Raw genomic sequence first — 1,123,773 nt, 5'->3', positions numbered from 1 at the left:
GACTGGTTTCAGCTGGGTAGTTCTTTTGTTGATCTTTCCTGGGGCCCCTCATATAGACACAGTGATCTGGAGGTTTGACTGGAATTGGATGATCCAAGCTGGCCTTACTCTCATATGGCAGTCAACTGGGACTGTCAGCAGAATACCTCAGTTCTCTATGTGGCTGCTTTTGCAGTGGAGACCAGGTTTCTTACATGACAATGACAATGATTTCAAGAAGGCAAATCCCAGTGTGCAAGTGTTTACCTATCCTCTCCTTGTGTCATATTGGCTGATATCTTGTTAGTCAAAGTAAGTCACATGGCTGAGCCCAGGGTAAATGAAAGAAGGAACAATGCTGAGGGTAGAGGCTTCATTTATATGGAATCATTAGTGTAATAATCCATTCACTGTGTTCGTCAAACATGACAATACATGGGAAATTATTTTTGAAGTGTTACATCAGTGTAAACGTTGTATGGTGTGTGTCTGCATGTCTATGGGTGGTGGCAGTTGGCGAATGGTGATGGGGAGGCATGTACCTGAAAACTTTAATAGACATTGAATTTACAGTCCTGGAAATAATTGTTTAGTTTTACCGCTGGCTTTCATAATTACATTAAACATATTTAACTCAGGTGCACTCAGGAGTGTAGCATGCTGGAACCTGGGTAATGGGATCAGTTGGGAGGGGAAGAGATGTGAAGCTTGGAGAAATGGACTCAGCTACAGAGAACTGGGAATCCAACGCTCAGCGTTTCAAAAATTTACCAAATTAATGGATAAATTGGTCATTCCTCAGAACATAGAGGTTCATTCTAGGTGAGTTAATTTGCAAGTCAGGAGGGTAGAGGTCATGAGAGCTTTTCACACATCCTGACCATGGAGGGAGATTATGGAGATGAGGATCCATCTGAGGCAGAGGAATGGGAACTAGCCCTAGAACCGAGGGGATTAAGGTGAGGACAAGAGGCTTAAGAAAGCAGAGACCAAGGCAAATGCCTATTTCTTTGGACTAGACAAAAATACAGGAAGAGGAGGACAAACAGCATATGAATTTGGGAGTACTGTGCTCAGGGCAGTGTTAGTCAGGTGTGTAGACTTTACCTGTCATGAGTGCCCTTAAAGTTGGTCTTCAAGGAATCTTGGAATGCAGGGTGGTGGGGGGGCGGTGGTGGTTGTGGAAGCTTTGCAACCATCCTGAGCCACTGGGTCTCAGGTTTGAAGGCAAGGCCGACAGTGAGGCTGCGGCTATTAAACACGCTAAGTCGGGACGAACCTGAGGACGAGGTGAAAGTGGCAGGCATTAGTGGGCACAGGTAGGGACTTTTAGAAGGCTGACACAAATGCCTGGTAGGATATTGGTTCTCAAACATCAATAAGCACAGGAACTTCTGGTTAAAAATGCCCATACCTGAGCTTACCTCAGAGATTCTGATTTTAGTATATCTTACATGGTACCCAAGAATCTGTGTTTTCAGTAAACAGCTTAGTATTGATGATCTAACCTGTGTTGTCCAATATGGTACACATGTAGTTATTTCAATATAAATTAGCTAAAGTTAAATAAACTTAAACAATTAGTTGTCTACTGGTCAAATTTCAAGAGCCTAATAGCCACATGTAGCTAGTAGCTACCGCATTAGACAATGCAGAATTAGAACATTGCCATCATTGCAGAAAGTTCTATTGGACAGTGCTGTTTAAGCCATCAACTCTGTGCCTCAGTTTCCTTTGATCACATCTGGTTCTGCTAGGTTTGGTGTCCCTATTCCAGGTCCATAGCCACATCTACTTCCTAGAGAAGCAATCCATAATGTGCATGCTCTTTCAGGACCATGGACAATAGCACACATGGCTATCCCTCCCCTCAAATAGTTTTGCTCACACTGTACTTAAGTCTAGGCAAGTGAGAAGCCAAGAATGGGTGGCTAAAGAAGGCAGCAAGCAAAGTAGACACAAGAGACTTTGACCTGTTCTGAAAACTTCACTCCATAATCCCATAGCCCAGTTGCATTGACTTTGGTCTCTACCCACATCAGCTCTTCTCCTCAAAGAGAAGTAGGGGGAAGGGAAGCTTGAGCTACTATTTAAAATATATCACTAAGAAACACCATACATGTGTAGGTCAGTGAGGTAGGAGATAAACATAGGTAAAGTCAAGCAGGATTAAATTCTGAGCTGCCATTTACTTGGGTGCAACCATGGAAATGTTACTTAATCTCCCCAAGTCACAGTTTTCCAATCTGTAAACAACTATAATAATATTATGATAATATGAAATGAGCCAGGCACAGAAAAGCAAGTATTGCGTGTTCTCACTCTTATGTGGGAGCTAAAAAAAATTGATCTCATGGAGGTAGAGTAGAATGATTATCAGAGGTTGGGAAGGGTAGGGGGAGGACATGATAAAGCGAGGTTAGTTAATGGGTACAAAAATATGGTTAGATAGAAGGAATAAATTCTAGTCTACAATAGTATAATAGTGTGACTATAGTTATCAATAACTTATTGTATATGTCAAGATCACTACTAATAGAGAAGATGTGGAAAGTTCTCAGCACAAAGAAATGGTAAATGTTTGAGGTGATGGGTGTACCATAACCATGATTTGCTTAACAAGAGATGCGTACAACATATGCATGCATTGAAGTATCCCAAGTACCTTATAACTATGTAAAATTATGTACCAATAAAATAAAAATAATATTATGATAATAATTTAATAATAATACAAGTGACAAAATATATGTAAAGCACTTAACATAAGACCAGAAACCTAGTAGGTAATCAACAAATATTAGTTCTATTTCCACTCTTGGTAAGTTGAACTCCATACTCCTAATGAGGCCAGCTCCAACTTATTGTACAGAGTCTGCTCTCTGGTGGCAGTGTCTATATTTAGTGACAGGGATGACTTAGTCATTTTTTTTTTTTGGTCTGGCCCCAAGTAGGGTCTAGTAGAGCAATGTAAATCAAGTACTCAGAAAAACGTGGAGGTGTTCCAAAGATCTGTGAACAGAATTCCAAATGGTTATCTGGAGTTAGACTATCATGGCAGATTATCATTCTCCTGCCTCTTTTCTTCTTCCTTCTTCTCCACTTCCTCTTCTTCCGTCATTCCTTTTCTTCTTCCTTTACCTCTTCCTCTTCTTCATTTTCCTTTTCTTCCTTCTTCCTTTTTTTCTTTCTGTATCCTTCCACTTCCTCCTCCTTATTTTTATTCTCTTCTTCTTTTTTTCCCTTTTTTTTCTTTCTGCTCCTACTGTGAGAACTGCAGTATGTCCAGAATCAGAATCTTGTTTATTACTGGAACACAGGGAGTTTTGTCAGTACAGTGTTTTTCAAAATCTCAAACAGTAATGTGCAAATCTATTTGAAAATGGAGGTGGTTATATTATTTTCCAAAGATGTCTCTTTTATGTAGGATTCTGAGTTTAAACTCATCAAGTAAAGATCAGTTTAAAATTGTGCTTTGAGTTTTAGTGGATATGTAATATCTTTATTGAATATTGTGTTTCTAGTTAACTGTCAGTAATAATATTTACAACTGACTGCTAGTCTAGAACATTCACCTCCATCAACCTTTGTGTTATTGTAAGGGTAGTAGCTATATGGATGAATCTATGTTCTAATCAAGTTTCAAATAGCAGAAAACACTCCTTGAGAGTCGAAACTTTTAAAATGATGGCCTTTTGGAAACATTACAAATTTTCTCATCTGTGGCAGGCATTGCTGTGTTAAAGTTGTTATAATAAAAAAAAACATATGTTTTATTTTTTGAGATGGAGTCTCGTTCTGTCACCCAGGCTGGAGTGCAGTGGCCTGATATCGGCTCACTGCAACCTCTGCCTCCCGGGTTCCAGCAATTCTCCTGCCTCAGCCTCCCAAGTAGCTGGGATTATAGGTGCCCACCACCATGCCTGGCTAAGTTTTTTGTACTTTTAGTAGAGACAGTGTTTCACCATGTTGGCCAGGCTGGTTTCGAACTCCTGACCTCAAGTGATCTGCCTGCCTCGGCCTCCGAAAGTGTTAGGATTACAGGCGTGAGCCACCGTGCCTGGCCCAAAAGCTATATTTTAACTGACATAAGTATAAATAAAGCTCTTGGATTATAACAACTTTAACACATTCCATAATAACATAGGAGTAATAGAAGATCTGGATTCAAATCCCCATCAGGCCATTTGCCAGCAATGCAGTGTTGAGCAAGTTGTTCAACTTCTCTAAGCCTCAATGTCCTCATGTACAAAGTGGGAATAGTTCACCCTTGCATGGATGTTCTAAGGATTAGAGATAATATACAAGGCTTAGCACAAAATGGTAGAATTGATTTTATATTACTTATGTTCCCTATTGTCTAGGAAAGATTTAGGAAATCTAGTATTATATTAATAATGATAACGAGTGTTACTAGGGAATCCTATTTAATACTACTAAAGGCAAACATAAACCCTCATCATATATCTTGATTTTGTTCTTTACTTTGAAAATAGTTATCTTAAGCATATGTAATAGAAAAATCACATGATTTGGGAATGTATTTTTTATAAAATTAAAAAGAAATGGAATATGTCAAGAATATGTCAAACTACCAAGTTTGTTTTTTTAAATTTATTTTTGAGATGGAGTCTTGCTCTGTCACCAGGCTGGAGTGCAGTGACACAATCTCGGCTCACTGCAACCTCCACCTCCTGGGTTCAAGCAATTCTCCTGCCTCAGCCTCCCGCATAGCTGGGACTACTGGCATGCACCACCACTCCCAGCTAATTTTTGTATTTTTAGTAGAGACGGGGTTTCACCATGTTGGCCAGGATTGTCTCAATCTCTTGACCTCATGATCCACCTGGCTCAGACTCCCAAAGTGCTGGGATTCCAGGTGTGAGCCACTGTGCCCGGCCAGACTACCAATTTTTTTGTTCTTTGTTTTTCTGTTTACATAGAAAAAACAGCATGATTAGATCTGAGTTCTAAAACATAACTTTGAGGAAACTGTTACCAAAAAAAAAAAAACACAGTTTGGGAGAAAGTTCCTTGAGATTCAAAGGCCATTTATTTAGAAGGTTGTCTCTTAGAGTTAACAGAGATTGTGAGCTTGGACATAAGACACATTTAAAAAAGAATATTTCAGAAGTATAATCAATAAGACTTAGTGAATCATTGCACATGGGGGTGAGGTAAAGAAAAGTTGATGCCACCAATCTAAAAGGAGGAATACAAAAGGAGGTTCACAAAGAAGGTGAGGTTTTCATTTGGGAATGTGTTGATTTTAGGACATTCAGGTGACTATCCAATGGACTGTAAGCCCTGGGCCAATAGGCTCTCAGTAAATATAAGACACAGTGTTCCTGTGGGGATAAATGAAAGCACCCAAGAATGTAGAGAGAAGAGAGGAGGGCACAGGACCAAATCCTGAGAAGATTCATCCTTTGTGACATGTAGAAGAGGAGTTCAGAAGGGAAACCAGAGGAAGAAGAGCAGAGAGGGAAACTGGAGAAGGTGAGGACAGATTTTACCCACTTCCAGCTTTGTAGAGACTGACACCAGTCTCATGTGGCTTCTAAGATTTATCTTTTTCCTTTTTTTTGCTTTCCCCATTACTTGTTTTTGTTTTTAATTTACAAATTTTATTTTTGTAAATTGGCAAAAACTAATTGTATGTATTCATGGGTGCATAGTGATGTTTTGATGTATATAATGTATAGTGGTCAGATCAGAGTGATTAGCACATCCATCATCTCAAACATTTATCATTTGTTTGTGTTGGGAACATTCAATATCCTCCTTGCCGTCATTTGAAGCTATATAATATATTCTTGTTAGCTATAGTCATCTTACAGTGCTAGAGAACCCTAGAACTTCTTCCTCCTATCTAGCTGCAGTTTTGTGTACTTTAACAAATCTCTCCCTATCCCTTCCTTCCCTTGCCCTTCCCAGTCTCTAGTATCCTCTCTTCTACTTTTTACTTCTATGAAATCCACTTTTTAAAGCTCCCACGTGATTGAGAACATGCTGTGTTTAACTTTCTGTTCCTGGCTTATTTCACTTAACACAATATCCTCCATCCATGTTGCTGCAAATGACAAGATTTCATTCTTTTTTTATGGCTGAATAGTATTTAATTGTGTGTGTGTATATATACCACATTTTCTTTTCTTTTTTTTTCACATAAACATACATCAATTTATTATTAATATATGTTAATATAGTATATTTTTTCATAAGTAGTGAACCAATATTGATGTAGTATTATTAACTAAAGCCATACTTTATTCAGATTTTCTTATTTTTTAGAAAACCAGTTTCTTTCTTTCTTTTCTTTTTCCTTCTTTTTTTGAGGCAGGGTCTTGCTCTTTTGTCCAGTCTGGAGTGCAGTGGCATAGTCCCGGCCCACTGCAACTTCTGCCTCCTGGGGTCAAGCAACTCTCTGCCTCAGCCTCCCAAGCAGCTGGGACCACAGGCGTGCACCACCACACTCGGCTAATTTTTTCCATTCTTAGTAGAGACCAGCCTTCACCATGTTGTCCAGACTGACCGTGAACTCCTGACCTCGTGATCCACATGCCCCAGCCTCCCAAAGCTCTGGGATTATAGGCATGAGCCACCGTGCCAGGCTAGAAATATACACCACATTTTCTTTAGGCATTCATCTATTGTTGGACACCTAGGTTGATTCTATATAATGGCTAGTGTAAATACTGCTGCAATAATCATGGGGATGTAGATATCTCTTCAATATAATGATTCCCTTTTCTTTGGATAAATCCCCAGTAGTGGGATTGCTGGATCATATAGTAGATCTATTTGTAGTTTTCTGAAGAACTTCCACACTGTTCTTCACAGTGGCTGTGCTAGTTTACCAACAGTGTCAAACTGCCAATTTTTAAAAGTTTCAAGAGTGGAGAAAAATACTTTCTTGTTAAATTGCTCTAGAAGCATAATTTTTCTTACCTGATGCATAACTTACTGTCTTATTTTAATCTGGTAGAAGTGTGACCTCCAGGGAATATATTTTAATTTGCTTTGTTTTGACTTAATAGTTACCTGTTGAACTAAGAGCTATTAGGGCCTTTATGTGAGGGAGAGAGAGTTGTAATGTTAAATTCTTCAGTTATTTTGACATTAACTTATTGTTAAAGGGGGAAAAACCCCTAAGAAGTCTTTCTGCTTTGCTTTTATGCCAACAAGCAGAAATAAAATATATTTCACTTGGATTTTTCTAGTTATCATATTTATTTCCTTTGTGGAGTGGAAAACTGATAATTTTAGAAATCTGTATTTGCTCTAGCATATCTATTAGCAAAATAGAATGCATTATTTAAATGCATTGTTTACTTCTCTAATGATTTTGTTTTTCTACACTGGGGCAGTGAAATTTCCCATCCTCTTTCATTACATCTATCTGCAATATCAAGCTATAAACATGTTTTTCCTGTTCTTTGTACATGACAAATATAGACAAATTTACTTACAGTGAAGACTATGGTTACTCTTTCCATATAGATATAATGAGTCTTTTGCTTCTAAAGTAACATATCTCACAGTGGCATTTGGTGATGGTTTAAAAAGTGAGATGCGAAGGAAAACTTGAGAATAATATATTTTACCAAAATAAATTAAAAAATAAAAAAAATGTTCTTTCTTGGAGATTTATTAGAAAAGCAATAACCTATCTTTTTGTGTAACAGATCTTCAAACACATATTAAAGCAGATTGCCCTGGTGTATTAATGGACCTTCGGTGGGAGCTGGCCAGTGTAGGAGCAGGGACATCAATCACCGTAGTGCATCCTGCCCAGTCATGCTGGATGGATGATGGGAAAGCAATCAACAGATAGCTGCAGTGTGGCTAAGTAGCTGTGGGTATTGAAACATGGTAGGAGAATAACTGAGATAGTTAGCTGTGTAAAGAATGAACTTTAGTCAGAAGAAAAACAGTGAAACAACTCCCACCTCGGTCAAGAGATAAAACGCTGTCGTATTCTGGATGCCCCTTGTGTGTTCCTGTCAGATCACATCCGTCTTCTTCCTGGCTGAATTCTGTGTTTGATCACCTTACTTCTTCATAGTTTTATCCTCTATGTTGCATTTAAACTACTATATTGTTCTTTTTTTCTCTGTTTTTATGCTTTATGCAAATGGAATCCTAGCTAGGGATTCATCTTTGGCTTACTCCAGTGTCTCAGTATTAGGTTTCCTTTTTTTTTTTTCTTTTTAGATTTTTTTTTCATGTTACTATTTATTTATTTTTTCTAGATTCAGGGGTACATGTTCAGGTTTGTTACATGGATATGTAACAGATAAATACCTATGATTCCATTTGTATAAAGCTTAAAAACATAAAAAATGAACAATATGTTAGTTAAAATACAACATTGAGGATAAAACTATGAAGAAGTAAGGTGATAAAACATAAAACACAAAATTCAGCCAATATACAGGAATATATTGCATGATGGTGAGGTTTGGGCTTCTAGTGTACCCATCACCTAATTAGTGAATATTGTACCCAATGGGTACTTTTTTTAGCCCTCTCCTCTCTCCTTCCTCTTTGGAGTCCCCAGTGTCTATTATTATTATTGGATTTTTAAGATTCATCCTTGTGTATGCATGCTGTTCCACGTGTTTCATTTTCACCTCTGCATATTCCAGTGTATGAACACACTACCACCTAGCTATCTATTCTACTATTGATTGACATTTGTGTTGTTTCCTGTTTCTTTGGTGTTATTAACAATGAAGTTACAAATACATGTACACATCTCGTTGTGTACATGTGCATGAGTGTCCCTAGGAAATTTATCTGGTATTGGAAATACTGGGTCACTCAAGATATGCTTTTGAATAAGTGTGTTCCAAATTGGTTGTAATGACTGCAACAACGTATGCTTTCCTCAGCTGTGTAGGAGAGTTCCTGTTGCTTCAAATTCTTGCCAATAGTTATTTCTCTACTACATTTGTAATGTGACTGTAGGCTTTACAGTCATAATGAACCTGGCTTCAAATTCAGGTCATAGTTTGTGATGCTGGGCTAATAATCTCTGCTTGCCAAGTTATTGTAATGATTATGTAATGCAATGTATTAAGAGATGCCTCTGTTAGTCTATTTGGGCTGCTATACCAAAATGCCATAGACTGGGTAGCTTATAAAAAACACAAATTTATTTTGCATAGTTCTGGATGCTGGGAAGTCAAAGATTAAGTCACCAGCAGATTTGGTGTCTGCTGAAGGCCTGTGTTCTGGCTCACAGATGACACCTTCTTGTTGTGTCCTCACATAGCAGAAGGGGCGAGGGGGTCTCTCAGGCTTCTTTTATAAGGCATCAACCCTATTCATGAAGGCCTTCATGACTCAGTCACCTCATGAAAGCTTCACTTCTTCTTCTTCTTCTTTTTTTTTTTTTTGAGATGGAGTCTTGCTCTGTCGCCCAGGCTGGAGTGCAGTGGCACAATCTCGGCTCACTGCAACCTCCTGCTCTTGGGTTCAAGCGATTCTCCTGCTTCAGCCTCCCAAGTAGCTGGGACCACAGGTACCTGCCACCATGCCTGGCTAATTTACTTACGATGAAGTAATTTTTGTATTTTTAGTAGAGATGGAGTTTTGCCATGTTGGCCAGGCTGGTCACCATCACCTTGGGGGTGAGAATTTCAACACGTGAATATGATGAATGCATATTCCATACGATGCATACACATATATACATATGGGCAAACTGAGGAACAGAACACTTCCATATGTGCCTGGGAATATTCTTTTTGTTGGGTTAAGAACAGAAATATTCACAGTGAAACCCCGTCTGTACTAAAAATATAAAAAAAAAATTAGCTGGGCGTGGTGGCGGGCGCCTGCAGCCCCAGCTACTCGGGAGGCTGAGGCAGGAGAATGGCATGAACCCAGGAGGCGGAGCTTGCAGTGAGCCAGGATCGCACCGCTGCACTCCAGCCTGAGCGACACAGCGAGACTCCATCTAGAAAAAAACAAAACAAAACAAAACAAAAAAACAGGAATATTAAGGTATGTAGAACTAGTTATCCTTTTTTTATTGAAAAAGAATTTAGTCCAGGAAAATTTCATTCTGGCTTTCCTTAAGTGCAGACGGGGATATCTTTCAGTTCCTGACAGTTTTTTTTAAGGGCATCTGTGGTGAATTAAAGATGACCTCAAGTTATTTAAAATTCCTGCCATTGAGAGATCCATTTCTTCTCCCTTTGAATCTGAGCTGGCCTGGATTACTTTGATCAATGGAGTACAACAGAAGTGACATGATGCCAGTAGTGAGCCTGAATTTTAAGAGGTCTGACAGCTTCCTCTGTTCTTGGCACCTGATCTTACATCAGCCATCAGATAAGAAGTCTAACTACCCTGCTGAAGTAAACGTGTGGAGAGACCCTGATATTACATAGTGAGGGAGAGGGGCTCAGCAGAACCCAGCCTTTTGCAATCTCTGCTGAGACATCAGGTGCATGAAAGAAGCATCATGGGCACTCCGGCCTAGCCCAGGCACCAGCTGAATAGCACGAGTGACCCCAGTTGATGACACATGGAGCAGAAGAATCACCTAGTTGAGCCCTTCTCAAATTTGTGACTTGTAAAATTATGAAACAAAGTGAATGCTGTTTTATGGCGCTAAGTTTTGTGATAGCTGTTACACAGTTACATAGCTAGAAGGGCAGGTTTTCAGGGGATGGTGGCTGGGATGGCACAATGCCCCATAATTCTGCTCCTGGCTAAAGTGTATTCTTACGTCTAACTCTAGAAATGGAAACTCTTTGTATATACAAGGACCAATAGCAATTCTAGCAGTGACTCGTGGGTTTTATTCACATCTTGAAAACTTAAGAACGGCAGTATTTGGCAACACAGATGATCTGTCCAACTCAGCCTTGGAAGTAGTGCCAATGGATACATAGTAAAAAGCTTAGATGACTTCCATGATGTCAGCCTCAAAATGTTTAGGATTTTCTTTTTTCTCAAACACCCTACCTTACTTTAATTATATTTTATTATTTGCTAGTTAAACCCTGCATGAGCATTTTCCTGTTTTTAGCTAAATGTTCTTATAAAGTAGTACCTCCTTTCACTGAGATAAAACTACGTCTTTTAAGCTTTGAGTTGTATCCTCTAGGTCTGGCATATTAGGATTTAGTGAAAAAGTCTATATTACCATATTTACATTTCTATGAATTTACAGCCTTCAAATCTCCAAAATTGCCATATTTTGGTCTCTTGTTGTCATAGATTTTCATTGGTTTTCTTTTTTTTAATTATCCTTCAAGTTTTAGGGTACATGTGCACAATGTGCAGGTCAGTTACATATGTATACATGTGCCATGTTGGTGTGCTGCACCCATTAACTCGTCATTTAACATTAGGTGTATCTCCTAATGCTATCCCTCCCCCCTCCCCCCACCCCACAACAGGCCCTGGTGTGTGATGTTCCCCTTCCTGTGTCCATGTGTTCTCATTGTTCAATTCCTACCTATGAGTGAGAACATGTGGTGTTTGGTTTTTTGTACTTGCGGTAGTTTGCTGAGAATGATGGTTTCCAGCTTCATCCATGTCCTTACAAAGGACATGAACTCATCATTTTTATGGCTGGTTTTCTAATACAATAATTAGTTATCCTTCTCTAATTTTTCTTTAATTTCTAATGTGTATTTTTTGAGGATTGGCAATTAATGTATGGGATGGAATAATTTTGTGTTCCGTGTTGTGTCTGATCCTAGCATTCTGTTGGGTTTATGATTCACAGCAGCCTGTTGGAATGATGTGGTGACCCTCTCCCTTCACACTGATTATGGATATTCCCAAAATATTTCTCATTTGCAGGGGTCCTACAAGTCTACGTAGCCCTTTAATTTCCCCAAGGGTTTGAATACTGTCTTTTAAAGCCTCAGTTTGTGCCTTGTGACTCAGTTCAAATAGCACAGAGCCAGATTAGTTCAGAAGCACAAACCTGTATCCATCAGACTTTGGGTGTCACCTCTGCCAGGGGATACCTGCTGAACTTGCCACCCAGTCAAATTAAATCCTCTGGAGAGACCCTCAGCGTAGAATCGATGAGCACCCCTGGTGATTCTGCTGTCTAACCCATTCCCTTGACCTAAAAAAACACTTTTAGAGAGCCTAGTTTCAACTTATTTTTATTTCCTTATGGACCATGTAGTTGAGTCCAGGGTGACTCCAGGCCAAGCTCATCTAAGTGAAGACAGATTTTTTTTTCCTAGAAAACTAAAAAACAAACAAAGTCAACCTATTATTTTGGAAATGTTCAAACATATACTGTCTTAGTCCATTTTCTGCTGCTTATAACAGAATATCTGAAAGTGAGTAATTTATATAAGAAAGGAATTTATTTCTTACAATTATGGAGACTGAGAAATCCAAGGTCAGGGGAGCCACATCTGGTGAGGGCCTTCTTGTTAACTGGGACTTTCTAGAGTCTGGAGGCTGCACAGGTTATCACATGGCAAGGAGGTTGAGCATGCTAACGTGCTAGCTCAGGTCTCTCTTCTTATAAAGTCACCAGTTCCTCTTCCATGATAACCCATTGATCCATTAACCCATTAGTCAATCAATTCCATTACCTTTCAATAGCCCTGCTTCTCAATACTGCCACATTGGGGATTGTTTCAACATGAGTTTTGGAGGGGATAAATATTCAAACCATAGCATACACAAAATAAAGAAAATAGAAAAGTAAACATCCTGTGCCCATCACTCAGCTTTGACAATTATCAGTACATATCTAATCTTATTGCATCCATGTTCCTAGCCACTCCCACCCCTAACTTCTCCCCACAACCCCACTGAATTATTTTAAAGCAAACCCCAGATATCCTATAACTTCATTTATAAATACTTCAGTATTTACCTCTAAAAGATAACAAATTCTTTTTTAACCAGAATACCATATCATGTCTACAACAGTTATTCATATTTTCAGGAAACGGTTTAACGTATTCCAATAAAATAACTTGAGCCCTTATGATAGTATTAATGTAGGCTTAAATGGCTTTTCCTAAAATGCATTACCTATCTTTATGCACTCAGTATGAAATCATCCAGCAATTCATCTTCATCCACTTGACATACACTATTGAAGGAAGTTTAAAGCTTATCTACAAACTCTGCTTTCTACACAGTCACCTTTCTTTATATTAGCATCAAATAAGATCAATTTGAGCACTAATCTCTAGGGGAAGAAATGTTGTTCTTGACACATCTCCACCCAGGGAAAGTTGTACTCAGTATTTACCCTGTCATCTCCCATCTTTATAAACCAATTCCCCATCCACATCAAAATATTCGCATCAGAATATTTCTTTCATCTGCTATTTAAAAAAATAGAAAAGGAAGTATTATTATCTAGAGGATTTTCAATCAGCTTTATTGAGGTATAATTTACATACAATAAAATCCACCTATTTGATGTGGACAATTCAATGAGTTTTGAAAATGTGTGCAACCATATAACAGCCTCTCCAATCAAGATATAGAATACTTATATCATTCCAAAAGTTCCCACACATGTCCACCAATACTCTACAGCGTGGCCTATGGTAATAACCAATCTGCTTTCTATCATTATAGTTTTGTTATTTCTAGGATTTCATAGAAATGAAATATTTTGTGTCTGGCTTCTTTCACTTAGCCTAATGCTTTTTAAGTTCATTCCTGTATCAGTAGTTTGTTCCTTTTTATTGCAGAGTAGTATTGCATTCTATGAATATACCACAATTTGTCTATCCATTCATCAGTTGATGAATACCTATGTTTGGGTTGTTTCCAGTTTTGGGCTATTATGACTATATATCCTATGAACAGTCATGCCTGTTTCAAAATATCTCATGTAGTCAGGCACGATGGCTCACGTCTGTAATCCCAGCACTTAGGGAGGCAGAGGCAGGAGGATGGCTTGAGCCCAGGAGTTCTAAACCTGCCTGGACAATATAGCAAAACCCTGTTCTCCACAAAAAGAAAAAAAAAAAGACCAAAAAACCCTCATATATTCTGTAAATATATATATCTACCATGTACCCACAAAAATTTAAAAAATAAAAAACAGAAAATCTTATTGATCTTGGGTTAGGCAAAGATTTTTTTAATACAACACAAAAATATATATATGTATATATATTTCTGCTGTGCAGAAGCCTTTTAACTTGATGTGATCCCATTTGCCCATTTTCGCTTTGGTTGCCTATGCTTATGGGATACTGCTCAGGAAATTTCTGCCAGACCAGTTTCTTAGAGATTTTTCCCAATGTTTCATTGTATTAGTTTCACAGTTTGAGGTCTTAGATGTAAGTCTTTAATCCATTTTGGTTTGATTTTTGTGTATGGTAAGAGATAGGGGCCTAGTTTCATTCTCCTGCATATGGACAGCCAGTTTTCCCAGCACTATTTATTGAAGAGATTGTCTTTTCCCCAGTGTATGTTCTTGGGATCTTTGTCAAAAATGAGTTCACTATAGGTAGGTGGATTTGTTTCTGGGCCCTGCGTTCTATTCCACTGGTCTATGTGTCTATTTTTGTGCTAGTACCATGCTGTTTTGGTTACTATAGCTCTGTAGTATAATTTGAAGTCAGGTAATGTGATTCCTCCAGTTTTGTTCTTTTTGCTTAGGATAGCTTTGGCAATTTTGGGTCTTTTGTTATTCCATATGAATTTTGGGTTTGTTTTTTCTATTTATGTGAAGAATGTCATTGGTATTTTTATAGGGATTGCATTTGAATCTGTAGATTGCTTTGGGTGGTAATTACATTTTAACAATATTGATTCTTCCAATCCGTGATCATGGAATCTTTTTCCATTTTTGGTGTCCTTTTCAATGTCTCTCATCAGTGTTTTATAGTTTTCATTATGAGATCTTTCACTTCTTTGGATTAAATTAATTCCTAGGTATTTAATTTTATGTGTGGCTATTGTAAATGGGATTACTTTTAAAATTTCTTTTTCACATTGTTCACTGTTGGTATATATAAACACTATTGATTTTTGTATGTTGATTTTGTATCCTGCAACTTTGCTGAATTTATTAGTTCTAATAGTTTTCTTGTGGAAAACTTAGGTTTTTCCAAACATAGTATCATATCATGTGCAAACAAGGATAATTTGACTTCTTCCTTTCCAATTCGGAAGGAAAGGAAGTGTGTCTTTATAGATTTCTCTTGTCTGACTGCTCTAGTGAAGAATTCCAGTACTATATTGAATAACAATGGTGAAAGTGGGCATCCTTGTCTTGTCCAGATTTTAGAGGAAAGTCTTTTAGTATTTTCCCATTCAGTATGATAGTAGCTGTGGGTCTGTCATATATCCCTTTTATTTTGGTGAGGTGTGTTCCTTCTATACACGGTTTTTGAGGGCTTAATCTTGAAGAGATACAGAATTTTGTTAAATGCTTTTTCAGCATCAATTGAAATGATCATGTGGTTTTGTCCTTCATTCTGTTGATATGATGTATCATATCGATTTACATATGTGGAACCATCCATGTATTCCTGAAATTAATCCCATTTGGTCATGATGAATGATCTTATTAATGAGTTGTTGAATTTGGTTTGCTAGTTTTTTGTTGAGAATTTTTGCATCAATATTCCTCAAAGATATTGGCCTGTAGTTTTCTTTCTTTGATTTGTCTTTGCCTGGTTTTGGTATTAGAGTAATACTCATAGAATGAGTTTGGAAACTTTCCTTCCTCCTCTGTTTTTTTGAAATAGTTTGAGTAGAGTTAATGTTAGTTCTTCTTTAAATGTTTGGTAGAATTCAGCAGTGAAGCCATTGGGTCCCAGGCTTTTCTTTGCTGGGAAACTTTTTATTACAGTTTCAATTTCATTACTTGTTATTGGTCTGTTCAGGTTTTTGATTTCTTCATGGTTCAATCTTGGTAGATTGTATGAGTCTAGGAATTTGTCCATTGCTTATTGGTTTTTCAATTTATTGACATATATAGCGGCTTTTAGTAGCCTATAATGATCCTTTGAATTTCTATGGTATTTGCTGTAATGTCTCCTTTTTCATCTCTGATGTTATTTATTTGAGTCTTCTCTGTTTTTCTTTGTTAGTCTGGCTAAAGGTTTATTGATTTTGTTTATCTTTTCAAAAAACCAAGTTTTTGCTTCATTGATCCTTCTGTTGATGAAATCTGTCAGCTTTTGTTTGTCTGGGAAAGACTTTATTTCTCCTTTTTTTTTTTTTTAATAGAGATGGGAGCTCTCCATGGTGCCCATGCTGGTCTTGGACTCCTGGGCTCAAGTGATCCACCCACCTCAGCTTCCCAAAGTGCTAGGATTACAGGTGTAAGCCAACAGGCTTGGCCTCTCCTTCACTTTTAAAGGATATTTTCACTGGATACACTCTTCTAGGAAACCTTCTCTTTAATGCCAAGAAGTCTTAGATTTGCCCTTTTGAGGTTATTTTTTAGATTTCTTAGGTATGTTTCATTCTTTTAAATCCTTTTTCTTTTGTCTCTTCTGACTGTATATTTTCAAATAACATGTCTTTAAACTTACTAATTCTTTCTTCTTCATCAATTCTGCTTTTAAGGGACTCTGATGCATTTTTCAGTATGTTAATTGCATTTTCAACTCCAGAATTTCGCTTGATTCTTTTTAAACATTTCTATCTCTTTCTCAAATTTTTCTGAGAGGATTCTGAATTCCTTCTTCATGTTATCTTAAATTTCATTGAGTTTCCTCAAAACAGCTATTTTGAATCCTCTGTCTGAAAGATCATGTATCTCTGTCCAGGATTGGTCCCTGGTGCCTTATTTAGTTTGTTTGGTGAGTTTATATTTCCCTGGATAGTCTTGGTGCTTGCGGATGTTTGTTGGTGTCTGTGCATTGAAGAGTTAGGTATTTATTGCAGTCTTCATAATCTGGGCTTGTTTGTAATCATCCTTCCAGATATTGAAGGGACTTGGGTATTGTCATCTAAATTTTTGGTCACTGCAGCCATATCTGCATTAGGGGGCACCCCAAGTCCAGTAATGCTGTGGCTCATGCAGACTTGTAGAAGTACCACATTGGTGGTATTGGATAAGATCCCAAAGAATTCCCTGGATTACCAGGGGGAGATTCTTGTTTTCATCGTTAACTTTCTCCCAAACAAATGTAGTCTTTCTGTGCTGAGCTGCCTGGAACTGGGGGAGGGGGTGACATAAATACCCCGTGGCCACACCACTAGGACTGCACTGGGTCAGACCTGAGGCCAGCACAGCAGTCGATATTACATAAGGCCCATGATAACCACTGCCTGGCTACTGCCTATGTTCTATCAAGGCCCTAGGGCTCTAAAATCAGCAGGTGGTGAAGCCAGTAAGGCTTGTGTTCTTCTTTTCAGGGTAGTGAGTTCTTCTTGGCCCTGGGGGAGTCCAGAGATGCTGTCCAGGAGCCAGAGCCTTGAGTCAGACATCTTAAGAATCTACCTGGTGCTCTATTCTACTGTGGCTGAGCTGGCACCAATGCAACAAGACAAAGTTCTTCCCACTCTTTCCTCCTCTTTCCACAAGTAGAGGAGTTTATCCCTGTGGCCGCCACCACCCCAGGCCCATGGCATGTACTGTTTGGCTCCCACTGATGTTCACTCAAGGCCCAGGGGCTCTTCAATCAGCATGTAGTGAATGCTACCAGGCTGAGGACTCTCCCTTCAGGGCAGTGGGCTCCCCTCTGGCCCAGGGCAGGTCCAGAAATGTCTTCTAAGGGCCAAGACCTGGAATTAGGGATCCCAAGAGTCTGCTTGGTGCTCTAACCCCACTGAATTCAGCCATTTTTGCATTGCTATAAAGAAATACCTGAGACTGGGTAATTTGTAAAGAAAAGAGGTTTACTTAGCCCACAGTTCTGCAGGCTTTACAGGAAGCATGGTACCCACATCTACTCAGTTTCCGAGGAGGCTTTAGGAGGCTTCCAATCATGGCAGAAGGCAAAGGGGAAGCAGGCATGTTACATTGCAAAAGCAGGAGCAAGCGAGACAGAAAGTGGGGAGGCGGATGCCACATACTTTAAACCATCCACATCTCATGTGAACTCAGAGTGAGAGCTCACTTACCACCAAGGGGATGGCTGAAGCCATTCATGAAGGATCCACAACCATGATTCAAACACCTCCCACCAGGCCCCACCTCCAGCATTTGGGATTACATTTCAACATGAGATTTGGGTGGGGACAAATATCCAAACTATATCAACCACTGTGGCTGAGCTGGTACCTAGGCTGCAAGGCAAAGTCCTCTTTACTTGTCCCTCTCCTTTTCTCAAGCAGAAGGAGTCTCTCCCTATAGTGACCACAGCTGGGAAGTTGGTATGTCTCTGAATCTTACCCAAGGCCCACGATGAGCACCACCTTGTGCTTATTCATCAGTGCTACCACTGATGATTATTCAGGGCCCAGGATCTCTTTAGTCAGCAGGTGATACATCTTGCGAGGACTAGGCCCTTCCCTTCAAGGGAGTGGGTTGCCTTCTGGCCAATGATGTGTCTAAAAATTTCATCCAGGAGCTAGGGCCTGGAATGGGGCCTCAAATCCCTGCCTGGTGCCCTATCCTACTGTGACTGAGCTGGTATCCATGTTGCAAGGAAAAGTCCTTTTTACGCTTCCTCCTCTGCCTCTCAAGTAGAAGGAAGGAGTCTCCTGAAGCTGTGAGCTGCACTGCCTGGGGTAGGAGAGGGGTTCCGTATACACTTCCTTGGCTGCCCTGGCTAATGTCTCACTAGGTCACATTCCCCACAAGTCCACTGTCTCTGAGCCCAGGACAGCACCAGGCCTTGCCCAGGAATTTCAGTCCTTATGGCATAGACTGCCTTTCAAGCTTATTTAGAACAACAGAGCATTTTACCTCATGGTGGCAGGACTTGCTGGAATTCAAGTTTTGACTGCTGGGATGGGCTATTACTCTCTGGCCAGGGCTGGTCTAAATCCTCCCTCTGTGGGTGCTAGGTGAATTCTGCTTGGTGTTCCTTTCTGCTGTGACAGGACAACACTGAGTTCCAAAGCCGCACAATTACTGTGTTCTTCCTCCCTCAAGCACACTTATTCTTTCTCTGTGCCACATGGCTGCAGCTTGAGGTGGAGAAGGGGTGGGGCTGGCAATTAAAGACTGTCTTTCCTAGCCTCTTTAGTGCCTCTTTCAGTGATATGAAGTAAAACCAAGTACTGTGACTACTCACCTGATTTTTTGTTCTTATGAAGGTGGATTTTTTTTTTTTTGCATGGATAGTTTTTCAGTTTGGTATTCTAGGGTGAACCATTGATAGAGGCTTCTATTGGGCCATCTTACTCCCAGATTTTCAGTTTTCTTCTAGATATTTTATAGTTTTAGCTTTTACATTTAGGTATATGATCCATTTTGAGTTACTTTTTGTAAAGGGTTGAAGTTCACTTTTATTTTTATTTTTTATTATGTTTTTTTATTATACTTTAAGTTCTAGGGTACGTGTGCACAACGTGCAGGTTTGTTACATAGGTATACATGCGCCATGTTGGTTTGCTGCACCCATTAACTCATCATTTATATTAGGTATTTCTCCTAATGCTATCCCTCCCCCTGCCCCCCACCCCACGACAGGCCCCCGTGTGTGATGTTCCCCATCATGTGTCCAAGTGTTCTCACTGTTCAATTCCCACCTATAAGTGAGAACATGCGGTGTTTGGTTTTCTGTCCTTGTGATAGTTTGCTCAGAATGATGGTTTCCAGCTTCATCCATGTCCTTGCAAAGGACATGAACTCATCCTTTTTTATGGCTGCATAGTATTCCATGGTGTATATGGGCCACATTTTCTTAATCCAGTCTATCATTGATGGACATTTGGGTTGGTTCCAAGTCTTTGCTATTGTGAATAGTGCCACAATAAACATACATGTGCATATGTCTTTATAGTAGCATGATTTATAATCCTTTGGGTGTATACCCAGTAATGGGATGGCTGGGTCAAATGGTATTTCTAGTTCTAGATCCCTGAGGAATCGCCACACTGTCTTCCACAATGGTTGAACTAGTTTACAGTCCCACCAACAGTGTAAAAGCGTTCCTAGTTCTCCACATCCTCTCCAGCATCTGTTGTTTCCTGACTTTTTAATGATTGCCATGCTAACTGGTGTGAGATGGTATCTCATTGTGGTTTTGATTTGCATTTCTCTGATGACCAGTGATGATGAGCAATTTTTCATGTGTCTGTTGGCTGCATAAATGTCTTCTTTTGAGAAATGTCTGTTCATATTCTTTGCCCACTTTTTGATGGGGTTGTTTGTTTTTTTCTTGGAAATTTGTTTAAGTTCTTTGTAGATTCTGAATATTAGCCCTTTGTCAGATGGGTAGATAGCAAAAATTTTCTCCCATTCTGTAGATTGTCTGTTCACTCTGATGGTAGTTTCTTTTGCTGTGCAGAAGCTCTTTAGTTTAATTAGACCTCATTCGTCTATTTTGGCTTTCGTTGCCATTGCTTTTGGTTTTTAGTCATGAAGTTCTTGCCCATGCCTATCTCCTTAATGGTATTGCCTAGGTTTTCTTCTAGGGTTTTTATGGTTTTAGGTCTAACATTTAAGTCTTTAATCCATCTTGAATTAATTTGTGTATAAGGTGTAAGGAAGGGATCCAGTTTCAGCTTTCTACATATGGCTAGCCAGTTTTCCCAGCACCATTTATTAAATAGGGAATCCTTCCCCATTTCTTGTTTTTGTCAGGCTTGTCAAAGAGCACGTGGTTGTAGATGTGTGGTGTTATTTCTGAGGTCTCTGTTCTGTTCCAGTTATCTATATATCTGTTTTGGTGCCAGTACCATGCTGTTTTGGTTACTGTAGCCTTGTAGTATAGTTTGGAGTCAGGTAGTGAGATGCCTCCAGTTTTGTTCTTTTTGCTTAGGATTGTCTTGGCAATGTGGGCTTTTTTTTGGTTCCATATGATCTTTAAAGTAGTTTTTTCCAATTATGTGAAGAAAGTCTTTTGTAGCTTGATGGGGATGGCATTGAATCTATAAATTTCCTTGGGCAGTATGGCCATTTTCATGATATTGATTCTTCCTACCCATGAGCGTGGAATATTCTTCCATTTGTTTGTGTCCTCTTTTATTTCATTGAGCAGTGATTTGTAGTTCTCCTTGAAGAGGTCCTTCATAACTCTTGTAAGTTGGATTCCTAGGTATTTTATTCTCTTTGTTGCAATTGTGAATGGGAGTTCACTCATGATTTGGCTCTCTGTTTGACTGTTAATGGTGTATAGGAATGCTTGTGATTTTTGCACATTGATTTTGTATCCTGAGACTTTGCTGAAGTTGCTTATTAGCTTAAGGAGATTTGTGGCTGAGACGATGGGGTTTTCTAAATATACAATCATGTCATCTGCAAACAGGGAAAATTTGCCTTTCTCATTTCCTAATTGAATACACTTTATTTCTTTCTCTTGCCTGATTGCCCTGGCCAGAACTTCTAACACTATGTTGAATAGGAGTGGTGAGAGAGGGCATCCCTGTCTTGTGCCAGTTTTCAAAGGGAATGCTTCCAGTTTTTGCCCATTCAGCATGATATTGGCTGTGGGTTTGTTATAAATAGCTCTGATTATTTTGAGATATGTTCCATCAATACCTAGTTTATTGAGAGTTTTTAGCATAAAGGGCTTTTGAATTTTGTCGAAGGCCTTTTCTGCATCTATTGAGATAATCGTGTGGTTTTTGTCATTGGTTCTGTTTATGTGATGGATTACGTTTATTGATTTGCATGTTGAAGCAGCCTTGCATCCCAGGGATGAAGCCAACTTGATCGTGGAGGATAAGCTTTTTGATGTGCTGCTGGATTCAGTTTTCCGGTATTTTATTGACGATTTTCGCATCGGTGTTCATCAGGGATATTGGTCTAAAATTCTCTTTTTTTGTTGTGTCTCTGCCAGGCTTTGGTATCAGCATGATGTTGGCCTCATAAAATGAGTTAAGGAGGATTCCCTCTTTTTCTGTTGATTGGAATAGTTTCAGAAAGAATGGTACCAGCTCCTCTTTGTACCTCTGGTAGAATTTGGTTGTGAATCCTGGATTTTTTTTGGTTGGTAGGCTATTAATTATTGCCTCAATTTCAGAGCCTGTTATTCGTCTATTCAGAGATTCAACTTCTTCCTGGTTTAGTCTTGGGAGGGTGTGTGTGTCCAGGAATTTATCCATTTCTTCTAGATTTTCTAGTTTATTTGCATAGAGGTGTTTATCGTGTTCGCTGATGGTAGTTTGTATTTCTGTGGGATCGGTGGTTATGTCCCGTTTATCATTTTTTATTGCATCTATTTGATTCTTCTCTCTTTTCTTCTTTATTAGTCTTGCTAGCAGTCTATCAATTTTGTTGACCCTTTCAAAAAAAACCAGCTCCTGGAGTTATTGATTTTTTGAAGGGGTTTTTGTGTCTCTTATCTCCTTCAGTTCTGCTCTGATCTTAGTTGTTTCTTGCCTTCTGTTAGCTTTTGAATTTGTTTGCTCTTACTTCTCTAGTTCTTTTAATTGTGATTTTTAGGGTGTCGATTTTAGATCTTTCCTGCTTTCTCTTGTGGGCATTTAGTGCTATAAATTTCCCTCTACACACTGCTTTAAAGTGTCCCAGAGATTCTCGTATGTTGTGTCTTCATTCTCATTGGTTTCAAAGAACGTCTTTATTTGTGCCTTCATTTCCTTTTTTACCTAGTAGTCATTCAGGGCAAGTTGTTCAGTTTCCATGTAGTTGTGCAGTTTTGATTGAGTTTCTTAATCCTGAGTTCTAATTTGATTGCACTGTGGTCTGAGAGACAGTTTGTTGTGATTTCTGTTCTTTTACATTTGCTGAGGAGTGCTTTACTTCCAATTATGTGGTCAGTTTTAGAATAAGTGTGATGTGGTGCTGAGAAGAATGTATATTCTGTTGATTTGGGATGGAGAGGTCTGTAGATATCTATTAGGTCTGCTTGGTGCAGAGCTGAGTTCAGGTCCTGGATACCCTTGTTAGCCTTCTGTCTCCCTGATCTGTCTAATATTGACAGTTGGGTGTTAAAGTCTCCCATTATTATTGTGTGGGAGTCTAAGTCTCTTTGTAGGTCTCTAAGGACTTGCTTTATGAATCTGGGTGCTCCTGTATTGGGTGCATATATATTTAGGATAGTTAGCTCTTCTTGTTGAACTGATCCCTTTACCATTATGTAATGACCTTCTTTGTCTCTTTTGGTCTTTGTTGGTTTAAAGTCTGTTTTATCAGAGACTAGGATTGCAACCCCTGCTTTTTTTTTGCTTTTCATTTGCTTGGTAGATCTTCCTCCATCTGTTTATTTTGAGCCTATTTGTGTCTTTGCACATGAGATGTGTCTCCTGAATACAGCATGCCAATGGGTCTTGACTCCATCAAATTTGCCAGTCTGTGTCTTTTAATTGGGGCATTTAGCCCATTTACATTTAAGGTTAATATTGTTATGTGTGAATTTGATCCCATCATTATGATGTTAACTGGTTATTTGGCCCGTTAATTGATGCAGTTTCTTCCTAGCATCGATCGTCTTTACAATTCGGCATGTGTTTGCAATGGCTCATTCCAATTGTTTCTTTCCATGTTTAGTGCTTCCTTCAGGAGCTCTTGGAAGGCAGGCCTGGTGGTGACAAAATCTCTCAGCATTTGCCTGTCTGTAAAGGATTTTATTTCTCCTTTACTTATGAAGCTTAGTTTGACTGGATATGAAATTCTGGGTTGAAAATTCTTTTCTTTAAGAATGTTGAATACTGGCCCTCACTCTCTTCTGGATTGTAGGGTTTCTGCTGAGAGATCTGCTGTTAATCTGATGGGCTTCCCTCTGTGGGTAACCCGACCTTTTTCTCTGGCTGCCCTTAACACTTTTTCCTTCTTTTCAACCTTGGTGAATCTGACAATTATGTGTGTTGGGGTTGCTCTTCTCGAGGAATATCTTTGTGGCGTTCTCTGTATTTCCTGAATTTGAATGTTGGCCTGCCTGCTAGGTTGGGGAAATTCTCCTGGATAATATCCTGAAAAGTGTCTTCCAACTTGGTTCCATTCTCCCTGTCACTTTCAGGTACACCAGTCAAATGTAGATTTGGTCTTTTCACATGGTCCCATATTTCTTGGAGGTTTTGTTTGTTTCTTTTTACTCTTTTTTCTCTAACCTTCTCTTCTCGCTTTATTTCGTTAATTTGATCTTCAATCACTGATACCCTTTCTTCCACTTGATCGAATCAGCTACTGAAGCTTGTGCACACGTCACGAAGTTCTCGTGTCATGGTTTTCAGCTCCATCAGATCATTTAAGGTCTTCTCTACACTGTTTATTCTAGTTAGCCATTCGTCTAATCTTTTTTCAAGGTTTTTAGCTTCCTTGCGATGGGTTCAAATATCCTCCTTTAGCTCGGAGAAGTTTGTTATTACTGACCTTCTGAAGCCTACTTCTGTCAGCTTATCAAAGTCATTCTCAGTCCAGCTTTGTTCTGTTGCTGGTGAGGAGCTGCGATCCTTTGGAGGAGAAGAGGCAGTCTGGTTTTTAGAATTTTCAGCTTTTCTGCTCTGGTTTCTCCCCATCTTTGTGGTTTTATCTACCTTTGGTCTTTGATGCTAGTGACCTAGAGATGGGGTTTTGATGTGGATGACCTTTTTGTTGATGTCAATGCTATTCCTTTCTGTTTGTTAGTTTTACTTCTAACAGTCAAGACCCTCAGCTGCAGGTCTGTTGGAATTTGCTAGAGGTCCACTCCAGACAGACCTTGTTTGCCTGGATATCACTAGCGGAGGCTGCAGAACAACAAATATTGCTGCCTGATCCTTCCTCTGGAAGCTTTGTCCCAGAAGGGCAGCCACCTGTATGAGGTGTCTGTCAGCCCCTACTGGGAGGTGTCTCCTAGTTAGGCTACACAGGGGTCAGGGACCCACTTGAGGAGGCAGTCTGTCCGTTCTCAGAGCTCAAATGCCATGCTGGGAGAACCATTGCTCTCTTCAGAGCTGTCAGACAGGGATGTTTAAGGATGTTTAAGTCTGCAGAAGGTGTCTGCTGCCTTTTGTTCAGCTATGCCCTGCCCACAGAGGCAGTAGGCCTTGTTGAGCTGTGGTGGGCTCCGCCCAGTTCGAGCTTCCTGGCTGCTTTGTTTACCTACTCAAGCCTCAGCAATGGCAGATACACCTTCCCCAGCCAGGCTGCCGCCTCACAGTTCGATCTCAGACTGCTGCGCTAGCAGTATGCAAGGCTCTGTGGGCGTGGGACCCGCCAAGCCAGGCACGGGAGAGAATCTCCTTGTTTGCCGGTTGCTAAGACCTTGGGAAAAGCACAGTATTTGAGCAGGAGTTTCCCATTTTTCTAGGTAGTCTGTCAAGGCTTCCCTTGGTTAGGAAAGGGAAATCCCCCGAACACTTGCATTTCCTGGGTGAGGTGATGCCCTGCCCTGCTTCGGCTCGCCCTCCATGGGCTGCACCCACTGTCCAACCAGTCCCAATGAAATGATCCAGGTACCTCAGTTGGAAATGCAGAAATCACCCGTCTTCTGTGTCAATCACGCTGGGAGCTGCAGACTGGAGCTGTTCCTATTCAGCCATCTTCCGTACCTCATTTTCTTTATCCAGCCCACCACTGATGGGCACCTAGGTTGATTTCATGTCTTTTATATTGTGACTAATGCTGTGTTTAACATGCAAGTGCATGTATCTTTTTGGTAAAGTGATTTATTTTCTTTTTTGTATATAGCCAGTAATAAAATTGCTGGGTTGAATGGTAGTTCTGGTTTAAGTTCTTTGAGAAATCTCCAAACTGCTTTTCACAGTGGTTGAACTAATTTACTTTCCCACCAACAGTGTGTAAGTGTTCTCTTTTCTCTGGAGCCTCACCAACATCTTTTATTTTTTGACTTTCTAATAGTACCCATTCTGACTGGTGTGAGATGGTATCTTCTTGTGGTTTTGATTTGCATATATCTGATTATTATGGATGTGGAGATTTTTTTCATATTTTTGTTGGCTGCTTGTGTATCTTCTTTTAAGAAGTGTCTATTCATATCTCTTGCCCATTTTAAATGGGATTATTTGTCTTTTGCTTTTTGAATTGTTTAAGTTCCTTATAGATTCTGGATGTTAGACCTTTGTTATATGCATAGTTTGTGAACATTTTCTCCAATTTTTTAGGTTTTGTTTTGCTCTGTTCATAGTTTCTTATGTGGAGAAGAATCTCTTTAGTTTAATTAAGTCTCACTTGTGAATTTGTTTTTGTTGCAATTGCTTTTGAGGACTTAGTCATAAATTCTTTCCTAAAACTGATGTCCAGAATGGTGTTTCCTAGGTTTTTTTCTAGGATTCTTATAGGTTGAAGTCTTATATTTAAATCTCTAATTTATCCTGAGGTAATTTTCATGTATGCTTATAGGTAGGAGTCCAGTTTCATTCTTCTGCATAATGGCTAGTGAGCTGTCCCAGCACCATTTGTTGAACAGGGAGTTGTTTCCCCATTGGTTATTTTTGTTGACTTCGTTGAAGATCAGATGGCTGTAGGATATGGCTTTATTTCTTTATTCTCCATTCTGTTCCACTGGTTTATTGTCTGCTTTTGTACCATCCTGTTTTGGTTACCGTAGCCTTCTAGTGTAGTTTGAAGATGGGTAATTTGATGCCTCCAGCTTTGTTGTTTTTGCTTAGAACAGCTTTGGCTATTTGGGCTCTTTTTTGGTTCCATATGAAGTTTAGAATAGTTTTTTCTAGTTCTTTGGAAAATGACACTGATAGTTTGATAGGAATAGCTTTGACTCTGTAGATGGCTTTGGGAAGTGTAGACATTTTAATGGTGTTGATTCTTCTAATCCATGAGCATGGCATGTTTTTCCATTCGTTTGTGTCATCTGTGATTTCTTTCAGCAGTGTGTTGTAGTTCTCCTTGTAGAGATCTTTCATCTCCTTATTTAGATATATTCCTAGGTATTTTATTATTTTGTGGCTATTGTAAACGGGTTTGCATTCTTGACTTGGCTCTCAGTTTGAACATTATTGGTTTATAGAAATGCTACTGATTTTTTACATGGATTTTGTTTCCTGGAACTTTACTGAAGTTGTGTATCAGTTCCAGGAACCTTTTGGTGGAGTGTTTAGGGTTTTCTAAATATAGAATGATATCATCCATGAAAAGAGATAGTTTTACTTCTTCTTTTCCTTTTTGGATCACTTTTATTTCTTTCTCTTATCTGATTGCTCTGGCTAGCACTTTCAGTACTATGTTGAACAAGAATGGTGAGAGTTGGTTTTTAAAATTTTGAGATATGTTCCTTTGATACCTACTTTGTTGAGGGCTTTTGTCATGAAGGGATATTGGATTTTATTGTAAGCCTTTTCTGTGTCTATTGAGATCACCATATAGCTTTTGTTTTAATTCGGTTCATGGGATGAATCACATTTTTTGATGACCTTGCACCCCAGGAAAGAAGCCTACTTGATTGTGGTGAATTAACTTTTTGAGGTCCTGTTGGATTTGGTTTGCTAGTATTTTGTGGAGGATTTTTGCATCTATTTTCATCAGGGATATTGGCATGTAGTTTTCATTTTTATTGTGTCTTTGCCAGGTTTTGGTATCAGGGTGATGTTGGCTTTGTAGAACAAGGTAGGGAGGAGTCCCTCCTCCTCGATTTTTTGGAACAATTTTGGTAATTGGTACGAGCTCCTCTTTGTATGTCTGGTAGAATTCAGCTGTGAATCCATGTGGTTCAGGGCTTTTTTTGGTTGGTAGGTTTTTTATTACTGATTCAATTATGGAACTCAATATTTGTCTATTCAGCATTTCAGTTTCTTCCTGATTCAGTCTTGGGAGATTGTATGTTTTCAGGAATTTACCCATTTCCCCTAGATTTTCTAGTTTGTGTTCATAGAGGTGTTCATAATAGCCTCTGAGGATCTTTTGTATTTCTGTGGGATTGGTTGTAATACCACCTTTGTCATTTCTGATTGTGTTTATTTGGACATTCGCTCTTTTTTCTTTGTTAATCTAGTTAGTGATCTATTGATCTTGTTTATCCTTTCACAGAACAAACTTTTGGTTTTGTTGATTCTTTGTATGGATCTTTGGGTCTCAACTTCATTCAGTTCTACTCTAATTTTAGTTATTTCTATTTTTCTTTTTCTTTCTTTCCTTTTTTTTTGAGACAGAATGCTTTGTTGCTCAGTCTGGAATGCAGTGGCACATATTTCCTTAAATATGTTTTCCAGGTTGTTTACTTTTTTTCCTTCTCTCTCAGGAATGCCAATAGTTGATAGGCTTGGGTGCTTTACATAATCCCATATTTCTCAAAGACTTTGTTCATTTTTTAAAATTCTTTTTTATTTTTGTCTGCCTGGGTTCATTCAAAGGACCAATCTTCAAGCTCTGAAATTTTTTCCCCTGCTTGATCCAGTGTATTGGTAAAGCTTTCAATTGTATTTTGAAATTTCTTAAGTGTGTATTTCATTTCCAGAAGCTCTGATTGATTTCTTTTTAAGATGTTTATCTCTTTCTTCATTGTTTGGATTCCTTTAGAAGTTTCTTTGGGTTGATTTTCAACTGTGTCTTGGATCTCATTAAGCTTCTTTGTAATCCATACTTTGATTTCTCTGTCATTTCTGAGTTTCCATTTTGATTAAAGACAGTTGCTGGAGAGCTAGTGTGACCCTTTGGTGGTGTCACTACAATCAGATTTTTCATGGTGCAAGAATTCTTGTGCTGGTTCCTTCTCATCTGGAGATACTGTCACATCTAATTTTTGTAATTATTTCCATGTGAGTAGGGTTTTTTTCTTTTATTTCTTCCCCTATAATAATATTATTATTTTTTCTTTCATTTCCCTTCCCTCCACCCCAGGAGTGTGACTGTAGAGAATGTTGGGTAGGGTCTTTTGGCTTTGCTTCTATAGCCCTATGCACTTCTTTCAGCAGGTTTTATATTGGGCAGTGCAGTTTGACCTACAGGCCAGTAGATGGCAGTTATAAGTAACAGCTGCTATGGCCAGTGTGGCTGGGTATATATTTGATCCTTGTTTACTAGCAGAAGCTCTCTGTTGCCCTCTGTTGCCCGGGATGAGCAGTGGTCTGAGCTGCTTGCTCAGCCCTGGAGAGGCAGGGTCCATGAAGGGTGGGGCTGGACTCAGCAGGTCCACCTATAGATCTCCTGATGACAGGCACAAGCACCAACACCATGGGGGAATCCAGTAGGCAGCCACCAAGCACCAAGAGGTGTGCCTAGGCATGGAGCAGGGAAACCTCTTCAGTCCCAAGTTCTCTGCGTGGGGATGGGGGGAGTTTAAATTCCTAATCCAGGAGAGTGAGTGTTCCAGATGCCTGAAGATCTGCCTGGATATGGAGTAGAAAGGGTCCCCCCTGCACCAAGGTTTCTGCACAGGAGGGCTGGGGTGACTCAGGCTGCTGAACCAGGCAAGCAGGTGCTCTGAATGCCTGGAGACCTGCTCGGGCATGGAGTGGACAGTCACTCACTCTACCACTATCTATGTCCCGGAAGGGTGTGTGTGTGGCTCAGGCTGCTGAACCAGATGAGCAGGTGCTCTGAATGCCATAGATCTGCCTTGGCATGAAGCAGAGACAGCAGAGAGGCCCCCCTGAACTAGGATCTCTGCACTGGAACAGTGGGGCAGGTCAGGCTGCTCATCCATATGAGCAGGATCCAAATGCCTAGAGATCTGTCTGGGTGTGGAGTGGAGAAAGCTCTGCTGCACCATGATCTATGCCTGAGAAGCATGAGGTGGCTCAGGCTGCTGAACCAGGTGAATGGGTGCTCTGAATGGTAGGAAATCTGCCTTGGGGTGGAGCAGAGACGGCCCCACTGCACCACAGTCTTAGGGGAGCAGTCTAGTATACCCAGCAAGGCACATGAAGATCAGTTCGAGGTCATCAAGCTGGCCCTGGCTGCAAGACTGGTTGCTGAGGAGAAACTGCAGATGTAGCTGCTCTCCTCTGGTTCCAGGCTTGCAATATGGGAGAGCACAATTGCAGCACCTATTGCTGAGGTGTTTTTCACAGTTCTGGCTGTGGAGGCCCCTACCTTTCTCCAGAGCAGGCATTCCAATCTCTGGCTTGAGACTAAAATGCCTGCACAGTTACGCTGCTGAATTGCCTAAGAATGGTTGCCTTTGTATGCGCCTGGATTAAAAATGGCATCCTACTCTTGGTCCTAGGTCTGAGAAAATGTCTGCAGCTTTGCCCACTGTCTTTCCCTCACAGAGTCTCCAAGTCTCTCCCCAAGTTAGCTCCAGGGCTTGGGAGAAACAAAGTTTCTCCTCGACTGGGTTGCTTGGATCCCCAGTGGAAAGGTGAGTCACAGAGAAGGACTCTCTGCCTCCTCACACACTGGGGCTTCACTCACTTTTATCAGCCAGATGCCATTATAGGGGCTGTCCCCACATTATCCTTCACAGATTCTGAGGTGTCCTTCACAATTATGGTGGATTCCCATTTTCCTTCTTAAATTAAAGCTCACAGAGTTGATCTTTATGTACTATCTTGCTATTTTCAAGTGGTGGAGGCACACTAAAAGCCTCTAATCCACCATCTTGGGAAAAAAACCATACTATCTCTTTTAAAACTCAAAGACAGAATATCTGGATGAATCTGTCCAAATTTCATGTCTGCACATGGTATATTTTCACCAAGTGCTAATGAGCCTTCAGCCATCCCTAATAAGACAGGGTGAGATGTCTTCCAAGAAGTTTATAAGGGAAGATGTCAAAATTTGCATGTGTATGACTATTGTTCAATCATTAATTCTATAAATATTTATTAAGGGCATACTGTGTACCAAGTATTGTTCAGGTGCTGTGGCTGCAGCTGTTAACAAAGCAGATGACAAAAATTCTGGCCCTAAGAGAGCCCATCTTCTTGCTTTGTGGAGAACTACCACTCTATAGGCTTGATTAAAAGTAGAACCTTAAAAATTATTCTTCTATCCCTGACCTTCTACAATCTCTTCTAAGAATTAACAACCAAAGAAAATAATGTCAGAAATTTATGTAAAATGTTAATTGCAGCATTTATAATGACATTCTCTAGAAAAAATATAAATATTAGGGCCGGGCACAGTGGCTCATGCCTGTAATCCCAGCATTTTGGGAGGCCGAGGCAGGTGGATCACCTGAGGTCAGGAGTTCGAGACCAGCCTGACCAACATAGAGAAACCCCATCTCTACTAAAAATACAAAATTAGCCAGGCATGGTGGCACATGCCTGTAATCCCAACTACTCAGCGGGGCTGAGGCAGGAGAATCACTTGAACCCGGGAGGCGGAGGTTGTGGTGAGCCAAGATTGTGCCATTGCACTCCAGCCTGGACAAAAAGAGTGAAACTCCATCTCAAAAAAAAATTTAATGGTAGGGGAATAATTAAATAACTAGTGATATACACATTTGATGAAATATTAGGTAATTATGTAAAAATTAAATAAAAATTGTAAGACCATAGGATAGATAATTTAAAATGCCAGATTGTTTTCTAGTAAGGTTGAACCAAGTTATTTGTCTAGCAGTGGTGTTTGAGAGTATCCATGTAACCTTAACATTGTTGCAGTGAGTACTTTAAAAAAACAGGACATGGTATAATCCTATGTGTGTGTGACATAATTAGATGGCAAAGCCAGTTTGGATGGCAGAAATGGTATTTCACTTTAATTTATAAATATTTGATTATTTGTCAACAGTTTTTTAAGGGAATTTGGATAAAATTAGGGTTTGATTTATTGAGAGCATACCTGGTTAGTGAGGTTTTGGTATTAAGAAGTTTACTAATTGTGCCACAATATGGTTTACAAAAGATACTTTAAATTTTTACTTTAAAATTCTTGAAAGTTTTAAAGTATTCTTTAGGTTTACTGGGAAAGTCACTAGCTTACTTTAAATACTTTCAATTTGAAGACGTTCACATCCAAACTAACTTGAACGGTAAGTATTCGTTATTCTCTACCCATATTTCTTTGTTGTTTAAAAAGTCTGTTATTAGCTAGGGCATTGGTTGTTGCATTGTTTATTTTGCTTATTATTTTAGATATTTAAAAATACATATTTCTTGCATATTTGAGTACTATATATTTAACTGCTCTATTCTTCCTGTTCTTGGGAGCATCTGCTTCTATAACTTTTGACATTAAATTTTGGATTGGATGAATAAAAACTAAAACTAATAAGCTAGGCCAAAAGAAAATTGTTAAGTGTATAGCTAAGAAATGAAAAGCATTCACCATCTGTTACTAAATTGTTTTTCTAAAATATAATGACAGGATGTAGAAACATACTACATTATTGAGTTCAAGCACTGAGTCTGGGCATAGCTTCTTGACTTCCCAACTCAGTCATTTGCCAGGAGCTTGAGTAGCAACATAATTTGAAAAAGCAGAGGGCGGGGGAAGGGGAATCTGTTCAGAGGGAGAAAAAGGCAGATAGCTCCAGCAAATGCAGAGTTGGGAGTTAGTATAACACATTTGGGAGGTAGAAGAGATGGATACCAGGAAGGGTGTTGGTACTGAAAAAAGATGAGGGAAATCTGGGTAGAAAAGGTGGAACCAGATGACAGGGGCCATAGACATGCTGAAGAGCTTGAAGTTCTTTCTGTAGGTGATTGGTAGCAATAGAAGCATAAGTTTAGATATAATGAATATAATATAATGAATATAATATAATGAATAAAATATAAACATGTTTTATTGGTGGTCTTGGTTTTATTTATAGCTAGACTGTGAAGGGTCCTTCCTTTAATATCTGGGTTACTCCCTTCCTCTCTAGACCACTTACATTTTTTCTAATTAGTCTAAGCAAAGCAAACAGAATGAGTCCAAGCACCATTCACTTAAGCAAAAGAAGATTTAATGCTTAAAAAAATCCTGTTATAACCCCAAACGTTAGAGAGTCAGAGGTCAGCAAAGAAGAGTTCTAGTTTGTGGTGTCTTTGGTGGATCATCACAGTGATGAAGGCATCAGTGTCTGAGCCTTCATCACACTAGTCTTGTATGATCCTCGATTAACTGGCATTCATCCTCAAGATGAAGATAATTCAAAAACTATTGAATTATACACTTTATTTATTTATTTTGAGGTGGAGTCTCACTGTGGCTCTGTCACCTAGGCTGGAGTGCAGTGGTGCGATCTCAGCTCGCTGCAACCTCTGCCTCCTGGGTTCAAGTGATTCTTCTGCCTCAGCCTCCCAAGTTGCTGGGACTACAGGCATGTACCACCTCACCCAACTAATTTTTGTATTTTTAGTAGGACAGGGTTTCACCATATTGGCCAGGCTGGTCTAGAACTGCTGACCTCAAGTGATCCACCTGCCTTGGCCTCCCAAAGTTCTGGGATTACAGGCATGAGCCACTGTGCTTGGCTGAATTATACACTTTAAATGGCTGAATTGTATCTCAATAAAGCTGGTGTGTGTGTGTGTGTGTGTGTGTGTCTGTGTGTGTATTAAATAAGACTCAGAGGGAAGGAAGAAATAAGGGAAGAAAGAGAAAAGATAGAAAATAAAGAAAGGAGGAAAAGAAAAAAAGAAGGAAAGAGAGAAGAAAAAGAATCCAGTGGGAAGGCCATTACAACAGGAACAAAGAGGAAAAGATGGCAGTGATAAAAAACATACAAAGAAACCAGTGGATTCAGTGCCCAGTAGTGTTCAATTCTCTGTTTCTAGGAGAATGATGTTAATTGATAGAATTAGGGAATGTTTCAAAAGAAAGCTTGTTTGAGTAGAAAAGCTAATGGTTTTAATTTTGAATAAGATAATAACAAGCAAGGGGAGTCATCCTGTTGGGAGCTGAAAATGTGTGAATAAGCATGGGTGAAAAGTTGGCCATGGAGATAGGAATATGTGCCTTATTAGCAAGGTGATGGTGGGTTAAATCATCGTAGTCAGACTGGCTGAATAGAGAACACAGAGTGGAAAGCTCAAAGGTCAAGGACATGCACCTTGAGGAATAAACACTGTCAGGCAGTGGGAGTACAAGCCAGCAGAGAAGGAAGGCAGAGAAATAGGTGAAGGCAAAGTGTCAAGAAATCCAAGAGAGAATTTCAAGGAAAGGGATGATTGACTTTATTAAATGCTGCAGAAAATTAGGGAGAAAGAATTGAGGAAAGTCCATCGCATTTTGTGAGCAGGAGTCGATTATGATATTTCAGAATGTGTTTTGTAGAGTGGCAAGTATGCCAACTAGTTGTTATCCTTTTTCTGTGAGCTGGATCCTTGCCGCTAGAATTTAAATGCATGCCAGTAGCTTCTGAATTGAAAAGTCACACATTGACCTCCATCTCTCCATAGCTACTTCTCTGCCTCTCCCTTCACTGCCAAATTTTTCTGAATTTACACTTGTCTCTACCTCTTCACCTAATATTCACTCCCCAGTCAGGTATTCTCTGATTTCTGTACTGACACTTCACTGAATCTGCTGGAGCCAGGGTCACCAATTGTCCTTGTCAGTTTGGGCTACTTATAATAAAGATGCCATAGATGGGTGGCTTAATCAACAGACATTTATTTCTCACTGTGCTAGAGACTGGGAGTCCAAGATCAGGGTGCCAGCACAGTTTGGTTCTTGGTGAAGGCCGATTTCTGGATTGTAGACAGTTATCTTGCTGAATCTTCATATGGCAGATAGAGGGGGAGGGAGAAGGAGGGAAAGAGGGAGGGAGGGAGAGAGAGAGAGGGAGAGAGAGAATCTCTCACATCTCTTCTTATAAGGACACTAATCTATTTATGAGAGCTGTGTCCTCATGACCTAGTTACCTCCCAAAGTCCCACCTTCGAATCATTATTTTGGGGATTAGAGCTGCAACATATGAATTTCTGGGGACACTTTCACTCTATAGCACCAATGATCATTTTGTTGCTAAATGCAATAAATAGTTGTATTAGTTCGTATACACACTGCTGATAAAGACATACACGAGACTGGGTAATTTATAAAGAAAAAGAGGTTTAATGGACTCACAGTTCCACATGGCTAGGGAGGCTTCACAATCATGGTGGAAGGTGAAAGACACGTCTTACATGGCAACCAACAAGAGAGAAGTGAGAACCAAGTGAAAGGGGTTTCCTCTTATAAAACCATCTGATCTCATGAGACTTATTCACCATCATGAGAAAAGTATGGGAGAACGGCTCCCATGATTCAATTATCTCCCACCGGATGCCTCCCACAACATATGGGAATTATGGGAACTACAATTCAAGATGAGATTTGAGTGAGGACCACAAGCCAAAGGGGAACAGCATGGCACGGTGTCACCATTGCCATGGGAAGAGAAGAATGGACTGGCAGACTGACAGAAGTGGCAGAGATACCTTCTGCTTCTGTCTTTCAGGGGTGCCTCTGTTTCTCTTTGCAAGTCAATGTTTTTCTTAGTTCTGACCTTGCATCACTTCTCTTCTTATTTACAAATATTTCCAAGGCGATCTCAACTAGTTCAGTTGCTTCATTGACCACCAATAAGCTGATGACTCCCAAATCTCTATAGTCAATCCAGATAGCTCTGTTAAGCTACAGATGCTGAAATGTTGATTAAGGGATTATATTGTTGGAAAGGTGCTAGGCAAGGGTCTTACTGGGATGAAATGTGCTATTTTGGCTAAAATATTTATCTATTTTAATGTGTGCATATATTTAAACTGGTGTTATCTAAAATCCATGATAATCACATGAGACAGTTCTAAAGGCCCTGGGAATATCTTTAATTTATACCAGTAACACATAAATACATTCTTGCTGCAAATCCTCCCCACTCCAATTCAACACAGTTTGCCAACAGTAAGCAACATGGGGAGTTGGATGTGTATTCTTCACAGATTTTTGTATACATGTCCATCTATTCCATATGTACATATTGAATTATATCATTTGGTTTGTATTTTTCCCCACAGTGTGCATTTTAAACAGTTATGACTAGCTAAGGAAGAGGACCAGAGGCATTGGCTGCAGGTGGGATCCTGATAGGTGTGGAGAGGAGAAGGAATTTTTTTTTCCTTTTCTTTTATACTGAAGGAGGGGGTCAGAGGAAAGTTGTCAAAGAAATGCCCTGTGGGGAAGACAGTAAGTGAAGGAGCTCATGCTGAGGGCTTCTTTTGGATACCAGATAACTGTTGAGACTGGGGACTTGATGGGAGGGGAAGAGAAGTGAGAATCATTGTGTGGAGTAAAGTACAGAAGGAGCGAACAATTGGTGCTTAGCAGGAGCCCTACCTTCCTCCTCTCTGTAGTTAGAAAATGTCAACCTGTGGAGGTAAAAGGTATTCTTGGTATTTTGTTTTTCTGGTATCTAAGAACAGGAACAGAAAAAGCAGACTGTGAGGCCAAACATGGTGGCTCACGCCTGTAATCCCAGCACTTTGGGAGGCCAAGGTGGGAGGATCGCTTGAGACCAGGAGTTCAAGGCCAGTCTGGGCAACACAAGGAGACCCCGTCTGTACAAAAAATAAATTTAGCCAGGCATGGTGGCATGCACCTGTAGTCCCAGCTACTTGGGAGGCTGAGATGGGAGGATCCCTTGAGCCCAGGAGACTGAGGCTGCAGTGAGCTGAGATTGCACCACTGCATTCCAGCCTGGATGACAGAGTGAGACCCTGTCTCAAAAATAAATAAATAAATAAATAAAAAATAAAATACACCATGAGAATGAGCCAGTTGGGAATTAGCATAGCAGGCATTGGCATTGTAATACTTACACCCAAGGAGCATAGACACTTAAGCTGGTGGAATGAAATACACTTGGACAGGGGCTTAAATATGGAGGGAAGTAGAAACTTGATGAAGGGGAAGAAAACCAGGTTCGCTGTGTACAACAGTGTGAGAAAGATGGCGACATCTGTGAGGGCAGGATTAGCTGTGTCTTGGTTATTGCTACACCCTCGTGCAGAGCACACAGTTGCAGTCCAAATTGCTGGTCAAACAGATGAATGCGAACAGGCGGGCAACTGCTATTTCACTGGGAGAATTCTGAGTTGTTAGATGTGTTTTAGGGCCGTGTGATGACGGAGTCCAGAATGTGGACCATCTGGGGATTGCAAGAGGTGGGAAACAATGAAATTCAGTGGAGTCAAAAAGATTAAGGGGATGAGATTAAGGAGTTATATGGTTCATTACCAGATAACCAGAATTGCAAAGGGTATTAACAGGAATATGAACGTGGGGCAAAGAATAATATCCAAATGCCAGCAGAAGTAAATGTCTTGAAGGGATAAATGTTGGTAGAGATTATTTGGAAGTGATGGTAAAAGTGATATCATGGCCTTCAAATGAGGAGGTGTAGAAAGGGCTGTGGGTAAATGCATCAGACTCAGCTCTGGGTCACTGAGGCTACAGAAGTGAGACCATTCTGAAAAGGAAGTTCCCATCCCACTTGTTAGTGGGTATGCAGCTACAAGTCAGACCTGCTAGGTTACTGGGAGCCCTAGATCTTTTCTCCACTTCCCTAAGATAGATCAGGCTTGGCCATTTGTGGGAGACACTGATCTTACTCCTATCCCAAATTATGCGGCTAAGCCTTCCCCTCTGGTCTGGGAAATTCCTTTTCAATGAGGGGTAGGGACCATGGAGAGGACCAGGGTGAAGACAGATTGGAAAGACACACTGGTGGACAATGGAATGGAGGCAGGGAAGAATACGTCAGCTTTTGATGAAGGAAAATATTTGAGACAGAGAGATAATCTTTGGCCTCTTGAATATGTAAACATAAATCATAAATTTGCTTTCAAAAGCCAAACTCAAAATAATTTATCATAGACTTTTCAAGTGAAATAAACTTTACCTGCTTTTCAAATCACTGTCAAATTTATATACCTACATCATATCATATATTTTTAAAATTACAGTGATTCAAGAAATCCTCCAAATTATTATGTGGGGGATGCTAATAAATACTTTATCAGACAGAAAGCAAAAAGGAAATGGAAACAATTCAAAATTGGGTTTGATACTCTGAGATAAAACCAACATTGACTAATGATGAAAACATTTTTGATGCAATTGGTTTCAAACCATAACGTTATTTAAACTCTCAATTACTATCCATAAAAACAAGGCAAAAAATGACAATCTACTCATTTTCAGCCAGTATGGAATCAGTCCTCACGAATTCCAGCAAAGGTTCCCCACCATGCTCAACCTGGGGTACAATTTACCAGTTTCTATTTCTGGTTGCTGACTCTCTCAGCTTGATATTTTTCTGCCTATAGTGTCTCAATTCCTGCCTCCTCCTATGTAGAAGTTATAGGATTTGACTGAGCTGTTTGCACTTGCGGGGTAAGTTTTTCTTGAAACATATTTATGAGCATGAATTCTGTAATCAGTAGAGCTCCTAACATTTGCCTTTGCACACCGTGCCAGCAGCTTCCAAACTTTGCTGCACATTCCACATTGGAATCTCCTGGTGCTCTTGGAAGTATACTCATGGTCAGCTCCGGCTCTCAGATACCTTGATTTAATAGGTAGGGGATATAGCCTGAACACTAGGATTTTAAAAATTCCCCAGATGATTCTCATGTGCAGCAAAATTTAGTCACTACTGTGCTATGTAATCATTTAAGGAATTTAAGCAGCCTGTGAAGGAAGAGAATTAACCCATGTGAGTCACTAGGACTGGGAGAATATAACTATCAAATTACACAGTAGCCTGTAAAAGCAAGTGGTAAGAGATGGGCCAATGACACCATTTAAACAATTTTTACTACAACTGTTTTCAGTTCTTAATGTATTAAATCCCATTATTCTTAGCTCTGGGCTAAACATTTTCTCTTTCTTCTTGGCATTCATATCTTTTACATATTTTTGTACCATTATCTCTTCATTCTGTCATCTCTTGGCAGGTTCTGCATATTTAATTTCTTTTTTTTAAATGAATGAATCCCTGAAGGCTCCTATTTATATGCTTTGCTAGACCTACTCTTTTCAGGTGTCTTGTGTCCCCAGTTTGAACATTGCATAGGACTAGATGGTCTCAGCAGGCAGTCTTTTGCCTCTATACCTAGTCCAAATCAGCGCTGACCTGTTTTTCACTTACGTCGTTGGAAACAAATCTCAAACTTGTTGTTCATTATCATTCAAAGATCTTACCCTGTTTCTCCATTGTTTTTCCTCCTTGCCATTTGTTGCTTTCCAGGCTTCTCTATTATTGAATAACTATGCAGAAAAGAATTTCCCCAGAGGTATTGGATTGCATTTTTTCCAGATTTAAAAATGTCCATGTTTATTAATGAACAATGTGGGCAGTCTGTGTCTGGGTTGGCCTGTTTTTGTAGCACTCCCTATTGCCTTGCCAGGATACTATTTGAAATATGACTTAATATTCCTTGAACTTCCTTTTGGAAACTGTTAATATATTAAATAATATCAGGCAGGGCATGGTGGCTCACACCTGTAATCTCAACACGCTGGGAGGCCAAGGTGAGCGGATTGCTTGAGTCCAGGAGTTTGAGATCAGCCTGGGCAACATAGCGAAATCCTGTCTCTACTAAAAATATAAAAAATTAGCCGGGCGTGGTGGCATGCACCTGTAATCCCAGCTATTTGGGAGGCTGAGGTGGGGCCATCACCTGAGCCCAGGAGGTCAAGGCTGCAGTGAGCTGTGATTGCACCACTGCACTCCAGCCTGGGCAACCAGAGTGAAACCCTCTATGTCTCAAAAAAATAAAAATAAATAAAAATAAAAAATAATGTCAGAACCAAAGCAACTATAGCCCATATCACAATTGCCTTAAATTGATAGAATTAAGGTTTCTTTATTTTTTCACACACAATTCTACCCAATGCCTGCATTTTCTTTTCTTACCTTTTCTGATTATAAAAATAGCATATTATAATTAAGACAAATTGGAAATTACAGAATTTTTTTCTATAAAAATCAAATTTATTTTTCAGCATGTTTTTAATTTAATTTAATTTTTTTTTTTGAGACAGAGTCTTGCTCTGTCACCCAGGCTAGAGTGCAGTGACACTATCTCAGCTCACTGCAGCCTCAAACTCCCTGGCTCAAGCAATCCTCCTGCTTTAGCCTCCCTCCCAAAGTGTTGGGATTACAGTTATAAGCTACTGGGTGAAACCTGTATTTTTGTTTTGATGAAGTCTTTGATGAAGTATGCACCAATGTGGATATATACATAAAGACTGTTCACCCACTTATTCAGCATATTTTCAGTGATTACAACAGTAGTTATTTGCTTTTTATTTTCTATTTTCTTAAATTATACTTCTGTATAAATATCACTTATACTTTTAAATTATTTTGAATTGAATATGATTTTTTGTGTTGATCTAATACATTTAAATTAGACTTTTCTGGAAAGTGCAATGTCTCTATAGAATTTACCAAGCTTACAGAAATTTATAGCAAAATTTCCTTTTAAACTGATGACATTGATTCTCTGTACTTAGTAGAAAAATATAAGCTGTCAACAATATAATTTCATCAAAGTACTCAGTATAAACAGGTTTAAGTGGTTGTAGTATGAACTTTTGAAAATGATTTTAATTTTATCATAAAAAGTTTAAATATATGTGTAGAAAAAACTATACCCAATATACCAAAATATTGACAGTAGCTACTTCAGCATAATTATAGGCAATTTCCCTCTTGATTTAAAAAAATGTGTTTTTTTTTGTTTTTTTTTTTTTTTGAGACAGAGTCTCGTTCTTTCACCCAGGCCGGAGTGCAGTGGCACGATCTTGGCTCACTGAAACCTCCGCCTCCCGGGTCCACACCATTCTCCCGCCTAAGCCTTCTGAGTAGCTGTGACTACAGGTGCCCACGACCAAGCCCAGCTAATTTTTTGTATTTTTAGTAGAGACGGGGTTTCACCGTGTTAGCCAGGATGGTCTCGATCTCCTGACCTCGTGATCCGCCCACCTCGGCCTCCCAAAGTGCTGGGATTACAGGCGTGAGCCACCACGCCTGGCCAAAAAATGTGTGTTTTTTTTTTTTTTAAAAGAACCAGGATACAATCAAGTATGGCCATTAGGTTGTTATGTTTCTTTAGTCTCTTTTCATGACATTGACATTTAAAAAGACCAGTCTTATATAATACCCTATATTCTGGTGGGTGACTATTTCCTCAAGGTGACATATACCTTGTTTTTCTGCTCCCTGAATTTCCTATCAATGAAGTTAGATAAAAGACCTTGTTTACATTTAGAATAATGTTTTTGGCAAGACCACTTCATAGATGATGCCTGAAGCAATCCTCCTGCATTGGCTTCCTAAAGTGTTGGGATTACAGGTGTGAGCTACCTCCCCTGACCTATACTTCTTTTTAATTAGTACACTAGAGTTAGCATTTTCTCATGCTTGGGAAATACTGACTCATACTGATTTGTAATTTTCTTATTTAATGACTACATACAGTTTTTCCAATAGTGTTGCATCAAAATTTTCTTTACTGTTCTTTTCTAGTAAATATTTAGAATGTTTTCAGTTGGTCAATGTCACAAATAATGTTCTAGAACATTTTGTGACTGAATCTTTAAGTGTTGAATTACTTTCACTGGATAGAATCTTTCTGTTTTCTTAAAATTCCAATTAAGCATATAACTACATAAAGTACCCTGGTTAGTGACTGGCTTATAGACATATAATAGGCTTTAATTAAATGCTAGCTTCTTTTTCTTTATATCTAATGCCCATCTAGTGCCATAGTTTGCCTCATGCTACCTTATATTTTACTTCACTTTTTAATGTATATGCTCTTTTTTTTCAGCAGCCTTAAAAGCTCTTTGAGTTCAGATACTGTGTTTTCCCTACAGCATTGATATGGTTTGACTCTGTGTCCCCACTCAAATCTTATCTTGAATTGTAATCCCCATGATTCTCATATGTCATGGGAGGAACCTGGTGGGAGGTGATTGGATTATGGAGGTGGTTCTCCTATGCTGTTCTTGTGGTAGAGTTCTCACGAGATCTAATAGTTTTATATGTGTTTGGCAAGTTCCTCCTTCCCTCGTCTCTTTTCTCTCCTGCCGCCAGGCAAAGAAGGTCCTTGCTTCCCCTTTGCCTTCTGCCATGATTGTTAGTTTCCTGAGGTCTCCCCAGCCATGTGGAACTGTGAGTTAATTAAACCTGTTTCACTTATTAATTACCTAGTCTTGGGTATTTCTTTATAGCAGTGTGATGGACTAATAAAAGCATGTATTATGTTTTACTCATCATAGACACTACAGAAATGTTTGTTGGTGATAGTGATTTAGTGATATTTAACTTTGTTGTGGCAAATTTAGTAGCTTTAAAATGAGTTTTAAAGTGATTAGGCCCAGGTGCAGTGGCTCACATCTGTAATCCTAGCACTTTGGGAGGCCAAGACAGGTGGATCACTTGAGCTCAGGAGTTCAAGACCAGCGTAGGCAACATGGCGAAACCCTGTCTCTATTTAAAAAAAAAAAATAAAGTGATTAGAACCACCTCTGATTTGGGGGGCTCATGTCTAATGGAAGGCTTGCTTAGGTCTGTTCCTCCTGTTAAAAGGCTTCATCATTTTGTATGTATACAGTGACAATGGGGAGGATGCTACTAATGTGTTTCTTAAATCAGTTCCATGTCCTGGATAAGATATTGTTAACTTTGGTGGTCATAATTCTTTTATTTTAATCACAATCTACCATATATTTTGTGGTATGCTGGTGAGAGGCCCTTGGTGTGGACCAATTAGTAAGTAATATGGCTGGATGTCACCCTCCATAACGTGGCAGTATCTTCTCTTGGGAAGATTTCATTGACAGATGAGTCTGCACAAAAGTGGTTAACATGCATATTGGGACAGCCAAATTAGGGGATGTAAAATCTTTATTAATCTAGAACAGTTATTATTTATTTGATATTGATAGACATTAATGATACCCTAAAACAAATACTTTAAAAACTTTTTTTTTATTTTTAATTTTTTGTAGAGATGGGATCTCTCTATGTTGCCCAGGCTGGTCTCAAACTCCTGGGCTCAAGCGAACTTCCTGCCTCAGCCTCCCAAAGTGCTGGGTTACAGGCATGAGCCACCATGCCCAGCTCCAAACAACTACTTTTTAATGCCTTATTTTTATGAAAGGAGGGTGGACCAGTGGTAAATCTTTCTCTTTGAAGGTCCTTTGGTATTACTTCAATTGAATTAAAGTTGATATTTAATACAATATTATTACTTATAATCTATTAAATAATTTTTCTTGGTTTTAGTTCACATCTTTACAGTCTACAATTTACAGTTTTTAAAATACTTCTTTTAGTTTGAAACATTTTATATTCAGAAATGTTTAGACCAAAAATTACAAATTGTCTTTGAAATTAAAACTGACAATCATTCTTCTCCGTGAGCAAACTATATTTTTGTTGCATAGACCATAGAATAAACTTTGAAATGGATGATTATATTTTATTTTTTAAATTATTTTAGAATGGAAGATAATTTTTTAAAAATATACTTAATCTATATTGATAACAGGAATCATGTTATTAATAAATAGAACTACAAATAAATGCTCAATAAATGTTTCTTGAGTAAATGAATGAAGTTTTTCTCTGCTGATATTGGTAAGGCCTAATGAAAGAACAAGCACACGGTCTATGAATAACATAAAATATTTTGCAGTCTTTAGAATAGAGGATTATAATACCTCCTTTTAACTTTAAAGAAGCATTTAATCTGCCTTTTGGGCCTACAGGATGAATATTGTCATTTTTCTTTTCAAGATGAGAAGTGTTCACAAAACTTCCCCCTCTCTGCCCCCATCGTGGAAAAACTCGTCAAAGCGAATTAACCCTCAGTATTTTCAGTGTTATAAGCATTAGCCCCACTCACCATCATAACATCTTTATAAAATAAGTATTATTATTTTTTGCACATAGGTAGATAAATTGAGGGACCATGTCTCAATATGAATGTATTGACTTATTTAGTGTCATAAGAGTTTTCTCATTCTTATATTCTTATATTAGGTACACAGAATCCATGCATAATTTGATGGAATGCTGTTTTTCATTATTATTAATTGTAGTTAGTACAAACCAGTTTCTCATTCTGCAAAATACCAAAAGATCTTAGAAAGTAAATCAAGTATCTTCCAATGGACAAATGCTTTAATTAACTGGGGGAAATAATACAATGAAATAGAAAGACTAAGCACTAAATTGCATCCCTTCCTGTATTTGTACTTACCTCCAACTACCTTGTCATTATCAAGTTCATTTCAAACTCCTGTATTAGTGGCCTAGGATTATTACTTTTGTACCATTCTCTCAGACCTTCCCACATACATGTTTCTATTTGATTTGACAAACTCCTAGAAGTTGCTCTGGGACCACATCTCTCACACATTTTATAAAGTTCATTCGTTCCTTCCCTTCTAGTACTCCACTTGATCTCCATAAGACGAAGTGACCCTATGTACATCTAAATACATACATGCAAAGTCATGCGTCAGTTTTTATTTCTATCTCAAAATCCATATGTATCCCCAGCCTGGCTTGAGGAGAGAATGTGGCAGTGATTTCTGGAGGGGAACTAGATAGGTTGGACAGATGGCAGTGCTAGGGTGCATTTAAATTTTGTTTTCTTCTGGTATGTTTTTACCGCCAGCACTCCACCTCATCCTAGAAACTCTTCAGTTTAGAAAATCTTCCCAGGCCTGGTTAAAAACTTCAAGCAAGCCACCTGAAAAAGATCACAAGCTGAAAAAAGATAAGGTGTATGTAAAGTAAGTGCAGAGTGTATACGTGGAAATGAGAATGTGTCAAGGACAAATTCTAAGCTCTATTCTGAAGGCAGATTTCATTTCCTGTGAATTATACTCTTTCTATTCCCTTTACTTCATGCTACCTGGGGCACTTGAGTTAGGACAGAAAACAATAAAATTAATTACTCTAAAATTTTACAGCATTACTAGTATATTATTTGTTTTTATAACCTCTGTGATGTTGTTAATGTGACTCCCATTTTACAGCTGAGAAAAGTGGAGTTCAAAGAAGTTAAGCGATTCATAGAATCAGTAAGTGGTGGAACTTGGACTTAACCCAGGGCTTTTTGACTCTATTTCTGTGCTTTCTTTAGTAAGTCATAATAGGAAGACAATAACACAGTATTTGGGAATTGCCAAAAATGAACATATGAAAAAAGACCTTATTTGGAATTTCAAAAGTTATTCTAACAACATTACGTACAGCATCATTATTTGGGTAGGAAATTGTAGAGAAATAGAATGCCAAACTTTCTTCTAGCTCACTAGATTGTTACAAGGCAACCCTGTAAAAGGCTATGCTTCATTGGTTTCAGAAATGACAACCACAACAATAAGAATGGAGACCCATAAAATTCACAGGAAGTACCTAAAATAAATCTAAATGAAAAACATATAAAAATGAAAACAATAGATCTATGTAAAAGAAAACATGTTAAAGAATCAAAGTGAGGAAAATAAAAAACTTCAATCTCAGCTGCAGCAATAAAAAGCAAACAGCTAAAATATGAACTCCCTTTTATTACAGTATAACTGCCAAGCAACCAAAGAGAGGAGCAGCCCATGCATGACAAGGGATTATAGGCAGTGACTCTGTGTATTATATGAAGAATTTCTCTATAGATTCCAAAACGTATTCTTTATTTGGAGTAGGAAATATTTCAATATTTTAACAAATTCAGTTATAATTAAAATAAGTCTATTTGGACTTCTTCTCTAGAATAATTTCTGCCTAATTCTCACCTAATATTATCAGCCCATTCATCACATATTAGAAGGCAAAAAAAAGGTAATGGAAAATAATGTGTTTGTTCAATTCAGTTTATTAAAAATGCTTTTTATGTCAGTTTAAAAAACCTGGGGTAGTGGCAAGATGGCCAAATAGGAACAGCTCCGGTCTGCATCTCCCAGCAAGATCAATGCAGAAGGCGGGTGATTTCTGCATTTCCAACTGGGGTACCCAGCTCATCTCATTGGGACTGTTTAGACAGTGGGTGCAGCCCACAGAGAGCAAGCAGAAGCAGGGTGGGGTGCTGCCTCACCCAGGAAGCGTAAGGGGTCAGGGAACTCCCTTCCCTAGCCAAGGAAACTTGTGTCCGGAATTGGTGGGTTCTTGGTCTCACTGACTTCAAGAATGAAGCTGCGGACCCTTGCGGTGAGTGTTACAGTTCTTAAAGGTGGCGTGTCCAGAGTTTGTTCCTTCTGATGCTCGGATGTGTTCAGAGTTTCTTCCTTCTGGTGGGTTTGTGATCTCACTGGCTTCAGGAGTGAAGCTGCAGACCTTCACAGTGAATGTTACAGCTCATAAGGCTGCGTGTCTGGAGTTGTTCATTCCTCTTGATGGGTTCGTGGTCTTGCTGGCCTCAGAAGTGAAGCTGCAGACCTTCGCAGTGAGTGTTACACCTTGTAAAGGCAGTGTGGACCCATAGAGTGAGCAGCAGCAAGATTTATTGCAAAGAGTGAAAGAACAAAGCTTCCACAGTGAGGAAGGGGACCCGAGCAGGTTGCCACTGCTGGCTCGGGCAGACTGCTTTTATTTGCTTATCTGGCCCCACCCACATCCTGCTGATTGGTCCATTTTACAGAGAGCTGATTGGTCTGTTTTACAGAGAGCTGATTGGTCCATTTTGACAGGGTGATAATTGGTGCATTTACAATCCCTGAGCTAGACACAAAAGTTCTCCAAGTCCCCACTAGATTAGCTAGACACAGAGCACTGATTGGTGCATTTACAAACCTTGAGCTAGACACAGGGTGCTGATTGGTGTGTTTACAAACCTTGAGCTAGACACAGAGTGCTGACTGGTGTATTTACAATCCCTTAGCTAGACATAAAGGTTCTCCAAGTCCCCACCAGATTAGCTAGATACAGAGTGCTGATGGGTGCATTTACAAACCTTGAGCTAGACACAGAGTGCTGACTGGTGTATCTACAATCCCTTAGGTAGACATAAAGGTTCTCCAAGTCCCCACTAGACTCAGGAGCCCAGCTGGCTTCACCTAGTGGATCCTGCACCAGGGCCGCAGGCGGAGCTGCCTGCCAGTCCCACGCCATGCGCCCGCACTCCTCAGCCCTTGGGCGGTCGATGGGACCACAGAGCAGGGGGCAGCACTCATTGGGGAGGCTTGGGCCACACAGGAGCCCACGGCAGCAGGGGGAGGCTCAGGCATGGTGGGCTGCAGGTCCCGAGCCCGGCCCCACGGGGAGGCAGCTGAGGCCCGGCAAGAATTTGAGCGCAGCACCGGTGGGCCGGCACTAATGGGGGGACCCGGCGCACCCTCTGCAGCTGCTGGCCCGGGTGCTAAGCCCCTCACTGCCCAGGGCCAGCAGTGCCAGCCAGCCGGCCGCTCCAAGTATGGGGCCTGCTGAGCCCACGCCCACCCGGAACTTGAGCTGGCCTGCAAGTGCCACGTGCAGCACCAGTTCCTGCCTGCGCCTCTCCCTCCACACCTCCCCGCAAGCTGAGGGAGTTGGCTCCGGCCTCAGCCAGCCCAGAAAGGGGCTCCCACAGTGCAGCGGCAGGCTGAAGGGCTCCTCAAGCGCAGCCCTATGTTGGGCACCCAGGCTGAGGAGGCACCAAGAGTGAGCGAGGGCTGCGAGGGCTGCCAGCATGCTGTCACCTCTCATAGCCATGAGGGACTGTGCCATGAGGAATGGTGCATTCCGGACCAGATACTACGCTTTTCCCACAGTCTTCACAACCACAGATGGGGAGATTCCCTCGGGGCCTGCACCACAAGGGCCCTGTGTTTCAAACACAAAACTGGGCGGCCATTGGGGAGATACCAAGCTAGCTGCAGGAGTTTTATTTTCATACCCCAGTGGTGCCTGGAATGCCAGCAAGACAGAACCATTCACTCCTCTGGAAAGGGGGCTGAAGCCAGGGAGCCAAGTGGTCTATCTCAGCGGAGAGCCCGGAAAGCTGAGATCCACTGGCTTGAAATTCTTGCTGCCAGCACAGCGTCTGAAGTTGACCTGGGATGCTCCAGCTTGGTGGGGGGAGAGGCGTCTGCCATTTTGGAGGCTTGAGTAGGCGGTTTTCCCCTCACAGTGTAAACAGAGCCTCCTGGAAGTTCGGACTGGGTGGGGCCCACCGCAGCACCACAAAGCCACTGTAGCCAGACGACCTCTCTAGATTCCTCCTCTCTGGGCAGGGCAATTCTGAAAGAAAGGCAGCAGCCCCAGTCAGGGGCTTACAGATAAAACTCCCATCTCCCTGGGACAGAGCACCTGGGAGAAGGGGCGGTTATGGGCACAGCTTGAGCAGACTTAAATGTCCCTGCCTGCTGGCTCTGAAGAGAGCAGCGGATCTCCCAGCACAGCACTCGAGCTCTGCTAAGGGACAGAGTGCCTCCTCAAGTGGGTCCCTGACCCCCATGCTTCCTGACTGGGAGATACCTCCCAGAAGGGGTCGACAGACACCTCATGCAGGAGAGCTCTGGCTGGCATCTGGTGGGTGCTTCTCTGGGACGAAGCTTCCAGAGGAAGGAACAGGCAGCAATTGTTCCTGTTCTGCAGGCTCTGGTGGTGATACCCAAGCAAACAGGGTCTGGAGTGGACCTCCAGAAAACTCCAGTAGATCTGCAGCAGAGGGGCCTGACTGTTAGAAGGAAAACTAACAAACAGAAAGGAAAAGCATCAACATCAACAAAAAGGACATCCATTCAGAGACCCCATCTGAAGGTCACCAACATCAAAGACCAAAGGTAGATAAATCCACGAAGATGAGGAAAAACCAGTGCAAAAAGCCTGAAAATTCCAAAAACCAGAATGTCTCTTCTCCTCCAAAGGATCACAATTCCTCACCAGCAAGGGAACAGAACTGGATGGAGAATGAGTTTGACGAATTGACAGAAGTAGGCTTCAGAAGGTGGGTAATAACAAACTCCTCTGAACTAAAGGAGCATGTTCTAACCCAATGCAAGGAATCTAAGAACCTCGAAAAAAGGTTAGAGGAATTGCTAACTAGAATAACCAGTTTAGAGAAGAACATAAATGACCCGATGGAGCTGAAAAACAGCACGAGAACTTCATGAAGCCTACACAAGTATTACTAGCTGAATCAATCAAGCAGAAGAAAGGATATTCCAGACTGAAGGTCAACTTAATGAAATAAAGTGTGAAGACAAGATTAGAAAAAAAAATAATGAAAAAGAACAAACAAAGCCTCCAAGAAATATGGGGCTATGTGAAAAGACCAAACCTATGTTTGACTGGTATACCTGAAAGTTATGGGGAGAATGGAACCAAGTTGGAAAACACACTTCAGGATATTATCCAGGAGAACTTCCCCAACCTAGCAAGACAGGCCAACATTCAAATTCAGGAAACACAGAGAACACCACAAAGATACTCCTTGAGAAGAGGAACCCCAAGACATATAATCATCAGATCACCAAGGTTGAAATGAAGGAAAAAATGTTAAGGGCAGCCAGAGAGAAAGGTCAGGTTACCCACAAAGGCAAGCCCATCAGATTAACAGTAGATCTCTCTGCAAAAACCCTACAAGCCAGAAGAGAGTGAGGGCCAATATTCAGCATTCTTAAAAAAAAGAACTTTTAACCCAGAATTTCATATCCAGCCAAACTAAGCTTCATAAGCAAAGGAGAAATAAAATCGTTTATAGACAAGCAAATGCTGAGAGATTTTGTCACTACCAGGTCTGCCTTACAAGAGCTCCTGAAGGAAGCACTAAATATGGAAATGAAAAACTGGTACCAGCCACTACAAAAACATACCAGATTGTAAAGGCCATCGACACTATAAAGAAACTGCATCAACTAACGGGCAAAATAACCAGCTAGCATCATAATGACAGGATCAAATTCACACATAACAATATTAACCTTAAATGTAAATGGGCTAAAAGCCCCAATTAAAAGACACAGACTAGCACATTGGATAAAGAATCAAGGCCCAGGTCGGGCATGGTGGCTCACGCCTGTAATCCCAGCACTTTGGGAGGTTGAGGTGGGCAGATCACGAGGTCAGGAGATTGAGACCAGCCTGGCTAACATGGTGAAACCCTGTATCTACCAAAAATACAAAAAATTACCCGGGTGTGATGACATGCATCTGTAGTCCCAGCTACTTGGTAGGCTGAGGCAGAGAATTGCTTGAACCTGGGAGGGAGAGGTTGCAGTGAGCCAAGATCGCACCACTGCTCCAGCCTAGGGGAAAGAGCAAGACTCAGTCTCAAAAAAAATAAAAATAAAAAAGAGTCGAGGCCTATTGGTGTGCTGTATTCAGGAGACCCATCTCACGTGCAAAAACACACATATGCTCAAAATAAAGGGATGGAGGATCATCTGCCAAGGAAATGGAAAGAAAAAAAAAGCAGTGGTTGCAATCCTAGTCCCTGATAAAACAGACTTTGAACCAATAAAGATCAAAAAAGACAAAGAAGGGCATTACATAACGGTAAAGGGATCAATACAACAAGAAGAGTTAACTATCCCAAATATATATACAGCCAATACAGAAGCACCCAGATTCATAAAGCAAGTTCTTAGAGACCTACACAGAGACTTAGGCTCCCATACAATAATAGTGGGAGACTTTAACACCCCAATATCAATATTAGATCAACGAGACAGAAAATTAACAAGGATATTCAGGGCTTGAACTCAGCTCTGGACCAAACGAACCTAAAACACATCTACAGAACTCTCCACCCCAAGTCAACAGAATATACATTCTTCTCAGCACCACATTGCACTTATTCTAAAATTGACCACATAATTGGAGGTAAAACACTCCTCAGCAAATGCAAAAGAACAGAAATCATAACAAACAGTCTCTCAGACCACAGTGCAATCAAATTAGAACTCAGAATTAAGAAACTCACTCAAAACTGCACAACTGCATGGAAACTGAACAACCTGCTCCTGAATGACTACTGGGTAAATAACAAAATGAAGGCAGGAATAAATAAGTTCTTTGAAACCAATGAGAACAAAGACACAACATACCAGAGTCTCTGGGACACAGCTAAAACAGTGTTTAAAGGGAAATTTATAGCACTAAATGCCCACAGGAGAAAGCGGGAAAGATCTAAATTCGACACCCTAACATCACAATTAAAAGAACTAGAGAAGCAAGAGCAAACACATTCAAAAACTAGCAGAAGGCAAGAAATAACTAAGATCAGAGCAGAACTGAAGGAGATAGAGACACAAAAAAACCTTCAAAAAATCAATGAATCCAGGAGCTGGTTTTTTGTAAAGATTAACAAAATAGATAGACCAGTAGCCAGACTAATAAAGAAGAAAAGAGAGAAGAATCAAATAGACACAATAAAAAATGATAAAGGGGATAGCACCACTGATCCCACAGTAGTACAAATTACCATCAGAGAATACTATAAACACCTCTATGCAGATAAACTAGAAAATCTAGAAGAAATGGATAAATTCCTGGACACATAAACCTTCCAACACTAAACAAGGAAGAAGTCAAATCCCTGGATGAATCAATAACAAGTTCTGATATTGAGGCAGTAGTTAATAGCCTACCAACCAAAAAAAGCCCAGGACCAGATGGATTCACAGCCAAATTCTCACAGATGTACAAAGAGGAGCTGGTACCATTCCTTCTGAAACTATTCCAAACAATAGAAAAAGAGGGAATCCTCCCTAACTCATTTTATGAGGCCAGCATCATCCTGATACCAAAACCTGGCAGAGACACAACAAAGAAAGAAAATTTCAGGCCATTATTCCTGATGAACATTGATGTGAAAATCCTCAGTAAAATACTGGCAAACCGAATCCAGCAGCACATCAAAAAGCTTATCCACCACAATCAAGTCAGCTTCATCCCTGGGATGCAAGGCTGGTTCAACACACACAAATCAATAAACGTAATCCATCACATAAACAGAACAAATGACAAAAACCACATGATTATCTCATAGATGAAGTAAGAACCTTTGATAACATTCAACAACCCTTCATGCTAAAAACTCTCAGTAAATTAGGTATTGATGGAACATATCTCAAAATAATAAGAGCTGTTTATGACAAACCCACAGCCAATATCATTCTGAATGGGCAAAAACTGGAAGTATTTCCTTTGACAAGACAAGGATGCCCTCTCTCACCGCTCATATTCAACATAGTATTGGAAGTTCTGGCAAGGGCAATCAGGCAAGAGAAAGAAATGAAGGGTATTCAAATAGGAAGAGCAGAAGTCAAATTGTCCCTGTTTGCAGATGACATGATTGTATATTTAGAAAACCCCATCGTCTCAGCCACAAATCTCCTTAAGCTGATGAGCAACTTCAGCAAAGTCTCAGGATACAAAATCAATGTGCAAAAATCACAAGCATTCCTATACACCAATAATGAACAAAGAGCCAAATCATGAGTGAACTCCCATTCACAATTGCTACAAAGAGAATAAAATACCTAGGAATACAATTTACAAGGGATGTGAAGGACATCTTCAAGGGGAACTACAAACCACTGCCCAAGGAAATAAGAGAGGACACAAACAAATGGAAAAACATTCCATGCTCATGGATAGGAAGAATCAATATCATGAAAATGGCCATACTGCCCAAAATAATTTATAGATTCAATGCTATCTCCATCAAGCTACCATTGACTTTCTTCACAGAGTTAGAAAAAACTACTTTAAATTTAATATGCAGCCAAAAAAGAGCCCGTATACCCAAGACAATCCTAAGCAAAAAGAACAAAGCTGGAGGCATCATGCTACCTGACTTCAAGCTATACTACACAGCTACAGTAACCAAAACAGCATGGTACTGGTACCAAAACAGATATATAGACCAACAGAACAGAACAGAGGCCTCAGAAATAATGCCACACATCTCCAACCATCTGATCATTGACAAACCCAACAAAAATAAGCAATGGGGAAAGGATTCCCTATTCAATAAATGGTGTTGGGAAACCTGGCTAGCCATATGCAAAAAACTGAAACTGGGCCCCTTCCTTACACCTTATACAAAAATTAACTCAAGATGGATTAAAGACTTAAATATAAGCGTAAAACCATAAAAACCCTAGAAAAAAACCTAGGCAATACCATTCAGGACATAGGCATGGGCAAAGACTTCATGAGTAAAACACCAAAAGCAATGGCAACAAAAGCCAAAATTGACAAATGGGACCTAATTAAACTAAAAAGCTTCTGCACAGCAAAAGAAGCTATCATCAGAATGAACAGGCAACCTACAGAATGGGAGAAAATTTTTGCAATCTATCCACCTGACAAAGGGCTAATATCCAGAATCTGCAAGGAACTTAAACAAATTTTCAAGAAAAAACCAAACAGCCCCATCAAGAAGTGGGCAAAGGATATGAACAGACATTTCTCAAAAGAAGACATTTATGTGGCCAAGAAGCATGTGAAACAAAGCTCATCACTGGTCATTAGAGAAACGCAAATCAAAACTGCAATGAGATACCATCTCAGGCCAGTTAGAATAGCGATCATTAAAAAGTCAGGAAACAACAGATGCTGGAGCGGATGTGGAGAAATAGGAATGGTTTTACACAGTTGGTGGGAATGCAAATTAGTTTAATCATTGTGGAAGATAGTGTGGCGATTCTTCAAGGATCTAGAACCAGAAATACCATTTGACCCAGCAATCCCATTACTGGGTATATATCAAAAGGATTATAAATCATTCTACTATAAAGACAAATGCACACATACATTTATTGTAGCACTATTCACAATAGCAAAGACTTGGAACCAACCCAAATGCCTATCAATGTTAGACTGGATAAAGAAAATGTGACACATATACACCATGGAATACTATGCAGCCATAAAAAAGAATGAGTTCATGTCCTTTGCAGGGACATGAATGAAGCTGGAAACCATCATTCTCAGCAAACTAGCACAGGAACAGAAAACCAAACACTGCATGTTCTCAGTCATAAGTGGGAGTTGAACAGTGAGAACACATGGACACAGGGAGGGGAACTTCACACACACACACACACACACACACATATATCATATATATATTATATATCATATATATCATACATAATATATATGATATATACATACATACATACATAATATATATATCATATATCATATATAATCATATATATCTATATCTCATATATCATACATATGTATCATATATATCATATATAATATATCATATATATCATACATATCATATATACGTGATAGCTTTATCTATTTGGGACCTTTTGTGGTTCTATATGTATTTTGGAGTTTTTGGAGTTTTTTTATTTCTGTGAAAAATGCCTTTGGAATTTTGATGGAGAAGGAATTAGCTTTGTAGATCACTTTGTGTGGCGTGGGCATTTTAATATTAATTCTTCCAATTCATGAACACGGGATACAATTTTACTTGTGTATTCTACATTTTCTGTCATTAATGTTTTACAGTTTTCAATGTGGAGATAGTTCACCTCCATGGTTAAACTTATTTGTAAAAATTTTGTTCTTCATTAAGAAGCAAACAACAGACACTGGGTTCTACTTGAGTGAGGAGGGTGAGAGGAGGGAAAGGAGTAGAAAATATAAATATTGGGTACTGGGCTTAGTATCTCTGTGATGAAATAATATGTTCAACAAAGCCCCAACATATGTGTTTACCTAATGTAACACACCTTCACATGTACCTTCAAATGTAAAATAAAAGCTAGAAAAAAAAACCTTTCTCTACTATTAAAAGTGTATCTGGCTATAGCTATTATGAATAATGGCTTTTTATTGAGTTTGATAGAACCTCATATTGCTTATTTAACCTTAACTTAATATTTTAAGAAAAAATATTTATATAAAATATTAAGATGAGAATAAAATTCACCCATAATTCCCCTGCTCAGAGATAACTATTGTTAATATCTTGGTGTATTCCTTAGATTTCAGAATACTTAATGGAACAGATAATGTTCCAGAAGGATATTTTTGTAGGAATATCAAAAATTTAAGAAAATTAAGTGCCAATGATTTATAATTACACAACTATTTTTGTGTATTGTTCTCCCTCAATGCTCACAGACTCTTGGTGTTCAAGGGCACCTAAAAGGCCAACATACAGGAATCACTTCCATAGATGGTATTGTGTCTTTGACAGAACATGATTTAACAATTGGTAAGGGTCATTCTGACACCTTTCCCTTTAAAATCATTTATTAAAGATTTCGGAGTTCGGTATTTCAAGACTTTAAAAAACATTTTAGTACCTACGGAGCAGCGTTTCTAACGCATATATGTGTCAGAATCACCTGGAAGACTTATTAAAGCACAGATTGCGGAGTTTCTCATTCAATATGCCCAGGAGAGGAGCTTGAACCTTTGTGTTTCTAAGTTTCCACCTGACTGATAACTGATGCTGCTGGCCTGGGAACTACATTTTGAGGACCACTGAGACGTGAATGCAGCTTAGAGGAGGCAATTTCTCCGGAAACCTAGTTTCATTTTTCATTTGCGATACTTCACACCACAGTCATAAACTGTAGGTTTTATTATGGATTTTTAAAATGAAATTTTATAATCCAGCTTTAATGAGAATGTCAAGAACAAGCTTGAATGTAGACTATAGGAGTTCAATTTAAAGTGGAGTTCAACTTAAAGCTCTAGAAGCATGAGAGAGGAAAAGCAATTCCTTCAAAAGAAACCCTCCTAAATCCCAGAATTTCCTATTTAGGTACCAGTTGTATAAAAGCATTTAGGGTATAAGTGAGCTTATGAATCTGCAGGTATGGTGAAAACTGTTCCTCATCTTCTAAACCCCACTACTTGAATATTACTCTTCAAACCTTAAACCTTATTGGCATGGCCTCTCCTGCTTCTGTTACTTTTGTTCAGCATCCAGACACTCTCACACATGTCCCTAGACCTCGGAAACTTCACACACTTTCCAACGTACTCATCCTTGGATACTCATTGAAATATTTGTAAAGATATTGTAGAGCATGAGGCGGTGGGTCTCACAGCTTTACCAGGCAACGTGTCCCAGCCCATTCACTTTATAAAACTTTGTATTTAAAAAAGTCCTTACAGTAGTTGAGGCAGGATATGGTTTGGGAGTTAGGTGACCTCCATTCTTGGTCTAGTTCTGCTGTGACTTAGTTGTTAACTTTATGCAAATTGCTTAACTCATTTCTATGTAGTGTTCCAGAGTTCAGGAATTTGGTGTCAAGCAAATCAGAGTTTGAATCCAAGTTTCTGGTGTTCACTGGCTCTGGGAATCTGTAAAAATGGGGATGACAGTAAATACAACAGAGTTGATGTAAATATCAGAATATATTATATGTCCCTTACAGTGTCTGTCACATTAAGCACTCAATACTGCTAGTTATTATTACTATACATAAAATGATAGGTTGGACTGAATAATGGATGCTTGGGCACTTTCCAGCTCTACAGTGCCATGATTTGAAGTGAAAATACTGTTGAAAAATAATGATAGCCTGTACTAGTTTGCTAGGGCTGCTGTGGTGAAGTACCCACAAACTGGGTAACTTAACAACCAAAATTTATTTCTCACAGTTATGGAGGCTAGAAGTCTGAAATCAGGATATCAGCAGGACTGGTTTCTTCTGGGGCCCCTCTTCTTGGCTTATAGATGGCTGTCTTCCTCCTGTGTCTTCACATGGTCTTTTCCCCGTGTGTGTCTGTGTCCAAATTTTCATTTCTTATAAGGACAGCATCTTTTGGGATTAGGGCCCACATTAATGACCTCATTTTACCTTAATTGCCTTTTTAAAGACTCTATCTCCAAATACAAGCACACTTTTAAGTACTGGGAGTTAAGATTTCAACATATGAATCTGGGGGACACAGTTCAACCCATAACAATGGCAAAGCATGCAATTTTGGCCTTTTTCCTCTTACTGGGATTGATGAAGGATTATGATGAATTTATCCTTAACTTTTGTTTTTCAGTTTCTGTTTTGGTGAGTCATTTCACGGTGAACTTTTGTCTATACAAGAGCAAAAAAACAAACCAAAGCACCACCACTACCACCATCAAAACCCAGAGGGAAGCATCTGGTTGTGACTTTGCTTTTGTCACTAATATATGTCTCAGAACAGATGTGCTTATTTTCTGCAAATGAATACTGATCATCCACTAATTAAATGCATTAGTGGCAAGAAGCAATGTTTGCATCCCACGTTTTCTGCTGTGTGGGCATTCATTAACCAACAAGGTAATGCCCTGGTGAGTAGTTCCCTGGCAAAGCTCTGAGATCTACTGGACCGCTTGTTCCTGCCTCCTGCTCTTAATTTATGAGGCATTAATGATTGCCTGACCAGTAACTGTGCTTGTTAAGACACATTTACACATAGTCCATTGGCAAACCAATTATTTTATCATTAGAATTGGGAAGAATTCATTGGCTTACCTTGGCTTGGAAGCTATTACAACAAGGAGGTTCTCCTAGGTATGAAAGAGATCGTGTTTAAACGAATGCCAGCCTTAAATTTCTTGAGATATACTTGGTGCTCAGCGAATGTCAACTTATTGAATTTATTATTCATTCTATCAAAAAGTCCCAATTTGTTGTGGGTATAAACATGAAATGGTTTTATTTTTTCAAGTGATGCTCTGTCTTTGGGTAATGGGCTCCTTTGAGGCATAATAGTGCACTTCCACAACTTTGAAGACACACATTTGTTAAAACAGTTTATTAAACATGTTTTAAGATTCAGTAGTATTTGTTTTTAAGTATTAAACTCATGCTAGGCCCAAATCTCTATCCACCCCCTCACATATACCAGTAAGACCTCTGGCTCTAGGCTGCTTGGTACTGATAGTGATGGTGGGGACAGTGGTGGTTGTGGTATGGTAGTAGCGGTAGTGTTGTGGTGGTGGTGGTGGTGATGCTGGTAGTAAAGGTGGCAATGATGTGGTGGTGGTGGTGATGGTGGTGATGATAGTAGTGGTGGTAGTGGTGGTGGTGATGGTAGTGATGGTGGCAATGGTGTAGTGGTGCTGGTGCTGGTGGTGATAGTGGTGGTAATAATGGTGGTAGCGATGGTAGTGATAGTGGCAATAGTGCAGTGATGGTGGTGGTGGTGATGGTAGTGGTAATGGTGGTGGTGGTGGCAGTTGTGGTGGTGGCAGAAGCTGGAGTGGTGGTTTGGGCATGGCTGGCAGGAGTGTGGAGAGAGCACACAAAGTGGATACTATGTGAGACACCTCTCTTCATCCCTCCTTTCTCACTGCTTCCCCTCTGGTGCTGGGGTGGGAAGTGAGTGGGAAAGGTAGAAGCAGAGGTCTTCTTACAGAATGACTTATGGTGAGGTAGTAGTTTCCACTCCATTTGTTGTGACTGAGTTACTGATTCTCTAACACTGACTGGTGCTTAACACATTTGCATTTTTGGTAGCAAGCGCATACGGATTCTCTGAGGTGCGTTTGTTGGTTCCTGTAAGGGTGCTAATAGGGACCTCGTCTTTGCATAGTCCCTGGCATTGGGGATCTGGCTTGGACTCCACAGCTATCATGTCTGCAGCCCCTGTCCCAGTTGGTTCCCGCCACTTGCCTCTTGCTGTTGGGGTCCCATTGGCTCTTTGGCCATTGTTCAGTGGAGTAGATCGCTAAGGATCAGGCTCCTTTAGCAGTGTCATCTTGGCCCACAGGCATCCAAGAATCCTTGTTGCTGCTGATAGTGGAAATGCAGGTTGCCCCTCACAGGCAAACCTCTAAGATCTATCATCAGTCTGTGAAGCAGCATCAGGCCCTTTGCTAATCAAGTTCTTGATCCACTCTTAGATAAGACGCTAGCTCTAGTCCCTAGCTTAGTTGAGGTTGGGGGAGTTTGGGAATCCTCAATCTCTCTGATGAACTTTCTTTGGCTTCCTAGAGGTAAAGGAAGAGAATAGCCTCATTTTAATACAAGTGTAGCCTCCCAAATTGTGACCTCTCCTCTCCCAGGTCTTTCCTCCTTAGTTCTTCAAGAATGGTGGAGCCCTGTGGGATAGTATCTTGGCCCTCAGCAGCTGCAGCTGTGACTCAAAATGTGGGGATTTTCTGGATCTTCTTTTTCAGCAGTGGCTCTGAGCTGCCAGTTCTGTCACTCAGAAGAAGGCCACGCGCTTGCTTTCATTTTGTTACCCTAAGTAGAAATAGAAAATGAAAGGGTTGGATCAGATGGTCTTGAACATCTCAACTAACTTTGAGATATGAAAATCACTTGCTAAAAAAAGAGGATGAAACCTCGAGAAATAGTTTTGCTAAAGAAAGTGTAATATTAGATTTTACAGGGCTGGGACTACCAATACGGTAGGTAATGCTCCAAATATAATCAGAATAGGTGGCTACTTGAATAACAGCTTTTCATTTGTTGGGTGCTCTAGGCTAAGATTTATGCAGTCCAGTCTCTCATCTTTACAACATACTGCAAGGGGGTACGGCGGGGGGCGGGGGTGGGTGGTTACTATCAATTCCATTCATTCCATGGATGGGGAAATTGAAGTTCAGAGAAGTTAAGTGGTTGTCCAAATTATGCAAACCTCTTGACTAACAGCATCAGGAGCATTATATTCTCATTCCAACATTTGTATTATGCCGTACAAAATACTCTTCCTAAATGTGTAAGGGTAGTCTAAGTTTATTTGGTAGCAAATAAACTCAAGTACACAAACTCAGCACAATAGAAGTTGATTTCTCTCTCACATGACAGCCCTGGGCAGTTGTTCAGGTTAGTGGGTGGCTCCCCTTGAAGACAACATGCCAGCTCCTTTAATCTTGTGACCCTGCTATCTTCTAGCAGGGCTGTTTTTTAAAAGTTAAATTTACAAAATTTAGGTATAATTTAGATATATTAAAATTCTGTCTTTTTAAGTGTACAGTTCAATGAATTCTGACAAATGTATACAGTTGTGTAACCACTATCACATTCAAGATATAGAATATTTCCATTGCTTCAAAAAGTACTCGTGTGCCTCTTTGTAGACAGTCCCCTTCCTTCCTCACCGATTTCTGTCCTGATAAGTTTGCCTTTTCCACAGTGTCATTTAGATGGGATCACATAGTAAATAACCTTTTTTTTTTCCTGTGTAGATTTTTTTCTCTTTAGCGTAATCCTATCAGGGTTTCTAAACTTTTTGTGTCATGGGCCATGTTGGGAGGTCTGGTCAAGCCTCAAGATTTCCTTCTTGGAATAATGTTTACAAATGCATAAAATTAAATGTTAAGATGACATAATGAAAACTATGTTGAAATATAGTTTTAAAAATATTAAAAGATCTAATTTGTCATGTATAGTATGTGCTTTTATTTCATGCTTAAATAATAATTAGCAGTGGATCTAATTATTACTCTAATATCATAGTAGTGATGAAAATACATTGTATTTTGAGATGTCTGCAGCAACTGTAATAAAATATGACAGCACTGGTGATTTTTATTGGTTAAAGAGTCAGTTACTGCTCATCACACTGTGCTTTGTTGCTTATATTAATAGTGAAAAGAAATGCTACATCCCAAATACAGATTAGTGAAATAAAAATTTAAAGATTTTTCTCATCTAAATCGTAGAGTCCCTGAATTCTATCTAGAGAATTTCTGGGGTTCCATGTGCCCCAGTTAAGAATTCCTCTTTCTAGGGCCCTGTTATCACCTACAACCAGTCTAAGAAGGGCACCGAGAAGCAGTTGTGGGAGATTTTTCTGGGCCTGGCTTTGAAGTAGCATATGTCATTTCTGGTCACATTCCATTGGAGAGAAATCAGTCATAGGACTCCACCTATCTGTAAGAAAGTCTGGGAAATCTAGTCTATTCTGTACCCAAAGATGAGATGAATAGATTTTGGTAGCTAGCTCATGGTCTCTGTGACACTAACCTTATTCCATTTAGCTGTTAGAGGATACCACCTAATATGAGACGATCATAAGATGGAAAATGCATGGTTTTGTACAGTTTAATGATAATATCATTTCTTTAATGATAAAGTAAGTCTGAAACTCAGGACACAAATCTGGATCTTCTCACTCCAGATCTTCTCACTCCAAATCCTATACTCTTTGCAGGATGTTTTGGTGTCTCTTATGATGACACATGATTGAAGAAATACCACAAAGATCTACTTGTATGAAAACATTGTTCCCTTTTCTGTGGAGTCCCTGCACCTGGGGTTTAATGCTCTGTGGCTGCTGTCTTAAAACTTCAATAATTTTATATTTGATTTTGTGTTTTGCAAGTGAAGTCTGATAGGACAACGGAGCATTTGCTGGAGACATGGGGCCTAGACTTACCCAAAGTGCTGCCTCCCTACCTCCCCTGGACAGGTTCTCTGGCTGCCTGCTCTCCAGCCCCTGGTGCCCTAGGCCTGCCCTGCTATCTCCTTCCTAGTCTTACCTATGACCAGTGCCGCCCTTTGCCTGGGCCAGGAACCAGGTCCCGGGTGCAGGTGCAAGGAGGGCCAGAATCTGGTGCATGCCCTGTGGTATCTCAGGGCAGGACAAGGTGGCAGCTGTCTCCATCACAAGCTTGACACCATTTCACATTGTGAAATGACACAATCCATTTCACAGGTGACTTGGTGGAATCCTCTTGAACACACCCGATCCAGGCACTGAGCATATATTGACATGAAAGTGACAGTCCTTTGGGGTTGCCTGTTGCCCCGGGGTTGGGATGCTGACCATGGGGCCCTGCATTTTCATTTTGCACTAGACCTTGCACATTATATAGCTGACCTTGCCTGAGATTCCCAACTAAAGCCACTATGCTGAATTATATAACAGGGCCATCCCCATTGTCTCCAGAAGTTCTTTCTTTTTGACACATAGATTTACCTAGAAGGTATGGAAGGATCCTGGGTAACTCCTTTATCTGTCTTCCACTACCACATTAGTATGGATCGATTCATGATTTTGCTAATTGTGATCAAAGAAGGCAACTTAGTCTGATCCTGAGGAAATCCAGGGCTGTCAGATTTCTGCAAGTAAACTCATGATAACAAATCCTGAGTGATAGAGGCAGTCTGGGCCAAATTGCAAGGCTGAGGCAGAATAGCTAGAGGACCTCAGAGGATCCTGGCTGGAAAAGGCAAATGAGACACAGTGAAGTGCCCCAGGCATGCTGTGCAAGGAGAGGAAACACAAGAGTGGAGGGAAAGGGGATAGGCAAAAAGGGAATTCTCCTTTGCCTGACGACTTTGCTTGGGCTGAGCTTTGCTTTGAAGATTCTTAACCTTGAGGAAAATGGCGGCTGGAAGGTGAGGTGTGTATCAGCAGTGTTTATAGGCACAAATCTAAAAGAATCTTTGAAGTTTGCCTGGTAATTTTGCATATTCTTCTATGACAAGTAGTTGTAGCTCTATTGGTATTATGTTACCCCTCACACAAAAACAAGCCACTCAGAGTAACTTATAGACACATAATTGTGCCAGACTTCTGGTGTTTTTCTACTTCAGTATCAAGAAGAAAAATAAGCAGGAGGACTAGAAATTGAAACTAGAAGTTGTGGTTGCTATACCACTATTCAAAACCACTATTTTACTTCCTTTTGTATAGCCATACTTTCACAGACAAGGCATTACTGTTTTTAGCAAAAAGGTGTTTTGAGTTGGATCATGTTTCCGCCCCCAAGAAATTTATATGTTGCGTTGTGAACCCACAGTAACTGAGAATGTAACATTATCTGGAGATAGGGTCATCACAGAGTAATTGCTTAAGATGAGGTTATACTGGAGTAGGGTGTGTCCCGAATTTAATATGACTGGTGTCCTTAAAAAACTGGGAAATTTGGACACAGAGATACATACACACAGGGGAAATACCATGGGAAGATTGGAGTTCTGCTCCCACAGCAAAGGAACTACCAGAAGCTAGGAGAGAGGTCTGGAACAGATCCTTCCTTAGTGCCTTCAGAGGGAGTATGGCCATGCTGAGGCCTTGGTTTTTTACTCCTAGTGTCCAAAACTATGAGACAATACATTTCTGTTGTTTAAGCCACTCAATCTGTTTGGTGTGTTGTATTGCAGCCCCAGAAAAGTAATATAGTAGGCAGAAGTATTGCTGAATCTGTAAGATAAGAAGTCTTGTTTCATAAAGATTCTCCATTTTATTAGGAAGTGACTGATTCAAACAAGAGAAAAGAAACAGGAACCATGTGTCACTAAGGTATACAGAATAAACCAGCAATTTCAATAATATAATCCGCCAGTAGATGACTCAAAGAACCCTAAATCTTTCTATTTTAGTTACAGTTCTTAAAGAATCACAGAACCCTCTGTCTGAAATGGACAAAGAAATCCAGTACTCCTGTCCTCTCTATTTCCAATAGACATAAATATATTGAATATTTCCCATGAAAAGATTCTATGATCCTTCTCAGAAATTTTTCTTGCTGGTCATTTGGACTTAGTTATTCCATATCTACAGTTTATACACATTTTCTCCCCAAAATGATTCAAGGCAGTTGATGACCCTATTTCTCTCTAGTCTGGAAAGTCATAGCCATGTTGGTGGCTGGATCAATAATACAATCTTCATTAAACCATTTACAGGGACCAATGTGACTCTTCTTGCTATAAAACCAGGTAATGATTATAGGAGATGTCTTGATATTGGATTTAATTCAACTTTATTGAATCATATATTAAAACAAACACAATGGGAAGATTCAGGGAGAGAAGGCAAGATGCATAAAGCCTCCGTATTTTCCAGTTCATGCAGCAGCAACTAGACTCCTCCCGTTCGAGTCTCTCCCTTTATTAATGAGATGTGCAGAGCCCCAGACCACAGCTGAGCAACTATGTTACTTGAAGATAATCAATATATAAAGTTAGGATATAAAGGAGCTAGATTCTTAACATCATTCCTTCACAGCAGCTGGAGATTATCGTTGCTTCCCACCCTGCTTAAAACATTTATAGCTAGCAATCATTAAAATAATACATTTGAATCTGCCCTTAAATCATGAGTTTTATTGTCTTCCCCCTCTGAAGCTTAGCCTTGAGGCTCACTGCAGTGGGAATGAGAGAATAGTTACTTGACTTCTTTAATCATGAAACTAGGCTTGGGCTACAGTTTATTACCTAAATTCCTTTAGCATATCAAGAACCAAGCCTACTCACCTGAGATCATCGCGCCTGCCATAGTGCAGAGAAAATGTCCTTTTCTTGTGTGACAGCCAGCCCGTGAAGCTTGCAGCACTGGCTTGGATAAAGATACAGTGTTACCAGTGATTTTTAACCCAGAGTCCCATTTTCATAACTAATGTTTTGTAATACCTCCTTTCTAATTCTGAAATGAAAGTCATAGGTAACAGAAATTATCTCTACATATAATTTTCAAAAGTCAACATAATAACCTAAGCCTAATACAAAAGAGACATAGAGGGAAAGCAATTTGTTATAAAATAATAAGTCTTTCAATGTGTAAATGCCTGGGCATGTCTAGACTAGAAGATATAATGAAGCAGTTAGATGCTTCTCTCTTATAATGAAAAAGTTTGAATTTAAGAGAAGTAAGAAACTCTTCTATATAAGAAATACAAGAAAATGAAAGAGCAGAAGTACAATGGAAATGAAAATGTAAACTAGAATTAGGATATGTAATAAAAGATCAGACTTATTTGTATGTGATAAGAGAAAGAGGGGAAATAACCATAATTGAATTGTGGATAACAGCCGAGAAAAATTACAGACAGTTGAAAAGGAGAAAATGAGGAAGTATGATATTTGTACAAATGAGTTTGGTCTTGTTTGTTAGTACAATGTAAAATGAGTCTCTTTATTATGACATTGGACAGATTGTATCACACACGCAGAAAACATATCTCCTGTCTTAAAATCCTACTGCATTCCATTTTTGGTATTTAAAAAGACCTTGGATACTGTATCCTTAGATAGGCAAAGAGGAAGAAGGCAGATTGAAAAAGAAAATAACATCAGAAGAGGCTTCCAAAAGGGTTGCTTGATAGGCTTCTGGGAACAGAGTCAAAGAAAGATTGAAAACCAACAGACCATTAAAAACTACTTAATTTTAGTAATTAAGTAACTTTCACAACATAGGTAACATTTTATACAACATTAAAATATCTAAGTTGGAAATCATATAAAATATTTGTAAACAACCCTTATTGTTAACATTCAATTATAGTTCTGGGTTTCTAAGTCTGTTAAAAGTAGTCTCAAATTCCATCTGTACATATTTGCATCTCACAGCAACAAATGCAGACTGATAAAGAAAAGCATGTTGCACCAGCAATTCAAATACCATGAGGGCACTGCCACTGGTGATGAGGTATTCTGAAATAATGAACAAATCTTGCTAAGCTTCCAAATAAAACAAGGTATAATTGGCACACAATTTAGATGGTGGTTGCATTCCTTGAATTCACTGCATATTAAAACCATGCAAAAATACTTCATGATTCCATGTAAACTGGAGTTAGATTCTAGGCTCAGAAAATGATAAGCAATGTTTTCACCTCTATGAAAGTCTAGTGAGATATTCAAAAGTCAGCCATGATATTTCTTTAGAGAAAGTATACAAATGGCCAATAAACACATGAAAAGATGCTCAACATAATTAGCCACCAGGGAAATGCAAATCAAATCACAATGAAAAAAAAAACACAACGAGATACTACTTCACACCAAGTAGGATGGCTATAATAGAAAAGACAGACAACAACAAGTATTGACAAAGATGTGGAGAAATTGGAACCCTCAATATGCTGCTGGCAAGATTGTAAAATGGTGCAGCTACTTTGAAAAACAGTCTGGTTTTTCCTCAAAAGGTTAAGCATAGAGTTACCATATGACCCAGGATTATGCACCTAGGAATATACCCAAGAAAAGTGAAAACATATGTCCACTCAAACACTTGTACCTGAATGTTCATAGCAGCATTGTTCACAGTAGCCAAAAGTGAAAACAACCCAAATTTACCAATGGATGAATGGATAAATAAAGTGTGGTATATTAATACAATATTGATGTATTTTATCAATATTTTTATGTATATCATCCAGCCATAAAAATGAATGAAACACAACATGGATGAACCTTGAAAACATGCTAAGTAAACGAAGTAAGACATGAAAGGTCACATATTGTGTGATTCCACTTATATGCAATATGCAACATAGATCATAAAGGCAGAAAGTAGATTTTTGGTTGCCTAGGGATAGAGAGTTCAGGGGAAATAGGGAGTGATTCCTAATAGGTATAGGATTCATCTGGGGGTCACGAATGTTCTAAGATTCTGGCGATGGTTGTGTAACTCTGTGAATACACTAAAAACCATTGAATAATACTTTAAATAGATGAATTTCCTGGTATGTGAAATGTATGTTGATAAAACTGTTGCTAAAAAAGCATAAGGCACAATGTTGCAAGGGATGGTCCTAAACACTGTGAGACATCTGGTATCCCTGAACCTGTTCAACTAAGTGTCAGTCACACTTCCCAATCATTGTGCCCACTAATAATACCTCCACAGAGTTCCAAAGCACTCCCTAGTGAGAATCATTGAATTATATAAGACATAAAAAAAATTCTACCAGTTTTGGTGGACTAGAAGGGAGGAGACAGAAATGAGGGTGGGAAGATTGTTGAACAAATTCTCATCTTTGTTCTGAGGCCTTGAAACTCTAAATGGAGAAGAGACATGCTGGCCTTCTCCTAACCTCACCAATTGTGGAAAAATATATTAGATAAATAAATTGAGGAAAGCATCACAATTGGATGAATTATCCTTCCACTCACTGTTCGAGATCCCGGGAGGAAACCGTAGTGCAGGGCAGTCCTGCACCCACTTGGGGGAGTGCATACCATAGTTAAAAGGGTTATGTGGTGTGTTCAGTAAGAGAGAGGTTTAGCTTGCATTCCTGATTCTCTCTCAGTTCCTGTGTGGCCTGGATGCTGAGTTTAGAGCTGGCAGGGCTGCTATGGACGGTCTGAGCCAGGAGCTGGATAGAGTATGTGGCAAACACACAGGTGCCAGCATGATCCCAGGAGAGGCTGAGCCTGGACCATGGGGCAGTAATGGGCTCTAAGCAGAGTGAAAAACAGGCCAGAAATTCATCTAACATAGATGTTAATAGTGAACACTAGCAAAAGATCCACATGACCCAGAAATTCCACTCCTAGGTATACACCCAAGAGAAATTAATATATACATCCACGTAAAAACTGACACACAATGTTCATGCCAACATTATTCGTAATAGCCAAAAAGTGGAAACAACCCAAATGTTTATCAATGGATGAAGAGATTAAAAAATGTGATATGTTAGTACCATACAGAATTATTTGGCATTCAAAAGAAATGAAGTACTGATGCATGCTACAACATGGGTGAACCTTGAAAGCATTAGGCTAAGTGAAAGAAGCCAGACAGAAAAGGCCACATATTCTATGATTCCATTTATATGAAATGTCCAGAATAGGTGAACTCATAGAGCTAGAAATCAGATTAATGTTTGCTAGAGACTGGAGGAAGAGGGTAATAGAAAGCAACTGCTAATGAGTACAGGATTTCCTTTTGGGGTAATTAAAAGGTTCTGAAATCAGATAGTGGGGATGGTTGCACAGCTCTATAAGAGTACTAAACCCCACTGAATTGTTCATTTTAAAAGGGCAACTTTTATTATATGCCAATGATATCTCAATCAAAAAGTGCACACACACATAACAACTCCACATTTTGTGTGCACATTTGAGTTTAGTGAGCAAATCTATATATTTGCTACATACTCTGATGTTTTTACTTTGCTGTTAAGATAAATCACCCCTGTACATGGCCTATAAGGGTCTTCTTGATCTCATCCCTTACCATGCCCACCGTGCAGCAGTCACACTAGCTCTCATTCTTTCATGAAGACTTTTGAACTTGCCAGACCCTCTGCCTAAAACATTCTTTCTACTACACTTTAATTGGGCAATTCCTTATTTCCTTAAGCAAGGCTTCCCTTACCTCCCTGGCAGGGTCAAATCTCTCTGTTATACCCTCTTCTAGCACCATATCTCTTACCACACCACGATCATAGTATGCATATTATATTTGGTGATTTTGGATTAATATCTGTCTCTTCAATTAGACTGTAAACTCCTTGAGGGCCAGTGTAATCATGTCTGGTTTTGTTTACCCATACATACCCTAGAACAGTATCTGACACATAGTGCCTAATCTATGTATAGAAATCAGTCAATATTTATTAAATGAGTGAATGAGTGAGTTATTTTTCTCCTTAGTCCCTGTTATGCCATTTCTGAGTTTACTTCCACTTCTGTCCATTTGTGCCTTCATTCAAAAATGTTCATTGAGGCTGGGCACAGTGGCTCACACCTGTAATCCCAGCACTTTGGGAGGCCAAGGCGGGAGGACTGCTTGTTCAGTCTGGGCAACATAATGAGACCTGTCCCTACAAAAGAAAAAATAAATTAGTGGGTGTGGTGGAGCATGCCTGTAGTCCCAGGTACTCAGGAGGCTGAGGTGGGAGGATTGCTTGAATATAGGAAGTCAAGGCTGCCATGATTGTGCCACTGCACTCTAGCCTCTGGGTGGCAGAGCAAGTCCCTGTCTCTAGAGTATATATATATATATATATATATATATATATATATATATATATATATATATACACATATATATACATATTTTTTTTCATTGAGTACCTAGCATGTGTTAGACTGTATGATTGCCTGTGACCGATTAAATTATAACTGGTCTAATCAACTACTGTTAGGTAGAAGGAATCATTTTACCTGCAAATGATTCTGGATAAGCCCTGGCAAGAATACAGGAATTCATCTCCTTAGAATGTAACTGTGTATATGGCAGAAACTTAAGGCTTCATGGACTATCCCTATGGACTCTTCAGTATATTATTATTGATAATGTTAGTCAACTAGATTATCTAATTTAACCTTGAAAGTTTTTTTTCCTAGCTCCTAACCTAATCCTACTTGCAGATTTCTTGCTCAACTGCAAATTTAGTTTTGTAGCAAATTAAACTATCAGTATATGTAAGAACTAGATAAAATAACCTCAAATGTTTCAAATCCTGACCTAGTCATGTATTACCTATATGAAGACTGCAAAAAGCCAGCTGATTAACTTTCATCAGTGACTTTTGATTATACAAGTAATTGTATTCTCTTAATGAAATCATATTTTAGGCAAATGATGTAGTCTATATAAATGAGTCATAGCAAAACAGATTCTTACATATTATGCATATTTGTACTAACTCCATGAGTATAAGCAGTAAGGTATTTTTGGTAGAAGTAGAGTTTCTCAAATTATGTAAATTGGACACGTCTGGGTGGATAATCATGAATTTTCTGCTGAGTGTTTAATAGAAGGAAAATGCTTTTTTCTTTTAAAAATTATTTTGAAAAACTGATTATTTTTAATCGGAAAGTAAATTACTGAAAACCTAAAAACAGTAGACTTCATATCATCTGTAGGAGACAGCAATTATACTAGACTATAAATGCCATGAAGATGGAGATCACGTTTTTTTGTTGTTGTTCACCATTATATCCCCCAAACTTTAGTACGATGATTGGCATATAGTAGGTGCTCAACCAATTGAATTGTACTTGATATTTATAGAGGATAAACTAGCAATGCTTGATCTCAGTGTTGGTGTTAATAGGTCAAGTTGCTGGCTTGTGTCTCAGTTAATGAAAGAAACCTCAGTACAAAGTATATTCTAACTTTGAATTAGGAAGATCAAAACAGTAAGTCTGACTTCTTATTGCATGGTTCATGTGAGAAAAGTTTATTCAGATTTGTTATATTTCTACATATATGAATTCAGAGGCATGAAGGTTTGGTTCAATTACCAGTCTTATCCCTTTCATTTTTGCAAACTGTCAGGGTCGGAATTAACTTTAAAGCCACCCTTTTTACTCCAAGTTCCCATCAAGTGTTTGAATCCCTTTCACCATACCTGTACTAATGTCCTGGCCAAAGTTTGAACATTTCCTAGTGGTGGGAAACTTAACACCTCCTGAGGCAATACATTCAATTATAGGACAGCTTGGTCAGAAAATTCTTTATTCTGTTGCACTGGAATTAGCATTCCTGTGCTTTTCACACCCCAGCAAGGATGACTATATGGAACACATTCCTTTTCCATACAACACTCTCATATGGAGTTGAAGACTTTGCTGGCCAGGCAAAATCTCCCCACTTCATGCGAACATTCCATGCAGGGCATGGTTTCAAGTCTCCCTCTCCAGGTCCTCTACCAGTGTGAATGTGTATCCATTTGTTTATATCTCTTTTAAAGTGTGGTGTTCGGACAGATCTCAGTATGTTAGGTGTGCTTTATTTGCAGCAACCATGATCCTTGCCAAAATACTGGGTTTGTAGATAGCCATGTGTGTCTCAGACATTTTCTTCTGGGTGCCTAGTGACAATTTCTATGAATCTGCAACAACCTCCTGTGTAAGTAAAGCTAAAGAAAGATTGGAGAAAGTGATTCTTTCCTAGGTCACATAAAAAACTACTGGGGAGACTATGTAACTCCTTTTATCTCCATGCTCAGGGAACATATGAAGGTTAACATAAAGCTGGTTAATGCTTTTGCTTTGTTTTGGATCATATTTCCCTAAGTAAGATAATGGATATAAAGTGTCTGGCCTCGTGTCTCAGACAGAATAGTGACTCAACAAATGTTAATTAGCATTTTCTTTCTCTTAATCTCATATGTATGTCTATATGTATGTACACATCATATATGTACATATAGGTACACATTATTTATGTACATATACACATATATATGCATATATAGGTACACATATATTAATATGTAAATATCACATATATGTACATATATATTTTTTGAGACCGTCTCACTCTATTGCCCAGGATGGAGTACAGTGGTGTGATTATAGCTTACTATAATCTTGAACACCTGGGCTCAGGTGAGTCTCCCACCTCAGCTTCCTGAGTAGCTAGGACTACAGGAAAGTGCCAGCATGCCTAGCTAATTTTTAAAATTTTTATGTAGAAATGAGGGTCTCCCTGTGTTGCCCAGGCTGGTTTCAAACTTCTGGCTTCAAGCTATCCTCCAGCCTTGGCCCCCGCAAAGTGTTGGGATTATAGGTGTGAGCCACTACACCCAGCTTGTCTTCGTATTTTTTCTTTGAATTTTTCTGTCTCTTTTAAACACAAAGATAATGTAGGGATGAACACGTGGACTATAAAATATCTTCTGTAGATGCTTTTAATTATTTGAAGACAAGACGTCTTTGTTTTCTTTAAGTGAAATCATAAGGAACAATTAAATTAAATACAAGCCTAGATATGTTTCAAACATATCCAAATAAAATATAGCACTTTCACAATATTTATTTTTATTTGTATAAATTTAAGGGATACAAGTGCACTTTCGTTATATGGATATATTGTGTAGTCTTGAAGTCTGGCTTTTAGTGAATAATCTTTAAGACATTAATTCTACTTACCTAGCTGACTTGAGCGTTATTTTCTATCTTCATTCATTTGGCTGGGTTGTGTGTTCAAGATGAGTTTCTTAAGACTAGAAAGACAAGAGTTTTAAAAAATGAGGGGTTTCAATGATATCTTTTCACACCTTCTTGAATTATAGTTGTCAATTTAATAAGTGATTAAGAAAAGAGAACTAACATTGATGGGGGAATTTTTAAATATCCTGCAATAGTTGTTCCTTAAAAAAAATCTTCTGAGAAATGTAAAGCTATTTTGTTCCCATAAATGAAACTGCTGTTAATGACAGCTAGGGTACATGGTCTCTTCTAGCAATGAGATCATTATAAACACATTGAACTTTGACCCACTTTTTTTCAAAGGCATTTAGTTTATAAATGAGAGTGACACTAGATTTAGGTATTCAGCCACAAAGAACCAAGAAGAAAATGTCATTCTATGCCATTGGAAACAGTGCTATTAACTCCAGCATCTAGGTGTTATGGGATAATTTAGTACTGCTTGGCATCACAGGTCTTGCCAAGAATGTGGATACTATGGATTCTGTGGGGCTTTCTCCTAACTAGATAAAAGCAAGTCTGCCTGAGTGGAGGAGGTAATTTCCTGTTGTTCTTTTTCAAAATGCTCAGCGATCTACCTTTTCTTTACTCTGTATATGAAGATCACAACACTGAAAATTGCTTTCTAGTCTGTTGACTGTCTGTAGCTGATGACTTGAAAGTAGAAGTAACACTCACGAAGCTCCCTGACTTTTTGTAAAGTACCTTCGTATGCTGTGACTCTAGAGATTTCTCAGATTCAAGATGTACAACTTTCATCTGAATAGAATATAAAGAGTTTGAGAAAAATGAATGTCAGTTGAAAAAAATAAAAAAAGATCAGTTTGTAAATCAGGGTACTACTTGAGAAATTATTTAAAATATTAGAGAGATCATATATGCATATACCAGATATCTAATTAACATTTTAATTTTGTTGTAGGTTATGGTCTGGTACACAGTAGTCTGTGTGTTCAACCAGAATTAAGACTTGAGATATGGGTATGAATTTTTAACTTTTCACTCAGTTCCTATATGACAAAAGTGAGTTTTTTTTTTCTGACACTTTGTCATTAGAGATGAAACATAATCTCATTTTTCCAGAGAAGATTTCGGATTTGCTGGTTGAGAACAGGATGTGATTGAAGTTAGAGTAGCAGGTTCATGCATATAAAAGAGCTGACTTCATTTTATTCCACAGTCTTGAACTGCAGCCTTTTTCTCAGTCTTGCAAGTAAGTCTCCTTGGCCATAAGGAGGAGCAGTTGAAAGAATCAATGAAAAACTCAAAATGCCTTTTGATGATATGATATCAAATACAAAGCTCTCCAATAATTACCTATTCAAATAGAATCACATAGCATTTACAACTTATGATTTAGGAAAAATTACCCTGCTTATATGTAACAATAGATAATCCATTAGTCAGGTGTCTTTAAGAAATAAGTCTTGGTAAAATGACACTATTTACTTGGAAACAAACCCACCTTATTATCATCAGTTATTATTATCTCTTCCCTAATTCAAGTGAGTTTAAAAACTGATGCTGCAAACACTCCTTCCCTGTGTCCAAAAGCTGCTGTTGTCTACTAAGATACCTTATAAATTCCATGGCTTCAATCATCTCTTGTGCCTGGCTTATGTGATTATCATGAAAAAATACACCCCTTACATGCCTCCACTGTTAGGCTGGGAGCACTTCAGTAATTAGACTAGAAACCCCAGGAGCATAGGAACTTCCTGTCTTATTTATGGATGTATTCCTAGGACCTAGCACGTAGGCACTAAGTAAATTTTTGTTGAATAAAGGGAAGAGACCTTGTCTTACTCATCAGTTTCGAATGATGTTTGGAATATAGCAGATACTCAGAAATATTGTTTGAATGGATTTACTGATAATTATCACAGGGTAATGATACGCTTTTTCTAACTTTATCTTACATACTAGTATACCAAAAGGTAGTTTCCAGTTACATAATTGATCATTAGTTTCTAATTATATTACAGATTCGATTCAATTCAGTTTACTCTTTTAGTTTTGCTTTGACCCTGATAATGTCTAAAACCTAAGTAAGATTATCAAGATCATTATTTAAAAGGAGTTTCTGTGATAAAGCCATTGTTTCCTCCTCACAAATTACTTGTTAATAACAAAAGGAAAAATAGTAACTATGCAGTGGAGACACTAAATAACTCCTTAAGCCAGTGATGAAGATTAATATCAAACAGACAGCGCATGCCTGTGGATGTGATACCTCTTTTAAATATGCTGTCAATATTTTTTCATTATCCCAATAGAAATGGAAAGTCATTCACTCAGGCCCATGCAATAACTTTCAATGATTGCCTGTTATGTGCCAGGTACTGTGCTAGATGGTGGCAAAACAAAGGGAAATATGTTTATTGAGGAAATTGAGACTAATGGGAGAGTCAGATATTTAATCAGAATGATGCAGTACAGGAGCAGGAGGATGGAGAAATTAGTTGTCTGTGGGAGCTAGTTTCACAGGAGTCACATCTGAGGTGGATCTTGAAGGGTGGAATAAGAGTTGTCCAGGTGGAGGGGAAAGATATCTCCAGGCAGGAAGAGTAGCATGTGTAAAGGAACAAAGCCTTGAAAATTCAATAATCATGTCTAATTTTATGCCAGTTATAGTTCAGAGGCATTAAAACTGAGTTCAGCTACTTAAAAATACTTTCACTATGAAATATTACACACATAATAAAAGTGCATAAAACAACTATCAGCTTACAGAATTATCATAAAGCAAATATGCATGTAACAATCATTGAGGTCAAAATCTACAAAATGTCTGGTAACCCCAAAATCAGTACCCCTCCACTCAATACCACTTCTCTTCCTCCAAAGGTAACTATTCTTCTATTATTTTAATAGTTGCTTTGGAGTTATAGAAGGTAGTCTACCTTCTAGTGATATACCACTTTGCATGTGGTATAAGACACTATTCTGATTTATTCATGTCTTTACATTTATTTATTTTGAGATGGAGCTTGCTCTGCCACCCGGTCTGGAGTGCAGTGGTGCAATTTCGGCTCACTGCAACCTCTGCTTCCTGGGTTGGAGCCATTCTCCTGCCTCAGCCTCTGGAGTAGCTGGGATTACAGGCACACACCACCACCTCCCTGGCTAATTTTTGTATTTTTAGTAGAGATGGGGTTTCACCATGTTGGCCAGGCTGGTTGTGAACTCCTGACCTCAAGTGATCCACCTGCCTCAGTTTCCCAAAGCGTTGGGATTACAGGTGTGAGCCACCATGCCCGGCCTAATTCATGTCTTTACTATTTAGAAATGCATTTCTGTGCAAATCAAAACCACCATGAGAAACCATCTCATGCCATTTAGAATGGTGATCATTAAAAAGTCAGGAAACAACAGATGCTGGAGGATGTGGAGAAATAGGAATGCTTTTACACTGTTGGCGGGAGTGTAAATTAGTATAACCATTGTAGAAGACAGTGTGGCGATTCCTCAAGGATTTAAAACTAGAAATACCATTTGACCCAGCAATCCCATATACCCAAAGGATTATAAATCATTCTACTATAAAGACAAATCCACACGTATGTTTATTGTGGCACTATTCACAATAGCAAAGACTTGGAACTAACCCAAATGCCTATCAATGTTAGACTGGATAAAGAAAATGTGGCACATATACACCATGGAATACTATGCAGCCATAATAAAGGATGAGTTCATGTCCTTTGCAGGGACATGGATGAAGCTGGAAACCATCATTCTCAGCAAACTAATACAGGAACAGAAAACCAAACACTGCATGTTCTCACTGATAAGTGGGAGTTGAACAATGAGAACCCATGGGCACAGGGAGGTCAACATCACATACTGGGGCCTGTCAGGGAGTGGAGGGCAAGGGGAATGAGAGCATTAGGAGAAATACCCAATGTAGATGACAGCTTGATGGGTGCAGCAAACCACCATGGCACATGTATACCTATGTAACAAATCTGCACGTTCTGCACATGTATCCCAGAAATCAAAGTGTAATTTAAAAAAAAGAAATGCATTTCCAAACACTATTTAGTTAAACATTTTAACAGGTATAAAACATACAGAGAATTATGCACAATCACATATGACAGCTCAATGATTTACCATAAAATGAACATGGCACCATCACACAGCTATTGGAGTAGAACATCACCAATTACTCAGAAGCATTTCTTGTGATCTTTTCCAATCAATTACTGCCACTTTCTTCTTCCTCACAGGAATAAAACCATTCATTAGTTTTGTGGAATCATATAGTCTATGTGTAGAATTATACATTATCTGCATATTTTGTGTTTAACTTCTTTTATTCCACATTGGTTTTTTTAAGATTTCATCCATTGTTTTGTGTAGCCATACTCTTGCATTTTCATTGATCATATTCCAGTGTATAAACTTAACATAATTTATCCATTCAGTTGAAGAACGTTTGAAATGTTACTAGTTTTTGGATGTCATCAATAAAGTTTCTGTGAAGGTTATTGTACCTGTTTTTTGGTGTTTATGTGCATACATTTCTGGTGTGATATATACCTTAGGAGTAAAATTACTGGGTCAAAAGATAGTGGCATCTTCACATTTAGTAGATAATGTCAAAACAGTTTTGTACACTCTCATCAGCAATTTATGAGTGTTTGCATTGTTCCACATCCTCTCAATGGGATTTCCAAATCAGCATTTGGAATTGTCTTTAATTTTAGCCATTCTGCTGGGTATATAGTGGTATCTCATTGTGATTTTAATTTGCATTTCTTTGTTAGTAAGTTTTAACATATTTTCATATTTTTTAACTTACAGAAAAATTTAAACATATGCAAAATAAACAGAATAGTATAATAAATCTTCCTGTACTTATCACACAGCTTCGACTGTTATCAACATTCTGCCATTCTTGTATCATCTATATAGCCACCCATATCCACTCCCACTCTATTACTTTTTACATTTTTTAAAGCTAAATTTGCTTACATTGAAAAATGTTAGTGGTCCAATTTTAACAAATGGATATACTTATGTAACCAACAGCTCTATTATCTTCCCCCAAAATTCTCCTGTGTCCCATACTCCCTCCCCACCCAGTTTATTTTTGCTTTGTTGAATTTCCGCATGGGGTAAGAAATCTAGTGTGTTTGGAACATAAAGTGTGTGAGGTTGTGGCAGGACCAGGTTTAATAGTATTTTTTTTGTGCGTACTCTATTTTAGGTCCTGCTGAGTGCTTTCTTCATTAACTGATTTCTCAAGAGAGGGTCTCACTAGAGTCATAAAACTTGTGAGTGATGGAGATAGGATGCTCCGATTTTTTCTGACTCCAAAATACAATCTTTGTACTAATGCTTTTTGATGATTTGACTTATTAGTCTGTGCAGTTGGCAGTCAAAAGGGATTTTGAAGTGCAGCGTAACGTCAGGTTTGTTTGGACTATAATTCTGTTGATAGTGTGGAATATTGGAGTGAGGCGGAGATCAGTGGTAGGGAGAGCACAGAGGTGTTTATGGCAATGGTTCAGAGGTGAGGTTTGGGACTAGAAGACTGATGGTGCATATGGAGAGAGGAAACTCTCCATATTTCTTAGGCCTTTTTGAAGTATAACCAATAGCTAATGGTTCCAGGTTAGATGTTGGGGATACGTGAGAAGAGAAACCTTGTACACAGGTAATTTTCATTACTTTGCATCTTTGCAGATGCTCCTCTCTATAACTCCAAGGCTTCTACCTTGGGTGCCCGAATCGATAGCAACACTGTTACCAAAATCTGGAAGAGGAAGAACAGGTTTGGTGAGAAGATAAATTCAGTTTTGGTCTGGCTACTTTTGACATGCCTGGGGAAATTTAGATGGTCTGTCTTATGGACAGTTACAAACAGAATTTAGAGGCTCTAGAAACAGGTCTGACCTGGAGATAAAACTTTAGGAATCATCAGAATATATATGTAACTGGAAGCACAGGCTCTGGTCTCAGACAGATTTAGGTTTAAAGATCTAGGTCTAGCTCAGACACTCATTGTCTGTTTCCTTATTGGTAAAATGGGATAATATCTAACCCAGGATCTTTGTAAGGATTTGATGGAAAAATAAACAGCACTTAGCATGCTGTCTGAGTTCAGTAAGTGACAAAATTATCATTAGCTATTATTAGATTGCAATACAGCTAATATTTTTATTATTATTGTAATAGCTAACTTACTATAACAAAAGCCCCTTTTTTCCCCCATGGAATTCGCTTAAATGCTACATGAAATGCATTTAAATGAAAGATCTGTAAGGTATGGTTTGATAGCCACAAGGCAGCATGCTGCATGCATCATTGTGTCATTTGGTAGGCAAGACCTCTGAGTGCCTTTAGCACAGGGAATGGAAGATACAAAGCCATGTCAGCAGTTCTCCAGTAGGCAGCTTACCTCCAGGGTAGCAACTCAGTTATATTCACTCCCTACCCTCCTTAAAACAAGCATTTTAGGGAAAGGATTATCTTCGTTTTTCATGTTATGTTGTTTGCAAAATACTTAGGTGTTATGTTCTACATAATTGATAATAGATCAACAATTTAATATTTGTCCTTCTAAATCAATTTTTCCCTGACACTTTCTACAATCTCAGACCCTATCTTGGCTCATAATTTGGTTTCTGCATCATTTTGGATTTAGTTATGTGTGGTAAAATGCCACATCATAATCAAAGCTGTCAAAATCTGGACCAGAGTACATAGGAACTTTAGGAACTATAATTGCTTCTACTTGATGTTAGGTTCTTATGCTGTGTTTTAGTGGGATCTGCTTAGAATAGATGGAAAACTAAGATTGAATCTTAAAACAACATTTGATGAGAAAAACAAGTTCAGTAAGAAAACTTAAGGAATCTGGAGGCATCACGCTACCTGACTTCAAACTATACTACAAGGCTTCAGTAACCAAAACAGCATGGTACTGGTACCAAAACAGAGATATAGACCACTGGAACAGAACAGAGCCCTCAGAATAATCCCGCATATCTACAACTATCTGATCTTTGACAAACCTGACAAAAACAAGAAATGGGGAAAGGATTCTCTATTTAATAAATGGTGCTGGGAAAACTGGTTAGCCATATGTAGAAAGCTGAAACTGGATCCCTTCCTTACACCTTATACACAAATTAATTCAAGATGGATTAAAGACTTAAATGTTAGACCTAAAACCATAAAAACCCTGGAAGAAAACCTAGGCAATACCATTCAGGACATAGGCATGGGCAAGGACTTCATGTCTAAAACACCAAAAGCAATGGCAACAAAAGCCAAAATTGACAAATGGGATCTAATTAAACTAAAGAGATTCTGCACAGCAAAAGAAACTACCATCAGAGTGAACAGGCAACCTACAGAATGGGAGAAAATTTTTGCAATCTACTCATCTGACAAAGGGCTAATATCCAGAATCTACAATGAACTCAAACAAATGTACAAGAAAAAAACAAACAACCCCATCAAAAAGTGGGCAAAGGATATGAACAGACACTTCTCAAAAGAAGACATTTATGCAGCCAAGACACATGAAAAAATGCTCACCATCACTGGCCGTCAGAGAAATGCAAATCAAAACCACAACGAGATACCATCTCACACCAGTTAGAATGGCGATCATTATAAAGTCAGGAAACAACAGGTGCTGGAGAGGATGTGAAGAAATAAGAACACTTTTACACAGTTGGTGGGACTGTAAACTAGTTCAACCATTGTGGAAGTCAGTGTGGCGATTCCTCAGGGATCTAGAACTAGAAATAGCATTTGATCCAGCCATCCCATTACTGGGTATATACCCAAAGGATTATAAATCATGCTGCTATAAAGACACATGCACAGGTATGTTTACTGCAGCACTATTCACAATAGCAAAGACTTGGCACCAACCCAAATGTCCAATAATGATAGACCGGATTAAGAAAATGTGGCACATATACACCATGGAATACTATGCAGCCATAAAAAAGGATGAGTTCATGTCCTTTGTAGGGACATGGATGAAGCTGGAAACCATCATTCTCAGCAAACTATCGCAAGGACAAAAAACCGAACACCGCATGTTCTCACTCATAGGTGGGAATTGAACAATGAGAACACATGGATACAGGAAGGGGAACATCACACACCGGGGCCTGTTGTGGGGTGGGGGGAGGGGGAAGGGATAGCATTAGAAGATATACCTAATGTTAAATGACGAGTTAATGGGTGTGGCACACCAACATGGCACATGTATACATATATAACAAACCTGCACGTTGTGCACACATGTACCCTAAAACTTAAAGTATAATTTAAAAAAAAAAGAAAACTTAAGGAATCACCAAAATTTATAGAAGGCCATCAAATGGACTCAGTCAGTTGAAAGAATAAGTCTGACTAGTGTTTCCTTGTTTTACTGTTCTTAAAGCATTAAAAAAAATCAGTGGCTTTAATTAGCTAGTATCATTTTCAAAATAAGTATATATTGTGATAGATTAAATGTGAAAATCATCACAATAATTCCTCCCATTCCTGAATGCATATCCTTTTGCAATGTGATTTTGCTGCTTCTCCCAGCAAGAGGCAAGTCTAAGTCTCTACTTCCTGAATTTATGCTGGCTCTTTGACTTGACTAACAAAATGTAGTGAAAGTGATGTCATATACATTCTGAACTGAGGGCCTCAAGAAATCTTGTAATTTCTACTCTCTACTGGCTTGGCATGCTGCCACTGCATGAGGAAACCCAGGCTAGTCTCCTTGAGGTTGAAAGGCTACAAGAAGAGAGGTCTAGCCAACAGCCAACACCAAATACCATGTGACAGTACCCAGTCAAGCCGCTAGTTGACTGTAGCATCTGCATGGGTGACTCTAGACAAGGCCAGCCCAAATTACTAATCTTCAGAATTGAGAGCACATAAAATGACTTTAAGCCACCAATTCTGGCTGGCTATGCAGCAATAATATACTGTATATGTGTATGTATGTATGAGAGATAGTGTCCTCTCACTGAGGATGAGAGAATTTTAAACTATAAAATGGATTTACATGAACCATTATGATGTACTTCTAGACTTTTAAGGATAAAAAAGTAATGTGTCACCTAGGTTGCTGCAGTGAACAACGAAAGGGAAGGCAGATAATTTTTTTGGGATAGTTTGTGTGCATTGTTTTTAGAGGTAGGGTGATAACTCAGATGATGTCTAAGGTTCCTTTAAGTTCTAGAGCCCTGTGAAATTTCAATTAAATTCTTGTAATTTGGCAACTCATTTCCAGTTCATGAACTTGCACATAGCATTTTAATATGCAATACCTTTCACAACTGGCAGGATCTACTGGCTCGTCTTTCACATACAATGTGAACCAAAACAGCTATGGCATAGTGAAGGTAGCATAGTGTAGACAGTACAGTGTGATGGCTAAGTTCATGAGTTCCAGAGCCAAACTGCTTGGGGTCAAATGATGGCTCAGCTACCTATCAGCTTGGTGTATTAGTCCATTCTCACATTGCTATAAGGAAATACCTGAGACTGGGTGGTTTATAAAGAAAAGAGGTTTAATTGACTCATAGTTCTGCGTGGCTGGGGAGGCCTCAAGAAACTTACAATCATGGCAGAAATCACCTCTTCACAGGGCAGCAGGAGAGAGAATGAGTGCCAGCAGGGGAAATGCCAGATGCTTATAAAACCATCAGATCTCATGAGAATTCACTATCAGGAGAACAGCATGAGGGAAACCACCCCCATGATTCAATTACCTCCCACTGGGTCCCTCCCACAACACGTGGGGATTACAGGGACAACAATTCAAGATGAGATGTGGGTGGGGACACAGCCAAACCATATCACTTGTTAAGTCATCTAAACTCTCTTTACCTCAGTTTTCCCACCTGCAGAATGGAAGGACAGCAAAACCTCATTAAATTGTTGATAGGATTAAATGAGCTAATATGGAGCTTAAAAAATATTAACTCCTCAATACATGTCAAATAGTAGTACTGTTAATTATAGTAGGGAGTAATCTAGGTCCTGACCCCAAGTTCCTACTGACTAGCACATTACTTAATCTCTCTGGGTCTCAATTTTTATGATTCTTTCTTTTCTTTTTTCTTTCTTTCTTTCTTTTTTTTTTGAGACAGAGTCTTACTCTGTTGCCAGGCTAGAGTGCAGTGGCGTGATCTCGGCTCACTGCAACCTCCGCCTCCCAGGTTCAATTGGATTATTTCGTTTTTATACAGATATGTTTAATATTTGTTTTACCGACATGCACATTTCATCTTGACTCTAATTCTAATTTTTCAAAGATTGTCTAAACTTACTCTGTTAGCAAGCAATTTTGAGGACCCTCTGGTACTGACCACTTTGCATTCGAATATAAATAACACTACATTTGCTCACAAAACATACTTTTGTGTGTTTTTTTTTTTTTTTTTTTTTTTTTTTTTTTACTCACACCTGGTCAGCAAACAACTGATATATCTGAAGCAAAGCTTTTTCAGGGTTAGAACAATTTAGACTTGCATATTCATTTTTAAGCCTATGATAAATATGTTTATTACATAAAAGTAGGAAAAGATCCTCTGAAAATGCAGAAAATATTTTACCTCACATTTTACCACGCAGAGGTCTCCAGTGTAGATATTTGCATGTTTCTTTCAGTCTTTTTTCACTGCATTTTTTGGAGTGACATTGAGCTTTATTAGTGTATACCATTTTCATATTATTACAGCCTTCTTACTGCGTTTCAAAATTTTTCTGCTTATTAAAGTTTTATATACTTAATTTACAAATTTTGCAAAGTATACAAAAGAATAAAATAAAAATCATTCATAATTGCACTGTTACAGCCCACTGTTAAAATATCACATTTCAAAATACTTCTTTTTTGTTGCTTAAGCATATTCCATACAACTAAATTTTATATAAAATGTGATTTTTATTGGCTGCATAACAAACACTATCACAGAAGTATCATAACTTATTTTACATTAATTTATAAACTGTGGCATTTCATATTTTAGTTTCACGTTGGGTGATGCCTCTTAACTATGGGACAGATATATATGATCATACCACTTATGTGACTAGTTAAAGATCACGTTTCTATCCCTTTCTTGTCATCCCCTAGAATCAAGCTGCTGCAATCCCCGGAGACCTAATGCAAACGCTTCACCTCCTGGACCCAAGCCATCCCGCCCCCCGCCCCCGCCTCTCCCGTAGCTGGGACCACAGGCACGCGCCATCCTGCCCGGCTAATTTTTTTTTATTTGGTTGAGAGGGCGTTTTGCCATGTTGCCAGGCTGGTCTCTAACTCCTGGGCTTAAGCGATCCTCCCGCTTTGACCTCCCGAAGTGCTGGGATTACAAACACCAGCCACTGCGCCTGGCCCAACATTTTTAAAGTAACAAATGTATCAATTTACAAACTTTCCTTTGGATTTTGAAAACTGAACTTTTTCTCTTCTAAACAAAGTCTATCTACTGAACTTCAGTTTTTTCAGGACCCCGCACAATGGCAGCTTAAGTTGGACCAACTGGAAAGGTTTTCAGTGGATCTTGGGGAGGATCGGAGACAAGGCGAATGGGCTTTATTCTCTTAAAATTTCCTGACGGGCGGTGGACACATATTTGCTTGATGTCACCAAGAGCAAGAATTACGTTCCAGGAGCTGGGAGGAAACAACGGAGGCGGCTCTCTCGCCCCCAAGAAGCGGCCCTTGGTTGGCAGAATTTGACAGATGACTGGGATCTTCGAGGATTTTCCAAGCAGGATCGGGGCGCAGAAGAGGAGGGAAAGTGCGTGAGCCCACGTGACCCAACTCCACTTTCAAGTTTGAGAAGCGGAGCTGCCAGGATAAATACCCATCTGCTACCAATAGATGCTTTCCCTCCCTTGGGCCTGATAAAAGAATCCCCAAGTTCCGGGAGGCATGCTTCGAAAATTGTTGGCAGGAAAAAAATGTTCAACTTTTGCCATTTAGCAATGCACTGACAGCCTTTTGGGGATCATCACTACTTATGGCTCATACATCTGCCCACCGCTTCCTAAGTCCTCTCCCAACCCTCCCCGAGTTTCAGTTCCACTGAACAGAGAACAGCGAGAGCAACAGTTTGGTGGCCGAGCAGCCCGTCTCCGTGGGCGCGCACGCCGCATCGCGGGCCTCACACCTCACTTTGGGCTTCGGCTCTCGGTCGGCCCGAGACTCCGGCCGCGGCCCTGGTGTCCCCCGCCCCGGTTCCCTCCCCTCGGACACGGCCCTCGCGCCGGCGGCCCCGGTCCCCTCCCCACCGGCCGCGGCGGGCACAGCGCGTCGCCTACCCACAGGCGGGGGCGCCGGCCGGGCGCATGCGCGCGGCGCTCCCGGGCGTGCCGGCCACACTCCCCCCACCCACTCGGTGAGCTTGTCACTTCCTGCCCTCGCCCCATCTCCGTCCGGGGTCAGTCAGTCGCTCCCTGTCGCTGCCGGAGAGTCTCTGCTTCCCCCTTCCTACGCGCTCCGCGGCGGTAGCTCGGGCTCTCCGGAGGAGGGGGCGACAGAGTAAAAGAGAGGCTGACTTAATAAAGTTTCCTGAAACAACAACTACCACCGAAAAGGCCCAAGGTTGGGGGAGACCCCCATTTTTCTCCGCCCCTCTCCTAAAGCCTGAGGGACCGTTGCAGGTGGAGCGGCGCTGGTGGGACCCGGGTTGCGGCGGCAGCCGTTGCCCCGGCGAGGGAAGCCTCAGGTCCTGCCCGCTCCGGTTCCGGCTCCTTCGGTGGTGGCGGCGGCAGCTGCTGCCGGGCGGTTCCTCCTGTCAACTGCCTCCGCCCGCGCGCCTCCCGCCTAGCCACACAGCGCGGAGGACGCCGTGAGCCGCCGCCGCAGTCGTCTCGGCCCGCGGAGGGACGTGGTGAGCTGTGGCGCTTCCGCGTCAGCGCCGGCGGGGACTCTTTGGGAGCGCGTCGGGCCCGAGTCCGGGTTCCCCCGCGTGGTCAGCGGAGGCTGCGCCAGGTGGGGCCCGCAGCCGCCTCCCACGCCAGGCTGTCCCCGCGGCCGCCCGGCCTGCCTTCCTTCCTTCCGCCCGCCCGCCGGCCCGCCCTAAGAGTTGAGTAAGTTGGGCGCACTTGGTTGTGGGGACGGGGTCTCCGCCAGGGAGACCCCAACGCACGTGCGTAGCGGGAGGGCGCGGCGTGGGCCAGCAGCCGGCGGGAGCGGCACCTCCGTAGTCCCGGAGCCCGGCGGTGCCCGCCGCGCTCTGCGCTCCGTTTCCGCGCGCCCGCCCGGGACGGCGAGGCCGCAGCCGCCCGCGCTGCCGGCCAGGCCTTCGCCCTGCGCTGCGCACCCGAGGCTGCGTTTCCGGGTAGGGCGATGAACCTGTGTGGGGAGTTTGGGCTGCAGGAGGGTTTGTGCGTCTTTCTGTTTTCTTTTCGAGAGGGAGGTGCGGGTCCGTGGAGGGAAAGCGGAGAGCTGATGATGGGAACGTATCTGGAAAATGCAGCCAGTGCCCCCCAGGAAGTTCAGGGCGAGTGACGGGTTTGTGCTTCTTTCAACAGCCACGCCGCAATGAAGAGCTTCTTACAGTGAAAGCAAAGTAGGTCGAGTCCACTGAAAATGCCTTTAAGGGACAAATACTGTCAGACTGACCACCATCATCACGGATGCTGTGAACCAGGTAGACCCCTCTTCGTCCGCAGTTGCTTTGCCCTCCATCAGAGCCACTCTGCCTTCTCTTTTTTTCTAGCTTTTTTTCCTCCTGCCCCAGTAGTCATTCTTAAGCAGGCTATGATATTCCCTAGCATAAGCCAGTTATGAAGCTAAAAGCTTGTACAAACAAGAGGTCTCCCCTGCTTGATCCCTTAAAAAAAAGTACTGCAAGTGTCACCTTAAATCATTTCCACAAGATCAGTCGCTCAGTCTTTTTTCTTTCTTTTTCAAGGCATCCTGCAGTTAATATACTCCTATGGTCTGTAAATGTTTAAAATTGAAGAGAAAGGAAAACATAGAATACTAGATTTGTTGTCGTGAAATTGTTTCACTGAAACTTTAAAAATTAAAAGTTTCTTAGGCATTTTAATCAGCAAGTAGTTCTGAAAGTCTAAAAGTGAGTTTAGTTTGGGTTTTAAAAGTTTGTTGAACTCATTGGGAGAATCAGGTTTTGCTAAGCGCAACCTTTAAAAAAATATCTTGGGCAGAACATATTATATTGCGAAATAAAAGAGAAATCTCTTTTTTTATTTAGGTAGAATACATAATTATTTCCAGGGTATTTTATGGAATGAAACTTGCTTTAGTTGAATTTATCATATGAAAAAGTTTTTCGGAGTCTCATGAAGAATACTAGCAAACTTTAATTTGATAAACTTGATATACTGTTGACAGTTCTACTTAGAACTTTGATATGCTTTGTGACAATCATTAAAAGGTATAACTTAAAAGGGAATCATTGAATGCATACCATCACTAAATCAAATAAAGGCTAGGCTATTCTAGTTTAAAGGCGGATGTTTATCATTATTTTTGACCTAAAAGTTATTAGATTTTTAATACATTTGCTTGCTTTTTGTTGGAGTATTTTAACTGCACTTATGTACTTGGATTTTATCACAGTAGAGTTCATTTTAGGTAATTTTCTGATTAATGGAAAAAAATGTTATCAGTAGAAGGGAAGAGCTTCCATTTTAAGAAAACTTTGCTACAGATGAGGATAAAATTCGTACTACAACCCTATCTCTACTGTACTTTGCTGAGATCAGTAATAACTTACCTGTACTAATAAAACAGGCAATCCTTGGATGGGATCCAGTTTCTATTGAACTGCTCTTGACCTGTTTAACTTTCAGGATCCTTTCACACTGCATATTTTGTGTATTTGAACTGCAGATATATCACTTATGTTTTACTGATGTTGAATGGAGTTTGCTAGTTTTGAACTATACAGATGTGAGTGCCATTTAAACTCATGTTCCACTGACCTTTTAGTCTAGTTTTTTTTTTCTGAGAACACTTTTAATCATTGAAGTTGAATTAGTTAATGAAACCATCTTATTTAGGAAGAAATTTATTGATCATTCATTTCTTTAACAAATTGTTATTGAACATCTATTGAGAGCACTGTTGAAGGCAATGGGGATATAAGTGGTGAACAAGACAGATAAAGTTCTTTCTTTATAAAATGTTTGAGTGGGAAGAGATAAACATAAAGAAGTAAACAAATAAGCTAATTTGTGATTATACCTTATTTAGTATGTTCTGGTAATGAGTTTTCTGAAGACTTTAATGTCTTTAAAGATGTTTTCTAGACTTGAGCTTTTTAACGTGTATTGAAATGTTTTTGCTTGTTTTTTTTTCTCCCCAACTAGCAGGAACTCAGACAAAATTGTATTAGTTTAAAATTTTCAACATCTTTTACTAGAAACTTTTTCCATGCAGGTTAATTTTCAGACTTATCACGTCAACAGTAGTTACTGTTTTCTTGCCTTGTTAGCTTGAATCAAACTTTCTTAGAATTTTGTTGAATGGATAAATAGAACTTTGTTAACTTATAGAGTAGTTCATTGTCATTATTTCAGAGGAAGGTATATGCTGAGTGGGTAGGATATTTCCAGGACTGAAAGAAATATGTTGTAGTGTGATAGCTTTTAAAAGATCATGTCCACAGATGGAGGGAAGATGACATAATGTTTGATAAAAATCTGTCCACATTTGGATTATGAATACTGGGTGAGTCTCCAGAGGAGATCAGTATATTCCTGATGAGGCCATTCTGCCTTGAAGAGATAGGTCAATTTATAGTGAAGGGTGGCACTATAACTCTGGCAGTGTATGTATTTTCTTAGTTATGTTTTAAGATTTTATTAATAGAAATTTCCAAACCTTCAAAACTAGATAATATGAGGAACTTGATGTAACCATCACACAACTCCATCAGTTGTTACATGGACAATCTCTTTTCCTCTATATTCTCTCCTCCCCTCCTCCCCCAATTCCCCTCTCTACCTTCCACTTACTCTCTCTCCCTAATATTTGTAAGCAAGTCCCATACGTCATAAATAGAGTGATCTTTTAAGGGCCTTGTTTTAAGGGAGGAGAGACTCTTACAAAAGTCAATGTTATATTCTGGGAAGTGTGTTTTTGGAAGGGTGTAAGGAAAGATGTTCTGAGGATTTGGGTTTTTTGGTTGGAGAAAGATTTTTTTTTTCTAAATGGTCATGTAACCTGGGTGGGTCTGATCTTGGGAGGATGATAGGCTATGTAAGAAGCAATTTTATAAAGTATTAATATAATAAAGTTTTCTAGAGTTGAGAGTATGTTTTCAAGTGAAGGAAGAATTGTTTCTTTAGAGTGGGAGCTACACAGATGTGTATACCAAGTGGTTGTGTCCAGGCACAGCTAAGCTAATCCTGGGCTTATTTTGAATGTTATCTCAGGATGTGTATGTGTTCTGGTGGTAGCAGTGTTCTGAGGGTGGTGGGTAAGAATATTTAGCCTTAGCTTTAAAATGAGGTGCTGTCATGTGGAAGTGGAAGTTGGTGTATTTTATACAGAAGGAGCACATTTATACAAATGGAACACATTTGTAAATGCAGGAGCTCTAAGGAGAAGAGTCTGTTTTTCCCAATATCCTTCCCTTATTTATTTCTGTTTTTTCATTCTCCAATTCTAGAATTCTTGTAACTGATAGAGGCAGACTTTGAAGCATTTAGTTTTTTACAGTAGTGTGGGTTTTCACCCTCTTTTATGTAGTTACCATTTTTTTTGTAAGTAGTTACCTGTTGCTATAATGTGCAAATAGGAGAAATCAGTTTATTCAAGTAGACGATACTGGTCTGTTTACAAACTTCTGTTTTCGTAAGAGGTTTAATTCTCTTTCTCTAAGATTTTGAAAAAAGATTTTTTGGTTTTTGGTGTCAGGAAAGCAATTGATGGGTACATGTTGATGATAGTGATGGTAGAATGTTTATTGAGCACTTACTATGTCCCAGGCTGTTTTAAGCAGTTGATTTGCATTAGCTTATTTAACCCCTATACAACCCTATAATTTAAGTACTGTGAAAATCTCCATTTTAGACCTGAGAAAAGAGAAATCAGAGAGTTTAATTTGCCCTAATTGTATCTAGTAAATGGCAGAAAAAGAATTTAAACACAGAGAGTCCAGGTCTGGATTCTTATGTTCTTAATCACTGCAGTTAGTGCCAATGTCAGATATTCTCAAAATGAGTGTGTGTGTGTGTGTGTGTGTGTGTGTGTGTGTTCTTAATTAATCTAAAATACACCTAAATTAATTAATTAATTAATTTGTTTATTTATTTTGAGTCAGTTTTGCTGTGTTGCCCAGGCTGGAGTGCAGTGGCGTGATCACAGCTCACTGCAACCTCTGCCTCCCGGGCTCAAACGATCCTCCCAGCTCAGCCTCCCACGTAACTAGGACTAGAGGCATGAGCCACCACGCCTGGCTAATTTTTGTATTTTTTGTAGAGATGGGGTCTTGCCATTTTGCCCAGGCTGGTCTTGAACTTCTAGGCTCAAGTAATCCTCCTGCCTTGGCCTCCCAAAGTGCTGGGATTACAGGCCTGAGCCACTGCACCAGGCCAAGTGTCTCTTAAAATTGGGGAAATTTTGCTTAATGAAATGAGTTGGTCCCAAAACATCATTCCTCTTGTTTGTGTACACTGAGCACTAGACTTGAAGCATAAAGGAGAATCTAAGCCTGTATCTATATACATAGCACAGTAGGCTAGTTTAGCCCCGCTATCAGAAAGCTAAGTACTGTCCAAGCCTAAACCCTGAAGCAAGAGTAGCACACATTGTTGAAATCACCCTTCATTTCTCCTCACACTAAGTGGGTGGTCCTGTGTTACGATGGTCATAGTTGAGTAGAACATTATGGCATATTTAAAAAAGAGATAATTAAAATGGTCAGTTTTTCTCCACCACAACCATCTCTATTTGATAACTGATGAAGAAACCCAGTTTTCCTTTTCTGTTGTCTTTATTCATATTACTGTAATTTATTATGTATCTATACTACTAGTCTGAGAATCTTGGGAATTAGGGATAATATAAACCTCTTTATGTAAAAATGAAATTTTTAATTTTTAAAATGGAAAGATTATTTTTACTTATTGTAAAAATGTGTCCTTTCTAAAAGCCAGACTCTGAAGCAGCATTAAAGTGTGAGGCAGAAAGCAAACATCCCTGAAAATCCACCCTAACAGCATTTATACATATATAAAATATATATTAAATTTATATATTTCTGCATCTACCAATGTATTAATGTAAATGGGATCATATTCTATAACCTATGTTTGTTGCTTAACAATTATTGCCATCCTTTGTTGTGAATACACATAGAACTAGTTCATGCTTTCTAACAGCCATGAAAAAGTCTGTCCTATGGACATTTCACAGTTTATTTAATCTGGTCACTATTAAGAGACTTTTAAGTTGTTTGAAATTTCTCTCAATTATATACAGTGCTGCAGAGCACTACAGTGAACATTCTTCTGCATCCATCATTGTGCACTTGTTCAGTTATTTCTTTAGGCAGTGATTTTTGACATTTTGCTCATAAATATCCAGAGTTATACCAGATTATCCAGAGGATTTTGGAATGGTTTATGAAGCGTGGCTAGGCCACCATTGCCTTAGAATTTTGATTAAATATAGTGGTTCCTCTTCAAGGGGAATAAAAAGGCAAACATGAAGAATGTATACTAAATAATACCAAAATAGTAAGGTCTTTGTATTGAAACCTAATATCTAGCCTTAAGTAGCCTTAAGTTAGCCTTTGAGAATAGTTTTAGTTTTTTTCTCCATTGTTTCATTTTGCCTTACAAAGATGATGGTTAATTATATATATATCTACATATTATATATGCGTGTGTGTGTGCGGGCACAAGTGTGATTATCCTTAATGTAATTGTAGAAAGCCATTGTTTTACTTTAATAGTAAATGATTTAAATAACCCTTTTTTTGTGGGGATTGGGGTGGGTGTTTGTCTTCCATGTAGTTTATATCCTGGAACCTGGAGATCCTCCTTTGTTACAGCAACCACTACAGACATCCAAATCTGGTATTCAACAAATAATTGAGTGCTTTCGATCAGGTATGAATGTTTTAGGATATATTTTTCAATCTTCACATAGTAGTTAAAAACTACCTAGAAGTCCTTAGAAATAATTTTTAAAAAACATTAAAATGTATATGTTGGCTTTCTTTATAGAATATTTAAAATTTTCATATTTTAAAAAAGTGGATGTATAAATACTGACTTGGTCTAGAGATTATTCTTCAGTACTATATATGGTATATTAATTTTAAAATAAATTTGTTTAGTATGATTTAAATAAATATATTATGTGGTGTATTTTCTGGTAAAGCACTTCTTAAAGATCCATTGATATCTTTTGGCATGTTTTGTGTAAACTCTCAAAAGGCAGTAAATTATTCTGGGTCTTCATGAGCTTTGGTACAGTAGATTACTCAGAATGTCTGAGATGTCATTTGTTCTAGGTTAATTACCTTATTTATGTTTGTGTGATCACCTCCTTCATCCTAACCCTTGAGTTTGTGGAGTTTTGGTATCTTTAATAGAGCGCAAGATAGAAGAAAGACAATATTCCAGCCCTGATATCTTCAGGTAGATTTGCTTAGATTTTATTTTCATTAGCTGATAATAAGAATTAGCTTTATAATAAATATAATTGTGTAATTGTAATCCAGTGTTTTAAAATAGGTATTACTTACAACATGTGAAATGATTGGGAACTGTTAGCGCCCCTATGTTATCAGTAAGATGTTAGGTTGCTGTGATTCCTATAATCCACTTGTCCACCCCTTGTGTATTTGGCTTCTCTGACATTACAGAGTATTCACTCAGATGTGAACAAGCAAATAAATATGACTGATGGACACTTAGAGGATTAGAATACCTTGTCATTATTTAAATCTTAACTAACTGAATGAAAAATTTCTGAGGTTCAAAGGAAAAATAATTCATATGTAACTACTTGTTTTGTATTGATGAGATTTTTTGAGTTGCTTGTTTCTAAATTGTTATAAACGGGGAAATCATATATTTGCTTTACTTTAGGATTCTAAGAAATAGAATCTGAATTAAAACATTTATTTTTTCTCTGACTCTCCAAAAGATCCATTTCTTAGACTTTTCATCTGTAGTACTCATGGCATTGCTTTTATCTGTATTTAATTTAGGAAGCATTGCTTGTATACCAAGTGCCTATCCTTATATTGGATGGTGGTATAAACTATTTTAGGGATTTTTTGTTGTTTGATTTTTACTTTTGATAATTGCCCTCGACTAACAGATAATTTATAGGTCAAATTTTCTTGTGATAAGTTCAATTAAAATAGAATTTTACTTATTAGGGACAGTATTTATATTTCTGGCATAACAGAAAAAATAGTGTCTGTTTGTTTTAGCTTCTTTTAGAATAGAGATTAAAGGGTTTTTTTGGTTCTTTCTCATACCATGGAAATGACAGCAATAGCTTTTCATATTTAGTAATATTACTTGTTATAGGTTTCTTTTTTAAAATTCTTAATTTGGAATTAATGAAGTTATACTATGTCAGTTTACTATAGCATTTTTTTATTGAGAAGTTAGAATTAGGCTGGGCGCGGTGGCTCACGTCTGTAATCCCAGCACTTTGGGAGGCCGAGGCGGGCAGATCACGAGGTCAGGAGATCGAGACCATCCTGGCTAACACGGTGAAACTCCGTCTCTACTAAAAATACAAAAAATTAGCTGGGGGGCGGCGGCGGGCGCCTGTAGTCTCAGCTACTCGAGAGGCTGAGGCAGGAGAATGGCGTGAACCCGGGAGGGGGAGCTTGCAGTGAGCCAAGATAGCGCCACTGCAGTCCGGCCTGGAGGAAAGAGTGAGACTCTGTCTAAAAAAAAAAAAAAAAAAAAAAAAAGAAGTTAGAATTAGTTAAGTCATAAGTGCTTTGACTTGTTAAAAAACAGCCTTATCAACAAGAACCTGTACCCAAAATCTGTGTGGGTACAGAATTAAAAAAGATTCCAAAAATCTTTTTTAATTTTAGAAGGCAAATATTTAAAGATTAAATTAATTATTTTCTTATTATGTTGTGATCATATCTGTTCTCTGTGTTTGTCGTATTTTTACTCTCTGAGCTAAAGAAGTGAGGCAGTGAAACGGGTAATTTGAAATGGTAAAATTCCAAAGCCATTTTATGTTGATGTTTTGAACTGCGATCTTTTTAAAATGATATCAGCAAATTTGCCTTTTGAGTTATTTTTTATTTAGGCAAATTCTGAAAATACTATTATTTTAATTTTCTGAGTACCCAACAGTTTAAGTTAGAGGTGATTTAGAAATATGCTGAGTGGTACAAAGAAACTAATCTTGGATTAAAAAAAGAATTATTTTACTTCATTACTGTATCCTGTAACTAAGAAATTTTAGTTTCTTCAAGATAGTAATCTCTTGCATTTCTGGTTAATCTAATGTCTACTGTGGTAGCCCTTCTTTAGCACTAAGGCATTTAAGTTGAGACTGACTAAAACCTTGGGAGAATGGTATGGAAGTCTGGACTGTATAACTTGGGGACAAAGATCCCTTCTAGCTCTGAGGCTCTGTTCTTCCTATTCCACTCTACTCCTAAGCACACCCTCAATGACTCATCTATTTCTAGGCTCTTTCCATTACAATTAGGTCACACACGTTGCATTTAAAGAACTATCCTGGTGGTGCTATATATCTTTGACAGATATTTGAAGATAGAACCCTGAAGTCCATGCTTTTGCTCTTGTTAACCTGTAGGGTATAAATCAGGTTGAATGGTAGTAATATGTTAGGTTATCTACCTTTATCTTCAAGCTCAGATAGTTATCTTCAACTGCTGTATCATCTCCTTTTGTGTCTCACCTTCTGCCTACACTGGGCTGTCTATGACCAGGTATTAATTCCTATGCAAGCTGGAAGTTCATAAAAAGTTCTGTCTTATGAAGGAGTTGACTCATTTTTAATGTCCACCACTTGATGTGTGCTATACTGACTGCTTGACCAGTTTTAACCCATCCTGTTTGCCTGACATTTCAGCTTTTCCTTTGAACTGTTTTCTTGGATTTAAATTACAAATTCTTATTGACTTCTGGTATATCTTTATTAGTCTGCTTAACTTGCAAATTAAGTTAAATGGGTTTTTCTTTTTATAATAAGTAATATGTGTCTGTGGTTTTAAATAGTAAAGTACAAAAGGGTATAGAGGAAAAAATAAGTTTCTATACTATTCTGTCCTTCAGTTCCCCTTTGCTCAGGCAACGCTGCTACATGGTTTATGTGTCTTCTTCCAGAGACCTTTTATACATATACAAACATATATCCCTCATTTTCTTCTTACACAAATGGTAGCTGACTCTACGTACTCTTGTGTACCTTTGCTTTATTAACTGTAGATTCAACTATTTATTGTTGACATCAGTCCATAGATAGATGCCTCATTTTTTAAGAAGCCTGCAGGTTTTGCAGCTGCAGGTTTTCCACTTGGAAATTCCTGATGATTGGCTGACTTGAGACCTGCTGTTTGCTCTGAACCCCTGGTTTCTTCTACTACCTTGACTGTGCCTTACCCTTTGTGTAGTTTGGCTTTGGCTGTGTCATTCTGATAGGATCATGTTTCTAATATGGTGTCTTCAAATTTCCCTCCTCTCTATAACACTTTCAGTTTATCTTCCTTCCTCTTTGACCTCTCTCCCCAAACCAAAACAAAATTTTAAATAGCAGATAAAAAGTGTACTACCTTTACATATTTATTAAATATCTTTTATGTGTTTATTAAATTGGTTTAGTTGAGTTCAATATTCTTTCAGAATTTCTTAGTTGTGTGCTAGAGGCAAAGGAACTATGGAATGCCCCTATGGTTAGAAAGAGAAAAATGAGGGGAAAAGAGAAGGATAATTTTGTCTGGTATTCAAGACTGGTCTTTAATATGAAGCTGACATCTTCTTTTTAAGTTCTTGAAATATATAATATTGTAAGAAGAGAAATATATAATTTGTAGAAAAAAGATTCTACATGTAGAATATGCTAGAGCAGTACATGCAGGGAACTCTTTTTTTGACTCTTAGGGAGGAATAAATTGTAACTTTAATTGTATGGTAATGAAAAATGAGAATTAGCTTCATGTGATGTTTGCTGTCATTATCTTTCTAAATTTGGGTTTGGTCATTTAACTTAGGCTTTTTTTTTTCTCCTTAAAACAACTTTAATTGCAATTAGTTTAAGCTCTGACTGAATGGTGATGCTTCAGTCCTGATTCTGAAGGCAAAGCGTAGGGTGGACGTGATTTTTCTGAGGTACATAGGAGAGTGCCATACCTATGATGGCTTTTTCTTTTTTTGTTGTTATATAGCAGTTATAGGAAATTTAAAATGGGACTTTTTTTTATAAGAAAAAAGTAGATTTGTTTTCCTTACATTCATATTCAAAGCATGTCATCTGGTGTTACGTTCCCAAGACAACAGCCATTTATATTGGTCTGAGTTTCTCAGTGGGGGAAAGACCGTATCTTTCATATTTCCAATGAGTAACAGTGTACCTGGTATTTAATGTGTGCTCAATAAGTGTTTGTTAGATTAAACTAAAAGATTCCCCAAGTAGGCACTGTCCTAAGATAATTGTATTCTACTTAAGTTTATTGTGGTATGTGGCAGTGCTCTATAATTAACATATATATATATTTAACCAGCCCTTACAGGTGATAGTTTTAGGATAGAACTTTCAATTTCTTAAGTTTTCTTTGTATCTTTGAATCCTTACGTTAAGGATGATCAGTAAGAAATTTCCTTCAGGAGTTGTGATGAGGAACGTACATTTATTTACTTGCAGTGTTTTGATGATATTGTAGTTAAGTGGTCATCCTAAAGAAGATTGAGTTTATATTTGAGCCAATAGTAAGCAAGCAGTATACCATTTAAGAAGCATTCTTGTCATCACTTAAAATGGGCATTGACCAAAATGTCAGTGCATTAAGTAAGAAAATGAAACCTTGTCTTTGTCTAGCATAGAAGAGTTAGAATTAATATTGTCATATTGTAATGTGACTGCCATCCAACCTAATGTAAAATTGAATACTGATTCCTTTTGAAAAAATATTTTAAACATTTTCACCAGTACATGCAATGCACTTGCCATTAAAGAATAACACAAGATAAACCCTTGATGAAGTTTAAGTAATTTTTATTGAGCACCTATTAGGGGTGAAAATCTGGAATATACAGTCATTAATCTTTAGCTATCAAAAGCCTTTCCTTTGGAGGGCTGGATGTTTGAAAGGTACTGATCTATGTAAGCAGTAAGTGGTGATTTCTAAGATAATTTAAAACCCTAAGGCAAGAAAGAGAGCAATATAGGAAAAGAAGAAGGAAGTCAGCATGGCTCTCTGTTTCTCAGCATCAAGAGCTGTGGAGGAACTTTATGTTGCTGTCTGGATGACCATGTCTGTTGTCTCAGGTGACAGGAAGTTTTAGCTATTGACAGAGGCACTTAGAGTTGGCTGTGTCCAATTGTAAGTGAGCAGAGCAATCAGAAAATGGTAGCTGACTTTGAAGAAAGCCATTCTGTCTCCATGGGAAAAAATAAAAAAATCTTAAGTGGTGTCTGAAACTAAGGGAAAAACTTTTATTATCTCTGTTTGTGGACTGAGACACACCTTATTTTTCTCATTTGTTAACTATGTAAGTGGAATTAAAAAAGTTTTAAAGTCTCATTTTTGACTCCTCAGTTAACTTCACATAGATTTAAAAAATCTAATTTTTAGAGAAGGTTTTTTTAATACATAGAGCTCTGTAGTATTTCATTTAGCAAATATCAGTCATGCATTATCCTGAGAGCTGGGGTAGCGGTGAGCATCAAGAATATCTTCTCTGTTCTAATCTTCCAGTTTAATGGCGATATGGAAAAGAAATTAATTACAAAACAGTGGATAAGCTAGTATAGATATCTAGGGTGCTATGAGAGTGTAGGTGAAGGATTTTTAACAAACAACAACAAAAAACAAGAGGTTGATTATTGAAGGCTTCTTGGAGGAAGTGACATCTATACTGGGATCTGAAGGATTATTAGAAGTGAGTCAGATCAGGAAAGTGGGAGAATGTTATAGTCAGAGAGGAAAAAACATAGGTGAAGGCCTGAAAAGTGAGGGAAAGAATACATTTGGTGTATCTGTGGACCTGAAAGAAATCTGGACTGCTTGGATCAACGATACACACACTTGCGCTCTCTCTCCCTCTCTCTCTCTCTCTCTCTCTGTGTGTGTGTGGGGGGGGTGGGGGGGTGGGGGGGTGGCAAGGGTAAGGGGAAGCATTTGTGATTGATAATTAAGATTGATTAGTTAAGGTTAGAGGCAAATACTTTTTTTTGGATGTTTATTGAGAATAAATATGCAGTCCCTACTGAATATAACTTAACTGTATAATTAGGACTAATTAAGAAATTGATAGTGTCTTTATTTTTCTGTGATTGAGAAGCTGGTAGGCAAAGTGATGTGTCTGATTTAGGGATGCAGTCTTATATTTTACACTTGACTATTTTTTATGTATAACCTCATGTTTACAGACTGATTATTTTATGCTTTAAATCTGCAGCCATGTACATGTATCCTATTTAAATCTTAAGTTGAATTCTTAAGTTAAACCGAGTTCACATTATTTTGGTGTTCCTCTTCAATCTTTTTTGACTATCCTTAAAGGCAGAATTGAATCTGTATTATGGGTCTAGCAGGTTTTGTAGTTTAGAATCAGTGTGCAAAAGTTTCCTGTTTTCTTCCCACTGCTACTATGCTCACCTACATTTCCTGAGAAATATATATAGGTCAATTAGGCTTAGCCAAAGCATTTTTTAAAATCAGTCTACCTCTCATAGTTTGTCACTCACTTATGAAGTTAACTGTGAACTAAATATATTAGCAGTCCGTTGCCAAGATATTTTGTAATGTGAAATGGACTTCAAAAATATATATATGAGAATTTACTTTTATGTAAAGAATAACACTCAGGCTATTCTCTGAATCTTTTTAAATTTATGTTTTCTGATTTTGTGGTAATAAGGACTAGTGGAGTAAACATAGATTTGGATTTGGGAAATGGTAGAAATTATTTTATTCTATACATTTTTTCCAGTAGAAACTCAAGTATATAATTTCCCTGGGATTTAGGTTCATATTTTCTTTAATAATTCTTCAACTTAGGTTTGGTTAGGTTTGTTCTATTTTACAACATGAGTAAACCAAAGTATAAAGATTATAAAGCTTTTTAAGGTCACACAAGTAGATAATATCAGATTTGGAATCTCTCAAGACTTAGTAAAGTTGTGATAACCTGGTAACTTTTTTGCAGTAGAGTTTTGAATGCTTGGATCAACAATAATTATCTCCCTCTCTCTCTCTCTCTGTGTGTGTGTGTATGTTGTGGGGGTGGGGGAAATGATTTTATCATCGTTTTCAAAATGATAAAATACACTTCAAAGATTAAATGTAAACAGATTGCAAAATATTGAATCTGAGCTATTTAACTTTTATAGACCCTACTATATTAATTATACTTCTAAGATAGTTTATACTCTTTAGTAGTCCCAGAGCCTAATAGGTGGTTAAATGCTTCTTAAATGACACAACACTTTGCACCTAGACAGTCTTAAGGATATTTTTCAGGGTACTTGGGTCTTTTCCTGTTCAAGTCAATATATTGTCATTTTAAAAAAGTTTTAATTTGAGGAAAGTAAAGGTACATTAATTAGTAAATTACTGCAGATCAGTTTTGCCACCTTACCTGTGGCAAAGAGCTGTAGGAAAGTAGTGACTAAAGACCTTCCGTTTGTATTTTATTTCTGGTGGCTGTTTTTATTTTTAAAGATCAGGTGCTTTTTACCATTTATTTTTTCTCTGCCTAAAGATATTCTTTCATAGTACTTAGGTTCCCTAGATTAGTAGCGTTTCTTCAACAAATTGTTTTTGAGCATTGTAAGAGCTGAATACGTTACACTTGTAAATAAGATAGGCTTATTCTTGGCTGCTTTGGAGTGTATAATCTAGTAGAGAAGATAGGCATTAAACTAGTAATTATATCAATACTTAATTGTAATTGGGGTGTTTTAAGGGAGAAAGGCTTTGAATAAATTTATAGTGCTGTCAAGAGGCGTAAGCATAGTTCAAAATTATGTCTCAGTATAGACAAAGATTCTCTACTTCGTAGAGAATCACGCTAAATAGCCATAATCCCATGTTGGCCCAGAACCTGAAGTAATTTGAGCTGAATTTAAAGAGAAAAATCACAGGCAATCCTGTAATACAGTTTTGACCTTCTTTAAGGAATAAGGGGAAAATGTATTGAAAAACTCCTTGCTTACTTCCTAATACAGAAAAGAGCTTCAAAGAACCAGCCAAAAAGTTTGCCAGGGAATAATGGGGGAACATTTAATTTTTCTGTCCTACTCCAAATCTATTAAATCTGAACCTCTAGGGGAGGGCTGTGTACATCTTTATTCCCAGCTCATTGTAATGATTAACCTCATGTCGGAACCACTGCCTTGGGATATATCAAGAATTGATTGGCTGCTGAAGTGGGAACACAGCATCAATTTTAGTTCTCCTGATTTCCAAATGATAGTAGGGTTTTGCTTAGAATTTAGTCTATAACTTAGTTCTAAATATACTGTGGTGGAAATTGGCAATGCCTATATTTTGTTTTCAAAGAGTAACTGCACTTTTGGTCTGTCAACAGTGGTTGTCCAGTTTAAAAGTGCATGTTAAAGTTACCTTTTGTGTTAAGTTTTTCTTTTCTTTTTTCTCTCAGGAACTAAACAACTTAAGCATATTTTATTAAAAGATGTGGACACTATTTTTGAATGTAAGTTATGCCGCAGTCTCTTCAGAGGATTACCAAATTTAATTACCCATAAAAAATTCTACTGCCCACCAAGTCTCCAGATGGATGACAGTAAGTTTTATTCATATACTCAGTTATGCATTTTACAGCTAAGTATTCTTATACTGCAAGTATACATTTGCATTAAAATTGTATCTAGTTACTGATAATTTGATAATGATGTCTAGTTACAGATAATTTTTAGATGGAGATGGAGAATAAAATTAAATACTTGACTCAATGTTACATTCAGTTTCTTAGGTACTTTCATATCAATGCTTTCCACTTGGGTTTTCCTAAAGATGACATATAAGAGGTTAGATTTAAGAGGATATTTATTTATATTAAAATATTGGATATTGTTTTAGAATGTTTATATGGGCCATAAATGGATTTTCTAGTTTATATTACTTTTTACTTCTTTATTCTTTAACAACTTGCAACCAGATGTGATTGATCACTTATTTAGATTCCCCTTAAGTAAATGAGAAGGTTGGGAATAAAGAGCAAAGAATGAGGTAAATTTGTTCATTTCTTGGGAATGGTGGAGAGCATTAAAAAGTCTTTATTAATCTTTCTAGTATTTTCTAGGTCTTGATTTGAAGATCAGTTTTGTTTTCAGAAAAATTTAGATAAGTCATTTTCTCAGAAATTACATTATGTTACAGGCTAACTTGAGATCCAGTATAACTTTATGTGATAAAGGCAGATAGCAGACTAATATAAAGTCTTTCTGGAACAGAATGTTTGTTTTGAATGCAGCATATTGTCTCTGTGTGATGAGGCTGGCAGTGTATCTAATGGTATTTTCTTTCTTTAAAGAATTAATGTAAATTTAAAAAAATTCAATATTGGGCTACCTTATTCTTTCTTGTTTATGGATTTAACTCTTTGTTGACTTACAAAATATAGAACTTACTTTGTCAGTCTGAAAGCGTAGATGCATTGTGGATTCTGTGCATTTTTCAACTTAACCTTTTTGGGATTGGTATGAAATGCAATCTCCAAATAAGTATGGCTTTAATTATAATGAAGCTGGCTTAAAGTTATATTATACAGCATTGATTAAATACAAATTTTATATTTACCTGGAAATATTTCCTACTACTATTTTGATCTTACTATTCTCTCATTGAGATATAAATTAAAAAGCAGTCTAGAGATTCATTTCAAATCTAAACTTTTAATTAAAATACTAGTAGAAAATTAGTTTGTCTTTTGGTAGTTATTTATTTTTTAGTTGTAGAGTTAACTTATAGAGTGAAATGGTAAATGGATTTGCTAGATTACTGTGTACTTGTCTTCGCAATACTCATTCTAGAAATACTTTTGTGAAAGTATTTTTCTTATAGACACTACTTTATTCATCTTAAAAGACAGATGACTAGACTAGAAGAGCTATAATGAATCACTTCCTGATTGGTATAGATACCAGATTTGGTACTAAATTTGTAGCTAGATTTTAGAGTAGTAATACATGGAAACCTAACCAGTGTTAGACAACTCTGTTACAATAGGATAGTTGATTGCCTGTAAAGGGTGTAATTATTGTACAAGGAAATAAAACTACCTATGGTTTTTAAATAAATCTGTATAGTTTTTAATTATTTGTTTTAGTAAAATTGTGTCATGTTAAGAAGACATGTAATAGGACTGAGTTTAGCAAATACTTCTACACATCATCCCATTTATGTTTACATATTTGCTTACAAATCTTTCATTTTCATAAGATGCTCAAATAGACTAGATTAGATTAGACTATTATGGATTAAGTTAATGGGAATGCTGTTATGTTTTCTAAAAAATGCCATTTTTATTTATGTAGTAACATTTTTCATGCTGTTTTATCAATTGAGTTACGAGAATTTGAGTTGCCTTTGCTAGTCTAAAACATTCAGACTAAAAATATGAAATATCATTTTTATTATTTAGGACACCTAAGTGCTTATATATTTTATATTAAGGGCATTTGAAGCAAAAGTAGCCCTTCAGATTATATATGTTCCTTAACATTTTTGTGTATCATGATGAGAATTTAAAGGAAATTTTAGTTTAATAGTAGTCTTTATCTTTGTAGAATACTGAAAAGTAGATAATGCTCTTATAAAAATAAACTGGTAATATGATATATTCTGAGATAGAGGTTCATAATATATCTTAAAATATTAGAGGGCTACAGCAGGCTAATTACTTCAGATTAAAATGTTGTTTTTTCCTTAACAGACCTTCCTGATGTAAATGATAAACAAAGCCAAGCCATAAATGATCTCCTAGAAGCCATATATCCAAGTGTGGACAAACGAGAATATATTATTAAGCTAGAACCCATAGAAACTAATCAAAATGCAGTATTTCAATATATTTCGAGGACTGATAATCCTATTGAAGTCACAGAGTCAAGCAGTACTCCTGAACAAACCGAAGTTCAGATACAGGAAACTAGCACTGAACAGTCAAAAACAGTACCGGTTACAGATACAGAGGTGGAAACTGTAGAGCCCCCTCCTGTTGAGATTGTTACAGATGAAGTTGCACCTACATCTGATGAACAACCTCAGGAGTCGCAGGCTGACTTGGAAACTTCTGACAATTCTGATTTTGGTCACCAGTTGATATGTTGTCTTTGTAGAAAAGAATTCAATTCTAGACGAGGTGTTCGCCGTCACATTCGAAAAGTACACAAGAAAAAGATGGAAGAACTAAAAAAGTACATTGAAACACGAAAGAATCCAAACCAATCCTCTAAAGGACGCAGTAAGAATGTTCTAGTTCCATTAAGTAGGAGTTGTCCAGTATGTTGTAAATCATTTGCTACAAAAGCGAATGTAAGGAGGCATTTTGATGAAGTTCATAGAGGACTAAGGAGGGATTCAATTACTCCTGATATAGCAACAAAGCCTGGGCAACCTTTGTTCCTGGATTCTATTTCTCCTAAAAAATCTTTTAAGACTCGAAAACAAAAGTCTTCTTCAAAGGCTGAATACAATTTAACTGCATGCAAATGCCTCCTTTGCAAGAGGAAATATAGTTCACAAATAATGCTTAAAAGACATATGCAAATTGTCCACAAGATAACTCTTTCTGGAACAAACTCTAAAAGAGAAAAAGGCCCTAATAATACTGCCAACAGTTCAGAAATAAAAGTTAAAGTTGAACCAGCAGATTCTGTAGAATCTTCACCCCCTTCCATTACCCATTCTCCACAGAATGAATTAAAGGGAACAAATCATTCAAATGAAAAAAAGAACACACCGGCAGCACAGAAAAATAAAGTTAAACAAGACTCTGAAAGCCCTAAATCAACTAGTCCGTCGGCTGCAGGTGGCCAGCAAAAAACCAGAAAACCAAAACTTTCAGCTGGCTTTGACTTTAAGCAACTTTACTGTAAACTTTGTAAACGTCAGTTTACTTCCAAACAGAACTTGACTAAACACATCGAGTTGCACACAGATGGAAATAACATTTATGTTAAATTCTACAAGTGTCCTCTTTGCACTTATGAAACTCGTCGGAAACGTGATGTGATACGACATATAACTGTGGTTCATAAAAAGTCATCTCGTTATCTTGGGAAAATAACAGCCAGTTTAGAGATCAGAGCTATAAAAAAGCCTATTGATTTTGTTCTAAATAAAGTGGCAAAAAGAGGCCCTTCGAGGGATGAAGCAAAACATAGTGATTCAAAACATGATGGCACTTCTAACTCTCCTAGTAAAAAGTATGAAGTAGCTGACGTCGGTATTGAAGTAAAAGTCACAAAAAACTTTTCTCTTCACAGATGCAATAAATGTGGAAAGGCATTTGCCAAAAAGACTTACCTTGAACATCATAAGAAAACTCATAAGGCAAATGCTTCCAATTCACCTGAAGGAAACAAAACCAAAGGCCGAAGTACAAGATCTAAGGCTCTTGTCTGGTGAGGAACAGTTAACAGAGTTTTGCTTTTTTCCCCCCATCGAACTAAAAAAAAAATCATTTGACCATAATTTATAGCTGGTTCCATTTTAACACGTTTGCTTCCATATATCTCATGGCAATGGGAACTGCAAGAGTAATGTGCATATTGCATTTACCTCTTCAGTGACCTTTATTCCAGTGGCTTGGGAACAAAAGTTAACTTCAGAACTTATCTTCCACAGGACAATGCAATGTAGTTGTAGGTAGATGGCACAGGGTCAGTGCTTTCCTTTTAATGTTGTAAAATATATACATTTATATTGGCTTATGTTTACAATAGAAGTCTTCTGTTTAACTAACTTTGCACAGGTTTAATTTGATTCAGTGACTTAGTCTACTAATTAATGAATTGTAGGAAAGTTAAATATATTAGAATGAACTTGTGAAGGCGATAACTATAGGAAAAAATCTTTTGAGGCACTGTAATTATTGTAAAAATTAATCTGTGACGGCTAAATAAAATGCTGCACTCAGAAAAAAAAATCCCCGAATTGAATTAAAAATGATTAGCATTTATCATTTACTTTTAACATAGTGCTTCCAGGCAAAGGGGGAAAGTTGGTGGTAAATAGAAGTTTGGATTTTTTTTCCTTCTCCTTGGGAGTGTGTGTTAGTTACTGTTTTTTAGTTTTGATCTATGGAAACAATGCTTATTTAGGTCCCAAATGCTTCCCCTCTCTTTTTAATAAACTTTTTGGTGATCATTTTAACATAGTTAATATTATTAACTAGGGATTTGTTTTTTGTGGTTGTGTGTCGTAAGAAAAGTAAAATTCATATTTGGAAGAAAGAAAAATACTACTTTTTTTTTTTTTTTTTTGAGACGGAGTTTCGCTCTTGTTGCCCAGGCTGGAGTGCAGTGGTGCAATCTCGGCTCACTACACCTTCCGCCTCCTGGGTTCAAGCAATTCTCCTGCCTCAGCCTCCCAAGTAGCTGGGATTACAGGCATAAGCCACCACACCCGGCTAATTTTGTATTTTTAGTAGAGATGGGGTTTCATCATGTTGGTCAGGCTGGTCTCAAAACTCCTGGACCTCAGGTGATCCGCCCACCTCGGCCTCCCAAAGTGCTGGGGTTACAGGCATGAGCCACCGTGCCTGGCCAAAAAATACTACTTGTTAAAGAAGGTTTTGGAACAAATGTAGATTTTTAAAAAATGCAACATAAAATGAGTAGACTCCCTATACTTTTCGCAAGTCTATATATATTTTAAAAGTTCACCTTCTATACCTGTGTCCCCTGTATTAAGGCATTTAATGTATTTAATGAGTATTAAATTAGTTTCAGATTCAGGTTCTAAAGCAAAATATTAGTTTGAGTGCTGTGAGGGTTAAATGTTGTGGTTTGATTATCACACGTTTTTTTATTTGTGTGGAAAACTTGAGATGAAACCATCTTTTAGAAGTAATTTACTGTTGCATAGTTTTAAAAACTAGGTTTTATTAGTAAACTCAAAAGTGTTCATTTATTCCCATTTCTCCTCAGATAACTTCAAGTGATGTACGAAAAGGTTTGGAGTTCATTTTTGTGGAAAGACTTTAAATTGGTGTTAGAACCACTAAACATCTTCAAATGGTACTATGAGGAAAAAAAGAAAAACATTTTTCTAAATATTCAACTATAACTGCTGTTTTCTGACTAAAATAACCATCTAACCACTTGTTTCTAAGGCACTGCCTATTCCAGCACTTTCAAGTAGCTGTGATATTACATGTTGTCATCACAGTCCATCAGCTATCCACCCTTGACCTTGTGCATTTGGTCGACAGTTTCTACAAAAATGTTACAAATTTTGTTTTCTAAACAATTTGTTGATTAAGTGATCAACAACCTGAAGAAAATATCAATTTTTAATTGACAAAGACTTTATATCTTAGTGATTTTAGTTTTGTTTCTCTTTATTTGGCAACATTTTCATCTGAATTGTATAGATATATGATTTTCTAGTGAGTGTATGTTAGGAACAAAAGACAAAATAGTATCAACACATTATAAATATTTAGCTTACTAAATATTTGTAATTATTTTTACATCCATTTATTTCTAGCTTGTTCTCCAGCACTTCAGTGTTTGAAAGTTTCATCCTAAAATATATACTACAGGAAAGCTGCAGTTCATTTTCATGCATGGATCATTACATTTTTCACTTGTAAATGTAGGTTTTTATGAAAATTAAACATTCCCCTATTTTTCTTTAAATTTTATACAAAGCACTTTAATGATAGATGCAACCTTATTTTTCAGTTCCTATTTTTTTAAAGACCACACATTTACTAATGTTAATATGAAGGTAATAAATAGCTTACTGATATTTTATGGATGCAGACAATCCATGCACAACCACTTCTTATGATACTAGTTTATTTCCTTAAATATTGCTACAAAAGGAAGATGCGGGTGTAAGCCCTGATTTTTTTTTCTCCCAAGAAAAATCTTAAAGGACCACTTTAGATAATATTTGATTCCTACTGTAAAATTTAGAAAATGATGAATTCTTGTCCATTTTTGTAATCAAGATTTTAGGAAAAACAGAAGTACATCTATCTTTATGAAATTTTGGGCAGGTTTTTGTGTATCAATATTTTGTACTTTTAGGGAATATTTTATTTTTTAGTTATTTGTGTCAAATTATAATTATAAAAGGTACAGCAGAAAATATACCATGTTTTTATATAGGTTCACACCTGTACTTAGGAGGGACCCTGTCCATCTATATACTTTTTGTATAAAATTTTAAAATGTTAAAGATCCACAAGGTCTTAATAAAATGATTCTATAGCTAGAAAAACATTTACCTTCCCAGTGCTTTGCACTAAAATATACTGTGAAAGGAAACTAGAAAGACTGTAACTATTGCTGGAAATGTTCTATATTGAATGTACATGCTCTTGTTGGAAAAATGTACTATATGTGATGGAAATAAACCAGAATCGAAGTTATTTCAGCTAAATGTGCTTCAGCAAAGGTGCATTGGTTGAAACTTAAATGTTTTATTATCAAATTTAAACTTATTCAGTGACTATGAGCAGCTACACTTGAATTATATTCTGATAGTTTTATTTCTAAGAAATAGAGTAATAATTTCTCTTTAATTTAAAAACAGATTTACTTTCCCACATATTGAAAATTTGTACTTATAGATCTAACTTTAATAACTAATAGTATAATATATTTAGGGAACTAAATGTGTAGGTGGTATTTCATTTATAAGCCATCTTCATTAGTTGCACATTATTAAACCTATATGTTTGACTTTTGCAAGGTGTTATCTTTTATGCATTCCTACACACAAGACATATTCCAAAGATATTTTCCAGATAAATGCTGATAACCCCTGAAAAGATATGAGGATTCCTAAAAAGCTAGGGGTTGCTCTTTGCAGCATCCTCTCATTTGTATGCCAGCCTTTCCCTCTCTGCTTGCTTGTTAAATACTATAGAGAAGAAAGAAAAATTGATATTGGAGGAGGGGAGCCCATTGCTGGAATTCTCTTACTCTACCCACCTATTTCTACAGGACCATTCACAGTGTGTCTCCTCCATAGTAATTCTGGGGCCACAGAATAGGAATCTAGAGGAGGAAATAAATGAGAGTTCCAGGGCTGTCAAAAGATTTCATCTGGGTCATGTAGGAAAAATAGCACTGTGTCAGTACTTGCCTACATTAGACAGACTGGAAACATTTTATCATAATAGCTGAATTAATGGATAATGGCATATATAAGAGAACCTGAACTAGGACCAGTTTAGAAAGGTAGAACAAACAAGTGACCACAAAGTATTGTTCTTCTTATTCCTTTCTGGTCTTCATCCTTCCTGATTTGACTTGAGCTCTGTCACTTCAGGGGCTCAGGCTTAAGGCTCTTGAGAAGAGGCCTAAGAAGTTTGTGCCAGAAGCTTTTCTGCATGTAGGCTACATAAACACATATTTAGGTGATTTTGTATTGTTATAGTGAGGATTACAGCACACAAAGAGCCATCAGAAACTGCTTATTTTATATAAGACCTATCTGGCTATAAATTATATCTACCTTTGCTGCTATTTGATCAATTAAGAGTTTTCCTATGGAATTCAACTTACCTTCCTTCCTAAAGATGCCTTCCATTCCTAAGTGTGGTGGGAGAGGAGAAACAACAGGCGTAGGTTGCTCTTCAACTTTATAAGTTTGAATAGTGCAAATGAGAGCTGAAGTATAGCTGACATTGGGCAGGTGTTCATTAGACATGCCTTGAATACACAACAACCATTTCTTTTTTTTTTTGGTTTATGTCTCCATTCCCTCCCCCTCCCCTTTACTCTTTAAGAAGAAAACCTTTGAAGAGTGTACACATTACCCATTCTTAGGTTTTAGTTTTTTGTCTAGTTTTGTATATATGAATTAAGTTTTTGGTTGACACAGGTTGCTTTAGTTGTTGAAATGTACCTTCAGATTTTTTAGGAATATATTTATTATATTACTTTATGGTCAATAAATAGTCTGTTCTGCTCAGTTTGCATTAAAGAGCCTATGGATGCAGTAGTGGGGAGTTAATGATTTTGCTATGGCATGAGGCTGTGGGTATAGAAAGAGGAGTTTCCCTGTAGGTGTTATGGTAAATACATGTGGAGATAGGTAGAAGTGATTATCATTCCCTGTTGTGAAGTTGCAAAAGATCTCTTCAAATAGCATGACTTCTGAAAATGAGGTAGAGATGCTTCAAAAATTTTGGAAATTATGTTTCCAGGTTTCCTGCAGTGACCCATTGAAGTATTCTAGATCCTTAGTTTGGAGTTGGAGAAGTTATTTTTCTAATGGAATCCATAGATTATCAGGATTATGATTTAGCCATGGCTTTCAGTTGATCTGAAGCCAAGCTCTAAGATATGTGCAGCAGGATATTGGCTGTGCTGTTAGACAAATCCTTCTGTACTCTGTGCTATCCTGTCGTCTCTCTTTAAGAGCTAAAGGGATCCTTGGTATTGAAAAGGAATAAGGATCAGCAATTTCAGGAATAGCTGTTCTGTGGTTTTTGAGGCATTAAACACATGGTAGAATGCAGATTAAAAACATGTCTCACTTAAAACCTACAATTATTTTGGCTTTTCTAACTTTCCAAATTCATTTCTCTTCTCCTAAATTGTTTCTATACCCTATTCCTCTGAGCTTCCAGCTTCTACCTTGCCTTTTCTTCTTCTAGTTTAATAGAAATCATTAGTACCAAGATAGCTAAAGTGTTTTTTGGAAGGGTAAGAGTATGGAAAATGCAGCTCATTTCCTCCTAAATCTTCATTGCTCCACACCAAATTTGGGAGGCTTATTATTTTCAAGCCTCTTCCTCTACATATTTTCACCACTACAACACCACAAACAAAAAGGGACCTAGCATACCATAGGTGCATCTGTTTGAGAAAATGCCCAAAGTTGGAGGTTTTGGTGTTTGCGTCCACTCAGCAGAATTAATTTGCTTGATTGTGTATTTTTGATGTCAGGGACTCTCTTGATAATTTTGTACGGTGCCTAGCACATTTTCATGTATACCAAGACACTTCAAATAAATATTTGATAATGGTATTAAGGCAAGTAAGCCTTTTCCATCTCTAAATTGTACACCATGTATTTTGAGACTTCAAGTCTTAACATTTTATCTTCTCAATATTGATGGATTTCACTTGTTTTTAGGAAATTTCACCAGTGTTGTGTTTATAAAAAAGAAAGATAATTCTTAGTAATAGCTAATAATAATGAACATTTATGGCATGCTTGTTATATGCCAAGCACTCTGCTAAATCTTTTCATGCATAATGTCCCTAATCCTACCAACAACTCTATGAAGTAAAACCTATTCTTTCATTATCCCTGTTTTATGGAACAGAAAATAGAAACTTAGAGAAGTTCAGTGATTTACTTAGGTTCACATAGCTGGTAAGAAACTTACACTAGTCATCTAATTGGCGTGTAAATGCATATGTACCCATAGATACAAATGTTATGTTATGCTCTTTTTTTGAGTTGCAAGCACAGAATTTTACTTGGTAGCTTCTAAGGAGAGTTTTATTAGAAGACTTTATTTGGGGAAATATGGGAGATATAAGTGATCAGGCCTTATAGGATTCCAAGAGTAATTGTACAACTCAGCTTCACCATTCAGATTTCAACTAGGTAGGTGTTACAAAATGAGAAAAAAAAATCAGTGCAACTCTAGTGTCTGGATGTTGCCCTCTGAGCAGCAGAAGTATTGCTTCTCTGCTGCTATTAGCCCTTTTCAGACTCTGCTTTATTTTGTTTTAAACAAATTACCTCACTCTGTATCTTCTCAATATGGTCTTAACTGCCTCGTTCCACCCTCTGCTCTGTGTCCTTCCGCTACTTTCCCCTTCTGTACAGCTTGAGTTCAATCTTCTGTAAGAGGAAATCTAATTAGTCCAGTTAGATTCATTGCCTGTTGGGCTAATCTCTCATGTCAGTCCCCTTCATAGGTTGCTGGCCAGTCTGTAGATTGGCTGCTCTTGGGACAGTTGCTCTCTCTTGGTCCTGTCATTTGTGATCATAGTGGCAGAGTCAGTGGCATAAAACATGGCCCTGGGCCCCATAGAAGGAATCTTTTGGTGGGAATCTCTTAAAAGACCATAGTCCTAAAATGTGATGAGCTTTCCAGTATACATGTTTTTCTTTCTTTTGAAAGGTGACAGAATGAAAGGCAAGTTGTGATCTTGACTGTTAGGTCAATGCAGCATCAGCAATCCTTTCCCTACTGAGAAAATGTGGAAAATAGTGTTTTGATCAGTATCTGCATTTCCTTTTCTAAACTGCCTGATGACATTTCCTTCTTTGGGTTTGTAGATTCATAGACAGCCTGAAGTTTTCCCTCAGAAAGAGCCATTACATTTTTTGTAGCAGCATATTAGGCCACCGCATCAGTTGCTGCTGTTTTCCAGACATCCACAATTATGCTGCATAGTTTGAGTTGGTGATTTAGTGAATCCTCAAAGTATTGTTTCTGCTTTTCTGTTTGTGCTTTCCACATTTGGGCTTACTGTGCAATGGCTGCTTTATATCCTGTCATTCATTCCTTCAATGACAGACACTATCGAGCATCCATCATGTGCCTAGCATCATTCCATTCTTTTGGGGAAACAGTCATACAGTGGTTAAAGCACGGATTTTTTAAGAGTCAAGAAGACCTGAATTCAAGTCCTGGCTTCTTTGCTTACTAGCTCTGTAGTGTGGGCAAGTTACCAAATCTTTCTAAGCTTCAATTTTCCTGTCTGTAAAATGATTATATTAGAAACTACCTTATAGGTAGGTTTATTGTGGGAATTTATAAAAGCTTAATGATGTGTATAGTGTACTTAGCACAATACCTGGCTCAGGGAAGAGCTCAGTAAATATTATTACTGTCGTAGTGATCACTGAACTTGTATCGGTTTCTTTCTGAAATACTTTCTAGCACTTAGCTTTTGGTTATCTTGCTTTGCCATTTGATGTTTGTTGCCTTCTTGTTGGCAATAATCCAACCGTTAAATGAAAAGTCAAATGTAACATCTGTGATAAAGCCAAGATACACAGAAGTTTATTAAGTTAGAGCACTTCGTTATTTTATGGGCCTTTATGCTGGAGTTTGGTGCCATTTTTGGTGGCACCTTTTGCTAATTGTTCACGAATTTGCTGACCTTTTATGATATTATTTTGTTTCTTCATGATTAATGTCTTATTGAACAATGTGTAGTTTTGAATAGCAAAACTCAGGACAGTTTTGTTTTGTTTTGTTTTGGTAAACATTAGGCTGTGGGTACAGGAATGTATTTTGAGATTACAAGCAAGAATTGTCTTTTCTTTGTATCACCAATGCCTCATAGTGTACCTAGCACACAACAGTTGCTAAGAGAATGATGAAGAAAGAAGGAAGGCAGGAACAACACTTCAGTTATCTTCAGGCTTATCTTATCATTAGTCAACAGTCTGTCTTGGGTTTTACTTCTTTTCCCATTACATGATCTAATCTGTATAGCTTCTCTACATGTGAGATTCCTCTTCATTTCTGGTTACTTATGGTTTCTGTTGCCTGCCTTCATTGTGTGAACCTTCTAGCTTCTGCCATTGCTACTAAGTAATAGTGACAGGTTCAGACTCATGGTAGTGCTACATTGACTGTATTAGTATTAGCCCATATATAATTGCATGCTATATGGGTGTGCATTTAGTGATTTTTCTTGATAATTCTTAATACTTACCTTTTTAAATTCATACTTAATCTAATTCCATGAAATGCAGCTTGCCTTCCACTTCATGTTCCACTTCCAGATCCAAACAAAGCATGCCCACAATTGTTGATTGATTGTGCTTTCTCTCATTTACATAATCTTAAGAAGTGGAGTTGATTGGTTATCATTTCATTTATCCTTGCTTGCTTCAAACTTTTCACACTGTTCTTAAGCCTTCAACCCCATCTTTGCTTCCTTTATAAAAGTCAGATCTTGCTTATATCATGACAAAAAGTAGAAGATGTTTGTTTATGCTCTTTTCACATCAGGACTATTTTTTATCTTCTGTCTCTTCTTTGGAGGAAGAGCTGTTTTTCTGTTCCAAGTCCAGCACTTCCACCCTTGCCTGTCTACTTCACTGGACTTTCTTCCAACAACTCCTCCTCTTTACCCCTCCCCAGCTTCTGTCTCCCTGTCCACTAGCTCCTCTTCCTCAACCTACAAACATGCTCAAATTCCTTTCAGTCAAAAAATAAACTTCTCTTCTATACTACCTTGAACCTAGTTACTGCCATCTAGTCTGTCAAACTTCCATGTGCTCTCATACTACCCTGTTTTAGTACTGATTCTGTCACATTGTAATTGTTTATTTCCTTGTTTTCCTTCTATATCAGACTGTAAGCTTCTGAGAAATCTGTCTCTTGATCCTGGTTGATTCACCGAAGCCCAAGCTAGTTCCTAGTGCATCGTACGCATTCAGTAAATATTTTTTGAATGAATGAACAATGTTAGAGCCATGCCTCTGCCATTCACTTTGTGAACTACCTGTAATTTTTTTCTACCCCTACATTTCGGTTGAAAGTTCACTTGAAGGTCACCACATAAATGTGAAATCTAGTGGCTTCTCTCTTTACATCATGCTTGACCTCTGCAACCATTAGTGCTTACAAATTTACCTTTTCCACACATTCATGGTCACGTATACCTGGGTCATTTTGGGCCAGTCTCAGTATTGCATTCAAAAGAAGCAGACAAGCCCCGAACCTTTGGAAAGTAATGAACTTCTGTAATATATTAGTGAAATCTTCTAATGAGATAGAAATATACAATTACATAAAGCTCAGCAAACTTCAAATAAGTTCTTTTTACCCACCTTCCCATATCCTTACACAGCTTGGCACCTTCAATCTCTCTTTTGTAACAGTTCACCCAAAACTTGTACACTTTTGGCCAAAAACCCCTTGTCCTTTGTCCCCTTTTTTCATCTTCTATGTTTATTTTCTTCCAAGAATAGATTATTCTTTCCAGTTTAAATCACTTTAGCCTCTTTTGGCTCCTTCCAACCAAGTTCTTTCCTAAACCAGTTATCTTACTCAGTATTTTAGAAGTCCAGGAGCATTGTCTTGATTTCATTTGGTTTGCCCTTACCAACTTTCTTTGCATCATTTTATTTAATCTTAATGCCTCACATCAGTGAGTATTCCCTGACCTCCTGGGTGTCTCCCTTCTGTGTCTCTGTGGTGCCCCGTTTATAACTCTCTGGAAATAATCTATTTCTATCTCTTCTCTAGGCTATACATTTCTTAAGGGTAGGAGTCCTGTCTTTTTTTTGTACCCCCATATCTAGCATAGTACCTGGAACATGGTGGGTGTTGATAAATGTTTATTGGACTGATGCTTCTGTGAAATTTAATACTTTCTCTTTTGCCACTGGCTTTTGTTTTGTTACTAGGTCTTCAAATATGGATTAAGGTTTCCTTAATGTCTTTTTTTCTTTTTATATACTCTTAGTGATTCCTCTATTCCCGAGGTATCACTTATCACTTCCATAAAGATGACTCCAGGTCCGTTTTCTAGTCTGGCTGTTCTCCTTATTATAAGACCATTTGTTTTCAAAGTTGAATGTCAGACATCTCCACATGAATGTGTCACCAGTATCTTAAATGCAACAAAAAACTCAGTAATCCAAACTTATCTTCCTTTTAAAATTTCTTCCTATGTGCTCCATGTCTCAGTTGTTCTAACCCCTACCCTTCCGGTTACCTATGCTAGTTGGAATCCTGGCAAATGCCTTAACTTCTTTCTTTTATACTCTCCCTAATCTGTGATCAATGCCTATCCATCCTGCCTCTGAATGTTTTTCACGTTTGCTTCCCCTTCCCATCTCCACTTTTAGTAGTTTTGTTATCACTTACCTTCACTATTGCAGTAGTCTCTTAACTGACCTCTTTTCTAATCTGTCTTCCGTGCTGTTGTTAGAAATATCTTCCTAAAACACAGATCTGTTGTTACTGTATGTTCATCGCTTGACTAATTTACTTATCTTTCAGGTCTCTGCCAAATGTCACTTCTAAATAAAGTATGTCTGTCTTCTTTGTTGTTTGTTTCATGTTCCTTTCCTACTGTCATCTAATACTGTTTGTAATTGTGTTTATATTTGTGCATTGATTTGTTTAATGTCTTTCTTCCCACTGGAGAGATTTATGTAAGGGACTGGGGAGAGTTATGTAGACCCTGGGCCTAGCACAATGCTCGGGACATAGTAACACTTAAAACATATCTGTTGAATGAGTGGATGGATAATAGCAAAGTACAGGCAGTGCAGGCAAACAGATACCAAGTAGCAAAGGCAGGGAAATTACAGGGTCCTAGACTCTTAGTACATTCTCACAGACCTTAATCTGTAGTTTAAAATAGTAATGGGCTTCTCTCTTTTGCTTTTTGCATTTATTTCCCTAAGGATGAGAGTGAACAACTTACTACCCCACACTGACACTTCAGTGAGGGCACTGTGGAACCTTTCTAATCAGAAGATGGGACCAGGCTTGACAATGATTCAATCAAAGCAGTTTTAGTGTCACACTTGTCTCATGGAGGCTATTTGTATTTCTGAAGAAATTCCAATCAAATAACAGCTTACTAGATTTTTTTCCTGGTCTAAATATTATTTTTGGGCATTTTCCACAAAAAGCTTTTTGGGAAAGGTGGTTCTTACACTGGGGCTTGGAATAATTGTATCTCTATGCTTGGCCTTGGAATAATTCTGTCTCTGTTGGAATTGTGCACACGTTGAGGCCTGAGGCCTTATCTTTTATAGGGCCTTCACTATGTAGCTTCTCATATATTCAGCATCTTAGGAGAGAATCATATTCAACATAGTTTTGCTTTAAGCTTTTTACTTGGTATCAGCAGTTTTGCCTTAAGTTCTAAAGCTTAATAATGAAACTCTGTTGAATGAGAACCTTTCCAAAAGATATACTTTTCTACATAAGCTGAGTTTATTCATCCAGAGTCATCAAGAATAGATTATATTTAGAACATATGGAATGAATAAATATTAGTGAATTCATCTTTATTGGACTTTTAAATTTCTTTACATATAATTCCATTCACTCATTTATTCAGCCATCTACACTTGAGCAACTACTTTATGCCAAGGACTGTAGTAAACATTTAGGATCTGAAGAAAAATATGACTTGATTACTCTTAAGAATTTTATAAGTCTAGGCTTTTTTTCATGTCTGAGGCCAGATTGATTTTTCTTTTCCTTTTTTTCACTCAGGATGAAGTACATAGTGGTATAATCCTAGTTGACTGCAGCCTCGAACTCCTGGGCTCAGGTGATTCTCCTTCCTCAGCTTCCTGAGTAGCTGGGATACAAGCCTGTACCACCACACCTTGCTAATTTTTATTATTTATTTTCTGTAGAGATGAGGTCTCTCTATGTTGCTCAGGCTGGTGTCGAATCCTGGCCTCAAGCAATCCTCCTGACTTGGCTTCACAAAGCGATGGGATTACAGGCATGCACCACCACACCTGGCCTTAGAGTGATTTTTCTTAAGTGCAAATTCGTGCTCTTTTTTCTAAGGCCTCAGCTTGGAATGTCCTCTTGTATTACCCACCTCTCTTCTTTCAGGACTCATCTCTTAGGAACCTTCCCTGTCCAAGGCAGCTGAGTACCCTTCAGTATACTCATCCTACCCTCTCCCTCTCCTGTTGTGGCAGTTAGTACCATGTTTTGTAACTACCTGTTTATTTGGGTCTCCCCAACTAGACTGAAAAAGGCGCTTGAAGGCAGGGCTGTTTCCGTCCTTGTGTCCTGAGTGCTGAGCACAATACTGAGTACAGTTTGTGACCTATAGAATTTGTGGAGGGAAGGCATTTTGGATGGAGGCTGTTGGTTAAGTGACCTGCAAAACTGCTCCAGTATCATGCCAGGATCAGTCTTCTTTGCTCATTATTGATGAGAAGCAACACTAACTTATGTCTTTATTCCTAACTTAATTATACTCCAAGTACACATTTGCATGCTTCATTACATGCCTGTAGTGATATCAGTGACACTGATAAAGTATTTTTTCATATTTTAGTTCTCATGTTTTTGACTCTTTATTTTAACTTTGTTGTTGATTGAATTGAGTATTTGAGTTGCTGTTAGTATAAATAAAGTTTCCATCTTGGATGACTTACCATGTTAACAAAAAAAAAATCACAAGCAGTATTATGTGCTAGTGATACCTTGTGATTTAAAATGTATTTTGTTCCAGCAAAGAACCAGTTTGGGTCTCTTTGGAGAATGGGCATACATCTGAGTTGACCTCAACTTTTCTGTAGGAGAGATTATTGAATCTCCTATAAAGGATTATATGTAAATATATAAATTAACATTTGTCTGTTTTACAAAATAGAGTGTCTGAAACAAGAATACATAAAATGTTATTTTCAATGTACTAGAGTAGAGGAGTTTGGTATTTAAAGGAGTTCTGTACTTTGGTAAAGCCAAAATTCCTTTGATTACACTAGTGGTTGGTTATTTAATCAGGATGTGAATTCAAATTGCCTACAAAATTTTGAAAAAATGCAGATGTTTGGCTGACTCCACATCTATCAGATTGCAATTTCTAGTGGTAGTGTCCAAGCTCCTATATATTTTGTACCAACTACCTGGGTAATTTGATGGGTTTTCAGAACTACTCAACTATATAAACCAAAGAACCTCAAACCTTAACATATATATGATCATGTGGGACCTTGTTAAAATGCAGATTCTGAGTCAGGAGCTCTGGGTGTGACCTGAGATTTTCCAGTTCCAGCGAGCTCCATGTGATGTCCGTGCTGATGGTGTGTGATCCACACTTTGAACAATAAGGCTATAAATAATAACCATCTACATTTTAAAAGATTTCCTTTTTTTTTTTCATTTAAGTGTGGTGTATCTGTTTCCTACTCTTGCTTATTCTATAAGAGAAGTGTAATGGGCTTTAGATCCAGTCTAAAATAGTTTTGGTTTGGATATTGTCTTCCATTAAAGTTTCAGTACGCAGAGGATGAAACTTTGTCCTTCGTTTTTTCCAATGACCATCAGATAAATGATAAACATGAATCTAAAAGTAATTTCTCATTTCCGATCCTCCTGTCAGCTATGGTCCTCTGAGGTCAAATAAAAGACAAGTAGAGGAAGTAAGTCATCTGTTCAGAGACTCTATTGCCTCTTAAAAATAACACTCAACTCTGAAGATTACACATGCTTAATTTTCATTATGATATTGTTAGGACTAGGTGTGTTTATTGTTTTTAAGGCATTGACTGACAATTTTGTTTTTGAATAAGTTCTATTTTAAAAATAACTTTAATTTCTTTACTTAAAAATATTTTGCTTTCAGGTCCTCTTTGCTAGAATTTTAATTTGGTATGTTGCATACAGAGGTGGAAATAGTGTTATAGCTTTTAAATAACTAAATTAACTTTGTTGGTAAGAATTAAAAATAACCTAAACCTTACTGGGTTGATCATAGGAAGCTGAAGGGATGCTGGGGCTATGATACATGACAGGAGATTTACTGACGTGACTGTAGTTGATTTGGGGGCTGTGGGGTGGTGACAGCTAGATTTGTTTACATGCTGCTGATGTGTAGATGGTGTCCTAGGTATGCAGGCAAACAGGTATTTGCTAGGTTGAATTAACCCAAATTCCTTTTAGTCTCTTGAGTAATGCAAGCCTTTGTATTACATGTTAATTAAAGAGTTTATTACTTGTAAGACTAGTTGTGTTTGAAATGAGGTGTTTGCCTTTTAAAGGTTGAAGATTTCAACTTAGCACACTTTATTGAATAGAAGATGAAAGAAATTATTTAAAAATACGATTGGGGACAGATTAGTAATAATAAGCAAATTAAACAATTTTTTTGGCAGAGCTTGTTCAGTATCAAAAGTTAAAGCATTCCATGAGTATTCTTCAGATTTCACTGTCTTACATTGACTTATTTCATTCAGTCAGTAAACAAGTAAGCTCCTGCTTCGTGCGAGGCACTGAGTCAGGTACAGAGACAAGCAATGCAGTTCCTCTTCAAGTATGATGGAAGAGGAATACATTATAAGGACACAGAAGTGGAATATTAAGGCACACTGAGGAGTTAGGAAAGACTTATAATTCCTAAATTTATTCTTGAGTTTTGAAAGAGATAGGCAGAAAAAGTTTCCATGTAGGTACAGAGACATGAAATCACATGTAGATTAAGGGAAGGAGTATGAGACAGGGAAATGGCCAAATCAAGAAGGCTTTTATGTACCAAGTAAATAGTTTGAACTATATTTCAAAATTAGGAGTACCGTTGAAAGATTATAAACAGGGACATATAATAGCACCAAGGGGACTGAATTGGAGTGGAGGTGGGGATGTGGGATTGTGTGAGGGAAATCAATTAAGAGACTATTTCAGAAGTCTAAGTAAGAGTGATAGGACGTAAATTCGGGTTTTGGCAATGAGACTACAGAAAAGGATACAGGTGAAATAATTATTTCAGAAATGAAATTTTCCAGGCAGTGGAGACGAAGAAAGAATCTAGTATGATTCAGTTTCAGGCATTCTAGTTGAGCAGGTGGGTGGCACCATTCTTCAAGGCAAAGAATACGGGAGGAAGAAGAACACTTTTCCAGGGGGAAATGCTGAATTAAGTTTTAGGTATGTTGAGTTTGAGGTGGTAGAGGGATATCTAATTGGAGATGCTTAATAGGAGTAGAATATACAGGTTAGAGGTCAGGAGAGAAATTGCCCAGGGGCTAGAGATTTAGAAGTCATTAGTATTCATGTAGTTGTTGAAGCCATAGACTTTGAAGGGATTACCAGGAAGAATAAATAGAATCAATGTATTATACTACTACATGGATTCTTTTCATTTATTATGTAATTTAGGATAATACCTACCTATTTCAGTTTTTCATTTGGGAGCAGGTATTTGGCTAGCTCTGATGCTGTCTCTCTCTCTCTCTCTGTTACCCCCACCCCCATATAAAATATGTAATATAACATGTATTTGATTTTACTCTGAGAAGTACTGAATAATTAAATTGTAATAGTATTAGGCAATATGAATTAATTTATGTGTTGTATTCAGAGAGGTTTTAAGATAAAATCTGTAAGACCTATTTTAAAAGATTATTTCTTGAAAAAGGAAAAATCTTATTTTAAAAAATAAAGCAATTGATTAGTGTTCTTGGACCAAATAAGATTTATTTGTTGAGTCCCATAGCTTTGATCTGTCCAGGAATTTTCATGATTTACTCCCCATGCCTCTGATCTAGGCAAGTACTATGTCTGTGTGCCTAATCTAGTCAAGGAAACTAGGAGAAAGCCATCTGGCTGATAAGATCCTGATAGAATTTGACATAATCCGTATGAGAAACTTAAGTAATTTAGTATCCATAGCCAGAGTCTAAGGGAATAAAGGTACTATTAAAGGTTGAACAGATGACTTAAATATATTAATTATACTTTGTAAAGCTGCACTTTTTGGACTGGTGAATATTTAATGAAATGTAGATCCTGCGTTGTCATCCTGTGGCCCTCATTGGTTTTTCCCTTTTCCACCTCCTTTCTGGAGGAAGAACCTAACGATAAAACTGTTTCTGATCTTGCCATCTAGAAAACACTAGTATGAAGTGGAAATTTGTGTCTCCTTAAAAGTGAAATGAAGCAGCCTATTTACCACCACGTACCTCCAGGCCAGTGGGTACTTATGAGGGTATGCAAGATGACTTTTCAGAAATCAGCCCTGCTTGGGATAGAAACCATTGATTTAATAAAGAAAGCATAGGTCTGTATACCACTCAAGATGCCATTGGTCTGTATCCAACTTTTTTGGCATTAACTTTTAAAATATGCCTTTAAAGGAAAGAATTCCCAGGAGACTTTGTCAAGTTTCAATATAGTAAATTTTATGGCTGAGTTATAACTCCTAAAAACTGAAGTCAATAGTAGAAATGACAGACCTGAATTAGAAGAGGATAGCTATAATAAAACAATTTTTTTATTCCCTTATGATCTAGAGTAAAAAAAACACACACACACACATTTTTAAGTTTTTTGTTTTAATGCTTTGAAAATGGTTTCTCTTTCTTGTTATTTATACTTTAATCAGTGATGGGTATTAGCATTAAAGCCTAATATCCACATCAAATAATACAAGGCACACTGCTGTAACACACAATTATATTAACCATAAACTTTTACCTGTTTCCAGTCTCTTTTTGTTTAAACATCATTTTTTTTTTCCTGGCAAGCCTCTATATTCTCATTCACACCCCAGTAAATCACTAAGAGATTATTGATGAAGATATGTGTATTTGGGTGTTTGAAGGATTGTAACAAAAATCAAAAGTAGAATAGAATTTTAGAATATATGCTTTCTGCATTGAGGACTTCATTTGCTTTATAGCCTTCTTTATATTTGTTGATATTCTTTCTTGCCCTGTGCCAACATTTTAGAAATACATTTTTAGAAATTTCTTACAAGATTTATCAGTATGCTACCAATAACAACACACACTCTCTCTCTCTCACACACACATACACACACACACACAGACACAACTTTTTATCCATGTAATAACAAATATCTTGAATTTATAATGTGTATTTTGCCAGAAGTTAAGTGGTTATACATCATTGCTTTAGCTTTACAAAATCACTAGATCACTGACAGATTGTTCTTTTGGTTTTTTTTGTTTTGACATTTTTTCATATAGTTAAAACCCACAGCACTCAATTTCATCACCCAGGCCCAATTCACAAACTTAATCAATGGCAAAGTAAAACTGGCACCTCTTGATTTCCTGGTTTATGTTTTTTGGGTGGAGCTGATTCCTGAGTATGAAAATTGTGTTAGGAAATAATATTAGGTACCTGCAAGAAAATACTGGAAGATGGTTACCAAACATCCTGTGTAAGTGTGATTTTCTCATACCTCAGGGCCCTGCCTATTAAAAAGTTGGATCTAGATGTGTGTTGATCTTGCCTAGTCAGCCAGTTTTGATATATTACTAGCATGTCATCATTCCTATGTAGTAATCTATAAAGAAAATTTGGCAACCCAACATTTGAAAAATAATTTTTAATATTTTTAGCCAAGTTACTATTTAGAATAAAACTATGTCTAAAACTAAATTCATCAGCCTGTTATCTACGATTACTGCTCCCATCCTACTAGAACTGACTCTCCTTGCTTGAATTCTTCATTTTATCCATGCTACCACCACCACTTTGCTTATTACGTAGACTTCAAAGTCTTATTTCTTCTATGAATCTGTTCTTGACAGTTCCAACTCATAGAGACCTCTTCTGATAAACTCACATTTACCTTACCATTTATTTTTCACTTCTATCCTTTGTGTTATTATTGCGTTATTAATTACATTGCCCCCCATGATTAGACTAAGCCCTTTGAGACCCAAGGCTAGCAGTTTTACCCTGCAGCATGTAGAATTATGAAAGAATGGATCACCAGGCCTGTCCCCATTCTTCCTGTCCTGTAAGCTATCAATAAGTTTTGATTTCTTTTTTGTAGTGTCTTCTTCATGTCCTATTTTTCCTGGTCTAAGCTTTCTATTGCTCTACTCTTGGCCTTCTCTGGTTCTTTTAGTATCTTCTGTTTATAAAGATTATGGATGATTTTTAGAAGATTCTTGGGATAATTTTTTGGAGATATATGGGTGATTTTCAGCTTTTTCCTATCTCAGTTTCAATTTTGAAACTCTACCACAAAATTCTACCTCTTTATACTTACATTTAATATTTACTCAATAACTGAAATGTTTTGAGAGTGTGTATCTCAGAAGCAATAGTTTGGATATGTCAAAAAGGTGGGTTAATCACACTTTTACTTTCAATACAGAATAAAAAGACAGAAGAGTAAGTCATTGCAAATTAAGGCTAATAGTTATTTTATTTCACCACCTGATATTTTGTATATACCTTCGATTGAGCCATAATTCTGTTGAGTTGTACATGGAGAATCTAGAGATTTAGTATTTTAAAATGGAGAAAATTGAGGTAAGTGATTGCACAAGGTCAAATGTGTAGCTGATGAAGAAGTCAGGAATAGAAGCCAGCTATCTCTTAAAGATTATTTTAATATGTAATAACATGTTTTTAAAAAGTACAAAAAGGTATACTGTGAAAGGTAAGTTTTTTCCCTACCCCATCTCTCAGTTCTTCCATTACCTTCCCCAGAGGCAAGAAGTTACCAATTTCTTGGACTTTCAAGAGCTATTTCATGTATGTGCAATCAAGGAGATGTATACATTGTCCTTCACACAGATGGTAGCATATTATGCATACCTTTCTGCACCTTGCTTTTTTTTACTTAACAATGTCTGAAAATTGTAGAGCCCGGGATTTTTTTGTTCCTTGGTCCATGAACTTTCCATTTTGCTATACTGCCTATTATTATTAAACAACTGTTTTTTGTTAATATGAATGGACAGAGTATTAAATTATTATTTATTTCTAGCATATTGAGTACCTCACGTGCAACATGATGTAGTATTTCACATTTCTTTCAGGAAGAGAGGGTCACTGATTTATGATAAATAATGTTGAAAGTTAAAAAATAATAAGGGAAATTTATAAATAGCTGTTATTGCTGGTTACCAAAAATAGCTAATTGTATATTTACTTTTCCATTTGAGAAAGAATTGGCAGATGAAGTTTTCAGGGAAATCATTTACCTTCAGACTTGTGTAAAAATTTGTACTGTGTGTACAAACAGTTTATCTCAAGGCCAGTGAGAAGCAATGATGTTAAAATGTCAAACCACAAATGTTTGTTTCATTTTCTAAATTTTAAAATCTCCAACCTCAAATGCATATCACAGAAATAGTCTTTCATTTGTTTCTCAAAACAGCTTGTAACTATATATTTTTATCTTGATATGATTCATGATCATCTATATAAAAATACACCATTAATTTTGATCATTCTGGGTTTTTTTTTTTGGCCAGCTTATCTATCAGTGCAATTATTGCTTTAACTTTCAGAGAAAAATAGAGCCTGTCAGAACCGTTTGATTTTAGATCTTATGGACCAAATTGTGTCACAAAAGACAAATCCATTTAAAAATGTGTCCCATGCCAAATGTCCATGATAATATTCATAGAGGTTGAGTACTTATATTTGAACTTCATGTTAGATAATTAGTCAGTAATTCTGCTTTCTTCCTAAAGATGGCAGGCCTTCTCAATGTATTATTTACTTGGTAATTCTGTCTGAAAATACTATTAGACTCCAACCATTGTTGATTGGAAAAAAAGTTAATCAGACTAAAAATATATTTTCATAACACCATCATCATAGTTAAAATTCAGTTGTTGAACAAGTAAGATCATATTCTTGATGTTCATAGCTTTAGCACAGCTTTTACGTGTGTTATCCTCAACCCTGAACACAGGGTCCTAAGGGTTCTTACTGCATTCTGACTTTGGAATTCTTGATGTAAGATAATGAACAAAAAGTCTTGTCAAGAACTGTGATTAAGTCATGTTAGGATCCTGCCATATTTATAAGTTTCTCTCCTATGGAGATGATGTCAGAAAACAAAAACTGGCCAACAAAACATCCCAAAAGGAAACAACACCCCTAAGTAATGATGTATTGCATATATTTGTGGACATCTGAAATATTTTTATATTTATTCTTTGGTAAAAGTTTATATGTCCAAGTTCTACTTGGACTTTTTCTTTTTGCTTAGGTGACTGATTCTTTTAATAAGCAAAATAAGTACTTATCGGTGCCATTGGGGGGAAAAAACCACTTTGGCCTTATCTGCTGTAAAAACTAAGCTCACAAGTTAGTGCTCTAGAGCATGGAAAAACACTATATTTTGTTCCTTTTCTCATCATTTCCATTTCTAATTAAAATGGTTATTGTGTGTGTGTGTGTGTGTGTAATCGTGGGATTTTGCTGTTTAAAGAAGGTGGACAGCAGGACAGAGGGCAGGCTGGCCTCCCTGCCAGGCCTCACAGGAACTTTGATGTGGCCACTGCTTTCTAAGGCTGACCCTGATTATTGGTTCATCCAGAGAGGTAACTAGGTATTAGAAGACTGTATCCCTTTAACCGGCTTCATAGTAGTGTATAAATTCCACAATTCAGTTCTTTAATTTGAGATGGGAAGTGTCAGGCACAATCATTTCTCATGTTTATGGTTCAGTGCATTTTCTCCCAATAGGCAAATCTACATGAAAAATAAATTATAATCAGAAGGTTGCTTGGTGAGCATTGAATCAGCTCTCAGCAACCAGTGTCAGTAAGCTCTGGTAGTGCAACACACTCATCTTCCCCATAGGAATGCAACTGCCACTCAGACCAGATATTGTTCAATATGCAGAGCATCCTTTCTACTAGACCAGGCTGCAGATGCATGGCCAGCTTTTGCTTTCTTCATTTCTTTTCTTACAGAGGTATTATAGACTTTCTCTTTTGATACTTTTTTTCTATTAGAATTTAATGCAGTTGAGTTGATTAATGTATGTAAAACACTTAGCCCAATTCCTGGTATACAGTAAGTACATGATAACTATTATTATGAATAAGCATAACTGGTTTTGAGTCCAAGTCATCTTGTTACTTGTAATATCAAAGACAGTCTTTTGGGCCATGTTTATAGATGAGTGTGATCCATCTTTTACATTTTGAGTTATTTTCATCCTTTAATTCTTTTCATTTAATTCTTCAATTTTATTTATCCTTAATGTTGAATCCATGAGCTAATTAGGACAATGCCTTTGACTGTATGTGATCTTGCTATTGTTTTAACTTTAAGATTTTTATTCTTTTAAATTTCAGTTTCTTGCTCTGAAATACCCCATTCTCCACATTTCCCCCACCTGTCATGTGAATCTGTTGGAAGAGATGATCTTGAAGTTGCTGCTCAGTTCCAGAATACATTTGATTTTACATCTTATTTGAGTATATGATGTCAGTTGTAGCCATTTCCATCTAACTGTGCTTGCCTTCATTTTAAGCTCTGCTTAAATTCTTTCTCATAGAGTGTGAAGTTATTTTGAAAATGGTAGCAACATCTGAATCCTTAGAAGGATGGCCATGGCACTGGGAGGTTGTGATTGAAAAGTCCATGGGTAAATGTAGGATTTCAGCAGTCAGCAGTGACACTACAGACCTGACAGATACACAACTGACAAATCAAAACATTTGTGTGAAAATGAGTACAGAAAGGAATGATTCAGATGAGTCAGTTGATCACCCCAGCAAAAATAATCATTGTCAGTCTTCTCTCCATCCATCTGGGAAGTGAGTTATTCTTTTAAGAGTTGCAAAGAAGATTCAGGAAAACAGGAAAAATTACCACAGCTCTTTCTGGTGCTTGTAAAAATACATAATATGGTGCATTTTTAAAGGTGGTGGTCTCAGAACCACATTTTGAGAACTGTCAAAGATAGGAACCATTGTCAGAGTTCAGAAGAGAGATCATTTCAGGCTGCAGTAGTCAGGGAAAGCTTAATGAAAGAGACTGGCTTTGGTCTAGGTCTTGAGAGATGGACAGGATTTGAATAGATGAGAGCAGGGAGAAAACATTTTTCGATGGGTGAAATGCCAAGAACAAAAGTACAGAGGTGGGAAACAATAGTGTAAGGGGAGTGCAGAATCAAATAGTTTGACTCAAAGGTTCTTAAATGTGGTCCATGAAAGAAAATTAAGGCCCTACTTCTGTCAAATGACATCACTCACTTCAGACTTGGAAGAAATGGGCAGCTCTGCATATTTCTCTTCAGCATGCAAATGAATGAAACTGTTGATGCCTCTCAGTGCATCCAGCTTCACATTTTCATGTGCTTGCTGATGTCATCAAAGGAGAACTCCATTTAAGAACACCTTTTGGAAACTGGAAAGACTGTCAACATCTTCAAAATATTCGTTCTCAATAAATATTCAAATGGAAGAAGAAAAATTGCACTCTGGGGGCAGCTGGTGCACCTGTGATGTCAGCAACACAGCATGGTTTTCCTGCTTGATGAGGAAAGGATTGCTGCACGTCATTGTGCCTCGGTGCTTTCCATATCAGCAGCTGTTACCACCTTTCCAAAAGGTGTTGCCAAGAAACAGGAGCAGGGTAAGATGTTTTTCTCTAACCAGACAGAAATCTGCTGACTTTCCAGAAGTCTAATTGAACTTGAAGGCAGAGGAAATAATGTGACTTGAATCTAACTTGAAAGTCTTGGAGGAATTTGGTGTTACAGTGTGCAGGCCACCTTAACCTGGCAAATTCCATTCTATGCAATTCTGCTTTCGTTCTATTAAATACGTACCTTTGTGAGTCAAGGATTTCAGCACTTGTTGCCATAGGGAAAAAGTTGTAATGGGTTATCAAAGATGAAGTATATGTTGCTATGTCAAAAGCCAAAGCACAGTTTCAACTCATTTAAACTAGATCTCATTGAGATGTACTACTGAACAGTCAGAATTTTCTAAATTTTTTTTCCAGGAAACAGTCATTTTTCTTTCAAAAGAGAACGGAGGCATAATCCTTTACAAATATTGCTTATGTTCAGTAAATCATCTTCCAGTGCAGTGAAACGAAGTAAATGGTGTATGCACTTCTGCGCATGTTTCTGGAGGAGGAAGTCCATATCTTTAGTCAGAATCTCTATCGATTTAGCTATTGTGGAGGCAGTAGGTTGCTCTGGATAAATCTGAGCAAAGGAATGAGAGGAAATCAGCTCATTTGAAGAATATGGGATGCGAAGCTTTGACACGACAATGGCGAGTAATTTAGGGATTCAGGTTATCCCCCGCATCTGAGTAATCTGAAGGTAATTTTCTAGCTAGAGCTTCTCAAAGGTAGGAACCTTGTGTTATCTTTTTTGTTCATACTGTCTGAGCACAGTGCAGGAGACATAATAGGGACTCCAAAAATGTTGAGTTAAATTGAAATCACTGTATGAATAGTGAAAGCTGGACTGTAGCACCAATAATAAATGCTCTTCTGTCTTATTTGTATTTAACATTGTTTGGTTACATCATTTGGGGAATATTAAGGTTTTTGAGAGAAAATGTTTTATTAAAAGCTCCTATAACCTTCATTTTATTCAGGAGCAGGTGGTTAACACAAACTTTTGGCCTTAAGAGGATTTATTCTCTTTGGACATTTTATTTATTTCTGATAATTTTTACCAAAAGTATGCTTCCAGACACAATAATTGTATCCAGTACCTTCAGGGTGAAGGAAACTTACAGGATGGTGTGATTACTTATGTCATCTGTTTAAGCAACAAAGCAACATTCCAATAAACATCTAATCTTGGATTTGCTCATCATTAGATAAAATCAGCCTGACAACTCTGAGCTCACTTCAGCTTAAAATATATCTGAAACTTACAGAGGATCTTCTATCAATCTAATAACAAAGTCCTGGAACCCCTCTCCTGTGTTATATTATTATAATTTTATTATCACTTTTATGCATGTTCCTGGAACAAGGCTTAGCAAAACAGACTCCCTAGGTATTAACTTAAAATTTTAAATTAATTTATGATTGGGAGACCAGGATGTTAAGCTTAGATTCTAGTTCATTGCCATATTTTAGTTTTGATCCCATTCAATTATTTCAAACTAAAGAGAGATTCATTGAATTACTCTAAAACATTGGTATGATCTAAAACATTTGTCCCACATTTTTCTGTTTTTAGCAAACTGTGTGTTCCCAAGTCTGGAAATTACAAATCAAATTACATTTCTCAAAAGCCCAGATTTTTTTTTTTCTAAAGTGGAAATTATTACTAGAGTTAAATAAGATATAATGTCACAAAAGACAGTAGCTTTGATTAACTGCAAAGTGTTTAAGCAATAAACTCTTCTGTAATACTGTAATTTACGCAGAACTTTTGAGGAAGATAAACTACTTTTGTGGACTCTTCATTTTTTAAAATCTTTTGATGTCCACCACTTTGCTACACAATAGAAAAGAAAGATTTTCATAAATTTGAATTGAGATAAATATAGAATGGGTACATAAGAATGGAGTAAAATTCCTTGTATTATATTTTTTACTGTAAAACAAACTTGTATGAAATTTGGGAAACATAAGTTAAAAAAGCGTTACCTGCAGCTTTATCACCTGGAGATAACTGCTTAACATTTTGATGTGTTTCTGTCCATTATTACATATGTGATGTGTCGTGTGTACACACATGTACACGTAAGTATACACTCACATGGTACAAATGGGGATGAAACTGATTTTTTTCATTGCATATAGTATCAATTCTTTTCCATATCATTACGTATTATTTCACAGCATTATTTCAATAGCAGTTTAGTATTCGCTGTAAGAAAAAGACTATAACCAATACCTTATTGTTGGGTGTAGGACATTCCCATTTTTTTTTTTTTTTTGCCATTTTTTTCTGGCATTTTTTTTTTCTATTATAGATACTGCACTGAACACCCTGTATGAAAAGTTTGTAGGTATTCATAATTATTCCTTAAGGGAAAATTCTCAAGCTAGACTTTCTGGGTCAAAGAGTATTCAGACATTTAAGGGTTTTGATACATTTTCCTAAATTGCCACCAAGTTGTTGCATGAGACCTGAATTGGATCTGTTTTCCTATGACCACCGCAGTTTTCTCTCTTGGCACCCTGTTGGGCGAAAGTGGCACCGCACTGCCCGTGGGTCTGCAGCTCTTGCGGGGCTGAGAGGCGTCGGCGCTCTTTCCTTGGTTTCTAACCCGCATATCTTTGTCTTTCCTCCCTGGGGACCGCTGCCACCCGTGCGGGCCGAAGCCTCGCGAAGCCGTCGTCCCGCAGCGCCGCCGCCCTGCGCCCGGCCGCCCCCGGGAGCCGCTGCCTGCCCGCGGGCGCCGTCACCACGCGTCAGGCCGCTGCCAGCTGCCGCGCCAAGCTCCGCGGCGGCGCCGCCCGAGAGCTCCAGCACGCTGCCCGGGGCCTGGGGAAGCCCGCGGCTCCGTGAGCGCCGCCGCCTGGCCGCCGGCGGGACCTCGCCCTCGCTCCGCACCGCCGTACCTCAGGCGCCTCGCCGCGGCCGTCTCCACGGGCCGACCAGCCGTCCGCAGACCCCTGAGTCCTCTGCCTCGCCTCAAACCCCTTTCACCCCTTGCCCTCGCCGTCCCTGGTTTGAGCCAGAACTCTCCCGCGAAGCCCTCTAGAGGACCACGTGCCTTAGGGACAGGCTGGGGGCGGCCTCCGTGCGAGTCGTGGTTGTTCGCAGAGCAGCACGTCCTCTGCCTGCCAAAATCCCGGCTTCTTTGAGAATCTTGTCACTGGACAATACCATCCTTTTCCTTTCAGCCTGTAATTTATAGATTTCCTATTCCTAGTGAGTTTTGTCATGATTAGTTCTTCAAAGACTAGCTCCTACTTGAACCTTCACCTCAAATCCTGGCATCGACAAACTAGTTTCCCCCCGCCCACCTCCCCACCCCCCCGCCACAACCCCAAATATTGCCATCTGCCAGAAGATTGTTTTAATAACTGTCCAAATCCTCAGTGACTGTGGGGTGCTTGACACAACTTGGAGTTGTGTTATGCACAACTGTGGTTGAACTTGAACTCCAACATCCAGTCCCCTCCTTCCTGTAACTTCATCTCCAGTAATTATTTCTCCCCTTCAGAATCAGTCCTTGCTACCACAGTTCTAGACCATGTCATCATTAGAATCCGCATCCTCTCTACAGTCTTGTCTGTGGTGACCATGGCCTCTCAGATCTCCTGCTCCACGGAGCGGAAGTGACTGACAGGTCCCCCTGCCTTCCCAAGGCATACACTGCTGGGTTTGCACTGAAGCCATGCTTCTCTGGCACTACTCCCAGTCAGTGAGCGGGCACAGCACGGGGTGTTGGTGGTGGCACGTTCATGGAAGATGTAGGACTCCTCTGATGAGCAAGTTTGGCTTGGAAACACCTGAGCCGGCTGGTTGAAACTTTCTGAGAACTATGCTGCATGCAGCCTGAGGCTCTTGGGCCCAGTTCCCCTCTCCTTTCACAGGTGTCAGACCTGTATTATGATATGAAGTCTCCCTTCCCCGCTCCTGCTTCCTTCTGTTTATCCTTCACAGGAGTTCCCTTAATAAAACTCTTGCACATTGAACCCTGTCTTGGTGTCTGCTTCTAAGAGGACCTGAACTAGCACATCATCAGACATTCCATGCTCTGATCACCATCTTCCTATCCTAGATTCCTTGCTCACTGACAGCTAATTCGTTGCTTCATTTTTTCCCCACTGTTTATCAGCCCCTGTCTTGCGTTCTCGTCCTTGCTTAGTCTAGATTCTGTGATCCATTATCATGATCATTCTCCTTGAAATGCATTGCTTTCAGCACTCTTGAACAGCAATTTCTTAATTTTCCTGGCAAAATCTCAACTCTGGAGAAATCTTACCATCTGCCTTCCATGGGCCTTACTGGGACAACTGAACATTTTCTTTGAGAAAAGTACACAGTTCAGCCAATTCATTTTTACTTCCAATCCATTAACTCAAACCTCAAGTTGGTGCTGTTGTTCCTACTGTAGTCTCAGTTCTCCACATCTGAGACTACTCTTCATACCTTTTCATCTCCTCAAAATGTTCTGATCTTTTCCTCCCTGTTTACTTCACATTTGCCTGAGAAAACAGAATTTACTACATACAGACTTTCTCATCTTGTCACCACAAGATCCTCCAACCCAGTTACCTTGGTAACCTTCCTTTTTGTGATAATAGAGGGAGCTTCACAGATTAGCTCCTCCTGTCATGCCCCGAATCCCAGCCCCCTTGCCTTTTCAAGGACTTCTTCCTTAGGTTTTCCCCTTTCTCTCTTTTGCATCATCAATCCTGCCTCCTCTCAATGGATTATTCCCTGCACACATGCTCCAGTGTCTTTCATCTTAACCACACCTTCCCTCGTGCACGTCTTCTCCATCTGTGAACCATCTCTCAGCTCTCCTTTAGAACTAAACTTTTTAATGGAGTTGTCTATTCTTTCCTACCGGGATATTGTGACACCAGTCCCACCTGGTCTCTCTGCTACCACTCTTAACCACTCCAATACGTTTTTGATAGAGTGGTAGCAACAACCTTTCTCACAAATTGAATTAAGCAAATTGTTGCTTTTAGGATAAAATCTAAACCCCTTTACCATGGCTCACATAGCCTTGCACAGTCTGACCCTTACTTATCCTTCCACCCCCGTCTATGCTCCTCTCTTTATTGCCCACTCGAATGCAGCCACACTGCTTTTTCCAATATGCCAAGATATTTTCTGCACCTCAGGGGCCTAGGAAATGCTGTTGTCTCTGTTTAAGCTGCTTTTCACAGCCACCCTCTCTCCCACCACAACCGTATCCTTTAGATAACTGATTAAATATAACATCTTGAGAAAGTTGTTATATTTCTGCACAGAGCACTCTATTGAAAGTAGACCCTCCCTTTCTGTCCTCCCATTTGCTGTATCAGTCCTTTGTTTCCTTCATCACTCTAATCCTGTATCTCAACTTGTAGTGTTATTTATTTTTTTATTTACCTTTGGGGGGGGGGTCTATTTCCCATACTAGAATGTATAAAGGAAGAGACCATGTTTGGATGTCTAGATTCTTCAACATTGTATTCTCCGCCTGTAGCACAATATTTGACACATATTAGGTGCACAAGAAATATCTGTTGAAGGAATGAATGAACATATTTGATATTTTTTCTGTTGAGGGTTCACTTTTCATTGATTTGTAAGAACTTTTTATATATTGAAACCACTAACCATTTGTTTGTTCTGCATGCTGCAGACATTTTGCTCTTTGTCAGATATCTATCAATTTAATCCATGATGTCTTTGATAAACAGAAATATTGCATTTTTTATTTAGATAAATCAGTCTTTCATGATTTCTGCTTTTGGTGTTATGTTTAAAGAGGTCTTCTCTTTCCCAGTGTTATATAAATATCTGTCTATTTTTTATTTCATTTTTTCAGATTTGAATTTTTACTCCAAATGGAATTTATTTTTGATATAGGTGTGATTAAGGGTCTAAATATTTATTTAGTTGTTGTATCATCATTTATTGAAAACTCACTTTTCTACTGTTTTAAAAATTCCACATTTATCAAATACTAAATTCCTACACACACTTGGAGCGGTTTCTGAATTTGTTGTTTGTTTAATTTTTTTATATCCTCTATTCCTTAACCATGCTGTTAATTATTGCCATTTTATCATTTGCTTTACTGTGTGTTAAGTTTCAATGGGGGTAAATGTTACTCTTCTTTTTTAAATATTTTTGGCTATATTTTTTCATGTATTCTCGCAGATAAGCTTCAGTTATGTTTTGGTCACATTCCAAAAGAAATTCTATTGCCATTTTGTTTGGAATTGCTTTAACAATATAGACTAATTTGGGGAGAATTACCAACTTTGTAATATTAAATTTCTTATTCAGGAACTTGTCATGTGTTAAGGTTACTGAAGACAATCTCCAAATGTTCTTTAGTAATTTTGTATGTTTTGCATATTTTTATTAATTGTATTGTTAGATATTTCATTTCTTTGTTGCATTTGAATGGGATCATTTTTCCATCATTTTTTATTAGTGGCTACTCCTTCTGGGGTCAAGCTATTTATTTTTGTGTTTGATAACTTTTTTGAACTCTTTCATTAATACTCCCTAGTTGATTCTCTTCTAAGTAGCCAATCATTCTTAAGTATAATTAATGGTGATTTTTCTCTCTTCCTTTATAATATTTATACCTCATGTGTTAAATAAATGATGGTAATAACTTTGCCCTTATTCCTGATTTGTTAGGTATGCCATTAAATTTTACCAGCTTTTAAATGTTAGCTCTTAGACTGAAATACAGGTCTTTATCATGTTAAAGATGTGGTTTGATGGTTCAAATATACTAAGCATTTTATTAGAAGTTGTTCAATTATATTAAGCATACTCTAGGCAACTAGAAATGATCATGTGATTTTACTTCTCTGGCCTATTATCACAATAAATTATGTTAGTAGTTTCTCAATACTGGATTATTTCTGCATGAGATGTATCCTGTTAAATAATGGTGGTTTTTCCCTTTTTTTCTTGTAACAATGTTGAACTCAATTTCTTACATTTTATTTGGATTATTGCATTTATATTTATGAATAAGATTGGGTTGTAGTTTTACATTTTTGAATTCTACCTTTATCAGCTTAAAAACCTAGATTGGTACATAGCATATGAATTGCCTATTCTTTGGGGTCTGGAGAAACTCACCCATAACATTGTTTAGGCCTCAATCTCTTTAAGGGAGGATGAGTAGAAGACAATTCTCTGAAAACTTAAAAAACCTTTTTCTATGGTTTTACTGTCACTTCTTGAGTATCAATTTAAAAAATCATATTTTTAAAGAAAAACATGCATTTTCAGAGAATTTTAAAATTTGTTGTCTATATATAATTATAATTAAAAATATTTTTCTCTGTATCTCTGGTTATTGCTTCTTTCTCATTTCTGGTCTTTTTAGTTACTTTTTTCCTTTCTTTTATTAGACTTGCCAGTCTTTTTAAGGAACCAGCACTTGAGTATTTCATCAGTTCTATTTTTTCTATTTGTTATAATATTAATATAACTTTTCATCTTTAATTCCTTCCTTATTTTTAATGTTTATTTTGTTGCTTTATGAATGTTTTGTACTAATTGATGGCTTAGTTCATTTATTTTCATTTTTTAATTTAATAATAGGACACGTAAGACTATAACTTTGCCTTTGGGCACAGCTTTGACTGCATCTCAAAAGTTTTGGTATGTAGTCTCTTAATTGTTGCTATTTAAAAATAATGGATTATATTACTGTTTTTATTTTATTTTTGATGTATTATTTAGGATAGTATTGTGAGGTTTTTGTTATTTGTTAATCCTACTTTCTTTTTAATAAAGAATAAACTTATTAATATTTATGTTGCTACTTTAATAAAGAGCTGATTTTGTTTGGAAAAAGTGAAATTATATGTGAAGTGGTCTCATCTGAAGTTGTATACAAGCACCATGGAGAGTTCCTTGTCACACGATTCTACCAATAGCATCAGCTAGTGGCAGCTATACTAATTATTGACAGCAGGGACTTGGTATATCACTAATGCCAATAATTTACAGGAATTCTGATTTTATAAAGTCCTATTTTTCCATATGAAAGTTAAGAAAGAACTTTAAAAATGTTTATTGGACCAGAAATCCTAAAGTATGATAAAACTTAAAAGGTCATCTGCTAACTAGAGCAACTCATCAAAGTTTATGAAATCAGGAAGGATTTGAATATTGTGAAAATGGACTGTGTCTCAAAATGTTGGCATTAGAACAATTTTTCTTTTAGACTTGGCAAAAGTATTTTGAAAAATATTTGTTTTTTATAATTACAGATGTAATTTATGTACAGAAATAAAATAAAAATACCCTGTAACTTCATTACCCAGAGAAAAGCACAGCTAACATTCTGTTGTATTTCCTACTAAGATTGTTCCTGTAAATCTTTCTCTTTTTCTTTCTGTTGAATTGGGCTCATATTCTTTTTCCTTATTTTTTTCACTTACTATTTGTGAGCATCTCCCTATGATGTTGGAAATGAAGACGATTGGGAACTCATTGATCTCAGTAACTGTAGCTCTAGGGCAGGGCTCTTCTTGCTGTGGTTTCTACTGTCCAAGCTGCTTGCTTTTCAGACTGGAGACTTGAAGGCTCCATAATATCCTTCCACTTAATTCCTTTTTTTTTAACTGGCCATAAGTAGTTTCTATCCTGTGTACTCAAGAACTCTGATACAGTGATTTTTTTTTGGATTGATAGCATTTTCAGAATTCTACTGCCAAGAGATATATTATGCATACATGTGCAGGCATGTGTATATACACACACACACAAACAGACATACACACATGCATGCACACACATACACACACATCATACAAGTCTGCGAAATATAACTTACTTTATTTGTCTATTTGGGGATTCACAGGCCACATTCTTATATTAAAGGCTCCTGGACAGGTGCAGTAGCTCACACCTGTAATCCCAGCACTTTGGGAGGCTGAGGCAGGCGGATCACTTGGGTCAGGAGTTTGAGACCAGCCTGGCCAACATGGTGAAACCTTGTCTCTACTAAAAATACAAAAAAAAAAAAAAAAGCCAGGCATGGTGGCACACACCTGTAGTCCCAGCTACTTGGGAGTCTGAGGCGGGAGAATCGCTTGAATCTGGGAGACGGAGGTTGAAGTGAGCCGAGATTGCGCCATTGCACTCCACACTCCAGCCTGGGCGACAGAGTGGGACGCTGTCAAAAAAAAAAAAAAAAAAAAAAAAAAAAAAAAAGCCTCCTAGAAGTTCTGCATTAAAGAAAAAATGTTTGCTTCAAATTATGTATTTCTTTCAAACATTTTGTTTTTGAATACTTTCTTCTAATAAGACCTGTTAATAATTTTTATACAACTTTGGAAACAGTGAGTTTGTTTATTGGCTTAGCAACATACTCATGGGCCTTTAGCTTTGTTTCCACATATCAATGTCAATTAAATTAGCATTAATATCAACTCTCAATTGATTTATCATATGGAGAAAATTTACTTTCTTTTTTTGTTGAGATGGAGTTTCGCTCTTGTCACCCAGGCTGAAGTGCAATGGCGCGGTCTCAGCTCACTGCAACTTCTGCCTCTCAGATTCAAGCGATTCTCCCACCTCAGCCTCCCGAGTAGCTGGGATTACAGTCACGCACCACCTAAATTTTGTATTTTTAGTAGAGACAGAGTTTCACCATGTTGGCCAGGCTGGTATCTAATTCCTGACCTCAGATGATCCACCCGCCTTGACCTCCCAAATTGCTGGGATTACAGGTGTGAGCCACTGTGCCCGGCCAGAGAAAGTTTACTTTCTGATGCCTCTTGTTGCTTACTGATTTGTTGGTTCCAGCAGTGCTGTAGGATGTGATCTCAGGATTGCAGTCAGACTCAGGCAAGACAGGCCTTGCTTTGGACTCATACTTTACAGGGCTCTGCCCTGGCCCTCCTTTGGGTACTCCTGCTTTGCCAGGGTAAAGCATCTATGCAGCCAAGGGAATATGTCCACCTGGAACCTAAGCCTTCTTCTTTAGGCTACATTTTGGGCTCCTGGGGCCCAGAACTCTCAATCCAAACAGCCCTACCTTCAGGTCCATCCAATTGTGCCACCAGTTGAGCACCCCAGGACCAAAGGGAGGCCAAAGAATAGCCATTTTCAGGGGTGTGGACACAGCCTGGTTCTGCAGGCTGAAGAACCACACACAGGCATGCGAGGCCCTTTGGCGAGATGCAGTGGGGGTGTGGGATAGGGATCTATACTTACCAGGCCACCATGTTCTAGCACGGGACTCCAAGGAATGTAAAAATTCTTAATTTGAATTTAGCCTTTTAGGAAATTATGTAGGTATATTTGTCAGCATACAGCAATAGAACACATTTTATTTAACAATTCATTGGCTTGGTTTGCAACTTTGAAAATATTTGGGGCTGGGTGCAGTGGCTCATGCCTGTAGTCCCAGCTACTGAAGTGGCTGAGACAGGAGGATCTCTTGTACCCAGGAGGTGGAAGCTGCAGTGAGCTGTGATGCAGACCCTGCCAGAAAGAAAAAGGGAAGGAAGGAAGGGAGGGAGGGGAAGAAAAGAAAAAGAAGAAAATATTTTGCCATATGGTATATAAGCTTCCATTTTACTCTGCAAATATTAGGGGTGAGATTGGTGCTTGGAGGCTACAAGCAAAAGTTGCAATCACAATGGCACTGGGAAGTCTTGGGGCCTCAAGGGAAAGTGGCTGCAGGGTGCAACTTGAGGGAGAACCCTGGGTGTCAGTCACAACACTCAGCCTGATGGAGCCCTAAAGCTTGGCATGAAGCACCAAAGCCTTCAGTCTTTGAATAGACCATACAATGAATAATCAGTACTTTAGCAGGGACCTCTGACCACAGTGGACTGAAGACTAGAAACTCTTACCGCAAGTCCTAGGCACTACAGAAGCCTCCAGAATTCTGTGCTCTTGAAGGCCTGCCAAAACATGACTGATTTTGATTTTTTTTTCCTACACTGGTGAGTGAGAAGCTCAGAAATCAGATTGAATTTTATTTAGAAAATTAAAGTAATAGCACATCTGTTAAACCCAAGTGTAATGGTATGAGAGTCACAGTAGCCAAATTGTAATAAGTACAGAATAGTACAAAACAAAGCACAGGATGCCTTGGAAGAGTGAAACAGAGGGACCTCTCTTGGTCTGGAAGTTGAGGGAAAAGTTCCTAGAAAGGGCGACATTTAGCTAAGAGGTGGAAAATGAGCAGAGTTTTCAGAGACAGTGTTAACAGTAAGAAAAGAAGAAGAGCATAGCAAATAGGAGAGAAGATCATATGGGGAGGTTGGAGGTTGGAGAGAGCAGGATGAATTAGAACTAAATGGAGGCCTGCAAGGTTTGAGAGTTGAAAGCGAGACTGAGAGTGGATGGATGAGACGCAGAGGAATGACACAATGATGCTCTATCACATCATGGTGCTCTATAAACCGCATCATGAACTTCTCCAGGAAAATAATCAGACCACAATTTTTACTTTCAATGAATGAGCTCATGGTTTAGTGGGAGACAAAATTCTAATGAGAAAATAATTCAAAGAGGTAAGTGCTGCACTAAAGATCTACTCACTGTTATCTGAGAGCATGGAAAAAGGAGCACTTAAATATTGCTGAGTGAATCAGAGAAGGATTTTCAAGAACTTGAGTGCTTAAATTGAGCCTGGAAGTTGAGTGGGAGTTTTCTAGGACACAAATGGGTGGTGAAGGAAAGAGAAAGGGAAAGGGAAGAGCAACAACAAAATCTTAGGGGATAGAAAAATGCATTATGGACGGAGGCTGGGGTGAATGTCTTGCTAAAGAGCTTGGATGTTTTTGTATGGGTGATGGCAAGTCTTTAAAGACTATGAGAAAGATCATTCCTAGAAAAATGTGGAGGATGAGTTTGAGGGATCTGAAACTGGTGCAGCGGGACATGGTAAAAATTGCCATTATATAGGTGAGAGGTGGAGTCCCTGAATGAGAGAACTGGTACGGGGGTGCCGTTGGGGAGAAGATGGTCTCAAGAGATGTTTCACCAGTGGAAGAAACCAACAGGCTTCCCCAGATCTTTGTGCCTCACTCAGCTTGGCTTCATACAACCGGTAAGTTAATAATGGGCCAATCAGTAAGAGAGAAATCTAATGATCCCATTCACACTAACCTATCAATGATAACAGCTCAATGTCATTTCTCAGAGGATGTTGAATTAAAAACAGTATTTCTGGAATGAGCAAAGAGTGTGTTGAATGTTGGAATTTCAGATGCTTTGGGGCTTGATAGGGAGGTAATTACTGGGTGCAGGAAGGGCAGGAAGAAGAGACACTGCTTCCCTTAAATCAGTGCTTCTTGACTAGGGGCAGTTTAGTCCGCCAGTGGACATTTGGCAGTCTGGAGGCACTTCTGGCTGTCATAAACTTGGAGTGGATTTTCTAGAGGTCATTGTCCTTGTAATGCATGGGACAGCTCCCTCACAGCAAAGAATTGTCTAGCCCAATATGGCAATAGTGCTGAGGTTGAAAAACCCTGCCCTAAATCATACTTTGAGTGGCTCTACATGAAGACTTGCCCTATATCTGAGTAATGTAATTATTAGGTTAAACAATCACAACTTGTGGGAAAAAACCAGAAAGTAACTTCCATTCCAGTCTTCAACTGTTCCTTTAAAATGATTCTGTGGGGTTTGTTCTTGACCTGTTATTGGCTGAAAACTTGGACAGGCCTCATGAATTTTCTGGTCACTATTACACAATGAAAAAAGTCTTGAAACTGCAGAGTACATTCTCAATTCAGTAATTAGCATGTCTAGCCTCCTATAATAATAATAAACTTGATTTAAAGTGGAGCCTCTCCCTTCCCCTGGCATGGGGAAGGCTGCGCTGGAGGAAGCGGGAGTGGCAGGCTTTTTCTCCCTTTCTATGCCCAATGCCCCAACTCCTCCCCAGCATGCCAAGCCTCTGGGGTTGGTGCATGGGGCGGGAGTAGGGGAAAGGGCGCCAGGAAAGTTCTTCATAGACTGATAGTGTAGTGAGTTGGCACGGAACTCTGTGCCTGGCAGGTATTTAAAGCTGATTCTATCCTCTTGGATATTTTGGGGAACTTTATTACCTAGAGTTCCCTTTTGTGAATAATACACTCTCTCCTAGCTTGGGACTTCTTGAAAAACCATCTGTGGTAAAGAACCAAGGGATTTTGTTTTTGTTTTGTTCTAATTTCCATTCTGCCATGGATTGATACTTTTGAAAACACATAGTAAAAATGAATTACTGCGAAGATAAAATGAAAAAAAGTCGTACAAAATAGAAGCCCACATTTTAAATCATCACATTGAATAGACATAAAGTTACTGTGAAGCTGCTATAAAATTTTCTAAAAGCTTACTTTCGAGGGATGGGCGCACTGGCTCATGCCTGTAAGTCCAGCACTTTGGGAGGCCAAGGCTGACAGATCACTTGAGCTCAGAAATTTGAGACTAGCCTGGCCAACATGGCAAAACACTGTCTTTACTAAAAATACAAAAATTAGCCAGCTGTGGTGGCCTGTGACTGTGGTCCCAGCTACTCAGGAGGCTGAGACAGGAGGATCACTTGATCCCCAGAGGTGGAGGTTGCAGTGGGCTGAGATCACACCACTGCACTACAGCCTGGACGACAGAGTGAGACCCTGTCTCAACAATAACAACAAAGCAAAGCTTACTTTCAATTTCTGTACTATTCCCACCATAGACCAAGTAACAGTCAGTGGACCAGCCCTGATCCTCGTGCCCTACATGAAGAGCACAGATCTAACTCATTGCTCCTTCCCTTGTTTCCTAATGCCTGGGAGATGGTGATATTTGGCTTTTCTCCTCTGAGGCTTGCCTGCTCTCACAGTGACGGAATCTCTCTCTCTCTCTCTCTCTCTCTCTCTCTCTCTCTCTCTCTCTCATTGTCCACTTCTGATCCATGGAAAACACTAAGGCATCTTTTGCCCTGATGTGGCCCTGGAGCACAGGTTGCCCAATGAGACATCCTCCCATGGCTCACTGCCCAGCTGCTAGCCAGTGGGTGCTCCTCAGGAGTGGTTGGACAGAACAATTGTTCCCTGCAAAGATGTCCATGTCTAATCCCCAGAACCAATGAACACCTGTTGCTTTACATCACAAAAAAGACTCTGCGATAGGGACGTGATTAAGGATCTTAAAACAGGGAGATGATCTCAGATTATCCAGGTGGTCCCAAATGTACTTATAAAGGTTCCTCTAAGTAAAAGGGGATCCAGGAGAATCAGAGAAGAAGATGTGGATAGCAGAAGCAGAGGCTGGAGGGAGAAACCAAGGAATGCCAGCAGCCTCGGAAGCTGGGCAAGAGAAGGGAGGTGATTCTCCTCTAGAGCTCCCAGAAGGAACACAGCCCTGCTGATGCCTTGATCTTATCTATGGATGAACGGAGACTTCTGATCTCCACAACTCTTTTTTTTGAGACTGTCTTGCTCTGTCGCCCAGGCCGGAGTGCAGTGGTGTGATGTTGGCTCACTGCAACCTCTGCCTCCCAGGTTCAAGCAATTCTCCTGCCTCAGCCTCCCAAGTAGTTGGGATTATAGGCGTGTGCCACCACACCTGGCTAATTTTTGTATTTTTAGTAGAGACAGGGTTTCATCATGTTTGTCCAGGCTGGTCTTGAACTCCTGACCTCAGGTGATCCACCTGCCTCGGCCTCCCAAAGTGCTTTGACCTCCAGAACTCTAAGGTGACAAAAATGTGACTCCAGCCTGGGTGACAGAGCAAGACCTGCTCTCAAAAAAATATAGATAATAAACCCACTAAAATTGTGGTAATTTGTTATAGCAGTAGTGGGAAACTAATAGAAGCAAGACTATGACCAAAGTTCACTATAGCCTCAAATTTGAAGGAACGCGTAATAACTAATCTGAGTGGTCCTTTAAAGTCCCTCTACTTTGACTTGTCATAGGTCAGATTTCAGTTTCATTTTTAAACTGCATGGTGCTTAGAACCTTGGCATAACTCTCTCTTAAGCAGCTTCATAGCTCTTTGTGGAAAAAGAAATAAAGCCTCAAGCTTAACTGCCAGTCCTTAATGAGCAGTTTACCAATGTTGAACTGAATGAAAAAGCTTTCCAAAATTACAAGACTTAAATCTGCAGTTTTACTTCTATGTCTTTTTTTAATGATACAGAATACCTGTGCATATTTTGGGGACACGTGATATTTGCATACATGCATAAAAGTGATGATCAAATCAGGGTAATTGGAATATCGATCACCTCAAGCATTTATCTTTTCTTTTTGTGGGGAGGATTTTAGTCCTTGTCTTCTAGCTAGTTTGAACTATGCAATATGTTATTATTAACTATGGTCACCTTACTGGATTATCAAATACTAGACATTACTCCTTCTAATTGTATTTTATACCCGTTAACCAACCTCACTTCATTCCCCCACCCCCTATTCCTTCCCCAGCCTCTGGTAACCACCAGTCAACTCTCTCTCTCCATGAGATCTACTTTTTTAGCTCCCACTTATGCGTGAGAACATGCAATATTAGTCTTTCTGTCCCTGGATTATTTAACTTAACATAATAACCTCCAGTTCCATCCATATTGCTGCAAATGACAGGATTTCATTCTTTTTATGGCCAAATAATATTCCATTGTGTGTATATAGCACGTTTTCTTTATCCATTCATCTGTTGTTGGACACTTAGGTTGATTATCTTGGCTATTGCGAATATCGCTGTGATAAACATGAGACTGCAGATATCTCTTCAATATTTTGACTTCCTTTCTTTTGGATATATACTCAGCAGTGAGACTGCTGGATGATATGGCGGTTCTATTTTTAGTATTTTGAGAAACTTCCATACTCTTTTCTATAGTGGCTGTACTAATTTACATTCCCACCAACAGTGTGTGAGCCTTCCTCTTTCTCTGCATCTTCACAAGCATCTGTTACTTTTTGTCTTTTTGATAAGCCCTTTTAACTTGAGTGAGATGATATTTCATTGTGGTTTTAATTTGCATTTCTCTGGTGATTAGTGGTGTGGAGCACTTTTTCATATATCTGTTGGCTATTTGTATGTCTTCTTTTAAGAAATGTTTATTCAGACCTTTTGCCCATTTAAATTAAATTAAGTAATTTTTTTGAGACAGAGTCTCATTCTGTCACCAGGCTGTAGTGCAGTGGCATGATCTTGGCTCACTGCAACCTCCACCTCCCGAGTTCAAGGAATTCTCGTGCCTCAGCCTCTTGAGTAGCTGGGATTACAGGCATGCACCACCACGCCTGGCTAACTTTTTCATATTTTTAGTAGAGATGGAGTTTTGCCATGTTGGCCAGGCTGGTCTGGAACTTCTGCCTTTTGCCCATTTTTAAATCAGATTATTTGTTTTTTAGTGACTTGTTATTGTTTGTTATATATTCTGGCTATTAGTCTCTTTTCTGATGAAATATTTTCTCTCTGTAGATTGTGTCTTCATTTTGCTGATTGTTTCCTCTGCTGTGTAGAAGTTTTTTAGATTGACACAATCCCATTTGTCTATTTTAGCTTTTGTTGCCTATGCCTTTAAGATATTATCCAAAAAGTCTTTGTCCTGATCAGTTTCCTGAAACATTTCCCTTATATTGCTTTCCAGTAGTTTCTTAGTTTCAGATTTTAGATTTAAGTCTTTAATCCATTTTGATTTGATTTTTTTTGTGTGCAGTGAGAGATAAGGGCCTAGCTTCATTCTTCTGCATATGGTTATTATGTTCTCCCAACACCATTTACTAAAGAGACTATCCTTTCTTCAGCACGTGTTCTTGCCACTTTTGTGGAAAATGAGTTGGCTGTAAATGTGTGGATTTATTTTTGGGTTGTCTTTCTGTTCCATTGGTCTATGTGTCTGTTTTTATGCCAGTATCATGCTTTTGTGTTTACTATGGCTTTATAGTATATTTTGAAGTCAGGTAGTGTGATACCTTCAGCTTTATTCTTGTTGCTCAGGATTGCTTTGGCTATTCAGGGTCTTTTGTGGTTTCATATGAATTTTAGGACTGTTTTTCTCTATTTCTGTGAAGGATGTCATTGGTATTTTGATAGGGATTGCATTGAATCTGTAGATCACTTTGGGTAGTATGGATATTTTAACAATGTTAATTCTTCTAATCTATGAGCATGGGATATTCTATGTCATTCTTTAACATCATTAATTGTTTCTAAGTAAAAGGGATATGCAGTTAGCAATTCCACTTCTTTGATGGTTTTAATTATTTTCTCTGACACTTTTAAAATCCAAATATTGTAAAGTGCTTTGTAGAAATTAGATTTCATTCAAATAATGTCATTTATCCCTCTTCGTAGGTTTTTGTTAGCAGAAATCTGAAAATAATATATGCAAACCCAAGTTTTTTTAGGATAAAGCAACACTTAAAGGAAAATAGAGTTTGCTATTGCTTTACTCAACTGACTCTCACTACTCCATAATATATGATGCTTTATCATTGTGCATAATACATCAAATACAATGGCCTAATGCTAATCTCCTGAAAGCACTTCAGCTATTATAGTGGAGATTCCATTTCTTTAAAGTCAGTAGAAGTTCTGTATTTCATAAGGGTAGGCTGAGGTTCAGAAAGAAAGAACAATGAGGGCAAGACTTAAAGTTCACAGATCTCAGAAATGTTCCTATTCATACTTCATAATGTAGTTATTTGCTGACTCATTAAAATGTAAAATAGCATATTAAATTCAATAGAATGTCAGAAGTTATTTCTCTAGGTTAATTGCCCAGGAAATATCTCCACATAATAGAACGATCATCCTCTTGCATATAACCGTTTCTAGTAGTTGCCCACATCAGCACCATGTCATATACAGAAAATCAAAGGAACCAAATGAGGAACTAGAGATATGTTACTTGAGAAAATCCATTTTGAAAGGACTGATTTTCTGGCTGAAGCAAATGCTTTAGGATAATCATATTTTTAAAAAAGTTACGCTTTATTTATTTATTTTTTCTTTTAGACCTCTGCATTCTCATGTAAGTTGAAAAAGATGACAAAGGAACAAAAAAGAAATGATTTGCTTTTGAGCTGTCATCGTTCTGGAGTCCCCATCCAAAGAACTCAGATCATTTTGATTGAATGAGTTAATAGAAATGAATACAGAGAATTGAAGTACAAATTGAAAGAGAGTGTGACTTGATGGGATAAGCAGGGCTTTGGAACGTGGATCTGACATCTAATCGTTTTTGGTCACAGACACTATTCTATCTTTTGATGCTGACTTCTAGGTTTTGAATAAAGTGGAATACATGGAACTCATTTAACTCAGTGCTCCTGGAAAACATAAGTTAATACAAGTGAAACACTCCTAAAACACACTGAGGTATAGAAAGTTTAACTATTTTATGTATATGGTCAAAGCCTGAAAGAAGGCTTTAGCCTTCACAGCTGGGAAAAGGAAAAGGAAACCTAGAATCTAGGAGTTAAGGTACTGTTTATACTTTGTTTTCAACACTAATCTTTTTTTAAAAAGCTTTTATTTTAAGTTCAAGGGTACATGTGCAGGTTTGTTACATAGGTAAACTTGTATCACGGGAGTTTATTGTACAGCTTATTTCATCACCCAGGTACTAAGCCTAGTACCCATTAGGTATTTTTCCTGATCCTCTCCTTCTTCCCACCCTCCACCCTCTGATAGGCCCCACTGTGTGATTTTCCCTTCTATGTGTCTGTGTTTTCATCATTTAGCTCCCACTTATAAGTGAGAACATGCAGTATTTGGTTTTCTGTTCCTCAGTTAGTTTGCTAAAAATAGTGGCCTCAAGTTCCATCCATTCCCTTGCAAAGGACATGATCTTGTTCTTTTTTAAGGCTGCATAGTATTCCATGGTGTATATATACCACATTTTCTTTATCCAGTCCATTATTGATGGGCATTTAGGTTGACTCCATGTCTTTGCTGTTGTAGTGCTGCAATGAACATACACATGCATGTGTCTTTATAATATAACAATTTATATTCCTTTGGGTATATACCCAGTAATTGGATTGCTGGTCGAATGGTATTTCTGTCTTTAGGTCCTTGAGGAATTGCCCCACTGTCTTCCACAATGGTTGAACTCATATGCACTCCCACCAACAATATGTAAGTGTTCCTTTTTCTCCTCAACCTTGCCAGCATCTGCTATTTTTTTGAATTTTTAATAATAGCCATTCTGACTAGTGTGAGATGGTATCTCATTGTGGTTTTGATTTGCATTTCTCTAATGATCAGTGATTTCAACACTAATTTTTAAATTTGTTTTAGGTAAGGCTTTTTCCCCCTTAATTACTTAGAAACTTGAAGTAATTTATGATGTATTTAAATGTCTACCCATAGATTTGAGTTTCACATTTTTGTATTGTGGAAATGCAAGTCATCAGTACTTTTCTGGCTACCACTGGAAACCACATTTTACGTAGTCCTTTAAGTTAAAAAAAGTCCTCTTTCTTGTTAGAAGAATAACCCTAATGATGGCCTGCTGTTTTTTTCTAGCAATGCACATTGGTATTCATCTTTAAGCTCTACCTGTATTAAATGTATTCTCATTTTAGTTGTATAACAGAAAGAGAAAATTTTAAAGATAATTTTCACTTATGTGTAAAAATGATTCCTGAAATGACAGCTGAATCCTTTCAGAGTACTCAGAGGAGATAAGCCCTGGTATTAATACTTCTGAAATCAGGGCTGTACCTTACCATAGTTTTCCATTTTTAGATGGGTCGTTTTTTATTTTTACATTTAAGATTCCTGACATTGGTGACAGTGGTGATTCTCTTGTCTCAGTGCTACTACAAGAGAGAATCCAGTCTCTAACAAGATACTTAAAGCTTAAAAAGGAGGTAGATTGTCCTAAATTCTGCCTTGTCTGGAAGAAAGTCAGGTTGTTCAGAAGGTAGCCAGTTTCCTCAGAGTTCAGGTACAGGCCTAAACTGGCCAATACAATCCCAAGTCTCCATGAAGATTTTTTTTTTGGAAAAGACAACAAATTCACTGACTGAGAAAAAAGTCTTCAGAAATGATACACTGTGATTCAGCATTGAAAAGTTACTATGTACAAGGAAAGGCACAGAGACAGAGCAATAGGACATACATTTGATACTGGTGAATCGGATATTCATTGTTGGAAGAACAACTTCAATTCCGTACTTCATTTCAAAACTAAGTGTTTTAAGGTACCTAAGAAAGGAAGTCTCTACAAGCAAAGGAAGGTGTGGTATGTTTCATTCCTGAGATATAGGCAAAAGGACAGCCTGTTGCAGCCCAACTAAAACCTCTGAAAACAGAAAAACTTGCCACATCTCTCAGAATAGGTAATAGAATTTTAAAGCAAAGAGAGAAGCAGGTGGGATCAGTCCATGCCTGGTATAACTCTATCGTTAAGGCATCAAACATGAATTTATTGCAGACTTCCTGCTTACCTTTGACTAGACACTCCTTAACTTCAAGTGACATGTGATTTCATTGAGGAAGAAAATTAAACCATGAGTTTAGTCAAGGTGGCAATGCTTGTAAAACCTAGGTGTTCTTTGATGTGTCTTGAAATTATAATGTCAATGCAAAGGTGCTAGACAGGGTCAAGATCAGGTTAGCACAGATTACTGTAAGCCTGTCTCTAAGTATAAAAGCAACTGTTTTAGTAAGTATAAAATAAAAATTCCAAAAGACAAGAAAGCAGTGATATTTACTTCTTAGTAGTACATAAATGAGTGGCACCTTAGATTCCATGACTTGTTCTGCAATCCTATATCTAGCACAGCACCATCATCCTGGGGGAGCTTAGTAAGAGGTTATTAACTTGCTGGCAGAATGAATGGCACAGTGCACCCTGCAATTGGATGCTTTTTACATGGCCACTCAGGAAGTGTGCAAAGAACACCTAGGTTTTATTAGCATTGCCACTTTGACTAAACTCATAGTTTAATTTTTTTCCCTCAACTCAGGTGGGTTATCGCTGGCTGTATGGATTCCTATCATGCTTGGAATGTGCTCCCATTATTCCACATACTAACCAAAGAGGACATGTGTGTCACATTGGAAGAGACTTTAGTTATGTAGAAGAAAGGAGAGGCAGTAGCTCTAGATGTGAATTATTTTCTGTCTTAGCACCAGCTTTAGAATGGGGTATAGCAGAGAGACTAAGACTATGGGCTTTGGAGGAGTCAGGCAGGGACAGGTGGTACCACTGACTTCACAAGTGGCTTTCCTGAAGTTATTATTTAAGTCTCAGTAGCTTCCTCTGTGAAAGGATAATAATAAAGTAGCTCCCATATAATGGAGGTGTGTGCTTAGCACAGTATCTGGCACATTATAAGTGTCCAATGAGTGTTGTAATGATTGTTAAATATAGAAGGAATCAGTTTTCCCTCTCTAAATTATGGGAGATGAAAATAGATGAAAAGTTATATGAATGAATTTTAGCCACCAGACTGGCTAAAATTATAAAAACTGGCAACACCAAATGTTGGCGAGCATATGGAGCAACTAGATTCTCCTATATTCATTGTTGCTGGGAGGGAAAAGTGGCAAAATTACTTTGGAAAAAATTCTGGAAGGTTCTTATAAAATTAAATATGCATCTATCTGATGACTCAGAAATTGTGGCCAGGCTCACAACTGTAATCCTAGCACTTTGGGAGGTCAGGAATTCAAGACCAGCCTGGCCAACATGGCAAAACCCCATCTCTACTAAAAATACAAAAATTAGCTGGGCATGGTGGTGCATGCCTGTAGTCCCAGCTATTTGGGAGGCTGAGGCAGGAGAATTGCTTGAATCCTGGAGGTGGAGGTTGCAGTGAGCCGAGATCATGCCACTGTACTCCCCCTGGGTGACAGAGCAAGACTCCGTCTCAAAAAAAAAAAAAAAAAAAGAAAAGAAAAAAATTGTATCACTAAGTATTTATTGGAGGGAAATAAATGCATATGTCCACTCAAAGACTTGTACAAGTATATTCATAACAGCTTTATTTCTAATAGCTGGCTGGATACTGGCAACATCTGAGGTGTTCTTCAAGAGGAGAATGGACCAACTGTGGTGTATCCATACAATGGAATACTACTCAGCAATAAAAAGAATGGACCTCTGGCATTCCTAAAAACATGGATCAATCTCAAAACACCATGCTGAGTAAAGGAAGCTTTACACAAAAAGTATATAATGTGTGATTTTATTTCAACAGTTTTAGAATGGGCAAAATTGATCTATGGTAAAAAAAAAAAATGAGAACAGTGGTTATATCTGGTGTGGGAGATAGGGATTGACTGGAGAGGGACCTGAGGGAACTTTCTAGAATTATTATAATGTTCTAAACTTTGATAGAAGTTTGGATTAGACAGGTGAGTGCATTTGTCAAAATATAATGAATGACTTAAAATGTGTGCATTTCACTGTATGTAAATTTAATCTCAAAAAGAGGAAAGAATTATAGACAAATATTGAATTCTAGCTGGTGATATGCATGCTGATGTGTTCAGGAGTGACAGGTACTAATGTCTGCAACCTACTTTGCAATGCATCAAAAATAAGTTGAATAGAAGGATGAATAGATGGATGGTAAATATGTTATAAAGAAATTATAGTAAAGTGTAAGGTGTAAATGTAGTAAAATGTAAAAGATCAAAAAAAGATGATTAGAGGGATAGATAGATGGATAAATATATTATAAAGCAAATGTAGTAAAATATTAACTGTCAGATTTAGGTGGGAGAATTCAGGTGTGCATAGTACAATTCTTCCCATTTTTCTGTATATTTGAAAACTTCTGTAGTAGAAAGATGGGGAAATATGGCATATTCGCACTTGTCTAGTGGTGTGTTCCTCTTCCTAAAGTTGAGAGGTCAGGGCATGCAACTCCCAGTTGGGCCTGCTCCTCCTCAGTTTTCCTTCTTCCCAGACAGTTCTATTCTATTTCCATTTGTTTTTGGGGTTTGATTTCTAGTTACTTCCTACACATTAGGCAGAATTCGAATGTTCTGTCTTGGCCTCTCTGCTTCTCAGCTGTTATTGATGACAGTTTCTTAGGCCACTCAAATTCCTGTCCTCACCTAATCTCACCTGTGTTTCCTCAAGTCTTCTGAATTCTCCCAGCCTGCCTGGGGTGGTCCTGCCTCCACAATCCATAGACACCACCTAAGATGGGCGCATGGAGGGAAGAACAAGGTACTCACCTGGTGGCTTGGTCTATCCAATGCCGCTTCTTCATGGATGTATATGTGTGTGCTTGATGGTGCTGGGTGCTTTTTTTTTTTAATTCTAGGAATTGGAATATTTATCCCACAAGAGATAAGGGCTGTCATATTAACCTTCTATAGTGTCAAGGACACTGACTCAGAAGCCAGGAGACTGTTTTCTTGCCCTGCTCTTCCACTAACTCTAGTCATACAACCCTGGGTGAATCATTTGCACTCTAGGCATTAGCCCCTAAATCTGGAAAATGAGAGATTGGAGTAGAGACTGTGTAAGGACTGTTTTAGTTTTAAAAATCTGAGGCCAGGTGTTTAGATCAGTTCTGGGTTAAAATCTTGTTTTATTGCTTTTTAATTATTGGTCTTAGCAAAGTTATTCATATTTTTTAAAAATCTAGTTTTTATCTGCAAAATAGGAATAATACTAACAATGTAGTATTTGTGCTTATTTACAAAGCATGTAAAAACCTCAGCACAGGCTCTGGTACACAGTGAGTGTGCTCCCAATGCTAGCTGCTACCACTGTTAATACTATTGCTGCTGCTTCTGCTACGGCTACTCCTACCATGAGAATAACCTGGAAAGGCTATTGTGAATATATTTAGCTGTAGAAGTCCTCCAAGGGCTTCATGTTTCTTTCTCTCTCTTGGAGAGACCTTTATTGTTATTCTTTTTCCATTTAAATAAAGTGAACTTAAATATTTTCTCTCTGATTTAGAATTGCTTAGATGTATTTTCAGTAACTTTAGGGAGTGTGCTTTTTAAAAAACTATATTTTCAGGAAGGATATCATATTAAAAATAAGGATCCATTTTAATTCCACATGCTTTTCATGATCTTTCACCTTCTAAAGGCAACAATCTTCATATTCTTTGTTCTGCAAATCATAAGGACTAAACTGAAAAATCAATTCTTCCTAAGAAAGAGAAAATAACTGTTATTAAGAAGTAAAGAATAGTCTGAGGATGGTGTGAGCAGAAGATCAATGGAACCATCAGAGATGTCGTTAGTTCCTTACTAAGAACTAAACCATCACCTCGGGCTGTTGATGGTGAACATCTAATCCCATTGGAATCAATCCATGGACATACAGGCAAATACCCATCAGCTTCAGCTCTCAGGATCTCTGCCTTTTTCTTTTCACTCTTAAAAACAAAAACAAAAACAAAAGTCACAACAACTCAGAACATTAACTCCATTAGATAAATGCAATATTTAAAAAATAATTTTAGCATAAGACATAGGATGCTTTTAGCAATCTAATATCCTCTACTAATTCAAAGCATTTAATTAGAACTTTTAGAAGCCAGAGAGTACAACTTTTAACCCCAAAGTTGAGTTATATTTATAACATAAACAATAATACATTATTTCAGAATGCTAGGAATCTAGAATCATGCTTACACACAAGACAAGAGTATTTGATCAGCAGTCCCTGATATATCTATATATAACATTTGTCTTGAAGCATCTTGCCATCCCTTTGAGGGTCTTGTGGGAAACATGGGCGCAGAGGACAGAACCTGCAAATGTACACTTGTTAGCACTGTGACTCCAAATCCTAATGTAAAACCTTACAGTAGAGGATTCCTTTGCTTCTACAAGAAGCATCTGTGAAGTGTGTACTAAGGCAGGCAGAAAGACCGCTCTTTCTTTTAAGCTCATTTTAAAATCTCAGGTCTCACCACTAATGGCAAGGAAAGGCCAGTTTAAAGCAAGCCAGCTCCTGGCCCCCTACCTAGGTCTTCTCAGGCTGGCACAGAAGTTCCTTGGCTGGGAGAGAGCTTGTGTTTCAACTTGGGAGATACTCAGACCCTGAGGCTCTCTGAGCACAGGAGATCCAGTTGGGTAGAAAGAAAGCATGGGGAGGAGGGGAAGGTGAAGATGGCACCCAAGAGCCTAGCAGCTGCCTCCAGGCTGCAAATCCTTAGTTCTATGCACCAGTGGATACAGAATGGTTGCAGCATCTTTTCTGAGGAGACTGAACGGGTGTAAGTTATATTCCTCAGTTGCTCCATCTGTGCAATGAGAATAGTAATTTTCGCATAGGGTTGCAAGAATTAAATGAGCTAATTTATATAGTTATTACTATCTCCTGACATAATTATATCTTCAATAAATGTTAACAATTATTATCATGCACAATCCCACAGAGCATGATGTCAGCGTTAGATTATATGAAAGAATAAAGGTGACATGAAAGGTGCCGAATTGTGTCAAAGCCACTGCTTGGGTAGAACAAGGAGTTAAACTCATTTTCAGAAAGAATCTAAAATTTGCAGTTGTTAAAATTAAATATAGTTGTTGATATTAAATGTTGCCTGTGAAAGAAAACGTTTCATCTTTTATTCCTTAAGTTAAACAGTACACACTATAAATTCCATACTTTATCCAGATCACCATTACCTTTGGAAAAGTATATTCAATGGAGAAGTTCATCCTTCCACCATTAAGGTCTCCAGGGTTCTGAGCCCCAGAACTGTTGTGATAAAGGTGCCCTCCCTTGCATGCCTGACTCTTCCTCACTGCCACATTGGGCATGTGGCTGGGAAAAGATTCTCTGTTGTCCACTATAGATCAGGAACGTAACTTGATTACTAATCCCTTTTATTCCAATTTCCTAAATAACCATGTTGTATCTAAAAATTTTTACCATTAGTTATTCTATGAGAACAAACAGGATAAAATAAATGGGAGAAGCCCACAGTTAAAACGCAAATGTCTGAAGTTTTACAAAGTTAACTGTTCCTCTTGGGGCTAACTGTGAAATTCGAATTCTGAGCCTGCAGCAGCAAGAGAGGTGAAAAGTGAAGAGAAGAAGATACCTGATAAATACCGAATGAGTGTTTTGTTTGTGGCAGGCATGATGTTCACATAGTCACAGAATTCAAGTAGTCAACCCAAAATAATTTTCTTTAATCTAGAACAAAGTAATTAGAAAAAAAATATATTCTTGCCAATTCAAAGTAGTGCAATCACTGTCAAACAGGGTCCTCCTTCCTCCTCTCCTCGCCTGCTCCCTGGCTGTGATCTAAGTCCCTGGGAGGTCTTACCCATCACCCCTAGGGACTTAGATCACAGCCAGGGAGCAGGGGAGGAGAAGAGGGAGGAGGACTCTGCTTGACAAGGATGGGGTCTTACCCACCACCCCTAGGGACTCAGATCACAGCCAGGGAGCAGGGGAGGAGAAGAGGAAGGAGGACTCTGTTTGATAGTGAGGGGGTCTTACCCATCACCCCCAGGGACTTAGATCTCTTAGGTCTGTGCCTAAGAGAACAGATACCACAGGGGAGCAAGACAGCCCAGATTCCCTCCCTGGACACCAGGGCTGTCTTGCTTCCTTGTGGCATCTGTTCTCTTAGGCACAGACCACACATGGCGAGTGTTCCTCAGAAGCTCAGCATTTTCCTCTCCAGATTTAGTCCTAACCATAGCTCTGGTTGGCACTTGCTGTTCTGGGGGTCAGCAACATCCTCCCAGGCTGTACTGGTCCATCCACAGCCTCAGCTATCAGTCTGCTCACCTGGAACCATTCACTCCTTAGTAGCTTTGCTGGCTTTCAATCATCAGCTGCCTTCAATGCCTCTCTGGATTTCTTGGAGGCCTCAAGAATCGAGGTGGGAGAGGGATGTTCATCTCTGACTTAGCTCTGCTTACAGGGCCAGCTGCCAGGGTCCATGCTACTGCAGCTGCATGCTGGTGAGGAGTGCACAGAGGCTGCCTCCTTCCCGAGATCTCTGATGGCAAGCAGGGCACAGTTCCCCTCTGGTCTCAAATCCCCAATCTACTAAAAATTTTCAACTCCCTCCCCTCTACAGCTGAGACGGAGCAGGCAAGGAACAGTGTGTGCCCCTAGGGCCTTCATGAAATTATTATCCACCACAGGACAGCGGCACACCTGAGGGAACCCTATTCACATCATAGACACCGTTGATGATTTGTACATTTATTCTGATGATTTTCTGGAAAATAGAAGTCACGTATCTTGAGGAAGGAGTGCTTTTTTTTTTTTTCTAATTCACACAAAGATACCTCATAGACAAATGGTAGCCCAGGTGCCCTAGCCAGTATGGAAACCCTTCTTCTCCTCTCCAGGCTCCTCTCCCCAGCCCAGAATCTGCTCTTCATGTGTTGGAAACTTGTCACTTACATCAGCACACACCATTTCCCACTCTCTGGATTGTTGTTGAATTGCTGTGCTTGTAGTTCTCTCGGCCTAGTTCTTGGTGTTCAAGCTAAGATCTGGAAATCCATCCTGTCTGACCACTTCCCTTAAGTATTTCCTTTTACAAATACCTGGCTCTTAAAATGAAAAGTCAGAGCTATCGAGGCTCTAATTGGGAACTCAAAGCTGGGAATTTGACTCCATTCATGCTGGGCATGATGTTTCAGCACAGACAAAAGAGATCTTGGTGATGAAAAGATGAGGAACCACAGCTCTTGGCTCAGGGGAGATAGATAAAGAAACCAGCATGATTCTCCACACTTGCTGAACTAGCAGAGCAGGGAGAGAGGCACTGAGAGAGACGCCATCTAGGGACAAAGGTAAAGTGCCATTGGCCGGTGGGATGGCAGGAGGGGCGTCCGTTGTGCTAAGTCTCACAAATATGTTCAGAGTGGACAGATTTGGACCAAGAGTGAAGAACCACCACAGTGGTCCTGTCTCAGCTGAAGTTCTGTATAAGCCTATCAAGCCTTGGGACGTGACCATTAGCTTCTGGGAAGCAGCCCTGTAGGAGAAACATGCCGTAGGATGCAGGCTTTTTCTGGACACAGGTATGAGCTGTGTGAGATTCATGGAGGAACAGCCATCAACAGAGACAGACGGGGCTTGTTACAGCCTCGGAGGCTCACTAAGGGACGCATTAAAAGTGCAAACAGGATAGGGCAGACAGCAGCCTACTTGCAACCTTTGATCTCCTTCTTACCTATTAGAAACCACATTGTCAGATGTTTCTTTTTCAAAGGGGAGGATGATGCGATATAATCACCTTTCTACAAAACCTCTGCAAAAGCACCCAAGCTCAGCACTGCTCAGCCTGCAGCCTGGGTTTGTGAAAAACCCAGCCCTGCTCTCTTCATGTTTGTTTTTTCTGCTTTATTCATCACCTCTTACCTTACCACCGACTCACACAGCTAAGCTACCTCCCCTGGCCATGTCAGCTCCACACCAGCCTGGGAGGAAAGTGAAGTTTCAGAGTTTCATTATTACCTATAATTCAGAGAACTACAAAAGCCCTGCTGTGCTGCATCTAAGGATTGCTGTACGTACATAACAGTTTTTTAAGAAGATAAAAATTTAAAAACAAGAAAGGAACAGAAGAAAGCCTGTAATATTTTAACTATTCTTTCTACAATTTTGATTTCTATTAATCTAGGGAAACAGAGCACTAATCATATGACTTTAAAGGTATGTTTTTTAAAAGACTAGCTAGGAGGTCAACATTAACCTTCTATTCTACTTAAAAAAAAAGAATGACAAATATATAATGAATCCTTGCAAGTCCAGCTTCCACATATTGCTAGCATCTGAGTTTATGTCAATGCAGTCCTTTATGTGAGAGTGAGAGATGCCATCATTTAGGCTTTATTTTTATTCTGGTAATGTAGCTACTTGCACGGTGGAGAGAGAAGAGAACTCTCATGTATCGAGTGCCTAATATGAGTTGAGCTCTGTGCTAGGTGCTTAGTATTTGTTATCTCATTTATTACCCCCAATAGTTTTGTAGAATATGTGTTAGTATCCCCATTTTTTAGGTGAGTAGAAGGAGACTCTGAGAAACTATGTAATTGGATTAAGTGAACATAGCTGGTAAGTAGGATCTGAATCTAGGACCTTCTGATCTAGGACCTTCTGACTCCACAGTCCATGATATTTTTATTATATCTATGACCTTGGATGGTCCAAATGGCCTAATCTGGTACTGGATTCCAGTGCATAGAAGTATTTTACCATTTCTTTGGGAAAAAACTAGTTCCCCCAGTTCTACTTGATTCACAAAATTCATGCTAGCCCCATTCTATTAAATGCTATTCCCTATCCATCCTCTTAGACCCTCCGACCAACCCTTAATTCTTTAAATGCTAATTTAAGCCTCTGTTTATGGCAAACACATGTTCCCATCAAACAGGTTTATGTAATTATCTATAAACCTCACCCAAAGAAAGCTAGTCACACTTCTTTTTAGTTTTTTTTTAATTGGGTCACTGATGTTTCGATATTAATGGCTAGATTTACTTCAGTAATACTCGTTACACAGTAGACACACATTTAATTTCTTTAGTCCAACATTTATAATGCTTCCCCCACTACTCACTTCTGAATCTTGTCAATTTTTATCATGAAGAATGGTCAGCTTTGAATCATTACGTCATAAAGGGCACCCACAGTTACATTGCTCAAGGGACAAATGCTACCTAGGTAATATAAACCGTGATATCTTGTATCTTAACATGAGTAATGCTGCTTGTAAATGAGAGTACCTTGAGATATTTGTTAAAATAAATGGGAAATTGTGAGCAATTTTGATGCATGATCTGTACATTTCAAGTTTATTTATTTGTCCATTCATTCTTTTATTCATTCAGTTAATTGGTTATTTTGTTTTCAAAAGACAATTGTGGTCTGGAATTTTGGGCAGAAGTATAGTAGAAACTTCAGTTAAACAAGCAGGCAAAATATCAGGACTTTTCTAATGAAGTGCATTGACTGTTAAATGGATGGTTCATTGAGTGGGAAGACAATGCTGCCACTAAGCTTTGGACTAAAGCTCTAAAGAAAGAGAATAAAAAAGAAACACTGTTGTGTACAACCTCCACACAGCGCCAGTCTCCAGGATCCTCACTCGGGAGCTGCTAGACGCATCTGCTCACTCTGGTTTCCATTTTTACATATTGGGATAGTGAGGGACCCACTGGGCCATCAAGAGGGACCTATGCTTGATCTGGTTCTCTCAGAAATCTGTGAGTTTTTCCTGTAGGAGCTGAGGCATGCTCTGTTTAGGCCAGTGAGTTTCCAGCTTTGATTCACATAAAAATCAACTAGGGTGCTTGTTGAAAATCTGGATTCCTAGACCACACCCGCAGAATTTAGATGTAGTAATGCTGTGGTGGGACCCAGGAATCAGCTTTATAACAAGCACTCCCTCTGCATGATTTTTTTTTTTTTTTGAGATGGAGTCTTGCTCTGTCGCCCAGGCTGGAGTGCAGTGGCACAATCTTGGCTCACTGCAACATCCTCCTCCTCCCAGGTTCAAGCGATTCTCCTGCCTCAGCCTCCCCAGTAGCTGGGATTATAGGCACGTGCCACCACGCCCAGCTAATTTTTTGTATTTCTAGTAGAGATGGGGTTTCACCATGTTAGCCACTATGGTCTGCATCTCCTGTCCTCGTGATCCGCCCACCTCAGCCTGCCAAAGTGCTGGGATTACAGGCACTTGATCTGCACGATCTTGAAGCGAATGCTTTGGACCAAACTTGAAAAACTCTGTTTTAAGCATTTAGCCTCCAAAGCTGGAGAAGTCCAGAGGTTGGTTTCCTGAGGTCTAGATCCTGCTTCTTCTACTTTCTGTATGACTTTGAGCAAGTTATACAACCATTCTGTGCCTCAGTTTCCCAAATAAAAAGGAGTGAATCTAATTCATGGAGTGAGAATTAAATGTGTTAATCCATTTAAAGCACTTAGAAGAATGCTTGGCACACAGTTGATGCTCAATAAAAGTTAGTTATTGTTAAGAACTGAAAGGAGAATTCATTGAGACTTCTTTGAAACTTCTTTGGACTTCTACTCTGGGACTTATTGGCCTAGAATGAACCAGAGATCAGGCCACATAATGAGATTCATACCTATACACAGCTGTGACTCTACAACCATTTGAGTGCTTCTAAAGTTTTGTTTTTCCTTAGTTCAGGTCCATCAGGGAGAGAAGTAAAAAGCGGTGAGGTTGTCCTGTGGTGAAATGCTCTTCACTGAGCTATCTGACAGAGACATTTCCCAAATGCATTATTTGGGCAAAGTGAAACATTAAACGAATACATACAGAACAAGGTACTGCAAAGAGAATCTTGAAACAGAGTGTCAGTTAAACATGATCTGAAGAAGCACATTTTGTCTCTTCACTTTTCAGAGTCTTCTTGTGTTTGTTTTATAAGTAAAGTCTCGGCATTTCATAGTACTCATTGGAGAAACGGGGAAAAGTATGTCTACTAGATATTCCCAGAAGCAGAAGTTTCCTAAAAACTATCTTTAACACAGAAAATTATTATGTTTAATGCACTGAATGACTACCATATACTAGGGAGTGAAAAGTACTGTTTTCTGACAAGAAGGCCAATAATCACACAGCTTTTCACAGAGCAGTAAAATATCCATAACAAGGCACTTCATTAAAAAAATGCTGAATGCTTACATGGTATGATGGTTAATACTATCAACTTCATTGGATTGAAGGATGCAAAGTATTGATCCTGGGGGTGTCTGTGAAGGTGTTGCCGAAAGAGATTAACGTTTGAGTCAGTGGGCTGGGAAAGGCAGACTCACCCTTAATCTGGGTGGGCACCATCTAGTTAGCTGCCAGCATGCACAGAATATAAAGCAGGCAGAAAAACATGAAAAGACTAGACTGGCTTAGCCTCCCAGACTACGTTTTTTTCCTGTGCTGGATACTTCCTGCCCTCAAGCACCAGACTCCAGGTTCTTTGGCTTTGGGACTTGGACTGGCTTCCTTGCTCCTCAGCTTGCAGACAGCCTTTTGAGGGACTATATGACGTGTGAGTTAATACCACTTAATAAACTCCCCTTTATATAAATATCTATCCTATTAGTTCTGTTTCTCTAGATACACCTGGTCTCTTGCTTTAGTTAAGTAATTGACATATGGCTATAGTCCATCTTGAAAACACTGATGGCATCTACTTTTAACATTATTATTTATCTTTTTTCTTGTAACAGGAGGAAAGAGCTTCTGCTCTTCAGTTCCCATAAATGTGAAGCCCTAGAGTAGGGTAAAGTCCCCACTTTGTCTGCATCCTCTCCACTCATACTCCATACTCTGACTCTATCAAAGAGTATCCTACTCCTACTCTATAAAAGCCCCATCACATGGAGGGTTGCCTTTTTAGCTTCCCCCACAAGAGGAAGCAAAAGCTTAAAAAGAATCCATTATTCTTGGTCTTCCTGTCCATCTACATGGCTATAGAATTATGGAATCAATAGGTCCTGGATTTGCAGTGTTCTGGAAAGAAACTTCTCCTTCTGTCCTCCTACTATTCTCTTCTCCTAAAAAAGTAAAAGTTAGGGGGTATCATTGAATTTTTCTAAAAGCCTCTCAGAATACAGGATAGAGTTGAGAGCTTATAAGGAACCTGTTATTATTTTTTCTAATGTGCTTTTCAAAATTGTGATAAGATATACAAAACAAAACATAATATTTATTTTAACCATTGGTAAGTATGCAATTCAATGACATGAAATACATTCACAGTGTAGTCATCACCACTTTCCATGCTTAAAACTTTCATCATTCCCAAAGAAAATTCTGTATCCATTAAACAATAACTCCCTTTCTCCCCTCCTCCTCCAGCCTCTGACAACCACCATTCTACTTTCTGTCTCTGAATTTGCCTATTCTAGGGACTTCATAAAAGTAGAACCACACAATATTTGCCCTTCTGTGTCTGGCTCACTTCACAATCTGTAATGTGTTCAAGGTCCATCTTTGTTGTAGCATGTGTCAGAATTTTATTTCTTTTTATTTCTGAATAATATTGCATCATACGTATGGACACATTTTGTTTTTCTATTTATCTGTTGATAGACTCTTGGGTTGTTTCCACATTTTAGCTCTTGTGAATCATGCTGCTATGAACATTGTGTGCAACCATTTCCTTGAGACTCTGCTTTCAGTTCTTTTGTGTATACACCCATAAGTGGAATTGCTGAATCATATGGCAATTCTGTATTTAACCTTTTGAGAAACTGCCATACTGTTTTCCACAACACTGCCCTGTTTTATAGTCCCACCAGCAATGCATAAGCATGAGCATTCCAATTTCTACACAATATTGTCAACACTTGTCATTTTCTTTTTATTATTATTGTAGCCATCCTAGTAGGTATAAGGTGATATCTCATTGTTATTTTTAAATTTTTAATTTATTTTAAAATTTTATTTTAGGTTCAGGGGTACATATACAAGTTTGTTATATAGAAAACTCATGTCACAAGGGTTTGTTGTGCAGATTATTTCATCACCCAGGTACTAATCCTAGTACTTATTAGTTATTTTTTCTGATCCTCTCCCTCTTCCCACTCTCAACCCTCAAGTAGGCCCCAGTGTCTGTGGTTCCCTTCCTAGTATCCATGTTTTCTCATTGTTTAGCCCCCACTTATAAGTGAGAACTTGAGATATTTGGTTTTCTGTTCCTGTGTTAGTTTGTTAAGGATGATGCCCTCCAGCTCCATTCATGTCCCTGCAAAGGATATGATCTTGTTCTTTTTCATGGCTGCATAGTATTCCATGGTGTATATGTGCCACATTTTCTTTATGCAGCCCACCATTGATGGGCATTTAGGTTGATCTCATATCTTTGCTATTGTGAATAGTGCTGCAATGAACATATGTGTGCATGTATCTTTATGGTAGAATGATTTATATTCCTTTGGGTTTATATCCAATAATGAGATTGCTGGGTTGAATGGAAGTTCTGTTTTTAACTCTTTGAGGAATCACCACACTGCCTTCCACAATGGGTGAACTAATTTACACTCCCACCAACAATATATAAGCATTCTCTTTTCTCCATAACCTCACCAGCATCTATCTTTTGACTTTTTAATAACAGCTATTCTGACTGGTATGAGATTGTATCTCACTGTGGTTTTGATTTACATTTCTCTAATGGTCAGTATTATGAGCTTTTATTCATATGCTTTTTGGCCACATGTATGTCTTCTTTAGAAAAGTGTCTGTTCATGTCCTTTGCCCACTTTTTAATTATTTTTTTGTAAATTTAAGTTCCTTATAGATTCTGGATATTAGACCTATGTCAGATGCATAGTTTGCAAATATTTTTCTCCCATTCTGTAGGCTGTCTGTTTACTCTGATAGCTTCCTTTGCTGTGCAGAAACTCTTTAGTTTAGTTAGATCTCATTTGTCAATTTTTGCTTTTGCTGCAATTGCTTTTACTGTCTTTGGCATAAAATCTTTGCCAGTTCCTATGTCCAGAATGGTATTATACCTAGGTTATCTTCCAGGGTTTTTACAGTTTAGGGTTTTACATGTAAAACTTTAATGCATCTTGAGTTGATTTTTGTATGTGGTATAAGGAAGGGGTCCAGTTTCAATCTTCTGCATAAGGCTAGCCAGTTATCCCAGTACCATTTATCGACTAGGGATTCCTCTCCTCATTGCTTGTTTTTGTCAGCTTTGTTGACCGTCACATGATCGTAGGTGTGCGGCCTTATTTCTGGGCTCTGTATTCTGTTCCATTGGTTTATGTGTATGTTTTTATAGCAGTACCATGCTTTTTTGGTTACTGTAGCCCTGTAGTATAATTTGAAGTTTGGTAGTGTGATGTCTCCAGCTTTGTTCTGTTTGCTTAAAATTGCCTTGGCTCTTCAAGGTCTTTTATTTATTTATTTTTTGGTTCTATATGAATTTTAAAATAGTTTTTTTCTAGTTCTGTGAAGAATATCATTGGTAGTTTGATAGAAACCTGTAAATTGCTTTGAGCAGTATGGCCATTTTAATATTGATTCTTCCTCTCCATGAGCATGAAATGTTTTTCTATTTGTTTGTGTCATCTTTGATTTCTTTGAGTAGTGTTTTGTAATTCTCATTGCAGAGATCTTTCTGCTCCCTGGTCAGTTGTCTTCCTAGGCATTTTATTCTTTTTTGTGGTACTTATGAATGGGTCCAAATTCCTGATTTGGCTCTCGGCTTGGCTGTTTTTGGTGGGTGGAGAGGTCTGTAGAGGTCTATCAGATCCACTTGGTTCACTGAGTTCAGGTCCTGGATATCTTCGTTAATTTTCTGCCTCAATGATCTAATATGTCAGTGGAGTGTTAAAGTCTCCCATTATTATTGTGTGGGAGAGTATGTCTTTTTCTAGGTCTCTAAGAACTTGCTTTAGGAATCTGGGTCAGCTCTTGTGTTGGGTGTGTATATATTTAGGATAGTTAGGTCTTCTTTTGGAATTGAAACCTTTACCATTATGTAATGAATGCCTTTCTTTGTCTTTTTTTGATTTTTGTCAGTTAAAAGTCTGTTTTGTCTGAAATCAGGATTGTAACCCCTTCTTTATTCTGATTTCCATTTGCTTGGTAGATTTTCTTCCATCCCTTCATTTTGAACCTATGGATGTCACTGCCTGTGAGATGGGTCTCTTGAAAAGTATACCATCGGGTCTTGTTTTTTATCCAGCTTGCCACTCTGTGCCTTTTACATGGGGCATTGGCATGGTTTGGCTGTGTCCCCATCCAAATCTCATCTTGAATTGTAGTTCCTATAATCCCCACATGTCATGGGAGGGACCAGGTGGAGATAATTGAATCATGGGTATGATTTCCTGCATTCTATTCTTGTGATAGAGACAGTGATATCCAGACTGTGGGAAACCAAGTCAAATGATATATGACCTCAAATAGATAAAATGTAAGAAAAAGAAAAAGATGGAAGGGAAAATCTGTAGATTAAAAGAGACTTAAAAGAACAAATAAAATATTCAAAATGGGCAAGACTAAACTATTGAGTCCAAAGATACATGCATGCATGGGCAATAAAACAAACAAAAAGAAACAAAAGACAGTGATTATTATAACATGGAGGTTACTTCTGGAGGGAGGGAGGAAGCTGTGATTGGGATTAGAACATGTGAAGGCTTCTGGAATGGTTGGCAAAGGGCAATTTCTTTTTAAAATATTTTACGTTTAATTTTTGTGGGTACATAGTAGGTGTATACATTTGTAGAGTACATGAGACATTTTGACACAGGTATGCAATGTGTAATAATCACATCATGGAAAACGAGGTATCCATTCCTTCTAGCACTTATCCTTTGTGTTACAAACCATCCAATTATACCCTTTTTATTATTTTAAAATGTACAATTTAATTATTATTAAATATAACCCCCCTGTTATGCTATCAAATACTGGGTCTCTTTCATTCTATTTTTTTTTTTTTGGTACCCATTAGCCATTCCCACATTTCTACCCCACTCCACTACTACCCTCCTCAGCCTCTGGTAACCATCCTTCCACTCTCTATCTCCATGAATTCAATTGTTTTGATTTTTAGATCCAACAAATAAGTGAGAACATGTGATGTTTGTCTTTCTGGGGCTGGCTTATTTCACTTACCTTAATGGCCTCTAGCTCCATCCATGTTGTTGCAAATGACAGGATCTCATTTTTTCTTATGGCTGAATTGTACTCCATTGTGTTTATGTACTACATTTTCTTTATCCATTCATCTGTTGATGGACACTTAGGTTGCATCCAAATCTTGGCTATTGTGAACAGTGCTGCAACAAACATGGGGGTGCAGATATCCCTTCAATATACTGATTGCCTTTCTTTTGATTATCTACCCAGCTATGGGATTGCTGGATCACATGGTAGCTCTATTTTTAGTTTTTTGAGGAACAAAAAGCTAAAAAAAGAACTGTTTTCCATAGTGGTTATGCTAATTTACATTCCTACCAACAGTGTATGAGGGTTCCCTTTCTCTACATCTTCTCTAGTATTTTTATTGTCTGTATTTTGGATAAAAGCCGTCTTAACTGGGGTGAGATGATATGTAGTTTTGATTTGCATTTCTCCGATGATTGATAATGTTGAGCACCTTTTCATATGCCTGTTTGCCATTTGTATGTCTTCTTTTGAGGAATATCTATTTAAATCTTTTGTGTATTTTTAAATTGGATTATCAGACTTTTTTCCCTGCAGAGTTGTTTGAGCTCCTTATATATTCTTGTTATTAATCCCTTGTCAGATGGGTAGTATGCAAATATTTTCTCCCATTCTGTGGGTTGTCTCTTCACTTTGTTGATTGTTTTCTTTGCAGTGCAGGAGATTTTTAACTTGATGTGATCCCATTTGTCCATTTTTGCTTTGGTTGTCTGTGCTTGTGGGGTATTGCTCAAGAAATCTTTGTCCATTCCAATGTCCTTGAGATTTTCTCCAATGTTTTATTGTAGTAGTTTCATAGGTTGAGAACTTAGATGTAAGTCTTTAATCCCTTTTGTTTGATTTTTGTATATGGTGAGAGATAGGGGTCTACTTTCATTCTTCTCAATATGGATATCCAGTTTTCCCAGCATGATTTATTGAAGAGATTGTCTTTTCCCCCAGTTATGTTCTTGGCTCCTTTGTTAAAAATGAGTTCATCATAGACATATGCATTTGTTTTTAGGTTATCTATTCTATTCCATTGGTCTATGTGTCTGTTTTTATGCCAGCACCATGCTTCCTATACCTGTTTTGCTTCCTATATCTCTGTAGTATAATTTGAATCCAATAGTGTGATTTCTCCAGTTTTTTTTTTTTTCCTCAGGATGGCTTTGGCTATTCTGGGTCTTTTTGGTTCCATGTAAATTTTACAATTGTTTTTTTCTATCTCTGTGAAGAATGTCCTTGGCATTTAAATAGGGATTTTATTGAATCTGTAGATTGCTTTGGGCAATAAGGACATTTTAACAATATTGATTCTTCCAACCTATGACCATGGAATAGCTTTCTTTTTTTGGTGTCCTCTTCAATTTCTTTCATCAGTATTTTATAGTTTTCATTATAGAGATCTTTCATTCCTTTGTTTAATTCCTAGGTATTGCATTTTTATTTGTGGCTATTGTTTTTGATTTCTTTTTCATGTTGTTCACTGTTGGCCTATAGAAATGCAACTGATTTTTGTATGTTGATTTTGTATCCTGCACATTTACTGATTTTATTGATCAGTTCTAACCATTTTTTTTGGTTGAGTCTTTAGGTTTTTTCAAATATAAGATCATATCATCTGCAAACAAGGATAATTTGACTTCTTCCTTTCGAATTTGGATGCCTGCTATTTCTTTTTCTTGTCTTATTGCTCTAGCTAGGACTTCCAGTACTATGTTGAATAACAGTGGTTACAGTGGGCATTCTTGTGTTCCAGATCTTGGAGGAAAGGCTTTCAGTTTTTTCCCCATTCAGTATGATACTAGCTGTGGGTCTGTCATACATGGCTTTTATTATTTTGAGATATGTTCCTTCTATACACAGTTTTTTTGCAGGTTTTTTTTATTCTTAAAGGGATGTTAGATTTTATTATATGCCTTTTCAGCATCAATTGAAATGATTATAAAGTTGTCATTCTTCATTCTGTTGATATGATGTACCATATTGATTGGTTTGTATATGTTGAACCATTACTGCATTCCTGGGGAGAAATCCCACTTGGTCATGATGAATGCTCTATTTAATGCAATGTTGAATTAAGTTTGCTAGTATTTTGTTGAGGATTTTTACATCAATATTCATCAGATATACTGGCCAGTGGTTTTCTTTCTTTGATGTTGTCTTTGCCTGGTTTTGTTATCAGGGTAATACTGGCCTCACAGAAGGAGTTTGGAAGTATTCCCTCCTCTATTTTTTGAAATAATTTGAGTAGGGTTGATATTACCTCTTTAAATTTTTGGCAGAATTCAGCAGTGAAGTTATTAGGTCCAGGGTTGGGTTGGGTTTTTTTTTCTTTTTTTAACCGGGAGACTTTTTATTATGGCTTTGATCTTGTTACTTGGCTATTGGTCTGTTCAGGTTTTGGATTTCTTCATGGTTCAATCTTGGTAGGTTGATATGTCTCTATGAATTTATCCATTTACTCTAGATTTTCCAATTTACTGTCATATAGTTGCTCATAGTAGCCACGAATAATCCTTTGATTTTTTGTGGTATCAATTATAATTTCTCCTTTTTTACCTCTTTTTATTTTTTTTATTTTTTTAATTATTATTTATTTATTTTTTATTATTATACTTTAAGTTTTAGGGTACATGTGCACATTGTGCAGGTTAGTTACATATGTATACATGTGCCATTCTGGTGTGCTGCACCCACTAACTCGTCATCTAGCATTAGGTATATCTCCCAATGCTATCCCTCCCCCCTCCCCCTACCCCACAACAGTCCCCAGAGTGTGATGTTCACCTTCCTGTGTCCATGTGATCTCATTGTTCAATTCCCACCTATGAGTGAGAATATGCGGTGTTTGGTTTTTTGTTCTTGCGATAGTTTACTGAGAATGATGGTTTCCAGTTTCATCCATGTCCCTACAAAGGACATGAATTCATCATTTTTTATGGCTGCATAGTATTCCATGGTGTATATGTGCCACATTTTCTTAATCCAGTCTATCATTGATGGACATTTGGGTTGGTTCCAAGTCTTTGCTATTGTGAATAATGCCGCAATAAACATACGTGTGCATGTGTCTTTATAGCAGCATGATTTATAGTCCTTTGGGTATATACCCAGTAATGGGATTGCTGGGTCAAATGGTATTTCTAGTTCTAGATCCCTGAGGAATCGCCACACTGACTTCCACAATGGTTGAACTAGTTTACAGTCCCAACAACAGTGTAAAAGTGTTCCCATTTCTCCACATCCTCTCCAGCACCTGTTGTTTCCTGACTTTTTAATGATTGCCATTCTAACTGGTGTGAGATGGTATCTCATTGTGGTTTTGATTTGCATTTCTCTGACGGCCAGTGATGGTGAGCATTTTTTCATGTGTTTTTTGGCTGCATAAATGTCTTCTTTTGAGAAGTGTCTGTTCATGTCCTTTGCCCACTTTTTGATGGGGTTGTTTTTTTTTTCTTGTGAATTTGTTTGAGTTCATTGTAGATTCTGGATATTAGCCCTTTGTCAGATGAGTAGGTTGCAAAAATTTTCTCCCATTTTGTAGGTTGCCTGTTCACTCTGATGGTAGTTTCTTTTGCTGTGCAGAAGCTCTTTAGTTTAATTAGATCCCATTTGTCAATTTTGGCTTTTGTTGCCATTGCTTTTGGTGTTTTAGACATGAAGTCCTTGCTCATGCCTATGTCCTGAATGGTAATGCCTAGGTTTTCTTCTAGGGTTTTTATGGTTTTAGGTCTAACGTTTAAGTCTTTAATCCATCTTGAATTGATTTTTGTATAAGGTGTAAGGAAGGGATCCATTTTTTTACCTCTTTTTAAAAGTTTATTTGAGTCTTCTTTTTTTTTTTGAGATGGAGTTTCACTCTGTCACCCAGGCTAGAGTGCAGTGGTGTGATCTCAGCCCACTGCAGGCTCTGCCTCCTGGGTTCACGCCATTCTCCTGCCTCAGCCTCCCAAGTAGCTGGGACTACAGGTGCCCGCCACCACGTCCGGCTAATTTTTGTATTTTTAGTAGAGACCGGTTTTCACCATGTTAGCCAATATTGTCTTGATCTCCTGACCTCGTGATCTGCCCGCCTCAGTGTTCCAAAGTGCTGGGATTATAGGCATGAGCCACCATGCCTGGCCGAGTCTTCTCTATTTTTCTTAGCATGCCTAAAGGTTTGTAATTTTCTTTTTTTTTTCAAAAAGCCAACTTTTCATTGGTTTCGGTCAATATCTTCTACATTGTTTTTTCATTTCATTTTCATGTATTTCTGCTCTGATCTTTATTATTTCTTTTCTTCTATTAACTGTGGGTTTGGTTTGCACTTGCTTTTCTAATTCCTTAAAGTGCATCATTAGGTTGTTTATTTGAAGTTTTTCTTCTTTTTTGATGTAGGCACTTATAGATGTAAATTTCTCTCTTAATATTGCTTTTGCTGTATCCCATAGGCTTTGGTATTTTGTGTCTCCATTGTCATTTGTTTCAAGGAAGTTTTAAATTTTCTTCTTAATTTCTTCATTGACCCACTGTTCATTCAGGAGTATATTGTTTAATTTCTGCGTGTTTGTATAATTTCCAAAATTCTTCTCGTGTGGCAAGTTATTGAGCTGTGTCATGGTTGGTTGTAAGAGTGTTTGCTTTATAATATTCACTAAGCTATATATTTGTTATGTGCTATTTTCTGTGTCTGTTTTATTTTATAATATAATGGTAAAGGAAATTCCATGTGGCTATGCCTTCTAAAGTCTAAGCCATCCTATCAAACTTCACCAGGAGCCTCTGATGAAGGACAGGCAAGCCCCAAATTTGAGGCTTAGCAAGTGAGGTTTCTTGGCTTTACCCAGGAAAGAATTTGAGGGTTAAGCAGTGGTGGTAAACAGCAACTTTTTTTGAAGTGGCAGTGTATAGCAGCAACAGAGGTACTGCTCCTTATGGAGCAGAGCTACCTCATAAGCAGTAGATGCCCAGAGTAGCAGCTCAGAGGCAGTTCTGCACTCATATTTATACCCCCTTTTAATTATATGCAAATTAAGAGACATTTTATGCAATTTCTAGGATGAGGGTGGTAACTTCCAGGTTGCTGGGCCCTTACCATGGAAAGGGGCAGTAACTTCTGGGTGTTGCCATGGCAATGGGAAACTGACATGGCATACTGATAGGTGTATCTTACGGGGAGGTGCTTCCACCCTGGGTCTGTTTTAGCTAATCCTCAGCTTGGTCCAGTGTCTGAGCCCCACCTCCAGAGTCTAGTCCTGTCTCTTACCTCATCTCAACCTCAAAGTGTTACTTTTTCCTCAGATTCCATTCTTTGTTTATTTTTCAAGATCTCAGCTCCGGCATAAGCCAGGCCTAATACAACCTGGTTTGCTAGGGGACAAGTCCTGATTTTCCTGGAGTGTTCCCTTTCTTTCTTAAAAGTGTCTCTGTTTGGGCAATGAAGTGTATAGTATAGCCACCCTCCTAATAAATAATGCTACCTCCTTTCTGTCCGGATTCAGACTTATTGAGAAATAGCCCAGGAACCCAAATGATAGAAAGCAAAATATTAGCTTCATAACTGATATAGCTGGTGGAGAATGAAGCTCTAGGTCTTGTTAACTTCTTGCCTCAAAATTAGGCAGATGTACCGCCTAGACACAAGCAGCACTGAGCACCATACCACCACTGCCCTCCACCCCGTCTGCAGTGGGGCCACCTCATGGAACAGCAGACGAATGAGTAATGGAGGGTAGGGGGAAAAAAGGCCAATAGTGTTGCTCTGCAGTGCTTCCTCTGCATGGAAACATGAATCTGCAGAGAAGAAGTTTCCTCTGCAACTGTCACACATTTAAAATGAGGGCAGTTTTATGTACCGTTTTCTACAGCTCTGTTCCATGGGTCGCTTGGGTGCATTGAGCAAGTGCAACAGGTTGGTTTAACTTGACTGGGATTTTGTTAGGTGACTGCTAAGGTCTAATATCAACCAACCATAACCTATAAATTTATTTGGGTCAAAACAATCAACAGTATAAAATATAAACCAAGGGGGGAAATTCAAACATTGACCTTTTTTCAAATTGATAGTGGTATTGTGGTTATGTTAAAAAGAGATACTATCTTTAGAGATGTATAAGGAAATAGTTATGAATGAAATGGTAGCATGTCTGGGATTGTCTTTGAAATAATCTAGTGGGTGGCCACACATGGTGGCTCATGTCTATAATATCAGCACATTGTGAGGCTGAGGTGGGGGGATCACTTGAACCCAGGAGTTTGAAACCAGCCTGGGCAACATCGTGAGACCCCCATCTCTACAAAAACAAAAATCTAGTGGGAATGGGACTAGGTAAAACAAGATGGTCCATGAGTTAATAACTGTTGACACACCTTTTATTTTTTTAAAAGCAGTCACCCATGTTGTCACATTGCGGAAGCATAATGACAGTGAAGACTAAGAAATACCCTTGGATTGAGTTGCTAGGAAGTCACTAGTGACCCTTAAGAGAGAAGTTTTGTAGATTTGTGAAGAATCAAGAGAATGGAAGTGTAAGCTATATTTCAAGTCTTGAAGGAGTGAGAAATTAGGAAGTTGAAGAGCAAAGGACATAGAACTGCTGACAATAGAAAAAAATAATGTGCACTGTCTTTCTTCTTTATTTCACAAATGTACACAAAACAAATTTAGAATTATTTTAATAGTAGGATCAAATTATACATTACTACAGAGTGAAATATACAATTAGTAAAACAAAGAAATATTTAAATACTAAAAGTACTTACTTCAGAGTTTACTAGGGTTTTAACAATCATTGCTCATTTTTTTAACTTTTCACTTAAAAATAATTTCACACTTACAAAAAGTTGTAAAAACAGTACAAAGGATATCTGCAAGCCCTTTGCCCAGATTCCCAAAAGCTTATACCTTACCTAATGATAGTAAAATTATTAGAATCAAGAAATTAACATTGATACAGTACTATTAATAATGCATATCAAACTTCAGCAACCGTTCCATGAATTTCCTTTCTGGTCCAAGACCTAACCCAGGATTTCGTGATGGATTTAGTTATCATGTATCCTTGGGTCTTTTAATCTGTGCTAGTTCCTTGGTCTTTTTTGTCTTCCATCAACTTTGACACTTTTTGAAAAGCATTGACTGACCAGTTATTTCGAAGGATGTCACTCAGTTTGAATTTTTCTGATGTTTCTTCATGATTCAAATTAGGTTATGCACCCTTTTGTCAAGAAGATCATAAAATTGATATTCAGTGCATTATATTGAGAAGCACACGGAATTAACTTATTCCATTACTGGTGATAACTTTTAATCACTTAAGAAGGTATCTACCAGGCTTTTCCAAAAAGTTATTCTTTTTCCATGGTGATTAATATACATCTTATGGAAAGATACTTTGTGACTCAGTAAACTATTCTGTATCTCATCAAACTTTCACTCAGAAATTTAAGAACTTATCAATTATTCTTGTCTGAAGAAAAATGATTACTGTGATATTTGCCAAATTGATTTTCCATTTTCATCATTCCTTTATCCAACATCTATAAGTTGGAAGCCTACTGTGAGAAGATTTTATTTGTTTATTTATATCATTGTGGGCCCTTTGTTTCTTATTTTAGTCTGTGGGTCGTAATCCATTACTATAATTTTTTCTTATTGTTACTTAAATTTCCTCAAATCTGACCATTGAGAGCCCCTCTAAGTTGGTTGCTGTGTCCTTTTGACATATTTTAAGTTGTTCCCATTTGAAATAAAGACACGCTAAAAATATTGGCTTAGATGCTGAGAAGATACAAATCCAGAGACTTTTCTGGAGGCTCATCCCTTCTGCTTTTTCACAAGCTTGGAAAGAAGCTGATTCTTCAGAAGAGTAGGCTATCCAGAGGCTGACCTCAGGACAGTTCCCCTTTCTAAGAAGGTCATCTCCTTTCCATGAAGTTCCCATTGTTTTACAGGTATCTAGAGCTTTCCTGGCCCCTTTCCATGCTTTGATAACTATGTAAAGTGGCACAGGTGTGCGGTCCTTCCTCCAATGTGCTTTCCATGGTATGCCTGGATATTCTTGACTTGAGATTGCCTCACTGCAGGATAGCAAGAGGATGGAGCTCATAACCTCTGATGTTTCTTTGACTGCTTTTTCCTAAAAATCTTATTTTATATTTGTATCGTGTGGTGTCCATGTCGTGTTTGCACAACAGATCACAGAATGCAACCCTATCATTTAGACTATACTCATGTAATAATTTTAAAGACTATTATAATTTTCCCCATGATGAAATTAATTATTGTGAGTACCACATAGACTAATACATACTTACTCTATGTAAGTTTTAACAAAATTATATGTGTCATTTTATACTGATTTACAGTATTTCTATATTTTAATGGTGTAAAAATAAACTACTTAAACATGATATTAGGAATGATTAGAAAATGGATGAAAGTGACAGTAAGTTAACAATTAATCTAACTATAATGTACAATGAAAAATTAGCAAGTCCAAATTAAGTTTTTGGGGCATTTTAAATTAGATTAGTTATGCATTGCTTAATGACAGAGATATCCTCTTCTGAGAAATGCATCACTAGAAGATTTTGTCATAGTGCAAACATCGTAGTGTGTACCTACACAAACCTAGGTGGTATAGCCTACTACACACCCAGGCTATATAGCTTATTGTTCCTAGGCTACAAACCTGTACAGCGTATTAGTGTATCGAATACTGTAGGACACTGGAACACAATGTAAGTATTTATGTATTCATCCATATCTAAACATAGAAAAGACATAGTAAAAATACAGTATAAAAGATAAAGAAATGGTACACCTGCCTAAGGCACTTGCCATGAACAGAACTTACAGAACTCAAAGTTACTCTGGGTGTCAGTGAGTGAGTGGTGGGTGAATGTGAAGGCCTAGGACATTGCTGTACACTGCTGTGGACTTTATAAACACTGTATGCTTAGGCTACACTACATTTATAAAAAGTATTTTTCTTTATTCAATAATAAGTTAACCTTAACTTGTTGTAATGTTTTTTACTTCATATATTTAAAATTTTTTCTAACTTTTTGACTTTTGTAATAACACTTAGGTTAAAACACAAACACATTATATAGCTGTACAGAAGTATTTTCTTTATAGCCTTATTCTGTAAACTTTTTTCTAGTTTTAAAAATTTTAGGGGTCCAGTGTGGCAGTTTGCATTGTAATCCCAGTACTTTGGGAGACCAAGGTGGGAGGATTGCTTGAGCCTGGGAGTTTGAGGCTCAGTGAGCTATGCTGGTACCATTGCACTCCAACCTGGACAAAAACATACTCTAGCCTAGGCCTACACAGGATCAGGATTGTCAGTATGACTGTCTTCCACCTCCACACCTTGCCCCACTAGAAGGTCTTCAGGGGCAATAATACACATGGAGCTACCATCTCCTATGATAGCAATGCCTTCTTCTGGAATACACCTGAAGGATCTGCCTGAGGTTGTTTTACAGTTAACTTTTTAAAAACATATGTAGACATATTACACTCTAAAATGATGATAAGTGTTGTCTAATAAATACATAACCCAGTAACATATTTATTATCGTTATCAAGTGTTATATACTATGCACAATTGCATGTGCTATACTTTTATAGACTGGCAGTGTGGCCCATTGCTGACTGAAACATCATCATGTGGTGCATGACTGTAATTTCAGATATGGGCTATAAAGAAGCAAATATCAGTACAAATGTACAAGTTTTTATGACAAAATATTTTGTTCAGCTTGTTTTTAATTTTTTAAGAATTAAGAATGATCATATTTTGTGAGGTTTTGCTTTAATTTTCCGAGTGACTTCTAGACCCTAATGGATATGCTGTGTTATTGCAGGGGCGTTCTGTAAGGGTGGAGCTTGAGACTCTTGGCATTTAAAAGGGGGCAGGGATTTAAGGTGAAAGGACGCAAAGAGATACGCTAAAAAAGAAAGAAGGAAAAAAGGAAAGACAATTCAAGGAGGAAAATTTAATATCTATTCAGAGTCAAAATCATATTTGGCTCTGATTTGGCGGCTGAAAATAGAGAAGCTCTATTTTTGATTAAATTATGTAGTATATGCAGTGGGAGGGGCTGGTGGAGTAAAGAGTTCATGCTCTGAAATCAGACCAACCTGGGTTTAGTTCCAGTGCCACCACTCATGAGCTGTGTGACATTAGACAAGCTCCTGAACCTTCCTGAGGCTTATATAAAATGACAATGTTTGTAGTAAAGAACTTAGCACAGTGAGTAGACCATAATAAACCCTCTGTTAAGTGTGAGCTATTACTATTATCTGAGACCAAACAATGGGGCAGTCATTTAATTATACATTTAATATCAGTCTGAGACTATTAGGATGAAAGTGATGCCAATGAAAATGATCAATAATTTCGTGGTTTTACAGAAACATGGAACAGCCTCCATTACGTACATAAATGAATCTGAGATTTTAAAAGCTCCCTGCCTGGGGCATTCTCAAGGATCCTGAATCTCATATATCATAATTAACTCCATTGTAACCACTGAGCTGAAGCTGTGGATTCATTAGCGCCTGAAAGCTGACATTTAAAAACCGTGGATGGAGCTAATCTGAGGGTGGAAGAACATTGTATTGAGGTAGCACATGACTATTGAGAAAAAGGTGTTACCTTTTCTCACACAAAGTTTGACCACTTGAAGTTCAAATGAATGTGGGTTGATTGAAAATGCCTGGTGGTGTCATTTAGCTGTTTCTTAAAAAGGTTTTTGAAGACTTTAAGCTGTAACATTTGAGCCTGTGGAACTAGACAGATGCTTTCAGGGACTCGGTGTGAGTAATGTTCTCCTATTATAGCCTGGGTCATAATTCATCAAATATTCCTGTAGTGGCCTGGAAGAGGCAATATATCTCTTGAGTATGCACAGGGGATGTATTCTAATGCTGGAAGATCTGGTTCAGTAACCAAAAACATATTTAGAGCTAAAAATGAAAATTCCAGTGGGAAACCCCATGATTTTAATAAATGTTTAGACTGGGCGCAGTGGCTCATGCCTGTAATCTTAGGCTTTGGGAAGCTGAGGTGAGAAGATTGCTTGAGGCCAGGAGTTCAAGACATGCCTGGGCAACACAGAAAGACCCTATATCTACAAAAAATAAGAAATTATCTGGGCATGTGGTGCATGCCTGTAGACCCAGCTACTTAGGAGGCTGAGGCGGGAGGATCACTTGAGCCCAGGAGGTTGAGGCTCCAGTGAGCTATGATTGCACAACTGCACTCCAGCCTGGGTGACAAAGCAAGACCCTGTCTCTAAAATAAATACATAAACAAATAAATTTCTAGAGGATCTGCTTCAAGTTAGCTAACCATCAGCTTCCAAGATGTTGATGCCATTTGTGCTCAGAACAGAACAAAGCTCTTGTGGGAACAGAATTATTACTAATTTTAATTTTTTAGTATAACCATTAGCATCTTTGCTCCAATCATAGAGCAGCTGAGTCCTGGTGATACGGGTTGATTTTGTGCTGTTGCAGATGACACTGTCACACTTGTTTTAGTGTATTTTTCACATTTTTCCATGAGTTGCCTGAAGTCATTCATTTAGTGGGTTATTGCCTTGGATAGTGTTTAACTGCTCTCAAGACTTCTGGAAATATTTGAAGCATGGGACAGGTGTGGCCAGCCTAGCCACCTTCTTATTCGTATCCCCACAAATGATCAGACTAGCAGTTCAATTAAGAGAAAATGCTTCCTAGCAAACCACCAGCTTGTTTGCTGAATGAGGTACTGTGGCATGGAAAACAAGGCCAGCCCTTGCAGTATTTTAGTTGAATTCACCTGCCTAGTATTAAATAAAATCTCCACTTCTCATCATTGGAAAGTAGAGAGAAGAGAGCAAAAGCAGAAAGATGTCAAAAACACACCAATGAGCAAGCCATATTCTCTAACTTCTGACCCAAGGACCATCACTTTGCTAACAAGAATTTTCAGTGGATTGCACCAATTCTTCCTTCTCATTCTGTTTTCTTGTTTTTTCTTTCAACTTTTATTTTAGGTTCAGTAGGTACGTGTGCAGGTTTCTTACAAGGGTAAATTGCATGTTCCTGGAGTTTGGTGTACAAATGATCCCATCAGCCAGGTAGGGAGCATAGTACTGGATAATTTTTCAACCTTTACCCCCTCTCACTCTCTCATCCTCCCCGCTCTAGTAGTCTCAGGTTTCCATTGTTCTCATGTTTATGTCCTAGTGTACTCAATATTAGCTCATACTTATGAGTGAGAACATGTGATATTTAATTTTCTGTTCCTGCCTTAGTTCGCTTATGATAATGGCCTCCACCTTCATCTATGCTATTGCAAAGGACACAATTTCATTCTTTTTTATGGCTGCATAGTATTCCATAGTGGGTATGTACCACATTTTCTTTAACCAGTCCACCATTGATGAGCATCTAGGTTGATTCTATGTCTTTGCTATTGCGAATAGTGCTGTAATGAACATTCGTGTGTGTGTGTCTTTTTGGTAGAATGATTTATTTTCCTCTGGATAAGATTGCAGGGTCAAATGCTAGTTCTAAGTTCTTTGAGAAATCTCCAAACTGCTTTCCACAGAGGCTGAACTAATTTACATAACAACCAATAGTGTATAAGTGTTCCCTTTTCTCTACAACCTCACCAGGGCGTGTTATTTTTAGACTTTTTAGTAATAGCCATTCTAACTGGCATAAGACAGTATTTCATTGTGATTTTGATTTGCATTTTTCTAATGATTGCTGATGTTGAGTGTTTTTTCATGTATTTGTTGGCCACATGAATGTCTTCTTTTGAGAAGTGTCTGTTCATGTCCTTTTTAAATGAGATTATTTGTTTTTTGATCTTTGAATTTTTAAGTTCCTTATAGATTTTGGATATTAGACCTTTGTCAGATGCATAGTTTGTGAATATTTTCTCCCATTCTGTACATTGTCTGTTTACTCTATTGATAATTTCTTTTGCTGTGCAGAAGCTCTTTAATTTAATTAGTTTTTACTTGTCAATTTTTGGTTTTGTTGCAAATGCTTTTGTGGACTTAGACATAAATTATTTCCCAAGGCCCATGTCTGGAATGGTATTTTCTAGTTTTTCTTCTAGGATTTTAATAGTTTTACATTTTAAATTTAAGTTTTTAATCTATCTTGAGTTAATTTTTGTATATGGTGAGAGGTAGGGGTCCAGATTCAATCTTCTGCATATGCCTACCAAGTTATCCCTGAACAATTTGTTGAATAAATAACATAAGTCAATTTACCATTGCTTTTTATTGTCAATTTTGTTGAAGATCAGGTGGTTATAGGTGTGGCTTTACATCTGGGTTTTCTATTCTGTTCCATTGGTCTATGTGTCTGTCTTTGTACAGTACCGTGCTGTTTTGGTTACCGTAGCCTTATAGTATAGTTTGAAATCATGTAGTAAGATGCTGCCAGCTTTGTTCTTTTTGCTTATAATTGCTTTGGCTATTTGGACTCTTTTATGGTTCCATATGAATTTTAGCATCATTTTTTTCTAATTCTGTGAAAAATGACATTGGGGTAAATAGGAATAACATTGAATTTGTAAGTAGCCTTGAGTTTATGGCCATTTTAACAATATCGATTCCTCCAATCCATGAGCATGTAATGTTTTTTCATTTGTTTGTGTTATCTCTGATTTATTTCAACAGCATTTTGTAATTCTCATTGTAGAGATATTTTACCTCCTTGGATAGCTGTATTCCTAAGTTTTTTTAAAAAATTGTTTTTCTGGTTATTATATATGGGATTACCTTCTAGATTTGGCTCTCAGCTTGAACGTTATTGGTGTATAGAAATGTTACTGAGTTTTGTACATTGATTTTGTAACCTGAACCTTTACTGAAGTCATTTATCAGTTCTAGGAGTCTTTTGGTAGATTTTGAGGTTTTCTAGGTATAGTATTATATTGTCAGCAAAGAGACATAATTTGATTTCTTCTTCTCCTATCTGGGTGCTTTTTATTTCTTTGTTTTGCCTAATTGCTCTGGCTAGAACTTTCAGTACTATCTTGAATAGGAGTAGTAAGAATAGGCATCCTTGTCTTGTTCCAGTTCTCAAGTGGAGTGCTTCCAGTTTTTGCCCATTCAGTATGATGTTGGCTGTGGGTTTGCCATAGATGGCTCTTATTATTTTGAAGTGTGTTTCTTTGATGCCTAGTTTGTTGAGGGTTTTTAACATGAAGGGGTGTTGAATTTTATTGAAAGTTTTTTCTGTGTGTATTGATATGAGCATATGATTTTTGTTTTTAATTTTCTTCACATGGTGAATCACATTGATTGATTTGTGTATGTTGATCTAACCTTACATCCTAGGGATAAAGTGTACTTGATCATGATGAATTAACTTGTTGATATGCTGCTGGATTCAGTTTGCTGGCATTTTGTTGGGCCAGGTTTTGGTATCAGAATGATGCTGGCCTTGTAGAATGAGTTAGGGAGAAGCCCCCCTTCCCTGATTTCTTGGAATAATTTTAATAGGATTTGTACTAGCTCTTTGTTGTATGTCTGGTAGAATTCAGCTGTGAATCTGTTTGGTCCAGGACTTTTTTAGCTCTTAGGTTTTTTAAATTACTGATTCCATTTTGGAACTTGTTATTGGTCTGTTCAGGGTTTCAGTTTCTTCCTGGTTTATTCTTGGGAGGTTGTGTGTTTCCAGGAATTTATCCATTTCTTCTAGGTTTTCTAGTTTATGTACACAGAGATGTTAGTAATGGTCTCTGAGGATTTTTTTTTTTGGTGGGGTCAGTTGTAATGTCATCTTTGTCATTTCTGATTGTGCTTATATGGATTTTATCTCATTCTTTCTTTGTTAACCTAGCTAGTGGTATATCATTCTTATTTATTCTTTGAGAAAACCAAACTTTTGGTTTCATTGATCTTTTTAATAGATTTTTGAGTCTCAATTTCATTCAATTCTACTCTGATTTTGGTTATTTCTTTTCTTCTGCTAGCTTTGGGTTTAGTTTGCTCTTGTTTTTCTGGTTCCTCTAGATATGATGTTAGGTTGTTAATTTGAGATCTTTCTAACTACTTGATGTAGGCATTTAGTACTATAAACTTTCCTTTTAACACTGCTTTAATGGTTTTCCAAAGACTTTGGTGTATTGTATCACTGTTTTCATTAATTTCAAAAAGTTTTTGATTTGTCTTAATTTTGTTTGTTACCCAAAAGCTATTCAGGATCAAATTGTTTAATTTCTGTGTAATTGTATTGTTTTGAGAGATGTTGACATTGATTTCTATTTTTTTTGCACTGTGGTTTAAGAGGGTGGTTAGTATAATTTCAGTTTTTTAAAATTTATTGAGACTTGCTTTACAGCCGAGCATGTGGTTGATCTTGAGTATGTGCCATGGGCAGATAAGAAAAATGTAATTCTGTTGTTGTTTGATGGAGTATTTGGTAGATGTCTATTAAGTCCAATTAGTCAAGTGTTGAGTTTAAGTCCAGAATATCTTTGTTAGTTTTCTGCCTTGATGATGTGTCTAATGCTGTCAGTGGGGCTGTTGAAGTCTCCCACTATTATCGTGTGGCTAAGTCTTTTTTTAAGTCTCTAAGAACTTGTCTTATGAATCTGGGTGCTCCAGTGTTGGGTGCATGTATATTTAGGATAGTTGAGTCTTTGTGTAGGACCCTTTATCATTATATAATGTCCTTCTTTGTCCTTTTTGATCATTGCTGGTTTAAGGTCTTTTTGATCTGATAGAAGAATAGCAACCCCTGCTCTTTTTTTGTTTTCTATTTGCATAATAGATCTTTCTCCATCCCTTTGCTTTGAGCCTATGGGTGTTATGTGTGAGATGGGTCTCTTGAAGACAGCAGACAGTTGGATCTTCCTTCCTTATCCAACTTGCTACTCTACATCTTTTAAATGGGGCATTTAGCCTGTTTACATTCAAGGTTACTACTGATATATGAGGATTTTATCCTATCATTATGTTGTTGGCTGATAGTTACATAAACTTGATTGTGTAGTTGCTTGCTAGTGTCAGTGGGCTATGTACTTAAGTGTGTTTTTCTTTTTCACTTAAAAGACAGTTTTTATTAACAAAAGTTTTTCAGAATCTACATTTCAACTTTAGTATTAAATAGTCCAAGGGTTTCATTTATGAACACTTATTCCAGTTTAGTCCTCTTAAATACATTTGCTGGCTGTGTATTTATGTTTAACAGGTAAAAGCTATCAATTACCAGCTATTTCAAAAAAGGTAACTAACTACACTGGAAAATGAAAATGTATAGAATTTTATCATTAGATCAGAGTTTAAACAAATCAAAGGATATGGATTTGTTTAAAAATCTCTTATCATTAGGGCCTTACACCTTTTTCAGAACAACTGTAATTTGCAGAAATTATACAAGGCAGATTTTCATCAAATATCAATTATTTAGTGATGTTTTATTTAGCTGAAATGTTATTTCACTTGTAAAAACTATCTCTGGTTACAAAAAAGAATCAGAAACCTTATTAAATTTAACCTGCTTTTACAAATGTCCTAAGAATTCTTAAGCTAAACAATTTTTATGTAGAAAAATGATAATTTAAAAATAGTTTGTTATACTATTTCTGTGGTGTACATACATATATTAACTGGTCTCTTTGATAGGAAACATGACTAGAAGTTTATCACATTAAGCACAGTAAAATAAAGGCAAGAGCTAATCATCTTCTAGCGAAAATACTCTCTATGCAACAATTGCAAATGTCAAAGCTATTATTTAGTGGTTGATAATTTCCTGCTACAAAATGTAAACAAAGTACGTTTACTGAATTGTTTTTCAATTTGAAGTTGCCCTCTGACATCTCAAATAAGGAATCCCCATAAATAAAGCTGCAGTGCAATCCACTTAGTAGTTAGTTTCAGGCCAAGCCTCCCCCCCACCATTATCCTCGTTCTTCCCCACTGCCCCCAAATCCTGCAGTGGCCCTGTATTATTAAAAACATTAAGTACCTGGGGTTTATGCTTCAGAGCAAGACATCAGCTGAGTAATTTCAAATGATATACAGCTCCTTCATGTAAAAAAGATGTTTTGTGATCACAATTACTTCAAAAAGTAATTATATTAAAATAATCTGACATATCATACCTTAGCAATTACAAAACCGTGATTTTGACACATGAAAATTTTTAAGTTAGGCAAATGTGAAATGCTAAAAGAAGTGAATAGCTGTTCTTCTGTTTAAGTTAGGGCGCTGCAAAACCCAGGTAATGACTTTATTTTTTTCAGTAAACATAACCAGCCCATGGTACAGCATACAAAATCACAAAGTACAAATCCAAGGAAGTTAATACCTTTACTAAGATACAAAACTTTGGCAAATCAATACAGTATTCTTTAATGAAACCATACTTTTGTTGGAGTCATGTTACTTTAGTGATAATTTTCACTCCAAAAATATTTAAGTACCAAATCAAAACACTGGTTTTGAATGGTGGTTTATAGCACAGCAAGTTATTTTACACAAAATATATTTTAAAACTACACAATTTCTCCTTTTAAGTGAGTTCCCTTGTGCAAGCTGTTGAAGTGTACAGCAGCAGGGCAATGGGCATCTATAGGAGGTGGCTCTGCTCTGTTCTGGGGTTGGTCCAAAGTCAGGTGGAGTTCCCATATATGAAAAGCTTGAAAATTCTACCTTAAGGAGATTCAACATTAATACCAATTTCCAAGGAGTTCTTGTTGAATTTTCACAGAAAGACTGGAACCCTCAACATCAGATAGTAATTTCAAACAACATTAAGTTCAGATGATCCCTTTTATTTAGAGGCCCTGCATCCACTTTGATCAAAAATCACATAGCCTTATGCCAGTTTATTTAAAAAACTACCTAAAATATAGTTGTATTTTTTAAATAACAAATAAATATGTAGTCAGCTTGGAGAGACCTGGGCTACCCAACGTTGTCTATCAACTTTTATGATCACTTGTCTGCAAAAGCTGCTGCTGCCATTGGAGTCCTTATGCTTCCTCTTGCTGAGGCTGTCAGTTCTTCAATCTCAGCATTTAATTTATGTATTACCCATTCTATTGCTTCTCAGCCTTTACTAGTGTTTGAGGATATCATACTTGCCATCAGTTCTTCAAAGTAACTGCTGAGGCTAACTCCTTTCATGGTGATTATGGCTTCTTGAGTCAAAATAGTTTTTTCTGGGTCCCGAGGACGTGGTTTGTATATAAGTCTCTCATCTGCTGAAACCATATCTGTAAATGAAATATTAGTAGATTTAAGTTTCATTGTTTTCTCTACAGGATCAACTACAGAATGTTCTTGCACATATGTTTTCATTCTTGCTGCACCAATAAGAGACTTCACAATGGAAGGTAGTCCCCACTCTGTGCTGAGAAGTCTGTGGCTGTGCAACTTTCCAGAGGGATCTACATGTCTGTCCAACACATCAACTCCAACCACAGTTGGTTCATAGGGTTTGGGTATTTCTGCATTGCAGCTGTTGTAACAGTTTCCCATGAGTGGTCAAAGACATGCTCTGAAGTCCAGATCTTCACGGTGCCGGCAGCCTGAGCGATGTCCGGGTGGTGCTAGGGAGAACGAGGCACAGAGACTACACCGGCCCCCGTCCCCGACATCTGCAAGTGTGTATGTGTGTGTGTGTGTGTGTTTTTTTGATGGCAGAAATCTTTCTTTTGTTGCTATATTTAGCACTTCCTTAAGGACCTTATGTAAGGCAGGCCTAGTGGTAAAACATTTCCTTACCATTTGCTTGTTTGAAAAGGATTTTATTTCTCCCTTGTTTATAAAGCTTAGTTTGGGGGGATATGAAATTCTTGGTTGGAAGTTCTTCTCTTTAAGGACACTGAAAATAGGCTCCCAGTCTCTTCTGGCTTGTAAGGTTTCTGCTGAAAGGTCCACTGTTAACCTGATGGAGTTTTCTTTTTAAGTGACTGGCTCCTTTCCTCTACCTTTAAGATTTTTTTCTTTCCTGTTGGTCTTGGACAATCTGATGACTGTGTCTTGGAAATGGTCATCTTGTATAGTATCTCGCAGGGGTTTTCTGAATTTTTTGAATTTGCATGTCAACCTCTCTAGCATGATTGGGAAAATTTTTGTAAATTATATACTGAAATATGTTTTCCAAGTTGTTTACTTTCCTTTTCTTTCAGGAATGTCAATGAGTCATAGGTTTGGTCTCCTTACATAATCCCATATTTCTTGGAGGTTTTGTTCATTTTTAAAATTCTTTTTTCCATATTTTTGTCTGCTTGCATTGATTTGAAGGAGCAATCTTCAAGCTCTGAGATTTTTTCCTCAGCTTGGACTATTCTGTTGTTAATACTTCCATTGTATTCCAAAATTGCTGTAGTGAATTCTTCAATTCTAGAAGTTCAGTTTAAATCTTTCTTAAAATGGTTATATCATCTTTCAACTCTTGGATCATTTAAGTTGAATATAGTTGATTGACTTCAACTATAAGTTGGAGTTATGGATGTTTTCAGATGGACAAGCCTTAGTATAGCACTCCTGAGCTGTGTCCTCTAGCCCTAGGGGGCTGGGACCATCCCCATGCCTTTGCCATCTGGCCCCTCTAGGCTGAGCACTGGCCATACTGAGGTTGGAGGGTTGAGGTGCTTCTAGGTCACTGGCAAAAGTGCTCTGTTGGTGGCTGCTGGCTAAAGTGTTGCATCAGGGATTACCAGCAAAAGCACTCCAGCAAGACAGTTGGGGGGCCATTGGTGAAAGTGCTCCAGTAGAGCAGTGGGGGCCACCAGTGAAAGTGCTATGGTGGGGTGGCGGGGGCCACCAGTAATAGCACTATGGTGTTGGTGATTGGCAAAAGTGCTCTGGCAGAGCAGGGGAGGCTTCACTGTGTGCCTGATTTCATGGAAGTGGCCAGGCAGGGACCCTGGGAGGGACCAGTGGATGGGTGTGTGTGTGTGTAGATCACACTTTACTTGGTCCCATGGAAAAGACAGCCCTGCTTGCCAGGTCAAGCAGTTAACAAAGGTCAGAGCCACCTAGAGAAGTATGGCAAGCCTTGTGGTATGTCCGTATTCCTTTGCACCCCTTTGTACACCAAATTCCCCAGGTTCTGTGCAGACTGGATCTCTGTCTCTACTGACTCTCCTGGTAGTTTTCCCTGCCAACTTAAATGCTCATGGGGGCCATGCGATCTCCTGCAGCTAGGATCCCAGCAGTCCATGGTAAGAGTTAGCCACTCTGCAATTCCCTCACTCACTCTTGCTTGGGAGCTTTCATGGGCAGGAATGAGACCCAGCACTTGGCAACCTTGTGCAGGGTTCCCAGCTTCCTCCCACTTCAGCCCCAGTATCTGCATCATTTCTCCATCCACTTTCAGTGCATTCTCTCATAAGATCTGTTTGGAATATGCCATGCTACTCTGGCCTCTCTTAGTGGGAGAAGCTCTTCCTGGCTGGATTCAGCCAGCCATCTTGTCCTTTTCCCTTTTTATCCCCATAATATCCTATTTTCTATCTCTCTTTCTTCTGAAGTTTTCTGATGGCCGTAAAAGGAATAAAAAGAAAAAAATAATTGGATGGAAACTTAATTTCCTCATACAAAAAAAAAAAAAAAAAACCGAGGGAAATGCTAACTTTGTAACTTATAGTCTTTCCCCCTGATCAGGGAGATCAGGGCTATTACCTTAGGGGAGAGACAAGTGAAGAAGACAAATTCTTGACTTTTAATTTCCAACAGTTTAATAGTTTCTTGATGTCTATAGCAGAGTCAAAGACTGAAATTGGATAAGTTCAGGTTTTTGAAAGAGAAAAGGTGTTTTGATTTCCCAAAGCCTAAGAGACTGAAGGATTCAGAGCACAATGTTTATACAATAGACATTAGAATGAGAAGACAGTGCGAAGTGACAGCTAATTCTTCCCCTCAACGGGCTTGGAGGGAGATGCTGATATGGCTCTGAGAGAAGTGCCCCATTCTTAGCCTCCACCATGGACCAGCAGCAATAATCATATCCAAACCATGTAGTACTTACTATGTGCCAACCAGTATTCCAAGTGTACATATTTTAATCCATTTACTCTTCTCAACAACCTTATGATGTAGATCCCATTTTGTAGATGAGAAAGCTGAGGCACAAAGGAGTCAAGAGACTGGCCCAAAGTCTCATAGCTAGTAAGTGGCAGAGCCAGTGTTTGCACTCTGCAAGTTTGACTCTAGAGTCCTTGTTTAGCAGTGACCAATTCCTGGGTGAGGTTGAGAGAAGGCTCAGATTGACTTGGAGGGTTCCAAGAGCAGAGAAGAATTGTGCTTGCTTTGTGGGTGAGGCCTGAAGGCACAGTGAACCTCATGGGCACATTGAAGCAGTAGCAAAGCAGAGAGGACAATGAGGCAAATCTAGGTGAGAAGGGCTCTGGCAATTCTGAGACTCCTGCAGCTTAGAGAAGAGCCCACAAGAATTTTCAATGTCCCTAGTGGGTTGTGGACATGGCTGAGAGAGGTTGTGACAAGGGTTTCCAGTCAGGAGCAGCATGGAAAAGCCAGAGGCCATGGTGGACCCAAGCACACCAACAGAGGATGCTATGGAGATAGAGACTATTGACCAAAGATCAGCAGGTGAAAGTGCTGTCATCAGATGCCAGTGGAGAAGCTGCCTCACTTCTCAGCACCATGATGCATGCAGTTCCCACAGAACTGCACTGACTTCCCAAAACAATGAAAGGAAAAGCATGAAACCCTGAATTTGTCTAATTTTATTCTCAAAGTGACTGAAGAACCACTAATTTGAATTAATTTAAATCGGGAAGATTAACTTTCCTGCTACAGAGAAGACTCAGAGCTTGAGATAGAAGTTTAGCTTCATTACAGAGAAAAGTAAAGGTTCTATTTTTGCACTCCTGTTTATTGGCTTGTGAAAACTGTATTCAGTACATAATTCTACTTAAACCATATAAATTCAGCATGAGAAGCCACCATATGAACTTTCTGTTAAGTTTTCAAATATAAAAGTGCTTGGTAGCTGGCCTGAGGAGATGAGATGGACTCTCAATCCTTTGTTTCATGTTCTAGTGCAGACACAACTCCTTGAAAAGCAATTTCCACTCAATTACATTCACGTTGCCTAGGTTGGAAGCAGTAAAGGCAAATGAAGGACATTTCAGTGCCAATGTTATATTGGTTACTGATACCAAATTATCTCTGGATTAGAAACATCGTGGTCCATATTGCGGCAGTAAAAGAACTTCATACCCTAGCTATGGATGAGGCTAATGTGTGGGTTTATAGACCTTGCATTCCCCAGAGTGCCTTATAAATCTGTGAGTTTTTCCCAAGTGTTCCATTTTACATTTGGATCCTTGAAAGAGCTGGAAAATCAGATGAATAAACACACACACATGCTAAGAGCTACCCGGTTAATTATGCATGGCAGGAACTATACTTGTTCCATTTCTTTTTTCTGTTTATTTCACAAAGTTTAAAAAACATTTTTTGTCAGCGAAACATTTTCTGTTGCAAAAGGGGCTTCTATTTTCTGAATAGAGGGGAACATAAAAATCCCTCAATAAGAATTTATTGGCCTTGAAAAGAAGTTTAAATGGGCAAAGTGGGTCTGCAATCAGCTCCTAAACAAAGAACAAGCAGATTCTTATTGTTGCTGCAGTCATTTAATATTTCTTGTGAATCATCAGTGCAAAGAGCCCTATTTCGGACTCACCACATAATTATTTCTTAGTTTTGTTGCTAATAGATAAGTATGTTTGAAGTCTTTTCCATCAGAATGTTCTTCATTGAGTCCAGGCATGGTGGCTCGTGCCTGTATTACCAGCACTTGGGGAGGCTGAGGCAGGAGGATCACTTAAGGCCAGGAGTTCAAGAGCAGCCCAACATAGAAAGACCCTATTTCTTAAAAAATTTTAGTTGGGCATGGTGGTGCACACCTGTAGTCTCAGCTACTTGGGAGGCTGAAGAGGGAGGACAGCTTGAGCCCAGGAGTTTGAGGTTATAATGAATTATGACTGCACCACTGCACTTCAGCCTGGCAACAGAGCAAGACCCTGTCTCAAAGAAAAATGATCTTCATTGAATTTACTTGCATGCTTGTTTGCTAAATCAGCCTGCTGGCTGGGAGCCAGGGGAGGCTCTAAGTTGTTCTATGACTCTATGCTTCCATTTCTTTCTTATTGCTAAAATGAAGATAATATCTGCCGCAGACATGTATCATAGAGATGCTATGGTAATTTGTGAGTTATTACCTGAAAAGCACTTTAAGTAACTTAGGAGAAAAGAATCATAAAGTATAAACCAGCATTACTTTCATATTGCCAAGGACAGATCTCACCCAATAACAGGTTGCCCCAAGAACATCCACTTAGGGCAGAAAGTAGTGATTCAGAAGTCTCTAAATGCACCTCACATTTTTCAGCATCTCCTCATCCCAACACATGGAGCTGCAGGACCTAAGAGGCACAGGCCCTCAGCCTGTGCCACAGTCTCAGCATTTTAATTCTCTTGTCTATCAACTCTGAAAATGCCATTCGCAGGATTGCCTTAGAGAGTAAGTCACCAGAGTAATTAGAAAGTGCTTTACAAATAAAAAGTGCTATATATAATGAAGAATAATATTCAAGCACATGCATTTTGAGTGCAGAGATATGGGTATTTGTCTGTTCAACTTTTTATTTGCAGGAAATGAGTATGTTGGCTGAACTAAAGCTGTCTACAGCTTTTAAGACGACAGCTGTGAGATACTTAAAAACATATGCTGCTCCATATTTTGTCTGCTTGACATTGCCAGATTGAAGATTTAAAATGAGTTTCAAAGAATTTCCATTGTATTGCATATTTTGAAAGCTTTTTCATAAAGAACTCAATTAATAACAGTCTTCCATACTAAGCCACCTCTCTGATGGGCCTGCTGTGGTAAATCCCACCAAGAGAATGGTGTGTCCAGTGGGTGACCAGAGTTTTCTTGGACATTTAAGAACTCTTTCAGCGTACAGCAGGGTCCACTGGAGTCCAAGATCGGCAACAGGCCCCGAACAGTAGCACAAATCTGAACATTGTTAGTTTGGCGGACCATGGCTCATTTTCAATCCCTTTATTGTGTTATAAACACAATAATATTTTCTCCTTTATGCTTCTTTTGAATTGGGGACACACATTGTCTGCATTCTGGATAGCTAGTCAATGCTCGAACATTATGGTTGCCTAGTAAATCCTGAATAGCAGGCCACCACTGATGAAGAGCAGACACAAACAAGTATTTTGTCTCTTTCATATTTTCCAAATTCCCCTGAAGTAGAGTTCAATGCCATTATGAAGATACTTTTTGTTCTCCAATTCTGAATTATGAGTATGTATGACACATACTCCTTAGAGTTCCAAGAGAGTTATTTTTTTTTTTGGTTATGTATTAGATGGAGGTTCCCTGACAGCAGATTCTGGGAAGCCAAAGGCCTCCTGGAAGATCCAGGCTATTCCTGCAGATTGCCCTTGTTTGAGAACTGCAGCCCTGAGCCTAGCAGGGTGGTTACTGATTGGACAGTCATGGCAACATCAAGCCAGCAGGGAAGGAAATGGTGAGTGAGGAGGCAGAGGGACAGATAACCCAGGGTGCTAAAGCTGACATCAGGGCATGACCATAGATGGGGAGAAGACTCTGGAGAGTGGGTGCCAAGATTAGGGGGAGGCTTGAGTACAGAATAAGGGTGGTCTGATAAAAGAAAAATATATCAAACACATGAGAAATGAAGCCAGTTTGGGGAGGGGGAGATGGAAAAGGAATAGGCAGTAGTACAAAATTCGAAAGTAAAATAAAAGAGAGACTTTCCTAGGACCAAGTAAAGCAATGTGCCATGAGTTATGGAAGTCAATTAGCTCAATCCTCTGCTCCTGCTGCTCAGCGAAGGAGGACAAAAACAAAAGCTAGATTCCAGCTCCTGCATCCTTTGTCCATGTAGCAAGGAGTGTTCCCCTGAAATAGTGACTCTCCTTTGTTCCATTAAAGATTTTAAACTTGCTGGGTGCAGTAGCCCCAGTACTTTGGGAGGCTGAGGCGGGAGGATTGCTCGAGGCCAGGAGTTCAAGATCGGCCTGGGGAACATTGGAAGACCTCATCACTACTAAAAATAAAAATAAAAAATCAGCCAGGCATGCTGGCACATGCCAGCTACTCGGGAGGCTGAGGCTGGAGGATCACTTGAGCCTGGCAGATTGAGGCTGCAGTGAGCTATGAAGGAGCCACTGTACTCCAGCCAGAAGCAAATAGACCCAAGTAGGATTGAGACTAAATGACTATTTAGATTAACAGTTGTATTATTTTAAAATTTTAGGCAATATCCTTTTTGAAGATGCCTTAGATTTAGGAGTAGAAGTGTAAACATTAATTAAAGTAGATAAAACCAGATAGAGCAACTCTGTTAAACGGATTTCAAATGGCAAATGAAGACCCATTAAATTACATCTTATATTAATGTAACTCGTGAGCATAGAAATCATGCTTGTGTTGGAACAAAAATGTAAGATTTTATTCTGCGATTTCATTTGAAGTTCTGAATCCTTTTCCCTAATTTTTAGTGTCTCCCACTTTCTTGGAGGACAATTTTATTCATCCTCTACCTTCTTTTCCTTTTACCTCTTCCTATTATTCTCCCTAGAATGCTTTGGGTCATAGACAGAGGTGAATGGGACTAGGGGGAATCAGAGTAAGATAAGAATTTTTTTTTGGTGCCTAATTTGGCTTTTAAAAGTTCCTTTCCATTTCAAACATTTTTTTTTTTAAAGAAACAGTGAAATCTACCTAGGTAGTAAATGGACAATATTATCTTCTCTTATTCATGTGATAGTCTCTCCATTTTCAGGTTTTATTCCATCAAAAGTTGACATTTTAACATAAAGTGAAATTTCCTCCCACTCCCTGCCATACAACTGGGAAAAGGCACCCTTTTGCAAGTAGTGCAATATGCAAGATTTTGTGAAAGGAGATTGTATCTAATACAGCCACAAATTTTAGGTATGTATCCATGTCTTTCTAGATCTGTGAGCAGCTAAAAGTAGCAACATTTATGTTTGAAAATCATAAGAAATCAAAATTTAAACACAGAAACAGTGATTCATAACCATTTCAGTCCTGGGAAGACGGAAATAGTTGCTTCAAGCTTGAGAAGACCACCAGAGCAACTCATTAGGTTCAGTGTAAGCCTGTCTCAGTGCTGTCTTTCTTTTGACAAAGATTTAAGGCATGATATGCAGCAAGTTCAGACTACCTGTTACACAGCCCTCTTGGGTGCAAGAGTTGCATGGGATGAGTCAGTTTTTGTGCCTAATTGTTATCATCTTTGTCTCACTGATAGGTGTAAACTTTATTAACTTGTTCCATGTTCGAATTTTTGATAAAGAGTCAAAAACCTAGTTGAACTTTTATATGAGAAGGAGTTTTGTCGAGTCCACAAGTGGTTCTCCATTGGGAGCTGAAGGCTTCCCACTCCATCTACAGGGGAGCTTTGTGATGTGGGTCAGGACAGTAAGACACATGGATGGATTAGTGAGAGGAGTAACGCAGGGAATGTAACCAAGGTGTCCCAGGCCACATTTGTCATTAGGTAGTAAGCCATGATAGCATGAACCCCCACCTGTCTGACTCTGGTGGCCTCTCAAGGTCACTTGCACTATTTCCGGGTGTTGTTTTTAGGGTGCTTTATGCACATCTATGCACCAGGCTGGCAGCAGTGATTCGTGCACCCTTGATTCAGATTCTATTCTAACTCTGATGTGGGAATGTCACTTGCTGATTTCTCACTGCTGCCGCGCCCAGCACAAGAATTCCTGCAACAAGTCTGGGCTGATTCCACATTTCCAGTGCTTCCAGAGTTCAGGTGTTCCCGCCTTCTTTAAGGGGCTGGGAGAATGGCCCTGCTGCCCTGCCCTTTGTTCCCCCAGCCAAGGGGTGGCTCTGCTACTCTGGAGCTGCACTAAATCTCTCAAATGCTTCAGTTTCGGAGTGAGGGACAGAGATGGAGTAGTTACCTTACCCTTTGCCCCTTCCTCTACATTTGTCTTCTTAATCCTCCTCCCCTTTCATTACACCCACCCCAGTCTCTCCCAGGTAGAAGACATAATGCTATGCATATGCCTGTGAGTGCAGGGATGCAGGTACTGGGGTGGGGACACAGCTTAAGAGAAGGGGGAAGGAAGGTTTGGCTGTCCTCAGTATTTGAGGCTCCACTCAGCCAGGTGAAAATATTGTGAAAATTAATTGGCACATAGTTGGGTAGCTGGAGAGAGTTGTGGGATTCCATCATTGCCCTCTTTCTCTCTCTGCTTCTCTTTATTTTGTCTCTAGTGACCTCTGTGCCAAGATGGGCTTGCAAGGTCCCCTTGCATAGGGTTCCTTAAATTTCTGAAGTGGAGGGAAAAGTCTGGCTGGCAGATTGAGCCATCTCCTCACTGAACATGAGAAAAGAAGGTCTTTATCTCTTCTGCTCAAGCCCAGGCCTTGAGTGAGAGAAAGGGTGCCTTGCGGCCCTCACGCAGTTTAGGGCAGCCCCACAGGCAGCTGCAGGGACTTGGGTTTTTGAGAAAACAGAGTGGACATTTGCCTTGTGGGTCTCAGCAGCACCTAACCCAGAGGCTGGTGGCTGCAAAAGTGCTCAGGGCACCTTGATGAGCACTGGCAGGCATAAATAATATTTCAGAGAGTATGTTGAGACTACTTAAATAAATAAACAAACTTCTCCAGCATCTAAGCAATGCTCTTTTACAGAAAGTCAACAGGCTAATTATCCTTAGCTATTTATAGAAAGAAGTCTCCCAAGGACAGAGAGTGACTTGACAACATTTTGTTGCATTATTACATTTACTTAATAATAAAGAAAACAAAATTTCTTTTAAAAATACCTTAGAATTTTAATTGCTCTTCTCTCAATAGGAGAAAAACTGAATGGCTGGAATTAACAGCTCTATCTTACTTCTGTAGAAATATATGGTTGGCAAAGCACTTTCCAATACACAACCTTGTTTAATCTTTACAACTGTACTGTTTGATGATGAGGAACAGGGCCACTAAGGGCTTTGCCCAGGGTCATACGGCCAGCGGGGAGCAGAGCAGGATCATCAGCTTTCGAATCTTATTTCATGGTTCTTTAGTGCATCTTAAACTTAGAGTGAACTTGAACAAGGTGAATGTAAAGTCCTTAGCACTTCCAAGGCCATTTTAGCCCCTTCAAAAGTCTTTCCCTTTCTTTGGGAAACCCCTCAACTTTCTTTCTCTCTCTCTCTCTCTGTTTTTTCGGTGAAAATGTTTGAGAGATTTTTATGATTTTCCTTTTGAGTTCTTTGGCTATGAATACTCATTTTATTTAAAGGTTGGCTGAGACGTCTTTCTTAGCAAGCACAGTGAATACTCAGGAATTCTTGCAAGTGAGAAAAATCTATTCTACAAGTTGTTTTCAGATGTAATAAAGACTTTACATATATCACATTCAATAACTAATAGAACCTATATAATGTTATGTATGGTAGACATTTTATTAAGCATTTGTTTTAATTTTGCAGCTTGCTTTTCATATCTTTTTAGGGATTATATCTGTTCACAGGTCTTCAAAAAGCACATTTTCAGTTTTCCCATCTATAAATTGGATATAATAATAGCACCTACTTCATAAGGTTGTTATGAAGATTAAATCTCTTTCAGTTAATAAACTTAAATCTCTCAGAATAGCAGCTAGCACATGGCACTCAAAAATCATTAGCTATTATTATTCCTGTTAGACAAAAGAGCTTTTATTATGCACCTCGCCACAGAACAAATTTGTAGGAAGCCAGCAATTCAACCATTGAATCCCAGTACAATCCATCTATTTATGCTAAATATCCAAATAATTTTGGAATATAGCTCTTAGGAAATGATATGGTTTAAGAGAACAGACTATATGGTGTAATCATAGTCAACTATAGCAAAGACATTAATGAGAATATTTTAGTGAAAAGCAAAAATCAGTTCTTTCCAGTAGAGTAGAATAGAATAGAGTAGCATAGTATACAGTGGTTAAAAGCATTGATGTCCTGGCCAGGCCCGGTGGCTCACGCCTGTAATCCCAGCACGTTGGGAGGCTGAGGCGGGCAGATCACGAGGTCAGGAGATGGAGACCATCCTGGCTAACGTGGTGAAACCCCGTCTCTACTAAAAATACAAAAAAAAAAATTAGCCGGGCCTGGTGACGAGTGCCTGTAGTCCCAGCTACTCAGGAGGCTGAGGCAGGAGAATGGCGTGAACCCGGGAGGCGGAGCTTGCAGTGAGGCGAGATGGCGCCACTGCACTCCAGCCTGGGCTACAGAGCGAGAGACTCCATCTCAAAAAAAAAAAAAAAAGGAAAAAAAAAAGAAAAGAAAAGTAAAGCATTGATGTCCTGTTTCAAATCTTGACTTTGACTTTACTATTTGTGTGATCTTGGTAAGTTACTTGAGCTCTCCAGACATCTGTTTCTTCATCCATAAAACAGAGGTATTAACAGTGTGTATATGAAGGTCAGGGAAGGATAAAATGAGGTAGTGCTTAGTCCGGTGCCTGGCGCTCAGAGTGATGGCCAAAAAATGCTGGCTGTTAGAATCATGATTATGAACTTGGGGCCAGAGTCCAAACAGAGAATAGTTCTTTCTTTAGTCCAAGCAGTACTATAGTCGCTTACCCTCTTTCTATCTCCCACATACCCATGTTTTGTAACGCTTCAGATTCTTTGCTTATAGTGGAATAAAAAAATTTTGCATCTTTCCCTTTTTTTGAGATTTCAGTACCTCCCCAGATGTAAACCTCCATTTGAGAATCACTATACATTCTGTATATTTCTTCCAGCCAAGAAAATGTTGCCAAGTATTGATTTGCTTTCTGTAGTTTTTATTATGAAAAATGCACACACACATATTTATATTTTTGTATGTATACAGTTTCTGTATTTGAAAACATAATATTGAATAAATGTTTCTAAAAAAACTTCTACAGCTACATTTTCTCATTCTTCTGTTCAATTTGTCTGTCTGAAATATAGCCTATTAGTGGTAGAAGATAAAGTTCCAAGGATGCTATTCAGTTCAGTTGGCCACAGGTTGGAGAAGAACCCAAGCTTGCCAAAGAAATTTACTGTTGTCTGTGCATACACACACACACACACACACACACACACACACACACACACACGCATTTATATTTAAATGTATAACTAATATTGTCATGAGTCACTTGTTTGAACTCATCAAAAGTAATCTATTTTTCTTTCAAGAGAAATATTGATCATGAATTTCTATTAAGTATTTTTCTTTTTTCCTTGTGTAACAGCTTTTTATTTCAACCCCAACTTCTTTTATTTAAATGTGAAATTTGTAAGTCAAATGTGGCAAATGGTTTACAATGCGAAATTACCTTTAATTCATTCCTTTACAGTTTTATTCATTTCCATGATAGGCTTCATAGTGGGAAAGTATTGGCTTTTAAGCCAATTAATTTAGAAACGATTCCTATTTCTAAGACACAGCACTGGTCATAACCTATTCTATGGTTCATCACTTTTAGCTATGGGTGAGCCTCAAAGAGATTTTGTAAGAGCTGAAAATTTGAAAATGGGGGTAAAAAGAAGTAAGTAGATATTTGTGTTGGGCAGAAATTTGTACATTACCCCTGGGATGTAAGATAAGACAAGTAAAATAAAATGTTCTAGAAAGGAGGAAAGGCAGAAGTCATGGCTTCATGCAGTTGAGTGGGTAGAAAACAAAGGAATGTTAGCATTAGAGGCCCAAACAACATAACTAGACATGGATCACATAGGACATGGAGATTTTTAACCTATGTATGTAAGTCGTTCCAAAAAACTATTAAAGGATAAAAATGCGTAGTTAATTTGTTACCAGAATCCCTCTGTGTTTAAAAATCACATTCACACTAATGTTAAATATAAAAATACCACATATCCTATGTTGATAGGATATGTTCCTGAGCCTTCTCCTAATATATCCCATGCCATAGAAAGGTTATCTCCTCATGAACTTATCTGTAGATTTTACATTTTGTTTTATATAACACATAGTATTCTAAAAAATGAGTGGCTATATATATATATATATATATATATATTTTTTTTTTTTTTTTTTGAGACAGTCTTGCTCTTGTTGCCCAGGCTGGAGTGCAGTGGCACGATCTCAGCTCACCATAACCTCTGCCTCCCGGGTTCAAGCGAGTCTCCTGCTTCAGTCTCCCAAGTAGCTGGGATTACAGGCATGCACCACCACGCCCCACTAATTTTTATATTTTTAGTAGAGATGGGGTTTCACCATGTTGGCCAGGCTGGTCTCGAACTCCTGACCTCAAGTGTTCTGCTGGCCTTGGCCTCCCAAAGTGCTGGGATTACAGACGTGAGCCACCACGCCTGGCCCAAAATAAATTTTTATAAACAAGATGACTTTTAAACATTAGAGGAGCTCTCATTTTATTTTACTTATTTATTTTAAATTAAAACATTTATATATCTGGGGATATAAGTGCATTTTTGTTACATGAATATATTGTGCATGGGTGAAGTCTGGCCTTCTAGTGTACCCCTCATCCAAATAGTGAACATTGTACTCACTAGGAAAGTTTTCAGCCCCCATCTCTCCTATCCTCCCATGTTTTGGAGTCTCCAGTGTCCATTATTCCACCTGTATGTTCATGTGTACCCATTGTTTAGCTCCCATTTATAAGAGAGGACATGTGGTGTTTGACTTGAGGCCATTATTCTCAGTGAAATAGCTCTCATTTTAAAGAACTTGAATAATTATTATTTGATTTGGTAATTCTCTAAGCTCAACTATATTAGGTGTTCAAAACAGACAAAACACAAAGCAAAGACAGAAGAGTTCTGGGAAGAAATAGATAACAAAGATTGTTTATAATCGTTATAAATTGGGAGGGGAGGGCAGATTATACATACATATGTATAGCTGTATAGGTATGTCTATACACATACACACATAGTGGTTGACAAAAGGAAAATATCTATGGACACACAAAAAATTCACAACATCAGTTGTATCTAGGAGGAGAACAGGATGGATGAAGGACAGGAAAATAGATGACTTTTCACTGTACATTATTTTGTACTACTTGACTTTTGAACCATGTGTATATGTTAACTCTTCTATCCCCTCAAAAGAAAGTGACAAAGGCTGCCTTTTGACTTTGTAGCTTTTTGGCTAGATACTGTTTGACTTTGTGAAAACACAGATCATTCCTTCATATATCTATAACTATTTATTGAGTGTCTATCATGTGCCAGCTACTGTTCCAGCCCCTTGATTGATCACAGAAAACCTTTCTGAGGAAGTAACACATGGGCTGGACCAGAGCGTTCTGGGTGGAGGGAACAAACGCAGAACCTTCAGGAGGGAGATGGGTGGAAGGACAAGCCATTTTTGAGTGAATGATCACTGTGTGGGCCAGGGCCATGTTAGTGTGTGTGTGGGGGGGCATGTATAGGAAATAATGCACAACACTCTCTCTGGTTCACTTCGACACTGATCTGCATCCCTGAAGGATGGCAGCATCAGCATTTCACCAGAATGCCAGGGAGCGTGAATCCCTAAAACCATTTCTGGGTTATATTATTCATACTCTTAGGCCTTGCCACTCCGTATTGCCCCCATAAACACCAATAATCCTGGGAAGGAGCATATTAGGTCTTCCCTCACAGAGATAAGCTCAAGATATTCTTCCCCAATAATCAACGAGAACATTCGAAAAAGAAGAGAAGAAATGAGAATGGCAATTTGGCCTCATGTTTAGAATCACCTGTGTGAATACTATCTTTGCAAGGAGGAGAGAGCATGGGCCCCATATCTTTGAGGATTTAGAGATTTAATGGGACCAGCTGGTCTATAGCAAAATAATGCTAGAGGTAGAGGCAGTAATTTACATGTCCCCCACCTCACAAGTTTTTTTCTTTAGAGTAGGTCATAAATATTTTTCCATTTATCGATAGCAACTTATCACGTATCAAATACTGTTCTAAGTGCTTTCATATATGAATTCATTTTATCCTCTTGACATCCTTATTGCTATTTCCATTTCACTGATAATGAAATGGAATTCCAGAGAGGTTAGATAACTTGACCTTATTTACAAAGTTAGTGGGCTCAGGCCTGGGCTTCAAACCTAGGCAGGCTACTTCCAGGGTCCATGCTCTCCTTGACTGTATCAGCAAAAGAATACCTCTAAACTGCTATATTTTCCATCTCAGAAGATTACCATTCGGTTTGAATATTGATGTAAACACCCTTAGACAAATAATAATTTAACAAAACTACTGAGTGCCAGCATTTAGATTACATGACAGTTAGAAGGGAGACAGAGAAGAAAGTTTATTGGCTTGCATGTTCTATCAGAAGATTTGAATTGGTTTAATTCAATTTTCTAGATGAATTTTAAAAAAGAAATTAATACAGGGTAATATTGCACTCCTCTCTTATTAGATAAATATGTTAATAGAGTGCCTTTTGGATATGAAAGTTTAATAGTTAAAGGATCTGTTAAGCTTATCATAGAGGCACTTGGAACAGCAAACAAAGGGTGGTAAGCTGAAGGTCCCTATTCAATAGCCTCACGTTTATCTGTTCCATGGGACAAATTCTACCTTATTGCACCATTACATTTTATTCAGGCAATATTAGCAAGTACAACGACCTGTAAAGAAAAATTAACTTTCAATAAAGATATCAGGAATGAAGCAAAATATGAGAAGTTAATGCCCTTGCTGCTAGAAACCCTAAAATGTACCACCAAGTTCTAGCAGTAAAATTTCTTTGAAATACGTGGTGCCTGGTGACAGGGCTTTTGTGGAAAAATACAATGTGAAAGAATACTGTTTTGTCCTTGCTAGCTGTTTCCCAACCAACTGAAGATGATGTGGTTCCTTCTAAATGCCTGCACAAGAGCTAACATTGTATCTATCATCTCTCATTTAACTATGCAGCATGAAGAAAATGCATAATTTACAAAATCTTTCATGCAGATGTCAAGTTGCCCGAGCTGTGTGTATCTAGAGCTGAAGTTTCATTTATTGCAGAGGCATACTGGCCCATGACTACAGGCCTAGGGACATTACTTTTTCTCAGACTCTGCTCCACACCCAGAAACACAGGTTTGCACCTAAAATATCAGAGTGGGAAGGGACTTGGCATGAGTCCAGTAGGATGGCAGCAGCATTCAGGTATTAGCTTGGGAGCGTGTGAGTGTGTGCCTGCACATACATGTACACACCAAGCCCTCCACATACATGTATGCACACCCTCACCACCACACCCATGCATTCACACACATACACACTTAGACACATTCACACAAACACACGCACACACTCCTCTCCAGAGATGTCATATTTAAAGGTGGTTTTGTGAACATGGAAGAGGCCCTTGGCAAATTTAGTCCTATTTTAAAGTCCTGTTGTAAAAAATAATCCCTGTAAACCCGAGCAGAATATTTGAAAAAGGACTACTCTACTAAAAAGTTTTTCGGACTTAAGGTAAGATCCCAGAATGTATAATTGAAGCACATCATCTCTAATGATAAGTAATTAGTCATAATGCTCATGTCATGCCTCTGTTCAAAATCCTGCATTGTGTCCCTAATCCTCATCACTGCTCAAGGGTCAAAACCAAAGTTGACCCTTGAACGATGGGAGGATTAAGGGCATGGATGCACCAGGCAGTGAAAAATTCATGTATAACCTTTGACTTCCCCCAAACCTAACTGCTAATAGCCTACTGTTGGGTGGAAGCTTCATTGACAGCATAAGCAATTAATGCATATTTTGTAGGCTACATGTATTATATACTATATTCCTATAATAAAGTAAGCTAGATGAAAGAAAATATTATTAAAAAATCCTAAGGAAGAGAACATGTATTTACTATTCAGTAAGTAGAAGTGAATCATCATAAAGACTTTTATCTTTCTTGTCTTCATATTGAGCAGACTGAGGAGGAGGAGGAAGACGGGGGTTGGTCTTGCTATCTGAGGGATGGCAGAGGTGGAAGTGAAGGAGGTGGAAGAGGGGTCAGCAGAGGCAGGCACAGTTGGTGTAACTTTAGGAAAATATGTGGTAATTTATCTGACTTTTTTGCTTTTTCATGTCTCTCAAAATGTTTCTATTTAGTACCAATTCTTCCACCATTTGCTTTAGTTTCAGTGCCCATATACAGAAAGCCCATGTCATAAAAGAAATAAAAAGCAATCTTGGATAATCTGAGCCCTTCTCCCAGATTGTCTAATGTCAATTTGTTTTCTGGCACTGCTTCTTCCACATCTTCTTCCTCATTGTCTAGCACTGGTTCAGAAGAACTCACCTCCATGAAGTCATCTTCTGTTAATTCCTCTGGCATGGTATCTATTAGCGCTTGAATATTTCCAAGATTCGTATCTTGAAACCCTTCACTCCCCAACTTTTTTGCCATATCCCCAATCTCTTTCATAATTTCCTTGATTGGCTCTTTTGTAAATTCTGGGAAGTTATGAACAACGTCTGGATACAGTTTTCTCTAGCAGGAATTTATTGTTTCAGGCTTGATGGCTTGCATGAGCTTTTCTGTAAAAACAGCAGCATCTTCAATGGTGTAAACCTTCCAGACTTTCATGATGTTCTCCCTACCGGGTTCTCTTCCATAGCATTGACACTCCTTTCCATAGAGTACCATGTGTAATGAGCCTTAAAGGTCCTTATGATCCCTTGATTTAGAAGTTGAATTAGAGACATTGTGTTTGGGGAGAAGTAGACCACTTTGACGTTTTTGGCGTTGACCTCATGGGGTTCTGGGTGGCCAGGGACATTGTCCAATATCAAAAGAAGCTTAAAAGGCATTTCTTATTTATTTATTTATTATTTATTTTTATTATACTTTAAGTTTTAGGGTACATGTGCACAACGTGCAGGTTACTTACATATGTATACATGTGCCATGTTGGTGTGCTGCACCCATTAACTCATCATTTAACATCAAGTATATCTCATAATGCTATCCCTCTCCCCTCCCCCCACCCCACAACAGGCCCCAGTGTGTGATGTTCCCCTTCCTGTGTCCATGTGTTCTCATTGTTCAATTCCCACCTATGAGTGAGAACATGCGGTGTTTGGTTTTTTGTCCTTGCGATAGTTTGCTGAGAATGATGGTTTCCAGCTTCATCCATGTCCCTACAAAGGACATGAATTCATCCTTGTTTATGGCTGCATAGTATTCCATGGTGTATATGTGCCACATTTTCTTAATCCAGTCTATCATTGTTGGACATTTGGGTTGGTTCCAAGTCTTTGCTATTGTGAATAGTGCTGCAGTAAACATACGTGTGCATGTGTCTTTATAGCAGCATGATTTCTAATCCTTTGGGTATATACCCAGTAATGGGATTGCTGGGTCAAATGGTATTTCTAGTTCTAGATCCCTGAGGAATCACCACACTGACTTCCACAATGGTTGAACTAGTTTACAGTTCCACCAACAGTGTAAAAGTGTTCCTATTTCTCCACATCCTCTCCAGCACCTGTTGTTTCCTGATTTTTTAATGATCGCCATTCTAACTGGTGTGAGATGGTATCTCATTGTGGTTTTGATTTGCATTTCTCTGATGGCCAGTGATGATGAGCATTTTTTCATGTGTTTTTTGGCTGCATAAATGTCTTCTTTTGAGAAGTGTCTGTTCATATCCTTCATCCACTTTTTGATGGGGTGGTTTGTTTTTTTCTTGTAAATTTGTTGGAGTTCATTGTAGATTCTGGATATTAGCCCTTTGTCAGATGAATAGATTGCAAAAATTTTCTCCCATTTTGTAGGTTGCCTGTTCACTCTGATGGTAGTTTCTTTTGCTGTGCAGAAGCTCTTTAGTTTAATTAGATCCCATTTGTCAATTTTGGCTTTTGTTGCCATTGCTTTTGGTGTTTTAGACATGAAGTCCTTGCCCATGCCTATGTCCTGAATGGTATTGTAAAGGGCATTTCTTCATTAGTAAGGTACTTCCTGATTTCAGGGACAAAGCATTGATGGAATCAATTCAGAAAAAAGGGGTTCTCCCTGTCCAGGCTTACTTGTACAACCAAAAGACTGGCTGTCGGTGTTTATCTTTTTCCTTCAAGGCTCAGGGGTTAGCAGCTTTATAGATATGGGCAGTCCTGAGCATAAACCCAAATGCATTTGCATAGTACAGTAGAATTAGACTATCCCTTTCTGTCTTAAATCCTGGTGCTTACATCTCTTCCTTACTAATAAATGTCTTTTGTGGCATTTCTCCTCACCAGAACATGGCACTTTCATCTGCATGAAAAACCTGTTCAGGCAGATATCCTTTCTCATCATGATTTTCTTAATGATATCTGTTACCTCTTGGTTGGCAGAAGCTGCTTCTCCTGTTATCTTGACATTTTTAAAGCCAAAAATCTCTTTCTAAAATTATCAAGTCATCTTTTGCTGGCATTAAATTCTCTAGCTTTGGATTCTTCACTTTCCTTTAGCTTTAAGTTCTCATATAATGACTTTGCTTTTTCTTGAATCATACTGGAGTCTATAGGTATGCCTTTATTATAGAAATCCTGCACCCACATAAAAGCTGCATTTTCAATATGAGATAAAAAGGTATTTTGCAAAATGTGCAAAGTTTCCGTGCGTGCTTGCATAGCTGCAGCAATGTGTTCACAGATTTTCTTTCTTTTTTCTTTTTTTTTTTTTTACCATGGTACTTATGCTGGATCATTTATCTTGAAATGTTGGGCACCTGCAGCTGCAGAACTCAGTGTAGGGTACATATCAAGCAGATGTAATGGCATGGCTTTTCTCTCATGGCTTTTCTTGGGAGCACTTCCAGCATCACTAGTGGCACTTTGTATGGGTCTCATGATGTTATTCAAGGTTTATGGTATTGCACTAAACACAATAAAAAATATACAAGAACTGCATGAGATAACTTTTTACTGAAATATGCAATTTTCTAGAGATATGAACTGCTTATGTGGAGATGATTAGTGTCACATTTTAAGCACGTACTTGAGCTCACCAATAGCAATAGAAGGTGGCTATGAAATTATTACAGTCTATACTACAGTTAATTTCATGCAGTTATGATTTAATACTGCATTTTTATGTTGGCTTACATTGATCTCAACTGTGAATGGTACCACATAGGGTCTTTGTGTTGTGTGCATACATTCTGATAAATTTTAACTTCCTATAATAAATTTGTGTAAATTTTATGATAGTAAATGATAACATAAGCTAGTATCTACGTATATTTTACACATTAATGACATATCTAACATTTTGTTAACTTTTTGTTTTTTTTGACAGCATCTCACTCTGTCACCTAAGCTGGAGTGTAGTGGTGTGATCATGGCTCACTGCAGCCTTGACCTCCCGGGCTCAAGTGATCCTCCTGCCTCAGCCTCCCAAGCAGCTGGGACTACAGGGGTGCACCACCACACCTGGCTAATTTTTACATTTTTTGTAGGGACAGAGTCTCACTATATGGTCCAGGCTGATTTTCAATTTTGTTTTTTGATATTTCTAGGCAGTGTGGTTTGTCTGCAAGTTTTTTCAATTTGTCTCAAATCTCCAAAATTTGTTTCAATGTTTATTGAAAAAATCCCACGTATAATTGGATCTGCACAGTTCAGACACATTTGTTCAAGGGTCAACTCTACTTCCCATTTCACCCAATGTAGAAGCTGAAGTCCTCACAGTGCCTTTCAAGGCTTCCTCTTCCCTCCCTCCACCTTGAGGCCTTCACTTCAGCTCTTCCCTTGCCTGGAACGCTTGTCCTCTGGCTCATTCTCTCCCCACTCAAGTTAACTTCAATCTCACTGTCTCAAAGAGGCCCACTTTGTTCTGCCTTCCCACCCTGCTATCCTGATCTCATTTACCCGGTTCCCCCCATTTTTCATTGTATTTAACACTTCTAACCTATGGTATAATTTACTTATTGATCTTATTTATTGTTTACCATTTAGCTCCTCTTTCTAAAATTTTAAGCTCCATGGGGACAGGAATCTTTGTTTCACTCTCTTATGGGTCCCAAGGGACCAGAAAAAAGTCCTAAGTGAACAGTGGCATTCAGTAAGTATTTGCTGAATGCATGATTGAATTAATTGAACAACCACATTACAGATATTATCTTTAACAATCCTGAGCACTATGATTCCCATTTACTAGGTGAGAAAACTGGAGCTCAGCTAGATTATCTTGTCCAAAGTGAAAGGGATTACCAAGAGCTAATGACAGGATTTATACCCAGGTCTGCCTTTCACCAAAGCCAGTGTGCTTTCTTCAGTGCTGGTCTCACATCCTCTCAAGTAGGATTATCATAGATAAAAACAGACTGAGTTATGTTTTGTCATAACATGACAGAGGCGACCCCATGCAAACCAAGGGAAGCCTGTGTTTTTTGTGATTCTGGGCTTGAACATGACCCTTCCTGTAGTTTTGAGGTTTTAGGGTAGGGGATTGAGGAGCAGAGAGAGGGTGCTATGGTCTGAAGGCTTACATCTCCTCGAAAATTCATTTGTTGAAATTCTAACATCCAAAGTATTAAAAGGTGGGTCTTTGGGAGATGATTAGATCATGAGGGTGCAGCCCTAAGGGATGGGATTGGTGTTCTTCCCTTAAAAGAGACCCATGGATGTGGTGGTTCACACCTGCACTCCCAGCACTTTGGGAGGCCAAGGCAGGTGGATCACTTGAGGTCAGGAGTTCAAGACCAGCCTGACCGACATGGTGAAACCTTGTCTCTACTAAAAATACAAAAATTAGCCAGGCTTGTTGGTGGGTGCCTGTAATGCCAGCTACCCGGGAGGCTGAGGCAGAGGGAATCACTTGGGCCCAGAAGGCAGAGGTTGCAGTGAGCCAAGATTGCACCACTGCACTCCAGCCTGGGCAACACAGTAAGACTCTTGTCTAAAAAAAAAAAAAAAAAAAATTACGGAATTTGTTCACTCTTTCACCACATGAAGACACAGCTAGAAGGAGCCATCCATGAACCAGAAAGCCCTCACTGGATACTGTAATGAATCTTCCAGCACCTTGATCTTGAACTTCCCAGCCTCCAGAACTGTGAGAAATAAATTTCTATTGTTTAGAAGCCACTCGGTTTAGGATATTTTGTTATAGCAACCTGAAGGGACTAAGAAGAAGGAGATGACTCCAGAAGGCTGAATTACACATTCTTGAATTTGCACGTAAAATACACTAATCTAGAGAAAAAGGGAGAGAGTAGACCTGGGTCCAAAAGGATCTGCAGTAAGCAATATCACACTCTCTTTGGTTTTGATTTTTAGGTCCCTATTCAGTAAACATCTCTTAAGATAGTGTCTCTCAAACTGGACTGTGTTTAGAAATTTCCTGGGCATAGCCAAGTACAGTGGCTCACGCCTGTAATCCCAGCACATTGGGAGGCCAAGGCGGGTGGATCATTTGAGGTCAGGAGTTTGAGACCAGCCTGGCAAACATAGTGAAACCGTGTCTGTACTAAAAATACAAAAATTAGCCGGGCATGGTTGCTTGCACCTGTAGTCCCAGCTACTGGGGATGCTGAGGCAGAAGAATTGCTTGAACCTGGGAGACAGAGGTTGTAGTGAGCCAAAATTGTGCCACTGCACTCCAGACTGGGCAACAGAGTAAGACTCTGTCTCAAAAAAAAAAAAAAAAAGAAAAGAAATTTCCTGGGTAGGATATTAAAAATATAGATTCCTAGGCTCCACTCCAGAAGTGCTGGTTTAGTACGCCTGTGGAGCAGAAGTCTGCATTCTCAAGAAGATCTTCAGCAGTTTCAAAGCAGGTGGCCCAGAGATCACACCAGAAATCTGGCCCTAAGATTCATAAGTGAAAACAAAGTAAGTGACTTGAGGGACTTGTCAAGTCCTTAAGATGTTCAATATTTCAGTTTTTATCTTTTTCCTTAATAATGGAGGATTGTGTCATATTAAGACATTGAAATTGGCTTAACTGCTCCCTCTAAGGAACCTTTGCCATTTGGCTGGTTAGTGATTGGAACCTACTGAAGGGGTGGCCATTGGAATGCACAGTCCCTGTGTGCAACATGTTTTCTGGAAATATTTGTTGACTTAAAATCCAAGTGGTTTGCAACTTCTCCTGAAGAGCTCAATAAATGGAATACAGCAATTATTCTCATGACTATAGTTAAGTTTAGTTGTTAACATCCTAAGTACTTATGTCCCTAAGCTGCTCTCCCAAGTTCCACAATTTATGAGGTAGCTGGAGAAGTGGAAGTATTGAATCAATGCCTTTCGTGGTATAGAAAATTCTTCCTTTTTCTTGACATCTCTTTGTTGTCACCATGTAGTTGGGAGAAGTGCCTCCACAAAGACATGTTTAAAGGGAAGCCTACACAATGAGTTTGCTAATAGCATTTTCCCTGTTTACAACTAACTTCTGATTAAAGCCCTACACATGTACTCTCATTGGAGGTAAGGGTATAGCTGGCTGCTTGTTTCAAGTAGAACCTTAGTGGTTACAGTTTTGGAAAGATATCTATCTCAAGGTTAGAGCTTCATTTTTTAAAGTCATGAAATTAAATTTGTCACTTCGTGAAGCTTAACTTTTCTTAGGGTTAATTAAATCAACACTCATTCATAGAATGCTTTCTTAAACAGGAATCCCAGTGTACCCAATTGCAATGGAAAGACCACCTCCCCCAGCTGGTTGAATAAGCAGTCCATTCTTGGATGGTTTGGCAGCTGTTGCTGAGAATGCTGCCTGGGGACCACCGAGTAAGAGTGAGGAAATACAGTGTTGCTAAAATAATATTTGGTTTAGCCTTATATATTGCCATGTTAGCTTTCTACAGCTTAGGACTATTTTTGTCTAAATAAGTTCTGGTTAACTATATTTAGGGCCCTCTTTTCTTTCTTCTGAACTGAAGTTACATGTATAGTCAGGAGCTGCCCAACATTTTGGTCAACAACAGACGACATAAGTGGTCCCGTAAGATTGTAATGGAGCTGCAAATTTCCTATTGCTTAGGAATGTTCTATACAGTGAAAGGCTTAGTGACACTATGGCTCAGTAACATCTTAATTTCATAGTGCAATGTATTACTCACCTGTTTGTGGTGATGCTGGTGTAAACAAGCCTACTGTGTTGACAGTTATATAAAAGTATGGCACATACAATTATGTATAGTATATAATATTAATACATTTATTATTATTATAGTAAATGACTGTGTTACTGGTTTATGTATTTACTATATTTTTAAGTGTTATCTTACAGGGTACTCCTTTTGCCCTTTTAAAAAAAGTGAACTGTAAAGCAGCCTCAGGCAGGTCTTCAGGAGGGATTCGAGAAGGCATTGTTATCCTAGGAGATGGCAGCAGCTCCATGGGTGTTATGGCCCCTGAATACCTTCCGGTGATGTTGATGATGCTGACCCTGTGTAGGCTTAGGCTACTGTCTGTGTTTTTGTGTTAGTTTAAAATGAAAAGTTTAAAAAATAGAAAACAATTAAAAACAGAAAAAATACAATAAAGATTAAAGAAAGAAAATTTTTGTATAGCTATATAATGTGTTTCAAGAAATGTATTATTACAAAGGAGTAAAAAAGTTTTTTTTTAAATTAAAAAGTTTATAAAATAAAAATGTTATGGTTGGAGAAAGAAAAAATTTAAAATAAATTTAGCGTAGCCTGAGTGTAGAGTGTTTATAAAGTCTACAGCTGCATAATGTCCTAGGCCTTCACATTTACGCACCACTTACTCAGTGATTCACCCAAAGTAACTTTTCTTGTTGCTCCATTCATGTAACCAGCTCTATTCATGGTAAGTGACCTAGACAGGTGTAGCAGTTTTAAATTTTTTATACTGTTTTTACTGTACCTTTTCTATGTTTAGATAAATAAATACTTAACATTGTGGTACAATTGACTACAATATTCAGTACAGTAACATTCGGTACAGGTTTGTAGCTTAGAAGCAATAGGCTATACCATATAGTCTAGGTGTGCAGTGGACTATACCCTCTAGGTTTGTGTAAGTACACACTTTGATGTTAACACAACAATGAAATCACCTAATGACACATTTCTCAGAATGTATCCCTATCATTAGGTGGCGTGTGACTGTATTTATTTTGGTAATCCTGTTACTTTTGACCCCTTTATCAATTACCTCAAAGTTTTATTATAACATTACTTAAACAACATTTAATAATTCATCTTATTGCTACATTTTATCAAGTTACTTTCCGATTCCTAATTTTATCTTCAAACTGCCTAAATTAAATATAGTAATAATGACAACATGTGCTCCATTAGGGACTTCATCTTGAGGATGATCCTGAGGATCAGAGTGACTTACCTAAGGTCATCTAGCCCACGAGTGGTAAAATCTTGACTAAAAATCCCAGTTCTTTGGCCTTCTAGCTATGGACACGGCCTCACATTCCTATGGCTAACAGGAGATATGGGAACTGTAGAATTGACAACTAACTAGCTTACCCGGGAGGACAATCTATTATCCTGGTCTCTTTAACACAGCATTCTAACCAAGAGAACCAGTCTGTGGGGGTTATCCCAGATGATCGGTCCCATTCATCATCATTACTAGAGGGATAATGAAGCAATGCTTGCTTTGTGTAGATCTCAATCTAATTACTCCAGCTAGTGAAATTTGTCTAAGAATTACCAAAAGTTTTCATTACCTCTATTTTATTGAAATGTTCAAATATTGGTGACAGGGTTTTGAAATCATTTCCTCTTTTAGAAAAGCATTAGCCCCTCTGAAGCCATACTTTTACTGTAGGTATGAAATTTCACAGTTTAAACAGAATATACATCCTTCTCATTGTTACATGGCACATACTCCAAAACTGACTACATAATCGGATAAAACAATACTCAGCAAATTCAAAGAACTGAAATCATATCAACCACACTCTTGGACCACAGCACAATACAAATAGAAATCAATACTAAGAAAATCACTCAAAACTGTATAATTACATTGAAATTAAACAACCTGCACCTGAATGACTTTTGGGTAAACAATGATATTAAGGCAGAAATCAGGAAATTATTTGAAGCTAATGAGAACAAAGATACAACACACCAGAATCTCTGGGATACGGCTAAGACAGTGTTAGGAAGGAAGTTTATAGCACTAAACGCCCACATTGAAAAGTGAGAAATATCACAAATTAACAACCTAACACCACAACTAAAAGAACTAGAGAAGCAAGAGCAAACCAACTCCAAAGCTAGCAGAAGACAAGAAATAAAATCAGAGCTGAACTGAAGAAAATTGAGACATGAAAATCCATACAAAAGAACATGAGTCCGGAATTTGGTTCTTTGAAAAAATTAATAAGATACCCCCCTAGCTAGATTAATAAAGAAAAAAGAGAGAGAACCAAATACACACAGTTAGAAATGACAAAGGGGATGTTACCACTGATAACACAGAGATTTTTTTAAAAAACAAATCGGAGACTACTATAAACACCTCTATGCACACAAATTAGAAACTCTAGAAGAAATGAGTGAATTCCTGGACACATATAACCTCCCAAAATTGAACCAGAAAGAAACTGAATCCTTGAATAGAGCAATAATGAGTTTCAAAATTGAATTAGTAATCAAAAGCATACAAACCACAAAAAGAAAAAAAAGCCTAGGACCAGATGGATTCACAGCCAAATTCTACCAGGATATATAAAGAAGAATTGGTACCATTCCTATTGAAACTATTCCAAAAATTTGAGGAGGAGGGACTCCTTCCTAATTCTATGAGGCTGCATCATCCTAATACCAAAACCTGGCAGAGACACAACTGAAAAATAAAACTTCAGGCCAATATCCTTGATGAACATAGATGGAAGAATCCTCAATAAAATACTAGCAAATTGAGTCCAGCAGCACGGAAAAAAGCTAATTCACCATAATCAAGTAGACTTTATTGCTGGGATGCAAGGTTGGTTCAACATAAGCAAATCGATAAATGCGATTCATCACAGAAACAGAACTAAAAACAAAAACCACATGATTATTTCAATAGATGCAGAAAAGGCTTTCAATGTAGTTCAGCATCACTTCATGTTAAGAAACCCTCAATAAACTAGATATTGAAGGAACATACCTCAAAATGATAAGAGCCATCTATGACAAACCCACAGCCAACATCAGAATCAATAGGTAAAAGCTGGAAGCTTTCTCTTTGAAAACCAGCACAAGACAAGGTTGCTGTCTCTCATCTCCGATTCAACATAGCATTGGAAGTTCTGGCCAGAGCAATCGGGCAACAGAAATAAATAAAAGGCATCCAAATATGAAGAGAGGAAGTCAAGCTATCACTGTTTGCAGTTGACATGATTCTATAACTAGAAAACCCTATAGACTTGGCCCAAAAGTTTCTTCAGCTGATAAACAACTTCAGCAAACTTTTAGGATGTAAAATAAACAATCAAAAATCACGAGGATTCCTATACGGCAACAACAAACAGGCTAAGAGTTAAATAAGGAATGCAATCCCATTCACAATGACAACAAAAAGAGTAAAATACCTAGGAATACAGCTAACTAGGGAGTAAAAGATCTCTACAACAGGAATTACAAAACACTCCTCAAAGAAATCAGAGATGACACAAACAGAAAATCATTCCAACTCATGGATAGAAATAATCAATATTAAAATGGCCATAGTGTCCTAAGCAATTTACAGGTTCAATGCTATTTCTATCAAACTACCAATGACATTCTTCATAGAAGTAGAAAAAAACTATTTTAAAATTCCTGTGGAACTGAAAAAAGCGTTTGGAAAGCCAAGGCAATCCTAAGCAAAAAGAACAAAGCTGGAGGCATCATATTAGCCAACTTTAAACTATACTACGGGGTTACCATAGCCAAAAAAGTATGATACTGCCACAAAAACAGACACATAGACCAATGGAACAGAATAGAGAGTCCAGAAGTAAGGCCACACACCTACAATGATTTGACCTTCAACAAAGCTGACAAAAACAAGCAATAGAGAAAGGACTCCCTAGTTCCAAGGTAACTGGATAGCCATCTGCAGAAGACTGAAACTGGACTGCTACCTCATACCACATATAAAAATCTACTCAAGATGGATTAAAGACTTTTAAATGTACAACCAAAATCTATACAAACTCTGGAAAAAAACCTGAGAAATATCATTCTGGATATAGGACTTGGCCAAGATTTCAGGATGAAGATGCCAAAAGCAACTGCAACAAAAATAAAAATTGACATATGGGATCTAATTCAACTAAAGAATTTCTGCCCAGCAAAAGAAACTATCAACAGATAGACAACCTACAGAATGGGAGAAGATATTTACAAACTATGCATCTGACAAAGGTCTAGTATCTAAAATCTTTAAGGAACTTAAGCAAGTTTACATGCAAACAAACAACCCCTTTAAAAAATGGGCAAAGGACATGAACAGACACTTCTCAAAAGAAGACATACATGCATCCAACAAATCTGTGAAAAAAATGCTCAACACCACTAATCACTACAGAAATGCAAATCAAAACCACAATGAAATACCATCTCATACCAGTCAGAATGACTATTATTAAAAGTAAAAAAATAACACATGCTGGCGAGGTTGCAGAGAAAAGAGAATACTTATACATTGCTGGTGGGAGCGTAAATTAGTTCAACCATTGCGAAAAGCAGTGTGGCTATTCCTCAAAGAACTTAAAGTAGAATCACCATTTGACCCAGCAATCCCATTACTAGGTATATACCCAAAGGAATCTAAATCATTCTACCATAAAGACACATGCATGTGTATGTTCATTGCAGCACTATTCACAATAGCAAGACATGAAATCTACCTAAATGCCCATCAACAGTAGACTGAACAAAGAAAATGTATATATATATATGAATATGTCATGGCGTGTGTGTATATATATATGTCATGGAATACTTTGTAGCCATAAAAAGAACAAATCAAATTCTTTGCAGCAAAATGGATAGAATTAGAGGCCATTATCCTAAGCAAACTAACACAGGAAGAGAAAACCAAATACCACATGTTCTCTCTGATATGTGGGAAGTAAATAGCGAAAACATATGGATACTAGGAGGGAAACAACAGACACTGGGCCTAGTTGGGGGTTGAGAATGGAGGAGGAAGAGGATCAGAAAAAATACCTATTTGGTACTATGCTTATTACCTGGGTGATGAAATTATCTGTACACCGAACCCCCATGACACAGTTTACCTATGTAGCAAATGTGAATATGTACCCTGAACCTAAAATAAAAGTTAAAAGAATAAATAAAAATTTTTCAAACTTTAGTTACTTTCAAACAGAAAGGAAATCACTATTTATTCTTTTCATTTGGTGAAAAACTGCAATGGCTTTTCATGTCCCAATTTTATCCAAAAGTACATTGAATTTTTCAAAAAGTACATTTTCCCCATATTTCCTAGTACAGAAATGTGTAATATGGGTACTGAATACATATTGTGAAAAGGATGCACAACTATTTGCTTTAGTCATCAAGACTTTCACAGAGAGAAGCCAAACTGCAAGGGACTAGCCAAATGTCTTCGTGTGTTTTGGGGTCAGAGAACCAGGTAGAACCGCAGTTGAAAGTTCTATTTGCTAAATAACCTAATGTTTCTCTAAGGATGTGTTGTGAAGACCCTTGATACATTTTGCAAAGAGAAAATCATGACTCTCATGCAAATATAGAATGAGCAATTGTCAAAGATTTTATTCAACTCACTAATTAATGAGGAAACTTGAAAGACATTTAAAAATGGTTCCAAGAGCATTTTGAGTTGCTAGGAATTTATAGGCAATGCTAAAATAAGATGGAGGGATTAGATACAAAAGTGGTTAATATTCAATAGAACCATAAACCATAACTTCTCTGGTTATCCATTGTAGCAAGCAAAAATCTACAGGTTAACCACTGTCTCTGCAGAGTTGTAAACTGGCCTTGGCAATAAAATGCCAACCAAGCTCAGCACTTGACTGAAAAGGTTCCCAGTAATCCCCTTTTGCCTATTTCCAAGTTTCAGATAATTTTCTGACACCGTGGTGTGCTAAAGTTTTCTTATCATCATGAATCTCTTACTTCCAGGTCTACTTCTTGCACTGATCCCTTTCTTCATCCTTTTATTACCTTTTTCTGTCTTTAATATGTATTTTCCCTTCTAGTTGAAACTACACGTAATTTTTGTCTTGGGTGAAAGTGAATTGTGGCATTTAATCTGTGACTTCCCTTTCAGTCAACTAATACTCTCCTCTTTTGTTTCATCCATCCGTCTGTCCTTCCATCATCCATCCATGCATCCATCTTTCCATCCATTCATTTTTCCATCAATTTTTATTCATTTGTTTTCACATTTATTCATCAAGTATCTACTGAACCCTGACTACAGGTAAAGCATGTGTTAGGTGGTGTGGAAAATAAATTCTTAACACATCATATTCATACCTTCTCTGAATTGAAGTTTATAAACTAGTTGGTATGAAAAACCATCCATGAAAATTATGAGTTTTTTTTTCACCAAGACTAAAATAATAAAATTTATCATTGTCACAATCCAATAGTTTTTTTGAATAACTACCTGGTCAACCAAGATTGGCCCTATCCAAAGTGAATTAGTATTAATAGAGTTATCCCTCCAAAAAGCAGAGTTTGATTGGGAAATTTTTAATTTTGCCCACAGAACCATATGCCAATTCAACAAAAATTGAGAGTCTGTTTTGCCCTGGGAACTGGATGGGCACTGTGAATACAACCTCACAGAACTTTGCTAAAAGGCAAGATCTTCCCTGGGAGATGTTATCTTTCTACAGTGCTGGTAGTCACTTAAATATTAATGTAGGATTTTTCAAGAGTAGCTTTTTCTTTGGGATAGAGACTGTGAAGGCATTTGAACACTCAAGGGGTAAGAAGAGGAACCCTCTTGAATGAAGGAATGAAGAAAAACGACGACGGAGTTTCAGTCATTTTAGGAATATATGAGAGAGTTGCGAGAGTTAGTTGTGAAGTTGTTTAGTTTCGTATTTTGTTTGTTTGTTTGTTTTGGACAGAAGAAGATTGGTTGGTTATTTGCTGGTTGGTTGATTTGTTGGTTAAGGAGAGACAGAAGAGAATTGAAGGGAGAGAAGGACATCACAGAAATACCACCTGGGCCCTGACTGGGGGAGTGAGAGTAAGGCAGGTGGAAAAAACAAGTTCTAGAAATGCAGAGGGCTTCATCATCTTAGTACATATAGGCACTAAACATGCCACCAGGGTTGCACGGTAAGACACTTAGAAGCCATTCTTGAGAAGCCAAGTAGCTTAACCCTAGTTGAATTCAAAATCTAGAAAATCATACTTCCTTGTCTGTCTAATTAATATGTATATGGCTGCTTTCAGCATTTAGTAATTTGGTTTGACACAGTTTAGTGATCTGAACAGTCCTCTTTAATACGCAGAAGAAATAGTCTGCGTATGTTAAGCATTAAGAGTTTCCATGATGCCACTGTGTTAAAATGTTCATAATTTCACTCCTGGGGGACAGGGTATGAGGGATTGGCAAGAGGAAGACTAAGGACTAAGGTCACATTAGCTGAGGAAGAGGAGCTTTAGCAATCTTTGTCAGTTTGTTGGCATTGCCTAGAATTAATCCTGTTCTCAGGGAGGAGTCAAAGTTGTTATAGGATCCATCCCTTTTATTCACATGTCTTGAAAATAAGATCGAAATAAAAGCTGTTGCTAGGATAATGCTGTGCTAAAGTGGAGGTAATGTTTAACATGTGCTTTTGGAAAATGTAAATAAATGGCCATATTTGCTTTCCTTATCTGTCTCCTCCATTTGAATGTACTTGCGGTGAAGACTTTTGGTCAGGTGAATTAAAAAACTCAGTGAACGTTAGAGCATGGTTTAGTAGAAAACATATTATTGCTTCTATTTAAAGTATACATTACATAGAATAATCAAAGAAATGTGTAATACTGTAAACATATATATTATGTATACATGCTTAACTATAGTTAAAATTTGCATTATATACATATATATATATATATTTTTTTTTTCTGTATATGCATAAGACTCAAACCATTGCCGTAACTCCCACAAAAGAGTCCAACTACAGTCATGGCTAATGCCAAGTCCAATAATCATGGGCTCTTTTAAGAGTCCTTGTGTGTGCAAAGGATGTGTCCAACATCAAGAAGTCAGTCTTCTATTCCCATCTTTTTCTATAACTCACCAGGGGACTTTGAGCAAATTGCTTCCTTGCTCTGGGCATCATCGGTTTTCTCATCATGACATGACGGGTTAGGACAGGATCACTCAATAGTTTTTTCTAGCTTATGGATTCTAGGTGTGACCAAAATTTAAGTTCTTTAGAAACAATTCTTCTGTTTTGGGGGTGACTTTCATTCTTTTCCTTCATTCCAAAGCAATCTTCTGGCCTCCTTTCCTGCCTTAGCTGCCCTACCCTTTCTTCTTCCCTTTCTGTTTTCTTCTCTTTCATCTTCTTTCAAGCCTAGTTGGAAGTTGTAGTCCTCATTGATAGAGGGAAGATTCAAACTTCCTCCTCTCACAGTTTTGAACCTTTATAAAAAGGAATCCCAGACCTTATGTGGTTAATTTTAGCTTCACAAATGTATGTGCTTGAATGCATTTATCTGAAAACAATTCTTCTGAGAGAACAATGCTGGCAAAATGGCTGGTCTTGTCAGATGGTTAGATGACAGCGTATGAACTCTGCTGATTGTGCACAGTGCAGTCTCTGAAGACACGATAGTATTGCCAATCTGTGTACTCAGGAGTTTACAAAATTTTCACCTGATTTAGCCTTGCACACAGTGTATTATCTAAACGTCTTTATGGTAGGACACTGGGTTTGCCTGAAATATTCACCAATGTGAGGGGATGTTTTGGCCTTGCCTGGCAGTGGGGAAGAGTGCAGCCCTGCCTTGTGGTGGCTGGAGCACCATCCAGGGACATGCAGGTGTCTCTGGGAGTTTTCCTAGTCAAGGCACTGCTGTGACATAGTCCGTAAGCTGTGACAGTGACAGGATCACACCTCAGAGTGTAGCATCTGGAGGCCCTCCACATGCTGCTAAAACAGTATCAGAATTGAGGTGAAATGTTTAATTTTAGGCTTTTAAGAGCTAGGCCTTTTTTCTCCACAAAGCCTGAGATCAAATTGTTGCTTATCATCTTTATTTTCCCTGCTGGCAATAAAGTTCTTGACCATCATTCATCAAGAATGGATGCGGCAACAGATTTGCAATATAGACTATTTAAACCAGTTTAACACTGAAAGCCTCTGTTTTTTACTGACTATCTATTGTAAGAAATCTTCAATCCACAGGTCATCTGCAGAGATTTTAAATTTAGTTCAGATTTGAAAGTTTCCAATTGGAAGCCTTGAACTTTTATTTTTGAAAATATCTTTTTCATCAAGGAAGGATTTGCTAAAAAGGTGCTCTTTTATCCTAACAGCCAAGCACATGATACAGACACTGAATCCGACAATTATAGTTTGAGCAGGGACATGAAAATTCTTTTCCATCAAGGGTCACAGGAGAGAAAAATCTATTGAGGGTCACACAAATGAAAAATAACTTAATGGAGTTAAAACATAAGGATTTATAACAAATAAACATCTGTCAAGGTTTTAAATTTAGAAAAGGGAACAGGAAATTCTATTCTGGAAGTAAAACATATAATATCTTTCTATCCTATAATTAGTTCACGTAAGGAGTGAGAACTGAAAGACATGGAAAAAGGAAGATGGAAGAAAGGAAAATGGAAAGGGAAAGGGTAGAGTTAGGAGACAAGGGGAGAAGAACCTGAAGAAGAAGGGAGAGAGAAGTAAGCAGGCACAGAATACAGAAATGGGGTCTTTCTGTAGGCCAGCCTAAAGACCCCTCCCAATTTTGATCATCCAGTACCATGTCTTTGGGGAAAGATTAGTTTCCACCTTTCATTCAAGTCTTCATATTTCATAACTCATAATCTGGACCCAGATCTGCCCTCCAGCTGCTGTTCTGGGCACAGCTCCCTTTCCTCCCTTATGGGTCCACTGCCCTGTGATCTCACTGCTCCCCATGCTGTTGGGCAGCTTTTCCTGCCTGCAGCCCCTAGCGTTCCCACCAGCCTGCACCTGCCTCAGCTCTACCACCACTTCCTCACTCCAAAAACTGTACCCAGAACTTGCTCCTGGCAATCCTCCTGGATTCTGCTTTTCTAGCTCAGAGAAGGGAGCTGGGGATTTCTCCCTCACTTCTAATTTAAGGCAACAAAGACACAGATGGCTAGAGTCTTCTCTGTAGCCTTCATTTTCTCTCCTCTTTCTCCTTTCCTTCCTCCTTATTTGATTTCTTTGCTTCTTCTCTTTCTTTCTCCTCTCAGCTTGAAATGGGTGGAAAATTAGCAAGTGCAATAACTCCTGCAAATTATCCTCTTTCACTCTTCTTCCCTTCAATGAAGTCACCGCTAAGTATGAATGTGGAAGAAGTGAGAAAGAAGTAGGAAGAGAAGAAAGGGAAAAATAAGATTGATGTCAGGTACTGCAGGAGAAATCCTTTAGAGTGCTTTGTGACCACCCAGAAATAAAAGAATAAAATTAAAGCTGTTAAAAACCAGTGGGATCCCTGCCCACTGTTACTTCTTCACCTCACACACTTATTTTTCCCTGTTTGAAAAAATGCAATAACGTATTAACTCTCCATTAACTAGAGTTCTTTATAAATGGTATATGCTGTTCCTTGCTCAAGAGATCTAACTGTAGGTGGTCATGTTAAAAGCTTTACAAGTCCCCTTGTAACAGAGTCTACAGTACCAACTGTAGACCCACCTGTGGTAGGCAGACTTCTAAGGCGGGCCCAATAAGCCCTGCTTCCTGGCATTCATGTCCTTGTGTAGTGTAATCACTTGCTTTCCATTGAGTGTGAGCTGGACCTAGACACCTATTTCTAATGAATAGGATATGGGCAAATGTGATGGGAATGTGGCAAATCTTCCAAGATTAGATTATAAAAGGTGGTGACTTTCATCTTGCTGATATTCTTTTGCTCTCTTTCTCACTTGCTCACTCTAATGAAGGCAGTTACCATGTTATGAGCTGCCTTAGAGAGAGGCCCATGTGGCAAGGAACTAGGATGACCTCCACCCAACAGCCAGCAAAGAACTAAATCCTGCCAACAACCACTGAGTGAGCTTGGAAGCAGATCAGATTCTACCCCAGCCCATTTTCAAGACTCATCTTGAAATGACTGAGGCCTCAGGTAACATCTTGATTGCAGCCTTATGAGAAAACCTGAGCTGAAAACCTAGGTAAGCCATGCCTGGATTCCTGACCAATAGAAACTACAAGATCATAAATATGTACAGTGTAAAACTGTTAGTTATGGGTGTACTTTGTTATGTAGCAGTAGATAATTAATATGTTGCCTTTTAGGTGAACTATTCCTTTAGCAGAGTCCTTTTTGGTATCTCAATACCCTTAGGTGGAATTCATGATTTGCTTACCTTAAGTCACATTTTGCATCTAGAAGATATTTTAGTAAGATTTTTTTGAACTACCTGGGAAGGGGGAAACTGTTTCTCATAAGCACCGGAACACACTCATTGTTTCTTCTCTACCAATTCTTCCTAGAACAGCTTGATCCTATCTTCTCAAAACTTTCCCAAACTCGTAGAGCACCCTGATCTGGCTTATATAATTTAGCTGTTGGTTGTATATTTTCCTATAGTTTCTCTATATGATTGTACATCTGTCAGGCTAAATTGGACCGTCTTATAATGTAGTGGCTATGACCTCATTTGGGTCCCTGAGCCAAACGGGTGCTCAAGAGCGAAAGAATCAAATAGCTTGGCTGGACTCATTATTGAGTTCATGCTCATTTATATCCTTTTGTTTGGCTATTACTACCTGGTCAGATGAAAGGCAGTAGCAAAACAAGCCAGAGAATTCTGTCACTAGAAGTCTCGTGAAATTATTGCTCATTTCTGACATTAAGATTATCACAAGAAGTTTTTGTTATGAACTTAAACTCATATGAAATGTAATATAGATTGTTTTCTGGACAATATCAGCTAGCAGCTAACGTTTACATTCTATTTGCCGAACATTGTCCTAATTGCTTTTCTTACTCAGGTTTCTGAGATTCAGATTAAAAATCTAATGAAATATAAAATAATGTAAGGTTTAAATAATTTTTAAACCTAAAGAGATGAGATAAATGTATGAATCAAAGTCACATTAAGGATTAAGTGACATCCAGCAATTTTTACCAAGTGATTTCCAAATATGATGTATAGTAAGCTTTCTTTAGTGTCACCTTTTGGCCTCAAAGGGAGCTACGCTGTGTTTGTGAGGGATGGTAGTGGTGATGGTGGTGGTGATGGTGACAATGGTAGCGATGATGGTGATTGTGGTGGTAGAAGGAATGGTGGTGATGGTGGTCATGGTTGTTGTGGTGATGGTGGTGGTGATGATGGTGGTAGTGGTGGTGATGGTGGTGGTGGTGGTGATGGTGGTAGTGATGGTGATGATTGTGGTGAAGGTGGTGGTGGTGGTGGTGATGGTGGTAGTGATGGTGATGATTGTGGTGAAGGTGGTGGTGGTGGTGATGGTGATAATGGTAGTGATGGTGGTGGGGGTAGTGGTGGTGGTGATGGTGGTGGTGATAATGGTAGTGATGGTGGTGGTGGCAGTGGTGGTGGTGATGGTGGTAGTGATTGTGGTGGTTGTGGTGAAGGTGGTTGTGGTGATGGCGATGGTAATGGTGGTAGTGGTGGTGATGGTTGTGGTAGTGGTAGTGATGGTAGTAGTGATTGTGGTGGTGATGGTGGCAATGGTGGTGGTTGTGGTGACAGTTGTGGTGAAAGTGGTGCTGGTGGTCACTATGATGGTCATGGTGATGGTGGTGGTGGTTTTTGTGATTGTAGTAGTTGTGAAGGTGATGGTGGTTGTATTAGCCCGTTCTCAAGCTGCTGTAAGGACATACCTGAGACTGGCTAATTTATAACGGAAAGAGGTTTAATTGACTCACAGTTCCTCATGGCTGGGGAGGCCTCAGGAAACTTACAATCACGGTGGAAGGGGAAGCAAACATGTCCTTCACATGGCGGAAGGAAGGAGAAATGCAGAGTGAAATGGGGGAAAAGCCTCTTATAAAACCATCAGATCTCATGAGAACTCACTCCCTATCACAAGAACAGCATGGAGGTAACTGTCCCCATGATTCAATTATCTCCCACTGGGTCCCTCCCACAATACATGGGGATTTTGGGAACTAGAATTCAAGATGAGATTTGGGTGGGAACACAGTCAAACCATATCATTGGTGGTGGTGATGGCAGAAGTTGTGGTGATAGCAGTGGTGGTGGGGTGGCCATTTGACTCTTTCCAGGTTAATCATCAGATAACTCATGATTAGCTACTATGTGCTCAGGGACCCAAATGAAGTCACAGCCAGTACACCATAAGACAGTCTAGTTCAGCTTGACAGATGTGCAGCAATATAGAGAAATGTAGGAAAATAAACAACCAACAGCTGAACTGTGTGGGTATGATTAGGATGCTCTAGAAGTTTGGGAAGGTTTCTGAGGAGAAGACAGGACTAAACTGATCTGAGAAGGATGGGTACGGAAGAAAGTAAGTGTGTTTCAGAGCTTGGGGAAACACAACTTCCTTTTCTCAGGTAGTTCAAAAGAATCTTTTTTTTTTTTTTTTTTTTTGATACTTGAGAGAGGTGATAAAAGAAGAGATGAAAAGCAATTCTCTGCCTTGGCCTGAAGATGTCCCTGGTCTCAGTGAGTGGCTATTCAGTGAAGAGGCAAACACTACAGTGAGGCAGAGGAGCCGCCTTATCTTAGGCTATGCCAGTGATAGGGAGGACTGGGCTCAGGAAGGAGACAAATGTGGCCCTGTTCCTCTGAGTCATAAATGTTATCAAGGAAGGGCACACGACCATGATTACAGCTTGACCTCAATTGGTTCTTCGAGAAGCAGGAACATCTTCCCCCTGTGTTTCCTACGTTAGCGGAGACGGATGTTACCATGTCCATGTTATTAATAACACTAGGTGCTATAACAATTGAATTCCCAAATTTCAGTGACTCGACACAGTGAAAGTTTCTCTTTCACCCAAAAATTCAATGTGGATGTTTCTAGTAGGGATGCAGCATTCCTCAGCTTGGAAATTCGAGGACCCTGGCCCTTGCATCTTGAGCTGCTAATCTCTATCTCCATTGGCAGAAGGAGAAAGAAAGGGTGAGGAGGTGTCTGCTTCTTGACTTCCTTGGCCCAGAAGCGACCTGCATCACTTCTGTTCATACTGTAAGTAAGAACTAGATACTTGACTCCATCTGGATGCAAGGGAGGGAAGGGATATGTAGTTCCTGAGTGTGTGTGGCAGAGGGGACAGCCTCTTTCCAGTAAAAACTCTACATTATTGAAAGGGGAACATGAACCTTGGCTGGACAGGTGTCTTTTTGCCAACCACATGTTATAGGTCAGGAATTGCAGTATAGAAATGTGAAAGGGTCAAGATAATATGACTTATTAATGGCAAAGTTAGGGGTGGAGCTCAGCCTCTTTTTCCCCCCAGAAAATACTCGATGGAACCTTCTCAGTGTTAAACCCCATCTAAAGGGAGAGTGGAGTAAAAGAGAGAAAAGAGAGCTTCTGTGGCCATGGACAGATATGAGCATATAGGCACCCCTTCCCTGGGCTCCTCATTTCTCAGGTCTGCCTCCTTAGGCATTGCAAGCAAGTATTCATATATTTAAATGTGCTGCCTGCTGGCTGCCTGTGAGGAGAATGATTTCCTGAATGTAGTACATTTTAAATTTTAGTGAACGTCATTTCCTGGAACGTTTGCAAAACAGGCAGCTTCCCAGGCCCCATCCCAGCAAGTCTGATTCAAACAGCTCTGGGATAGGGCCCAGAAATCTGTGCTTACAATCAGCACCCCTGTGATTTTGAGGCAGGTGGTCCTTGCAACACACATAGAGAGGCACTGCCTTGATTAGTACAAGTTTTATGAGGTTTGCCTAAACAGGTGTTGCAGAGGCTAACTGTGACCTGCCCTTATTGTCTTGTCCTTGACCCCTGATTACATATCACCTGCCTACTAACTGCCAGCCCCTGCATTTTTTTTCCAGAGGTCTTTACATGATCTCTGGAGGCTGCTTTGCCATCCATGTGATAGGCTAGAATTGCCAGAGAATAAACATCATCTGGTAGCAGTTCTTAACTAACATCTTATAAGTGTTGGTGTATAGATACCCCAGCTCCCTCATCCCTCAGTTGGACCCACTCTCTGCTGTGTGTTTTACACTGACTTCCAGAGTTCCCCACTGGGATTAGGTACCAGGTGCCTACAGTGATACCTAGCTTGATAATGCACCCTTTATTGGCTCACTTCCCCACCTGAGTACTGGGATTCCCTTCACCTCTTAAACTACCTGCTCTTGAATCCTTGTTTCAGGTTGTGCTTCTAGGGGAACCCAAATGAAGCCAGTAGAGATGCCCATATACCATATGTCAGAAATTCTTAAAGAATCTTTCCCATGACTCCTGTATGCAGGTATGAGTTGACTGTGGAAGTGCAGAACACACTCATTCATGACATTGGTGTCATGAATCTCATTGGCTCTATCTGACTGTCAGTCTAACATGTCTGATCTTGCTTCTAGCAGCCAGTGTCTAATAAACTGAGCAAAACCCACATGGTACACTCACTGCCATGTGCAGATGGTCTAGCAAGAAAAATATTGTCTTCGTTTCCAAAAGAAACAAATCCCATTCCCACTTTCCCCTGTCAGCTTTGCTCCATGTGGGAGCATCATGCTGTCGATATTTCTCTTGGGTGAGTAGCCTGCAAAGGTTCTCAGCCTTAATGATTACTCCAAAGCAGGAATTGTGGCATAAATCTCCATGTGTGGAATATGTATCACAGCTTGAGTTAAATGGACCCCAAACATATGGCATTGTTTTTTGCATTTTCTAACACATGGGCAGTTTCTCACATTTTAAATCAACTGAAAATGAGAAGATTATAGGCAAATCTTCCTGGAGGATTAACTACTAGGAAATATACTTGGTTTGAATAAACATTTGGGGTGGGATGGAGGATGAGGTCAGACACTTTCCAAAGACACAGTGTGTATTGCAGAGGGTGGGATCCCAAGGGGAGGCAAGGTGGATGACTCTAGAATAAGCTGCATGTCTGGACGGCCTGGTCTTCAGACACTCTCCCCTGACTCAGATTGCAGCAATGAGCAAGCAGCATCATGGTGTTTGGCCCTGACGAATAGAGGTTGTACAGCCAATAACTTTTTCCTGTGAATGTTACTGATAAGGACCAGTCCCTCCTGGAGACAATCTTTCTTCCTGTGTCCCAGTGTTGCTATCAGTCTGGGCGAATTATAACCTGTACATGGGCAAATTATAACCTGTACAGAAGGCTGTGTCACTTGCTCAGGGGCTACTAGATAAAGCCATTGGAAACACTGAAGAATATATAGAAGGGCTCTATTTCTTATTGACCAGATTCCATGTAGGATTTGAGTGATGGTTCTATTTTGAGTATCAAGAGTTAAAGATGATGCAAAACGAAGCATCGGACTTGCACTTTCCTTAGGAGAGATCAAGTCTAGTTTTCTCGCAGAAGGCTGCACCAAAAAGGGCAGCGATGTGCCTGTAAGACATCAGTTCTCTGCAGGTAATGATCAATAGGGAAAGGAGAAAGGCAGCTCATTAGGCATTTCTTCCCCAAGAGGCTCACTCGGCCTCCTTAGGCTTCCAAAGCCACAGCCAGCCTTATTGCCCTTATTATTAAAATGGGCCCACTAGAGCACCAGGCTGCTGCCCTCTTGGCTCATGCCAGGCAACGACCCAACTGGCCCTGCAGCTGGCCTCTAGCCTACCCTGAAGACGATGTGTGGTCAGCAGTTGTCGATGCCCAACGTATTTGCGGGCCTCCTCTGCCTTTCCCCTCCGTCGTGTCTCTTTTCCCCTCAAATTTATCAATGCACACGTAGTAAATGGTCTAAAACGGACTTATTCATACCTCTACGTTATCTGTGATATCATTGCTCAGACCGGGATCATGGGTCTGGAGTTTGGGGTGGAGTGGGCTTCCTGCTATAGAAATCAGGCCACTGCACTTACTTTACACTTCTGGGGGAGGAGGGATCTCTTCCAGTCCCTAAGAAAAGAAAATCTTTAAAGCGTCTTACACGCAGGCGTGCAACCAGGAAGTCCACCCAGCCCCATCTCCGCATAAATTAGGAGCTCTTCCCTCTTCCCACCTTCCTTGTCCCAAGTGGCACCGGACACTGATCACCCTCTTCAGAGCTGCACTAGACATTCACAGGGAATTGAGGTTCCCTATGCAGAAAGGTTTTCAGACAGAGGACCCAGCCCATTTTCTCTCTCCAAATCCTCCTCCCTCCCTCTTTTGTGGTTGCAGCTATAAAATAATGATTCAACAATCAAAGAGCCTCTCATGAGATGGGAGAAGGAAGGGAACGAAAGGGGAAGAGGTGCCCTGGGCTGAAAACCTGTAGATTTTTTCTAAGTGACAAAGGGCAAGGGTCCTTTTTTGAAATTAGGAGAGAGACAGCTGTTTCCTCAATCGAAACTTCGCACATTACAACCAGCCTTGGGAAAAGCCAACACCACCAGGGAGGAAGTGCTATGGGGTTTTGAAGCCAGACACTGATTTCTGGCTGTAATACTTTCCAGCCGTGTCTCTAAGCCTCGGCTTCTGCCTCCATCTGTAGAGTGGGCTTAATAATTTTGACCATCTCACAGAGTTGATGTGAAAATTAAAATAACCCGAACAGAACAGGCGATATATACAGGAATTAATGAAAGATTCCTGACATAATGCTTATAAGTTCATGATGCTTAGGAAGATAAAATTCATTGTAGAGATGCCGAACGGGGGTCTAGAGCTTGCCTTTTCGGGGTCTCTCCCGTCCTTCTCCATCCTCCTTATCTCCTGGGCTGCCCCCTCTCCCCCCGCGCCCCGCTCTCCCTGGCTCGCCCGGGCCTAGGGCGCCGCCTGCAGTTGCGCGCGGCCGCCTCTAGATGGAACTTTCTCACCAACGCAAGGCCCGGCCGGAGCAGCTACCCGGGAGCTGGGCGGCGAGGGGCTACTTTCTCTCATTCCGGCGGGTGCAGGATCGGGGGGCCTGGGCAGTAACTAGTGGGGAGGAGCGCTGGACTGTGCACGTCGAGCCCGGCAGGTTTCCGCATGCGGCATGCGAAGGGAATCCCGAGGTTTCCCTGCAGAACCCGAGCACGGCTCCCCCGGAGTTTCCTGCCCCGCGTCTGCGGCTCCTTGAATCATCTCAATAAAATGACCGTCCCGGTAGCCACCCATGCCCCTTCCTGCGCAGTGCCCGCAGCGGACCGCGCTGTGTGGTACCTCGAGCCCTGGGGACTCTGTTGCACGCGTCCCTCAGACCCTCGGGGGCGGGGAGTGGGGAGACAATCGCCAGAGCCGCGGGGCGGGACAAATGGCGGAACCGCCGCGCGGCGCCAGGCAAACTTTGCAAGGGAACCGCGCGGCTTGCCGGCTCTACTTTAAGCATTCCCGAAAAGAAAGCATGTGGCGGGACACTTGTCATCTACCATGTGTTATTCTCGGTGACGCTTTCTGGAGCTGTGTTCACCGGGGACCCGGGCTCGCGGGTGCTGCCCGCTGTGCTCGGGCGGGCGTCGCGCCTCCCCGCGCCGGTCCCGGGCTCGCCAGGCAGCCGGAGCCGCTGGGCTCCTCCACAACCATATTCCTTCTTCTACCGCTCCCGCTTCTTCCCACCCTCTCACTCTGTAGTTGGGTCCTCCCCTTTTTCTTGGGGGCGGGGAAGGGGGGATGATTTTTAAAAATCAGAACTATTGACATTTCTGGTCTCCTCGTCGCTTCAGGCTGAAGAGCGGAGGGGGATCCGCGGGCCGAGGGTCCCCCTCCCTGCCCGCGCCAGGGCCGCTGGGTGACACCGAAATCCAGAGGCTCCCGCCCCTCGGGGGTTCCTCCTCCCGCTTCCCGAGGTGACTGGTTGGCGCGAAGCGATTGGCGATCCCGGGCGCGATCCTGGCCGCGGCTCCCCGCGCCGCGCCGGGTGAATGGCCGCGGGCGGAGGATCGGGAGGCGCCGGGCGCAGACCAATCGCGGCCGCCGGTGGGAGTATTTGTTATTCACATGGAAGAGACTTGGCGCCTGCTAGGCCAGCTCAGCCCCCTCAGCCCAGAGATCAGCCACAAGTGCGGCCGCTGTGCTCGCCTCACGCGGCGGCGGCGGCGGCGGCGGCGGCGCTGACATGGAGCTGCGGGCCCCCGGCGGGCTTCCTCACCGCGCCCTCTGCGGGGAGCAGGGTAAGACTCGCCGCCCGGCAGCAGAAAGCGGCTCCGAGGAAAGCAAGTGCCGAACCACGGGACAAAAAGCCCCTGGCCCCCAAACTTCCCCAAAACGCCCTGCTTGTTGGAAAAGGAGAATCCCCCCGTTTTATTCCCCTTTCCGTTTTCTTCTCTAAAACCTTTCAGCGGACAGCCAGGTGCACCATTCCTTCTCATATCACTCTAGTGATTTGTTTTTCCTGAGCACAAGTAGATGGCCCTGCATGTCCGTAGTCTGTGAGAGAAATAGCGGGCGGAGGTGACGGGAATGGGGGGAGAAGGAGAGTGGGCACCAGGGGGCGAGGGGCTGGCCGGGCATTGGAGCTTGATTGGGTGTCTGTTGATTTTACGTTGCAAAGAACAAGGCAGCCACCCCTCTTGTCTGCCCATGATTACATTACAGTAAAGAGGTTCAGAAAAGAGGGAGACTTTACCCGGAACTCCCAAGGCTTGGAGATGTGATCCCCCAAAAGTTTAGTCGGCGAATGGGAGACTGAAGGGTGACGGGAAGGGGGCAGGCGCGCTCGGCGCTCTGACTGGGCGTGCGGCGGCAGGATTTTAAAGCGCTCTGCCTCGGATCGTCTGCCCTGGGTGACCTCCCGGACCTGCCCTGGTGGAATCCGGACTTGCCCCGCCGAGATGACGAGGTACCTTCGTTTCGCGAACCTAACAGGAGGGATTTCTGAAGTTAGCGGCTTCCGGGATGAGTCGGGGTAACCCCCGCCCTCTGAGCGTGGGCTGGATGGATGTCTAACCAGGATCTAGGGAGGATGGGGGTCGCGGGGGAAGCCGGGCGCTTCGGGGTCCTCGACACCCACATCCCCGCACGGCGCACGCTCTGCCTCGAGTTTGCGTTCTCCGAGTTAGCACGGCGAGCTTGGGATTTCCGTGCCCCTCTTTTGTGGCTTTCGAGAAACGCCGGAGTTCCGTGTCCTGCTGGGGGTTGGGGGGATGGAGAAAAGGTCTCGGGGATCTTGTTTAAAAAGCAAAGGCAAACGCACCCCAACAGCTCCTCGGTAGCTCCCGCGGCTGGCGCGGCCCCAGTTTCGGGCGGCCCCGCGCGGGGCGTGGGCGCGGGCGCTCGGGCGGCCAGGTGCGGCGGGGGCGGAGGCTGCATCCCCAGCGCGCCGGAATGCCCCGGGGCGCGGGAAAGGCAAAAGCAGCCTGGCGCTCTCCCCACGGCCCCAGTCTCTATCTACCCAGAACCCGGCTTCAACAGCCCAAGGAACTGAGAAGAAAAAGGAACCTGCGCTGGGAAACAGGGGCTCCTGGCGGGCTGAGTGGTCGCTGTTATGGTAGAGATAGAAACGGAGAGGTAGAGATGGACCGCTCAGCCATGCCAAGCGCGAAGCCCATCCGCCCAGCCAGAAAGCTCGGATATCCCTTGAGCTTCGTACAGTTGGTGAAAAAATAACAGAATCACCAAAAAAGAAAAAAAAATTCCCTTCGTCTGACACGCGCTCCCTTGGTGCAAATGAAATGCGGAGGGACACGCGAGTCACCCAGTTGCGCAAAACCGCACCCCCGCGGTTCCCTGGGGAATTACTTCCCCCGTGGCCCAAACTGTGAAGCCTGGTGTCAGAGAGTGTCTGCGCACCCAAGATAGCGGGGGTGAAAACAGACCCCCTCGCCGGTTGCAGAAACCCTTAAGTCCCCTAAGCAAGTCCCACCCCGGGAGGGAGTGCCTTATTTGCCATTTGGGGGATCCTTTCCCACAAACCTGAAGGTGCGGGAGTCTCTGGAACACCCAAGAATACACTAGAGTCTGGGCTACTACCGCGATTGAATACAAATCCTGCCAACTGACAGAACTGGAAAACAGGGTTGGTGGTGGAGATACAAGAAAAATCATGAACGGGAGAAAAGCATTCCTATGGTAGCTTGTATTTTGCTTGAAAGAAAAATAGAGAAAAAGAGCCACCAGCAGGTAGATCGTGGATAAACAGCTTATTGCACTTGCCTGTAATTTCCACTTTCCGTTATGAAATTGTTTGTCAATAATTGCAAATGGCTACAGAAACCACTTTAGTTTACCTTGGTCACTTGCTTGTGAATAATACCGTGAAAGATCTCTGTAGGAGGCAGAATCAGCTGTGTGCAATTCATTCTCTGGTTCTTGAAAACGTGTGGCTTGATAATTTTGAAAAGAAAAGCTTCCTCCGTCAGGGAAAATGAACCAAGGTTTTTTAAAATGCAATTTTTCCATTTTAGAGTCAACTACAGGTTGTACCATGTCTAAGATAGAGAATTCTTGCTTTTGAATAAGGGATGTGGGGAGAAATAGATGACGGGAGGCTTTGTAGGAGACAATTGACCCGGAATAAAGAAGAAGATACTGAGAACACAGCTGTATACTGTTCCTTAGGCTCAATTTGTTCTGTTTGGATTGTGCTAGCTAGTTCTGCCCTGTTATGCACCGTTCGAAAGTTATGGCTGCTTGAATAATTCTAAAAACATCTACATCCAAAAGGAATAGAGAAAAGGAAGAGCTGAGCTCCAGTGAGTGCAGGAGAAAGTTAGAGGTCTGGAGAGATGTGCTCTTTTCAAAGTTGGCTGAGCAGGTTGAAGCTGCTGCGGGGCTTGTTTAATTGGTATTTATGCAGCAAATAACCCGTCTGACATTCACATTGGCAATTGCGTGCCAATCTTTGTGTATGAATGTTCCATTGTCTTCAGGGCACGATGTACAGCACACTACACACATGTTTTTTTCCTTCCAAGTTTCCTTCCTACCACCTTTCTCAGGTAGTTAGAATGCCCATCATAAAGATGACCTTGCTTTAGTTGGGGGGAGTGGAGTTGCTCTGTCCCAGTGTCTTAAAAGAAGATGCTGCTTGAATTTCTCTCTTCCTGGACCCACAGCCAAGACCTGGCCACATCTCCATGTCTGTCAAGTTGGCTGGCTTGCGGAGGTTCAGGAAACTTGCTGTTTTCTTGATAGACTCTGACTGGGCATCCCCAGACTCACAAATGTGGTTCATTCAATAGGGACGGCCACTTCATGTTGTTCCCAGGAGAGGCTATGAGCTGAGAGTTGGCTGGCTTATTGTTTCCATTTCAAGAGAGGGTTTTCTTTCTGCTAGGAATTGGAATTTAGATTTGGGCTTTCTCTCTTTTTTCTTTGATTTTCATTTCTACTTGGTAATTTGACAAATTGCGACAAACTCACCCACTCACTGGGAGGGACGCTGAGCATAATATTGTCTCATCCCAGGACACCCTTTCTCAGTGGTGGGCAATGCTGTTGGAATGATTTGAGAGGTACTGTTGAGACGCTCCTGACTCCTAGCTCTCTGCTCTGGCTTGTTGCATTGCTAGCCTTAACCATTATTAATGGTGATATTTCTTTGGTAAATAAATTATGGCTCTCCTAGGAATCATTTTGAGAATGCAGATGTTCCATTTGGGGATGACAGTAATGCATCTTCAGGCTTTGATACCTGCTAATGAATCCACTCACTCCCTGGGGAGGGCCAAGGTAATGAAAGAACAAAGGCACTGAGGGAAGGAAGAGACCTAGTTCTGGGGAGGTCAGCGCAGGGCAGGGCAGGGCAGGAGGTGAACAGAAGTAGGAATATCTAGGAGAGCCCTCAGAGGAGTATAGATTGTTGGACACATGTGTTGCCAATTTCATACTTTTCCAGGCAGGGTTATGCCTAAAGCTAGAAAGCTGCTGGCTATTTATTGGCTGACTTTTCCAGTGGTCATGACCCAGCGGTAGAAGCATTATATTGTACCTACAACTTAGGAAGGTTTCCGGTTGTCTTGTTTTCACAACAGGAGATTATCTTGTCACCACTTTCTTCAGAATAGCGATTTAGATGCTCAGTGTCCATGACCTTTAGTTTTCCAGGTCAGGCATGGTAGTTCCATTGACTTCTTCTTGCGTCCTTTCCAGTTTTCCTTCAAGCTCTGTGCTCTCCATATAGGCTTGCCAGGGTTGACTTTTTTTGGACCTGTGACCGTTGTTAAGGTCTGACTAGACCCAAGCGTGATGAGAAAGTGGTTTTCTTAGATCTTCTAAGTACAATACACCAGTAACATATTTTAGTTCTAGGACAGATTGTTAGACTAATAGTATCCCTGTGCATTCTTATAGCACTTGGCAGTTTATAAAGTACTTTGACACACATTATATTGTTGGATTTCACAAACTGGGAGATGGGGGAAAATCATTCCCCATTTTAGAAACCAAGAAACTGAGATCTGGTTAAGTGACTTGCCCAGTGCTATACAGTGAGTACTGGGGGAAGTAAGACTAGAATCAGTGTCTCCTAGGACTCTAGAACATCTCACTCCCAGTCCTCATTATCAAATCAGGGTTAGTTTGAGATCCAGCATGGCCTCCTGCCCCCATGGGGCATGGAGTAAGGGAAGGAACATAATGGCAGTCCTGCATTTGAATTCTCGCCTGAGACTTTAGACACAGTCATATAATCTTTCTGTTTTCAGGTTCCTTAGATCCTGAATGGAGGCTGTGATACCATCCTCATAGTTGTATTTTAGAGGGAAATGAAATAATGTGTCTGCAGCTCCAGGCACACTGCAGGCAATCAGTAAGTGTTGATGTCACCCACTTTCTCTCTTCTTATCTGATACATATTATAAAAAGTAGCTTCTCATTACTTTAAATATGGTCTTTTTGTGCAATAGCTGTGTTATTGGAAAAATAAAGGCACAAATTGAATTCTCCTAAATCAGATTTTTTTTTAAATGCCTGGGATTTAGCTATTTAAAGGAAACCTGTGGTGAATTCTTCTGTAATGCAAATAATTACTTTCCAATTTATCTGTTTAGTAAGTCGAGCTTCTCCTGTATCAGATTTTTTAAAATATGAGGCTGGCTTGTGTAGAAGAGCTTTCACAATCCTCTCACTGATGAAAAAAAGTCACTCAACTTGCAAACAAAATCAGTTATTGTGTTCAGTTGGCAAAGCCTTGCTCTGATGTTTGAGCATAATCTCATATTCCCTTATTATTAAGTAATAGAATCTCAGAATAGGAAGCTGGAAGACACCTTAGAGATCACGTGGTCCATCTCACTCGTTTCACAGATGAGGAAATGGAAGCACATAGGGGTGAGGGGACATGTTCAGTGTTACCAGCCAGTGACTGTCAGACAAAGATCCGATTCCAAGCGTCTGTTGCCAAGGGAGAGCTCTGTCTGCCCCATCCTCACTCTGCCCCACCAAGAATCCATAGACATGCACACATATTGCAGCATGGGAGATGATACAGAAATACGATGCATTTTCAAAACAACCAAAAGAGCTGCAAGTGTGAGCAGTCATATGAATTGATGAGAATATTCAGCTTAACCTTTTTGTTAAAGAGCTGAATGGAATGCAGCATAGGAATGCTGCTTTGGCCTTTTTATGAGAAAAAAATTACAATTCTTGGATAATGGTATTCCTCAGTGAGGATTTTACCCTATCATATTTTAATCATACCTGCTAAATGCCCAAGGAAGATGTGATGGCAGACCCAGAGAGACCCTGCATGCGTTGGTGGGTGTGTTCCACCTGACATCACCTTGACATCAACCTGGCCAGGAGACCTCATTTGGAGCAGAAGTGTTTGGACAAACCGCATTGGATCTTCTCAGCCCTTTGAGAGATTCAGAAATCACCTCCCTGGAAATGCCCCCAGATTGTCCCTTCCTAATTAATATGTTAGTGTTCTTCCAGAGCTAAGCATTGAAGATGTGCACCTTTCTGAAAGATTGCAGTGGAGGGGCAGGGCCATTCCCTTTCCTTGTGCTGCCACAGTGAGTCCCTGCAGCACTGGGGTCTTTCTCCAAGGACAGGACCCACCTTCTGGGACAGATGACTTTGGTGGCACTGCCACTTATCAGCTCACGCTCTCAGGGGTTGGGGCCATATTCAATCCCTCTGAGCCTTCTTTTCTCATTTATACAAGAGCTAATGCCTGGTGTATGAAAATTTATGGAGATACTGTGTTAGATACTTGACACTGGTACAGAGAAGGTGTGTAGAAAATAAAGCAGAATTCTGGGCTCTGGCCAGTGAGGAGGTATCCTTCTGGCCTTTTAGGAAACAGAGCACATTTAGGGGGATACAGGCTCGGGGTCCAGCCAGGGTGCCTGCTTCCAGGAGTCTTAGGCCAGGGGACTGCCCATGGAGGGCCCAATGATGTATGATGTGCCCTGTAAGTAAGGGTGGGCTGGCGGGGGAGTGCACAGGAAGGGCTATGAGGGTTCATGGTTAAGCCTCCCCAAAGGGTTCCACGGCCTCTCCCTGTGGGCCCAGACATAGTGCTGAGAGGATTTGTCCCCCTCTGAGATTGGTTTCAGGAGTCCAGACCTCACGCCTCCTTGAAACAGTCCAGCACAGTCCCCGCTTCTGCCACATGTCAGAGGCAGGTCAGTTTGAGAGAGGAGCTGTTTATACTTTAAATCAAACACAAAACATACAATAGAGGTATTTGGATCTATAGCTCTGAAAGATTGTGATTTGTTTAAAACTCACAGACTCCACTAGGATGAGCTTGGATTAAAGCTCACAAGAATTGTACAAGAGCAAGATAAGTAATTTAAGATTATACAATGAAACCTAACTGATGTAGTTTCTCACAAACTTTCAAATATATTTTTCCTTAGGTTTTTTAAAAGGGGAAACTAAACCTTCTGGCAGTGGAGTCTGATTTTTATGACAATGTATCAGATTTTGAAATAAATGGAAGATTTAAATATTTTATAAGTAGCTCTGATTTTATTTTTTAAAGTGACAAACGAAATTCAGTAAAAGCTCACCAACTGGGCAAATACAGAAAGAGTTGCTCTGCTCCAGTAGAAAATGAATTACAGACTAAGTTAGCAACAATAACTCCTGTTTAATGAGCCAGATACTATGCTTTCCATGTGTGCTGTGTGGCAGGTTCTATCACCTTTACAGACAAGAAAAGCAAGCTTCAGAGAGGTTACATGCAATTAATTCTGTGTTCCAGAGACGGAAACTCCAGCAAAAATTCAAGTGAGCTGTCCAATAAATGAAACTGAAATGAAACCAAAACTGAACCTCTAGTTTTCCATTTCAGTGCATTCAGCCACTAAACAAAACTGATTCCTGCCTCACTGCTATTCATTCCCCAATCTTTTTTTAAAAATTAAAGCTCCAAACAAAGCTATGAGATGCCAAAGAGAGTAAACAATACTGCAATTACCAATAATTTTAAAAGCGACTCAATTTTATTACTTTCTGGACTGTACAGCAAGTGGAACTAGGTTAATGCCACATGGATAGGTAAGGATGCATTGTGATGAACAGATGGGCTGTTTGTATGTTCGTCTATAATTGAAAGCCATTTATTCTCTTAAGTGTTTTAAGTACTTGGGGGATGGCTTGGTGTAAAGAGGAAAGGTGGTCCCAAGACCCATCCACTCCCCCTAGACATTTCTCCTTCACCTTATTTATTCATTTAGTCTGTACTCTGTCAGAACAAGGGTCGGCTCAGCCACGTGGAATTGGTCTCAAATTCTCAACTAGTGATCAGAGTTAATGAGGTTTTACTATCATGTGACTGGTTTTCCTTGTGAAACTGTTAAACACAATCTTACTTCTCTTAATGGGTGGCCGGTGTAATTTATGGCCTATCACTTAAATGGTTTCATCCAGAAAATCAGGTTGACTTTCTGAGTGTTTCCTTTTGTGGAATGCCTGAGGTCAGGCTGTTATTGAATCACAGATTTTCTGAGGGAAAAGCAGCTGCTAGGAGAATCCAGTGTGAGGGACTAAACAGTGAAGTGGTGAGAAAAATCAGAAAGTATTTTGGGGGCAGCACAGAGGAAATCTAAGGCTTAATGTGTGCCCGGAGGCAGGGAATACTTGTCTTAGGCTGCACAGAACTATCTCAGCCGAGTGGGCCATTGGCTGGCTAGGCTGCCAGGTGTTTGCTCAGAAATATGGGGCAGTGGGCTGCTATGAGCCCTCTTTTCTAATCTGCAAGTGCAAAAAATGCAGCTTTCTTTGAAGGTGTTTGGGCATATTTTCAGTTATCCCCCAGGGAAGCACCATCTTTCCTTTCGGGGCAAGAAGGATAAAAAGAAAATTTTATGAACTGGAACTTGAACAAGTGAATGGAAAATACAAGCAGATGTTGGTTGGCTAGGGTACAGGAGAACTGTCCAAATTTCAGGTTTCAAACCCATATATAAATAGGTTAGAAATGAGCATTAGATTAACCATCCTGCCAAAGTAAATTGGTGCTGTTTATTCTCTTAATTAGCTGTGCATTACAAATCTCAGATTCCCTGTGTTAAGTCAGTTCTCATTTTCAGTCACATCTCTTCAAAAGTCGTTTGAAAAAAATCTTACGGAATTAAGGGTGAAGGCCGTAGGAAAAAGGCTTTGTCTGTAGATTTGCGTGTAGCCTTTTTCACTTCAAGTTATTTCTAGTCTTGATGAACTTTTCCCCACTGAGTCAGGCAAAATTAGGCAGCTCTTCAATTGATTGACAACTCTGATTTGCTCCTAGTGATTCTGGGATCAAGGCATGTTTCCCTCAGAACTGTTAATATACCCATTGCTCCCACACCGACAAATTAATTGGAAACCCTGACAATGGTAATAGGAATATCTTCACATGTCACCTTACCTGTGTGTTTCATTTTCAAGTCTTTGTTTTCTTACCAGAGAATAAGACAATTTATATGAAATAGCTGACTTTCTATGTTAATTTTTTTTCACAAGCTACAAAACTTACACATTTTTTAGCTCTTTGGGTGGATTTCTTTCTCTCTTTCACTTTGTAATTGAATAATCACTTTTTCCTACTGGGTAATTTGAGGCACTAAAAAAAAAGTCATTAACAGATGACTGGCTTGTTGAATACATCACAGAAAATAATATTTATTATGATTTTGTTGACAAAATTAGAATGCTAAATTCAGATAGCTGCAAAAAAAAAAAACAGATTTGAAAAGAAATGGTGCCATCAGTTGCAGGATTTTTACCTTCATGGAAATAAGGTTTATTGAAATAAGATGATAAATAAAAGTGCTTTCTGGTTTGGGAGAATCAACCTACTTCCTGATACTGTTCTGTTTCTCTTGCTCCAAAAATATGATCAATCTCCCTGTTTAGATGCAGTGCAGCCAGGTGTTCAGAATCACAGGGGGACAAAAAGAATTAGTTTCTTACTGAATAGGGGATTTTTTTTTTAAGAGGCTGGCGTAAACAGGGCTGCAAAATGTGAAACATGTAGACCCACTGAACTGAACCCCCTTTTTTCCCCTCTTCCCAGGAATAATTCTGCTACAAGGCTGATTTCAAGGACATGAATTGTTGACCTCATCCCAACATCAGAACCTCAGATGTTCTAATTTTTGCACCATTCCAGGCAAGTTGATCTTATAAGGAAATAAAATTGAACCTTAGGGGTCTGATGGAAATTCACTGTGACATTCAAATCAAGAAAACTTGCTAATGCCCACAGAGCCTTTTCCCCATGGGCCCTGATGGTAGCCTCCAGAAGGTGCAGCCTCAGGTGGTGCCCTTTCTTCTGTGGCAAGAATAAACTTTGGGTCTTGGATTGCAATACCACCTGTGGAGAAAATGGTATGCGAGGGAAAGCGATCAGCCTCTTGCCCTTGTTTCTTCCTCTTGACCGCCAAGTTCTACTGGATCCTCACAATGATGCAAAGAACTCACAGCCAGGAGTATGCCCATTCCATACGGGTGGATGGGGACATTATTTTGGGGGGTCTCTTCCCTGTCCACGCAAAGGGAGAGAGAGGGGTGCCTTGTGGGGAGCTGAAGAAGGAAAAGGGGATTCACAGACTGGAGGCCATGCTTTATGCAATTGACCAGATTAACAAGGACCCTGATCTCCTTTCCAACATCACTCTGGGTGTCCGCATCCTCGACACGTGCTCTAGGGACACCTATGCTTTGGAGCAGTCTCTAACATTCGTGCAGGCATTAATAGAGAAAGATGCTTCGGATGTGAAGTGTGCTAATGGAGATCCACCCATTTTCACCAAGCCCGACAAGATTTCTGGCGTCATAGGTGCTGCAGCAAGCTCCGTGTCCATCATGGTTGCTAACATTTTAAGACTTTTTAAGGTAGGTAAAGGCATTGTCTTTCTGACCATTGTGAAAGAACAATGAAATGCTATGACTCCTACTGCAGGTTTAAGAAGAAAGTGAAGATGGTGAAGGTGCTCATAGACCCTTTTGGTGTTACCAGGTTCCTCAAATGGGACATTCTATATGGGGCATTCTACATGTATTGGTTTAGTTCCATTACTTACAATTAACTGGATTAATTTTGACTCTTTTTTTTTTTTCCTGAACAAAGAGAAAGGTGAAAAGTTCTGTGATATATTGGGTCCTTGTCATCTTGGGATAACCTCTTTGTTAGGCTCATTTTAAATTAAACAAGCATTTTTGAAGAGAATAATGAACTCAGCGCATTTATCATGGAAAACATTTCTATGGTATTTGAGCTATTTAATTTACTGAGTGAAACTTCTTTAAGGTGGGATGCTCTGTTATGACAAAAGTTTGTTCATGAAGAAACAGTATTTATTACTAATGTGTAGATGGGAGTGACACTCTGGGAGATGAGATGGTCATAAAATTGTCAGGCTTATTATAACTACAATAGAGCAGAACCTTATTAATTCAGACTGCTCTGATACAGACTTGGAATAATTATATATAATTCTTATTGCATTAAAAGTTCAAATTTAGCAGGATAAATTAGACTTTTTGATTTAGGTTTGGTGATCTATTACCCATATGTTGCATTTACATATTGAATAAAATTGGAAATATGGAATAATATATGTAAAAATACTTTGAAAAGTATAAAGTGCAGTAAAAATAAAGTTATTGTTAACTCACCATTTTCATTAACTTTCTCATTTTATTTATTAATAACCAATATGTAGTCTTTTGTAATAGACATAATTTGTTTAATTGAAAATACTTTCACTCTGGTTTCTTACTCAGGGGGACATGAATTTTTCAACTTAATCTGAATTAATGAGCCTTTGTTTTATATTGTGAAAAATGGTTCCTGGCTGGGTGCAGTGGCTCACGCCTGTAATCCCAGCACTTTGGGAGGCCAAGGCGGGCGGATCATGAGGTCAGGAGATTGAGACCATCCTGGCTAACACGGTGAAACCCCGTCTCTACTAAAAAGATACAAAAAATTAGCCCGGCATAGTGGCACACGCTTGTAGTCCCAGCTACTTGGGAGGCTGAGGGAGGAGAATCGCTTGAACCTGGGAGGTGGAGGTTGCGATGAGCCGAGATCATGCCACTGCACTCCAGCCTGGGCAACAGAGCAAGACTCTGTCTCAAAAAAAAAAAAAAGAAAAAAAAAAGGTCCTATGCACATTAGATTTAGAAATATTAAAAGAATATGGAGAAGTTGGACAGATGACAGGTATTGTGACAAATGTGAACAAAGTGATGGGAAATGTCACACAAAAGATGAAAGGAATTGAATCAAAGGATTTCTGGCTTGGCAGATATCTCAGAGGCACATCTAGTCTGGCCCACTCATGGCACTGGAATCCTCTTTGTAACACCCCCTTGAGTGGCTGTGCAGCCTCTGTATGGATTTCCCTAGTTTAGAAGAGAAAATGGTATGAGGCAACTTAATGGCTATTTTCAGATAGATGAAATTTTCTCAAATAAGGAGGATGCTAAGCAGAAGCTCTCTGCGTCTAAGGAGTACTGAAGAGGCACAAACAGGCTTCAGGGTGTGCTGGAGACATTTGAGCAGGACATTAAGAAGCGCCTCTTGACAGTGAGAAGGACACAATTAAAACATGTAGCCAGAGTTGCTCTAGTTCTCCATTTCTGGAAACCTTCAAGGGAAACTAGGCAGTTGTTAACCATTTCTCTTAGTAAGAGGGACTCCTTGCTTAGAGGGAAGATGTGGAACCAGAATTCTCCAGGCTTCCTCCCACATCTTGGGATCTAGTATTCCTCCCAGCTACCCCGGTTCTGTGCCATATGGCATTTTCTGCTCTGGGTTGGTGTCCAGCTCAGACATTTCTGTAACTCTTCTCTCTGATTTGAACTCCCTCCTCACCTGCTCCAAGGCATCTCTTTTCTATTTTTAACTTAGCAACTGTGGTTCAAAAACATCACTTTTAGAGGAGAGGAAAAGTTTCCTAAGAATCTTCTCCTTTTGGTTTCCCTCTCCTTATAAACCAATTCGGGTTCCTGTCAATACCATTGTAATTCCTGTGAATCCTGGCTGTTTCCTGTAGCCTGGTGCCCAGCCAAAAGTGGGCAAAGATTTGAGGAGTGTGGTGGAGGAGATAAGGTATTCATATGAGGTTTTCCAAGCTTGTTTGCATTTTTTTTTTTTTTTTGCCATAGAATCAGCCAATCTGCAAAATGGGAATAATAAGATTGTGTTAGATTGTTGGGTATATTTAATGAGAAAATGCAGGAAGGCTTCCATCAGGACCTGGTCATGTCCTTTGGTTTTTTGGGCTATTGAAGGAAACTCCAGGCCACCTGAAGGCAAGAGGGTGTTTTGTTTTTATGCAGCGGGGATCTGGCTTCTCTCTTCTCTATTCTTCCCTCACTGACTGGTTAGTTCTCTTAATTTCTTGGGTAATTCTGGAGGGACCCCATCTGACTGGGTGAGAGGGTTACTACTGACTCTCTGGGCAGAGTCCAATGCCCCAGGCCATCTCTTGAGACACCCACCAACACATGAAAGGGCAGCTCTTGCTACCCTTAACTGAAGTGCAGGGAGTGGGTGGGTCACTTATCGCCAGGAGGGGGTGCTGTTATGGTAGATGTCATGACTAACATGATCGGTTCACTGGTCCAGAGTGCGCGTTTAACCTACAGAAGCAAATCTAGTTATTAACCAAGTTATTGGACTTGAAAATCGTCTGTAATTCAAAAGTCCGTCAGTGAGATGTCAGTGCCTAGTCCATCTTACAGGTGATTCTGGAACCATAAGAATGTGAATTAGATAATAGCAACTTATGCTACTTTAGTTTGATTTTTATGTGACTTTCAGGAAGCACTCCATTTGTAGTATTAATTATAAAGCAATTGGGATAGAAAATTGTCTACTCTATGTATGGATGACTTCTGTTTATACATATATGCTAGGATGGACATGAAATATTAGAATAGTTATCAGAGGAATGATTAGCAGTTAATGCATTGGAGATTGGCATATAGCTCCTTTTTGAAAAATAATACTTTTCTTAAATACTAATTTTCCAAAGGTTATGACTTGAGTAAAAGTAAGTTTTAGGACAGTTTTCTCAAGCTTAGGCCCTTTCAGGGTAGCAAAAGACCCACAGAATCTAAAAATATGCCCAGAAATTAATGTATTGCTAGTTATTCCCAGATAATGGAGTTAAAGAAGGTAGAGCATCTCCACTGAAGATATGCAATGAACCTTGATCATAAGGAATACAAACAGGGTCTTAATTCATGAACTTACTCACTGTCCTACTCAACAATAAACATAAATTGGGGTTTTAAGAATGTGATTGCGATGTGTTTAAAATTTTATGGAAAATATTTGGGCCAAATTTGGAAGTGATCCCTAAATGTCTCAGTTTCCTTTTTTTGGACAACTTTAGGAAGGCCATGTATTTTACCTGCAGTATCTTCCTGAACTAAAATGTGAAGGAGACAACATCTTCCATGCAGCCCCATTTACCACTTTCTTCAGTCTTGCTCCTCCTGTGTCAGCCTCTCCAGTCCTTGTATTCCTAAGTGTTCTCCTAATCAAAACCTGATGCAAGGGATCTAGGTGTTGTCAGCTATCTCTATGTTAGTATGTCTGTGTTTAAGTCAGAGGAGCATTTTATTTCCTTCAGGATCACTAATTGTGGAATTAAATGGGATTTGTCTTTGCAAAGGAGATGCTGGCATCAGTTGGGGAGGTTCATTTAGCCCCAACAGAGACTGCACTTAGTGGATAGCCACCTCCTCTGCTGGAATACAGGTGGCCCTGCTCATCTGACCTAGAGGGAAGTGGTGTCATCCTATCTTTGTTTCTTTTCTTATCCAAGCTCAGAAGCAAATGAAAAAAATGGGCCTCTTTAACTTTAGAAGAGGGTTGAATAAGGGCCTGGAGCTGGACACAACCTGGGAACAGAAGATGCCATGTGGCGTAGATCCATAGGATACTGAATGCTTTACTAGATTAGTGATACTCAACCTCGAGTGTACGGTGGGGTTCATACTGCTGTTGCCTCACCCACAAGGGGTGTGGGCTGCATTATTAAAACTACCTGGGAGGCTTTTCGAATGGCAGGATCCAGTGAATGATGTGTGCCTCCCAAGCCCCTCTCTGGGAACTATTTTTATTGAGATGAGTGTCTCATATCCCTCAGGTGTGTTGGGAGTGGAAACAAATTTGAGAGTTACAGAACAAGAATTTAATGATCTGAACTTTTTAGATGCACTAGTGTACCCTAACACACACACACACACACACACACACACACACATGCACACACACATCGTATATCAGCTAACATGGGGCAGAGCAGACCTAGGTGATTGCTTCACTCATATAACATGCTAATGGCTTTAGATAACAGAAGTATCAATTAGGATAATGTGACATGTAACGGTAGAATAGCAGACCCAGAACAGCTCCATCCTATACAGAGGTATAAACGACACCTCAGGGGCTTTTGTACTGCAGACAACCCAGTGAAAAGAGGGGTCCAGCTCCCCATAAGAGATTGTGTAGTTTTGAAAGAATTTAAAAAGGAGAGGGTCTTTGGAAATGTTTGAGAAGCCCATAAATTTGTGTTTTATAAAGAGCTCAAATTTTTTCTCCTTTCTAGAACATTTCCTCTGCTCTCCTTTAAATTAAAGCAAATTGATTACTCCAAACACTAATCATATGTCTTACTTTGAGCAAAGATTGAATATTCTAAGTTAAAAATAGCACATTGATGCTGGAGGTAACTCACATTAATGTCCACAAAGATGCACTGGGTTGTAAGAGGACACTGTCAAATATAATTCCTCTCTCTTTTGTTTTTCTAGTTAACTTTACCTGGATTGTTAATTTTCTACCCTTGAAGGATAGGGGTTAGATAGTCTGTAGTGTATCCTTCCCAAAGCAATCAAATGAGACTTTTAAATAGAAATCCATTTGTGGGTGGGCTAGATAATTTCACCCTATGTGGAAGTGTGCTGATTATAAATGGCTAAAATTGATCTTCATGTGAAGTCAATGAAATACTGAGAAGCAGCTTGTTTCCCTGGCAGTCTTCGCCTACCCTGCTATGTTTATGAAGATATATTTTCTTCCAAGAGACTCCACCAATTGTAGCAACCACTTCTATAAAGCCAAGCATTTTTTTGAGTTATTTATTGCATACAATGGGTTTTATTAGCTTCAAAACTTTGAAAAGGTAAATCTGCCATATCCGGGCTCATCTAGAGATGAACTCATAAATGAGTGCAGTCAGTAAACTCAGTAGGAGGTAAATTTCATGTTCAATCTCATTTGATGGCAATAGATAATGGAATATTGGGAGATGGACTTCTTCAGTCAACTCTTTGGTACTGTAGCAGGGTTTCATTTAACTTTGAAAAGAGCTCACTCTCCTTAGGTGAGAGAGGACTGGTAAGTAGCACTTAAACTCCCAGCTACAGAGATCTTTCAAAATGGAGACTTGGTAATCTCTTTCCCCTTCTTAAAACTCTTTAATGGCTAGGGTTTTACCCAGGATGAAGGTCCACTTCCACTTTGGGGATCCTTTTCTCACTTTCCTTGACTAGATTGTCTCTTTGTTACAAGTAACAAGCAGCTTGTGCTTCCTCTCCTTAATGTCTCTCTCACTGGGTTGTAGTTGTTTACCTACTTGTCTGCATCCCCCACTAGACTGTAAGCACCATGTGGGCAGGGGCATGTCTATCTAGTTTGTTGCTGTATTCCTAGCACCTAGCATGGGCCTGTCAGAGAAATAATGAATGAATGAATAAATCATATCTCTCTACTCTCTCCCTCATCCCAATCTCAATGTTGGAAATATGTGTTGAATAGATAGGAAAGAAGTATAATTTTGTTTATTTTTCTTGTATACTCCTTTAGAAAAAGGAGGGCAATATGTTTAGGCTTTGTGTCCCCACCCAAATCTCATCTTGAAATGTAATCCCTATAATCCCCAAAGGTCAAAGGAGAGACCAGGTGGAGGTAATTGAATCATGGGGGTGGTTTTCTCCATGCTGTTCTCGTGATAGTGAGTGAGTTCTCACGAGATCTGATGGTTTTATAAGGGGCTCTTCCCACTTTGTTTGGCACGCTCCTTCCTGCCACCTTGTGAAGAAGGTTTCTTGCTTCTCCTTTGCCTTCTGCCATAATTATGAGTTTCCTGAGGCCTCCCCAGCCATGCTGAACTGTGAGTCAATTAAACCTCTTTCGTTTATAAATTACCCAGTATCTGGCAGTTCCTTATAGCAGTGTGAAAGCAGACTAATAGGGAGAAGCGGAGAAAGAAGGAAACATGATTATATTTTGAGAGTTGCTATTTTCATGTGCTTTCTCTTTTTCCTACAAATTTCCATTTAAATGTATTTTTAACATTAAGAAATTGCGTGTATATTTCAAAATTGTTGAAAGAGTAGATCTTAAATGTTTTCACCATACACCAAAAAAAATGTGAGATGATGGATTTGTTAATTAGCCAATTTAATCACCCCATATTGTAAACATAAACCATCACATTATGCCCCATAAATACATATAAATTGTCAATCAAAAATAAAGTAAAATAAGCAAAATATATGAACACATTCTCATTTTGGAAGGTTTAAGCAATACATAGTATGAAAGGAAAGTCCACTTCCAAATGCATAAATCCGTTAATAACACATGCACACATGATTTTATTAACAGATATGTGATTTATGACTTTCTTTTTCACTTAATATGTTTGGGAAAATTTTCCATGTTGGTTAATACAGATGTACTGCAGTAATTCTTGATCCTGGCTGCATGTTAGCATTGCCAGCATAGCTTTTAAAAATTATGGATGCCCAAACCCTAGCCAGGACCAGTTAAATTGGTTGGTGTAGAGCCCTGCATTGGTATGTTTTAAAAGATCACCAGGTGATTCTGATGTTTGGTCAAGAATGAGAACTGCAGGACTTTATTTTTTTAATAATTGCTTGGTTTTTAATCATATGGATGGACCATACTTTATTTTACAAATCTCTGATAAACAAGTTACTTCCCTTTGCTCTTCAAATTTGTTTTTTGAAAAACAGTTGAAACAATGCTAGAGCCTCATCCGAATACTATTAGCTCTAGAATGAATTTTGGTGGTGTAGGGCCCTTTCTTGGACCAACAAAGGGGCCAGATGAGTGAATTGCTGAAAGCATCTTGCTGTAAGACAGGGTCACAGGACACAACATTCCAAGTCATGTCTCTTCGAAACATGCAATAACTTAGAATCAGCATGGTGGTCATATGCTCAGACAGTTCAGGGAGCACCATGACTCTTGGGCGGAGCACATTTTAAACTTGGTGAATTTAAATTTCTTTTCTTTCCCCTAGCCTTAAATGGCCTGAAATCCTGAAGTGAATACCGAAGACATCTTAAGAGCGTGCTTTTAGTGATAAATGCCTATGTTTGGGGTGTTTTAAATAATGAGGTTGTTTGAAAAGTAGTGAGAAGTCTTTCCATAAGAATGGTTTGTGACTGGATGTTATATATTTTGGTTTACAAAATTGTCTGAAAACCTTTCTAGAATAAGTCAGGGTCTATGTAAATAAATCTGCATAAGGAAAGTACTGTGCTCTTTCTACCCATTCACCCTAGAGACTGCAGGTTTTTAAATTTTATGGACTTCACTTCAGAGCAGTTTTAGGTTCACAGCACAATTGAAGACTGCAGCGGTTTTAACACAGGTGTCTTCCTGGGCTCTTCTCATAGCTGTTTGCAACCAAAGGTAATGCCTTCCTAGGAAGACTTAAAATCTGAAGGCTGTCCTGTGCTCAGTCCAATGGTTATCACACTGTAGCATGCGAGAAATCACCCAGAGTGCTTGTTGAAACACGCGTTCCTGAGCCCACCTGCAGAGTTTCTGATTCAGTGGGTCCGGGGAGGCCCGGGGTGGGGTCTGAGAACTGCCATTTCTAATGGTTCCCAGGTGATGCTGATGCTGCTCTTTTGCACATCACACTTTGGAAGCACTGCTCCATACAAATTGCTTGCTGGCTGACTTAGCAAGTCAAAGTGTGCAAAACAAAAATGAGATTTAACAGTGTTCTGTCTGGCAGCAGCTTTTTTCTTTTGACACACACCTGGTTGGATTTCTGTTCATATTGGTCATAATCACAGCAGCTGTTGTGTGGATTTATTTTTAATTGTGTTCATTTTTGAGTTGTGTTCCTTATTAAGTAATGCATAGCTCATGAATAATGATCAGTGCAATGGTCACTTAAACACAATTTCTTAAAGTAGGGTCAGGCAGATTACCATTTTACACATTTTTACTACCTGAGACAGTAGAGCAGACTGATTTAAGAAACTTAGATTGTAAGATATACATTAATTGGGAATTGAGAACAGTAAAAGATGAAAGAGGCTATGATTTGTCTCAGCTACCAGCAATTTGTCTTCAGAAACCATGACAGCTACCTCCTGATTTCCATTATGCAATGAGATTGCAAATAACATTCCACAGCAGTCTTAATCAATAGAGGGTCACAAGAGGCCCTTGCTTCCCCACAGTGGGAAAAGGGCTTATTTACCCATTTAATTGATATAACACACTTTCTGGCAAAAGAGACATCTCTTTTAGCTGTAATTGGGGGCTTTTCCTATCCCCAAACACTGTCCTCACAACCTGCGTCTACACATCTAATCTTTATGTATCTTGAATACATAAGGAACACCAGGCTGGCAAGGTGTAGGGGTCTAGGCATAGCATTGTGCACAGCCACTGTTATCTGTTTCTAGAATGAGGTCAGTCTCTGCTGTATTACTTCATTAGGCTCAGCAAGCTAATAGACATGTGTTCTCAATGTTGGCCATTAGTCTCCCTCTAAGACGCTTCAAGGCTCCCTCTGGGATTAGGGAGGCTGGTTTCCTTGGTGTAATACAGCCCTGGCTTAGTCCCAGCTTCAGGGACACCATGGATCTGTCTCTGTATCTCCTGCAGTGCCACTGAGGCTTCTTTGGGACATGTGGATGGTGACTTATTCTTGCTCTAGTGTCTTACTCTTGCTTCCTCTCACATGGATTGAGAGTGACCTCTAGCTTTGACTAGTGCTTGTACTATTTCTTTATGTTGTGGCAATTTTATTTGTTAGTTTTCAGAGTGATTTATCGTCTCATCTCAGAGTGTTTGAACTTATATTATTTCTAGAACAAATACCATGTCATACTGATGTAAATTTCTTAGATATTTGCGACTTATAGATATTATGTTTGTTATTAGGAGATGTCTGTTCAAATTATAGATTATTTTAACGTATTTATCTAGTGGTGCTGATACTCGTGAGTAAAATAGATTAATATGAATTATATGAAATAGGTTGGGCTCTGTAGTCAGACTGCCCGAGTTCAAACTTTGACCTAATGCTTGTTAACTGTGTTACCTTAAGCAAGATAATTTATCTCTCTAATTCTTAAGCTTTCTTATCTGTTAAACAACCCAGGCTGGGTGCGGTGGCTCACACCTGTAATCTCAGCACTTTGGGAGGCCGAGGCAGGTGGATCACAAGGTCAGGAGTTCAAGACAAGCCTGACAAACATGGTGAAACCCCGTCTCTAAATACAAAATTAGCTGGGCATGGTGGCATGTGCTTGTAATCCCAGCTACTCAGGAGGCTGAGGCAGGAGAATCACTTGAACCTGGGAGACAGAGGTTGCAGTGAGCCAAGATCGCGCCACTGCACTCCAGCCTGGGTAACAGCAAGACTCTGTCTCAAAAACAAAACAAAAACAAAAAACCCCAGTTAATAATAGTACCTTTTTCATAAGGTTTTTAATGAAGACAAGTAAGATATAGTTCAGAGTCCTAAGCAAAATCCCTGCTCCATAGGAGGCACCATAAATGTTTGTTATGATGATGATAATGAGGAGGAAGATATTTACATCTGCTATTAAGAGGATATTCATTTTGAGTGGTACCTCTCCTCCAGTTTCTCAGCCATTCAGACTGACTTGCCCTATTTTGTGAACAAAGGCAGATTAGCATTAAAGGTATAGTCATTGGTCAAGAAACAGAACTGATGGGCCAGGTGTGGTTGCACACACTTGTAATCTCAGCACTGTGGGAGGCCAAGGTGGATGGATTACTTGAGCCCAGGAGTTCAAGACCAGCTTGGGCATCTGAGACCAGCCTGAGCAACATGACAAGATCCTGTATCTATAAAAAATACAAGAATTAGCTGGGTGTGGTAGCATGCCCTTGTAGTTCCAGCTACTCTGGAGGCTGAGGTGGGAGGATTACTTGGGCCTGGGTGGTTGAGGCTACAGTGAGCCATGATCATGCCACTGCACTCCAGCCTGGGAAACAGAGTGAGACCCTGTCTGTCTGTCTGTCTCTCTCTCTCTCTCTCTCTCTCTCTCACACACACACACACACACACACACACACAAAGAAGAAACAGAACTGATGGCAGGTCTAGATTGGCTCTGGCATAGGGCAAGCCTATCTAGTTTTCTTGAAGGCCAAACTTGAGACTAGGACTTCATCAGCTCATGTTCCAGCCAAGTGAGCTAAGAAGGTGGTGTACTGCTATCCTTCCAAATCCATGTGTTGGGTGGTAAGAGTCAGTTTTATTCAAAAAATGGAAGACCCAGAGAAACATTAGTTTTCTATTTTTTTAAATAAAGTTGCAGTAAATTTTAATATCGTTTCAGCGCCAAAAGAAAAATACCCTTAGGATTCAATTGTTTAAAAAAAAAAGAAAAAGAAAAAAATCACCAATTCTGGCTTACAGAGGCCACAGGTTTGATGGTGGAGTTGTGGTTGAGCATGAACAGCTGAATAACCCCAGGGGTGGGTGGCAGCCCTCAAGCCTGTCCTTTGGGTTGGAATTCCCTTTCTTTTCCATGTGTGGTAAGGACAGAAACACAGGCCTGCACCAGATGAAGAATGTTACCTTTTGTTGAGGGAATAATTTTTTTTTCTGCCAGAGATGGCTGACATGACACTAATTCCTATCATCTCTGATACAAATGTCAGAAATGAAAGCACTAAAAGGCTTCAGAAGTACTTGTTCTAGAAGTCACATTCATTTTAGGACAATCAGAAAAACAGTGGAACTAAATGTATTCTGATTCACACTATGACCTATCTTGTGCCACCTGTTTAAAATGTGACTAATTCAGTCAAACATATCAATTATGCCCTAGTAAATTCTCATTTCAATCAAATATGGATAATTTGCTCAAATGTAAAAGGACTTCACAGGGAAAGAAATCAGTGCAGAGTTTAATGTGGTCTAGTCCTATCCTAGCATTGTGAGGCAGTGCTGAACAGTGCCTGGTATAGCTTCTAAACCCAGTAAGTGCTAAATCTTTTTTTTTTCCCCCATCAAGAGAAGTAGAATAGTGTAAGAGATGCTAGCATTTAACCCACCTATTCTCCTTCTGTAACTTAGTAATACAGGTAGGCAGGTGATATTCAATCAACCCACCAACAGGTCTATGCAGCATCCCATAGGTATATGCCGCATGTTCGACATTGTAGTGGATAATATGAAAGAAAAGAAGACTCTAAGCCATCAATGTTACTTGTACTGTAGTTGAGGGGAAATGACCAAAATCCTGTAAAATAACCACGAGCAATATAAAACCGTGTAAAAAGGGCTACAGTGTGGTCCTGGGGTTTAAAAGAGAGGCTGACTTCATCCAAGGAAGCTGCAGTTATCAGCCAAGGTTTCTCAATCAGCTCTGTTATAGGCTGCTGCAACAGAATACCTTAGACTGGGTGGCTTAAACAATAGCCTTTTTTTCCCCTCACATTTCTGGAAGCTGGAATTCTGAGATCAGGGTACCAGCTTGGTGGGTTCTTGGTGAAGGCCCTCTCCCTGGTTTATAGATGCTGTCTCCTTGTTGCATCCTCACATGGTGCTGAAAGAGATAAGAAAAGCTCTCTCCTGTCTCTCCTTGTAAGGGCGCTTACAAGGGCTCCACGCTTATGAGTTAATTACCTCTTAAAGATGCCATCTTTAAATACCATCACAATGAGGGTTAGGATTTCAACATGAATTCTGGTGGGGGATACACATTCATTCTATAGCACAAGGCTTCATGCAGTAATATGGGATTGGGCTGGGCTGGGCTTAAAGGAATGGATAGGAGTGTGCAAACTGAGAGGCCGGGAGAGGAGGAAGAGTCTTCCAAGACTGGGAATCCTGTGAACTTTTACCTGATGCCAGCTCATGTTCAGCTATGTGGGGGTGGAAGTATGTGGAAACCTCTTTCCCTCTCACAGCATCTCTCTGCTATGACAAAACTTCAAAGGATTATTTTAGGAGTCTCTAGGAGGATTAAAAATGGGGAAGGTTGGAGTGCTGTGTTCCCAACTTCCATTGGACACAAAACTGGGGGTCCCAGTAAAAACCCAAGCCAGTGAGCACAGAGCACCCAGAGGGCACAATGCTGTACCCTCTTAATCAGCATTGTAGAACAGCTAAACAGGGGTGAATTGCTGTTGAATTTAAGGAAAGTGTTATCAAACCTAGGAGAATCCCTCCCCCCAACCCTTTCCCCATCCGTTGCACTCTGGGAATCCATGTAACTCAGGATAAAACATTTTGCTTTATTTTTCATTTGCCACATGCATATCTTGACTGTTTACACGGTTATCATTCAATGTAGATACACAATTAATTGCTAAGAAAGAAATTAAATGCATTGTCAATGAATTTATTTTATTTACTTCATTCCAATAAGAAAAGCCACCATTCTTGAGGGGCTCACGGTTCTTTTCCATTTTCCTAACCCTTGAGTATACAGGGAGTAATCATACCTACACTGTCTCAGTTTCAAAAGGTGGTCGTAGATCTCAGCAAGGTAAAAATTTGAGATTTGACAATATTCCAAGTGTAAAGGGTTTTGATTTGGAAATAAATTCTGTATTGAAAATGGCATAAATGATTATTTTTCTTCTTTATGCTGCAGCACTTTAACTTGTAATTTCTACCCTGGTTAACCCCACCTATTTAAATGAGAGCTCAATGTGAGATCTTTTGTTGCCTTTGAAACCACTGGATAGAATTTTAAATCCTTGGATATTTTTCCTCTGCCTGAGAAAGGAAGATACAGGAAATTTCATTTTTTAGTTTGGATAGCTTTATTTCATTTATATTCATGTAGCCCAGGCATCTAGTGAGTTTTGCTGGTGTATAAATTAATATTTACAGGTAAAACCTTGCTGAAAATAAAATAGATTAAGTGGAGAATGTTTTTCCCACAGCTTTCGTCTCTAACAAAAATGAAAAAACCCAGCACCACTCCTTTACCGAATGCCCCATCTGTCAGCTCCTTGCTGCTCTGAGCCAACATCCTCTCGGGATTGTTTGGGGCCAAGGGTCTGCATGTGGAGCAGGGTGGGTTTAGCACATGCTGGGAGAATAGGGATTTTAATTAAGACTTATATTTACCCTTAAATATTTCTGTGAATTATGGAGAACTCAAATTAAAACCTGTATCTTTGGACTGAAGTTACAGTAAAATTTCAGCCTCTGCTGATCAGTGGTATGCATAGTATGTGATAAATTTTTTCAGATATTAAATCACTGATCTAAAATATTGTAGTGGTATAGGATTGATGAATAAATATTATTTTAACACCTTATTTTTAAAAAATGTTATGATGTTTAAATTAATAGCGTTAATATTTCATTCCAGTAAAGTGGTACAAGTTTAGATTTTGAAGTAAAATATCTGCATGATAAGAATTCCCTCAAAGAATCTATGCCCATCTAGAAAATGGTTCTTATGAAAGAAGACAGTTTTGCATTGTACTTTGTTTTAAACAACCTAGAATGAAGTTCTAGTAGTAGAGTTCCATGGTTTTCAAATAAAATGGATAATACCCTATGATTCATGGATATTGGACATTTTAAAGATGTTTTAGGAAGCTTGGCACTAAATAGTTTTTTTTTTAAGTGATTATTTTTCCTAATTCTCCAAATGCCTGGAATCATGAAACCTTAGAATTGGAAGAGACTTTTGAGGTTTTCTTCTATAGCCTCTCATCCAAACCAAAGTCTATTCAAGTAAGACCCTTGATAGGTGGTGATTCAATGCTGTCTTTGTTCTTCGATTTGAGTTAAACATCTCTCTGCTCAATTCTCCTGTCTTGTGCATCTCTTTTTCATGAGACAGTCCTTCAGGTGTTTGAAGACCCCGTTCTTCCTGAGCCTTCAGTTCTCCAGGCTAAACATCACCTGCTCCCTGTAACAGAAACAGTGCAAGAGGTAATGTTTATTGACAGCTTCCCATATGCCAGGCACTATGCTAAACATGTAACACGCCTGATCTTATTGGATCCTTACAACAATTCTGTCAGATAGGTATGGTTTTCAGATGAGGAACTGAGGCTTATCTAAGGTTACATGGAAAGTAAGTGGGCATGTGATATTCAAACCTATGTGTCTGATGGACTCAAAAGTCCATGCTTTCAACCATTGCTTTTTACTGCCTTTTAGATGGTATGTTTTCAAATTATTTCTGTATGGTTTCCTTTCTCTAAACACAGTCCTGCTGTTAGTTTAACCCCATTCTAAGTTAAAATAATTTTTCCTTGCTATTCTAAAAGACTGCCTTTGAGCAGGAAAATTAAGCCTTTTAATGCAGAAGACTTCAGCTCTGTAAGCCTCATACTCTCCGTATATCGCTGGCTAGAATGGCAGATGGGCTGGCCAGCACACCCATGGTGGGCAGTGGCCTCAGTACAAGGATGGAGTCTGACTGCCTGTGACCCCATGTATCTTCCCTGCTGCCGGAATGATCACATGGCTTCCAGAAACGTTGTGTTCCTTTAGCAGCATTGATGGGAGCTTCCTATTGTTCCAGATGTTTTCTGAGGAGGATACTGGATAAGAGTTTGTATTATTACAGATGGTCAGAGCAGTTTATGTATCAGGAAGTTTTCCATGGAAGGAAGAATATATCCAAAATTCTATTTTGAAGCTGATGGCAGGATGTGGTGAACTTATTTGGATGTTAGGGAAACACCGTAAACACCAAAATAAATACTTGTGGTTTGCGCTTACTCCTTTCCCAAACTAAAATAGGACCTGTGACAGCATTTCCTGAACACATGAGATCAAGCTCTAGATCAAATGATGAGTTGATAAAATGAACATATTTATATTAAGCTTTTCATTTGCTTCTCGTTTCCATGTCTAGAATCTAGAGTCTAGAATGGTTGGATGGATGTATTAGGACCAGGGTGTGTATGATATTATTTATGTCCGAAGAACAAACTACTCATTTTCACCTCTGTGGGGAGAGACTGGAGTTCTAACCATGTCTCCTGTACCTTGGCAGAGGAAGAGTATTGGGTTCTTTCAGCCACTTTTTTGGGGGTGGACTTGGTCGGCAGCCCGACTTATCCATCCTTGTCCCAGTTTCAGAGCCTCCCAGTGGCGCTGCTGAGTTTTCTCCCATCACTACAGAGTCCGCCTCCTTCCTCTGTTAACCCTTGCGATTCCTTTCCGAGGCTCCTTTAACCTAAACTTAATGTATTTGACTCTACCTTTACTTTGAAAACACTTTTGATCTTTTTTAGAGTTCCTCTAAGTTTTCCTATTAGATAAAAACAGCTTTTTATACCTTTTGTTTCCATGGTAATGAATTCCAGGACTGCTTTAGAAAACCACTAGCTTTGTGTGCCAGTGGAAAGTTGCAGCATTATGTACTAATACAATAAACATCAGCCCACCCGTAGGAGGCGTGCAAGCCGGTAGAAACACTGTAGCACCACAGTCATGAAATGATGTGAGCATATTATTTTTTACTGCAAAAAGCAGAATTTGGAACATGAGCCCTGCATTGCAGGCAAATGGTTTGGGAGCTCTAGCATGAATTCTAGTGTTCACTAATCAGCTCAAGACAGAAAGAGCCAAATTAACTTGAGGCGTTAATTTTCAAATTTAACGTTATATTGAAACCATGGAACCCCATTTCCAATTTTTTTGCAACCTTCCTGAGTTTTTACAAGTGCCAGTTCTGCTCTTAGGAAGTCCTAGGTGGGAGAGGCTTCCTTGGGCAATTTACTTTTTGGTGTAAGGAAGATTGTTTCCAAAAAATTCAGGGAAATCTTCCTGGTTTTGTCTGCAAATATACCTCTTAAGAATCTCAGGTACAGATCAGAACTCAACAGAAAAATCTATTAGAGTTGGCTAAAGACAGGGCAAACATAAAAAGTAGATTTCCTGGGAAAAAATCGAAATATTTTTATAAAAGGCTATAGGTTTTTGAATACGTGCAAGGAGAAGGAATAATTGGAATCTGTTTTTTGTCAACCCTGACTCTGCCCTCTACAGCCTTCTCTTTGTTATATCATGGGCTGGGGGAGTGAGAAGCAAGAGAAAAGGCAGAAAGAACATGAGAGGTTGGAAAGAAAGGTTAGAGGTGTGTGCTAAGTTGATTGTGCTAATTTGAAAAGAGACAATGAATCAAAGCTCCTTTTTTCCTATTGTAGATTTTAATATTTAAAGTTACCAGTGCCACTACTGATTATATTAAGATGCTTTTATGTTGATCTGATTAAAATTACATTTGAAATAATGAATGACATGTAATGTACAAATACCCTTATATTTGGAATAATGAATGACGTGTACAAATACCTTCCCAGATATATGTATTTTTTAAAGTGTAAACATTATCAACAAGTGTAATGAAAGTTTTTAGAAGCATTCTTCTAGGAGGTACAAAGTTAAGGGTCTAGAAACACAGCAGCACACGGTTTACTACAAGACTGTGGGGCTATCTTCTTGCCTGGAAGGATTCAGGACTCCTGTCCCTAATAAAATTAAAGGGAGGTTCTCTGGAACTTAGTATCTGTTTTGTCTTAGTATTTCTAAGTCAGAAAATGCCTATTATAAAATATCTATATAATATATAGTATATATATTATAAATATATAATCTATCTATTATAAAATAGATATTATATCTATCTATAGGTAGAGTTTACCAACGCTGACTGATTTGTACCCAGCTCATTTAAGCGTTTGGGGCACTGCTCCAAATTGTTGCGTTTCTTTCTTCCCCCTGACCTAGCTGCATCAGATCATTCTCAAAGACACCTTAGTTCCATTTTTTTTTTTTTTCCAGCAGATAGGTTGCACACAAAGCATAGCTTTTGGCTTTTTGTAAACAGAGTGCAAATGTACTGTTCTCCCCCAGGAGGGAAACTCCACCATGCTGAAGGTGAGCTGAGACCCTGAGCCTTGACAAGGAGCCACTTTGGGTGTGCTGGCAGGTCAGCCTGCGGGCTTTGAGAAGAGCCTTCCATAAGCACCAGGGCACACATTCACCAATGCAAGGCAAAGCTCTGTGGAAAAGCCTGGTGGGTTCATCCCTGTCCCACCCTAGATGTACCCCCAGAACAGCAGAAATGACTGTGCTCCCCACCTTGTGAAAAGGGTCTAGTTTTAAAGTGACCCTGGCAGAAGGAGGGGCAGATGCCTCCATTCCTCCTCTTCAGTTTCTCCTTGGACCTTTTCCTGCTGTTCTGTGGGTTCTTTGAGCATTTTATAGAATCCAATTTTGATTTATCTATATTGCTTTAGAGTGTATCTTTTGACATGGCTTTTTAAACATGTAGACATACATGATTTATCATTGCCTACTATTATTGTCATTTTATTAGGTCCAGCGAAGTATAGAAACCTAGACATGGGCCAGGCACAGGGGCTCACACCTGCAATCCCAGCACTTTAGGAGGCCAAGGCGGGCAGATTGCTTGAGTTCAGGAATTCAGACCAGCCTAGGCAACATGGCAAGACCTTGTTGCTACAAAAAAGTAAAAGAAAAAGAAAATTACCTCCCTTTACCCTTCCAATTATATGATTGTCTTATTTCTTTTGCATACCTTGAGAACTGCATTAGACAGTGTTATGATTTTTTAATCATCAACTGAATCTAGAAAACTCAAGAGGAGAAGCAAAGCAAACTCGATTGTATTTATATATATTTTTGCCATGTTTTTTTCTTCCTTCCTGATGTTCTGAGACATTCTTTCTTTTATCTTTTCCTTTTTGTTTAGAGAACTTCCTTTAGTCATTATTTTAGGGCAGGTCTCCTGGTGACAAATCCTCTTAGTTTTTCTTCATCTGAGAATGTCATCCCTGAAGAATATTTTCTCTGGATATAGAATTTTGGATTGATAGTTCTTTCTTTCAGCACTTAAAAAATGTTGCACTGCTTCCTACTGGCCTCCTTGGTTTATTTTGCGAAATCCTCTGTCATTCAAATTGTTCTTCCCCTATGGCTTCATGCATCATTTCTCTCTGGCTACTGTCAAGGCTTTTTCCTTTGTCTTTTTGTGGGACTGTGATGCATCTTGGTGTGGATTTCTTTGGGTTTATCCCATTTGGTGCTCAGATTCTTGATTCTGTCTTTTGCCAACTTTGGAAAGTTTTTAGCCATTATTTCTTCAAATGCTTTTCTAGCCCTACCCTCTTTTTCCTCTCCTTCTGGGAGTCAGATGACCTACCTTTAACATCTTTTTTTTGTAGTTCAACACGTCTCTGAGGCTTAGTTCATTTTTTTCCCCAGCCTAATTTATTTTGATTGTTTATGGGTAATTGTTTTATCTGTAAGTTCACAGATTTTTTTTGGCCTCTGTTCTCTTTATTCTGCTATTGAACCCATCCATTGAGTTTTTTTTTTTTTTTTTACATTTCATTTATAATATATTTCAGTCCCAAAGTTTCTACTTGGTTCTTCTATCTTCTGTTTCTTTGCTGATACTTCTCATTACTTTGCTAGTTCTTTGTAGTTTTTTGTTTCAAGAACATTTATAGTTGCTCTTTGAAACCCATATCCATCTGGCTGCCAGGAGGAGGAGTCCTGTTATGGTTCTCCATGTGACCTCCACTCCCACGGTTGGAATGGCTTCATTACTGCTGAGTGGTGGCGGGTAAGACCTGATTCTCCACCAGCCTCCTCTGACACCTTTGCAGCCACATTGCCACCTAGCAGAGATGAAAGGCCAGCCTCCACACTCAGCCTCTCAGAAACTATCCTGGTGGAGGTGTTGGGGCTCCTCACTACTGTCTAGGTTCCCCACTAGGTCTTTGCTTGTATGGGTGGGTCCACAGTTTTGTGTGTGTGTGTGTGTGTGTGTGTGTGTGTGTGTGTGTGTGTGCGTGTGTGTGTGTGGTGTGTTTCGAGTAGAGTGGTTATTATCTAAAAGTTTTCATTTTTTTCTTCAATCTAAAAGAAGCTAGGCTGCCCCTTTCCTGGTTCTTTGGACAAAGAGAGGAGCTTTTTTTGCTTATTTGTTTTTGGTCTATGTGTATTGGTGTTTCCAGGTTGCTGGCTTTTCAGGTATAGATGAGGAAATACATGAGGGAAAAAGAAAATTCAGGAACTCGTTGCCATGTCATTCCCTGGGTCCTGAGGTCCTTAACCCACTTGGCAGCTCCCCACCTTTCGGTGTCTTCTTATGCTTGTTTTAGATCTAATGCTCAGTTTTTAGCTAGACTTATGGGAGAAACAGGGAAGAGAACATTTACTCTGCCTTCCTGTCAAAGCCCCTCTTGATCCTTACATTTGTCTACACCAGATGCTCTTCTTCTTGTTCCTCTCTCAAGGTCAGAGAACAGGGTGTACTTTTGAGAACGTCCATTAATTCTTGTACGAAGCTTAGCTTGGAACAGGAACTGCTGCAGGGTAGAACCAGTCTCAAGCACTGGAGAACAGGAGGTAGAGGTGGTGAAGTGGCCCAGTCACTTGCTTTGTGGGTAGACAGACCTGGGTTCAAATCCTGTTTCTACCATGTATTTGTTGCTTAACCTTGATCAAGTTATTTAACTTCTCTGACCAGTATTGTCCCCACCTGTTGCAAGGATTAGAAGGGACATATTTCTGGTGCCTGGAACATATTGGGCACTATACATGAATAGCCATTATTGTTACAAAGCAGGTTATAAGTTCTCCGGATATTTTGTCAATAATCTGATCTCTGCTGTGAAAGAAACCAGTGCAAACTCATTTTCTAGGATGCTGTTTTATGTAAACAAGTCATAGTTAAATAATTACTCCAGAGTGACAAACCTTTTTAATTTTGTATCCAGATAAGAACATCAGTTAGAACATGTAGCAAGAACAGTGATTCCTCTGAGAAAGTAGGGTAGAGTATCTTCAAAAGCAATGGGTGGCTTGTTGGTGATTTATGTTTTGAGACAGGGTATTACCCTGTCACCCAGGCTGGAGTGCAGTAACGTGATCTCAGCTCCCCACAGTCTCCGCCTCCCGGTTCCAAGGGATTCTCATGCCTCAGCCTCCTGAATAGTTGGGGCCATAGGTATGTGCCACCACGCCCAGCTACTTTTTATATATTTTTTGCAAAGATGGGATTTTGCCACATTGGCCAGGCTGGCCTTGAACTCCTGGCCTCAAGTGATCCACCTGCCTTGGCCTCCCAAAGTGCTGGGATTACTGGCATGAGCCACTGCATGTTGGTGATGTTAATGCTGTAATGAAAACCCTCATTCTCTGTTTAAGAGATTTCACCATTTAAGAAGCAAATTAAGGGACACTGTGGGGGCATTTCTCTGCTCCCTAAGGAGCACCGAAGACTAAATATTTTAGGGAGTGTTATGCTGCTGATGACCTCAGCTTGATGATTCACTGACTTCAGAGTTTCTTTCAGATCCTAACTACAAGTCAGGTGAGAGCTTGAGAGGGCAGGAGGGAGGGACTTGGTGCTTCTCTCAGGAGGAAGAGTGGACTTCTAGGCTGGAAGGGACAAGGGATATTCCTGACTGAGGGACTGGATTGAATGTTGATGGGCTCTGGATAAAGATTGTCATGGAGGCCATTTGAGCACTGTGGGGCCTGGACCAGTATACTTGCTTGGAATGCTCAGAGAGAACCCCAGTGTCAGGTTAGATTCCCTAGAAGCAGAGCTGAATATAAGAGAATCTTAGCAAAATGAGTTATTAACGAGCATTCTCAGGAGAAAGGATGCACTTTCAGGTGAGGCCCATTCTGAGCCTGATCCTGTGGATGCTCTGAAGCATCAATCATAGCAGGGTGTGTTCTTCCTTGAGGCAGGAAAGTAGGAATTTTGTATCTTTGCATCAACCAGTCTTGAGCTACGGGCAACCTGGTCCTAAGTGATAATTCCCGGGCATACTTGGGCAAGGTGGCTATATCACCCAAGAGTGGTTCTCTCGAGAAGATTAGAGGTGTGAGGTTAGCAGTAGCACTGGTGACAGGTGGAAAAGGAATACTGGGCAGGGCTCAACGGGGTCTACAGCCCCAGGCTTCATCGGTGGTACCATGTGAAAACCACTGGCCTGGGTAACAGGAGGCTTGGCTTGTACTCCTTAATTTTCTTTATGACCTTGAGCAAGTCATTCAGCCTCTCTGCCTTACATGTAAATGACAAGATTGGCATAGGTAGACTTTTAAGGCCTGTTTGACTCAGGTGAGTTGATTGAGAACACTTGATTTAGTAAGAGCAGGGCTTCCTGGCCTATGGTTGGACAATAGGAACCTTCAAGAAGAGCAAAACAGGGAAGTATGAAGTTACTGCTGCATGGCTAGTGGCCCAGGCAGGTGACTTTGGGGACTTGGAAGTGAAGAGGCTTCCTTACCTTGGGGGCTAGGGACCAGAATTATACCTGCATGGGCCAAGGGTGGAAGGGCTGCATGGCTTGGTGACCAAGGGGACAAGAAGGAAGACCATGTGAAGGACTGAGCCTAGAAAGCAGATTCTGGGAGGAGCCAAGCTTGCCTCAGTGGTTACAATGGGATTTACTCTGGTAAGAAGTTTGACTAAATATGTTCAGCGGCTGGGGCACAGTGGCTGACACCTGTAATCCCAGCTACTTGGGAGGCCAAGATAGGGGGAGTACTTGAGCCCAGGAGTTTGAGACCAGCCTGGGCAACATACTGAGACATTGTTTCTACAATTTTTTTTTTTTAAAATTAGCTGGACATGGTGGCATGCACCTATAGTCCCAGCTACTTGGGAGACTGAGATGGGAGGATCATTTGGGCCTGGGAGGTAGAGGCTATAGTGAGCCATGATTGCACCACTGCACTCCAGCTTGGGCAACAGAGTAAGACCCTGTCTCAAAATAAATAAATAAAACATTAAAAGAATGTGTTCAGCATCTGAACTTCAGCTTTTTGTATTCTGTCAACATTTTTTCTTGATTTTCATTCCATTCTTCATTAGATGGAAGGCTTATTAAAGATCCTTTTTTTGTAATTTGGTAATGTTATTAGTAATATTTTAAGATAATTCCTTGACTTGATAGTTCTTTTACTGCAGCTTTTGCCCTGGTCAGTGGAGGAGGCATATGATATTGTATTTTCATATATGTCCATGTGCTGGAACTGGACAGCTCTGGGGGCTAGTGAGAAAAGATAAAGTTGGGAAGACCTTAGCGATGTCAGTCCTGGAGCTGTTCGAAGTTAGTGGAGCTCCTCCCTCTACTGCAGACAGTTTCCTTCTCTAGGATAGGGTTTCTGATGAGAATATTTCATTGTTCTCTAACACAAGTAGTCAATGTTTTGCTCAGTTTCTCTTGCTGAAATAATGGTATAGATTCAGTAGGTTGGGGCGGTAGGAAGATTCCAGTTTGGTGCAGCAAAAGGAAAGTCTTACCAAGGAGTGAGGTGCTTGTTTGCTGGCTCCTGCAAAGTTCAGGTATTGCTGAGTGGGTAGATCTTTTAAGAGGAGGAGTCTGTTTGCTCCCAGGTCAGCAGATCCGTGGTGGTCTGCTGGGGCTTGTGCCCCTCAGATGCCTTGTCTCCCCTGGGTGGAGCTTTTGGGGTGGGTATAGTGGTTCATGGGTACATCGCTGAATTTGCATAAGGCTAGCATGGCAATGGACTCTCAAAATATCTGTGGTCATAAATAGGAACTTACTTAAAATTTTAGGCCTGGGCAGGAACATCACTTGAGGCCAGGAGTTTGAGAACAGTCTGGGCAGCATTGTGAGACCCCCACCTCTACAAAAAAATAATTAGCTGGGTTTGGTGGTGCATTCCTGTAGTTCAGTTGATCAGGAGGTTGAGGTGGGAGGACCACTGGAACAGGATTTCGAATCTACAGTGAGCTAGGATCATGCCACTGTACTCCAGCCTGGATGACAGAGTGAGACCCTGTCTCAAAAATAAAAGAATAAAATATTATGCATTACTCTAAAACTAGTTTTATTTACAACGAAAAAGTAATTTTAAGTACCTCCTTAGAAGATTTAGTAAAAATATGACCTATGGAATAATTTCTGTCATGAAAGACAAAAGTTCTTTACTATATTTCTATCTTGAGGTAACTATTGCTGTATTTCAGTCTTGAGGTAACAGCTGACATTCTCAGGATGTGGCTTCCTTCCTTGGCTGAGATGTCACCTGGACAGATACAGATATCACCATTTGCTACTAATGATGATTGATGTTGTAAAAAAAAAAAGTTCTTCTATGTCAAGAGGGCACTTGGAAAGCAGGCCATAAAGAGCAGTTCTCACCATCGGAAAGCATTTGTTATCACTCATGCTTTTATGTGGCAAACACATTGCAGTTCTTGGCATAATGAGAGGCAGGTTTCAGGAGTTACTGCTGCAACCAACTCTTACCTGCCAAACTATAAAGACAAACTATTTTGAGGATTAAAGGATGGGATCCCTTTGTGCTTTGTGGAAGCAGAGCTGAAAGGTTCATAATGACAGACAGAACCATTAGGAGGCATGAAAGAAAAAGAAGCAGCAAGGCTGAAAGTGTTGTGTGCTAGAAAGGAGTTGATGCCCTTTGAACATTCAAGTTCAAATAATGTGCCATACTTTATCTCCAAAGACAACACTACTGACCCACTGTCAGTAGACCATGGGCTGTGGGTTGCTTTCCAGCAGAGAGGATGGATTTTCTTCAGTTCCGTCTACTCATGCTTGACAGAGATTTCCTTTGGGACAAGTACCACGCCCCAAGGAGCCCAAGCCTGGAGAAAGGGAGGCTGGATCATCATGGCTGACGCTCACTATGCACCAGGTTCCCTTCTCAGCATTTTACTCAGTTGTCCTTCACAACCAAGCACCCTATGAAGTAGCAATGCTTATTATCCTCACCTTACATTGAGGAAACTGAGGCTGAAGGAGGCAAAATAACTTGCCCAAGGCCACACAGCTAGTAAATGGTACAGCTGGGATTTGAACTCATCAAGTCCGATGCTAGAGCTGAATGAGGCTCTTAAGCATTGTACCCTGCTGTAGTGTAGTTAGCAGTTGGAAACATGGATGCTGGAGTCCAAAGAACATGGATTCAAATCCTCATTCCCCAGCTGGTTGCTATGTGAACCTGGGCAAGTGATTCAACACTGTTGGGGCAAGAAAGGAAGTCAGAAGCCTGGGACAAATCACGACACATAAGAAGCACTCAATGCATGCTGGCCACTGTTAGTGTTTTGGTTATTGTTTTGTTTTTATCCTGGAACAGAGCGAAGCTAAGAGGTAGTGGTTCTCTCCTTGAGGGTGAATAAGAAAGAATTAACTGGGCATTACCAATGTTGACAATGTGGATTTCTGGGCCCCACTCATGAGAGATGCTAATTCAGTGGCTCTGGGGGGTTGGATGGTAAATGGTTGGACCCAGTCACCTGCATTCTAAAGAAGGGCTTTCAGTGATATGGAGCGGTGGACTTCAGACTGGCCAGAGGCGGCATGTGCAAGGCTTTGGAATTTACCAAAATTCAGAGCTTAATTTTATAATTGATTTGTTTAGCTATAACTGAGTGACAGAGTGGAACACTGATATTCTGTAGACTATCTCTTAATCATTAAAAAACAAAAACCAGCACAAAAGAAATCACCAAAAGGAATCAATATGTTTTACAGTTCCAGTACTGGCCAATTCAGAATGTGTGCTGGAGCAAACACGGGAGTATCTAACAGACCTGCAGAGATGGAAGGGATATGAGAGACCTACGAGCCACATCCTGGTTTTATAGCTGCTGAAGGTGGGGGCCCCCAGGGGTAGAATGACTCTCTTAGAAACCATATGATTAGTTAATGGGAAAGTCTGAAACAGGACTTTGATATTTGGCCACCTGGACATCTCTGGACAAGAGGCCAAAACTGGAACCCTTTGGGAAGTTCTGATTCCCTGAATTCAGGGTGATAGCATGAAGTAAGGAGGAATCTCACAGCTGCTTGTTGCTGCATGTGCTTTTTCTGTCTGGATGCTTTTTTCCACCATGCCTGCCAGTAACTTCCAGCTTTTCTTTAGGGTCTTTGGTAAGCTGCCTTTTCAAGGACAGTTTCCCTGCCTGTGTCCTTCACTTGCTCCCAACAGAGTTCATTATGTCCCCTTTCATCACTCCTGAACCTAACGGCATTTTTTGCACTTAGTTGATGTTTTTTGTTACTGTCACCTTTCCTCTGATGCACTTAGGTAGTACAAGTAGAGCCACCCTCCTATTTTGCATGCTTGCAGACATCACTGACCATTTATCCATTTATGTATTCATCCATATGTATACCACAGAGCACCCATTACATATGCCAGGTACATTTAGAGAATATAGAGAAAAGTAAAGAATAAATGAGAAAATATACAAATAACTTGATAATTTAAGATACTGATATGGACTGTGAAGAAAATTTAAAAAGGGTGATGTGACAGATAAATGATATGGTGGGAGAGATCCTTTTTACAGGGTCTTTAGGGAAGGGCCCTCTCAAAGTGTGTCTCATTTAAGCTGAGACTCATGATGAGAAGTGGGACCCATGTAAAGAACTAAGAATATTCTAGGTGGGAGGAAGAATATGTGCAAAAGAGCTAAAGTGAGAATGAACTAGGCACCTTTGAAGAGCAGAAGGAAGCTAGTATGGATAGAATGGAGTGAACAAGAGGAAGACTGGGAGACAGGCAGGGCCACATCTGGGAGGACCTCCTTGTAGGCCACAGAGTTTGGATTACAACCTGGGAGTAATGGGAAGCTATTAGAGGTGCTTCAACAGGGAAATGGCATAGTGGGGTTTGTATTTTAACAGATGACTCACTAGTTTAGACTTGTCCTCAGCTTCTTCTTTTTTTTTTTTTGTTTTTTTTTTTTTTTTTGAGACGGAGTCTCGCTCTGTCGCCCAGGCTGGAGTGCAGTGGCGCGATCTTGGCTCACTGCAACCTCCGCCTGCTGGGTTCAAGAAATTCTCCTGCCTCAGCTTCCCAAGTAGCTGGGATTACAGGTGCATGCCACCATGCCCGGCTAATTTTTTGTATTTTTCGTAGAGACAGGGTTTCACTGTGCTGGCTGGAATGGTCTGAATCTCCTGACCTCGTGATCCTCCCGCCTCGGCCTCCCAAAGTGCTGAGATTACAGGCGTGAGCCACCATGCCTGGCCTCAGATTCTTAATACAATGCTCCAGGCAATCTCTACTTATTGATCAATTTGCACTTAAGGCAAGAAAATTTTTAGGCATTCTAGCTAAACTCTTTGAGGGCCAAGTTCCTGTTTTAATCACTTTTGTTTGCCTAGCACTTTGTACCTTGCAAAGAGCAGATTCTTGGTGAATATTTATTGTATGAATGAATGGTTTCTGCATTATTTGATCCTTTGGCATAACAAAGTGGCAAAGCTCTCTCTGCTAGGTGACTTTTTAGCAAGTCCACTGAATAGTAGGTGGTAGCATATTGTGAAAATGGATTGATTGACACCTCACCTCACCTCTGCTCATGTTAAACATTTTTTTTAGTTCTAGAAAATTCAGTTGTAATTAAGCTGGGAGGTAACAGAGTAGGACCTCTCCAAAGCCCTGAAATGACTGCCTCGCTAGCTTTTAAGCATCAGATAGAGAAGGCCTGTTGAACTTCTGCTTCTAGTATTATGAAGAATAGATATTTGGAGAAACTCTCCCAATTACAGACACTGAGAAATGCTGAATGTAATATAAAAAACAACCTTTTAAATATGTAGCTAAGCTCACAAAAATTGAATGTAAGTCTCTACAGAGGCAAAAATGGAGAGAGAGCTGACACCAGGGTGGTGAGTGAGGATCTAAGATATGGGCTGCCTTGGGAGTGTGTGCAGATAACAGAAACTGAAAGCTTCAGTTTTAATTGCCATACAACAGGGATGAGTAGGGAGGGGTGCATTGTGGAATGGGAGATGAGGACTTGGGCGCTGTTACAAGGTCAACGGAACTGATTAAGAGTCTGCAAAAGCCAGGAATCTTGAAGATCTACACCCTCAGTGAAAAGATGGACTAGAAAAATCCATTTGGCAAAGAAAAACTGCTATGAGAAATTGTTCTGGCCTTGGCTGGGGGTGGGGAAATGTCTCTGCTGAGAATTCTGAACTCATGAAGGTTTAGGGCTTAAACTCACATTATCCACATATGCCGTCCAGGAAACCTCAAGCAAAAGAATTGTTAAGATAATTCCAGTTTGAGAGAGACTCAGGATTCCAGCAGAATCGGAAGAGAATCAGCTTTGTAGGAATGTTCCCACAGCTGGGGCTCTTTAGAATTCTCACAGATTAAAATCAACCACATATGACTTCACAATGAAAAGTTTCCAGTTACACAGAGTAAACAAGCCATCAGTGGAAACAACAAACAGTAGAATTAGACTTCCCAAGAACTTGAATTTAAGAATTATCAGTCAGAATATAAATGAAATGTCCTAAAATGTTTCTAGAAATAAAAGATGGATTTGAAAACATGAGCAAAATGCTATTAAAAATGTCTAGGCAGAATTTGAAAAGGAAACAAAATGAAATTTTTGAAATAATTATATTCAAAACTGACAACTCAAAAAGGAAAAAAAAGGTTTTAACATCTGATATGGTTTGACTCTGTGTCCCTGCCCAAATCTCATCTCGAATTGTAATTCCCCACCTGTCAGGGGAGGGACCTGGTAGGAGGTAATTGGATCATGGGGGCAGATTTTCCCCATGCTGTTCTGTGATAGTGAGATCTCATGAGATCTGATGTTTAAAAGTGCGGCACTTCCTTCAACACGCTCCTTCTCCTGCCGCCATGTAAGACGTGACTTGCTTCTCTTTCGCCTTCTGCCATGATTGTAAGTTTCCTCAGGCCTCCCCAGCCACTTGGAACTGTGAGTCAATTAAACCTCTTTTCTTTATAAATTACCCTCTCTCAGGTCGTTCTTTATAGCAGTGTGAAAACAGACTAATACAACATCCAAATATTTTTCTGAAAATCACTGATTAGAGTTTGAGTTTGTTATACTGTTAAATTATATACAAAGTTTAAAAATCATAAGGATATACCATGATGAATTTCCATAAATTAATGTACTATGTAACCAGTATTCAGATCAAGGAACAGAACATTACCAGCATCTCATAAACCCCCTTTCTGTTCCCTTCATGTAATCTTTTACTCCAAGGTCAACTAGTATTACTCCAAGGTCAACCAGTATCCAAAAATAGGGGTGTGACTATTATGCAAGTATCCTGAATTCTTATACCATTTTAATTTTGCCTATTAAAAAGATTTTATTCATGGATTTATATACTATATAATCTTTTGTATATGACCTTTGTCTCTCAACATATGAAAAAGGATAAAAGAACTTCATATTTTTCCATATAGTTATACTTTTCTTATTTAATTTAGTATTCTATTGTGTGAATATGCCACATTCTACAGCTGTTGGGCATTTGGGTAATTTTCAGTTTTGGGCTATCGTTTTTTCCTGTTGGGTTTATTCCTAGGAGTAGAATTGCTGGTGACAGAGTATGCATGTATTCAGCATTAGTAGAAATTGCCTAATGGTTTCCAATATTTTTCTAAACCAGATGAAATCTTGTCTGGAAGTTCAGTAAACAAAACCATATTCAAAACATCAAAACAAAGTAAACATAAAACCTAATGTAATGGATGGATGGATTAACAACAGATTAGACCTAGTGAAGAAAGAATCAGTGATTTGGAAGATAAATATGAGATATTACCCAGAATGCAGCACAGGAAAAACAAAAGGATAGAAAAGGAGATTAAGAGATAAAGGATAAAATTAGAAGACCCAATTTATGTGTAATTGAAGAGAGCTCAGTAGAATGGAGTCAGGGAAAGAGAGCCTAAAATTAGCCAACTCAATATTATCCAATAATGTGAGCTACACACATAATTTAAAATTTTCTAGTGTATAATATGTATGTTTTTATTTAACCTGATATATGCAAAATATTTCAGCAGGCTGGTATGAAAATTATTGAGGTATTTTACATATGTCATACTAAGTCTTCAAAATCTAGTATATAATTTTGTACTTACAGCACATCTCAGTAGTTTAGGCTAGCCACATGTCAAGTGCTCAGAAGCCACATATGGCTAGTGGCTACCATAATAGTGCACATTTAAGGTGCACTATCTAAGGTGACATCTAAGGTGTATAAGGGAAGGTAAATTGAGTGAAGTTCCAGGCATTCGGAGAAGTGAGCCAGTTGAAGTAAGAGGACTGTGTCATGACAGTGGGAGGAATGTGGATAAGTGTATCACCGTAGAGACAGCACTGGGCTTTGGGTTTACACACATTCATATCCCTCGGTACAATTATTATACCCTTCAACATCCAGTGAGTTGCAGAATTACAGCTGTTGAGTAGTTCAGAACAATACCAAACAATAGCTTAGTACAAGAAGAGAAATCTATCTGTTGAATTTACAGAGGAGATTCAGGACCTCAGAATTTAATTGGCCTCATGCAAATTTGACCAGAAGCCTAAAGTGAACATGTGTGACATTTACGTCAAAGATCACTGTGTGTATTAATAGAAGCAGGCTGGTTGGAAGTGGTTTTCCTTTCTTTGGCTATAAGGATATGAAAACTTAACAATGAATACAAGTAGATTGTTACTTTGGTTTTTATGTCTCAGTTAAAAAATAACACCATGTCGGCCGGGCGCGGTGGCTCACGCCTGTAATCCCAGCACTTTGGGAGGCCGAGGCGGGCGGATCACGAGGTCAGGAGATCGAGACCATCCCGGCTAAAACGGTGAAACCCCGTCTCTACTAAAAATACAAAAAATTAGCCGGACGTAGTGGCGGGCGCCTGTAGTCCCAGCTACTTGGGAGGCTGAGGCAGGAGAATGGCGTGAACCCGGGAGGCGGAGCTTGCAGTGAGCCGAGATCCCGCCACTGCACTCCAGCCTGGGCGACAGAGCGAGACTCCGTCTCAAAAAAAAAAAAAAAAAAAAAAAAATAACACCATGTCCTAGTGTGCTCATATAGCACAAAAGCTGTATTATCAGGCTGTAGATCAAATACCGTATGAACTTGACCCAAATAACCTCAGACTTCCTGCGAAATTCTATGTCTGTCTTAGATACGTGACTGTAGTCAGTTGATTCATTTTCTTTGACAGCTCAAAAACAGCGAAGCAGGGCACTTGGAATCTCTGTCTAGCCTCAGCTGTTTGAAAAATAGTAATAGAATTGAAAATATATTTCTGTCCTTAAAAACACCTCTAAAGTGCTGTATTTGTGTAATGATAACACTTTTTATGCTGGCTCTGCCGGTCCAAAAATAGGGGTGTGACTATTATGTAAGGGAGATCATTATGTAAGGTTGTGACCTTTATAATGGAACAATTCTTATTCCCATACTCTAAGCATGAAACTCAGCCAAATAAATGCTGCCATTATGTTTGATTATGGGGTAATAGTGAAATTATTAGTTTAATCCAATTATCCCAAATACTGAAGTATAGGGTTGTGTTAGTCTGTTCCCGTTGCTATAACAAAACACCTTAGACCGAGTAATTTGTAAATGATAGAAAATTATTTCTCAGTTTTTGAGATTGGTAAGTCCAGGATCAAGGTGCCAACAGATTTGGTGTGTGGTAAAGACTTGCCCTCTGCTCCACAGATGGTGTCTGGTTGCTGCATCTTCACAGGGTGGAAGGAGCCAAAGCGGGGGTAAACTTGTTCCCTCAACCCATTTAAAAGGGCAGTAATCCCAGCCATGAAGGTGGGGCCTCCCAGAGTCCTCACCTCTTAATAACATCACCCTGGGGGTTAAGTTCTGTGATGGTTAATACTGAGTGTCAACTTGATTGAAGGATGTAAAGTATTGTTCCTTGGTGTATCTGTGAGGGTGTTGCCAAAGGAGATTAACATTTGAGTCAGTGGACTGGGAGAGGCAGACCCACCCTCCATCTGTGTGGGCATAATCTAATCAGCTGCCAGCACAGCTAGAATAAAGCAGGCAGAAGAATGCGGAATGACTAGACTGGCTGAGTGTTCCCGCCTTCATCTTTCTCCCATGCTGGATGCTTCCTGCCCTCAAACATCAGACTCCAACTTCTTCAGCTTTTGGACTCTTGGACTTACCCTAGTGGTTTGCCAGGGGCTCTCAGGCTTTTGACCACATACTGAAGGCTGCACTGTCAGCTTCCCTACTTTTGAGGTTTTGGGACTCAGACTCGCTTCCTTGCTCCTCAACTTGCAAATGGCCTGTTGTAGGACCTCGCCTTGTGGTTGAATGAGTCAATACTCCTTAATAAACCTCCCTTCATATATACATCTATCCTATTAGTCCTGTCCCTCCAGAGAACCCTAATACAAGTTCCAATATATGCATTCTGGAGGGACATGAAGATTCAGGCCATGACAAGTGTTCTAGAAGGTTCTACCATACTAACTCTGAGATGTTCTTTGTATTGGCTTTCAGAAGTTTACAAAACAGTCTGTCTAATGTACCTATGTGGTACCTATAGTAACTTGGTACCTATGTGGTACCTATAGTACCTTGGTACCTATATGGTACTAAATTGATCTTCTTATAAAATATGGGAAAGCATGTCGGTCAGATGTTGAATCTTTTATTTGTGCTTATTTTCTATGAAACCAAAGGGACAGTGCCAGTGTTCCCCTGGTGTCTTGGGGCTGAGTACTGGTGGTGGTGAAGACCATCCAGTGGAAAGAGTGTTAGGCTAGAAGCTGGAGGGTCTGGTTGTGTGACTAGGGAAAGTCACTGGTCACTTTCTGTTTGGGTGCTTTTTCCACAGAAAAAATTTATCATGTATGCTAGGATTGGAAGACATCTTAGAGATTATTTATTCTCACCTAACACCTAAATTATTAGAACTCTTTAAAGCATCTGCAACAAATAATTATCCAGTTTTGACTTGAATGGGCCAGAGGCTACTCCCTTACAACACCACTGCTCCATTGTTTGGTGTTTCACAGGCGTGGAACATTCTTCTTTGTACTGAGCCAAAACCTTTTTAGCCAATGCCCAGCTCATAAGGGGCTTGGGAAGTAAAACATTATTAAATGTTAATTTAAAAAAACACTATGCAAATCTGTATCACTGTTTACTGGTGTGGTGTGGACCTAATGAATGGATCTAGTCTGAATTGTAATGCCTAAATTCTTACTTTCTTTTCAGCAACAACCCAAACTGAAAAAACTAACATCTTTGTGATGTGGCCTCATAATCCAGGCATTGAGCTACTGTGGGTTTGTCTTGATAGGAGGGAAAAGAATTCTGCCTATCTAGGTTAACTAGGAATGCTCACATTTTTTAAAGCTGGTTTTCAGGCTTATCTTTAGAGTTTAACATTCCAACTCTTAACAGGGTTAGGAATTCTCCCACTTCTACTTAACAGCTTGCTCCCCAGGACACGAGAGCCTCCTAGGTTTCTCTAGTATGGGGTAGTGGGTGAATTATATGTTGTGGGGATGCTGCAGGTCCAGAAGCTCTCATTGAGCCATGGGGTCGGGGGTAGGGGTTGTCTGATTTGTTGCTTTGTTTTATAGGATATTCATTCATTTTTAATTCACTTGCTAGTATTTGCTGAGAGTTCATGTGTTTAGCACAGCTTTGTCTCAGGAAGCCCTAAATATCCTCTTCAACATGATGTGTTATCACCAGAGGAACTTCAGTGAAGATGGAGCTACATCAGGCTAGCTGGGGAGGGCCAGAGGACTGAACCTGGATCTCTGGGATTTCCCCTTGGGTGCATTACAATCCCCAAAGGACCCTGCCCCTTTTCCCCGCCAGTCTTAGTCCCTACATTTGAGGAGGATGCTGGGATCCCCCTGGTTCACTCCACTCCTGCCACCCTGGAAACTCTGACTCTAGCTCTGAAGGTGTGGAATTTAGACTGGAGCAGTGAGGGCGGTGGCAAGTCATGGAGCTGGAGACCAGGTAGGGGCTGCTGGATTCTCAGGGTTTCTGGAATGAATGTCCTTCTGTCACTTTCATGTTCCTCTTTCACTGAACAGTCAACAGCTGAGATCTTGGCTGGGTTTCATACTGGACAGTGTATTATTGACTTTACAAAAGGTGGTGGGGTGTTAATGAGGTTCCTTCCTGATTTCGTACTTGAGTAATTTCTTTCCAGCCACTGCTGTGTATCCCTGCTCCTTATCCAGTGCAGTTTCCAGATGGATTTACTTCCTAGCAATTTCGGAGTGCAAACTAAAGGTGTAGTGTCTTGTTCTAGGTGCTAAATCTTGTTGAGGTAGAGAGAAGGGAGAAACCTGAACTATATTTAAACAAACACAGTAAGTCCCTCAGCTCATGATTGGCTGGCCCTTGGTTCTTGCAGCCGTGCAGCAGCACCAAGCAGAACTTCATTTTACCTATTTATATCCCCGATGTTGAAACAAACACACACTATTAGACATTCCAGAGTAAAGCTCCTGTGGGAAATGGAACTGGGAACTATGTATCCCCAAGGAAAAGCCAGACATTCAAGGCAAAAGCTCAACAGGAAAACAAATTTGGGCTGCTTATAAACTGGAAAACTCAATGCTGCTCTGTAATGATATGACTGAAAACAAGTGACTGCTACAATTACAGGCAGCATGTGGTGGAGGAGAGACTGGTAATGCTAGATCACATCAAGTGTACCGAATCAAGTGGTTAGAGGACTGAAGAAAGTGGCAGATCTGCGAGAGTTGAGATGAACAAGCAAGGTGATCATTGTAAAAGCTTTCTAATGACATGTATGGTCTGCCTCCCAAGAGGATCCTGACTTCCTTGAGGGAAGAGGCATGGCAGAGACCGGCTCTAGAGTCCCAGGGTTTGGTATAAACTTTGGTTTCCTACTCATTAGCCAAGTTACTCAACACGTTGCTATGTCAGTTTCATCATGGAAAAATCACAAGATCTTTAAATCTGTGAAGGAGACTTTATTTCTTATAAAGGGTTATAGCCTGTGGTCTGGCCATTTTTGAAGGCTGGGAAGTGTAGCCTCTTGCAGAGGCTATTAACAGACACTTTGAGGGAGGAAGGGGTGGAACAGGGATTTATGCTGAGGTTGGCCAAGTATACATATTCAATAGGTTACAGGAGGAGCTATGAATAATCATGAAGTGGGAGAGGTACACGTGTGATAAGCAAACATGCGTATTACCTGCATCCCATGTTCACTTTGGGGTGGAGACTTAACATTTAAGTGTCTTACAATTAGGCCTTATATGGCAAAACGTAAGGCAGGGACACGAAGGCCCTCAAGTTTACAGCCTCTGTAAACCAGCCAGATCAGTCCATGGTCCATGGTCTCTTATTAGGAGAAAGTTACTGAACCACAGCTGTCTCTTTTCCAATCAAAAAATGTGGGTATGGCTTGTGGAATCGGCCGGGGGTCAGCATCTGGTGGTGAGAGTGCTGCAGTTGTTTCAATAGTGCTTATCTTGAGGCCGGTGCTGGTTTAACTGCTAGAGAAAAAGAAAAACTTGTGGCAGTTGGAACAGAATTTACTCTTTAAGTGTGGAGGGTGCATGACTTAACCCTTGCCTGGCATGGCCTTAGGCAATCTTTATAATTTGGTATCTTATTGCCACAGAGTCCATTTTGTTAGTCTTAGGATCTCTATGTTAACATTGATGCTGGTCAGTTGTTGCGTCTAAACCACAAAAAGGAGGGGATGTAATGAGACGGGTCTGGCTTCCCATCGCACCGTGGCCAGGAACTCAGTTTCTAAGGTTTCTCTGGGGTCCCCTTAACCAAGAGGGGATTTGTTCAGCCAGTTGGGGGTTTAGGATTTTAGTTTTAGTTCTCATCATCTATGGAATAGTCATTGTAATAACACCTTCCTAGCAGGATTATGATGGGGATTGTCAATGGCAGATGACGTGCTTATTGTGGTGGCTGGTACTCCTTATGTGTTCAGTATCATTGTTATCTATGTTTCTGTCGTTCACATTGGTACTTGGCTCATTGCCAACATTCAGTAAGCATTTGTCGAATAAGTAAATGAGCATTTATGATTAGTGTTTTAATAAAAATTTCATCTTCACTTAATTACTTCCCTCCCTTGCTGGTTAATATTATTTGATGAATTACCGAGACACATAGAAAACTTGGGAATAAGGGTCCTGAAAATAAGGGTTCTGATGGTTCAAATGCATAGATAGTAAATACAAATATTTTCTCTTAAGAACATAATCAGCAATTTAATAAAAATAAAAAATTGCTCTCCATGTGCTTCATCATTTTGCAAATATAAATTAGTGTGCAGTTAACCATATATCTCCCCAAGTCTGCTCTTCCTCCTGTGTTTAATAAAAAGTGGCTGCATCCTCTCAAATATCTAAGCCAGAAACCTGGGGAATCATTGCTGGGTCTTATTTTTCCTTCATTCCTCACACGCATTCATGTTTGTGGTCACACAAGCCATGTCCCATTTCATCTCCTGGTTAGCTTCTGAACCTGCCTTGTGTGTCTGTCTCTGCTATTACTGCCTTAGACCAGCTGCTGTCAACTCTTGTCTGCATTAATGACATAGTGCTCTGGCTGATAATTAAGGAAAAGTCTTCTAGGAATGTCCGAGGTAACCAGTGGTTGAATTTCCTGCTGACAATCTCTTTAGTGTTTTTGCACAGAGGATTTATGAAGGATTTAAGCAGCTTGGATTACTGTGAGTCTGCAGAACACTGGAGGTGCTTGCTTCTTCCCTGGGTGAATTACAGATGAGAAGATTGCTGTGGAAGCCTATTGGACATGCATTTGACATGCATGTGCCTGGGAGTTTTCTGAAGTTTTGTGTTACGGAGGCACACTAATTCTGAGGAAGTAAAACTTCTCATGAGAACAGGAGATGTAGCTGTGGAAAAGTCCAACACAGATGAGAAAACCATTTTCATATATATCAGAAAAATGTTACTTATTTTATCAAAGTTTATTTAGCAAAGCCCACACATATCTTGAGGCTAACCTACTCAGGGCAGTTGATAGCCAGGGAATGCCATACAGGAGTATGGAATCAATCCTTCAGAATTCAGAGGCTAAACATTTCCATATTGATTAGGAAAACCCAGGTTAAATGGATTAATATACTCCGGCTGTTCTGAGAGAGGTCTTCACCGCATTTGGGCAAGCTTATTGATAGGCTTACCAGAATGGTTAGGGAATCCAGCCTGGCAAGGAATCGCAAAGCACATTGCTGGACTGGTGTGACTGTACCTCACCCACAAGAGCTGATCATCCTCTCTGTAGGTAGAGGTTGAGGAAGAGCCTGGGATGCACAGCATTTGGGTGGAGAAATACATTCATTAGGAAATAAAATTGAATAGTTCAAAGACTGGTTCTGGTGCTGGTGTCCTTGATGCTGGTAGCTCAGTTCTCCCATCTATACCTGGCAGGGCTTCCTAACGGAGTCCAAGGTGGACTGTGGCTCTTTGAGCATCAGGTTAGTCATCCCTATGGGGATGTGGTTGTAAGAGATAATGGTCATATACATTTCTGCTTCTGGTGAAAAAAGAGGAACCTATTTTGTGGATAGGTGCCTGGAGAGAGATGAGGGAAAGAGATGAGAATACAAGGGAATACATGGAGCCTGGGTGAAGAGAAAGGTGAAGGTCAGAAGGGGAAAAAGTCGTGTTTGTGAAAGACCATGTGAAAGTTTGGGCACAAACAGAACCATAGGGCCGAGGTAACCAACTGTAATATTAGCAGGTGGGGGAGCCTCCAGCTTTCTCTCTCTACCCTGCCATAGACCCCAGGTGAGGTTTCTTACCCTGGACCCTTCCAGTGGCCTCTGCAGAGCGGTAGAGAGTGGCGAACAGTGGTGGAGATGCTGACTCTTATGTCAGTGACCTGGTGGTAGCCCTGTAGATGTGGCAGTGTGTCAGGTCTCTTACCTGCCCCACAAGGAGACAACTAGCAAGAAGGCCAAAGTGGAGGAAAATGAGTGGTTGGTTTTGTGCATATTACAGGACATCTGATAGTGCCCTCAAATTGGCTGGGGAAGGCTTCAAAGAAAGCCCGAGTCTTGGTAATTCAGGCATTAATGTAAATGTGACTACATTTGTTTTCGTATGTTGGTGGCTCCTCCCATCTCACCGCCTTGAATGAAAGTTCTATGAGGCCAGAGGTTGTTTTGTTCACTGTTATATGCTTGGCACTTAGTAGGGACTCCATTCATATAGATTGAATCAATGACTCCATTACTAATGCTGGAAAAAAATAACATACAGGGCCAGCTGTAGCAGTGGCGCGTCTGTTCTCACTGAAAAAGAAACTAAGGCAAGAGTACCACGTAAAATAGAATTGGCTGGATTTTCTTGTCTCATACAATCAGGATCAGCACAGTTTTGTCTTTCCGCAAACCAACAAATGGAAAAGGCGAAGGCTATTGAAACGAGTGGGTACTGCCTGTGTGACCGCTGTCAGCGTCATCCTCTAGCTCCTGTAACTGTGGTTCTTGAGGCTCCCACAGCGAAGGGGAATGGAAATGAAGCCATTTGTACATAAGCTACATTTGGTGAAGAGTAACGACTTACTGATTCAGGCTGTCCAGGAAGGCCATGTTTCTTCTCCATGCCTTTTCATTTCTTGTCTGGGTTGCATTGAAAACATAAATTGTACTCAAATGTATTAATAGCTTTCTAATGTGAGCTCTCAGTAACAAAGAAATGAAAAGAATTATTTGAAGCACTAAAAAAGGCCAGGGTTTCAAGCTGGTTTATTTTACTTGATATGTTATAAAAAAAAAAAAATTTGGACAGTAATGTCAAATCGGAGATGCCTCAGTATGGTTTTCTCAATAGAACTGAATAATATATTAGTGAGTGCATCTAACTAGCAAATGGGATCAGGAGCATCATGGAAATAAAGACAGAAAAGTGCCTTAACAGCTTTAAAATTCACAGATGGCAAATCAAGTAAAAGATCTGTTTATCACCCTCTGAACACTCTGTAAAGTGAACATTGGAGGGTTAGGAAGTTTCTAATGGCAACTGCTGTGCTTTGGGAAATCTTGGTGGAACCCTTGGCTCTCTGACATTTAGCTGCTGCAGAACGGGGAAGCTGCTTTCCTGACCACATTGCTTTGGTACAGTAAAGTTGAGAATCTGTTGTCCTTTGCTGGGAGTATCCGAAGGCAAAAGTTAGATATGTATAATAATGCACTGGAGATTGTTAAGCCGTGTGCTGTGTTTCATAAAGTCTTGTACAAACAGCTTGATAAAGAACATTACAGAATATTAAAAGCTGCTTTCTAGTGTTTAGCCTCTTTGTGTCTACAATTCAGTGAATGTTGTGTACATTAACTGCATGGCTTGAGTCCTGCTATTTTTATGCCATGAAAATGTAAATTAATAAACTCCACAGTTAGATTCTATAATACATTTTGACTACAACTCTTAAATTTAGCATATTTTATAAACATTTCAATTTGACCTGTCCTTATTTGCATGACATACGTTTATATAACTTTATGAAAATAACATTTAAGAAGTTCTACAATGCAGGCATTTATTTTCTAGTTATGGAGTTTTTTTTTCTCTTTCTTCTGTCTCTCCCACTCCCTTTTTCTTCCTTTGGTAAACCAATGCATGCAAAGTTAAACCTTTCAAAACTCACCCCCACCGCCTCACCCCCCTTTTTTTTGAGGTTTCAACAGTTGGTTCTTATTTTTTTCAATTTATTTTATTTTATTTTATTTTATTTTGAGATGGAGTCTTGCTGTGTCGCCCAGACTGGAGTACAGTGGCACAATCTTGGATCACTGCAACCTCCACTTCCCTGGTTCAAGCGATTCTCCTGGCTCAGCCTCCCAAGTAGCTGGGATTACAGGGTCGTACCACCATCCCTGGCTAATTTTTGTATTTTTAGTGTAGACAGGGTTTCACCATGTTGGCCAGGTGAGTCTCAAACTCTTCACCTCAGGTGATTCACCCGCCTTGGCCTCCCAAGGTGCTGGGATTACAGGCCTGAGCCACTACGCCTGGCCTCAACTTTTAGATTCAGGGGGTGTATGTGCAAGCTTGTTACAAGAGTATATTGTGTGATGCTGAGTTTTGAGTGTGATTGAATCTGTTATCCAGGTAGTGAGCATAGCAGCCAATAGGTAGTTTTTCAGCCCTATGCCTGCACCCCTTATAACCCCCAGTCTCTGTTTCCATTTTTACATCCATGTGTACCCCATCAAAACCCCAAATTTAATCACTTGGTTTCCTAACGATTTGCTATGTAATATGAAAATGTAAACATGTACTTGATAATATTTACCTATCCATAAATGGTTGTTTCATTTATAACATGATCTCTATTAGATATCCAGTATTAATATGGATTCAACCATGTTCTCATGAAACATAATTCATGGTGAAAACTTGGTATGTAGCATTTGGCCTCAAAGACAAGTCTTAGGTCTGTCTTCTAATTAAATGTGAGGAAATTGTCTACGTAGTTAGGCCCCAACATTCTGGCTTTATCAAGCTAAAAAGATGAATGTATTCGGAAGATGAGGATTCTTGATCCTACCTACTTGATCCTCTGTGAATCACCCTTAGGTCAGAGGGACTTCAAAAGATGAGAATGACTAATTTTTTTAGAGGATTAGGATGAAACCGGCATATTTAAAGAGGTCAACAATCTTATATAAGTGAATAAATGGATATTTTCCTTGTGTGGTGGCAGGCTTTGGAATTATGTGAACTTGAGTCCAAATTCTGGCTCACCCATCTAGTAGGTTTTGAATGACATTAAACTTCTCAGTCTCAGAGCCTTTACCAGTAAAATGAGGATCAGTAAAAAGTACCATGTAGGATTATTGTGACAACTAGGAATATGTACAGTAAGTGCTTAGCTGCCTGGCACCCAGTAGGTATTCAATAGATGGTAGCTATTAGCAATATTTATTTGTAAATACGTAGAATGCATTAAGAATCTGAAAAGAGTCTGGGTGAGGTGGCTCATGCCTGTAATCCCAGCATTTTGGGAGGCCGAGGCAGGCAGATCACTTGAGTCCAGGAGTTCGAGACCACCCTGGCCAACATGGCAAAACCCTGTTTCTACTAAAAATACAGAAATTAGCCAGGTGTGGTGGCACACGCAGGTAATCCCAGCTACTTGGGAGGTTGAGGCATGAGAATTGCTTGAGCCTGAGAGGCAGATCATAGTGAGCAGAGATGGCATCACTATACTGCAGCCTGGGTGACAGAGTGAGACCCTTTTTTTTTTTCTTTTTTGACACAATCTGAAAAGAAAGTTCTGTTATCATGGTATATTTATAATATAAGGTAGAACTGATGGTGTTAAGTATAATCACATACACAAGTATATACATGTACATTCTAAATCCAAGATTGTTTCTGAGACAGATTCAAGAAGGAATCTTTCAGCAGTGAATTTTGGCTTCTCTGAAGATACAACTCTTTAAAGGCAGCATCAAAATAGTTCATTTTCTCCAATGGTTCATAGGTGGGTAGAGTATCCTTAACAAGTATACTTTACTTGCTGCTTTGAAACATTACAGCATATTCAAGCCCACATTTGGAACAATGGTTTTTCCCACTTATTCTTTCTTAAGGTTATGATAACTTCTTTTCCTTCATTCTCATGATTTGGGCCATCCACAGAATGGTGGAGTCATTTTTTGACTTCACCCTATTGGTACTCACAGAGAAGAATAAATGAAAGTCCTAGAGGGTTACTCTAGTTGAGGCTATTCCAAAAGTGGGTAAATTTTTGACGATTCTTACCACCACAATTCTTCCTCTATTTTCAAAGTTAGGAAAATTTTGCATTTTATTGCAACATGAAGGATAACTACAAAAAGCATAGTCCCCTGTATGTGTCATGTTAAGTGGCCTAGATCTCTCCGGTTGATCCTTTAATGAGATCACTGAGTTTGTCATGACTTTCAACCACCAAACATATTTTAGCAAATTCTAACCATGAACAAAGTTAAAGACTTGTTAGGAAGAAGGCTTAATTGAGAAGGAAGAATGGAAACATGATGGACTTAGAACACAGGTGCATTTGAGCGGCAGCCCCAGATCTGTTACTTACTAGCTGTGTGTGACCTTGGGTAAGTTATTTAGTGCTATTTTATGCTATACTCTACTTCAGAATGGGAATAATACTACTTACAGTAACCTTTGAGTTTTTTATATAGATCAAATAAGACAACTCATGAAGCACTAGTAACAGTATCTAGCACAGAGTAGTTATTTGATAAAAGGTAAGCTTCCTTCCCTTCTCCCTCACTTTATCTGTAAAAAGAGACCAGTCACCCTGCCTACTTGTGTGAGAATGAGTATTTGTGCTTGTGAGTATCAAATGAAGCAATATGAAAAAACTTTGTAAATATAAAGCACAATATCAACATAAGCAAGAAAAATGACAGATTTTATGATCTTGGATATAATAAAGCTGTGCACTTGTTGAGAAGTTGGTGAAGATTTTAAATTAATTTGACTCCCTTAGAAATTCCTTGGTAAAGGAAAGGTGAGTAGTTTTGCACTCCATATGTACAGGGTTAAATAATGTTCCCCAAAATTTGTGTCCACCTGGAATCTGAGAATGTGACTTTATTTTGAAATAGGGTCTTTACATATTTAATTAAATAAGTTAAGGTGAGATCATACCACATTAAGATGGGCCCTAATCCAATGACTCATGTCTTTATAAGAAGAGAAAACACACACACAGGGGCGAAAGCCATGTGAAGATGGAAGCAGAGATTGGAGTGATACATCCAGGAGGCAAGGATTGCCAGTGACCACCAGACACTGGAGGAGGCAAGGAAGGGTCCTCTCTAGAGCCTGCAGAGAACATGGGCCTGCTGATGCCTTGATGGCAGACTTCCAGCCTCCAGGACTGTGAGATAACAAATTGCTGTTGCTTTAGGCCACCCAAGAAGGTCCTTCATTATGGAAGCCCATGGAAACAAATACACACCATACTTCTCCTGTTTTTATTGGTTAGAAGTTTGTATAATTTAAAGTGATGTAAAGATGTTGCTTTAACTTAGACAAAAAGTATATGAGGTCTTATAACTTTACTGAAATCCTGCCACAAGTGGAAATTAATTCTGACATTATCTACATGTAAGAGTTCCCAAAATATTGGTTTTTCTTTGTTCTTAAAAAAAATCTAAAGAAGCTGGGATGAACTCAGAGCTGGGGGAAAGCTTTGAGTGTCCAATTAGTCAATCCCATCCCTTTGCTAAACAGGTGAACTTACATAGACCAGAAAAGGTATGTGTGGGGATGAGCCTGAGGAAACTTGGTAGATTTTTATAATGGAATTCTCCCTTTTAAAATTAAAATCATGTTGGGTGTCTTGATTATTGCCACATAACTGATCTGAAAGTTTTGTTTTACCTCCCAAACAATTTTGGGTTAGTCCATACCAAAGCTTTATTTCTCTTCTCTAAGAAAAAATATATATGATAAATACTTCTACAAGTAACTTAAAGCACTGCTGGTTATTTGACATATATCCGCAAAAAAAGCAAAGCTGAAGAGTATTCTAAAAATCAATAGTATAATAAACTGAATAGTATTTTGTCTGAAGCCTTTTAGGTTTTTCCCTTTAGAGCATCTTTCTGCTTAAAATAGGCACTGCCATCATCGTGTTCCTCTAGCTAATGAAGGTCCTGTACAGTTCTTGGACTGGGGGAAAACGGGAGAATGGTTTGTGCTTTTCTGAAAGGAGGCACAATTTGCATCATTTTTAACAACAGTCAGTGTGGTTTCAGACAAGGCTGCTGAAAGGTGAAATGAAAAGAAATCTTGTCCTCATGTGCCCCTGTTCTCTCATGATATAGCACAAACAATGCAGGGAACTGGGGTGGTTGTAATCCTGAAGGGGCAATCAGCATCCAAGCCAGTGGAACCTGACTTTTATCATGTGCCATCTCTGCAAAGATTTGAAAAGGCCTTGCTTCTTTTGTCACACAGATGGGCACATCTGTAAAAGAAGGGACTAACTAGTCACAATAGCTGAAAGGTTCTTTGTCTTTTATTTGTAAACTTGCACTAGGACCAACTCTTCATCTGTGACATATGTTCTCATTATTTGAAAGCAAGTTTAATTTCTACTTAATAAGCATTCAATTGGCTGTGCATTAGCAATCGTCTTTAAACAGAGTTGAAAATCCATTCTAGGAAAGGTGCCAGTGGCCCATGCCTGTAACACCTGCACTTTGGGAGGCTGAGGCAGGAGGATCACTTGAGGTCAGCCTGGGGGCAACATAGTGAGACCCCTCTCTCTTAAAGAAAAAAAAAAGCCGGGTGCGGTGGCTCACGCCTGTAATCCCAGCACTTTGGGAGGCTGAGGCAGATGGATCACCTGAGGTCAGTAGTTCAAGACCAGCCTGACCAATATGGAGAAACCCCATCTCTACTAAAAATACAAAATTAGCCAGGCATGGTGGCATATGCATGTAATCCCAGCTACTCAGGAAGGCTGAGGCAGGAGAATTGCTTGAACTTGGGAGGCGAAGGTTGCAGTGAGCCGAGATTGCGCCATTGCACTCCAGCCTGGGCAACAAGGGCAAAACTCTGTCTCAAAAAAAAAAAAAAAAAAAATTAGGCACGGTGGTGCTTGCCTGTAATCTCAGCTACTTGGGAAGCTGAGGCAGGAGGGTCACTGAGCCCTGGAGTTTGAGGTTACAGTGAGCTATGATCATATCACTGCACTCCAGACTCTATCCTGGGTGACAGAGCAAAACCCTGTCTCTTTAAAAAAAAAAAAAATTCATTTCTATGAAAAATAGCACTGGACAATACAAGCCAGAGGTCATATTCTGACTTGGCTAATGGACAAACAAAACAACAAAAACCCACCACAAAACATCTCTCAATGAAAGGAACAATAGCAACAGTAGCTAGCATTTATTGAGGGCTTACTATGCACAGGGTGCTTTATAAGAATTAGCCCATTTGGCCTTCCCAGCAGCTGTACAAGGAGATGCACCACAATTACTGTCATTTTCATTTCATAGGAAACTCGCTCAGGTGAGTTCAGTAACTTGACTAAGGCCACAGAGCAGATTTGGGAATCAAATTCAGTACATATCTGTGTTCGTGGTGACAAAGACTTTTGTCCAGTTTATGTGCATCTTATTGTGATCTGTGCCTAGTATTCAATAGCACAGTAAGGAAATTAGTTTACAATAATGTAATTTAAAAATAGCTAAAAGAGAAAATTTATAATGTTCCCAACACAGATAAATGAGGTGATGGATATCCCAATTACCATGATTTGATCATTATACATTATATACATGTATCAAAATATCACATGTATTCCCCAAATTTGTACAATTATATCAAAAATACAAAAGTATGAATATTGGTTAAACAAATGAACTATTTGATAATCAAGAATCAAAGACAACCTCATTAGGCCTAGATAAACCAAAAGGTCCTTTTTTTTTTGATTCCACATCTAGAAAGCAAAAGACATAGAGTATGAACATGATTTGGGGTTTGCATTTCAAATACGTTTTGCTAAAGAAACGGCACTGGGTGTACATGTATTATCACCCAGAGGAGGTAAGTTTATAGAGTATGAGTGTTTCCTTTGCCCACTTTCTGTGCCCCACATCATTTAGTAGTAGATGCCTCTGAGATAAGAACAATGAAGAATAATGTTCTCCCTTTTACCTTATGCCTAATCTATACTTGGTTCTCCTTCAGTGTTTGTTACTTTGTTCTCACAAACAAATGGGCAATATCAAAGAAATCCCTGGTTTGTTTACCTTTATATTGTTCACTCCTTTCTCTGAGGGATGTTTTCCCTTTGCTGTTCCCCCTTTTTTTTTTTGACAGACATGTTTCCTTTCATTGAAAGAGATGAAAGAAACTAGGATTGTTTAGTCACAACAAAACAAAACAAAATATACATACGAATCAATGAATTTTGAGTTGTGAAGCACAGTAGGAAAAAAGTATTGTTTCTTTGGTCACAACCCTCTCCCTCTTGCTAGGATGTGCATAGAGATAGTAACTTAGCAACTCCTCTGAGATGAAAAGCTTCAAGTACAAACTAAAATGTTGGCCCCTTCCAACTTCTTTGACAATTGTCTATCTGTGTAGGTTGTCGAGATTTTGTGAAGTATCTTCTTAAAAAGTAGTTTACACATATAAAATTAAGTAATTTTTACATGAGCATTTAAAAAGTAGATTAGAAGCCCTTTTGGAAATTAGTTAGAAATCTTGAGAATTTGAAACAAAACCAACTACCCAAGAAACCATCCTCAAATCCATATGCTTAAATGTGCTAGTGTGATGCAAATAATATAGAAACAACCTAGACCAATATTAGTGAATTCAGAATTACAATAAAAATATATAGCTAATAGTTAGAGCGTTTGTACCATGTATCAAGAACTCTTCAAGATGGCCTCCCTGTAATCCCAGCTGCTTGAGAGGCTGAGATGGGATGATTGCTTGAGCCCGAAGTTTGAGACCAACAGGTTTGAGACCAGCCTGGGCAACATAGTGAGACCCAGTCTCAAAACAAAACCACCTCTTATCATCACTTTAAATGTATTAGCTCATTTAGTCTTCACCAAAACCATATGATAGCACTCTTATTATCATCTCTATGTTACAGGATGAGGAAACTGAGGCACAGAGAAGTTAAGTGACTTATCCAAGATCAAACACTTGCAAAGTGAGAGAGTCCAGATTTAAACTCAGGCAGCCTTGCTCAAGGCTCTGCTTTATTGCCTTTAAATTATGAATAAATTAACAGGTTATTTGGCAAGACTAGAGATAATTATGAGGGAAGTGTAACAATGTGGAAGCATGTGCAGAATAATATGTTATCTAAAGGATACTTGGCTGGTAGGGGCATGTGTGGTTTTTTGCTTGTTTTTTTTTTTGTTTGTTTGTTTGTTTTTGAGATGGAGTCTTGCTCTGTTGCCCAGGCTGGAGTGCAGTGGTGTGATCTTGGCTCACTGCAACCTCTGCCTCCTGGGTTCAAGTGATTCTCCCACCTTAGCCTCCAAGTAGCTGGGACTACAGGCATGCAAACCACACCTGGCTAATTTTTATATTTTTAGTAGAGATGAAGTTTCACCATGTTGGCCAGACTGGTCTTGAACTCCTGACCTCAAGTAATCTGCCCTGCCTCAACCTCCCCAAGTACTGGGATTATAGGCATGAGCCACTGTGCCCAGCTGGGCATGTGTTCTTGTTATATAATGACTATGTAGACAGAGACTGAAAACTATTATTTAATAATGGTAGATATTAGGGTATAGGAATCCCCCCAAACTTGAATGTCACATTATTTCTTCATAAATAAATTAATGAAAGCACATTAAAGTGCTCATTATCTATGTTTTTATTTTGCCATTAATACTTGTAGGTGATGTCATTTCATATATCCTTCACTAAGAGGTTATAATAATGTAGAGAGAGACTTAAGCTTTTTGTTTATTTTCCATCCATTCATTTATTTATTCAATATTTATTAAATGCTGGTAGTTTACACCAGGCTGTATTTGGGTGTCGGGGAAGACAAAGATGTATAAGGAAAAACAAATACCTACCTTTAAAGATAAAAACCAGGCATTTTGCGGAAGGGGGTGGATAGGCAAGTACACAAGTAGCCCCAAAACAGTGGCAGGAATGCTGTGAAGAGAGATGCTCAGGGTTTGGTGGGAGCAGAGGGAAGAGCACCTCATTTTTCTGGATAGGCTCATAAAGGAGGCCCAGAGGAATCACCTGAGTTAAGTCTGGAAGGAAGAGTAGGAAGTGTTCCTGGGAAAATGGTGGGGAAGGCCCTTCTAAGTTGACAGGAGAGGGAGGTGAAAGTGCATAGGTCCGGAGGGGATAGAACTGGCCACATTGAGTACTTTAAGTAATTCAACAGGTCTGAAATGGATAATTAGGGTTGCTGAATCTAAAAGGCCTGACTTGACAAGGTAGAATTCTGTAAGGTATGCGGCTTAACTAGTTTTGTTCATTCTGAGCTCTAATAATTATTAGCTAATTTTTAACTTAATGATTAGTTAAGATTTTCCCCCGTCCAGGTAGTCATAACAATATCTAGACTCTGGAATTTTTGAAGATGACAAAATTATTTGTTTTGAATGACTGATCCCATGTTCCATAAAGAAAACTACATATAAAATTAAATGGTGTAAGCATGTGTAGGTATGTTTTTCTCTCTATATCTACATTAAAATAGTAATAGAGGATAAACTAATTTTAAAGAATAGATAGTACATTTAAAATTTTTAAAAATTTATTTTTAACTGACAGAATTTGTACATATGTATCAGATACAATGAGTGGAATGAAAGTTGAAGCACCCATTGTGGGAAGGATGGCAAAGAGAAATGGGCAAGGACCAAGTTGCTGTGGGAGTGATCTATAATAAGATCACTATTTGATCCCTATAAATAGCCCGACAAAACTAGAGAAGTCAACATGAAACTTTATTTTCACGTTTTAATATTCTACTTGATATTTCACCTGGAATCTGGGGTGGGGGAAGGGGGATTTAGACACCTGTTTGTAAATCACCATGTGACCTGGAAGTCCCTGGAAAACATGACTTGACTGGTATTTATTAATCCTTTTGATATAAAGTCTCTTAAAATGATTTTCCTATGTAAGTGTGACTAAGGAGTAATTTAGGCTGATTTCTCTGATGTCTTGCCAAAATCAGTCTCATTACTTGGTATTCACATTTTCCATGTCCCCCATACAATCAGTCCATCAGGAAAGCTAGTTAAATGAGAGTTCAGATGACTTCTTACGGATTAAACATTAAGGGTTTTGTTGGAATGGGGCCATTTTCCAAGTATTATTTATTTTCTTAATTTTAAAAAGTATTTGGTGCTTGAACAGATATGCCCTAGGATCCGCAAGGTACCTTGTCCTTTCATTATTATGCAGAAGGAGCAAATTAATCTTTAGGGTTATTAAAGGTTGAATGGGGGCTTTATTCAAACTCTATTTTATAAGCCTTGGAAGTAGAATGGATATTTAGAAGATAACCTAATCTGACACCCTGATAATAACAGTACTCATAATGATAATAGCTAACATTTACTCTCACCTGTGTATTAGCTTATTTACGCCGCAGTCCTGCAAACATTGTTCTTATTTTACAGATGAAGAAACTAAAGCTAAGAGAGATTGATGAAGTTATCCAAGATCATAACCTTGGTTTGTTGGACTCCAACTCTAAAGCCCACATTTTTCTATCATCCTCTACTGTTTTGTTGTATACTCGAGGATGCTGAGGCAGAGAAAAGCTAGTTATTGAAAACATAGGACTAGTTTTGAAAGAGTGAGGGGAAGCTACATCTTTGGACTCAGTCATTGGAGGAGCTCAGAGCCTGTGGGTCAGCTGGTGGTAAATGAGGGTCTTGCTTCTCTCTGGGTGCCCTCTATCACCAGTAGGGGTGGCTCATCTTTGAGATAGGGCCTCATGTGTCTTGCTCATGCTTCAAGTATAATTCATGTAATGACAGTGATTGAATGCTGATGCTTTTGGGATCTTATGTTGTATTTTTATGTTTGTTTTTGTTTTCTGATGCTTGGATCAATGATGAAAATGTTTCCTGAAAACAGATACTGCAGAAAGAGCTCTTTGGATGGGCTGGAATCTAAGTTTTAGAGATGCCAAAGCTTATGAAAGCAGTTTCCTAAACTGTGAGAGTATTTTTTTCCATCTTTTTCTGTCACTTGCAAGACTCTGTAACATTTGAGAAGGTGATTATTAGGATATGTTCCATAGCTACCGTTCTTGACCCAAAGTATTACCAATTGCTCAAAAGAAGCTACTACCTCACTCTTTAAGCCTCAGAAAGACTCAAAGCCTCTTGAAATGCCATGGGAGTCTTGCTGCAAATTAGAGTTGATATGAGAATTAACCGACCTCACATTTGCTTAGAAGCTTTGTCCTGCGGAGTTGACCTACCTGCTAGGGGATTCATTCCAATAAAGAAAAGTAGGTTTTGACCTAATTGGGTCATCCAGCAAATAAATGATATGAAAATTTCAAGCTTCACCACAGCCTGAAACATATGCTTGGGTCAATGGTGTAAACTCTCTCTTCCATTGACCAGCACTTTGATTGGACATTGATGGAGGTTATGGCTTTTACATTCTCATTTATGTTTGAAGGTTGTATGTATGATGATGTTGTGTTCTTTTGTCGAGAAGAAAAATATTAAAAATACCAACATGTATTAAAAGCATAAAAACAAATTTGTGTTATGCATTTACTTTGAGTAAGGCTCAATGTTAGCCACTTAGGAGCATAACTGGACATTCAAATATGGTTTTATCCTTAGAAAATGTGTAATCTATTAGGGAAACAGTGAATACTTACATAAGTCTTATGGTAGCTATATGGACAGTAGAGAAATTAAAAGTATTGTTTCTCTCTGGAGATCGCACTGACTTTGGATTTGGAGTACTCTAAGAAATTGGACCTTAAAAGATGAGTAAAATATAGGTGTGGAGAGGCTTGAAGGTGGGAAACATGAGATACCTTTAGGGGAAGGGGATAAATAGGTCAGTCTGGCCAGAGCAGGGTCAGAGTGTGCATACAGAAAGTGGGAGTGGGTGAAAGCAGAAGGTGTGGACTTGCTGTGTTCCAGCTTGATATCTCTTCGCCAACAAGGCTTTGGGCAGCTTCAGGCATGATTAGACATTTTGTTTTAATAACATGAAGAATGTAAGGATGGCAGCCCAGTCCTTGTACTTGCGTAGAACATGACCTTCATGTTCAGTGGTACCAGGGGTTCCTTTGCTGTGTACAACGTAAAGTGCTCCCTGGCTTGGAGTCATATATTTTTTATGTGTCTCAGACTTCTTTCCTTTGTGAGCCCTGATGGGCTCCCTGAGACTCGTGATAAAGCACAAACCTATCGGGTGAGAGCAGATATGTCATAAATTAACACACAGGAGCTCAGAGAGCTTTCTTTGGAATAGTCTAGAATCTGAGACCACAAATTGCAGTATCTCCCAGAAACAAGATTTTAGAGTTCATCTCCCTAGAGAAGTAACTTCCTCCACTCACACCCCTGCCTGAGGAATTTTAAACAACAATGACAAACTGCAAATGGACTAAAATTTAAACGAAGCTTTAGTATCTGTAACAAACTTTGGTTAGCTATTCAAAATAATGATGCATAATTTGGTAGCATAAAACATATGTTCTTCTTTTATGCATTTGCTCTGTTTACTTCCTCCAAGTTTTTATTTGAAAAGGTATTTCACATATATTCTGTGCCCCAGGTAGAATTTCTTAATCAGAATATTGTGTAGATCTCTTCATGTTGAGTTTACTTATAAGGTGGCAATACATTAATAGGAGTAGCAGTTGTTAAACACCATTTTACAAAAAAGGGGAGAAACGTGTTTCATCAGTTTGCTACCACAAATTGAAACATACATGCAAAACCAAGAGTTGTAATAAATATGACATAAGTTAACAGAGCATGGAAGATAGAAAAATGGAAAATGGTGTCCCTAAATCAATTTAATGCGGTACCAGCCCCAAATAAACAACAGATTGGGCCTCTTCAGCAAAACACCCTAGAAAAACGAAGCTTGTCAGAAATTCTTCACAGTATATTCTTCATCATATTACAGCAGAGATTATCTGACAGAATTAAGCAGAAAGTCAGTTATGAGAAATTTGTCCTCTTGGTAGCTAATGTTGAAAATATTATTTATATTAACAGGCAAAATAGGCTGGTAGTACACAAGCAATTTTCTAAATTTTATGGATGTGGTTCTGCCCATAAATCTGTGTGATGATGGCATATCTCTTATGAGACTACATTACCTTTCAGGTTACTATAATTGCACTGAATGAAGAGAATGTCCACTTGAAGATTAAGGCATCAGAGTGATAGTCACTAGCAGATAGACAGGAAAAAGGTCCTGGTCTTCAGCAACAAAAGAAACTTTCCAATTAGCTATAAATGAATATAATTTGAACACTGACCCCTTTTATATTCATTATATTCTCTGGAACTATTTCATTGCTAGAAGGTTAAGGGATTGAAATTAAAACACTCTCCTTTTTTATATGATAAAAACAATGTAGGTAGTTAAACTGTCAAATGCATTGAACCCAGAAATAGAGACTCTGACTTTTGTAGAGATGAAATGTAATTTCATTTCAGCATTCTTTCAATGTGACGCTTCTTCTGATATTGCAGAGTTATTTAGTCTTGGCCCTGATGTAAAGGAGTTGGCATTTCTAAAATATAAGCTTACATAATTGAATCAGATGAGAAATACAAATCTAGGAATCAGAATCTAATACTTTTCATTTTGTCAAACCTGTTAAATGAGAGTATTAAATTTAAAATACTGAAATAATTTTTTAATCTATTCATAATCCTTGTTATATCAGATAGGATATTTTAATTCTCCTCTGTAAAAATTGGAAAAATGTACTGTTGTCATAGACTTACATAAACGTTCAAAGCTTTTAGTAGCTCATAAAAGTGTTTTACCAGACCATTTGACTAAAGAATACCCATAGAAGAAAGAAATCAATTCATTCACAGCATGATTTTTTTTACCTCAAGCTAATATTTAACTAATTATAATGACAATAAGAATGAGTTAAAAAAATAATGTCTGAGCTAGATATTTATTAGAAAAAATAAGCACTGTCTTTTAGTTTGGTTACTTCAGAATCTATAAATATGCATGGGTTCCATCTTTGCAATTCATAAATTCATAATACTCTGCTTTTTATTTTTATGTAAATATACCTGGGGTAGACTGCATCACTGGTCTTAATTCTCCATCTCTCCCTGTACCACTTCCTTTGCCATTTAACTTTACAGTTCATTTCCACTGAGGGCAGGACATTTTTTTTTTTTTTTAAGACCGAGTCTCGCTCTGTCGCCCAGGCTGGAGTGCAATGGCACGATCCCGGCTCACTGCAACCTCTGCCTCCAGGGTTCAAGCAATTCTCCTGTCTCAGCATCCTGAGTAGCTGGGACTACAGGTGTGTGCCACCACACCTGGCTAACTTTTGTATTTTTAGTAGAGATGGGGTTTCACCATGTTGGTCAGGCTGGTCTCGAACTCCAAAGGCAGGACATATTAACAATTCTCTGTTCCTGGGCTCTGCTGTGTGGCTTGCTTTGGCTACTAGAATGAGGTAGAGATGAGGGTATACCAGCTCTGAGCTTAGACCTCAAGAGCCCTTGTGTATTTCTAGTGGCAAGCTTCTCTTCCATCACCATGACAACATGTCTGCATAGCCTGCTCTAGAGGATGAGAGATACGTGGAACAGGGCAGAGGAATCCCTGTTTCCCCAGCCAAGGCCAGCTGATATCAGCTAACTGCCAGCTGACTGCAGACGTGAACAAGTCTGGCCAAGATTAGCAGAGCCATCTAGCCAGCCCTCAGCTGGCCCAGGCATAAACAATACATGCTTATTGCTGAATGCTACTGAGGTTTTTGTGGCTCTTTGTTATGCAGTACTATTATGGAAGTAGATATCTGATACATTAGTTTTGCGGCTCTACCATCAGAGGTCAAAATATGTTGACTTGTATTTTTCCAGCAGTGGGGATGAGTTGCTGTAAGCTGGTTGCTTTCTTTCAAAAGGTTCTCCTAACAGTATAAATTTGAGGGGACTGATTGGCTCCTGGGGGTCACAGAATAGTTTTAACCCTGTAAGGCTCAGTTGTTCATGAACCAGACAGAGATGCAGGCTTTGACCTTGACTTCTTTTCACCCACAGTTATCAGTTTTACCTCCTTTCCTTTGTTTCTATTTTTTCCTTTTTTTAATTGTTCAGCAAATATTAACTAAACATTTAGTGCTTCCTATGTCAGACAGTCATTAGGCCACAGACTAGACTGAGGGAGGATTTGCAAAATGCACTTAATTTGAGCCAATTAAGAAACAATTTAGGTAAAACATCAATTTGGGGATATGTGCTGAATATTTAGGCGTACAGTCCTTCTATCAGGAGAACGAAAAAGAAACTGGACCTGCTGTACAGGGCAATGAGAGAATTCTGCAGATCCTCTATCAAACTGAATATAATGATGCCCATCCCCCTCTGGCCAGTCCTAAATAAAGCCACTTCTCTGCACTGGAGATGACTCATTGTATTCACAATAAGGCACTTGAGAATTACTGTTTACAGAAAGCATCACCAGCAGCAGGGTTTAAGAATACCCCACAGTGAAAACACAAACACATTTGTAATGATGAGTGATGGAAAAATAGCTCAAACCTGCTTAGGTCTGCAGGTCTTCCTACCATACTGTGTATACTTGTATTAGGTGGTAGGGAGGAAATGCCACACTGGAAAGAGAACACTGAGGGTAGATGTTTGACTACAATCCAAATTCCTATAAAAGACACTTCTGAAGCTTCTAACTTTTATGGCAGTTTTGGATTTACGATACAATAGAAGAAGCTGGGAGATGGAAACCATGAGAAAATAAAAGTTCCTTTCACTGCTTTGGAGGCTCAGTGTTTATGTGATCGTTTAATACAAGATAAAAGTCACAGGGATAGGAGTGTGGAGAACTGATTGGAGGAGAATTGTTGTCAACTCAGCCCTGGTGGATTGATGGGGGAGGCTCTGCCAGGTCAAGGTTAGTGAATGTCATCAAACTTGTCTGGAGGGTTTGGATTTGACTCCCTGGACAAAGTGAATTGCTTGATTTATTAACAAGCTTTGCTTGCTATTTGATAAGCACTATACCAGGCTTGGCTGGAGGTGTTCTTGATAGATTGGTTGGGGAGATTAAGCATGGCATGAGAACAAGTTAAAAAAAATTATGTCAAATGTAGTATATGTACAAAGTAACAATCTTATGTACAAAATAATAAAGCACAGATGGCAGTCCATTCATTGAAGATGGTTTTTTTCAAGGTGAGTGTTTGTCTTTTGCACAATGCTTGAGATGGAAATGACTTGGCTGAGACTATGTGATGAGTGCTCCAGATGGGGCATGGCATCGGCATGGGGTAGGGGTGGAAAGCTTCTTGGAGCTCAAGTAGCCCTTCATCCTAGAAACTGCAGCAAAGCTAAGATCTTCCTGTTCAGTATTTTATTAATGTCTTTAAGAACTTTTCACTGTAATTATTTCAGAGGCATAATCATTTAGAACCAATGACATTTGGCTCAGTCACTTACTAGTTATATGACTTGGGCCATGTATTAACCTGTGTTTCAGTTTTCTCATCTATAAAGTGGAGTTATCAATAATGCTTCTGTCATAAGTTTATTGTGAGGATACAATGAGCCCTCCTGAAATACTCCATGTAGAAGTGCTCAGAAATGATAACTGCTATTGCATGTCAAAGAAAGGAATTTTTAATTTTATTTCTAGAACCTAGCACTTGTGTTCTTCCATTGCAGGCACTCAGTAAATTTTGTTAGATGAATGTGTGAAGAGTGGCTGACAGCAAGGGGCCAACCACAAAAAAGATTGTTACATGAGATCAAATGAGTTCGGTGGAGGAATAATGAGATCAGAGATAAAAGAGACCTTTGATTCTTTCAGCCCCATTGTAGTATCATTTTTACAGATGAGAAAACAGGTCTGAGTACATTCAGTCATTTGAACCTGGTGAACAGGAAGATGATATAAAGATATTGTATTGGAGAAAAATTATTCTTGGGTGGAAAGATGAAAGGAGTCAAGGAAGTGAGAACAGGAACCATGGGCTCCAAGGTCTATAATGGTAGACCTGACACAGCAGAGGCCGTGATGGAGGGACATGCCCAAAAATCATGCAGAGAAAGAGCCAGGAGTTAGTGATTAAGAGGAGAGCTGAGAACACCAAATGCGCGTATGTGACAAAGGAGTTAGTGCCAGTTATGGCCTCTTAGCTGGTAGCTTCGGAGATTATCTGGGTGAACTCCTGTTTGCTATTTGTATGAAAAACCCTGAATTTAATGTTCTGACTTCAGGGATTGGAGACTCACTTAAACTATGCAGACAGACATGCAGTTCTTATTTCAATTTAGATGTTAAAAAACCACTCCTGCTTGCTTTGACATGAGAATTCTTTAAAAAAGTAAATCCTCTCTCAAAATAGTTTTGTTTTGGCACTGGGGATAAAAAGCATATACATATACATATAATGTCTCAGGGTGTGTAGTGTTGGGGTTATCATAACCTAGATGTTTTGATATTAAACGATGTTCTTTTAAACAGCTTGTACTTGTCTTTGTCAGGGAATACCACTAGGAAGAAGGCAGTTCTGGGCTCATTAATAAACACTATGTTCTTATTGTGTATTCTCAACTAGAGTAGGAGATCTACAGATGTGTATCTTGCTCTCACTGTCTGAGGAGATGGATGCATTGAAGGTAAGAGGGGCCTCACTGAATTGTGCAGCACTTGCTGTCTCTTGGTTGTTCACAACTGTGGAAGCCAACCTCAGGTGACTGAGTTCATATAACTCCAACTGCCAGAACTTTAGGGATTCCTTTATTTCTCAGATCCCTCACCTCATGAAACACTTCCCACATGAGGTCCCTTTGACTAAGTTCTTTCATGTCCACCACAGTCCCACAATAATGATGTGCTATGTGTAAAGGGCAAGGAGAACAAAGAAGGCATAACCAACTTCTGGGGTTCAGAGTAGGCTCCACAGAGCAGGTGCATCCTATTTACACTATTTTTCCCATAAGATCTCTTGCATTACAACTGAAAAGCTCTCATCAGCAAATTAATACATTTCATATTCTCTTTGTACACGTTTTATGCTTTTATCAGTAAGAGTTTAGGTAGGTAACAGATGAAGAGAAATAAACTAAGGAACAGTTTCAAAGATGTGGGCAAGGTCAAGAAAAGCTAATGAGGGGTGGTGCAAGAGCAGAAGGCAGCTGGGAGAGGCTATCTGCTAGGAACTTGGGGAAGGAACCCAGCCATCATCCACCACAGCACAGAAGGGAGGGAGTTCAAAAGATAAATACTCTTGCTTCACTCTCTTCCTGCCTTCTGCTCTCCTGCCACTTGGCCTTCCTGGGACGCCAGAGTGAAGGGATCCCTTAATGTAGACCATAAAGGCCAGACTGCTGGGGCAGATTGGACACAAGGTAGAAAGTGTTATCTGAAGAGGCAATGGATAATATCTAGCAATACCTGCTACAAGTCTTGGTTTGAACATTCATATGTATCCATGTCTAATCAAAATATAAGGTCATTTTCCCCTCACCCCACCAAGACATTAATAGTTAAATATATTTGATTTACAACTGATCTAACTGGTTTTTCTTGCCTGGATATCTGCCCTAGTTATCTCTTTAGCCGTGGTTTATACAATGTCTGTGTCTCTGTTCTCCACATCACCTCCTTCATCTGTCTGTCCTAAAGCTCTTTTTGTTTTATACTGTTATTGCATATTTATCATGATTCTGTATTCTCCATAGTACAAATACATACATAAAGAATTTTGTTTAGCTCTTTCCCCTGTTAAGGCTCAAATCAGTGCACACTATTAAGTCACAAAATACCCTAGTGAAATAGATAGTAATGCATACTTAATGAGAAAGAGGATGAGAGATAGAAATTTATTCAGATGATTAAGTGGGTAAAATTTTTTGTGGCCAAGTGAAAGATTACTCACACCAAATTGTATACATAGATTCTTGCTGGGATCACCTATTTCTTGGATACTACATTGCCAGGGATCCTGGATCTCTTCCTTCTTAATCTCCCAAATGCAACAAGTTCTCTTAAACAATATTGACACCTGAGCTGATGAACTTGGCTGAGCCCAGTACATGGGTGGTCATTTGGGTAAGGAATGAACTTTTTCATAAAATCCAACTTACCAATTTTTTTTCGTAGATTATGCTTTGGTGTTGTATCTAAAAATTCGTTGTCAAACTCAAGGTGACCTAAATTTTCTCCTATGTTTTCTTCTAGAAATTTTATACTTTTGCATTTTATATTTTAGTTTATGGTCTGTTTGGAGTTAATTTTTGTTAAAGGTATAAGGCCTATGTCTAAGTTATTTTTCTTATTTTTGCATATAAACATCCAAATATTCCCATGGCATTTGTTGAAAATACTCTCTTTTTCCATTGAATTGCCATTGCTTCTGTGTCAAAGAGCAGTTGATTATATTTGTTTGGGTCTATTTCTGAGCTCAGTATTCTGTTCCATTTATCTAGTAATATATGTCTATTCTTTTGCTAATACGACATTGCCTTGATTATTGTGCCTTTATAGTAAGTTTTGAAATTGCCTATTATGTGTCGTTCAAGCTTACTTTACTGTATTCTGTTGATTATTCTAGGTTTAAAACTTAAATGGATAAACTTTAGAATCAGGTAATTTATAAAATAGCTTGCTGGGATTTTGATTTGGATTGCTTTGAATTTATAGACCAAGTTGGGAAGAACTGACATCTTAACAATATTGAGTCTTCCTATCCTTGAAAATGGAATATCCCTCCATTTATTTAGATTTTGTTTATCAGTTTTGTAGTTTTCCTCTTATAGATCTTATACATATTTTCTGAGACTTTATACCTAAGTATTTCATTTTTGGGGTGCCATTGCAAATGTATTTTCTCTCATTTCAAATACAAATTGGTCATTTTTGGTATATAGAAGAGCAATTGACTTTTGTATATTAACCTTCTATTCTTCTATAGTGACCTTGCTATACTCACTCATTAATTCCAGGAACTTTTCCCCTATCCTTTGGGATTTTGCACAGAGAAAATTGTGAATAAAGACAATTTAATTTTGTCCTCCCCAATCTGTATACCTTTTATTTCCTTTTCTTGTCTTATGTATTTAATTAGGACTTCCAGTATGATGTTAACTAGGACTGTTGAGAGGGGACATCCTTGCCTTGTTCATGATCTTAGAGAGTTACTGGTTTCTCACTATTAAGTAAGGAAGTGTTTTGTAGCTGTTCTTTATCAAGTTGAAGAACTTTCCCTGCATTCCTAGTTTGCTGATAATTTTTATTATACACGGATATAGGATTTTGTCAAATGCCTTTTCTGTACCAAGTAATGTAATATTGCTTTTTTTTCCCTTAGCCTGTTAATGTGGTGAATTACATTCATTGGTTTTTAAATATTAAAACAGCCTTGCCTAGCTAGAATAAATCTCACTTGGTCATGATGTATAATTATTTTTATATATTGTTGTATTTGATTTGCTAATATGTTGAGGATTTTTACATTTATCTTCATGATAGATATTGATCTATAGTTTTCCTTTCTTGTAATATTCTTATTTGCTCCTGGTGTTAGGGTAATTCTGGACTCATAGAATGAGTTAGGAATTATTTCTATTTCCTGTAAGAGATAGTGGAAATTGTATCATTTTTTCCTTAAATTTTTGGTAGAATTCACCAGTGAAGCCATTTGAGCCTGGTGCTTTTGTTTTGATGGTTGTTAATTATTGATTCAATTTCATTGGTAGATATGGTCCTCTTCAGATTATCTACTTTTCCTTTTGTGACTTTTGGTAGTTGTGTCTTTGAAGAATTGGTTCACTTTATCTAATTTGTGGGCAGAGAGTTGTTTGTACTATTTCTTTATTATCCTTTTAATGTCCATGTGATCAGTAGTGATGATCTTTCTTTCATTTCTGATATTAGTAATTTGTGTCTTCTCTTTTTCTTGGTTAGCCTAACTAGAGGTTTATAAATTTTATTGAGCTTTTCAAAGAGCTGCTTTTGATTTCATTGATTTTTGTCTATTGTTTGCTGTTTAAAATTTTATTGATTTATATTCTGACTTTTATTGTGTTTCTTTTTGTTACAGGCTTCCAAATTGTTCTTTTTCTCTAGTTTTTTTTTAGAGAAAGTTTAGACTATTGATTTTATGTCTTTCTTCTTTTCTAACATATGCATTTAGTGCCATAATTTTCCTTTAGATCTACTTTACTGAATACCACAAATTTTGGTGCTATGTTTTCATTTTTGTTCAGAATATTTTCAGTTTCTCTTGAGACTTCCGCTTTGATTCCATGTGTTATTTAGAAGTGTGTTGTTTAATCTTCATTTTTTTCTATTTTCCAGTTGTCTTTCTGATTTTGATCTATAGTTTAGTTCTGTTGTGATCTGAAAACATACTTAGTATGATTTCTATTCTTTTAAATTTGTTAATGTGTTTTTTGATCCATAATGTTCTATCTTGGTTAGTATTCCATGTGAGCTTTAGAAGATGTGCATACATGTTAAGGATTATTATGTCTTTGTGGATACTTGTCTACCTTCTGCAATGCCTTTATTTAAGTATTTTTCCTGAAGTTTAATTTGTCTAAAATTAATATAGTTATTCCAGCTTCCTTTTGGTCAGCATTAGAATGATATGTGCTCTATCCCTTTACTTTTAACATATTTGAGCTTTTATTTATTTATTTTAATTTTTCCATAAGTTATTGGAGTACAGGTGGTATTTGGTTACATGAGTAAGTTCTTTAGTGGTGATTTGTGAGATTTTGGTTCATCCATCACCCGAGCAGTATACACTGCACTATATTTGTAGACTTTTATCCCTAGTCCCCCTCCCACTCTTCCCCCCAAGTCCCCAAAGTCCATTGTATCATTCTTATGCCTTTTTGTCCTCATAGCTTAGCTCTGACATATTAGTTAGAACATATGGTGTTTGGTTTTCCATTCTTGAGTTACTTCATTTAGAATAATCGTCTCCAATCTCATCTAAGTGACTGCAAGTGCTGTTAATTTATCCATTTTTATGGCTGCATAGTATTCCATCATATATCTGTCTATACACACACACACACACACACACACACACACACACACACACACACACACACCACACTTTCTTTATCTACTCATTGATTTGTGGGTATTTGGGTTGGTTCCACAATTTCGCTATTGTGGATTGTGCCATTATAAACATGCATGTGCAAGTATCTTTTTCGAATAATGGCTTCCTTTCTTCTGGCTAGATACCCAGTAGTGGGATTGCTGGGTCAAATAGTAGTTCTACTTTAAATTCTTTAAGGAATCTCCACACTATTTTCCATGGCGGCTATACTAATTTATATTCCCACTAGCAGTGTAGAAGTGTTCCCTGTTCACTGCATCCATGCTGACATCTACTGTTTTTGATTTTTTGATTATGGCCATTCCTGCAGAAGTAAGATGATATCACATTGTGGTTTTGGTTTGCATTTTCCTGATCATTAGTGATGTTGAGCATTTTTTAATGTGTTTGTTGGCCATTTGTATATCTTTTTTTGAGAATTGTCTATTTATGTCCTTAGCCCACTTTTTGATGGGATTGTTTGTTTTTTTCTTATTGATTTGTTTGAGTTCATTGTAGATTTTGGATATTAGTCCTTTGTCAGATGTATAGATTGTGAAGATTTTCTCCCCCTTTGTGGGTTGTCTGTTTACTCTGCTGACAGTTTCTTTTGCCATGCAAAAGCTCTTTAGTTTAATTAGGTCCTAGCTATTTATCTTTGTTTTTATTGCATTTGCTTTTGGGTTCTTGGTCATGAAATCCTTGCCTAAGCCAATGTCTAGAAGGGTTTTTCCAATGTTATCATCTAGAATTTTTATAGTTTCAGGTTTTAGGTTTCAGTCCTTAATCCGTCTTGAGTTGATTTTTGTATAACGTGAGAGATGAGGATCCAGTTTCATTCTCCTCCATGTGGCTAGCCAATTATCCAGCATCATTTGTTGAAAAGGGTGTCCTTTCCCACTTGATGTTTTTGTTTACTTTGTTGAAGATCAGTTGGCTGTAAGTATTTGGGTTTCTTTCTGGGTTCTCTATCCTGTTTCACTGGTCTATGTGCCTATTTTTATACCAGTACCATGCTGTTTGGGTGACTATGGCCTTATAGTATAGTTTGAAATCAGGTAGTGTGATGCCTCCAGATGTATTCTTTTTGCTTAGTCTTGCTTTGGCTATTTGGGCTCTTTTTTTGGTTCCATATGAATTTTAGAATGTTTTTCTAATTCTGTGAAGAATGATGGTGGTATTTTGATGGGGAATGTGTTGAATGTATAGATTGCTTTTGGCAGTATGGTCATTTTCACATTATTGATTCTACCCATCCCATGAGCATGGATGTGTTTCCATTTGTTTGTGTCATCTATGATTTCTTTCAACAGTGTTTTGTAGTTTTCCTTGTAGAGGTCTTTTGACCCCTTGGTTAGGTGTATTCCTAAGTATTTTATTTCTTTTTTGCAGCTATTGTAAAAGGGGTTGGGTTCTTGATTTGATTCTCTGCTTGCTTGCTGTTGGTGTATAGAAGAGCTACTGATTTTCATACATTAATCTTGTATGTGGAAACTTTGCTGAATTCTTTTATCAGTTCTAGGAGATTTCTGAAGGAGTTCTTAGGGTTTTCAAGGTAAATGATCATATCATCAGCAAACAGTGACAGTTTGACTTTCTCTTTACTGATTTGGATGCCATTTATTTCTTTTTCTTGTCTAATTGCTCTGACTAGGACTTCCAGTACTATGTTGAAGAGGAGTGGTAAGAGTGGGCATCCTTGTCTTGTTCCAGTTCTTAGAGTGAATGCTTTCAACTTTTCCCCATTTAGTATTATGTTGGCTATGGTTTTGTCATAGATGGCTTTTATTACATTAAGGTATGTCCCTTGTATGCTAATTTTGCTGAGAGTTTTAATCATAAAGCAATGCTGGATTTTGTCGAATGCTTTTTCTGCATCTATTGAGATGAACATGTGATTTTTGTTTTTAATTCTGTTTATGTGGTGTGTTTATTGACTTGCATATGTTAAACCATCCCTGCATCCCTGGTATGAAACTCACTTGATCATGGTGGGTTATCTTTTTGGTATGTTGTTGGATTCGGTTAGCTAGTATTTTGTTAAGGATTTTAGCATCAATGTTCTTCAAGGATATCGGTCTGTAGTTTTCTTTTTTGGTTAGGTCCTTTTCTGATTTTGGTATTAGGGTGATGCTGGCTTCAGAAGATGAATTAAGGAGGAGTCCTTCTTTCTCTGTCTTGTGGAATAGTGTCAAAAGGATTGGTAACAATTCTTTTTTGGATGTCTGGTAGAATTCTGCTGTGAATCCGTCTGGTCCCGGACTTTTTGTGTTGGTAATTTAAAAATTACCATTTCAATCTCACTGCTTGTTATTGGTCTGTTCAGGGTATCTAATTCTTACTGATTTAAGCTAGAAGGGTTGTATCTTTACAATAATTTATCCATCTCTTCTAGGTTTTCTAGCTATGTGCGTAAATGCGTCATAGTAGCCTTGAATGATCTTTTGTATTTCAGTGGTGTCAGTTGTAATATCTCCTGTCTTGTTTCTTAGTGAGGTTATTTGGATTTTCTCTCTTCTTTTCTTGGTTAATCTTGCTGATGGTCTATCAATTTTATTTATCTTTTTAAATAACCAGCTTTTTGTTTCATTTATCTTTTTTGTTTGTTTGTTTCAATTTCATTTAGTTCTGCTCTGATCTTTCATGATAACTTCCTTTCTTCTGCTGGGTTTGGGTTTGGTTTGCGCTTGTTTCTCTTGCTCCTTGAGGTGTGACCTTAGAATATCAGTTTGTGCTCTTTCAATCTTTTTGATATAGGTGCTTAGGGTTATGAACTTTCCTCTTAGCACCGCCTTTGCTTTATCCCAGAGGTTTTGATAGGTTGTATCATTATTGTCATTCAGTTTGAATAATTTTTTAATTTCCATCTTGATTTTGTTTTTGACCCAATGCTCATTCAGGAACAGGTTATTTAATTTCCATGCATTTGCATGGTTCTGAAGGTTCCTTTTGGAGTTGATTTCCAGTTTTATTCCACTGTGTTCTGAGAGAGTGCTTGATATAATTTCAACTTTCTTAAACTTATTGAGGCTCATTTTATGGCCTGTCATATGGTCTATCTTGGAGAAAGTTCCATGTGCTATTAAATAGAACGTGTATTTTGCGGTTGTTGGATGAAACGTTCTCTATATATCTGTTAGGTCTATTTGTTCCAAGGTATAGTTTAAATCCATTGTTTCTTTGTTGTCTTTCTGTCTTGATAACCTGTCTAGTGCTGTCAGTGGAGTATTGAAGTCTCCACTATTATTGTGTTGCTATCTCATTTCTTAGGTCTATTAGTAATTGTTTTATATATTTGGGAGCTCCAGTGTTAGGTGCATATATGTTTAGGATTGTGATATTTTTCTGTGGGACAAGGCCTTTTACCATTATGTGATGTCCCTCTTTGTCTCTTTTAGCTGCTGTTGCTTTAAAGTTTGTTTTGTCTGATATAAGAGTAGCTATCCTGCTCGCTTTTGGTGTCCATTTGCATGAAATGCCTTTTTCTACCCTTTTAAGTTTATGTGAGTCTGTATGTGGTAGGTGAGTCTCCTGAAGGCAGCAGATGATTGGTGAGTTCTTATCCATTCCGTGGTTCTGTATCTTTTAAGTGGAACATTTAGGCCATTTACATTCAATGTAGTATTGATATGTGAGGTACTGTTGCATTCATCTTGCTCTTTATTGCCTGTATGCTTTGATTTTTTTGCTTTTTGTTTTGCTTCTTAACATGTATTTTTGTTTTATAGGTCCTGTGTGATTTATGCTTTAAAGAGTTTCTGTTTTGATGTGTTTCCAGGATTTGTTTCAAGATTTAGAGCTCCCTTTAGCAGTTCTTGTAGTGGTGGCTTGGTAATAGGTGAATTCTCTCAGCATTTGTTTGTCTGAAAACAACAGTATCTTTCCTTCGTATATGATGCTTAGTTTTGCTGGATACAAAATTCTTGGCTGATAATTGTTTTGTTTGAGGAGACTGAATCCCTTCTAGCTTGTAGGGTTTCTCCAGAGAAATCTGCTGTTAATCTGATAGGTTTTTCTTTACAGGTTACCTGGTGCTTCTGTCTCACAGCTCTTAAGTTTCTTTCCTTCCTCTTAACTTTGGATAACCTCATGACAATGTGCCTAGGCAAAGATCTTTTTGTGATGAATTTTCCAGGTGTTCTATGTACTTCTTGTGTGTGGATGTGTAGGTCTCTAGCAAGGCCAAGGAAATTTTCCTCGATTATTCCCCCAAATATGTTTTCCAAGGTTTTAGAATTCTATTCTTCCTCAGGAACACCAATTATTCTTAGGTTTGGTTGTTTAACATAATCCCAGACTTCTTGGAGGCTTTATTCATATTTTCTTATTCTTTTTCTTTGTCTTTTTTGGATTGGGTTAATTTGAAGACCTTGTCTTTGAGCTCTGAGTTTCTTTCTTCTACTTGCTCAATTATATTGCTGAGACTTTCCAGAGCATTCCACATTTCTAAAAGTGTGTCTAAAGTTTCCTGAATTTTTGATTGCTTTTTCTTTAAGCTATCTACTTCCTTGAATAATTTTCCCTTCAGTTCTTGCATTATTTTTTGGATTTCCTGGCATTGGGCTTCACCTTTCTCTGGTCCTTCCCTGATTAGATTAATAACTAAACTCCTGAGTTCTTTTTCAGGTAAATCAGGGATTTATTCTTGGTTTGGATCCATTGCTGGTGAACTAGTGTGATTTTTTTGTGGGTGTTGAAGAGCGTTGTATTGTCATATTACCAGGGTTGGTTTTCTGGTTCCTTCTCATTTGGGTGGCCTCTGTCAGAGGGAAGATCTAGGGCTGAATGCTGTTGTTCAGATTCTTTTGTCCCACAGGTGTTCCCTTGGTGTAGTACCCTCCCTATTTTCCTGTGGATGTGGCTTCCTGAGAGCCAAACTGCAGTGATTGTTGTCTCTCTTCTGAGTCTAGCCACCCCGTGAGACTGCCCAGCTCTGGACTGGTACTGGGGGTTGTCTGCACAGAGCCCTGTGATGTGAACCATCTATGGGTCTCTCAGCCATGGATACCAGTGCTTGTTCAGGTGGAGGTGGCAGGGGTGTTCAATGGATTCTGTGAGGGTTCTTAGCTTTGGTGGTTTAATGCTCTATTTTTGTGCTGGTTGGCCTCCTGCCAGGAGGTGACACTTTCCAGAAAGCATCAGCTGTAGTAGTATGGAGAGGGCCTGGCAGTGGGCAGTGCCCTAGAACTCCCAAGATTATATGCCCTTTGTCTTCTGTTTCCAGGGTGGATAGGGAAGGACCATCAAGTGCAGGCAGGGCTAGACATGTCTGAGCTCAGACTCACTTTGGGCAGGTCTTGCTGCAGCTGATGTGGAGGATGGGGTTGAGATTTCCAGGTCACTGGAGTTGTGTACCTAGGAGGATTATGGCTGCCTCTCCTGAGTCATGCAGGTTGTCAGGGAAATGGGGGAAAGCCAGCAGTCACAGACCTCATCCAGATCCCACATAAACTGAAGGTCTCACTCCCACTGTGCCCCCACCCCCAGTAGCCCCGAGTCTGTTTCCTGGCGGAGGGTGTGACAGGCTAGAAAACTTGCACTGGGCTACCCACCTCCCAGCTGCGAAAGAAAAGGGCTTGGTTTTTCCCCTGCCTGTGGAGTCTGCACACCAGATTTGCACCCTCCCGTGACTTCTGAGCAGGAGGCTTCCCACCCTTCAAATTGTTACAAAGTTCAGCTAGAGATTTTCTTCCTCCTGTGGAGTTTATCCCCTGCTCCTCTGGTCACCCTCCCAATGGATCCCTGTGGTGCCAGGCAGGAATGGGCTGCTAGGGTACACAGCAAGCTCCCAAGGCCTTTCTGCTGCTTCCTCTCCCCTGTATTTCACTTGGTTCTCTAAATTGACTCAGCTCCAGGTAAAGTTGGAAACTTCTCCCACAAACAGACCTTCAGCTTCTCCATTGAGGGTCTGGACTGGTACTGGGGGTTGTCTGCATGGAGCCCTGTGAGAGGAGAGTCTCCTTTTCCCATTTCTGCAGTTAGGGCACTCACAGTATTTGGGGTGTCTCCCAGGTCCTGCAGGAGCAGTCCACTTCCTTCAGAGGGTCTGTGGGTCCTCTTGGGATTTTTGGTTTGTAATTGCAGTCGTTCTGGAGCTAAAATTCACAGTGTGAGCTTCTGTACGTTGCTGTCTCTGGAGCTGTAATCTAGTCCTGCCTCCTGTCTGCCATGATGATCCCACTTGAGTTTTTAATATTTAGTTTCTGGTAGGCAACATATATTTGGACCTTGTTTTTTCAATCTACTCTGACAACCTTTTTGTTTACCTTGTGTTTTTAAACAATTAACATTTAAAGTGATTATTGGTATAGTTGTATAAATATCTACCATGTTCATATCTGTTTTATAATAATTGCATTTGTTTCTTTTTTTGTTCCAGTATTTTCCTGCCTTGTCTGTTTTTAATTGAGCACTTCATGTGATTTTATTTTATCTCCTTTCCTAGCAATTACATTTCTTAAAAATTTTTTTAATAGTGGTCTAGAGTTTGCAATATAAATTTTTAACTTGTCTATATCCAGCTTCTAATAACACTCTACCATTGCATCTGCACTTCAGGTTCTTACTCATAACAGTATCCCTCATTTCTCCCTCCTATCTGTTATGACATTGCTGTCATTCATTTCACTTATTCATATTCTATAATCAACCAATACATTGTTACTATTATTATTTTAAGTAAACAGTTATCAGATGATTGTATCTCCATTTATTCCTTCTGTATTGATTTTCCTTTACATAGATTTGAGTTTCTGACCTATATCATTTTCATTCCCCTTAAATAATGTTTTTTAAAAAATTTCTGCATTACAGGTCTTCTGGTAATGAATTCCCTCAGGGTAGTTATTATTATTTTTTGCATGAAGGAAGTCCTTCTCTTTTACTTTTGAAGAACAATTTTGCTAGATATAGAATTTCCAGGTTGGTGATTTTTGACTTTCAACACTTTAAATATTTCATTTCATTCTCTTCTTGCTTGCATGGTACTGATGAGAAGTCTGCTGTAATTCTTAAACTTGTTTTTCTATAGGTAAAGTGTTTGTTCCTTCTGGCTTCTTCTAAGGTTTTCTCTTTGTAGTTGGTTTTCTGCAGTTTGCATATGCTATGCCTACAAGTAGTTTAAGTGTTTATCCTGCTTTTCTCTGAACCTCATGGATCTGTGGTTTTGTGTTTGTCATTACTTTCAAGTATTTCTTCTGCTCCACTTTTTCTTCTTTTTCTGGTATTCAAATTATGTATGTTACACTTTTTGAAATTGTCCCACAGTTCTTTAATATATTCTTCTGTTTTTTCCACTATAGTTTTTTCTTTTTGCATTTTAGTTCTTGAAGTTTATATTGACATATCTTCAAGCTCACTGATTCTTTTTATAGCCATGTTCAGTCTACTGAGGAGTCCATAAAAGGCATATTCAGTTCTGTTAGTGTTTGATCTCTAGCATCTCCTTTAGATTCTAAGACTTTTCATAGTTTTGGTTACATTAGTCATCTGTTCTTGCATGCTGTCTAATTTTATCATTAGACATTTTTTTCATTAGGTGGGTAAGCTTCATGAGTGATGGAGTCAAGGAAAACTTTCTAGTGCATGTAAAATTATATCAAATAGGGAGTTGCCATCTCCTTATAAAACTAATCTGGGTAGAAGCTGTCATTTATGAAAGAGAGGCTGATCTATTACACTCAACACAAAAGCTCCCTGTTTGTCCATAAGCTGTTCCCATAAGTGACTACCTTAAGGGAAAGAAGCACCTGTAATATAAGCATTCACATGTAGGCTTCAGAAGTATGGAAGCCTACGTACTGGAAAATTACCAGCTTAGAACTGTGATTACTGGTAAGATACTTGATGTTTATGAACATCAGAGAAAACTTTGAAACAGCTTTTTATACATGGTTAGGAAATAGTCATTCTTGTATTTGCCCAATCCTAGCTTCAAATTCAACTTTTGGTGCTAAGTGTGGGTAAAAATTGGTACCCACCTTGATGCTTTTCATCTTGCTTCTGATAGTACTACCCTTGGAAGAGACTGAAAAATAATTGAGAAGTTAAAAGCCTTCTATTGTGACTAAGAAATATTAATACAATTTATTGAAAAAACGCATAGGTAGAATGAATGTAATAGTTTTTAAAAAAGAGAATTTGAGGACCAAGAGGACCAATTAGGCTACCAGGAGACATCCTTTGGTCAGCTCTCCTGAGGGTAAAGTTCATAGGCCAGGTCAGTACCTCAGGAAGCATCCTTTCCTTCTGTTCAGAGAATGGGTTGGCCTGAGGTAGAAGCTGGCTTTGGTTCAAACTTTAGGCAGACAAATCTTTCTCCAGGGGTCTTCTTGCCTCTACTTTTCCTACTTCCTAGCATGGCTGCCATGCACAACATCTGAGTTTGCCCTTCTTTTCACTATATCCTCCAATAATCCCTGTTCAGTTATGACAGTGAAAGAGGGAAACAAATGGACAGGACATTACGTACATCTTGTGTACGTTTGAGAACTATTAGCATTGTAGTCAATTGTGGATAGAAAATGTATGTATGATGAATATCTAAATATTGAGGTCTAGGGGTGCGTGTGTGTGTTGCTGTGAATGTTTCTGGTGTTCATTCCCACCTGTCAGTTATCTGCTTAATTGTCGGTTAAGGGCTAATTTAATTTATATCAAAAAGTCAGTTTTCATAGGTTAAGAATTCAAGAGCAATTTATAGTTTTACAGAAGAGTCTTGAAGATAGTAGGTGAAAAATAATCTCAAATGGTCAAAGTTTTAGCATCAGGTAGCACCTCTAGACCCTTACCTGAAGAATGCCTCTCCTAAATCTGAAAGGGTTGACCAGGTGTGCGCCTTTAGGACGATGCAAGGCAAGAAGGCAGGGAAGAATGGTACTCCTAGTCAGTCAGATCAGACGGATCAATCTTGGTGATGAATGGGGACAGATGTCTTAGGTGGGCCACCCCATATCGCTCCAGGAAGATTGGAGGGCTTTTAAGGTAGTCAACCCACTTATACTAAGGCCACTGTTTTAAACATCATGAGTTGTATCATGTCATTCCTCTGCTTAAAGCCCTGCAGTGGTTCCCTGTTTCACCCAGAGTAAAAGACAAAGTCGTTTTAAAGGTTTAAGAAAGCTCTGTACAATCTGATCCTCCTGACCTCTCTAATTTCATCTACTACTCCTTTCTTTCCCTTTCACTCTCTGCTTCGTGTCCTTCTTGCTTTTCCTGGAACGATCCAGGCATGCCCCTTCCCCATGACCTTTGCTCTGGTTGGTTTTCTCTGCCCAGAATACACTTTCCCTAGATGTCCACATGGCTAATTCTCAACTTATTCAAGTCTTTGATCAAAAGATACCTTCCCAATAACCAATAGCTACCCTATTAAAACTCCAATGTCCTGGCACTCGTTTATCATGCTGAATTCATTATTTTTTTCTATAGCTCTTACTGCATTCTAACATATTACATAATTTACTTGTTCATTATGTTTGTTATTTGTCTGTGTTTTTCTATTAAAAGGCAACCTTCCAGACGGCATGAAATAATATTCCTGGTGCCTAGACCAGTGCTTGGTATGGTGGTAGATGGTTAATAGTTATTTGTTGAATGAATAAAGGGGCGAATAAATGCATGTTAGTTACTTGTCTTCTATTCCTTTCTAGGAAGTGTTTTCTTCTAGTTTTCCTATAATCCACCATCTTAAGCCAGCTCACAATTTTGATGCAAGCTTGTATGAGACAAAAAGTAAGAAAGTCAAAGAATCTGAGAAAACTCCAGAAAGCATGTTGGTACAAAGCATGTTTGCACTCAGAGCACATAACGTTTTAATCCTCCTTCCTTTAGGTGACAAAATTATCTTAAAAATTATTTTATATGAATAATATATAATATGCATAATAATGGCCATAAAGGAAATACAAATTGTGGATTTTTTTTTTTTTTTGAGACGGAGTCTCGCACTGTCACCCAGCCTGGAGTGCTAATGGCATGATCTCGGCTCACTGCAACCTCCACCTCCTGGGCTCAGGTGATTCTCCTGCCTCAGCCTCCTGAGTAGCTGGGACTACAGCCATGTGCCACCACACCTGGCTAATTTTTTTTGTATTTTTAGTACAGATGGGGTTTCATCATGTTGGTCAGGCTGGTCTTGAACTCCTGACCTCAAATGATCCACCTGCCTCGGCCTCCCAAAGGCCTGGGATTACAAGTGTGAGCCACCACACCCAGCCAAATTGTGGAAATTTTTTACTGGACTTCATATATATAATTATGCTTTTAAAAAGTAAAGAAACATAAAAAATGTTATGTACATAAAAGGAAAAAAGTAATGGATTGGTAATTTTAATTACATTAGTATAAATTTTTGCACAAAGGGAAAGAACCAATTATTGGTTTATGACAGTAATAAATAATATTAAAGTTTATTAAATAATCACAAGAATAACAAAAGAAATATCAATTTTAAAGATATTATTAAAGTTTAGCAAAATCATGTATAAAGTTTACACTTACCAATAAAAATACTACATCTCACATTCTGTACTTCATTTCGTCACTTTACATTTTTAAAAACAAAAATTCCATTAATCATGTGGAATGATGAATTTACTTGTTTCTTTTTTTTTTGCAAGTAATATCCTATAATTATTTATTTTGAATCTTCTGTTTAAATGTCAGAATATGGAGTATCATAAGTTTTTTCGAAGTGAGCTGGAATGATTCCCAAACCTTCACAAACTTGCTTATGGAACACATATGTGTGTGTCCAAGACTGCATGTGTCTGGAGTCAGCTGTATAACTGGGATTTCTCTGAATTAGCTTACTTGTAGATTATAATATATACAGGCATACCTTGGGGATGTTGTGGGTTTGGTTCCAGATGATCACAATGCAGTGAATATTGCAATAAAGTGAATTACACAAAATTTTTTGTTTCCAGTTTATATAAAAGTTATGTTTACACTATATTATAGTCTATTAAATGTGCAATGGCATTATGTCTAAAAAGTAATGTACATACCTTAATTAAAAATTTATTGCTAAAAAATGCTAATGATCATCTAAGGCTTCAGTGAGTCTTGACTTGATGTTGATGGCTACTGACTAATCAGGGTCGTGGTTGCTTAAGGTTGGGATGGCTGTGGCAATTTCTTAAAATAAGGCAACAATGACGTTTGCCCCATCAATTAACTCTTTCATAAAATATTTCTCTGTAGCATGCTTTGCTGTTTGACAACATTTTATCCACGTTAGAACTTCCTTCAAAAATTAGAGTCCATCCTCTCAAACCCTGCTGCTGCTTTATAAATTAAGTTTATGTCATTTTCTAAATCCTTTGTTGTCATTTCAATAATGATCACAGTATTTTCACCAGGAATAGATTCTATCTCAAGAAACCACTTTCTTTGCTCATCCATAAGAAGCGACTTCTCATCTGTTCAAGTTTTATCATGAGATTGCAGCAATTCAGTCATACTTAAGGCTCTACCTCTAATTCTAGTTCTCTTGCTATTTGCATCACATCTGCAGTACTCCACCAAAGTTTTGAACCTCTCCAAGTTGTCCATGAAGGTTGGAATCAACTTCTTCCAAACTCCTGTTAATGTTGATATTTTGATCTCCTGAGTCACGAATGGTTTTTTTAATTCATTTTTTTTATTTCAATATGTTTTTGGGGGAATAGATGGTGTTTGGTTACATGAATAAGTTCTTTAGTGGTGATTTCTGAAATTTTGGTGCACCCATCACCCGAGCAGTGTACACTGTACCCAGTGGGTGGTTTTTATCCCTCACCCTTCTCCCACCCTTTCCCCTGAGTCCCCAAAGTCCGTTGTATCATTCTTATGCCTTTGCGTTCTCATAGCTTAGCTCCCACTTATAAGTGAGAACATACAATGTTTGGTTTTCCATTCCTGACTTAACTTCACTTAGACTACTGGTCTCCAGTCCCATTCAGGTTGGTCCAAATGCCATTATTTTCTTCATGTTTATGGCTGAGTGGTATTCCATGGTATGTGTGTGTGTATCACAATTTATGCACTCATTGATTGATGGGGATTTGGGCTGGTTCCATGTTTTTGCAACTGCAAATTGTGCTGCTGTATACATGCATGTGAAAGCATCTTTTTTATGTAATGACTTCTTTTCCTGTGGGTAGGTACTCAGTAGTGGGATTGCTGGATCAAATGGTAGCTCTACATTTAGTTCTTTAAGGAATTTCCACATTATTTTCCATAGTGGTTTTAGTAGTTTACATTTCCACCAGCAGTGTAAAAGTGTTCCCTTTTCACCACATCCATGCCAACATCTATTATTTTTTCATTTTTTGAGTATGGCGATTCTTGCAGGAGTAAGTTGGTGTCACATTATGGTTTTGATTTGCATTTCCCTGATCATTAGTGATGTGGGTGGGGCATTTTTTCATGTTTGTTGGCCGTTTGTATATCTTCTTTTGAGAACTGTCTGTTCCATGAATCACAAATGTTTTTAATGTCATCTAGAATGGTAAATCTTTTCCAGAAGGTTTTCTACATATTTTGCCCAGATTCATTAGAGAAGTCACTATCTATGGTAGGTATAGCCTTACAAAATATATTTCTTAACAATAAGACTTGAAAATTGAAATTATTCCTTGATCCATGGGCTACAGAATGGATATTGTGTTAGCAGGCATGAAAATCACAGTTATCTCCTTGTATATCTCCTTCAGAGCTCCTGGGTGACCAGTTACATTGTCTACGAACAATAATATTTTGAAAGGAATCTGTTTTCCTGAGCAGTAGGTCTCAACAGTGGGCTTAAAATTTTCAGTAAATCATGCTGTAAACAGATGTTCTGTTGTTCAGACTTTGTTATTGCATTTATAAAGCACAGGCAATGTAGATTTAACATCATTCTTAAGGGCCCTAGGATTTTCAAAACAGTCAATGAGCATTGGCTTCAACTTAAAGTTACCAGCCACATTAGCCCTTAATAAGAGAATCAGCTTGCCTTTTGAAACTTTGAAGCCAAGCATTGAGCTTTCCTCTCTAGTTAATCCTGGATGGAATCTTCTTCCAATAGAAGGCTGTTTCAGCTACACTGAAAATCTGTTTAGTGTAGCTGCCTTCATCAATGATCTTAGTTGGATCTTCTGGATAACTTGCTGCAGCTTCTACATCAGCCCTTGCTGCTTCCCCTTGCACTTTTATGTTTTGGAGATAGTTTCTTTCCTTAAACCTCATCAACCAGCCTCTGCTTCAAACTTTAGTTCTGCTGGCTCCTCACCTTTCTCAGCCATCATAGAATTGAAGAGAGTTAAGATCTTGCTGTAGATTAGGCTTTGGCTTAAGGGAATGTGTTGGCTGGTTTGATCTTCTGTCCAGTCCACTCTAACCTTCTCCATATCAGCAATAATGCTGTTTCACTTTCTTATCATTCATATATTCACTGGGTAGCACTTTTATTTCCTTAAGAATTTTTTCTTCATATTCACGACTTGGCTGTTTAGTGCAAGAGGCCTAGCTTTCGGCCAGTCTCAGCTTTTTATTTGCCTTCCTCATTAAGCTTCCTCATTTCTAGCTTTTTTTTTTCCTGGCTTATTTTTGATTTTTATTCCACATAGAAATAAATAAAACATTTTATTAAAAGTTAGAGGTTTTTTTTTTTTTTATAGTTTCTGCAGTACATGTGCAGAACGTGCAGGTTTGTTACATAGGTATACATGTGCCATGGTGGTTTGCTGCGCCCATCAACCCGTCATCTACATTAGGTATTTCTCCTAATGCTATCCCTCCCCTGGCCCCTCAGCCCCCACCCGACAGGCCCCCGTGTGTGATGTTCCCCTTCCTGTGTCCATGTGTTCTCATGGTTCAACTCCCACTTATGTGTGAGAACATGCAGTGTTTGGTTTTCTGTTGTGTTAGTTTGCTGAGAATGATGGTCTCCAGCTTCATCCATGTCCCTGCAAAAGACATGATCTCACACTTTTTTATGGCTCTATAGTATTCCATGGTGTATATGTGTCACATTTTCTTTATCCAGTCTATCATTGATGGGCATTTGGGTTGGTTCCAAGTCTTTGCTATTGTGAACAGTGCTGCAATAAACATATGTGTGCATGTGAATGTGTCTTTATAGTAGAAAGATTTATAATCCTTTGAGTATATACCCAGTAATGGGATTGCTGGGTCAAATGGTATTTCTACTTCTAGATCCTTAAGGAATGACCACACTGACTTCCACAATGTTGAACTAATTTACACTCCCACCAACAGTGTAAAAGCATTCGTATTTCTCCACATCCTCTCTAGGATGTGTTTCCTGACTTTTTAGTGATCACCATTCTACCTAGCGTGAGATGGTATCTCATTGTGGTTTTGATTTGCATTTCTCTAATGACCAGTGATGAAGAGCTTTTTAAAATATGTTTGTTTTCTGCATAAATGTCTTCTTTTGAGAAGTGTCTGTTCATATCCTTTGCCCACTTTTTGATGGGGCTGTTTTTTTCTTGTAAATTTATTTAAGTTCTTTGTAGATTCTGGATATTAGCCATTTGTCAGATGGATAGATTGCAAAAATTTTCTGCCATTCTGTAGGTTGCCTTTTCACTCTGATGATAGTTTCTTTTGCTGTGCAGAAGCTCTTTAGTTTCATTAGATCCCATTTGTCAATTTTGGCTTTTGTTGCCATTGCTTTTGTGTTTTAGTCATGAAGTCTTTGCCCATGCCTATGTCCTAAATGGTGTTGCCTAGGTTTTCTTCTAGGGTTTTCATGGTTTTAGGTCTTTCATGAAGTCTAGGTTTTGATTTATAGTGAGAGGCTTCCTTTCACTTGAACACTTAGAAGCCATTGTATGGTTACTAATTGGCCTAATTTTAATCTTGTGTCTGAGGGAATAGGAAGGAAAGGTCTGAGAAGAAGGAGGGAGATGGAGGAATGGCTGATCAGTGGAGCAGTGATGACACACACAAAACTTATTGATTAAATTTGCCATTTTATATGGGCACAGTTCGTGGTACCCCAAAACAATTATAATAATTCCATCAAAAGTCACTGATCACAGATCCCGATAAAGGATATAATAATAATGAAAAAGTTTGAAACATTGCAAGGATGATCAAAATGCGACACAGAGACACAAGTGAGTACATGCTGCTGGAAAAATGACAGCGATAGACTTGTTTGATGAAAGGTTGCCACAGACCTTAAATTTGTGAAAAATGGAATATCTGTAAAGTGCAATAAAACGTATGCCTGTATAAAAGGATGAGCAGTAAAAACGTGCTAATTTAAAGTTTGCATATATATTATTAAAACCCAACAGTAACCACAACAATTGTTAGAACTTATACAACAAAATTTTGGTGGGGAGGGAACAGCATTTTATCACTTATATTAGTTAGAATTGTTGGCATGTACATGATGATAAGGAGCAGACTGGTTTTTGGTCAGTTTCATTATTAAAACTTTATTACTTGTATAAAGTGTTTGTTATGTTTGTAAATTCTCTACAGACAGGGTGCCTCCTTTTTGCCTGCAGATTGCCCCCACTTTCCACCTTCAGCCACACTGGGAAGCCAGACTCTAAACCTTCTATGCCCAGATTTTAAAAGGATGTTTTAGAGTTAGTGATTTCCTACTCTTAGTGAAGAAACTTTCAATTTAATTCAACTCATGCTTGCAGATCATAATTTTTAATCCAAACACAAAAGGAGCAAAAAAAGAATCCTTTCCTTTGATCAGGGTAAAGTATTGTCTGGAAGATTAAAATAAGTTACACCAGAGGGCACTTGAAGGTGACCAATACTAGTTTAAACAAGTTATTTAAGAACAAATATTCAGATCCTTTAAAAAAATTTAAACTAGAACAATCCAGGATATTTTCATAAGAGGACTCCATAAGGATGTGAGAGTGCAAAAAGCTAGCATTTTCAGGTATCTTTTCTTCTCTGTAATATTTTAACTTGTGAGATGAGATTGAGTTTTTGTTATAAGAAAGCAACATTCTCTCTCATATTAATTTGTTTTAATATTTAAAACATTAATTGTTGCACATACTAAAGAGCTTTGTGTTCAGTCCCATCGCCGCCTTTCCTGGCTCCTGGAATGTTTTGTGCATGAGCCAATCTTTGGTTGATGGCTCCATCCCAGCACTCATGTGGACCCTGCAACAAGCTGAAAACCTGGCTGATTTTGTATGGCCTTCATTTATCACAACTTCAGAAACGAGGTTTATTAATCTGAGTTGCTGAGTTCCTGGCTGGCAAAGAAAGGCTCTAAATTTATGTGGCTTAAGTGAATTCCTTAATCTTAAGAATTTAATTTCTGAGCCTTTTATGTTTTCTAATCTTGAGTGATCTGGGGCCTTGTGCATAAAGAAGAAGGAAAAAAAATCACCAGAGAGAAGAAGCAGGAGGTAAAGAGGAATGTTAAGCCAAGATATTTATTTATATTTATTGCTTCACAGTGGGAAAAGTCCAGGATCTCAGGATTAAAGTATCCTGTATTATTTTATATAGCTAGAGGTGGGTGTGTGTTTTAAAATCATTCCATTAACCCAATTACAAAGGAGTCATTGGTGATGATTTTCATTAGTAGAAATTCTTTTCCCTTGCGAAAAAGCATCCTATTTATCTTCCTGATTCTCCTGATACTTTATAACACACATCCTTATTTTATTCACAGATTTTGAAATTGTCAGAAAACTGATGTCAGAGCTCTTGGATCATGTTGCTTCAACTCTCCCATGCCCAGATTTCTCTGATTCCCCCACTCCTACCAGTACCAAAAACACACCTCCCCAAAGTTAGCAGCTTCTTTTGGGATCTCCTTTCACTTTGGCTATATATGGCAGCAAAGAGAATAAAGAAGAGGGAGTAAAGAGGTGGAATAATTCAGTGACAGTGACTCTGATATAAAAGGAAAACAGCTGAACAGTGGCATGAAACCAGTTTAAAGGTGTAAGGCAGGCTGTGGGCAATTTCTTAGGAAACAAAGGTGAAGAAAGTAAAAGGCCACCTTTGTGAAAAGGCAGCAAGAGAAGACTCTGTCAACAGTGTGAAGAAGTTGCGGTGACAAAGCACCATGTTTGAAAAATTAGGTCAGTATTAGGAAGACAACATGAGGAAGATAACATTTAAAATGAAAGGAAAAGGCAGGTTTGGAATGCATGCTGAAGGTTTACGATGTGAACTTGTCCACCGATGAGTCTGCCAACCCAGGTTGGGATTCTGGATTATCATGGCTACTGAGTTGGAAAATATATCATTCCCAAATATTTGAAAGCTTTTGATATATATTTAAGAGGGCTTTTTAGGCAGTAAAATGAGCTTAAAAACTAATTTCAATATGTGTTTTATCATCAAAATGTCACCCTTTTAGAAAGGGCATCCCAGTCCACTGTACCAAAAATCATATTTTCCATCATTTTTACTCATTTTAGTTTTGCCATAGCATTTAGCACTAGTTGAAACCTGAATATATATATATATATATATATATATATATATATATATATATATATATATATCTGTTTACATGTTTATTATCTGCCTCTCCTGCTAGAAAGGAAGCTCCATGAGGGCAGGGGCTTTATGTTTTTCACCGTTACATCCTCAGGACTTAGAAAAAACCAGGTATATAGTGGAATATTTGCTGAATAAATGGTAATATAGTACCTAACGTTGACTGAATGCCTAGTATTAGCCAATCTCAGACTCATTCAATACTGATATAAATTCTAATAAATAAGTACTGTTATTAGTCCCATTTTGCAGATGATAAAACTGAGGTCTGAGAGGTTAAGTAACTTGCCCAAGGTCACCTAGGGATTGGTGGAGGTGAGATAATAATTTCTAAGAAGAGTTCCTTTTGGGCCAATATGGTTAAGACAGACTTTAAAGGAGAGGTGAAACAAGCTAAATTTTGAGATGAGTGTTTTGAAGTGGAGAGAGGGCCAGGTACTCTATGATAGTGTGAGGAAAAGCTGCCTACGATGGCTATGAAAGAGGTTTTTATAAAGATTTCCAACAAGGTGTGCTGAGAAATAAGATTGGAACTCTCCAAAGTCTGTGTGTGTGAAGGCCAGTCCAAACTGAATGAATACATTGTTCAAGTTTCAAAAGAATTTAAGAAATAGTTTATAATACAGATCTTTGCTGAGTCAGATTGAATTGTTTTCCTAATTACAGTGAATTATTGAGATTTTACTGTCTAGTCCCAGTTCAGAAAGGACCACAAACACATCACTTGCAGCCTTTACTTTTAGGGCTAACTCCAGGCAAAATTATGAAGTAGGCCATTGTTATTGTATTAGTCGTTCTTGCACTGCTATAAAGAGATACCTGACTCTGGGTAATTTATAAAGAAAAGAGGTTTAATTGGCTCATGGTTCTGCAGGCTGTACAAGAAGCATGATGCTGGCATCTGCTCAGCTTCTGGGGAGGCTTCAGGAAACTTACAAACATTGTGGAAGGCAAAGGGGGAGCAGGCACATCGCATGGCCAGAGCAGGAGCAAGAGAGTGAGGGGGGAGTTACTATACCCCTTTAAATGATCGGATCTCACAAGAACTCACTCACTATCCTGAGGACAGTGCCAAGGGGATGGTGCTAAACCGTTCATGAGAAATTCAGTTCCAGATCTAATCACCTCCTGCCAGGCCTCACTTCCAACATTGGGGATTACAATTCAACATGAGGTTTGGGTAGGGACAATTATCCAAACTATATCATTCATCTTGCTGATATTCTCTGCTCATTCCTCCTCTGCTCCTGTGTCAGTCCAGGTCCCTATGGGAAACAGCATCTCCCAAAGGGGTGCTTAAACATTTTTTTTATCATTAAAAAATTTCTTTATGATGGAAAAATTTTAAACATGTGCAAAAGTAGAGGGAAAATTATAAAGACCCTGAACGCTTTTACTTTGATGATTACCAAATCATGATCTCTTAGCTTTGACGGTTATCAAATCATGACCAAACACGCTTCATTTAAATATCACTTTGTCCCTAAATACTTCAGGATGTATCTCTAAAAGGTAAAGCCCACTTGAAAAAATAATCACAGTATCATTCTTATACATGGATAAATAATTCTGAAGAAAGTGGTTATGGAAGGATTTATTTATAAAAGGAATTAAGGGAATTCAACATGGGATGGTGAAGCACCCATGCCCTAGTTACAGGGGGAACCCCCTACCACCTAGGCTTGAAGAAGCTGCTGAAACCCATGGAGGTTGTATTTGTAGGAGAGTTCTGCCAGGCAGGAGCTGTGGCCTTCAGCAGAGAAACAGTCACTGCCAACCCAGCAGGGAAAGAGGGTGTTATACGTAACTCAATTTGTCTTTCCTACTTTCTCATCCCTGGCAAGTCCTTTGCACTGATTAAACTCAACAAGAAGCCAGAGAGAAGGGCAGGCTGTTATGGCCCCTGCCTGATAAGCTTCCTGAGGCCTCACCAGAAACAGATGCCAGGTCTATGCTCCCTGTACAGCCTGCAGAACTGAGAGCCAATTAAACCTCTTTTCTTTGTAAATTACCCAGTCTCAGATATCTCTTTATAGCAATACAAGAACAGCCTACTACAACCCCTATCCCTCTGTTACACACCTTCTTCTGAAGATATCTTTTCAGGCTTGCATTTACCACACTGTACCCCAGACCCCGGATCTATTTCTTTGGGCCCCACCCATCATCCACATAACTAAATACAATAATCTACTCTGTGAACAGTGATAAGGAGTAGAGTTAGATATTTTGGTTAAGAAAGCCCTTTCCCTTCTAAAGGCATTCTTATTTTCATCCAATCTTGATGGTACAAAACAAGAGCTATATTTTAATATGCTAGCCTCAGACATTGATAAATCATGGCATAGGGAAGCTACTCTGACTGCCTTTCAAACTTGTTTCGCTTTGCTGTGTTCCAATTAGGTTTAAAATAATAGATGAGAAAAAGTAGTTCTGGTTCATTTAAGACAAGCCTCCAGTAAAAGGCAGTTTGGAGTTCGCTGTTGGAAGCCAGCAAGGGTTATAAAATCCAGAGCCTAGTTAAATAAATCCTTTTACTATTAACTCCCTACTCAGACAGGAGGGAGAAACCAGAATGGTTAGTCTAGCAAAAAGAGAGAAGGGGAGATCCTTATAGTTAATACTTGGTTACCCAGGCAACCATTCCCTGACTGCAAGAAAGCCATCCTGAAGTCTTGATTAGATGGAAGAAAAAGGCCTGGGATCTTCCTTTCTGCTGCTTTCTCTTCTGGCCTGGGAAAAGAGGAACCAAGAAATAGGAATAAGTGGGAAAAAGCCCTGAACGGAGGTATGGGTGAGAGAGAGGCGGTGGCTGAGGGAGGAAAGCTGTCTTTTCACTGGTGCCTTCTTGTTAGAGCTGAGGAAGGGGCTGCCCCAAAGGCTTGGAGCCTCTTAGTCTTTCCAAACCACAGATCCCACCTGTAGCTCCTGTTCTTTGTGGCCTGGAAGGCCCCAGGGCTCCAAAATATCTTAGTTCTGGGAGAAAACCACAGACCTGGAAGCACAGAATTTTCAGAACATAAGAGGATCTTACAAATGCTATATAGTTCAACATTGTATAACCAGAAGAGTTAAAGGACCCATCAAGGATCACACATCTTGACAGGTGTGTGAGCAATGAGTAATATTCCATTGTGTTCACTCTAACATCCCTGTGATCAGCATGTGTCTTGCAGTTGATGTGATGAGGAAGTACTGAGTTATAATTTACCTGATAATTTTTTTTCTCTCATAGTAGCACATAAAATAAGGGTACATCGTATAATCAGTGATCCTTAAATCCACTGAAATAGGGTAAACAGTGACAGAATAGTGTGTGTTTCTGCTGATGCACCCTTTAAATCTTTTTTTATACATATATTTTTATTATACTTTAAGTTCTAGGGTACCCTTTGAATCTTGTTTGTCATTATAGTTGTCTTTATTCATGTCTTATAGAAATTAGTTATTTAATAGTTTTTTTGGTAGAAAAAGTGCATTCAAGTAAAGAAGGTATATTTTCTTTCAGATATCATCGTTCATGTTTGGAATAAGTCTTTTGCTTCAGCAGCTCTACTGTACACATGCATGCGCACACATAAGTGTATGCATGGACACACATGCACTAAAGTAATGCAATTCTCACATCAGCCCCCTGCAATTGCTTCCCTAGCTAGAGCTGACTGAGACTGAGTGTCAGGGTTTGGTGGTGATTGGATGATGGAAGAATCAATTTGTAGGAGTATAGGCTGGAAATGGGAGGGAAAATCTAGGACTGGAAGAAAGATTCTATCTCTCCAGCTGTTCCAGTAGAGCCTGGACCTCCCTATCTCACAGATCAGCTTCCTCTTTTGTGCATCTTGTTTTTTCTAAATCTTGATGTTTCCCTCCTCTTTTCCTTCTTTGCTCTTCTCTCAAAGATCAAAGGGCCACACAGGTGGGATTTATCTTGTGAAGACAGGAACATTATGTAGTTTGTTGTTTTCCTACCTCAGGTTCATGGTTCTTAAAAATTTGTATAGTCGCGTTTCTTCTTTCAATTAAAATTGTTTTTGTTGTAAGTAAAAATTTTAAGTGTATGATAAAGAATGTTTAAGCAACTCGGAACAGTACAGAGAAGAAAGTAAAAAGAATGACCTCTAATCCCATCATCCAGAAATAACCATCGTCCTTGACTGTCTTTCTCTTCTAATCTGAGAACTCTTGTTTCTACTAAGAAAAGACCACTCAGGCTCTGCTTTTTGGTGTTTGATCCACTTTTCTGTTTCCTGGGAATAGGCTGGGAGCCAGAGAGCTCAGTCGAGGTGGGTGCAGGAGTTAGTCTGGATTCTCACCTCTGAGAGAGGTAATGCTAAATGTTCACCTAAGGGCGGGGGGAGGGGGGTGACCTCTATCCCTGGAGGCGTCCCCACTTGCTTCTGATCCTCCCTCAATTCATCCTGTAGCCTAGAGGCTTCTCTTTTGCCAGAAAACTGCTTTTTTCTCCCTAGCATCCCTTCCACAGCTCCCCAGAAAAGGGAAAAAGGCCCACCCTACTAAGTTCGCCTCTTTCCAGATCCATTATTGATGTGAGGGTGCAGGATTTTGCAGCTCTGCTGTGTAACTTGTGAGGGGTGTGTGTGTGTGTGTGTGCGCGCGCGTGATGGAGCCTCCTTACACCCTTACACAGGCCGCCCTGCTCTGCTCTGGAATCTTCTTTGTTTTTCCTCACCCATTATTTTCTGAGGTAATGGCCTTGGCTTGTGGCTTTTTCTTTGTTTGCTATTTGTTGGTGAGTTTTTGTTTTAATTTTTATTTGCTAGTTTTTGTTTATCTTATTAAATTTGGATAGAGGGACATGACATGAGTGAGTTTCTTCTATCCTTCAACCCTGCAAGTCCCGTTGGCAGGTTTCCACTCCCAGTTAATGTGAATTTGGTAAACTCACTAATCAAACACCCTCCTTTTTTGCAAGGAGGGGTTATAAAGACCTCAGAGTGTATATTGGTGGCTGGGGTTTAATCTAAGTAGGTGTATATATGCTACCTCTCCTTTTATGTGGTATTAGATTAGTGTTTTCTTGAAAGAGATGTATGTTAATAGTCTTTAAAATACCATTTTCTAGTTTTCTTATGCTTAGGCAATGCTTTTATAAAACCTCTCTATTAAACATATTCTTTTACATTCCATTACAGTATTTATTCTTTAGTTTTGCTTTCCTACTTTAGAAGTGAAGTCAATTTTCAGAATCACCTTTTATTTGTGAAAATAAAGTAGGATGCTTCAGTTTTGCGAGCATGTTTTATTGCAATTTATGTCAGTTTTTCAGGGAGGAATTCAGCATTTGGATTATTTTGTTTAAATTTTAGGATGCTGTAATTTAATAAAAACCAAGTCTTTGTCTTTGGTTTATTTGCCATTTAAATAACCGTAACTCTTATGAAAAACAGTGTAAAGCTTCATGGTGCTGTATACATGTATAGCTAGGGAAGAAAAGCCTGTGGCAAAATGACTGTAAATATGATTTACTAAATGAGGATTATCTTAAGGAGATACACACAATTTAAAAATTACAATTTTTTTAAAGTTCAACTTTCAGTCCTGTCATTTTTTTTTTCTCCCAGAAATTTACATGGCTTTTTATTGCCATGTATTTATTCCAGCATGCTTGACAACTGTGTTGAAATCATGCTGCAAGCTTTTATACAGCTGTTTCAGCAGTGCCATACTTTTAAAGTTAGTAGTTGCCTTGTCTAAAAGCTTTGCCAGTGTTTCTTTTCTCCTGACATTCTATGTAACAATTAATTAGGTCATCTTTAAAAATAGATGCTGGTGGCTAAACTCAACATACGCTCAGTGTTTCCTTTCTATTAATTTTCTGTGCTCACAAGTACTTTACCTTGCATCTTATTATCAAACAGTGACTAAAATGCTTAATTTAAATGAGTAATTTTAGACAAGAAGAACTGTATGTAGATCAGATCTGTTATTATTAGTTCGCACACAACAAAAGTGATGTGGAGAATACCCGGGAGAGATGAAATCAAAGCCTTCGTTTTTGTTTTCCACAGCCTGGTCCACTGAGCAGCTGTAACCACTTGCACACAGCCTGCTCTTACCAAACCTGAATGCAAGGAGGAATGCATCAGCGTAATTTCCATACAGGCTTTCTCCTGGGGAGCATGCTTCATGGCATATTGGGGGACCAAGAGGACTTGCTTGGAGAGTTTTGTATGCTGTCACTCCAACTTAAGTTAGGGCCCTTCTAGAGGTGGTGAGGCAGATAGAGAAACAGAATGAAAACAACCAGTTGTTTATTGCTACCACCTACAGCTAGGGGGCAGTAAAAAGACCAGGAGAGCATATTCAGCCTTTTTTTTTTTTGGTATAGATGGTGTGATGGTCTGAATGTTTGTGTCCCCCTACGAATTCACATGTTAGAACCTAATACCTGATGAAATAGTATTAAGAGGCGGGGCCTTTGGGAAGTGATTAAGTCATGAGGGCTCCACTGTCATGGATAAGATTAGTGCCCTTATAAAAGAGGCTCCCTTGCTCCTTTTCCACCATGTGGTGACACATTAGCAAGGTGCCATCTTTGAAGCACAATCAAGCCCTCACGAGACACTGAATGTACTGGTGCCTTGATCTTGGACGTCCCTGCCTTTGAAACTGTGAGAAATAACTTTCTGTTGTTTATAAATTACCCAGACTAAGGTATTTTTATTATAGCGGCAGTAATGATTGAAGACAAATGGAATGTCATGTCTTCACCCAAATGTCTGGACAACCATTGGATTCCTGAGTTTTTTTCTGTCTCCACTGACAAGAGAGTGGACGGTGAGGATGTCCTTTGTCTGAACTGGAAAAGACAATTTGTGGCTGGCCTTTCAGATTAGGACAGTTCTGAGAGCTATTCCATGTCCTCTCTAGGCTGACAGGCTTTTATGCCTGACCTGGTCTCAATGGTGTACTCTCTTGAGGTGGGGTAAGGACATCTCTGAAAACAGCAATTTTAGGACTATTAGAGCTGACAAAGTCTGGGTTTACTTGTATAAAATCTTTAGTTGCTATCTTGTAATTTTTTTTCTATTCTCTCAAATGCCAATAATGTCTGACTTTCAGCCTCCACCCATCTTTGATGGGGTTGTTTGTTTTAATTAGATCTTAGGTACTGAGAGTTATGTTAATCATTATCCTTAGTTTAGAGCACATTGCCATCACTGATTGGTGCAAAGCCTTCTTCTTGTCTTATTTTCTTTCTCTTTCATCTTCTCTGATCACTGCTCCAATTCCCTTTTCTCCCTTAGCATTCACTTTGGTGTCTTTGATGTAATTGTTTTACATAATGTGTGTAACCTTGTTAAGTCTGTGGTATTGTTTTGCGTGTGAATGTGTTTTTAATTTTTATCAGTGGTATCGTACTATAAATCTTGCTTTGTTTTCTACTTTTATCCATGTAGCTATGTTTATCATTAATACTTGGTTAGGCTGCAGTTACAACCAACTTACATTTTTGTGTCAGCAACAATGTATATTTTTTTCATCCATGATAAAATGGGTTGGCTGTGGTTCTTCAAAATTACAGTATTAGACCATCCACTAAGTCTTGTTGTGTTCTCATTAATAAGGGAGAACACCTATTACTATATCATAAATTTGTTTTTTAAAAAATATTTTGGTAACTATTTTTCAACATAAATGGTTTTATTTATAATCTTATGTATTTTGTGTTATGCAATTAATAACAATTTTTAAAATTTTTTCATTTTAGAATGAGTCCATAGAATTCACCAGATTGCCAAAGTGATTCATGGCACCAAAACAAGTTAAGAACCTTCAGTGTAGTCTGTTAGTCCTTGATTCTTTTCTATACATTTGACTTCTTTTTTCCCTCTCTTCTCTCCTGTCCTCTTTTGTCCTCTTCTCTCCTCCTTTCTTCTCCCCATCCTCTTTTCTTTCTTTTTCTTTCTCCTCTTTCTTATTTGTTCTCATTTCCTTGTTCTTTCCCCTCCTTCCCTCCCTCTCTCCCTTCCTCTCTTCCTTCTTTTCCTTGTTAGACCTTTAATCTATAGTTTTTCCCCTTTCTTTAATTCATAGAAATTTTCAGGAGTTATTTCCTCAACTGCTTTATTATCCTCTCCTCTGAGACTGTTGTTAAAAAGATGTGGACACTTGTATATTCCACAGATCTTAACTATTACACTTTATATCTTTTTTCTTTTCCAATACCTTATGAGATAATTTCTGCATCTGCTCTCAATCATTGTTTGGTTGTATCCATTCTGCTATTTATTCCATCTAGGAAGTTGTTTCAACTTTATATTCTTCATATATTGTTTTTCTTTTCAGATTTTTATAACTTCTTGTTCCTGCTTCATGTTATCAATAATCTCTCTTCCCTCTTTGATGACATTTATTTTGCTTATTTTAACTTCTCGATTTCTCGTTTTCATTAGTTCTGATTTATTGGGTGTAAGTTGTTCAGTGTATTGCCTCTCATCATGACTGCTGCCTTGAACCCTATCCCACTTTGTCTGCTTCAGGTATCAGTCATATAGAGGAAGAGCCAGAGCCAGATCCTAGTCTTTGTCATTCCTGGTGAGTTTAAGAAGAGGAGGGTGATGGAGTGCCCCAGGACACAGAGTTCATATCACCAAAGCCTGTACTTGAGGTTAGCATTTGCTGCCTCTTTATAAGAAACTCTGCTCTTAGGTAAAACTGTCTATGCCTCTGCTCTGAGCCTGCTCTCTTTTTACAACTTAGTTTGCTACTTGGTTGTCAAGTCCTAAGCTTTGGGCTGTGGAGAGGGACAGTGAGGTGGAGGAACCGTTTAGGGGTAGGCTAATCTTCTCCCAATGCAGCCCAGATTCCAGCTCTGCCCCAAATATACCCCATAACTGCTACGAAGGTGGGCTGGTGCTGCTATTCTTCCACCCCAGTGGTAAGAGGGCAAGTGAAGTTGTACAGAGCAAAGAGAACACAACTCATATGCATAGCCCCAGCCTATCCACTCACATACTGCCCCTCCTTCCTCCACACTGGCTGCCACTTTTCTTCCACGCTTGCTTACGACCAATCTCTTTCTCCTCAGAGTTTCTTCATAGTCTTTATCTTAGGTTTCCAGATTTATACCCTTGTCTTTTATGAGTAACTACTGCTAGAATTAGCCACATCTTACAACAATGGGCTCTGGGGGTTATTAAACATTGGCAGCCTTCAAGAGGGCGTCAATTCCAGGTTTTCTACTACCCTCTCCTGTGCTGAGCCACAAGTTTAGCCTTCTGTTGTTTTCCATGTTAAGATGTTCCTTGATTTTCTTCCATGAGCACAGGTCCCTAGAGACATTAAATCAAAATTAGCATAAGGAGGACAGGACTGATTTCATTGTCTTTCTCTACTTCTTATATAATGCTAACATGTGTTTCCAGGCTGTTTGTGTGCTTATTTTATAAACATGTTTATTGAGTGGAATTTTAAGGTCTTCACATGGAAAAACTTGTGAATAAAACTTTTGTGAACCGAACTTGCTATTTAGTTCCAGATAAGTTCTTTCTGTGCTTTTCTTTTTGTTTCCTGCATGGTTCAATATGGTTCCAATTGCCACATATCCACCTCAGTCCACTTGGTAACTCAGCCTTTCCCTTCTCAAGGGTTGATGGTTTAGAAAGACATTCAGCATGCAGATGGGTGGGGTATGCAATATATCTCTTTGACCTCCCTCATGTATTTGTTCAATGAAGTAAATATTTTGGAAGATATTTTATTTTAAAAGATCGATGAGAGTTACGTTGGATGAATCAAAGAAAGAACTGCATCCTATTTCAAGAAAATAAATTTCTCCAAACAACATAGCTATGATTCTAGAGAGTATAAAAGCACCAGAAATGCTGTGCTGAGTTAGATCAGACCAACTGGATGTATCTTGCTCGGTGCTCCAGCTACAGTGGCAAAGATACAGGTGGCACTTCGTGAGTAAGTGTGGGGTGGGCATGCCCTGCTGACAAAGTAAATAGCTCTAATTTCCACCCAGTGACATGCTGGAACCATCATCCTAGATTATAGCTAAGTCCTCCTTGGAACGTACTTATACTTTCAAGTCTGTACCAATTCTTACAATAAAACGTTTCATGTTTGCCACCTGCTGTGTAAAGTGGCACTCCTTTTATTTATTCTACAGCCACCTTCTTCAGGCTTTCAGGGGTGCCTTTAATTCTAATATTTGTGAATTTGGAGAATGAACAGTCTTATTTCCATAACCCGCATGTCTTTTGTTATATTTTATACATCTTTAAATCAATATGAACCTTCTTGTTTCTAGACAGTTTGAGTTCAAAAACTGATAGAATAAAGAAATCAGTTTTCATTTAAATTATTTCTACTTTTTAGAAATTTTATTCAGACTCCAGTAGTGCATACATCGTATGTGTTCCTGAAATTAGTTAAAAAAAAAAAGTTATAGTCCATGGGTTGGAAAAAGGAAATCAAAAAGAATTGATATCTAAGAAATGCCATTTGTCTGCAAGGTAGATGAACAGTAAAACTCAATTCAACAGACATGCATTGAGAATCTATGATGTGCCAGTTGCTTTTCAAGTTATGGGGAACAAAGGTTAAATGTAGTTTCTTCCATGCCTAAAGCCACGTTCAGGGACACAGTAGGGGTGGGCTTCTTTACTCTGTGAAAGGGGCGGGACAGGCTTTGTAGAAGAAGAGACATCTGAGGAGGAGGAGTGGGAATTTATAATGGAAGGGGCTGGGGAGAGAAAGGACTCCAGTGAGAGAGAACATCACTTACAAAGCTTGGGACTTACAACATCACTTGGTGTTTTAAGCCAGGAAGTACTTTGGAATAGCTGGAGCATAAGGTGCAGGAATGGAAGTAGCAGGAAGCAGCTGGAGGGAACTACAGGTGGGGAACCGGGACTGGATCCTGAGCAAGAGAGCTAGGCGTGATTTATTATTTTTCTGCCTGAGTTCCAAGGAAAAGTGCCTTTTGCAAAGTTGGAAGCTGGAGTACAGAATGACAGGTTTCCTTTAAAGCTTTTCCCCAAACTCCAGGTTGACAAGCACAGTTTTCTTACAGAGGCAGTGATATATGGTGCTACACTGATTCTTTTGATCCTGTTTCTAGAATCCTGCTACTCTCAAAGGTGGTTTTCAGCAGAGGTGACTGGGCAGCCATCTCATACTCACCACCCGTGCTCCTCACGTCCCCTCACTTGTACCTCTCCTCAGCTGGCTTCCTGTGTACCAGTGACCTACCTTGAATGTAAAATCGAGGCCTCTGGTTTTTCTTTATGTATATGTTGGCCTTCACTATCAAATCAATTGTGTTTTGCAAACCTAAAAGAAGGCCAGTATTTATTTACCATTTACTGTTTGTGTTCAGACAATTCAGATATTTGCCATTTCTAATTGAGTCAAATATGAGCATCTACCTTGTGCCAGGAGCTGTGCTAGGTGCTGGTGACACAAAATGAATTAAATCATTCAGTAGTAGGGTAAATTGACAGAAATGGATTGAGAGATTTGATGCTTCTCAAAGTTCATAGTCACCAACTTCAAATTGCCTAATTATCCGCTATTTCCCAATTAACTTGCTCTACCATATCCCAAAGTGACTCTTTCAAGTCACCACTCTCCCCACTTCCGCTTTCTCAAAAAATGACTTTCTACTACTTCACAGAGGAAGTGGAAGATATCTGACCCATACCATCACAACTTCCTCCAGACCTTTCAGCCTATAGGCTAATTCATCATGTGTCCCTCCTATCAAGGTTTCGGCTGTGGTCTGGATTTGATCTTCTACATTCTCATACTCCTTGTGCTATCAATTTTTTTATAAAATTCCTTTCCCCTTTACAACATTTCTGACTGCCAGGGACACCAGGATTGGACTTGTACTAGCTTGGTATAGCACTTGGATTAGCTGTAACTTCTTGCCTGCAGAAGTGCTTCTGATGGCTGTGAAATATGCCTTTCCTGTGGACTATAAATAAAAATGAGCTTCACACTTCATTAATGAATCCTTCCTCTCAATGTCCCAAGTGGTCCAAATGCTAAAGATACAGTATTTCACAGCAGGTTGTGTAATCATTTATGTAATATGCCCTTTAAGTAATTGGGTTATGGTCTTGTGACTAATGTACCCTGATATTCACGTTGAGAAAATGGGGAGGGTGTTAAATACTTTAAGAAAATGAAGAGCTGTAAGAATTTTGTGATTCATGCAAATAAGATTGACTAATTTGTTCTACAAATGGAATGCCTATGATTTAATTTTGACTGACAAGTGGTTCCAAACTATTAAGAACATAAGTAATATATAACAGTTGAACTGTAGTCCTATGAAACATGTCTGAAAATTATTTTTATTCATGGTTTTACCTTTTGGTAAATTCCTTTGGTGATCTTTAGATGGTTTTCTCCAAGTGTCATCAGATGCATCTCCAATTTAAAGAAATAATCTCTGTATCATAATACCTACACTCTTGTATAAAGAGAGCTCAAAACAAATTGGCAAAGGAAGAGTCACCTAAGGACACTAGGCTGACCTTCCCCTGGGATCAATTATTGATTACTGTGGAGATAAACTGAAATGAGATTAGCTAGTCTGCTGATTCTCATGGAATTTGCAATCCAGGTTGAGTGTCTTTCAAAGCAGAATGAAGTTGTTAATCAGGTTGGTAGAATATTTCCTTTGCCATAGATACTCTCAATCATGCTTATATTTGGATTTTAGGGAAAACCATATCTAGTATTTCTTTCTCACTTTGCTACCTTCACCTTCTCTGCCCTGTCTTGCCACTTTTGCCTGTTAACCACCACCACCATCATCCTGTATGTCATAGTTTGGATTTCTGTATTGTGCCAAGTGCTTTACCTGCATTGCTATATACCCTTAGACCAGCTCCTGCAAGGTGATTGAAATGAGGAAAATGAGTTTCAAAGAGGTTAATGAACTTGCTCAAGTTTACTCACTAAGTGATAAAACTCACATGGGAACTAGGCCTGAATGACTTAAAACATATGCTCTGGCCCCTTCCCACTCTGTCTGTCTTGCTGTCTTCCCTGTCTCTGTAGTTTCTCTACTCTTTGTTCACTTTTCCCTAAGGTGGCAGGAAGTGAAGGACAGATAGCAGTTTCCCTATTTTCAACACTAAAAATAAACATGAAAATTCAACAATTGGCAAGTGAGAAATCGTAAGTAACTTTAAAGGGGACTAGGAACATCTAATATTAACTTCTTTTTTTAATCTACAGAATTAAAGGCTTTGGAATGCAAAAGAGAAACCTACAAAACCTCAGAATATAGACTATAATCTACATTCAGTAGTTCCAAGAGAAGAAAAGTGTAACATCTAGCTTTCTAACAAGCTCTCAAGGCACATAATATCTCTTCTTTAGATTTGTATTCTGTAAAGTACAAGTCCCTAGGCCTTTTATCATACGGAAGAGATTTTTCTCTGAGATTCTCTGTAAATACACAGGTTCAACTTTTGATACATCTCTGTGTATTTCTTAAAATCCCAGTAGAAAGCCGTAAACTCAGGGGCTCAAGAACTCTGTGAGGACGATAATGATAATGAAAGGCAGATGTTGCAGCGTGACTGAACAGCATCCCGATCGCCTCCTATGTGAACTGTAGAAAACGTTGTTGATGATCCCCTTAATTTGACATGGCTTTTCACAACCATCCATAATTGGGTTTTGGGGTGTTTTTTCTTTTATGACACAAACAGATCTTTGGAAGAAATAAGAGGTCCTTAGATAAGAAATGGTAGAAATCCGAGGAAGATCCATGGAAGAGATAAGTTGCTTTTTGCTAGTGGGAGATTTGCTGGAGGTGGTTGGTCTGTATGGTCAAGAACCACAAGAACCCTTAGGTGGTTGAGTTTATTGAAGTGTGTCATGTGATTTTCTCTATGGAGGTCAAGGCTGGAGAAGGATCTGGAATAGCATAACCTGTGAGGACTAAAAACATACCCTCTAGGCCAGGTGGAGAGACTTTTGGAGTATAGAGTCTCCAGTGCTGTCCTAAGGAGGCCTGACCTCCTACAGAGTCCTTGTGTACCAAGGAGCCAGGCAGCCACACACTTAGCGATGCCAGCATATGTTGTTCCCCAAGGAAGGAAAGTGCTTCATTTCTGCTAAAACCCAATGTGTATAGCTAAAACCTGTTGTTCTGCTAAAACCTGATGGGTACAAACTGCAAAAAACAAAAAAACAACAACCTTCTTAAGACAGCATTTCATAGACTCACCATGATAGCAATCTTGTTTTTGAGGCAGGGCTTACCTACTTCAGATACAGGTGTGTACTAACATCTGGAGGGTTTCTCTAATTCTGGGCTTTATGAAGCCAACCCAAGGGTCAGCTGAGAATGGTGGGCCCACACTGTGTAATAAGACCCATACAGACTCTACTCTCCTTGAACAGAAGGAGGCAGTAGAGCATAGAGGTTGAGGACAGAACTGGGAGTGGGATTCATTTTGAATCCCATGCCATCACTTTAAGTGGTGTGTTTGGGATGTGACTTTTACAGTCTTTCTGTTTTTTTCAGTTGTCCCGTCTGCAAAATGGGAATAATAACACTTATGGTCTATTATAGTCGTTGTCAATGAGGTAGGTAGAGTGCTTAGTGTAGCACTGGGCACCACCAACACTGAGTGCAAAAGAGAGCCAGTAGGGCTTTGATTTAAATTTCCAGTTTTTCCCCATTAAGACTTTGGACAGCCTGATGCCTTTGTCTTCTTTTCTGGTCAGGTTCTGGTGGCTCCTGGCTTCTACAGAGCCCTCCTGCATGTCCATGTGCTCCTGTTCCACTGTCTTGAGAACAGCCACTGGTTTCAGTGACCAGCCTCCTTTTGAAGTCCCTGCCATTGCAATGCCTCTGCTGTCAAATACCAATTCATTAGCAATTGTTTTCCAGGAGGCAGAATTTTTCTTTCATATGAGCCCTCCATTCTATGCCTGTCTTCTTTCCTGTTTCATTGAGGCAAGGGAAATAGAATTTTATTTATTTATAAAATAAATTGTATTGTATATATTCAAGGTATAAAACATGTTAAGGGATACATGTGGATAGTAAAAAGGTTACTATAGTGAAGCAAATTAATGTATCCATTATCTCACATAGTTACCCTTTGTTTTTGTGGTGAGAGCACTCATTTAGCATGAATCTCATATAGAGTACAATTTTATTACCTATGACCTTCATGTTGTACATTAGATCTCTAGACTTCTTCATTCTACATACCTGCTATTTTGTATCCTCTGACATACATTTCTTCATTCCCCCACCCTGACCCCATAACCACTGTTTTGTTCTCTATCTCTGATTTTTTAGATTCCACATGTGAGGTCATGTGATTTTTTTCCCCCGTGTCTGCCTTATTTCACTTAGCCCTCTAGTCCCATCCATGTCGTGGCAAGTAGAATCTTGTTCTTTTTAAGACTGAACAATATTCCATTGTATATTTGTACCACGGTTTCTTAAGCCATCTGTCCATTAGCTGACACTTAGGTTGTTTCCCTGTCTTGGCTGTTGGGAATAATGCTGCAATGAACATGGGAGTGCAGATGTCTTTACAAAGTGGTGATTTTATTTCCCTTGGGTATATGCCCAGAAGAGGGATTGTTAGGTCATATGGTAGCTCTATTTTTGATTTCTTTAGAAACCTCCATATTCTTTTCCATAATGGCTATACCAGTCTGCATTCCCATCAATAGTGTATGAGTTCCCTTTTTCCATACCTTTGCCCACATTGGTTGTCTTCTGACTTTTTGATAATAACCATTCTAATGGGTGTGAAGTGGTATATCATGGTGGTTTTGATTTTCATTTCTCTTATGACTAATGGTATTGAGTATCTTTTCATCTATCTATTGGCCATTTTTATGTCTTCTTTGGAGAATGTCTATTGAGGTCTTTTTAAAATTGAGTTATTTGTTTTCTACTATTAATATATGAATTCTTTATACATTTTAGATATTAACTCCTTATCAGATATATAGTTTGCAGTATTTTTTTTCCCAATCTATAGGCTGTCATTTCATTTTGTTGATTGTTTTCTTTGCTGTACAGAAGCTTTTTAGTTTGATGTAGTCTCATTTATTTTTGTTTTTGTGGCCTGACCTTTTCATGTGATATCCAAAAAGTCATCAAGGCCAATGTCCATGAGCTGTTGCTCCTTCTCTTCTAGAAGTTTTATAGTTTCTGGTCTTATGTTTAGGTCTTTTATTTAGAGTTGATTTTTGTGTGTGGTGTAAGATAAAGGTCTGATTTCATTCTTTTCCATGTGGAAATCCAGTTTTCCCTGCACCATTTGTTGAAGACTCACCTTTCTCCATTGTTTTCCCTTGGTGCCCTTGACAAAAATTACTATGCTGTGTTTGCATTGTCATTTGTCCTAAGTTATTTTTAAGTTTTCCTTTTGCTTTCTTCTTTGACCCATTGGTTGTTTAGGAGCATGTTATTTAATTTCCACATATTAGTGAATTTTCCAAGATTCTTCCTGTTACTGATTTCTAGTTTCATACCACTGTGGCCTGAAACAATACTGTATATGAGTACAGTATTCTTAAATTTGTTAAGATTGTTTCGTGGCCTAACATATGGTCTATCCTGGAGAATGTTCTATGTGTGTTGAAGAAAAATGTGCATGTATTATACTGCTGTTGGACAGAAATTTTTGTCTATGTCTCCTAGGCCCATTTGGTCAAAAGTGCTATTCAAGTCCAGTATTTCCTTATTATTTTTTTTTTTTGCTTCATCTATCTATTGTTGAAAGTGGGGTATTGAAGTCCCCTATGATCATTGTATTGCTATCTATTTCCCCGTGTCCATTATTTGCTTTATGTATTTAGGTGCTCTGGTGTGGGGTGCATATATATTTACAATAGCCATGTCCTCTTGATGAATTGATCCCTTAAACTTCTTTAGTGGAAAAGTTGCTTTCTAATTGGTGGATTGGATTGGGCAGAAGTAGAGATACCTGAATCGACTCTGTTGCACCCATTTAAGAGATATTCCTTGTAGAATATTTCATGCCTAGTATGGGGAAGGTCAAGGCTTCTCAAACTTTATCATGTCTACAAATCACTGGAGGCATCTTGTTAAAATACAGAATCTGATTCAGTGGGTCTAAGGTGGGACCTGAGACTCTGTATCTTCAACAAGTTTCCAGATGATGCTGGTTCAATGGCAAGGGGATGGGCCACATTAATGTGTTGAAGAGTTGAGTTCGAAGATGGGCAATAGTAGATAGGTTATCTTTTCAAACAACAAAGCTTACCGTGCTCTTCTATACTAATTTTTATTTATTTAACTCATTTTAAAGCTGCATTTGAGGCATCAATAATTTTACAAAGCTCTAATATTCTTTCTCTGGGTAAACAACATAAAAACATGGTAAAGTCTTGACATATAAGTGTAAAAGGATTCAGGCATTATAGATGAAAGGAGAAAACAGCAAAATTGGGTTGCATTAGTTACATTGGTTAATTCTGAAAAGCTTCTAAAAAGAGGTGTTTTGAACCCAGCTTGAAAGATATGGCAAATGTGGATTAGAGGATATTAGAAATATACTAAGTTAGTATACTTGTACAGGGCAGAAGGTGGAATTAAGCCTTAGGGACAGCTGAAGCAAGGTGAGTGGGGGGATAGGAGGGAATTTGCCCAAAGCAGAGACCAAGAGAAAACTGCAGCTTATTAGTAGTTAGCAGAGAAGTACCCAGCCAAGCTTGCAGAGAGCATTACGAAAGGGTTTAACAATATGTATTAGGAAACAAGGTCCTTTAAGGTAAACTTGAGCTTCCCACTCTCTATCAGTGGGGCCTGTCAGAGGACCCTCATCCACAGCAGTAGGAAGCATTTTTACTTTCTGTACTTTGGCCGGAACATGTTTACTTTCAGCTTTGCTTGGTTTGGTGGTGGGGTTCAGACTTCTTGGGAAACATTGATTAGCTCTCTGAGGCTTTCTGTGGCTGCCCAACTTTCATTCATTGGACCATTCTTTTGTAAATTCAATATTGTTGAATCTAGTGCCTCTATGTCTACTGAACCTCATGCTAAAGGTGTGATAATTGCATATTTGCAGTTAAATAGCAATAGCAATAATAGCACACACAAATATACCATCTAACTTACGGAGAGATGCTTTCCTAATGCCTACCAAAGAGCTTCCTACGCTGTGAGTAGACAGTGGTTTTAGGTGATTAGTTTCTGTTCCCCTTTTATTTCCCTAAGCAACCCCCTTTTTAAGTTGGAGATCCTTTCTTTGAGTTGAAGAGGTGACAGGGGTCATCTTTTAGGTCATGGAAGATCCTCTCAAGAGGTATGGGACTGCAGAGGTGAGGTGGTGTACAGAGTTACTGTAAGATGAATGACTACCAAATTTTAATGAGATTTTTGAGTAAGTGGAGGTAAACAGAGGGATGTTTGTGAAGGGGAGGGGATTAGTAGCCTTAGCTGTGTCCTACTAGAGCTGATACTCATCTTTTGTGAAATATCTGGATAACTGAACTAAAATATTCTGTTTTGATCTTGCAGATTAAAACAGGAATTTCAAGACCATATGTCCTGGTTCTCATATTCTTCAGAATTCTCAGTTGGGAAAAAACACTTACATGTCCAAAACTTGGAATTTGTTGTCTCTGAGTTTTCCTGGGTTTGTCCCTGGGTTTCCCTTGTTTCCCTGTTCCTCTATCTCCTGGAGCCATGAGACCCCCACACTGTTTTTTCTGAGGCTCACTTTTGCCGTGGAGAGCAGTTGTGAGTCTCTTCAAGCCATAGCTCTGGGAACCACAGTTTTCAGAAATTGCCATGCAAGGGACCATAGAATGCCACAAGTATCTCCTACACTCTCTTCAGCGACAGAGTGCCCCTGATGTAGGCTGTATTTCCTTAGGGTCTGCATGCCTTTTCTGAATGATTCTGAAGGGGAAAATATAACAGAGAGGCTGGCTACCCTATGAGACCTATCTATATTACACTTAAAAAACAAAGCAGAGTAGATTAAAAAATAGATCAGTAACTTTTTAAACTTCAAATCTGACTTACTAAATACACAGAGTATTTGTCTCCTGGACATGCTGTCTCAATACTGGCTGTGGCTCATCTTAGTATCCTCTCAGGGCCCCAGAGAGGCCCAGAGCATCCTCTACCACCAGATTGCTCCCATTTTGCCATAGCCCACTTTGCACCAGAGACCAAAAAAAGTGTTTCTCAAGGTGAATTTATCTTACAGATACTGCTTTTTTAAAAGTAGGGTTGCCAGATAAAATGATGCCAATTAAACTTGAATTTCAGATAAACAGTGAATAATCTTTTATTGTAAGTATGTTGCATGCAATATAGAAAACAAAAGACAAACTTATTTGCGTTTTTGTTCTGTTTTGCTAAATCCAGTAATCCTCAGAGCAGGGTTTGTTCCGTTTTCTTGTTAATTCACTGACTAAATATCCTGGGCATCATTTTCAGCATTATTATGCCACTCTGCTTCAAAGTGTTGAATGGCCCATATTTATTTTCAAAAATAAATGAATTATATCTAATTTTGCTTTGAGAAATTAATAATGCCATTTGACACAATTAGCTACCCCTAGTGTATTACAAAATCAGAGACAGGTATTACAGATGTTCAGTAATATGAAAAGTTGATGTTATGGAATTGGGTTGCTAAGCTTGACAAAATTGTTAATTTGGATTTAACAGCGAAGCATGAATCTTTAATTGTAGAAAGACATTAAATACTTTAGTATACTGTGCTTTTTCACAAGACATATAGAAGTTCCTTGAAACAATTATTATACAATTATGCTATCACTTGCTTCCTACATAATAAAGAGAATGTGGTTCATAACTCTGAGGAACTTGAAAAACTTATTTGCGAATGACATTATGACTATGTAAGTACATAAAAGGGAAATGTTTCTGATCGTGATTAGTTTGGGCTTACCATGTTTGCAAGAAGAGATATTTAACTAGAATCAGATTTAACAATTTTCATCAGGCTGTTTACAGTTGAGAAATTAATTAAAATGTCATCTGTTTAATTACTATTTGTTATCCTTAATTAAAATGTTAATTGAGTACATTTGTGTGTGCACAATACTTAATATGTTGACTTTTTGACAAAAGCCATGACAATGTCTTCTACCTTTTATGTTCAAATGTTTGTCGACTTAATGCAAATATTTTGGGGAAAAGATGCATATATTAAAGAAACATAAGAGCATAGTTTGAAAGATCATTTTTTTCTGCTAGAACTGTGTAGATAACCGATCTGTAGGAAATTAGCACTTTAACCGCAGAAAGGAAATCTACCAGAGAGTGCATTTTAGTCTTGTATTTGCATATGAGAAAGAAGGACAGAAATTAATCAGCTGTAAAATGTCCACCCAGAATGACATTTCTAAGTAAAGAAATTGATTATGGGGAGATGCACTTTAAACATGTTCTTGCCTCACTGACAGTGAGAACAGACTAAAAGATAATGAAAACCTTTATATTCTTTTATATTGATGTATACTTGACCTTTTCATTTGAGCAACATTTGAAATAGTTGTTTAAAACAACATATAGAACTATGCTGAAAAATTGGTTTGGATTTTCTTTTAACAATGGTCATGATTTTTCTTTTTCATGCAAACCTGTGGCATTGACCTCTTTTTAGTAAATAAACATATGCTGATTGTGTTTTGAAAAGCAATGATATCTCATAGATCAGTATAAAAGCAAAATGGTTCCTTTTCAAATAATTTATGAAGGGTAGTGCTTTCCCAAAACAGCACTGGTTAGCAATAGCATCCAGTGTGCCCTACCAGCAACACAAGTCGTGGGGGATTGAAAAGACAGATGATGGAATAGACATAGCTCTTTGCTCCTACTGAGCTTCAAGTTTAAAGAACTTATTCTTTTCTTTTTCTTCTTGATAAACTTTATGACTTTAATGTCTAGTGGAATGAGATGAGCCAGTGCTGCTTAAGAAGTAATAATAAGCATAACAAATATGTAGTTTTATTTAGTGCCCACACTGTTCCAAGTATATGCCTTTTAATCCTCAAAACAATCCTGTATCTGCTATCATTATTCCCATTTTGCAGATGAGGAAATGAGGCACAGACTTCTCAAGGCCACATAGCAAATAAGCAGTGAGGCTGGGAGTTGAGGCGAAATATTCTGGACAGAATCTGTCCTCTTATTCTCCTACTCTACTTATGGGTATTGAAAAGGTTTTGTGCAAGAGATATCAAAATATTTTTAGCACTCACACATTTATACCTATTGCAGCAAAGAGAAGAAAAAGTGCTTGTGTTAACTCTTCAGTTCTAAACTTAATGGTTTATAGTGTTTTAATGACCATTAAATATTAAAGAATGATTAAAAGCAAACAAGGGGAAGCATAGGCCTGTAAAATAAGTTTTCTGAGAATAATTTTTAATTTTTTTCCATATATAATAAGCCTTTGCCCTTAATGTGGATACCATCAGTAATTTTGTGGAGCTACATGGCCTTTGTTAAAATTTTAGCTCTGCCACTTAGCCAAATGATCATGGGCAAATTTTTTAACCTCTGTAAGCTTTAGTATCTTCTTTTACAAAATGCAGATAATGATTTCTCCCTCACAGGGTCGTCATGAAGATTAAAGGTAAAGCACATAGCCTGCAATGATGGGCTTATGCTTATACTAGACACCCCTAAATGTGAGCTACAGCTGCTACAAATTAAATAAGCAAGTTATTTTGAGAGGTATCACACTGGATATTAGTTAATACTTATTAGGATATCTCTGAAGAGATTTAGTAACAACAGAGGTAGATGTGTAGTTTAACTGGCTTAAGACAATAGGCTATCACAATTTCAATGGTTTGCCCATTATTGGAAGTGACTATTTATTAAGGATAAAATGAATCCTCTCCATCTGTTACACTACTAGGAAATATCCACCAAGAGCTCATTCGTTTGCTGTTTTCCTTCCCTTCCAACAGGCTTACCTATTAGAACTGTAGGAAAAAGGCAAAATTAAAGGGGAAGATGCAAAACAGAGCAAAGAGAGCTTGGCTTCAGGAAGCCATGCTTAATCTTAAAGACCAGCTTGAAAGGGAGAAGGGGAATGACTTGGACTGTCCCTTTCACTTCACCCCTCTAGGGTTTTCCACTGTGGAAGGATGATTATTGGTTGGTTCTCTCCTTGGAGTGGTGGAAAGATGCATGGGGCATCTCCTTACTCTCAACAGTGGCTTTCAAATGGTTATTTATTTTTTTTAAATCATGACTTACACTAATAAATATATTTTTCTCTGCTGTCTGTTCTACTAAACATCATAAATGCAGGGATTTTTATCTGTTGTCGCTAATGTATCCAAGTGTCTAGAGAAGTACTTGGCACATGGTAAATGCTCAATAAATAGTTGTTGAATCAATCTGTCTCGCTGTCCATCCGTCCATCTGTCCGTCCATCCATCCCATCCATCCATCCAATCCATCCATCCATCTATCCATGCATCTATCAAGCCTATTAATCATCTATCATATATCTATCAATTTATCTGGAAAAATATTTCATCAAACATTCTTATGCTTACTATTTGCTTACAGTGCATTCTCAAATATTCATAAAAAGAAAAAAATTTCTGAATTAATTTGAGTACATTTATTGAGGGAGAGAACCTTAATAGGTCATTCTTTGCAATACTCAGGGTTATGATCTGCAATTTGAAAAGCACTACTTGTCACTGGGAGAAATTGGCTTTGTGTGTAAACTGGCTTGTGTCGTTGGGACTTCTCTTTCTTGCTGTCACAGTGCCTCATTTAGCTTGTGTATTTCCCCAGTCCATGCACTAGCTTGTGCACTCATATTACCATAACCAACTGCATGCTAGTAAAATAAGTCAATTAGTATAAGCTGGGTATGGTGGCTTACGCTTGTAATCCCAGGACTTTGGGAGGCTGAGGTGAGAGGATCACTTGAAGCCAGGAGTTTGAGACCAGGCTGGATGACAAAGTGAGACCCCATCTCTACAAAATTTTTAAAAAAATATTAGGTGTGCATGGTGGTGCATACCTATAACTTGGGAGGCTGAGGCAGGAGGATTGCTTGAGCCTGGGAAGTCCAGGTTGTAGTGAGCTATGATCACACCACTGTACTCCAGGCTGAGTGACAGACCAAGACCCGGTCTCTTAAAAAAAAACAAAAACAAAAACAGACAAGTCAACTAGTATTAAGAGTTCTTGACCAGCTTCTGGGAAGCTCTGAAAGCATTTGCTGCACTCCAGTGGGTCCTATTTTTGTGAAGCCCCAGGCTAATGGTTAATTATTGGGTATTGCCATAGTCTAGTCTTGGTCTGTGCCTGAGCTGGTTTGGATGTAGATCTCCATAAAGGCAGAGGATTGCAAACAGTAACCTGTTATAAAGTTCTCTCCACAATGAGCATATTTCTTCTCCATACAGATGCTGAAATTAAATTATTAATGGATTTTAACACTTTTACATTCTTTTTATTTTTATTTTTGAGGTATCTGTACCTAAATTTTATGCTCACTGTAGCTATGAAGAAGGAAGGAGATGAGGTAGAGAAATTGATGCAATTAAGTGTTTTGATAGGTGTGACAACTGTGAAAGTCTTTCATTTCCTGAGAAAATATGTGAGAGTAAAAAGGATAATGTATTCAAATGTTAGGTTCATTGTGAAGTAGGACTGGGGATCCTGTTTCTGTACATTTTCTAATCCTCAACAATTTTTTGGATTATCTGACTAGATAAAGCAATATTCTGGCTTAAGTCTTGAGTAAAATTAAGGTAAACTATCTAGAAGAATTAATTGAACATGAATTCTAGCATCTACTCAGGTCTGAGTGCCATAGCTTCGCCAGGGTATCTAGAATGTCATGAGCCAAGATCTGGACCTGGAAACCCCTCAGTTGTGTGGGTGGGATGGGCACTAGGGAGGGGTTAGGTTTAAAGAAAGAGACCAGCAGGCTAAGGATGAGAGCCGCAGGGTTGGTGAGAAGGCAGCTGGTAGTGGCCTAATATGGCCATTGGCACCATATAGGTGCAGCAAGGTCTAATGAGCAAGGGTTGACAGATTGTGGAAGCTCAGTGATGGTCACCTCCAAAGAAGGTAATATTTGGAATTCCAAGGGCCAGACAAAATAACATTGAGTTAACATTGCTGTCAGCATGCAGACAGTCACAAATTCTGAGTTGGGACTGGTAAGAATAATTCAGGGTCCTAATCCTAGAGGATCATACAGCATGAGACCAATGATGAAAGTGTAGGGAAAAAAACACAACTTACATTATCAACATGGAGTGATAAATGGAGACTTTGTCTGCAGCTCAAGGCACATGCCTGGCTTTCAAAAGTGAGTCACAAGGATGGGTTTAATGACAAACAGCAGGAGTAACTTGACACTGACTACCAGAATATGAGGATCGTATTCCTCCTTGCCAAATCAAGATCAGTTCTTGAGAGACAAAATTGGAGGTGACCCTAAAGCTGGGTGGCGTTCAAGGGCCCCAGGTGTTCAGAAAAGGAAATGGAGAGATGGAAATCAGTCAGGGCCCTGGAAGTGGGCCCCTCATACTCCACCCAAGGGCATTTGAAGTACAGGTAACAGCACCAGAATGAGAAGGGCAGAGCACTTGAAGTTAGACAGAATAAGTCAGAATCACTGAGGCTGATAGTAACCTGGGGTGTGAAATATCTTTTAAATAGTTACATTGTAGTGTAGAAATATTATATTTGCCTTTCAAGACCATTGATAGGGGACAATTGAGAAAATAGAACAGTGTTTCTCAACTGGAAGAGATTTGCTGTCTCAGGGACATTTGGCAATGTCTGGAGACATTTTTTGGTTGTCACAAGTGTGGGATTGGGGACAGGGTTTGCTACTGTCTAATGAATAGAGACCAGGGATGCCACTAAACCTCTTAAAATGCACAGGATGGCCCTTCACATCAAAGAATTAACCAGTCTAAGATGTCAATAGTGCTGAGATTGAGAAAAGCTGAAATAGATTAAGATTACCACTCCATAGTCTTGATTGAATATTGAATTTATATGAGCAATGCAATATATTTCTGGGTGCACATAAATTAGTTTTGACTTTGTTGTTGGCAAAACATGACTTGACTAGAGAGTAAATAGCCTAGGCATATGCTGCCCTGGAGATGCAGAGCAACCCAGCCAGCAAGCATAGTGGGGCTGCCCTGGAAAACATTGATCCATGGGCCTGTGAGGGAACCTGTGCTTCTAGCATGAGTGGCACATTGTCGCCAGTTGTGACCTAGCTTCCATGGGATTCTGTGTAATGTTTACTATGTTTACTAGGGATCACATGGCCTTTCCAGCTACTCTTTTTCACTCTGTATAACTTCCGATAGAAAGAGCTTAAAGTTAAGGACTTGTGTATTTCTTTTTTTCCATGAATTTCTGCCTACTGCCCAGTCTTGGTCTACTCTAACACAGGCTTTCCATGAGCTACAGAGATTTAGTGCAGATAAAGGAAAACAATCGTAATGATGTACTTGCAGTGGAGGGTGCTGATGAGAGATTGATGATTATCTTGAGGAGGTTTGATGACTTTAAAAAAAGCAACTGATTCCAAAGCTGAAACTTAAAGTCTTTGCTCTGGGGTAAGTGAATATTGCTTGAAGAATATATGCCAGTTACTTTTTAAATAATAGATCTACTTAGACTTGATTATGAGGCAGTTTGCTCACTGCTCTTTTCTTTCTGAGATTTTTGCTTTCATGGCTCCATTTTTCAAGATGGTACCACACTAATGTGACTACTATGAGGTACTGTGACTGTCATAGTTTGCCTCAAGGTTGGATGTGCTCAGGTTACATTTTGTTATCTCTTTTCTGTGGTAAGAAGAACATGAGGCCCTCAATAGGTATGTGAGGTGTTCCAGATACTGTCACACTTAATGTACAAAGTGCAGTGTCTTGGTTCATGGGAGAAGTTTCTGGATAACTTACAGTCATGAAACTATGAGAACACATTGTTCTTTCCACTGTCCACCCAATCTAAGCTGATGGGCTGGAAGTCAGCACGACAAAGTAGTTAGAATTTGTGGGCTCAGAGGTCAGACACACTTAAGTTGGAGTTCCACCTCTGCCACTTATTATTATAGAAGACCTTGGGCATGTCGCATATATCTGTCTGCTTATGGTTTCTTATCTGTGAAATGAGGAATATTGTTGTGAGGATTAAATAATATATGTGGCTCATTTGACAGAGTGCCAGTGTTAGTAAGGACAGAAAAAATGTTTTTGTTATTATCACTGTTGTTGTTAATTGCATTGGACTCTGTTTTCTTTGTTCTGATTTTCGTCTTGTTTAAGATAGAGAGGGTGAGCTGAAAGTTGGATTTCAGGTAGGTTGTGCTTTTGGGTACTCTTCAGTGCTTTTCGTCACTAAAGAGAGTTGTTTTATCTCTTTTCTTTGGGTTTTTCCTTAAGTTGCCTTGGCATATGTGTGTATGTGTGTGTTACAATTTTTAAAATTTATAGTGATGCAGGTCAAATTCCAGGAGACAAATGCTTTATTAACCCAAATACTAGTTATAATGAAATGGAAATGTTGTGATCCCATTAAACCTCAAGTCATTCAGATCCTGGCCCTGGGATCACTCAGATGACAGGAACCCTCAGCTTGTTTACCCAAATGAGAAGCCATGAAGAAAATCTGCCTGCCTAGGCTGCATATTCTCCAAGTGAAGGGCTGGAGCAGTATTTCTTGTATGAGGATCATTTGGAGTGCTTATGAAAATACAGGTTTCTGGACCCTGTGTGGGGAATGGAAAGGTTCTGCAGATTCTAACTGATTTGATTATCTAAGAGATGATGTGTATAGGGAATATTCGAGCCTCTGGGTATACTGGCCCAATTATATGAAATTAACAAAAAAAAATTTTAAAAGAATGCAATGGGTGGGGAGGAGGATTCGATTACATGATTTTCTTGTTTGGAAGAGGTAGATTGAAGCAAGGGCTTTGCAGCTCTGCACTGAACCGTTAAGGGCTGTGGAACCTCTCTTGTGCTATCTGTTTTCAACATTCTTTGTGAAGAGGGAATTGCAGGTGCTGCTTGTATACTTTTGATTGGGATTGGAGAACCAGTTTAGAGAAGAGAGAGGGAGAAAGTAAATATCTGATTTGTGGCAAACAGGCTGCTGTAATCTTGACAAGTTGTTAAAAAATTAGAATCTCATTTTTAAAAGGAAAGGAGCTTAAGCAATTAGTACAAACTCTAAATTGAAACTTTCCTATGGGTTTAGAGTCAGGTAAAAAATATTTTAATTTCTTTACTTTTTCACAAAGGACAGTAAATGAAGAAGATTGCCTCTAGGCAAAACTGTTATTTAACTTTTTACCCAGAAATATTATTGCATTTTGAATCAAACAAGAAATTCACCTAGTATTCAGGATTCATAGTTCTGTTTTTATTTTTTTTTAATAGCAAAGCAAATTAAATTTTGGAAAGGGACCCAGACAAACCCAAAGATGGCAAAACAATGGAAGAATTTTAAATTTTAAGTAGAAAAACAACAGCTCATTATCATAGCCAAGTAACCTACGTAAGTTTAAAGAAGGAGAAAATTTAATAGGTTAAGAATGAACACTCTTCATTTTATGTTTGATTTACTTGATAAAATCTATTCACATACAGGAGGAGCCAACTGCAATTACCAAATATAAGTAGCAGTTTATTAGTTTCTATTATATGCTATGTGTTGTGTTAGATCTTGGGATTACAGAATTGGATATGACATAGTTCCTGTCTGTAATGGCCCATAATGTAGTGAGGTGGTGAGAACATGAGCAGATAGTGCCTATACAACTTAGAGGTATCCACATTACTAGGCATTTATTGCTCCAGTTTGCAAAGTGCCTACTCTCTGGCATTGTGCTAATGACCTGACTATATGGAATGTGTGTGTGTGTGTGTGTATGTGTATGTTTATGCATGTGTATGTGTATAAACTCCAACTCCTAGAACAGTCCTGCTTTTATCTTCATTTTATAGATGAGATAATCAAGGCTTACATAGATTAAGTCATCCAAGATCACATAGCTGGTTTTTAACAGAATTCAGATTTGAACTTGGAGGTCTGAATGACCGTAAAACCTATGCCCTTTGCAGGACAATGTGACTTTTATCCTGTGATTTAATTCTTATATACATTCTTTCAAGCTAATATGCAATTATTCTTTTTTTTCAGAAATATATGTAAATATCCTTAGATTGAAAGTCTTTTAGAAATTGCCTATATCTGATGGGGAATTTTCTCAGGAGTGGAATATTTAAAAAGAGAGCTTGAGCTCTTAGCAATCTGGAGCCCTTCTGCTTGGTACACATTCCTCTCAGAAAAAGAAGTGTAAGTGTCCAAAACATCCTCAAATGCTGACACATCCTCCTTGTTAAGTGAACAATAAATTTACTCTTTGTAGAGACGTCTATTGCCTGTGTACATACATGTTTATAGAAATAGTGAGTTGAGTCTCAAAGTACAGCACAGATGCTGACATGTTTTTCCAGTGCTGGGTAAGTTTGTAGCTGAGCTTCGGTACCAGGATTTGAAAGATCTGAATAAAAAAATATATCCCTTCAGTGGAAAGAGAGAAGTCTCTGATCTGTCACAACCTACTAAATTTATGTTTTAAATATCTTCACATTTTATGTTATAAAAGTTCTGCTGGCTTGTGCTTTATAACACACAGTTGAATGGTACTATTATGGATACTAGCTTCCTTCCAGGAGGTAGAATGAATACAACATAATCCATTCTGCCATAACGTGAGCTATTAGAAGTGATGCTTCTGGCTATTAGGGGTAAATCATATCTGTGGAATGAATTAAGAGTTAGACTATTCGCAGTGTATTGGATTTGCCTGTTTCACAACTGCATTCATTAAGTTCAAATTTGATGAGAGCTGTTCATATTAAATTTGATAACCCCAATTCTAGCAAGTTACACATATTATAAAGCTCCTTTGAAAATTCTGTGACATTCATGTTATTTTTGTCCTTTAATAACTAAGCCATTTTTAAATTAGGTGCCCATATGTAGCCATGTGTTAGTGAAAGTGCTTCATAATTGATGACTTTTATTGAATTAGTTCAGAATTCAGTGCTCTTGTCTGATTTTATCTTAATGCTTTGGTATTGAAGAATCTAAGATTACTGAATAATTTCAGTCTTTCAATTGAATTTGATGAACTTCTGTGGGACTCCTACAATATCCAGAGCATTGTGCAAGATGTAGTTGGTTTGAAGAGGAAAAATAATTCTCAATTTTTAGAAATTACTATCTAATGAAATAATAATAGTTAAGATCTATTTGCCAGAAATCAACAACCTCCTTGGAGCAAACCAAATGGAGAAAATGACCTATCTTATCATATTTAAATTTTTCTTAGGAATAAGAAAAACGATTGTAGGCGAATGTAAATATAATCTCTCTGCCCAATTGCATGTAACAGTTTCATGCCCGGTTTATGAAAAAAATTACTCATTAATTCTTTTTTTTTTTTTTTTTTTTTTTTTTTTTTTGAGACGGAGTCTCGCTCTGTCGCCCAGGCTGGAGTGCAGTGGCGCGATCTCATTAATTCTTAAGCTGTCAACTCTGACTTTCTAACTAGCCTCTTCTCACCTATTCCCATCCTTAACTACAGAACAATGTTAAATCTGGAGGGAAGGTGGGGAAAGATCAGTTGGAATTAGTAAAATGTCTTTATTATAAATATTTTAAATTGTAGTTCTATTATTTTCAAATATCTATAATAGCTCAAACACCACCTAAAATTTTGAACATTTTTGGTTAGATTTCTGTACACCTGCTTTAGTGAATAGTGAAAAAAAGATTTATAATTAGTTTTACACAAAGCTCAGATTTATTTATATGGAAATGGGCATTCTTAGATTTCACAAAATAGTTTCTTTTGAATGGGTTAAATATTTTTTTTCCTGAAAATGTTTTCATCATATGAATTTACTGAGTAAACTTCCTTTTTGAATGGATGATAGAAACATAAACCCTGACTCAGCCCAAATCTTCTCTAATTCCAAATTAGTAAAGTCTAAATCATTGATCTAAAAAAAAGACAGGTAGTCATATTTTTATGATTAGAATTATTTAACACATCATTTTTTAGCAATGATGTGTTAAACATAAAAATCTTTTTGCCTATTATATTTTCATCATGTTAAATTTCTGTTATTCATGTGTTTAATACATTTTTAAAAATTGTTTATGAAGTTTGCAGAAATGTTAGCTGTTTTAAAGGTCTTTGTGAAAGTTGCAGACTTATGTTCAGAGCTCAGGAGGAAGCTAGGTGAAATTTTGATAGACTTTTCACTTAGCTAAAATGTTTTTTATGTCCAGAAGATGTATGTCTTGCCTACATTTTATGTTAAGATCTTAACTTTTTTTGTATATAAGAAAATGCCTATCAGTTAACAGACCAGGAAATATGTGAGCACTGCTCTGATATTTATAATGTTTTAAAATATTATGGTAGCAAGATGAACAATGTTGCATTTTAATTTTAATTTTTTCTCTTTAAAATTTGTTTTGCCTTTCCTACAATTCAAATTCTATTAATATTTTGACCATCTTTACAATTGATATCAAAATGTTTTAGTTCATGCTTCAAATAATCCCATTTGGTTCTCACACTTTCTTTGTTGAATCATTGCAGATTTTAAGGTAAATCAGGCCCATTGGAATTCATGTAACAGTGATTTAACAAGTCAAGGTGATATTTCATGGAGGTGAGATCTGTAACAAGATGTGACTGTTTAAATTGATCTTTGAAGTGTTGAACAACTTTACTGCAGCATAGTAGATATTTTCTCACCTTTTCTTTAGTAATTTTTGCCATTTTTTCTTAACGAAGGAAACTTTCTGAGCACAAATGTACTTAGCAACAAGTTCTTGATTTGCCCGGAAGTTAAATCTTAATAGAGTGCCTGATAGAGTATATGATAATAACATGAAATTATAATCATAGCAGCTAATGCCTAGTCAGTACTTTTATGTACTAGGCTCTGTATCAAATGCTTTACATGTATTATTTAGTCTCATAGTTAGGCCTACTTTTTGGAAAGAGGAAGCTAAGGGATAAACCTATGAGGATGAATGGAGATAATACCGAACTCACAGAGATAAAATGCGGTGGAAGTAGTGTACACACCCAGAATTTGCCTGGATGCCAAAGTTCATGTGCTTAATGAGTGCATCTGTCTCAATAAATATACTTTTCTTGGCAGCTAGAACTGCCAAGAAATACACTTTTCCTTTAGTCAGCTAGAACTTTTAGGAAGATAACACTTTTTGACTACTTTGTCATTCAGTAGCATACACATTATAGAGAATTAAGAAAGAAAAAAACCCAAGAAGGGTGAAAAAATGCCAGTTTATCTTGTTTGTATTTATTAATTTTTTTTTTTTTTTTTTTTTTTGGAGAGGGAGTCTTGCTCTGTCGCCCAGGCTGGAGTGCAGTGGCGCGATCTCGGCTCACTGCAAGCTCCGCCTCCCGGGTTCGTGCCATTCTCCTGCCTCAGCCTCCCGAGTAGCTGAGATTACAGGCGCCTGCCACCATGCCTGACTAATTTTTTGTATGTTTAGTAGAGACGGGGTTTCACTGCGTTAGCCAGGATGGTCTCGATCTCCTCGTGATTCGCCTGCCTCGGCATCCCAAAGTGCTGGGATTTTGTTTGCTTTTTTAGAGACAGGGTTGTGGTTTTTTTTGAGACAGACTCTCACTGTGTTGCCCAGGCTGGTGTGCAATGGCGTGACCTCAGCTCACTGCAACCTCTGCCTCCCAGGTTCAAGCGATTCTCCTGCCTCAGCCTCCTGAGTAGCTGGGATTACAGGCACCCGCCACCATGCCCGGCTAATTTTTGTATTTTTAGTAGAGATGGGGTTTCACCATGTTGGTCAGACTGGTCTCAAACTCCTGACCTCATGATCTGCCCACCTTGGCCTTCCAAAGTGCTGGGATTACAGGCGTGAGCCACCGCGCTTGGCCCGAGACAGGGTCTTATGCTGCCCAGGCTGGTCTGCAGTGCCTCTGAACAGGCACAATTATAGTTTGCACTACTGGCTTTGAACTTTTGGATACAAGCAATCCTTCTGCTTCCTGAGTAGCTGGGACTATAGGCATGTGCCACTGTGCCCAGCTTGTTATCTGCTTTTTAAAACGTTGGTAGAGATTTATGGGACTAATTAAATTCTTGAAACATCCCAGCTATTACTCTACCAAGGGCTTTACTTGGGGAATGTGGGTCTGGGGACTGATCATGCTATGTGCCCTGCTTTTGCCAGTGAACATCTAGGACTCCTCTTGTCCGTTCATCCACTCTAGCCACAGAAGCATGTCCTAGAGTGCCCAGACCCTTTCATTTCTTGGCATAATTACATCAGCTCTTCCCCTGCTTGGAAACCTCTTCCTCAGGTACTTGCGAGGCCAGGAAGGCAAGGCTCCCTCCTGTCCTTCAAATCTCAGCTTAAATGCCATGTTCTCAGAAAGTGCCTATCTGACCCTTCAAATAAAGTGAGATTCCTCCTCACTTTCATCTCTCCCACACACTATTTCCAGTGTACCGCTTTCATTAGCTCCTGTCAATTTGTTGTCTGTATCACCTACTAGATCCTAAGCTTCTTGAACTATGTCTGTTTTATTGTGTCTCTAGCACTGAGCAGAATGGCATGTGACAGATACTCAGTAAATATTTGAGAAATGAATGAATGAAAGACCGGATGACTTGGAAAGCTTGGAAAAGGAGAAGAAATAATTAAAAGGAACAAAATGCAATAAAAGTAACTTTCTCATTATAGCCTAAGCAAAGGAATTGGGATGAGTAGCAGCAAGCGAGAGGGGAAAGCATTTTCTGTTAGCGTGTGAATCTCAAATTTGTCCGACAACTTTGAAAGTGAACAAGGGTGTCCCAACTTCATCTTCTGAGAAACAGCTGTGTCCCTGTTAACTTTATTTTTTCTAACAAAGCAAGACCCTGATTCCAAATCCAGGCCTCAGATTTGCTGTATCCCAGAGAAGGCTGATTGTAGCTTGCCATAGATAATGAAGACTGGTCTGTGGTGCATAATGGATTATAGTTTGTCCCTATTTATTATTTTTTTCCTTAAGACTGCCGAATTCAAAATAAATGACATGTTTTAAATGGCTACTCTTTATTTTGAAAAATGTTATTAGAGTTATAAATTAAGTTCATGCTGTTCAGATTACTCTTGCATTTAAGAGTTCAGAGCTGTATAGGTTTAGGGAAGAAAACATAATTAAGCATAAATAACAGATTCCAGGAAACAAAGGATAAAAGAGGAAATGTTAAATTATAAGAGTAATATAGCAAGAAATAATAGACATGCAGCAAGTCTCCCACCACAAAATTATGGTAGATGGGTTCAGTCAATTCTGTCTTTAAAGCCTGGTTGAAAAAAAACACAGAAATGAAAATTATGGAAAATTGATTTCCTAAAAATATGTAAGTCATATTATCATTTTAATAAAATAAGAAAATTAGGAACTTGGGACTGTGAGATACCTTAAACCAGTGTCCCCACAGGCAGAGAAGAATTGAGAAGGTGGTACAAGGAAGCCCTCGTTATCTGACAGTCCCTGGCCCTGGAATATGGCACTTACATGTGATTCTACTTAGAATGGGAATAAACTTTTCCAGATAAATAGTTTAAAAAATTGATTGAGGCTTTATATCAAAAATCAAAACAAAATTATGAAACCACTTTCCTCTGAAAACTTTGTTGTCTGTCCCTTGGTCTAATCATCCCAAAGGTCATATGTCCATGATTTTGCACATGATTCTGGCAAGTTTTCAATGCTGCTTCCAGTGACTTTCTATAACTCTGGATCTTTTATAAGATCTCCAATTTCATTTTGTAGTTGTTTTGCATTTTACTTTTGGCTATTGTAAGCAATCAACAAGAAGTTGATTAAAAAATTTTGCCTGGAACAAAAGTGAAGGTTGGGAGGGAGCCTGTTTCAGAGGTCAGTGGCTTAGTGAATATTTTCATTTATGACAACTTGCTTCTCCATGCAACTCCTGCACTAAGGTTTCTTGGGCAACACATGCTCAGACAATTAAGAACTCTTGTAATTCTGCTCCCAAACAAAAACCTTTTTGTATTAGTCTGTTATCACACTGCTACAAAATTATTACCTGAGACTGGGTAATCTATAAAGAAAGGTTTAATTGACTCACAGTTCTGCATGGCTGTAAAGGCCTCAGGAAACTTACAATCATGGCAGAAGGTGAAGGGAAAGCAAGGAGTGTCTTACATGGCAGCAGGAGAAAGCCATCAGATCTCATGAGAACTCTCTCACTATCATAAAAACAGCATGTGGGAAACTGCCCCCATGATCCCATCACCTTCCACCAGGTCCCTCCCTCACTCTTGGGGATTATAATGCCAGATGAAATTTGGGTGGGCACACAGAGCTAAACCATATAATTCCACCCCTGGCTCCTCCCAAATCTCATGCCTTTTTCACATTTCAAAACCAATCATCCCAGAAATTTCTTCTGCCAGATACACTAAATCATGTTTCTCAAGTTCAAAGTTCCACATATCTCTAGGGCGGGGGCAAAATGCCGCCAGTCTCTTTTCAAAAGCATAACATGAGTGACCTGTACTCCAGTTCTCAATAAGTTCCTTATTTCCATCTGAGACCACCTCAGCCTGGACTTCATTGTCCATATCACTATCAGCATTTTTGTCAAAACCATTAAACAAATCTATAGGAAGTTCTAAACATTCTTCTGTCTCCTGAGCCCTCCAAACTGTTCCAACCTCTGCCTGTTACCCAGATCCAAAGTCACTTCCACATTTTCAGGTTATTTTTATAGCAGTACCCCACTCCCTGTACCAATTATCCGTATTAGTCTGTTCTCATGCTGCTATAAAAATACTACCTGAGACTGGGTAATTTATAAAGAAAAGGTTTAATTGACTCACAGTTCCACATGGCTGAGACCTCAGGAAACTTACAGTCATGATGCTTCTATGATTGGGAGGGGAAGGAAGGCATGTCATACATGGCAGCAGGAGACAGAGCAGGGGAACCTGCCACTTTTAAACCATTAGATCTCATGAGAACTCTCTATCATGAGAACAGCATGTGGGAAACTGACCCCATGATTCAATCACCTCCCACCAGGTTCCTCCCTCACACATGGGAATTACAATCTCAGATGAGATTTGGGTGGGGACATAGAGCCAAACCATATCGTTCTTCCTGACCTGCCACAAATTCTATTACTGAGAAATGACTCAGAGATTGAATAGCTTCAAAATTATCTTGATTGGCTGCAACAGCGGTCCAAATTCAGAAAATTATTGTTTGACCCATGTATTAGTTTTCTAGGACAAACTAGAAAGAGTAAAGAATCTCTACTGTGACTTTGGCTGAAGGGAAAATAACTACATTCACGATTGGGCTGCCAAGGTCAGTCTTTTGGATTGATTTTTCTCATTGGTTTAGCTTTCCATGGTCTGGGAATTAAATCCCCTACTGTGTGTAATTTACACTTATTGAGAAGGGCGTATCATGGCAAGCTGTTCTGTGTCATGTCTAGATGAGGATGAAAAATGAAATTTTTAGCAGTTTTGCACAAGTGTTTGGGAATTTGATTTTGGCTATTTTGAATATTTAACTTACATGAGTACATGTATATTTTCAGTATATAATAAAGTGATGATTAAAATTATACTAACAAGAAGTTTGGTTTTATGTCCAACAGTTTAGTTTCTCAAAGATGCTGAGTACTTTTGCCTTGATTTGGGGAAAGCAGTTCAAAGGAAATAAATATCTTTTCATAAATTAAGGCTATTAGCTAATAGCTTCAGCAAGGAATGGTAAATAAAAGTGTTCAGTCTTGTTTATACCTCAACTGAAAGGCTAATAATTTTCTGGTTTATACCTTTGATTCTATAGATTTATTAAAAATGTTAGGATATGAATGTTGACTTTAGCCGGGTTCCTGCTATGAAATTCACGATGCATGAAATTTTGACATACTTATAGACATTCCTACATATCATTTATTCGTAGGAAGAAATAATTCCAATTTATCAGGTTGGATATGGTGAATAAGGAGTCATTATGAAGTCATATGATTAATATTGATAATGCAGTTGCCATAGGACCTTAATTCATGTGGTTTTGTTTTTTGTCCTGTCAGTTTTCTTCCCTGTTGTAATCAGATATTAGCTATTGTTCAGTTGTTTGCTGGGCCTTCTGCTGTGGCAGCTGCCATCCAAAAGCTGACTGGAGAAGAACAAATTCAGAAGGTAGATATAAAGGAAGCAGTGAATATGACAGGGAACATTTTTTTCCCTGCTTATTCCTAGGGAAACTATATAGTATCACAGAAAGAATGTGGTCTTTGGAATCTGACAGATTCTGGCTTAAACCTTACCGTTATTCATTAGCTGTTTGTAAGCAAAGGACCCTAACTTTCAAGTCTCAGTTTTCTTACCTATAAAGTAGAGATAATGATATCTGCTTTATAAGATAGTTGCAAAAGTTATAGTATACATAAAAGTGCTTGGAAAGTTTACAATAATTAGTATTACAATAATTACTACCATTGAAGGGATCTTTCAGATAAAGACAGATGACTTTGGTAAGAGTGAGTGGTAAACCTGGTACTTGGTGGGCAGGTTTCCTAGTGGATAGCTGCCAGGCTGTATGGAAACAGTGGTATAAATAAAATGACTCAGCTTGATGGTCTTGGCATGAGACTTAACCTTCCAGTAACTCCACTGACATCAGAGTAGTATGATCCTCAAAACTAGATGATTATCAGGATAGTTGGAGAAAGTGCTTGGTGTCATCCTCAAACTGAATTAGAATCTCCATATGAGGTTAATAAATCTGATTTTTAAAAAGCCACCCAGGTAATTCTGATACTCAGCTTTGGAAACCACTTCTTAAGATTCAAACCCAGATTTTTCAAACCAACTTTGAGCATCATTGGGTGAGTAGCTACACATTATTTTTAAGACCCTTTATCTTTTATATTTTTGAGAAATGCAAATAGAATGGAAAATAGATTGGAAGGCCATGAGAGTGCCTGCTGAGATGTCACAAGAGATGTGAGTAAGAGCTAATGGGGCATAGGCCTAAAGGTGCCAGTGGAGATAAGATATGTCAAGACGCCGAGATATTTTGAAGGTAAACAGAATATAGTGATTGCATGAACATGAGTGTTGAAGGATATGGAAGTAAGAAAACATTATACCAAGATTTCAAATAACTTAAGGAGGACTTGTTTTTGAAGGGTGTGTGCTGGGGTGGAAGGAGAGACCAGGCATTGATTATTTAAAAAAATCTTTATTAAATAATAACTTACATATAATAATATGCACCTAGTGTAAATGAGTATTTGATGAGTTTTGACAAATATATAAACCTGTATATCACAGTCACAATCAAGATATAGCATTTTTCCGTCACCTAAAAACTTTCCTTGTGCCATTTACAGTCCTCTTACCCTGCTCTGGCCCCAGGAAATCACTGATCTATTTTCTCACTGTAGGTTAGATTTGTGTTTTCTGGAATTTCAATAAATAGAATCACATTGTATGTAATCTTTTGGGATTGGCTTTTATTGCTCAGTATAATAGTTTTGAGATTCATTCATATTACTGTGTTCATCAGTAATTTATTTTGATTGCCAAGTTGTATTTTATTTTATTGCTACACCACAGTTTGTTTATTCAGTCACCTATTGATGGATATTTAGGTTGTTTTCAATTTTGGGCTACTGTGAATAAAATTGTAGTGAACATTTGAGTACAAGTCTTTGTATGAACATATGTTTTTATATCTCTTGGGTAAGTATACCTAGTAGTAGAATTGCTGGATTATGTGGTAGATGCATATATTTATATTTTATAAGTGTACATACATATGTACATATGTGAGTGTGTGTATACCCCCCACACACATAAGGGATATATATATCTGCCAAATTATTTCAAAAGTGGTTGTAGCAATTTGCATTCTCAACTGCAATGTAGGAGAGTTTAAGTTGCTTCACATCATTGCCCTACTTGGTATTGTCAGTTTCTACCTTTAGGAATTCTAGTAAGTATGTAGTTATATCTCATTGATTTTAATTTTAATTTCCCTGAAGAGTAATATGATTTAGCATCTTTTTATTTATCCATTTGTATATCTTCTCTTCTGAATTTCTGTTCAAGTTTTTTACCCATTTTAAAATTTGGACTGTTTGTATTGTTATGAGTTGTAAGAGTTCTTTAAAAATTCTTGGTAAAAGTCTTTAATCAGATATAGCCCCCAAGTATTTTCTCCTCAATCTGTGATTTGACTTATATTTTATTAATAATGATATGTGAAGAGGTTTCTTATTTTGGTGAATTCCAATTTGTTAATTTACTTTATGAACTGTGCTTTTTGTGTCTTTTCTAAACATCTTTACCTCAATTTTGTGAAAATTTTCACTTAAGTTTTTCTAATAGTTTTATTAGTAGTATTATTTAAATACATTTAAGGAGTACAAGTGCAATTTTGTTACATGGACATATTATATAGTGGTGAAGTCTTGGCTTTTAGTGTATCCATCACCTGAATAATGTTCATTGTACCCATTAACTAATTTTTCATCACCCACCCCATTTCTCTTCCCAACCCTTCTGAGGGTACTAGACCTACCATTCTATACTCTGTGTGTACACATTATTTAACTCCCACTTATAAGTGGGAGCGTCGGATACTTGACTTTCTGTTTCTGAGTAATTTCACTTAAGACAATGGCCTGCAGCTCCATTCATGTTGCTGCAAAAGACATGCTTCATTATTTTTACGGCTGAATGGTATTCTGTTGTCCATATATACCCCATTTCTTTTATCCAGTCATCCACTGATGGACACTTAAGTTGAATCCATATCTTTAGCAAAGATTATGAATAGTGCTATGATAAACATATGAGTACAGGTATCTTTTTGATATAGTTATTTCTTTTCCTTTGGGTAGATACCCGGTAGTGGGATTGTTGGATCAAATGATAGTTCTACTTTTAATTCTTTGAGAAATCTCTTTACTGTTTTCCATAGAGATTGTAAAAATTTACATTTCTACCAACAGTATAAAGCATTCCCTTTTCTCCGCATCCTCACCAACATCTGTTGTTTTTTGACTTTTTAATAGTAATGGTTCTGACTAGTGTAAGATGATATCTTATTGAGGTTTTAATGTGCATTTCTCTGATGATTAGTGATGTAAAGTATTTTTTCAAATGTCTGTTGGCCCTTTGTATATCTTCTTTTGAAAACCGTCTTTTGCTCACTTTTTAATAGTTATTTGTGTGTGTGTGTGTGTGTGTGTGTGTGTGTGTGTTTAGTTGTTTGAGTTCCTTATAAATTCTGGATATTGGTCCCCTGATGGATGCATAGTTTTCCAATATTTTCTCTAATTATGCAGGTTATCTGTTCACTCTGTTATTTCTTTTGCTGTGTTAAGGTTTTTTAGTTTAATTAAGTACTCATTTATCTAGTTTTGTTTTGGTTTCTTGTGCTTCTGAGGTCTTAGTCATGAATTCATTGTCTAGAAGAGTTTTGTCCTGAAGAGATTTCCCTAGATTTTCTTCTAGTATTTTTGTATCCTTGCGTGTACTGCTGTATAGTTTTATTATTTGTGTTTGGGTCAGTTGTCCACTTTGACTAATTTTTATGCATGGTATGAGAATCAAGTGTCTTTTTTCTTCATATGGTTATTCAGTTCTAGCACCATTTGTTGAGAAGTTATCCTTTCCCCTTTGAATTTTCTTGGCATCTTTATAGCCATTTCTAAACTCTTCACTTTTTTCCATTAATCTCTATATCTAGCTTTATGCCAATCTTTGCTTTGTTGATTACTGTAGTTTTATAGTTTGTTTAGAAAACATTTAATGAATTCTTCAAATTTGCTCTTATTCTTTAAAATTATTGTAGCTATTGTAAATTCTTTGCATTTCCATACAAATTTTAGAATCAGCTTGCTAATTTCCAGTGAAATGGACAGTCTTGTGTCTTGCAGACTCTTAGGGGAAAAGCATTGAGCCTTTCACCACTAGGTATGATTTTAGATGTATTTTTTCAACAGATGTCCATTATCACGTTGAGGGTATTTCTGTATAGTCTTAATAAGCTGAGACTTTACTTATTTGTTTATTTATCTATTTTGTGAATGGATGTTAAATTTTTTCAAATGCTTTTTCTACACCAATTATGGTTTTGTATTTATACCGTTAATATGGTGAATTGATTACATTCCTTGTCATTGTTTATTTAATTTTTTATATACTCCTAAGGTTGATTTCCCAATATTTTGTTAAAGGGTAGGGGCTACATCTGGTTCCAGTTATTTCGTTTTGGCCAGAAGCGCAAGTCTGTGCAATCAGTTCTGATCATGTTGAATTTAAGGTAAATTTAAAATTTCTAAATGGAGGTTCATTATCCAATTGGTAGTAGGTTTGCATTTTAGAGAAGTCTGAGTTGACTATTTCAGAGATAAATTTGGGCATTGTAGTTATACTGACAGTGATCAAAGTCATAAACTTGTTGGACATTGTCATCTTGTGAGAATGAAAGGGTGCAAAAATATTGGGGCTCAGGTCAGGCCTCAGGGAACCTCACTTTTAAATTGTAAGCAAATAAAGATGAACTAGAGGAGATGACAAAGAAGGAATATCTAGAGGGGTAGGAGAAAACCAAGAGAGCGTGTTGTAGAAGCCAAGGAAAATATTGTCCAGATTTTAAAGTTGCTGATTCAAGTGAAATGAGGACAGCAAATTGAGCATTGGATTTTGTGACATGAAAAGTTTTATGATCTTGCTTAGAGCAGTTTGAATACAGCCCTGGGACAAAAGCCGGTCTCAATGCTGAAAAGTGAGTGGGAGGTAAGACAATGGAGAGGGTACTTAGTTGAAATTTTAAAGTTTGGTTGTAAAAGGTAGACAAATATTAGCTTGAGAGCTGGAGTTGGATGAGGAGTTGAGTAATGGTTTATTTTCTTTTTTGAAAATGTTTTCTTTTTGAATTGGAGAGGCTTGAGTATACACAAATGCCAGTAGAAAGGACCCAGTTGAAAGTATGTGGTTAATGACTTGAAAGAGAGAGGCAATAATCTACAGTGTCAAGCTCAAAAAGGCTGCTGCATGTGCAATTCAGAGCAGAGTTGAGGCTTCACTTTAGATAGCAAAGGTGACATTTTTTCTTGTAACGAAAGGAAAGGGAAAGGGAAAGGAAGAAGGAAGGGAAGGTTTGTCATGTGATGATGTGAAATTAAGAGGTATCTTTAACTGATGGCTTCTATTTCTTATGGGGAAGAAAAAGATACATTCTACAAAATATTTGAAAAATATTTGACCCATATTGAAACAGATCTGAGGAATTTTTGAAGAAAATTTGGTAATGTTTTATTAGAAACCATGGGCAGAATAATAAAGTTGTCTTAGTTCATTTTGTATGGCTATAAAGGAATACCTGAGGCTAAGAATAATTTATGAAGAAAAAAGGTTTATTTGGCTCAGTTCTGATGGCTGGAAAGTTTAAGATTGGGCATCTGCATCTGATGAGGGCCTGAGGCTGCCTCCACTCATGGCTGAAGGCAGAAAGGGAGCTAGAGTGTGCAGAGGTCACACACAGAGAGGAAATGTGAGACAGAGGGAAGGTGCCAGGCTCTTTTAAATAACTAGCTATTGAGGGAACTAACAGAGTGAGAACTCACTCCCCCAACCTTGTAAGGGCATTAGCGTATTCAGGAAGGATTCCCCCCAGGACCCAAACACCGCCCATTATGCCCCACCTCCAACACTGGGGATGAAATTTCAACGTGAGGTTTGGAGGGGACAAACATTCAAACCGTAGCAGTTGTATAGGCACAGACATGTTTGATTGTGACATCTGGCTGATTACTAGTTTTGAAGGGACTCAGTAGCCCTGGCGACTATTATATGGATGAAATGAGACACCCTAAACCAAGGCTATGCCAGTCCAGAATGATGATTTACAGATGATTAATTCAATAGTAGCCACTTAGCAGGGATGGAAGGCTGGAGGGAAAACAGTGACTTCTTTGCTTATTCCATCTCCTGCTACAGGGGATTAAAAGTCTTTCTTTTCCTCTTTCCCATCTTCTTCTCCTGTTCCTGAAGTTCAACGTTGACTCAAGCCACACTGCCTTCTCCACTCATCCCCTTACCCTTAGTCCCTAGTCTTCTCTAATGCTGGTTTCTCAACCAGTATATTTAATCTACCCCCTACTCTTCTCAGTCCCTCTCCCAAAAAGTCTTTTGGTGACGTGTTGAATTTTTTTTATCTCAGTATTTCCATTTTCTTTTCAAGTGTTTTTCATCCTGCATTTTTTGAGCTACCTTGAATTCTACTTGTTGTCCTACTTTCTATTTATTTGTTTACAAAAGAAAATGTCTACATTTGCAGTACCTCAATCCTAATTTAAGTTAGATTATATTCTTAAATGTCAAACTACTTTAAATCTCCTCCATTTTTTTTCTTAGAATTAAAAAAAAATTAAAGGGCATCCAAAAAGCAATGTGTATGTCTCATCAAATTTGAGGTTGAAATGGTATTTTTTTAAAAGACAGACGTGCCTAAGAGGTTTTCCTGTTTTTTCTTTTTCCATTTTTTTTTTTAAATAGAAAGCCTAATGATATTTACATACAGTCTCTAGCAAAGCATTATGGAGACATTTACATATTTAGATTATTTAGAAATTTAGAATTGGAAAGACAATAAATGTCTTCATATATCTAAGTTACGGTCTATGCAAAAGGATTCAGCTACTCATAAAAAAAGAAAAGTATATTTTCATTTAAGCACCGAAAATGTGGGAAGCTTTTGAGAAGCAGTTTTACTAGGTAGACTGTTGATATTAAAAGCCAGGAATCCTGAGTTGTTTTACTGTCGCTAGTAAGCAGTTAATCAACAATGTCCATGTGTTATCTGCTATGTACAAAGTGCTTTCCTAGGATCTGCTGAAGAATAGCAGTGTATCCCAGTGCCTCAGCTCATAAGCCTACTCTCTAAGGTAAAGTAGGTGTATGAAATGAATTTGCTCTTCAAAACTGAAGTGAAATGAACTTTTTTTCTTTGATATCAAATAATTCTGACACTGAGCCACATTCACTAGGGTGTCAACAATTCAATCATATTCAGTTTGGAGACCTAGCCTTCAGTTGCCAAGGCTACTAATATGGTTTGGCTCTGTGTCCCCACCCAAATCCCATGTGGAATTGTAGTCCCCAGGTGTTGAAGGTGGGGACTGGTAGGAGGTGAGTGGATCATGGGGGTGGTTTCTAATGGTTTAGGACCATCCGCCTAGTGCTGTCTCGTGATAGAATTCTCACAAGATGTGGTGGTTTAAAAGTGTGTGGCACTTCCCCCTTTGCGTGCACTCTCTCTCCCTCACCCCTGCTGTGCTTGCTTTCCCTTTGCCTTCTGCTATGATTATAAGTTTCCTGAGGCCTCCCAGCCATCCTTCCTGTACAGCCTGCAGAACTGTGAATCAATTAAACGACTTTTTTTCATAAATTACTCAGTCTTAGATAGTTCTTTAGAGCAGTGTGAGAGTGGACTAATATAGGTACAGAGGAGATAACCACGGAGATGCTCACTGTAGCCCCTGTGGGCTGTTAAAAGGAGGGGGATTCCATTCCTTCTATGGCAAGCATGGGAAATGAGCTTCTTTGAGGGTTCCTGGGTTCTCAGGCACTACCAGAGAAGACTCATTCCCAAGTCTCTGGTGAAGTACTATTCTCTCCCTCTATTTCCATTTCAAATTCCTCCTCCTCAAACCTTGGGAGATGCCCCTGCTCTAGTAATTCAGCTCTATAACCTCTATAGGCCAAGTCTCCTGAAAATGAGCTAATTCGCCAAGACATGCAGGCTTGATTGCTCATGTAGAGGGCGCAAAGGAAAATAAATCTTTTCATCCGTCTCCTAAAGCAGTAACAATCAGACAGAAATGAATATCTTACTAAATTATCCTGCTGCATATAAATGCTATGGAAAATGTATCGATGACAAGGTACATTGCATCTTTTATTTGGCATTTCATCATGCAGGCTTTGCCAAATTTTTATTTTTCAAAAACTCATCTGTTATTTTCAAATAAGTAAGAAATATATTTAAAAAGCTTTTACTGACTCAACTCTTGATATGATATATTCACTGGTCTATAGATTTATCATGACACTAAAAATAAACTCCATGCTAGCATTTGATGCAAGAACTGAAACATAATACTCTTAAAAACAGAAATTTGGATGCAGAATATTTTTGAAAAGAAATTTCTAATGATCAGGAGATGTTCATCCTAGGATAAGTGAACATAATGTTCAAGGCATCAACTTCTTCATAAAGTGAATTAGAGGGAGCTTTTATATCTCCTCATGATGACAACATCCAGAGCTACAAAAATAATCTTTGCAATGAATGTGTTTAAATCCCTTTGAGCATGATATGGAAAAATTTCAAAAGGAAACAGGGCTCTTGAGTACACATTCAATGTTTCATACTATAGCAGAGCTTTTCCAATTTTATTGTGAACACGAATCACCTGGAGATCTTGTTAAAATTCAAAGTCTCATTCAGTAGGTCTGGGGTGGGGCCTGAAATTCTACATTTCTAAGAAGCTCCCAGGTGATGCTGATGCTGTGGGTTTGCTGATAGCACTGAGTAGCAAGATTGTAGAGAAAACTTAGTACCACAGTTACTGTAGTCAATACTGTTGAATTTATCTTTTGCAACATGAACATATCTTTTATACCAAAACATATAAGCATTTGTTTTCCTCTAGAGGAAATTTGGACCTTAAATTTAATTTTTAAAGAGTCTTCATTTCTGGTGGCCAACTGGCCACTGAGAGGTATAAAAAAGGGAGGGCTAAACAAGGCAGACCAAAGCCATGCATAGATGATAGCTGCATAGTTGGAAACTTCATAATTGGAAAGTGTGTGGCACTCACATAATTCTGGAACCCAGCCAATTGGCCAGCTATGACTTGAGGACCCCTGGTGCACCAGATGATCTTCAGTTTATGCTGGGATTGGTGTGCGTGACAAGTTTTGGGCATGTCATTTTGAGATACCTGTTGGACACTTAAGAGAGAGGTCAAATAAGTAAGACATGGGTCTGGAACTCACTGGAGAGATTTAGACTGCATTTATAGGTTTGGAGTGGGTATGAAGTGAACACAAAAGAGTCTAGGCCACATCCTAAGGAATGCTAACACTTAAAGGATGAAACAAGGGAAGAATAGCCAACAAAGGAGATAGAGATTTAAGAGGAAAATTGGAGAGTGAGTTCTCATTTAGGCCAAGTAAGAGAGTGTTGACATATCGTAAGTGCTTAACAAATACTTGTTGAAATGAAAAACGAGAACAAACAAACAGAAAGCAGACTGAACTGGGCTCATGAACACCTTTCACCAAGACTACTGAATTGTTAGCTTTTCCTAAGCAATCTATAGCCTTTCATAGGTTTGTTTCTGTCAGATGCTGTCCCCTATGCCTGGAACACCTTTCAGTCATCTTCTACCTTTTCTTTTCTTTTTTCTTTCTTTCTTGTGTATGTGTGTGTGTGTGCATGTGTGTGTGTGTGTGAGAGAGAGAGAGAGAGAGACAGGATCTCGCTCTGTCACCCAGGCTGGAGTGCAATGGCACAATCTTGGCTCACTGCAAACTCTGTCTCCCGGGTTCAAGTGATTCTCATACCTCAGCCTCTTGAGTAGCTAGGACTACAGTCACACACCACCATGCCTGGCTAATTTTTGTATTTTTAGTAGAGATGGGGTTTCACCATGTTGGCCAGGTTGGTCTTGAACTCCTGACCTCAAGCAATCCCAACTCGGCCTCCCAAAGTGCTGGGATTACAGGTGTGAGCCACCACGCCTGGCCCCATTTCTTGGTTCTTGCCTCTGCTCCCCATCGCCTGTTGTATTTAGATGTGCTCTCTCTGAACTTGGGAACTTGGCTAGCCCTTTTTGCACTTACCTTCCCCTGTTGACCTATGTGATTGCTGTCCAACCTGCCCCAAACTTGTCTCAGACCATTTTGTTGGTACCCAACTGGGCCAGGAGGCCCCCCTCCCCAGAAGGAACAGTAGCAATTGGGATTGATGAAAACCAATGGAGGCAGATAATATTTAGCTGATCTTAGATGCTAGTATCTCCTATTCACTGTGATACCATATATGGCAATGGCTGGTGATGTCCAAGCTCCAGCCAAGCCATGACTTACAACCATAAAGGAGTTGTAGATGTGAACAGAGGTGGAAACGGGGAGGAAGCTGAACACCTGTGGGAAAAAAAGCTACTGAAGAATTAATATCAGATTTAAAAATGGACCCAAAGTAGCGGAGAGTAGAGGAGTTTAAGAAATGAATCCGGGGTCAGACTACCTGGATTTGAATCTTATTCTGTCATTTACAAATTACTTGGTCTTGGGCAAGTTACTTCTCCAGATTATGGTTTAGTCATTCATGAAATGAAGCTAGAGCACTAAGCACAGTTCTTGGCCAATATAACATGTTAAATAAATGTTGGCAAAATGAACATGTACACATGTGTACGCACACACACATACGCACACATTATGGAATACGACACATAAAGAAGGCTTATAGAGAGCAGTAAGCTAGGCTTCCCAAAAATGTTCATAGGATGAAAGGGCTAATCAATTTGTTTAGGGGAAACTTAATGTATTGCCCTTTGGATACTGAGATGATGCCTTCTCAGAGGAACATATCCTTGCATTCTGTAGTATGTAGTGGAATAAAGGACTCTGAGTCATTTACATCCTTTTATCAACTTTTCCTGTTACCAATGATGTCCATTTATGAAATCAGCTTTTTGGTCTTTGCAAATGGAGTGGGTTTTCCCCCTGTGTAAATGGAGCTCGAATGAAGACGTTTAACCTCATGCGTACCTTCTTCTAATCTACTAAGTTTACTAACTTAGGTAACAGAAAGTAAATGAGAATTTCCAGTGCTATTAGGTGTTCAGAATCAGTACCTGAATGCTAGCTGGGAGATAAATAATGACTTGAAGACTAAGATTTTGTGAATGCGGATAATCACTAAAAATCCATGAAATTGCCAGCCAGGAAACTTACTTGCATAAACGTCCTTATCAACATTCTTCTTTATTTGCAGGAGTCAAATCATGTACTATTGGCTGGCAGAATGCCAGTCTAAATCGAATATTTGCCAGCTTAAAGTTTATTGACTTCAATTTGTTAGTTATAATTACTGACTTTTTATTTTATAATGTTCTAGTGCTGACATGCTTGGGGGAAAAATTGAACCACAGCAGTGATTGCACAGTAAGGAAATCAGCAGAAGAGGAAAATTAAATGCTAGGTGATAGTTTGAAGTCAGCAGTGATGGGAATGAGTGGGTGGGAGAGTTAAATTTTTAAGTAACTTAGCAAATGATGCTAATAAAGTGCCATGGCATCGTTTTGGTTTTTCTATTATAACACAATGTAATTTATTATTTTTTGTACTCATGTAAGAAAATCACTTTATAGAAAACTTTCACTGTCTTAAGCAGCTCATTTCAAAACTTCCCCTAATTTTTCTTTTGAAGAATAATCAGAGATTTCATCTTGAAATCCCAAACTGCTTGAAAACTTTTCCAAGAAGATATCAAAGAAACTGGCAGAAACAGAAAGAATGAAATCAGGGAATGCAGTTCTCCATGTCTCCCTGGGATGCTGCCTCATTGAGCAGAGTTTCCAGGGGTGGACAGATGCATGTATTTCTCTTTCCTCCTCTTGAGAGGTGCAGAAAATATATATTACCTTGTAAAGAAACAAACCAAAGCAAAGCAAAGCAAAGCCAGGTTCTTTTAGAATTAGTTCTAACCTGCTTCTCATATAGCTTGAAGTCCTATCCCAAAGCCTTCACTGCCTGAGTACAAAGAAGAGAGTTTCCTCCTACTTTTCAATCACTTATTTTTTACTTTCCTAAGGAAGGAAACAAATATTAGAGCTTATAAGTAATATAAGTATACATTTATTTTTTTTCTGGACTCTTGACTTAAAGTTGCTTCTTAGTGTCTTCAGTTTTCATTCATCTGTTTACCTTTCATCTATCCATTCATTTATTCATGCCTTACCCTTACAAGCCTCAGGACTCAGAGATCTGTGAGAATGTAATGCAAGTCCCTGCTGATAAATTACGTAGCATTTTCTTGATAGTCCTGGCATAAGAACCCCAGTTTTGCATATAGTATTTGAAAACATTATTTGTAATATGCATGGGAGACGGTGGTCTATGGTTTAATATTTTTCAGCCTGTGGCAAGTTTTCTAAAATTAAGTACCTGTCAGTAGACTGCCTGTCCTCTTCATTTCTGCAAATTGGGTAGTATACACATCTGAAGGAGATCTCAAGTGAGAGGCAATCTGTGGCTGGTGTTCAGTGTTCATTCCTTTTTCTTCTTCATTTTTCAATGTGTCAACTTAATGTCACTTCATCAGGGAAGCTTGCCCTGTCCCTTGCGGACCAGGTGAGTGGCCCTGTAACTCTTAGCGGCAGGTTCATAGCTTTCACAACAACCATTACAATTGCCGTTAAATGTTTATTTGGTTGATTATTTATTGAATGCCTGCTTTTTCCATTTGGTCATATGTTCCATGGGGCTGGGAGGACCATGTGTTGTTTACAGTCCTGTCTCCAGGGCCTGTCACCGTGTCTGGCATGTAGTGGGAGCTAATTTGTTGAATGAATTAATAAAAAAGTAACCATTAAAGAACATTTAACTATTAGAAGAAGTGTATGTATTGGTTTAGCCTTCTAAATTTCTGTGTAATTTTGCATATGCACTGATTATAATTTTTTAGAATCACAGAGTACTGAAATATATGGAAATTTAAATAAAACTGTTCAATTTTTTAAAAAGGCAAAATTGAAGATAAGGAGATGCTATAAACTAGAGAAACTATAAAATTAGTTGGAATATTAAAGTCCTCTTTTTAATTTTTTGAGTGGCAGTGTCTTTCTCTGTCACCCAGGCTGGAATACAGTGGTGCAATTATAGCTCATTGTCACCTAGAATTCCTGGGCTCAAGTGATCTTGCAGCCTCGGCCTGCCAAGTAGCTGGGGCTACAGGTGCACCACCATGCCTGGCAAATTTTTTAATGTTTTATAGAGATGGAGGTCTCACTGTGTTGCCCAGGATGGTCTCAAACTCCTGGCCTTAAGGGATCCTACAGCCTCAGCCTCTCAAAAGGCTGTGATTACAGATGAAAGCCACTGGGCCCAGCCTAAAGTCCCTTTCTTTGAAAGTGAAGGTTTTAAATCCAACTTGCTAGTAAAACTTTTAGGGTAGTTAGGCTTAAAAATCCCCACACTACTAGTGACTTGATGGATTAGAACAATTCTTTTCCTAAGGAGCTGTTGTGCTTTCTTATTGTAAAATGTAATTAGCAGATGTAAAAAAAAAAGGTTTATTAATCTTATGGGGTAAAATTATGGTTGCTTATATGTAAATTATTTCATGTTCATAGATTGCTTCTCTTTTATTTTAAGTAAACAGGTTAGAAGTCAAAATGCCATTACCAATTTGATTAAAATCATTACATTTCTTTCTAAAACATGATATTAGTTATTTTATTTTCCATAAGAAATCCAGACTTCATTAGTCTAATCTTAGGATTGGGATTTTCAGTAGCCAAATCAAAATGTCTTAGTGTAGATTTTCTGTCAAAAATATTTGAAAGCATCAAATTATGAAAGAGTAATATAATGTAGAAAACTGAAAATCTGCACAGCTCTCCATACATTTAGTTCACATGTCCAGTGAGCAATGATTAATGGTGCCTGGGCTAGATAGCTTCTGCTTGGCCTGCCACAACCACTTTCTTTTGCTGTCTGCTGGCTGCCGTGGAAGGTTCCTTTGTGCAGGCAAAGTCAAGTTCTCTTGCTCTCTGGCTTCCAATAGATTTGGTCAGAGGGAGACCCAGCAGGAGGTGTGTATGAGGGAGAGGTCAGAATGCAATTTCCTTTTGAGGTTGCCAGGGGCTGGCTGTGTCCTTTTAGAGAGATTACTGCACCCCTCAAGGTGGCTTCCGTTCATGACTCTGTAACTGCTCTCTCTCTTAGGGCTCATGGGTAACAACTGCCAACCTCGACCTCTGACTCCTTCTAGGTTGTGGCTTTCCACTGCCTTCTCTATATGCTGCTCCTGCCTTGAAAATAGTCCCTTTATTTAGTCTCCTTGAGTCATTTGTTTTCTTTCCCTCTATGACTCATACAATACCCATGAAAAGGAGGTGAGAAAATGTACCCTTTTACAATTCAATGGTCTATTCAAATGAATTATCTGAAATCAACATATGACTTTGTAAGTGTAATATATATTTATACTTTCAGGCAGATATAGATACAAAAACACTATGTTTTGAAGAAAGTGTGTCTCATGATTTGCTGCTAAAATTTTAGGTTCACCATTAGTAGCAAACCATCTTTGAATTATTCATCTAGCAGTGAGAATGGATTGATCTTGTCTCTCCTCTCTCTGGTTGACTTTGTTATGTGCTCTGTGTTTGTGAGAGGAAGATTCTGGTGAGGGGTGTGGTCTTCATCCTGGCCCATAATGGAATTCAACTCATGACCTTAAACCTACTAACTGTGTTACACTCAGCTGTGTTAACTAACCACAGGCCCCTTTTGTGCAGGTGTGTATGTAAAGCTTTGCTTGGTCTTACTGAGCTCATGTTGGGGAGATAGATAAAAATATGGTGCAATATAGTGTACTCCTGGCTCTCCTTGACCCCATGATTTCCCCATTTCAATAGGCTTCCTCTCCTTTGCTTTTGTTAAACTCCATTGTGCATCAAAACCCAAAGGCTCACATCCTGCTCTGAATCAACTATGGGAACTCAACTGAGAAGAAAAGGTCAGAGACTGAATTTCCTATTTGACACCAACTTGTACAAACAGGAATCTTAATAACTGTCGACTATGAGGACAGGATTATTCTGAGCCAGTCCTGATTTGGGGAAGGAATACTACTACTTCATGTTTTTGGATGCAAACTTGGGGTAGTCATCCATCTTCTTTTTTGTTTCACACTCTGGCTTTACATTTCCTTTCTTCTTTTCCCTCTCCTTAGCCTGTTTTCATGAAGGTGGGAGGAGCATGAAAGCTCAGGGCAGTGTCGGGAGAGTTGGGCCAGTGCTGGACATTGACTTCTAGCCCTAACTCCTCATTTATATCTAATTTCTGATTATATACTGATGTTTTGCCACAAGCAACTAGTAGTTTTAATACTAGAGAGCAGTCAAGTATATAAAAAGACAAAGTTAATGGCTATAATAATTATGCTTTTTTTTGACCTGAGTTTTGCAGCAAAAACAAATCTACCCCAAGGCCAGGTGGTAGGAAGCTATCATCCTGATGGCCGCTGTTGCTAACCACCATCACTGGAAAAGTGCTTGGTCAAGCACTACCCCCTAAGGGAAGAATGTGGCTTCAAGCTGATCTTTCACTGGAAAAAACCAATGATGTTATTGAGTAGCACAAAGAACCCACCCCGCCAACCTACTTCACCAATTAAGTTCCATGATCAATGGACAAGGTTGTTTGCAGAGAACAAAAACCTTTTTTGGCAGGGGGGAAAAAAACAAAAAAAAACCCTTTTTCATGGTGAAAATATACGTGATTCAGGTCTTAAATTGTCTTCTGTCTGCAAATCTGTACTCAGATGTATGCAAGTTTCTTGCAGAAAGATTGAAATTTCCTAGAATTTGGAGGAGCTTCCTCTAAGCTGTGCTTTAGGTGGCTTTTTGCTAGCCTTGTCAGGGGTGTCTTGGCTTCCTTGGGATATTTAGCAAACCAGTAACTGTGGTGAACAGATGAAAAACTTATGGCATTCTGAATAGACAAGGCAAGTTTCAAGCTTATTGCAATGTTTTGATGTGCAAGCAGTGGGAAACCTTGAGGCAGCTGAAGTTGTTCTTCCTTGGGCCACAAAAAGTATTTCTGGTATCTAAAAGTCTCTGATCCCCTTGGAGCCTCAGAGACCCTTTATTTCATCACTCAGTCATGTACAGGAAGGCTCAGTGAAGGCAACATGGAGAGACACAGTTGGTTTGGGGGAGATGTAAGCACTTTTTTCCCTGTCTGGAATATCTATCTTACAGATAAAGATAAGAAAGAAGGGGTAAATGATTAAATAATCTATGATGTTGACCTTTGATTAGAAATGTAATTTTTATTCTTTAATGACACATTGAAGTCCGTGGGCTGTCAAGGTGTTTGCCAAGGTAGTTATGAAGTTTTCATGGCCATTTTTGGCATTTCAAAAAGCAAAGTGGCAGTTGTAAGCTTCCCTACGAGAAGACTGCACAGGCTACAACTGAAGCGGCACTTCGGTGATTTGAACTGGAATTCCATCACTTCAGCTTGGTAAAAACAGATGCCTTGTGCTGATCAGAAGTTTTGCAGCTGAACAGATCTTTGATTAAAAGAGAATATTGGAAATGGGTGGTGTTTTAACTTAAATAGTTTTATAGAAAAATATTTCAAAGTTAGGATACATGGAAGAAAATAACAAAAGGGGTTCTTGATTAATGGATGGATGGGCTCATTTTACTTTCAATGAATATTTATTGAACACCTACTATCTCATGGGAGCTCATGTTACATCTGTGAACAATGCAGAAAATAACCCTGTGGAATCTACATGTTAGTAGGGGAAACAGAATACACAAATTAATGCAGGTGGTGAAAGAGGAAGGAAATAAGTAGAGTGATGAGGTCATAATGGAAGGTGAGGAGACAACACTAGATGGGGTGGTCAGGGAAGGTCTGTTGAGCTGAGGCTGAAGGATGAGAAAGGCCAGGAAGGACTTACTTGGGAAAATGTTTGTGGTGATATGTATGAGTGCTGCAGGTGAAACAAAAAGGAAGCCAGTGTAGTTGGATCAGGTGAGTGAGAGGGATAGGTGGTCAGTTGCCAGTTCAAAGGATCCTGTGACAGGAGGTCTGGGCTATATTCTAAGGGCAATGGGGAAATGATTGAAGGACTCTAAACAAGATTTTTCTAAGATCTATTTTGTGTTTTTTTTTTTTGAGACAGAGTTTTGCTCTTGGTGCCCAGGATTGCAATGGTGTGATTTCGGCTCCCTGCAACCTCTGCCTCTCGGGTTCAAGTGATTCTCTTGTCTCAGCCTCCTGAGTAGCTGGGATTACAGGTGCCCACCACTATGCCTGGCTAAGTTTTGGTATTTTTAGTAGTGATGGGGCTTCACCGTGTTGACCAGGCTGGTCTCGAACTCCTGACCTCAGGTGATCTGCCCACCTCAGCCTCCCAAACTGCTGGGATTACAGGCGTGAGACACCGCACCCAGCCTTTAAGATCTGTTTTTGTAAAATACCAGTTTTCTTGCTGGTGTGGCATAGATTTGAGAAGAGCATGAATGGAAGCATGAAGAAAAGTCAAGTGGCTTTAGGAATCCAGATATCACAGTGGCTTGGACTAGGGTGTGGCTTTTTGCTCCACCATTGCTAGGTCATAGCCTAAGATGGCTAATGGAGTTCCAGGCATTATGTCCAAATTCTAGCCAGCAAGAAAGAGGGAGGATCATGAAAAAGGCATGCCTTCTCCCTTTAAGGATCCTTTTCAGAAGCTTCACTTACCATTTCAAGGAAGGCCAGGAAATGTAGTCACGTTCTGGGTGGTTAGGTAAAAACTGGAGGTTTCATCTAGAAGGAGAACAGACACTAGAAGACAATAATCTCTGCTAACTCCTATTAATAATATATGTAAATGAATTTCTTTTGAAATATAATTTTAATCTTGAGCTCTAAGTTAAATTTTTGGAATTTCTCAGAGTTTGCAAGTCCAATATTCACAGAATAGCTAGTTAAATGTAGATTAAGTAATTAGCTTTATTAACATCTGGGCAAGCACCAAATAACTCCCCAGGCACATGACTATCTGCTAAGAACTGCGTTCGAGATAATTCAGCTTGAACCTGTGCCTCCTACTCTTGCACCATATCTCAACCTTGGGACCCACTTCTGCCTGCACGGAAGACTTAAAGTTCACTTGCAGTGAGTAGCATGGACTTCAAGTATTTCTCAAATGTCTGGTTGCCAGTGGAATATGGAGAGAAGAGGGTGGGCTTCCTTTCCAAGAATTGAGGCCCAGCATGGTCTCATGACATTATAGAGAAAAGAAGCCTGAGATGTATGTGGACAGGTCAGAGAATAAAGAGAGAGCCTGCTATCCCCTTTTGCCCAATAAACGTAGAACTCTGGCTTTGATTTCTTTCCCCCTCCATGTTGGGGAAAGTCAGTAAAGGAACGGAGAGTGAGAGAGGAAATGTTTGTTCTGGAGCTCCCAAAGAGAATGGAGTTGGGAGGTAGGAATCTCCTCTTCTGTGGGCTGAAGTGAGAATATAGTGAGAGAAGAAAAAGCGTTTTTCCTAACCAAAATAATTGTTAGAAAAGTGGAATCCAAAACAATTTTTTTTTAAAAAAAGAGGATGATGAGTGTCCTGAGTTGTATAATTAATTGACTCAAATACGCTTCATTTGAGTAATAGAAATATGGCCTTATTTAAGCACATATGATATTTTTATGAAGTCTCAGCACAAAGAAAATAAGAAATGAAGGAAAGCAAAATGACAGGTGTTTTCAAATATGCAGTAGGATGCCTTAGGGAAATGAAGAAGAAAGGAAATGAGAAAGTCACCTAGGGACAGTGGTAGAGAAGGCTGGAAGGGCAGGTGGCTAGAGAAGGGCTAAGAAGTTAGGGCAGGGCTGAGATTGGGGAGCCACAGCAGTGTTGTCTTCTACAGAGACTTGTCATAGGGGAGTGTTCATCAGGCTTCTGGCACACCCAGGGGTAATGAAAGGGCAGTTCACAAAAAGATTATTTGTAAGTGTGGGCACAGTTAGAAAAAACAAGGGATGATGAAGTGCTTCGGAGCCAACAGCAGTGGGGAGACCTTACAGGGGCAATGGTACAGAGTGGTCACTGGAATCTGGCAAAAGCTTTAGCTGTGGGTGAGGGGTTAGGTGGAGAAACAGAGCCAGTGGAAAAAGAAACTGTGGGATAAATACTCTAACTTCTTTCTGTCGCCCCTCGCCCTCCCATGTTCTGCTAGTGCCTCCGGGACAAACTCAACTAGAAGCCAGAGGCAAGGAAGCCCAGGCAGTATGGTCATAGAGAGCAGCCTCCTAGGGTCTTTGGCAGGATAGGGAAGGATCAGGAGGGTCGAATGGAGAATAGCCTGCACAATATTTTGGTGGAATGCAAGGGAGGAGGTGGTGGGGAAGAAGCTGTATTAAATTTCCTGCAGCAGTTTAATTAATTAATTGCCCTCAAACATTCATTGAGCACTTGGTCTGCCTGGTGTTGGGGATGCCAAATAAAGAAACAGAGACCCTGCTTGGTCTTGAGAGGATCATAAGCCAGCAGAGTCATGATTCTAATGTTAGATGGCGGAGGCTTTGGAAGACAGGAATAGCAAAAGACAGCTCTGCCTGATGGAGTTAGTGAACTGTCCCCAGATGGAGGTGACTTTTGAGCTGGATATTGAATTTGTATAGAGGATCATTAGATAGAGGAGAGCATTAAATCTCCCTGGTATGGAGAAGGGTGCAGATGCTGTGAGAATATGGAGAGAAGGTACAGGTCAGGGGAGGAAGATGAGACAGAATCTGATGATCTTTGTGAACCAGACCGAAGAGTTTGTATTTTATCCTTTACATTGGCCATGGGAGTTAACAGAGGCTTATAAAAGACACTACTTTTTTTTTTAAAGGATGGGGGAACTGATAATGGGTGCTTTTCCTAGCAACTTCTTTTCTTGGGATGCTTTTCTTCTTTTTCCTTTCATTTTTTTCCTCCGCTTCTCTTCACCATTCACCACCTTTTTTTCCATTGCTGTGTTTCTGGTAGATGAAACCTCCAAGGTTAAGTGGGTAGTTGCAGTGAATTTGATGTAGGGAAAATAAAAGGAACATTCCAGGTCTTTAAAAAATTTTTACTTCAGTTGCCAGTAGGGTTTAATTTGCGGGTGGTAGAAATACTGGGGATGCTGGGACAGAAATTAAAATGCTTAATGAACCAATGCTTAGGGGTCTACCACAATAAAATAAAAATGAGATGTGACTTCATGAAAACTTGAAAACTTGTCTTGAAATACTATTCATATACCCTGATGTGTATTATTGTAGAGTGAAAAAATAAAAATACAAATGCATACTCTTGCATTGCTTTCCCACACATTGATCTGCAAAGAGAAAACTCTTCAAGACTTTGGGGAGAAAGTCCATTACTGAATTAATCAAACAACCATCTTCTATCTGCACTTTTATTTTATATACCCTTTACACCTGTTTAATTAATCCTAAACATGAGGCTGACTGCTAATTAAACAGCCTGGAAGTGACTGACTGAAGGTAGTAATTTGAGATAATTAGTTTTGGTTTCAAACACTCAATTTTCACACTTTCTGCTCATTTTTAGAAAGGGTGGCTCATTATTATAGGCAGGGTGGGAGTTGTGTAAGTCATTTTACTGCTGGACTCTTAGTAGCTCAGGAAGTGGGAGTATCGGTATCCAAATAGGACAAAGAAATGGTGTAGGGCTATATATTTTGCTATAGAATGCTCCCCTATTCCCTTCCCCCCACACAACCCCTACTCGCACATACATATAATTTCTTCTAAAGTGAAAGTCAGATGGCTGACTTATTTTCGTTAGGATATAGGAATGCACATACTTTTGATATTTGGGAAATTTTTACCTAGTAAGAGGTAGATCTCACTAAGTTATCCATGGTTTCCTTCCCAGGTCCTCTGAAAACAAACAAGAAAAGGTGAGAAAGGGCAAGATTTGGTGTGTGGTTTGAGATTTGGAGGGGTGTCCTTGCGAGTAGTCATGTACTATGCAGTCACAAAATCTAACCAGGGGAAAAATTTGTCAAGGTAAGGTCAGTATATCTGGCAGAGAAGGCAAAGGGCAGGAGGAGGTGGGTCAGATGGTTTTCATGGTCCCACAGTGTTAACAAATAAGTTAACACAGTCCCCACTAGGAGAACAGAACCAGAAAGAATTTGGGGTTAAATGGGCCACGCTATTCTGGGTACTCTCTGTTACGGCCAATGCAGGTGGATCCAAGTTACATGGAAGCTGAATGAATAGTCAGCACCATGGACAGCTCCAAGCACATTGCTCTGCTGCTGCTCCCGGGATGACTTTTACGTTTTAGGAACTTCACTGTCATTTCACTGGCCACTAGTAGGGAACAGGACTCTCTAGACTTAGGAAGGTTATTTAGATGTTGAGAGCTTTACAAGTATGTCAAGGGTGGAGTTGAAATGTTTATATAGATTGGGAATCATCTGTCTACACTGTAGTGGGGACTATTGGATCCCAGAGTGTGCAGCCCTGTGGGGAAAGATGGAACTGCAACTCCGACATCCTCTTTGAGCACTGACATTAGCTGCAACATGTGATGTAGCATAAAGTTAATTTTTTCATGTACAAGTCAAACCTGCATCTTCAAGTTACCTGAATTAGGGCATCTTGGAGTCACTTTGATCTCTGAACTTTCACTCATACCACAGCATGGCAGCAGAGGAGTTACTATACACAATCACATAGCTCACTCTCCCACATTATTGAGAAATGACATAGGATTCCTCATTTCAAAGAATTTCTGGCAATTCACCCCATTAAAAGAAAAATAGTCTCTTCTAAAGAATTTATGGTCTGGATTCCCTTTTCTGTGATGTTTTGAAGGGGGTTAGAATGATGTTTCTATGAGAGGATATGTGGCTGCTGGCAATTCTCAAATCTTTTTGTGGCACTCTGATTATATCAATAAACAGTCAATAGACTTGCAAAACTATATATTTACAATAATTTACTAAAAATATAGTCTTAAGACTGAAATGGTATCAAGTATAAAAAAATCTTATATTAAATTCCCTGTTAGTCATTGTATAGCATTTATGTCCTATAAAGCCAAAGCCAGTTTCAGAGGTGACCTTTTCTGATGTATATGCCTTCATTTTTCTCTCCTTTCTGCACCAGAGCTTATCATGTACAGACTAAAAAAGCAACATCAACAAAAAGCAACATCAACAAAAAGCACAAATGTTTTGCTTTGGCTCCAGAAACAATGGAAACTAAAGCAAAATGAAATTCTTTCTCACTGTTTAGAAATATTGTGCATTGAGAGAAAGTAAGCCTATGGGCCATTCAAAAATACTTTCCAATTAAATTGGTAGTCATAAAACTGTATTTTGGCTTCAGGTTGATATGTCTAGGTTTCTGGTATAGCCTTGGCTGTTTAGCTCATATGACAATCCATCATTCTTCAAGATTCGTCATGGGTTGAAATGACCCATCATTTGTTTTGCAGATACCTCAAATCAGCTATGCATCCACAGCCCCAGAGCTAAGTGATAACACCAGGTATGACTTTTTCTCTCGAGTGGTTCCGCCTGACTCCTACCAAGCCCAAGCCATGGTGGACATCGTGACAGCACTGGGATGGAATTATGTTTCGACACTGGCTTCTGAGGGGAACTATGGTGAGAGCGGTGTGGAGGCCTTCACCCAGATCTCGAGGGAGATTGGTAAGCATATATTTATCAGATGATTGTATTTGGAGGTGACAGATTGCTGATGCCTGAGCATCTCCAAGTGCTCTCTTATCTGTAGGGAATAATTGGAACTCCTACAGATGCATGAACTAGGCTGTCCACTCTAGAGGGAAGCTGGGTTTATTATAAATGATTTTGTTGTTCATAGGTCTATCAAGGTGACACTTTGGTGCTAATTTAGGAAGTAGGACTCCTGACTCAAATGAACATTTTTTAAAGTTGTCTGTTTTGACAAGGGAGTTTGCTGGCACATTAGAGCCACTGTAAATTTGAATAAATGACATACTATTTGATTGTTCTAGATGGAAGTTTACATTAGCAAGTCATTAAATTTAAAAAAAGTCAGTGGAATTTAACATCCAACACTAGAGGGACTAAGTCTAGTAATCATCTTAAAACAATGCTGAAGTAGCCCTCAAGGCTATACTTAAGCAATATTCTTATTGTCATATTTGACTTTTTGCGTTTTTATTCTTAAAACTCTGAAGCTTAGGGTGTGATGAAGGACAAGATGTAAAAACTTGTTTACAACAAGGTGCTGCTGATGTCTGTCCTGGGCATTTTTTTCAAGGTGCTTATCCAAGTGTCTAGGCATTTTACCATCTTGTATGTGTACGATGAGGTTGTAAATCCATTCCACTACTTTGAAAACACAGAGCAAAACAAAGGAACAACTTAGAGCACAAATCTTAACTGCTGATTTGTCAACAACATATCTTTGTGAATTAAGTATGTTGTTGTTACTTAAGTACTATTATTCTTATTAAGAATGAATGAATTTTTCTATAAGAGTAATATTTTGTGGAAAAATTAAAGTGTCCATTGATTTTTTTCAGTAATTTTGAGCCTGAAGGAAGACATTATGTTGATAAATTTATTGTTTTTCTTAGAGGCCTCGACTCAGAGAAAGATCATGGGAATGATTTGGGCTTAACCATAATTACCAAGGACAAAAAGTCTGATGTTATTGAAGTAGGATGTTCACTTGAGAGACTTGCAGATGACTGCAAGCTTTTCTGTACATAGTAGGACATAGAAAAATTATAATACACAATATTTAGTATCTTTAACATTTGTTCTACATTTGTGCTATTGCAGAAAATGTATGAAAGGCCTGGTCTTGTTGGACAGATTGGGCTAATTGATTTAATTGGACAACTGTTCACACCTGCTGTAAGTGTGCATTATGCCATAATCTTTGCTCTCTGGGAATTTATATCATTACTGCTATAAAACTGATTCAAAACATTCAATTGGTCTTTAAATTATGACAAATTATATTATCTTCTTGGGTAAAAATCTAAAGTTTATCCTTAGAGGAAATGCCCACTCAAATGAAAACAATAGCTTCTGGAAACAGGGTTAATGTATTATTTAAGCAGCTGATGTCAGTTCTTACCAGAGTGATAATTTAGCAAGAGGAGAAAACTAATAGAGTATGTATTGAAATAAGTTTTCCACAGTGATCCTGGACATTCTGCAACTTGAGGACACATTTTGTGTGCATGAGATAGATTACTATAAAAAATTCAAAACAGGACATAATCTGCCATTTGTTGCAGAATCCAACAAAATGGATTGTTCTAAAAGTTAAGTGAAACCACAGTTTTATTCTTTTGACTAAAATAAGAAATACTTAGTTTTTATTTTTTAGGGAGCATTGCTGTGCTTTGGTAATACTGTCACATAAAAGGATTTAGATGGTGCCATTCATTACTCCTGTTTCTATCATAGTCATTAGCATGGGAGAAAATAATTTTGGTGCCTTGTATATGCTCTTGATTAGAGCAACACATTTCTTCTGTGTTGATCTTTTCAGTATTCTGTGACTTGATTGGTTGTCCATTCTATTTCAGTTCTCACTTATCTGGGGAATGGAGGAGGGATGGATTGTTAATTAATATGCAGAATACTGAAAAGGCCAAATTAGTACCACACTGGAGTATGCCATGGAATATATTAAATATCAAAATCATCCCTCATTTTAATGACAAAGATTTTATCTAGAACAAAAATAGCTGAAAATTAAACCTTTTACATGACAATGATGTTAATGGGAATGGCAAATGGTAGCAACTTAACCCATTCTGAAATTATCTGATGTCTCTAATGAAAATTCATTAGTTCTGTAACATTTGCAGCTCTTACTACAACATTGATGACATCTGTCACCATGTTAGTAGTGTGTTTTTAAAAAAAAACCTCAGTAGCTTGAGTGAGAAAGAGATGTATACATTCAATTTTTTTGGAGTGTCTGCCCATTAATAAAATTGTATATTTCCCCAACTCATAATGTTTTCTGTACTTTGTTCTGAATTTCTCTTTAGCAACATCGATTGCTAAGAAGTTTCAGTGTAAATTGAGGCTTCCTCTGTCTTACCTCTGATTAACTCAAGCAGATCATAATGGAATGATGGTGAAATGAAAATTGGGTTAGTGATAAATTGCTTGTACAGTTTGATTAGAATGTTTTTCATTTTAAAAAAATCAGACTTGGGAAAGTGTCCTTTGCGAATCTGGGAGAATGAAGTTTATGAGTGTATGGTGGTCATTGATCAGACCTCAGTGATGGCTCTTCCCTAGTTGAGATCTTTCTGAGTGGGAGAGGGCCAGGAGACACTTGGTAAAGACAAATAGCCCCTTGATATCCCAGCTGTTATAGTGTCATCCCAAGGCATCTCTTGACTATAGGATTATTGCTGGAGAAGGAAAAAAACATATTTGGTATCAGCAAATAGCACAGTTTTTCTGACTGGAGCATAGTTTGTTTAGTGAATTATGGGAGACAAAATTGGAAGGTTTGACATAGACACATGATTATTTCAAATCATAGGGTGTTTATTTTATCCTTAGTTTTCTAGACAATGGAGGTGTGTTAGACCATTCCTGCTTTGCTATAAAGAAATCCCTGAAAGTGAGTAATTTATGAGAAAAGAGGTTTATTTATTGGCTCATGGTTCTATGGGCTGTACAGGAAGCAAAGTGGCATCCACTACTGGGGAGGCCTCAGGAGGCCTACAATCATGGCAGAAGGTGAAGCAGGAGCAAGGGGAGGAGGTGCAACACACTTTTAAATGAACAGATTTTGTGAGAACTCACTATCTTGAAGACAGCACCAAGCAATGAGAGATCTGCCCCCATGACCCAAACACCTTCCACCAGGCCCTGCCTCCATCACTGGGGATGACATTTCGACATGAGATTTGGGTGGGGATAAATATCCAAACTATATCATTCCACCTTGGCTCCTCTCAAATCTCATGTCCTTTTCCATTGCAATAGTCTCCCCAAATGTTAACTCATTGTAGCATTAACTCAAAAGTCCAGACTTGGTGTGATGGCTCATGCCTGTAATCCCAGCACTTTGGGGGGCTGAGGTGGAGTTTGAGACCAGCCTGGCCAACATGGTGAAACCCAGTTTCTACTAAAAATGCAAAAATTAGCTGGGCATGGTGGCATGTGCCTGCTGTCCCAGCTACTTGGGAGGCTGAGGCAGGAGAATTGCTTGAACCTGGGAGGTGGAGGTTGCAGTGAGCCGAGATTCCACCAATGCACTTCAACCTGGGTTCAAGCTGCTGGTGGATCTACTATTCTGGAGTCTGGAGGATGGTGGCCTCTTTCTAACAGCTCCATTTGGCAGTGCCCCCACTGGGGACTCTGTGTGGGGGCTCCAACCCCACATTTCCCCCTGACACTGCCCTTGTAGAGGTTTTCTGTGATGGCTCTGCCCCATCAGCAGGCTTCTTCCTGGGTGCCCAGGCTTTTCCATACATCCTCTGAAATGTAGGGAGAGGGTGCCAAGCCTCATCACTCTTTCACTCTGTGCACTTGCAGGCTTAATGCCATATGGAGGCTGTCAAGGCTTATAGTAGCTCATACTCTCCAGAGCAGTGGCATGAGCAATATCTGGGGCCCTCTGAGCCAAGGCTAGAGCTAGAGTGGCTGGGATGTGGGTAACAGTGTCCTGAGGCTGCACAGGGCAGTGGGGCCCTGGACCTGGCCCATGAAAGGACTCTTCCCTCCTATGGCTGTGATAGGAGGGACAGCTATGGAGGTCTTTGAAATGCCATGGAGGACTTTCCCCCATTGTCTTAGATATTAGGACTTGGCTCTTTTTAGTTATGCAAATATCTCTAGCAAGTGGTTGCTCCACAGCCTGCTTAAATTCTTCTCCTGAAAAAGCTTTTTCTTTCTCTGCCCCATGGCTAGGATATAAATTTTCCAAACTTTTATACCCTGCTTCCCTTTTAAATATAAGTTGCAGCTTTAAGTCATTCCTTTGCTCCCACATCTGATATAGGTTATTAAAAGCAGCCAGGCCACATTTTGAATGCTTTGCTGCATAGAAATTTCTTCTGCTGTATACCCTAGGTCATTACTTTCAAGTTCAAACTTCCACAGAGTCCTAAGGCATGGACATAGTGCATCCAAGTTATTTGCTAAGGCATAACACAGGTAACCTTTGCTCCAGATTCCAGTAAGTCCCTCATTTCCATCTGAGACCTCAGCAGCCAGGATTTCACTGTCCATATCACTATTAACATTTTGGTGAAAAGCATTTAACTGGTCTCTAAGAAGGTACAAAGTTTCCCTCATCTTCCTGTCTTCTTCTGAGCCCTCCAAACTCTTCTAGCCTCTGCCTGTTACCCAGTTCCAAAGTCACTTCCACATTTTCAGGTATCTTTATAGCAATGCCCCACCCCTCAGCACCAATCTTCTGTGTTAGGCTGTTCTTGCATTTCTATAAAGAAATACCCAAGACTGGGTAATTTATGAGAAAAGAGGTTTAATTGGCTTATGGTTCTGCAGGCTGTACAGGAAGCATAGCAACATCTGCTCCTGGGGAGGCCTTTTGAGGCTTACAATCATCACAGAAGGTAAAGCAGGAGCAAGCACACCACATAGTGAAAGCAAGAGCAAGAGAGAGTTGGGAATGGGGGAGATGCAACACATATTTAAGCAACCAGATCTTGTGGGAACTCACCATCCTGAAGATAGCACCAAGCCATGAGGGCTTTGCCCCCATGACCCAATACCTCTCACCAGGCCCCACCTTCAGCATTGGGGATTACAATTGCACATGAGATTTTGGCAGGGACAAATACTCATATTATATCAGGAGGAAACTGCTGAGGAGAGGGGGATCTATCAGAATGTATATTTAAGGTTGTACTATAAGAAGTAGAAGACAAGGAGACCAGTTCAGCGTCCATTGCAATAACAATCTTGGCCTGATATAGGGCAGTGATAATATAAATGGAAGAGGAGATAGACTTGGGGGTCATTTGTGAGGTGAAGTCTATGGAATTTAGTAACGGGACACAGAGCTTGAGGGTATGAAAGAAATTAAAGTTGAACTTGAAATTGCATACCTGGGCAACTAGGAAAAGGCAGGTACCATAAACAGAAAAGAGACAGTAAAATGAACACAGTAAACTTTAGGTACCAGTACATAGCTTTGTGGAGAAGAATAGCAAGGAACATTGATCTAGAGCCAAGCAGGAACTGAGATATAGATCAAAGCTCATTCTCATACAATTGATGGTTGAGTATGGAAAGGTGGTTGCTAAGGTGAGAAGTATAGGGGAATGAGGATGGACTCATGGGGAGAAGCTTTCATATAAAGGTATGTGATATGGTTTTTCTGTGTCCCCACTCAAACCTCACCTTAAATTATAATAATCCCCGTGTGTCAAGTGTAGGGCAAGGTGGAGATCATTGAATCATGGGAGTGGTTTCCCTCATACTGTTCTCATGGTAATGAATAAGACTCATGAGGTCTGATGGTTTAATAAATGGGAGTTCCCCTGCACAAGCATTCTTGCCTGCCACCATGTAAGACGTGACTTTGTCCCTCATTTGCCTTCCACTATGATTTGAGGCCACCCCCAGCCATGTGGAACTGTGAATCAGTTAAACCTGTTTCCTTTACAAATTACTCAGTCTTGGGTATATCTTTGTTAGCATTGTGAGAACAGATGAATACAGTGTGGGAATAATGGCCTAGACATTGCAATGGGAGGTAACAGTATGGTAGAGTGTTCTCTTTTCATGGGTTTATGGTCATGGGAGGGCTCTCAGTCTCCTTTGAAGAAGACTTCAATTATGGGAGATGATAAAAGGAGATCCTCAGAAAAAAATTTAAGGATGATGAGCAGTGTTTCATAAGAAAACAGGAACTTTTGCCAGAATGCATAGCTGAACGTGCACAGTAGGGTTGGGGTTAGGGCTAGGGTTCCTACATGAAGAGAGGTCCTTGAAAGGAGGCATTTTATAGTAAAATATAGTATACTAGTGGCTTAAAATAATAGAAATTTATCATCTCACAGTTCTGGAGACTAGAAATAAAAAATTAAGGTGGTTGCTTCTGAAATTTGTAGGAGAGAATCCCTCCTTGCCTCTATTAGCTTCTGGTGTTTGCTGACAATCCCTGGTATTCCTTGGCTTGTAGATGCATCACTCCAGTCTCTGCCTCTACCATCACATGACCATCTTCTTGTGTTTATCTCTGTGTCTTCTCTTCTTATAAAAATGAAGATATATTGGAATAAAGGCCCACTCTACCCCAGTATGACCTCATCTTAACTAACTACATTTGCAATGACCCTCTTTCCAAATAAGGTCACATTCTGAGGTACTGGGTTTAGGATTTCAATGTATTTTTCTTGGGAGATAATTCAGTTCTTAACAGAGGGTGAAGAAGGGTATACTCAGAAGGTTAGCTTCCAGTGGTAGGGATGGGATTTGGGCTAGGAGGACAACAGGTTAGTAATAAGAATGAGAAGGGCTTAAGCAGACAGAATTTGGTTAATGGAGAAGCCTGTAATATAGCGAGTTCACAAATTCCTTTTGGAATGTTATGGAATTCTACTCTCCCAATCCTGATTCTTGGGTAAATGAGGTAACCTAATGGATAATTCAGGGTTCCAGACTGGGGTAAGTGATGGGATCCCAGTGTCTGTCTGGCTTTCCTAGGTAGAGCTCCCAGTAGGATCACAATAGACACTGCCAACATAGGTGTGTACCTGCTGTTCACCTGCCCCACTTTGTAATTCCAAGAAGCTTCTCTTTGATGACACCTGGAATATGACAGACATCCAGAGATTTTTTTCTGGCCTAATTTATTTTTATTTCCCCTTTTGGTCTTTTGGCCTGAGGGAAGGGAATAGCTTAGTTGCTGCTGGTTAAGACCTACGTGTTACACAACACTCAGCTATTAGATCCACAGTCCTCTATTTCTGTCTTGTTTTAATTCCTTGATATAATGTTTCATTGACATTATAATAAAGGAGTTAATAATATTCACTCATGCTTTTCCATCATAAGCTCTGGGCCTGGTGGCTCATGACTCAATAAATGACTTCCTTTAGTCTTTAGACAGGTTCCTTCCCTTCTTTGTCTTACATTATTATATTATTTTTAAAAGAAGACAGGATAATAAATGTTAATGCTACTGCTATCATTATAAGGGGCAAGGAAGCTAAAGCTTTATCTTTGAAGATAAAAGGAATATGAGAGAACATATCTTTTCATTGTAGATTTGCACAGTATGGCAGCACACCTTCTTTAATCAGTCATCATGTTTATGAATGGCTTATTGAAGATGACAGGCCTTCAAGTCATCATTGCATACATTACAGGGGGCAGAATAGACCTGATTCTGTCAAATATTCTATGTGTGTCTTTCTCCCCCTAAATTTGCAAATGCTGGAAGCTTCTGACTATTGTTTGACATGTTCCGAATATTAACATCTTAGAGTTGGAAGGGACCAGAGAGTTGTTGGGATGGCAGATTCTGTTTGAAATGTTAATGTAAGAAACCAATTTAATTAATTCATTTTTTGTGTATATAAAATGACAGTTGCCAAAAAGTTTGATAGTTTTTTTTTTGTGAGGGTCAAGCAATAAGGTAAGGAAAGTTTCATCCCTAGTGTACAATTGAAACGTGTTCACTGATCATATTTTTAATGTATCTTAGTACAGTTTTAAAATAAAGCATTTTCCCCTCTTGGGTTATAAACAAGAAGCAAGTTTCTGGTAACTGAAATGGATTCACTTTAAGATTAAAACGAAGTATTTTCAATGACAGAAAGGAAAGAATACATAAACAGCAGTGTTTCCCCTCAGATGTTCATTGCTTTGGGAAAATGACTTCCAGCAGGCAAAAGTCAATTTGAGAAAAGTATTAATGTTGTAAAATACTATGAATGAAAGGAAACAATTTAATTCAATTGAAAATTTTACTTTATATTTGTACAGCTGAGTTCCATTGATAACACCACATTTTGAGTTACAAATCATATTTAATTAATATTAACACCAGGTAATTGGCAAGAATAACTTCAAAGGAGGGCTGAGGAAATTGCAAATTGGAACTGCAGGTACAGTGATACTGTAGAAGCTTTATAGGGATCCAAAGGACATGCATATGATTTTAACAGTTATTGCAGAAGCTGATCAAATATAGTGTCATTTCAAAGCTGTTCTTCACCCCAGCCATTCCTAATATTTAGGGCTTAGTAACTGCCAAGTAGCAACAGCTGCTGTTAATATGAAACAGCAAACAGCATTCAAATAAGTGCTTTAAAACCTATGATTCTAATGCTGTAGTTAAGTTTTTAGTAAACAATGGCAGTTTGATGCAGTAGAACCAACCTTGGAGTCAAAAGCACTTCTTTAAATCCCTCTTTTTCAATTATGAGATTTTGTTAACAAGCTTCTCTGAGAATTAATTTCCTTGTCTGTAAAATGGATGCCCTGTCTGCTCAGTAATAATTCAATGATATAATTCTTGTGAATGTTCTTTATAAACTCAAAAGTGCTACTTAATATCAGGTATTACTAGTGAAAGGAATGGGGATAATACAGATTTTCCCCCAAAAGGCATAACAAAGCTGTATATTATCATAAAGATGGTAGGTATGTTGCCTGGTGTGCAGGATATTTGAAATAGCAGAGGGTTTTTGCTTGATTTGTTAATTACCTTCAATCTTAACTATATGTGGCTAAGATTCTACATGGAAGACCAGAGAGGAAGCTTTCGAATGACTCCTGACCACCTCCCCTCTCTTTTCCAGTTCTCAATGCCATCCACCCACTTCTGGGCTAAGTATTCTACCCTGTCCTGTTTTTGTCATCCTTGGTTATTGAATATTATTTGCCATGTCACCTAACAGTTGCTTCTACTTGAATGTGACCATTCAGTTGCCACTTTAAAAGGGTTGAGATTTGAGGACAAGTTTGGGGTATCTTGCCTCATCCTTAGCAATGTGCTTCCAGGGTCCCTGCGCTTAACTCTGTGGTACCACTTGCCACTCTGATTGTAGTGCTGATTTCTCTGTCAATCTTTTCTATCAGCATGTGTTTTTTCTTAGTGGAAAGATCCCCCAATATCCAGTATAGTACCTGGCATGTAACAGGCTCTTCATGAATTTCTGTTGAATGACCATTGTCACCAGATTCCTAGTTGTGTTAGTAATGTGAGTCTGGGGGTAAGGTTTGCTCAGCCTCTGGGAACCAAAGGGCAGAGCTGCTTCCAACCATGCCTTATGCATTATCTTTGATAACGCATGGGAACCTTCGGGGGTTACTGTAATGTTAAGTCACTTAGAGTTCAAGTTTTTATTGCTAGCAAATACCAAAACCTATAATCTGTAGGTTCATCCAACCCTAATCTCTTAGGCAGCACTGGGGAGTGGTTAAGAACTTCTCACTGGCTGGGTTTATGTTCCAGATTTGTCATATTGTAGCAAAGGGATCTGGGTAACTTACTTAATCATGTTGTGCCCCAATTTATTCATGTGTAGAGTGGGGATAACAATTGTATAAGAATTGGGTGAGATCATACATAACAATGTGTGGCTCATGGCTAGTGTTCAACAATGGTCAATTTGTATTTTTTTTTTTTTTTAGACCCAGTCTCACTCTGTCACTCAGGCTGAAGTGCAGTGGCATGATCTTGGCTCATTGCACCCTCTGCCTCCTGGGTTCAAGCGATTCTCCTACCTCAGTCTCCCGAGTAGCTGGAATTACAGGTGCATGCTCCCATGCCTGGCTGGTTTTTGTATTTTTAGTAGAGATAGGGTTTCACCATGTTGGCCAGACTGGTCTTGAACTCCTGACCTCAAGTGATTCATCTGCCTTGGCCTCCCAAAGTGCTGGCATTGCAGGCATGAACCACCACACCCAGCCTCAATTTGTATCTTGTAAGGAGCCCATCTACACCAGCAGGTAGCCTATGAGTGTTCTTACTGGCCTGAATATATATCCAATTTGCTCAATGAGCAAAAGGCAGCAGAGAGGCTAAGTGCTCAATTAAGGGCAGCCCATTCTTGCATTCCTGAAACTTGCTCTATACCTTAGCAGTGATCAATCTTATTGTTTCTTCACATGACTAATGTATTACCTGACATAGTGCTGGCCCATAGTTAAATACATGAATTCATGAAATACCAGTCAGAAATGGCTCACCAAATCTGCTTGCTTCCTTTTTCATTTTGAATCTTCTTAAGAATGAATCAATTCAGTGAGCATTTATAGTGCATGTGTCAGGTGATACTTGTGCTGGGCTTTGAGGATACAGAGACAAATCATGGTCTTTGCTTTCCAGCAGGTCACTGTGTTTCAGAGGAGGTGGAGATGCAAACAATTACAAATTCATGTGATCTTTGCCTCAATGGAGGCATCATTTAGAGGCATTGCCCCCAAAACACTGTGCCTGAGAGAGAGCATCCTGCAGTTCATGTAATGAAAAGACCTGGCATGAGACAGTGGAGCAGGACAGCTATGGACCCCAAACTCAAAGGAAGTACACAGTGGCATATGAGTTAAATTAATTCAGACAACTTGAGTAGAAACACAGTTTCCTAAGGAAATAAAGAATGCAAAAAGTTGAATGTAGAATATTATGCCAACTTTGTAATGTAATATATGAGAAATGTTTAATATGTGTAAAATATCTAGTGTTTGACGGTTCTTATTTCTTCCTCTATTGATGATTACTGTCATGTATTCTCTTACATGCAATCAGTGTGTGGCTTTACCTGACACTATTAGTCCCTGCTTTCCATGATCACCCCTACCCAGCATCACCCATGCCCTTGGCAGCAATTTTAATTTTGTTCAGTTCCTGGGTCTTAGCCAGGGCCAACAGCTTCCACCCAGCATCAACCCACAAGTTGCCAGGGTTTGGAATGGTTTTGTCATGATGGACCCTGTGTATGGTTGTCCTGGGGTGAACCCTGAGCCCCTCTCTGTCACTGCAAACTCACAGTGATGTCCCACCAGACATTTGACTTACACTTCAGATCCTTGGAGATGGACCCATCCCTGTATTCTGGCCTCCTGGTTTTGGACCATGACATACTACCTATTCCTTGTCAACTTTACCTGACTGGGTTGAAGGGTCTCCTCTTCTGCCTTTATTCTCACACAGCTGGTAAGGTTTGACTATGCATGAAGCCATTGAGCAGAATCCTGGCTATTGTATGGGGCCCTGACCCCCTCTAGCTTGTTGTCTTTATATTTCTCATGTTCTTTTAGTGTCATACAAATGAATAAATGTGAATTCCCAAGTATAAAGGAATTTAGCCTCAAGTGATAGTTTGAATCTCTTTCCCAGAGATTCCCGTACAAATGCTTGAAAAGGGCCAGGAGCTTCACATGAACTGTGTGGTCCCTGTTTTCAGTTATTTATTATTTTCCTGCTACCTAACTCCTATTGCCAACTGTATTAGTTTGCTAGGGCTGCTGTAACAAAGTCCCATAAACTGGGTGGCTTGAATAACAGAATTGGCCTCCACAGTTTGGGAGCCAGAAACCTGAGATCAAGGTGTCAGCAGGCTTGGATCCTCTTGAGGCTGTGAGGAGGAATCTCTTCCAGCCTCTGTCCTTGCTTCTTGTGGTTTGCTGGTGATATTTGGCATTCCTTGGCAAGTAGAAGCATCACTTCAATCTCTGCTTTCCTCTTTACATGGCATCTCCCCAGTCATGGCTGCCGGATTGAGCCCTGATTAATGAAGTTCTGTCTGACCCAAGCCCATATTTGTTCTGGTTCTTTGGGTGAATTTTGGCCCTGGGATTACCCATTTTCTCCTGAGGGATTAGCTTCTGTGATCAGAGCCTTGCCAGCTGGTCTCTGCATGCCTCCCAAGTCATGACAGGAAGTGTGCTTCTCTCCCATGCTCAGCCCCAAAGAAATCACATTCTTTTATTTTCCTTTCCAAAGTCATTTCCTTGTTAAAGCCATTGTGTTTGGAAACTCCAGCACTAGATGAGAGCTTTAAGATGCAATCTGTACTTACTGTGTTGATAGAAGAACATAATATAAAAACACCCTTCTGCAGAAATGAAGCAACATCAGAATCTATTTATGTCATTTTTTATAGGCCTTAAAAGAGTTGGCCTGAGAATTAGGAGTGTATTTTCTCAGTTTACTTCATCATGTATCAACTAAGCAACAAATATAGTTTCCTTGAAAATAAATGGCTTCATAATATAATAAAATCAGAAGGCTAGCAGATGAATAGTTGATTGAAATAGGTGCAAATTATTTCAGGGGTTACGTCCGTTGGTAGAACTGGGCTGCAGAGTCTCTGTCCTCTAGGATCTGCATGTTTGACAGACTGGGCTTTGTTCTGTGCTTTTTTCACTCTTACCTGACCAAAACCATTTCATGATTCATTGGGGGTCCCACAAGAGGAAGGCAGAGGAATGGAAAGAAAGTGAAACTCAAGTCAGCATATTTTGTTTCTTGTTAACAGCTCTGGGAAGAGATTTGGTTGGGAAAGGAATTTCAAGTAATGATTTAAACATATTTTCTGGCAGTTGTAGCAGTGAGGAAAAAAATAATCTCTCTTGTAGCAGCTCAGATACACTTCCAAGGCATTGGTACTTATGGTCATACGACTCTAGAGTTACATTTACATCATGAATCATGGCTGGCATGTGCATAACGGGCTATTAAGGGAAATAGGGTTGTTCAGAATGCATTGCTAGCCTTGTGTGTTTCATATCATGGAGGACAACCACTGTTTTCCCCTTTAAAATGTTGCTTGATGATAGTGTCAGAGGAAACTCTGCGATAGATGGAATTATTCACGTGAGCTGATATGACATTTTATTTAACAAATATTTGAGCCCCTACTGTGTGTTGGGGCCTTGTTCTAGGTGGTAGGGATATGATGCTGAATGAGTCAGACCTGCTTCCAGTCCTTGTGCAGTTTCCAGTCAAGCTTACCCTCTTTGCATTTTTCATGTCCTTGTAGTCTCAGATCTCTCTAGGCTACAGGAATTTTGCCTAAGCCTACAGAGTGAGATGCCATGAACAGAGAGTCCATGAAAAGGTAGAGATGGCCTACATCTATCATAATAACTACTTGACCCCTTGGGTGTTCTGGAGATGCTAGAGTTCACTTGAGGTGTCTGTGGCATGCTGAGGGTAGGGGTCACACATTTGAATAAGAAAGAACATGTGTGCATGTGTTTTTGTGGGCACACACAGAAGGCTAGGCCTGGACCGAGGAAGGAGCTAGGCCAGCTTGCCAGGTGCAGTTGTTTGGGAGCATTGCCAGGTGCAGGTGGCATGAAGAATTCCATTCAGGCTTATGGAGCACAGATCAGAGATGGTGGTGTTGGTGAGGACCTGAACATACTGCCACATGGCAAGAGAGTCACGCATGCCACCTCACAGCCTGGAATCCGTGCATGTCCTCTGTGTTAGTTTGGTTAACATTTTCTTTTCCTTCTTTTTTCTTTTCCCCCTGAGACAGAGTCTCACTCTGTCACCCAGGCTGTAGTGCAGTGGCACAACCTTGGCTCACTGCAATATCCGCTTCCTGGGTTCAAGTGATTCTCATGCCTTAGCCTCCCAAGTAGCTAAGATTACAGTCATGCACCACCACACCCAGCTAGCTTTTTGTATTATTACTATTTTTTAGTAGAGACAAGATTTCACCACGTTACCCAGGCTCATCTCAAACTCCTGGCCTCAAGAGATCCACCTGCCTTGGCCTCCTGAAGTGCTGGGATTATAGGCGTGGGCCACCGTGCCCAGCCAATGTTTTATTTTCTTTCTGTTCACAGTTTATTTCCAGGAAGCCTTCTCTAATCTTCATCCCCTCCTCTTCCCACCCAAGTTAGATTTCTCTTCTATGTATTCTGTCAAATGAAAACAAATCCAGACTTAGATAAGGAGGGATTTTATTCAAAAGAAAGACCATTGCCACAGAGAGAATGCTCCAACCTCAGAAATTGTCAAGTGTCACAAAATCAAAAAGAAAGAGGCTTCCATTATATAGGGTAGGGAGAGATAAGCAAAAGCTTAATTAAAATTGTAAAAGGGATTAAGCAATGGAGGGATGACCAGTGGAACGGGGGAATGACCAGTGGGATGGGGTGATGACCAGTGGGGCGAGGTGATGACCAGTGGGACGGGGGGATGACTAGTGGGATGGTGGGGGGGGTCATCAGTGGGACGGGGAATGATCAGTGGGATGGGGGATGGTCAGTGGGATGGGGGGATGACCAGTGGGATGGCGGGGATGATCAGTGGGTTGGAGGGGGAGTCATCAGTGGGCCGGCGGGGAATGATGAGTGGGCCGGCGGGGGGGTCATTGGCGGGACGGCCGGGGGGTCGCCAGCCAGACGGCGGGATGACCAGTGGGACCGCGGGGGTGGGGAGTCATCAGTGGGACGGCGGAGGGATGATCAGTGGGACGGGAGGGATGACCAGTGGGAGGAGGGGATGATCAGTGGGATGGCAGGGGGGTCATCAGAGGATCAGTGGGATGGGAGGATGATCAGTGGGATGGTGGGGTGGGTCATAAGTGGGACGGGGGATGATGAGTGGGACAGGGGAGCATGACGAGTGGGATGGGGGGATGACGAGTGGGATGGGGTGGATGATGAGTGGGATGGGGATGACCAGTGGGATGGTGGTGGGGGGGATGACCAGTGGGATGGTGGTGGGGGGATGACTAGTCATCAGTGAGACGGGGATGGTGGTGGGGGGGATGACCAGTGGGATGGTGGTGGGGGGATGACCAGTCATCAGTGAGACGGGGATGGTGGTGGGGGGATGACCAGTGGGATGGGAGGATGATCAGTGGGATGGTTGAGGGGAATGATCAGTGGGACAGGGGGATGATCAGTGGAACTGGGGGATGGCCAGTGGGATGGGGAGGATGATCAGTGGGGTATGACAGGAATTGTCCTGCTGTGGTCAGCTGATTCTCAGTGCAAGCTAATAAGGGGGCCACATTCCAGTGTTTAGTGCTTTCTCAGGCTTGGGGCCAAGTAGAATTCAGGGACCTGTAGGAAGGAGAGAATCCTGACTAAAGTTCTGTCAAGGCAAAGTAAGAGGGTAAGAGGTGAACCACTGTGAACACTTGGTCAGTTTCTGAGGTCCCATGCAGACATCTTACCACTTTTTAAATTATTCCCTTCTTTTTCTTCAGAGGTGGAAAGCATACCACAGACATCTTTCATTAGCACTGTAGCTGCACTGTCTAGAAGATAATCTGAGAGTGCTTGTTGAATGAAGGAATAGATGGACATGGCAGGTGAGTGCATGCTGGAGACAGGACATCAGGAAGTAGGTAGCTTGGAGAAAGTCAGATGGCGTGGCTAACAGTCCACATAAAAATTGTTCTGTAGCAGAGGATGGGACCCTGCCCTAGGGTCAGGGCTCAGCATCTCATTCTGTTTAGCAACAGTTGAGAGACATGGGATCTGGGTTCTGGGGCATGCCAGTGCCGCAACCGGAGGGCACATGGGAAGGAAGGAGAGCCGGGAATCAGAATTAGGGACAGGTTTCAGTTGGGAAACAGAAGCAGTAGCTTAAGTACATGATAGCAGGATTGACACCCAGGTTGCTAAACTTGAATCTGAAAACCAGAACCAGATAGTAGATCTACCATTCTTAGATTAAGAACCAGAGATCTGCTATGTCAGACAAATAGAGTGGATGCAAAATCAGAAGTAGATAAATCTGATGAATATATTATTCCTCTTTCAATTGGTTTGGAATGTTCCAGGTATGTAACATGAGATGTGAGTCATGACTGCAAGATGTCCTAAGGTCTAAAGCTTCTGCTATTGAGTCATGACTCCAGGCCCTGATGAACTTGCTTATTCACCATTCATTTAACACATAATTGGTACCCAAATGAAGTTCCAAGAACTTGTTAGGTGCTGGGAATTTACAGATCTGGTAAAAGCCTTTGAAGGGATTTGATTTGGAGAGATATGGTACAGTTGAGGTACGTGTGCAGAAACTGGATTGCAGGGTCAAGATGGAAGCAGAAGATTAGTTAGAAATCTATTGTGTGTCTCCAGGCAAGAGCTGGGATTGGCTTGGACTGGAGTGGGAATGAGGGCCAGAAGCAAGTTGGTATTGGCACAAGTGGTCACAAGGTCCCAGGCATGGAGGATGGGAATCACTTGATGCTGTGGGGATCTATGCCATTGAAACAAAACTCATTTAAGACATCTTGGCCAACCGCAGTTTGTGTCCTGGAGCCCTTAGATTGGGATGGGCATGTGCAGAATGACTATGTGGCTCCCCAGAAAGAATCCCACAGAGAATGATGCAGAGATGGGACATCAGATGAATTATTTCCTGGCAAAATTCCACTCAAGACTCAGCATCAATGATACTTCCTTAGTGAAGGCTTCCTGGGTTCCCTTAAGTAGTGTTAGATGAGCTCTATTCTGTGATTGCAACACTGTGTGTGTACCTTTAGTAAAGAAAGCATTTGTTTTACTGTCTCAGACAGGACTTAAATGTAAGCCTATGAGGCAATTTAGGGTACAAAAACTTAAAACAGTATAGGAGTAAATCTGACTTCTCAGGCAGGGTTAGCTCCACATTTTAAAATGAAGTCTACAGGAATGTGTCTTGCTCCAGCTCTGGGCTCTGCTTTCTGGTGTGCTGGCTATATGCTTAGGTTTTGCCCATGTGGTGGGAAGATGGCCACCAGCAGCTGTAGGCTTGCATACTGCCAGCTTAGTAACTGTATTCATTTCCCAGAGCTGCCTTAACAAATCACCACACACTGGGTGGCTCAAAACAACAGAAATTTGTTCTCCCACAATTGTGGAGCCAGAAGTCCAAAATCAAGGTGTAGGCAGGGCTGGCTCCTTACAGAAGCTCTGAGGGAGGATCTGCTCCATGCTTCTCTCCTCGGTTTTGGTGGCTGCCAACAATTCTTGGCATCCCTGCCTTGTAGCTGCATAACTCCAGTCTCTGGCTTCATTGTCACATCACCTTTCTCTCTGTGTATTTGTTATTTTCTCCTTTTCTGTCTCTTATAAGGACACTTGTCATTGGATTTAGGGCTCACTCTATTCTAAGATGATCTCATCTCGAATTCCCTACTGCAGTTATGTTTGCAAACACCTTATTCCAGATAAAGTCACATTCTGAGGCTCCAGGTGGACATATCTTCTGGGGTGATATAGTTCAACCCAATACAGCACCTTTAGTGGAAAGGATGTGCTTCGCTTCCAATTGTGTCCGCAGAAGTCCAAGGCTTGGCCCCCACTGTACAAGAAGTGACAGTTCATCACTCAAGCAATCACTGTGGCCTGGGGAAGGTGCTATTCACTTTAGCCATGCATGGGACATATGCCCATTTCTGGAGCTGGGGAGAGAAAGCTGGGGTGAGCTCCACTTGAAACATATGGTCAAAGCCACAGAGAGGTGTCATTTCTTAAAGCTAAAGTGTGATGCTCTCCTACAACAAGAAGAAGAGCTGCCTGGCAGGTGAACCACACAGATGTCCATTGCACATGCTGTATGGTGTCAGTCCATTGACACCACTGCGTTCTACGTAGACTGTAACTTTCTCAGGGGAATTAGCAACCTGGTCTTATTCATCAGTGCCCAGGGCATGAAAGAGCTCTATCAACATATGTTAAATTCAGTTACAGTAGCCAAAATTCCCCTGAAAAATAGGATCTAAATGTAACCATGCATCATAATATTCATCAGAAATAGTTTTGGCTTTCATCTAAATGACAACAAAGCAGTTTCAAGGACAAGAAAAAGCTTCTGTTAGAGCATTCTCCCCAGCTTTGTAAAGGCTCTCCATTCTGTGCTGCCTTCACCAACCCTAGTGTGTTGGCAACCAAAGGAATTAACCCAGGGCCTTCATGGTTATTGAGAGGAACCACATCTACCTACACATTAGTTATCTGTGGCAGAATGCAGACTTCACTCACCACCACCACCACCAATTGAGTCCAGTCAGTGAAAATAGCACATATTGCATACCAGCTAAAGGGCTTCCCTAACAGGACTTCTCACTAATGGGTCACTCTGACCACTAGCTAATTGGATGGCAATCAGAGGAGCCCTGGCAAAAAGGAGAGAAATAGACATTTTGTTTGACTGTCATAAACATGGCTGAGTCCTCTATTTTTAAAGAAAATATTTTATTTCTTTTTATGGTTTCTAAATTATTTTTCATTTCCTCATTTAAAAAATGGAATTCCATGTGTGATTGTCAGGAAGCATGGAAGCCTTGTTTGTACTGTGAATCGTGAAGCAGGCAAGGCACTCTGGGGGAGCCCTATTATTGAGCACTGACTTTTAAAATGTCAATGTAACTGGTATATGTGATAGGTGAGACTCCACAGTACCACTTCTTTATTTTAAAATTTTAAATTTTTAGATTCTTCATTTTTTTATTTCATTTTATTATGGTAAAAAGTCTTAAACATAAGCTCTATTCTTAACTAATTTTTAAGAGCATGCTGCATTAGTGTTTACTGTGGGTGCAGCGTTGTACAGCAGATATCTAGAGCTTATTCATCTTGCTTGACTGAAACTGTTTGCCCATTGATTAAATAACTCCCCATTTTTCTCTTCCCATAGTTCCTGGCAACCATCATTCCAGATTTTGATTCTATGAACTTAGCTATTTTAGATACCTCATATAAATGGAGTCTTGCAGTACTTGTCTTTCTGTAATGGGCTGATTTCACTTAGCGTAATGTCCTCAAGGTTTGAGTTTTGTTTTTGGAAACTTCTTAATTTTGCCTCTTCCTACTGATTTTACACCTGTGAAGTCTAGGATTCTCCCACCCCCATCTGGAAGGTATATTGGTCTCATACTCTTCGTTCTCTATTCACTTCTAAATATATGAAAAGTCTCATTTCAGTTATTAAAATGTCCAGTCCTGTGTAATAAAACTGAAATTCAGCCAAACTGAAAGTTTCTCCCCTCCCACAGCTTGGTGTTGCTCTAAGCTGGAACCCTGCAGTGGAGAAGGGCCTGGGACTGAGGCTGGTTTCTTCTCTGCTGCTCCTTTTTCTCTTTTTCTCCTGCCCCAGCTGCAGGTCCTGTGTTAATGTCCTGTCACAGTTAAGGAAGCACCTAGCAGCAAAGGCATTCCTGGTGTCAGGTGTCATAGTACCTGTCCTTAACTGGAGGTGCTCTCCTTTCCACCCTTATTTATTTTTTCCTTGGAGAAACTTTAGTTTTCTCCCCAGCTTTTGGCATCGAGCCCTCCCTGTGGGCCAACATATGCTTCAGGTCTTTATCTCAGCAGCATGAACTTGTGAGTTCAGCTTTTCTCTCCCTTGCTGGTAAACAACAAGCTGGAGGGAGGACTTGATTAATGAAGGTGGAACAAGAGCAGAACTCTGGTTTCTTTTATTTATGCTAAAACAGGAGATGTCCCTTGGTCACATTCCATAAGATGCACTGCACCCTGGCTATGGGCACAATGCTGTGATAGGCACTGGAGACGGACACAACAGTTGCCCTTCAAAGTTTAGAGCCAAGATGAGAAAATAATTGCTAGATATACACACATAAACTATGCAGGTGCAGAGGTTGAGGTGACTGGTTCCAACCAGGGACATTATGGGAGGGCTTTATGGAGGGGAAGCTTGGGCTAGGTACTGAAGGAAGGGGAGGTGCATGTAGACAGAGACCAGGGAAAGAGATAAAGGCATTTAAGACAATGTGTGCTTCACTGAGTTAAAGACTTTCATTGATGACTGCTCAAGATTGCTTCGGAATTTGGATACATAGCTTTCTGAATTGTTTAAAAAAATACTGGGCCAGGCGCAGTGGCTCACGCCTGTAATCTCAGCACTTTTGGAGGCCGAGGCAGGCAGATCACGAGGTCAGGAGATCGAGACCATCCTGGCTAATATGGTGAAACCTGGCCTCTACTAAAAATACAAAAAATTAGATGGGTGTGGTGGCGTGTGCCTGCAGTCCCAGCTACTTGGGACGCTGAGGCAGAAGAATCGCTTGAACCCAGAAGGTGGAGGTTGCAGTGAGCCGAGATCATGCCACTGCACTCCAGCCTGGGTGACAGAGCGAGACTCCATCTCAAAAAACAAAACAAAACAATCAAAAACAAACCAAAAACTTTGCTTCCTCTGGCATGAATGCCTTTGTTTTCTTCCTCACTTCGATTTTATGATCCAGAGGGCCCGCTCTATTGACAATAGGTATGTTTCCAATATTCTTGATATGCATACTCAAGATAGATTAAAGACTTAAATGTAAGACCTAACACCATAAAAACCCTAGAAGAAAACCTAGGCAATACCATTCAGGACATAGGCATGGGCAAAGACTTCATGACTAAAACACCAAAAGCAATGGCAACAAAAGTGAAAATAGACAAATGGGATCTAATTAAACTAAAGAGCTTCTGCACAGCAAAAGAAACTATCATCAGAATGAACAGGCAACCTGCGAATAGGAGAAAATTTTTGCAATCTACCCATCTGACAAAGGGCTAATATCCAGAATCTACAAAGAACTTAAACAAGTTTACAAGAAAAAACAACCCCATCAAAACGTGGGTAAAGGATACGAACTGACACTTCTCAAAAGAACACATTTATGCAGCCAACAGACATATGAAAAAATGCTCATCATCACTGGTCATCAGAGAAATGCAAATCAAAACCACAATGAGATACCATCTCACGCCAGTTAGAATGGCGATCATTAAAAGGTCAGGAAACAAATGCTGGAGAGGATGTGGAGAAATAGGAATGCCTTTACACTGTTGGTGGGAATGTAAATTAGTTCAACCATTGTGGAAGACAGTGTGGTGATTCCTCAAGGATCTACAACTAGAAATACTATTTGACCCAGCGATCCCATTACTGGGTATATACCCAAAGGATTATAAATCATGCTACTATGAAGACACATGCACACGTATGTTTATTGCGGCACTATTCCCAATAGCGAAGACTTGGAACCAACCCAAATGTCCATCAGTGACAGACTGGATTAAGAAAATGTGGCACATATACACCATGGAATACTATGCAGCCATAAAAAAGGATGAGTTCATGTCCTTTGCAGGGACGTGGATGAAGCTGGAACCATCACTCTAAGCAAACTATCACAAGGACAGAAAACCAAACACTGCATGTTCTCACTCATAGGTGGGAATTGAACAATGAGAATACTTGGACACAGGGCAGGGAACATCACATACCAGGGTCTGTCAGTAGGTGGAGGGTTGGGCGAGGGTTTGCATTAGGAGAAACACCTAATGTAAATGACCAGTTGATGAGTGCAGCAAACCAACATGGCACATGTATACCTAAGTAATGAACCTGCACATTGTGCACATGTACCCTAGAACTTAAAGTATTTAAAAACAAAAAACAACCTGTGGTCTTTCCTTCCACCAGCCTTCAGTAGCAGTGACTCCTGCACTGACACCACCAGTATGAGTGGGTAAGTTAGTGATGGGACAGAAACACTTCTCAAGATCTTCAGGCTTGGCCAAGGTGAGTGAGGCTTAGAATCACTGTCTCCCTCAGTGATGATCTACTCTGCCTTTCTGTAGATGTGACACAATTGTGCCATGGCTTAATTTTATTGACTTATAGAATCTAAGGCTTATTACAACCTCATGTCCCCCATGTTGTCAATGGTCTTGTGTCCACAGAGAACTGTAACATTAATCTATAATGAAGGTGCTCTGTGGTTTTATGTGTTATTTATAATAACAAACATGGTTTATAGTGTATCTAATGCCCCTTCGTCTACTCCCACATTTCAGGTACTCAAATGCATAGCTGTTGGAGATAGCAAGAGGACTACATTTTTACTTATTTTCTTAAAATATTCCAACTCCTATTCTGTTTTGTGTTTAAAAATTCTAGTGTTTGCAAATATCTTGAAGGAACAGCCTAGCCTCGCTCTATTTTTAATATTCTACCAATCCATTCTGCCTTGCCCACCAACTCTGTTTAGAGGTTGAGAAACATCTTTTTAACTCCTAAAAGATCAAAAATATCTTATCAAAACTCTTCCCAAGGAAAAGTAGACCTACTTGCTATTTTTAGGCACCTTCAATGATTTTTAAGCCCCGTATTACATTATGAGATACTAAGTACTTTTTTCCCTCACTAAGGGAGCAGATAAGCCACAAATGTATTCTCTAGAAGTTTGTATCTCTGCTAAGGTCTCCAATACATGTATGAAGTACTTGTTCTCATATTTCCGGGTAGTATGTTGTCAGGTGTTCAGGTTCCCCAAATGAACAGAACATAGCACTGTCTCCTAGGGATTTATAGTCTAGAGGGGGTGTTACTTACAGTGGTTGGTAAATTCTGTACTGAAGCTCTGGAAGGACAGGGATGAAGGTACTTTATTTTGCCCAGAGATATCAGGAAACACTTTCAGACAATAATGGTGTTTGAGCCGATTTTGGGGGAAAAGGGAGCAGCATTCCTTTTGTGAAAGAGGGGGGCAGCATTTGCAAAAGTTTAGAACCAAGGAAGGGTAATGGCAATTTCAAGGAAGCAGATTTTGTTGTTGTTGTTGTTGTTAGGTAGGATGCAAGGAGTATGGGGGCTTAGGAAAGGGATGATGGGGGGACCTTGTTTTTAAACCAAACTAAGGAGGTAGGGCATTTGAAGAATTATATAAAGGGCAGCAGCGTGACCAGATTTGTGTTTGAGGGAGTTCCTTCTGATGGTAGGCTGAAAGATGAATGGAGAGATTCAGTCCATCTGTAGGCAGCAGGTTGAGTTAGTAGGGTGTTGCAATAGTCCAAGCAATGAATAACAAGGTCCTAAATAAAGCTGTGGTTGCAAGGATGGAGATGAGGTGACTAGTAGGAAGACCTTTAAGAAGTAGAATCAAACAATTGCAAGCAATGGGGTATACAGAGTGAGGGAGAAGGAAGAGGCAGGGATGGTGCTCAAAGTTTTGGCTTTGGCACCTAGGTGAATAATTATATTATCAACGAAAGTGAGGAAAACAAAAAGAAATGCTTTGAGGTGAACTAATATTTTAAAAAATATTATTGAGTACCTTGTTCTGTTAAGTGCACAAGTGTGATGGTTGATTTTATGTGTCAACTTATCTGGGCCAAGTTGCACAAGGTATGTGGACAAATATTATTTTGGATGTTTCTGTGATTCTTATCCCATCAGGTGAAGGACTGAACAGAAGTTTGACCTTCCCTGAGCAAGAGGGAATTCCTCTTGGTTGTGTTTCTGTGGAGAACCCTGACTAAAGCAACAGGCTTTGAGGCCATGCTGCCTGGGTTCCGATCCCGCTCTGGCACTTGCCTAGTGACATCACTGCGTGACTATGTTAGACAAATGATTTCTCCAAGCCCCACCTGCCACATCTGTAAACAAGGTTAACAATGTTCTTGACTTCCTATGGCTTTTGTAATGATTAAAAGAGAAAACCCATGTAAAGTTTTAAGCTTAGGATCCAGCATGCAATAAGCTTTTAAGAAATGTTTGCCATTATTATTATAATCGAGGAAACATTTACGCAGTAGTGTTAATGACTAATAACAGCTAAGATTGTTACTTTCCCAGGAGAGATTTATGTCATAATAGGGATCAGAGTTTTCCATTAGAAGAATGGAAACTTCCATTAGCCTCTTAGCTTAATGCTTTGCACATTGAACTAATAGGTAAATATTCATTGACTGGTCGAATTATTTCCTGGTATCATTGAGTGGGATTGAGAACTAAAGCAGGTTAAGAAGGGAGAAACTGAGGCCCAGAGACATGAATAACTTAATAAAGATCATAGAGTGAGTTACAAGGAAAGACTAGCACCAGGGACTCAGGTTTCCTTGTTCCTGGTCTATTGGAACAAGGAAGCCCACCCCTGAATCCATACCACATAACCAATCCCCAGGCTGCCACACCAGCCCTGGCAGAATGGACTACATTTTATATCCCCTTTGGCAAAATCCCTAAAGAGCTTATTCCTGAACAGACCAAAATATATAAAGGCATTGTATTTTTTAATTAAATAAAAATGTTTTCAGGATTATCAGCCCATGTGAATATGGAATGAAAGAAGGCAAAGAGCGGTATAGTTTGTTCTCTTCCTTTTCTGGTGAGCATCTGCAGGAGCAGTGTGGGCTCAGTGTGTACCCACTGACTCTGTGTTCACTCTCCCTTGAATCCCCTGCCACTAGACTTCCTCTCTACTCACTCTGGTGAAATTACTATTACTTTCTTAGAGGTTCTTTCTGAGGCCAAGTCCAAGGCCTTTTCCTGGCTTCCTTCCTTCTTGACCCCTTTGCATCCTCCAGCACTGCTGATACCTTCAGAAATTGTCTCCTTTATCAGCACTCAGAATTCCTTCTCCCATGCTTCTCTCTCTGCACCTTTACCTCCTCCCACCCGTGATGGTGAATATTTCTAAAGAAACTGTTCTTGGCAATCTCATACAAGCTTTCAGTTTCAATTGTCGTCTCTATGCTGATGACTCCCCAAATGATATCTTCAGTTCTGATGTCTCATCTGAGCTCCAGACTCACACTCTCTCATTCATATTCATTTGCTCTCCCTTTTTCCCTCTGCCTCCTCCCTCCCCTTCTGGCCCAGGCACAGTACTAGGTGTGGGGGTTTACCCATGAAGGCCACAGTTTCTAACTTCGGGTTCCAGGTTAGTGGGAGAGAGACAGGCATTAACTCACCCAATTACAGCACTTCTGACAATTTGAAAAATACAGGGCAAAGATGTACCTAAGGTTCTGTGGGAACACAGGTAAAGTAAGGTTACTAATGTTTCACTCTCTCTGGGTAGGGGTGATGCCAGGTGTGGCTCCATGAAGCCAATATCTGCATTGCATTGTGAATAATGAGAAGGTGTTAGTCAGGTAAAAGGGCTCTAGGGACCATCCTGCTCTACTGCACAGGGATGGAGAAGGCAAGCATGTGTTTGCAATGGCAAGCTGTTCAGTGTGACTGGGGCACAGGATACATGGAGTTCAGGGTGGAGGCAGGTGGGGGAAATGGGGTATGAGAGAACAGGCTGTTCTGGGCAAAGGCTAGCCCAGAAAGGACCTTTCGTGCTATTCTAGGGATTAAGTGTCTGCTAAACATCTCTAATTAGAATCTCATTTCTATATTCTCTGACACCGAAATCTTCTCCCTTAAATATCGCTGCTGACCATATTAAATTTGAGCTAACAAGGGGATACTGAATGATGAATGTTTTGTTTATAGAATGCGTTTATTTTTGGTAAAGGGAAGAAAGGTTGCTTTTGATGGCAAGCAGGAAAGAGCCATCCCAAAACTAGCTTAAATAATGAGTGCATTTTTCTTCCTATATAGCAAGAAGTCTGGAAGTGTGTTGGCTGGTTGTGTCCCTCTGCAAACAAAGGCAGCGAGGATCCAGCTCCTTCCCACTGTTCTGTGCTTCTACCCTTAGCATGTGGTCTTTCTTATCAGTCAGCCCTCATTGTCTCCTGGTAGCAGGTCCAGGGATCACAAGTAAATGGTGACATCTATAGAAAAACAAAGGGAAGTTTGTCTTAAAATGAATCTCTCCATTTTTTTTTTTAAGAGCCAAAAAGCCTCCAGAGACTTCCAGGGGACGCTTATATCTCCTTGGCCAGAATTCAGTCACATGCCTACTTTTAAATTAATACCTGGGAAAGGAGTGAGATTACAATGACTGAGTTAGACTATACATTCTCAGTGGTGGCAGAATTGCCACCGTGGTGACCAAAATTGGTTCTTGGGGATGGGGGATGTGCTAGTTTCCTATGCTGCTATTACAGATGACCACAAATCTAGTGGCTTTAAACAAGATAGATTTATTATCTTTCATTTCTGGATGTTAGAAGCCCAATAATTAAGGGCTGTAATTAAGGTGTGTTAATTATTCAGCAGAGCTGTGCTCCTTTCTTAATCTATTTTGCTCTGTTTTCCAGCTTCCAGAAGCTGCCAGCATTCCTTGGCTATGGTCCCCTTCTATCTTCAAAGCCAGCAATGATCAAGCGAGTCTTTTTTTTATGATGACCTTTCTCATTTATGACTCCTCTGCCTCCCCCTTCCCAATTTAAGGACCCTTGTGGTTACAATGGGCCCACCAGAATCATCTGGGATCATCTTCCTGTCTCAAATTCAGCTGGATAGCTACCTTAGTTCCATTTGCAACCTTAATTTTCCTTTGCAGTGTAACCTACCATATTCACAGGTTCCAGAGATTAGAATGTGGATGTCTTTATGGGGCTGTTTTTCTGTGTACCACAGGGACAAAAATAATCTTAGGTGTTACAATCGTTTATGTTCCTCCAAAGGACATTGTATCTGTGGAATTAAACTTTTACAGGATGGGGACGGAGGTTTGGGAGTACTTAAGGAAAAAAAAATACCTACGAAGTCTCCATTGGGGGCCTTTTTGTTTGATAAATACTGGGTATAACTAACTAAACTGAGATTCACCAGTTGGGCTCTGGCAGGGCCAATGTATCCCGAGGCAAATGGCCACTGCCAACCAGTAGTCCCTGAGGAAGAAAAAAGGGGAAACAGCTACTGGGTCTACAGTAGGTAGGATTTGCTCTAGGGGAGTTGTTTGAAGCTGAGGCAGGGTAGAGAAAGGGTAATCGGCTGGCATGAACTTTGGCAGGGAAGATGTCATGCAAAATCCAGTTGGTTTCTGTAGCTGTTAGCTTTTCCTCACTGCTATTTTCTATTTGTTTTTATCTTTAAATAAAGGAAATGATGAAATATCTATCCTTAGAAGGCATCAAAGTTTGATTGTCATTAACTTTAAAAAATACACGGCTGGGCGTGGTGGCTCACGCCTGTAATCCCAGCACTTTGGGAGGCTGAGGTGGGTGGATCATCTGGGGTCAGGAGTTCGAGACCATCCTGACCCATATGGTGAAACCCCAACTCTACTGAAAATACAAAATTAGCCAGGCGTGGTGATGGGTGCCTGTAATCCCATCTACTCGGGAGGCTGAGGCAGGAGAATCACTTGAACCTGGGAGGCAGAGAGGTTGCAGTAAGCGGAGATCATACCACTGCACTCCAGCCTGAGAGACAGAGCAAGACTCTGTCTCAGAAAAAGAAAGAAAGAAAAAAGAAACACAAAGCCCACATGTATATATAAATAAATGTCATTGCCTAATACTTCAATTATGCTTATATATCATGGTTGGATGGCTTGATGTAACAGTATCTGGAAGATGAGATCAAAATTATTGATTAGAAGTGTTAAGTTGAAATTTCCTATTTCTTTCATACATCCTTTTCCTTATAGATGAATGTCAATTTTTCTTTCTCACCAACCGATTGTTTATCTAGAAGTTACTATTTGAAATTCTATTACTTAATGAAGTGCTTACAAAGCTTTGGAAAATTACTCCTAATTCTAAAATAATTATACCACGTATCCTTAGTCAAGAAAAATTGGCATTTATGTGTGCTTTAGCAATATTTAGATAGGCTGTTACATTTCTTCCTTTAAAATAGCCCTGATTGCAATGCAAATTGAAAGCTGTGATGCCATCACTGAAAACTGGGATGGGGACCATCTTCTCAGGTTGATATCCTCTGTCGACAATGGGTGTCTCTAAGAGCCATGTTGAGTCATCTTTGGATCTTCACACTAAGTGTGGTCTTTTCAACCAAGGCTGTACCGTGCATCATCATATAGTCATCCCCATGACATTTGTACCTTCTCTAACAAGAGTTATGATTGCCCTCAGCTATCATGATAATCGCCACTCTTCTGTCAGGCTTGATACTAAGATTGGAGGAGCTGCTCTGAAGATTCAGTTTCATTCTACAAGGATTATTAAACACCAATTCTATGCCAGGAACTGTGCTAGAGGAGCTAAAAGGGAATGATCTATGCTGCTAAGCGGCTATGGTCTAACAAGGTAGACGGATGGTAGGACGGTGGTGTGTAAAAAGTGTCATGAAAGCACAGATGGAGGAGTGGAAAGAGGGACCAGGAAAGGCTGCCAGGGGAGGTGACATTCCATCTGGATCTTGTTAGTGCAACCGAAGTAAGAAAATGCTATTTTAAACTATTGCCACGTTCTAAGGAGGGTGGAAAGAATTTGGATATGCCTAGGACTGTAGTTGGTATTTGAATAGACATGGCTATAGCCAAGTCACTATAGATCAGGGTTTCCCAACCTACAGCCTTCTCAACTCTGTGACATTTGAGGCCAGATAATTTGCTGTTGTAGGACCTGTCCTGTGCATTGCAGGATGTTTACCAGCATCCCTGGCCTCGACCTACTACATGTCAAGTTCCGGTACCTCCTCACTGAAACAACCAAAAATGTCTTGAGATATTGTTAAATGTTCCCCCGTGAACAAAATCCCCTCCAGTTGAGAGTTGCTACTTCTAAGTAGTAGAACAAGAAGGATACAGAATCTCAAGCAATCTTGAAAGGAGGAGAAAGGGGGAGCAAGATAATGAGAAAGAAGAGTAAAAATAAGTTAAGAAGATGGTAAAACTTGAGTTACCAAGGGGGTTGTTACCTGGCAGAGAACGTAATTAAAAAATGGGCATGTCTACTGGTCAGTTCGAAGTGGTTTGTTTTAATGCAAACTGACTCTATATCTCATACTCTCGTATTCACAGTGGCCCTGTGTGGGTGGTTTTTATTTTGTTTTGGTTAGGAGTCTTTGGAAGGGGTTTGATTTTCACATATGATATAGGACAGAGAATGTCACCTTCACCCCAGTAGCTAGGCTATAACTAGAACTTGTGTTAGAAAAGGAGCTTAGAAGCACACAAGGCTGGAACCTGCTCTGGAAATCACAGCAATTTGGGGGAAGTTCATGGATGCACATGAAGAACAAATTAAGGTTTAGGGGAATACAGTTTAAATTTCAAGGAAGGAAGAGATTCTGGTTGAGATCTGGGTTACATGGGAAAGAACAAGCCAGTTAGAGAAATATTACTTATGAAAACTCCTGACATTTGCTTGGCTGAACACCAGAGAGAGGGCTAGAGTGAATACCTGGGCTCTCTGAAGACCTCTTGAAGCTCTTATTCCAGCACAGTTGCCCTGCTCAGCACAGATACAGACACATACTCACACAGACACATCTGCACACACACTCCATTGAAGACCTGGACTTAGGAAAATAATATGGAAATAATATGGGACACACAGTAACGAAGGCTATAAAGGGAGAACAGCACATACATATGGGGTGCAGGTAGTGGTCGAAGGATTGGACTGGCTCACCCTTGGGCTCTGTGTGACCCTGGAAGTCATTCCATCTCTCTGGACTTTAGTTTCTTCCTCATTAATGGCTTTGATTGGCCTAAATTGTCCACTGTTTAACCACAGACAGCTCTAAAATACTGTGAATCCCTGAGAATGATAAGGCATAACTGACGTGACTTCTGTTCTCCACTTGGGCAGTCCTTACTTAGAAGGGCATTTGTTTATAGAGTTTGAGCCAGACCAGCCCAATGAATGCCAAAGCCAGTTTTGGAATGGACACGATGGCCAAGAGCAGAGCAAATGGCCCTGTAACAGCTTGGGGCTCTAGTCAGCCACCAGATTCCTGGGCGGTCCCTACCAGGTCTTGCTCTTCAGGGACTCCTTAAAGGGCATTAAGATCTGGGTGTCGTCATTGGAGGAAACTTAAGGAATAAAAGAGAAGAATGGAGGAAACTTAGGAATAAAAGAGAAGAATGGGAAACCACTTCCACGTCAGGCGCTAATCCTCCTGAGCAGCTTCCTGCCTCATCCCAGCCTTGGGGACTCTCTCTGTTCTTTCTGCTTTCCTGGGCTCAAAGCCTCACTCCTTTTAGTAACTATTCATTGCTGATAATGATGAATGAAAACTGACCTTCTCCCCCAGATACTCTGAGTGTTTGCTGTGCTCTCAAGATGGATCTGAACATGGAACAGAAATAGAGGGCTTCTGTTTAATGTATATTACAGCATTAAAAGTCTATTTGCCTCATTTTTCTTTCCTTGTCCTCAGGTTATCCATCCCTGTTTGGGATTCAGGGCTGCCTTCATGAATGTTTTGCTATACTATGTCAAGTTGTTTACCAATTTCTGCTTCTAATGCAGCTGTCAGATGCTCAAACTGTCTATTAGTCGAAGAGGCTCTCTACTGACCACCTTTCTCAAGTTTCTTCTTCTTACATACAATGTTTTTGACAAGACTAAGCATATCAAACCATCTTTTAACAATTGTAAAGCCTAATATTGGCCAGCATACAATTCAATTCATTAAACATTGTAGCACTGTCTCTGTGTCAGGCCTTCTGCTGGGTGCTCTTGGGTGGTATAAAGGTGAATAAGATAGGGAGTCATTCGCCTAACTAATGCTACCCTTGTCAGTGAAACTGGTGGGAGCTTGGGAGACAGGTATGGGTGAGCAGGCTGTTTTGCCCTCTTTCTTTCAGGATCCCAGTGAACATTAGCCCAACCAGGTGGTTAGTGCTGGCTATTCACATGCCTTCCTCTCCCTCCCCCAATAATGGGAAGAATCCCCTTGGCAGGTGGCTCAAAAACAGGTCTGGACTATGTCATAAATTAGATTCAACAGCTTCTTGGCTGGCTTCGTAGGCCACTACTACTCCCTCCACATTATCCCATTCAAAACCAAAGAAGGTAGATTTATATCATGGATAATAAGACAAGTGTCCTTATTTATTCCTGATTTCTCTGTTGTTAGATGTACCTCCCCCCGACCCCCTGCCCCACATATACTTCGCCCTGACTAAAAGTTTAAAATTCCAACTAAAACTAATTTATGAATGCATTTATCAAGTAAATATTTTAGTGTATTTCTATCAATTTTATTTTTTGTAATCACTTCCATTTTACTAAACTATGAATATAGCCAAATTTTCTGTAGTGGTCCATTAGCTAAGTAATTGTGGGAAATATGTAATTATAAAGGACTTAAAGTAATGCTACATTTTGTGGAAAACACTATTTGTTACCTGTGATTAACTGGGTAACCTATAGATTGAGCTTAAAGCCTCACCTGGTGAACCTATAAGATCCTGGCTGCCACCATCCCATCTCCCACCTTTACCCCTGAGATCTTTACTAGGAACTTAACTATGGACAGCATTTCTTACCACAGAAATCTCTGGGAAAATAAAATAAGCCTTTATACAAAATGAGTAAGACTCCTACATAAAATGTGGCTGTCTATAGGAAGGAAACACACCTATAACTCTGAGAATGAAATTAGTTTCAAGAATACACAAAGGATGAAGCCAGTCTTCTGTTGGAATACTCTGCTTGGGAGACTGCTTGTAAATGAGACACTCATGAACACCTGAGGAGCATCTTAAAATCCAAAGTTTTCAATCAAGAGATCAGGGTGAGCCCTAGGCAGGGCTTGACTCTGTCAGTGAATCCAACTATCCAGCTGTGGCAGGAGGAAGGCACTAACTTATCCAAGAGGAGGTGCCAGCAAGAGATATTATCAGTCTAGCTTTTAAAAGGGGGAGTGGTGAGCATATAGAAGGCAGTTGATTAATATCCAGCACTGTTAGGAGACAGGGCCAGGAGACTGGATGAAATATTTTGGTCTTACAGGCAAAGCAACTTGTATAATGGGGAAGGATGCTTTGGGTTATCTCGAGAGGCATGTCTGAAAATCATCTTCTCATTTCAAATGATAGCGTGGGTTATTGTGAGCCAGTTCCAAGGTGGCTAGCAAAATTGAGTTGCTGGATATACAAAGCTGAGACTCATCACCTAGAACAGGGCAAGTGGGGACATCTCAGAAGCTCTGTCCCCAGAGGAGGAGCAGCCCCCTGCCTCATTCTTTTCCAGTACACATATTGTGACCCTCTGCTGTCCTTGTCCTTTGCCTATATTGCACAATTTCCTGCTCAGATGTGATGGGTGAATGAAAATTGGAAATGTAAAACATTGACTATGTGGAATTAAATTTTCATGAATGACAAAAAGACTGAGTTTTACACTGAAGTCCCCAGTAGCCACCCCTACCCCAATAATGTTGCCCATGTTCTAGATTATAATCAACAGAATACTATTTTATTGCTACCTTCTATTATTTAAAAGTTTAAAATTGTTTGGAATATCAGATTAATTCAGGATACTATTGTATTGCCATCTGGGCTTATCAGTAGCAACTACTTCCATTTCCAAGTCTTATTAAGCAAAACACATTACAGCAATTTGTATGTGAAACATTACAGCACTACTAAAACTTCTATAATGCTGAAAACACAAGTTAAATGAAAGGATACTCCTTTGGTTACCTAAGGTTTGATTAATGTTTCAGTCTTGTCTGTAGAAGGATTTTCAAGGACAAAAACTCCTTACAAAAACTTCAAACTATTTAAGAGCCAATGACTCATATTCAACAGGACTTTCTGTCTAGTTGGAGGAGCACAGTCTTATTATATATATAAAAATGTCTGAAAAAAGCTGGTTGCAATCTAGAGGATCCTCTGGGGCTGGGTCTCTCTTCGAGCCCTCCATCTGGTGGCTTGCTCCCACCTCATGATTCGTGAGAACCTGAGTGGCTCCTAAAACTTGAACTTCAAATGACTCATGCTGTTTCTATTAATTTGCGGGGTCAGTTTTAGTTTCATAGACTTTGGGAAAGCCAAGCCAATCAGCCTGTGGAGTTAGACAAAATAATAATCATTCCCCTGACTAATAAAGGTCCCCACACCATTGGGGGGTAATAAACGAGTCTTGTGGGTGATGCAGAGAACAGAGCCTGTACTTTCATTTTCCTGAAAGAGTAAGTGGAAGCTTCTCAGCTAGTAATCCCTGACCCCTCTAAAAGTATCTGTCTTCTCAAAACCTGCAACCATTATAAGCATCCTGAAGGATCATCTTCAGGGTTTCACTGATGGGGCGCAGATCATCTCTCTGTACTTACTCATCTGCCCCCTTTGCAGTCATGGACCATTACTCCGCTCTTCTGTTCATGGGTTCAGAGTGATCCAGAGGCACTGGCCTTCTGCCCTGCATGCCTTTTGTGTGGCTGATCCTTCCTGGCTTTTAAGCAATTTTCTAGGTCCCTCCAGTACTTAGAAGTTTGATCCCTCTCAAAGGTCTGCTCAGTGGGCTGGAATCGGGTGGTGTTTGTTCCTGCCTTCTGGGCAGAGGAAGGCGTTCTTCCTACAGCTGTGGCGGTGATGACTGACTCTCCTTCTCATTTCCCCTTCACTTTCTCTCCCCTCCTCTGAGAGTTTTTCCTGTAGAATACTACTTTTTGAAGGAAAAGGGAAAAGGAAGCGAGGATGGCCTTTTTTGAAGAAAGAAAAAAAAAAAGAAAGAGAGGTGGGCTAGCTTTGTCTCTCCTGGTGCCTTGTCAAAATAAAAAAAAGTGAACTAGAACAGTGTCTGACCTTATCTTGCCCATCTTCAAGAACTCCCTAAAAATAATGTTTAAGATGTATCATGTGGGTTGGAAAAACACCTACAGCTTTCTCTCCCCAAATTGAACATCCTTTGTGTTTCTCTGTTTCTAGGTAGCACTCTATTTTCACTCATTCACTCATTCCATCTTACTGAATTAATATTTTTAAGTGCCCCGATTTGTGTGTTGAGCCAGATGCTGCAAAAAAAAAAAAAGTATAATATGAGGGTTCAGCATTTAGTGCTGGCAGGATGGGCAACAAACAGACATAAAATTCTCATGAAACAGTGGAAGAAAGCATAAGTTTGAGAACAAATGATGCAGATATAAATGCTAAAAAGTTTCAGAGATCAATATAATCTGGAGTGGTTGGGAAAAAAAAATCCACAAACACAGTGAGACCTTGGAGAACCTTAAAGGCCAGGCTGAAGATCATATTTTATTCTACAGATAATGGGAAACTTTTAGGAAATATGTTAGCAGTCTCAGAGATCCTATTGGAAGAGGGGCGCACATAAGAACTCTTTGTGGGTATGAAAGAACTGGCTCAGTAAAATGTGAATGGAGAGTTTGTGCAGATAGGGAGAGCTTCTGACACCCTCAAATGCAAGTATGAGGAAAATGAAGGGAGAATGCTTGCTGAGCTGAGACTACAGGGTAGTTGGGTGTACAGGGTGATGTTTGGGTGAACCAGGTGTGCACAGGCAAGGAAACACGATATATTACACAGAATGGTGGAAGCTAGTTGTCTATGCCTGAAAACAGCATAAACCTCACCATGTCTCGGTGGGAAGAAGAGCGGCACTGAAGACAGCTTGAGTAAGAACTGAGCAATCAAAGGGAATGGAGAGAAACTGGAGTTCAGGGGGTAATTTCAGTGGTATCAGTGGCATTCCACATAGCAAAGCTGGGCATGTGGGAGTAGAGAGGGAAAATACTGAAAGCAAAGATACCTATTTCTATTTTTACCATACTGAATTTCAGTTGGGGGTCTGATATTCAGTTTGAAAATCTTGAGTGGAGAAGAGGCCAGTTGGATTTATTTCTGGCAAAAAAAAATATGTATATATAGAAAAGATCAACTATGAACCTCAACCATGTCACCATATTTTTAATCTATTAATTTGATTTGCATTCAGAGACCACATTATCTTTTGAGTTACAGTGTTTCCTATTATCTATGAACTGACCTCTACAAATAAGAAGAGAAATAGGAAAAACGTCTGAGTTGCCAGGAAGGGTTATTTCCACCTAGCTTTTGATCCAGTCCGACCAACTAATGAATCCCCCGTCAGGGGCTAATAAAGGAGGCTTGTTGTGAGTGATGCAGAGAACGTAGCTCTAAGTGGTCTTACATTAATGTCTGTTCACCTTCATGCTTGACTTTGAGTCTAATGACATCCATGCACAAAGAAGGCAGGGTGAGGTGGTCTTAAATCATTATCTGAACACCAAGTCTGTAGAAAAAAAGTCCAGTTTTAAGTTCATTAAGGGATCCTGCTGAATACTCTAGGATATCAAATTAACCATTTGAAAAAACCTTTTAAAGTTGAGTTGAAAAACTAGGACATTTTTTCAAATCTTTTGTGATTCCGTTTTTTGAAGTGAATAAAACTCAGAGCTTTTTAGGTATTTTTTTTCCCCAGCCACGATGAAGAGAACATTAAAGGACATTTGCTTAAACTACATACGTCAAGTCTAAGAAGTTACTTTGGAGAAATAACTTCTTTGGCAGTGATGTTATTTTCTGTGAAATAGTAAGGATGATCTGGAACCTGGGACTCAGAAAATGCCGTTTGCAGACCCAGATATTTGGACTAGCTAGACGATTTGGAAGGTAAAACGAAGGTACCTATTCTGTTACATTATTTAATGCTGTTAGAAACTGAAGATGAAATGGCCTGTTTCAGAATTTTTCTTAGGCAGGATTATAATATTTCCAAAAAGAAAAAATTACCTTTCTTCTCTTACCTAGTTTAATGGCTAGAGATTATGGGCTTTGAATTCAGCAAGAGACACGTTCCAGTCTTAACTTTGCTGTCACCAGTTCTAAAACCCTGGGTTATTTTCCAAGTTTCATCGTCTTTAACATGGGGATAATCATAGTCCCTTCAGTTCAGAATTATTGAGAGAGTTAAACCAATTTATTTATACATATAATGTGCTTGTGAGAATACACATGGTGATAGCTCTTAATTTTCACTAGTAATAAAAGTCAAAATTGAGGAAAATAATCCCTGTGCTAGCTCATTGTTTTCAATGAGCTTCTGGGACACATCATGGTTTATGGTGACTTGAAGCGTCTTTGCTTGGACAAGGTTTAGGAAGAGTTATTGGCTGTATTGACTTCTATGCATTATTTCAGAAAGAACTCCCAATTTCTGTCATTTTTACTGTTCAAAGCTGGTGGTGAACTTTATCTCATCTTCCATTTGATGCCTGTGTTTGTGATATAAGTAAAAATCAACTTCAGAGGTTTTAAAGGGTAGTACTCACTGTTCCACCTGGAAATCATGATTTTTCTTAGAAAACAATCAAACACAGAGGCGCTCAGAATGGGGCTTGTATATAATGATCCTTATGTAGAAACAAGCACACTTGTCGACAGATACACACATAAGTGAGTGGATGAATTGATTGTCCAAGTGCATTTTAGAATATTTCAAGTACAAATATCAGGTTGTCTCTACCAGATATCCACTTATTTTAGTGAATGGTATTTTTAAAGACAAGTTAGATGTTGAAAGCTAAGGTAAATTTAAAAGAAAATGAACTGAATGTGCCCATCATCCTGTTACTGAGATTGGTAATAAATCGTGATGACGAATAATTTTTCAAATTTGATAGTGACCTATTTGTTTGTTTTCAGATAGGATATTGGCAGGGAAAAAGGAAGGAAAATAATTAACATTTGTTGAACACCTACTAATGTTGGACATAGCATTCTACGTTTGCTATTTTATGACTTCTCAGAAAATCCCTGCCAGTTGTGGGTTATAGTACCCATTTATCAAATGAGGAAAGTTTGTCTCAGAGAGGTTACAAAACTAGGATCATACATTTAACCAGTGGAATAAACAAATGCTCTTAATCATGACACCATATTTCTGCTTCATTTGTAAAGGAATATTTATCTCCTTTAGTAAAATAAATCAGCATATAGAATATCACTAACTTTTAGTTCTGAGAGAGAAACCTTCTGGTGGGAAGAGGTGAATGTCAACAGTTCTCTACTTTCCTCTTGGGGTTCTCTCATCTGCTTTGTCCTAAGTGTACAGTCCTCACCCTGGCAGCAAGTCATACTCGTGAATCCCTGTCTTTACAAAAGAATTTCCTACCCACAAAGGGGTGATTTCTTTTTTTTTTAAATTAAAATATTTGTTATTGGCCAGGCACAGTGGCTTATGCCTGTAATCCCAGCACTTTGGGAGGCCAAGGTAGGTGGATTACTTGAGGCCAGGAGTCAGAGACCAGCCTGGCCAACATGGCAAAACTCCATCTCTACTAAAAATACAAAAAATTAGCTGGGCATGTTGGTGCATGCCTGTAATCCCAGCTACTTGGGAGGCTGAGGCACGAAAATTGCTTGAACTCACAGGGTGGAGGTTGTAGTGAGCTGAGATCGTGCCGTGGCACTCCAGCCTGGGCAGCAGAGTGAGACGCTGTCTTTAAATAATAAATAAAAATAAAATAATGGTTACAATGGAGACAACAATGTGTACTGGCTGCCTGTGGAAAGAGGGGAGAGAAACTTTGTCTTCCAATGAAAATGGTTCAATATAACAGAAACCCCAATCTGAGTACCATATATTATGTTTATAATAACGTTAAAGACTTTTCCTTCACAAAAGCAGGGAAGCCCTATAATTCTGGTGCGATCCTCCTCTCTTTATGTCAGTGTTTTAGTGGGAGCTTTTCTCTGTCCACACATGCTTAAGTATAAAGTGATGCATCCTGGCATAAATGAAAGAAAAACAGCTGACTGGATTCAGCTAACAGGAGAGCACAAAGAGAAGACAGGCCAGGAGGATAAGGTCTTCTTATCCCCTCAGTAAATATGGATATTTTATTCCCATATTCCTCCTCACTGTGTGGTGTAATCATCTCTACTCCAAGATTCAGCCTGTCTCCTGCTCTGGGACCAATCTTGTCTTCAGTCGGTAGTTGGTAAAAAGCTTTAACTGAATACTCCTGTTGCTCTTGCATCAAGGTCTTGAGTCCAGCTCTGACCTTGTGCTCTGGCTTCAGCGAGGCAGCTTTTCTCCTGTTTCTAGGAAGAAATCCTTCTCCATGTGTGCCCCAGTTCTAGTTGAAGGTTTTCCCTCAACCTGACCCTAGAGTGACTAACCTGGTTTGTCTAGGACTGTCTTGAGTTTAGCACCAAAAGTCCCATGTCTCAGGAAATGTTGCTGTCCCATGCATCCACAAATGGTTAGTTACACTGCAAGCCCCCATTCTGATAATGTGCCTGGAATCCCCTTAGCACTAGGCACGGCATTCTTATTGTCTCTTGCTATGTTTGAAAGCTTTGAATAAATTGTCAAATACTCTGGCTATTGATGAGGGAGTTAATAAATTGAATTTGGAATGCTGGCTACAAGTTCCCCTAAATAATGTGATTTTGACTATCAAACCACCCACATCTTTTGAGCACAGATTCTAAATGATTACAATTTTGATTCATAAAAGAGTTTCATTAATACTAGATATTTCAGGAAATTATCCTTGACTAATACGAGGGATGGAAGGAATGGGGGAAAACTCAAGGCTCACCATATCATGGTAAATTATTTATTTATTGTTTATTTAGTGGGAAAGGATCTGCTCTGTTGTGTGCTTTCACTGGTCTAAAGGGATTTGGCACAGTTACCTAAATAGGTGTAATTATAAACCATATCTCCCTTTGCTGTTCTCCCTGAATCACTAGCCACCTTTCCCAGAACTTTGTTTAAATTCAAGTTTTACATGATCCTTGGAGTGCTGTTATTTGTAAGTAAAAAATTTAAATAATAATAATAAGATGAAAATGAAGATTATTGTAACAGTGATTTATCTAACAAGTAAAGATGGAACCTGACATACTATTCTAAATTGGATTGAGTTTACTTTTGCTATAAAAGAAATGTCAGTTTTATCTAATGACACTTTTAATTTCTTGCATTGAATGCAGGATAATACCCTTTAAAACAAAGGGGAGACATTTAAGCATAATGAGGAACTCTCAAGAGCAGATTATGGAAATAAAGCATTGCTTTTATCTATTATAGGCAGTCTCAGAGAGAGAAACAGACAAACCTAGTAAAGACTGTTCCAGATAGTTTCGGAAATCAAGCTAAATATTGAATAGGCAAAACAAACTTTCACAAAATTAGCTTACAGCAAGGCAAGTCTCCTTTAAGAATTTTAAATAAAGAGTAATTCTTGATTGGGTAGAATTCTGTGTGCTGTTTACATGAACTGTCACATGGCAGGAATCATTTAAAAAAAGAATACGGCACCTGTTACTACCAGATGTGTGGCTTCCTTTGCTACAGGATGATGGGTATATGTTGCAGAAATGCTCATGTGTGATTTGGTTCCTGAGAAACAAGCATTTTTTTGCTCTAGAAATGGTAGTTTATGATGCTCCTCTTGAAGGTTCTCATGTGAGAACTCTTGGCCACCAGAGGGAGGTGGTCAACAAAGATGAAGGGCAACAGGGCCCTCACATGGGTAGGCTGTTGGTGCTGTGTGGAATGGAGAGAGCCTACTTTAGAAAGCCCGTTGGCATTTGGGCCTTTATCACATCAGAGTGAATACTGGTACAAGAGACAGCACAGACTGTCGGGGGAGAATCTCAGCTCTGCCACTTAATAGCTAGGCAGTTTTAGGCAAACCACTTGGCCTCTCTGAGCCCTGCTGTCCTCACTTATAATACCTCATTACGTTAAGTGAAATAAGCCAAGAACAAAACATTAAGCACCACATGTTGTCACTCATATGTGGAAGCTAAATGATTCATCTAATCGAAGAAAAAAGTAGAGCAGAGGCTAGCAAAGGCTGGGAAGGGTAGGGGGAAAGGAGACATGGGGAGAGATTTGTTAAAGCTTACAAAATTACAGCTAGCTAGGAGGAATAAGTTTGTGTTCTCTAGCACTGTAGGATGACTACTGTTAATAATATACAGTTTCAAATAGAAGCAGGATATTGAATGTTTCCAATACAAAGAAATGATAAGTATTTGAGTTGATGAATATGCTAATTACCCAGATCTCATCACTATACATTCTATGTATCACAACATCACTATATAACTCATAAATATGTACAATTATGTGTCAGTTAAATTAAAAAAAAATAAAGAATACCTTTCTCACAGGTTTGATTTGAGTATCAAATGAGATAATGTCTGAGAAAGTACCTTGTAAACTCTTAAATGCTACACAAAGGTTAACTATTTTCCCATAATGTGGTTTATAATTGCATGCGTTTAGATATTCCATAAGTCACAATGTTACCTTCAAAACCCAAGGCCTGATATCAGTTATTCTGTGACACAGATATTAGTCCTCTCCCCAGGTATAAGCATTATAAAAGGTTAGCACTATATTAAGTAATGGATCTATTGCTCTACTAAATTATTCATGATTATGTGTTCAGTGAGTGATTGGTTGGATTGAAATAATCATCAGGTGTTCTCAGGGCTCTGGAGAAGAAGCTGATAAATGACATAAGGTTTCTTCAATGTGATGACTTTGCTACCATTAAACATTAAGAAAAACCAATTAATTGAATCACTGTGGGAAAAAAGTCATCAAATTCCAATCTGGAGTGTCAAAGGATCTGTTTTTTAAGTAATTATTCTTTTTAATACATCAAAGCTTTTCAGCAAAAGTTTCAGAATCGTGAATGATTTCAATGATTTTCTGAAGATCAGTTTTTGAGTAAGAAAGAGAAAAATTCATTTCTTTTTTTTACAGGGAAAGACATGTTAATTTTTTTTAAATGAAAGAATGAATAGGTTTGGTTCATTTTGACCAGGAATTTTAGTAGTTGTTGAAAAGGTTTGTGCTGGGAAATAGGTGCCCCCACCATCTCTGTCCCAGACTTCGCTGGTGGGCTCTGCAACTGTGGCAGTAACAAAAGAATGAGAATTCCACTTGGGCAGTCTGCTGTGATCTTGACTTGCTCACATCTAAATTAAACCACTTTCCATCTCCACCACCACAGCCCTCTGACATCCTCATTTTTGTCAGTAGCCCAACACTCTTCTTATCTTTCATCCTCAAATTATTTGGAGTTGTGCTTGTCTTTTTAGCTTCCAAGCATTTCTTTTTTTAAAACATTTAATTTATTTTAGGTTTGGGGGTACATGTGAATGTTTGTTACAGAGGTAAACAAGTGTCATGGGGTTTGTTGTACATACTATTTCATCACCCAGGTTTTAAGCCCAGTACCCAGTAGTTATATTTTCTGCATCTGTCCCTCCTCCCACTCTCTCACCTCAAGTAGCCTCTAGTGTGTGTTGTTCCCTTCTTTGTGTTCATAAATTCTTATTTAGCTTCCACTTATAAGTGAGAACATGTGGTATTTGGTTTTCCATTCCTTCATCAGTTTGCCTAAGGATAATGGCCTCCAGCTATTGCATGTTCCCGCAAAAAACATGATCTGGTTCTTTTTTATGGCTGCATAATATTCCATGGTATATATGGTACTACATTTCCTTTATTCAATCTGTCATTGATGGACATTTAGATTGATTCCACATCTTTGGTATTATGAATAGTGCTGCAATGAAATTTATTATATGCATGTGTCTTTATAGTAGAATGATTTATATTCCTCTGGGTGTATACCCAGTAATGGGATTGCTGGTTAGAATGGTAGTTCTGCTTTTAGCTCTTTGAGGAATTGCCATACTGCTTCCCACAATGGTTGAACTAATTTGCACTCCCACCAACAGTGTATAGGTGTTCCCTTTCCTCTGCAAGCTTGCCAGCCTGTTGTTTTTTGACTTTTTATTAATAGCCATTCTGACCGGTATGAGATGGTATCTCACTGTGGTTTTGATTAGTAATTCTCTAATGATCGGTGATATTGAGCTTTTTTTCATATCCTTGTTGGCCACATTTATGTCTTCTTTTGAGAAGTGTCTGTTCATGTCCTTTGCCCACTTTTCAATGGGGTTTTCTCTTATAAATTTGTTTAAGTTCCTTATAGATGTGGGATATTAGACCTTTGTCAGACACTAACCTTGAATAGCTAAATACCCCACTTAAAAGGGACAGAGTGGCAAGCTGGATAGAAAAGCAAGATCCAATGGTATGCTGTCTTCAAGAAACTCATCTCATGTGTAATGACACTCATAGGCTCAAAATAAAGAGATGGAGGAAAATCTACCAAGCAAATAGAAAACAGAAAAAAGCAGGAGTTGTAATCCCAATTTCAAACAAAACAGATTTCAAACCAACGAAGAATAAAAAAAGGCAAAGAAGGGCATTACAAAATGGTAAAGGGTTCAATTCAACAAAAAGACCTAACCTAAGTATATATACACTCAACACAGGAACACCCAGATTCATGAAGCAAGTTCTTAGAGACCCACAGAGACATAGACTTCTGTGCAATAATAGTGAAAAACTTCAACATTTTACTGACAGTATTAGAGAGTTCATCAAGGCAGAAAATTAACAAAGATATTCAAGACCTAAACTCAACATTGGACCAAATGGATATTATAGACCTTCACAGAACTTTCCACCTAAAACAATAGAATATACATTCTTCTCATTGCCAAATGGCACATACTCTAAAATCAACCACATAATTGGACATAAAATAATCCTCAACAAATGTAAAGGAACTGAAATAATACCAAACACACTCTCAGACAATAGCACAATAAAAATAGAAAGTCAAGACTTTGAAAATCACTCAAAGCCATCCAATTAAATGGAAATTAAACAACATGCTCCTGAATGACTTTTGGGTAAATAGTGAAATTAAGGCAGAAATTAAGAAGTTCTTTGAAAATAATGAGAACAAACAACATACTGGAATCTCTGGGACACAGCTAAGGTAGTTTTAAGAGGGAAATTCATAGCACTAAATGCCCATGTCAAAAAGATCTCAAATTAAAAACTTAATTTCACAACTGCAAGAATTAGAGAAAGAATAAATCCACCCCAAAGCTAGCAGAAGATGAGAAATAACAAAAATCAGAGCTGAACTGAAGAAAATGGAGACATGAGAAACCATGAGTTTATTTATTTATTTTTTCTTTTTGTTTGTTTTTGAGACAGAGTCTTACTGTGTCACCCAGGTTGGAGTGCAGTGGTGCAATCTCTGCTCACTACAACCTCCGCCTCCCTGGTTGAAGTGATCCTATTGCCTCAGCCTCCCATGTAGCTGGAATTACAGGTGCCTGCCACCACAAGTGGCTAATTTTTGTATTTTTAGTAGAGACAGGGTTTTACCATGTTGGCTGGGCTGCTCTCAAACTCCTGACCTCAAGTGATTTGCCCACCTTGGCCTCCCTAAGTGCTGGGATTACAGGCATGAGCCATGGCACCTGGCCTGGCTTAGGAGTTGCTTTTTTGTTTGTTTGTTTGTTTGTTTTTGATGGAGTCTCACTCTGTCATCCGGGCTGGAGTGCAGTGGCGTGATCTCGGCTCACTGCAAGCTCTGCCTCCTGGGTTCACGCCATTCTCCTGCCTCAGCCTCCTGAGTAGCCAGGACTACAGGTGCCTGCCACCATGTCTGGCTAATTTTTTGTATGTTTTTGTAGAAACGGGGTTTCACCGTGTTAGCCAGCATGGTCTTGATCTCCTGACTTTGTGATCCATCTGCCTCAGCCTCCCAAAGTGCTGGGATTACAGGTGTGAGCCACCACACCCAGCAGGAGTCGGTTTTGTGGGAAAAAAATTAATAAAATAGATAGGCCACTAGCTAGAGTAATAAAGAAGATAAGAAAGGAGATCCAAATAAGCATAATTGGAAATGATGAAGGGAATATTACTGCTGACCCCCACAGATATAAAAGCAACCATCAGAAACTACTGTGAACACCTCTACACACACAAACTGCAAAACCTAGAAGCAGTGGATAAATTTCTGGACAATTACACCCTCCCAAGACTGATCTAGGAATAAAATGATTCCCTGAACAGACCAAAAGCCAGCTCTAAAATTGAATCTAATAAATAGCCTACCAACCAAAAAAAGCCCAGGACCTGATGGATTCACTGTCAAATTCTACCAGATATATAAAGAAAAGTACCAACCATTCCTACAGTATTTCTTATATACAATGTGTTCACAAGTCCTGACATTTATTTTGCTGAAAACATCTCTGGTTGGACTCTTACACCCCCATGTCCCCTGACACCAGCTGAACCCCAGCTTTCATGCTTGCAGTGTCATGGTGGCCCTGACTCCTGGAATTCCTCCAATTCCTCCTGAATCCTTCTACAGTGCTGCTTTTATTACACCATTCCTTCTTTTATAAATGGCAATGACTCCCTATTGCATGCTGTGTCAAGCCAGCTCCTCTCTTGGTGTATCCTTTTTAGTCATGTTTGTTTCCCCAGATTTGCTGGGATCCTCCTGCACACCTGGCTTCACCAGCTTAGCTATCTGCCTTTTCCCCACATGATCTCTTTGTCTGAATTACCTGGAATTAGCCTTTCGTCTTCTTTTCTTTCTTTCTCTCTCCTTTTTTTTTTTTTTTGATGGAGTCTTGCTCTGTTGCCCAGGCTGGAGTGCAGTGGCACGATATCGGCTCACTGCAACCTCTGCCTCCTGGGTTCAAGCAATTCTCCTGCCTCAGCCTCCTGAGTAGCCGGGATTACAGGCACACATCACCACGCCTGGCAGCCTTTCTTCTGTAGGAAATTTTGGATGATCCAGCATCAAGGAGGTCAAGAAGCTGCTTTGAAAATTGAGATTCACCAACTTTAACTTAAATTTAGGATTCTTTAATTAATCAGTCTGGGGCTCTCCTATAGTGTGAAAAATAAAGAACATCCAGTATGGAAGTACAGTAGACTATTTACATTCTGGTGGGAAAAGTATCCTTCCCAACTTTAGCATCTGCAGGCCTGAATTGAGCAGTGACAAGATAGACACTGAGATGACATTAATAAAGTCCTGTCATCAGTAACGATAGCAGAGAGATATCAGTCAACACCCCAGATGGTAGAGGAAGATCTGGAAACACAGTAGAACTTGAGCTTCCACAAGCATCAGCAGGGGGAGGAAGGGTGTGGGGGAAAGGAAGATAAAGGTGGAGATGAATATTCTGCTGCAGGGGCCCCAAAGCCAGAAATTATTGATTAAATTGGTAGCTTGATCTGTGCCCATTCACCTAGTAACCATGGGAAAATAAGTTGGGTTAATTTTAAAATAATAATGCCCAGTTCATAGAGACACTTGAAAATGTTAATGTATTTTTTTGGTTAAAAATGATGAGCTATCAGATTAATTCAAACAGCTGAATGTTGTAGTTTGTATTAGTTAATAATTGTATTCCTTTTCAAGATCATTAAATAAGTAACTGCACGAAATGAGATAACATATGTAAATCACCTAGCACAATTTCTAGTAGCTAGCATAGTCCTTAATAAGCAGGAGTACTTTTACCCCTTCCTTTCTGTGAATTCAATGATTTAAAGAAAATTATTCATGTAAGTAAATAAAGTTTAATGTCTCTCTGTGGATATTTTGCTTCAGTTCATGTGAATCTTAGGAGTCCTAAAGAAGTAGAAGAAAAGCTATGGGGACAGAAAGAATAAGTGCAGTTGTTTGTTATACCTGTCTCAGGTATACAAGGTAGGTGTGCAACATGGAGGCAGGCAAGTTTCATATGAACATGTTCAGCCCCACTTTCAGGGCCACCCTATCACTATATAACTGGACACATTTGCACAAATGTGTCCCTATTTGAAAAAGCAAATATGTGGAACCCTGAACTTGCTAAGTAGGCAAATGATGGGTGATTATTCTACTACAAAAGATTCTTTGCTCTGAAAGACACAAAATGAGTTAAATTTTTTTTTTTTGCTACATGCATCTGTTGCTTAAATTCTATCTAGATGAAAAGTACATTAATATACAGCTGACTAAATCTGCAAAAACTAGGAATTTCTCATGTTGCTATTCTTGTTTATCTTCTGGATTTGGAATTTAAAAAAGGCATGCCATACTTATAATTCTTAAAGAAACAAATCTTAAGAAGTTCACTAACTCCATATTGGACTGTTATATATCATTGGGTTCCTATTTTCAGCAGATATTCTGCCTATATTTTCTGTATTCCATTTACTAAATATATCACTTATTCAAGCAAATTTCATATTGTATCTTGTTTCTTACTATCCTATTCATGATAAAATTTTGTATAAACTATCAGTGAAAAAGGATTGTTATTTGAAAACTTTTTCTCTCTTTCTGTAACCAAATTATTACTTATTGCATGTCTTTTGGAGTGTAGGTACTAGTACTCTTCTTTGTATCATTTTATAAAATATATATGTTAATGAATATATATGTGTATATATCATATATGAGTATTTATTTGGCCATACATTAAAGATTCAAAGCCATACATTAAATATTTTATCAAGTTTAAATAATTGCTCTCATAACCTCTAAAAAGATATGTGTTTGTCTAGCTTAAAAGTGACATTTTAGAAACTTGTTTGAAAACTTGCCTTTCGATGTCATGTAATTCTCAGAAAGATGAAGTCTTTTAGGACTGAAATCCCCTCAAGTTTTTATTCTTTTGTTATGTCTAGTTTCTAAACACCTCTTGAGGATTATGGTAGCTGTAGAAAATGTCTACCAGTGACTTTCATGTGGGGCTTAATGTCAGAATATATAACCACTTATCATTGGCTGGGCTGAAGTGTTTTTCCAGTGCTTGTTTTAAAAGGTGAATCAGCAGCAGGGATATTCCTAATCCATCTTTATGTACACACCAGAAGAGAAGTTGCCAAGGTTTTTATGGCTAGTCAGATGCTTTCAAGAAAGTACAAGTGGCTTTGATTTTCAGTTTTTATTTGGTTACAAAGAGAGAAGGAACATATTTGGTCTCATGGATGGAAAATGCTCCTACAAGAAAACTCCACTGCATTGATGCAGCGTATTCATGAGTTATCTAGAGGCTATTTGTAATTATGATGAAGGATTATGGTAATATGAGTGTGAGTCAGTACCTCTTAAAAATCATTTATATGGGCCGGGCGCGGTGGCTCATGCCTGTCATCCCAGCACTTTGGGAGGCCAAGGCGGGTGCAATCACAAGGTCAGGAGTTAGAGACCAGCCTGACCAATAGGGTGAAACCTGGTCTCTACTAAAAATACAAAAATTAGCTGGGTGTGGTGGCGTGCACCTGTAATTCCAGCTACTCAGGAGGCTGAGGCAGGAGAATCGCTTGAACCCAGGAGGTGGAGGTTGCAGTGAGCTGAGATTGCGCCACTGCACTCCAGCCTGGGTGACAGAGCAAGACTCCATCTCAAAAAAAACAAAAAAAAAAAAAAGCAAAAAAAAAAAATTTATATGAACCAATCATTTTGAGAAAACATCTACAAAATGACGGATTTAGTCTAATACTTTGGTGTCTCCCACATGTCCAACTTGTCCAATTCTTGCATTTGAATGTGGAATTTTTTTCTTCTCTGCCTATTCATTTTTCAAGATACAAAAATATGTTCTCTCCCCTATAGGATCTTCTTGGCAACCCTAGATTATCCTTTCCTTTTCTGAGTCCTCAGAACACTCTGTCATATCATCATTAGAGCCCTTAGCAGGTTGTCTTGAAATCTGTTGCTCACTTGTCTCCCTTATTGCTCTGTGAGCACCTCAAGGTGACACTGTTTCTTCTGTTTCATCTGAGCCCTTGTACCTAGAACAGTGTCTGGCACACAGCAAATGAACTAATGAAAGAGAGGTCACACACTGACAGTCTGCACAAACCGCCCATTATGTTTAATGAACTGGTAACTACATATTTTTGGAAGAGTTCATAAGTTAATTCAGATAACATTCAGATAAATGTTTCATCCAAATGCCCAGGTTTATCATAGTTGCTAACACGGAGACTCTGCTTGTCACCAAGCCTGTGATGGCAAAAGGCCCTCTCTCACAGCTTTCAACACACCCTCCAGCCTTATATAAATGTCTGTAGTCAAAACTATTGACTGGATCTGCCTCCTATCCTCCATTACTTGCTATTTCAGAATGTTATAGAAGAGGAATGTTGTGGTGAAGGAAAACAATTTGAGGAAGGTGGACATTGAGGGCAAGAAATTAGAAACAAATTAATTTTTTTTTTCACCAGCCTAAATATGATCCTATTTTAGGGCCTGGGAAAAAAAGGAGGAACTAACATTTATAAATGTTTATCTTTAAAATGGGATTCAAGTGTAACTAGTTATGGGGCAAGGTGAGTAACAAGCCATGAAATCTATCCCCGTGAAAACTATTTCCTCCAACTCTAAGCTGTAACTTTCAAATTCTCCTAATTTGAGATCTAGGAAGTTTTAATAGACCAGGAAATGATTTGTCCAGTTGCTGTTCTCGCCTACCAACCAGGAGTGTGTTGACAAGAACAAAGAGAAACTTTAAAGCTCTCTTGCCCTTCCTGGGGCCAGGCTGTGGGGAGTGCTGATGAATTTAATTTGATGATATTATGCCATGACATTGTGTCAATATGCGATGATGTGTTGTGATGGCACAGCGTCATCACGTGGTGACGCAACATCATGACGTAAGACGTCACAACGCCAGTTAAAGACGTGATTCCAGAAGGGTTTTTAAACTGAGCAACAAATCTACAATTATTTAACTAAAAGCTTGAGATTTTAGAAAGGCAGCTGAACTATAAATTACAGGTTAGAAAATGTTTCTTTGCATGAATTATGGCTCTTTTTAAATTTGTATATGGCTCCTTCTAGAAATTGTAACCTCTGTTCTTGCAAGGCAGCTTTAGAAATCAAAATATAATTTCATTTAATAGACTGTTTCTATCACAAGTTTTCCCTATATTAGGTTTTTTTTTTTGTGGGATATGAGCTGGTGCTAAATTTAAACATAATTTCACAATGAGATTTAGAAAATATAATCTTTTAATTTGCATATTTGTTAAAAATTATTTAGTGCCTCATAGAGTGCCAGGTAAAATGATTTATAATTGAAATTACATTGTAACTAATATCTTTTCTGGGCATACATTTTATAACAATAATCTTGCACTCAGATTTTAATAATAGAGATATGTTAAAAAGGAGAAATGATTTTCAAATATGTTTTACTTTGTATATGTGTGAAATCTTGGAAAAACCTTTATATGTTTTGTGCCTCAGTTCTACCATCTTTAAAATGATGAGGATGCTTTTTTTTTCTTGTTTTTATAGGGATATTGTATGGACAAACTATATGATGTATGCAAATGTTGTTTGGAACAAATGTTGTTATATAAATCTAGGTTACTATTAAATACCTTCTCCAGAGCTACATAGACTCTACTCATGAACTTGAAATCCAGTGGGGAAACATTTGTTAGACTAGAACCAAGATGGATTTGATGTTTGATTCTTCATCTTAACTTTTCCCTCTGATTGCTTCATTTCTAGATTTACATGTTTAGAAATGAGTTATGCTGAAGTATATAAGACAGTGGCATAAAAATATTTTTGATATTTAAAGTTTTGGTAACTCTTTCTCTTCTGTAAACGTGGATATAAAGCTGTATGTTTCTCACTGGTGAAAGGAACTTTACAATCCACATTAGGGTGAATATAATTTGAGCAAAAGTTCAAATTTTTTTTTTCACTCATATGTAGCTTTGTCAGTTCACAATCCAGAGAATACTGGAAAAGTCTGAAGTGTCACAAAGCTGCTTCACTACATTTAATTTTCTGTGGTGAAGTGAGGAGATTGCTTTGTTGTTTTAAAATTCACTTTTGCTTTATCACTCCTTCTGCAACTCCAGTAAAAATGTACCAAAATTTCATGTCTCCTGAAAGTGATACATGACTTTTTGATGGAATTTGAAATGGTGGTTGATTACTTTTGAATACTTAAGCTCCACCGGTTGACAGCTCACATCTACAGAAAAACAATTAGCAAATTTGTGAATTATCATTGGTTTACACATTAAACAAGCAAAGTAATTCTTTATAACGTTAACCAACAGGCTGTGTCTTGATTACAGGATATTGTTTTTCATTAATAAATGGAGCTATTTTTAGATTTTGCCGGTGTGTATACATTTTACTTGCTTGCTTTTCATATCTCAGTCACCATTATGTGCCAGTCTCCAGGACCACCTGCATAATCTGTGGGGCCCAGTGTTCAAAAATTATTGACACTTTTAAGACATTGACAGTAGATCATTAGCTAAGTGTACCTCCCTTCTGTGTACAGGCCCTGGGCAGCTGCTCAGGTTGTGCACCCATGCAGACCTGCCAGGCATGTCATGAATTTGGCAGCTTTGGATTTAATGTGCTTCTACAGTTTATGGCCTGTTTGTGTGATCTCCTGCTTCTTTAAGGTTAGTTTTGGACTACTTACTTACTTTTATCTCTTTCTAGGTAATAGTTTACTTATAATATTACTTTTATCTCTTTCTAGATAATAATTACTTTGTGTTGGCTGGGAATGATCTATGGCCATTTCTTGCTTATCTGTACTCAAGAATAATGTAGAGCAACATATCATCAAAAATTTCCTGAAATAACTTAAATTAATGAAACCTAATTTAAACTTGGGGAATGCCTAGTTCAAAGGAAAGCTGAATTAAACAAAATTTTAATAACTTTATTATTTTCAAGTGTGTGTAGTATTCAGTAAGGACTGCTAGCAAGGACTTATAACTGTTCAGTCATACCTGAGCTGAGTTAAAGAATGGGTCATTGAGAAATTGGGAAGATTTATTTGTACAGAAATCATAAGCTATTTATTTTTAATGGTGTGTTTTTTTGACTTTGGTTGTAAGGTCAAGCTTCCTCCCAGAATCTTGTTTACCCTAGCAATTCACTTCGCAAACTTTTTTTTTTCCCCTTAGAGATAGCAAACCTTGATCCTATTTTCTTCTGCATTGTTACACATTTGAAACAGTAGAATCTGAGCTAATGAGGGCTTTGGTGTTTTTTCCACCTTGATAAGAAGCATATGTGTGTTATGTGAGTGTGTGTGTGTGTATATATAAATATTTGGGGATGGGTAGCAGATTGGACTTCACACCATATCTTGCTGAGACCGTTAGTAATGTGAATAAGTCTTTTGCAATCACCTTTCTTTTAGGCCATTTGTAGATTATGGATTTATTTTCTTTCAGGTTTGCAAGAGACCTCAAAATTCATTCAGACAAAGCTCCCACTAGTGACTTAATTCCCTATACAATATTCTACTAATTGGTTGTTCAGCCTTTTGTCCCTCTACCCAACATGGGAGAACTCACATTCTGATAAGTCCATACCATATATTTCTTTATTGTGCCAAGTCACAATCTCCTTTATTTGAGCGTATTAATTCTCATTTGACCTCTTTGGATCCTTCAGATGAAGACTATTTTCATTCCATAGACTACCTAAAAAATATTTAAAGATAGATGCCATGTCCTTCTTTAGTTTTCTTTTCTGTAGACGAAAAACATCATTTAAAAAAATGTTCCCTTCTTCTGGTATAAGAAATTGAATATCCAGTTTGTCTGTTTCTTTAAGGTTCAACACCAAAATCCATCTGCAGCATGGAATTAAGTTATCTTTGGCAAGGAGAGCAGGCCTATAATCTCACCTCTCTGAGAAAATTTTATTTCTATTATTACAGAAATTTCTTGTTTCTATTATTGTACCTAAAGGTGGTATAGCTTATGGGTAGTCATACCATATGGTTGGTTCATATTGAATTTATTGCCAACCAAAGTTTCTATGTTTCTGTCTAGGTAGCTGCCAACTATTTTTTTTTTTTAGCATTCTGCACTTGAGAATTATTATTTTTGATCTTATGATTATCTCTGTTAAATTTTGATTTGTTCAACTTGACCCATATCTGTACACTACCATATCTATTTTGGTTTATACAACCTATTTATTATCCCACTCAGTGTTTTTGTCTTAACATTTTTAGGACCTTGTTTTCTATCTAAGCCATTGATAATATTTGAGAACAGAAAGAGGTCCAGAACAGAATCCTGTGGCTCAATTCTTTTTCCAGGTTGAGGTTCTTCTCTTATTCACTAGCCTTTTGGGTACAAATGTTCAACGAGTTACTAGTTGCGCTAACATCCAGTCTACATTTTTCCATCTTTTCTGTTTGGGTATGTTGTTTTCTGTTTTCTGTCAGATGTTTTGCTGTAATGCAATGCATATTATTGACTGCATTTTATAACCAAACAGACTAATAACCCCCTCAAAGAAAGTTATGAGGTTGATGTACATAATATGATATATTAAGCAGTTTAGTGGGATAAAATAGGTACCACAAATAATTTCCAAAGTCAGTCATTCACAGGTAGTAAAGTCAACTGTATTTATTTAAATAAGAATAAGGTCTGGATGGATCCCACTAAGTAATTCTCATTTTGGGCCCTCATTATTTTAGTTTTGAGTTAGTTTTTTAATCAGCAGCGAGGCACATCATAACAGTGAATAGTAAGAAATTTCAGGGGAGTACTAAGGAAGAAATATAAAGTTGTAGGTCAATGTTGAATGCCTGTTAGAAGTAATTAGATATACAAGGGTGAAGCTCTTATAAAATTAATTTACAAAGCATATGTCTATCTTTTGGGTATTAATATTATCACTGAGATGGGCCAAGTCAGACTTAGAATCCTGACTCGTATTTAGTAGTACTGTAAACCTATACCAGTTAAGAAGTATCTACCTCTCAGAGTTACTGTAAGGATTAAAAGAGAAATTGTCATTTAATGTCACTAGCATAGTATATCAAATAGTATGAACTTAAAATGAATCCTGTTAATTCAGTAAGTATTAACTGTATGCTGTTATGTGCCAGATATTGGGAATTTTTTGTATAATAACCAAGATGAAATGTATATTCCCCCCCCCCTTTTTTTTTTTGAGACAGAGTCTCGCTCTGTCACTCAGGTTAGAGTGTAATGGTGTGGTCTTAGCTCACTGCAACCTCTGCCTCCCAGGTTCAAGTGATTCTCCTGCCTCAGCCTCCTGAGTAGCTGGAACTACAGGCACCCGCCACTACGCCTAGCTAATTTTTGTATTTTTAGGAGAGACGGGGTTTCTCCATGTTGGTCAGGCTGGTCTTGAACTCCTGACCTTGTGATCCGCCTGCCACGGCCTCCCAAAGTGCCGGGATTACAGGCATGAGCCACTGCATCCAGCCCCTTCTGTTAAATGAAATACACATATATGTATATAATCAATATAAGTAAGTATAAACACACACATATACACACTGCATTGAATCTAGCTTGCATCTCATTAATGAGTTTATCATTTCTCAACCAAAAGAGTTCAAAACTTAGACTGAGACTGGCCACAATGCCAGATCAATGGATTTGTTAGGTCATTCCATAGAACCAAGGGGTTTCAAAGATGGGGAGACCTTGTAAATAACAAAGTCCATTTTGTCTATATCATAGATTAGGAAACTGAAGCCAAGAGATGTTGAATGATTTCCTAAAACCACTTAGTCAGTGAATTTTAGAGCTAAAACCATACATTAAATATGTTTCCTACCATATCACACTCACCAAGTGCCTAAAAAGGAGCATGGAACCCTCAAGCTTGTGATATGGTGTCACAAATCACAAGGTAGAAGATGCCATTTTAACTTGGTCTGCTGATTTGAGTGTGCAAATTAGTAAAACTTAAAAATACATATTGATGGTGAGTATATTTTTTGTACATTGGAAATATTTTGTAGTAAATAATAAATTAGTCAAAATCAGTCGCCCTTTGTAGGCATAGTTCATCAATATTATGATGTTAATATTGTTGAAATGACTGAGCACATTCAAAGACAGAATCTACAAACTAGCCTATTTGGAAAGGGAATTGCCTATGTAAGTCGTAACTTGAGGGAAGATCAAAGGAATCAGTTCCTAAACATGAGAAACTAAGCTTTCTTTCATTGAAAAAGCTAGTTAGTTGTATTGAATCATATCTAATGTTGGGGTGAGCGATAAGGAGATAGAGGTGATGCCTAAAGAGTAGGAATAAAGTAGTGAACATTGCTGTAATGTTGATTTGAAATTCTCTTTCACTTAGTGAAATTCATTGCTCAGGGAAAAGATTCTCCTTCAAGGAAAGGTTGCTTGCAAATTCAAGGTCATTTTCTAAATCCTACACTGCTTGTCTATGTACCAAACTTTTCTGGTTTTATTTTTATTCTCTTTGTCTTAAAATATATCTTCAAACACAGGTTCTACAATTCCTGCTTTGTGATGTGTTATTAGTCCCCAGCCCATTTGCTGGGGCCATTGTAAACAAGGGGCTATTAAGGTAGACAGCTGGACAGGGAACAACTACTGAGAAGGTTGTTGCCTATGCATAGAGGGGATAAAGAGAAGGGGCTAAGAGTATTTCTATTTGAGCACCAATATATATTGAAGAGGGTGCAAGAGGCAGAGAGCTTCAGAGGTCACTGAACTCAGCCCCTTCTATTTTGCAAATGGGAAATGAAGGCCCAGAGAGAGAAAGTAATCTGCCCAACACCAAAGAGCTAACACAAAATTGGGTTTACAACTCGGATAAATTGATAGCAGACTCCAACTGATTTTTTTTTCTTATCAAAAATTTTCATGAAACATTTTAACTATACAGAAAAATACATCAAGTCATATAAGAAACCCATGTGTAACTATTCCCTTTCTCCCCAGGTCACATCTTAACCAATTGCTATATTTTCTTTAGATATTTGAAGAAATAAAATGGGTAAAGCCCCATGAATACACATCCCTGATTCCCCTTCTTCCTCTTTCCTAAGGGCTATGTATCATTCTTATGCATGCCTTTATGATTTTACTACATGTGGGCATGCCACAAACAATATTCAGTATTGTTCAGCATGTTATAAATACTATATAAATGTTATCAAAATGTATGCATTGTTTTATAACCTGCTTTTTTTTTTTTTTTTTTTTTTTTTTGCTCAACATTATGTTTTTGAGATTTCTCTGTGTTGATACATGGAACTCCAGTTTATTCATTGTAACTGTGAGTAGTATTTCTATGCACAAATATGTCACAATTTGTTAATTTGTATTTGGATAATTTTTCATTGTTGGAAATGGTGCCATAATTAACAAAAAGAATGTATATATAGTTGTTTTTGCACTGGTGTGAGTTTCTTCAGATCTGAGTTTTTCTGCTGGTGGATCATGAAAAGGTTACGGTGAGCTGCTCAGGCCAACACAAATAGGGTCTGGGGCAAGCCTCTGGCAGCCTTATCCACTTAACATGGGGTATTGTACAAATGCCATCATTTTCTCTTTTGTTTAAACTTTTATTTTAGGTTCAGGGTACGTGTGCAGGTTTTTTTTTTGCCACGAAGGGAAAAGGTTGGGAAACACTGCTGAAGAAGTGGTTCTCAATCTTAACATGTATCAGAATCAACTGGAGGGCTTATTAAAAAGACTGTTGAGTTTCACTCCCTGAATTTCTGATTCTGTACACCCAGAGTGGGGCCCAGGTGTTTGCATTTTAACAAATCCCAAGTGGGGACCACCTTTCAGAGCCACTAAGGCATCTATCTAGGAGTTGACTTGTGGGTTCCAATTGACTATTCAAATACATTTTCATTATTGCAAATATTGTATTATAATTAGTATATCATATAATAAATCTGGAATATAATTTAAAAATAGAAATGATTGATAGGATTCAAAAATCTACTAGCTTGGAATTTGCAAGCTTTTGTGTGAGAGAAAGATGGAGAGCATTTAATTATGCTCAGAAATAACTTCCCTATAATTGCAAATTCTGTGTTCCTTTTTGAGTGTGCAAACCAGGACAAGGACTTTAAAAAGATAATTATATGAGAAAAGCAGTCATTCCTTCTTTTCCCTCTTATCTTTATGGTGTAATCAATAGGTCTACCACCATTCACCAAGGAAGAAAAAGTAAAAAGGGAAATGTTACAATTAGAACGTCATCGGCTCTCTGCAAAAGTTGCAGAGTTATCAGAATGTGTCTTTGATGCACAACTCTTTTGGGTCAGTGTGTGTCTATTGAAGTTCACTCTCACTCCTGTGCCTCCCATTGCATGCTTCGGCTTCTCTGGACACCTCTGCCTTCAGAACTTTCCTTCCCCTTCCGTCTCCCCTTCTCAAAGGGCATCTGTTTCTCTCTCCTTGAAAAGATGACACTCCATTTATACCTTCAGTAAAAAGAGACCAATGAAATAAAATCTTTTGCAATAAACAATTCAGGTTGGTAGGGAGAATTGGTGCTGGAATGGACCTTCACTCCTACCTCTACCTCTAAAACACACTTGAAATGGATTCGTACCTGGTGTGAAGTAGCATTTCCTCCATGGTTCCAGTCTTCTGAATGGTCTTGGTACCCTCCCTGTCCGAAAATGAGGGCTCCTTATCAGCTCCTGCTGTTCACACATCCCCCACGCACAGTCAGTCCCTGTTGACTTGAAACTGTTCACCTTCATCTACCCTGTCTCTGCTTCTGTCCAGATCACTGCACTTCTCATCTGGGTGATTGCAATGGCCTTCTAAATGTGCTCCATTCTTGTTCCCTTCCAGTCCATTCTTCACATAGTGGCCAGACTGACCTTTAAAAAATAAGAGCTAAATATGCCATTCTACTGCTAAAAATCCTTCCTAAGTGGCATCTCATTGTCCTCAAAGTTAAATCCATATCTTTCAGCCCTACCTGACCTGGCCCTTGCCTGTCTCCAGCATCACTTTATGTGGCACCCACCTTGTGCTGCTTTCCACCACGCACACCAGACTCCCCCACTTCTTCTTTCTCCTAAGGCATTGGATTCTCCTCTATCAAGCACAAGCCCTTCTCTTTCCTTGAGAAGTTCTTTCCTCCCTCACTGCTTTGCTCTTCTCCTTGATAACCTGTACCCGTCCTTCAAGTGGAGCTTAAGCATCACTTCCATGGGGCTGTCTTCTGTGACCATCGTCCCTCCACCATGCTGGCCTGGCTTTGCTCCCATGTTAAGAACAGCTCTACATCTTCCCTCCTTCTCATGGCTCTCCTAATACTTCTAAGTATTTATTGTTTGGTTTCCCTACTAGGCTATAAGCTTAATGAGGATGGGAATCCTTGCCCATTTATTCTTAGCACTGAATCCCCAAGACCTAAGATTGTGCCTAGGAGCCATTTAATAATTGCAATAAATATTTGTGGCTGGTTGATATAAATTATTGACTGCATTTCCACATATGGATTGCACACACATATGTATGTGTTTGAATTTCTCAACATCATTTACTTGTAAACCTGCGTCAGTGTGCATGGTTTACAAACTCAACACGAATAAACTGGAGATCAAATTTGTATGACTTTCTTTTATGTTGTTTAACATAAAGCCACCCAGTTTGTCACTGAAGAATATACAGAAATATTTCATTAGTAAATCCTTCCATATATATTATCATTCTTGCCAGTAATGTTGCTCCTCTGTGTGTGTGTGTATGTGTATGTTTAACAGAGAGAGAGATGATTTTTCTAGACCTACTAAAATTATGATGGAAGATATTTACAGTGTGCAAGATGAGATTTGAACATGGAATCTACCTATCAGTCAGCAGGCTTAAAAAAGAAGATTCAACACTCCAGTCATGAAGTGTCTTTTAAAGAATATAATTTGAAACTCTATGGGAGAATAAGAATATAATGGCGAGCCTCTAGTTCCTAGGGCTAGAGTAAATAAATTCCCAAGTCTATAGGTTTATTTGAAGCAAATCTAATACGTGAAAACTTAGGGGCTTTTATCCATAAGCCATTCAAGAACAAAATCCAGGAGTCTGGAACTATAGCATCCAACTAGTTTTTTATTTTAGAAGTATGATTTATCTAAAAATTCATAAAATATAAAATATACATGATTAGTCTAAAATCATGAAACTCTTAATTATAATATCATACATTAAATAGTTTATGAAGCATTTTCACAAGGTGAAATCCAAACTAGTCTAACTTCAGATACCAACCTTTGACCTTGGATGGACTCTAGGTTTAAAACCAGCTCTGCTTTATATTAGCTGTGTGACTTGGCAAGTTATTTAAACTTCCACATCTTACTTTCTGCATCTGGAAGAAGGGCATAGTATATATCTTATCCAACTGCTGAGAGATTAAATGACGTGAATTCTTCTCAATACTGCCATGGCCTCTTGAATGGCTTTGCAGTTTCTATAAACTGTACTCACCACAATGGCCAAAGGTAAGCCTTTAAAAATCTGCCAGACCACCTTATTCCTCTGTTTAAAATCTTTCAGTGGCTTCTCATTTTGGTCAGAGTAAAGCCCACCAGGGCCTCTGCAATCTGGTCTCCATAACCTCTCTGATCTCACCTCCTATTCTCTCTGCTTCATCTGTCCCAGCTATCCCAATCTCCCTGCCATTGCCTGGACACACCAGGAATGCTCCTGCCATGGGCTTGGGGGTTCATGCTCTCATTGAAATCTTTGTTTAGATGGCACCTTTGCAAAGAGGCCTGCTGAATATCCTTTACACAACTGTAGTTCTTTCCCCTCCCCTTCCCGCTTACCATTTTCTGTGTGTTCCTTTTTTCATCACTTACTATTTGCTCTATTTTTATTGTTCATTTCCCTCAATTAGAATGTAAGCTTCCCAAGGGCAGGAATCATTGTTTGTTCACTGTTATATTTCAGACACCTAGAACAGTGCCTTGCAAATAGCATTCAATAGATGTTTGTTGAGCAAATGAATTTTAAAGTAACTTAGTAAAGCACCTAGCTATATATTGGTTATCACTACATATTGAAAAAAATGTTGGACAGTTTTATTGTTTATTTAATCAAAGGAAGATATTTTGCATTGCTTTTTTATTTTTTATTTTTTGAAACAGGGTCTCATTTTGTCACCCAGGCTATGTGTAGTGGTGTGATCACTGCTCACTACAGCCTTAACCTCAACCTCTGGTTCTCATGTGATTCTCCTACCTCAGCTGCTCCAGTAGCTGGCACTATAGGTATGAATCACCATGCCTGGCTAAGTGTTTCTGTTTTTTGTAGAGATGAGATTTCACTATGTTGTTCAGGCTGGTCTCAGACTCCTGGGCTCAATCTGATACTCCTGCCTCAGCCTCCTAAAGTGCTGGATTATAGGCATGAGCCACTGCATCTGGACTGCATTGCTTTTTAAAAGTGTAGAATGGCAAGGGGAAAAAAAGGAGAAGGGGAAAAAGAAAGGGGGAAGAAGAGAGAAGAGGAAAGAGAGAAATGTAAACATGAAAGAAGGTAGAAGGAACAGAGATTAGGAGAAGTTAGAAAAAAAAAACTTAAAACTCTTTGGCCTCCTTTCCTGCTTATTCACTAACCCCTCAATTTAGAGTGAAAGTTGTAACAAGAGCAGTTTAATATGCTGTATATCAGGGTGAGCAGTTTTTTTCTGTAAGGGGTCAAATGGTCAATATTTTAGGCTTTGTGGGCCATATGGTTTCTGTATCAACTACTCAACTATGTCACTGTGGCTTAAAAGCAGCCATGGGTAATATGTTATCAGATGGGTGTGGCTGTTTTCCAATAAACTTTTTAAAAAAAATTTTTAACAGCAAAAACAGGTTGCGTAGGCTGTAGTTTGCTGACCCCTGGCCCAATGTATATTGTTGCTAAATGTTCAGTGTAGACTACAATGTAGGGATTAAATTAGAGAAAATCAAATGCCTTCGTCAAGACCTATTCATGATGAAATCGCACACCAAACTAGGAATGCAAGGGGCCTTCCTTAACCTGATAAATAGTATTATAGTTAGCGAAAAATGACAGCAAACATAAATAGTAAAGGTGAAAATTTTAGAATATGTCTTTTAAAGAGAGTAAGACAGGAACGTTGCTATTTCTTTTTCCATTTATCATGATATTGTTAGTCCTGGGTAATACAATAGGGCAAGAAAGAGAAATGTTTATAAGGAAGAAGAAAGAAGAAAGTAAATTTGTTCATACTCAGAGTATATCATTATTTAAAAGAAAATTCAAGATAATTCATAAATTTTCAAGGCCGTTAGATATAAAATCAATATGCAAATTAATATTCTTTTAATAATAAAAGCTAACATTTGCATTTAATTACTATGTGCCAGGCACTAGGCATGTGTTAACTTATTTATCTCTCACCAGCAGTAACTTTATTAGGTAGCACTATTATTCCCATTTGAAATTTGAGAAAACTGAGGCACAGCGAGATAAAGAGCTTGCCCACAGTGACATTTGCTAGTAAGTAACTCTGTCTTCTGTACCAGAACTAGCTCATTAAAAATGTAACAGAAAAAATGATTTTCTTTTTTTTTTATTTTTTATTTTTTTTGAGACAGAGTCTCGCTCTGTTGCCCAGGCTGGAGTGCAGTGGTGCGACCTCGGCTCACTGCAAGCTCCGCCTCCCGGGTTCACGCCATTCTCCTGCCTCAGCCTTCTGAGTAGCTGGGACTACAGGCGCCCACCACCACGCCTGGCTAATTTTTTTGTATTTTTAGTAGAGACGGGGTTTCACCGTGTTAGCCAGGATGGTCTCGATCTCCTGACCTCATGATCCGCCCACCTGAAAAAATGCTTTTCATAACATCAACTAAAACTATATGTTACTTAGGAAAAAATAGAAAATATAAACGTTATTGAGAGAAAAGTCTGAAATGATTAGAGAGATAATACTATGCTTATTTAGATATGTGGGATGTTTCTGTATTGAAAAGCTGTCTAGTCACAATCAATTAAAACATTTTGTGAAATTCCAATTAAATATCAACTGGTTGTGGTGTGTATGTGTGAGAGATTTGACAGATTCTATAATTCATATGGAAATATAAAATTGAAAGAGTAGCCAGACAATTGTGAAACCCAAGCAAACAGGCAAAAAACAAAGACTTGCCTATATATTGATTTGTAAAAAAGCTTCAGTACATGACATGGGGCTTTGGAGTTAGCACAGGGATAGACAAATAGAGAGAACAGAAGAGGTAGCTTGAGAAGTTATGCACGTGTGGGATCTGGGTATATGGTGGAGGTGGGATTGCCAATTAGTGAAGAAAGAATGGAATCTATTTTTTTGTTGTGGTTGATGAAAATATAATTAAGTCTCTACACCATTTAAAAAAATAAATTGAAGATGGATTAGAGACCAAATGCAAAAAAAGGAGACTTTATGACTGTATGTAGAATACAGTTACAGGATAGATAGGTAGATATAGATACAAAAGGATATTTTTATGATATCAGGTAAGGAAAAAATAACGGATTAGACTGCCTGGAGTTAGGCATCTCTTGAATGACTGAAGACCGAAAACAAAGGTAAAGCTAGACCACATCCTGGTGGAAGATATTGGGATATATGATAGATCAAAGACTCCTACAAATTACTGAAAAAAAAAAAACTCCAGATAATGAAATAGAAAACAGGGGCAAAGAATATGAATATGCCACACTATTTATACATTATTTAATAAAACAGAAAATAAAATTCTTCCCTGACAGTATGTTCAAAGTTGATAAGTGCAATGGAACAAATTAATCCACAGTGATAGACTTTGAAGTCATGCATTTGAGTTGATAAAAGATTTCAGGAAATAAAAACCTAAAATAATACTCTATAATATTTATAGGCACATATAAATATGGTAAAATATGAAAATGTCACTGAATATGAACCACATTCATGACATAGTGGCTGTTTCTGAGGAGAAACAGAGAGGGAAATGGGATTTGGGAGTATAAATTCATTTGCAACTTTTTTAAAATAAAAAAATCTGAAGCAAATATGACAAAATGTCATTTTTAAATTTTGGGTGGTGGATATGTAGGTTTTGCTATATTTTCCTTTGTACTTTTTTTGTGTACTAAAGAAAAAGATTGAAGAAAATAATACACTTAAAGCACTTAGCATGTTGTTGCCTGACCCACTGGAAGTGGTCAGTGTATGTTAGCCGTTGCTGCTATAATTGCTGTTATGTCCCATTTAATTACCTCCCTGCAAAATCATTATATTGCCCTCAGCCTGCCTGACACCATCCCTGGCTGGACAGTCCCTCTAAATTAGCTCTGCTTTCCTGCTTGACATGGAGGGATTTGAAGTTTCAAGCCAAACTTTGGTACTTAAATTCCTTGGTGATTGATTTTTTTTTTAGCTAAACGGTAGTTCAAAAGAGTACCTACTGAGAAACATTGTATGCATAATTTAGGTAGATTGCTAGTAACAGATTTATTTTAATTAATTTTAATATCTAAATTGTGCCAGAACTTTTAAATAGACTCAATTTCATGTCCCATGTGGAAAAGTAGATGCATCTTTCTAATCTTGGTTACTCTAGGGCAAGGTGTGTTAGCCACCCAGATTGATCTTCCTTGTCTGTAGGCAGGTGGAGTAGGGAGAGTGGGCTGTCCACCTGATGGTGGGGAACAGGAAATCTCCAGCCCTTGAGCTTGGTTCTGCTTCAGAGAGAGGGTGTGTGTCTGTGCCCATGATTTCTGAAGAGAGTTAATTATTCTGGGAACAGTAGCTTCCTCTCAGATACCCTCCTGTGCAGCTGCTGTTGGCAGTATCTGGTGAGCTCTGAGCTTCCCCTCCACAGGTGCCCCCACTTCATCAGAGAGCCAGCTCAGTGCTGCTGGGGGAACCCCTTCCTCTGTTCACCTCTCCCTTCTGAGCAAGGGATTAAGCAAGACTTGAGAAAATTAGGTCCTAAGAAGAGGTTTTAAAAATATGTAACTTGTGTGAAAAGGGTAAAACAAATCAAGTTTGTCTTTGGTATTCTCCAGCTCCCCCTTTAGGACTCCTGTCCCCCTAATCTCTAGAAACCTCTTGGTCATTGTTCTTTCAGAAGTCCATTGCCTTACCATGCCCTTGGCTACCCAGCATCTCCTGCAGGTGACTCCAGAGCCACCTATCCGCAAAGGGTTTTTTATTTTTTATTTTATTTTTTTTATTATACTTTAAGTTTTAGGGTACATGTGCACAACGTGCAGGTTTGTTACATATGTATACATGTGCCATGTTGGTGTGCTGCACCCATTAACTCATCATTTAACATTAGGTATATCTCCTAATGCTATCCCTCCCCGCTCCCCACACCCTACAACAGGCCCCGTGTGTGATGTTCCCCTTCCTGAATCCATGTGTTCTCATTGTTCAGTTCCCACCTATGAGTGAGAACATGTGGTGTTTGGTTTTTTGTTCTTGTGATAGTTTGCTGAGAATGATGGTTTCCAGCTTCATCCATGTCCCTACAAAGGACATGAACTCATCCTTTTTTATGGCTGCATAGTATTCCATAGTGTATATGTGCCACATTTTCTTAATCCAGTCTATCATTGTTGGACATTTGGCTAGGTTCCAAGTCTTTGCTATTGTGAATAGTGCCACAATAAACATACATGTGCATGTGTCTTTAGAGCAGCATGATTTATAATCCTTTGGGTATATACCCAGTAATGGGATTGCTGGGTTAAATGGTATTTCTAGTTCTAGATCCCTGAGGAATCACCACACTGACTTCCACAATGGTTGAACTAGTTTACAGTCCCACCAACAGTGTAAAAGTGTTCCTATTTCTCCACATCCTCTCCAGCACCTGTTGTTTCCTGACTTTTTAATGATCGCCATTCCAACTGGTGTGAGATGGTATCTCATTGTGGTTTTGATTTGCATTTATCTGATGGCCAGTGATGATTGAGCCTTTTTTCATGTGTCTTTTGGCTACATAAATGTCTTCTTTTGAGAAGTGTCTGTTCATATCCTTCACCCATTTTTTGATGGGGTTGTTTGTTTTTTTCTTGTAAATTTGTTTGAGTTCTTTGTAGATTCTGGATATTAGCCCTTTGTCAGATGAGTAGATTGCAAAAAGTTTCTCCCATTCTGTAGGTTGCCTGTTCACTCTGATGGTGGTTTCTTTTGCTGTGCAGAAGTGCTTTAGTTTAATTAGATCTCATTTGTCAATTTTGGCTTTTGTTGCCATTGCTTTTGGTGTTTTAGACATGAAGTCCTTGCCCATGCCTATGTCCTGAATGGAATTGCCTAGGTTTTCTTCTAGGGTTTTTATGGTTTTAGGTGTAACATTTAAGTCTTTTATCCATCTTGAATTAATTTTTGTATAAGGTGTAAGGAAGGGATCCAGTTTCAGCTTTCTACATATGGCTAGCCAGTTTTCCCAGCACCATTTGTTAAATAGGGAATTGTTTCCCCATTTCTTGTTTTTGTCAGGTTTGTCAATCTGCAAAGGGTTTTATCTTTAAAATTCTTTTTCCGTTTCTTCCTAAAACCTTATCACCGATTGCACCTCCCCACTTCATCTTAATCAAAACCATGACCCCTCTGTGCCTTGGCACCTGCCATTTCTTTGCTCTTCTGTCTAGATATATAACCCATTTCCTTTCTCTCTGGTGCTCTACTTGGCCCAGTTCAAATGCCAACCTGTTGCAATCCTGTTACTTACCCTGCAGACAGGTATTTTCCCCTGTCTCTGCTCTGGAGGCCCTTTGAACTCTAAAGTATTCCCCTGGCAGACTGAAAATGGAATCTTTGAGGCTGAGGCTCTCAAAGTTAAAACAGAACCAGGTGGTCCTAGCTGGGGGAAGGAATGGTAATTGTGTTCTCAGAAAGATGTAAAAGTATCACAGGACCTCTCTTTCTACAATCAAGCTAAACCAGTTCCTATTGTTAGTGCCAAGATGAACGGAGGCCCAATCCCCCCTCCTCTCACCAGAAAGAAACATCAGCCAAGACTCCTGGTTTTGGGTTTGGAAACCAAACAGAGCTCAATCAGAGCTCAACCAATCAGAGCTCCCTCGACTCGACTGGATGAAACAGGGCTCAGCTGTATCAACCAAGCAGGGCTAAGCTGTATTGATCAATCAAAACTCAGCTGTGCCAGCCAACCAGCACTAAGCTAGTTTCCATCGTTCATTTGCATAAACCAACCTGACTGGAAACCTGGGTAGGAGGTTTTGCTATAAAACAGAACACTCTCATTGTTCTCCGGAACATAGCTTCATTTTACACAGCAGGCTGTGTCTCTCTGATTTCCAAACTGTTCACTGGAATAAAGTCTGTTTCCTCCATATTCCTGTAGAGAACTTTTGTTCATAGAACATAATCTCTGTCAGCATATCTCATACATTGTACTATAATTGCCTGTTGGTACATTTGTCTTCCTCTTAAATGGTAGAGAATACATTTTGTTAATTTGTGTTTCCCCAAATAGCATAGCGTCTGATCATTGGCTCTAAATGAATGAATTAATTAATGAGTGAATGGAAACTTCTATTTTATAAGTACAAGGAAGACACTGATAAATTTTGAGTTGAGGTGATGATGATTTGTGGGAGCCCATATGTCATATATTTCAGCCTTCCCTGCCTAAACGTTACCCTGCACCGGCATTGTAAAGGAAGTAAAATGGAACACCTCAGCCTCCTCTCTCCTACAGATGCAAACCTGCCCTGAAACCTGCTGATCCCAGTCCACTGTCTATGCCCCATTTTGTTCCCCTGCTTTTGGGACTGGCCCTTGATTCAGAGAACTTAAGAAGAGCCTCACTGCAACTTTATGCTCTGGGTAATTTACCCCCTCCTTGCCTGACCACAGACATGCTAATTACTATCATTTAAAGGAACTACTTTCATTTATTATTAATCACTATAAAACTCTAATTCAATGCGTTTGCCATTATTTATTTCTCAAACATGAATTGAACACCTGCTATCAACCACTATGCTACATATTGGAGATGCAAGGATTGGACTTACATGTCAGATTAGTTATATCTTTTTGCTTTAAATCCAGCACATTTTTCTATTCATGTACTGTTTGTTTTTCCCATTCTCTTCCTCATGTAGCATATTAGACAGCTCGTAGCTTTAAGAAAGAGGCATTTTGATTCCCCATCCAAAGGAAAGAAGGTAGGCTTGAAAGGTGAGAAGCAGAATGAGTTTGTGTGGTAACTTGGGACCAAACTCCCAACACCAGGTTTGATCTTCCCATTCCGGGGTTAGTAAACTGGGCCTTGCTTTGGACAAGCCTCAGTGGGGCCATCACTGTCCTTATTTACATTATTAATTTGGGTAGCCAGTCTCTTTTTTTTTTTTTTCACAAGGAATACAGAAGTAACTTGCAGGACAGTTATCTTTTATGTAGCTATAATTCTTCAGTCAGTGGGGTTTGGCTACACTGGTTTTACTCTTGTAGAGCATGAAATATTTGTCCTTGAGAGAAAATGAGATGATTCTGTAGTTTCACATCGGTAACTGAATAGGAAACGTGGTTCATTCAGTGGAAATTTGGATGGGCATTTGTGGCATCTGAGTGTAAAGTCCTTGCTGGGCACTGTCCACAGTGATGGAGGTCTTCCAGTGTGGTGGCCATGAGAATGTGCCTCTCAGGTATTGGAATGTAATAAACTGACAAACCCAACAGCTCTGCTCTGAAACCCATCACCAATGCTGCCCGTGAACTGTTCTTGGTTGCTGACTCAGCATGGCAGGGAGACTAAAGCAGCCCATTCCTGGAGATACAGGACTCCTCTATAGTCTTGCAAAACTTGCCTTAGACCTGGACTATAGTATCCCTCCTCCCCCACCCATCTCCCCTTCTTCCCTCCTCCCCTCCCTCCTCCCCCACCCATCTCCCCTTCTTCCCTCCTCCCCACCCTCCTCACCCTCCCCTCCCTCCTCACCCTCCCCTCCCTCCTCACCCTCCCCTCCCTTCCCCTTCCCCTTTCCCCTCCATACCCCTTCCCCATCCCCTCCCCTCCCTTCCCCTTCCCCCTCCCTTCCCCTTCACCTTCCCCCTCACCTTCCCCCTCGCCTTCCCCCTCCCTTCCCCCTCGCCTTCCCCCTCCCTTCCCCGTCCCCTTCCTCTCCCTTCCCCTTCTTCTCCCTTCCACTTCCCCTTCCCACTCCCATCTCTTGCCCTTCCCCTTCCCCTCTCTTACCCTTCTCCTTCCCCTCTCTTGTCCTTCCCCTTCCCCTCTCTTGCTCTTCCCCTTCCCCTCTCTTGCCCTTCCCCTTCCCCTCTCTTGCCCTTCCCCTTCCCCTCTCTTGCCCTTCCCCTTCCCCTTCTCCTTCCCCTTCCCCTTCTCACTCAAGAGCAGACCAGACCAGCATTGTGGACTCACAGTTTTCCCACCCTCCACAGGCTCCCTCCTCATTTCCTCCCCAAGGAGTTTCCCCCAAATAAATTAGTCTGCTGGGACTACCACAACAAATACCACAGACTCAGTGGCTTAAGGAACAGAAATTCGTTTTCCCAAAATTCTGGATGTTAAAAGCCTGAGATCAAGGCGTTGGCAGGGTTGCTTTTTTCTGAGGCCTCCCTCTCTGGCTTTTAGATGGTTCTTTTCTCCCTGTGTCTTCGGTTGGTCTTCTCTCTGTGTCTGTGTCCCAATTTCCTGTTCTTATAAGAACACCAGTCCTATTGGACTGGGCCCGTCATAATGACTGCATTTTAACTTATTAGTCCTTTAACCTTTCTAAAGACCTTGTCACTAAATACAGCCACATTCTGAGCTACTGGAGGTTGGAACTTCAACATATGAATGTTTAGTGCATCCCATAACACCTACTAAACTACTTTCATGTTTAATCCTGTATTAACCTTTACTTTTTAGAGGAAGTGGGCCAATATACCCAGCCTCCATAATGGGTCCCTCTGATTTCAGATTGCAGTGCACTAAGTTTGCTAAGCCTCAGAGACAACTGTGGGGTGAGGGCTCTCTTTGACCTCCTACCTATTTTGGAGGTTTCCCAAAGTCTTTAGCTTTAACTTTGTCTTTCAGGCATTTCACTTTATATGTTATAATAAGTTTGGCTATGGTTACCATGATTAAATGAATTCACTATCCACTGTCATTATTTCTAGTTGTTAGTTGGTCAAATACAGCCATTGTTCTATTAGGTTCAAACCAAGAAGATAAAGAAATACCTACCACTCCATTTTAGCAGATAATATAAAGTTTTGTATGTCATTCACTGGTGGAGATTTTATTTTTCCATTTTTACAATGGATTATTTTTATTAAAGTTTTATAGGTAGCTTTCTGTCTTCTGAATTTTTTATTTTCTCTTTCTTTTAACTGACAAGAATATACTTGTAGGTAAATAAATTTAAAAAATAATCTTTTTAAGTTCTTTATGTGAGTTCACTCGAAGCTTATTATAATGTAATGAGCACACTAATATGAAATAAACAGTTCTTTAGATCTTAAATATCTTGTGTGTCAGAGAAAACAATTTTTCTGCCTGGACTGGAATGTCCTTTCACCAAATTTATATGCTATATTTTCTTTAAGGGTAAGTTCAAAGCTCATTTTCTTCATGTTGTTTTCTTACTTTGGCCCATCCTCTCCTCTCGTATTTTTCTATAAATCATGTGTACTGTAACTTTCTTACGTATTGTCTTATATTTTTCTTCAGTGGCTTCAGGTATGTGTACAAACTCTGGTCTCCACAGCTAGATTATCAATTTCCAGGCATATCTTGCTATGTTATTTAGATGCTAAGGGAAAAACAAAAGGAGTATAAGCTATGATTCCTGTCAACGTCTCCTTTAATGTTGGAAATTGTGAGCAGCAAATTTTGAGGCTCAACTGACAGAAAACAACATTCAGTATGCAAATCAAGTGCAATTTATAATAAAAATTAGTGGTAGATATGTATACTGCCATACGAATTAATAGTCAAAAATGATACATGTATTTCATATGTAACTGTAATTGGCATTTCTTTTACATAGTCAAACCATGTTTTCACTTTTTCTTCATTAATTCTGAGGTACATATTAAAAGCATCCAAGTTGGCAGTTTTTTCCTGACACTATATATAGTGTAACTAAACACACACACACACACACACACACACACACACGGATGCGCATGCACGTGCATGCACATGTCTGGAATTCAGCATCTGACTAGCTATGACTCCTTGTGATCCTGTGTTCTGCAGGGCTGAGATATCTCCGCTATTGTTTGTGGTTCTGCAGGCTTCTCCTTTAACCTCTTTGTCCTCTAATTTAAAAGGTCCTAGTAGCCCCCACTCCTTGCTCCCTCTATCCTCCTTTGAAATTGTGAGACAGCAAAACTTTGGGGTTTGCAGCCTGGGCTGATGGATGCAGCAGGATGGTAATACTTTGAGAGAAAGGAAGCAGATGAGTGTCCAGAATGCCAGGTAAGTTGTGGCATAAAGTGGGGGCAAGAACAGAGCAAGAGGGACCAGCATGTCACAGTCTTTGGTCAGGGAGGAAAGAAGTGAGGTTGGGGGAGGGAGAGGCTCAGACAGGTGAGAGACCTGGGCTCTTCCTTGGTGACAGTAGCTTGGAAAATTCCCCCAAGTCTTCTGGGCTTGGAGCAAGTCCTGGGAGGCAAATTGGGGATACCAGAAGCCTTGTGTATGCACCCAAGCAAGGGTTTGTTCTCTGGAATCCATAGACATGGCTTCAGCCTCAGAGATCCATGAGTTCCTGAAATATTTTTGATAGGGTTGTATATTTTTTTCCTAGTGAGAAGATCTATACCCTTAGCAAAGGGATCTATGATTCAAACATTGGTTAAAAACCATTTCACCATCATGTAAAATGATTTTCTTAAATCAGTTTTTTGAGCTGATTATGTGGGAGGAAGTGTGGGGTTGAGCAAAGGCACTGAGAGAAGCTGAGGGGTAAGCAATATTCTGTCTCTCTGGCTCTTATCCTTCTGTTTGTCTATTTTAAATTAAAAGCAGGAGAAAATTAAAAGGAAAGGTAAATGTGGGTCATTAAATAGAACCAGGAGCAAGATTAAGATGACTATAAAACCTGTTTACTTGCTTAGGATAGGTCATAAATTTAGCTCTAACCAAAAAGAAAAACCTGGTTAGTTGAAAATGCCGTAGGATCCAGAAGAAAAGACAGAACAATTGCTCTGGGAAAAGTCTGTCCTTAGTACTAAAACCAGACAGGGCTCTCTCCCCAGAATCATAATGAAGGGCACTCTGTGCGGCGTAACAAGCAGTGTCCTTACAATCTCCTAGCCATGGACCCATGGTCAAACCCCACATTTGGCTCTATGATTGACCAAACCAAATGGCAACTTTCAAAGTAGCAACTCAATACAAGCAATCCTATTAGGGCCAATACTATGGGGATCCCAGGGTGGGGATCTGCTGCTCTTCCTTGCAAAATGGGCATTAAAGTTTTGAGTATTTGGGCAATATATAGGTGCTCCAGGCAGGCCATCAAATACAAAGGATTCCTTCCACCTAGTTGAGGATACAGATTGGGTAGCCATGAGTTTGCATTAAAATTGTGGATTCTGTGTTAACAGTCATCTTCCTTAACAATAATGCTGGAGAAAGGGTTGCAGTTTTCTTGCAGGAAAACTGAAGAGTTTTTGTTAGGATATGCGACTGAACAGAAAGATACCCCACTTCCATTAAGAAGGGTACAAGGGAGATTTACTAGTTGTATCATAAGCAGATTCCTTAGCTCCTCTATACCTCAGTTTTTTTTTAATATGGTGTAGGTATAAGAATTAGAACTGCACTTATACCAATTGAGTGAAATAAAGTGTAGAACACTGGACAACTGATAGTTATGACTTGTTAATTATTCACAAGAAAGCCAACTGGAATTAGCTTAACAAATATACTGGTCCAAATCTCAAAGGGCTTCATAATCTTTGAGGCGAGTGAAACGCAATAATACTGATAAATATAGAGCAAGCCAGTAGTTGGTAATTAAAAGCCCAAATGTTGGGGGCAAGTAACAGCGGAAGTCAGAAGAGAGAAATACCTGTCATATTGTCAGGGAATGCTTGGTGGAAGTCGTGACATGTGGAATTAGAAGAGGGAGAGGCTCAAGAGGAGAACAGAGTGAAAAAAGCCATCTGAGAGGGAAGCAGTATGGGGATGGGAGCCTGTGTGGCTCCTCTACGGGAAGAATTAACTAACATTTTTTAATAGGTCCCTCTAGGCATGATGAAATCTGTGGGGATTAAGAAACATCACAGATTCCAATTATGTCAAAGGGCAGCTTGTAAGTTGCCACACCATTGACTGATTTCTCACACTATGTGGAGTCTGATGCTCATCACTGTGCTGAAGGTGGAAGATAGAGAGGAAGCTGCCCCTGCCTTTTGAGGAGCTCAGTATTTAGTTAGAGAGATAAGCTGAGAAACAAGTAATAGCCTTGTGGAGAGTGGAATTGGGAAGAGACTACTGTGGCTGGGCGCTCCAAGTGGCTGAAGCGGATGTGGGAGAGCAGTCAGTTGAAGTCCAGCCAAGTATCCAACCAATCCAACCAGCCAGTCAATCAATCACTTGGTTAATTTATGCAAACTACACAGGCCTGAGTAAATGTTTCACGAAATCGACTGGTTGCTTGAGTGAATCAACCTAATCAAGGGTTTGCTGGCACCGTATAGACACAGCCTTAACAAGGCAAATATCATTGTAATCTCTTGCCTTTGAAATGATTCTATGGTGTTTTCCAGGGGATCTGGGCTAGTGATCTTGTCATGTTTTGACATTCTGCCCCACAGTGGGAAAAGAATTGTTTTTTATGGAGTATCATTCGTTGTCTAAAATACAGCTCTGCAAATATTTTCAAATATTTCCAACATTGGCATTATTTCAGTGATACAAAGATGTATTTGAAATCTCTTTTTGAAGGCTGAAGTTCTTTTTCTGGCTATTTACTGGCAACCAATCTAAACTGAGCTGCTTTCGTTTATGACCATGCTCACTTTCCTAGCTTTTAAAAATATTTGCTTTTAAAGCTCTGCAGATATTTTTTTTCATGCCCACCCCAACCAATCACTTTTGAAATGGCTTGAGTGAAAGTTCAGAGTTTTATGAGATTTCCTACAGTAGTGCTATTTTTAGGGAGGAAAGAATGATATTTAGTTCTTTTCTTTTCCAAAAAACCAATTTTGTCTCCATGATCTACTCTACAGCAATGTTCAGAGTTATTTGAGGGATAAAGTGAGTACAATTTTGCTTTTATCCCCTGGAGCTTGTACTAGTGAAAACACTGAATTTGTGTAAGGTCAGGGATGTACCTCTGTGACATAGATTGTATAACCAATTTTGTAATCTGACTCTGCAGCCTCCTAGTCTGAACTTGAGTCAACAACAAGCACAAAGATAAACTTTGCCATTTAGGTCTGGATATGAAGAGGGAAAAGGGAAGGAACAGGGGGAATAAGGTTAGTATAGCAGAGCAACTGTTGGTTTTTTGTGCAGTGGATTAGCTGCTTTACCTCTTAAGTTTATTTTGGGGCAGTGTACCTGTAGTACAGATAATGAGGTCTGTAATATGGGCTTTTATCTTACTGTCTGTAGTCATTTGATCTGCTCAAGGGTCATAAACTCAAATGCCTATAGTGGTTGTTACAAGCTATATAAACATATCATAACAGGCCAGCTGTGACACAATAGGGAATAGTATTGCCAATGGCAAACTGGAGACTGTCCATGCATTTGTGTAAGACAATTAAGGCTTTTCTGCAGGCTGAATTTGGCTGCTTAGCATGGTTGGTTTGCAACTCCTAAATTAAAGTACATGAAAAGAAAATGTATTTATATGTAACTGGTAGAGATGTACCAATTAATTATGCAGTGATATCACTGTGTAGTTTGTCTTGCATTTCCTTCCCCAATTTGATAAACAGGATAAAGAAACAGTGGATGGAGGCATTCCATCTTAGAGATTCAGAATTTTCATTCTTTCAGAAAACTATTCCATTAGAGAATGACAATGAATCTTCCCAGCTTTAACTCTTGTGGTATGTCTTTTAGACACCATAATTTGTGATGCACAGTTAGTGCTTATGGGGAAATAATTGAATAGATTAAAAGCAATGTGTTTACACATGTGATTTTAGCTTTCATTATTAATGGAGTCTATTCTTTTTATGTGTCCAGAATTTATATGAGGGTGATTGTTCTCTATATCTCTTAAAACATAGGAGTTGTGGTTTAATACTTAGGAAAGTCCCTTCTATCTAAAGGTTTGTGGGAGAAGTGTATATAGTGTTCTGCATAATCAATAGAAAGCCATGATGAGGTACATGAGATTTGGAGAAAGAACCCAGCTTTCCAGGTTTGAATTCTGGTTCTAACATACATGATTTCTATAACTTTGAGCAAACTACTTAACCTTTTAAATCTTCAGTTTTCTCATCTGTAAAATAAAATTTTTGTAAGGTTTAAATGAAGTGGTACAGGTAAAATGAGCTGATCAGTTCATGGTACATAGGTGCTCAATAAATGTTTAGATATTTCTACTACTTACAATTATAATTAATATTATTACTAGAGATATAGGTGTCCTAATCTGACATAGGGGCCATAGAGATTATTTGGAGTAAGTCTCAAGAATAATGTAAGGCTTGTAATATGGAACATTGGGAAAAACTTAAAAAAAAATTAAAAGCTGAAGATTTTTAGGCTGGAGAAATGAAGCCAAAGAAAGAGAATATTGCTATTCAATCTGATTAAAGCATATGTTACGTAGGTCTATAGATCAAAAGAATTAGAAGTTAACACAGAAGAAGATTTTTATAATTTTTAAGTGGAGGAAACATTGTAAATTGAGTTAAAAAAATAAAGCAACAGACCAGGAGACAAAAATAACATCTGAAAAAATTCTTGTCACTATGCTCAAGAAAATATTATTAAAACAAGATACCATGTTAGAAAAAAAAAAAAAAGGAAACGAAAGGCCTCAGGGTAGTTTCTGGAGATCCACTGATTAAGGATATCTAGAATGGCCTTTGGGAGAAGTTTTAGATAGAAGCCTTTCTCTCTAGATTGTACAGCAAAAGATGCTTTTCAATTCAGCATTTAGTAGAAATAACAACAACAAAAAAGCAAAAATAAAATTTAAAAATAGAAAACTTTTATCCTTCTTATCTTATAGAAAAAAACCACAAGCTGTTAGTCATCCCCTCTTGTACCCAAATCTGGAAGAGATCCATACTGGGGAGAGTTGGAGTTCTGCAAAGGGAATGGATGATTTGAGGGCTATGTGGTCTTTTTATATTTTCTTAAATTTCCCCTGTTCATGCATAGTTAAAGATTTGGGCTATTTATCTCTGGTGGGAATTAAGATTGCTATTGATTTTTTAAGTACCCCAAATTGAGACAGTAAATGAACCTTTACAAAGTACAGGGCTTCAATTTTCTATAAGGAGCAGAGCATTGCTAGAAAGATGGTTGGAATAGTCTTCTTTGGTGGTAGACTGCACAATTTGAGTGTCCCAGGAGTGTGACCTGATGGGGGTGTGGACGGATGGGCAAAAAGAGCTCACTCCTCTGAAATGCTGCTAGAGGCCAGTCACCCAACCAGTGAAAGTGAGTTGAATGTGACAGTGTCCTGGAGCAGGAGTCCTGAGGGAAATAGCAATGCACAGTTACAGGAAACGCTAAAGTAGAAAGTGTGAGAGCTGTTGGAGCATGTCTGTGAGGATTAAGTTCCTGGGATGAGCACAGTGGTGTCACTGGGCCTCACAAAGAGAACAAACTGTAGCTTTGAAAAGTGCTGAACCATGAAATATATTTTAGATTTAAATTTGGAATAACAGGAATAGTAAAAGAATAGGTTCACCACTTGGACATGATGGTGTGATAGGATAGATATGGAGAAAAGAAAGACCAATTCACATCTTCATTTACTTCTATTTTTTTCTTTCTAGAAGAGCTAATAATCTTCAAATTGGGACAGGGAGGACAAGACATATGAATATGAACAACTAATTAATTCCTAAGGTAGATGAGGAGAAAATAGAAGGTCTAGGCACTGTCACTGCCCCAGACACAGATGTAGAACTTCTTAGGTATTAAAGAATGTGAAGATTTGGCCCTGGAAATGGTGGAGTTCTGCAGGCACTTATGGAGCTTAAGAAGAATCTGAAGATGGAGAGGTATTGAGATTTTCAACAAAGGTACAAAGATTTTTGGAAGTTCAGAACAACAGTATTGATGTTAGGATAGTTTTTAGTGCTTTAGCAGATAACTCGATGATTTTTTTATGAAGAAAATAAGTGAACTCTATACATATATTGCACTAACATAAACATACCTTTGAGAATAAGGTGATCTTATTAATTTGTTGATGTACTGTATTTTTATTTCAACAGAGTATTTCTTAAAAGCTTTAGAGTTTGTAACAGAGAGATACAATAAAAATGTGAACTGCATGAGGGCACCATTAGATGGATTTAGGTGGATTTGCAGTGGGAGGAGCAGCCATGTTCAAAAAGGGCCAATCCAGATGGAGGTCTCTAGAACATTTCAGGGCTCTTGGTTGGCTCCATTCTCTTCAGGTAATTGAAAATAAATAATTTAAAAAAATAGTATAAATAGGGACATAGAGAAATATGTTTGTCAAATTTGCAGATAATGACAAATAATATGATACCAACATTTTTAAAGCCTCTAGATACTGAAACAAGGGGAAAAAAACAAAAGGAAGAAATGTAGTGGAGCTAAATTTAAGATTCAGCATTTATATTTCAGGAAGTGACTTGAACCAATACAGGATGTGGAGGTCTGATTTGACAGTAATCTACATAAAGAAAACCTGGGGTTTGTGTTGACCACACAGTTGGCTTGATGTGAACCAACTGTGTGGTTCCTCTGCTGAAGAAATTAATCCTATATAACAAATGCCCCAAACCTAATGCAAGTGCAACCTGCATTAACAGAAGAGGATTGTCCAGCTCTTAGGAAGTTATAGTCCAGCTGCTCTTCACTGGTAGACCACATCTTAAAAGTAATATTAATTCTTCAGAGAGGGTCAGCCAAGATGGTCAGTGGGTCTGGAAACCATGTAACATTAGAAGCCTGGTGAAAAAGAGGAGTCGGGGACATCCTTTCTATCCAAGAACATTTAAAAGGGATGTCATGTAGGAAAAAAAGTAGTTTTCCTGTTGTTAAGTTGGCCGAAATAGGTTAAATAGATGCACATTTTAGCTAAATGGACACGAGATTCTTTTTATTTTGAACTACCAGTACTATTCAGCATGTTATGGGTTTCATTAGGATGTAGTTAATTCCCTGGTTTAGAAGTGTTCCAAATAGAATTCATTTAACAGATCTTTAATGAGTACTATTATGTGTCAGACACTGTTCTAGGTGCTGAGGATAGACTGAGATGGTGAAGATTAATAAAAGAATGAGTTGAGATAAACAGAGAGTAAACTGATACATATCAACGGTATTCCCCCGTTAGTCCTAGAATTGGGGCTTTGGCTCAAAGTTGAGGACCAGAAAATTAAGTGCCCCTTTTTCTAAGTTGAAGGTGCTACTGGCCCCTGGAATAGCTCTCTTGAAGTATTTATTGAGAGGCACTGGGTAAGAACCAACCTTACCACTAAGCCCACCTGCACCAGTCAGTATAAGAAGACTGGGAGGGGTGAACCTTCTGGGGAGTGCTTTTTCAGAGCTGAGCTATCCCCTTTCCTCCCATGAGGGAGAAGACCTCAGGTGTTAGAGCAGCTCCACTTGTAGGCATCTGGGGAGTGGCCAAGGTGCAGGAGCTGGACCAATGTGTAGGAGTAGGAGTTTGAAGCACTCAACTTGAGGAAAGGCAAAAGAATCATCGCCACCCCCTGGAAGGGTAGCAGAGAGGGTGCTGCCTTCAGAAAACCCCACTCCTCACCTGGGCAGATTTCTTGGTCAAGACTATACTGACTCAGCATAAAACCTTGAACACCTTTTATTCGCCAGGCACATAAAAAGAATCTTTTGAGTGTTGATAATGGGGTAGGTTGTGTGTTTGTTGTATGGTGAGGTTGGGGGACAGAGGACATATAAGAACTCTGTACTTTTTGATCAATTGTGCTGTAAAACTAAAACTCTAAAAAATAAAGTCTATTAAAAATGGAACTTTATCTAACAAGGAGGCTCCCCATCTCTCAGCCTGGCAAATTGGGTAAAGAGTCAAGACCCACTGGTGTGCTGTATTCAGGAGACCCATCTCAAATGCAAAGACAAACATAGGCTCAAAATAAAGGGATGGAGGAAGATCTACCAAGCAAATGGAAAGAAAAAAAAAAGCAGAGGTTGCAATCCTGGTCTCTGATAAAACAGACTTTAAACCAACAAAGATCAAAAGAGGCAAAGAAGGGCATTAAATAATGGTAAAGGGATCCATTCAACAAGAAGAGCTAACTATCCTAAATATATATGCACCCAATACAGGAGCACCCAGATTCATAAAGCAAGTTCTTAGAGACCTACAAAGAGACTTAGACTCCCACACAATAATAATGGGAGACTTTAACACACCACTGTCAATATTAGACAGATCAATGAGACAGAAAATTAACAAGGATATCCAGGACTTGAACTCAGCTCTGCGCCAAGCAGACCTAATAGACATCTACAGATCTCTCCACCTCAAATCAACAGAATATACATTCTCAGCACCACATTGCACTTATTCTAAAATTGACCACATAATTGGAAGTAAAACACTCCTCAGCAAATGCAAAAGAAGAGAAATCATAACAAACTGTCTGTCCGACCGCAGTTCAATCAAATTAGAACTCAGGATTAAGAAACTCACTCAAAACCACACAGATACATGGAAACTGAACAATCTGCTCCTGAATAACTACTGGGTAAATAATGAAATGAAGACAGAAATAAAGATGTTCTTTGAAACCAATGAGAACAAAGACACAACGTACCAGAATCTCTGGGACACATTTAAAGCAGTGTGTAGAGGGAAATTTATAGCACTAAATGCCCACAAAAGAAAGCAGGAAAGATCTAAAATTGACACCCTAACATCACAATTAAAAGAACTAGAGAAGCAAGAGCAAACAAATTCAAAAGCTAGCAGAAGACAAGAAATAACTAAGATCAGAGCAGAACTGAAAGGAGATAGAGACACACAAAAAAAACCCTTCAAAAAATCAATGAATCCAGGAGGTGGGTTTTTGAAAAGATCAACAAAATTGATAGACTGCTAGCAAGACTAATAAGAAAAGAAAGAAGGATCAAATAGATGCAATAAAAAATGATAAAAGGGGATATCACCACCAATCCCACAGAAATACAAACTATCATCAGAGAATACTATAAACACCTCTATGCAAATAAACTAGAAAATCTAGAAGAAATCGATAAATTCCTGGACACATATACCTTCCCAAGACTAAACCAGGAAGAAGTTGGATCTCTGAATAGACCAATAACAGGTTCTGAAATTGAGGCAATCATTAATAGCCTACCAACCAAAAAAAGTCCAGGACCAGACAGATTCACAGCCAAATTCTACCACAGGTACAAAGAAGAGCTGGTACCACTCCTTCTGAAACTATTCCAATCAATAGAAAAAGAGGGAATCCTCCCTAACTCATTTTATGAGGCCAGCATCATCCTGACAACAAAGCCTGGCAGAGACACAACAAAAAAAGAGGATTTTAGGCCAATATCCCTGATGAACATCAATGCGAAAATCCTTAATAAAATACTGGCAAACTGAATCCAGCAGCACATCAAAGAGCTTATCTGCCATGATCAAGTTGGCTTCATCCCTGGGATGCAAGCAAGGCTGGTTCAACATTCAAAAATCAATAAACATAATCTGTCACATAAACAGAACCAATGACAAAAACCACATGATTATCTCAGTAGATGCAGAAAAGTCCTTTGACAAAATTCAACAGCCTTTCATGCTAAAAATTCTCAATAAACTAGGTATGGAGGTAATGTATCTCAAAATAAGAGCTATTTATGACAGACCCACAGCCAATATTGTAGTGAATGGGCAAAAACTGGAGTCATTCCCTTTGAAAACCAACACAAGACAAGGAGGACCTCTCTCACCACTCATATTCAACATAATATTGGAAGTTCTGGCCAGGGCAATCAGGCAAGAGAAAGAAATAAAGACTATTCAATTAGGAAAAGAGGAAGTCAATTTGTCTCTGTTTGCAGATGACATGATTGTATATTTAGAAAATCCCATAGTCTCAGCCCAAAATCTCCTTAAGCTGATAAGCAACTTCAGCAAAGTCTCAGCATACAAAATCAATGTGCAAAAATCACAAGCACTCCTATAAACCAATAACAGACAAACAGCCAAATCGTGAGTGAACTCCCATTCACAATTGCTTCAAAGAGAATAAAATACCTAGGAATCAAACTTAGAAGGAATGTGAAGGACTTCTTCAAGGAGAATTACAAACCACTGATCGATGAAGTAAAAGAGAACACAAACAAATGGAAGAACATTCCATGCTCATGGATAGGAAGAATTAATATTGTGAAAAAGGCCATACTGCCCAAGGTGATTTATAGATTCAATGCTATCCCTGTCAAGCTACCACTGACTTTCTTCAAAGAATTGGAAAAAACTACTTTAAATTTCATATGGAACCAAAAAAGAGCCTGCATAGCCAAGACAATCCTAAGCAAAAAGAACAAAGCTGGAGGCATCACGCTACCTGACTTCAAACTATACTACAAGGCTGCGGTAACCAAAACAGCATGGTACTGGTACCAAAACAGATATATAGACCAATGGGACAGAACAAAGTCCTCAGAAATAACACCACACATCTACAACCATCTGATCTTTGACAAACCTGTTGAAAACAAGCAATGGGGAAAGGATTCCCTATTTAATAAGTGGTGCTAGGAAAACTGGCTAGCCATATGTAGAAAGCTGAAACTGGATTCCTTCCTTATACCTTATACAAAAATTAATTCAAGATGGATTAAAGACTTAAATGTAAGACCTAAAACCATAAAAACCGTAGAAGAAAACCTAGACAATACCATTCAGGACATAGGCATGGGCAAAGACTTCATGACTAAAACACCAAAAGCAATGATGACAAAAGCCAAAATTGACAAATGGGATCTAATTAAAGAGCTTCTGCACAGCAGAAGCAACTATCATCAGAGTGAACAGGCAACCTACAGAATGGGAGAAAAGTTTTGCAATCCACCCATCTGGCAAGGCACTAATATCCAGAATCTACAAAGAACTTAAACAAATTTACAAGAAAAAACCATCAAAAAGTGGGCAAAGGATATGAACAGACACTTCTCAAAAGAAGACATTTATGCAGCCAAAAAACACATGAAAAAATGCTCATCATCACTGGTCATCAGAGAAAGGCAAATCAAAACCACAATGAGATACCATCTCATGCCAGTTAGAATGGCAATCATTAAAACGTCAGGAAACAACAGATGCTGGAGAGAATGTGGAGAAATGGGAATGCTTTTACACTGTTGGTGGGAGTGTAAATTAGTTCAACCATTGTGGAAGACAGTGTGGCGATTCCTCAGGGATCTAGAACTAGAAATACCATTTGACCCAGCAATCTCATTACTGGGTATATACCCAAAGGATTATAAATCATTCTACTATAAAGACACATGCACACGTATGTTTATTGTGGCACTATTCCCAATAGCAAAGACTTGGAACCAACCCAAATGTCCAACAATGATAGACTGGATAAAGAAAATGTGGCACATATACACCATGGAATACTATGCAGCCATATAAAAGGATGAGTTTGTGTCCTTTGCACGGACATGGATGTAGCTGGAAACCATTCTCAGCAAAATATCACAAGGACAGAAAACCAAGCACCACATGTTCTCACTCATAACTGGGAGTTGAACAATGAGAACACAAGGACACAGGGAGGGGAACATCACACATCAGGGCCTGTCAGGGGGCAGGGGGCTGGGGGAGGGATAACATTAGGAGAAATACCTAATGTAAATGATGAGTTGATGGGTGCAGCAAACCAACATGGTACATGTATACCTATGTAACAAACCTTCACCTTGTGCCCATGTACCCTAGAACTTAAAGTATATATATATAAATCACCTAGAAATGATATGATTCTAATTGTTAAATTAAAGTAGCTCTAGTTGCTTCTACTGGGAGCAAGCCTAGCTCCTCTATTTTTCAGAATGACAATGATACAGCTAATAGAGAAAATAGAGTCTGCTTTTCGCCAGCTCCCTTGTGGACTGTCTCTGGACAGGATATTGACTTCCAGTGAGTGGTACACAACTTGAAAAAAAATAAATGTAAATATTGAAGATACAGGAAACTCCAAGAAATGTTTGTTCCTGCACCTAGCACAGGGCCTGGCACATACAAAGCATCCAGTACATGTTTGTTCATGTGAATAAATGAACAAATGGACTGTGGGACTAAAAGAGAGGCAGCTCCCAGTCTCTAAACTAGCACATAGCGGAGCTAAAACACTGCACTTTGGCAAGGAAAAGGATGGGGGACAATATTGTTGTTTCATAGCAGTCAAGCAAAATAGAAAATAAAGAGTCTCTTCCTTCATGCAGCTTTTCTCCTGGGTATGGTGGCTGGTATTGATGGTCCCCAAGGGTCTAGTGTCTGAGGAAAGAAGAGTAAGAAGTTTAAGGAGATTATGAAAAGAAGTGTGTAAAAAGAGGGGATTTCACTCCACTCTCTATCAAAAGACCCTGTAGTCTACCTTGTTCTGGGAACAGGAAGAGCCTAGATTTGAATAAATTTTGAGATGGATATTTTAAAATGAATAGGGCCAAGTCTTAAATGTCAAAGTGGGACTGCTCTTAGGCTCAAGTGGCTGAGAAGCTATAGGATTTGGCCAAGTTTCTACAAAGGAGCTGATTCCTCTCAGGAAGGGGGAGTTGACATAGCACTGTTAGGGGAAATGGCCTTATGTTTATGTCCTCGTAAGCAGAGATTTTTCCATAAAATTATTACATAAATAAAAACAACAACAAAAACATAGGAGGAAGTGAAGGAAATAAAATGGAATTGGTGAGATCGTATGAAGGGCAGGGCAGTGGAGTGGGAGGGATGAGGCTTTTCTAGGTAGGGTGTGGTGGGGTTGCCCTGAGGAGGTGGCCTTTTGGAGCTGATGTCTGCATGAAAAGAAGGACCCAGCCATGTGAAAACATGAGTGAGCTCTGCAGGCAAAGGCAACAGCAGGTGCTAAAACCAGGAATATAAGTCCAGTGTGACTCGAAGGAGGGAAGACCTGATATGTGATGAGGTCAGGGATCAATTTCTGGGAGACCTTGTGGGCCACAGGAAAGTTTGGATTTTATTTTATTCTCAGTGTGAAGTCTCTGGAGGGTTTCAGTCAGCAAAGAGATGTCGTCTCTTGTGTGTTAGAAGGATGCTTTTGAGTGACATATGAAGAATGGAGAGGACAGGACGAGTGTGGAAACAGGGAGACCCAGTTCCACAGTAACTAGCTCTATTTTCTGACTATCGTATTAACATCTCAATTGTTGTTGTCATTGTTAATGATGAATACAGAATAGGCCCCAGAAAACAGTGGAAACCCCTGATGGTGAATGCTGGACAAATCTTTCTGTCTCCCTTAGCTTCATAGCAATTGTGAAATAATTGCTATTAAAATATTAACAGCTGTCATGTCCTCAGTGCTCACTAAGTGCCATGCCCTGGGCCAGGCATATTAATTAATCTTACCTTATTTAATCCTTATAAGAATATGCACCAGCAATGCTGTAGAAGAGGTGGCAGCTGTTAATAGCCAAATACAAGACTTGACAAGCTATCAATTTCGTCAAGCAAATGAGTAGCAGTGCAGTGATGTAAAACCAGTTCCATATTTGACTAAATTCCCTCTTTTAAAAAAGCTACTTTATTACTTTATTTACAGGCCTAGCCTTGGAGAAAAGACTTTAATATCAAAAGGAACACGTGAAATAGTCCTCCCTACATGCAGAGATATTTTGAAGTTACAGGCAGTGTCAGGAATACATCTCAGAAAAATTACTGATCATTTTCTAAAATGCCCTTCAGATGGTATGGCTTTTAATATTTAGAAATTTTGTGTTACATAGTGGGTTCCAATGTAGTTTTTCTATTTATGGAGGGCCTCACTTTAATGAGCAAACAAGATTCCATGGAGCTGTGCAAACACTGAATGAAGGATGACTGTGGATTTGAAATTGGAAATTTTTGTCAGCCAAGGAGATTTTTGGGGGGTTTGTTTCCATGAATTCAGTTTTACAGTTTTTAGTTGATGAAATGATCAAAACCTTTTGGCTCTAAGCTAACATCCCTTTGAAATGTAAAATTAATAGTTTAAAACTTAAAGGAGAAATAATCATGGTTTTAGGTTTTAGAATATGACTAGCTGTTGTGAGTATTTGGAGACAAATTTTCTCCTTAAATACCACTGTCCGGGTTTGAAAATTAACCTCTTTTATGTACAGTTGGAAAGTATTTTCAGTGTCTGTCCCTTTTGCATACTGTGTGGTTCTATGAATAACATGAGGGTTGTTGGCACTAATTGATAACAAAGACTTAAAAATAGGTTTTGCCATAATAAGAAACTATAAATAATGGATGAATAAAGAACATTTTATAATTGTTTAAATTTTGTTCTGAGGGTTGTTGGCACTAATTCATAACAAAGCCTTAAAAATAGATTTGCCATAATAATAAACTATAAATAATGGATGAATAAACAACGTTTTATAATTGTTTAAATTTTCTTCTAAATAAAGAAAAAACACCTGTGATAAAAGCCGAGAAAACCCGTTATGAAGAAAACAGTTGGGAAAACCAAAGTACTACCGAAAACATAAAAGTATCCTTTCAGGGTATTAGAAAAATCACCCTGTAAGTGGAAGTGTGCAGTTACTTCACACCAATGCTAGACCACACAAGACTAAGGCGAGGGGGCATAGCTGGGTTTCTAGAAAGTCACCTACTCTAATTTATTATGTTACTACCGTCAATTGAGCATCTTGCTAGGTATTTAAAAACATGTTCTCATAATATAGATCTTGCTCTCATTTTATAGATGGGGAAACTGAAGCTTAGAGAAATTAAGTGGGAGAACTGGGTTTTGGACTGAAGTCACTATGCTACACTGCCTTCTAGTTATTGTAAAAAGCTGTAAAATTTAGGTGATTGGTGAAACAAAATGTACAGAAAAGTATAATACTCTTGCATTACAAGTATAATACTCTTGCATTACAATTAATGAGATTTTTTTGATTAGTAAAAAGTATTCTCTTTCTGTCTCTGATGTCTTTCTTTCCTGATTCATATGCTTCTTCCTAGAAGTCATGATCTTGGAAACTGTGGACCCAACCTATTCTTACATACCTTTTGGCCTGAAGCGAAATCCCTTATTCTCCCTTCATTCCCCACCCCATTCCTCCCTCCACCCCCATGCCTCTCCATCTCTCTTCCCCTGTCAGGGTTGGGTGCATGAGTGGTCTGTGGTGCTTTGGGTAGGGTAAAGAATTATTATAGTCATTAAATTTAAAAAAATAATATTTTGTCTTTTATAAGTTGACATTTGCAATGGAAACTGATTTATATATTTAAATACATCTCCATTTTTAAATGAATTAAATTTTGGACAAATCCTTCAAACATCTAGAAGATCCTTACAGACCACATTGGAACTATACTTAAGAACCACTGCTTCCAAGATTGCTTAGAGTTCAGACAGTTACCACACAGTGACCTGTGCTGCCATAATAAAATTTGTATTGGAAAAAAAAAAAAAGAAACATTATCAGTTCAAAGGAAGAAAATAAGTGGTGTTATTCTAATAAGATCCAAAGGCAGTTTTAACTATGGCTTACTATGATGTTTGGGCTGTGAGCCAGCTAGTTCCTAGCCAGAAAAGTTAGAACTGATAAGAGCAGTTTTAATATTGTCATCAATTATTAATCACCTACAACATAGGACTTAGGTTTGGATGACATATTGTTTCATCGGCATTCAACTCAATTATGAAACTGAAATGGAAGGACACAAAATTGTTAAAAAATCCTCTAAAGTCAGAGACATAAAAATTGCACATATCTTTTCATTGTATTTTCTAGTATCCTTTCTAATCTGAATCTAATCTTGTATTTACCACCTTAAAAATGGTTGGATTCAGTCTAACAAACTTAATAACTATTACTAGTTGTGTGGCTAAATCTTTTTTCTAAAAATGTTTTTATGTCAATAGCTGAGGTCCCTGTTTTAAGAGCATGGCAAGTAGATTTTTCTAGTGACATCACAGATGTGTATTGTCTTTTTCTGAATAAAGTCTACTAGGGATATTTAATTTAGGTGTAATTAAACAGAGTTACAAGATCTACCACTTTGAGTCATTGATTGAACTGTCCAAACAACTGGATTGACTCACCTTTTTATACCACCTACAGTGACATAGCTGTAATGAGTACATTGAGAAGTAACATATAGTTAAATTGCTGGAAATTAGTATCATCACTTAGTAGCCACTTTTATCATTAGAAAAATAAAAATTACCAAGGAGAGAAAACAACAGTTTAGGCTTGGGCTTATTATATTTCTGAGAAGTTGATTTCTTTAAAAAAAATTTCCCTCTGCAGTACCTTTCTGGCTTCAGTTCCTTAAAGGAAGCAGCTGGGGAGGTGTAGGATAGTAGTGAGGGCAGGGTTTCAGTGGAAAACATTCCTGGCCAAAGTCCTATACAGTGTGGAAGCCAAGACTTCAGAGTCTTTCTGTTTCTTTTGGTCTCTGTGTCTCTTCCTCTTTCTTCTTTAAGTAATAATTTGCTGTATTTGCAATACTTGTGAATATAAGTGAGCATAAGTGGCTTTCTCCTGTAGCAGCCTTTTGAAAAATGTGAAGATGTTATTCCTTGTAAGCATTTAAAACTAAAGTTGAAAGAATAGAAAGTGTTGGCAATTGCACATCACACAATCGCTTATCTCTTCTTCAATAATGTACTATTCAGCACAGTATCCATTCCCTTAGCTAAGGGAAGCTCTGTGGAATTGCCCTTTCTCCCACTTAAAAGGAGCTTTAATTTCCTATCTCTATCTATTCTGAATGGTAATTGGACATTGAGATTCTTGTTTCCTGATTTATGATGATAATTAGGGCAACAGAAGAATAATACAAATTTGACCACTGTCACATAAAACGAAATGTAATCTGAATAATTACAAGGCTAGGTGATGATGGTTCTTCCCCTCACCTTCTTAGGAGGGAACCAGTGAGGTAACACATTTGTATTAAATGAATGGGCATTTTTGAGCTTGGCCAAGATGATGATACCATTCACACCTAGTTCCTGCAGGAAAATATGAATTCTAAGTATCCATGATTGTGGCTACTGTTTTATCACTAGAGTTATAAACATTTTGTTCTTACTGTCCCTTGCCTGCCAGACTGCCCTAAAAGAAGTGAAATAGTCAGAAAGACAACTCATCAGGGAGGTGATGCTTGGTAAGGGGCTTCTGGCTGCTCTCCTAGGGGAGATGTTTGTTTTCTTTATTTCTGTGCTGGTTCAAGGTGAGGGAGATGGACAGCTGTGAATGTGAGAGATCACAGAAAGATGAGAGCAGGGTGAATTCATCAGGGAGCACTACCCCCAAGTGCAACCTCTCTCTGCTCAGGGCTGTGCCCAGGCATATGACCCACACTGTATTTTTGGGAAAATGAGAGTGACTGCTGAAAGTTCTTTTCTAGCATAGCTTTGTGATTACATAATACTAACTTACTAGCCTTTTGAAAATGGAAACAGTCCTTAAAATATTCTTTTTATGGTCTGCATGCTATTCTGATAATAGGCACAATTGCCACATTTGGGCTTCTGTGTATTTATAATCTTTGCCTCAGAATTTAAGTAGAAACTCACTTTTTGTGTTACACTTAATTAGGTTGGGATCTGTTCTGTAGGAATGAATTTTACTAGCTTTTACTTCTGTTTCTTTTAATGAAAATTCCTCAAATGTAGTTCAGTGTAGAGAAAGGGCAAAAGAGAAAGGAGATAATGTTTGCAGAGAGCTTGCAGTGGTGTAGATAGGCCTTTGTGCTCATTGTGTTTGTTTATAAAGGATCTCATTTAATACTCACAAAATATAGGTATTCAGGAAACCAAAGCTCAGACAGATTGGGTGACTTGCTTTGGGTAACATAATTAGCATTCAATAGAGATAAGATTCAAATCTTAAGGTTTTTGACTTCAAAGCTGTATCAGATTGGACACACCTTACAGTGAAATTTGTGCGGCAATGGACAATGTTATAGAGTGTGCCCGTGTAATGATTCTTGGTGTTTGTAATACTTGTTCAAGCTGGCCAGAGCTGATTTTTACATATCCTGCAAAATGGCAGTGTCATGACAAATCAGTGTGTATAATTAGGAAAAGAAAAATGTTAGAAATCTATTTATGCTTTATAATTAAAAAGGCACTGGTTTACTGCCAAATTGACATACATTTTGGAATCAGACTGTAAGATAATTCTTTCATGTTACTTATGATAAATAATGCTATTTAAATGTCTAACCATTTGCTATAGCACCTGGCTGAGCTCTCAGAACAACACTCCCATTACCTTCTCAGATGGTCTTGAGTCATATACAGCAATGGAGAAAGTTTGTTTTTAAGGACAATGTTATGATGTGACAACTGTGTCTTTAAATATACCAGTTTTCAATAGTTTAAAGCTACAAAGCTTCCAAGAGATAACGTTTATAATTCTAAAGCCTTATCCTAAATAAGGTAACACATTCATTGTATAGTTTGATTATCCCATGTGTTTGTGTAGTAACTGTGTCTATATTGTAAAAAGGGACTTGAAATGGTTTCTATTTTTGTTTCTGTATATGTCATCCCTACTTTGATCACTTCCTTAACAATAATAACTCCTCCTCCCATCCCACTACAACCCTGTATCAGCTAGGGATTGTATTTGATTTCAAGTAAAAGAAACTGGTCTACACTGACTTAACCATATAGGAGTCTGCTTTTCTCACGTAACAAAGTGTACAGCTAGACAGTCTGGAACTGATGCAGTGGCTCCAGGATGCCCTCAAAGCTCTAGTGTCGTCTGTTTTTCCCTTTTGTCTTCCTTAGTACGTGGCTTTCATTCTTATGGTTGCCTCATGTTACAAGATGACTGATCCACTTCCAACCTGTTGTTCAAGGTAAGAAAAAGAAAATCAGGTGTCAAGCAGAAAGGGGCTGTGTTACCATTGGGAAAGCAAAACTTCCTGGTAATCCTTAGCAGCCTCCTGCATATGACTTTTTGGTCTGAGTTGTCATAGTCACCCCTAGCTACAAGGCAGGCCGGCAAAATTAGTAATTTGTCTAGGCTCATTGCTACCTTAAAAAATGTGGGGTTCTGTTAGTAGGTAGAACTGGTGAATGTGTATTGGGTAACAAGTTAGCAGTGTCCACCCTGACCCAAACCCTAGCCCTGAACTGCCTGCTTACACTTGGCTTTTGGACTAGGATGGTAAATGGAGGAGGAAATGGTAAAAAAAAAAAAAAAAAGCCACTTTAAGATTTTCAGGGGGCTCTTTATTGCTCTCCATTGTGTGTTTTCCTCTTCTCTTCCTTGGTGTTTTGCTGACTCTGCTCCCTCTGACTTTGGTGATCACTTTTCCTTATTATTATTTTTTATTACTCATTTGCCAGGTATGTCATTTTCTTAGTGTAACTTTCTCTAACACTCCAGGCAAAGTGAGGCAGCTGCCCTTTATATATGCCCAGCACCTGGACCTTGTTTTTGTTTTTGATTTTTTTCTTTTTTGCGTATTTATTACAATTACTCTTATTGGTCTGTATGTGTGTATGTGTGTGTTATTTGTCCAGTGCTTTGCTCTGTTCTTCACTAGGCTATAAATTCCTTGAGGCCAGCGGCCATATTTACTTTGAATCTGTATATTCCTCCTTGCCCCAGTGTCTAACACGGTGCCTAGGATAAAGTGGATTCTCAATAAATATTTGAATAAATTAATAATGAATATATTTTGTTGGATTTTCTTTCCTGTTTTTTCTTTTTTAAAAAAATGCATTTCTTTTCATCCTCTTACTCTGTTCTCACTTTAAGCATTATTTAAGTATTTTCGTTAATATTCATCCATTCATTTATATTTCTATTTTTCTGTCCCTGCTTCTCTCTCTCTGGATTAATCTTCCCCTCTCTCAGATGAGTATTATCTTTACATTTCCATCCCAGTTTTCTTACTCAGGTTTCAGTTATCACACATCTGACTGCCTACTGCTTTTTAACTGGAATGCCTCTCCATCACCCCACACTCAAGAAGTTCCAAATGACATGCATCAGCTCCCCATCTCAATTTTCTAGCCTCTGAAAAAGATGACACCTTCTTCTTTGAAAATGATGACACCTTCTTCTAGCTACTTAAGCTTGAAAACTTGGTGTCATTTGTGACATCATTTATTTATATCACCAAGGGCTATTTCTGCAGCTTGGCAAATAGCTCTAGCTGTTCTGTATTCTTATTGCCATCACCTAGGAGTACAACGTGTAGGGTTGTGGGTGCTGGTACATGTGGGATGGCAAGATCAAGGGTGAACAGGAGTCAGCTGATCAATGTTCTCCATCAAGCAGTACACTCATTTATATACCATGTTTTGGTGCTCATGACTCATGGAATAATCAATTTAGATAATTTGGGATTACTTTGTAGTAAAATTTAAGAGAACTTAGCTACTTAAAATAGGTCGTGAATTTTGTGATAGATATGGACAACTTCTGCAGTATTGATGAAAATATCAGAAAACAGTATTAAAATCTACAGATTATAGTTGCAGTAATAAAGGGTTTTGTAAAGACAGATTAGATGTTCCCATTCAATCGATCTTATAATGCAGAAATTAGTGGAAATTTTTTGAAATTAATAGGTATGAAACTTAGGAAAGTTAGCACAATTGCTTCATAGATGATCTCATTAATCAAGATGGGCATTTTTCTTTTATAGAAAATAGTGAATTATCTGAATATATTGAATGAATAAATGAATAAGGCAGTGTCTCTATACTAAGATGATTGTTTGAAAAGTGAAAAAATTTTAATAAACTTTATTTTAGTATTTGTAGTCAAAACTACCAGTTTTAAAAAACTATGAGCAAAGCCACATTTAACATGAATCTTCTACAAGCATATTGTGAATGTATAACTTTTGCATGGCTTTAGATTCGTGACTTACATAGTATTTCAGAAATTGAGAGAACACATCATACATTACCCTAGTTATTATAAAGAATGCAGGTTTCTTTAGGAATTTTTTTCTGTTTGGATTGAGAAAGAGCAATGGTTTATGATACATTTCATTTTTTGTTTGGTGCATTTGTCAAACTGAAATTTATCTCTGTCACCATGTTCTGTTGGAGAGGTTTTTTGATAGATACATATTTAGATATATAGGGCACAGAGGCAGTAACACGATTATATCATTCTTAATTTCCCCAATTTTATATCATTTTTCTTGCTTTGTCATTCAAGCATCAATTTGATTATGGGGATTACACACAGAGAAAAGTGTTGTTTTTGGAATGCATAAAGACTTTGTTTCCTTTTAAGTTTACTTCACCTGGTTCTGCTCCTTTTAGTGTATCTAGGATTGGAATGTAGGAATTAGGGCCATGCTTAGATTTCTGCTACAGTCTAACTCCCGTGGGAGGAATAGTGCCTCAAAAAGGAGATCAGAGACCACGATTCTATTCCTCTTTATTGGTGGATGTATTTCATTTATTATTTTTAGAGATGCTTCTCCCCTGGACATTTTCATGTGTTTTCCAATAGGATAGAATAAATGTTATTTGGGTTTTCATCTATCATAATAGAAAGCTACTGTCATGAAGAGAAACTAGAGGCTTGAGAACTAGGGCAGTGTTAAGTCAAATATCTAAGCTTGTTTGTATGGCAAAAACAGTGAATAAGAGATATTCAAGGAATTTTTAAAAATATGCCCAATCTTTTTCTTTGGATCTCATTCTCTCAAATGTCTTAAACCAAGAGGTTATAATTTAATGTCAGTTCAACTAAAATCATTTGAATTGATTGTCACTATTCAGCAATAAATTAAGTTCTTCCTCTTTCAGCTGGTTGGGCTTATTTCTTTTTTATACATCAACCTTCTGTATGTTGATATATGTCTCCCTAATGAAATAGGAAAATCAGCTCTATCAAAAACATAGAGTAACAACCAGTCCTGGTGCTGGTAAAGCTCAGGTATTCTGTATATAAGGAACATTCTCTTTATCATTTTATGGAGGTAGAAAATCCAAGGATAAGCAGCCAGATTCATGTTTTAGATGTAATAGGGTAGTGGTCGGAATTGCGAACAGTGAAAGTACAAATCATGCCTATTGTTGAATAGCCTGTACCTTATGGTTTAAGGTCAACAGATGAATACAGAAAATGGCTTTAAAACTATACTTGCCATTTGTAGGTTAACAGCCTAGTATCCATCCCCTTACCTTTTTCTCTTCCTACTTGAACCTCCGTTTTCCCAAAGAAACATTCCAGCTCCATCCTATCAGCATATCACAAATCTCTGGACACAGTGGTTTGGTCTATGTGATGTAATAGGAGGACACATATATTGGATGCTCAGAATGACTCTTCCTCTTTCTTCTTTGGTTCATGTTCATTCTCTCTCTCTCTCTCTCTCTCTTTTCTTCTTCTTCTTCTTCTTCTTCTTCTTCTTCTTCTTCTTCTTCTTCTTCTTCTTCTTCTTCTTCTTCTTCTTCTTCTTCTTCTCCTTCTCCTTCTCCTTCTCCTTCTTCCTTCTTCCTTCTTCCTTCTCCTTCTCCTTCTTCTCCTTCTTCCTTCTCCTTCTCCTTCTTCTCCTTCTTCTCCTTCTTTCTTTCTTCTTCTTCTTCTTCTTCTTCTTCTTCTTCTTCTTCTTCTTCTTCTTCTTCTTCTTCTTCTTCTTTCTTCTTCTTCTTCCTCTTCTCCTTCTTCTTCCTCTTCTTCTTCTTCTCTCTCTCTTTCTCTCTCTCTCTCTCTCCTTCTCTTTCCTTTCTCCCCTCCCATGTTGGATGTGCCTGAAGTATGAAGCGGTTCTTGCTACTCGTCAACTGACTTTCCTTCACAGGAAGGCCACACTTAAGTTGAAGTTGACACTCTAAGTGGCAGAAAGAAAGCATCCTAGCCAATTTAGAACCATCTTATTTAAAGGCAGGTGGCAAAACTAATTTAATTGCCTATAATTTCTTTACCATTTAAGAATTTTAAGCCAAATTTTGAATGTTATACTCTTAAAATCAATACCAATAATATCTATCAGCTATAGAGTTCTTACTATGTGCTAGGCATTGTCCTAGGTAATTTATATTTATGTCTGTTTAATCTGCACAACCGTATTATGAGTTAAATATTACCATCTCCATTTACAGATGAGGAAACTGAGGCACTGAGAGTTTAAGTTACTTACACAAGGCACACAGCTAGCAAGTGGCAGAGTCAGAATTCAGTCCCAAAGGCCGTGCTGCTAACCTACTAAGTCATGATGAGACATTGAATTTGTAGAAGGCTATTCTGAAGATCATTTAGGTCTTCATCCTGAATATCCTAAAAGCAGCCCCTTGAAGACACTTTCGCAGGTGGAGCTTTTGAGTACTAGATAAGTTAAAGTCTTGGTCATGGTTATATAATAAATGGGATGAAAAAGGCAGCGATGGTGTGCTAGAAAATAATTTGGATCGGTGAACACAATTTGCTCCACTGTCTTTGAGGCCAGCGGCCCCTATTTGCTTCTCTGTCTTCTCAGTATCCCCAGGCATTCTGCCTTTCCATCTTTGACCTTGTCATTATCAATTACCATGTTCTGGGAATCCAGATGGTGCCTTGTCTGATTATCCTCACTGCACACCAAGAGGAATGATCCTTTACATTTCTGCTGTGGCCCATAACTCACCAAGAGTCTTCTCATCTACAATCTCATTTGGACCTTTCAGCCACCTTATGAGATGGGCTGATGCACTTTGTCTTAGGTGCTTATATGTCAATTTGCTTTACATTAATTTGCATTTATAATCATCTTACCTTATAAGCAAGTGATTCTTGCTTCTGTATTGCATGTTGCTGAACTTGCAGCTGGACTATAAGCTCCATGAAGAGAGGATTTGATTATAGGTTTTATGCTTGACATTCCTTCAGTAGAGTTCCCTCTTAGTTCACAGGATTCTCTCAAAAACAAAAACAGCTCCTGAAAAAGAACTCATTAAATTATTATCTGGCTTTCCAGAGTCAATAGTTAAATGTTCAGGAATATTGTCAGCAGGTTACTGATCTGTTAGCAGTTTGACATCTATGGTAAGATTACTTATACCACAAAACTTGGGAAAGGCTACACATCAGGGTAACTCTTCATCCCTGCCCACTGCCCCCATCCCCCATCCCCCATCCCCCATCCCCACCAGAGAGCCAGTTAGCCAGGACACTCCTGTTTATAGCATTTCCATAGGAAATGTGGTCCACAGGCACCTGCCTTCCTTTCCCCTTTGTGGATTAGGTAGTAGCCATGGGTCAAGTGTTTACACTAGGGGAGAAGGTGGAGGTGAGGTCATTCTGCTGGTCTCCATGCCTCTGCTGTCATGACTCTCTGAGCAGAGGTTGACAGTTTATGTTCACTGTAGAAAACCCAACTACAGAAAACAGCTCAGAGAAAACTGGATTGGGAAGCCCAGAATGGGCATCACTTGAAACTGGCCGCCTCTCTGCTCCAGCCTGTGAGTCCTCCCACCCATCCTTGATTGAACTAGTTAACTGATCAAGCTGTGTTTATAGGGATATCAGGGTAACTTTGGGTATCAGGTAAAAGCATTCCTGATTAAAAGTGGTTTCAACCACAAGGATCATTATCATTTACTTAACAGAAAGTCTAGAAATAAGAGGCCCAGAGCTGGTTCACTGTCTTAGCAATGACCTCAATGACCCCAAGCTGTTTCTCGTCCCCTCTCTGCCACCCTCTGTGTGTGAATAGTGTTTCCCCTTCTGGCTGCAAGAAGGCTGCAGTAGGACTAAACAATAAGATGCTAATACACCTTCTAAACCCTTGAGAATATTTTGGATTTGTGATAGAAACAATGGAAATCTTCTCTTTTTTCTTTTTCCTGAAGCAAGGATATTATTTTCTCCTTAAATAAGGTGTAAAAGGAATAAAAGGGAAGTGACAAATCTTACAGAATATTAAAAATAGCTTCATGGTAAAATAATTTTGAAGTATTTATTTCCAATTACCAGGAAACTCCAGTGATTCTATATGATGGCACCATTAAGGAAGCCAGCAACCCAAGACCATCATAGAAGCTGTGATGTGAACTGAAGGAAAAACATTGCAAGAAAAATAAGCAAATGCTTTCATTATGACATCCAAGGCAGTAAAAATGCTATTTAAGTAGAGCGGAAGGCCCAAATGCCTGCAATTATGGAGTATTTAAATTTTTTTCACATTGCAAAAAATTAAAATATTTATACTTTTATGGAAAGGAAAATTAGATAAAGCTGTCACATAAGATACTGAAATCCTAGGAATTAGTGTGCATCCCTGCTCTGAGAGACTTGCTCTTCTTTGTTTCTTATTGCTAGCACAGTATTGGGCACACCGGGTATACAGAATGAGAAGAAAAGACAGCAAAGGATGCATATAGTAGAACTATAGAACCAAGTAGAAATCGATCTTGTCAGAAGGAAACCTAGGCCTGGGTTATTGGAACACAGATGGATTGGCTTCAGGTGGATTTGAGGAGTTGCAGGTGCTTGGATCTCATATTTTTTCATTTTCTGCAGAGGAAACAGAGTTAGCCCAGAATCCAGGTGAGTTGACAGTTAAGCGCAGAGAGCTTCCCAGCTAGGATCACTACACTCACATTTCCTTAGGGCCAGTTTTCTGGTTCAGTCTCTTTGACACCAAATGTTGTTTTTCCTTCAATACTGTTGGTGACAATTAAGTTATGAAATGATTAATGTCGATTCACAGGTGGCTGATATTAGTATTTGCCAGCTCAAGTTTTTTGGTGTGGAAGGTACAAAGTAATTCAAATGAGAGGCTGGATTAGAGGGCAGCTGTAGCATTCATGCCAGTTGCATCATCCACTTAAAATACAGAAGGAAGGCATTCTAGGCTGAGAAGGTAAGAAAGTACTATCACACAAAGTTTAGGATATGAAGGAAGTCTTGTAATCTTTCTGTAAGATTTTAATTTTTAAAAATAGTGATATGTGAGTACATATGGTATAAAGCTTTTGTTGGAAATCTGTCTTCAGTGAATCAGAAATGAAAAATTTGCTTTAAGTGTTGAACATCACAATCTATTTTCATATTTTAAAAAACTACAACTATTCCTTAGAACACAATAGGTTTTGTCTTTTTTTGTAGAAGTCTTCATTAGGCTTCAGGCACAGAGTAAAGAGGAAGAAGAGGCGGCTATATATGCAAGTAGTTTAATAAACATTATATATCATGATCACAACTGCACATCCTAAGTGAGATGTATAAATTTAGTAAAAATTGGAAGCACTATATTTGTGAAGGATAACAGCTTAGAACAATTTTAATTTATGTAGTTAAACCTTCAAGTTATGCTTTGCATGTGGATTCTCATTAAATGCATATGTTCAAGTTACCACAGTGAGTTTATTTTACTGAATGTTGACTACTTTTTCTGGGGCAGCATCTCCCCTTTCACAAAGAATATGTGAAAGGCCAAGGGTGTCCAATTTCGTAAGTATTGCTGTGAGTTTTAAGGTTGTGCTATTTTGTATTCCATGAATTTGTTATTGAGTTTCATAGAATCTGATGGTCAAAAGAAATGTCTCCTAAATATTACCACAGACTGAGTAATACATGGATTTTAAAAAAGAGATAATATGTGAGAAAATGATATAGTATAATAAGTAAAACTCAAGGACAATAATAAGTAATAATGAACTAGATGGTAATCTCTTTGAGTTCAGGACCCTTATTTAATAATTACTTTCCTCCTCCTTCTCTTCCTCTTCTCCCTCCTTTTCCTCTTCCTCCTTCTGCTCCTCTTTCTCTTTCTTTCATTAAATCCTACACAACAAGTGGCTTTGAATATCATATCTACTCAAAAAACAGCTTTTGAATTAATGAGTGGATACCTAAATGTTTTTGTCCCTCCTCAAATCTGGCTCACTGTGTTGGGTATACTGAGTGATTGATAAGCATTTGTTCAATGAAGTTTCTGAATTACAGAATTTTTTCACTAAGGAGCTGAATTTTACAGTTTTTGAGTTTATATTGTACTGAGTGAGAAACTATCACAATGTTGTTGGGTAAAGGTTTTAATGGTCCCACTTTAATAAATACATCATTTAGAATTAAACATGATATTATGCAAATACTGGGAAAAGGATTGAAATTAATTTGTTCAAATAGATGGTTTTCTCTTTACAGTTTTGTATATATTTTTTCTTGTTTGGTTTTATATATAGTTACTTCCTGACATCCAGCCATTTTTACTACTTTCATGATTTTTTGACATACTTGCTTACCACCTGTACGGTTATTTCCCAATATTCTCTTTAAATTGATTCACTTTGCAATCTAAATTCATTTAAAGAGAAAACTTATATTAGTACCGTGAACAGAAAACCAGTATTCTCTGTTGCAAACAGAAGGCAACTATAAAAATCAATATAATGTGATGAAAATGACATTATTAAATATTGGCCAGTTCTGTTGCCTTGAGGGAGATTGAGGCTGAGATAAATTTTCTTAAAGAGAGTTTGGCAAATATTAGAGAAGTATTAACATAAAAGACATATAAGCCAGGTGTGGTGGCTCATGCCTATAATCCCAGCACTTTGGGAGGCTGAGGCAGTCGGATCACTTCAGGTCAGGAGTTCGAGACCAGCCTGGCCAACATGGTGAAACCCTGACACTACTAAAAATACAAAAATTAGTTGGGTGTGGTGGTGCATGCCTGTAGTCCCACCTACTTGGGAGGCTGAGGCAGGGGGATCCTTGAACCCAGGAAGCAGAGGTTGCAGTGAGCCAAGATCACACCACTGCAGTCCAGCCTGGGTGACAGAGTGCAACTCCATGGCAAAAAGAAAAAAAAAGACATATAGATACTAAACTAAGCCTTATTTCTGACCATGCTATACGGGTTGAAAAGAATTTAAAGGAGAATGACTTCTTTCTATACTGGATCAAATACAAACTTCAACAAAGAAAAAAAAAATCTGGATTTTTCACAATTCCAAATCAGTAGGGCAGTAATTTGTGACATTTTAGCACTCTGTAATTTTTGTGATAAAGTAAAAATTTTCTGTTCATTTTTACTTTTCTTTAAAACATACTCAGAATTAAGAACATAGGTTAGAGTGAAGCTTCCATTTTCCTGCGGTGCATTTATTTCCTGCTCAGTGGGTTACATGAGCAATGTTGAGGTTTTCTATGAGGTACCACTTACTGAGTCAGGTTTATACTTTCTGTATCATTAATGCTTTGTAAAGAATGTCATTCTAGGAAGTGCCCACATAGTTACAATACACATGTGAGTAAAGTGTTTCATTAACACTTTAGCGTCTTATGGAACAAACTCAGAAGAGCATAGGTATAAATGATCAAAATTCCAAATTAATGTAAATACAGCTAATGAGTTTTTAGGCCATTTTTAAAATACTTTATTCTTTAGCTATTGCTTTGGACTGGTTCTCTTAATGTTGATAAAGATCACTCTAGGTCATACTTGAAACACAATCAGTTTGATTCTCAGCTGAAAGAATTGATTTCTTAACAAGTAAAGTAGTAGTTAATTTAGTCAAGCCCCCACTGGTGTCACATTAATCAAAGTCAAACTGATTTTGTGCAGGGATGGAAAAAAAAAAAACTGGATCATTGGTTTCCCCTGTCACTACAGGAAAAGTTATGTGGCTCAACATAGCCTGGCAAACTAAAAGAAGAAAGAATGCAAATGAAGTGTATGATTTAGAAATGTTAGATAAGATGGTGGCATGTGTTATGTAATGCTTCTTAATGAGAATTTTATAAATGATTTATTACACTGATGTAGATAAAAACATATTTGAAAAGCGGAAAAGTCAAAGCAGTTGACATCTTTGATGAGCAACGGATATATATTTTACTTTCACTATATAGAAAGCAGCCTTCAACTATATAGAATATACTGTCATGACCAATGATTGATGCTTTATAATCCTGGGAACAGAGGCTGTTTTTAAAATGGCCATGGAACTTTTGAATATTGTTTTTGTACTACTAATTGACTTAAAAATAACAGATTTAAATTAAATCAAGCAGAAATGCCATTACAAGACAAAAACAAGGCTTAGGTAAATGTTTTACTTTTAATAGTTTGTCTGAACAAACACTGAGATTAAATTTCAACATAAAACACAAACAGTTTGAAATAATTTAGAGAACAGCACATACTTTTCACAAATGCATTGCAAACAATTTAGTGCCCAGGTCCTGAGGCATGAGGGAGAATTTTAATAGTATTTATAAGCATGAATTTACTTTAAAATATAGATGGTTGACATTTGGCATGTTTTCTTCTTCTTTCATATTCTTATATCCAAGTGTTTCTAAGATTTTCTAAAAGGAAGCTCATTATTTGAATCAGTCAGTTGCTAAGTGGTGCAACATGAGGGTTATGGTTAAAATTCTACCTATCATGTTAATGTTGAAAAGATAGTGTTCAACCCTGGCTGGATATTTGGGTCTACATGAGAAATTCTAGAAAGAACCCTATACTCTTTGTATCATATAATCAAATACCTATTTAAAGCCTCTGCCAGAAAGATAAAAATGGAGCAACTGGTAGAGACTGTACCTCTTAAGTCTGACTTTCCTCTGCTTGCTTGTCTTTCTTTGTTTCATTGTTTTTACACTTTCGTATGAAAGCCAAAGAAACAATTAATCCTGACAAGTAGTGTGGGTGATTTTCAGGATCTGGGTGCCTATTATAATTTTAAGAGGATCTGGTAAATTGACTCTTTTAGGTATAAATACAGTGTTTTATGGCAATGTAGAAGCTTGGCAATGCTCTGAACATTGTTAATCTGCAATAACTACTGGAAGTTAGGAGTTTTAACAGGAGCTCTGTTACAATGACTTCTAGATTGGGGCATCTCTGACTTCTGAGTCCTATAATTCTGTTGGAGTTCTTAAGTAACAGCTATGTGTATCAGTTTAAGTTAAGGAGATACTTGATAACATATTTTAATATAGAGTTTCACTTGGCATCTTTATAAAAGCCAGGTGAAAAAGCTTTCTCTAACTATGATTACATGAAAATTGTCTTGGCCTGAACTTTCAAAAAATGCGAAAAATTTATTATCTTTTATTAAGGTGTTAATCCTTACCACATTACCCTATGGTGGTCTGAAACAATCCACTAGTGATAAAACATTGCTAGAAGTCAAAAGTTAATAGTAAAAATTAATGAAACAAGTTATTAATATAAAGTAAAGCAGAGTGATGGGAAGAATCAAGGATTTTTCCCTAAGGGGTAACATGTTTTCTTATGGAAGAATTAAAATTTTTAAAGAAGTAGAGCATAAAACAGACTAGAAACCCTTATATTTTTACCCCCCATATTAAGATAAAAATCTCTCCTACAGTCATGAGTGATGAATGTATTCTCTAGTTTTAAAAAGGTGAGGGGTAATTAAACAAAAATGGCAACTCATTAGCATAAATGAAAACAAGTACTGTATCTACCATGCCAACCAGCAATTTGTATTAATTTTATATATAAATATTTCTGAGATTATCTGGGGAAAATAATGGCCCTGAAAGAAAGGGGTAAAGAGTTTGCAGCTCTTTGCCTTTGCTAGGGGGAGGAATTGGAATTGTTTCTCTCCAACGTAGAATTTTAGGGAAAGATGGGTTCCACCTTCCATCAAGGATCCCAGTGTCTACTCGACTTCAGTTGACAGACTGAGGCTGGCTACGTAAAATAAAAGACTGTTACTAAGAAAGAAGGAAAGGATTGACACTGGTGAGACATCTTCCACATTGAGTTGATTCCAGAGCTCCATAGGAGGCAAAGAGGAAAGGTTATTGTATTAGTCAGGGCTCCTCAGGGAAACAGATCAAATAGGGGATGCGTATATATCATATAATACAATGGAACTTGAGACTATCTGGTGAGAACTAAGTATAAAGAAGAGAAGACGTTCAAGGACTGAACTCTGGAGAATATTGAGAGGAGGATCCAGCAATGGAAACTGAGGAAAAAAGAAAATGCCAGAGAATGAAGAGGAAAACCAGTAAAGCACTCTTCACAGGAAGTCAAGCAAAGCTAGTGTTTGACAACAATGCTATTCTCCATTAAGTTAATACTCTTGAGAGACTGAATAATTGAGACACAAATATGGCAAGATAGAGGTTGTTAATGACCTTGATTCGAACAGTTCATGGGAGTAGTGGAGACAGACGTCTGATTGGAGTGGATTAAAGAAAAAGCGGGTAGAGTAGATACCCTTTGCCAAAGAAGCAGATAAATGGACGGAAGCTGAAGGGGCAAATAGAATTAAGGAAGTTTGTTTTGTTTGTTTGCTTTGCAAGGTGAGAGTCTTTTTACAACATGTTTACATGCAAATGGAAATGATCCAATTGAGAGAGGAAAACTGAAGAGGAAGCAGCAAAGGAGGGGAAAATTCCAGTTGCAAAGTTCTTAAATGTTGGTGCTGGAATTCAGTGCGCTGTGAAGAGTTGGTTTATATGGACCAAGGAGATTTCATCCCTCATATTAGGAGGAAAAATGAAGTGAATGGGTCAGTTACAAGTAAGTTAGAAGATTTGGTGATGGGAAAATCAGGAGATGTTCTTCTGATTACTTTTAGTTTTTCAGTTAAACAGAAGTCAAGGTCATCATATGAGAGTGAAGGACGGTGGAAGGAGGGAGTATTGAGGGAGGCTTTGAGGCCAGAGGAAAATACGTAAAACAAATTTTTGAGAGAGTGGGAAAATGAATTTGTTATGGAAACATAGAAGGATGCTGGGTGGTGGGGAGGTCTTTCTAAGATTTGTGGTCATAAATTTAAGAAAATGAAGGCATTTCTTAAAATTCTTTCCTAAAAGTTTACATAAAATCAGTTAATTCAAATGAATGTTTTTCTTTGACTACTTCCAGCTGCTGAGGTGCAAGTAGGGAGCAGATAGAAAGTTGGGTTTTAACAGAGTTTCAGTTTGTTAGGTGAACACAGGAGAAAAAGAGGATAAGGAATATTGGAGTTACTAAAGCTAGTGCATGGAGTAGTCGTGGAGAGGTATACAGTGAACTAGTTGCTAAACCTTAAATGCAAGGGAGTGATTGAGAAAATAGTAGATAACTGTAAAAGACTTATTGCAAATAGAATCATGCTTGGCAGAGTCACTCAGATCTACAACTTTGTGGAGACTATGTCTGGTTGAAATAGTTCACAGCCTGGCCTTAGGGGGATTGAAACAATATATCATAACCATCAATTAGCTTAGCATTTTATTTTTCATTTTTTAGTACTTCTACCCTAAAAAGACACATATTGTCTGGAACAAAGCAAAAGCACAATCTGTGTTTTCAGGGAATTGACATTCTACCAGAGACCTGGTAGAAAAGATACTAGATGTAGAGAAAGATTCACAATTTATTTTTTTTGTTGTTGTTTAAATGGGAACAACAGGCACATCAAGTTGTTTCTCAGCTCTTGTAGAGCAGAATGTAAATATTTATGGAATATAAACCCCTTTTAACAGTAGCCCAGTTGGGCTTCTACAAATATGGAGTTCTCTTTCAGATACTTCAAAATACTAGGCCAAAAAAAAAAAAAAAAAAGTTCCTAGCAGTAAAGTTGTAATATATCAGACATAAGCAGAAATTCCCAAGACTTCACATACGTAATCTGTGATCAGCACAAAATGATGGTTTTTTTCCTCTTTATCTTCTTCTTCTTTCTCCTCCTTTTCTTCCTCTTTCGTAATGATTAGGTAACTAAGAAAGTGATAAAATAGTATCTAGGCAAATCAATAATTGTCTCTTTCCTTCTTTTCTTCTTCATCCCTTTCTTTCCTTCTTTAATTTTTTAAGTTAATGACTGTATTGCTTTTATAAAAGTAACATATGTTCATTATAAATATACAAGCAATAGAGGAAAGTCCAGAGAAACATGTAATAACTCAAATTTCACCTACTAGACATAATCATTATAATTTTGAAGGTTACGATTCTGGAAATCTCTCTGTGTTTATATGTATAGGTAAAAGGATGGATAGCAAGAACTGATAGCCAAGTTATTTTTCTTCATCCTTAAAGTTGGGGAAAAACAATTTCACTAAAGCACTTTCTTACAGATGATCATTTATAAATTTTTCCAGGAATTTCTCGTGTCCTTTCAATATACAGGTTTATTTTTTACCTCAATATCGGTGAAGCTTTGTTGTACCATATCTTTTAATACATTTTCTGTCACATTTATTGTCTTACCTATCTTTTCTATCTTCTGTATATATTACTTTTAAATAATTGTTTTTGTTTCTGTGTCTTTTATCTGCATTACTGTGATGTTTCTCAAATGTTTCCTCTAGTGAGTAATTTAGTTTTCAACCTTGTCTATTCATTTCTTTGATCTTATTATTTTATTAATGATATTCTTTTGCCACTCACTCTGTTTTATTACTTCTGCAATCTTTCTGTTTCATTTTGTTATTTCATCACCTGGTTCTAGAGCTATAGTAATTGAATTCATATCCATATAACTCATTTTATTAAAGTATTTGTGGTGAATTTTCATAAAAATATTTTTAAAAGGTAAGAGCCACTATTTAAATAAGTGCTCTTATCTGATCATAATTGCAACTATTGATTGGATTCGCCTAGTTTGAGTACTTTTTATTAATAATGTATGTGTTTATAAAGTCCTTAAAAAATTTACTGAGAATGAAGGGCTCCACTCAGCAAAATGAACTGTTAAAATTGAACTAAACAATTAATTAATGTAAGTATATATACAGAAAAATTCATAAATAGTGTACAGATACACCTACATATTGTTTTGGAGTTAATTGTCAAGGTGTTGGTAAAACCCTTAACCACAAGATTCTAAGAATATCTCTAGCTGGTTGTAGTTGGATTATCTCTCTGTTATGGTCTTAGTTCCCATCTATTTAGTAATCTTCTGTATCCTATGCTGACCCATGCTGGCTCATGCTGGATTGGTCATTTTCAAAACTAAAAGCAGATATAATTGTAGAAAACAATTAGTCTGTCTACCATTGTTCAAGTTTAGACTTTGACGTGTTACCTCTTCATTAACTCAATTTCTGTAGTTTAGTATCTGTTCTATTTGACACGACACAGCTACACATAATATGGAGTGCTCCAGAGAGTTGCAGTACTCTTCTAGTACACAAATTGCAAAAATTTCTTGGCACAAAATGTCCTCCCTTTCTTCTCCTGTTGTGGAAGAGGTTTTATAGACTTTCTTCATGTGGGTGGGAAGGGACTAATTCTCCATCTGGATGCCACCTGTAAAATTCACACTTTTTCTCAGAAGAAATTTAATCTATAGCACCAAACTATTTCATGTTCTTTTAAGCAGTCCTTGTCACCATTCTCTAGGAGCTAAGTGTGGAGATTCTTTACAGGATGTTTTCCTAAGATGTTGCTGTTTATAGAATCAATGCCACTTGTATTTAAAATTCATTTAACGAAGTAAACATCAACCATCAGTTGTAAAGTGTCCCATGCAAAAATAATCATGCTATGTCTTCATGAGGGACAACTTGTTGAAAGTACATTATGATACATTTGATTTTGATTATGTATTTGGTTGTTATCTAGCCTGTCAGTCAACTCACTCCCACCTAACTGGAGGACTAAAAAGTTAAGTGTCCCTGGCAGAGCAATGGAACAGTGCAGTGTTTCTCAAATTGTTTGAAGGCTATCTGTACTAGGATCACCAGAGAGAGGTTAGACCAGATCTTAGACCCCAATTCCCCAGACCTCTGGGAATTTGACTTAAGAACATGCAGTGTTTGAGAACCATAGTATTAGTATTAATGGTAGTAGTAGTATTAGAAGTTGCCTGTAAGATCACTAGAGAAAGTGAACTTTATTAAACAACATAGAAAAACTGCACAATAAATTTATATCTGTGCAAAGAGGAATATATACACCATCACTTGGTTATGCTTTCAATGTTTTAAAATCATTCCTGGCTGAAACCTAGGGTTTCTGAACAAATTCTTAAAGGACTACCTTGGAGGTGGAAGACTGAGTATTAGTGGACTGTCCTGGTCAAGGAGGCAATGGCAGTAACAAAAATGCACAAAATCTTATTATCACTCCCAGATAAAGTGGTTTACTAATTATTATACTTCGAGAGCTAGCCATGGCAGAGGTTTCCTAAATTCTGTCTCAAGTACCCACTGCCAAGAGCAGTTGTCATCTTTTAGGAGGAAGATGTCATATAGTGTTCTCCTGACTCTCAAACTTGTTTAATCTGGGATATGTACATTGCAGTAGAAAAGACTGTGGATATTTCCCAGCTGGGTAGGAGGAAGAAATTTTTTCTGGTGTTGCCAGTTACCTGGTATTCTGCTTATCCTTAAACTTGATTTATACCCACATTCCAGCTTACTTGTGGGTAAGCTTAGCCATATTGCGTTGATGATGCACTCTGTCACAGCCTCAGCAAGTATATAATGTAGATTCAGTAATGGGTATAGATCCTTATTTCTACTCTTAAAATCTTCTTTACTGAGGCATGATTTACATTTAACAACATGCATCCATTCTAGTTTGATGAGTTTTGACAAATGTATACACTTATGTAACCACCACCACTATAAAGATATAGACCCTTTTTATTATCCAAAAATGTTCTTTCTGCCACTTTGTAGTCACACCTCTCTCCTACCAGCCACAACCCCAGGCAATCAATGATGTGTGCTCTGTCATTACAGATTAGTTTTGCTTATTTTAGAGTTTCATATAAATGGAATGATACAGTGTGCCTATCTTTTTTTGCTCAGAAAAATGTTTTTGAAATTCATTCATGTAATTGCATGTAATGATAATAACAATACTCTATTCTCTTATCATTGCCTAGTAGTATTCCATTGAAAGGATGTATCACAACTGGGCTATCCATTGACATACTGATGGATAGTTGGGTTTTTTTCCAGTTTTGTGGCTACTATGAATAAATCTGATATGGTTATTGTGGCAGGGTTGGCATATGATTATTACTCTTGGAATTGTTGGGTCATATGGCAGACATGTGTTCAACGTTATAAGAATCTGCCAAACAGATTTACAAAGTAGTGGCAATATTTTACTTTGCAACTAGCATTGTATGAGAATTCCACTCGTTCTAGCCTTTTAATTTTTAGCCATTCTAATGACTTTGTAATGGTAACTAAATGTGGTTTAAATGTGCATTTTTTGATGTACTTAGTGGCCTTTGTATTTTTATGAAGTGTCTGTTCAAATCTTTTGACAGTTTTTTAAATGAGTTTTTGTCCTCTTGTTGCTAAGATTCAGGTTATTAAGTTCTGGACACATGTATGTATACAAACACATGTAATTATAGTCTATATTTCTATATTAACGAATTGATATAATTTATCACTTTTGGGTTTTTTTGCAAAGTTTTCTCCTTTTAGGAGATTTTTTACATTTAGGTCTGTAATTGATAAGTTAATTTTGTATATGATCTGAGGAAAGGTCAGAGTTTATGTATTCATATGCATATCTTGATGTTCCATACAATATGTTGAAAACATTTTTCTTCCTATTAAATTATCTTGGCACTTTGTCAGAAGCTAATTGATCATATATGTGTCTATTTCTGACATTCTGTCATCTATTGATCAATACATCTACGGTTAACACCAATACTATGCTGTCTTGATTATTGTAGTGTTTCTGTGAGTCTTCAGATCAAATCATGCAACTTAGTTCTTTTCAAATGATTTTGGCTATTGTGGATCCTTTACATTTTAATATGTATTTCACAATCAATTTGTAGATTTCATAAAAAAGTCTCCTAGGGTTTTGTTTTGTAAATAAGGGTGTTTTAGTATAGTAAAAAAAATATAAAATTTGCTATTTTAACCATCTTTAAGTATTCAATTCAGTGGCATTAATTACATTTGCATCGTCGTGTCACCAATATTTCCAGAATTTTCCATCACCCCATACAGAAACTCTGTACATATTAAGCAATAACTCCTCATTCCCTCCAGCCCCTGGTAATCTGTAATCTACTTTATTTCTGTGAATGAGCCTATTCTAGGGAAATTTTCCAATTCTAGGTATTTATACACCATATAAGTGGAATCATACAATATTTTCTTTTTGCATCTGGCGTATGCCACCTAGTGTAATGGTTCTTAAAATGTTTTTTATTTTTAATTTTTGTAGGTACATAGTAAGTGTATATATTTATGGGGCATGTGAAATACTTTGATACAGGCATGCAATGTATATCGTCATAGTAAATGGGATATCCATCCCCTTAAGATTTATCCTTTGTGTTAGAAACAATCCAATTATATTATTTTAGTTATTTAACAATGTACAATTAAGTTATTATTGACTATAGTCACCCTTTTGTGCTATCAAATACTAGGTCTTATTCATTGTTTCTAATTATTTTTTTCACCCATTAACAATTCCCACTCCCTGCCCCACCACATCCCCACTACCATTCCCAGTTTCTGGTAACCATCCTTCTGCTCTCTCCATGAGTTCAATTGTTTTAATTTTTAGTTCCCACAAATAAGTGAGAACATGCAAAGTTTATATTTCTGTGCCTGGCTTATTTCACTTAACATAATTACCTCCAGTCTCATCCATGTTGCTGCAAATGACAGGATCTTATTCTTTCTTATGGCTCCAGTACTCCATTGTGTATATGTACCACATTTTCTTTATTCATTCATCTGTTGATGGACACTTAGGTTGCTTCCAGATATTGGCTATTGGCTATTGTGAACAGTGCTGCAACAAACATGGGAGTGAAGCTATCCCTTTGATATACTGATTTCTTTTCTTTTGGGTATATACCCAGGGGTGGGATTTCTAGATCGCATAGTCACTCTATTTTCAGTTTTTGAGGAATTTTCACACTGTTCTCCATAGCAGTTGTAATAATTCACATTCTCACCGACAGTGTACCAGGGCTCCCTTTTCTTGACATTCTCTCCAGCATTTGTTACTGCTTGTCTTTTGGATATAAGCCACTTTAACTGGTGTGAGATGATATATCATTGCAGTTTTGATTTACATTTCTCTGATGATCAGTGACATTGAGCACCTTTTCGTATGCCCGTCTGCCATTTGTCTTCTTTTGAGAAATGTCTGTTCAGATATTTTCCCCTTTTTAACATCAGATTATTGTATTTTTTCCTATAGAGTTTTTATAGCTACTGCTATATTTTGGTTATTAGTTTCTCATCATATGGGTAGTTTATAAATATCTTCTCCTATTCTGTGGGTTATCTTTTCACTTTGTTGATTGTTTCCTTTAGTATGCAGAAGCTTTTTAACTGATGTGATCCCATTTGCCCATTTTTGCTTTGGTTGCCTGTGCTTGTGCAGTATTATTCAAAAAATCTTTGCCTAGTCCAATGTCCTGAAGATTTTCCCCAATGTTTTCTTATAGTAATTTCATGGTTTGAGGTCTTAGATTTAAGTTTTTAATCCCTTTTGATTTGATTTTTGCATATAGCAAGAGATAGGGGTCTAGTTTCATTCTTTTGCATATGGATATCCACTTTTCCCAGCATCATTTATTAAAGAGATGATTTTTCTCCAATATATGTTCTTGGCAGCTTTGTTGAAAATAAGGATTTGTTTCTGGGTTATCTATTCTGTTCCATTGGTCTAGGTATCTGTTTTTATGCCAGCACCCTGCTGTTTTATTTGTTATTGCCCTGTAGTATAATTTAAAGTCAGGTAATGTGGTTTCTCCAGTTTTGTTCTTTTTGCTCAGGATATCTTTGGCTAGTTGGGGTCTTTTGTAGTTCCATATAAATCATAGGATTACTTTTTCTACTTTTGTAAATAATGTCATTGGTATTTTGACAAGGATTACATTGAATCTGTAGATTGCTTTGGGTAGTATGGACATTTTAGCAATATTGATTCCTTCAATCCTTGAACATGGAATGTCTTCATTTTTTTTGTATCTTCAATGTCTTTTATCAGTGTTTTATAATTTTCATTGTAGAGTTTTTTTCAGTTCTTTAAGTTAATTCCTTTGTATTTCGTTTTATTTGTAGCTATATTAAATGGAAGAACTTTTTTTCTTTTTCAGATTGTTTCATGTTGGCATACACAAATGCTACTATTTATATTGATTTTTTATTCTGCATCTTTACTGAATTTGTTTATCAGTTCTAACAGTTTTATGGTGAAGTGTTTAGGCTTTACCAAATATAATATAATACCATCTGCAAGTAAGGACAATTTGATTTTTTCCTTTCCAATTTGGACACCATGTATTTCTTTCTCTTTTCAAACAGAAAACAGCTCTAGCTAGGAAGGACTTCAGTACTATGTTGAATACCAGTGGTGACATTGGAGTTCTTTGTTGTGTTCTAGAGCTTAGAGGAAAGGCTTTCAGTTTTTTCCCATTCTGTATAACACTAACTGTGGGTCTGTTATACATGGATTTTACTCTGTTGAGGTATGTTCTTTCTATATACAGTTCTTGAGGGTTTTAATCATAAGAAGATGTTGAATTTTAGCAAAAGGTTTTTCAGCATCAATCGAAATGATCATATAGTTTTTATCCTTCATTCTGTTGATATGATATATCACATTGATTGATTAGCATATGTTGAAACTGGGATAAACCCCACTTGGTCATGATGAATGATCTTTTTAATGTATTGTTGAATTCAGCTTGCTAGTATTTTGTGAGGATTTTTCTATCAACATTCGTCGGGGATATTGGCCTATAGTTTTCTTTTTTGATGTGTCTTTGTCTGATTTTGGTATCAGGATAATACTGGATTTATAGAATGAATTCGGAAGTATTTATTCCTCCATTTTTGAAATAGTTTGAGTAAGATTGGTATTAGTTCTTTACATGTCTGGTGGAATTCAGCACTGAAGCCATTGGTTCCCAGGCTTTTCTTTACTGGCAGGCTTTTCATTACAGCTTCAATCTTGTTACTTTGTTATTGGTCTGTTCCATTTTTGGGTTTCTTCATGGTTCAATCTGGGTAGGTTGTTTGAGCCTAGGAATTTATCCGTTTCCTCCACATATTCCAATTTATTAGCATATAATTGCTCATAGTAGTCACTAATGATCCTTTAAATTCCTGTTGTATCAGTTGTAATGTCTTCTTTTTTCTCTCTGATTTTATTTGTTTGGATCGTCTCTTTTTTTTTTTTTCTTAGTCTGGCTAAAGGTTTGCCAATTTTGCTTATCTTTAAAAAAAACAAACTTCTGGTTTTGTTTATCTTTTATGTTTTCTTCATTTCAATTTCATTTATTTCTGCTCTGATGTTTATTTTTTTCTTCTAATAATTTGGGGTTTGGTTTGTTCTAGCTTTTCTAATTTTTTAAGATGCATCATCAGGCTGTTTAAGTTTTTCTTTTTTTGATATAGGCACTTAAAGCTATATATTTTCCTCTTAGTACTGCTTTTGCTGTATCTTATGAGTTGTGGTATGTTGTGTTTCCATTATCATTTATTTCAAGAAATTTTTCAGTTTCCTTCTTTATTTCTTCATTGACCCACTGGTCATTCAGGAGCATATGATTCAATTTTCATGTTTTTTTTTTTAGTGTACAAAATTCCTGTTGTTACTGATGGGTAGTTTAATTTCATTGTGGTCAGAGAATATGTTTTATATTATTTCAATTTCAATTGTTTTTGAATGTTTTAAGACTTGTTTTGTAGCCTGACATATGGTCTGTCTGTGAGAATGATGCTGAGTTGAAGAATTTTTATTCTGTAGCCATTGGATGAAACATTCTGTAAATATCTATTAGATGCGTTTGTTCTATAGTCTGGATTAAGTCTGATGTTTCTTTGGACAGATTTCCCAGGCAGAAAATCAACAATGTTGAAAGTGGGATGTTGAAATCTCCAGCTACTATTGTACTGAGGTCTGTCTCTCTCCTTAGCTCTAATAATATTTACTTTATATATCTGGGTGTTCAAGTGTTGGGTACATATCTATTTACAATTGTTATATCCTCTTGCTGAATTGACCCATTTGCCATTGTATAACAATGTTGTCTCTTCTTATAGTTTTTGTCTTTAAATTTATTTTATGAGATATAACTGTAGCTACTCCTGTTCTTTTTTGGTTTACATTGCCATGAAATATTCCATTTATTTGTTTTTAGTCTATGTGTATCTTTATAGTTGAAGTATGTTTTTTATAAGCAGCAGATCATTGGGTCTTTTTTTAAAAATTCATTCAGCCATTCTATGCTTTTTGATTACAGAGTTTAGTTCATTTACATTTTATGTTGTTATTGACAAGTAAGGACTTTCTGTTGTTTTTCTTTGTCTTGTTGTACTGTTTGTGTCTTAAAAAGTTGTTGTTATTTTTGACTGGTTCATCATTTAGTCTTTTGACTTAAGATAAACATAGTTTACACACCACAATTACAGTGTTATAGTATTCTGTGTTTTTCGGTCTGCTTTCTACTATCTGATTTTTGTACCTTCAGATGATTTCTTATTGCTTATTGTCCTTCTCTTTCAGATTGAAGAACTCCCATTAACCTTTCTTTTAGGGCAGGTCTGGTATTGATGAAATCCTTCAGCTTTTGTTTGTCTAGGAAAGTCTTTATTTCTCCTTCATGCTTGAAGGATATTTTCACAGAATATACTATTCCAGGGTAAAACGTTTTTATCCTTCTGTACTTTAAGTATGTCATGCCACTCTCTTCTGGCCAGTAAGGTTTCTACTGAAAAGTCTGCTTACAGATGCATTAAAGTTCTATTGTGTGTGTGTTTTTTTTCTCTTGCTGCTTTTAGGATTCTTTATCTTTGAATTTGATTATTAAATGCCTTTAGGTAGTCTTCTTTGGGTAAAATCTGCTTGGTGTTCTATAACCTTCTTGTACTTGAATATTTATATATTTCTCTAAGTTTGGAAGTTCTTTTATATTATCCCATTGAATAAACTTGCTACCCTCATCTCTTTCTCTACTTCCTCTTTAAGGCCAAGAACTCTTAGATTTGCCCTTTTGAAGCTATTTTCTAGATTCTGTAGGCTTACTTTATTATTTTTTATTCCTTTTTATTTTGTCTCCTTTGACAGTATATTACCAAGGAGCCTGTCTTCAAGCTCATTAATTCTTTCTTTTTGTTGAGCAGTTATGTTATTAAGAGACTCTAAGACATTCTTCAATACATCAGTTGCATTTTCAACTATAGAATTTCTGCTTGATTCTTTTTAATTATTTCAATCTCTTTGTTAAATGTATCTGATAGAATTCTGAATTCTTCTTTGTGTTATGTTGAATTTCTTTGAGTTTCCTCGAAAGAGCTATTTTGAATTCTCTGCCTGAAAGGCCACATATCTCTGTTTCTCCAGGATTGGTCCCTGGTCCCTTATTTAGTTTGTATGGTGAGGTCATGTTTTCCTAGATGGTCTTGATACTTCTGGATGTTTGTCTGTGTCTGGGCATTAAAGAGTTGGGTATTTATTGTAGTCTTCTCAGTCTGAGCTTGTCTATGCTCTATGCTCATTCTTCTTGGGAAGGCTTTCTAGATATTCAAAAGAGACTTGGGTTCCAAGCCGAGTAATACAGACTCATAAAGATACCACCTAGGTGGTCTTAGATAAGGTCTGGAAGAATTCCCTGGATTACCAGGAAGAAATTCTCGTTATCTTCTGCTACTTTCTTTTAAACAAATGAAGTCTTTCTTGCTGTGCTGAACCACCTGGAGCTGGGGATGGCATGATTCAAGCACCCCTGTGGCCACCACCACTGGGACTATCCCAGGTCAGACCTGAAGCCAGCACAGTACTGAGTCTCACACAAGGTCCACTATATTTGCTACCTGACTACGACCTATATTCTCTCAAGATTCTAGGGATCTACAATCAGTAGGTGGGGAAGCCACAGATTTTGTCATTTCCTTCAGGGCAGTCAGTTTCCCCAGAACCCATGCAGGTCTAGAGATGCTGTCTGGGAGCCAGGGATTAGAATTAAAAAAAAAACTTAGAAATCTACCTGGTGTTCTGTTGCATTGTGGCTAAGCTGGTACTCAGACCATAAGACAAAGCTCTTTCCATTCTTCTTTCCCCTTTCCACAGGCAGAGAAGCCTTTCCCTGTTGCCACCACCACCACTAGCCCATAGGGAGTTTTTCCAGGCCACCACTAAGATTCACTTAAGGCCCAGGGGCTCTTCAGTCAGATTGTGGTCAATGCTGCCAGGCCTGGGGCTCACTCTTCAGGGAAGTGGGCTCCCCTTTGGCCTAGGGCAGGTCTATAAGTGCCATCCAATAGCCTATTCCTGGATTCAGGGATCCCTAAGAGCCCACTTGGTGCTCTGCGCTACTATGGCTGAGCTGGTAGCTGAAGCCAGCATGTCTCAGAGTCTTACCCAAGGCCAGTGGTATACCACCTGAGTATTGCTGTTGGTGATTCAGGGTTCGGGGGCTCTTTAGTCAGAAGGTGATGAATTCTGCCAGTACTTGTTCATTCCCTTCAAGGAAGATGTTTCTCTTCTGGCCGAGAGTGTGTCTAGAAATGTCATCTGGGAGGTAGGGCCTAGGATGCAGGCCTCACTACTCTGCCCACTGATCTACCCTATGTTGGTTTAGCTGGCATCCAAGGTGCAAGACAAAGTCTCTTTGCTCTTCTGTCTCCTCTCCTCAAGTAGAAGGAAGGAGTCCTTTTATTGCTGCAAGCTTTCCTGCCTGTGGTTGTGGGAGGAGTTGCACAAGCACTCCCCTAGCTGGCCCATCTGGTGTCTTTCTAGGCCATGTGCCACCCCAATCCACTGGCTCTAAGTCCAGCACAGCATCAGGACTTCCCTAAGAATTGCAGTCCTTGTGTCCTCGACTGCCTTTCAAGTTCACCTAGGATCCCAGAGCAGTTTAGCCTGCAGTAGCAAGACTTGCAGAGAAACTCAGGTTCAGACCATTGAGATGGGCACTTCCTCTCTGGTTAGGTCTGGTCCAAATGCTCCCTTCATGTGTGGGCACTGGCTGAGTTCATCACGCTTTTGCTTTCCACTGTGACAGGGCAAAACTCAGTTCAATGCAAAGTCCCCCAGTCACTGTGCTCTCCCTCCCCCAAGTGTACAGATTCTCTTTCTATGCCATGTAATTATTTCTGGGGAATGTGAGAGGGGTGGTCTCAGTGATTTAAGCCTGTCTTTCCTACCCATTTAGTTCCTCTGTCAGCAATATAAACCAGGTACTGTGATTGCTTACCTGATTTTTGTTTTTTATGAAGGTGCTTTTATTGTGTGTAGTCAGTTGTTAAAATGTGGTGTTCCTTTTAGGTGAGACAATTTGTGGAGACTTTTATTTGGCCATCTTGCTCCACCCTCAGCATAATATTTTCAAGATTCATCTATGTCGTAGCATATGTCAGAACTCCATTCCTTTTCATGGCTGAATGACATTCTATTGTATGTATATACCACATTTTGTTTATCCATTTACCTGTTGATTGACTCTTGGGTTGTTTTTAACTTTTGCCTATTGTGAATTATCCAGCAATGATAAAAATATCTGTATGAGTCCCTGTTTTTTATTATGTATATGCCTACAAATGGAATTCTTGGGTCATATAGGCCTAGTGGGATTTTATTTCTGATTATACTGAGTTTATAGAAAAATCTGCAGTGAATTCGTATCTTAAATTTTAACCTCAAGTCGTCTGATCCATGAGCACTGTATATCTCTGTCTTAGTCAGCTTGGGATGCCATAACAAAATATCATAGACTGGGTAGCTGAAATAATAGAAATTTATTTTCTCATAGTTACGGATGTTGGGAAGTCCAAGATAAAGGTGCTGGGAAGGTAAGTTTTATTTTGAAGTCCCTTCTCTTAGCTTGCAGGTGGCCACCATCTCACTGTGTGCTCACATGACCTCTTTGTGTACACACACACACACACACACACACATACACACACACACACACACACACGGAGAGAGAGATGGCACGCTCTCTGGTGTTTCTTCTTATAAAGACACTAATTAATTATGAGGGCCCATCCTCATGGCCTCATGTAAACCTAATTACCTATCAAAGTACCCATTTATAATACTGTCACATTGAGGGTTTCAACATATAAACTGAAGTAGAGAAGGGGACAAAATTCACTCCATAGAAATATCCTTATTTAATTTTTCTTTAATTTTTCTTGGTAATAATTTGTAATTTTTAATGAACTGCCTGTGCCCACCTGTTGTTAGATTTAATCCTTAGTTTTACATGATTTTTGATGCTGTTGTGAATATATTTTGTTTTATTTCCAATTGCCTATTGTTAATATATAGAAATACAAATGGTTGTTTTCTATTGAACTTGTATCCTGCAATCTTGCTCAATTAACTTATTAGATTTAGTGGCTTTTTGTAGATTTTTAAGATTTTCTACATGCACAATACACTCTTTCTGAATAAAGACAGTTTTATTTCTTCCTGTCTTCCTTATGTGTCATTTTTTCTTTTTGCTTTATTGAACTGGGACTTGCAGTATAATGTTCAATAAGAGCAATGAGAGTAGACATTCTTGCCTCATCCCCAACCTTGTCAGGAGAGCATAAGAGCTTAGGACATTGTATTTGCATTTGTATATTTGTAACTAAGCAAGGCACTGTGATCAGTTTATTGGCTACAGTTTTTTTCCTTACTCAGATTCTGTAATCACTGGTTATAGTAGCTTTAGGCACTTTAACTCTGTTTCAATTAGAGAAGTTCTTATTTATCTATAATTTTATATATTTAGCTGCTGCATATTTTTTTCAGATTCCATAGCTTAAAATCATTTTAAAATTACTGGTATAATGTCATGCTATTGACTTTTATTAAAGTTCAAAGCAGCCACTGAACCTCACTGATGAAAACACTGTGTATTATGGAACTTAATTTTTCTTGGGGAAGGGCCATGAGAGAAATTCCTACTGAAATTTTAGTACTAAGGCTACACTGAGTATCAGCATATAAAAATATAGACCATACACTTTCCCTCTAACATAATGAGATTTTAAAAATCAACTCTGTTTCCATTTTTGCTTTAGTAGAAGTTCACAGTTAAATGTTTTGCATAATTGTGGCCATCATGATTTTTTTATTTGCATCCTTTTTTCCCAGTATTTGCATATGTTTTGGTTTATTTTAACAATCTTAATCTATTTATGTCTTTTGTTGTAAGTCGACTCAAATCCTTTTTAAAAAGGTTTAGATTAAAAATTATAATCTCTTTGAATTAATAAAAAAGCTATTTCATAAAAGGCCCTACCTTTTAAGTAATTAATTTGTGTAAATACCTACTTTTAAGAGGCTTAATGGAAAGCTATAAATGGAAAGTCTCTAGGCTTCGGAACACAGTCTTTTACTGGCCTTGTAAGATAAGCTGCTAAAGAGAAACAATTGGAGTGATGATCTTGTTGAAGTGAAGCAAAAATGCTTCTGACTAAAACAAAGCGAAACAACAAACAGAGATTTGCTGTTTCCTTCAATGATTAAAGAGAAATGATTGAATGTCCTGAAAATAACCTAGTAAGTGGAACAGTAAAGATTCACATGTCTCAGGTTTCTGGGTGGTATGGCAACAAGAAGTTGTGAGGTTACTGCCAGTCATTTCAGTCTATCTTGTGCTGGAGGAAATGGCTTATTTTGTATCACAATAATTAGAATAATATAAAAAATTTAATCCACATAGCAATTATTAGTTAATATTTGTACTACCTAATTACACAAATGTACATTTTACATTTACATTATACATTTTAATTCTTATTGTAAATTGTCTTAAGTTAAACTATATATAATGATGATTTTAAAAATAAAGAATTGACTTCTCTAACACCCTAAATGTTTAATTTTTATATGTAATTATTTGGAGAAAAAAGCAACATTTATTTTTAAAACATTTCTATTGTGTTTAGTATTAAAATGTGCTTTTAATGTTTGAGAGAAATGCTTTGTGCCAAATTCAATGCCAAGTACTTGAAATGCATTATTTTATATTTTTCACAACAATGCTATTGTAGCAATTTCACTTATGCCCATTTACAGATGAGAAATGGAGGCTTGGAAAAGTTTATTAAGTTGCCCAAGGTCACACAGTAAAAGGCAGAACCAGGATTTAAACCATGGCTGTCTTAAGTAGCATCTCCATTGGAAAGCATTTGTCTGTAAGTAACGGTAACGTCAACAATCTTTTATTCCCACATCAAGCTATCTGAAAACAGGGGATTGTTTGCATAGGTTTAGTTGCTTAATAATCCTGTTTAATCCTCTGTTCCACCATTCCCATTGAGTTTGTTTTTCATTTTCATGCTTTTTATTTCACGGTTGCAAAATACATAATGCAAGCCTAGGTATTGTATGTTCAGGACATGATGAAGGGAGAAGTGACAATGCCAGCCATATTTCTCCTTTTTTTTTTTTTAATCATGAAAGCAAAATCTTTTCAGGGAACCCTCTGGTGGGTTTTGCTTGTATCTCATCAGCCAGAACTGTGTCCAGGGCAATGCTTAGCTGCAAGAGAAGCAGGAAAAATAAGTATTTAGTGTTCCTAGCCACAGAAGAAGGTGGCTGGGGCCTGGGAATGAGTATGGTTGGCCAAACAACAGTGTCTGAGGCAATGGATATTAAATAATGCTGATTCTCTTAGGTTAGCACTAGTGGAATATATGTATGAATTTTAAAGGCAATGACTGAAATGGAGACAGTAAAGGAGAATATTTTACTTCTCTTTAAGGTTTTAATCCAATTTTCCGCCCGAGGGCTTCGGGGTGCTTTTCTCTGCCTTCCTATCCCCCATTTTTTTTTTGAGTCAGGGTCTTGCTCTGTCACCCAGGCTGGAGTGCAGTGGCTCACTGCAACCTCTACCTCCTGGGCTCAGGTGATCCTCCCACCTCAGTCTCTGGAGTAGCTGGGACCACAGGCACGCACCACCATGCCTGGCTATTTATTTTTATTTTTATTTATTTTCTGTACATTTTGTAAAGATGGGGTTTTGCCATGTTGCCCAGGCTGGTCTCAAACATCTGGGTTCAAGCAATCTGCCTGCCTTGGCCTCCCAAAGTGCTGGGATCATAGGCATGAGCCACCGTGCCCAGCCCCCAGTAGCCCATTTTTGCAGTGCTATATTATCTTTCCTGAACATGCCCTTGAAGTGGATACAGTAGTGCGTGTCAGGGTGAGAGGATGGCAAGAAAGAGGAACAAGAACCTGACCCCTGCTCTAGTTTAGGATTTAGTGGAAGGCAAGGCAAACGTATAGTTGAAAGGGTACAGGACACTGTGATTAGAGGTGCAGATTTCAGCTTATTTTCAAAGTTATAAAAAGGAGATAAGCTTGAATAATCAGGCATTGTTAATAGAATTTAAGCTGGCAAGCTTTGAAGCAGAGTTATGATTTATTATCTTGTTAACCTTTAACTTAATAATCAGAATAATTTAAAAGATAAGAAAAAAGTTTAAAAAAACAGATTCAGTGATAAAAGATTAAGAGAATTTAGGAAATTTAACGGAAAATAATAACTGTTAGTAAAGTTATAACTTGTATTGGTTAATTAATGTACTTAGGTTTGATTTATTGTACCCTAAGAGCCTCTATGGGATCTCTGTACTTAGGAAGGTTAATATTAATAAGGATAATGACCAAATGACCATCATCATGTCTGGTCCCTCTGGAAATTTTTACAGATGGGATATAGTTTTATATGTTTGGGAGAAGTTTAGTGAGGTCATTCTTTCATTCAAACAATCATATATTAATGCATAGTCTGTGCCAGGAAATACATTTGGCCCCAGTACTATAGAAGTCACAGTTCTTATTCTCAGGAGCTTGTGATCTAGGAGGGAGTTTGTCTTCCATTACCCATTTGACTCTCTCACTTTATGGACCTACTGGTCCTACCTAAATGCCAAAGCCAACTTGACTATTTGAGTGAATTCACTGGTCAAATTGGACAGAAATGCAAAATGAACAGTTAATAAGAATATTCAGGTTGCATGTATATAGTTTGTATGTTCCTGTTATCCAAAATAAAATGTAGAATTACTTACATCAACTAAAATTCTGCTCTTCCTTACTGTACATACTAAGAACTCATTGCATAATGCTGTTGAATTTGACAAAAATCTGGGAATTACTAACTCAAAAAAATATGGCTTTGCTGGCAGAAAAATGATTTGTACAAGAACACCCAATAGAGTACCTAGCACATAATAGGCACATAATTAATAATTTTACAAGCAAATGCTGCTGAATGAAAGCAAATGAATCACCATGTCTCTGTAGATTATTTTACAAGAGTTAGTAGGACTTTTATAACTAAATTCTATCACTTATGAAAATAGGAGACATTTTAGAAAAGTAGTTTGTGTTGGTTACTTAAGTCAAGTTAGGTTCAAATTATTGTGCCTTAAGTGCTTCTATAGCAATTTTGCTGGAAATATGTAAAGTGGTGCATGAAAGTTTTCTCATGGTATATCTAAATCCTCTGTTTAACTGACAAGTTCTTTTGATGTCCTTTGCACAAAATGACGCACGTCATTTCGCATGAAGGGTGATGTGCTAGCTGGCAATTGTTTGCTTCCTGCAGGGTTTTGATGGAAGTGTTTTGTGATAGTAGCTTGATATATATTCCTGACTTTTAGTTTGAAAAGCTCAGTGCATCTGTGTTGTCATTTTTTTTTTTTAAACGAAGAGCTTTAGTGTCTTTAATTTTGAAACACCCAAATTTTAAATCTCTGTGCCAAGATGGAGAGGACCATTCATTAATGTAGTTTTCTGCAGTGTCATTTTCTTTAAATCACAAGATTATTTCCACACACATGCTAATTTTAAAATTGGAATGAGTACCTACTCCCATAGGTATAGAGAAGAAACCTATTTATTTTAGGTGTTGTAATTTGATAAGAAGTTAGTTTAACTCTCTGGCTGTTGAGTAATTTATAATCATGCTTTGTCTGCTCAGGTACATGTGTTGGAGATAAAACTGTAAACAAGAAGGCCGGGCGCCGTGGCTCACGCCTGTAATCCCAGCACTTTGGGAGGCCGAGGCGGGCGAATCACGAGGTCAGGAGATCGAGACCATCCTGGCTAACATGGTGAAACCCCATCTCTACTAAAAAAAATACAAAAAATTAGCCGGGCGTGGTGGCAGGCACCTATACTCCCAGGTACTCGGGAGGCTGAGGCAGGAGAATGGCGTGAACCTGGGAGGCGGAGCTTGCAGTAAGCCGAGATTGCACCACTGCACTCCAGCCTGGACGAGAGAGCGAGACTCTGTCTCAAAAAACAAACAAACAAAAAACAAAAAAAAAAACTGTGAACAAGATATGCTTCTTGTCCTTAAAGAACGTAACACTTAATATACAAATATTGTGGTAGGTGTTGCTATAGGAGAAAACAGAGTTTGGTGGATGCCGAGCAGGAGGTACATGAGCTAGTGGGATGAGAGTCAAGGAGACATTGGGTGTTTGTGTGGGAGCAGCCACATAGTGAAATCACTTTCAGATCTCTACCAGCACGTCTCCTTAGGTGTTTGAGATCTGAAGTCACTTTCAGATCTCAAAAAGAAAAGTTTTTTACACGACTAAAAGCTATAACACCTTTATATTAAATCAGATTCCAAATATGGAAATGATTTAGAATATTGAGAGGTAGCCTGATGGAGTAGTGCTTGAAAGCTCAGACTCTGGAGCCAGACTCATAGGTTCAAATTCTGACTTTGCCATTTATTGATTCTAGGGATTTAGGCAAGATACTTCTTTTACGCGCAGTTTTCCCATTTGAAAAATAGGGATGATATTACCTAACTCATAAGGTTGTTATGAGGATTAGATGAATTAATATTTATTAAAAAAGCTTGAAACATTGCCTGATGTAGCAAGTGCTATATCAATGTTTGTTAAATAAATATTGTCATACAAATATAGAAGCACTTAAACACAATTAAACATTTTCCTGTTGTCTTTGATATGACTTATGTCTTCTGTACTTTTCTAAGTCAATGGAGGTAATTCTAGTGGCCTGAAGCTCATGTTAAATGGTGTTGGGAAATGGGTTAAACATTGATTCACTATGATCTAGTCTCCTCTACTGAGAGGAAATTATTTCTGTATATTAATGTATATGGATATTTTCTATACATTTGTGTATATTAATAATTTTGAACATTTTTCAAGAGGTCTGAGTAACAAATATAAAAGTGCATAGCTTCTCAGAGACCACTACATTTATGATAACAGAAACAGACATTATTATGAAGAAAAGAAAAGTAAAAATAATTTGGGCTTTAGTAACTTTAAGCATCAGTTAACTTCTTTAGTTGTATTTAGGATGTACTCTAACTATAAGAATTAATTCAACCATAATAAAATATGACATAAGGATAAAAAGAATTTTCTTTCTCTTGATTACTAAAGCAGGTTATGATAATAAAAGTGACTTGGGATTACAGCCTGTGTGTGGTGACTCAAGCCTGTAATCCCAGCACTTTGGGAGGCAGAGGCAGGAGGATCATTTGAGCTTAGAAGTTTGAGACCAGGGTTGAAAGACCCTGTCTCTACAAAAAATGTTTTAAAAAAATTAGTCAGGGGTGGTGGCACATGCTTTTAGTCCCAGCTACTCAGGAAGTTGAGGTGGAAGGATCACTTGAGCCCAGGAAGTGTGGAGGCTGCAGAGACTGATGATTGTACCACTGGACTCCAGCTGGGACAATAGAACAAGACCCTGTCTAAAAAAAAAAATGACTTGAATTTTTGAATTTTTATACATTTAACCCTCATGAAAAAGGAATTATATATTTTTGAAAAGGTGATTAGAATATTTTAACAATCTTTTAGTAGTTCTGCTTCAGTTACTGCTATGATTTAAATGTCCCCTCCAAAACTTATGTTGAAACTTAATCCCCAGTATGTCACTATTGAGAGGTGGGGCCTTTAAGATGTGATTGGATAGTGAGGAACCTGCCTTTATTAACTGATTAATGTATTCATGGCTTAATAGATAAATGGGTTGTCATCAGAAGTGACTGGTGGTTTTATCAGAAGAGGAAGAGAGACCTGAGTAAGCATGCTCAGTTTCCTCCCCATGTGATGCCCTGCCCTGCACTGCCTTGAGACCCCACAGAGAATCCCTGCCAGCAAGATGGCTCTCACCAGACATGGTCCCTTGACTTTGGAGACTTCTCGGCCTCCATAACTGTAAGAAATAAATTATTTTCCATATAAATTAACCAGTTTCAGGTATTCTGTTATAAGCAACAGAAAGTGGACTCAGATAGTTACTAATAAACTCAAATTGTAATTTTGCTTCTCAGATCTTTAAAATACATAAGAGAAAAACATTTAGTTTGAGATCATAATAAATTAATGAGTTTTCTCTTTTTATTTTTTATCATTCTGTCCAGTGGCGAAGTTATTAATGATAACCAGATACTTTAGTTTGAGGTTGAGCTGATTTTAATTTGTGGATGTTAATCCAAAAGTTGCCAACAGAAAGACATTCTGTGACTAATTCAAGCTATTGAGCATAGGGCCTTATACCCTGTGGAAAAAGACATGATGTGGGCTTCATGCACGTGACAAGGAAATGGGAAATATTAATATATATAAAGTTGGCCAAAATATGCTAAAATTGTTTGCTTGTGCTTCTTAAAACTCTCATTTGTGTCAATAAGCTCAGTAAATGATCTCTAAAAGCTTTTCTTCTACTTCATGCATGTGTGTGTGTGTTGTGTGTGTGTGTGGTGGAAGAATTTATTGGAAACTGGGAGTATAATTATCAGGAAACTTTTAATTACATAAAATGAGGCATATGCAGGTATATATCACATGAACCAAAAGGTGCATCCGCCTGAAAGGTCTAAAATCATTTTCAGAACCAAACAGGTTATAATTCTTACTCCTAAGTAAAATGGTAAAAATAACAGAATTATTCAATTTTAGGGTTATCTTTTCAAGGCAATAACTTCATAAAAAAGAAACTTGATTCCATAGATAATAGGGAGTCATAATGTATTACTGAGTAGGGTAATGACAAAATCTATATTAGGCAGGGTTCTCTAGAGTGACAGAACTAATAGGACATATTTATATCTATATATAAAGGGGAGTTTATTAAGTAGTATTAACTCACATGATCACAAGGTCCCACAATAGGCTGTCTGCAAGCTGAGGAGCAAGGAAGCCAGTCCGAGTCCCAAAGCTGAAGAATTTGGAGTCTGGTGTTCAAGGGCAGGAAGCATCTAGCACGGGAGAAAGATATAGGCTGGGAGGCTAGGCCAGTCTAGCTTTTCACATTTTTCTGCCCACTTTATATTCTGACTGTGCTGGCAGCTAATTAGGTGAACCCCTGATTGAGGGTGGGTCTGCCTTTCCCAGCCCACTGATTCAAATGTTAATCTCCTTTGGCAACATCCTCACAGACACACCCAGGATCCATACTTTGAGTCCTTCAATCCCATCAAGTTGACACTCAATATTAACCATCACAAGTCCACCCTTGCCAACTTGAACCCATACACATCCTGAGATCATATGTAATCTTCAAATAAAGACAATAATAAGGTCATAATTATGCCTAACATAATACAACTATCCTTCATGCAACTGGAAACACACCAATCCCCAAGCCAAATGCTATTCCATAGAGTTAACAATACTTAAATACTGATATGGATATGAAGTCAATAAATCTTATGTCACATGATAAAGGAAAAAGGAAATAAAATGAAGATATTTTCTTGGTACAAATGAAGATATTTTCTGTATACCTGAACAAACATGTTTTTAGCAAAAGGAGGAGGAAATACTCATGACAATTACAGTCCTTGTTTCTGCAGTTGGTCACGTGGTCATAGCTGGTATTGATGACTACACTCTTCTCCTACCCATTCTGTATTCCCTTTGCCTTTAGCAAGCACCTTAGCAGGCCGTGGGTTTTTTTCCTGGTGGAGTGACCCAAACCTTTATTCCTGAAGTGTCTGGGTCATTTGTAGTCCTGCCTGGATTGGGCTATTGTAGTTTCCCATTAACCTTAATCAGAGGGCATGGTAATACTAAGAGATGCCCTAATGGATCTCCTGTATTCCACGCATACCCTTCCTTACCTCCGTTGTGGAGTAGTAGACTGGTTTCATCTTGATAGTCTGGGTCAGTCACCCCAGCCAACATTGTAACTCCCTTCTTAGCCTGTTGACTTAAAGGTAGGAGGAACCCCAAGTGTCCAGGTAGCAAAAATTTTGCTAGTGGGTCACTAGGGGTGATAATAAGAGGTGCCACTTCCACTTCCACCCCTGATTCCTGGACTCTGCATATCCTGGCTATGGGAAAAGCAGTACCGTATATTGGAAGCTGGCTCAGAGCATACACAGCCTTCTGGAGAACTTTGCCCCAGCCCTGCAAAGTATTGTCACTTAGTTGGCATTTTAATTCTGACTTCCAAAGGCAATTCTATTATCCTTTCAATCCAGATGCTTCAGGATGGCCTTTTGATGGCACCACTCACCATTACTCCTAGTGACCCACTAGCAAAATTTTGCTTCCTGTTCCCACAATATTATGTTCTGCTGGCCTAGAAGTCTTAGTTCCAGAGGGAGGAACACCAGGAGACACAACAATGATTCCTTTGAACTGGAAGTTAAGATTGCCACCTGGACACTTTGGGCTCCTCCTACCTTTAAGTCAACAGGCTAAGAAGGGGGTTACAGTGCTGTCTGGGGTGATTGACCCAGACTATCAAGACGAAATCAGTCTACTACTACACAACAGAGGTAAGGAAGGGTATGCAGGGAATATAGGAGATTCATTAGGGCATCTCTTAGTATTACCATGCCCTGTGATTAAGGTCAATGGGAAACTACAGCAGCCCAATCCAGGCAGGACTGCAGATGGCTCAGACCCTTCAGGAATGAAGGTTTGGGTCACTCCAGGAAAAAAACCATGACCTGCTGAGGTGCTTGCTAAAGGCAAAGGGAATACAGAATGGGTAGTAGAAGAAGGTAGTCATCAATACCAGCTATGACCACGTGACCAGTTGCAGAAATGAGGACTGTAATTGTCATATTTCTTCCTTCTTTGTTAAAAACATGTTTGTGCATGTACACACTTGTACTAAGAAAATATCTTCATTTCCTTTTTCCTTTATCATGTGACATAAGATTTATTGACCTCATATCCATGTCAGTATTTAAGTATTGTTAACTCTATGGAATAGCATTTGGGTTGGGGATTGGTGCGTTTCTAGTTGTATAAAGGATAGTTGTATTATATTAGGTGTAATTATGACCTCATTATTGTCTTTATTTGAAGATTATGTATGATCTCAGGAGACGTGTATAGGTTCAAGTTGTCAAGGGGTGGACTTGTGATAGTTAATACTGAGTGTCAACTTGATTGGATTGAAGGACTCAAAGTATTGATCCTGGGTGTGTCTGTGAGGGTGTTGCCAAAGGAGATTAACATTTGAGTCAGTGGGCTGGGAAAGGCAGACCCACCCTAATCTGGATAGGCACCATCTAATCAGCTGCCAGCATGGCCAGAATATAAAGTGGGCAGAAAAGCATGAAAAGGTTAGACTGGCTTAGCCTCCCAGCCTACATCTTTCTCCTTTACTGGATGCTCCCTGCCCTTGAACGTCGGACTGCAAATTCTTCAGCTTTGGGACTCAGACTGGCTTCCTTGCTCCTCAGCTTGCAGACAGCCTATTGTGGGACCTTGTGATCATGTGAGTTAATACTACTTAATAAACTCCCTAGATAGATAAATAGATAGATATAGATATAGATATAGATATAGATGTATTTATCCTATTAGTTTTGTCACTCTAGAGAACCCCGACTAATAAGATGCAGTATTTATTTGTCTTCCCTCTGTCAAACCTTGAGCCAACCACTTTTCTCAGATTGCCTGAGAAAGGTATAGGGAAAAGAACATACAAGATAGATGAGACATGGAGGAAAGAACTATTAATGGTGGGGACAGCTTCTTTACATGGTGAAGAGGATGAGAAAAGCCACCCTTAGGCCAAAGAACTCCATGGCCTCTAAGAGGGTGCTATGGTTTAAATATTTTTTCCCTCCAAAGTTGAAACTTAATACCCAGTGTGTCGGTATTGAGAAGTAGGGACTTTAAGAGGTGATTGGCTCATGAGAGATCTGTCCATAGGAATAGATTAGTCTATCCATGGATTAATGAGTTAATGGATTAACTGGTGGCATTATAAGAAGAGGAAGAGTGACTTGAGCTAGCACTTTAGCATGCTCAACTTCCTCGCTATGTGATACCATGCACTACCTTAGGACTGTAGAGAGTGTCCACCAGATATGGTCTCTTAACTTTGGACTCAAGTTCTCCTTAAACTGTAAGAAATAAATTATTTAAAAATAAATTACCCATTTTCAGATGTTCTAAGCAGCAAAAAACTGACATATATAGAGTGCAAAGCCCCAGAATGGCATAGGAGAAGACTTGTTGCTTCAGACAGGGTTCTTGGCATAATCAATGGTGAGGCTCCCAAACACAGCTGCAATTTTAGCCCCAGAGCCAGCTGTCCTGACTTTGGAAGTCCTAGCCCCAATGAACTTGGCTGCTATGCCAATATCCCTTGAAGTGGTGCTGGTTTGGAAGCTGTGACTAGGGTTAAGTGAGGTCGGGGGATGTGGGGCTGCCAAACTGCTGAAGCTCTCATCTGTTAGTGTCTCTGGTTGCTTGAGAACTACTGCAGAGAGTGGTGGGCTTAGCACCTGACAGGTGCTCTCAAACAGAGAAAGGTGGGAACACACTTGGCACAGGTGTACATTTTCAGGGGTGAAAGACTGGGGCAAGGGAGCTTCCCTAGTGCAGAGAAGGTTGAGAGAGGCAATGACTGGCACTTTTAAAAGTAGTTTTTAAAGTAGTTGTGATTTAGTGTGCATGACCAATTGTAAGGAAACAAAATTGAGACAATAAACCTTTTGGGGAGGTTGTTTTAGAGATTCATGTATGAGAAATGACAGCTTAGTTAGTATGGCCCACTGGGAATGAAAGAAAGGTAATAGTTCAAGAGAAATTCTGAAGAACTATCGCCAAGGTTAAGGAGCTGAGGAGGTGGTATCTTCCAAGGGCGAATGCCTAGTAGTTTGTTGTACTATTTGAGAATATAAATAGTTAAGAGTTACATTTAAAACTGATGATTGAAAAGTTAAAGTTTGGAGAACCTTTCAAGACAGAATCAAGGACAGAGGCAAGAATTAAGCTTTGAGTAAAAGTTCTAAAGAAACAAAGGTGAAGAAACTCTAGATTCAAGTAAATATTAAAACCATTAGTTACTGTCATCTGAAGAAAATCAAGAGAAAGCAGGCCAGCTGCTGTGGGGATGGATCCACTTGAATGAAACCAAAATATCTTGTTACCATGAAGCTAAAAATGATACAAACTAATACTGAAATTCATAGCTGAAAGAATCATTTCCATTAGGTGTTGACTTGTTTATCGTTAATTTTTTTCTGACCAGAATGTAAGCTCCATGAGAGTAGGTGCCATGTCTGTTTTATTTGTGGTTATATGTTCAGTAGTTAGACAAGGGATTGATAAATATTTGTTGAATGAATAAATGAATAAACCCTTGCATACTCTGACCTTAAGTGGGAGATAAAGTCTGCCCAAGTCCAAGAACAATGTTTGCCCAAATTGAGAACAAAATGGAATCCTAGGGCACACTGTCCAGTAGCGCATGATGAAAATATTCTGTATACTAGCCACATATGGCTATGGAGCAGTTGAAATGTGGCTTGTACATCTGAGGAACTAATTGCCACATGCAGCTTGTGGCTACTGTATTGGGCAATGCAGATGTGTATAATGACTTCACCAGTTAGGAAACCTGCCTCTTCTGGGCAGATGTAACCTGTGCCAGGGCAGTGGCTTTGCCAGGGGCCAGAAGCAGTGTGGGACTTGGGAAGGAAATAACGGATTCACTGCTGGGGCTGGTTTTATTAATCCTTAGCCCAAGGGATAGGAGCTGTCTGCCAAGCTTATGTGAGATCCAGGTTACTTCACCAGGGAAAGAGAGCAGAGAGGTGTTTGGGTCCAAAGCCCTAGTTAGCAGTAAAAATGAGTTTACTCTGAAGGTCTTTGTGAAAATACCTGTTAGAGAACTAGAGGCTTTCATAGATGACTAGAAAAACTTCAAGATTTAGGGATTCTGGTCACCTTTCTTTGTACCACATGAACGATAATTGCATTCGATCATTAAAAGACGGACTAGGCTCATATAAATGCTTAACAAACACTCAAGACACCCAGGAATTCACAGTTGAGGAAAGCAACGTCTTTCAATACTGTAAGTATAGCAGATACTAAAAAATACTTCTATGTATTTAGCTATGTATTAAATTAGATGAACATTTATATTTATCATGTGTATCTAATTTTTATTAGATTTTGAAATGTTATACTGTGGTTTTTGTTTTAGCAGATTTACCTGGTTATAGCTTGCTTAGGCAAGTATTAGAATTATTCTGATTTCCTTGAGCTCCCTGCAGCTTGGCCGGGAGAGAAGGAGGGAATTGTTCAGGAGTGTGCTAAATTGGCTTTGTATTTAGAATTCACCCAGTGATAATACATATCAATATCATGTATTGAGCTGCATGTGGGAGCAGATGTTTGGCATGTGTCAGGCTACTTCTGGGAATAGTCTGTATTGAAGAAAGGAAAGTATGCTTCAGATCTTTACACATAATTTATGCAAGTGAATAAGGATTTCTCACAAAGGAAGAATGCCAGACAGACTATTATATTTAGCAAGATAAAGTGTGCTGTGTGCAAATTCCCAAAGTCGGCCAGTATAGCAGAGGACAAAGAAATATTAATAAATTCCTGTTTTATAGGAGATTAGTTCTCTAACGAGCAAACAAGCAAGAAAATAGGGGAGTCTCTTAGGGTTTTCTGAAGATTGGTTCACCTCCCTTAGGCTAACCATTTGTTTTCATTGTCTTTATGAGAGAAAGTCTTTTGTAAGGATTTAATGTGCACCACAGGAAAATGTTTACATATTGGAATCTTAAGGTTTGGAGGGACTTTCAAAGATCATCTAATCCTGCCACCTATCTAACACTTGACTTGGTTTTGCAAAAGTCTTACCAAGGGTCATCCAATCAGGGTTTCAGCATCTTCAGGAGAGAGAGTGATCAGTAGCTCCCAAGCTGAGCCATTCTGTCCTTAGAGGACTTTGACACCAAGGTACCCTTAGAGAGTCTAATACATCTGTCCTACTTGTAACCACTGGGGTCAAACACAACACCTCTAATTCTTTTTCCCAGTGAAGTTATTAGGATATTTGAGCATGCTGATCAGATCTCCAGGGTAAATATGCTCAAGTACTTCGAGGAATTCTTGGATATTATTGATTTGATTGTTTGTACATCTCAGGTCATGCTTGAATGTGCTCAGTTTCTCCATGCTTGTATTGCAGTACTTCATGGGTTGTCCAGGCTATATAGAGATAAGTGGGGCTTTTGCTTCCTTTTATACAGATTCTCTTCTCCTTTTCCTCTCCTTCCTCTCCTCTCCTGTCTTTTCCTCCCCTCCGCTTCCCTACTCTTTTTCTCCTTCCCTCCTCTCCCCTCCTATAATACATTACATTTATTCATTCACTCAAAAATATTCCATTTACTGTTGATTCACATTAACCTTTCTGTAGACTAAAATCTCTAAGTCTTAGTTGCCTGTATTGCTACTATGCCACATCTCCATTCTGTACAAAACAATTGTCCTTTTGGACTTAATCACATCATTTTACATTTACTTCTATTTCTTTTCAATTTATTTCTATTATTACTTTTCATTTGTGGATACTTCATTTCTATAAGTACTTTAAAATTTATTTTTATTAATTTAAGATATAGTCCTTGTCTCCAACCTGTCAGCTTCCAACCCCATTCAGTCATCCACATGGCCACTCTCCCTTCTACAAATTTTATGATGTCCGCTCTATTTTCTTCCAGGACATTGAGTAACATGGTGAAACAAATGGAACCCAGAAAAGAATTCTATGATTCTGAGATTTAGAACTAGGTTGATGCTGATGCACTAGTTAACACCGTTTGAATATAGCTGTTGAAACTGTTACTGATCTGCCTCACAGTCTGGGCACTCAGCTCCTGTAATCCATTTTATCTACAAGATTAAGTTAAAAGACCTTCTTCTGTTCTCTTTGGAGGTGATGTGTGCTAGGTTATCTTCAATTTCTGTAATCTTAGGAATTATATCAAAGAAGGAAAGGGCATTTGATGATTCTTATTTCCTTCTCCAGATATTGTGTTGTCCTCTCTTTAGCATATTTCTTAGACAAGCAGTACCCTTTGATTCTCTAACAGACACGTAGGACTGAGAGGAGGGTACCAGAAACAAACTGAATATTCAGGTAATTACTATAAATTGTGATGCATTTTATGGTAGCACAAAACATAACAAGTTGCTTTGCCATATCAAATGAAATCCACTATTTTCTAGTCAGCAGAGAACTTGAAATAATTGATGTTTTTGTTAAAACAAATCAGAACCTCTGAACCATGGCTAATTCTTATTTCTGAAGGTTTTTCTTGTATTTTCAAAGAACTGAAAATATTTAAAATTTTTAGCCACATCAGTGTCATGAAAATTCAGGAGATTTATATACATTTTGGTGAAAATGAGGAGGCACACGAAGAATCCCTCAGTAAAAATAAAACCCTTGCAGCAAGGTGTATGCTAATAAGTCAGTTGGATACAACAGTGATGGACAGAATTGAAAAATTTCAAATCAGTCTTTATCTTCTTATGTGGAAAATAGGTGTTGCATTCATTATGCAACTAAATCAAGGTAAAATCTGTAAAAAAAAAAAAATAATGAAAATAAAACCCCAACCCCCTGTCATCTCTATAGTAAAACAGGAACTAGTTTCCTATAAAGACATGGCTGCTTCCTTCTCCTTCAAGTCGACAGATACTCTCTATGACCAGTGTGACTGTTTCTAAGTTGTCATTATTCAGGTGACTGAGTTTTATATTAAATTTTATTCCACATGTGCAGTCATTTAAATTATGTAGACATTTTAATAAAATCAGTGTTATCCTTTTGGAAACATAAGACCATTTTTTGTTAAATTTCATGATACTTTGTATTTTCGTTTTTTTTGTTGTTGTTGTTGTTTTGAGACAGAGTCTCGCTCTGTTGCCCAGGCTGGAGTGCAGTGGCGCCATCTCGGTTCACTGCAAGCTCCGCCTCCTAGGTTCAAGCGATTGTCCTGCCTCAGCCTCCCGAGTAGCTGGGACCACAGATGCCCACCACCATGCTCAGCTAATTTTTTGTATTTTTAGTAGAGACGGGTTTCACCATATTAGCCAGGATGATCTTAATATCCTGATCTTGTGATCCGCCCCCTTCGGCCTCCCAAAGTGCTGGGATTATAGGCGTGAGCCACTGCGCCCGGCCAATACTTTGTATGTTCCATTCTCCAATTGGAAGCATAAAAATTTAAGAACATCGTAGTTTTAAAAAGAGTATTATGATAAAGCTTTAATTTCTGATTTTAGAAAGGAATTCAATATGGACCAGGACCAGAAGAGGTATCTAAGGTTTGAAAATATATTTTTTGAAGTATAGATTTCATTGATAGTTTATGTGTGTGTTTCCAGTATAGTGAGAAAATGAGAAAGTCATCCATATCCATGTGTTTTTCAACTTCATTATCACTACAATTTGTAACTATTTGGACCTTGAAGAAATGTCCTTGGCAGTCCCTGATTTCATGTTTGTTTGTCCATCTGGGTTGAGCCCTGGTTAGAAAATTAATAATAATTAAATTAATATTAACATAAGTAATAATAAAGAGAGGACTGGGTGGTCATGAGGTAGGCAGGAGTTAAAATGAAATTTTCTTAGTTGAAAGTTTGTAAAAACAGCTATGTATTATCTCAACACTTCATTAGAGATTTACATTCTTAGAATTTTTAGAAGCTGAAATAAGTATTTTATTTTCTTGTTATAATTAACTCATGTGCATGGAGACTACCGGAGATAATTATTGAAGTTATTAGAAATTCTGAGCTCCCAAATAAAACTGTCATAAGATCTTGTCCTGTTCTGTGATGGCTTACAGAATTAATGCATTTCCTATGGGCAGGAGTGTTAGCATAAAGTTGAGGGTAGGCGCATGCCTTCCCCACCTTCATCCAAGATTCCCAGAGTGAAGGCAAATGGGAGTGGCCATAAACTTGATAAGACAAACAGATTATACAAAATCTACTTTCTTTGTTTTGAAACAAATTACAAACTGCAATTTAAAACTCAAGACGGAAAATAGAAGCCTACTAGGGCCACGTCCTGGTAACATATGTGACCTTCATCATCCTCCCTTCTCCCTGAAATGTAAATCATGTTTTGTCTCCCTAAATAATCCTCAAATCTCAAGATTGGAATTCATGTTTAAGAAGAAAAACCTATCTTGGTCTAACAGCTTGACACCTTCCTTCTAACTGTGCTATACTCTCCTTTGATCTGATTGACTGATGTGTTCTGGTCATGAACATGACCAGTTCATGTGGGTAAGTGCTATTCAGTGGGAGAAGTCTTCTTCTAAGTTTAGAGGGTGGGTGCTCTTACACCAAGAGGAAATATTTTTTGTTTCATAAACAGTCTATGGAATTAGGTGGTTGATTATGATATTGGGTTATATTCTTGTTCTAAGAATGGGGATTCCAACCTATGAGCCCTCTCAGCTTTGAGGCATCTGAACTTTGAGTCCCACTTGCAGCTGTCACATTGACTAAGTTAGTGGTTTTTTTTTTTTTTTTTTTTTTTTTTTTTTTTGAGACAAGAGTCTCGCTCTGTCACCCAGGCTGGAGCGCAGTGGCGCGATTTTGGCTCACTGCAAGCTCCGCCTCCCGAGTTCACGACATTCTCCTGCCTCAGCCTCCTGAGAAGCTGGGACTACAGGTGCCTGCCACCATGACTGGCCAATTTTTTAAAATATTTTTAGTAGAGACAGGATTTCACCGTGTTAGCCAGGATGGTCTCAATCTCCTGACCTCGTGATCTGCCCATCTAGCCTCCCAAAGTGCTGGGATTAATTATAGGTGTGAGCCACTGTGGCCAGCCAAGTTAGTGGTTTTTAATCAGAATTGCACATCACAATAACCTGGGAAGCAAGCCCACACTTATATCTCCAGCTACCTTATTTCATCAGTTCCAGTATGTACTTTTTTCCCCATATTTTCTCATTTTTGAAATCTGGATGTGCTTTACATTAGTTTGATCAAACTTTTTTAAGATAAATTTTATTGTGCATATGTGAGGCTTACAACGTGATGTTATGGGATACATGTAGACAGTAAGGTGTTTACTATAGTGAAGCAAACTAACATATCTATCATCTCATGGAGTTACTTTTTTGATGACAAAAGCAGGCAACTAAATCTACTTATTTAACGCAAATGCCCAATACAATACAATTTTATTAACTACAGGTTGTGTATCTTTTATCCAAAATACTTGAGGCCAGAAGTGTTTCAGATTTGGGCCTTTTTCTGTATTTTGGAATATTTACACATACATAGTGAGATATCTGGGGGATGGGATCCAAGCCTAAACACAAAATTTATGTTTTATTACACCGTATACATATAGCCTAAAAGTAATTTTTATTCAATATCTTAAATAATTTTGTTCATGAAACAAAGTTTGTGTATGTTGAATGATCAGAAGGCAGTGTTGCCACTATCTCAGGTACCTGTGTAGCATCATGTCTGTGCTCAGAAAGTTCCAGATTTTGGAGCATTTTGGATTTTAGATCTTTGGATTAGGGATACTCAACCTACATAATCCTCATGTTGTTCATTATATTTCTGGACCTGTGCATCCTAGTTAACTGCTACTCTCTCTGTATAGTTGACGTTTTTTATTTAGACTCCACATATAAGAGAGATTATGCAGTATTTTTCTATGTTTCATTTATTTCACTGAGAATAATCATGGGTTAATTTCTGCCTTATCTTTCTTAGTGATACATAAAATAATGGTGTATCTTATGATCAATGGCATCTTAGAATCAATGAAATATTGATTGCATCAACATCTCTGAGGGGGATGGTGTCTCACTGTGTGAATTTTACAAAAGCCCTACAGTTGAGTCTGATGCACACCATTGGTTATAAATATGTTGACCTAGATCTTGGCATATTTTTAAAATTAACAACAATAATAAACTTATCACTGACATTCATTGGTTTCTCTCTTGCCAGGACCTGGGCTAAGCACTTTCTATACTTTTAATCTTATTTAATTATCCCAACCAACCTATTGGATAGATGTTATTATCCCTACTATATGGATTAAGATACAGGCTTGGAGACATGAAGTAACCTGTCCAAGGACATGTATGTATTAGTAGAAGAGCAAGTACATGAGCCCAGGTGGGTTTCACTCCAAAGCTCTAACCACTATTTTATACAGCAAAGCAATGGTTTGTAAAGTGTGGTCTGCAGACCAGCAGCATCAGCATCCTCTGGGGATGTGTTAGAAATGCAAATTTTGGGGCCCTACTGCAGACCTAAGGTATGAGAAACTCTGAGAGTGGGGCCCAGTAATGTGTTTTTACAAGCTTTTCCAGGTGTTTCTGGTGCATCCTAAACTATTAGACCTATTAAGACCACTGTTGTACAGCATACAATGCTCCTGCAATAGGAATACAAGACATAGCTAATAAAGATAGGACCTAATAAAGTTTATTGGATAGCTGTCTGGCTCATATTGTAATCTTAAGATAATGCCATATTTGCAAGGTTGACTAAGCTTTTAGTTGCTTAATAACAAATAAAATTGCATTTGCTCAAATGTGCTTTAATTATAGTTCCCAGTAGGCAGAACTATGGTAACTAAATATACTAGGCTCTAATGGTTTTTGCATAATGAGCATAGTCAAAGCACTTAGCATGAATGGATTACAATTCCCCATACTAGTTGGGAGAGCTTTAGAAGGACCACATGCTTTTCTTTGGTTTGACATCCTCTTGTCCTCAATCTTAGTCTAATCCTATTATTTCTTTTCTTTTAAAGCACAAAATACGGCATCTTTGTTCCTAAGAGGAAAGGATGAACTGACAATATCCTTCCTTGTATTATCCTGGTTTGATAGATTGGTTAAATCTAGCATTTGTAATGCAGATAGAAATAAACAGTTTCTGAACAAAAGCTGATTAAAGAATTTAGTTGAAAAAATAAAGAACCTGCTTGCTTAGTTAAAAAAAAAAGGTGATTGACATTAAGGAATTAAGCATCCCCAAAGGATAACTAAATTTGATTCCGAGAAGAGAAAAGGCAGTGTAAAAAATAATATACCAAAGTGACAGTGTAGAGATGCCTGGTGAATATGATTGTGTCTACTCAACATCAGTACAACTATTTGAAAAGCACAACATTCAAATAGTAATTTTTTTGCTCTGCATGATGCAAAATAAGCAATTTGATTTTTCTTTTTTCACCAAATTGACTGGTTCTTGAATGTGTTATTTGACCCACAGTACTGTATTATCCACAGCATTTCCCAGATGACTGAACTAAGTAGATGTCTTATTGTTGTTTTTTCCTAATAGACATGTATGGGGATGAAGATAGTGGTAATTGGAAAAGGGGAAAGCATAGCATTTGGAACTTGGAAGTGGAAATTTTAGAAGCATGAGCACTACTCAGCCTAGGGACCTGTTATTCGGCTACAGTGACCTGCAGACCCTGTCTCTACCTCCACGGAATTGTGCACACTTATTAGTGCAGATTGGTGTCTTATAAATACGGCAAAGGGATTGAAGGCCTTGTTGCAGATCTTGAAATGCTTTCTTTGTGATACCTGTTTCTGATGTGTGGCTTGAATTTCAAAATGTTACCTGATTTATACCCAAAAGCTATTTCCTCCTGGGTCTTTCTGCCTTGAATAAATCTTTGGACTTTTGCCTTATACACCCGGATCTTATTGCTGCCTGTGCTCCTGTTGCTATTTGGTCTCTATACTGGGAGTCCAAACCACCTGTCCAAACTCAAAACCTGCCGACAACCTCCATTTTAACTAATCTCTTATAAATGGATATTAGTTCTCCTCATGGACTCATAGCCCTCCTAGAAGATTCAGCTAAGTTCCTTGATGAAGGTGGCTACCATTGTAGTGTAATAGTTAAGTGCATTCATAAGACTGACCTTTAATTGAAGCCCCTATCAACAATTCAGTGATTGTGAAATCTGGAGTAACTTTCTGGGCTTCAGTTTCCTTATCTACTTTATATTCAGTGAGATGTATATGAATATATTTGAATGAGTGAAACACTGACGAACATAAAATAGGATATGTTTAAGGCAGTTAGCAAAGCCTAATGCAAGGATAGAGTTCAACATGTTTTTACCATTGTTATTATTATTTCCCTCCTATTCTTTGGTTATTTGTTTTTAACATTGTTACCACCCAGTCCCTGTATATATAAACTGGCCTGGATCTCTAAAAATTGTGTGTTTATGATGTACAACATGATGTTTATATGTACAGGCTCACCTCACTTTATTGTACTTTACAGATAGTGTTTTTTTTTTTTTTTTTTTTTTTTTTTACAAATTGAAATTTTGTGGCAACCCTACATTGAGCAAGTCTATTGGTGACATTTTTCCAACAGCGTGTGTTCACTTAGTATCTCTGTGTCACATTTTGGTAATTTTCCCGATATTTCAAATTATTTTTACTATTATTATATCTGTTATGGTGATCTTTGATGTTACTATTGTGATTGTTTAGACAGTGAACTTGATTGAAAAATGTTATATATTTTCTTACTGCTACACTGACCAGGCATTCCCTCATCTCTGTCCCTCTCTTTGGACCTCCCTATGCCCTGAGACACAACAATATTGGAATTAGGTCAATTAATAACCCTACAGTGGTCCCTATGTTATCAAGTGGAAGGAAGATTCATACCTCTGTCTTTCAATTAAAAGCTAGAAATGATGAAGCTTGGTGAGGAAAGCAGGTCGAAAGCTGAGACAGACTGAAAGCTAAGCCTCTTATGCCAAACAGCCAAATTGTGAATGCAACTGGAAAGTTCTTGAAGGGAATTGAAAATGCTACTCCAGTGAACACATGAATGATAAGAAAGCAAAACAGCCTTACTGCTGATATAGAGAAAGTTTTTGTGGTTTGGATAGAAGATCAAACCAGCCACAACATTCCCATAAGCCAAAACCTAATCCAGAGCAAGGCCCTGACTCTCCTCAATTTTATAAAGGAAGGGAGAGAGGTGAAGAAGCTGCAGAAAAAGAATCTGAGGTTTCAGGAAAGAAGCTGTTTCCATAACCAGAAATGCCAGGTAAAGCAGAAGGTGCTAATGTAGAAGCTGAAGCAACTTATCTAGGAGATTTAGTGAAGAGCATTGATGAAGGTGGCTATGTTAAACAAGAGGTTTTCAATGTAGACAAAGCAGCCTTCTATTGGAAGATGTTGTCTAGGACTTTGATAGCTAGGGAGGAGAAGTCAATGCTGGCTTCACAGGACAGGCTGACCCTCCTGTTAGGTGCTAGTGCAGCTGATGACTTTAAGTGGAAGCCAATGCTCATTTACCATCTTGAAAACCCTAGGGCCCTTAAGAAGTATGTTAAATCTACTCTGCTTATGCCCTATAATTAGAATAAAACTTGGATTACAGTACATGTCTTTATAGCATGGTTTAATGAATATTTTGTGCTCACTCTTAAGACCTGCTGCTCAGAAAAAAAAAAGATTCCTTTCAAGATAGTACTGCTCATTGAGAACACACCTAGTCTTCCAAGGGCTCAGATGGACATACACAAGGAAATTAATGTTTTTATGACAACTAACACAACATCCATTCTGCAGCCCATGGATCAAGGAGTAACTTAACCTCTCAAGTCTCATTATTTAGGAAATACATTTTTTTAAGGTTATAGGTTTCCTAGATAGCGATACCTGTATGTATCCGGGCAAAGTAAATGAAGACTCCTGGAAAAAATTCATCATTCTAAATGCCAGTAAGAACATTTGTGATTCATGGGAGGAGGTAAAAATAGCAACATTAACAGGAAGTTTGGAAGAAGTTGATGCCAACCCTTAGGGATGGCTTTGAGGGGTTCAAGACTGTAGTAGAGGAAATAACTGCAGATGTGGTGGAAATAAGAAGAGAACTAGAATTAGAAGTGGAATTTGATGATGTGACTGAATTGCTTCAATCTCATAAAACTTGAATGGATGAAGAGTTATTTCTTATGGATGAGCAAAGAAAGTAATTTCTTGAGGTGGAATCTACTCCTGGTGAAGATGCTGTGAACATTGTTGAAATAACAAAGGATTTAGAATATTACATAAACTTAGTTGATGAAGCAGTGGCAGGGTCTGAAAGGAGTGATTCCAATTTTGAAAGAACTTTTACTGTGGGTAAAATGCTGTAACAGCATCACATGCTACCAAGAAATTTCTTGTGAAAGGAAGAGTCAGTCAATGAAGTAAGTTTTATTGTTGTTTTATTTTACAAAATTGCCACAGCCACTCCATTTATCAGCAACCACCACCCTGATCAGTCAGCAGCCATCAACATTGGGGCAAGACCCTCCACCAGCAAAAATATTATGCTTTTCTGAAGGTTCAGATGATTCTTTGCATTTTTAGCAATAAAATATTTTAAAGTTAATGTGTGTACATTTTTTGATACAGTGCTGTTGCATACTCAGTGGAATACAATATAGCCTAAACATTACTTTTATATGCACTAGGAAATAAAAAAGTTCACATGACTCACTTTATTGCAATATTCACTTAATTGCAGTGGTCTGAAATAGAACCTGTGACATCTCTGAGCTATGCCTGTATACATTGTGGGGTGACTAAATCAAGCTATTTAACATATGCATTCCCTTATACACTTAACAGTTTCCCTGTTGGCTAGTCTAGGCTACTTCCATCCCACAACCATCCATATCCTGCCATTTATAAGACCAATGCAAATTAGTATGAATCAAATAATTTCTTTAGAGAGTTTATTATTATCTGCTAAAGCTTATCAGCATTGAGCCTTTGAATCAAATGGTTTCCTTAATCTTATGCAATAAGAAAAAGCTTTTTAGGAGTGTTTCTCCTAAAATTTTGTGATGATTTTTATGGAAGAAACTGTATCAAAATACAAATGTTTAATTCCGTGGTTCTGACTTCCTAAGTTGAGTAAATAGCAGAACTCAGGTAATACTAAAGCTTAACCATTTAATGCTTAGGATTGCTTCCTTGTTAATTAGGGTAACTTTATAGACATAATCATTGGTTTGGTTTCAAACTTGGCTGTTGCTTGGCCTTACAGCAGCAGTCAACTAATCTAAGCAATTTACCATTCTTATAACAAGGATGCAGAGGAAGAGGCAAAAGTACTTAAGTGGGTTTGGAAATCATTGCAGTTAAGACTTGATGGAGTCAGATGATTAGATAATGACTGGCATAGAAATATTTTATTGACCATGATTTAATAGCTTCACAATTTTCTTTTCATTTTAAGAGCATTTACATACTTCTGAGTTGTTTAATAGATAAATCTCAGACAATGGCATTATAACATGATGGTGATACAATGATAAACTCATATATTACATCTAATGGATATCAAAGTGATAGTTTCTCCAAAACCAACAGATAAGACATTTTCATAAGCTGAAATCATAAAATGCATTTACATCTGCATATGTATCGTGTACATTTATAGGTGCACATTTAACTCTGCATGAATATTTATGTAGTCACACATATGAATTGGGATTTATTATTAGTGCTCAATATGGAATTGTAAAGTCATGGAGGCTTAAGGCAGTTTCCTCAAAACCTACTTTTGCTTCATTATGACTTACTGGTTTAAACTTAACCAGTTGTATATTAATAGTACTGTTCTGTTTGAAGCGAGGACTATTCTTTTCAAAGCTTATTAGGACTGTATATGAATTTTGGACCTATTTAAGATTTGATGAATTGGATTAAAGAAATAACATCTGAAACCTTGTAAGTTTCTAATCATGAAGGCTGCTTTCTGTTTTATGTGATTGAACATTTTAAAATGTTTTTGAAGAAGCATTTGCATTTGGGGGCAAATGGAAGAGACGATTTCCTAATGAAAGTCAAAAATGAAGAAGCAAGGTCCATGTAATGCATCTGAGAGTGCTGTACTTTTTTTTTTCTCAAGGGATGTAGATTTAAGAGGTTTTCACATAATCCAAGCTTGTGAGGCATTTATTCTTGCACAGATTACTGTTATCCATTGAACTTTACAGAAATAAAGTGTGGGTTATTTTCCCTTTGAAAAATGTGTGTGAATATGTAGCTTTGATGATGTGAGTCATAGGAGGAAGTCTTAATAACCAGTGGTGTCTCTGAATTGACATGAACAAAGTAAAAAGTGGAAGAATTTCATCTTCCATTGCTGTTAAATGGATTTGGAATTTGTTTAAGTCAAGTTTATAAGTGTATTCAAATCTTTCCTGGTCTAACCATGTATTTGATCAAATCCAATAATCTTGATACATGATATATAAAGGGAGAAAGGTGTACACACACACACACAAACACACACACAGAGTAAACAAGGCAGTGCCAACAACTACCAGAAACCCATCTGTCACCCATGATCCTAATATAGGTTATGTTATGGCCTAGGCATTCTATCTCTCAGGATGAATAAATCTAACAATAGATGCAAAGTTCTTATCTTTTTCTGTCCTGGGGAGATCAGAGAAGGTGGGGTTGGGCCTAAAGGGGACATTACAATATTGTATTACAAAGCTAGCAGCCCCAGTTTTTGAACAATGGGTGCTTCACCTTCCCTCTCTACCGCTGTTCCTGCCCCATGACTTTTGTCCATCAGAGCAGACCAGAATCACAATTCAGGTCCATCACTATCCTTTCCAAATACAATTCTGTTTTTAATTGACTCATTTTTTTCTGAACATCTAGGAGCGAGTTGAGTAGCAAATTATTTCTGTTGGCCCAGTTGTTTTGTTTCATTGAGAAGATGAGTTTAGTAAATAAAAAGTTTTCTGGCTGGGCCAGTTAAAGACCAGTATAACAGTATCTTTAATTATTTTGCTATTAGAATAAAACATGTCTACTCCCTAAATCTAAGTATAGAAATCATTATACATATATCACTTTATATATATTTCTCTCTTTCTCTCTTTCATGGGAAGGTCATCATAATATTATTCTGTATGAAAATTTCCAGCATGCAAGCTGATGCCTACTATTGTTTTCCTTTCCTTTTAAGGTGAAATAATTGCAAACAACTTGAGGAAATCTCTGGCCAGGCGCAGTGGCTCATGACTGTAATCCCAGCACTTTGGGAGGCTGAGGCAGGCGGATCACTTGAACTTATGAGTTCTAGACCAGCCTGGACAACATAGTGAGGCCCCATCTCTACTAAAAATACAAAAATTAACTGGGTGTGGTGGTACATGCCTGTAGTCCCAGCTACTTGTGGGGCTGAGGTGGGAGGATGGCTTGAACCCAGGAGGCAGAAGTTGCAGTGAACCAAGATCATGCCACTGCATTCCAGCCTGGGAGATAGAGCCAGACTTTGCCTCAAAACAAAAAAAAGAACAGCAACAAAAGAAATCTCTGTACCTCCTCCTATACCCATAAATCATTTCTTATATTCTTATGGAGATATATTTTGGCTCTCTTTTGGTTTTAGAGAGTGCTATTTCTTCTGTTTTTATATAATTTGAATGATATTTTTTGAATACTTCCTATGGCCACACATTGTGCTAGGGACTGGAGACAGGAAGATGAAAAGACATGGACTGGCCTTTAGGTAGCTCACAGTCTGGCAAGAAAAAAAAAATCACTCAATTTTCTGCTTATTTATTTATATGCATAAGTGTAATGAGAAGCTAATTACACTTACTTATGTGTAATTACTAATGTCCACAGTGTGCCAAGTGACTCAGAGTGTGGGGTCAGTGGGGATGCCAGTGGTCAGGGAAGGCTTCATAGAGGAGGAGTATACTGAACTTTACTGAATTTTTTTGAGAAAATAAGGAAATAAAGATATATTAGGGAAAAAACCCTTATGGTAGAGAGGGTGTAGGAACTCCAGTCAATAATAGTTTCATAATTATTACATATTAAAGTGATATTTCAGGTATCTTGGGTCAAATAAAATAACTTTATTATACTAAAAATTTAAATAATAATGAAAACTTTTAACCTTTTTAAAAACTTTTTAAAATGTGACTACTAGGAAATATAAAGTTACATACATGACTTGTATCAGATTGCTATTGCAGAACACTAGTCTAGATATATTTTTAATGGAGGGGACAGTGTTTAACAAAATAATTGCTTAATAAATACTTTCTGACCAATTAATTGATAGTGTCTATGTTTTCTATAATATTTGGTACAAATGTTTCCTCTTTCTTTTTTTTAAAATTTAAGTTCTGGGGTACATGTGCAGAATGTGCAGGTTTGTTACATAAGTATATTCGTGTCATGGTGGTTTGCTGTACCCATCAACCTGTCATCTAAATTAGGTATTTCTCCTAATGCTATCCCTCCTCTGACCCCCCAACCGCCTGACAGGACCTGGTATGTGATATTCCCCCACCCTGTGTCCATGTGTTCTCATTGTTCTACTCCCATTTATGAGTGAGAACATGTGGTGTTTGGTTTTCTGTTCTTGTGTTAGTTTGCTGAGAATGATGGTTTCCAGCTTTATCCATGTCCCTGCAAAAGACATGAACTCATCCTTTTTATGGCTACATAGTATTCCATGGTGTATATGTGCCACATTTTCTTAATCCAGTTTATCATTGATGGGCATTTGGGTTGGTTCCAAGTCTTTGCTATTGGGAATAGTGCCACATTAAACACATGTGTGCATGTGTGTTTACAGTAGAATGATTTATAATCGTTTGGGTATATACCCAGTAATGGAATTGCTGGGTCAAATGATATTTCTGGTTCTAGATCCTTGAGGAATTGCCACACTGTCTTCCACAATGGTTGAACTAATTTACCCTACCACCAACAGGGTAAAAGCATTCCTATTTCTCCACATCTTTTCCAGCATCTGTTGTTTCCTGACTTTTTAATGATTGCCATTCTAACTAGTGTGAGATGGTATCTCATTGTGGTTTTGATTTGCATTTCTCTAATGACCAGTGATGATGAGCTTTTTTTCATATGTTTGTTGGCTGCATAAATGTCTTCTTTTGAGAAGTGTCTGTTCATATCCTTTGCCCACTTTTTGAAGGGGTTGCTTGTTTTCTTGTAAATTTGTTTAAGTTCTTTGTAGATTCTGGATATTAGCCCTTTGTTAGATGAGTAGATTGCAAAAATTTTTTCCCATTCTGTAGGCTGCCTGTTCACTCTGATGATAGTTTCTTCTGCTGTGCAGAAGCTCTTTAATTAGATCTCATTTGTCAATTTTGGCTTTTGTTGCCATTGCTTTTGGTGTTTTAGTCATGAAGTCTTTGCCCATGCCTATGTCCTCAATGGTATTGCCTAGGTTTTCTTCTAGAGTTTTTATGGTTTTAGGTCTTACATTTAAGTCTTTAATCCATCTTGAGTTAATTTTTGTATAAGGTGTAATGAAGGGGTCCAGTTTCAGTTTTCTGCATATGGCTAGCCAGTTTTCCCAGCACCATTTATTAAATAGGGAATTCTTTCCCCATTTCTTGTTTTTGTCACGTTTGTCAAAGACCTGATGGTCGTAGATGTTTGGTGTTATTTCTGAGGCCTCTGTACTGTTCCATTGGTCTATATATCTGTTTTAGTACTAGTACTATGTTGTTTTGGTTCCTGTATCCTTGTAGTATAGTTTGAAGTCAGGCAGTGTGATGCCTCCAGCTTTGTTCTTTTTGCTTTGGATTGTCTTGGCTATGTGGGCTCTTTTTTGGTTCCATATGAAATTAACAGTAGTTTTCTCCAGTTCCGTGAAGAAAGTCAATGATAGCTTAATGGGTATAGCATTGAATCTATAAATTACTTTGGGCAGTATGGCCATTTTCATGATATTGATTCTTCCTATCCATGAGCATGGAATGTCTTTCCATTTATTTGTGTCCTCTCTTATTTCCTTGAGCATTGGTTTTTCTCCTTGAAGAGGTCCTTCATATCCCTTGTAAGTTGTATTTCTAGGTATTTTATTTTCTTTGTAGCAATTGTGAATGGGAGTTCACTCATGATTTGGCTCTCTGTATGTTACTGGTATATAGGAATGCTTGTGACTTTTGCACATTGATTTTGTATCCTGAGACTGCTGAAGCTGCTTATCAGCTTAAGGAGATTTCGAGCTGAGACGAAGGGGTTTTCTAAATATATAATCATGTCATCTCTTTCTAGTTATGTATATTTAAAATAATTCAGATTCAATTGATAGTTATTGATTGCATGTGTTGGGGAAATTACTGGGCTAAGAAAAGAAATAATGTTCATTATGGAAACAGAAATAAACTGATGATTGTATGGTATCAGATATGCAAAAATGAAATAGAATATGCAATTGGAAATGAATAGTCACTTGAATCTGGCCAAAATAAAGAGAAATTGATAATATAGAGAGCCTTATTTTTGTCATTATGGTCTCACGATAAGGCAAGTAAAATATTTTTTTCTAAACTAGAGTCTATCCTGTCTTGAAAAACAAACAAACAAAACTCAGTGAGTTATTTGGTTTGCATGCAGAATAGTTGAATAAATTCATTGATGTAAACACAGGTAATGTATATGTATATTTACAAAGTTGGACAGAGACATATAGGAAGAGAAGTTAGGGTCAAAGATCTCTAAGTTTTCATTAGTGGAGAGGTGACTACAGAATTGAAGACTTTAGAGAACATAACCGTCTTGAGTACTAAGCACAAAACTTAGTTTCTGCGGGTAAGTGCACGGGAACAATCTGACCTATAGGGCAAACCACTGGCCAGAGCAAATATGTGGGTTGTGGTAGTAAAACATTTACTGCGGGCTTAGCTGATCATGTTATCATGGTGGGCAACATTTGCTCTAGCTGTAGGTATTCAAAGAAAACAATGTTAAGTGTTTTGAGCAAGCTCTTATTGAAGAGGATTGGTTAAAATTGGAAATTGCTAACTGAGCTATTAAAAGGCACAGTATCTATAAATCAATTAAGGTGCATTATATTCTACTCCATTGCCAGTATTCATTTAAACATAAACTTCTGTGTGTTCTACTCACAGTAATACAAATCAAATGTTTAAGCTACTTTAACTAATTTTATAGTGTTTGTTTTTTGTTGAAATATATTGAAATAATTTTCTGGTAAGCTTGAAGGGAAACAAATTTGTATTCAACAAATTCCTGGTGCTATAATCTTATTTTTGCTTTGCTTTTCACATCTTGACCATATGCAGCAGCATGGGGGCATTGTAAAAAGCTGGGCTTTGGCATTTGAACATACCTGGTCTGAATAGTGTCTCTACTACTGATTGTTTGACTTTGGCCAAGTCACTTAATCTATCCAAGCCTCAATTTGCTTGACCCTAATACCTACCCTTACAGGGATGTTAAGGGAGAAAATATAAAATGTATTGCTTAGCACATAATTGTTGTTTTATTTTTTTTACAAGGTTGAAAAGCATTCTGAGCAGGACAGTTAGTTTTGTATAATAGAAAATGTAATTAAAATGAACATTGTATATATGAACAATATTATTTTTCTGGTCCCAGGGTTTGGAAGGAGGAGAGAAAGAGTGTAGGGAAGAAGGTTAGGAGAGGGGAGAAGGGAGCCCATGGCAACAGCAAAGAAAGCTGCTTCATTTCTAGTTGGAGCCATTGGAGGGATCAAGTCTCCTCTATGCTGGATACAGAGAAATACTTAGAACCAGTACAGTTGAGAGAGGAGGAACAGCAGTACTGGGTGATTCTCCTTTAACTGGAGAACAGGCCTCAGCTTTGCCTGACTATCAGATGTCCAATCAAAAAATGTGTGAAGAAATAAGCACTTCTCTCTCTCCTCCCACGAGGCTTGTGATGGGCACAAGTGCTTTCCTTCAGGCTCCTGGGCCTCTACTCATATGCTGCCGGAGAGATAGTATGAAAACAGAACATGTACAAAGCATCCGTTCTTGGGATCTGCTGTGTCTGAGAGCACCTGCTCTGTGGTGAGGCAGGAGTAGAGCCAGCAGCAGGCCACTTAAGCAGAGTGTGGCACATAGTAGGATCCCATGGTGCTGACAGGACTAGAATGAACGCACACATCCCATAGTTTACAGGCCCCATGAGTATCTGTAGCATAAACAATTCAAGCTTTATTCTAGACAAATGAGACTCTTGTTATATTCACTTACACACGGTGATGGTATAAGAGAAGAAAAGAGAATGGAAATCAATGATAAATTAAGCAAAGGGTATTAACTTCCAAAAGACAAGCCCTTTAAATGCCTCTCAAAATTCTGCATTTGCTTGTTTTACAAAACCCTTTGATCAATGAAATGCAGTAGGTGAGGAGTTTCACACTTAGCAATTCTTTCTCCAAAGCCTATTTAGGATGAACCAGAAAATCTTTCACTTTTTTTTCCCAAGCTTAACCTTTTTACATAGAGAAAGGATTTCTGTTATCTTCATTTAAAGTAAGACTTAGATAACTAAGATCAATTGAGTTTTGAGAGCTATACACTTTGTCCTTTAGCTATGATAATATGGTCAGAACTGTCTTTATGAAAATGAAGAAGGAGAATTGTTTGATGTATGAATATTTTCAAGAGCAGAACTGACTCCAGTTCTGGGCATCACATTTGTTTATATGTCAGTCATCCATAATGATAAAGGAGAGGTGTCTCCTGAAGGTGGGAATGTTCTTTGCTGAATTTTAAGTATTGCTAAACCATTTAGCAAGGGGATTTGAGATCCCACTCAATTCATATAGAAAGTGGGAATAGCAAGAAAAGAACAATATTAAATGGCACTGCTTTCAAAACAGGAATAGCCTGGATTTTAAAAACTTAACTGCTTCAAAATGACATAGTCCAATACCATTTGCATATTTGAATTCAAATCTTTTTTACATGTATCTGGGGAAATAGCATCCAAAAATAGTTTTTCTGGGTCTAGAACAAAGCCAAATCTAGGTATTAGTCTAAGGCTACAAAATTATTTTCTTATGTCTGCCCAAAATAAAGATGATTGCCTCTCCTTCTCCCCTGATAGGATCTCCTTTGAACATATTACTTTATACAATAAGTTTTATTCAATTCTAAACCAACATTCTAAGAATAGTATAGTCTTTGGGCCATAATGTTAGTTTATTGTTTGTTCATTCTTGTTGAAACAAAACATTGTCTACCTTTTGATAATGAAAACTATTTTTCTGTTTTCTGCATAGTTTCAAAACCCAAGTCATCTGAATTGTGTTTTTTAGAGGGAGTATTTTTTTCCCCTGGATTTTCGAAGAAGCCTGAATAAAACAGTATTGCATTAGTAAATTGGTTTTCATTTGTACAGACTTATGCTAATTGTGACTTTACCTGAGTCTGTTTTGATGACAAAGATGATATATATTTGCAGGAGATTTCTTTTTTTTCCCTCACCACTAGTTGCCAGAATCTTGTCAGAGTAGAAAAATTGGAAGATTGATTAGTGTCGTTTTCTTTTTCATTGATTTACCTGGGTTTCTGGCTGGCTGATGAATGTGTAGCATCAGGTGCTATGGATTATGTGTGTGTGAAGAAAAAATAAAGAGCTCAATAACAAAAATAATAAATTCTACCCTTTCTAATGCTTACAGTTTGATAGGCATTGTAATAATTACTTCATACACATTATCTCTTTTAATCTTTGCAACAACTGGCTCTTACAGATGAGGAAGCTGAGTTTAGAGAGGATAATTAATTTATTCAGTGCCATGCAGCTAACAAGTGATGAAACTGGTTTTGCCTTAGGTTTATCTGACTTCAGAACCCAGGCCAGATGGCTTCTGATCAAATTATGACTTAGGATCAAATTAAATTCAAGATATCTGAGCCTACTGCTTTACTAGGAATCATGGGGGATGCAAAGACCACAAGGAATTTAGGGTCCTTTAAAGGAAAAAATAAATGTGTGCAAATAATTAAGTAATAATTGGTAAGCAAATTTTTGCAGGTGAGTTTTAGATTTTTTTCCCTTGAAGGTAGCCCTTTTTGCTTGAAATCTCTGCACCTGTCAACCCCAGAAAGTATACATTTTCCTTGCAAAAGCTGAGTCCCATTTCCATTGTTCAAGCTAAATATGATGAATATATAAATTTCCATGACTTCTAAACCCTGTACAGTGTTATTATCTCTCAAATAAGCAATCAAAAATAGTCTTTAAATCATCTCCTTTATTCCTCAAGTTCACTGCTGCCAAATTTTGCTTCTAAACACTCCTCTATCCCTCTCTTCTACTTCTCTAATGTGGCTTTAGCTCGGGGACTTCCATGTCTGGTTTGGTCAATTGTAGTTTTCTTTCTGTAGTATTGTAGCATTGGGCACTACTCTCTGCAGACTGTCCTTATTGCCTCTTATTATTGTGGTGTTTTTCTTTCAATTATAGGTTCTACCAAGTCAGTCTTTAAAATTTTTGTGGATTCACAAGACCCTGTGTATTACAGCTAATAGTCTTCACTCTCTGCTTCAAAGTCTTTTTCCCAGGGTTACTCTGTTAAAGCTCATTGGCCTCATCTCCTTTTATCTTCCAGATTTCTCCTTCCTTCTACCCAGGTTAAATTTTTTCCATGTTTCTGAAGCTTGTTAGAGAGTCAACAAAATGAAATATGAGTTTAAGTATATCCTTTGTGATGGTTACAACCCCTCACAGTTTTGATAACATTGGGCAGCTTTACTGAATGTACTTATATATGAAATAAACTGGGTAGAGTGTTGATTATTTGGTATATCTGCACATGAGATTGAGAGCGGGGAAGAAGTAGAGAAAACCCTTAATATAATAATAGATTTGGATCTTTTCCCTTTAGATTATTCTTTAAGGGAATGTCACAGGATCCTTGGGGTGTCACTTTGCCAGCCGGAAGCCTCAGTGGTGGGTGGTGCCTTCTGCCTGAGTATTACTTGCTCCCACAGGGCCTGTTATGCCCACTTGTCCTGATAGGCTGAGCTCGGCCCACGCTACCAGTCTGGATCCCACACCTGCTAAGGGCGGGCCGGGCGAGGAGTGGCAGGGGGTGTGTGAACAAGCGAGCGTTGGATCCAGCCACTGCGCACAGCCAGGCGCGCTGGCTGCCGCAGTGGGGCAGGCAGCTCCAGGCGCCAGCTCTGTGCAAGGCTGCGGCTGGACCAGACATACCGCAAGCGGCTTCTGCTGTGGGCACTGGTATTTGGGCAAGTGGAACGTGGTGGCACTTGAAAGCTTGGAGACACTAGGAACTGCAGAGCCCCTGGCTCAGGGAGCCCCTAGGTCTGGGCTCCCCGAAGGGCTGCAGCTCTTCTCACCGCCTGCAATGTGGTGAGTGGGGGGCGTTTTTCAGCCCTGTCTGTGGTACAGCTCTTTCAGTCCCACCATTCGGTGGGTCCTGAGTTCTTGTCCCACATCCAGGAAGAATGAAGTATGTGGACTACTGGAGGATGAGCAAGGCAGAGAGGAGCTTCATTGAGCAACAAAGCAGCTCTCAGGAGGGTAGCTCCTTTCTGCAGGCAGGTCACCTCAACAAGTTGAGGAGACCCCTGAGACCCGAGACACCAAGTAGGTGGCTCCTTCCTGCAGTTGGTAATCCCAATGTCTGTCTAAGACTGGCTGAGTCCAGGAGTTTTTATGGGCACAGAAGGGAGGAAGTGTGTGCTGGTTGGTCCATGGGTGGCCATGGATGGGCCCAGAAAAAGGACCTAAGTTGTCACTTCTGGCTGCGGACTCCACCTGGAATGGGCAGCCCTGCCCCCGGGCTTCAGGGCATCCCTGGCTTGTAAGTGGGCGAGGATCCACCCCTTTCTGCTCTCAGCCTGTCTGCTTCCTGCCTCTGTTCGTGGTACCCAGGCTATTCATGCCGAGGGGTGCCTGCAGGCCCACACTGAGCCACCGCCATCCCCCAGCCTCCCTCCTATGCTTGTTGGTGCCCAAAGTCCAGAGGGGGCTGAGGCAGCAGGGGCCTGGCATGTCAGTGCTGCTTTCAGTGCACGCATACCCAGCTGAGTTGCAACAGTGCCTGGGCTCAGCTGCAACTTTACTCTGCACTCGAGCCGGTGCTGGGAGCAGAGAGAGGCCAGGGATCAGGAGCAGGCACTTCTGAGCCTGCGGGGGTCGTGGGGTACTCCCATGCCCCTGAGAGAGCAGGGATGCCCAGTCTGGAGCTGCAGCTGGGTGGCTGCAGCTGCGCCCAGAAGCATGGGACTCCAACTCGGTAGGGGATGGGGCTCCCACCTATTCCTGCGGAGCCTTCCCCACTCAGCTGGTGTCCCTGCCACAGCTGCTCCAGACAGGCTGCTGCTGCCATCAGGAAGAGACCTCATGGTTATGTAATTGTTGGGGGAAAGTGGAAGAGACTTTTATATTAAAGGTTTTTGACTTTTTTTTCAGTTACCATGCTTTAGTGCTTATTAATTTTTTTTTTAACTCTGTGATTGAGATCTTCCTTACCTTCCAGGCACAAGCTCCCTCTACATCAATGTAGTAGATACATTGCAGCATCTATGTCTGTACCAGTGTAGTAGTCTAACTTTATTAGGCTCCAGAATCAGCTGTGGAACTTTAAAAAAGTGTTCACACCGTGGTCCTGTCCCTGGGCTTCTGATTTGTTACCTAGAGTTGAAAAACATTCATGTACTCATTAGAAGGTCTTTCATTGCGTAGATTATTTTTCTTTTTCTACATCTGTGTTTATAACTAATTCATGGTAATAGTCGGCTCTGTATTGAGTGAAATGTTCCATTATCAGAAGAAAAGATAAATTTTGTAAGTTGAAAGAATAAAGTTTGCTTCTCATGTGTTCTATGCTGAATTCTGACAAGATTCATGTCTTCTCATCACAAGCTATTGATCTCTTCCTATTTTGTGCTTATTGTTTTTCCCTGTTCATGTTCCTGTCAGGTTAATAATGAAAGTATTAGAAAATAATAAAGAAGTCAAGTTGTAGCCTCTTCAGTTCTCTCTTCATTTTAAGGGGGAGAGGGGAGGGATAGCATTAGGAGATATATCTAATGTTAAATGACGAGTTAATGGGTGCAGCACACCAACATGGCACATGTATATATATGTAACAAACCTGCACGTTGTGCACATGTACCCTAAAACTTAAAGTATAATAAAAAAAAGGGAATGTTGAAAAAGAGCAAATTGAAACTTAGCATTTATTGAATACCTACTGTCAGACACTATTCTTATTCATAATGCTGTGTGTAATCAAACAAAACTGGTGAGATAGGCTTGGTTATTTGTCTTTTTCCAATGAAACTGAGGCTCAGAGAAATAATATAATAGTAAGTGATATAGTGGATCCTTGTAATTCCACAATACATGATCTTTTTTTCTCATCATTGCCTCTTTGGACACCTTCAAACATTAAAGGTGGTCATATATGCATGTTTCTTCTCCTTTTTCTTAAAACTGACAGTATCCCAATTTTAGAGTGATAAACATAGATTAAAATATTTTACATATACATTTTTGTTCCCAAAGCTTTAAAGTGCTGTTTATATTTTAGGTAGTTGATAATATACCAAAATTGGTCCCTCTCTGTTGGACACGTCAAATTCGTGCTTTCTGTTGGACACATCACATATACATGTGCAAAGGGTGCCATTTAATTTACTCACTCTTGAACTTGACCATCCAAGTTCTTTTTTAAAAAAACATTTAAAATGGGAATATCATCTCTAGAAAAGAAGTCCTATAATCACTAGGAAAATCCCCCATAGCAAACATCAGTGTGTACTCATTAAGTTGACAAAGTTGTCAGGCTCTCTTATTAAGGAAATAAAAAAACTCCTATCGAGATCCACATATTCTTTAAACACTATACAATTAAGCAGCACTGTAATGCAGAAAAAAATCATTAAAATGTTAGAATCTGGAGTTTATCTGATTGAGTAGGGGAAAAGACCCATTGGGATTTGTTAACAGGAAGATAGATTTGAATTGACAGGAATAATTAATCTCTTGAGGCCAGATAAAGAAAAGGAACCCATTTGAGCCTATGGAACACCCTCAAATACCTATAAATACTAGCTATAAAGACAATAAATCATTTATGTTGACCCTTGCTCCTGCAAAAGAGAGAATAGTTTTTGCAAACTGCTGGCGTAACTGGTGACTTGGAGTCCCTTTTATTTATTTATTTATTTAACTTCCTAGTCAGCAGAAAGAATGAGTTGATAGCGATTCAAACAATTTTTATTGAGAACTTTTCTGCAGTTCTAGTTTTTGCATCCAGCCAAGAGGAAAATGTTATTTTACAGCCTTTGTATTGGTGTTGATGGGTTCTTAGCTGACTTCTTGAAGAAATGAAGGTGGGAGAGGTAGATAGGACACTTCTAAGAGAAGAGCTTAAACATTGGCTGTTATCCAGGCATGGGTAATCTTGCCTCTAGACAGAAATATTTTACTAGAGGTCACTGTCATTCCTTTTTTAAAAAAGGCTAGTAATAAATGTGTTCTTAATTTACATATACACCTTTTCCTCATTTTTGTTTGGGCTTATCTTAGTTGTTTCACTCTTATTCTTTTGCCTTTTATTCTGAATTGAAATGAAAAATGAAATGTGTAAAACACTGCAAGAAAATTCTGCAAGCTCTCCTCATTCTGAAGCCTGACAGTAATTATTATTTGGGGATTACAGGAAAATCTTACAGTGTAATTTAGAGATTCTTAATTTATTCACAGACTCTTCTTCTTTCTCTACCTTGCTTAGCAAAGATACTGTCTTTCCGATAAAATCTAAACTTTGTTTATTAACCTGTTTCCTCTTTCAACAAATATTTTTAATGCAAACAGTAATACTGCAGTAATTACAATAAAAGCAAGCATGTATTGAATACATAGTATATTCCAGGTACTGTATAGATTATTTGATTTACTCTTCACAACCACTCTATGAGAAAGTTATTGTTATTATTATCTCAGTTGACAGATGAGGACATGTACAGTAAGGACATTAAATTGCTTCAGTAGCACAGTTAGAAAGTAATGAATCTATATAAAAGTCCAGGTCTGGAAATTAAATTGTAGCATTAGTCACCTATTTCTCATAAGGGGGAAGGGAAATACCAATTAAAATACAGGTTAGATTTGAATTTCAGATAACAAATAATTTTTAGTATAAGTATGTCCCAAATATCGCCTGGGACATGGACACCCTATATTGCTATTTGCTAGACTTAGCAACCCTAGGAACACATTGGATTATTTGCAGAGTCCATTTTGAGCCAGAAGTTATTTCCAGGGCATGTAGCCCTACTGTCTTAGGATTCAGGGGAAAGGCTTAAGGGTCTTCAGATTTTCATGTCCCCGTGACTGGCAATAAAGTGAGATTTATGACCTTGCCATGCTGCCTTTTTAACTCCTCAGCAGTTTTTCACTTGACTTCCAAGGAAGTTTGCCTTTGATATTTCTAAGGGTGTGTGTCTCCTACCTGTTTTCTGAATTGTTATCTGGAAAGTACATCTTAGCAAACAGTTTACCAATAACAACATGAAGAGAAGTAGAGGCAGGGAAGAAGAAAGCAACAAGGAAAAGTTCCTGGCTGCTCTGTGTGCCAGCGTTGTGCAACATTCTTTCCATATGGCATCTCGTTTGGTAGAAACAAGAGGCATGAGTATATAATAGTGTATATTAAATATCTTCTAGTCCTAGTTAGGTTTCTCTTAGACCTTGGCCAGGGGGTTCAATTTGAATGACTACTGGTGTTGTCAGTAAATGAATAAGTAGAAATGCATATTATAAAGTAGTCATCCATTTAGCAGATAGTAAATTAAAATGTTGTATAATCCACTGGAGTTCAATATTGGGTCATTTTCTTCAAAGAAGAGAGAGGTATTAATTAGTTTGTTGCTTGGAGGCTTCATTCCCTTTGCTGTTGTAACAAACGGTTCCTGGGCACTCTCAGGCCCTGACTGATTAACTTGCATAGCTTCCTTTTGATAGCTCTCCTTCTGACACACATGGTTAAACAGGAGAGAATGAGGTGGAGGAGTAGAAAAAGAAGAAGAAGAAAAAAAAACTTGGCTCTTTTCTTGATAAGTGAAAGCAAATAAATGCAACACATCAGCAAACAAAAGTGAAATACACTGCCCAAGTCGTCCATCTTAGCAATAGAGTTTCTTTAAGCCAAAAATCAAATGTAGTGGCGGTATTTCACTGTTGGAGTTGCAAACAACTGAGAAATGACAAAAGCTTTTTAAGGCCACGGTCTTTGCAAGAGGGAAAGATGTCTTTCTGTTGAAACTGAAAAATTAAGATCGATTATAGCTGAGGAATAAAACCTCAGTGTGTTGAATTCAAGGGACAGAATTGTTGATATAGATTCTTAAGTCATCATAAGTATCCAAAAGTGGAAACTTAACAAAGTGTGGTTTCCCCGGTATAATTTTCACATCAGTGGTTTTTTTCTCCCCCAACCTGGTCTTTCTCTTCAAAGGAGATTTACTTTTCCAAAAAGCATTTTTAATTATGTTGAAGTAAAGGCAATACCTTTTCTTTTAACTTTAAATTTCAAACTACTTTTAAAGAAAAGTTGCAAAAATGGAACGGAGAATTTTCACATATCCCTGCCCTAGCCTCCCTCAGTATTAAAATCTTAACTGGAGTGCAATTATCAGAACCCAGAAATTAACATTGATATAATACCAATAATTAAACAAAAATCTTATTCAAATTCTACCAGTTTTTTCATCAATATTTCATTGTTATTATTCTCCAGGATTCTGTTCAGGATCCCATGTCACATTTTGTTGTTATTTCTCCTTAGTCTCCTGAAATCTGTAACAGTTTCTCATCTTTCCTTAACTTTTAAGACCTTATATTTTTGAAGAGTATAGAATACTTATTTTGCCAAATTCCCCTCAATTTGGGCTTGTCTGGTGTTTTCTCATGCTTGGTTTGAGGTTATGTGTTTTTGGCAAGAATTCCACAGAAATGATGTGTTCTTCTCAGCACATCATGTCATGGGATTTGTGATGCCAATATTTTTTATTAGTGGTGGTGTTGATCATGACCACTTGATTAAGGTGGTTTCTGCTGGGTTCTCCACTTTATAGTTAGTATCTTTTCTCCTACTGTTAAGAAAGATCTTGGGGGACATGCTTTAAGACTGTGCAAATCCTGTTTCTCTTTAGACTGTGAACAAATGATTTCAGCATACATCCATGGATTTTGATTCTAGTTACAATTGTTATTATGGTGTTTGCTTAATGGTGATTTTCCACTTCCTTCTTTCTTTCAACATGTATTAATTGGGATTCTACAGCCATGGAAGAGCTGTCTTTCTCTCCTATTTAGATAATAGATTATTTATATCCATGTGTATGAACTTATATATATTTATTTGGTTTTATGGGTCATATTCTAATATTATTATTTAACTTGTTTAATTTGTTCCAGCTTTGGCTGTTAGGAGCTTATTTTCATTTAGTGTTTGTGCTCTCTTATTAAGCCCTTATTTATTTTTTTGAACACTTTCTTACTTTTTTGCTTCACACTATATTCTAAGCTTATTTTTTTCCTCCTGCTCTAGTCCTGAAATCAATCACTTGTCCAAGCTTTTTTCTTTCTTTCTTTCTTTCTTTTTTTTAAATCAGAGAATGGTGTTTAGAAACTGAGATCTTCATGCTAGATGTGCTTATTACTACTGGGATGTCATTGCTCTAAGCCTTCTCAGCAGGCAGAGCCAGGAAATATATGCATATGAATAACCTGCACATATACACACCTCTATATTTCTTTATCTATATGTCTATATAGATATTTAAAGCCATTTGTACTATACAATTTATACTAAATACTGTAAACTCAGGGTTCACTTTTAGCTTTTTCCTGTCTTTATTTGTAATTTATTTCTCAAATAGTGAGAAATCTGCTTATTTTCCATGATATGTTTACTTCTTTGTTTGATTCTAGTGAACACATAGTTTTAGAATTGCTATCCTATGCCCCTGCGAGAAACATATTTACTGACTAAATTCTAGCATTTATGCATTTGTATTTGTCTTTAGCTTCATGGTATCCAGTCAAGATACTGTTTTCTGTAGTTATTTAGGTTAGTGTTACTATTCCCCATCCTTTCAGTGTAGTTTTGTAACTCATTTGTAACAGGCTTATTTGTTATTTTTGTATTGCATTTTGGATCCTCATCATTGTTAGTTTTAGTTGTTGATTGCTTAGGGGCATGTGAAAAATATGAATCATAACTGTGGTTCTAAGAGCCAGAGCTTTACAAAATGATGCACCCAAGGCAGTATCTGTCACTCCATCCTGTCTTGATACACATAACCATTTCCGTCTTCTTTCCAGCTCTTTGACACCTGCCCTCTGTAGATAGTTTCTTTAGTTTCTGGTGAGTTCCTTCCATATTTTCTTTGTACAAATGGGCAGTTATGTATGTGTTTTCTTATAATCACTTTTCTTATACAAGGAGTAACATAATATAGATACTCTTTTGCACTTAGCTTTTTTTACCTTAACAGTACATCCTGGAAGTTAGCCTGTAACAATTCAAAGAGATCTTCATTAATCTTTTTTACAGCATTATTGTACTCCATTTTGGAGATATATGACAATATCTTCTTTATGTACCACTTTCCCTTGCAGATAGGTGTGCCACGTTAACAGACTAAGGAAGTTTAATATTATTATAAAAGAAGCAAGAATAAGACAGTTAAAAAAAAAAAAGACTTGGACAAAGCTGCTACATGTAGCTGCTGCATTTAGGATCAATCCAGGTAGAACAAAATAGAAGTTAATCAGATGGTCTGGACCACCAAAAGTTTTTGACTTTTACAACTTACTAGTACGGTGAATTTGGGTAAGTTATTTAACATCCTCATGCCTAAGTTTCTCTAATTTATACAATAGGAATGATAAGAATACCTACCTCATAGGGTTACAGACAAGCCATGGGAAATGCTTAGCATGGGGTATGGAACATGGAAGCTAAAACTGGCTATAATCATTATTGTGTTTCCAATTGCTCTTAAATGTACTAATTTTTACTCTAAGCTGAAGTTTTTGATGCTTTGGTTTATATACACAATTGAAAACACTTGGAATTAAAAAAATAGCTGTCTTTATTTCAAAGCGATACTGAGAGAGAGAGAGAAATAGATAAAAATAAAATGAAAATGATCCCCAATTTTACTAACCAGAGAAAGTTGCTGTTAATATACTAGTACCAATTCTTCCAGATAATTTTCTATACTTATTTACAAAGTATGTATCTTTTGACAACAGATGTATAATTTAAACAGAATGTTATATTCCACATACCTGAATCATTCATCTCAATTTTTATTGTGAATATTTTTCTGCAGTACTATTCTTCTTACCAGAAAGCTCTATCAGATCATTTGGCTATTTCAACCTAAGGTCTGATTAATCAAGTGTGAAACAAAATTGAATAAGCAGACAGGCAAACTAAGCAGAAATCTCAGTAAATTTTAATGTTTGAATCACCTGGGTCCTCAACCAGCTATATATTTTGTAAATGCAGTGTTTTCCAAGTACTTACCTAGAAACGATAGAGTTAATTCAAGGAATCGAGCCATTGCTTTTCAGGCCTTATTTGTGATGTTCATTTTAGTGGTACTGCAAAGTGAGGGAATTAACCTCAACTTCAAACCCACGTCTTTGATCTAAAATACTCGACAGAAGCCTACAGGCTTCCTCTAAGGCTGCAGTTTTAAAGGAGGCATTTTCATCATGACTATGGTTTTTAGAAATTGTAAGTTTCACAGTTTTGAAGAAGAATTAGTCAGGGAAAGTCTCCCAAAGCTCTCCTCTGCTCCCTTCCTCCTCCCCACCCTTCCTTATTCCTCTGGCTCCATTATGCAAGAAGTATTGCTGGTCTGTTAATATTGCCAACATTCTGGATGGTGCTGAGACATAAGAAAATTTCCAGTGATGTAAAAGATCTAGCTTTATTCTCATTTTTAAACTCATGTGGGCAATAAATGAGTGGATAAAATTTCAGCAAAGTTTCCATCTAAAGGGACATTCTTAACTCCAATTCTTAACTCACAAAACCATGGAGATATTCGAGGACAGAGATAGGCATACTGCTTTTGCCATATGAAAAATAAACCTGTAATATATATTTTGATTCTGGTACTCATTGCACCTTTTAAAAGAGGGTCTTCTTGGAGGTAGAAGGAAGAAAATCACTTTAAAATTTTTTATTAGCTACTCCAAGGGTAGATCTGATATTTTATTTATCTTAACCTAAATATGCTTCATAAGAATCTAAGAAATGCTGCTGTGGATCAGGGAAGAGGCCTTTAAATGTAATGTTTTGTCTTCGAGGTCTCTGGAGGGGAGAGAATGGGAGTGTGATATTGAGGAGAGTTCTTTTAGGACCATGTCTCAGGTTCCAAGCTTCTCTAGAAATAGGCAAGGTGCTTGACTGCATGATGCTAAATGTTAATAATTATAATTATGGATTACTGAGTATTTGCCATGTTCCAGGAATGCACAGATGAAATATAATTAATTGCATAATTTCTTTCAATAAATCCAGGATACAAGGTAGGTGTTAGTGTTATCTCCATTTGATAGGTGAGGACCTTCAGACTTGGAGAAGTGAAATAACCTTGTTGAAGTCACACAGTTACCAAGTTAGTAAACCACCTGTTGAAATTTAACCTATATCTGTTAGAATATTTACTACCTTAGTGTCACTCAACCACACTCATCTGTGGTTGAATCTTACTGTGGGTCTCTGGGGTTCCCCCAAGTTCATGCTTCTCTTGGGTTCAGGACAGCATTTACGCACTGAGCCAGCCATGAGTGGCAGTAGGCTGTGGTCCTTGGGCTGGCCCATCTGAGAATCCCGAGTGTCTACAGCGCTTCCCCAGGGGATGGCGTCATTGATGATGAATGGCACATTGAGGCTGGAGTGAAGGAAATCCAACAGAGACTAGAGGAAAGAGCAGCAGGCACGGACTAGCCGCCCACTGCTATCCTTCCTTTCCTAACTGGGTCCTCTCATCTTCTCTTCTTTAGGGACATGCTGTCTGTTGAAAGCAAGGATAGCCATGCCTGCTACCTGTCTTTTAGTGGCTCCTTCATCTCCCTAGACAAAAGTCAAAACTCCTTTCCTTGGCATCATCTGTTCTTGCCTATTTCTTCCTTTATGCCTCCTGACATTCCCAGCCTGCATCCTAGATGGAAGCATATCCAGCTGCTTACAGTCTCCCAAACACATCTGTGTGTACATTTGTGTGTTTAAATGCCTTTGCATGTCCTGTGTTCTGTGCCCTTTCCTCTTATGTATTGTGTGCCTCAAAACTCCTTATTTTTCAAAATGCAGCTCAATTATATCCTCCTCCATGAAAAATTCCCTGTCTCTTCATGCAGAGTAAGGTATTCTTTCCTCTGGATTCTCAGAGCATCCCATAAATTCCTGTCTAATCATGTGTGACAAGATTCAATAGTGTTTCTCTTATTTTTTACTTCCACCGAGCTGTGAGCTCCATGAGGGCAACAGGTTTGTCTTGGAACTGTGCATCCCTAGCGCCTAGCATAGTGTCTGTAAGTGTTCGACAAATCTTACATGAGTGGATTAACGGATGGATCTGGAATCACAAACCTTAAAAGTAGAACTTACCCTCTTTGCTAGGATGCTGTCTGACATTTGGCAAATCACAGGACCTTTCAGGACCTTAGCTTCCTCACCCTTGAGATGAAGATCTTGACCATTTCCTCTAACGGCTCATCCTTAGAGCACCATTAGCCAGTTTAACAATGAGGTATTAAGGAGTCTCCAATGGCAACTACTTTTCAGCTTGCTTCTGGCTAAAATCTTGATGTTAGTCCAAGTTTTTGAAGTGAGTGATTTCGACTGAGAGAAAGGACACTGAAATCTATGGAGACCAAAATGGAATGAAAAGGTTGTTTTATGATAGGAAGGCCTCGGGGCTTGTTTCACTGTCACAGGCTCTTGGAATGTTCATATTGGGAGGAACCTAAGAAATAAGTCCAATAGCCTCTTTACTTCATATATACATATATATGTATATATATACACATACATATATATGTGTGTATGTGTGTGCATATATATACAATATATATACATTAAGATAAACAAGTTATACTTAAAATATAAATTAAGTTACTTGCTCAAAATCCCAGCACTGGTCTGAAGCAGAATGCAGCCTCTGGAGTCTCCAGTTTGTACCCTTCTGCTGCACCAAGCATTTGATCTCTACAACTAAAACAATATGTTGAATAATATTGACTGATAATATATACAAGGGGCAAAGTATTAATGTTACTCTCCAAGCTTCTGTTTCACAGTTGGCTCAGTACGGAGAATACTTAATGACATATTAAACACCTTTGATTACTCTTTATGTTCATATTGGCTTGGACTTTCCTGCCAAATGCAGCACAAGTTAATGGACAATTTGTTGTTTGTTGTCTTTTTTCCTACATCAATTTGAATAGCATCACAAAGGGTAAATGAAGAGTAAATGAAGCCTCATAAAGGGTACTTGACATGACACACCATGCTAGAAGATGTGCTAAAATAACCCACTTAAGCCTCAGTTAGTGGGGCTCCAGCTTCATGGAAGATGAAGGACACATCTTCCAGATAAGAAACTGGACAGTGTGTGGGCAATATAGAGCAAGTTCTGATGTCAAACTCTAATGATGACATGAATCATAAAGGCTTGGAATTGTTATATATTGTGTCTAGGTATGAATCAGCAGGTCACCTTTTCTCAAATGGATGGACCTGTTTTCCACTCTTAAAAATTTTACATCTGATGAATGTATGAATTAACTATTGAGGTATAACAAAACCATCCCAAAACTCAATGGCTTAACATAATAAGCATTTACTATTGCTCATGAGTTTATAGGTCTGCTGGATATTTCTCTGGTCTCAGTTTGGGTCTGTAGTCACTGTGGGTCAGGTAGGCAGATCTGTTGATCATGACTTGGCACTCTTGTATCTACAGGTTGGTATAGAATAGCTTTGGCTAGGATAACTAGCCTCTCCTGAACATGGTTTATCACTATCCAGCTGGCAAGTCCTGGTCTTTCTTTCCTTTCTTTTGACTTTTTCTTTCCTTTTCTGCCTCCCCTCCTTTTCTGAGTTTTACTCTGTCACCCAGGCTGAAGTACAGTGGCACACAGCTCAGGCTCATTGGAGCCTCAATTTATTAGGCCCAAGTGATCCTCTGATCTCAGTCTCCCAAGTAGCTCCAACCACAGGTGGCACCACACTGGGCTACATTTGTAATATTTTGTAGAGATGGGGGGGTCTCACTATGTTGCTCAAGCTGGTCTTGAACTCCTGGACTCAAGTGAACCTCCTGCCTTGGCCTCCCAATGTTCTGGGATTACAGGCATGAGCCACTATGCCTAGCCAAGTCCAGACTTTTTCTAAGAGTGTTTAAGTCTAACTGCAAGAGGGAGATCAAGGAAAACCATGACAGTCTCTTGAGACCTAACCTTGTAGTTGGCACATCAACATTTCATTTGTATTCTGTAGGCCAAACCAACTCACAGGGCCAGCCAGAATCAGAAGGAAGAATGCAAAATTACAGGGCAAAGGGTGTGGATGTAGGAAGGACATTAATTGAGGCTTCACTGCAATCACATTGAACACATGAATATGTGTTCATAAATATGTGAAAAACACAGAATTAGGCAGAGTAAAGGGAAAATTTCCTCTTTGGTCTTCTACTGTTCTACTTTCTTCCCTAAGTTACACTATTAATAATTCTGTGTATTCTTCCAGGCCTTTATGTGTGCATCTCTACATAGGGATGGGGAGATATAACTTCCCTTGACAAAATGTATAGCTCTAGGTAGACTTTATAATATATTTTTATTTAAATGTTAATTATAGGTTGTATATCCCTTATCTGAAATGCCTGGGACCAGAAGTGCTTTGGATTTCAATTTCTTTCAAATGTTAGAATATTTGCATATACATAATGACATATCTTGGGGATGGGACACAAGTATAAACATGAAATTCATTTGTTTCATGTCCACCTTATATGTATAGACTGAAGGCAGTTTTATACAGTATGTTTTAACAATTTTGGGCATGAAACAAAGTTTCGACTGTGTTTTGACTGCAACCTGTCTTATGTCAGGTGTGGAATTTTCTACTTGTGACACCATGATGGCAATCAAAAAGTTTTGAATTTTGGAGAATTTTGGATTTCAAACTTTCAGATTAGGGATGCTCAACCTGTATAAAATAATGTTTTAAAATACAGAAAACACAAATAAAAACTTCTATATCCATCACTCTGATTAAGTAATAGAAATATTTGTAACATAGAGATTTTCCTTTTATAAAGAAATAAAATGCTATAAATTGGAATATACCACCATGTATTTATTAATTGCTTATTTATTAATATTTAGGTTTTGTATTTTTTTGCGATTGTGAATATTTCTGCAGGGGACATTCTTGCATGGCTCCCTGTGTACCTTTGTCAGGGTTTCCCTAGAGTAAACATCTACACATGTAATTTATAGATCTATGGCCTCTGCATCTTCACCTTTACTAGATATTTTCATTCTCTTCCCCAAAAGATTGGTACCAACTTCCTCACCCACCAGAAGGATATAAAAGCTTCCCCATATCTTAACTCACAGTTGAGTTATTAATACTTCTCAACCTGGTGGATGTGAAATGACATCACGTTGTTAGTCATTTTACATTTCTCTGATTATTATTGAAGTTGAGCATCTTTTAATCTACTTACTAGATTTTAGAATCATTTTGCTAGTGAAGTATTAATATATATCCTTTGTTCATTTTTATATGGGATTGTTTGGCTTTCTTTTCCTGACTTTTGTAAGTTCTTTATGTATTTTGGAGACTAGTTATCTGTGTCTTACCTACATTCACTTATTCTCTTTCAGTCTGTGGTTTCTCTTTTTGCTTAGTTTATGTTATCTTTTGGGTATTGAGGTCATAACAGAAACTTTGGCTAATTTGTTTTTCTATATTCTGGAACAGTTGAAATTTAAGATGGATTCTGGCAAATCTCACTTCTAAACCTCTTTTTGACTACTGTTTAACATCTTTAATAATTTATATATTTACAGTAGAAACTAAGCTTTGCTTCAGCCCCCTGGGCTGCGTTGGGGGTTTCCCAATCCTCTCCTCAAAGCCTGTGCAGCCCTCATGGGTCAAGTATCTAGTTTAGGTTCTCTGCTGGGCCACAGCCCAAGGCCAGGACTCCAGGCCCAGCCTCTAGGGCCTGTATTCTTGAAAAATACACCTTTGGGATGTCGCATGCAGCCCAGGTCCACCTCATATTCCTGACTTTTACTTCTGTATTTATTCATGGCTTCTGAGAACCTCCTATCTTTCTCTTAATTTCAGATCACATTATAAGATTTATTTTGGATATGTTTGATCCTGTTTTCCATTGTTGGTGGTCAGAGGAATGCCCATGTCAGCTTAGTCTCTCAGGTTGCCAGGAGCTCTCTGGACAGGCTTAACATCTGATTTTGATGGGTACTATTAGTATCTCTTGGCTATAGTACTGATCTAAGGACCTCAGCTTTATTTGCTTGTTAATAGATTTAGCACAAGAAGGAGGTCAGCAGATCTACCTGGAAAGACAGAAAAATATTAATATACATTTTCATCTCAGGCATTTTATATTTAAACTTTCATCAAGCACGTGGGTGAAACGAGTCCTTTAGAAAGAAAGAAAAATATTAAGGCTATGCCTTCCTTCGACAAGTGAAATGCTCTTTTAGCAAATATTTGACAAATGTCTAAATCCATATATGAATGTAAATTTGTCTGTTTACTCTCGATTGAGCTCAAGGCTGACTCACACCCATTTGCAGCACTTGTTCTGTGAACATGAAGGACTCTATAGTCCTAATTTCGGCTGCCTCACCACCTTGCACATACACGGCGTCAATGAGAGAGAGGGAAGAAATGGATAAGGTTTCACCTTGAATCACCCCAAGAGCTATTCCTTCCTGTTAAAGACAAATGGAGTCTGGGCCAATGATTTAATGGATTTGATATGGAGAAGATGTCCCACAAGGCCCCAAGCATATACCAACTTTTGTATAAAATGATCTGTAAGTTTTGTGCCAGCCTTTGATCTTACCCTTAAGACAGGGGTCTGAGATTGGAGGACCTTGACTTCCTAGCCTCCTATTGGTGCCTACCACACCTGTCTCTTTAACATCATCTTTAGCTACTTTGATCTGCCTGTGCCCACAAGATCAGGGCTCTGCCATGTGTCCCACAGTCCCTGGCTGCTTGCTCTGGGTAGTGGAGAGAGAAAAAAGGGACTCAGAAACCCAGGGCACTGGTTGGGACTGAATTCTGGCATCTTTTGAGTGATTGTGACTGGTGTGATCTCTGGATTCCTGAAAACTTGGTGACTCTGACCATTAGTAATTTGTCAGTTTCTTCAGATGTTTCTGAACCTCCAGTTTCATGGGGTCCAGGATTCCCTTACACCTGCCGATCTGATAAAATCTAGAATCTTGCTTTTCAAAGAGAGAGCCAAAGGCCCAGCAGCTTTGGCATCACTTGGGAGCTTATTAGTCAGGTCCCACCTGAGACATATTGAGTAGAATTTGTATTCTAATAAGATCCCCAAGTGATTCATATGTGCCGCTCTACTTGACTGAATTTCAACTCAGTATTGGGTATCAGTATCAGGATCCTTTTGTCAAAACATGAACCTCTCACAATAATGGACATATCCCCCTTCACCTGCCCAGTGAGAGTACTCTCTGTTTAATGACCAGTTCTCATGAGTCTGTGCTACTGGTGGAAGTGTGGCTGTCACTTGAATGTGTTAGCAAAGGAAAGAAAGGTTAGCACCGGTGAGTCTCATCTTCACTCTGCCTGTTTCTGACCTGGACCACACCCTGATTCTTCTGGGCTGAGCAATATTTAATTATACTTCTCCAATCCTAGCTGCACTGGGGACTTGGACTAGGACATTCACATACTCCTCATGCTCTGCACCTCCCTGCTGCATGCCGGGCGAGCAGTAGCACAGACCAAGGTATTTGGCTTATTGTCATGGAGCAGAGCAAACGTCCACATCCACCCATCTCAGGTCTAGGACCTTGGCCTTGTTAACACTGACCTCTAAACTGAGCTTGTTACTGTGATGTTCCTTGTCAGGTAATGAGTGCTTAAGCACCCACTGCTTCCAATTATAATGAATTATTGGCAATATGGGCTCAGCCCTCAAGCAACTTTCATAGTCTGAAGTGGGCAAGTGATATAAAGAAGAGAGGACAAAAGACATGCAGAATGGAAAAAAAATAATAGCATGTAGGCCTGCCAGGTGGTTATCTTGGACCACACGGCAAGTATTTCATTATCGGGCAGTTTTGACACTTAAAAAATAGGTACGTTCTCAATATAGTAACGATGGCCTTCCATACTATCACTTGATTATTGGGAGTGTAGATGCTTGGAAATTTGCTTGCTCATGTAATCAAAACATCCAGAAAGTAGTTTTCCTGCCTGATTCTTTTTGAAAGTCTGGAGAAGTCACCTTGCCAAATTCACTACCCAATTCATGAGGTTAACAGGCTTTGCTAATTCTCTCAAGTTTTTACTCCAACTCAAGTGAGGAAAATATTGCAGAAAGGTATGCCAAAGTGCATTTTAATTATAAACCAATTTTTGTTGTTTAAAGAAAGAGAAAGTTTCTGGTTATCCTATATATTTGGAAGAAAATATTTATGGCCCACCTGAGGTAAGAGTGGAGGGACTTGCCAGCAGATTTTTTTAAAAGAAATGTTTCTAGGTAGATGTGATTTTTGTTTATAATATTGATTATTTGTAAATCTCTCAGACTTTTGGGTTTATAGATTCTGCAACCACGGTTGCATTTGAGTATTATCTTGTTTGCTATTTTTCTGGAAGTAAAAGTTAACTATTTAAAAAAATGACACGAACTTGTCTGCTAATTAAACACTTTCTTTCTTTCTTTTTTTTTTTTTTGAGACAGAGTCTTGCTCTGTTGCCCAGGCTGGAGTGCAGTGGTGCGATCTCCGCTCACTGCAGGCTCCGCCTCCTGGGTTCACGCCATTCTCCTGCCTCAGCCTCCCAAGTAGCTGGGACTACAGGTGCCCGCCACCACTCCCGGCTAATATTTTGTATTTTTTTTTTTTTTTTTTAGTAGAGATGGGGTTTCACTGTGTTGGCCAGGGTGGTCTCGATCTCCTGACCTCATGATCCACCCGCTTCGGCCTCCCAAAGTACTGGGATTACAGCCGTGAGTCACCGCGCAAGGCCTGAAACACTTTCAAATAAGTATATTTTATTTCTAGGAAGGGATTTAATTTTCTTGCTTTGATTATGGCAAGATTTTATTTCAGGAAGTGCAGAATTAGAATTGTTTCTGCTGAGATTGAAAACGTCCACTGGATAGATGTCCTTTGGCCCAGTGTTTCCTAAGCACATGGCCAAAGCAGTGCAGGGCACTGGGAAGTCCCCATGTATGATGACAAATGCTCATGACTAATGAGTCAGTGTGGGCAGATAGGTAGAATTTCAACATTGATCACCATCCTGTATAAAAACCTGCTGCGGAGATGATTAACTAAAATGTATAAAACTCTGTCCCTCATTATCAGCACCTTTTTATCAAGGTAGTTGCAAACAGATAGCTAGAAAGGGGCCAACTAAGCAAACAATGCTCTACAGAGTCCCTTTTTCGACAATGTCATCTGCATTGCTTACACAGTGGGCACTGGCTCCAGGCTGGGCTCTTAGCCGGGACAACCAGCCAAGGACCAAACAATCCAGCTGGACAAATCCAAAAGCATCCTCAAAGGAAGAGAAGGAACAACAACAACAACAAATTGACCCCAAATGACAATCATAGAAGACAGCAAGGGATATTATAGCATAACCAGGAGTTCTGGAATAAGTCTGTGCCTATATGAGGTTACCAGTAGAACACTTCAATTGGGAGCTCATCTTTAATTTTGTTTTGAGTGATGGAGGATCAAGGGCTCTTGTCTACATGGTGACAACAAAGTTGATGGATTCTGGTCTTAGCTCTGACACTGCTGAGCAGTGTGAGTTGGACCTACATACTCCTCTGAGGCCTCAGTGAAGAGGGTAGCAATTTTAACCATTCCAGTGAGTGCCCACCATATGCGGCCAAGATGGTCTCAGGGACCATGGCATTAGGGAATGGAAGCAGATGAACTGTGAAGCCACTCAGCAAGAGGCTCCATGGCTGAGAAAAATCAGCTTAGAAAACTAGGTCAGACCTGGGTGGTGACTATATCAGAAACCTGCAAGAGGAAACACTGTAAATGCATTAGCCAGGGCAAAATTGATTATTTAAAAAATAAAGATAAAACAATGGATTAAATAAGCCATGCTAAATAGCTTCTGCCCTGATAGAAATGGGATAAATAATTGGAATTGCAGGTGGGGGTTAGTGGGAAGGTTCTATTTTAATCCGGAAAAGAAAAAGACTCATTTTCCCTTCAGTTTCAAGCATGTGCTTTAGTTTCAGATTCATCTTCATGTTACAGGTGAAAGATAAAGGCCCCTGGTCCACCCTGGATGTTTGGTAAAATGATTACACTGATTGTCCCAATCAGCTCCCTGAAGGTTAAGATAACATTTTCTTTGCAGATATACTTTTAGTTTGTAAAATCATTAAGTTTTGGAGGATACTGGATGACACACATTGCTGTAATTATCACTTAGCCTGCAGTGGTCAACTTAGTTGAACAGAATGTGACACTAATAAGAAACAATGTTGTGGATGCAATCTCATGCAAGCTATTTGACTTCACAGAGTGGAGGAAGTCTGTGTTTCATGAATACATCCCATCTCTGGACAACAGGCTTGCAAAAATAGCATTTTGGTATCTACTGAGATTGGGAGAGAATGAATATGTGTGGTCAGTATGGGCCATCAGTATGATGAGACAGATAGCACAAAGCATTTACCCTACAACCAGTGGGTCTCAAATACATGCAGGCACAATTTTCTTATGATGAGGTATTTAACTATTTTATGTAGCCATAACTATAGCAGTAATAAAGTTTCCGTCATCCATTATCTGAATGCTTACTCTTTCTAGGCATAGTAGTAACCAGGTGCTTGAATTTTCTCATTTAATACCCATAGCAACCCATGAGGGAGATATTGTTTTTCCATGTTATAGATGAGGAAACCTAGTCTCAAAGATATGTGGAGACTTGTCCAATATCAGTCAATTAGGGAGTGATAATTCAAAGACTGGGTGTTCTTATTTAGGTGGACTCAGCTAAATAAGGGTGACATGGGAATTGGCTTCTCAAACCTAGAAGTATATTTTTATTTTATCACATTGATCATGCTTTTCATGCTAAGGTATCAATACACATGGTAAATGAGTGAATGCCCTGATTGAATTGGTGTCTTTCATTAAAACTCAAGGCACTGGGCATTTTATGGCTTGCCAACCTGAGAAAGAGGTCAGTCTCATAGAACAATGATGGTTAAGATGCCCATCTTCTGATTGATAGAGATATTTTTACAATCAGGTGGCAATGATTTTAGACAAAATTAATTGAAATCATACTATGAACTGGGCATTGCCCCAAGTGCTTTGTACATTATCTCATTTGATCCACAGGAAACTGAAGCACAGACAGCTGAGGCTTAGAGAGTCTAGGTAAGTAGCTGAAGGTCAGGTTGCCTGTAATTGGGAGAACTAGGATGTATAAACGATCCATCTGTTTTCAGAATCAGAGCACTTAACTGCCTGTATACTATGTGATTTTATTTTCTGATATTTGTTACTAAATATTTGCACATGTAACCATTTATCAATTCAGATAACTTTATGGGATTCCTTCTTGAGTTGATCAAGTGATATTTTACTATTAGCTTTAAACTATTGAAAAAGAAGAAAATTGTCTTAATTTTACAATTCTTTTTTTAAGATAAAGTGTTTTCAAGTTGAATATAGTTTTACTTATTCAAATGGATTTTCTTAGCTATGCTTTGGTGAGGAATGCTGGATTTTAATGCACTTACTACTTTATCTTATAACCACCTCTTCTTTCTAAAGTGACAGTTTCTAGGTCCTCACCTTTAGCTCATGCATATGTATACACAATATATAGACTTTGCACTCAAACCACTTTGCTTTCCAATTTTCTCCTATATTAATTAGGGTACAGGTTTGGCAGCTGTAAAAATTAGATGTCAAAATGTAATACTTCAAACAACATAGATGTTGTTTAGGAAGGCATTTCAGGGAGGGTAGGCAGCTTGGCTCCATGAAGTCACCAGAAACTCAGGTTCTGTCTCATTGCTCTGCATCCCCAGGCAACTGTCCCCATCCATGTGCTCAGTGGTGGCACCCTCCTTCACATCTGCATTCTGGCCCATGGGAAGGGGGAAGGGACAGAGAAGGGGAAGGGACAGAGAAAGTTAAGGACAAAAAATTTCCTTTATAAACATGTATACCATTGGCTAAAATTCATATTTTATTGGCCAAAATGTAGTTATATGACCATGTCTAGTTAGCTACAAGAGGGGGTTATGAAATGTAGGCTCTTACTGAGCCACCTTTCTGGTAGTTCCTTATCTAAAAGGACAAGAGAAGAATGGACATGGGAGATAATGAATAGTCTCTGTTCACAGCTTGTCTCCCTAGCATCTAAGTATCCCTTCCTACCCTTCATCCCACGTAGAGGATATGCCCACCTTCTTCCCAAAGAGGCAAACCAAAGCCCATTTATTTACTGCACCCAGCTGAGAGTCCAGGTCTCTGGGATATGTCTAGGCCTCTCTATCAGGGTGGATGTGCCTCCAGTGACCCCGGCACTAAAGGACAAGTTATCTGCCATGAAATCCCTACTTGGAAAGGGAAAAGAGGAGGAGGCAAACAGCATAATCTAGTCAGTAGGAGTTAGCGCTTTGTTGTTGTTGTTATTACATTTCTCTGGGCAAGAACTACTTGGCAGTCTTTATTAGGTCATCTTGGCCAATCCAAACTCACTCTCTGGGTATAACTCCCTGTCCATTGTCCTTGATGGCCTCTGTCTTTTGTGGCCACATCTGTGGTGGGTGTTAGATAATATGCCCTCATTGGTAGCTTCCCTCCTTGTACAGCTTGCTTTCTACTGGTGCAGGTTTGGGAACCTGAGATTTGGTTTAGTGATTCAACAGTCACTAGCTCTGTCAGCCAGGTTTTTGTTTTCTTTGGCAATGTAATACCCGCAAAAATTCCAGTCTGTCTGCTTCCAGTTCCACATTAAAGTAGCCTTTGGCTGTAGTTTTTAACTACCTTTTGATTTATTGGCTTTGTAGCTTATTTATTGGTTTGGTAGCCCACTCCTAACTCCCTCAGTTTAAGGGCTTCTTCCTTGAGGTCATCTGAAGCAATAGGCTCGAATGGGAAATCCAGGCCTGCCCTACCTGAATGTTTGAACTGGCTGCCATTGTGTGGCCTAGGAGAATATAGGAGATTCTTGAAGGATGCTCTGAGCAACAGTCTTACCTTGTACTGCTTGGGGAACAGAAAAAGTTGGCTTTTCTAGCAGGAGTCCTCAGCTTTCCAGCTGTCAATATCTGTATCTCTGTCCTTACAGCCTGTGACCCTGGTCTCAGATATTGTTATGGCAATACCCACTTCTAGGTAGAAACTGTATATTAGAATACAGGCTAAACTGCTGTAACAGAGATTTGTGAAAGTAGCTTAAACAAGCTAGAAATTTCTTTCTTTTTTACCCAATGGTCTCAATCAAGGTGGGTAGGTGGCCCAGGATGGGTGGGTACTTCTTCTCTGCAACATTGATTAGAGAAAGCCCCGATTCCTTCTGTTTGTTACTCTGCTGAGTCCCCGGGGGTTGCTCTCAGCTGCAGCACTGAAACTGGCTCCCACAATCCTGCTCACATTCCAGTCTGCAGGAAGGGGCAAGTGGGAGAGAAAGTGGAGGGTGAACATTGTCCTTAGGAAACATGAGCTGAAAGGTATACACATCCTTCCTAGTTATACCTTATTGGCCAAGACTTAGTCCTTTAACCACTCCGAGGTGCAAAGAAGGCTGTTGGAAGTAGGGAGGTGTAGTCTCCAGTGGGATAGCCATTTGCCTAAATAAAATTCAGGGAATTCTATAACTAAAAGGGAGAGTGAACAGCGGATAGTGGGGGGAGTCAGATAGTCTGTAACACAATCCTATTGACGGGTTATAAAATGAGGTTAAAACATGACTGGAGTCGTGGCAAGCCCTTAAATACTTTCTCTTTCCTAAGGAGCCTATCCATCATGAAAAGTGATAGGAAAGAAAAATCTCCTCTAGGTCCTGTTACTCAGCTCTTTCCCTGTGTTCTTACAAATACAATGTGAGTTGAGTTTTAAGAAAAAAAATCACAGGACAAGTGATCAAACGTTTTAAGTTCAAATATCGATCATTTTCTGAGTTCCTTTCAGCCAACCACATTATACTTTAATCATGGAAACGTATCTGTGTGTCTGGAAAGGTGGTTATAACTAGTTCCAAGCAGCATGATTTAGATGGTTTTTATCTTTTCTTAATACTGCCATTGTTGCCAGCCCAGATAGAGTAATTCAGGCTTGGTAGTGGTAATGTTTGTCTGAGAGCAAGCACACTTACGCTGGTGAATGAAGAGGTAAAAATGATGAGCTTACCCTGTCTGAATCTCTGCTGCCCCTGAAAACACTGAACCTATAGACGAAACTGCTTTCTGAGTTTATATTGAGGAACAAGGTTTATTTAGGATGAGAGGAGGAGGAAAACACAGAGGTGGCATCAAGCCTGGGAAAGTGAGTAGGGTTGGAAAATGTGGTTTCAAAGGTATACATATGTATTGTTTTCTGATGTGGTAAGTTCATGTGGACATCTATAAGCAATTTCCTTGTCATCTCAGTTGAACTGTTATCATCTCTAACACACAATTGTCAAAATTCACTTCTGAACCTTGCTAGTGTGCACACCTGTGCCTTTGCATCCCTCACCATTCAGTGAGTTGACAAGTAACTGCAGATCTGATGCTCTGGCCTTTGTCTCATTCAGACCTTGAAATTGTTCTTCTCCTCCCCCATGTCCACATAGCATCTCCTCAACTCTGATAACATACTTTTCTAGTGTTTTGTGAGCTTTAGTTGCTGCCATCCTGCCTAGGTGTTGAAGATTGCCAGTTCTAGTAAGTTTGCATTTTGCAGACTCTACCATGGTATCTCTGCCACCTTTGCTGTTAGTAGTTCTGAGCTAAGGAGTTCTGGGTCTCAGCCAAAACAGTGAACTGTGTCTTTGTGTCCTTCATTTCCTTTCCCTCTTGTTTTTGCGTCTTTGCCATGGAAGTTTCCCTCTTCAACCTAAAGCCCTAGGTACCCTAAAGTGATCTACACAAACATGATGCCTCTCTGTAGTTTCATGCTTTGTTTTTAAAAATGTAGAATGCAAGATTTGCATTCTACTGAGATTTCCCAAACATTGTGCTAGTCCCAGAGAGGTGACAGAGAATGAAACAGACATGGTTCCTGCTCTCATGGGTCCATAGATGATGTTACCCTATATTTATTGAGCACATATTACATGACAGACATTTTTCTGCATTCTTTACATGTACAAGATTTGCATTCTACAGCATAATTTATTCATTTGTTAAATAAACGAATGATCTAAATTACTACCAGTTAAAACGTTCATCTCCCTATGCTTCCAATATTTAAGAAAAACATAATTTGCAGGAAAATAAGCTATGTTTATCCTGTGGCTTTGCACAATCTTTTGACACATGGCTCCAAACCTCCAAGGAGTCAAAGTATTCCTCTTTGAGAAACATACACTATCTTAGTCAAAGAAATTAAGCTCTAACTGTGAGATTTATGCTAAGTAATATTGCTTATGAAGGCAAAGACTCTCTCAGAAAGCTAGAAATTATATCACAGAAAAGACTACCTCCTTTAGATCCAGTCCTACCAACCAGCCATTCTAGTTTCTGCCCATGTCTCATTTGACCCATGTAAGTGTTTACTGTCTCTCTTTTGACCCTAACTACAGGTACAAAGAATCTGAGATTTCTGTCTCTGACCCTTAAGTGTAATCTCATACTATTTAATGTTTTTTGACTTTAATATTGCCAGTCATTTGAAGATATATTTTATTCATTTGCCTTTCAATTTTTTTGTATTGCTATTTCTCTGGCTTAGATATTGCCAGTATGTTCATTTTTAACTCTGTGGTTTAACCTCCATGTACACCATTATTAAAATCAATTTTAAAAAGTCATAAGCATGCTGTGGAGACCCATCACTGAACATTTTTATGAATGATTTAGAGTGGGGCTAAATAATTACATTTTGTGGCTGAAAGACTCTCAGTTGATAAGTTAGAGGAATAAACCATTTTTTTGCCTTCTTAAATATATACTAGAGCTATGTATTTTTATATCCATTTTATAATGTAGAAGCATCTTGATAGCACAGTTGAGAACTCCAGGGGATTTTGCCTCCATCCACATTTCTCTAAATCTGACTCCTTAAGTATTTGGGAAAGAACTTGGTTAAGTTTAAGTATCAACATCATGAAGAGTTGTGTGGGGCATACAAAAGGAACAATGTCTTACCCCTAGCAACTGGGGAATAAGGAGACACAGTAAACATGTATCAACAAATATATCAAGGGCTTAATGGGTAGCAAAGAATGAAGTGATTAAGTATTCATGCCCTCCACATGTATTCACTAAGCTCTGCTACTTCCCAAACATTGTGCTAGTCCCAGAGAGGTGATAGAGAATGAAACAGACATGGTTCCTGCTCTCATGGGTCCATGGATGATGTTACCCCATATTTATTGAGCACATATTACATGACAGACATTTTTCTGCATCCTTTACATGTACTGGTTGTTAATCTTTACAATAACATTATGAGGTATGAAATACATTTATTTACAACTAGGAATTGTTGGAACCAAGATTTGAACCCTAGCATTTCTCTCCACAGCACAGAGCCCTTGACTTCCCCACTGTCCTCCTACATTATCAGCCGGTATGTCCAGAGTTATTGACCTATAAGCTGTGATTAGTGCTAAGAACACCAGGTGCTGTGAGAATTTAATTGGGATTGGTAAATGTGGGTTCAGAGAAGGCTACATAGAGAATAGTTAAAAGTAGCCAGTGAAGTGTGAACGGAACAGAGACTGGACCAAGTCATAGAGCTTGGTGTGTTCAGCTTTTACCTGACTAGAGGAAATTTCCAGATAACATTCATCCAATCCTTAATCTATGTTCTTAACTCTTTCCAGGATGTACTATTTGCCTGCATTGCTCTTCGCACCTGACTGTACAACCTAAAGGAGCCCTCCCCTTGCTTTTCTGTAGCTTTGAATCCAGTCCCTTTAAAAATATTTTCTGGAGGAGAGGAAGATAAATGTGTTTCTGTCAATTGCATTCTGCTGGGGGCTAAGCCACATTGCAGCTGTGTTTGTGATGCTGAAGGCGTCATTCTTGTAACTGTGAGAGGATGGGTCTTTCTAGGAGTCAGCACACATAATTCCTTAGAGAAAGAATCTTGGGCTTTTCACTATCAGAGTCATCCTCATTCTGGTTTTAGCCTTTCCTGGATAGGGATAGGTTTCAGCCACTAGAACTCTGACAGCTCTCTTAACTTACTGCTTCTTGATATGATATAACTCCACAACCTGAGATCTCTACTTCATTTCATAGCCAATCTTGTCTTAATCGGACATTTGAGGGAATCCATCTATCTCTCTCTTTCTTGCCTCCACAATCTGAATCACACAAATTCATTTCTGAGAGTTCTTTTGAATTTTTCTTCTTTATGTGACCTATAATATTCACCCCTGCCTGGCTATAAGGGACTATTATTCTTTTTTCACATATCCTAATTTGTAAGACCTGAACCTCTCCAAGAAAGTGGAGAGAAGAAAGTGCTTAACTCATTTCATTAAACTTAATTTGTAGTCTCTAGGCATATTTGTATATTATTTACCTGCTACCCTTTGAATGCAATAATATGCCTTAATATGTATGTCTATTTTCTCTAGCAAGATAGTGTACTCTTTAAGGTGAGCACCATGCTTTTATAAAATAATTTTTCTCAGAATCCTGTGTGTTGATCAACCATGGATACACAGGAACGTGTCTTAAATAACTAATACTGTGGTAATTCTTTATTCAGTTGTCTGTGATTTTTTTTGTGTAGTGCCAACCTTGAATTTAGTTTGTCAGCTAAAAATACATCCTTTATTTTATATTAACTAATGATAAACAATTTAATCATTGATTGACCTTTCTTAACTTCCTTACTTTTGGCATTGAGGAGTATTAGCCTTTACACACTTTGGTTTCCACTGCCCTTTAAATAAATGTCCGAATGCCACAATTAACTTAATAGATTCTAAAGAAAGACTCATAGCAAAGGCAAACTAAACAAAGTAGTCAACCTACCAACCAACATAAAACAGTCTTGAGAATAGAAAAAATCATTTATGGCCATCTTTTAGAGATGCTAGTGAGATTCCTGCACTGGTAAGGTTGACCCAAGATTACCCTTAAGTTTCTTTCTAAGATGCTATTTTAAAATTTACAGGATAAATTAAAGAAGAAGATTAAAAGGAATGTTAATTAGCATAGTAAGTAGAAAAATGAGGGCTTTGGAATTTGTTGTGAGAAGGGCAATAGTTATTTTGAGTTAGATGCTAAGTGCTGTGTGATGCTCTCAAAGCAACCATGATAAATTATTAAGTATTTGTAATTTATTATACACATCAGAAAATATATTGCAATGTGAGCTGATGTCACTCAATAGCACTGGCTGAGGCATTTGTCTAGAATGTTGTGTGAGATTGAGGAAGCAGTGGACTCATTAGTAACTCACATTGTTGCAGGAGACTGTGTTTTTCTTCCTATGAAGTTTTTTTTACAACTTCAAACTAGAAAATGAAGAATTATAAAGACATATTTACATTGTTCAGTTGTCTTGGTGAGACTTCTGCCCTCTGAAATTATTGAGATAATACTAGTATTTTCCAAAACATGAATTTGACTTCTATTTGAAGTAATGTTTTCTAAATTCTTTATTAATATTTTGGGTTTTTGACTTTTTAGTTATCTGTGAATGATATGAAATGCTATTAATCTATTGTTTGTTAACCTAGTTACAAGCTACATGTCCTATTATGCTCAGTGCAATTTTATAAAGAATAATTTATACTAAACATGCAAAAGCATGCCTCAGGTAAGGATTAATGCATAAGCCCCTAGAGATTACCATTTTTCACAGAATCTTTGCAACCTGAGTATTTTCATGTACTGATTCAAAGCACATCATTGAATTTGTATTTGGAAGAGAATAAAATATATTCTTGCATTTTATTTCTTAGCAATTGTAGGAGCTCTTGTCATATGCTGTGGTTTGTTAGCTCTGGCACACCTTGAAAATCTTTATTTCCCATTACTCCTGAAAATTATTTTAAAAATCATCCTCTATTTTAACTAACGCATTTTTCCCTTGGATATTCTAAATTTTACCTCCATTCCAATGCATTCAGTATCATCTCTGCTCACAGACAAATTGTTTCACTGCCCTTGAGAGGATTTCCTGAAAACTTCAAAAGTATCTCTCCATCTGCACCAAGCAGTGAGCCTGCTGGAGAGAGGTGGAAGCAGAAGTGAGGGGGTATGTGAGTGCCAGATGGATGGGGACAGAGGAGGCTTGGAAAAGCAGACAAAGAGAGAGTTCAGGAACAGGCCAGGGCATAGCAAAGAGCAAGGATTATGAATACAAAATACACCTCAGTTGCAAGGTGAAAAGTAGCGGTCTCCAAGAATTCTGACTATGAATATCACTTATAATACTCGGCTCACATGAAAACATTTAATAATTGATAGGAATTATCAGCTCATAATCTTAACTATGTTTTGTAACCCATTAGAAGTTAGAAGGAAAAGTGGCCATGAAAACTAAATAGGATAACAATTAGGCTGATAGGATGATGGAATTGGATTATCAGAGGAAATGAAAACTTGGTTGAAGACCCATCATTATTATTTGTTTAATATTGTGCTTTCCCTTGTCTAGAACCTTGTCTGAGACCTCATCTGACATTCCTGAGGCAAAAACATATCACAGTCAGAAGGAGGACTCGGCAAGACCAGAGCAGTGTGTCCTCCCAAAAGAGGTTTTCCTCTTCTGTAGGACTGCCGATCCCTTGGTTAATTTCTAACCAACACTGAGCAATTTATTTTGTATGCCAGCCACTGTTCTAGCTGTTTTGCATGTGCTAGCTCATATAGCTCATGTCAGCTCTTATGAGGTCAGTACTACTACTATTGCCATTAAAATAAGGAGAAAACAGGCACAGAGAAGTTAAGTAGCTTCAGTAAGATCACACAGCCAGGAAATAGGAACTGGGTTTTGAGCACAGGCAGTCTGGCTGAGAGTCTTCATTCTTAATCACTGTTGTCTCCTTCCTATCTAATATAGCTCAGTAAGGGCTTTGCTCCATGAGAATCACATTCTAATTGGTGAAGACACAGGGCTATGATTCCTTTCTTATGGCCTCTGTTGATGGAGACTCCACATTCATCTTTAGCTTCTATATTCTTATTAATTCAATGAAATACATGAAAGTATAGTATAAATTGCAAAGACCAATACAAATATTATTTAATTATCTCCCAAACAGGGGAATTTGTCCCTTAGGTCCTCCTTAAGTTTAAGTTTCTTTATATTTTAAATCTTGTATGAGTACAGAATTCTGCTCTGTACTCATTCTGTATGAGTACAGAATTCTTCTCTGTACTCATTCTGTATGAGTACAGAATTCAAAAAGGATAGACACTAGCCTCATGTGGCTGTTTAAATTTAAATTTAAGGCTGGAAATGGTGGCTCATGCCTGTAATCCCAGCACTTTGGGAGGCTGAGGGGGGTGGATCACCTGAGGGCAGGAGTTTGAGACCAGCCTGGCCAACATGGTGAAACCCCGTCTCTACTAAAAATATAAAAATTAGCCAGGCATAGTGGCCTGTGCCTGCAGTCCCAGCTATGCAGGAGGCTGAGGCAGGAGAATCGCTTGACCCCGGGAGGTGGAGGTTGCAGTGAGCCGGGGTCGCGCCACTGCACTGCAGCCTGGGTGACAGAGCAAGACTCCATCTCAAAAAAATACAATAAAATAAAAAATAAAAATAAATTTAAAACTCAGTTTTTTAGTCACTCTAGCTGCATTTCATATGCTCAATTGTCCTATGACGCTAGTGGCTGCTGTCTTCAACAGCACAGCTATAGAATGTGGTCGTCATAGCAGAAAGTTCCACTGGCTAGCACTAGACAGATTACAAAAGGCAGTATTTCCTTTCAAATGGGGCAACATAATAATTAAATCACATTGGCATTGGACTATCTTATTTTTAAGCTTTTTTATGCTTATAGAATTAATATGATATAATGTCTCTTCCCCTTGGTCTTCTTGCTTACTTATTAATTCCTTTAAGCAAATTTCCTTTTTCTTGTTCCTTTCGTTTTCCTCCTTTTTTCTACTTCAATTCCTCCTTCCATACTGAGTATGTGTGAAAGCAGCTGCCAGAGCCCATTAAATGCATCAACACCTTTGCCTGTGGACAGTCTGCTTCCAGCCTTGCTTCCTCAGACAACCTTTTCTGACCTGCAAGAGGATTCTCTGATACAGCCAGATTGGACCTGAGGTTCTGCATCACCCTTGAATACGTATTTTTTTTTCCCTAAAAGTGTTCACACTTTCTTTTTAAAATAGTTTTGTAGTTCCTCCTATTATTATAAGGGTAGACGTCATATTTAATGTACATGTCAAAGATGGTATCCATATTATATTTAGTAAGTCACACAAGATGAACTATTTTATGTATCTTTTAGGCCAGCAAATGCTTTAACAGTGCCTTGCACTTTTTTTTTTTTTTTTTTGAGGCAGGGTCTAACTGTGTTGTCCATGCTGGAGTACACTGGCATGACCTTGGCTCACTGCAGCCTCCACCTCCTGGGCTCAAGTGATCCTCCCACGTCAGCCCCCCAAGTGTCTGGTACTACAGGTGCAAACCACCATACCCGGTTAATTTTTGTGTTTTTTGTAGAGATGGGGTTTCATCACGTTGCCCAGGCTGGTCTTGAACCCCTGAGCTAAAGCCATCCACCCATCTTGGCCTCCCAAAATGCTAGGATTACAGGTGTGAGTTACCATGCCTGGGCACCTTGCACATTATTAGTTTATACTTTAAGTTCAGGCACATGTGCAGGATGTGCAGGTTTGTTACATAGGTATACATGTGCCATGGTGGTTTGCTGCACACATTAATCTGTCATCTACATTAGGTATTTCTCCTAATGCTATCCCTCCCCTTGCCCCCCACCCCCCACCCCCCAACATGCTGCAGTGTGTGATGTTCTCCTCCCTGTGTCCATGTGTTCTTATTGTTCAACTCCCACTTATGAGTGAGAACATGCAGTGTTTGGTTTTCTGTCCTTGTGTTAGTTTGCTGAGAATGATGATTTCCAGCGTCATCCATGTCCCTGCAAAGGACATGAACTCATCCGTTTTTTAAGGCTGCATAATATTCCATGACGTATATGTGCCACATTTTCTTAATCCAGTCTATCATTGATGGACATTTGGGTTGGTTTCACATCTTTGCTAATGTGAACAGTGCCACAATAAACATACATGTACATGTGTCTTTATAGTAGAATGATTTATAATCCTTTGGGTGTATACCCAGTAATGGGATTGCTGGGTCAAATGGTATTTCTAGTTCTAGATCCTTGAGGAATTGCCACACCGACTTCCACAATGTTTGAACTAGTTTACAGTCCCACCAACAGTGTAAAAGTGTTCCTATTTCTCCACATCCTCTCCAGCATCTGTTGTTTCTTGACTTTTTAATGATCAGCATTCTAACTGGCATGAGATGGTATCTCATTGTGGTTTTGATTTGCATTTCTCTAATGACCATTGATGATGAGCTTTTTTTCATATGCTTGTTGGCTGCATAAATGTCTTCTTTTGAGAAGTGTCTGTTCATACCCTTCTCCCACTTTTTGATGGGGTTGTTTTTTTCTTTTAAATTTGTTTAACAGACCATTTGTCCAGTCACAAGTAGCAGAAACTTAAAAGAGCCCTTTGATTTTTAAAGTCACAATAAACAGGCTGGGCATGGTGGCTCACACCTATAATCCCACCACTTTTGGAGGCTGAATAGGGAGGATTACTTTAAGCCAGGAGTTCAAAACCAACCTAGTCGACATAGTGAGACCTTGTCTCTAAAGAAAAAAAAAACATACTACCAAGTGTGATGGCATATGGCTGTAGTCCTAGCTACTTGGGAAGCTGATGTGGTAAGATCAGTTGAGCCCAGGAGTTTGAGATTACAGTGAGCTGTGAAAGCACCACTGCGTTCTAGCCTGGGTGATGGAGTGAGACCTTGCTTCTAAAAATTTTTGTTTTTAAATATAATAAAAATAAAAAATGAGATGGACTGTTTGATAAGGTACTACCACTGGAAGACGTTGAACAGAGACTGGAGCATTCATTTATTTATTGGTTAATCCAACAAACATGTATTTACCACTACTAAGGGTTCACACTCTGCAAGACACTGAAGATACAGAGTTAAAAGTACATTTCTAACCTTAAAGAACCAATAGGCTGGTTGGGAAAATGTGGAACTAGACAAACACAGTGCAATGGAATAAATGCTCCAATTAGAGGTTTATAATCTGTTTGAATGAGGTTATGAATGTCCAACCAATGCTGGGAAGACAAGAAGTTGGGAAGGTCTCCTGGAGGAGTGGACCCTTGAAAGGCATCTTGCAGGACATGTCCAGATGAAGGTTTGTAAGAGCATGAAATTAGTTGGTGGCAGATGGTTGTGGAGTTACTGATGTGAGATAAGACTGAAGTCTGAGCTAAATTATGAAGAGCCTTGTGTGCTATGCCGTGAAGTTCAGATTTTGTCCTGGAAGAAAATAACATGCTATTGAAGTATTTAAACAGAGAAGTAGCGTTCACCATCAGATTGAAATTTTAGACCACATACAGTATGTCAACTATTGAACTGGAGGCAGAAATACTGGCAAAGAGGTTATTATAGTAACCCAGGTGAGAGGTAAGGAGGGCTTGAACTAAGGCCATGGCAGTGAGGAGAAAGATAATGATGGCTGGAGTAGACTTGAGAGGGATTTGGGGTTTGAAACAGTAGGACTTAGTGACTCATTGAATGAGGGCAATTAAGCACAGTGAGGGGTGTAAGATAATTATCAGGTCTCCATCAAAGATATTGCTGCAAAAATTTCTCTATGGGTAAAAGACTAGGTTAAATAATATCTATAGTCTTTTACATTTCTATGAGCTATAATTTAAAATTTTATTAACTTTCAGAACTCCTGATAGCTTACACTAATAATCTTAAAATATAATACGGGTAACATTTAACACTTACATAGTATGATGGGATATCATTTTCCATATATTACATTAGGAGAACGTTAACCATACAGTATTCAATATTGGCAAGTCTGCTATATAATCATATATTTCTAATAAAAGTATAAATTGGTATAAATCTTTTGGAAAACAATTTGGCACTATGTACCAAAAGCTATAAATACATTCAACCTGCCATGAATTTATATCAAGGATACAGAAAACAGAATATAAGAAGAAAGCTATATCAGGGAAATATGTATTGCAGTGATATTTAGAACTGTGAAATATTGGTCATGACCTAAATGTCCAAGAAGAAGGAGAAGAGTAAGTAAAATTGGTTACATCAATTCTGTGGGATATTAGGTAGCTAAGAAAATGATTCCTATGAGGACTATACAAGGAATGACTGTGTGCCAAGACTTAAACCACATCTTAGGTTCAAAATCAAATGTTCTTTCTGTTGCTTCTCTTGTGATAGCATGATAATGCTCAGTGGGAAACCAAACACAAAAAGTACATGCACATTAATAATTTATGGATTTTTGTGGATAAAGACTGAAAGAAATAATAATTTTTAATGCTGGGATGATAGGAATATGGACAATATTTTTTTTAGAAATTTTTCTTTATGTCTTTGTACTATTACTCCACAATGATGTTTTAACAATTAAAAAAGTAAAAAATACCAAATCAGTTTTATTTTGGTTTCAGAATTGTATTGTTTAGATCTTCAGCTTTCCCACAGATTGCTTGTTATTATCCTTCCCAATTTAGAAGAGTTAGATATTTAATAATAGAACACATGTGCAGCAATTCTAGTACTGCATTCTGCTTTCTAAAAATTCATTCAGCACAAATTTCACAGAAGCCCACCTACACTTTTGAGCTATTTAATTTTTCACAGTTTTATGCCCATGTTGTGCTGTGGCACCCATGCAAAAATAACTTGAATGCTAACTATTCTGCAGAAAAATAGAAGAAATCCTTGTGATAGCTCTGAAAATGATGAATCAAGTGCTATTTTGGGGAGTTTTTCATGCTTAATAATAACAAATGGAAAACATGAAGAAAAAGTTCCTGTTTTGAGGTCTTGCTCTCTTCTGTCACATTCTACCTGAAGTTATTAACCACCATCTTCCTTCCCTCCATTTCTATATCTTTTCTTTCTCTGTGTGTGTGTCTCTTCTTTGCCTGTTTTTCTCCTGGTCTCACATAAATTGTGGTCTTGCCTGCTGAGTTTCCAGGACGTTCACTGGGGACTTGTTTTCCTGGAGTATTGTGAAGCAGCATTTATCTGCCTATGGATTTGGTTCTTATAAGGGCCAGTGACCTCTTTCTCCTTCGTTTTCCTCATTCAACTTCTTATATACATTATAAGCTCAGAGAGGCTCCTAAGTTCATTAAATTCTTTTGCATGATGCTGTGTACAATTAGAGCCAGATAAGAACCTGATTCTTACTGACGTCATCAGCTTCTAAGATTAGTGTCTTTTTCTATAAAGAGAGAGAGAATCAGAAGGAAGGGAGGAAAGAAGGAAGGAGGGAAAAAGGAAGGAAAGAAAAGGAGGAAGGAAAGAAAGAAAAGCAAAAAGGCAGGCAATACCACCCATGTGAGGATTGTGGATATGAGTTGGTAGAGGGTGAGAAAAACCTGTTACTAGAAGACAATGTGCCAACCTGATGTTGCACGAGTTACTGTATCTGGGACATCCATGAGATCCAGAGGGATTATGCAGTCTAATCCCTGTTGTAGAATGACATAATGCAGGAAAATAACTTAACATCTTTTGAGTTACATGATTGTTCCCAAGTTTATGCCCAAGTGATGTTTGAAATCCGTGAGATTTAAAATGAATATTTATTATTTGGTATTAAAATGAAGGAATGCCCTATGAATCCAATACCTTTTATTTCTTTCATCACTTGCATCCCAAATTATCTGTCAGTTGGGATACAGTCCCCTTGCCAGGCATGGGCCTCAGTGTGAGACCATTCCCCCTATTGCTGATGTTTGATTCTCCTTTCTCTTGTGTAAATGACGAGGAGCAAGGAGTCTCTTCATTCAGCAAGGAGTCTAGATGTAGGTGGCCCATTTGCTGTTGGAAAAGAAACCACTCAGATCCTTTCTGGAGAACTGTGAGGTAATTAATTCCAGAGCCTCAGTGTCTACCATACATTAAAAAATACATGTAGATGTATTTGAATCACAGATTAATGGAATCTGTGATTTATTTCTCAAATAGAACTCATCAAGTTTCAATCTGAATGGGTTAGTTCAGACTTTGCCAAGAAGCTTTCTCAAACCTCTTCTCTTCCTAAAAGCACTCATGCCAGAGTTTCAAGCTCTATCTGGAGGGGTTGGAAGACAGCCACTGATATATTTCATACTCTACTCTCTTTTCTTATGAAACACTACTGAACACCTACCAAAGTTATAAACTCGCATACTTCATAGCTAGGACACTAAACTCTGCCAAGGTACATGACTGCAAATACCTACCTCTGGGTTCTCACGTGTTTCCCTGTTCTCTGAAGCCATTTTGTCCACTGAATTTCATTTTCTTGTGGCCCTTGAAGTGCTTAAAAAGGATTAGTTGGGTAATAATTATGTCTGTATGTGAGAGGACTCTTATTTTCTTTATTATAGCAACAAAGATAATATTATATTGCAAACAATATCCAGATAAAGTGTCAGTAGTGGTTTTGGTTAAATGATAGGTCTTATTTGTTATTAAAACCAATTACTGATATATCTGAAAAGAACCTTTGACATTTGGGTATCAGACCAATTAGGGACAGATTAGTAGGTTAGTGTTGACTTACATGAAAAGCAGATGCTTTAAACCCAGGCAACATGGATTTTCATGTGGTTCTTATTATTTTAGTCAATGCAGGTTGTTTTCTGGATTTTGTTCCTAAAAATATTAAACAAGCACCTATTATGCCACCAAAACAAACAAACAAATAAGCAATCAGCATAAGATAATACAGTCACAGGCATAAAGGTGGAGAAATGTTTTAAAGAGAAACCTGGTTACAGAAGATGCTTCCCTAACATACAGGACTAAAATTATCTTGCTATCTTTAAACTCTTTTTTCCTCTGTATTAGTTTGTTCTTGCATTGGTATAAAGAAATACCTGAGACTGGGTAATTTATAAAGACAAGAGGTTTAATTGGCTCATGATTCTGCAGGCTGAACAGGAAGCATAGTGGCATCTGCTTCTGGGGAGGCCTCAGGGAGCTTTTACTCATGGTAGAAGGCAAAGTGGGAACAGGTGTCTTACATGGCAGGAGCAGGACCAAGGGAGGGAGGGGGAGGTGCTACATACTTTTAAACAACCAGATCTTGTGAGAACTCACTGTACAGTAGCAAGGGTGGATGTTGCTAAACCATTCATGAGAACTCTGCCCACATGATCCAATCACCTCCCACCAGGCCCCACCTCCAGCATTGGGGATTACATTTCAATATGAGATTTGGGTGAGGACACATCCAAACCATATCATCCCCACTTCCACTTAATGACCTTAAAAATCAGGGCCCCAAACATGTATTTTACCCAAGCGATATTGTATATAGTGCTACTGGACTTCACAGAAACCCACTGCCCTCCCCGTGCTTTTGAATCTTGATCCCCAAGAACAATTATTTCCAACCCCTTTAGCTCTTTTTCTGGTATTTGTCTCCATTTTTCACAAAACATTTTCATGTTGCTATTTCTTGATTTTTTTTTTAGCTTTCATTTTGATTGTCTACTACGGAAGACGATGACTTAACTCCCCACAGTACACACATTGCACATGGATGTGCGTATGAACACACATACACTTCCTTTCCTCCAATCTTTCCAGTAGGATTGTATCATAATTCTGATTTAATTAGTATTCAGTGCTTGTATTATCATGATTCTGCATTTGATGTTGCAGTTAATCTAGTGTACTAAAATACCATTTCTATTCTTAAACATTTTGTTTTTCCTGAAATTAATCATTTCTTGCTTTGTCATATGCTTAGATTTCTATATAACTTATCAATTCATCCTCAAACTTTGACAGAACTGTACATATCCTTTCAGTATATCCAAACACCTCAAACAGCCCATCCATTCAGTTTCTTTTCTTCTTGGAGATTCTTCTGGAGGCTTCCTTTCCCTGCTCTAATCTGGGTGGGATGATCTTTGGACCTTTGATGGCTGTTAACTCTGCTTCTCTTCATCATCACTTTGAGAAATCCCCTTTCCTTCTCCTGTGGTGAATTCCCTGCTACTTGGATTCTGGGTCTTGTTCATTCTTGTTTCCTTTCTTGGTTTGGAAAGCTTCATTCCATCCCTGAGAAGCTTCCTAAAAAAAGGTATGCATGGAAGGTAAATGATTTTTTTGAGTTTTCTTCATATTTTAAATAGACTTTATTCTACCTACACACTTGATATATAGTTAACTTGCTTTCTTTTCATTTCAAATAAAACTCATTTTTTCTTATAATTTTGAAGGCATTGCTCCATTTTCTTCTGACTTCACATTATTGCTGTGAAAATCCTGAAACCATTCTGAGCCTTAATCCTTCTCTGTAATTGGTTTTTACTCACGAGTGTTTTAAAATTTTGTGTTAATATTCCTTCATATAGGTTTTCTTCCTTCCCCTTCCTTTCTTTTCTTTTTGCTGGTATTTTATAACTATTTTCAATCCAAAAGTTCTTATTCTTCAGTTCTGAGAAATATTCTTAAATTTTTCTTTGGTAATGGCCTCTATTTTCTCTTTTGGGGATTTCAAAATTGGAAAGTTAAGCCTCTTGAATGAATTCTCCAATTTTATGGTCATTTTCATTTGTTTTGCTTTCTGAAATGTTTTCTCTACTTGCTCTTATACCTTATCTATTGAGATATTTCTATCATCTCCTTTTTAATTTCTAGGAGCTTCTTCTTGCCCTCTGAATGTTTCTATTCTTTTAGCCTCCTATTCTTGTTGCATGGACACACTTCTTGTCTCTGAGGATATTAATAATCTTGAAGTTATCTATGTATGTCTTATTTCTTGTCCTCTAAGTTTACCTCTTCTGTTTGCTTTGGTTCCTGACTTTCACGGTAAAGGCTCCTCTCAAATGTCTGCTGTGATATTAAGAGTGAGGTGCTGACATGGTGTTTGTGAGCCTTGGAGGTGAGGACAAATTCATTGGCCAGTGGGCTTTACTTTAGCTCGAGCAGGTGGAATTGGTCATTTAGTTGGGAAACATCCATGTAAGTATCAGTATGTCATTACCCTTGGACCAGATTCTCCAGAGAAGACTCTTCCAATTTTCTGTATGGGGTTTAGTGGGGGCAGGGGTGGGTGGGGGGAGATAAGTTAGGCTACTGCAGTCTGGATGCTAAACAGGGAGAGGGGACCAGGGACTATCCATTCAGCATGCAGACTTTTATTCTATAGAAACTCACTATGTCTTCAGCTGTGTTTGATGTCCCTGAGTTCATCCTCTATAGAAAATGACTCTCTGATCTTCTGTGCAGAGGGACTGGAGTTGAGGGAAGGGACTTTAGAGATTTTCAACCAACTCCATTTTCAACCCCACCTTCTGGAGCCTCTGGTACCTCCACTCCAGGGCCTTCATCATGTTAAGTAGAACACCAGCTTTGTTTCTGTTGGCCTCATCCCCAGCCCCACTCCTTGTGGGCTCTCACTGAGCTTTTTCTATTCTGGTAAGTCAATTGCAACTTGGTAATCATCTGCTTTTCAGCTTTCAAAACATTGGTGACATTTCTCTCCTCTTTTCCCCTCTTTTTTTTTATAGTAGACAACTTAGTTGGGTATTTGGAGGAATTAGAGTGTTTTAGCTCAGGTTGCTAAATCAAAATACCATAAACTGAGTAGCTTAAACAAGAGACATTTATTTATCACAGTTCTGGAGGCTGGAAAGTCTGAGATTAGGATGTTAGCCTGGTTGGGTTTTTCATGAGGGCTGTCTTCCTGGCTTGCAGACAATGGCCTTCTCACTGTGTTCTCACACGGTGAATGGAGACAGAGAGAGACAGAGAGAGATCAGTCTGATCTTTCCTCTTCTATTAAGGACACTAATCCCATGTGGGAGTCTTACTCTCATGACTTCATCTAAACCTCATTACCTCCTAAAGGTAATACTATCACATCAGAGGGGCAGGGCTTCAACATGTGGATTTTAAGAGTACACAGACATTCAGTTTATAACATGGAGGTAAATGAATGTGTTCTATTTTCCATGCTCAGCAAGAGGCCAGGCCATGCAACAGTCCTTTTTTTGCTGCTGCTATTAGTGAGTCTCAGAGTAACAGGATGGAAGTAATTGAAAGGGTGTTGTATCAGGTGGCTCATCTCCATTTTCAGGTTTTTAAAATGGGAAAGACAGAGTAAGACAAGGGAAAGGGAAGGGAGAGAAAGGGAAAGTTGAGCAGGATCAAGAAATAGGAGAGAGAAATGGACGAGGAGAGGAAAAGCGAGGCTATTATTGAATAGTAAAATGGAAGCCATTGTTGTCTTCATCTTCAGCCCATCCCCAACACTCCTTTCATTTTTTTTTTTTGAACTGACAAGAGAACTATAATGCTTCAATGAACTGGTCATCAGATCCCTAGCACCTGACCAAGGCTCCAATACTCTAACAAAAAATCAGTTTTTAAGATCCCCAGTCATTCTTTGACTTGTGAAGTCAGGATTTATAATTTTGAATTGGAAAAGTTTTCTGATGTACCCTCTAGTTCATCTCCTGTAGGCTTTTCAAAAAGCAATTTATTGTATTTAACATGATGTTCTATTCCCGTATTAGAACTTACATAATTCACAGTACTCATGGGAGGCAGCTATGTGGTATATTCATAGAAACACAAAATGTTGAAATTCAAAGGCATCTTGACATCATCCTGTCAAGCACCCTTCTTTTTACAAATGAAGGAACTGATAGCCACAAATGTTACACATCTTGCCCAGGGTCATGCAGAGGGAACATGGGTGTGCTCCACTGCAGGGATGAGAAGAGGATAGCATGCCATGAGTGAACTTGAACGAGTGCTTCTGTTACTCTGTTTATATTCCAGGATCTTTTTTTTTTTAAACAAGCTAAGCTGCTTTTCACTTGTAGATATTTACATGTTATATATGGTTAAGCTATAACGCATTTGCAAGGAGAATGAGTTTTATCTAGAAGTCACTGCATGAATGGAAATTGTGGAAATTATATCACAGAAATTTATGAAGTAACAAATTGTTATCCTTTTGTCATTTGCAGTTCTGATCGGTTTTCATTTTTGTGCTTGGGTGATGTTGGGATTGTTGAAAGCTTAACGTTCTTTTCTAAGAACCCCCTTAGATAAACAATACCATTTAATGCAGAATGTTATAAAACACCGGCTATATTTCCTATAACACTGAGAATGTAGATGTTTTTGGTTTCAGTAAAAGATTGTTTGACAGTGCATCTTTAAATAATGCAATATTGACCTGGCTTGCACATTTTCAGAATTTCCAATAATAGGAATAAATTTTTAAAAACCTATTCTCACAAGTTCTGATGTGTTTTATCATTAAAGTAAAGCCTTGTAGATAGCTGTTGTGATTACATTTTATTGAGTCCAGCTGAAATCCTTCATTCTTAGGATTGATGTGTTGCTATTTCCTCTTCCAGTGGTCATTTTAATGGCTAACTTAATTTTTTTTCTGTATTCCTTCTACAGTAACATGAGTTGTCTGCTTCTTATTGTGGAAAAGTTAGATTAAATCTCCTTTTGTACATAAAGCAGGGTGTTTATTACATCATATTTAATGACAACATTGTCAAAGGAAATATGCATCTCTGTGGACTGGTAGTATCCATTAGAAATAGATTTTTCTGGTTTTTGGCTGGCTGAATCAAGCATAATCTCACTTATGAAATGTTTTCTGACTTGTTGATTCTGATGCATATCAATGTATCATACAACTATTTTTTATGCTTCTCTGGCTACGTAATTCCAAGGCCGCTGGCAAGAACCAGTAAATCTTACTTACAGTTGCCAAATTCCATTTTCTTGGTCTTTTGTCCCTAGGCTGCCCTATATGATAGCATTTCTCACATCAAATTGTAATATTTGTTTACATATTGTGTTGTTTACTGTTATCTCCTGAAGATGAGGGACTGTGTCTTTTTATTCATTCATGTAACTTCAGATTCTAACAGAGAGCTCAGCATGTAGCAAGAGCTCAGTTAATGCTCCATGAGTGATGACAGGCAGACCCGGGTTTATGGAGAAAATAGCTTGCAATAGGCTCTTTTGAGAGGATGTCGGTCAATGAAATTTCTGTCCAACTTGAACCAGACCAAAAAACATTTATCTAAACTGTGCAGCCTTGATGATGTAAAACTTTGAAGTTCGCATTTTGAATATACCACCTTACCTGTTGATGTTGTATTTAATTATGTACATTGAGGCAACCTAATGACCAAGGAGACAATTATTGAGAGATAATAGCAAAGTACAGTAATTATTTGCTATTAGGATTAGGTTGACAAGGTTTGCATTTGACTCCTCAATAGCTGTGTGATCTTGGGGACAGTTTTTTCCATGTAAAAATAAATTTATAATGTTTACCCTACTAACCTGATAGCATTAGGATATTATGAAGCTGAAATTAGATATTAAAACATTAGTGAAATAGTATTTTTCTGTTCAAATATATTATTATTTGCGATTTGTTCTAAAAGTAGATCTTTCATTAAGGAAAAGGTAATAGAATCGTGTGTGTGTGTGCGTGTCCATGTGTGTGTGTGTGTGTGTGTGTGTGGTTGGAGGAGGTCCTTGCATCTCAAGGTACTAATTGTCTTCTATTTTGAATAAAATCTAGTCCAAAATGTATTTTGACAAGAGTCCTTCAAAGAATTATGCTGGGCATGGTGGCTTCCACCTGTAATCCCAGCACTTTGGGAGGCAGAGGCAGTAGTATTGCCTGAGGCCAGGAGTTCGAGACCAGCTGGCCAACATAGCAAGACCCCTATCTCCACAAAAAACAAAAATATTAGCCAGGCATGGTGGCACACACCTGTAGTCCTAGCTACTTGGGAGGCCAGGATAGGATCATCCCTGGAGCCCAAGAAAATGTTAGATGGCTTGCTATCCAAAACATATCTATTCACTATCCTTTCTTTTTAGTGCTATCTGAATCCAAAAAGTTAAAAACGTAACTGCATTTTTAACCTTTTTATGTACTAAACACATGGATCAAATCCTCCTATAGGGAATGATCTTGCATTACCTAGGGAAACACTACATGTTACTTGCATTTCCTTGAAAGACTGAGTTTTTAAATGCTTTGGGTGCTGATGTTTGTTCTCTGAAGTTCATTTCCTAGTTTGGTTACTGCCGTACCATGGTCATTGTACAACCCTTGCTCAGAAGGGTTATTTGGCTAAAATAATAATGACCTTTCTGCTATCAGTTTCTTCTTTCTTAAATTGAGAATCTCAGCCACTGTATCTGTTGAAAATGCTGCTTTGAGCAAAGACCCCTCACTGTTTGAAAGCTAATACATTGCAGAATTCGGGTAATGCTGATAAGTAGAATCAGATATTACTTGGTGCTGAGTAGAAGAGTGCACATAGATTATAAGCTCTCATAGCTGCTGTTGATATACTGTTGAGAATGTCCTATCTGCAGAAGGTATTTGGAAATGACTTTATGATATGTACACATATAACACAGATACCAAGATACTTTGCCTTTTTCTGAATGATGGTGGTTTTAAAACATGGATATGCTTATCTATTTATTAGATAATTTCACTATATCAGGAAACAGTGGCTTCTTATTTATTCACGTATTTGTCACACATCCAATGAGTGTTCACAGCTATCAGGCTTCACTAGACTTAGAAATACACTGGGGTGTTTAACTGCTGCAATTCCATAATGAAATTATTAATTCTGTAATGGGCTTAATTCAAAGTCTAATGCTGTTTTAAAGTCCAGAACAGGTAAGAAATTTAAACAGTGCTCACTTTGATTTCAATATTGTCTTTGTCATAATGGTTTTTCCAGGCAATGGGCTGGAAAATATGTCAGAGAGTCTGTTCATATTGGTCATTTGAGCATTTAGAAGGAGTTAGCTTTCTCTTTTGAAATCTTCCTGTTGTATTTTTTGCTGCAGAGTCTGGGAACCTAATTTGAAATGGCAAAAACAAATAGAACAAATAAAGATCACAAATCACTCACCAAAACATAATCCAAAGAAAATACAAATGCACACAACACATTAATGACATTCATTTAAACCTAGTCAAGTGCTCCTTCTCCAATTGTTCCTCATCCTGCACTTGCTTTTTTGACCCTACAGAGAATTCCTTTTCTGCCCAGTTCCATAGATACCTCTGGACTGGGTTTTCTCTCTCAGCTCTCCTCTTTCTACTCTTGTTCTCTTTCATTCTCCCCCGCCACCATTTCTCTTCTCCCCTTTCCCCTTCCTGGTTCTCTTCTTTTATATTTCTTTCTTTGTTTCTCTGACTCTTTCCCAGTTCCTGTACCCATGTCTCCTTAGACATTTCTAATTCAAAGGAAGAGGTAAGAAGAGGCAACATATCAGACATTCATTTCTATTGTGGTGAGCATAAGTTTTTCTTCTAACTATACAGCTTTCTGCAGCCGACTCTATATCCCCCTTGAGGAATCTCTAGTATGAGTTGTGATTCTGTGTATACTTGGAGAATGAAATTTGAGGTTTCTAGAAATAATGCAGGTGAATATCACTTGATGAAAGACAATCACTGTTTCTGTGTGGGGGCTGTTGATTTTGATTTTAAACAATTTACAACTAGCAGGTGTTTTCTGAGGAAAACGTAATGTGTTGAGTGTCGATTGAATCTCTTCACAAAGCCCATTTGGGTGCCATCTTCTCAATCTTCAGATGAGGGACAGAGGTACAAAGAAGCCACCTCACTTACCCAGTCTCACATAGCTAAGAAGAGAAGGGCCAGGATTTGGACCTAGGAAGTCTGACCCTAGAGACGAGATTCATATTCACCCCACTCCTCTGTTCCTCTGAGCAGACCTCCAGATCGGTGGTGAGTTGTGGCTGAGTGAGAGCCCAGCGTGGACGCTGACCCTGTGAACCTACCTAGACCCGATCCACCTCCAGATCACAGCATCTCTCTGAGAGTACATCTGCAGACAGGCAGGAGAGGGGCTCTCTGTGCCAAGGTCCTTTTCTTTTTAATTATGATTTTCTTTTTTAAAAAAGCATCTATTTTTATTTTAGATTGGGGGGGTACATGAGCAGGTTTGTTACAGGGGTATACTTGTGTGATGCTGAGGATCAGGTTTCTGTTGATCCCATCAGCCAGATGATGAACATAGTACCCAATAGGAAGTTTTTAGCCCTTGCCCCACTCCCTCCATCCTTGGGGAGTTTCCAGTGTCTATTGTTCCCATCTTTATGTCTGTGTGTAGCCAAGATTTAGCTCACACTTATAAGTAAGAACGTGAAATATTTTGTTTTCTGTTTCTGCATTAATTTGCTTAGGATTATGGCCTCTAGCTGCATCCATGTTGCTGCAAAGGGCAAGATTTCATTCTTTTTTATGGCTGTATAGCATTACACAGTGTATAGCTACCACATTTTCTTTATCCAGTCCACTGCTGATGGGCACCTAGGTTGATTCCACGTCTTTGCTATTGTAATAGTGCTGTGGGGAACATATAGGTGCATGTGTGTTTTTGGTAGAAGAATTTCTTTTCCTTTGGGTAGATATCAAGTAATGGGGTTGCTGGGTTGAATGGTAGTTCTGTTTTTGGTTCTTTGAGAAATCTTCATACTGCTTTCCACAGTGGCTGAACTAATTTACATTCCCACCAACAGTGTGTAAGTCTTCCTTTTTCTCTGTAGCCTCATCAACATGTTATTTTTTGACTTTTAATAATAGTCATTCTGACTGGTGTGTGATGATGTCTCATAGTGGTTTTGACTTGCATTTCTCTGTGACCAGTGATGTTGAGCATTTTTTTCGTATATTTGTTAGCCACCTGTATGTCTTCTTTTGAGAAGTGTCTGCTTCTGTTGCAGTCCCGTTTCACAGTGGATTGTCTTTATTTCCCTATGCATGGTAGCACATGCCTCTTCTGTACCATTCCTTCATTGCATTGCTTTTCAGAGTCCCTTTAAGATTCCACATGGCATTTGATAGAGGAAAAAGTATAAAATGTTTGAAAGTGAGAAAGAGAAAATGAACATAAATATAAGTGCAGTTTTGCTCTTTTAATCCATGTTGGTAGAGATAACACTTTTTCTTTACAGTGATGTGTGAGATAAATCTTCTCTTTTGCAAAGTACACTTTAAGCTGATAAACTTACAGTTTCATGTTGTGCACTTTCCTGCTAAGTCCCAGTTGTACGCCACATGAGGAGGCGAAAATATTGTTACAGGAGGCGTGATTACACTTATTTAAACCATAGAACAAATTTTACTCAACTACCACTAAAGGACCAATTACTTTAGGTCAAATTGTTAGTTCACTTATGTCTTCAGAAAGATGGAAATATAAATGATGCTAAGGATATTTAGGGTAGAGAGTTTATGTGTTTCTATTGCCTTAAAAAAACACCTGGTTATTTTGTTTTGCTCATTGCTATTATCTGAAGGCATGTTCATAAGAAATAAATAATGGTGGATGGGCTGTATCACATTTTTATTAGATCAAAAGATGTTTAATTCTAGGCAAATTTCTTATGGTCAAACTGTAAGTCTAATCATTTTTAACCAATAGTCTAGTCATTCTCTTTAACAACTGATAAAATGGTAATTTTGTTTGCTTATTTGTACACCAAAACCAAGGTCTGTCGTGTAGCTCTAACAAATTATATAACCACAGACTTGAGTTGATTTATGTAGAATTTAATTTGATGGAAATTGTGAACCAACTTGAGATACTGATAATACTGTAGTCATGTTGTTTTTTAAAAATGCACACTTAGTATTCTATACACAGCTTTGTAAGTAATTTCATCCCAATAAGTTAATCCTCAATTTCCATCACAGTTGGAACTTGGTGCTGTGACATTGTTTCTTGTTTTATTTTTCTCCTACTAAATTATTAATAGAGATTTTTGTCTTATAAATGAGCAACAACTAAAAACATAATTCTTTATCCTTTTAGATTGTTTTAACAAAACTTCTTTATTGAAAAACCAGAAAGAATGAAGGTCCTATTTCTCCTACTTGTGCAGGCTACAATTCCAGTTTTCTATCATTTGTATAGATTGCCTTTGTTTGTGCAACAAGACGTCTTTGAAAGGAAGTTTTAACATTAAATAATAACATTCTATTAATTATTTGCCTTATAAGGCAAACAATAGTCTACGGTTGTTTCAGAAAAATGATATCTTCATTTTTGTATAAATTTCAATTATACATTATTAACACTAATGTACATATGGTGAATTGACCTTCAAGATCCTATCAGTGCATGACCTGTTATTCCTATTTCTGGGAGTGCTATAGGCAGACAGCCTTCAGCTCTGAACCCTGTGAGGGAATGCCCTGGCTACAGAGAGCTGCCTTGGCCAAGTTCACCTTCCCCTCTTCCAGAGTGGCCCAAGTCTGATGATTCATTGTATTGGTCAGGGTTCTCCAGAGAAACAGAACCAAAGAGATTTTTTGTCAGATACTGGCTTACATAATTATGGAGGATGAAAAGTTTTACAATCTTCTGTCTGCAAATTGGAGACCCAAGAAAACCAGTGGTGTAGTTTGAATGCCTCAGAGCCAGAGGCACTGAGAGCAGGAGAAGATCAATGTCCCAGCTCAAGCAGTCAGGCTGAGTTCATTCAACCTTGGTCTACATTTTTGTTCCATTTAGGCCCTCAATGATCCCAGCCTGCATTGGAGAAGGTAATCTGCTTTATTCAGTCCACTAATTCAAGTGCTAATCTTTTCTCTATTTGTTTGTTTGTTTGTTTGTTTGTTTGTTTGTTTTTGAGACAGAGTCTCGCTCTGTTGCCCAGGCTGGAGTGCAGTGGCGGGATCTCGGCTCACTGCAAGCTCCGCCTCCCGGGTTCACGCCGTTCTCCTGCCTCAGCCTCCCAAGTAGCTGGGACTACAGGTGCCTGCCACTATGCCCAGCTAATTTTTTTTTGTATTTTTAGTAGAGACGGGGTTTCGCTGTGTTAGCCAGGATGGTCTTGATCTCCTGATCTCTTGATCTGCCTGCCTTGGCCTCTCAAAGTGCTGGGATTATAGGCATGAGCCACCCCGCCCAGCCAATCTTTTCTGACACACCTAGAAATAATGTTTAACCAGCTATGTGGGCAGCATGTGGCCCAGTCAAACTGATACATAAAATGAATCATCGCACTGATTGATGTGGAGGTATAATGGCCTGGCCTTTGTGGCCTGTTTTAAAGCAACTCTGAAGGCCATTCTAGCCTCAGAACTTCTTGTGGTGTCAGCAGCCTGTCACTGGGCCACAGCCAGCTGGATTTCTCTGCCTGGATTTCTCTGCTTCCCCTGAGCCCTGCATCAGGTAGATGCCAAGAGCAAATTTTGTGCATTTCAAACTCCTTCTGAGGTTTGCTTCTAGGAGAGTCCAACATTATTATCTCAACACATTAGATTCCAGCCTCTTAAAAAGGTAGCACAAATGTTTGAATGAAACAGAACATGTGGTTGTTTCCATAACAACTTTTGCTTAACAATTGGCACCCGTTAATATTTTAATAGTTTTAACCATTTTATTAAAGAGTTAAATTCTAATTTCAACTCAGATATTGGAGCCAAATCTTTACTACTTATGGAATCCATTTGAAAGGAGAATTAATTCTTGGGGGTAGGAACTGGGGGATGGGAGAAGAATGTAAATAACTTTTCTCATTCTCTCACCTTAAAATTGCCCCGATCACATTGTAATCAACAATGATGAAGAGTGAAATCTAGTCATTTCATCTATTGGCACAGGCAAGTGAGCAAGTATCACTTTTCAGAATTTAGGATGTTTGATAATATTACACATAAAATGGTGAAGATTCAAAAATATGATCTGTTGAAAAACCTGTGTTTTAGGGCTGAATGTCAAGTATCTCTCAGTGTTGGTGATGATTCTTGTCTGGCTATGATTATTACTGTTATTAACACTAATAATAATATGCTACATTGGCATAGGAATTTACCCTTTATAATTGGATTCTCACAGTATACCTGAGAGATAGTTATTATGAACCTCATTACAGAGATGAGGAAACTGAGAGATGAGAGACTTTTCAAGATTATGTGGGGCCACTCTCAGGTCTTCTGACAAGTCTATTTTCTTTCTCATTCCACCATCTCTATGCACTAGCAAATCAATACATACAAGCCTTTTATCTCTCATATCTGTGACACCTGACCACTCACCCACAAGTCTCAGCCTTCTAAAGGGGTAAAAATTCTGAAATGGCATTGTTTACAAATTTGCTCTTGTATCAATATGAGGAAATTCTAATGCCACTCTACAGATGAATACACTAAGGCCTAGGTAGTATTCTAATTCATGGCACCCTAATAAAAACTATTTTGGGAGGCAGATCCCATTTCAGTGACAACTTCCTCTGAATTGTCATGGCCCAAATATTTTTTTTACTTCTTTTAATGACATCTACTTTTAAACATATATTTACATGTAGCTATTTGTTCCCCTACTTGATGGAGAAGTCTTTGAAAGCAGCACTGTCTCATTTGTATTTCTCTATCCTAGCAGTACCTGTCACAAGTCTTGCATTTATTCATTCAACAAATGTTTGTTGAAGTCTATGTACCAAACGCAGTGATACATGTTGGGGTATACTGATAAATTTGAAAGACAAGGTTCAATACTCATGGATTTCTAATTGAAGAAGAAAAAGAAAAAGAAGTAACAAAAAAAAGTAAAATTAAAATTATTATGATTGCTGCAGTATGAAAGAAGTGGAAGACAAGAACCTCAGAAAAGTCTTCCTGAGAACATGCATCAACAGAAACAATTGGAAAGTTTGGAGGGTAGACTGGCTATATGCTGAAGAACTTTAAGTCACTTCTATAATCTGCATAGATTCCAAGTATTTTAATTAAACTCTTATTTAGGATAACAGAAGGACTGTATTTATGTAGCTGTCAATTAGATTTACAAGGGACAACTGGCAGGGTTTTAAAAAAAAAAAGAGTCTTTAAATTTGCTTTATCTTATCCATCAATCATTTGCAGTCACTAAACCATTAAGCCACAGGTATAGTCAATTGTGGATGGGTAAGATGATGGAAGAAGTCCAGACTTAGAGGCAGACAAATCTGGCTTTGAACCTGGATTTCAGTATCTTGCAAGCCGTTGGTACCCCTGTTTCTCATTTTCCTTATCAGAAAGATGGTCATGATGCAAACCTTCAAGTTCTGCCATTAGGAATAGAGATGGTGTCATTGAGTAAATGAGACTGGAAAGGAGTGATCATGTGTATTGTAAAGTATACATAAAGTGTTAAATTCAACAAATGATCTTTAAATTATTGTTAAGTAACCAGAAGGAAAAAAAATACACAGGCTGCAAGGAAACTAGCCAGGAAATTCTAGAAAACAGCCAATTATAAATTCCTTCATATAACATTTTGCCTGTAAGTACTAAGCTTTAAAAATTACAGAACAGTAACACCCCTGCAGAATAGGAAAGTTAAAGTCCCTTAAATTGTACACAATTAGTAATCTTTCAGACTGAGACATGGAAGAATAGATGTGGTGGACACATTCTTTGATGAAGGGCAACTTCTCTTCCTCCCACCCACCCCAGGAATTTAAATCAAGACAGAGTCTCTTTAAAAAGTCAAGCAATGGATGTGGAGTATTGTATGGAAAACGTATCTTTGAGGTCTGAATCTTTGAATTTCATTTTATTTTTTAAACCAAATTCTAACAGTATATAATAACCTCTTCCTCTTATGAAGTCATAGGACTATTTTAGGGGATGACCTATTTGTCATTTATGACTGAACTGTGGTGTATCTTATGCTGTTATCTGTGTTACCTAATTTACACCCTTGTCTGACATTTCTTATGTGTACATATTGTCATTCAATTATATCATAACTGCTGAGGACTGGCGGTCTTTGTCTGTAGCTCCTGAAACATAGTAGACCATGAGTGCTTATGAACAGATTAGCTGTCTGGTTTTTGACTGATATGAAGAAAGAAAGTGTGAATGGGTATCAGGGTTAAGGAAATAATCCCAGTCTTCTAACTACAATCATTTGAGAAATAATTTATCTACACTTTAATAAAATATACACAGGCACCAAACAGCACAATGCCATGTGGAACAGGTTCTCTACAAGCATTTGTTCAGCTTAAATAGATTAATAGTCCAGTGCCTCTTTCCAGGAAAATTCAAACTGACCAGGTTGAAAGATATGAGGTGAGGTGTGGGAATAGCAAAAAGTGAAATGGATTTAAGCTATGTTAAAATTCAACTCAGCTAACTCAGCTCTTTACAAACAAAAATGTTTAATAGGTCCATGGTGAATAAATAAATCAATGAATTCAGACTAAACTATGTTTGGATTGCTTGTTTGCTTCTTCTGAAACAGTAATAATAAAAATTTTCAGAACTTAATTTTTTATGGCTACAGAGTCAGTCTCAGAATGATACTCAGCATATAACATGTCTTTAATGGGATGCTTAAGTAATCATGGCAATTTAATTAAAAGGGCAGTCATCTTTTGAAACAGCTATTGTTCCCTATAGAGTGTTACTTCATGTTACATTTTTGCAGTTACCTAATGTTTCCACTCACGGAGGTTGGTTTGTTTGCATTTTAAATAAATTATACATAGTCTTCAACTTACCTCTAGACTTCATTCCAAAAGTTTTCTCAAAATATTTAATCACTCCTTTCCTCCTTCTCCAAACCTGATTTTTTTCAGAGTTCTATAATTCACCTTTTCTATTGCTGATTTAAATATTCTCTCTCAGTGACCTCTTTGCCCCACAACACTTCAAATACCTAACCTATCAGCCCCTGACGAAAGTATTACAATTCCCTTCTCTCTCTTTAGCTCCAGATTCACTTTTTCAGTTTGACATTCCATGCATACTTTGAAGACAACCTGCTTCCAATCAAAATCATTCTTTCCTCCTCCTTATCCTCCTGGATTTCCCACTTGTTTAATGATACCATCACATAACTGGTCACAAAGACCAAATCCTTGGAGTCATACTTAGCGGTTTCCCATTGCTTCCCTACTTACATCAAATCAATACAAAGCCCCATTGATTCTAACTCAGAGATTCTGCCTTAGCTCCAGCTGCTCCTCCCCAGCACCAGTAGCGCTGGCTCAGTCATCATTTCCCACTGCCTATTCCAATACCTCCTTGCTTGGCTCATTGCCTCCTGTTCATCCCACTTCAGGCTGCCCTCTGTATCAGCGATCGTCATCCATTTTTCTTCCGTGGAGTGCAATGCTCATACATGAGACATATTCCTATGGGCCACTCAAAGATCGAAGAAATAGAAACATTTAGTGAGAAAGTTAAGCATTTAATTATTCATAGTCTTCCACAGGCCCTGCAGAGCCACACACAATTGGACCCTTATCTCCATCTCATTTTTGTTGCCCACTCCTCTCACCCTCATTCACTGACTCCCCTGGCCCTTTCCTGCCCTTTCCCATGCTCTCATCCTTTTGATCTCAACTACATTACACAACTTTAGGGTGGCTTTCCCTGAGCAGTCCTCAATCTAAATTAAATTCCTTTGCTCTTCCTCACAGGGCTTATTATAATTTATAATTATGTATTATTTCTTCTTCTGCCTCTTCTGCTTCTGCTTTCTCCTTCTCCTCCTTCCCCTTCTTCCCCCTCCTTCCTCTTCCTCCTCCTCCCTCTTCCTCCTCCCCTTTCTTCTTCCTCCTCCTCCTCCTTTCTCTTACTCCTCCTCCTCCATCTCTTCCTCCTCCTCCTCCATCTCTTCCTCCTCCTTCCATCTGCTCCTCCTCCTTCCATTTCCTCCTCCTTGTCTTTCTCCTCTTCCTCCTTCTTCCTCTTCCTCCTTCTTCCTCTTCCTCTTTCTCCTCCTCCTTCTCCTGCTCTTCTTCTTTCTCGTCTCCATTCTTTTTCTCTTCTTCTTCTTTCTTTTTAGTTTGCATTAAGCCTGAGTTACCCACAATATTTCTGAATTCTGTGAACTTAGAGAATTTCTTTTATTCACCATTGTGTCCACAGCACCCACACAGTATCTAGCAGATACGGGGCACTCAAGAAATATTTACTGAAGGAATGAATCAATTATCACAACTAGTGGTAGTATATCGGTAGACTAGCTAACTGCAGGTAGTGACACAGCCCAATCTGTGTATTATGGGCAATTCCCACCCCTGGGATGCAAATTGTAAGGTTACTAAGAGTCCTGCTATTACAGGCATAATTTTGAATGTTCTCTAACTTAAAAGAAAAATAGTTTTATATACTGGCACCAGTTACTCATACATCTGCTGTACATATTAGGTCCGATCACAGCACCCTGGAAATCTGTCATTTGGCTACCAGACGTTTCTTCTTTGAAAGTCTACCTAAAGCATAAAGCTCAGCATATATTTCTCCTGCTGATGAACCTAATGGATCCCCATTGTTTTCAAAATAAAGTCCAAGTTATTTGATGTCTTAGTCTCTTTGAAATGCATAATAAATTATTATAGGAGACCAGTGCGGTGTGGTGGCATGTGCAGAGTAATCCCAGTTACTCCGGAGGATGAGGTGAGCAAATCACTGGAGCCTAGGGCTTTGAGGCTACAGTGAACTATGATCTGGCCACTGCACTCTAGCCTGGGTGACAGAGTGACACCCCCATATCTAAAAAATAAAAAATAAAAATTATCATATACTGGGTGGCTTAATCAATAGTAATTTATTTTTACAGTTCTGGAGGCTGAAGGTCTGAGAGCAAGGTGCCAGCATGGTCAAGAGCTGATGAGGGCCCTCTTCCTGGTTCAGTGTCTTTTTGCTGTGTCCTCACATGGCAGATGGTGCAAGAAATCTCTGTGGAGTCTTTTTTATAAGGGCACTAATCCCATTCATAAGGACTCCACTCTCATGACCTAATCACCTCCCAACAGTCCCATCTCCTAATACTTTCACACTGGGGATTAAGTTTTAACATATGAACACTCAGCCTACAGAATTTGGCATGTCTAACAAAGCCGTTCTCAAGTTGGACCTGGTCATTGTTTCCAACTTCAAACCCAGCCAGTCTCTACCATAGGCCATGATCATGCTAGGTTTTTACATACTTTGGCCTCCACCAGACATGTTCCACTTTTGTCCCCATGTGGATATATATTTGCTCTTTAAAATTCAGTTCTCTCAAGCACTTTAGTTACTCCTTCTTCTGTGTTCTGATTGTATTGGGTATCCTATTAATTATATACTTTATTATCTATTCCATGGTAACTTATTCAAATGCCTATTTCCCAGACTAGGTGGTAACTCCTGGATTAGACTGTGCATTTCCAATGTTGAGCCCAGTGCGTAGAATATAATGGCATCCAATAACAGTTGGATGACTGAGTGCATTGGCAATTGTTTGGAAGTAAAAATGCCTTTGCCTACTGAAGCAATGCTATAAATGGTGATTTAATTCTTAGCTGACTAAAAAAAAATACTGTTTATACCATAATGCAGTTGAAACCTATTACTAATATTGCTTTCTCATCTAGTTTCAGAATGTTATCTCTGTTTCACTGCAACTGGGGGAACCTCTTTCTTCTCCTCCTACCCCAGCCCAGAGGCAGAGATCTTTTCTATACTTTTCTCTTTTGTCCTTCATTGCCTAAGAAGGAGAGGCCAAAAGAAGGGTTCTGTCTTTTTATTTGCAGTGAAAATGAGATGGTATTTCTGCCATTTCGATTTTCATAGTGGCGATGTATGTCAATCCAAAGTTGGCATCTTTGGGGTTTGCCTGTGTCTTACATAGCCTTGAAGACCACTTGTCTCATAAGACATTGCTATGCTGATGCATGAGGATCTTGCTGCAGTTCTATTAGCTATACAATGAAATTAACTTTAAAAGAAGTCTACCAGTAAATAAAAGTAACAAAAGGACTTTGCTACTTAATAAGGGTCTCAACTATAAGACATATTCATACTTTTATTAATTCTGTCACTTGTCCTTTGGCTTATGTTGCATAAATCAAAAGATCCCTTCTTCTTTCCATCTTTTGACTCTCATCACACATCTTATACACCTTGGTTTTCTTAGCTATATCCACAAAAATAATGTTTAAATATTGGGAAAGAAACCCATGTCTGATTAATAATTGTTGTCATTTATTTGGTGAATATATTATAATGCAAACAAACAATTGCTCTTAATAGGTGAGAGTGACACATATTTTGAGAAATAATATTCATACAGAAGTATGTGCTTTTATAAAGTAGGTAATTGGGTTTGCTAATTAAATAAATGCTCTTTCTGAATCACCACCTCCCTTCTTTTTTAAATAGGTGGTGTTTGCATTGCTCAGTCACAGAAAATCCCACGTGAACCAAGACCTGGAGAATTTGAAAAAATTATCAAACGCCTGCTAGAAACACCTAATGCTCGAGCAGTGATTATGTTTGCCAATGAGGATGACATCAGGTGCTGATTACTTTTCTTCTGTATGTAGGGTCAGATTTGTGTCCCATATCCTCTTTCTAACATATTTCATGTTCAACATAAAAGCTTGTAATTGCCTTCCAATAACAGACTGCCTTCTAGTTTGTAAATCTGAAATACCTACAGAGTAAAACTTGGGGACCAAATGAGATAAGACAAACAAAGGTGATAGACAGAATGATGTGAATGAGGTTAAGGATAAGGCTAATTAACATATGTTGGAGTTAGTCTCTGCTATATTGTTTTTAGGAGATGATAAGACTCGGGCAGTTAGAATGATCGTCTTAATTGTTAAACAGTGACCTACTGAGTGTATACAACTTCCTAAATCTGGTCTTGTAATATTCATAATTGTGGTATTTTTAATACATGTGATATGCATTATTTATTTTTATTCCTGTAGGAGGATATTGGAAGCAGCAAAAAAACTAAACCAAAGTGGGCATTTTCTCTGGATTGGCTCAGATAGTTGGGGATCCAAAATAGCACCTGTCTATCAGCAAGAGGAGATTGCAGAAGGGGCTGTGACAATTTTGCCCAAACGAGCATCAATTGATGGTAAGAATGCACCATAGAGAATTTGTTTTATTCCAGTTGGATCTGAACTCAAAGGCAAAACTGGAGTATCATAATATGAGGAAATGCACTCATTACTGATGACTTGATACAAATTTTAGCTTTGGTGGCAGAATTGTCAAGACCAGTATTTAAACCAGCATGCATATGCATATATATATATATATATATATATATACACACACACATATATATATACACATATACATATATATATACACATATACATATATATATACACATATACATATATATATACACATATACATATATATATACACATATACATATATATATACACATATACCTATATATATACACATATACATATATATATGTATATATGTATATAGTGTGTGTGTGTGTGTGTGTGTGTGTGTGTGTGTGTATGTATTTAGGAAAGAGGACCCATTATATTTTTTTAAGAAAAAGACCATAGTCAGTTATTTCCATTATGTTAGTAATTGCACTTTGAGTTTGAGTTTGCGTATTTCCATGGGTATTTATGGTGGTTATAGCATTGTTGGAGGGAAATGCTTGATTTATAGAAAATGAATATATATGATGCTGGGCTTATCCTATGGATAAATAAATGCAACAGGAAAGACTTGGAGCATCCTGAAAGGCAGTCTATCTTCTAAACATCTTTTCCAGTCGGTTTGACAGTGACTGAAATTCCCATCTTAACATTATCCTCTGGAGTAAGGCATTATTTCCAGGGGGTCTCCCTTCAATAAAGTAGTTACCTGAGCAAACCGACACTTGAGTTCATGACTCCATAAGATGACATTAACATGATTGCTTTATTGAATTACCTGAAAACAGAACATATAGGAAGGAGAAATTTTGAAGTATGTGGAAACACAGGAAAGTCTGGAACATTGATCCATGCTAGGAAAGAGAAAAGAATGAGGCAAGTTTAAGTTGGGTTCTAAGTATTCAGGATTCAGCATGAAGTCACTGGTTGCTGCCTCTGGGAGTAGTAGAGTAGGAGAGGGTTTAAGAAGGTCGCTGACACCAGGCTTTCCTGTTGTACTTATTCATAGAGCCAGGTGCTTGGGTACTGGTGGTGGTGTGGGGGGATTGTCCATTGATCCTCCTTGACTTTTGCCATAAGAGAGGCCTTATTTATGGGCTACTGGCTTTCTCTCATTTGTTATGTGTTTTGTTTTTTTCTTTTCATGCAGTGATCAGAATATAATGTCCATTCGAAAGTTCTGACAATATTTAATTTTGAAAGAATATTAAAATCATACCTTTCTCCTTTGAAATAGGATTTGATCGATACTTTAGAAGCCGAACTCTTGCCAATAATCGAAGAAATGTGTGGTTTGCAGAATTCTGGGAGGAGAATTTTGGCTGCAAGTTAGGATCACATGGGAAAAGGAACAGTCATATAAAGAAATGCACAGGTAACCACTCAAATGTTTCCTGTGGTGCATTTATTTCATTTTCATTTGTTTTCATTACTTGATAAATTACGTTTTTCTATATGGATAATGATGAATGTATTTTCTATTTTTTGTGTCTTTTTGTTATAGTGTCTCAGGGCTGAGCATACCCTGATCATTCAACAAACTTAAATTTGTTTATTGGTTCTTTCAATGGATCAGCAAGTTTTTATTGAACATATACCATGCATACAGTACTGGGGTATCTGGGAAACATTTATTGTCTACTTTGGAAAATGTACTTTATTAGGTTTGATGGAATACAGACAAATAAGACATGGTATTGCTCTCCAGGGGTTCAAAATGTAATATGTATCATGATAAGTTGCTATAAGACAGTATTTTTCAACTATTTTAATCGCTGTCCTCTATAATACTATTATTTTCTTAAATCCTGCATAGCAGCTATCCTGGAACATGTATGATTTTTAGATGCTTTACTTTCCATAGCTTGTGCTTAAAAATAATAATGATATTGAATATGCATTTTTGAATATATGATTAAAACTATATTTATTTTCAGATGATTGTGCACATAGAAAAAAAACTCGCATAATTTTTTTTTTGAGACAGAGTTACTTAGAACTGAGCAGTAAATTTAGCAAGGTTACAGATATGAGGTCAATATAAACATTCATTTTTAATATACGTATTAGAAACTAACACATAGAAAATGAAATTTAAAGAATACTGCTTATAGTAGGATCAAAAACATACAACATATATAAGGGTCAATTTTAACAAAAATGCACAAATCCTTTACACTGAAAACTACACAACTTGAATGTGTGTTTTAGAAATGATTCATTCCTTCTTCTACCCTGCCACCCCCAGACTTTGATATGTCCTCCTTTCCCTCCTCCTCACTTTCTTTGGAAATAGCTGTTCAAATAAAAGATGTAATATACTAAAAGCTAGCACAGACATATAAACAGAGACAGAACAAGGAGGTGGAAATGGGTGCCACACTGTGGAAGAATCTGATTTCAGGCTTCCATGTGCCAGGCACTTTTCCAGGAGCTGGGTTGAGTGAAGAAAGGCAATATTCATGCTCACGGGCTTACATTTGAGTGTGGGGAGATGGACACTCCATAATAAACATAAATGAACAGATGTGTTCAGATGCTGAGATGTGCTTAGAAGAAATACAACAGATTAACTGTGAAAGACTAACCTGGGTATTAGGAGGAGGAAGGTAATTAGACTGTGTGGTCTGAGTATGCCTCGCCAGAGGAGGTGACATTTGAGATAAGACCTGAGTGACAAGAAGTGGTCAGTCATGTAAAGATATGACAGGAATGCATGACAAGCTCTAGCGCCAGAGTAAGGCTCTTTTGTTCAAAGTAAAGGAAAAAAAAAATAGTTCAGGGAGGTTGGAGCAAGAGTGAATATCGCGAGAGGAAGCGTGATGACAGCTGAGGCTTTGATGATAGTCTGGAGCCAGACCATGCACAGTCTTGAAGTTCTTTCCAGAAGTTCCAGAGTTGAGGAATTTGGGCTTTATTCTACCGGTAGGACACAATGTCTTGAGGCTCTTCATCTAGAGAATTGCTCAGACACTCGGTTCAAGAAGATTTGCCTGGCAGAAGTGTGAAGAGGATTGGGGTTCAGGGGAGAAAATGGAGGCAGGTCAATGAGGACTCATCCAGTATCCTGGGGACAGGCCATCATGGTCTAAGAAGAGCTAACTAGGGGCCGGGCACGGTGGTGCAAACCTGTAATCCTAGCACTTTGGGAGGCCGAGGTGGGCATATTGCCTGAGCTCAGGAGTTTGAGACCAGCCTGGGCAACATGGTGAAAACCCATCTCTACTAAAAATACAAAAAATTAGCCCGGCGTGTGGCGGGCGCCTGTAGTCCCAGCTACTTGGGAGGCTGAGGCAGGAGAATTGCTTGAACCCGGGAGGTGGAGGTTGCAGTGAGCTGAGATTGCACCACTGCACCCAGCCTGGGCGACAGAGTGAGACTCTATCTCCAAAAAAACAAAACAAAACAAAACAAACAAACAAAAAAGCTAGCTAGGGATGTAACACACAGGACAGACGCTTTGGTACGTAGTGTTATATTTATCTAACGCTACATAGTGTTGTGTTTATATAACAACCAGCTGAGTGGTTGATGCTGGGGCAAAGATCGTTAAATCATGGAGGATGCTGATGTTAAACCTCTATCAGGGAGGTCTAGGAAAATGGTGATGTAATTAGTTAACAGAGGAAATATAAAATAAATAGAATGGTTAGGTGTTTGGGAATAAACTTGAATTTTGTTCTGAGATAGCCCCATGAAACTGGCCAGCAGGTGGCAGCATAAGGTCTGGGACCCCACAGACAGTTCACTAAAATTTGAGATTAGGAAGTCTTGGAGATTTTGAAGTTAAAGACAAAAGCAGAGATGCAATTGCCATGGGAGACTGAGAAAAGATGAGGAGTGATGACTGAGAATTCAAGGGCAGGAACCAGGAAAGGACACTGAGAATGCTGGGCTTGGGGGAAGGAGATGAACTGGGAGTCAAGGTTGTCTCAGTCTCCAGGAGAAAGACAGGTGCGTGAGGTTTCAGTGCTGCAGGGACTTGCAGCTGAGAGATAAGGGTGTGCCTGGGTAACCAAATTAGAGGGGTTGAGAGAGAACAGAATAGAAGTGGAGGAAAGGATGCTGTTTCAAGAAGTTTTGAGAGAAAGAAAGTAGGTATGGTGGGAGAGCTTGAGAAAGAATTGGAGATTTCTTTAGGATAGGGCACATTTAAGCATGTTTTCAGAAAAAAAAAAAGAAGGGATAACTAGTGAAAGAGAATAAATGCAGAGTAGGATCTTGATGGAAACTTTAAGGAGAGGCATTAAAGACCAATGTTACCTTTAAATCATGTGATTTGGTTGGGGGAAAAGAAGGTACACACAAACATATACGTAATCAGAGAGGAAAGTTCTATAATTAAATGCTAAATTTGGATATAGATAATTAGGGAAGTTCAGAAAATGTATGTAAGTTTACATTGTAAAATCCAAAGCTCTGTGGAGGAGATGAGTGTTTGATGACAAGGATTTGGGAAAGACATCCAAGATGAGAAGAAATGGGGAGTCAGCAGGACAAAGGCATGGAGTAGGGTGTGACGTGTAGGTGCGTGAACAGCAGTAAAAAGGTCCAGCTTCTTGGAGAGGAGGATACATGAATGGAAAATACAAAGTGGCAGTTTATAGATGGGTTTGGAAGGAGAGTTAAGTTAAGCACTTACATGCTTTCCACTGAGATATATTTTACACTATGCTTAACTTTGAGTTCTGAATGTTATTGTTTGATTCTCTTTAAATTCATTTCCTGTTATTTAGACTGTATTAGTGAAAATACCCCAGTTAATGAAATGGATGGACTCATACACACACACACACACACACACACACACACTGTTAACCAGTCACATAACTTTTTAATAGGCTGTTTTCAGAATAACCAGTTTCTCCAAACTCATATTTTCTTTCTTTTTTTTTTTTTACACTCGTAAGTGGGAGTTGAACAATGAGAACATATGGACACAGAGAGGGGAACATCACACAGTGGGACCTGTCAGGGGGTTGAGGGTGAAAGGAGAGTGAGAATTAGGCCAAATACCTAATGCATGCGGGGCTTAAAACCTAGATGATGGGTTGATGGGTGCAGCAAACCATCATGGTACATGTATACCTATGTAACAAACCTGCACGTTCTGCACATGCATCCCAGAGCTTAAAGTACAATAAAAAAATCATATTTTCTAAGTTCAGTTGAGGTATGTAGCTGTTCCTTTAGCATCTGTAGGTGGTATATGACTAGACTTTTATTTCAGGCACAAATACTGAACTGGTTTGTGGCCGAATCCAGATTCTGTGGCATGTCTGCCTCCAATTCCTTTGATTTATTTGGGTGTTGCTAAAATTATAACAATTTGTCCAATTAGAACTATTTCTAGTGCAATGAAAATGGTGTTTACTCCAAGTGCTAGGGCAAATGCACCCCTAGGGAACTGGGTCAGTAAACAGATTTTCATGCAAATTCCATTGTGGGTGATACCAAAATAACTTGTCTCTGGGTGGAAAACAAATAACACTAATTTAATTTTTTAAAAAAGCAACATATGACAGTTTTCAGATGATAAGAGAAGATATTTGTCTCCCAAATTACCATTTTACCCAGTTTTCATTTCTGTTTTAGGGGAGAAGGGAAGATGATCTGGCATGTTAGTGGTCAAATGTACTTGAAAGGAAAAATTTACAGGATATTCACGAGTAGAGGTGTCCAGCGTTTGCAAAGTGCTTTAAAATGTGGCCTTAAAAAGTTTGCATTTTAACTACCTGCAATAAGTCAAAAAGTTAAGGCACTCTCTGAAAGTGAGATATCCATGAGGCCCTTTTTGTTCATTCAGAACATCATTGGTAGGTTAAGTTATATGTGTTGAGTAACATTTTACATTAGGCGACGGTGATCTGCGAACGTAATTATTTGCTTCCATTGGGGGCAAAATTGGCAATGTATTTACTTGGATGAGAGAGTGCTTCCCAGCAGGGAGGGACTTCTGTCTTACCAGTTTTCCAGAGATAGAACATCTTCAAGCAGTGAGGAGCATTTCTTCCTGAAATTTACTCAGTAGAAACAGTTTTCTGAGATAATTTTCCCCTCTAGAATCTCAGGAAAGCTTTCAAAAAGATGTGATATTACTGCTAACTTTTGATTTGCTGGCCAAATTCCAAGTGAGGTAATTCCTACCATCCACTTAGCTATTTATGTAGTTATTATTGCTTCTGAGAGCTGCTGAGTTCTGAAAGCTACTACTACTTAATCCTACTTAAAATTCCCTTTGTCTTTCTCGAGAAGAAAAAAGGACTCTTTTATACTTGTTATCAGTGGTGATGGGTGTTATTTTATAGACTTTTATCTGACCTCTCCCTCCCTTCCTTCCTCCCTCCCTCATTGTACTCTCAGGCTTAGTGTCTTTCCACTCTCCAAAACCCAGACACCCACAGACTCTCTTGAGAATTGCATCTTCATCCTCTCCCTGTCTTTACACATTTTTCACACACTTATTTCCCCACTCAGTCCTCTGCCACAATTCCTCTCCCTTCATTGCCTCATTTTTTCTCATTCCTATCTTTCCTCTGATCAGTCCCTTACTTGACCTTGTTTTGTCCAGCAATGTTCTCATTGGCAGTAGAGTCTTTCTTCAGAAGTTTTGCTTTACTTTTTAAATGACTGTCATTCTGATTTCTTGTCTTCTATAGTGAGGACCCAATAGTGAATATTGTAGAGACCTGAGTATGTGGGTTAAGCTGCTAAACAAAAGCCAGCTCCCTCTGGACTCAGGCCGGGTCTTTTCCTTCCTGTCTCCATCACGAATTATAAATAGCTCTGTGCTTATCAAAACGACATCCCTTGACTGATCCAGTAAATACAGTTGATTCCATATCCTATCTTAAAACCTTCCTTTGTTTCATTCATCCATCCATTCATTCATTATTCATTTAGTTGTTTATACATTTTGAAGCTCACCATGTGCCAGGCACTGTGCTTCAGATAGAGAGACAAACAACAGACCTCCCTTGCTCTCAAGGAGCTCACAAAGACATATACACTGTCTTGTGGAATTTGAGGTGTTTTCTTTGCTGGGTTTTAATTCTCAGCCAGGAGACTGGGGCACTGCTGCTTAGCCTGCATACAGCTGACACTCAGATACAAAATAGTGGTGAGCATATGCTATGCAAAATGGCCTATTGATTCTTATTTATGATGATAGAAATAGCGGTAATGGAAAAAGCAACGCACAAATATGTTTCTTCCCACAAACAAGCAATCCTGTCAGTGAACCAAATAGCAGCCTCAATAATTAGCTCCCTGGAAGACCTGTCAGTTTATTTTCTGGTGCTAGATTAACTATGTAACTTTTCAATTATAACTACCTCTCAGCAATCCTCTGTTTTGTAAAGTTATGAAAGGTATAAGCTCTCCCGTATTCACTCAGGACGCATAGAGACCATATGAAGGAAGTAGGTAGTCATCAAGGGGGATGAATTTACATAATTTGATTTGGTGATTCAGAGTGAAAGATAACCCAGGTAGGTTCCCCTGAATTAAAATGCGTTCTGCCATCCCCATTTGTCCCCTTGCCTAGAGTAAAACTCTTGGGGAGAATGCCTTTACGTGAGCACTACCAGGTAGCCATCCATATGCTCTTGTTCTTCGCAAGTAAAATAGCAGAAATCCAAGGATGACTTATTTATGCTGTTTCTGAGATTTCATGTTGAATTTCAATAGATCCATCTGAGATGACAAAACAGGCATTGATTTCAGACATACTAGATTTCAGAATTTAGAGCTGGGATGTAAAATAAGAATCAATCTCTTGTTTTCTAGTGAAGAAACTAGAACCCAGAGAAGTAAAGTGAATTATTGACAAATCACAGTGTTAATCTCAGAGCTGCAGCCAGGATCCTGGTTTCTTTTATTTGGATTTGTCCTTGACATTTATATCCTCCATTTATTATTTACTTATATTAGATATTTTACCACATAGTTGAAAAATATTTTCCTGTTTTGCTCTTTATGATACTTTATGTGTGATGGAATACATTTTGGAATTTTAATCACCAACTATAAAGTGAAGCAAAAATAACATATTGGTTATTACCTAATCCTTTATAAAGTAGTAAATATTTTAATATTCTTCACATTGATTTTCAGTTATACATGTAGTTTTTGCTAGTGGGTCTTGAACAGCGTAAACCTTTACATCCAGTTCCCTGGCCCCTTGCCTTGTATAAGAGTAGACCTATGACAACATTAAGCAAAAAACAAAATAGGAGAAACTATCAACTAGAAGTTCTATAACTCTAAGTCCAATGACATTGAATTATAGCAGTTCACATTGCTAAATTAGAGTTAGTTTACTCATTTATTCATTCTCTTAAAGAAAAATATCTATTTTAAAGCAATATGGGAAGCACTATGTCTAACAGCATTTCTAGAATGTTAGCATGCACACAAACCACTTAAGTACCTTGTTAACATGCAGATTTTGATTTTGTAACTCTGGAGGTAGGCATTCTGCATTTCTGATGAGTTCCAGGTGACATGGATCCTGGTGAGCTCTAGGGTATACTTTGAGTAACAGAGAATATTAGAGTTAGTTTGTAATGATAACCATAGCACCTGAAGCTAAATTAGCAAAATAAACATTCAACTGTGCTAAAGGTTACTGATAAACTCAAGGTGTCTTACAGAAGATCGTCTAAACAAGACTTGACCTATACATTGTCAATGCAAAAACATGCAATCAGTAGCCAGCTTTATATACTTACTTGAGTATGTATTCAAATCAGTAAAGTATAATAACAGAGTAATATGTATATATGTGTGTGTGTGCGTGTTTTTCTCATTAGTAAATTTGAAAGTGGGAAGCTTAATTACTAAATTACTAAATTTAAAGAAACGTACACAGATGCACCTGTATCTTCAAAGTCTGCAAAGCAGATTGTAAAGTTTGCCATCTCAGAAACAAAAAATATTCTGAACACTTAGAAAACTGTACTGTCAATCGTAAATACACATAGAGTGGAGGAGTTGAAGAGGTCCTTAGAGATTATTTAGCTCAGTTTCCTCACTTTGCAGAAAGGGAAATTGAGGCTCATCTGGTCAAGTTGGTTGTCTAAAGCCCTGTAGCTACCTAACGATGATAGGACTGAAGTCTGATTTGATACTTGCTTCTTTCCTTCATCCTTTCCTGCTCTGAAGAACTTTACCGAAGTGGGGCTGAGTTGCACTGACCCATTCTACTATTTTTCCTGGTATATGGGCCAGTATGTTTTTTTTCTTGGCCACCTAAGGTGAAGTATTCCCTCTTTGTGAACCGCCTGACTTCTGAGGGAGTCAGATTGATGCATTTGGTCTGAGAAACTAACATTTTTAGAAGGGAAGCAATTCTAGTTAAAATTTCGAGTACGTAAATACTCACATTTTTTCAGAAAATAATTTAAAACAGAAAAATGCTCACACTACAGAGAGAAAAAATGAATTCAGGAGTCTAGGAAATCCTTTCTGCAAAACCCACAACAGAAGCTGGCATTATCTTGATTGATTGGAAGATGAATGTATCTGAATAAACACAATCTCTGGAATATTACACTGAAGAACTCACAAATGGAAAAGAGTATATAGGCAAACAGGTGACAGTTCAGCATTTTTGATCACCAATTATTTGAAAAACTATGGTAAGGCTTGGGCCAGAGAGGATGAGAAAGTTTAGAAAAATACAGAAACATTAGGATAAATTGTCTTCCTTTAAATGGCTATTAAACTTCAGTTGAGGGAACCAATTCATTAAAACCAAACAAACTTTTAAAAAGGAACAATGTATAGATGATTCAATATCAGGAAAACTTGATTTCTCCTCTTTTCTAAAAGTGATACAAAGCAGATAAATACAGGAGACTATATTTCAAAAATAATATTTCTTCTCTATGTTTTATCTTGGGATTCTTTTTAACTCAGAGGATTTGAGAGAGTCTCATAGATATGATTTGCTGAAATACAAGAGAATTACCACAACTTCTTAGGAACATAGCTAAACAAAAGAACTAGCTGAACAAAGGATTGGATACAGTAGGGCAAAGGAGACATAAAGTGTGATTAGAGCTTACTAAGGCTAATTGAGAAATTAAGACTAAGTGTGATTAGAGCTTACTAAGGCTAATTGAGAAATCAAGACTACCGAAGAGTCTTGATTTTTTTTTATTACTTATGACATTTGTTAAACTCTATATTGTGCTAAACATCTGCCCTCAAGGAGCTTATATTTTGTGAGGAAGATAATAGTCAGACAATAGTTTGTAAGTTGCTAGTAAGCAGGGTCTGTATCCTCAGGACTTAGCATATGCTTAGCATTATATATCTGTTAAGTTAATTAATTGGTCTATAATGTATGGCCAGATAGTCCTCCTGTTCTTCATTACAGTGATGTAGATATGATGCATGGTGCCTAGCTTGGCATGCATTTGATAAATATTTTAATTGTTGGAATGATATTTTTTAATAAAAGGAAAAGCTCAACATAGTTATAAAAGGGCTTTTACTGTAATTTAAGAAGAAAATGTACTATTCTGATAGTTTGTCTTTAAATTCCTGACTGCGATGCTAATTTAAATGGGAATATGATTCTAGAAACACATATAGTCCTGTGTCCTATAAAATCAGTCAAATTTTATTGGAGTATTTGGTTACCTGAATATTTAACTGGAATATTTGGTTACCTGAATATTTAATTGGAATATTTGATTACTTCATTATAAATGCCATGACTCCATAGTGTTTTGTTTTTCTAAAAAAATAAAATTACATTTATACTATTTGAGGGGAAAGCACTTTATTTCCATACTACCTCTAATGAGGTAACAGAATAATGAAAAGACAACTTGGAGTACATAATGGAAAATGTCATTTAAAAAGGTTTCATTTATACAATTTTAAAAATGTAAAAAGTTCATGTCCTTTGCCCACTTTTGATGGGGTTGTTTTTTTCTTGTAAATTTGTTTGAACAGACACTTCTCAAAAGAAGACATTTATGCAGCCAAAAAACACATGAAAAAATGCTCACCATCACTGGCCATCAGAGAAATGCAAATCAAAACCACAATGAGATAACATCTCACACCAGTTAGAATGGCAGTCATTAAAAAGTCAGGAAACAACAGGTGCTGGAGAGGATGTGGAGAAATAGGAACACTTTTACACTGTTGGTGGGACTGTAAACTACTTCAACCATTGTGGAAGTCAGTGTGGTGATTCCTCAGGGATCTAGAACTAGAAATACCATTTGACCCAGCCAACCCATTACTGGGTATATACCCAAAGGACTATAAATCATGCTGCTGTAAAGACACACGCACATGTATGTTTATTGAGGCACTATTCACAATAGCAAAGACTTGGAACCAACCCAAATGTCCAACAATGATAGACTGGATTAAGAAAATGTGGCACATATACACCATGGAATACTATGCAGCCATAAAAAATGATGAGTTCATGTCCTTTGTAGGGACATGGATGAAATTGGAAATCATCATTCTCAGTAAACTATTGCAGGAACAAAAAACCAAACACCGCGTGTTCTCACTCATAGGTGGGAATTGAACAATGAGAACACATGGACACAGGAAGGGGAACATCACACTCTGGGGACCGTTGTGGGGTTTGGGGAGGGATAGCATTAGGAGATATACCTAATGCTAAATGACGAGTTAATGGGTGCAGCACACCAGCATGGCACATGTATACATATGTAAATAACCTGCACATTGTGCACATGTACCCTGAAACTTAAAGTATAATAATAATAAAATTTAAAAAGTAAAAATAAAAATGTAAAAAGTTATACAAATATTAAAACTATATTTATTTATACAATTTAAGCATTTTCTAAAAAATTATTAGTTTATTAGGGTTTTTTTTTTTTTTTTTTTTTTACCCTGCAAGAACATGAGCTTCATATAGGAAGAGATTTTGTTTCATTCACAGCTGAATCTCAGTGCCTTGGGTGGCATCTGGCACAAATAGGCTTCCTTAAAATATTTGTGGATTAAATGAAAGAATTAAATTCAGCTTATTTTCTGCTCTTTTTCAAGCACTAGCTATTAGATGTCAAGGACATGTTCGTGAGCAAAACAAAAATGGTTATTGTCCTCATGGGGCTTACAGTCTAATTGGGAAGGTGAATAATTTAGCCCAGTTCCTGCAATGCAATGTGTTAAGCGAATAGCCAGCATATAGCAGGGAGAACTGATGTAGCCTAGGGGAGAAGATTGGTGTCATTGAAGTTGAGACTAAAATATGAGCAGAATTAAGAAAAAGAGATTATCAGTAGTATTATTATTTTAACCAGAGGGTGGCACAAAGACCAGTGGGCAAGAGAAAGGATGGCAGTTGTAGAGACTAGGAGAGGGGGATAGGAAGAGAGTAAGGATAGAGACCTAGGCAAGGGACAGATCATATAACACTTTATATGCCTCAAGAGGCAGTTGAAAAATGTTTTGAAAGTCAATGAATGGGCACCAGAAGGTTTTAAGCAGAATAATAGAATCACCATCTTAGAAAGATTATTCTGGCTGTAGTATGGATAATGTATTGGTGAGGCATAACACTGGAGGAAGGGAGACCCATGAGATACTACAGTAATTTTCCAGAAATGATAGTGGCCCAGCCTATGATGGTTGCACTGTACTAGGAATGGACAGAAGTAGATGGATATATTAATAAAAAGACATTTTAGGGATATATGTAGGGCTTGGCAATTAATTGCATGTTAAAGGAGAGGACAAATCATGGATGATGCCTTGATTCTTGGAATGGGAAATTCGGTCATTGATTGAAAGAGCATTCCTGATATAATGAATGATTGGGGAAGAGGGGGAAGGAGGATGATGAATTTTGTGGGAGATACTGAGTTTAAGGATCCTATGAGATATAGAGCTGCAGATGTCTGGGAAGGGTTACTTGGTTATGTGAGTCTGAAGCTAAGAATACAAGGTCTTGCTGAGACAGAGAATTGGGGCCTCACTAGTATATTAATGGGACTTGGTGAGACAGATCCAGAAAGTATGTGGAGTGGAAATTGCAGAGGGCCTGAGATAGAGCCTTGAGGACTCAGAAATATGTTGAAGGAGAGGACCCTGCCATTCCAGTTTCTGTAGAAATTGTTTTCACTGTCCATAAGTGGAGCCCCTCTGGCCATGTCTCTATTCTACAACCCTGATCCTCTCCTTTGTGTCTCTTCAGCCACAACTGATTGATTTAACACTGAGCTCTTCACTAAAGCTAAATTATCAGAGTCCTTCCGAGTAATATCTAAAATGGGAGTGAAAGGAGGAAGATTATTCTCTCTCAGGGGGTGGGAGGCAGTAGTTTGAGGCTGTGAGATATGAGGCTGGGAAGTTTCCACCACAAGGGGGAAGCTGACCTGGAAGAATAATATTGACTTGTGCAACAGAATAAAGGTGACAGATGGAAAGAGTTCTGATGGTGATGAGGACCTTAACCAGGCTTTTCTTGTAGATATGTGAGATAGTTCAAGGTTCTCCTAATTATGTTTTCCCATTTTTAGCTAGCAACCTAGAGTCCAGACTAATACATTAAAATAATACTTGCCTCATAGAGCGGTTGGGAAGTTAAAGGAAATAATATGCATAAAGATTATTGCCTGCTACATAGGGAATATAACAGATACTGTTGCTTACTGATTTAACAACTTCCTTTTCTTTGAAGCCAGCACTATCTAATAGAACTTTCTGAGGTGAAGAAGGTTTTTCCATATCTGCATTGTTTAATAGAGCAGCCATTAGTGACATGTGGCTATTGGTCACTTGATGGAATATGGCTAGTGCAAACTGAAAAAATAGAATTTCAAATTGTATTTAACTTTAATTACTTTACACTTAAATGTAAATGTAACTTTGATTTCTTTACATTTAAATGTGGCTAATGACTATCATATTGGACAGCAGAAGTCTAGGGTGATAGACCTATAGAACAACAATTTTTAAAGCCATTTTGGATCGGATTTTCTATCATTTGCAGCTGCAAGCATCCTAACTAATACAATGTATTAAATATAAGTGGAAATGATTTATTTAACATGGCATGAGCATCCCTCATTTTAAGATATTAAAGAATTAAATTTTTGTTTTTATATAGAAATTCTGAATTAAGTCAGAAGGTCAATATTTGCAATACACACAAATTATTAAACTAATTTCTCACAGGTTTCCTAAGTACCAGCTTCTCAGTCAGTGAATATAAAATGTGATTTGATTTATTAAAATTAAAATGATATACAGCTTTTCAACAACATTTCATTCAGATATATTTCTACATAAGTTGCAGAATTATAAAACACACATATTAGAGATTGTCCCTAACTTTATCAAAACAATTCTCCTTTGGGTTCCTTTAACAACATGCCCTCTAGTCTACCAAAATATTATTTTACAGATGGTGGGGGTGTGCTACTTGCAACCCAGATAGACAATAATTCAGCTAAGCATTTTTCTTTGCAGTAAGTGAAAATCTGTTCAAAGTGCTGGAAGTTTTATCAACTGGACCATAAGACCCAAGAGGAACTAAGTGTTTCTGTTATGCTTTCTGTGTTTAATAATTCCCAGCCTTGTTAGTAGACACTCAAACACTGCATCCTAGCTGTGGAATCTTGGGTGGGTAACATAGTCTCTGAGAAATTTTGATAAATGCTTATTTTCCGCATTTTTAGATTTTGGTGGTGAGAGTGGTGGTTGCAACCTTTATGCCTGTCTTTCACAAAGGTCACTCAAATTGCTCTGGTTTCTTTTTATGTTACCAAAACGCTCTATAGCTAAACTATTGAGCTTAAATGTCAAACTTGCATTATGTTTAGAAATGGGTACTTATCTCTTTATGCACCTTTCCCTTACACCCCAACGGTGGGCCGACATAGGATATGGTAGAGGAGTTAGTATTCTGACAAATAGGTGATGTCATTCCACCCATGTATCACTTTCCATTAAATCTTTGACCCATATATAACCTTTAGCTGCAGGCTTGTTTGCTTACATCACTGTGATCAAATGGTTAGAATTGTAGATTTTCATTTGGGAAAATGATTATTATTTTTTATTAAGGACATTATTGCTGGTTTGAATTATCCTTTTGTTCATGGTTCATGCACAACAAAGCTTTCCCTAGCCCTTCTGTGGGAGGTGGAAAGATGCTCTGCACCTGTCTCCTACCCAGATCTCTTTCAGAAAGAAAATAGACAGTGCTAGCTAAGCTGTTGGATGGGAGCAATATTCAGTTCTTTGCCAACAGAGATCCTAGACTCCAGATATGCCAATTCAGCAAACCACAGGGAGATTATCTAAAACTGAAAAGGGGCTCAAGAATCCATCAGAATATGAGATAATTTAAATAAAATTTAAATCCTACTGGCCAACAGAGAACCAGAGGACATTAGAGAAGGAAGGAAACTTGGAGGTCATCCTGTTCGATATTTTGCTGAGTGTCACCTGTCAGGCTGATGTAAAATGAGGACAGGGAGTACATAGAAACATTTCGGTTTCTCTGATTCAGTAGTACTCTTGAAGGCCTTTATTGGTGGTGCAAAATGAGGCTTTCTCATTGACTCTAAATAGGCTTATTAGCAGCACGCAGAAGGATTTCCACTGTGATCTTTTCTTTGTCCCTAGTCAGAGTGAAGGCATAGGTCTGAAGCAGGCTGATAGCTTTGGAAGTGAAAAGTACTGGCAGGCTGAGGGCACAGAATGGGCTGGCTGCCAGTGTTGGGTTCAGCACCCTGAGGAGTGTCATTTGTCAGAGCCACTTTTATGAAACAGAAGCCCTCTTTTGTGTATTTGTACCTGTGAAAGGGAGCAGTGGTATAGCTGATCCAAAGTAGCAGAAAAACAAATAATTCATATTGACTTAGGATGCTCACCTACCCCCTCTTTTGCAGGAGTGTTAGTTTGCATGTCAATACATGGACAGCCTCCTTGGATTCTGGCATGATGCTTTCCATAGGGGTTTCATTAATTGGTGCAAAAGTTTATTTCAGTAGAGTCCAGGAAACTGTTAGCTTTTTGTTCTCTGCCTAATGACAGAAAATGTCCCTGTGACTGATTTCTTTGTGGGACCAGTCTGCATCATTCCTAAGACTGACACAAAGCCCCGCTTGAGTGTGTGGGATGAACGGCATGACTCACACGTTCCCCTGGAGAACTGCAGGTTTGATTAAATGTTTAAATGACCTTTTAGGACAGATGATTATGAGGATGGGCAAACAATTTGTTCTTTCAATTCTTAATAACTTCAGTGTGTATTGCGAGGGGGAGGTATATGTAGACAGTTTGGAGGAGTGTGAACAAGAGACTTGGGTAATCACTGGAGATAAGGGTGATGATGATGATAATTTGATATAAATAAGCAGAGAGTAAGATTTGTCAAAAAGGGGCAAACTCATTGCTGTTCTCAATATCTCCCTTCTTTCACTTCAAGCACAGACACTCACAACATGTTCTGTTTCTGATAACTTCCTAAGCACACAGGAACTCCAGGATTTCTCAAGGACCACAGCCCTGTGGCCAAAAATCTTTTTCCTTGACTGCTCTCTGGGCAGCTCAGTAGTATCTTTAACATGGCAAATATAAAGATAGTAGATTCACTACAAAGACACCTCGAGAAAAATACTGCCTGCATTTGTAAACCATACACAGTCTTATTATTCAATTTGTCTTTATGGAAGCTATCAGTTAGCTACACGTTTCCTTTCCTATGTCTGATGTACCTATCTCTAGTTGATTCTTTCTCTCTAACTCTACTTCTTGAAACACTCTCTGCTGGTTTGATTTTCAGGTGCATTCATCCTCTTTTCAGATTCCAGAATGAAAACTTCCTTTTTGAGACACCCAGATAGATTACCTCTTCCTTAGTCCACCTGGCCCTTATCCACGTCCCTTGAATGAGTTTTCTTTGTCTGGACACATTTCTGAAGTAATACTTCTCTGCACTCCCAAAATACAGCTCTTCCTTCTTTCGGCCTTTTGCTGTGTTCTATTACATTATTTCATTGCCACTCAGAATAAGCACTAGATAGACATCTAAGGTTTAACTTTACATTTTATATATTTTATTATATCAAAAACTGGTCACATATAAACTGTAGTACTTGGGAATTGAGGGTATTTCTTGAGTATTACAAGAAAGTATTACTTTCTTGAGAAGATATTACTCAAAAATATATACATTTTGGATAAAGAAATTTTGACAGTATAAGATGAATTAGCAATGATGTTTTTCAGAAAACACGTAGGCAGTAACTTCATTTATATGACCATGTTATTAATCTGTAGGCATTAATGGATTTATGTAGCCTGTTCAGAAATTAATGAAGCCTGTTTTCTATGGATTTTGTTATTAGCTCCTTCCCTCTTCTTTTGTCTTCTTGGCATCACTGTTGACATCACTGATGGGAATCCCACTACTGCAGCCATTGCAAGTGTTTTTGGTGATTATTGTTCACTTAGGCACCTTTGTGCACTAGATCTCTGATCAAATTATTTTGAAATTTTAATATGAAATACATAGGAGAAAAAATTGAAAATGTGTAGCAGTAGGAAAGCTTTTCTTTGTTAAAAAAGTGTAATTTAATAGAGTAAGAGGTGTGAAATATGTCAGGAATTTTGCTAACATGAAATTTCATCATTTGTCCAGTTGTGTACTTAATGGATTCATCTTAAGTATACCGTAATTCCTGGCAATAATGTGGGGAAGCTCAGATTTACTTTTCAGTGCATGTTAGTATGTAAAATGACCCCTATCTTCAATATCTCTATGTTTTAACACCTGCTTTGTTTTTACAATAGAGGCCCTTGTTTGGAACAAAGCCACTTAAGCTGAACGTCATTGTACCTGCACAGTTACCTGGGTTATCTGTGGTTGTGATGAAAATTACACCACCATAATCACCCCAGGCTACTTACAAGGCACCTTCATAGAAATTATACTGTGCCAAGTGCCACAAAGAATATCAAAATGCAGCCCCTGCTTCAGGCGCTTATGTTTCCAAGGGGAAAAAAACTGGCCTTTGGATTTAGATAAGAAACTTTATTGTGATTACAAATTGGATTTCCTGTTTTTATTTCAGGAAAGTTATATTTGAAGGTAGAAGATAGCTAGAATTGCCATTTATCTCACCCCTGGAGGGTTTGAAACCATTCTTGAATGAGTAAATGTATTCAAAAATTTAAAATTAAATCAGATTTGTTATATGGAATCATTTAAACCTAATTTCTTAATTAAAGACATTTTAAGTTCACTTTCTGTTCCTTAGGTGTAAACATCTCATGCTACAAAAAACAAGAATAGATTCCACTGCTGGGGTGAAAAGCCACGACTTTTCTTCCTGTGTTCTGTTTCCCAGGCCTATCAAAGATATTTAAGTACTGAGTTAGGTCTGGCTAGGGAACTCTCCTGACTGCTTTAGGGGCACAGATGATAGGGAAGAAAAGAGTAGACTGTGGGGGTTAGTCTTGGAATGATTTCAGTACTCCCCTTTGATGGTGATAGCTGCTTCCTGTTAGGAACTTCTGTTGGAAGCATACTTCTTACCTGAAGAAAGTTCTGGGTTGAGACAGTTCTACCTTGACTTATTTACCAAGGCTTCTAAACCATATAGCACATCACTATGAATACACTCAGGGTGGGGGCAATGGATCCTACCCAGATCCCTGTAAAGCCAGCGTGGTTCTGCAACCATCATTCATGGATAAGGACCAAGACTGAGCTGCTCTGGTTGAAGAAGCTGTTGGATGATATGGGGTTTGTGCCAGAGTGTGGTGAATTCATTTTCCAAGATATGCTGGGCTCACTCTCAGCAAGGCCAGCTGAAAGCTGAGTCTGCTTTGGATGCAGAGGTATGTAGTCAGTGGCTGTGCACAGGACAGGACTTTGGGATGTACAGAGGGATATACTATCCTTACAAATACTTCCTTCAGCTGTTTGCTGATGAGCAAGATTCCAGGAATAGGATACAAGGCCCCTAACTTGTCTTAACTCTCTGATTAGGTCAGATCTCCCTACTGTATGCCCATAGTGCACCATACTCATTTTAGCTTTTATTACAGTTACAGTTGTACATTTATTTGTGGGGTTGTTTGATGCATATTTATCTCTTATTAAATTGTAAGCTCCATGAAGATAAGGAGCATATCTTTTTGCTTATCTTTGTGGCCACTGTGCCTGTCACATAGAAGGCACTGGATAATCCTTTGTTAAATGAATAACTAGACCTAAAAAATACTTCAAGGTAGGTGATGCAGTCATTAAGTTCACACTACAATGAAAGACAGTTCTTCCCAACAGGACATTATATGTTTTTTCTGCTATCATTTCTATTTGCTAAATTGACTTTGAGTTTGAGAAATTGGGCTATGATGCAATATGTGCATAAAATCTTCAACAAATACTGTGTTCCATTTTTTTAAAGCAAGGATAAGGATGAAAAAAATAAAAAGATGAAAGAGTTTATTTAAGCTACTGATATCCATTTGTTGGTTGAAAAAATATGTGGCTGTTTGCATTTTGTTTAGCCACAGAACTCCCATATAAACATTTCTATCTTTGACAAAGGTTTATGCAATTGATCTGGCTGCTCATTTTTCCCCCGTGATTTCCTTTTTTTAATTCACAGGTGAATGACATTTAGTTCTCGGTTGTGGAAAATGCTCTTAATGCCTCCATCTTTTAAGGAGATGTTCCTATAGCTCAGTTACTTTGAATATAGTTTTTTGTTTTGTTTTTAATTTATGGCATCAGCAAATGATTTACACCATAGTGTTAACCAGTGCTCATGAGGATGCTGATTTTAGCAGAATCCTAGGGAACTAATAGAAAAAAATCACAGCTAATTTTAGTATTTGTAGGGCCTTATGACAGATAGATCTGAATACTATTATTCACCCTTAATAACTTCTTGCTAAATTATCTGTTTTGTCTCCTGTCTAATTTTATTTCTTTCATGAATACACATATTTTATACATCTGATATTTCAGAAAATGTGCTTAAAAATGTCTATTTTTCCATTTCTTCATTGATTATCAGTTTATCTAATCTGTGTATCATCCATCTCTAAACCTAATTTTTGGATACATATACAACCAATAGACATGGGATATACCAACAATATAATTGCATGATAGTCTTAGTTAAAAAGTTTAGTCTGTCTCTGTGAATTTGATTCTTCTGCTTTGCATGATTCTGGCTGAGTCCTTTCATCTGGTGCTGGTTTTTGAATACATATTAGGTTGCTTCCAATCCATCTGAAATGCAGTCTCATGAGAACATAGGTCTGCAATCTAAAAAAAATACTTTGATTATTCTTGATACATAAAACAATAGCTATTTTTATAGAGTTAGAAGGAATATTAGAGATTATTTATCTTATATCCCTTTTTTACAGATTGAAAAGCTGTAATCAATTTGAGTAAGTAACTTACAAAAGGGACAAAGAAAAGAACCAGAATGAGAAATTCCATATGTCTTCTTATCATACAATTCAATCCTGTGAATTGTTGATTATTTGCTTTACTACTCTAAATGACTTATGCATGTCGTTTTATTTGTCTTTCTAGCATCAAAATAGAAGAAGGCCTATTTCTTCTTCTTCTACCAGTTGCATAGTTAAAATGAGGCTGAACATTCTCTTGTAAATTCAGGGTGTTTACCTAGCCCAGGAAAATCAGGCCTAAGCAGACAAAAGAGACTTGGAATGATTTATCTAAACACCTAAATTAGTTACATCATTATTTATCTGCGAAGCTTCTCGAGTTTTGTTGTCATACTCTGGATGGAGGCCAATCAGAAATGACCCTTAAGATCTGACTCTGTCTAGCCAGTCTCCCCTTGACCAAGGAGAACATTTGGGCATGAACTGTAGTTTTCATTGTCCTCTGACCAACTCAGAAATAGCTACCTGAGGCCAGCCTTTAGTTCTATTTTGATCAAACTGTCTTATAGACACAGCCTTCAGCCTTCCCTGTGACCTTTGAAAACTGCCCCAGGGTAAAGGCGAATTACAAATACTATTAAGGTTGATGAGTAATCAACTCAGTAATGAGGATACTATTTCACATTCTTAGGGGTAGATGCTTTTTCTCTGTGGGATGCCTGAGTAGGAAATTTTGATGGCTCCAAATGTGGCCACAACAAACATCAGGAGGCTCTCCTATTGTAGAGATTTCCCTGAAACTGAACTCTGGAGGATGAAACATTTGGTGTAGATACTTGACCTTCTAAAAATAAAGCTTTATGTATGTGTGTATCTATCTATTTTTCTCATAGCAGCAATTAGTCTGAAATCTAATGCCTTGTCAGTGAACATAACAATTTTTGTAAATGTTCTCCTCTTAGCTTTTAAGTTTTTTTTAGCGATGAGTCAAATTATACTCAGGTTTTTATAGGTTATCCCTAGTATTCTTGTTTCTTGTTATTGAAGATATTCAAATGTTAATATATTGTAATAAGAAGTAGCTCAAAAAGAGCAGAATGACCTCTTCCTTACCCCCTTAGTGATACAGACAAATAGAGTATTTGTTCATGTTATATTTTGGCTTTTATTTTTAAATCAAGGAGGTTGAATTAGAGACAGAGCAAAATAAGCAAAAACCTGAAGCTATAAATTTCTAGGTCAATCCAAATACATAAAACATTAAAAAATGTCAGATGCGAAGCTAGATGCAAACTGACAGGGAAAAAAAAAACCTGTTTGTGTACTTAAAGCCCCAAACCAAAAGCAAAATTAAAATTTGTGCTGACCCTTCTCCCTTGGGGCTGCAGATGTCACTGCTGTCCAGGGCACCGTCTGTTACTGAGTGGAAGGAAGAGGAATGGCATCCAAGTCACTAGTGTAAGATAAAATTGTCTGCCTGCCAAATCCTGAAGATGTCCTGCCATATTTGTTAAGGCCAGGGGATGGAGTTTAGAGGTCAGCAACAAAGGTGACCATTAACACTCATTGATTCTTGTCTTTTATGACTCATTCTTTTATTATTACATGTTTTGTAAGAGGTTTTATACTTATACATATATAATTTTTATTTAGTCAGTCACAGCAGTAGTTACAATTCATTTAGCACTTATGGGACAAGATATTTTATACACAGTTTTTCATTGGATGTCCAGGACTATTATACAAACTGAGTATTACTCTTATATTAAAGGTAAGGAAATAGCTTCTAACTAAGCAAAGTTGCTCAAAGTGACACATAGAGTGAGGTCTGTGGCTGTTCTCTTACTCCAAATGTGGGATATCTCAGAAATTGCCATCCTCCAGAAGGCTACAGAGTAGCTCAGACTGTGCAAATTGTTCTCCATTTGCCATGCCCCCATGCACTCAACACTATTCCATGTCTTCCCTGTGCTCTGCGAAGCTGACCCTTGTCATTTGCATGACTGGGACTCTCTGCTCTCTGTGTTTATCTTGGGTGGGGCCTATGGAAGGCTCTAGCAGGATATTGGAGGGCAGGAAGAGAAAGAGGTCAGGATATTTCTTCTTCATGTCCTACTTCGGTCCTGTGCGCTGGCCGTGATCATGTCCTTTCAGGATATAACTCCCTTCACCCTGTTCTCCTCTGTACCTCTTCTGATGCAGGGCTCCTAAGGAAACACTGCTCCTTTTCCTTGACTGTTTATCCCTAAGGGTAGTATTATATTCTCACCATTGCTATCCTTTGGGTGCCCTGCCATCTTGTTTGCTCCTTAAGTCTGTCTACAATTTATGCAAATAACTCCTTTATTAAAATCTCTTTATTTGAACACTCTGGGATGAATTCTATTTTTTTTTCTGGGACCCTGACTAATACAGAGGCCATATGAAAATATATCAAAGATAATTTTCAAAGCATGTTTGAAAGCTCTACATTAGGATCACTAGCACTAGCATGCCAAAAGGCACAGATAAGAAAATACAGGGCATAGCAAAATATTGTTTCTTCTTAATAGGGAATCTGCCTCAGGGAAAGACTAGGCTGGTGAGAAGGGGGAAAGACTTTAAGAGTCTTATAGACCAGGCATTAGAGAATTGTGATAGGTTTTTGAGCCTGTGATAAAAGCTGTGTTTGGGGAAGATTTTTCTAGCAACCATTTGTAGGAACAGTGGAATTAGGAAAAAAGGGTGACAGTAAGGAGAACAGTTAAAAGGCTTTTAAAATAAGCCAGTGTAAAGTGATTGGAGGCAAGTTCACAAAGTGGCAACAAGTATGAAAAATAAGGAATGAAATAAATAGTGAAAGAAACATTATTACTATTGGAATTTGCATTCTTGCCCATGTGATGCATTTGCTTTAAATTGGTGTAAGCTCTTCACATGCAGAGGGCCCATATGCCTTGATGTAACATTAGATCAAGTGGCAGAAGCTAAATTTGGAATTAAGGCAATATTTGATTGTAGAGAACATCATTCTCATTTCTAGCTCTTGGACTTTATGTGGAAGCACTTTAAGTCCTAAGAGGCTAATTTTAGTTCAATCTATTTAGTTAACAATATTTCAGATCCTTAATTTTTAGTTTCCAGATGATCAGACTCCTCAGCTTGAAATCCAAGGGCATTATAGACTTCAAGCAAATTGCATGTGCATTAAGACTGTTGAACTTGGGACAAGTAATCCTATAAAAGCGAAATCATTGCTGAAGCATTTTTGTAATCATGTATTCCTCCTGCATGTTCATTTGAAAATGTTCTCTTTTGGTGTGGAGGCACATGAGCTGATTATATTGAGCTCCATCCACCAATTTATTTATTCATCTAATAAACATTTTAATGAATGGGTATCAGGCACGTTTATGTTTTACCCAAGAGACTTATTTAACAGTCATTCAACCATTTGGTCATTAATAGTGAAAAGGTCATAGGCTTTGGCATGAGGCAGGCCTGGGTTTGAAACAGATCTTCACCATTTCCTAGAAAGGTTGTCTTAAGGCAAATTATTTTTTTAGACACCTTTTCAGTTTTTCTGTTAAAGGAAAAAATTGTTTGTAAAGACTGCATTGTGACTGAGAAAGGGCACGCAAACTAGATGAGTTTAATCCTCCTATCTCTCACCCCTGACTAACCTTATATGTCTACACAAATATGCAATGCTCCAAGTTGGATGTGAAACAAATGGTAGTATAATACTCGCCCTTAAATATAATTTCAGATAGCCACAAAATATAAAACCATTTAAGGATGTGAAAAAATTAGTATAATAAAGAAGAAAATACAGTATAACTTTTTCTTCTGTTATTTAACTGGTGTAAAATTAATTCCTTGACTCTCATATTTTGTAAACAAATATGATAATGTATGTGGTGATGTACGGCTTTGCCTTGAGAAGGAAAAAATATAGCCATAAAATATTTAAGAAAATTCTGGAAATAAGGGTAATAGAATTAATTTTTTCAAACATTTCCCAAATGTGTTTTAAATGGCTTTCCTGAAGGAGAAAGAGAGAGGGAGAGAAAAAAGAGAACATTTAGATATAATTACAGATAAGACCTATGCATAATATTAGTGGACTTAAAAATAATCATGCATATTCATAGCTAAATTGCTAATTAACATTCTCAGAATTTTGCTTAATGTAAGCAAGTTATCCTAATAGGGTTAGGGCAAAAACAATATGATAAAGATTGAAATATGTGGCTATTTAAAAGCACTGAAAACTTGAATAAATTGCCTCTTCCCCTCCCTTAGACATAAACCATTAAGCCTCATCATGTTTTTTTTTTTTCTTCCTCCCTGCCCCCTCCCCCGACCCCACCCCAAGACAGAGTCTCACTACTCTGTGGCCCAGGCTGGAGTGCAATGGCGCCGTCTTGGCTCACTGCAACCTCCACCTTCTGAGTTCAAGCAATTCTCCTGCCTCAGCCTCCCGAGTAGCTGAGATTACAGGGGCCCGCCACTGTGCCTGGCTAATTTTTGTATTTTTAGTAGAGACGGGGTTTCCCCATATTGGGCAGGCTGGTCTCGAACTCCTGACCTCAGGTGATCGACCTGCCTCCACCTCCCAAAGTGCTGGGATTACAGGCGTGAGCCACCGTGCCCGGCCTCATCATGTTTTTTAAACAATAAAAAGGGCAAGTTTTAGAAGACAGTATCTCAAGGCTGGGTGCAGTGGCTCATGCCTGTAATCCCAGCACTTTGGGAGGCCAAAATGGGTGGATAATTTGAGGTCAGGAGTTCGGGAACAGCCTGACCAACATGGTGAAACCCTATCCCATCTCTGCTAAAAGCACAAATAAATTAGCCAGGCATGATGGCGGGTGCCCATAATCCCAGCTATTTGGGAGGCTGAGGCTGGAGAATCGCTTGAACCCGGGAAGTGGAGGTTGCAGTGAGCTGAGACGGTGCCACTGCACTCCAGCCTGTGCGACAGAGCAAGACTCTGTCTCAAAAAAAAAAAAAAAAAAGAAGAAGACGACGATATATTAAGATACAACAACTCTTTAAGCCTTTGCTGATTGTTGATGAGTTTTAAACTCACAGAAGGTTTTGAAGAAAGGCTGGCAGAACTTGAAGGCAGAACACACAGGCTGAAGTCCTGTCTATGCCTGTTACTAAATAGCAATGTGAGCTTCTGGAGGACTCTGAACTCTCTCAGCCTCTGTGAAATGGAGATAACATTTCCTATGGAGCTGCCTCAGAGATGTTGGGGAAATCATATGGAAATCAAGTATGGCTGTCAACAAGTTTTGTGAATTGTAAATGACCATAAGCATATAAAGTATTAGTCATCTATTCACTCATTCACAAATGGAGCATGCCTAGCGTTAGGTGGTGGGGCTGTGGGGTGGTCATTAACATGGTGAATGAGATCTCAAGAAGCAGTGTGTTCCCCTGGGTAAGGGCATGGGCTTTGGAGTTAAACCCACCTAGAGTAATTCAGGGCTCATCACTCCGTGACCTCCTGTCCTGAGACCTTAATTTGTCCAATGTTTCATCATTGTAAATCCCAGTTTCTTTAACGTGAATATGAAAAAACATCATATATTTCACAGGGGAGTTATGAGGATGTGAGAAGTATGATCAAGCACTTAACTTCTCATGTTCAAAGTGCTCAATGACAGTTGGCAACTATCAATCAACTCTTCAAAGATTATATCTCTGATCAAGGAAAGCAGGCATTTGCACCAATAATGACAGAACAAAACAACATGGGGAAGAGCAGTAGTATAAACAACTTTGAGAGTTCATAGGTGGGCTGCCATACTTTCAGCTAGAGTGATAAGTAAAGACTTTGGAGACAGGTAAATATTAAGAATAAATCTTGAAGAACAAGTCATATCTGAATAGGAAGAGATATGGTTGGTGGACCGCATTTCAGGTAGACAGAGAATAGAATGAGCTAAAGTGTAGAGATGAGAAATTTGAGTAGTCCAGTTGTCTAGACTAGCACTGTCCAATAGAACTTATGTCCATGAAGGCAATGTTGTATGAACGTTCTGTCCAATATGGTAGCCACTAGTGGCTGTTGAACACTTGACATGTGGATAGTGTGACTGAGGAGTTGAATTTTTTATTCTATTTAATTTTAATTAGTATACATTTTAAAACCACATCTGACGAGTGCCAGCTCAAACCGTAGGATACATGGAGAGGTGTTTAGTGTGATAAGATCCAAACAGATTGGCAAACTTTGAAGAACTTTACTGCTAGGCCAACAAGTTTAGATTCCAAAATAGAACAAACATATTTAGAAGCAGGCAAAACAAAAGAATACGTTTATGAAGGAGACCAAAAAGTTGCAGAGAGAGAAAGAGGAAGGCCAGGAATCCAACAAGGAATGGGCATTGAAGAAAGGCTTGTCTCATACTGTTAGTTAGAAGCCAATGGGTATGGGAAAAAAATTTGTTAGATTTGGTAATTCAGAGCTTCTTTGTGACTTTGAGAAAAAAAGTTTGCCCTGAGTAGTAGAGGTGAAAAGAATATTGCAGGAAATTAGGAGTAAGGTATGCTGAATAGAGGCAACATGGAACAGCCTTTTTTTTTTTTAAAGAGTTTGTATTCCTAGAGTTATAGGATAAAGCATTACACAGTAAGTTAGTCTCAGCAAGTACTGTATATTTCCCAAGTAAGTGGAGTTCTTGCAGGCAAACTAGGTAGTTTCAATGCCAGGTGTGAAATTTTAGTGGTTTAGATAAAATTTTGAAGCAATTCTACGAATAAGTACTCTGAGTCATGACATTTTTAGGCCACATTGAAAACGCTAGCTGAAAGAATACAAACAATGTTGAAATCATATCTAAGTCCCTTGCTGAGTTTATATTCTGAGCTAAGGATAGATTAGCCTCATGCCCTTATATGACGAAAAACTGTTTTGTTTTTCTTGCACAGCACAGTTAGGTATCAGATAAAGGGGGAGGAGTATCCTCATGGATACCTCAAAAACAAGTAACCCGTAGACAGAGGACAGAGAAATTTCATGCAAAGACAGATTTTCCTATCCGTTATGATTAAATTCTCTCAGTTTCCTCATTATGAAAATCATTTGGGATACTTGATAAATGTACAGAATCTTCTGCCTCAATTCATACTGGTCAATATAAATCTTAGCTTGGGGATCTGAATTTTTAATTAGCACCTGAGCGATTCTTAGTATCAGGCAATTTTAGGAAATGTTTATTTATTCATCCTTTCAACAAACACCAATGGAGCGTTTTTTCCATATTGCAGACATTCAGATACTAGGCCACAAGATAATTAAGACATGGTTTCTAGCCTCAAGAAATTGTTCTGGGAGAGGAGACAGTAAATGCCATGTAAGAAATGGCTTGGCAGCTGTTGCAAAAGGAGCACAGAGAAGGGCAGCTCAGCATTGAGGAGATCATGGAAAGCTGTGCTTGGGGAAGGTAAAGTTTGAGTAGGATATTCAAGGATAAGCCAACCAGATATACAGGGAGTGTGAGAGAAAAGCACTCTTTTCAGGATAAACGTCACATTAAAGACAAGAAGAGATTGTGTTGGGTCTATGAATACTACTGAATTCGACACAGCTGGAAAACAGGTTTTCCATGAGATAATGGCCTGTGTGGCAACAGACAAAGGCATTTTTGTACCAGAGCACAAAAATAAGTGCCTAGTTATTTTCAAGGTAATGTGAAATCATTAAAGGGTAATCTGGGATTGGTGAGATTGGAGATAGGGAGACCCATTAAAAACTTAATACATTAATTCAGGTGAGAAGTGATGGTGTCTGACCTAAGGCAATAACCACAGAGGTAGAATGGAAAGAACAGTTTTTGATAAATAGTTGGTGATTTATTGTGTATGACATAATTAGACGATAGTTCTTTTGATCCTTTTATTAATATTGTCTCAATGAAATGAACTGAATTGCTGAATAATTGATTTTGTAGATGGCTCACAAGATACATTTAGCCATGATGGGGAACATATAATTGTTTGCTATTCATACCTATGGTGACTTCTTAAATTGGATTGCTATTGGACAAGATTTTCAGTATTTATCCCATTGATTTAAGGAGACACCAATGCGGAGGATGGTCTAAGAGGTTTTCACAGTCCCTTCTGTGGGTATCCCAAACTCTTTGATATTATATAGGTGAGGAAGTATGTATTGCTTACTACCTATTTAAGTTCTTCCTAGTATTCTGGCCCTTTAACAGTTTATTCTGTTTGTTTTTTTTTTTCCTTCTTTGATTACTTACAGTTGTAATACCTTTTAAAGACATTTGATATCTCTTCCTTGACTTATTCCACATTCAAGTTAATATATAGAATATGTATATTTACAAAATATGTTAACTAAATGAATTATTTTTGAATTATTTTGAGACTTTCTAAATTAGTTTGAAGTATCTTGAGTTGTCATGAAACTAACTTTGAAAGGTGCTGATTTATAGTGACAATATTTGTGGCCATGCAAGAAAAGAGGCACTGGACATTTTAATAAGCAGTTTAATAGAATTTAAATATATGACATCCAATTACTGACAGAATACAAAGCATCATAAAGTATGCTTTGCAGACATATTTTATAAATTGGAAAACCTTAAGGATTCATAGCATTTGTGTAAAAAGTGTGGTCATTTACACATTTTAATACATTGATTCTATTGTGGAAGGTCCTGCAACATGGACTGTTAAACAATTAAAATGGTCAAATGTACTTCCATGTTTATGTAATTTGCATTCATAGGAAGAAAATGGGCAATGCAGAAGGAACATTGGCCTAGAGAAGCTTACTGAAGCAAGGGAATTTGGAGTGAGACAGACATGGTTTGGGATTCTGACTCTTCTAGCTTTGTGAACCTTAATGAATAGGTTCACCTCCCATAGCTTCCCTTTCCTCAATTGTAATATGGGAATAAAAATGCTTACTTACAGGGTCGTGTTGAGGATTAAATGAGATAATGAAAGTAAAATGTCAGTATGGCATCTGAGTCATGGTATGCCCAGTGGAAAAATAACAGCCATCATTATTATTTAAAAAAATCAGGATTAAAGATTCTAGTTGCAGTCCAGGTACAAATTCATGATGATCTGGAACAAGTCACAGTTTCTGTCAGGATCTGAGCCTCTTCGTTTGTAAAATGAAGCTAGTAGACTGGATGAATTCCATATTTGATGACTGAAATTAGGATTCAATGACTTATATAAGTCACATCTGAACTTGTGTCAGAAAATTTATTATTTAAAAAGTTTTATTTTACCCCAGTCATGCACCTCCTTTATAATCATTGAGAATGCATTTAATCCAAAATGATTTAGAGGCTGCAGGAATGTTGATTCTGAAAGCATGATGGGTATCCAGGTGAAGAATTCCATCAGGCAGTTAGAGAAGAAACTCAGGAAAGAGGGCAAAGCTAAAAAACATGGGAATTTGACAACACAAATGATATTTAAAGAATGAAAGTGACTAACACTTCTTCAGAAACAAAAATGTATGCAGGCAAATTTTACATTTATATATATTTTTCCTAATATTCATGGCAGGGGTAACCCATTAAGAATAACACTACTTACTAATTCTAAAATATTTACAAAATATTGACTTAGAATATAAAATTTAAAAAACAATTGAATGTCCACATAATTCTGTCATAATTAGCAGACTTTTTATGCATTCGGGATAGGTGAGGCCAATTACTTTTTGAGATCATGGATGCATTTTCTATCTGTCTCAGCCCAATAGGTTGCCATGTTGAGAGCCTGAACATAGAATATGGCTCAAGACAAAGAAAACTCTAGAAAAGGTAAAGCCAGGTACTTAGAGATTCACATTTTTGGCTTATTCACCCTCAATTACATCCAGTTAATTTGAACTAATGATATTTTCTGCTTATTCTCCTCTACATGTGCTCATTCTTGAGAGGTTGTATAGGATAGGGATTGGTCATTTGATTTTGGAGCTAGATTTCCTGGGTTCAGGTAACTTTAGGGAAGTTATTTTACTCTCTGAATGGTAGGTTACACAGGCAGGAATTAATATTAGTACCTACTATCTTAAGGGTGTGTGAGAGTTAAATTAGATAATATAGATATGGAACACGTAGGCCAAAATCTGATACACAGTTTATAAGCATCAACCGTTTTTTCCTTCAGTTATTAAAATAAGTTTCGCTTCTCTCAAGCCTAAATTTTAAAAAGTTCTTTAGTTTTAAGGGAAACTAATATGCTTGGTGGATTTGGTCATGTTCGGAATAGAAAAAAATTGCAATGAATATGGTTGTTTTTGAATTGACCTGTCAATTTCATCAGAAAGCCACATTGAATGTACTGTGCAGACACAAGTTAAGTTGAAAAGTGCTCCCCAATGAAAGTTATCAAAGGTGAAGCAATAGTAACACATTCCAGAAGAGGAAAAATGCATCTTTAAAACTGTATGTGTGTGTATGTATGCGCAGGTGTGTGTTTTAAACTGGAGTAGAGAGTATGAACACCTAGCATAATACTGGGAATTTGCTAAATTCTTTTTATTAATATAAAATAAATGTTATTTATAAGTTGAGTGCTTTGTAATTGTGTTTATAGGAAAAAAAGACATTTCACAAAAGTTATCTTCTTTTTCTTACTCTGAAACTATGACATATGCCTGATGGATATAGATTTTCATTTTAAAAATTAAAGAGCGGCTCAAATGAGTTTATTTTCTTCGATGATGAAATGCTGCCCGGAGGTGGACCAAGAGGAGTGATAAATCTTTGATGCACCTGTGTAATATATGCAGTACACTGCTGAGAGTATCTGGTTTTGAGGTTTCAGTGGCAGAACACCAACTGCAGGGAATCTGGATATTCTAGCATAGTTCTGACCTTAAATGTATTATCTACTGAAAAGAATAATGCACAGTTTCAAAAATGTTAACATGGTCTCAAAAGAAGGTGAGTGTTATTTTCCATACTTTAAAAACACTGTACCAAACAGCTTAAAGTGCTAGTGTCCCTTTAACTTTAAAATAGAGGCTTCATTTATTTCGATGACTGCTATTTAGGGTACCCTAAACAACGTCTTAGTAGCGGAAAGAATTAATACTCCTAATATTCCTTTTGGTGGTGGGAAGTGGCCTCTGGGTAAGACAAAGAGGTCTGGGCTGATGACACAATGGAATGTGAATGGCTTTTTCCCTATGGTTCTAAGCATGTGTCCTCCAGCTTCTCAAACGTTCTTAGCACTTCAGAATGAAGAGGAAATGGGGAAAGGTTAGGAAAGCAGAAAATAAGAGATAGGGCAGAACAGCCCTTTGAAGAGTTTGCTCATCCTCAAAAATAAAGACATAGAGTTGAAGTTCTCCTGAGAACAGCAGAGTCCCTTCCCTTCCTTCCATCCTATGCACATGCAAAGATCAAGAGCAGGAGTAGCTTTCATGCCAAGACACAAGCCAAACACCCAGATCACTTATAGACATACACAAGTTTACTCTGTGAGGGTCCCTGGGTGTGGGCTGGCAATATCTGCACATTCTTCATGCAAATGATAAAATATAAAGGATGTTTAGAACCGGCAAACGTAAGACATCTTATGAATCATATATATTAAAAGTATTTTAGTTTATGATCAACCACAAAGTTGTCTCTTTTACTGAACACTTTGCTTTTAATTTAACAGTTCTAGTATTTACTATGTGTACAAGTATCTATAATTCTTAGAGATGGATTTAATTTCATATTCTCAAGTTGTTTTCAGAAGACAGTCTTTACCATATAACGCAAAATGTACAAAATAGTTTACAAACTCTACTTTGGTCATATATTGGCAGGCTCTTTAACAACTAGAAAGACAAGATGTTGTAAAATTGACTCATTTGTTCATTATGTATACCACATAGAGAACAAAGTAAAATAAAATGCACAGAACATTCAGGATAAGATGGCTAATCTTGGCTTACTATAAAATGACTGGCATGGAGCCTTTTCCTCTTCTTTCTTCTGCCTTGTTCCCTGAACCAGTGCACACATACAATGTATACTGCTCAGAAAGGTGATTTGATTATTTCATTTCCAAAAGACAAATGTCGTATGAATTTTATCAAGGTTATTCATAAAATGTGCTCTTTTATTACTACCTTAAACATGTATAAGGCACTCCGGAACGTCTATAAAGACTCAGTATTTCAGAAAAGTACTTAACATTGTTAACTATTTGTACACTTATTAGGAATAAAATGCATACACAGAACAATGAGTATAATAAGAAAATATCTTCAAAATGTGACCAGCTTGGCATAGGCTTATAGAGAACGATTCTATTCATTTTTGTGGACTTTTCCATCTCCTCTAAAACCCAGTGAGTGAACATGGACTTGTGTGTCTCTTGGTGTCACTTCTAGAGATGGTCTCACAATTCCATATCCAAAAGTCATTTTCAGAAGACATTTCTTTCCTATGATTTCTTCTTTCTTCCTCTTTTTAAATAAGACATTTACAAGATGTGGGATTTTCTAACATACCTTAGAACTTCTTTACATACAGAAGGCCAAGATATAGCAAAATAAGTTTTCCTCTCAAAAAATGGGGGGAAACTTGAGTGCAGCTCTTTCATATGCTACAGGCATGCCTTGTTTTATTGTACTTTGCAGTTTTTGCATTTTTTACAAATTGAAGAGCTGTGGCAACCCTACATCAAGCAAGTCTATCAGTGCCAATTTTCTAATGGCATGTGCTCACTCAGTGTTTTGATTTCACATTTTGTTAATTCTCACAATACTTCAAACTTCTTTACTGTAAAATCTGTTACAGTGATCTGTTTTCAGGAGTCTTTGATGTTACTGTTGTAATTGTTTGGGGGCACTACGAACCCTATCTCTGGTTGAGAAATTTTGTGTGTGTTCTGACTGCTTCAGCAACCTGCTGTTCCCCCATTGCTTTCCCTTTTTTCAGGCTTTCCTAGTCCCTGAGCCACAATAATATTGGAATTTGGCCAATTAATAACCCTACAATGACCTCTAAATGTTCAAGTGAAAGGAAGAATCATATATCTCTCACTTTAAATAAAAAACCAGAAAAGATGAAGCTTAATGAGGAAGGCACATGGAAAGCTGATGTAGGCTGAAAGGTAGGCCTCTTGCGCCAAACAGAGAGCCAAGCTGTAGATGCAAAGGGAAAATTCTTGAAAATTAAAAGTGCTACTCCAAGGAACAGGCAAATGATAAGCAAGCGAACCATGCTTACTGCTGATATGGAGGAAGTCTGAGTGGTCTGCATAGAAGATCAAACGAGCCACAATGTTCCCTTAAGCCAAAGCCTAATAAAGAGAAAGACCCTAATTCCCTCCAGTTTCTTGAGGGCTGATCGAGGTGAGGAAGCTGCCGAAGAAAATAACTAGCAGAAGTTACTTCGTGAGGTTTAAGTAAAGAAGTCATCTACATAACAGAAAAGCACAAGGTGAAGCAGCAAGTGCTGATGTACAAACTTCAGCAAGTTTTCCAGAAGACCTAGCCAGGAGCATTGATCAAGGTGGATACACTAAACATTAGATTTTCAATGTAGAAGAAGATTCCATCTAGGACTTTTTTTTTTTTTTTTTTTTTTTTTTTTAATCTATGAGGAAAAGTCAATACCTGGCTTCAGAGCTTCAAAGGACAAGCTGATCTTCTTGTTAGGGGCTAATGCGGCTTGTGACTTTAAGTGAAAGCGTATGCTCATTGACCATTCTGAAAATCATAGGGCCCTTAAGAATTATGCTAAATCTCCTCTGCCTGTGCTCTATAAATGGAATAACAAAGCCAGATGACAGCACATCTGCTTACAGTGTTGTTTACTAAACACTTTAAGCCCACTATTGAAACCTACTGCCCAGAAAAAAAGGTTTCTTTCAAAGTATGACTGCTCATTGACAATGTACCTGGTCACTCAAGAGCTCTGATGGAAGTGTACAAAGTGATTAATGCTGTTTTTGTATCTGCTAACACAGTATCCATTCTGCAACCCATGGATCAAGGAGTGATTTTGACTTTCAAATCTGATTATTACAAAAGTATATTTCATAAGGCTATAGCTCCCATACATAGTGACTTCTCTGATGGATCTGGGAAAAGTACATTGAAAACATTCTAGAAAAAATTCATAATTCTAGATGCCATTAAGAACAATCATGATTCATGGAAATAAGTCAATATATCATGGGAGGAGGGCAAAATAGTCTTAAAAGAAATTGATTTCATCTCTTATAAATGTCTTTGAGGGGTTCAAGATTTCAGGGGAAGAAGTAACTGCAGATGTGGTAGAAATAGCAAGAGAACTAGAATTAGAAGTGGAGTCTGAAGATGTGACTGGATTGTTGCAATATAATTATCAAACTTGAACAGATGAGGAGCTGCTTCTTATGGATGAGCAAAGAAAATGGTTTATTGACATGGAATCTATTTCCCATGAAGATGCTATGAACATTGTTGAGATGTCAACAAAGACTTATAATTTCCTACAAACTTAGTTGATAAAGCAGTGGCAAGATTTGAGAGGATTGAATTCCAATTTTGAAAAGTTTTTCTGTAGGTAAAATGCTATCAAATAGCATTGCATACTACAGAGAAATCTTATGTGAAAGGAAGAGTCAATCAATGCAGCAAACTTTGTTGTCTTATTTTAATAAATTGCCATAGCCACCCCAACCTTCAGCAACTACCACCCAGATGATTCAGCTTCCATCAACATGGAGGCAAGAACCTCCACCAGCAGAAAGTGACTTGCTGAAGCTCATGCTGAAAGCATTTTTAGCAATAAAGTATTTTTAAATTCAGGTATGCACATTGTTTTTCTGATATAATGCTATCACAGACTAATATAATACAGTGTAAACGTAACTTGTATGCATACTGGGAAACCAAAAATTTCATGTGTCTCACTTTATTGTGGTAGTCTAGAACAAAACGTGCACTATCTCTGAGTTATGTGTATATACACTGGTCTTCTATTAATGTCTACTTAATCTTCCCAAAGGATGGCAGACACATCCTGTTGGCCAAGTGTGGCACAGTGTTCTACCATTTCTCTCTTCCAACATCAAGGTCTGGTGTTGATTAACCAACTTTTGTAGTCTCAGCTCATTTTCTAGGCCCCTTAAGGGACAGTACAGAGTGGCATCTTGTTCACTAGGGACACAGTGGTCACCTCAGATCTGTGATCTGCACAGCTCCTTAGCCTGAGGCTGAGCAGCTAGAGCTCGAGTCCACACTGGCCCACTCTTTCAACTCCTGATGCCCCTGTTGGGTTGGGGTTGCCGTGTTCTTCCCAGCCTTCCATGCCCTTCACACAGTAGTGTTGTTTACTCTGGGCATGGTGGGGGCCCAGCTGTGGCCCAGTGGGTCTGGCTTGGAGAGGTCACAGGCAGGATGGGGATTGCTGCCATCAGGGTCTAAGCCTGGCCCTGTGCCTGAGAGCACTCAGCTCACCCACCAGCCTGAGAGCTGGGGGCCCAGAGGGTACCAGCCAAGCTCTATGTCTTACCATGCTCTCTGCTAGAGTTCACACCTTTATTTTCACACTTCATTTTTTCTCTGATTAACATTTTATGATAGAAAGTATCCTTAGGTCCTGATCATATATTTTTTTCTGCTGTAAGCTGTTACTAATATTGAGGTACTTTATAAATACTTTTAGATTCATTATGGATTTATTACTTTGCTTGAATCCCACTTAAGACCTTGGCCCTGGTTCAAACACTGCACACTTTTTAAAGCAGGTAGATGACAACATCTTTTCCTGGGTTTCTTGTCTTGTCTCCTCCTTTCACCTCTGTCCTCTCATTTCTGTTCTTCTCTGGCTTTCCTCTGCTTTTTTCACTCCTCTCATTTCTCTGTTGGCATTATTGTTATTTTTTGTTCCAACTGACCGTTTTGATAGGATCGTTTTCTCTCTTCCTCCTTTAATGTCTCATTTTTTTGATACTGCAATATAGAAAGAAATGCAGACAAGAATTACTTACTGGGATTTACCATGTTATAAAGCACCTCTGCTTTTTCTTCTTTGCTGGTGATTCATTACTTGAAAATATTGACATCAATTTCCAGAAATTTATAAAAGTCTCCAGTCAATACAACTAAATGTCAAATAAACCTACAGTGGTTTGGGTAAGAAAGTGCCCAATTTACTACTTTTTTTCTTTTCTTGTAAATCACAACAGCGAATGTTTGGAACAAGGCTGCATCGGGGCAGTGTAAGAAATTAGCCTATGTAAATGAGTTTTTTATTTCCTCAGAGCCCTTCATACTAGTGACTCAGATTGGTGAGAACTCGCTGACCTGTTTAGTTCTTAGTGGGACAGCACTACCTCCTTATATCAAAATTGCCACAATAATGTCTCCTTTTAGTTCTGTTAACCATAGGAAAACACACACCTGGAAATATGTAAGAGACCAATGACTTTGAACTAAGATTTTATAATTCCATGCTTTTTAAAGAGATCGAAGTATCAGGAAGGCTGATGTCTCATATCCCCTAATATTGCTGTGATACCAATTATGCATAATACGCCCCAAATCATGTCATTTTCTTGTCAGATCTTTAGTTTAGAGAAGACTGTTACAGGTGATAACCACTTTAAAAATTACCACTGTGTTCAAACCATATAAAAATTGAGTCAAGGCAGGGCGCGGTAGCTCACACCTGTAATCCCAGCACTTTGGGAGGCCGAGGTGGGTGGATCATGAGGTCAGTAGTTTGAGACCAGCCTGACCAACATGGTGAAACCCCATCTCTACTAAAAATACAAAAATTAGCCAGGCATGGTGGCATGCACCTGTAATCCCAGCTACTCAGGAGGCTGAGGCAGGAGAATTGCTTGAATCGGGGAGGCGGAGGTTGCTGTGAGCCGAGATTGCACCACAGCACTCCAACCTGGGTGACAGAGCAAGACTCCGTCTCAAAAAAAAAAAAAAAAAAAAAAAAAAAAATTGAGTCAAAGTATATTCAAGACTTGAATGTAAGATCTGGAGCCATAAAGCTCTTAGGAAAAAAAGTATAAATCTTTGTGATGTTGGATTAAGCAATGGTTTCTTAGACATGCCACCAAAAAGCATAAGAAATAAAAGGAAAAAATAGATAAATGGGACATTGAAATTAAAAACTTTCATACTTCAAAGGAAACCACCAAGAAAGTGAAAGAACAACTCACAGAATAAGAGAAGATATTTGCAAATTACATATCTGATAAGGCAGTTGTAGCTAAAATATAAAGAACTATTACAACTCAATAAAAGACAACCCAATTAAAAATGGATAAAGGATTTGAACAGACATTTCTCCAAAGAAAAGTATAGAAATGGCCAATAAGGACCTGAAAAGATGCTCAACACCATTAGTCACCAGGGAACTGAAAATCAAAACCATAATTAGATACCACTTCACACCCACCAGGATGGCTGTTATAAAAAAGACAGATAACGAGTTTTGGCAAGGATGTGGAAAAATTGGAAATGTCCTACGTTGCTGGCAGGAATGGAAGATGCTATAGCCACTTTGAAAAACAGTCTGGCAATTTCTCAAACAGTTAAGTAAAGTTACCATATATTCCACCGGTTCTACTCTTAGCTGTGTACCTAAGAGAATTGAAACCACACATACACACAAAAATTTGTATATGAATATTCATGACAGCATCATTTATATTAGCCAAAAAGTGGAAACAAGTCGAATATCCATCAATTAATGAACAGGCAAATAAAATGTGGCATACCCATACAATGGAATATTATTTGGCAATAAAAATAAATTACTCATAGATGTTACACCATTGATAAACCTTGAAAGCATGATGCTAAGTGAAAGCAAACAAGTCACAAAGGACCACCTGTTATGAGTCCATTTATATGGAATATCCAGAATGGGTGCATCTATAAAGAGGAAAAGTAAATTAGTGATCGCCTAGGGTTGGATGGTGAAGGGACGGGAACAGGATGATTGAAGAGTGGTATGTAAGGGGAATAGGGCTTCTTTTTGGGTAATAAAAACGTTCTAAAATTGGTTATGTTGATAGATGAGCTGTGCTATGTATATATTAAAAGCCATTGAATTGTTCATTTTAAATGCGTGAATTGTGTGACATGTGAAGTATATCTCTATAAAGCTGTTACCAAAATAAAAGTTCTTTCTTGATTAGAAGAATAAAGCCTAAGGATGATCTTTGGAAACACCAAAAGTGATATGAAGAACTGATGTGACATCAAAGGTTCTTTGTTCCATGCCAAAATTATGTAAACACTGGAAAAAGCATGATATTAAAAATTCCAATACCAAGAAAGGCTAAAACTAAGATAAATCACCAAGTTTTATAAACAAAGAAGAAACTCAGTGAAGAGAGCTCAGGAAGTATCAAAAGTTGACATGGGAAATCAATACTGGATGCTGAAGCTGGGTTTGGAATTGGAGCCAAGCTCCTTGAACAAATCTCAGAGCTAGGATTCTGCTTAGCTCACAAACACAGTACTAAAAAGTCTCCACAGCCTTAGGAAGCTGAAAGAAAACTGGTTATTTGTCCAGGGCTATGGGTTGGCAAGACCACATCTGTGCCCTGTACCAGAGTAGGCTCTGAATTTACACTATGCTCACAATAGTGTGTAGGAATCCCAAACAGAGAAAATAATGCAAAACTTGGCCTGTAACTGCTACCATATATGGGGTCCCAGCAGAAGAGACCACTGATTGTACTATAGAAATGATTTCTTGTAGGGATGGTTTCATGCAAAACAACTGCCAAAACAAAATAAAAACACAACAGCTCATAGTAAAAAAAATTGCAATATCAGAAAATGAATCAGTCTGAAGTAGAATCAGCAAATAATCAAGTCTAGAAATATAGAATAATCTGAGACATTAAAAAATAAATTTGATATCTTAAAAGGTATAGACTTAAAGCTATATAGGCATATATATATAGGTATGTATACATAGGTATATATGTATATAAGTATAGACTTAAAGGTTCGTAGGCAGTTATGAAGAACTAAAATGAAATTTCTAGAAATAAAATTATCAATAGATTGGACAAACAATGGACCAGACAGCTAATTAAGTAATTAGTGAGTTTGAAGTTAATTATAAAGAAATCACCCATGATGGAATACGTAGACCTAGAAATATGGAAATAGAGCTGTCGAGGATAGAATAAAAAAAATCTAAAGCAGGAATTCCAGAATAAGAGTATAGAAATAATGAAGGAGAGGCAATAGCCAAGTAGGTAACTGTATGTAGTAGAGAAGTGAATTCCCAGACTGAAGGAACAACCAGGCCCACTTAGAAACATCACAGTGAAACTGTGAAATGGATAGGAATGAAATGGGAAGGTAATCTTTAAAGGTACTGATGTCCTGGGCATAGTGGATCATACCTGTAATCCCAACACTTTGGGAGGCTGAGGCAGGAGGATTGCTTGAGGCCAGGTGTTCAAGAACAGCCTGGAAAACATAACAAGACTTTGTCTCTACAAAAAAAAAAAAAAAAAGCCACACATAGCAAGATAAAGTAAGTTAACCAAGTATATATTTGTATATGTTTATATATATAATAATTAAAAATGAAAAATGATATACCAGGTAAATTAGAACAAAAAGAAAAAACAGTGGTATAGTAAATTAATATCAGACAAAATAGAATTTATAGTTAACCATTAGTAAAGATAAAGAGAAATATTAATAAAGATATCAAATATGCATTATGAACTAAAATGAATGTACAAAGCAAAACATTAACAAAATAAGATGAATCTATCCAAATAGGAGATGTTAACACCTTACCTCAGAAATTAATAAATTAGATGAAAATATTTAGAAAAAATATAGAAGACTTCAATAACTCACTGAAGCTGATATGACAGATGCGTGTATGACTGCATGCTCTGAAAACGCAAATATCCATTTTCTCGAGCACACTAAATTCAGAGGTAGGTTTTTTTGTGGTGGTTATAGGAGCAGACTATGGGTTTGACTAAGCTTGTCTTAGCACTGCCGCTTGCCAGCTGTGTTACTTGGTTAAGTTACTTTATCTTGCTATGGCTCAGATGCTTCATTCGTAAATTACTGATCATCATAGTACCTTGTGCGTTTGTGAGCTTTAACAAGTTAAAACATATTAACTGTTTAGAATAGTGCCTAACACATGGTAAATACTTGAAAAATGTTAGTTGGTATTATTACTCTAGATGACTGCAAAAGAAGAAGCACAAAATTCCATGAAATAAGTTTAATAAAATGTGGCACCAACTATAAAAAATAGCCCCAACTTCCCCATATAGCTGGAAATTTAAAAATGGACTTCTAAATAATTCATGAGTTAATGAAGCAAGTTAAATAGCTATCAAACAATATTTGTAACTAAATCAGTGAACATAGTATATATAAAAACTTGTGGCATACAGCGATCACTTCAATTGAAGTTTCCAAAAATGAATGTACATATCAGGAAATAGATCATTTGGAACTAAATAAAAGAAGGTTCAACCCAAGCAGTTAGAGGAGGAATAGCAGAGAACCTCTAATGAAAGTGGGAAGGGGAAAAGCATACAAGAAGAAGCACAAAGTAATACAATAGCAAACAGAAAGAATGGAGAAATTACTAACAAAATACAAAGGATGGATTTTTGAAAAGGATGTTAAAATAGACAAGCCCATGGCAAAATCGATCAATTTAAAAAGCACACATTAACACATACAGGCAATATGAGAAATAAAAAAAGATATCATTTCAGATCTAGTGAAGATTTTTAAATTCTGAGAGAAGAATTTGAACATGTTATGCTAAATAACCTGAAATCTTAGACTAACTGAACGATTTTCTAAATATAAATTTTCAATATCAACATAGGAAGAGAACATCTAAATATACTAATATTATAATTTAAAGCATTAAATTAGTAGTAAAAATGCTGCTTTCTTCCACAAGGATGCATGCAGTCAGTTAATATTTATTGTAGCTAGGTCCTAGCCTATGCAATAAAGTTAAGAAAAGTATGTAGGGAATGGAAAATAAAGAACAAAATGGTTGCATGAGTATGTACATAGAAAATCCAAGAGCACTTACTGACAGATTTTAGAAGTAATAATTTTGTTGTATATAAGAATCATTTAAGAATATTTTTGTAATACAGAAGCAAAGAAAAATATTACATTCAAAAAAATCAAAGTAGCAATAATAGCCATAACATGCCTATAAGATATCTAGTTATTATTTTTGTACCTTTATTACAAAACAGAATAGAGATCTCAGAAACTGACCATATAAAACATCAAATTAATGGGATGGCATTAAAAATCAGTGAGGAGAGGATAGATTATTGTTGACATTGAAGTAATAAGTTGTACAAATACAAAGATAAATTGAGTTTGTAGCTGACATTTAAAACAAACTAAAATGCAGACAAATTTAAACACATAGATATTGAATCAAAAATAGTTTAAATTTTGTAGAAAATATAGGGGAATCTATACATATATATTCTGCCTTGGAATAGCAAGAGAGTTCTTTAAAAGCATACAAAAACAAACAAACAAACAAAACCCAAACAAAACAAAACAAAAACAAGCCAAAAGGGAGAAGACAGATCAATTTAACTACACCACAACCACTTAAAAGCTGTAGTATATCAAAATAAAAAGCTAAAAGGCCAGTTACAGATCAAAAAATGATAATTGTGTTATATATACTTGAGTCTTTTTATATAACAAAACAAATGAAAATAAAAAGATTAGGTTCCAGGCTTATAACTCCAACGAATTAGTAAGAAATGAAAACCAATTGATTGAGTAGAATAAAAACTCAAGAATGGGAACAAGGAGTTTATAACAAGGCATAAGAAAATGGCCAATAAATAAGAAAATGTTCAAGCTTACCAGTAATCAAGATCATACAAGTTTAAAAAAAAATCAAGGGCATAAAATTTTATGTCTCATCAGGTAAGAAAAAAAAATGAAAATATCTGGCCGTACCAAATATGGGAGAAGTTATAGGGAATTGGAAATTATCAAATACTAGTGGTGGGAGAATAAATTGGTCAAACTACTTTAGAGGGCAGTTTAGCAATATCTAGTAATGTTGAAAATTTGCATTCTATACTAGTAATAGTAGGGAAATTCTCATGTATGTGCCATGGATGTTAATAGCTGCATTGATTTTAATAGTGAAAAATTGGAAACAATGTAGATTACCATTTATATATGACATATTATGTAAGAGTTAAAATAAATGCACTATATCTTCATGTACTAACATTGGCCAAATATTGAGAGCATAGTGGTGATAGAAACAAATAAAAGCATAGTATAATACACTCTTTATAAATAGATACATATGAGGGAAAATAAAAATATGGATAGGGAAGGATTCACAGCAACTTCAGTATTATAATAATGTCTGGGTAGGAAAATTAATTTTTGGTGGTACATGATCTAACAGCAGGAGAATAGCTAGCTGGTATGGAATGGGAAATGCATGTCTGAGCATGGCTGAAGGCCACAGAGGAAAATTCACCCATGAAAGATTTACAGTGATTGTGGGAGTCACAAACCATACAACAATTTTAATATGTTCACCATACGAAATGGATTCTTCATTATTTATAAGTTTTCTCAGTTATATACTAATATTCACAGGTCAAGAGAGTGATTTTATTTCCAGAAAAGCAACAGAACATGAATATATAAAAAGTATATTTTAAAAAGCAAAAGGACATGAATATATAAAAATGTGCAGTATTTTTCCAATAGTCACAATTTAAAAGCCATGTTTTGGCCAGTAAATGTGTTATATAGAATGTAGTAGAATATTTGAACTCATTATGCTTGCAGTTTCCATAAATAAATCTGCCGCTGTTTAAAAGAATTGGAGTTAATATCTACAAACTGGGTAAAATATTAGCACATTTTTAATGAGATTTTGTTTATGCTTTTATTGTAAAACTATTTGTTCTGTAACCATTTTAATTAGTAATTGTTTCTTTAGAATGGATAATATGTTTTAATTTCACAAATATATCTATATTGCAAGTATCTTAGTAGAGGCAATCATCTTCTAAATAATTTTTACCAAAATACATTTCTTAAGAAGGTATAGATTCTTATTCATATAAATAATTATATTTTACAGACTCACCACCAATAGTCTATTAATAGCTTCTATAGCAGACTTTTCCTTAAGGATGTTAGATTAAGGAATAGGAAGGAAGCCAATGTGGCTTGGATAAAAGTAGCAAAGGGAAGAGCAACAGAAGACGAAGTCAGAGAGTTGAGGAGGAGGTGTCCAGATCATTAGTTAAATGAAAGAATGAATCAGCCACTTTTAAAATATGAATATGTAGTATAAGATTCAGAAAATGAATTTATAATCTGGATAGGAATCTAGGCTCCATCATAAACTTCTTATTTGTAAGTTATTTGTCCTTTTGTTCCCTCAGTTTTTCAGTCTGCAAAAATGGGACTCACAGTCTTACTGGATTGTTTTTATAGTTAAATGTGATAACTTAATTCTGTAATAAATAAATAAATATGAGAATTAAATTTGAGAAATAAATTCCTCAGAACTTGCATTGCAGAGTGCTGGATACATTTTCGTGTCTAACACATGTTAGTATTCCTTCCTTTCACTCTTCCCAGTTAACATATTCTCTTCAAGCTATAAGGGCAGTGGGGAAGTTCAAATTGCTTTAGGAAGAGCTATAAACAAAATCAATGACCCAGGATTTACCATGAAAGAAAGTGGAATCTTGTTCACATAGTAAAATAGAAGGACGATTTGTTTAGGATCTTCAGGATGCATAATGGATAGGTTTCTGGAGGCCCATGCCCCACTCAAATTGTATGTAATTATCTTTACGTATATGCATTTCATTTAGATTTCTGTCTAAACTTGCATCAGACTCTCAAAGTACCCATCTCCTCTGAAATATTAGCATGCACTGGCTCTTAAACATGAATGGTACATCCTTTATAAAACAGAATGATACTGAGGATCATCCAGGCTACTTTTCACATTTGGATAAGCGCATTTGCTTCACTTTCAAAATGTGAACTGCACATACACAAAAACTTCTTGTTCCTTTCTCTTTCCCTCTCCATTAAGTTGCAAATAGCTTGGGGAAAGTGCAACAGATCTGATCTTGGTCCATCATACCTCAAGATGAGTTAATTCCCTGGGAATCTGGGGTGGGGTGATAAAGGGCTTCTGACATGGAGTTGACTTCACTTTGTCAAATTTAGTAGGGGCAAGCCCAACTTTTATCTATTCACGTTTAATAAATTTCAATGAAAAACCTACTGTGTGCCACAAGCTGTGCCAGGTACTCGACCTGTCGTGGTGAACCAGAGAGGGAAGTAAGCAAACAAACCAGCAAGGAGATTTTAAATTACAGGGGCAGGGGACTGGGGGTGGGCACAGGGGTGTGGGGATGTGTAGGGAGAGGTATATGTGCCCTGATGGAAACCAACCCTGCTGCCTTTAGGGAGGCTGTTTTATCATGTGGTGGTCTGGGAAGGTCTGGGAAGGTGGTGTGTGTGGGGTGGGGGGTGGAGGGACACATTAGACTGGGACTGCCAAGAAAAGAGCAAGGAAAACCAATAACAAGGCAGAGGCCTCAGGTAAATGGGAAAAAGTATGTCCTGTTCAAGGAACAGAAAGGAGTGTCAAAAGACAAAATTACAACAAATTTAAAGACCTCAATTGGCTTTATTTGTGAATCTAGAATCCATAAAATGTAAGTGTTCCAATGAGTTGATCAGAGGGGGTTAGTTTTAACAGGACTGGAAAAAAGCAGAAACAAGGAACATGAAGTAGAGGGTCATTTCAGCGTTGCTTTTCTTGCAGGGCGGGAGTAGGGAGACAGAACAGTGGAAACATAACTTAAAGCAGAGGGAACTTCATTATCATGCCAATGGAAGATTGAAACTGGCCTGTTTGGGAAATTGGTTGTTTGGTGACAGAACTTTGGTGTGAGTTTTTATCTTTTAGCCCTTTATCTGTTGGAGCCAAGTGCAGGATCTTAGTTCAAAACAATGGACTTCTATAATTTTTATTTAACAGAAGCCAGTGTGGCTTGAGCATCCTGTGTGAGGGAGACAGGTAAGCAGTAAGGTTGGAGGGGCAGGCAGGAGTCTGATCATACCAATGCTTATAGGTCAAGTTTGGGAATTTGGGTTTTTCTGTAAGAGAAATAGGAGTAAATTTAAAAATTCTGAGTAGAAGGAGTGACCTGATTTAAGTGTTTAAACTATGACTCCCAGTGATCCTTGGAAAAGGGACTGTAGGGGTCAATGTAGATATAGGGAGTCCCCCTAGATCAAAACCACCAAGATATCTTGCAAGTTCTATCACTTCCAAATGTATATCTCAGATCCAGCCTCTTCTTTGGCAGTGTAGGGTTGAAGGGAAGTGGTTAATTACCAAGTTCTTGGCTTGAATAACTGGGTGAATGGGGTTATTATTTTCTTTGATGAGGAAGACTAGGAAGGCTCAGATTTTAGTGCGTGGAGAGTGGAAAATTGTTTCTTCCTCTCCCTCCCTTCCTCTCTTCCTTCCTTCCTTTTATCCTTCCTTCCCCTTCTTTAGACAGGTTCTCACTGTTTGCCCAGGCTGGAAATGTAGTGGCAGGATTGTAGCTCACTGCAGCCTTGAACTTCTGGGCTCAAGAGATCCTCCCACCTCAGCCTCCTAAGTGGCTGCGACTACAGGCATCTGCCACCACAGATGTTCTCTATTTTCAATGTATCAAGTTTTAGGTACCTAGTAAACATCCAGTAATATAATAGAACATAGGAGTCTAAAGTGCAGAGGAACTGTGCAGCCTTGAGATGAAGATTGAGAATCAACAATATACAAAGGCTATTTTAACCACAGGATGAATAAGACAGAGAAGTAAAGAAGACCTGGGTAGGCAGTTCGTCTCACCTGACACGTGTTGCTCCAAGAGAAAGCATAGAAATGATTTTGTAGGCACAAGTGGGAGTTGAGTCAAGCTTGGGAGGATTTCTTTTCTTTTTTTATTAAGGTGAACTTTTTTTAGAACACATTTGTTTATGAATGGAAGTGATCCAGTTTTAGGGAGCAAATGATGATGCCAAGAGAAGATGGCTCACTGCAATTGTGAGGGTTAAGGGTTGAGACATGTCTTCTACCCATAGGTCAGATATTCAACTTCCTTTCTTTACCTGGGTAACTCAGTGGAAAATGGTTGCTTAAAATGCAGCTGCCACCCCTGCCTGCAGAATCACAGGCAATAACACCATTTGGTTAAGAGGTTTTATAAAGCTTAGACAGACTCCTCTAGGCATTAATAAAAGCAAAGATACCCTCCTGTCTAGTTGTGGTAGTACACAGAATTTTCCCTATTATTTGAATCTCTCCCTTGTCCCTTCTAGAATAGGCATAGTTTCTCTAGTGAGTAATTATGTCAATTTTTAAGATCCTTTGCGTAAAGATCTTCCTATTCATGGAAAAGAATGTTTATTTTGCTTTTGCCACAGAGTAAATGTACCATGCAATTACAAAGAACTTCTTTATCATTAAGACCTTTGCATCAAGAATCTAGTCTCAGAGAACTTTCTCAAAGGACTGGAAGAAAGGTATGCTAATTCCCCAAATGCCACAAAAGAAGAGGTAATTGTCTTAGCCAAGAAGTCTGCCACCTACAGGGCAGAAGGAAAGAATGCACGAATCTTCCAGTGGATAATATGTCACTTTGATGGGTATTCCCCATAACAAGAATTAAACAGCAATGTGTAACTTACTAACTTTTCCCTGACCTAAGGGCTTCAAAGTTTTATCATTGCTTGGTTTAGGTGATGACTTAGCATTGTTGTATATTTGCTCCCATTTCCAATTCCTTGCATCAAGAAGTCTCCCCCAAGTGAATTAGCTAAAATATTTCCTGCTTTATCTACATCATGGGACTAGATATTATGAATTTATTCAGTAGTCTGATTGACTTCTAAACTTAGTTATATAAAGGAAGATATCACGATGTAACAGAACTCATCCCCAAGGCTACTGCAGACAAAATTAGGAGAATAACAAACAAATGCAAATGAAAGTCATGTAGAAATGGTACTGTTTCCCCTATAAATTCTAATCACTCAAACTGTATGTCCATATTTCAACTGCATCTACTCAGATCCTTCAGAACAGATTGTTAAAAAAAAAATGTGGCGATGTTAGTTTTGTTATTTGATTTTTTAATTTATAAGCATTCCCTGCAGATATCACAGTGACAGCAAATTTATAGAGTGCTAATAAAAAGGATGCACTGGATGGAAATATTTTAAGATATGATATTTCTTCAAGTAATTACTTGAACCAGTAAGGTCTGTAGTTGTAACATTTTGCATATAAGCCTGTTCTTTTATTAATTATTTGAGTTCAGGAATAAAAAAAAAAGACAGAATTTACTTTTGGAAAAAAAACGTAGATTTTTAGTAATATATGAGAAGAAGTACAAAAAGCTGATGAAAGTTCATGCTTCTTAATCATTGAAGCCACTTTTCTCCTTTAAGGAAAGACTCTCCATTCTCACAATCCAGCATCTGGCATACAGCTTCACATGGCAAATGGCATCAGGAAGCCAGGAGTGTTTTCCTGGCAGCCTGGTTGGGCCATCTTCTCCTGGACACCTGCTGTGTTCCAGGGACTTTATCACCTCTTTGATTGCTGGCAGTTCACTTCATGATCAGTGTTAAGTATTTTCTCCATGGGAAGGAAGTGTGGGATATAAAAAATCATAAGAGGGCCGGGCATGGTGGCTCACACCTGTAATCCCAGCACTTTGGGAGACCAAGGCGGTTTATCACTTCAGGTCAGGAGTTTGAGACCAGCCTTGCCAACACGGTGAAACCCAATATCTACTAAAAATACAAAAATTAGCCAGGCATGCTGGTACATGCCTGTAATCCCAGCTACTGAGGATGCTGAGACAGGCGAATTGCTTGAACCTGAGAGGCAGAGGTTACCATGAGCCAAGATCACTCTATTGCACTCCAGCCTGGCTGGGGGATAGAACGAGACTCTGTCTCAAAAAAAAAAAAAAAAAGATAAATCATAAGGGCTGCCCTTTACAAATTCTGGTTCTGTGACTTCCTACCGTGACTTTGGACAAGTTTCCTAGCTGTTCTGAGACTTAGTTTTATCATCTGTAGAATGAGATTAACAGTATGTATCTTCAGGGTTGCTGACAGAATTTAAAATAAAATATGCAAGTTAGCTAGCACAATGTAGATGATCCAAAAGTGGTATCCACTCACCTCTTCACAAACTGTAGTTCATGGACCATGTAAGTCAAGAATTAAGGTACAACTATTATGAGTAAGAAAAAAATAAGAAATACTCTCCAGTTTCCTATGAAAGGATTCATATTTCTTAAGGTTATGGTCTACATCTGTAATTCAATTAAAAATATATAGAAAATATTCTTAAGGTAATAAAAGCCATCTATGACAAACCCACAGCCAACATTATACTGAACAGGGAAAAACTGAAAGCATTCCCCCTGAGAGCTGGAACAAGACAAGGATGCCCACTTTCACCACTTCTATTCAACATAGTACTGGAAGTCCTAGCCAGAGCAATCAGACAAGAGAAAGAAATAAAGGGCATCCAAAACAGTAAAGAGAAAGTCAAAATTGTTGCTGTTCACCAGTGATATGCCTAGAAAATATTTTTGATATGCACTATGGATAATGCAAAAATAGGTAAGTTATTATTACCCTTAAGGAATATTCACTTACAAATTAATTGTAATGCAAGGTAGGTAATGGTTTAAGAGAATTCCAACTAGCTACAGAAGCACAGTAAAGACAGAAATTACTTTTGGTTTAACAGCTAAGGAAGACAAAATAAGACATAGCAGCTAAGAATGAAGTAATCTTAACATTTGCATAAATGTAGATGCGTGGAAGAGCACTCCTGAGAAATTAAATTTCTCAAGGCATGATCCCAGCACCAGCTGCTTCTACATCACCTGGGAATTTGTGAGAAATGTAAGATTTTGCGTTCCACCCCAGACCTAGTGAGTCAGAAATTCTGTGGATTCTTCCAATGATGTGAGTTTTAACAAGCCTTCCAGGTGATTCTGATGCATACTAAAACTATAGCCACTAGATTAAACCATCCAAGTGAAAGTAAGAGCTGGGAAAGATAAAGCCATTTCAGGAGATGGAAGATAGTTCAATTTTTCTGGACTTCATGGTGTAAGAGAGGCAGTGGCAAAAGAAAAAGCTAGGTTGATGTAATCTAAATGAAGGATTTCCCTGTTACATTTAAGCTAGTTTTGGCTTTATTCCACTGGCGGAGGGGAACCATGGAAAAGGCTGTTTAGGGAACAGGGACAAAGGCACTGTGAGAGATTTTAAAACTTGGGAGCAACTCATTTTCTGCCCACTAAAAGGCTCACTGAACCAGAAAGAATTACAGTAGACACATTAAATGGTTTTCCCGGTTCCCTTTCTGGGAAGCATCCACACCCCACCCCCAGTTCTCCTACCCTGATGTTCACATACCAGTCTTTACAGCTGTGAGCCTCCTTCCAGCTATGTTTTCCCAGTTGACCACAACTTCCACTGATGGGCAAGCATGGGTACCTGACTCAGCCAGAGCCAATAAGGATCCATTCCTTTTTACTGCATAGTGAAAAGCAGATTTTATAACTGGGAGAAAGCAAAGGAGAGAGAGGAAAGAGGAAAAGCAAATAACGGAGAAGTTGGAGAGCAAGTGAAGAGAGGAGTGGGAGAGAACAGGAGCACACCTCCAGGCATATGGCCCCTGGGTCCTGCCCATTCCTGAGGCCCAGCACCATTCATAGGTGCCTTAGGTTCCAGGTACTGCCACTGTATCCTTATAGTAAAGTCCCTTTTTTGCTTAAGCTACTTGTTGCTCATCAAGGTGCAATGATATCGAATTTAAGTCTATATGTATACATAATCCTGTGTCAAAGATTACTTATGTAGAATGGGTCATGCATAAAACGACTTGGTTCAATTGTATGTTTTTCTGGGTCCAGGAAGAGTCCTAACTGCTTCATAGGTTAAGTCAGAAACCAGGCTTCCTGTCTCTAGAAGGCAGCCTCTGCAAGACTTGTCCATTAGAGGCTCACCTATTCTTTCTATGACCTGGAGCCTCTTAAAGTAAGTGCAAAATTTAACACAGCAAAATAAAGAGAACAAAGACTTAAAAAAAACAAACAAAAAAAACACCTTGCGACCTCCATCATCTGTTATTACATGTTACAGATCAAACAAAACACTAGTAACTGATGATGCAGAGAAAAGCAGATGCCAAATTCAGCATGCACTGTCTCCAGTGGTCTGATTCTTTCATCCTCTAAGGCCAGTCAAGTAACATCACTGTTAACATAAAATGGCTGAAAGAAACGGAGGAAGCAAGTACTACTGGTATTATTCCATCTGATACATCCTTCTTTGAAAACCCTGGACTTGTGGCCTATATTTATGAAACATTCCATCCATCACAAAATTGTTTTCTCTGAACTTTGAAAATAATGCGGATGCTAGCAAAGTTACTGTTTACTTCTAAACTGCTTGGAGCAACACTAAGTCATTTGAACAAAACTAAATTAAAAATGTTAATCTATTATGATTATTATGATCAAGGACAATCCAAAACTTAAAAATACTCAAAAAGGTAAAATTTTATCCATTTTTTATAAATACATATATTTAAGCATACAAATATATGAAAATAAATATACAGAAATAAATATAAATATATGAAAGTATATAACACACACATATTTTGATCAAAGATTAATTACACAGGCTGGATTTTGTGAGGAATAAGTCACACATCACTAGATTTTGCAAATACAACACTTGAAAATTCTCTTAAAGAAAATACTCTCAATACATTTTAAGATTTCTAAGAAGGTTTATTAAATGTTCCAATTTGGCACAAAAGCAATTTCTAATCTTTCTAGTTCAGTTCTATAAACCTATTTACTGTCAGCTCTTTCTTTTCATTTATTCCTTTTGTTAGGACTAGGATAATTTAATTAGGATAAAAGAGAAGGGTAATGATTACCGAATACCATCCTGCTATTGACAACCTGTGGCCCTTCCAGCTACTAACTGAGGAACTGCTACTGTCTTCGATTTTTGTGTTTGTTTGTTTGTAATGATACATTCCTCCAACTCCCTAGCTAAGCTTTTGTCTAATGATATCTAAGAAAGGAAAAACAACATGTCAGGCGCTGCTGTCTAGCTCAAAGCACAATGTTATGGCTCATGCTGGGCCTGGCTGCCTAGGATCTGGGATACACAGAAACAGGCACATAGAATGGCTGGAGCGGGGCACTCTCTGGGCAGGGAGGGATGACTCAGATGGATACAGTGCCATTGGCTTGAGCATACACGACAGGTAGACATCTCCATCCACGAATGAGATCGGAACCAGAAACAGCATCACACCTATGCATATTTAACACCAACCCCTCCAGCCAGTGGAGATGTGGGCCAGACTGCTCTGCCAGGCAGCCATCCTCCTCAGTCTCAGTATCTACTCTCTCTGGCATGGCAATACAGCACTCGAGCAACAAATACGTACTGAGTACTCTTTATACAGCTGTGAAAAAACCAAAAGTCCTGTCCCTATGGGGGTTAGGAGAGAAACAATTCACTAAAATGGTAAATATATAGTATATTAGCTAGAGAGTAATGTAAGTGCTAAGGGGAAAAATAAAGCAGGGTAATCTGGAGGGGAAATGTCAGGCGTGGGAGGTTACCATTTTAGACAGAAAGGCTGGGGAGGAACACCCTGAGATGACATTGGAGTAAAACCCTGGGGGAATGGAGGAAGGAATACATGGAGATAGCTGGGGAAGAAATTTTCTGGGCAGAGAAGACCATTGCAAAGGCCCTGAACAGTCATCTGGGCAGAGAAGACCATTGCAAATAGATGATTTTCTAGGTGTTCAAAGGACAACAAGGAGGTGTAGCTAAAACAGTGTGGGTTAGGATGGGGATAACAGGAGATGAGGTCAGATAGAAGATCCAGACCAAGCACATCATAGAAAGGCTCTTGGCTCTCTTACTTTGAGATGGGAACTTATTCGAGGGTTTTCCACAGATGGGTGGCATGATCTGACTTATTTTCTAACAGGATTATTCTGGCTGCTGAGTTGAGAATCGACTTAAGTGGAGAAAAGGTAGAATCAGGGTGGGGGCAGTTAGGAGTTATTCCAGTAGTCCAGGAGGGGCATGATGGTGACTTGGAACAGAGGGATAGCCCTGGAGAGGTGACAAGTTCTCAAATTCTGGGTACATTTCGTAAGTGCAGCCATCAGGATTTGCCAAATATCAGATGTATGATAGATAAAGTATATACGAGTCAAGAAAGGTTTGGGGTCTGAATAACTGGAAAGGATGGAGTTATCTAAACAAAGATGGGGAAGTGTACCCCAATAAGCAGATTGGGAGGGGACCATCAGGACACTAGATTCAGATATGTTCAGTATGAAAAGCCTTGTAGGTGAAGACTTTTTGGCTGTCATGGCCATTCATGGCTATAAGAACTAGGGATATAAATTTGAGAATATTCAGTATATTGATGGAATTTAAAGTCATGGGATTAGATGAGATTAGACAAAAGCAACCCCTGACATTCAGGAGCCTGCCTCGCACTGTTACCTAAGCCCTGGTGTTCCCCTGTTGCCCATAAACAATTGCATTGAACACCAACATTGGGCAAGGCCACTCTGACCACAATGGATCAAGAAAAAATAGACACAGACAAAACATGAATATTTTTTAAAGAAGATCAACTATCTTCCTATTTCGATTATTAACTGTTGCTTCTTTGCTAGTTACAGTTGTAGCTTTGCTCTAGTCTGCCCTTCTCTATAGATAAGATTTATTGAGATAATCATAGAAGTTTCAGACAGCACTCAGTCCACAGTGAAACTTCCCTTCCTTGGACTCTCTCCAAAATCATCCAACCAAATCCTAAACCTTGTAATAATCCTTTCTAACCTCATCTTACTAAAACTATCATGGTTACCTATGTATGAGTATGTGTTCTCCCTGTTGTAGTGAGTAATAAACCCAACTTTCTCAACTACAGGTGTGTTCCAGGTGTGTTTGGATGGAAGGGATTGACTTAGAAAATACATAAACAATATAAGAGCTCTAAGGACTGGGCCCTGAAGCACTCCAACACATAAAGGACAGGGAGATGACAAGGGGTCAATTAAGGATATTGAAAAGAACAGCCAGGGGCATAGAAGGTAAACCAGGAATGTATGCTGTTCTGGAAGCCAAGTGTAGATGAAAATGACCAACTGCATCAATTGCTTTAGAGCGGTCAAATAAGACAAGGACTGAGAGCCGGTTTGGCAACTTTATTAGTGACCTTGACAAGGACAGCTGGATGGTGGAAATTATGATTGATGTAGATTCAGGAGAGGATAAGGAAGAGAAACTGGAGGCGGCATGCATAGACAACTCTTTTAAAATATCTTGATGCAAAGGGAAGAAGAGAAAAAGCAATAACTGGAGGGTGAAGTAGTATCAAAAGAGGGCTGCATTAAGATGGGAGAAACAGCACTTTTCTATACTGATTGGACAAACAATCCAGTAGAGAGGGGACATTATGGTGCAGGAGAGAAAGTACTGTTGGGGCCGTGTTCTTTTTCGAATGGAGCTGGGACCTATTGTACAAGTGGAAGGGTTGGCTAAGTTGGAGCATGGTAAAGGGAGAGGAGATGGGTATGAAGGTATGCAGACCAGATGAGGTGGGTGGGAGCAAAGCTTAGGGAAGAGGTTCCTTCCCTTGTAATTGCTTCTGGTTCTTAAAGAATGGGGATGCAAGATCATCAGCTGACAGTGAGGATAGGAGAGGAAATATTTGAGGTTCAAGGTTTGAAGAGACGGAAGGAAATAGTTGTTTAGGAGAACGAAAGTAGATGGGGGTTTAGGGAAATAAAGAATGTTTGCTGAGCAGCATGAAGAACTTTCTTAAATTAAGCAAACATTAATTCATTTTCCATGTACTTATTCTTTCAGTAAATATTTACATAAACATATAATAGGAAATGTAGGAGATGAAGCTATGAACTCCTCTGCTTATTACCTTCTCTACTCTTTAATTGTGAGAATTCCTAAGATTATCTTCTCAGTTCCTCTTTTTTCCCTTTTAAAATTCCCTCCTTTGAGACATCATTCAATCCCATGCTTTCAGGTATAGTGTAGAGCTAGGGTAAAGTATTCCCTATATGCTTTCTCATCAAAACTAGACCAACAGTCCAGTAAAATTATAATGGGACAAGTATTTATCATTTTAAATTTTCTTTTCTTTCTTTCTGTTTTTTTCTTTTGAGACAGGGTGATATGGTTTGGCTGTGTCCCCATCCAAATCTCATCTTGAATTCCCATGTGTTGTGGGAGTGACCTGGTGGGAGGTAACTGAATCATAGGGGCAGGTTGTTCCTATGCTGATCTCATAATAATGAAGAAGTCTCATGAGATCTGATGGTTTTATAAGGGGGAGTTTCCCTGCACAAGTTCTCTCTCTGTGCCTGCTTCCATCTATGTAAGATGTGACTTACTCCTCCTTGCCTTCCACCATGATTGTGAGGCTTTCCCAGCCATATGTAACTGTAAGTCCATTAAACCTCTTTCTTTTGTAAATTGCCCAGTCTTGGGTATGTCTTTATCAGCAGTGTGAAAACAGACTAATACACAGAGTTTTGTTCTGTTGCCCAGGCTGGAGTACAGTGGTGCAATCTTGATTCATGGCAGCCTCGACCTCCTGGGCTCAAGTGATCCTCCTACCTCAGCTTCCCATATAGCTGGGACTACAGGCATGCACCACCATGCCCAGATAATTTTGTATTTTTTTGTAGAGATTGAGTTTCGCCATGTTGCCCAGGCTGGTCTCGAATTTCTGGCCACAAGTGATCTGCCCCCTTGGCCTCCAAAAGTGCTGGGATTACAGGTGTGAGCCATCATGCCCAGCCTGTCATTTTAAATTTTCTAGCAGCCACATTAATAAAAGTAAAAAGACACAAGGTAAAACTAATTTTAATATATTTTATTTAACCCAACTATCTGAAATATTATTTCAAGAAATAAGATAAACAATATTGACATATTTTACATTTTTTGGTGCTAAGTGTTCAAAATTCAGTGTGTACTTTTTCTTAGAGCACTTCTCAATTCAAACCAGCCACAGTTCAATAACACAATAGTCGTATGTGGTCTTAATGAACAGTACAGCTCTAGACTCTCATTTTCCAATGACCACTGGACACTTCTGCCTCAACATTCCACAAGAACAACTGAAAATTTTCTAAGCCAAATTAATCCTGTCTGCTCAGATCTGTTCCTCTTCCCGTCTTTATTACATTTCTATTTTATTTTCTCCTCTCTCTCATTTTCCATTGAGAAAAGGGTCAGAACAAGTGCTCTTGGAAGTCTCCTTTCTGTTCCTATCATCACACTAGTTCTCACCATGATAATTTCTACCTTGACAATTGCAATAACCTCCTAACTGGTCTCTCCATTTGTAATCTCCTCTCCATTTTATGCTTTGCTTCAGGAGAAATCCCTCTTGATCTCAGGTTTCATGATGTCACTTTAAGTCTTGCTGGAAGGACATTGGTGCAGATTTTAGTTCCCAAAGTGGATCCACCAATATATCTATCCCACATTTTCTCCTCATGCAACATACAGTTGATACTTGTCTACGTGGAGATGAGGTCCATATTCTCTCCCCTTGAATCTGGGAAGGCTTGTGATCAAAACAGATGCAAAGTTGCCTAACTTCTGAGTTAGGTCATAAAAGCAGTATGGCTTTCACCTGATTCTCTCTCTTGGGCTCATGTCTTGGGATCCCTGAGCCAAAATGCAAAAAGCTCAGCTATTCTGAAGCTACCATGTAGGAGAAATCATGTGGAGAGACCACCTGGAGACAAGAGATGTCTAGGGATCCCCAACTCTAATACTATTTGTTTGGTACTTCAGATGACACCAGCCCCTACACCTCAAGGGGCATCAGTGGATGCTGAGTGGAACAGGGATGATCTATCTACTTTACATCCTACCCAGATTGCAGGGTCATACGCAAAATAAATTTTGCTGTTGCTCATTCAGTTTGGGGCATTTTGTTACACAGCATTAGATATCTAGAACACTTGTCACTTCTCACTTTTTATCTTTGTATATCATCCACCTGCCTAATCCTAGGAGGTTCATTATGTACTCAAGGTGATAAGAATAAGTCTTTGGCACACACATACAAAAACTGGAAAAAGCTAGTGTTGTTCTATAAGAACAAATTGATTAACAGTTGCCTTTTACCTCATTCTAGTCTCTTACTTGTGTTGCATAGAAAATGAGGCTTGGGATATATTAGACAAAGTAAGGATAGCTTCTGTGAATGTCAACTGAACTGTGAAAGATACTATCAATTTTATATTATTTACCTTAACAGCACATCCAAAGTAAACTCATTTTAAAATATAAAGAATGCTGCAAACTAATTGTGTAGAGATAATTTTAAAAATAGGCATAAGTCATGCCTTTCTTATGATTATATTTAATAAATGGAGAATATGGTTTCTTGCATTTTATACTGTGGTGCAATAGGAAAAATACCAGGGTAGGAATTGTGTTTTTGATGTGTGTTCTGGCCGTGGTCCACACTGGGTAACATGAGAGAGTGAACTCAATAATTGATAAAGCTCTCCCTCTCCTTTAGAACTAAACTGCTATAGTCTTTTGTTTCTACTCTCTTTTATTTTAACCTTCTTTCTTCCTTCTCTCTTCCTTCTTTTTTTTTGCTTTATAACATATTTGTGGATTTTTATATTTTTTGTTAATAAATAGTTGGGAAGTCAAATGTCATGGTATTAATGTCCACAAAGCTGAATCTCTTATTGAATTTTTTGAATATCAGCTATGTACAAATGGGACATATTATTCAACTCCAGGGTTACAAAGTTCTGTGCTTACCAGAAAACTCATTACAGAAAATTTTGTTCTTTTCTTAGAATAGCATAGCCCTTTGGGCTATATCTTTCAGTAACCAAAGTTTCCCTCCTATAATGTTGCTTAGACAACGTTCTAAAGGTAAGATACCATTACACTTAAGTTCACACTGTGTGATTATTTTGTGGAGGAAATGATTTTGTCACCTCAGGTAGGAATTTGCAGTGGATGAGAGGGAATCATCTTCTCCTACATTTGGTTTTATTGATAAATGCTTTTGCATCTTATGTAGTCACATTTTTGAGTGAAGGAGTTTAATTTTTAGTTTGAGTTTTAACAGTAGATTTCCAAAGTTTCCTTGACAAACTCTTAAATCTAGAATGTCATATTCCACTTCTGAATTTGCTGCATTTCCTGGCTCCACATTTAGTATCTATATGACTTGTGCAACTTAACTGATCTTACTGAGCCCCAAATATGTGTACAATATTTGGAATTTTTATGAAAGATATATTTTATACTATTATATATATTTTATATTGCTGGAAATATAGGAGTTAATTATTTCCATTTTTTATAGGAAGAATAGAGTCAGTGATGATAATCTACCCTCCCCAAACTCCATCTAGCCCCACTCCCCTGCACATTTTTTCCCCATCTCCTTCTCTACATCACTCTAAGGGATTCACCCTGACCCTCTCTCCCACACATACCTTCCCTGACATGATATCTAGACTTCAAACCCTAGGACAGGAACTCATCCTTACAAAAAGATATTTGTTCCTTGTTTTAATGGAATTTCCTTCTCTCCATGATCTTATGTAAGTAATATAATTTTTGTTGTGTATATTATTTTTGAATATATAAGTTCCCAACAAAGATACAAATATTTATACATTCACAAGAAGTGGTTCTTTAAATATATGCTTTTTTGACTTGACTTTGCCTTGCTATTGGTATGAGATTGTACAAATGTGTTTTAATATTTTTCTTTAAGCTTTATTTGTTTTCTTATCAGGCTATGGTGTGTAAAGGAAGTTTAGTAATGAATGATTCATTTCTGTGCAGATTGTGAGATGGAAAAATGCTGATAAGTATCCTTTATTTTTACTCCTTTGGGATAAAAAAAAGGATAAGACTAAGTTGGCCTAGGTTGAGCTAAGGCATCTAGCATTGAAAGGGAAGATGGAAGAGCTGCTCATAGAAGCATATGTAACCTCCTGAGCCTTGTCCAATACCCTCTCTTAAACTGCTGAATATCCTTGTCTGGAAGGGATTTCGTGAACTATTTTTCTCCATGAGCACAAATATGTCACTAGTAATAAAGTTGCAGGAATAAAATAGTCATAGTCACCAGATATAAGGCAGCCCTTAAAGTTTAATGAAGTGATCTGATTACATTAAAGTCAATTCTCAGTTAATGGAAGACTGAATATTCATCTAACCAACCTCCATGCCTCTGTTGCTGAGTAGCCCATCACTACTTCTTGCTAATGGCCCAGAGGGCAAGAGGGGCAAGGTAAGGTAGAGATGGTGTGGGCTTGGAGTCAGGGCAATTAGGGTGCAAATCCTGGATCCCACTTACTATTTGTGATAGGCAAGGGCTAAGGACTAAATTCCGCCCTCTCTCACAAATAAGTTCATATGTTGGAGCCCTAACCTCCAATGTGACTATTTGGAGATAGAGCTTTTAGGAGCTTATTAAGGTTAAATGACAGTATAAGAGTGAAGTCCTAATCCAATGGTATTGGTGGCTTTATAAGAAGAAGAGTAAGAGAGATCATTTTCTCTATCTCTCCATGCATGTGCAGAGGAAATGCCATGTGAGCACACAGCAAGAAGGCAGCCATTTGCAAACCAGAAAGAGAGCTCTCCCCAGAACCTGACCATGGTGGCATCCTGATGTTGGACTTCAAGCCTCCAAAACTGTTAGAGAATACACTGCTGTTCTTTAGCCACTCAATCTATAGTGTTTTATTATGGCAGCCTGAGCAAACAGACAGCAAGTGACTAAACCCTTTGTCTCTTTGTTACAATAGAAATAATAATACCTACTTCACAAGATCATTGTGAGGACTAAAAGAGATCATGTACATAAGGACTTGGACATTTAAAGAAAAGAAGAAAAGTTTCAGCAAAAATATTGTCCATATTTATATACGATTGCAAAACAAGTTTGGTTACATACCCCTCACCCCATGGCTCAGACACTTTCAGAATGCTTGTTAAAAATACAGATTCTTGGACCCACATTAGACCTAAAGAATTAGGATCTCTCTGAAAGGGCTAAATAATTTGGATTTTAACAAATTCCAGATGCTCTTTTGTACACTAAAATTTAGGGGCACTGCCCCAAAGGAATGGTACAATAATCAGTGTCTCAAAATGTTGTTCTATAAATGCTTAATGCCAGGAACTCAGATTAAAGCAATTTATGTCAGTAGATTCCAATTGACAAGCAGAAGATTAACAGAAGTTCTTATCTGAAAGCTACTATCTGAGTCTGCTTGGCTATTGTTAATCAGCACATTAATTCTTTAGATGTACTATAAAGGACAGTGAGTGAGTGCTGGTTGTAAAATTAATTAAGATAATGTAATAACATCCCTGTGCAATTTTATAAATTGCCACCCTATTTAAATATCACTTTCTGATCAATAATAGATGAGAACACAGTGTGTTCAGGAAGAAAAAAGAACTGAAAGAAGTTACTGCTCATGATTCTTTATCTGTGCTGTCTTGAATAAAAAAGTAGCAGGTGAAGTTGTCTTTCTGTAGGCACATGTAACAGCTGAGCAGAAGGAAAACAGCAGCGCTGTTCCTCCCTGGCTCACAGAAATATTGACTCCTTTTTTAGTGATACTAAGTCTCATCTAAATGATTAAATCTTTAAAAAGAATGCCAAATACCCAGCAAATGGTAATTACAATGCCTAATCCACCTCCTCACTTCTTCGTGCAAGACAATATTTACTCTGGGTTATGTGTTTGCCAGAACAATCACAGCCCAGCTTCAGCTGGTGGGTGTTCAGCTGTATCTTTGCCATGCATTTTTGCAGGATGCTATGAAGACCCAACTGAAACTAAGAAGCTTCGTCAATGGTTAAAAATGTCTCACTAGAAATGTATTTGCATTTCACTTGGATCTCAATTGGATTTCTTTTTTTATTCCAAATAATTTTAGCTCTCTTCTCTCTTCCTTCCTTTGCTATGTGCCTAATCTCACAAGCCATATGTGATAATGAGTTTTTTTTTCTACTTTATAGTCCCCTTTAGTTTATATAATGGATTTAGTCCTTATTGAGCTTCTACCATGTACTAGGCACACTGCTAGTTACTGAAGTCCAGATCTGCCAAAACTGACATGAAATGAAACAGGAAGCTGAAATCCCAACACTTCATAGAGCATATTTGTCATGACCCTCACAGGATTATGTCAATCATTATGTGTTATGGATAGTTATCTTCTTTCAGGAAAGTTATCTTCTTTCATTTGTAAGATATTTTGTAAGTCTCATTATCATTTTTATCATGTTTGAACAATTGTTTGCAAATTAAATGCTTTAATTTTTTTCCTTCCAATTCCCCTCATTTTTCACAATTGTATTAGTTCCCTATTGCTGCTGTAAAAAATTACCACAAATTTAGTGTCTTAAAAGAACACAGGCGTATTGTCTTACAGTTCCGGAGTTTAGAGGTTTGAAATGGGTCTCTCTGGATGAAAATCAAGGTGTCAGCAGGACTGCATTCTTTTCTGAAGGCTCTAGGGAGAATCTGTTTTCTTGTCCTTTTCAGCTTCTAGAAGCTGCTTGCATTCATTGGCTTATGGACACCTTCTATCTTCAAAGCCAGCAATGACCAATGGAGTCTTTCTGATTATGCCTGCTCTCTGGTCTGGCTCTTCTGCCTCCCTCTTCCTCATTAAAGGAGCTTTGTGATCATATTGGGCCTTCTGAGATAATCCAGGGTAATCTTCTTATTTTAAATCCAGCTGATCAGCCATCTTAATCCCATCTCCAACCTTAATTCTCCTATGCAACATAATACATTCACACGTTCAAGGGAGAAAGACATGAACATCTTTGGTGGCAGGCATTAGTCTGCCTATCACAAATATGTAGTGATTCTTTCCTGTTTCAGAAGTTAAATGGTATTTAGCAAGTCTTTTTCTTCTTACTATATAGTTTTGGGTGGGAGTTCCTCTTCTCTTCAGCAGTTTGTAACTTAGAAATCACTTGCTTTCAGGGTCAGCTAAAGAAACTATAAAGACTCATCTGGTTTGCAGTATCCTATTGCCTCTTAAACATCCCTTTCTGGTATCCTTCTGCTCAGGACCATCCTGTTGTCCTCCTGGATCTACAGCTGGCTGTGCCTTTGTATTTTTCTCTTGCTATTTGACCTTTGTTCTCTTTAGTGAGTATTCTCTTCTCTATTCCATTTTATTGTAGGCAGAGAAACCATATTTAAATTTTTTCTTCAAATTATTGTGTTCTTTCTCTGGCAAAAACGTTAAATGGTTTAACAATTTATTGATCATATCTAACTTTTTCTGCCAATGTAGGTGTGTGAGCTTCTGTTTTATTCCACACTGTCATATTTATTCCTCTCAACAACATTTGTTTGAAAATAAAGGCTGGGGCCGGTCACGGTGGCTCACGCCTGTAATCCCAGCATTTTAGGAGGCCGAGGCGGGCAGATAACGAGGTCAGGAGATCGAGACCATCCTGGCTATCACGGTGAAACCCCATCTCCACTAAAAATATATTTAAAAAAAAATAGCCAGGCTTGGTGGGGGCGCCTGTAGTCTCAGCTACTCAGGAGGCTGAGTCAGGAGGATGGGGTGAATCCGGGAGGCGGAGCTTGCAGTGAGCGGAGATTGCACCACTGCACTCCAGTCTGGGTGATAGAGCGAGAGTCCATCTCAAAAAAAAAAAAATAATAATCCAATAAATAAAAATAAAATACAGGCCAGACTTCATTCAGATTTCTTTTATTTTTACCTAATGCATGTTCATTTTCTGTCTTGGGATCTATGTTACATTTAGTCAGTAAATGCAGTGGAAGTGACATTCTGGGACTTGTGATGCTAAGTCAGAAGACTTATACCTTCTATCCAAGACTCTATGAAAAGATACCCCACTCTCTGAGGCCACCATATCAGAGGGGCTAGCATAGGTGCTATGGTCAATTGTCCTGCTGAGCCCATTCTTCTAGCCATTACCACCAAGACTGCAGAAATGTAGGTAAAGCTGACTTGAGCTCTCTGGAGGAGCCAAACCACCAGCAGAATACCTCCAAGTGACTTCTGTTAATGCCATATGGCACAGATAATTTCTCAGGCAGGCCCTTCCTGAATTCTTGACCCACACATTTATAGCAGATGATAAGATGGTTGTTGTTATTATAAGCCACAAAATTTGGGGGTTATTTTGTTATATAGCAAGACATGACAAGCATTGCTGAATGGCTTTCTGGTCCTGATAGTGAATCATGCAGGAGAAGTTAAGGCTCATTCTATGTCAATTTTAAAGCTGGCATACTGCCAATGCATGCATTATTCTAGTACATTAAATAAAGGACTTCATTTTTAGGCTCTGTCAGAGCCTTTAATCTTTATATACATGTCTATTTGCACAAAAATGAAATATATCTTCTTTGTTACATTTTCAGATCTTCCTCTGATAGGGGCAAGAGTAATCTAACAAACATTGTTTATAAAAACAAGCTCTAACCTCTTTTGTGACATGAAATTGGTGTATAATTTCTACCGTTAAAATGAAAGAAAATTATTAAATTGATAGGAAATTATCTTTCTTTCGAAAGTAAGTATTCCCTTTTATTTATATTAGAAACTTATACAAAGTTCATTTTATTTTCTTGGTGTAAATATATTCATTAGCAAGTCATGCTATGGTGTGGAATTTGGGAAAGTTTGCACAATAAAAAAATACATAGTCAACAATTAACTTTTAAATGAAAAGTCCAAAGACATAAGTATTGATATAACATTAGTGTCTGCATATCTTTATAAGCCACGTGGTTATGATAACAATATAATGAATGAGAAAAAAACTATGCTTGAAAGTAGCAATAAATTCTTTTCCAATAAAAGATGAAAATACTGTATCATCAAAGTGTTAACAAATTTTAGAGTGGATACTATGAAAGTCAGTTATGAAATACTGTAATACAAAAGGAAGGATAAATAGTAGTATCCAGTTAGCTTTTAAATAAAAAGGTAATAGAGCTAAACCTAATTAATTATGATAACTTGATTCATGAATGACCTGCAGTTTCCCTTTCTATTATGGAAACAAAAATATTTGCTTGGAAATTTGGATAATTTAAGACTGCAGAGAAATGTTTAGCCAATTTCAGGTTAAGGGAAACTGTTTTCAAGATCAGATGCAATTTGCATGGAAATAACATTTTAATTACCTATCAGGCTTGAATACCATCAAAACTGATCCCAGATGGATACCTGATGGATTAATATAGTTTGATTTATTATATATGGTGGTGAAAAAACAACTAAAATTGCATTAAAAAAATTTCACCCATACAGATGTTTTCATTTATCAGACTTAGTTAAGCAGTTAGTATCTCTAGAAAGCTCCATATTGGGCTGATTGATGTAAGAACTTGAAGAATAAGTATGTACATTCAGCAAAGGGATGTCTGGATATGGAGTGGTTGGTTCATGAGAAAGTGATCTTGTGAATAATTCAATTAAGCACTCTTGAGCTCCCCAGTAAGGTTGTCTGATATCAAGCACCACTTCAGGTGAGCCGAGAGTTTTGGGAACAGAGTCAAAACTCTGTTCAGTTTGGCTAAGAACTCCCTTAACCAAACTGAAATGGACAAACCAAAATGCACAAAGTGTGTTTTAAGCCCAATTTCTTTTCCCAGTGGCTCTCTTCTATTCCCTTACCAGGTATCTCCTTCCTCTGTTATTCCCAGGTCATCGTTTTCTCGTCTCAAATTTGTAATTCTCAGTATCAGATTTTCTCAGCTGATGAAAAACTTGGTCCTAAATGTGAATGTATTCAATGTTTTACATTCTTTAGATGTCTTGCATCTTCAGGAAGAGCTGACTATTTTAATATCTGGATCTTTGAGCTAGAGACCCCTGAGTTTGAGTCTGAGTGATTCCATTTACCCAAAGCACTGCTTCTCAATATTCATGTGCATATAAATCACTTGGATATCTTATTAAAATCCAGATCCTAATTCATTAGATCAGGGACTTGAGCCTGAGATTCTGCATTTCAGACAAGCTCTCAGGTGATGTTGTAGCTGCTATTCCATGGACCATGTTTTGCTTAGCAGAAGCCTAGAACATCTTACCTGCCTCTGTTTTCTATCAACTGAATATAATAATGCCCCTACTTTCTACAGTTGATGCGGGTGTTACATGTGTGCCTTATGTAAAGTGCCTGGTATAGTTCCCGGCCAAAAATCATGCAGTGTATGGTGGTAGTGGTGGTAGCAGCAAGTAGTGTGGAGATAATAAGAGTTTTAATAATATATTGGGAAATTTCAGGCTGAAGGGCTTGCAAGTAATTTGTAGGTATAGGAACTTACTCAGATACCAAATGCCGTTCTTCAGAAGCAGCCATTCAGTCACCTGCACCTAGGGCTTTCCCCGATGGGCAAAGCGTACACCTGAATAGTTCCTTAGTTGTCCTCCAATAATTTAAGACTACAAAGGCTTCTGAGAGTCCATGGTAATCTTTTAGGTTTTGTGGTCTAGTTGCTTATATGATGTGAGCCGTGAGTTAACATTTTCTTTCACAGCCTGACTTAGATGTTTTAAATGGCAAATTCAGGAGAGAACAATGTATGAGTCTTTAATTTTATTTTGTTTGTTAGTAACTACAGATCTGGAATAATATTCACTGAGTGTTTCAGAAAGCAGAGAATTAAAAGGCAACATTACAGTGCTTCTTAGCATTAATAAAGTAGTATGTGGGATATAGAAGAAAAGCATAATTTTCACCTCACCTTTACCTCTAGGGGCCTTCAAGAACTTGAAATAAAACACTTTCCCCTTGATAAAGAATAGTAGGTGGGGAAGGTTATGAATCACTTCTTTAATGTCTTTGGTTGCTTACATTACTCTTTAATTCCAGGAAACTCTGCATATAAGTGCAAAAACCCCAGAGTTTCAGTACCTCAGTGTTGAATAAGCAGAGCAGAGAAACAAAAGAAGGAAGGTGATATTACCAGTACTTGGCTATGTCACTGGAGTCTTACTGCCCATGTTTTATTGGCTGATGTTTCAGGGAAACACTTTTTTTCTTGAGTCTTTTTTTTCCCCCAAGATGCTATTTCTAAAAGGTCAGTTATTTGTCATGTAACTATTACTGCATATTAAAATGCACAATGCATCAAATTAGAATAAGCTAAAAATACTCTAGCAGTTCATGCAGTACATATTTTAATGATATTATTTTTAAGATTAGTGTGTTTAAGGGCACAGGTAGTATTTACAATGGAGTATCTATCAAGATTTTCAGACTTGAGGCAATGGTTATCTTTCATAATCCATTTGAAATAGGCTTCACAGTCTCTTTAACTTTAAGAGGATATGTTTTCCTTCTCAGATTTTTTAAGGGAAGCACTACACGTCTTTGATTTTCTGCAGTACTGCTTGAAAGATGAAGATGTCAAGATGGATGACAGCTAATGAACTGGATGCTCAATAGTTCATCACCTTGGTTTTTCCTGAAACCATTTCTTGTCCTTGCCTGGTAAATTGAATCACTTGACTTTGTTGCAATACCTGACAGGAGTCAAATCCCTAAAATATCCAGGCAGAAGTAAATTCTTTTAGCATCACAAATCTTCTGCTGTCCAGGCCCGTTAGGCCAGTGGGTTAAGGTGAAAAAAGATGAGACCACAGTCATGTTCATCTGGCACTTGTTGGCTCCTTTCACTTAGATAAAAAGTGCTCTAGACATAGATCTCCTCACCTTGTCATTGGAAGAGGGAATGAAGTGAGAATTGCGTGTATCAACATGAATGAATTTCCACTCTTGGAAAAATAACTTAGACAGTAAGTCCACTCATGAATGGCCATTTGTATCATCTTGGCTTTTAAAGTATATTTACAGTTTTCTTGTTTATTCATACAGTTGTCAAGGCATATTTGCATATAAAGTGGCATGTACCCTACATCTTTTCTAAATTGCTAAAATAGTCCATATAAACAGAACAACTAAATAATACCAGTTGATTCCTTTTTATGTAACATGGTAGCATAAACTTTATTAAAGGAAATAGTCTTAACGAAGATTTTGATATACCTGATGTGGCATCAACTTCAGTTGTAAATTACAAGGAATCATTGTTATTCATTGTCTATAATATTCCTTAAACACCAAGCTTTATTAGTACTAAATGTGAGGCCTTTCTGGATATGCCTATGCCGACTAAATGAAGACTATAATGATCAATTTAAAAGTTCTTTGGTTCATAATCTTGATGTAAGAAAAAAAAATAATGTCTTAAATCTGAGTGGTGCTTTCCAATTTGCAAAAGTGAATATATTCCTATTATGTTAAAATATATAAAATTATTAGATTAATGCCCATATTTATAGATAAGAAAATAAAGCTCAGAGAAATTGGATGACTTACCTAAGATAATATAATTGTCAGAACTGGGATTTCATTAATTTAATATTATTTGTTTAGTTTGTACTACGTGCTAGTTACCATGTATAAGACTTCAGAAATCTTATGGTCTAATGAGGGAAAGAGTAATTAGATGAATAATTACACAAATGTATAATCATCTGTGTTGATAAATGTTTCAAAGGAAGAATAGAGCATACTCTGAAAGAAAATAGAGCACCTGATTCAGAATGTGGGGCAGGCAATGACTGAATTTAAGGAGTGACATGCAGTCTGAGACCTGAAAGATGAGCAGGAGACAGCAGGTGAGTACGAGGCAGGGGAGGAGCCAGAGAGTGCTAGATAAGTAGGATGAAGCTTGCTGAACTGGAGAGATTGAAGGGAGGCCAGTGTGAATGAGGAGGAGAGAATAGGTGATGAGACTGAAAAGAGAGGCAGGGGGCAGCTCAGCAGAATATTGTGGGCTATGTTATGGAATTTGAATTTCTTTTAAGTGACACAGAAGGTAGGAGAATGGCATGATCCACCTTGAACCAGGTATTCAGCTGCAAGTTCAGTGGCTATCACCAACATACATCATCATTCTTCTGGTGGTGCTCCCAGGAAATTTTTGTTTTCTTTATTTATTTGTTGAATGTTTAAATACACCATTTTCTTATATACAATGAGTAAATGAGTATTTGATCTGTTGGCTGCCATAACTGATGAGTCTTGCAATTTTTTTTAACCTTCGAGAGGACTTAATTTTGGCCAAGAAATTAATATAAGGTTCTAGAAAAACTGTATTTCATTCTCTGTGAGCTTCAGTAATGTGAAATTCATCTTATATTTTGAGATTTTTTTTCCTTATGTTAAACAAGTGGTTGCATGATGCTTTTGATCAAAATGGAATGAACTGACCAAAGAAGGAATTTTTTAAAAATATGGGATGATACCCTTGACTGATTGTCAGCTTTTTCTCTTACTTCCATTCTCATTCATCAGCCTTAGCAGCCTATATCTAGATGTTGAACAAGTATTCTGCCCTTGAAGATGGCCTGACCCTTTTAGAGTTTCTGTGTGTATTTTAAAGGAGAAAAATGTACTCACTTTGAAGTTGTTTGCTTGAAAACAACCTACACTTCTGTCCTTTGAATTAATTTTCTAAAGTTTTTGAGAGACAGGACATAGAGATGGGATTATCCACATAATTTTAGTTTTCCTGAGGGAATCAATTTGTGTGCCAAATGGCATTCTGAGGCTGGTACTTACCAATCACCTGAAACCAAAATCCATAATAAATCTTAACCTTTGAAAAACCTTATGGCTTTAAAGAAATTAAATGGATTTTAAAGATGAAAGTATTCAATTTAATTTCAACAATAGTTAATCATTTATCACTACAAACTTTTTTTTAATGCTTATCAAACTGCTCTACAATGTGCCAGTGATGACCAGTTCCTAGGCACTTGGAACTTGGCTGACAGATTTTTATTATATTTCCTGAGTCCCATCTTTACTGAGGCATATTTCACCGGAATCATTGACACAGGCAATTTCAGTTGGTATCAAGAAGGTCCTCATCTTTAAAGAAGAGTGGCCTGTAGGAATTATGCATTATTTTCTACTTGCTTATTCTTTTAGTAAAACATAGCTTGCATAAATCCAGTATGGAAATAGCTTAATAACAAACAGTGCTATGAAGACATTCATTTTTATTTTACTTGAAACATCAGTAGTTTCATGTATTTGTATTTAAAGGACAACTTGAATTTTTGTAGGGAAATACGCTACATGGTAAAAGTAATTTTAATTCTCAGTGTTATAATTCTGTTTTATTTTTCTTTTCTTTTCTTTTTTTTTTTATTTTTTTTTTGAGATAGAGTTTTACTCTGTCACCCAGGCTGGAGTGCAGTGGTGCAAGCATGGCTCACTGAAGCCTCAACCTCCTGGGCTCAAGCAATCCTCCCACCTCAGCCTCCCAAATAGCTGGGAATACAGGCACACACCACCACACCTGGCTAATTTTTTAGTTATTTTTCAGAGACCGGGTCTCAAACTCCTAAGCTCAAGCAATCCTCTCAGCTTGGCCTCCCAACGTGCTGGGATTACAGTGTGAGCCCCAACCCAGCCTATAATGCTGTTTCTTTTGCTGCTTCCTTTTTAAGCTTATAAACAATAATCGTTTTTAAAATAATCATTATATGTTTGTTGCAAAACACTTTGAAGCTGTTGAAGTTTGTGATTTCAGTATTTAAAAAGTAAGCCCCAGAAGTTAAATCTATTAAAGCCTTGTCAATTCAGGGTTTTTAATCTGACTACACTGCATTATCTTTAGGACAACTGAAAAATCAGTTCTCCTGATGACTTTTTTCTGAATGTTATTGTTTTGTTAGTTGAAACCATTTACAACCATACATTTTCCTTCATGTTTATCACAGAAGACAAAAGGAACTGATAAATGGAAAAACACTACATGGACTTCAATATAATCCTCATAGGATTGTTATTGTTATTATTACTATTATTGTTTATTTCAAAAGACTTTTCCTTGTTATCATATTGTAAGGGAGAGGCCCTCTTTCTCAGGGTGAGCTCTCATTGGCCAGAGTGACTCCATTAGGATATGCACAATTGAATTCCCATGTATTGTTTCCCCTTAAAATCTATCTTAAAATCTTATTTTTAGATTGGATATGAGGATTCTAGCCAGGTGTTTTCCTTTTGCCTCTCTGTCAAAGATAGTTTTCTAAAGGCCATGGCAATGGGGGAGAGGATGGGAATTGGACACTGAGTACATCTATATTACCTAGCACCATTTGGTTGACATTTATGTGGGAGCACCTCTGTTGGCACCTCCTGGTTCTGGCTTTTACCATCCGTAGGACAGTCTGATCTCTGAATACACTTCTTTCAGTCTTTGAGGCACAGCACAGGCACTTTGCAAGCAATCCCTTCTGCTTGAAGCTAAGCCAGGACAGAATTTCTCACAATGTGGCCAGTGGACCCTTACATCAGAATTTCCTGGACTGCTTTTGAAAGTGTTTTCTGTCCGCCTCCCAGATGGAATGAATCAGAATCACAAATGTTGAAGGATTAGTAATCTGCATTTTTACTAAATCTCCCCAAGTGGTTCTTAGGCACCCTAAAGGTTGATGACCATTGTTATGTACTGAATGTTTATGTCCTCCCTGATCCCAAATTTGTTTGTTGAAGCCATAATCCTCAATGTGATAGGATTAGCAGGCAAGGTCTTTGGGAGGTTTAGGTTTAGCTGAAGTCATGAAGGTGGGGCTCCATGATGGGATTAGTGTGCTTATAAGACGAGAAAGAGACACACGGGCTTCCTCTCTGTCTCTCATGTGATAAAGCAAGAAGGCAGCCATCTGCAAGCTAGAAAGAGCAGATCAGGTTAGAGCCTGACCATACTGGCACCCTGATTTTGGACTTCCCAGCCTCCAGAACTGTGAGAATTATATGTCTGTTATTTAAGCCATCTGATCTATGGCATTTTGGTATAGCAGACTGAACAAACTAAGATAACTAGTATCCTAGGCAAAACTACCTGTATCTGGACATAGCTGGAGTTAACTTTATTCTTGAGGGTGGGAATAAAGACCTGGGGTGCAAAGAATGATTACTCAGATGATAAGTTCTCGCAAATAGTTGTCTAAATTTTTCTACTGCTGTGACTGTTGCCTTTTATCAGCTATCTTTGTACCGCCTCTTCCTTACCCTTTGAGTATCTCTTTCCACCAGCTGCATTTGGTGCAGAAAAGTTTTCAAAGCACCCTCAGGTGTTGGATTTAAACTTGTAAGTGTCTTCATTCCTCATTTGCCCTTGGCTAGCCAAGAGACTGATTGTTCAAGACTCCTTATGTTTCTGCAGGGTTAACTAAATTTGCTTTACCATTAAATTTGAGAATACCATGTGACCTCCCAGTACACATTAAAATTGACAACATCCCTTTAGTCTTCAACATAAAATCATGTCATTATTTTTGAGATTCCGCAAAATTCATGAACTGTCATTGAATTTTCTGAAATTAAAACAGCATGTTAACAAATGGCAGTAAATGTGATTTATGGTGTAATACAGCTATTCAACATATGCTGTAGCTTTTAATTCTTGGTTATTACTATTAGCCAGGGAATAACTGCAAAATGCTTTAGAAAAATAAACTAATAGAAGAATGTTTTATGTAAAATAAAAGTACCAAAAGTGCAGGTTTCTACATTCTGTTGAGAAGGATAGTCATGTGGTTTAGCAAAATGAAAGCCTGCAGCTACTCTCTCATCCCTTTTTGTAACAGTAGTTTTATACTGAATCTCTTCTTAGTACTATGACTATGTTTGATGACATAATGTGTAAGTCTAGGTTAAACAATTTTTAAAAAGTAGGCAAACATATTAATTGTAGTATAGAAAAAAGTTGCTATTTTAACTCAACTTTATAGTGTTTTATTATGTATATTGGGGTGTTTTTTTGTTGGCTTCATCTGAATAGAGAGTGAGTTTAGATACAGAATATATAGATAGGTTTAAGTGTGGCTTAAATGAATTCAAAGAAAAGGCATTTACAATGAGTTGTTAAGACAAGTAAGACGATGTTTGAGTGCACATTCCTAGCTTTATAAAATTGATATCATAAAACCATCATTTCTTCCAGTATGTACTATTGTCATTCTAGATCACAGGCCTGAGTAGATAAGGGATCTAGTCCACTATGGCACTTCTTTCTTTTCTTTCTTTATCTTTTCTTTTTCTTTTTTTTTTTTTTGGAAGATGGCACTATGTTGCGTACTAACTCTTGGACAATGATCTGAGTTCTAGTCATGATTCTGTCCCCAAGCTTGAGGCACACTGAGCTTTTGGCACATAGTAGGTACACAATAAATACTTGAAGATACATTTTTGCAGTTATATAAGTCTGCACTTATTTATTGATATGGCTTTCACACTTGAAAATGAAAATAGAGGATATATTCTACCAAACTTTCAGAGATTTAAACTCTTAAAATGAAACAGAAAACAAGCTTAACAGCTCAAATGTGTAACATTCAAGAAACTAATTTACTTATAGACATGTTATTTGCCTATAAGAGTTTCAGTTTCAGAGGAGCCAAGATGGCCGAATAGGAACAGCTCCGGTCTACAGCTCCCAGTGTGAGCCATGCAGAAGACAGGTGATTTCTGCATTTCCATCTGAGGTACCGGGTTCATCTCACTAGGGAGTGCCAGACAGTGGGTGCAGCGCACTGTGCACCAGCTGAAGCAGGGCAAGGCATTGCCTCACTCAGGAAGCACAAGGAGTCAGGGACTTCCCTTTCCTGGTCAAGGAAAGGGGTGACAGACGGCACCTGGAAAACTGGGCCACTCCCACCCAAATACTGGACTTTTCCGATGGGCTTAGGAAATGGCATACCAGGAGATTATATCCCACACATGGCTCAGAGTGTCCTACGCCCACGGAGTCTCTCTCATTGCTAGCACAGCAATCTGAGGTCAAACTGCAAGGTGGCGAGGCTGGGGGAGGGGCGCCCGCCATTGCCCAGGCTTGCTTAGGTAAACAAAGCAGCCGGGAAGCTCGAACTGGGTGGAGCCCACCACAGCTCAAGGAGGCCTGCCTGCCTCTGTAGGCTCCACCTCTGGGGGCAGGGCACAGACAAACAAAAAGACAGCTGTAACCTCTGCAGACTTAAATGTCCCTGTCTGACAGCTTTGAGAGCAGTGGTTCTCCCAGCACTCAGCTGGAGATCTGAGAAAGGGCAGACTGCCTTCTCAAGTGGGTCCCTGACCCCTGACCCCCAAGCAGCCTAACTGGGAGGCACCCCCCAGTAGGGGCAGACTGACACCTCACACGGCCGGGTACTCCTCTGAGACAAAACTTCCAGGGGAACGATCAGACAGCAGCATTCGTGGATCACGAAAATCCGCGGTTCTGCAGCCACCGCTGCTGATACCCAGGCAAACAGGGTCTGGAGTGGACCTCTAGCAAACTCCAATAGACCTGCAGCTGAGGGTCCTGTCTGTTAGAAGGAAAGCTAACAAACAGAAAGGACATCCACACCAAAAACCCATCTGTACATCACCATCATCAAAGACCAAAAGTAGATAAAACCACAAAGATGGGGAAAAAACAGAGCAGAAAAACTGGAAACTCTAAAAAGCAGAGCACCTCTCCTCCTCCAAAGGAACGCAGTTCCTCACCAGCAACAGAACAAAGCTGGACGGAGAATGACTTTGACGAGTTGAGAGAAGAAGGCTTCAGACGATCAAACTACTCCGAGCTACAGGAGGAAATTCAAACCAAAGGCAAAGAAGTTGAAAACTTTGAAAAAAATTAAGACGAATGCATAACTAGAATAACCAATACAGAGAAGTGCTTAAAGGAGCTGATGGAGCTGAAAGCCAAGGCTCGAGAACTATGTGAAGAATGCAGACGCCTCAGGAGCCGATGAGATCAACTGGAAGACAGGGTATTAGTGATGGAAGATGAAATGAATGAAATGAAGCGAGAAGGGAAGTTTAGAGAAAAAATAATAAAAAGAAATGAACAAAGCCTCCACGAAATATGGGACTATGTGAAAAGACCAAATCTGCGTCTGATTGGTGGACCTGAAAGTGACAGGGAGAATGGAACCAAGTTGGAAAACACTCTGCAGGATATTATCCAGGAGAACATCCCCAATCTAGCAAGGCAGGCCAACATTCAGATTCAGGAAATACAGAGAATGCCACAAAGATACTCCTCGAGAAGAGCAACTCCAAGACACATAATTGTCAGATTCACCAAAGTTGAAATGAAGGAAAAAATGTTAAGGGCAGCCAGAGAGAAAGCTCGGGTTACCCTCAAAGGGAAGCCCATCAGACTAACAGCTGATCTCTCGGCAGAAACTCTACAAGCCAGAAGAGAGTGGGGGCCAATATTCAACATTCTTAAAGAAAAGAATTTTCAACCCAGAATTTCATATTCAGCCAAACTAAGCTTCATAAGTGAAGGAGAAATAAAATACTTCACAGACAAGCAAATGCTGAGAGATTTTGTCACCACCAGGCCTGCCCTAAAAGAGCTCCTGAAGGAAGCAGTAAACATGGAAAGGCACAACCGGTACCAGCCGCTGCAAAATCATGCCAAAATATAAAGACCATCGAGACTAGGAAGAAACTACATCAACTAATGAGCAAAATAACCAGCTAACATCATAATGACAGGATCAAATTCACATATAACAATATTAACTTTAAATGTAACTGGACTAAATGCTCCAATTAAAAGACACAGACTGGCAAATTGGATAAAGAGTCAAGACCCATCAGTGTGCTGTATTCAGGAAACCCATCTCATGTGCAGTGACACACATAGGCTCAAAATAAAAGGATGGAGGAAGATCTACCAAGCAAATGGAAAACAAAAAAAGGCAGGGGTTGCAATCCTAGTCTCTGATAAAACAGACTTTAAACCAACAAAGATCAAAAGAGACAAAGAAGGCCATTACATAATGGTAAAGGGATCAATTCAACAAGAAGAGCTAACTATCCTAAATATATATGCACCCAATACAGGAGCACCCAGATTCATAAAGCAAGTCCTGAGTGACCTACAAAGAGACTTAGACTCCCACACAATAATAATGGGAGACTTTAACACCCCACTGTCAACATTAGACAGATCAACGAGACAGAAAGTTAACAAGGATACCCAGGAATTGAACTCAGCTCTGCACCAAGCAGACCTAATAGACATCTACAGAACTCTCCACCCCAAATCAACAGAATATACATTTTTTTCAGCATCACACCACACCTATTCCAAAATTGACCGCATAGTTGGAAGTAAAGCTCTCCTCAGCAAATGTAAAAGAACAGAAATTATAACAAACTATCTCTCAGACCACAGTGCGATCATACTAGAACTCAGGATTAAGAAACTCACTCAAAACCTCTCAACTACATGGAAACTGAACAACCTGCTCCTTAATGACTACTGGGTACATAACGAAATGAAGGCAGAAATAAAGATGTTCTTTGAAACCAACGAGAACAAAGACACAACATACCAGAATCTCTGGGACACATTCACAGCAGTGTGTAGAGGGAAATTTATAGCACTAAATGCCCACAAGAGAAAGCACTAAAAGCCCAAAATTGACACCCTAACATCACAATTAAAAGAACTAGAGAAGCAAGAGCAAACACATTCAAAAGCTAGCAGAAGGCAAGAAATAACTGAAATCAGAGCAGAACTGAAGAGACACAAAAAACCCTTCAAAAAATTAATGAATCCAGGAGCTGGTTTTTTGAAAGGATCAACAAAATTGATAGACTGCTAGCAAGACTAATAAAGAAAAAAAGAAGAATCAAATAGATGCAATAAAAAATGATAAAGGGGATATCACCACCAATCCCTCAGAAATACAAACTACCATCAGAGAATACTACAAACACCTCTACATAAATAAACTAGAAAATCTAGAAGAAATGGATAAATTCCTCGACAGATACACCCTCCGAAGACTAAACCAGGAAGAAGTTGAATCTCTGAATAGACCAATAACAGGATCTGAAATTGTGGCAATAATCAATAGCTTACCAACCAAAAAGAGTCCAGGACCAGATGGATTCACAGCCGAATTCTACCAGAGGTACAAGGAGGAACTGGTACCATTCTTTCTGAAACTATTCTAATCAATAGAAAAAGAGGGAATCCTCCCTAACTCATTTTATGAGGCCAGCATCATCCTGATACCAAAGCCGGGCAGAGACACAACCAAAAAAGAGAATTTTAGACCAATATCCTTGATGAACATTGATGCAAAAATCCTCAATAAAATACTGGCAAAACGAATCCAGCAGCACATCAAAAAGCTTATCCACCATGATCAAGTGGGATTCATCCCTGGGATGCAAGGCTGGTTCAATATACGCAAATCAACAAATGTAATCCAGCATATAAACAGAACCAAAAACAAAAACCACATGATTATCTCAATAGATGCAGAAAAGGCCTTTGACAAAATTCAACAACCCTTCATGCTAAAAATTCTCAATAAATTAGGTATTGATGGGATGTATCTCAAAATAATAAGAGCTATCTATGACAAACCCATAGCCAATATCATACTGAATGGGCAAAAACTGGAAGAATTCCCTTTGAAAACTGGCACAAGACAGGGATGCCCTCTCTCACCACTCCTTTTCAACATAGTGTTGGAAGTTCTGGCCAGGGCAATTAGGCATGAGAAGGAAATAAAGGGTATTCAATTAGGAAAAGAAGTCAAATTGTCTCTGTTTGCAGATGACATGATTATATATCTAGAAAACCCCATTGTCTCAGCCCAAAATCTCCTTAAGCTGATAAGCAACTTCAGCAAAGTCTCAGGATACAAAATCAAAGTACAAAAATCACAAGCATTCTTATACACCAATAACAGACCAATAGAGAGCCAAATCATGAGTGAACTCCCATTCACAATTGCTTCAAAGAGAATAAAATACTTAGGAATCCAATTTACAAGGGACGTGAAGGACCTCTTCAAGGAGAACTACAAACCACTGCTCAGTGAAATAAAAGAGGATACAGACAAATGGAAGAACATTCCATCCTCATGGATGGGAAGAAAATATCATGAAAATGGCCATACTGCCCAAGGTAATTTACAGATTCAATGCCATCCCCATCAAGCTACCAATGACTTTCTTCACAGAATTGGAAAAAACTACTTTAAAGTTCATATGGAACCAAAAAAGAGCCCACATCACCAAGTCAATCCTAAGCCAAAAGAACAAAGCTGAAGGCATCACGCTACCTGACTTCAAACTATACTACAAGGCTACAGTAACCAAAACAGCATGGTACTGCTACCAAAACAGAGATATAGATCAATGGAACAGAACAGAGCCCTCAGAAATAATGCCACATATCTACAACTATCTGATCTTTGATGAACCTGAGAAAAACAAGCAATGGGGGAAAGGATTCCCTATTTAATAAACGGTGCTGGGAAAACTGGTTAGCCATATGGAGAAAGCTGAAACTGGATCCCTTCCTTACACCTTATGCAAAAATTAATTCAATTAATACAAAAATTAAACATTAGACCTAAAACCATAAAAACCCTAGAAGAAAACCTAGGCATTACCATTCAGGACATAGGCATGGGCAAGGACTTCATGTCCAAAACACCAAAAGCAATGGCAACAAAAGCCAAAATTGACAAATGAGATCTAATTAAACTAAAGAGCTACTGCACAGCAAAAGAAACTACCATCAGAGTGAACAGGCAACCTACAAAATGGGAGAAAATTTTCGCAACCTACTCATCTGACAAAGGGCTAATATCCAGAATCTACAATGAACTCAAACAAATTTACAAGAAAAAAACAACCCCATCAAAAATTGGGCGAAGGACATGAACAGACACTTCTCAAAAGAAGACATTTATGCAGCCAAAAGACACATGAAAAAATGCTCATCATCACTGGCCATCAGAGAAACGCAAATCAAAACCACAATGAGATACCATCTCACACCAGTTAGAATGGCAATCATTAAAAAGTCAGGAAACAACAGGTGCTGGAGAGGATGTGGAGAAATAGGAAACTTTTACACTGTTGTTGGGACTGTAAACTAGTTCAACCATTGTGGAAGTCAGTGTGGCGATTCCTCAGGGATCTAGAACTAGAAATACCATTTGACCCAGCCATCCCATTACTGGGTAAATACCCAAAGGACTATAAATCATGCTACTATAAAGACACATGCACACGTATGTTTATTGTGGCACTATTCACAATAGCAAAGACTTGGAACCAACCCAAATGTCCAACAATGATAGACTGGATTAAGAAAATGTGGCACATATACACAATGGAACACTATGCAGCCATAAAAAATGATGAGTTCATGTCCTTTGTAGGGACATGGATGAAATTGGAAATCATCATTCTCAGTAAACTATCGCAAGGACAAAAAACTAAACACTGCATGTTCTCATTCATAGATGGGAATTGAACAATGAGAACACATGGACACAGGAAGGGGAACATCACACTCTGGGGACTGTTGTGGGGTGGGGGGAGGTGGGAGGGATAGCATTAGGAGATATACCTAATGCTAAATGACGAGTTAATGGGTGCAGCACACCAGCATGGCACATGTATACATATGTAACTAACCTGCACATTGTGCACCTGTACCCTAAAACTTAAAGTATAATAATAATAAAAAAAAGTTTCAGTTTCCTTTTTTTAACCAATGTTTAGGTTTTTCATATTGTAAGTTGTCAATTGAAGTTACAACTTTTTTTCTTGGTAGGTTATCTTATTTTACCCAGTCCTTTAACACTATTAAGTACCATTCCTAAAGCATAGCCTTTTGCAATATTCTGAGGCTATTCATGGTGGAAACTCTGGACTTGAATTGAGAAATCTTGGTAATCTGCCGCTTATTAGCTTTTGACCCTGAGCAAGTCATTTAATGTCTCTACACCTTAGATTTCCTCATTGTTAGTTAGGTATAACAATAGTAATAAGGAAAATAACACTCATTGAGTTTTTGTGCATTTTAAAGAAGTATATGTTTGGGGCCGGGCATAGTGGCTCATGCCTGTAATCCCAGCACTTTGGGAGGCCAAGGTGGGCAGATCACAAGGTCAGGAGATTGAGACCATCCTGGCTAGCATGGTGAAACCCTGTCTCTACTAAAAATACAACAAATTAGCCAGGCATGGTGGTGTGCATTTTTAGTCCCAGCTACTCAGGAGGCTGGGCAGGAGAATCATTTGAACCCAGGAGGCGGAGGTTGCAGTGAGCCGAGGTCACCCCACTGCACTCCAGCCTGGGCAACAGAATGGGACTGTGTCTCGAAAAAAACAACAAAAAAAGTACATGTTTGGATACTCACTTTGTAAACGCTGATGCAGCAACAGACACCAAACATTATCCCAAGTGGCCTTCCCAAATTTTCTGTTTTCAAACTACTATCCTGAGGAAGAGAGGCTCTTTGAGAGAGTTTTGGAATATTGAGGTTTTCATGACCAATGGTCATTCAGCCTCCTTTCCTTCCTTCTTTAATTTTACCACATATGAGTTAGGGAGGAAAGAGCCAATATAATGGGACTGCTAACAGTTCATGAAAGCCAAAAGATTCCAAAAAATTTATTAGTCACTAACCAAGAAGGTGAAGAAAATAATTTTTAAAATCTTATATTCCTATTTTTGCTTAAAAAGATACTTCCATTGGTATCTCAAGCTGTATTTCCTGAAGAATCATATACTTTTGGGATGGGTGCCATTAGTGGTCATGACTGTGACCTGACAAATAGAAAGATAAAATGATCCACAGCTTGGAGCCTGCCATGGGCTTAGCCACAGTTGGTAGGACACATAAGTATACCAACACTGTGAACACAGTTCTGTAGGTAGCATACCCTCTTCTCCACTCACAAGGCTCCCTTCCCCCAGTCAACAGGAATGGGCAGTGGGGAGAAACCTGCCATTATTAGACACTAATGACTTCCTGGGAAGTGGATCAACAAAGTTTTAAAGCACAGTACATTTTATTTATTGGTTTCTTATTTGCCATTGACTTTGACTCTTTCCTTTCTCATGTGCACTTTGATACATACATAAAAATATATACTTTTTTTGTGACACAATGCTAAGGGAGTAATTGAAACAAACTTGGCAACATCCCATTGCTATAAATTCACCCAGGCTGTCTGCCACTGGAGAACATGAAATGACTAATTGAAGGATAAACAATGCTTATCTCAACCTAAGAAATAATAATAATAACAGTGATGACCATATTTTAATATGAATAACAGTTTCTTTAGTTTTATGTAAAAATGAATAAAATAATTTTTAGATATCCTATATTTATTGACTGGTAACATGGAATCTAAACAAAAGTGTTATTTTTATGCAAATACAGATTTAAGAGAGATTGCCTTCTCTCTCCCTGAACCTCTGCTTTGACACACACACACAAACACATTATCTTATATATGGAAATATGGAAATCCACCAGCCACCAAATTTGCAGCTAGGAGAGAAGGCAAATTTAGGACCTGGAATGTGGTTGCTTGTTCAACTCTTGTGTACATTGAGTTAAGGTTTAAGCTGCTGTACCATAAATGCAGTCTCTCTACCTCTCAACTATTCAAGTGAGCCTACTGAGCCCTTGAAATGTGGCTGCTCTGGATTAACATATGTTCTGAGTTTAACATACACATTGATTGCAGAAACGTAGAATGAAAAAAAGAATGCATAATATCTAAATATTTTTAATATTGATAACATTTTGAAATGATAATATTTTGGATGTATTGGCTAAACCAGATATGTAACTGAAGTTAATTTCACCTTTATTTACTTAATGTGGCAATCATAAATTTTAAAATTACATATGTGGCCCCTATTATATTTATCTTAGACAGGGTCACATCTAGATAATGGCCAGGGACCTAGATTAAACTGCAATACTATGGATAAAGAGAAGAATGGATTGAAGGGACAACTAATACTCTGCCTCACTTCTGTATCTCTAGTAGTGTTTGCTCAGTGTATCTTAATTTAACAGCTAGTTGGATTACTGCATTTGGATCCCAAATTATGTCAGACTGGAATGAGGACCAAATTAAACAGAGTGATGTAGCATGTCCTAAATTTTACCCATACAATTACAGGATTGGAAAAACAGCTACGGCTATATGTTTATTTTTAAAATAGAAGCTTTTCTTTTGTGGTCAGCTTATGTGTCAGTTATATGATGTGACTATCACAAAATCTAATTGCAGGCTTAGACTGCATTAATAAAATCTTATTTCAAAGACCATATGACATTCTTTACCTACTGTCTACTTTGTTGTGTTTATATGTATAAGTGGCTTAGTAGGTTTGGTGGCATAAAATAAATCATATTTTAGAAGGCTCAACTTTAGAATCATAGTAGAGTTGGTTGGGGGATCTGTTCCATTTGTAATTCCTGTAGGCTATCCCTTAGAGATGTTTGGAATACAGTTGTGTATATGGGATGAAGACTAGGAGACAGAAATGTGTTGAAGGCATTGATGTGGGAATTGTCTGCATCTGGATAGCAAGTAAAACCAGATATGTAGATGCATTAATCTAGGAAGAATGTGTAGTCAGAGATAAGCACTCTCAACGTTCAGAGGTAGTTTATCATAAAAGGAGCCAGGAAAGGGGACTGAGGAAAGCACTAAGAGATAGGAGTCTATAATTCCAGATACTTTGAGGCTGAGGCAGGAAGATCACTTGAGCCGCAGGAGTCTGAGGCTGTAGTGTGCTATGACCATGCCTGTGAATAGACACTGCACTCCAGCCTGGGCAACATAGTGAGATCCCATCTCTAAAGTAAGGGAGAGAATGAAGGAGGGAAAGAAAGAAAGAGAGAGACAAGGAAGGGAAGGGAAGGAAGGAGAGAAGGAGAAAGACAGAGGAAAAGAAAGAAAAATAAAAGAGGAAGGAAGGAAAGGAAGGAAGGAAGGGCCTGAGTGCAGGTAAGCACTCATAAAATAAAAAATCAGTGGTAAATCATGCAAATGTGTTGTGGCAGCTAAATGCATGTGTAAAGAAGATAGTCCTCAGCAGTGTCAAAAATACTATGTGGTCTAGGAGTAAAGGCTTGAGAAGTTTCTTTTAAAGAAACTTTAAATGACAAGAGAGTTCTTGGTGTCCTTAACCAGAACAGTTTCAATGGACTGATGGAGACTGAGGCCAGTGAACAGTAGATTGAGAAGCAAGAGGAAATGAAATGGAGTCAGTGAGAGGATATAATTCTTACAAAACACTTTCCTGTGACATACTGCTATCATGATCTCTTGATATGATGCCTTGAGAAGGACACAGTGTCAGCTCTGTGGCATTCTTACTAAAAAATGTAAGTTTTCAAAATTTAATAATGAATAAATATCAGACAAACCCCCAATGAAGAAGAGTCTACCAAATAACTGATTAGTTATTTTCAAAGGTGTTGAGATCATGACTGGGAAAGAGAAAGGAATTGCTATGGATTATAGGAGACTAAGGAGAAATCACAGTTGCAATGTGGGATTCTGGACTGGATCCTGGAATAGAAAATTACATTATGAAAAAACTGGTCAGATCCGGAAAAGGCCTGTAATTTAATATAGTATTGCACTGATGATAATTTCCTAGTTTTGATAATTGTACCATGGTTATGCAATGTATTAGCTTTAGGGGAACCAGGATAAGGGGAATATGGGAACTCTTTGTAGTACCTGGAAACTTTTCTTTAAATCTAAAATTAGCTAAGAAAAAAGAATTGCTCTGAAAGGAAGGAGAGTGATGGGGGATGGCTGGAAAGAATATGAAGCTGAGGAGAGCTCAAAATCATTTCAAAAAGTGAAAATGATTGCTGATGTTTTCCAAGAGGTTATCATATGCCAGGGACCATGCTAAGTGCTTTGTGGAAACTTTTTCATTCCCTGTTCGTAACTATACTATGGATGGAATGTTGTTGTTATTCCACTTTTGTAGATACAGAAAGGGAAACATGACAGGGGCCAAACATGATCACACAGCGGTAATGGTAGAGCTCGGATTTTGAGGCTGATTTCCTAAGGCACTGCAGTATGTGTCTTTTCAAAACAGGAGAGAATTTGGTATATTTAAATGCTTGAAGGATGGGTGCATTAGATGAAGAGAATAGAAAATACAAGGAAAAGAGGAGATAGGAAACAAAGGGTGAAATCCAGCAAATGGTGAAATAAATATTGACATTGCATCTGTGGTAATAGTTGGGGAAGTTTAAGGGATCAGTAGAAAGGTAATAACTGTGTGTCATTTATACTGGTTGGAGATTGAGACAGAGTCTTGCTCCGTCGCCCAGGCTGAAGTGCAGTGGCACAATCTCAGCTCACTGTAACCTCTGCCTCCCAGGTTCAAGCAGTTCTTCTGCCTCAGCCTCCTGAGGTAGTTGGGACTACAGGTGTGTGCCACCATGCCCGGCTAATTTTTGTAGTTTTTGCAGAGACAGGCTTTCGCCATTTTGCCCAGGCTGCTCTCAAACTCCTGGCCTCAAGCGATCCGCCCACCTTGGCCTCTCAAAGTTCTATGATTACAGGCATGAGCCACCGTGCCCTAGGATGGTCTTTAATTTCTTTGTGAAGCAGTGGTGAGGCCTTCAGCTCATAGGAGGAAGATGGCAGGGTTGGAAATTTGAGAGAGCAGAAAGGGTTTAAGCAGCCAGTGTGGAGAAACAGAGAGAGAGAGAAAGAACTGGTAAAGAACATGTAGAGGATGTCCAGGCTGTGCTGAGAATGAGGTGGCAAGACCACACCTATCCGTGGTTTTACTGTCTCATATGGTTTTCTATTATGTGATCTCTAGTTCATGACGTGGACTGTTGAATTTATCCAAGGTTCAGTTTTTGTCAGGTGGGTGCCAGAAAAATAATTGATTAAGGAAGATAAAGATGTTGTTAAGAAAAGGTAGAATGGATAGACTCAAATCTAACCAATGGAAATGAGGTGAAGATAGGGTGGTGCTGAAGAAGTGACAGCAGTCAGTATATTGTTTCAATTTGGATTTCTTTGATTAGTAGTGAGTGGTGAATGCTTTTCATATATTTATTAGCCATCTATATTTCTCATTTTGTATATCATCTGTAACTATTTTTCCAAAAGATAATTTTTTGAGGAATTTGTAAGAACAGTTTATGTTTTGAAGATATAATGTATTTATTCAATAGGTGTATTTCAAATATTTTATTTTCAGTTTTGTGGTTTGCATTTTTACTTTCTTTCTAGAAGATTTTATTTAAACTGATAGAACCACACTGTTCAAAAAATAGCCATTAACAAGTGGCTATGAAATTTAAATGTAATTTGAATTGTTTAAATGAAATAAAATTCCTAAAATGAAATAAAATTAAAAATTTAGTTAGGAAGTCTTACTAGCTAAATTTCAAGCATCCAGTAGTTATGTGTGGGTAGAAGCTACTGTATTAGACAGTGTACCTATAAAATTTTTCCATCATTGCTGAAGGTTATATTGCTATAACTCTGCTATGGAATTTTTTTTTAATTGAAAAAGCTGATATTGCTTTCTTTTTATTGATGGTTGCCTTCGGATTCATGCTTAGAAAGGTCTTTTCCATTCCCCAACATGATATAAATGTGACTTTTTATTTCCTACTAGTATTTCTATAGTTTTTTTAAAAAATCTATTTACATTGTTAATATTTCTAGAATGTATTTTGTTGTATTGAACGAGCTAAGGTCTTACTCATATTTTACAAATTTTAACATAAATTCCAATAAAATTAAATGAAGTCGAAATGGCATCTTTAACATTTAATGAATACTTAAATATTCATAGTTTATTTATTGAATATTTATTATATTACATTGATTTGTTAGAATTAGTTTCGCTTTGATGAATATTTATCAAAGAGATTAATATGATGAAGACTAAGACACGATTACTTCCCCCATGAAATTCATAGTTTAGCAGAGAGGCAATAGACACAACAAATATTTACAATGCTTTGTGAGTGTATTTGTAGGAATGTGAAAATGAGTCCAATGTGGTTTCAAAGGTTATTAAAGTGGCTCTATATCTGGGAAGTTGTGAGATTAGGGTTAATGTGGAGTTTGCGCGTGCACGTGTGTGTGTGTGTGTGTGTGTATGTGTGTCTGTCTGAATAGGAAGGGAGTGAGAAAGGGGAGAGTGAGGGGACGATAATATGATAAACTATGGTGAAACTAAATTGTGAAATATTTTGTGTGTGACTCTCTTGCTTGTTTGCCATCCAAAGATTTGTTCTCTGGGAAGACAGATCTCCTGTTCAGTTAAGGATCAATTGCTGGCTGGGTAGACACAGAAACGGGAGATCCCTCAGATGGCCGCCCTAGTTGCAGTTCAGGTGAGAGCTGAAGGGGGCCTGAACTGGGGTATTAGCAGTGGGATGGATTAGAGAGACTCTCAGAAGGTGGAAGTGACAGGGGTTGGTAATAATTGGATTTGGAAGGAATCCCTAATTGATTGATATTCCAAGGTATACCTGTAGACTGAAGTATGCCTCCAGTTCTGCCAAGAATGAATGGGTTTGCTGACATGGGACAGCTGAGTATTAGGCAATGAGTCATTCACCTTACTACTATCATTTCCTTGTCAAAGTTTTAATAATTAGATGTGATATCCTTATGTTTGAACATAGCTGGAATTTAGCATAGAAGAGAATCTTAATGCTAGAGAAAAATTACTTACCTTGGTTCATCACAGTGCCAAGATTAATTCTGGTAAGAGTGATGTGGTTACAACTTTTAAAATTTTAAATGTATGACTCAGAGCATTTTCGCTTTTACAGATTTTATCTGAGGCAGACTGAATAAACCAGGAAAAATAAAATTATTATAGCTGAAAGATTTGACATTTGATTTTTTTTATTGCATTGAGGGTCTAAACCTTAATTTAATGACAGTAAGCAAGAAGAGGTTATCCTTGTCTCCTGCAATTATATCTTCTGGTTTTCCTTCCTGGAAAATATTTAACAGAACAGTTGATTTTATTCACTTAAAGAAGATAATCAAACCCTTAGCCAATACCACAGAAAATTAAATTTAGATTTAACGGGTTTTAGGGCATGCTTTTACTAAATATCTCAAGTTACGTTTCCTAAGATTTATGGAATGAAAATATCTCGTCTAGAAGCCAATTTTATTGTTTGACTGGTACAAATGAGACATTTCTGTTAATATTACATTTGACTAATATATGTTCTATTAAGATATTAAAGAGTCACAGTTTTCTTAGAAGATTCCTTTTCCTTTACCATCTTCCTTTTTATCCAGTTGGAAACAAATCCTTTAATAATTTTTTGTTTAATTTCACTGTTCCTGCTGTTCACAAAAAGAGTCAAAGAAGTTTAAGACTTATGTGCAATAATTCACTAGTTGAATGTCCTTTGATTCTAAGTGTTGTTTTTTTAATTCCATAAGGCTTGCAAAAATTTTTGTTTGCTGTGGTATTTACTATAGTTTGGGAAAATAAAGTGTGTCCAGAGGAAATTTTTAAAAATAGAAAATCTAACGATGTAACTATACAGAATGAATGTATGATATTTTCATTTTATCCTTTTAAAAGGACATTTTACTTACCTCAGTGAAATTAATTCTTTTTCATTGAGGTGGGTTATTGACTCATAAAACAGCAATGCTCAAACGACCTCCCTTTCAGCCACTCCCCTCAAATGTCTGCTTCTGAAAATCAATTGCTCAAAACTGATGATAGCAAAAGTGGTTAGGATGTGTTTAGAGGATGATAAATGATAGGGAAGGACTTTTCGTAAATATGCAACCTACAGGATACTTTCTAAATTTACTGGTAACTGTACATCGATAATCCTCAGTAAATAAACTGAACCTTACAAATGAATCAGACAAGCAAGAACTCATCACCCCTCAAGTAAATTATTTCTAAGGGAACTGGTAAATATTTTGAAAATATTTAAATGGATATTTATGACATTGATTAAGTGAAGCCCCATGCATATTCTCCATAGTATCATTTTATTGTAATTCCTTCACTGTACTAGAAGGAGCTAAATAGTAAATATTACACAGCCTACTCTAGGTTGTTTAGATATTAAAATAGCAAGAAATTATAAGATATAAGGAATATTCACCAAAGGTAGTGAAGGTAGGTATTAATGGAGACAAAATTCAGTTGTATTCCAAATTCTGCCCCTTGTCAAAAATATAGAAGTAATCCAGTTAGTAACCATACATTTTTATGAACACCATTTTAAAGAAAAATAGAAATGAAGAAAAGGAGCCATAAATGTGTGGAAACAATTGAAGTGTATATAAATCAATGTTGAACTTTTCATCATATTAGATTCATAGCATGAGAAATTGATATTAGATATTAAGGATTTTTAAAGGAGTATAATAATGTGGTTATATTTCATAAGAGTCTTTATTTCTTAAAGATATATAATGAAATATTACAAATGAAATAATGATGTTTGGGATTTTCTTCAAACAAAATATAATGGAAGCGTGAATAGAAGGACTATGGATAAAAAAGATTGCCCATGAGTTGATAATTTGTGCAACTGGGTGATGAATCCATTGAGATTTGTCATACTATTTGTGTACCTCTGTATATGCTTGAAATTATACGCTACACTACACACACACACACACACACACACACACACACACACAAAATCATATACTATCTCACATTAGGTAGCAAACAGCAAGACACAGTTACCATCCCATCTGAAGAACATAGCTACTACCAGAAACCATCATCATCATCATCATCATGACATTTAATCATTACACCAAATCCATTTAGGTGATTACATTACTCTTATTTTTCAGAAGAGGAAACTAGGACTTAGAGATATTAACAATCTTTTCCAAGGTTAGATATATATTGAATATCAGAACTGGTGATTTTAAGGTCTATTTACTTTCCTACATTATGGGTACACTTGCTAGAGTTTAGTATTCTGGGTTGCCTGTGGACATTGTACAAGGATGTGTGAAAATAAATTAAAACTACCTAAATGATAACAAACTATTTATTCAGAGTTTGTTATAGTTCCACATACCATCACTTGCACTTTTCAGAGATTCAGAGATAGGCAGGAGGGTGGTAAAGCCTTATATTGAATTTAAAAAAGCAAAGATACTATACATGCTCTGATAGGACATTCTTGGCATGGGAAAGCTGGAGGTAAGCCATCTGGAAGTGGGGCATCTTACGTGTTTGGTTTGGGATGCATATTTGGATTTTTCTTTTGGCCCTGAGTTGAGACTAGGGACAAAATGTAGGGAAGCTGTCTGAAGCCTGCAGACTGTGGTTTGGTTTCCCAGGCTCATTGCTGTGGAGATTGTGCATTAGAGTGCTATTTTCATATATTGTGACTATATATATATATATAAAAATCTGGCCTTTGTGTATTTGTATGTTTAGTCTCAGTCTCACCTTTGCATCATTCTCATGGAAGGCTTAAGACCTTCACCATTTACGGATTGTTCAGTTGTACATATAGTCATCATTTCCCAAGATCTTGACCTTTTTGTTGTGTTATCATCATGGCTATCATCTGATAAGAGAGTGGCTGCACAGAAGTATCTAAGACTCTAGATAGCATGCAACAGATCAGCATCATGAGCACTATGACAAAAAGAAGAATAGTTTATAGTCCTTATAAGATGTTTTGGGTCCAAGAACCTAAATTGCCCAATTCAGGCTGTGAGAAAAATTTCTACAGGGCATGAGGATCACCTTAGAGATTTAGGTAGCTTTTTCATAAGGTAGCATATAGCCTGTACTACCTTGCCTGTTTTATTAATTCATGTACAGCAAGAAGTATTACTATTGGCACAGATTCCACCATGGCTAGCCAACAAGAAATTAGAGCAATGATATTATGCATTACTACTGCTGATGAGTTAAGACTGATGTGTATTACATCTAGGGCAGAGTTGGTACTGTTAATAACTTCTGTTAGAGTTAATGTTAAATTTCTTAGTCTTTTCTATGTATACGATTTCTGGTGTTGGGAACACTGTTCTGATTATTCATATAAACAATGAGTCAGTAATTCTCCCTGATAGAATGCTTCAAAGGTGGCCTCATTTTGGAACTTGTATTTGAGTCAGAATTTCCAGCCTTGATGATTTATAGAATCAGGGCCTCTGTGTACCAAAAAGACTTGAGGTGTTAGCCTGAGGCAGATGAGACCAGGAATTTTTGTCACGAACTGGACAGCCATGGACAAAAAGAATTATTCATGACATGAGGTTGGAACCAAGGCCTCACATTAGCTGAGTTTACCTATTTGAATCTCTATTACTGTCTTCCTGGCATCAAGTAATTGGCCCATTGTCCAGTGAAGATTATGGAATTCAAATTTAGAATTATATAGAGTCTGATAAACAGGCAGTAAGAATTGGTTCTTTTTCTGGTATAGAGAGACAACAGCAAAGTCTTAGGTTGATTTGTTTAAAGTCATTTGTCCATGTAGGTACAAGTGGAAATGTCACTGATTATAATTTGCTGGGGTATCATTTGATGAGACTAGGATTGCTCAGAGGTTTTTTATCAGGGGTTCTGGTTCTGGTTGACCTATACAGCAGTCTGTAATATTGAGGGCAGTGGCTTATTTTTGAAAAAAAAAATATAAGAATGGCATTAGAATGAGTATGTTCTGACTTAATTATAATAGACAAAAAAAAAAGAGAAAAAGAACCATTATTAGTGGATGACAATCAGAGCTCTATGGAAAATAAGGAGAGTGGTAACAGGTAAGAAGATTGAAAAACAAACAAGAATGCAGGGGTTTTAGGTTGGATGTATTGGGTGCAAGCTGTCTACTGTCCAAGATCATCTTTTTCTGGAGGTTTTGGATCAGCCATCTGCTTCTGAAGACCAACTATTTCTATAATATCTCTAAGAATTCTGTTTAAGTTTTTCTGTTGGAGTAGCCTTCCAGTTGTATAGAATATTGAATTGCTTCTTTAGTTATGAAACATGAATCCAAGGATTGATCTCTGGAGTTTCAATGATGTATTTGTTGTTAAAAGTATCTGATAAGGTCCCTTACAGGGGAGGTTCAAGAACAGTTTTTTCTAATGTCTGTTCTAATAATCAGGATCTCCTGTTGAAGATCATAAAGAGGCTGTGTAGGAAAGGATTGTAAACAAGTTAAGAAGTCAATCTTAACTTATTGGTGATAAAACTGAGTATACTACATGAGCCTCTTTTGCTATTTTGTCATATTTTTGTGTAGCAGGGTAGTCTAATACTGTAGGTGGTGTCCATAAATGAAGGGGCCTTCCAGTTACCAGTTCATAGATAGATAACCAGTAATTCTCTGAGCAGGTGGACCATATGGCCATAAGTGCTGGTGGAAATAACTTTGGCCTCCCAAAGGAGGCTCACGTCCTTCAGAAAGCTTGCTAATTTTAATGATGCTAGTGGTTCTTGCAACTTTTCTAGAAAATTGTGAGTAATAAAGGCAGTGTCATTTTTGAGTAAGGGACAATGCATTACAAATTTCTTTTACAATGGCTCCCATAAAACATGAGCCTTGGTTACTTGTTATAAAAGTTGGTATGCCCCAAATTAGAAATGCATTATCAAGGAGCTTTGTACTGATTGTGAAGGCTGTAGCTTTTCAGCAAGGAAATGTTTCAACCGATCCTGAAAATAGGCATACAAGTTTCATGGAGAATGGAAATTGGACAAAACCTATCTGAGGGTGTTAAGGGTTCTTGAGGTTTCACATCCACCTTTATAGTTTCTCCAAGATGCTGTTGGGTTGACAGGTGACACATGATCTAAAAATAGCCTCATCAGTCCATAAATCTTCCCCACCAATGATGATTTAAGATAGTAACCAATTTGTCTGTACCATGATGAGTAGTTTTATAGAGAAATTTTGTTCATATCCATTGGAAGTTATTCATGTCTCCAGTGTCCTCATTGGGGGTGCCAGAGATGATCTGTGTGAAATGTGCAACCAGAGTTTTTCCATTCTTCCTTTTTAGGACTTTTTAGGAACTTAACATTGATATTTCATAACGGCCTTTTTGAATATTTCAAGGGATTTATTCTTTGAGAGTTTAATTAGGCTCATAACCTTGGTGAAGCCTGCTTATTGGCAGAATGATCTGCTATAGCATTTTCCCCAAACTTTCATACTATCAGTTTTTGTATGGGCTTCAACCTTTGTAATAGTCACCTCCCTAGGAAGCATCTAAAAGTTTCTTTTTTTAAACTTTTAAGTTCAGGGGTACATGCGTAGGTTATATAGGTAAACCTGGGTCATAGGGGTTTGTTGTACAGATTATTTCATCACCCAGGTATTAAGCTTAGTTCCCTTTAGTTATTTTTATAGATCCTCTCACTCCTCCCACCCTACAACCCCTGGTAGGCATAAAAACACATACAGGTAAATGTTCACTGCAGCACTATTCACAATAGCAAAGCTATGAAATCAACCTAAATGCCCATTGGTGGTAGACTGCATAAAAGTTTCCTGTCTGTTTTTGATGGAAGTTCCAGCAGAGATGAGAAACCTCCTTGGTTGCAAAGCATCCCAAAGTCATGTACTACTGCAAAAGCATACCTGCTCTATGTATGCATGTTTACTTTCTAGGGTTTTGTTAGATTGTAAGCTCTAGTAAGCATAATACGTTCTGCCACCTGAGCTGATGGTACCTCAGTTGGAGGAGTATAGAGTGTCCTCCCTTGGTATCTGCTGGGGATTAGTTTCAGGACTCCTCCTACAGATACCAAAATTCAAGTACACTCAACTTTCCTATATAAAATGTAATATTTGCATATAATCTACACATATCCTCCTGTATGCAGTCATGGGCCACATAACAATGTTTTGGTCAATGACGGACTTCATTTGCAACAGTGATACCCTAAGATTATAATACCATACTTTTACTGTACCTCTCCTATGTACTTACCATTGTGTTACAATTACTTATACTATTCAGTATAGTAACATGTTGTATATCTTTACAGCCTAGGAGCGCTAGGGTGTACCACATAGCCTAGTTGTGTAGTAAGCTATACCACCTAGGTTTGTGTAAGTACAGTCTGTAATGTTCGCACAATGATAAAATTATCTAACAATGCATTTCTCATAAAGTATCCCCCTCATTAATTAATGCATGACTATACTTTAAATCATCTCATGATTGCTTAAAATACCTAATATATGTAAATGCTATGCAAATGGTTGTTTACTGTATTTTTTATTTGTATTATTTTTTCTAATTTTTTTAAAAAGCTATTTGTATAAATTTATGGGGTACAAGTGTAATTTGGTTACATGGATATATTGCATAGTGGCGAACTCAGGGTTTTTAGTGTATCCTTCACCAGAATAATGCATATTGTACCTATTAAGTAACTTTTCATCTTCACCCCTCTCACCCCTCCACCCTTCAAAATCTTCGTTGCCTATCATTTCTTCTAAGAACTGGAACAATACAAATATGCCCACTTTCACCACTCCTATTCAATATAGTACTGGAGGTCCTAGCCACAGCAATTAGGCAAGAAGAAAGAAAAGACATTCAAACTGGAAAAAAAAGGATGCCAAATTATCCCTATTCACTGATGATATAATCTTACATCTAGAAAACCCTGAAGACTCTACCAAAAAACTAGATTTGATAAATGAATCCAGTAAAGTTTCAGGGTACAAAATCAACAAATAAAAATAAGTAAACTTTGTATACACCAATAATCATCTAGCTGAGAATCAAATCAAGAAGGTAACCCCATTTATTATAGCCACAGAAAACCTCAAAATACCTAGGAATATATTTAACCAAGGAAGTGAACGATGTCTACAAGGAAAACTACAAAACACTAATGAATAAATTGTAGATGACATTAAAAAATGGAACAACATCCTATTCTCATGATTCAGAAGAATTAATGTCATTAAAATGACCATACTACCCAAAACTATATATTCAATGCACTTCCTACCAAAATACCAGTGTCTTTTTTCATGAAATTAGAAAAAAAATCCTAAAACCTGTATGAAACCAAAGAAAAAAAAAATCCCGAATACCCAAAGCAAGCAAAAAGAACAAAGCAGGAGGTATCACATTACCTGAATTCAAATTATACTACAAAGCTATAGTAACCAAAACGGCATGGTACCAGTATAAAAACAGACATATAGATCAATGAACAGAATAGAGTAGCCAGAAATAAAGCCACATACTTACAGCCAATCAATCTTTGACAAAGTCTACAAGAACATACATTGGGAATGAACACGCTTTTCCATAAATGATGCTGGGAAAATTGGATAGCCATACGCAGAAGAATGAAACTGGGCCTCTATCTCTCACCATATACAAATATCAACTCAAGATGGGTTAAAGACTTAAATGTGAGACCTGATACTATAACAATACTTGAAGAAAACCTAGGGAAAACTCTCCTGAATATTTTCTATCTGTGGTTGGTGGAATTCTTGGTTGAGGAGCCTACAGATGTGGAGGGCCAAGTGTACTCTAAAGGAGACCTTAAATTAGTGAGGGATAACATATCCTGTTTGATAACCTCAAGTTTCTGTTTTGAGACATCCGCCAACAAATCATATTAGGTGAGAGTTTCCAATGGGAATCTCTAACAAATCTGAGTGAGGTACATAAAGTTCCTTCACTTAGGTAAGATAATTGTAAAGTTTCCCTTCTTTTGGTAGGAGCAGGAGAGTGGGAGGACTTAGGGTACTGTAGTGGTGAATTTTAGTAATGTGGGAGGGAGACAGTAACAGAGTCTCATAAGAGGTTAACCAACTGGCTGAAAAGCATTGTTTGCTCTTAGTCAGTAGTAATGTCTGTACTGTGTAAGGAACCATGAAGTCAAGTGGGGAGCTAAGAACTAATTCAGCAGAAGCATTGACAATTTTTGCAGCAGTGGCTATTGTCCTGAGACAAGGAGGCTAAGTCTGTGCAACCGGGTCATGGGTGCAGTTATAGTAAGCAGTGTGTTTCTGATGCTTCTCTTGAATTTGAGTTTAAACCTCAACCTGTCCAGATTACTCATGCACAAATAGATAAAAGAGCTTTTTGTAGTTAAGGGTACTTAGAGAAGGTGAGGCTCTTAAAGAGCCTTCTTTGGATTACAGAAGCCCTGTTCATGTTTTTCCTCTTAGAGGAGAGTATCTTTTATTGAAGCCCTAGTCAATTCATAAAGAGATGTTGCAATCCCAGAAAAGTTTGGCACTCATTATCTTCAGTATCAATTAAACTTAGAATTTCTCTAAGTTGTCATTTATTAGAGGGCCAGGACAAGTTGAATTGTCTTTATAATGAGAGTATGTTTTCCCCTTTATACATAGGTCATACCCTAAATAATTGACTCTATTTTGACATAATTGTAATTTATTTTTTGAAATGTTATGTCCTTTTCTGCTAAGACTGAGAGTAAGTGGAATTCCTCTTACAGGCTTTGTTGTCCTGTGAACAAAGTAAGAGATTATCTACATACTGTATCAAAACTGAATCAGAAGGGAAACCTATGTCTTTTAAGTCTTATTTGAGAATCTAGGAAAATAGGAGGGTCTTTAGTGAACCCCTAAGGCATGACTGTCAGAGTATATTGTTGCACTCCCCAGGTGAAGGTATAAAGGCATTGACTTCACTACAGACACTCTGAAAAGGGCAGAGCAGAGATCTGTCCCAGTGCAGCAAGTGGCTGGCATTTGGAATTGATGAGAGGATGGTAGTTAGGTTACATTCTATGGGGAAATTAAGGATAATAATTTTGTGGATGGCCCTGAGGTCTTGAACAAATCAATATTCTCACTTCTTTGGTTTCTTTACTGGCAGAACGGGAGTGTTACAAAGGCTAGTGTAGAGTATGGGAAGGTCTTTGATATAAGGCTTTTATCTATAGGTTTAAGTCCTTCCTTTGCTTTTGGATATTGGGGGAGTTTGGATAACTGTCTGGTAGAATCTGTCTGAAGTTTAATAGATTTCCCTCTAATTATTTTTCCTATATCAGCAGAAATTTTAGCCCATGCAATGTCAGGTAAAATGTTGTGGTAAGCAGAATAATAGCCCCTCAAAGATGTTCACCTCCTACTGACCAGAAACTATGTCATCCTATATGTCAAGGGGGTTCAGTTTGTAGATGGAATTAAGATTGCTAATTAGTTGACTTTTACATTATCCAGGTGGGCCCAATATAATCACAGTGGTCCTTATAAGTAGAAGAAGAAGGCTTGTGTTAGAGAGATTTCAAGATGCCCCACTGCTTCTTTTGAAAGTGGAGGAAGAGGCCATGAGCCATGGAATTTAGGTGGCTTTTAAAAGATAAAATACGCAAGGGAACAGATTCTCCCTGTGAGATTCTAGGACTAATGCAACTCTGGTGACTCTTGATTTTAGCCCAGTTAGACCCATTTTGCACTTATGACCTACAGAACTGTAAAATAATAAATATGTGTTGTTTTAAGCCACTATGTTTGTGGTAATTTGTTACAGCTTCAATAGGAAACTAATCCATATATCAGGAGCTTTATCTGTGGTAGGCATCAAATGTAATGGAGGAGGCAAAGACATACCAGAGCAGACACAATTTGATAATGAATAGAGGAGGACTCTGGAACCTCAAGAAATAGTTCTTCTGGTTTGCATTTCATACTACAGTTTAATTTGCAAAGTAAGTCACTTCCTATTAAAATTTCAGGGATTTTATCACAGAGAAGGAAGGAATGTTTTTTACTCAAGAGCCCAAGGATTACAGTTAAAGATTGAGATATAGGAACAATCTGTGCATTATTTGAAAAACCTACCACCTATGTTGTATGTTTGCTCTAAGGAAGAGGCTGAACAAAGGTAACAGGGTGTAATGAAGACAGAGTAGCTCTTGTACCTGCCAGCAGGTTGACCATCTATATTACAGTTAATTCATCTTGAGTGTTTACAGTAAGGTAGGATATTGGGTGCTTTTTCTTTCTTCAGATTACCCTCACAGATCTGAATTGAGAGATTTTTCTTTGACTTGGTGTTTATTTTGCATGATGGGACAATCCTTTTTTCCAGTGTCTCTTCTGTTTTTAATACTTGCAAGTATCCTTTTCGGTAGGTGATGGGTCAGAAAGTGAGCTACCTAGCTGTTTGATCTGCAGGTCTCTTAAGTTTATTTTGGGTCTTGTCTTGTTTGGGTTCTGAAGCCCTTTAAAAATGTTCTGTATGATATTGTAACTCAGGTAAAAGAGTCTACTTCTTATGCTAATTTCTGTTTCTAAATTGAGTCTCCAATTTCACATGTAATCCATTGACAAATATCCTATAGTGTCATGTTTTCTCTGTTTGCATGATTGAATTATAGCCCAATCTATTTTTACTGTAGCTGTTTCAGGACTAGGATATTTTTTTCTACCCTGAGGTTTATTGTGGAAAGAGGGATCATCTAGGTCTCCTTTTTGAGTCATTCCGGTCCATTTTTGTCATTTAGGATTTAGTGTCTGAGGTTCCAACCAACATACATTTAAGTTGTCATAGGTCAAGTATCTATGGGTTGTAGGCACTCAAAATAGTCTAAATTATTCCATGAGTACGTGCTAGTCTTGTGTGGAGTTAGGAAAATCCTTAATTATAGCTTTTAATTCAGCTCAGATCTGAGGCCTAAATTCTAGAATTGCCTACATGCCTGGGACCACTTGGGACTAGGACGGATGGGTCTTTAGAGGCAACTGGGATTTTAGGGTTTTAGGAGAATCATTTGGAAAATGTAGGGAGTCCAGACAAGGAGAAGTGAAGGGAGGAGATGATGGAAGAGTGGCAGGAGAGATAATATAATGAAGGGGGAAGAGGCAAAAGGGAAACCTGGATATAAGGAGGCAACTGAAGGACTAGGAAAACAGGGATTTACTAGGGAAATGCATCTCGCTTGATTTTTAAGTTTGTCAAACCGAGGGTTAGCCTAGACCAAAGCATCTTTTAGTGAAGAAGTTTTAGTGAAGAAATCAGAATTTCATTTGGAGACCTCTGCACAAGAGAAAAACGCTGCTCCTTAGGCCTGAGAAATCTTATTCCTTTTTTTTCCTAAGGCACCTCTCAAATGAACATTTTTTTTCAAGTCGAAGTAGCCTTTGGTCTCAATATTTTTTTTTGTGAACTTGTGCCATTTAGAGAGCTATGCTCAAGAGTTACGACTGCAATGACAGTACATAAAAGAAGCAGAAGTTTTTCTTGGAGGAGAAGACCTAGTCTTAACCTCATGAGACCTGCCAAAACTTAGTCAAAAGTAATGCTTGTGTACTTCATGTCTCAGGTCCTCAACAAGTCAGCTGCCTATAAATGCAGACCTGACAATGTATATCCCCTGGTAGTGAGAGGTGACAACATGCTAGCAGCCCTCGCTCACTCTCGGTTCCTTGTTGGCCTCGGCGTCCGCTCTGGCCGCGCTCGAGGAGCCCTTCAGCCCACCGCTGAGCTGTGGGGGCCCCTCTCTGGGGCTGGCCGAGGCCAGAGCCGGCTCCCTCTGCTCGCGGGGAGGTGTGGAGGGAGACGCGCGGGTGGGAGCTGGGGCTTACGGGTGGCCACCGGCGCGGTTCCGGGTAGGCGCGGGCTCCGCAAGCCCCGCACTCAGCGGCACAGCCGGCAGGCACCTGCTGGGCTTGACTGGGGGGCGAGCTCCCTCTGGGCTGCCAGAGTGGCTGGCTAGGTGCCGCAAAGTCCCGCGACGCATGCCAGTGACAGGTGAAGCCGGCTGGGTTTCTGGGATGGGTGGGGACTTGGAGAACTTTTCTGTTTAGCTAAAGGATTGTAAACGTACCAATCAGCACTCTGTGTCTAGCCAAAGGTTTGTAAATGCACCAATCAGCACTCTGTCAAAACGGACCAATCAGCTCTCTGTAAAATGGACCAATCAGCAGGATGTGGGTGGGGCCAGATAGGGGAATAAAAGCAGGCCAGCTGCGCAAGCAGCCACAATGCACTCGGGTCCTCTTCTGGACTTTGGAGGTTTTGTTCTTTCGCTCTTTGCAATAAATCTTCCTGCTGCTCACTCTGTGTCCGTGCCAGCTTTCTGAGCTGTAACACTCATGGCAAAGGTCTGCAGCTTCACTCCTGAAGGCCGCGAGACCACGAACCCACTGGAAGGAAGGAACAACTCCAGATGCGCCGCCTTTAAGAGCTGTAGCACTCACCGGGAAGGTCTGCAGCTTCACTCCTGAAGTCAGCGAGACCACGAACCCACCGGAAGGAATAAACTCTGGACACATCTGAACATCTGAAGGAACAAACTCCGGGTGCACCATCTTTAAGAACTTTAACACTCACCACGAGGGTCTGCGACTTCGTTCTTGAAGTCAGCAAGACCAAGAACCCACCAATTCTGGACACAGTAGGCTGAACATCAGGGACAAAACTCTTGTCTGAATCAAAGCAAAACTTCAGGACCCCAAAAACAAAATAGAATAGAAAAAAGACCTCGTCCAGTTTTGTTGGTGACTCACAGCAAAGTTTGTACAAATGGAAACTGGTCTGGAGAGAACCGAAAGTCTGTGAGACCAGCTCAAACTATAGGCTTATAGGACTCATGCCTGTGCTCTACCCTGGGATTCTCATTCTAATGATAAACGCTTTCAGACAGTCCGACACAGAAGAATGAAATAAAGCAAAGAGGGTGAGTAGGAAAGGCCTGCCAAGGATGTCAAACAAATGGGAGACAATAACAAAACTTGGGTACCAAACAGAATAAACAGCCAAGGGACTCAGTGAAAAGATAGCTGAGTTCAGACCTCATGCTGACTTTCCACATCTGCATGGATGCAAGCCACAAGCAGCAAGCTGTAAGAGGTATCCATGGGTACTGCACCTGATTGAAACCTAGGGACAGAAACAGTGGGTGGTGCAGACCATGTCTCAGTGGAACCTCTAGTAATACTGGGGGAATAACAAAGACTATTCAAAGCAGAATAAGTGGAGGTATTCACACACAGCTTGCTACAGCAAGGGAATCAGCCACCATCACTTGCCTAATTCCAAGACAGGCAGGGGGATGCGGAAGCTTTGTTCAACAAATACATACATGTTAAATAGTTCCAGTTGTGCTCTGATTGGACATTATTGCCATGGGGAAGCTGAAGGTAGGCTAACCAGAGGTGGGGCATCTTATGTGATGGGTTTGGGGGATCATTTTTGGCTTTTTTGGATTGGTCCCAAGTTGAAAGCAGAGTGGAGACAAAAAATAGGGAAGCTGACAGTCATTAAGAAGGTCAAGTCCTGACCTTTCTGAGCCAATTTCTTTAGGAGTTACGGTTTGGCTTTCTAGGCGTATTATTATAGGGATCATGAGTTAGAGTTCTATTACTATTTATGGGCTGACCATTGGGATTGGTATACTCAGCATCTCAGATGGAAGGAAAGTGTCAGAATAGGTTCATGGAGAATATTGAGTGGTAAGAGGACCACAGTCTGGGCAAGAAATTTCACCCTGCTGTTGATTTATTTATTTGGAGGGGAGGGTGCAGTTTCTGGTAGAATAGTTTCTAGCAGAGCAAGATAGAGTTGGTTAAGATTCTGAAAGTCCTACAAATTATTAACAAGCCTCAGCATAGGTAGAGTAAGTCATAACAGAAGCTAGATGTAGTTAATTCCATCTCATATCCTTTGTTATAAACATACAGAGGCATACCAACTACCACAACCAAGTTGCTGTAATCAGCCGTAAAGAAAGGGGCACTATTTGTAGTTCAGGCTGTAATGTTTTCAGCTTGTAGCACATCCTTAATGAGGATAAAATGCAGGTGTCTTCGTTGAATGGATCTTGAAGTGGAATTATAACTAGATTTTCTTTAAGCTGCATCTGTTAGATAAAGGTGGAAGCAGGGAGAAGGATGCAGAGAAGAGACAGGAGAGGAGGGAGCTCTCAAGCCAGGTTTTTCACACAGAAAGTTCTGCGGTCAATAGGTTAATGGCAAAATGTTTACTTCAACTGGCTGCCTGACCTGGCCAATTATGGCAGAAGAATAAACAAAGGAATGAGACAATGAAGCGGGATAGAGTTGGAGGGGATTTGTAGAAAATAAAATGATTGTGTGCAGTCATTTCAGTATATCTTGGTTATGTTTGGAATATTTGGAAAGATAACGAAAAGAAGTGATCCTGCTAAGTAAGAGCTTTCCTTAAAGTAGTAGAGATAAGGGAAAAAAGCTAAGCTGCCAGACAGCTGCAGGGAAAGCCAAGGGGCTGGTGAATCAGGCCAATGGAATACAACATTGATAAGAGCTGTAATTGCAAAAGTGCAGACTGAGAGGACAGTTAGGAGAGGAGATTGAAATCAGTTTTAGAAGAGAGAGTGCATCCCTTTGATAATTACCCTTCTGCATCTTTTGTGATTAGTGTACAAGCAATGGTAAGTTAACTATTCCATTTTTAAAATCTGACCATTAAAACAAAAGAAAAGGTACTCAATCAGTCAGGGACTTGCATTAAGTCATGATAATAGTATTAGTGACGATTTACTATGTGCCAGGCATACTGCCTTAAACTTAGCACTTTAAACACATGATCTCTCATTTAATCCTATGAGGCAGGTGTATCCTTAACACTATGTTATAGAGCAAGACAGTTAGGTTTAACGAGAATAAATACTCTGCCCAAGTAAGTGGTGAACAACTTAAATTCATGGCTGTTTGATACTGGGGCTGGAGTTCTTGACCATTGTAGTCAGCACCCTTGCTTAGAGATAATTAAGGACTTTGTTTACTTGGTTTGTGGAGTCATAGAACAATGCTTAAATCTCACAATAACTAGAATGTGCAGGACTGGAAGAAAGGCAAAGATCATCTCTGAGGATGTGGAAGAATGTAAGCTCTGATTATAGAATTTATGAAAACATTGATAATAAGACAGCTAACCATGAGACTCAAACTACCTATAATTTTTTTTGACTTTGATTTATATTTGAAAAGAGAACCTTGCTTCTCATTACCTTTCTATATAAGTATATACGTTTATGATTAGAGTTCCCTCCTCTCAACTAAGTGCTGGAGGCTGTGTAAGTAGTTTTGTATTTTGAAAGAATTAAACTAGACATCTTAGGGAGAGTATCCATGGAGCTACCCGCAGTCTGTGCCCACACATACCTGTGATGTTACTCAATAAACCAATATTGCCACCTGCTGGTAGCTTCTCTGAACTTCAGACACAAGGTTCCAAAGTCCTTACTAGTAAAGGATGTGTTTTAAAGGGAAATGAAATCATGACACCCAAAACATTTACAATGAAAAGCCAGAATAATTTGGGGCCTCACAGGCACCAAGAGAATCACTAATTTATTCAAAGATGATTTTCATTTACGAATAGATAAGTGACTATTTGGAAACTGATCTCTTTGACCTGCCTCTGTTAAATCAGCCTCCATCTCACTTTCAAGGTCAGTAAATCCTGCTAAGAACGACCTGTACATTTATGCCTGTTCACCAGGTTTGTGGCCCACAGTCTATTAGCTTATTTATATGATGCTGTGATTATGTGAATGAACACCATTTCCTTGAACCAAGTGGTCATTGTCTCCATGATATTCTCAGTGCATTTTGACCTTTGTGCTTCCAAAGGATGAAGATTTTTCTTTCCTAATTTAAAACTTTAATTTTGTGGTTTTATTCCAGTTTGTGGCATGGCTTCTAGTGATTCTGCCATTTATGCTGCAGCTCTTAAGGAAAATAGGCATGGTTAGGATAATGTGTTCTGATGGAGTATTCTGGAAGGCCAAACGAAGAGGCTGGCCAGAAAAATCACAGGTGTGGGGTTCACTCAAAAGTTCTTCTAACTTATTCCACTTATCAAAATGCCCTTCAGGCTCAACTATGTTATTTCAAATGACAGGAGCTCCTTTTTTTTTAAGGCTGAATATCATTCCCTTGTGTATATATGCCACGTTTTCTTTATCCATTCATCCATTGATGAACACTTAGGTTAGTAAAATAAGCCAGGCACAGAAAGACAAATACTGAACAATCTCACTTTTATGTGGAATCTTAAAAAGTTGAGTTCATAGAAGCAGGAAGTTAGAATAGTGATTACCAGAGTCTGGGAGAAGGGAGATTGGGAACATATTAGCCAAAGGATACAAAGTTAGATATGGAGAAGTAAGTTCAAAACATCTATAGTACATCACCCTGACTACAGTTAGAAGCCATATATTGTATACTAGAAAATTGCCAAGAGAATAGAGCATATTTTAAGTGTTCTAACCACAAAAAAGACATACATATGTGAGGTAACGCATGTGTGAAATAGCTTCATTTAGCCATTCCACAATGTATGAAATACCAAAACATCATTTTGTACACCATAAATATATAGTTTTTATTTGCTAATTTTAAAAAGTGCTTCTAACATAACAAGGGAAACGTAGAGCTATCACTGTTCTTCAGAATATTGCATCAGTAATATAGTGACACATTACTTATGTTAGTTAAATAAACCATTAGGCAACTCACTTGCTGGCAGTCCAATGTGAGCAATGTTGATGTTTAACTCTTTTTATTAATAGTTCCTTGTATAGTTGAGAAAGTGTACAAAGCAATAAAATCTGACTCGAAGCAAAGGAGACAGACAACCCACTATGGCCTCTCTTCCCTCTGCAACTAGTCGCTCTGAAAGGGTGAGCCCTCTCTACTTACCTTCTTACTATGAGAGGGGACCCCTTCCGAATATTTTGTTTGCTGACTCTCTCCCTCTCCCTCCCCTCTGCATTGTAAATATTTACATATTTTTATTTTTAACCAACATGCATTACAATAACTAATACATACGTATTATAGAAAATTATATAATACAGAAAAGAAAATATTTAATTAATAAGCTATTAAATACCAGCCACATAGTAATACTATTTTGGTGCCCTCTGCAAACATAAGCATATCATCATTTTCATTTTACCCAAAATAAATTATAAGAAAAATACTATTCATTAAACTTGTTGTTTCTGATATAGCAATATATCAACAACAACCTTTAAGTTAATAATTATAGATCTAGATCATAAATTTTTATGGTCACAAAGCATTCCATTATATACATGTTCATTATTGTTGGTTGCTTTAATAGACGTCACCTCTACCCCTAATTAAGATATGTTTCTACAAGTGGCATTGCGGCATGAAGCATATACACATTTTTAAAGTTTTTTTAAATGTTGGCAAATGGTTATCTAGAGAATGGGAATCAACTTATACTATCACTAGCAGTATATAGGACATTAGTAGGTGAAAAATAGGTGTTATAGCATGGCTTTGATTTGTATTTGTTTGATACAAGGGAGGTTAACACTTTTCGTATGCATATTGGTTGATTGTGTTTCCTCTTTTTTGAATATCCTATTTATAAGCTTGGCCATTTAGATTTTAAAAATTTATTTCAAATATTTCTCATTTTTCTTATTTATTTTAAGCAGCTTTTTCCATATACAATATTACATGTTTATTCATCAGATATTACAAATATTTATTCAAGATATTTATTTGCTTTTTAATAGTACTAATAATACATGGCTTTAAAAATATTTTACAAGTTTTATATTTTTATTCAGTTAAACATATTAATCATTCTTTTTAAGGCTTCTGACTAATATTATTCCTTAAAAGTCTTTCTCAAGGCAGGGAAATATTAGCGCTCTATTTTCTTTTAAACACTTTATTTTAAACGTTAATTAATCTAGAATTTATTTTGGTGTACATTTGAGAAAAGGATTGAACACTTTTTCTCCCCAAATTATTGGCTGGGATACCACATAAAGGATCCTAGAGGGCTGGATATTCTTTGAAACTTCATGCCCTCCAAGTGGCACAGTTGGGATGATGTGAGCTGCAAGCTCAGAGGCTGGTCAAAGAAACAAATTAGCGTGTAGCAAGAGAGACCAACCTCTAACTCACTAATGTTCTACATTTCTTTTTCATTGAATATAAGAAGAATCACTATTGATGAACTAGGGCATGGCTGCATTACAGTTATAAATATTTAAATGGGAAAAATGGGGGGAAAGTCTACTGAAGGCAGCACTTTCATAGTACAGGAGTGAGAAGGAAGCCTGATGGGTGTGCAGATGGACTTCTGAAGGGAGCGTAGACTGCATTAGGAAGGACACTTTGATGAATGATAGAGGCTGGTCTCCTTCCTGGGTCTGTACAAAGCAATGCATTAGGATATGATGAGATTCGTAGAGCTTGTGGTTTTTAAGGAACCACAAAGTAATTTGGCAAGGTAGAATATTTTCATCAGCATTCATCATTATTAATATCATTGTCATTTTAAAAAAAACTTGAAAGTTAGAGCTTGTGTTGGAGGATAACCATGTCATCATACTTGAAAAAAGAGGATGTATACACTTTCTGATTTTGTAAAGTAAGTTGATTATTCCTATTCTAACTATCTTCTGAAAAGGTAATTGGAACTCATCAGCTCCTTTTCCTGGCTTCAGTCTCCTTGGGATGAGAAGGAGGAGATTACTGGATTCTGAAGTTTTGTGCTGATTTGCCTCAAATCCAGGCCTGTCTCATCCAGGTTCTTAGAAGTCTCAATGAGCTAAGTAAACCCAACTTAGAGGGAGCAAACTGGACAGGTGAGGAGGCATAGCAAAGGTATTAGTAATAATTGCTGTTATTATAGCAACAACATGAACCACATTTATAGAATGCCTGCCACACTTCAGCCACTATTTCTTGTACTCTATGAGCAGTACTTCGGTTACTAATAGCTGAGTGCCCCAGCTGGGGAATCTGCTTTCTACAGTCCAGGGATGGAGGAAGAAGGAATGGAGGTACTATCTTTGGAATGAATTTTCTAGGTACAAGGAGGGATTCTTGATACTTAATCTATCCTGTGTTCCTGTGTGCCAAGCTGAGAATCAAAGAGGTTGTTTAAAATCGGTTGTCTGACCTTACTCATAAATATCATCATGTCTACATTATTGTTAGTGTATTTTAAATGATTGCTGCTTGTCTCTTACATCCATCCTACTAATCTTCATCAGACCAACATGCTCCTCACTACTGATTGGTATTTGCCATCTTCTTATTTGTCTCACGTGGGATGTTTGTTGAAAATGGAGATTCCTGAGCGTGCCTTCAGTTTTAGTACCAGGTGTTTCCACTAAATGCTGGAGTGGTACTTCTCCAATTATCAGTGTGTTCAAGAATCCTATGGGGATCTTGTCAAAATGCAGAATCTGATTCAAGAGGTTGGAGTGGGCCCTGAGAATCTGCATTTCTATCTTTTCCCAGATGATGTTGATGCTGCTGGTCCATAGATCACACTTCGGGCAGCAAGAGATGAGAGTGTCTACACTAGTTACTATGGCATTTTAGTCCCTCTATGTCTTTGGCCCATTTTCAACTCCCCAAATGACTTCTCCAAGCTCCTTATATAATGTCTCTGAGGCAGTCAAACCAGGCTCTGGAGTGTTCTCCAATAGTGCTACCTAGGTTCTGCCTTGGAACTTTTGCTCCAAGTTATTATCACTGTTGTTCTTTCTGATCCACATTCGTTGAACACAGACACTTCTTGGGAGACTTTCCCAGTCTCATCTCATAGGTAAGGCTTTTTCCAACAGCCCCAGCCCTCTAATGGTTCCTGCTCTCTGACCTCCTGTGCAAATGCCAGTCATCTGTCCTCAGTGATGTGTCAGGAGCAGCAAGTCCCAGAACTTCACTCTTGGACGTATGAGAAGTTTAGTTTAGTAAAACGTCTTGTTGAAGGAAACTGTCCCATTTTCCCTTTTGATTTTCTACAAAGGCCCGCTACTAGGCAAGAGCCAAGGCTGACATGGAGACAGCTCAGCCCTATTTCAAAAGCTGAAACTCTCTTTACTATCCCACTGGATGCACAGGATGCTCTCACTGGCCCATCCCTGTCATTATCTCAGATATGTGCTGATGATTCAGAATGATCCTGGGTGTGGCCTTAAGGACATGTTGAAGCACCCCTATCACTATGAGGTGGCCATGGCCATGTCTTCCTCCCTTCTCTAAATGTAAAGAAAAATATTTGTATTTTTACCTAGTTTTTCTTTGCCTTAGACTTCTGGACTATTTCATCTGGATCTGTAATTTTTGCCCATCAGGACTCTCCTTGATGTCTTTGTTCTATCTTGGTAAAATGCAAACGTTGAAGCCTTTTTTCTTAATCCTGAGTTATACACTTTGAATCTGCTTTGGGGCATTCTCTTTGCCCCTATGAAGGTAATGCACACTACACAATGGAAAAAAAAAATGCTCTAAGGTATTAATCCCAATATAATGGAAGACAAGTTGAAGACACTGGACTTGGCAACGTGTAAATATGGGAAAGAATTCTGAGACTTTCTTTAGTGCAGAATTCAGAGCATCTTGATGTCATTTGGCCCTTCTCTTAGAGGCGTTCTCTTCTTGCAGTTTTCCTGGGGTTGTAAACTTATCCCCAAATAAGACAATCTCAAATCATTTTTCAAATACTATCAGTTCAATATTTGTTGTCTCCATCTTACTTTTAATGGGAACATCAAAATATATCTTTAGATAGTATTGGGCTTGAGCCAGACAAAAGTTCATGTTGCTATGAGGGAGAAGAGAGAGAGCAGTCAATTTTGAGTTCCTTTGTTGTTTTACACAATCTTAGTCCTAGGTACAGATTTTAGAATAGTATTTCATGTTCTAAGAGTAGTTTTTATACAATGATTAGACCTTTAAATTTTTCAACACTCTCCCCCTAAAGTTTTTAAGGTCAAAAATCATGAATAAATCCATGCTTGATAGACTAAAAGGTTTTGGCTTCAGAGAATTGTCAGTAGACTTCAAATTGGAGCAGCCTTTCACTTCTGTTACTTGAGAGTTATTGATAAATTTGCACACTGCTGGCTGCAGTCCTAATGAATATATTCATGGACCATGGAGCATGGCATGGTATTTAGAGAAATCCAAAATATGATTTTTTAAAAAAAATAGAGTTGGAAATGTTATTGGTGATTTAATATTTTAAAAAATAACAAGAATATATGCTATTTTGCTTGTAATTCCAGATTAAATGTTAAAAATGTAAATAATAGATGATAAACCACAAATGATGTTCTTAGGCCATTCAGTTTAAGCCACTTTTACTAATGCTATTCACAACACAGATGAAGTATTTATAAAAATTAAGAGGTTTAGCGTGGTAACTCTTATTAAGTTGTAACCTTTATATTGACAGAAAAGCTAGGATAATTATAAGCCATGAATATCTCAAGAATTAATGAACTGCAAGTCTGATAATAACTCATAGGGTGGGGATAGGAAGCTTTCACATTTAATGACCATTTCTGTAGTCTAGAGTTCAGTTTGAACTTTTATTTTTATTTTCAGTAAATGGATTATAATTGTAAAATGTCCAATTAGACTCTCCCATTCAAAAGGAGAGAACAGCGCACTTCTGATCCTGAAATTTGAATTTAACTGGGCATCGTGTATATTTATTTATTAAATCTCGCAACCCACATTTATTTATCCTAAAGAGAGATAAGATGATGAGCTCAGTGTAGGACTGAATTTTATAATGCCTAGAATTGAGACAAGCCCCAGTGGGTCCTCCAAAATTGTTTCTGGGAATAATGATATTTATTTGCTAATAATGAATATAATATCCATGAGAGGAGGGCTCTTCTTTTTGGAGGGTGCTTTAACTAGAGGATCTTAGCCAGAGGAGTCTATGTCATGCATTCACAGAGGGCTAGTGTTCTCCTAGACCAAAAAGGGAGGAATGGGCACACTGTGAACCTCAAATGAGGTGGCATCTTGTGCTTAGTTTATTTTTAATTTAAAGGGATTTAGTGTGTAAACACTAAATCACCAGGTTCCTATGAGCCACTCCCCTATCATTATATTAGTGAGAAATAGTTTGCCAGGAGCCATGACAAATGGTCATTAGGAGTGCCATGTTAACTCAGTGAAGGTCATTTAAGTCATCCACTGGTCATTTATGTTTCCCTCTTTGGTAAACACCACATTTTAAAGAAGTGGATTAATTATCATCAAAATCTAGAGCTATATGCTAATAGATATCAAGGTAGTTTTAGAATTTCACTTTTTTTTCAGAAGCAAGATGATGGCTAAGTGTTTGATATGATATGATATGTTGATGTGATACTGGGAATATACCTTTTAAGGAAATTTCAGGAAATCTGAAATCATGGACAACAGAGATAAATTATATAAAAAAGGCTTAAATGGGCGTGTACTTTTCTCATATTAATTAATTTGTGTTCTTTCTTCATTTACAAAGGTACGTTATGAAGATATATTCTTGTTAAAATTTATTTAGTAACTCCTGAAATCAGTTATCTGATTAGAATTCAGCTTTGTTTAAATTTCATCTTTAAAATCTTAACTCATGTATATTAAGGAAAATTAGAAGCTGAAATTCTTCTTGAGAAAATGTTATTTTAAGGTTCATATATTGATGTTTTATTTTATTGTAAATTATTTTTATGTGTAGACTATGTTGATGTTTTAAATGTGGGGTGACCATAATGGGGAAACTCTGCCTTTCCAAAAATTTTGGGCTTTTTTTTTTTCCAGTCTTATTTTATTCTAACTTCACTGGCTGCAGCAACATACATCCAGTAAACTTAATCTTCTCCCTTACTGTGTAAAACTGTGGATGATTTTGTGCCTGCGTTTATCCACATGGATCCCCATTCATTGGACAATTGGATAATGTCTAAAGGCTCCTAACTTTTTCGCAAGGAGGAAATGCTGTTAATTTTCTGCTGCCAGGTGAACGCTTCAAGGCAGACTGAATGGCATTGAGAGAGGTGGTTGTTACTCATGACTCCTCTCCTAATGGGAATTCTGGTGATCCAAAAAGAGGGATTTGTGACTGTAGAAGCCAATTTTCCAATTATAAAAGAATTTAGCTGATCATGGACACCAACTTTTTGGAAACTCTCATTTTATTTAGTATTTTCTAAGTATTTCCTAAAAATGATGTTTTATTTTAAAAAGATGAGTCTTATGTTGATACTTTTCATTTATTATAAACTTACCTAAAAATCAGTCAACACCTGTAAAATTTTGGGGAAAACAAATGAGTATATGAGATAGTGGAGCTGTGATGGGTACTTCACTTTGCTTCTGAGCTAGATTGTTTCAACTCTGCGCCTAATGCCTGAGAGTTTGTGTATAGTCATATCTTTCGATATCTTTAGAGCCTAGGTTTAGTATCAGTTGTTTTCAATCTCAACTGTCCAGTTGACTCAAAAAGGAAAGCTTTTTAAAAATCTTGCTGTGCCTGAGCTTTATAACTTGGGCTGCCAAATGTAATAAATAAGAACATGGGATGTTTAGTTAGATTTAAATTTCAGATAAACAAGAATTATTTTGTTACTATAAGCATGTTAAAGAAATACCTTCTGTATTTTATTTGGCAACACTGCCCATGGCCGATAGATTCTGGCTTAATTGCTCTGGGCTGAGGTCTGACCATTGGTGTTTTTATAAATTTTCCAGGTGAGTATAATGTACAGCCGACTTGGGAACCACTGGCTAGCTTGGCAGTGTTTCACAAACTGTAGTGTGCGCAGGAATCACCAGAAATCTTTGTGAAAATGCAATTTCCAAATTCCCCTCCAGTTAATTCACTAAGATGGAGTTACAGAACGTTAACAAGCATCCTGGTTAATTCTAGTTACAGGTGTGTGAACCACCACACTTTGACAAACACCGTTTTAGGGCATATTAACAAGCACTGCTATTTCTTTTATTTTTAAATTAGTGTTGTGGTCTTGTTATTTTTTAAAACTCAGAATAATAAAATACCAGGGTACAGCATAATGCACTGGTTAAGTATGAACACTATTTTTATATATTAGAATAAATGATATTGATTAGGAAGATGTTTTTCGGAAGAAAAATCAATATGAATTGTGTCCTGTTGTTTGCTATCATTTCTTAGGTAGCAAATAAAATACATTTATCTTCTGAATTGGAAAATGGGTCTGTGATGACAGTATGTTAACTTTAAGGACCCCATTTTTCTGAGGACTCTAATCTTTGGTAACTGGAGAAAATTACCTTTGGAGACACTAAACCTGGGAATTGCCACTAACAATTTAGGACTGGTTGTAAGCTCCTGCTGAGCAAAATGGCTGTGAGAATGCATTCCACAAGGTTAATAGGCAGATTTTTTTCAAGATTGTATATCAGGATAAATAATGTGGATAATTGACACTGCTAGTGCTAAGGGCTTTTTTTTTTATTTTATTTTTTATGTGGTTTCAGTAATAGAGCAAAGACATTCTGTCTGATTTTAGCCTCTTTGTTTTTGTGATTTCTGAGTTTCAAATCGATATTTTTCTTAAAGAAAACCCAGGCAAGTAAATATTATGTGTTATTTTCAAGGGCCATTTAAATTGATGGAAATCTCTACTGCTATTAATGATCCAGAGTAATTCCTTACTGGTGTGATTATTTCCCATAATCTATTAAGGCATTATTGATTAACCACAAAGCCCATTTTATATTAGTAGACATTTCCATATGCCATCATTGACCTCACATGGTTCTTTTAGTTAGTGTAGTCTTTGGTGTATTTACTCCTTTTGTTCCAATTTCCTTCAAATATGGAAATAACTTAGGATATATTTTCTAAGTTTCTCTGCTTTAGCAAAACTGAACAATTACTATTTGCTTGTTATTACAAACATTTACTAGCTACTCAATTGGATCAACCTGTCTAAATTCTTTGTGGCATTGTGACTCTATAGGTTAAAAGGCTACTATTATTCTAAGGAGACTTGTGATTGCTTTCAAGTCCTAGTTCTGTTTGTTTTGTTAACTTTGAGTCTAGTAAATCCTCGCAGAGAAACTAGGAAATCAGGTTTATATAACTCTTTACAGTTTTCACAATGACTTCACATGCATTTTTAAAATTTGGTCCTCTCAGGAGTTGTGTGGGGTCTGCAGGGCAGGAGTAATCATGAATCCCACTTTTCAAATCAGGGGACTCCAGCTTTGAATTTTAAGTGGCCTGTGCTGATAAGTCTGGAAGTGCTGGAATTTTTCCTTAAATGTGGACCTTCTGACCGCAGTGCCCTTTCCACTCTATCATAACCTTCTCTTATTACAGCAAACCGAACTAAGCAAAACAATAAAATGCAATTGGTAGATATTGGTTCACACGGCAATGATTACTTAATTTTTTTAAAGTATTGATCAGAAAGGAGGTAGAAAAAGAGGAGACTTTATCACAAGTAGAAAAAGAAGACACATAATGAAGTAAAGATTTGTAAACAAGCTGATAGGAAAACTCATGAAAAATCTTCAAGCAGCATGATCATGTTCAACACATTCTTCCAACTCTTTTCTGTTTCTGGCAGGGAAAAGAAGGTACAGGGGCTTAGCACAAACATAAAAGAGTGTTCTGCAGTTTAAGTTGTATTGCAGGGAAGAATCTGATGTACAATCTTTACAGTGGACTTCAGTAGAGAAGGAGAAAATGAAAGAATGTTGAAGGAACATGTATCTTTTGTAGCCGAGGGGCAGTGCAGAAGGAGCCAAAGAAGAAATGGGATCCTGCTGTGGCCAGTCACCATACTGATGGTTTGCAAGTGTTCAAAACTGTTAGAAAGTGCAGCTACTTCTGTTTCCCATAGTCACAGAAACAGCTTCGACAAAGTGAATACACTATTCATGCCTGGGATGGAAAAAAAGCACCCCGTAACCTACACAGAGGCCTTTTTCTCTTTCATTGGAAAAACAATGGCTTTATTTTCTGGAACTGTAGATGTGTTGCAGATTGAAACTGCTTGAATTGCAGGGCTGTGGTAGTGAAGTCAGGGGAGACAACCAAGTTCAGATTAATTCATGATTAAAGCTGAGAGTAATTTAGAGTAACAGTACCTAATTGCTTACAGTTTAAGCCAGTGGGCCCTCAAACTTTAGGAGAAATCAGAATCACTTTGTTAAGAGTATAGACTGTTGGGCCCTAGCCAAGAGGTTCTACTTAAGCAGGGCTGGGGAGAGACTGGAGAATTTACTTTTCTAATAAGTTTCCTGACAAGGTGATGCTGCTGTTGCTAGTACAGAGACCACACATTGCTAACTTTTGGTTTAAATACTGCTTTGATTACTTTAGGTTTCCAGGAGCAATAGCTATTGGTTAAAAGAGAGCACAAGCATTCACCGTGATGTTCTTTTAAATATCCATCAAGAATACAAAGAGTGACCAGATATGGAGAGGCCACCCAGGACTGGAGCAAGCTCAGATCCTCTTGCTGACCTCTTCTAGCATTTTTTGCTGAGGGGCATCCTGGGACCATGGGCCTTGCTCTCCAGGTACTGGGATAACAGCAGCATTTTGCATGTACCACAAGCATTTAAAATCACCACTCTGAAACCATATCACTTATAATCTGTGACCTTCCATTGAAAGGATGTTTCCAAATACCAGGCACTCCTGATTTCAGAAGCAAACTCAGCATCAGTAAGCCCACGTTCTCACTGAGGAACACAGAGTGCTCAGGTGTGCCTGTTTGGTGTATCTGTCTCCATTTCTCCATCTTTCCGAGAAACCTGTTTCACTGCAAGTACATGTCCAGTTTCAGTATAGAGATTAATAGCCTGATTAAAATTGATGTTTATCTGTTTTAGGGTTGCATTTTTAAAAAATGGAATCCAGTTAACCACCTCTATGGTTCTTTTACCCACAAGCTGTGACCAAGAGCTATTTCTTCACCTGATGGCAACAAAATAATGACTATGAGCAAATTACTTTGAAAGATCATTTAAGGCCTATGCTTTTGAACACAGTCCTGTTGCACTTGCAATAGACATTACAAGTCAGTTTCCCCTTCAGATTTCCTAAGCAAGGGAAAGAGAGAATGCCTCCTTCTCTACTCTGTGGTTGAATGTGTGCAGAACCCAGAGTGTGAGTCACTACCTCAAGTTGGCAGCCTACCTGGTTACAGCAGGACTTTACAGAAAATCCAGTCTGGGAAAGCTGCCTCATATAAGACAATGTAGACAATGCTTTGCATTTAAAATATGAAAATAGTGCAGAAGGTAGAAAGATTATAGTAACTCTGAAAGAAGGTCTGTGTTGTGAAAGCAAGTCACAAAATAAAGGCAAAGAATGCTAGTAGCAAGAGAAGATATATCAATTATCTAAGCATGACATCTCAAATTAAGTGTTTTTTAAAAAAATGTAGTAATGTAATATTCTTAAGAACTGTGTGCTATGCCTGAATAGGTCCCTGTCTCTCTCCCTGGTGTAATAACTGCATGTATGAGATGTACAAGTCATTATTGCACATTGTCTGGGTGGGAGTGACACTCTATTCATAAGCTAGGCACTTTAGGATGTACATTTATTCCAACAGATGCTTAGACTCCATTTAGAACACTGGCACTGTCATTTATCAAATGGCCCCCTGGTGGTATCAAAGAGTTAATGAGGATCTGAAATTTCCTACCAACTGCCCCGCAGGAAAGACATCTGACTCCCATTCTTCAGTCTAGTAGAGCAGTTGGCACCTTCTGACATTCATGCCAAGTCATCCTACCCAGAGCCCTGGATTCTCACCGACCCAGTCACCAGGCATTACTGTCTGCATCCACACTTTACGGAGCATCGCTGCTGCCCTTCCTCATTCACCTTCACTTGTTTGGACTCTGGATTGATTTTATCATATGTTCCTGCTATCATAAGTGCAGCCCTGGCTCCAGGGCTGGTCTCTGACTTGGCAAAAACTTCTTCACCCTCTGACTGCCTTGGCACGACCGTAAGAAAACAAAGCGGATTCACCTCTAGGACTTACAATCATAATCCTTAATGAAAAAAAGTAAACTTTTAAATAAAATGCTAATACAATGGCTAATGCAGTGACATGAATAATTACAAATACAAAACAAAATTCCTGACATTTAATTTAAAATGTTGGTGTGGATGGGTGTATTATCTATTGCATCTTTATGAAGCTACATGAAGGTAAACTTCTTGGGCAGTAGAGTTATCTCTATATTTATCAAATGACAGAAAATTGCAATACAAACTTATGCTAGTATTATGCATTTTTTAAAAAGCAGAATATCTTTAACAATGTCATTAAGAATGTGTTCTTGGCCACTTGTGGTGGCTCATGCCTGTAATTCCAGCACTTCGGGAGGCTGAGGCGGGTGGACCACTTGAGCCCAGAACTTTGAGACCAGCCTGGGCAACATGGTGAAACCCTGTTTCTACTAAAAATACAAAAATTAGCTGAGCATTGTGGTGCACGCCTGTAATCCCAGCTCCTCAGGAGGCTGAGGCAGGAGAATCATTTGAACCTGTGGGGCAGAGGTTGCAGTGAGCCGAGATTGTGCCATTGCACTCCAGCCTGGGCGACAAGAGCGAAACTCTGTCCAAAAAAAAAAAAGAGAGAGAGAATGTGTTCTCACATAGAGACCAGTTCTGGAATTAAGCAAATAAAATAGTTGGATTTCATAGTACAACATGCCAGTTGGAAAACAGTTTAGGGATTCAACTCTGAAAAAATTAAGAGAGTCTTTGTTGTTCTCCTTTTCCAGATATATCTATACCTGAGAATATACGACATAACTTATATAGCAAACCTTCTATAGAAAGGAACTTAATGGAAAACATAAATGGATGGAGTAGCAAAAAGCAACTTGCACTTTCTATTTTACTAGAATGAAATAATTTTTACCAAGTCACCATTATCAGATAATATCCATATATTTTTTGGAGAGCATTTTTCGTATTTCTGCAGGCTTGTTATTTGTCACTGGCAAATAAGAAGCTACTTTCTCCTGTTGCTGAGTTTTAGATGTTTATATTTTAAACCTGTGTTATTTGTCATGCTCTATGGGGTTTTAACATTTAAAAAAATAAATTAGCGGCTGTGGAACATTAACCTGTACCTATGGATGCTGGTACTGATGAAGGCAACAGTCACCTAAGAATTGTGGAGTCCCTGTCGTCTGTCGGGGCAGCAAAGATAAAAAGCTTTAAGATACCATAAATTTATAACATGGAAGCTGAGGAGGAGTTTCTTACTGTTTCTTTATGTGTTGCCTTGTTTGCTGGGCCATAATTATAAACTGATTACAGCTACAGGAAAAAAAAATGCCTTTGTTGTTCTTTCCACAGAATAGTAATTACTCTGTATTGTGCTTCATTGTGTGTTTTTTTTTGGTTAGTCTTTTGAACATTATTAGTGTATCTTGGATTTCAGTATGGCTTCTGGCAAGCAGGAAATGCAAAATAAGTGTAATATACATAAGATGTTTATAGTGATTATCTTATTGCATGTTATGTATCATACTGTAGACAAATTAAGTCTATGCTAAGAAAAACCATCTTGCTTTCCTGTCTATAGTCATTTGTGATATGTTTGATATGGTCTTTGCTATTTGCTCTATTTCTCCTTTCTCTTCCTTGATAATATAGAGGTAGCTCAGAAAAAGTCATATCAAAGTTAGAATGCCATATGTTATAAGATTTCAAATACACTCTGAGCAATATGAAAAATCTATTCTCTGTGAAAATAGCTTATCTTTCATTAAGGCTGAATTTACATCAGCTGAAGACAAAACAATGGACCTTTTTTTTTTTCTGTCTCTGAGGTTTTTTTTTTTTTAACTGACCAGATCTACCTCTAATTGCTTTCTCATAGGCACAATCTGTGAACTCAACTCCTAGAGTCTAGGTCTAATTAAACGCTCTCGTGGTTTGCTGCTAATTGTATGTTCAACTATAAAGTTATGATAGAGTCCATTTGTAGAGGAAACAGAATTCATTCTTCATGTCATTTAACACAATTGTATTTTATTTTACCATTTCAAAAGATGGGGGAAGAATCACATTCTAGGGCATAGGAGATATTTGAGTGACTCTGAAAAAAAGAAAATATAAAGAAGATGTAGTATAAGTAGGATGGGAGGTGTTAAAAAGCACATACAATTTTGAGTGAACAAGGCATAAATGTTAAAGATATCTGAAAGGGTTTTTTTTTTTTTTGAGATGGAGTCTTGCTCTGATACCCAGGCTAAAGTGCAGTGGTATACTCTCGGCTCACTGCAACCTTCACTTGCTGGGTTCAAGCAATTCTCCTGTCTCAGCCTCTCGAGTAGCTGGGTTTACAGGTGCCCACCACCAGGCCCAGCTAATTTTTGTATTTTTATTAGAGATGGGGTTTTGACATGTTGGCTAGACTGGTCTCAAAATCCTGACCTCAGGTAATCCTCCCTCCTTGGCCTCCCAAAGTGCTGGGATTACAAGCATGAGCCATCGCACCGGCCAGATTGTTTTAATGATAGAAATCTACATTTTTCAGGTAACTCATCATTTTTGTTGGATTTCATCAAAGATTCACTGAGGAAAATAAAGGAGTTGCATTTTTTAATGTGGTACTTTCAAATAGAAATAATTAGATGGAGATTTTCCCCTTTAGCCATTTGTGATATATTTAATTTTTAGGTGATATTTTTTGTCTAAGAGAATGAAACGGATCACAAACGGAAAGTTTTAGGAATTTCTCTGAATATTAGTGAAATTAACTAAAAATTACATTTCAGTAGAATTTACCCTAGTTAATGAATTTTCATATTGAGGCATGATGATCTACAAATATGTAAGATGATATTGAATATCCAGAAATAGAAATAAAAAAAAGATATCGACCACAGCAAGTCAGGGCAAGAGAAGGTTATGAAGAAGTAAGAAAGAACAGAAACATAACAGCAAATAAATAAATAAAATGGGATGCTATTTGGAAAAGTGATCAAGGAGAATAGAAAATACTTTGTAAATATAATAGGAAAAGAGGAAGTTTGAGAATGTTTTCTCATAGGTTGAGAAAGAATTGATTTAATAATATTTTTCACATGTATTTTATAATAGAAGATTTGTACTTTTGAAGAAAGACTTTTCATTAATAGAGTAATACATAGCAAGTTGTTTTAAGGGTAAATGAGTTTTCATATTTAATTTCAAATGACTAGTATCAAAAGGAAAGTAGGCCTTTGCTACTTTGATAACAAAAGTAACACTATAGGATTTAGTTGGAATTATTATTACTCCCTCCCCTCTTTTTGTTGACTCCCAGAAATCTGAGAAAGGGGACTTTGGGATAGTTGAAATAAATGGCCATCTAAATTTGTTGATTGTCACACACATGAAACTTGTTGGTGACATAAATTCCAGAAGTGATAACATGTTGACAAAATGCACTCAGAGTGGTCACACCCGGGCATTATCAGTCATTAATATTTCTGTGTGAAGCAGTTTCTTTTGATGGTATTGGGCACTTGTTGGGCAGAGATGTGGAGAAAGAAGGATGGCTATTTAGAGGAGATAATGATCTAGAACTGCAAAAGCAAGAAGCACTGGAGACTAATTTAGCCTCCCTCATTACTAGGTTAGATGTGTACTACACATGGGTGCAGAAAAGAGCCAGCATTGTGACCCAGAAAAACATTTGCAAAATGAAAACAATATGATGCTGAAAATAACTCTGTGAACTTAACTAAGAGTAAAACAGTCATACAGTTCAGAAACGCTTTGTCAGATTAATCAGATCTTCTAAATTAGATTGGCACATCCAGCTGATGGACAAAAAGTTCATACATGGTAACTATAATAACTTTTGAGAACTTTTGAATTTGTCTTATTAATTTATAATATTATTGGAGTATAAGAATATAGAGTAGAACAACTAGTTCTTATTAAGGAACATGATAGGTTATAGAATTGTACTAAAAATAAAGGACAAGGGGATGCCATGAGGTGGCCTGTACAGGTAGGACATAAATCTACTTATAACTTTTTGTAACATGGCAGTGGAAATGACCCCTCACTGCAGGAATGGCAGACATAGAAGGTTGGGATAGAGGACACTCACATTTTTTGAGATGTTACCATGTGCACTGGAAATAAAATGATGAATGAAAATAAACATGATCCCTGCCCTTGTGAACCATTAACAAAATTGTCTTAAAATTAGATAGGAAAGCAAGATGAATTTAGAAACAACAAATAACAGAATACCTTTAAAGGCTTTTATTTTTTCCTTGTTTATTTTGTAAACAGTAATTGGTTCATTAAAAAGTTCGTTAATTTGGTGAGTAGGTGAAACTAGAAAAGAGGTACTCAGGTAAATAGGTATTTTAAAGTCAAATGTAAAAATTTTGAATCTTAAGTGACTTGTGTCCTGTGAAAAGGGGCACAAGAAAACTAGAAATTGTAGTTTTTATTTGATTGATTCCTTACAACACTTTGAAGTAGGAGGTCATTATTCTCTCTTTCACAACAGATGGAGACAGTGAAAGCAAAAGAGGTTGTTATTTGCCATAGATAACAGAGTTATAAGAGGAGAGATTTCTCTTATAAATTTTATGGTTTTCCTAGTGCTCCAGAAAACCTCAAAAGACTGGTAAAATTAAAAGTCAAAATGTGGTGGAGTATGTTTAGTGTCCTTGGGTTTAGACACAAGGAGATCATAGTTATATATCATATAAGATTGTGTCCAGCTAAAAGTAACAGAGAGTGGAAATAACATTTGTTTAAATGAGATAAAACCTCATTTTTGTGTCTGGTAAAATCTAGAGGAGGTGGTGCAGGAAGGGTGCAGCGGCACTGCTTTACCCAGGCTGTAGTGACCTAGGCTCCTTCTAGTTTATTACTCTGCTATCTCCACGTTGTGGCTCTAATTCCTCCTGGTTCCAGGTGACAGGTAGAGCTCCAGTGATTTCATCTGCCATTTAGGTGGCAGGATGGAGAACAGGATGAAAAAGGATAAAGAAGCGAAAGACCTGGGTCTTAAAAGACCCGGGTCTTTTAAGAAAGGTTCCTAAAAATTACCATACTGTACATTTGCCTACATCCTATTGGCAGCAGCTAAATTTGGCTGCAAAGGAGGCTGGAAAAATAAAGTCTTTATTCTGACCAAGTCATGCCTTCCTAAAAATCGTGGGTTCTAATACCATGTAAGAAGTGGTGAATTGGTATGAAGTACAACTAATGGTGTCTGCCTAGGTAGCATTGGTGTGTGGTTGGGATAGAAGTCAAATTGCAGCAGCCAAGATGTGCATTGCAATAAGGAAGTAGAAGCATAAAGGCTCTTCTAAAGAGCTTGACCGAAAGAGGGTGTTTTACCAGATTACTCCAATACCCGAGTCTGTCTTGTTCCTAAAAGTATTGGAAGACTATTAGAAAACTCACATATTAGAAAATGACACATTAAGCCAGGCACAGTGGCATTCACCTATAGTCTTAGTTACTTGAGAGGCTGAGGCAAGAGGATTGCTTGAGCCCAGGAGTCCACGGCTGTGGTGTGCTATGATCATGCCTGTGAGTAGCTACTACACTCCAGCCTGGAAAAGTCACCTCATATAGAAGCTGAACGCAAGCTTGTGATAAAAAGTCAAAGGCCAAATGGTTACTATGTGCTTACAGTACTAGTGTTAGTTGAAACTGGTCTTTCCTAGGATCTGGTAACACGTTTATATCTTCATCTAAATTCATTACACTGTACGTGGGCATGTTCTTTATTGTTTAGACCTGAGCTGTAATAAAAAGAGTTAGATCACTTTGAATAGACAGGCAGAGTTGGGATTCTTGGCTTATCACTTACTAAATCTATAATAATGGGCAGGTTATTTAACCTGAGCTTCAGTTTTCCTAAAAAACGGTAATAATAATACTTGCCTCATAGAGTGATTACAAGCATTATGTAACAATCTGTCCAACTTGTCTAGCATGGTGGTAGGCTCATAATAGATCCCAATAAATGGTTAGGTCTTCCCCTTTCAGCTTCTGTGAAGAAGGCTATTTAGGAACGTGTGTACATTTGTGCCATTATGTTTAAATGTTCTCTTTATCATACCTGTTTTCTCTCCAAGTCCTTGGTGCCAGTACCATAATTTGGGGAGCAAAAATAAATCACTGAGAAAAGCAGATTTGTTAGAAATAAGTTTAAAGTGCATCTCAGGCTATGATTTTCACATTGGTTCTAAATTTATCAAATTTCTATTTATAATTTTTCTCACAAAATATGTTTTGATATTCAAAGCATGCAACGAAAGTTTAAAGATGAAAATATTTTTAATTCTTTTTTTGCATGTGCATGCATTGAAAGTTTAAAGATGAAACTGTTTTCAATTTTTTTTTGTTTTTGTACACAAGGGTAATAATGAGAGATTTAATAGGTCATGCATTATCTCTCAAGGTGAAACCAGGGTTTGTTCCTTAGTGATTCAGTTCTTACTGGGCCAAAATTCCACTTCAGTTTTGGAATGTTTTCCAGGTCCTGATGCAGCCCACTAAAGCTCACACAAACCATGTGCTATAATTAGCTTATATGTAATGTTGAAGGACATCACATTTTATATTAGATTATTTTCTTTTAAAGGAAAGATGTGTTAAATTCACTCCCTTCTTATTGTAAGGTAGGTTTGTAGTCAAAAGCCACAGTTTTTGATCTGAGGCTATAGATGAGGTCTGCCTAATGAACACTGATGTTTTATTGATTGTATAGGAAGTGTTGAAATATAGCCACAGGTTCCTGATTTATGAGGGGTTTGAAATGAGCTGTCATGTGAGCACTTACCTCATCTTGGATCTGTTGTACCAACATTGTCTAATATAGTTAGTCTCAGATGATCTATTTCCTCTATTATGGAAATTATCCTGCCAGTCCATGTGAAGAGAAACAAAAAGCAGACACCCCATACCAACTCTACCTTTTATGTATATTTATTTGAACATTTGCAGTGTTCAATTTGTTACTATTTGCAATGAACTTGATTTCTACATGTTTTCTTTATTTTGGAAATACACTGTTTGTGACCAACCACATTGATTTTATTATCACTAATAGGCCATGGCCTATATGAAGCTTAGAAAAAAGCAGGTAGGGCTAGGTGCAGTGGCTCACTAAATATATGCCTTCAGAAATAGAAGGTATAGATTTAGTTTGTTTGACAATGTTTTCCTTACTGTACTTTACTGTATCTCATAATAGTTTCCTAGAGTGGCTCTTCACAGAATATTAAAGCAAAAAGATTTATGGAGAGCTAATTGGGATTATCTTACTTATACATCCTTCTTGAGAAAGAAATTCAGGTTAGGTTGGTTTAACAACATTGATATTAACCTAAGATGTATTTGGGTACCAGATTAGCCCCAGCAGGAGCTCAGAGAAGTTAGATCCGGCCCCAGTCTTCCATAGGGATTTTAGATCATTGGGGGAGAAAATAATACCTGGAAACAAGCTGTAAATAAAAATGATGACTGGAAGATGAATCCTGCTTATTCATTAAACACAGTCTGCAGCCTCTGTGTTTACTGATTCCTGGTGAGGACTTGGAGCGAGTATACAGTTTGCATCCCTGAAGATGTCTGATAGAAGCAGAGGCTGATTGAATTAATTGGAAGGCAGCAAGGGAGGTCATCTTGTCTGGTCCCTGTCCCTATGAAGAATGGCACAGAAACTCTCCCAGACAGATTGCGACCTGCTTTAATCAGCCACTGGCACTATACCTATGCCTGTGCTGTGACCCCTAAAATTGGGAAGAAAAGTGAAAGACCTAGTCAGTCATCCAGAGGATTGACTGCATTGTACAGAGGCAAGAATTGTTTTCATTTTTCATTTGGGTGGTCCAATAATACACACAGACACCCTAAAATTTTCACTTAAAGGATATGCATCATAAACTTCAGGCACTTATGGGCCTTTATTTACAAATTTAAGTTTCTGTTATAAAATCGTTTGTGTTTAGATTTTTTTGGTTTTCAAAACCAAAAGCTGTGGTTCTTTGTTGTTGGTTTTCACTGATAGTTTCCCTTTGGAGTAAGAGAGAACCTGCCCATTACTCATACTTTCTTGTTATTCATTTATTTTCATACTTCATTATTCCTTCAATGCTTTTAATTCCTCATGGGCAAACTCATTCAGTGATTTCCTTAAGTTTTAGTTATCCTCAATAGAACTTAATTACAATGGGAGAGAAAATGAAGCTGAAAAGAGACATGATATAAAACAAGAGTCATGGAATTAAGTGATTAGGGTTCTATTCCTGGCTGTGCCTCTTCACAGGTTATCAGACCTGGAAAAAAATCACTCAGTTCCTCTGTCTCAGTTTCACCTTTGTGGAATACTAGAATTGGACTAGGTTAATGAGTTTCAAATTTTTTTTTACTTCACTCCAGATTAATAATATATTGTTTATGGCAATACAGTATACAAACCCACCTCTCAACTGAAATAAAGACTCAAGAAACAATACTTCCTGTTACTATTTGCAATGAACTTGATTTCTACATGTTTTCTTTATTTTGGAAATACGCTGTGTGTGACCAACTACATTGATTTTATTATCACTAATAGGTCATGATAGCTTAGAAAAAAGCAGATATGGCTGGGTGCAGTGGCTCATGCCTATAATTCCAACACTGAGAGGCCAAGATGGGAAGATTGCTTGAGGCCAGGAGTTTAAAACCAGCCTGGGAAATATGAGGAGACCCCATCTCTACAAAAAATTTAAAAATTAGCTGGTCGTGGTGGCTCATGCCCATGGTCCATTCTACTTGGGAGGCTGAAATAGGATGATGTCCTGAGCCCAGGAGGTCAAGGCTACAGTGAGCCTTGATCACACCACTGCACTCCAGTCTGGGTGACAGAGTGAGACCCTGTCTCAAAATAAACAAATAAATAAATAAAATTTTTTAGAAAAAGCAGATAGGATGAGATTATTTTAACATAAGCATTTCTATTAATTACAGGTTTAAGGTGTTATAACATGTGTTCCCGTGATAATACTTCATTGTTGACAAAATCTTAAAAAGATAATGGAAAGGGGAAATGTTTTACTTTTCTATGTTTATATTTAAAGCAGGTCATCACATTGACTATTCAGCTTTTTGTTTAAAAGGGAATACCTGAGAGAGTACTATTAGTAACTTGCAAATAGAATGATTGAAGTCAGTGTTGAATGATGACACATTCTTGAAAACAATTCTGATGCCATCTCTTTCTCTGTTCCTGGGTTGGAATTTATAACCTAGGGAGATTGTAAGTAATAAAAATAATGATAACGCAGTGTTGGAACCTTGAACTTGGACATATCCTACAAATAAGGCAGGTTACATTCTCAGAGTGGCAAGTGAGTATACAATTTTTAGGAGGTGCAGGCTAGTGGGATTCCCCTGACCTGTCATAACAGGAACAAACTCACTATGTTGACCATGCATTAGGTAAATGTGCAGTTATCTGGCTGGCAGGACATGCTATTTCTGTCCTAGACACTGTTGCCCATCTAATTGAGCAGCACTGGCATCTGTCCAGATACTTAAGCCGAGAACCTAGAAGTCACCCTTGGGTACCACTCTTTGCTATGGTGCCCATATCCAAATCCTGTTGTTTTTAATCCTGTTTTGTCTCTAGTGCAATCACATTTCTTCACTTTCATCACCACCTTAGCCCATGACACCGTATGCTCCTTTCTGAACTATAAAATCACCTCCCAATCTGCCTACTCCATTTACTCTTTCCTCCTTCCTATCTGTTCTCTTGACTCAGTGCTCTTTTAGAACTGGAAATCTGGTTATGTTACCTTTTGATGGCTTCCCTCTGCTTTTACAGAAAGAAGACAGATAGACTCCCGGTCATTTGCATTGTTCCATAATCTGGCCCTGCCCCCGTCAGGCCTCACCTGTGCCTCCCTCCTTCTTCCCCTGCTAAGCCTCACTGGCTGAGCCTCACTCCTTGTACTCTTCTGCTGCCCCCATCAATGGGCTTTTGCCACTGCTGTCATCCTGTGCTCCCCTCTACTTCCCTTGCCCACCTAATTCACTCCCATTTATCTTTCAGATCGTAGTCCCAGTGTCACTCTGTGACAGCAAGGAGTAGGTCAGTTTTTGTTTACCATTGTATCCTCCTCACTGCTTAGTATATCACACAAGCTCAGTGAATGATAATAATAAAGATAATAATAATATCATCTTATGTAGTGCCTATTCTTTTCAACACTCTTCTGACTGCCTAATGTATATACTAACTCATTTAATTGTCTAATATATATACTAACTCATTTAATTATGACAACAACCCTATGGGGGAGATATTATTGTTATCCCCATTTTACAGATAAGGTGCATAGGAGGTTAAAGGGCTTACTCAAAGCTCATAACTAGTAAATGGTGGTATTGAGATTTGAACCTAGGCAGATCGGAAGCAGGGTGGTTGGTCTCAATCACAGAACTAAATTACCTTTCTCATGCTTAGTAATTGAATATATGAATATATACTGAGTTTAACTTTCTGTTGTAATCTCTTTCATTTGTATAATTGAAAAAGTGTTGTATGTTATAGAAGGTTAAGTATTTTATAGCCTCACATATCAAATAGTGATGTTCATTTATTTACTACATAAGGTGCCAGATGCCTTACATTGTCTCATTTAATCCTCACAGCAGCCATGCAACATAGGTCATAAATTCCTATTTTATGAGTGAAGAATTCAGAGACTTGGAGGCAGAGCCTAAAATCTTAATCTGGTCTCAAAACCCATGCTATTTTATATTTTTCCGTGTTGTGTAGAAGAGGTAGGACTTAATCTGGGCTTGCTAGGATGTGTAGAATTTAAATGAGAGAAAAACGTTGAGTATTAAAAATAAATAGAAATTTATAAATTATACCAGTTAATGAAAATAAATCATTTTATAAAGCTACAAAACATAAAATATTGAAGAATTAACTTAAAAATAAATGTGCAAGTGACATATCTTTATTAAGGATTCCTAAAGAAGATTTGAATAAACAGACTCTATGTTAGCAAATGGAGGCTTAGTATTGTAGCTATGTTATGTCTTTCATAATTAATTTTAAAAATTGATATGACTAATAAAAGTTCTAACTTTTTGAACTGGTTTAATTAGTTATAAAGACTATTAGACTAATCAGAAATTTTTCAAAAGAGTATGATAGAGTACAGAATGAACCAATGGTATAACATAAACACATAATAATCATAAAAATGTAGCATTGGCATATTAAGAGAAAAATGGCCTAGGGCAGAAAATCCAGAGAGGTGTTCAAGAATATATAAAAATCTGATATGTTAAAAATAATGTTATATAAATTATTTGGGAAATGAATATACATGTAATAAATAACACTGGGAGAATTGGTTCACAATTTGGAAAATGAAAAACTTATGATCCTTATCTCAACCCAAATATCACATTGAATATAACAAAAGAATTAATTGCAAAAATATTAATCTGTTGAATGATTAAATATTAGATAAGAATCTTAATGAAAGATTAAGGACAAGATAAAAAACCATGCTTTTCTATAATATAGGGGAATTCTCATTATAGATGAAGTGAATAGAGCATATTAAAAAGAGTATATCACTTTAATGTTTAAAAATAAAGAGGCAAAGAAAGAAATGTAAGACGCCACACCAATATACAAATGGTCATTAAGCTGGGAGGCTAATAGATTTTTTTTTATTTTCTTCTTTCTACACTTTTATTTTCCATATTTCTAGTATTAATATGTATTACTTTTGTAATTTAAAAAATAGACTGTATTTTTAAAAGGTAAATCCTGAGCCAAGTCATAGGGTCTGAAATGACTGTAACATATTGGGGGTGGGGGTAGCATTAGAAGTCCTTTCTGCTGAAGTGGGAATTTCCAGGCCCAAATTTGAATTGTATGAGGAGGAGTGTCTTTAATATGCCTTAAAAAAGAGAAACATTAACTATGATATATCAAGTTTTATAAATTATTTTAAATCAAAATTTGTCTCTCATGTGTATGATCTAAGATAATTATGTAGAAAAATGCAAATAATTGAATTTAATCAAACAGGCTTTTCTTTGTTCAGGGACTTAGGGATATATCTATGAAATAATTTGCTTTTCTGAAAGTCTTTCTTTTAAACTGGTTGTTTTGCCTGAAGATACACTCTTAATCTTATTTGCCACTTACCTTAGGTTTTTCAGTGTTTTCGAAACTCTAGGGCATTGCATGGAAATTTTTAATACCTGAAGGGGACACCTGGCACCTGCCTGAAGCACTTTCTATTTCCTGCCAGGCACAAAGGAGAGATGTTATTGTGAACTGATCTAGAGCTCTTCAGTGGTTGATTTACAAGTGTCTCCTCATGTGTCCTCAGGCAGCTAAGAGCCTTCAGTTCTTGCTGCTACATTTAAATTACAGAAGAAGATAGCAGGTGATTTTCAGCAAAGGACCCTTGTCTTCTAATTTTCTCTGCCCTTTGTAAATAGATAAGGTAGTGGCTCAAATTACTTCATTAGTCCAATACATCTGTCTCTACAGGTCCTTGACAGAGCCAGCTGAAGAATCCACAAAGCAGAACCTTGGGTGTGAAATTCTCTTTTGAGTTTGATGTTATATTTTAAGAAAAATCATATAAAGGCATAGACTCAGACACACCACCTTCCAAGACTAAAATACTTTAGTCATTTTTATAAAGATAAATGTATAAGCTTTATTAGCGTTGGTCTTTATCACAAATGTCCAGTCCTTTTGCTTGGGAATTTCAGCCATTTTATGACAACTTTTCCATAAGTGGATGGCTGAAATTCATAAGAAGTTTTTTTTGTTTGTTTAACAGTTCAGAAAAATGCTTAAAATGTTATAGAAACTTTTTTCCTTTTTAAGTGTAGTTCAATATAAGTATTGGCATTTCTGTTAGTATTTGTTAATACTTATTGTCAGTATTTCTGTAAAAGTTTATATTTTATAATATTTTTTGACTCCTACTACACTATTGTCTTTAAAGATTAACACAAGTGCATGAACACATTACATGTAGAGAACCTGCATTTACAGTTAATTTAAGAGACAAGCTAATCATTGGTCTGGTGGGTGTAAGTAAAAGGGGAATTTGGAGAAGCAAAAGATAAACCTGAACTGGAAGAATCAAAGGAAATTTCACAGAGGAGAAGGAATAGCGGTAATGGCAGAGGTTTTGAGTCACGTAGACCTGATTTTAAATTGCCGTTTACTGCCATTACTTTGCAATGTTGGGTAAGTTATTTGACTTTTTGAATCTCAGTTCTTCTATTTGTACAAGAGGAGTAGTAATAATTTAGAATTAAAGGGATACTATTTGTGAAGTACTCTTACCATTTTAATTATTTGTATCCTCCCTCTTCCCTTTCACTTCTCTGACCTTATTTTCCATAATTGATTCATTTAGCCAGCATATCAGAAAAAGAAGAGACCTAAAATCTTCTCTTTTTTGAGGAACCAGATTTGTTCAATGGCTCTAAGTCTAAGAATAATGGAAATATGGTGACACAGTGAACCAAAACTCTGAATGCGGGAAAAAATTAATCCAGGTTGACATTTGGTATTTTTGTTAGTGCAGAATTTCCAGGTCTCAGCAGTAGCCCAGTTACAGGATACTTCATACTGTTGTGGAGAATTGGGTTTAGTGGTATTTGTTCTGTCACACTTACTTGAAGATTACTTAAATAATCTTCAAGGGATCTTAGAAAGTATAAGGAGGAAGCAGTTAGAAATAAGAGAACATGCCTTAGAATCCAGAATTTCAGAGCTGGAGGGGCCCTGACAGAGCATCTTGTTCAGTTCTCTAATTTTTACTGAGAAGTAACCAAAAGCCAGAGAGATCATGTTTTGCCCAAGGCCACAAAGTTAATTGGTTGTGGTGTTAGAACCAGAATGCAAGTCTGGCTTCTCAGGCCGTTGGTTTTACTGCAACATTGCATAAGGTGCTCTACTCCAACGTAGCTTCTTTGATTATGCCAGTGTTGCAAATAAATGATCAACCACGTTATTGGTATGTGATTACTCTAAACATTTGGGCCTTTTATTCTTTTAATAATTAAACATCTATATAAAGTCTATACTCTGTTAGAGGATATAATAAATAGCACAGAACATTAAAAATCAGTCCTTTTAATTGAGGTCTTGATGCCCTTGGGGAGATATCATTAACCAAATCTTCACCTGATTTTTCAAACTGTTCATGGTGCCAATTTTCTACTACCTAGCATCAGAACCCTGAGTTGTTCATTGCCTCCTGACATTTACTGCCATATTTAATCAGATAGTTAGATTCTGTCAATTTGGCCTCTAAAACATATTTTCTCTCATTCCTTTGTTTTCACTTCCCTGGGTTATCCTGTTTCCACTTTCTGCATAACCTGCCTCCCAACTTATCTCTACCTTCAACCTATGCTTGCTTCAATTGATTTTACACATTATTCTCAGCAATAATTTTAAATATTGATCATAGTTCTCCATTTCAAGTGAACAATATTCAGTATTTAAGCCTAGTATTTAAGATGCTCGATGATCTAATCTAGGCGAAGTTTGGGAAGAAAATCATTAAATATTAACAAATTTGAGGTGACATCTCCCCTGAGGCTTGGAAACATCTAGGCAAGGAATGAAGAGAGTGAACAGCTGAATAAAGGCCTGCATTTGGAGATCTTATGTAATATTCAAGGACCTAAGAGTGGAGCAGAGAGGTGTGTGGTGCAGCAGATGAAGCTGGAGGGATGAGGAACCCCATTACAGAGGTCCCTAAGAGTGGCAATGCCAGCTGAAGGCCCAGGATTAGTGACATGGTTCAGGAAGGTGTCCAAGGCCACTCGCCTTCTAAGCTGTCCAGCTGGGACCTGGATCCAGATCTACCTGACTGATCCTCTCTCTCCCCTAGCCAGCTGCTTCTATCAGTCAGTTTGCCTTTCTGTCTCATCTCAGGGTTCATATTTTCATCTGTCTTCAGTATGGGAGGTGCACACTTTCATGTGTGGATCCTAGTGCTCTGGAGATATTCCTGTATAATTGAACATGCTTGTATTTCTACCTTATGTTCCCCCTATTGTATCCTGGAACCCAAATCAGTTTAAATTTAGTAAAAAAAAAAAAAAAAAAAAAAAAAAAAACCTATTTGTCAGCTTGATAGCGCTCACTCTTTAGTGTGTGATGTGGTTCTTGGCATGGTTCTCATGGATTTAAAAGTCACTGCACTATGCAGTAACAATATATCTGTGTCACATTGGGAAAAGCACAATGTAAAGCATGACAGTCTTATTCCTGGTTATCAATAGGCAGAGAAGCTCCTGTGAAATTCAGAATGACTTCTAAATCTGGGCCTAGATGCATAAATGTATTTATTCATAGCAGGTTCACAAATTCCCTTCTTCCTCTACCATTCTCTCCAGAGCAACTCCAAGAAACTGACTTAATTATTTAAAATAGTTGCTTCATAATTCAGAAAAATTCAGGGAGAAACTTTAAAAAATACTTCTTAATCTACAAATTTAGATTGTGGGATTATTTATACTCCAAGCTGAGATGGTTGTAAGAAAAAGGCAACCAATTGGATGTTTGATTTCCCCAGAATTAAGCAACTGGTATGACTTCCATTTGTTTTTTACTTGAATTGACCAACTGCTTATTGGACCATCATTGCATTGATATTAGAAGTTTTATATGCCTAATTTCAGGACAATTAAATTAGTCCTCTGACATTTTAACTTAAAAAACTGAACTTTATCCTGAGAAATGGGAAATTCTTAGAAAGCAATGCTTTGCAACCACAATGCATCAAAGTCTGAAATTTCTCTTAGGCTCACCTTAGGAACTTACATTGTAACATATACAATGTTTTGCCAACTTAAGTCAATTTGCCTTTTTTACTGAAAAGGAACAAAACCCAAGAATATATACCACAAAGTGTGAAAGACCTTAACTAAAGTATGTGTGATATTTCTTAGACCAGTAAGAATTTATTATTTTCCAGGAACTTGAGATCCAGTCACAAGATTTAGATTTCATTAATGAAGATGTAAAACAATCTTCCCATAAAATTTAGGAGGCTGACTTCCTCTCTCACCATGAAAACACTTTGCTATATGTTGTTAATTTTAAGCTATACACTAAAACACATCACAACTTTACAATCGGTGATATTTAAAATGGTTAGCTGACATAAAGCCTTTGACGATATTTAGCACTTTATAGCAATACGTTAACACTAACTTTAGAAACTATAGCATAATGAAATTTTACAGCCAATTAGGTTGATGAGTCACTGTCAGCTTCCTAAACTCCTCTTTTAGATGAATGAGAGAATCAAATATAGGAAGTGAGGAGCAAATTCTAGCTGCTGTAAAATCTTAAGTGTCATCATGAGGTTGAAGTGTTAAGGAACAGAAAAATACATTGTCTAAACAGCCTGAAAAGAAATCAAATGATCCACTTTTAAGTTTAGAAATGGTAATAGTATTCAGTCTTTCAGTTTGTCACCATATGCTTATGTTGATTTATGGGGAGATTCTTACAGTGTTCATTGATTCACATGTGGCACCAGTTACTAGGCAGACTTCTGAACTCTTTAAAAGAACAAAAATGTACAAAGTTGAATATGTTTAATCAACAGTCAAAATAATTGGAGTTTATAACTAGAAAAGAAAATGAATAATTTGAATAGTACAATTTTAAATATGTTTCTTTAATAAGATTATGTGTATTTGATTGTTCATTTAGACCTATTGGATATAAAGTTGAATTTTTAGTTTTATTTTTTGGTAGGGACAGGGTCTCACTCTGCTGCCCAGGCTGGTCTTGAACTCCTGACATCAAGCAATCCTCCCACCTCAGCCTTTCGAAATGTTGGGATTACAGCTGTGAGCCACCACACCAGGCTGTTTATTTTTTAAGAAATGCTGAGGAAGAGTATATGTATTAAATTGGAGCATGTCGATTATAATTTATCAGGAAATTATTGAATGCTGAGGAGTATCTTTATAAATTGACAGGGAGTTTGCACTGGCATTAAAATACAATGATAATATATAAAATAAAATGATAATATATTAAATTGAGGTTGCACTGGCACTAAAATGATAATATATTAAATCAAGAACATTTTAGGATAGAGTAAGTTTGAAACTATAAAACATTCACACATGTCTAGCTGTTACATGAATTCCATGGGTTGTAAAAAATTTCCAAATTCCTTAATGCTCTTGTGGTCATTGCTTCATTTGAAGCCATTTGGCTTAGGCATTTTCTGCCAGTTCTGTGTCCACTCTCCACCCTTCACCACCCTGCAGTAATGGAAACATGGAAGTCCTCCCTTTTCTTTAAAGCCCACAAAATAAAAAATAATTAGATTAAAAACAAATAATATTTACAGAAGAGGTATGTGAGGGGTGTGTGTGTGTGTTTGTATGTGTCTGCAGCAGAGTTGTTTAGAGAGCAGCAATACAAACAACCTGGAACGTTAGATTTCCCTCTGCCATTATTGTACCTTGGGCTCAAGCCTTTCTCTGTGTTGCTGCATCCTCCTTTCCCTCCTCTCTGTATCTTTTTCTTCCTACTGCTTTCTATTTTCTGTTTCCACCCTCTCAGGAGGAACACATTCAATTCCTGCTTATTGGGCCATCATTGCATTGATGTTAGAAGTTTTATATGCCTAATTTCAGGACAATTAAATTAGCCCTCTGACATTTTAACTTAGAAAACTGAACTCTATCCTGAGAAATGGGAAATTCTTTCTTATTTGCAGATCTTTCGTGTCTTTCTGGCTTCTACCCTTGTCATCAGCTCCAGGCCTCCCTGTGTGTCTAAGGACATGGTGGAAGCTTTGAAATGCGTAAATATTGGGAATTGTGTTCTTTGACTCTTCATCTAGTGAGAAAAGGGGAAGAATTTGATTAGATTTTCTTCGGGGTGTGCATATCATGAAAGAATTATTTTTATTTTCATACTTCAATACCATAAAATTCTCTAAACAATAGATCTATAGTGGTATTTTTGAGGATTGCTGTATGGAAGAGCAGAAATTTCCTAAAGCTGGCCCACAGACTCAGCTGGTTGCACCAGAATCTCTTGGCGAGTTGTTGAAATGACAGATCCTTCATGTCCCAAGTAGGGAGATTCTGACCCAGCAAGTCTGGGGTGGTGCTGAGAAATCTGTACTTAAGGAGAGACCCAAGTGTGGAAACAACTGCCCTGAACCTCACTGTCTTTATTTTCCGTTATCAAGTTCAGCGATGCAAAATAAATGAAACACAGGGATATCCATCCAGACCTAGGGACTGATCCTCAAAGTTGTTATTCAGTCTTCTCTCTGAAATTTCCTCGTCACTTGCCTCTTTGTTCATAAGCAACCATCCTGGTTTTCCGGGGGCTCTTCAGGTTTTGGTCCTAGGTCCTGAGAAGCCCTTCAGTCCTGGACTAAACAAGAGGGGATAGTTACCAGACTAGAATCTATACGGAAATAACAGCGTCTATTTGGTTGCTGTAACCATCCTTCAGTATTTACTTATGAATGATCTACTTTGTGGTTAAAGCCATGGGAGAGAAATTTTAGGCAGAAGTGGAAAGGGTTGTTTTCACAGGAAACTTGATGAATGATTCTGGGAACAAGCAGTGTTGTTCTAAGACTCAGGAGACAAAAGTATAACCTAGGGATAGGGAGAGAACATAGTCCCCATGTCTTGTGGATCTTAGCTTAGATCATGCAGCTAAGGGGTAGGTTGAAGGAGACAATATAACTTTTGAGAAGTAATCTTCCCTGTCTCTTTGTGCTCGCAAACTTGCAAAACTTTCAGTAGGATATTTTAGGGAATCCCCTGCAGAGATAGCCTTGTTTTACATATATTGTTTGATATGGAAGCAGCAGACTACGTAGAGATATGGTAGGCCATTGGAAATATGGGACGATAGCAGTTAGATGGCAAGAAAGGTTTAGAAAACTAATTTTCCAAAAAGCTAACTTCCAAAATGAAGTAAACTGATTATTATAAATTGATCTAATGTTCTGGATTCTGTAGTCAACATTTTATAGTCCGATTTATATTTCTAGACTGTAGAAATTTTAGTAGTTGACAAAATTGACAATTAGCAGATTCTGAGGTTGGGGATGAAGAAACTCAGCCTTGGAGAATGAAAAGTTGAGACATGAGAAAATCGGAAAACCTATGCCAAACAGGGAGGAGCAGAATTCAGCATCATGACAGACCACAGAGACCAGAATACCAACCAAGAGCATCTAAAAGCACAGAGTGTCACAAGTGATTAAGACCAGAGGAAGAACAAAAACAATAATTCGATGAATAAAAATAAATAAACTGACCACTATTTTTGTTTAGAAAAAAACTAGTTTTTCAGAGTGTAAATATACAAATATAAACCACGTTAATTCGACTCTCTAAATATGTAGGTTATATGCATTGATGTTCAGAAAACAAATATTTGTTGAATTTAAATACAATTTATTCAAGGTTAGTAACATCCATGGAAAGTTTAAAATACTTGCTTTTGTCTAAGTGTTACCAGTTGTGTAAGGGTTGGTGAGGGATGTAGAAGTGACAGGAGATCATTTTTTGTTCCCTTAATAAACTCTTGATGTCCCTTTCATAATTTTTTCTTGTATGCCCAACATTCTTGCCATCTACCAAATTTTTCTGGGGATTGAGAGAATATTGGGCTTGCAGTCTGAGACCTACGAATGCTTCCCACACCTGCCCTATGTACCCCATGTACCCCATGTAATTATAATCTCCATGAGTCTTAGTTTCCTCGCTTTCAAAATGATAATGTTGGATCATAGTTGATCTCTCATTTATATTTCATTTAAAATATATTTCTTTTCCATATTAAATTATAAACACCAACCTAAAAGTAATCTCCAGTGCCAATGAGCAGCCCTAAATATGCCCAAACACAGGTACATTTATTCTGAATGACATTCATTTTGAGGTATCTACATCTTTTTAACAGAAATTCTAAATAGAAAATTGAGTTCAAAAAGAAAACAAATTGAATGATTATTATAAAGATAACCAGGGTCACTTAAGGGAGTATTGTCATATAAAAGTTACAAAAAGGCTCCCAAATGGAGCACATTCAAAATTAGAACTGATTTGGTAGGTGGTGAAAGACCTTACTTTGGGCCACTAATAAATGACACTCCTGGAGCTGAGACAGATGGCAAGAATCACACACTGCACATTTTACTTAAAAGATCAAGCCACTACCAAAATGTTATGTAATTACTAGAATGCACAATATAATAGGACTCAATAAGGTGGAAAAAAGATAATGAAACTATACATCTTTTATTTACTTTATATCTTTTTGTTGCTAATGAAATAGTTTTACTCTTTCCAAATAAACTTAATATCCAGTTTAAAAACCTGACTCAGTAAGTATAGAATTAATCAGAAGTGAAATCAAATAGTCGTGTCTCATTAAGTGTTCCTCAAATGATGGAAATCTTAGCTCTAATGCTGTCTTTTATTGGAATCTAACATCAACTGATGGTTTTTACTTTTTTATTTTGCAGGGCTGGAGCGAATTGCTCGGGATTCATCTTATGAACAGGAAGGAAAGGTCCAATTTGTAATTGATGCTGTATATTCCATGGCTTACGCCCTGCACAATATGCACAAAGATCTCTGCCCTGGATACATTGGCCTTTGTCCACGAATGAGTACCATTGATGGGAAAGAGCTACTTGGTTATATTCGGGCTGTAAATTTTAATGGTAAGTTACAACGTGTGTGTGTCTAAATACATTAAAAGCGACAGGGTGTGTTTTTCCTCCTATATATAGAAGATACCCAGGCAGAGTGGAAAACACAGGATTAGAAGCAGTTCTCTTCTTTGATTAGAAGTGTGAGTTTTTCCACCTGCTTTTGAATCTCAAACATATTTTTTATGCTACCATTAATCTATGCGTGAAGGAGGCAAAAGTTTAAAATAAGCCTCTGTCAATCAAAATGTTTTACTTAAATATCACTATTGAAGAGATCACTTAGAAGGCTTATTTGAAACCATTGACATTAGATTTCTTTGAAAATGTTTTGTTCATGTCATTATTAGAGAAGAGATTGTAGACATTTTGTTTTGAAACTGATTTTAAGCTTTTGAAACAGTAGGTTGACTTGAAGAAAATGGATGACTTGGAGTTGCTGTATATTTATACTCAACGAGTGTTAAGTTTCTGTGTTTTCTGTTTCCTTATATTTTTCTCAATGACTCAGTCCTTCGGAAGCAAAGGGATGCACACAATGTAGGCAGGATTTTTATACTGTAAAAGCAGAAATGTTGTTTCTGTGACTGCCACGAGAAACTGATACAGAATATACTGGATTCACAGTATTTGATTGAAAATAGCCCAACTGCCTGTCTGAAGTGATGGAATTATTGAATGCTGCTGTTCTTTCATGAGAGTTGCAATGGTTGTTGCCCATGACTTTGATCATTATTTTCAAATGAAATGATAGAATGCTCTGAGCTGTCTAATACTTTTGGTTTGGCTTTAATCCATACAATGGACATGCCTTGAGACACGCACAGCACTGCACCGTCTATCATAACACACTCCAGTGACCTCAGTTGCCAGCGTTTCTCAGAAAAGCACGAGGTCATCTTCAATTTAGAATTCAAGTGGAAACTTCTTCTTTATTTTTTTTTTTTTTGCATTTTTCCTTTAAAGGCAACCTAAGACAGAATTTGGTTTAAATTCAACACACATCGTCTGTGGCAGAATATTTGTGAAACATTACATAACATTAATCTTTTTGTTGGGAATATGAACACTAACAGGAGTTTGAAAATAATTTTTATGCAATTATGAAATTGATCAAAAGAGGAATGTTGCAATACAAGGTTGTTTACCATAACCTGAGGTTGGGGAACACTTCCTTTATCTAATATTGCTAGTTAAGAAGTGGGAAGAATAATGCAGATGAGTGAAGTTTCCATAGAACTGAAGCTCACCTCCAGAAGACAGGGAAGTCTTTTAAAGAAGCACTAAAGAAAGCATTTTAAAGGCAAATTACTAATTTGTCTTTCATCTTAACCATGATCAAAACCTAACCCTTCCTTGATGACTTCAATTATTATAATTATTATACCATCCTGTAATATAATGATACTATTAAAGACTGTTAAAGAATATCTTAATGTAATGGCTATTAAAAGGATTTGCCTCTAGACTCCAATAATCTTTGAGTTCTGTCCACTTTTTTTTTTTTTTTTTTTTTTTTACATTATCAAAGTGTTGCTGCTGCTGTTGCTGTGCTTGTTTTTAGGACAGGTGCTGACGATACTTTACTGGGGAACATAGACAAAACATTCATGGCACTTCGAGTTTCCTGGAGAACTTAGGTATTAATCAAATAAGCACACAAAAATATAATTATGTAATCTGCAATGAGTGCTGAAAAGGGAGATATTCTGGATTTAGAGTTTATAATAGTGGACATTTCCCTAATATAGGGATTTAGGAACAGATGAAATCTGAAGGGAGTAGGTGTCTGAGATAAGGGTAGGGCAATAGGCCAGGCCATGAATACCATGTGAGGTCTTATAGGCCATTATTAAGGTTTGTTCTTCATCTCGAAAGCAACAAGAACCTATTGGAGCATAATAGAACTGTGCTGTGTCTGATATAAGGCAACATATAGCTCAGATGAGGGTTATGGAAAATAAATAAATCTTAGTATATGAACTTAAAAGACAATCTCTTTGAGCTCTTTGGAGATTGATTTTGCTGGGCTTGAGTCTTGGTTGTGTTCCAGTAGCTGATAATACAGGATAAGAGACCTGAAGATAAGCAAATGATCATAGAATACATAATTCTGTTGATTTTCAGTGATTTCCAGGATATTCATCACATTTTAATTTTATTATTGACTTATGTATTCATGTTCATTCTGTTTATGATAAAAATGACACACAAAGCTGTTCAAATAAAAGTACACCATCAAAACTACTAAAGGAGGAAGAAACAAATATGGTAAGCAGAATAAAGGATGAAATCATTAACTTTTGAGCTTCTTAAGCAGTCAAAGCATAAAGGGACCGACAATGTGATTTATAATTTTCATTATATGATAGAAGCAAGCTTACCTATTTTTCAAGAGAGAACACATTTTCTTGGAAATTATTTCCAAAAGAAAGGTGTCATATGCGACTTTGACAGCCAAATGAGCAATGTTATTTTACAAAATTTTACAGCAAAAGCAGAAGTCTTCTCTGGCTGTTTTGCATTTGTACCCACAATCAAAGTTAAGAAATGATGTAACTCTTATAACACTGAAAGTATAGTATATTTCATTAAAGATGTTTCCAAGGAGGAGGAAGATAATCATCCTTGATTTAGATGTATAACTCTTTTGAGCCCTGATGATACGGGGATGTACCATACTCTGAAGAATAAATGAAGAACATCTCCCTTATACTCTAGTTTTAAGACTCTATCTTCAAAAATATCCTACTCAGAAATCTAACATTTCAATCTGTTAAAAAACAAGAACTGTTAAGGGATTGGCATAGCCCTGGCTGGTCCACTTCCTTAGTCCTGCTTACTGGTCTCGGAAGTACCTTGAAGAGTCCCAGTGGCTCTATGAAGCACACATACAATCTGCAGACTTACACACATATCATTGCTCTTCGCAGGGATTTAATAGCAGCTGGAAGTAGACTTTTGGAGCTTGTGTTAGCTGTTAGGAACCTAGAAAACAGCTATGTTATGTTGTTAATTGGAAACCAGTTGAGTTGATTATGTTGGTGATAGCCAGTGTTCTCACCTGGTGGGACAGCTGACCCACCTCCCTAACACCAAAAGTGCAAGGAGGCCATTGGCCAAAACAAGGTTTGCTCAGGACCAATTTTTAATTTTCTGAAGAACCCAGATGTGCTTGACTAGAACCAGAGCTGCTTACTATACACGACAACAAAAAACATTATATATTAGAAGGTTTTTAGCCTAGCTATTGCCAGTTGTCAAAGAATGAGCTTTATAAGGCAACTGCCAAGTTTGTACAGTGTGGCCTTCTAGATTGTCTGCCAGGATCAGTGAGCTACAAAAGGTACTCTCAAGGAATTAAAAAAATTGACCCATTAGATGGAATTACTTAGTAATGCCCATTTAAAATTGAATAGTGGCTATCCCAATGTTTAATTTTTGTATAGATAAAATTGTTGTTAAATTAGTTCTTTTTGACATAATTAGATATCAGGATACATTTCTTTGTATGCTCCTTTTTAGTTTGGGATAGTAAAACCACGTTATCGGTGTGGAGGAAGATTCTGCTTCCAGTTTATAGGAGCAGAAGGTGAAGTAGCCAGAGCACTGGAAGCTCATCAGACAGTTGGTACAAAAATAAAGAGAACTGTTTGTTTCTTAAAATTTAATCTTTCTCACATTGTAACCAGGTATGTGGTATGCTTACTTAAGCAATGGTTTAAAGATATGTAAAAGATTGTGCTTCTTCCAGTGTATCATTTAATTGACAAAGCAAAGAATATGTTAGAATTTAGAGTGATAAATGACTAGTATTTCAGGCCAGAATTATTTCATTAAAAAATAACTAACTAAAGCTGGAATATTCAGTCAAACTGCTGAACTGTAGAGTACTAATTGGCATCAAAGACATAAGCTACAATGGTGGTTTAATTGAATGTAATCACTGAAACTGATTTTTTAAAATCACTGAAAAAAAGGTACCTGAACCATCTTCTGCATCTGTATTTTAAGCACATTCTGAATCACAGTGTATCCAGAATTACTCATGTTTTCCTTACAAGTTTTCTTAACATCTTCTGTCTACTTGGGAAGCCAGAAGGAAACAAAGACTTTCCTTTTAGGGTTACTTTTATTGCTGCTATCTGAACAAAATGTTATTTCTATAATTTTTAAACCCTAAGATTTATCAACAAATATAGAGAAAAGGAGGTTAGATATTTTAGGAACTTGTCAATTCCTTACTCCAGACTGATCTATAGGCAATAAAATATTAATTCTGTACATCTTGTATAGAATCAAAGATTTTTCTGTTGCTATGAGAACCTTATTTATCATAAAGAAAGTGTTGGATAGAATTTCAGAGCTACCTCCCTACTCCCTTGCCCTATAGCTGAGCTCATATCAGGGCAGGTCAAGCACAGTGGCATATTAATCTGAATTGTTTGATTGTATGTAACCAACCAACTTGAGAAACCAACTAAAACTTGCTTAATTAAGCTGAAATTAAGAATTTGTGAATGTGCATCAGGAAACCGCATAGCGGGAATAGAAACGAGTCTAAAGAAAGAACTGGTCCTAAGAAATAAAAACCTATAAGAAAAAAAAAGCATCTCTGTCTTTCTGTCTGTCTGCTTTATCTGTTTCTCTTTATATTGGTTTTCTCTTCTTCTAGGTTCACAGGATAGCAGAGGATCTCCATTTCCAGGGTTTAGCTATTCTTTAAGACACTTGTTAAAACTAACTTTTTTTTTTAAGTCTCAATGTCAGCTTCTTGGAAGCTTGAATCTCATTAGCCAAACTTAGGTTGTATGTCAGATCTGTTCCAGATTATCAGTGTACAGGAGGAAGTAGTACAAACTTGGTTGTCACAGACCACTCCCTATAGAAAAAGGTGACATTTAGAAAGTTTCTGTAAGTGCCTTATGGGGAAAGCTTAAGCAGGGAGTTGGAAACCTGAGAGAGGGGTGATGTCTAGGTATCTGAATCTCATTGCTTCTTTAGGTGGATGAGTTTGTGTTAGCCTGAGGGAGACAGGAATCAGGAAGGATCTGTGATAATTGGAGAGAAGAGTCAACTTCAGAATTTTGTAATGCAAACCCTTGTATTGGGGTTGAATTATCTGACACCAAGAGGAAGAAAGCAGCTTCCCTAAACTCAGCAGTGAGTTGTGATCTAAATATTTCAGTGCTCAATATTCCAAGAATAATATGGAAACGTTTGTTAGATTGTAGAGACCAGTACATAGATAGAAGTTATCAGCATCTTCTTTCCTTTAGAAACCTTATTGATTTCAAAGAGTTAATGCAAAATTTCCAAATATACAATTTGAGAGTCTCTGAACACTATAGTCTGATTTTGAAGGAAATTTGTTAGCATAAAATACCTTTAAGCTATCTGAAAGGAATAATTATAGTTTAACATTAGAAAATATACTACAATCATGCTAATAGGTCAAATAAGACAATAATAAACATTTCATAAGATTGTGTAAAGTCATATGATAAAAATATTAGCCTAATTTATGTTACAAATACAAAACAAAAAAACTAGAAATCGAACAAATATTTAACATGATAAAGCACATCTTTCTCAGTCTATAACATTTTATATTTATAGTTACTCTTATCAAGAGATGGATCAAACCTATTGCCACTATTATTAATATTCTATCAGTTTTAACCAGTGTGATAAACATGAAACAAAAATGACAAAGATTATTACTATAAGGGAAAAATTACTTCATGATGATTTTCAAATTATTTGATCTCGACAATAATTATATTAGAAAGATAAAATGTAACATTAATATTAGAACATTAAGACTTTTCTACATAGTATTAAGAAGTCATTGTTAATACATGGGAACTGGAACGCTTTTTTTCTTTGGCAAAAATTATTTAAAATATTTTGGAATAAATTGAACCTGTTTGAAGACAACTTTACTGAGAGACATACAACATATTTGAAAAAACGGAGAGACATTTCTTGTTTATGGACAGAAGAGCTAAGTATGGGAAAAACATTAATTCTTTCTGAATAAATCTGTATTCAGGCATGTTATAATTCCAGTAGAATAACTAGGGAGTATTTTCTGGAATTTTAATAGTATTTTAAATTTTAATTATGAGAGTAAATGAGCAAAAATAACTAGAGTGATTTTAAGGAAAAATATTCCTACCAAACATTTAACACTTAAGCATAATGTTAAACTACAATAATCAATCCAGTATGAAACTAATACCAGAATAGACATGTGATAAACTACAATAATCAATCCAGTATGAAACTAGTACCAAAATAGACATGTGATAAATGAAACCAAATAGAAATAGTCAGAAACATAGAATGATGATAAATAAGTAAATAATTCTACAATTGTGTGTGTGTGTGTGTGTGTGTGTATATATATATATATATATATATATATATATGAATTTATCATATGATAATGGTGGCTTTTAGAACTCACTGGGAAATAACATTTTATTGATTAAGAGTTTACAGTAGATTCAACTGAGATGATTTTTCCACATAAGAAAGTATTATCCATTTGAAATTTATTTTAGAATTATGTGAAAAAGAAGCAAAAGAATAAAAGAAAATGTAGGCGAAGGTTTATTTGATTTGAATGGGAAAGTTTAAAATCAGTAAAAGAAATTATTTTAAAAAATGCCATGTTTGATTCTTTAAAAATGTAACACTTGGATATTACAAATTATCATGAACATAATTCAAAAACGGAAATTATAAGGATTCATTGGGGGGGTGTTGTGTCAAAACATGAATATCCTAAACATTAAAAGAGCCACATGAATTGATATAAACTATGCAATCTCTAAGAGGTCAATTGACAAAACTTGTAAATGTTAATAAACATTTGAAAAAAATGTTAAGTCTCACTTATAATCAAAGAAAGTCCAATTCATCAATGAGAGACTGTTTTCCCCTTATCAAATTTATGAAGACTTAAACATTTATAGTTACTAAAATGTATTATATTGATCAGCATTGTTTTTTTGGAGATCATTTGCTTGGTACATATCAAATTCTTATTTTCTTATTTCTAGAAAGGTATTCTAAGAAAATTATTAACAGTAATTATATTTACAGTAATTCATTGAAAAAAACAAATCACAATTTCACTTTGTTTTTAACTAAAACCCACCAACAATATATTGTATAGTATAAAATCACTCTAGTTATTTTTGCTCATTTACTCTCATAATTAAAATTTAAAATACTATTAAAATTCCAGAAAATACTGCCTAGTTATTTCTACTGGGATTATAACATGCCTGAATACAGATTTATTCAGAAAGAATTAACGTTTTTCCCATACTTAGCTCTTCTGTCCATAAACAAGAAATGTCTTTGTTTTTTCAAATATGCTGTATGACTCTCAGTAAAGTTGGCATAACACTATATAATGGTGTTGACTGTGTATTTGGGATCCTAGGTTTTTTTCCCCTAGTTCTGCCATTTTTCTGTGTTGCGAGCCCATCCAAGCCTCTCAACTTCATCTTTTAAATGGAAAGATTATACTAAAATGATCTAATATTTGAGTTCTCTTCCAGGTCTGAATTCTCTACATAATCTTTTAAAGTCAAAGGCGTTCTTTACAAGAAAAAAAAAATAGATGCCTATCAGTGTTCTTATTGTCTTTCTTTAGTTTATGTTCATGTTTATCTTTCATAAATCATTTATTTATTTTACATATATTTTATTGATTCTCTTCTAAGGTACCTAATTTTTACAAGAGTGCTGTGTCTTTTAAAATTGAGAATACACAGATTAAGACAATGTGGTTCTGTGAGTTGTCAAATTTCATAGCTTAACAGTGGAGGTACAGAAACCTGTTACTAACAATAATTCAATTTGATAAGTGATATGATAGAGGCATGAGCATTTACAAACACAGTATAAGGTTGAGATTAAGAAACTACATAAGGGAAGCTTAAAGATTACAACACAGAGAGCAAGTGACATCTAATTTAAGTTACAAATAGAAAGTGACATTTCTTCTGGTGGTCGAGATGTGGAAAAGGTATTCATGACAGAGAAGGCAGTTTAATAATAGCTTGAAGACAGGGAAGAGCATTCACATTCTAAGAAAGTTGAGCATCCACTGTGGAAGAATGTAACACAGTGGTTGTGGGGGCAGTCAGGTGATGAGACAGTAAGATGAGCTTGGTCCTGGTTAGAAACCTGTGCCGAGTTTGGCTTTGAATTTGACACAGCAGGGAAAAAGGAATGGAGCTTTTTGAGCAGGACAGTGAAGTGCTAGGGTAAGTGTTTTAGAAAAGAAACTATGGCAGCAATTTGAAAACTGAAGCAACTGAGATTAAAGGCAGCGATGGTATGTTTAAGAGATAGTTCCAGTAGTCACAATGAGAAAATAGTATCTAAAATAGGAAAGTAAAGGTACATGTGAAATGGAAAGAAGTCAAAGATAGAGGAAGGAAATACAGAATTATTTGAATGATGACTCTGTTCTAGGTACTGTGCTTTGACTAGAAACCAAAGAAGTATCTTAACTTCCCCAATGATCTCTCTTTATAACTGTTTGTGACAACCTCATTACTGGAGATAATTCAGTATTTTAGTATATATACTATTGATATATCAACTTGACACTACTTTCTATTTCATCTACTTTTTTTTTTTTTAATTTTTTAAGAGATAGAGTCTCGCTTTGTCACCCAGGCTGGAGTGCAGTGGTGCGATCTCCGCTCACTGCAACCTCCGCCTCCTGAGTTCAAGCAATTCTCTTTCCTCAGCGTCCCCAGTGGCTGGGACTACAGGTGCATGCCGCCAAGCCGGCTAATTTTTTTTGTATTTTAGTAGAGACGGGGTTTCACCACGTTGCCTAGGCTGGTCTCAAACTCCTGAGCTCAGGCAATCTGCCCACCTTGGCCTACCAAAGTGCTAGGATTGCAGGCGTGAATCATCGAGCCCGCCCTCATCTACTTTTATAAGTAGAAAATGAGACAGAAATTCATTATATGGAAAAATTGACATAAAACATCATCTCTTGAAGTTATGGTGCATAATTTCCTTATGATTAAATTTACTTGTCTAGTAAATGAAATAAAGTCAAATATGATTGATTATCTGTTGATCTAAAAATAATATCCTTTAATAATTGTCTCATTAGAAATACAATTGAGGAAATTAATAATTTGGAAATATGTAATTCTTGAAGTCTCTGCTTATTGCTATATAATCAATATTACTGTATATACATTCACTTTTTAAAAATTTATAAATATTTTTAGAAATGAATAGGTCAATTCACAAGTAATTTTTTTGTTTCTGATGAAGGAAACATCAAGCTAGCTGTAAAGTATTAATCTTACCCATTAAATCACCATGAAATTTAGCACTGTAATTCTACCTGCCTCTGTTTTCTAACCGAGTGAGGTGTTAAACTGTGGGGTTTTCAAAGTCTGATTTCTTTTATAGTTTTGAAGGACAAGGTTTATCAATCTCTTATTTCTCCTTTAAAATATAAGGACTTACATGTGGGCCAAGACTGAGCCAGCATTGAAGAAAAGCTTGAAGCAAATCAGTTTTTACTCTAGCTCTTCCTAGAGTCCTACTCAACTTCATCCATTGTGTTGGGCTTCTTTTACTCATTCTTTATTTTTGTAATTCCTGGTCTTCTTCATCACATTTGAAAAAAAGCAGGATGAATGATAAATCCTGGAGAGAGGTGGAGTACCATGGGCTTAATAATTGAGGGCTGACCTTGGGTCTAAACTGGGATGCAGTAATGAGCCTTGAATGAAAAATGAGGAAACAGATGTAGGAACAGAGAAGATTTGAGGTGGTGGGAAAAATTTCTGAAGGAGTTTATGTCTAATAGTTTGTATTTTTTCTAGCGATCAGAAACACAAATTTTATACTCAGTTTGAATCTAGCTTTACAACATTCAACACCTTGTAATAGTGGCCAAGCAACAAAACCTCTATACATTTTTGTTTCCTCATTTATAAAAAAAGCTGATAAGGATATATATACTAATCTATTTTGGTTTCCTATGAAGTTTAAATGTAAGGTGATGATACATAGACAATACTTAAAAATATATAAACTGTACAATATATGGAGAATATTTAGACTGCTTGGGTCATCTTACAAAAATGATGAGATGAGTGGGTTGGGACTGAGAACTTGAGAATCTTTAGAAAGATGCAGACTTAGAAAGTACTACATATAAGGATTAGTTTGGGAGGTGAAAACAAGGCAGGAGTTGGAAAGGATGCTTCTGCCACAGCACCAACCAACAGGGTATTTTCAGCAGTGCCAGGTCCTTGGATATAGGAACAGAAATGTGAATGTTTTTATGACATTCTTAAGGTAAATAGGAAAGTACTTTACTGCTGAGATGGGCATCTAATGAATCTAGAATGGACCAGGTGGGGTTCATTCTTTCATTATTTCTTCTTGTTTCTTCAAAATTATATATTACTTTTTTTATTGATGGAACGTATTTAATGGAATTGCGCCCATGTTATTAGGGATAATTATTTTCTTAGCAGTAGCAGTATTTTGCTTCAGAAAGAATCTACTCAAAAATTATAATGGAGACTTGATTATTTTTTCTCTTTAAATCTGTTAACTTTTATAATTACATTAAGGTTTAAACACAAAATTAGTTTGAAAGTGAGGGACAGGGGCTGGGCGCTGTGGCTTATGCTTGTAATCCCAGAATTTGGGAGGCCGAGGTGGGTGGATCACTTGAAGTCAGGAGTTTGAGACCAGCCTGGCCAACATGGTGAAACCCCATCTCTACTAAAAATACAAAAATTAGCCCGGCGTGGTGATGCGCACCTGTAATCCCAGCTGCTAGGGAGGCTGAGGCAGGAGAATCTCTTGAACCCAGGAGGTGGAGGTTGCAGTGAGCCAGGATCCCGCCACTGCACTTCAGCCTGGGTGACAGAGGGAGACTCTGTCTCAAAAAGAAAAAGAAAAAAGGAAAAGAAAGAAAAAGTGAGGGACATTAATGAAAAAATTCCTTTAAATTATTGTGCCTAATTACTATGCTTAAGGGATTTTGATTTTCCCAGTCTTTTGGATGTGTTTAAAATGATTATAAAATAACTTTTGACTCATATAAACACCTTGTCTCTAGCTAAGCTAAGTGAACAATTACTCAATTTTAATTTAAAAAATCTGTAAGTATGTATTTATGGTATTTAATGTGCATATGTCAAAAACATTCATTTAACATTCATTAAATGTCTATTGTGTGCCCAAACTGTGCCATTTGTATTTTTTCTCTGTTCTCTCACTTCTTTTACTTCATCTTCCTTTATATCTTAAAATTCTTTTTCTCTCCTCTTGTCCTCTTTCTCCCCAGTATTTCTCTGTTTGCCCTTGTGATCACTCAGTAACCGAGAGAGTAGTAAGAGGCTAGGATCGTGAACTTTTCAGAGACAGACATGAGCTCATATCCTAGCTCTTCTACTAATGTTGTAAGATCTTGGATAAGTTATTTATATTTTATAAGCCTTTATGGCCTCATCTTTGGATGGAAAAAATAATAATACCTAGCTCATAGCTTTATTGTGAGCATTTAATGAGATAATTCGTGCTTAAGAACTTAACACGATGCCTGGCACAGTGTAAATATGCAATAAATGGTAACTATTATTTTTTTCTGCTCCTGACAATAAACCCTCAGTATATATTTACTGAATTTCAAGCATACACACATAAAAACTCACCAAATACATGCCCATCCACACAAATTCCTTTACATGCCTTAGATTTCAAAGCATCTGATAAATCTCCTGTAATCAGTAATATTGTGCTATCTGAATTTAATTTCTTATTTCTTCAAGGTGTTATTCATCTATTCCCAAAAGGTTTAGACTTTTTAGTTTGCCCTTTCTTTTTTCTCTTGCAGTCACCTCCTGAACCCTTGATTTCTTATTAGAACCTTAGGGTAAGATATGGGAGTAAAATGACCTAAAACCTATATGAATATATCTGGCCTCAAGTAAAAGGATAGGATAGATAAGAAGGTGGAGGTTGTTGGTTGAAAAGGTGTTCAGGGAATGTGTACTAGAATATAATACACCTCCTAGCTTAAGAGTCTCTTCAGAAACTTAGTCGTTGCCTGGGAAAGAGACCCTCTTTCCTTTGCAGAGTTAAACTGTTGCCCTTTGATCACACGCAACTCAATCAGAGAAAAGTCCTTGTAGCACTGCCCAGCTGACTCAGTTGTCCATGCTCACAGAACAGAGATAAGTGGATTCTGCATGACAGAACTACTTAAAAGTCATATGCCCTATTTATTTAAAAAAGTAATTCAAATAGAAATGAACATTTTGGCAAGTACAATTTATACTCAATCCTGCTTAAGAAAGCTCTAATTTTCCCCAGGTCTTGTTCGGCTTTTCGTTGTTGTTAACTTTAGAGAAAGTATAAAATACATACAGAAGAGTGCAGTAAATCTATAGCTTAGTGAATTTTCATAAATTGAAAGCACCCCACACAGAATCCAGAACACCAAAACAAACCCCCAAATCCTCAGCTGGCACCTCAAAATCCTCCTGGGTTCTCTATTCCTCATTACACCCTCGCCAAGAAGTCGCTCTCCTAACTTTTGATAGCACAGACTAGGGGTTCTTGCTTTTAAACTTTATATAAATAAAATTGTATAATCTGTACTTTTAAATGTCCGGCTTCATTTCACAGCAATTTTTAATAAAGATAAAATATATTTCTACCATTATCTGTCTCTATTAATGTTAGATTCAATTATTTAAATTTACTTTGTTAGACATTCAATATTTAATTTTTAAAGCTGAAGAAATTATTTTATGAAATAACATTTAATATCTATTAATGAGGTTTAAATTTATAAAGGTTTACATTTTAGTACAATACCCATAATTTTTTTGAAACTGGTAAAGAAAATATTACCTTCATGAACCTTCTCGTCTTGGTTTTGTTATCGTCATTCTTTTAAATAATAAACTTCATTTTGTAGAGCAGTTTTAATCTCACAGCAAAATTGAGTGGAATGTATAGGAGTATCCATAGTTCTATGTTGAGGTTCATTCTCTGACCTAAAAGTCCTCTATCCTCCACCTATCTATATTTTCTTCCCACCTCATCTCTGGGAACCATTGATCTTTTAACTATCTCCACAGTTTTGCCTTTTCCAGATGTCTTATAGTTGGAATTATACAGTACATAGCTTTTTCAGATTTGCCTCTTTCAGTTACTGATATACGTTTGGGTTTCCTCCATGTCTTTTTATGGCCTGATAGTTCATTTCATCTTACTATTATTGAGTTTTAAGGGCTCTTTGTATATTTTGATATAGTTGTCCTTTATCAGTTGTGTCTTTTGCAAATATTTTCTCCCAGTCTGTGGCTTGTCTTCTCCTTCTCTTGAATGTATCTTTTCTAGAGCAGAAGTTTTTCATTTTAATGAAGCCCAGCTTATCAATTCTTTCTCTTATAAATAGTGCCTTTGGTACTGTAGCTAAAAAGCATCCCCATACCCAGTGTGATTTAGACTTTCTTCTATGTTATTATCGTCTAATAGTTTTAATAGTTTTCCCTTTTACATTTAGGTCTATATGATTCATTTTGAGTTTGTTTGTTTAAAGAGAATAAGGTCTGTGCCTAGATTTATTTATATTTTTTTTGCATGGGGTTGTCCAGTTGTTCCAGCACTATTTGTTGAACCCATCCTTTTTTTTCACTTAGAGATTTGAGGATGAAACTTTTGCCCATACTCAATTGTTCAAATGTCATGAAAAGTGAAGTCAAGTGTTCTTTGTAGTCAGAATTGTGTGTGTATGTATCATTGTTGTTGTTATTTTTGTGATTGTTGGGACTGAAGGAACATAAATATTGTCTAAATGATGAAATAAATAAAAACTAATAAGGTTGAATTGAAGAATTACCCATGGAAAATATTACTGCATAGGATTTATTGGCTGGCTGTTGAGCACCTGATTAATCCATATGAATATTAAATGTAATTCCTGAAATATTTCATCTTCTAGGAAACAGCATTCTTACATCTGTTTCAGTTTCAATTGACACCATCAGAAAATAATCTAATCCCGTCAGTCTCTGTCCTAGGCACTGAGGAGAAAGAAGAAAATCATACTCTCCCAGCTAATTCTCTAGGGTAGTTCCAAAGTACTAAAAACATCAGTATAAGGTTACCAACTTTTTCTTTCTCTTAGCATGTAATTGTTTCATTTTACCAGGGAGGAAAACACATTTGCTTTTCTTCACTTAGTTGTTAACGACAGCTGTCAGAGTTGTCACACATACTAGAGTCAATAAATTCTAGAGTGCTAAAGAGACATTTGAGAAAACTGCAGTGTTCTTGATTGTACATTGCTCCTTTTTCTAAAAATAAGTGCTTTCTGATTTTTCTGTCCCCGTATTTATTCTGAAATGACATCAGCCGTCTGCAAAAAAAAGCTTTTGACTGACATTTCAGACATTTTTTCCAGGTAGTATTTAAATAAGAATTACTTGGGTATATCTCTCTGATCCTTCTAGATAAACTTCAGCCAAAACCATAAAGAGAATTGACACTTCTTATACACAGAAACTATCTTGGGGTGAGGGAGAGGAAAGGCATTTTCACTGTTAAAGACTGCAATTAACTAGTAGATTTAAATGAGAAAGTTTTTCTTTTCATCTTAAACAGTCTATGTGCATAGGCACAAACTATCAGATATTGTTTAAAAAAATGAGATTTTTATTGCAATGTATGCATAATACTTTCTTTTTATACCTTTACGGGTTATGTGCTTCATCAGTTTTGCACTATGTGAACCTTTCAAATGAGCTACAAAGTTTAAATGATACTACTTTGGACAATGATATGCTAATATATGAATAAACAAACACCATTTTGTGTTGGATTTTTTTTTTCTTTTTAGCATTATTGAAACCATCTTTTGGCTTTTGAGCATGATAGCAATGTGCTTTACTGGTACTGAAGCAGAAAATAACCAGTCCATAAATTTTCTAGCAGCCTCCAGACACAAAATGTTTATGAAAATAAAATAGCATATTTTGCAAACTCCAGAATGGTTTCAGCTGAATAGCTTTAAGTCCTACCACAGGTCTAACTAGAAAGTGAATTTATAATAACAACAGCTTTTAAGTTTACAATGGAGTGTGTGCACATAAACACACAGCTACCTCTCTTTATATAGAAATAGAAGAAATAAATAAAAAGAATAAAATGATATATGTAAAGAAAGGATATGTTTTCTTGCCAATGTCAAGATAAATTTTTCTAACTTCATAGAGATATTGAGTAAAAGTAGATTTTGAATTGCTTCATATCTTTGAACAGTGACTGGGATAAACCAAATGACATTTGAGCTTGTGTTAGCTTTTGGCTGGCATTTACCGAAAATGTTTCCAGAGCCAGTTCACTACCTATATTGTTATTATTGTTTTTAATCTTAAGAATTGAACAAGAATCAAATATGCTCAGAGTACTGTGGACAACATCTATCTACTTTACTACATTTTAAGAGCATCATAATTTAGGCATGATACTGTTGCAGATTAATGTAATGAGCTATTTTAAAACTTTAGCGATTTATTGCAGGTTTTTAAATACTGCATTCTGAATGGCCCCATGGGAAAGGTGTTTAATTGACATATACAAGTTTAGGTATTCTATTTGATAACACAAGGGACTATGCCAACAGATTCAATCTAACATAAAAAATTAACCCTGTGCATTTCAAGCGTTCCTTGAAATAATAATACCTGATTAGCCTATCCATTTCTAATGTTTGGTTTGAATTAGGAAAAAAAACTGTTAAATGCCATATCATTATCCGGCGGTGGTTCCCTAAGATTTTAAGTATTTCTCTTTGTAGACAAGGGAATATGAATACTTAATCACCGTGATTGAAAAGTCTTTGCATAGTTTCCTGGCAAAGGCAATGATATCACAAATACATAAAGATTGATGCATTCCAGTGTGGATTCAGATCACTTAAAATGTAGATTCGGAGGGGTAGAATAAAATACACTATATGGCACTTAGAAAAATAATAAATTGCTTTAAACTGCCTGCCTATTTTGTATTTTTTCCCTATCCCATGTTTGAATAATAAACATTCTTTCAGTATTTGAGGTGGAAAATAATCTCATCATTTGGGATTTATATTCAAACTAATGTATGTATATATATAAAGATGATAAGCTCCTAATAAGTACCTCAGGTTTTCTTATTTCAATACTCAGTGGAAAATTTCTTTGATGATAAATTTAAAATTTAACCATATTAAATCATTTTAACTGTTAATCATCTTGAATTTTTTCAAATTACAATAAAAATTTCAGAAATCTTAATGCTTTTAGTTTTAATATGTGTGTGTATGTGTGTATATACATTTGTGTGTACATATATGTGTGTATATATGTGTGTGTATATATACGTATATACGTGTGTCTATCTATCTATATATATATATGCCTGTGTGTGCGTGCGTATATTCTGTCATTAGCCCTAATTGTCCTGTGTAGTAGAGCAACTAAGAGTGTTATTATGCCATTTGACAACAGACATATATATATAAAATTTAAATATAGACTAAGTAATTCTTCAAGGTCTCAAATCCTGGCTCTACCACTTAACTAGGTAGGTGAACTAGATATATGCTTCACTATATTTAAGACTCACAGATAGTCAAGGAATTGGGACTAGATCCAAAATTTTCAATTCTATGTTCAATGCTCCAAGTATCAAAGGAGCTAAAAGAGGACATTGCTCTGACGATAGCCAATTAAAATTGCTAAATCTGCATCCATTCCTCAAGCTAGTCATTGAACAGATTATTAATCAGTGCTTACTGTATACTAGGCATTGTTAGGAGCTGAATGAGCAAACCACAATCCCTGTCCTCAGGAGGATGCAGTTTAGTAACACATATACTTAACAAGCAACTACAAAATGTAAAGTATTTCCATGCAGAAACAGGATATTGTCAGAGGAGGAGAGTGGGACTAATTAGGTAGGGAAGTCAAGGAAAGTGTCACCAAGATAGAGATATTTGAACTGAGTCCTGATTTGTGAGAAGGATAAGAGCCTAGGAAAAGCTGGTACAAAAACTTTTAGACAGAAAAGAGATTTGTGTAACCATCATAGTAAATTCTCTTCTGTCATGGGAGTCAGAGCCCTTTGTGCTAAAAAGTATATTATTTCCTGAAGTTCTCAAAGTATGATTTGCTCTTTAGAGTTAAAATGACACATCATCTAGTAAACACTTTGTAGAAACCCATGGAAATCCTTATGGCTATTCTCACAGTGTTTAGGGTCCAGGCATGTCTTCTACATGAGTCTGTACTATACCCTACTGTAGTTAGGAAGTACTGATTTTTAAAGTGTTTCCTTGAAGTTCACACTGTGAACATGACACTACTGAACACTGAAAATATTTTGTCTTGCAAATACCTCCTAGATTTTAATTGAAGCTTCTGGAAAGTATAGCATAGCAAACTACATCGGATAACAACTAGTCAAATGTTAATTAATTTTCATAGTCATTTTTTTTTAGAGACTTGGTCTTGCTTTGTTGACCAGACTGGAGTGTGGTGGCTTTTCACAGGCATACTATAGTGCACTACTGCCTTGAACTCAAGACTTCATGTGATTCTTCTGCCTCAGCCTTCTGAGTAACTGAGAATACAGGCACATGCCACTGTGACCACCAATATAGCCATTTTAATGACTGCTGTAAGCTTTTAATGGAAAGTAAATGCTCTCCACTTGATCTCATCATTGAATTCCTCCCACTCCATGCAAGGAGGAAGAGGTTGAATTGGATGGGTTAGATTTGAGGTTTAACTCTTTGCTGCTGGGTGGAGTCATCACCTGGCTAAAAACAAGTGAGCAAGGCTCTTGTTGGAGGATTCCCTAAAGGACCAGTGATAATGAGGTAGTGAGATGCTCTCTCTAAGCAGTTCAGGCCTCCTAGCTTTTCTTCTAAGGATGTGCTTTCTCACATACAGTGGCTGACCAAAGATCACTCTTCTGGCCTGAGAAGGCCTGGGGCAGATTGGTCCAGTTCAACTCAAAATTAGGCCCTGCTTATATAACTGAGTCACTTTTCTAACTGAAATAGGGGCAAGGAGCCCTCCCTATTGTCTGTTCTAGTTTATGAATTTTCACTATGGAGTTTCAGGCCAAAGTCATAGCTAGTAATAAAGTGCAATGGTGCCTTCCTTTGCCTCTTTTGTGTGTATGTTTCCTTGGAGACCTCCACAGGAGGAGGATTGGCTAAGCCAAGGAAGGACTTGGGTATTCCTAGTTTTTCTGTCTAAATAATGCAAGTTGCTTACACAGCTCCAATTAATGCAAGTCCTCTGAAGAGCCCCAAATTAACTTTAAGACAAGGTAAATTTAACTACATGTACATACATAACATGCACAAGGCAAACACACACACAATAGAAAAGGTAGTAATAGGTATAAGAAATATCCTTCTGAGAAATAATGTTTAAATTGTTCTCTCCATTGTAATACAGAGCAGAAACTTAAGAATGCAACAATATTTTCTTTTTTTTCAAAAAAGAAGCCATACAAAAAAGAGGCACAGAAAATGACTCTTCTGTTGACTATTGATGTTAAGTAAAATTCCTAGATTTAAAATCTCATTTTGTGGCCTTATTTAGTCACATTGGTTTTCTTTCATTCTTTCTGGAATTTCCAATGGAAAATGTGAGACTGATACAAGTGCTAACATTTATTGAGTCCTTATGATGTGTCAGGTAGATTTCTAGGCATTATTTCTATATTATTTAATCCTCAAAATAATATAAAGTAGGGATAATTTTTATCCTTATTTCTGCAGATGAGGAAACTGAAGCATACATCTAGTACCCATACAAGTTAAGTGGTGAAGCCAGGATTTGTGACTTTGAAGAATCACTTCACCCTTAGTTGTAGTCCTAATTACAGGGTGATTAAGGTAATTACTATGGTAATTAAGGTATACCACCTCTAATGATAACTGCTTTTGTAGAAGCAGGGGAAAACTTATTAGTGAAAAAAATATGTGTCTAAAAGAGAAAGCAAAGAACCTTTATAATTTAGACAGAACACTGGGACTAATAGAGTCAGACTAGTTCTCTCTAAGTGTGAGATTATGTGAAGAAAAGTGAAAACAGGAACTGAGGAGCAAAAGCCAAAAAAAGAGTCGTTTTAAAGAATTGGAAGACAGTGGCTAAAACAAATATGAAGTCAAGGTAAATCTTTTGAAAGTTTATTACAGTCATATTTGAGGCTTGGATATTAACATTCATGACTTTTTTGAGGCTGAGGAGTGGACATTAAGGTTCTTTCCAGCCCATTATTTTTTTCTTCGTCGGCTTAATTGAGGTAAAATATAGACACGGTAAAACCCATCAATTTCAAGTGTACAATTTGAGGTTTCATTTTTTTAACAAATATATGCAGTGGTGTAACCACCACTGCAGTTATGATTTAGAACATGTTTATTACCTCAAGTGTTCTCTCCTGTCTCTCTGCAGTGTCATGTCCTGAATCCCATTTCTTAGAAATCACTGATTTGCTTTCTATCAGTAGATTTTTTTAATTTAAAAAAGGTAATATGAATGGAGTTATATCTTTTGCAGATTTTGTGTTCTTTCTCCCACTTAGCACGAAGTTTTTAAAATTTACCTGTGTTGTGTCTATTGGTAGTTCATTCATTGCCCACCTCCCTTTTTGCATATCACAATTTGTGTATTCATTCATTAGTTGATGGACATTTGGATTGTTTCCAGTTTTCCCCGTGAAGAATAAAGCTTTTATGAAAGTTCAAGTACAGCTCTTTGTGAGGATATATGCTTTTGTTTCTCTTGGCTAAATACTTGGGAATAGAAGTTCAAGATTCTATGGTAAGAAGACATTTAACTGTACGAGAGACTGACAAACTGTTTTCTAAAGTGACCATACCATTTTGCATCACTAACAGCAATATATGACAGTTTCAGTTGCTGTACTCCTCTCCAACACTTGATATTGTCATATTGTCAGTCATTTTAATTTTAGCTATTTTCGTGAGTGTATAGTCATTACTCACTGTGGCTCTAATTTGCCTTTCTCTGGTCACTAGTTATCTTGTGTATCTTTCTATAAGCTTATTAGCCATTCCTATATCTTCTCTGATCAAGTATCTTCAAATCTTTTGTCTATTTTTAAAAACTGAATTATTTACAGCTTCCCCTTGAACTGTAAAAATCTTCATTCATTCTGAAAATCAGACCTTTATTAATTAAATATATGATTATATATATTTTATATAAAAATATGTAATATTTGTTTATATATTTAACAAATATTTTTCTTTTCACTTTCATAATGGTATCTTTTGAGAAACATTTTCAATTCTGATGAAGGCTAATTTGTCAACTTTCTAAAAATGAATCTTACTTGTCTTTCATAGCTAAGAAATTTGTGCCTAACTCAAGCTTATGAATTTTTTTTTCATTGTTTCTTCTCGAAGTTTTATAGTTTTAGCTCTTATATTTAAGTCTGTGATCCTTAGAAAGGTGATTTTATTTCATTATTTTTATTTTTTTGAGATGGAGTCTCACTCTGTCACCTAGGCTGGAGTGCAGTGGCATGATCTTGGCCCACTGCAACCTCTCCCTCCCGGTTCAAGCGATTCTCCTGCCTCAGCCTCTGGAGTAGCTGGGATTACAGGCAGGCACCAGGATGTCTGGCTAATTTTTAAACATTTTTTGGTTAGAGACGAGGTTTCATCATGTTGGCCAGGCTGGTCTCGAACTCCTGACCTCAAGTGATCCACCCGCCTTGGCCTCCCAAAGTACTGGGATTACAGGTGTGAGGTACTGTGGTACCTAGCCAGTGAAGGGTAATTTTAAAATATGATAAGAGGTGAAGCTTGAGGTTTATCTTAAAAATATCAATATTAATTGTTCTACTACCAGTATTTGAAAAGACTGTCTCCCATTGTATTATATTTATACTTTTGTTGTAAATCAGTTGAATACATATGTGTAAGTCTATGTTTGGATTTGCTGTCTTGTTCTAAAGGTCTATATGTGTATGCATATTCTAATACCCCACTGACTAGATTATTATAGTTTTATATTAGGAATTGAAATCAAATAGTGTAAATTCTCTTTGTTTTTCTTTTTAAAAATTACTTTGGTATTCTATGCCTTTTGCATCTATGTATGAATTTTATAATCCGTTTGTCAATTTTTACAAAAAAAAAAAAAAAAAAAAACCCGACCTGCTCTGATTTTAGTTGGTATTGCATTGAATCTATAGATTTGGAGAGAATTGACATCTTACGGTTCAGTCTTCCCATCTATGAACATTATCTTTCCACTATTTAGATGTTTTAAAATTTATCTCCACAATGTTTTAAATTTGCAGCATGTAGGTATTCCATATATTTTGTTAAATTTCTCTTTATTTCATATTTTTGATGGTCTTGTGAGTGCAATTATTTAAAAAATAACCATTTCTAGTTTGGTAATGGAAAAACTTATTTTTGTATGTTCACTTTGTGTCCAGCAATCTTTATTAACTCATATTTTTTCAGCTGCTTTTTGGTAGACACCTTAGGCCTTTCAACTTAATCATATTATCTACAAATGAAGATAGTTTTATTACTTCCTTTCCAATATGCCTGATGTTTAATTCTTCTTCCTAATTTATGCTACTGGTTAGGTCTTCCATTACAATGTTGAATTGTACTGGAAAAACACAAACTAAGACATCCTTGTCTTTTTTCTTATCATAGACAGAAATAATTACATTTTTTACTATTAAGTATGATGTACCAATATAGGTAAATCTAGAAAACATGAGTGATATAAGCTAGTTGTAGAATAGTGTGATAATATGACACAATAAAATAATATAAAATATATGAACATTAATACATACTATATGTTTTTGTAGATAGAAACTTATATGCAAAGTGAATACAAATATACACAGGAATAATAAATACCGAGGTAGTGTTTATCTCTGGAAAGCAAGGAGGCGATGGAGAAGAATTGGACTGAAGGAAAATTTATAATTCTTCAGTTGTATTTGTATGGTTTTATTACTCAAAGCAAAACTGAAAGAAAAAGTATCCATAGTATTTATGAAAGTGGAGAAAATAGGAAGAATATTATTAGCATCCTGAGAAAGGTAAGCATAAAGAAAATACAGTGAATACTGTATATATTTTTGTTAGTAATGAGAATAAGGTTGGTTAATATGTTAGCATCAGAATATGAATAGTATTAAAACCAAATAGAATAATTTAGATTTGATAGTGTAGGCAAAAGAGAGTCATTGTAGTTTCTTGATGTGTTACTAGGCTTATATTCTAGTAAGTCACCATCAAATGGATTGTTTGGTCTTGATTATAAAATCTTTATCCAAACCAGGGAATTTGATCTTCTTAGAGGGACTAGTCAAACAGGTAACATGAATGTGTAAAACTGGCAGAATGCATGACCACAGAGCATAATAGGGCAAGTGGCTAGGAATGCATACCTTTAAATGCCTGAAAATCAAATGTAAATGTGGTTTTTTTGTCCAACAAAATATTTTTGTAGTTGAAGTTATGAAGCATGAAACAGTAATAGCAAACTACAGACAAGTAGTCTGTCTTTGAGAAAGTAACGTCTATGTATACGGCTATCCTCTTGTAACCAGGCATTCCAAGGTAAATTGAAGTGTGATTTGACATTTAATGGTACTGAATATATGTTATGTTGAAAATAGTGTAATATAGTGTTGGGAGGGCACCAATGATACATTTGACTAACGCTTTGCCCTAAACATGAAAAAAATATATTTCAATTAGGAGTTAAGATACATACATTTAAATATAATAAGCAAAACATATTAGCATGAAACCATTAACAACACAGTAACTACACAGTGGTTTACTGTGTTCTTTCTTTTATATTCAGTCATTATAAACTACATAGAAGTATGAAACTGAAAAATTGAAGTATAATTTATATTGCATATTCCTTGTATGAAAGATCATTGTTATCAAGACATTTCGCGCTTTATTGAGCAATTTTAGATATTTAAATATCTAAAAATTTAAATTTAATATTTAATTAAAACCAAATAGAATAATTTAAATTTGGTAGTGTAGGCAAAAGGGAGTCATTGTAGTTTCTTGATGTGTTACTAGGCTTATATTCTAGTAAGTCATCATCAAATGGATTGTTTGGTCTTGATTACAAATTATCAAAACCAGGGAATTTGATGTTCTTAGAGGGACTAGTCAAACAGGTAACATAAATGTGTAAAACTGGTGAATGCGTTTTAATACTATCTAAAAATTAAATTTAAAAAGTTTAAATTTTGCTTTTTGTTACTAATTATAAAAATTTTTAACTTTTAGGGTACTGTTATGATGGTGGTCTCAATAAAGCAATAATAATATCTGAATCAGAAAATTTCATTTCTATATTCTAGATAACCATGGATGAATTTCCTGGTTATTCATAAATTTAGAGTCTTCCACTATTAAAGATTTGTAATGTTAGGGAACATACAATGACTCATGTAGTTTATGAATATAATTTCAGTAATATGAGTACTATGGCATAACACAGAAATGTCTCCATTGCCATGGCCATACATTGAAGGTTTATTTGTATAATTTTTGTCTAATTCACAGGAAATGTGATATTTAAATACATATGAATCTTCTAAATTTTTATTTTGATATTTTCCCTGGTGAGCTGAAAAAATGAATGTACTTCATTTGTTTTAAATCATCACATTAAAACTCTAGTTGTAATATTTTATAATGGCCCCTTTGTGACTTTAATAAGCAGTATTCTCTTAGCTTTCTTTAGGGCAAATAAATATATCCAAATCAAAAGAGAATTTTCAGAAGATATAAATTTGTTATATATCTATTGTACATATAAATTTATTATATATCTGAGTTGCTTATGAATTATAGAGATGCCATAAATGGAATACAGGTACACGTAATTCTAAATAGCTTTTTATTGTGAGGGTGGTATTTAATATTCGGAAGGAGAGAAACACAAGGTAAGAGGAATAATCTTGTGAAAATCCAGTGTGCAAGAAGAAATTCAATAAGCATGACTTAGGGAGAATATGTTTACAAGCAGAGGTTGTACCGTGGAACAGAATAGAAAAGAATGAAGCTTCACAGCTGTGATTTATCATCACAAAAGAAAAAGACAAACTATTCACATTTTATGCCTAGTGTTAATATTAGGGGGAAAAAAACCCAAAAGCAAAGTACAAGGTAATACATTTTCATTAATTGAGCAGATGCGATTGAATAATTTTAGTTTTGGACCTATGAGAGCTCTCTGTGGAATATTCAAGTGAAGATATTTAGGAAGCAGTTGGACATATACACACAGATGCAGACACACACGTCACACACACACAGAAGAGAAACAAGTATAATATAATATAATATAATATATGACTATGTCTTAATATGAATAACAATGGAAATTGTAAGTACCCTGACAACAGAAACTGTGTCCTGGTTTCTTCCACTATATCTGGCGTATAGCAAGGACTGAAAAATGTTGAATAAATGACATGAAGATCATTGAATCTATACAGATAAGAATCAAACTCAACAGAATGAAAAATAGCATTGCCAGAGAAATGATCTTTTTTTTCTATTAAATTGTAGAGAATCCTAACATATAAATTCTAAATCGGCAGTTCTCAAACATTTTGGTCCTAGCAAACCTTTACACTTAAAAATTATTAAGGATTCCAGGAAGCTCTTGTGTGCATTATCATTGATTATTTATCTCAGATATTAAAAGTGAGAAACATTTAAAATGTGTTTGATTCATTTTAAAATAATAAGTTACATTCTAAAAATAATAATAAATCAATTACATGTTAATAAATAACATATTTTAATGAAAAATAGCCATTGCAAAAGAATAAAAAATTGTGAGAAGAGTGATATTGTTTGACAATTTTAAAAATCCCTTTAATGTCTGGATTACTAGAAGACAGCTTGCATTCTTATATCTTCCACTGCATTCAATCTGTTGCCATGTTAAGTTCTGGGTGAGGAATGTAAAGAAATCTGGTCTGACACATATCTAGTTGTAACATAAGAGTATTTTCATAACATTTTCAGATAATCTTTGGTATTACACCAAAATCTGACAAATATTGTTTGATAAAGATTAATTTCAGTTTTCTGAGACAGTTCAATAAACTTAAAATTCATTGGTCTATGTTGTGCTTTAAATAGATATTTTAATCATAGAAGCTTTGAAATATTTGCAAAATATTGGTTCACTGAGTTATGTATCTCTTTTAAATGTTGGAACATTTTATTGTATAATAACAAAACATTACGCTAGTTGATATCACCACCAGTGTAATCAGAAAACTCTGATCAGAAAACCTGGACTTGATTTGAGGAGTATGCAAGTTTTCCAAAATATTTTTATACGAAGGCCCAAATTTTATCATTGGCAGAAAATTCTGTCAGTTTTTCTTGAGCTAATAGTTTAAGTTTATTCATTTTTAAGAAAAATCTTCCAAACACCCAAGTCTTAATAACCATGGTTTATATGTCAGTCGTTTCTTCAAGAAAAAACATGCCATTAAAAAGATGGCTAATTCAGATCACAACTCAATCATATAAATGCTCCCCCACCCCTCCTGAGTCAAGCGTCATGCTTTGGTCTGGAACAGAAGTGCTTTAGTTTTACATTTCACTGTTTTTTTACTCACACATCAAGGTTTTAATCAATAAATTTTACTTCTTTATCTTGGCCATTCTTAAGTGAAACTAGCAATTTTTTATTTTTTCCATTGCAAGTGTGTAGCAGTGAGGAATATGATGACTACTAGTGTAGTTCGGCACCACTGTCTGCCTCATTGTAAAATATCAGTGATTTTACCATTGTTGCTTTTTCTTTTTCTTATTTTTTTTTACCATAAGTGCAAATGTCAACACAATGGAAGAGGCACATACAATTTTAATATTGCTATGAAAATGTTTTTCACCTGGCAGATCACTGGAAAGGGTCTGGGGGCCCCCTAGGGATCTGTGGACTACATTGAGAGCCACTATTCTAAATAATTTCTCTCTGTAAGTACTATTGTATGAAGTAAGAAGAAACAGACTGGCTTACAAAAACATGTAAACAACGTATACTGTTAGAGAAGCAACTCAAATATTACTTTGATTGAAAATTTTAATACCTCCACTTGGTATAATTTTTTAAAAGTAATACTAAATTTTTAAAAGTAATACCAAAATAGAGAAAATGTTATGTTTAGCAATGGCTATGTTTCTGTTCCATTTTCGCTCCAGGTGCATATTCTTTTTATTTATTTTTTATTGCTATAGGATTGTGATTGAAATATAATTTAGTATAGTTTAAGACACTTGTCTAAAGGGTCAGCATAGGGTATGATATGAAAAGTGGATCATTTTAATAGCACATCCACTGAAAATCAATCTGTGTTCCTGAGACATTACCTTATATGTCTTCAAATATTTAAAAATGAGTGGTGGGGATTTTACTGGATCTGCATTATAGCACATTAAGCTATAATACCTTTATATGGGAACATGACTTTTTAAACTGCCAATCAGTTGTATCCTTTCACTGAAATCGTACTACATATGTCCTAGGCTCAGTTATGCACTAGTCTACTTTTCAGATATGAATGGCTTTATGCTTTATTTTTCAAAGCACACTTTCATTTAGTATATACCATACAATGAGTTAAAGCCATTAGGGGAGGTACCAAGTGATTGAGGTGAGCTTTGGGCTCCATTCATTGCAGTCCCCAGTGCATAAATATGATTTCAACAAATTTGTGTTGAATACCTACAATATGCCAGACAGCGGGTCAGCCTCTGTTGGGGAAGTGGTGGAAATGAAGATATGTAAGATAGAGTCCCTTCCCGCAGAAAACTTGAAATCTAAAGGAAAGCCAGCCTTATAAATAGGCAATTATTAAAATACATCAGAATTAACTAGTGACCAGAATTAGTAATTAACTAGTGACCAGAATTAGTAATTAACTAGTGACTAGAATTAGGTATACACATGATTGCTTTATGGGAGTCCAGTGGAAGGAATAATGTATTCTGACTGAGAAACTTAGAGAAAGAGGAAGGAGTATTTTGTCAGGTCTTACGGGAGTAAGTGAGATTTTGCTGGATGGGGACTTGGTTTGTCGGTTATATTCCAGGCAGAAGGCAGGCTAAGAGTCTGGGCACTGAGGGTAAAATATTTGGCGTGGTTGATTAATGGTGAGTTGGCCACCATGCTCCGTAGGAGAGGTGGCTGTGCGGGCTGGCCTTGGAGAAGTGGTAAGTGTGGTGGGGTGGGGGCTGTGAGGTTAATCCTTGAAATGCTTACCCAGATCTTTTTTAAAGTCCCAAATTAAAGGAAATAGGATACTGTTGTAGGACTGCTTTGCAGTCCTAAAACTTGCCTTCAAGCTGCCTTTTCCCTTGCCTTTTCAGCCTCTCTGGTGGTACATAGACTTTTGAGCATAGCCAGTATGTCTTTCTACCTATATAAAGTTAAAAAATGTGAGAATAAGGTTTAAACATTGGCCCAATTTTGTTACAATATTTTAATTTAATTACTGCAACAATCATAATAATAATACAGTTGACCCTGGAACAACACAGATTTAAACTGTATGGATCTAATGGATTTTTTTTCACCCAAATGGATTTTTTTTCACCCAAATGCAGATGGAAAATACAGGGTTTGCAGGTATGAAACGCGCCTGTACTGAAGACCAACTTTTCCTGTGGGTGGCTTTGCAGGGCCAAGTGTGGAAGTTTAATATCTCGGATTTTGGTGTGGGGGGTAGGTGTCCTGGAACCAATTCCAAGCTTATACAGAGGGATGGATGACTGTAATGGATGTGTTGTCTCATTTAATCCTCCTCCTCATCACTCTCTGAAGGTGGTACTCTTGGGATCCCCATTTTACAGACAAGGAACTTAGTCTTTTAAAAGTAGGTGACAGCATTGGGATTTGCATCCACTCTTAAACATCATGCTGTACTGCTTCCCACAATCTTGTGAAAGTGGCTCCTATTATTTCCATTTTACAAAGAAGGAAACGAAGGCTCAGGGAGATTAATAAGGGAAATAATTTCCCCTTATTATTATACTATCGTAAATAACAAAGCTAGGATTTTAGTCTCTATTTGTGGTGCTCCTCAGAACTTTTGTTCTTGTCATGACATCATGCTGTCAGCTCGTGTTAGACCGGTCTTCTTGAGGACATTTCAGTTCTTCTGCCACATTCAGGACCAGAGTTACAAGGAAAAATCCTGGCCTGTTCCCAGGGTAAGCAGAGAGGAGAGCAACTGATGCTTACAAAATTCTCTACCCTTGCAGACATATCATGTGCATCTCTGAATTAAAAGCTATTGTGTGACAGTCCTCCCAGTGGAAAACCAAATGCTTGGAGAATATGATTCCTTTCCTCTGTTTGAAAACAGTGTTTTATTTTTGGTGGTGGTGGTTTTCTGCAGGTAAGCAAGGTTAGTGACTTCTGTGTATTGGAAACAGCCTCATTAGAATCAACTCGGGAACACTGAACACACACACACACACACGTACGCACACAGATTTACGGAATTCTGATTCAGTGGATCCCGAGTACTGCCAGTAATCTATTTTCTAAAAGCTTTTTGGTGGAGTCAGACCAGAAGAGTGTAATGGTGAAAGCCTACTCTCTGTAGCCACGTCTCACTGGTTTTATTCACAGCCATATAAGCAAGTATTAGTTTTATACTTGCAATTGTTTTCTATATAGAGGATAGTTAATTGCCCATATTGATTTTATTTATCACTAATTCTTAAGTTCCCCCACTTTCAACTTCTCATTTTCATAGTAATATCAGTTTTAGATAGGAAGATGTATTTTGGGTTATTCTATTGTTAATATCTTATGTGGTTTACTGCAGGAAGTTGTTAGAGTTTCTCCGTTGGGAAATGTCTATGCTTCGGTATTTTCTTGAAATTCTACATTACTACTTATTATGGCAGGTTAACAAAAATACCTGAATAACGTGAATCTTTAAGACAAGACTCTGCTGCCAAAACCACCTGTGGAAAGAGGAATCTCTCAGCACATTTTCATGACCTTTCAAATCAAGAATTGCTGAGTTCATGTCAGAAATGATAGAGTTTTCTTTCCAAAGCAGTGAAACTGAGGTAAACAATATAAATGATTTGTTCAAGGTCAGGGAAGGAGTGCTTACTTGAGTCTCAATTTGTGACTTGGGACCACCTTTTGTTTCAGTTATCAGCACAGATTTCCCTGTTTAGCAGAAAAAGCTCAGTATAAGAAAGATTTTATATAAATTATGCATAAAGTACCATTTTAGTCAAGACTTTAAAAAATGCCACTGATCCTTTTCATACCTGTCCTGAAAAGGTTCTTATTTTCTGTCTTCGTACTGTTTGTACAAACCAATTCAATTTGACTTGATACAAGTTATCTCCTAGGGAATAAAAAATTGCCCCATATTAATAATCAGAGGTGATATTAGCTTGTGGCATATTGTTCAGTGGAGTACCTATTGTGATTGATATCAGCTTGAGTCTTGAGAAGCATTTTTATTGTTCAGGAGCTAGGTAAACAGTATGTTAATTGTGTGACTGGTTGCTTTTATCATTCTCAATGTTGCCTGGCATTTATTTATGTGAAAAATGTATTGTTTGGAAAGGTCCTTTGGGATCTCTCAGACCAATACTATATAAATGTAGACCATTATAGTTATTGATACAGTCATGTGTCACTTAACGTTGGGGGCATGTTCTGAGAAATGTGTTCTTAGGTGATTTTGTCACTGTGCAAACATCATAGAAGTATTTATACAAACCTAGATGGTATAGTCTGCTACACACCTAGGCTATATGGTACATATTGCTCCTAGGCTATATACCTGTACAGCATGTTACTGTACTGAACACTGTAGGCAATTGTATTAGTATTAGATACACAATGGTATTTGTGTATCCAAACCTATCTAAACATAGAAAATTACAGTAAAAATTCAGTATTATGTATATGTAGTCTGTTATTGACCGAAATGTGTGTGGTGCATGACTGTAATTTATAGCTGATGTTAAATCAGAGTTATAAACAAGCATTAGTAATAACTGAAAATAATTATACAAAGGGGTTGTGGGAGGATCACCACCAATCTCAAAAAGGAATAATGAGAGAAGATTGCATTAGGAAAATTGAGAACAGTGATTTAAATCTCTTGGAAAGAAGTGATATAAAACACTGCTATTAAATATTAGGTAACTAAACGTAACACCGTGGTCTTATCAAAGATGTAAGATGCTAAGAGGTGAATATAACATATTTATTTATACTTTACTAATATAAACTATGTTTTGTATGTGGTGTGTGTGTGTGTGTGTGTGTGTGCAAACACAATTTTGAGTAACTTTGGATGGAATCTCAAGGTGATTCACTCTAATTCCCAGCTACTGCTCCTGTTCTCACTGCTACTTTATTAGAACTTTTGTCATCAGATTAGAATGGGGAAAGGGAGTATATCTTTTCTTCCATTAAAATTGATTTAAAAAGACCTTATTTCTGCTTGAAAAGGATGTTGCCAACATATGCCTTGTGAAAGAATTGGATAATAATAATTAGTCCTTTTAAATGTAGTGGTTGATATGAGGATGTCTGCATTCTTCTTTCTCTTCTTTAATAAACTGTTTGGAAAACTGCCCTACACTACAGCCACACTGCCCATTTCCCTCTTCAGCCTTCTGGAATCTGGTTCCTTCTCCTTTTCTTCCTCCCTGTACCAATATTTCCTTCAGATCTGATTTGCACGTTGCTGAAGGCTCCAAACATTTGTGCTGCTCATCCTAAGTTATGTTGTTAAAGCATCTGAGACACTTAACCTTCTTGGAGTTTTTCATCAACATCTGTGGATCTCTCCTTCTTTCCTCCCCTACTCCTCTTCCTCCCCCTCCTCCTTTTTTTCCTTCTTTTCCTTCTCCTCTTCTAGCAATTAAATATTTGTAGTCTATCTACCACTCATGCTTTCCTCAACGTAGAATTTCCCAGGGCTCTATGCTGGTTCCTCTGTTCTTCTTTCTGCATCCCCCAACCCCCCACTCACCCCCCACACTGGTAATCTTGACCACTCCTATGGCTTCAGCCTTCTCTTCTATACAGATGATTCTCATCTCTCTAGAAAGATCTAGACCTTTCACTTCTCCAACTGTATCCTTCACTTGGATGTTCAACTCATCAAGTTCAAAATTAGGTGTATTAACTCTCACTTCACACCTATTTCTTCTCTTGAGTTTCTCATCTTAGTGAGTTAAACAGCATCCAACCTGGTCTTCCAAGTCAGCAAACTTGAACCAGTTTAAACTACTAAACTTGCTTTCAGTATTTCACCGGTAATGAAATATCTTGCAAACCTGTTCTTCCCCACTAGATTGCTCCTATCTTAATTATTTCAGTAACATTTTATTCCCCTCTCTCTAGTGGGCTACGTGCAGCAGCCAGAGGGCTTGTTTTCAAAACACTTCTATCATCATACTTTCCTCTTGCTTACAGTCATGAAATAGCTCCCTGCAGCTTTCAGCATCCTGCCTCAACTCCTTGGCTTAACACATCATACCTGTCCTGAAAAGGTTCTTATTGTCTTTGTACTGTATGTGCCCTTTTCTCTGGCTATGCTGGACTTTGTGATTCTGGAAATGGGTCATGCCCACCTTTATGATAGCACATATGTTGTTCCTTTTCCTGAATAATTCTCTCTTCTGTTTTTGACATGTCACCTTTTACTCTTTATTTTTCAAAACCCCATTTCACCTTTTACTCTTTATCTTTCAAAACTGAGGTCAAAAGTCACCTCTAGAAAGGCTTCTCTGGCTTGAGATCACCCTCGTTAGTGTTAGTCTGATTTCGATGTTCCACCTACATGCTCCTTTATCAGTAGGTAGCACTTACCATACTGCAATTGAATTGCAAAGTTACTTGTCTGCCTCCACCCTAGACTACAGCTTTTTGAGGGTGGGAGTCATGACTTACTTGACCTTACATTCTCAGGACTTAGTTTAGTGCATAGCTAAGAGGTGTTCAATAGATGTTTGCTGAATGAATGAAAAACTTAATGGTCATTTGAAATGGCTTTTTGTACGTCTGGACATTGCTCAGGAAGGGAATGGAAAAATTACATACTAGTGAATTTTCAGTCTAGTATTAAATTTAATATCATGAGAGAGGTTGTAACCACCTTGCCCGCTGCCTAGACAGAGCCGATTTATCAAGACGGGGGAATTACGATAGAGAAAGAGTAATTAAAGAGTAATTCATGCAGAGCTGGCTGTGCGGGAGACTGGAGTTTTATTACCACCCAAATCAGTCTCTCTGAGCATTCGGGGATCAGAGTTTTTAAGGATAATTTGGTGGGTGGGGGTGCCAGTAAGTTGGAAGTGCTGATTGGTCAGGTCAGAGATGAAATCGTAAGGAGTCGAAGCTGTCTTCTTGCACTGAGTCAGTTCCTTGGTGGAGATCACAAGATCAGATGAACCAGCTTATCCATCTTGGGTGGTGCCAGCTGATCTATCAAGTACAGGGTCTGGAAAATGTCTGAAGCACTGGTCTTAGGCTTTACAATAGTGATGTTACCCTCAGGAGCAATTTGGGGAGGGTCGGAATCTTGTAGTCTCCAGCTGCATGATTCCTAAACCATAATTTCTAATCTTGTGGCTAATTTGTTAGTCCTACAAAGGCAGTCTAGTCCCCAGGCAGGAAGGAGGTTTGTTTTCAGAAAGGGCTATTATCATCTTTGATTTAAACTATAAACAAAGTTCCTCCCAAAGGGACAGGACAGCTTGAAGGTTAGAAGCAAGATGGAGTTCGTTAGGTCAGATCTCTTTCACTGTCTCAGTTATAATTTTGCAATGGTGGTTTCAAGGTTATCATTAGGGGGAGAATGAGAAAGACTGTATTTTATTGAAATGGTAGTAAGTGGAGAGATGATTTTGAATCTCTAGAAACTCAACAGTATTACTGTGATGCCAACAACATTGACTTAAAGATTTTCCAATGAGATGACTCTTTGGATATTTACAAACATAAGCATATTTGGTTTCATATGAAAAAGCTATTTACAGTAGTACTGACTGCACTTTTCCATTTCTATTAAGCTGTCTTGGCATCGTGTAGCCTCAGAGGAAATACAGTAGCAAAGGTTAGAAATATTTAAAGCAGTTTTTTGCCTAAATGTAAGGAGAGGGACACAAAAACATCCAGTTTGCAGTTATAAACTCATAACATTGACACCCATTATGTCATAACATTGACATAACATTAATTACCAAGGTAATTAATGAATAACCTTGTTCAAATTACAGGATGGGCTGAGTATATCAAGCATGACAAATGGAAATGCTTTTGCTTGTTTCAGCAGATTGTGTTTATAAACTCTAGAGCAGGTTTGATCCCTCTTTCAGGGGGTTATGTTTGCACATGGCTTAAGAAATTAAAAATAAAAATGGCTTAAGAATTTAAATAGGTACATAGTTGTAAAGGTGTTGCACATTTCCAATTAGTGAGAAGAGACCGTACATGTGTATGTGTTAAGTTAGGTTATATTTCTGGTTTAGCATGGCACATTCTGTCGGAGGATTTCCTGGCCCCTGGTTCTGGAATAGATCACAGAATTGCTGTTGGTGTTGCCCATACTAACTAGAGTGGTGTAGGAAAAGGCCCCATTTGTGCTGAGCCATGAGTCTTTTGTACCCAGAGCTTACATCAGCCTTCTGGAAGAACTTAACATTAACAATCTGTGCACTTCTATTTAAGGTATTGTATAAAAATATTGGGCTCTTCTGGTTCTTGAATTGAAGTTAGCATTAGCAAGGCTTCATTCTCATCCAGGGAAAGAAAGATGGGTAATGCCCAGGTGTCCCTGCTTCGGCTTCCAGCTTTTTACTGTTCAGAGAACCCATTCCCTGCAGGTGCTCAAATGGGACTCACATTGTCTCCATCTGTCTCTTTTATTCTGTGTCTCTCTTTGTTCTTGTGATTAGAGCTTTTGAATTGTGGGTGCCGTCTAAAAAAGAGTCTTTGTGTTTTCTTGATTTTAGTCTACTGCGAGGACAGAGTCTTTACAATAGTAAATAGCTTTTCATTCTGAAAAAATAAATAATTTATCTTAATCTCGGTAACAACATGGCGTCCTTTGTGTATGAAGAAGATGACAACAATTTACTTGTTCAATTATTTTCATGGAAAAATTCTTAGGCATGTAATCCCTGCCTTTAAGATTCTTGATAGCTACTCTCAAATTGCTGTTCATAGTCATATACATAATAGTAACAGATCAATTTATCTATCTTCCCACACATTCACCAAAACTGGGTGTTATTATTTTTCATCTTTATATACATCAGTGGTGAACTTAATTTTATTATTATTTAAATTTGAATATCATTGATTCCTAATGAGATTTAGAGTTTTTGTATACTAATTAGCCATTGTATTTATTCTTTTGCAAATTGCCTGTTCATTACTTTGCCTATTTTTCTTTTGGAATATTCCTCTGTTTCCTTTTGATTGTCAAAATCTCTTTGAGAATACATACATTAATCTGTTGTCTGACATATATTTTACAATTGTATTTCTGTAATTCATCTATTCATATTTGGTGTTACTTGCCCTACAGCAATTTAAACAAATTGTGAGGGCCCATCCATCAAGATTCTCCTCTGCACTTTCTGTCATGTTATGCCTAGAAATGTGTAACAGTCCTATGGAAGATCTCCTGTGAAAGGCCTGGATTGGCCAAAAATATTAACTTTCAAAAAGGTTTCTCTTCTTTTGTACTACCAACTCTCTACTAAATAAGAGTAATATAAATAAGCAAACCCTCCCTTGATTACTGACTACCAAATGTCTCTCTTTCCTGGTGCTAAACACCTTTCTCTTTTCTCACCACTGCTCCCAGAGTGCAGATGTCAATAAAATATTTTGTTTTACTCTTACCTGATAAGTTCATGTTTACTATTATATCTTGTTCACAGGTCAATCTTTGAACTGGGAAATTCGTTTTAAACTAAAATAGCCATAGTAAGCTTTCAGGACTTTTAAAAATACGTATTTTCTTGTAGCTTTTTCATGATGTCATTTTAATAATGAAACATTGAATTCATCTTCATTTTGTGTTGTAAGTTATGAAATAGACATCTAATTTTTTGAGTTTTTGATAGCCAGTATCCAAAGTTATTTCTCAAAAAACTCATCAAATTTTTTTAGTGATGTGGAAGGCCATTTTAATATATTATTAAAATGTAATAATATGAAATATTAAGAATATATTACTATACAATATTATATTTTCTAGATCTGCTATGAATTGTCTATTTTATTAATCTGGCTATCTTTTTTTGTGCTAGTATATCATTATTTAAAATATTGCCATGATATATGTTAATATCTAATAGGGCAAGCCACTGCCATTAGAATGGGTTTCAAAATTTTGCTGGCTTTGTTTTTGAACATATAAATACATGTTTTAAAATTTATCCACTTAACTGGAATTTTTTTAGGAATAGGATAAACTTACAGATCAACTTCGAGAAAATACTATATCTGTACAGGGGAGCAATGTGTACATTTTGTATTCAACTCATATTATCTCTCAGTAGTATATTATAATTTTTAATGTAGTTCTGGGAAATTCCCACTAAGTTTATGGAGATTTGATATTTGCTGATGTTATTAATGTGTTATGACTGCTAATTAAATTTTTCTCATTATTTCAGGTAATTGTAGGTATATTAAGAAGTTATTGATATGCTTAAAATAATAATTTTTAAGTAGCACTTTTATTTACTAACTGCTTCCAGTGGAATTTCAGATTATCAGTTATTTTTATTCTTATTTCTTTTACATGTCTAATTGCATTGGTTAGCACATCTGGAATGACATGGAATACTGATTGTGATGCTGGGCATTCCTGTTTTGACCCTAATCCTCTAATACTGCAATTTTTAAATAATGCCTGCTGATCTCTGATGTCACTGTTGACCATCCTAAAAATGATTTCTAATTTAAAGTTTTACTAAATATAGATACACTATAAATTTTGTCAAATGCCTTGTCACCTATCAACATGATGATGTATTTTTGTCCGTTATTAATGCGTTTATCAATTTTTTCCAAATGTCTAACTACACTGTTTTTTGTGGAATAAATGCTTCTTTGATACTGTATATTGTTTTTAATATAATATTAGATTTAATTTTACTTAATATTTAGTATTTTATTGAGAACTTTTTGCATTAATATTTATAAATGAGACTTAGTTACAGGGCTTTATTTTTTTTTCCTCTTTTTTTTCCAAGCAAGCCACTTATTTTTTTAATTAGGAAGAAAGAGACACTGTTCATTTCCAAACATATAGCCTGACATAATACATTATTATATTATCAATTTAATGTATATTATATATAATAAAGTAAACAAATACTTTCACAAAGTAAAAGCAAGAAAAATTTGTGCTTTGCTAATCTTTCTTTTATTACAGTTTCCATTAGGTTGGATCAATTAGTGTTAAAATGTCCTTTAATAGTTCTAACATTGTTTTCACTTTATCACTTTATCAGGAAGGACATTGCTCTTTATAGGTGAGTTAGTGAAGAAGAAAAAAAAGTGATGACTAACATGATGTAAATCAGGGGTGCCCAGTCATTTGGCTTCCCTGGGCCACATTGGAAGAAGAATAATTGTCATGGGCCACATGTAAAACACACTAACACTAATGATAGCTGATGAGCTTAAAAAAAAAATTGCAGACAATTTTCCTAATGTTTTAAGAAAGTTTACAGATTTGTGTTGGGCTGCATTCCAAGCTGTCCTGGGACACGTGCATGTAGCCCATAGGCCATGGTTGGGCAACCGTGACCTAAACATAACTGATTTAGCTTGAATATGCCTTTAAACTAAACAGGATTTTTTTATTCCTAAACTATTCTTAAGAAAATTCAGATTTTCCATATCTTGAAATTTTGGTACAGAGGACAGTGATTCAATGGAAAGTATTCTACACTTGAAAAAATTTAACAATGATAAATGAAGGTATTTTCCTTATGTGGGTTTTGTGATATGCTGTAACATAGTTGAGCAGACCTTCACCTAAGCAGAAATTACTAGCTCAAATGGACTGCACAAATAAGGATAAGTGAATTTTTTGATCTGCTTTATAAAGCTCTCTATACGCCATATTCACATTTTTAATGAAACAGGAAAAATATGTTTTCTTCTTTCATATGCTAAGTGATTACAGCTAGAGAGGTTGACCTCACTAATATGTCTTCCTCTAATTTGGGATATGAATAGATTCTACTAATAACTCTTAAGGCACAATTCACACAAGATGCAAAATTCAAAAGAATAAAAAGAATGTGTTAATTGGGGACTTTGGATTTTTCTTAAATGACTTAGAGATATTTGCTGTTGCTCCGAATGGATATAGAAGACTTAATTACATAATTTCTTAATGGGCCTTTTAACTTTTATAACAGATGTTCTTTTACAACTGGTCTTTTATCATCATTAATAATCTGCCTGTAGTTTTTCAGTCGTATAGTATAAATTAGTTTATTGAAATTATATTAAACATTTAATATGGTGAAAAAATATATTATGATAATGTTTGTTCTGGCTACAAACTAAATTTAATGACTGTATACAAGAAATAACTACTAGCACATTTAAGTAAGAGTTTTGGTGATACTTGCATGCTGAGGGATTGTCAATATGGTAGCTTTCCATATTCCAGTTTTTACCCCATGGCAATTCTTCCAATATCAAATGATGTTATACCCTCAAAATAGAAAATATATATTATCTGTTAGAATTCTTTACAGTATTGCTTTAAGAACATCTCATTTAAAAAGGGGAAAATACTCCTTAATAATACAAATAATATACTTAATTGATTACTTAGATTTATTTTTTATTTATGGATATTTATTAGACATCATAGAAAATGAGGAAATAATAAAATGATATAGTCTCATTGTCTCTGGAAAAATATTTATGATAGAAATTATATGAATACATATATGTATTGATAATACCATGATCATTGTAATAATTGTGCATGTGCTGGAGAAATATTCTAATCTAAATATTGACTTATTCCTGGTGGTATTGTGGAATATGGGAATATATTAATTGTAGAAGTCAGTAGGAGATTTGGGATGCGTAGAAATAGTTCATTTTGGTAATAAAATGTCACAGAATGCACAAGTTAAGATGGTCAGTTTCTGGTAGGTACTTTGTTTCTCTTTTGTTTACTACCATTGGGAATATTCGGCCAATATTACTTCAATTTCTCCTTCTAGAAAATTTAGAAATTAAAGATAAATATAGGAAAGGGAATAGGTGGAAATAGAAATCAGGAAACGCAAAAGGTGATTCTTCAAATTTCTGGCATGATTCAAGTTCCAGGGCAAATATTTAATTCAAAGTTGGGTCTAGAGGCAAGTCAGTTACACAGGAAGTGCTCAGGATATTGAGTGGTTCTCTCACGTCCTCCTGAGAGTGGCCAGGGTATCAGAGTGAATAAAATGGCTTCTCTATGAGATCTCTTTCTAATTAATCAATATTATAGCTTTACCATTGGGACACCAGGAGAAGACAAATGATGGAAAAAATCTTTTATATACATTTCTTTCCAATTGACAAATTTGGCTTAATATGAAAAATTCATCTAAAGTCTTCATTCTTTGAGGTCCCTTTAAGCATATAATTGTATTCCAAATTAATTCTTAAAACATGTATAATTTGTTATAACTTTTAACAAGGTTTGTTAATAAAATGCTGTAATGTTTACCAAACAATTATATTCGAGAAAAGAGATGTTATACAGATTTATCGAAAAGAGAATTTGATAACTAAATTAAGTAAATGCCAACTATTATCCCTAAATGTAGATAGTAAATAACATTATTCCTTCTATGCTGTGTATCTAAACTACCTGTTTCCCTAATTTTTAATTTAATTCCTCAACATTATCTTAACTTTGATATATCAAAGTAGTAACTTTCTCCATATTGAGCCTCATATTTAAGCAGTTACCAACTATTGCTGTTTTGTTTATCGCACTATATCTTTCACGTTCCCTTCTCTCTTTTCAAATGTTTGTGACAGGCTTCTATCCTGCCTCATTCTTCCACAGATACAGGTTAGTGCCCCTTAGCTACTTGATTTTTCACAAAGTTCTCAACAGTTCCACATTGTTTACAAAATAAAATATTCTTAATTTCCTGGTCTGACATCCAGGTCCCCCCACAGTCTACCCCAAATTCACTTTTCCAAATTTACATCCTGATATGCTACAGTGATTTCTGTATTTCCAGTCCAGCTGGTGTATTCACTGTGGCAAAAATTGACCTTGAGCATCTCTAATCTTGGATCTTTGCTCAGGCATTTTCCAACTTCAAAAGTGCTCTTATTTTATTTTTTTTCCTATCCATACAAATACACATCTTTTCTTTCAAATCTTTGATCAAGCTTCATAGCCTTCATTATGATCCCAAATTATTTCAACTTCTAAATCAGTGCATTGCTAGTACTATTTCTTTGACACAATTTATGGTTTATGTGTGGAACTGTTGCTAATCTTCCTAGTTCCATGAGTCTTACATCATAGTCTGATCTGAATAGAAGACACTCAAACATTACTCTTACATTACTTCTTTATTCCTAAGTTGTTACTTTTGATTCTCCTCTTATTTGATCGATGTGTTTTGTTTTTCCAATTGAACTTTCTCAGTAAAAGATCGTCTTTCTAAACTCTTGCATATCTGATACTATATTTCTATTATCTTAGCTTGGAACACAGACTTTTGCTCCAGAACTCTTTAGATTTGTGACATTGTCATCCAGCAGTTAATGTAGTAGAGGTAGCTTAGGACAATCTGATGTCCATTCCTCTTTAGTTAAGGTCTTTACTTTTGCCTCAATACTTGAGAGACATTTACTTATTCTTACAAACCCAAAAATAATTTTGAGTTAAGGCTTCAGTGGGATTTCAGAGCTCGAGATCCTCTCTCTGAGATCTTAGATGAGGAAAAAGAAATCATAGGTGACACAAGGTAATCACATACAAAAGTCACTTCATTTAGGGCTAGTCAGTTACCCAGTATCTGCCAAATGCAGAACTTCTAAACTGGAAAACACAATTAATGTTTTGGAACTTAGTGAAGTTACCTGCTTGCTACTTCCCCAGTGCTGGACTGGTAAAAGAGTGGAGAACTAAGACAGGGAGAGAAAGGAGAAGAAATATATTACACGGCATATAGGATATGGGCAACTGGGTCTTAGTTTGGCTGCAGACTTCTGGAATCGACATGGCCTTAATTTTTCCACCCAAGGGGTAAGGAAGCTGAGATAGTTATCTTCCCCCTCACCATAGTGTGAAGGCCATTCCCTGGAGTTTTGACTCCTTGGCTCTTCTGTCCTGCTTAGCACATAGGTTGAACATGCTCCTGGGGCCAGATGACATTTTCTGGCTACAGATTGCAGGTACTAGCAGTGTGAAGCCATCAGAGCACTCTGGAATGGTGACTGAGGAGAGGGTGGGGCAGCAATCATGTGGGCTACAATTGGTGCCACGTGAGAAAATGAAGCAAAGGGAGGGTGAATAGCTAGCTGAACTTCATACAGGTGGGAGGGGACGGAATCAGGTCTTTAATCACTATGATAGCTTGCCATTGCACTCAAGGGCTGTGAAGCCTTTATGGCAGGGTGAGGAGAAAAAGAGTGAAGGAAGCTGCTACTTAAGCAGTGTGGTCAGAGAAAAAGCCTTTCTGAAAAGGTCCTGTGTGAACAGAGACCTGAAGGAAATGAAGTGGTGAGGCTAGCGATTATCTCAGGAAAGAACTTTCTGGCTAGAAGAGTGTCTGACATGTTTAAGGTACAGCAAGGAGAACAGGGTGGGCAGAACAGGGAATAAGGGCAGGCAGCTGGGAGCACCTCACATAGGGCCCAGAAGCCAGCAGGAAGCCTCCCCTGGACCATGGATGGTGTCCCTCCTTGTCACCTGTTGAGCTGATCAGTTTTCTGAGTTGTTCATCTAGCTCCTGTATTGAAGTGTTTTCAAAGGTCTTCTCTTCCTATGACTTTTCAGAATCAAGTTTTCCTTGTCTTCGAGTGTTTTTCAAAGTTACTGTATGTTTTTATTTTCTTATTTGTGCATTTGTGTGGACGGCCCACCTCTCCAGAGCCAGTGTGGGTATGCTGCTTTTCTGAGATTCTTTCTCTGCTCCTTTGTTTGGTCTTTCACAGATTGAGAAGACAATTGGAACACAAAGCTCCAAGCCCAGTTCCTAGTATCTAGGAGGCTTTCCTTTTCTGCATCATTACTGCTCTGCAATGGGATCTTTTCTTCTACTCCCGCTGTGAGCCAGCCAGCTGGGGTCCATATTTCTTCAGGAAGCAAAGGGAAATTAGTGGTTCTGCACAGATAGCATTCCAAGCAGCGCTGTCAGCAAGGGCACAGACAGGAGGAGCTTTGTGTGGCACAGCACTGTGAGAATGGCCTTAGTTCACGTGTTTCTCCCTTCCTTGATTTGCTACCCATGTGCTGCAGTCCCCTACTGGATCTGTGAAGAGAGCACTAATGGCAGTGGGGAGGGTGCGTGGCGGATAGTGGCAGATAGATTACTCATGCTGCCTTTAAAGCAGTGGCTGTGGAGTAGACAAGTTCTCAACAATTTTCTTCCTGGCATTTCTTAAAATGAGGTTCACATGCATGACTCACTTCCTTTTGTGTCTATAGGGCTTAGTAGCTCCGCCCCTTTCAGCATGTCAATCATATCAGAATGTAAGCATCAATAATGTAATCTTATATTAATTGTGCTCATGTGTACATACAATAATACTAGTAAAAAACTACTTGCTATACACATCCCAGCTGGCTGTAATGCCCAGCTACTCAAGTTTTCAGGTTGTTAAAATTCTATTATGTCTTAAAGGTTGTGGGAGATAGATATTGAGTGTGGAGAGGCAAACAGCAGGGGAGGACCTATAGTTTTGTTTTTTTAGGGGTGTGTGTGTGTGTGTGTGTGTGTGTGTGTGTGTGTATGATTTCAGATGAGCAAGTGTTTTCTGTTCTGGGCAATCCACCAGGTATGCTTTAAAATCCACTTTAAGCCATTTTGAAATTCTTTCCAGATCCTGGAATTAGGCTTACTGTAAGTACCTGCTTTAAATGAGGTATTTCCTTTTATGTTTTCCTTAGTGTTTATAGTTATTTTAGGGGGAAGTTAGAAAAGTTTGTATCTGGGACATCTACCTATATGGAAACTGATCCCATTGAGTTGTTAAGATCTTCATTGTACCAATTCATTAAGCATAGGTTTTTAATTAAATTCCCATGTAGTCATATACTATATTTAAAAATCTTACATTATTCTGAGGCAATTAAAGTTGGAATCAAATATTTTTTCTAAATATATACAGATTTCATGTATTAATATATGAATGTCAATGATCAGCATTTTTTAAAAAGTATGTTCTTAATGCACTCAAATGTGTCATACCCAACCCACAGAATTATATAGAATATTCTAAATGCAGTCTTGTTGAACCTATATATTGATATATATTAATATTGTATGTAAATATTCTATATTTATGTCATTTACCTACTTAAATATTTGGTTTAAATATATTTAGATAATAGTTAAAATTATTTTATTTTTATGATTAAATACACGTAAGTATGTATAGAATTTATGAAAAAGTTATGCAGTAATTGGAACATAGCTAATTGAGAACTATGATATACTTTGGGTGAATTTTATTTTATTAAAGAGGAAAATGATATATCAAGAATATGTAAATTTATATTAAGTGCTTGACAATATTTTTATAAATAATAACACATTACTCATGCAAACCAGAAATGGTTTTTTTTTCTTGGAGCAAATCTTGGGTGGCCTATCTTGGTTTTGTCAGAATTTTCTTTAGATTGGAAGGTTTGCTGGGCTTACAGTTTCAGATTTTTAAAAAACACTTGTTTCACTTTGTATAGCTCTGCAGTAAGATATACCAATTTTTATAAAAATCTGAAGATTTTTCTGGGAGATAGGGGCAGATACTTTCCAATTCCTCTTTTGTTTTCTGAATTATAATGGACTCTGTCTCACTAGTAGAAAAGGGCCATCAGATTCTGGAGGATTTTGGGGAAGATAATGGCAATAGGACCAGGGCCCCAGCCCTGTTCTGGGCCAGGATGGGGAGTAAGTGACAGAAATTGTTGACCACTTGGAGGATTGGGACCACCTTGCCTGGGAGAAGCTTTTTATCCCAAAGCAGTGGCCAGAGCAGGGACCCGCTCATCAGCACAGGCACAGAGGTGTATCACCCCTTAGGAGTCTGGATCCACATGCTTGTGAAGGGTCTGGATTAGTGTATCAAAGAACTATTGACTCCAAGTCTCCTGGTCCATCTAGCAGGCAAGCCACTGAAGTAGGGGCTTGCCTGCTCTCCAAGAATCACAGAACAAGGGGTCTGTGACTGCCACTAGAATGGGGACTTCCCTATCCTCTACGTTTTTTTTTTAACCTGATCCATGAATGATAACCATGATATAGTGGATGGCATGGAGTTTACTATTCATCAGACACTCTTAAAAGAGTTTAACATGTATTAATTATATTACTTCTCAAAAAATGCTGTGAGAAAATATTATTACTTCCATTTAACATTTTCTTCAAAATGAAACACAGAGAAATACTGTAGCTTGGATATTTGTCCCTACCCAAATCTGATGTTGAAATGTAATCTCTAGTGTTAGAGATGGGGCCTGGTGGGTGGTGTTTTCATCCTGGGGGCAGATCCCTCATGAATGGCTTAGGCCATCCCCTTGATAACACGTGAGCTCTCGCTCTTGAGTTCACAGGATATCTGGTTGTGTAAAAGTGTGTGGCACCTCCAACCCAATCTCCTTTACTCCTAGTCTGGCCGTGTGATATGCTTGTTCCCGCTTTGCCTTCTGCCATAATTGTAAGCTTCCTGAGGTCTCTCTAGAAGCTGAGCAGATGCCAACGCCGTGCTTCTTATACAACCTGCATAACTGTGAGCCAATGAAACCCCTTTTCTTTTTAAATTACCCAGTCCCAGATATTTATTTATTGCAGTGCAAGAACAGCCATTATATAACACAGGTACATTTAAATGTCCAACCTGATAATTGGTTAAGTCGGCCTCATAAGCTTATATTCTTAGCTTCTAGGTCATTCCTTGTTTCTATTGGAAGCCAGAAGACATTCTGTTACAGTCAGGGCTTTAGAGTAGGAGTGGACCAGATTGGATTATTCTGTATTCCTTCCACTTTTAGCCTTACTATTAGTCAACATAGGGATTGTGGACCTTCGTCCTAGGCAGTGTAAGTCTTGGAAAGAACAGATAGGGCCTCCTGCTTCTATTTGTGAGGTCTTGAGCATCACAATCTGGGGCCTGACAAGGGCATGTTCTTTGCTCAGTTGTAAAGAGGGATGCCTTGGGTTGAAATAAACATGCGTCACATGTATTTATGTACGTGATTATTCACAATCTAAGTTAAAAGTGACACACAGATCACTTTCTTTCATTACCAAGTATAATAAAACTACCCTTAGAGAAGCCAATTTTGTCTGAAAATACAAATCTAAAAGTTGGCTACAATCTACCTGTCTGCTGATAACTTGTAGACTGTACACTTTGATGCTTTCAGAAACATCTTCAGTCATCTTGAGCAAACATCTGTTCTTGTCATCTCCTTTGCAATTCATTTTCACAGCATGAACCTCATCTGAGAGATCCCACAGACTGTAAAACCTGACACAAAGTACTATTTGTTTCCAGCTATATATAAGAATGTGCATCCATTCAAGTAACTTTGGATGTCTTGTTTATTTCATTTTCTTCTCTTCCCCAAGCCAGTGATTTTTCACTTCTTTTTAAAGTACTGCTTAAAATCAGTTTTGAAGATAACAGGAGATGTATTAAAACAGTCAAAGCCCCCCAATTTTTTTTTTTTTTTGCAAATAGTTTATTATACATATGTACATGTTTTCAGCTGTCCCTTTTCAGGCACATATTTTAAAATGTGCTTTACATAAAAGTGTTCTTAAGTTACACACTTTCCACAACCATAAAGAAGATAAATGGATCACTATGAAGCATTCCTGAGATACCCATACATATTTGTTAGGTTAACCAGTTGTAATAAGCAATGCCAGACTCTCAGTGGATTGACATGAAAAAGGCTGATTGCTTTATAATTATCACAGTCCAGTGCAGGTAAGTGAGGCTGAGAGGGACTTTTCCTCCAGGCAATCATTCAGGGAACTAAGGTTCCTTTCACACAGTGACTTGGCCATCCTCTAGGGCCTCGAGTTTTCCTGCTGTATATTTGCACCTCACTAGTCAATTGAGGGAAGATAATAAGCATGGGAGACTCAGCAGGAAGCCTTTCAGAGCCAGATTTGGAATTGTCATGCAACACTTCTTGCATTTTATTGGCAGAACTCAGGCCTGCGCTTAACTACAGGGGATGCTGGGAAATACAGCTGCCTGCTCAGGAGGAAAAGAGGTACAGTTTGGTGAACAATTAGCTAATCTTCCATATCTCATTGAAGAGAACTCACAGTAGTAGCTGAGTCGGCTTCCTTCCTCTAAGCCTTGAGAGGAGGACTCAAGTGAATCACGATATCTCCAAGCAGAGAAAACATAAAAACATAATCACTTAATCACCTCACACAGACACCTGTTTAAAAATGTATGCCCTCTATGTAAATGTTGTTAGGTTTTGAAGGGAAACTAACAAATGTAAACTCCTGGAGGCCAGGAGTGCATCATATGCATAGGTGCTGCCTTTACTAAAATTAACAGTTTCTGATTTTTTCCTTCTTGTTATTTCTGATCACTTGTGTTTTTTACCTTGACCTAAAATTCTTCAACATTCTTACTTTTCACCCACTGCCCAGAGTGGCCGAACTTAAGTAGATGTTAGGAGACATAGAGTTTGCTTAGATGATTCACACAAAGATGTAGCTAATTGTAAAATTCTCTTGGAGTTTCAAAGTTCTCTACAGATCATTGTTTTCAGTATAACTACACTTTCATTTGCCCACACCTATGAGTGCAAAGCTTCCCAAAGTATTGCTGTTAACAAGAACACTGATTCCCTTGATATCTTTGGCAGTGGGTGTCCTGTTGCCTAAAGTGAAACTTTTTTTTTTTTTGGTTCGCCTCTGAGCATTAATAATTACAAATTCTTGAGCCATTGTTCTGATTCTGTCATGTTCTGAATTCTAGCATCCATGGGGGTCTTTAATTCTTGGCTTATTCATTCTTTATTCCAGATCAGTTTGCGGGCCTCTATTTCCTCCACCCAGGCCTGTTCCGTTGGCCGCAGGTCTACATCTGTAGTAACTTCTCAAATGAAGCCAACAGCTAACAGCAAATGGGGATTCTTAATTGACATAATTTCTAAATATAGGTGAAATAAAGAAATGTAAGAGGTCTCATGAAGGAGGCATAATTGTGAAGAAGATATTTCTTATACCTCTTCACATCATGTTTTTTAATGCCACCCGCAGTTAGATCTGCTTTCATCTAGATGAAGAGGCAGAGAAAGGGGCGTTATTACAGCCCTTCAATTTCTACCTCTTCCTGAGGAAATAAGGTGATCTGTTCTTTATTAATAAAGGGAAAAGCACCCTCCAAAGAAAACCTGCAAATGCACAGCCTTGTCTGATTTGATTTATATATATAATTTATATATATGTAAATTATATATATAAATTATATATAATATATGTAAATTATATATTTACATATATTATATATTATCTATAACATATATATTATATATAACATATTATATATATAATTATATATATTTTTTTTCACAGGCTCTCAGGATTAGGCATGATTCTGCCTATCACAAGCACTGTGCCAAATATTGGGTGATAGCCCCTCTCCTTAAAGATTATGAAGTTCATTCAAGAGAACAAGTTATAATGTGACAGTGCTGTGATAGAAATGACCCACAATTATTATTGTGATACGTAAGAAGACTGCTCAAAACAGAAGATGAGAAGGGAGAACATGTTATCATGGATGCATTCTTGCTTGTGCTTGGTTTCTTTAGTGAGAAAAGGGTAGCATTAGCTGCTCAAAATATAAGCAGTAGCAGAGAGTTGGAAAATTATCTTCAAGGCTATAGGAAACAAGAAAGACTTTTTAAGCTACACAGTGACATAAATAGTTTGTTTTTTAGAAAGATCATCTTCATAGTCCCATGAAGGGCTGATTGGAGAGAGATGATCCTGAGGCAGAAAGATCTAAAAGGCTATGACATTCATCTAGTGGATGATGATGAGAGCTGTGGTACTAGATGCAGAACCTGAGGCTGATTCAAGAAGTATGTAGGAGATAGATTGTATGACACTTGGTGATACTTGGCTAGATGAAAGGGATAACAAAATAGAATCTAGGCTAACTCACTTTCCTTTAGGTGATGGAAGTGTTGCTAATTAAAATAAATATAAGAGGAAGGGCACTCTGTAGAGAGAAAATACACTTAGTTTTAAACATGTTGGGTTGAGTTCCTCATGCAGGGTTCTGGAGAGGTCCAGTTGGAAATAAGATTAAAAATTTTTATGACGCCCAGGAGGAAAGTTAAAGAATAGAGTGTCCGTGCAGATTTGATGGAACAGTATCTTCTAGTTATTCATGATACCCAGTCATAGTTCATAATTTTATTAGAAACATGCATATAAATTAGTCACCTCCTGATGTCCCTCTGCTTAAGTGTTCATTGGTACAACTTTGTCTTTCAAATCCTGGGATTAGGAGGTCTTGTCCTAGCCTAATCTTCAAAAAAGCAAACAACAACAAAAAAATCAGAACAGCTAGAGGGTCTACAAAATGAGGTGAGGATTAGGCCTATTAAAAGAGGCACCATCAGGAGTGTTGTTCCTTGCAAAGTTGGAGAATGGGGTAGAGAGACTTAGAGGAAGTTTTCGACAGTACAGTTTAATACAGGTAGAGGGAAGTCATCTTCACAGACAGAGCTTGATTTTCAATTAACATTTGTTAAATGAAAGCGAATCAACAATCAGAGGAGTGCAGGAGAGGTCAAGTCTAAGTAGAAGGAGGTAAAGAAAGAATGAAAGGAAGAAAGTATTAGGTAAATTGAATGTTCTGTGAAAATAAATTGATCACTTTGATTTTTTTGATGAACCTGGGAAAATATCTTTGAAGTAGATTTCAAAGAAATTTCACAATAAGTGTTGTGGGCAATGGCAACAACACCAAGAAAGAGTTTAATCTTCTGAAAGGTCATGGAAGCATGCATTTCTTTAGATGCATGTATTATTATAGTACAGTTGGTAAAAGAAATGTTTCATTTCTTTATAACCTCATTATATTCATTCTTTAAAAAGCTCAAAGGGGAAAGCAGTGCTTTAGTGATGGCTGCACTTCAGTATTGTAAGACAAAGTATGGTGTTTGGGTCTGAATTGAAAAGATTTTTGATTGTGTAGATTCAGGATTAGACCCAAAATTGTGTGCCTTTGGGTTTGATCACCATTCAAGCCAAGCCCTGAGGCTTTTGACATTGTGAAGAAATAGTGACAGATCAAAGGATAAAAAGAAAAATCACTGCAGATAACATTCTGTTCACACATTTTAAAGACAGGTATATCCTATATACCATTGGGGTGTAGGGTCAAGCTGTTAGTGCTGATGAGATGTCAGCTCAAGAGAGCAGAAAACATTTTATGTTGTGATGACAGTAGAATGGCCAACACACTGATCTTTAATCTCTGTGTTTGCTAGAGGGAAAAAGTGAAGGAAGGCAGCAAAATAAACACAAAGCAGTTTCCTCAAAAGCCATCTGAAAGCTCTGAGTCTCCCCATACTCTTCTTAGAGATGCCAATGAAAATTCTACCTCTGTCTAGTGAAAGTTTACTTTTTTCTCATTTTCCTGTTTTGTAAAAGTAAGACAAAAATTACAAAGAAATACCTTTGGTCGAGGAAGTATTAATATATAAAATTCAGTTGGTATAAGAGATCCACATGTATTTTTGTCTATTTATAAACACTAAAAGTTTTATATTTTATTAGTATATTAGAATTATGAATCTTGGAATTGTAAAGACAGTGTGTATGGGGTCTCAGAAATAATCTACTTATCCTTTCTGTGTCATCCTTTTCAAATGAATATACTGCAACATTTTTGGTTAAAAGTTAAATTTTGCTTTCATTATATTCACATATGAAACCCTTGTCAGGAAGGTTTTCTGTCAGAAGAATGATGACTGCTCTAATAACCACTTATTCATTTAAGAGGCAACTTGTGGTCAGGCACAGTTGCTCACACCTGTAATCCCAGCTGAGGCAGGAGGATCGCTTGAGCCTGGGACTTTGAGAACAGCCTGGGCCACATAGACCCTGTCTCTACAAAAAAAAATTTAAAAAATTATCCAGGTTTGGTGGCACATGCCTGTAGTCCCAGCTACTCAGAAGGCCGAAGAAGGAGGATTACTTGAGCCCAGGAAGTTGAGGCTGCAATGATTATGCCACTGTACTCCGGTCTGGGTGACAGAGCCAGATCCCATCTCAAAAAAAAAAAAAAAATTGTGAGAATAACATGAGTTAAATATACATAATAAAGGAAGAACAGGAAGAGAGAGACAAGAAAGGAAGGTAAGAAGCAGAAGGAGAGGAGGGAGTGACAAGTAAGAAAGGGTATGTTTATAGTATATTGATATAACAGCTACTCTTACTAGAGACATTATAAATTAGAGACACTGATAAAATTATCACTATTACTTTAAAAAACATAACATTGGAATTAGAAGAAGTAAGGGAAAAGAAAAAATATAGAACTTGCTATAGAAATCAGTAAATACCTTGTATTTCTTTTTTTTTTTTTTCAAGACTAAAGACTATCTTTTAAACTAACAGCTGCTGCTTTAAAGAAAAAAAAAAAAATCCACCCACTCTTCAAGTCTCTGTCTATTTGTGATTTCCCAGCTCCCTGGAGGCCTGGTGAATTGTGTGGCATTTTTGCACAGAAAGATTACCCTGCTAAAAACTAGTGGATCACAGCCTGGGCAAACTTCAGCTATCACAGCTATCACAGGGCTGTCCAATAATACACCTCTGTAAGGTGTCGTGGTGGTTCCTTGGCCCTTCATTGTTATTTTTCACACATGTTGACTCTCACAGACTTACAACAGCATACTTTCATGTATGACATGACTGACACCTTGACAAAATCATTTACAACCTAGTTCATGACTCCTTTTAGTACAATACCTGAACCAGACCTACCCAGTTACTGGAATATGATTGCAGCAGAATTCCTATAGGTTTAAAAACATGCTGATGAATACTTTATTGAGTAAACATTTTATTTTGACCACTTAATGTAGTTTAGAAAGTGAAATCTATGTTTGTGTTAATAACAACTACTTTCAAAATATCCTTTTATATCACTCAGTAAGTTAAAACGATTAATGCATACTGTGATAATTTATTGTGTGCCAAAAATTATGCAAAATACTTTTATCCCATCAATATTATCTCATTTATTAATTTATATTTTATGATAACTTTGCAAAGTGTCTATTATTATAATACACACTTAGGTAAAAAAAGATCTGGAGTTCACAGAGCTTTAATAATTTTTCTAAACCCTCCCACCTTTTCAGTAGCTAATCTAAGAATTGAACTCACATGTGTTTGACTCCAAAACCCAGGTAATTCCATTGTCCCACAATATGCAGTATTGATTTTACATTAAATTATTTCCAAAGTATATAAAAGTAACTATATGAAAGATAATGGTACAGACCCTAATATTTTTCCTTAAAGAAGTAGATAGTAAGGTTATTTAGCTGGAAAGTATGGCAGATTATGAAAATGATTTGGAGCTACCCTCATGAGAAATGTATTTGAGTATCTCTAAGGAGTTCATAATCATGGTGAGAGCCCAAGTGAAAGTGGCTGACACGAACATATAATAGTGCAGTAACTGGAACCTCGTGGCACTCAGGCCGTTCTGGACATGGAAGAGATAGAAAGCATGAACAATGGAGCTGATCCCTGCAGTGAATAATTCTAGAGGGCTGGAGATGCAAGTCAAATGGAAAGTCTGAAGTTCACATGTGGTTACATCTACCTTTGACTCTCAGTTGGCTATGATGCCCTGCAAAGTAGCTAGTGGAGGCATCACCCTGAAAAGTCCTGGCCTCCACCACACAGCAGCAAAACAACTCACTAGCACAGGGAGACAAAAGCTCATCACTACAAATTCTTGCAAATAACTCACCCCAGGATATGAAATTTCAGAATCAAAATCCAAAAAATCTGTGAATCAACTATACCCCCACCCTAGAGCTTGAGCCTAAAATAGTCAGGTATAAACACTCTTGGTCACTGAAGTACGCATTTTTTTAACCTCCTAATATGGAACAAGCTTAGCCTTCCCTCTGGAAAACTGAGTAAATAGAGAAAAAAACACTGAAGTTATTATTATTATTATTATTTTTGAGACAGAGTCTCACTCTGTCACACTGAGTGCAGTGGCGTGATCTCGGCTCACTGCAAGCTCCCACTCCTGGATTCACGCCATTCTCCTGCCTCAGCCTCCCGAGTAGCTGGGGCTACAGGCGCCTGCCACCACGCCCTGCTAATTTTTTGTATTTTTTTTTTAGTAGAGACGGGGTTTCACCGTGTTGGCCAGGGTGGTCTCGATCTCCTGACCTTGTGATCCGCCGGCCTTGGCCTCCCAAAGTGCTGAGATTACAGGTGTGAGCCACCACGCCCGGCCAACACCGAAGTTATTAAAGACATCACCATTCAAACTAAGGAACCTATCTAACTATGTACTTATGAAAGAGTTACTCCTAGAAATAAGCAAAGAGTTTAGATGATGTTAAATTTATGTTCTTAGCACGGTTTCTAAGTAAATGATTTTTTGTCCATAAAATTATTCCGATATTAACCAAAATAATTGGTAATTTAAGTCCTGTTATAATTTTGAGTAAATAAATTATTGCCTCCTAAATTTTTATGTTTTTACAAGTATGTAAATTGGTAATATGTAATATAAAGGGAATGTATTTTAAAATGTTAGATTCCACAATTATTTGAAGTAGAAATGCAGGTTACACTACAAAGTCTACTTATTTGAAATAGTATGTAGAGAAAGCATGGTTATTGGCCTGTATTACTTTTCCTAATTGTCTCTTTTTGGGGAAGCTTTGTCCATAGTTGTATGTCCCAAAGTCCATAGTTGTATGTCCCAAACATGTTTGAGCTGCCCTCCTGGTGTGAAGGAGGGTGAAGGATGGCTGTGTCTGGTGAGCCCGCTTACTCCCAGCACTCGTGTCCCTGGATGGCTCACATGCATGCTACATGAAATCTCCACAACTCTTATTTCACCCTCCACCCCACAAGCCTCGACCTTCCTGTCAGTCACACCAGTGCTTTCCATCTCCACCCTTCTAGAATTATTTGCCTCAGGGATCAGCTCCATTGTCCATACTTTCTCTCTCTTCCCTATCCAGAGTTGCCTGAGGGCCATAGATTTCAGTGACTATACCATAATACATTTGTGCCAGCCACTTTCATTCAGGTGCTCACCACAATCATGACCCTCTAATAGATGCCCAAATCTCACAAAGATGGTCCCAAGTCATTTTCATAATCTGCTGCATCTCTCAGGCAAATGATCTTACTCCCTATTTCTTCAGGGAAAAGTTTTAGGCTCTTTACCATCATCTTTCATGTAGTTCCTTTTCTCCACCTCAAAAGATTTTAAGGAACTCTTATCTTTTTTCTGCTCCTCTTGACATGTTTATTATTCCTCCCTACTGGTGGAAGAAGAGCATGCTGGCCTCTTAGAGAATAACCCCTCCACTCATGTTCATGATTCTTCCTCTTCTCCCTCATGCTTTCCTCTCAATCACTCCCATTTCTTCATTTTCTCTCTCCTCACCGATAATTTATTTTCTACCTACAAACATTGTAAAAAATCATACATGAGAGTAGAGAGATCCTTAGAAACATCCTCAGGGAGAATGAAAGTCCTTGGCTCTTGAAGTTTCTGGGCACAGGCACACATAGAATACACAACAGAGTAGAAGTTTTGGACAAAAGAGAGCATGCATCAGGATGATGGAGGTGAAAACCAACATTTCATAGGGGAATTTAGGGAAGGAATCCTGAGTGATGCATCATGAAGTCATACGTTCTAGCAGCACCCACCCTCAGCACCCAAGGAGAATGACATAGGCAGATGCCACGGGGAGCAAAGGGTGTTATAGAAAAACAGTAACTATTACAAGCCTAACTGATCCCTTTCTGAATTTCAACACTTTTTTTTTTTTCTGTAGAGAAATAACTTAGCTGTCAAATATACTTCTCTGGCTAACTGCTTCACAACTCCAGATAGTTACAGAAATTGTTGCTGCCAACATGAGTCTCAAATTAGGCCAATTAGACTACAATTCAGGAGTCTAAGACCCTGACTATATGTAAGGAAAAAAAAAAACTGTTTTGAAAAAGAAGCCAGATGAGCATTTTAGAGAGAGAAAAAAAAGTGTTTATTCAATGTTTATTCAGTTTTCCTGCCTAAATTTAAATGCTTCTTAATTCAATTAAATTGTGTCAAACTGAGTATTATTAAGCACTTACTATATGTCTGTCTGCTCTAGAGGATGCAAATATATTTATGCCTAGGTGATATAAAATCTATTTTAGGTGAAAGGACTTATGCATGTGAAAAAAAATTAGAGAACAGAGTTCAATTATAAGCAACTGTGAAAATACATGCTCAGTTAATAACCTATCATGGTGGTCAGAAAAAATAAAATCAGTTTTGGTTGGAATTATCCATAAAGGAAATGGGACAGAAAAGCCATTGGCAGTGATAGAAAGGGTATTTGAAAAGATAGGAGTAAGGTTACCTCAGCCTACAAAAGCAAAATTTTAGCTATAGAAACATGGCCTAGCTATATTTGAATATTGGTGTTGGAGAGATAGAGATGGGTGCAAACAAATACAGTAGATCCTTAAACAACATGGATTTGAGCTGCATGGATCCATTTATCCACGAATTTTTTTCAATAAATGTATTGGAAATTTTTTTGGAGATTTGTGACAATTTGAGATAATTCACAGATAAATTATGTAGCTTAGAAGTAGCAAAAAATCAGAAAGGTAGGTATACCACAAATGTAAAAAATGTAGATTCTAGCCTATTTTATTATTTACTGCCATAAAATATACATGAATCTATTATAAAAGTTAAAGTTCATCAAAACTTACACACTTTCAGACCATACATGGTGCCGTTTACAGTTGAGAGAAATGTAAACAAACTTAAGGGTGCAGCATTAAATCATAACTGCATGAAATGAACAGTAATACATATGTACTACTGTAATAATTTTGTAACCACCTGCTGCTGCTATTGTGGTGAGCTCAAGTGTTGTGAGTATCTGCTTAAAATGCCTTGTGATGCTAATCATCTCCACATGAGCAATTTCATCTCTCCAGTAAATTGTGTATAGCAATAAAAAGTGATGTGTCAACGTTCTTGCATTTTTCATTGCATTTAGTGCAATACTGTAAACCTTGAAAGCACCATGGGACCCATACAAAGTGCCAGTAGTAATGCTTGAAGTGCTCCCAAGAAACAGAGAAAAGTCACGACATTACAGGAAAAAGTTGGCTTGCTTGATATGTACCATAGATTGAGATCTGCAGCCGTGGTTGCCTACCATTTCAGATAGAAGTTTCACCTTGACAACAGATGACATACACTTATGATATCGATAAATACAATACAGTTCTATGAATGAATTTTCTCTTCCTTATGATTTTCTTAATACCATTTTTTCTCTAGCTTACTTTATTGTAAGAATAGAGTGTGTTTATATATATATATACACATATATATCATATAAAATATGTGTTAATCGATTGTATATGTTACCAGTAAGGCTTCTGGTCAACAGCAGGCTATAAGTAGTTAACTTTTTGGGGAGCCAAAAGTTATATGCAGATTTCTGCATTGTTTGAGTGTCAACTGTATATATGAAAAAGGGGATGATCTTTTCCGTGAAGCCACTGCCTATATTGCATTTCATCTGGGCTCCCATTACACTTCTAGGAAACCTTTCTTTGATAAATTTTACAGTAGAATCTCATGGTTAAAAGCACAGGATTTGAAGCCAGACTGTCTGGTTCAAATTCTGGTTACACCACTTAGTGAATGACATTAAGCAAATTATTCAGCTTTTCTGTAACTTAGGTTTTTTCCATGTGTAAAATGGAGATAATAAGAGAACCTCCTTGATAGGACTATTGTGGAAATTAAATGACTTAAATGTGTAAAGTGCCAAGCACAACATCTGGCACAAAGTAAGCACTTTGTAGGTAGATACTATTTATTATTATTATTATTATTATTATTATTATTATTATTATTATTATTTGAGATGGAGTCTTGCTCTGTCACCCAGACGGGAGTAGAGTGGCACGATCTAGGCTCACCACAACCTCTGCCTCCTGGCTTCAAGCAATCCCCCTGCCTCAGCCTCCCAAGTAGCTGGAACTACAGGCATACATCACCACACCCAGCTAATTTTTGTATTTTTTTTTTTAGTAAAGATGAGGTTTCACAATGTTGGCCAGGCTGTACTTGGACTCCTTACCTCAAGTGATCCGCCCGCCTCGACCTCCCAAAGTGCTGGGATTACAGGTGTGAGCCACCGTGCCCAGCCAATACTATCATTATTGAATTACCTTCTGCTTGTTTCTGAGCTTCATGAAAGAGGCTATGCATTTATTTATTTAATTTAAAAATGTTTAATTAAGAAAGATTGAATATATTCAAGGTGTACAATGTGTACAATGTGATGATTAGATATACATATACAGTGTGTAGTGGTTACCACAATTAAACTAACACATCCATCCCCACCCATGCTGTACCCTAGATCATCAAACATATTCATTATAACTGAAAGTTTATATCCTTTGACTAACACCTACTCATTTTCCCCACCCACTAGCCTTTGAAGAATGCCACTGTATTATCTGCTTCTATGAGCTCAGCATTTTTAGATTTCACATACAGGCATACCTTTTTTTTTTTTTTTTTTACTTTAAGTTCTTGGATACATGTGCAGAATGTGCATGTTTGTTACATAAGTATACATGTGCCATGGTGGTTTGCTGCACCCATCAACCCAATCAGCTAGGTTTTAAACCCTGCATGCATTAGGTGTTTGTCCTAATGCTCTCCCTCCCCTTGTTCCCTACCTGCCAACAGGCCTGGTGTGTAATGTTCCCCTCCCTGTGTCCATGTGTTCTCACTGCTCAACTCCCACTTATGAGTGAGAACATGTGGTATTTGGTTTTCTGTTCTTGTGTTAGTTTGCTGAGAATGATGGTACCCAGCTTCATCCCTGTCCCTGCAGAGGATATGAACTCATTCTTTTTTATGACTGCATAGTATTCCATGGTGTGTACGTGCCACATTTTCTTTATGTAGTCTATCATTGATGGGCATTTGATTTGGTTCCAAGTCTTTGTTATTGTGAATAGTACTGTAATAAACATTCACGTGCATGTGTCTTTATAGCAGAATGATTTATAATCCTTTGGGTATATACTCAGTAATGGGATTACTGGGTCAAATGGTATTTCTGGTTCTAGATCCTTGAGGAACCACCACACTGCCTTCCACAATAGTTGAATTAATTTACACTCCCACCAAAACAGTGTAAAAGTGTTCCTATTTTTCCACATCCTCACCAGCGTCTGTTTTCCTGACTTTTTAATGATCACCATTCTAACTGGCGTGAGATGGTGTCTCGTTGTGGTTTTGATTTGCATTTCTCTATCAACAAGTGATGATGAGCTTTTTTTTCCCACATGTTTCTTAGCCGCATAAATGTCTTCTTTTGAGAAGTGTCTATTCATATCCTTTGCCCACTTTTTGATGGGGTTTTTTTCTTGTAAATTTGTTTAAATTCCTTGTAGATTCTGGATATTAGACCTTTGTCAGATGGATAGATTGCAAAATTTTTCTCCCATTCTGTAGGTTGCCTGTTCACTCTGATGATAGTTTCCTTTGCTGAGCAGAAGCTCTTTAGTTTAATTAGATCCCATTTGTCAGTTTTGGCTTTTGTTGCAGTTGCTTTTGGTGTACCATGTTTTATTGCGCCTCACAGGTACTGTGTTTCTTACAAATTGCATTTTTGTGAGAACTCTATTTCAAGTCGGTGGGTGCTGTTTTTCCAACATCATGTGTTTACTTTGTATCTCTGTTTAACATTTTGGTAATTCTCACAATATTTCAAAAGTTTTTATTATTACATCTCTTATGGTGACCTGTGATCAGTGATCTTTGATATTATTATTATAATTGTTTTGGAGCATTATAAACCTCATCTATATAAGATGGGAAACTTAATAAATTTTGTGTGTGTTCTGACTTCTCCACCAACCTGCTATTCTCCCATCTCTCTTTCTCTCTTTGGGCCTCCGTATTCTGTAAGCCATCACAATATTGAAATAAGGTTAATTAATAACCCTACAATGACTTCTAAGTGTTCAATTGAAAGGAAGAATCACTTTAAGTCAAAAGCTTAGTAAGGAAGCCATGTTGAAAGCTGAGACAGGGCGAAAGCTAAGCCTCTTGTGCCAGCTAGCCAACTTGTGAAAGCAAAGGAAAAGTTCTTAAAGAAAATTAAAAGTGCTACTCCAGTGAACACACAAATGATGAGAAAGTGAAACAGTCTTATTGCTTATAAAGTTTTGATTCATCTGTATAGAAGATCAAACCAGTCACAACATTCCTTTATACCAAAGCCTAATCCAGAGCGAAGCCCTGCTCTCTTCAATTCTATGAAGGCTGATAGTGGAGAGGAAGCTGCAGAGGTTGGTTCATGAGGTTTAAGAAAAAAGGCCATCTCCATAACATAAAAGTGCAAGGTGAGCAGCAAATGCTGATATAGAAGCTTCAGCAAGTTATCCCAAAGATCTAACTAAGATCATTGATGAAGGTGGCCATGCTAAATAACAGATTTTCAGTGTAGGTCAATCAGCCTTCTCTTGGAAGAGGATGTCATCTAGAAATTCATAGCCAGAAAGAAGTCAATGCCTGGCCTCAAAGCTTCAAAAGACAGTCTGACTCTCTTGTTAGGGGCTAATGCAGCTAGTGACTTTAAATTGAAGCCAATGCTCATTGACTATTCTGAAAACCCTAGGGCTCTTAAGAATTATGCTAAATCTAGTCTGTCAGTGCAAACAATGCCTAGTTGATATCATATTTGTTTATAGCATGATTTACTGAATATTTTCAGCCCAGTGTTGAGACCTACTGCTCAGAAAAGAAGATAGTTTTCAAAACATTAATGCTCATTGAAAATATACCTGGTCACCCAAAAGATCTGATGAAGATATACAAGGACTTTAATGTTGTTTTCTTGACTGCTAACATAACATCTGTTCTTCAGCCCATGGATCAAGCAGTATTTTGACTTTCAAGTCTTACTATTTAAGAAATATATTTTATTTTACTTTATGTTTTTGAGACAGTCTCACTGTGATATCCAGGCTGGAGTGCAGTGGCACAATCTGGGCTCACCACAACCTCCACCTCCTGGGTTCAAGCGATTCTCATGCCTCAGCCTCCTGAGTAGCTGGGATTGCAGGTATGCACCACCATGCCCAGGTAATTTTTTTCTATTTTTAGTAGAGACAGGGTTTCACTGTGTTGGCCAGGCCTGTCTCAAACTCCTGGCCTCAAGTGATCCACCTGCCTTGGCCTCCCAAAATACTGGGATTACAGGCATGAGCCATGTACCCAGCCAAGAAATGTATTTTATAAGGCTATAGCTGCCATAGATTGTGATTCTTCTTATGGATCCAGGCAAAGGAAATTGAACACCTTCTGAAAAAAATTCACCATTCTAGATGCCATTAAGAACATTCACGATTAATGGAAGGAGCCCAAAATATAAACATTAACAGAAGTTTGGCAGAAATTGATTCCAACCCTCATGGATGAATTTAAAGGGTTCAAGACTTCAGTGGAGGAAGTAACTGTAAATGTGGTAAAAATAGCAAGAGATCTAGAATTAGAAAGTAGAGCCTGAGGATGTGACTGAATTGCTGTAATTCCATAATCAAATTTGAATGGAGGAAGAGTACCTTCTTATGGATGATCAAAGAAAGTGGTTTCTTGAGATAGAATCTACTTCTGTTGAAGGTGCTGTGAACATTATTGAAATGACAACAAAGGATTTAGAATATTATATAAACTTAGTTAATAAGGCAGCAGCAGGGCTTGAAAGGATTGACTCCAATTTTGAAAGAAGTTCTATTCTGGGCAAAATGCTATTAAACAGCATAACATGTTACAGAGAAATCTTTCATAAAAGGATATGTCAATCAATGCCGTACTTTATTGTTGTCTCGTTTATGAAATTGCCACACAATTCCAACCTTCAGCAACCGCCACTCTGATCAGTCAGCAGCCATCAACATTGAGGCAAGACCCTCCACTAGCCAAAAGATTATGATTTGCTGAAGCCTCAGATGATAATTAGCATTTTAAGCAATAAAATATTTTTAAAATAAATTATGCACTTTCTTAGACATAATGCTGCTATACACTTAGTAGACTATTATAGAGTATAAAACTAACTTTTATGTGGGAAACCAGAATATTTGTGTGACTCACTGTATTGTGATATTCAGTGTATTGTGGTGATTTGGAACTGGACCTGCAATGTTTACAAGGTATGCCTGTGTAAGTGAGAACATAATGGTATTTGTCTTTCTGTGCCTGACTTATTTTACATAGCATTATGTCCCCTGAGTTCATCCGCGTTGTTGCAAGTGACGAGTTTTCTTTTTTTAATGTTTGAATAATATTCCATTGTATATATGTACCTCAATTTCTTTACTTATTCTTCTGTCCATGGACACTTAGGTTGTTTTCATAGCTTCCCTATTGTAAATAATGCTACAATGGAAAAGGAGGAATAGATATCTCCCCAAAATATTTATTTTATTTTTTAGATATATACCCAAAGTGGGATTGCTGGTTCATATGGTAGCTCTGTTTTAAATTTTTAAAGGAACCTCTGTACTGTTTTCAGTAATAGCTGTTCTAGTACATTCCCACCAACAGTGTACAAGGATTCATTTTCTCCACACCCTTTGCAACACTTATGTCTTCTATTATTTCTCCTCCTCCTCCCTCCTCCTTCTTCTTCTTCCTCTTCCTCTTTTTCGTCCTCTTCTTCCTCTTCTTCCTCCTCCTCCTCCTCCTCTTCTTTTTCTTCTTTTTCTTTTTTCTTAAACAGAGATGAGATCTTGCTATATTGCCTAGGCTGGTCTGAAACTCCTGGGCTGACACAATCCTCCCACTTCAGCCTTCTGCATAGCTGGGATTACAGGCATGAGCTACTCACCTAGCTTCTTGTCTTTTTCATAGCAGCTATCTTAATAGGTGTGAGGTGATATTTCATTGCAGTTTTAATTTGCATTTCTCTAATGATTATTAATGTTGAGCATCTTTTCATGTACCTGTTAGACATTTGTCTATTTTCTTTGGAAATACGTCTATTCAGAGCCTTTCCTTGTTTTTTCAAAACTTTTTATTTGACAAAAAATTTTATATATTTATTTTGTATAACATATTGTTTGTAATACACATACATCATGGAATGGTTAAATTGAGCTAATTAACATATGCATTACTTCACATATTTTGCAGTGAGAACACAAATTCTACTTTTTATGGAGTTTTCAAGGGTAGAATACATTTTATTAACTATATCACCATGTTTTACAATAAACATCTTAAAATTTAATCTTCCTGTCTAAAATTTTGAATCCCCTCACCAACATCTCCCCAACTGCTCCCCACATCCTTCGTTTCCCAAGTATTCCAGCCCCTGGTGTAACCACCATTGTACTCTCTACCTCCATGAGTTCAACTCTTGTAGATTCCACATATAACTGAGTTTATGAGGTATTTTTTTTGTGCCTGCCTTATTTCACTTAATGTCCTCCATGTTCATCCATGTTATTGCAAATGACAGAATTTCCTTAGAATAGTACTCTACTGTATGTACTATTCAGCCTCCATATATATATATGGAGCTCTCTCTATGTGATATATAATCTATATATGATATTTTATATATATAGAATCATATATATAGATATATACATATCACATTTTCTTCATCCATTTCATCCATTGACAGACACTTAGGCTGATTCCATATCTTCACTATTGTGAATAATGCTGCAATGAACATGACAGTGCAGATATCTATTTAATAAACTGATTTCATTCCTTTGGAAATACACCTAGTAGTGATTTGTTGGATCATATGGTAGTTCTATTTTTAATTTTTTGAGAAACCTCCCTACTGTTTTCTGTAATGGTTACACTAATTTACATTCCCACGAACTATGTACAAAAGTTTCATTTTTCCACATTTCTGACAGCATTTATCTTTCATTTTTGATAATAGATATTCTAAAAGGTGTGTAGTGATACCTCATTATGATTTTAATTTGTATTTCTCTGAGGATTAGTGATGTTGAACATTTTTTCATATACCTATTGAACATCTGTATATCTTCTTTTGGAAATGCCTATTCAGGTCTTTTGTCCATTTTTTAATTGGATTCTTCATTTTCTTACTATTTAGTTGTATGAATTTCTCATATAATTTGAATATTAGATATGTGGTTTGCAGATGTTTTCTCTCATTACATGTTGCCTTTTCATTTTGTTGACTCTTTCCTTTGCTGTGTAGAAGCTTTTTAGTTTGATACAGTCCCACTTGGTATTGTTTGCTCTTCTTGCCTGTGCTCTTGGTGTTCTAGCCAAAAAACCATTGTCAAGACCAATGTCAAGGAGATTTTCTCCATGTTTTTTTCCTAGGCTTTTAATGGTTTCAAGTCTTACATTTAGATCTTCAATCCATTTTGAGTTGATTTTTGTGTATGGTGTAAGATAAAGGGCAAATGTCTTTCTCATGTAGATAGTGTTTCAAATGTAATTTATAAAAGAGACTTTCTTTCCTTATTGTTGAGTATCAGTTGACCATATATGAATGGGTTTATTTCTGGGTTCTCTATTTAGTTCCATCAGGGGGCTGTACCTTTAATGCGTTGAAACTCTAGAGCCTAGCGTAGACCTAGAGTATAGGAGAAGTAAACAAATCTGATGAAGAAAAGAAAGTCTAGTTAAATGAAGCATTGTCTAATACTATACACCCCCTTCCCCACATACATACCTTAAGGCAAGATACAATTTGCTTAATGAACACTCTCATGCCATTATAGTAGTCATCTTGTTTCCAGCTGGCTTACAACTTGGACTCCTCTCTGAAATTCTGAAAGTCAGTGTAGAAACTTTAGCCTTATTTAAAAAAAAATACTTGTACACAATAATAGCTATAGTCTTTTTGTGGAGGTGAAAGTTAATCTACCTTTGTTTCTCTGGTGAGCCATGGTAGGTTCCTGAGCCAGGGGAGCATTGTAATAATAACAGTGTTTTAGGATTTCTTTTTTCATTAGACATTTAAAAAAAAATAGAGATAGGGTTTTGCCATGTTGCCCAGGCTAGTCTTGAATTCCTGGACTCAAGCGATCTGCCCACCTTTCCCTCTCAAATTGCTAGGATTACAGGCATGAGCTGCGATACCCAGCCAGGAATATTTATGTAGTAAATATGTAGAAAGTAGATTGTCTTGAAGAGAGAGCAGCTATAAGGTGGCCAGGTAGGCATGAGGTAAAAAGGACTAGGACCCCAGTGAGCATTTTGTCTACCTTTGTGGTAGACATGGCAGATACCAGGTATATATTAAAACTATTGAATAAGGAGGACCATTGAAAATAACATGTGAAGAATTCACATAATGCTTTTTGAAACCAGACTTACAGTATCTTATATTATCTGTGGCTGTAACTACTCATGTTCACTTTTTCCTTTAGCATGAATTATTAGTAAAGGCAAAACATTCTGCATTCTGAGAGTTGACCTAATGTGGTGATCATTTTATGTGTTAACTTGACTGGACCACAAAGTGCCCAGGTTAAACATCATTCTCAGCATTTCTATGAGGGTGTTTTAGGTTGAGATTTACCTTTAAATTGGTAGACTGAGTAAGGCAGACTACTCTTCCTAATGTTATGGGCCTCATTCATACGGTTGACAGCCTGAATAAGACAAAATGGCTGACCTTCTCCAAGGAAAGATTTCCCCCCACCTTACTGACTTCAAACTGGGACATTGGCTTTTCTCTGCCTTCTGATTTGAACTGAAAAATAAGCTCTTCCTGAGACTCAAACTTACTGACCTTTGGACAGGAACTAGACCATTAGCACTCCTGGGTCTCCAGCTGGCCAACTCACCCTGTAGACCTTGGGATTTGTCAGTCACCATAATAATGTGAGCCATTCTTTATATCAAATTGTATTTATTATAAGGAATTGGCTTATTGGTTCTGTTTCTCTGGAGACCCCTGATTAAAACACCTATACTATAGATTTTTAAAATCTACTAGGCAATTTCTCTCAGGTTTACATGGATATTGAAACAAAGAGAAAAATTCAGATGTTACTTGCAAGCATCTTCCTACTAAATAAATTTTCCATGACATTAAAATTAATATCAACCATGGCAATTATGTGTTCTTTCCTCTCTTAAAGTAATGGTACTTTTATCTAAAATTCATTTCATAGTGATATATTTAATGATTACTTGGGTCTTCTTTACTTACATTAATTAGGCTTTAACAAACCAGACAGCCCATAACATAATAAATAGCTTGAAATTAATATAGTGAAAACTCATTAAAAAAACTCTTGGTTTCTTAATTTACTGCTGCTCCTGAATAAATATGCTCAGATATTTTTATTTTCTTTTAGTGTGAATCATTTCAACTTAAAGATTAGATGTTTAAATATTTTGAGGCTCTCCAATGTTTTCCAACAGTGAAAAATCTTAACAGTTTTACATCTCTTAATGACTATGAGTTCAAATAACACATTCATGATAACCTGTTAGTTTAATATACATACATGTTAACCTATGTATATTAACCTAACTTTTTAACTGATTACATATTAGTTTCATATACGTCCATACATATATATTTGTTTAGGCCTGTGCACAAATATATGTACACACACGTACACAGATAGGCTTGTCCACACATAGATCTATGTATATTCTCTCTGTAATTATTTCAGACAAACAAATATATTTAAGTGGAGATAAAATGTTTGTTTAGTGACTTACATAGCTACTTTTCAATGTATGGCAATCATAACATCAACCTCAGCCACAATGGTATTGATGATTATGATTATAATGATAAAACTTGCATATGTAATGGGCTTAGCAAGTTTGTGCAGCAAGGAGATTGGCAAGATGGCCCATGGTATCCTGCAATGCTAGGATTATATTTATAAGAATAGCAAGTCAGCTTTCCAGATAGTAATTATAGCAAAGTAAGCAGACTTCAACTTATAGTCTCAGGGCTACTGATTATTGGGGAACCTGCCCCCGATAGTCATGTAGGTTCTTTTCTATTTTCCCTAAGCATCGGCCGGATTGAGAAATAAAGGGACAGAGTACAAAAGAGAGAAATTTTAAAGCTGGGCGTCCAGGGGAGACATCACATGTCAGTAGGTTCCGTGATGCCCCTCAAGCTGCAAAACCAGCAAGTTTTTATTAGGGATTTTCAAAAGGGGAGGGAGCGTACAAATAGGGTGTGGGTCACAGAGATCACGTACTTCACAAGGTAATAGACTATCACAAGGCAAATGGAGGCAGGGCGAGATCACAGGACCACAGGACAGGACGGGGTGAAATTAAAATTGCTAATGAAGTTTCGGGCACCATTGTCATTGATAACATCTTATCAGGAGACAGGGTTTGAGAGCAACCAGTCTGTTAAAAATTTATTGGGCGGGAATTTCCTCTTCCTAATAAGCCTGGGAGTGCTATGGGAGACTGGGGCTTATTTCATCCCTACAGCTCGACCATAGAAGACAGCCAGACCCAAGGGTCCATTTCAGAGACCTATCCTCAGGGGCGCATTCTCTTTCTCAGGGATGTTCCTTGCTGAGAAAAAGAATTCAGTGATATTTCTCCCATTTGCTTTTGAAAGAAGAGAAATAGGGCTCTGTTCCGCCCGGCTCACTGGTGGTCAGAGTTTAAGGTTATCTCTTTTATTCCCTGAACATTGCTGTTATCCTGTTCTTTTATCGAGGTGCCCAGATTTCATATTGTTCAAACACACATGCTCTACAATTTGTGCAGTTAACACAATCATCACAGGGTACTGAGGTGACATACATCCTCCTCAATTTATGAAAATGATGGGATTAAGAGATTAAAGTAAAGACAGGCATAGGAAATCACAAGGATATTGATTGGGGAAGTGATAAGTGTCCATGAAATCTTCACAATTTATGTTTAGAGATTGCAGTAAAGACAGGCATAAGAAATTATAAAAGTATTAATTTGGGGAACTAATAAATGTCCATGAAATCTTCACAATTCACATTCTTCTGCCATGGCTTCAACCAGTCCCTCCATTCGGGGTCCCTGACTTCCCCCAACAACTGATCAGAGTTGAAAGAATATAGGAAACATATAATAAGAGGGTTGTAGACGTCCTGACAGTCTGACTTAATCATTTGCTGGTAGTATAGGTAGACAGAAGTCGTCCAGTTCTTCCTGGGCCTGAGGAAGTGTTCGTGAATTTGCAGGTAAGGACAGGGTCTGTGGTTGTAGGGTTAATAGAGGGAATGTCTGATAGGCTTTGGTAACAGCCAACATAAGAAAGAGGTGCTTTGGTGGCCAGGTGTGGTGGCTTAAGCCTATAATCTCAGCACGCTGGGGGGCCAAGGCTGGAGGATTGCTTGAGCCCAAGAGTTTGAGACCAGACTGGGCAACATAGCAAGACTCTGTCTCAAGAAAAAAATTTTAAAAATTAGCCAGGTATGGCAGAGCACACCTGTAGTCCTAGACACTTGAAAGATTGAGGCAAGAGGGTCGCTCAAGGCCAGGAGTTTGAGGCTGCAGTGAGCTGTGATCATACCACTGCACTTCAGCCTGAGTGATAAAGACGAGACCTCGTATAAAAAACGAAAAAGGTGCTTGGATGCACTGTGCTCTGAGGTTTTGTTTCTGACTCTTATGTTAAAACGTCTTGACCCTAGGACCTGGTTTAGATGAGGATTTCCATGGAAAACTGACTGTTCCTTTGCAGATTCTTATTTATAAAACTCTCCTTGTCAAAGTCTTTTGTCTGGTTTGCATCTCAACTTTGACTTGTGCAACCAAAGATACCCAAAAACAAAACGAAAACAAACTCTTGATGCTTCAAACATATGTTTATTCTATCCTATTCGTCTCTGTTTTAATGAATTACAGCACATCTACCTTCTGATCTAGCTGAAAGCCAAGAATTTAATTCCTCCTTTTCCTCACCCCTGCTAGTACTACTGACATAGTCCTATACTAATCTTCCTGCTTTAATTCCTTTTCTGCAAGGCATCTAGTCTAATATTCTTAAAACTAGATCATGCCTGATTGAAACTCCTCAATGAATTCCCAATATACTAGGAAAAATCTGAACTTGTCTCTCACTGACATGGCCCTAATCAGACTCCCACAGTGTCTCATTTTCCGCATTCCCACCTCTTCATTCCTCCAGCAACAGTGACTTTATTCTTGTGGCTTGAACGTGCCAAGTCTTTTCCCAGCCTTGACCCTGTACGCTTGCTATTTTCTCGGTCTGGAATTCTCTTCCCCTTATTTGCCACATGACTCCTTTTCATTCTTTAGGTCTTTATCACTTAGCATTCTGTGACAGATAACAGAAACCACTCCATTTTAATCAGAAGGGAACTTAACATGGTAAGTTAGTGCTTACAATTTTTTAGAAGGTCTTGGGAATAGCTCTTGATGTGGAACTATTCCAGACTCCAAGAACACCACCACAGAACTGGCCCTCTACATCTGCCTCATCAGGAAGCTGGGGAGTTAGAAGACTGCTGTCCCAACTGCTGGCTTCAGGGTTGTACTACTATAACCATGAGTAGGGGATCAGGAAGTGGGGTCAGAACCATTACCTTCAGGAACACATCTTATGTGCTGTCTGACAATAAGGAGACTGGACTTCTGTGCCAGTGAAGTAGACACCTTCTCTGCCACTGCGTCGTCCTTCTACAGTTTAGTTCTGAATCAGTGCTTCGCATGAGTATATCTGGTTGTCTGTGTCTAAATCCAGATCCCTAGCTGCGGAGGAGGATATGAAACATAGCTTTTAGCTTTCCAGTTTCTGGAGTACAAGAAGGTATGCAAAATGAGGTTGAAACAGATGATGGTCTGCCAGAAGGCCTCCCCTCATTACACCTGTCCATCCCATGAAATCCTATTATATCATCCTCTTTATTCCCATAATAGCAGTTATTGTAATCTCTATCCTTTTTAATTTGTTTTTCATTTGTATACTGTGTGAGTCTTCCACTGCTGGACTGTAAGCTCCACAAGGCAAGGGGCTTTCCTCACTTATGCAGGACTTGGCATGTGCGAATGCTAGCACAAATGTGTTGCTGAATTGAGTTGAATAAATGAATAAATAGAGCCTGCTTATTATTTCTATATTCACTAAACGACACTCATTGGTCTCTGACAAGATTCCCTTTTAGTTGGGGTGACCAAATAACTTGTTGTTCAAATAGGGACACTTCGGAGAAAGAAATGGGTAGCATGATTAATAATTATACTAAGACAGAAGGCATGACATGGGGCTGTCTAAAGCAAACCAGGCATATAGTCATTAACTCATTATAATCACTATTCTCTGACAGACTTATCTTCTTAGGTTGCCGAAGAGGGATCCAGATGTCTCTACCCTGGCCAACTCTTTTTACTCCTTCATTTTCCAGTAGTTGGGTAAGAATTTTGGTTGCATGGACTATAACAATAGTTTTATACTTCTTGTAGGATTTCTAAAACTAAAAAAAAATTCTCACAATATTTTACTATCTAGACTATTTGAACTTGATTCTAGATCTTGTAACAAAAATCAAAAGCAGGGTTCTAGTGTATGGTTTTCCAATGTCATTTTAAGTAGGTTACTCAGCAATCACTGGGAGAGTTTACTAGAAACAGATTTTTAAAAACATCTCTCTTGGAGCTACTGATTTCTTTAGAGGAGCTCAAGAATCCATTCCTTGTAAAACTACCAGTGAGTATGGCGCATGGTTAGATTTAAGAACCATGAGATAAGAAGCGTCTGAGCCCTCTTCTATATTTGGTACAAGGATTAATAAGTACTTTTAACATATATAATCATTGGCATTAACTACGATAAAAGCTGTAAATGACTCAGCAGTGGGAACTGACAGGCTACTGTGCTCCAGCGTGCAGGATGTCTGTGTGATGTGATGCATGTGTTTGCAATACAAGGCAGCCCACCCCCAACCTTCCGGGCCTGCAGCTGAGATCAACTGTGACTAACCTGATTCCAAAACTAGCTGACTCATTTCATTGCTTCCTGTTTCTCTTATTATACTTTGAAGTGTTTTCAGTGAAGAGCCTAGCACTCTGCCCAGTGTACTGTAAGTGCTTGGTAATTATTGGTTATATATATATACACACATATATATATACATTTATTAAAAGAAGGAAGGAAGAAAAGAAGGAATGGAAGAGAAGGGGAGAGGGAGGGAAGGAAGGAGGGATCAAGTAATGAGGCAATATGGTAAATATAGTAGAGAAACAAATTTACTGTTCTTTATCAGGATGCAATTTTAGGAATTTAGGATTTAGGAACATAAACACAAAGTATCTTGGGAACAGGACAAAATTATGTCCTCTGTTGTTTCAGATGACTTGTTAAAAACTGAAATTTTGTTGCACTGGTTTTTACACATCTGAGTGCTAAGGTAACTGCTTGTTTGACTGAATGTAACTTAAAAATATATGTAATGGACATTTTTTATTTCTTTAAATGGTGTAACAGGTTGATGTGAGAATGGACCTGCTCAGGGTGAACTAAATTGGGACTGGAGTCCCAATTTATCACCCTCATCAAATTATGTAATTTATTTCTTTCAAAATATTAAACTTTAAAATACAGATTATAATAACATTTATTTTAGGATTATGAGAATATGAGAATCAAGTGAGCTAATGAATGAGAATCATTGTTTTGAGAATCAAGTGAGCTAATGAATGAGAAAGTTCTAGGAAATATTTTAAAGTGAGATTAAAAAAGATTACTTGCCCTTTTCACTGAAACAGGTTTTCTTAAAAATCAATCATTAATAACTAGAATATAGAGGCATGCTGTATTCAAATCTGTTGCAGTCTTCAGCCTTATTTTCATTATATTGAGTTCTTGATTTCTTGATATATTTTGCGTCCAACATGGTTTCTTTCAGATACCAGTATCTGAAAGAGCTTTTTAATGAAATAGATTTTTAATATTCATTCATTGTCTAGATATTGTGAAATTGCTGTTGTTCTATACCAATCTTAGACATAATACAACCTGCAGTTACTGATGTGAAATTGAATGGAGAAACTTCATTCTGTAAAGTTGAATCAGTGATTAAAATAACCCTATGAACTATCTGAACAGTGTGTGTGCCTTGGTTCTGGTTTTCTTCTATCTAATTGTAGTCCCAATATCAGTTAACATCCTCCATCTCCCTGTGCAGTGATGCTTACTTACTCTGAACAGATGTTATAGTGACTGGAAAAAAATCAGTTTATCCATCAATAGACCTAGATCTCATATCTCCTAAAAATGTACTTTCCATCATTCTCTTTTGAGCCAGTATTTATTATTGTCCCAAAAAATGTGCATTGCAACTGGAGAGATGCAGCCAGCTTAGGCAAGCATGCCTCTAGTGGGCTTAGGGCATTTCTGGGCCACTCTGTCTCTTTATCTGGAGGCTGGAAATGATTGTTTGACACACACCAAAGGGAGAACTTCATCAGACACTGAAAATGGTACCTTGTAGCCTGCAAAAAAATACTTCCCATTGCTCCAGGGGTGGAGAAAAGTAAAGATGCAGAAACATAAAAGTCAAAATCAAAATGTAATAGAAAAATGAAAGAGGAAATAGAAGAGGAAGGTGATAAAAATAATGTATGAACTGCTTTTTTATTTAGCAGTCTTATCAAAATCACAGGGGATTTTTTTGTCTGTCAGAGTCTCAAATCCTTAGGCATCTCATGAAATATCATGAATTTTCAATGTGCTTTAAATTTTACATTTTTGAAAGCAAGAGAATTTTCTTACATACTGCATCAGTCCAGCAGATAAAAACTAGCACAACAGAACTCTTATAAACTTATTTTTGTCGAATTCACTTCTTATAAAAGCAGTATAGTTACAATTGAGGGAAATAATGGAAAATGGCTTTGCTGTGAATTTTGATGGCTTTGTTGAATCTTTAAATCTAACCTCATTCCGTCTATCATTAGTCTTTTCCTTTCATGCCTTTGATGGCAATCGTGTTTTACAGATGAACCCATTAATTCACTGGGAGGTTAAGTGATTAGCTCTGCCTGGCAGTCAGGTGCAGGGTTAAGATTAGATAAAAGTCCCTCAGGGTCTAGTGATTGCTAAACTTTGAGGACAGTGACCCTCCTTATTATAAAACCAGACATTCAGAAATTATCTAACAGCTTCTTTCACCACATTCCAAAGAAAGTTTATTTACCTTTACAGAGAAAGTGCCTATGATGGTTTTAAAAGCCAGGTTGCTAGAAAGACACTTTCTCCTCAGAAGCTAATATAATTTAGAGAGAATTTCTTGAGAGAAATATAAATGTATTTCAATTTATGCATTGCCTACATAATTAATAATAAAGTAAGTATTTTTTTGGCTTGTTAATATTCCAGGCACCCCAACAAGCTCTATTGGGGTTACGAAGGTATGCAACTCTTAGAACCAACCCACACTGAGTCATTCATTGTTTTGTTGCTTCATTCATTCATGACAGACAATTCATTTATGACAGTTGTTAAATTTATGAAAAAATAGCTTGATTAGGAAAGGTTTCACGGTCTAGATTGTATCAGATGGATAAAATGTTAACAGGCACAGAAGTGTGAGTCATTCCAGGTATAGGAAATAACATGACAATCTCCCTCCTAAATAAATCTCTGTGGTAGAAAGACATAGTAACATTTAATGAGTAGCACACATGCACTGATATGCCTAGAGCATTTTGTAATATGTGGAAAGTAATTTTAATATAAGTTAAATATTTATAAAATACATATTTAAAAGATAAGCATCATTTTTTCTTCAATTTTGTGATTCATCTAGTTTTCTGTAAATGGTAGAAAATAGAACAATTCTATTATATTCCAATCCTTCCTCCACAACCCTCTCAATAAAATTATAACAAAGAACAAGCCACTACATAATTCCCCTTCCACTTACTGTAGAAGAAGAACAACTCTTAATATTAATTGTGAGGGTTTCACCAGAGTATTGTCTAATTAAAGATGACCAGAGAAGCGGCAGCCTCAGAGACTCCTTTAATTTGACATCCTGAATACGTAGCATGTTTAAGAGTAGTTCTCAGGGGTAGTTCCACAATCTATTCCATTTGTATAAACCTCCAGAACTTCACTGAGACAATAGGAGTATGTAAAGGAATAACTTGCTTCCATGAAGAACAAATATTTACTGCATTTGCTTGCATTGTTTCTCAACTTTTTAGTAAATATTTTATTTCTGAAATGAAAGAACTGTTTTGTGCAAAAATTCCTTCAAGATGCAGATTTCAGTGAACTTGGGGTTCCAGCCATTGCAGCCTTGAGTATAATTTCCACCTGAAGGTTGAAGAGATGTGAGCAACACTTAGGCACCCCTTCTATATTTTCAGCAAATAGTGTTTTTAATGCTTCTTTGTTCTTCCCTTGTTAAATCTTCAGATTAGTAACTGCTGATTAATGCCCCAAAGAGAAGGGATTACAGGCAGATAAGTATTGCATACTAATTTCCTTAAATTTGGGGATGGGCAGAAATATGGAAAGATGTGAGTAAATGTTATAAACATTTCAAAAGAAAAAAAAATGACCCACAATGGGGAGATGTGTTAATGTGTTGTCCAGGCAATAAAAGTGCATTACTTTCCTTCTTTTATTGTGTATATTTAAGGCATACAACATGATGCTTTGATAAATGTATATTACATATATATTTAGTGAAATATACTAAGGTCAAGCACATTAACATATCCATCATGTCACGTAATTACCTTCTTTTTTATTTTTTGGTGGTAACAGCACCTAAAATCTGCTGTCTTAGCCAGTTTCTAGTATATAATACAAAATTATTAGCTGTAGTCCTCATGCTGTACATTAGCTCTTGAGACTTACTTATTTCAGTTGTTTATGTAACTGCAACTTTGTACCCATTGACGTGCATTTCTCCATTCCCCATCCCCTCCTTGTCCCTGATAACCACTGTTGTACTATCTTTTTCTATGGGCTTGACTTTTTTTTTTTTTTTTTAATTCCACACATAAGTGAGAACATACAGTATTTGTCTTTCTGTGCCTGGCTTATTTCACTTAGCATAATGTCTTCCAGGTTTGTCCATTTTGTCACAAATTGCAGAATTTTCTTTTTTTTTTTAAAGGCTGAACAGTATTCTCTTTTGTATATATTATGCATTTTCTTTATCCATTCATCCCTTGAGGGACACTTAGGTTGCTTTCATATCTTGGCTATTGTGAATAGTGCTGCAACGAACATTGGCGTGCGGATATTTCTACAAGGTGCTGATTTCACTTCCTTTTGGGTGTATAACCAGAAGAGGGATTGCTGGGTCATATGGTTTCACTTCCTGGGTGGAAGCCCCCCAGTTTTGAAGGCCTGTATTCAGTAAACTGTCTACAATAATCCCATCTGAGCCTCCTTTTCTTCAGCCTCTGTCTGTCTTTGTTTTGGCATCTATCTTCTCTGATTTGTTCCTTCCCACGTCCCTTCTCCATTGCCAGTTCCTTTTAGCCTCAGCAAATAAACATGTTCCAGTTTCTTATTTCATGAGAGAAAAGTAAAAATAAATAAATAAAAACACAACCTTTAAACCTTCTGCCTCTCTCTCAGTAATAGTTCCTTAAAGAAAGGAGGCTTCCATGTGTTACCACTGCGTCATTATCCTCAGCAAACTAACACAGGAACAGAAAATCAAAGACCGCATGTTCTCACTTGTAAGTGGGAGCTGAACGATGAGAACAGATGGATACAGGGAGGGGAACAACACACACTGGGGCCTGTCAGGAGTAGGGGGCAGGGAAAGAGAGAGCATCAATATCAAATAGCTAATACATGCGGGGCTTAATACCTAGGTGATGGGTTGATAGGTGCAGCAAACCACCATGACAGACGTTTACCTGTGTAACAAACCTGCACATCCTACTTATGTATCCCAGACTTAAAATAAAATGCATTTTTTCAAAGAGTTTTTGTTTCTTAAATTTTGCATCCAATTCCATGCATCACTCACTTCACCCTAGTCCCAGCCCTGTGTATCCACTTGTGCATTTCACAGGTAACTCAAGCTATTTGTATTCTACCTTCAATCAAGCCTTCTTTCACACTGTTACTCCCTGCTTCTGTGAACGTCATCACATTTTACCTGGTTGTAAAAGCCAGAAAGCTGGGTTGCCTTCACCCTTTTCTTTATCCCTGTCTCTCCAACCTTATAATCAGTGATCATATGTTGCCTCTTATGGCTCTTTAATATCTTTCTTCAGAAACACTCTCTCTACTTAAGACCCTCCTCATTTCTTTCCTGAATGGCCAAGAATTGTCCTCTAACTATTCTTTTGTGCTAATGTGTCCCCCGCCCCATCCTTCTCTGTTTTTTACGTAATTGTGGCCAGAGAAATTTTTCTAAAATGCAAATCTGATCATACATCCTTGACTACTTAAAGTCTTTCAATACCTTTTTATTGGCTTAGCATAAAGTCCAAAATCCTTAGCAAGCCGAATAAAAACCTTAATCATCTGGACCTCCTAAGCCCTTCATTTTACTTAATTGTCACTGACCAATTAAGACCTTTGCTGAAATACTTGCAGGGAGGTAAATAGGTTATTTCTCACAGCATTGGGCCTTCTAATATGCTTTCTTCTGCCTGAGATTCTCTTCCTGTAAAACTCAATTCATAGGGCACATTATCCAGGAATTCTTCTTGATGTTTACAGTTTCAGCTAGGCAGTCATTCCATCTACTCCTTGTAATTCAGTACTTCCGTTTCATAGCTGATACTGTTTCCTGGTCAGCCTGGTCTCCATGCTATGAGCTATTTGGAAACAGGGACCATATATTTTAATCTTATGTCTCTAGTACATTATACAGTTCTTGGAAGAAAGTAGGTATTTCCAAATGATAGAAGATATCAGTATGGAATATTATTCTTTTCTCATTTTCTTCATAATAATAACAGAATTCCCTTTAAAAATGTTTTAATATATTACTAATTTAGTATTTTGATGGATCAAGATTTGGCTATCTGCCTAGAAATAGTTTTTCTCGAATATAGGCATCTCAGTCCCTCCCATCTCTATTCCTCCTCTGTTGGAAAAGCCACCCATCAATGCAATCCTAGTACAAACTGAGATGCTTAAAAATCATGATATTTTATTCCGAGGATATCTATGAGGCAAGACTGGGGATGCAGGGAAAGAGTAGTTTAACAACTGACAGGACCACTTACATTCTGTTTCTCCATTCTTAAGCTCAGACCCCCAGATACATGTTAGAATCAAGGCATGAGACCATTGTTGTTGGCCACATTAAATGCCTCTGGCTGGACTTGGAGCTGAACAAGAATTGCATGGACATCTAGTCCAGACAAGGAGCCTCAAGAGACAAACGTATCTCAAGGTTCTGACTGACCTAGACTAATATAATTTAATAGCAAATGCATGAAAGCGTCATTAAATGTAACTAGTTTTGCCTAAGCAGAACCCAGAGGAGAAATGTAGATCTAAAATAAGACTTAGTATATTTCAACACTCAAGAGCTTTCTTGATCACTTTAAGGCATGCTAACAATTTTCCATATGTATAACAGTTATAAGGCAATTAATGGAATATTTTGCAAATCAATTGCAAAAAAGAGAAGAAAAAAATTGAGTAAGTAACAGCTGAAGTAAAAAATGAAACTGCTATAAATATAGATAATAGCTTCCATTAAAAGTGTCTTCCAACATTGGAAAGTTTAATCACAGTTACACTCAAATCATTGGTTACACTCTATTTCACAGTTATCCAGCTTGGGAAAATCTATGCACTATTAAACATGATAGGTTCAATGTTTTTTATAATATCTGGTCAGCAGTGGAAAATTTTGTTAGCTAATTTCATTAACAAGTTTCAGTTTCATTTAATTCTAACAATAATAATTAAAAAGCAAGTACTATGTTTTAGATGGTGCATGTCTAATCTGTAGAGGGGGAGGAATTTTTCTAAATGTAGAGGAATTGAGTCAGAATCACATAGGGAAATATAAATAGACCTAACTATTTATATTTAGTTAATAAATATAACTATATATAGTTTAGTTTGTTTTCTTATAAATAAATAAGAAAAACATAGTTGGGAGAAATATTTGCCTCAAATATAAGAGAAACGTTTAATACGTTGAATATTTATAATGGTCATACAAATTTCTAATGACCTATCTTAAAAAATCTTAAAATAGCAATTTACAAAGGGCATATTCCAACAATTTATGAAAGAAACTACATTTGACTGATACATTTATGAAAATGATTAAGACTTAGATGTAATAAATGAAACATAACTTGAGACATATTTTTCATCTTTTGAAATAGAAAATACTTTGAGAAGAAATATTTTGGATTGATAAGAAGGCACAGAGATCAGACTACTATTTTATATGCCCAGCAAAAGATTAAACAAACTATAAAACAAAGAAAACTGTCTAGAAAATAATTCGGCAAAATATTTTCTTCTTGCTCTTTGGTTCAGAAACACTACTTCCAAGAATTTTACCCTAAGAAGTAATGTAAAACTTTTAGAAAAAGTATTTGTACCTATTTTAAAAGCTTTTTATGTTAGAAAACAAAGGATATATAAATGTCAATAGATTGGAATATAATACAGGCATTAATATTGTTGCTTATAATAATTTAACAAAATGAGACCATGCTAATACACATAAACTGCAAAGCACCTACATGCTGTAATGTATTGTACTTATATACACCAAAACACTGAAAGAAGAATGCTAATTCATTACAATGATCATCTGTGGTTGCCAGTCTTATTGTTAATTATTATTGTTTTCTTGTATTTTTAAAATATATTTTTGATTTTTCATAAGGAGCATTTATTATTTTCATAATCAGAAAAAAGCATTTCTAATAAAAGAAATTTGGTTGGAAATGTATCACAAAGGAATAATAATGTTAGTATAACACTGCCTATTACCCACTAACCTCAAGCAAATTAGTAGATTCTTTGTACCCATGTTGACAATTTGGTTTCCCGTCTTGCCATTTGTTATTCCAGTGAATGACTGCTGTGATCTTTAGAGGAGGTGACATATCCAGTTAATCTTAGTGAAGTTTGAGGCGATTAGTTTGTTATTCACTCTTCCAGCCAACTTTTTCCTATTGAGGGTTTGGAGAGTGAAGTGGGGTGAAGGCAACACCATTCTTATTGCTAAAATAATTTAATAAGGATAGTTATATAAACAAAGCATTAAGCTGTGAAGAGAAATTGCCCATAAAGTATAACCTACTAATTTTCTGATCCTCCTTCTGTTTTACAAGATTGATATTTGGAAGGTGATTATTTTACTCTTTCAGGATTTGACCTTTGATAGGAATCAACTCCCTAAGGAATAGTTTGGTTAAACTAAACCTTAACTGAATTCCAAGTTAGTAAGGAACTCATCCTCAATAGGGAAGAGAAAAAATTGCAGTGTTTTATTTTTTTTTCCAGTCAGAACAGTGTATAACTACATTCTACAGTTAAGCAATATTAGATGTAGTCTTTGGGATTCTGATATATTCTCAGTTTACTGCTTAGTGCTGTAGTATTTTTCCATTATGTGCTGCTGCAAGAATTCAATCTTCCCAGGATGGCATATTGAACACACCTTCCATGTGGAGAGTAATGCCATGTCCTGAAGATAGTCCCCTCCATTCTCAACATTTTTAACACACATCATCTAATGTTGACATCAAGGACATGGAGAGGGCCTTAGTCATCACTGTCCTTGGTGGGGGACACTTAGAGTACTTTGGGACTCAACCTCAGGCATTTCCTCATCATTCTTTGTCACTCTCATTCTATAGCAAGTCAGCATATCTGCTACTGTTCCAGAGTTTGACCCAATTATAGTAGAATTTCAAAGGTTGTGGTATCAAAATTAAAATTCTGGTACTCAAGAATGTGTTTATAACTTTAGTGATACACATAGAACTAACTGTTGGATGGAGAAAGTTCGTTAGCCCACTCACTTCTGTGTCAAGGTCTTTATTATAGGAAAAGCTTAATTCCCATTGTGAATGGGCAACATTTTCTTTTCTATTCCTGGCTTTCCCCTCCAGTTCTCTTTCTTTTCAGCATGTTTCCCTCTCCTTCAGAATTCCAAAGCTCTGATCTTCCCTCCATCCTACCCTAAACTTGCCATTGAGAAAGAACTCCATACAGTCCTTCATGCTCAGACCTAAATGTAAGTTTACAATGAGGTTTCTGTCATTCTTTGTGTCATTTGCATTTAAAAGGGCCCGAAGATCTAGGTAGTCTACCAGGATTAAATTCTCACTGAGTAGAATTCCTTGAGTGAGCAGATCTGTCAGGTGTATTTTAGGGGTTGGTGTCTCTTTCACCCAGCCAGCTACGTTTGTAATTAAGGGCAACACTGAAGTTTATCTGCTCCACTCTTACCCTCCTGCTTGCATGCTTACTTTCATCCTTGTGGGGGCCCCAGTATTATGCCTTCAGGTGGGCCCAAACAGACTCTCATTCCTCCAATATTGTCTTAACTCATTACTAAAGTGTTGGTTCTTCTGGCCAGCTCTAATGATAACAGCAACGGCCTGTCTGGAGTGGCTGTTGCCATGACACTGGCTGCAGTAGGGGAGGTGTGGCCAGGGCTGAGCCCTCTCAGGAACAGATGGAAGCCCTGCCCCCTTCCAAGTTGGAGGGGCAGGAACCTCACTCCCCCAGGCACCACTGCAGCGACCTAGCTGCGGCTGCGGACTCAGGCATCTCTGCACTTTTGGGGGCCTGGGAAGCCCCTTTGCCCCTGCAGGATCAGAAGTACCTGCTCCCTCTGCCTGGCCTCTCCCCACTCCCGGTGCCTGCTCTGATTTCAGAGCAAAGTTAAGGCTGAGCCCAGGCACTGTCGCAACCTGGCCAGGTGCATGCATGCACACTTGGGGCAGCACTAACACACCAGCCCCCTGCCACCTTAGCCCCCTCTGGACTTTGGGCACTGACCAGCATGAGAGGGAGGCCAAGAAGGGGCTAAGGGCAGCTCAGTGTTGGCTTGCAGGCACCCCTTGGCATGAATAGCCTGGACGCCATGGGCACTGTAAATGGCAGGTTAATGACAATGGGAGGCAGACAGGCTCCTGGGTGGAAAGGGGCAGTTCCCCGGTGAAACCCCGCCTTCAGGCCAGTTCTGCAGATAGGAGTGAGAACTTGCCGTGCTTTTTCTGGGCCCACCCATGGCTGCCCATGGACCAATCAGCATTCACTACCTCCCCTCTGAAGCCCATAAAAACCCTGGATTCAAGCGACTCAGGCAAATGATGAGCTGACCATCATTTGGTCAGAGAGGAGCTACACATTATGGGTCTCCTCTTTGCTGAGAGCTGAGCAGACAATGGGATGCCCTGCCTGCAGAGAAAAGCTACCCACTGCAGGTCTCCTCTGAGTTGTTTAGTAAAGCACCCTTTGCCTTGCTCACCCTTCACTTGTCTGCGTACCTCATTCTTCCTGGATGTGGGACAAGAACTGGAGACCCACCAAATGGTGGGGCTGAAAGAGCTGTAACACACACAGGGCCAAAACACACCCCTTGCTCACCATGTTGTGGTCTACTAGAAGCAGAGAAGAGCTGCGGCCCTTTGGGGAGCCCAGACCAAGGAACTCCCTGAGCCAGGGATGTGACACACTCTTGGGGCTCTGCGGTTCCTGGTGTCTTCAAGCTTCTGGGCACCACTGCGTTCCCCAGTGCCAGCCGTGGAAACTGCTTGTGGTATGCCTGGTTCAGCTACAGCCTTGCAGGGAGGTGGCACCCATGCAGGTGCCTGGAGCTGCCCACCCCGCCACAGCCAGCGTGCCTGGCTGTGCACAGTTGCTGGATCCCACGCTTGCTTGCTCACATACCCCTCACCACTCCGTGCCTGCCTTGCCCTTGGCATGCGTGGGAACCAGGCCAGTAGCGCGAGCTGAGCGCAGCCTGCCAGGCCGAGTGGGCATAATGAGCCTAGCGGGCCCGAGCAAAACTCAGGCAAAGGCGCCATCAGCCACAGAGGTTTTCAGCCAGAAAAGCAACACTCCAAGGATCCTGTGACACTAGTAGCAGTAGGAATAAAATCAGAAGCAATTCCCAGCTCCAACACAAGAAGTTTAGCCCTGGAAACCTTAGTTTGCTTTGACTACTTTATTTACACACAGTTTATCTTTTATGTCATCCTCGGGCCAACTTCCTTATAATCTGCTCTATAGAGAATCTCCCACTTTACAGCTTAAACACAGGAAAACAGACCCTCCCCGCCAGAACGTATTTATTCAGTCCAACTACTGTAATAGAAACATATAGCCTCTCTGAGTCCAGTAGCATAAGAACAATTTTACCCATGGTCATGCAGAAGCTTCTGCTTATATATTTGTTATATACATAAACTGTATATGTATATATAAACATAATTAAAATAGCTATTGGGTCATTATTACAAGTGAAAATGCAATCTACAATTGTTGATGAGATAAATTGGCAGAGTATATCTGCTTCTGGCCAGTCCCTCTCATTCCGCAAATCTCTTTTGGAAAATCCTTTCCAGCCACCCCCTAGATCCCAACCTTCTCACCCCTGACACACATACACTCTACTGGCAGTCTTCAGTTATCTAGTGAATGATTTTTTTGAGATCAGCGCCATAACATTATCATTCAGTTGAGAAATTGAGGCTACTCAGCTTTCATTATTTTAGCCATAAGTACATTTTCTTCTATTAGCCATGTAAAATAGGCCCAGTGCTAAAACATTTTAAATATATTATCTTGCTCAGCCTTCACAATAACTTATTGTTGTTGGCATAATTCCTCTTTTACAGATGAGGATACCGAGGCTAAGAATGGTTGTTGCTTGTCTCAAGTTACCATTGTGCACAGGGCTCAAGACAAATTCCACAGAATCATTTGGTTAAGGAACAGGCTTTATTGGGGGAAATTTATAGGCTGGTGTCAGCAAGAGAGGCACACATTCCTGAAGCCTCTTGGCCTCCCACAGAGAGGTAAGCCAGGGCCAGTCCCTTGCTGGATACATAGTGGGTTTATATTACATTAAAGCAACATTGCCTGTGATTGGTCTCTGTTCTTATAGAGCAAGAAGAAGAGACTCTGCAGACAGGCTATTTGTATAACAGGTATAATTGTCAGCTGTTTTCCAGAGTTTTCTGAGGAAGCCAGCTGCTCAAAACCTGGGAAGCTTGGAACCAATGGAAAGATGCAGTTGCTCCTTTGCGGGTGAATAAAGCACTGTAACACCATCAAAAAAGGTGTGAACCTTTTTTTTGTAGAGGAAAAGCGAGAGCTCTCATTGTGAGTTATTTTATTGTCCAGGGAACTGAGAGAAAGCATTCCCAGCCACTTTTTGAAAAGTCTGCATTACATGCCATAGACACTGTGTGTCTCTGTGTGTGTGTGTGTGTGTGTGTGTGTGTCAGAAAGAGAGAGAGAGAAAATAGGGAAAGGAGGGGCAGAATTTAAACCAAGATCTCTGTGACTCTAAAGCTGGTATGTTATCTATTTCCTATAATACTTGCCAAACTTCTGGTATTTTTTGCCTTCTATCTGCAACTTCCTAAACTCACTCTCATTGCCATCTAGCTCAGCTCTACTCCACCCCAAGACAACTATACTTCTGTTCACTCTTTTTATAAACCACTGGGAATATTTATTCTAAGCGAAACTATGTCTCTAAACCCCAGAGACCTCTTTTACCTTTCCTTAATTATACTTAGGGCTCTATTCATCACCGACCTCCCTTGAAAAATTTCTCTAGTCAAGAGTACTGCTCTCTCACTCAGCTGCATAAATAGGGCTTCAGAGGACTCAGAGTGCTTTTTTGCATAGAGATCCTTGCTCCTTTAATTTCCTGAAAAATATGAATGCATGTTTCCAATATTCACTTTACCCATCTATGACATTTTTTTGAATTCTCATCCCTCCTACATTTAATTGACAACTCCTTCTCTGTATTTCTTAATACCCTGAACATACGTATATGAGAGAACCTGGCACAAAGGTTTTATTTACATGTATCTTCTCCTACTGGATATGAGAATTTTATGGGCATTCAGACAGTGAAAAACAAAGACACAGAATGTGATAGGATATTTGCAATATACATAATGATTGAAATGCTTGTATATGGTCTAGAATGGCTATTTTTTTAAAAAGCCTACAAATCAATGAGTATTAAAAATACAACCCAATAGAAAAAATGAGCTTGTGATTTGAACATGGACTTACTTCACCAATACAAAGAAGAAAAGTTAAAATGGTCCTAATAATCTAGGAAATGCAAGTTAGGTCCAGTAATATGGAAATGCAAATCTAGGTCTATTAATCTAGGAAATGCAAGTTAAAGATAAGATAGCAACATCTGTCTATAAGTATGACTAAATTTAAAGGAAACAGAATATCAGGTCTTGGCAAGAGTCTGAAGCTGTAGGATTCTTGCACACTGTTGTGAGGCATGTAGTGTCCTAAACCACCCTGTAAAACAGATAGGCAATATCTACTATGTTTGAAGACAGGCATACCAGATGATCTACCAATTCCATTCTTGGTTACATACTTAGTGGAAATACACATCCATTTACAACAAGGCATAAATAAAAGCATATTTGTAGTAGTAATGTGCATAATAGCTAAAGCTAGAAACAACCCATATATTCATTAATACTAGAATAGATACATAAGTTATAGTGTGTCCATGCAATGGAATGCTATTCAGCAATGAAAATAAGTGAATTACAGATAACCATAACAATGGAGATACTTCTCACAAGCAAACTCAAAAGTGGCCTAGCAGATAAAGTTCAAGTGGAGATAAAGTGATTTCTTTTATGTAAAGTTAGAAAAATAACAGGCAAAAACTAAACTAAAAGGTTTAGGAATACACTGTTAGGTGAAAATGATTTTAAAAAATCAAGACAAAGTTTATCTTAAAAGTCAGAGTGGCTATCAAGAGGAGAGATTTGTGGTTGGGAGCTGGTATAGCGGGGCACATACATGTGTGGTGGGGAGTGACCCCCAGATGTGCCAACCGTATTGCATCTCCTGACCTGTGTGGTGGTCACGCAGTGCTTGTTTTGTAATAATTCACTGAGACATGTGGTTTGGTTTTATTCAGTTTTCTGTGTATGTATTGTATTTTATATTTTAAAAGCATTATAAAAAGATAAAAACTGGTAGACGCAAGCTACTGGAATTGTAGGGTGACAGGCACCTTGAGAGGGACAAGACAGGTCAATAATTCCTGGGCTGGTTTTTCACATATCTTTGGATAGAAGGAAATAGTAATGTTACAGGATCCGTGGGGTGTCGCTTTTCTGGCTGGAAGCCTCTATGGCTGGTGGCACCTTTGCCTGAATTTTCACTGGGCCTGCTGGGCTCATTCTGTCCACTTGGCCTGGCAGGGTGCACTTGGCTTACACTACTGGCCTGGATCCTATGCCTCCAAGGGAGACTGTGAGTCAGGCGTGGAGTGGTGAGTGTGAGTGAGTGTGGGGTCTGGCCAGTGTGCACAGCAAGACACACTGGCTGCTGCTGCTGCGGGGCAGGCAGTTCCAGGTGCCAGTGTGGGTGCTGGCTCTCTGTGAGGCTACAGCTGGACCAGGAGGACTGCAAACAGCTTCTCCAGCTGGCACCAGCGAATGCAGTAGCTCCTGGAAGCTTGGAGATGTCAGGAACTTCAGGGCCCCAAATAGGGAGTCACTGCCCTGGCTCAGGGAGCTCCCAGAGCTGGGCTCCCTGAAGGGCCACAGCTTTTCTCTCCTTCTCTTCACCCACAACGTGGCAAGCAAGGGGCATGTTTCAGCCCTGTTTCTATTACAGCTTTTAGCCTTGCCATTCAGCAGGTACCAAGGTCTTGTCCTGAGTCCAGGAAGAATGAAATATGCAGACAAGTGGAGCGTGAGCAAGACAAAGAGGAGCTTTACTGAGCAATAGAACAGCTTAGAAGAGACTCTCAGTGGGCAGCTCCTCTCTGTAGCCAGGGCATCCCAGTGAGTGTTCATCTCTCAGCAGAGAGGGTAGCTCCTCTCTGCATTTGGTCATCCCATTGTCTCCTCAACTTTCAGCAGAGAGGAGACCCTGGGGTGGGCAGCTCCTCTCTGCAGCTTGTCATCTGGTCATCTCCCCATCATCTGTCTGTCCTCTGCTTGAGTCTGGCTGAGTCTGGGGGTTTTTATGGGCCTCAGAGGGGAGGAAGTGCATGTTGATCAGTCCATGGGCACCCACGAGGGCCCAGGGAAAAGCGCTACGAGTTCACCTTCTGGTATGCGGGAATGGCTCCCAGCCCCCAGGGTTCAGGCCCTCCTCAGCTTGAAGGTAGGGCATCACTGAGGACCTTCCCCCTTCTGCCCAGGAGCCTGTCTGCCGCCTGTCACCATTCATCGCACCCAGACCGTTCATGCCAAGGGGCGCCTGCAGGCCAGTACCCCGCTGTCCTCAGCACCCCTTGTGCCTCCCTCCTGTGCTTGTCCACAGCCAAAGTTTAGAGGGAGCCGAGGCAGCAAGGGGTTGGTGGGTCACTGCTGCCCTGAGCATATGCCCCTGGCCAAACTGCAACAGTGCTCAGGCTTGGCCCCAACCTTACTCCAAGATCAGAGCATACACTGACAGTGGGGAGAAGCCAGGCAGTGGAAGCAGGCACCTCCAAGCCTGCAGGGGTCAGAGGGGCCTTCCTGGGCCCCCAGGAACACAGAGATGCCTGGGTCCAGAGATGGGGCAGAGCAGCTGCAGCTGCACCCAGGGAGCTCCCACCCAGCTAACTCAGAGGGGGTGGGTCTCCCGCTTGTCCAGGGCTCTTGCAGGCTCCCTGAAGCATGGTACCACCCCAGGCCCGGCTCCGCCTCGAGTCCCCTCTCTGGTCACCCCTCTGTGCCCAACCACATTGTTCCCCTGCCTGTAGGCAACTTGGCCCGGCCCCATCATGGTGGCCCCCAGGGTGGTAGGCTCCAGGGGGTCCCCCAGGGGAAGTCTCTAGGGACTATTCGCCTCTTCCCCATGAACTCCCCATAGCAGTGGCTGTCAAGAGTGGCAAGCGGGGCCGGGGCCTGGAGTGGGTACTGCCCGGCTGCGTGAAGGTGGGGGCAGTGCAGTCAGCTTCCTTGGGGACGCAGGGCACAGGGGTCCCATGGCCACCACTGCTGCCCTGCAGCCTCTCCTGCTGCTACCACTTGTGCCTCCTTGCTGTAGCAGGTGTAATGGCAACAGCTGCTCTGGATGGCCCACCGCTGCCATCAGTAACACATTAGGCCAGATGCTAGTGCATTGCTTGCCTCTGAGATCACACTGTGGAAGGTAATGAAGGATGACATGAAAGTCCATATTTTCAGACTTCAACAACTTGTGGCTAAGAAAATAATACAAACAAAATACACAGAACACAAGATGTACGGGCTCCCATCTCCTAAACTAGTAGAAAATCTAGACTTTACCCAGGCTTTCCTTACCCAGATAATCCCTAGAATCTGCAGTTTTGGTCACATTTAATCCTGAGCCTGTCTGTCTTGCTACACATCTATGACACTGTGCTGGAGAGATGCAACTCCATTATACTCCTTCAAGCCAGACTTTTCAGAAGGTGCTCTTGGGTAGGCCACTTACTGCCTCCGATGGAGCCCTGGTGCCATTGAAGTCTTACAGGTCTACAGCTATGGTAGATAATCAAGGCCCTTTCTCTTGCTAACCTAGTGCATTCCTTGAGGACACCTCTGTCCCAAGTGCAGAGCTCTGCCACTCCCCCTGAAATTTGGTCCATCAAAGTGTGAAGGAGGATATTCTCTTCCAGAGAGTCCTGTTACAAAGACACAAGTTACAGCAAGAATCACTGGGAGCCGGGTGTGATAATACACAAAGTGGGCCACTTTCCTGAAGCTGAGTCCTTGGACCCAAGAGGATTCTAGCATCAGCCCCAGTCTGCTGTGACTACAGTAGCCTTCCTCTTCAACAGACAGATGCTAGGTTCAGAGTATCAGCCTACACCGCCCACTCCATATACAGTGATCGTGCCCTAAGTATGATTTTTTTTCTTTCTCACGTTCTTCCTTCCATTTATTTCCCTGTCTTCCATCCTCTCTACTTCTTTCCTTCCTGCTCACCTTCCCTTCATCCACAAATATTTACATGCTAGATATTACGCTAGGCAATGTAGAGTACAGTAGTGAAAAAATTCAACATGATCCCTCTTTCATGGAGGTTACTATTGCCTGCCTTTTTGGCTTTATTTGGGGTTATCTAAAAACCTCAGAAATGTTTTAATGCTATCTCACACAAAAGGGAGTGCAGTCCAAATTCATTCTCTCCTGGGAGCCTTTTAATCTACTATTAACTCATCACTCATGGATGAAAAGAGCTATGGGAAGGAAGACCCACACATCATCCAAAGACCATAAGTCTTTCCAACAAAAGCAATCAATTTCCAGACTCCTGTCTGGACAAAATATCTTGTTTATGTAACATATATTATATGTAATGTATTTAAACACCTGATTGAATATTAAGAAAAGAGCATTGGATTTTATTTAATTAATGCAATATATACTTGACCTTCAGTAAGGTTTACATGTGAACAATTAAGTGGAGAGATGGAGGGAGGGGAGAAAGAAACACCTAGGAGAAAAGGATAAGGGAAAATTAAGGAAAAAGAGAAAGGCTCACTAGGTCTGAAATACTTTTGCACTTTATGTTGTGAGTTGAAGAATGTGATCACCTTATCTCTGCCCTGTGAAAAGCTAATGAATTGTTTAACAAGAGTTTCAGCTCCTTAGCTTCTCTCAGCTTGAAATATCAGAGGCTTCATTGGGAATGAGTTAGTCATAGCACCAAACAGAGAAGAAAATGAGCTAAGGCAACAGCACAGACAGACCAGGTTAATGTAAGGCTGGTTAGATTTAAACTAAGGCCTTGCCTGGGTACTTTTTAATGCCACAATAATTCAATTATGTTAGGGTGGGGAGTAGGAAACAATTGTGGGTTCAGCAAATGTAGAGAACAAGTTTCTCACTTGCGCAGGTTTCCCTGCCTTTCCTTCACCATTTTTCTGACTGCTGTGGTCTGCTTATTCAGTATATCCTACCACAGGGGTCACACACTTTTTTTTGTTTTGTTTTGTTTTTTTTGAGACAGATTCTTGCTCTGTCGCCCAGGCTGGAGTGCAGTGGCACGATCTAGGTTCACTGAAACCTCCACCTCCCAGGTTCAAGCGATTCTCCTGCCTCAGCCTCCAGAGCATCTGGGACTACAGGGGCGTGCCACTATGCCCAGCTAATTTTTGTATTTTTAGTAAAGACAGGGTTTCACCATATTGGCCAGGCTGGTCTCAAACTCCTGACCTCGTGATCCGCCTGCCTCGACCTCCCAAAGTGCTGGGATTACAGGCGTGAGCCACCGCGCCCAGCCCACACACTTTTTCTGTAAGGAGTCATATAATAAATATGTTAAGCTTTGCAGGCTAGATTATTTCAGTTGCAACTACTGAACTTTTCTGTTGTAGCCTCAAAACAGCCATAGACAATAGGTAAATGAATGGGTGAGGCCGAGTCGCCAGAAAACTGTCTTTGCTAAAATATTGGCAGGCAAAAACAGTGCCGACCATTCTTTGCTGACCCCTGTCTTAGTGAATAAGAGTGTAAGCTTTACATAGGAAACAACTGAGTTAAAATTAAAACTATCATCTACAAGATCTGTAACCTTTGCCAAGGAACTTAACCTCTCTAAGCAGCTGTTTTCTCATCTCCAAATTGGGGATAATAAAGCCTCCCTTATGATCTCATGAGAAATAAATCAGATGGTTTATGAAAATTGCCCAAGACAGTGCCTGAGATGTATTATGTCTTAAATAGAGGACAGCTGTCATTATTAGTTGCTCACTCTCCATTCATGCATTCAGTCATTCAGATATTTAGAGAGTGCCTATTGTGTGTCAGATATTTAGTACAGTAGGGATATAATAATACATAATTTCTATCTCTGATCTAAAGGGACTAAATAGTATAGAAGGGAAAATAAACGTGTATAAGCATTTATACGGTAAGGAATCAGTGCTAAGAAAGGTACCATAATTCAGAAATGCTTTGGGAACTACTAAGGGTATATACATTTATCTAGTTTAGTTTTGAAGTTTCCTGGCTTTGAATGAGACTTTTTATATTTAGAGAAGTTGCTAATTTATTTCTATATATTGGGTTGGGATGGCTCATCAAATTCAAGTAAAACATACTCATAAAGGAGGAGGAATTACCCATGATAATTAACCGTAAATAATAAATACAGTAAATAAGAAGGAAACAGCCTTCAAAGTTTAAAGAATGGATTTTCTTTTTCTGGAAAACTTGCCTGGATACATAATCATTGTCAATTAAAAGTATGTGTTTAGAGAAGGTGAGATCATTGAAGCTATTGTGCTCTTGAATTTATCAACTGAAAAGGATCCTTCTTGTGTCTGCCTCTTAAAGCATGTATCTAGCAATTGAAAGTAAATACACCTCAGTGTGATGCCTGGAAGTCTGTGTACTTGGGAATGAGACAAAGTCCCTGCTCTGTCACTGGTGATTGATTCAGTCTGAAGGAGAACCCTCAAATCTCCAAGTTGTTGAGTTTCAGCCTGGCTTTTGTTTTCTCTGATGAGGAATAGCTCCAGGGATAATAATGCATGGATAGTACTTTTTCTGTCTGGTTTGCAATCTTATGTTAAAATGTCATTGCCAGGAGGTGGCCAGTAGCTTTGGAGTCATGAGGAAAGTACCTTAGGTAGATTTAGCTCTCACGCACACCAACAACAGTGGCAGCTCTCAGGGGATTGTGGAGAGTGGAGGATGGACCACTCTTAGAAGGGGGTCAGAGCTGGTGAAGAAATGCTGCTGCCACAGAGCAGAAGAGAACAACTTTTGCTAAATCATGAGATACCTATTGAGGAATCCTAAAATAATAGGGGGGAGTTCTAGTGGGCTAGCTATTCTGCATCAGTATATGGGGCAAGAAAGAGAATGCAGAAAGGGCAAGAATGAGTATGCAGAAAATGGGGTCTAATAAATATAGGGATTAAGGAGTCAGAGAGCTGGCTGCCTAACCACTTATTTTCTCTACCTACTTACTGTTCTTTCAAATATTTCTAAAGTACTTATAAGTATGTTCCTGAATAACTTCTTATTAAACTCTAAAAATAAATGTATTTTGGTTTTTCTTGTTTAAAGCAATCACACAATGGACAGGGGAAAGGCGGTAGTGATACACAGGTGAATACATACGTGTGTGTGAACAGCAACTAACAAGGGAAAATTAATCACGTAAAGAGTAACCAAACACACACTTCAGGGGCTTCTGAAAAGCACTGAGGGCTTTGCTTTATTAGAACGAGTGGTATCTGGATACCAATAAAAGCTGGAGAAAACAAATATTTCTGGGAAAACCACAAAATTAGTTATTCTTACATTCTCCTAAGCAAAGCATGCTACTAATAATGTTAGTCAGCAGTGCACCAGGGCAGATAGACAATGATAAAATGGTTATATTAGTGACAAATAGGTTACTTACAGGAGTTATTAATCTAAAACTCTCCTTCCTTACTTGGCATTATTAAATGGATTGTCTTGTATGCCACTGAGAGGCAAGACCTAACAATAAGAAAGAAATAATTGGAAAAATTCACACATTTAATGTAGAAATATACTGCACTTCTTCCACTGTAATATGTATTGCAAAACAAACTTTATATAATAATAATTTATTTGCTGCATAAAGGGCATTAAAGATACCTAACTAAAAAGCAAGTCTCAATTATTTAGAAACTTGAACATATGCTAATAATTCTTCTTGATCAAAGAAATGTGGGTTATATATTTCAACACTCTTATTGAAGGTTGAGCAGGCTGGTCAGGCAGGACTAGAGGTGAGCTTATATTCTCACCTCTTCTTGACAGTCTTCTGTCAATGAGATTGACAGTTTTCTATTCATAATCTCATAGTTCGTGCACCATAAATAACTACCAGTTGGGAGCTTGCCATAGCAGAGATATGCCACTCATGCTATAAGGACTTTGACTTCAGTTCCATTTGCGCATCTCACTCATTGTGCAATCTGGGGTGAGCCTCCTATTTATTAAGTTCCATCTTCATCTTTTTTTTTTTTCTGAGATGGAGTCCTGCTCTCTTGCCCAGGCTGCCAGGCTGGAGTGCACTGGAGCAATCTTGGCTCACTGCAACCTCCACCTCCTGGGTTCAAGCGATTTTCCTGCCTCAGCCTCCTGGGTAGCTAGGATTACAGGTGCCTGCCACCTGGCCTGGCTCATTTTTCTATTTTTTAGTAGAGATGGGGTTTTGCCATGTTGGCCAGGCTGGTCTTAAACTCCTGACCTCAAGTGATCTGCCCATCTCATCCTTGCAAAGTGCTGGGATTACAAGCATGAGCCACCACACCCAGCCTATTAAGTTCCATCTTTAATGAGACCCTCTGAGAAAAATAGCCCTTGCATCTACAGATTGGGTTTCATCACCCTATTTTATGTTCTTTCAGCATCTTGTACTTCTCATGTATGGTGATTATTATAATTTAATTATTTGCTAATTACAGCTGAGTAATGTGGGTCCTAATCAACACTATATTTCCAGCTTCTACCTTACTATCTGGCATATGGTTGATGCTCCATTTATATTTGTTGAGTAAATAAAGTTGTTTCACTCTCTAGGCATTAGTGTTTCCATCAGTTAGATAAGAACATTATACTAAAAGGTCTTTATAGAGTTCTTCCAGCCCTTAAATTCTGTACTAATTTTGTTTTAATGTATCTTCATTTAAAATCTTATATCAGAGGAAATTCTAGCTTTTAATTATGAATTGTTTGTCCATGCGTCCAAAAATAATAGTAGATAAAATACACATGTGGGAAAGATTTCCTGCAGTATGTACATTTGATGCAATAATTTTAGACATGTAAAAATGAACTGCAATAATTTAAAAATGGGCTAGCAGAGCATTCTCCATTGGACCACAAGCTTCTTGAAGGGAGGTACTATGCTTACTCATCTTTTAAACTGTAGTTCTAGCACATACCCTGGAAGATGGCCTACAGTCTTTACTGAATTAATAAGGGAGGTCAAGCGAAAAAAAATGGTGGCAAAATAGAAATAAGCAATGCAATGGAAAGCTTTGTTGGCAGAAGCCTGAGGAGCTTGAAGGAAAAATGGGATTAGATAAAGGTACTCAAGTGGGATGTTTTAATTTCTTATTAATGATTTACAAGAGTTTTAGACAAAGACATTTCTATACTTAAAAACAGTTTCCAAATTACCAGTTACAATATTTTTATCATTTAAATTTAATACAATAGAGAGGACCGAGTGCTTAATTGGAGCAACCTCCCACTCCTCACTGTTAGTCAATTTTGGAAAATTCCATCTCTTCCTGAAATTAAGATACTGTATGCAACTGTCACCGCAACCTGGATATCTGTCAAAAAGAAGGAAGTGGCAAGCACACTGAAGATGGGTCCTCCAGGCAGCTGAGTACCACTTAATGGAAAACTGTTTACAAAATAATTTTTTTTGACAGAGTACTTCTGAGAAGTGCTCTTAGTTTATCAGAAAGAGGAGAGCTGCTGTTTGAAAAGTGCTTTAAGTTTGGATAAAGATATTTCTCTTAAAAAATTCTGCTTCATTGTAATTTTTCCTCTCCTTGCCCCCCAAAAGAATGTTTCAGAATCAACACATTTCTCCTTCCAACTTCACACAAATATAACACTCAGTGGCTTTTTTATGGATGAAAGACGTGAGCTACTCAGCAGTTACAACATGACCAAAGATACTTCAGAATCAGATTACTCCACGGTATTCTTTGTTTTCTTTGAATCAAGAACACTAGTCTATATCTACTTATCAACTATTAAACATAAACCAGGTATGTCTTAAATATAAAAAATAAACTGTAAAGAGTGGAAGTGTCTTTTTTTAGATCTGCGTAAATCCTAACCTTCAGAAGAAGTTTACAAAGAAAAATGATCAAACTCCAGTACTAAATATAAAATCTTATTTTTTTGAGTTTTAAAAACATCTATTGTGAAATTGAGCACACATAGAGAAAATTGAACAAAACATTGATTTAAAGCTTAATTGATCTGCACTAAGCGAACACCATCATAACTACCATCAGGTTAATAAGTAGAATGTTCCCAGTGCCCAGGATGCCTCTTCCATGCCCCTAGTTATCAGTCGGGATTCCATCAGAGGAAACAGTGAGAGCTGCTATAGGAGATGAGAGTTGTTCCAGGGACTTGACCTTACACGACTGTGGGAGCTTGGTGAACAGTTAGTTTGTTTTAATTTGTTATTTCAATACCTTTACGAATACAAATGGTTTTTGGTTTCATGGATGAACTGTATAGTGGTGAAGTTGGCTTTTAGGATACCTGTCATCCAAATAGTATATGTTGTACCTAATAGGTAGTTTTTTTATCCCTCATTCTCCGCCTCAAAACTCCTTCTGAGCCTCCAATGTCTATTATACCATTCTGCATGCCTTTGTGTACCCATAGCTTAGCTCCTATTTATAAATAAGAACACGTGGTATTTGGTTTTCTGTTTGTGAGTTACTTAGAATAATAGCCTATAGTTCCATCCAAGTTGCTGCAAAAGATATTATTTCATTATTTTTTATGGCTGAGTAGTATTCCATGGTGTATATATATGACGTTTTATTTATACACTCATCAGTTGATGGGCTCTTAGGTTGAGTCCGTATCTTTGTAATTGTGAATTGTACTGTGATAACTATATGCGTGCAGGTGTCTTTTTGATATGGCTTTTTTTTTTTTTTTGGGTGGATGCCCCTAGTAGTGGGATTGCTAGATTGAATGGAAGACCTACTTCTAGTTCTTTGAGAAATTTCCGTGCTATTTTCTATAGAGGCTGTACTAGTTTATATTCCAATCTCCGGTGTGTAAGTGTTCCCTTTCACTACATCTGTGCCAACATCTATTGTGTTTTGATTTTTTAAATAATGGCCATTCTGACTGAATAGGTGGTATCTCATTGTGGTTTTAATTTACATTTCCCTGATGATTAGTGATGTTGAAGATTTCTTCATATATTTGGTGGTCATTTGTGTATCTTCTTTTCAGAAACGTCTCTTCATGTCCCACTTTTTAATGGTATCATTTTTTTCCTGCTGATTTGAATTCCTTGTAGATTCTGGATATTAGACCTTTGGTCATTGTATAGTTTGCAAATATTTTCTCGCATTTTGTGGGTTGTATGTTTACTCTGTTGATTATTTTGCTATGCAGAAGCTGTTTAGTTTAATTAGGCCTCATTTATTTCTTTTTATTGCATTCGCTTTTGGGGTCTTAGCCACAAATTCATTGCCTAGGCCAATGTCCAGAAGAGTTTTTCTTAGGTTTTCTTCTAGAGGCTTTTTGGTTTCAGGTGTTACATTTAAGTATTTAATCAACTTTGAGTTAATTTTTATATGTAGTGAGAGATAGAGCTCCAGTTTCATTCTTTTACATGTGGCTTTCAATTTACCCAGCACCATTTATTGAATAGAGTGTCCTTTCCCTAGTGTATGTTTTTGTCCGCTTTGTAGAAGATCAGTTGGTTGTAAGTATTTGGCTTTATTTCTGAGTTCTCTATTCTATTCCATTGTTCTATGTATTTACTTTTATACCAGTACCATGCTGTCTTGGTTACTATAGCCTTGTAGTATAATTTGAAGTCAGGTAATGTGATTCCTCTGGTTTTGTTCTTTTTGCTTGGTATTTCTTTGGCTATTCAGGCTCTTTTTTTGGTTCCACATGAATTTTAGGATATTTTTTAGTTCTGTGAAAAATTATGTTGGTATTTTGATAAGAATTGCATTGAATCTGCAGACTGCTTTGGGCAGGATGGCCATTTTCATAATATTAATTCTTCTCATTCATAAGCATGGGATGTTTTTCCATGTGTTTGTGTGATTTATTTCAGCAGCATGTGATAGTCTCCTTGTAGAGATCTTTCACCCCCTTGGTTAAGTATATTCCTAGGTTCATTTGTTCTTTGTAGCTATAATAAATGGGATTGGGTTCTTGATTTGTTTTTGGTTTGGTTGTTATCAGTGTATAGCAGTGCTACTGATTTGTGTACATTGGTTTTATAACCTGAGACTTCAGTGAATTTATCAAATCTGGGAGTCTTTTGGTAGAGTCTTTAGGGTCTTCTAGATATAAAATTATATCATCAGCAAACAGAAATAGTTTGAGTTCCTCTTTTCCTATTTGGATGACCTTTCTTCTTTCTTTTGCCTGACTGCTCTGGCTAGGACTTCCTGCACTCTGTTGAACAGAAGTGGTGAAAGTGGGCATCCTGATCTTGTTCCAGTTCTTAGGGGTGAGCCTTTCAACTTCTGCCCATTCAGTATTATGCTGGCTATGGGTTTGTCATAGATGGCTTTTATTATTTTGAGCTATGTTCTTTCTATTCCTAGTTTGTTGAAGATTTTTACCAAAAAGGGAGGCTGGATTTTAGAAAATATTTTTCTGCATCTATTGAGATGATCATATGGTTTTTGTTAGTACTTCTATGTATGCAGTGAATCACATTTACTGACTTGTGTTTGTTGAACCATCCCTGCATCCTTAGGATGAAACCCACTTGATCGTGGTGAATTATTTTTATGATGTGCTATTGGATTTAGCTTGCTAGTATTTTGTTGAGGATTTTTGCATCTATGTTCATCAGGGATAGTGACCTATAGTTTTCTCTTTTGCTGTTATTTCCTTTCCTGGCTTAGGTATCAGTTTGATATGAGCTTTGTAATGAGATAGGGAGGATTCCTCCTTCTCAATCTTTTGAAATAGTTTCAGTAGGATTGGTACCAATTCTTTTTGAATATATGGTAGAATTTGGCTGTGAATCCATCTGATTTTGGTTTTTGTTTTGTAGGGAGATTTTTTTTTAAGGTATTACTGGTTCAGTCTCGCTGTGTGTTATTGGTCTGTTCAGGATTTCTGTTTCTTCCTGTAAAATCTAAATGTTGCTAATGTTTGGTTTGCATCAATGTTGTTGCTTCAAACCAAAGGTAACTACTGATATCTTGATCTATGTACTTTGTAAAGGCCCTACCTCCAAATAGCATTACATTTAGGGTTAGAATTTCAACATATGAGTTTTGGGTGGACACGAACGTTCAGTTCATAAAAGATTATTTGAGACACAAAGTGACTTGCCTGGAAGTTCCTTTCTTCTCCTCACCCTAGCCCTTGAAGAATGAAGGGATCAATATTTGGCCCATATCCATTCCTACATTTATGGCATGTCTATGTACTTTAGCTCTCTAACGAGAAATGTGACCAGAATTCTGATTCTTTTTTCCCCCTATTATTTTTCCTTATCTAGGTTTTGTGCTTACTATGTACAAATCTGACGGTGATTGCCAGCTAACATTGATCTATGTAATTTGGCTAAATGGCCAGCAGCCTGCCTTGTTGCCATGGTTGCTTACTCTAATTTTTCTTTTTTTTTCTGGGGGCTACATGATATTCTTGGGAAGGCCAATTGTACTTTTTTCCTTTATTATACTTATTTCATTAAATTATAGTTATTTTTTATTTTTATACTGTGAGTTCTTGAATGCCAAGACCTGCAACTAATTATTTCTCCAGTATATTTCTTATAGTATAATAGATTTCTTAGAAACCTAAGTTTGACCCATTCAGTGGTCTTATTAATGTGATACCTAATGTGAAACCAGTGCTATTAAGATGCTTTGAGTATAGACACAAACAGTGAGTGTTTCTGTAGATTCAAATTTGAGGGTGTACCAACTGAAGGGAAGACAATGTACCCTCTTATTTAGGGGAGAAAGAATCTCAAATAGTTCACAGTAAACGTTATCAGCTTCATTTAAGGATTATGACTAGGGAAAAACACGCTGCCTTTTATATTCCTCAGTTGTTACAACACAGACATCTGTAAGTCTACTTAGTTGCTATTTGGGGATTATTAAATCTCTAGTAAGCAGTACAGTAGAGCTGGAGTATGGATTTTGTGGAATCAGTGGCGTGAGTAGGGAAAGAAAATAAATGGGAACTGGCCAGCAGGTTGAGAGATGGAATAAGAATCGGAAGAGATTGAATTGTAGTGTTTGAGTTAGGTAGAAATGATGTTCAACTGGAGTGCAGTTTATATTGTACTGAATCAGTTAATAGAATTGAGGAAAAGGTCTATATTGATATATTTAAGTTCTCAAGTCAGTGTGCAGTATCAGTGAAGAAGGCTAATCGAACGCCAACTAAGATTAGGGAAAATATTAATAATATGTAATACTTCTCCAGAGTGTCTCATAAAACTAAAGACGCTGAGTTGGAAAGTATCTTAGAGGTCATATAGTCTACCTCTCCCACTATCTCCTTAACTTTTATATTTAATACATGCTATTAAATGTTAGAATTTGGAGCAACACATTAGGAGGGATTAAAACACTCAAAATAACAACTAAAAAGTTATCAGTTATTAAAATTCAGCATCTACCATGACGAATTTGATAAGCATGATCTTGCTTTCTAAAAGGAAAAAGCATAGCAAGCTACACTTTGTATCTAGCAGCTCACTCGGCCCCACACACCTGTCTATAAAGACAGTGGGAGGATGGGAATCCATGTGTTCTTGGTGTGTTGATCCTGTCTTTGCATGTTTCCTCTTTCTCCAGTAAAGTCTATTTCTAGTGAGGCAACATAGAATTTGTCTCAAACCATTGTGCATTACATGGCTACCTTAAGTGGATCCACTTTGCAAGACACCTGTGTATACATCCTCTAAATCCATTATCTCCCACTTGAAAGTATTTCCCTAAATTGCCCAAGTAGTGTTGTAGGACTTACCCTTAGTTCAACTAAAGACAGGGTCCTTGTCTGTCCCAAAGCCATAAAAACGTAGGCTTGCAGATCATCTGAACAGTGAGTAAGGAGGGTTTTGTTGGGGGAAAAGGAAGAAAAGGGAGAAACAGGGACTCTCACAAGGCCAGAGTCCCTGCTAGAGTGCTTCCTGACAGGTTGTTTGAATCCCAGGTTCCACATAGGAAGAGGAGGACCGCAGCTCCTCCCTGCTTGCAAAGGGTGCCAACTTCCATGGCTCCACCGCAGTGGGCAGGCCGCTTGGAGTTTCTCCAGGCACCCCCTCCCACCTGGCTGTCTCATACCACCTTCTAGAGAAATACATCTAACTGCCATTAGATTAAGGATAGGGACAAAGAACTATCTTAACTGCTTTCGCCTGATAAGGGGGCACTGTTTTGGGGAAACAGCAGGCAGATCACCCTCAGAGGCCTATCTAAGGGTTCCTAGTAGAAGGGGCCATGTGAGAGGCTCTGGTTACAGGAGTGTTTGGAGTTTGATGCTTGAAAGTAAGAACAGATACACCACGTTATTAGAAAACATGTATCAAAATGAAACAAGGGGAGGGGTAAGGATAGCTCAAAAATCCCAAGGCCTTTTACCAGTTTGCATAGGGAGAGGGAAGCCAAAAGCCCTACTGGAAGAGGAACTTTACCCTTTTGCCAGCATGTTGTGCTTCTGGGTTCCTTTCCCGCTGAGCTTGATCCTGAGCCAACAAGTTTAAGGTTTGGAAAATTAACTTTTCCCAGTTTGGAGGATTCATTAGAGGGAAGTGTCTAATAGTACAGAGACATGATTACCTATTTGTGAAGAGAGACCAGAGGAAGAGAAAAGAGAAGGTGCCTTTTAAAGGATTCCCAGGGGTTTAGGATGCAGTCTAAAGGGGTACAGAGTGAATATAAATGGCTACCCATCTAGAAAAAGGGGAGCAGGCATCCCTGGTTCCTTTCTTTTCCTAGCAGATACCCACAGTACATGAGGAAGAGAGGGAAGAGCATCCTCTTTTCCTCTTCTGTCCTTGCATCCCCAGGGTCCAGTGACCTCGGCAGATGCCACCATGGGTGTCAAAGTGACTTGCACCCATGAAGCAGGGAGGACCTAGAGAATAGGAATTACCCACTCTCACCTATGCCACTATCTCCGCTACTGTCAGTAGCCTTGGAGTTCCTTAGTCCTCATTTATGCTATGGATATTAACATGGCCTTTATTCATGAAAGCTTGGGGTTGGTTTAATCGGTAGAAATCAGCCATGCTCACATGTGCTATGCCTTTTAACTTCTGTTATTGTCTGCCTCTGGATCCCTCAGATCCAGTTTTCCTTCCTAGGGTTTTTATCTGAAGCTTGGAATTGAGTTTCAGACAAAAATGTGTCTCAGCGGGGGTCGCATGGACTCCTTGTCATAAGCCAAATGCTAAGGTCAAACTGGAGCTGAGTTCTCCTCCAACAAGAGAGAGGAATGGATGTCTTGTGACACACCCAGATAACTGGTAGCCATAGTTATGCTTGCTGGGATTTCGGTGGATGACACTTAGCTTTGGTTAGCTACGTTGGTCTTACTTTCCCAAAAAGGAAACCTCTGGGTTATGGGCATCCTATTTATTCCCACTACCTGGCAGGATTTGTAGGATAACTGTTCAGAACTAGACTATTGATCCAGATTTCTACATTACCCATCCCTCTTGTTCTTTCTGAGCTGCAGCTGGGGATCAGTGGTTGGTTCACAGGAACAAGTAGGGTTGATCTAAAATGTAGGTGAAAACTTGAAAATGACTGGTGAGTTTAGAATTTAATGACAAGCATATGATAAGTTTTGAAACGTGATTTCTCTCTTGCAAGTCCTCATTTTTGTTAAATATCATCATGATGGAATGATTTATAAAACAGACTTTAGTCTTATACTTGGCCTGGTTATTTGCATAAAGTGCAGCAAGAATAACTATTTCTACATAGGCCTTTTGAATTGGCTTTCATGGAACTCTGTTTCCCAAGGAATCTTAGATAAGACCTTTTAAAGCCAAGCCCAGCCATGGGTTTGTATTGTCAAATACCCGTGAGTTGGGTGATTTTCTCCTCTTAAGGTCCCAAGACAAACTTGGAGCTCCTGGACCTGTTAGAAAGTGACATTCTTTACTGACCACAGGTCAAGAACCCTGTACAGGGACTACATGGACAAGGGTATGAGGCCAGTTTCCCACTAGATTTTTATTGGCTCTGCAAGTCAAGATTGACTCCTTAAAGGGAAGCATACCCTTCCAGTCAAAACCCTGGTAAAATAACTACGTTCTCTAATTGTGTCCTGTTGCAAAAGAAAAATGGATTCTTATTGTACTGATGCAAACAACTATATTGCCATAAGAATACTGACAGATAGTTTCCAAATTCTAGAGGAACCAGGCAGAGAGAAACAAACATGCTCCAAATTTTGACCACAGGAGTGTATACTTCACTTAATTATTAAAGGTCGTAAATAGTTCAAACTAAGTTTCCTTGACTATAAAAAAAACTAAAGCAAGGATCATCAATATTCCAAGCAAAAGTCAAAAAGATTTGCTTTAGCTTCCTGAGTTCAGTCCATTTACTTAACTCTTGTTTTGCTTGACATTCATGAACATTTCAGCTCTTTATGAGTCCTGTACTTTTTCCTTTATTCCAATGTTACAGTCTCTAAAGTTATCAGAAGCCTGTATTTGAAAGTACCTGTTAAAGTTGTATAGCTTATTATAAACCATCTTTTGAAAGGATTAAAACAAGACAACAATCGTCTGTGAATAACAAAATGTCCAGGGTAGTTACAGTTAGACACACAATTGACAAAGAAGTTTTGTTATCTCTGTTTTACAATAACTTAACATAACAACCTTAATTATGATTTATGGCATATACTTAGACCTTAGAATTTTAGAAATCCCATACAATTTTGGAACATATATTAGTATTATCCACCAAGATATAACCTAAAGAAGATTGAGCATCATTTTGGCAATCTCATATACCTAAACATGTCAAATAATCCTTTTTACCTCTCTTTTCTAGACACTTCAGGGGCCCTCTGAAGTATTCAAAAAACCAGGTGCCAGGGAAGACAATTTTGAAACTGAAGTTTGATTTTGGGAAAGCTGTTAAATATGTTTAAAGCACTTAATATTATGAAATAGAATTCCAGATTACCATAAATTATTTATTTTGCCAAAATGACTCAGAAATTTTAAAGAAGCAAAAACCTTTTATAACCCTTTTGAATTTTGTTAAGGAGCAGATTAGCATTTTAAGAATACCTTGTTGTTCTTATATTTTAATGTTCAATTTACAGAAAAACCATATAATACCCTTTTTTGAAGTTAGTCAATATGTTCACCCAGAGAACCTCTTCTGCAAGATTAATTTCCCCAGTTCTTCTACCACTTGTTTGAACCTTCGGCTTTCTCTTATCTAATTTAAAACAATCCTTTAACCCTAGGCAAAAATTTATATTTCCATGCCTTCTTATAACATTTTACAAAGAAAAAGCACATTTTACTGTTCTTATACCCCTTGCATGTAAATCTATTTTGAGTAGTCTCAATTACCTGTTATAATGGTAACCCCAGCAATTGTTATCTTTAAGGTGAAACTTGTTAAGTTGCTTTAATTGTGTGCTAACTGCAACCAAGGTTTGACTATAGCATAATAAGGGGCATAGTTAGTTCCATAGTCCCCAGGCCTTACCAATTGTGAAGCCAGCAAGTCAAATAGTTCTCAAAACCCAAAAAGCAGTTTGTAAACTCACAACACTTAGAAAACTTTGCATCTGACCTGCATTTTACTAATAGTCCTTAGGGGTGTTTTTATTTCTTAAAGATTAAAGTCACATGAACTGAAAGGTACCATAGATTTTATCTTCCCTTTAAAAACATCAGATCCAAGCAATTGTCTTTCTTTTGGCCAAATTAATTACAGCTTTTTTTTTTCTTGTTGACTTTTTTTTAAAAATTTTTAATTTTACTTTAGTTCCAGGATACATGTGCAGAATGTGTAGGTTTGTTACATAGGTATACATGTACCATTGTGGTTTGCTGCACCTATGAAACCGTTATCTAGGTTTTAAGCCCCACATTCATTAGGTATTTGTCCTAATGCCCTCCTTCCTTTTGCCCCTGACTCCCCAACAGGCCCGGGTGTGTGATGTTCCCCTTGCTGTGTCCATGTGTTCTTGCTGTTCAACTCCCACTTATGAGTGAGAACATGCAGTGTTTGGTTTTCTGTTCCTGTGTTAGTTTGCTGAGAATGATGGCTTCCACCTTCATCCATGTCTCTGCAAAGGACATGATGTCATTCTTTTTTATGGCTGCATAGTATTCCATGGTATATATGTGTTACATTTTCTTTATCTTTATTGCAGCACTATTTACAATAGCAAAGTCTTGGAACCAACCCAAATGTCCATCAATAATAATTAGAGCTCTTTTGACAGACATTACACACAATACACAGACAGGCAAAAGGAAACCCAGTTGCTGGGTGAAGCCTGGCCTAGTAAAACATCTAAAAAAAAACTTTAAAAGTTAACTGCCAACAGAATGGAGAAGGGGAAAGAAAAAAGAACAGTTTAAAAATGCCTGGGGAAGAACCTCTTATTCTTAGATAAGTGGTCCCTCCACCAAGAGAAAAGCTTATTTACTGTCTGATGGAGCTGAACCCCTTGACCAGGGAGGTGGAAGGCTGCGGCAGCATGCCTGGCTGCGAACCAGCCAGTGGCTGTGCAGGACCCTTGGGCCATGCGTCCCAGTGCTGGCAGGGATGGGGGTGGCGGTGGGGAGCTGCTGCTCACAGGTGGGTCTCGAAAAAGGAAGGAAAAGGCATGAAAAGGCCTGGGGGAGACAGGGGGTTGGGGGCATGGTTCTCCACCCTCAGAAGTCCAGGGATGTAAAGGCTTAGAAGGAACAGTAAGAGTTTCAGTCCCCATTTCACTCACTGCTTCTTGAGTCCCCACGTTGCAGGCCAAAAATGTTTCAGGACTTTTCCTTAGTTCAGCTAGCGATGGGGTCCTTGTCCGTCCTACGGCTATGAAAATTTAGGCTCACAAACAGTTTGAATGGTGAGTAAAGTAGGGTTTTAATGGATGAAAAGGAAGAAAGGGGGGTAAACAGGGACTCTCACAAGCCCAGAATCCCCGCTAGAGCACTTCCCGCTGGGTTGTCGGAATCCCAGGTTCCACCCAGGAAGAGGAGGAGCCCGGCTCCTCACCGCTGCAAAGGGCTGGAACTTCTGTGGCTCCACCCCAGTGGGCAGGCTGCTTGGAGTTTCTCCAGGCACCCCTTCGCTGTCTCAGTAGGTTGCTGGTGTATTCAGTCCACACAGGGTGTGGTTTTTGCTTCTAACAACAGATAAAGGTCGAAGCAAAAGTATGGCAGTCTGTTCTTGCTGCTTCCCGTGGCCACATGTTGCTCTTGCATCCTGTCCTCTGCCATGGTGAGGCTACTGCTGGTCTGGATGCACTGGTGACACCACCGTGGATATTCAGTTCACACAAACATGCTCAGCTGTTGTGCCACGAAGTCTCCCCACAGTGCCTTGCATCCAGAGCAGTTCTTGGTACTAGTCAGAAGCTGTGCCCAACAGCTTTGCCTTTAAATACCTGTCTTGGGCCTGGCTCACCAGCCTACATCATTCTTTTTCCTTTTCATTAAGGTGAAGTTGTGCTTCCCTTCCACCTTCTCCTCAGCTTTGAATCTTGGAAGTCCATTGTCAGATTCTCATTCTCTTTTCCTTCTGAAGCTTCAACTTTGCATTGTAGTAGCTTTAGGAAGTTGTGGTTTGATCAATTACAAAATTATTTTCTGTTTTGATCCTCCCTGAATAATTGGCACATTTTCCTTCTAAAATTACAAAGAAAGACTACTCAAGCAAAAATAATTTGCTTCAAGGTGTATTTCTGTAAGCTTCAAAATATTTTAAGAACATTCTACAGTGACACCCCAATTAAGCTTTACATTTGTAGGCATCCTGCTTCCTGCTACTTCCACGTACAATGTTTCAACTTGAAGACAACTATTCAAGTATCATATTAACATTCAAATAGCATCTTAGTATGTGGCTCTGGGCAAATCTTTGTGCTTCAGTTTACTTTATTGTAGAGTGAGGATAATAATAATGGTATATACATCTCTGGTTATTGCAAAAATTGAATGAATTAATATATGCTAAGTTCCTAGGACAGTGTCTGACATATAGTAAGTGCTATTTTTGTGTTATCTGTTATTATTATCATTATTGTTGTTATTACCATTAGGTCAAAATCCTTTACTCCAAACCTTGAGACCAGCTATATTTTGAAATTCCTATTGTTGGGTTTTTCTTAAAGGCAATACAGAGATACACTGGTGATATTATGTAATATCCCCAATGGAGCATAAGGCAGAATCCCATAATCAAGTATATTAATATTTATGCAAATATGTACAGCAAATTATATGTACAACAAGTTGAAATAGATAAAGAGCATAGATACCTTCTCTATTTCAGGTCAGGATTTGACAAAAATTAAACATATTTTTGGTTTTCAAACACTTTGGATTTTAAAACTGCAGATAAGGGATTGCAAATCTGTGTTGTTACTATTTTTGTTCTTATTCTTTTTTTTTTAAATCACTGTTAGAATTTACTCTCCTATTATTTTTTTGTATGGTTCTCAGTTTGCCACTATCTTGCTTAAGCTGAGGTTCCCAGAGTGGAACATGTTATTTTGGGTGTGACATGCTGGACGCAGTAGGATTGATACATCAGCCTCTTAATGTTGATATTAATGCTTTTGTGGCCAGTTCACCAATTATGATTTTTAATCAGCAAAAACGTTCTTTCTTTCATCTCATATTTTCTCTTATTATTTTTGTGCAACTGGTCTTTGGAAAAATAAGTTTCTCCCTGTGAAATTGTTTTTCCCCATGAAATTTAATTTTTCAGGCTTGGCACATTTTCCTAGTCTGATGAGATAATTTTGGATCCTGACTCTGTCATCTCAATATCTGCTATTACCGTGCATCAGATACAACTTTGATCAGCATGTCTTAATACAATTTGGTGATAAAAATATTGAAAAGGACAGTACCAAGGGCAGAGTTGACATTGCTCATTAGTAAACATTAGTCAACACTATTTGGAATAGCCATTCAACTCATTAAAATACATCAGACTGTATGACAATTCATATTTCCGTCCTTGACTCTAACTATCAAAAAGATCTTTGTCTGAGGTCTTGTTAAAATCCATATTTGATCTATCTACAGAAATCCCATGACATGTACTGCAATAGCCCTAATGAAGAAAGAAATAAGGAGGCTCTCACCTAATTTAGTCTTTAAAAACCCATGTTTCCTCTTTCTGTTTGCTTTCTCTCTTTCAAAGTCATCACAAAAATCTGTTTGATAATCTGTTCCTCAGATTATCAAGAAGATTATTGAAAACAATAAAACATGCAGTACTCTTGGCATGTTGATATATGTTAAAGATGACTACATAATTTGTCATTCAAATAAAGATAGTTTTATTTTATATAATTTAATATTATATTTTATATAATTTCAACTTTTATTTTTGATTCAGGGAGTACAAGTGCATGTTTAGGTATATCGCATGATGCTAAGGTTTTGTGATGTAAATGATCCTATCACTTAGTTAGTGAGTATGGTACCTAATAGATTTTTGCGTCTTCCGCCCTCCTTCTTTCCTTCTTCTAGTAGTCCCCAGTGTCTGTTGTTCTCATCTTAATGTCCATGTGTACCCAATGCTTAGTTCTCACTTATGAGTGAGAACATGCAGTATGTGGTTTTCTGTTCCTGCATTAATTTTCTTAGGATAATGGCCTCTAGCTGCATCCACAGTGCTGCAAAGGACATGACTTCATTCTTTTTTATGGCTGCATAGTATTCTATGGTGAATACGTATTAGGTTTTCTTTACCCAGTCCATTGTCGATAGGCACCCAGGTTGATTCCATGTCTTTGCTATTGCAAATAGTGTTGCAATGCACATACAAGCACATGTGTCTTTTTGGTAGAATGATTTATGTTCCTTTGGTATCTGCCCAGTAATGGAATTTCTGGGTTGATTGGTAGCTCTGTTGTAACTTCTTTGAGAAATCTCCAGACTGCTTTCCACAGTGACTGAACTAATTTACATTCCCACCAACAGTGTATTTTCTCCACAGCCTTACCAACATCTGTTATTTTTAACTTTTAAATAATAGCCATTCTGACTGGTGTGAGATGGTATCTCATGTAGTTTTGATTTGCATTTATCTGATGATTAATGATGTTGAGCATTTTTCCATGTTTTTTGGCTGCTTTTGTGTTTTAAGAAGTGTCTATTTATATCTTTTGCCCACTGTTTAGTGGAGTTATTGGTTTTTACAATTGTCTTGCTGAATTGTTTAAGTTCCTTATAGATTCTGGATATTAGAACTTTGTTGGATGCATAGTTTGCAAATATTTTCTCCCATTCTGTAGTTTGCAGTTTGATAGTTTCTTTTGCTGTGCAGAGGGTCTTTAGTTGAATTAGGTCCTAGTTATTGATTGTTATTTTTATTGCAGTTGCCTTTGAGGACTTACTCATATTTTTTTTCCCAAGGCCAATGACCAGAATTGTATTTCCTAAGTTTTCTTCTAGGATTCTTATAGTTTGAGGTCTTATATTTAACTTTTTAATCTATCTTCAATTATTTGTTGTATATAGTGAAAGGTAGGGGTCCAGTTTCATTCTTCCACATATGGCTAGCCAGTTATCCCAGGACCATATATTGAACAGGGAGCCTTTTTTCCATTGCTTATTTTTGTCAACTTTGTTGAAGATTGGATGACTTTATTTCTGGGTTTCCTATTCTGTTACATTAGTCTATGTGTCTGTTTTTATACCAGTACCATGTTGTTTTTGTTTCTTTAGCCTTAAAGTATAGTTTGAAATTGAATAATGCAATGCCCCTGGCTTTGTTCTTTTTGCTTAGTATTGCTTTGAGTATTTGGGCTCTTTTTTGGTTCCATATGAATTTTAGAATAGTTTTTCGAACTCTATGAGAGATAACATTGATAATTTGATAGGAATAGCATTGAATCTGTAGATTGCTTTGGGCAGTATGACCATTTTAACAATATTGATTCTTCTAATCCATGAGCATGGAATGTTTTTTGTTTTGTTTGTGTCATCTCTGATTTCTTTCAGCAGTGTCTTGTAGTCCCTTTAGAGATATTTCACCTCCTAGGTTAAATATATTCCTAGATTTGTGTGTATGTGTGGCTATTGTAAATGGGATCATGTTCTTGATTTGGCTCTCAGCTTGAGCATTATTGGTGTATAGAAATGCTACTGATTTCTCCACGTTGATTTTGTATCCGGACACTTTACTAAAGTCATTTATCAGAATAGGAGCCTTTTGGTGGAGTCTGAGATGGTTTTCTAGGTATAGAATAATATTGTCAGTGAAGAGAGATAATTTGATGATGTATTTTCCTATTTGGATGCCTTTGATTTCTTTTTCTTGCCTGGTTGCTCTGACTAGGAATTCCAGTACTATGTTGAATAGGAGTGGTGGGAGCAGGCATCCTTGTCTTGTTCCTGTTCTAAGTGGGGATGTATCCAGCTTTTGCCTGTTCAGTATGATGTTGGCTGTGAGTTTGTCATAGATGGCTCTTATTATTTTGAGATATGTTCTTTTGATGCCTAGTTTGTTGAAAGCTTTTATCATGAAGGGTTGTTAGATTTTATCAAAAGCTTTTTCTGCATCTATTGAAATGATTACATGTGGTTTTAAAAAGTTCTGTTTCTGTGGTGAATCGCATTTATTGATTTGCATATGTTGAACCAGGCTTGCATCTTGGAAATGAAGCCTACTTAATCATGGTGAATTAACTTTTTGATGTGCTGCTGGATTCAGTTTGCTAGTATTTTGTTGAGGATTTTTCAATCTATGTTCATCAGGGATATTGGCCTGTAGTTTTCTTTTTTCTTTGTGTCTTTGCCAGCTTTTGGTATCCGGGTTATGCTAGCTTCATAAAATGAGTTAGAGGGGAGTCCCTCCTCCTCCATTTTTTGGAATAGCGTCAGTAGGATTGGTACCAGTTCTTCTTTGTCTATCTGGTGGAATTTGGCCATGAATCCATCTGCCGTAGGGCTTTTGTTTGTTGGTATTACTGATTCAACTTTGGAACTTGATATTGGTCTGCTCAGTGCTTAAAATCTTTTAAAATGGAAAGGAGGTCTATTAATAGCTATGCCAGAAAGGCAGGCATAAGCTAGGAATATCTCAGACAAATGAGGACATGTGGTCGCCCATAAGTGAACATGGCTGAGAGTCTCTAATTCCTTCAGAGTGAGAAAATGCATTTTACAATATCCCTGTCTGTCCAGCTTCGTGCCTGGCTTCATGCCAGTATTGACACCAACATTCTTTAATTGACAGTTGTCCTCTATTACAGAAAATAATGAGAAGTAGAGCAACACCCCATCCATCAACACTAAACATTTCATAATCCATTTCCTCTGTGATGAACGGAAGCTCCTTGGCTTTACGACTCTTGTTGTACTGGATGGCACTTTAAAAAGAAAAAAAAAATAGAATATTTTTCTTGCTGTCTATACATTTTCAAGCCTTAGCTTATTATGTTTTTGAGCTTTCCTGACTCTAAGTTTAGGAACATTCTCCTCTGTACTATTTGTCCTTCTATGATTTGCACAAATCCTCATGAAATTTGAGGTCATCAGAGATTCCTATTGATCTCTTTAGATATGCCTTCCTGCCCCCACCTTTTTTGTTTTCTGAATTATTTGCAGAAGAAAAATTGAAATTTCTTTCTGAATAGTCTAATAAACCTCTTGAGCCTTCTTCCATTTCAGAGTTTCAGCCATGGTTTCATGCTCCCCTTTATTAGGACTTTTTTTTGAAGCCTCCCTTCCTGGCTTCTATTCATCTGATTAAAGCTAATGTTCCTTTCACTAGCTCTGATGAGGCTTAAGATGTCATAGACACTTTTTTCCTATGGTTTCTTTCATTTTCACACTCCCAATCTACTTGGTGGCCAGACTTAATTTGAAAAATTGCAGTTTTTATCATTGCTTATTCTGTTATCTTCAGCATAATTTATACATTTCTATTAAGAGATCCCTTTGCAGTCTTATTTTCCTTTAAGCTTCCCAATCCCTGGAGAAAATAAAAAACAAAACAAAACAAACTTGAAGAACCTGTTACAAAATGTAAATTTAGAGCAATTTGGAAAATCTTAAGGTATTTATTATAAAATTAAAACTGAGCAAAGTAGGAATGTAGTCATGGTATTTTAACAGTTAATAACAATACCTTTTTAGTCATGTATCAAATCATATGCTTTGCACACACAGTTATAGAATCATTAAATATGAGACAAGACAGAAATCCACTTGTGAAGCCACTGTGAAGACATGGGAACTTTCTCATATTAAAGTGGCATATTGATTTGAAACAAGTTGTTAGGGAGCTTTTTTACTTCCATCTCTATGAGTGGATTTTAAATCTGCTCTCTTGGGAGGAAGAGTATGGCAGTCACACTTCTGATGCTTGTATATTTCCAATTCCTCTTCCTACTCAAAGAAGGAGGCATGACGAACCCCCTGAGTGAGGCACATAAAGTCTCCCCACAGCCCATTTGCGACAGTGCAGAGGCACTACAAGGAAGAACTGACACTTGGGCTTCCATTCTCAGGCTCTTCAGGTGTTTGTTTTCTTGCTCCTCATGATCACCAATGAAGCCGGGGCTATTCATGCTGGCTGACCCCCATCCTGTAATGAGTGGAGTCCTGAGGGTCCCAGGGCTGGGTTTAGAAAGTGATTTAGAAGGTACAATGTATTCTCCTTTTGGCCTTTAAATGTTTTACAAGGGTACACTTAGAAACCTGAGTTTTTTAAAACATATGTTTTATATTAGAAGATATAAAAATTCAAATTCAATAAAGATCATTTACAAGAAAATAAAGAGATTTTTTTAAGTTTTAATTTGTGTAGGTATATTGTAGGTATATATACTTATGGGGTACATGAGATGTTTTGATACAGGCATGCAGTGCATAATAATCACATCATGGGAAATGATGTATCCATCCGTTCAAGTGTTTATGTTTACACTTTGTGTTACAAACAATCCGATTACACTCTTTTAGTAAAATGTTAGTAAAATGTAAATTAAGTCATTGTTGACTATAGTCACCCTGTTGTGCTATCAAATACTATGTCTTATTCATTCTTTCTAACTATTTTTTTAACCCATTAACCATCCCCACCTCCTCTCCATGCCATCTCTCTTACTACCCTTCCCAGTCTCTGGTAACCTTCTATTCTCTATCTCAATGAGTTCAGTCGAAAAACCTGATTTGTTTTGACAGTTGATACTGACCCTTATACATTTATACTTTACTGGACAGAAACTAGGAAGTGATTGGTGTGAAATATAATTTGGGCAGAAAAGTTCACCTTGGACTTTCCCAAAAAATATTTAAAGGTAGTGCTCGTTATAAGAATGACAGTTTCATATACTTTTGTTAATTCCCTCTTGGAACTTTAACCAGAAGTTTTGGCAGCCTGATTAGTCAGGGGTATTTTCTGAGAAAAGAATAATTAAGGACGGATAATTGCACTAAAAGTAATTAAAATATTATTCAGCCATACTGATTTTAATATTGTAGTAGACTTATATTACTAGCCAGGGAAATCAGTAGACTTCAATAAAAAGTGTAGACATGTATCCAAACACCTGTAATCATTTAGTATATAATAGAAGTGGCATATAAAATTAGTGAGACACAATATGTTTTATTCAAAATATAGTGTTGGCACAAATTTGGAGAAAATTAAACTTAGATTTATTTGTATCATAGTCTCTAAAATAATGTTCGTAGATATTAGGGAGTTAAATAATCCCTAGCATTTATTATTTATTATGTGCCAGATATTATGCCTTGCACTTTATATAGATTATCCAGTTTACTACTTTTAACTGCTCTGTGAGGCAAATACTAGTACTACTTATTAGTTTTATGATAAAGAAATTAAAGCACAGATCAGATTAATCATAGATCAGTGGAGGCAGAATAGATCATAAGATTAAGGTCAGTGTTAGGAATGGCTTCCAGTCCCCACGCTTTTAAACAATGCTCGTTAAAAGAACTAAATGGAACTACTGCTGAATATGTATATGTAGTTGCAGCACAGAGATCTTTCAAAACTTGTCACCAAAAACAAAAGCCATGAAGGAAAAAATTTAGCTACATAAAAACTAAAGGCCTCCCCTCTTGAAGAAAATACCTTAAATGAAATAAGACAAATCAATGATATTTTAAATGTATATGACAGAGGATGGATTAATATATTTAATGTAAAGAGGTCTTTTAAAAAGCTTAATACTCTAGGAAAAAAATGGACAGTAACATGAAACCAATATACAAAAGAAGTGTAAATGGCCCAAAACATGAAAAATGATTAGTCTTACTAGCACACAAATAAATGCAAACAAAATCAAGGATATCAATCCACACTTTTATTTGAAATAGTGGAAATACAAAGACCTAAGTTTTTAACTTTAGAGAATTGATGAAAAGCAGTAGAATTTAATGCAGTCTTTAATGTTTTAAGAATAAAATGAAATGGCAAAGCACACAATGTATTGCCAAGTAAAAAGAAAGGAAAAGGGTCTCACTTTTATTTATAAACAAGGCACAGATCTGCATATGAATTAAATACTAGTATGTAGTGCACCAAATTGTTAACAGTGATCAGTTCTAAGTGGAAGGCTTATTATGGTTGAATATTTCTCTCTCTCTTTAAAAAATCTTTCACTTCTGTTTTCCAAATATTCTAAATGGACGTATCATATTTGTATTTAGGAAAAAAATATGTATGTATAGTGAAGTAAACACTCAAATCTAAAGCCACTCCAGAGCATCACTTCCCTTTTCTAGTTATTTTTAGTTTACAAAGCTCAATCACGTACACATTATTATTTAACAGAAATGCCACCACAGGTAGGTTCCCCCTGCCACTTGTAATAGCTTGATTTTCTATTTCACAATTTTGGAGATTGTAGGAGATCGGTCAGGGTGGTGGGAAAAATTATAGAAAGATGGAAACATTCCTGGAAGGCTGGGAGGTTTTGCAGAAGCTTTGGGAAAGGATTGGGCTGAAGGCAGCTGAATTCTCTAAGAGTAGATAACAAGGAAGTGTAAGAGAATTGATCAAGGTAAGTTAGTTTACTTAGGCCTCTGAACCTGGGGGCGGGGCGGGGGGCGGGGCGCAACCATATTAATTACCTACAAGTGTGTTGCCTCAAGGCCTTTGTCTTTATATCTGTACTGAATAAATGACTGTAGCGGCCGCTTGTCAAGGCTGCGGCCTCTGTGACTCTTTACGGCATCCTCCTTGATGTCTGTGAGTGGCTCGGTCCCCTAGCCGCGCGGCCAGGCAAAACACCTGTGTCTGTGTACGTTTTTTCATCTGTCATTTGGCCAGGGTCTGCTGGGCGGGCCCGGCAGAAGACGAAGAGGATTTTTTTTCCAATCTAATATTGGGATTTCTGGTCTTCCTTCTTTACATAAAGTATATTCCTCCATTCCAGTTCCTTAGAGCACATACATCATCCCTGGTTCCCTGGTGTAAAAAGTTGAAGTATTTTGCTCCAGTTGATCTAGAATGTGGTCTTCTTATAAACTGTTAACAGATAAACCCAATGCCACAGGATTCATCTTGGACCAGGTTGCAGTATTGAGTGGACTGTGGACATAGATAACAGGTGATACATGTGCCTCACATTTATCATCCCCAAACTTCTTGGATTCGATGCTCTCTTAGGCTCCTTCCAAGACTGCCAGTTTTAGATCCTATTCTCTGCTCATCCAGTCCTACTCATTGGTTCCAATCACTAGTTCTGTTCTTTGTAAATCATTTTGCTTTCTCCCTCAAGTATAAGGCCAGGCCATTTTCTTTATCTTCTCTTTGGTCTCTGGAGAAGCATGACTTTATTCTTTTTGGAATTTGAGTTCACCAACATTTAGCTTCTGTTCAGAACTGCTTTCCATGACTCTGGGAGCCATAACTCAGCTCATGGCTGATGGACTGTTGTTGGAAATGTGTGGCCTCAGCATATGTTATGCCATCAACTTCACTCAGCTGAATCTCACCTGTTCTTTCTGCCTACTTCTCTTTATTTATTTTTCCTGTTTCCCCTTTTGAACTCATATGACTTTTAAAAGCTCTAGTTCCATTAAATTCTTTCCCAGCGGCTCAGGCCATTCCAGCCAACACATCATCAGCTGCAGGCTGTTGTTTCTTCTTTAAAAATTAATATAACCGTTAGCATCTCTTTACTTAATTTTAGTTTGTCGTTTCCGGCTTTAGAGAACACAAATCTATAATGAGGATTAGGGAGGAGCTCCCCCTATGCATACACAGGCCACAGGCCTTCTTTCCTGCACGCTTTAAATCACTCAGCGGAGGCTCCTCCTCTGTGGGTTTCCCCACTCACTCCACCCCCACCACAATAGCTCACTAATTAAACAACTGAATTCAAAGGTTCAAGTACATTCCCAGCATACACACTATGTCATTAGGTTTATGCAAACAAAGTAGTTTTACTGAATTTATACTTTTGACCTGTTATGTTTAGGCAAACACTTTCTTCCTAAAGCCTGCAGACTCTGGAGTTCAGAAGTTCTGAAATTCACAGAAGCTGAGAGTGATAGAAGCTTGGAACTATTATACATGCCCTCTGATTTCAAAGTTTATGTTCCTAAAGCATTGATTGCCCTAATAATTAGTAAACGTTAGAAATTTATATTTGGTTTACTAATGCTGTGTAATTGTTATCTTGTTTGTAAATTGGAATTGTATGTGACTTTTTTGGGGGGGGGTTGTTTTTACTGCTAAGAAAATATGTCAGTGTCCACTGCTCTATTAGGTTGGTACAAGAGTATTTGCGGTTTTCACCACAATTAAAAACCACAATTACTTTTGCACCAATGTAATATTTAATGTCAAGCAAGTAACTTAAGCTCATTTTTCCTTTCTAAAAGGTTATTTTTGTGTGTACAGGCACAACCTGACTTGATCTCGTAACTTAAGCTCATTTTTCCTTTCTAAAAGGTTATTTTTGTGTGTACAGGCACAACCTGACTTGATCTCTGTGATTCCATATTAATTTCCCTATGCCTTATTTTCCTCACCTAAAAAAATGAAGACAGTACCTCATGGATTTCTCTTGAAGAATAAATAATAGAAACCATTGTAGCACTCAGTAAATATAAATTGCTGTACGAACATTACTAAATCACAGCCATTGTGCTGTCTACATAAGCACTTTTCATTTGGGTTCCTTGCTAATGCATTAATCTGTTGCCAGAGGTAAGACCCTGCAACCGATGTCAGAAGTGGATGAATTTGTTTCCCTGAATATGCCTAGCTTTTAAAGGCTATGCTTACTGATGAGAGGCATAACTTTTTATTATTATTATTATTAATGATAAACACAGCTACTCTGTGAACACAAGCATCTCCAACATGCAGAAATAACCCCTCTCTGTCCAACTGTTAACTCTGATCTTCTTTTAGTGGCTGTGGTTCTGTTTGGTAGGTCTTTTGTTTTTTTATTTTTTTATTTTTGAGACAGAGTCTTGCTTTGTCATCTAGGCTAGAGTGCAGTGGCACAATCTCGGCTCACTGCAGCTTCCGCCTCCCAGGTTCAAGCGATTCTCCTGCCTCAGCCTCCTGAGCAGCTTGGGATTACAGGCACGTGCCACCAAACCTGGCTAATTTTTGTATTTTTAGTAGAAACCATGTTGGTCAGGTTGGTCTCGATCTCCTGACCTTGCGATCCGCCCGCCTTGGCCTCCCAAAGTGCTAGGTTTACAGGAGTGAGCCACTGTGCCTGGCCTGTTTGGTAGGTCTTGCTTCCAAAATAACATGAGGAGGAGTGGAAACTGTTAGCTCTCTCACCAATTCAAATGCCAATAAGATGCCCCAGGCCGTCAAGGCTGGCTTTTGCCTAAGCCCCTCCTTCACATTTCTCACTGTTTTGACTACCAGAAGGAAAGGATGTGTGGGGCACAGTCAGCAAGTTACTCTAGTTATCTTACCCCAATCTCCAAATCCCCAGAACTCTGGCATTTAATGCCCCTTGGAATTATTTTATTGTTATTATTTCTAGTCTATAATTTGTAACCCCACTCTTCCCCTCCCCAACAAATGGAAAGCCAATACTAAAAGTTCAGTGGACAGTTCCCTGAATTTGATGATTGGTAGGCAATTTAAGATAAATTTTATTATTTATGTTACATTACCAGCTATGAAGAAAGGGTTGAGTAGAATATCTATTTCTCTCAATAGGAGAAAGTGCAAAGATTAGCCCATTTTCTGTGTGTTTCTATAAATATAGGTACCCTGGAATGTGATTTTAATGCTATATCTTTCCCTTGTGTCATGCTTTGGAAATGTATCTACCTTGGGAGTCAGTTAAACCACATGTGGATGTTTTAAATAATCCTTGTGATTAAGCAAGTAAAATATCTTCTTTAGATTTGGACCAGCTATTTTGTTTCCATCATAATTTTGGACATTATTTGATAAATTAAAACAATAATACTGATTCAGATGCCTAATATGTTTGTAATGAGATATCCAAGAAAATGTCATCTCATGTGTTTATTTCTAGATAGTATCCATCAGAGATAAGCATGGTTTAAGATGAATGACCAGTAGTTGAGACCAAGAAGGATGATTTATTAGTCCGTTTTAACACTGCTATAAAGATACTGAGACTGAGAGAGAGAGACAGCAACAGAGAGAGAGAGAGAGAGAGAAAGACCATAATGCAATCACCTCCCATCAGATCTCTCCCTCAACACATGGGGATGATAATTCGAGATGAGATTTAGGTGGGGATACAGAGTCAAACTATATCAGATGAAATGTTTTAAATTTTCCATTATATTTAAAAAGATTATGGGATGCAACTGGGATCTCATAGGATAAGTGGATAGAGAAGATGGTGGTATGGAACTCAACCAGATGATCTGATACAGTGGGTTCTGAATATTACATTGAAAACATGAGTGAATGATAGACTGGCAAAGGAATATGAAGAGCTAAGGATATTATTATTGTCTTTATGACAATATAAAAGTTATGAAAAGCACCTTTACGCAGAATCAATCACATTTTCTTCCTGAAAAATAAAAGCAATGTTGTACCATCCATTTTATGTATGTTCTTTTTTTACTTTTCTGGCCAAATTTTCTCAGTTCTGTTTCTTTGGGTCACTTCTTGCATTTGCCAGAGACATTTCCTCCAGTCAATGATTATTTGCATTAGTTCCCTGTGGCTCTTCCTGAATTTTTTCAATGGCATAGTAATTTTTTTCTTGAATATTTCCTACTGCTTTAATTTTCACTCCTGTTTTAAATTCTTCATTAATTAAGCTTTCCCAAGGCTTAAATACCTATAAAACTTTTTAAAACTTAATCATTTGATTTGCCTGCTCAGCTTCCCTAGTCTTACCTGGTTTTAAGACTGTTAAACCTAAAATTGTGCCTGGGAGATGGTGTGATCACAGAAGGGAAAAGAAATGATGACATTGTTATTGAAAGTTTAATGATGAGTTTCACTGGAAAAATCTCCCACTTCAGTGTTCTTTGTGTTTCATGCTGATAAGCCGCTAATAATTTTAAATGCCTTCATTTTAGATTTAATTTATTAAAAACACTTATAGTTTTCAAGTCCACATAAATACTGGGTACAATTCATTCGGGCTAGAAGAAAATGAACCTTACATTGTCCTTTGCAAATGTTGTCGCTTACCTCAGCAAGGCTCTTTGATTTTAATTCTGTAGACCATAAGCCTGCCATAATTTTTCTGATTAAGAATTTGGAACTAGAGGTTGACCTTAAGGATAAAGTATCACATTTTTCTTCAATTTGAAGATAAAGAAATGAAAGCCCAGAGAGGTTAAGTTTGCAGAGCAGGATACTAGCAGAGCCAGAGCAGAACCCAGGGATTTGAATGCTCTGAGGTTTGTTCACACACAAGTCACCAGGGGCGATCAGTATAACCATAAGCCAGAAAGACCATGAGTTGGTCTGAAAAATCACACTTGTCACCTCACCTAATTCAGGGCCAGATGTAGAAGAATAAGAAGAATGTACCTGAATCTGCTTAGGGGTCTAGTTATTTCTATAAATGGGTATATAGAGAGTTCACTTGAATTCTAATGGATGACATTTCCTCTTGACTCTAGGGAAAGCTGTAACTGTCTTATGATCCCACGATATGGACTCTAGGACTATGCTTTTGTGACTTTCAAATCCAGCAGTTGTTTATAGTTTGTGTTATAAGATCTCCTGCCAATTATTAAAGGTATCTTTTCTATTATTTGAAATAGCCTTGTGTTCAATTGTATCCTCTTCTTCCCCACAATGCATATTACCAGGATAGGCTCTGTTACTACTTCTGAAGATGATAAATAGAAATATAGTTTGCTCTTTGATGAGAAAGAAAACAACACTATTGAACTGAAGTGCATTAAAACAAATACCCAGAGTATTCATGGGTATTCTTGTTCCAGATTAATTGCCCTGGACTATTATTTTTATTTGAGCTTTGTGATTTTTGAAGTTTCCATATGTAACAGAATCCCTTTTTTGTTGTAAGCCATAGAAGCAGCTGAAAACTGAACCACTTTGATAAAGTAAGCGTATTTTCTGTAAAGGTTTATGTGCTTTCAGAAACTAATTCTTGTCTATACAATCAATGTAATTTTCTTCTTATTTCTGTTGTAGTTACCTTATTTAATATAATTTGAGACAAAATCAGTTATTTTAATGCAAAAAGGAAAGGGTTTTATCTTCTTATTAACAAGGCCACTTATTTGGCCATTTCTGTGAAATAAATGGTTTGAATGAATCCCCCTAATTGAATATTGAATTGCCTGTTTTAGTAAGGATCACCCTCTCCTTGCCTTTTTTTTTTTTTTTTGGAGACAGGATCTCACTCTGTCACCCAGGATGGAGTGCAGTGGCAATCGTAGCTCACTGCAGCCTCAAACTCCTGGGATCAAGTGATCCTCCACCTCAGCCTCCCTAATAGTTGGGACTACAGGCATGTACCAACACACCTTGCTATTTAAAAAATGTTTCTGTAGACATGTATTCTCACTATCTTGCCTGGCTGGTTTTGGCCATTTTTGAACTCTTTTGATTCTCACACGTTTTATAGAGTTTTCCCTAAAGTGCATAGCTCTTTATTCCTTAGGGGGATCTTAAAATAGGGAGATCCCTATTTTATTGTGATGAGGTCAGTGTTCCTGTGACTAATCACTGAGTTACATATGTCACTGAGGAAAACTGTTCCTCTAAGCTACAGAGATTCCTGACATTGGGAAGGAGACATATAGAGTTAGCCTTAAGCCTGTTAGAATAAAGAGTGTAAGCCTTCTGTATTGGTCAGGGTTCTTTAGAGTGATGTAACTAATAGGATATATATACATATATAAAGGGGAGTTTATTAAGGAATTAACTCACACAATCAAAGGTCCCACAATAGGCTGTCTGCAAGTTGAGAAGCAAGGAAGCCAGTTTGAGCCCCAAAGCTGAAGAACTTGGAGTCTCATGTTCGAGGGCAGGAAGCATCCAGCATGGGAGAAAGATGTAGGATTGGAGGCTAAGCCAGTCTAGTCTTTTCACATTTTTCTGCCTGCTTTATATTCTGGCCATGCTGGCAGCTGATTAGATGGTGCCCACCAGATGATTTCTTTGTCACCCTCTTTGTCACCCAGATGAAGGTAGGTCTGCCTTTCCCAGTCCACTTACTCAAATGTTAGTCTCCTTTGGCAACACCCTCACAGACACACCCAGTATCAATATGTTGCATCCTTCAATCCAATCAAGTTGACACTCAGTATTAATCATTGTAAGTCTACGCCTTGTCGACTTGAACCCATACGCATCTGAGATCACACATTATCTTCAAATAAAGACAATAATAAGGTCATAATTACACGTAACATAATGCAGCTATCCTTCGTACAACCAGAAATGCACCAATCCCCAACCCAAATGCTATTACATAAAGCTAACGATACTTAAACGCTAATATGAAGTAAATCTGATGTCACATGTTAAAAGAAAAAGGAAATAAAATGAACATATTTCCTTAGTACAGGTGTATACATACACAAACATGGTTTTACCAAAAGAAGGAGGAAATACTCATGACAATTACAGTCCTCGTTTCTGCAACTGGTCACATGGTCGTAGCTGGTATTGATGACTACCTTCTACCCATTCTGTATTCCCTTTGCCTTCAGCAAGCACCCCAGCAGGTCATGGTTTTTTCCTGGTGGAGTCACCCAAACCTTCATTCCTGAAGGGTCTTGGCCATTTGTAGTCCTGCCTGGATTGGGCTGTTGTAGTTTCCCATTGACCTGAATCACAGGGCATGGTAATACTAAGAGACGCCGCAATTGATCTACTGTATTCCATGCATACTCTTCTTTACCTTCATTGTGGAGCAGTAGACTGATTTCATCTTGATAGTCTGGGTCAGTCACCCCAGCTAACACTGTAACTCCCTTCTTAGCCTGTTGACTTAAAGGTAGGAGGAGCCCAAAGTGTCCAGGTGGCAATCTTAACATCCAGTTTAATGGAATTATTGTTGTGTTTCCTGGTGGCAGCATTCCTCCCTCTGGAACTAAGACCTCTAGGCGAGCAGAACATAATGTCGCGGTACCAGGAAGCAAAAATTTTGCTGGTGGATCACTAAGGGTGATGGTGAGTGCTGCCACTTCGACTTCCACCCCTTGATTCCTGGACCAGTGAATCTTGGCTATGGGAGAAACAGTACCATATATAGGACGCCGATTCAGAGCATACACAGCCTTCCAGAGGACTTTGCCCCAGCCCTGCAAAGTATTGTCACCTAGTTGGCATTTTAATTGTGACTTCAAAAGGCCATTCTGCCATTCTGTCAATCCAGCTGCTTCAGGATGATGGGGAACATGGTAAGACCAGTGAATTCCATGAGCATGAGCCCACTGCCACACTTCTTTGGCCACAAAGTGAGTGCCTTGGTCAGAGGCAATGCTGTGTGGGATACCATGACAGTGGACCGGGCATTCTGTGAGTCCATGGATGGTAGTCTTGGCAGAAGCATTGTGTGCAGGACAGGCAAACTCATATCTGGAGTACATGTCTATTCCAGTGAGGACAAACCTCTGCCCTTTCCGTGATGGAACAGGTCCAATATAATCAACCTGCCACCAGGTAGATGGCTGATCACCTCAAGGAATGGTGCCATATTGAGGGCTCAGCATCAGTCTCTGCTTCTGGCAAATCGGGCACTCAGCAGTGGCTGTAGCTAGGTCAGCCTTGGTGAGTGGAAGTCCATGTTGCTGAGCCCATGCGTAACCTCCATCCCTGCCACAATGGCCACTTTGTTTATGGGCCCATTGGGTGATGACGGGGGTGGCTGGGGAAAGAGGCTGAGTGGTATCCATTGAATGGGTTATCCTGTCCACTTGATTATTAAAATCCTCCTCTGCTGAAGTCACCTGTTGGTGAGCGCTCACTTGGGATACAAATATCTTCAGAGTTTTTGACCACTCAGAGAGGTCTATTCACATAACTCTTCCCCAAATTTCTTTGTTGCCAATTTTCCAATCATGCTTCTTCCAAGTCCCTGACCATCCAGCCAAACCACTGGCTACAGCCCATCAATCAGTATATAATCACACATCTGGCCATTTCTCCTTCCATGCAAAGTGCACATCCAGATGCACTGCTTGAAGTTCTGCCCACAGGGGAAGATTTCCCTTCACTGCTGTCCTTCAGGGATATCCTAGAAAGGGGCTATAATGCTACAGCTGTCCTCTTTTGGGTGGTGCCTGCATATTGTGCAGAACCATCTGTGAACGAGGCCCTGGTCTTCTCTTCCTCTGTCAACTGATTATAGGGAACTCCCCATGAGGCCATTGGTGCAGGCTGGGTGAGAGAAGGCAGGGTGGCAGGACTGGGGACCATGGGCATTTGAGCCATTTCCTCATATAACTTCAGGACCTGCTCAAACCCAATCACATATATACTACTTCCATTTGATGATGGAATGCTGTGGACATGACCCACTTTGTGAGTAGGTGGGTCAGAAAGCACCCAGTTCATGATAGGCAGTTCAAGTGATAGGCAGACGTGGTGACTTGATGACCCATAGTCAAATATTCAGTTTCCACCAAAGCCCAGTAACGGGACAAGAGCTATCTCTCAAAAGGAGAGTAGTTATCTGCAGGAGATGGCAGAGCCTTGTTCCAAAATCCTAGAGGCCTCTGCTGTGATTCACCTGTGGGAGCCTGCCAAAGGCTCCAAATACAATCCGTATCTTCTCCTGATACCTCAGGCACCATTGGATCTCCTGGGTCATATGGCCCAAGTGGCAGAGCAGCTTGCACAGCAGCCTGTACCTGTTGCAGAGCCTTCTCCTGTTCTGGACACCACTCAAAACTGGCAGCCTTTTGGGTCACTCGATAAATGGGCCAAAGTAACACATCCAACTGAGGAATGTATTGCCTCCAAATCAAATAGGCCCATTAGGCGCTGTGCCTCTTTCTTGGTTGTAGGAGGGGCCAAATGCAGCAACTTATCCTTCACCTTAGAAGGAATGTCTCTACTGACTCCACTCCAGGTACCAAAATCTGTATTAGTCAAGGTTCTCTGGAGGGACAGAACTAATAGGATAGATATATATATAAAAGACAGTTTATTAAAGAGTATTAACTCACACAATCACAATGTCCCTCAACAGGCTCTCTGCAAGCTGAGAAGCAAGGAAGCCAGTCTGAGTCCCAAAGCTGAAGAACTTGGAGTCCGATATTTGAGGACAGGAAGCATCCAGCATGGGAGAAAGATGTAGGCTGGGAGGCTAAGCCAGTCTAGTCTTTTCATGTTTTTCTGCCTGCTTTATATTCTGGCTGTGCTGGCAGCTGATTAGATGGTGGCCACCCATATTAAGGGTGGGTCTGCCTTTCACAGCCCACTGATTCAATGTTAATCTCCTTTGGCAACACCCTCACAGACCCACCCAGAGTCAATACCTTGCATCCTTCAATCCAATCAAGTTGACACTCGGTATTAACCATCATACCCTCTTAAGTGGATCTCCCTCCTTTGTCTCTGTTATCACATTTATAATAGATAATTCACATTTGGGATCCACATTTTTTAGACATAGATTAAGATAGTGTGATGTACTTGACTAAGAAATGCACCAAGCTAACATAGCTTCTAAAAGTGAGTCTATGATCATGAGACTTTCTTCTCACAGCCATTTCGTAAATGACTGGCAAATGAAGTCTCCAAATTATATCATCACTGTAGGGATGCCACAGAAGTAAAGATAACTACTCCAGTAAATATGGTGGGAATATGGTGTTTCCCTATATTCTTCATCTAAGGATTATATTGCTCTAATAAATAGGTCTTAATATCAGTGTCGTTCAGCATTTGTTCATTTAAAGATATTTAAATCATAGTAAATTTTTCTGTTTGAGTTTGTGTGTATGTTTCAGATAATGGAGTTTCTAGATATGCAACTTGTTGGTATCTATCAGCAAATGTCATCCCTGATCCAAAAGCATAAATGCATCCAGTCATCTGAGAAATTAGCCAGATTTGCCTTTTGGTTTTGAATCTCAGCTAATGAATCTGTCCTGTTAGACAGTTCTATTGTTCTTACCCTTCTCTTTAGAGCTGTGACAGACACTGCACAAAGAAAACTACTACAGACCACAGAGGAATCATGGGTGTTGTGATTGAAAATAATTAATTCAAACATTGAACAGATATTTTTGAACAGCAACTCTGTGTACCTGGCACTACATTAGGCATAAAATACTAGAGATAGATAAAATAGAACAATTGTCATTTCTTATGAAAATCAGAAAATTTTTACTAAAATGACAATTTTAATGAAAATCAGACAGATAGGGAGGATAGATAATAATCACATTAAAAATCAGTGATTTCTGTGAACTATGATAGGTATATAGGGGATGGCTTGAGAGAGTGTAATAAGGACTCTTTGGTGACACTGACAGGATAAAAAGGTCTCTCTGAAGTTTGCAATGAGGTCAGATCAGGTGGGCAGCACCTTCCTGGCAGAGTAAACAGCTTGTGCAAAGGTCCCAAAACAGAAAAGCCTATCGGTTTTAAGGAGGTGAAATGAGGTAGGATCCTGGAGAATTGAATGTGAGATGGCACATATGATGCAGCTAAGGAGCTAGCCAGAATCTAAATTGTTCATTGTTTTGGAAGTGATAGTAAAAACTTTGGATTTCTTCCAATGTACAATGGCACACCATTGAAGAATTTTGATTAAGGTAATTACATGATTTTGTTTCTAGAAATTTAGTTTGCTATGAAGAAAATGCATTGGAAGAGAACAACATGGGAAAAGGGTGAGACATTTTACAAGCAGATGTTTCGGTGCATTTGTGAGATAATGGTGATTCAACTTAAGGTGGTAACAAATGCAGAGAGAAATGAGTGGACAAATTTGAAGTGTATTTTGAGGCAAAACTGACCACTTGGAAAATGTATAAAGAGAGAGCTTTCAATGATGGCTCCAGATTCTTCATGTAAGCAACTCTGGATGGTGTTTCCATATGCTAAGAGGCAAGTGGTTTGGAATGGAGGAGAGGGAGCTTGATAGTTCATTTCTGCATTTTTTAATTTGTGATGGCTATGAAATATCTGAGTTGGAATGTCAGGGGCGTAGTTGAATATATGAATCTGAAATTTGAAGAAGGGAATAGGCTGAGTTAGATATTTGACTAGAATTTTTCATTGCAAGCAATAAAAGCCAAATATGGCAAATTTAACTCGTAAGATATATAGATATATAAATAGATATATTTATATATCTATTTATATCTATCTATATCTATATCTATCTATCTATCTATCTATCTATCTATCTATCTATCTATCTATCTATCCATCTATTTATGTAGAGAGCAAGATCCCCCTAAATCCTTCACAATAAATGTGCTTATACATTTGTTGATTTAGGGGGGTCTTGCTGTGTTGCATAGGCTGGCCTTAAGCTGTGGGGCTCAAGCAATCTTCCCACCTCACTTCCTGAGTAGCTGGGACTGCACGCATGCACCACTGTGCTTGGCTCCTAAAGGAGATTTATTAAAAGATACTGTGAAGTTTGCAGACCTTCCAGCATTACCCACTGGGAACAAGGCCCTAGAATCACCCCCTAAAAGTCATCTGAGAAAGACAACATTGCTGCCACCCCTGGGCAAAATCATGATGGCTCAAAGTAAATATAGCACCAGCCCTGGCCACTGTATGCAGGAAATGGGACAACCATCTCTCTTCCTCTGGAGAGTGTTGTTTAATGAAATGCAACATGAGAGAACAATTACAGAAGAATAACACCAAGAGTATTACCAGCTATAAAAACTGACAACTGTAGAATCTTTGCTATGTGCCAAGTACAAGATTAAGCACTTTACATGGATTATATCATTTAATCACTACAAAAAGCCAATGGAGGAAAATAATTGCTATCCTCATTTTATTGATGAGGAGGTTTAAAAGTTTATAGATAAATCCAGTGTGTGGTGAGCCTTGGATTCAGACTTACCTAAGCCTGCAGAATGCCTTCTCTTAAGCATGTGGGTGGTATCACACAGCTGAGAGGCCATTGTGAGGAAGAACTGATAAGCCTCTCCTGGTTTGGCAACATGGACACAATTTGTAGCCTTTGAAATGGAAGTTTCAATGCTGAGAGAGGGAGGAAATTACAGAGGGATGAAGGATGAAGGAAGATGGGTTAGTGAGTGGAGATAGTCTTTTAGGTAACTTTTTTGAGACCTTTGGCTGAAAAGAAAAGTAGAAAGATACGGTGGTAGCTGAAGAAGGATCAGGGTATCAAAGGAACTTCCTTCCTTCCTTTCTTCCTTCCTTCCTTCTTTCCTTCCTTCCTTCCTTCCTTCCTTCCTTCCTTCCTTCCTTCTTTCCCTCCTTCTCTCTTCCTTTTCTTCTTCTCTCTCTTCCACCCTGAAGTCACTTCTTCCTTTAATCCTAAAGTAAACCAATCTGCATTTGAATGCAGATAGGTTAAGTGTTGGCAGGGAAGAAGAGGTTAAGAAAGCAGTAAGACATAATAACTTGTGAATAGAGGCCCCTGGGCATGTGGAGGGATGATGACCAGAGTGCAGTGGGATTGACCCTTAATGTAACACTTTCTCTCTACTTCAGCTCTAGAGACAGAGAGGGAGGGGGTGAGTAAAAGACCTTGAAAATTCAGTTGTGGAATAAAAGTAGGGGCTATGGTGTATGACTTCTATTTTCCCTGGTAAAATATAGGGTAAGTTCATCAGCTGAGGCAAAAGGCAAATGGAAACTGAGATTTAGTAGGAGGTAGAAGAGGGGCACTATTTGTTGAGCCGAGTGAGAGAGAGCCAGATGGCTAAGAAATCTAGTGAGATTCCCAGGCAGTGTTGAAGTCTTTTGAATACTAATGATCATGAAGTTGAAGTACTACTTAGTACTAATCAGACAAGCCATGTTTTATTTCTCTTTCCCTCACCAGAAAAACATTTTAAACTTGTAATGTGGTCACTCAATGGGTTCTTCCTGTTCACTGCATAGACAAAATTAATCAATTGAGATGGTGCTATTGCAGTATAGAGTTTAACTGACATGAGTTCAGCCCATGTGGGAGAACTGGAGCTATCACTCAACCTCCCTAATAGCTTGGAGGCTAGGGTTTTTATGGACTGTTTGGTGGGCAGGGGGCTAGGGAATTGATGCTGTTGATTGGTTGGGAATAAAATCATAGGGGTGTGGAAAACAGCCTTTGTGTGCTGAGTCTTCCTCTGGGTGGGGCCATGGGGCCAGTTGAGTCATGAGTCACAAGTTTTGGTGGGATTCATCTGAAAAAGTACTCAAAAACCAATCTTAGGTTCTACAATAATGATGTTATCTATAGGAGCAATTGGAGAAGTCAGAGATCTTGTGACTTCTGGCCACATGACTCCAGAGCAGTAAGAGATTAGAGAAACTATGCCTACATCTCAGAAGAGTTCAGGTTCCTCCCATAATCCTATTCTTGTGGCCTTTTATTAGTCTAACAAAGGTGGTTTTTGGTCCCTGAGCAAGGAAAGGGTTAGTTTTAAGGGGAGACTAGTATCGTCCTAGCTTTCAAGTTAAACTATAAACTAAATTCCTTCAAAAGTTAGCTTGGCCTATGCCCGGGAATGACCAAGGACACCTCAGAGGTCAGAAGTAAGATGGCGTCAACACTGTCGGACTTCTCTTGCTATCATGATTTTGCAAAGGCAGTTTCAATAACACTGGGGAGAGTGTAGAGAATGGACTGTAGACTGAACAGAACTCAGAACAGGGAGACATTAGTATCCTCACAGAGAATAATTCTTCCTTTTGGGAAAATGGTTATCTATTATGACCTTTTCTGAGTGTGGTTCCCTGGACCCTGGTCATGGTTGTCACTGCAGACAATATCCAGTTATTTGTCTTGATAATCAGCTGTTAAACTGAAATAATTCACTGTGTTGCCAGTTGTTCTTTCCCCACTGTGGGAATTAGAAAGCATTTGGAAATTGGTTATATCATATAATACTTGCACTGTATATACAGTCTTCCAGAATAGGGAAGATTTAGGCAACAGTCTGGTAAGTGAAGTGCGAGCTATACACAGAAAACTAGCCAATGTTTTCATGAGATTTTGATTGAATAGACTAATTTTCAATAGGAGGAAAACCATCCTCTTTTGCAGCATGACTTCTGTCCTTGGGGATGTATCATTTCTATCCATGGAAAACACTGCCATATGGTCACGGCATCAGACATATTTAAGCCTTGAAAATTAGATCTTAAAGCATAAAAGCCAAGGGATGATGTGAGTTCTCACACTTTGTCTACATTCCTTTCAAAAACCCAACCAAATTATAATGAAAGAGGGAATATTTATGAGTAAAGTATGAGGCCGCTGTTGACATGAGGCATTTATGATTCAAACTTTATGTTTAAATTTGAAAATACGATATATTTTAATATTAAACTTCATTCCACAAATAAAGTTTGGACTGATTGATTCACAGTTAGCACTGAAGGACAAATTTTGGAATCACAACATAGATCCAAGATACCATCTAATGTAAGATTCACCATCGACTTTAGAAGCATATTTCTGCAAAAGACGAAACTCTACATTAAATGTACATGATTTCCTTTTAACCAAACCCACTTTTTCATACATTTATTCAAATGATTTTATTTGACTAGACTCTTCTGTATCATGATCAAAAGTTCAGTCTAAGCCTTTATCATATATATAGTCTGTGCATTCTGCACGACCTTCGGTGACCCACTGTTGAGTGACTTTCCAAAGCCTGTGCTTCTGATCTTGACCTCTTCACTTGCCTTAGCTTTGACAGAATAATGTTGAAGCATAGGGAAGAATACCAGGTTTTGTTGGCATTTCCTATTTTGTTGAATTCCTAGTTTTAAATTTTCCATAATAGAAGTAGATACTGCTGGATATTAAACAGTTTTTCTTGAACATCAGCTGGAAGTTTTTGACAGTAATTGAGTTTTAGTCTTTAATTAAACACAGTGGATCTCTGGAACTTCTCGTAGTTTTTAAAATCCTATGATATTCCAGGATATTTGACAAATTCTGTTGCTTTTAATTATCCTTTCGCATGCATATTAGGTGATTTTTTAAATTTAATAGCTATACATATACATGGACATATACACACATATAAATATACACAAGGTTTTAATTATATGTGTATATATTCTTTCTTAAAAATTGGAAACCACTTGATGTTGGATTTATAACATGATAATACACATTTTTTTTTTTTACCTACAGTGATCATTGCTTCAAACTATATATATATATATATATATATATATATATATATATTTTTTTTTTTTTTTTTTTTTTTTTTTTTTGAGACAAGTTCTCACTCTGTCACCCATGCTGGAGTACAGTGGCACAATCTCAGCTCACTGAAACTTCTGCCCCATGGGGCTCAAGCCATCTTTCTACCTCAGCCTCCCAAGTAGCTGGGACCACAGGCATGCTTCACCATGCCCAGCCATTTTTTTGTATTTTGGTAGAGACGGGTCTTGCCATGTTGCCCAGGCTGGTCTCAAATTCCTATGCTCAAACAATCCACCCTCCTCACCCTCCCAACATGCTGGGATTATAGGCTTGAGCCACTGCACCTGGCCTGCTTCCAACATTATTACTAACAATGATAGTTAACATTTATTAAGCACTTCCTATGTGCCAAACACAATTGTTGGCACTCATTAATATTAACTCATGTAATCCTTACACTTACCCTATTGTCACCCCCATTTTATGGATAAGAAACAGGAGAGAAAGTAACTTCCCCAGAATCACCTGGCTCTTGAGTGGAAGAACTAGATCGGAAGCTTCTGATTCCAGCAAGTGTGTTTTTGACCACTAGCAACACTGCCTCTTAAAGGAAATCTGCTTTCTTCAACTCTATCTCTATCGTATTTGGTGTAACAACCCTTTGCTTGAATGTTGTATTACAGCATTATTATTATTATTGTTATTATTATTATTTTTTTTAGATGGAGTCTCGCTCTGTCACCCAGGCTGGAGGGCAGTGGCATGATCTCGGCTCACTGCAAGATCTGCCTCCCAGGTTCACACTATTCTCCCGCCTTAGCCTCCCAAGTAGCTGGGACTACAGGCGTCCGCCAGCACTCCCGGCTAATGTTTTTGGTATTTTTAGTAGAGATGGGGTTTCACCGTGTTAGCCAGGATGGTCTTGATCTCCTGACCTTGTGATCTGCCCGCCTCAGCCTCCCAAAGTGCTGGGATTACAGGCGTGAACCACCGCCCCTGGCCTACAGTATCATCTTTTTTGATGACATTTTAAATCACAATTAGAAATAAAAATGTAAAGTCTAATGATGTGTGGTGCTTCCAGTGAAAGTGACACAGGGATGAGCATCAAATACCTTCAGCACAAAGCCGAGTTGTGCAATGTGCTCCTCACAACCACTGTAAAATATATACTCATTAAGAAATGTTTGTGTGTAGGAAATGTGTTCTTTAGACTAATGAGATATAGTAACAATAATGAAGAGCTACCATTTATTCAGTGCTTCCTATGTGGCTGACCCTTTATGACAGACGATGCTAGTGCCTACCCAATATCTACTCATTTTGTATGGCTGAATACAGTCTAATTTACTTTGGGATAGCAGTGTGCCCACCCAAGTTCTAGTTAGAGGAGCTCCCATGACAGTCTTGCCAATGAGGTGTAACTGGAAGACAGGAGGTTAAAGTGTGGAGAAGTTTTCTTTTTTTCAGATAAAAAAGAACAATTTTGCCACAAGAGACATGTGCTTTGGATCCTCATACCTTTGTGCCTCAGCTGATGTTGTCTACTCTGCCCATTTTACCTTTCCAAATCCCACCCACCCTCCAGTCTCTGCTGCAAGATCATGTAGTGGTGTAGAAAGAGGCCTGTGGATTAGTGGCCATGGGTAATTTTTTTCACTAAATTAATGAATTTTTCTAAGCTTTATTTTTCTCATCATGAAATAGTAAAACTCCCTACTTGTCAGGGATGTGAGGATTAAATGGAATAATGTAAGAAAGCTTCTCCATATGGTAGCTGGAACAAAACAGTGAATAGTTTCTCAAAGAAGCTTTCTCATGTGCTCAGCAGAAATGATCTTGCTCTTTCTCCCCCAAGGGCCACTCTGCACCATGCTTACTCCATGTCACATACTATTTTTTTCTTTATTTTGATTAATAGTATTTGTGTCTTTCTTACCAAATAAAGGTAAGCTTCTTGAAGTCACTGACGCTTACTCATAGTGAGTTTCTTTTTATTGGACTAAAAGTATGTGTTATTCTAGAGCTTAAGCCAACCTAAATTTATCCCACAGATTTGCAGACTTTTTCTTTGTTTTGGGTTCAGAACAGTAGATGGTCAGTTTAAAAGATTTTATTGAATAGTCACAGACCATTGCACTGGGGACAAAGAGAGCACATAAATATAGGCAAGAGAAACTTTTAAAAAGTAAAGTATTCCCATTGCTAACAGAGCTCTTGAAGAATATGATTCAAAATGAAATATAAGCTGATGTTAACTATGCAGGCTTTTGTCAGTGACCAAAGTAGTAGTGTATAAAGCAAGTGATTATGACATTTTATGGTGCATTTATACCAATTTTCTTTAAAAAGTGCTAATAATAGTAGAATATATTGATTCACACTAGATAATTAAACACCCTCTTGGTTAGAGGTAATTCACTTTTTAATGACATATTACCGAGCAGTATGTTCTTTCAGTTATTTTGGGTTTGATATGGCAAGAAGGGTAGCAAAATATAATTCAGATAGGGACGCTCTTCTCATGAGCTTTCCCACCTGTATACACCTGAAATAAAGAAAGTGAAATCAGGAGACAGGGAGAGAGCAGAAAGGAAGAAGGAAGATTGGGTAGGAGGGGGGGAAGGTCCAGAACAACTACTCTAGTTTCAGAAAATGACAGGGATGGAAGGAGGGGAGTAGACATACGTTGTCAAGAAATCCAACCAGACAGCTTTACTCCTGATTTCCTCTAGGCTCAAAAACTGCAGAAAATATATATGCACCCACCCTAATATATATTCTTTGTCCATACTGACAGAGAGAGAGATTGATAATATAAATGCATACTTTTATACATAAATCAATATATAAATGCATAGTTTTATACATAAATCAATATGCATAGGTATTAAAGTAGTTGATTTCATCTCAAACATCAATCTAGCTCATTGATATAATTCTAGAAAATAAACTAGCTTTGTTTTCCCTCAGTTTGAAATAATATTTTATCCTTAGTTATTCTAGTTTATTCTCATAAAACACTCCACCTCCCTCTCTCCCACACGTGGCATATGGTATCCAATGACAATCATAAATATCTTGACCTCTCCTTCTTAACACCTCATGAACTAGAACTCCAGCCATTAATTGCACTAAAGGCTATCATAGGTTCTGATTAATTATATTGATATGTTATAAAATTCTTAAAACATTCTCTTTTATCTTTATGTATAAAATGGACTCTTTTGATGAGTTAGGCTCTAAGTGAGACTATTGGAAAGATTTCATATCTCACATTCCTTCGATTGCCCTATTATGGTCTGTGTGTTCTGGTTATGTGTTAAGAGTTTTCTGACATTTGAAATCACAGACCCATTTGAACCACATGGAGTGCTTTTATTTCAAAGGAATTCAGCCTTAAATACAGATGGGCTTGTCTGCATGGTCTAGATGACATTTTTATAACCTGTAATGTTCTTCAGCAAGATGTGGTAAATGATTCTTCACATCATCCAACTAGAGAGTGCTTAGTTGTTAGTCTCATTCACACCACAGCTTCTGAGTCTGCTGAACACAAAATTATTACTGCCAGAACTGGCTAATGAAAATCCAGGTATTGCTACATTATTCATTTAATCGTGATCAGTATTAATCCCAATATTGTTGTCCCCTATTTTAATCTTTGTCATGCTACTTTAGTTTAGTGTAATTTCACTTTTTGCTTTTTGAAACAATACCCTTCCTAGGCTTGCAGGGAAGAAATGTCCTAACTTTGCCTCTTCTTGCTTGGCTGTGACTCCAGAATGAGCTAGTCCTGCTGGAGACTGGCTTCCAGCACTGTTATGACCCCTACTAATGTAATGAGACTGAAAATTAAGAAAACTATCAGAAAGGTACAAAGAAGCCGAGAGATAAGCCTATGGAATTGTCTTCATGTCCCTTCTATTTGCCCCTTTGCACTCTCAAATAACTCCCCCTTTGGGCCTTTGGACCCCACACTGCTGGAAATAAATTTAATAAATGGTTGTTAAGCATCTGCTTTGGGTAAGGCACTATGCCAGGGGATGGGAGGATACATCCTTACCTCTTACAATTTGTGACCTCATATGTACTATGTGGTCAGTAGATGCACTTCCATGCAAAATAAAATAGATGCCCTAAAGAGAGATGCAAGCAAAGTGTTAAAGTTACTTCCGAATGGCAGGAAAAGAGCATGCCAAGGAAGTGGCATCTGGACAAGCACTTGAAAGAAGATTCAGAGTTTCATAGCAGAAGAAAAGACAGATACGCATTTTAGGTTGTTTGAAGTGCTTGAGCAATTTTGGGAGAGTGGATGTCCCTGGGGAAGCCAGCGTGTAGCTCCAGTGGACCACGTGGCTAGAGTAGATTGTGTGGTGAGATTCAGTGGCACGTGAGGTGGAAAATGCAGTGAGGTTGAAGTAGAGTACAGAAGTGGCAGTGGGGTGCCCAGAAGGCCAGTGAAACTGGGCCCACAGTCAAAGGAAAGATACATGGGACAACTTACAGAAATTACTTGGTGAAGAACCTGGTATAGTATATTCAGGGAGAGAATGAGTGGCTCCAGGGTGTCTAGACTGGGATGTTTCTGACTTGTTCTGTAGTGCCCTACCTTCTATAAATACACCTAAGAAGCAAGATAGACTAAGTTACATCACAGGCGAATGTTATCTTAGGTACATCCTAGTGATTTATACTTGACAATTGCTTTTTATCCTGCTGGCCCTCTCTATGGTACTCCATTCCATTCTCTAGTGACTTCTGGCTGACCTACAATACATGTCCACCCAGCATCCCCTTCCAGTACTCTAGGCTGCCTTTCTAAATAAACCTACTTGTCTATATGCCCCATCCCATCAGAATCCTGCATTGAGTTATTTAACAGATAAAGTTGTCTGTGCTAATATATGAACAAATTAGTGGGTTAACTTCCCAAAGCAATAATTCTTTTGCATTTTACACATAATCTTGTGGTTAATCCAAATAGTTATGCTAATAGTGGGAATTTCTCTGCCTTGTGCCAGAGCAGTAGGAAGGTATCTGGAGGCTTCTATGTCATACAAGATGCTCCCCTTCTTTTTGTGGATAGAGTTGGCTCTTTCTAGAAACACAATGAGGGAAAGAAGAAGTGTTATTAAAATTAATCAGTGGTACTTAGGCAACCCAGTTTACAAAACTAAACAAAAAATATATTTTAGCACCTGATAAAAGTTTATTTTAAAAATATAAATGTATTATTTAAAAAAATCATATCACACCCATGTTACAGAAAAGTGTGGTATATAATGCTTTTATTTATTTATTTATTTTCGAAATATACCTTCATCATGGAAAAGTGTCAGTTTAAACAAACTTCAGGAGATAGGAGGAATGGGAAATTAATATTATCACTACTAAAAATGACCCATTTTTATGAAGATTTTTCATTTATTTCACAGGTGATCTCGTATATATTTGTATCATCTACCTTCAGGGGAATAATTGTTCATGTTGGGTACTTCTAAAATACAGAAATCATGATCCCTTCTGCTGAAATGCAGCTACCTTAGGGGCAGATGGTAATGATTACTCGAAAGGCCACAGACTGCTGTAAATAGATTAAGCATAGAAGGGACACAGATTATGAGAGACTTCAAGGGACTTCGAGGTAGCAAGAACATAATTACTCAAATTAAATTTGGCCTACACAACAGGCTAATGCTTCTTTTCTAGCCACATGTTTCAGGGAGACATTAATGTTCTACACTGTAATATTTTGTGCAAGGAGAAATAAGTATCTTTCAACAGAGCAACGATGTCTAAGCCATTTTTGTATTTGCTTTTTGGTGGTTTGTTATCTGGAAATATCCAGAACCATTATTTATTTATTTATTTAACTTCTTTTTTTTAAATTACAGTAAAATATACATAACAGAATATGTCATTTTAATTATTTTTGAGTTTCGTGATGTGAAGTGCATTCACCTTGTTGAACAACCATCACTACTACTCATCTCCAGAACAAGAGTCCTTATTTTTGTTCCTTAGTCATTTTTATTTATATGATTCTGTACAGTTAAAGCAATATGGTTTTCTTTTATTTTCTTTTTTTGCTTATCATATCCTTCCCTCGCACCCAAATTGTATGACTATTTCAAAAATAGATTTCTGGTGTCATGACTCCTTCGAGCTTTGAATTAATTATTCTCTCCTGGATAATGCATTTTCACATGCATGCTAGCATATTTAATTGGATATTGGCCCTCAGATAATAGTTTTCTTTTGTTGATATACAATCAATGAACTTGACAATGGGCCAATAAAGTGTTATTTTTTTCCTCCTCTCCAATGAGATAATTTGATCATTTGTTCTTATAAGGTAACATTACAAATTATCCTTAAATGTGGCGTAGCTATTTTAATAACATCATTGCTATTGAGATGATGAAGAACTTTAGAAATCCATGCAACAAAAGTTAAATAAAATGAAAAAAGAACCTAAATAAATATAAATAAGTTGTATATTATTGAAAGATAAAATGTCACAAGGCATCCAGTTTATTAAAGGCACTTTCAATTACTGTGCTTTTGTTATTTTTATAAAAATTCCTATTTTGTGTTTGAATTTAGTTAGGGTATAAGAACAAATTAACTAATGAGATAACCTACAGACTTAGATGAATTCCTACAAGCTTTCAGATGACAGAAAAAAAAACTAGAAGTATGGTCTCTGATTTTGTTTTTCCTTCAGATAAAAGGGGGTTGCAGAATCTTCTTTTGTATCGTTGGTATCCATGGATTCTGCATCTGTAGATTCAAAAAACCATGGATGGAAAATATTTTTTAAAAAATTGCATTTGTATTGAACATGTACAGACTTTTTTATTGTCATTATTACCTATACAATACAGTGGAACAGCTATTTACATAATATTTACCTTGTATTAGGTATAAGTAATTTAGAGTTAATTTAAAATATACAGGAGGATGTACATAGGTTATATGCCATTTTATATCGGGAACTTGAGTGTCCTTGGATTTTGGTATCCATGGGAGGCCTAGAAACCAAGCCTCTCTGGACCCCAGGGAATAACTTTACATATTATATACACTATTCTCCTATGCTGTTCTCATAATTTAAAAATACAAAATATGTATTTTATATAAGTTTCTGAGAGATTTTTAGTCATAAAGGTAAATGCATCTATAAACTTCAGAAATCCCAATTCCAAAAGGCATTTAAATCAGAATGCATAAAGCATTTAGCAATTTCAAAGGAAGAAAAATATAGCTTCATAAAAATTCTAAAGAATATTTTTATTTTCTTTTCAGACATTTTGGAATGTGTAAAACATCCCCTTATGAATTGAAAAAATACATATATGTGAAATGCCAGCCCCATTTACCTGTAATATCAACTTTCTAGTACAAGAATGTTTGTGGTTTTAGTGGTGAATTTATGATGTGTAAATGCTTGTGTGTATTTAGGAAATCTAATATTGTTTGAATAAAGTGGTAAATTTATTATCTCATAAATTAATGGTTGAGCTGAATCACATTATAGTCCTTTAACAAGTGTGTCTGTGATCTGAGTAGCAGTCAGCACAAAGCAAGGGATCAGGTTTCCTCTCCCAAGTAAGATAAAGAACAGGTATGCCACCTGTGTTATGCATTTGGATAGGGAATTTTGCCTACTGATGCTAATTCCAGTAATGTACCAGAGTTCTTAGGGAGAGGTAGTTCAAAAATATGAGACTCATAACAGAAATTAAAAAAAAACTCCTCAGAGCATGTGGTGTAAAAATTATATTTCTGAAAGAATACATTTTGTGATGTACCCAAATTTTAATTTTATTCTCAGGAACAAATAACTGCATTAAAACTCTATAAAGTTAGGCCTCAACAGAAGGCAACAATACTCAAAGTAAAGGGTCGTATGAGTTTAATGTTCTTAATTAATATATATTTTTAGAGTTAGTTGGATTCAGTTGATAAATTTTTCAATTAGCCAAATATAGTGGGAAATACAGAAAGTTGATATTAGTCACCAATATGAGCATAAATAGCTATAAGGCATTAACTCTTTTCAAACGGGAATTCATGTTGAAGAAAATGAAATGTCAACTTGTTTATTTTTTATACTCTTGATCAAATCAATGGGCAAGGAAAGATAAAATTAGCTTTTTGAATTAATTAGTTATTGGGCTGAACAAAATTATTGACTTATTCTACTTTCATAGACATGGCACTGAGGGAGGGAGACTAACAATTATTGACAACATATAGCACTTTTGTAAATGTTTAGTCATTTAATTCTCCAGCCCAGTCTATGATGTGGGTGACTTTCACCCCCGTAAGAGGAGGGAACACGCACAGGGATGGTGTCTCAGGATCTCACAGTGATGGCAGGTTTGAGTCTAAAGCCTCTGCTCTTTCTACTGCTAGACCCTTCTCTCTTTGGATGGTTGTCTAGTCATGACCCTCATGGAGATTATTTAACATTTCATCATTAAAAGTAAACATTAACATCACTGCTTTGGAGATAAAATCACTAAAATCTCAGGTATTGTCTTAAGTAAAGGCTAGACTTATATTTCCATATACTCATAACGTCTGCAAATAAGGACCCAATAATCATTTGATAATATTAGTAATCATTTCAGTGGAGATGATGAAAATGTACAATCTCCCTGAAAGGTGGGGGGAGGAAGGAAGGCAGGAAGGCCAGGGGGAGAAGGTAGGCAGGTGTGTTTCTAGGTGTGTTGGAGGACTGGGCTATGTTAGAAAGCGCTCTGGTACACCAATTTTGAGCTTGCAGCCAGTAGAAAATATGAGCAAACCCCAGATACTATAGGGGTTTAAGATAACATTGAGATTGAATAGTCTAGAGCTAAGTTTTGAAATGCAAAGGAAACAAGGAAAGTGAGAAACCAAGTTTCACTTGCCTGTGGGGTCAGGAAACCCATTCAGTTGATGAATGAGAAGGGGAAATAAGGCAAAGCCCAGAGAAATTCACAAGGTGGGGTCAGATCTTCCCCAGGACTTATTTTATGTGGCACTGCAGGACTTCAATATGAGAATGCTAGGGGCACTTAACAAGACAGCTGATAATGGCCTGGGATAGAACTGACTTTTTATTTTTGCAGATACATCTAAAAGCCACTTTAAAACACTTCTAATCAATCTTAATTCCTTCACTTTTTAATTCAGTGTGTTTCCATATAAAAGAACTTTAAAATGGCAATAGGATATTTCCTCTAATGATCATGAATAATAACCTCCTTCTCCTTTTAAATGAAGCCAAGAAATTTATTCCTAATTTAAACTAAATTCTATGTAGTTTATCTTCTGTAAAAGATAACTAATATACTAATAAAATCTATAAAATTACATTGAAAGCATAGCTGTTTTAAGATAAAATAGGCATTTTTTCATATACTTGTGATATACTAAAAATATGAGAAATAGAGTGTTCTCTCTTAATTAGCATTAAAACTAAATGGAATTAATTATAAAATAGGGACTTAAATTCTTTCAATTTTTACATTCTATATGTACCAAATAGTTATTTATATGGTACATATAATATTTATATGGTACATATAAATAGATTAATATGAACATTCTATATGTACCAAATAGTTATTTAGTGAAAGAGGTTATTTTAACATACAAAAAATTGTATTTTTGGACATGGATTTAATTCCTAGTGCTTTTCAAAAAAACAGATATGTTTTTAACTATTTAAAGGTCTTCAACATTTAAGATTAAATGATATAAGAATATCAGTGTCATGAAAACTGTTTCGATCATTTGTTTTAGCACAACAATTGTTTTCATTTTAATCAAAAAGATTTTGTCATCCAAGTGCTCCAAGTAGCTTATATCTATCTATAGACACAGACCAAGAGCGAATAACATCAAGATCTTCAGGAGCATTGATGCTAGCGCTCATCAATTGTTGAACACACACATTTCCTTTTTATTTTCTGGTACTAACATCTTTTAGATGAAACTACATGAATATTATTAGTGTTCTTCTCAGTTCAAGTCTGGCCAACTTGAACTGGACTCACTGGTGAACTGTAATTTGTTTTTTGTTTGTTTGTTTGTTTTTTACAGAACCAGGGTAATGGAACTAGGCTCTTCCACATTTCTTCTCCACTTTATGGGGGAAAGCATTGTGGTCAGCAGATTCTGAGAGCTACTTCTATCTGCTAAAATTTGCATATATTAGCCATTGATACGATGTGTATTGTTTACCAAAATATAACTTTTCTTATTTTATTCTTCCAGGTCTTCCATATTTCCTATATTCAAAGCAAATATTTTTAATGTATTTTTAATAAAAATAAAATGATTATTACAGGAAATAAAATAATAAAGAGGAAAAATTAGATTAGTTTACACTTTACTAACAAAAATAATCTAATTTTGGTGCTTAACTTTAAAAAAACGTGTCTCTATATCATGCTCTCGCTCCTCCTATCCTCTACCATCTGACAGGCCCCAGTGTGTGTTGTTCCCCCATGTCTCCATAGGTGCCCATCATTCAGCTCCTACCTATAAGTAAGAACATGCAGTATTTGATATTCTGTTCCTGCATTAGTTTGCTGAGGATAATGGCTTCCAGCTCCATCCATGTCCCTGCAAGGGACATTATCTTGTTCCTTTTTAGGGCTGCATAGTATTCCATGGTGTATATGTACCACATTTTCTTTATCCAGTCTCTTATTGATGGGTACTTAGGTTGATTGCATGACTTTTTTATTGTGAATAGTGTTGCAGTGAACATATGTGTGCAGGTATCTTTGTAATAGAATAATTTATATTCCTTTGGGTATATACTGAATAATAGGATTGCTGGGTCAAATGGTATTTCTGGTTTTAAATCTTTGAGGAATTGCCAAACTGTCTTCCACAGTGGGTAAATTAATTTACATTCCCACCAACAGTGTAAAAGTGTTCCTGTTCCTCCACAACCTCACAAGCATCTGTTGTTTCTTGACTTTTTAATAGTCGCCATTCTGACTGGCATGAGGTGGTATCTCATTGTGGTTTTGATTTGCATTTCTCTAATGATCAGTGATGTTGAGCTTTCTTTCATATGTTTGTTGGCTGCACATAGGTCTTTTCTTTAGAAGTATCTGTTTCTATTCTTTGCCCACTTATTAATGGACTTGTTTGTTTTTTTCTTATAAATTTGCTTAAGTTTCTTGTAGATTCTGGCTATCAGACCTTTGTCAGATGGATAGATTGCAAAAATTTTCTCCCATTCTGTGGGTTGTCTGTTTGCTCTGATGATAGTTTTGTTTGCTGTGCAGAAGCTCTTTAGTATAATTAGATCCAATTTGTCAATTTTTCCTTTTGTTGCAATTGCTTTTGATGATTTCATCACAAAATCTTTGCCCATGCCTATGTCCTGAATGGTATTGCCTAGATTTTCTTCTAGGGATTTATAGTTTTGGGTTTTACATTTAAGTCTTTAATCCATCTTGAGTTAATTTTTGTATAAGGTGTAAAAAAGGGATCCAGTTTCAATTTTCTGCATATGGCTAGCCAGTTCTCCCAGCACCATTTATTAAATCGGGAGTCCTTCTGCCATTGCTTGTTTTTGTCAGGTTTGTCAAAGATAAGATGGTTGTAAATGTGTGGTTTTATTTCTGAGTCTCTATTCGTTATATTGGTCTACGTGCCTGTTTTTGTACCAGTACCGTGCTATCTGGTTACTGTAGCCTTGTAGTATAGTTTGAAGTCAGGTTGCATGATGCCTCCAGGTTTGTTCCTTTTTCTTACGATTGTCTTGCCTATGCGAGTTTTTTTTTGTTTTTAATATCAATTTTAAGATAGTTTTTTTCTGATTCTGTGAAGAATATCATTGGTAGTTTAATGGGAATAGCATTGAATCTATAAATTGCTTTGGGCAGTATGGCCATTTTTACGATATTGATTCTTCCTATCCATGATTATGAAATGAGTTTCCGTTTGTTTGTGTCATCTCTGATTTCTTTGGGCAGTGGTTTGTAGTTCTCCTTGAAGAGGTCCTTCACTTCCCTTGTTAGCTATATTCCTAGGTGTTTTATTATTTTTGTGGCAGTTGTGAAAGGGAGTTCATACATGATTTGGCTCTTGGCTTGCCTGTTGGTGTATAGAAATGCTAGTGATTTTTGCACATTGATTTTGTATCATGAGACTTTGCAGTAGTGGTTTATCAACATAAGAATCTTTTAGACAGATTATAGGGTTTTCTATGCTAGATATAGGATCATGTCATCTACAAACAAAGATAATTTGACTTCCTCTCTTCCTATTTGAATACCCTTTATTTTTTTATTTTGCCTGATTGCCCTGGCTAGAACTTCTAATACTGTGTTGAGTAGGAATGGTAAGAGAGGGCATCCTTGTCTTGTGCCAGCTTTCAAGGGGAATGCTTTCAGCTTTTGCCCATTCAATATGATATTGGCTGTGTGGGTTTGTAGTCTATGGCTCTTATTATTTTGAGGCATGTTCCTTCAATACCTAGTTTATTGAGAGTTTTTAACATGAAGGATGTTGAATTTTATCAAAGGCCTTTTCTGCATCCATTGAGATAATCATATGATTTTTATCTTTAGTTCTGTGTACATGATGAATCACATTTGTTGACTTGTATATGTTGAACCACCCTTGCATCTCGGGGATGAAGTCTACTTGATCATCCTGGATAAACTTTTGTGTGTGCTGCTGGATTCAGTTTGCTAGTATTTTGTTGAGCGTTTTTCCATTGATGTTCATCAAGGATATTGGCCTGAAGTTTTTTGTTGTTGTATCTCTGCTAGGTTTTGGTATTAGGAAGATGCTGGCCTCATTTAACGACTTAGAGAGGAATCCAACCTTTTCAATTTTTTGGAATAGTGTCAGTAGGAATGGTACCAGCTCTTCTTTGTACCTCTGGTAGATACCAATTCAGTTGCTAATATGTCTGGTCCTGGACTTTTTGTGGTTGGTAGCCTATTTATTACTGCCTCAGTTTCAGACTTGTTATTGGTCTAGTCAGGGATTCAATTTCTTCCTGGTCAATAAAACTTTTTATTCTCTAAATTTTCCTCTGATGACAGCCTTGGTCACATTCTTTAGGTATTTTGATATATTGTTATCTGTTAAATAGCACTCTATGATTTTAATTTTAATTTTTTCTTTGACTAATTAATTAAAATAAGTGCTTAGTTTTTTGTTCTAAATCTTTGGAGGCTATTGTTTTTTTCTTATTTGGTGTTGTGTTAACTTTTTAATTTTTTAAGGCTTTTGTTAAGAATTTCATGTTTTATCACATAATGGTCAGAGAATATGAACTAAGATTTCAAAATCATGATTGCTAGCATTTCATTTTGGCAGAAAATAATCATTTTTGTAAATGTTTTAGATACATTTGAAAAGACAATATATTAACTAATAATTATTGTTTTCATCAGTTTGATAGGCCAGCTTCTGAAAGGATTATGCTAAAGTCAGACTATGTTTTGCTTTTTAATTGACAGCAATTTTAAAATATATTTCACTATGTCTTTTAATTATGCTCCACATTGTTATGCGTGCAGTGTAGAATAGAAACACCTCAAATCACCATAGTAACATAGACAATTCACATCTATCACAGTGGCCTAATATTCATTGACAGTTCATGTAATTACAGAAAATCAGGTCCATTATAAATAAATTATCTGCTATCTTTTTAAGTTAAATCCATAAATTATTGTCAGAGATGAGTAGATCTCTCCTAGTTTGATATTTTTTTTATTTCTTTAGACACTTAGGCATCTGTTCCTATAAAGTCCTGTGTATTTGATTGGCTCACTGTAATTCTGCAAACATTAAGAAAATATTAATTGTTAAATGCATTGAAAGACTATACCTTATTCAAACAATAAATTATTACAAAGGCATGCATAACCCAAGATAAAAGAACAATTTGAAACTTAACAAGAAGTGAAATAATGACTCAACTGGGAAGAGGTGACTTTCTGCCTGATTTTACTCTTTAAAAAGTGTACAAAGTGAAAAAAAATGAATTAAGCTTTTTGGCTTAAAAATGTAATGCGATTCTAATCCCACACAGTTATAGTTTATAAACCGGAAATAACAGACAGAAGGTTGACTGATGTAAAATCTAAAAATGTGCAGAAAAGCTGCTTTAGAGAATTGGGTAAAGGCAATTCTGTATGTGACCTATTTTGTCTGGGTTCATTGACCTCCGGGGAGGATTCATATTCTCCATGGGCACAATAGCAAGCCTAAGTAGCAGTCAGTTAATTCACAGAGTTACACGAAAGTTAAAGAATTGTTGTTTAGTATACCTTTCTTTTCCATAGTTTTAGTGTGGATTTTCCCCATTTTTTTAATGTTTGTTATTTGATTTATTATTTCTACCTTTCATTTCCTTCCCTCACTCTTTCATTATCCCTTCCTCTCCTTTTTTCCTCCTCCTCCCTCTTCTGCTTTTTTTTCCTCTATTTATTGGCTGTTTGGCTTATGACACATAGTTATCATTGATCCATGCAAAGTGACTTTCATTTATTTAGTTAGTTATTTAAAAATGTAATATGCATCTATGAAAACACTCTTATGTCCCCAAAAGCTAGTATTTTGACAAAAAGCTATATTTAAACATGTATTTAAATTACCAACCCATTCTCATTCCTCCTGAATAACTAACAACACTCCTTTGCCTTTTAAAATACATTTGTCTTGCATCTTTCTCAAAATGAATGAAAAAATTTTAAGTAATTGTTACACATTTATAAAATGTATTTTGTATACTTACTTTTTTCATTTAATATATTGCTGAGATTTATCTATATTTGTGGCCATCTCTGTAGTTCATCCATTTTGACTGCAGTATAATATTCCATTGTATGAATTTACCATATACCATGATTGATTTGTTCACTATCCTGTGGGCATTTAGGGCAATTCCAGTTGAGCTATACAAAACTTTCAAGAAAGATATTATTACAAGTTTACTCAAACATTTGCAGGCAATAGGAAAAGAGGGACTAGGCTGGGCACAGTGGCTCACGCCTGTAATCCTAGCACTTTGGGAGGCTGAGGTAGGCGGTTCACGAGATCAGGAGATCGAGACCATCCTGGCAACACAGTGAAACCCTGTCTCTACTAAAAATACAAAAATTAGCTGGGCATGGTGGCACACGCCTGTAATCCCAGCTACTCAGGAGGCTGAGGCAGGAGAATCTCTTGAACTACCTGGGAGGTGGAGGTCGCAGTGAGCTGAGATCACGCCACTGCACTCCAGCCTGGGCGACAGAGCGAGGCTGTGTCTCGAACAAAAAAAAAGAAAAGAAAAAGAGGGACTACTTTCCCATTTATTCTTTGAGGTCAGTATAACCTGATACCCAAACAAGAAGAACATTATAAGAAACAAAAATTACAGATCCTTCTCACTCATAAGTATGAATGTAAACATTCTAAACAAAACATTAGCAGATCGAATCCAATAGTGAATAAAAATGCAAATTATTGAAATCAAGTTGTGTTCACTCCATGTTTCCATAATGCAACATTTAGAAATATAGAAATATAATTCATTATGGTAACAGATTAAAGGAAAAAAGATTGCTAACATTTAAAATATATTCATAATAAAAATATTAGTTCATTTAGAATATGAGGGACTTTCTTAAACTGATGAAAAGTGCACATAAAAGGCCTAAATGAATATGATACTAACTGGGGAATATGGGAGGCATTCTTTTAAAGTTAAAAAAAATGCAAAGGTGTTCACTATTGCCACTTCTTATTAGCATTGTACTGAAGGTCCTAGATAGTACAATAAGAAAAGAAGAAAAAAATATTTAAGCTACAAGAACTGTTAAGGGAGACATAAAAATATAAATATTTGCAGAAAACTTGATGCTTTCCATAGAAATAAAAAATCTAGAGATCAATTATTAGGTATAATAAAAGAATTTGCAACGGTTTCTGAAACATGAAACTACTGACATTTTGGATAATTTACTGCTGTAGGACACTGTCCTGTGCCTTGTGGGATGTTTAGTAGCATCTTTGACCTCTTCCACTAGTTGCCAATAACATCACCTTCCCAGTTGGGATTATCAAAAATATCTCCAGACATTGTGCCAAATATCCTGTGAGGGACAAAATCACCTCAACCACTGAGCTAGCTATAAGACTGATACAGAAAAAGTTAGCTGCATTTTGTATACTAACAGCAAAGTAATAGATAATGTAGTTTAAGAAACATTAACAATAGTATCAGATAATATTATCTAGGAATAAATGTACAAAAATGGTTAGGTGCTATGAAAAGAAAATTATATAACTGTTTTAAGACTTATAAGAGAAGGTCTAAATAATGGAAGCAAGCAATACACATGGTTAGGAAGACAATATAAAGATATTAAATCTTTCCCAATTGATTTACAGATTTTATAAATTCTCCAGTGATAATCTATACAGTGTTGTTCATGGAAATTATTAAGACGGTTCTACATTTTAAAAATATTTTAATTGAGACAAGGTCTCACTTTGTTGCCCAGGCTGGTTTCAAACTCCTGGGGTCAAGCGATCCTCCTGCCTGAGCCTCCCCAAATGCTAGGATTACAGGCATGAGCCAACATGCCAGCCAGATTGTTCTACATTTTATATGGAGAAGTATAAAGCAAAGAGAAGGTAGAACACTTCTAAGAAAGAAAAATAGGAAACTTGTCATACTGCTTTGTCTTATTATAAAACTTTAGTAATTTATATTGACCATTGGTATTGTGTCAAGGATGGACAAATGGTGAATGCAACAGGATAGGCCAGAACAAGATCCATTTACAGATCTTAGATATAAAATAGAAGCATTGCTCCAGCCAGTAGGAAATAGGGTATTATTCAACAAAAAGAACTGAAAAAATGGCTACCAATATAGAAAAAAAGTGAAATTGTATTTCTACCTCATATCCCTTACCTACTATGGTAGGGATGTCAACTACAGGTATATTAAATGAAAATATCAACAGCATAATTTAAAAACTCTTAGTAAAAAATGTAAACTAATAACTTTTAGACTTGGGGGTACAAAAGAGATTCTTATACAAGCCATGAGAGCATCATTATAAAGACTGATAAATGTGACTCTTGTAAATCCAGATGGAAAGAGAATCTTTCTTTTTCCACCAACACAATGGACTAGTTGATGAAAGACCTTTTCCTAGTACAGCAAATTTGAAAAGGTTGGACCATATGTACACACACACACACACACACACACACACACTTCTCTCATATATGTAATCATCACTATTAGAGATACAATGATTAATAAAGCAAAGTCCTTTTTATAATGGAAGTCATATATACACATTTTTATATGTAAAGTATTTAATGTACCCCAGAAAAAATAATAAAGGGCTTCAAGTACATAAGATGAAAAGAGGATTTCTGTTACAGAATGAAAATATATTAGATTCAGGGTATTGTAACGTATTTTGGTTTGTTCTCACATTCATTTTAAGATATATTACCTAATCTTGCCTAATTATTATATGTTCTTTTTTATTTATTTCCTTTAGCCAAACATTTGATATTTTAATAGTCTCTGTGGTTACTTTTCTTACAAGAGATTTTATTTAAACCTCCTAATTCATCTGCTTCCCTGAGATGCATATCACAGAATAATGGGTCTTTTCCTATTTTAAAAGTTGAATCAGCTTATTTGAGTACTATAAATGCAATTATAGGGTCTATTTCTGTTTCTCAAATAGTGCTATTCATTAATGACAATGACACTTTGCAACCTTAAAGCACATTTTATCCAAGGATCATGAAGACATTTCCACAGGAGAAATTACTGTTATCTCAGTTTTTTGATAGATCAAGAAGAAGAGTTGGTTCAGAGAATTAGAAATGCTATTCAACTACATTTCTTGTCGTGTCTTTTTTTTTTTAACACACCAAAACAGTTAAAGCCATTTTCAACCTAAAATTGGGCACACATTTTTAATACTTCTATATTTGGTTTTTATGGAAACGAATTGTGTATTTTAGCCAAGGTAAATAAACATGGATACTTATCCAGTGCAATTCTGAAGAATGATTACACTTTCTCAAGTCCACCTTATATTATATATATCCACATTGAAGTAATGAGTATTAACTCTTAAGGACAATCTGAAACAAGTTATTAATCCATGCCAGTGTCTGATACTCACTCTACACTATTCTTGAAGCTTTATAATGTGACATGAAGTGAAACATTTATTTCCAGACTTAATATGATTTCACTTATTCATTTAATAACTATTCATTGAGAACTCACTAGATATTTGGATGTTATGGGTGTCTGCTGGAAGAAATAGACTGACAACCTGTAATGACTCAAACAGAATAGAAGTTTGTTTTATACTCACACAATTATGCTAAAGGAATGGTGGATTAACAGGTTAGTAGCACGGATATTCATGCACTCACGCTGGAATCCAGCCTAATGTAAGTTCTGTCGTTTTTAACATGCAGATGCTCAAAGTGTCCAGCATAACATTTTCATTCTAGCCAGCTAGGAAGAGAAAAGACCATAGAAGACCACTTAGGGGGTTTTAATGCCCTCCTATGTAGTGCATATCACGTGTGCTCACAATTGATTGTCTGAACTAATAATTTGGCCATGCCTAAGTGCAAGGAAGACTGGAAAAGGGTAGCCTAGCTATGTGCCCAGGAAAAAGATAATATTTATTTGGATCCTCATCCAATAGTCTGAGCTATATATATGGTGGAGAATGTGATAGAAATATTTTCCACAATCACAGGCATATCATCCAGCGATTTATATCGATCAGTTAAACAAACCAAATATTTTTAGATATTTAAAAGTACTATGAAGGCAATAATGTGTGTAATAGTGAATGACAGGGATAGAAATCAGGCTAAATTAGATATGGTGATCCGACAAGCCTCTCTTGATATTTTGGGTGGGATACGAGTAATGAAAGAAGCCAGTCAGAAGATCAAGTCGGGAAGAACACTGGGAAGAGAAAACAGAAAATCCCTGAGAGAGAGCAACCTTCATGTGCTTGCAAACAGAAAGAAGACCAGGTTGGAAGGAGTACAGAAAATGAGCAAGATCAGATAAATAAGAGACTTAAAGGCCATGATAAGCCTTTGAGTTTTATTCTAAGTGAAATGGGAAGCCATTGAAGGATATCAAGAAGAGGGATATTATTTGATTTGTGTTTCATTGACATTCTGACTGTAGGGTAGAGAGTGGATTGTTGTTGTTCAGTGTGAATGCAGGATACCTGCTAAGAGTTCAGGGAGAGGTTATAGTAGCCAAGACAAGGTTAATGCAAGAGGGGGTAAAAAGAATGGGCAAATTCTAGATACGTTCTGAAGATAGAACCTGTCCATGCATTAGATGTAAGCTTTTTTGAGCAGGGGGTGGGGACAGGTTCTCTCTCTGTCACCCAGGCTGGAGTGCAGTGGTGCTATCACAGCTCACTGCAGCTTCCACCTCCCGGGCTCAAGCCATCCTCCCAACTCAGCCTCTTAAGTGGCTGGAATTACAGGTGTATGCCACCATGCCTGGCCTAGATATGGGCCTTGTTTATTTTTACCTCTGGAGAAGTTTAGATTTTATTTTAGGATCTGGTCTCCAGATCTGGCATCCACTGAGCCATACGTCAGTCTTTGGTTGGTCCACATACATTTAGGGAAGAAATGATTGAAGGGGGGTTCAGTCCAGTTGAAGAGGAGGCCAGATGAGAAAGGCTCAGCAGTGGGCCTTCATCCCCAGTGAATGGAGTGTTGGAGCGAGGGAGCAGTGGCTGCTGAAATTATCTGCCTTTTAGACCTGTGTTGTTTTAATCTGGTCAGCACTAACCATGTGGGTGTTGAGCAGTTGAAACAGGGCTAATCTGAATTGTGATAAGCTGTAGTATAAAGTATACATAAGATTTTGAAGACTTAGGAAATAAGTGCATAAAGTACCTCAATATTTCTATATTGATTATATTTTGATGTGATATTTTTCATATGTTAGTTTACATAAAGTATATTAAAATTAATGTCACCATTAAAAAAATTTAGACTTTTTAAGAAAATAATTTACATTTACAAAAAATCTGAACATAGAGCACAATTTCTATATTACACCCCTCCACACACACATAGCTCCCCCAACCGTTAACATCTTGTATGAATGTGGTACATGTATGAAAGCTAATGGATCAGTATGATACATCATTATTAACTTAGTTTACATTAAGATTTAGTCCTGTGTGTTGCTATAGATGTGGGTATTAAATTAGGTTTTGAATTGATTGAATGGTTGGACAGTAAGCTGCTTACTAAGCGGAGATGACTGTCTGAAGAACATGTTTGGAAATATGTAAGAATCAAGCATTGTGTCTGAGATAATTATCAAACAATAACGTGGAGATACAGATAATTGGAAAAGTCTGCATTCAGGGCTAGACATATAAATTTGAGACTCATCAGTGGAGGAATGAGGTTAAATTTTAACTTAAAATGTGTCAAAGAGTAAAAGAGAAATAAGAAAGTGGAGAAAATGAACACAATTTTACCATGAAGGGAGTGAAAAATGAAGCAGTAGCTGAATGAGTCTGTGGGGATAGAGTAACGGATTTTAGTTGCTTTCTTCTTGAGAGCTATTAGAACTGATTTGTAAATTGATGGGGATACTTCTGCCAAAAGTCTAAATTTGTTTATGTAAAAGAAAGAAAAGATAACTGAACTGAAAGTGCATGGAAGGTGAGAGTGATGGGGCCCCAGCACCAAGGGAGGACATTCCTTTGATTGGACCTGGGATATGTGTTGCATCAGGAGGGATGGGAGAATATGAGTGTGGATACAGGTAGGCGGTAGATTTTGTGGTGGAATGATGAGGAAGTTTTTGTATTGCTGTCTTTTCTCAGTGGAAACGTATGAAGCAAGCCGGAATGACAGGGGAAGGAAGGTGTTGGATATGTGAGGGATGAGAATAAGTCATGAAACAGTCAAATATTACCTAGAAGCGAGGGGGAAATGGGCCAACTGGGAAAGTGTGATAGGATTGCAGAGCAATGCTGATTGTCCATGTGAAATCTGAGGGTATGAATTTAAAGTAAGACCAGACAGCAGGGACAAGGTAAAGGAAGTGAGGCACCTAGCATGCAAAATTCAGGGAGATAGATTCCCTCTCGGAGTCATGCCCTGGGCATCTCATTTGCCTCAGCCTAGTCCTGGTCTTGTCAGACAATAAAATTTTATCATTTTATTAAACAATGTTCAGCTTCTTGGGTGCAGGCAAAGAAGATGTACAATTGAATTTAATTGTACAATGACTGTGATTTTGATAGAGCAATTCACTGGACAGAGAGAAGCGCAAGAGAATAGAGGGTATTCCCTAGAAAGATCATAGAACATGTCTAGGAATAGGAGAGAAGAGTCACTATCATGGGAGCGAAGCAGTGTGACAAAACAGGGTGATTAATGAATTGGGAAGTGTAGGAAATCATAGAATTGTTGCAGTGAGGATGGAAGGTGGTGTCCAAAGAGGAAACTTTTGGAGATGATATGGTTACTAGACAAGACAATTTCCAGAGAGTGACTATGATAGTATGTGTCAAGATGCGTGAATGATTTTTTTTTTTTAAATGGTGATTGGGGCCAGGCATGATGTCTCACACCTGTAATCCCAGCACTTTGGGAGGCAGAGGTGGGTGGATCACCTGAGGTCAGGAGTTAAAGACCAGCCTTGCCAACATGGTGAAACCCTGTCTCTACTAAAACTACAAAAATTGGCCAGGCATGGTGGCACATGCCTGTAATCCCAGCTACTCAGGAAGCTTAGACAGGAGAATCACTTGAACCTGGGAGGCGGAGGTTGCAGTGAGCCGAGATGGAGCCACTTCACTCCAGCCTGGAGGACAGAGACAAGACTTCATCTCAAATCAAACAAACAGACAAACAAACAAACAAAAAAGGTAATTGGAAATAAGTAAGTCTAACTCTGCAGCCAGGATGTTGAGTGTTGAGTAAATTATACTACCACCAAAGAGATAACAGAAATGTGGTTGGAGGAGAATACAGTAAGTCACATGCTAAAGGCTTCAGAGAACTGGGGTGAGTAATTGATACATGTAAGAGTAATCAAGTTCCTAAATAATAAAACTATATGATTTTAATTCAAATATGTGAATCTATTTAAGTGTAATAAATACTTAGTAAAGTAAATTGGATAAGGAAAGAGAGCATGAATAATTGAGACACTGTTGAAAATTGCTACTTCCTATGGCATTTTGGTCAATGACAAATCTCACATATTTATTCTTTATTTAAGGGTGCTAAAAATTACTAAATTAACCCATTTCATTTCTAGCTTTCTTATTTTTTTCCTGCTTTTCCAATAGTTTAGGCAGTGATGATCAGGAAAATAAGGTTTTGGTAGCATGAGGGGAGCAGGGAAGAATAAACTTGACAAAAAACTGAGAGGATTGCACTAACAAAGAGATGTATAATTTTTGCACATAAAGGTGAATGCATTATTTTTACATTGTGTTTTGCATGGTGTAAACAAGAAAATGTATACTAAGGGGGCATAAGTGCAGCCAAAGGAATGGAAGATGATGAGTGTTTGCGTTCATTGCACATCTATTGTGTACCAGTCATATACACTGTCATCTCATGCAACAGTTTAGGAAGGTTGGGGTTATTATGCCTGCTTGGCAGATGAGAAAACAGGCTTAAGGAGGGTAACTTACTCAGATCACACGGATAATTGGTAGAGCCAGAAAGCAGACTCTAGTCCCTGCATCCCAAGCCCATATTCTTCCCCTGCGCAATATTCAAAAGAGCCAACATTTGAAAAAAAAAACCTTCATTGAATATATCATTTTCCCTACAAAACCATGTTGGAGTGCTTGAGATGCCTACGAATAAAAATATACTTTTTCACACATTTCTTATTGAACAGAAAATATTCAAGGAGATGTGTGACATCTAAGGGTAGCACCTGATGAGTAAACATTACCTCACAACTCCATGTTGTTTGTTTCCATTTCTGCACTAGCACATGTGGATGGAAAAGTTTGTTTTAAGACAGCATCTTGCTCTGTCACCTGGAGTTGGAGTGCAGTAGCGCAATTCTAGTTCACTGTAACCTCAAGCTCCTGGTCTCAAGCGATGTTTCTACCCCAGCCTCCTGAGTAATGAGGAGTACAGGTGCATGCCACCATGCCTGGCTAATTTATCTTTTGGTAGAGATGGGGGTCTCACTGTGTTGCCCAGGCTGGTCTTGAACTCCTGGCCTGAAGAGATCCTCCTACCTCAGATTCCCAAAGTATGAGCCACTGCACCCAGTGTGAAAACCATTTTAAAAAATTAATCCACTTTTGGCTGGGCACATTTATTCATGCCTGTAATTCTGGCATTTTGGGAGGCCAAGGAGGGAGGATTGCTTGACCCCAGGAGTTCAAGACCAGCCTGGGCAGCATGCAAAACCCTATGTCTACCAAAAATTACAAAAATTAGCTGGGCATGGTGGCACAGGCCTGTGATCCCAGCTACTCAGGAGGCCAAGGTTGGAGGATCCCTCGATCCTAGGAGGCAGATGTTGCAGTGAGCCAAGATGACACCACCGAGTTCCAGCCTGAGTGACAGAGGGAGACCCTTTCCACCACCCTCCTCAAAAACAAAATTAATACACATCAAAATTTATGAAATACCTAACGTATAGGATGGAGAGAAATAAAACAGGAAAATGTGAGCATAATTTATCATGTAAAATATGTGTGAATATTGCTTAATCAAATATATTTGTTATATTTCTTTTTTTAATGTAAATAGCATTTCTTTTTTTTCCTTTTTTCTTATTATACTTTAAGTTCTAGGGTACATGTGCACAACGTGCAGGTTTGTTACATGTGTATACATGTGCCATGTTGGTGTGCTGTACCCATTAACTTGTCGGTATATCTCTTAATGCTTTCCCTCCCCACTTCCCTCACCCCACAACAGGCCCCAGTGTGTGATGTTCCCCTTCCTGTGTCCATGTGTTCTCACTGTTCAATTCCCACCTGTGAGTGAGAACATGCGGTGTTTGGTTTTTTGTTCTTGGGGTAGTTTGCTGAGAACGATGATTTCCAGCTTCATCCATGTCCCTACAAAGGACATGAACTCATCATTTTTTATGACTGCATAGTACTCCGTGGTGTATATGTGCCACATTTTCTTAATCCAGTCTATCACTGATGGACATTTGGGTTAGTTCCAAGTCTTTGCTACTGTGAATAGTGCCGCAATAAACATACGTGTGCAAGTGCCTTTATAGCAGCATAATTTATAATCCTTTGGGTATATACCCAGTAATGGGATGGCTGGGTCAAATGGTGTTTCTAGTTCTAGATCCTTGAGGAATCACCACACTGTCTTCCACAATGGTTGAACTAGTTTACAGTCCCAACAACAGTGTAAAAGTGTTCCTGTTTCTCCACATCCTCTCCATCACCTGTTGTTTCCTGACTTTTTAATGATCGCCATTCTAACTGGTGTCAGATGGTATCTCATTGTGGTTTTGATTTGCATTTCTCTGATGGCCAGTGATGATGAGCATTTTTTCATGTGTCTGTTGGCTGCATAAATGTCTTCTTTTGAGAAGTGTCTGTTCATATCCTTTGCGCACTTGTTGATGGGGTTGTTTTTTTCTTGTAAATTTGTTTGAGTTCTTTGTAGATTGTGGATATTAGCCCTTTGTCAGATGAGTAGATGGTAAAAATTTTCTCCCCTTCTGTAGGTTGCCTGTTCACTCTGATGGTAGTTTCTTTCGCTGTGTAGAAGCTCCTTAGTTTAATTAGATCCCATTTGTCAATTTTGACTTTTGTTGCCATTGCTTTTGGTGTTTTAGACATGAAGTCCATGCCCATGCCTATGTCGTGAATGGTATTGCCCAGGTTTTCTTCTAGGGTTTTTATGGTTTTAGGTCTAACATTTAAGTCTTTAATCCATCTTGAATTAATTTTTGTATAAGGTGTAAGGAAGGGATCCAGTTTGAGCTTTCTACATATGGCTAGCCAGTTTTCCCAGCACCATTTATTAAATAGGGAATCCTTTCCCCATTTCTTGTTTTTGTCAGGTTTGTCAAAGATCAGATGGTTGTAGATGTGTGGTATTATTTCTGAGGGCTCTGTTCTGTTCCATTGGTCTATATCTCTGTTTTGGTACCAGTACCATGCTGTTTTGGTTACTGTAGCCTTGTAGTATAATTTGAAGTCAGGTAGCGTGATGCCTCCAGCTTTGTTCTTTTGGCTTAGGATTGTCTTGGCAATGAGGGCTCTATTTTTGGTTCCATATTAACCTTAAAGTAGTTTTTTCCAATTCTGTGAAGAAAGTCATTGGTAGCTTGATGGGGATGGCATTGAATCTATAAATTACCTTGGGCAGTATGGCCATTTTCATGATATTTTCTTCCCATCCATGAGGATGGAATGTTCTTCCATTTGTTTGTATCCTCTTTTATTTTGTTGAGCAGTGGTTTGTAGTTCTCCTTGAAGAGTTCCTTCACATCCCTTGTAAGTTGGATTCCTAGGTATTTTATTCTCTTTGAAGCAATTGTAAATGGGAGTTCACTCATGATTTGGCTCTCTGTTTGTCTGTTATTGGTGTATAAGAATGCTTGTGATTTTTGCACATTGATTTTGTATCCTGAGACTTTGCTGAAGTTGCTTATCAGCTTAAGGAGATTTTGGGCTGAGACAGTGGGGTTTTCTAAATATACAATCATGTCATCTGCAAACAGGGACAATTTGACTTCCTCTTTTCCTAATTGAATACCCTTTATTTCTTTCTCCTGCCTGATTGCCCTGGCCAGAACTTCCAACACTATGTTGCATAGGAGTGGTGAGAGAGGGCATCTCTGTCTTGTGCCAGTTTTCAAAGGGAATGCTTCCAGTTTTTGCCCATTCAGTATGATATTGGCTGTGGGTTTGTCATAAATAGCTCTTATTATTTTGAGATACATCCCATCAATACCTAATTTACTGAGAGTTTTTAGCATGAAAGGCAGATGAATTTTGTCAAAGGCCTTTTCTTCATCTATTGAGATAATCATGTGGCTTTTGTCTTTGGTTCTGTTTATATGCTGGATTACGTTTATTGATTTTCGTATGTTGAACCAGCCTTGCATCCCTGGGATGAAGCCAACTTGATCATGGTGGATAAACTTTTTGATGTGCTTCTGGATTTGGTTTGCCAGTATTTTATTGAGAATTTTCACAGCGATGTTCATCAGGGATATTGGTCTAAAATTGTCTTTTTTGGTTGTGTCTCTGCCAGGCTTTGGTATCAGGATAATGCTGGCCTCATAAAATGAGTTAGGGAGGATTCCCTCTTTTTCTATTGATTGGAATATTTTCAGAAGGAATGGTACCAGCTCCTCATTGTACCTCTGGTAGAATTTGGCTCTGAATCCGTCTGGTCCTGGACTTTTTTTGGTTGGTAGGCTATTAATTATTGCCTCAATTTCAGAGCCTGTTATTGGTCTGTTCAGGGATTCAAGTTCTTCTTGGTTTAGTCTTGGGAGGGTGTATGTGTCGAGGAATTTTTCCATTTCTTCTAGATTTTCTAGTTTATTTCCGCAGTGGTGTTTATAGTATTCTCTGATGGTAGTTTGTATTTCTGTGGGATTGGTGGTGATATCCCCTTTATCATTTTTTATTGCGTTTATTTGATTCTTCCCTCTTTTCTTCTTTATTAGTCTTGCTAGCGGTCTATCAATTTTGTTGATCTTTTCAAAAACCAGCTCCTGGATTCATTGATTTTTTGAAGAGTTTTTTTGTGTCTCTATCTCCTTCAGTTCTGCTCTGATCTTAGTTATTTCTTGCCTTCTGCTAGCTTTTGAATGTGTTTGCTCTTGCTTCTCTAGTTCTTTTAATTGTGATGTTAGGGTGTCGATTTTAGATCTGTCCTGCTTTCTCTTGTGGGCATTTCGTGCTATAAATTTCCCTCTACACACTGCTTTAAATGTGTCCCAGAGATTCTGTTATGTTGTGTCTTTGTTCTCATTGGTTTCAAAGAACGTCTTTATTTCTGACTTCATTTCGTTATGTACCCAGTAGTCATTCAGGAGCAGGTTGTTCAGTTTCCATGTAGTTGAGCAGTTTTGAGTGAGATTCTTAATCCTGAGTTGTAGTTTGATTGCACTGTGGTCTGAGAGATAGTTTGTTATAATTTCTGTTCTTTTACATTTGCTGAGGAGTGCTTTACTTCCAAGTATGTGGTCAATTTTGGAATAAGTGTGATGTGGTGCTGAGAAGAATGTATATTCTGTTGATTTGGGGTGGAGAGTTCTGTAGATGTCTATTAGGTCTGCTTTGTGCAGAGCTGAGTTCAATTCCTGGATATCCTTGTTAACTTTCTGTCTCGTTGATCTGTCTAATGTTGACAGTGGGGTGTTAAAGTCTCCCATTATTATTGTGTGGGAGTCTAAGTCTCTTTGTAGGTCTCTAAGTACTTGCTTTATGAATCTGGGTGCTCCTGTATTGGGTGCATATATATTTAAGATAGTTAGCTCTTCTTGTTGAATTGATCCCTTTACCATTATGTAATGGCCTTCTTTGTCTCTTTTGATCTTTGTTGGTTTAAAGTCTGTTTCATCAGAGACTAGGATTGCAACCCCCGCCTTTTTTTGTTTTCCATTTGCTTGGTAGATCTTCCTCCATCCCTTTATTTTGAGCCTATGTGTGTCTCTGCACGTGAGATGGGTCTCCTGAATACAGCACTCTGATCAGTCTTGACTCTTTATCCAATTTGCCAGTCTGTGTCTTTTAATTGGAGCATTTAGCCCATTTATATTTAAGGTTAATATTGTTATATGTGAATTTGATCCTGTCATTATGATGTTAGCTGGTTATTTTGCTTAATAGTTGATGCTGTTTCTTCCTAGCCTTGATGGTCTTTACAATTTGGCATGTTTTTGCAGTGGCTGGTACTGGTTGTTCCTTTCCATGTTTAGTGCTTCCTTCAGGAGCTCTTGTAGGGCAGGCCTGGTGGTGACAAAATCTCTCAGCATTTGCTTGTCTCTAAAGGATTTTATTTCTCCTTCACTTATGAAGCTTAGTTTGGCTGGATATGAAATTCTGGGTTGAAAATTCTTTTCTTTAAGAATGTTGAATATTGGCCCCCACTCTCTTCTGGCTTGTAGAGTTTCTGCCGAGAGATCTGCTATTAGTCTAATTGGTTTCCCTTTGTGGGTAACCCTACATTTCTCTCTGGCTGCCCTTAACATTTTTTCCCTCATTTCAACTTTGGTGAATCTGACAATTATGTGTCTTGGAGTTGCTCTTCTCGAGGAGTATCTTTGTGGTGTTCTCTGTATTTCCTGAATTTGAATGTTGTCCTGCCTTGCTAGGTTGGGGAAGTTCTCCTGGATAATATCCTGCAGAGTGTTTTCCAACTTGGTTCCATTCTCCCTGTCACTTTCAGGTACACCAATCAGACGTAGATTTGGTCTTTTCACATAGTCCCGTATTTCTTAGAGGCTTTGTTCTTTCCTTTTTACTCTTTTTTCTCTAAACTTCTGTTCTCGCTTCATTGCATTCATTTGATCTTCAATCACTGATACCCTTTCTTCCAGTTGATCAAATCAGCTACTGAAGCTTGTGCATTCATCACGTATTTCTCGTGCCATAGTTTTCAGCTCCATCAGGTCATTTAAGGACTTCTCTACACTGGTTATTCTAGTTAGCCATTTGTCTAATCTTTTTTCAAGGTTTTTAACTTCTTTGCATTGGGTTCGAACTTCCTCCTTTAGCTCAGAGAAGTTTGATCATCTGAAGCCTTCTCTCAGCTTGTCAAAGTCATTCTCCATCCAGCTTTGTTCCATTGCTGGTGAGGAGCTGCGTTCCTTTGGAGGGGGAGAGGTGCTCTGATTTTTAGAATTTTCAGCTTTTCAGCTCTGTTTTTTCCCCATCTTTGTGGTTTTTATCTGCCTTTGGTCTTTGATGATGGTGATGTACAGATGTGGTTTTGGTGTGGATGTCCTTTCTGTCTGTTAGTTTCCTTCTAACAGTCAGGACCCTCAGCTGCAGGTCTGTTGGAGTTTGCTGGAGGTCCACTCCAGACCCTGTTTGCTTGGGTATCAGCAGTGGAGGCTGCAGAGTAGTGAATATTGCTGAACAGCAAACGATGCTGCCTGACCGTTCCTCTGGAAGTTTCGTCTCAGAAGGGTACCCGGCCGTGTGAGGTGTTAGTCTGCCCCTACTGGGAGGTGCCTCCCAGTTAGGCTACTTGGAGGTCAGGGACCTACTTGAGAAGGCAGTCTGTCCGTTCTCAGATCTCAAACTCCGTGCTGGGAGAACCACTACTCTCTTCAAAGCTGTCAGACAGGGACATTTAAGTCTGCAGAGGTCTGCTGCCTTTTGTTTGGCTATGCCCTGCCCCCAGAGGTGGAGTCTACAGAGGCAGGCAGACCTCCTTGAGCTGCAGTAGGTTCCACCCAGTTTGAGGGAATCCGGGCTGCTTTGTTTACCTACTCAAGCCTCAGCAATGGCGTGTGCCCCTCCCCCAGCCTCGCTGCTGCCTTGCAGTTGGATCTCAGTCTGCTGTGCTAGCAATGAGTGAGGCTCCGTGGGCATGGGACCCTCTGAGCCAGGTGTGGGATATAATCTCCTGGTGTGCCGTTTGCTAAGACCGTTGGAAAAGCGCAGTATTAAGGTGGGAGTGACCTGATTTTCCAGGTGCCGTCTGTCACCCATTCCCTTGGCTAGGAAAGGGAATTCCCTGACCCCTTGCACTTTCCGGGTGAGGCGATGCCTCGCCCTGCTTTGGCTCACACTCGGTGGGCTGCACCCACTGTCCTGTCCACACTGTCCGACAAGCCCCAGTGAGATGAACCTGGTACCTCAGTTGGAAATGCAGAAATCACCCGTCTTCTGCGTCGCTCACACTGGGAGCTGTAGACTGGAGCTGTTCTTATTTGGCCATCTTGGAACCCCACTCTGTCAAAGTTATATTTCTTACCTGTGTTGTTATTAAACCTTGATAAATTAATGACTATATTAACAGACATTTGTCATTTGAAATTTTTTTGTGGACAAAAAAAAAATTCGCCACTTAATTCTGTTTCTCAGAGTGGCCAGTTTCAGTACAAACAATGACATTTTTAAAAGATGGCAAACTTGTAGGAATTATTAAACAGCTAATGAGTTAGTTCCTTATGGCTACTCAACGATGCTCTTTCTACATTGACCAGAGTTCCATGGCAGTCATTTGAAATGAGTCAATATGTAATGGAATCAGTTCTTCCTGAAAAAGGGTTGAAGTAATTCAACTGCAAGCCTAATTTAAGACTAGAAATCGCATTAGGAAAACAAGATGCAAGGGTCATCAGTAATAAAAACCACTTCAGCTACTGGTGATTAACTCAGAGCCCATTCACAGATATGTCAAAGTTTCCCCGTGGTTTCTAATGTCACATTAATAACAAAGTGAGAGGATTTATTTGGTCTCTCCGTTTGTGAATATAAAAGATGACAGAAAATATACATGAAGTTCATAATGTCATGAAGAGGGAAGCATGGATTTGCTTGGGATCATTAGGGGATGCCTCTTTCATGCTTTCCTATAATTTATTGATTACTTGCTCAGTACTGAACACTGTCTTTGCTGCAGTGCTTACAAAGATAATAGATACTTTTGCCTTTCTTAAGAAGACCATAGTTTTGTGAAGATTGCAGAGGGTCCACCCAGTGTTGAGCACATAATAGGCTCTAAAAAAGTATCTGTGCAATAAATGTTTGGTCAGGTACAGAATGGATAGTAAGTCTGTGGAATGTTGCGAGTGCTTCGATATTGCATGTTAGGACATAAAGAGGTGGTTGGGCACCTTCCCCAGGGTTGGAGTAAGATTAAGCTTCTGTAAGTGCATGACCCTTGAGCCTCATCTTGAAGGAATTATATAGAGAGGGGTAAGGAGGAAAGAGAATGGGAAATTAGAGAAAATAGCCTGAGCAAAGACAGAATGGTGAGACAGAGCATAATGAATTTAGGGACCGGAATTTTAGGTATAGGTGGCATTGTGTTGAAAGAGATCAGAGATTAGTGAGAGTGACATCAGGAAAACTTATACGCTCACTGAGTTTATATGTTCTCATATAGACAGTGGCTCTCAAACACAACATTTCCACAAAACAACAAAAGAAATTATAGTTAATACGTAATATGATGTACTAAATGTTTTATATATATTGATTCATTTAATCCTTATATATCCCTCTGAGGTGGGAATTGCTATTAGCCCACTATATAACTGAGAAATGTGAGATATAGGGAAATTAAGAAATGCATTCAAGACACCACATCAATAAGTGACAGAGGGGCGTTTGAACCCAATGATCTGTCTCCAGAACCCACACTTATAACTGCTTTAGAATATTGCACCTTAATACAATGTCAAATTTAGTGTAACTTGATTTTAATAATGATATTCAAAGTATCTAAGTTGGAAATTATTATATTTTGTGACAATGTGGCTCTCTAATGAGCTCTCTTGAGAGGCTTTCTTGACTTGGATATAGAAACAGCTAACACATTAGGAATTATGTATAACTTAGGGTATATTCATGGTAATGTGTTATACAAATTACATTATTTCATCTTAGGTACTGTTATTGTAAAAAAGATTGGGAACTGCTGTTGTAGAAGATAAGGAGTCATTGAGTCAAGGAGTTGACAACTTGGGAGATTTTAAGTAGAGAAAATTAAGTATCCCTTTATTGAGGAGAGAATATGTAATTAAAATATTTCAAAGTGATATATAAATGTCAGAAGTTGATCATGTTAATGTGAAATTCTCAACATACGTGTTTTTCCAGCCAGAAATATCTTCCTCATTTGAATTTCAATAATCTTTTGTCTAGCCATCACTTAGAGAACTTTCAACATCCTTTCTATTACTATGTGTTGGTGTGTACTGAAAGTAAATGTGCAGTGAATAATTTATCCCCATGCACTGTTCTAAGCACTTGACAAGTGTTGATTATTTAATTCTCACAACAACTCTATGAGAAAAGTATCATTATTACTCCCATTTTACAGGTGAAGAAACTGAGGATTTAAGAGGTTAACCTGCTCGAGGTCACTAGGAGCTGAGAAAGGTTTTGGTCAGGTTTGGCAAATAGGTTCTACTTCCATATATAAGGAGTAGCTAAGATAGTACTGCTTGATTGGAGAGCTCTTATTTTATTCCCTGAGTAATGTACATCTATCAATTTATATATAAAGTCATTTCTCATGTGAATTAATAATAATAGTAATAATAATGTACATATTTACAGCTCTTTTAGGACTTCAAAATTTATTCATATTTATTGTTAAGTCTGTGTGGTAAGTGAAGGAAAAGGGACATACACAAGTTGTGGAAATCAATGGGGAATGGAGTGAGCCTGGACATGGAACTTCCAGTTCCGGGAGCAGAGCTCTTTCTTCCATGCGGTGCCATCTCTTGCAGCCTCAGCAGTTCCTGATGATACCAGATGTCTGTAGTCTCATCAGAGAACTTACACCATGTTTAGATTTTTAGGAAGAATCAAGAAAACAGAATATTAGACATCTGTCCATTAATTACTGGAAAAGTATTCACATTGTTGTTATGTGACTCTGATTACATTTATTTACAGGTTACTGTGTTTTTTTGATAAAGTCATCGATTTGTTTGATAAGTTAAATATTTTACAATTTTGTGATGGCTGGTAATTAGGTAAACAACTCTACAGATAGAATAAGAAGCTCATTATAAGATGGGAATATGTACAGTTGACGTATATAACTATTAGTTATGTATACTTTTGGAGAATACAGTATGAGACAGAGATAACAAGAAGGGGAAACCCTCTAGCACAGTTTAGAAATTAAATCCAATATCCTGTGAGAAGAGAGTCAGATAAAAGGCCTGCAGAGGGAAGACAGACACCAAGAAAAGGGATTGGTGTCAGGTGAATTTTTCAAGACAGGAAAGAATAATAATAATAAAAAAATGTAGAGAAGCCTAAAAGCTGTTAGAGAAAAGGAAAGTCTGTATAGATAGTGAAGCTAGATGGAACAAGAAGACATTGGGGTGGTGATCCATTTCTACTCTTCCCCTGTAATTACATAAAAGTTAATAAGAGGGAAAATAAAAGTGAGCAGAAACTATTAAGAGAAAAGATGAAAACTTCCGAGAGGAATGGAGTTTAGAAAAGACTACAGTTCTTGCACCCTGCTGCTCTGCCACTGTTAGACCTGTCACTGTGAAGGGGGAGAACAATCATGATCTGGGCAGAGTTGGGACTTCCCATAGATCAATGCCTCACCCATTGAGAGGTTCCCAACAGTAGACCACATTGATATACTCTTGGGCAGAGGTAGCAGAGGCACAGGAACGGTGCTCTCTAACTGCTTTAGAGAGTTTGGAAAAAGCAAAACTCAGGATTCTGGCCAGAAAGTTCTCCTGCCATATTTTGAATTGCTGTTTGTAGTTCGTATTGTACAATAGCTGTCATGCTTCAAAACATTTACATTTTTCTCTATTAACTATCATACTATGTAGCCAGTATTGAATATTCAGCCTATCAACTTTTATTTATTTAGCTGTTATGTGCATTGCTTAACTTGGATACTCATCATTTACTTTCTAATATGTACAATAAAGCACGTCTTACTCGTGTGTGTATGTCTGGGCTTCTTTTTCATGTAAAAGATATTATGCTATCAAGAATGACCTTGTATGGATTGCAATCTTTGCATCACTTACTTCACACAATATATTTTTATCTACCATTCCTTCTAAAAGAAAAATAAACCCAGTGGGCTATCTTACTAAAACTTTATTAACATTGTTTTCTAAATCTTTATAGGCAGTGCTGGCACTCCTGTCACTTTTAATGAAAACGGAGATGCTCCTGGACGTTATGATATCTTCCAGTATCAAATAACCAACAAAAGCACAGAGTACAAAGTCATCGGCCACTGGACCAATCAGCTTCATCTAAAAGCAAGTATCGTCATAAACATATATTAATGTATATAGCTCTCCAGGAGGGATGCTTTATTTTTAAGTGTATAACTTTTGCTAGAATAGGTTTTCCCCATAAATAAACTCTTAGAAAATGTATGACTTGATTCTCTCTTCAATTTAAAAATGTTATGGACATTCTTCAGCCTCTTTAGAGAAATCTCCTGATATCTGTAAGAATTTAATGAATGATCTGATTTTTTTCCTGCAGTTGACTATACCCTTAGATAAATTTTGCCCTTTTATGAAAGAGTCATTTGTTGTAATCTTTGTACATTTTTTGTATGTCTGTGTGTTGGAGGTGGTGTGGAATCGACTGAATATGCCCTCATTTATAAATTTGGGCTTAAAAAAAGGTCACATCTGGCTAACAAGGTGAAACCCCATCTCTACTAAAAATACAAAAAAAATTAGCCAGGGGTGGTGGTGGGTGCTTGTAGTCCCAGCTATTTGGGAGGCTGAGGCAGGAGAATGGCGTGAACCCGGGAGGCGGAGCTTGCAGTGAGCCGAGGTCGCGCCACTGCACTCTAGCCTGGGCGTCAGAGCGAGACTCCGTCTCAAGAAAAAAAAAAAAAAAAAAAGGGCACATCACTTTTGCCACATCACAAGGGGAGACCTTCTGGCTATATCTGGTTGATAGAAGTGAATCATACTCTGTGTTTATATTGCCTCTTTCAGTTGCAACACCAGGGAAGGTTGATGTATCTAAGGGTGATGTTCAGATTACTTAACAGCCTTTAGAGCTACCTGCTATTTTTGTCTACCGCAGGCACTCTTCAGGTCCAGTGTCCATTAATTCTGCAGTTTCCACAAGTGGCCATGTGAGGGCGACTTGAAGAGCCCAGCCGGAAGCAAGTTCCCAAGGCCTGGGATTGGTGCCCAAAAGCACCTGGGCATTTGCCTGCCAGGTGCCGCACCATCACCCAGAGTTCTGTTTCTTTCGGCTGGAGTCTGATGGGTACCCAGTGGGGTTAGCACGTGGGGATGGCAGTACGGAGGAGGAACTTCATCAGGTGTCTCAGGCTGGTGGGCACTCCCTCAGAGGAGCTCTCTTAGGGCAGAGGTCTTTGGGGGATTTGGGGAGAGCTGCTAGGTACCATCACTCTTCAGTCCTAAGGGGCTCTGGAACAGGAAACCAATTCTGAACTTGATGGATAAGGGAGGCCCAGGAAATCAGTGCACAGGGCTGTGGATGCTGGGGTGGGGAGGGCAAGGAGGGCAGCATCTACTTACCACCAGGTGAAGAATTATTTCACATTTTAACAGCCCTTTGCCCCATATTAGTGCACACTGGCTTTTTTAAGTATAGAGAAGTATGGAGCACGTTCTGTAGTCTCAGTCGAGGTTTAGAGTTCATTCATCCAGCATCTCTTCCACAGAAAAGTAGGACTTTTCACAGAAATTTGGTGGCCAGGAAATAACTACAAGAACAGTAGACATGGACACAGGAAGGGGAACATCACAGTCTGGGGACTGTTGTGGGGTGGGGGGAGGGGGGAGGGATAGCATTGGGTGATATACCTAATGCTAGATGACGAGTTAGTGGGTGCAGCGCACTAGCATGGCACGTGTATACATATGTAACTAACCTTCACATTGTGCACATGTACCCTAAAACTTAAAGTATAATAATAATAATAAAAATACATAAAAAAAGAACGGTAGACAGTAGGATGTTTTTAAAATGCTTCAAATAAACTAGGAAAATATTCTTCTTCTGTTCTGTTGTTTTAATGTGTAATTCACTCTTTCCTCTAGCAAAAAACATCTCCTCTTCTTGATTCTCAGAGCTACCATAATACTGTGAGAGTGTATACATGCTTTCTCATGTTTGAACCTAATCAGAAGACATCAATTTGATATTTTTAATCAATTTTTTTTTGTTTTGTATTTCCAAATATGTCCCCCAAAGTGATATGTCTATGCAGCACCAGTCACCCAAGTTCTCAGAAAATTAGACGATGAGAAATTACAAAACTAGGGAGATTATGATTTATTTTCTTCCTCATAATTATTGCAGCTATGCATTTAATAATGCACAGACAGCTTATGTTTCTAACTATTGTAGTGATACGTAAGGCCACATATCAATACTTTACTACTTCTAGGTGCTTCATGAAATCTTATCCATTGTTCTGCAATCCATATTGACATTTATTGAAACACAACTTTGATAATGCCACAGGTTATTGATAATCAATAGCTTTTTGACAGAAGCCCTTTTGAAAGAGGACCTATAGGAAATGAAATAAGACAGAAATGTTTTGACAAGGTCTAAGATAGGAAAGCTTTTTATCTGACTTTTATTAATGTCGGACTGCCTATCATTAATATATTCTGATGATTAGGGATTTACACAGCAAAATCCAGTGTTTGAGAAATATATACACTAACATACAACACCATTACATAACATAATTTTACACACAAGTACACATATATACACATCTCGCCATATACGCATAATGTAGTTATAAACTTCCTATTGAATCTCAAGCTGCTCTTTTATGTACATTTAACAGTGCATGAAAGTTTTATGTTTATGACTGTATTATCGTTCATAAAATGTATCAAAACAATTTGTGAGAATTATTTCTCATGCATGATTATGATCATTTATAACTAGATAGCGTTGCGGGTTTTACCGAAATGGAAAATGCATCTCTTAGAAGAAAAAACAATAAATTGCACTGTGGAGAGAGGTTATAAATTAAGAATTGAATTCTGAGGATTATCAGGACAAATCAAATGACTTTTATCCTTAGGAGTTGGATTAGTCACCTGCTTGAAGGTGGAGTAGTAGAGTGCTTGGCAAGCTACCAACTTGTTAATGTTTTGCTTAGATCTATGGCAAAGCACTAAACAAATTATTTGCCTCAGTTTTATCATGTCTAAAATGAAAACAGTAGCACCCACCTTATATGGTTGTAATAAGCATTAAATGAAGTAATACAACAAAGCCCTTTGCCCAGTGTTTGGTACACCTGAGATCTATAAATGTTACTTATGATTAATTCAGTATCTCAATATTCTATGTGGTCAGTGAGACACCTGATAGATAATGAGTCTACTGGGCAAAGCGAAGGTCCCATTAGAAGAGGGACTTGAGTTTGTGTGAGAAAGTTCAGAGACAGTCTCTGCATTTAAAATGCTGACTGTCCCCACAGCCAGTCCTTTCTGCCTGTCTTTGACATTGGCCTTAATACTTGGAAAATCCCTCTGCACTCAAAAAACAAACTTTATATGAGATAAATTTATTTTCCTGTGCTACCATGTGAATAGATATCATCACCTAGGCAGTTATTTTTTGAATAGATTTGGGAAATTCAGTCTGTGCTCATACTCTGTTAAAAGGTGTTGAGACTATAGTGAATATGTGAACCCTGTTCTCAGGGAACTCACAGATTAGAAGGAGAGACAAACACTCGGACCAACCACTCTAGCGCAATGGAGCAGGTGCACTGATGAAGGTATATATATATGGGTTTGCAATGGCAGCCTAGAGAGAGGTTGCTAATCTGGCCTGACCTCTGGTGGGAATTGTCACTGTGGCCAAAGGAGGATACTGACAGGAGGATTTACTCTTATCCATATACTGTATCTCTTCTTGTTCTATTAAACCAGATTTATGATAGCTTTCACATTCTCAGTGGTAAGCATTTATCAGTCAGTTATTGGATTGAACTCTGCTTGTTTTCAAAGAGCCAGTTTTTCTGGCTGAATTCAACCATAGTATAAATTTGTACAAAGAGGGTATATGGTTAGGCATATTGGAATGCAGTAAATTTGCCTTGAATATCTCTTAGTGGATTGAACGAATTTTTTAAATAAGTAGATTATTCTTTTTCTTTTTCCTGGAAAATATATTAGGTATTTCATTTCCTCAAAAGCATTATCTTTATTGTTCCAAACATTACTGTTTCTTTTTTCTTTTTATGAAACTAACATATGTTCTTAATTTGGCAATTACAATCAGCATAATTTGTTTAAGTTTTCTACTCAGTAATCTCGGCCCACACATGAGGCATGTATTGTCTACCTGAGAGTGGATTTGAACAATGAGTCTCTCTATTTTATTAGGCAGAATCTCTCAAGAGACAGGTGGTCCTTATTAGTGATTACAAAACATATTGTAACCTAGAGGTTCAGAGTAAACAGAAGAGCCTGAACTGTGAAAAGAACAGCCATATGCTGCTCTGTGTCCACAGGGAGAACGTGTACTGGGGATGCTGTATGGGCCAAAAATAACTCGGGGCTTTTTTTAATGCTTTTTCCAACCAGATCCACTTTTTCTTGATTACTGTAGGAATGAAACATATGTTTTTATTGGTTTCAACATATTATTCTTTTTATAATCAAGGAAATAAGTTGAATATAAATGATAAATAACAAAGAATAGTGACTTCACAAGGGTGTCCCAATCTGCCCAATTATTAGTGGCAGAGTGTAATTTGGAAGGGTGATTTGAAGGAGAAACTGAATTAATAATTTTGAACCTGATTTAATTTTCAGTGGATGACTCCATAGAAGAAAAACTTCTGACAGGATACTGAGCTTTGAGCCTCAGTTTTCTCATCTAAGTGGGATAATAGATATTATTATGAATAGTAGATGCATTGTAATATGGTGATCAAGAAAAAGATCTCAAAGTCAAACAGAAGATGTTTGAATTCTGACCTTTCATTCATGAGCTGTATAGCCAGCCTTGGGCATGTGACTTAGACTCAGGTTCTTTATCTACCAACTTGATAGAGTTCTGAGATCATCAAGGAAATTGCATGTACAAAAATCCTAGAACATTGACTGGTACATATTAAGTATTGAACGAATGTGATAATAATAATTTTTGTTTTGTTTTGCCAGTACAACCAGCCTACTATAGAGGACCTATAGTGGGTATTTCAGTATGAAATCAAACTGAAGCTGTATTTGCAGTCTTCTTTCTGTCTTTATTCTGATGTTCTGAATAGGGAGTAGCTGTAAAGAGAGGTATATGCACCATGATAACTTGTCTGTCTACACAATAAGCCCAAAGTATTTGTTTTGATATTTAAAAAAGTAGCCTCTGTGATTCAAATGCTTTGGGAAAAACTAAAACTTGAGCAAACTTTCTGATGGAATTTTGCTCCATTAAATTGGTCTTTACCACATACCTATAGTATAGTATTTATTTTAATTGAATGTATGTATTTTCCTATAGATGATCAGTTAAATATATACATGCTATATGTATGTATACTGGGGCTTCCTTGGCTTGCTTGGATTAAAAAAAGGGAAAATTCCTGAGTCTCCCCATTTGTCTCAGGGATTTTGTTTTTATTCTGGATAAACAACTGTTTTTTTTTAATGCAAAAATCATTACTTTCATTAATTTCATAGAGGAACAGCTTTTATATAATGAAAAATATTAAAATGGTTTTGAAGTAACAATGGACTGAATAGAGTTGAAACAGGGTTTGAGAGAAGACTTGACCTTTGCTTGCTTTGACAGTTAGGAAACATGCATTTTCTGTTTGCCTCTGTTTCCCTGTTTGCAAAGTTGCTTACATGTGAAAATGCTCTTTCCTATGATACATATATACACAAACACATACATACATACATATATATATGTACACACACATATTCACCCTATGAAATAAGTATTATATGATGCACTCCTTTTCCTACATAGCATAAGTGTGAGTCAATTCCCTGGGCCCTTTCTCTATATTCTGTTAGAACTTTAAATGCCACTCTATTTGTCTGTTGTTGGTGTATAAGAATGCTTGTGATTTTTGTACATTGATTTTGTATCCTGAGACTTTGCTGAAGTTGCTTATCAGCTTAAGGAGATTTTGGGCTGAGACAATGGGGTTTTCTAGATATACAATCATGTCGTCTGCAAACAGTGACAATTTGACTTCCTCTTTTCCTAATTGAATACCCTTTATTTCCTTCTCCTGCCTAATTGCCCTGGCCAGAACTTCCAACACTATGTTGAATAGGAGCGGTGAGAGAGGGCATCCCTGTCTTGTGCCAGTTTTCAAAGGGAATGCTTCCAGTTTTTGCCCATTCAGTATGATATTGGCTGTGGGTTTGTCATAGATAGCTCTTATTATTTTGAAATACGTCCCATCAATACCTAATTTATAGAGAGTTTTTAGCATGAAGGGTTGTTGAATTTTGTCAAAGGCTTTTTCTGCATCTATTGAGATAATCATGTGGTTTTTGTCTTTGGCTCTGTTTATATGCTGGATTACATTTATTGATTTGCGTATATTGAACCAGCCTTGCATCCCAGGGATGAAGCCAACTTGATCATGGTGGATAAGCTTTTTGATGTGCTGCTGGATTCGGTTTGCCAGTATTTTATTGAGGATTTTTGCATCAATGTTCATCAAGGATATTGGTCTAAAATTGTCTTTTTTGGTTGTGTCTCTGCCCGGCTTTGGTATCAGAATGATGCTGGCCTCATAAAATGAGTTAGGGAGGATTCCCTCTTTTTCTATTGATTGGAATAGTTTCAGAAGGAATGGTACCAGTTCCTCCTTGTACCTCTGGTAGAATTCAGCTGTGAATCCATCTGGTCCTGGACTCTTTTTGGTTGGTAAACTATCAACAGACAAACAGAGAGCCAAATCATGAGTGAACTCCCATTCACAATTGCTTCAAAGAGAATAAAATACCTAGGAATCCAACTTACAAGGGATGTGAAGGACCTCTTCAAGGAGAACTACAAACCACTGCTCAAGGAAATAAAAGAGGATACAAACAAATGGAAGAACATTCCATGCTCATGGGTAGGAAGAATCAATACGGTGAAAATGGCCATACTGCCCAAGGTAATTTACAGATTCAATGCCATCCCCATCAAGCTACCAATGACTTTCTTCACAGAATTGGAAAAAACTACTTTAAAGTTCATATGGAACCGAAAAAGAGCCCGCATCGCCAAGTCAATCCTAAGCCAAAAGAACAAAGCTGGAGGCATCACGCTACCTGACTTCAAACTATACTACAAGGCTACAGTAACCAAAACAGCATGGTACTGCTACCAAAACAGAGATATAGATCAATGGAACAGAACAGAGCCCTCAGAAATAATGCCGCATACCTACAACTATCTGATCTTTGACAAACCTGAGAAAAACAAGCAATGGGGAAAGGATTCCCTATTTAATAAATGGTGCTGGGAAAACTGGCTAGCCATATGTAGAAAGCTCAAACTGGATCCCTTCCTTACACCTTATACAAAAATCAATTCAAGATGGATTAAAGATTTAAACGTTAGACCTAAAACCATAAAAACCCTAGAAGAAAACCTAGGCATTACCATTCAGGACATAGGCATGGGCAAGGACTTCATGTCCAAAACACCAAAAGCAATGGCAACAAAAGACAAAATTGACAAATGGGATCTAATTAAACTAAAGAGCTTCTGCACAGCAAAAGAAACTACCATCAGAGTGAACAGGCAACCCACAAAATGGGAGAAAATTTTCACAACCTACTCATCTGACAAAGGGCTAATATGCAGAATCTACAATGAACTCAAACAAATTTACAAGAAAAAAACAAACAACCCCATCAAAAAGTGGGCAAAGGACATGAACAGACACTTCTCAAAAGAAGACATTTATGCAGCCAAAAAACACATGAAAAAATGCTCATCATCACTAGCCATCAGAGAAATGCAAATCAAAACCACTATGAGATACCATCTCACACCAGTTAGAATGGCAATCATTAAAAAGTCAGGAAACAACAGGTGCTGGAGAGGATGTGGAGAAATAGGAACACTTTTACACTGTTGGTGGGACTGTAAACTAGTTCAACCATTGTGGAAGTCAGTGTGGCGATTCCTCAGGGATTTAGAACTAGAAGTACCATTTGACCCAGCCATCCCATTACTGGGTATATACCCAAATGACTATAAATCATGCTGCTATAAAGACACATGCACACGTATGTTTATTGCGGCATTATTCACCATAGCAAAGACTTGGAACCAACCCAAATGTCCAACAACGATAGACTGGATTAAGAAAATATGGCGCATATACACCACGGAATACTATGCAGCCATAAAAAATGATGAGTTCATGTCGTTTGTAGGGACATGGATGAAATTGGAAATCATCATTCTCAGTAAACTATCGCAAGTACAAAAAACCAAACACCGCATATTCTCACTCATAGGTGGGAATTGAACAATGAGATCACATGGACACAGGAAGGGGAATATCACACTCTGGGGACTGTGGTGGGGTGGGGGGAGGGGAGAGGGATAGCATTGGGAGATATACCTAATGCTAGATGACGAGTTAGTGGGTGCAGCGCACCAGCATGGCACATGTATACATATGTAACTAACCTGCACAATGTGCACATGTACCCTAAAACTTAAAGTATAATAAAAAAAAAATGCCACTCTAGTTCTTAACTTTGTACTTGATTATGAAAATACTTTGTTCTGTTTCCTTTCCTTGCAACAAGATGATTTTTAAAGCTGTGTATTTGTTTATTAGATGCTAATTTATTCTTTCAAAAAGTCATTTTGAGGTCATTACTTATATCTCTGTTTATAAAATAACAAGATAAAAGATAACAATATGATTTGGTAGAGTCATATTATTCACACATTGAGCAAGTGTTAAGGTGATTAAATTTTAACCACATCCTTGCCAAGCCCAGAATAAGTACTCAATAAGTGTGTATTTAATATGTCATGAATAATATGCTGATCTTTTCTACATATTGACTGAACATAGATGGATGATCCAAGATTATCTATTAGGAAGTACACTCATGTACAGATTATTTATTCAGTGACTGTTCCCTGCCAGGCAGGATGATAGTCCATGGCAGGGCATCAGTATAAGATATACAGTCATCCCTATGTAGATATGGGGAATTGGTTTCAGGACCCCACATATACCAAAATCTATGCATGATCATTTCCCCTAGTCAGAAGCCATGCATATGAAAAATCAGGCCTTCTTATAGGCAGGTTTCACATCTGCCAATACAATATTTTCTGTCTGTGTTCGATTGAAAAAAACCAATGTAGAAGTAGACCCATACACTCCAAACCCATGTTGTCCAAGGGTCAACTGTATTTCCAGATATCAACGGATTTCTAATTTATTAAAGCAACCATATACTCATAACTACAATAATTGCATAATTATACAGGTACAGATTAAATAATAAACTATTTGAATTCAGTGGTTTGAATGTGAATTCAAGGAATCAATGATCACCTTAAACTAGGGACACTGGATAGTTTCTTGACATAGATGAAATTCAAACTAGACTTTAAATTCTTTTAATGGTCAAAATATTTGGAAGAACATATAGGCCATTGAAAAAGCATCCATTCGTCCATCCACCATTCATCCATTCATATATTCATTTTGTAAAACAGCACCTCCAGTTTGCCAATGCTCTAGTGCAGGCTGGGATGGTTTAGAAGTGTCTTAGATTCAGTTCATTGTGTCATCCATGAAGTAACAGGACTATGCGGGTTCAGCATCCAAGGATATGTCTCTTTCATGAGCCCATACTAATACATCCAGCTGTGTTCCTTTATTCTTTTTTAACTTTAAACACACATTCATTATTAGCAAAGTATGATCAGCATTCACAAGGAAACATATTCTCTCTTGGTCTGGAGGCTGAGGAACTAGAGAACTGTGTTGGTGTATCTGGTTTAAAACATTTCAGTACAAATGGGTCAAAAAGACCATAGTAGTTAGATGCCTGATAGATGCAGCCTGACTCTTACCTTCCGTTCTCAGAGAAGCAAGATAATTGGAGGCAAGGAACCTGTTCTACTTGGCTTTATGTCTTCAATGATTAGTATAATATGGGACTTACTAAATGTTCATGAATAAATTAATAAACCAAAAATTTAAAGCACTGTTATCTTTACAAGGCCAAAAAGGTGAGCTGACCCTATGATAACTGAGATAATGTATAACCGAGGAGCACACTGTAGTAAGGGTAGAGCTAGGAGCCATTGTCAAGGTAATCAAGGACAAACTCCAGAATGGATAATCACGTTAAAAGATCCTTGCAATCAGGCCAGATAGAATCTGAGGGAAAGTCCAAAGTTACACACAGGAGCAAGAGGAGTGCATGTATGTGACCCAGATAAAATTCTGTGGGGCACGTTGTTACTATTACCACTGGCTTTTATTCTTGCCCATGCCATTTGCAGACCTACAAATACTGAAGACGGCCTTAGAGTTACTGAGTGACTTCTGATAACTGTCTTTGAGGAGCATCTGCCATTGAATGGGCAGATCTGTTCTGCTTACACAAGGACTTCATAATGCAGGTTGTTAAGTACAATAATACAGATGAGGACGTTGTCTAGGTTTTCATACCTAGATAAAGGCTCAGTTTCTTTACGGGACTGAGTATGATTCTGAGCTCCCAGAACAGAGGACCATCTTATCAGAGAACATTGTGGGGAATGAAGAGAGATAGCTTGAACTTAAATTCTATAAGACCTCATATACCATGAGAACATTTTAAGATATTTTTGAGCTACACTGAGTTTTTCAATAGAGAGATGCTCACATTTAAGCTTCAGGAGAATGTCTTTGGCAGCAAAGTGCAGATTAGCTGGAGAAGAGGTAGTCCGTGAGCTAAGTCAAAGCCGTAATTAAGATTTTTTTTTTCTATTTTACTTAATTTTCTGATAGATTCTCTCTTGCCTATTTATCTACTTTGTTCCAGCCTTAATTCATAAAATATTTCGAAAGGCCTTACTAAGATACATTTATCACAGTAGGACAAATAAATAAGTGAGGACATTAGGAAGAAGGAATAAAGGGTGTTAGTGAATTTTAGTTCATACTCAACTTAGATTTTCCCAATAATAATAACAAATAGATTCATCTAGGCTGTTCAGTAGAGTAGGTGAAGTAATCTTGTTACTATTTTAAGAATATACAAAACTATGCCATACCAAATCTGATTTAATCTGATTAGGACTTGAGAAGCTGAATTCAGTTATTAGATCCAGTTGGAGGCAGGTTTCTAGGGCAATCTACTAGTATTCAGGGTGTCTAGTTGTTTGTCAGGGAGAAATAGGGCATTAAAAACCTATCATTATAAAAAAAATAGGAAAAAACCACAAGAATTTAATTAGTTATTTAAATAATAACTGAAAATAACAGAAATAGAGAAGAAACAAAAAAGGTAGACCACATATGACTGAGAACATGTGATATTTTGTGAATAGAATGATGGTTAGCAAAGGCAGGGAGGAGTGGGGGAGGGGAATTAAGAAGGCTAGGTAGTGGGTACAAAAATATAGTCAGCTAGAAGGAAGGAGTTCTAGTGTTCAATAGCACTATAGGATGATGATAGTTAACAATACTTTATTGTATAATTGAAAATAGCTGGAAGAGAAGATTCAGAATGTTCCCAACACAAAGAAATGATAAATGTTTGAAGGAGATCCTAAATCCCCTGATTTTATCATTACATATTGTGTGCATGTATCAAAATGTCATATGTACCCCACAGATATGCACAACTATTATGTATCCATGAAAATTAAAAAGTTCAAAGATAGTGGTTTAATTGGAAAAGGAAAATCAAAGAAAGTGATGCTGCTTAAAGACATAACGTGAAGCAAGAAATGTGTTTTTATACCAGCACCAAAGATGGATAAAAGAAGCTAGTGACTCTAGACTTTTATGGAGATAATAAAGTAATAAAAATGAAAATAAATGATATTTTAATCCTTATTTTAACCTTGGGAGGAGTAAAATAAGTACAATTTTAACATAACAAGTAGAATAAATAAGGTTAAAATAAGGTTATAAACATAAAATGAAGCTCTGGGATGGAGGAATAACTGGTAAAAAGTCATTTTATTGTGGTAGATTTACATGTGAATCCTGTATCCTAGAGTACTTTTAAAAGTTCAGTGGGTTTCATCAGCGTTATGTGAAATCTAAAACATACAAGATAATTACAACTAAGAACTGAAAAGTATTGTATATTAATTAAAAGATGTAGCCTCCCATTGTAGATAGGCCAGTGATTTATAAAAGCAAGACAAAAGAAAAATTAATGTTTATTGACTGAATCAAAAATTTCTCGTGACACCTTTCCTCAAAGCTTCCAATAATTAACTGAGGGAGGAGAGCCAAAAGCTAGGATCCTCCTAAACTCCCCGTAGTATGTTAATATGGTTATGGATGCCATATTTTCAAATGAAGTTACAGAAATATGCAATTGTGTATAATCTCAGGGGTTTGAGGTATAAAATAATGTTTTCTTTTTAGATTATTTCGCTTTGTTGTATATTTAAATGATGAAATATACAACAAGGACATAGAAATGTACTAAATTTTACTAGTATTTGATTGCTTTCATTTGTTATAAAATCATTTTTATTGATGTTATTGTGAGATAATTGCAGATACATTTGCAGTTGTAGGAAATAATTAAGATTCCATGTCCCTTTTACATAGTTTTTTCCAATGATAACATTTTGCAAAATTATTGTACAGTATCGCAACTAGGATATTGACATTTATATAATCTATCAATCTTATTCAGATCTCCCTAGTTTTACTTGTATTCCTCTGTGTGTGTGAGTGCATATGCTTATACTATGTATTTAGCTCTCTGCTATTTTGTTAACCATTTATATCTGCGTATGTGCTACCACAGTAAACATACAGAACATTTCTGTTATCGCAAGGATTCCTTATGTTGTCTTGTTATATCCATATTGATTTCTCTCCCATATGCCTCACTCCCCAATGCCTGACAACCACTAATGTGTTCTCTATTTACATAATTTTGTCATTTCTAGAATGTTATACAACCCCATCAATAAGTGGGCAAAGGACATGAAAAGACATTTCTCAAAAGAAGGCATACATGTAGCCAACAAGTATATGAAAAAACGTTCAACTTTACTAATCATTAGAGAAATGCAGATCAAAACCACAATCAGATGCCATTTCACATCAGTCAGAATAGCTATTATTAAAAAGTCAAAAAAAGCAGGTGCTGGTGAGGTTATGGAGAAAATGGGAATGTTTATACACTGCTGGTGCAAAAGTAAATTAGTTTAGCCATTGTGGAAATCAGTTTGGAGATTTCTCAAAGAACTTAAAACAGGATTACCATTCACCCCAGCAATCCCATTACTGGCGTATATACCCAAAGGAATATAGTTTTGGTTTTTGGGGTTTTTGTTTGATTCAGAGTCTCACTCTGTTACCCACTCTGGAGAGCAGTGGTGCTATCTCAGCTCACTGCAACCTCTGCCTCCTGGGTTCAAGCGATTCTTGTGGCTCAGCCTCCTGAGTAGCCTGTGCCACCACACCCATCTGATATTTGTATCTTTAGTAAAGACATGGTTTCACCATATTGTCCAGGCTGGTCTCAAACTCGTGAGCTGAAATGATCTGGCTGCTTTGGCTGCCCAAATGTTGGGATTACAGGCATGAGCTACTGCGACCAGCCGGACTATAAATCATTCTATCATAAAGACACACGCATGTTCATGTTAACTGCAGCACTGTTCACAATAGGAAAGACATGGAATCATCCTAAATGCCCATCAACAGTAGACTGAATAAAGAAAATGTGGTACGTATACATCATGGAATACTACATGGCCATATAAAAAAGGAGATCATGTCCTTTGCAGAAACATGGGTACCCTATTAAGTACTATGCTTCTTACCTTGGTGTCAAAATAATATGTACACCAAACCCCTGTGACATACCCTTTACCTGTATAACAAACCTGGACCAGGTGCAGTGGCTCACACCTATAATCCTAGCACTTTGGGAGGCCCAGACAGGCTGATTACTTGAGTCCGGGAGTTTGAGACCAGCCCGGGCAACATGACAAAACCCCATCTCTACAAAATAAATAATAAAATAATAAAATAAAATAAAATAAAATAAAATAAAATAAAATAAAATAAAATAAAATAAAATACCAGAATTAGCTGGGGTGGTGGTGTGTGCCTGTAGTCCCAGCTACTGGGGAAGGGGAGGTTGCCGTGAACTGCGATCATGTCACTGCACTCTAACCTGGGTAACACAGTGAGATCCTTTCTCAAAAACAAAAACAAAAAGAACAAAAACCAAAAAAACAAAAATCCACAAACCAAACTTCACATGTACCTCTGAACCTAAAATAAAAGTAAAAATAAAGTAATATAAAATTTTCATCAAAGCTGTGTAAACAAATCACACAGTATGTAAGCCTTTGGATTTAGCTTTTTTTACTGAGCATATTTTTTTTTAATTTCATCCAAGTTGCTGCATTGCTTTTTATTGTTGACTAGTACTCTAATGATGAATGTACCAAGGTTTGTTTAACCACCCACCCTTTAAAGGACACCTGTAAAATAGTTATGAAGAAACCTGCCATGAGCATTTATTGAATTGTATTTAGAGAACAGCAGGGTAGAGTGATGTCTTGTCTCAGAACTGAACTAAATCATTTCTTAATGGACAGATAAAATTTATGTATTTATTATGTACAACATGATGTTTTGAAGTATATATACGTTGTGGAATGCTTAAATCTAGCTAACATAAGCATTACCTCACATAGTCATGATTTTTGTGATAAGAACACTTTATATCCACTCTTTTAGCATTTTTAATGAATACAATATATTATTATCTATAGTCACTATGCTGTACAATAGATCTCTTGAACATATTCCTCCTAAGTGAAATTTTGTATCTTTTGCCCAATATCTCACAAATTCTGCCATCCTTCAATGACCCAAGCCCTTGTTAACCATGATTCTACTCTCTGCATCTTTCTAGATTCCATATATGAGTGAGATAATATGGTATTTATCTTTCTGTACCTGGCTTATTTTACTCAACATAATGTCCTCTAGCTTCATGCAAGTTTTCACAGATGACAGTATTTCATTATTTTTATGGATAAACAGTATTCCATTATGTATATACACCACATTTTCCTTATCCATTCATCCACTGATGGACACTTAGGTTGATTCTACATCTTGACTATCATGAATAATGCTACAATGAACATGATAGCACAGATATATCTTCAACATACTGATTTCACTTCCCCTGGATATATATCGAGTAGGAGATGGCCAGATCATATGGTATTTCTATTTTTAATTTTTTGAGGAATCTTCATATTATTTTCCATAATGGCTGCACTAATTTACATTCCCACCAACAGCTTGCAAAATTCCATTTTCTCCATATCCTCACTAATACTTTTTCTCTTTTTGATAACAGCCATCCTATCATGTGTGAAGTGATACCTCATTATGGTTTTAATTTGCATTTTCCTAATGATTTGTGATGTTGGGCGTTTTTTCATATACCTATTGTCTATTTGTATGTCTTCTTTTGAAAAGCATCTATTCAGGTCCTTTGCCCAATTTTTACCAGGTTATTTGTTTTCTTGCTAATGAGCTGTTTGAGTATCATATATTTTGGATAAAACCTTTAGCCAGATGTATAATGTACAGATATTTTCTCCCATTCTGTAGGATGTCTCTTCACTCTTGTTGATTGTTTCCTTTACTGTGCAGAAGCTTTTTAGTTTTGTATAGTCCCCTCATTTATTTTTGCTTTTGTTTTCTGTGCTTTTGGAGTCACATCCAAAAAGTCATTACTTAGACCTATGTCATGGAGATTTTCACCTATGTTTTCTTATAGCAGTTTCATAGTTTTGGGTCTTATATTTAAGTATTTAATCCATTTTAAGTTAATTTTCATATGATGTGAGAAAATTACCTAAATTTATTCTTCTGCATGGTAGATATCCAGTTTTCCCAACATCAGTTATTGAAAAGACTGTGATTTCCCCATTGTATGTTCTTGGTACCTTTGTTGAATCAGTTTGCTGTAAATGTATGGATTTATTTCAGGGCTCTCTATTCTGTTCCATTGGTACATTTGTTTTCATGTCAGTACTATGCTGTTGTAGTAACTATAGCTTTGTTGTACATTTTAAAGTTAGGTAACATGATGCAGCTTTGTTCTTTTCACTCCAGATTGTGTTGGCTATTCAAAGTCTGTTGTAGTTTCATACAAATTTTAAAATTGTTTTTTCTAGTTCTGTGAAGAATGGCACTTGCATTTTGATAGGGATTGCATTGAATTGTAGATTGCTTGGTGTAGTATGGACATTTTAACAATATCAACTTTTTCAATCTGTGAACACAGGATATCTTTTCATTTATTTCTATCCTTTCAAATTTTTTCACCAGTATTTCATAATTTTCAATGTATAGATCTTCTAACTCCTCGTTAAGTTTATTCACAAATGTTTTATTTTTTGTAGTTATATAAAGGGGATCACTTTCTTGACTTTTTCAGATTGTTCTCTGATTTTTGTATGTTGATTGTGTGTAATGTAACATTACTGAATTTGGATATTAGTTCTAGTAGTTTTTTAGTGTTTGTTATAAATAACAGCATGTCATCTACAAACAAGGACAATTTATCTCTTCTTTTCTAATTTAGATTCATTTGCTTTCTCTTGCCTATTGCTTTGACTATGACCTCCAGTATGTACTGAATAGAAGAAGTGGCAAGAGTGGCCACTCTTGTCTTCTTCTAGATCTTAGAGAAAAAGCGTCCAACTTTTCCCCAGTGAGTTTGATGTTAGCTACGGGTTTGTCATATATGGCCTTTATTATGTTGATGTACATGCTTTTTATACCTAATTGTTGAGAGTTTTTATACCTAATTGTTGAGAGTTTTTATCATGAAAGTATGTTGAATGTTGTCAAATATTTTTTATCTGCATCTATTGAAATGATCATACGTTTTTTGTTCTCCCTTCAGTTAATGTGATGTATCACATTTATTAATTTACATATGTTGAACCATCCTTGTATCCCTAAGATGAATCCCATTTGATAATGCTGAAGATCTTTTTCACGTGCCTTTGAATTCTGTTTGCCAATATTTTGTTGAAGATGTTTTACATCAGTGTTCATCAGGGATATTGGCTTGAGGTTTTTCTTTTTTTTTGTAGTGTTTTTATCTGGCTTTGGTATCAGGGTGATGCTGATCTTGTAAAATGAATTTGGAAGTATTCCCTCTTCAATTTTTTAAGGTTTTAAATAATTGATATGAGTCATTCTTTAAGTTTTTGATAGAATTCAGCAATGAAGCCATCAGGTTCTGGGCTTTTTTTTTTTTGATGGGAGACTTTATATTATTGATTCAATCTCCTTACTCATTATTGGTCTGTTTATGTGTTTATTCATTATTGGTCTGCTAAGATTTTCTATTTTTTAATAGTCTGGTCTTGGTAAGTTGTATACATCAAGGAATTTACCCATTTTTTTCTGAGTTTTTCTATTTGTTTGCACGTAATTGTTCATTGTACCCTCACAATCTTTTGTGTTTCTGATGTATCAGTTGTAATGTCTCCTTTTTCATTTATGATTTTATTTATCTGTGTCTCTTTAAGTTTTGTCAAATTTGTTAATCTTTTCCAGAAACCAACTCTTAGTTTTGTTGATCTTTTCTAGTGAGTTTCTAATATCTATTTTATTTATTTCTGTGATGATCTTTTTTTTTTCCTTCCTTCTACTAACTTTGAGCTTAGTTTGTTCTTATTTTTCTAGTTCCTTAAGGTACAAAGTTAGGTTGTTTACCTTAGACTGGTCTTTTTTGATGCAAGCATTTATTGCTATGAACTTTCCTCTTGGAACTGTTTCTGTTGTATCCCACAGGTTTGGGTATGTTGTATGTTCATTTTTGTTTGTCTCAAGAAATTTTTAAATTTATCTTTGAATGTTCTGTAAATATCTGTTAAGTCCATTTGTTCTAGGGTATAGTTTAAATCCATTGTTTCTTTGTTGACTTTCTGTCTTGATGACCTCTCTAATGCTGTCAGTGGAGTATTGAAGTCCCCCACTATTAATGTGTTGCTGTCTATCTCATTTCTTAGGTCTAGTAGTAATCATTTTATAAATTTGGAAGCTCCAGTGTTAGGTGTATATATATTTAGGATTGTGATACTTTTCTGTTATACAAGGCCTCTTATCATTGTATTATGTCCCTCTTTGTCTTTTTTAACTGCTGTTGCTTTAAAGTTTGTTTTGTCTGATGTAAGAATGACTATCTGCTCTCTTTTGGTTTCCATTTACATGGAATGTCTTTTTCCACCTCTTTATCTTAAGCTTATGTGAGTTCTTATGTTTTAGGTGAGTCTCTTGAAGGCAGCAGATACTTAGTTGGTGAATTATTATCCATTCTGCCATTCTGTATCTCTTAAGTGGAGTTTTTAAGTCATTTACATTCAATGTTGGTATTGAGATGTGAGGTGCTATTCATTGTGCTATTTGTTGCCTAAATACCTTTTTTTAAAAAAAAAATTTATGGTGTTGTTGTTTTATTGGTCCTGTGAAATTTATGCTTTAAGGATGTTCTGTTTTGATGAATTTCAAGGATTTGTTTCAAGATTTAGAGCACCTTTTAGTAGTTCTTACAGTGCTGGCTTGGTAGTGGTATATTCTCTCAGCATTTGTTTGTTGAAAAATATTGTATCTTTCCTTTATTTATTAAGCTTAGTTTCACTGGATACAAAATTATTGGCTGATAATTGTTTTGTTTAAGTAGGCTGAAGATAGGGCCCCAATCTCTTCTAGTGTGGAGGGTTTCTGCTGAGAAAACTGCTGTTAATCTGATAGGTTTTCCTTTACAGGTTACATGGCACTTTTGCCTCACAGCTTTTAAGATTCTTCCTTCATCTTAACTGTAGACAACCTGATGACAATGTGTATAGGTGATAATCTTTTTATGATGAATTTCCCAGGTGTTCTTTGAGCTTCTTGTATTTGAATGTCTAGATCTCTATCAAGACTGGGGAAGTTTTCCTCGATTATTCTCCCATATATGTTTTCCAAACCTTTAGATTTCTTCAGGAATACCAATTATTCTTAGGTTTGGTCATTTAACATAATCCCAAACTTCTTGCAGGCTTTGTTCATTTTTTTAAATTCTTTTTTTCTTTGTCTTTGTTGAATTGGATTATTTCAAAAACCTTGTCTTTGAGCTCTGAAGTTCTTTCTTCTGCTTGTTCAATTCTATTGCTGAGACTTTCAGTGCATTTTGCTTTTCTATAAATGTGTCCTTGATTTCCAGAAATTGTGATATTTTTATTTATGCTATCAATTTCACTGAAGATTTTTCCCTTATACCGTCTATCATTTTTTTTTTTTATTTCATGAAATTGGACTTCACCTTTCTCTGCTGCCTCCTTAATTAGCTTAATAATTGGCCTTCTGAATTCTTTTTCTGGCATATCAAGACTTTCTTCATGCTTTGGATCCATTACTGGTGAGCTAGTGTGATATTTTGAGGGTGCTAAACAACCTTGTTTTGTCATTACCAGAAGTGATTTTCTGGTTCTTTTACATTTGTGTAGGCTATGTCAGAGGGAAGATCTGGGGCTCAAGGGCTTCTGTTCAGACTGTTTTGTCCCATGGGGTGCTCCCTTGATGTAGTACTTACCTACTAGGGGGTGTCTGCACAGAGTTCTGTGATGTGAACCATCTTTCTGTCTCTTAGTCATGGATAGCAGCACCTGCTCCAGTGGAGGTGGCAGGGGAGTGAAATGCATTCTGTGAGGGCCCGTAGTTGTATTATTGTTGTTTATTGCACTAGTTTTGTGCTGATTGGCCTCTTGCCAGGAGGTGGCACTTTCAAGAGAGCATGAGCCGTGGTAGTATAGGGAAGATCAGGCAGTGGCTGGAGCCCTAGAACTCCCAAGAGAATCTGATCTTTGTCTTCAGCTACCAGGGTGGGTAGAGAAATACCATCAAGTTGGGGCAGGGTTAGACATGTCTGAGCTGATTCTCCTTGGGCAGGGCTTGCTGCAGCTGCTGTGGGGGATGGGTTTGTGGTTCCCGGGTCAATGGAGTTACGTTACCAGTAGGATTATGGCTGCCTCTGCTGTGTCATGTAGGTTGCCAGGGAAGTGGGGGACAGCCGACAGTTACAGGCCTCACCCGGCTCCCATGCAATCCAAAAGGCCAGTCTCACTCTCACTGTGCCTCCCCGCAATAGCACTGAGTTTGTTTTTAGGCAGTGGGCAAGCAGGGCTAAGAACTTGCCCCAGGCTACCAGCCTCCCAGCTGAGAAAGCAAGCAGGACTTTCAGGTTTCATACCTCCTTGCCTGCCTGTGTCTGCACTCTGGATTCACTCTCTCCCCCAAGTTCTGTCCAAGAAATTTTGCATGTTTGGTTGGAATTGTTACAAAGTTCAGCTTGAGGTTTCTTTTTATCTGTGGTCTTTTCCCAGTTCCACTGGCAACCCTCCCCAAGGATCCCTGTGAGACAAAGTCAGAAATGGCTTCCCTGGGGACCGAGAGAGCCCACAGGGCTCTTCTGGCACTTCCTCTACTCCTGTATTTCACTTGGCTCTCTAAATTGTCTCAGTTCTAGGTAGGGTCAAATCCTTCTCCCATAACCTGGACCTTCGAGTTCCCCAGTGAGGGTGTGTGTTCACCCTTTCCCACTTTCATACTTTGGGCACTCATAGTATTTGGGCTGTCTCCTGGGTCCTGCAGGAGCAATCTGCTTCCTTCAAAGGGTCTGTGGATTCTTTTGGCTTTCCTGGTATGTTCCTCCAGTAGTTCTTTCAGGAAAAGTTCATGATGTATCTCCACATGCTGCTCTGCCTGTCTGAGTGGGAGCTGCAATTTAGTCCTGCCTCCCATCTGCCATTTTCCCCCATAAATCCTATGTGTCACATTTTCTTTATCCAGTTCACCACTGATGGGCATCTGGGTTGATGTCACGTCTTTGCTTTTGTGAATAGCTCTGTGATATGCATATGAGTGCATATGTCTTTTTGGTAGAATGATTTATTTTCCTTTGGGCATATGTCCAGTAATGAGATTGCTGGGTCGAATGGTAGTTCAACTCTTAGTTCTTTGAGAATTCTGCAAACTGCTTTTCACACTGGGTGAAATAATTTATACCCCCACCAACAGGTAATCATCAGAGAAAGGCAAATCAAAACACTTTTCAACTTTCTATCAACATTATACTGTCTATGGCACTAGAACCAAACTCTTACTGAGTATCCAAGACTTCATTAAAATTGTCTCTGCTCTGTCTTTCTTAAGTTATTCTAATACTCTTCTAGACTTGCCTGTAACTAGTTCTCATTTGACTGCTTTTCTAGCTGTCAGAGCCATGGGTACATATGTTTTTTTACATTCAGGTTATTTCATTAGATTCAAAAATCAGATATGAGTTCTAGATGAAGCCATTACATTGTCCTTGAGACTGCTGACCCAACATCTTTGTGAGATTTTTCTGAAGGGAATCAGAGGAGACCGCAGTTGTCATATGCTATATAAATCCCCTACTAAGAACATACTTTAAACTTAGTGACTGTTCTTTCTTTTTCTTTTTTTTTTTTTAATCTTGGGATTTTTAATTACATAAATTTAGTAAACTCTTCAGATATTATTTTTCATACTTCACATTACTTTTTTTTCTTTTTTTTATGATACTTTAAGTTCTAGGGCACATGTGCACAACATGCAGGTTTGTTATATATGTATACATGTGCCATGTTGGTGTGCTGCACCCATTAACTCGTCATTTACATTAGGTATATCTCCTAAGGCTATCCCTCCCCCCGCCCATCCCATGACAGGCCCGGTGTGTCATGTTCCCCTTCCTGTGTCCAAGTGTTCTCATTGTTCAATTCCCACCTATGAGTGAGAATATGCGGTGTTTGGTTTTTTTGTCCCTGCGATAGTTTGCTGAAAATGATGGTTTCCAGCTTCATCCCTGTCCCTACAAAGAACATGAACTCATCCTTTTTTATGGCTGCATAGTATTCCATGGTGTATATGTGCCACATTTTCTTAATCCAGTCTATCATTGATGGACATTTGGATTGGTTCCAAGTCTTTGCTATTGTGAATAGTGCCGCAATAAACATACGTGTGCATGTGTCTTTATAGCAGCATGATTTATAATCCTTTGGGTACATACCCAGTAATGGGATGGCTGGGTCAAATGGTATTTCTAGTTCTAGATCCTTGAGGAATCGCCACACTGACTTCCACAATGGTTGAACTAGTTTACAGTCCCACCAACAGTGTAAAGGTGTTCCTATTTCTCCACATCCTCTCCATCACCTGTTGTTTCCTGACTTTTTAATGATTGCCTTTCTAACTGGTGTGAGATGGTATCTCATTGTGGTTTTGATTTGCATTTCTCTGATGACCAGTGATGATGAGCATTTTTTCCTGTGTCTGTGGGCTGCATAAATGTGTTCTTTTGAGATGTATCTGTTCATATCCTTCACCCAGTTTTTGATGGGCTTGGTTTTTTTTTGTAAATTTGTTTGAGTTCTTTGTAGATTCTGGATATTAGCCCTTTGTCAGATGAGTAGATTGCAAAAATTTTCTCCTATTCTGTAGGTTGCCTGTTCACTCTGATGGTAGTTTCTTTTGCTGTGCAGAAGCCCTTTAGTTTAATTAGATCCCATTTGTCAATTTTGGCTTTTGTTGCCATTGCTTTTGGTGTTTTAGACATGAAGTCCTTGCCCATGCCTATGTCCTGAATGGTATTGCCTAGGTTTTCTTCTAGGGTTTTTATGGTTTTAGGTCTAACATTTAACCTTTAATCCATCTTGATTTAATTTTTGTATAAGGTATAAGGAAGGGATCCAGTTTGAGCTTTCTACATATGGCTATCCAGTTTTCCCAGCACCATTTATTAAATAGGGAATCCTTTCCCCATTTCTTGTTTTTGTCAGGTTTGTCAAAGATCAGATGGTTGTAGATGTGTGGTTATTATTTCTGAGGGCTCTGTTCTGTTCCATTGGTCTGTATCTCTGTTTTGGTACCAGTACCATGCTGTTTTGGTTACTATAGCCTTGTAGTATAGTTTGAAGTCAGGTAGCATGATGCCTCCAGCTTTGTTCTTTTGGCTTAGGATTGTCTTGGCAATGCAGGCTCTTTTTTGGTTCATATGAACTTTAAAGTATTTTTTCCAATTCTGTGAAGAAAGTCATTGGTAGCTTGATGGAGATGGCATTAAATCTATAAATTACCTTGGGCAGTATGGCCATTTTCATGATATTGATTTTTCCTATCCATGAGCATGGAATGTTCTTCCATTTGTTTGTATCCACTTTTTTTTCGTTGAGCAGTGGTTTGTAGTTCTCCTTGAAGAGTTCCTTCACATCCCTTGTAAGTTGGATTCCTAGGTATTTTATTCTCTTTGAAGCAGTTGTGAATGGGAGTCCATTCATGATTTGGCTCTCTGTTTGTCTGTTATTGGTATATGAGAATGCTTGTGATTTTTGCACATTGATTTTGTATCCTGAGACTTTGCTGAGGTTGCTTATCAGCTTAAGGAGATTTTGGGCTGAGACAATGGGGTTTTCTAAATACACAATCATGTCATCTACAAACAGGGACAATTTGACTTCCTCTTTTCCTAATTGAATACCCTTTATTTCTTTCTCCTGCCTGATTACCCTGGCCATAACTTCCAACACTATGTTGAAAAGGAGTGGTGAGAGAGGGCATCCCTGTCTTGTGCCAGTTTTCAAAGGGAATGCTTCCAGTTTTTGCCCATTCAGTATGATATTGGCTGTGGGTTTGTCATAAATAGCTCTTATTATTTTGAGATACGTCCCATCAATACCTAATTTATTGAGAGTTTTTAGCATGAAGGGCTGTTGAATTTTTTCAAAGGCATTTTCTGTGTCTATTGAGATAATCATGTGGTTTTTGTTGTTGATTCTGTTTATATGCGGGATTATGTTTATTGATTTGCGTTCAATTTTTTAAACTCAGGCAACTAATTATCCTGTTTCTAATGTTAGTTTATTGAAGAATTGGCTGATTTTTATAAATAGTATCCATAAAATGTGTAACGGGTGGATTTCGTGTTGTTTAAGGCACAAATGAACTTAATGGACAAACCTTATGAAGATTGTGATGATACGAAAAGCATAACTGGAAATTAGGAGATGTGTTTTTAATTCTCACTAATACTCAGATGGGTTTATGCCTTATTGTTTAATATGTAGTGCCTCAATTTCCATATTCATAGAATTAGGAATTTGCTACAGTTATTCACCAAAATTTCTTCCTTATATATTCTCTAATTATTTATTTCAGATATTGAAAATTAGGTTAGAATGTATTTTTCTGCTTATCTATTTATTTTTATAGTTAAAAGGTACTCTAATAAGTTTGTGGTTTCATTTATTTGTATAAATAGAAGCGATGCTATACTCACAGTGTTTAAGAATTCACAGTGTTTAAGAATTCAGAGATCTTCTTTATATGATTAATAACATTTTATTTTCAATTGGGTTATTTATTTTAAAGAAGGATGAGTGCTTTTAGCTTATGAATACTAAGACTAACATGAGAGCATATAATAACCACTTATTTTGCTTACCATTGTTTTAATAAACATGTAAAAATTATTCAAAATGACTATGATTTTTTTTTTTGCTCTCACAGCAGCATGTATTAAAAGATGCTTTTAAAAATAGGGCTCTGCTACAGGGAAGCTAAATTTATTCTATTAGGTAGACTAAAACAGGCCTAAGCGGAAACGACAAACGTTATTTGGGAAATGCTAATTGTTTGAAAAGCACTTTTTGATGAAGATGAAAGAAGAGTTAAGTTCTATGTTTGTAAAGTTAGGAGTTTTTATGGTTTATAGAAGAGCAGACCACAAATGAGCTATAAATGTAAGGTAGTCTTATTTTGCTTCTCATGAAAAGAAAATTAAATGATTTCGGAATTTCTGCTGTGCCATCTAAAATTTGGTTACATTCAGCTTGTAACATTGAGACAATCGGTCAACAAACATTTATAGGCATACCTCAGAGATATTACAGGTTAGTGTCAGACATGCACATTAAGGTGAGTCCCTGTCTCCACTAAAAATACCAAAATTAGTCGGGCATGGTGGCGTGTGCCTGTAATTCTAGGTACTCAGGAGGCTGAGGCAGGAGAATGGCTTGAACCCAGGAGATGGAGTTGCAATGAGCCCAGATTGCACCACTGCACTCCAGCCTGGGTTATGGTGTGAGACTCTGTCTCAAAAAATAAAAAAAAAGTTATCTTTACAGTATACTCTAGTCTATTAAGTGTGCCATGGCAATATATCTAAAAAAACACGTATCTTAATTTTGAAATAATAATTGTTAAAAAGTGCTAATTATCTGAGTCTTCACTGAGTCATAATCTTTTTGTTGGTAGAGGGTCTTGCCTCTGTGTTGATGGCTGCTAATAATTAGGGTGACAGTTGCTGAAGGTTGGGGAGGCTGTGGCAATTTTAAAAAATAAGACAACATTGAGTTTGCCATATAAATGGACTCTTTCGTGAAAGATTTATCTGCAGCATATGATACTGTTTGGTAACATTTTACCTACTGTAGAACTTACTTTGAAATTGGAATGAATCTCAAACTGTATTGCTGCTTTATCAACTGTGTTTATGTAATATTTGAAATCCTTTGTTGTCATTTCAACAATGTTCACCAAATCGTCAGCAGGAGTAGATTCTGTCTCAAGAAACCACTTTTTTTGCTCATTCATAGGAAGCAGTTACTCATCTGTTCAAGTTTTATCATGAGATTGTAGCAATTCAGTCACATCTTCAGGCTCCAATTCTAATCTAGTTCTCTTGGTATTTCTATCACTTCTACAGTTACTTCCTCCACTGAAGATTAAACACCTCAAAGTCATCCATGAGAGTGGAATCAACTTCTTCCAAACTCTTGTTAATATTTATATTTTGACCTCTTTTAATGAATCTTGAATGTTCTCAATGGCATCTAGAATGGTGAAGCCTTTCCAGGAAGTTTTCAATGTATTTTCTCCAGACCTGTCAGAGGAATCAGTATGGCAGCTACAGCATTAAGAAATGTATTACTTTTCTTTTCTTTCTTATTTTTTTATTTTTATTATTTTATGTGTGTGTGTGTGAGACAGAGTTTCACTCCTGTCACCCGGGCTGGGAGTGCAATGGTACAATCTTGGCTTGCTGCAACCTCCTTTCCCGGGTTCAAGCAATTTTCCTGCCTCAGCCTTCCAAGTAGCTGGGACTACAGGCGCGCATGACCACACTCAGCTAATTTTTGTATTTTTAGTAGAGATGGGGTTTCACCATGTTGGCCAGGCTGGTCTCAAACTCCTGACCTCAGGTCATCCACCCGCCTTAGCCTCCCAAAGTGCTGGGACTACAGGCATGAGCCACCACTCCTGGCAAGAAGTGCATTTCTTAAGTAATAAGACATGAAATTCAATATTACTCCTTGATATTTGGCCTACAGATTGGATGTTGTATATTCAGGCATGAAAACAACATTGATCTCTCTATATATCTCCACTGGAGCTTTGGGGTGACTAAGTACCTTGTCAAAGACCAGTAATATTTTAAAGGGAATCTTTTTTTATGAGAAGTTCATCCCAATGATATGTTTAAAATATTCAGTAAACCATGTTGTAAACCAACATACATGAAACTACAAAGCCTGAGTGAGAACCTGGGTAACAGGCTTTGTACTTCCATTTATGCAACACAGGCCAACTAGATTTAGCATAATTCTAAAGGGCCCTAGGTTTTTCAGAATGTTCAATGAGCATTGGATTCGATTTAAAGTCACCTGCTTCATTAGGCCCTAATAAGAGAGTCAGATTCTCCTTTGAAGCTTGAAGCCAGGCATTGACTTCTTTCTAGCAATGGAAGTCTTAGATGGCCCCTTCTTCCAATAGAAGGCTGTTTCTTCTCCATTTAAAATCTATTGATTGTTGTAGACACCTTCATTCATTATCTTATCTAGATTGCCTGGATAACTTGCTTTAGCTCCCATATGAGTACTTGCTACATCACCTTGCCCTTTTATGTTATAGAGGTTGCTTTGTTCCTTAAATCTCATGAACAAACCTCTGCTGTCTTCGAGCTTTTCTTATGCAGCTTCTTCACCTCTGCCAGCTTTCATAGACTTAAAAGAATTAGGACCTTGCTTTGGATTAGGCTTTGGTTTAAGGGAATGTTGTGGATGGTTTGTTCTTCTATCCAGACCACTAAAACTTTCTCCATATCAGCAATAAGGCTGTTTTACTTTCTTATTATTTATGTGTTCCCTGGAGTAGAACTTTTTATTTTCTTCAATAACTTTTCTTTGCATTTACAACTTGGTTAACTATTTGGTGGAAGAGGCCTAATTTTTATCTGTCTCAGCTTTTGATATACCTTCCTCACTAAATATTATCATTTCTAGCTTGTGATTTAAAGTTAGATATGTCTTTCACTTGAACAATTAGAAGCCATTGTAGTGTTGGTAGTTGGCCTAATTTCAATATTACTGTTTCTTAGGGAATATCAAGGCCCAAAGAGAGGTATAGAGATGGGGGAACAGGGGGTTCATTGAGCAGTCAGAACACACAACATTTATCAGTTATCTGTGTTGACTTATATAGGTGTAGTTCTGTTGCACTCCAAAACAATTACAATAGTAACAAAACAGATCACGGACCACAGATCACCAAAACAGATATAATAATAATGAAAAAGCTTGAAATATAAGAATTACCAAAATGTGACACAGAGACATGAAGTGGGTACATGCTGTTTGAAAAATGGTGCTGAGAGACTTGCTCGGCATTCAACTTGCAAAAAAACATGCTATCAGTGAAGTACAATAAAAAAAAGCACCGTAATGTGAGGTGTACCTGTATTGCCCTTTTATTTGTATAGAGTAAACAGTTTTATGTTTGAAGGTAGATGTATTAGACCTCAGGTATAGTGATCACGTCTCAATTCTGTCTTCATCACAGGCATGAACTTATTCATTTCCTGAGACTCCTGAGAGTTCTTCTCACTCTTTATCAGGTCTTCACAAATTTGTACGTTAAGCTTTCCTCCTGAGATGAAGTTTTGCATCTGCTACCAGCTGGATAAGCAATTACTGGGCATTCCATGAAAAATAGAACTTTTTCATATCCTTTAAGAGATTGTTAAGAAGTAATTGGCCTTGGAAAGCTAATACCATTCTGCTACCCTTTTGGGCATATCTTCCCAAAGGGCAGAATTTTATTCATTTTCTGAGAATTTCTAATGACTCTGAACATTAGGAGATGGTCTCTTTCACAATGTTTTTATTTTTTATTTTTTATTTTTTTCTAAAAATTGAAAACCTAAGGCTGAAATAACTTTCAAGATGATAGCTGTGGTTCTTGTCCAGGTAAGCATTTTCTCAAAGCCTTCCTCAGAACACTGGTTCTGCAGGCTTTTAAGTAGCTACTATATATGCATAAAAAGGCTTCCTGGTCAAATAAGTTTAGGGAATGTTAGGATAATTGTTTTTTTTTCTATTTTTTTAAGACCTCTTGGAGACTTTAATGTGCTAATATACTTCATGACTGACAGAGAAGTGGGTATTAGGTATACTTTTTAATAAGTTGTTTTAACTACGAATTCCTTTTTATTTGAAGAATATTTATGGAACCAATATTCCTTAAACCTACTTTGAGAAATGTTGGCTTCCATTGAATTTTCCATCTAAGTTGAATTACATATTTATTAACTCGTTTGATCTTTACTATAATTCTGTGAATTAGGTACTCTTTGAATGACCATTTTATAGAAGAGGAAACTATGATTAACAATAAGTTGCTTATTTAAGTTCATTCAGCTAGTGGAGACATAGCTAAAATTCAAAAGCATATATATCTGATGCCAATGTTCGTGCTTTCAGGAATACCGATAAATGGAAATCAGGCAGAAGTTGATGACTGATTGGATATGGGAGACCAGGAGATGGTGGAGCTCATGATCAATCTTAAGTAGACGAGAATGCAGAAGAAAGAGATTTTAGGAAAAAGAAGAAAGCCTTAAGAAGAAGATCACATTTAAGCTAGATGGATCTAGACTATTCTGGACAAGGGACATGAAGATAGGAAATACCAGGGGTAGAGAATGGATTGCACAAAGGCAAAAAGAGGGAGTCTTGGAATTTTCATGAAAAACAGAGGGACTAAGAAGAGAAATCATAGAAGTCCTATTTAAAAAGAAAATTTTGGAGTTTGGATTTCAACTTGGAACATGGCTTTTATCCGATAACTATTATCAGTCACTACTCTAAGGAAATAACCTGATGCCAGCTGGACATTAGGAAGATTAACTGTATCAATGTCTATAAAAAGATGGCCCTCAGAGAAAACCATCATTTAACAGTGCTCTTTGGCCATTTGAATTATTAGTGAATAGGCATGTATTTAATTTATAACTTACTGAAAAAAATTTAAAAATACTAATTTGTTCTAACCACAACTTTTTTTTTTCATATGGGATAAGCACGTTTTCTTTTTACCAAATATCCTGATTTATTCTGTAATATTTCCTTAATATTTATCTGATCTCATTTTAAGGAATTTAGGGACCTTTTAAGGGAGATATATCATTTCAAAATTTACTTAGTAACCTTTTCTATAACATTGATTAACAGAGTATTAAATAAATATCTTATTTAAGTTAATTAGTTTTTACTAATTCCTTAAATGCCACAATTTTGCATAGGTGAATGAGTTAGTGGACAAATTTAGAAGACACTGGGGCTGAGCTTTATTTCAGTTGACAAATTATGGACACTCCTGGTGCGATCTAGAAGAAAGGCAAGTAAAAATTCCTTTTCCTAGAATACCAACTACTTTTTCCCTTCTCATAAAAACTTTATAAAACTAGTTGGACAATGATGACATGTTCTGCCTGCATCAGAGCAAAGCCTACTTGTCAGGTCTATTGCCTGCCATGGACTTATTAAATGTCACTATTCCAGTGTTGAGGCTGATTCCAGTCAGCATGTTACTGCACTGAAATCTTTCCTCATATGTGAATCGAAAGTTCCTATTATATAGAGATTCTTAGTTTATAGAAAGTTTTTAAAGATCAAAAGAATTTTTTTATGTGAAAATACTTTGAAAACTTCAAAATACTATAGAATTGTTGGTTATTATTTATGGGAGCCATAGTCATTTTGTATAAAGAATACCAGTCACAAAAAGTCACATGAAAAGAACAGAAAACAAAATTCAACTTTGTCCTTTTTTCCTGTTAGAGAATTTTTGACATATTTTGAAGTGTAAATTTAGTCCTAATTGGATTTGCATACATTTAAACAGAACCAAACTTCTAATATTTTGTTTTCTCTAACTTTTGTGTCTTTCTTTTTCTTTTATTTTGTATTTTTAGTGGGAGGAGTAGAATCCTTTACCTCTACTTAGAAAAATACCATTTCATACCTACTTTACGTAAGATAATGGCCATGAAAAAGTCTGGTACTATTACTGGCACACAGAGTAGATTCTCAGTAAATGTGGGTTAAATGTGAAAAATTTCCTTGTAGGGTTATGACAACAAGGTTGTCACCCTTGCTTCAAATGGATGAGGCCAGGATGGGAAGAGAAAAATAGGTCTTTTTTAAGTTCTTTTTTTTTCCTCTTTAAGTTTAATAATTGTCCGATAGCTAATATCTAATGTAAAATACTACTAAAATTAGAGAACTGAATTAAAGACCAAATTAAAAATGGTGATTTTTATTAATGTGCCTTTATACAGCCTTCAAGTAGACTTTAGCACATATCTTTAAAGCACATAAAAGATAGCTGCTTTTTGTAACTGGAGCCCCTCATCCTTCTAGAGTACACCTCTGCAGCATGACAGCCATCTGCTGCTGCTCCCTTAGTGGCTGCCCCTAAACTGCCCAGACTCTCTAAATGTTGAGTGGAAGAAGAGAAAGGAACAGCTGTTCGGGAGCTTTGTGGCTGCCTCTGCCCTCCTCACCACCTGGCAAATGCACAGCTCAGCTCATGGAGCTAGCAGACACACTAAGTCAAACTGTATTCTTCTCCACACCACTTGCTCCTTCCTCACATAAACTACTAATCTCCTTTCTGCCATCTTTTATCCTTCTCTTTTCTGTTATTTCCATTCGATCTTTAGGATGCTAAGTGGAAATGGGATAGGGAGACTGAACAGCTGTATCCAGAGAGGACAAATTGTATCCTGTTTTCCATCTTACTATTTTTATTACTTTAACCAAAAATTCTTTAAAAAACCTACATGTCAGAAATATATGTAAATACATAATTTCATAGAGTTTCCAATCAACCCATTATGATGGGTATTGCTTTTTATATGTAACAGGAAAAATATGGATATAAGACTAGTAAGAGTTTCTCACTTTAGTCTTCTCTTTAAAAAGAAACATCTTTGCTGCCCATAATCAGACTGATGAATGAGAGGGAGAGTCAGGAATCATTGAAATCAGTTTGATTGATTTACACTAAAAACATAAGAGAAGGAAATGAATAGATTAGGAGATGAAAAGGAGGGAATAGAGAAAGAAGCATGGGTTGGGTTTGGTGGGAGATTTTAAGAGTTATGAAAGAAGAAAGAGAGTCTTTGGGGCAGCTGCAAAATGAGAAAGATACACATTAAAAGAGGCGAGGAGAGAGAGAGAAAAAAAATGCTTTGAATTGAGAGGCCTTCCACGGAGAAAGCATGCTCAAGAGGGTACAAAAAGGCTTTTAAGAAATTGCATTGGGTTACATAGAGATTTATCTTTTGGCATTGCTGAGAAATTTCAATTAATACTTAAGTTGCTTTCGAATTAGTTTTTGATGTTTAGACATTATGTTATAGTTCCATGAGGCAGCTGAGTTTTCTGTGGTTACAGTACTGGAATGTAAAATGTCACATCTACTTTTTTTTTTTGGAGTAAATCATCATCTAGGACATATATTAGAGTAGAACTTCATAGTGTTTTACACTTTGGAAATTTCACAGAAATTTGTATTTCGTTGTCCTTGAAATATTATACTAAAGTTAGAGGGAAATTTTGTTACTACTCTGAGATTAAGAGTAGCCCTTTGGGGTGATAATCTACTATTTGGTATTGGATTACTAAATGGATTATTTTTAAAGTTAGTGTTAAATGATTACACTAAATCAAGACTTCTAGGAAGTTCCTTTAGGTAACTGCAGATTGGAAATTGGCTTTTCAACTTTATCTCCCAAGATGTCAGCTATGTTAAGAAACGAGATACCATTCAGGATGGAGGAAGGAGATGTGGCACCCATGCCTAGATTGGGTGATAACCTAAACCTCTGCTCTCCTGACTGTGGTTTTATCCTATGGTTAGACTTAGAAACCACCAGTACTCCTAAGAATTTAAGGAATTGATGGCCAAGTTTGGAAAAATAGGACTGTGAGTTATGGATAAAATTTCCCACTGAAACAGGACAGCTACGATAAGCTTTGGAGCCATTGGGTTGGTAGTGAAATGAATGATTACATGGTTTGGCTTTAGGATGTTTTCCTGGAGTCAAAAGCTTGCACAACCTGTGCTTTTGAAGAAGACAAGAAGACCACCTCACTGACCTAGAAAGGATACAACAGAGTCAATGGGGGCTGTAAGTGTAAGTCTGGTTTATAATTAGACTTTGATAGTGAAGAGAGAAATACCCACCTTTGCAGTCAGACTGGAGCTCATTGACATTTTGAGGAATAAAACTCAGGAGCTCAGGATCCTCACTGACATTTTAAGGAATAGAAAATGAAAATACCAAAAAGGTGGGAAGAGAGAAAAAGAGATGAGAGTCAGTCAGTGTGGGCTGATAGAGGATTTCTGTAGAGGTTTAACAGAAGAAAGAGATTTAAGGATAGTTGCAAGTATTAGAGATATTAAAAGCTGGGGGCCGGGTGTGGTGGTTTATGCCTCTAATCCAAGCACTTTGGGAGGCCGAGATGGATGAATCGCTTCACCTCAGGAGTTTGAGATCAGACTGGGCAACATGGTGAAACCCTGTCTCTACAAAAAATACAAAAATTATCTGGGCATGGTGGCTTGTGCATGTAGTTCCAGTTACTTGGGGGACTGAGGTGGGAGGATCACTTGAGGCCAGGAGGTGGAGGTTGCAGTGGGTGGAGATCACATCGCTGCACTCCAACCTGGGTGACAGAGTGAGACCCTGCCTCAAAAAACAAAACAAAAAACCAAAACAGAACAATACAAAAAGTTGGGGAAAATGACTTTTTGTTTGCTCTGTGCTGTGAATTGAGTCTTCTTTTGCCATTTGTGAGTGACATCAAGAAATATTTTAATCACTTCTCAAAATGTTGGTGAGAATTTAGTTTTTAAATATTACATAATGCTGGGCCCTGTCTACATGGGGCATTGACTTTGCAGATGTTAAACATATTTACAGATGAGGAAACCAAAGCTCAGAGACTAGAAAGGGCTTACTCATGACTCTCCAGCTATAGCATTTGACCAATACTAAAGCTGTTTGCATTACACAGTGGTTGCCTCCATCAGCCTCCATCATGTTTCTTGTTAGTAACCATTCTGGGAGAAGAGTGGATGAGAGCTAATAATTGGGTGATGAGAGAAATATATTTGGGTTCAAGACCAAAAATTGCACTTGGAAGTTAAGTTCTCAAAATAAGAGAGACACAAATATAAGAAAGAAAGCAAAACTCATTATACTGCCTTAGGAAATACAATTTTTTTTTAGGGGTTGGCATCTCACAAATGCGAGAGTATCACAGGCTTACAATTTCAAAAAACAGTGTGTATGTAAACAAGGATAATGTTTCTGAGTTCCACATTGACATCTGATTATTCAATTATGTTGGTTTGGTTAAATTTTTTTTCTTACCTTAAGTTCAAAGATACAACTCATGAGTCAAGTAGCAGATTTTATTTTATTCCCTATAGCAGCGGTCCCCAACATTTTTGGGACCAGGGACTGGTTTCATAGAAGACAGTTTTTCCATGGACTTGGGGTGAGAGGGATGGTTTCAGGATGATTTAAGTGCATTACATTTATTATGTGCTTTATTTCTATTATTATTATAATACATTGTAATATATAATGAAATAATTATACAACTCACCATAATGTAGAATCAGTGGGAGCCCTGAGCTTATTTTCCTGCAACTACAGAGTTCCATCTGGGGGTGATGGGAGACAGTGACATATCATCAGGCATTAGATTCTCATAACAAGTATGCATCCTAGATCCCTTGCATGCTCAGTTCACAATAGGGCTCACACTCCTATGAGAATCTGATGCCTGTGCCGATCTGACAGGAGGCAGAACTCAGGCAGTAATGCTTGTGCTGCTCACCTCCTGCTACGCAGCCCAGTTCCTAACAGGCCACAAACCGGTACCAGTCTATGGCCTGGGGGCTGGGAACCCCTGCCCTAGAGGATCTGTTGTCTACCCTTATAGTATATGGTTGCTCAAAGTTAACTGAGGGAAAAGGAATCACCAGAGAATTCGAGCCAGTTCTGAGACAGAGCTTGGAATTCAATAGGGCTGACAGAAGACTGTGAGTCATGTTATACTACCCTTGCCTAATAGAGTCAGTATTCATCAGGGAACCTCTTCACAGGAAGTGCTGAGTCCACACCTTAACAGTCAGGTCGATCAATGGTATCAGATAGTAGATGTAGTCTTGGGGCCAGTCTGCAAAACAGTCTAAAAAAAATTAAAAGGAGCCTGTTTCTAAAAAAAATAGTACAGTGTATTCTGTGAGTGTCTAATTAAAAAGAAAATGAAAAAGAAGTGGAATGTTAGTTGCCTTGGGGGATTTCAGATCACAAAGCACTCAAAGACTTAACTCTGTAGAAAAAAAGCAAAGTGAAGAGAGAGTTGGAAAACACATCTGAAGATTCAGGTAGTAAGATTTCAAACCTCAGTCCTGAAGATGTAGCTTCATCACTGACCGTATAATAGGTGGGAAAATCCCTAACTCCTTAGAGATGACACATCCAGCATTGGAATGTGTTATGATGAATACATGGTTTTCCAAATTCATCACATTCTTTTTTAATATCCCTTTAGTCTCTGTTTACAGACTTACTGGACTGCTTGCCAAGCCTGCAGTCAGTCATGCTGGAACTCTCTAAGGTTATCTAAGAGCTGTATTATATTCCAGCCAAAATCAGTGGAGTTGCTTATCTCCCACATTGATGAGGAGTTCAATGTTCTGCCAGTAACTATAGTAATGGTTTTGATGTAATGGTATATTTATTAAACCAATAGCTATGGTTCAGTGTTGGAACATTGAACAAGCCTCATTGGCTGAAGCCAGAAATGTGCATTTCTTCTCCAGGGTAGGTGGGTGATGGTAACAGTGTCATTTAAAATGGTGTTTTAAGTTTTACTTCTTAATTTCTTTTGAAGTTTTTATTTTAGAAGATTGCTTTAAGTCAAAAGCAAGAATATCTGATTTCACTTCTCCAGACCTTTGGACCTCCTTAGAGAGGCAACCTTTTTGAATTGTTTGCAGTATTTTTGTTAATAACTACAAGTATTATACCTCAACTTCTTCATCTATTAGGTTATTTTCTGAGAATGTGATAAGAAAGGTTGGAATTTGAGGATGGGCATGGTGGCTCATGCCTGTAATCCCAGCACTTTGGGAAGCCAAGGTGGATGGATCACCTGACTCTCAGGAGTTTGAGACCAGCCTGAGCAACATGGTGAAACCCTGTCTCTACTAAAAATTCAAAAATTAGCCAGGCATGGTGGCACACTCCCTGTAGTCCAAGCTACTTGAGAGGCTGAGGAAGGAGAATCACTTGAACCCGGGAGGCGGACGTTGCAATGAGCCGAGATAATGCCACTGAATTCTAGTCTCAGTGATAGAGTGAGACTCTGTCTCAAAAAAAAAAAATTAAAAAATAAATAAAATGAAATAAAGGTAAGAATTTGTTTACTTTTGCTGTCTTTTATACCCTCTTCCCTCCCCAAAGCTTGCTTTGTATATTTTTGAGATTCTGATTTTTCTTCTAGTAAATTTTGTGGCCCCAGAAAAGTATACTTAATCCTCTATTTTTGGTTACAGCTTTTTGACATATATCTTGACTCCCTGTTTCATTAAAAAATGCTAAAATATATATACTTTGCTCTACTATTTCTTCTCACATATACAACTTATTTTTTGTTTGTTTGTTTTGAGCCACACTTTTACATCATCCCATTGTGAACACTGGCATTCTATCCTGTGAGAATAATAAAATTTTCTTTTTCTTTGTTCCTGGGTTGACTCTAATAGGAGAAAACAAACATTTACATTATGATGACTGTGTAAACATTATTTAAGTTCTGGACTAAGATTCCATTTCCCACTTCAAAATATCTGACACCATAAACCTGGGGCCATTTAAAAGAGGATGTTGCTGGCATCAAGGTCACCTGAATTGTCTTCTCTTATATTCAGTCTATCGCTTAACGTTCTAATGCATTTTTACTTGCTTTATATTTAGATTTAAAAAATTTTAATGTTGTTTCCAATCATCATTCTTTTAGTTTTTCTTGCACCGTTTGTGGTTATGCATTCTCTCTGTGTCTTTCTCTGTCTTCATTATCTTTGTGGGTCTTCATTCAACCCCCTTAGGATGTCACTTCTGTACCTCTGTGTCTCCTTGTTTTCAGCTTTGCTGGTTGCTTTTTAGTTTACCATGAAACTACCCTCTTTCTCTCCTTTCTCTACCATTCTGGGATGGAATATCATTTCATGGATTCCAGGTTTTCCTCCTTCTTAGTTTACTTCTGCATGTTTGGAGTGCATCCTAAAAGAAATTCCCAGGATAGGTGCAAAGGAAGGAAGTTACCTCAGAAAATGTCTTATAGATAGCTTTATTCTGGCTTACATTTCAATTGATAGTTTTGTTGGATTTGGAAACAATAATAGAAAATTTTCCATCAGAACTTTAAAGGTATTACTTTGTTATTTTTAGTACCTAGTATTGTCAATAATAAGTCAAATACCTTTGTAGGAAACTAGGGGTAACTTGGCATCCTCCAGCATTCCCTGTGCAGAGCAGCCATCGGATGTTGTCATGTAGACATTCATGTCTATCTATCAGCATTGGAATATTTCTTTGTATTATTTTATAGATATTATACCATACAAATCTTCTCTGGTCTTTATTTTTTGGAATTCTCTTAACCAAATAATACTCTGTGGGATGATCCTTTATCTTGCTAACACTGTCTCTCATATTTATCTTTTTGCTTTATGCATTCTACATGTTCTCAATTTTATCCTTTATGTTTGTATGTATGGTTGTATTTTCCTCTCTAGTCTCTATATTACTTATAACTTTTAAAAGTTCATTTTCCTTCTTTGGAATAATTCAGTGTCTTCCAAGACCAGAGAGTTTCGTTTTATCTTCTGTCCTCTCCTGCTATGTGGTGGTACATGGTTTAAGACATTCCTGGGGCCAGGTGTGGTGGCTTATGCCTGTAATCCCAGCACTTTGGGAGGTCGAGGCAGGAGGATCACGAGGTCAGGAGTTCGAGACCAGCCTGGCCCAACATGGTGAAACCCCATCTGTACTAAAGATAGAAAAAATTAACCAGGCATGGTGGCATGCATCTGTAATCCCAGCTACTCGGGAGGCTGAGGCAGGAGTATCACTTTTACCCAGGAGGCAGAGGTTGCAGTGAGCCGAGATCATGCCATTGCATTCCAGCCTGGGTGACAGGGTGAGACTCCATCTCAAAAAAAAAAAAAAAATCCTGTATATTTGGAATTGGTCTCCTCTGCTGCTATGAAAAACGATTGACTTGTTTTTGCCCTAGATTTCTGATCTGAAGGGGAAGGCAGCCCAGGGATTCAGACTCTATGCAGATCAAAGGAGAGTGGGAAATACTTGTTGGCAGGCAAAGAGGATATTTGTTCCTATGGGAAGGGCCAGCACACACACTAGAAATCTTACTATTCCCAGAATTTTGTTCATTTTCTTAAAGAAGAGCCCTCTGGTTTCTTGCCCAGGGGTAAATGCCAGTTGAGTGGGATGGGTCTCCCATCCTTGTCCTGTATATAGATCATCAATGGCTCTGTAGTTAGACTCTTTATTTTCAGTACAGTATTTAATCTCATTTAAATCTCATAAAATCTAAATTACTTCCTATCTCTGTGTGCTGTGTCTCCATGGGGTTCCCTTTGGGAAAATAGATTGTAATTGAAGCTGTCTTGCAGTATATTTCAGTTTGTGAATTTTCTACTTATTTTTATCTATCAACCTATGGACTTCTACTTTATATTTCTGATATTTATTAAAAATTTCTTGTATTAGTAATGATTTCCTTTACATTTTGTATAATTACATGATCTCTAATGACTTTATTCTCTCTTGCATACTTAGACTGAGAAGGGCTCTGGAGCGATGAACAGCAAGTCATGAGCCAGGTCCTAGGCCAGCTGTGTCAGTGTGGTTTGAAAGTGACCTCATGCAATGTTGCCTCATTTATGAAGAGGGTAGTTGCCTGTTGGTTATGCAGACAATTAGATTTAGAAAAAAAGTGACAAACATCACAGAAATGGTATTTGAATATCATCACAACTCATTCTGCTGACATTCTGAATATATGTTCTGAAAAGCCAAGGTTTGGGGATCTCAACTTTTTGGGGTATTTATGAAAGAAGATGTGAATCAACTAGACACCTATTTTCAGAAAGAGTCTTGGATTGTGTTGTTGCTCTTTCCCAAGTCTGGTTTTCCTGAGCTGGAGTAGCCAGGGGAAGTGTCATGGTAATTCCTATGGGTAGGGGTAATGGGGGGAATGCCAGAGAATGCTCCTGAAATTTTTAGTAGTTTTATAATTTAGTGTCAGTGGCATACAGGTAAAGGAAGATGTTTTTCAATAAGTCTTCAACCTTCCAATAAATGGGTGATGGGACTAGTGCAAAATTATTCATTGTTACCACTTATAAAAACTTCTTTAGAGACTTCTTGTCAGTGGGTGGATTGCTGTCTAGGAGTACAGGAGATATTTTGAATTTCTAATGTCTAGTTTATTTTATATTCATACAATGAAGTAGGCTATTGCAGCTGGAGTGGCTTAATGCTTTGAGCCCTAAAGTTATAATTTAAGAAGTATCCTACCTGACAGATGTCTAGGACCCATATCCCACTTCATGCTCACTTATGCAAGGATTTTTCATCCAACACTGTTCTACACTGTCTCCCAGTGGGGAAGTACAGGTGAACTGAAATTACAAATGAAATTACAGAAGGCCAGAACATATGAATATGTAATATAGAGAGTGGGCATAGGGCAAAGTATTGATTGAAAATAAACAAGATGAGAAGGAAGTAGCTAGGGAAAAGAAAAAGGCAATAGACAACAAAAGAAAATATCAAGTTAGTTTAAGAATCAAGGAAATTAGAAAACTTGATGTAATCTGGAGCCAGGGAAGAGTTACAGTGAAAATCAGAATGTTCTGGTCATGAAATCCATGTGGATAAATAATAGACTCAATTCAGGTGACTATGGAGAAAGAAAATTACATCTTATGGGGATAAGTTGTTCTTCAAGCCCTCGTTGATAACTCCAAGCATTTTTAAGGACTGGAATTTAAAAAGGATGATGTCTAAGAATGATATTGTTTAGATGTGAAAAACTGGCAGACCTAGGATTGACTTAGGTGCCTGTAATTTGCCTTTCTGTATTCAGCTTAGAGTTCTAACACCTTGCAGCTGATAATAGAGTAGATTTTCTTTCTAAATGGATGAGACTGCATTTTTGGATAATTTATATTGCTGGCAGGATGTGGGAAAAGACACGCTTTACCACACATTACTGAGAGAAACCACTTGGCCCCTTCTATTGTCACAGCAAAACTGATGAACAGTTCCTACAGAACGCTTCCTCCCTGAGTTCTCCATGTGGTTTCATTCCAATTTTAGTGACTCTGTGCTAACACTGCTAGAGAATTACTGGTGTGTCAGTATTTGACTGGCAGCTCTGATGTGGACACAAAGTGTCGTTTTCTTCCTGTAGTAGAATATAATTAAAAATAAAATTCACTTTCAGCATTTTTGTTTCTTTTTGAAGAAGTTCAGTATGTCTTGGGGGAACAAACATGTGGATACATGGAGCCTGTCATGGTCATTAAATACCCAGGTTGGAAAGTACCTCTGTGCAAACAATAGTTATGTGGCACTTTTGCCAGCTTCATTTTAAGGAACAAATTAGAGAAACATTGGCTTGTGACTACATTATGTAAAATACAAAACAAAACTAGAGTAAGAAACTACCCAGTCTTTAGATGGCCCACTGATTTGAGAGGAGAAACAAAATTTTTCTTGTTAGATAGTTGTGGATCTTTTGTGTGTTCATTGGAGCAGCTAAACTTTGGGGCATAAATGGAAAGAAAACAATTTGAAGAAGTATAATAGAGTGGAATTTTGAAAAGTCTTCAGAGTATGGGGCTGAATCACTGCTGTTTAGCAGGTGATTGACAAAGGCATTGTTCTTCTCTGGTTTATTTATTCAGGATTATGTATCCTGATTGTTTTTTCTTTTTGATTTTCCTTGCAGTAGTATCAACCTTGATAGTGATTTTATAGTTGCTCAGTACGTTTCATCTTGGCTAGATCCCAAATCCCTTTGAAATGATTTCCAACTTATTAAAGAGCTACAAACAATTGTCACAATGCTGAAGTCACCAAATAGGCTCTAGCAGCACCCTTTGTTTTGATTTAATTTTAAGATTATCAAAATCTTATGGAAGAATCATTCCCTTTATTTTGTAGCTTGATCAATATTTTTAAACTTTAATGTGGTCATTTATAATGAAAATGAAGGACAACATAAATTTTTGTAGTACTTTTTATCAGTTTAATGATCTGCATATAAATTTAGGAATAATCATTTACTTCAAAGTCAGTCATTTAAAAAATCTTCTCAACTCCCAATTATATGAAGTTTAAATAATAGTCTGCAGAGGTGAGAGACAGAGGGAGAGAGAGGGAGGAGCTCTGCAGTTTTCTTGGAGAAATGTAACCTAGAAACCCAGATGTTTTGTATGCTAATCAGGTAACCCTAAATAACTTAGTTTTAAAGACTTACATCAGTTCCGAATTACCTGTGTTAATAGAGTTTTAAAATATGAAAGTAATGGCTTATGTGGAAATATTTTAGTTTTGGAATATATATTTTTCTTTCTGTTAACGTAACTATGGATATGTTTGATATCTTGAATGTTCACTTTAAACAGAATATTGAATTCATGTTGGGAAGGTCTAAGTAAAGAGGAGGCACATACACACTCCTGAAGCTTCCTTCCTTCTTTGCCTCATTATCTCTGTTCTGTTTTTCTTTCCAACTTTGAGCCCCTCACTAAAACTAATATAAAACAGTAGGCAAATGTCTTTTCTTTTTATAATTTTAACTAGTTTACCAAATAATTTTAATTTGTTGGAGATATAAACAAGATATTATTTCTTCCTTTTCTGTCCTGTAGAAGAGTTGAGTGCAGATTCCATAGCTTTCTGATAATTTTTGGCTATTAAAATTAATTCACCATCATTTAGGACAGCAATCCTCATATCCTCTCTGAAGCTTACCCCTTACATCCTCCACTGTAAACTAGAGATGTTATTTTGTCCAATCAAAGTATGAATGAGGACTCATGGGCAAGGATGATGGTGGGTCCAGGGTTGATAGTCTCTTTCTGGATATAACATCTTATTTTTGTCTCTTTATAGCTGGGTGGGAGCAATGAGGATTTATACATGAGACCAAGTTCTTACCTAACCGGAGGCTTATCAGTAATGGGGAAATATCTTTTTATTTTATTTTATTTTTTGCACCAGAGAGCTAATTTATTTACCACTAAAAGCATACACAATTAAAAAACTGTTGTATTATAATTAAAAACACTTAACATGAAATCTACCCTCTTAACAAATTTTTTATTATTTAAGTTTTAGGGTACATGTGCACAACGTGCAGGTTTGTTACATATGTATGCATGTGCCATGTTTGTGTGCTGCACCCATTAACTTATCATTTACATTAGGTATATCTCCTAATGCTATCCCTCCCCCCTCCCCCTACCCCACAACAGTCCCCGGTGTGTGATGTTCCCCTTCCTGTGTCCATGTGTTCTCATTGTTCAATTCCCACCTATGAGTGAGAAAATGCGGTGTTTGGTTTTTTTGTCCTTGTGATAGTTTGCTGAGAATGATGGTTTCCAGCTTCATCTATGTCCCTACAAAGGACATGAACTCATCATTTTTTATCCCCTTAACAAATTTTTAAGTGCACAATACATTATTGTTGACTATAGCTACAATGTTGTCCAGTAGGTCTCTAGAGCTTATTCATCTTGCTCAATTGAAACTTTAAAATGTTGATGAGTAATTTCTCATTTATTCCTGCCCCCATTCCCTGGCAACATCCATCCCACTCTCATTCTATGAATTTGATTATTATATGATTCGACTCATATAAGTGGTAACCACCATTCTAAACTTAACTTCTATGAGACCAACTTCTTTAGATTCCACATAGGAGTGAGATCATGCAGTATTTGTCTTTCTGTTACTGGCTTATTTCCTTTAGCTAATATCCTTAAGGTTTGTTTATGTTGTCACATATTGCGGAATTTCCTCTTTAAAAAAGATAAATAATATTTCATGGTATTTATGCATCTCATTTTCTTTTCCGTTCATCTGCCAATAAACATTTAGATTGTTTCCACATCTTGACTCTTGTGAACAGTACTGTGGTGAAGATAGGAATACTAATATCTCTTTGAGACCCTGATTTCAATTCTTTTGGATAAATACTCAGAAGGGAGACTGCTGGGTCATGGGGTAGTTCTATTTTTACCTTTTGAGGAACCTCCATGCTGTATTCCATAGCGACTACACCATTCCTCATTTCCACCAACAGTGTGCAAGGGTTCCAGTTTCTCCATATGCTTGCCAACATTGGTTGTTTTTTTGATAATAGTCATTCTGACAGGTGTGAGGTGATACCTCATTGTGATTTTGATTTGCATTTTCCTGATTATGCAAATCATCAGGAAATAATGTTGAGCATTTGTTCTCATAGCTATTGTCCATTTGTAGATCTTCTTTGGATAAATGTGTATTCAACTATTCTGCCTATATTTTAAGTTGGGTTAGTTTTTTTGCTATTGAGTTGTAGAAGTTTCTTACCAATTTTGAAAACTAACTCATTCTCAGATATATCACTTTCAAGTATGTTTTCTGATTTCATAGATTGTCATTTTACTGCTTTCTTTGCTCTGCAGAAGATTTTTGGTTGATGTAGTGCCTCTTGTTTATTTTTGTTTTCTTCGCCAATGCTTTGGATGTCAAATTCATCAAATCATTGCCTAGATGAATGTCATGGAGATTTTCTCCTATTTTTTTCTAGCAATATTATAATTTCAGGTCTTACATTTAGTTCTTTAATCCATTTTGACTTGATTTTTGCATATGGCAATAATAAAAGTGCCAGTTTTATTCCTGTGCATGTGGATATCTAGTTTTCCCAACACTATTTGTTGAAAAGACTGTCCTTTCCCCATTGTATATTCTTGGCATCCTCACTGAAGATCATTTGACCAAATATTCACAGATTTATTTCTGGGGTCTCTATTCTGTTCTATTGGCTTATATGTCTGTATTTATACCAGTACCTTATCATTTTGATTTTTGTAGCTTTGTAATATATTTTGAAATCAGGAAGGGAGATGCCTCCTGCTGTGTTCTTCTTGCTCAAAATTGCTTTGCTATTTGGGTTCTTTTATAGTTTAATATAAATTTTAGGATTTTTTCTACTTCTATGAAATTTCTTTGGGATTTTGATAGGGATTGCATAGAATCTGTAGATCACTTTGAGTAGTCTGGCATTTTCACAATATTAAGCCTTCTAATCCATAAATACAGGATGTCTTTCCATTTGTTTGTGTCTTTAATTTCTTTCATCAATATTCTTTAATTTTCAGTATATAAGTCTTTCATCTCCTTAGGCTTATTTCTAGGTATTTTTATTATTTGTGATGCTATTGTAAGTGAGACTGTTTTCCCAATTTTTTCAGATAGTTTGTCATTAATACATAGCAATACAATTGATTTTTATGTTGATTTTGTATCATTTAACTCTATTGAATTTGTTTGTTCTAACAGTGTTTTGTTTTGTTTTTTTAATAATTGAGTCTTTAGAGTTTTCTATACATAAAATGATGTCATCTGCAAACAGGGACAATTTTGCTTCTTTCCAATTTGGATACCTTTTACTTTCTTTTCTTGTCTAATTGCCCTGGCTGGGACTTCCATTACCACGTTGAATAGAAGTGCTAAGAGTAGGCATCCTTGCCTTTGTCCCGATCTTTCAACTTTTCACCACTGAGTGTGATGTTACCTGTAGGCTTTTCATATGTGGTCTTTATTATGTTGAGGTATTTTCCTTCTAGTCCTAGTTTCTTGTCAGTTTTTATATGGAATTGTGGTTGAATTTCATCAAATGCCTTTCTGCTTCTATTTGGATGATTATGGAATTTTTATCCTTTATTAATGATTAATTGATTTTCATATGTTGCCATCCTTGCAACTCAGGGATAAATCCCAATTGGCCATGGTGTATGATCCTTTTAATGTGCTATTGGATTTGATTTGCTTGTATTTTGTTGAGAATTTTGCTTCTATACTCATCAGGAATATTGGCTTTTAGCTTTCTTTTCCTTTGTTGTATTTGGCTTTGGTATGAGGGTAATGCTGGCCTCAAAAAATTAGTTTGGAAGTGTTCTCTCCTCTTCAGTTTTTTTGGAATAGTTTGAGAAGGGTTGGCATTAAATCTTTAAATATTTGGTGTAATTCAGCAGTTAAGCCATCTGGTCCTGCACTTTTCTTTGTAGGGACATTTTTTATTACTGGTTTAATCTCCACACTAATTAAAGGTATGTTCAGACTTCATATTTCTTAATGATTCAGTCTTGGTAAGTTTTTTCTAGTGTTTTTTTTCCATTTCTTTTAGATTATCTGGTTTATCTGAATATAATTGCTTTTAGCAATCTCTTATAATTTATTTTATTTCATTGGCATCAGTTGCAATGGGGAAATATCTTTGACTTCACTCTGGTTCAGTCTGGTTCCATATGCTGGTAACCATGGCTGACAGGTGGTTTCCAAATCAGTAGTGTGCTTTGCTTCCTTGAGTTGAGTTCAGCTTCAACTAGCATCTTCTTTGATGAGGAGCCCTTCAGAAAACAGCAGGCCTATCATCTCTTGGCCCTTGCTATTGATCAAAACCCCCAATTAAAACACTTTTGCTAGGAAAGATGTCTCATTGCCCAGTGGCTGCTAGAAAAGACTAGGGCACCTGCCCATCATCTGACTTTCATTTCTTTTTCACATGGAGGTGGGACCACCCAAACTGCTAATTTCTCTTCCTCATCTCCAAAGGGTTCTGGTAGCCATCTACTAGACCTAAATATAACCATAACCATCACCCTAACTTTTTGCCTTGGACCTGATGAAACTCTATTATAATTTTTATACCACTGGTTTAGAGTTCTCCAGAAATTCTGCAGCCTTTAGAAATTTCTAGCGATAAGCACTTTCTCTGTTAATGTACACTTTCACACATGTGAGAAATCAATAAATTTCATGCATCAGGAAGTTCTAAAATAAACTATCTTACCATCCTTCTCTGTTGTGGTAGCCCCAAGTATACCTGTAGGTTTTGTTGGTCAGCAAATATCCACCTAGGATATCTTTTTATGCAGCTACCAGCAGTCTCCACAAGTGGTTCAGTTGGAGAACTGTCCTTTTGAGGGAAAGAGCCAAAGCCACTCCCCTAAACATGGCTCTTTCCCAGAGGCTGACAAGCCACAGCTTGATGCCCTTGAGCCCTTCCCTCTCAGTTTTCTCCCTAAAAAATGAGATTTAAGAGGAAGAGTGGATGGGAACTTGCTCAAGTAGGGCTGCCTCTGGCATGTCTTGGTTGGCCTTCAGGATGGCTCTCTGACTCCTCTTAGAATGTAAAGTAAAGGTAGTTTTTGGGAAGCTCTTCCCAGACCTTTCAGCTTTAGGATTTACCTGGATTTCCAGGTAAAGGAAAAATCCTACTCAACATTCTGTTACACTACAATTTCTTAGTATTTGCACTGTTGACATGAGAAATAATGAATATTTTTGATTAAATATGTTTTTTTTTTAAAAAAAAACCACAGGGCAAGTAGAAGTTTTGATATTATAAAAGAGAACTTAAGAAGAATGTTTCAAAATATCAAGAATTTAAAATTACTGTTGATGCCGTAAATCACCGAGGGGTAGAATGTTATGCCTGTGTATTATACAAGGCCAGATGCCTAAGTGCAGTGTAACATGAGGAAGCACACGTAAGTGCTAAGGGGCATGCGATTACTACGTTCATTATAACAGGCTTCTAAGCTTTCAAACATCATATCCACATATTGTACAATGGGCAGTACGGAAACAGCTTGGATACATTTGTTATAATAATTAGTTAACCATATATTTCTTTAGTAAATCTTTGGGTCATCTTTTTGACATTTAGAGCTTGTTTATTTAAAACCTTTGCTTATTTATTTATTTGAGATGGAGTTTTGCTCTTGTTGCCCAGGCTGGAGTGCAGTGGTATGGTCTCGGCTCACCGCAATATCTGCCTCCTGGGTTCAAGCGGTTCTCCTGCCTCAGCCTCCCAAGTAGCTGGGATTACAGGCATATGCCACCACACCGGCTAACTTTTTTGTATGTTTCAGTAGCAACAGGGTTTCTCCATGTTGGTCAGGCTGGTCTCGAACTCCCAACCTCAGGTGATCTGCCCCCTTTGGCCTCCCAAAGTGCTGGGATTACAGGCGTGAGCCACCACGCCGGGCAACCTTCGCTTATTTTTAAAATAAATTGTACCTGAATTTCATGTTTAAATTTAGATTCTTAGATTATATTCCACATTGAAACTTCTTATTTAATTTACATTAACTGAGCATTTCTTCAACAATAAACACTTAGTATTGCATTTCTTTGAACCTCAATATAATAGACATTCCTGATCCCAGGACTCCCTTGTTAATTAAGACTCAAAAACTAACTGGGAAGCCAACCAGCCATTCTGTTACCCATACCAAACAGTTTGAAATAAACTGGGAGTGTACACATTCCTATTATCACAGAAAATTACAAGGTTTTGGTGATGCCTTTGATGCAAGTAAATCTTTTGTGATTTATCTTTATCTAGTGTTTTCCCCAAATACTCCTACATAAAGCTTTGGACAGCAAGACACTTTATCTCTCTCCACTTTAGTTCACTCTTTTTAATGACCCATCCAGCTTAGCAGTTTATGGTTTTATCATGTCTAATTTTTTATATTCACCCTCTGAATTATATTTTCAGATATCAGGGTATAGGGGAATAATGTTTTCTAAGACTGTGTCAATTAGATGTTATTTATTAATCTTAAAAGAAAATGCCCTATATTCACATTCCCATCTTAAAATGAAAGAAATGAATAAATATAATTTTTAAATAAATAAAATGGTTTCCAGTTTCATCCATGTCTCTACAAAGGACATGAACTCATTCTCAGCGAACTATCGCAAGGACAAAAAAACCAAACACCGCATGTTCTCACTCATAGGTGGGAATTGAACAATGAGAACACATGGACACAGGAAGGGGAACATCACACACTGGGGACTGTTGTGGGGTGGGGGGAGGGGGGAGGGATAACATTAGGAGATATACCTAATGCTAAATGACCAGTTAATGGGTGCAGCACACCAACATGGCACATGTATACATATGTAACAAACCTGCACGTTGTGCACATGTACCCTAAAACTTAAAGTATAATAATAATTAAATAAATAAATAATAAAAAAATAAATAAAATAAAAGATAATTCAAGTTTAAATGAGGGAGAATCTATAGCTGCTGCTGTTGATCAGACCATTGTGTTATTGTTTTGGTAATAATATGGTATAGCATCCTGGATTGGTTTTTATTTTACTACCTTTTTTTTTTGAAACAGAGTCTCACTCTGTTGCCCAGGCTGGAGTGTGGTGGCATGATCTTGACTCACTGCAACCTCCGCCCTGGGTTCAAGCAATTCTTCTGCCTCAGCCTCCTAAGTAGCTAGGACCACAGGCACGAGCCACCACGCCCGGCTAATTTTTATATTTTTAGTGGAGATGCGGTTTCACCATATTGGCCAGGCTGGTCTCAAACTCCTGACCTCGTGATCCGCCCACCTTGGCCTCCCAAAGTGCTGGGACTACAGGTGTGAGCCACTGCGCCTGGCCTATTTTACTACTTTCGTAGCTGTTTTTTCTGAGGAAGTACAAGACAAAAGGTGCCAATAATGGCAATTATGGTTAACCTGAGTGAAATAAAGATTTGAGCAGGAATATATATTTCAATGTGTGGACAGCTGATAGGATTAGTAGACCATGTAGTGTGTCTGTCACAAGGAAGTAAAGCTGACTAATCAAGTCTTAGATAAAAGATCTGATTTCTAGTATTGAACGTCAAATGTTTACAATAAGTTCAAATTAAAGAGAGGATTGAAAAAGCTCACATGATTTCATGGGCTGCTATAATAATGAAATTACTTAAAGGATTATCATTTATGTGTATATTTTCTTAGCATTCCTATTTAGCCAACTTGATAAATATGCATTTGATTCATTTCTATTGAATAGCAATACTGTCCTTATCCCATTCCTAAATGTCATCAACTTCAGAATTGTTTAATTATTTCTTGAAATTGGAATGCTAGTACTTCAAAATGATATTTATAGAATTATTGCAGTGCTGCTTTATAGCATTTTGGGTCTTCTTGGAGAAATCTGTTATAGAAAATAATGTATTTATTATATAAGGCCTATTTACCATGCTGTGTTCCTACACAAAAACAGTGAATTTTGATCAGTAAATCTTATCTGTGGTGTTAGTTTCCTTTGGTATTTTGCTGGTTCATTTCATCTCTATGCAGAGATTTTTATTTATTTATTCACTCTTTTATAGATAACAATAGAAGGCTGACTAAAAGCATTCCCCCCTGCTGCTTGAAATCTCAAAATATAAACAAACATCTTTCTAGAATTTCTGATCCAAGAATACAGTAATTTTTATATAATTTTCTCTATTCTTTTCTGAGTTTCCATTACATAAATCAATGTTATTCATAGGTTTTATAAGCCATATGAAATATTAGCAATGAGTTATAATTAGAAATCTTGCTGCTAACCTGACTTCCGGTTAAAAAATCAGTGACTTATATTATCACTGATATAGACTAAAAATTATGTGGATTTGAAAACATCACTGCCCAACATTTTAATATTCTGTCATCTGAAATAGAAAATCGGTCATGCCTTTAAAAAATAAAGCAAAGGCAGCACAGGTTGTAAGTGTTGCTGCTGTTATGTAAGTACAGCTTAGCCTTCTGCTCTACAATGCAGGTTTCTATCTTTAGGTTAGATTTCAAGTGGCGATGCATTTGTCAGTCCAGCTTTCTCAGATCATAAAATGATCATGTCTGTTGACACAATTACTGATGCTGCTATTCAGGACTGGAGAGTGATTGAAGAGAATTTCAAAGAGAAAATATATCCAGTTGCAAATGGAGACATGGGTGAGTTTCAAAGGCAGTAAACTCACTATTCTTACATCGAGCCTACAATTGAAATTTTCAGTTCCAATTTAAAGTAATAGTTTACATTCATACCAGGTGGATTCCTGAAAGTTCCAATTCATACTCAGATTTACAGGTGGAAGGACTTACAGAATCAATTGAGCATTTTTTAGTTCTGATTCTAAACACACTGTCCACCACTTTTTTCCCAGTATAAGTTGTTAAGCCATCTCAAAGGTGTTTTAGAAGGAACTGTTGCACAAGACAATGTGATCTATTCAAGAATTATCCAGCACAACAGTAATTGAGACGAGGTTTGAATCTGTTTGTTAAAGTTGGAGAGCGCTAACAGCTTACCAACTAGTGTCAAAATTACCAGTAGCTGGCTCAGTGTGGTGGCGTATGCCTGTAATCCCAGCACTTTGAGAGGCCGAGGTGGGTGGATCACTTGAGGTCAGTAGTTTGAGACCAGTCGGAGTAACATGATGAAACCCTGTCTCTACTAAAAATGCAAAAATTGGCCTGGTGTGGTGGTACATGCCTGTAATCCCAGCTCCTAGATTACAGGCTGGGATGAGAATGAGGCTGAGGCATGAGAATCACTTGAACCCAGGAGGCGGAGGTTGCAGTGAGCCGAGATCGCACCACTGCACTCCAGCCTGGGCCGTAGAGCAAAGGTCTGCCTTAAAAAAAAAAAAAAAAAAAAGCAAAAGATTACCAGTAGCTGACACTTCCTTCAAGATCAGTATCAAACTTGTTCTGACTTTCCAGCCATCTGGAGCCCATTTCCCTATGCACATTACTCACACCACTTATAAGCCATGATTTGCTCTGGAAAAACACATGTGAGGGTGCTTTGCATCAGTACCCGTCTCTCTCTTCACTAATTGTAGCTGCTATTGCTCCACCTAGCTTGATTCTTGAATTCCTGATTCCTAAACTATTCCTGGTCTTTGGTTAGATTCACTACTTTGGTCTTTGCAATGTATCTTTGTTTTCCTGATTCCTTACCACTTTTGATATTGAATGATGACTTATTGCTCTTTGTACAGGCCATTTAGGTACAGTCAGCCCTTGGTATCTGCAGGTTCCACATCTGTGGATTCAGTCAACCACAGGTTGAAAATATTCAGAAAAAAAAGGAATGGTTGTGTCTGTGCTAAACATGTAAAGACTTTTTTTTCTCATCATTATTCCCTAAAAAATGCAGTATAAAAACTATCTTCGTAGAATTTACATTGTATGAGGCATTGTAATTAACCTAGAGATGATTTCAAGTATACAGTAGGATGCATGTAGGTTATAAGCAAATATTACACCATCTTATATAAAAGACTTCAGAATCCATGGATTTTGGCATCTGGAAGGTCCTGGAAACAGCATACAGAGGCATACAGAGGTTGAGAGGGTGGCTTTGTGGTTAAGCTACCTAGATTGAGGACAGCTTTGCCACTTACTTTATGTGTATATATACATGTATATACACATGGCCCTTGGCAAATTAGATTTTCTCACTTTGTGTAATTTTCTTCAATTGTACAATTATGATATCAATAGGGATGTTTTAAGATTAATAAAGAAATACATAAAAAGAACTCTGAACTATACTTGGTACACAGTTGTAAGCTATTAGCCATTTTTGCTCTTCACTGTGGTACTTACATGTACTTAACTCTCTGCTAACCTACCACAAATCATAAATGCTACCTAGAATTTTGATCCTACCCTTCCACCTTTTTAACCCTGAGCTTACTCAAGTTGCTTTATGACAGTGAATTATAAATTTGTTGAAATGTACCTTATAAATGTGATCTGTGAAAATTCTTCAAATCCAGTAACAGATGCCATATGTTAGTATGAATTTATGTTAATTTTAATTCTAAAAATTATTCTCTTCTGATTTATTATTTTGTGAAACCAGAATTCCTTTATAATTTATAGTTTAAAACAAACTTAAAGTACATCTTTATATTACTTTTTGGTATTCACCATGTGCCTAGCAAGCACATATATATAGTGTATATATATAATATACATACATATACACATACTTTGTCAATATACACATACATATATACGTACTTTGTCATACACATATGTTGCCATATTTCTATTTTTACAGTTTGCCCAAATTCTGAGCATGCAAAGATGAATAAGATATGACAATGAATGAATAAAAAGATCTTACTAAGAAAACATTAAAACTTTTTTAGAGCTACTCATTACATTGGTATTAGCTAGAATTTCATATTTTAATTCTTTACTCACAGTGAATTTTATAATAGGAAGTGTTGTACAGCAACAATGGGGAATTTCCAGAAATTTCTTACGATCGCCACTTGTGGTTGTTTTACTAAAACTGAAAGGAAGATTGTCACAAAAGTGAAGATGGATCCTGGCAAGATGGAAACAGAAGCAGCAAAGAAGTGCCCTGTGCTGGTGTGCGAGAAAAATGTACAGAGACAGTAAGGATGGACCAAGAGTGATTCCAAGGTGGTAACTGAGCACCTGAGCCCGTCTCTGTCAGATACATTTTACTTTTCTTTGTTATTTGCTATCCTTATGGTAATGGATCCAGAGCATTATCCAGTCTTACCCTAATACCGCTGCCTTTGCTCTCTTTTAAGATTTCAAAGTTTTCTTCTTAAATATACTCTATTGAGGAGAAAATCGCCAGCAAGGCAGTGTGAGGTCTTCTGCACTTGCCAGTGTCTGTTGGGAGACAGTATTCCAGTGAATATCACAGGAAGATATCCCTGATCCCTTCTTTAGGGGAGCAGCTTCCCCACAGGCAGCTCATTTTTCAGAGCAAGAATAGGGCTCTATCTTATCTTTTTCTTTCTGTTTCTTCTTTGTGCTGTTCCTTGGCCCTTTACTTGAAAACAATACTTAATAGTATATCCATATTTCTTTCAAGTAGTTTTATGAATTACAAATAAAACTAAAGACACCAATGGACACCAATGAATAAGTCTTTCATTTATATCTGATTAGGGAAAGAAACTAAAGACAATGGAATAGAACTGACATTCTCTTTAGAGGCAAAATGCATTTTTGGAACAAAAATACATACATTTGGAGTCTTTTGATTACATCTTTTTAAAATAAATAATCTGAACCATGACTGACATTTACAAGACTGGAGGTTCTCTCGTGAAAAAGAGGAAAGTTTTCTAATCAAAATTGTGGACACATTTTTTTCTTTTTTTCAAGACGGAGTCTTGCTCTGTCACCCAGGCTGAAGTGCAGTGGTGCAATCTCAGCTCACTGCAACCTCTGCCTCCTGCGTTCAAGCAATTCTCCTGCCTCAGCCTCCCGAGTAGCTGTGATTACAGGCGTCTGCCACCACACCTGGCTAATTTTTGTATTTTTAGTAGAGACGGGGTTTCACCATGTTGGCCAGGCTGGTCTTGAACTCCTGACCTCAGGTGATCCACCCACCTCGGCCTCCCAAAGTGCTGAGATTGCAGACATGAGCTACCACACCTGGCCCACTTTTTTTTTTTTTTTTTTTTTTTTAAAGAGGAGAACTGCTTCTCCATTGTCACTCTAGTAGTGTCATCCCTGAGCCTTGGTTTGAGGATTTACAATAGTAGGTACTAATATGAAAAACACAAAACAATAACTAGTTTTAAAGGCTTGACTGACTTTGAGAACTGAAATTATTCAAACATGCAGCTGCTTTCATGAGTTATTTCATTTCATGGATACGAAGTATTTTGTCTCTCATTCAAGTAACTTTAAACAAGGGGATAATTCTTCAACTATATGTATCCAACCCCAAGATAATTTATTATTTGGGGAAGTAAGGGTAAGAAAGTGCTCAAGCTGCTTTTGGTTTTTCAGAGTTGGGAATATGTTCACATTTCAACTGGATGTTTTTGGTGCTTTGTAGAGATAGTCATTGTACTTCATTTTAGTATTCTGAGATATGAGTTTTCCTTGATATGTCCTTTTACAGTCAATCAAATTTCTTTTCATGGGCATTAGCAAATATTAAGCAGAAAATATTCAAATGTGTGGTTCAAAGAGGGATTCAATCTGAGAGCATTTGTATTCCACACATATTTTAGGAAGAATAAAGTGAGCATTTGCATCTGTACAAGTAAACAAACACTGAATAGAAAACTGAGCTAAACAGAGCTATAAAGTTTGAACAACAGTAACAAACTGCTAGTAGGTGCTTCATTTACTGATCTGAAGTGTCAAATAGCAGAAACCCTCGTAATAAATTGTTTTGCTTTAAAAATAATTTGATATAAGAACAATTATAAACAATAACTGGACAAATTAATAAGAATATGAAATATAACAAATATAGTAAATGCAGGTATTTGTGGTAATTGTTCATTTCCAATAATTAATGGATCTGATTTATGTTTGGATCATATTTCTGTGTGACAAGACAGGGATTCTAGTTTATAGCTGTTCTTAGCATTGTCTGGTAGTGACGCAAGATAAATTTAACCATACACTGTTGGTTATTCTGCCTACCCCTTAGCCCAGGCTATGAAGATAGTCTCTTGGCCTGAGCAATTAATAGGAATCTCCTTTCATCATTTACGTAGTTTGCTTCTTCACATCCAGCTATGAGCACTCTGCAACCTAACTTAGTACCGTGTCATGGGATCGACTATAAATTGTACCTTACTCTCCCCTATTCACATGCACCAGATTAAGCTTTCTATGAATCTATCAAAAAGATAAATTGCGTCTGTTTTGTTCTATTGGTGTTTCTGTTCTAAATAATTTTATTTATGTTCTTTGTTTTGTTTTTAAGTGTTTCTTTGAGTTTTAACATCATAATTTATTCTTACTGCTCTCACATTTTCATTTTGAGTTATAGGCAACACATCCATCATTTCCATTCTAAAAAGAGGAATTTCTGTGCCACAAATTGGAATCTCAAATTCCAACTTACTCTTTTCTTCTTACATTTATCCTATTATTTGCCAAACAAAACAGGAAGTTCTTTAAGAATGATAAATCTTAACCATATGATGTTAGTAATATATTAGAAACAAAGTTATGTAATTTAGTGCCCTAAAAATAACATATATGACAATAAAAAGAAAGACTGGAAACAAAAACAGAAAATTTAAGAAAAACTATTTCTGAAAACTTTTATAAAAATAATTTTGTTTAACTATACTTTCTATCTCATTTCTTCCTCTAAGCAGACTATTTCTAGTTTTTGTTATATACCATGTGCTTTGCCTTTTGTTCTTTTCTTCCTTGTGACTCTTTTTAATTTTAGTTTTTTTGAAATAGGGTTTCATTCTGTCACTCAGGCTGGAGTGCAGTGGCACGATCATAACTCACTGCAGCCTCAACCTCCTGGGCTCAAGCAATCCTTCCACCTCAGCTTCCTGAGTAGCTGGAACTACAGGCATGTGCTACCACATCAGGCTAATTATTATTATTATTATTATTATTATTTGTAGAAATTGGGTCTTGCTATGTTATCTTGGCTGGTCTCAAACTTCTTAGCTCAAGCTGTCTGCCCACCTCAGCCTCCCAAAGTGCTGGGATTACAGGCATGAGCCACTGCACCTGGCCTCCCTTATTACCCTTTTGCTTGATTTATTATTGAGTTGGTTTCTCTAAAACTTATCTTTTTGTTTTTATTTTTATCTACAATTTAAAAAAATCTTATGTCTGTATTTACACATTTAGTAATTAAAGATGTGCCATTTTCTGTTCCTTTACACTGAAACTAATAGCTTAAACAATTTTAGGAAGCACTTAATTCATTTTAAATTTCATTTCTTTGAGAAAAGATTGGAATATATTTTTCCAAATATGAAACAATGATACATTATTAAATATGTACTTGCAGAAGATAGGCATTGAAAATGAAAAATAAAATAAAGTACAAAAGAGTACCATGAACATTGGGAGCAAATCCCATTTTGTATCTTTTGCAATTTGGTGAGTAATGAAACTAACTGCCCTGCCACTGGAAATCCAAAATGCCTTCAGCTTTCCTCTTATGTTTAAGTGTACGCTTATATTTTGATTGATAAGCTATCATTGAATTGCTTTCCAGCTGTATATCCATTTTTACAAACATCATCACCTAACAAATCTCTTGAGATGAGTGCAGTGAAACCATATTTTGTATTGTAATCAATACAATTGGGTATTAGGTTAGCCTCTAAGCATTCAATATCTGAGTCTAAGTTCAGATTACTACCATGTGATATTCTTAATATATTCAAAACTAGATGTATTAGATGTACTAGAGGGTTCATGTTATGCATTGGGAGACGGAGACAGGTTATAATCCACCCCAAGCAGAGTATTACATTGAGTTTTATTCATTCATGTGACGAATTCACCTTTCAGAACTACTTTTGGTCAAACAAAATATTGTTTTGGAGAAGACAAGGTCACAAAGCTGGCATTTTAATATTTCATTCCATTTTAAAAGTGAAAAAAATTAGAGCTTCAACATTGTGCTTATTTAATTAAAATAACCCAACAGAATATGTCACATGAAATGTATCAGTTACATGGTAATGAAATTATAGCAATGGTACACCAGAGCTGTACATTTTCTGGAATAAATTTTATACAAAGAAGAGTACATTTGGGATTTTTTAAAAATAATTTATCTGTTGTTTATTATAGAGATGTTAAAATGGGAAATAGAAAATAGAATCTCTATCCAATTTAAGCAGGAAGTAGGGGATACATCACATTTATTTTAGGAAGAAGAATAGCAGCAGCTATGGTGTTAGGCAGAATAAGTAGGTGAGTGAACAGGAGGAGGGATTGGTGGTGGTTGTTGATGATGATGATTATTGCTAACTATGACTATTATGCCTACCCTGTTCTAGGTTCTTTATATGGATTCATCCATTCAATACTGAAAAATCATTTGAAGTAAGGTTTTACTGATTTATTTTCTCAGATGGGGAAATTGAGGCTCAGGGAAATACATTTAGTAAGTTATAAATAAGAGACTTAAATCCTGACCTAATTTGAAAACCTAATGTTTATTTAAAGATGAAAATTTTCAAAGTGCCTTGTCAATATGGCTTTCAAGTTATGTAGAATGATTTTATCATTGGAAACTGGAAATTTATAATGACAAAAGATAGATTTTCCTATTTAAAGATAAACCAGACCAATAACATGTATAACCATTTTAAATAAATGTAATTAGCTAAAATGCTTTGGCCAACAAATAACACATAGTAAATACTTAGGAATTTTGCCATTATACATTCTATTTTATATTTCAGAGTTAGGTTAACTGGATATTCAATCCTGGAAAGTTTGTACAATGAAGAGAAAGTATATAGAAATGGATTTTGGAGTATTAGCTTGTATTGTATAATTCTCAAAAGTGCCCAAAGAATGATAGCACATATTTGCTTTATTATGTTTATGCTATTATTTCCTAATACTTACAAAAATTGAAAGTTGGATTATATTATCTCAAGATTGTACATACATTAAAAATATTATTAGCACCTTTTTTGTGCAAATGCTAGCTTAAGTAAAATAATATGGAGCCAAAGTATAAGGCATTTTTAAGGTACATATTAGGCATGGTTCCTGACTTAAAGAATAGTTAAAACTAATAGAGGAGTTCATTATAATATAGGAGCATAATGAAATTATCATACAAATGATACCAACAAAATTGCATGATGTGAGAGGAGGGATGGACCACTTATGATTCAAGTGATCGGGGACAAATTAACGGACGAGGCATTTGAAATAATTCTTGAAGAAATAGTAGTGTGTTGACAGCTAGGAATGGAAGAATGGTCTTCAAAGCAGAGGCAAAACAAGAGTAAATAGAGACATGTAAAAGAAGATGAATACAAAAATTGAGTGAAGCATATAATTTTCATATGGGCATTTTATGTGATGCTCAAAAGGTAGATTGGGAAAGAGTGTTTGAGGGCATAAAGTCAGGTTACTAATGTTTATTTTGCTTTGTAACCTGTGAGAAGTTGTAAATTTTCATTAGAGAAGTAAACAAGTAAACAAAGAGAATGTTAAGAGTATTTTTATCTGTCCCCGATTTCTATGTGCAAGATGGATTAGAAGAGAAAGAAAGCTAGCTACGTTCCCTTTGTGGTAGTCAAGGAATGGCATTATGATAAATGGTTCCAGCAGGGCCAGAAAAAACCATGGATGGATAAAAAAAAAAATTACGTATGGTTGCCAATACAGGGCATAAAACTGAGCTGAAAAAAATTGGAGAATCAAGAAGAAAATGTTTAGGCCAAATGGTGAATCCATTTGTAGACATGATGAGCTTTATGTCTCATACTTTAGTTCTATCTCACAGCGCTTGGTCAGCAGGACATTGGAAATGTTCTAGTTCATAAGTAACAAGATCAGGATTGAAGTACAGCAATGATGTTTAAGGCCAAGGAATAGTTGGGACCTCTGACAAAGACAAGTCAAAAAATATTAAGGATAAAACCATGGGCAGTCATAGGGGAACTATCAACAAGAATAGTGAACCAGCATTCATGACAAGAGAGAAATAATAGTGATAGTGTTCAGATCTCAAGTAAGGAGGGCTTCAAAAAAGAGGTAGATAGAAAAGAGGCCATTAGATTTGAATGCTGATACCTTTCTCGTGAGCCTTTAAAATGAATAGATTGTAAAAGCTATTTTGCATGGGGAAGATGGTACAGGGGACATAAAACATTGCTTCTAAAGGTATGGTGAAGAAAGAAAAAGAATGCAGCAGTTAAAGAATACAACTATGTCACAGATGGTATTTTCAAGGCATGGGAGACCAGGGATGTTTAAAAAGCAATACAGCAATATTATATTATGTTATATTATTATTTTATTTAATAAATATGGTATTTTATTATTTTCCTTTTTTGTATTTATAATTACATCTGTATGTCAGAGTCCAGGCTGTGTATTTGAGTTTTTTCCTCTCTTTTTTTTCTCCCTCAATTAGACTTGCCAGGTATCTGTAATTTCAACTGGCTATTCCATAGAAACTGTTCTTGGATTTTCTTTTTAATTAATTCACCATTATTCTGTTTCTAAGTCTTTTATTATTAATTATTCCCTCTACTTCTTATAGTATTATGTATCATTTGTGCCTACCCTCTATAATTAATACTAAGTTCATTTATTTTTATTATTTTCTATTTTAAAATAAAACATTGAATAATACAAATTTTTGTTATAAGTACAGATTTGTGTGTAACACTTGAGTTTTGATGCAGCTTTCTCATTATCTTTTATTTCTAAATGGTCTTAATTGCACTTTTGACCTGACTAATTGGAAAGAGTTATTGTTTAATTTCTAAGTGGTTGCATTATATGTTTATAATTTTATTTATTTCTAGTTTTTCTACAAAGTTATCAGAAAATGTGGCCTAAACAAAGTTTTCTTTAAAAAAACTTTTAATCTATTAAGAAATTTATGATTCATTTTTAAAAATACTTTTTCGGCCGGGTGCGGTGGCTTATGCCTGTAATCCCAGCACTTTGGGAGGCTGAGGCGGGTGGATCATGAGGTCAAGAGATTGAGACCATCCTGGCCAACATGGTGAGACCCATCTCTACTAAAAATACAAAAATTAGCCAGGCGTGGTGGCGTGTGCCTGTAGTCCCAGTTGCTCGGGGGACTGAGGCAGGAGAATTGCTTGAACCCGGGAGGCAGAGGTTGCAGTGAACCGAGATCACTCCACTGCACTCCAGCCTGGGGACAGAGGGAGACCGTCTCGGAAAAAAAAACAAAAAAACAAAAAAACAAAAAACATTTTCACTCTACTCTGGAACTTGTCAATTTGTCATTTTTCTAACAGTTTTTTTTTTATTGCTGTTTGCTTTGTTGCCCATAAAACAACATGCAAGTTATATTTTCATTGAGACCTGGGTGCTTGGATCTAGATTATTCTTATTATATTCTTACATTTACATTATATATCCTTCATAACTATTGTTGATAATGTAATCCTGTTTTATAATGAACTTTACTCACATTTTTGTAGGTTTCTCACATGTTTCAGCAATCACAGTCATTTCTTTTACATTATGGCTCCTTTATTGGACTTCTCAAGTTTGAATTTGTAGTTTATTGCATTACATATTCAGGTAATTTTTCCCAGTAAAGTGTCTTTAAATGTTATATTTTCTGAATGATTGTATATCTGAGAGTTTCTCTCTAGTCCTCAAATGTAAAATAAACCTTGTCATATTATTAATTATGTGATCATAAGAGTTTCTCCTAAAAAGTATTACGCTTCTTTTTATTCTGCATTTGTATTGTGGCAGAATAACTAGAAATATATGTATAAACATAAACTACAACCATTTAGAAATTAAATAATAACTTTTCAGTAAGTCACGTCAAAAGTGCAATCAGGACCATTTAGAAGTAAAAGATAATGAGAAGGCTGCATCAAAACTTGAGACTATCTTTTTAAAAGATTTTTACTAGATGATTTTGTCAGGGGTGGGGGTCCTTGCTTGAATTTTATTGGGCTTTTCTTTAACTTGTAATTCCCCACCAAAATAATCTTATGTTTTGTCAGTTCTTTCCATTGATTTTGACTTTCAATCTATTTGCACAGATGTTTCTTCAGAAAAAAAAAATCTTTCCTCATATCTTTGATTTTATTTTTCTATAACAGCTGTTTGGATTTCCCCATCAGAAATGTTAATCATCTATAATTCTCTCAATAGCCTCTGTCTTCTCTTTTCTTCCATATTTTCCATTATATTTTCCATGTCTGTATTGTTTTCTTCAGTGGTTTGAGGAAGAAGCTTTATGTGGTTTCTACATTAATGATTTGATTTTATACAAACTCTACCCTGTACTTCATTGTTTTCTATGTGGATTTAAATTTGACATTTCACTTTTAGCTCTCCCTACTTTGTTTCTTATCTGTCTTCCTTTTCAGTTAGGTTTCTTAACTTTTCATTTCAACTTGCTCTTCTTTAAAATGCTTATTAAATTTATTTATACTTATGATTTTGAAAGTCCATTGGTCCCACTAAGCTCGTTTCGAAGATGGCAGCCCCTAGTACTTCTGCCCCTAGTTTCAGATGCCCAAAGTCAACTACAGTCAAATTTTTAAATTAATGGGTCCTTGATGTGTTTTACTCTTCTCTCCTGAATAACTTGCTCACACTTTCTACTTCTTACTTTTCTGCTATGTTTGTTTATATTGACTTCTCACCATAGGAAATGAGGAATTATCTCCTTTATATCTATTTTAACCCTGTTATTTACACTTCCTCTCCTATCATCTTCCCAATGTAGCTACACCATACCTTACATTATCATGGGCATATAGATGCTGCTCATAACTGTGTCACCTGTTATGCTTTGATTACTTTTATTTTCTTGGAAATTTTTTTTGTTGTCCTTATAGCTAGTAACCGTAATTTTTAAAGTTATCTGTTTAAATACTTAGTGTTTCTGTTTTGGTTTTTATATAATTAAAGTTTGTTTTTTATATACTTAAGGACGATTTCTCCCAAACTTTCTACCAGAGGATATTTGGATAGTTAACCAGTTTATGTCCTTTTTTTTTTTATTATTATACTTTAAGTTCTAGGTTACATGTGCACAATGTGCAGGTTTGTTACATATGTATACATGTGCCATGTTGGTTTGCTTCACCCATCAACTCGCCATCTACATTAGGCATTTCTCCTAATGCTATCCCTCCTCATCCCTCCACCCCACGACAGGCCCCAGTGTGTGATGTTAAAGTTCATGTTCTTAGAGAGTCTCTCCGGCTTCTCCAATTTAGACTGGTACCTGTCTAGGTGGACAGCACAGCTTGCATCCTAGGATCTCCCTTGACTGCCGTTCTGAGGATATTCTTCGCATCTTTTTGTGGTGGATTCACATCTTTTTTGTGGCGTATCTCCTATTTCCTGTAGCCAACTCCCCCTCTTCCTTCACTTATTTTCTTATTTAGGTTCAGCACATCAACTAGGTTTTTTTTTTCATTTTGTTTCTTTCGTTCTCCAGAATCTTTTATGATCTATTTGTTCTCGGGATTCTGACATTTCTGCAAGATATAAACTAATGTTTGTATATTTTTATATGTTGTGCTGGAATCTCAGTAGAATGTTTTAATCTAGAATTTCATATACTTTCATTCTGGAAAAATTTTGATATTTTTGTTTAATGATTCCAACTCCCTATTTGCTTTTCCATGAATTCTTCTTATAATTATTGGGCATGCTGAAATTATCTTTAATTAACTTTTTTGCTTCATTTATTTCTGTATGTCTTTTTGCTTAAATTTCTGGGAGATTATCTCAGCTTTACCTTCAAATTATTCTATTGAGTCTTCATTTCTGAGATTATAATCAATTATAATTATTATCCAGAATTATAATTTATTATGAATAATAATGAATGATAATGTATCAGATATATTATTAAACATAATAATTATAGTTAATTTATTCTTTTATGCTTTCTGAATTTTTTAATAGAAATTTCCTATTTCATGCATCTATTTTTAAAAAAATCTCTGGAGTTATAATAACTTTAGATGCCTCCCTCTCCATGCATTGGGGAAAAAGACTATTTTCCCCAAATTACTTTTCTCTCTATTTGTTTAATGTTGATTTTGCATGGCAGAAAATTTCTTTAAATGCCCAGTGATCTTTGGACTTCCATTTATATGTAAGGGTGCACTATAACGCTGATTTAAAACTCTTTGCACTTGGATGAGTCTGTTGACAGAGAACTTCATTGAAAAATCACCTAATATCATAACATTTTGATCTTTTATGTTGCTAAATCTAAAAATTCCCAAAGATGAATCTTCAGATCCCTTGTTAATTGTGTAAGGCTGGCTAATAGTATTCCATGACCTAGGTGGGAAAAAAGAACTGGAAAACTCAAAACTCAGGATTCAGATTTTTACTTGGTAAAACTAATTTCACGATGGTATCCCAGTACCAACTGTGCCAGGTGCCTTGCATCCAAAAAACCCCTTGATTTACTTTGTAGCAAGAGTTCCATTTAGGGTTACTTTGACTAAAACATGCTAAATTCATACCAAAATGATTATGATGCCTCATATGGAATGTAATGACTAGAATAATCCTAGCTGGAGAGAGTATCTTACTGTAATGATTATGAGGGAAAAGGAATCACTAGGATGTAGCATTCTCAAACCATGAAACAAACATTTACCTTATTCTAAGTGTCCTGTGAGAACCAATCCTTTAAATAAATTACTACCAAATTATTTTGCTGCTTCTTTCTAAATCTGTTTTAAACTTACCCTTTCTTTTCTATTCTCAGTGAACTGATTGCCTGGCCTGACTCATTCATCCCCTGCTCCTGTCTAAGGCCTCCCCTGACTAGGGCCATATTCCCTTCACTTGGACGATTATTTTAAATGCCTTATGCTGACTTCACTGTCTCCTATCTCCTCTGCTCCCTTTTCTGGATGGGATGTTCCTAATAGAGTTGGTTTTCAAAACATTTTGGCTACCTATTATTGGTCATGCACTGCCCCGGGAGCATTGAGGAGAGACAGTAAAATGTGATTCAGTAGTCACCCTGGACTCGAATCTATTGGACATCATTTAATAGCTGTGTGATGTGATGCATATCAACTACTGTTCTGTATTTCTTTAAACAAAATATGAGGAAAATACTTAACTCACGGGGTTGTTATAAGCACTAAATGTTAAGTGATTAGAACAATCTGACACATAGTATGTCCTCAATAAATGTTATTATTATTACTATTATTATCATCTTTATGTTTTGTTTGTTTACTAATATAAAATAGCTTGCCACTGAAAATATTCATTCCAAACCTCTTTGGCTATCTTTAACATTCTGAAGACACGTGTTCCTGTAACCCTCTATAGATTGCATTAAATGAACGTTGAGTCATATGGGCTAACACTGAAATGGGTAAGTGTTTTGCACTGAACAGAACATCTCCTATGTTGTTCAAAATATCACAGAATAATTTAAAATGAATTATCTTAGTTTCTGCATGCAGGAATCAAATTAGTACATGGAAAAAAGAAATGTACATAATTAAATGAAATATTCTGAAAATTTGCAGAATTGCCATTAGGGAGTACTAGTTCTGAGCTCATTTTAGTATTATTAACTTCTACTTATTAGCAATGAAGGATCAATTTAATTAGATTTAGTTATTATAAAGTACTGACCATATAGATTCAATGTAATTATTTATGTATAACATTTAAGTCATATTTTAAAATTTAGCTGACTTTTAAGTTTAAAAACATGAATACTATAGTACTTTTAAATACTATTCACAAAAATATCACATTAAAATAGCTAAAATAGTAATTTTTATGGTAAACATTCAGATGAAGTAATCCTACCTGAAAATATTTTTTTGAAGGAAATTATTTGAAACTCTAAATTTGGCCATCTATAATATAAACATGAACATAGTAACAAAAACATAACTCAATGGCTTCAATTAAAAATGGTCACTCTGTGATATCCAAATTAGAATTATCATAAGTTAAAATTTAAGGGAAAAGATTATTCTACTTCAATAGTCTTGCAACAAATACCATATGTGCCCTGCATATTTGCATATGCACTGTGTTGGGGTGAAGCCTTATAATAAGGTTATTACATCCCATTTACCCAAAATATTACAGGTCTGACTTCCTGCACCCTTCCCTTAAACCACCGCATCCACAATACATACGCCAACATGCACACTCAAGATGCCACCATCCGTGGACTCAGAGTTAAGGGGAGAAGGCACTCTTTTACGTGGCTTTTTCTGCATAGAACTTGAGTGAAAGATGGGGCACTTCATGTAACAAATATCAGAAACCATTATTAAGAGCTGAGATTGTCGGACGATAAAAACAAGTAATAGCAGATCTGGATGAAATCCAGAGATGGTGGCTTTTGACTTTTTGCTTCTGATATAATTTTTAGACAGACCAGCTGTATTTAATGATGGGTAGAGCGTGGATATCTTTTCTCCAGTGCTCCTCTCAGTCCTAATAAAGGAACCTGCAGAGTTTCTGTCTTCCACATCATCTGTTCATAAAATACTTTGAAGGCCAGGTGCGGTGGCTCATGTCTGTAATCCCAGCACTTTGGGAGGCCGAGGCGGGCGGATCATGAGGTCAGGAGTTTGAGACCAGCCTGACCAATATGGTGAAACCCCGTCTCTACTAAAAATACAAAAATTAGCAGGGCGTGGTGGCGTGCACCTTAGTCCCAGCTACTCGGGAGGCTGAGGCAGGAGAATCGTCTGAACCCGGGAGGCGGAGGTTGCAGTGAGCTGAGATCGTGTCACCTCATTCCAGCCTGGGCAACAGAGTGAGACTCTGTCTCAAAATAATAATAATAATAATAAATAAACTTTCAAAATATTAATTTGTTAGGTCTTCCAAACATCCTTGTGAGGTATGCGGTCAGGGTACTTAGTCTCCTCAAAATTAGCTTCTCTGAAGCTGCGGATGACATAATCTAGAGACCACACAGATTTAGGAAACGATAAGTTTAGTACTCCCATCTGCCTACTGCCTAAAGCCAGGCCTACTCAAAACACTAAATAGAGAGAAGTTATACATTTCTAGTCATAGACTAGTTTATCACATGTTCTATTTATTAATCAAGTTATATATTTATCAAACATGGAACTCCTACTAAGTCCTAAGTCTTATATAGGGGTTGGGTGGTCCTTGAGATTAATGTGCTGTCAGTCTGGTGGGGAAATAAACACATCAACAGATAATCACCATATAATGCCAAAGTGTTACAATAAAAATATGTCTTGGAGGAGGATGAAATACAGAGGAGGAACATATCTACCTGTCTGGAGCAAAGTAGATAAGAGAGACTTCACAGAAAACTTATCTCATGAAGGTAACCAAGGCCCCTAAATTTTCAAATCCTATGGTTATGAAATATTACTGTCTTCATACATTGCCAACTACTTCATCATTCCTGAAATTAACTATTTGATTGGCCTCTTGCACTGTGGACTAGATTCTTCCCTAGTTACCATTTGATCATGTTTTTACATCGTTTTCCACTGGTCTTCCTGAGTGTGCTTCTTAAATTGACTCTTTCCAGTGATCCATTTGTGCCATCTTCTCTTTGTATTTTTCATCATGTCTGTGGGAGAGAGCTCTCTCATAAATATTCATGACCTCAATTGCCTTGCATATACCTGTGCCTTTGAAATCTTTACCTCTAGGCACACTTGGCTCACAAACCCATGAACTAAGTCATGATCGGCCTTTCAAAACCAGTCATTCCCTTGTACGCCCCTTTTCAGTGAAGGATACCACTACCTATTCACATGGCATTTTAGTCTTTCTTCATTCATTCAAAAATAGTTATTGATGCCTATTAGGTCTTAGTCATGATGTTAGGATCTGGAACACAGTGGTGGAAAATCAGACCTGACTTCTACTCTTCTTAGGAAAATAAACTTTTAATTAGTGGCTTAGCAAAGTACAGTTCATTACTTGCATGTGTCAGAATCACTAGAGGAAGGAGGGATTCTTTTAAACATGCCAACATAGGGTTCTTTCTCAAACCTATGAGTTGTAATCTCTAAGAACGAGAAATATGCATTTTAAGTAAACCCTTAAGTGATTCTTAGGAATATAACCTAAAATTTAAAGCCCACTTTTTAAAATAAAAATAAAATCAAACAAATACATAATCATGTACTGTAAAAGTCCATGGAAGAACACTAAAAGGACTAAGGAGGATTGCTAAATGATGGTTGCGCATTGCCTGGGAGTTAGACAGGGACAAGATCATGCATAGATGTCCATGTAGGCTGGTTTATTGGATTTATGTATGCAGTGGAAAGAAGTGAAACACTAAGGATGGATGTCAAATCAGAAAACTAGATCCCATCTTTTCATTCATCTTTTGCCCTTACTCTACCATGATCTCTGTTGTCTTTACTGTATCTCAAATCTATCCTATCTTCTTCATCACCACCACTTAGACATAATTCACAAAGTCTTGCTTTGCCTGACATTATGGCAATATTTCTCTAATTCATATTCTTGCTTCTCTGCCATCCTCCCTCTGATCTGTCACCACAGTGATTTCTCTAAAATTAAAAAATAATACTATCATGTCATATATTTGCCTAAAAGTCCTTTAATTACTCACCACAGCTTTAAAGAATAAAGTCTGGAAACTAGATGCTGCTTACAAAGCCCTTCGTTATATGGTCACTGACTGTCTTGTATTGATACACACCATGTTCTAATCATGCCATATTGCTTACAGTGATTACAGTGTACATTTGCTTATAGGATTCATCCAACCTGAAATGCCTTTCTTTGTCTTCTCCAGTTCCATTTTATCTTTCAAGGCAGTCTCACCTCCCCTGAGAAACTTTTTACCCCTGTGCTGATGCTGAAGTGCCCCAGCTCTATGTTCCCCTAGTATCCTTTGCATGACTCTTTAACATCACTTGTAATTTTTATAATCATTACTGATTAATTGACTTTCTGTTCCCTGGACTGTGATTCTATGAAAGAAGAAACTGTTTTATTCCTTTCTGTATGTACAGTCCCTAGTAAAAATCCACGTTTATTAGCTGACAAATGAGGTATCTTTTGACTATGCTTTAGTAATACAAATGCCGACCCTTTAGAGCCTAAATTAGTTTTCTAGGGTTGCCATAACAAAGTACCACAGACTGGGTGGCTTAAATAACAGAAATTTATTTTCTCATAGTTCTGGAGGCCAGAAGTCCAAGATGTTGGCATAGTTGTTTTTCTCTGAGGCCTCTCTCCTTGACTTTTAGATGGTTTTCTCCTTGTGCCATTCCATGGCCTTCCCTCTATTCATGCCTGTGTCCTAATTCTGTCTTCTTGTAAAAACATCAGTTATATTGGATAATGTCCCACCCTAGTAATCTTATTTTACTTTAATTACCTCTTTAAAGATTCTGTCTCCAAATACAGTCACATTCTGAGATATTGAGGGATAAGACTTCAACATATGAATTTTGGGAGGTACACAATTCAACCCATAACAGAATTCCTTAGCACTAACGAAGTATTTAGTGATTAGAATGCTACGATCTCAAGTAGCTCTTAGCTCCAGGAATCTTTCTTGTATGTACCTTTGTACCTGATAATCTGTATCTAACAAATTTAGATGGTCCTTGAAGAAGCAGCTGATAGAATACTCACATTTTTCCCATGGCCATTGCCATTCCTCAGATTCCTGTCATCATCTTTCATCTGGAATTCCGCAACAGCCTCAGCGTGATTGACTTCTCTCTAGTCTTGGACTCCTGCAGTCTTCTTTCTACGCTACAGTCCAGAGATTCTAAAACGTGACTCATCATCTTTATCCTGGCTATATCCCTATGGAAGATCCCAACTACCTTCAGGATGGCATCCAAACTCCTCTCAATGGCTCACAAGGCCCTTCATGATCTCACATGTACCCTCTTTCCTGGCCTGTTTCTTGCTACTCCATCCACTGCTTTTATCTACCTTCCTGCTATTCTTAATACTTTTAGTTCCTCCAGTTTGTCAAGGCTTTTTGAAACTATATATTAGTAATTTTGTTTTTTGCCTGATGTGCTGTTGAGCTCCTCTTCTGTGCCTTGTCTCCTGTGCAACCTCCAGACTGCTGTCTGCACATCCATGAACCCTGGGCTTCGTGGTCCTGCTGTGTGCTCCTCTAGCAGTTCCATTTCCTCATCCTTCTGTAAGGGAGACTCACTGTGAGCTGTGATTGGCCTTTGTTTTTTTCTCTCCCCATCTACGTTGTGTCTGGAGGGCAAGAACCATGTCTTGGTCTTGTTGAATTCTCACATTGAACTTTGTGCCTTAAACAAAATGGGCATGGACTATGTTTTTGTACAGCATTATAGGACTGAGTCTTAAAACCACTTGAAAATATCTACTTAAATAGTCTCCACATTTTTTAAATAACAGCTTTATAGAGATAACTTACACGCCAAAAATGATCTCTTTCAAAGTATGCAATTCAGTGGTTCTTCGTATATTCACAGTGTTGCACATCCATCACCAATATCTAAGTTTAGTTCATTTTCATCATCATCCAAGAAATCCCATACCCTTTAGTGGTCATTCTCTATTTCCTTCCCCCTAGCTCCTGGAATTCAATGGATTTGCCTATTCTGGATGTTATATATAAAATAAAAACATGCAATATTAGTATTTTGTGATTAGCTGCTTTCATTTCTTAGTGTAATGTTTTCAAGGTCCATCCATTTTGTAGTAGGTGTCAATACACTATTCCTTTTGATTGCTAAGTAATATAGATATACCACATTTTTTATCCTTTCATCAGTTACTGGTCATTTGGGTTGTTTCTGGTTTTGGGGGGTATTATGAATAATCCTGTTATGAACATTTATACACAAATTTTTGTGGGAACATATGTTTTTAACTATCTTTGGTATATACCTAGAAGTGGAATTGCTAGGTCATATCAAAACCCTATGTTTAGCTTTCTAAGGAATTGTCAAATTTTCCAAAGCTACAGTACCATTTTACATTGCCACAGCAATGCAAAGAATTCCAAATGTCTTCATCCACATCTTTATCAACACTTGCTATTGTCTTTATTTTTTATTATAATAGTCCTAGTTGGTGCACTGGTTTTGATTTAGATTTCCCTGATAGCTAATAATGTTAGGTATATTTTCATGCACTATTGACAATTTGTATATCTTCTTTGGGACATGTCTATTCAATTTATTGGCTCATTTGTAATTGGATTATTGGTCTTTTAACTGTTGAATTTTAACAGTTTTTAAAAAATATATTCTGGATACAAATCCCTTATTAGAGATAATAATGACTTGAACATATTTTTGCCTATCCTGTGGGTTGTCTTCTAACAATCTTGGTGGTGTCTCTTGACCCACACAATTATTTAACATAGATGAAGTGCAATTTATTTTTTTTGTTGTTGTTGCTTCTGCTTTTGGTGTCATGTCTAAAAAACACTGCCTAACACAAGGTCACAGAGATTTACTCCTGTTTTCTTCTATGAGTTTTTAAGTTTTAGTTGTTGCATTGTGTCTTGGATCCTTTTTGAGTTAATTTTTATATACAGTGTGAGGTAGGTGTATAACTTCATTATTTTGCATATGGATATCCAGTTATTTTGGCATCATTTTTTGAAAAAAAAAATTCTTTATTGAATTTTCTTTGTATCTTGTCAAAAATAACGTGAACATACACGTTTATATTATAAATGTGTATGAGGTTTATTTCTGGACTCTCTAGTCTATGCCACTAATTTGTTTATTATTATGCCTGTACTATGTTGTCTTGATTATGACATTCTTTGTAATAAGTTTTAAAATGAGGAAATGTGAATACTCCATCTTTATTCTTTGCTTTCAAAATTTTGGCTATTCTGGGTCCCTTATATTTCCATATAAATTTTAGGATCAGATGATCAATTTCAGTGAAGGAGCCAGCTGAGATTTTGACTGGGATTGTGTTGAATATGTATGCAGATCAATGTGGGAAATATTGCTATCTTAGCAATAGTAAATCATCTGATTCATAAACACAGGATTTCTTTTCAACTATTTATACTTTTTTTTTCACTTTTTTTCAATGATGTTTTGTAGTTTTTCCTGGATAAGTCATGTGCTTCTTTTACTAAGTTTATCACTAAGTATTTTATTTTTGGTGTTAATGTAAATGAAATTTTTTCCTTAATTTTATTTTAAATTGTCTTTAAAATAGGAGAAGTCTTCGCACTTTTAAAGGTTATATAGATCTGGAACATCACAAAAAAACAGGATTTCAGCTTGGGAATCATCTCAAGCATATTAGATTTTTCAAAGGACACGGGCCACTTTGAAGAAGAGATAAATATTGTTTTCTTTGTGGTCACTTAAAGCTGTACATGACTCAAAGGAAATGCAGAATATTAAGAAATATATATATAGAGAGACACATATAATGCATATAATTACATAATTTTATATTCTGTTATCAGATTAACTGTGCAACATGTACTCATTCATGTGTGAATCATGTGATATGCAAAATATGGCACTAAAGTTTAAAATTTTAAGTACCCATGCAGATTGTATGCATTTATATGAAATTTAATGAGTAATGGTTTAAAAATAATCATTAGTGTCTCTGGAAGTAATTGCACATGCAGTCTTCCATTACTTAAGTCAGAAATATTGAGTTTTGAATATCGAGGTGTCAAACTAGTCAACAAAATAATTATTAATTAATAATAATTAACAAAATTATTACATGTAGAGCAAGAGGAAATGTGTTAAGAATGGTATGACTAAGTATCAGTTATCTGTAAACAATGTATTTAAAATTTTCCCACATCCTGTATATGGTAAGCACATTAAAAAAATACCACTTGATATTTAGGAAAAACATTGTATTAGAGATATTAGATTGAGAGTTCTGTAATGAAGACTGAAAATTATTAATTATAATGGGGATTTTACTTGTTCAACATTCTTGTAATCATTCTTGTAATCCTTTCTTCAGGAGTTATTAAAACTATACAGAAGAAAATTATTCTCTAAAAATTATATTCTTTTTAAAGAGTTTATAAAACAGTACTCCTAGTTGACTTTTCTGAAAAGATTGAAAATTTAAAAATGTAAGCACACTCACCCGGAAACTTTGGTTTCACGATTCTTTGTGTACTTGTCTGCAATAATAACAGGATTTGACAGCAGAAACCAGCTGATGACTTACATTTTCTGAAATGCACTGGATTGAAACCTATTGAATAAATCACTATTGGTAAACATTGTCAAGATAAGAATGGGCCATTTTTTTGTCCCTGGAAGATCTATCTATATAACTATCCTCCATTTGTTATACCATGTATTTCAGACTGAAAACGTCTTAATAACAGAATAATACCAAAGGTGAGGAAGGCAAATTTTAAAAATATATGGTTAAGGCATCTCTTTATACTTATAATGAAAGATGGTATAATTTGTTAATATAGCAATAAACAGGGTTGAATAATCTTTGTTTATGCTTTGTAACAGTTGTGGAAATTAGGCAGTTTTCACTTTCAAATAGTGTTTTTTTTGTTTGTTTGTTTGTTTGTTTTTTTTGACGGAGTCTCGCTCTGTCACCCAGGCTGGAGTGCGGTGGCGTGATCTCGGCTTACTGCAAGCTCCGCCTCCCGGGTTCACAGCATTCTCCTGCCTCAGCCTCCCAAGTAGCTAGGACTACAGGCACCTGCCACCATGCCCGGCTAATTTTTTTGTATTTTTAGAAGAGACAGGGTTTTACCGTGTTGGCCAGGATGGTCTCGATCTCCTGACCTTGTGATCCGCCTGCCTTGGCCTCCCAAAGTGCTAGGATTACAAGCTTGAGCCACCACGTCCGGTCCAAATAGTGTTGGTTTTAATCATCATTTAGCAACTATGTAAAATAAGTTGTTAGTCTCAAATATTACTGTATTTGTAAGATCCTTGTTCAAGCATTTGTTATTTGTCCTTTCTTGAAGTGGATACTAGTTGGTTTTCAGACTTTAGCTATGAAATCAATTCACAGCATAGTTTAACAAAGATTCCTTGATGAAAATTAAGTCATGCATATTTAGCATGCATATTTAACATATTTATTAAAACATAATCTGTAAACTATAACATTACAGTCTCCTTTATAATAAAAATGTTACACATATTGCTTATTTTTTTACTTAAAGAAAATTCATAGCTGTTAAAAAACTGGTATTTTTCATATTCTTACAACTTTATTTTTAATTTATGAAAAACGTTTTTTCATTGGTTCAAAACATTAAAAAATTGTCAAGGAAAATTTCACATTTAGCTTATAATGATAAATAGTTATCCTATGTAATGAAACCTACCGAGTATAGGTACATTTCTTTTTTAACACATCTTATGTTGTTCTGAGAAGTAAAGCATATTGAGAATTAAAGCTTCCGACATGTGGTTAGAGAAACTGACCTTTAAGGTTTCTTGAAGTTTAATGTTTCCAATTTTTTTTTGCTGTTTTTCATTTTTTGTTTTGTTTTGTTTTGTTTTGTGTTTTTTGAGCAGGAACACTGTAAATCTATGGAAGTTCCCAACAAAATGCAATTTTGTTTCTATAGTAATTAGCTTTTAAATATAACCTTCAAAAATGTATTTTCTTATCTTATGAGTCCCTTAGGTTGTAAAGTTAATTCCTGAAGCACCCAGTGGAGCATTTCATTTTTTTTCTCAGTATTTTTGAAAGAAATCACTGTGTGCTTCCATTTACCTTTATTTCTTTCTTCCTGTAATCTTATAAGTAAATAAAATATAATATTTTTAAGTCATTAAAACCCAATAAGAAACTAGAGGGTTATAATAGATTACATTTCCTTTGTAGTGAGCTGACAGGATAGATCTAATAGTCTCAAATGCCCTGATGACATATGACAGATGAAGTAGCATCTACTTTCTCAAGGGAGGATATCTGAAATTAAAGACACAAAGTCTCTACTCTGAGGAGATTCGACAGCCCTCTAAAAGGATAGAGCTTGAAGACTACAGTTCTCTGGCCTCAACCATTCACCCTAGATTCAAGAAAGGAAAGCATTCTTAAGTAATTGTTCATGAGAACGATTTCAGTCACCTGATTGTCAAAGAGTAAGCCACCATAAGAATGATGAAGGAATATTGCTAAAGCTACATACTTCGGGCTGCTTTGGAAGTATACAGTCGCTGTCCCTGGGTGTGCCTTCTGGATAGATAACTACACTGATATTAAAATGAAAGTGGCCACCAAGTAGCTAAGTTTAATTTGAGCTGCATTCATTTTCTGTTGTTGCAGAACAAATAACTCCAAAATGTAGCAGTTTAAAACAATAAACATCATCTCACAACATTTCCGTAAATCAGAAATTCAGGAACAGGTTAGCTGTGTTTTCCTGGCTCAGGGTCTCTCATGAGTTTGTATTCAAGATGTCATTCAGATGTCACCTGAAGGCTTGACTGGAGCCAGATGATGACTTTCTAGGTGGCTCCTTCACACGCATGGGAAGTTGGTGCTTGTTGTGGACAGGAGGCCTCCATTCTTTCCACAGGGCTGCTGAGAGTTTTCATGATGAGGTAGGAGGGACTTGGCTCTGGAGGTGGGACTTGGACACTGGACCAAACTGAGGACTAGCTAAAACAGGGACAGGACAGAAGCAGCTTCCCGTAAGACATGCCCACCATTGCCATGGCAGTTACAGCCTCTTTCCATGGCAGCGACCTGCAACCTAGTAGTTATTACCTTTTTCCTAGAAATTTCTGCATAATCCACCCCTTACTCTGCATGCAATTGAAAGTAGGTATAAACACAATTGCAGAACTGCCCTGAGCTGCTGCTCTCTGCCTGCTGCTCCTGCTCTGCAGGAACAGTCATGGAGCTATAATTGCTGCTTCAATAAAGCTGTTTTCTTCTAACCACCATCAGCTTGCCCTTGAATTCTTTCCTGGGTGGAGCCAAGAATTCTGGCAGGCTTGGTCCCACTTTGGGGCTCGTCTGTCCTGCATCAGTGACACTGGAGTGCTTCCACTCGAGTGAATTATCCAGCAGAGAGCAAGGCCGAAACCAAAATGCCTTTTATGACCTGGCCTCAGAAGAGACGTATCATCATTTCTGGAATATACTATTGTTTACACAGACTAGCCCTATTCAAAGTGGCAGCGGGCCACAGGAGTACATCAATTTTCAGAAGTGAGGTTATTGGGGGCCACGGTGGAGACTGACTACCACACAGTATAGTAATTCTTTTGGATTATTAGTAAAGGCGAACTTATGAAAATAAGTTGTTCTTTTTTTCTGAAACATTCCTTCATCTCCCTTTGCTGTGCCTCTTGAGTACCCTCTATTTCCATATCCCAGTACTTCCAAGCTGTCTCCTTATTCCTCAGGGCTCTGCTCTAGTGCCTTTCCCATCCTTTCTCCCTCATGAATTCAACAAATATGTATCGAGGGCAAATTGTATGCCAGTCACTGTTTGTTCACACCAGTGAAAAAATTACTCACTTCATAGAGCTTACCTTTTATAGTAGCTGCTTTTCATAGTAAGTGGTCTCCCGTCATCTGTAATTTTCAGTTTTGTCCTATTAGCATTCTGCTAAAATTACTGTGTCTAATAAGAAAAGCAAATTAAAGGTAAGAGATCAATGATTGGTGCTGTCTCTTTCACGAACTGCTTGTATCTCGATAGAGTTATTCTATGATTTAACCTGAAAGCATAAGGTTGGATTTTAAGGCCCTGAAGCGATACTAAGCAAAGTGGGGAAAATCTCATTTGTACTAATTTCCCTGCTTTAAATCACCATAGGGCCACTTTCGTTCAGTAAAAAAAACATTACCATCAAGTTATCTCATTCAGCATGGTGTTTTGCACAACATGGAAATGCAAGACTGAAGAAAAAAAGGATATTTCAAGCCTAAACAGGGGCAAAACACATTAATATAGTTATCTCCATGAACACATGAGGAAAGTCAGAGATTAACTCATTTTGCCATTTCCTTTCAAAATTGATGCAGTGTGATTTGAATTTCCCTAAGTATGGTAGAAAGACATGGATCATCTTTTATATATGTTTATATCCTAGCCCAGTGTTTCAGGGATTCTGGCATTTATATTTGTGATTAACTCTAAAGCATCTTTCTACGGGGCTTCTTCTTATTTTTTTGTATTTTATTTTTTTTAGTTTTAAAACTGTTTTGACCAATAAATCTCTCTCCAGATGTCACATTGGTCAGCAATGAGGAGGTAAATGGAAACTAATGACACTCATCAAGTTGATGAGGTGAATGATATATTGGATCCAGTCACTTAACACTTTCATAAAGTCAATATCAGGGGAAAAAAAACGAGACTCTTATTATGGTAAACTGTATTTGTACTGTCAGCATTCTGTGATTCATTACAAACCCGTGGCTAGGATTAGGATATTATAAATGGGGGAAAAATGGAAGGCTCATTAATTTTTTATACCCACAGGTGGAAGACATGCAGTGGGCTCATAGAGAACATACTCACCCGGCGTCTGTCTGCAGCCTGCCGTGTAAGCCAGGGGAGAGGAAGAAAACGGTGAAAGGGGTCCCTTGCTGCTGGCACTGTGAACGCTGTGAAGGTTACAACTACCAGGTGGATGAGCTGTCCTGTGAACTTTGCCCTCTGGATCAGAGACCCAACATGAACCGCACAGGCTGCCAGCTTATCCCCATCATCAAATTGGAGTGGCATTCTCCCTGGGCTGTGGTGCCTGTGTTTGTTGCAATATTGGGAATCATCGCCACCACCTTTGTGATCGTGACCTTTGTCCGCTATAATGACACACCTATCGTGAGGGCTTCAGGACGCGAACTTAGTTACGTGCTCCTAACGGGGATTTTTCTCTGTTATTCAATCACGTTTTTAATGATTGCAGCACCAGATACAATCATATGCTCCTTCCGACGGGTCTTCCTAGGACTTGGCATGTGTTTCAGCTATGCAGCCCTTCTGACCAAAACAAACCGTATCCACCGAATATTTGAGCAGGGGAAGAAATCTGTCACAGCGCCCAAGTTCATTAGTCCAGCATCTCAGCTGGTGATCACCTTCAGCCTCATCTCCGTCCAGCTCCTTGGAGTGTTTGTCTGGTTTGTTGTGGATCCCCCCCACATCATCATTGACTATGGAGAGCAGCGGACACTAGATCCAGAGAAGGCCAGGGGAGTGCTCAAGTGTGACATTTCTGATCTCTCACTCATTTGTTCACTTGGATACAGTATCCTCTTGATGGTCACTTGTACTGTTTATGCCATTAAAACGAGAGGTGTCCCAGAGACTTTCAATGAAGCCAAACCTATTGGATTTACCATGTATACCACCTGCATCATTTGGTTAGCTTTCATCCCCATCTTTTTTGGTACAGCCCAGTCAGCAGAAAAGGTAAGTAGAAGGAAATACACTTGACAACTTTTTCCTGGATTTAACATCTTCTTTTAGGATGCTTTTCCTCCTTTTATTTGGTTCACTTATATTCTCTAAAGATGCTTCAGTCTGTGCTATTCTTACTTAGCATGCATATATATATATATATATATATATATATATATATATATATATATATATATATCTCCATCCGTCAAGGTCACATTGCTTTGAATTTGTGTTGACAAAGCCTGATTTTCCATGAAAAACACTTTAATGTGTCCTCCTTGGCAAGGTTGAAGATTGACAAAGCTCACATCACTTTCTGAGTCTCCCTTCCCAGCTCTGCTATCTGCTAACATCACTGTTCTTTTCCAAATGTTAATTAAAAGAAGGAGGAAGAAAGGGCAGACATGGTTCACAGGGGTGAGCTGTCCCCGAGATATGCCACTGCATGACAAATGCCTTCTTTTTTGTTCTAAAGTAACTCTGGGATAAAGCCATTGCTTGGTAATTGTGATGATTTTAGTCATGGAAGCAGAGTTTATAGTGAAATAATCACACACACGTATAAAAACTGAATGGCTTCGTTCAGTCTGAACCATCTTACTATTTCTTCTCAGTCCCCATTCTTGTTACTTTTTCATATGTGGAAGTTGATGATGAGGGTAAAGAAGGCAATCATGGACAATTATATAAAGCAGCTTATAAATTTTAGAAGGCAAAGATCAATGGACTCCCCCAAAGTAATTTCTTTTGTCACTAATCTCTTGTTAATGTTTTCCACATAAAATACTGCTGGTAAAGAATATCTGTATAGGAAGGGAGTGTTTGCTGGGTTGGATGTTGTAGTTCTATGTACAGAAAAGCAGAGAACTAAGGGAACTCTGAATTCCACTTTTCGGGTAGTGGGATGGAGATAAACCAGCTTGAAAAACAGAGGAGAATGCTGTATTTCTGTAATGATAGCCCTTCTGCCCTGATGGGCATGTGAGAGAGTCCTTTCAGAGTGAGGACTTGATTGTTCCATCCTCTGACACCAGAAATTGTGAGAAAAATGAAACGTCATGGGGTAATTACATTTCCCAGGCTATAACATTCCAAGGAGGTTCTGCATGACCCAGCAGAAAATCCCAGCAAATTCACAGAAAATTTCCACAACAACGGGACAGAAAGCTCATTAGTATGAGTATTCATCCCTTCCTCAATCAATGTGGCCTTCAACTATTTTTGGACAAATAATGTACTTCAGCAAACTTGCTGCTGAAGAGAATAAACTTGTGATTCTATTAAATAGGTTTTTTGAAGGAAAATTTTACAAAATAACCATTTTCTCTCAGAACAATAACATTGCAGAGTTGTAGAGGCCCCCTGAGGAGCAGTGATGAAGATAAGAATTTCACAGTGAAATGGACACATGAATATGCCAGAGGGTGGAGGTTGCCCTGTGTTGCTGAGACTGTGGGAGGTGTTCATTTGAAAACCTGGGGGTTATGCATAATTTTATGGGTGTCTATATAGCTATGCCTATGCAGATATGATTGAGTGTGGCTTGCAAAATTCCTTTTTCTTTCTTAGCTTTCTGAAATCAAACTAAATCTAAGAAGCACACTGAAAGACACATTATAAAATATGTTAATGGATTCATTTTGTATTTATAATATAGTTGAATGTGAAAAAGGCTAAAGAAATCAATTAAGAAATGCTAACTCTAGGAATTTTGAGAATATTTTAGAGCCCACAAATTATTTAGTCATGGAAATGTTGAATTTAAGTTAGCTCTACATCAAGGGCTATCATATTATAAATAGCTAAGATTTTGGTACTGAGGTACTTCACATTATAAAATTTTGTATTATCCTAAATCTACATCTGAAAATTTGCTACCTGCTATTCTCTGTCCAAGTTTCTTTTATTATTCAAGACAATACATAAAATGACAAGCCTGGGAAACATAACAAGACCCTATCTCTACAATAATAAAAATAAAAAAATTAGCCGGGCATGGTGTCGTGCACCTATAGTCCAAGCTGTTCAGGAGGCTGAGACAGCAGGGATTGTTTGAGCCCAGGAGTTCAAGGTTATAGTGAGCTAGGATCATGCCACTGCCCTACAGGCTGGGAAGCAGAGTGAGACCTGGTCTCTACCAAAAAAAATAAATAAATGCTTGAGAATGTTTAAGTTTTCACATTGCTTAAATTATTGACATGAATATTAAAAATGAACAAAACTTGTATATCTCTATAAGAAGGCTTTAAATGTTGTATTGACCTTGGAGGACCAAAGAGCTGGTCAGTCCTCCATTTTCTTTTGTACTGTTCAGACAATCAGCCCCATGTTATCAACTTGAATTGTTTACTACAGCTAGCTAGCACACACATCCATTAACCCAGCAGCTCCTTATTGAGCATTGTGTCCGGCATTGAACTAATTATTGAGCCCATGTCAGTCGGCTTCCCTGAGCCTCCTTTGCAAGGCTGAGTCTGGCTCCCAGCCCATGCCTTCATGATGCCTGCCGGCACCAGCAAGGTGCCAGGCTCAAAGTCAGAAAAGGATCAGGCTCAAGGGCGGGGGAAGATGGTGAGGGGTCAGATCTGTGATGAGAAAGAAAACAATAGAACTGTGCATTCTGCAGCTGTGCATTGGTGACACCGAATTTCCAACATGTAGAAGAGCAAAATGTCTTCCAGTATGCATTTAATTGTTTCTTCTCAGAATAACGTCAGAGAATGCATCGAACCACACAGGTCTCTCTGAAATTACAAGAAGCAAGAATAACAACTAAACTTAGTTGAAAAGTTTAGACAGATGTTTTGGAAAACATTTGGGTAAAATGAAGTTATAAAGGACACTTGTAGCAGTTATGAAGACAGAGAGCTTTCTGAAGTGCCTTTATTCAATGATATATCATTTAACTTCCCCACATTCCTTTGTCCTCTGTTTTTGAATGAATCATTTTGAATGAATCAAGATGAATCATTTTTCCCAATAGATTTTAATAACATCATTTGTAACTACTGCTGAATTCAACTAAATTATGGTATAAATGCACCTTTGGTTTCCCTATAGAAAAGTGGTGTGAAGGAAGGGTAGACCACTGAGGCATGGCCATGCAATAACACAAACTCACATAATTGTACTGAAAAGAGAAAAAAATTAAAATGTGATTAATAGTCAGGAGAAGTATCCTTAGGGATGGTAAGGGGCTGTAAGGATGGCAGAAATCTCTAAAACACATATTTTATCATCCTTAATTGGGCTCATAAAATCGAGATAATCAGACAAGGGTTATGACACTGTCAACCTCCAATGAGCACTCTGCCTCTTCTAGAGCATCCGATGGAAACAAAACAAAACACCCTCAAAGTGGAAAAGAAAATAAAACTCAAAAAGGCAAAAAAAGAAAAGAAAAGAAAAAACCTCCAATAAATCTCAAACCAGATTTTCTTCCAGTGGCCTCAGGATGCATAGCAGCTTAAGTCAGAAAGCTGGTTGTCACCTTAGACTCCTCCCTCTACTCACTCCTGCCCCTTTACTTTACTTCCTCTTCTTACTTTTAAAAGTCATCGTTGTTGTGGACAATAAGCAATGTCTGTCTGAATGAATATGTCTCTTAACATATAGCTCTTCTTATAGTCCATTCTCAATAAATGCCTATTCAATGAGCTAATATTAATGATATAATAATATAAATGCGTATTTGTGATTTAAGTTAGACTATAGCACAATGGGAATCTTCTGTAGGCATCTTATTGTAATCTCCATTATAACAATTTTTTTTTTCTGAAAAAAATGGTTTCCCATTTAATGATGGGTCATGTAGATTTTTTTCTAAAAAGTTGTCATTATCACTTATTCTCAAATAGGACTACTACATGTTTAAAGAGAAGAGCAAGCAAGAATTATTATAGTTGTCCTTTGTTTCATCCAGAATTCACAAAGCAAAGGAGAATTGATGCAACTATTGAGATACTTTTGCCATATCACCCCTCTTGTTCTTTTTCTCTATTTATCTACCTTAGGGGCAGAAGAGTGTAGGGGTACACAGGTGTGCCAGTGGAGTAAGAAAGAGCATAAGCTCCTGAATGTGAAATCTTGGGTTCAAATCCTGTGTCTGCTAAATAGCTGAGAAAACATGGGCAAGTGGCTATGTATCTATAGGTGGTAATGAGTTCCCCCTGGACAATACAAATTCCAATACAAAGCAATGTAAAGCAACCCCCTGCCATCACCCCCAGCCCTGTTCTCGAACTAGAGAAGACTTGAGTTCATATATTCTGGGGAAAAGCAGGAAAAGGGTTGATTATTTAAAATAAATACAAACACACACACACACACACACACACACACACACAACTTCTTTTGTCTCTGTATGGTGTGTTTTTTTGTACTAATAACTCATATTTATTTTGCTGAAAGTTAGATGACAGGAGTCATGAAAAGTGTTTCATGCACATAATAGGCAGTGAATAAATGTTGGCTATCATCACCATTAGGCTGTTACCCATGAGGGCAAGGACTTTATTTGATTTTGCTCACCATTTTCTCTTCAGCACTCAGCATAATATTGAGTCTGTAATAGGTTCTTTAAAAAATATTTGTTTAATGACTGAATATATTCGAATGAATTGCGTAGGAGGATGTGATTTGATTTATCCAAGTAATTGTCTCAATTTCACCTGCCATTTAGACCATATCTGAGCAGACCCCCAACTGAAAGTGTTTTCTTATTTTGTTGTTGTTGTTGTTGTCGTTGTTTTTTGAGATGGAGTCTTGCTCTGCTCTGTCACCAGGCTGGAGTACAGTGGCACTACCTCGGCTCACTGCAACCTCTGCCTTCAGGGTTCAAGTGATTCTTCTGCCTCAGCCTCCCAAGTAACTGGGACTACAGGCACACGCCACCACTCCCAGCTAATTTTTGTATTTTTAATAGAGACGGGGTTTCACCATGTTGGCCAGGATGGTCTCAATCTCTTGACCTCATGATCCGCCCGCCTTAGCCTCCCAAAATGCTGGATTACAGGCATGAGCCACTGCACCCGGCCTGAAAGTGTTTTCTTAAACATAGAGGCTTGCCCGAAGAGTAGATCTTACAGATTACAGCAGTTAAAGAGGGCTGTGAGGGAGAGAAGAATCTGGAGCATTTGGAGAGAGGACAGAGTTGTTCCTGAGGCAGTGTGTACCTGCCTTCAAATATTTAACAGACAATACTGGAAGAAAAAAAATATCATCAGAGAGCAGTTGCTGAAATCTTTGTATTATAATTTGGAATGTGAATAATTCTAATATTCGAGAGGTAGTTTGGAGATTAGTAATAAAATTCCTGCTCTAAGGAATAGTCCAGATGAGAAAAGAACAGCCTGAAAATCCTGCGGAAATAGTGTCAATAACCTGGACAAGGATGGAAGAGATTTGCAGAATAGATCAAACTGGAGGAAAATTTTCAGCTGTACCTTGTCTCCTGACATTTCTCCATTTCCTTAAAGGAGGGCAGTAAAAATGATTATCAGTATCCACATTGTATGTTTGTAATCGTTAATCACTGCATATAACTATCTTAGGCTACCTGTTGGTAAACTATATACCATTTTCTTTTCTTTTCTTTTCTTTTTGAGATGAAGTCTCGCTCTGTTGCCCAGGCTGGAGTGCAGTGGCGCCATCTTGGCTCACTGCAACATCTGCCTCCCAGGTTCAAGCGATTCTCTTGCCTCAGCCTCTCAAGTAGCTAGGATTACAGATGTGCACCACTATGCCCAGCTAATTTTGTATTTTTAGTAGAGATGGGGTTTCACCATATTGGCCAGGCTGGTCTCAAACTCCTGACCTCAAATGATCCACCCGCCTCGGCCTCCCAAAGTGCTGGGATTACAGGCGTGAGCCACCGCGCCCAGCCAACTATATAACATTTTCTTTCCTTGTCAGTTCACAGTCATTTGAAGCAGATCCTTTTTAACGGTGCCACATTACAGAACTATTTAATGTATTACGGTCGATTTTTTGTGGACAAGATCAATTATACCAGACTGTTGCAATCTGCTCTGGAAGGGGGAAGTAAATTTTAAAAAAACTGGAAAAGAAAGCATTTATGTGGCCTCATTTATGCTCTTAATTTAAATGATATGCTTGTGAAGATTCAGAGGAAGCATGGAATTCTCATGTAGGGCACATGCAGGCAGGACTGCCAAGTGGCTCTCCTAGGGAATGCTGCCTTATATAAGTTTTTGTTTTTGTTTTTTCTGATTGTGCTACATATTAATCCTGCAGAAAATTACCAACTTTAACATTTGGAGGAATTCTTTTGGGGGAAGCCATCTTCTTTGATAGCACAAATAAATATTTGCTCAATGAATCTTTTTAGATTACACATCCTACTTTTGGGGGTTCTGAGGAAGCTGTGGGGCTGAAGATTACTTAATTTAAGTGTTGATTATTAGTGACATTGTGGTATTTTTCAATTGAAATTGAGTTTACAAACAGTTTGAATTCTCTGCCCAAATTACAATAATTTATGCAACTAGACCACTGGATATTCAGCCTGGGAACTTAGAGCTAGAGCTAACACATCGAAATGGTTGAACTTTCTGAATATGATTGAAAAATCCTGAGGTACTAGATTTGATTAAGACTGAAATGTGAATATTTTCAGATTTCAGTGACCATGACTTTATGTTAAAATGCTTTAGGAGAATATCATATACACAAACCTAATCTTTTCTATACAGACAGAACCTTAATGACACCCAGGACTATTGATAATACAGAATGTAGTGACTGATTTACTTACTATGATTTTGTAAGACACTTTTTATGCTTCAGTAGATGCTTATCTCTCATGGAACATACAGGGTGCCAGGAAGAACAGATTGCAAGCAAACAGTTCCTTTTGGCTGTAACCACATATATATATATTTTTTATGTTGAGAAATGTAAAAGAAAAATCTAAATGTGGTATCATATGGGTTAGTACCACCTACCTTAAAGTGTGGAAAAAATATTTAACCAAGTATTAATATATATTCCGGGCTATCTAAAATAAATTCGAAACAGATTTATTTGAATAATTAAAAGAAATATGTAAAAAGAAATTTAATCTGGTTTCTGGTTCAAGATAATGGCTGGCACAAAGACACATGTATGTCCTCCATCTAAGGTAACAAGTAAATGACAAAAATAATGAGATTTTAAAAAAGAAAGAAGACTAGAAGGAAAGGAGAAAGAGAGGGAGAGAGAATGAGAGGAAGCCATTATATTGTTAGAACAAACATTTGGTAAAACTGAGAAACTCTCAGAAAGTAAAAGCCAGTTGGGTCTGATTTATGGAGAAATTCAAAGAAGGGAAGCACAACCCAAGATGCATAAGTGGTTCTTACTATAAAAGTCCCAAATAATTTCCAAACCTAAAGTCAACATAAAGTCCTGAAGCAGGCATCAGAGTGACCATTAGGGAAATATTTAAAGAACTGCATTTCAGGAGATATGGGCCAGCTGGGCTCCTCACTTCCCCTTTCTGCTCCAACCTTAATGTAGAAAGAGTTCCAGTTAAAAGAAAGAACTCTGAAAAATGGGAATTATGTGAGGACAGAGGACTTCTGTACCTATAAGGCACTGAAAGAGAAAGGGCAGGATTGGAAGTGATTTTATTTCAGATATGGCCAGGGGGAATAGGAAATACAGCTCTACCTAGGATAAGAATATAAGTTTCTCAACTCTTAGAACAGGTTTCTCCTGGGGTAAGTTCCAGGCTGCTTGCTTGCCAATATCCATGCATCTTTAAGAGAAGCGAGCCAGGTAAAACAATCACTAAACTCACAAGTTCATAGTCAGCCCTCTCAAACAAAGAAAACAGACCCCACCAGTAATCTTTGTCATGCAACCTGGTCCTCCCATTATAATTCTACATCAACAGCTAAGGATGGCAGGATTAACTGCAGAAAACCCAGAGCAGAATTTTAAAACACTAAAAAAGAAACAAAACAGCATTAACTGACTCAAAAAAAAAATCCCACAGGTAATTCAGGAAATATAAGAAAATGTTCTTAAAAAACAATTTTAACTAGCATTTTAAGAGTGAATCAAGAAAATATTGAACACAGACCCATACACACACATGCAAGTGGCTATGGAAAATATCAGTCAGGGAATAAGCATATGATCCCAGAAACTAAAATTATGAATGTGAAAATAAAAAGCTGAACAGATGTGCTGAAACATAGAACCAGAGCAGAGATCTAGAGGGCAAAATAAAAGTCAGAACCAGAAAGAAAAGTGAAAAAAAGGAAAATATGAGGAAAAATTAAGACATGTTGAGCATAAATGCAAGATCCCAATATATATCTAATAAACATCCTAGAAGAGGAAACAGAGACAAAGAATGGAAATAACCTAAATACAAAAACAAAACAGAAGGAAGATTTCACAACTGAAGAAAGAAAATTCTTAAAATTGAAAAAATGGAAAGGGCCAAACATCTTAGTAAATTTTCACTAATTGACAGAAAATTCTAGGAACTTTTAGAAGGGAAAAAAAGATACCTACAAAGAATGAACATCAGATCTCATGTGCCTCCTTGAATTCTAAACAGAATTGAGCAAAGTCTTTCTTGAAGGAACCGTGTTTTAAACTTAAAATTCTATAGCCAACCAAACTATCAATCAATGTTAGGCTAAAAATGTAAATGGCCCAGAAAATCTGATGCCTACATATCTACATATGAATTATCCAAAAAAAGGCATGTCAGATATGAGACAGTAAGGCAGTGGCAATCACATATGATCCAGAAGGATTTTTTTTAACTTTTTGTTTAACTCGAGAAAGGATATATTAGACCCTGGTGGTTAATATATTCACAATATATTCATATATATCCATAATCCTTTAAAAACCAGGATTTTAATAATTATGCTTACTCCTTTTCTGCAAGTCCAGTTATGCTACCTGAATGAATCTGAAGGGAATAATATTTAGTAGCCATAATATAGTAATTGCTTTTTGAATTGATATTACGTTGTTAGAAGGAATCTAGAAACAAAATAGAGAAGTATTAATTTATCTACTAATGTAAGTAATGTAAATATTATACAAACAAATATTATCTACTAATGTGAGTAATGTAAATATTATACAAACCCTGTAAATCAAAAATAGTAATATAAATTTTAAAAATTGAGGGGTCTGGCCGGGCATGGTGGCTCATGCCTGTAATGCCAGCACTTCGGGAGGTCGAGGTGGGCAGATCGCTGAGGCCAAGAGTTCTAGACCAGCCTGGCCAACCTGGCGATACCGCATCTCCACTAAAAATACAAAAATTAGCCTGGCATGATTGCAGGTGCCTGTAATCCCACCTACTCTGAAGCCTGAGGCAGGAGAATAACTTGAACCTGGGAGATGGAGGCTGCAGCGAGCTGAGATTATGCGCACTGCACTCCAGCCTGGGTGACAGAGTGAGACTCTGTTTCAAAAAAAAAAAAAAAATTGAGAGGTCTGTGAAAAGGGACAATAGAGAGGGGACTTGTGCAAACACTAAATCACTCATCTTTTTCTGTGAGTAGCCAATAGATACTATCTAAAATTGGTAACTCAAGAGATATGAGTACATTCTTTACACAACAGGAAAAACAAAACAAAAAAACATTCAAACTCATTAATTCTATACAATGGGATCAGGAGATGTAAGATTATTCAAGTATAAATCATCGCATACAGAAGAATTTAAATGAAAGTCTCAAGAAAAACTTTTCTAAGACAACATAAAGGTACATTTTCATATTAGGGGCTTTTGATATATAATAAATTTTTAAAGAAAATCTTTGATGCAGGAATGGATGAATGATTTTGAATTTGTAAAATGACTCAAAATCTTTGGTTGACAAAAATCCTTTTTGAACGTCCTCTTCTTTAGGTTTAATACAATTGCTAAATAAATACTTTTCAATGGCCACAATTTAAGTGTCAGCTTATAGCTGATGATGGCATTTCATCAAAAGTATTTATTAAATGTTTGCTTTATGCAAAAACCTTTGTTTGGTATTCAGAAAAATGCAAAAATGAATAAGAAGTCATCAGATTTTTAAGGGTCAAGTCAGGGGGATAATACCAAGCACAGAAGTGACTGGTCAAGGCAGAGTAAGATAATGGAGGTGAAGTTCACAGTATGACGTCTTGGGACCAGGGATGGTGAACGGATGAAGAAACTGTCCATGAAGGAAGTGGGAATTTAAAAAGGCCTAAAAGAGGGAAAGGAACAGATGCAAACAGCCTCCTAGACAATAGAAATAGTGGGTTTACACTTTCAGAGAAGGGAAAGTTGGGCATTGTTTGTAAAACCTGTGACCAAAAACCTGTTTTAAGTTTAAGATAGCCACAAGGAGAACTGGGAGGCCACATATTCCTTTTTTCCTTGTTAATAACACACCTTTTCCACTGAAAAAGTATTTTCCAGTGTGGGCGAAAAATTATATGATTACTATAAAACAAGGATAGTCAGATAATTGGGAGTCATTTTATGAAGGGATTTATGCCATGTTTGTACTTCATTTGCTAGGGATTCGAGTATATTTAACCTTTTTGAGCATGAATATGTTCTCAGTACCATTATATTTTGGGAAATTTCTCTGCCAGTGGAGAGTCTGAAGAGTTGCAGGGGATGTGGATAAGAAAAAATAAAATAACAAGTTTGTTGAGGAAATCCAGGCAAGAAATATTGGGGGTTTGACATGTGGCGGTGGAAGTGGAAAGGAGAGGACTCATTTCAAGTTGAATTGGGAACAGAAGACAATGGAAAATGAGATGTTTGCAGTTTATGGCATGTGATTGTGCTTGTAATGTGCAACCTTCTTTGGGGCTGCTACAAGGTTTCTACCCAATTGGACTTCAAGGAAGAGTCATAGCTTTCTCTCTGGTCTGGACTAAAAGAGCAAACCAGTTTTTAAATGGCTAATGACTGCATCTAGACAAGTATGGAGAAGAATATTTGGGCTCAAAATAGTGAAAATTGGGTAAAAATCAATTTGTGTGGATAAAAGCAAAAGTAAAGATACACAGCATGAGTATCTGGTAGATTATGATTTTGAGTAAACAAATCTGCTAAATAATGTGGAAATGAATTTTGATAGTTGAAATAAAAGGCACATTCATTAGAAATAAAAGCCAAATTATTTGTAAATGATGCATCCAATTTAAATATATAATCAGTTTATTATATAAATTTGAAAGTTAAATGGATTTTATATTACAATGTGCTTGGGCAAATTTTAGAGTAATCTTTATTTTTACTATTTGTCATGGTCATGACCAAATTCACTAAATATTTTTTTCTTTACCACAACTCAGTTTTGTGTAATTTTGAGTGCCTTGCATATAAAATCAGAATTAGTCAATTTTCAATTATTCTGTTGTTTTTCTTTAAAATCATTTTTTAAAGTAATATATTGAGTCCATAAGGTAATCCGCAGGGTTCTGTATTTTGGCAGTGTTTTGAATCCTGTTAACAGGGACTAGTTTTCAACCAATCAAATAGCATCCACACTAATTGTAGGTTTTTGTGGGATTTTAGAAGAGGAATTAAGGTTACCATTTTGAAAAAAAAAATAGTTCAAAAATTGCAATCAGTTGAATGTTTTCACTTGGAATTTTAGACTCTCTATGTTATTTGTTCAGTCAAGTGTATCTTGGGAAAAATACCAAGAAATGTATTTTCTTTTGTCTGTTGGCTTAAATCCTATAGAATACAGCTTCCTCTATAACCTTTTTGAATATACACTAAGACTCAAATTACACACACGTATGTACTTATAGCTTCTGCAGAAGATTTCATGTTCTCAGATAAGATTAAATGTCATATGTTTCTCCTGGCAGCTGCTTTCTCTAAAATCCTCATCTACTCAAATTGAATTGAATTGAAAATAGTATTGGTAGATAGTGAGCCTGTCATAAACCCTTAAAGTGTTTACATCAGCAGGCAGCTTATCACTGTAGTGCTGTCCTTTCTTCAACAAAACATTTTCCCCATGCTAAAATGTCCAATCAAATGGCAATTTATCGAACACTTGGTTACACTGCCTATTTATTGTTAAGAACTGACAATAAAAAGCACGAAATAATTACATTCGAAATACAAAAGAAGAATATGTATAGAAGATGGCAAGAAGACTGGCAATGAGTAGAGGGAGTCACTACCATAGGATTATAACGTACATGTCTCCAAAGAAGGCCGTCAAATTACCTGTTTCCACCTCTCTTATTATTTTATATATTTTTTATGTATAGCGCAGGCATAGATTGGTGATTGCTAATGATATGTCCTCATTTTATATCTTCCCCTCCCCTGCACTCTGGGAAACCACATTGCTTTGAATCTTTTTGTTTCTTTGTCTTCTTTATCTCATCTTCCTTCTGTTCAAGTTGCCCCATTTTGGACTTTCTCCCAGGCACTATTCCCTTGACATTCTCATCATTCACATATCTCCTGCTAGAAAAGCTGCATTCGTGCTTTCCTCACTGCTTTCTTAATCTCTGCCCTTTTACGTGTTCAAAAATGTGAACTAAAACAATCCAAAACTGGGATCAGAAAGCAATCCAAAACCCAAATTGTGAAATTAAGCTATCTAAAACCCCAAATGTATCATGTTTAAAATGGTCACTATTCATTGAATGTTTCCTATCATGCCAAATCATGTTATTTATATTTAAACCATTTTCTTTTCTCTAAACTTCTTTTTAGAATAATAAAACCTTCTTTTTAGAAGTTTAGAGAAAAGAAGTTAAACTTCTTTTTAGACTTCTCTTCTTTTTTCCCCTGTTTAGACTCTGTCAACAAATTACAGTGTTTGTTTGAAATTTCTCCTAGATCTATGTTTTTCCTTCTCATTTCCAAGGTCAAATCTCCTTTTGTCCATAGGTCTCAGGCTTAAAACCTACCTTATGTTTCTCTGTTATGCTCAGTGTCTATTTTATTTCCTCCTTTCTATGTCAACATTATCTTTGTCTTTCAGAGATCCAGACTTGGAAGTTGACACCGACTTCTCTTCTTTTTACCCTGTTTAGACTCTGTCAACAAATTATAGTGTTTGTTTGAAATTTCTCCTAGATCTATTTTTTTCCTTCTCACTTCCAAGGTCAAATCTCTAGTCCACATCTGGGTGGAATCTGTTTAATTTTAAGATGCTTATTTTAGAAAAAAATTGCTAGCTACATAAGCACTGATCACTGTACTCGAAAGTGACTTCCAGATTTTTGCCATAAAGTTCTTGCACAACACTTCTTCTTTGTCACTTCTTTTAGATGAGATCAGGCACGTTCAGGGTGGTATGGCCGTAGACTGCCACTTCTTTTATAGTTACTCAATCAGTCCATTTTTGTTTTAACACCGTCATTCTGCTGAATACTAACAGCACTGTTTGAGCCAGAAGTGGCCTGCCATCGTGGAGCTTGAATTCTGTAGAAGAGACTTTTTTAAAGGGATAATTTAGTTACTCAGTAAAAATTGCTATGTGTACTCTCAGTGGTGCTATTAAGGGTTCTTAAAGTAAAATTAATTCCTATTGACTATTAGCTCAAATCCAAACTTTCCAAACTTTATTAATACCACTTTCATTTTGTTATACCACTCTTCATTTCAGTGAAACCAATTTTCTTATGAAATCAACTAATCCATGAAATCTTCCCTATTAATACAAGTTCTAAACACATATGTGCTCTATCTGGATGTCCATTATTTTACATTTCCAGATTTGTGTTCTGTGTTGTTCTTCAGTTATTTATGCAACTATGGTTGTATTTCCATTCAGCGATTCCTCAGGAAGAGATCATCATAATTCTTGTGCATTCTTCCCAACTCTCACTTCTTGCCAGCCCCACAATCCAAGTGCTTTGCAACTAGTTTTCAAGTACAAGGTTTTTGTTGAAATTGATAAAAAGAAAAGAAAAAGGGATAAACATTTTTAAGCCAATTCTGAGTTAATGTGTTCTAAAAAGTGAGTTAAAGTTAAAAGTAAAGGAAATGATTGGCCTGGTAGACAAGAAATTGAGATTCTTTTCTCATTAACATATCTGTGGACTTGATTAAGGAAGTTATCTTCTCTGAATCTTGTCCTCTTACCTCAAGTAAGATGAGAACTTGACTAGGTAGTCTCTAAGGGTCTGTTTAATTCTAAGATGCTCTTATTTTAGAAAAAAAAATGCCAGCTACATAAGAAATGGTCAACTACTCAGAGGCATGACCTAATTTTTAAGCAAATGCACATGAAGATTATTATGCATATTCAGTGAGAGATGCAAATTAATGCAGGAAGCATTTTAGAAGATAAATATACTTAAGGTGGATTATTGGTCTCATAAACCTTAATCAATTGCATTCACATCAACATAGCATGATACAAACGTATGATCCAGAATCCGAATTACTTTTCCCAAGAGCCCTATGGGGTATCTATTGATAACCATATGTTTATGTTTTATGAGCTATCTTAGGCAGAAAGAGAAAAAGGATGCCCAGTACTCAGTACTTTACATTAATTTATAAATTTCTTGCTCTCTATTTGCAAAAATAAAAGTATAGCCCACAGCAGATACCTCTCAGTATATCAGATTTTGCTAGTTGAACATTACCTAACTTTTCTGTGGCACATTCTACTCATCATTACTTCTTGTTTGTCATTCAAAATGTTTTTCCTCTTATGGAAATACATAAGCCACAAGCTGGAAGACTGATGTGACCCCAGAAAAGTTATTGTGTAAAGTAATCTCTTATTAGAAACTCATTTTTTATTTCGCTTCACATTAGCGAGTTCCTTATCCTCTTCTACCACGTTTTCCTCATACTGCCAGTTAATGTAGTATCATAAATTGCTCTGCCTCAATGGCTAAAAAAGAGGGAAGGACATTGTGTCTACTAAGCAGTCCTGTCATGACAAATTGTAAAGTGTTGGTGACAAGAACCAGTTAAGTTCCCTTTTATGTCTTTTTCTCTTGACTCTTCCTATGGAACCTAAGAAAAAGCCAACACTTTAAAGTACTTTTGTAATTGGGAACAAGAAAAGCTGTAATTTTCTTAAAAATAAATTCATGATAGTTTAAGACTTAATTCAAATATGGAAACCATATAGGTGACGAGTTCTCTTCCTTTGGTTGAAAATCCTATGGGGCAATCTATCTAAAATAATTATTTCCCTTAGACTTGAAACCTTCAAAAGCAGGTGCTTTTCTCCAGAATCTTAATTCCCCAAACTCTTATGCCATTATCCAGGAGCTCTATGAAGATATTAGTGCAAGTTGAAATAAGTTTTGATTATTTTGAAAAATAAAGGCCATATTCACAACACACATAATATTTTATATAATCAATTTTAACTGATCACAATGTGTGATAGTTACAAACTTTACACTGTTTAACATAACAACTTGAGCAATTAAATCACATTCAGTTTAATTGCATGGAGGCAGCATGGTATAGTGTTTATAAGCATGGATGTAGAGACTGGATGCTTGACACAAATTGTGGTTTGGGCATGTACTAAGTGACGTGGCATATATTCCCACTCTAAGCCTCAGCTCGTGTCTGTAAAATGGGGATAAAAACAATGCTCAGCACACAGGATTGGTTTGAGTATTGACTAAGACTCCTGCTTCTTCTTACTCGTTTGTTGGTAAGTGAGATGACGAGTCTTCATTTGCCATACTGACCAACCTAAATCCCTTTGGCATTCTCTAAACTCTGCTGTCCCTACTTTTTTGCTGATGCATTTGGTCACTTGAGAAATGTTAAGTTTATATTCTTGTTATGTAAATCTGCAGTAACTATAGTACCTATAAGCATTGTACTCTTCTGGTGTAAAACTGGCCCTAAACAGACACAAAATGTTTCATATTTTCATGTGATTTAATGGAATTGAGCCCAATTATTTAATATCAATTACTAAATTGTTTTGTATTTAAAGTAAAATTATTTTTATGACCGTAATATGACTAAGTAGAAAGAGATATGTTATAACATGATTTGTTTATAAGACTTTTTTTTCTATTCTCCACACTCTAATAACATAGTCTGTCAAGAAATCTTTAAATATGTGTTTTTTTAAAAGAATTCATATATTTGCAGTATTTGATTAAAAAGCATAAACAATTTATTTTCTGGAGCAAAACAACCATAGTTGAAATTAACTTTGAGATATCTTAAATATCTTAGATAAAGTAAGATATATACAAGTAACAGTATTTTCTATTTGGTCCACTTATACTATGAATTCCTAAATCATGGCTTATTTCTCAAATTGCCTCCCATGTTCTCTTTCTTAGAATATTACACTAATTTAAAGTGGTGCCATGTAATCAGGTATTATACCAAAGGGCTCTCTTTCTTGCTGCTATCCTACTGGAAGCATACTTTCTGTCAGGAAATCATAGATGCTTGCTTAGTTTAATTTCATGCAATAGCAGCATGCTTCTTTCTGATTTCTGTTGGCCAAATATTTATTTTGAGTCATTTAAAATTCTGAAAAAAAATACCTTCTGCTTCTATTTGAAACCATTCCAACATCAACTGCAGTTGTATTTGGGTCTCAGTTCTCCATAAGAGGTCTTAACAGATGATCCCACAAATTCTTTTTCAGTTCTACAGAGGAACAATGTTCAGGGTTTCCTAGGATAGGGTTGCTAGACTTATTAAATAGAAATGCAGATGTTATGTTAAATTTTAATTTCAGATAAACAATGGATAATTATTTTGTGTAAATGTGTCATACAAAGTGGCATCCTAAAATATAATTATCTGAAATTAAAATGTAACTGGATGTCCTGTATTTTATCCAGCAACTGTATTCTAGGTTGATGAGAGTAGATTGATAAGATGAATCATAAACAACAAACAAAAAGTTGGAATACTGAAATACTTGCTATAAGAATTTAATAAAATTCTACAAATACATTTAAGGCATAAAAACATTAATCATACAAATATTGCTTAAATTAGAATAAAATATATAAAGTAGACCAGTGTTCCTTGAATAGATGGCATAAAATTCAACAGTAAATAGTTGTGTTAAGCAGAATAAGGGCCTCCCAAAGATGTGAACATTCTAATCACCAGAACCTGTGAATATAATATATTAAATGTCAAAAAGGAATTAAAGTAATAGATGGAATCAAGGCTGCTAATCAACTGACCTTAAAATAAGGAGGTTATCCTAAATTATCCGGTTGTGTCTCAGATATGGAAGAGGGAGGCAGAAGAGTCAGTAGTGCGACCTGAGAAAGACTCAACTTGTCATTGCTGGCTTTGAAGATGGAAGGGGCCATGAGCCAAGGAATGCAGAAAACAGCCTCTAAAAGATGAAAAAGGTGAGAACACAGGTTCCGCTCTAAGGCCTCCAAAAGCAATGCAATCTTGCTGCTAATTTGATTTTAGCCAAGTGAGACCCATTTGGAGCCAAGTTTTGACTCCAAAACTGCAGGGCAGTGACTTTGTGTTGTTTTAGGCTGCTGAGTTTCTGGTAATTTTGTTATAACAGCAATAGGAAACTTATACAGTAAGTAAATACTGTGTACATTATTGATTTAGATGACTTTTTGTATAATTTTCTACTGTTTTTAGACATGACATACAATCCCTTAAGATTATCTTATAATAATAATGATGATTTTAAAAATGTGTTTAATCTTAAACATTTTTCAAAGGATATGAATGTACAATTTGAAACATGGCATATTAAGCTGATATACTATGCATTAAGCATCCTAATTCACATTTGATCATGTGTATAGTAAATGAAGATATATAACTTTGAAGAAAATTTGCAAACCAATTTCAATTATGATATATGATGAAATTAAGATATAGCCATTGCAAAAACAAAAGAACAAAATCCAAAATACAAGTCAAATGAAAGTTGTATATTTTACATACCCCCCAACACACACATTTATATCAGATACTCGTGTGATAAATATGGGAGACCTTCATATAATAATTTTAAAGAAACAAATAGATTATAAGGATTGCAATATGTAATTATAATAATTTAGTAAGTGTACTATTGCTAGTACAATACAAGTTGAGTTTGCTAGCTCATTTTTAAACTCTAGAAATAAATTCCTATCAAACATTCAATGTAATACTAAAAAATTCTTAGAATTTGGTTGATACAGAAATATTAACCCCTCCAAATAATATTTAGAATTTTAATTAGTACAATGAGAATGGTAATGAACAATGCCTAGAGATATACATTTTTATCTAAAATGTATTATCTAAATATATATTCTTATTCATCTCTATATACAGTTTTTATTTAATTTTATAAGCATTGATATTTTCTTGGGTGTAAAATGTTTTAAAGTCATATTCAAAGTTCCTCTTGCCGTGTGTTATCTTCCTGTATTCCTGATCTTATATAGTTTTGCATTCTCTGTCCTCAAGGTGTTGAGTAAAAGCTTAGAGAAAGAGAAGAATACACATGCTAATGCATACTTTGACCACAGTTATACAAAGATCATTTCATAAATATTCACCCATTTTTCTGATAGTAAAACAGTTTCATGGAATTTGTGAGTTGTAAAACAGGGATTTAAATGCAAGTTTGGTTTTGAAGCCTAATGTCTCCAAAGTCCAAATTGTTTAAGCCATACCCACTGCTTCATTTTAAGCATTCACTACAGCTTTATTGAACTAGGCTCCTATAAAACCACATAGAAATTGGATGCATCGTCCTTCACATGGAGTAATATCAGATTTCTTGTTGGTATCCCAATTGCAAGTCAATGAGAGAAACAAAAACAGATGGACCACAACTCCAGCATCTGCGGACTTGCTGGGGCTATTTAAGTCACTAAATGCTCATCTCCATAGGCACTGGGATACTTATTTTCCTCATCTCTGTGTTTCCTGTACCCAGCACTGTGCTTGACAATATAATAGGTAAGCAGGACATTTTATTTGAAGAAATGAACAAATGCATGATTGCACAAATGAGGCTGACTCTGTTCTCTCTACTTTGTTTCTTTTTAGAACCTGATGATTAAAATTTTGTTCTTGAAACACCTAAAAAGAACTCCGATAAAAAGCTACATGTAGGCAGTTTTCATTTATGAAGAGAGAGTAATTCAGTGTTTGGTAGTATACACCTCTGATTATAATCAATTTGGAATCAGTATTTAATCTATTTAGGCTGATGGAGAATTAATATAGACAAACAGGTCTCTAAGTCCTCCTTCTCTTACTACCCATGTTCTCAGTATTTCTAATCTCTCTTTATTTCATAACCTAAAAAACAGGTTTCACTTGACTTCAGTCCTACTTACCTAAGTATAAAAGTAAGGAGAGAGGTGATAATGAAGGGAAATGTATGCTGTGTCAACATGATGATAACAGACAGTAGAGCAACCGGAAGTGGAAAATAAGCTGACATTGTGCTGATGGTGTTAGCCAAGACTGGAAAGTGGCTATGTATACAAGTTTCTTCCAGTTGCATAGTGCAGATTTGCTAGTGCCCACTGAACTTCCTAAGAAGTCCTGGTTTAAGAAATATACTAACATTAGGTAGAGCCAGTGATGGAAATGAAAGCTATCTAGTTTAACTATCCTGAGTTTCACCAGCCTTTGGTGAAATATCCGTGTAGTGTTTGCTGTTTTTATCACTACACATGCTTGTCCTGGGATTCTTAAAAAAAAAATACCCGAAGGGTCAGGTAAGAAGACCACACACATTCATTCTAAACAATATGATCTTACTGCAGGTTTTAAAGCATATGGATTTTAGAAATTGTTTCCATGACTCTTTTTTTTTAAAAACAAGAGCTTTATTTCTTAATTGACAGACTTTGGTACAACATATTAGACCAATTTTTAAAGACTTATTTTTAAAAGCCTACAGAGAAAATAATTCCATTGTCTGAAACATACAGGTATCCAGAAAAGTGGTAATGATAGGAAAACTCTAGGCTTTTTATAGTTGACATTTTGAAACAAAAGGATATATTGGCTCTGCCATTTGTAGCTTTTGGTGTTGTGGTCCATGAAAATAATGGTCTGTCTTCAATCTATCAAGTCACAGACAATGAGCTATAATCTGGCTTTTGTTGGTGTCTGAATTTTTTCCTGCCTAAGAGATGGCCCCAGTAACAGCACCTATTTCCAGGGCAGTTCCCTTCCTGATGGAATAAAGACATTTTGGAGTGGAATAAACTCCAGCAGGTGTAGCAATTCCAAGTCATTCATCTCAGCACTATTCCCAAATCTTTCCATTCAACCTTATATGCATGGTTTGGATGGTCAGGATAAACATTTTCTTATTCTTTGATTTTGCTTTTGAAGGAGTGCTGAGGCAGCCTGGAAATGTCCAAAGCCTCTTATACCTGTGTTTCAGCTGTAGATTATGATGTCTGTGGAGTTTGTATCCCAAGCTGGGGGCATCAGGCAGAGTCACAGCCTAGGATTTGGAGCACATACTGGATGGTTCCGTTTTATACCACAGAGGGATTGATGGTGTGAGCAATAACGGGGAGGCCACAAGAGGCTGCAGCACCATTTGTTGAGAGGTCAGGTGTCGAGAGTGTGGCTCAGACTGGCATACGGCACCTTGTTAACCATGTTCTCCTACCAGGAAATATGGGATCTCATTTGAATCAGACTATCAGGGAATAATATGGAGGTCTGTTCTGAGCCTATAGGGAATCTGCACAAAGTAGCCACCAGCACAGTTAATAATGGGATTGCCTGGGAACTCTCTCTTTCCAGCCATAGCTGAATATACCAGTTGATCAGGTCAATCTTATTCTCTAACTTCCTCTGGGGAGGTATACAGTGAGTCTGGGGAGGTATACACAATGGCCAATTTTCATCCTCTCTGCTGGGGGAGAAGGGAAACAGATCTGAATTGCTATGTTTCTCTCCTCCAATACTGGTTATTAATCTATAAGCAGAAAATGCCTTTCTTAACTTTTTGTTTCCATAGAGTTATCAAGATCCTTAATTTTGAGACTCAGCTTCCTACACCGGCTAATTCTCTGCCTTTTCAGGACTTAAAAGTTTGTTTTAACTCAGTTTTCTATGTGTTCAACTTTCCTTTAGATCCAACCCCACATATGATTTTGCAACTAATTTATTTTACTTTTATTTTTTCTTTGGCCTTTTTGGCATTCTTATGAACTTTATAACTCACAGCCAAACTCTAGAGATTTCCCATTGGATCTCTCATCACTTTAACACTTAGAGTTTTACCAAATTGGCTGAAGAATTATTTCCAGCAGTAACCATACATATTTTCTCGACAGTTTTCTAAATTTACATTGGTGCATGCCTTGGCCTTTGTGCCACATTTAAATTCCCACTTTTCCTAGTACTTGTTCTGATTAACACACTGTTAACACAGTCATTCATTGAAGCACATGCTCTTCATCTCCTTGGTGGTAACTTTCCTCTGGTAACTAGCCTTATGATAACTTGCCTTCAATGGAATAAAAGACATAACCCATAGAGTCACCCTCATCACAATTGGCCTTGGAGGGAAGAATGATTTGAAAACCACAAGAGGTATATAAAATTGCCATGTTGTCTATAGATTTGTTGAGGATGTTTTTATTCTAAAATTCTCAAGGAGATGTATTGCTGAGATGATATAATTCAAATTAACTTTCCTTCAGTCATGTCAAAGTTCATTATATTTATGACTTACTCAGGCTCAGCAGCTGTTGGAATTTGATATAGGTGTAAACCAGAAGTGGTGGGTGATCATACCATAGCAGACCATAATAAACAGCACAGCCCTGAAATTTTCACTGAGCTTCGTCTTAGTGAGTCTCCCAACTACGTGAAGACCATGGGATAGCTGCTACTGGCAGTACTGATCTCCCTACAACCCACTACCTGCTTATAGATATCTCCATAGAGAAAAAGAAAAGGCAGACTTCTCAATATGTAGATGAGTATGAATTGTAAGAATATCTTCAGATGGCTTCTTACCTGTCTGCTTCACCAACACACTTTGACCATGACTATGTAAGAGCCAGGTTTGGAGGATGTGGCGCTAATGAGTCCAAGGCCACTGATTAAATCTCCATGTAGCTCTATTGCAAGCCCTCAAGCTAGTTATCTCTAAAGACTTACTTCTAATTTTGGTCAAAATATTTCACAAATATGTGCCAATGTCACATGGAGGGCAGTGAAGGAATATGTGCAGAGTACAGTGTCAGCACTGAGAGAGCTCTTAAAAGACACTGAGTCCAATTACTCACTAAAAAGTGATGCTAACCAATGCATCAGTTCAGATGATGCCTAAATGCCTCCAGTAACTAGAAGCTCTTTATCTTCCAAGCTAATGTATAACATAGTTGGCCATAAAAAATTCTAACCCTCTTCCACGTGGCAATCAATCAATTCTTTACATATTTGAGGGTAGCCACCATGGTTCTTTGAAATTTATTTTCACTTTAAACATGCTTATTTCCTTCAAAAGTCCTTCAGATATTCTGGTTTTTTCCATTTTAAATGTTCAATAAATCCCTCTTGAAATCTTTGACAAGAATGAAGCAGAGTATGCCAAGAGATATTGGACTAGCACAGGTCAGTTCTCTCAGGGAACTAGATTAGATAGATCTCTTAATGAATACTACGATCACATCACATCATCTTTTATTTGGAAGCCATATCAACTCTTAAATCATATTGAGTTCATTTTTTTTTTTTTTTTGCTAAAACCTATGTGTCTTTAAAGTGTACTTCTGCTGAGCCATGGATAGTGTCCAGTGTCATTTGTATACTTTTTTAAAGCTCATAAAATATTGCTGTATTATTTAGGGAAGAACTTAGAAGAGTCTTCTTTCTGCCAAAAGAAATGTGCAGCTATAGATTAAAAGCATGCCGCAACTTTGTGATCATGTTGGGAATACCTCATTCATATCCTTCCCAGAGGGAACTCAGTATTGCTACAGGTGCATGTCATCTGGACTTGCAGACAATTTTACCTTTCTTTCTAATAGACATCATGTGTGCATGTGTGTGTATGTGCTTAAAGCTTCCTCTTCTGGTATTGCCGGAATGACAACAATGGGAATAATTGTCCTATTTTTCAGATCTTATTTGCATCTATGAAGTTCTATTTCTCACCTGTTATCATCACAATTTTATTTTATTTATTACCTATGTCCTATGTGTAGAGGTGTCTGAGGTCATTTAGGACTTTTCCTGCCCATTTCTCCAATATTTTCTCCTAAATGTCTAGGTATCATGATGAACTGTGCAATCAGATGGTCCTGATTTCAAATTTTATCTCTATCATTTGCTAGCTCTGAGAATTTTAGCAAGATTTAAATCAATTAAGCCTCATTTTAAAAAATCTGTGTAATTGGAGGTGATAATTACCTACCTCAAAGGGATACTGGGGCATTGAATCAGATACCTTCAAGTGCCTGGGATATAGTAATCATTCACTGATTTGTAATAATACTTTTATTATTACTTTGTTTTAATGTGCTTTCTACAGTGTATTTGTCTTCATAATGTGCTCAATTTGTAATTTATTTCACAACTGAATGTGGGCTTTTATTCATCACTCCTCTCCACGTTCAATTTATTTATGTGCGTATCAGCCATTACCTGGACAAATATATAGTTTCTGAATCTCAAAAATAATGACCTTTATTGCCTCAAGTGTCTGTCTTTCTGGTGTCATAAGCCACATCCCAGAAGTCAAAATTCCACTATGTGATATTAGCTATGAAGCCAACCATTCTCTTGCAGCAATAACCTACCTATTTCGATATTTTAACCATATTGAAAATTTAACACTTTTTGGAAGAAAAAGGTGTTAAAAATGTTTATCCTAAAATATTCACTTTTCTGCCCCTGTCTTCAGAGTTCCAATATGCTTTTCAAATTTATTCTGGGCATCATTTGTCCCTCTTGCTCCCAGGAATAATTAGGAAACAGTAGCAATTAGCAAATGTAAGTGACTGCATCCAAGTATATGTTATGGAGAGACAACCTTTTTGTAAATCACCTGGGTCAGATCTGTGTAGAACCACTCCTGGTGATGCCCTCCATTTATAATTACGTTGGTACTTGCAAACACAGTTGCTGTCTGACATGGATCTACTAACAGTACTGATTTATGAAGTGTGACAGAGCTTCATATATTTTATGCCATTCTAGGATTGAAAAGTTCCTCTAAACTCTTCCTTATATACGTCATTCATTCTTCAAAACACATGCTAGATTATTTATTTGAGAGGCAACCCAGTTTTCCTAACTAATTTACCTTTCAACTCTTATTAGATGGCTGTGCTTGACAATTATAAGTATAAATGTTTGGAAGGATCATTTATAACACATTTATTGCTTCTGCTGAAATAAGCTTTTCTCTAAATATTACTGAAAAATACAACAAATAATTTTACTGCACTAAAACAAATCTCATTCATTTATTGTTGCCATGGTTGGAATGTTTGTCACCTCCAAAACTCATGTTGAGATTTAATTGCCAAAGTAACAGTATTGGGATGTGGGGCCTCATGGGAGGTGTTTAGGTCATGAGGTTCCATCCTCATGAATGGAGGAATATCATTTTTAAATGGGCTTTTAGGAATGGGCTCTCTCTTTTGTCATTCTACTTTCTACCATGTGATGACACAGCAAGAGGGCCTTTACAAGATAACAGCTCTTTGATCTTGGATTTTTCAGCCCCCCAGAACTGTGAGAAATCAATGTGTGTTTGCGTGTGTGTGTGTGTGTGTGCCAGTGTGTGTGTGTTTTGATAAATTACCCAGTCTGTGGTATTCTATTATAGCAACACAAAACAAACTGAGATAATAATATACAAAAATATAATATACAAAGGTATAAAAATGTAATTTAGGCCAGAAGCTGAAGTTGGAGGTGTAGATTACTTCTTCAATCATAATTAATGAATACTCTATGATGAGGGTTTATTGAACATCTTCACTTGTTGACGTTCTATACTTGTCCTGCCAGTGCAGGTACTTACTCATTACTTTGAGTAAAACAGTGGAAACATAGAGGGTTTCGAAATGAACAGAGGGGATGGGGAGAGAGAGAACCCAGACCCCAGAGATGATTGGACTAATAGAAATGGAGTTGTTGTTGAACAGACTGAAGTCATGGAAAACTTGGGGGAGGGCCATACAGGGAATTAGGGTTGAAGATGAGGTGTTAGGGGGTATTTAGGGCCAAGTTGCTCTAAAAGAATAGACAAGCTCGAAAAAGAAGGAATTGTTAATAAGAGCAGATGTTCCATTCAGGCCCTGGGCTGCGGACCTTCATCAAAGGGAAGTTGATACTTTAATGTTGCCAATAGTGAAAGGCAAATACAAATTAGATTTCAGAGAAAGAGAAGACTTCAGGAGTTTAGACAGAAAAAAGTACCAGTAAAGAATCAATTATTAAAGCTCTACTTTTTGCAATTTGGCAATATGGATAAATTCACCCAAAGAAATTATAATTTATTACAGGTCATAGTTATGCTAATAACAAACTCTAATTGATTGTAGATGAGAAAAATGATATATTTGTAGCCAATATTTGTTAAGTAATTACTAAGTGCCAGACACTGCTGTTCATGACACAAGTTCATCCTCACACTGACACCATAAGACGTGCTATTTTTATTCAATTTTATAAATGAGATAGATAAATTGACATCTCCAGAAAGGAGGTGATTTGCCTGAGGTCACAAAGATAGGTGAGTGACAGAGCTGGGATTTGAAGACATGCTGTCTGGCTTCTGACATCATTTCTTTATCAGAAAGCATATTGCCACAAGAAAATTACTTGCGGAAAGTAAAAGTAGGAGGACCACTTATTTGGCTGTAGGTGATTTGGAAGGCTTCATTGAGAGCCTCTTTAGATTGCCACAAGAAAGCATATTGCCACGAGAAAATTACTTGCGGAAAGTAAAAGTAGGAGGACCACTTATTTGGCTGTAGGTGATTTGGAAGGCTTCATTGAGAGCCTCTTTAGATATGCCCTCTCCTTGCATATCTGTGACATATTTTGTATGCCCTGCCTATGTAATTTACTGCATTTTATTTTACATATCAGTTTGCATCTGTGTCTTCACCCCTAGATTGTTATTTCCTTGAAGGGAAGAGTTGCCTTTCAGTTACATACATATCCTGTTGCCTAGCAGAGGAAGCACAGAGAGAGGTTGAAGAAATGTTTCTTTTTTTCTTTTTCTTTTTTTTTTCTTTTGAGACAGAGTCTTACTCTGTTGCCCAGGCTAGAGTGCACTGGTGTGATCTCAGCTCTCGGCAACCTTTGTTTCCTGGGCTCAAGTGATTCTCGTGCTTCAGCCTCTCAAGTAGCTGGGGTTACAGGTGCGCACCACCATGCCTGGCTATTATTGTATTTTTAGTGGGGAAAGGGTTTTACCATGTTGGCCAGACTGGTCTCAAACTCCTGACCTCAAGTGATCTGCCCGCCTGGGCCTCTCAAGGTGCTGGGGAGGAAATGTTTATTGAATAAATTATTGAGGCTTAAATGATGAGTATAATTTTCAGAGGTGGGAAGGGGTTTTCTGGGAAAGAATAGTCCCTTCTGGAAGTTTGCAGTCAGAATAGGCAGTAGATCTAATGTCCACATCGTGAAGGTAAGAGTTTTGTAGGGAGTACATTTGAAAGAAGCATCATAAAGTCATGTAGGGAAAACCTAAATGCTCACTGATGGATGAGTGGATAAACAAAATGTGACATATATATGTGTGTGTGTGTAGATACACGTATGTCTACACACACACACACAATCATACGTGTGTATACACATATACGCAGTGGAATTTTATCCAGCCTTAAAAAAGAAGAAAAGCCTGCCATTTGCAACAATGTTAGATGAACCTGGAGGATACTATGCTAAGTGAAATAAGCCAGACACAGAAAGACAAATACTGTATGATCTCACTTATATGTGGAATAGAAAATAGTCAGACTGAAAGAAGCAGAGAGTAGCATGGTGGTTGACAGGGGCTAGGAGGAGGAGAGGAATGGGGAGACAGGGCAAAAGATGCGAAGTTTCAGTTATGCAAGATAAGTTCTTGACCCCTAATGTACAGCATGGTGAATATAGTTAGCAACACCTATTATATACTTGAAATTTTCTAAGAGCGTAGATCTTAAGTGTTCTCACCACAGGAATAAAAAAGAGAAAATATTAAATATGTTAGGTGATGGATATGTTAATTAGCTAAATTGCGGTGATCATTTCAAAACGTATATCTATATCAAGATGTCAAGTTTTACACCTTGAATATATGCAGTTTTTATTTGACAATTATACTTCAACAAGCTGTTCTTAAAAAGCAGATTAAAACTTCTAAAAATTATATAAAGCGGGGCAGGAGACATCTAGAAAGGGCAGACTGGACCTAAGGTTTGTTTACCTCAATTTTCCTTGTTAGGACTTTATTTACCTTCAACTATGTACAGGTAAAAGTAGTTTGCAGAGCAATTGCTCCTTTCTTGCTCCATTTAGTTTGGGGAACCTCAGTTCTTGTCCTAGATTCTGAGGAGTTCTCTGGCCACCACTTGTCTGAATTAGCCTTCATTGAGTAAGGACCATTTTTAGATTGGGGATGTGTAAATGGGGGCAAAACACTTATGAATTTATACATTCTGTAAGAAATCCATGGAAAGAGCTAAAGTCTGTCTATTCGAGAAGATACTTAAGGTATTAACTTGGGGCCATTCTAATTAGTGTTCATGTTAATTAGTGGTTAGATTTATTATAAGCCTACAGAATTAAGACACTAAAGTAAATTTGGGTGTTGCAAGAAGGAACGCAGAACTGTTGTGGTTTTTATATGTCTATAAGTCTGCTTATACACCAAATCCATTTTAGTCCTAGTGAAGGTTTGCTTGCATCCGTCAATATGTAGCCTAATTGGTGACAAGAATTGCTTCTTCTGTTCACTATTCCACTTTGAACACTTGAAACTGAAGAATGACTCCAACTGTGCAATTGAAGCCCTCCATTTTTCCTTCTTGGAATGAAAAACCTCTATAACTTGGCTCCACTACCAGTTATTCATGCTTGTTAACTTGTGATTTTGATATTTTGTATTATAGTTAGTAATAAAAATTTAGTTATTTGGAAATTAGTGGGCAAGAAGCTCTTTTCCAGAGCACTGTTGTAAAATTTGGGGCACCCAATCATGATTATCCTGTGTAAACACTGGTAAATATGTTACTGGAAAAAATATTCAGGGGCAATCAATTAATGTCATATATTCATTTATTTTTATCACCAGCATATGTGATTTTAGCAGAAAAATTGAAAAATAACTGGTGCATTGATTGATTAAAGATGTAATTTTTAAAAACTTTTATTTTGGGTTCAGGGGCACATGTGCAGGTTTGTTATATAGGTAAATTGTGTGTCATGGGGGTTTGGTAGACAGATTATTTCACCACTCAGGTAATAGGCATAGTACCCAGTAGATAGGTTTTAAGTTCTCATTTTATATGTCTATTGATACATAAAAAATTAAAAGTCATCAGCAAAGTCATCAGTACACTGGCACCATACATACACATTATCACCATAAATGTAGAAAATAGGAAATAAATAAATCAGTAGAAAAAGTCCATGTTTTCAAGGAAGGACATTTTGACTTATAATAACAGATGAAACACTGAATTAATATGAGAATAGGAAACTAATAGTGAATTTTAAAATGTTTTCTTTTACATTTAATAAGGGGCTGTATCTTGTTAAAATGTAATATGCACATCTTGACTAGTCAGTCATTATAAAACATTTGATAATTATAAAGACATATGATTCTGTGAAAATAGAGTGTCTGTAAATCACGTGTACATTTCCAAAATGGCTTTTGAAAGTGTCTCACCCAGATATTATCAAACCAAACTCCATGAGAAAAATGAGATGGGCAATAAAAAGGAAAATATTAGTGAAGATAGACTGTTAGTGAAGGGGTAACAGAACAACCCCTAATTCTCAGTGGCTCGTAAGAACAGAAGTTATTTTTTGTTTGTTTTAATTCATGCAAAGACTGCGGTGAATTAGGAGACCTTCCAGAGCCACATCCTTCATGTGATCAATGGGCAATGAGAAATGCTTCCATCTGGAAGGTGAAAGCAGAGAGCTAGAGAATCAAACAGTGGCTCTTGAATGCCTCAGCCCGTAAGTGATAGATGCCACTTCTGCTCAGATGTCACTGGTGTGACCTAGCTACACAACTCCCCTGTCTACATGAGACCTGGGGAAGGAGGGCCTAATACACACTGCTATTTGGTGAGTGGCAACTATCTCTGTCATGGATGTTAACTTTATAAGAATTTTTTAATGTACAGACTATTTTAAAATTTTACTATATAATGCATATTTCTGAAGTACACATTAAGCTAAAAGATTTTAAACCTTTTTTTGTAAATATGCCAGATTTATGAATAAAGTACCACAATATCTGCTAACAACAGATTTGCTAACAACAATGAAACAATTGCTAACAACAATGAAAAAAAGGCTTGCCAGATTTTCCTAGCCTTCTAGTCCTGTGCTCATGTCAATATTTGATAATCCCAAACTAATCCTCATAAAATATAAGTAATTTGGATCTTCTGCTTTCGAAAGTTTGGTTTATGAAAGAAATACTAGTCTAATTAGTTACAGAAACAGTCTCATGTCTGATCAGGCTTTTCCAGAGATACAACTCATATTCATCTTATATTTGTGTACTCTGGCATGACTGCCTTCTCCATCTTGTCCCTCTCTTTGCTGTACTTTTGCTTTTTATTTTATTTTATTTTAATCATGTGAGCCTCATTCCCCCAGATCCAGATATGCTGCTGCTTGATGACAGGAGAAGATGAAGGCTAGCAATCCCAGATCATTTCCTCCTGTTTCAGTGACTCTAGTAGGAAGATAAATACTGTCTCCATTCCTGGAAATCACTTTGGTTGATCTTGTTTGAGTCTCATTCCCTAGCAGTGAACCAATCCCACTTGCCATAGGAATGAGGTCCTCATGAAAGGCTTGAGACTCATGATCATTCCTGTGCTGACATCCAGGAAGAGTCTTTGCTTAACAGCACCACTGGAACCAGCTGGAATATGGAGCACAGGACTGTTCCCATAGAAACAGAAAGGTCCCTTCAACCTATGTCTGTGGATCATGTTTAATAATTATGTCTACTCTTTTAACTCTGAGTCCATATTGGACACCCCAAATTATGTATTATAAAGTACACATCCAGTCAGCAGCATTTTTATGCCTCTAATTTTTAAAATGTTTTAAATAACCATTAAGGTGGAATTAAAAGCATTCTCAAGTCATTTACCAAGAATAAATCATAAGGAATAAGAACCAGAAGCTCTAGTTTGTACTATATAATTGTTTTAAAACACCAGGTATCTGCAGAGTTTTACTGAAACAATCTCAGTACATAAACCAATGTTTTCCTCTTCTGTAAATATTTTAGCAAACTTTCTTTTGAAGTCAAATGCAAATATTCATATTTTTCTCTAAAATTAGTATATTTTTGTATATAGCAGACACTTTTGTGGATTAGAGGGAGAACTAAGCAATCGGATCTATCTGTAACACTTTAAGCAGGTAGATTTGGAAACTTCTTTCTCCCCTCCTCCTGTAAACAGATCTTAGAGGGAGGCTTCTAAACTACATTTGTTTTGATTGTGCTGCCCTTGCATACCTCTCAAACATGCCACCATATATGTGGGTACTTAGCTTGTCACTGTAGAGATGGTGTAACATTAAAGGACAGGTAGCTGTTTGTCATTTTCTTCCATTCTCAAGTGATCACTAAATTACAAGTCTTTTTTTCTTTTTTATGTTTCATTCTTAGAATGAACATTTCTAGCCTTTGCATCCCAAACATTTAAAGACAACCTCACTTAGCCTTATAATGACAGGTTCTTCTCCATTAGGACCAAAAGTTTATATCTAATCCCAACAGGTCATATGGTAACTGTAATCAATCCAACCTTGCTGCTGGTTTTTGCTCTAAAAAAGTAAATCATATCAAGTTATCAAGCCCTGCAAACATTCTATGAGCACCTGTATCTACCAGGCATTGATCATTTCTGTAATAGGCACCCTGCCACTACACCCAGGTCCTTCTGGCTGATTAAAATCTGTACTGCTGACAGTTGGCCTGCCCAGACCTGCCCCGACTCTTCCTGGACCCCATTGACACTCATTCTCCCTTCTTGTAGCAGCCTTCATTGATAGTTATACTGTCAGACACCAACTGCCACCCTGCCTGAACCTGCTCTCTGACTTGAGATTTGGATCTCTTGAAGAGTTAGCTAAGTCTCTAGAACTTGTCCGGCCTGATTCAAAGTTTTCCCAAATCCCCAATGACAAGTATTTGCTCTTATTTAATGTTGTTTACTCACTGTTGTTTCTAAGAAATATTATCTCTGCCACTGTTGCTGACCTGTCAGCCTTCTCCCTTTTCTTCTATTGTCTTTTCCTCTTTCTTCTTCACTGACTGCCACTTTGCCAGTGCTTCTAAGGCTTCACATGGTTAACCAGTCTCAGTGCAGGTATCTTTTGGAGTCTTGGTTCTTCTCAGCTGGGATCATATGAGTAGTCTGATATGTGATGAACACATTTGTTTCCCCTTCCAACTATTTTTTGTTTGAAAATTCAGAAAATGTGATGGTTGAAAAAATCAACTGAAAAGTTGATTTTTGGGTAGCCAATGTTCAATGTGCCTCCATAATGAAGCCCTGCTCCTTTGACTATCCTTTGCCTTTTAAAAAATCATTTTCCACTTCTGTACTTAATTTTTAAAAATCTGTAGAATGGAAGTATTAGCATTTACTTTTGTAACTAGTTCTGCTGTAAAACGTAAGTAATTCATGCAGAAGTTTTGGAAATACACTCATAAAATACATGATATGAGTATGAAGTCTTACCATAATTCAAATAAGTACATTTATTATTGTATGTAAGCAGCATTTTAGAAAGCACTAAAAAATTATAAGAATAAAGGACTGTTCTAAAATAGTTTATAAAGGGTCAGAAAAAATAAACATGTGATTTGATAAACAAAGACTAAGGGAGAGCATAACAAATAGCAAATAGCTTAATGGTCTACAAAATAAGCAAACATTCATACTATGTTAATTTGACATTATTCAATTAAAAAGTCAAACCCCCTTTTGGTTGATACATTACCTCCTAATGTATATCATAATGCATTAAAAGCTATGTAAGGAAAACCTCTATAGATGACTAACAGAAGCTGAGCCTCTGCTGTATAATAATTGGTCACACTTATTCACATTTATTACTACATGCCAAACACCGTGCTGAGTATTTTTTACATATTAAACTTACTGAATATTTTAACTGAATATTTTTCATGCATTGTTTTCCTTCCTACTGTTCTTTTCCAAACATATTGTTCTGATCTCTGATCTTTCCTCTAAGTACCAGAGGTAGAGCTTAGTCCTCTGAGGAAGAATGCTGCCAACTGTGCCAGTTCTTATGGGGAGGTACATGAAACCCTTTAGGAGGATGACAGGAATTGAAGACCAGAAGCAAAAGTTGCTGTTGGGTTAAGGGTTGTTGCTGGGACTCTGGAAGGGAAAAATCCCTTCTCTCCTCCTGTCTTCCATCTCCCTCTAGCACCTTCTATTCGAAGAACAAAGCAGAAATCCAACTAACAAGAAGAAACCTGCAGATGGAACTTACAAAAGTGGAATTTATATAGAGAGTAGAATGGTGGTTACCAGAGGTTGAGGGGGCAGGGGAGAGAGGACAGGAAAAGGGGAAATGTTGATGAAAGGGCACAAAATTTCAGTAAGACAGGAGGACTAGGTTCTGGTGTTCTATTGTACAGCAAGGTGACTATAGTTAATAAGAATGTATTGTACATTTCAAAATGGCTGAAAGAGTGGACTTTAAATGTCTTCATCATAAAGAAATCATAAGTACTTGAGGTGATAAATATGTTAATTAGCCTGATTTGATCTTTCTACGTATATATGTATATACGCACATATCAAAACATCACGCCCCATAAATATATACAATTGTTGTTTTTAGTTTTATTTTTAATTAACAAAGTAATTGTATATATAGAATACAGTGTTATTAACTATAATTACCTTGCTGTGCAGTAAATCACTAGAACTTATGTCTCCAATCTAATTGACCAACATTTCCTTTTTCCCCATCCACCCACCTCCCCCCAGCCTCTGGTAACCACCATTCTACTCTCTACTTCTATGAGTTCTTTAGATTGTCTTCTATGACGTTTTTAAATTCCACGCATAAGTGAGATCAGATGATATTTTTCTCTCTGTGCCTGGCTCATTTAACTTAACATATCTCCCAGCTCATCCATGTTGTCACAAATAACAGACATTCCCTTTTTTTTAAAGGCCGAATAGTATTTCACTGTGTAGAAATACTCAAATGGAAACAACACTTAGGTTGACTATTGTGAATAATGCTTTAATGAACACGGGAGTGCAGACATCCCTTCATCATACCGATGTCATTTTCTTTGGGTCTATACCTAGTAGTAAGATTGTTGGATCATACGATAATTCTAGTTTTTTTTTTTTTGGAGGAACCTCTATACTATTTTCCAAAATGGTTTTACTAATTTACAATATCACCAACAGTGAGTATAGAAGGGTTTCCTTTTCTACACATCCTTGCCAACATTTAAGCTCTTTCATCTTTTGATAATAGCTAATCTAACAGGTAGAAGGTGACATCTCATTGTGGTTTGTTAATTAAAAATAAAATAGAACCTTAAGAAAATAAAAAAAAAAATGTAGTTTGCAGACACTCTTCCCCCAGCACCACAAACAGAGTATATAGAAGAGTGGATTTGGAGAGATTCAAATTTGGAGAGGTTTGTTGAGAGACAACAACTTCATAAACGGAAAAGATAATAAATATGAATTCTGAGTAAATCTCTCATAGATTCTCCCAAATTTCACATCTGTTCTCCCAGGAATTTTTAAAAAATGTTACATATCTAGTAACAAAATAAATATGCATTTGTATTCTTGTCATGATATTTTATTTTATGCCAACAATAAATGTAGAAGAGATTCACTATAGGTCAATAACTTTGATTTCATCTAATTAACAAGTTACCTTCATCAGTTAATGCAAGATAAATACGTAATTTATGACCCATAATCAAATTTCACATAATGAAAGTCCTAATTTGACACATTAGCTACATTATGTCCATTAGAGCTTGTCTTTTACAGGTACTGCCAATGAAGCTTGAATATATTGGTAAAGCACAGGGCAGAAGTAAGGTGGAAAAAGTGAAGAAGTAAATTATGCTATAAAATATTTACCATCAACTGCCAGCTCATTAATCAGACAAAAGCAATAGAGACAGCCAACAGTACATGTCCCCCCACTTTTCTGGAGACTTACTGCCTCCTGTGTGAGTGAGTGTTTTCTGTAGAGCCGTTTTCAGTTGTCTATGATGGTATGCCAGCAAGGGGCTTCCCATGCTATGGTCTATTAAAATGGTACCCTGGAAACCAGGTACTCTTGCAGAAAGCAGAATCTTCTGAGGCCCCCACTAATGGTCATGGGTCAAAGGCTAATACCCTTGCTTTTATGGTCCTGAGAAAGAGCTTATGCCTCTCTTTGGCCCTTAATACTATCTTCCTTTACTTGATCCCACACAGTTTATCATGCATGAGCAGTCAAGATGTTTCTTTTTTCCTTTCTTTATAAGAAACAGTTTTCTAGGTACAAATATACATCAGAACAATTGAGTTTCTTAAAGTACTTGCAGCTTCAATATGCAAAGCTGTCCCTCCGTATACACAGCTCTCCTATGTCTTTTGGTAATTTCCAAGAATTTTTATGGCTTCAGACCCCACCTCTCATCATGAAATTATCTAACCCTTGGAGACTTGTGTCTGAGTTCCTTAAGTTTCCAGAATCCATCCTTTTCTTCTCTAGGAGATATTTCAGGGTCAAGGGATTTCTTTGTCTTAGGCTTGATTTTCTAGCCCTCATCTAAAAATGTATTTCTGTTGCACTCCAATTATTCCCTTGCACTTTATGTTCCATTCAAGAAGCAAGAGGTCCCCACCTACACTCTACTGACAAATGCCCTTTAATGCTTGTCTTTCATGGCTGATCTACTGATGCCCATTTCTCCCTCCGTTTTATAATAGGGCACTCTCAGCATCATAGGTTACTACTGCCTATCATTTAAGACTCACATTTATACATCAGTACATACGGGTTTAACCCAACGTTGCAATGCAGCCCTTAAGTTTTACATTTACCATTTACAGAAAGATTGTAATGTATTCATAGGGGATAAAAACCATTCCATCTAGAATAATTTTAAGAGGTTAAACCAATTATTGGGTTGTTATAATGACAGAAATGGGGCAAGGACATCAACAGGCCAAGGAGAATGTCCAGGCAGGGCAGTTCCAACTGGGACCATCTAATATTATTTCGAATATATCTACATACACAGCCAGTCATTTGACAAGAATAGCCAGTGAATCCCTCTTTAGAAATTAGTAACTTCAGGCAGTTGCAGCTTAAAATGCCAAGTTAGATGTCAGAGTGCTAATGAAAATACCCTGAATTTTGGAGACAGACATACCCAGGTTTGAAGGATGGCCCTCCATCCACTGTTGTTGCTCCCAAGTTTCCTCATATTTAAATAGTTTTTAAGGCTTTTAAGAAAATTAATGAATTGGCAAATGTAAAGTTGAAAGCATAGTACAGTACACATTACTGTAATAATTAGTAGTATTTCTCATGTGTGCCCCCATCATCTTTCTGTAATCTGCTGCATCTTTTATTTTGGAGGGATGTTGGCTCTCTGGTACTCTGCATTCTATCCACACGCTGAAATTGGCTCATAATCACTATGCCCAACCCTTGCTATTTGTGTATGGTATTAAATATTAGCCTATTTCATACCTTCTCAATGATAACATTATTGCCCCCAAAGGGATTAAAATTGGTTATTTGCACAGCAGCAGCAAAAAAAAAAAAAAAATCCAAAACTCATTCTCTTATTATGAATAAAGCACAGATATGCATTCAGTACATAAAGAGGTATACAGTGCATGTATGCTGTTTAAATTTCACCTGTGGGGGGGAGATTAGGAAAATAATGTCTAAAAAGGCTTTTTTGTGAGGAACAATGTGAGAAATCAATTGAGAAACACTCAAGTGATTTAACTACATCACCCCAATTTCTCCTACAACCATCCTACTAGTTCTGCAACTGATTAGACAGGGAAGAACTTGTCCAAAGCCACCGAGTTATTGAGTGATAATCATAGTTTAAGTGCAACTGACCTCTGGATGATTTTACCTTCAAAGGGAGAGGTTGACAAATTAGATATTCTAGTAAAAAACGATGGCAAAAAACATGGTTCCAGTGAACATTTCCTCGTTCAGAAAAGTCTGTTAGCATCTAAGTGCAAGTGACAGATGTGTCTTGGTTTCACAGTAGTGGAACTATTGAAACCTTTGGCTCAAAAAAATCTGAGAACTTCTCTTCTAAAAGCACAAATGGAGCCATCAATACTTCTTGTCATAGAAGAATAAGGAAGACTGAGTTTTAGTTCTACCTGTGTCAGGAATGTGTGAAATGTCACTTAAGGTATGTAGACCTCATTTATCTAATCTATAAAATCTGCAGATTCTCTTTCGTTTCTTCCCTTTCCTTCTTTCCTTCCCTCCTACCTCCTTCCTTTCTTCCGTATATCCATCCTTCCTTCCACACTGTCTCCCTTTCTTCCTTCCTTCCTCCCTTTCTCTCTGTCCTTTCCTTTCTGCATTCCTTTTGTTTTTAGTAGCAAAAATTATTTCCAAAATAAAATCTCTCTGAAACTCTAAGTGTAAAATAGAAGAAACAGAGCTCAGAGAGTCAGAGTCCTATTTACTACCCCCACCCTAACATTCATCAAGTAGCTCAGGACTCTGGAGCCCTGTGGAATCCAGTTAGAAGACCACTGAATTCAGTCCCTTCAGTTTTGAAGTATTTGGCTTTGAGCTTCTACTCTGAAGTAGTTGTTTGAATCTACCAACAGTTACTGTGCAAACAATTTTATCAGCATGCACGTATGCCTAGTGAGATTGGATATTTTCGTTAGCCACCTTGCCAACAAATTTTTCTCATTACCCAAACACACACACATTTATGCATATTTAAATATGTGCTTAAGAAGCAGAAAGATATGAGTTAATGGATTCATTAACAATTGTCACATGAGTAGGCTGAGCTGATCTTTACACATTCGTTCTCAGTATAAGAATTTAACCAGATAGTTGCTGTCTTTACAAACAAAACTTTTGATACCCCTAATGATGAGGACCAGATGAAAAATAATAATTTAAAACTTGTTACTCAGCAGGCACTGTGTATTCATATACTCCCTTACCCAAACTGGAAATCCCAATTAGAATTCTACATTTAAGTTCCTGGGTAGTTGGTTTCTACTCCAAGTTCAGCTCAATATCAAAATTAGAATAAAAATGATAAAAGGCCTTGAGATCCTTCTGGATGTGTCACATCTTTTCTGATTGCTGTACTGTCATCATTGCAGTCTTCTCAGTAGCATCCCCCAATTAATGGATTTTAGTCTACTTACCTCATTTAGTTCTAAAATATTTGTGTCTTTCTTATTCTTGCTTGTATTTCTGGTCTGACTTTGCCAGTTAGGTAAGAGCAGATTTCAGCTTGCTGTGCTGGCTCTAACCCAACTTTCTCTTCTAAAATTTTCCATTAACTGACCTCTGTTTTGGAGCACACACGTTTTCAGATGCCTAACTTCATGCCATGGGACTGTCATATTCTTATTTTTTTCCTGACCTCTTAGCCTTGGACCTGGCTCTGTACCAGAACTGTTGCACAGTTTGCAAATGCTTCTATTATTAATAGGTCATATCCACTTGAAAGATTAAACAGTTATTTAATATGTAAGGGTTGCATTTTATTTGTTTAATTGATTTTTAATTTAATGTTTTTGGTATTATAAAGTCCATTAATAAGAGATCTTAGGAAATTATTTTGCTTTGAACTTAATTGAACATATTCACGAGCAGTCATCTATTTTAACCAAGTATATAGTATTTTCCAATGTTCAGTTTTCTTCAAAGGGAATGTATTTTGTACACTCTTAGGCGTTGTATTTTGTGATTTTAGTAAACTAAGCCAGCAGAGTATCAATGTATTTTCAAGAAAAGTGCAATTTGAAATTCTGCATTTTTAACAGTGGCAGTGGCTATGGCATTCAAATGTACAATTCTATTTTTGAAGACTTGAAGTGTTTTGTTACTTTCTGTCTTTGTGTGTGTGTGTAATGTATGCAGAAATGTACTAGGAGCTCTTTGAAATAAAAAGAAAATAAGTAGAGTGTCAAAGATTTACCTGTCTTCCTCAAGCATTTTCTAAGTGCTTGCAATCAGTTACTATGCTTCTTCTCTGGGCTCATATTTTACTGTTTTTGTTTATTTAAAGAGATAAAAATATAAATGATTAACATCAAGACTTGAATTTTTGGATGTCTTTATCATGTCATAGATGATAGGGCTCCTAAAGCTACCTGAAAATCATTAGAATTAAGTGTATGACTGACAACCTGCGTGTGGTTTGCAGACATTCTCTAAGATTGTTTGAAATGATGTTTTGTTTACATAATAGTAAGTAGTGTGTGCATCTATTTGAGCTAATGGTGATATTGCAACTTTAAAAAATGGTGACAATTTACACTACTTGCATCAGAAGAGTTGTTAGTGTGTGAGAATTACAGTCATGCTGCTGTCTCCCTACAGACTCTAAACCAATTGCACAATTAATATGGAGGTATAAATGAATGAGAAAATGGTCATCTTCATTACTGGTAAATATGTGATGGAAAGTAGAGCTTGGATTAGAGAGCTGAACTCTGGCTTCCTAATACCCCATGCTTCCCCAGTGGCCATGAGTGTGATTCTTGAGACTCATTATCAGAGAGAGGAAGCAGCTCCGCAGAGCTGTGACTTCCCCTGCCAGTCATGCCAGGGAAGCTGCTCCTCATGACAGCCTTCTACAGCCAGCTGATCCCAAAAACATAAACTTGGCAGGGCTGAGTTACGCATTCCTAGTGCCTTTGTCTAATCTTACTGATCAGATAAATTACTCCCCCTTCCAGAGGGAACCATATAGATGTCTGGGTAAAAGACAGATTAGGGAGAACTGCATATAGAGTTGGTAGTTGAAAACTCTAGGGTAGCCATTATTATTCCAACTTAGAAAATGAAAAAGCACCCTGATAGAGGTCAGGGACTCTGTCAAGGTCACAGAGCTAGTCACTGATGGAGCAAAGCTTCACATGTTCTACTTAGGGAGGCTGCGTTAGTCAAAGGTAGCGCAGCTGTAGACCTGTGCTATTGCATACAGCTACTCATTTTCTTCTCACATAGTGGTTGCCATAGAATTTTCAACAGCTCAGTCCCATCTTGTGTTAAAATCTGTTCTTCCGGGAAAGATGATCATTGCTCCATTAGCACATCCCTATTAATCTTTTGGTACATGCTACTCTCTTCTCTGTCTGAGAGAAACTTCACTCAATTTCTTCGAGCCAGAACCGCCTAAGCCTCATGGTCACTGTCCTCTGCTCTGCTTCTTCGCTCTAACTCTGCCCTCTCTCACCACATGTGAGATACTCTGTGCTCTGTATCTGGACAGTGACCCCAGTCTCTCCTGCTGTTAGTCCTGCTGTTGCATTTTGTAACATAGCCCTGCTTTCTTAAAGCTGGATGCTTTCTACCCTCTATTTTCCACTTTGAATAGATTAAGATCAATTAAGATTATTAACCATAAAAAGGGAAAGGGGATTCCATAGTGGAGCAGTTTTACTAGATGAAAATGTTTTATCCACTCTGTTCTCTAATAAAAACAAACAAAGCTCAACAAAACAAAGCTCAACAAACAAAAATTCTCAACTTTATCCAACAAAATCAATACACAAACAAACTTTCCCAATGCTTTCTTCCCTTCGCACATGTGCTGGTGCCCATACTGATATGTTTTACATTCACCCTAGGAAAAATAATTTAATGGACTTGGAGAGGCTTTCCAGGCAATATTCAAATGCATATATCATGTGTCGACTTGTGATTTCTGCTTATGTTACCATTTTGATTGTCTATCACCTCTGCCAAGGAAAAGAGGTCCATCTGACAGAATTACTTAATTTTGAAATCTATATATAAGGAATACCTATCTATAAAGCTATTTACATCTTTATCTGTTAACTCAGTGATTCCAAAATAATAAAAATACCTAAGTTCAAAATATGGGTTGAATCTTAATTCTTATGAAAACAATTCTATTTAGTTAAATGTTACCAGATAGTTACTGTGACCCAACTATATTAATAAAGAACTGGCTTGAGGTGAATTAGTAGGAACAAAGTTTCAGAGACAGAAAACCTGAGATGGAGGCCAGCTTTAACAATCACCCTGTGACCATGCCCTTGTGTAAGTCAGTAATTTCCTTTCTATCTTAAAGTTCTTCATGTATATAGTGTGAATAATAACACTGTACTCATTGATTGTGTTGGGATTAAATTAAGATAATGTAAAAATCTTAGTACAGTTCCTAGCACATAAACAGTTCCTTATAGGCCAGGTGCAGTGGCTCACACCTGTAATCCCAGCAATTTGTGAGGCTGAGGCAGGTGAATCACTTGAGTCCAGGAGTTTGAGACCAGCCTGGGCAACGTGGCGAAACCCCGTCTCTAAAAAAGATACAAAAATTATCCAGGCATGGTGGTGCATGCCTATAGTCCCAGCTACTTGGGAGGCTAAAGCAGGAGGATCATTTGAGCCCAGGAGGTTGCAGTAAGCTGAGATCGCACCACCGTACTCCAGCCTAGGTGACAGACTGAGACCCTGCCTCAAAGAAAAATAAAAGTTATTCAGAAATGTTAATTATGTAATCATTGAATTTTTAAGGCTTGTGGGAATTGAGCATAATTGATACTATGCAATGAAAGAAGGGATGGCTTTTTTATTATTCTTCTCTGAAGTCCACTTTCCTATTTAGATACTGATTCAAACAAATAAATGAGGAAACAGGTCTTGTGGAAATATATATGATCTGTATGAATGATTAAAATATTCTGAAATTTATTGAAGGCTAGACAGGAAACAGTGAGATCCTTTCCACATCCACAGATTCATTATTTTCTTATATTGCTAAAGTTATTTCCAAATATTATCTCATTTATTCTTTCAACAGCCTTTCCTATTGTTAACATGGTTTTACAAACATGACACCTGTGGCTAAGAAAGATAAAATAAATTGGCTAAAGGTTCACAGAAGCTATAAGAAAAGAATCAGGAGAATTCACATGGTCTTTGTTTCCCATTCATTGTTGTTTGTATGAGGCCCCATTACTTCTAACGGTATGAAAATTTGTAAAATTTGTTAAGTTCTGTACATTTACATTTGCATACTTATAAAATGCAAGCACTGTAAATTTGTGAATAATCTTTTTCTTAAACTGAAGTTCTTTGAAAAAGCACATAAAGTTTTTATGAAAATGTAAATGACAAAAACAATATCCATTTCATTGTAGTTCCCTGTAAAATGAAGATAATAGACACACTATTTTAAAACGCTTTTGTTTTTGAACATTTGTAATAGTCCTGGATTAAGTTTCATTAAAATAAAAGAAGATGGGCTACATTGAGAAAATTGTCTAGGGTCTATGGAGAGGAAAATCATGTTTCTGTGAAATAGTATATAACTTCATGAAAGCCATAAGATGCTAGTAACGGTTGTAGAACAGTGCTTATTTTTGAAATTTCAAGATAAGCCAGTTTGGTTGGAAACATTCAACCTCAGACATCATGGTGGATAGGGTAATTATAGATTCAACAAACTTCACTGATCACTTGAAACATTCTTTCCAATGGTACATCATATAGAAGGTTTTCAATTCATTTTGGCTATTATTGACAAAATTACCATAAAAGGAGAAAGAGTATAAGTTTGGAGTTGAATGGTTCGAAAATAATACTCACATTCAGGATTCTGTAAAGAATTTACTATGCCTTGGACATATTACTTAACCTCTTTAAATTACCTTTTCCAATTTTTAAAATGGGAGGCTACTAGGATTATTCTAGAATTAGAGATCACCTATATGAAAAGTCTACAATGTAGTGTAAGCTGCATAAAAGACGGTGATTGTCTGAGTTTTCCTGAAAGCAGAAGTCTGAGACATAGACATGCATGCAGGCAGTTTATTTGGGAGGAAGAATCTGTGAGGAAACATTGTGACTGAAACAGGGGAGGCAGCAGAGGTGTGTAAGGGTGTGTCTAGAGTCCATGGGGCCTCCACTCTCCTAAGACCTCTGAAACATGGAGACCACCTCCTCTATATATCCATCTGAATAATAGGAGGCTAGAACGTTTGTCCATTGGCATAGTTCTTGTTCTCTAAGGATCTATTTCTTCTAACCTAATTTTAAAAGAAATGACACATGCTTATTAATACCCTTTTTTGTCAAGATGCTGTGATTATTGATTGCCAAAGCTCTCTAAGGCTAGTCTTTCCACTGTTAAGGCTTCAAGATTTTATAAACAAGATGGAAGGCTTTATTCAGCAGAATATGCTACCATTTTTAAGAGAACAGCAGTTGTCAGCATGCAGGGAATGTGCCCTTACCAAGGGCTTGTCTGAAATGAAGAGGTGGTCATATTAGAGAACTTGGATAAGAGGAGAAAGATGAAATAAACAAGACCCAAATGTTGGTAAGGGTAATGTATTAGCCAGAATTCTCCACAGAAACAGAACCAGTAGGCCGCAGATATAGATATGTAAGAGGAGATTTAGTATGGGAATTTGCATATGCAGTTATGGAAACTGAGAAGTCTCACCATCTGCTCTCTGCAAGCTTGAGAACCAGGAAAGCCAGTGGGCAATGGTGTCACTCCCAGTTGGAGGCTGAAGGCCTGAAAACTACAGGGGGGTTGGGAGTAACTGGTCTCAGAGTTCAAAGGCCCAAGAACCAGAAACTCTGATGTCTTGGCTCTGGTGGGGGAGGGGGAGGAATTTGTTCTTCCTTTGCGTCTTGGTTCTATTTGGGCCCTCACTGGATTGGATGCTGTCCACCTAAGTTGGTGAAGACAGATCTTCTTTATTCTGTCTACTGCTTTGCATGCTCATCTCTTCAGGAAACACACTCACTCACACACCAAGAAATAATGTTTTACCAGCTATCTGGGCATCCCTTAAGTCTAGTTAAGTTAACACATAAAAGTAATTATGACACATAACTTTCAGAGAAATTAAGGTTGCTGTGGATGAGGGTAAAACCTTAAAGGGAAAAAGAAAAGTCTAAAGATTTTTTACAAGATCTTTCTTTGTGGTATCCTGTATAAATCTGTAATACGTCTTCAAAGTCTTGTTTTTCTTTACACCTTTCAGATTTAGACTACTAATACCGGGTAATAAGGCGTCTTTGCTTTATGTGGATTATATATGAAATCTGTGCACACATAGTACTTTGCCAATATTCAAATCATCCTCTATGACAAGTACTGCATACCTCAAGGTACTTGGATTTAATTCTCAAAGATGTCTCCATTGTGTGTCTTTAGTTCTTTTAATTGTCATGCTGTGCATGTAGTTATGTTAATAGCTGATATTGATTTGCAGTTAATGTGCAGGACTCAGGGTAATAGCTATGCCAAAAGATTGCATTTGATTACTACATTGTTTCAAAAAAAAACTTTCTCATAAAATACGTCATTTAAATATCAGAACGGGGATAAGCATTTCACTGTTGCAGACATTGGGACTCAAATATGTTTTGTGGCTTCTCTAAATCCATGTGCTTCTTTAAGTCTATACTATGTGGACAGTTAAATTTAGATCTTCTATTTCCTAGCCTAGGTTTTTTCCACTATATATGGCTGCATTGTCATATTTGTATGCTTGAAATTATACACTGCTTTATAAATTGATATTCTATAATATATTAAGTATATATTTGATATATATTAGTTACCCAAAGTAGAAGACATGATAACATAATTTATAATATTAAATGTTTTCCCTACAAATACAATAGGGGCACATGTGTATTTGTGACCTACACTAAAAAATTAAGATTTATAAAATTCAAGATATTATCATCATTATCATATGCATAACTGTGCAGAATACTATAGCAAAGTCAGAAGAACTAAAAATCTTCACCTCTGGAAGTCTGACAATCTAGTTTGGAAGATAATTCTAATTCCCAAAGAAAAATCATAAATAGTATATAAGTGAGTACATATCCAATAGTATAGAAAATAGTTCAGAGATCTGGAATGGCGATGAATTGGACTGGCTCCTGGAAGATTGAATGATTTATATATTGTAAATATTGGGAAGAATGTGAAATTAGAAGATGAGAGGGGAAAAAGGTGTGTTTTACAAAAGTGAAAAAATCTGTTTTACTCAAGGTTATCAATAGAGTGGAACAAGATTGTGGATGGATGTTAGGTATAAGAATTTAGACTTGAGGCTTTTAGCATAACATTTTCCTGAGTGTGACCTGAACACATCCAGGATACCCAAAGACATTTTCAGGGACTGTGAAGAACGATGAACCCTATTTTCATCATAATACTAAACCATCATTTGTCTTTTTCACTGAGTTGACATCTACACTGCTGGCACAAAAGTACTGGTGGGCAGAATTGCTAGTGTGTTAATATGAATGTTGGCACTACCACCAAAACAGTTATTAGTCATTCTGTTCTTCGCTACCATGAACTTCCTGTTTTTTGTTTTTTTTTCTGTCCAGTTACAGCTGAATGCTATTGATAAAGCAAGGAAAATTATGAAGTTTATTAAATCTCAGTTTACCAGGTTTCTACATGATGAGAAAGAAGAACTTCTAATCCTTAAAGTATGATGGTTGCTTCAAGGAAAAGCTCTTATGAGGTTAGGTTGAAAGCTGATCTAGTTGCTTTTTTCATGGAATGCCATTTTTAGTTGAAGGAATGACTGACAGATAATTATGTTTATTCAAACTTGGACATATGGTGGATATTTCCTTGAAAATGAGTGGAGTAAGCTTGTCACTTCAAAGAAACAAACTGACAGTATTTGTTGCCAATGATAAAATGTGAGCTTTCAAGCAAAAAGTAGAATTTTGGAAAATGTATTCCATCACCATGAGCTTGATAGCATTTCCGTTCTTAAATACTTTTTTTGGTGAGATTGGTGACGATATTAACAAGTGTATTTTTTATATTCTATAGTAAAATCTGTCAGCTCAGTGTACGAATGTTTACCAAATGAGAAATGTATGATATTAGGAAATCATCATGAAAAAAGTAGATGCATAGATGAAAGATCCATTTAAAGTGCAAAATTGACCAATGGATTTTAATATAATAGTATAGGGAAAGGTCATTGACATTGTTTTGGCTTCTACACTGCCATTAACCTTCCAGAAACTACCCCAGTCAAGTAATAGGGTAGTATCAAAATAAATAAATCTATAATTATCAGAAAAAGTTATTAAAATATTACTTCCGTCTCGTGTGGTGGCACATGCCTGTAGTCCCTGCTACTTGGGAGGTTGAGAACAGGGACCGCTTGAGCCCAGGAGTTTGAATCTAGCCTAGACAACATTGCAGACCCCATCTCTTAGAAAAATTAAAATACGTCTCAATTTTTCAACCATATTGCGTGTCTGAAGCGGGGTTTTCATTATAAACCTTTACCAAAACAACTTATAGATTAAATCTAGAAGAAAATATGAGAATTTAGTTGTCTTCTATTAAGCCACTAACTAAAGATATTTGCAAAAATGTAAAAAAAGAAGCCACTCCTCAATAACACTTTGCTTTGAAAAGAACACTAAGTATGCACACTAAGTAACTTAAAATGCTTTATAATTTGAGGTTGATAAATTGATATGGTAATTACTGTTGAAACAGAGCACTAGTCTGTAGTACCTCTGATAAAATTTGTGGTGACTGATGCTCAAGTCTGGTTATAAGTGTTTTGGAAATATGAACATTTGATTAACAGCTAACACATTGTGGTTATCTGTACTCTGGACTAGTCAAATTTTGTTTTTCCAGTTTTGCATAGGGACACATTAGTAATCTTTGTAAGCCCTTCAGTAAATCACAAGATCTCTTTATTGAGTCATAACCAGCATTGAGTTGTAATTTTCATAAAATGTATTCCTTGTTAAACATATAATGGGCTTACCTTTGTTATTATAAATAAATACATAATTGTTTAAATATTTCTCAGTTTTAATTTCAAATATGGTAAATATCAACAGACGTAATCCACAAAAAACAAAGCACTGAGGTATCCTCGATATTTTGTAAGATTTTAAAGGGGTCATGAGCCCTATCAAGATTTTTAAAAATTGTGAGATCTATATATGTAGCTTACGAATGGTTCCAGCCTTCAAGATGGTGATTCTGACAGGCTGGGAAGTGTAACCTTCAGGCGAAACCAGAAGGCACTTTGAGGGAGGGGAGAGTGGAACAGGGATATATGCTGACAAGGTTGGCCAAGTAAACATATTCAACAGGTTTGAGGAGGTCTTATGGATATTCACAAAGGGAGTCCTGACACATGCATACTGAACAAACATGTATGTTACATGTGTCCCATGTTCATTTTGGAGTGGAAACGACATTTAAATGCATTACAATTAGGTCTTATATGTCAAAAGGTGAGGCAGGAGCATGAAGGCATTCAAATGTGCAGCCTCTGAGAGCAGGCCAGACTGAGCCCAGTGGTTGGTGGTCTCTTACCACGAGAAAGTTACTGAAATTAGTCTCTTAGTCAATCAGAGCTATGTAGCTATGGTTTGTTGGACGGGGGGTTCAACTGGTCAGTGTCTGATGAATGAGCTGCAATTATATTGCTTATCTAGAGGCCAGGGCTTGTTTACCTACTAGAAAAAGGAAAACCTTGTGGCAGTTATAATAGAGTTTATTCTTCAAGTGTAGAGGTACGTGACTTAATGCTTGCCTTGCATGGCCTTAGGTCATGTTTATAATTTGTTATCTTATTGCCATGAAAAGAGTTCGCTCTGTTGGTTATCATCTCTAGTTTATCATTAATGCTGGTCAATTGTGTTTAAACTGCAAAAAGGAGGGAGTATAATGAGGCATGTCCCCATTCTGTCTTGGCCAGGAACTCAGTTCTTTAAGGTTTCTCTGGGGTCCCTTTGGCCAAGGGAGGGTCCAGGAGCTTAGGACTGTAGTTTTAGTTCTCAGGCCGAAAAGGTTAACAACTGCTAATTTGGCAGAGGGGCAACCACTGAAGATTTTTTAGTCTTCAGTTTTGTCTCCCTTGTACCCAGTGTCTATACTATAATAGAGAGGTCTGATTTTAATTCTTCTTTAAATCCCTTCAAAGGCCAAGCTCTTTAGCATTCCTTAACACTTCCATAAAGGCCCCTATGAAGATCCTCTAGCTTTCATCCCCAGACACCACTCATCATTTCACATATTGCAATTACTTATGGGGATCGAGGACACACCCCACTGTGCTATTTAGTGCCCTCATGCCTTAGCTTGTGCTATTTTCCTCCCCTGGAAAGCCTTTCATGCCCCCCACCCCCTTTTTTTTTGTTGTTGTTGTTGCTGCCTATGTATGATTTGTCTATTAAGACCTTGATTGCACTCATTTCCCTTGGGAAACTGTTAGCTGAACTCCAAATCTGGGTCATGTGTTACCCCATATTATTATGACATTTCTTGATTCTGTGTCCATTTTGTCTAGTGGCTAGTAAGCTTCTTCAGGACAGAGACCTTGTGCTTAACACATAGTTAATGCTTAAAAATGCTTATTGCATTTGCATTTGCTTGCTCAATAATGCTTGCATAATCAATGATAATAAATGCTTGCTTAAAAATAATTAATACAAATACTAGTTAGGAGAGTTAGTCTGATAACCAACTCGAAAATGATTTCAAGTCAGAAAGGTCCATAGTATGACTTAAGCAAAATTCTGGTAAACAAAATCAAGTACATAAGTCAGACTCACTTTTTCCTCCTTGTTTACATGCAGATCGAGTGACAATAAAAAGTTTTCAAAAAAAAAAACAAAAAACGTTTAACGATAGATCCATGCTAGCACAGCCTTACCCAGCTTTCCAAAAATGGGGTCAGTTATTTAATATTTTTAATAGCACGTTTGTTTTACGAAGGCCAGCTCTCACATTTTAAGGTCACTGTTACAAATTTGATTTCCGTGGAAGAGGTTTTAAAGAAACAAAAACTTTTGGAATAAAGATTTAGCATAACTTTAAAAAAAATCACTGTACTAATGTTAAAATATGAATAAATTGAATTTAATTTCTTGCTTGGAGTAAAGTAGTAGTAAGTAAAAGTAGTAGTAAGTAAAGTAATTTAAGTAGTAGTTACATTTAAAAATGAGGGTACTTTCTTATGAATGTGCTCATTGCCCTGCAATGACTAACTTTAAATTCGTCTAGACGTGAGAAACACATTTGACTACAGAAATGATAGATGAGCACTTCTTATTAATATTTCTATATCTTAATGCTATTGAAATGCATGCTAAGGGATCCCAGTCTTGTTGTTTTTTTGCTTTTCTAGATGTCATTCCATTTCAGCTATTTCCTTAGTCATAATGTAGGTCTATTTGCGTACCACGTGGGCTGAGTTTGCACAGCTGTCCTTGCCAAAGGCTGCCCTGCAGTTGCTCCATCATTGGGGTAACCAGCTGTTACTTATTTAAAGCCTCCATCATTTTGTATGACAGAGTAACTTAATTATCCCCTGCTTTGGAGATGCTAAATGAAATTATCTTCAAAACAAGTGCACTTCATTTAATATTTTTCTCCATCAAGTACTTGAACTGTGACATTTACGTCATAAGCACTAAGTAACTAAATGCTTTATAAATTGAGGCCTTCTGATAGGGTAATTATTATGAAGCAAAGCACTTTTCCAAAAGTACCTGTGATAAACATTGTAGTGACTGATGCTCAAGTCTGGTTATAAGGGTTTTGGAAATACAGAAATTTGATTAACAGATAACATGTTTATTTACACTCTAGACCAGATAAATTTTGTTTTTCAAATTTTGGATAGGGATGCATTAGTGGTTTTTGTCAGCCCTTCAGTAGATCATAAAATCTCTTTAATGTATCATGACCAGCAAAGGAAGGAAGGGAGGAGGGGAGGAAGGGAGGGAGGGAGGGAGGGAGGGAGGGAGGGAAATACTAAGGGTAAGTTTTATGAAATTTAATTTTAGTTATATATAAAATACCTGTGATAAACATTGTAGTGACTGCTGCTCAAGTCTAGTTATAAGTGTTTTGGAAATATGAAAATTTGAGTAACAGATAACAAGTTTATATATACTCTAGACCAGATAAATGTTGTTTTTCAAATTTTGGTTAGGGACGCATTAGTGGTTTTTGTCAGCCCTTCAATAGATCATAAAATCTCTTCAATGCATCATGATGAAGGAAGGAAGGAAGGAAGGGAGGGAGGGAGGGAGGGAGGGAGAGAATAGTGAATACTAAGGGTATGTTTTATTAAATTTTATTTTAGTTATACATAAAGTACCTGTGATAAACATTGTAGTGACTGATGCTCAAGTCTAGTTATAAGTGTTGAGGAAATATGAAAACTTGAGTAACAGATAACACGTTTATATATACTCTAGACCAGATAAATGTTGTTTTTCAATTTTGGTTAGGGACGCATAAGTGGTTTTTGTCAGCCCTTCAATAGACCATAAAATCTCTTTAATGCATCATGATGAAGGAAGGAAGGAAGGAAGTTGAAGGAAAGGAAGGAAGGATTTTATTTTATAATTATATATATTATATATATTTAGTTATATATTTATATAACAAATAAATATAGTTATATATGTAACTAAAATAAATTATACATATACATATATATATGTAACTAAAATAAGTATACACATAAACATCTTGGATAAGATATAAATGTTTTTCTTAGTGTGGGTACCCTGTCAAAAAAGTTTAAAAACCAAAATCATGAGACTGTCACATAAACCTTTATAGAATTTACCAGATTAAACTCCTGAACACACTTGTAATCTCACAGATATTTGCCCATGGTCATGTTTTTCCCCTTTAAAATTTTTTTCTATTTTTTAAACTGTAGTAAAGTTACACAGAAGATAAAATTTACTCTCAACCATTTTTAAGTATACAGTGCAGTGATACTAAGTATATTCATATTGTTGTGCAATCAGCACCACCATTTGTCTCTATAACTCTTTGCATCTTACAAAACTGAAATTCTATACCCATTAAACAATATCTTCTCAATTCCTCTTCCCCCCAGACCCTGGATCTACCATTCTGCTTTGTGTCTGTGATTTTGAGTACTCTAGGTACCTTATATAAGCAGAATCATGTTTGTCTTTTTTGTGACTTGCTTGTTTCACTTAGCATAATGTCTTCCAGATTCATTCATGTTGAAGTGTATGTCAGAGTTTCCTTTTTGAGGCTGAATAATATTCCATAGTATGTTTATACCACATTTTGTTTTTCCATTCATCTGTCAGTGGACACTTAAGTTGTTTCCAGGTTTTATCTCTTATGAATAATGCTACTGTCAACATGGGCATACAAATATATCCTCAAGACCCTGCTTTCAATACTTTGTGGCATATATCCAGAAGTGGAATTGCTGGGTTATATAGTAATTCTATTTTTAATTTTATGAGGAACTGCCATATTGTTTTCCAAAGCAACGTTACCATTTTACATTACTACAAACAGGGCACAGAGATTCCAATATCTCCATATTCTCACCAACATGTGCTTTCCGTTTTTATAGTAGTAGCCATCCTAATGGGTATCAGGTGGTGTCTCATACTTATGATTTGCATTTTCCTACTTATCAGTGATGCTGTGCATCATTTTATATGCTTATTAGCCATTCATAATCTTCTTTGAAGAATTGTCTATTCAAGTCCTTTGCCCATTTCTTAATATAGTTGTTTGATTATTTGTTTTTCCCCTAATTTTTAAATTTGAGATACTTTTAGACTTACAAAAGCATTATAAAAGTGACACAGAAAGCTCTCCTTCGTCCTTCTCCCAGCTTTCCCTAATATGAACATTGCATATAACTATGGTAAGTAAAATGATCAAAACAAATAAACTAACATACTAAGAAAACTACCAACTTTATTCAGATTTCAACAATTTTTCCATTAATATCCTCTTTGAGTCGTAAGATCTAACCCTGGATCCCACGTTATCTTAAGTTGTCATGCTTCCTTGGTTTTTTTCAATCTGTGACAGTTCCTCAGGCTTTCTTCAAATTTAATAAACTTGAGAATTTGAATAGTACTGGTCAGTTAACTTCATGAAGTACCCCTCACTTTTCTCTTGATTAGATTGAATGTATATACTGTTGGGAAGATTGTCACACAAATAATACACTCTTATCTTTGTATCATATCAAGGATATGATGTCTTATGTCTTATGTACTAATATGCAGTAATATGTTTTATTACATGTGAATGAACCTTGCTTATTTGCTTAAGGTAGCTTTTTCCAGATTTCTCCATTATGAAGTTATGATTTTTTCATTGGTAATTGATAAATATTTATTTGGAGGAGATTTTTGTAACTGTACAAATAGGTGTTTCTTCTTAAAACATATCCACTAAATTTGTCATCCATAACTGGATCTTGTCTATAGCAATTATTACTGTGATGTTCTAGTGATGATTTTCTACTTCCCTTATTCCTTTTTCGTTCACTAATTGGAATTATCCTTTAAGGGAAAAGCTTTCCTTTCTCTTCAATTTATTTATTCAAATATTTATGTCAGTTTGGACACATAAGTATTTATTTTATTTATTGGTTTATAATCCAATCTAATCATCATATATTTTGCACTCAAATTTTTTAGCTTTGACCTTTGAGAGCTCTTTGAGATGGCTCCTGTTTACCTTTGGCATGCCCCATCATTTTCGTAAAAATTATTTCCTTTAATTTTGTACCCCAAGATGTTCCAGGTTCATCTTGTATTTTCCCGGCTACAACCCTGGGATCGATGTCTTCTACAAGGATGCTGGAGAATGGTATTTAGAAATCAAAATCTGGATGCTAAGTGTGCCCATTACTACTGGGGTGTCACTGTCTCTAGGCTCTCTCAAAGCTAGAAAACATGTATATGCACTAAACCATGGGCACAGTCACCTATTTATTTATTTTTGCATCTATTTTTATATATATACACACGTACACATAAATATATGTTGAAAGCCCTTGCGTTTTACTGATACCTCTGACTTTGAACCAACATTACAAGGGTCATTCTAACTTTTCCTGTTTTCTTGATTGTACCTTCTTTCTCACACAGTGAGAAATTTGGCTCCCTTTATATACAATATATATCTTTATTTGTTAAGCCCTGGTATATGTATACAGTAGCTTACAAATCTAACCCATAGCTCTGTGAGAAACAAATTTACCAATTATAGTTTTTGTGTACAACTGATTTTGTCTTTAACCTTACAGTAGCTAGTCAAAACACCATTTTATTTACTTACTTATTTATTTATTTATTTATTGAGACAGAATCTCACTCTGTCAACCAGACTGGAGTGCAGTGGCACAATTTCAGTTCACCTCAACCTCTGCCTCTCAGGTTAGCACAATTCTTGTGCTTCACCTCCCAGGTAGCTGGGACTACAGGCGTGCGCCCCCACACCCGGCTAATTTCTGTATTTTTAGTAGAGAGAGAGTTTCACCATGTTGGCCAGGCAGGTCTCAAACTCATGGCCTCATGTGATCTGTCTGCCTCTGCCTCCCAAAGTGCTGGAATTACAGGTGTGCACCACTGAGCCTGGCCCAAAACACCATTGTTCAGTTACTCAGGTCATTTCCTTTCTTCTTCACCCACTTCAGTCTAGTTATATAATTTATTTGTAATACGGTTAGATTGATTCGTCACAGTCTGCATTCCACCTTGGGTTGCCATCACATTCTGGTTGATTTTTTTCCCTCTGGGTCATGTCATAAATGAAAATAGATAGACAACAAGTGTTTAAAAGTGTGGAGAAATTGGAACCTTGTATATTGCTGAGATTATAATATGATAGAGCTACTTTGGAAGACAATTTGGCAGTTCCTCAAAATGTTAAGTATAGTTTCTATATAACACAGTGGTTCTATCTATCTATCTGTCTGTCTGTCTGTCTGTCTGTCTGTCTATCTCTCTGTCATCTCCACGATAAAGTTTGAAAGTCCACATAAAAATCCGTACATTAATGTTCATAGTACCATTATTTAAAATAGTCAAAAACTGGAAACAACCCAAATAAACATCAGCTGACTGGTGGATAAACACAAGGTGGTTTATCTATATGATGAAATATTATTTGGCAACCAAAAGAAATTAAGTACTGATACATGCTATGAAATGGATAAACCTTGAAAACATTATGCTACATGAAAGAAGGCAATCACAAGATTGCATATAGTATGAGGCTATTTTTATAAAATGTCCAGATTTAGGCAGATACACAGAGACATATAGTAGGTTAGTGATTACCTAGGGCTAGGGGAAGGCTCATGGAGAGTATTGCTAATGGGTACAGGGAGAATAAAATATTCTAAAATTAGATTACATTTATGGTTGCAAAGCTCTGTGAATATACTAAAAACTTCTGAATTGTGTACTTTAAGTGGATACATGAATTCTGTATCAATAATTTTATTTAAAAATGTCTTAATGCACAACTCTCTTCCATTACATTAAAAGTAATTCAGTTTACCAACACAAGATTAGGATCATTTCATTTGCTTGTGAAGAACAGAATATTATCATATATTTACTAGTGTAGATTTTTAGCATAAAAGGCTAAGGTAGTTGAGGCTTGTCAAAATTTCAAGCAAAAGAAAGTTAATATCATGATTGATGTAGAGACTAAAGATCATCTTCTGAGAAATATGTGAAAATATCTAGCCCATTACCACCTACCCCTCTTTTGAAAACAGATTTACCCATATTTAATTATAAAAATGGCTATTATATCATACATTTCTGCTTTGATCTAGGGCAGTATTGATTCTTCATATTCTTTATCATAAATATATTTTGGTGTTAGTTCATAAGGTGAAAACTAGGAACCCCAATAGTAGAGAGGGCAAGAAGCTTACTAAAAATTAGCACAGCCATTTAGTGTTCGACCTAGTTTTCAAATCTAGGTCTAACTTATCCCAAAGCCCTGATACTTTCTAGTGATTACCAGCATGAATTTTGAGAATGATAACTAGATTTCTCAATTAGCATGCTCATATCATTTGGCTACTTTGAAGACAATTTTATAGCTTCTAAGAGAAATCATTTTTTAATGTAATAAACAGTATGCAAAATATTGCTTTTATTCTGAATTTTGAGTCTAAGTAATATACAAAAACCATGAAAATTAAATAGATTATTTACTGTTAGGTATTAATTATTCTAATTATGAGAAAAATAATCATAGATAAACAGGAAAAAAATGGAAACTGACCAGAGAAGTGATCGTTGATTTCCTTATCTCACGCCAGTAATGTCTCTGATCCAGCTTTGGATATTTAAAGAATAATCTCATATTTATGTTTTACCTTGCTCAAGATGGATTTAAGACAATATGCATACATACTTAAAATCAGAATATTAAAGTAAAAAGTAAATGTGGCATTCAGAACAAAGAAAAGAAAATTAATTTAGGCAAGAAAGGATAAAGCAAGGGATGAGATTAATAATTGTTGTGTGTTAAATGGTGTCTCCTAAAAAGATAGTCCTACTTCCTAACCTCTGGAACTTGTAAATGTGATCTTATATGGAAAAGGGGCCTTAGCAGATCTAAAGTTAATGATTTTGCTCTGTGATCATCCTGAATTAGCCAAATGGGACTTGAATCCAATGACAGGTGTCCTTAGAGTAGAAGAGAAGGCCATGTGGACATGGAAGCAGAGATTGAAGTTATGCAGCCACCAACCAAGGAATGCTTGGAGCCATCAGAAGCTAGAAGAGGGAAAGAGAACTGCATGGCCAACACCTTGATTTTGAACTTTTGGTCTCCAGACTTGAAAACAAACAAAAGAAGCTTCTGTTGTTTCTTCTATCCACCCAGTTTGTGTGAATTTGTTAGAACAGCCACAGGAAAGTAACACAATACTCTAAATAAATTGTCTTGGTAGAAAAGTTTTTAAAATTTCTTTCCTTTTTTCCCTCCTTTCCTTCTTTCCTTCCTTTCTCCCTCCCTTCATCACTCCCTCCCTTCCTCCCTTCTTTCCTTCCTCTTTTCTTTCTTTCTCTTTCGTTTTTTCTTTCTTTCTTTCTTTCTTTCTTTCTTTCTTTCTTTCTTTCTTTCTTTCTTTCTCTCTTTCTTTCTTTCTTTCTCTTACTTCTCCTTTTCTCAGTCTCTTTATTGAGACATAATTGACAAATAAAAAGTATATATATTGAAGATATCTGACATGATGATTTCATACATGTATACACTGTGGAAATAATTACCACAATAAAGATAATTAACATATTCATCACCTCACATAGTTATCTTTGTGTCTGTGTGTCAGGTGAGAACACTTAAGATCTACTCTCTTAACAAATTTTTAGTATACAAAACAGTCACCATGCTGCCACATTAAATCTCCAGAACTTATTTATTATATAACTGAAACTTTGTATGCTTTGACCAACATTACCCCATTTCCCCCACCCACCAGCTCCTGGCAAGCAAGATTTCAGTCTCTGCTTCTATAAGTTCAACTTTTTTAGATTCCACATATAAGTGGGATAATGCAATATTTGTTTTTCTATGTCTGCCTTACTTCACTTAGCGTAATGTTCTCCAAGTTCATCCATGTTGTACCATATGTTAGAATTTCTTTTCTTTTTAAGGCTGAATAATAATCTATTAAAGAATTGAATATATCTCACTTTTAAAATTCATTTCCTGCTGACAGATACTTAGGTTATTTCCATATCTCTGCTATTGTGAATAATGCTGCAATGAATATGGAAGTGCAGATATCTCCTTGAGATACTGATTTCATTCATTTTAGATATATACCCAAAGTGCTAGATTGTATGGCAGTTTTTTTTTTATTTTTTTGAGGAATCTTCATAATGTTTTTCATAATGGCTATAACAATTTACATCCCTATGAACAGTGTGCAATGTTTTCCTTTTCTCCCCATCCTTGTCAACATTTGTTATTTTTTTCTTTTGGATAATAGCCAATCTAACAGTTGTGAGGTAATGTGTCATTGTTGTTTTGATTTGCATTTCCTTGGTGATTATTATTGTTGAGTGTCTTTTCATACACCTATTGGTCATTTGTATATCCTCTTTGAAAAAATGTCTATTCAGGTCCTTTGCCCATTTTAAAATCAGGGGTTTCTTTTGCTATTGAGTTATATGACTTTCTTACATATTTTGGACATAATCCATTATTAGATGTATGGTTTGCAAATACTTTCTCTATTTTCACAACTTGTATTTTTATTTGCTGTTTCCTTTCCTGCACAGAAGCACTTTTTAGAGATGGCTCTTTCTGTTACCCAGGCTAGAGTGCAGTGGCACAATCATAGCTCACTGCATAGCCTCGAACCCCTGGGCTCAAGTAACCCGCCTACCTCAGCCTCTTAGCTGGAACTACAGGCATATGCCACTATGCCTGGCTAATCTTTTTATTTTCATATTTTTAGAGATGAGTATTGCTATGTTGCCCAGCCTCAAAACAACATAACTTGGTTTGTCTCAGACTCCTGTCCTTAAGCTGTCCTCCCACCTCAGCCTCCTGAGTTGCTGGGATTACAGGATGCAGAAGCTTTTTAATTTGATGTAGTCCCGTTTGTTTATTTTTATTTTTGTTGCTGGTGTTTTTGGTGTTGTATAAAAAAACTTTGCCAAGACCAACATAAAGGAGCTTTTCCCTGTGTTTTATGCAAAGAGTTTTAAGGTTTCAGGTCATACATTTAATGCATTCACTTTGAGTTATTTTTTATGTATGATATAAGATAAAACTTCAATTTCATTATTTTTCATGTGAATATCCAGTTTTCCCACCACCATTTGTTGGATGATGTTTTCCCCATTGCATATTTTTGGAACCCTTGTAAAAGATTAGGTGACTGCATATGTGTAGCTTTATTTCTAAGCTCTTTATTGTGTTCCATTGGTCTATAAGTCTGTTTTTATTTGCACCATGCTGTTTTGATTACTATAGCTTTGTAATGTAGTTTCTAATCAGGCAGTCTGATGTCTTCAACTTTGTTCTTCTTTCTCAAGATTACTTTGTCTATTTGGAGTTAACTGTGGTTCCGTACAATTTTAGGATTATTTTTTCCTATTTCTATTTTTTAAAAGTCATTTTAATTTTCATAGGCATTACATTGAATTTGTAGATCATGTTGGATAGTATGAGAATTTTAACAATATTAATTATTCCAATTCATGAACATGGACTCTCTTTCAACTTTTTTGTGTCTTTCTTCAATTTTTTCATCAATGTCTTATGGTTGTCAGTACACAGATCTTCCACCTCCTTAAACTTTTGTCTATGTATTTTATTTTTTTAATGTGATGGCACATAGAATTTTTTTCTTAATTGGATAGTTTGTTATTTAGTGTATAGAAATTCAACCGATTTTTATATATTGATTTTGTATCCTACAACTATACTGAATTTGTTTATGCTAACAGTTTTTTTCATAGTTTTTAGATTTTCCTGTATGTAAAATCATGTCATTTGTAAACATTAGTCATTTCACTTCTTTCATTCTGATTAGGATGACGTTTATCTTTTTATTCTTGCATAATTGCTTTGGTTACAACTCCCAATACTATGTTGAATAGAAATGGCAAAAGTAGGCACCCTTGTCTTGTTCCTCATCTTAGAGGAAAAGCTATCAGCTTTTCACTGTGAAGTATGACATTAGCTGTGATTTTGTTATATATGGCATTTGTTATGTTGAGGATCTTTCCACCTAATTTGTTGAGAATTATTTTTATCATGAAAGGATGTTGAATTTTGTCAAATGTCTTTTCTGCATCTATTGAGGTGATCATATAATTTTTATCCTTTGTTCTATAAGTGTGGTGTATCACATTAATTGATTTGTGTACATGAAACCATCTTTACATCCCAGGGATAAAACCCACTTGATTTTGCTGAATGAATGATACATTTCATGTGCTGTTATTTCTTACATACCAGTCTTATATGAGGCAGGAAAACCCTCCCCTGCAAGCCTAGGAAGGAAAAAGCTATAGCAGCACAGTAGCTTCCTTCAAGAAAATTCCCTATTCAACTCACGGCCTATCTCTAGGACTCTTTAAAGTCTTTTCAGGATGAACATAGGTTTTCAGCTAAGGATTAAAAATGCATGTAGGTTGGGCATGGTGGCTCTTGCCCATAATCCCAGCTCTTTGGGATCCCAGGCAGATTATTTGAGCCCAAGAATTCAAGACCAGCCTGGGCAACATGGTGAAACCTCATCTCTACAAAAAATTAAACAATTAGGCAGGCATGGTGGCCTATGCTTGTAGTCCCAGCTACTCAGGAGGCTGAGGTGAGAGGATTGCTTAAGCGTGGGAGGTAGAGGTTGCAGTGAGCCAAGATCCTGCCACTGCACTCTAGGCTGGGTGACAGAGTGAGACCCTGTCTCCAAATATATATATATATACACACACACACACACACATGCACAAACATATATGAATGTGTGTACGTGTGTGTGTATTTCAAATACCTCCTTTGCAAATACTTTTTAGTTGGAAATCTAGCACTTCATTTTGGAATGTGGAAAATAAATCATTCCAAATTGTTTTAGGACATCAACTGAAACTGAGATAATTAAATGTATGAGATATTGCTGAGAGAACAATGAATATAAAACGAATATAAAAATGATACATTAGTCCATTTTCATAGTGCTATGAAGAAATATCTGAGACTGGGTAATTTATAAAGAAAAACAGGTTTAATGGATTCATAGTTCCACATGGCTTGGGAGGCATCACAATCATGGTGGAAGGTGAAGGAGGAGCAAAGGCACATCTTACCTTGTGACAGGCAAGAGAGTGTGTTCAGGGTAACTGTCCTTTATAAAACCATCAGATCTCATGAGACATATTCACTACCATGAGAACAGATGGGAAAAACCTGCCCCCATGATTAAATTACCTCCAAATGGGTCCCTCCCAAGACACATGGGGACTGTGGGAGCTATAATTCAAGATAAGATTTGGGTGGGGACACAAAGCCTAAGCATATTATTCCAAGCTGGCCCCTCACAAATCTCATATCCTCATATTTCAAAACTAACTATGCCTTCCCAACAGTCCACTAATGTCTTAACTCATTTCAGCATTAATTCAAAAGTCCACGGTCCAAAGTCTCATGTGAGACAAGGCAAATCCCTTGTGCCTATAAGCCTACATAATCAAAAGCAAGTTAGTTACTTCCTAGATACATTGGGTACCGGCATTGGGTAAATACACCTGTTCCAAATGGGAGAAATTCGCCAAAATGAAGGGGCTAGAGGCCCCATGCAAGTTTGAAATCCAGTAGGACTGTCAAATCTTAAAGCTCCAAAATGATCTCCTTTGACTACATGTTTCACATCCAGGTCATGCTGATGCAAGAGGTGGGTTCCCATGGTCTTGGGTAGTTTTGTCCCTATGGCTTTGCAGAATACCACCCCAGTTCCGGCTGCTTTCATGGGCTGGCATTGAGTGTCTGCAGCTTTTCCAAATACAAGGTGCAAGCTCTAGGTGGATCTACCATTCTGGGGTCTGGAGGACAGTGGCCCTCTTCTCACAGCTCCACTAGGCAGTGCCCCAGTGGGGACTCTGTGTGGAGGCTCTCATCCCACATTTTCCTTCCATACTGCCTTAGCAGAGGTTCTCTAGGAGGGCTCCATCCCTGCAGCACACCTCTGCCTGGACATCAGACATTTCCAAACATCCTCTGAAATCTAGGCAGAGGTTACCAAATCACAATTCTTGACTTTTATGCACCCACAGGCTGAACACCATTTATAAACTGCCAAAGCTTGTGGCTTGTACCCTCTGAAGCAATGGCCTGAGCTGTACATTGGACCCTATTAGCCATGGCTGGGACTCAGGGCACCAAGTCCCGAGACTGCACGAAGCAGTAGGGCCCTGGGCTCTGCCCAGGAAACCATTTTTCCACCCAGGCCTCCAGGCCTGTGATGGGAGGAGGTGCCATAAAGACCTCTGACATGCTCGGGAGACATTTTCCCCATTGTCGTGGCAGTGAACATTTGGCTTCTCATTACTCACGCAAACTTCTGCAGCTGGCTTGAATTTCTCCTCAGAAAATGGGTTTTCACTTTCTATTGCATTGTCAGCTGCAAATTTTTCAAACTTTTATGCTCTGCTTCCATTTTAAGTATAAGTTTCAATTCCAAACCATATCTTTGTGAATGAATGAAACTGAATGCTTTTAAGGGCACCCAAGTCACATCTTGAATGCCTTGCTGCTTAGAAATTTCTTAGATGCAGAAAAGGCCTTTGACAAAATTCAACAACCCTTCATGCTAATAACTCTCAATAAATTAGGTATTGATGGGAGGTATTTCAAAATAATAAGAGCTATCTATGACAAACCCACAGCCAATATCATACTGAATGGGCAAAAACTGGAAGCATTCCCTTTGAAAACTGGACAAGACAGGGATGCCCTCTCTCACCACTCCTATTCAACATAGTGTTGGAAGTTCTGGCCAGAGCAATTAGGCAGGAGAAGGAAATACAGTGTATTCAATTAGGAAAAGAGGAAGTCAAATTGTCCCTGCTTGCAGATGACATGATTGTATATCTAGAAAACCCCATTGTCTCAGCCCAAAATCTCCTTAAGCTGATAAGCAACTTCAGCAAAGTCTCAGGATACAAAATCAATGTGCAAAAATCACAAGCATTCTTATACACCAATAACAGACAGAGAGCCAAATCATGAGTGAACTCCCATTCACAATTGCTTCAAAGAGAATAAAATACCTAGGAATCCAACTCACAAGGGACGTGAAGGACCTCTTCAAGGAGAACTACAAACCACTGTTCAATGAAATAAAAGAGGATACAAACAAATGGAAGAACATTCCATGCTCATGGGTAGGAAGAATCAATATCATGAAAATGGCCATACTGCCCAAGGTAATTTATAGATTCAATGCCATCCCCATCAAGCTACCAATGACTTTCTTCACAGAATTGGAAGAAACTACTTTAAAGTTCATATGGAACCAAAAAAGAGCCCGCATCGCCAAGTCAATCCTAAGCCAAAAGAACAAAGCTGGAGGCATCACACTACCTGACTTCAAACTATACTACAAGGCTACAGTAACCAAAGAAGCATGGTACTGGTACCAAAACAGAGATATAGATCAATGGAAGAGAACAGAGCCCTCAGAAATAACGCCGCATATCTACAACTATCTGATCTTTGACAAACCTGAGAAAAACAAGCAATGGGGAAAGGATTCCCTATTTAATAAATGGTGCTGGGAAAACTGGCTAGCCATACATAGAAAGCTGAAACTGGATCCCTTCCTTACACCTTATACACAAATTAATTCAAGATGGATTAAAGACTTAAACGTTAGACCTAAAACCATAAAAACCCTAGAAGAAAACCTAGGCATTACCATTCAGGACATAGGCATGGGCAAGGACTTCATGTCTAAAACACTAAAAGCAATGGCAACCAAAGCCAAAATTGACAAATGGGATCTAATTAAACTAAAGAGCTTCTGCACAGCAAAAGAAACTACCATCAGAGTGAACAGGCAACCCACAAAATGGGAGAAAATTTTCGCAACCTACTCATCTGACAAAGGGCTAATATCCAGAATCTACAATGAACTCAAACAAATTTACAAGAAAAAACAAACAACCCCATCAAAAAGTGGGCGAAGGACATGAGCAGACACTTCTCAAAAGAAGACATTTATGCAGCCAAAAAACACATGAAAAAATGCTCATCATCACTGGCCATCAGAGAAATGCAAATCAAAACCACAATGAGATACCATCTCACACCAGTTAGAATGGCAATCATTAAAAAGTCAGGAAACAGCAGGTGCTGGAGAGGATGTGGAGAAATAGGAACACTTTTACACTGTTGGTGGGACTGTAAACTAGTTCAACCATTGTGGAAATCAGTGTGGCCATTCCTCAGGGATCTAGAACTAGAAATGCCATTTGACCTAGTAATCCCATTACTGGGTATATACCCAAAGGACTATAAATCATGTTGCTATAAAGACACATGCACACGTGTGTTTATTGCAGCACTGTTCACAATAGCAAAGACTTGGAAGCAACTCAGATGTCCAACAATGATAGACTGGATTAAGAAAATGTGGCATATATACACCATGGAATACCATGCAGCCATAAAAAATGATGAGTTCATGTCCTTTGTAGGGAAATGGATGAAATTGGAAATCATCATTCTCAGTAAACTGTCGCAAGGACAAAAAACCAAACACTGCATGTTTTCACTCATAGGTAGGAATTGAACAATGAGAACACATGGACACAGGAAGGGGAACCTCACACTCTGGGGACTGTTGTGGGGTGGGGGGAGGGGGGAGGGATAGCATTGGGAGATATACCTAATGCTAAATGATGAGTTAATGGGTGCAGCACCCCAGCATGGCACATGTATACGTATGTAACTAACCTGCACATTGTGCACATGTACCCTAAAACTTAAAGTATAATAATAATAAAATAAAATAAAAAAAAGAAATTCTTCTGCCAGATAAATCATCTCTCTCAAGGTCAAAAGTTCCACAGATCTCTAAGGCAGGGGCAAAATGCCACCAGTCTATTTACTAGAGTGTGGCAAGAATCACCTTTGCTCCAGTTCATAATAAGTTTCTTATTTCCATCTGAGACTACCTCAGCCTGGATTCATTGTTGATATTACTGTCAGCATTTTGGTCAAAACCATTCAAAAAGTCTCTAGGAAGCTCCAAAGTTTCCCACATCGTCCTGTCTTCTTCCGAGACTTCCAAACTCTTCCAACCTCTGCCTGTTCCCAGTTCCACAGTTCCACAGTTGTTTCCACATTTTCTGGTATCTTATTAGCAGTACCACACTCTACCAGTACCAATTTACTGTATTAGTCCTTTCTTACACTGCTAATGAAGACATACTCGAGACTAGGTAATTTATAAATGGAAGAGGTTTAATTGACACACAGTTCAGTATGGCTGGGAGGGCCTCGGGAAACTTAGAATCATGGCAGAAGGAGAAATAAACACATCCTTCTTCACATGGCAGTAGGACGAAGAAGTGCAGAGCAAAGGAGTGAGGGGAAGCCCCTTATTAAACCATCAGGTCTCATGAGAACTCACTATCACAAGAATGGCCTGGAGGTAACCACCCTCATGATTCAATTCCCTCCCACTGAGTCCCTCCCATGAGATGTGGGGATTGTGGGAGCTACAGTTCAAAATGATATTTGGGTGGGGACATAGCCAAACCATATCAGATGGAGAAATGGTCATTTTGATTTGACAACATGGGGGTTAACTTGACAAAAGCAGTTTTCATAAAAGAGTGAGGGGAAAGCCTAATTGGAGTAGGTTCAGAAAAGAATGAAAGGAAGGCAAGTGGATTCAGCAAATACAGATAATAGTTTCACTGAATTTTACTGTAGAATGGTGAAAGTTGATTTTTAAAATATTTGTTAGAGAATCTCAGAAGACTTTTCATAAGATAGAATGTGATAGCCATCTACTGGATTATTCTCTGGTAAAATTGAAAATGTAGGTATGTGAGGAAAACAAGTTCCAAGTGTGTCCTTTATTAGGTGAAGGAGATGGGAACTTATGCACAAGTGGGTGTTGGTCTTATATACTAACAACAATAAATGCTGAAACAAAGATTAAAGGAGTCAGTAGATTGTTGGAAGTTGTATAGAAGTTTGTGAAGTTCTCCAATTGTCTTTTCTATTTTCTTTGTGAGATAAGAACTATTTTATCAAATAAAAGTTAAGAGAAGAGGGGGTATTGCAGTTTTTAGGAAAGATACATGAATTAGTCATGTTCTTGAAAGGTAGGATTGAAGAGGACAATCTAATAGTATAGCATGCTGCCTGAGATTCACTTGAGGCTTATCGTTAACCATTTAAAATGAGTCTAATTGACAATAAGCTAACTTTCAGCATTCTGGTAGCTTTTAGCACTTTTGCAATAGAAGTATCAGTGAGTTAGATTTTAGCAGGTTGGAACTTTCTTTTTTGGACACAGACAATGGCAGGAGAAAGGAACAAAGAAGTGAAGAATTTTTCAAAGCAATGCTTTTAATGGCAATGAAATGCAAGACAGATAATGAAGGAATAGATGAATATGAGAGGGCTTATATCCTGGAGTATCACAGGAAATTGTAGGATTGAAGAATTGTTGATGTGGGTAAGAGAAGAAATAGGCTTGAAAAAGTAGGGTAGTGGTCAGAGCTCAGGATGTTTGAAGTTAAGACATTGGCAAGTGTGCAATTATTCTTAAGACAAATGAGAGAAAATGATTATTGCAAGTGAGAAATGAAAAGGATTGAAAGGCCAAGGAATTGGGTGGACTATCAATGTACATGTTGATATCAAAAAGAATAGTAGGGGAGAGAGACAGAGATTTAGCTGGATACAAAACCTTCAAATATTATGTCAATGGTACACTGTCTTTTTCTTGTTATTCAGCATTTCAATTCTTTTTGCACCAGTTGTCTCTCTGGGATTGTAGGCAAGCAATAAGGGCAGATATTGAAATTTTATGGTCAACACCAGATATTCAAAGTGTCCTACAGTGCTTTATGGGCTTCATGGTTTATGAGGCAATTTCATATGCATTATCTTATTTATTTTTATAGTTATCTAGTGAGACAATTAGAGATGATATCGTTATAAAAGGTTTATAGATGAGGAAATTGAAGTTTGATTATATTAAATCATTTGCCACTATATCTATGGCTGGAAAATGATTTAAAAAATTTTTCCATGAGACCAATTTCCACATGGATATGTTCTGAGAATGGTAAATGGAAGTTTATTGAGTATCACAACCAAATATATTGACCTCATTCTTTGACATGTTTATAAAGCCCCTGCCTTTGCCTGAATATTTGTATGCAATGGAATTTTAAAAAATTCTTAAACATATTTGATTTTGTTTTCAGAATACATTTTAATTTTTTCTGCCCTTTGCTGAGATAAACACTAAGTATTTTGTTTTAAGCACACATAGTAATTCATAACATGTTAGTTATTGTAGTAATGCATTATTAAGAGTATACACTTTGTTTAAAAGGAACTAGACTAACTATACTTATAAATACAGATGTAAAAGAGTAAATAAAATAGTGGAAGCAACAATTCAATAGAATTAAAATACTGTCACAATGAGAATATATTAAATATACAAGGAAATCTAGTTATTTTGTCTAATCATAAAAGCCTTAAGATACTATAAATGGAATATGAAAAAAGCATGAAGCCTTCGATATCTGTTCTTTTTTAAAAGAAAAGAAATTGCTGTGAAAACTAGTAATAGAAAAATGCTCTCATTTGCTAATGAAGAAAATTTGTCTTAAAGAATTAAAGCCATTCATAATGATAAGATTCTAGAGGCATTCTTGAAGACTCAGCAACGAAATAAACTAACACAGGAACAGAAAACCAAACACCGCATGTTCTCACTCATAAGTGGGAGTTGAACAAAGAGAACATATGGGCACAGGGAGGGGAACATCACACACTGAAGCCTGTCGGGGGGTGGGGGGCTAGGAGAGGGATAGCATTAGGGGAAATACTTAATGTAGATGATGGGTTGATGGGTGCAGCAAACCACCATGGCAGGTGTATACCTGTGTAACAAACCTGCATGTTCTGCACATGTATACCCAAACTTAAAGTATAATAATAATAATAAAAGAATGTTTATTCCTTAATTTTATTTAGAATTTACCCAGAAATTCAAAACCAATGCAGTATGTCCTGAGGATTAAGTTTTTTGTGTCAACTTAACTGGGCAAAGGGATGCCTTATAGCCAATGAAGCATTATTTCTGGGTATCTTTATGAGTTTGTTTCCAGAAGAGATTAGCATTTGAATAGGTAGACTGAGTAAAGAAGACCACCCCTCCACCAGTGTGGGTGGGCATCATCCAATCCATTGATGGCCTGAATAGAACAAAAAGGTACAGGAAGGGAAAATTCCGTCTCTCTTCTTGAGCTGGGGCGTCTGATTTTTTTCTGCTCTGGGACATCAGGCCTTTGGAATCGGACCAGAACTTATATCATTGGCTCCCCTGGTACTCAGGTCTTTGGACTTTGAATTATGCCCCTGGCTTTTCTGATTCCCCAGCCTGCAGGTGGCAGATCATGGAAATTCTCAGCCTCTATAATTGTGTGAGCCAATTTCCATAATATATACATATATCAATAGGAAATTGGTATTTGGAGAACCCTGACTAATATGGACATTATACAGAATCAAGAATTCTACTTCTTCAAAAGGAAGAGGAAAAATAATCTTTCTTTTTTCAACTATCATATTCCTAGAATATCAACAGACATCAAGTAAATGCTTCTTACATTAATAAGGAATACAATGACCAGATGCATTTTAAATGAAAAAAATCAACATCTCTCTTATATCCTATTAATAACCTGTTAGAAAGTGTGATGGGTTAAAAAATACCCTCTTTATAATGGAACCATTACATTCTTTAGAACAATTCTAACTAAAAAAAAAGTACCTTTTTTAAGAAAATTACAGGATTCCACTGAAAGACTGAGAACAAGATTTTAATAAAAGACACACTTATTGACAGGAAGACTGAAAAAGTATAAAAAGGCAAATTTTTCTTAAATTAACTAAACTTCACTTAAATTAATATCCATTTATAACTTAAAATGCATTATTAGCAAACTAAGCATATAAGAGAATTTATCTAATCTGGTAATAAGTGCTTTATAAAATGCAGCAGATACACTTAACAGTGAATTGCTAAAAGTTTTCTTCCTGGATTTGGGAAAAAAGCAAAGATGCCTAGTTGTTTTTCATACTGAAAATAATTTCTGTTATTCAATATTGTACTGATATTCCTATCTAGTGCAAGACAATAAAAAGAAAAAAGACATAAAGTTTAGAAAGAAAAGGTAAGATTCAATATTTGCAGATGACATAAATTCTGTGTAAAGATATTCCAAAAGAAATTACAGATAAACTATTAGAATCAATAAGTTTAAGAAGTTCACTGAATATAAGATCAATATACAAAATTACATTTCTATATAGAAGGAATGAATACATAAAAATAAAAATATAAAATTTACAACAGCATAAATATCAAATAACTAAAAATATATCTAACAAAATAAATGACCTCTACATCGAAAACTACAAAATAGTAGAGAAACGAATTAAAGAGGACTTAAGTAAATGGAAGTATATAAAAATTCATGGATCAGAAGATTCAATTTTATAAAGATATCAAATACCGAGATTGAGCTATACATTAATGCAATCCTAATCAAAATCCCAGTAGGGATGTGTGTGTGTGTGTGTGTGTGTGTGTATCGAAAACTGGCAAGCTGACTCTAAAATTTTTATGGAATTATACAGGACCAAGAAGAGCGAAGACAGTCTGGAGAAAAAAATTAAGTTGGAAGACATATACTACCAAGTATTGAGGTTTGCTATCAAATTATGCAGTAACAAAGCAGCAGGTATTGATACAAGGATGGAAAAATAGCCCAATGGAATGGAATAGAATTGAGAAACAGACCCCGTCATATATGTTCATCTGATTCATGATAATGGTCACAATGGAGGGTTGTGGAAATTCTTTTTCAACATATGTAGCTGAGAGAATTTGATTATCAAAAAAAATATGCTAGGAGAGTAAGGAAAAAATAATCTGAAAGTGCAAAACTTACCGGTATTATTAAGTACACAGAAAAACACAGACTATTATAATACTGTAATTGTCATGTGTAAACTACCCATCTTGAGTAAAAAGACTAAGAAATGAAGATTAAAAATAACAACTACAACAACTTTTCAAGACATAGACAATACACTAAGATATACATGGAAACAACAAAAACCTCAAAAGTGGGGGGATGAAGTTAAAGTTTAGAGTTTTTAATAGTTTTCTCTTTGCTTATTAGTTTGTTTATGTAATAAGCATTACATTGTCATGAGTTTAAAATAATAGCTGTCATCAGTCTAAAAAAATAAGATGATATTTGCAAGCCTCGTGGCAACCTCAAATCAAAAAGCATACAACAGATAAACAATGAAAAATTAGCAAAAAATTAAAACATACCAACAGAGAAAAATCACCTCCACTGAAAGGAAGTCAGGAAGGAAGGAAGAGAAGACCACAAAACAATCAGAAAACAAATAACAAAATGGCAAGAGTAAGTCCTTACTTATCAATAAAGTAACATTGAATGTAAATAGGCTAAAATCTTCAATCAAAAGACAGAGTGACAGAATCGATTCAAAAATCATAAAAAATAATAAAAAACTACAAGACCCAATGATCTGTTGCCCACAAGAAACACACTTCACCATAAAGATGCATAGACTGAAAATAAAGGAATGGTAAAATACATTCCATGCAAATTGGAACCAAAAAGGAACAAGGGTAGCTATACGTTTATCAGACAAAATAGATTTCAAGACAAAAACTATAAAAAGATGGCAAGCCACACAGTAAAAGAAGTGGAAGATATTTGCATTATACATACAAGAAACTTGTATCCATAATATGTAATGGAGGAGCTAAAGTTGATAAGAAAAAAGATAAATGACTCAATAGAAAATGGGCAAAAAATTTGATCACTTTCAGAAGAAGATACTCAAATGCTCAATAATTATAGGAAAAGCAATTCAGCTTCTTTAATCATAGAAAACTGCAATTTAAAACTGTAACTATATTTTATGTAGTAGAAACACAGCATAATGGCAAAAATAAAAATGTATATATATAAACACTATATTTAAATGAAGACAAATTTGTAGTTATTTTTTTTCTTAGATATTCAGAGATTGGCAATAGTTGTTTCCAGAGACAAAGAAGTTGGTTACAGGCAGTGTCAGATTTGAACTAGCTGAGGGAAAGAGGTCAAAAGAGAAAGTTGTACATCAGGCACAAGTGCAAAGCTGCTGACATAGGAATTTTAGGCTATTAACTTGACAGCCCAACTTCCTTTTGGAAATGCTGTTATATAGACTTCCTTTCCTATAAACTCCCTCTGGTACTGAAGGCTATATGAAGTACCTGAAATGATTCTTCCTTGAAAATTTAATAAAAAGCCTAGCTTGGTGCTTTCTTTCCCTAACCAAAGACCGAGGTCACTGAACCTAGGAATAAATTTAATGGCTTGGGATTATATTTGATAGACTAGACACTTTGTTAGAACATCGTATTAATGTGCACAAGGTCAATCGTTACAATCCATCTGAGGATACTGTAATTTCATTTTTCTGCCATAGCCATGGAAATCATCTGTCATCCTTCTCAGTTTTCACTTGTTCCTTAGTCAGAGGGGCTGACTAACCAGTTATACGATACGTATCCACCACTTGTAGGAAAATAATTCAAAGTATATGCACTGAGTATACAATTTTATTTCCCACTCACATAGTAGTCTGAGGTAGTTCCTGGTTGAATGGCAATTTTCTTCCATGGAGTGATTCAGGAACCCCTATGTCTTCCATCCTATAGCTTTGCATCCCCTGATGTCTCTTCATCATAAATAATAGAATCAGCAACAGGAGGTAAGAGTTTCTAGGGAAAAGTGCACACACATTAATTCTGTAAAACACTTTTATGACATTTATCATCTTGTTCACATTATATAGGTTGAAAACCAGTCAAATAACCACACTACATCTAGTCAGAACAGTCGATGACTGGCCAGGCACTCCCCAGAAACAATCCAATACAATGGAAGAAGGAGTACACATTTTGGTGTCCTGTTAGCTACCTATGCCACATCCCTTTTCCCTATTACAAATGTCTGTCTTTTTCTCCTGAGTGTCATCTTGGTAAAATGCTACATTTATAAAGTTGCTTGGTAAAAATAATAAAAGGAAAAAGAAAGTATAGGACCATTTTTTGTATCACATCAAAAGAAAGAATACTCAATATTTCCTCCACGACAATAAAAGTTTTCACTTGAGTGCAATTATTCTGAAAACTGAAGCATCAGTAGTTTGTACATATTTGGAACTCAGCCTATCAGATTTACTAATGGAATAATTTATCCACATAATTCTTTACTCCTACTCTTAGGAACATAGTTTTAATAATAGCATCCAGATGGCCTTCCAACTTAAAAATGTTTTATGTTCCAAAATTATGCTGGTAAATTGACTGGTGGCATTTGAGATATAATTTTATACATATAATATTACATGTGATAATTGTCTTTATGCCATCCACAAACGTCTATCTAACTAATTGTCTAACTGAAATACAGGACCTTTGCAATGAAAACTGTAGTAAATATTGTTATTGTGATGTGGGTAATTACCATAAAAATCCTAGAAATAAAGATTCATTTTGAATATAAAATATTTAATTAAAATTTTTAACACCATAATATATAAAACAGCTATTATAACTGCACATACCTTGTCTGATAATAGCTAGATGTGCTTTTTTATTACTGAGGAAAATACAAGTTACCCTATTTAATACCTATATTTTCACACTTGGAAAAGTTCACATTCTGTCACAGTAAAGTGTGGTAAAACTTAACAGCCTCAGTTTTAAAATATACTTGGAACAAGTCATAACTAGTTTTATTGCAAAAGATTCCTGTACACATTTATATTAATTTTGGTACCTTGAAAGGCTGCCTGGCAAGCCACTTCCATAAGGAAACATGCATTATGAGAAGTGAGAAATATCCATCCCTTCTACATATTTTTAGTTACTTGTCACTCCTCGACAACAATGCTCACATCACTGAAGCATGTGACATAACTCTTTATATTTATTCTAAGGGAAAAATGAAATAACTTAAAGGAAAATGCAATGCAATGTAAACAATCTCTTACTAAAAACAATACATTAAGCCAAAAGTATTTTACAGAATGTATTACAAGAAACTAAACACAGTATTGAAGATTCTAGCTGTGATCATGAGAATGAGATGTAGAATTCATCCGAAATAACAGCATCATTTGGGATTGAGAGCAAGCCTAGGTACCAGAGCCAGAACCTCCAATGAATGAAGGCAACTGATGGCAGATACGGGAACAAGGATGAAAGAAAGAGGATGTAGAGTTGAATGTTAAGACAGTTTCAAAGGCAGGATATTGGAGAAAAAGACAAGTCTGTAATGACCTGGAAGCAGCAAAGGTGAATAAAGGATGGTCCAACCTTATCATCTTCCCTGAGGAATATGAATTGAAGAAATAAAGACAACCATGACTTGAAAGTCTGGGGTGGAAACAACTCTCTTGGAAAGAGCAGTTTCAGTTAAGACCACAAGGGCAGAGGCAGGGAGAAGAGGCTGGGGATAGAGAGGAGTTGTGGTTGTGGGTTAGGAGTACAAAGCACACTAAAATGGATTTACAGGTGAGAGATGTATAAAGAATTGAGTGATTTTCAATAAAATTCAGAGTATTCTAGTTGGTTCAGTGGAATATTGTGTCTGAGCTGCATCACTTTGGGAGCAGACTGGTGATTAGAGGAGTAATCTGCTGTCCTTATTCTCAACAGAACACAGGGCTTCAGTAAGAGAAGACTCAGTCAGACTGCTAATGACCTAAGGACTATTCAGGACCTAAGAAGGTTGTCCAGTTGATCTGGGTGGGGGCAAAATAGGTCATCTGAACCCAGGACATCAATGAAGTTAATGAAACTAGTAGCATAAGGCACTATGCTCATCAAAAAGAGGGATATTTCAGATGATGTCTGAGTTCACTGTCCTAGGAGATTTAGATGCCTAGGGCTTCTGAGTGACTAATGGCTCTAAAATATACTTACAAGTTTCTTGGTTCTGGCTCATACTTCACAACTCTCTTGTTCTGAGAACTTATGTCAGTTGCAGGGCTACCAGCAAGGTAATGACTGTCATGAAATGGTCCTAGAAGCTGTCTCAAACTGTTGTGGGAGGGACTTCGGGCTAGTTTCTCATTGAAAATTGTACATAAGGCTTTTCTCCTTCACTCTCTTGTATTTAGCTCTTTCAGGTACCTGGTCACGGTAATAATCTTAAAGCCCTGTAGGTGCTTTATTCAGAGTAATGCCTCTGCTAAAGCTGGTGAGGATTTTCAGCCGTAGATAAGATTGTGCAACAACTAAGCTCTCTTTTACATCACAGAGCTTATGGAATAATGTGCAAGAAGAGGACTTTTTGTCTGTGGTCTAGAGTTATGAGTACTGGTCAAAGCCTTCTCCACCTTTCACTGGTAGTTATTTGAGACCTACAGTTTCTGAGGTTGTGATTACTGGGTGTTTTAAGGTTTTGACCTATTTGAAATGATTTTGTCTTTTCCTGAAAGCTGTCATTACCACAAATAATTGAATCTTCAACATGGGGCTCTTAGTGCCAATTTGTGTAATCAGTACACACTGTAGCAGATTACTGGTCTCATATTAGTGCATGCTTCATCTTGGCTAGGTATAGTGACTTGGAGAGGTCACCATATGTATGGATAAAGTTTTAATTTTCTGGAGTGCTTCAGCCATAGCTAGTATCCAAGCAGACCCATATATCTACATCAGACATGATAGTGACCAATTATAGAAAGTTCTAAATGTCATGTCTGAGAATTTTCCTCTCTTGAAACCTGGCTACTTTGACCTTCATGGGAATCTTCTGGAGGCTCCAGTCCTAGCACTAAGATTTTCTTATACCCAGGAACATCTCCCTATATATTGTCTCAGAGATGTAGTAAGTCTAGGGCTGTCAGGATCTAGGCAGACATAAAAAGAGCAGGTAAAAATATTGCTGAATCATGGCAGGTCATGATCCTTGAGTTGTGAAAGATACCATTTATCAAGGTGTGGAACACAGAAAGGGTTCTGAGTCTTTGAGGCTGAGTTGGAAGTGGTTAGTTGTCTTATGCTTTCCACCCTTTCAGATAGAGTTCCCTTTACATCTTCCTCAACTCTCCTTATCATAGGGCTGTCCTTAGTAAAGGGGCCAATCTTAGCAAATATCCAGGCTCCCCAGAGATAGCCCAGGGATAAGGGGTGAGTGGAGCCTCTGCATTGCCACCGTAATTAGTTTTTTCAGCACGTTGGGAAAAGATACCCACCATTATTTTCTTCCTTTCAAATAGCAGCAAGACACTATAAAATATTAGAAGAGGAGATTAAACATCAGAAAAATTGTCTCTGCCACTATATTTGCCATGCACTTGCATCACTAATTCTGAAAAGGACTGTACCCTACCTAATACACAATGAAAAGCAAAATAAAAATGCTGATGTAAGTGTCAGAGGATGAGAGGTAGGGGAACAGCATAGGAGCTGGGGGTGAATACTTTCCTTGTTTTCCTTGTTCTCACTCCATGGCTGGCTCTCTCTCAGGCAGGGTCATCATCATTCTGTCAGTCACGTACTACCTTTCTGATTTACTCACCATAGTTTTAGTTCCATATAGTTTTGTTTTGTTTTCTCACTTCTAATATCTATTTCCTGGGCAATCTTGCATTTTTTCTAGATGTATATATTTATTGGTGTAAAGTTATGCAAAATTTGCTTTTAGAATTAAAAAAACTAATTTGTACTGGTACTTACATCTTATTTTTCATTTCTATGTGGACTTATCATATTACCAAATATGATATGGTTTATGAGTACTATAGTTTTCTGTCTTATCGCTTTCTTCTTTTATATCAAATACTTTCTTCTTTCTCTGTTGAGTTTACTTTTTTTTTTTCTATTAAAGTTTACCTAGTTCCATGATTAATTTTTGAGATTTCCTGCATCCTAAGATTGCCATTTTGGACTTTAAATTTTCCTTCAAGCACCACTTAGGTTGTATCCACAAGTTTTCATACATACTGTTTTCATGATTATTCAATTTCTAAATAGTTTGTACTTTCCTTTTTATAGGAGTTACTTACAGGGATGATATTTGGTTTCCAAATAAAAACTCATATTTATTTATAAATTATAATTTTAATTTGATTACCTTTTTAGGTGAAAGGATATAGTCTCATGTTTCCTGTTATGAAAATTTTATTTTTGTTGCTGGATAACCTAATTCATAATTGATCTCTGTGAAGCTCATTTATGTTTTAAAATAATGCAGTGAAAATGATAATTTTATTACTGACTTATTCAAACTATTCTTAATTATATATTGTATAATCAAATTTCTATCTTTGAAAAGATGAATTAAAATCTCTCATGATGGTTATGGATTTGTCTATCCTTGCATTTCTATAATGCGTTGCTTACATACATTGTGATAATGGATTAATTGTATGTGTGTATATATATTCTTTGCATAATTTAATGATTATATCTTGCATTCTATTTTGTCCTATATTAATATTACTTTCCAGATTTCTTTGTTTACATTTTCCTGGCATAGAAAATGTATTTTCAACTTGGCTTATTATAATCTTTATATATGCTTTTCTCTTTTGAGAATACAATTTAAAATCAAACCTGATAATATCTGTATTTAAATAGGGAATTTAGTGTTTATAATGAAAATTAATGATTTATGTTTGCTAATGTTTTCTGTTTTCTTTTTACTATGTTCTCATGTTTCTTTTTTTGTCTTCTCTGAAATTATTTTAACTGATCAAGTTTTCTCTCATTTTTTTTCATTTGATAGTTCAGGAGTTTTAGATACTATTTTCATTTTTTTCTAAGTTGCTCTTAAACTTTAAACATACACTTTATTTTTTTTTTTGGCTAACAACATTTAGAAGTAATTTGCTGGCATATTTTTAAAATCTTATATCACATCTTCTTCCCTTTTTAGGAATAATTACCAAATTATTGGTAATTTATGTCTTGTTTCTTGTTTTCTTGGTCAACCTTGTGAGTGGTTTAATTTTACAGTCTTTCCAAAGATTTTTTTTTTTAGCTTTGTTGATTTTCTTTATGTTACATTTGTGTTCTATTTTATTGACTTTTATCTTTATTATTTCCTTCCTTCTATATTGATTGGATTTAATTTTCTCTCCCTTTTCTTTAGTTTTTTGAGATGAATAATCATATCAAGATTTCTTCTTTTGTGTCTGCTTTAGCCCATGACTTTTGATATGTTGTATCTTATTATTCAGTTCAAAATATTTGCTAATTTCCATTGTTTTTCTTTTGACTTATGAGTGATTTAGAAATGTATTGTTTAATTTTCAAACAGTTGGCAATTTTCTTTTGTTATTTATTTCCAACCTAGTTCTATTTTCTAATCTGATTTCACATTAGTCAGATAGCATACCCTGTATTTAAATCCTTGAAATTTTTTAGGATTTCCCAGAATGTGGCCATCTGGTAATTTTTTTCTGTACAATTTAATAGATTATTTTTCATAAGTTTTGGAAAATTATTGTCCAGTGTCTCTTTTAAGTGTTTCTTTTTATCTATTATATCTCTCCTTTCTTTCTAGGACTTAAGATTCATGTTTATTCAAATTTTGTATCATGTTTTATATATCTCCAATAATTTCTTTCTGAATTTTAAAAATATTTATAGTCTCCATCCTTCACCGTGGATATTTTTTTTACTGATTTATCTTTAATGCATCAGTCATTTCCTGCCATGTAGCTAATTAGTTATTAAACTCATCTATTCAATTCAATTATTATATTTTTCACTCCTATAATTTTTGACTTCAATACACACACACACAGGCACACACACAGACACATTCCAGTCCTCTGATGAAAATATCGTATTATGTATTTTCTTCAATACATTTATGTTAAAGTTTTGTCTGAGAAGCCTGGTTCTGATCATCTGTGGCACCATTTCTGTCACCTGTTTAGTTTTTGTTGTTGTTTGCCCACGGTTTTTGGTCATTTGTTTTTGTGTCCTAGCATGCCTGGCTGGTAATCTTTTATTGAATAACTGACATTGTACATTTTAAAAAAATGTAGATGTTATATATATTGTTATTTCCTTCTAGAGAAGCTTCAATTTTCTACTAGTCGGCAATTGAAATATATATATCAAGACATTTCACCTTGATATAATCTGGGATTGGGATAATTCGAGGATAAGTTTCAGGTTTTTATGGATTTGTCTATTTCTGATTTACCTTTCCTCCTCAGCAATATCCCTTTAGATATATTGGCTAAATGTCTGATATTTTATGAGTAATCATTCTCCTCCATGGACCTGAATTCTAACTGAATTCTCTCTGAATCTAGATTATGTTTGATTTTTTTTTTTTTTTTTTTTTTTTTTTAGCTTGCTGCTTTCTTACACTTAGGATTCAGCAAAGTCTCAAGGGAAAAAAAAGGTATAAAATACCCGGTTTACTTCTCTGTAGTACCCTAGAATTGTGGGTCCTTAAGTCCTGATTGCAATGATAACCCCAAATTCCAGATTTTATCTCCCTAGTCCCATGAGACTGCTGACAGGTCTGTCTAAAGATTTCTGTCTTTCCTATGTAGAATCAGTACGTTACCTGGGAATAAGAGGCAGTGGAGAGTGCTGGACATATGTCAATGTGCTTTCTTTTTCCTTACTAGGATCTTGGTCCCCTGAGTCCTGGCTACCTTGGTTCTCCTCTGACACCTCCAAATAGTCTTTTTTCCCTTAACTTTATGATTGTTTTATAGTTATTCTCAGAAGTTGGTTTGGTTTGATTATAGCTACTCCTCCATAGCCAGAATCAGAAGTCCTTCATCTACTGAGATTTTATTTTAATGATTAAAATGTTAGCTTATATGAATTTATTTGATATTTTTATGGATTTGTTATTTTTTTTTCAAAACTTCTCTAAGATAACAATAATTTTAATTCCACAGTCTTCCTTCTTTAGCTCTATTGGATCTATTTTTGTATGTTTATATTATTCTCTTTGTAAGGTGTCTTGATTCTCCTTAAGTATTTGCTAATTCTTGGTTGTCAGTTCATCTGTATTTGAATCCACCTTCGCCTGCCTGCTGTATTGTCAATAGCCTGTCTCTGGTGCTATAGAGGTGGAATGGTGCCTATGCAGCAATGTCTTCTGCATGTAGGGAATCCCTGTTCTTTCTGGTGGCCAGTGGTTCATCAGAGACTTTTCTGCTCCAACCCAGTGCAAACTCAATGCTAAACATCATTTAAAAGATTAACTTATCCAGCTCTTCAGGCCCATATTCTCAGCTAGATTATTTTGTCAAGTTTAAGAAGATGTAATTATAAGAAAGCCAGAGCTGTTCTAGGATCCACATGAGGCTTTTATTTATGAAGAAAGTAGCTGATTAATAACAGCAGAAACCCTCTAATGCACAACTAAATATTAATTGAAGTGCTTTAACTGTGCCTCTATTATTTAGAAGAAATTTGGCCCAAATCTATTAGAAAAGGGATGCTTCTCTGATTTGGAGAGGACTCAAGTCACATTAATCCTGCTCTTTCACTTCTCGGTGTATTTATGGGGGCCAGATGGTGTGTGGTAAGGATATGGGCTTTCAAATTAGAGAAACCTCAGTTTGAATCTACACTTTATTTTCATGTATTGTATGACTTTTCAAAAGTGACTGTGTCTCAAAAATGACTTCTTCGTGACTGTGTAATTCTCAAAAATAGACTTATTCATTCCTACCTTACAGGATTAGTGTGAGGGGTTAAATAAGTGCATAAAAGTTTTGGCATAATGCTGTACTTGATCCTCAATAATTGATAGATGTTATGGTTGTAGTTATTGTACAGTATCTAAACTCATCGTTTTAATCAATATCAGACATCTTTGAGATTCTATTGGTATATTTAACCACAACCAACTACTATCACAGAACTTTCAGAACTTTTTCAGTGATATCAACTCCCCATTCCTGTTAGTTTTCCAGGGCTGTATCACACACAGGGTGGTTTAAACAATAGAAATCAATTTCCTCATACTGCTGGATACTAGAAGTCTGAGATCAAGGTGTCAACAAGGTTATTTTCCTCTGAGGCCTCTCTCCATGGCTTATGGCTTGTAGATGGCCATCTTTTCCCTGTGTTATCACGTGATTTTCCTTCTGTGTGTCTTGTGTCCTAATTTCTTCTCCTTATAAGCCCATCAGGCATATGGGATTAGGGACCACCAAAATGACCTGATTGTAACTTAATTACCTCTTTAAAGACCCCGTCTTCAAATGCAGTCACATTCTGAGGTACTGGGGGTTAGGCCTTCGAAATACAAATGTTGGAGGAGACACAATTCAGCCCATAACACCATTTTTCTTGATTCTTACTATATTAAGGGATATCACCAGAAAAAAAAAAATAGCACTTTTAAAACATCATGTGCCTCCGCAAAAGCACCTGCACTGAGTTACTGAATCAATTATTTTGTCTTTAAAAAGGGTTATAGAGAAAATATCTATCTGACCAAGATTTAGTGCCTTTCGCAAAACTACAGTTGAAACCATTTTCATAATTTTACCAACTTTCCTTAGATAACACAACCTGAATTTATTATTTAGCCTAAAATTTAAATTCTAGCAAGGCTTCCGTCTCTAGGCAGTGATAAATATAGGATTCAACATATTTTCTCTTTTCCTGGCTTCTAGAACTATAGACAGATAGATAGAGATAGAGATACTTTAAAATATAGTTCAGAGATAAATTTTGTTCCTGAAACAATTGTTTCCTCTTCCTTGCTTCTTTCTAAACTAATTTATACTTTTATTTATTTGTTCTCTACCTGAAAATATTATTATATTTTGATATCCGTTCAAATGATAATAATTAAAGACATCCCCATTGCTGTTATTCCCAGTTCTGTCCATGCTGCTGCAGTGATAAAGGGCCAAAAGTTACCATGGAAGCAGAAATCCACGAAGGAAAACATGAGCAAAAATACCTGTAAAGGAGGAATTAATAAGCACTGAGAGAGTAGACACCTTGTATTAATTTTCATATACATATCCCAGTAGAAAATGCAACATCAGTTTACTTATTTACTATATTTCTGTAAATAATTCTCATATATAATAATTGAAAATTAAAGACCACATTTTATTTAATAATGCCATAGTTTTAAAAATTTACTCTGTTTTTAAATTTTCCATCAGGCTTTAATAAAAACAAATTATTTACTAATCCAAATATTAAAGATCACTTATGTTTAATTATAGTCATTGTAAATCAGATAGATTTTCTCCTTCTTTAACAGATCTTGAGCTTCCTTACGTGGTTCTTTCCTATCATTAGAGAAGCTGATATTCTGCTTGTTGGTTGATGCTGTATCATTCTCTTTAGCTAGTTTCCACCTCTCCCAATCATTCCAAGGTTAAGGGTTCAGAAAGACCTCACAGGAGGGAGAACAAGCCCTGCTCTGCATCTGTAGTCTTCCTTCACAATTCTTTATTCGTAGCTTTTGATTTGACTCTTCATGTTGCAAATATGTGTCCTGAGCCGAAAGGGGATGTGATAAGTGACTGCAAATGGATTACAGACAACTGGTCTCCACCTCCACTAATGAAAACACAGTGCAATGTATCTGACCTGCTGCTGGGTCAGCAGCACTGTGATTTCTACCTGACAGGAGAAACACAACACTCAGGACGGTGATTTTTCCCAGAGTTAAATTGGACTATAATTCTTTGCTGTGGTGACTCTAAAGTTTCCCACAAACATAAAGTATATTTCCTTATGAATAAACCATTTTGCTTGTATGTGTGTGTGTGTGTGTGTGTGTGTGTGTGTGTGTGTGTGTGTTTCTGCTATAAAGGCTAAAAGTCTTGAAGCTGATTTTGAGAGAGAAGTAGTGTTAAGCGTTTCTGACGTGGAGAATGAAGGAAGATGAATAGAGAACAGGTTGTCAAGGTTAAATAATGACAATAAAGCTATCCCTTATTAATTAATATATCCCAGGCTCTGTGCCACTGTGTATATATGTTGTCTCACTAAATCCTTTGATTTAAGTCTATGAAAACTTAGAAGTAATGTGAGTGCCTGACCCTCAGTTATACAGTTAACTTGTTTTGAGGGCAGATCCCAGAGCTCTCCTATTCCCAAAGTGAAAACGACTGACTTTGAATTATACTGTTCATTGCTGATGGAGAGCAAAATGGCCCATTATTACCAAGTTTACTGTTTAAAAGGGCATTATGTTTATCTGCCCAAGATTACATTTCTCTCCCAGCCTAGAGATTGCTATGAAAAAGAATGGAGTCCTCCAGTCCTCCAGTTTTCTGATATTTTGTAGTTTCAGTATCTGTTTTTTTTTTTCCTTCTTGGAAATACATGAGTTATATTCCTTAAAACCCAAATTTGGGAGTATGAACTCACACCAACTCAAAAGATTATAGAGAATGTCTGTTATCCAAACAGTTTTCTTTCCTTTTTTTTTTTTATTATACTTTAAGTTTTACGGTACGTGTGCACAACATGCAGGTTAGTTACATATGTATACATGTGCCATATTGGTGTGCTGCACCCATTAACTCATCATTTACATTAGGTATATCTCCTAATGCTATCCCTCCCCCCTCCCCCCACCCCACAACAGGCCCTGGGGTGTGATGTTCCCCTTCCTGGGTCCAAGTGTTCTCATTGTTCAATTCCCACCTATGAGTGAGAACATACCATGTTTGGTTTTTTGTCCTTGTGATAGTTTGCTGAGAATGATGGTTTCCAGCTTCATCCATGTCCCTACAAAGGACATGAACTCATCATTTTTTATGGCTGCATAGTATTCCATAGTGTATATGTGCCACATTTTCTTAATCCAGACAGTTTTCTAAGTGCTGAGTTTACAGCCGTGAACAACACAGGTAAAATTCCCAATATTCATGGAATTTTTATTCTAGCTAGGGGAAATAGGTACCACATACATTAAATGAGTAAAATATATAGACTTTTAGGATATAATGTGTTAGATACTAAGGAGTGTGATAAAGCTAGGAATACTGGTAGAAGGTTGGGGGTTACAATTTTCAATGGTGTGTTCAGGAAAGGTCTCACTGAGCTGGGGCATTTCAGTAAAGACTTGAAGGCAGTGAAGAGGCAAGCCACCAGATATAAAAGTCTGGAAGTAGAAGCATGCCTGGTATGTTCCAAGATCAGCCAGGGAGCCAGTATGGGTGGAAGGGAATGAGTAAAAAAAGAGTAAACCAGAGGAGTTCTCAGAGGATCTTGTGGACCATTGTCAAGATACAATCAATGGGAAGTCATTGGAGAGTAGGCTTTGGAGAGTAGGAGTGACCTAATTCAGTTTATGAATAATGGGATTATTCTAGCTTCTGTGTTAGGATCAATCAAATGCTCAAACAGAAGAGAGCAAGGGCAGCAGGAAAGAGAACACTAGGACAGTTACAGTACTGATCCAAATGAGAGATGATGATGGCTCTGAGCAATGTAACACCAGTGGAGACATTCTGAAAGTTCTGAGCAAATTTTGAAGGTAGAATCAATAGGATATGGTCATAGATAGGGTGGGAGTATAAAAAAGGAGTAAAAGACAATTTCAAGTTCCCTGTCCACCTGCTCTCCCAAGAACTAGAAGCACGGTATTAATGAGATAGGGTAGACCACTGGGAGATCAAGTTTAGGGATGAAGATTGGGAATCAGAGGCTTGTTAAGTTTCAGATGCTGTCAGGCACCGAAGGGAGTGACCCAAAAGACAAATGCCTTTCCTAAGAAAAGCCCGGAATTTGTCAGTATATAAGTGATTTTTAAAAGAGGACTAGCTATATAATTTGTGGAACCCAGTAAGAAATGAAAATGCAGGAGTCTTTCTTTAACAATTATTACAGACTTCAAAACATTCGTGGCAGAGCATTAAACCAAGCATGGGGCCCTTCTATTACAGGGTCTTGTGTACAAGTGCACACCCATGAAGCTTGTCTTGGTTTAAGGGTGTAATTCTAATATGATCAGCAAGCGAGTAAGAGACAGAGAGAAAAAGACTAAGCAATGAAACTAGGAAGATATTTAATGTAAACAAGACAGGAACAAAATAAAAACGTTTGATATGAGCTTGGTAGTGGTTTCAGGCTCAGCCAGCAAAGCTGAATGGTTGCCTCTGGTTTTTGCAATTTTCAATTGCTAGGGGAATTTTATGAGTTTGGACTTTTGCATGATAGATTGATTTGGGGTGTTACCACCCACAGGACAACTCCAGTTTCTCTATAAACTTCTTCATCTTTAAAAAAAAAAAATCACTTCTAGTAGTAAATGGTATTTTGAAGTCCATTGGCTGCTAAAAAGCAAAAGAAAACCCATTTTTTGATGCAAGTTTCACTTTGGCAGACACGCAGATGAGGAAGTAGAAACAGAAGCAGAGAAATACAGGCTGTCAGTGTTAGTGTAGCTTTCTAGCTGGTCAAACGGTATGCAAAGCAGCCAAACAGAACCTGGTGACTAAAACAAAGTGGTAAGATTAAACCATCGAGGGCAAAACAGAAATAGTCAGGAATAAATACTGAGTCTGTTTCTTATCACGTGGCATAAAGTTGCTTTGAGTGTTAGGTTTCATAATAGTTTACCTTAGTTACTAAGGGGTTGCAAAAATACCAGGTTGGATGTCAGAGTCTGTGGTGGTCTGTGCACTGGCAGCTGGTTGAAAGCAAAAGACTGACCTTTATCCTGGAAAAATAAAATCTCCTCCCTCCTCACTCTTCCTGGAGTCTTTAATGATACCACATCATGGCCTACGTTGAGTAGACCTTGATATGTACAAATGACCTATCCAGAGTTTGAAGAGGGAACTGTAATAGGTCCCAGAAAAGATTTCATATTAGTATGCTCCATTGTCACAGCTCACCCCTGGCTTATCTAGAGATTGCTTAAATCTGCTTCAGGGCATCTGACTGCTTCAGGTTCAAAATGTCCATGGGGCATGGAGGCAGAGTAAGTAACAAGCCATCAGTGCGTGTGATAGAAAAGATAGTCCCCATCCTCTGGGTGTTAGTATTTTGGAGTGACAGGGCCAGGAGGGAGCACGTAAGAGAAGGCTGGGAAAGAGAAGATTATTATTGACATATCCAATATCATTGCTAGCATCTCTTGAATTTTTGTGGGTTAGTGGGAGTTAATACAGTCCCCTCCTGCATTCTGATGAGCTGTAACTTTGAGATAAAGAGCTGTTATATTATTCTAAGCATGTGGCCCAGGCAGTAAATATGGTCTTGAGTTCACATTTGGACAAAATTTTATTCTGTCTACATTGAAGTGAGATTACAAAGGCCTTTTCCTCAACATCGTATAGTCAGAGCCTGGCTATCAGCTCTTCTCTAAACAAAACTGGTTTGAATAAGTGTGTAATAGGTCCTTCTTTTGTCCTATACTCCTGGGAGGATACTTTGTTAGCATATTTTTAGATGCAAAGTTGTAGGGTAAAGAATGTTTCTTGAGCTATCTTGTATCTGTAAGAGATTTTATAAATATATCATGCTACCCTGTAACTCCTCTATGAGAAAAGTATTACCCCCAACCCCACCCTGTGACATAGATAAGAACTTACTGTTCAGAGAAGAAAATAAGATACCATATTTGTCCAATAACCAGGGAAGATTGATTGGTTTAGATTGTAGCCTGGGAGGTTGGTTTGGGGACTTTAATCACCCAGAAAATAACTCTAGAGTTTCTCTGTAAACTTTATCTTTTAAAAAAATGTATTTAAGTGGTGGTTCAGAATTCATACCCAGGTCTACTGGAACATATTCCTTCCATGGCCCTGTAACAAATGCTAGGCCACTGTAAGGTTGTGGACTTAGGGTATGATTTTGTGGATTTCTTTAACTTTTATTTTAAGTTCAGGGATACAAGTGCAGGTTTGTTATATAGGTAAACTTGTGCCATGGGGGTTTGTTGTACAGATTATTTTTATCACCCATGTATTAAGCCTAGTACCTGTTATTATTTTTCCTGATCCTCTCCTTCCTCCCACCCTCCACCCTCCAAAAGGCCCCAGTGTGTGTTGTTCCCCTCTATGTCTCCATGTGTTCTTATCATTTAGCTCCCACTTATAAGTGAGAACAAGCAGTATTTGGTTTTCTATTCTTCTGTTAGTTTGCTAAGGATTTTGTTAGATGCCTTTCCTGTATTAAACTCACATTAAAATTTTTCAGAAGCTGTCTTAAGAAAGTACATAATTAAGATCAGCATTTTGGTATAATTTGAAAGTATAGCGTCCAATGAAGAGCTTGCTACACTAACCATGGTACTATTTAATTCTAATATCTGTGTTTATTACATCTTTCATTGAGTTGGCTTGCCAAAAGGATAGACTGCGGTAATTTATTTAACGAGGAAGCTAGCATTCCAAAGTCCTCTTCATGTCTAATATTTGGCAGGATTAAATTTACTATATATCGCAGAAATTATTCCAAATAAGAGAAGACTATTATTTATATTTTTGGTAACAGAGAAAATGTATAGGATGTTTATTACAAAAATATTTTTATACTATTTGGACTAGTACTATACATGTTAGCAAGACTAACAGATTAAGGCACATTTAAAAAATCCAACTAATCAGTATAGATGTTCCCATCATTTTATGGCTGTTTCGTCGTTGGATTTGTTTGTTTGTTTTTAGGCTAAATTGACTTGAAAGAGTCTGACTGGTGGTTTTCTATTTGACTGGCATTGGAACATGTATGGGTGTGGTTTGTACTTTGCCACATTCTTTTCTTACCTTTATGTCCTCTCTCTGCAGTCAATTTTCTATGTAGGTTTTTGCAGCAATGCTAGCTTGAAAATAAGCAGGAATTCAAAAAAGATTAACCAATACTTAGGAAGCTTAGGAATGTTTAAAATAATAGGTTGCTTAAAAGTAGATGGCAAAACTTAGGAGATTTATAAGCCGTAAACGTACACATCCCTATTTCATTGGGATGGTCTTAATTGTAGTAAATCTTGTAAACTTTGTAGTAAATCTCGTTAAAGCATTTTCCACACTTAAACAATGAGCTCTTATGCAAGGATGCAAGGACAGCCTTAGTGGCAGATGAACTGGGCAGTAAATTCAGCAGTGTGCATGGTATGATTTTATATCCAAAGACAGTTTCTTAACTTGTGCCTCACATCCTGCTCATGGTTTGGACAGTTCTTTACCGCAAGGTTTTGCCATCTGTTAAGAGAAACCTTCTCCTCTAGGAAAAGGCAACACTAATGCTGATTCAGTTATTTACCCTTGAGGGCGAATGGTTTTTTTTGTTTTGTTTTGTTTTGTTTTGTTTTTGATTCTTTATTTAAAAGGACACAATTAGTTTGGTCTTGAGGATTGCCAGATGAGATCTAACTAGTATGATAGATGTTAGCAAGACTAACAGATTAAAACATATTTAAAAAATCCAACTAATCAGGATCATATTCAGAGATGTAAATAGAGTGAACAGATCTATTAATGAGGGTCGTAGATATGACAAAGGGAGAATCTCTTTACAGTCTTAAGATGTGGTTTCTCCGTGGCCTCAGTATCCCAAGTTATTTGGGGAAAATTCTATTTTGAGCTCAGGACATGAAAAGTGGAACCAGATCAAAGGTTTTTGTTTCTGTTTTTAAAGAATGAAATACTGCTGTTTCTGTTTCTATACCATAACCAAAAAAGAAAAAGCCAAAGCAGTGATTTTAGCTTTGGTTTTTTTTTCAGATTCTTAACCTCTAGCTTGTAGAAAGAAAAACCTTCCAGAAAGAGCTCTCTCTGTAAGTATCAGAGCAGTCGATTTCAGTGGGATAAGGGCAAGCAATGAGCACAGGGGGAGAATTTCAGAATGCAGTGACCGGGACCATATCCCAGTGCATATATCTTGGAGGGAGGAGATCTTACATATTTTATAAAAGCACCTGACTTATTTCGATATGATGCTATCACTGAGAACCTTCTGGAAGTGTTCTTTAGAGGGACTGTTAAAAAAAATCAAGCCCTTATGACATGCTTGTGATTTTTGGTAGTTGGAATTATGTAATGATGTGAAGATGCAACCACTAGCATTATTCAAGCACAGGTGTGTAATAGTGATGTTCTGGAATGTTGCACTCCCACTCTATTTTCACTATGTATACTTACCTTCTGGGTTAAACTTATTGCTACAATAACACTTGGCCCACTAGTACCTTCTAAAGAAGTTCTGTGTGGCATTAAGTGTTAGTGTTTTGCCAGACTGGTTTGGTCCCCTTCCTTATGTATGTTTATTTATAATCTAAAAAGGAAAATAAACTCCACCAGCTTGGTTGTTTGTATTTTTATTTTAATAAATTGGGTTCAATAAAAAAATAACCTTACTCATTTACATTTGCAGGTTAGGACACAGGAATGGTTGACTATAATTAAGGACAATTTCAATAAGTGCCTTTTAATGTGCCTTTAGCAGAGAAGCTGGAACAATTTTAGAAAATAGTATGTTATTTGCTTTATCTCCTACTGTTAGGCTTACCAACAGTGATTCTTTTTTTTTTCTTCCCTCAGATGTACATCCAGACAACAACACTTACTGTCTCCATGAGTTTAAGTGCTTCAGTATCTCTGGGCATGCTCTATATGCCCAAGGTTTATATTATAATTTTTCATCCAGAACAGAATGTTCAAAAACGCAAGAGGAGCTTCAAGGCTGTGGTGACAGCTGCCACCATGCAAAGCAAACTGATCCAAAAAGGAAATGACAGACCAAATGGCGAGGTGAAAAGTGAACTCTGTGAGAGTCTTGAAACCAACAGTAAGTCATCTGTAGAGTTTCCGATGGTCAAGAGCGGGAGCACTTCCTAATAGATGTACGTTGAACATTCTTCTCCTAGTCTTGGGGATTGTGCTACATGTTTCCAGGGGCATGATGGTACTCACATACCGTGACACCATCACATTTAAAACCATTCGAAGCAAATGGTCTCAAGATGAGCGGCTGTTCTACAGAGTACAAACTTGCTCACAAAATCTCTTTTACAAAGCATGACATTCAGATCTTTCTTTTGAAGCATTACAAAGCTTGGTATTTGAAAGCGTCATCTTCTTATAAAAATTATCTTTTAGTACTTGGAAACAATTCCACAATTTTTCTTGTTCCATACTGGGTGCTTTTTATAGTATCAGTAGTTTGCTGATACTTACAGAATATCACTACAGATCTTACACATATAAATGATGTTATTTGTGCCTTTAGGGAAATGAGAACTCTAGTTAGCCAATATGTTTAGTTAAGTCACAGTTAATACTTGTTTCTCCCACGTGGTCCCCTTTCCTTGGGCTTCCTGAGGGCTTCCCTTGACTTCCCTTCTTGGATATATTAAGATAATTAAAGTTCTTCTTTAAAAGCCTCATGATCCTGGAAATAGAATCTTTTCTACAACCACCTTTCCATTTTTCTTTTCTTTACCTATTTTCGTCTCTACAGTCCACCCAGGAAAAAGCACATGATAACAATACACAGAAATCTGTGCTCAACCAGTAGAATTTAACTGATCTATTGAAGCCCATCTTGGTATCTATGAAAGAGTGGCAAATAATTTGAAGATTTGTATGGTAAAATACCAGGAAGCTGAATATGGTAAACATTACAACCTTTACCTTACTAGGTTCTACAGATGAATCAAAAAAGAAAGAAAAGCAAAGGTACTTGTATTAGAGTGGCTTCCAGTCTTTTGGAATATAGCATAGGGATTCAATATTTGTTTTTTCTGTTTGAAACAGGAGCTTGCTCTGTTGCCCAGACTGGAGTGCAGTGGTATGATCTAGGCTCACTGCAGCCTCTACCTCCTGGGTTCAAGTGATCCTCCCACCTCAGCCTTCCAAATAGCTAGGACTGCAGGCATGTGCTGTCATGCCCAGCTAATTTTGTTTGTTTGTTTGTTTGTTTGTTTGTTTTGTAGAGACAGGGTCTCACTCTGTTGCCCAGGCTGGTCTCTAACTCCTAGGCTCAAGTGATCCTCCCACCTAAGCCTCCAAAAGTGCTAGGATTGCAGGTGTGAGTTACCACACCCGGTCAGGCATTAAGGACAAAATCCTATGCAAAAATATTCTCTTCCTCTCATATTCATCCAGCAGTCTGTATCCCCTACTCTCCATACTTTTGACACTAAATATAAGAAAAAACTAAAAATTAATTTTATTTGGTTTAATTATTATAGCAACTTATGGTCTACATTCCATCTACAAACCTTCTTTTCTATCAAGATTTCTAGATAAGCATTGTCTACTCTAATTTACCATACACAGAACTATCCTGTGATAGTTAATTAGCATTGCTTAATTAGACATATTGGTTTCAGTTACTATCAGCTTACCTGGAATCATTAGCCAGATTGGTTCTAAAAAGATTATCTTCGGGTCACCAATACCAAATTTAGTCACGTGTAGAGAAATGAACCTTACAAGAATTTCACAAACACCCTCCACATATTCACCTTTCTGCAAACATGAAACCTTGTGAAGTAAGAAATATGCGAAGCAAGGTAAGGATGGGCTTTAGTAACAAATCATTACAATCATCTCTGAGTATAGGTAAGCAATTTACTAATGATAAACCTATTTCGGCTCTTAGCAAAAGGTATACTGTAACTGCCATTAAAGGCATCAAAGTAGAATGCTTGTGATTTGAGGACAGAATTTTACCTTTTTTCCTACCTTGACAGCATTAGTGTAGGAAGTTGAAAGCTATTATAGGATGCCAATAAACTGCTGTTGGCCAGTGATGTAATTTGAACACTGGCACTTCTCACTATGACTCACCAGAGTCTATTGTTTTACCTGTTTTTCTCTTTTTTTTTTCTTTTTTAGCAGCAATCCAGAAAACTTTATAAAATATGGTTGCCAAATTAAAGAACCAAACTTATAGTGATATAAATACCAGTCATTCAGACTCACCTTTGGAAAGTGGTGGAGAAAAAATTTAATAAACTTTTTCACCACTTTAAAAGAATAAATACATGCCCTGAAAAACAAAATTCTCAGTATTGATAAGAACCAATCTCATATTATTGAAGTAAATCTCATACAGATACTGTTTTCCTTTGGTTATTTTCTATTAATGTTGAAATGGAAATTATATAGCCTGCATGTATTTCTCTATTTTCTCTAAAATAAGAATGAAAGATTGCAAAAACAAGGCCTATTTGGAGGGTAAGCCTATAATATTCTGGAGGAGTCAGATGCTCACGTTTAGAAGGTGAAGTAAAGTCAAAAAGTAAATCAAGATAATATCAGTTACTGCCTGAAAAAAAAGTTTAATTGTACTTTGGAGATTTTAGTGCATTGATCTTTTACAGGAGTATAATTTAGGTTTGAATAAGTTGGGCCGAAGTAAAGTGATTACAGTGTACTCATTCAGGAGAGAAAGATGTGTGACATCTTCACACATCCTTCCACAATCCTACTCCAGATCACCATTTTTAACCTTTGTTCACTTCCATGGCCATCCTACAATGAAAGGGTAGATCTGTGTTCAAGATTTTAAAGTTTCAAAAGCTACACAGAGTAAATATAAGTAATACGAAGCTGGATGGGAAACCAATGAGTGTTGTGTTAGTTGCTGAATTTGCAGACTATAGTTTACATTTTTAAAAAAGGTCAAGTGTTATTTCACAACAGAGTGCGAGGGGAGTTAGAAACAAAGTTGATATATATGAATTTTGCCAACTGTACCCAATTAACAAATGCTGTACATAGTATTCTTTAAGCTATGTTCATGAATAATTCATGAAAACAGCTGCTGCTGGAGGTAGATTTGTTTTTTCTAGCTTATGAACACAGTGTGATGCACACAAGGAAATTAATTTACTGTTGCTGTGCTCAAAAACTGATTTTCATATGAGCATATTCATCAGCACCGTGAAAAACATCTCCCTATGAACTCATTGGTACATCTCTGATTCATTTTGCTCTATAATACTTCTGGGATAAAGATTCTTGCGAGGTATCTGCCATCCACAAAGTTTGTCCCTTATCATTGCTTTCATGTTGACTAAATCATCTGATTCCAGAACCTTACACTTCCTTTTCTAACCAGTAGGAAAATTAGCATTGCTGTCCTTTTGTGAATTGTTTTCTCAATTCTCAATAGAATTCTACCATTTTCTTTCTAGAAACCATGTTTAAGAGTTCAAAAAATAATATGTTAATTTTTAATTAGCTACAGAGCCCCAAAGTTAGAAAGATCCTTAAAACTGATCTAATCCAAACTGCCATCTGTTGAATGGACATCTTCTGAAAACTTTATTGTTCAAGATCTATCAGCTCTTGCTACTCTATTTCAACCATAATTCTTTTTCTAGCTATATACAAATTTTATAACTATTTCATACATTTTAGTTATTGTTGAAAATATTGAACAGTGTAGGAAGTTGGATGACCCTTTTAACAGTCATTTTTATCACTCTTATGACAATTTTTCTCCACCTTGTCTGTGAAGATTATATGAAAGTCCTTCAAAAGCAGAACTGAAGGACAGATTTTATTTTCTTAGAGGAAATTTAGAGGCATACGAGAGTATTATATAAATTAAAAATAGAAAGTAAAAGTGAGTGATCATAGAAAATCATTGTGTTTCACTTCACACCAAACCAAATGTAACAAATATTTTACCTTTTGGAAAGGTTAAGTAGAAAGTAAGACTCCATTAGGTCTCATGTATGGTTCATGGAAAGAAAAGAAAATAAGGAAGGAAGAAAGGAAGGGAGATAGGGAGGAAAGGAGGGAGGGAGGCTGGTTCTATATTGGTTCTTCCAGACTACAGCTGTTCCATCCCGATCTATTCTGCTTTTGACCTTACAGGAACACAGTATTGTAGGTTTTGAACCAGTGATAAAACTGAGGCCCAGTAACCTGGCCCAATGATTTTTTTTTTTTCACGCATTTTGCAGGGAATAGAATGTAATTTAAAACCAGGTCTAAAGTCTACTTCCTTTGCAGGGTGCCACAATAATAACCTAGAAGGATAAGCAATGTAGATAAGATAAGCAGATATGTCAACTATTTTTAGCCTGAAGCTCATAATATTCAATGAAATAAAAAATAACAACAATGAAAAAAACATCTATAGTAGCACTTCTTAGGGCTATCTGAGTTAATTTTAGTGGTTGTGAACTTTGTATGAACTTGGTCTCTGGTAAGAACTTGTCTAATCCATCAATAGTGTCACTAAGATGGAATGAGTCTGATTGTCAGTTATTTCCGAGGAGGAACTTTACAATTTCTAGTCTTATTCAATGTTCAATAAATAAATTATTTTCTAAAAATCTGTTTCATCCTGAATTGGATTCATATATTGAAACACATACATTCTTTGCTTTTTAAAGTATCTTTTATCTTACGATTATTCATTCCAGAATTACATGAAAAAATAGGACATCACATTTGAATTTTAGGACAGAGATTCATTGCATCACATCTTTCAACAATACAAAGGAATTATTTGGATTTAGATTTATATTCTCCAGAAGCTTAGGCATGAGTATAAATTTGGCATAATATCTCTGTAATGGCCTTACAATAATGAGTTTTACTTTACAGTATGTTGGCAACAGAACAATTAAACATTTCTTTATTTGAGTCTTTATTTTCTTAAATTTTATCTTCATTTGTCTCCTTTTGATGAAACCAAAAGAAACCATAAATATGCATTGGCAATTCACATGTTTTCTATATATTTGATATTTTAGCATGTTTACCTCTAGAGTCTAAGATTATTGTGTATTTTTAAGTGGAAGAGGTATTCATTCTCATAGGACAGCTAATTATAATTACTTACCTTTCTTGGTCATTACATCAGCCTCTAAGAATTGAGGTCTTTGACTTAGGTAGTAAAAAATATTTTTTATATTTTGTAGGACAGATAATTGATCTGTTCTTTCATTTTACATATGTGCAAATGTAAAATTTTACCAAAATATTAAAGATTAGCACTTTTATATTTTTAGTTTTCTAGTAAATATTTATATACTATAAATGAGGCTACTGATTTTGACAGATTAAAATTGCTGCAGCATTTTTGTTTCTACTGTCATTTAATTTTTACTACAGTCATGGATTGCTTGATGACATGTTCTAAGAAATGTGTTGTTAGGCAATTTTGTCTTTGCGCAAACATCATACAGTGTACTTACACAAACCAAATGGTATAGCCTACGACACACCCAGGCAATATGGTGTAGCCTAGTCTATCTAAGCTACAAACCTGTACAGCATGTTACTGTCCTGAATTGTGTACACAGTTGTAATGCAATGATATTTGTATATCTAAACATATCTAAACATAGTAAAGATACAGTAAAAATAGAGTATACAAGATAAAAAATGGTATACATGTAAATAGGGAACTTACTATGAATGGAGCTTGTAGGACTAGAAGTTGCCCTGGATCTTTAAGTGAATGAGTGGTGATTGAATGTGAAGTCCTAGGACATGGCAGTACTGTAAATTTTTTTTTTTTTTTTTTTTTTTTGAGATGGAGTCTTGCTCTGTTGCCTAGGCTGGTGTGCAGTGGCGCGATCTCGGCTCACTGGAACCTCTGCCTCTCGGTTCAAGCAATTCTCCTGCCTCAGCCTCCTGAGTAATTGGGATTACAGGCATGTGCCACTATGCTCGGCTAATTTTTGTATTTTTAGTAGACACAGGATTTCACCATGCTGGTCAAGCTTGTCTCAAACTCCTGACCTCGTGATCCACCTGCCTAGGCCTCCCAAAGTGCTGGGATTACAGACGTGAGTCTCTGCACCCAGCCACTGTAGATATTATAAAAACTCTACACTTAGACTACACTAAATTTATTTTAAACATTTCCTTTTTCAATATATACTATTTTAGCTTACTATAAATTTTACTTTATGAACTTTTTATTCTTTTTAAATTTTGACTTGTTTGTAATAAAAACTTAAAACACAAACACATTGTCCAGCTATAAAAAATATTTTCTTTATACCCTTACTCAAGGATAGACTTTTTTCTATTTTTATTTATTCATTTTACTTTTTAAACTTCTTGTATTAAAAACTAAGACACACACACACACACACACACACACACACACTAGCCTAGGCCTCCACAGGGTCAGGATTATCAATATCACTTCCATCTCCATATCTTATTCCACTGGAAGGTCTTAAGGGGCAATAACACACATGGAGCTGTCATCTCTTGTAATAGCAATGCCTTATTCGGGAATACCCCTGGAGGACCTGCCTGAGGCCATTTTACAGTTAACTTTATAATGTATAAGTAGAAGAAGTCTACTTTAAAATAATGATAAAAAGTATAGTGTAGTAAATATTTAAACCAGCAACATAGTCATTTGTTATCATTATCAAGTACTATGTACTGTATATAATTGTATGTGCTATGCTTTTTCATGACTGGTAGTACAGGAAATTTGTTTACACAACAAACCACAAACATGTGAATTATGTGTTGTGTTATGTGTTGTGTTGTGTTATGTGTTCACTGGGTGATAGGAATTTTTCAGCTCCATTATAATCTCATGGGACCACCTTTATATAATGCAGTCTGCTGTCGAGCTCAAATGTCGTTGTGCTGTGCATGACTGTGAATGGTTTAAAAATAATGAGTAACATGCTGTAAAAGCTGGATATTATTAAAAAGTCATTACAGGACTTGAATTTTAAAATCATATTAACAAAAGGATGTATTATTATATACTATTTTAATTTGTCCTCATTTATCTTAACAGCTTCCTCTACCAAGACAACATATATCAGTTACAGCAATCATTCAATCTGAAACAGGGAAATGGCACAATCTGAAGAGATGTGGTATATGATCTTAAATGATGAACATGAGACCGCAAAAATTCACTCCTGGAGATCTCCGTAGACTACAATCAATCAAATCAATAGTCAGTCTTGTAAGGAACAAAAATTAGCCATGAGCCAAAAGTATCAATAAACGGGGAGTGAAGAAACCCGTTTTATACAATAAAACCAATGAGTGTCAAGCTAAAGTATTGCTTATTCATGAGCAGTTAAAACAAATCACAAAAGGAAAACTAATGTTAGCTCGTGAAAAAAAATGCTGTTGAAATAAATAATGTCTGATGTTATTCTTGTATTTTTCTGTGATTGTGAGAACTCCCGTTCCTGTCCCACATTGTTTAACTTGTATAAGACAATGAGTCTGTTTCTTGTAATGGCTGACCAGATTGAAGCCCTGGGTTGTGCTAAAAATAAATGCAATGATTGATGCATGCAATTTTTTATACAAATAATTTATTTCTAATAATAAAGGAATGTTTTGCAAATGTTGAGAGTTGTTTCGTTCCAGTTTTAAAGCTAGGGAAAACTCTTCTTTCTAGTTGGCACTTCTGCTGTTTTTTAGCTCCTTCTATGAAAGCCCTGATGTTCTGAGAAAATATTTCTTTGAGGAATGTGTTTTTGTACATTTGTGTGCATAAGAGGAAGACTGTCTTTTATTCCTATATTAAAAAGCATTATTTGTGTAAGACTTTGTGAATATTTCAAGATTTCTGTGGTAGCTTTTCATAGTAACTGCTTCTTTTATGAAGAATCAAGCAATAGTTTGAGGTAAATTGCTTTGAGTTAATTAACAAATGATGAATTAAACTTTACTTTGGAGAACAGAGTATGAAAATTACCATTTGAAAGTACGTCAAAACATGTCACTGAAATTCCCCATTACATTCCTAAATCAAAACTTTTGCATAATGAAATATCCTGTGGTATGTAGTATTAACCTTTTCTCACCTGGGCATAAAAATCACTGAAATCAGTGAAGTAATGGGCCTTACCTAGTACATTCTTCAAAGCAGAGAATTAGCATATTTATTCCCTTGGCACCACTAAAGAAGCCACAGTTCAGATAACATATCAGTGCTTTCTTATTTTCCAAATGAAAACATTCATTGGTTCATGGAGCAGTATCATTAAAGAGAGAGGAAACAGGGAGCCTGTCTCATATTAATAAACCATGCCAGAATGGATAAAAGGAAGCTGATAATGGCTTTCAAATCTGTACCATTTTTGTCACGGGCTCCTCTATGCCATACAATCCCAGACATCCATCAAGTCAATGGATCTCCACAATCATTTTGTTAGTGAATGTTCTCTCTGCTGAGTTAGCTTGGATGGCTCATTGCACTCCTTATAGATATAAAGAGCTGTCTGTGCGCTCTAGCTTCAACCCAGTTACTGACAGTTACTTTATCTAATAGAGAAGGTTGAAGTAGCATAGCGCAGGTTCCTTCAACATACAGTGACATTTCCTAGATAGCACAAAGACATATTGCTGCATGTAGACGGAAATGTGTATCTATTGGCTTTTTGTTGAGTTTCTCCTAATAATAATGGTTGTTTGTAGATAATATTTAAATCAAGGAGTAAGGGCATTATTTTCAAGTTTTCAGATCATCTGAATTACTGATAATGCAATCCTGTAATCAGGATCCTAAACCCACTTCTAGGTGTGCCTTTCTAGATAAGACCTAGACTAAGCAAAGTAAACCCATTACTGCATATTAAGTATATTGCGCCATGTAGGTCAGTACCAATAGCCATACAAGAAGTAATTATAATTGTATTTTAATTTTTAAGTTGACAATTTTTTTTTCATTTTGGAGATCGTTTGTGGTTTATAAGATGTTTTTTACTTCATTTTAACTAAGCATCTATATGTTTTGTTGAGAAAATTGCTTGAATTATATAAGCCTTGCATTTCATTCAGAGAGCAAAACTCAAGTATGTTTTTATTTACTAATTTCATTTACTAATTGACTCTAATCAGGTTCAGTGCATGTGACAGGGTGATTATGAGAGCTAAGCTGGCTCTCTCAGGCCAAATGTGGGTTTTCATTATTATTGTTACTTAAAAAAAATGTCGAAGTTTTAGGAAGAAAAATAAAATACCAAGCATAATTCATGATATTTCAAAATTCTTCTTCCTACTATCAACCTACCAACGGGTTGTTTTTCCTAAGTACTTTAACAAATAATTGATACTTGTTTGGGGTTAAACAAAATCTTATTTAATTCACAATAAAGTTAAATAATAGCTCTTGTGGATTTACATATACCAGTCATCCCTTGTAACATTATCTCAGTGGGAAACATTCTGCTGATGAAACTACCACCTTTTTCAGGCAGTGGGAGGATAAACTCCCTCAGCCTCTTACAGTAGGAGCTGGAGAATTCTTCCTTCCACTGTGTTTATTTTCTCAGGGATTTTGCTGAGGGCTTGAGAGGTAGTCATATAGGGTGGGACAATGGCGGTGAGGTATCCTGTAGGAGGGATTTAGTATGTGCCAGTAGTGGATCATAAGTCCCATGCTTTAAAATGAACTGTCTGTGTACTATAGATAAGCAAATGCAAAGTTGCATGGAAAAATGCACTATTATATTCTTTAGAATTGACCTTGTGTTTTATTCTGGCCAAGAAATGTCATTATCTAATCTCAACATGCCAGAGGGAATGCTAAAAATGTAGCCTGAGGTAACATGCAGCAAAAGTCACTAGTAGACAAGGAGAGATATATTAGTGTGACCTTGGACCAAATCTGACCTCAGTTTTTAAGATAGTTCTAGCTTATAATGGTTAATATTTAAAAATGTCTAAATCAATGATAAATTGATATGCCGCAAACTAATCTTATTTTTAAACAAAACTACTCATAAATTTAAACTTGAGGGATGACTCTTTGAACATGAACAGGAACCTAATAACTCGATTTTTAGTGTTTATCATAAATTTTTACACAAAATGTGGCATTTCAGAAGAACAAGATTTTGCTTTTTTAGAAAATTAAATACCATATTATATGAAATCTTACTAGGAACAGAAGTTTTTGTCATTTATGTTTTCTTCCCCTTTTAACACAATATATTATTTACCAATATTTCTTGACAGTGTAGAAAGAATATTAACAATTTTCTAAACTATATTAGTCAATACCGATGTTTTATTCAGTCAGCAATTGGAAGAAATCACATTCTTAAATCCTATTATGCAGCCTTACCAATTTTTATCATTTCATTTTTGAGTTTCTCCTAATACATTCCTAAAAAAAAAAATTGGTTGTTTGTATTTTCACCCACCTTCTAGAATGAAATGGCCAGAAGTAACAATGAGAATGCATGCAAGAATGAGTGAGAATACCGAATTATCGAATACTTTTCCTGTATACAGTGATCTTTAGAAATGATTCTTTTTGATTTTTTATTGTTCTCCTTTAATGAAGATGAAAATAGTGTAGAAAAATTTGCCCACAGCTAGAAAAATAAAATATTTCCTTAAGAAGAAATTACTGTCTATGAATACTCAGAAAGTTGCAGACTGCCACTTGTTAAGTGTCATATTACAGGGATAGTGGGAGAAAACAGCACATAATTTTATTTTGTAAAAAACCTATTTTCTCTGACTATTTTATTATAGTTTTTCAAATTTTTTTGTATTATAATCTTTAGTGGTAGTGTTACTTTCGGGCACCTTTTTAAAAAAAGGACATTCAGAATATTTTTGTTCGTTGAACTCAGTCTCTTATCACCGTAAAGTCTAATATTTTATTTTGATTTATCTATCTGTTTTAAGAGTGACAAGGATGGACATAAACAAATTTGAACTATGAAGTGTTTTTTCTAGTTGCCTACTGCTTAGGTGGTTATGGTAAAATTAATTTTTACAAATAACTTGTTACAAAGTCATAAAGTAACAAGCATGGATCGAGGCCTATGAAAAACCAAGAATTAACCATGTAATAACTTGGATGGGAAGAATGGGTGATGCGTTTACAGAAAACGGGAAAGACAAATGATGAATGTAATGTTTCAGGTTGTAAAGTAAGCATTATCAGGTTACTTGCCAATCGACTATGTCCCATTAGGTAAAGTCAATAGAATATAGGTTAATTTTGAGAGCTAATAAAAAATATCAGTGTTAAAGTATAATTTTGTAAAAGTTAAAAGCAACTCTTATAACAAAAGTAAAATGAACACGTCAAGGATTTTATTCAACTCATTACCTAATGAGGGAGCAAATAAGATCTTGAAACTAGTCCAAAGAGCATTTGAGAAGCTAGTTGTATATATATCTATATCTATATCTATATCTATATGTTATATAATATAAATAAATATTGAGATAAATGAGAGGATTAGATACAAAACTGGTTTAGTATCCTACAGTATAATAATAAACCATAACATTTCAGGTTATATGTTCCATTGGACAGACATTATTTGCATTTCTACTGAATGAAACTGTACTAAGTAACCCCTATACCTAGAGTTGTAAAGTAGCTTTGTTGATAGACTCAAATGAAGCCCTCTACGGAAAGAACAGCCATTCATATTTTTTGCCTATTGCTAAATTTTGGATAATTTCTGTGATGAGTGATAATTTATTGCTTTACTTTCCCTAACTGTAAACATTACATTGGCAACATAGGAATAATAAAGATCACAAACACACCTAAAATTACATGAAGATAAGTCAGTAATGGAGAAGCTCTGGTATGTGGCTGTTGGAATTACTCTTTCCTATCTCAAATCTTAACTGTATCTCCAATTCAGAACTGAATTGTGTAAATTGATAAGGTGAATAACTGGGAATAAAAGTGTACTTGCCTTCAGGTAACACCACTGACAGTTCCACAAATAATTTTTGAAAGTATGACTTATTCCTTTTGTCCCCTACATACCGCCATCTCTAGTGAATAATTTCTCTCCTCTTTTGTAGTATATTCCCCTAAAATGGGAAATCAGCTTTTCAAGAGTGTCCCTGAAGATGACAAACTATGGATAGTTTACTTTTTTCCATGAGTTCCTTCTACTTGTCATTGGCTATCAACCCTGGCCCTTCCTAACAAAGTCTTCAAATACTGACAACTTCTAGGCAGGAGAAGCAAGAATGAAAGAAGCCATCTTAATCGAAGATGGGGAGAGGAAACAGGTATGATTAGTGGGGCTCTGCTTTTCCATAAACATCCTAGAATTTAATAACCTCTGTCTATCCCTTACTTCTGTCTGGCATCCGAAGCTCTGCAGAGCAGGATAATGGTGAATGTGGGGCCATGGGACTCTCTTTCCATAGGGAGCCTGTTTTCTGAATAGAATCTTAGCAGCTCTGTAGCTCAATGTTCCCTTTGAAGATCTTTACTAACCTCCTGGAAGAAGAAATGAGGCAGCACAAGGCAAAATTATAAAGTAGATGAAATGTGGCTTATTGACTTTTCTGTTTTTTGGATTTTTTTCCCCTCATGATGTTCTCCAATTTCTTTTTACCTCTTGCCAATGTCACCCAGGTGGCCAATATCTTCAGTATACATTCTAGGTACTCAGAGATCCCTTTCCTAGTTTCCATCCTCTGACTCACTATTACTTTCCTCTCTTCCAATAATTCAACCCCAATTACTTTTCTATGTCAAACTTCCCTCCATTCCCAACACACACAGATATCATAGAGGCATATCAAAGGCCCCAGGAGAAGCTGTCACAGTTGGATTTTAAGTAATAAACAATATAATTAAAATTGTTTAATCATTTATTTTGTTCAGAAAGTACTGAGTACCTGCTATGTAGCAGACATTGTGTAGGTGCTGAGAATATAACAGTAGAAAAAAAGCATTGGCTGCCATCATGGCATTTATATTTCTGTAGAAAAGATGAATAGTAAACAAGATAAATACACAAATGTACGGTATGTTAGAAAGCGAGAAATGCTGAGAAGAAAAATAAATCAGGGAAAATGATGGATAGGAAAATAAGAAGTAAAATTGTGAAGTGAAGGGCAGGGTTGAAATGTTAGGTAGGATGGCTAAGAAAGATGACATTTGAGTACAGGTCTAAAAAGATGAGGGGTTAATCTAGGCAGTGTCTTGGGAAAGAGAATTTCAAGCTAAGAGCGTCAAGGAGACAGCCCCTGAAGCACCAGCTTGTCTAGACAAAGCAAAGGTGAAGGAAGTTAGGGGTGGAGTATAAGATCTTGTATGGCCTGGTCAGCCATTGAAAGACCTTCACATTTCACCCTTAGTGATAGGAAATCATTACAGGATTTTGAGCAGAAAAGTAACATCGTAAGTATTAATTTTAATTGAGTTTTTCTGAATTATCTGAGGTGAGATTAGCCTTAAAGAAGCCAATATCAGGAACACAGTCTTACCTTAGAAGATTTTTGTATAATCCAGGTTAGAAATGATCATGACTGGGACTGGGCAAAGCAGTGGAGGTAATGAGAAATGGTCAGACTGTGGAAATTTTGAACACAGATCTGCCATCAGGATCTGCTGTAGTTTTTATGTTGTCTTCTGGTATATAAGCTCCCTGTCTTTCAAGTGCTTGCCTTTTTTTTCCATTCATTATTTCATCCATTCAATCATTCACTTTTTTATTCTTACAATAAAAGCAATGTGAAGAATCATATATTAATTATTATGTGGAGGTACAAGGAGCTTACTAACTGGGAGTGATGATAATATCTAATAAAAACAATTATAATAAGGATAATAATAATAGTTAAGATCATCAGGCACTTATATATCAGACACCTTGCTAAGTGCTATGGAGTAGGTCTGACATTCACCTTATGGGTTAGGTGCTATTATTATTCCTATTTGTAGATGATGAACTGGAAGCAAAAATTGATTAGCTAACTTGCTGTAGGTCATAGCATACATAGGTGCACAGCTGGGACTGAGCTGCAGTTTCAGACAAAATGTGCCAAATGAGAGTCAGAACAAAATGTTGTGGGGGCCAGAATAGAGACACTCCCATTCAACTGGAAAATTAGGTACAAGCCTGTGAAAGAAATTCCTGGAATTCTTCGATTTGGTTGTTGATGTCAGCATTTCATGAATTACAACCTGTTTCTAGAACAGTTATCAAATCTTCTTGGCTTTGGGAAATAGATTTAGGTTGGGGAATACTCTTTGGGTAAATTCAAGTTAGTGTCAACTTTTTATTTGACAGTTTTCATTTTTATTGATTTGTCCATAATATGAAGTTTGTAGTTACCCATGCACATCACAAGACCAGATACAGAATGTAGGCCCTTTTCTTTTCATAGTTCATGATTTGTTATATTATATTGAAAATTTTTCAAGTAATATGAAAGAAATGAGAAAAAATGACAATACTAATTGAGGGACTTATTTACAACTTAGGTTCACAAAAGTTAACCTAGTTATATAATTCAGAAATTTATCCAAATTGTTTGTAAGTATGCTCTTGTTATACCCCTAGGATGGCAAGCTGTGATTGTTTCTTTCATGCACAAGTAGTTTCTTGGGTAACTAGTGCATCAACTACTTCATAATGCACATTATTATTATAATGTCTTCCAAACAGAAAGATCAGGGCCAAAGATTATTAAAACTCAATGTCAAATCATTTCCCAGTAATTGAGCCAAGAATAGGACCTAACAATCCACAATACTGGGCTAACACCTCCTCTCCTGGACAACATGACCCCACCATCACCACTGCGTCTTGAACATTGTTATTACCTAATATTTACTAGACCCGCAACCTTAGTATTGGTGTTAATAGAAACTGTCTACATTCCCGAAGTCTTTTGCAATGGAAACTCTTGGCAGAGCAAAAAAGACAGACTTGGCAATAATCTTGCTAAATTTTTCTGGCAGTTCTAAACCTTCTAGGTCACAGGAGAGAGGTAAGGTGTTTGGATACTTAGCTGACGCCTTTACTGGATACATCAACCAACTTAGCCAAAAAGGTTTTCTAGATGTTTTAAAGTTTTAACAGTCTAGGTCCTATCCAGTCATCTTCAATCCCCAGCACGTGCACACGTGCACACACACACATACACACACATACTAACGTGGGTAATGATTTTTAAGAAGCAAAAGCTAGGCCCCGTTTGAGTCACATGAAAGAAAAATTTCAAATGTGAACATTGTTAGACCCATCTTATGTTGTAGCCAAGATTTCAGATCATGCATCTTTTACCAGCAAGGATCTGAGATCTGAAATAGATGTGTAATGGGGCCCTGAGGCTGTTGGACAAGCACAATAGTCCACAATGGCTTTATGGAGTGGGTCACTGAAACAGAACACAGAAGGGTTTCAGTGTTAGGCCTTAACTATTATGAAGTTGTAATAGCCTATTGTAGCAGAAACCTCTTATCAGCAAGTACCTAAATACCAATTTACACAGTAGGGATTTTTAATTAACAGTGACAACTGTCTCTTATTGATGAGATTACTTTTTACTAGTGACAAATAAGAGAAGAATTCAGCTGATTCAACATACTTAATTTCTAAATATATTGACTATATAATATTCAGATACAATTACCATATTTGTGGGTCTCATTCTGCCTACAGAATATAAAAAGTGGTATATTTAATATGAAAAATAAAGAGATAATTTCTTAGTACATTCCTTATTGCTGTCAGCTTTAGAAATTCACAAGTGTGTTAAAATATATTTTAACTTAATTTTCACCATTAATACATAATAATGATTCCTTCTTTCAATCAGTATATGTTCTGAGGTCAGTATTAAAATCCAGGATGAAATGGCTTATGCAGAATTAAGCTAAATAAATATTTAAAATTGCTTTAAACATGTAGTAATGACAAAGTTCAGCTATACTATGGAATTGAAATCTTTAATGGACATATTTTGTTTAAAGGTTGTGCACAGGTCACTTGCATACCCGCATGCTAAAATTTTTCTTTTTAATTTTTCGTAGCTGGATAAAATCAATTTATGATTGCATAGAGCACAGATACTTCTTTTCAATGGAAAATTTAGCAGCAAATATTTAAGGTATGTTCTAAAATTGTATAATTTTAAAGGATTAATATAAATGCTGTAAGTATGATATGGTTGGTCCACCTACTAAGTTGACTGGCATTATATTTTGAAGCATAAAATACAAAAAGAAGCATGTATATCATATACCAACAGATGGTGCTGATTAAACTAAAATATTAGAAGCCTATATAAATATATTTGGGCAAGTCATTTTACAAGATAGGTAATGAGCAAGCAGGGAGCTCAGTTCTCATGTTTCTGGTGGACACATATGTTATCATTTCATCATGCTCGGTATCATAGAACGACCTAAAACTAGGCCTTTTAAGATAGTGCATCAATCTATAAGCCTAAAATTAGTTCAAAATAAAAAGTTTTAAAAGGCAATCCATAAATATGCCTTTCTTCTCTTTTCTGATTAGTAACCGCTGGCCCCAGCAGTTCACTTTGAGGGTGCATAGGACACAAATATTTCAAAAAACTTACAAAATGAAAATGCTTTAAATATAGTTTTAATCCAGTACTTCTCCAAGAGTTGTCTGAAAACCACTTGCATCAGGATTAATTGGAATGTGGTTTATAAGGTAGATTCTGAAGACCTGCTGAATTCTACTGAATTAGAATTTCAGAGTGTAGGACTCTAGATTTTAAATTAGTACCTGTGAGAGTCCAGTACTCAATATATTTGAGAACCATTCGATTGGAGGGATAAGTTGAAGGAACTCTCTCATATACACAGTGCAACCTAAGTATATATTTTTTTTCTGTTAAACCTTATTATTTTTAGCCTAACTTTGATCAGTTCTTTGTACTGCATCATGATTACATGTAAATATATGAAGATTTTAACAGAATATGAAATTACAGTAGTGTTTAAATGACCAAGACTCTTTATAGTTCCTATATGATATGAAGACTTTATCTCAGTGTTCTTCTTAATCTCAATGAAAAGTCTTTTCCATACAGTAGTGATTTATCGTTCTCTATTTAATAAAGTCTAGAACCAATAACATTTACTGTTCAGTCTGGTAAACTTGAAAAGACTTTCCTATGATCTAACTCTCCCCATTCCAGCACCATACCCTAATGGGTAGAATTGCATTTAAACATGCATATGAATAATAGGGATCATCGTCCCACCAATATTTTGCTCTTATATCTCAAACAAAGACATAGTTTGTCATGTCATGGGTCACTAGGGAGTAAATATGGCATGGAAAATCGATTAGATTCTAACTATTAGCAATATAGTAATATATAATGAGTCTACTTTATGGATATTACAAATTATTCTTTAAGAATCCTTAAAATGTTGACCTGTGTGCATACCTAAGTTTAATGTCATCTCTCTTCTTGTTCCATTTTCCTCCTCATGTTACCAAATATGTTTTTTTTCTCTTTCTCTCTTTTTAAAAAATGGTGGAATGCATTTTTGCATAAATAAAAAGTACTTATGTACTCATGATGTGTTTTTCTCAGCACTTTGCCTCTCTGTGACATGGAGTAAAGCCTATTGAGACAACAGAAGCTCTCTCTATTGAAAAGTCAGAACCTAATAAACCCTCTCTGAGAAGGACCTCTTCCCTAGTTGAATAGTTGGATAATGGTGTGTGGTTTGTCATGCCACTGTCTTTGTTTTCTATGTATGCTAACAATTGTCTTTGCATTTAGGTCAGTATGATGTAATACTCTTTAAAGGCAATGGAACTCATTCAGTGTTAAAATAAGCATAGTGATCAGACATAGAAATAGTTTGTCACATCCTGTTTTTAAGGTAGATTATGAAAACCTGATGAATTAGACCTACTAAATTAGAATTTCAGGGTATAAGGCTCTAGATTTTAAACTAGTACCTGTGAGAGTCCAGTACTCAATAAAATTTGAGAACCATTAGGTTATATGGATGAATTGAAGGAACTCTCTTAAATTACTGGAGTGTTACTCCAATAATTTGATCTGAGGGCAGTCATAGTTGAACAGAGATAGTAACAAACAAGAATAATCAGATGAACGTGAACTGAAATCATTATACTATAGAAAGTTTTGAAGGAAAAATAGAAAGAACTAAGCATGTTAAATTAGAAGACAAGACTTAAGTCGAGAGAAAACTAATACCAGATGCTTGGGCTTGCTTAGAAGAGGGATTGAATTTGGTTAAGTTATAAGGCATATTAAAACTGTCTCTCAGTGTTACAAGGTTTCAGACAGAAGCTCTATGAGTGTCTCTTAGAAATGTGCAGAAATTTCTTGTTTTAAACCATCAGGTGTGACTAGATGACCCTTCAGTTTATTCCAGCAATCCTGTGCTGCTCACCTACGGTGCGCCAACCACCCTGCTAGGGGCTGCAAGGAACACAAAGGAGAAAAGACACCGTCTGTTTTCTCAACTGTGATAGACGTTAGAAGAAAAGCAAAAAATCCTATGGGGTTTCACAATAGGGATATGTTTAATCGCTAAGATTCTCTTGATTTGTGAGTCCCTTTTGAGATTCATCATGCAGTTATTAGAGTGGTATTGAATAGGATTCAAAATCTATCAACTATCATTAGCCTGGAAAAGAAAAATCATCTTAGATAGTAGAGGACTTAAGTCAAGTCCTCTAACAAGTATACCATGAGCAGAGACTGGCATGGGTAAATGTGGGAGATTACAGGATGTTTCTAGAAAACTGTTTTTTAAATATCTGCTCAGGATGACTAATATGCCAGCGTGATGCACGTCTTGCAGGTATACATGTATAAAATCTATATTCACTGACAAATAAAAAGCAAACATGAAAATGCAAATATAAGCACATTAAAATTTATTTTAAAATGCAATCTCATTGATCTGTACTTTAACAGCAAACCACATAGATCACATTAAATAGTTTTCTGACTGTCAGCCTAATATAAATTTCAGCTTTCTGGACATGACGTGATCTATTTTTGTTTTGTTTTGTATGCTTTTCTTCTCTTTTTGTTTTTTAAGCTTATGCCTGTTATTTCTGAACAAAGCTTCATGAAATGTTTTTGAACATTGTTGTGGATTTTACTAGATGGATAGTGCTAACCCATAGTAACCTGACAAGGAGAAAGTTAGAGGAAGACCTACCTCAACCTCACTCTTCTTCTGCCCTCAGATCTCCTATGGATGTCTTCTATTGGCGGAACCCAAGAGAGCTTTTTGATGGCTTCCATGTGTGTCAGCCTGCAAGGCACACAATACAGTGTATGAAGCTAGAGGGTGCTCTAGAGAGTTCAATAAAGTAGACCATTGCTTATTGTTTGCAAGCCTCCTTTCTATGTATTTGGGATACAATGATACTGTGAACAGTCTCTGCCCTTCAGGAACTCAGATGAGTAAACAGGGAAATTCCTAGTGGTTTTGTGAGTATTTTGTTAGAAATAGACCTGGGAGGCTCAGAACAAATAGAAAGGACTTAACCTATAGTAGCTTCCTTCTCCTATGCACCATCAGTATTTATATAAAACCACAATTGCCACAAAAATAAAACAGAATAAAGATGAAATTAATGGAGTAGTGTAGTTTTCAAGTCCCATTTTGCCATCACAAAGCTCCAAATCCAGGGATATTTTTCTGAATCCAGCTGATTATTTATTTATGCAGGCTGCATACCTCATTCTATTGCACTTCACAGATATTTTGCTTTATACAAATTGAAGTTTTGTGGCTACCCTCCCTCAAGCAAGTCTAGCAGCATGATTTTTCCAACAGCATGTGCTCACTTCATGTCTCTGTGTCACATTTTAGTAATTCTCAAAACACTTCAAGCTTTATATTATTACTGTAATTACATCTGTTATGGTGATCTGTGATCAATGATCTTTGATGTTACTACTGTAATTGTTTTGGGCAGCCATGAAACCATACCCATAGGATGACCAACTTAACTGATTAATGTGCATTCCAACTGCTCCATCAACCTCCGGTTCCCCCATTTCTCTCCCTTTCCTCAGGCCTCCCTGTTCCCTGAGGCACAACAATAGTGAAATCAGGCCAATTAATAACCCTACAATTACCTCTAAGTGTTCAAGTGAAAGGAAGAATTGCATGTCTCACACTTTAAATCAAAAACTAAAAATAATTAAACTTAGTGAGGAAGGCACGTTCAAAGCTGAGACAGGCTGAAGACTAGACCTCTTACACCCAACAGTTAGCCAAGTTGTGAATGCAAAGGGTAAGTTATTGAAGGGAATTAAAAGTGCTGCTTCAGTGAACTCATTAATGGTAAGAAAACGCAACATTATTGCTAATATAGACAAAGTTTTAGTGGTCTGGATAGAAGATCAAACCAGCCACAACATTTCCTTAAGCTGAAACCCGATCCAGAACAAGGCTCTAACTCTTTTCAATTCTAGGAAGGCTAAGAGAGCTGAGGAAGCTGCAAAAGAAAACTGTGAGACTAACAGAGGTTGGTTCGTGAGATTTAAGGAAAAAACAACCTGTGTAACATAAAAGTGTGAGGTGATGCAGTAACTACTGATGTGGAAGTTGCAGCAAGTTATCCAGGCAACCTGGCTAAGACAATGAATGGAGGTGGCCATACTAAACAAAAGATTTTTAGTGTAGATGAAACAGCCCTCTTATTAGAAGAGGATGCCATCTAGAACTTTCATAGCCAGAAAAAAGCCAATGCCTGGCTTCAAAATTTCAAAGCACAGCCTGATTCTCTTATTTGGAGCTAATGAAGCTGGTGACTTTAAATTGAAGCCAATTTAAAGCCATTGGCCATTCTGAAAATCCTAGGTCCCTTAAGAATTATGCTAAATCTACTCAGTCTGTGGTCTATACATGGAACAACAAAGCCTGAATGACAGCACATCTGTTTACAACATGGTTTACTGAATATTTTAAGCCCACTGTTGAGATGTGCTTCTTAGGGAAAAATATCCCTTTCAAAATGTGGGCTACTCATCGACAATGCATCTGGTCACCCAAGAGCTCTGATGGAGATGTGCCAGAAGACTTGTTTTCATGCCTGCTAACACAACATCCATTCTGTACCCCATGGATCAAGGAGTAATTTTGATTTTCAAGTCTTATTATTTAAGAAACACATTTTTGTAAGGCTATAGCTGCTATAGTGATTATTCTCAAGGATCTAGGCAAAGTAAATTGAAAACCCTCTGGAAAGTATTAATCATTTTAGATGCCACTAAGAACATTCATGATTCATGGGAGGAGCTCAAAATATCGACATTAACAGGTGTTTGGAAGAAGTTTATTTCAACTGCCATGAAAGACTTTGAAGATTCAAGACTTCAGCGGAGAAAGTAACTGCAGATGTGGCAGAAATAGCAAGAGAACTAGAATTAGAATCAAAGCTTGAAGATGTGAGAGAATTGCTGCAATGTCATTTTAAACTTTAATGAAAAAGGAGTTGTTTCCTTGGATGAGCAAAAAAAAGTGATTTCTTGAAATGGGATCTACTCCTGGTGAAGATGTTGTGAACATTGTTGAAATGACAACAAAGAATTTAGAATACTGAGTGAACTTAGTTGATAAAGCAGCAGGAGAGTTTGAGAGTATTGACTCTAATTTTGAAATAAATTCTGTCGTGGGTCAAATGCTATCAAACAGCATCACCTTTTACAGAGAAATCTTTCATGAAAGGAAGAGTCAATCAATGCAGCAAACTTCATTGCTGTCTTATTTTTAGAAATTGCCACAGCCACCCCAGCAACCTTCAGCAACCACTACCCTGATTAGTCAGCAGTCATCAATATTGGAGCAAAAACCTTCACCAGCAAAAAGGTGACTTGCTGAGAGCTCAGATGATTGTTATTATTATTAAATAATAAAGACTTTTTAAAATTAAGTTACGTACATTGTTTTGGACATAATACTATTGCACACAATATACTACAATATAGTATAAACAAAACTTTTATATGTACTAGGAAACCAAAAAACCTGTGTGAATTGATTAATTGTGATATTTGCTTTATTATAATGGTCCGGAACAGAACCTGGAATATCTCCAAACTATACCTGTAGAAAAGAAAGATACAGGTTAAACTTCTTAAAATTTAATATTTAACATTGTCATGGCTAAACCCACTTAAAACAACCTTAACAACAAAAAATGAGAGGAGAAAGAAATATGTTTTGTTGCTCCATGAATCAAGTATAAGTTATGATTTATTTGCCAGAAAGAAAAGTCCACTCCCTTTTAGGTTAAGAGATGACCAGATAGATATTTTATACAGCAGGGTTTTGTTCTTGTTTTTATTTCTAGATCTCAGACCCCTGACCCCAGAAACGCAAGGGCTTTGATTTTGTGAGGATACAAAAAAAAATCATTCATCCTTTGGGCCTTGACTACTTTATCTGTAAAATGGAAGTAATAGACTTTCTATTTCCTTCAGAAGACCTCAATTTTGATAACTAATATGAACCTCATAAAAAATGTTTTGAGCTCCCTGGAGGTCAGCTACTTGCTGGGATAAAGTGGGTTATTATAACAGCACTTCTTGAGCTATTGGTACTTACAGCAAACAAAAACAAAATATATCATGTCCTGTTGAAACTGCCCTTGGATAGAAAGAGTGCAATTATCCAAGGTTGAAATTGATTGCAGAGTGTCTGTGAACATCTGGACTTTATAAAGTGTGTCTTTGGAGCCCTAAGATCTGTGGGCTATTTGCAGAAGCGGACTGCTCTTATAGAAGAGGTGAGAATAATACACTCTTCCTGTTTTTGAACATTTTAGTATCTTGGTAGGATCAGAAAAATGATAAAATTCCTTTTCCCCTGCAGTCTCAGCCATAGCAATGCTGCCATTTTTAAGTGAGGGGATGAAGGTAGATTTTTCTCTCTTTTGGAAGAATCATTAGTGTAACCTTTAAAGAGAGGCAGCAGATGTGGAAACAGCACAGGTTGTTTCAGGCAACTGAATTTCAAATCTGACTTTGACAGTACGTGTGGTATTAAATCAATCTTCTCAGGTCCTTCATTTATGAAACCAGACCCATTGAACCAGACCCTCTAGAAGTGACTTTCAGGCTCATGTCTTTGGAGAAAGTTTCATAGGGGACTCTGATGAGCAGCCCATTCATTGGAGTAGGTGAAGTTCGTAACATAATTTTTCTGTTTAAGAAATGGTATTTTGCAGCCTCATACCGTTTCTCCACAACTCTTCAGATCTCCAGTTCAACTCTTCCTTTTCCATGTCAAAAAAAAAAAAAAAAAAAAAAAAAGGGAGAAATTTGGCTGTATAGACTTATCATGGGCATAGCAACCACAATCTCAGTCAGGCTCTGCCTCTCCCATGGGCATGGAAAAAATGGTGATGGCATGAGAGATAGTTCTGTTTTCTTATCCTGTATAGGTTAAGTTAAAACAGAAACCATTGGTTAGCTAGCTTCTATTTCAGCCAATATTCGTAACCTTGGAATATAACCCAAAAAATGAAAAGCCATTTGATCACCAAGAGTAGGGTTAATAAAAAATAACAACCTAAAAATAGGGAGAAGAGAAAGTAGAAGTAATATTTGGGTCTTGTTCTTGGGTACCTTGAAAAGATTATTTTAAAGGTGGCATTTGTTCAAGGGATGCAAAGATGCAGAATCTTGCCCTCAGGCACAACTGCTCCTCTAAGAGTTCCCTGGGAATACACACATGTGTGCACACACATACACATGCACTCACACACAACTGAGGCAAGGAAACAAAATAACTAACCATTACCCTTACCGGCTGGAGTTGAAACCTAAATTCCAAAGCAAGACCTAGAATATTTGTTCTCAAAGTGAGGTTCCCAGATCAGTATCTAAGTATTACCTGAAAACTTATTAGAAGTGCAAATTCTCAGGCCTCATCTCAGAACTACTCAGTCTGCCATTCTGAAATGGGGCTTAGCAGTCTGTATTTTTTAAGGAGCTCTGCTGGTGATTTGGACTCGTTACTCATATTTAAGGACCAAATACTTAAAAGAACAACATAAACTACGGTCACGAGGTCTTCCTACTTTCTCCAAAGTCTATCCCAGGTCTTTGGTTTTAAATTCAGAACTGAGGGTTGGGCGTGGTGGCTCACGCCTGTAATCCCAGCACTTTGGGAGGCAGAGGCGGGTGGATCACGAGGTCAAGAGATCGAGACCATCCTGGCCAACATGGTGAAACCCCATCTCTACTTAAAACACAAAAATTAGCTGGGCATGGTGGTGCGTGCCTGTAGTTCCAGCTACTCAGGAGGCTGAGGCAGGAGAATCACTTGAACCCAGGAGGCAGAGCTTGCAGTGAGCAGAGATCAAGCCACTGCACTCCAGCCTGGGGCCTGGGTGAAAGAGTGAGACTCCATCTCAAAAAAAAAAAGTTCAGAACTGAGGAAGGTAGATGTAAAGTTAGAGGAAAAGGACTGAGAGGTAGAATAAAAGAAACCATTTACTTCAATGCCCCGAGGGAGTTGCTGATTTGGGATGCCTGCTCTTGATCTCTTCAAACCAGGGTAATAGCTGTTGGACTGACAAAAAAAAAAAAAAAAAGCACTGGGGATGGAAAAGTCACTGATTACCCACAAGGCAGACTCACCATTGTGCTTAAGGCAATAGTATTTTTGGACAAACTTCGCTGAACATCTTTACATTTATTTTACTCTCTGATGTTGTTTTCATTAAGGATGACATGTGAATGAAGCACCACAGTCCTTAAGTGTGTAGGGCTTCTAAATATCTTAATCTTGTCCTAGAATGGAGGTGAGAGGAAATAAAAGACAGTATGCACTGAAGAGTGTTAGAGAGCTAGCTAGCAAGCCTACTCATTTGCAGTTAGCAGACATTGATCGACTGTCCCCTTACTATTCAGGTTCTATAGACATTAATGAAGATATGAACTGTAACCATCATCTTTTTGCTCCACATTTACCGGTTGCTGCTTTAAGTCAGTATTCTCAACCTAATGTAACAACTGATCTCATTGGGTAGAGAGGGTCTTACCCTTGGGGAGGAGTGAGGGCTACGAAGTAAGGTCACAGTCTTCCCCTAGATGTTGACAGCTCTTATGTACTCAGGATGTCAATTTTCACAGTGCACACTTCTTATTGTCACTCCTGCACAAGAGAGAAAGAAAGTAAGGTCAACTTTAAATCTGCTAAACTGTTTGAAGTTGTATAGCCTGTGACATTGGCCAAACCAATGCTACTTCTAAGGCAAAGCCATAGGTGACTACTTAATTTTAAGATATTAAAATTAAATAAAATTTAAAATTCAGTTCATCAGTTGTACTAGCCACATTTAAAGTGCTCAGTAGCCACATGTGGCTGGTGACTGCCGTACTGGACAATGCAGATATAGAACATCACACAGCTGGAGGTGTGAGAGGGAGTTAAAGGTGAGGGTGTGGTGATCATTTAATATTAATAAGTCACATATCACAGAAGTGACAATGTGACGTATAGATTCCACTTAGCATCTCTGAACACAGGGCACGTGCTTCTGTGTTGGAGGTCAATCAGAAGGAGACTATCCTGCACCCTAGGCCATTAGGAGTTTCAGGAACACAGCTTTATAATCACAGAATCTCTCTGTGAACAGAGTTCTGTCCTATCATCACCGAAGAGAGCCACTGACTCTGTTTCCCCACCAACCTTACTCCCTATGCTACTCTCTGCATCCTTCCTTTATTTTACAGTCAAGACCCTTATCATGGGCAAAGTCAAATAAGCAAGCATAACTAACTGCCTGCAATTCCTATTTACCCCAGTCTTATTGTATTTACAGTACTGTCTTTTTGTTTTCCCAGTGATGCACCAGGAACCATTCACCTGATAGGCATGGAAGGTCAGCATATCTTTCAATTTTTTCTAAACCCTTTTCTCAGATTTCCTTCGGGTCAGAGCAATTAGAACATAGTGAGCAATGAGGACTGAGGTGCTAGCAGTCCCTTTCCCCCACACCCTACGTTTACAAGATAAATATGTATCATATAAAACAATTGCATTTTTTCAGCAACCTTCTTTTTGCCTCATATTGCAAGATAATTGTGAAAAGAGGGTGAGGAAAAAGAGGGAAATTTCTGGATTCCCGTTAGCAGTTTTTTTTTCTTGAAGTCAACGGACTAGCGATGGTTGTTTTCTCCAGCTGACTGATGAGCATGGAAGGAGAGTTAACTGAGTAATGGAGCTAATTGCATATGTAGAATAATAAGCAAAAATCATTTAACAAATACCATAGATACTCCTGGCAGCTGTGTGTGTCTATGTGTGTGGGTTTTCTTTGCTGATGTGGTCTGAAGGCCATTTCTGAGCTCTACCAGTCCAGACCAATTTATGTGATTCTCACCTGGAATAGAATGATTGTAAAGCATTATGCAGCACCATATTTCTGCATTTACTTATCAGCAACTCTGTTTCTGAAAAGATTGAAGGGAAGTTTTCCCTGTAAAGTTTAACACTTTTGAGAAAAATTAAATCTATAATCATATAAAGGGTGGCTATAAAATCATAAAACTGAATTCTCAATTCACACACCCAATCAATCTCATTAACGTATATCTTGTAAATAGACAAGTGTTTTCCACGTCAGATTTATGTTACTTGTCATTTATATAGAATACAATATAATTTAACAGCATGGCCCAGGAATATATCAGATAAAAAGTAAAATGCCTTGATCATTTATAAAACAAAAATTGACTACAGTTTATAAATGTAATGGACAAAATACAGCAATGACAGAAGTTAGAGTCAAATTCTGTACATAAAAATTGAGTACAAGCAGGCACATGCATAGTAAGACTCCTCCAAATTATACTAATTGGGAGACAGGATAATCAAATCTGGGAGAAAATCCAAATTACAGAATATGTTCGATTAAGAATGCAGTCTTGCTATACTCAAAGAAATGATGACAACAACAAAAGTAATTGCTGACAAGATATTTCCAGGTACAGCCTGACCTCTTTTAATCAGCATATTTTACTGCAAAATGAGTAGAAGAATGTTTCATTGGTTAGGAGGCAGATGGCGAAACCAGATGAACTTTCAGGATCTTTCCAGACCATGACCCATGATTCCATGATCTTTAAGTAACAACATCTAGTTACGTAAAACGAATTAATGTGATAAAGCAGTTAAACACACTTCTTTCAAATAGGGTAAACATATTTTCTATAATATTCCTTATGCTTTGCTTTTCAAGAGAGAGCATAAAGCCAAACTACATAAAAGGCAGGTCAAATTATAATATATTTCAGATTAATGGAAAATGAATTAATAAAATTCTTATCTGATAAATATCTTCAATATGCATACTTGAGACCAATGATGTGGTTGAGTCCCAGTTCTGTCTCAAGTGATTGTTTTACAATCCCTTTAACCTCTAGCAGGGAGTTTAAAGCGCATCATTTCTGAGTGTTCTTTCTTGTCTAATTCTGCTTGTGTATATGCAGTTTTAATTCCCTTGCAATCTATACACAACACATGACATTAATCCAAAGGAATTTAGGGGTTACAGTTCATTTCTTATTAAATTGACTTATTTCTTTAAACCCAAAAAAGCAAACTCATCTGAAAAATTATTGTGTTTTTCTTTCTATCATTGGTGGAAATCTTTCTGATAGTAATTACTTTTATATCTAATCTGAAAAGTGCTTTCATAGTGGTCTTTTAATGTTAGACCTTAAGAAAATAACACGCAAAGAGATTTTATGATACTCTCAATTCCAATTGTCCCGCTGATGGCCTAGAACTACTCTGTGGCAAGAACAAGACAAGAAGCCAATGACTTTTTAGCAGGCTTGTTGGTGAGGTGCAATACCCATAAGCATGTGTGCCCTGGGAAAACCTTAATACAGGTGATATGGTGGAACTTGTCCTACCTGTCATAATGTTGGGTTTCTTCAACATTAGTGGTAGGTTTTCCTCGTCTGCTCTGGTTGCTATAACAACAGAAAAATTTCATAACCTGGGGGCTAAAACAACAGACATTTATTTCTCACAGATCTTGAGGCTAGAAAGTCTATTTAAATGCTGTCTGATTTGGTTTCTAGTGAGAGCTTTCTACCTGGCTTGCAATTGGCTATCTTCTCTTTGTGTCCTCACAGAGTTAGTTAGGGGACAGAGGAAAAGCTCTCTGGTTTCTTTTTATAAGGGAAGTAATCCCAACATGACGGCCCGGCTCTCATGACCACATGAAAACCTAATAACCTCCCAAAGGTCACATCTTCAATAACATCATGTAGGATATTGAAAGTATAATGAAGATATAGTATAAAAGTATAGTAATGATTATCCTTTCAATATCTTATATGATGGTATTGAAGCTGGAACCCTTGGGAGGTATAGGGGCTTAAGGCTTCAACATATAAATTTTGGGGGAACACAGCTCACTTCAAAGTAGAGTAGAATTCTTGGGGAGCACGATAGCAGGGAGTATTCACAAACAGAGGCCAGAGAGCAGAAAAGCGGCATCTTGATTAATTACTCGATTCAGCTGACTTCTCCAGAGCTTATACACCTTAAGATTGTTTTAAACTTTGCTCCATGTTATAAAGCCAGCAAGAATTCGAAAGAAATCCTGAGAATGATACTCTCCCAATAATAAACGAATTAAGATTGGAAAAGTTATATACCCAATGTATTTCCTGAAAGTTGTGTGTTTTCATTTTGAGGAAAATGAAACACTAAGTAGAGAAAATATTTTCATTTTAGGTACGAACTGAAAATATAACCTCACATTGGAGAAAGGCCTTACTTAAAAAAAAAGAAAGGATAGCCTCTGCCTACTAAGTATTCTGCATTCATGTATCACTCAGTTGCCAGATTTGCGAGAAGACTGGGTTCAGTTCATAAAGGCTGACTTCCCCATTTTTGATTGTTGGTCTAACTACCAACTGGTCAGTCTAGTGAAATCAGTCAAAAGATTCACTAAATTTATATATTTACATCCAGAGTACAATCCTCAAAATGCAAAACAGTATTTTCAGTGATTTAATCATCTTTTTTTCTGACATAGATCATTCCAAAACACTTCAGTGCATCTTGTTACCATGACTGCAAGAACACGGGGGATCTTGGTTTGATAACAGTATCAACCGACCAATAGTACAACTTGTTTTATTTGGAAAGTTTGAAAATAGTTTGACCACAATATAAGTGGTTCTCCCCATGATAGATAGTTTGTTTCACTAATATCTCTCTTCTTCAATATGCTTGTCAATTTTATAGTAACTGTGACCTGCGACCTTGCCAAGGTTTATGTTTACTGGATCAGTAAAAGAAGTATGCCATACTGAAACACAGGGAAGAAAAAAATAACAAAAATATGACTTTGGAGATGAGCAAATACTGTATTGATATTCAGCTACAGCTTCTAAAAATGCTCCAGGATGTTTGGAAATTGCATTTCTAGATGTTATGGGCTTTGGGTCTTTCAACCATGTAATGAATATATTTTTTCCTCCATTTATTTATTATTGGTAGAAATTGAGTGATGGACTTTTCCACTGATGCCCCTGTCCATGTTTATTTTCTCATTACTCCAGTCAGCATTGTTATCTGACAATACAAAACAAGTTACGTTTGGGTTGATATACAGAAGCAATCCTTCTTTCAAATGATTTTCATCTGTCACCATCATCTCTACTAAGATGCAGAACAGGGAATGACAGAATGATTGGTTTTATCTATATTTTTGGTTTATTTTTCTTTGAATGGCAGTCCCAGAGAGCACAATTTTCAAAGTAAAATAACAAAACTATGATTATTTCAAATGGCAGGGTCTGATGGAGGATTATAAATTCTTGGCTGAAAGTGCCAAATACTTTAGACCAGTAGCTGGAAATTGTATTCTGGAGATTGCTTGGAATCGGAATCTCTGCTTCTCAGAATCTCTTTCTTCATTTAAGAAAATGAACTGTTTCCTAAAAATGGCAGAAGGCCAAAAAAAAAAAATAAGGAAAAAGGAAAAAAGAAAAAAAACATAGCACCAAATAACAAGGTGAAAGCAAATTCAAGTAAAATTGACTGTATGTTTTTCTTCACATTGGTTGCACTTGCCAATAGTACTTTTCAAAGGTATGCTTTGTCGTTTTCCAAAGAGAAAAAGGTTTTATGAAGCCCATTTTAACTTCAGTTTTTCAAATGATACAAATTCAAGCACAATTACATACATCTAATAAGCTTAAAATGTATTTATTTTCAACCCCTAACTGCAGGCTTATCGCAAATTAAATACTTGATAACAAAGAAGAGCTATATGGTAGATGCAAACAAAGCTGAGGTTAACCTACTTAAATATGATGAACTCCCCAAACAAGATACTTGTTTCTCAGGCTTGGGGGTTGAACTGAGCAGTGACAATAGGGGAATATTTAGGAAAAGATGGAAACGATGTCTCAAATACTTTGATCAACATTCTTCTTTGGCTGTCATTTACAGCAGAACAATAACAATATTTTCAAACCTAAATGAGAATATTGCTGTGCTGAACCATTTCATGTTAAAATGTAACAGTGGGTTGTCTGACTGTTTGCCTTCTAAATGGGTTTTTAGACTAAGAAAAGCCTAGAATGCTGAGGGCAGCTCTGTTTCCATAACCCACAAAATCTGACCTAATGAAGTCAACCACATGTCACCTCATTCCTTGTTGGTCTATGATAGCAGAAAATACCCAGGGAGATTGGTGTGGCTGATTTAATACGAAATTATCTGATTTCAGTGAAAATATTCTGGCAATCTTAATGAGCATCAAATTGGAGACTCCACTGATCCCCCATCCCTTTTGCTTAATGCCAAAACAATACATCTTAGGACTACAAGCAATGTTAATACTTACCAATATTTACTCTAAAAGCGGAGGGCTTCCCAGGTTCCTAATCACCTCTGAGCTATGGATACAGCCAATCCAGATGGTCCAGGTTAAAACAAGTCTTGGATCAAGAGTATCTAAATTAATGAATTGGATTATTGTGATTTCAGTAGATTCTGCTTTGCTTCGCTAGTAAAAGGCAAAACCTTGTATTTCTTTTGGGAACAGTAGTGTGATTCATCAAGCCATCAGTGGAGAGATGGATGTTCAAATTAATTATGAATGAATGATGTTTAGTAGGTGGTCTTTAACATATCGCTAAGATAGAAAAAAATTAAATAGATGAGCATTTTACAAATCAATTCTAAATGTGATTGACGTCATAGATATGTCTGCTTTTTGCGGTCTGAGATAAGAGGACCAAGAAACTTTTCCCATGAATTGCTATTTTTTTTTTTTTTTTTTGAGACGGAGTCTTGCTGTCTCCCAGGCTAGAGTGCAGTGGCACGATCTCCGCTCACTGCAAGCTCCTCCTCCCGGGTTTACGCCATTCTCCTGCCTCAGCCTCCCGTGTAACTGGGACTACAGGCGCCCGCCACCAAGCCCGGCTAATTTTTTGTGTTTTTAGTAGAGACGGGGTTTCACTGTGTTAGCCAGGATGGTCTCGATTTCCTGACCTCGTGATCCACCCGCCTCGGCCTCCCAAAGTCCTGGGATTACAGGCGTGAGCCACTGTGCCCAGACATGAATTGCTATTTTTAACTAAGCATGCTTGATTACTTATTTCTTATTATATTTGGAGGGTAAGCAATGGAGAGGCAAGGAAAGAAGAATAAAATCCGTGAGTAAAATAGATATGGCAAGAGAATAACTCAAAGCGAGGAGCATCTTTGAATGATTTTATTCTACCTGAAGCAATTGAAACATTATGGAAAGATCTTCTCTGTATTTTTTACCCTATCTCAAAATATGTGTGCAGCTCAAAAACAAAGATAGAGGGGTCTCTTGGCAATCGTTTTGATCACTTCAATGGGTCATTGAAACGATTCATAAAAAGTAACAATTTTTAAAGTTGTTCTGAACGTTATATTACACATTAAAGCTACAGTAATTTTAATTAAATAATTAAAAACTTGATATTTCTATTATTTATATATGTTAAAAGAAAACCAAGATGATACTATGGAAACCAAAAATCACATGGTTGCCAAATTTTGCCAGTACCATTAAGTAGCTCTAGAAACAACTTGTTTCTATCAAAAATAAAACAATAGGTAGTTTTCTCTAAAAATAGGCCACTTGAACAGTTACATGTAGCTAACATTGCACATTGAGGGCTTTTAAAATTAATTTCTTTTTTTAGTTTTTAATTTTTGTGGGTACGTAGTAGGTGTATATATTTATGGGGTACCTGAGACACTTTGATACAGGCATGCAATGTATAATAATCACATCATGGTAAACGGGCTAAAGCATTTATCCTTTGTCTTAAAAACAATCCAGTCATACTTTTTTAGTTATTTTAAAGTGTATCAAAATAAGTCTTCTGTAAATGACATTTATTCTTAAATTATTTAAGAAAAGCTGTAAGTTTATTTACTATCATCCAGCATAAGATAAATGACAGCATGGAATGTGGCTTGTGACATATTGTCCTAATGTCCTTAAAAACATGTTAAAAGAAGAAACAAGTTATTGAAGAGCCAAGGGCTAAGGAATAAAATTTGGTGTTACTATCTGTGTCTGTTAAAATCTGCAGAGACAACCACCCTTCTAAAGGCCTTCTTTCTAAAAACAATATATTATTTCAGCTATTTGTTTATTTTTTATTGACAAAAATTGCACATATTTATGGTGTAAAACATGCTATTTTGATATATGTAAACATTGTGGAATGGTTAAATCACGCTATTCAAAATATGGATTACCTTATGTACTTTTTTGTGGTTAGGACATTTAAAACCTCTTCTTTTAGCAATTTTCAAGTATACAATATATAAAAGCTTTCTTTTGTAAGAGGGGTATTTTCCTAATGAATCAGGTCAGTAATGGAATTGAGACTAACTTCTCTGGGCCATCTCTGAAGAGACAAAATTGTGATTATAATTACTGATAATATGTGAGTTGAAGTTTAAATGTTTCAGCTGCAGTAAAACATGAGTTATTTTAACATAAATCAGTCAAGCAAAAATGTTGGATATAAAGCTTACCTCCACACATTAAAAAAAAGCTTCCCAAAGGCAAAGATTTTCTTCTGTTTTATTTACTAATGAATTCTAAGCTACTAGAACCATAAGTATACGGTAGGCACTTTAGCAATTAAATATTTGTTGAATAAGGAAATGAATGAATAAGTAACAAGCAATGCATGTGATATGAATAAAATATTCAACAATCCTTCAAACAATTTATATGGATTATCTTCTTTGCTGTACTACTGTATATGGTATTTATATTATCTTCATTTACACGTGAGTAAACTGAGGCACAGAACGATTAAGAAATTCACGTGAGTTCATTATCTTTTAAATAGTGTTGCCAGGTACTCAGTTGCCTGACTTCAAAACCCACTCTCTTAATCACTTCCCATTCCACAAATGCAGGACTTATGCTGTTTCCCTGTACCTAACCCTTACCTTTTTAGTATCGGGAAATGTAAGTCAAAGTTAACTGTTAAACATACGTCAAAGCTCAATGATAAATGTGTTTAAATGCATCTGCCATTAATGATATGTTTTTTTGCATACATCTGTAGCAATCAGAATTGATAAGATCTAATATCCAATGCTGGCAGGCATGTTAATTTTTTGACATATTTTTACAAACCAGCATTGAAGCTTATATAATTATTATTGGTTGATCTAGTTTCTCAGTTTTCTGTAATGTGAAAAGAATTTGGGACCTAAACTATTCATATTTTACAGTACCACAAAAAGAGCTACAATCATCATTCCAGAGCACCCTTGAACATTCTAAGTGTCGATTTAGCTTTTTATTTGTCACTTCTGTAAAAGCCTAGGTTACATTACAAAATTTAACAGTTTTAGAAGGAGAGAACATAATAAAGTAACAGGAATGCCAATATTTCACACAGTGGGTCTCAGGAAACCTGATTCATGTTTTGATGACATTCATTCCCTGTTCTAGCCAAGCTCCCATTCCAGCTGCACCTTGATGCCAAGTCAACTGGATGCCGACCAGACTAATCCTCCTCTGGAACTAGAAAGGGTTCAGCATATGATTAAACAGGCCAAATTTTCTAATGATGTTTAGCTGTTTCTCATCTGAGTAAAAAATGTCAAAGATGCCTTGGGCACCATTTAAACATTAAGCCATACACAGCCACTACCAATACAGGTGAGACAGGGTGAGTTTCTGTTCTCTCAACTGCCCTAGTAGCTTTGGTTTGCAGTTTCTTGGTGTGAATGTGTACTTGGCTCGAGATTCACTCCAGCCTTACTTTTCATTTCCATCACTCGCTTCTCCCTCATAACTTTCAATGTGCAGGGAAAGGGATTGTGCTCTTCCATTTCAGTAGTTTTATTATGTTTTACTTGAATCAAGATAATGTTCAAGTTCCAAAAATATTCAGATTAGGGTAGAGTTGTTAGCTTAAAAGAAATCCCCTGAAATTAACCAGAGTTATTTATTTTGAGAAATAAATCGTGAACCATGAGTGAAGCAGAGGCACCTGAAAGAAATCAAGGGTGGTTTACCAGTCCAAGTTTAGAATAACTACAGTCAGCATTTAAGAAGGAAGGAAGAGAAAGGTTTGGCATTAAATATTAAAGTTTGCATAGTGAGGCAGGCAGAAAAGACTTGGAGACCTTGAGCACCCAGAGATGTTAACCATTCCACTTCTCTGCCAGAACTTGATGAGAAGGAAAATCAGCCACACTGCTGAATCATGCTTTCATTTTCATTTTTTACTTTTGTGTTTTTGTTGTATTTGAAATGATAGCTGCTCTGGTAAAGACTTCTAATTGTTGTTGAATATTCATTATCCTCCTCTTATATGGTAACAGGCACTTCAGTTTTTAGCTGGATATATTCCTACCTGTAACAAAGACCCTATTTCATTTTTCCCATGCAAATGGTGTGGTGGCCGTGAACCTTCTCTTCTCTCTTTTACCTTCCTGCTGTTTAAAACACAGATGTGCACAAACAGCCAGCTGACTGCTGGCAAATAAGCAAAACCAATTCAATGGAAGAAAGAGATTCTTTTTAACAAATAGTGCTGAAACAATTGGCATCAACTTCCAAAAAAAGTGAACTTTGACCTAAAGCCCGTGCTTTACACAAAATTAACTCAAAATAGATACAAAATGTAAAACTATAAAGCTTTTTAAACAACATATGGGAGAAAATCTTCATGACCTAGGGTTAGCAAAAAATTCTTAGACATGGCATCAAGTCATGATCCACAAGAGAAAAAAAATATTAAATTTCATCAAAATTAAATACTTTTGCTCTGGGAAAGACTATACTAAAAAATGAAAACACAAGCCACCGATTAGAGAAAACATTTGCAAATCGTGTATCAGGCATAATACTCATATCCACAATGTTTAAAGAACTCTCTACACCCAACAGCAAGAAAACAAGTAATACAATTAAAAAATGAGCAAAGTGTTTCACAGATATATTATCAAAGACAATATTCGAGGGACAAATAAACATAGTAAAAGATGTTCAATTAGCCCTTAAGAAATGCAAATGAAAGCGACTATGAGACACCATACATATCTATTAATATGATTAAACAATTTTAAATATATGTCAACTACTGACAAGGTTGTGAAGAAACTGGATCTCTCTTACACTGCTTGTGGAAACATAAATGATACAGCCAATCAATAAATTAGTCTGGAAGTTCATTGCAAAATTAAACATATACTTACCATAGGAGCCAGCACTTGCACTTTTGGTTATTTATCCTAGAGAAATGAAACGTGTGTGTGTGTGTGTGTGTGTGTGTGTGTGTAGATGATAGGTACATAAGACCTGTCTATACTATTTTTGCTACTTTCTGTGAGTCTGAGTCTATAATTATTTTAAAACAAAAACGTTTAAACAAAACATTGTTGGTTAATGCAGTTATGAAAAGGGGCTAGAAAGAGTTAAATGAACAATTAAATAAATTTCTTGAGTAAACAAATATTTATAATATTATGTCTTCAATTGTATGCAGAAAATATTGTTAATAAAATAGAAATTTATTTCAAAGGTAAAACAAAAACAAAGATAAAAATAAACAAAAAAGCACAATCCAGATATAATGGTTAGAGCTGCTTGCCTGGACTAGAAGGTGAAAGTTATCTTTAAATAATAGCAGATTGACAAGAGAGAAATCATTGTGGGGCTACCCTTCAAGCCCTGGAGAGCTTATGTTTACAAATGATTTTATTTATATACATCTTATTTATGCCACTTTTATATTTTTATGTCTCACAAACAAACCTAATATATCTACTCATATTATAACAAGTATACAACTATATTTGTTAATATATAAGAACAACCTAATCAAATATTATTGCATTTGATATAATAGTATACAAATATGTATATATAATATAATATTAACACATAATCAAATATAATTAGCATTTATTGTCCAGGCTACGTTGACTCAAATAACCAAAAGTAGAATCCAAATTTACCACTTTGCTTATTTGTTTACTGGGATTCCACCTGATGTGCTTTGCAGCTACTCATGATGTCAGCAGCCTTTATCTCATATGAACATGTGAAAATAACACTGTTGAAACTTTTATGGCTTTGAAGAGCACACTGAATGTAATCACTATGTTTTCTTCCCATTTTCTTTAACATGAGAGTGCAATATGAGATGACACTATGTAATTTCAAGAGCTCATGAATTCTGACCCGTAACATGAAAACCCAGCTCCTCTTGAGGCTGAGTAAGTATCTGGCTATAGTCTAAGACAATGTTTTTGATAGCTAAGTGACTTATATTTGATATTGTACCCAGATCCCAGGGCATCCTCTTTCATAGATTTAAGTTTACATATTTAATATTTTATAACTTGATGATTGGCACCCCACTTTTATTTTATTGGAGTAAAATTTAGACAACTGATGTCATTCAAAAGAATATAATAACAATAGGATGTTATATGGGACGAATTTCTTGGTGCTCACCTTTCAGTACAAACTGGCTGACCTCTCTGGGTGCTGCTGGCCCCTGGAAAGTTGCCCAGTAGCATCCTCCCTCATTGGTATTCTCAGGATTGTCTCCATTCATGGTCAATGTCCCTGTTCTTCTATTCTGATCATTTTACACTGAGTATCCTTCAAATTAGAATTATATATGACCCTGTATTAGTCCATTTTCATGCTGCCAATAAAGACATACCTGAGACTGGGAAATTTACAAAAGAAAGAGGTTTACTTGGACTTAGAGTTCCATGTTGCTGGAGAGGCCTCACAATCAAGACAGAAGGCAAAGAGGAGCAAGTAATACCTTACATGGATGGTGGCAGGCAAAAAGAGAGAGCTTGTGCAGAGAAACTCCAGTTTTTAACACCATCAGATCTCATGAGACCTAGTCACTGTCACAAGAACAGCATGGGAAAGACTTGCCCCCATAATTCAGTCATCACCCACTGGGTCCCTCCCACAACCTGTGGGAATTATGGGAGCTTCAAGATGAGATTTGGGTGGGGACACAGAGCCAAACAATATCAGACTCCTAAATTAAGGTTTATACATTATTTTCTTAAATAACCTTTAAGCGTGTGTCACATAGCTCAGAGCACAGGACATTATACTTCACTCCTATTTTTAGCTTAATTCTCAATGTATTTTTTGACCTAATAGAGAATTTTCACTGGAAATCCTAAAAATCACAGAAGATGTAAGCCATTCCAATTCATAAGCAACTTCAGCAAAGTCTCAGGATACAAAATCAATGTACAAAAATCACAAGCATTCTTATACACCAATAACAGACAAACAGAGAGCCAAATCATGAGTGAACTCCCATTCACAATTGCTTCAAGGAGAATAAAATACCTAGGAATCCACCTTACAAGGGACGTGAAGGACCTCTTCAAGGAGAACTACAAACCACTGCTCAATGAAATAAAAGAGGATACAAACAAATGGAAGAACATTCCATGCTCATGGGTAGGAAGAATCAATATTGTGAAAATGGCCATACAGCCCAAGGTAATTTATCGATTCAATGCCATCCCCATCAAGCTACCAATGACTTTCTTCACAGAATTGGAAAAAACTACTTTAAAGTTCATATGGCACCAAAAAAGAGCCCACATTGCCAAGTCAATCCTAAGCCAAAAGAACAAAGCTGGAGGCATCACACTACCTGACTTTAAACTATACTACAAGGCTACGGTAACCAAAACAGCATGGTACTGGTACCAAAACAGAGATATAGACCAATGGAACAGAACAGAGCCCTCAGAAATAACACCACATATCTACAACTATCTGATCTTTGACAAACCTGAGAAAAACAAGCAATGGGGAAAGGATTCCCTATTTAATAAATGGTGCTGGGAAAACTGGCTAGCCATATGTAGAAAGCTCAAACTGCATCATTTCCTTACACTTCATACACAAATTAATTCAAGATGGATTAAAGACTTTAACGTTAGACCTAAAACCATAAAAACCCTAGAAGAAAACCTAGGCATTACCATTCAGGACATAGGCATGGGCAAGGACTTCATGTCTAAAACACCAAAAGCAATGTCAATAAAAGACAAAATTGACAAATGGGATCTAATTAAACTAAAGAGCTTCTGTACAGCAAAAGAAACTACCATCAGAGTGAACAGGCAACCCACAAAATGGGAGAAAATTTTCGCAACCTACTCATCTGACAAAGGGCTAATATCCAGAATCTACAATGAACTCAAACAAATTTACAAGAAAAAAACAAACAACCACATCAAAAAGTGGGCGGAGGACATGAACAGACACTTCTCAAAAGAAGACATTTATGCAGCCAAAAAACACATGAAAAAATGCTCACCATCACTGGCCATCAGGGAAATGCAAATCAAAACCACAATGAGATATCATCTCACACCAGTTAGAATGGCAATCATTAAAAAGGCAGGAAACAACAGGTACTGGAGAGGATGTGGAGAAATAGGAACACTTCTACACTGTTGGTGGGACTGTAAACTAGTTCAACCATTGTCGAAGTCAGTGTGGCGATTCCTCAGGGATCTAGAACTAGAAATACCATTTGACCCAGCCATCCCATTACTGGGTATATACCCAAAGGACCATAAATCATGCTGCTATAAAGACACATGCACACGTATGTTTATTGGGGCACTATTCACAATAGCAAAGACTTGGAACCAACCCAAATGTCCAACAATGATAGACTGGATTAAGAAAATGTGGCACATATACACCATGGAATACTATGCAGCCATAAAAAATGATGAGTTCTTGTCCTTTGTAGGGCCATGGATGAAATTGGAAATCGTCATTCTCAGTAGACTATCGCAAGAACAGAAAACCAAACACCACATATTCTCACTCAAGGAATTGAACAATGAGAACATATGGACACAGGAGGGGGAACATCACACTCTGGGGACTGTTGTGGGGTGGGGGGAGTGGGGAGGGATAGCATTGGGAGATATACCCAATGCTAGATGACGAGTTGTTGGGTGCAGCGCACCAGCATGGCACATGTATACATATGTAACTAACCTGCACATTGTGCACATGTACCCTAAAACTTAAAGTGTAATAATAATTAAAAAAAAGATGATATCTTCACAGACATCAGTGATAATCCGACAGGACAGTTTGATCATCTCAATTAAATATTGGTTTCTTTACCTGCTGTAAGAGAATACAGCTTCCTTGCAGTCATGTCTCTCTCTATTTTAACCTATTTTATTTATGACCACATAGCAGAAGATCATAGTAATTTCTAGAAAGATCAAAGAGAAATAATTTAATTTGTTCCATTTACTAGTTAGCATCTTTTATGATACCATGTCAGTATTCTCTAATTAATGCAGAAAAATTTTAATACTTAGGCCAGTAAGTATTAAGTGTTATAACTAGACAGTGAGAGTTACTTGGGAAATTATGACCCCCTTCCAGCAGATACGTTCTTGTTCTTTTCATGTTTATTTTCTGAGTACAGAAAATAAGCCCAACAGTGCCATCACTCACACTCATTGAACTTTTTCTGAGTGAATAAATAAATGTGTGCATGAAGAAAATGAATACTGGAGGCTGATGCTTGCTCTCTGTCACCAAACTAGCTATAATCCCAGCATGTATGGTACAAAATAATAAACTATTATTGTGGCACTGGGTTTGGGCAGGATTGGATAAATATTTTCAAGTGAAAATTGGGTTTCAGGAGATGAAAAGACTAGCCATAGAGAGAAAAATTATAAAACTACAGATTGCTAGAAGAGAAAAGCTTGAGTTGGGCTGTGTTTAAACATAAACTAAAGGAGAGAATCAAAACAAATATATCGATATTTGGAAAGTATATATTTGTATTGAGTAAATAATTAAACATAGAAAACTCTTCATTGTGAAAATAAATTGTTCTTTGTACCATTTTCTTGTTGTTGTTAATATCTTAGTCTCTCCATTTTCCCATTCTGATTCGTAAGAAATTTCTAATCATCATGATATGGAAAGCAAGTGCTCTATACATACTGTCCCGTGATCTTCGCCCCTGACCTGTTCAGGGTTCTCACAATTCATGAATATTTTATTCAGGAGTATTGAGAGCTTGGCCATCATACTCTCTACTAATTGTAAAAAGAACTTCCAACCAAACATTATTTTCAAATTTAAGATTAGGACCCAATTAAATCCTGCCTTTTGCCACTGAATCATCCACACTTCATTCATCTTCACGTAAATGGTAAATTTTAATATTGTGTGATTATGATGCTATTTCCAGGGAATAAGACAACATATTTGGCTCTTTTCCAAAAGTATCTAAGGTTTTACAAGAATTGCATTTGTCTGTCTTATACAAAAAGTTGTAGATGATTTCTCTTTTTCTTTTTGAGGGGAAAGAAGATTAAATACATATTCAATGTCTTATGTATATAGAGCTGTTTTGATTCTTTCTTAAAAATAATTAAGATGTTTAGCACAATTCCTATGTGGTGCTTTAAAGGTGAGAGTCAGTTAGATAGTCAGTGATCTGACTAATCGCTCCATATATTCCAGCAATATTAAACTAAAACCAGTTTATCCTGTGTTTTCCAAGTTTCAGACATGTAAGTCTAAGAAAGAACACTGTCAAAACGCCCATAAACTCAGACATAGTAATAAACTTCACATGTCAATTGGTTTAGAAATTCTCTGCTGATTTTATTCACATAACCATTAATTTTAGTAATAACTAAATAATAACTAGCTAGTAAATCATACCAACGTGTTAACAGTACTTTAGCGGGAGAGGATTCAAGTAGTTTTGTTGGTGTAGAGGAAAAACAGCAGCTTTAGAGTTGCCAATTGTTGTTTCGTGTTCTCTAGAATACAACATTTTTAGCTTAATTTTGAGAGGAAGTTGTACCTTATCTTTGAGGAAGAGGAGAATGGCATTCATAGATTTTTTAAAATTTTTCTAATGTAAAGGCCAATATCCCCAGTCTGAAAGGGAATAATTAGAGGCATGAGAAGAAAAATACTGGTGAATAATAATGAAAAGTTTATTTTCTTTCAGATGAATTTGAATTTTGAGATGGTTTACTTTTAGAGAAATAAAGACAACAAAGTTGCATAAAGCAACAGAAGAAAGCTTTTGTTTCTTCTCTAGGAACCTCATGAGGGTGAGAGTCTTGACTTCTGTCAGGGGAGTCTGAGGCGGTCGGTCACTCCTATGTGGTGGGTGAACTGGCCTCTTGAAATGACAGTAGCCTGGGGGTTGGGAGCACCTTCATTCAGTAGAAGAATCTGGAGGTATGACTGGGAGTATACATTTTTTTTCTCAGTTTAGTTAACTTTTTTTTTTAACCTTTCTATTGTCCCCAAGATTTTGATGAATTTTTGTTAAAATTGATAGCCAGGTCTGAGAATTTCTTTGGACAACTGAGAGAAGAGTTTGTGTTCTCCTTTAGGATGAAATAGTGTAGGAGACCAGGAGTATTTAAACTAACTTGACCGTAGAACAGAGGACAGCCAGAGAAGAAGGAAGAAGGGACTAAGTGACCATTAGGCTGCATAAAACACAAATGCATTTGGTGGAGTTTTTCTAAAATCGGAAGTGGCAAAGGCTTGGCTTCCTCTGACCAAACATGCTAGGCAATTTAGGTATTATAAGAATAATCCTTTAAGCCTGGAGAAGTTGCGGATGAGTTATAGAGAAATATCTGGTTAAACAGACAAATAACAAATTGAGCTGAACAGTTTCTGGTAAAGGCCATTAAATAAGGAAAGAGTGAGCGTGTAGTTAGTTGATGCTTAATAAACATCATTATTTATTCAGCTACATTTTTTGAAAAATAATCATGTTGAGTTTTGGTATACTGATTTACATAAAAAAATATGTTTAATCACAAATGGTATTATTTTTGAGACACAGGTACATGGAGCACAATCAGTATGCATTCTAAGATTAATTGATTCAAAGATTCAGTTTGAAGATGATGAGACTAAAGAATACCCCACAGGGCTTAAGGCTTTAAGACACTAAGGCTGTGCTGATAAAAACAAAGCTAAGTGATTAATCAATCTAATAAATTAGATTAATGCAGGCAGTCAACCTGGATAACATGAGGGAAATATTCTTGTTTTCTTCAACAGCAAGTATTTTTGTCTGTAATTGTTCTTAATCATTCAAACAATTGAATTAGCTTTTTTAGTCTGCTTGCATGAGTGACTTTTCTTGACATAGTTTGTTTTCTGTGAGTTAAATATTTCATTTTTGAAGGTTTTCTATCATATGCCCTACCTTTGTTGGTGATCATCCAAAAGTTGTCCTTGTGATGTGATTTTCCCCATAAAACATGTATCATTTCAATTATCTGATTTTTCCCCTTTCTTCATTTTATTAGTATAAATTCAGTGATAGCCACTCATATTGTGACCTTGATTTTCCTGTTTAAATCTTACTTTATTTTCTCCATAAAATTTTCATTTACTTTGTCTGTACATTTATCTTAATTAGCCTTTAGTTCTTTCAATTAAGTATATCTCTATCAATGTTTGCTATGACCAGGACAAGCGGAGGATAACAGTGCTATGTTAAGTAAGTATGAGTCAAATAACTACAGCCCCAGGAAAGCTATGTCTTTTTCTCCTCCTTGAAAGCCCAAGGACCAAGAGAAGGACAAGTGAGGTTATTAGAATGAGAGTTATACCTTTGTATTAGAGCCAAGGTTTACAGCTGTCCTGTGAGTTCATTTGAGTAGTCATCAAGAAAGTCATTTATTGCTGTGATGATAATGTCAAGCACTTGTAGCTCATTAAATGCAAATCAGATATTTACAGAAAAAACTCTCTGAATTTTGGTGAAATATATCACTTATTTTGAGTAGATTAGAAGGTAGACCTGACAATTCAATCGGGTAGGAATTTAAGAAACAAAAAAGCTGCTGCTCTGTTTGAGACAATGTATTAGACTGGGGAAAAATAACACAATATCTAGTAGTATTTGATTTTCCTATTTCTCTGCTTTTCCATGGGAATGGAAAGTAATATTAAGAAAATGTAGAAATCCAATCTGCATTTTTTGTTTTTGTTTTTTTTTTTACTATGGCCAAAAAGCTCCTGTGAGATATATTTCCCCAAAATGGAAAGAATATGTAACTTACAGAGGAAAAAACATTTCTGATGGTAAGGCATAAATATGTTCAGACATCAACATTTATAACATTTCTCTTAATCTATATAATTTTTGCTGAGATCCTATTTTATTTTTCTCTGCAACCTATATGATTTGTTGACCCATCTCTACTTTATAAGATCCTTGAAGAAACGTTGTTTGCTTTACTACTATAAATCGTAATTTTATTACTTTATAAATCTTTTCTTTCTGACAAAATGAAACTATAGTTCAATATATCCAGCTAACTCCTATTGTTTGTTAACAGGAAAGTACAAGTAATAGAAGAAAACAAAAGAAAATTAATATATAGGTTTAGCAGAAACAATTTTTTTGAATGGTAGACTAAGGCTACAGAATTAAACTCATCATCAGATTTTAAAGTTGCAGGACATATTAAAAAGGATATTGCACAATCTCTTTATTTGGCCAGTCTAGAAACTGATGCTCAGAGATCTTAAAAATACTTGCCTCAAGCTGTTAGATAAGAGTATTATTAGCTGCAGGGTCTTTCCCTGACCTGAGGCTTAGCTAGAGAAGGATGAAGAAGAGGGAGATATAATTTATTGTATCTTAAACCTACACCTAAACCTCTGGTGCTAGGTTGAGGGAGATGGCATCATCTCCAGGTTCTACATGGAGAGTAGAATCAAGGGTCTTCCTTTTCCCTCAGTTATTTAATTGTTACATCCCCGTGTTTAAGCCAAAGCCCAGTGTGTGTGATAAATAAACCTAAACTCTCATATCTGACTTTTAATCACAGTGTACTCTGCTTGAGGGCTAGGAAAATGATAGGCTGTTTTATCATTTTCCCCCTGCCTTTCACATACACCTTAGCTTCCTCTTCTCTTTGATCAACTGGCCTTGTGACTTTTGGTCCCAGCCGACCATTTCATTACTGGAAAATTCTGTGTTAATACAATAAAAGGGATAGGAAGAAAACAAGGCCATTAAGAAAAAAAGGGCCATTGTCTCATACTGCAAAATCCTATTTTGAATGCCCACAGCAAAATATTACTTTACTTCTAACACTAAATATTCTTAGGGAAACCTAATGAAGCCCCAGAAAGATGGATGCGTTAGGTGAAGGTTAAAGAAAACTGTGGTAAAGAAAGCATATTAATAATTTTCAAAATAGAATTCTGATCACATTTTTTTCTACAAAAACAAATAACCCAGAAAGAAATCACTAGGGAGATGCCTAGATCGAATGCAAAATTCTACCTCGTAAGTCGCATACCCTTGTGCAGACAGCTGAAACTTACTAAAGGGATCAGTCACCCAGTGGGGACTTGAATGATTCTTCCCAGTTCTGTCATTCTGTGATCCTAGTCTTTTTTAGGACACTTATGGTGGAGATCAATTGCAAGAGAAAGTTCACTTAAAATCTAAAAACAAACAAACAAAAAAAAATTCAAAAGCTAGCAACAACTGAAAGAGGTCAGTCTTATATTTAGCCCGTCTTTGCCTTTTAGCACCTTTAAGTAATTAAAGCCATTTTAAGGTTTTTTAGGTATGCTTCAAGTATTTTCTTATGCTGTGTGCTTTTCACTGTAGAGAGCAAAATTTATTTACCTGATCTGTGGACTGACACAATCCAAATGAACTTTTGGAAGAATAAGGAAAAGCTTGATACGTGAGGATGGCTCAACCTGTAGGGGTTTATCCTCTGTTAGTGTTTAGATCTCCTTAACCCCTCAGGATGCCATTTCCTATAATTGTTTTTCGAATAGCTCTAGTGATTTTAACAACCTTGCCTGTTAGTTTTGTTTTTCTTTTTTTTTTTAAGTGTTTCTGATCTTTCATGAAGAGACGCTTTCTGACATTTGCTTTGATTTTTCTCATTTAATTTTCATTTATGCCCTTGTTCCATTATTTGTAGGAGATGAGAAATGGAAACTTTGGATATAATCAAGGCTTTAAAGAGTGTATGCACTTCAGTTGAAACCTCTTACATTTTGTCTTGTGTCTATTTTTTAGTGTGAGAATATAAAGGAAAGTTAATGTTTAATCAAGGTCTTAATTTTTGCTGTTTTTAAAATTAACTTTTAATAGCCTAGAAATAGTGGCTATAATTCTAATGCCACCTGGGTAAGAAAACTCATATCCATGTATAAGTTTTCAATATGAAGTGATACTGTAAACTGATAACAAAAATATTGCTTTGACTCTGAATCTTCCCATGATAGAAATTAAAATAAATTAGACATTTTCACTTTTTAAAATTAGGTAATTACATAACATCAGTCATTGGTTTAATGATGTTTAGTGACCTTATGTTGTGTCTATTCACCAGGATTTCAGCTGTAATTTAGTTAGCTTTGAATCAGGAACATTTCATGCTGTAATTCCATTTATGTACCTAAATTTAACAAAAGCAATGATTTAGTCATTTTAACCTAAGTAAACAAAAGATAATATAATACAGATGATCTGGAAACCTCAGAGAAATAGAACTACACATTCATGAAAGCATCTTAATGTGTATTTTATGAAGACTTCAAAGTATAGGACCAGGTCTTCTTAAATCTTGCTAAGAAGTTTTTTCCTCAACTGGTATTAAAAGAGCATGCCTTTATAGATTTAAAATTATAAGAGGTGTAAAAACTTTGAACCAGGATTTTTAAAATTCATTCAACAAATATTTATTGAGTACCTACTATGGATTAGTTTCTGTTTTGGTCATTAGAGATATAGCAAGAAAACAAAAGCAGGAATACATCTGGAAATGAGAGCTCAGTTCTAGATTCCTACATGAAGACCATGCCATGGAAATGAGAGCTCAGTTCTGGATTCCTACATGAAGACCATGCATGTCACCCAGGACAGAAAGGTCAAGGAAACAAAAGAGGAAGTTCCCAGATTTATTTCTAGATCTGGCCATAGAGTAACTTTTTCTAATCTATTGGGTTTCTTTTTTAAGATTTTTTAAAAATGTAAATAAACAGAGATACAGAAAAATATACAAAACAAACATACAACTTAATGAATTCTCATTATACCATTTGCATAAAGGAATAGATTTATGCCCAGAACCCTCAAAGGCTCTCTATTGCTTCATACCATCAGAATAACATCCCTCACCAAAAAAGTAACCACTTTCTTTCCTTTTAGTCGCTTTTTTTGCATTTCCTTAGAGTTTTATTACCTTACTATTCTAGTAACTAGAACAGAGCCCTGCAAATAGCACACACTAAGTTTAACAAGTTAAGTCATTGATGTTGCATTCTCAAGTCTGCATTGTTAGACACTGTTTAGTCTTGCTCCTGTCTAGTTTTATAATTGTTTTATGTTTTGATGAATTTTGGGTGTGTCTCTTAAGTCACTATTACTCTGTAGTTTCTCCCTCCATCCCTTACTTTTCACTGCAATTTATTCATTGAAAAATTAGGTCCATTTAGCCTGTATTTTAATATTCTTCTATCCCCTGTATTGCCCACAACTTGGCAGCTGGAGTAGAGGTTTGATTAGACTCAGGCTTCGTCCCTCTGGCAACACTACAAGCTGTGTCATGTTCTTTTATTAGAAGGTACATGCTGTTTGGTTGTCTTTCGTGTGATATAAGCAGCTGTGGATGCTTTGACCAAATCCATTAATTTGATAGGAGTTGTAAAATGGTCACATTCTACTGTCACTTATTTTTCATTTATTCATTGAAATAAATCTATAAGTAGAGGCCCTTCCCCAACTATTACTTGGTATTCAATAATATTGGTAAGGGAGGATAAATGTTCTATTATTTCCTTGTATTTCCTACTTCTTACAATAGTAAATTTGTCACCCATCACCTTCTGAAAGTAGCTAATCGGTTCTTTTTTCTTTCTTGCAGCATTATGAACTCATAGATTTAAACACGTTTGATGAGTTTCAACCCATTTTTTCATTTTTCAATCCATTTTTTCAATCCATTACTATTATTATCCTTATTGGAATTAAAACTGTCCCATATTTGGCCAGTGGAAGACTCACTCCTGTGTCTAGCTGTTGGTGCTAGCTGGCAGCTGGGGTGATAAAAGTGACTGAGTCATGTGTCTTTCATCATCCATTAGGCTAATCCAGACTTCATCACAGTGGTTGCAGGGTTCCAAAAAGCAGTAAGCAATGGCAAACCTCATTGTGCAGGTATTTGTTAAGTTTCTGCCTGAATCACATTTGCTTATATCAATGTTAGCCAAAGGAAGTTGCATAGCCAAGCACAGGCTCAGTGTGGGAGAAAATACTTCACATTGGGATATGGAGACAAGACTTACTGGGCCATTTTTGTGATCTACCATATGATCTAATTTTCTATCACTAATACCTTACTCTTTTTGCCTAGATTCCTAAAGCATTTTTTAAAAATTTCAGCTTTTATTTTAGATATGGGGGTACATATGTAGGATTGTTTCAGAAGTATATTGAACCCAGGTAATAAGCATAGTACCCAATAGATAGTTTTTCAACTCACAACCTCCTTCTTTACTCCCCCATCTAATAGTCCACAATATCTATTATTGCCATGTCTAAAGCATTTTTTGTCTTTTCCCTAAAATCTAGTCATTTTACTAGATTATGTATCTGGGCCAACATTGTCTGGTATGTACAGAATATGTATTTTGAAATCTTCTCTTAATCTTTTTTTAAATTTCATGAAAGTTTTCTTGAATTATAATTTTTAGTATTTTCTTCTCTCTTGTTTTGATATTTCTTCTGGTACTCGTATTATCCATAGGTTAAGTCTTTTTTTAAGTCTACCTTCAATACATGTTGCTTTTTCTTGAATCATTTTAATATTTTTATTTCATTATAATTTTTAAGATTTTGTTGCTTTTCACAGTTTTATTTCTCTGGAGTGATCTGTTGGGCTCATTTGCTCTTACATTCTTTGTAATTTCTTCTTAATTTCTGTATTTTTTTCTTTATTTGTAATTCTTTGAATTTATGTTACTTTACTTTTGTTTTCTAATTTTGAGTTATATTGCTTTCATATTTGTATCTTTTTAATGTCTTTTAGCTCATTTTGAAAATTAGATTATTTTTCACATTTGTATTGCATGTACCTTATTTTCTTTGTTCTTATAATAACTTTGTATAAATTCGACTTTAAGTTGCTCATTTTTGTTGCTCATTTGTTTTGTGAAAAAGTAGTTTTCCTGAACTTTTACAGAAAGATGTCGTTCAGAATAACTTTCTAAGATTTCCTGCCTCTCAGATTTTTATCTTCTCTATTTTTATCTGAACCTTCTCTTCCTTCGTCTCTATTATCCCTACTTTGCTTCACTTTAACAGTATTTTCAGAGGCCTACTCCAGTGTGCAGGCCTGAGTAGGAAGGGAGCCCAGGCTGGTCAGTTTTGAGAGTTCATAGCATCTGGACTAGTTCAGGTTTCATCTTCTATACGGAGCCCTTTGCATACCAGCTATTAGGCTTGTCTAAACCCCTCCTTGTTTAACCTGCTGTTCTTTTTGGTCTGATGTGCTTTCCAATGCAGGTTGTTGGCTGTTAGGAGATTCTTCGGTTCTTAGATTCTTCACACACTTTTGCTTTCTTCTGCTCTGTCCCACACAGGTGCTAACACAACGCACATGTGGTTGTTAGTGCTTTTTTTTTTTTATTTTTCCCTTTCCCACTTGTATTTTGGAGTTCATGGAATATATCTTGTCATTTAGTTCATTGTAAATTTTGTACATTGGTTTTGGGGTTTTGCTATGTGATTACTTGACTGTTTTACAAAGAGTTTTGGGGAGATTCATAAAATATGCAGCATGGCTGCCGTGCTCTCCAGATACCCTTACGTTCCTAATCTTTTGATTTTCCCAACTTCTTCATTCCCTCCCCTATCCTAAGCTCAAAGTCATCTACAACTGATATTTTCCTTCTCAAAAGTTAATTCTTTAGCCCGGCATCACGAACTATCCTTTTGAGGTCATATTCTATTGTCTAAGTTTTTTTTTTTTAAATAAGGATGAGTATATTGTTTACAGGTGAATTAATTACAGATTATTTCCTCCCACTAGCCTAAAACATTAAATACTAAATGTCCGATAAGAGTTACTTTGGATGATTATTGTCACTGTTCATGTCCTTTTGGCAACCTTGCATACATGTTACAAAAGGAGATAAAACTTGGTCTGGATAGCAGCATCTCAGGAAATTGTTGACACTATATTTACCAGATGGAGAAAATAGAAAGTAGGGCATTGCTTTCTCTAACCTAATTCTAAAGTATGCATTATGATTAAAGAACACATAAGGAAGAAAAAAAAATCCTCTCCCAATGAAACATTTCACAATGTTGTCTTAAAGTCTCATTCTAATACAACAGGAAAACCAAATGTGTAAAACATGACAGGGGAATAGAATAACTTTATCAGGTTTAGGGACACGAATTGGTTTTTTGTAGTGATCTTCGCTCTTTTTCCCTTTTATAGTGGTGAGTTTGCCACTTCACAAAAAGGATGTAAAGTTTTTTTCTGATCCTTCTTGGGATCAGTGGTAATTATGCATAATAAGAAGCCAGGATTAGGCACATTGTCTGTAACAATAAAGGAAAAAGAAGTGAATTCATACTAGGTGCCTGACTCTCATGATTGCCATGAACTTACCAAATGAACTTACTGAAATATAAGCAATTTCTAAGAGAATAATCAGCATGTTTTCTTTAATGCAAGAACTAAATTACCAAAGTCATGTTTATTCATTTACAAGTAAGTGACACATTTCTATACTCACCAGGAGAAAGTGGTCCATGCTGAATTCAAATTAAGAATTGCATGCCTCATGTTTACAGATATTTTCTAATTACAAAAATTGCTGGGAACCAGTCTTTGATCTAAAACCTGTCAGCCTGCATTGAATTACAATATTATTTGCCTCCTTTATTCCAAAATGACAAGTTTTTATACTCTTTATAATGTGATCTGAAGTACCTGATCAAACAAAATATTATTTGACGAGCAGATATAAAAATAGTGCAGCAATACTCTTGTATTGGAAATAGTCTTAAAATGCCTTTCATCTGACCAAGTTGCTTGAGATATACCTCTATTTCAAGTGTTCCAGATCCAAGCAATTGATGGTGGTGAGAATCAAAGGCCCAAAGAAACAGTACTAAATCATGATGATTGTTTTTAAGGAGCAAAACAAAGGTAAGTTGTCACATACTTTGGACTTCATTTGAAACATGCATCAATACACTTATTTTAAAAGTCAGTATTTGTTTAGCTTAATGCAATTATAACACTTAGGATTGTTCTTGCTAACATTAGTAGTTGTGTGTGTGTGTGTGTAACAATATATCGATGAAATAGATGAGGAGTCACAGTGTCGTAACAAATAAATATCCCTTTTCCTCATACTCTTTCCCTCATACTGTCAGTTTTGCCTCCCCAGATATATATATATGTATAGATATATAAATATAGACATCTATATTTATATCGATATATATTTACATCTATATAAATATATTATACCTATATATATTTATATCTATATAAATATATTTATATCTATATCTATATAAATATATCTATATCTATATAAATATATTTATATCTATATCTATATAAATATATTTATATCTATATCTATATATATTTATTTTGAGATGGAGTCTCATTCTGTTACCCAGGCTGGAGTTCAGTGGAATGATCTTGGTTCACTGCAACCTCTACTTCCTGGGTTCAAGCAATTCTCCTGCCTCAGCCTCCCAAATAGCTGGGATTACAGGCGTGTGCCACCACGCCCCGCTTATTTTTGTATTTTTAGTAGAGATGGGGTTTCACCATTTTGGCCAGGCTGGTCTTGAACTCCTGACCTCAAGTTATCCGCCCGCCTCAGCCTCCCAAAACGCTGGGAATACCGACATGAGCCACCGCACCCCAGAAAGGTATTTATGAACACAATTACCACTCCCTGTAGCGGCAACAAGGGCCTGGGATTTATTCACAGTGGATGGAACTGCAGATTATAGAAAAAGCTCATTTTGCATGATAGAAAGAAAGGTTCATGACTCATTGTAATGTCGAAATGCACTGGCCAGAAAACAATGCAAAAGGCTTCAGTATAAGTCAGAATACACTTACTTATCCACATGAGTACAGTTTATGTGTTCCTACTAATCTGTACCCTTCTTATGTATACTTAACTTCCTTTGCAACTAATTTACTAATTTCTACTGTTGGCTCTGCTCTTCTGAGGTGGCAGATATTTTCATAGAGCCACTCAATTCTCGCTGGTGACTACTCTCTAACTTTCATTAAAGAAAAACAGTAGGTTAAATATCTGTGTAGTATCTAAGGACAAGGATGCCTATGTAAAATGTTGCTAAGGACCTAACATTTTTAGCTTTATATCTTGGATTAGTGTCCAAACTTACACTGAAGAGAGGCTTGTAATAATTTTAAAAATGGATTTTCTAGCATGTGAAATCCTCAAGATAAAGTTTATTTCAAGTTTTAATGTGTTGTTACAGATGTAATATTCTATCATGACAATAAAAATACTAATCATAAATTTAAATAATCACTGAATTCATTTTTCTCAAGTTATATTTTATCTTATCTAAAATAGCCTAGTTAGCATGTTCAAAATTATAAACTCCTCTTCCAAGTACTCTGGGAACATGTTCACAAGAATACCTTCAAACTTTCTTAATTTCTTCCTCTATTTCACCACTGCCCTCTCTGAAGTCATCAAAGGCCTCTTGTCAGTCAAATGGAGTACCCTCATTTCATCTTTTCTATTAGTTCACACTATTGATAACTCCCCTTTGTTCATGCTTTTTTTTTTTTTCAAAAAGTACTTGAGTGTCCTCTCTGTGGTAGACATGATTTTGGGTATTAGTGATGAAGTGTTAGCCAAAACAAAGAATTCTCTGCCCTCATGATGCGTAAAGTTTTAAAGACAAAAAAAATTCAATAAAATGTCAGGTATTGATAAATACTCTGGAGAAAAATAAAACAGAATAAGGGGAGAGGATAAAGATTGTATTCTTGTAGGGCTTTTTCTGGTACTATATTCTGATTTTGGACCTGAATTAAGTGAGAGAGTAACTAGCGTAAATATCTGGAGGAAGATATTTTTAGGCAATAGGACAAACAAAGGCTTACAATAAGAATGTATATTCACATTTTTGAGAAGCTAGTTATGGTGGTGAGAGAGAGTGGTTGAAAATTAGATTTGGAGTATATAGGGCCTGAGGCCATGGTAAGATTTTTTTTTCTTTTATGCTAAATTCCATGGGAGGATGTTTTGCAGGGAATGGTGTGGCCATCAGGAGGAAAATTCTAGAAGGGCCTTTTTGGACATTATGTATAGAGTCAACTCTTGAGAGAGAAGAGGGGAGAGAAGGAGAGATAGACACACACAGAGAGAGAAGTGTAGTGAATGTGGCAAGAATAGAGGCTGGGAGACAAGGTGGAATATGATACCCAAGTTATCCAAGTTTGTTATAATGATTACCTAGGCTAGGATAGAAGCAACAAATTTGGTAAGAAGATCAAATCAGGGAATATAATTTCGAATATACAGCTAAAAACCTTTAATGGAGCAGATGGTGAATGTAATAAAAGAGGCAAGAGTGATGATTCCAAAGTTTTTGGCCTGAGCAAATGGGTAAATGTTGATGATATCTGTTCACATAGAGACAGTGAGTCAGAAACAGTATAGCATATATTTGTGTAGTGGAGAAGAACAAGGAGTTTGGTTTCAAATGTATTTCAGTTTATTATACAGACAAGTGAAAATATTAAATAGGATATTAGATAAAAGTCTTGGCCAGGCATGGTGGCTCACGCCTGTAATTCCAGCATTTTGGGAGTCCAAGGCAGGTGGATCACCTGAGGTCAGGAGTTCGAGACCAGCCTGGCCAACATGGTGAAACCCTATCTCTACTAAAAATATAAAAAAAAGTTAGCTAGGCATGGTGGCAGGTGCCTGTAATCCCAGCTACTCGGGAGGCTGAGACAGGAGAATTGCTTGAACCCAGGAGGCAGAGGTTGCAGTGAGCCAAGATTGTGCCATTGTGCTACAGCCTGGGCGACAAGAGCAAAACTCCATCTCAAAATAAATAAATAAATAAATAAATAAATAAATAAAGTTTGGAGCTATGGAGGAATTCAGGTTTGTAATTGTAAAAATGAAAGTTATCAGTTTATAAATAGTATTTGAAGTTATAGATCTGAAGGGAATAAGCAGAGATTGAGTGTAGATAGAGAAGTGAAGAGGTGACAAGAGGTCTCAAACCTGAATATTGGTTGGGAAGAGATGGAGAATCCAGTGAAGGCTACGGAAAAAGGGAGGTCAGTGAGTTAGAAAGAAAACATCAAAATGTTCCTCCTAGAGACAAAGCAAAGAAAGTTTCAAGAGGGAATCATGTCCAGTGCTTCAAGAAGGTCAAGAAAGATGAACATTTAGAATTTACCTTTGGGTTTGGCAATGTGCTGTTCATGACATTGACAACAATAGTTTTGATTAATTGTTAGAAACAGAAGCTTGCTTGGTGTGGGTTAAGAGAGAATGATCAGGCCGGGCGCGGTGGCTCACGCCTGTAATCCCAGCACTTTGGGAGGCCGAGGCGGGCGGATCATGAGGTCAGGAGATCGAGACCATCCTGGCTAACAAGGTGAAACCCCGTCTCTACTAAAAATACAAAAAATTAGCCAGGCGCGGTGGCGGGCGCCTGTAGTCCCAGCTACTCGGGAGGCTGAGGCAGGAGAATGGCGTGAACCCGGGAAGCGGAGCTTGCAGTGAGCCGAGATTGCGCCACTGCAGTCCGCAGTCCGCAGTCCGGCCTGGGCGACAGAGCGAGACTCCGTCTCAAAAAAAAAAAAAAAAAAAAAAGAGAGAATGATCAGTCATATAAAATGAATGACATTTTAAATGCTTTTTTCAAAGAGGGAGGGAGAAAGAGAGAGAGAGATATGTGGTAGTAAATATTACATTGAAGAAGGAAGAGTTAAATTTTTGAAGAAAATCAGAGAGGCATTCTATGTCATATCTTCCATCTGGCAAATATAGAAAAGCAAGCCTACACTAAAACTTTGTAAATGACATGTGGATCCACTAGCTTGGATCCATGGGAAAACAGAATGGGAATGAAAGTAAGAAAGATCAGTTAGAATAGTGTTTAGGATTTTTGCTTGAAATAGTTTCAGCAGTTCTAGGACTTGATGTTATTGTTTAAGAAGTTTATGGCCTGGCGCAGTGGCTCACGCCTGTAATCCCAGCACTTTGGGAGGCCGAGGCGGGCGGATCACGAGGTCAGGAGATCGAGACCATCCTGGCTAACATGGTGAAACCCCGTCTCTACTAAAAATACAAAAAATTAGCCGGGCGTGGTGACGGGCGCCCGTAGTCCCAGCTACTCGGGAGGCTGAGGCAGGAGAATGGCGTGAACCCTGGAGGCAGAGCTTGGAGTGAGCCGAGATAGCGCTACTGCACTCCAGCCTGGGCGACAGAGCGAGACTCCGTCTCAAAAAAAAAGAAAAAAAAAAAAAAGAAGTTTATGATACATACACATATAAAGGTGGTTTAAAATAATCAGGAAGGACATTGTTTTTATTGAATTATTTCCCTAAAATTCCTACAATTCCACTATCGTAGACTGAAATGTTGCTGTGTACTAATGTGTCTCAAATTTAAAACAATACTTCAAATTCATTTCCTGAACAATAGACCTCAGTTAACAACTGCTTGCTGCATATCCATAAATGGATTTCCCATTGATACCTCAAATTGAGCATGTTTAGAATCAAAATTGTCTTCCTGAAATCTGCTTTGCTCCTGTGATCTTCTTTCACATAACAGTTTTACCGTTTTCCCAACACAGTGGTTTGTAAACTTGACTGCATTGACTTTGCTGTTCCCACATCCATCATTTACTAAACTACCTGTGTGGCATCTCCTACTTTCACTTTCTGATTTCCATGTATACTGCCAGTGCCTTAACTCATCCCCTCCATTTATTATCAGTGCTCAAACTGACCATGCAATGGATTTCTTTGTCCTGTATTGTCTTATAATTTAGCATTTCACATTGTTAAGTTATTCTTGTCATCTACATGTAGCATCATATCATTTTTAACTTTCTTCAATCTTGTTGAATATCATTATGTAAGGAAAATAACTCCTTAGGGTAACTTTCAAGATGTTTAGGCATTTGGTTTCCTTCTGATTTTGAAGGTAAATAATTTTCTGAAACATTGGACAGCTGGGGAGTGGAGAAAGGAAACAAATGATACTAGGCACGGAATTTGTTTTTTTCCCTAGATTATAATATGGTCTTGTCAATATTAAGATGAGTATGAGGTAAGAAAGCCCAGCTGCTTGTAATTTTTTCTATTGAAAGTATAATTGAATGCATTTCTCCTGAAAACTGATGAGAATCCTAATTATCAAAGTACTTGAATACAGCATAAAAGTAAGCTTCTTTAATCCAAAAAAATCCTAGTTTTCTTTAACAGTCACTAGCAGCTGAGTGTCATTCCCCACCACGCCCCAGAGATAAGACTGATGTTATAAAAGAGAAATAGAACTATTGTTAAGGTATTCTGTATTCTTTAATTAAGGTAATGAGAGTTATAATAATAATACACTTAATCTAAATTAATTGTTTGGCTCATTCTTGTCCCATTTAATCCATAGTCCATTCTGAGAGGTTGCACCTGCGCTGCTTGATCTCAGTATCTATCCTCTGTACCCTACCCTTCAGTCTGTGTCATTTGCCCATGTTTGTTTATGTTGTTGCCTCCACGTTCAATGTCCTTCTCTCCTTATTTCACTCAAATTTCAAGGTCCTTTAAAATACTCCTTCCATTATAGAGGCTGCTTTCTGCAGCACTTTGATTTTGTCTTAATTCCTGCACTTACTTTAGTTTTTCCTTGTGCAGAAGTTAACTGATTATGTGTCTGGGGCTAACCACATCTTCATTTCTCTATCCTCACAGCAGCTGTCATAGCGTTGTCTTACTCCAGGCAGTTGATTGTGTTTGCAATAATGGGACTTAATGGACCAGCATACACAGGAGCATCTTTCATTGTAACAGTGTACTTCTAGAGAGGTATATCTTCTAAAGAGACCGTGAATATTTCAATTCAGGGGATTTGTGATTCTAATAGGGGAAATAGGACTTTTTAAAAACAATTTGAAAGTGTACAAGTCAGTGGATTTTAGTATATTCACAATGTTGTTCAATCACCACCACTAATTCCAGAACCTTTTCAACTTTGCTCAAAGAAAATCCTAAACCTCCCAATCAATCCCTCACCCTATTTCTTGGTAATGACTAATTTACTTTCCATGTCCATGGATATGTCTATTCTGGATATTTCACATAAATGGAATCATATAATATGTGGTCTTTTGTGTCTAGTTTGTTTACTGCACATAATCTTTTGAAAGTTTATCCATATCATATAGCATGTATCAGTATTTCCTTTATTTCTTTTTATTGATGAACAATATCCAGCTGTACAGATCACCCACATATTGTTAATCCATTTAACATTCTGCTGCCATATTTAAAAAATGATTGACTAATCTAAATTCATGAAGATCTACTTTTTTTCTAAGTGTTTTATAGATTTAACTCTTCTGTTTCAGTCTTTAATTCATTGTGAGTTATTTTTTACGTATGGTGTAAGATAGGGATCCAGATTCATTATTCTGTATGTGGATATCCAGTTTTCCCAGTACTATTTGTTATAGAAATTATTCTTTCCTCATTGAATAGGTATGTTCCTTTGTCTAAATCAACTTGAACACAGATACATGGGTTTATTTCTGATATCTCAATTTAATTACATTGATCTATATATCTGTGCTTATGTCAATATTTCACTTTATGACTACCGTGGCCTTGTATTAATTTTGAAATCAAGAAATATGGGTCCCTCAATTTTGCTCCACTATTTCAAGATCATTTTAGCTAATTTGGATCCTTTGTATTTCTGTATGAATTTTAGAGGTTTGTCCTTTGTCCCTTTCTTCAAAACAAAAAAAGACAAGATGATATTTTGATAGAAATTGCATTAAACCTGTAGATCAATCTGTCATCTTACTAATATTAAGCTTTCTAACCCATGAACATGAAATGTCTTTCCATTTATTTGGGCTTTTCACTACTTTCCAAAAATGTTATATAGTTTTCAGTCTATAAGTCTTGCACTTCTTTGACTAAATTACTCCTAAATATTTTATCATTTGGTATTTTATTATGAAAATAATTATTTTCTTAATTTCACTTTTGGGTTGTGCACTCCTTGTATATGAAAATACAACTGATTTTCTATATTGACCTTGTATTCTGCATTTTGATAATTTGTTCATTAACTATAAATTTATTTTTGTGAATAAAATTTTTTTCCTATAAGATCATGTAATCTATCAATTTTCAGTCTGAATACCTTTATTTATTTTTTATCTAATTATCCTGGCTAGAATTCCAGTACAATATTGAATAGAAGTGGTGATCCTGGACATCATTGTTATTTCTCATCTCAGGGGAAACACTTAGTGTTTCACCATTAAGTCTGATGTTAGCTGTGGAATTTTCACATATGCCCTCATCACTTTGAGAAAGTTCCTTTGTATTCCTAGCTTGTTTAGTGTTTTTATCATTTTGCTATTTTTTTCGGTGTCCATTGAGATGATTGTGTTTGTTTTTTCCTGTAAATCATTAATAAAGTTTATTACATCGGTTGATTGTTGTATGTTGAACCACTGTCGCATTCCTGGGATAAATCCTACTTGATCAGTGTGCATAAGGCTTTTACTTTTCTGCTGAATACAGTTTGTCAGTATTTTCTTAGAAGTGTTTGCTCACCCTTCTATTTTTGGAAGAGAAAAATTGGTGTTAATTCATCTTTAAATTTTTGGTAAATTATTCAGCAAAGTCATCTAGACCTATATGTTTCTTTCTGGAAAGCTTTTCGATCACAAAATCAATGACTATTTATTATAGGTCTTTTCAGGTTTTCTACTTCTGTTTGAGTCAGTGTCAATAGTCTGTGTGTTTCAGATATTCATCTATTTTATCTAAGTTATCAAATTTGCCAGCATTTAATATTTATAGTACTCTTTAACTATTCTTTAATTTCATTATAGTTGATGGTAATGTCTCCACTTTCATTCCTGACTAGTAATTTTACTCATTTCTTTTCTCTTGAGAGGTTTAGCTAAAGGATTGCCTTTTAAAAATCTTTTCAAAGACCAACTTTTGGTTTTGTTGATTTTCTGTATCGTTTTTCTATTCTTCATCCTATTTGTCTCTGCTGTAGTCTTTATTATTTTCATCTTTCTTCTTGCTATGCCTGCCCTTCTTTGCTTGGTTTCTAAAGGTGTAAAGTTAAGTTATTAATTTAAAATGTCCTTTTTAATATAGTTGATTATTAGGAATTTCTTTCTAGGTACTGCTTTTGCTGCACCTCTTAAGTTTTGTTATGTTCTATTTTTTCTTTTATTCCTCTCAAAGTATGTTTTAATTTCCATTGTGATGTCTTCTTTAACTTACTGGTTTAGGAGTGTGTTGTTAATTTGCACATAGTTGTAAATTTCCCAAATGTCCTTTAGATTGTGTATTGGCTTCTAATTTTATTTCATGGCTGTCAGGTAAATAAATAATAAATAAAATAAAATAAATAAGGAATCTTTTCTAATTTATTGAAATATGTGGCCTAATATATGATCTGTTTTGGACAAGATTTTATGTACACTTGAGAAGATTGTGGATTCTGCTGCTGTCATGGAAACTGTTTTATAAATGTTTGTTGGGTTTAGTTGCTTTATAGTGTTGTTTGAATCATCTGTTTCTTTTCTGATATTCTGTCTAGTTGTTCTATCTGTTATTGAAAGTTGAGTATTGAAGTCCCCAAATATTATTGTTGACTATCTATTTCTCCCTTCAACTCTGTCTTTTGTCTTTGTGGGCTTCATATATATTGAGACTGTGCTTTTTGGGAAATGTATATTTATGCTTGTATATTCTTGATAAATTGACCCTTTTTCATTATATAATGTCCTTTGTAACATTTCGTGTTCTATTAATAAAGTCTATATTGTCTAATATCAGTATAAAAACTCTCTCTCTCTTTTGGTTACTGTTTACACAGAATATATTTTTCTATCCTTTGATTTTTTAATTAAATTTTAAATTATCTATTTCTGAAAAAATGTTAGAACGTTATTTTGAATTAGACCACATTTGTTTTTGACACATTCTTAACCTTTTTTTGGGATATGATATTGAAATTTTTCTTTTATCCCTTCAAATTGGTCCAGTGTTCTGGTCCAATTTTTCCCATTTTAAACCGTGCAGAGTTTGTCCTTCTGAAAATAGTGTTGGGTTATAAACCATGCTGGAAATAGAGGTATGAAAGTCTAGAATGACTTGCTTGTATATTAGACAGGGACTTTTATGTATTTTATGTCCACAGCCAATGAGACAAGGCTGAGACATATTTTTTCTTTGCTAGAGTAATTAAGTTTGAATAATAATTTCTGTTCAAAATGTAATTTTATTTGAATTTTAAAAATTTATGGCAAATTAATGCATAAATACAAATTGGTGTCAGAGTGAAGACGTCAGTAAGCATATGCATCAACTTCAACAAACACTGCTATGAACATTTTCCAAATCTATGTTAAGATAATGATCATGGTGGTAGTAGTAATAGTAGTTATACTAGTAATAGAAGTAATAGTAGCAGGAGCAGTAGTGTCAGTGATGATGGTTGTAATAAATAATAATAGTAGCCATTTAGCACAGTTCTAAACACCTCACTTATAATCACTCATTTAATCCTCACAACAGCCCCATGAGGTTGGTACTATAATTACTCTCATTATATTGATGAGAAAACCAAAGCTTAAGAAATTTAAACAACTAGCCACTACATTCATATCTAGTACGTGGAATATTATAGATTTAAAACAAGAAATTCAGTAGTTTAGGAGGGAAAGAGCATGTATAACTCAGGATCGGGTAAATAAGAAGACTCGTGAGATTCTATAGGGTAACCACATGCAAGGTTTTAGTAAAACTAAAGGATAGGAAAGCAAAATATTTTCTTTTTTTATTATTATACTTTAAGTTTTAGGGTACATGTGCACAACGTGCAGGTTTGTTACATATGTATACATGTGCCATGTTGGTGTGCTGAACCCAGTAACTCGTCATTTAACATTAGTTATATTTCCAAATGCTATCCCTCCCCCCTCGCCCCACCCCACAACAGGCCCCAGAGTGTGATGTTCCCCTTCCTGTGTCCATGTGTTCTCATTGTTCAATTCCCACCTATGAGTGAGAACATGTGGTGTTTGGTTTTTTGTCCTTGCGATAGTTTACTGAGAATGATGGTTTCCAGCTTCATCCATGTCCCTACAAAGGACATGAACTCATCAGTTTTTATGACTGCATAGTATTCCATGGTGTATATGTGCCACATTTTCTTAATGCAGCCTATCATTGTTGGACATTTGCTTTGGTTCCAAGTCTTTGCTATTGTGAATAGTGCCGCAATAAACATACATGTGCATGTGTCTTTATAGCAGCATGATTTATAATCCTTTGGGTATATATGCAGTAATGGGATTGCTGGGTCAAATGATATTTCTAGTTCTAGATCCCTGAGGAATTGCCACACTGACTTCCACAATGGTTGAACTAGTTTACAGTCCCACCAACAGTGTAAAAATGTTCCTGTTTCTCCACATCCTCTCCAGCACCTGTTGTTTCCTGACTTTTTAATGATCGCCATTCTAACTGGTATGAGGTGGAGTATAAAAGACTCTGCAGCAATTATGCTTTGCCTCTCGTGAAGCTGAGCCAGTGATGTAACCAGTTGTTACATCACCATTTGTTGAGAAAGCAAAGTATTTTCAACAAAAGTATTTTTTCCCCATATGATTAACCAGTTGTTACATCACCTTTTGTTGAGAAAGCAAAGTATTTTCAACAAAAGATGATATAACAACTGGTTAATCATATGGGGAAAAAGATAACTGTGGTTACCATTTCCTACCATCCAATAAAGCGCAACAGGGGAAAGCACAGACAACCATAGACCTGAAAATTTAGAGCTGTAGTCCTCCAGGTTCTTTTCTTCTTTGGATTTTGAACTACCAAGATATGCATGAGATAGCTCAGCTTCACGAGAGGCAAAGCATAATTGCTGCAGAGTCTTTTATACTCCATTGTCAAGTAGCTAAAGCCAGGTGATGTAACTAATTAAACCAACACAACACCTCCAGTGTATACATTTATAAACTACATAGACAAGGGAGTAGTAGGTGTCTCCAGATGTGCTTCAAACTTTTAATAACATATCATAATCATTTGCTAGTATATCGCATCCTTATAGTGACCAAAAGTCAGTACCAGACTTTTAGGCAACACACATGTAAGCGTAGAGCTGCCCAGTTCAGCAATAAAATAATACCATCCTTAAAAAGGCAGGATAACCAGTCTGTCTTTTGATGATCAAGTATTTTAAACTTTAAAAGTTCAATGTTTAAATTTTTTCTTTTTATTGTTATTGCTTTTTTTACTTTCTAAGAAAACTAGTGCTACTCCAATGTTGTGAAAACATTCTCTGATATATTCTTTAAATTATTCTAGAGACTTATAATATATCATTGATGATTAAATCTATCCATATAGAATTTAATTTTGAGGACAGTTAGAAATAGAGACCAATGGTCACTTTTTAAAATATGGTTAATCTGTTATGGCACCATTCACTTTTCCATTTAATTAACTGTGCTTCTTTGATTAAAATCAGTTGATAGTGGAAGTGTGGGTCTGTTTCTGAACTTTCTAACTTATTATTTATTTTTATTTACACCAGTACCACACTATCTTGACCCAATAGAGTAGGTTCTGAAATGAGCTGGTACAAGTTCTTCAACTTCAAGATTTTTTTGGCTATTCTAGGCCCTTTGAATTTTCATAAAACTTTTAGAGTGAAGTTTTCAATTGTACCTGGCCAAAAATGGGCTGTTGGGATTGCAAAAAAATCATTTTAGACGAATGAACGTCTTAACAATATTGAGTCTACCCATCTATGAACCAGTTGGCTTACCATTTATGTAGGTTTTTGCTTTTGTTTTTAATATTTCTTTCACCAATATTTTGTGATTTTCAGGGTAGAGACTTTGCATGTGAGTCTTTAAGTTTCTTCATAGGGTACTTTGCATATCTGTCATTAAGTTTCTTCATAATAGTTTTATTTTTGATGGTATTACAAATGGCATATTTATACTTTCATTCTCCAATTATTTATAGCTAGTTTATAAAGAAACAATTGTTCATAAAAGCAGAGAATAGAACGGTTGGGTGGTTACCAAAGGCTGGAGGAAGAGGGACATGGGAATGTTGTGCAATTAGTATAAAGTTTCACCTACAGAAGATGAACTAGTTCTACATATATGATATACAGCATAGTGCCTATTGTGCACTTAAAATTTTTAAGTGCACGGTAGATCTTATGTTAGGTGTTCTTACCACAAAATCAAACACAACAAAACCTGATGGATAAAAGAAAACTTCGGATGTAATTGATATGTCTATCACCTTGATTGTGGTGATGGTTTCATGGGTATATCACAGGTCCAAACTCATCCAATTGTATGCATTAAATATGTGGAGGACATTTACCCCAATACAGTTGTTTAGAAATACACAATTGACTTTTGCATATTGGCTTTATGTTCTGCAAACTTGTTAAATCACTTATAATTTATAGTAGTTTATTAGTAGAATCATTAGGATTTTTTATCTATGCGATGTTATTGTCGGTGAACAAAGACATTTTATTTCTTTCATTTCCATCTGTGTGAGATGGAAAAGTTTGGTTAAACAAACTGAAGATATATATGTATACCTCATACAGATGGAAAAGTATATAAAGTGTATATAAAATGGGTATTGAGCTGACATTTTCTTCTCTTTTGAAATGCAAATATTGTGGCGGGAATAAGATCCTAAGAAGTTGAAAGGCAGTTACTTTTCCTAAACATGATAGGAGTATAAAATGTTCATTGCACAAGGGTCCTGGAAGAGGGCTCAGTGGAGCTGAAATGTGGCACATGGTTACTGGGTTATGTATGCTAGAAAGTGTTTAGAGTGGGGCTGGATTACCCTGGTTAAAATGGGAATGTTTTGCATTCATTGGATTTATTTTATAAGCAGTTACCTTCTACCTGGAAGAAAGAGTTAATGGGAATAGGGAAACTAAGAAGAAAGCACTGGACAAGAGAATGGGGAAAAGGTGCATTCAGATACAGAGAAAAGTATGATGGAAAACAAATTTTCGGTTTTCTTTATAATCTCAGTGTTATGACTTTTATCCATTTTTCTTTATTTGCATAACTTCAACTATTAGTACAGTATAAAAGATAAAGGACCACAGTTCCTTCACCCTTCAAATGTATGTTGAACATATATAAATACTAGATAATGAGACATAAAAATGATAATATTCAGTTTCTGTAATTTTATCACTTTTGGTGAAACTCTCGTCCTCATGCTCAGCCATGATATTAGGGTGGGGACCTGACTTTAACTACAGCCATTTTCTGTTCCTGACAGTGAATTTATTTGAATAGACTCAAAATCCACATTCCAACACAGCAAATAGTTCAGATATAAGCATGTGGTTTAGTTGGGGTAAATAAACAAGATATTTTCTGGATATTGGTTTATAAAACCTTTATTTTTTGTAGATGCTATTGGAGATATTACCCTTGTGGATGGTAGGTTACAGTGCTAATATGAGTGGGTATAGCTTGATTTGAATACCCTATAGGAAGGTAAAAAAAAATGACAAAGAAACAGAACTGAAGCCCTAAGAATACTCTGAAAGTATTTGTTTACGTTTAGTATAGTTAAAATTAAGAGGTACTGTATATGGGTATGTGTCTGTCTATGTGGTGATATGGTAGAAAATAGGGTTAGGACACTAGGAAGCAATATTTGAGCTAAACAATGAAATAGTTTTGAATGTACTCAAAGTTTTGGTCTTTATCCTTTAAGCATGTGGAGCCATCTATGATTTTTATAGGAGGAACAAATATTTTTTATGACAAATGTCAAATTATACACCTCTGCAGCTGGAGATAAAGGAGACCTAAATTTTGAATTGCTAACGTCCAGAAAATTTTAATATGCAATATCGTCTCTGTATAATCACAGTGAAAGGTGTAATTAATTGAACATTGTCAAAGTTAATTGCAATCTGAATGGTCCAGGATGCCATACTTTCTGTCAAACTTAATTTGAATCTTTTTAAAAGGTAAGTCACTTTTTAATTGGTTTGAAGTCTTCCCCACAGCATGCCTTTCCATCTGAAATCATTTTATTGGGAACTGAAATAAAGTGATGTGCTTGACACAGCTAAATGAAGCACATCACCATTGTACCTAACAGCTAGGAAGTTTAAACTGACAAGAGCCTTGTAAAAGAATCATTGAAAAAGTGGACTTTGAAGTAAGGGTACAACCAACAGACACCTGTTTGGCCTTGGCAAAATAGGGGGAGTTTTCCTTTTCTATACATCTTTTGTTCTCGTGTGTCTACTTAAGGAAATAGAGTTTTCTCTCTTATTTGTAGTTCATAAGAGAGCTTTGGGTATCTAAACTACTAAAAGCAGATGCAGTGAACTGAAAACATATATAGAACTATATAATCCATTATTTCAGCTTTACGTTCTGTAATTTTGATGAATCTGATTCTCTCTTTGCCTCAATGAGAATAAAGAATTACAAAATAGATATAAGGTTATATACCACATTATTTTAATTTTCTTTTCTGTATTTACAGATGAAGTTGATTTTCCTCCCACCCCAATAAAAATAAAACCTGTTTTTTCCCACTCATCCACATAACTGTAATTGACTGCATCACCTGCTGGTCATATTGGAAGAGTCACGTATTTCATTTTTTAATCACTTGACAGATTGTTGCTTGTATATGCAAATATGTTAAAATTCACTTATATCCATCACTTCCACATTCTCAGTCCATATAATCACTATTTCTTAATAAATACGTGAATCAGTATTTTTGTTCACTGAATCTTTTGACCTAGCTGCTTCCTGGGCCATGGCGAAATTGTATTTTCTTACCCTGTCTGAAGTTAGACATGATTCTGTGTGACTTCCTTTGGTCAATAAAATGTGAGTGGATATGATGTATGTTATTTTCAGGTGAACGCTTTCTTTTAGGAAGAAAAAAAATTTCCTTAATTTGTTAAATTATTTACTAATATTCTCCAGCAAAAAAACTGTTCACTACTGAAATCTTTCTCATTCAGTCAGGGACAATCAAAGATACCCACTGTTGCCGCATCTACTTCATATTTTACTGGACGTGTCAGCAAACAATAATAACATAAACAAAGAAAAAAGATGTCATGATTAGTTAAGGAAATCACAGGGCTGTCAAAACTGTTATCACATGTGATTAAATTATTTTTATAGAAGACAATATCAGATATAGAACATTATTATAATGAACATGTTCGACAAGGTGGTTGGATACAAGATCAACATACAAAATAAATTATATTTATGCCTATTAGTAACAGTGACCATCCTTGCACTCTCAGACAAATCTTGGACTGGCTACCCATTATCTGTTGACAAAAACTGACCTATCTTGCTATTCTATGCTAGGCTAGCCATTGTTCCCTGACTTGCACATCATGACCTATATAGAAAGACAATCATATTTGTTTAGAAACTAAAAGGCTGCTTTTGGCCAGTGGGAAGCAGCCACAAATAAACCATTTGCGGCATATGCTCTTTCATATTGATAAACTACCTTGAAGCTTACAAAGTGCTTTCATAGACTATTTGTAGATGTCTATCCTAGCAAATAGAAATATGCAATCATCCGCAATGAATCTATTTTTAAATAGACCTGGTTAAAATAATGATTCTGCATATGTATAACCATCATTTGATACACTCTCCTGGCAACACAACCTACTTAGAACTGATGTAAAATCTTATAGCTTATTCCTGTTGTAATACTGATGGAAAAGCTTATAGCTTATTCCTATTATAATACTGACTTGGCTCATAAAACCATTCATACCCATGCCCATCTGCCCCAAATATCTTTCTTTTTGCCATATATACGAGAAACAATGTTGAGACCAGGTGGTTCAATATGAATCAGGCTTGAAATAGTCTTTTAATATTAAGACCTATAAGATGAGCTTTCTACAACCTTTGGTCAACATTAAGCATTTTCAGGGTAGAGTGAAAAACAACATCAACTATTGCTTATTATTTTGAAAGCTTTGCTATAGTACTTGTTTTAAAAAATGTGGCTGAATAATTTCTCTTTCAGACTTGTTTTTTTCTAGAAGTTTATAAATCCACACATCTTCATCTAAAAATGCATATGATTTGTATTTTAATTTCATTTTAGCCACAATTTTGGGCAGAAGTAGGGAGATAAAATATTAATGTTAAAACAGTATTTACACTCAGGATTCAAACTCAGAAGATTTGTAAATTCGTTTCCTGCATTTCCCCCTTCTCTGCCCCATTTCTTACCATTCAAAGGATTTTAACCCATGTCAGAGCTTTTTGTCATCTATTAGGAACTCAGTGACTCTGGTTTGCTTGCTTCATTTACCTGCTTATTTTGGTGTCCATTTATCATTATTTTTAACAGCTGTCAGCATTAAATGTGATTTGCTACATCAGCCAACTCACACAGCAAATGCAAATCCTTTTGAATTTCACTTGCAATTTCTGGACTTTGCCAGTCCTTTCAGTTTTGCTTTTTCAGCACTACTTGATTTTTTGCCATTAGGGACAGCGATTTTTATTGTTTTAAAGGCAACAGAGACTAAAACAGGCATGTTCAATTAGACATGGTTCTTCAGAGATATACAAACTAGAGCACTTATATTTCAACAACTACAGTCTACATAACTAATAGGACTTTGCTGTCCTGTGACAGATAATATACAATAATTGGAATTTTTGATCCTATTTGGGGAGGGCAACACCAGAAGACAGTTATGTTTGCATACCCTTTAGGTTTCTCCAATGCTGCTCCATGATAGCATTTAATTTTGATTTAAGCTTTTAGTTTACTATTGTTTGCTTTTATTTCTGAAAATGATAATTAAGACCACATTTCTTTGTGAATATTCAAACATATTATTATTTAGAAATTCAGCTTTCTGTTTGCACAGTATTCAATTTTAGCACCATTTTTAAGATTTTTAATGAGATTTACAAGAGCTAACATTTTAAAAGCCCTTTGGGTACAAAATTCAAATTGTTTTATCTTTTTTTATCATAGATCATAATTATATGTGTTCATATAGGCAGATTTCCAAAGCTGGGTGAGATACAAAGCCACACGTATACGTATTTTTTTTTTTTTGCCTTCTGTATAAAGAATGGCAGACACATTTATTTAAAGTCAAAGCAGAATATCATGGCTAAATGCAGATGTGTTAAGCTAAGATTATAGTCTCTTAATTGAAACACCTAATAAAACTAATACCAATTAGAAAAAGAAGCAAAATAAATTCATTGCTAGTAATGGGATCATATGCCCTTAAGCCATAAACTTCAAAACCGTTAATCAGTGAAAAGCAGCAAATCAAGTGAAAATGATTCAATGTCAGGCCCTTTCTTCTTTGCCTACCTCTTTTGTCCCCTTCCTGCACATGCCCATTCAGAGCCTGAAGTTGTCACTAGGAAAGCACAATCCTTTTCCGGAGGGACCATCACAGGCTTGCTCATGTCGCTGGTCAAACGTGGCTGCATGAAATCTGGGAAAGGGGGAAGAGAGCAGCACTGTGGTTGGCTCAGACCAATCATGGTTCAATGTCTGGGCCCAGGTGCATGAGCTCCAGAACCAAACTGGTATTCTTTCAGCAAAGAGTGGGGGCAGCTGTATAATAGGGATGTGACTCTGTGTCTACCACATTTATTTTCTCCCAATGAGAAAAAAAAGACAGAGATAGGATCTTTCTCTCTTTCTTCTTCATACTAGGGGAAATAGGAATGGCTGCTGAGGAGAGATGGGTAAAATGGGAGAAATAAACAACTAAGATTCTATTACAGAAACCTAGGATTTATGGTTCCTTGTGGAATTGGAATAATCTCAATATGTATCTCTGTGGTGAGCTGAAAAATGTACCCTCTCCTCCCAAAAAGGCAAAAAAATTCACATCGTAATCCCTAAAACTTTACCTGTCAAAAAAGGATCTTCACACACATGATGAAGAATTTTGAGATGGGGAGATTATTCTGTTTTATGCAGATCAGCCCTAAATACAATCACCTGTATCCTTGTAAAAGGCAGAGGAAGATTACACACACACACACACACACACACACACACACACAAACACGAGACAGATTGAGAGAGACAGAGACAGTGTATCTGGGCAGAATGTGAATACTCAGGCCACAAGCCAATGAATACCCAAAGCCACCAGAAGTTAGAAGAGGTAAGAAACAAAATCTCCCCTAGGACCTCCAAAGGATATACGGGCCTGTTGATACCTGTATATCAGCCGAGTAATACTCATTTCAGACTTCTGCCCTTCAGAACTATGAGAGAGTAAATTTCTGTTGTGTTACACCACTAGGTTTGTGATAATTTGTTGTAGCAGTCACATGAAGCCAACACAGTCCCTTCTGGGAATATGGCATAATCCTCATTTCACAACTCCTCCCTGCCTTTGGCTGGGGTAGAAAAAAAGTCTCTTCTTCAACTGAAAAATCCTCTTTCCATCTTATTTCATTTGAAAAATAGGAAAAAGTAGATAGTTTGTGAAGTCATTACCTCAAAGCCCAATCATTCTGGAACCATGTTTTCTATCCATCCATTGAAATTATCTTTAACAAACAAGCTAATGACTGCCTAATAACAAATCTTAAAGAGCATTTGATTTTTAAATGTTTACCTTTACTTTGCTGAATTTGAGAAGATTTATCCTTTCTTCCATCTTAAAACTCTGTCTTTACCACAGTGATTACACAGACAATGCTTTCAAATTTTTCTGTCTGTAGCAAATTTATTTCTCAGGAAGGTTTCCTCCAACACCTGATCTTTAATGTTATTTATTCTAAGTTTTCATACTTGGTCCTTTTCAGTTACTCTAGAATTCACTCTGGACTTTTTCCTCCACACTCTCATGAAAGCAATGTGAAATGAGTTAGCACAGACACATGTAAAACAAGTAATGTATTGTATCATTAAAGAAGCATAAAGTAATTATCTTTTATTCCATTATTTCCCATTTTTCATTGTGAGAATTTTGCTTTCATTTTACTGAGAACATGCTGCTAGTTTATGAGATCAAGTTTATAGTAAGAAAAAGGAAGAAAACTTCTAAAAAGACAAATACTGTCTTAATTAAGCAAATACACACTAGGCTAATAGGATGCTCAATTCATGTGAACAAAGCTTTGCTAACATTTATGTAACATGGCACTTTAGAGTCATTAATGAAATGTTCATAATACCAGAATGTATACTCTATGCCTGTATATTTACCCTTATTTCACAAAAGAAAACATTGATATTAGGTGAAATTGACAAGTTTAAAATTCATGACATGGTTTAGTGATCTGTATCTTTCCATGACATATGAAAGATGTACTTGGAGTGAAACAGTTTTGTATTTGTCCATTATCAAGCTGCTATGAAGAAATACCTACGACTGGGTAACTTATAAAGGAAAGAGGTTTAATTGACTCACAGTTCTGCATGGCTGGGAAGACCTCAGGAAACTTACAATCATGGTGGAAAGAGAAGCCAACATGTCCTTCTTCACATGTAGGCAGCAAGGAGAAGTGCTGAGCAAAGGGGGAAAGGTCCCCTATAAAACCATCAGATCTTGTGAGAACTCACTATCATGACAACAGCATGGGAGTAACCTCCCCCATGACTCAATTATCTCCCACCGGGTCCCACCCACAACACATGGGGATTATGGGAACTACAATTTAAAATGAAATTCGGGTGGGAACGTAGCCAAATCATATCAACTTTCCCTCAAGTATTATTATAAAGAAGTCTTTATGTCCAAGGTTGTAGGATTGAGATTGGCTTGGCACAAATGTAGTGGAGTTTCTTATGCAAGCGGAGTTTCAAGAATGTAGGGAAACTCCTTTATTTCCTACCCTAGCCCCAGATCCCTTTACTAAACCTAAGACTTCTCTCATAGAGCTTCCTTGTTCTACCTAAAGTCTTTAGTCATTTTTAAAATTCCATACCTATTTTATAAAGTAATATGTTGACTGTTATCAGTACATCAAAGAGCATTTAAACTTTCCAAAATATTGTTTCTGAATGTAAAAAATGTATAAATTAATAGGTCTTATATGCATTGAAACCATTTGTGGAAGGACAGAGTAAGGGAGGAAATGTGAAGATAATGGTTGGTTGGAATCTTCAACTCTTCTAAAATTTTATCTAGGGGATGAATTATAACTATGGACAATCCTGTCCTGAGCCGATAAACATCTTTAAGTAGCATATCAGCTATAACTGAATTTCATTCAGTAGACAAACTATGTAACATGAATCTCGAACTATGTACCAAACAAAATAAAAAGTTAGCTTTATATTGTGAAAGTTATCAGCATCAAAATGGAGTTACTTGTGTTACAAACCCTGACAAACAGAGCCAGGGAAGGCCATGAAGAGAGGGTCTTCATGCACAAATGCTTGAAAACCAAAACGTCACAGAAGACTCTGCAAAAATCATTACCTTGTATAAAGGTCATCACAACCTTACATAAAAAATACTTCTGTGTAATCACATCTGCCCAGAACTCCCTGCCCAACCTCAAACTGGTACCACCCTTGTTATTGATCCTTGCAGCCAAGGATAATTATCTCAAAACAATTGTGTAATCCTCCTAATTATTCCTTTAAATCTTTGTCTCCCTTTACTTCTCTGAATAGACACATAATTTATTATGGCACATGTATTCCCACTGCAAGGACTATTACTGAATAAATATTTTCTCTTAGAGAGTCTTCCTCTCGTTATTTAAGTTGACAATAGTTTCTATTCTTTTTTTTTCTCAATTGCCTTCAGCTCAAACTATTCTTTTCTGTAAGAAAGAAATATGTATTTTGGAGACTTGCCCTGCTTCTTCAACACATATTCTTGCAGCACACATATCTGTAGGAAGTTTAGGCTTTTAATAAATTCTATGTACTTAGAAATTATGAAATGAGTAAGATTTCTAGAGAAATGCTCGAGAAAGTGGTTTTAATATCTAATTAGATACTCAAAAAGATGCCTGAATAACCAATCATATTTATTCAAGTATATGTAGGTACTGTATGTGTTTTTTGGGGTGGGGGGGTGGGAGGGGGTACAGAGTTTCACTCTTGTTGCCCAGGCTGGAGTGCAATGGAGTGATCTCAGCTCACTGCAACCTCCTCCTTCCGTGTTCAAGTGATTCTCCTGCCTCAGCCTCCCGAGTAGCTGGGATTACAGGCATGAGCCACCCTGCCTGGCTGATTTTGTGTTTTTAGTAGAGACGGGATATCTCCACATTGGTCAGGCTGGTCTTGAGCTCCCGACCTCAGGTGATCCACCCGCCTCAGCCTCCCAAAGTGCTGGGATTACAGGCGTGAGCCACCGTGCCCTACCCTGTATGTAGTTCTTAATAAAGCAAACATATTGTCTGCCTTAAATGAAATGTTGTTGGTTTAGTGGACTACTTGCTTTTAAATATATTTGATGTTTTTAGTCCTATATACTCCCAGTATATGTCAAAGAATACATAGATATGAAAGGAATTTTATACTTATGTATACATTTCTAGAATAATATTTAGACATAAAGATAGAAGAAAGTATTTGGAAGTTGATATTTCGAAATGAACAGGGAGTTTCCCTAAAATTTGGAGGATACATTAAACTGTCAATTACCTGTAAATTAGTGAAACAGTTTGGATCTTTTATATTACTATTTCTTGAAAATAAGTTCCTAAAACTCTGTTCAGAAAAACTATTACCTGACTGAAAGTCAGAAGACATCAAACATCAAACTGCTGAAAAGACTAGGAAAAGACTAGAAATTTAATGACGAGTTAATGGGTGCAGCACACCAACATGGCACATGTATACATATGTAACAAACTTGCACGTTGTGTACATGTACCCTAGAACTTAAAGTGTTATATATATATATATATATAAATTTGTTATATATATATATATATAAATTTGTTATATATATATATAAATTTGTTATATATATATATATAAATTGGTTATATATATATAAACATTGGTTATATATATAAATTGGTTATATATATATAAATTGGTTATATATATTAAAGTGTTATGTATATATAAATAAATAAATAAAAAATATATATATATATATGGGTTTATTTGCTGGTCCAACCCCACAATTGAACTGCAGAGGGCACAAATCAGCTTTCAAGGAGGGTGTAAGCAGATGTCAAGTAATTGAAGAATACAACCCATTAGTGGCTACTAAATATAGGAAAAAAATTATGCTCAGAATTAAAACTTTTGTGCAGTAAATGGGGAACATTACTAAATCTAGTGGGAGGGGAATCTACTGTGGGAGTGTTAGAGATTAGAGTAAAAATTAGTTTAAGGGGATTTGAGGACTGTGGTCATCTTAAAGCAATTGATTTGGAAGAATAAAGGCAGAAGAGACAGAAGAGTGATTCTTATTTAAGAGGCACAGTCCTGGTAGAATAATTTATTTCCTTCTGGGTATATAGTCAGTAGTGATATTGCTGGGTCTAATGGTAGTCTGTTCTAAACTATTTGAGAAATCTTCAGACTCTTTTCCACAGTGGCTGTGCTAATTTACATTTCCACCAATAATGTATAAGCGTTCTCCTTTCTCTGCAGCCTCACCAGCATCTGTTGTTTTTTGACTTTTTAATAATAGCTATTCTGACTGGTGTGAGGAGGGTATCATCTTATTGTGGTTTTGATTTTACGTTTCTCTAATCATCAGTGATGGTCAGCATTTTTTGTATATTTGTTGGCTACTTGCATGTATTCTTTTGAGAAGTGTCTGTTAATGTCCTTTGCCCATTTTTAATGGGGTTTTTGGAGTTTTTTTGCTTGTTATTTGCTTGGTGAATTCTCTATTGATTCTGGATGTTAGACCTTTGTCAGATGTATAGTTTGTTCACATTTTTTTCCCATACTGTAGCTTATCTGCTCTGTTGGTAATTTCTTTTGTTGTGCAGAAGCTCTTCAGTCTAATTAGGTCCCACTTGTCAATCGTTGTTTTTATTGCAATTACTTTTGAGACCTAGCCAAAAATTATTTTCCAAGGCCAATATTGAGAAGATATTAGCCTTGAGGGTTTTTGTATCTGTTTATCACAGAGATTAGTCTGAAGTTTTCTATTTTTTTGTGTCTCTGCCAGATTTTGGTATCAGGCTGATGCCAGCTTCATAGAACGAGGTAGGAAGGAGCAATTCCTCCTCAATTTTTTAGAATAGTTTCAGTGGGATTAGTATCATTTCTTCTTTGTACATCTGGTAGAATTCAGCTGTGAATCCATCTGGTCCAGGACATTTTGGTTGGTAGGTTCTTTATTACTGATTCAATTTCAGAAGCTGAAATTTCAGGGTTTCAATCACTTATTGATTCAATTTTCAGAGATTGTGTGATTCCAGGAACTTATCCAATTCCTCTAGGTTGTCTTCCAGGATTTTAATAGTTTGAGGTCTTGCATTTAAATCTTTAATCTATTTTAGTCAATTTTTGTATATGATGAAAGGTAGCGATCCACCTTCAATCTTCTGCATATGACTAGCCAGTTATCCCAGCATTATTTATTGAATAGGGAGTCATTTCCCAATTGCTTGTTTTTGTTGGCCTTTTTGAATATCAGATAGTTGTAAGTGTGCAGCTTTAATTGTGAGCCCTTTCTTCTTTTTTTCTTTTCTCCTTCTTTCTTTCTTTCTTTCTCTTTCTTTCTTTCATTTTCTTTCTTTCTCTTTCTTCTTTCTTTCTTCCTTCCTTCTCTCCTTCCCTCCTTCCCTCCTTTCTTTTTCTTTTCTTTTCTTTTCTTTTCTTTCTTTCTTTCTTTCTTTCTTTCTTTCTTTCTTTCTCTTTCTTTCTTTCTTTCCTTCTTTCTTTCCTTCCTTCCTTCCTTCCTTCCTTCCTTCCTTCCTTCCTTCTTTCTTTCTTTCTTTCTTTCTTTCTTTCTTTCTTTCTTTCTTTCTTTCTTTCTTTCTTTCTTTCTTTCTCTCTCTCTTTCTCTCTTTCCCTTCCTCCCTTCCTTCCTCTCTTCCTATCTCTCTCTCTCTCTCTTTCTCTCTTTCTTTCTTTCTTTTTCTCACTCTGTTGCCCAGGCTGGAGTGCAATACCTCAATCACAGCTTACTGCAACCTCTGCCTCCCTGGTTCAAGCGATTTTCTCATTCCTCAGGCTCCCAACTAACTAGGACTACAGGCAGTGCCAGGCTAATTTTTGTGTTTTTGGTAAAGACTTGGTTTCACCACGTTGACCAAGCTGATCTCGAACTCCTGGCTTCAAGTGATCTGCCTGCCTTGGCCTCCCAAAGTGGTGAGATTACAGACATGAGCCATTGCAACTGGCCTATTTATGAGTTTTCTATTCTATTCCCTTGGCCTATGTGTCTGTGTCTCAATATCAAGCTGTTTTGATTACTGTGGCTTTATGGTATAGTTTGACGTCAAGTAATGTGATACCTCTGACTTTGTTCTTTTTGCTTAGGATTGCTGTGGCTATTTGGCTCTTTTTTGGTTCTATATGAATTTTCTAATAGTTCTTCAAATTCTGTGAAAAATGACATTGGTAGTTTGGTAAAAATAGCATTGAATCTGTAAATTGTTTTGGGCAGTATGGCCATTTTTATGTTATTGATTCATCTAATCCATGAGCATGAAATGTTTTTCTATTTATTTGTGTAACCTCAGACTTCTTTCAGCCATGTTTTGTAGTTCTTCTTGTAAAGATCTTTCACTTTGGTTAGCTGTATTCCTAGGTATCTCATTTTCTTTGTGGCTATTTTAAGCAAGATTGTGTTCTTGGTTTCACTTTCAGCCTGGACTTTGGTGGTGTACAGACATGCTACTGATTTTTGTACTTGATTTTGTATCCTGAAACTTTACTAAAGTTGTTGAACAATTGTAGCAGCCTTTTGGCAGAGTCTTTAGGATTTTCTAGATGTAGAATCATATTGTTAGCAAAGATAGTTTAACTTCTTTTTTTTCCTATTTAAATACCTTTTCTTTCTGATTACCCTGACTGGGACTTCCAGTACTATGTTGAATAGGCATAGTATGAGTGGGCAAGTTGTCTTGTTGCAGTTTTTAAGCAGAATGGTTTGAGCTCATTTAGTATAGTGTTGGCTGTGGGCTTGTCATATGGCTTTTATTATTTTGAAGTATGCTCCTGTGATGCCTACTCTGTTGGGGGTTTTTAATCATGAAGGGATGTGAAATTTTATTGAATGTTTTCCTAAATCTATTGAGATGATCGAATGGTTTTTGCTTCTAATTCTGTTTATATGGTGAATCGCATTTATTGATTTGTGTATGTTGAACCAGCCTTGCATTCTGGAAATAAAGCCTACTTGATTGTGATGCATTAAGTTTTGATGTGCTGCTAGATTCAATTTGCTAGTATTTTGTCGAGGGTTTTGCATCTATGTTCATTAAAGACATGCATCCGAAGTTTTATTATTTTGTTGTGTCTCTGCCAGATTTTGGTATCAGGCTGATGCTGGCTTCATAGAATGAGTTAGGAAGGAGCCTCTCCTCCTCAATTTTTTGGAATAGTTTCAGTAGGAGTGGTATCATTTCTTCTTTGTATATCTGGAGAATTCACCTGTGAATCCATCTGGTCCAGGACTTTTTTTGGTTGGTAGGTTACTTATTACTGATTCAATTTCAAAAGCTAATATTGGTCTATTCAGGGTTTCAATCTCTTCTTAATTCAATCCAGGGATGTGTCCTTTCAGGAATTTACTCAGTTCCTCTAGATTTTCTCATTTGTGTGCATAGAGTTGTTTATAGTAGTCTCTGAGGATCTTTTATATTTTTGTGGGGTCAGTTGTAATATTACCTTTGTCATTTCTGAGTGCGCTTATTTGAATCTTCTCTTTTTCTTTGTTAAGACACACACACTCATATACTCATCACTGCGCTATTCACAATAGCAAAGACATGGAATAAACCCAGGTGCCCATCAATAGTAGATTGGATTTAAAAAATGTGATACCTGTAGCATCATGAAATACTACACAGCCATAACAAAGAATGAAGTCATGTCCTTTGCAGCAACATGGATGGAGCTGGAGGCCTTAATCCTAAGCAAATTAATATAAGAACAGAAAACCAAATATCACATGTCTTCACTTATAAGTGGGAGCTAAACATTGAACACACGTGGACATAAATGTGGGAACAATAGACACTTGGACTGCTTGGGGGGCAGGTGGTAAAAAACTACCTATTATGTACTGTACTTACTAACTGGATGATGGGATCTGTACTCTAAAACTCAGCATCATGCAATTTCCCCATATAACAAATCTACACATGTACTCCCTGTATCTAAAATAAAATTTGGAATTTAAAAAGAGGCAGTCAGGTGCAGTGGCTCACGCCTGTAATTCCAGCACTTTGGGAGGCTGAGGCAGGTGGGTCACTTGAGGTCTGGAGTTCAAGACCAGCCTGGGCAACATGATGAAACCCCATCTCTACTAAAAATAAAAAATTTAGCTGGTCATGGTGGTGCGTGCCTGTAATCCCAGCTACTTGGGAGGCTGAGGCAGAAGAATCACTTGGGCCTGAGAGGCGGAGGCTGCAGTGAGCCCAGATTGCCGCATTGCACTCTAGCCTGGGCGACAGTGTGAGACTCAGTCTCAAAAAAAAAAAGGGGGGGCACAGCTCTCTAATAGACTATTTCAGAAATTCTTGGAAGAGGAGGTTGAAAAATAAAATAATCTACATGGGTTAATAATATTTAATAAAATGTAAAATGTAATGTGAGGAAAAGTTGAGTAAATTTGATGCTAAGAATATATTTGCCATGCTTAAAATTAAGGCACTAAATGAGATAGGTAAGATAGAGAGGGTGTATATATAAAATAAACACATTGAGCAATGCAATGTTGATGATATTGGTTTTTTGGCTACCTCTGAACAAATCTTTTGCTGATATGTGTTTCGTCAAAAGTGAGGTGCTTCTCCACTAAAAGAATCTATATCAAGTTGCTGATATTGCAGTGGATTTATTGTTATTAATGATCTGAACAGGAATATAGTTCATTTGAACTCCCGTTTGCTCCTGAGACAGACAATCTATTTAAAACAATATTATGATTGAGTGGACATAGTTGAGAGGACTGATTAGGAACTACTTCAACCTGGAAAATGAAGAATTCATTAGCTTAATTTTCTGGTAACAAGTCTTTTGAGCCCTTTTAACCAGCACTAAGTTGTCATGGTGAGGGCGAAAGTTAATAGTGGAATGGGTGAGGATTCTGACCCAACTCTCTCAAGCAGTTAACAAGGTTATTCTGCAATAGAATTGAATTCACAGCTTTATAGAGCTTGCAAGGACAGGGATAATTTTTAATACCAGAAACTTAAAACAGAAGCATGTCTTTAGGCTTTCTGAAAATTCTGACTTGTCTTGCAGTGCTCTTCGGTATTTGTGTGTGTGTGTGTGTGTGTGTGAGGATTGTGCTATGGCTCATTCAGTATCTCATCATAACAAAAACTGTAGCAAGTACTTCCTTTACTTTTAAACTCCAAGTGTATTTTGCACTTTACATACAAATGATACACATAGTCAAGATTGAGGGTTTTTTTTTCTTTCTTCTTCTGTCCCCCTTCTCTTCTTCATATAAAAATATAAAAGGCCAGGTGCGGTGGCTCACACCTATAATCCCAGCACTTTGGGAGGCTGAGGCAGGTGGATCATGAGGTCCACAGTTTGAGACCAGCCTGGCCAACATGTTGAAACCCCGTCTCTACTAAAAATACAGAAATTAGTCAGGCGTGGTGGCGGGCACCTGTAATCCCAGCTACTCGGGAGGCTGAGGCAAGATAATTGCTCAAACCCAGGAGACAGAAGTTGCAGTGAGCCGAGATCACGCCACTGCACTCCTGCCTGGGGGACAGAGCAAGGCTCCGTCTCAAAAAATTAATAAATAAATAATAAAAAATAAAAATATATCATGAGACAAGACCAACAGTTGAACTATGTTCTCTTTTAGATCAAATTTTCTTGCTTGTTTGACTGAAATCTACATGATCACATTTATTTATCTTAAAAATAATTTAATAATATGATAGGTTAAGATGTGTTTTTAGTGTGATTCACATATTCTGTATACGGTCCTACACTGTAAATGTGGTTTGTATAACTCACTGGAAGTGTTTCATAGGGAGTGATTTGTCTTACAAGATCACTAAAGTAAAAGAGATCAAGAGGGTTGAAGTAAAATCTCAAAGGATTTTCCCTAGAAGATGGACATTAGAGTTTACCTAAGGAAAATAAAAAGATACATTCCAATATAAACATTCTCACTGTCCCATTATTTGGGTTAAGCTGTAGGTCACTGCATAAGCTTTGTGTATATAAAACATGTATTTCTTTTATGGGTAGCCTATCATTGCATTTATGATCCTTGACCTATATCACCAGCACAATAGAAGAGCTTTATTGCAAATAAAAAATAGCATTTTGTATTGTAAAATCATTGAGGTTTTTAAGTTGGATAGAGGATGAGCATGTGCACATATGTTGATACATAAAGAAGTATAGACTCCTAGGTCTAAAAGAGATCTTTAGACCTTATTAATTTCAGTGACTTTAGTAGTGTTCACTTCAAGCTCCAAAAGACTATCAAAGAGACTCTCAACACTCTTCCCTGGCCTGGTGCCTTTGCAGGTTTTTATAATGGTTTTAACAGCTTTATCACATTCAGGTTCCTTTGTGAATCTCCATCAGCTGTTTCCATTTTTACCTGCACACACTTTTCCAATCAATCTAAATTGCTGGGCAGGGCTCATTAACGTCTTTTCCCAGCTCTCTCTCTGCTCATTTCTGCCACTTCTTATCTTCAGTAAAACCCTCCAGATCTTGAATGACTTTTTCCCTTCTATTTTTCACTAAGCAAGTCATAATGATATTTTACTCATTTTAAAATTTGAGACAGCAGGACAAGCACTAGCTAACAAAATGGGTTATAAATAAAATGGGATCTATTCAAGCCTAGAAGAACTTTCATTCACTGAAGGTCAAACTCAACACCATGGAATTCTACTGGACCAAAACCTGTGAGTTTTTTTCCTGTAACTTGTTGATTTTTAAAATGTAACCTCTATTACATTTTTACATAATTGCTTATGTATTATTATTTTAGAAGTGTTTCCTTGGTACTTCATTGACATAGATCCAAAAGTTATTTAACAGAATGTGTTTTAAAACTGATTCGACTATAAAAAATTGGATCATTACCAGTGACAGCAATTATTAACATTTCATCTCCAAGACTAAAAGGAGGCCATTAAACTTCACCTATGGTCTGTGATGTCGAAACATATATATATATATATATTTTTCAAAGTCACTCTGCAAAAACAGTAATAAAATAATAAAAGTTTTTTTACATTACTGATTATCATTGTGGTCTTAAAAACCTTATATTGCAAAAATGTACATAATTTTAGAGTATAAGGAAATGTAGAAAATAAAAATTACCTGTTTTATTACAATCCAAAAGGAAACATTGTTAAAATTTTGGTCTATGACTCGCTTCAGAAAGATAGATATAAATTAACCTAGGGAAATGTTTCTATGAACTTATTTAAACATACATTATTTATATTTTATAAATTTTTTAATAATATGATGTTACAGGTATATACCATTTTATTATTAACTTCTCTAACTTAAAATTCATGACTCCCTTCACATATTAACACACATACATTTGTAATTTTAATGACTTCCTAACATTTCATTGTATGATTATACTATGATTAATTTAATATCTCTTCTATTTGGAGAGATTTAGTTTGCTGCTATTTTAAATAAATTGTAATAAACATGTTCTTTTTTGTGATATGTATATCTCTATAACATAAAGCTACATGCAAAATTGCTTGATAAATAAGTACTCGTGTTTTAGATTTTTGCTTTGCATTCCCAAAAAATCTTCCAGAAAACTCTTCTAATGTATATTCTCAATAGATATGTATCAGTATTCATTCCTCACACATTTAATAATACTTATTTCCCTATTAGGATGGCTTAAAACCAAAATACATATATTGTCATTTTAACATGTAATCAATATAAAAATTGAGATATGTAACTCTCTCTTATACTAAATCTTTGATATGTTTGTACTTTATATTTCCCCATCTCAATTTAGGCACTGTATTTTAATTGAAAACCCTGAGTTCATATTCAGATTTTATTAAATTTACAATAGAAAAATGTATCATATACCCAAGTTGTTTAAAACATACTTAACAGTTTGCCAATAACTGAATCAAGTGCCAATTTTTAAATTAAAATTGAGATTACTTTATTTCAAATACAATTAACATTTCAATCACACTAGCCACATTCAAGCTCTATTTGGCCGAGGGCCACAGTATTGTACAGCACAGATCTAAAGTCCTTATTATAATGATCAACAAGACCCTATATCATCTGGCCTCCTATAAACTGTGGCCTCATTTCTTTCCATTCTCCTGATCATTTACTGCACTCCAGCACTCTCGATTTGGTACTGTCTCTGGAAGAAAGGATGTTTGTATTAGCTATTTTGTATGTTTGTTTTAGCTATTTTCTCTGCCTACAATGCCCTTTCCTCAAATATCCTCATGGGTTACAATTACAACTTCCTGTCTTTGCTTATATGTCCCTTTATCAGAGACAGCTTCCATCTCTACGACCCTTAGCCTGCTTTATTTTTCTCATAATACTAATTTCCTCCTTGTATTAGTCAGGGTTCTTGTAGAGGGACAGAACTATATATGTATATATATCCTATTAACTTACATGATCACAAGGTCCCACAATAGGCTGTCTGCAAGCTGAGGAGCCTGGATTGCCAGTTCGAGTACCAAAACTGATGAACTTGAAGTCCAATGTTCGAGGGCAGGAAGCATCTAGCACAGGAGAAAGATGTAGCCTGGGAGGCTAGGCCTGTCTCTCCTTTTAATGTTTTTCTGCCTGCTTTATATTCTCTGGAAGCTGATTAGATTGTGCCTACCAGATTAAGGGTGGATCTGCCTTCCCCAGCCCACTGACTCAAATGTTAATTTCTTTTGGCAACACCCACACAAACACACCCAGCATTAATACTTTGTAACCCTCAATCCAATCAAGTTGACACTGTGTATTAACCATCACACTCCTTTTATCATCTGTCTCCCTTCTCTAGAATATAAGCACTGTGAAGACAGGGACATATGCTTACTGCTGTATCTTCAGTGCCTGGCAAAGAGCAGATGCTCTAGTATTTGCTTAATAAGAAATGTCATTTGTAGCTTCTAATTATTAATAAGTCCCATATGTGTGTGGTGTGTGTGTGTGTGTGTGCACATTACTGCTCCCCCTCATCCTCTTTCTTCTTTTTCTTTACTTTTCGGTATTATCATCCATCTTAAGGATCACTTCCCCTTACCCTAATTCTTATCATGTATTCTATTACTTTCCTTCCAAATTCAAATTTTTACTGATAGATCAGTGGGTAAGAAACACTATCACTTCAAACATGGGGTATGTCAACCTTAAGCATTCAAGTAAATATACTTAGGAATTAAAAACTCTTGATAAGAAGTATTTCGGACTAGGATTAAACAATGGTATAGCACACACATAAGTTTCACCATATATATAATGATAAGTGATGTAAACAATGAATTATCTCCCACTTTCTCTGTTAGCCAAAAATCAGTTACTCCCAAAATAGACCTTATCTATGACTCTGTAATAGATAGTTATTACAACCTCATGCATATATGTATTTTAGAATTGTTGACATAATGAATATTTGGCTCAGAATTCATCATATAATCTTAGAAAATTATATGAACAGTATTAAAATAGGGATTAAATCATCAATAGCTATATCAGTCATTTATCAATCAAAAAACTTAGATCAGATTTATAAATATTTACCATAAACACTGGTGATTTATATAATGCAAATTTTTAATTATAACAAAGTACCCATAATTAGGGAAAAATTAATCATCATTTTCAGAGAGCTCTCTTCTGTTTTTACTATATCTTCTACAATCTTCTTTCTGATGCATTTCCAGTGATAATAGAAAAACTAAAAAAACTGTTTTAATAAAACTAATCATAAAAATATTTATCATCCTAAGGTAAGTTTACATATACCAATACCTCTTGTCATATTGCAAGATTATTGCCCTCAGACATAACTTTCTCATTTATCCATTTACTTAATAGTACCTGCAGTTAATCTTCCAAGTTCTCAACAGGATAATGCCTTCCTATGGCTAACACTGCCTTTGTTATTTCAGGATGGGTTTCTCTAGTGCTTTCTAATTAAATCTCTATTTGAAGACTCTCAAGGGAGTCAGGTCATAAAGCTGCTCATTTGTAGTGAAATTGAGCATATGGAATGTGTAATGTTGGTCTCATAGTTCCTGGAATAGCTCACTATTTGCTTCGGGTTTGAATTCAGGATCCAGCTAAACCCCATTTTAACATAGCTCACACATAACCAGATTAAATGGAAAATTAGAATTATATAGGGAATTGAAATTTTGGGTTATATTTCTTAGCATTACCCATGTGGTTTCTAATGTACCTTCCCCCACATCTTTGTCTGGTAAACTTCTAGTGACCCTACAAGACCAAGAGATATTTCCATTTTTCCTTTGAAAACCTTTGCAGTTTTCACAGGCAGTTAGTGGTGTCTTACTCTGACATACCACAGCCTTTCCTTCATGGCTCTATGTGTAGCAACCTAGACACTTGTAATAGCCCTCTTAGCTATTTCTACCAGCTACAAACCTAGGATTTATTCTTGACTCCTTTTTTCTCCTTTCATTCTCCCCTAATCAGTCACCAACTACTTTGCATTTTATCCTCAGTAAGTGTGGTAAAGAGAATAATGGCTCTCTACAGATGTCCACATTCTAATCTTTACTATTTAATCTTGGACAAACTCTATAACCCTTGTGCTTTAAGTTTGTCATGTGTAAATTGAAGATTCTAAAAGTACACTACTACCTGCTTAACAGGGTTGTGAGGATTCAATGAATATATACCCTTAGAAGAGTGCCTGGCAGGAACTAAGCACTTGAAAATATAATTACTATAAGTTATAGTTCTTTACCTGCATTTTCTCATTTGAGCCTTAAAAGCACTTATAAAGTGAGTATTAACAGTATTTCCAATTGCAGATGAGGAAATTGAGGTTTAGAGAAGATGAATAACTGTGGGGGTCAGTTGGAGGAACTCAGCAATTGGGCTCTAAGACATTGGTTTACAATATTTATTTGGATGATAATATAATTTTTATTTAATCAATTTAGAAAAGATTTTTGTTAAAATTTGAGATAAATTTTTCAACTCAAACTGCTAGGCCCTTATATACATAACAAGCCAATATCTCTTAAAGAACTGGAGATTTGGAGACAGGCGAAGGACAATTGTAAATTCTCTGCCATAATAATGACGCTAAGCTATTTACATTTAAGGAGAATTGGACGCAGATAAAAAACATACTCTATGGGCTCAAAGTGAAATGAGTAAGTCTGGTATTCAAATTCAATCCTTTCTTAGATCTATAGCATAACAGAATTATATGCATTAAGAAATTAGTAGCTTAGATATGTTACATGAATTTTGCAAGAACCAGTTAAACATGTTTCTTTTAAATAAAAAGTAGCCAAGCACTTTTAGGTAAGAAACTGATATTGAAGTAAAATTATTCCAAGAAAAAAAAGAAGTTGGCCTAAGTACTGTAAACCAAAAATAAAATTCTAAGCCCCCCCAACCAACTGAATAGACCCCCTCTTGGCCAAGCAGATCCCCTCAAAACCTGAAAAACTGGTTCAGGCATGGAGGGAAGGGAGGGGCTTGGACGTATCTCACTACACCCTCCTCCCTTTGGAGTTTAGACACAACTGGTCAGCATTAACATTAAAACAGAGATCTGAAGATTAAGAAACAGACTCTTTGTAGCAATAAGATGATAAATTTCAATCTGACTCTGGTATAATATCACATGACAGATAGCAGACCCTGAAGGAAGTTGATGTATTTTACCCCAAATTATATTTCTTTGACGTATTTTGAAACGGCCCCTGCAAAGCTGTCTCTTGTGATGGAAATTTACATTCTGTAGAGAATCTTCTTCCCTTACTAGGTCTTTTTGGGAGATTTTGACACCTTTTAAGGTCCAGTAAGAGACATTCATATCTATTCTCTCTGAAGCCTGCTACCTGGAGGCTTCATCTATATGACAAGATCCTTGGTTTCCACAATCCCCTCCACCTTATCTTGACTCAAGCTGACTTCAACTCTTCAGGAAGAGTTTAACTCTTTCAACCAATTGCCAATCAAGAAATCTTTGAATCGACCTATGACCTGGAAGCCCTGTGCATGCCCCACCCACTTCTAGGTGTCCTGCCTTTCCAGGCTGAACCAATGTATACCTTACATGTATTGATTTATGTCTTTGTGTGTAACTTATGTGTCCCTAAGATGTATAAAATCAAGCTGAAACCCAACCACCTTGGGCACATGTTCTCAGTACCTCCTGAGGCTGCATCCCAGGCCATGGTCCTTAATCTTGACAAAATGAATCTCTAAATTAATTAAGATCTGCCTCAGATACTTTTTGGTTTACAGTACCTTGGACCTATTATTTCTCAAAATTTGAATTCATTCTTAACTAGCATATTTTACTCTATCTTTATGAACTTTCACTTGAACACATGTACACAAAATGTTCTAAACTTCAAGTTCATGAGTTAAGGCTAATGTGAGACCCAGCAGATCAAGGACTATAAACTATGTTTATATTTCCAGCACCCTGCTGGCTTATTTATTTATTCATTCAACAAATACTCATTACGGGCTGAGAACTGTCCTTAGGTCTTGGGACATGAAAAAGACCAAGACAGTGAAAGAGTTTAGGTTCTGGTCAGGAAGGATAAGCATTAAACAAATAAATAAGAAATTGGTACATAATATCACTGAAAAAAATCTCAAATAAATGAGTGTTAAGTCAATACTTCAAGTTTACAATTGTTAATTACTTTTTGATTTCTCTATATTTTATGTGATTATGATTTTGGAAAGTAATTTTGAAAGTATTTTTATTTTTCAGATAGAGGAACTGAGAAATCTGCGGATTAAACTATCCAAGTTTACTCTTCTAGTTACTGATAAGATAAAAAAGGAGATATGTGTCTTTAGATTATTCAATATAAATCTCATGCAATTTTTATAATTGCTAAAATTATCTTTACATATAAGACATGTATATATACACATTCAGACATATAAGACGTATGTATACACATTCAGACATATACATTATAGATATAAGGCACACACGTAGCAACAATTTTAGTGGGCTATATCTATACTTACACTGTGGCACTTTAAAAACCAATAGCTATTCTGACATGATACCATGCCCTAGGCCATATTCAAAGTCTATTCTTCTAGAATTACAATTTTAGGAGCCAAATACAATTTAAGTAAAAGTGGTTGGTAGCAAGGAGAAAGAATTATAGATTATATTTATTTTTTCCTTGCTTGTCCAACACTGTTTTTGATTTTTTAGTTCAATTCCTGTTCAAATGATATGTAATTAACAGATCTCAATCTTTGTTTGAAAATCCTCAATTTTTTGTTTGAAATCCAAAGATGAAGAAAACAAAAATCAAATATTAACTAACTCTGGAAACCAACCAAATGCCTACAGTTTCAGAGGAATGTACTAACTACAGGTGATAGAAAGTCTTTGAAGAAAAAACAATTTGTGGACTGCCTATTCTCCGTCCATCTACAAGTAATATAGAAAAAACAATTTAGTCTTCTCGTACTTTCTGCCCAGTAATTCAGAGAAACATATTAATACCAGTGAGAAAGCTGAGTAGTCATCCTTCTATCCTGGAGGGAATAGTTCCATGTCACCCTTCGTTACCTTCCCTCACAACACTCTGATGCCCAAGATTGCCAAACTGATTTCTCCAGTTGCTGCCTCATTGTGGAAATTGAAACTCCCAGAAAGTCTCCATTAAGGTCCAGTAGATCTGTGGGAGATGCAGCTGGCTAGATACTAGAACTTGCCAAGCCATTGAGAATAATACTTGTGCTCCAGCTGTAAATCTAAGAACACAATTTTATCAGGTTCCAAGTGGACAAGGAGTGGGGGCCACATGCAAACCGTATTTCCTCTCAGCTGGCAAATTCTGAGGTTAGATCACCTATCTTTGAAGAAAAGTAAACAAGAAACAACAACAAAATGGGTGAAATTTTGGAATTACCCAGTACAACAATTCTAAAAGTTATTAGGAAGTAATTAGAATAAACTTCAAAAGCTGGACTTGTAAGTTAATGAAGATGAGGCAACCATGAAACTGGAGCAGAAAGTCATAGAAGAATTACTGAGATAAAATACAATGGGAGAATCTTTTTAAAAATCAACTAAATGATATCTCATTGTAGTTTGGATTTACATTTCTCTGTTGATTAATGGTATAAAAAAGTAGAAAGAATGAATAAGACCTACTATTTGATAGCATAACAGAGTGTCTATTGTCAATAATAACTTAATTGTATATTTTAAAATAACTTAAAGAGTGTAATTGGGAGGCTGAGGCAGGAGAATCACTTGAACCTGGGAGGCAGAGGTTGCAGTGAGCCGAGGTCGCACCATTGCACTCCAGCTTGGGTGACAGGGCGAGACTCTGTCTCAAAAAAAAAAAGAAAAAAAGGAATTGAATTGCTTGTAATTCAAAAAATAAATGGATAACCCATTCTCCATGATGTGCTTATTACATATTGCATGCTGTATCAAAATACCTCATGCACCCCATAAATATATACACCTATATACCTACTATGTATATACTTACCATGTATTGTATTTTGTGCACCCACAGAAATCCAAACTAAAAAGAAATTTAAAAATCACCAAAATAAGATGCAAAGGTGACATAACTGAGATAGAAAAGGGAACGATGAGAAAAAAAGTGAAAAATATCTAAAAAAAAATGATGAAAAATTGAAATCCTCATTGGCAGCTACAAGCAACAGAGTTGATGTTATAAAGAAATCAAAAATGGAACAAAGAAAATAATGAGGACAAGTTTTGTTTTGGAGGAAGGAGAATAGGAACCCAACTAAAAATAATACATTTTCTTGAGGCAGAGAGCCAAAGGTTCGGAATGAAAACAATGAAGTTACAATTAGTAAAAGCCTAATGCAAATCACAAAAAGAAAAAAACAAACAAACAAAACCACTCAAATATTTTTTTTAAACTCTCCTCTGGTTTCCATGTAAAATCAATGGAAAAACTCATACATCCCATACATTTCACTCCCTGTTATGCCCCCAAATGTTATGTTCCCTGAGACAAGAAAATAAGAAGTTTTAAAATTAAGGGAACAGGATTAAGTGAAGAGTGGAGGCCTTTCTGCTTGGGGTTAACATGTGTGCTTGTGTGTATGCATGTGTGGATCCATGAAGTATGGATAGTGATTGGAGGAGTGTTCGGAATCTTAGAAGAATAGAGGTAACATTACCATCCACCAGCAGACTGCAGTGTGAGAGCTTCTAGATCAATACTGGTTGAGATAAACAAAATAATTTAAGCAGATATATTAGAAAAGTTGGAGAGTTATGTGACAATTATGTATTCTAGTCCCTTCATCTGCAGGATCTCTACCATGTTTTTAGGGCACCGGTGAGGGATTTCTTACTAAATGTTTTACCCTATCTGGACTCTACTCACCTGTCCTTCATGACATTGTATCAGCGATTGCTGCCTGTTTCCCATATCAGCCATTTGTAGGATGATGGGGGATAGAAGGTTGTTCCATGCTAAATATTGAATTAAGGTTATTGTCCTCCCTTATTAGACACATGGAGAAAGAAGCAGACAGAAGGAAGAAAGAAGAAAGAAGCAGACAGAAGCTAAAAGACAGGTAAGAAAAATATAGTAAGTAGAAAGCATGTACGAACAGAAGACTAAGTAGTGGAAGTCATGAGAAGGAGGGAGAATCAGAGGAACTGGTTGCTTACATTAGTCACCTCAGGCCTGAAGGGAAGGGAGAAATGGCACTCAGAACCCAGAGAGGGTAGCTGTCTGGTGAGTGACCCTTGTCCAGAGCCATGTGCCATCATTGAGGGATGCAGTCAACCTCCAGCAACACAGCATGGAGGCAGAAAACCTGGGAAATAAACTGGAGTCATTTTTCTTCTGCCCTCCTGTCTCCTACTGGTGCCTCCCTTAGGTAGAATCCAGCTTGAAACCAGAGGACAAGAAAGCCGTTTATGGTTCATATAAGCCAAGTTAGTTTACCAGGGCCCAGGGCACTAGGAAAAAACAACAACAAAAAAATCAAAAAAATCAAAAGGCAACTTTGAACCAACATAAGCAAGGAAAAAAATCTGAATTATTGTGATGAAGAGAAAATCTTACAAATAACATATTTAGGTAAATAAAATATTTTACCTATAAGGATTGGAAGATTGGTTTCATATGTACCTTAGAACTGTCTTTTTAAGAAGTTCTTTACTTGAAGATTAATGCGTGAGCTTCAGGCAATTCTTGAATTATAAAAGCCCATATAAAATTTTGTTACTATTTTGAATAGAATACTTGTTTTCTATGTAGAGGCCCTTTTACTGAATTCTTAAAGATGTTTAAAACCAAAAAAGTTCAGAAAGAGAGATCAGTCTAAATTCATGATGAAAAGATTATGAGCAAAGAATTATATATTCTTTTGAATTGCTTTTATGTAAGATAGAAATAGAAGACAATCCTGGCCATAAAGTATTTTAGAAATATATGGCTTCAGTGACCTTGGAAAAACTCACTTCAGGCAACAAAACAACACCAAGATTAAAAGCACAAGCATAAGAATACCGTGAGATAGAAAGCAGGTAGAGAATATTGAAACTGATTAAACATAAGGTTAAAATAATTGGTCTAATTATGGTTATAATAATGGAACCATTAAAAATAAGTGTATAATATGATGTAATTTAATAGCAATTATTTGTGTACAAGTGACCAGTCTATTGTAAGAACACTAAGTTTGTGTTGGGGGAGGGAGAAAAGTGGGGTGGTAGAAAGTAGGGGATAAAAATAAAGCATTCTAATTTTATAGTCTTATATAGAGAATAAGCAAAAGATGACTTATTTTTGATTAACTTGAGAAGTATATAATGAATCATGTTTTTGAGAAACTTAAAGGAAATCATTTGAATATTTCAAGTGCATGAATTACAAATAAATGTAGAATCAAAACATAGTTCATGTAGTAAAAGAGAGAAAAAAATAGGTGAGAGAATAACCAAACACATAGGTTATGGAAACATCTGTATAAAAGTAATATAGCCCCATATTTTTAAAAATTCAACTATAGGCTGCTCTTAAGAAACACAATCTAGGAAAATTAGAGGTTGGAAATTAAAGAATACACAAAAACTAATTAGGAACCTATAAATCAAATGCATAGGCAATGACCATAATTTATGAAAAAATTGAATTCAAGGGAAAATGCATTAAAAAAAACAAAGGATTTTATTTCACATTGAAAAGAAAAATAATTCATTCAATGAATTTTTGTGTGCTAAAAATCAAATTGTATAGCTCAAATATGAATATAGGAAATTTACAAAACAGAATTGTGGAAGAGAATAATTAGTATGTTCTTCACCTTTGAGAGATGTCAAATATAAATAAAGATATAGAAATTGTAATGTGTTCCTAAAGTTGAAAAGGAGATATCAAACATTTTAATAAAAATATAAAATGTTGCTGAATTATAATTATAGTAATAGGGACAGAGCTATATCATCTAAAATGTAAGATGGAAAAACTGAATTCAAAGATATTATATGTGATTTTTCAATTTATATAGGGATCAGTGGATGGGAGGTGTAGGGAGGAAGGACTTGCAGTTTGATTGTAAATTTTGTCTAGAAGAATAATAAATATTTGATATAAAAATAGTATCTTACAGTGAGGGAAAACCTACAAATGGTGACTTAACAAAGACCAAGATAGCGGTTCCCTTTATATACACTCAAAATAAATTTGAGCATATTATTTCAGCTTGTTAGCCACTGGCCAGAACTGCCACACTGTGATGCCTAATTGCAAGGGACATTGGGAAATAGTTTGGTCGTTAAGAAAAATGACAAATAATTGAATACAAAATTAGGCAAATTTCTATTCAAGGTAGCGACATGCATATTTTTTCAGATATTTGACTGCTGTTGTAGACGTTAATTTTATACATTTTTAAAAATTATTATTACAAAAATATTTTGGGTTAGTACTGATTTGTTTATTGATTATAACACCAGAACTATATAATTTTTAAGATTATAACACTTCAATATGATGCAAATGTTAATACACTTAAAATACATAATGTATAACACATTTCTATCTTGGTCTTTGTTAAGTCACCATTTGTAGGTTTTCTCTCACTGAAAGATACAGTATATCTCAATAGAGTTGTTTCACTTTCTTTTTTTAGCAAAAGAGCTGTATTTGTTTATATAGATTTTTACTGTAATCAGAATGTGAGCTGAAGTTTTACACAATAATAGAAGGCATTGATATTTTAATACATTTTAAAATATTTTAGATATTTTAAATAATATAACAAATACTCAAGACCACCAAACTTTAAAAATAAAATATTTTAAATATTTTTGAATTTCTCGATATACTCTTTGCTGATCTCCTTTTCCTCTTCCATCTAATATAACCACAGTCTCCAAGGGAAATAACTATTCTACATTTGGTGTTCACCATTCCCATGTTCATCTTTCACTACAAAGGTTGACATATGTTGTTTTATGTTTTTAAAATTTAATATATAAGGTATCCTGTTGTATGTATTCTTCTGCAGATTGCTTTCTCTCTAATTACCATTGTTTGTGAGATTAATTCATGATGATACATTTTTCACTGTAATACCGTACTCCATTAGAGACAGTATTGTAATTCAAGTATCTATTTTCTCTTTGATGGTCATTTGAGTTTTTCCTCTTATTTTCCTATTAAAAATCAATGCTGCTATGAGCAATCTTATATGCCTTTTTGTGGACGGATGATAGTTTCATTAGTGTATATCTGGTGGTAGAATTTTCGTGTCATAGTGTATGTTCACCTTTGCTAGTTTTTGCCAAATTGCATTACAAAGTTAAAGATTCTACAACTGTGTATCAATACTTTGCATTGTTAAATTTTAAAACTTGCCAATCTATTAAGTATAAAATTATATTTCTTTTTACTTTGATTTGTGTTTAATTTTTAGTACAAGTATGGCTGAGTGGTTTATGTGTTTTTAAGCTATTTAGGTATTCACATCTGTGAGTTTCCTGTTGGCATCTTTGCTCAACTGTCTTTTCAATTATTTGTCATTTTCTTAATGAATTTTTGGATGGGAATGCAGTCTTTAAAAATATCTTTAGTTAATTTTAACTAACTGAATCTCCATAAGAAAAACTTTTACTTCTCTATTGGTTGTATTTATTGTTATATATCAATCTGTGTCCCCAAGTCATAGTTTCAAGTATAAAACCTTGAGAGACGGACAGACGTTTCTTATTTTGCCTCCGTGTTCTGTCTTTCATAATTGGAACATCCACCAGCTGACAATCTGAAGGGGATAATATTAATACAACAAGGAGAATTTTTTGCACTCCTCTTTATTTTTCTCTTGTGGCTGGTTGTAATGCAAGATTCACTACAGGCTCTTGTAGAATTGCTAACATAAAAATACAGGGAGACCTTAGCTGCAGGAACAGATCAATGAGGCAACCCTTGCTACTCCTGCCCTGTGTGGGTGACCACATTCTAGCACTCTGCCTTAGCTCACTCACCACTGGACGCTCCTCCACAGGCCCCTGGGAGGTTCCTGAGCCACATGTATTTTTCATCAAATATTAGGGTTCACAGTCTCTGACGGTAAAAAAAATCAATCTACACTGATCTTCATTTTATATTTTGTAAGGAGACTTGGTTGTATCCTTTAAGCATGTGGGTTTTGTATGATAATATTTAAATGATTCAAAATTCAAAAGGTACAAAAAATGAAAAAAAAAAACAAGAAAAAGTCTCTCTCTCGCTTTTAGGTCATCCCTTCTTTCACTCGGACAACCAACATTAACAATATCACATGTAATTATATATATATACATATAATCATTTTAAAAGCATGATTACCATTCTAGTCACATGGTTCTGTATTGTGGTAGACAGAATAATGGCCCCTGAAAACATCCATGCCCTGATGTCTAAAACCTGTGAATATGTAGATCTACATGGAAAGAGGGACTTTACAGATGTGAATAAAGTTCTGATCACATAAATGCTTAAAGGCAGAGAACACAGTGGTGATTAGAGATGATTAGAGAAAGGAGTGACTGAAGAAGGCTAAGAGACTGGTGTGATGTCACTGGCTTTCAAGATAAAGAAAAAGAGCCATGAGCCAAAGAATGTGGGTGTACTCTAGAAGCTGGAAAAGGCAAGGAAGCAGATTCTCTCCTTGGTCTCCAGAAATAAATGCAACCCTGAAAATACTTAAGAGTTGCCCCAATGGGACAT

At 37.5% G+C, this 1,123,773-nt stretch overlaps 2 protein-coding genes, 4 long non-coding RNA genes, 1 other non-coding gene and 2 pseudogenes across 71 annotated transcripts, besides 20 other annotated features; 5 read left to right on the top strand and 4 right to left on the bottom strand.

Annotated features, from left to right (window-relative positions):
- Window positions 58,782-59,031: an enhancer, noted in NCBI's record as "active region_26585". NCBI's record gives its function as "activates an Ori minimal core promoter by ATAC-STARR-seq in GM12878 lymphoblastoid cells {active_cell/tissue: GM12878}" and the evidence as "EXISTENCE:reporter gene assay evidence [ECO:0000049][PMID:35858748]".
- Window positions 82,973-83,102: an enhancer, noted in NCBI's record as "active region_26584". NCBI's record gives its function as "activates an Ori minimal core promoter by ATAC-STARR-seq in GM12878 lymphoblastoid cells {active_cell/tissue: GM12878}" and the evidence as "EXISTENCE:reporter gene assay evidence [ECO:0000049][PMID:35858748]".
- Window positions 83,413-83,812: a silencer, noted in NCBI's record as "silent region_18593". NCBI's record gives its function as "represses an Ori minimal core promoter by ATAC-STARR-seq in GM12878 lymphoblastoid cells {active_cell/tissue: GM12878}" and the evidence as "EXISTENCE:reporter gene assay evidence [ECO:0000049][PMID:35858748]".
- On the top strand, window positions 83,772-133,621 carry ZNF800 (zinc finger protein 800). 38 transcript variants are annotated; one of them, NM_001438607.1, is made up of 7 exons: window positions 83,772-84,420; window positions 84,865-84,983; window positions 90,325-90,420; window positions 90,909-90,954; window positions 99,151-99,294; window positions 101,446-103,138; window positions 104,666-106,437. In NM_001438607.1, coding segments are annotated over exons 5-7 (1,704 nt in total). In that variant the 5' UTR covers window positions 83,772-84,420; window positions 84,865-84,983; window positions 90,325-90,420; window positions 90,909-90,954; window positions 99,151-99,284; the 3' UTR covers window positions 104,667-106,437. The 38 variants fall into 38 exon arrangements, with proteins under 38 accessions (NP_001425536.1, NP_001425537.1, NP_001425539.1 ...); NM_001438608.1 differs by having other exon boundaries at window positions 90,882-90,954; NM_001438610.1 differs by having other exon boundaries at window positions 90,828-90,954.
- Window positions 83,817-84,317: an enhancer, noted in NCBI's record as "H3K27ac hESC enhancer chr7:127032217-127032717 (GRCh37/hg19 assembly coordinates)". NCBI's record gives its function as "activates a minimal SCP1, AML or CMV promoter by ChIP-STARR-seq in primed H9 embryonic stem cells {active_cell/tissue: H9 hESC(primed)}" and the evidence as "EXISTENCE:reporter gene assay evidence [ECO:0000049][PMID:30033119]".
- Window positions 83,817-84,612: a biological region, named in NCBI's record as "H3K27ac hESC enhancer GRCh37_chr7:127032217-127032717".
- Window positions 83,843-83,972: an enhancer, noted in NCBI's record as "active region_26583". NCBI's record gives its function as "activates an Ori minimal core promoter by ATAC-STARR-seq in GM12878 lymphoblastoid cells {active_cell/tissue: GM12878}" and the evidence as "EXISTENCE:reporter gene assay evidence [ECO:0000049][PMID:35858748]".
- Window positions 84,213-84,612: a silencer, noted in NCBI's record as "silent region_18592". NCBI's record gives its function as "represses an Ori minimal core promoter by ATAC-STARR-seq in GM12878 lymphoblastoid cells {active_cell/tissue: GM12878}" and the evidence as "EXISTENCE:reporter gene assay evidence [ECO:0000049][PMID:35858748]".
- Window positions 128,350-128,719: a silencer, noted in NCBI's record as "silent region_18591". NCBI's record gives its function as "represses an Ori minimal core promoter by ATAC-STARR-seq in GM12878 lymphoblastoid cells {active_cell/tissue: GM12878}" and the evidence as "EXISTENCE:reporter gene assay evidence [ECO:0000049][PMID:35858748]".
- A 46,358-nt stretch (window positions 133,622-179,979) lies between the features above and the next one.
- On the bottom strand, window positions 179,980-180,915 carry PRELID3BP10 (PRELI domain containing 3B pseudogene 10; annotated as a pseudogene).
- Window positions 222,272-222,331: a silencer, noted in NCBI's record as "silent region_18590". NCBI's record gives its function as "represses an Ori minimal core promoter by ATAC-STARR-seq in GM12878 lymphoblastoid cells {active_cell/tissue: GM12878}" and the evidence as "EXISTENCE:reporter gene assay evidence [ECO:0000049][PMID:35858748]".
- Window positions 222,452-222,701: an enhancer, noted in NCBI's record as "active region_26582". NCBI's record gives its function as "activates an Ori minimal core promoter by ATAC-STARR-seq in GM12878 lymphoblastoid cells {active_cell/tissue: GM12878}" and the evidence as "EXISTENCE:reporter gene assay evidence [ECO:0000049][PMID:35858748]".
- GRM8 (glutamate metabotropic receptor 8) lies at window positions 223,539-1,037,882 on the top strand. Of its 26 annotated transcripts, none has more exons than NR_163849.1 (12): window positions 223,539-223,683; window positions 232,965-233,785; window positions 369,768-369,984; window positions 571,797-571,932; window positions 572,354-572,508; window positions 573,801-573,938; window positions 706,415-706,615; window positions 866,982-867,118; window positions 942,593-943,528; window positions 1,030,108-1,030,409; window positions 1,031,027-1,031,244; window positions 1,037,312-1,037,882. NR_163849.1 is itself a non-coding variant. In NM_001371083.1 (12 exons), exons 3-12 carry the CDS (start codon window positions 233,276-233,278, stop codon window positions 1,037,359-1,037,361), a joined length of 2,727 nt encoding a protein of 908 aa, NP_001358012.1. In that variant the 5' UTR covers window positions 223,539-223,683; window positions 228,157-228,260; window positions 232,965-233,275; the 3' UTR covers window positions 1,037,362-1,037,882. The 26 variants fall into 26 exon arrangements, 22 of the variants coding, with proteins under 22 accessions (NP_001358012.1, NP_000836.2, NP_001358014.1 ...); NM_001371083.1 differs by lacking the exon at window positions 1,031,027-1,031,244 and adding an exon at window positions 228,157-228,260 and having other exon boundaries at window positions 1,030,108-1,030,354; NM_001371086.1 differs by lacking the exon at window positions 223,539-223,683 and adding an exon at window positions 224,225-224,351 and having other exon boundaries at window positions 1,030,108-1,030,354; window positions 1,031,208-1,031,244.
- GRM8-AS1 (GRM8 antisense RNA 1) lies at window positions 246,559-261,353 on the bottom strand. Of its 2 annotated transcripts, NR_110194.1 has the most exons (3): window positions 261,227-261,353; window positions 256,778-257,013; window positions 246,559-248,107 (listed from the first exon to the last, which is right to left on the bottom strand). It is a non-coding gene; the product is annotated as a GRM8 antisense RNA 1 (long non-coding RNA). The 2 variants fall into 2 exon arrangements; NR_110195.1 differs by lacking the exon at window positions 256,778-257,013.
- On the top strand, window positions 380,004-381,585 carry LOC124901742 (uncharacterized). Its single transcript, XR_007060510.1, has 2 exons — window positions 380,004-380,045; window positions 380,621-381,585. It is a non-coding gene; the product is annotated as an uncharacterized LOC124901742 (long non-coding RNA).
- MIR592 (microRNA 592) lies at window positions 418,296-418,392 on the top strand. The gene has a single exon (NR_030323.1). It is a non-coding gene; the product is annotated as a microRNA 592 (primary transcript).
- Window positions 697,967-698,515: an enhancer, noted in NCBI's record as "OCT4-NANOG hESC enhancer chr7:126418019-126418567 (GRCh37/hg19 assembly coordinates)". NCBI's record gives its function as "activates a minimal SCP1, AML or CMV promoter by ChIP-STARR-seq in naive H9 embryonic stem cells {active_cell/tissue: H9 hESC(naive)}" and the evidence as "EXISTENCE:reporter gene assay evidence [ECO:0000049][PMID:30033119]".
- Window positions 756,145-756,194: an enhancer, noted in NCBI's record as "active region_26581". NCBI's record gives its function as "activates an Ori minimal core promoter by ATAC-STARR-seq in GM12878 lymphoblastoid cells {active_cell/tissue: GM12878}" and the evidence as "EXISTENCE:reporter gene assay evidence [ECO:0000049][PMID:35858748]".
- Window positions 773,758-773,807: an enhancer, noted in NCBI's record as "active region_26580". NCBI's record gives its function as "activates an Ori minimal core promoter by ATAC-STARR-seq in GM12878 lymphoblastoid cells {active_cell/tissue: GM12878}" and the evidence as "EXISTENCE:reporter gene assay evidence [ECO:0000049][PMID:35858748]".
- Window positions 774,536-775,735: an enhancer, noted in NCBI's record as "P300/CBP strongly-dependent group 1 enhancer chr7:126340799-126341998 (GRCh37/hg19 assembly coordinates)". NCBI's record gives its function as "activates an origin of replication core promoter dependent on BRD2, BRD4, P300/CBP, MED14 and CDK7 cofactors, with strong dependence on P300/CBP, by STARR-seq in HCT116 cells {active_cell/tissue: HCT116}" and the evidence as "EXISTENCE:reporter gene assay evidence [ECO:0000049][PMID:35650434]".
- Window positions 775,140-775,459: an enhancer, noted in NCBI's record as "active region_26579". NCBI's record gives its function as "activates an Ori minimal core promoter by ATAC-STARR-seq in GM12878 lymphoblastoid cells {active_cell/tissue: GM12878}" and the evidence as "EXISTENCE:reporter gene assay evidence [ECO:0000049][PMID:35858748]".
- Window positions 779,659-779,728: an enhancer, noted in NCBI's record as "active region_26578". NCBI's record gives its function as "activates an Ori minimal core promoter by ATAC-STARR-seq in GM12878 lymphoblastoid cells {active_cell/tissue: GM12878}" and the evidence as "EXISTENCE:reporter gene assay evidence [ECO:0000049][PMID:35858748]".
- Window positions 818,219-818,268: an enhancer, noted in NCBI's record as "active region_26577". NCBI's record gives its function as "activates an Ori minimal core promoter by ATAC-STARR-seq in GM12878 lymphoblastoid cells {active_cell/tissue: GM12878}" and the evidence as "EXISTENCE:reporter gene assay evidence [ECO:0000049][PMID:35858748]".
- Window positions 818,449-818,498: an enhancer, noted in NCBI's record as "active region_26576". NCBI's record gives its function as "activates an Ori minimal core promoter by ATAC-STARR-seq in GM12878 lymphoblastoid cells {active_cell/tissue: GM12878}" and the evidence as "EXISTENCE:reporter gene assay evidence [ECO:0000049][PMID:35858748]".
- Window positions 818,809-818,878: an enhancer, noted in NCBI's record as "active region_26575". NCBI's record gives its function as "activates an Ori minimal core promoter by ATAC-STARR-seq in GM12878 lymphoblastoid cells {active_cell/tissue: GM12878}" and the evidence as "EXISTENCE:reporter gene assay evidence [ECO:0000049][PMID:35858748]".
- On the top strand, window positions 822,054-827,034 carry LOC107986843 (uncharacterized). Its single transcript, XR_001745350.1, has 3 exons — window positions 822,054-822,561; window positions 824,876-824,972; window positions 826,996-827,034. It is a non-coding gene; the product is annotated as an uncharacterized LOC107986843 (long non-coding RNA).
- Window positions 901,135-902,334: an enhancer, noted in NCBI's record as "P300/CBP strongly-dependent group 1 enhancer chr7:126214200-126215399 (GRCh37/hg19 assembly coordinates)". NCBI's record gives its function as "activates an origin of replication core promoter dependent on BRD2, BRD4, P300/CBP, MED14 and CDK7 cofactors, with strong dependence on P300/CBP, by STARR-seq in HCT116 cells {active_cell/tissue: HCT116}" and the evidence as "EXISTENCE:reporter gene assay evidence [ECO:0000049][PMID:35650434]".
- Window positions 939,204-981,168, bottom strand: LOC101928357 (uncharacterized). Of its 2 annotated transcripts, XR_927937.3 has the most exons (4): window positions 981,113-981,168; window positions 960,668-960,825; window positions 941,637-941,728; window positions 939,204-940,755 (listed from the first exon to the last, which is right to left on the bottom strand). It is a non-coding gene; the product is annotated as an uncharacterized LOC101928357 (long non-coding RNA). The 2 variants fall into 2 exon arrangements; XR_927936.3 differs by lacking the exons at window positions 960,668-960,825; window positions 981,113-981,168 and adding an exon at window positions 942,632-942,720.
- LOC100422325 (poly(A) binding protein cytoplasmic 4 pseudogene) lies at window positions 963,684-965,342 on the bottom strand (annotated as a pseudogene).

Source organism: Homo sapiens, chromosome 7, assembly GCF_000001405.40.
Source record: "Homo sapiens chromosome 7, GRCh38.p14 Primary Assembly".
Taxonomy (NCBI): Eukaryota; Metazoa; Chordata; class Mammalia; order Primates; family Hominidae; genus Homo; species Homo sapiens.
This window is presented reverse-complemented; position numbering and strand designations above follow the sequence as displayed.

Bases quoted from the DNA above. Each gene is read 5' to 3' on its own strand.
- ZNF800 (XM_011515859.4), top strand. From the start codon at position 84,923: ATGCCTTTAAGGGACAAATACTGTCAGACTGACCACCATCATCACGGA. The intron at 84,984-90,324 runs GTAGACCCCTCT...TCTTCCATGTAG, and splicing joins TCACGGATGCTGTGAACCAG to TTTATATCCTGGAACCTGGA. The intron at 90,421-99,150 runs GTATGAATGTTT...TTTTTCTCTCAG, and splicing joins AATTGAGTGCTTTCGATCAG to GAACTAAACAACTTAAGCAT.
- GRM8 (NM_001371086.1), top strand. From the start codon at position 233,276: ATGGTATGCGAGGGAAAGCGATCAGCCTCTTGCCCTTGTTTCTTCCTC. The intron at 572,509-573,800 runs GTAAGAATGCAC...CCTTTGAAATAG, and splicing joins CAAACGAGCATCAATTGATG to GATTTGATCGATACTTTAGA. The intron at 1,031,245-1,037,311 runs GTACTTGTATTA...TTATCTTAACAG, and splicing joins AAAAAGAAAGAAAAGCAAAG to CTTCCTCTACCAAGACAACA.